The 1,104,136-nt window shown below is 40.7% G+C and overlaps 7 protein-coding genes, 4 long non-coding RNA genes, 1 other non-coding gene and 4 pseudogenes across 32 annotated transcripts in view; 10 read left to right on the top strand and 6 right to left on the bottom strand.

The window, feature by feature from the left end:
• TLK1 (tousled like kinase 1) overlaps positions 1-129,091 on the top strand; it is a 166,493-nt gene extending 37,402 nt beyond the window's left edge. For 4 of the 6 annotated variants that reach the window (XM_031651351.1, XM_031651352.1, XM_031651354.1 and 1 more), the window contains exons 2-21: positions 6,099-6,217; positions 37,923-37,994; positions 59,111-59,186; positions 62,087-62,133; positions 63,881-63,976; positions 65,248-65,337; positions 66,581-66,673; positions 70,239-70,349; positions 70,467-70,603; positions 74,067-74,255; positions 91,959-92,025; positions 105,268-105,365; positions 108,789-108,870; positions 113,176-113,267; positions 113,350-113,439; positions 113,597-113,766; positions 113,953-114,088; positions 121,797-121,908; positions 122,877-122,984; positions 127,195-129,091. In XM_031651351.1, the coding sequence (XP_031507211.1) occupies positions 6,099-6,217; positions 37,923-37,994; positions 59,111-59,186; positions 62,087-62,133; positions 63,881-63,976; positions 65,248-65,337; positions 66,581-66,673; positions 70,239-70,349; positions 70,467-70,603; positions 74,067-74,255; positions 91,959-92,025; positions 105,268-105,365; positions 108,789-108,870; positions 113,176-113,267; positions 113,350-113,439; positions 113,597-113,766; positions 113,953-114,088; positions 121,797-121,908; positions 122,877-122,984; positions 127,195-127,371 (2,162 nt within the window). In that variant the 3' untranslated portion in view covers positions 127,372-129,091. Of the gene's footprint in view, positions 1-6,098; positions 6,218-37,922; positions 37,995-39,028; positions 39,098-53,297; positions 53,754-59,110; positions 59,187-62,086; positions 62,134-63,880; positions 63,977-65,247; positions 65,338-66,580; positions 66,674-70,238; positions 70,350-70,466; positions 70,604-74,066; positions 74,256-91,958; positions 92,026-105,267; positions 105,366-108,788; positions 108,871-113,175; positions 113,268-113,349; positions 113,440-113,596; positions 113,767-113,952; positions 114,089-121,796; positions 121,909-122,876; positions 122,985-127,194 lie in introns of those variants that run through there. The other 2 variants (XM_031651356.1, XM_031651355.1) reach the window with 2 other exon arrangements.
• Positions 129,092-148,115: 19,024 nt separating this feature from the next.
• GORASP2 (golgi reassembly stacking protein 2) lies at positions 148,116-188,600 on the bottom strand. Of its 3 annotated transcripts, XM_021924373.2 has the most exons (11): positions 187,619-187,760; positions 187,081-187,205; positions 167,687-167,767; positions 166,375-166,578; positions 165,837-165,923; positions 164,648-164,778; positions 161,330-161,462; positions 159,550-159,673; positions 153,753-153,839; positions 152,284-152,391; positions 148,116-149,462 (listed from the first exon to the last, which is right to left on the bottom strand). In XM_021924373.2, exons 4-11 carry the CDS (start codon positions 166,516-166,518, stop codon positions 149,122-149,124), a joined length of 1,155 nt encoding a protein of 384 aa, XP_021780065.1. In that variant the 5' UTR covers positions 166,519-166,578; positions 167,687-167,767; positions 187,081-187,205; positions 187,619-187,760; the 3' UTR covers positions 148,116-149,121. The 3 variants fall into 3 exon arrangements, with proteins under 3 accessions (XP_021780065.1, XP_009180689.1, XP_003907640.1); XM_009182425.4 differs by lacking the exons at positions 187,081-187,205; positions 187,619-187,760 and adding an exon at positions 188,484-188,600; XM_003907591.4 differs by lacking the exon at positions 187,081-187,205 and having other exon boundaries at positions 187,619-188,518.
• Positions 188,601-223,876: 35,276 nt separating this feature from the next.
• LOC108581326 lies at positions 223,877-226,751 on the top strand. The gene is made up of 3 exons (XR_002516146.2): positions 223,877-224,258; positions 225,177-225,319; positions 226,251-226,751. It is a non-coding gene; the product is annotated as an uncharacterized LOC108581326 (long non-coding RNA).
• A 29,752-nt stretch (positions 226,752-256,503) lies between these two features.
• Positions 256,504-302,637, bottom strand: GAD1 (glutamate decarboxylase 1). Of its 2 annotated transcripts, none has more exons than XM_009182424.3 (17): positions 302,140-302,637; positions 300,527-300,671; positions 297,064-297,126; positions 289,136-289,294; positions 287,569-287,811; positions 281,862-281,952; positions 274,570-274,682; positions 273,103-273,218; positions 272,939-273,018; positions 272,662-272,716; positions 270,902-271,018; positions 268,263-268,327; positions 264,826-264,904; positions 263,594-263,743; positions 260,493-260,600; positions 258,759-258,848; positions 256,504-257,943 (listed from the first exon to the last, which is right to left on the bottom strand). In XM_009182424.3, the coding sequence occupies exons 2-17, from the start codon at positions 300,606-300,608 to the stop codon at positions 257,770-257,772; spliced, it is 1,785 nt and encodes a 594-aa protein (XP_009180688.2). In that variant the 5' UTR covers positions 300,609-300,671; positions 302,140-302,637; the 3' UTR covers positions 256,504-257,769. The 2 variants fall into 2 exon arrangements, with proteins under 2 accessions (XP_009180688.2, XP_003907639.2); XM_003907590.4 differs by lacking the exon at positions 302,140-302,637 and adding an exon at positions 301,776-301,932.
• On the top strand, positions 295,552-299,536 carry LOC103876308. The gene is made up of 2 exons (XR_635496.3): positions 295,552-298,203; positions 298,871-299,536. It is a non-coding gene; the product is annotated as an uncharacterized LOC103876308 (long non-coding RNA).
• An 18,552-nt stretch (positions 302,638-321,189) lies between the features above and the next one.
• On the bottom strand, positions 321,190-349,873 carry ERICH2 (glutamate rich 2). Of its 2 annotated transcripts, XM_009182423.4 has the most exons (10): positions 349,110-349,873; positions 342,454-342,484; positions 342,206-342,254; positions 341,628-341,664; positions 339,419-339,514; positions 336,909-337,057; positions 334,484-334,671; positions 327,227-327,284; positions 322,054-322,125; positions 321,190-321,394 (listed from the first exon to the last, which is right to left on the bottom strand). In XM_009182423.4, the coding sequence occupies exons 1-10, from the start codon at positions 349,613-349,615 to the stop codon at positions 321,270-321,272; spliced, it is 1,311 nt and encodes a 436-aa protein (XP_009180687.2). In that variant the 5' UTR covers positions 349,616-349,873; the 3' UTR covers positions 321,190-321,269. The 2 variants fall into 2 exon arrangements, with proteins under 2 accessions (XP_009180687.2, XP_003907638.1); XM_003907589.3 differs by lacking the exons at positions 336,909-337,057; positions 339,419-339,514; positions 341,628-341,664; ... (1 more) ...; positions 342,454-342,484; positions 349,110-349,873 and adding an exon at positions 335,440-335,542.
• A 45,678-nt stretch (positions 349,874-395,551) lies between these two features.
• Positions 395,552-402,576, top strand: LOC110740890. The gene is made up of 3 exons (XR_002516145.2): positions 395,552-397,859; positions 398,188-398,231; positions 402,206-402,576. It is a non-coding gene; the product is annotated as an uncharacterized LOC110740890 (long non-coding RNA).
• Positions 402,577-408,474: 5,898 nt separating this feature from the next.
• Positions 408,475-411,693, bottom strand: SP5 (Sp5 transcription factor). The gene is made up of 2 exons (XM_003907588.3): positions 410,893-411,693; positions 408,475-410,204 (listed from the first exon to the last, which is right to left on the bottom strand). The coding sequence occupies exons 1-2, from the start codon at positions 410,941-410,943 to the stop codon at positions 409,059-409,061; spliced, it is 1,197 nt and encodes a 398-aa protein (XP_003907637.1). The 5' UTR covers positions 410,944-411,693; the 3' UTR covers positions 408,475-409,058.
• Positions 411,694-412,010: 317 nt separating this feature from the next.
• Positions 412,011-414,032, top strand: LOC101022506 (annotated as a pseudogene). The gene has a single exon (XR_004176551.1). The product of XR_004176551.1 is annotated as a translation initiation factor IF-2-like (transcript).
• Positions 414,033-469,218: 55,186 nt separating this feature from the next.
• On the bottom strand, positions 469,219-955,007 carry MYO3B (myosin IIIB). The gene is made up of 37 exons (XM_031651705.1): positions 952,419-955,007; positions 926,720-926,903; positions 925,826-925,960; positions 909,891-909,995; positions 909,546-909,645; positions 906,934-907,010; positions 888,596-888,741; positions 791,777-791,842; positions 756,814-756,969; positions 744,398-744,494; positions 743,326-743,442; positions 742,714-742,818; positions 740,222-740,305; positions 739,198-739,400; positions 734,713-734,811; positions 733,897-734,011; positions 725,912-726,038; positions 724,627-724,837; positions 723,359-723,506; positions 721,949-722,102; positions 720,684-720,772; positions 718,541-718,670; positions 680,881-680,960; positions 663,466-663,543; positions 660,051-660,358; positions 641,228-641,313; positions 636,120-636,293; positions 632,909-633,260; positions 630,348-630,405; positions 623,588-623,942; positions 610,460-610,561; positions 605,919-606,021; positions 579,521-579,581; positions 578,495-578,591; positions 471,906-472,012; positions 471,487-471,533; positions 469,219-470,658 (listed from the first exon to the last, which is right to left on the bottom strand). The coding sequence occupies exons 1-37, from the start codon at positions 952,445-952,447 to the stop codon at positions 470,520-470,522; spliced, it is 4,824 nt and encodes a 1,607-aa protein (XP_031507565.1). The 5' UTR covers positions 952,448-955,007; the 3' UTR covers positions 469,219-470,519.
• LOC101015294 lies at positions 518,038-518,680 on the top strand (annotated as a pseudogene).
• Positions 670,424-672,239, top strand: LOC116269158. The gene is made up of 3 exons (XR_004176550.1): positions 670,424-670,500; positions 671,033-671,133; positions 672,175-672,239. It is a non-coding gene; the product is annotated as an uncharacterized LOC116269158 (long non-coding RNA).
• Positions 955,008-1,008,223: 53,216 nt separating the features above from the next.
• LOC116269251 lies at positions 1,008,224-1,008,329 on the top strand. Its single transcript, XR_004176735.1, has one exon. It is a non-coding gene; the product is annotated as a U6 spliceosomal RNA (small nuclear RNA).
• Positions 1,008,330-1,044,512: 36,183 nt separating this feature from the next.
• The window catches only part of UBR3 (ubiquitin protein ligase E3 component n-recognin 3), a 263,282-nt gene continuing 203,658 nt past the window's right edge, over positions 1,044,513-1,104,136 (bottom strand). For 8 of the 10 annotated variants that reach the window (XM_031651339.1, XM_031651340.1, XM_031651341.1 and 5 more), the window contains 8 exons: positions 1,097,019-1,097,122; positions 1,082,185-1,082,309; positions 1,076,668-1,076,775; positions 1,076,408-1,076,533; positions 1,055,501-1,055,680; positions 1,048,958-1,049,167; positions 1,048,298-1,048,437; positions 1,044,524-1,046,924 (listed from right to left, as the gene is read on the bottom strand). In XM_031651339.1, the coding sequence (XP_031507199.1) occupies positions 1,046,807-1,046,924; positions 1,048,298-1,048,437; positions 1,048,958-1,049,167; positions 1,055,501-1,055,680; positions 1,076,408-1,076,533; positions 1,076,668-1,076,775; positions 1,082,185-1,082,309; positions 1,097,019-1,097,122 (1,111 nt within the window). In that variant the 3' untranslated portion in view covers positions 1,044,524-1,046,806. Of the gene's footprint in view, positions 1,046,925-1,048,297; positions 1,048,438-1,048,957; positions 1,049,168-1,055,500; positions 1,055,681-1,076,407; positions 1,076,534-1,076,667; positions 1,076,776-1,082,184; positions 1,082,310-1,083,751; positions 1,083,932-1,097,018; positions 1,097,123-1,104,136 lie in introns of those variants that run through there. The other 2 variants (XM_031651349.1, XR_004176549.1) reach the window with 2 other exon arrangements.
• LOC108581322 lies at positions 1,050,685-1,051,912 on the top strand (annotated as a pseudogene).
• Positions 1,062,426-1,063,151, top strand: LOC103876303 (annotated as a pseudogene). The gene has a single exon (XR_635491.4). The product of XR_635491.4 is annotated as a mitochondrial pyruvate carrier 2 pseudogene (transcript).

The raw sequence follows: 1,104,136 nt of genomic DNA, 5'->3' as shown, positions 1-1,104,136 counted from the left end.
CAGGCGCCCGCCACCTCGCCCGGCTAGTTTTTTGTATTTTTTAGTAGAGACGGGGTTTCACCGTGTTAGCCAGGATGGTCTCTATCTCCTGACCTAGTGATCCGCCCGTCTCGGCCTCCCAAAGTGCTGGGATTACAGGCTTGAGCCACCGCGCCTGGCCATTTTTTTTTTTTTTAAAGAAAAAGTGCTCTCATTCTACACCCAGGCTGGGGTACAGTGGCACAATCATGACTCACTGCAAACCTGTAAGTCCCAGGCCCAAGTGCTCCTCCTACCTCAGCCTTCTGAGTAGCTGGGACCATAGGTACATACCACCACACCTTAGGTTTTATTTTATTTTTTTATTTTTGTAGAGACAGGGTCTCCCTATGTTGCCCAGGCTGGTCTTGAACTCTTGGGCTCAAACAATCCACCTGTCTTGGCTTCCCAAAGTGTTGTGATTACAGATGTGAGCCACTGCGTTTAGCCTACAGATCAATATTAACAGATGAGGCCAGGCGTCGTGGCTTATGCTTGTAATCCCAGCACTTTAGAAGGCACAGGTGGGCTGATCACTTGAGATTAGGAGTTCAAAAACAGCCTGGCCAACATGTTGAAACCCCGTTTCTACTAAAAAAAAAATACGAAAATTAGCCAGGTGTAGTGGCATGTGTCTGTAATCCCAGCAACTTGGGAGGCTGAGGTGGGAGAATCTCTTCAACCCAGGAGGCGGAGGTTGCAGTGAGCCTAGATCGTGCCACTGCACTCCAGGCTGGGCAACAGAGCAAGACTCCGTCTCAAAACAAAATTTAACAGATGAGTATTTGTAATAGATTTTGATAATAGGAAACTCCAATTAAGTGAGGTTATTTGTTGAGGTGCTGTCTTCTCAAAAAGAATTTCCTTCTTTTCTTAGCAGACTTTTATTTAAAAAAAAAAATTTGTGTGTGTGTGTGTGTATTTATTTATTTATTTTGTCATACATGGTCTTCTCTTGTCACCCAGGCTGGAGTAAAGTTGTGTGATCTCGGCTCACTGAAACCTCTACCTCCCGGGTTCAAGTGATTCTTGTGCCTCAGCCTCCTAAGTAACTAGGATTACAGGCACCCACCACCACGCCCGGCTAATTTTTGTATTTTTAGTAGAGATGGGTTTTCACCATGTTGGCCAGGCTGGTCTTGAACTCCTGACCTCAAGTGATCCACCCTCAGCCTCCCAACGTGCTGGGATTATAGATGTGAGCCACTGCACCTGGCCTATTATGAAATATTATACTCATTATTGTATCTTGAATTTTGTCAATAAAAAGTTTGTAGAAATTGTTTCTGTATCCAGCCTGGGTGACAGAGTGTCTCAAAAAAAAAAAATACTTTCTGTCTTGTTATGTAAGTATCTATATGATTTTGCCTATTGGCCTGCAAAGACTAAAATATTTGTGACTGGGCCCTTTACAGAAAAAGTTACAGATCCGTGTTCTACAGAAGTACTTCTGAAACATGAATGTATGTAGTAATTACTGGGGATCTTGTTAAGATGCAGATTCTGGTTTGGTTGGTTTCTGGAGGAACCCATGATTTTGCATTTCTTAATAAGCATCTTGATGATACAGTTGCTGCTGGCTCATGCACTGTAGTTTGAGTAGCAAAGCTCTACTGTTTAGGATTAGCATTTGCTGAGCACCTATTATGTGCCAGGAATTACACCAGGGGCTCTTGCGTATATTGCCTCTTTAAAATATCTTATTAGGGCCGGGCACGGTGGCTCACGCCTGTAATCCCAGCACTTTGGGAGGCTGAGGTGGGCAGATCACGAGGTCAAGAGATCGAGACCATTCTGGTCAACATGGTGCATCCTGGCCAACATGGTGAAACCCCGTCTTTACTGAAAATACAAAAATTAGCTGGGCGTGGTGGTGCGCACCTGTAGTCCCAGTCACTCAGGAGGCTGAGGCAGGAGAATCGTTTGAACCCAGGGGGCGGAGGTTGCAGTGAGCCGAGATCGCGCCACTACACTTCAGCCTGGCGACAGAGTGAGACTCCATCTAAAAAAGAAAAAGAAAAAAAAAACAAGAAAAAACTAATTAGAAGATGTTAAGAATTAAGGAAAGATTGTGCTTTTAAGAGTTTTTGGTTAGAAACCCATTGATGCTTGGGTGCATAATTTCCTGTAAGACTTCATGGAAGAGGGTTGAGGTCCTAGAGGAAGCTATACATCTGAGAAAAACAATAGGAAACAAAATATATTATTATTTACTGATCCAGATCAAAAGCAGGGCCTGATGCCCTTATCTTCCATGGTAAATTTCAGTGTGCCATCAACCAGTTATCAAGTCAAAGAGTAGGCATAGTATATAGCACATACATACTTTATAAATATTTTCTTCCAATCTGTTGTTTGCCTTTTCATTTTGTAACCATGTTCTTTTGAACTAGCACCATTTTAAATTTTTGACGAAGTCCAATTTATTGAATTAAGAACTTGTAATTATTATTTGAGACAGGTTCTTGCTGTGTCCCCCAGCCTGGAGTGCAGGGGCGCAATCTTGGCTCACTGCAGCCTCGACCTCCTTGGCTCAAGCAGTCCTCCCACCTCAGCTCCTTAGTAGCTAGAACTACAGATGCGCACTGCCACACCCAGCTAATTTTTGTATTTTTGTAGAGATGGGGTTTTGCCGTGTTGCGCAGGCTGATCTTGAACTCCTGAACTCAAGTGATTCTCTTGCCTTGGCCTCCCAAAGTGCTAGCCTGTAATTATTATTTTTTTAAAATTGTGGCAAAATGTAAAATTTACCATGTTAACTATTTTTAAATGTAAAGTTCAGTGGTATTAAGTACATTCACATTGTTGTGCTACCATCACCACTCTTCATCTGTAGAAATTTTCCGTCTTCTCCAGCTGAAACTCTGTACCCATTAAATACTAACTTCCCATTCCACCACACCCACCAGCCCCTGGCAACCACCTTTTGTGACTGACTTATTTTACTTAGCATAGTATCTTCAGAGTTCTCCTGTTGTAGCATGCCCCCACATTTTCTTCATTTTTCCGGCTGAATAATATTCCATTGTATGTAGATACCACATTTTGTTTATCCATTCATCTGTTGATAGCCACTTGGATTGCTTCTACCTTTAGGCTAATGTGAATAGTGCTGCTGTAAACATGTTTGTACAAATACCTGTTTTAGCCATTGCTTTTGCTTGTATTGGTTATATACTCAGAAGTGAAATTGCCGGATCATATGGTAATTCAGTGTTTCATTTTTTGAGGAACTGCTATACTGTTTTGCACAGTGGCTGCACCATTTTATGTTCTCAGCAGCAATGCACAAGGATTCCAATTTCTCCACATCCTCACTAGCACTTGTATATTTGGGTTTTAGTTTTTGATAACAGCCATCCTAATGGGTATGAAGTGGTATCTCACTGTGATTTTGATTGGCATTTCCCTCATGATTAATGTTGACCATCTTTTCATCTGCTTATTGGTCGTTTGCACACCTTCTTTGGAAAAATTTCTATTCCAGTCTTTTGTCCATTTTTTGATTGGGTTTTTTGTTACTGAGTTGTAGAAGTTCTTTATATATTCTGGGTATCAATCCTTTGTCAGATACGTAATTTTCAGATTTCCATTCTGTGGGTTGCCATCTCACTCTGTTGATTATGCCCTTTAGGTGCAAAAGTTTTTAATTTTGATTAAGTCCAACTTACCCATTTTTATTCCTTCCTTCCTCCCTCCCTCTCTCCCTGTCACCCAGGCTGGAGTGCAGTGGTGCGACCTTGGTTCGCTGCAGCCTTTGCCTCCCAGGTTCAAGTGAGTCTTGCCTCAGCCTCCTGAGTAACTGAGATTACAGGCACACACTACCATGCTCGGCTAATTTTTTTGTATTTTTAGTAGAGACGGGGTTTCACCATGTTGGCCAGGCTGGTCTTGAACTGCTGACCTCAAGTGATCTGCTGGCCTTGGCCTCCCAAAATGCTGGGATTTCAGGCATGAGCCTCTGCAGTTGGCCCTATTTTTTCTTTAGTTGCCTGTGCTTTTGGTGCTAGATCAAAGAAACCAGTGCTAAATTGAATGCCACGAAACTTTCTCCATATGTTTTCTTCTAAGAGTTAGAAAGTTTTAGGTCTTATATTCAGGCATTTGATCCATTTTGAGTTAATTTTTGTATATGGTTAAAGTAAGGATCCAACTCTGTTTGTTTGCTTGTGGATATCCAGTTTTCCCTGCACCATTTGTTGAAAAAACTGATCTTTCCCCACTGAATGGTGTTGGTGTTCTTACTGAAAATCATTTCACATGAGGGTTTGTTTTCTGGTCTCTCTGTTTTATCCCATTGATCTATGTATGTATGTATGTATGTATGTCTGTCTTTATGCCAGTACCATATTCTTATTTTTTAAATGTGATTTAATGTTTTCAAAATAGTCCTGTGCCAGGGAAGGATTGATAGTTTTTTATAAAGCAAAACTTCAGTAGATTGTAAGTTTCAGTGCTAAGCTTAAGACTTGACAGACCTGGCATATAATAGGTGTTTGATTTGAGAATCATGTTTGAAGCCAAAGGAGGTCTGAAAAGAAAACAGAAGGCCATGGGGAATATTTGCAGTTAAGAGAGAACAAGAAGGTGATGAGGGGAACAGGTGTAGCTGAATTATGAAAACTAGAACTGTTTATGTTTTTGCTTTGGTTTTTCCTCTCAATAAAGGAATAATATACAGTTTCTGATGTAATAGCAAGAAGAGAAAAAATGGAAGCATTGATGATACTAAGGATGATGTGGTTATAAACCAGTTTAAGGGAAGAATTAAATGATAGCACAATAAAATTGAAGCTATGGTAGACTTCTAAAAAGACATAAGCGAGGGCAGAAGGAGACAAGGAGTGAGCAGATGCCAGAGAGGTAGGGTACTTGTGAATACAAGATTTCTTAGATGTCAAGAAGGAGTGAGGTCAAAAGCAAGTGTTAAAGCCTTTAGCTTTTAGAGGGATTTACTTCTTTTTTTGAGCTAGAGGAAGTAGACAGGGGAAGGTATATTTTCAGGTACAGGGATCCAAATAAGCATGAAAGAGTGGCCACCATCCATCTAGTCCTTTGTCCAGGTGAGGATAAAAAGTAAGGCAATTTCAAAAGATAAGATCTATAGGAATAGTTGTTAACCTTTAGGAGAGGAATGTCAGGATGTGTGGAAGGGGGCTAGTATAGTTCAAAAATGTTCCCCAAGTCATTCCGGATTCTGGCAATATCCTTACCTGCTCTCTTTGAGAGCCATTCATTTATGTCGCTTCTAGGGTTTTTGTCAGAATTAGCAGACTTAGATAAAGTAATTTTTAAGAATTTGTTTGAACTTTATCTAGAATTTGGAGTACTTTAGTCTGCGTAATAACAGTAACATCAGGGTGTTAAATTTTTCCCCTTAATTTTCACGGTGGTTGTTTAATAATAAGTGTTACTTCAGTCATCTGTATGTATGATAAACGTGTCTGTGTTTCATTTACCTGATGGAAACCTAAAACTCAACCATACAAAAAATCTTAAGGATTGTGACAGTAATAAAACAGTTCTTTATAGTTTAAAATGTAGTTATATAAGATATACATAAAATAATTAAGTGATAATGTCACATAGTTACAATTCTGGGTATGCTTAGAATAGGGAGGTTGCATTAGGAGAGTAGTATTTTTTAAACTATGGACCCATAGTCCATTATTGGTTTATGAAATCAATTTAATTGCTATTTACTACTGTCACCCCACCCTTTTTTAAATGGACTGGAATAGACTAGAAAATAGTTGTTGTACAGGACTCTTACTACTGCATTGCAGTAAGATTAGGTATTCTGTGAAACTTTTAAATATATGAATGTTTGTAACTGTGTATGAATTAGATGGAAAATACATTTCTTTCTGTGAGTTGCAGCCAAAAGTGTTGGAAATCCATTGTAGGATGTTTTGATAAATTGATGTGTGCATTTAAAAATAAAGTCTCTCAATTTCATCTGCTTGTAGCATTCCTAAATTTTTAACGTCTTAACTAATCACATATATATATTTGTGTAAGTATAAAGTATACACACATACATATATATGTGTACATATGTATATTTTTTTTCTTAATAGGTGCAATGGATGAGCTTCATAGTCTGGATCCAAGAAGGCAAGAGTTATTGGAAGCTAGATTTACTGGAGTTGCAAGTGGGAGCACTGGGAGTACGGGCAGTTGCAGTGTTGGAGCTAAAGTGAGCAAAATTTTCATCTTTATTTGACAGTCTTTCTTTGTATTAAATGGTCTAAAATAGTATGTAAAGGATTCCTACATATGTGCTTAACAGCAAATGTAACTTTTATAATGTATAGAATAAGATCAGTGTTCATAAACCTGTTTTGAATATAGTATACCATATGTCAGGGGCATTAGGCATTATGTTATAATACAGCATAATATGTTTCAGGGATAAAAAGGAGATCGGTAGATTGTACTGCCAGTCTCCCACAATATACTTCCTTACCCTACCTGCCCTTATTATCCATGGTCCTATCTGTACATCTAATCCACTGTTTCTAATTGCTGCATAAAACTTTAATAGCGTATATCTTTTAGGCCAGGAGTCCTCAACCCTGGGCCGAGGACCAGTGCTCGTCCTGTTAGGAACCTGGCCGCACAGCAGGAGGTGAGCGGCAGGAGAGTGAGCAGTACTGCCTGAGCTCCACCTCCTGTTAGATTTGGTGATGTTAGGTTCTCATAGGAGCATGAACTCTATTGTGAATTGCGCACATGCGAGGGATCCAGGTTGTGCACTCCTTATGAGAATCTAATGCCTGATCTGAGGTGGAATAGTTTCATCTCTAAACCATTCCCCATCCCACCCCACCCCCTATTTTTCATTGAAAAATTGTCTTCCACGAAATTGATCCTGGGTGCCAAAAAGGTTCGGTATCTTTGTGTTCAGCCTTTCAGTGATAGACCCAGATTGTCTACCTCAAACTGTGATGAGTTTTCATGTACTTGGGCTCTTACGGACCTTTGTGACCATTTATGTAGAATGTATTCCCAAGAGCACAATTGCTAGATCATAGGGTATGTATAGACTAAAATTGGATAAATAGAAGGTTGCTGTTCAGAACAGTTGTACTAATCTGCATTTTCAGCGGAGTGCATGAGTATTTCTGTATTTCCATATCGCAGAAACACTTGACACCATCCACATTCCTCATCATTTAAGTATAAAATATCTTTTTGTTTTACTTGTACCATCAATTATTTTGAGAATTTCTTCTTCTTCTTCTTCTTCTTTTCTTTTTTTTTGAGGGAGTCTCACTCTGTCGCCCAGGCTGGAGTGCAGTGGCACGATCTCATCTCACTGCAACCTCCACCTCCCAGGTTCAAGTGATTGTGATTCTCCTGCCTCAGCCTCCCAAATAGCTGGGATTACAGGTGCCCACCCCCACGCCTAGCTAATTTTTAGTAGAGACGGGGTTTCACCATGCTGGCCAGGCTGGTCTTGAACTCCTGACCTCAGGTGATCCCCACTCACCTCGGCCTCCCAAAGTGCTGGCCTTACAGGTGTGAGCCACCACGCTCGGCCTATTTTGAGTATTTCTTTGTGTGCTTGTTAACTTGTTGGGAGTCTTAGAAATTATTTTAATTCTTTGTCTGTTTTTATATTAGTATTACTTTCTTTTTTGAACTGATTTTCCCATGTTCCATGTATATTCTACATGTTGATTTCTTGTTGACTTCATGCATCATAAGTAACTTCTCCCACTTTGTCATATGTCTCTTACTTTGTTCATGGTCTCTGTTGAACTGGAGTTGTGTGAATTCATAGCACATTGAACTTTCTAAATTTGTTGTAATCAGTCTCACCAATTTTTTGCCTTACGGTTTATACCTCCGAAGTTTTGACTAACCCTTGGTATTTAACAAAAATAAACATCACCATTAACCATTTGGGTCAAATGGACTGTTTTGTATTTTTATATTTATAAGTTATTTTACTACTAATTTATAGACACAGGAATAAAAGTATTATGAAAAACAACTTTATTAGATATTTTAATAAGAATTACATTGCACACCTCTTTGTATCAAGTAAATTTTGGCTCACAAACATAAAAGATGAAAGAATACTGTGATACGTCCTTTGAGCATAATGAGGTGGTCCAGAATATGGTTGCAGAATATTATATGATGTAGTCCTTATTGCGTTTTCTTTTTTTCCTTATAAATATATTGTTCAATTCATTGATTCTTGAATTTGAGAAAATTCGTCTAGGTTTATGTTATCTGATTATCTGGGATTTTACAAATAGTATCACCACCATCAACTTCAGAGTCTAGACATGCTACTGTTGGTGTTTATTTTCTGATTCATCTAATAATTGTAAGATGTATTCCTCTGTCATTTTCTTCTCTTAGCCATCGTGGGTGGAAAATGAAAATTTTTGAATTCTTTGGTGGAGTCAGTGAAAGCCAAGATTAGACTACAAAGATGGTATTCTAGTCTTTCAAAAATATTCTTAAAAGATGAAGCAAGGTGAAAGATGATGCAGTACTTGAAAGATAATGGAAGGCAAGAAGAAAAATGAAAGATGATTTATTTTACTATTGCACCATCCTTGTAGGTTATTAAATCTGTATTTTTCTGTTGTTTCCATAACAAACGAAGTAAACTTAGGTGTTTAAAACAACACAAATTTACTATAGTTTTGTAGGTTAGAAGTCTATTACTAGTTTTATGGGCTAAAATCAAGGTGTTTATAGGTCTGTAATTCTTTGTGGAGGCTCAAGGAGAGGGTCAGTTTCCTTGCCTAAAAGTTTCTTCTTTTTTTTTCCCCCTCTGAGACAGGGTCTGGCTCTGTCACTCAGGCTGGAGTGCAGTGGGGTGATCTCGGCTCACTGCACCTTCTGCCTCCCGGGGTCAGGTGATTCTCCCACCTTAGCCTCCCCAGTAGCTGGCACTACAGGTATGTGCCACCATGCCCAGCTAATTTTTGTATTTTTAGTAGTGAAGAGGTTTCACCTTGTTGCCCAGGCTGGTCTTGAACACCTGGGCTCAGGTGATTTGCCCACCTCGGCCTCCCAAAGTGTTGGAATACAGCTGTGAGCCACTGCACCTGGCCACCTTTTTTGGTTTCTAGAGGCTGCTGTGTTCTTTGGCTTGGCTATTCCTCCAGTTTCAAAGCCAACAACAGCCCATCTCCTTGACCATTCTTCCAAAGTCACATCTCTGACAACAGTCTGGAGTGGTTGGGTCTCTACTTTTATGTACTGATGTGATTAGAGTAGACCAACCCGGATAATCTGGGACAATCTTCCCCAACTCAAAAGCCTTACCCTTAGTCACTTCTGCAGAGTCCTTTTTTTGCCATGTTAAGGTAATATAGTCACAGGTTCTGGGATTTAGGGCGTGTGTATCATTGGGGAAATTATTCTGCCTACCATACACCATCATTCTTCATTTTTTTCTTTGATTTTTTATTTTGTTTTTTAGTATAGTTGGGAATAATTGATGAAAATAATAAGTAATGATGAAGTAATTCCTAGTATGTGATAAATTCAAAATATAGGAAAAATAAGATCTGTGAGATTCCATAATATATTTTAGATTTATGAAAGGGTCCATTTGACATCTGATACTTGCAAGATAGAATGAGTTTTATTCTATTAACAATAAATATAATTTTTGTTTTTTGGGTGATCCCTAAGAATAAAAGTCCTCAAATATCAGTCTTTACAAATACTTAGAATGGCTCAAAAAAGAAATTCAAAAACTAAAAATTGATCTCATAGACCTTGATGGTATTCTAATTGTTAAAAACTGCTTCTCCATCCCTGGGCCATAAAGATATTCTACAGTTTCTGTTATTAATTTTGTAGGTTTACTGTCATACTTGCTCTGTAATCCATCTAGGGTCAACCTTTTATATAGTATTGGTAGTGATCCAGTTTTATTTTTCTCCATCTAGTGAACAAGTTTTCTCCACAGTGCTTCTTAAATCATCTTTTTTTTTTTAGTGATTTGTGATGCCATCTTTATCATACATATGACTTACATAATTAACACATATGATTTACATATATTTGATAAGTGTATGTGGGCCGGGTGTGGTAGCTCATGCCTATAATCCTAGCACTTTGGGAGGCCGAGGCCGGTGGATCACTCGAGATCAGGAGTTCAAGACTAGCCTGGTGAACATGGTGAAACCCCATCTCTACTAAAAAATACAAAAAATTAGCTGTGCATGGTAGCAAGTGCCTGTAATTCCAGCTACTCGGGAGGCTGAGACAGGAAAATTGCTTGAACCCAGGAGATGGAGGTTGCAGTGAGCTGAGATCACGCCATTGCACTCCATCCTGGGTGACGAGAATGAGACTCCATCTCAAAAAAAGAAAAAAAGAAAGTACATGTGGTTGCCATGTATATATAGGATATAGGTTTGTCTCTGAAATGTCTCTGATGTCCCAGTGGTCTGTGTTCTTGTGCTCCAATATCACGTTAAAAATACTATCATATTTTGGTATGTCTTTTTTATATGGTAGAGTAAAATCTCTTGTTTACTCATTTTCTAGGGTTGACTTTGTTCTTTATGGATCTTTAGTCCTTCATAAAATTTAAGCATCTCTATATTCTTGATAGCATTTGCGAATTCTTCTATTGTAGCTTTTTTGTGTCTTTTTCCTTAAAATATTCGAATGTAATTCTAATTTTGAATGCATTCAATTTGTACATTACTTTAGAGACTACTAGCATCTTTGTAAGATTAGGTTATCCTATTTAAGTACATGAAATGTCTCCCTGTTTATTCAGTTCTCCCCATAGACTTCTTAGGAATTTTTGGCTATTAGATCCTTTAAAGTTTGTTGTTAATCTGTTTTTAATTATATTTTCTAGTTGATTATTGCTGGCTTAGGATGCTTTTAATTTTTATAGTTTGGTCTTGTATCTGGCAGTTTTGCTGTTGTTCTCTTTTATTGTTTGTAATGGTTTGTTGGTTCTGTAGATTTAAGAGAAATAATTATCTTCCAAAAATGATAGTTTAATCTCTTATACCTTAAATATGTATTTTTTCCTTATCTTGGTCATGACCTTGAATGCTGTGTCTTGTTCTTGTCTTGAAAGAGGAATTGTCTGAAGTTTCTTCATTAAGCGTAATGTTTGCTCTAGGTTTCAATTATGTAACTATGCCCAAATTAAAGAAGAGCTTTTTTATTCCTGGTTAGTTAAGGAGATTTTGTTTGTTTTAAAAATTATAAATAGTTTTGAACTTAGGAAAGTCTATTTTCAGTGTTGATTAAAAGACTCAGGTTTTTCTCCTTTGGATTATTAATATGATAATCTAATAGATTCTTAAAATGTTGAACCTTGTTTGCATTTCTGGGATAAACCATACTTGATATGATGTACTATTTAAAAAACACTTATCAGGCCAGGCGTGGTGGCTCACACCTGTAATCCCAGCACTTTGGGAGGCCGAGGTGGGCAGATCACGAGGTCAGGAGTTTGAGACCAACCTGGCCAATATGGTGAAACCCTGTCTCTACTAAAAATACAAGAATTAGCTGGGCATGGTGGTGTTCACCTGGGGGCCCAACTACTCGGGAGGCTGAGGCAGGAGAATTGCTTGAACCCGGCAGGCGGAGGTTGCGGTGAGCCAAGATCGTGCCACTACACTCCAGCCTGGGCCACAGAGCGAGACTGTCTCAAAATAAACCAAAACCAACCAACCAACCAACCAACCAACCAAAGAAAACCCCACCATTTATTGGATTTAATACATGATTAATTATTTAGGATTTTTACATATATGCTTTAAGAGAAATGAATGTGCCAACTGGAAGAATGTAGTTCAGTGAGTTTTGACAAATGTATACACTTATGTAATCTACATTCCTCTGAAGATACAGAACATTTTCATTACGCTACCATATCTGGTTTATAATTCACTATCACATTAGCCTCACAAAATGAACTGGACCCCTTTCATTATTTTTGTTTTTTTCAGCATCCTGTATATGATAGGAAATGTTCATGAGAATATGAGTAGACACTTGTAAAACTATCTTGGCCTGGAGTTTGTTTAGAATGGAGACTTTTTTTTTTTTTTTTTTTGAATACAGGGGCTCACTTGTCACCCAGGCTGGAGTGCAGGGGTGTGATCTTGGCTCACTGCAACTTATGCGTCCCAGGCTCAAACAGTCCCTCCATCTCAGCCTCCCAAGTAGCTGGGACTACAGGCGCTTGCACCATGACACTCGGCTAGTTTTTTGTTGTTGCTGGACTTTTTTTTGTAGAGACCAGGTTTTATCACGTACCCAGACTTATCTCAAACTCTTGACTGAAGCGATCCACCTGTCTTGGCCTCTCAACGTGCTGGGATTATAGGTGTGAGCCACTGTGCTCAGCCAGGGAGATCTTTTACTGTCATTTTAATTTCTTTTTTTTTTTTTTTTTGAGACGGAGTCTCGCTTTGTCGCCCAGACTGGAGTGCAGTGGCACGATCTGGGCTCACTGCAACCTCCACCTCCCAGGTTCACGCCATTCTCCTGCCTCAGCCTCCCGAGTAGCTGGGACTGCAGGCACCCGCCACCACGCCTGCCTAATTTTTTTTGTATTTTTAGTAGAGACGGGGTTTCACCGTGTTAGCCAGGGTGGTCTTGATCTCCTGGCCTCGTGATCCGCCCGCCTCGGCCTCCCAAAGTGCTGGGATTACAGGCGTGAGCCACCGCACCTGGCCTAATTTCTTTAATATTTAGTTCATTAATTCATTTCATGTAAGCTTTTAAACTTATTTGTATATATTTATAATACTTTTAAAAACCTCCTTTGTTACTTTCTTCTTCATATTCTCCTTTTCTGTTCATTCTTGCCAGAACTTTGTTTAATGAATATTTCAAATAAACAAATTTTTGTTTTAATGTTTTTCACTTTTTTTCTTCTCCCTTTTCCCCAGTGATTTCTGCCTTCATAATTTACTTGTTATTTTGGATTTGCTTCTGTGGCTCTTCTTCCAGCTATTGAATTGAATGTTTAGTTTATTTACTTGTATATAGACATAATTAACATACAATAAAATACGTAGCTCTTATGTGTTTGGTTATGGAACTTTCTCCCCACGGTTTTTATTAAGGTATAATTATCAATTAGTAAAATTACCCTTTTTTTAACTGTATAGTTCTGTTGTAAGATTTGACAAATGTATATAATTGCATAACCACCATCACAATTAAGATATTAAATAGTTTATTTCACCAAAATATTTTCCCATACCCCTTTGTAGTCAACTCCTCTAGGTTGCCTCTGGCAACCACTGATCTGTTTTCTGTTCTTTTAGTTTAGGTTTTTAAGAAATGTTATATAAATGGGTACATATTGCAATATGTACCTTTTTGAGTATGGCTTCTTTTAACTTAGCATAATGCCTTCATTTGAGATTGATCCATGTTGTTGGATTTGGACCCTTTTGAATACTAAATAGTATTCTACTGTATGAAGATAAACACTTCTTTGTAGTCCATTTTCTGTTTATTTTTTGAGACAGAGTCTTGCTCTGTCGCCCAACTGGAGTGCAGTGGCACAATCTTGGCTCACTGCAACCTCCACTTCCCGGGTTCAGGTGATTCTTGTGCCTCAGCCTCCCGAGTAGCTGGGATTACAGGCATGTGCCCCCATGCCCAGCTAATTTTTGTATTTTTAGTAGAGAAGGGGTTCACCCTGTTGGTCAGGCTGGTCTCAACTCCTGACCTCAAGTAATCCGCCTGCCTTGGCTTCCCCAAAGTGCTGGCATTATAGGCATGAGCCATCGCGCCTGGCCTTTTTAGTCCGTTTTCTAGATGAGGAACATTTGTGTTGTTTCCAGTGTTTTGATAATTAGGAATAAAGGTATTGTAACCATTTGTGTATTCAACCTCCTGAGCTCAAGTAATCCTCCCAACTCAGCCTCCCAAGAAGCTGGGACCACAGGTGTGCACCACCACGCCTGGCTAATGTTTTGAAGAGATAGGGTTTCATCATGTTGCCCTTAGATTTGGAAATTGTTTAGTGTAAGTAATACAAAAAACAAAATATAGAACACTTCCATCCCTCCAGAGTTGTCTTCTGCCCCTTTCCAGTCAGTTCCCTCTTGTCAAACCTTTTCCCCCAGCTCTTATCTAATTTTTGTCACTACACTGCCTGTACTTGGATTCCATATACAGTAAATGAAAGTATGTAGTATATTCTTTTGTGTCTGGCATCCTTTATTTAACATAGTATTTTTGAGATTTATCCACGTTGTTGCTGTTTTAGTAGTTAATTCTTTTTGTTGATGAATAGAATTCCATTGTGTGAATATACCACAGTTATGCATTTAGTAGAGTGGTATTTGGATGTTTTCATTTTGCCTGTTATAAGTAAGATTACGATAAACATTTTGGTACAAATGTTTTGGTAACATGTTTTCATTTCTCTTGGGAAGATACTTAGCTGGATAGATGTATATTTAACTTGATAAGAAACTGCCAGATTTCCAAAGTGTTTGTACCTGTATAAAAACTTTGTTCTGCATCCTCCCTGACATTTTGTTGTGATTCTTTTTCATTTTAGTGTAGTGGGTGTGAAGTAATATCAGCTCGTTTATTTTAACTTTTCTTGTTTCTTGATTAATGCTATCCCTCCAAGAACTGCTGTTGTAACTGTTCCGTAAGTTTTGATGGGTGCTATTTTAATTAATGTTCAGATCTGTATATTTCATAATTACCTTTGTTTCCTTTTTAACACAAGGGTTATTAATATAGGATATTTTGAGCTATCTTTTGTTATGGATTTTCAATCTGTTGCATTACAGTTGGAAAGTAGTTTGTATGACATCAGTCCCTGAATGTGCCTCATTTTAGAAACATTTCATATCTGATAGCTCTTAATTGTATTTGTTCAGATCTTAAGACATCTCCTTGTATTGTCAACTTGGTGTATCTTTTTCTGAAGGAGGTGTGTTAAAATATTTAACTGATGATTCATGTATATCTACTTGCCATTCATTTGTTTTTGCTTGATACATTTTGAGGCAGTATTTTTACATGTGTATCTCTTGTTCTATTCTTTTTATGACTGTACACTACTTACTGTTAACTTTAGCTTTCTTTTGGATATTTGTTTTAGGTATATAGTTTTCTATTTTATTTTTGCTCTCTTTAAATGTGTTTCTTGGGGCTGGGAGTAGTGGCTCACGCCTGTAGTCCCAGCACTTTGGGAGGCCGAGGCAGGTGGATCACTTGAGTCCAGGAGTTCAAGACCAGCTTGGGCAACATGATGAAACCCTATCTCTTCAAAACATTAGCCAGGCGTGGTGGTGCGCACCTGTGGTCCCATCTTCTTGGGAGGCTGAGTTGGGAGGATTACTTGAGCTCAGGAGGTTGAGACTGCAGTGAGCTGAGATCATGCTACTTCACTCCAGCTTGGACGACAGAGTGAGACCCTGTCTCATTAAAAAAAAAATAAATACATGTATTTCTTGTAGACATCATACGTTTTTTGATACAATAGGAGCGTTCAGCTCTCTTAAATGGTGAGTTTTGTTTATTACATTTTTTGTAATTATTATTTTCTGACTCAGTTCTGCTATCTGTTGCCTAATGTCGTCTTCTTGTACTTTATGTGTTTTCCATTGGACAAATGTGAATTTTTTTTCTTGATGTTTTAAAGTTACATACTCTATTTGTAGTGTTATGACAGTATACTCAGTATAGTATATGAGTGTAGAGTGTCATTGTAACACCAAAAATGCTCTTTCAAACTGCATTCCTGTGGGTTTTTTCCCTTTAAGATTTTTTTTACTACTTTTTACTTTGAAAATAATCTATACCTATAGATAAGTTGAAAATGTAGTATAAAGAATGCCATCATATTCTTTATCTAGATTTAAAAGATGTAAACAGTTTTGCTTAATTTGTGTTCATGTACATCTTTACCATCTTTCTCTGGTATTGCTGTGGTCTCCTGGCTGCTGCTGTTTTTTGTGTTTTTTTTGTTTTTGTTTTTTTTTCTTTGAGAGAGGGGTCTCACTCTGTCACCCAGGCTGGAGTGTGGTGACACAATCTTGGCTCACTGCAGCCTCTGACTCCCAGGCTCAAGTGATCCTCTTGCCTAAGCCTCCTGAGTAGCTTGGACAATAGGCAAGTGCCACCATGCCTGGCTAAGTTTTTTGTATTTTTTTTTAGAGATGAGTCTCACTATGTTGCCCAGGCTGGCATTTAACTCCTGGGCTCAAGCAGTCTGCCCACCTTGGCCTCCCAGAATGCTGGGATTACGGGCATGAGCCTCTGTGCCTGACCAGCTCCTTTTTTTAATTCAGTTGTTATAATTCATTATTGTCTTTGAAATTCAGATTGTCCCAAATTTGGCCAGTGGAAACTCCTTCACATGGTCACTTTAGAGATCTTTTATCAGTCTTTGGTTTTCAGACACAAGACATTTCTGGCTTACCTCATCCATTTCTGCGTTGAATATGAGCAGACATTCTCCAAGGATTCCTGGTTCATTTTAGTGAATAATGGTACTTAGGAACCAACATCTAGGTGCTAGTTATGCTTGTTGTTATAATACATAATAGTCTCTTAGAAGAATGCCAGCTAATATAGAATCAGAACACTCATCATTTGGCATCCCCAATGTAATTATTAAGGCAAGGATCATCAATGGATGCTAATACCATTTAATAAAATGTTTTCAAGAGCAGTATACTTACAAAGTCCTAATGTTTTACCCCATAGATTAGTTATTACAAAAGAGAAATGTGTTTAAAATGGACACCATTTCTCACCACCATAATAATCAAGATCAGACTTTTCATTGGCATATTATCTCAGAGAATCTGACATTGTATGTGCCTCCTAAGGTGGTGCGGTAGGAGTTACACAAATCACCTCTGTTTTTAATGCTGGAAATATTTGATTTGAATTTAATTATGAGACAACACTCCTGGGACACTGCTAGACAACTGGCCTGGACTCATTAAAGTATTCAGTGCCTTAAAGAACAAGAGAGGTAAATGGAATTGTTGTAGATTGAATGAGGCTAAAGAGACATAGCTATCAGATGTAGTGTGTGAATCTGAATCTTGATTTGCTCCCGGACTGGGGGAAAACAGTTATAAAGGACATTTTTGTGACAATAGGGGAAATTCGAGTATAGGTGTATGTTGGATGAAGATACTGAATTAATGTTGGTTTTACTCTTTTGTCTTTTGGGTAAGTTGTAATTTTAAAAATTGATTTAAGAGCAAATATGGGTGAAGCTACAGAATGTATGACAGTTGTGACCAATGACTCCTGTAATGTTTAGAGTGATGATGATAATGTGCTTGTGAGATGCAGTATTATTAGGCAAATTTTAATAATAGTAGCATCAAGAGTTTGTAATTTGGAAGTAAAAATGAATCTAAGGATCAAATTGCTGGTAGCGACGGTGCTCTAGGAGAGAGGGGCAGGGAGAAAGGTAAATACCTTATCTAGGAGTATTGATTTATCCATAGAGAAAATTAGAGCAGTATATTTGCTGAAAGCAAGAAAGTGAGCACAAGCAACAGATACTGTACATAGAGGCTTCGTTTTTTGTTTTTCTGCTTTTATTGTTTTTAATTGATAGAGTAATTGTACATATTTATGGAGTACAGTGTGGTATTACATGTATAGACAATGTGTAATGATCAGATCAGGGTAACAAGCATATCTGTCATCACTTCAAACATTTATCATTTCTTTGTGATGGGAACATTCAAAATCTGCTCTTCCAGCTATTTGAAGATATACAATAAATTGTTGTTAATTATAGTCTTCCTATAGTGCTATAGAACACTAGGACTTACTCTTGCTTTCCAGCTGTACTTTTATATTCATTAATCAACTGTTGGCTGTCCCCTCCCGCCTACTCTTCCCTACCTCTATTCTGTTCTCTACTTATAAGATCAGCCTTTTTGGTTTCTGCATATGAGTGAGAACATGCAGTATTTATCTTTCTGTGCCTGGCTAATTTCACTTAACAGTGTCCTCCAAGCTCATCAATGTTGCTGTGAATGAGAGAAATTTTTTTAATGATGAGATAGTATTCCATTGTGTATGTATACCAGATTTTCTTTATCCATTTGTCTGTTGATGGACACTTAGATTGATTCCATACTTCAGCTATTATGAATCATGTTACAGTAAACATGGGAATGCAGGTATCTCTTCAGCATATTGATTTCCTTTCCTTTGGGTATACCCAGTAGTAGGATTGCTGGATCTGGTAGTTCTATCTTGTTTTTAAGGAACCTCCGTATTTTCTTCCATAATGGCTATACTAATTCGCACTTCCATCAGCAGTGTAGGAGGGTTTCCCTTTCTCTGCATCCTTGCTAGTATTTGTTATTTTTTGTCTTTTTTTTTTCTTTTTTGAGACGGAGTCTCGCTCTGTTGTCAGGCTGGAGTGCACAGTCTCGGGGCTCACTGCGACCTCCGCCCCTGGTTTCAAGTGATTCTCCTGCCTCAGCCTCCTGAGTAGCTGGGATTACAGGCGCACGCCACCACGCCCAGCTAATTTTTGTATTTTTGGTAGAGATGGCATTTCACCGTGTTGGCCAGGCTGGTCTCAAGCTCCTAACCTCAAGTGGTCTGCCCGCCTCAGCCTCCCAAAGCACTGGGATTACAGGCATGAGCCACTGTGCACAGCCAAGCATTTTTTAATATACCTGTTAAAATTTGTATGGTTTTTGTGTGGTTCTTCTTTCAAGAAATGTCTTTGCCCATTTTTAGATTGGATTATTTATTGTTTTGCTGTTGAGTTGTTTGAGTTTCCTGTAAATTCTGGATATTATTCCCTTCTCAGATGAATAGTTTACCAATCACTTTCTTCCATTCTGCAGGTTGTCTCTTCACTTTATGATTGTTTCCTTTCCTGTGAAGAAGCTTTTTAGTTTGAGAAAATGCCATTTGTCTATTTTTGCTTTTGTTGCCTGTGCTTTTGAGATCTTCTTCATAAAATCTTAACCTAGATCAATGCCCTGAAGTGTTTCCTCTAAGGTTTTTTCTAGTAATTTCTTAGTTTTGGATCTTATATTTAAATCTTTAACCCATTTTGAGTTGAGTTTTGTATACAGTGAAAGATAGGGGCTAGTTTCATTTTTCTGCATATGGATATCCAGTTTTTAATGTTCCCAGTGCCTTTGTTGAAGATTAGTCGGCCATAAATGCATAGATTTATTTCTGGCTTCTATTCTGTTCCATTGATCTATGTCTGTTTTTATGGCAGTAGCATGCTCTTTTGCTTACTGTAACATTGTAGTATATTTTGAAGTGCAGTAGTGTGATGCCTCCAGTTTTATTCTTTTAGCTCAGTATTGCTTTGGCTATTCAGAGTCTTTTGTGGTTTTATATGAATTTTAGAATGCTTTTTCTCTTTCTGTGAGGAATGTCATTGGTATTTTGATAGGAATTGCGTTGAATCTGTAGATCACTTTTGGTAGTATGTCATTTTCAGAGTATTCTTCCAATTCATGAACATGGGGTGTCTTTGTATTTTTTTATGTCCTCTTTAATTTTTTTCTTCAGTGTTTTATAATTTTCCTCGTAGAAATCCTTTACCTCATTGGTTACTTTTATTTCTATTTTTGTTTGTTTGTTCATAGTTCTTATAAATGGAATTTTTTTTTCTTTTTTCTTTTGGAGACAAATCTCACTCTGTGACCCAGGCTGGAGTGCAGTAAGTACAATCTCGGCTCACTGCAACCTCTGCCTCCTAGGTTCAAGCAGTTCTCGTTCCTCAGCCTCCAGGTGCCCACCACCATGCCCAAGTAATTTTTGTAGTTTTAGTAGAGACGGCATTTCACCATGTTGGCCAGGCTGGTCTCCAACTCCTGGCCTCAAGTGATCCTCCCAAAGTGCTGGGATTACAGGCGTGAGCCACTGCTCCCAGCCAGGGATTCCTTTCTTGATTTCTTTTTCTGCTAGTTCATTGTTGGTGTATAGAAATGCTACTAATTTGTGTATGTTGATTTTGTATTCTGCAGCTTTACTGAATTTATCAGTTCTCACAGCTTTTTGGTGAAGCTTTTAAGGTTTTCTATATATGAATTCATGTCATCTGCTATACATAGAACTTTTAAATTGCTGGAATAGAATGTAGAAGGAGGAATATAAAGAAATGTAATTCAACAAAAGAGAAGGAGAAAGAGAAAAAAAGAAAATATTTCATTTTTATCTGCTGTTATATAAGATGGAAGCAATAAAGCCAGGTATGTATTAACACAATAAATGAGACTCCATCTATAAGCTATTAACAAGAAACATCCCTTAAAAAATGATGAACATTGGAAATACCTGGAAAGAAAATATCTCAGATAATCACGAAGAAAAATAAAGTACAATTAAATATAAATTTGAGGCCAGCTGCAGTGGCTCATGCCTGTAATCCCACCACTTTGGGAGGCCGAGGCAGGCGGATCACTTGAGGCCAGGAGTTCAAGACTAGCCTGGCCAAAATGGAGAAACCCCATTCTCAAAAAATTAGCCGGACATGGTGGGATACACCGGCAATCCCACGTACTTGGAAAGCTGAGGCAGGAGAATTGCTTGAACCCAGGAGGCGGCAGAGATTACAGTGAGCCAAGATTGCCCAAGATTGCGCCACTGCACTCTAGCCTGGGTGGCAGAGTATGACTTCTGTTTCAAATATATATATATATATATATATGTATATATATAAAATACACAAGCACACACATGTATATACATATATATAAATATAAATTTGAGATCAATTTTTTTTCTTAACTCAGAACCTTCCCCAAACTTCCCATTGCATTTCAAATAAAATTCAGTGTCTTCACTGTGCTCTGCACAGATCAGAAGGCCTTCGTCTAAATCAAGAGGCCTTTTGATCTAGCCTTAGGCTAACAACTGCCCCACCACGGCACCCACACTGGCTTATTTGCCACTTGCCTCAAACACACTTCTCGCTGACTTCATTCAAATTTCCCCTCTTCAAAGAGGCCTTATCTCACCCTTCTATGTGAGATAATACTTTTGTCACTGCCCCTTAGTTTTTCCACTTCTTTTCTGTAATACTACAACTTACTGATTGTGTAAGTAATACTAAAATTTATATGTTTGTTTATATTCTCTTTCCCTTCTCGTAATGGAAACTCCATGAGCACTTGGACTTGAGTCTGTTTTTTTCACTGCTGTATCCCTAGCATCTACAACAGAACCAAGGCCCTCAATGAATATTTTTGAATGCATGAATGAATAGCAAATAAAGCATTTTTCAAAGGCAAAAACCTTGAATGGTATAATGATAGATGTTTTTTAAGGACTAAGTCTCCACAAAGAAGATAAGGCAGTTAAAATTTTTATGTATCAAACCGTTCTAGAAATAACATAGTGAATTTATTAAAACACAGTTAGAATGAGGAATTTTAAATAATTATTTTAGATTTTGACTGTTGTTTTACCCTAAGCCTGTTTCACCTGTTTATTTACTTGCCAGACCCTGGTAGCATATGAATTTGTGACTCTCAGATGGAAAGAAGGGTAAATGTTAAAAACTGTAATGATGTAAACTTATTGTGTAGTTGTCATGTTGGGAGAAGTTAAGGATATATTTTCTTATTTTACATAATGAGGAGTCATTACACACAGTTTGAACTTAAAGAAAAAAATATATTACTCTAAGGTAAGGCAACCATTTGAAGAATTAAAAATAAAAAATATAACTAAATGTATCAGAAAGAAGGAGAAACTGTGATGCTAGATAAATTCTTCATTTTCCATGGCAGGGTCAATTGAGGATTTACTGGATTCTGGTACATACAGTAGATTACTCTGCACCTGTTTGAAAGAAAGGAAGTAAAGAAAAAAAGGAACGAAGACACTATCTATGTTTTGATTTGGAAATGTCTCCAAGATATATTAAGAGAAAAATATGCAATGCAGTCTGTATAATGTTATCTTTGAGTAAGAAGGGAGGAACCAAAGAATATATATTTAATTTGCTTGTATAGAAATAGAGACTCTAGGAAGACAGTAAGAAAGAAACCACAGTAGCCTGTTTACATTGCCTATTCAAAAATTAATTAAAAACATTTTTTAAACAAGTCATTCCTCTCAGTGGTGGGACTGATGTGGGAAGGAGAAATTATCTTTCTGTAATGATTGAAATTCTTCTTATGTGCCTGTGTTGCTTTTATATTTCTTAAAACAATGTCTCATGGGTGTTTTTAAAAAAAAATCTATTCTTTTGAAGACTTCAAGTCTGTGTATGTGTGCTCGCAGTCATACTGTTTGTATGAATGATTATATACTGTATTTTGTTGAGCTTTTTTCCTTCTGATTTCCCTCCACTAATGTGAACTTTTAGAATCACTTTTATTGAGATATAATTAACATACCATAAAAATGACTCATTTAACATATTTAATGCTTTTTAATGTATTCACTTTTTTATGCAACCATCACCACTGTCAAACTAAAACATTTTTATTACCCCAAAACTGAAACACACAAACAGCAGCAACTTTCCTTCTTCCCTATCCTACACTGCATCACGTGGCAACCACCAGTCTACTTTCTGTATCTCTGGATTTGCCTTTTCTGGACATTTTATATAAATGGAGTGATACAATATGAGATATTTTGTGCCTGGGATTTTTTTTTTTTTTTTTGAGACAGAGTTTCACTCTTGTTGCCTAGGCTGGAGTGCAATGGTGCTATCTTGACTCACTGCAGCCTCCATCTGCTGGGTTCAAGCAATTCTCCTGCCCCAGCCTCCTGAGTAGCTGGGATTACAGGTGCATACCACCGAGCCTGGCTAATTTTTGTATTTTTAGTAGAGACAAGGTCTCACCGTGTTGGTCAGTCTAGTCTCAAACTCCTGACCTCGTGATCCACCTACCTTAGCCTCCCAAAGTGCTGGGATTACAGGTGTGAGGCACTGCGCCTGGCCTTTGCCTGGCTTTTAAAACCTAGCATAATGTTCTCGTGGTTCACAGATGTTATACTATGTATTGTACTCATTCCATTATATGACAGAATGTTCCATTATATGGATGTGCCACATTTTGTTTGTTCTTTTGTGAGTTGTTGGACATTTGAGTGGTTGTTTCCATTTTTTGATGTAAATGTTATGAACTGTTATGAATACTCTTAGAAACTTCTGTGTAGACATATTTTTTAGGTTCTCTTAGGTGTATAGATAGAAGTGAAATTGCTGATCCTATATTAACTCTATGTTTAATGTTTTGAGGAACTGTCAAACTCCTTTTCAAAATAGCCACACCGTTTTATATTCCTACCAGCAATCCAGCAATGCATAAGAGTTCCACTTTTTCCACATCCCTGTCAACACTTATTATTGTCTTTTTAAATTATAGCCTGTATTGGTCTGCTTGTGTTGCCATAACAGAATGCCAGAGACTGGGCAGTTTATAAAGAAAGAGGTTTATTTAGCTCTTGGCTCCGCAGGCTGAGAGGTTCAAGGGCATGGCCTTGGCTTCTGGTGAGGGGTTTTATACTGCCTCATATTACAGAAGGCCAAAGGGGAAGTGGATATGTGTGAAGAGGGACTGGAGAGGGGGAACCTTACTTTGTAACAACGTGCTCTTGCTGGAACTAAATCCAGTCTTGCCAGAGTAAGAACTCACTCATTACTGCAAGAGTCGTACCAGGCCGTTCATGAGGGAGATATAATGCAAGCACCTTTCACTAGACCTTACTTCCCACACTGCCACACTTTGGACCAAATTTCAAAAAAATTTCTTATGCCTGTACCATACTGTTTTGATTATTATTACTTTGTAGTATATTTTGAAATCAGGTACTGTGATGCCTCCAGCTTTGTTCTTACTCAGTTTTGCTTTGGCTCTTTGGGTTCTTTTGAGGTTACACATAAATTTAGGGTTGTTTTTTCTATTGCTGTGAAAAATGCCATTGGAATTTTATTAGGATTACACTGAATCTCTAGATCACTTTGGATGGCATAGACATTTAAACAGTATTAATTCTTTCAGTTCATGAAAACAGGATATCTTTCTGTTTGTATTGTCTTCAATTTCTTTCAACAGCTTTATAGTTTTTATTTTATAGATCTTTCACCTCCTTGGTTTTTTTTTTTTTTTTTTTTTTTTAAGACAGGGTCTTGCTCTGTCACCCAGGCTGGAGTGCAGTGGTGCCATGTTGGTTCACTGCAACCTCTGCCTCCTGAGTTCAAGGATTTCTCTCGCTTCAGCCTCCTGAGTAGCTGGGACTACAGACGCCTGCCACCACGCCTGGCTAATTTTTGTATTTTTTGGTAGAGATGGAGTTTCACTCTGTTGGCCAGGCTGGTCTCGAACTCCTGGCCTCAAATGAGCCACCTGCCTTGACCTCCCAAAGTGCTGGGATTACAGGCATGAGCTACCGCATCTGGGCTGATTAAATTTATTCTGAATTTTTTGTTAGGTTTTTATATGGTATTATAAATGGAAGTGTAAGTTTATTTTATTTTTTATAGACATGGGGTCTCGCTCTGTTGATCAGGCTGGTCTTGAACTCCTGGCCCGAAGCAGTCCTCCCAGGTTGGCCTCCCAAAATGCTAGTATTACAGGCATGAGCCACCATGTCCTTCCACAACTGAATTTTGTATATTGATTTTGTATCTTGCAACTTTACTGAATTAGTTTAGCTAACTCTAATAGTTTCTTGTTGGAATCTTCAGGGTTATCCATATACACAATTATGTTATCTGCAAAAAGAGATAATTTTATTTATTTTCTGACTTGGATGGCTTGTATTCTTTTTTTTTCTTTAGCCTGATTGCTCTGGGTAGGATTTCCAGTACTATATTGAATAGAAGTGGTGAGAATGGGCTTACTTACTTGTCTTGTCCAGATCTTAGAGGAAAAGCTATCAGCTTTTCATCCTTGAGTATGAAATTAGCTGTGGGCTTATCATTTATTGCCTTTATTATGTTGGGTGCAGTTCTTCTATACCTAGTTTATTGAGAGTTTAATCACAAAAGGATGTTGAAAGGTTTTTTTTTTTAATCATGAAAGGATGTTGAATTTTGTCAGATGCATTTTCTGTATCTACTGAGATGATGATACGATTTTTATTCTTCATTCTGTTAATGTGGTGTGTCATATTTATTGACTATGTATGTTGAACCACCCTTGCATCTCAAGAATAAGTTTCATTTGATCTTGGTGTATGATGATCCTGTTAATGTGGTGTTGAATTTGGTTTGCTAGTGTTTTGTTGAGGATATTTATATCTTCTAGAATCATTTTTGGTAGCTTGTGTCTTTCTAGGAATTTGTCCATATCATCTTGGTTATATGATTTGTTGGCATGAAACTTTTCATTATATTCTCTTGTAATTCTTATTTCTGTAAGTCAGTAATAACACGAGCTCTTTCATTTCTGATTGTAGTAATTTGAGTCTTCCATCTTTTGGTCTTGGTAGGACTTGCTAAAGATTTGTCAATTTTGTTTTCAAGGATCCAACTTTTGGTTTCATTGATTTTTTTTTTCTGTTGTTTTTCTTTTCTCTGTTTCATTTGTTTCTGCTGTGATATATATTTTTCCTTGCTTTGGTTTTAGTTTGCTTTTCTTTTTTCTAGTGTTTTTTGGGTAGACGGTTGGGTTATTGATTCGCGATCTCTTTTTGAATGTAGACATTTACAGTTACAATTTTCCCTCTAAGCACTACTTTAACTAAATCTCATATGTTTTGATATGCAGTGGTTTTGTTTTCATTCATCTCAAAGTTTTTTTTTAGTTTCTCTTGAGATTTATCCTTTGGCCTATTGGTTATTTAGGAGTGTGTTGTTTAATTTCTACATATTTGTCATTTGTAGCAAATCTTTATGACAGTCATACATAAACCTGTATCTGCTACGCTCTTCACCCCCTTTAGAAAATTTAGTTTGAGGCCAGGCGTGGTGGCTCATGCCTGTAATCTCAGCACTTTGGGAGGCTGAGGTGGGTGGATCACCTGAGGTCAGGAGTACAAGACCAGCCTGACCAACATGGTGAAACCCTGTCTACTAAAAATACAAAATTAGCCAAGCGTGGTGGTGCATGCCTGTAATCGCAGTTACTCTGGAGGCTGAGGCAGGAAAATCGCTTGAACCTGGAAGTTGGAGGTTGTAATGAGCCTCTGCTTGAACCCGGGAGTCGGAGGTTGCAGTGAGCCGAGATCGTGCCATTGCACTCCAGCCTGGGCAACAAGAGCAAAACTCTGTCTCGAAAAAAAAGAAAAAAAGAAAATTTAGTTTGAGGGTATTGCTTGCCCTTACAGTGTCAATCTTTTAAGCATTCTTGAATAGATGCTGGCATGTTTTGAGTTTGTGTGTTTGAAAATGTCTTTCTTTTGCTTTCTCATAGTATCTCAGTAGTTTATAGATACCATTTTTGGTGTCTTCTAGTTTTTAATTTTTCTTCAGCTCAGGGAAGTTTTCTTTTTAATATTTGATTTTTTTTCTTAATTTGTTTCTTCCCTTCTGAAAACCAGTTATTTTCATAGTAGATCCTATAGATATGTCCTTTGTATCTATTGTTTTAACTCATGATTTTAATTTCTTCGTATTTTGATGTTATGGGATGATTCTAGTTCATTTTCTAGTTTACTAATTTCATTTCTAGCAGTGTTTCTGCCCCTACTCTTTACTGAATTTAAATTTTTGCAATTGTGTTTCACTGTCAACTCTCTTATTTCTAATTATATTTACTTTAAAATTCAAATAATATACTTATTAAAGATCTATTTCTGCTTGACCTTAATTTCTCCTCCAGTTGAGCCACCTATTCTGTGTTTGACTGGGGCTCTCCCTTGCAAGCTAGTTAGGCTCCTTAAATTACCTGTAAGGTTTTCTTGCCACAGCATCCATTCTGGTTAGGCTGGTGGTCTTCTCGGTAGTGGTAGATTGATTGGTGGTGAGGTTTACAGGTGTTCCTTTCTCTTACTCCTGGTGTTGGCTACAATCAGGTGGCATCTAGAGCAGCATGGGACAGGTGGATAAGGGGAGTCTTCTCGTTATGCAGAAGTGATCAACTTAAGTCTCTGTCAGATCTACCTTTATGTAGCCCTATGGACATTCTTCACCATAGATTTGACCAGAAAAGCAGGCCTGATCTTACTTACCTACTCTAAATTATTGATTCTCCTAGACTTGTTAACAGTGGTATTAAGAAGGTGTTGCTTAGAATTTTTTTTTAATGGTTTCACGTAGTTTTTAAGTTGAAGTTTGAATTACCTGACATTTTTCTGATTCCTGCCTTACCACTGTAGCCCAATTTCATGCCCCACCTTCCATCTTTTCTTCACATTGTACTTTGCTCATAACAACCTATTTGTGGTTCCCTAAATGGATATGGTTTTTCACATCTTTCCTTTGAACATACCCGTATGCCCTTTCTTTTCATCAGATGCATCACTATTTGAATGTCAAGGTCAGATCAGGTATCACTTTAAGGATGTTTCTCTGATTACCTCTTTCCATCTGATTGCCCAAATCCAAATCTGGTGGACCTCCTGTGTCCCTCTTCAACACCTATGTGTACCTAGACAAAATTTTTCACATCATATTTTAATTATTTGTTTCTTACTTGACTATTAAGCTCTTGAGGACAAAGGACTGTGTGGCATATTTTAGTGATCTCAGCACTTAGCTCTGTGTCTTCTGTGTAGTTATGTGCTCAATTTTGGGGGAATGAAATACTTCTACTATAAGAAATCAAAACAGTGTATCCTGATTCAGAAAATCTGGAGAGTCAGGCAGTAGGAGGCTAATTTTGAGACTGGCATATATTTTTAAGAGTACTGGGGGAAATTTTTGAATTGCATTTAAGAGTTTACATGGAGTCATGTGGTTCATCTGGACTTGCTTTAATGTTATCTTCTTAGCACTGCCCAGTATCAGCAAGCTCTTTGGAACTGAAAATAAGGCCAGTATCTGTTTATTTTACTAATTTTCCTAACTTCTAACCTGTTAACATCACATGAAAAATAATATACCCATCTAGTTGCTTTATTTCCTCAGCATATATTTTAAAGTACTCGTGTGTAAGGTTCCATTTAGGGTCCTTGGTTTGTAGACAGAGGACAAAATCCTTGCCTTCAGATGCTTTTAGTCTGTTCCAGTAGTAACCACAGAAGAGCAAGCATAGTTTGGGAACTTCCAGGTGGACATATTCATCATTTTGTCCATGGGGGTAGGAGGGTGGTCTTAACAGTTTGCAGGTTAAACCCACATTTCAAAAAACATGTTAAAATAGGAAGCATTCTAATTAAATCTATTGGCATAGCAAATGGATATTTTGGGGTATTAGTTAACTAAAGAGATATTTGGGGATATGGCAGCCACAAGCTAAAATCTGAACACTTTGATTAATATTTAGAATTAGTTGACAACTACAGAGAACCATTAGTGGTGGTGCTGATAAGAATGTGGACGGTAACCAAAACTTCTGTTTTACAGTTTTGCCTATAGCTGGTCATAGTCAGAATATGTAGTGTGAAAGTGAATGTCATTGATGGACCAGTCTTCTTTAAGATGTTTGAGTTCGTTTTCTACTTTTGTCCACCCCAGATTTTTTGCCAGAATAATTTGGATTTTTTTTTCTTTGGCAGAAAAAAACCCCAGCTCTCTAGCTACGTTAAGCAAAGAAGGGAGGTTATTGATCGAGTATCAGGCAATTCACAGAATGGTTTGGAGGCCTGGAAAACCACAGTTGTACAGGAACCAGGGCAACCTTGGGTGACTAAGCAGCAGGAACTGCCCATCCTTTTCATTGTGGGATCTCCAGTGGATTAAAAAAAAAAAAGACACCCCCACCCCCATCCCATGCTTATTATATCATTCCTTTGAGATTCAAACTTCTGGAGAAGAGAGTTGATCGATTTTCCCCTTTGTTTCTTGATTATAAGTATGGGTAAAGATTATGTATGGGAGAAGGGGACCCTCCTTAGAATTTCTATAGTTGCTGGGCAGGTTGATTTCCAGTCCTACCAAAAATACAAGGACAGGATGGTTGTCAAAAAAGAAACTGTGTTGCTGTCATGAAATTGGAATGGAGGTTGAATACCTAAAATGGGAAATGTTTACTGTGTTCTGAATCATAAGACTTGATTTTCAAACCCCAAATTTAAGACAGTTAATGCTTTTTAGGGATACAAGGAATTTTGTTTGTTTGTTTGTTTTTGTTTGTTTGTTTGTTTTGTTTGTTTTTTGTTTTGTCTTTTTGAGACAGAGTCTCGCTCTGTCACCCAGGCTGGAGTGCAGTGGCTGGATCTCAGCTCACTGCAAGCTCCGCCTCCCGGGTTTACGCCATTCTCCTGCCTCAGCCTCCCAAGTAGCTGGGACTACAGGCACCCACCACCTCACCTGGCTAGTTTTTTGTACTTTTTAGTAGAGACGGGGTTTCACCGTGTTAGCCAGGATGGTCTCGATCTCCTGACCTAGTGATCCGCCCGTCTCGGCCTCCCAAAGTGTTGGGATTACAGGCTTGAGCCACCGCGCCCGGCCACAAGGAATGTTTATACTAGATTATGTCTGGTTAGATGGGGGCATCTATTGATGAAATATAATATTCCTTCTTAACGCATTTAGCTCCTCTCAAGCATTGAACTCAAGCACTGGTTTTTGTGATTTTCGTATGGTCTGTGGCAGAGGTTGGCAAACTTTTTCTGTAAAGTGCCAGGTAGCTAAATATCTATAGGTCATGTGATCTCTATCAAAACTACTCAACTCAGCTCTGCCATATTAGTACTAAAGCAGACATATACCATATGTAATCAAGTGAGTATGGCTTTGTTCCAGTAAAACTTTATATAAAAACCAGGCAGAGGGCCATAGTTTGCTGACCCCCTATCTTATAGCAACTCTGTCCAATAGAAGTTTCTGATATAATGGCCATCTTTTACATCTGTGTGGCCTAATATGTAGCCACTGGCCACATGTGGCTACTGAGGACTTAAAATATGGCTGGTGCAACTGAGGAAATTAATTTTCAATTTAATTTTAATAGTTTCTTAGTAAAAAACTATTGTGTTTGCTAGTTTAAATATTGTTCTTTTTACCAAACTTTTGGCAACATTACCAATAAAAGCCTTATAAAAGAACTTACAGTGGAGCTAGGAAAGATATTTTTTATTGATAGAGAATGAATTCTGGCGTAAAAAGCGTTAAGAATAAATGAGTGCTTATCTGTGGGGAAATATTACCAGCTTTAGTCTCCCAAGAATTAATACTGAGATTTAACCTTTTTAAATACATGATTTAAAAAAATGAATACCTAGGACAATCCCAAGGGTTTGATGACTTTGTAGCAAAGAAACCATTCAAATAAATAGCATAGGCGATAAGTAGTTCTCTTCCTCAGTATATTTAGGATAATCACAAATCATAAGTATACTCAGTGAATGTTCACAAACTGAACACAGTGATGTAAGATTATCCCCATAACATGATTATGACCTAGAGAAAAATCACAAGGAATCTACAAATAATTAAAACTAATAAGTAAATTAGTTAAGGTCATTGATTATAAATCATATATTAAAATCAGTTCTATTTCTGCATATCAACAACAAATAAGTAGAAAGGAGAAAATGAAGTTTTAGAGAGATACCATATACAACAATATTAAAAATTGCTAATATAAATATGTTATTAAATATTTACAATAAAAATATAAATTGAAATAAATCTGACAAAAGATACTCAAGATATCTTCACTGAAAACTAAAACAGTGAAGTCAAAGAAGACCTTATTAAATGAGATGCAATATTCAAAAATTGGAAGACTCAGTGTTATAAAGCTGTTAGTTCTTACTAAATCGATTTATAGCTTCACTGCAATACCAATTAAAATCCCAGCAGGATTTTGGGGAGGGTGGAAATTAACAAGCTGATTCCAAAATTATATAAAAATGTAAAGACCAAGAATGGTCCAGGCAGCCTTAAAGGACAATAACAGAGCTGGGGGAATTATGCTACTATATATCAAGAATATTTCTTGATATTATTGGTAAAACTAAACCAGGCATGGTGGCTTGTGCCTGTACTCCCAGCTACTTAAGAGGCTGAACGGGAGGATCATGTGAGCCCAGGAGTTCGAGGGTACAGTGAACTATGATCATGCCACTGCACTGCACTCCAGCCTGAGTGACAGAGGAAGACCTGGTGTCTTAAAAAATAAAGAGAAAGTCATTAAGTCAGTATGATATTGACATGAATAGAAAAATAGACCAATGAAAGAGAATAAAGTCCAGCAGTAGACCCATCTGTAAATAGTAACTTGATCTATGACAAAGGTGATATGCAGTGCAGTGGGAAACAGTTGATTGTTACAACAGATGTGCTGTATCCATTGGATATCTATAAGGGAAAATAAATAGCTCTTCACTTTGAACTCTTACCATGATACAAAAGTCAATTTCAGGTAAATTATAGATTTAAATGGGAAAGGTAAAACAATAAAACTTTAATAAAATGAATAGACTATCTTCATGACTTTGGATTGGCAGAGATTTCGTAAATAGGTTCCAAAAGGCAGTAGCCAAGAAGAAAAACATTTGATAAATGTAACTACGTTGAAATGACACGGTAAAGTGTGAAAAGGCAAACCATAGATTCGTGTCCCACATATGGAAAGAATTCCTGCAAATCAAGAAGGAAAAGACACAGCATTCATGTTCATAATTTCAAAAGCCAGGCCAGATGTGGTGTCTTACTCCTGTAATCCCAACACTTTGGGAGGCCAGGAGTTTGAGATCAGCCTGGCCAACACGGCGAAACCATGTCTCTACCAAAAGTACAGAAAGTAGCTGGGCATGGTGGCGCATGTCTGTAATCCCAGCTACTCAGAAGGCTGAGGCAGAATCACTTGAGCCTGGGAAGTGGAGTTTGCAGGGAGCCAAGATCATCATAGGATCAAGGAGACTTTTGTGTCTGTCCTGTGTTTGAGCTGTTTCCTGTATTCCATGTCTTCTCTTTCTTGGTTTATTTATTTGTTTTTCATGGAGCAGATTCCCTGGTTGCTTCTTGAGGAAAGATATATGGGTAGTGAAATTTTTGAGACCTTGCATGTTTTCCTCCTCCCCCTTTGTTTTTAGTGTATCTGACGGGTAGGATTCTAGGTTGGAAATCATTTTCTCCGAATTTTGAAGGCATCGTTCCATTGTCTTCTAGCTTCCAATGTTACTGTTGCACACTCCAATACCATTCTGATTCCTGATTCTTTGTAAATACTCTATTTGTTCTTCCCTGGAAGCTTTTATTTAGGAGCTTGTGTTTGTCTCTAGAGTTTAAAATTATTTATTCTGATGTATCTTGGTTTGGTTTTCTTTAAGCCATTGTGCTTGGTTTTTTAAAAATGTGTCTTTCTAATCCAGAAACATGCTTTCCAGTTCTGGAAGAATTTTTTGAGTGATGTTGGAATTTGTTCATATCTATGCATTAAGCCCTTAAACACTTATTGGAAACTTTGTGTAACTAGGCAGGGTTTACTGACTGATGGATTGGTTTTGTTTTTTGGGGTGTTTTTGATACAGGGTCTCACTCCCCCAGGCTGGAGTGCAGTGGCACTATCACAGCTCACTGCAGCCTCTACCTCCTGGGCTCAAGTGATCATCCTACCTTCGCCTCCTGAGTAGCTGGGACTACTGGTACCTGCTACCACATCTGGCTAATTTTTTTTTTCCTCTGTAGAGACAGGGTTTCCCATGTTGCCCAGGCTGGTCTCAAACTCCTGGGCTCGAGCCATCCATCTACCTCAGCACCGCAAAGTGCTGGGATTATAGGTGTGAGCCACCATACCCAGCCATAGATGGATTTTGCTGTAGGATGATCTAGTTAGGTCATTTCTCTGAAGGACTTATGAGGGATTTATAAAATCTCTCAGAGAGAGATTTTATCATTTCATACCTGTGGAGTAAAAGCTTGGCTGCTAACTTTTTAGAATTGAGAACAAGAAAGGGGCCTAAGGGTCTCTTTAGTGTAGACTTTCTACTTAACCTTCTCTGTTTTCTCAGCTGTGCCTTATGCATCTTAGTACGGAGTTCTTCTAGCTCACTATTTCCAGATAGTAAAGTTGGCCTCCAGCATTTATGATGACAAGTCAGCAGTTACTTTTATCCCTTTTGGTTCTCATGTGTCCTTTCTCCAGCTGCTTTCAAGAACTGTTTTCTTTATCTTTGGTTTTCAGCAGTTGACTGTGATGTGCCTAGGTGTGGTTTTCTTTGTACTTATCCTGCTTGGGAGATTGAGTGAGCTCTTCAATCTATAAATTAATATCTTTGCCAAATTTTGGGATTTTTCTGGCTGTCATTTCTTCAAATTTTTTTATCTGCTGCTTTTTCTCATTTTATGATTCCAGTTACATGTGTATTAGACTGCTTCATGGTGTCCAACAGACAGTATTTTTCAGTATTTTTTTCTCTGTTCTTTAGTTTGAGTAATTTCTCTTGACCTATCTTCAGTACTGTCTTTTTCCATTCTTCTGTTAAGTCCATTCAGTAAGTTTTCTGTTTTAGAGAGTGAAATTTTCAGTTGTAGAATTTACATTCAGCTCTTTTTACAGTTTTTATTTTTCTGCTGAAATTTCCAATCTTGTCATTTGAACTACTTACATTAGCTGCTTTATGGTATTTATTTGCTGGTTCCAAATCTGTGTTACTTCATGGTGAGTATCTATTGATTGTCTTTCCTCTTGAGTATGGGTAACTTTTTCTTGTTTCTTCATATGGTTACAAATTTTTATTATATCCTGCACACTGTGAATGACACAGTGACTTTGGAGACTGTTTTTTATTTTTCTTTGTGTTAGGAGGCAGTTAACTTGGCTAGACTGAAATTTAAACTATGTTTCCCTGCAGAGGGCAGCACTGACATCCCTGTTAGTAGTTTTATCTAGGCTGCTTATCGTCTGCTCGTTTTTTCATAGATCACTGACCAGCCAGAGAAGTAGGCAGAGTTAATATGCAGAATTTGGGACTCTCCCTTTGTGGATCTTTCTTTTCCAGCATATCCCTCCTTACTTTGCAGCCTCTTTGGAAGCTCGAAACTTGTTTTTCAAGCCAGTAAGACTACAGATTTTGATCTTGGTTTCAACTGCTGTCTGTGCAGCTTTGATCTCTGGGACCTTCCCCTCAGCAAAAGCTGTAAAAACAGGAAACCTACCTAGATCTATTCCCTTCTTCTTCCTCTTCCTCTTCTTCCTTTTTTTTTTTTTTAAAGACAGAGTCTTGCTGTGTTGCCCAGGCTGGAATATGGTGGTGCGATCTCTACTCACTGCAACCTCTGTCTCCCAGGTTCAAGCAGTTCTGCCTCAGACTCCCTAGTAGCGGGGATTACAGGCATACATCACGACACCCGGCTATTTTTTGTATTTTTAGTAGAGACGAGTTTCACCATGTTGGCCCGGCTGGTTTTGAACTCATGACCTCAAGAAGTCTGCCCATCTCGGCATCCCAAAGTGCTGGGATTACAGGCGTGAGGCACTGCACCCGGCCTCTGTTCCCTTCTTCTAAGTATTGTCTTGTACTTAGATTCTGCCTACTTTTGGTTTGGGTGGTTGTTTTTTTAAATCTTTTTTTTTTCCAGAATTTGTAGTTATCTGTAGAAAATAAGGTATTCTGTTTTTACTGGTGGTGGAATGTTATTCATCTACCTACCTACTTGTATTTTTGTTGTTTGTTTTAAAAGATAAAAATATTTCCTGAATTTTTATTGATATTTCCAGTTCAAACTCAGGATTATAAGGTTTTTTTCATATGCATCTTTATACTATGAATTATGATTCTCGAAGATATAAAGCAGAGGATAGAATTGGATATCCCTCAATTATTTTACCTTATTCTGTATTTCACACACATAGTGGTCTCAAAATAACATTAGCACAATGAACAAAGTGGGTACTGAAAACAGTTATTTTGTATATGCTTTCCATCCCCTAGTTTTAAGAATACTGTATGCATTTAGTCATTAACTATTATATCCTCTCACTTGTCATTATCATTTAATCTTGATCAACAATAAGTCATATTATTGCTTGCCTTCAGTTCTTAGACTGATAAACTATTCATTTTGGTTGTCTTAAGCTTGTCCTATAGTAGATTCTTTAGGAAAGGCTCATGGGAGCAGGATTCCCTAATTGCTTGCAGTTTTGGTAACCGTTTATCTATGCTTTCCATGTGCTTAAAATAGATTTTACTAAATATAAAACACTTTGCTTTTGTTTTCTTTCCTTGAATAGCTTATGTCACTCCATTTTCTTCTCGCATAAAGTGTTTGCCTTTGATGTTCGCTTTCTGGGTTGTTATTCTTAGGTGTGCATGGTGCTCTGTCAGTAATTTCAGTTTTTTTAATTGAACATTTAAAGAACAACAACTGACAACAAGAGCCTGACAACTGAAAATGTCAGAGACATTTATTTTCTTTTTATTTTGAGATGGAGTTTTGTTCTTGTTGCCCAGGCTGGAGTGCAATGGTGTGATCTTGGCTCACTGCAGCCTCTGCCTCCCAGATTCAAGTGATTCTCCTGCCTCAGCTTCCCAGGTAGCTGGGAATTACAGGTGTGCACCATCATGCCTGGCTAATTTTGTATATTTAGTAGAGACAGGGTTTCACCATGTTGGTCAGGCCGGTCTCGAACTCCTGACCTCAGGTGATCCACCCACTTCGGCCTCCCAAAGTGCTGGGATTCCAGGCATGAGCCACCGTGCCCAGCCGTCAGAAACATTTTCTTGAATTACAGTTTTTACTGTTTTCTGACTTTAGTAGTTTTTAGGGTCTTCTGTTATCTGTATATTGATCTTTGTTGCTTCATCAGCTGTTGCTTACTCTCAAATCCTTTTTATCTCTTCATTTCTTTTGATTTCAAAAATGTTGCTGTTTTTCGCCTTCTAGTTATCTTTTAAAGCATTATCTACTGTATATATTTGCTCTTGGGTTCATTCAGATTTACTTTTTATTTCTGAAACTTTTTCTTTTATTTTTAATGCTTTCTTGAGTTCTGTTACCTTATTTCCGGTTTTTTGAAATCCGATTTATATAGTTGCTTCATGTCTTGAGTCATTTTTGTAATATCTTTTAGCTCATTTTAAAATAGTAGGTTACAGTTTTTACCGATTTTGTGGATGTGTGTTTCTGATATGCTTTTATTATCTGGATGTTATTCTGTATCTTACTTTCTTTTTTCTTATACCTTTATGACCTACATAATTTTCTTTTGCCTACTTAAGTGTAGCAGGTGTGGTTCAGGATGGCTTTTCTTACAGGGCTTTCTCTACTGCTGTTTTTAGGCATGCTTCAAAACTGTGGCATTTGCTTTCTGAGTTTGCTAGGTGACCTTCCCTCCCTGCTTTATCTGAATATTCTCTTTCCATTATTGTAATTGTACCTATCTAGTACTCAATTTTCATTCCACACCCAGTAATTTATACTCATTGTACCACCCTGTTATGTAAAGATCAGTTTCAAGGATTCGTAGAGGCCAGACTGCTCTCACTTCTTAGACGTAACCGTGGACTCCTCCCTCTTAAGTCACTAATTGAAAGTGCAAAACCCTTCAGTACTTAAGTTAACCTAGCTTCTGTACCTACTTGTTGGCTGTTTTAGGTGTCTTTTGTTTTCGGTTATCAGACATCTGTTTCTTTCTGTTTCCTCCCATATTGATAATGATACCATACATTATCTATGGTTGTTGTTGACTTGTTTAAATCTGCTGTTTTGAGGGGGATTCATGGAGATTCTTGTCATCTAGTTTTGTTGTAAATATTGCCCATGGGTTTTTGGTTTACTATTTAGTTTTATACATTATTTTGGTGGGTATTTACAGATGCTCAAACACTTTGCCACTGCCCTTATTGTCCTAGAATCTTTCTAATGTGTTACTTCTTAATTGTTGCGGTTTCAAATTTGATAATCTTGCCATAATTAGATTATAACTTATTCCCAGTACTACTTGAATTGTAATCAGTTCAAGTGCTATCCTTTGTTGACAGCAGCTTTTACAGTATCCAGCATAGTACTGGGCATGTATGCAGTGGCTCAGAGTTGTCACTTTGGAAATTAATCTAATTTCAATTATATAATTATAGTCCAACTTGCAACCTGTTAATAGTAGGATTAGCAGCCACTCCTGTTACAAGTGGAGGTGAAACATGAGGATATCAATTGGCTTGCCTGTATGTAATGTTAATTCTTGCCTCATCTTTGACATATATGTCATAATCTGTCAGCCTCCTTGTCTAAGCATTTCTGGAAGACTTTGATCTGATGTACTGATGGTACAAAAAAGTCGCAGAAGCATAGAAGCATCATAGAAGCATATTGGAAACAAAGCAGACATCATGCTACAGAATGTTAGCTCTTTTTTCTTGGTTACAGTTCAAAAATACTGTCAAGGAAATGGAGAAGTTCTTGAGCAAAGCAATTAATTAAAATGGTCAAGATGGTCAAAGATTTTTTTGAAGAGATCGAGTTAAAACAAATTAAAAAAAAAAACACACAGTTTGTTAATACGGAGAAAGGCAAAGAGGTGTGTTTCAAACGTGATGGAATTTGATAATTGTCAAGGGACCTGAAGAGCCCAAATAATACTTTCAGCCAAAGGTAGCATTAGTTTTTAATACATTGGGTAATAATTTTAGGGATCTTGTCCTTCTAACAATGGCTCAATTCCTTTGCTTTTGAACTGGGATTTAAAAAACCAGCTAATAGAAGTCAGTTCCTAAAACACAGCGGAAGTTTATTGACTTGATAAAACTTTTCAGAGTATTTATAGTGTTAAGAATTTAGTATTTATTTTTACCTCATTTGGCTTCCTTGTTTAAAGGAATTATACTTTATTTATGAAGATAGATTATGTACTTTGTAATATGTTTGTTTAAAATTACTCCCAGTGCTTTAAAAAATTACTCCTAATTTTTACTTTTTAAAAAATCTTTAACAGGCCTCAACAAATAACGAAAGCTCTAATCACAGTTTTGGAAGCTTGGGATCTTTAAGTGACAAAGAATCAGAGGTAAGTAATTTCAGTTTAAATATGGTGCTATTAAAGTAAAAGCTGGAATCACCGTTTTAATTAGTTTTTTGTTTCTTCATCAGTTCTTTTGCTAAAGGTTAATGCTTTTAAAGTTTCTTATAGGAATGTTTTGTTCTGCCTTACGAAGCACAACATTCAGATTGAAGATTGCATTTGGTGTTAGAAAGAAAATACAGTTTCTTTGGTTATGTAGCTGAACTTGTAAATGAATGATGAATATATATTCTTACTGAAGACAGTTATTAGCCATTCATAATTCTGTGAGAGGAAGGTGGTTCTTAAGTATGTTGGGTTTCCCAGTTTTCTATTATTTCTCTTTATTCTTCCCTTTTAGTTTGATCCTTAGTAAGAGTTTATGTACTTTCTGAGATACAGATACACATTTTTTCCCTCTTTTTAGAATTTCTTATGGAATCATGCTGCCGGTTTTCACTTTTTGTATTTTAAAAAATCTGAAGAATTCCCTCCCCTCTTAATCCCTCCCCCTTTTACCCATTTACTGATCCCACCAAGAAAATATCTGGGATTTTACAAGCAGGCATTTGAATCCATGGTATAATTTACTCTGAGCATGATATACTTGACATATTTTAAAAATGAGTGACAGGAAGTTCTGTGGGTTTTAGCATTCATTTGTTGATGTTACAGCTTGACTCTTGTGGATATATCCTTTTCTCTCCTTGGATGATACGGTTCTGTCACGTGTGTGTGTGTGTATTTTCCCTGTCAATCTTATTTCTACTTGATCCATTTTTGTCTTTTTTCTACTTGGTTAGTATAGACCTATCACCTTGATAATACCAGTAGTTCATTAGCACTCAGAGACTCTTAGGCATTTTGTTTCACTGTTCAGAAGAAAGGGAACTTCAAAGGTGGCATCTTTTTAGCTCTGTGTTATTGAAAGCATCTAGAAATCTCTAGGTAGACAGTTGCGTGCAGTTCTGTGCAGGCACCCTGACACTCCAAAGGAGTATGGCATAGGGCTCTCACTCATCAGGCTTTCCCTTCCACAGAAACAACTGGCAGGCAGCTGAAAGGACTGTGCAAGTGACGGGACTTTATCTGCAGTAGGTTCCCTTGAGGTAAGCGTTAGTAGCCCCTGTAGCATCAGATTATCAGTTTAGCTTTTAAAAAATTAACATACTTATACTAAGTCTTTGAAAATTGTAGGTGTAGCTCTAGTCAGAGTTTTTTTTAAAAACTATATCAAGAATGTTCTCACTTTATATTTCCTGGACTTTGGAACATTTCTTGATATTTTCCCAGAATTGGAAATATTTAGTAATTTCACCTGCCTCCTCTTTCATAGGCATTTGTGTTATGAAGAGCAATAAAATAATTTTAGATACTTCTCTTTTCTGTTCACTAAATATGATATTTTTGATAGATATTTTTTAAAAAGCAAAACATGGCGGAAGTTTGATCACTTATCACAGTTATATGTTCTTTATAGGTACCCATATTCCAAATATAAGTTACAGATTTAGTATTTGGATTTTTTCAGAGGAATTAGTTCATAAGAGAATTCAACTTCCCTTTAAAGAGTCCAAGGATCACTTTTGGCTATATTTTTAGTTAAAACATGTTTTTGTTTCTTAAAAGACCATACTGGCATTTGCAATGAAACACAATTTGGTTAATCATTAGATATACTTAGCTTTATCTGTATTGAAGTTTTGACATTTGGGGCAGCAATAGAAAATCTTGAAAAATCTTTTGGGCCATGTACGGGGGCTCACACTTGTAATCCCAGCATGTTGGGAGGCTGAGGCAGGATTGCTCGAGACCAGGAGTTCGAGACCAGCCTGGGCAACATGGCAAAGCCCCGTTTCTACAAAAAACACAAAAAATTAGTCGGGTATGGTGCCATGTGCCTGTAGTCCCAGCCACTCCAGAGGCTGAGATGGGACGATAACCTGAGCCTAGGAAGTCGAAGCTGCAATGAGCCATGATTGTGCTACTGCACTCCAGCCTGGGCGACAGAGTGAAACCCTGTCTTAAGAAAAAAAAAGAAAGAAAAATGTTTTGGCTTTTGCTGTTCTGTATTCTCTGTCTTGGATTTTTACAAATTAATGGTTAAGTCTAGTGGCACAGAAATGACTACAGATTATACATTGTCCTTAAGATTCAAAGAAATAATTACTATTACCATTATTATTATTATTATTATTATTATTATTATTTTAGTGTATCTTTCCATTTAAGAAGTTGCTTATCTGGAAAATGATTCCCAGGTTTTATCTGTATAGTTGATACCTTAATAAATTCCTTTGGGATGAAATTTTATACATATCAAAATACAGATATTTATAGATCATTAAGTAAACATGAGAAGAAACAGTTGCAATTGCAGGATAGAAGTACTTCGGTTTTTCCTAGTACTCCTAGTAGTAAAGTTTATGAAGTATTTCATTGTCTTCTGATGTCACTATTTTGGTAATCCATTCTCTGATTTACTACATTTTTTAAAATAGTAGTTTTTGGTTTTGGGAGCAAATAGTACTGGAAGGTTTATTACTTTTTTTTTTTTTTTTTTTTTTTGAGACAGAGTCTCGCTCTGTCGCCCAGGCTGGAGTGTAGTGGCGTGATCTCGGCTTACTGCAACCTCTGTCTCCCAGGTTCAAGCGATTCTCCTGCCTCAGCCTCCTGAGTAGCTGGGATTACAGGCGTAAGCCACCGTACCCAGCCAGTTTATTACTTTTTTTTTTTTTTAAACTGCTGTCTCCTACCACCCTTACCCCACCCTGGATTCCTGAAATTTGTATCCATATTTTAATATAATTAATATGCATACCCTATTGTAGTTCACCAATTTGACTTTTTCTGTTGAATCCCTCTTAGGATTTGTGATGGTTTTAACTCACTACAATCCCTTTTCTGTACTTTGTTTCCTCCTTTCAGACATCCTCTCTTTCAGACATCCAGAATCCTCTTGTTTTCTTCTACCCTTACTATTAAAACTGGAAAGCATCCAATTGTCATTGTTAGGTTGATTAATCTACTTCAAGTGAAATTTTTATTTCAGTTTGTATGCAGTTTATTTTATATATGAATCTGACTTTTGTTTGTAAATGTGAAATTAAATAGAATGAAAAAGTTTTTCCTCTTGTAAATGAAAGAAGATGGTAGGTAGGAAGGTATTGTTTTGATTTTGTTTTATTTTACATCACTCCTGGTCCATTCAGCACTCTCCAGAAAACTCAGGGTATTTTCAGTTAACATTTATTGCATATCTATTAACTTATAGTCTCTGCCTAATCACAGAGAGTATAAAGATGAATAGGATACAATCCCTGCCTTCAAATGAAATCAGTGTTTAGTAGAACAAACATTTAGACAGTCTGCTTCATGAACAATGTAGGCTGTGCTGTAACAGATACAAGCACAAGATACTATGGAAGCAAAGTGCAAGAAACACCAATTTCATTTGCCTGTAGGGGAAAGGAAGGAAAGAAGTCTTCCTTCAAAGAAGAGATGATAATTGAGTTTTTAAGAGAGGCCGTGAATTCATCCCATAAGACAGCGAGGTATGAAAAGAAGGTATACAGAGGGACTAGGATCTGTGTTTGCTTTTACATGGGAGTATGACAGATAGTTTAGTTTAAGAGAGGACAGTGATTCTAGCCGCTACTGCTCTTTAGATCTCCCGAAAAGCTTTAAAAAAATAACCAGCTGCTTCGGTGATTCCCCTGGTTTTCAGACTTCTGATAGAGGGAGTATATGCAGAAATGGGGAAAGGTAGGCAGGGGTCAGGTTTTGAAGACCCTTGTATTTCATAGTAAGGAATTTGGACTTCAGGTAGAGAGCCATTGAAACAGGGGAAACAAAAGACAAAGTAGAGGTAAAAGGCAGATAGCAATGTAGAGGATTGGATTGGAGGGACATGAAACCCAAGTTAGGAAGATCACTTTGTTAAGGAATACTGCCTTCTTTATAAAACTTTAAAACCTTCAAGGTTTAATATTAGGAGGAAAAACTTGAGATAAAAGGACTTCTAACTAGTATTTTCAAGTTTGCTGTTTGGGCTCTGCTTTCTTCGGATTCTCTAACTTTGGGTACTGAGACTATCACCACCTAAGGCTGTGGTTCTCAAACTATTCTGTGCGAATGAATCACTTAATGTTTATGACAGTAGGTCTGGGGTAGAATTTTGCATTTCTAACAAGCTTCTAGATTTCATTAGATTTTTTGTTTTTGTTTTTTCTTTTTGAGCTGGAGTCTCGCCTGTTCCCTGGGTTGGAGTGCTGGAGTCTCGCCTGTTCCCTGGGTTGGAGTGCAGTAGCATGATCTCAGCTTACCACAACCTCCGCCTCCCAGGTTCAAGCAATTCTCCTGCCTCAGCCTCCTAAGTAGCTGAGACTACAGGCATGCGCCGCCGTGCCCTGCTAATTTTTATATTTTTAGTAGAGATGGGGTTTGTGTTGGCCAGGCTGGTCTTGAACTCCTGACCTCATGATCTGCCTGCCTTGGCCTCCCAGAGTGCTGGGATTACAGGTATGAGCCCTTGAGCCCAGACTTCATTAGGCTTTCAAAAAGTAGAATCAGTAGGGTTTGATGACTTGGAATTAGCATAAAGAAGGAAAGGGAGGAGCCTAAGATGATTTAAAGGGATCTAGCTAGAGTGCCTTTGAGATAGGCATCACAGAAGGAAGATAACAAGTGTAGATGCTATATTAGAAGCTATCTGGAACTCAGGAAGGAGATCAGGCTAGACAAGAAGACCTAGGGGTCTTTGGCATAGATGTTAATTAAAAAGGCTTGGTTGTAGATAAGCAGATCTTAGAGTGTGGTTTGAGGATTCCTAGGGGTCCCCTGCAATTCTTCCAAGGAGTCAACAAAGTCAAGTGTTTTTTATAAAAGTGCTAGCACATTATTTGACTTTTTAACTTTCATTATCTCATGAATTCACAATGAAAATTTCCAGAAACTGTTTAACGTGTGATATCACTCTGATTTATTCATTTTTATTCTTTTACACTAGTATATTCTAGTGTTATAATGTTTTTGTTTAAAATCCTAAAATGGTTAAAGATCGATAGTTATACACATGTAAATAAAACCTCTTTGGGGTCCTTAACAATTTTTTAAAAGTTATAGAGGGGTCCTGAGACCCGAAAGTAATAGTAAGTAGAATTAAATGTCATAGAAGTCAGTTAAGATAGTGATTGTAAAAAGTGACTAAGAATTTTACACTTAGACTTAATTTTAGTAGATTAATGGGAACAAAATACCAGATTGTAGTTGAGGAGAAACTGGAAAATGAGGAAATAGCGACAGCAAATATTGACTGCTTTTGGCAGAACCTTGACTGTGAAGGAAAGGAGACAATATCTAGAGTCAAACAGGCTTGACAAATCATGTGCTAAGGAAAGAGTCATAGCAGAGCTGTATTGGAGACAAAGTGCTGAAGAGAGAGGAACAGAGAAACAAAACCAAACATCTTTTCCTGGAGGAGGAACGAATGGGTGAAATCCAGACCCTGGGTGGGCAGGGTTATTCATAGACAGGACTAGGAACATCTTTCCCCTGAATTGGGGTAGATGAACTTGCATATCTGATAACCCTTTCTCTTACTTAACAGTGAAAATAGGTTATCTGCTGAAAGGAAAGAAGCATGAGTGGGTTGTGGATTTGAGGACTGAAAAATTTTATGGGAGGACCAGAGAAGAGAGTGTACCAGGGCCACTCATCCTTTATTTAAATGTTTTAGAATACCTGAAGGAGTTAGAAATATGGTCATGTACCTAACCTGCTGGCTAAGAGCCCACATTCTTTTATGAGGATAAGAGCCCATGTTTCTTGAGTACCAGTGTTTTGAAAGTTTTTTTTTTTTCTCTTGAGACAGAGTCTTGCTCTGTCGCCCAGACTGGAGTACAGTGGCTCGATCTTGGCTCACTGCAAGCTCCGCCTCCCGGGTTCACACCATTCTCCTGCGTCAGCCTCCTGACTAGCTGGGACTACAGGTGCCCACCACCATGCCTGGCTAATTTTTTGTATTTTTTTAATAGAGACAGGCTTTCATTGTGTTAGCCAGGGTGGTCTCGATCTCCTGACCTCATGATCCGCCCGCCTCGGCCTCCCAAAGTGCTGGGATTACAGGTGTGATCCACTGCGCCCTGCTCAGTGTTTTCTAAGTTTTGAAACATGCCATGATCCACCTATTTGCACTTCTCCTTGTAGCACTTTCACTATCCAAACACAATGATCTTGTGTCTTCATTTTCTGCTGCTCTAACAGAATATCACAGACTGGGTAATTTATAATGAACAGAAGTTTATTTGGCTCTTGGGTCCAGAGGATAGGAAGTCCAAGAGCATGGTGTTAAGCATCGAATGAGGATCACCGCATGGTAGAAGATGGAAGGCAGAAGTGAGCGTGTGAGACAGAGAGGGAGAATTGGGCTCAACTCATCCTTTTAATCAGGAACCTGCTCTGTCAATAATGAACCCATCCCTACAATAATGGCATTAATCCACTCATGAGGCCCCTACCTCTTTTTCTTTTTTTCTACCCTGCCGAGACCGAGTTTTGCTCTGTTGCTCAGGCTGGAGTGCAGTGTCACGATCTTGGCTCACTGCAACCTCTGCCTTCTGGGTTCAAGGGAGTCTCCTGCTTCAGCCTCCTGGGTAGCTGGGATTACAGGCGCCTGCCACCATGGCTGGCTAAGTTTTATATTTTTAGTAGAGACAGGGTTTCACCATGTTAGCCAGGCTGGTCTCAAACTCCGGACCTCAAGCGATCCGCCCACTTCATCCTCCCAAAGTTCTGGGTTTACAGGCATGAGCCACTGCGCCTGCATCCCCCCAACCTCTTAATATTCTTACTATACGGAGTAAGTTTCTACGTTGAACTTCAGGGCACATAGTCAAACCGTAGCACCTTCAGGTTCTGTACAGTTGCTGTCTCTACCTAAGCCCAAGATGCTAAGTTAGATTATGCATCTTTTAGCTCATTTGGTATTCATAATGATTATTAAAACCATAACCATTTTTCCTCCATCTGGGATACATTTATCTGCTTTATTTATTTATTACTGAAGTTGGGATATTTGTGACTGAATATATCATTTAATTACATCATTTTTAATAATGTCGGAGAAGCACAGTTATGTCTGTTTATACATGTGTGCTTATATACAATATACTCCATAATATTCATGTTTATAAAGCAGACATATATCAAATTATTTTTCTCAATTTAATCCTTAATATTCATCTTTTGGAATACTTTTGTATAATCTAAATCAGATTTGAACAAGTTAAAATATATACTATCTCTATAACCAAAGTGGTTTCCCCCCCTTTTTCCTGGGTAGCTACCAAATCTTAAGCCTTTATCCGCTGACCTTAAATTACTGTATATTTTTCATCAAAGTATATTTTTGGATTTTTGAGTTATGAATTTTAAATTATGGATATATGGAAGCTGGGACAGTTGTTGCATCTAGAGCATTTCCTGATTTAACCTTGTTTTATATACATACCCACCTCCACTTTCTCATACATTCTTTTTTACCCTTTTAATAGTGCTTAGTGCTTAGCTAGTGCTTAGTGTGATTCTAAGCACTAGTGCTTAGCTATGATTCTATTTGAAAATAGAGGTAATACTGGCCTTAAGTTTTGTTAACATTTTCATTAAATTTTAATTTATCTATATTTATTTGCTGTAACCTGGAGAAATCTTTTTTTTTTTAATGCCTTACTCTGAGTACCTAGTAAGAAAGAAGAGACTTTAAAAATCGATTTACTGATGGATGGGATAAGTATCTCTGAAAGTTACATTTTTAGGACTTTTGCCCCTGAATAAATTACCTTGCTTTTGACTTACTCTGTTTAAATCTGTTCTGCTTCTTAAGATGTTCGACACCTATCATAAATTTTAAGAAATATTCTGTCTTGCTTCCTAAATTATTTTCTAAAATATGTTAGTGTAATAAATGATGTTTGTGGTGTTCTACTTGATGACCACCTCTATCTTTTATCTCTCTGCTAGTATTTTATCACTTTGTTCTTACCAAAAATCTTACTATTTTTGTCATTTCTTTCTTTCTTCCTTTCCTTTCTTTCTCTTTCTTTCTCGTTTCTTTCTCTTTTATCTGTTTTCTTTCTCGTTTCTTTCTCTTTTCTCTCTTTTCTTTCTCCTTTCCTTTCCTTTTTTCTTTTCTCTTTTCCTTTCCTTTCCTTCTTTCCTTCCTTTTCTTCCTTTCCTTCTTTCCTTTCCTTTAGCTCCTCGCTCTGTCACCCAGGCTGGAGTGCGATGGCACGATCTCTGCTCCCTGCATCCGCCGCCTTCTGGGCTCAGTGGTTCTCCGGCCTCAGCCTCCCGAGTAGCTGGGATTGTAGGCACCCACTACCATGCCTGGCTAGTTTTTGTTTTTTCATTAGAGACAAGGTTTCACCACATTGACCAGGCTGGTTTCAAACTCCTGACCTCAAATAATCTGCCTGCGTTGGCCTCCGGAAGTGCTGGCATTACAGGCGTGAGCCACCGCACCTCTGGCCTATGTCATTGTTTTTACTGAGGCATGATACGCAACAATGTTGCTATAAACAATGAACAGTATGTACAGTAATGATGTCTTGAAAGCAAGTACTCTTTGTATACATGGAAAATGGTATTATTTTGTAACATCAAAAATGGGGAATGTGGCCAGGAGGGGCGGCTCATGCCTGTAATCCCAGCATTTAGAAGACTGAGGCAAGCAGATCACTTGAGGTCAGGAGTTCGAGACCAGCCTGGCCAACAGGGCGAAACCCCATCTCTACTAAAAATACAAAAGTTAGCTGGTCGTGGTGGCACATGCCTGTAATCCCAGCTACTCAGGAGGCTGAGACAGGAGAATCACTTGAACGTAGGAGGCGGAGGTTGCAGTGAGCCAAGATTGCACCACTGCACTCCAGCCTGAATGACAGAGCAAGACTCTGTCTCAAGAAAAAGAAAGAAAAAAAAGCAGGGGGGCAGGGGAATGTTAAGTTTGTTCTCTTCTCTGTTATTAAGACAAATAAACATGAATTATTAGACTTAATAGTTCCTGTGAAACACCTGAAATTACTTTGTAACTTTTTTTTTTTTTTTAAAGAGAAAATAGTATTTAATTCACCACTATATATTAAAGGACACACTATTTTAGAGACCTATATTCAGGCAGAAATTAGAGTATCTGACACTAAAATATATTGTATTAACCAGGTTCATAGCAAAAGATGTGAGTCCTGCTTGAACATGTTCATGCTTATTAGTGTCTTGGAAGGAAAAATGGACTGGAAACCAAATGTGAGGCTCATCCTGGCTTTGTACATCTGTTTCCATAAAGGTAGAAGAATATGTATATCAGAATTCTTCAGTAAGCTTTTTTTAATGTTTAAGTAGCCAGTTGGAAATTACGATATATTCTGTCTAGTTGAGTTCTTGTAGGTCATGAAATCTTGAAATGGTTTTGTAAGCTATTTAGCAAGCAAACAAACAGCTGTTAAGTATTACTCTTTAGAAAAGTATATTTGATGTGGTTCAGTGTTTGTTTTTTACAGCAAGGAATTTCTAAGGGAACACAACAAGGATGCCCACCTTCACCACTGTAACTCAGTATAGAACGGGAAGTCCTTGCTAGAGCAGTCAGACAAGAGAAAGAAATAAAGGGCGTCCAAATTGGAAAGGAAGAAGTCAAATTATCCTTGCTTGCAGATGATATAATCTTACATTTGGAAAAACCTAAAGACTACCAAAAAATTATTAGGACTGATAAATTCAGTAAAGTTGCAGGATACAAAATCAGTATTAGAAAAAAAATAGCGTTTCTATATGCTAACAGCGAACAATCTGAAAAAGAAACCAATAAAGTAATCCCATTTACGATAGCTATAAATAATACGAAGTATGTAGACATTAACCTTTTTTTTTTCTGAGACAAAGTCTTGCTCTGTTGCCCAGGCTGGAGTGCAGTGGCATCATCTCGGCTCACTGCAGCCACCACCTCCCTGTTCAAGCAATTCTCCTGCCTCAGCCTTCCGAGTAAGTGGGATTACAGGTGCGAACCACCACACCCAACATTTTATTTTTCTTTAAGATGGAGTTTTTGCTTTGTTGCCCAGGCTGGAGTATAATGGCGCGATCTCAGCTCACTGCACCGTCTGCCTCCTGAACTCAAGCAATTCTCCTGACTCAGCCTCCCGAGTAGCTGGGATTACAGGTGCCCACCACCAAGCTTGGCCAGTTTTTTTTTTTAAATGTATTTTTAGTAGAAACGGGGTTTCACCATGTTGGCCAGGCTGGCCTCAAACTCTTGACCTCAGGTGATCCACTAACCTTGGCCTCCCACAGTGACATTACAGGTGTGAGCCACAGCACCCGGCCTACCCAGCTAATTGTTTTGTACTTTTAGTAGAGATGGGGTTTCACCATGTTGGCAAGGCTGGTTGAACTTCTGACCTCAAGTGATCTGCCCCCCTTGGCCTCCCAAAGTGCTGAGATTACGGACATGAGGCACTGCGCCCGGCTTTTAGACATTAACTTAATCAAAGTAGTAAAAGATTTCTACAATAAAAACTATGAAACATTGATGCAAGAAATTGAAGAGTATGCAAAAAAATGGAAGCATATTCCATGGTCATGGAATGAAAGCATCAATACTGTTAAAATGTCCATTGTACCCAGAGCAATCTATAGGTTTAATGTAATCCCTGTCAAAATACCAATGGCATTCTTCACAGAAATAGAAAAAATAATTCTAAAATTTGTATAGAACCACAAAAGACCCAGAATAACCAAAGCTATCTTGAGCAAAGAACAAAACCGGAGGAATCACATTACCTGACTTCAAATTATACTACAGAGCTATAGTAATCAAAACAGCATTGTACTAGTATAAAAACAGACACATAGATCAGTGAAACACATAGACCAGTGAAACAGAACAGAGAACCCAGATAGAAATCCGTATATCTACAGTGAAGTTATTTTTGACAAAGGTGCCAAGAACAAACATTGGGGAAAGGACAGCCTCTTCAATAAATGGTGCAGGAAAAACTGGATGTTCATATGCAGAAGAATGAAACTAGACCCCTGTCTCTCACCATATACAAAAATCAAAATGGATTGAAGACTAAAATCTTTAAGACCTCAAACTATGAAACTTCTACAAGAAAACACTGGGGAAATTCTCCAGGACATTGGTCTGGGCAAAGATTTCTTAAGTAATACCCAACAAGCACAGGCAACCAAAGCTAAAAATGGACAAATGGGGCCGGGCGCGGTGGCTCATGCCTGTAATCCCAGCACTTTGGGAGGCCGTGGCGGGCAGATCACGAGGTCAGGAGATCGAGACCATCCTGGCTAACACAGTGAAACCCCGTCTGTACTAAAAATACAAAAAATTAGCTGGACGTGATGGCAGGCACCTGTAGTCCCAGCTACTCGGGAGGCTGAGGCAGGAGAATGGCATGAACCCAGGAGTCGGAACTTGCAGTGAGCCGAGATGGGGCCACTGCACTCCAGCCTGGGTGACAGAGGGAGACCCATGTCAAAGAAAAAAAAAGATAAACGGGATCACATCGAATTAAAAAGCTTCTGTACAACAAAGGAAACAATATCAGCAAAGCGAGAAGATAACCCACAGAGTGGGAGAAAATATTTGCAAACTATCCATCTGACAAGTAATAAATAACTAGGATGTATGAGGAGTTCAAACAACTCTGTAGGAAAACATACAATAATCCGATCTAAAAATGGGCAAAAGATTTGAAGAGGCATTTCTCAAAAGAAGACATACAAGTGGCAAACAAGTTGATGAAAAGGTGCCCAATATTATTGTTTCTAAGACATGCAAATCGAAACTACAATGAGATATCATCTGGCCCCATTTAAAATGGCTTTTATCCAAAAGGCAGGCAATGACAAATGCTGGCAAGGATGTGGAGAAAAGGGAACCCTCATACACTGTTGGTGGAAGTGTAGATTAGTACAACCACTATGGAGAACAGTTCGGAGCTTCCTCAAAAGGCTAAAAATAGAGCTACCATGCGATCCAGCAATTCCACTGCTAGATATATACCCAAAAGAAAAGAAATTGATATATCCAAGAGATATCTGCACTCTCATGTTTATTGCAGCACTATTCACAATAGCCATGATTTGTAAGCAACCCAAGTATCTATCAACAGATGAATGGATGAAGAAAATGTGGTACATATACACAGTGGAGTACTATTCAACCATAAGAAAGAATGCGATCCTGTCATTTGCAACAACATGGGTGGAACTGGAGGTCATTTCGTTAAGTGAAATAAGCCAGGCACAGAAAGACAAACTTCACATGTTCTCACTTATTTGTGGGAGCAAAAAATTAAGACAATGCAACTTATAGGGATAGAGGGTAGAAAGATGGTTACTAGAGTCTGGGAAGAGTGGTGGTGGTGGGGAGGGGGAATGGTTAATGGGTTCAAAAATAGAAAGAATTAATAAGACCTAGTATTAGCTAGGACAACAGAGTGTGTATAGTCAAAAATAATTTAATTGTATATTAAAAAAACTAAAAGTATAATTGGATTGTGTAACACCTTTGTGTTACAGTTGATGTACCCCATAAATATATACACCTACTGTGTACCCACAATGATTTAAAAAAAAAATTTTTTTAAAGGAACCTTCTAAGCTGATTGGTGGAAACGAGATTGGAAGAGAAAAACGGCCTATTACTGTAAAAGTGAAGACATTCTTTTAAAGTGGAACCCAGTATAGTGCTTTACCATAATAGGTGCTCAGTAAATAGTTGTTCACTGGTAACATGACAGGGTAACATCACTGTCTACCCACCTCCTTAATAGGCTACTACTTTTCCTCTAGCATACTCATCTCACTTGCTAGCATTTCCTAGTAGTATGATCAGGATGTGTGTATCTACAAAAGCAGTTTTCAAATTTTGGGTGTCAGGACTGCTCTATAACTTTAAAAATTCGAGGACCCTAAAGAGCTTTTGTTTATGTTGGTTACAACTATTTGGTATTTACCATTTTAGGATTTCAAACAAAATGTTGTAATCCTAGAATACACAAATACATAATCCATAAATCATCCAGTGAGTTGTCATCACATGTCATATAGCCTCTGGTAATTTTCACTGTAAACTCAGAATGAAAGTAAAAAAGCATATCATACAGTTAGTTTTATGTAGCAACTACAAATGATTCTTAATGTATTCATCAAAGCAAGGTTTCTCACCCTTAACGTTATTGACGTTTTGCACTGGATAAATTTTGGGGGGTGGGGTTCCTGTCCTATGCAGTGTAGGATGTTTAGCAGCATCTCTGCCTCTGCACATTAGATATCTACAGCCTCGTTACCCCCATCCCCAGTGTGTCAACCAAAAATGCCTCTATATTACCAAATACCATCTCGCCTGGTTGAGAGCCAACTCATTAATGGAAGGAGAAAAAAGAAAGTTTTTAGCATGTTACCCATGGAGCTAGATTGCCACTTCATAAGTTTAACATGTCTAAATTTAGAAACAGGTGGTCAGAGTAAGTAATATGTCCATAGTCACACAGATACAAGTTAACAGAGTCAGAATTTGAATCCCAAAGTATGCCTTATTTCAAAGTGATGCTCTCAACTACTGTGCTATTATAATCTTTCCATATAACTAATATAATATATAACTTGTTATATAAATTACCCTGATAAGTTTTGGACAAAAATGGTAGTCTTTGGAAATATTTAGGCTTCAGATAACTTACAGTAATTATCAAATTTGCCAATCTAAGATATACCTGAGCTAACAGCACTTCACAAATGTTTAATCTGATAAACGTTGCTTTTAGACTGGATTTTTAAAGCATTGACCACAAGTTGACATTACTGACAAATTTTGTTTCAGAATTTTATTCTTTAGTTTAAAAAATATTAGAAAGATGTATTTTTATGTCAGTAGAACACAGTGAATGTTCTACTAATTTTCTTTAAGATTCTCATTTTTCTAAAATAACCAAGTAACCATGACAACCCATTTGACTTTTTATAACCTAATTAGTTTTCTGCTATATGTAATAATTTTGGTCTTTAATATGGAAGATTGTAAGGAATAACATTCTTAATTTTAGAGATTCTGTAAAGTGGAATATGTGGGAACTATACAACTTACTATTTTATATATAAACCTAGATAGACAGACAGACTGTTCCTAATCCTGATGATACATAACATCATTTCTGGACCTTTTTAAAAATAATGATTCCTTTGGTCTTTTTCCAGAGATGGTTAAATTTGGACTGGAGATTCCAGCATGAGCTTTAAATAAAAGCTTTATAAATGATTGATGTATAGTCAACCTTAAGAATCAATACTAATAAAGATATGATAGAGCAATTTAAGAAAAGGACAAAGAAGCTGGGTATGGTCACATGTCTGTAGTCTCAGGTACTTGGGAGCCTGCGGCAGGAGGATCACTTGAACCTAGGAGTTACAGTCCAGCCTGGGCAACAAAGCGAGACCCCATCTTTCTTTTTTGTTGTTTTTTTGTTTTGTTTTGGTTTGGTTTTTTGTTTGTTTTTGAGACAGAGTTTTGCTCTTGTTGCCCAGGCTGGAGTTCTATGGCACAATCTCAGCTCACTGCAACCTCTGTCTCCCGGATACAAGCGATTCTCCTGCCTCAATCTCCCGAGTAGCTGGGACTACAGGTGCTCACCAGCACATCCGTCTAATTTTTTTGTATTTTTAGTAGAGGTGGGGTTTCGCCATGTTGCCCAGGCTGATTTCAAACTCCTGACTTCAGGTGATCCACCCACCTTGGCCTCCCAAAATGCTGGAATTCAGGCTTGAGCCACCACTCCTGGCCAACCCTGTCTCTTGAAATAAAAAGAAAAAGAAAAAAAAAAGACAGATCACTTTTTTTTCTGATTAAAAATGTTGTACTGGCACCATGGAATACTATGGAGCCATAAAAAAGGATGAGTTCATGTCCTTTGCAGGGACATGGATGAAACTGGAAACCATCATTCTCAGCAGACTAACAGAAGAACAGAAAACCAAACACCACATGTTCTCTCTCTTAAGTGGGGGTTGAACAATGAACACACGGACACGGGGTGGGGTGGGGTGGAGGGAGGCATCACATAACAGGGCCTGTCGGGGGCTGGGGATGGGGGAGGGATAGCATTAGGAGAAATACCTAATGTAGACGGCAGGTTGATAGGTACAGCAAACCACCATGGCACATTCATACCTATGTAACAAGCCTGTATGTTCTGCACATGTACCTCAGAACTTAAAAGTATAATAATAATAAAAAAATGTTGTATTGGTGTAGAGAAAATAGTAACACTTTTTGACCCATCAGATCTTAAAGGATTGTTGAGTAGTCTTATACAGTGTTAATGTAAACATGTCAATTGATATTGGCTTTGAATGTGCAGTTTGGCATTATCTTTAAAAATCTAAGTGTACATATTTTGCGATACAGCATTTACATTTAAAAGTATGTATACCAGAGAAATAATTGTACAGACCTAGGGAGTCATGTTCAAAGGAATTGTAGGGGTATGATACAGGAGTATGTTACTCCATTGTGAGCGTCACAATGGGTCAAAAGTTATGAGAGCACAGCTCTGAATTTGACTATTATAAGCACTCTCAAAATGCAAACATTTCCAGAATAAATTATCTGAAAATGTTACTTCCCAACCCCCCACCCTTCAGCAGTTGTTCTAAATGGCTGTTTTATTCTTGTATGATTTGAAAACTACTGGCAAGGTAATTTGAGTAGGGGAGAAAGTTCAACTTTATTCTAATTTTATAGTATATAGTATTTAACAAATAAAGCCTTAAAGGGATAGCCGGAGAAGGGAAAATGCCAAGAAATAGACTACGTAAGTGATACGAAAATAACAGACAAAATCATTTTCATCAATATTAAAAACTTAGTATACTCCTTTAAACATGTATGAATGCAGTGGGTCCAAGTGATGGGAGTTTCAGAAGTCACAATGTGAGGATGTTAAGTTAGGTAGTTGTTAAAAATTAAGCGTAAAAGTAATTGTTTTAATATTACATTTCTTTGGAGTACTGATAACGGTTGTGAATGCTGTGCATGTGTAAATAGAGTCCTTCAGCGTTTACAAAAATTTTACAAAAATGTATGAGCTGGCATACTTTAAGTATACCTGTAAGACAGCACATGTTTTATTTAGTTGGGTGGTTACCCAATTTCTTCTTATTGGTGTTCTACCATCTTTTATATTACACATTATTAAACAATAAAGGCAGTACAGCAGAAAATACACTAAACTCCAAATTGCTGACGCGATGATTTTGATTTACTTAGAACTACAAGGAAATGCTTTTATTTGATGATAGGATTCCAAAATTTTGCATACATAAATTTTTTATACTAAATATTAAAATCAGCATTATAATAGAGATCTAAGAGGTCAAAGGTTCAAGTAAATATTTACAGATAATAGTTATCAATATTAACGTTTTAACTCTGGGACAGAGACAGACTATGTGAATTTGAGGTCATACCAGCTCAAAATCATCCTTGAATTCGGATGTGCATATTTCATGAACACGTTTTATTTAAATGTAAATCGGATACAAAGCAGCAAGCATTTTCCTGTCTCACATCTAGTTCAACAAGTTTTGCCTAGAAATGTGGATAAAAATTGAACATTGTTTTACCAGCTGCCAGCAAAAAGGTTTGTCATGCCATTTGTTCAAATTATAATAGCTTTGAATTTGGTACCCAAGTATGACTCATTAGGATAGCCAGTGAGTTGCAGTTTTGAAACCAGTCTTTGGCCGAATGGATCTATCAGAAAAAAATTCATTCTGTTAGGTTTGAAGATTGAATATTTTGTAAGGATACTGTTTAATGTTAGAGTAACTTTTTTTTTCTGTTTTAAAGTATTTTCTTGTTTAACAAAAAGTATTGAAATATTCTGTGTCTATTAACTATAGTGATTTTATTAGAAATGATGATATCTGATTTTTGTTGTTTATTCAGTTAGGCCCAATGAAGAACAGACTTTAATATCCACCCTCTCTTTTTTTGTTGTTGTTAAAATATCTTTTTGTATACTGTTAAATTTTCTGTAATGCATTTATTTCCATAATTTTAAATATCTCTCTAGTTTGAGGCTTAATACATGTGGTTATCTGTTTCCATGGAATAATTCATGTTGATTTCTGTCCCTCATTCTGTAACAGCATTGAAATTCCTGTGTTCTTATGTTTAGTCTTATTTACATTGAAGAAAGACTCATTCATATTTTATTATAAGATAAAACCAGCAGGCCACATGATTAGATATAAAAACCTTGATTAATAATCACTGACCTAAGTTCCAAATAAAATTGGAGGATTAGTTAAATTATATCACTACACCTCTTGAGTCCTTTAAATTTGTCTTTGTGTTTTTTCAACAAACGTTCAACTGGTAGAAAATACTGTGTAAATTCACACTAATATTTTGGAGTATCTAAATGCCAGAGTAGTCATTCAGGTTTTGATATGATTACAAATCTAACATTTACACAACTAACTTGATTTAAAGTGTACTAGGCTCTCCTTTCTTCATTATCTCCTAACGACTGTTTCACTGTATATTGGAGGTCTTTGGCCTTTTATAATTACTGCATTCTTTTCATCTTCACTTCAAAGCCAAACCTATTATTTTGCCTTCCATATTAATCTTTTCTTTAGTGGTCTATTTATAGTAGGATAGTTAAGAAAAAATAGAGAATAAAAGAAAGAAGTGACAGCATTATTAGCAAGAGCAATCTTGAAAATGTTCTATATAAAATGTTTGATATGTGCACATTGTATATATAGCAAATACATACGTGGCCTGGTTGATGTCCTTTGGATTTCCTCAAGGAAATCATTGGTCATGATCAGTAGTATTTTTTTAAAGCTGCTGAACTATTTTTTCGAAGGAAATGTCATCTGGAATCTCAATATTAAAATAGGAGATGCTGTGTTTGCAGATTCACGGTAGAGGTAACATAGAATATGTCTCTGGTAGGCTAGAGCCTTAACTCAGCCACTCATTTCCTTCCCTTATCCTTCCCCTTTAATAACTTCTGGGGCACAGCAATCTTAAAATTAATTTTAGTCCTGTTATCCTTTTTCTTCTCCATCTATAAATTCTTCTCTGGTTTAAAGGAGGTAAACTTGTTGCTTTCTTTACTATAATTATAATGCATTCGTTTGCTTTTTGGTTGGTTTAATGAAAAGACATTTTTCCCAATGGACTGTCCCATACCTCCACTCTGGGAAATTCTGCCTCAGAGGAAAAAACCTTCACTAAGTAATCTATATGTTAAACAACAAAACACTAAGTAATCTATATGTTAAATAACAAACAACCTTAAATATCCTAAAGTGCATATCCAGTGAAGTATTTAACGAATGTTATCTCAAATAAGTTTTGAAAATTTATTGTATCTTCCCACCTCATCCCTTTTTTGGAGATAGCCAATGCATGTTAGCATTTTGAAATCTGATTTTGTTTACCCCATTTGAACTCACCCCCTTTCACCCCCATTTAGAATATAGCCTTCTTAACCAGTCATTGAACACTAGTTCCTTAGGATATACTTTAGAAAATGGTACAGAACCATTTTGAACTTTACATTTTATTTTGTTTACTAGCTAGAAAATGCTGTTTCCAGTATAACTGTTTCAGAATTATAACATTTTGTATGGGTTTTCCCCCCCGATTTTTGCCTGTTCAAGAGTACCTAGTCAAGATGTAAGATGGAATTCAAATAGGATCCTGCCATGCTTAAAAAATTAGATTAACCTTAAAGTATTCTGAAAAATTATGTTTTCTTGACTCCATTTTTTAATATAAATTAAGTTAGCAAGGATATGAATAAATTATTATTTGGGGATCTTTTATTTTAACATAGATTTGGGGTTCTTTTGTTTTTGAGATGGAGTCTCACTGTATCACCCAAACTGGAGTGCAGTGGTGTGATCTTGGCTCACTGCAACCCCTACCTCCTGTGTTCAAGCAATTCTTGCACTTCAGCCTCCCGAGTAGCTGGGACTACAGGCACGCACCACGATGCCCGGCTAAGTTTTATATTTTTAGTAGAGACAGGGTTTCACCATGTTGGCCAGGCTGGTTTCGAACTCCTGACCTCACGTGATTTGCCCGCCTCGGCCTCCCAAAGTGCTGAGATTGCAGGTGTGAGTCACTGCGCCTGGCCGATTTAGGGTTCTTTAATAAATGTTAACTTAAAATAATTTTTAATGTAGTGATACTTTTATTTCTGGGAAAACAGAAGATTGATTATTGTTTGAGTTTGGTAATTTTGACAATGAAAGGAAAGTAGTAAACTGCCTACCCAAAATTGCTGGTGCATCAGTCTACCTCCTGAGTAGATTGCCAGTTAGGGTGGATTTCTCTAAGACTTCTGGTTTGTGAAGTGAAAACATACCAGCATTTCATTGGACATATTGAGTTTTATTTACAAACACTAAAATTTTGAAATATTTTTATATAGTAGATTAGTTAGTTCTTGATGTAGGATATCATAGAAAAAATAAAGAGCATTTAGGTCTTAGAATTATACAGAGCTGAATTTGATTTGAATCCTGGCTCTGCTACACTGGTAGTGTTACCTTGAGTAAGTTAGTTAATATTCACTCATGTATTTATCAAGTAATAACTGTATGCTAGGAGTGGGGTAAGAGGGTGAGGTAGGGAGAAGATGTAACATCTGTTTTTAAAGAATTCAGAGGCTATGAACATTCGGTGCAACTTCTCTGAATCTGTTATCTTGTTGACAAAATAGAGGTGAGAAAACTTTAAATACTCAAGATGGTACTTAGAGGAACAATATGTGTTCAGTAAGAATTAGGCTGTGTATTGTTATTTATATATTTAATTGTAGGCACACTCAGAGACATAAAAATATGTATTAAATCCCTTTCTTGTTGGGGGACCATGATGCTTTAAGAGATTTATTTTAAGTTGTTTAGTAAGATTCATTCATTCAATCAAATATTAATGGAGCTCCTGTGAAGTTCAGGAATTTTTCTGGCACCAGAGGTACTTACAAGTTTCTAGAATTTGAAGGCCTGGTGCCATTGCCTTGTGCTTTTGCTCTTGGTTTTAATTTTTGACTAAGCAGGAAAGTTCGTCAAACTCTAGAAAAATTACTTGTATTAGTCTAATGAAAATACTTGCTATCTGTTATAGGAACACACATGTCATTTGGAACCAGAGCCACCATCTAGAGCAGGGATCTCTTAACTTTTTTTGTACAAGGCCAGATATTTGTGACTTTATGGGCCATTCCGACTCTGTTGTGGCTACTCAGCTCTGCCGTTGTAATGTAAAAGCAGCTATGGACAATACCTAAATGAAAGAGTGTGGCTGTGTTCCAATAAAATTTTATTAGGGATACTGAAACTTGAATTTCTTATAATTCTCACACCACAAAATAATCTTTTTGTTTTCAATTTTTAAAATTTCAAACATTTAAAAGTGTAAAAACTGGTTCGATCATACAAAACCAGGTGACCAAACTGATTAGGCCCACAGGTCATAGTTTACTGATACGTTATCTAGGGCATAATCTGTGAATTGGCAATAATTGTTGGATAATTGCCAGGCATTTAAGTGAATGGTCCTTTTTAGTAGGGATTGTGTGTATCAGGTTTGTGTTCTGCCCCTTTTTTTCTCATCCAAGTTTACTTTTATACACTAAGTATGTTTGAGTAGAGGAAACTAAGCAAAAACTTAATAGGAACTAATAGGAAACGCTAGGGTGACTTTTTCCCCCCTCATCCAGTTAAGCATTGGAAGGTCATCTTGTCAAGGCTAATTACTCTAGGATTTTTCATCTGCTTCATGTCAAATTCTGTAACTGAATATCAGATAATATGTACAAGATCTTCTTTACTTGGAATTTAAAAATTTATACAGTAGGAAATTTTATCTTTTAAATAAATTGTGTATAAATAACAGTATATTAACATCTCTTGAGCACTACTGAATGCTATTTTTTTGGTCTTGAAACGTGGTTTTATATTGACTGTGATAATTTTGTATATTAAAACTGTCATTTAAAAATCTGTTATCTTGTTTTCTGTAGACACCAGAGAAGAAACAATCGGAATCATCCAGGGGAAGAAAGAGAAAAGCAGAAAACCAGAATGAAAGTAGTCAGGGTAAGCACACAACATCTTCCTTCAGAGCCTAGTAGACACTTAAAATTAATTGTTTTAATTTTTAACCAGTTAATATTCTAGTTGTAAAATAATATGAAGTTGTAAATCTTGGTGTGTGCACAGGTAGTTAGTGTATGATTGTTGCTTTGAGGCTTTTCAAAGTTGCCCTTATTGTTTTCATTTGGGTCCTAGAAAGACAAGTATCATATCCAAATCTGGCAAGCATTAACTTATGACTTTTCATTTTTCATTCTTTGTATGTATTGTTTGAAATGACTTGTTTTTGAATTAAAAGCTTCAATCTCACTTTAACAGAACTACTTAAACTTCTCCTTTTTATTTAAAAAAAAAAGGCTATAAAAATAATTATGAGAGACTCTAGTTAAAGCGTCTGTTTTTCTTTCCATCCTTTCTTGCATACCTACCTTTTGTGATATGAGCTAAGAAAATTATTTTCATTAAACTAAGTGTCTTATAATGAGTAGAAAAATAGTACTGTCATTTAATTTGAGCACTAAAAATTAAATATAATAAATTAGGCTCTTAAATCATGTATAATGATGACTTTATACATAATGTTACATGTGTTGGAGCTAATCTTTAGCCATAAGATCTATAGCTGTGAACCCATGAATTACTGGTGTATATAGGGCACACTGGAAGCAAGGAATATATTTGCAGCAACTGTCTTTGTGGAAGGAAGGGGTAAGTCATTTTAGTGCCTTTTCTGAGGTGTATTGTATTTTATATCTCAGTTTACACTGAGCTCCTTTTTGGTCTTAGTGTAGCTCCCCCAAGTTGTAGTTAGTGGACTTTGAGCTTTTTTTATTGTAAAGATATAATAATTACTACGATTTCAACTGTTCTGAAAACAAATAAGCCCCCAAATAAGATGAGGCTTCTGGATTGGTTTAACCATGTTTTTTCCCTTTGTGGTGTGCCATCTGCAGAATTGTCTGATTATTTTTGTTTTTAGGATGGTTGCCTAAATTGTTTTTTCTCATTTCACCTTCCTTACTTATATTTGCTTTAGTCTGGCTTTCAGTGTTTTTTCCCACCTTCCTTTGGAGTAAACTTGACTTCAAGTCCAAAGCAGACCTCTCCTCTCATCTTCTGCAGGGTTCCCCAAACTCCCGGTCTTATAGTCCTTGGCCTATTGGGAACCAGGTCGTACAGCAGGAGATGAGCAGCAGGCCAGTGAGCATTACCGCCTGAGCTCTGCTTCCTGTCAGATCAGCAGCGGCATTAGATTCTCATAGGAGTGTGAGCCCTATTGTGAACTGCACATGCAAGGGATCCAAGTTATGCACTCCTTTATGAGAATCTAATGCCTGATAATCTGAGGTGGAACAGTTTCATCCCAAAACCATCTTCCCTACTGCCCGCGGCCTTTGGATAAATTGTGTTCCACAAAAGTGGTCCCTGGTACCAAAAAGGTGGGGAACTACTGATCTTATGGACTAGATTGGTCATATGTCCATTCCAAAATTAGTATGACCAACAGAGGTAGTATTGCCTTAAAAAAATGAGGCCATCTCTAGGTGGATACTGTCAGAAATTTAAAAAAAGAAAAAAAATCAGGCCCATCTTTGAAACTGGAAATGGAGTTAAGTTCTTAAACATACAGCCTGTATTGAGAAGGGATGATACTTGAACAAAATTGGATTTCTAATAAGAAGGAGAGAAGGGGACCTGGAAGTGGAAGTTGTATAGGAATCAGCTTCCTCTGAAGTTACATGTGCCATGTAGGGTGAAGGGTGTTAACAGAACAAAATTTTCATTCAATTAAGGAAAAAGAATTGGGGAAATAGCCTCTGGAGTAGGCAACCAAAACCATCTGTCTTCATTAAAATATAGCACCTCTTTACAGTCTACGGAGAAATTATTATAGACAGAAGGGAAGTTCCTTTAGCATAAGACCTTTACAGTCATCTCTGACCTCTAAATAAATCTGTGCAGAACTAATGTTCAAAATTTCTAGGTAGCATTGGTAGTCCTGAATACTTGTTTAGTTTTTAAAAATTCCCCCCACCTTGTTCCAAGAAGAAATTTAAAGTTGTTGAACTTTTAAGAATACTGTTTTTCATCTTAGTAATGGCTGGCACATAGTAACCACTTAAGAAATATTTGTTAAATAAAATAAATGAATGCATGAAGTAAGTCAGCATTGAACTGATAAATATATGTATGTTTATATTAAGGAAAGCTTTTGACTTTGTGATATAACTAGTTGTAACTTGAAGAAATCATGTATTCTATATAGTTCCAGTCAAGGATGGCTACTTCTCCCCTAAGAAAGCATCTGTAAACACCATATTTCTTAGCATGTTCTTAAATTAAGACTTAAAGGACTGATGAAGAATCCATTTTAGAGCAAAATATTTAAAAAATAGCATGATCTCTAATGAGCTAGTTCACTTTGTCAGTATGGTCATATATGAGCAATATTTACAATCTAGTTTTTAAAAAACATTGTATTTAATTTGGGAATGGTTTTTAGAAAATCAAAATACAATTACAAAATAACATTCCTATTGAAGCGTGTTACTGTCAGTTTGACAGGAATCATGTTATGGTTTATATAATTAAAGCTGTTTTATTTTACAGGTAAAGGTTAGTTTGTCAGTGATGCAATCGCTACTTTTTTATTTACTGATTTGCCTTTCTGAAATTAGTAGTTATTAAGCAGTATTAATAATGTAGTTTTAAAACAGGATATCACTTACATCATTTATTTGTATGATTCTCCAATAACTGGAACTTTTAAAAATTGGCATGTCTCTATTGAAATGTCACTTGATTTTCACATTTGTGAAATTGATAGCTGATGTCCTGTGGACTCTTTAATAATTTTTTGATGCCCATCAGTACCCTACTAACATGCGCTTCTTATATTTTAGGAAAAAGTATTGGGGGACGTGGCCACAAAATTAGCGACTATTTTGAAGTAAGTTCATTGAGGATTATCTCCTTTTCCTAATTCAGTACTATTCTGCTGTGAGCTAAAAATATTTTCTTAGCAGCACAGGTCACCTTTTGATTACTTGCTTGATTAGAGCAGAGCTTTATTACTATGTGGTATCTTTTCTTTCTAGGAAAATTATATTTACATTTACATTGGGATGCCATTCATTGTTTTCTAAATACTTTCTCACATAGTTGTTTATAATAACCTGTAAGATAGGCAAAATACATATTAGTGTTTCAGTTTACAGATGATGAAACTGAACCCCAGAAATGTAAAGTAGCCTACATTGTAATTTTTTGAATTTTTCTGTCAGTCCTTGGCAACAGTGACCTTGAGCAATAATAGAACACTAGGCATAAATGGGTTAACCCATTTAAGGCAAATTCTGAATTGAGGAGTAAAGAATAGAACTTAAAGTTCCCTGGCTCTCTAGCTCAGAATTCTCTCTACTATCAATACCGACTTCATCACATTACAACAACATTTGAGTCCTGTGGATGGAGATTAAGTATTTGATAGAGGCTTGAATCTAAGAGAATGCGAAAACAATAAATTTAGATTCTTACCCAATCTGGAATGTTGCCTTGCTTCTATATAGAAACACTTTTTGGCTACCGTTTTAAATTAGAAAATTTTTAAGTGTAATTATTAAAACAACAAACGTGGTCTACTCAATTGAAAAATATTTATATTTACTTGAGAGAGCAGAATTGGCTGATTAAGGGAAGGGCTGATTTTTTTAAATCCACCACTGCTTGCTTTCTTGGGTTTGTAAAATCTAAAGTAAAGCAGTTGCTGACCATGAGATACCTTGCTTTTTGGTTGAGGTCAGTCACTTACTGGTATCATTAATTAAGAACCTTTGCCAAAGGTACGATCAATTCAAATAAACAAATGTCTCTTGAATGCCTACTGTGTGCTAAATTTTATGCTAGGCTCTATTGGTAAAATAAATAAGGCAAAATCCCTAGGTTGTAGGAAGTTGTTTAATGAACATGCTAGGAAGTCCCCATCTGTGCTGTTCATGTAAGTAATTAAACAGGAAATGATGAAGTGGACAGTAATCCACACCCCCAGAGGAACTTTGCAGCAGCAAGTTACTTTCTTTTCCCATCCTTCGTATGGAAACTTGAAATAGGAGAAAAGGTAGCTATGGAACAGATCAGTTGACTTCCCTTCATATGCAGCTAAGTCATGCACTTTGTACAGAAGAATTGATTTTTTAAGGATTTTGTGCTGTTAGAGGGAAGGGACCTATTATAATTCTTTTTATATAGTGCCATGAACACTTGGATATCTTGAGACCGATATTCTGTTTAAAATAGTTGATGATGTTCACTAAGGTCTATGTGTAGACATTTTGGAATTTCTTGGGATTAGGGACTATATGGCTCAATAAACATTTGTAGGGAACCTGTGCTAAGATTTGGGAGGAAAACAAAATATGTTTATTGCTTTGGAGGAATTTATTTGTCTTTGAGTTGACCAAAATACGAGATTATAGTAAGAATATAGAGTAATAATCCTTGTCATGTTCTTGTGATCAGTAGTCTCTCAGTCTTTTAGGACTTGGCTGACCTTAGTTTTTTTTTGTTCTGGATCCATTTAAATGACTACTTATTTTAAAATTAGGTATATTTAGATTAATTCTTAATGTCATATCTGAAATAACAACTGTCTGAGCCTGCTTTGGTAAATAATAATGTTTCCTTTTTCTTTTACTCAGTACCAGGGTGGAAATGGCTCAAGTCCAGTAAGAGGCATACCTCCTGCAATCCGTTCTCCTCAAAATTCACATTCACATTCCACTCCTTCCTCATCTGTAAGTCATCTTTCAAGTTTTTCAGGCATAGTCTTTGGGAGGTTATGTATATTGAATAAGTTTTATAATTTGTTGTTTTTTATTGAGAACTTAAATAAGTTAGCATTTATCTTTTAATACATTATTTCTGTGACATGAATTAAATCCTTTTAAATTGTCTGGTGCTATTGGAATTTTATTTCTGGAAGTGAGCCTCTTAAAGATTTTCTGAATTAATTATATCCAAGAAGCATTGTTTCTGTTAAAAGAATGCCTGTTGAGTCTGTGGGACTAACATGAGTACTCTTGTATCAGTCTGTATTCAGTTGTTGATTCCTAATTTATAACTTTCTTAACAATTGAATTTCTTAACCACTAAAATTATAGCATAATTCCTTTCTGGGAATCCTTAAGAAAAAGGCAGGATATGTAGTTTAGTATAGATAAAGAATCACGGACTTAAAATTATCTTAAACTTTTTGGTTTATTGCTAACGTTTTAGATATAGTTCTTTTATATGCATTGTTTTGCATATTGGATTTTATTTTTAAATTTACTTTCATTGTGTGAAAGTTCAGTATCTAACTAGGAAAACAATATTGGTTTTCAGTAATTTAAAGAATCAGAGTTTCACTTATTTATTCAAGCACCTTGTTTTTATTTCTTGTGTCCCCTTCTTGTCCTTGTCTTTAGACATACTTGGTTGTGTCTTACTCATTTTGTACCTTTGAGGATATCACATTGCTGTGTATAAAGTAAGGCATAAGATTCAACAGTAACTTCAAGAGTTGTAGTGATAGCGTTGATACAGTGTTATAATCTGCTTTCAGTCAGTGTATTTTTGAACTAGTGACCAGATAAACTATGAAATTCATTAATAAATTGATATTAAACTACATAAGGGCATGTATTATTGTCCCTAGTACTAAGTTTGTTTTTTGAACTATCATAATAAATTTTTAATATTTTCCAGAATAATTTATTTGGCCTTTTTTTTTTTTTTTTTTTAAACAGTACGAAAGCATTAAGATTTCTTTTATGGCACTAGAATGTAAGCTCCATGAGGGCAGGGAATATATTATATTTCTCACTGGGTCTTATGTAGGAGGTACTTAATGAATGCTTGTTGAATAAATGGTGATTAAAGGTTTCTAAAAGTCTATTATGTTTCAATGTAGGTATTATTCTGATAGAAACTTCTGCAGAAATGTTAAGTAATTGTTGCTAATTAGAAACCGGTTTGGTTTTTTTTTTTTTTTTGCTAATATTAAAATTTTTAATAATTTTTTTAGGTTCGACCGAATAGCCCTTCTCCTACTGCATTAGCATTTGGGGACCACCCTATTGTACAACCAAAGCAGTTATCCTTTAAAATTATTCAGGTAAATGATAATTAAAATGTTTTTTTCCCATGGCTTCTAAGAAACCATTGTCTAACTTACTAACAACTGAGATGTCTGTTTGTTTTATATGTAGTCATAAAGCAGAATTACACATCAAGAAAGATAACAGTAATTACTAAACAAAAACAACAGAATTTGTAGGAAGGAGTGAGAAACTGAAACACACAATTTACTATCAGCTTTTTAAACAACCATAACATGTCACTTCGGTTTACTGATTCTTTCTGAACTTAATTTCCAAGTATATGTAATTGATATATTGTGAAACTGCTGTATTTTTTGTAAGTGTACATTAAAGCCGCTCATTTGACTGTATGTATGTAAATACATATATGTGACAAACTATAAAAATTATTTGAATTATTTGTATATTTTCTACACTTACTTAGTTTCATGAATTTTGAGCACTAAGTTCTTCATTTTAATTTTTTACGTGTGGTAGTTTCTGAATGGCACTTTCTCAGACTGGGGTTTGGGAGAGTAGAGTAAATGTTACTCTTCAACCTCAGCCTGCCAGTTTATTTCCATTAGATTTTATTTGTGAGGTCATATCCAAACTGTTGTGCATGTATCAAAACGTCTTTCTTCGGATGATCCTGAGGCTAGGATTACAAGTACATTCCTTCATCCACTGAGTAGATCATGAAAGGTTTTGCTGCATGAGATGTTGGTCAAAGGACATAAAATTTTAGTTAGAAAGAATAAGTTCAAGGGAACTATTATACATCATGGGGGCTACAGTTAAAAACAGTATTTTGTGTATATGAAAATTGCTAAGAGAGTAGATTTTAAGTGTTCACACCACGAAAAAAAGATATGTGTTAAATAACTTGATTTAGCCATTCCACAATGTAAACATATATCAAAACATTGTGTTGTATACCATAAATAGATAGGTTTTTACTTATCAATTTAAAACAGGTTTTGCAAAATTCAAAAAAATCAGCTAGAGGAACGTATAGCACAAAGCAGCGGATATATTGAATTGTAATGTGGGACATCAATATTCTAAGTAATTGACCTTTCTAGATGTTTCTTGGTAAGTCTGTAGCGTTTATACACTTGAAGTTATTAAAATTGCACTAAAACTTTTTGAGATTCACTTTACATATGCACACAAATATATTTTTCTTTACCTTTTGAATTTGGAGTAAAGTCTGGTTTTGTGTTTGCTTGAAACAACATATATAATGGAGATAATAAAATAACTTTTTTCATTTAGACTGATCTCACAATGCTGAAATTAGCAGCATTAGAAAGTAATAAAATCCAGGACCTGGAAAAGAAGGAGGGACGTATAGATGATTTGCTCAGGGTAAGTAATGAGTCATAGAGGGGAAAAAAATTGAATAAATTATTTGGCAACAGTCAAACTGTTATACTTAGCATTGCAAAAAAAAATCTGCAGCTAGGTTGGGCGCGGTGGCTCATGCCTGTAATCCCAGCACTTTGGGAGGTCGAGGTGGGCGGATCACAAGGTCAAGAGATCGAGAGCATCCTGGCCAACATGGTGAAACCCCGTCTCTACTAAAAATACAAAAATTAGCTGGGCGTGGTGGCGCATCCCTGTAGTCCCAGCTACTTGGGAGGCTGAGGCAAGAGAATCGCTTGAACCTGGGGAGTGGAGGTTGCAGTGAGTTGAGATCGCACCACTGCACTCCTGCCTGGCGACAGAGTGAGACTGTCTCAGAAAAAAAAATACTGTAACTAGAACTCAATAAGCTTTTTCTGTTAATTTAAGTACGTGATTGAAAATACCAATTTTAAAGTGAAATATTTTATTAGATCTTCAGTAAATTGGGAATTGAGAAACTGTTGGAGAACTGGAAGGAAGTTAATAACATTTATGTGACCAACAACCGTAACACAAATAGCCATTTCATGTTAAAGTTTTTGATTTTACTATATGCCTGACATCTGATACCGATAGGATGAAGTAACTGCTGCAGTTCTGAAGGATTTTTAATGGAAGCTTTATTTAAAAATACATCTAGAAGTATACTTATAATGTAAGGGTTTAAAGCAGCAGTTCTTACCCTTGATGCTCCTTAGACTCACCAGTTGGGAAGGGTGAAAGTACTAATGCCTGAACTCTACCCTGAGGGGTTCTGATCAAGTTGATGACATGATGTGGGCTTGGACATTGGTAGTTTTAAAGGCTCTCCTGGATAATTCTAATGTAAGCCAGCATTGAGAACTACTGGTATAGAAACTCAATAAAACCAACACCTGTGATCCTACTGTGTTTGTCAGTACCTTTAAAACATCCAGTGTGTCTTTTTCCTGATCCTGTCATATTTACTTTCTCACATCCATTTACCATTTAACCACTATTTAAAATTTTGTGTTTGTCATGCCTTGGTGTTTCTTTATGGTTGTATTAAATATGTGCTTACATTCTTAACAATATATTATTTCTTTTGGTTTTTGAACGTTAAGTGAAATTTTCCAGTATGGACCCTTTTGCCCAGCTTGTTTTCACTGAACGTTATATATCAGAGAGTTGTCCACTTTGATGAGTATAACTGTAGTTTGTTCATTTCACTGCAGTATTGTAAGGCGTTTTGAGTATACCATAATTTCTGTATCTTTTCTGCTTTTAGTTGACATTTTATTTCTACTTTTTCTAATATAAACAGTTCTGAGAACATTCTTTGTACGTGTCTTCAGGGCAAATATGAAAGAATTTTTCTATGGTATATGTTTAGGAAAGACATAGCCAGAGTACAGGGCGTATACATTTTCCATTTTACTGTGTAATAGCAGTTATTTCTCAAAGTTTTTTAGTCTGGTCATTTTTTCCCCCCCTAAGTGACACTCTGTCACCCGGGCTAGAGCACAGTGGGGGATCATAGCTCACTGTAACCTTAAACTCCAGGGTTTAAGCAATATTTCTCCCTCAGGCTCCTGAGTAGCTAGGACTACAGGCTTGTGCCATCACTCCGGGCTGACTTTTTTTTATTTTTTGTGGAACTGGGAGTCTGCAGGCTGGTATTGAACTCCTGGCTTCAAGTGTTCCTCCCACCTTGGCCTCCCAAAGTGCTGGGACTACAGGCATGAGCCACCATGCCCAGCTGATCTTTCAATATAAATTATTAGTCTTTCTGAAATTGATTTTTGGTATGGCATGATGTGGTTTCATTTCAGTTTCTTTCTATATGGATAATCATTGTTCATCCCCATTTAATTAAAAGCTCATTCTCATACTGCCAGCTCTATCATCATAAAATCTTGTTTCCAATATACAAGTGTATCTATTTCTGTGTTCTGTATCATGCTTCCTTGTTCTGTTTGTGTCTCTACACAAGTACTGCAGCATCTTTTTATCATTGTTGATAAAACAATTTTTATCAATTGTTTTTGGCTGTGAGTAACAGTGAACATAAATAACAGTCCTTCAAATGAGATAGAAGCTTATTTTTCAAGAGAAGAACAGAAGTGGGCAGCTCAGATATTATTACTCCTCAGTATCATATGGGACCTTGTCATTGTTAGTTCATGGCTTATATGTCAAAGGTCACAAGAAGATTCTATATATCTATTAGGATCACAATTATGATGTCTGCTTTCTAAGCAGATAACAGGAGGGAGGATGGGAGCAGAGAACAAGAAGCACAATTCTGTGTGCAGCCTTCTTGGATGTCTCATTGAACAACTTCTGCTTGCATCTCGTTAACCATCCTTCGCTGCAAGGGAAGCTGGGAACTGTAGTCTTTTGGCTAGGCAGATAGCAATCCAGGATAAAACATTAAATTTCCATTATTAAGGAAGAAGGGGGCTTGGGTGATTATAATTATGTAGCTTTATATTAAGTCATGATACATGGTTAAACATACATCCTCTTCTTCATTTTGGCTATTTTTGGCCCTTCGCAGTCTTAGAGAAATTTTAGAATCAGGTTTCAAGTTGCATATGCATCATACACACATTGTTGAGGTTTTGTTTGAATTGCTGAGGGTCTATTGGTTTTAAATTCTGTTTCCTCTTCCTTGAAGAACAATTGTGTTGGGTATCTAATTTTAGGTTGGCAATTATTTTCTCTCAGCACTTTCAAAATACTGTGCCCTTGTCTTGTGGATTCTACCATGGTTGGCCTAGACTTTTGATTCTCAAACCGTGATCCTCAGACCGGGAGCATCAACATTCCTGGAGAACTTACTAGAAATGGAAATTTTCAGGTCCTTCCTGAGACCTGATTCAGAAGCTCTGGGAATGGTTCCCAGTAATCTGTTGTAACAAGCCCTATAGGTTATTCTCTTGCCACTGTACTAATCAGGCCTATCTTTTGATGTTAGAGAGAGGCCTCTTTTCTGAGCATATGGCCACCTACAGAGTGAACAGAATTAGTATCCTATTGCTAAGGAAGAGTGGTGAGGACAGCTGTTGGGTAGGCAACTTGTGTATGTCATTTATAAGTTCAGTGGAGAAAATATTTTGTTATAAGAGATAGAGGAAAACTCACATTTAATTTGTTAATTATGAGATAGAGGAAAACACATTTATTTTTAAGTGATAGATACTTTATATACCATATTTTAGTTATTTTTAACAAAGTGAGGTAGATTGTGTTGCTTCTATTTAGAAGTAAGAAAGCTGAACTAAGGTTCTTGTAACTTAGCCAAAGTTAACCTTAGAGTATGGATTCGAATGCGGTGGATATGGATACAAACTTCCCTGTATGTACTTTCCACTGTACACTTAAGTAACATTTAACAGTATTATCTCATGGCTAAGTAGGCTTTTTTTTTTTCTTGTATCATACTCAGATATTTTATATTATTATTCCTATCTGTATACAATTTATTTAGAACATCAATAATATTTCTAAGCTTTTCATATTCCCCAGTCTGGACCTTTTGCATTTTCTACTTATGTCATAGGCTAACTGTGATCTCAGACGGCAAATAGATGAACAACAAAAATTACTTGAAAAATACAAAGAACGATTAAATAAGTGCATATCAATGAGCAAGAAACTTCTTATTGAAAAGGTAGGCTAAAAGTTGAGTAAATTTTCTCTTCCCCTTCATTAGCCGCTTTTGCTTTGTATGCTTTTATAAATTAATGAATAAAATTGAGTGACGATTTTTTTTTTCTCCTTTTTTCAGAGTACACAAGAAAAATTGTCAAGCAGAGAGAAGAGTATGCAAGATCGATTACGCCTCGGGCATTTTACAACAGTTAGACATGGCGCTTCATTTACTGAACAATGGACAGATGGTTTTGCATTTCAGAATCTTGTGAAGTTAGTCATTCTTAACATTTAAAAGTTTTTAGTATTCCTTTGAGTTTTCATTGCTTTAAAAGATTATAGATTTGTAATTGTGCTCTCCAGTTCCTCACTACTCTGAAATCATAGAATTTAGTACATTTGAAAGGGATATGAAACCAAGAGTATTATAGTTTTAGCTTAGTAATTTCTTGATTAATTAGCATTCGTCTATGGAATATAATATGTTATTCTAACTCTGATTTTCCGACATATTAACTGAACCTTTAGATTTACAGATGATATTTTGAGAGGGAAATTGTTGAAAATTTAATTTCACTGGAAGATGTGTGTGTGTGTTTATCTCCTAGGATTTTCCTACTTAGTTTTTTCCCATTCCCCATTCCTTACGTGTTAATATTCAGCACTTGCCTGCTCTCTATTCCTAAGGAAAAAAACTTCTCTTTTGCCTCAGATATAGTAAATCATTTATCAGTTAAACTGAACATGTGGCTTTAGCATTTCTGAGGTAAACTCTATTTATTATTTATTTATTTTAATTTCAACTTTTAGATTCAGAGGATATATGTGCAGGTTGTTACAGGGTATATTGCCTGATACTGAAGTTTGGGGTACAATTGAACCCATCACTTAGGTAGTGAGCATAGTACCCAATAGTTTTTCGATCCTTGCCCCATCTCTGCCTTCTTCATCTTTGTGGCCCCCAGTTTCTATCATTCTCATCTTTATGTCCATGTGTCTCCAATGTTTAGCTCCCACTTATACATGAGAACATGTGGTGGTTGGTTTTCTGTTGCATTTCAGATCAAACTTTAAAACAGAGAAATTATAGTTACCATATTTTCTTGAGTTCAGATGGTGGTAGATAAGGATTGATTGGCTGTTTATGTGTTAAGGAGTGCTAAATATGCTACTCCTTTTTTGGGGATGGGAGGTGGAAAATGTTTTTAAACTTGAAAATCGGGAGTAATGCTAGCATGAACATCAGCTTTTCCAGAGTATCCAGTTATTTGAAATAGAGGCAAAACTTTCTCTTCACTTGTTATCACACCAACATTGCTGTTCAAACACTGCCTCCTAGGACTTGCCACAGAATGGCCTTCTCTCTCAGCAGATTTATTCATCTTTTCTTCAACATAGCTGTGCTAGTTATACCACAGTGAAACAAAGGATAAAGTACTTGTGATATTAGAGAGTTTGGGTTTCAATTCCGCAGATAATGGGACTTGTTAAAGGTTTACATATAGTGTACGTGATCAGAATGATATCTACAGTGATAGTTGTAGAATAATTGATGGTAATGTGAAAATATTATTAGAAAGAGGATGAATGTTATTGATAGTTAAGATGGAGGGATATCCAGATGAAAGGTGATTAAAGCATGAACTAACATATCAACAGTAAAGTAGAAAGCAGGAGAAGGTAAATTTTTAGTGTTTTATGAGCAAGAGGCTCTGCTACTAAACCCAGACCTGTAGTTGTCCTGCAATGAATAAAAGAGATGGTTATATAATCAATATGAATGTTCTGAAATATAAATTCTACCAGTAGTTCCAATTTCTCCACTTAACTGTCAAAAAAGAGGCCAGGTGCAGTGGCTCATGCCTGTAATCCCAGCACTTTGGGAGGCTGAGTTGGGAGGATCACCTGAGGTTGAGAGTTCGATAACAGCTTGGCCAGCAGGGTGAAACCCCGTCTGTACTGAAAATACAAAAATTAGCCAAGAGTGGTGGTGTGCGCCTGTAATCCCCGCTACTCGGGAGGCTGAGGCACAAGAATCACTTGAACCTGAGAGGTGGAGGCTGCAGTGAGCTGAGATCACGCCACTGCCCTCCAGCCTGGGCGACAGAGTGAGATTCTGTCTCAAAAAATAACTACTAAAAAAGAAAATAATTACTTGTATGTCCTGACTTTCACTAATAAGCATTTATTGAGGACCTACTATGTTTATATCAAGCCATTTATAATTGGTGATATAACCCAGAGTGGTTAGAAGATGAGAGGAGAAATAAATAAATAAAAAGTAATAATAATCTCTAAACTGTATAGTCATCCCTGAATAATCAGCTGTTAATATCTATTCCAGTAATTCTTTCCATTAATATTTTAATCATTAGGATTATTACTGCTTATTTGCATTTATACCATCCTGATGGTGCCCTAAAATAGCCTTAAGATTTAGTTATTAAAAATTGAAATTTATTCCTGCCTCTAAATGAAAACTGGATTAAAGTCTTGTTCTCACTTTGCTATTCTTGAGATTTTTCTCTATTAATCTTCTACCTAGGTTCTTCTTGATTTTTTTCACTCCTGTCATATTCTGCTACTTCATCACTAAAACCATAGGGAAGGGGATGTGTGTAAGGTCAATTCTGCATTAGCAAAGTAGGAGCCCTTTAGTTCTGGTGTCAATGGTTGGGGAGAGGAGGGCATGAAATATTTGACTTGCTCTAAGTATCGCAACCATATAGGATTTGAAAATTTTTATTGGCATAGTGAGGTGACCTAAAAGAAAACATGGTTACTGTTAGAATAAGCTTAAGGTGTTGTATGATAAGTTGGTTTTTAAAAGTTTCACTGTTAACTACTTAATGCTCTGCTCAAACTGCTAAAATATCTAATCTACATTTTAATAATCAACATGGTATCTATTCGTTTTTAGAATTAGGGAGCTATTTGCAAAATTGTTTCAGATTCTTGAATGGTAAGCATTAATTTTATTTTTGTTACTTTCCCATTTTTCAGAGCCGTGCTAAGTTTTCTTGCTATTTTCTTGTCTTTTTTTTCCCTTAAATTATGAAAAATTTTTTTCTCATAAATTTCTTATGTTAAGGTTAATCTGTTTGATTTCAAAACACCAACTTCTCATTCCCGATTTCTTTTTTTTTTTTAACAAAAGTAGATTTAGAAAATAACTCTCTTCATATTAAACTCATATTTGCCTTTTGTAAATTTGTTTGCAAATACTGTGGTGAGACGCATGTGTAACATGTACCCCATACTTTAATAGTTTGGGGGCTTGTTTTAGCTCATTTATTTATTTCATTCAGGAAACATTTATTGAGCAACAGGTAAGTGCTGATCACTACACTAGGTACTAGGGATACAACAGGATACTGTATAAATAGACACCGTCTCTGTTCTTAGGGGGTGATGTCGTCTAACCGGACACTTTCTGATGGAGCATCTGTAGGAATGATATTTATTAGAAAGGATGAGGTGGGGAGATAGAAGGTCCCATGAAATTATATATGGCAACACATCTTTCCCTAATCTAGGGGTTTAGAGAACACCTCACTTAAAAAAATTCTTTCACATGAGACCTGAAAGATAAGTACAAGTCGGTTCACAAGAGTGGAACCAGAAGGTTACAAATGTATATTATATGGTTTTTCATGTTTTTTATGCATTTTTTTCCAATTTAACCATGAAAAGTAATGGAAGGTTAATATGGTTTTATTTGTTTATTTTTACACAGGCAACAAGAATGGGTGAATCAGCAAAGGGAAGATATTGAAAGGCAAAGGAAACTTCTAGCCAAACGCAAACCTCCCACAGCTAATAATTCTCAGGCACCCTCTACCAATTCTGAACCAAAACAAAGGAAAAACAAAGCAGTCAATGGAGCAGAGAATGATCCCTTTGTTAGACCAAATTTACCACAACTGTAAGCCTCCATTTAAAATTTTTCTTTTTTAAAATTGTTGCCATTGAGCGTGAATGTTACTAGTGGGTGTTATTTATAATTAATACTTAGATAGCAAAATTGATTATGACCAGGAAGGAAGGCAGTATTGAAAATTTAGCTCTAAATTAATACCCCCAAATATCTGAATTCTACCTTTTTAAGCAGAGATTTAACAATTCTCTTTTAAAACAGAGACTTAGGTAGCTAAGAGGTTACCAGAATTCACCCTTTCCTCTGTGTCTGAATCAGTTAAGAATCAATTGAAAGTTTTGGATTATTCTAATTTAGTGTTTCCATTCACATTCCTTTGTCAGAGAGAATGAAGTAATGTAACTGCCATTTATATATTTTCTCAACCTGTGAAAGCAGTTCATTAGTGGGTTATAGGTATTGTTTTTCCCTTTCTGCTTTTCTTTATTTTCTGGATTTTCTTTCTTAATGAGTTATGCTTTATAACTTAAAGGACAAAGACATTTTTTAAAAGTTACATGCTTATTGTAGAAAATTTGGAAAATAGGACAAAAATAATAAAATAATATAGACTATGATCTCATTTCACAGAGAACACCATTGTTAAAATTTCAATATACAGATGTATCCAAACTTATATAAATTTTCTGTTCTAGAAGAACTTATGTAAACTCATGTGAGTAGAAAATACATAGGCTGGGCATGGTGGGTCATGCCTGTAATCCCAGCACTTTGGGAGGCCGAGGTGGGTGGATCACCTGAGGTCAGGAGTTCTGAGACCAGCCTGGCCAACACGACGAAACCTCGTCTCTACTAAAAATACAAAAATTAGCTGGGCATGGTGTCAGGCACTTGTAAGTCCAGCTACACAGGAGGCTGAGGCAGGAGAATTGCTTGAACCCGGGAGGCGGAGGTTGCAGTGAGCCAAAGTGCCATTGCACTTTAGCCTGGGGGACAAGAGTGAGACTTTGTCTCAAAAAAAGAGAAAATACATACACCCTCTAATGTCTTGTGTGTCATATATTTGTTTCTCCTCTATTGAAAGATGGTCTGTCATCCATGCTTTGAATCCCATCCGCAACTGTATCAGGAACCTCTTCCGTTGATACCTCCTTTGTGCTCTACTTGTTAACTTCTGTTCAGAAAACATGTAAGCAAAACCATTAAAAAACTCTCCCTCAATTACAAATCCCTTTAGTCTCTATATTCTGTCTGTCCTATTCATAACTAGGCGTCTTGAAAGAGTTGCCTGTCCTTGTAGTCTCTTCTGCCTTGTCTTCCAGTCGCCCTTTCTTAACTGAAGTTGTTCTTGATTATCTTCCTGAGGCTAAATGTTGTAACATTTGGGTCTTTAACTTACGTGGCAGCATTGAATATTGTTGACTTATTTTTTTCCAAAAAGACTCTTTTAGTTTTTAAGATACTCAGTTTCCATTTTAACTCATCCAGCTGCATCTTCTCAGTATCTTTCTATGGGCATTGTTTACTTACCAGTCTGTAAAATGTACATGACTTGTAGGGATATGTCCTAGGCCATCACATTTCTCACTCTGCGTATTCTCCTTGAGTAGTATCTACTCTTAGGGTTTCAGTTACCATGTACATCCTGCTGACATCAAAATTACCATCTCAAGCCCACTTTTCTCTGTTGAGTATCAGATAATTCTTTCTCAGTCTTGAATATCATATCCTGCTTAGTTGCTGTCAGTACTTAAATGTCTCACAGGAACTTCTAATGCAGCCTGTTCAAAACTATATTTACTAAAAACAAACAAAACCTTATATTTACTGTTATCTTTCCCATTCAGTCTGTCTTTACACACGCACACCTTGCCCCTTTTCTGTGTTCTGTGAGTGGCACTACCATCCTCTCACATGTAAGAATTGTAGTTGTCACCTTTAACATTTTAAGTACAGATTTTATTTTTTTTTATTTTTTATGTTTTGAAGAGATGAGTTTCCCCATGTTGTCCAGGCTTGTCTTGAACTCCTGGGCTCAAGCCGTCCTCTTTGCCTTGGCTTCCCAAAGTGCTGGGATCACAGGCATCAGCCACTGCACCTGGCCAGATTTTGTTGATTTTTTTCTTAATCCATTAGTGATTAAATGGTGATAATATTAATCTTTCAAAGTTCATCTCAAAATGTACTTTCTTCTTAAAGCCTTTCTTAATTTTCTTGAGCTGTTGTAAGTTACAATTAGAACGTTTTGACTATCATTAATTTTTAAAAAGAACTGTACTTTTTGTAAGTTAGTAAATTTGTTTAAGAAAAAACAAAAACACAGGTGAATGACTGGGTTGGTGGGTTGTTATGTTAAAAGAAAGATGGGGTGTCTCACACCATCATCCCAGTGCTTTGAAAGGCTGCAGTGGGAGGATCGCTTGAGTCCAGGAGTTTGAGACCAGCCTCTCAACGTAGTGTGACTTTGTCTCTATTTCTTTAAAAGAAAAAAAAAAGGAAAGTGTGTGTTTGCTTTAACTCTACCCTGTAGATACCCAGTCCTGCTAGATAGCAGATATATCCACTCATCCTTTATGTAAGTTCCCACTAACACCGTTCATTCTAACTCAAGTTAATGCTATCTTTTACTTGGGTTATTTTTATAATCTCTCCCTCGTCCCATTTCAATTTTGGTTTCTTCCTGCAGTCTATTTTCATGTCGTACAGTCATTTTTCTGAAATAAAAATGTGATCCTTTCATTATCTTCCTTATAACCCTGACAAAGCTCTCCAATACTTGAATGATATAACCCAAAAGTCCTAATATGGCTTATAAAGCACTTCTGATGTGGCTACTTCTTCCTTCTCTGGCCTCATTGTTGCCATCATTCAGTACTTCTACTTCACTGTCAACATTCAGACTCTCACCCATTGTCTTAATTTCTGTTAGTCTTTTAAGTCCCACAGTAGTTATCGCTTCCTCCTGAAAGCTTTTCTTTAATACATGAAAGATGGGAGTTACTTATTACTTTGAGGTATCACCATAGTAAGTACCCTCTATCTCTTCAGTCACAGCATCAGTGTCCACTTAGGTAATGATACTAGGAACTTGCCTGTCATCTTAATGTTTCCCTTTCCCTCATTCTCTGTGTCTGTTTCCATAACATTTTCATGTTTGCTCCATTCTTCATTTTCACGGTCACTGTCTTAGTATAGGACCTTGGTTTTTTATTAACCTAGATTATTGTTTTTCATGTCGCACCGTGTTTAACCTCTGTCAGTGACTTTCTAGATAAAATTCACCCACATGAAGACCCTTTATGTAAACCTTATTTCTCACTTTAGCCTCATTTTCCAACATTTGCCCTATGTATATCTTAAGTTAAACTTTTTCAATTCTCTAAATGGACTGTGCTTTCTTGCTTCTGTGACTTTATCTTGTTCGTTACCTTTCTTCATTTGTCTCATTTCCTATTTATCCTTTAAGACTTGGCTCAGATGCTTTAAATGCTTTCTTCAAAAGGAAGTTCTCTCTAACCTTTTTTTTTTTAACCCGGTTTCTCCTATTGCCCCTCAAGCTAGGTGCCATGATATTTTGTGCATACCTGTGTGTATTGTAGCATTTATTTCACTGTTTTATCTCTGTAATCTCAATGCCTACCACAGTGTTTGGTGTATGGAAAGTGGTCAGTACTAAATTATAATACATAAACATTTAGGCTGGGTGCAGTGACTCATGCCTGTAATCCAGTGCTTTGGAAGGCCAAGGTGGAAAGATCGTTGAGGTCAGGAATTTGAGACTAGCCTGGGCAACAGAGCAAGACCCTATCCCTACAAAAATAAAAATTAGCCAAGTGTGGTGGCATGTCCCTGTAGTCCCACCTACTCAGGAGGCTGAGGCAGGGGGATCTCTTGAGCCCAGGAGTTTGAGTTTACAGTGAGCTGTGATCACTCCACTGCACTCCAGCCTGGGTGACAGTGAGACCCGGCCTCAAGGGAAAAAAAACAAAAAAAAACCACATTTGATTGAATTTAATTTTTTTTTTGATAGATTATCTTTCTGGTTTGTCACAGGTATTTTGTTTACTACTTGTCTTCCAAGATGCTAGCAACTTTAATTGTAGTCTAATAGTCATAGTCTTCTCTCATTTCTATCCCGTTTTATTCCATACGTTGACCTAAAACTAACTCTGTGGCAAATGAAGTGATGGGTACTACATAGCAATTTGATTGCATTCTTAATCAGATTATAGGTTTAAATAGGGCAAAAGGCCACAGAAGCACTTTGATTCATACATACTGCAGTTTGAATAATGCTTTTTTGACACTAAATTTCACATCTCTACTTGGCGAATTATCTTTTAAAACTTCTTTTGAATCACTGCTTAGTGAAAATGGCTTTGGCTTGTGTGCAGAGTATCTAGTATAATTAGGAGTCAAGTTATGAATCTTTAGTTCTATTATCTATCAAGAAATTAGCATAGAAAATGAAGTTACTGTTATGTAGTACAGTAGTCCCCAGCCTTTTGGCACCAGGGACCAGCTTTGTGGAAGACAGTTTTTTCATGGACCAGGGTGGGGGCTCGGGGATGGTTTTGGGATGAAACTGTTCCAGCTCAGATCATCAGTCATTGGATTTTCATAAGGAGCACACAGCCTAGATCCCTTGCGTGAGCAGTTCACAATAGTATTTGTGCTCCTATGAGAATCTAATGCCACTGCTGGTCTGACAGGAAGTGGAGTTCAGGTGGTAATGCCTGCTGGCCCGCTGCCCACCTCCTGTTGTGCGGCCTAACAGGCCATGGATGGTACTGGTCTGTGGCCCAGGGGTGGGGAATCCAGATGTGGTGGGTAGGACTTTAGGTTCTCTAGTCAGACAGATGTGGATTCCAAACTTAACTCTCCCAGATTATTTTTAGTAAGTTATTTTACTTCTTTGAGTCTCCATTTTCTTGTGAAAGTATCTACATTATACTGTTGAAAAGACTGTGGGAGGTAATGCATATACTTGGCATGGTTTTTGGTTTATAATTTATTTTTAACTATTAGCAAGAGTCAGTTTTTTTAGGTGATAACTAGTAATTTTAGTTGCAAAGACTTTATTCAGAGTAAATGGTTTGGATTTACTATTAATACTGTCTTTGGATAAAGTCTGATGACACTTGCATTGATTTTTCTTTGCTAATACATTTTAACCAAGATTTTTACTTAAAATATATTTCAAATTAAGCTTTGGTTATATCTATTAGACTTACATGTTGCATGTTTCACAGAGGGTGACTGCAAAGTTAAGAGTAAGTAATATTTTACCTCATATTTTATATTATTGAAGTTTTAGAGGTCATTGCTTTTCCATTATAGCTTTAATTTTAAATTAAGAATGTATTTTAGGCTGGGTGTGGTGGCTCAGCCCTGTAATCTGAGCATTTTGGGAGGCTGTGGCGGGAGGATCACTTGAACCTAGGAGTTTGAGACGAACCGGGGCAACATAGCAGGACCCCATCTTTACCAAAAAATAAAAAATTAGCCGGATGTGGTGGTATGTACCTATAGTCCCAGCTTCTCAGGAGGCTGAGGTGGGAGAATTGCTTGAACTCGGGAGGTTAAGGCTGCAGTGAGCTGTGATTACACTCCCCTCCAGCCTGAGTAACAGAGGAAGACCCTGTCTCAAAAAAAAGGGATATGTTTTATATAACGTTATTAGTGGACTACTTATCTCTTTTTAAAATTAATAAACTTATTTTTTAGAGTAGTAGTAGGGCAGTAGTAGTAGGGCAGTAGTACAGTAGAATTGAGCAGAAACTACAGAGTTCCCATATACCTAACCCCTGTCCCCACACAGGTACATTCACTTCTGCTGTCAACATCCCACACCACAGTGGCACATATGCTACCTGCATAGACATATCATTATCATCCATAGTTACATTAGAGTTCACTGTTGATGTTGTACCTTCTGTGGGTTTTGACAAATGTATAACTGATTTTTTAAAAATCCTGTCTGAAAAATCTTTCTTTCATTGGAGAATTTAATCTATTTTTCAATTCATGTCATTACTTATTGGGGCTTAAATTTGGTCGGTCTTTATGCTTCTGTTTATCCTACCTAGTCTCCATCCCTTTTTCTTTTTTTTTTTCTCACCTTTTATTGCATTGACCAGTTTTTGTTTATTTTATTCTTTTTCTCTATTACAGTATGAGCATGTTTCTATACTCAGACCACACATATATACATGTGTCTACCTGTAGGACATCATTATTGTCTTGCTTAGTCAATGTTCATATGGACTTTATCCACATATTTATTTTTTGCTCTTTACTTATTTCTATACCTGTCATAAGATCTTTCTGCCAAGAATACCCTTTACAGATTTTCCTTTGTAAGGGAACATTACAGAGGGGTCTGTTGGTAGTGACCAATTTTTGTTTGTCTGAAAATTATTTTGCCTTCATTCTTTGGATATCTTTACTGGTTTTATAATTTTGGATTGGTAGTTATTTGAAGAGACGATTTTTACTGTCTTCTGACTTGCATTATTACTATTGACAAGGTAGCTGATAGTCTTTAGAGAAACAATCCTATATGCAGCATAAGCAGTATTTGAGGATGAGATAACTAAGAGTATTTCAGAAACAGATGAACAAGATCAGTCTACAGGTTCATGAAGGCCAGCAAATTCCAGGGGGTGTGAATGAAAAGAAATACTCACCGAGGCCGGGTGCGGTGGCTCACACCTGTAATCCTACCACTTTAGGAGGCCGAGGTGGGTGGATCGCTTGAGCTGAGGAGTTGAAGACCACCCTTGACAACATGGCAAAAACCCATGTCTACTAAAAATGCAAAAATTAGCCAGGCATGAGCCTGTACTCCCAGCTACCTGGGGGACTGAGGTGGGAGGATCACTTGAGCCTGGGAGGCCAGGGCTGCAGTGAGCCATGTTCATGCCATTGCACTCCAGCCTGGGTGACAGAGCGAGACCTCTGTCTCAAAAACAAGAGAAAACTCATCTATACACATCATAGTGAAATTTCAGAAAATTAAGGCAAAGAGAAAAAAATTCTTAAGCAGCCAGAGGGAAAAAAGACATATTGAAATAACAGTTTAGAGAGGATATTCAGGCAAACACCAACCAAAAGAAAGCTATATTAAATCAGACACAGTAAAATTTAAGGCAAAAAAAAAATTATTAGAAATGAAATGGTTATTATAAACGGTTGAAATCACTAGGAAGCTGTAATAATTCTAAATTTATATAAATGTGATAACATGGCCTCAAGATAAATAAAAAACATAATAATAGATCCACAAATCATAATGGGAGATTTAAACACATTTCTTAGAAATAGAACATGTAGATAAAAATAAAGCACTACAAAACAAAACACGCGATGCATGCAAGATTTAATGGGATTGGCAAACTTGAACCGATGGACATATATAGAATACCTCCCAACATCTGCAGAATACATGTTCTTTTAAAAATGTTGACTATAAAAAAAAATTGGTTATAAAGCAAGCCTCGGCAAATTTCACAGGATTGAAAGTTTATGTAAGAGTGGTATTCTTTCTCCTTTAGTCATTTGGTAGAACTCTGGGATGAAAATGATTGAAATCATTATATATGTTCCCTGACCACAATGCAATTAGCTAGAAATCTGTAACTAAAAGCTAGTGGAAAAGTGCCAATGAAAATGAGGGAAAATTTTGAAATGAAAGATTTCAAAATATTTTGAAATGAATGTTAGTGAAAGTGCTACATAACAAAATTGATAAAATGAATATGAAACAGTATCTAGAGAGAAAATTACAGCTTTAGTTACGTATGTAAGAAAAGGAGAAAAACTAAAACTTTACAAACTAAGCATCTATTTCAATAAGTTAGAAAGAAAATGAGCAAGAGAATTAACCAAAGAAGGAAGAGGGAAAAGATAGCAGAAATTAGTATAGGAAACACACATACAATACAGAAAATAAACCAGTTTTTTAAAAATAGTGTTAAAATTTTTGTAGGGGGAAAAACCTAATAAAACTGATATGACTGATTTTTAAAAACCACAGCCATCCCCAGGAATGAAAAAAGGAATATTTACTACTGTTTCTAGATATTTAAAGGAAACAACACATATAAAATTGCTTAAATTTGAAATCTTTGTGAAATTGACCCATTTACAGAAAAATGCAATGGAACCAAAACTGACAGTAGAAGAAACAAAATCCACATAATTCTGTAACTATTAAATAAAATGAATCTGTAATTTAAACATTTATTCAGAGAAAAACTTCAGGTCCAAATAACTGCATCTAAGAATTCTATCAACGATTTAAGGATGAAATAGTGCCAGTCTTTTACAAACTGTTCTGAAGAACAGGAAAGGTAGATATGCTTCCCGCTTGTTTTCTGAGGTCAACATAGTCTTGATGCCAAAACTCAACAAAGACTGTACAAGAACGATAGTTACAGGCAAATCTCACTTGTAAAAATAAATGCACAAATCTTAAATAGTAACACAAACACAACGTATAAGATGTAAAAATGCTAGTTTATGAAGACCCCAAGTTGGGTTTATGTTGGATGTGCAAGGTTGGTTATAGATTAGAAAAATATATGTAATTTTTCACATAAACAGAAAAATCATATGATTATCTTAATAGATAACAAAAATTTTTAAAAAATTAGATAAAATTTAACATTGATCTGTGACTAAAAGTCTTAGCAAACAAGCAGAAGATATTTCCTTAATCTGCAGTTTGCATTCCTTTTTACTTTTGCTTGAGTATCTCCATGCTGTACTCTTGGGTCATCATGCCTCTGTTTTTTTTTGTTTTGTTTTGTTTTTGTTTTGAGATGGAGTTTCACTCTTGTTGCCCAGGCTGGAGTACAATGGCAGGATCTTGGCTCACTGCAACCTCTGCCTCCTGGGTTCAAGTGATTCTCCTGCCTCAGCCTCCCAAGTAGCTGGGACTACAGGCATGCGCCACTACGCCTGGCTAATTTTGTATTTTTAGTCGAGATGGGGTTTCTCCATTTGGTCAGGCTGGTCTTGAACTCCCGACCTCAGGTGATCCGCCCACCTCAGCCTCCCAAAGTGCTTGGATTACAAGCGTGAGCCACTGCGTCGGGCCCATCATGCCTCTTAATACCCCATTTCTTCTTCCTGTCCTCCTGCTGTTGCTTCTTTTTAATTTAGTTCAGATATTACCTTTTCTGTGACTTTTACTAGTTTCCTGCAAATAAAATGTTGTTTTTCCTTTCCTCTGTGTGTGCATAGCTGTATTATTCAAAGTAATTATCTTAAAATCAGCTGATGAGCAAACTTGATCCCATTTAAATCTAGCTTTTTTAAAGACTAGGATATGGCATTTTGGGAAAACCATTATTCTGCCTCCTGACCCCCAAAGATTCGCATCCTTTCCACATGCAGAGTATATTCACCCTATTTCAACATCCCCGTTACAGTGTTGGCTCATCTAAATCCCATAAGCTCAAAGATTTCCTCTTTGAGCTTTGATGAGAAGTTCCAATTCTCATCAAATAAATCAGATATGAGTGGGACTTGGGGTATGATCCACCTTGAGACACAGTTTTTCTTCATCTGTGAAACTGAAACTCGAGAAGCAAGTTACCTCCTCCCACAGTACGATGGTGGGACAGGTATCTGATGACAGTTTATAGACATTCATGTTCAAAACACAAAGCAGTGGAAGGACATTCCTGTGGAATTTCAAAATCCATCCAAACTCCATTTGGTTTCAAGATCTGAGAATAATCTTTTATGGTGATCTTCTGTGCTTCTGCCTTTTGGGCACAGGGTTCTGTTCTCTAGGTTATCCTTTCTTTTTGATAACGTTTAGCCTGCTAACAACCTGTTTAAACTTTTTAGAAATTATGCCTTTTTTTTTTTTTTGAGACAGAGTCTCGCTCTGAGTTCAAGTGATTCTCCTGCTTCAGCCTCCCAAATAGCTGGGATTTACAGGCACCCACCACCATGCCAGGCTAAATTTTGTATTTTTAATAGAAACGGGGTTTCACCATGCTGGTTAGGCTGGTCTCGAACTCCTGACCTCAAGCAGTTCACCCGCCTTGGCCTTCAAAGTGCTGGGATTACAGATGTGAGCCACTGTGCCCAGCCTTTAGAAATTAAGCTTCTTAAAATTCTAGCTTCTGTCCCCTGCCCAATTCCAAAGCCATTTCTGTGTTTTTAGGTATTTATTAAAGGAGCATTCTACTTCCAGGTAAGAAGATCTGCAGTAATTGTGCAGTATGGCTGCTGTAACAAATCACACAAACCTAGCTTTAACCAACAGAAGTATTACCTTACTGTTTTAGCAATCACAAATCTGAAATGGGTTTCATTTGGGCTAAAATCAAGTTGTTAACAGGGCTATGTTACTTCTAGAGACTCTAGAAGAGAATCCATTTCCTTGCCTTTTCCAGCTTCTAAAAGCTGCCTACATTTTTTGGGTTATGATCCCCTTCTGTCTTCATAGCTAGCTGCGGCCAGTCAAATGTCTCACCTGTCATATTACTCTGTTTCTGACACTGCCGCCCCTTCCTTCTGGGCACACATGGGTAATGCAGAATAACTCCCTGTTTTACTGTCAGCTGATAAGCAACCTTAATTTCACCTGGTACCTTTCATTTTCCTTTTATTTATAACCTAACATATTCACATGTCTCAAGGATTAGAATATGGAAATCTTTGGCCATTATTTTGCATATCACAGTGGTACTTGGTGTGTAAGTCATTGTATTAGTTCGCTTTCACGCTGCTAATAAAGACATACCTGAGACCGGGCAAATTACAAAAGAAAGAGATATAATGGACCTAACAGTTCCACATGGTTGGGGAGGCTTCACAATCATCACAGAAGGTGAAAGGCATGTCTCACATGGTGGCAGACAAGAGAAGAGAGCTTGTATAGGGGAACTCCCCCCTGCCCTTTTTTTTTTTGAGACGGAGTTTTGCTCTTTGCCCAGGCTGGAGTACAGTGGCATGATCTTGGCTCACCACAATCTCTGCCTCCCGGGTTCAAGCAATTATCCCACCTCAGTCTCCTGAGTGGCTGGGATTACAGGTGCCTGCCACCAAGCCTGGCTGATTTTTTGTATTTTTAGTAGAGACGAGGTTTCGCCATGTTGGGCAGATTGGTCTGGAACTCCTGACCTCAGGTGATCTGCCCGCCTCGGCCTCCCAAAGTGCTGGGATTACAGGCATGAGCCACCAAGCCCAGCCGGAAACTCCCCTTTTTAAAGCCATCAGATCTTGTGAGACTTACTCACTATCATGAGAACAGCATGGGAAAGACCTGCCCCCATGATTCAGTTACCTCCCACCAGGTCCCTCCCACAACATGTAGGAATTCAAGATGAGATTTGGGTGGGGACACAGCCAAACCATATCAGCCATTATACTTATACGAAGTGTAAGTAATTGCAATTCAATTTCTATTATGTTGTGAACATTTGGAGTCTTCATAAGAAAACTAGTTTCATCCCTCCCACAATCACCTATTTTTTTTCCTAGTGATAACATTTTTAAATTGAGATTAAATTCATATAACATACAAATAACCATTTTAAAATGTACAGTTCAGTGGCATTTAGTACATTCACAGTGTTATATACCATCACTTCTCTCTAGTTTCAAAACTGTTCCCTTAACCCAGAGGAACACTCTGTGCACATTAAATAATCACTCCCTAGCCCTTTCTCTTCTCACCTCCAGTAGCAAATAATCAGTTTTCTTTCTCTGTGTATTTGCTTCTTCTGAATGTTTTATATAAAATGACTCATACCTTATGTGACCTTTTGTGTCTTTTACTTAGTATAAGTTTTCAAGGTATATTCATGTTGTAGCATGTAGCAGTACTTCATTCTTTTTATGGCTGAACAATACTCCATTGTGTGATTATGCACAATTTGTTTATCCATTCATTCATTGATGGACCTTTAGGTTGTTTCCACCCTTAGGTTATTATAAATAGTTCTGCTATAAACACCTGTCTACAAGTTTCTGTGTGGACTTATGTTTTGTTTTATCTATCTAGTACTGGGTATTATGGTAATTCTATGTCTTATCTTGTTCAAGAACTGCTTATTTTCCAGTCGGCACCGTTTTACATTCCCACCAGCATGACAGTTATCCCTATTTTTCTACATCCTTGACAATACTTTTTACTTTCCCATTTTAAAAATCATAACCATCCTGGTGGGTGTAAAGTGATATCTCACAGTGATTTTGATTTGCATTTCCCTAATGACTTAATGTTGTTGAACATCTTTTAATGTGTTTGCTGGACTTTATATATCTTGTTTGGAGAAATGTCTGTTCAAGTCTTTTGCTCATTTTTTCACGAGACTGTTTGTTATTTTGTTGTTGTGGGAGGTATTTGTTTCTTTTTTTTTGTATTCTGGATACTAAACTGTTATCAGATACATGATTTGCAGATATTTTCTGCTATTCTGTAAGTTGTCTTTTACTTTTTTGATAATATCCTTTGATGTACAGGAGTTTTTTATTTTCATGAGTACATAGTATTTGGTTGGTGCAAAAGTAATTGTGGTTTTTGCCACTGAAAGTAGGCCTACCAACCAATATATGGGGTACATGATATATTATGATACAGGCATACAATGTGTAATAATCACATCAGGGTAAATGGGGTATCCATGACCTCAAGCATTTATCATTTCTTTGTTATAAACATTCCAATTATACTCTTTTGGTTATTTTAAAATGTGCAATATAGTTTTGTTGACTGTGGTCATCCTCTTGTGTTACCAAATACTAGATCTTACTCATTCTATGTTTTTGCACCCATTAACCAACCCCACCTTTTGCCCCCCTTCCCACAGTCCTTTCCAGGCTCTAGTAACCGTCATCCTCTCTATCTCCATGAATTCAATTGTTTTAATTTTTAATGTTTTTAATTTTTATGAATTGTATTTTGTTGACTTTTGTTACTGTTGTTGCTTATGCTTTTGGTGACAAACCTAAGAATTTATTGCCAAATTTATAGTCATGAAGATTTACCCCTCTGTTATCTTCCCTTTGTTTTGTTTTGTTTTGTTTTGAGACAGGATCTCGCTCTGTCACCCAGGCTGGAGTGCAGTGGCGCGATCTCAGCTCACTGCAACCTCTGCCTCCCAGGTTCAAGTGATTCTCCCGTCTCAGCCTCTCAAGTATCTAGAATTACAGGTGCCCACCACCACACCTGGCTAATTTTTGTATATTTAGTAGACAGAGTTTCACCATGTTGGCTAGGCTGGTTTTGAACTCCTGGCCTCAAGTGATCCACCTGCCTCAGCCTCCGAAAGTGCTGGCATTACAGGCATGAGCCACTGTGCCCAGCCTCCTGTGTTATCTTCTAATAGTTTTAGTTCCCATATTTAGGTCATTCATTTTCAGTTAATTTTTGTACACAGAGTGAAGTAGGGGTCCTACTCCATTATTTTGCATGTGGTTCTCTAGTTGTCCCCCCATTATTTGTTGATGAGATTATTCTTTCCTCATTGAATGGTCTTGGTACCCTTGTCAGAAATCAACTGGCCATAGATTTTTGGGTTTATTTCTGAATTCAAATCTGTTTCATAGGTATATATGTGTATTCTTATGGCAGTACCATACTTTTTGGAAGTCTCCAATCTGTGGACATAGGATATCTTTTCATCTGATTAGCTCTTTTTGAAATCCTTAGCAATATTTTGTAGTTTTTAGTAGGCAAGTCTCTCACCTCCTGGGTTAAATTGATTCTTAGGTATTATATTCTTTTGGATGCTATTGTAAATGTAATAGCTTCCTTAATATCCTTTTCAGGTTGTTCATTGCTGGTATATAGAAGTAACTGATTTTTGTGTATTGCTCTCCTATTCTGCCGCTTTGTCAAATTTATTTATTGTTTTAGTGATTTTTTTCTTGTGCATTTTCTGGGGATTTTCTAAATATAAAGGCATGTCATCTGCAAATACAGTTTTATTTCTTAGCTTGCAATTTAGATGTGTTTTATTTCTTCTCCTTACTGACTGCTCTGGTAGGACTTCCAGTGCAATATTGAATACCAGTGATGGAAGTAGATGTCCTTGTCTTTTTCCTGATATTAGGAGAAAATCTTTCCATTTTCACCATTAACTATGATGTTAGTTTTCTTGGGTTTTTTGTTGTTGTTGTTGTTTTCTTTTCTTGCTCTGTTGCCCAGGCTGGAGTGCAGTGGCACAATCTCAGCTCACTGCAACCTCTGCCTCCTAGGTTGAAGTGATTCTTATGCCTCAGCCTCCTGAGTAGCTGGGACTACAGGTGTGCGCCACCACATCTGGCTAATTTTTGTTTAAGTACCTCTAACAGTCTGTTTACCATAGCTTGTGTTTTTTGAGGCTTCAGGTTAATTCTTTGCTTAAACAGAATGTCTTTAAGACATTTAACACCAAATTTGTTTAAAATGAGTATTCCCTGTTTTTTTGGTATTTCGACTAACTTTTTAAAATACTGTCACCCCACGTTTCTGTTGAACTCTTTTAGAACACTTTAAAAATTTTTCATTTACTCAGACTTAGTATGGAAGATTATCAGGAGTCAAGTCCTATGTTTGGGGTTTAAATTTGTTAACTTTTAAAATATTATGTGTGCATAATAAAAATATTACATTGTTATGTGTGCATAATAAAAATATTTTTGTGTGTGTATAATAAAAATATTAATAATTTAACTCATCAGATGTGAGTCTATGGGAAGAGATGGACTATATCTTTGCCTTATCTATGAATAAAAGATTTGCTAAGTAATTTAACCGACTGAATTGTTTGAGAGGGCAGGTTTTTTTAAAAGCATCTTATACACATAAAAGTATTGATAATTAAAAGCCACTGATGTGAACATTATCCTAGCTTAGCTCTTTTCATTCTGTGTCTAAAATCCTGTTTCTTTAAAGAAGATTGTTCCCAATTTCTTTTATCTAAATACGTAGATTTCTTTAAAAGCGTTTTTTATTAATACAAATGGACAGAGATTATCGAAGAAGCTACAATGTGTCAGATATTAATAATCCCTACTACTTCCTAGTAGGAGATGGAGAGAAAATGTAAGAAATGGCTCTTTTGTCATTTGGGGGTTTGCATTCTAATTGGCAAGACAAGACGCTGGCAGAGGAACTCTTACTGAGATTTGTGAATCCCAAAATTATATATATGTAAAATTTTCTGGGAAGAGTATTTATAACTTCCTTCAGATTTTTGTTTTGTTTTGTTTTTGTTTTGTTTTGTTTTTTAAGATCTCTGTGATTGTAAAATGGTAAGAATCACTGCCCTGGAAAGTGAGTAGCGTAACAACACACAACAACAAAATACCATTTCTCTCAAATTGCACAAAGTGTAGCCATGTGCATGTGTAGGAACTTTGCAGTTATATCTGATAGCCAGACCTCTTGGTAGGACAAAAATTTCAAGTAACTCAAGTCATGTACTAATTTTGGTTTAAGATATGCCAAATTTTAGCTGTTTTGTAATTCAGTAAAAATCTTAGTATAGAATTTCTATATAGAAACAAAACAAATTTAAATATCTTTTAAAAATTAGTTATGAGCCCATCCTATGACCTACTAGTGGACCTAAAACCATACTTTAAGAATATGAATTTATGATCCTGTTATACAGGGAAACTTCCTCTAGTGGCGTAAACCTATACCCATATCCAGAAGCTTTTTGCCAACATTCCTACATCTTTTCTTTTCTAGATTAGTTGAGATATTATACATTTTAGTTTTCAACCTCATTTTCTTTAGTATCACATTCCTCCTCCTCCCTCTCTCACTTCATCTACATTCACACTCCAGCATTTAATTCTCTAAATTTACTATAAGCAACTGCTGCATCTATCAACTATTGCTATATTCAGTGTAATAAAATCCAGTAGTTGTGTCACCCTAAAACTGGGTAGAGAGATTTAATTTAAAATTTTAATTTTTTTTGGCTCTTAAGATGTTGCGAGTGGAATACTAACCGAATTTCTTGTTTTTGTTTATTTCCTTTGAATACTCCTTTTTTAGAATTAGTAAATATAATTAGCATCTAGCTAAAGGGAAACAGCATTTATGCTAAATGTTGCTGAGGGACTGAAACCAAACAGATCACACCTGAGTTAGGAGCTTAATGAAATAACCTCAGAACACATAAGTAAATTAAACAAGGGCTTGAATATGATAGATAAGAGCTATTCTTTAAAAGTTGGGGTATGGGCCGGTTGTGGTGGCTCACACTTGTAATCCCAGCACTTTGGGAGGCTGAGGTGGGTGGATCACTTGAAGCCAGGCATTCAAGACCAGCCTGGCCAACATGACAAAACTCCATCTCTACTAAAAATATAAAACTGAGCTAGGCATGGTGGCATATGCCTGTAGTCCCAGCTACTCTGGAAGCTGAGGTGGGAGAATTGCTTGAATTTGGGAGGTGGAGGTGCAGTGAGCTGAGATCATGGTTTCTGCACTCCAGCCTGGGCAACAGAGCGAGACCCTAATAAGTTCGTATTATGGTTCTGCATATATTAAACTGATTATTTTTCAAAGTTAGGTAAGAATATTTGAAATAATAAGATAACCATGAAGCACTTTGAAGACTTAAAGTCCTGTATCTATTTTTATTAAGATTTTGAAGTAGGTAGGCATGGTGGTGTACACCTGTACTCCCAGCTACTTGGGACACTGAGGCAGGAGAGTCACCTGAGCCCAGGAGTTCAAATTCAACCTGGACAGCAAAGCAAGACCCTATCTCTATATTTGGCGTATAAGAATATAGTGCTTTTTTGGGGGTGAGGGGAGATTGAGACAGGATTTTGCTGTGTTGCCCAAGCTGGTCTGGAATTCCTGGGCTCCAGTGATCCACCTGCCTCAGCCTCCCAGAGTGCTGGGATTATAGGTGTGAGCCACTGCACCTGGCCAGAATTTAGTACTTTAACTAAAGTTTTAGCATTTTTTAAATCTTTCCTATTTACTCCCAACACACTGAAGCAGGGAAAGGAAAAATGTCTTTGTTTTTTTCCTCTTTTTAAGAACTGCCCAAACTGAACTGACTCCCTTTGCAGTGATTTCCCATTACTCTTAGAGTAAAACTGAAATTCTTTACTTTGCCTACAAATCTATACATAGTATGTCTCCCCAGGTTGCTTCTCCTACTACTCACAACCTTTTTGACTACATCTAATTTACTCCCATTTTTTCTCTTCTATTTATATGCCAAGACTATTTTCATCTTAGAGTTTTAAACTTTCTATAACTCATGTCTAGAATATACTCCCCAGAGTCCTCTCGTGGTTGTCTTTTTGTATTTAGATGAAGGTCACCTCTCTAACACCCAGTCCAAATTAACGTAATGCGATTAGTCATTACCATACCATCCTTTTTTGCTTTCTTCATGACACTTACTGTTACTTAAACTTATTGATTTCATCACATGGGTTTTTTTAATACTTGCTTACCTCCAGAGTGTAAGCTCATACTAATATGTAAGGAGAAATTGTCTTGTTTTTCACTGTATCCTTAGGATATAAATTCTAGAACATCACTTGATAAATGGTACTCATTAAATCATTGTAGAATTAGTTAACTGTTTCATCTAAAAGTATTAAATATATTCTGAAGAATATCTCAAAGGATTTTTGTCTCATACATTTTGGGCTTAAAGTTGTCCACATTTTAGTATTTCCATTTGATTTTTATATTTTGCTAGTTGTTAATAAACTAAGTATTAATCTCAATATGTAGAATTAAAATTTCATTTTTGACAGGTTGACTTTGGCAGAATATCATGAACAGGAAGAAATTTTCAAACTTAGACTAGGACATCTCAAAAAGGTATGTGAAACATATGCTGCATTTTTAGTTCAATTTGCTACCAGAATTTGTGGGAAGTTGTGTTATATTAAAAGCCAAAATTTAAGAGAGTAAGATTTCAAATTAAACATTTCAGATTAAAAAGAGATGCATTAAAGTTACTTTATTTTATTTATTATTATTTTTGTTTTTTGAAACAGTCTCGCTGTCAGTCTGGAGTACAGTGGCACAATCTAAGCTCAGTGCAACCTCCACCTCCCTGGTTCAAGCAATTTTCATGCTTCAGCCTACTGAGTAGCTGAGATTACAGGCATGTGCCACCACACCTGGCTAATTTTTGTATTTTCAGTAGAGTGAGGGTTTCGTTGTGTTGGCCAGGCTGGTCTCAAACTCCTGGCTTCATGTGATACACCCGCCTTGGCCTCCCAAACTGCTGGGATTACAGGCATGAGCTGTCACGCCCGGCCAAAATTACATTTTTATGTTGAGTATATGAAAATAACATTCGTTTATCTGTGTCAACTTAAAAATCTTGAGATGATGATATACCATGTCCTTGTAGTGGAGGAATGATTCTTGGACAGACCTCCAGAGTCTTCAGAGTACTCTATTTAAGTACTACCTTTTGGTAAAAAATACTTCATTTTAAAGAGGAAATCTAAAATTCTGTATTATGTTAATTTCATAATGAAATACCAATTTTAAATAGCAAACTTATTTCTTCGGCTTATCTTTTAATTTGTTGCATGTGTGATGTTTCGATTAGGTGGTGTACATAGGAAAAAGCACTTAGTAATAGTATAAAGGGATAAAACTGAGAAAACACGTTTCTATGTGTTACTGTTGCAAACTTTTAAATAATGTATATCTTTCTACTTGTTTGTAAACTCTGAAATTGTAATCAGTTTATTGTTTTTACAGGTCTTAATTTTAGTTCAAATGATTTCAGAGAAGTAGTAATAACAGAGTAGGTTTTTTTCCCTCAAAATGAAGTTACCGACAGACATAAAATTCTATTTCTTTGACCCAATTTTTTGTGCTTTCTGCTTGTCAGGTTCTTTAAATTTTTTAAATAGGCTGAATTATAGGTAAAATTGAATGAGTGGAGATAGTATCTGTGAAGTTGTCTCCATGGGATCGGGTGAGGTAGGACAGAGAAACCCATTCTGATAGCAGCTACTATTACACTGCATACTAATTTGTTTTGGAAATGTTATTAATATGCTGGGGACTCCTACCATTTAATTATAGGGAATAGAAAATTATTATATATAATTTGCATTAGTATCCTTTAATATGCTATATCTGTCTAGGCCAACTGCCCAGAAAGCTTCAACCTAAACTACTTGAACAGTGAATTCAAAAATGATTTATTTTGGTCTTTTTGTTTTTTAAGTAGTTCTATTTTGTTCTATTGCAATTATTGACTGCTTTTCCTGCTCTTTGAGACTTAGTTGACAACTTCAGTCTATTCTCTATAATAGATGGAGCTATAGAACTATCGTAATCGTTCTATGATAATGATAGAACCATGTAAAGGAACTATAGAAGGGAAAAGGGAATTTTTAGTACAGGATGAGTCATAAGTATCTGTGTGCCCACCTAAACTGTTTTTATAATGAGTTCATAAGGGCCTATGCTTGATGTCTCATGTAAAGATTTATCAGTTATTTTCTAACCAGCCTGTGGTGATAAAGGAATACTTAGTGATTCCAAGATGTACTTGAGAGTTTTATTGAAGGGTTATTATTTTCACATGTAATACCAAATTTCAGATTACTCTTTCTAAATGATGACATTTTACATGTGCACCTTATTTTATGAAAATCTGTTATAAAATCTGAAATTGTAAAGCAGTTAAATTCAGAATTAGCTATTTGTATTACAAAAAGTACACTTTGAAAAGGCTTCAAAGGAGGGTTTGTTTTTGTTTTTGGTTGATTGGTTTTAAAGCTTTCCTGGTACTTTGAAAACACTGGTTTCTGTGAAAAACACTTTTCTAACATAAGGTATACTTAGTGTCCAAATATTATATAGACATTTGTAAAATGTTGTAGAACACTAAACCTTCTAACCTTCGTATTCTCCTCCTTCCCAGTGTTTGACTTCTATATTTTTCGTATTTACTTACTCTTCCCTATAACTATCCCTTCCATAATCTTTTTCCTGCTTTTTTTTTTCTAGCTTTTATCAGATTTACTGAGCTGTCTTAAGATTTCTAACTTTATCTTCTTTTTAACTAATTTACAACATAAATTTTCTTTTCTTTGACCTTCATCGTGGAATATTTTGGGGAAATGGATTAACAATAATGCTGAAACATACTCTCATGTCATGAATACCCAGATTTTCTTCTGAGAGACTATTTTGGGTGAGAAGAATGAGTGTATTATAAAGAAAGTGGCCAGTAGTACATACAGGGAACAAAATTAAGCAAGTAATGTCACCTTAGAGCATAAATAGCAGTTGCCTGCTTAGAACTGAGTATTAATTTTTGAGTTATACAATTAAAAAATAATAAGCAATGTTACATGTATACAAATAAGTTATTTGGTATTCTGAAGCACAGTGGGAAAAAGGTCATTCTGTTTTCTAAAAAAGATTAAACAGACTTTTAACACACACAGGACAGGCTTGAGTCAAAAGAAAAGATATTATCACTTCTGTCTTATCAGCTTCTGGGTTTATTAAGCAGACATGAACTGTACTCCAACTTGTAAGTATACAGCTTCTACCATAGGCTGGATCTGAATATTTGATGCCCCTTGTATCCTGCACAGGAAATATAACCAGTCAGTTTGTGGTTTAGATTTGGAGCCTGGCATACTTTTGCATTAGCACAGGTGACTCTCTTGCTCTTTGTCCCTTCAATAAATTCTTAACATTAAGCAGAATTAATTATTAGACTAACTTTCTTAGCACTGAAGGACGAAAGTTCATGGAGGAAACCCATGGCATATGGACATATGATAATAGACGGGCCTGTTTACTTTTTCTTGAAGTGGATAATTTATGACATGCATTGTGTTTCATAATGATAATCACTATAATTGAAAAGCTAAACTAAAATATGAAAAAGTATGTTTACCTTTGAATAAATCACAAAGTTTAGTTCATATTTTATACTGTTCTTCAGAGTTAGAAAAATAATAAATCCAAACATAGCCTTAGTCTGTTATCCAAAGTGTGATAGAGTAAGGAATGAGAGTCAGGCAGAAACCTCCAAAAGTAAGTACTTGGCTAAAATAAATAGGTGTTGCTAGTTACTACCAAAAAGTAAATGTAAACTTACTTACGGGCTTATTAATTTTTCTCTTCTGAGATTAGGGAAATCACTGTGGAGCAGCATCACTTTTTTTTCCCCTCAACTGTATCAAGAATTCTTTCATCTAATATTTATTGTTTTAGTTGTTCCCAGTTTATGCAGTCGTTGCTCACCTATTTATTAAGTGACTTACTGCCATACTCTGCCTGACACAGGCATAATTCAAATTCCCATTTTAATGGAATTACATATTACTTTTTATAGACTTTGAAGCTTTAACCATTTTTGAGTGAACATTAATTACACCTTTTTGAATGCCCAGATCTATATATACTTCCTCTGGAGTAATACCACCAGTAAGTGACAAAGCCAAAACTTGAACCATTCCCAGTCCTATTTCAATACTGTACCCATGTGATTAATTCCTAGAATTATTTTGTTGTAGACTAATAGTAAGTTGATTCATTGTATTCAGAAAAATTAATTCATTGTGGTTTTCCTTGCATCTCTGTTAAGTACTGGACTGTTTGCTTTTCCCTAAGTTTTTTTTTTGATGTATTGGGGGGTGAACATACTATTTCATTTTCATTACAGATAAAGGAGAACAGTTTTAAGTTAATTATTTTTCATACACATTCTTTTTCATTCTCTTTCACATATTTTCTTCCTTGGGCATTATGTTAGTGACCATTGTATGAACTACAATATTTCTTTGTTATTAACTAAGTTAATATATTGATTTTCACTCTATTTTTAAAGGTCAGTCAACAAAGACCTTTTAAAAAAACATTTTTTAATAAAAACTCAAATAATTTTAAAATATATCTTAAGGAATTCTTAGAATAGAACTGTATAATAGAATATATGGAGACTATACAAATTATTCCTGAAAGTATTTCAGAAGGAACAAGTAACTTTTTTAGTTATCATTAATTATATACAGACTTCCCCAGTTATTAATAAAAGCTTGTAGTTGCGAAGAGAGTAATTTCCTATCTTTAAAAAGTTGTTAATTTGAGGCAAAGCTTCTAATGATCCTATTTTATCTACCTGTGCCCATGTGGAGTTGTGGGTTCAAGGAAACAAACCAAAAACCTGCTGGCTCTTATAGTTGATCAGGTTTTGATATCTGTCTCTGATAAATTCAAATTATGGGAAAACAATTTATCTTTGTGATTCAGAAGCTCTGCTAGGTTGATTATATAGTCAGATCTTTATTCTGGAGTTGAAGAAAAAGGTATGGATTTGCTTTCAAGGATTGTCACTAAATTAACACATAAAACTAAAAATAAAATACAATCCCTGCAAAATTAAATGCCTTGAAATGTCCATATTTTTAAAAAGATACAAGTTACTAGTCATAATACCCCAGACTGATGAGTAAATGAGAATTTTGAAAGTTATTAGGTTCAGTAACTATGTCTTGAGACTACTGCAGCTCAAGTTTGTGATATGAACAACATGTGGGTATGTTACTCTTTATTTTCTTGTCTTCAAATTTTTTTGTCTTCTTGATTTTAAATATTTGATTAGTTGGAGAGAATGTGTTTAGAAAGTGTGACATCTCAGTATGGAGTATTAAATAGTGTAGTAGGGATTGGCTTTAATGTGTGTGTTTTGGTATGTGTGTGTGTGTGAGTGCATTTGACTTATGAGCCCTGAATATAAGTGCCAGAGTTTTATTTGAAAAACATAACCAGTTTGTAATTGAAACAGGATTAGTCAAGAATCATCAGCACCAACACAAATGTATCTTTGCAGACCGAAGGAATCAGCTAAACAATTTACAGTCATCTCAATCTCTACTAAAACAAAAATCACATCCAACATGCCACCTGACACCATTTCTTTCTCTCTCTCTCCTTTGCTCCTTGCGATGTGGCATTCATCTCTCCTTGTGCCTCCGTTCTGAAGAGATAACAGTATAGCAACAACTCTGCCACTGAAATCCTGTTCTCTGATCGATATTGGCACCTGCAAAGAGAAACAACCAGTAACAGGCAGCAGCAGCATCAGTATTAATCTTCCATGATGAAATCTTTACAGGTCAAGAACAAGTACACAGCTCTTTTCTCACTCCTTCACAGTGGACCATGCAACTAGTTGAAATGGAAGACAATGGATTGTCTACAAGCCTTTTGAACAGTGGAGAATACAGGGCGTTGGCTTTAGGTGAATTGACCCCCAAATATTCTTGAAGTTTGGTGTCCCCATTGGTCTTTCTTTCTAGAACACCATTGTCATCTGACTTATCAAACCCTTAGTATGACCACAAAGAATAAGTTTGCATATGTGACATTTTTTGTCACTTTAGGTTTGAATGAAAATAATGAGCAGTATAATGCTAGAGGGCTTAATCTTTAAACCTATTGTTCATCTTTATATTTATAGCCATGACTGGAAGAAATCTTCTAGGAATTCTCTCAGTTAAAGCCAACTACATTGTACATGATGTTTCCGTAGAACCTGACACAGGATGCTGCTTGTGTAGGCAGTTTTCAGTGGAATTCTGGGAAAAGTACACTATACTAGAAAAAGTCGTGATTAAGCCCATGAAGAATGTTGAAAGATTCCTGATTTCTTGGTGTGTGTGTGTATGTGTGTGCGCGCGTGTGCAAGAAAGGTGCCAAGAAGAGTGCTGGAATTCTAACTTTACAATTTGTCCTTACTACTATTTTCCATTTAAAAATGAGTAGTTGTCCTAAAAAGATGACTGTGGTGAGAGAACGTTAAATAGCTGTAGATGGGAAAACTCATTAGTGTTTACGTTCTTATCTCTTACTCACATTTGGACCTACAAACTATCCTGGCTCTATTTTTCCCTATTTATAATCACACAACCTTAACTTGGTAGTAGATAATGTTCAGCTACCAAAATGAAAATGTAGAGGTAAAAGGTGTTTTACTTCCCCTTTGTGTGTGTGTGTGTGTGTGTGTGTGTGTGTGTGTGTGTGTTTTCGCCCAGGCTGGAGTGCGGTGGCACAATCTTGGCTTACTGCAACCTCCACCTCCCAGTTTCAAGCGATTCTCCTGCTTCAGCCTCCTGAATAGCTGGGATTACAGGTGTGCGCTATCATGCCTGGCTAATTTTTATATGTATTTTTAGTAGAGATGAGGTTTCACCATGTTGGTCAGGCTGGTCTGGAACTCCTGACCTTGTGATCTGCCCGCCTCAGCCTCCCAAAGTGTTGGGATTACAGGCATGAGTCACCGTGCCTGACCCACAGTGTTTAGTATTAATCCTGTTGTTATACAGGCAATGGAATTTAAAACATTTTGGAAAGAATCTTAGAAATCATGTTAGCCATCAGCAGGGTTTGTAATTCAGATCTGTAAATTCAGTTCAGAGATAACTTTCACAAAAAAGAGAAAACAGTTGCTTGGCTACCAGCCCTTCCCAATCATAACTAAATCCATGCCATATGCATTATGAGTCTGTAGAAGACTAGGTTTAAAAGGAAGCAGAGCCAGGCGTGGTGGCTCATGCCTGTAATCCCAGCACTTTGGGAGGCAGAGGCCAGAGGAGCGCTTCAGCCCAGGAGTTGGAAATCTTGTCTCTACCAAAAAAAAAAAAAAAGTTGAGGCGGGGAGGCAGAAACGAAAACTGGAAGAAGGACTGCAGTACACTACACGAAGGCATCGCACCAGTGTGTGCTCAGGCTTGTTGTCAGCCCCTTGGTTAGTGTGGAACATTACAGAATTTCACTCCTATAATACAGCAGCTGTAAATATTTTTAAGACAAGTGTGCTAGATATTTAAATTTTGCCAATCAGTTGAATTCTTAAACATTTATTTGATGCTGGGGAGGTAGTTTTTGTTTTGTTTTGTTATAATAGAGGAACTGACAGAATTAAAACCTGCCTATTTTAACAGTCATTCCAAGTTATGGGTATTAATGTACATATTTATGCATTTGAAGGGAGAATAAACCATTACCCCCTCCACACACACCCAGAAAAACAGGAAATGAAGTGTGTAGAGAGCAAAACATTGAGTAAAGGTACTAATTTTCTAAGCTAGTTGAACACACCTGAGGTGATACAGTATGCTCTCATCAGTAATAAGCCACTTTAGTGATTGGGGATGGGAGTGGAGGGAACACTTATATAATTAGGAAAGAAAGCCGCCAGTATTTAATGATCTTTGTCTTTTCTCATTCTCCTACCCTTCTCCCCAGTCTACACAATTATTCTCAAGCAAAAATATGATTATGGTGCAATAGTTTCAAAATTCAGACCTGCTTTGTCTAGGTGGTTATTTTGATTGGTTGGTTGGTTGGCTGGCTTTTACTTTTATTGGTTCATATCTCACACATTCATATTTAGGATATGGGAAAGCATATAATACGGTGACATAATAAGGATAAATTCGAAATAAATTGCTAATTTTCTCAGTTGTTTTTTTGCACTGCCCTTTGTTTTTAATTAGCTTTTTTTTTTTTTTAAAGTCAGTCTCGCTGTGTCACCAAGGCTGGAGTGCAGTGGCGCAATCTGGGCTCACTGCAACCTCCAACTCCTGGGTTCAAGCGATTCTCCTGCCTCAGCCTTCCAAGTACCTGGGACTACAGGCTCCTGCCACCATGCCCGGCTGATTTATATATTTTTAGTAGAGACGCGGTTTCACTATGTTGGCCAGGCTGGTCTCAAACTCCTGACCTCGTGAGCCGCCCACCTCGGCCTCCTGAAGTGCTGGGATTATAAGCATGAACCACTGCACCCGGCCCTTAATTAGATTTTAATAGTGCCTTTTGTTAATCTCACCTTTTGCTTTCTTGGTGGTAAACTTTTAGAATGGCATTATAAATAGTTTGTGAAATTAAAATTTAATTTTTTTAGGACTTAGAGATGTTAACTTTTAAGGGATTAATATTGTTCACATTACTAAAGTAAATTTGGTGTTAAATTGTAGTTTTTTTTGTTTGTTTTTTTTTTTCTGAGACGGAGTCTCACTCTGTCATCCAGGCTGGCTGGAGTGCAGTGATGTGATCTTGGCTCACTGCAACCTTGGTCTCCTGGGTTATAGTGATTCTTGTGCCTCATCCTCCCGAGTAGCTGGGGTTGCAGGCAAGCGCCATCATGTCCAGCTAATCTTTGTATTTTTAGTAGTGAAAGGGTTTCGCCATGTTGGCCAGGCTGGTCTCGAACTCATGACCTCAGGTGATCCACCAGCCTCGGTTTTCCAAAGTGCCGGGATTACAGGCGTGAGCCACCGCACCTGGCTGGTGTTAAAACCTCATTCTGAACTGATTTTCTTAATCAAGTAGTGTTGTTATGGTGACTAGACTGTTCCAAGCTATATTCTTCTACCAACTCCCATAGGTTATAGGCACACTGAGAATAATACATCAAAATACTTCCTATTTTATCTTGGCTTTATGAGAAGGCAGTTCTTAGAAATTGAGTTTTTTGGTAGAGAGAATATGTAACATGTATTCAGGATTTGCTAAATAACTTTAAACTAGCAAGTTTAATTTTTTCAGGAAATGTATTGGCTTTACATATAAAAATGTGTTTTATAACTTTTTAAGCCTTATAGTTTTAATGCCTACCATATTTCACTTTTTAATAATTGCCTTTTGAAAAAAAATGCCATTATGAGAAATGTTCCAAAATACTCCAGATTCATCTGCGATTTTCTTTTCTTTTTTAAAAACATCTCCCTCACATAGGAACCACCTATCATTTTTAACCTGGAATTTTACAGAAATTCTGCATTGCTGCAGCCTACATTTGACTTATAGACTTGAGCCAGAGGAATATTAAGTTGCCATAAGAGACTTTGATTACAAATAGAAAGCATTTCTGTGCTGAAGATCTGGTGAGGGACAAAGTCTTCTAGTGAAGTTGCTGTGGGATTTATCCGTACACATTTATTTTTTATTTTTAATTGTTAGAAGGTAGTGTTTTTTGCAGATTACTTAAACAATGAGACAGTATTGAGATCTGTTGTATACCTGTCTGACTTGGCTTTTTATGTGAGAGTGTTAGATTTTATTTTAAAATACTGTTAAAATAGCTATAGTATGTATTGTTAAATTTTCCATTGTATTTTTTGTTTAAACAGAAAAGAGCCATGTCCTTTTATTGTGTATTTAATTGCCAAACCTACCTCTCTCTTTAATACACTCTGTTCTTATTTATGTCTCTTCATTGTAATAGCCTACAGAGACCAGTTCATTTCTGGAGATGCTATTTGTCTCTTTGTTTCTTCTAGATTTTCTCTGCTTTCGTTAACTGCTCAACTAGTGTATGAATTCAGGACTGAAACTTGGTGTTCTTACTAAGCACAACTTAGCTGATTGGATTGTCTCCTTTCAGTGTACTCATCTGGCCTAGTTTTGCTATGAGTTTGAGGATTCTATTCTGTGATGAATTCAGATCAATTGTAAGCCTAGTTAATCCTGTCTTCTCCTGAACCCTTGGAAAAAGAGTAATTCTGAGGATGGCCCAGAGGTTAATGTCAGTCTCAGGCAAGGAGAATGTAGGCTACTGTATAGATCTTTGGAAATGATCTGTAGCAAAGATAAGTTAGTTGTTCAAACTATTGTACCCTGGGCCAAACCAAAAGTGGGCCTTGCCCCATTCTCTGAGGACAAGGTGCTAGGTAGTACTGCCCTAGCATTTACCTACAAGTATGTGTGTTGGCCATAACAAAATACCAGACTGGGCACCTAAACAACAGAAATTTGTTCTAGAAGTCCATGACAAGATCAGGCAGAGTTTGGTTTTGGGTAAGGGCTCTCTTGCTGGCTTGCAGATAGCCACCCTCTCACTTTGTCCTTGCATGGCCTTTTCTCTGTGCTCCTTGGATGGGGGTGGGGAGACCTTTCTTCTCATAAGGCCACTAATCCCATCATGAAGGCCCCATAACCTAATCCAACCCTGAGTACCTCCCAAAGGCCTCATCTTCAAATGCTGCCCTGTTAGGGAATAAGGGCTTCAGTACATGAATTTTGGGGGAACACAGACATTCAGCCCATCACAATATATGTACTTTTTCTTAGTGGAATTTTTAAGAGTAGCAGAGTTACCTTTCCCCCAGAAGTGTGTCAGTTTGCTTGAAGTCTAAGATATTGCGATATACTAAGTTACAAGATGAAAGACAAATATATTTCACTGAGTATGGTGGGTTTATATCTATCTATATAAGACATCGTTTCTTCCCTTGATATTTCCTTCTAAATACCCAGAATCCATCTTTTTTTCTTTCTCTAGTGCTACTGACATTTTGTTTTTCTTCCAGTAAACTTAACAATTCAAATGGAATGAAACTTGCTTGGGCTTTTATTTTGTAAGATTTTTATGGGACGTATTTGTCATGTTTTTAGAGGCAAAAAAAAAAAAAAAGCCTGCTTTAATTTGCTGATACAGACATACATTTTACTTTAACAGGTATTTATTTTGTAATATTGATTACTACCATTGTATAGACATCTGAAGGTTATAAAACAAATGTAATTTTGTTCCTCAGCAACCTATTTGAATCTTGTAACATATATTTATGACTCAATAAAATTTAGCTTTTATAAATTCACTATTGAGATAGTCTCCCCATGCCACAATTTCAAATAAAGGTTAAAACAAGTATTTATTCTAATAGGCTTTTCACAATTTTATCAGATTATTTAAACTTTCACCAGCCTACCAAATGTTGAGTAGCTTCCTACACGTATGACAGTCAAATTAAGTTCTTGAGCAGCAAATGTTAGTAATATGCAGGGGAAAAGTCGTTGCTTTCTAGATTCTAGTCTAGATTAGAACTGAATCTAGATTCTAGATTTCTAGTGTAAATTAAATTCTTTCATACTCCTGGGTAAACCTGTATGGCCAGTTTCTTATCTATTTTAGATGGCTAAACTATGATAACTAAGCTATGTTTTGAGTTTTTTGTCTCAAAGCTTTAAAATTTACTTCCTGTTTTTATAATGAAACTTTATTGAATCTCCTAAGATATCATTTTTTAAAACTAAAATTAAAAATATATGTGACTGAAGCTATTAATGAGGAAATTTCAGTTAAATTAAGACAATCTATGTAGTGTACCTATTTTAGAAAATCTCCCAATAATTCTAGAAAGATTTATCTTCGTTTGAATTTATTTTGAAATTTTCTGTTTGCCATGTAATATCAAATGTGCATTAAATGTCTCTGCAACAAGTAGTGGTTGAATTTCATTTTAAAATAATAAAAGTAACCTTAAGATAGAGATGTAATTTGTTTTTTCCTCTTAATGCTTAAAATATTCCTCTGAATTTCTGTCTTAGGTACCGTTGTAATAAGCTTTATGCCTCTACTATCTGTCTTTGAATGAAATGATAATATTTATATTTTCAAAGTAAATTTCAGAGTTATATTTTGAGGTAAAGAATTTTTTATATCAAAAGATAAGTTACTAAAAGAAAAGAAGCAAAGGAGCTGATGAAATATTTAAATGCATTATTCAGAAAAAACTTCTGTTCCGTGTGGTCTAGATTTACAATTCTAGTGGGTACACATTATGCCAAGGTGATCTGTATTTCTTTACTTCAAAATTATGTACTAAAAATATTCTAAGCTGGGCATGGTGGCTCACACCTATAATCCCAACACTTTGGGAGGCTGAAACAGGAGGATCCCTTGAACTCAGGAGTTCCCTAGCCTGGGCAATATAGTGAGACCCCATCTCTAAAAAAAAAAAAAAAATGGTGTGGTGGTGCATGCCTGTGGTCCTACTACTTGGGAGGCTGAGGCAGGAGGATTGCTTGAGCCTGGGAGGTCAAGGCTAGGGTGCGCTGTGATCATGCCATGCGCTCCAGCTGGGTGACAGAGTGAAGAAAGAAATTGGCCTAGAAATTTTCACTGAAACCTGGCACAGGCTTATCCTTTTTTTTTTTTTTTGCTGGCCAGTGGTGGGGGGGTGGAGAGTGGGGATGGAGTTTCCCTCTTGTTGCCCAGGCTGAAGTGCAATGGTGCGATCTCAGCTCACTGCAACCTCCGCCTCTCAGGTTCAAGCAATTCTCCTGCCTCAGCCTCCCGAACAGCTGGGATTACAGGCATGTGCCACCATGCCTGGCTAATTTTGTATTTTTAGTAGAGACGGGCTTTCTCCATGTTGGTCAGGCTGGTCTCGCACTCCCGACCTCAGGTGATCCGCCCGCCTTGGCCTCCCAAAGTCCAAAGTGCTAGGATTACAGGTGTGTGCCACTGCACCCAGCTCTAGTCTTACCCATTTTTATAGTAGTATTCAAATTTGTATTGACAAAGGGGTGTGTGTGTGTGTGTGTGTGTGTGTGTGTGAATGAATGAATGACATGAGTGATACGTGTACTTACTTGTTTTGGTGGCTAGTCTAAAAGTTGTGTATTTTAAGACAAAAATGTGTTTGTCACAATATTTATATTGATTATTAAATTTCTTTAAGATTTATTTACTTCTGCTCTGATACCTTAGGGTCTGCTACAGCAATCTATAAATTTTTTGTTGTAATATCTCTTTAGGATTGCAGTAAGATCCAAGTGAGTGGTCAATTTGTGTGTGTGTGTGTGTGTATGTATGTATGTATTTGTACTCCAAATGCTGTAAGGTGTAGGAAGAATCATTCTGCTTTTTTCTTTCTTCCTCTTTTAACTATTATAAAATATTTTCATTTTATTTGTTTTCTACTAGTAAATTATTCCTTCTTAAATTAAAATTTGCATGGACTAGAAATAGCTCATTTTATGTTATGTCAGTTTTCAACTACCTTACAGTATACACATTATAAAAACAGATTTCTTGTAGTACAGAATACAACCCAGCATCTGATTAGGTATAGATTTTCATGTGGAGGATGTTTTCTTGAAATAGATTTTTGCCTTATCTCATTCCATCTTTTGGGCATTGAAAAGAGCACTTTGGTCTTTTAACTCTATAATATACTATTCTTCCCATCACTGTAAAAAATTGATGCATGGGTAAAAATATCTTTTTTATATTGCAAATAAATTGAGCTTGTTATAGTCCCCTCTCTTCATTTTCAGGAAGAGGCAGAAATCCAGGCAGAACTTGAACGTTTGGAAAGAGTCAGAAATCTTCACATACGTGAGCTGAAAAGAATAAACAATGAAGATAATTCACAGTAAGTCATTATTTGCATTTCACAGTTTTATATGATTAAAACAACTCCTCCCCTCCCCGCCCCGTAGAGAGCGTAAACACAATATTTCCTTCTTGGGTTGTCTCATCGTACTTAGAAAAGATCCAAAGTCGTTCCCATGGCTTGGAAGGCCTTTTATGATCTGGTCCTGGGCCACCTAACTGTCCTCCCTTCTCTTAAACATGTCAAGGGCATTCCCATCTCAGTGGGCTTTTGTGCTTACCATTTCCTCCGCCTGGATGTTCCTCCTCTAAACACCTAATTGGCTTAATTACTTATCTCACTCCAAATGTTCTTTAGAAAGGCCATTCTTAGACCACCGTATTTAAAATAGTAGTCCCTAGCCAGGCCCAGTGTTGCTCACCTGTAGTTCTAGCTACTCAGGAGGCTAAGGTAGGAGGATTGCTTTGGCCAGGAGTTCAAAACCAGCCTCGTCAACATAGTGAGACCCCCATTTCTTAAAAAAAAAAAAAAAAAAAACCAATCTCTGCCTCTTCATATCCTCTTTTAGTATTGTTACCTTGCTTTACATTTTCACAATGTTGATCACTATCTGAAATTATAAATTTATTTTGTAGTTATTGTCTCCTCCCTCTAGAATGTAAGCTTCATGAGTGCAAGGACTTGGTTTTGTTCTTGCTGTATCCATAAAGCCTAGACCAGTGCCTGCCATATGGCAGACACTTAACAAATATTTGAATACCAAAGTTAATGTTATAGTAGTGAAGGAGAAATTATTTCAACCAAAAGTATTTCAGTAAGCCATGTGTCCCACATTATGCAAGAATTGGGAGAGAAATGGAAAAGTAGAAGTTACAGTCTGTATTCTTAATCGGTTGTCAGAATGAGTGCCATAGACAGTACATGTTGAAGCAATTGAAAGAAAAGAAAATATCTGTGGGCTTGTGGGAGCTTCATGAAAAAGATAGAAATTGAGCAAGACGTAGAAGTAGAAATTAAGCAAGGTACTACTTGGATTTAGCTGATGTAAAAGAGAGGAAAGGTTTCTGTTTACACTTCATCTTTAAGACTATTCATGTAGTTTAAAGCTTCATGAGTTAATACAAGTATCAGAATAGGAAGTGGCCAATTTCTGAGTGAAATAAAATCTTGCTTAGAAAGGCCTTCTTGTGATGTCTATGTATGTGTGTAATTCAGAAATACACAGATCATTCCATTGTGTGAAGGGAAAGAAATAATATAGTTATGGAATAACCTAAATTATGTCAGATTAAAATTCTAATGAAAGCCAGGTGTGCTGGCTTACGCCTGTAATCCTTGCACTTTGGGAGGCCAATGCAAGCAAATTACTTGAGCCCAGGAGTCGAAAACGAGCCTGAGCAAGGTGGAAAAACCCTGTCTCTACAAAAAATACAAAACTTAGCAGGGAATGGTGGCATGCACCTGTTGTCGAAGCTACTTGGCAGACTGAGGTGGGAGGATCGCCTGAGCCTGGGATGTTGAGCCTGCAGTGAGCCTAGATTGCACTCCAGCCTGAGTGATAAAGTGAGACTTTGTCTCAAAAAAAAAAAAAAAAAGGCGAGGGGCCAGGTGTGGTGGCTCACGCCTGTAATCCCAGCACTTTGGGAGGCTGAGGTGGGCGGATCACTTGAGGTTAGGAGTTCGAGACCAGCCTGGCCAACATGGTGAAACCCCATCTCTACTAAAAATAAAAAAAACTAGCCGGGCATTGTGGTGGGCACCTGTAATCCCAGCTAGTTGGGAGGGCTGAGGCAGGAGAATCACTTGAACCCAAGAGGCGGAGGTTGTGCCACGGCACTCCAGCCTGGGCAACAGAGCAAGACTCTGTCAAAAAAAAAAAAGTGAGACTCTGTCTAAAAAAGAAAATCTAATAGAGCATATGGTACAAAACTAATTTAAGACTAACTGTTCTGAAAATTACATTTCAAATTTTGTGGATCTGACTTACATTGATGAAAATAAAATCAACTCTTACAGCTTTACAGTGTGGCTTGAAACGAAGCAGAAATTTCTTATATCTACAAGTTTCTCAAGAAAAAGCTTAAATTACTTAATCTGTAGTCAATTGATTTTGAAAAAAAATAATAAAATACAATGTATTTTGGCCGGGCGTGTTGGCTCCTGCCTGTAATCGCAGCACTTTGGGAGGCCGAGGCAGGGGGATCATGAGGCCAGGAGTTCGAGACCAGCCTGGCCAATATGGTGAAACCCTGTCTTTATTAAAAATACAAAAATTAGCTGGGCATGGTGGCACATGCCTACTGTAGTCCTAACTAATCGGGAGGCTGAGGCAGAAGAATTGCTTTAACCCGGGAGGCGGAGGCTGCAGTGAGCCTAGATGAGCCAGAACGAGTCTCTGTCTCAAAACAAACAAACAAAAAAAGCAGTGTGTTAGCATTGTAAAGCTAACATTGGTTTTTTTTTTTTTTTGAAAGTGTACATTTTGGAACCATAATTTTCTGCTAAGTCCTGCCTTTTATTAGCCGTTAAGCAAGTTACTTAACTTCTCTTTGCAGCAGTACCTTCATTTATAAAATAGACATAGTTATAAGACCTACCTGATAGGGTGAGTTGAAAACTGAATGAGTTAATACAGGTAAGAGCATACAACACATAAGTTGAACATCCCAATTTTGGAAATCTGAAATGTAAACTGCTCTGAAATCTGAAAATTTTTGAGCACTGACATGACATTCAAAGGTCATGCACAAAGGAAATGCTCATTGGAGCATTTCAGATTTTGGATTTTCAGATTAAGGACGCTCAGTTGGCAGTATCCTAAAATAAAATTAAAAAAAAAAAATCCAAAATCGGAAACACTTCTGGTTCCAGGTATTTCAATAAGGGATACTCAGCCTATATACGGCAAGTACAATAAATACTAAATAGTAATAGTGGTAGTATTACCTATGAGTGATTTTTTTTTAATTTTAAAAAATCTTTTTAAAAATTGGTGGTTAATTTATTTTACAAAAGTCCAAAGACAGTAAAATTTAATGATGAAGGCCAGTTTATAATTGTGTTTAATCATATGTCCATACTGTAAAATATTAATTATAACTCCCAATATAAAAGTCTGTTTTTTCCAGAGAAGTGATTCATGCTGAGTACATAAAGGATTTTATGAAGCTCTTGGCAATGCAGTAATTGTTAGGTCTTTGTGAGAGTGCTATAATTGGTCATTGATCCTGAATATTGAGCTATAAAAGTTAAGTTTTGTGAGCACCAAAGCTTTAAGATGGGTGGTAGTTGTGCAGGTAGACTGGTAGAGAATGAAAAGAAATATTGAATGAAATTTGAAATTAGCAGTGGAGTAACTGAGAAATAAATAGCTAGGAGTAAAATAAGAGAGTAGAACTTCAATGTAGAAGGAATTTTTGTGTGTGTGTTTTAATATGTCTGTTTTTTCCCCCCACCCATAAGGTTCAAAGATCACCCAACATTAAATGAAAGATATTTATTACTTCATCTACTTGGTAGAGGTGGCTTTAGTGAAGTATATAAGGTAATGTAAATTTTATTCTGTTTTTTTACACTAATGTAGCAAGGATATAGGAGTATGTGGTTAAGAAGTACTTATGTTGGCTGGGCATGGTGGCTCACACATGTAACCCCAGGGCTTTGGGAGATGGGAGGGTGCCTGAGGCCAGGAGTTTGAGACCAACCTGGGCAACATAGTGAGACCTCGTCTGTACTAAAAAAAAAAAAATCAGCCAAGTGTGGTGGCGCACACATGTAGCCCCAGCTACTCAGGAGGCTGAGGTGGGAGTATCTCAGAGTCCAGAAATTCATGGCCACAATGAGCTATGATTGCACCACTGCACTCTAGTCTGGGTGACACAGCAAGACCCTATCTCCAAAAAAAAAAAAAAAAAAAAAAAAAAAAGAGGTACTTGTCTTTTGTTTATCGATTATATGTCCTCATTACAAAAAAGGGTTTGTTGTGGCTTCTGTTGTCTTCTTTCCAGAATCCGAAGACTGTTTGCCACCTGCACAGTCCCTGTGATATTTGATACCTAGTCACCATTAACCAGTCCAATACAAAGAGTAGCAGCTATTTAAATCAAGATAGGCAGGTAGCCATTTAATACAGTACACTTATAGAAAGATTGTACCCCTTAATTTAAAAACGTCTGAAGTATTAACATGTCCTGAATTTATCCAAATTTCTACCTATGTCAAGTCTGTTTCTCAAATGCATATGTATAAATGTAGGCATTTTTACTCCCCATGTTCACTATTTTATACCTTTCTTTCTTTTTTTGTACTTTACGTTGTATCTTTTAGTGTAACCTTTAAATATTGGATTCCTAAGGTCCCTTTTATCATTCTGTATTCTCTCTTAAGAAGGTTTTTATCCTCTTTCATTCACTGGGTTGTCTATTTGGTGTCACCCCCAGGTGATACACAGCTCACACTTTCTTTCTGAGCTCAATACCTCAAAGTGTGTTTGTATACATAACTTACCTCTGCTTCGTAGGTACTGGAAACTCACATTTGAAATAGAAGTTGTCTTCCTCTCCTTTAAAATGCCTTTTAACACTGCTTCTGACTTCCCTGACTTCAGTATATAACATTGCCATTCATCTGTGTGGTCCCTCAAGTGAAAAAAACACAAAAACCATCGTATGCTCTTCTTTTCCCTTTATTCCCTTGCCCTCACATATTATAAGTCCCTAGTTCCTGCTATTATTAATGTCATTAAGTTCTCCTAATTCAGCCATGACCCTTCCCTTCTGTCTCTTAGCTCAAGGCTTCTTCCGGAACCTCATAGCTGATTGTCTTCTTTTGGGCGTTGCTTTTCTCAAGTCATATTGTACACTGCAAATAGAGTAAACTTTTTATAAAAGGCAACCTGATCATCTGTCCTACTTAAAAGCGCCAGTAGCTTCCCATTTGCTCTTAGAATGAAGTCCTAGTGAAGGGTATATGCTCATCTTTAGTTCCTCTAAACAGCTTCCCTGACCCTCTGCATCTTCTCAGATAGATTTGGTGTATTTGATAGTATTACAGATTCCTTGTAATACTTTGTGCTTCATTACATATTGGCATAGTTGGTTAAAAGCTTTGGTTCTGAAGCCGTACAGCTAAGTTTAAATCCTGACTGCTATTGACTAATTTTATTAATTTGGGCTTATTATTTAAATCTCTGTCTCATGTCTCCTTCTGGGAATAGTAACAATACCTACATTATAGGGTTGTTGCAGTGATTAACTGAGTTGTCACATGTAAATCACATAGAACATCTAAGATAAGCTAATAAGATTATTAGAAATCTTGCCTGTTGGCCATGGCTCATACCTGTAATCTTAGCACTTTGTGGGGCCAAGGCAGGCAGATTGCCTGAACTCAGGAGTTTGAGACCAGTCTGGGCAACATGGTGAACCCCTGTTTCTACTAAAAATACAAAAAAAAGTAGCTCGGCATGATGGCACATGCCTGTAGTCCCAGCTACTTGGAGGCTGAGGCATGATAATTGCTTGAGCCTTAGAGGTGGGAGGTTGCAATGAGCCAAGATTGTGCTACTGCACTCTACGCTGGGGGACAGAGGGAGACACTTTCTCTCAGAAAAAAAAGGAATCCTGACTGTTGCATGGGTCAAAGACTATGCCCTTCTCGCTTCTGGTTCTGAGTTGGAAAAATGGGATTTAGATTAAGAGAACTTCAGTTCTGGTATCAGTTCAACCATGCACTATTTTTTGTTATTTTGTTAACTTAGATAAGCATTACATGTCAGGGTCCTCACCTTCCTCATTCATCAAAAGTGATCTTTGAGCTCTCTTCCAATTCCTGTTTCTCTGATTCTAATAATAGTTTATCCTTAAGACCTTAATGGGTGAAGTAGGCTTAACATAAGGTAGAAAAGATTATCATGATAGTTCAGCTGGGATCTAAAAGTCACTAAAAGTGCAGTTAGCATTAGCGTGGCCTAAAAGTTGTTGAGCTTATGAACTTACCATGAGCCTTCATAACAGCCCTTTACTACTGCCTGGTTGTATTTTAAATAACTATTTTAGCCTCATAGGTAGGACTTTTGTAGAAGAGGCTTACATAGAGATTAGAAAGTGCAGATTGGGGCCCAGTGACTTGAACTTTCTATACTGACCTAAATACTAGTGACATCATTCTCTAAGCCCTTTAAAGCCCTTTCATGATTGCCAGGTCTGTTGGAAAACAGCCAGAGAAAAAGCAGATTGTAAGTCAAGAAGTAAAGAGTTGTATTTTATACCAAGGTGGGAGATGTTGAGTCAGTTGCTGAGTGATTGCCATATTAATCTTATGGAAAGGTTTACTTCTACTCACCTGAAATCTTGGGAGGATGATGTGTTATATATAATTTATTATAATCAGTGTACTCTGATAATAACTTTTTATTGGTTATATACTTAGTTTTTTCTTCAATTATCGTTTCTTATGATTGCCTTTGAATTTAATTCTTTATAGATTTGTTCTGCCTTGTCCCTTACATAAACTTATTTTATTTTTATTCTTTTTAGTTTCTTTACACTTAACCTTTGATAATAATATGTAATTAGCTAATGTTTCTTGGCTGTACCATGTATTGTTCTAAACACCTCATATGTTTTACCCCATTTAATCCTCTCAATAACCCTAACTTTTGGGGCTCAGAGAGGGTATTAGCACAGAGTCACTCAGTTAATAAGCTAATCTGATTGCAAAGAGAATATTCTTAACAACTGTATGCTGTATTATATCTCATCTCATACTTTTATAGTTTTGTACCAAAGTAGTCACTTTACTGTTTATCCCCTCCTGCTTATGTTTAGGTTAAATTGATGGGAGGGAATGGGGACCTTCTTTCTAATAAATACGTAAACTTTTAAGTGAAAGGGGCACCTTTCTGTATAAATCACAATAGAACCAAAATTATTAAATGTCTCTTTAATAGTATTCATTGTTTAAAAAAAAACACAAGTCATATAAAGCTGTTAAAACACTGATCATTCTGTTTTTTTAATTTAAGAAATAGGCTGGTGATTTGAACAAATGAAGTATAAATTCTTTTTGAGACAACCAGGGAAAATTGAAGACAGGTTAGGTATTAGACGAGATTAAGGAATTATTACTGATGTAGTTAGGTGTGATAATGATATGTGGTTATTTTTATTTAAATACTGATGTGTTTACTAGGAGGAAATAATGTATTTGTTTTAATAATACTCTGGTTGAGGGGGTGGGATGCAAGGGTAGTAGGGAATAGATGAAACAAGAATGGCAAAATATTGATAATTTTTGAAACTGGGTGGTGGGGCGTAAGGGCACATTATAGTAGTCTACTTTTGTATATGTTTGAACAGTTTTATAATAACTGTAGAATTTTTTTTCAACAGTTGGAAAAATAACTGTTAGGAACTATTTAATTTTTCTAAAAAGTGAAAAAGAAGTAGGGCATTGCTAGGAAAAGATAGATTTAAGAGGTTTTATCCGACCTAAAAAAAAGTGGTACAGTCTGTTTTCCTGGCTGCTTACTACCAGTATAGAGGAATAAATCCATATTAAAAACCAATAATAGCTTTATTGTGTTATTTCTATTCAGTATATTGGCATTTCTAAAATTTAATGTGAAAATTCACATTAAGGTTTTTTCTGATTTATTACCATGGAATTTCTGTCTTCTGATAATAAAAGTGTCATTGAACTATATATAGTCTTAGCAGAGAAGATAATTAATAATTGTAGGGTTTGTCCTAGTTCCATATTATTGCAAAAATTATCACCAAAATAAAAAACATCTCTTCAGGTATTCAATTGGTCTTTCATCTTAATTGTGTTTGACTTGAAATCCTAGGCTTTTGACCTGTATGAACAAAGATATGCTGCTGTGAAGATACATCAGCTTAATAAAAGCTGGAGAGATGAGAAGAAAGAAAACTACCACAAGTAAATACTAATACTTTATGGTTTTTTTTAATTGAATATTTTTTGAATGGTCATGGAGAATTAATACACTGTCTTCCCGTAGACATGCCTGCAGAGAGTATAGAATACATAAAGAACTGGATCACCCCAGAATAGTTAAACTCTATGATTATTTCTCCTTGGATACAGATACGTAAGTGAATATTAAGGTTTAATTTTTAAGGAAGGATATGCTTACTCTGTCTTTCCCCATCCTGTGTTGATGATATAAATACTCTCCATTTCCCCATTGTGATTCTGAATTCTTGGATAATACTTATGTCTAATTTCTTTTCTCTTCTCTGTTGTAGGTTTTGTACAGTGTTAGAATACTGTGAAGGCAATGACTTAGATTTCTATCTGAAGCAACACAAGTTAATGTCAGAGAAAGAAGCTAGGTCTATTGTAATGCAGATTGTAAATGCACTAAGATATCTCAATGAGATCAAACCCCCTATTATACATTATGATCTTAAGCCAGGTAATTATGAAATTTGTCTAATTTTTTTTAAAACGAGTATAGTTTTTAAAAGTCATTAAGTTATCTGAAAACATGATTTTTGGTTTCACTTTTAAGACATCAGTAGAATACTAGTAAAATTTAAAGTTACTAAAGTTATGTTTTTCATGTATGTATCATTAAAATAATCTTATATTTTATTCTTAGGAAACATCCTACTGGTAGATGGAACAGCATGTGGTGAAATCAAAATCACTGATTTTGGTCTGTCCAAGATTATGGATGATGATAGCTATGGTGTAGATGGAATGGATCTAACTTCTCAGGGGGCAGGCACTTACTGGTAAGTATATTACTAAAAACATCAGAATGTCTAGATTAGTGCCCAGTGCTTTTATGATAAAATTTAGTTTTTTTTTTTCCATGTGGCCATTAAGATTACTGTGGTAAAAGGTACTGATATTAAACTCTCAGTTGAGAGGGAGACTTCTGTGGTCATTCCTCTTCTCATCTGTTCTTACTGCAAATAACAGCATACTGGAGAGAGAATGACTTGGCATTAACAAGTGACTTCAGTACCTGCCAGTCAGAAACTCCTAACAGGAAGAATTCATTCATGGGTTTTCTTCTACAATGTTAAGGTGATGTTTATCATAAATATGAATACTTATGTTAATATAATATTTTAACTATTGCAAGCAAAAACTGCAAGCATCAAGCCCTCTCTGTGGAGGTTATATGGTTGCAGGGATTTTCGTTTTATTTTGAGACAGGGTCTTGCCCTATCACCCAGGCTGGAGTGCAGTGGTATAATCTTAGTTCACTGCAGCCTCAAACTCCTAGGCTCAAGCAATCCTCCCACTTACTCTTGAGTAACTGAGACCACAGGTACGCACCACTATGCCCAGCTAATCTAAATTTTTTGTAGAGACAAGGTCTTAATTTGTTGCCCAGGCTGGTCTTGAACTCCTAGTATCAAGTGATCTGCCTCTCCCAAAGTGCTTGGATTAGAGGCATGAGCCACTGCACCTGCCTGGTGGTTTTTGTGGAAGATGGATGTTTTGTTGGTTGTGAATGGGAGATAAATTTGGCGTATTCTTTGGACTTGACTTTCAGAAATCCCTTTTAAAGACTTAGTATGTATAGATTTAAATTTAGATACAATCACAGATTCATAGATACAAATCTAAATGACTGTCATCCCCCTCAGTATACCTACGTGTTCACAAAAACTGCTTCAGCGTGAATTTTCAAACTTGTTAAATTCACCAGAGTGGAGAACATAAACTATAAAATTTCAAAACAAACTTAATTCTCAGAGAAAATTAGCATAAACAGTGACATTTTAATGGGAAGAAAGATAACTGCGTTCAAGTTCATTGAAACGGGATTGTGACTACGAACATAAATGTGACCTCAGGTTTTCCAGAACAGTGTTCACACAGCCTGAGCACATCATAACCAGTTACACATGATGCCGCTGGTCTGTATAGATATCACTTTTAATGAGCAGGGATTAGTCATATTCGTATATTCTTTTAAAGCCACTTTAAAATTTTAAATTTGGCTTGTGGCATTTCCTAGGAACATGGATAAGATAAGAATGTCATGAATTTTTTATTCATATTTTAAGAAAACTATTCAAACTGCTAACCCCCTGAAAGTCAGTATTCTCAAAGTCTTTGGACTTTTTTAGCAACAAGGCTCTTTTTTTTTTTAACAACAAAATCTTACTCTAATCAACAAAACCAACAAAAACAAAGCATCCTGGTAGATTCTTAGATTCCATGGAAGATAGCTTGAAAACCATGTTCTAAATAATAAATTATTCTTCCTCTACAGGACATTCTCAATATTTGTTTCTCTCTCACTCTGGCTTCACTAGTATAGGGAAGGACAAGGAAATTTCCCTTTTACAGATAGTCAAGAGACAAAGACCTTATGTTTTAGGGGCTGTACTGGAAGGAGATACAATGATGGCATTGTTATATAAGGACATGGAATGTATTTCTCAGGGAAATCTGTGGTCCAAAAATTGGTTTATGTCTACAGTCATATTAGTTGTTTAGCTATGTACAGCTGACCTTGAATAAAATGGATTTGAAATGCATGGGCCCACTTTTATGTGGCTTTTTCTTCCGATAAATACATTGGAAAATTTTTTGGAGATTTGCAACAATTTGAAAAATCTCACTGACGAACCATGTAGCCTAGAAATATTGAAAAAATTGGCTGGAGGTGGTGGCTCACGCCTGTAATCCCAGCACTCTGGGAGACTGAGGTGGGCGGATCACTTGAGGTCAGGAGTTTGAGAACAGCCTGGCCAACGTGATGAAACCTCGTCTCTACTAAAAATACTGAAAGTACAAAAGTTAGCTGGCCGTGGTGGCGCATGCCTGGAATCCCAGCTACTCGGGAGGCCGAGGCAGGAGAATTGCTCAAACCCGGGAGGTGGAGGTTGCAGTGAGCTGAGATCATACCACTGCACTCCTGCCTGGGCGACAGAGCAAGACTCTGTCTCAAAAAGAAAGAAAGAAAAAGAAAAAACTGAAAAAATTAAGAAAAAGATATGTCATGAAGGCATTAAATTAATGTAGACACTCGTCTGTTTTATCATTTACTGCCGTAAAATGTACACAAATCTATTATAAGAAGTTAAAATTTATCAAAACATGTATACAAACACAGACTGTACCTGGTGCTATTTGCAGTTGAGAGAAATGTAAACAAAAGTAAAGATGCCGTATTAAATCATAATTTCATAAAATTAATTGTACCCATACTGTGTACTGTAATAATTTTGTAGCTGTGTCTTGTTACTATTGTAAGGAGCTCAACTGTTTTGGGTATCTGTTTAAAACATTGTGATGCTAATCTCCTCCATGTGAGCAATTAATCTCTCCAGTAAAAGGCCTGTCAGAGTAAAAAGTAATCTCTCGTGATTCTCAAATATTTTTCATCATGTTTAGTGCAATATTGTCAACCTTGAATAACACCAGTAATGCTGGAAGTGCTCTTAAGGAGCAGAGAAAAATCATGACATTACAAGAAAAAGTTGAATTGCTTGATATGTACCATAGATTGAGGTATATAGTTTGGATTGAGGAATAGTTGCCCACCATTCCAAGATAAATGAATTCAACAAAAAGATCATTGTTTTAAAAAAAGAAATTTGTAAAGCTGTCTCTGCAGGTATGTCAGCAGGCACAGAAACCTTGTACTTTTTGCAAAACACCGTTTTGTCTCTAGTTGAAAATGCAAGCCGTGCATGGTGGCTCATGCCTGTAATCCCAGAACTTTTGGGAGGCTGAGGCAGACAGATCACTTGAGCCTGAGAGATGGAGATCAGCCTGCGCAACATGGCGAAAGACCATCTCTACATAAACATACAAAAATTAGCCAAATGTGGTGGCACATGCCTGTAGCCCCAGCTACACAGGAGGCTGAGACAGGAGGATCATTGCTTGAGCCTGGGATGCGGAGATTGCAGTAAGCCCAGATTGCACCACAGCACTCCAGCCTAGGTAACAGTGAGAACCTGTCTCAAAAGAAAAGGACAAAGAAATGCAGCTTTTTGGGTGCATGATACCCATAGACTGTAATGTGATTTTAGAAAAAACAAAGAGATTATATGACAATTTTAAAGCAAAAGGAAGGTGAAGGATCTAAAGCTGGAGAATTTCATGCCAGTAAAGGATGGTTTAATAATTTTAGAAAGAGGTTTGACTTTAAAAATGTCAAGATAACAGGAGAAACAGCTCCCGCCACCCAAGAGTTCCCACATGTTATTAAGAAAACAATTGAGGCCGGGCACAGTGGCTCACGCCTGTAATCCCAGCACTTTGTGAGGCCGAGGCGGGCGGATCACGAGGTCAAGAGATCGAGACCATCCTGGCCAATGGTGAAACCCCATCTCTACTAAAAATACAAAAATTAGCTGGGTGTGGTGGCGCGTGCCTGTAGTCTCAGCTACTAGGGAGGCTGAGGCAGGAGAATTGCTTGAACCCAGGAGGCAGAGGTTGTAGTGAGTGAGATCACGCCACTGCACTCCAGCCTGGGCAACAGAGCAAGACTCGGTCTCATTCATGAATGAATGGATGAAAAAGAAAAAATAATTGAGGAGAAAGGATAGCTGCCTGAACAGATAATTTAATGCAGACAGAAGTGCCTTATTCTAGAAAATAAAAATGTCACAGAGGACATTTATATTTGTAAGGAAGAGAAATTTGATTTGATACAGGAAGGGACAGGCTAACTTTGCTGTTTTATGCAAATGCAGTTGGGTTTATGATCAGGACTGCCCTTATCTATAAAGCTGCTAACTCTGTAGCCTCAAACAGAAAAGATAAATACCAGCTGCCAGCCTTTTGCCTATACAACAAGGAGGCCTGGACAGTGAGAACCCTTGTTTTTGGATTGGTTCCATCAGTGCTTTGTCCCTGAAGTCAGGAAGTACCTTGCCAATAAGGGACCACCTTTTAAAGTTCTTTGATACTGGACAATGCCCCTGGCCACCTAGTAGCCCATGAGTTTAATACTGAAGATATTGAAGCCATCTACTTGTTCTCAAACAAAACAGTATCTCTAATTCAGCCTCTAGATCAAGAGGTCTTAAGGACCTTTAAGGCTCATTACACATGATACTCTATGGAAAGGATTGTCAGTGCTGTTAAAGAGGACCCCAGTAGAGAGAACATCATGAAAGTCTGCAAGGATTACACGACTGAAGATGTCATCATTGTTTTAGAAAAAGCCATGAAAGCCATCAAGCCTGAAAGAGTACATTCCTGCAAGAGAAAACCGTGTCCAGATGTTGTGTGTGACTTCACAGGATTTATGACAGAGGCAATCAAGGAAATCATGGAAGAGACTATAGATATGACAAAGAAGGTGGGGTGAAGGGTTTCAAGATATGGATCTTGGAGAAATTCAAGAGCTAATAGACACCCCTCCAGAGGAGTTAAGGTGACTTGATGGAGATGAGTGCTTCCAAACTGGTACCAGATGATGAGAAAGAAGTAGTAGAAGAGACACTACCAGAAAACAAGTTGACATTAGACAGCCTGGCAGAAGGGTTTCTATTAGTCAAGACATTGCTTTTGACTTTTATGACATGGACCCTTCTATAATACAGGCACTGAAACTAAAGCAAATGGTGGAAGAAGGATTGATATTATATGAAAAAGCAAAACAAATTATGATGTATGTCTGTAAAGTTGCACTAAGTGTGTCTGTCTCCCCTTTCATCTCTTCCCCCTCTGCCACCCCTGAGACAGCAAAACTAACCCCTCCTCAGTCTACTCAACCTAAAGATGACAAGGATGAAAACTTTTGTCATAATCTACTTTCACTTAATGAGTAGTGATTTTCTCTTACGATTTTTCTTAATAGCAATTTTTTTCCTCTAGCTTACTATAAGAATTTAGTATATAATACTTACAGCATAGAAAATATGTGTTAATTAACTGCTCATGTTATCAGTAAGTCAACTTCCAGTCAACAGTGGGCTATTAGTAGTTAACTTTTTTTTTTTTTTTTTGACGGAGTCTTGCTCTGTCACCCAGGCTGGAGTGCAGTGGCACGGTCTCAGCTCACTGCAACCTCTGCCTCCCAGGTTCAAGCAATTCTCCTGCCTCAGCCTCCCGAGTAACTGGGATTACAGGCACCCGCCACCATGCCTGGCTAATTTTTTTGTATTTTTTGTAGAGACAGGGTTTCACCATGTTGGCCAGGCTAGTCTTGAACTGCTGACCTCGTGATCCACCCGCCTCGGCCTCCCAAAGTGCTGAGATTACAGGCCTGAGCCACCACACCCAGCCTAGTAGTTAACTTTTTAACTTTTTAGGGAGAGTCAAAAGTTAGACATGTGGCCAGGCACGGTGGCTGACTCACGCCTGTGATCCCAGCAGGAAGACCACTTGAGCCCAGGAGTTGAAGACCAGCCTGGGCAACATAGCAAGACCTTGTCTGTATACATTTTTTAAAAAAATTAGCCAGGCATGGTGGTGTGTGCCTGTGGTCCAGCTAATTGGGAGGCTAAAGTGGGAGAATCGCTTGAGCCTGGGAGATCGAGGCTGCAGTGAGCTGTGATCGCACCACTGCACTCCAGCCTGGGCAACACAGTGAGACACGGTCTCAAAAAAATAAATAAATAAAAATCATACATGGATTCTTAACTGTATGGGTCAGTGCCTCCAACCCTTATATTGTTCAGGGGTCAACTGTATTTGATATATTTGGATAGCACTGTACATACTCGTGTATTTTAGAATATACATATAATATTGCTCTTATAAATTACCTTTCATCCTCACAAGCTTAAAATATTTAGTTTTGTCTCTCTGGTCTCAAATTCTGGTGGACGTCTTTTCCCAAGTTACTTTGACATCAGTTTCTGTGGTTGCTCTCCTTGCATGCATACACCTCGTGCCTGGAGAGAGTATAGCTTAATGTTTACAAGCCATTCCTGTTTCAGTTACACACATAGACACCTGCATAAAATACACACTTTTATTGATAAAATAAATCCAGCTTTTTACTACATTACAAGTGAGTTATTGGTTATCTTTGGTAGTTTTACGTCAAGGAAGTTTCATGTGTTTTTTAAGAGATCTGTCAACATCCTGCTGAAATCTTACTGATTTTAGCATAGTGAATACAAAACTGCATTTTAAAAAAATAGAGTAAATTCCCATTTAGCAACATTATTCCTTTTGAGAATTTTAAGTTTATCTAAATTTTTTGAGTTGTGAGATGCTTGCATCCCTGATGGATCTTTTACTTATAACTGGAGATGACAGATTGATTTTTACCCTTCATCTATTAACAATTATGAACTGGCTTAGTGCGGTGGCTCATGCCTGTAGTCCTAGCACTTTGCGAGGCCAAGGCGGGCAGATCACCAGCTTGGTCAACAGTGCAAGACTATCACTACAAAGAAGAAAATATTAGCTGGGTGTGCTGGTGCACGTCTGTAGTCCCAGCATTCCGGAGGCTAAGGTGAGAGGATCACGTGAGCCCAGGAGTGTGAGGCTGCAGTGAGCTATTAGCGTAACACTGTACTCCAGCCTGGGTGACAGAGTGGGACCCTGTATCAAAAAAAAATTATGAACTTATAAATAGGACGTAGATATTTTTAAAATAGTAATTTTGAATATCCATTGTGTTTCAGACACTGCTAGTGCTTGAAACTGCGCAGTGAATAAGTTCCTGGAGCTGCTCACAGTCTGGTGTGATTGTAGTTGAATGCCGTAATAGAGGCATTGCACCATTCTGCAGTAACACGGAGAAAAGCAGAGCCACCTGGGGAGAAGCAAAAACGGCTTATGGGGATTGGGTGGGTCTTGAAGAAGAAAAGATGCTAAGTAATTGGAGTGATTAGGGAAGGAGTAGTGATTGTCATATTCAAGAGCTCGGAGGATAAAGGAGAGCTGAGTGAGGACGCAAGTGAATTGGTTTTGATTAGCCAATTTGGTGGGTTAGGGTGGGGGAAAATAGTGTGTGCAGATTTTGAAAATGTATGTTGTTGCCAGATTAGCATGGGTCTTGTGTTACAAATAAGAGATACAAGGTCTTGTTGGCAGTAAGTGCTGTCGAGGTTGTTTGAACAAAAGAACCACATGATCTGGTGTATATTTTAGGGAGAGAAGTGCCTACAGTTTGAACAGTAGTTAAAGAGGATGGGAGAGGATTTCTTCTATTATTAGATACTCCAAATTAGACCATTGTAATCTCTCTTAAGTTTTTGTTTCTGTAGGTAGGTAGGTAGGTAGGCAGGCAGATTAGATAGATAGATAGATAGATAGATAGATAGATAGATAGATAGATAGGATAGAGGTGAACTTTATCACAATGTTGTATGTGTTGGCTCTAGAGTTAAATGATAAAAGAATGTAAATGCTCCAGAAGTTCAGTTGATGATTTTCACTGATGGGAGTCCTAGAGTTTATGTATGGATAAAATTAGTGTTCTAAGATTTTACACTTAGAAGATTTTAAGTTACAGATTGTCAGTAGTAACCTTTCCTTTTTTCTCTCCCACAAAACTTATAGGTATTTACCTCCTGAGTGTTTTGTAGTTGGAAAAGAGCCACCAAAGATTTCCAACAAGGTTGATGTATGGTCAGTTGGAGTCATCTTCTTTCAGTGTCTTTATGGTAGAAAGGTAAATTCAATTCTGCTAGCCTTCAGCTATACATTGATAAATTAAGTTGAATTTTTCCTTCTTAAAAGCAAAATTTCACTAACTCAAAGTCAATTTAAATCCTTCTAAAAAAAGCCAGGCTTCTCCTCTATTTCTTCCTAAAATTTCCATGGATCAGAATTTATTTTAATGTCACACCAGTTTACTTGACCTGCTTTTTGCTTTCTTTCCCTTTTTTAAAGAAAAGAAGTAACTATCTGTTAACATGCTAATATTTGTCTACCATTGGGAATACTGGAGTCAATACTTTTCATTGTCCACTATTCACTTGACCTCCTCTTACACCCCCCACCCCACCCACACACACAGTTTGGCCTGGGTAGTCTGTTTCCCCCTGTTGCTTGTCAGGGAGATACCATCAAAGTTAGTCTTAATTATTTCCCAACATTTTTATATTGAAGTTGGAAGTACAGGTTACCATAGATATTATCTAGCCCACATCCCACCCCATCCCTTCATCAATAGGGGAAGAGAGGTTAAGGGATTTGTGTGGGATCGCCTCACTCCACATCCAGAGCTCCTTCATTTAAATTCGCCTGTGATACACAAAGTATTTGATCTTTGGAAATTGTCATAGGTATTTTCATTACTACTTCATCTCTTCTCTAATTGAACTTCATTGTTTAAGCATTCAGAATAAAGTTTTAAATTTCTTTTTATGTTTTTATCTTATATTGCAACAGCATTATTTTCTTCTTCTTACAGTGTTTAATCTATGTTGAAGATTGATTAGATAGGCTTTCTTGGCCTGCTATCAATTATACCTTGTTTGTATGAGAATTCATCTCAGGTTTCAAATAACTGAGGAAGATTTTGGAACACATAATATTTGGATTTTGGCTTTTGGGAATTCGCTTAGACAGAAATGATATCTGTGTTTAAATATTTTGTGAGAAAAATATCTCAACCTTTAATTTTTTTTTTTTAAGCCATTTGGTCACAATCAGTCTCAACAAGACATTCTTCAAGAAAATACAATATTAAAAGCCACAGAAGTCCAGTTCCCTGTAAAACCTGTTGTAAGCAGTGAAGCCAAGGTATTAAATTTTTGTAAATGAGTTTTGTGAAGTAACTTTTCTTTTATCAGTTTTGCTGATAACAAGGTAAGTACTTTCCAAAAGTAAGTAAAGTCACAAGACTCGCTGCTGCAGGGGATCTGTCCAGCAGGAGCTGGTGATTTACTTTCAGAAAAGGAGTTGCATCAGCCTCTGGTTGCTACAGTTTTTATCTTTTAAGCAGCCAAATGTGGTCCCTGATTGTCTGTGTTCATCAGCTGCTACTTTGAAAATTAGGGAAAAATCACAAGATCTGGGCTCATCATTACCTTTTATGTATTATTTATCTGCTTATGTTAATACTGAGATATTATAAGTATATAAGAAATATTAAAAGTAATAATAGGGCCGGGCATGGTAGCTCACACCTGTAATCTCAGCACTTTGAGAGGCCAAGGCGGGCAGATCATCTGCCATCAGGAGTTTGAGACCAGCCTGACCAATATGGTGAAACCCCATCTCTACTAAAAATACAAAAAGTAGCTGGGCATGGTGGCACATGCCTGTAATCCCAGCTACTGGGGAGGTTGAGGCAGGAGAATCACTTGAATCTGGGAGGTGGAGGTTACAGTGAGCTGAGATCATGCCATTGCACTCCAGCCTGGGTGACAGAGCAAGACTCCGTCTCAAAAAAGAAAGAAAAAAAAAGTAATAAATACCATTTATTTTAGTGCTTTTATATACATTATCTTGTAACAGCCTTATGAGGTGTAGGTACTTTTGTTATTCCCATTTTATAAAAGAGGAGAACAGCCATGCCATGGCAAAAGGACCTTGTTCAGGATCATACTAGCTAGGAGGCAGCAGAGCTGCGGCTCACAAGTATCTACTCCTCCAGACTCCAAAGTCCACAGCCTTGACCTCTATGCTGCTCTGTATTAGCTCTTGAGAGCTAATCCAGTATAATCCATATGTCTGTATAATAAAATTACAGGAAATAGCTATTTCTAATTAATAGCAAAACTTTTTTGGTGTTCAGTATCTTCCTGTCTTCATCCTATTGGCCTTTTGTGTTTGTGTTTTTATTACTCCTCTGTTGCATTCATCACAAAGCTCTTTTCTCTGTGACTTGCTGTGGTAGGCTTCTCTTTTCTAAACCTGGTCAAATTCATAAGACAAACCCAAGAAGCTCCTATTTTTTTCTTGTGTGAATAGTGCAGGCCATAAGAATAATTCATAAACAAACACTATATAGTTTCTATATTCTCTTATTCTTACATAGTGCAGATACATACTGTGAGATGTTTGGGGTCGTAGTAACCTACCTAATTGAAAATATGCTGGGTTTTGTGTAATCTCACTGATTGTGTTTATTAGAACTGTCCTGCATTCCATTTTGTCTATCTTTATTGGTTTTTTGTAAATTATTTGAATGGTGGTTAGAACATTTTGACAATTAAAAAGATAAATATAGGCCAGGCATGGTGGCTTACACTTGTAATCCCAGCTCTTTGGGAGGACAAGGCAAGATGATCACTTGAGGCCAAGAGTTCAGGAACAGCCTGGGCTGTAACATAGGGAGACCCCATCTCTTAAAAAAAAAAGCGGGGGGGCTAGGCTTAGTAGCTTATGCTATAATCTCAACACTCTGGAGGCAGAGGTGGTTGCTTGAGCCCTGGGGTTCAAGACCAGCCTGACCAACATGGCAAAACCTGGTCTCTACCAAAAATACAAAAATTAGCCAGGCATTGTGGTACACACCTACAGTCCCAGCTACTTGGGAGTCTGAGGTGGGAGGATCACCTGAGCTCAGGAAGGTCAAGACTGCAGTGAGCCATGATGATACTGCTGCACTCCAACCTGGGGGACAGAGCGAGACTCTGTCTCAAAAAAACAAATAGGCTAGGCGCAGTGGCTCACACCTGTAATCCCAGCAATTTGGGAGGCCTAGGCAGGCAGATTGCCTGAGCCCAGGAGTTCGAGACCAGCCTGAGCGACATGGTGAAACCCCATCTCTACTAAAATTACAAAAATTGGCTGGGCGTGGTGGCTCACGCCTGTAATCCCAGCACTCTGGGAGGCCGAGGTGGGCAGATCACGAGGTCAGGAGATGGAGACCATCCTGGCTAACACAGTGAAACCCCGTCTCTACTAAAAATGCAAAAAATTAGCCGGGCGTGGCAGCACGGGCACCTGTAGTCCCAGCTACTTGGGAGGCTGAGGCAGGAGAATGGCGTGAACCCAGGAGGCAGAGCTTGCAGTGAGCAGAGATCGTGCCACTGCACTCCAGCCTGGGTGACTGAGCTGGACTCCGTCTCAAAAAAAAGAAAAAAAAATACAAAAATTAGCACGGTGTAGGGGCCTGTGCCTTTAGTTTCAGCTTCTGAGGATGCTGAGCTGGGAGGATCGCTTGAGACTAAGAGGTAGAGGTCGCAGTAAGGTGAGATTGCACCACTGCACTCCAGCATGGGTGACAGAGCAAGACCCTGTCTCAAAAAAACAAACAAAAGAGATAAATATTCTTATTTTAAAGCAAAATGAATTATTTTTGTAAGATAAACATGAGTGCTTTAAAAAATACTTTAACTGTGCTAGCATCTAAATCTTGTCTTATTTTCTGTCTGTAACCTCATCGAGAACAGAAATTAAATGAATTTAGTTGACCCAAGATCTTTTTTTTTAATACTGACCAAAAAGGCCAGGAGGAATGGAGTTGCCAAAGGCAAAGTCTCATTTAGCCATTCCTGGTTCTCTTCTTAGGCTCTTTATAGGTGCCACAGTCACCTTTTTGAGATCTGGAATCCAGGAAGGGTTAAGGGGTTGTTGGGGGGATATAATATTAATAAGATACAGTTATATAATATATATCATAATATTTTAATGTAATATATAATATCTCTATATTCTGTATCCCTACAGAAGATACCTTTGCCGAGTATGTTTCCTGACTTGGTGTGGGCATCTTTAAGTACATTACTTGTTGCAGACTTCTTAATCTTAACCTTGCTATTGATAGCCTTTCCACCCCTCAAACTCTAACATATCAGTCTTGATGTTTTTTCTCCCTCTTAATCATTTTTCAGAGTGATCTCTGAAATTTTGTTAAAGATAAAAAAGATAAGACCTCTAAGGGATCAGATTGACTTCTGATAAACAGTAAGCTATGGTAAAATTAGAATAGCTAGTATATTTTTAGAGAAAAATAGACTTCTAATGAATTTCAAAGCAAAGAAAGTACAAAATAGTTACTTTTTAATGTGATTATACTTCTGTTTAGTGGTATATATTAATTTCTAGTGTCAGCAATAAGAAAGGGAAACAATTACCAGTTACCTCCTGAGAATATTTTATCTGTTGTCACCTCCCCCCCAAAAAAAGGATGAACCTCAAAGTTTAATATTAAGTGAAAGAGGCCTGGCAAAGGAGAACATAATTTGTAGTTCTATTTATATAAAATTCAAAACAATCAAAACTTAACTGTGGTGTTAGAAGTCAAGATAAAGGTTACCCAGGTTCGACTGGGGACAGAGCCAGTGCCTGGAAGTGAGCATGAGGTGGATTCAGAGGTTCTTTTTCTTGATCTGGTTGCCAATTACATAGATGTATTTACTTTGTGCTGTGCACTTACGATTTGTGTGCATTTCTAAAAATGTGTTACACTTCAAGAAAGGTTTTATTTGTAAGAGGCTATTCTCAAAAACTAAGTAAAATTGGTTTGAGAAAAAAAAAATAGTGATTATATTCCATTTATTTAGCTTTTCCAGGAGTGTAATGATGCATAGGGTTAACCTGGGAAACAATATCCCTAATGGAAGTGTCACTTCAGTGGTCTCTTCATCTAAAGAAAGTCTTTATGTCAGTAGGAAAAAATATTATGGCTGAAAATGGCATCCTTTGCTAAACTGAAGTGATAATAAAATGGGATGAGGGTGGGAGGACTGTTTAGCAGAAGAAAAATGCTAGAAAAGGAAGTCTTCAGAATTTCATAAGCAGAAATAACTTTCCAGTATAAGTTCAAATGGTTGCAGTAGTAATTTAGACTGTAAAGTGAACCACTGCAGGGACTTCAAGTGGTGAGTTGCATTTGGAGTGAGAATTTTATTGCTGCAGAATTTTCTTTTAAGGTTTGAACTTCCAATAAAATGAGATCTACTTATGTCTTAAATGTGTCCATCCTTCTGTTGATTCAGTTCATTGATATTTAGAAGGGAAAAAGATCATTAATTGCTGACTTTTTCTTTCTCTTTTTGAGGCCTTTATAAGACGCTGTTTGGCATATCGAAAAGAAGATCGATTTGATGTGCACCAGCTGGCAAATGACCCATACCTTCTCCCACACATGAGAAGATCAAATTCTTCAGGAAACCTACACATGGCTGGGCTGACAGCATCCCCTACGCCCCCTTCTTCAAGCATAATTACTTACTGACTTTCCTCCAAGATTGGCATGATATCTTTGAATTGCTTCCAGATGCACACTTGAGTTTGAGAGCATTTGAGTGTTTTTTTTTTTGTTTTGTTTTGTTTTTTTTTACACAAGACATGGTTAAGAACTGTTTGTGAACTGAAGTTCCTCATAGTATCATTTGTATGAGAGTGGATCATGGACAATGAATAAATGCACACTTCTGACTATAATTTTGAGCAGTGAACGATGACTGCCTGTTACAAAGAAACAGGAATACCATGTTAAGATAGAAGAAAAAACTTTTGTTTATTTGGGGGAACACTGTAAATAACGTTTATAATAGTTAAATACATTTGGTTGTTACTAGAGAGTTCTAATATGAAGGGTAGTTTTTCATTATTTAAAAACACATGGAAAAATAAGAGACATATTTCTAACATACGAACTATAGTGCCTGGATACATTCTTCAGCATTTGGCAGTTAATCTGCTGAAACCAAAGTAAGAACTGAATGACAGTGACAGTTGTGTTTTATAGTAATAGAATGTGAGAGTTAGAATCTTTGGACAAAGTTAGGCTTTGTCATTTGCCTATTCTGGCTTTTACCAAGTTGTACCTCGAGATCACATGTCCGTTTTCTTTCGCTGGTTATATTAAAGGGAGAGCTATTATTTCTAAATACTTTACACTTTTGACAAAATGAGCTGCTTGTTTTGAAATCAGTTGAATTCACTAAATTATAATATTGCCAGTGTTTTCAACGTGTTAGAATTGATAACAGGTATTTTTCTTTTGTTACCAGGCCTTGTTCATCAAAACAGGTGACAGTATGTAACCAAATGCAGACCAGTTCTATGCAGGATAATGATAAATTCCCTTCTAGCTCTATTGTAAATTGTTGTACAGATGTCATATTTCAATTACTAAGTTTCAGCAGCTTATTCTTGTACAAATGTTTAAAATATGGCTTTTCTAATTGGATATTGTATTTTTTTTAAGTCTTCTTGAAGGCGCTCTAATTGCTGCTAAATGATGTTGCTTCTTTGCTAAAAAAAATTAAATGACCTAGAAGGTGCAAGTTGACTGTACATCATAGAGAGATATTAAAAAGCATACAGTCATTAACAATCAAGACGTAAAAGTGATCCATGTTGGACATAATTGAGTTTTTTAAATCAGTTTATTGGGTTCTAGGGCTGTGGAGCACATAGATACTAGATTTATAATTTGTTCATGGTTATTCTGCATTTCTAGAAAGTTCTTATCAGCAAGATGGTCCCATAAACAAATTTCTTGTGGTTTGTACAGATTTGTTAAAATGTGAACATTTTCTAACTGCCTTGTAGGGTAGAAACCATATTTTTCAGGATGCTGTATTTCACTCCTGTAAGGACTTTTTCTTTATTGTCACATTCATAATGCTGATACTTACATGTAAGTTGTTCATGTTGCAGAAAAAGGAGGTTATACTTACCACGGATTCTCTTTAATATTGTACAGTTAAACTGTATTTCTGATGTTGCAAGCCATTTTGTTTTTTCATTGTACATAGACACATTGTCTCTTTAAAATGCTGCTGAAATTGTAGAGAATATAGCCAAAACAGTAATAAACAATGACAGTTAAAATGTAAAGACTATGAAAATGACATTGGAAGGGAGCTTTCAAGATGGTAGGATATTGACTGACTGAGCTCCTTTACTTAAAAATCAGCTGAATAAATTCCTTAAGTATACTTCAAGACAAGTGTAAATTGTTTCAAGCTGTTAAAGTTAAACCTAATAACCATTATCAAGGCAACTCCTGGGTAAGTAACACTTCGAACTATCAAGAGTGGTTTAAGGGGCCGGCTATACCCATTCCTCTGTAGAGCAGATAGAAATCCGATTTTAAAAAATACTACACGGTAATGAAATCTTAGCATTGATTGAGTGCTTTAGGTGCTGCCTGCAAGTTTTCAGTTTTGTTGTTGGAGTTTTCATCTTTATGAATTATAAAGTCCTGTGTTCATAAAGTAACATTTAAATTCCTGAACTAAAAGAAAATGCCCAGTTTGCTTAAAATTTTGGGGAGATACGAAGTTAATGTGTAAATCTAACTTTGAGGTTCAGTCAGTTTAATAGTATAGACCTAGAGATCACTGCTTTACCATTTTACTTTCAAATGAGTGAGAGCGACTGCTAGTGTCAGAACGCAGGAAAGGGGAAGAACAAGCCATGAAATGAAGTTGCTTTCTTGACCTGGGTTTAGGTCATCATTTTTAAATCAAAGATGTATAGGAGATGAATCAACTTACAGACCCATGTTTTCCTTCTAAAAGTTTCCCAAAGAAATGTTACAGATTTTGAATAACATGCCAGTGATCCAGCAGGTCCAAGATGGCTAATTGAGCCACATTGAATAACTTACTTTTACCCTCACATGGAAAGTTGGTATCTATTGCTAAATGATTTCAAGGTCACTCTGACAGTCTTTGACACTACTATTTTTTTAGGCTTTGATTGTTTTCTAGTCTCCTGGTGTCTGTCCTCAGAATTAAAGCGTGTCCTACATCCCTAAGAGAAGAGCCAAGGCCTCTTTTAAGAGTCAGCACTGATACAGCGTAAAATCTACGGTTTTGCATATGATTTTAAAAAATCTTTCTTTGATTTGAATTTGCTTTAGTGTGTACATGTTGAGAGGAAGTAAGTGTAGAAACCACCCTAATTTGTAAGTGGGGAGTTGGAGATACTTGGTAGTTTTTCAAAAATAATCTTTTTTTTCCCTTTTCTTTTTAACACTCACTGCCATCTCCTTCTAAAACAACTCTGTCAGTTTAAATGGCATATAAAATGTGAACAAACACCTCATTACATGAAGTCAAAATGGTGTAGAGCTTCAGTGAAACATCTGAAGAGTATATTATGTGTTGTTTTGCTGTTCATCATTACTTATTAAATGCAGTAATGTTGATTGCCCTCATATCATTGTGTATTAGTGGTAAACAGTACAGTTCACCTAGATTGTTTTTTTTTTTTCTGTTTACAACCTAGATTGTTAATGTACTCATAAAATTTAATTACATTGCTGTTTGATTTTTGTGTGAATGTTATAACCTTAACTTACACATTTAAAAGCCCATTGACAGGTCTTTCTCTAATTCTGCCTTACGTTTTGTCCTGTTATCTGATGATTTTTCTTCTACATATATATACTAAATTTCAGTGTTCTGAAGATGTAATCTAATTCAAAAAGTGCTTTTAGGCCGGCAGTGATGGCTCATACCTATAATCCCGGCACTTTGGGAGGCCGAGGCAGGTAAATCATTTGAGGTCAGGAGTTGGAGACCACCAGCCTGACCAACATGGTGAAACCCCATCTCTACTAAAAGTACAAAAAAAATTAGCTAGGCGTGGTGGTGTGTACCTGTAATCTCAGCTACTCAGGAGGCTGAGGCAGGAGTTTTACTTGAATCCCAGAGGTGCAGGTTGTAGTGAGCTGAGATCACACTACTGCACTCCAGCCTGGGTGACAGGCTCAAAAATAAATAAATAAAGTACTTTTAGCAGCTAGTTTTAGAATTAAATTGAAATTCTAGTTCCTGTGTTTCAGTTCATTCTGCAGCAATTTTAGAATTTGTATAACTTGTTTTTCAATTTAAATTAGATGTATTTCCTACAACAAAAACATCTCCATTTACCTTCCCCTACTTTCCCTTCATTCCTTTTCTCTTTTGTGAGGATTCCCTACCTTCCCTCCCCCGCTCCATCCCCAGGAATTCTATAATTTTTGAAAGGGAAAGATTTGAGTAAATGTGTTTAAATCAACCTTTAAAGTTATTTGCAGAGAGCCAGAGAATGGGGTGGAAGAGTTATTTATAGTTAGGACAAAAATGCGTGGCTTTCACCTGGAAATCTTCATTTGTCTAAAATAATAGGGATGTGGATTATCTACACACATATGACTGGTTTTGTTTTTGTTTGAGGCAGGGTTTCACTCTGTCACCCAGGCTGGAGTGCAGTGGCGCCATCTCGGCTCACTGCAACCTCTGCCTCCTGGGCTCAAGCTGGGACTACAGGCGTGTGCCACCACGCTCAGCTAATTTTGTACTTTTTGTAGAGATGAGGTGTCACCATGTTGCCCAGGCTGGTCTTGAACTCCTGGGCTCAGGTGACCTACCTGCCTGGGCCTCCTAAAGTGCTGGGATTACAGGTGTGAGCCACAGTGCCTGGGCCATATGACTGTTTTAAGAAGAGCAATAAAATAGGTTAAGATATCAATTTTTTTGAACCAGAGTCTTTGGATTAAAATGTTGACTAACATTTACTACCTGTGTTTCTGGTTCCTCATCTGAAAATTAGGAGTGATAACTACCCATCGTGCAGAGTGACTGCAAGGAAGGAATAAGTGAATTCACGAATGTAACACACTCAACCTTGCCCAGCTCACAGTAGGTACTGTATCTGATAAGCTGCTATTGTCATCCCTTTTTAAAACTCCAAGATTATTCTGTTAGCCCTATTTATGAAATTCAGTCTGCTTTGCTTCCTGTGGTAATTTTAATTATTTTAAGAAATAACTTTCACAGTGCTTGACTGAGGTTTCAAACAAGTGATGATTCGATTGTCTGGAAATGGAAGGTGAGGAAATGTAGCAATTTGAAACAAAAAGTAGTAGCTGTGTGTGTGAACTAATTGCCAAAAGGACCATGCCCTATTGGTGCTGTTTCCTCACAGATATCTGTCATATTTTCCAGAGTTTCCTTGCCAGTAACAGCTGATTGAGGTAGGACAGATGACAGTATCCCTGTTTTACAAAGGAGGAGACAGATTTGGAGGGGGGAATAACTTGCTAAAGCTGCATAACTAGTAAGCACAGCTTTTGGAGCCTTGGAGCAAGGTTCTTAACTATGTTAACATCTTGGTATATAGTAAACATGGCTTAGTGAGTTAAATCTCATCATGACTCTTCAAAGGTGACAGCCAAATAGCTACAAACATTATTGTCATCTTTTTAAAAGAGCAAATCTAAAGGTTTTTTTTTTTTTTTTGAAACAGGTTCTCTGTCACTCAGGCTGGAGTGCAGTGATGCAGCCTCAGCTTACTGCAGCCTTGACCTCCCGGGCTCAAGCCATCCTCCCACCTCAGCCTCCCAAGTAGCTGGGGCTACAGGTTCATGCCAGCATATCTGGCTACTTTTTTTGTATTTTTTGCAGGGGCTCACCGTGTTGCCCAGGCTGGTCTCAAACTCCTGGGCCAAGTGATCCACCCACTTCAAAGTGCTAGAATTACACGCCTGCCCTACGAATGTTTCCAGTGTTAGATGAAGAATGAGTCACTAGAGAGCAGACCCCTGCCACAGACCCATTCTAGGTAAGGTGGAGAGTGGGTTGCACCTTTTTCTGTTCTTACATCTTTTTCCCTTGCATTTTTAGTCAAAGATCAGGTCCATCGATGAGCTACCCCATTCCACCTGTCTTACAGAAAGTACCTCACGGAGGTCTTCTTCTGCCCACTGTCACAGGCACAGAAAGTACACCTGGCTCCTCTTCCTGCAGTGGTACCAGTTGGTCTTTTTAAAAAAAAAAAAAAAAAGTCGGGCGCAGTGGATCATGCCTGTAATCCCGACACTTTGGCAGGCCGAGGTGGGTGGATCACCAGTGGTCGGGAGTTCGAGACCAGCCTGACCAACATGGAGAAACCCTGTCTCTACTAAAAACACAAAATTAGCCAGGCGTGGTGGTGCATACCTATAGTCCCAGGTACTCAGGCGGCTAAGGCAGGAGAAACGCTTGAACCCGGGAGGCAGAGGTTGCGGTGAGCTGAGATTATGCCATTGCACTCCAGCCTGGGCAACAAGAACAAAACTCCGTCCCCCCCCAACAAAAAAAGTTTAACTGACTCTAGTGTCAGTAACTCCTCTAAAGGAAGTCCTGAAACTTTGGAGAGAGATTTCACTAATTACCAGTTCACCAATATATGGCCCCTGAACATTGTGTCTCGAAGTCTTCTGAATCTGATGAAATTACCTATGTGTGGTGTTCTACCACCAAGATCACAAATGGGTACTTCTGATTGCAGCAGGTGACTCTACTTGGGTTTAAAATTTCTGTATGTAATTATGTTTAAGATTCTCTATGTGATCCATTTTCACCTGAAAGACCTTAGATTGTTCCCAGAACTATATGCCTTGGGTCAAATAGTGTATGTGCACGACCAGCATCCCACCTGTTCTTGATTGGGTGTGTGGTATGTCACAAGGGTACTAAGGTCTTACTTCTATTATATGACAGACATCAAACTCAGATACTAAAATTACCTGATCCAAAGAATGAGCATGACTGATTTGTCACTAATATTAGTCATGTTTTTGGTGTTTCAAATGATCTTACGTCATATTGCATCCTAAGAGCATCTCTTTATGTCCGCTACTTGCCAAATTCATAGCTTCCTCTTGAGATATTTAGAAAGATGAAAGTGGAAGAAAGCATGGGTTTGGAAGTCTGACCTGGCTTTGCCTCCCAGCTTTGTTACTTAATAACATGTGACCTTACAGAAATCACTAACCTTTCTGGGGTCTTATTTTCCTTGTCTGTAAACTATTTCAATAGCACCTGCCTCATGGGAACTAAGAGTAGGGCTCAGTTGTTTTCCCAACTTATAATGGCACGGGCTGCAACAAAATGGAACAAATGCCACAGACGCAGAAGACAGATTCAAGAGGCCCCTATCAGAGGGTCATTATGTGTTTTGTATTTTTGGGGGGTTGGACCTGAGAATGGTTGGGAGATGTGAGGAGGAGTTGCTCAGGAGACTTGGCAGCAGTCTCCTACCTACTGGCTTGGAAGTTTTCTGTATTTAACCCATGTCTGTGCGTAACTGCTTAGTCTGAGCCCTGCCTGTCTTCTTCACTGTGGCACGCTCTTTAATGCCTCCTTTCCCCACTCCAGTACACACAGCTGTTGTGGAAGTGTGCATGTCCACCAAGGCGGAACAGGACTGCTGCAGGTTGGGGTCCCAACTGGTCTGTGTTTTCATCACTTTGGGGATGCTGTTTAGATCCCAAGAGTGTTTATGTTGAAACCGCTATGAAAATTAAACACTATTGTGGTTTCTGAACTAATGTAACAAAATTTGATACTTTGACAATGAATTTTAACTTCATTAGTAGGAATGAATATACACATACATACATATATTTTAAGGAGTTTTGCTGGAGTACAATGGCAGCTCACTGCAACCTCCGCCTCCCGGGTACAAGTGATTCTCCTGCCTCAGCCTCCCGAGTAGCTGGGATTACAGGCATGTGCCACCATGCCAGGCTAATTTTTATATTTTCAGTAGAGATGGGGTTTCACCGTCTTGGCCAGGCTGGTCTTGAACTCCTGACCTCAGGATCCACCCACCTCGGCCTCCCAAAGTGCTGGGACTACAGGCGTGAGCCACCGCATCCGGCCATAGTAGAAATATTTTTAAAGTTTAATTTCTGTGAGCCTCCTTCCCAGAAGTATAGCCTATGTATGTACCTAGCTTTTAGTGAAAAAGCTTTAAAAGAAATTCAGCTTGGAAGAATGAGATCATGTATTTTTCTAGATGCAGAATTAGCCATGTAGCAACCAAGTTTGTATGAGAAACTTTACACTTAAGCAACATGAGTTGAGTTATTTGTCTTATGTCAATAGCATTTTAGTATTCAAACATATTTACCCTTACATTTGACTAGAAGAATACGTGCTTTGTAGTTTTAGGGGGTGAAATAACGTTTAGGGGAATGAAGCTATGCTAAAGTGCAGTTTAAGATGTTTCTTTGCTGATTTTTTAAAAAATTACACAATAAGGAAAGTAGTAACCTTTAATTGTAAATTGGCATATTTGTGATCAAGACTTAGAAGAAGTGACAGGTGATAGACTTTCCAGTGGCGGTTGTGGAAGATGTTCATTCCGCCAATGACCATGGAAATTGCTTAAGCCAAGTTTCATGTTCTGCAAGGGTCCCCAAACCCCAAGCCACAGACTGGTACTAGTCTGTGACTTGTTAGCAAACTGGCTGCACAGCAAGAGGTGATGGGCTGTTGAGTGAGCATTACTGCCTGAGCTCCACCGCCTGTCAGATCAGAGGCGGCGTTAGGTTCTCATAGGTGCAAAAACCTTACTGTGAACTGCGCATGCAAGGGATCTAAGGCTGTACGCTCCTTATAAGAATCTAATGCCTGATGATTGAGGTGGAACAGTTTCATCTCGAAACGATGCCCTCAACTCCCGTCCGAGGAAAAATTGTCTTCCACGAAACCAGTCCCTGGCGCCACAAAAGTTGGGGACTGCTGTTCCACCACGGAAATTCATTGTATAAAGTTTACTCCTCCCCACATCTCTGTAAAAAACTATATTCAGAGACACAATTTTCGAAAAGCAGAGTTCTCATTGCCACGTTAGTTAGAAGGAACAGCATTCCCCCATTTATTTATTTAATTATTTTATTTATTTATTTTTTTGAGACGGAGTCTCGCTCTGTGGCCCAGGCTGGAGTGCTGTGGCGAGATCTCGGCTCACTACAAGCTCCGCCTTCCAGGTTCACGCAATTCTCCTGCCTCAGCCTCCCCAGTAGCTGGGACTACAGGGTGCACACCACCGCGTCCGGCTAATTTTTTGTTGTATTTTTTACTAGAGACAGGGTTTCACCATGTTAGCCAGGATGGTCTCAATCTCCTGACCTCGTGATCCCTCTGCCTCAGTCTCCCAAAGTGCTGGGATTACAGGCGTGAGCCACTGCGCCCGGCCTTCCCCATTTATTTATTGGCCTGGCACTGCAAAATAAAAGTGGCAACAAAGTGACTTGTTTTGAACTTGTAATATAAACACTTCAAAAAGCTCTTTTCCTCTCACAAATCAACCATCTTGGCACTAGAGCTGTTTCCTTCACTGGGTCACTGAGTTGAATAAGATCGTGATGGAAACACTGACAGCTGTAGTAGTTTGCCATTACCACACAATTTAAAATTAAAGTCTGATCCTGGTCTCTACAAGAAATATACATAGGTTACAATTACTCTTCTGGCCTGGGCGAGGTGGCTCACGTGCCTGTAATCCCAGCACTTTGGAAGGCTGGTGGGAGGATCGCTTGAGCCCAGGAGTTTAAACACCAGCCTGGGCAATATAGGCAGACCCTGTCTCTACAAAAAATAATGACTATTCTGTGTCCATTTACCCTTTTCTGATAGACTAATACTGTACCATATACAAGTTATTTAACAGATTTTAGTAAATATTGTTTAATTGACAAAAAGCCAAACATGGGAGCTTTCTGTGTACCTTTCTCAACTACTTCCCTAGACTGCATCATGAACATGTTATTAGGTGGTGTTCTTGTTTCATTGTTTTTTCCAAAACTATGAAATCTTCATGGTCCCCCCCCACCACGCCCCGCACCCTGCACCTAAGTGTGAAATGAAAACAGGATAAGCTACAGTAACAAATTAACCCTCCCCAAATTTGTTTCTCAGTTATGCAAAATCCACAGTGAGCTTGGTAACTCTCCTAGGCAACTTTACAAGACAGTTCTCCAGGTGATGGCTGGGGCACCCAGGCTGCTTGCATCTTATGGTTCTATTCACATCAATCTGTAGTTACAGGAGAGGAAGGCAGGAAGGGAGGGAGCATCCTAGTTCTTAAATGCTTTGGACCAGAATTACCATTCCTTTCTAGAACTGAGTCGTGGCCTCAAATCAGCTGCACAGGAGGTACTATGTCTCTGTCACCATCAAGAATTTGCATATGACAGTCCAGATTTACGTGTAACCTGCTTGTACCTTTTAAAGGGAATCTCTGCTTCACATACATACATAGCTAGTCTGTGGTTCATGACTTTTGCCAGAGTTTGGGAGCTGTGTGGGAGCTGTGTGGAACAGGAACCTGAAGAGCTTAGCTGAAAACCTCTCATCGGTAGGAATCCACTGAGGTGGTTACAGATGCCTGAGGCTCGGATGGGAAAACCTTGAGAACCATACCCAAGAATAAGAGCAAACCAGCTCAACGCCGTGCCCTCTGCCTGGTGGTTCATTTCGATTGGTTTATTGTGTAGATATTGAAGAAAAACAGAATATTTTAGATTGACATTTTTAAGTGAAAAAAAAAAAAGATTCTAGAAAAAAGCCAGGATTATTTTAGACTCAGTTAATTATTTGAGATTCTCTTTTCCAACAACTCTACCACAGACTTTGACTTGGAATTACAAAGATGGAGAAAATAAACATTTCACTTGAACAGGGATTTGTGTTTAAGGAAAGAGTAACAAGGACAATTTGTCGAGCACTTATGGTATACCAGTCACTGTAACCTACATTTCCTTGAATCCCCAAAAACAACCCTATGATTATGCCATGTTGTAGGTGGAAGAAGGGAGGGGTGCACTGGAGAGAGATTAAGTTGTTTGCTCAAATAGCAGGGATGGGATTTAACTCGAGCCTGGCTGACTCCAAAATTCAACTGAATTAGACATCACTAATTCTATAATCCATCAGCATCTTTTAAAAAATAAAAGTAACAAAGTGAGCCTGAATACATTTTAAATGTCAAATACTCTTACAATGTTCTTGTGTTTTGAGAGTCTGAAATCCCCAACCCACTATGCAGAAACCTTTGAAGTGACCAAATGGCAGGGCGGAGTATTCAGTCAATTCATGGTGCAATATGTTTTTTTTTTTTTTTTTAGTATCTCGGTGTTGCCCAGGCTGGAGTGCAGTGACACCATCTCAGCTCACTGCAACCTCCGCCTCCCAGGTTCAAGTAGTTCTCCTGCCTCCGCCTCCCGAGTAGCTGGGATTACAGGTGGGCACCACCACGCCTGGCCAATTTTTTTGTATTTTTAGTGGAGACGAGGTTTGGCCATGTTGGTTGGCCTGGCCCATGGTGCAATATCTAATAAATTACATTTAACTTCCACGGATCGTGTTTGATACAGCTTTTTGAGATTTACAAAGTTACTTAATGAGATACTTAATTTTCTTTACAGAAAAGCAGTTGTATTGGGGAATTTTGAACAGTTTTTTGCTTAAACACTTTGGATTCAAGACCCACCTGGGGAAAAGTATAAATAGTGTTCTCTGGTTTTGAGTGAAGTCTGTAAATGTAGTCAGGGTGCAAGACAGCTCTGTTCTTCCCCGCCCTGCCCCCCCTTTTTTTTCCCTGAGTTGGAGTTTCACTCTTGTTGCCCAGACTGTGGTGCAGTGGCGGGATCTCGGCTCACTGCAACCTCTGCTTCCCGGGTTGAAGCGATGCTCCTGTCTCAGCCTCCTGAGTAGCTGGGATTACAGGCACATGCCACCATGCCTGGGTAATTTTTGTATTTTTAGTAGAGACGGGGTTTCATCATATTGGTCAGGCTGGTCTTAAACTCCTGACCTCAGGTGATCCACCTGCCTCAGCCTCCCAGAGTGCTGGGATTACAGGCGTGAGCCACCGCGTCCGGCTGACAGCTCTGTTCTTTAAGGATCAAATGATTTGTGTGTGTGTGTGTGTGTGTGTGTGTGTGTGTGTGTGTGTGTATATGTAGTTTTTGTTTTTCTTTTTTGAGACAGGGTCTCGCGCTGTCACCCAGGCTGGAGTTCAGTGGTGCAGTCACAGCTCACTGCAGCCTCAACTTCCTGGGTTCAAGCAATCCTCCCACCTCAGCCTTCCAAGTACTAGAGGCTCAAACCGCCACATCCAGCTGATTTTGTTCATTTTTTGTAGAGATGGAGATCTCACTATGTTGCTCAGGCTGGTCTCCAACCCCTGGGCTCAAGTGATCCTCCCAAAATGCTGTGATTACAGGCATGAGCCACCACACCCAGCCTAAATTGTATCTTTTAAACAACTTAGTGGGGATTTTTTTAAAAACAACTTTGTGGTTTTGGATGGCAAATTCAAGAATACAGAGCCTGGGACCTGGGTGTTAGAGGCACAGTAGCCCTTGCCTTTCTGTCACACCGGGTCACATGCACAGCAAACCTCCAGAGATAGCCCATGCCCCCCCAGGGGGTGGTGGGAAATGGTTTGAAACCTCCTCCCCTCCCCACCCTGCTCCTTTTCGTAACTTCCTCCCAGGAAGGCAGGCCCCTCCCCACTCAAATCCCTGTCCAGGGTCCAGAGAAGGGAGTGGCCCAGGCAGAGAACCCCATTGAGTGCCCACCACATGCCAGGGACTGACTGCCACCCCTTCGACTCTTAACCTAGCACCCAATGGAGCTACACTCATTGCCTGTGCCTTTATGCGGCATATGGTGAATGCCCGCTGGGAGCTAGGTGCTGGAGAGAACTTTAAGTCAGACTTTGTCCCTGACACCAAGGCTTGAAGACAGATGGGTGTAACCCCTGAGGCCACCTCCCCTCCTCACAGGTCGCATTGTAGCACTTTCTCACCCTAGTCGTCCACTGTGCCTCTGCTGCTCTGCCAGTCTGCAGCGGCAGAAGGATGCCCGCGCCCAGGAAGAATGCTGAAGCCAGGTGTGTGGCCCCTGCAGTGGTGGAAGCTCCCCCAGCAGCGGGCGGCCATCTGACTAGGCTGAATCAAGTTGGCTTCACAACCGAGGACTGATCACTGACTACACCATCTCCTTGTTGGGTAAAACAAACCCTAAACCACTGTTATTTTAAATTCTGATCAAAATGAAGATACTAATAGCCCTGGGGGCTGAGTTCTGAGAATCCCCCACGAGCTGCCCAAGGACCTTGCACCCAGGTAGGTCCTCCATGCAGCCCTGCAGTTCCAGCCTTGGTCTGTTTCTGCTCCAGCATCCCCGCCCCACACCTGCCCGGGTCGCAGGCTTGCTGAAAGAATCCCTGGATGGTTCCGATTTCCACCTGGGTACTAGATATGGCCCCAGCTCTACCACCCCCTAGCCATATGCGTGTTGGAGAGACATTTAACCTTTCTGGATTTCTCGGTTTTCATCTATAAAATGAGGGAATCGAGAGGGAGGATCTCCACACTACTGCCCTGATCCATAGGCATCAGTGTTTTTCAAAGCCACCAGGGCTGAGAAGTACTAGTCCATCGTTGCTTTTCTGAGCTCAGGGTTGAAAGAGTCCTTTGGCTAAAGAGCTGAAGAAGAAAGAGGACGCTCTCTCACCCTATCCAGTTTTTGGTTCTTCCCGGTCCGCTACAAGACCAGGGAAAATGTGAGTTACTCCTCCAGTCACAACTAGAGCAGGCAGGTGGAGGGTGGGGGATGAGGTGTGGCACGGCACTTTGCTGGACTTTAGTTTTTGGGGATAATGAACTCCTGAGATTCCTCCCACGCCATCAGGCTGGGAATGACTATGGCTCCTTTCTTAGGGATGCTCCGCCTTTCCCTCCTGCTCACAGGGAAACTGCCGACAGCTCCACGTTGGCTGGCTTTTGAATCTATGTTCCATATGAATTTTTTTTTTTTTTTAACGAAAGGCGCCTGCTTGCTAAAAAGGAGGTTTTTCAGACCACTGACCTATGTAAGGGGCAAGCTCCCTGGGTACTTCACTGCCAAGAACAAAAAACACCCCCCTTATAAACACTCCCCAGGGCAGTGAAGTCAGCCCCTGAGCATGGCATTCAAGGCCTTTGGCGATCTGGCCCCGCTCCCCCTTCTGTGGCAACTGCTACCACTCCATACTTTTCACATTCCAGCCACCAGAGCTGTTTGTAGTTCCGGGACACACCACATGCCACATTCCTGTGAGTCCTTGCTGAAGCTGTTCCCTCTGCCTAAGAGAAGCTCTTCCTTCCACTTTGACCACCGAAGAGAACCTCTATGCATCCTTCAGTGCCCTAATATTAGCTGCCCGCGAACGCCTTCCTTGATCCCGCACATGTTAGTTACCCAGCCTCTGGGCTATTCTGTCCCCTCGCTCAATCAGTAGATCCGAAATGGCTAATTTACAGGTAGCGCAGTGGGATGCTTTTGGATTCGGGACACCTGGGCCCAGACTCAGCCTCCCCGCCCCGGCGCCCCCGGGCCTGTGCACAGCAGGAGCCTCCGCTGCCCGCGGGTGTGGGTTGGACGAGGCCAAGGGCAGCAACCAGCCCGGGGCGAGGCCTGAGACCAGCACTGCCCTCGGAGGAAGCCGGGTGGGGGCGGTGCTCCTGAAGGCTCCAGTCCCGGGGAGGGAAGCCGGCCCCGCACCTCCCGTACTGGGCGCTCAGACCCCTGGTGCTTCTACGGCGTCTGAGGGTATCTCAGCCACCGAAGGGTGTCTCCGCCGCACCCAACGGGTCCCCCGGTGGAGAGATTTGCCTTCACATCTGATTAAAGGGGGCTTCGTTTGGTGAAGGCGCCCAGGCTCATCCCCCAAGCATCCGCAATGGGTCGGCGATGGAAAGAAAGCGGGGGACCAAAGCCCTTCTTCCAAAGAACAGAAAGTGCCCCACCGCGACGCCCCGGCCCCGCCCAGGGGCCCTGTGAGACCGGCCCGGAGACCCCGCGGCCGCTGGCGGGGCGCGGTTTTCCCAGGCTCCCGGCGCCACCTGGTGGCCCGTGGCGCGCACTGCGGTCTCCGCTCAGGAGGCCCCTTTGGCTCGGATCCCACTCCACGTGGGCGGCGGTAAGACCGGAGTTCCTGAACAAAGGTGAATGTCGTTCCAGGTACCTGCCGTGTGGGGACAGAACTGAGGCGTGGGACCGGACAGACCTACGTGGATTCAGCTTCTACCCGAAGCGGGGGCCTCGGTTTGAGCTCTCCAGGCGCACCTGCTTCCTGGGGCCTGGGGGAATTAACCCAATACCTCACCCAGCACTTCTCTTTAAAACTATTCCCTTTTCTCACTGAAGTTCATTTGTAAAATTAGCCATATCCAATGCAACTATTATTTTTTCCCCAAAATATGCTAAAATAAAATACATAGGCATTAAAGGAGGAAAGACAGTTTTCTTCACTCTGGGTAACACCAGTCCACCCGATCAAATTCTGAACCTGAACCTGAACCTGAACCTGCCCTGAGGCCTGACCGGTAGCTCCTCCCTGCCTCTTCTGTCTCCTTCCGATTCAGCCACAGTGAACCCTCACCTGTCCCCTCCTGGAATATGGCAGCGTCACAGTGCCAAAGATCCCAGAGGGTTGTCCTCTTTTCTCAGGTTGTACTACTTACCTAAGAGAGACCTGAATTTGGGAAAATGAATTAGTCTCTAAAGTTTTATGCCCTTTAAAAACAAAACCTTGACAGAGACCAAGGCAAGTAACCGTTCATTGAAATCAGAATGAGCTTTGAGCTCCTGGACTCATACAACAGGCACCTGTTTCTTCTTGATTTTATGAGGCTCCTCTAGCAGTTCTGTTCCTCACCACCAAGAAGCACACAGGTTGTTTAGCCATTGATCTCGAGTGGACGTGTTGGAACCATGCATACTTCACTACCTGATGGTAACACTGTTTCCAGAGTTCTAGAGGTCAAAACAGCGCCTGGGTACAACGTGGACTCTTGCCATTGTGTTTCCGGGCTCTTTCAGCATAGCTGTCTGAGCTACACAGTTCTGGCCAAACTGATTTACAAACACAACACAGCATTGCAAATCAGTCACAGCACAAGTCTATTCAGGGAAATTTCATGGATAATTCTAACCTAGGGACAGTGTTGGGGGTTTTTGGCAGAGAGCTCCCTTAGTCTGATCAGTCATAACGCTGCTGGGGGAAAACGCTTCCCCAGCCCTGCAGCAGGGGCCGTCCTGGACAGACTGAAATGAAAGGCTTCAGAAGAGATGGAACACGGCTTCGTTTTTTGTTTTTTGGGTTTTTTTTGAGACAGAGACTCGTTCTGTCGCCAGGCTGGAGTGCAGTGGCGCGATCTTGGCTCACTGCCGGGTTCAAGCGCTTCTCCTGCCTCAGCCTCCTGAGTAGCTGGGACTACAGGTACCTGCCACCACGCCCGGCCAATTTTGTATTTTTAGTAGACGGGGTTTCACCAGGTTGACCAGGATGGTCTCGATCTCCCGATTTCGTGATGCGCCTGCCTCGGCCTCCCAAAGTTCTGAGATTACAGGCGTGAGCCACCGCGCCCGGCCTAGAACAAGGCTTTTTCTGGCTCTGTAAGTCTCCCATTCATCCACCCCCTAGATCAAAATACCCCTATTGTTTTTAGTAATTAAAAAGTAATTCGCGCCACTGCACTCCAGCCTGGGTGACAGAGTGAGACTCCGTCTCAAAAAAAAAAGGCAATTTAAAGCCTGGCGCGGTGGCTCATGCCCGTAATGCCAGCACTTTGGGAAGCCGAGGCGGGTGGATCACCTGAGGTCAGGGATTCAAGACCAGTTTGACCAACACGTGAAACCCCATCTCTACTAAAAATACAAAAATTAGCCGGGCGTGGTGGCACGTGCCTGTAATCCCAGCTACTCAGGAGGCTGAGATAGGAGAATTGCTTGAACCTGGGAGGTTGCAGTGAGCCGAGATTGCACCACTGCACTCCAGCCTGGGTGACAAAGCAAGACTCCATCTCAAAAAAAAAAAAAAAAAAGTAAAAAGTAATTGTGTTTTTAAAAAATTCTGGCAATACGCAAGTTTATAAGAAATGAGAAGTTCCTGTAACCCCACTCCCAGCCACCATAATTCAAGTGCTTCTGGAAGAGTCTTGCCCTGAACCTCAGGCCGACTTCTTAGTGTGGGTCTCAAACCAGGCCAGCCTGGCAAACAGGACCCTCCCCAGGAAGCAAGGCCATGGAGAGTGGAGGGTAAGAAAGTCAGTCAGGGATTCATGAACTCTTATTCACAACCCTTGGTTGTGAAAAGAGACTTGATGATCAATTCTAATAGAGTTGGTTGTTAAGGTAATCAATGGGTTGGGAACCCAGCATATGGCTTTAGGAAAAGAGACTAGTGAAACTCAAATTGTTGTTACTATCCCAGTCATTGTCCAGGGACATTTTCTCCCTCAGGTTTACCGTCTAAGTGGCTGCTTCAAATTTTGCTAACCTTAGTGCCCATTCCACACGATTCATTGGATCCTAAATAATGAAATCCATGAAGGACCTTGTTTCCTGATCCTGGGTCCCCAAGGGTTCTGGCCCCGCTGACTGTAAGGAAACCTCGGTTTCAGCCATCCCTTCCCTCTCCCCAGACTCAGCTGTGTTACTACCAGCATAACACAGGGCTCTGCAAACTCAGACACCTGCGGGCGGTGGGCCTGGGGGCTGGTGTACGCAGGTGGGGCTGTGGGAATTGGAGACTGGGGGACACAGACTCCAAGGGGCGTTCATTTCCCTGTAGGATTGATCTGTTGCCAGAACTTGTGACTTTGAGAAACCAGAAATCTGGATTTATGTGAAACCTTCTGATTTTTAAATGTTGGCAATTAATCCATATTTTAATATATACAGGGGAGTTCAAAGGAAACATGCCTGGGGGGAACCGGTTTGCTTCCTCTTGTCTGCTGGGCAGAGCACTCTTATTATTCACCCCATGTACAGGAAACAATAAATGCTGGCTACTGTTATTATCCCAAGCCCCAGCAGCCTTCATGGAGCATGGACTTGTATCTTGCCAGGAAATACACTGTAACCTCAACTCTGGTAACACTGAAAATCTGCGGCCCGCCTCCATCAATGGCTGGAGTGTGGCGTTTTCTCTAAACTGTCAAGCGACCAGAGTACTCACGTTTGTGTAACTCCCTGGAGAGGCAGTGGGGCGGCATCTGCACTTGTCTGCACTCCTCACTCCTCTGCTCTTTTGCGGCGCATTCTCACTCTCCTCACCCCTCCGCTCTTTTGCGGCGCATTCTCACTCTCCTCACTCCTCCCTATTCCCCTCACCTGTAGCCCCCAGCTGGGAGTGGGACCCACTTGCCCTTCCACGTCCTGTTGTTCTAGTGCTTGAATAATTGGCTGTGGCATTAATTCCCCATTTTATCAATTGGCTTGATACACAAAAGGCCTATAAAGGAACACTTTGGTTAGCCAAGCCGGAAATTGTTCTTCCTAAATCTAATGCAAAAAAAAAAAAAAAAACCAACAAAAAACCCATATATATACATATATATATACACACACACACACACACACATATATATGTGTATATATATGTATGTATGTGACAAAAGGACCCCTCCTCTAACCTGTGCACTTTGCTTAGTGGTAAAAGTAGGTACCTAGCAAGAACGATGACCTTCCTATGCGCCTATTACTTCCCGCAGTTACAGGTCCACCCTCCCTGGGGAAGTTTTTTAAAACTCCAAGAGTCCAGGAATCAATACTCTAATTGAGGCAATTCTAATCTGAAGACAGGGTTGAAACCTTGCCGGGTAGTCAGATAATTAAAGAACTTCATCTTCAGGGTCACAGGGGGAAGGCCCAACCTTCCTTCACAAGTTACTGATAAAAAATGGGGCCACTCTGGAAGAAAAAACTTTTTCACAAATCAATCATTTAAATAAGATGTATTTAATTTTCTAATAAAATGCACCTGTAGTCAACTGCTGCTGGAGGCTTTAATGCCCATGGCTTTCCTACTGTGAGCTCCCTTAGGGCCCTGCCTGGATTTTTTAACTCCTTCTCCACCTGCTAAAATGTAGGTCTGGCTAAGCCTTCTTCAGCTGCCAGAGAATGTTCCCTTCACCCAGACTCTCCAGGTCTCTGCTCAGCTGAGACTCTTCACTTGCTGCAGTTTGCGTGAAGTTGCTTCATGTTCCCACCTAAACCACAGGTTCCTTAACAGTGGGATCGGGGCTTCCATGTCACTACCGTAGCTCCAGCAGCCCACCAGTCTCTCATCTTCACTATAGTCAAAAGCAGAAATGTTTGGACATCCAAGGTAGAGCCATCTTTGAGCTTTAGTAGGTGCCTCTCAGGTGAGGAAGAGGCCACAAGGTAATTTCGAGGTCTTCAGAATTTTCAGGAAATGAACTAAGTTAAACTGCTCCCAGGTAAGCACAATTAGTAATGAACTAAAAATAAAACAGAAAAATCAGAGGGGAAAAGGTAAAGTCATTGATATGGTTTCGCTGTGTCCCCACCCAAATCTCTTCTTGTAGTTCCCATAATCCCCATGTGTTGAGGGAGGGATCTGGTGGGAAGTGATTGGACTATGGGGGTGGTTTCCCCACTGCTGTTATCGTGAGAGTGAGTTCTCACGAGATCTGATGGTTTCATAAGCCTCTGGCACTTCCCCTGCTTGCGCTTCTCTCTTCTGCTGCCATGTGAAGAAGGTTCTTGCTTCCCCTTTGCCTTCTGCCATGATTTTAAGTTTCCTGAAGTCTCTCCAGCCACGTGAAACTAAGTCAATTAAACCTCTTTCCTTTATAAAATTACCCAGTCTTGGGTATTTCTTTATAGCAGTGTCAGAACAGACTAACACAGTCATTATCCTAGACTCAAAGAAGAGACTTAGCTAGCCAAGGAGGTTCAGGTGAGCGTCCCTCCTGAGGCTGGACCCCACTGCGCTGCCCTCCAGCCTTCGTGACTACCGTATTTAAGCAAAAGCTCAAACTCCCTAGTCCAGCACACAAGACCCAGCCCCATGCACACAAACACTCAAGACTTTTCCTAGCCTTGCATAGTTTCCTCACAGTTCACTGCAGCCTTGACTTCCTGTGCTCAAGCGATCCTCCCACCTCAGCCTCCTGAGTACCTGGAACTCCAGGCACATGCCACCATGCCCAGCTAATTTTTAAATTTTTTGTAGAGACAGGGTCTGTGTTGCCCAGGCTGGACTTGAACTCCTGGGCTCAAGCAATCCTTCTGCCTTGGCCCTAAGGACTGATTCCCTGGTCTGTCTCCCTACAAGGCCATGGAAGTGGCCTACTGTCAGGGAAACTATCTCTTATATCGTGTTTCTGGAACCTGGTACCAGATCTACCACTGTTAAAGACTGAAACTGGTTTGTCTGAAGGCAGTAGAAAATAATGAAGTATTTTCCACCTCAGGGAAGATCCAACAAGCCAATCTAGGCTGAGTGTCTGTCCATTAGTTAGGTGAGTGTTAAGAGTCCCTCACTATCATGGTGGCACACACCTGTGGTCCCAGATATTCAGAAGGCTGAGGTGGGAGGATTGCTTGAGTCCAGGAGGTCAAGGCTGCTGTGAGCCAAGATCAAGCCACTGCACTCCAGCCAGGGTGACAGAGTGAGACCCTGTTTCCAAAAAAAAGAAAAAAAAAAAGGTCCCTCAATCTCCCTAGAGATTAGTGTTTCATTTATGCTACCTCATCTGCCCAGGAAGAGAGCCCAGCCTGTCATCATTCCCAGATGAGAGCTGTGACTGCACCAGAGTTCACAAGCATTGCCTTGGAAGAACTGTATTAAAAAAAAATCATTTTGTAAAACTTGAAAATTACTCACTCGCTTTCCACTAAGGGATCTCCTTAATATTTGTCTTTTAATGTAAAAACAACAAATATTAAGGAGATCTTAATATTTAAGAACTCTTTTAGAAAGTAGTAACTTTCTCAAGTTTTCCTATCCTGGAAAGCCAAAAATTATAACATTTAAATGTGCTTGTGAATACTTTCCTCACCTGTTATAAGCTCCTTTTCAAAAAACGGGATTAACTGAAATATTCTAGAAACATTTACACAGTGTAAACAGAAGCAGCTATGATTAGGGCTGGAGACTTCTTTCATCATTCAGTTTTAAGTACAAACCTGGCCCCAGAAACGGATCTACCCCCAAAACTGGCTGGCACTGAGACTCCTAGGAGAGTGCTGGGCTGGCGTTGACTTCAAGTGTCCAGCAGGGCAGTCAGGGGTGAGTGACGTGAGGGTGATGTGAGGGTGCTGCCACCTCAGCCATGTCCTCCCTGCAGGGGATCAGCATCTACAGACTTATACCAGGGCAATAACCGAGGAACCACTTTTGTCTTATTTCAAAAACATGGATATCTGCATTTAATTTCATTCAGTAAATCAACTCCAATTAACTTACCATCTCTTAAAAACGGGAGAAAGCAAACATAGGACATGAAAAGTTAAAGATGCATGACATACTGGAGAGTAGTAAGACATACCGGAGAGTAGTAAGTGCACACGTGGCAATTAAGGGTTGTAATTTAGATGTAACACAAGAAAAAAAGTAAAATTACTGTACTTTATTGCTGTATCTATGCTTTCCCAGTATAGCTATAATACTACAAGGAGCCACAGAGTGCCACCTTCTGGTTTAAAACTGTGACACCTTCTTTATTTCTTTTGAAATGCCACTTTATAAGGTGGACGTAGAAAGCAACAGCAGCAGTTACAAAATGTTGTCTGAGTGATTCAGAGAGCTCAAAACAAGGATCCGTGTATAGGCTGAAGAAAAAGACGTTCAATTAACAGTGAGCGCTGTGGAACTTTAACACAAGTCTTCAGGTGGAATTCCTGTGTAAACCTTAATAGAGATGCGACTCACGGAGACCAAAAGTAAAATCTCTTTACCGTTTAGTTTTGTGAAGTGGTCTGCAGTCTCGCAAACGACTTACAAAGTACAAGAAATGTTGCGTGTGAGTACTAGGCATAGAATATTTCATTTTCTTACGGAAAGAGCAGCAGGGGACAGGAAACCTAGTGGACGCCCCGTCACCACCTTTCCCGAAGATGCACATCCGCAGCAATGGCAGTGCAAGCCTGGCAGCAAGCCACCATTACAATTCTTTTTGGTTGTTTAAAATACAAGCACTTTCTGACATCTCGCCCTAGCGCGTGAGCCCCACTCAACTTGGCAGGAAACAACCCACGTCCTCATTTAGTATCCCCTGTAGGAATTATTTACAGGATGCCTACAGATATGGTACAAACTAGTATGAAATTAATGATAGTTTGCATTTCCAGACACACTCCCGTGGTTAAATAAATATACCACGCCAATTCCGAAGAACGGTTCAATGTTAAGGTGATTCAGAAGCACTGGCATCCACAGCCGCAGAAACAGGCTTCTCACTGACTGGCGTGGACTCGCCGACTCTGTCCTCAACCGTGGCTGGGGCCTTGGCAGTGGGGGGCGTCACATCCACAGTGAGTGAGGAGGCAGCGTCTGCCTTTGCAGTAGTTGTGGCAGGGTCGGAGAGTGGGTTGCCGGTGGGCGGGAGGGAAGACAGCAGCTCTCCTGAGCTTGCTGCAGAAGAGCTCTCTGGAACCAAGGGGAATGACGGGAGGAACTCGGATGGCAGGGGGAGAGGTGCAATGCCAGGTAAGTTTCGGGGAGGCAAGGAAGGAAGAGGTGGCAGACCTAGGACAAAAACGGCATAGATCATACATCCTCCCAGCACTGAAAGGGCAGCAGGCATCGTCAAAGGGCTATTTTTATTTACATTTCATTAAGGAAACGGAAGCTGAGGAGGTAACACAAATCACAACCTTGTCTGATTTCCAGATAGAGGCGCTGGCAGGGTTAACTATTCCCTACAATTGCGGCTGCCCGCAGGAATAGGTTCTCAGCTTCTAGGCTCCATGTGACCTGGCCCAGCACTGGGGGAAACTGGCTCAGGGAAGAAAGATAGGATCCTTCCAGTCAGAACAGATAGTAGCCCACCCAGCAGGTGACACAGCTGCACTGGATGTCAGACAGGGGGACTCATGCTCACCCCTGCCAGCTGCAAGCTGTTACAGCTGCATTCTTGACAGACAACAGAGAGAGGTAGGCCACAACCCTCTTGCAAAGGCAGCAGAAGGGAGGGGCCTGGATTCTTGCCCTTTCCACTGTCCTCACCAGGGATACTCAGCCTTTGCTTAAAACCAGTGATTGATAACTATTACACTCAGTGGACTCATTATGATGATTTTAAAATGCAAGGCCAGGCGTGGTGGGTCACGCCTGTAACCCCAGCATTTTGGGAGGCCAAGGCGGGAGGATCACTTGAGCCCAGGAGTTGGCGACCAGCCTAGGCAACACGGCAAAACCTCGTCTCTACTAAAAAAAATACAAAAATTAGCTGGGCATGGTGGCACACATCTGTGGTCCCAGCTACTAGAGACTACAACGCCACTGAGGTGGGAGGACTGCTTGAACCCAGGAGGTGGAGGTTGCAGTGAAATGAGATTACACCACTGCACTCCAGCCTGAACAACAAAGTGAGACTCTGTCTCAAAAAAAAAAAAAAAAAAAAAAATTAAAATGCATAATGAAGGAAAGGAGAATTATTTCAAGAAACAAAGGAAAGGCAGGGTATAAAGCACAGGTTCAGGGCAACCACCAGCTGGTGAAACTACTCAGAGTCTGTCAAATTTAGGGAAGGGGCAGAGGAGGAGCCAAGAATACAGGGCACAAAAGGTGGGGTGAGCGCTGCAACAGTAAATGGTAGTTTGACTACTACTGGTACTTCATTTTTATTTTTATTTATTTATTTTGAGACGGAGTCTCATTCTGTCACCCAGGCTGGAGTGTAGTGGTGCGATCTCAGCTCACTACAACCTCCACCTCCCGGGTTCAAGCGATTCTCCTGCCTCACTTTCCCGAGTAGCTGGGATTACAGGCACCTGCCACCATGCCCAGCTACTCTTTGTATTTTTAACAGAGACAGGGTTTCACCATGTTGGTCAGGCTGGTCTTGAACTCCTGACCTCAGGTGATCTACCCACTTTGGCCTCCCAAAGTGCTGGGATTATAGGCATGAGCCACTGTGTCTGGCCTAGTACTTCATTTTTAAACCTTTGGCCTGAAAACTAAGTAGGTTAAGGAATATATACAGATGTTGAGTGTTACAAGAGGGGTAATTATCATCTAGACAGAAACAAGACGGTGACGATGCACACCATGGTGCTGTAAGATCACTCACTGGCATCACTGATGGGCCAAACTACTGAGATGGCCTAGTCAGTCAGGCCTCCCAAAGGTTAAGGTATGCTGGGTGATCATTAACCATATGGACTCGTAGGACGCTGCTCCTTCATTTTCAGACAGAAAATCTGAGTGTAGACACTTGGAATATCTGCTACCTTAGACATGTCCAGCTAAAATTTCCCATAGTTTTAAGTATAAAAGCATTTATAAATAATGGAAGATATTCACGTTTGTTTTGTTTTTATAGATACACATTTTTTAAAAAAAGAAGAATATTGGCTGGGCACATTGGGAGGCCAAAGCAGGAAGATTGCCTGAGCCCAGGAGTTCAAGACCAGCCTGGGCAACATGGTGAAACCCAGTCTCTACAAAAATACAAAAAATTAGCCAGGTGTGGTGGTGTGTGCATGTAGTCCCAGCTACTTGGGAGGATGAGGTGAGAGGATGGCTTGATCCTGGGAGGTAGAGATTGCAATGAGCCCAGATCGCGCCACTGTACTTCAGCCTGGGTGATAAAGCAAGACTCTATCTCGAAAAAACTAAACTAAACAAAAAATACAAGCCCAGTCAGCTGAGCAGGGGAGACGTTTTATGGCATAATTTCTGGGCTTGGGCTACGCACAATAGGCTCCACTACTTCCCCAGTGGCAGCGGCTCCAAATATGAAGAGAATGGCAGGGAATTCACTCACCTCCACTAGGCAGCCTGCATACCTTCATTAAAGTCAATGCAGCAGGGCCACGCCACTGTGCTTTATTGCTACCCTGGCTTTTGAGGCTAAGCCATCAGGGTGCAGAGATAGGAGGAGGAGCGGGAGGAGGAGGAGAGGCAGCAGGGACTCAGAAACATTCTTCTTTCCTCTTAAGCTTTTTTTTTTTTTTTGAGATTAAGTCTTGCTCTATTGCCCAGGCTGGAGTGCAGTAGTGTGATTCTTCTGTCTCCGCCTCCTGCATAGCTGGGACTACAGGCACCTGCCACCATGCCCGGCTAATGTTTATATTTTTTCAGTAGAGACGGGGTTTTGCCATGTTGACCAGGCTGGTCTTGAACTCCTAACCTCAGGTGATCCACTCACCTCGGCCTCCCAAAGTGCTGGGATTACAGGCATGATCCTCTTAAGCTTTTTAAACAAAAAAGATGAATATTTATTCGAAGTAGCTGAAATCTGTTAAACTGATTTGCTCTTTCCAGAAAAAATTGAGGAGGATGGGCATTCCTGAATAAAACTTTTATGAGAGAGAGTCCTAGGAGGGTGAGATCTGCAACACACCTGGGTTTACAAGTTCGGGTAAGCCAACCCCTGGCATGGTGTGTGGTGCTGGGAGGCTGAGGTTGAGGCTGGGGAGGCTGGGCAGTCCTGCTGGTAAAGGCATCAGACCTGAAGAGAAGGCAGAAAAGAAAAAAAGGGAAATCACTTGACCTGGGGAAGAAATAAATCCTTGTGTATTAAAAACAATCCCAGCCACTTCTAAGTGACAGTACCAGAAGTCCACCTAATGTGTAGCAGTTTTGTATCATAATCATAATGCAACGAAATTTCACTTAACTGAAATATATTTCTCTACCTAAGTGATTAGATTAGGTGGCTAAATGGGTAAAGATGAAAATAAATAACTAATACTCTTAACACTCTGGAGTAAGAATGATGATGGCCCGAGTGACTTGGAGAAAAGGCTGATTTGTTTCAGTAGATATAGAAGACAATGAAACTGAATTTTTCTTTGATGGTTGAGGTTTACAGTCTCTATGACTTTTTAAATTTCTTATTCTGAAAAATATTTGCAGACTTACAGTTGCAAAAGTAGTAAAAAGAATCCACCTTTCACCCAATGTCCATGTATCTGCACACTTGCTTCATCATTCTGTGTGTGCACATATTTGGTTCATGGCTTAATATGCTTGGATAATGACACTTTTAGTCATACATTAAAAGCGCTCACAATGAAAGTATATTTGATCACTAAAATAATATTTGATTATTATTGGCTGGATAAAGGAACTTGGTCTTCACTGGGAATATGAAGAGAAAAACACAAAAATTTAATTTAATGTTAGAGCTACTAAAGACCAAATAAGAAGCCTTCTCTTCTAGGCTCCCACGAATGACTGTCAGGAAGTCCTCACTAAGGAGACAATGGAGAATGGACTTCTGCAGATTCCTTATTCCTGGCGTATGCTGCACTGTGGTACTGCAGGGGCAGCAGGTGGCCGCTGGCCAGGGTAAGGAGCACTACGCTCGGCAGCTAACTAGCTGGTAAATGGCACGCACCTGTAGTCCCAGCTACTCGGGAGGCTGAGGCAGGAGAATCGCTTGAACCTGGGAGGCAGAGGGTGCAGTGAGCTGAGATCGTGCCATTGCACTCCAGCCTGGGCAACAAAAGCGAAACTCTGCCTCAAAAAAAAGGGCTGGGCATAGTGGCTCATGCCTGTAATCCCAGCACTTTAGGAGGCAGAGGCGGGCGGGTCACCTGAGGTCAGGAGTTTGAGACCAGCCTGGCCAACATAGCAAAACCCCATCTCTACTAAAAATACAAAAAGTAGCTGGGTGTGGTGGCATGTGCCTGTCTACTAAGGAGAGCTGCCCTAGCTCTCATTTATCACAAACTTATTGTAGAGATAAATTGAGATTAAAAGACATAAAAAGTTACGACATAGGTAGAATATTTTTCATTGTTCTAAAGATGCAAATATCAGTAATACTGTTATCAACACCCACATCTCTAGTCCCCTGGCGGTTACCTGGTAAAGTAGTAGCTGGGTTCATTGGTGGCACAGAAGTGAGGGACTGGTTTACTTGTGGTGGCAATAACGGTACTGTTGGTACACCTAAAAAGAAAGCACAATCTTTTCATCTCTAACAAATTTAGTCGACAAAAAATGAACAGAACACGTTAGGACAATCTGCAGTCCCTTCTTGCCCTGTGGTCAGGTCTTCATTTGGTCCCGATTTCCAGCTGCAACTGACTGTCCACCACCCTTTACTGCAGATCCACTAACTCTGCCCATGGCTCTCAACAAAGGCTGTTACCAGAGCCTGTGACAAGAGGGCAGGAGGCCGTGCAGTCCCACCCCAGCCCAGCTCACTGGACAAGAGGTTTACAACTGACCCAAGCAGGCCTGGATTAGAAAACTGTCTTAGACATTTGTATATGGGACACAAGGATTCTAGTCAATCTCAACTGGGCTCCTAAACTAAGATGCCATGTAAGTCGGGGGTTGCAGGGGGACCATGTGCCCTGTGAAACAGTGAATGCTGGTCTGTGAAAGAAGAGAATGACATAGGTGGCTTGAAAGAGACAAAAGAGCACATGAACCTCTAGGATGAAGAGAATGACTTGGCTTCCTGAATGTCCATTTCCTTTTGACCTTAGGTTCTGTGACAGTCCTTCAAAGTCTAACACATTTCCATGTGTACTAACGTTAGCTTGAGGAGGTTATGTTCTTCATGTACAAGCCTTAGGATACCACCTAATCATGTTTACCACCTACCCCAGTGTGAGGTTTTGCTGATGTCGAAACAATAAATGAAAGCACATCTTTCACCTATTTAGCATTCATTTTCACTTATCTAGCACACAGATTTCAGATTTTGTCTTACAGATCTGCTTAAATATGGTAGCGGGAATAAATTGTGCCTAAAAGTATGAACCAACCATGCAGGCAGTCTGTTATTTATTCATTTATCTACTTTTCTGTGGAATTCAGAGGCAAGCAAAAATAAGAAAAAAGTCTAACTGAAACACTGGCAAATGCTCTACTAGCTCCCAGACTGTATAATTTCACTCAAATATAAGAAGCTGTTTTCTAGTCTGTACCAAAGTGTTAGTGAGTGTGCACTTCGTAAGTGGTCAAACACAATAGCAATGCTATAATTTTTTTATATTTGTTTTGAAATCTCGGTTTTAAGAAAATAAAAGCAGCTTGGATTGGTTAAGCAAATTTCTTCTATTTCCCAATAAAATCTTTCACGTAAGTTTCTTTTCATTCCTTTGTTTGTTTGTTTGTTTGAGACGGAGTCTCCCTCTGTCACCCAGGCTGGAGTGCAGTGGCACAATCTCGGCTCACTGCAAGCTCCGCCTCCCGGGTTCACGCCATTCTCCTGCCTCAGCCTCTCCAGTAGCTGGGACTACAGGCGCCCGCCACCACGCCCGGCTAATACTTTGTATTTTTAGTAGAGACGGGGTTTCACCATGTTAGCCAGGATGGTCTCGATTTCCTGACCTCGTGATCCGCCCGCGTTGGCTTCCCAAAGTGCTGGGATTACAGGCGTGAGCCACTGCATCCAGCTCTTTTCATTCTCAAAGGATAGATACATTCACAAGTCTCAAAAATAACTGACTAAATCTAAGCCAGGAATTCTAAATCTAGGGCCCATAAACGGGCTTCAGAAGGTCTGTGAAGCTCCTAAAATTGTATACAACAATTTTTGGAAGGCAGGTTCTTTACTTTCATCAGATTCTCAAAGGAGCTGAATGGACAGTTGAGTGTGGTCATTCGTTCAAGTTTTTTGGGGGGCACCTACTGTATGTTACACATTGTTCTAGGCACTGAGGCACTTTACAACATGAGGAAACAGAAATCAGAACCTTCAGGAAATTTCCATTCTAATGAGGGGCAGGAAAAGGAAAGGAGAAAGATCAAATAAGTAAAATACATAGCATGTAAAATGGTGATACACTCGGGCCAGGCACGGTGGTTCATGCCTGTAATCCCAGCACTTTGGGAAGGTGAGGCAGGCGGGTCACCTGAGGTCAGTGGTTCAAGATCAGCTTGGGCAACATGGTGAAACCCTGTCTCTACTAAAAATACAAAATTAACTGGGCATGGTGGTGAGCACCTGTAATCCCAGCTACTTGGGAGGCTGAGGCAGGAGAATCACTTGAACCCGGGAGGTAGAGGTTGCAGTGAGCCAAGATCATGCCACTGCACTACAGCCTGGGCGACAGAGCAAGACTCCGTCTCAAAAAAAAAAAAAAAGGAAAAAGGTGATACACTGCAGAAAAATCAAGCAGGTCACAATGATCAATGCCACTTCAAAATCGTAGTCATTTTCTAAAAAATTTTATAATCCAGAAATCTTCAAATCCACAAAAAAGTTTAAAAAGACATATACTTTTATTTCTCTACAGTTACTTTTATATCTCTACAGTTACATTATATGGGCTATTATATTACATTATGTTACAATGTATGGGCTAATTTGCAAGCAACGTAAGGAAAAGTGAAGATGGAAAAATGCCCATCAAAAAGTTGTTCCTCACGTGTTATGATGCTAGAATATTTTAGTCTTTTAAAATTTATTTACTCAAAAGTGATGACGTCAATTTCTTTCAGTCTCTTTTGAGCAATTCATGCTTTATTTACATTTGTCTTTAACCGTCAAGCAGCCATTTCTCTGCAGTGCCATAAGCCAGGGATCTCTGTGCATGTGCTTAAAAGACAATACAAGTATAACTACAATGTAATGAGAAAAGATTTAAAATGTCAAAGCGAAACTGGGGCTTGAAGAGACATGACAACTATCTCCTAAAATCAGAAGTGTATCTGGGGCCAGGCGCAATGGCTCATGCCTGTAATTCCAGCACTTTGGGAGGCTGAGGTGGGTGGATCACCTAAGGTCAGGAGTTCGAGACCAGCCCAAAATGGTGAAATGCCGTCTCTACTAAAAACACAAAAAATTAGCCAGGCATGGTGGTGCACGCCTGTAGTCCCAGCTACTCGGGAGGCTGAGGCAGGAGAATTGCTTGAACCCGGGAGGCAGAGGGTGCAGTGAGCTGAGATCGCGCCATTGTGCTACAGCCTGGGCAACAAGAGCGAAACTCTGCCTCAAAAAAAAGGGCCGGGCACAATGGCTCATGCCTGTAATCCCAGCACTTTGGGAGGCAGAGGCGGGTGGGTCACCTGGGGTCAGGAGTTTGAGACCAGCCTGGCCAACATAGCAAAACCCCATCTCTACTAAAAATACAAAAATTAGCTGGGTGTGGTGGCATGTGCCTATAATCAATCATGGCTACTTGGGGAGGCTGAGGCAGGAGAACTGCTTGAACCTGGGAGCCGGAGGTTGCAGTGGGCAAAGATAGTGCCACTGCACTCCAGCCTGCCTGGGCAACAGAGTGAGACTCTGTCTAAAAAATAAAAAGTACAATAATAAAAAAAAAAGGATCTGGAACACGCTTACTCTAAAACAAATACGAGTAATTCAGACTCAGAATGGGCTGCTGCCTTGGGAAGTACACTACCCTACCCCTTACTAAGTCTATTCAGGAATAAACCAGAGAATTATGCGATGAGATGTAGGCAAAAAATTGTAATATCATAAAAAGGACATACTGCTTGAATGAAATAAACTCTAAATTCCCTTTCAACTCTATGATTAGAGACTGATGACATTAATATTTAATTTCATCTAGGAAATATTCTAAAACTGGATTGTGGTGATGACTGCACAATTCTATGAATATACTAAAAATTATTTAGTTGTTTACTTATTGTGAATTAACTTATGGCATGCAAATTATTTATCGATAAAGCTGGAAAAAAAGAAAACCAGCAAAGAAGGCAAAGGTAAGTATATCCCAATATTGATAATTGATAAAATTGGGTGATGGGGTTCATTATACAATTCCAGCTCTTTTGTGTAAGTTTGAAATTTTAAATTTCATCTGGAGAAATAAAACCAGGACTAAAGAGCTGGGATGAGAACCTAGGAGACCAATTATAGACACCAAACTGTCAACCTTACTACTGCATCTTGGTAGGCTGTTTTAAGTCCATTACAGAACAAAGTGGGATATAAACAAATTGTGAATATAAATATTTAAGAGAGCCCAGGAACAAAAGGTAATAATGAGGCTAGCAGCCATGGCTCGCACCTGTAATTCCAACAATTTGGGAGGCCAAGGCAGGATGATCACTTGAGGCCAGCACTTAGAGACCAGCCTGGGCAACAGAGAGACCCAATCCCTACAAAAACATGAAAACTAAAAACTTTAGAAAAACTGATAATGGGTACAGAGTTTCTTTTGATGTGATAAATTATTCTGAAACTGATTGAGGTTATTGGTTGTACAACTCAACAAATACACTAAAAAAATACTGGATTGTATACTTTAAGCAGGTGAATTGTATGGTAATATGCATTTTATCTTTAGAAAGCTATCAAAAATAAATAAATAAAACACAAAATAAACAAAAAGGACTATATCAGGTAGAACAAGGGATGAAGAAAAGGAAAGAGGCTAGGTACAGTGGCTCATGCTTGTAATCCCAGCACTTTGGGAGGCCGAGGAGGGCAGATCACCTGAGATCAGGAGTTCAAGACCAGCCTGGGCAATGTGGCGAACTCTGTCTCTACTAAAAATACAAAAATTGGTCGCCGTATGGTGGCACGTGCCTGTAATCCCTGACACTCAGGAGGCTGAGGCATAAGAATCGCTTGAACCCGGGAGGCAGAGGTTGCAGTAAGCCAAGACCATGCCATTGCACTCCAGCCTGGGCAAAAAGAGTGAAACTCTGTTTCTTTTTTTTTTTTTTTTTTGAGACGGAGTCTCGCTCTGTCACCCAGGCTGGAGTGCAGTGGCCGGATCTCAGCTCACTGCAAGCTCCGCCTCCCGGGTTCCCGCCATTCTCCTGCCTCAGCCTCCCGAGTAGCTGGGACTACAGGCGCCCGCTGCCACGCCCGGCTAAGTTTTTGTATTTTTAGTAGAGACGGGGTTTCACCGTGTTAGCCAGGATGGTCTCGATCTCCTGACCTCGTGATCCGCCCGTCTTGGCCTCCCAAAGTGCTGGGATTACAGGCTTGAGCCACCGCGCCCGGCCGAAACTCTGTTTCAAAAAAAAAAAAAGAAAAGGAAGGAGACAGGCACATGTCCCCTAAGCAAGACTGAGCTCCTCAGAAAGGAGCTCCTACTCACTTTTGCATCCCCAGTGCCTACTACTTCAGAAACACGCAAATGTGTTGAGTAACCAGAGCAGTTAAACAGAATTTCAAGTCAAGAGTTCTGGCTTTACAAGTTGTAGAATCTAAGGAAAGCTCAGGGTCTAAAATATGCAGGGAAGACTTTTAAGCCCCATGTGTATCCACATGGTGATTTAGAACAAGCTTTCACAGCCAGTACCTGTCAACACAGAGTATATATGCAGTTTTCAAGGTACACTGGCATTAATTTTTTAAATTTTTTTTTTGAGACAGGGTCTCACTCTGTCAACCAGGCTGGAATGCAGTGGCACAATCACAGCTCACTGCCGCCACAACCTCCGAGGCTCAAGCAATCCTCCCATCTCAGCCTCTTGAGTAGCTGGGACTACAGGTGCACACCACACCGGCTAATTAAAAAAAATTTTTTTTTGGAGAGACAGGGTTCCACTGTATTGCCCACACTGGTCTAGAATTCCTGAGCTCAACCAATCCTCCAGTCTTGGCCTCCAAAAGTGCTGGGATTACAGGTGTGAGCCACTGTGTCTGGTCAATTTTTAAAATTCTATGCAATAATATTACATAAAATAGACTCAAAACAGAATATATTTTTCTGCACACCTGTACTGAGAACACTACTGACAGCTGGTGGAGTTGAGCTAATAGAAAGTCCAGCCAGACTCTGTTCAATTCCTGTAGTTCCTGGTGGTGACAAAGACGGGGGATTAACTGAGGACAGCTGGACCTTCCAAAAAGAGAAAAAAAAAACACGAAGATTACTTAAGTTTATTTAAAAGAAAATATAAATATTGGCTCTTACCTGCCCTGCAGATACATATTTGGTTCACATATGAGCTGTCATAAGCTTCATTTGGCACATCTGCCTCCAGACCCTCCCTCCTAATTTTGGTACATGTCACGGCCCATGTACTGTAAGCATCTCTCTGTCCTGTCACTTCTAGTCTTGGGACACATGGCTTCTACCCCAAGTTGCACACACTGCTCTTGATACTTCCACACTAGAAGAGATTCTACTCTCTCCTCTTTCCTTACCACCTGGAAATCATTTTATTCAACCTTTAAACCACCACTGCTTTCCTCTTCTGTCTGAATTCCCAGCTGGTTTATTTGTTTTAACTTTCACTGCTCAGGAAAGAAATCAGCTGGAAGTCTTAATACATGATAGACTTCTCAAGATTTCCAACCTCATGAGTGCATTTAATATTCTTCTCATCAGTGAATAAATGTAGCAGGCAGATCTCCACTTTTCAGGAGAAGAAAAAAAGGAGTCTATATGGACTCTACAGATGGGTGGTTTCATTTCTGAATAATCCACCGTCTGCAGCAGCTCCAGTGCCCTTCAGTACATTCCGAGACAACCTGTATTCCGACCCTTTGCCTAGCTGCTAGTCACTCTCTCATCTTCTTAGACTACCCAAAGAGGTTCAACTGGGAAAGCCCTGATTAGGGCCAGTGGATATGGTGGCTGGGGTCTGAACATGTAACTATATTGGCTCTGGCCATGAGCCAATGTTGGAGGTGAAACTTCCCAGCAGCTCTTCCTTCCTTCCTCTAGAATTGAAGATGGCCAAACTGTGTAGACAAAACCACAGTGGCAGCAGCCCTGTTTTTACAACAGCAGCATTTTCTTTTTTGGGTGTTTGGTTTTTATTTAGTTATGCAGACAAGAGTTAACTGCCCTGAGATGCCTCCTTAAGAAACATTCAAAAACCCTATAAGCCTGTTCAAATCTCTCTTATTCCTTGAAAAGTCTTACTTTGATGCTATAATAGCCCCTTCACTCCCCTCATGACCCCCACACACATAGCTCTCCTTGTTTTCTCAATCGCTTCTTGAAACAGTAAGCAACAGCTAGCAGCACCTTTTTACCTATTCACTCTGCTGACCTGCAATTTGCATTTGTCCCCTGGCAAGTCTCTGAAATTGCTCTTGCCCAGGACATGGTTTTTTCACTCCTTTCACCTAACTTCTCTGCAGTACCTGACATGGCCGACTGTGTCCGATTTCTTGAAGCTTGGTTTTCCCTCTGGCCTCCTGCTGACCTTCCTTTGCTAGATCTCTGCCCATCCAGATTTTCAAGATGGCGACCCGCCCAGACCCAGTCCCTAGCTGTACAGCTGTCCTAACAGCCACTGGGTTACATTACCCTCTCTTTGCTGATGATTCCCACATCTGCATCTCTAGCCCTGTCCTTTTTCCTATAACCCAGACTCATGGATCTCACCTCTATCTAGGTATCTTACCGGAACCTCAAATTTAACACAATCAATACTTAACTCATCGTCTACCCTATTTCATAGTGCTACTGCCATATACACTAAACACATGACTTGTTTTGGTAAAAACTTTATGATATACTCAGGTAAGAATGTGACCTTACCTCTGTAAACCCATCTTTAAGAGGTGTAATAGGTGTACCAGCCATTTGTCCTGGAAGAGAAATTTTCTTTCCTTCTTCAAACGGGCGTGTAGGTATTCGATGCAAATAACCATATCCAATGCCACATCCTAGGCTATAAAAACATTTTTTTCTTAACATTGTTATCAATCACAGCTTGTATTTCTTTGAGGTGTTTTTTTTTTTTTAGGGGGGGTAACCCAAGAGCATAGATTCAAGTTGCCCTGAACATGCACTCCCTTCTTTGAGATTTTAAGATAAAAACAAATTTCTATTCTTTTAGATAATGTCATCTAAGCAGAGGTCCCAGACCACCCCACAGAAAACAGCACCCTTCCCTCCACTGTGGATACCACCCTTACTCCTTTATTTTTCAAGCATTCATCACCATCCAACACACTGCATATTTATTTACTATCTATCTCCCCCAACAAAATGTTAAGATCCTTAAGGACAGAGACCTTGTCTGTTAACTGCCTCCATAGCTGCTGGCACATGGCAGACATTTGATGATTATTTGCTAAATGAACGACATATATACAGCCTTTCCACTGAAGAGCTCTAAGCACTTCTGCATGATGACATCATTTACACATTCCATAGTTCTCTTTCAGAACCCTGACACAAATCAGTCATGTATGTTCAACCCAGATTGAACATACTTCTATTTCATCCTCCCACTGCCACCAGAGGCATTTTTCTAGTAAGATGTGATCACATTGCTTCTTTCTAGTCTGATGTCTTCTCAACATTCCTTTCTCTTTCCTCCCTTTGGGGAATTACTTCTCTGCTGTTGTGTGCAGTGCTGGTAGGACTGTCAATCAGAGTGTCTGCCCTGCCCAAACCAAGGGCATGGCTCATGGTCAAAGCCAGGCCAATTTCTCTTGCCCATGGCTGCAAACCTTGGGAGTCAGAGAAAAAACAAAAATGGCTTTAGTAGAATGAATGCTGATGACATTGCCAAATACTTCTTCCTATCTAAATCCCTAGAGGTTTTCTGAGTCCTGTCCTTTCTACATCTGGTTCTTAAGCTGTTTCCTTGATTATATGAGCTAATCCATATCAATAAGTATGTTACCTGCTTATGATGGTGACAGCTGGTTTTTACCATTTGAACCCAAAACCCCCTACTGATACAATTATCACAGCCTTAACTGCTCAAAATACATCAGAAGTCCGGACCGTGGTATTTAAGGCTCTCTACAATCAGGTTCCGACTTATGTTTCCATCATGATGGCTTTTATTTCCCAAACAACTTGACACTTTCGGAGTAGGCCATGCATGAATATCTCTGTGCCTTTCTCCTGCCACACCATCTATTGTCTCCACTGCCACCAAAAGCTGGGTGAGCAGGCAGTGGCCAACTGCAGCTCTTTTTAATTAATTAATTATTTATTTACGAGACAATTTATTATTCTGTTGCCCAGGCTGTAGTGCAGTGGCATGATCTTGGCTCACTGCAATCTCTGCCTCCTGGGCTCAAGCAATCCTCCCACCTCAGCTTCCTGAGTAGCTAGGACTACAGGCGCGTACCACCACGTCCGGCTAATTTTTGTATTTTTTGTAGAGACAAGGGTTCATCAGGTTGCCCAGGCTGGTACTGAACTCCTGAGTTCAAGTGATCCACCTGCCTCAGCCTCCCAAAGCGGTAGCATTACAGGCGTAAGCCACCATGCCAGGCCTAGCTCCTCTTTAACCAGTCTGATGTGCACAATGATGCTTCATCTTATGGTTATTTGTTCCTTCTTCTCTCACAATCAAAACTGCAATTCAGCCAGACATGGAGGCTCACACCTGTAATCCCAGGACTTTGGGAGGCCAAGGTGGGAAGATTGCTTGAAGTGAGGAGTTCAAGACTAGCCTGGCAAACAAAGCAAGGCCCCATCTCTAAAAAAGAGTTTCTACATTAAACGAGTACAGTGTGTACACCTGTAGTCCCAGGTACTCAGGAAGCTGAGGCAGGAGGACAGCTTGAGCCCAGGAGTTAAAGGCTGCAGTGAATTATGATTGTGCTCCAGCGGAGACAGCAAGATCCTGTCTCCAAACAAACAAAACCCTGCAATTCTCACTAGACTGGATCTCACATAGATTTAGAGAAATAATTTATATTATTTAGATTAAATAATTTATATTAACCAATTATGGCCTTTCAGCGGTAGCTACATTTGAAAACAAGGTGCTTATTGATCAAAGTAATTAAGTGGTAATAGACAATGCACTTGAGGCAACAGCAAGACCTTGGCCAAACGTAAAGATAGCCTAAGAATGAAATTAAGAGAAATAAGATTTAATAAATGAAATGTGGTCAGCCTCTGAGGAAGGAATTAAAGAGGCACAAAAAGACCAGATGCAAGGTCAGAGGCAGACTGAGGAAAATGTTCTGTATGGGCCTAGCTAATGCAATGGCCAATTGACAGTATTAAACACATCAAAAGAAAAAAATGTCTTCCAAAGAATGTAGCCAAATTTAGTTAACATAATTAAAAATGAAAGAATATGTGATGTTCTTTGCCGTTGGTCTTCACTGTCCACAGAATCTCTTCCTCCAGTTGATTCCATGCTTACCAGGCACTCCTGTGGTACTAATCTGACTTGAGTATTCTTCTAACTGGAGAGGGGGTATTTTTCTACTGCAAAGTGAAAATTTGCTATTCAAATAAATACAGCAGCTTCTCTGCAAATTTAGTTTATATGAGGAAGTGTCTCTTCTAATGAATAAATTTTGAATGCCTCGAGTAGATCATATTTCTGGGCATTTACACACCTGGGCAATGGACAATGATAATTTGATCAAGTACTGCCCCAGATAGGCCAGACTCTTGGATGACACATCTATCTTACTTTTCTCAAACTGCAACAAGTTAGAATACTTGTGGCAAAACATTCAGCTGGAGAATCTCAGGTAGTGTCCGTAAAGATACTGTGAGCAAATGGAGGCTTTTCCTGCCTGCAGCAACTAAGTTATCCTTTTCCCAGCATGGGATTAGAACTTTTGAAAACATGTGGAAAGTTTCCAAATTCTAGGCTTTTCTATAATTATGGCTTATGTTCAATAATTTCTCAAATTAAAAAAGAAATGCTGTTAGCTCTTAGGTCAGTAAAGGACTATAGTATGTATACTATGTTCCTTAGATATGTACTTTAAAAAAATTGATTTCAATATTCTAGACTAGCTCTTCCCTTTTTTAAGAGGAGTCTTACAATAAACCAATAACTTCTTTCAAAATAAAAATAATGTTTACAACATATCTGACTGGTATGTTTAAGCAGTCATAACTTAGTCTAAAAAATGACCTTACCTGCCTTCTCCACCCCATGCAGAATTTGGTGTAATAATCACTTCTCGACAGTTATCAGTGTCTGTGTTGTACACATAAAGTTTCAATGGTTTTGCTTCATGTGTTTCAATAAGGCTGAATAGATCTTCAGACTGCAAAAGTGTCACAGGAGGAAAATGTTTCATGTTACTGTACTTTGGAACAGTGTGTCTCAAACCTGGCTACTATCAGAATCACCTGAGAAACCTAAGAAAAAAATATGGATTCTGGGCCCTGCCCTAGACATAAAAATCACTTCTTAAAACCAATACACCAAGCAGGTTTAATTCAATATATTAATTCAAGCAAAGCCTACTTACTACATACAAGGCTTTATGGCCAGTTCCTTAAGATCTAGTTGGCACTCTTAGTACAATTCTTTTATACCCAAGTTCTACATATTCTGCTTTTACTTCCCATTATTGAGACCTGGTTGTCTGGGCACCTTATTTCTCACTCTTTTTTTTTTTTTTTTTGGAGACAGGGTCTCTCTAACTGTTGCCTGGGCTAGAATGCAGTGTCATGATTTTGGCTCACTGCAGCCTCAACCTCTCAGGCTCAAGTGATCCTTCCACCTCAGCCTCCCAGGTAGCTGGGACTACAGGCATGCACCACCATGTCTGGCTAATTTTTGTATTTGTTGTAGAGACAAGGTCTCACTACAAGGTCCCAGACTGGTCTCGAACTCCTGAGCTCAAGTAATTCTCCCATCTCAGGCTCCCAAAGTGCTGAGATGACAAGCATGAGCCACTGTGCCCAGCCTTTTCTCTCATTTTTGATTTAGCAATGTATACTTCTGCTAGCTAACAGACAAGGAAAAGGATCTACTATAGCTGCGTGAATGCTGTCACTGAACAAAAAGGGGAAGAGCAAATGAAATCAATGAACAATTGAAAATGAGAATTTGATTTAGACTTGAGGTATGCAGAGATTTCTGTATACTACACACAAAATCTGTGCAATTGCCGCACAGTATGTGTTTTCCCTCACAGCTATACCTAATAAGACACCTACCAGATGTTCCATTTAACACCCTGAGGCATAAGTTATTCTTGATCGGCAAAGACTGAAATTTTAACTCTAAATGCAAAGCATGCAAATATCTTTCCCAACTCAAGCATCGATGAGAAAATTTTATATAGTTTTCACTATGAATAAACACACGAATTACCTCATTCATGACTGTATCTGCTCCAATGATATAATCACTGTGTGGTCTAAGACCTGCCAGTGCTGCAGGAGAATTTGATTCCACTTCCTAGAATGACACACACACATACCCTAAAATTAGCATATATAATCTTCCAAGGTTTAGTCACAATTTTTAATTATATTGATTTTTTAAATCTGTATACTTCTATCTTGCTAGAGATGTGTCATATGTCAGAAACTACAAAATATATTTTAAACTTCTGAGCAAAAAAATTACATAATATTTAATATTTAAAATATTTTTGTAGCTATCTACTCTAACACATCTCATAATGAATAAATCATTAGAAAAAGTTCTTGAACTTCTACATTTCCTTCTCTTCCTCAACTTAAAAAAAAATTGTTCCACATTTAAAAAGCAATGAATGCTGATTTTTGGTAAAAATTGCCTAATAATAATATCCTTATAATCTTATTAAGCCAGAAACAACCATTGTTAAAACATCTTTCCACACTGCTTCACGAACCTCCAGTAACAGTTCACAGTTGATACCTACCAACACATGCCAAACATTTTCATTTGCCCCATCAAAGCTGCAGAAACGAATGCTCACTCCCAATAAGCCCTGGCCGCCCCACAGGTTACTTGGTGTGACTGAGGTCTCTCGCAGCTCCAACGTTTTGCTGCTATAGATAAGCATTTTTACAGGCTTTTCAACGTTTGCTTTCAGCAGATCCTTAAGAGTGTCATTGTCTTTATTCTGTGAACATATAGAAATCACATTCCTTAGTAAATAAAAATTTAATGTTAGCTTAAGCATCCTATGGCCCTAAAAGAGTAATATTAATAATCAACATAAATAAAACATTCAACAAAGGTTTCACCAACATTTAAATTTTCCTCTATGTAAAAGGAATGTCACGAAATTAAGAACAACTCTTATGTTAGCAACAACTTGAAACTGACTTTTTTCTAATAGCTCACTATGGATTATGGAATTTGCAACCCAACATTACTTAGAATGATCTAGGGCTTCAATGTGTAAAAACAAAATATGCCATAAAAAGTCACATTACTAACGAAGTTGTGATAACTTTGATTATAAAAATCTAAAACATTTACTGGGGTTAACGTTTAATTTTGGACTCTATTTCTAACTACATACTTTATTTAGAAAGTAGAAACAGTATATTAAGTATTTCATTTCATAAATAAAGGCCAGATGACATATAAATAAAGGCCAACATCCGGCCTTTATTTGTATGTCAGAGATGTTATAAGTAATGAACAAAAACTTCAGACTGTTATGAAAAATTAAACCAAGTGGCTACTGTCCTAAGAATTTGCTGAGATTATGTAATTTCCTTATCTTAGAACTTTATTATGGGTAAACTCTAAAAAAGGTATAAAAAGTGGTTTTAATTTTGTACTTTGGAGCATGTCTCTCTGTCTGGTTCTAATAACATTATTTGTATATTGTGAAACTTAGCACCAAGAGAACTGACAATTTGAGAGAATGAGATGAGAGAATGAATCTTTCTACTAATTCGTTTGTCAATAACCAACAGAAGTCTGACACCTTTAAAAAGCAATCTTTTACATCTTATTTCTTTCTGCTTATGAAAATTAAATATTTAACATATAAAAGACTCCACTGATTCTGGAGACTTCCCTAAGATAATCAGTGGAGCATAAGGTATAATATTCTAGATATTTCAATGTTTTTAATACATGATTATTTCTATAAACTGGCATCATACTATACAGAATGATTGTAACTAATAAACACCCATCTCAGATCATCTAAAAAATTCCATTTTTGAGATATTACAAATACTATAGACAAAACTACAAAAAGTTGAACTTACTAATCTTGAACCATTAATAGAAACAATAAAATCAAAGAAAGGCTCCAATCCAGCTCTGTGTCCTGGGGAATTTTCTTGTACCTGCGGAAACAAAAACAACAAAAATAAAAAATGTAAAGCTTAGGTGAAAATTGTAAGCCAAGTATCTCTTTTCAGTAAAAACAGACCAATTTCATTAATAATGAAATATAGTATACGCTACTTCTCTCATTTCTCTTCATCTCTCCCCAATAATGCCTGTCCAGCTCCCTAAACTCTACCCTTTCTTTAAGTTCATCTTCTATTTATATTTTTATTTTATTTCTTTGAGATAGACTCTACCTGTGTTGCCCAGGCTGGAGTGCAGTGGCACAATCTCGGTTCACTGCAACCTCTGCCTCCCAATTCAAGCGATTCTCGTGCCTCAGCCTCCCGAGTACCTGGGATGACTATAGGCGCACACCACCATGTCCGACTAATTTTTGTATTTTTTGTAGAGACAGGGTTTCGCCTTATTGCCCAGGCTGGTTTTGAACTCCTGGGCTCCAGCGATCCACACGCCTCAACCTCCCAAAGTGCTGGGATTACAGGCGTGAGCCACTGCACCGGGCCTACTTCATCTTCTATACGAGGTTTTCCCTCTGTGGTTCTATTTCCATACCACTTTCTCCTTTTTTTGGGGAGAAAGGGGCTAATCCTCTCAGCAATTAGGGGACACAGCAGACAGTCACTACAATTAAGCGACAAATTCAAGCAATTATTCCTTGACTACTAGTAGCAAGGCACCACTCAGTTACAAAGTGAATATAGGCACATAGTCACCTATGTCAAGACATTTATAATCTGTTGAGGAATAGGTGAGAAGAGGAAGGGGCAATGCATACACAGCCCTCTAATCACTATAATGTAAGACCAAACAGGCTAAGGGCTATTTGGTGTAAGGTTCTAAGGGAAAGAAGAAGCTTCAGACATAAAAAGTGACAATGAATTGTGGTTTAAAAAGAGGGTAGAACATTCAAAGGTAAAGATAGTCAAGGGGCTAGGAAGGACATCTGAAAATGGACAAAACAATATGAGCAAACACCTGAAGCAGGAGTCTGAAGAATGAGGATCATAGCATGTGTAGCTAGACGACAGGGTAGTGGACAGAAATAGAGAATTATAGACTTTGAAAACTAGGATTAACCCAGAAATCCTCTAATCCAGGGATCTTAAATTGAGGTCTGTGGATGGCTTCAGAGAATACTACAGCTCCTGAAATTACACACAATCTTTTATATGGATAAGCAGTTTTCAGGGTGTAAATATTGCTGGCTTTCATTAGATTCTCAAAGGATTTCTCCATGACTCCAAGAAGGTTTAAAAACCATGGATTTTGTGCAATTCTTTCATTTGATAGGTTAAAAAAAAAAATACCGTGTCTTGCTTATGATTCTGTAGCTGCCTAATGGTGGAAGTGAAACTCAAAAATCCATCTTTTTTATTTTTATTTTTTGAGACATGAGTCTTACTCTGCTGCCCAGGCTGGAGTGCAGTGGCACAATCTCGGCTCATTGCAACCTCCACCTCCTGGGTTCAAGCGATTCTTGTGCCTCAGCTTCCCAAGTAGCTGGGATTACAGGTGGGCACCACCACACCAGCCTAATTTTTTTTTTTTTTTTTGGTAGAGGCAGGGTTTCACCATGTTGGCCAGGTTGATCTCAAACTCCTGGCCTCAAATGATCTGCCCGCCTCGGCCTCCCAATGTGTTGGGACTACAGGTGTGAGCCACTGCACACGGCCAAAAGTCCATCCTGAAACTATTAGTCCAACAGAAGGCTAGAAAGAAGGAGTAGAGCTACATTTATTGGCCTTTAAATGAAAGAGTGAGATTACTTTTAATATAATTCATAAGTTTATAGAATGAAAAAGATTACCTAGCTTCTCAACAACTCAAATGTTTATCATCCCATATTTGATAATGGACTGTCAAATTTTCAAAATGTACAGTAGTAAAATGTTAGTAGCTAGTAACAGAAACATGACAAAAAAGCAAAAAACAAATATAATCCATTCTGCATTTTTTTTCCAAAATATTTTCCTGTCTAAGGAATTTTTATTCTGCTTGATATTATTAAGTGCTGTCAAAACTATTCCATGGCCAGGCGCAGTGGCTCATGCCTATAATCCCAGCACTTTGGGAGGCCGAGGCAGGAGGATTGGAGTCCAGGAGTTTGAGACCAGCCTGAGTAATATAGGGAGACCCCTGTTTCTACAAAAAAATTAGCCAGGTATCAGGGTGTGCTTCTGTAGTCCCAGCTACCTGGAAGGCTGAGCTGGGAGGATCACTTGCACCCAGGAGGTTGAGGCTGTGATGAGTGAGTCTAGGTTGCACCACTGCACTCCGGCATAGGCGACAGGGTGAAACCCTGTCTCAAAACAAAACAAAATAGGAAAAAAAAAAAAAAAACAAACCCTACTCCACAAGAACAAAAGTTTGCACTGATATTTATAGGTTGATTTTCTATAATAGTCCAAATAGTTCTATAGTCAGTTTTGCACATAACATCAGCAAATGACAGATACGTTCAACCATACACAAAGCTACAGCTATTTATACAGTAACAAGTCATTTTAATACTTTCAAAATGGAACCCAGATTGTTCCTAAAATACATCCCTCTAATACCAGTGTCAATCAGAATTGTTCATTACCTCTTAATGTTGTTACCTTTTATTATTTTAAGCCAAATTATAGTATTGTCTCAGAAGAAGTAAAACTTGATATTCTTCTTTTGTTACAGTAAAGAATAATTGCCCTATATAGACAGTTCAATGTCTAACTCCCTAAAACTGTTTGATCATGTTTTTATGTTTTCCTGCAAATTTGGGACCAAATCATTTTTGTAAATTAAATAAGTTAAATATCAAAGGTATTTATTAAATGTCTTCAGTTTCTTTTTCTTTTTTTTGAGACAGGGTCCCACTCTGTCGCTCAGGCTGTAGTGCACTGGTGCATTCATAGCTTACTCCTGGCCTCCCAAGTAGCTGGGACTACATGTGTGCACCACCATGCCCAGCTAATTTTTAAATTTTTTCTAGTGCACCACCATGCTCAGCTAATTTTTTAACTTTTTGTAGAGCTGGGGGTCTTGCTATGTTGCCAAGGCAGGTCTCAAACTCCTAGTCTCAAGCGATCCTCCCATCTCAGCCTCCCAAAGCACTAGGATCCCAAAGCAAGTCACCATACCCAGTTTTTAGTTGCTGTATACTCAGTTTTCTATGGGAGTTATTTCATATTCTACATGTTATCAAATAAAATGGCTAGGGCTCAAAACAGCATATTTCTTCTCAAATGACAACTCTGAAAGGTAAAGAAGTGGCTGCCTGGAGTCACAAGAAAAGTGAGGTCAAGTCACAGCTATTTGGGACAAAGTCAGATTAACTAGATGTGAAATGCCTATTAGTTGGTTATCAATTAGATGTGAAAGACCTCAGGTGTGAAAGGGGATGAACAGCACAGATCCTTAGGCGCCTCCTCAGAGTGGAGTTTCTCATCTAATAAAGTCCACATCTAATCATCTAATTCTCTGAATCTGAATGTTTCCAAAGAACTATTAATAGCATTTTATCTAGAACCCAACTAGGTCACTGATCAATTTCAGACTTTGCCACTAAAACTGCCAGAAGTTTACCTTTTAGTTATAAAGGGCCAAAGACAAAACTTTTATAACGTAATCACTCATTTAGAAAGCTGACCCTACATGCTGATTCTTATCAGGCCACCCTTATAAAGTTTAAAGTATAAACTTTACAGTATAAAGCTTAAACTATTTGTCTGAAATGGTAATTTTCCAATATCAGAAGTATTTTTCCTATAATTCAAAAAGGATTTGGCCGGGCGCGGTGGCTCAAGCCTGTAATCCCAGCACTTTGGGAGGCCGAGGCGTGTGGATCACAAGGTCAGGAGATCGAGACCATCCTGGCTAACACCGTGAAACCCCGTCTCTACTAAAAAAATACAAAAAACTAAGGCCGGGCGCGGTGGCTCAAGCCTGTAATCCCAGCACTTTGGGAGGCCAAAGGCGGGCGGATCACGAGTCAGGAGGTGGGGTGTCATGGCATGGTGAAACCCGTCTCTACTAAAAATACAAAAACTAGCGGAGAGGTGGTGAAAGCCAGTCCCAGCTACTCCCGGAGGCCACAGAGAGCCAGGAGAATGGCCTGAACACAGGAGGCCCGGAGCTTGCAGTGAGCCGAGATCAGCGCCACTACCTCCAGCCTGGGTGACACAGCCTTCGATCAAAAAAAAAAATACAAAAAACCTTAGCCCGGGTGTGGTGGCGCCTGTAGTCTAACTACTTGGGAGGCTGAGGCAGGAGAATGGTATGAACCAGGTAGACTTACAGTGAGCCAGTTAAGCCACTGCACTCCAGCCTGAGACTGGAAACAAGACTCCGTCTCAAAAAAAAAAAAAAAAAAAAAAAGTTCAATAGCTAACTTTGAATTCTAAAATAAACTTGATCCTTTCCCTAGCTCTATTTTCTATTTCATTTGTTACTAACATCGATTTCCTTTGTTTCTAATGGCCCTTGAAATTAACTTCTTTCCTTAATTTATTTACATCATTAGTATCTGTACAATTACGTCAGGTAGGTATCTTAATTACTGCTAGGAAGTCAGCAGAGGGTGCCCTAGAAAAATGCTCTCTTTGACCCTAATATACCTAAAGGAAATTTCCTATATTTTGTAGCATGGAAAATATGATCTACAACATAGCAAACCAAACACTGACACAAGTTTCTCTTGCAGTGTTATCCACTGACAAGAATCTCCTGGCACCTAATCTCTCAAGCATCAGATTACCACTTCAATACTTTCTATCCCCTATGAGAGCTCCTGATTATTAATTTATCTTCTGCTTTCTTCAAGTCATCTTAACTAAAAGTCTATATATACTTGGCTCCACAGACCATTTAACATTTATTACTGGGCCAAATATCAAAGCAATTTACGATGAACAGGTTAAATTTGTAAATTTAATAATTAAGGCCAGGCACGGCGGCTCACACTTGTTATCCCAGCACTTTGGGAGGCAGAGGTAAGAGGATCTCCTGAGGCTAGGAGTTCAAAACCAGCTTGGGCAACAAAGTGAGACTGTCTCTACAAGCATTTTTTAAAAAATTAGCCAGGCCTAGTGGCACATGCCTGTAGTACCAGCTACTCAGGAAGCTAAGGCAGGAGTATTGCTCGAGCCCAGGAGGTCGAGACTACAGTGAGTCATGATCACGCCACTGCACTCCAGCCTGGGCGACAGAGCAAGACCCCATCTCACAAATAAATAAGATTTTATAAGATTATATACAGTGAAAAAATAATAGACTTTTAGAGCCAGACTGAGTTGGTTTTAAGCCATGATTTTGCCCACTTATGAGCTGTGTGAGCTTGGTAAAGTTTATTTACCACTCTGGGCCTCAATTTTCCCATTTGCAAGTAAGGGATAACGCCATCTACTTCACAAGAATGTCGTAAAGATTCGATGAGTTAAGTTTATGAAATGCCTAGCTAAGTCTCAAGCCTATGATAGAAGGCCAAGAAATCTTAAGCTCATCCTCCTAACTCTGCAATCACCATCTGAGGGTAAATCTTTATAGCTAACCAATTCCTGGACACATCATTATTTTTGCAACCATATTAAATACCTTTTACTCTTAAAAAGAAAAAATAAGACTTGTAAAAATGTTAGCAGGAAAGAGAGACAAACCATTTTTTCAAATGTTGCCTCCCACAAATCAATTCCAGATGGATGGTAGATCTAAAGGTCAAGGGTAAAACAATAAACCCTGTAGAGAAAAACGGAAGAGAATATCTTTGAGACCTTCAAGTTTGCAAGGCTTCCTAATAAACTGGACACAAAATGCACTAACCATAAACTAAAATAAATTGATAAAGTGAACTACACTAAGAACTTCGGCTCATCAAAAGGTATAATTAAGAAAGTAAAAAGATATAATACATATCCAACAAAGAATCTGTATCCAGAACAAATCTTGAACTGCTGTAAAGCATTAAGAAAGATGGACGATAAAACCACAAGATACAATTTCTTTTCCACTGGAATGACTACAATTGAAAAGAAAGTAACAAGCATTGGCAAGGATGTGGAAAAAATGGAACACTCATACATTTGCTGGTGGGAATGGTGTAGCCGCTGTGAAAAACAGTTTGGCAGATCCTCAAAATGTTACACACAAAGTTATCAAATGATCCAGCAATTCCACTCCAGGTATACAAACAACCAAGCAAAATGAAAATATATCTCCATGCAAAAACCTGTACACAAATTTCATAGCAGCATTATTCATAATATCCCTAACGTAGAAACAGCCCAAATGTCCCCCAACTGATAAATGGATAAACAAGATGTGGTATATCCATAAGAAAGGATGAAGTAGTAATGCACGCTATGACTTGGAAAAACCTTGAAAACATTAACACTAAGTGAGAGAAGTTAGTCACAGAAGACTACATATTGTTTGATTCCATTAATATGAAATGTCATAATAGACAAATCCATAGAGACAGAAAGCAGATTAGTTGTTATGAGGGGTTGTGGGTGGAAGAATGGGGGAATGGCTACTAATACATATGGGTTTCTTTCTGGAGTAATAAACAGTTTCTGGAATTAGGCAGTGGTGATGGTTGTACAACTCTACGAACATATTAAAAAGCCACCAAATTGTATACTTCAAAAGTCTGAACTTTCTGGTATGTAGCTTTTATCACAATAAAGTTGCTTAAAACAGAAAAAAGACAACCCAATAGAGAAATGGGGGAAAGATTTTAGCAAACACTAAACAAAATAGGATACTGAAGTAATAAAGAAATATGAAAATGTGCTCAACTTCAATGGTCATCAAGGAAATGCAAATTAAAACCACAATGCTACTACACACCTATCAGAATGACCGAAATTAAAAAGATGAAAAATATTAAGTGTGAGTGAGGATGTAGGACATTTAGAAACCTCAATTATTGCTGGTTAGAATGCAAACTAGTAAATGACTTGGCAATATCTATTAATATTGAAAATATGCACACCTTTTGACCGTATATTCCAGCCTTAAGTATATACCCAACAGAAATGGGTATACATATGTTCTCTAAAAGAAATACACTATACTGTTCATAGTACTACTATTTATAAAAGTCCCAAACTGAAAACTACAAAAATGCCCATCAACAGGTTAATAAATATTGGCATATTATCTCAATGGCACCAAATACATTAATGACGTGAAAGGTCTACAATAATACACATGAATAAATTTCACAAGCAATATCTGAGCAAAAGAAGCCAGACACAAATGAGTACGTAGCACGTGGTTCCCCTTATACAAAGAACAACAGCCCAAACTAACCTATGCTGTTAGAAATCAGGATAGTATTCATCCTGTGGAGGTGGGGGTTGTGCAGGATGTCACTGGAAAGGGATAAGAGGCTGGTTACAGTAAGTGTGTTGTTTGTGAAAATTCACAAAGCTATACACTTGTGTGTACTCTTTTAATATAAAGTCTTAAGAGATGCTCCCTGTATCAAAACAAGTATATTGAGGTTGCCTTTTTTCCAATGCCCTTTTTTCCAATTCTTCTTAGGGCCACATGATTTACTTTGCTCAATTAAGAAACATAATAAAGCAGCTGAAAATACTAAAGAGCAATTATGCTTACAAAATAATAATTATAAAAAGATATATTACCAAAACATGGACAGGTAGAAGAAATTATGAACACACTAACTGGCAGTTGTAAGGTTCAAACTTCTGAGGTTAGCTTACAAAATAAAAATCACAGCAGTGTGAAAGAAATGCTTCTCTCCTAACACTCTAGAAAAACAGCTGCAATAAACAAGATGACATTTGTTAGACAGTTTTTACCCTCAACAAGCAAAAATGAGAAGTTTATGATGAAACTGCACAGTAAAGGGGCATCTTCATTACATAAAAAGAAATTTGCATCAATGATTAGAAGCTGGATTTTTTAATCACCAACTTTATAGAAATAATCCCTAAAGTGGTGTCATTCAACTACAGTGGATGATTTCAGTAGGTTCTGAAATCAATTTAGTGTGTCACAAAAGACAAGTATCAAAACACAGTATCATAATAGAAAATTTGTCAAAAATTCATGATATAATAAAGGCCTATATTCTTCATGAAATGTAGTATGTACTGGTTGCAATGGAAAATACATTTTTTGCTTTGAGCTACAATAAAAATAAAGTTAGGAAAAGCTGTCCTACAAGATACCATTAACACTTTTGCTCCATCAAGTTCTCGGTTAAAAAAAAAAAAAGGCAATTAACTTCTTGACTTTTCCCTCCACTTCTGATCCCAGATCATTAAAAGTTTTACCAGATTTAGCCTAAACTTTTCTTTTACCACACAGACCTAACTATTGCTTTCCAGTGAAGCATCCATCTCTTCTTCCAGGATTAAGAGTGTTCAAATACTACTACTTATGCTAGGTTTGGATCATTTCACATTAACCTCTTTCTCTCAATTCTTCACTTGGGGGAGGGAGGAATGGCAGAGTAAGAGGGAAGAAGTGTTTGGGTGGACTTGGGTGTCAGGCGGCATTCTCCCAACTGCATTGGTCTATTGACTTACATACTCTCAGCTGAGGTATACAGACCTTCTACCTTAAAGTAACAAAGAAAGGAAACCACAAGGCAACTTGCAGCATACAGGATATCACCAGACTACATATTTCACTAGATGATATACAAAGACACACTTATTCACGTTTCTGGCTGATATGTAAATTATCTTCCTTAAGTTTTCTAACAATGAAAATGTTATCATAAAATCGGCTTACTAGAATGTATAACTGTCTCCTTTTTTTTTTTACTGCAGCATATATTCCTTTTCCACACACAAAATGTAGATAAGCTCCACTGAATGACTATCTATACCATCATCTCCTCTAACACCCTCCCTCCTGTACCGCTTTTAAAAACAGTAGAGATGTTAAACAAGACTAGAAAACAAATTCAATCCAAGCAATACTTAAATGATGACCCACCTCAACTATAAACATAAATCCTCATGCACTATATGTGTGTGCAGGTGTTCAAAATGATGGGAAAGGATCTGGGAATATGATATAATAAAAAGAAATCCTAAATCCTCCGGAGTTATAATAGGCATTTTTTTAGTAGGGAAGGGTGAGGGAACTACAGTAGTCCCTGTTATAAGCAGGGGATATGTTCCAGAACCCCCCATGGATGCTTGAAACTGCAGAATACCAAACCCTACATATACTGTACTATATATTTTCATATACTATTTCCATATGCAAATACTTATGATAAACTTTAATTTATAAGCTAGGCACAGTAAGAGATTAACAACAATAACTAATAACAGAGCAATCTACCACTTATGAGCTGTTTATTTCTGGAATTTTCCATCTGATGTTTTTGGACCTCAGTTAACCAAAGGTAACTGAAACCACAGAAAGTCAAACTGTGGATAAGGAGAGAGTACTGTTTTCTATGTCTGCAAATGGGTAAGTTTCCTTATTTGGGTCTTGACACAAATGTGTGGTAAATAACTCTGCAGTAGACTGGGAGAGTTCAAGCCTCACCTGCTAAAACATTGTCTTCCCACGTTCTTCACAAACAAAGCAAAGTGCATGTTCTCCTGACACTAACCCTAACATAATTTTTAACATGCAAGCAGTTTAAAATAAAATTGTAATGGCAACTAAAAGGAAATAAAAACTCATTATTGCATAATGGTTTTCCAGAAAAGATCTGTACATTAGAAAAATAACATTAGAAGAAATTGAACTCTGCTCTAAAAGAAGCAAAAACTCTGACAACTTCTTAACGCATTTTATATTCTTCAAATAACTTAGGGATTTGTTTCCTAGGGAAAGAAAACTTGCTGTGTGACCTTGGGCAAATCAGATTAACTTCTCTGTGCTTCTTTTCTTTTTTTGAGATGGAGTTTCCCTCTTGTTGCCCAGGATGGAGTGCAGTGGCGCAATCTCAGCTCACAGCAACCTCTGCCTCCTGGGTTCAAGTGATTCTCCTGCCTCAGCCTCCCAAGTAGCTGGGATTACAGCACCCACCAACATGCCTGGCTAAGTTTCTGTATTTCTTAGCAGAGACGAAGTTTCACCATGTTGGCCAGGCTGGACTCAAATTCCTGACCTCAGGTGATCACCACCTCGGCCTCCCAAAGTGCTGGGATTACAGGTCTGCACTTCTTTTCTTTAATTGCAAAAATGAGGAGGCTAAGGAGGTAATCTGTAAGCCTGAATGACCCACCACGAAATAAGTCTAACTGTTGCTAAGCTATCTATAGGTTCTACAATGAAAAAAATCAAATACAGCAAGATCATTTTAATTACACAGACTCTTTCAGCCATTTTAATTAATGTGTCTAGTAACACTGTAGCAATGCAATGAAAAGGATACTGGCACTCCCCGTTTAAAATTAAAAAATAGGCCGGGCGCGGTGGCTCAAGCCTGTAGTCCCAGCACTTTGGGAGGCCGAGACGGGCGGATCACGAGGTCGGGAGATCGAGACCATCCTGGCTAACACGGTGAAACCCCGTCTCTACTAAAAAAAAAAATAAAAAAACTAGTCGGGCGAGGTGGCGGGCGCCTGTAGTCCCAGCTACTCGGGAGGCTGAGGCAGGAGAATGGCGTGAACCCGGGAGGCGGAGCTTGCAGTGAGCTGAGATCCGGCCATTGCACTCCAGCCTGGGCGACAGAGCGAGACTCCGTCTCAAAAAAATAAAATAAAATAAAATAAAATAAAATAAAATTAAATTAAATTAAAAAATAATTTCCTTAAAAATGAGGATAGGAGGAAATTAACAGGCACCATTTGTGTGTGTGCCTAGATGACTAAAATTAATGGGTCAGATTTGACCTCAAACTTATGTTTTAAACAGCAGCAAAGTACAGGTTAGGTACACAAACAAAAAGTAACGGTTGCTTAATTAAATAAAAATACTAAAAATGTTGACAACTACAGTAGTATATTTTAGCTAGTATTGCCACAATACTGGTTCTACACAATAATGCAAATGCTAGTAATAAAGGCATCACCAAACATTTGAATCCTTATTATATTCCACATTCTAAGTTAAGTGCTTTACATGAAATATCTCATTTAATCCACAGGATAATCAAGGAGGTAGTGTTAAGAAAGAGATTTAATAATGCTCAATTGTTTTCATTATTTTCATACACAGTATCTAACGTGTTTTTCAGTGGAAAAGGTGGAAGTGGCTCTGCTATTATCCACACTTTTCAGATACAAAGACTGAAGCTTTTCAAAGCATTTCAAAGGGTTGCTCAAGGAAATAGAATGAAGTGATAAAGCTGGCACTAGAATCCAGTTCCCAAAGGTGGTCTCTGGTGGTTGACTATGATAGTTTCTCAATGTACTCATGTCCACAAAGATAACAAGATTCTTTCCTTCTGTCTTTATGTTTTTTTAGAGACAGGGTCTCACTTTACTGTCCAGGCTGATCTCGAACTCCTGGCTTCAAGCAATCCGCTGCCTCAGCCTCCCAAAGTGTGGGGATTACAGATGAGAGTCACTGTACCAGGTGCTTCCTCCTTTGTTTCCCTCCCTCCCTTCATTCCCTCTTTCCCTTCACTCCTTCCCTCTCTCTTTCTTTCTTTTTCTTTCTCAAGCTCTCAATATTTTGCTAAGGCTACTCTTGAACTCCTGAGCTCAAGCAATCCTCCCACCTCAGCTTCCTGAGTCCTGGGACTACAGGCACATGCCACAAAGCCTGGATTTTACTTTTAATTAACTAATTAGGGCAAGGATGTGGCTCACAGCTATAGTCCCAGCACTTTGGGAGGCTAAAGCAAGAGGATCATTTGAGCCCAGGAGTTTGAGACCTTGTCCCTTCAAAAAAATCAGCCAGATGTGGTGGTACGCACCTGTAGTCCCAACTACTTGGAAGACCAGGGAGGTAGAATTGCTTGAGCCTGTGAAGTCGAGGCCACAGTGAGCTGCGACTGTTGACACTGCACTCCAGCCTGGGCAACAGAGCAAAACCGGGTCTCTAATTTTTTTTTTTTTTTTTCTGAGGGGATGGAGTCTCACTCTGTCGCCCAGGCTGGAGTTCAGTGGTACCATCTCAGCTCACTGCAACCTCCACCTCCAGCGTTCAAGCGATTCTCCTGCCTCAGCCTCCCAAGTAGCTGGGACTACAGGAATGTGCCAACACACCTGTCTAAGTTTTGTATTTTTAGTAGAGAGGGGGTTTCACCATGTTGGCCAGACTGGTCTTGAACTCCTGACCTCAGGTGATCCATCCACCTCAGCCTCCCAAAGTGCTGGGATTACAGGCATGAGCCACCACACCCAGCCTTACATTTTTTTTTAAAAATTAACAAATTAAGTAATTTTAGAGACGCTGCTCTGTTACCCAGGCTGGAGTGCAGTGGCATGAGGATAGCTCGCTGCAGCCTCAAAGTTTTGGGTCAAGTGACAATTTTGCTTTTATTGAGACCGGATTTCACTATGTTTTTCAGGGTGGTCTTAAACTCTTGGGCCCCCACCTCACCTCAGTCTCCCGATTGGAGTAGCTGGGATTACAGATGCACACCACTGTGCCTGGCTCAAGCTTCCTTATTTCTGACAATGTGCTTGAGCCATCTCTCATTGGTGCTTAAAAAAGAGAGAGAACAAAACCCCAGAATAATTATCTTCATGCTACAGTAAATTTATTTGCAATGCCAACAGGGAAATGTACAGTCTCTCAGAGTAACTACTTACGACCAGGTGTGGTGGCTCATACCTGTAATACCAACACTTTGAGAAGCCAATACGAGAGGATCGCTTGAGCCCAGGAGTTCAAGACCAGTCTGGGCAACACAGAAAGATCGCTCTACAAAAAAATTTAAAAGTTGGCTAGGCATGGCAGCATATGCCTGTAAGCTACTCAGGAGGCTGAGATGAAAGGATTATTTGAGCCCAGGAGTTCAAGGTTGCCATGGGCCATGACCACACCACAGCACTCCAGCCATAGCGAGAGTGAGATCCTACAGAGAGAGACCCTGTTTCAAAAAAAGAAAGAAAAAAAAAAAGTCAGTTTCTAAAGCACATATCAAACTTTGTATTTCCTAGTTTACATTGATATTTTATTAGTGAATCAATCTATATATATAATCCTTTCAGTAGAATATTAAAGTAAGCAAAATGAACACACTGATGTTAATGGTTATTCTAAGCTCAATTTTTATAAAATTTGTAGAGGAATTATTAAAAACCCCTGCTAGTATCTGACCCAGAAGGCAGAAGAATCAGTGTTGTACACTCTACTACTTACTGAAACCATAATTAACTACTAACAGCAGATTTCCCCCAGTGAGAATCCTGAGGATGATAGTACAGGCATTAAAACACACCTCATCACATAAGTATGAAAGCATATAAGGCCGGGCGCGGTGTCTCACGCCTATAATCCCAGCACTTTGTGAGGCTGAGGTGGGTGGATTGCTTGAACTCAGGAGTTCGAGAGCAGCCTGGGCAACATGGCAAAACCCCATCTCTACCGAAAATACAAAAAATTAGCTGGGCATGGTGGTGTGTGCCTGTAGTCACAGCTACTGGGGAGGCTGAGATGGGGGAGGATTACTTGAGCCTCGGAGGTAGAGGCTGCAGTGAGTGGAGACTGTGCTACTAAATTCCAGCCTAGAGTGAGACCCTGTCTCAAAAAAAAAAAAAAAAAAGGTGGGGGGTTGCGGGTGCAGTGGCTCCCGCCTGTAATCCCTACACTTTGGGAGGCTGAGGTGGGCAGATGATTTGAGGTCTGAAGTTCTAGACCAGCGTGGCCAACAGGGTGAAACCCCATCTCTACTAAAAATACAAAAATTAGTTGGGGGTAGTGGTGGGCGCCTGTAATCCCAGCTACTTGGGAGGCTGAGGCAGAAGAATCGCTTGAACTGGAGTGGTGGAGGTTGCAATGAGCTGAGATTGTGCCACTGCATTTCAGCCTGGGTGACAGAGCAAGACTCTGTCTCAAAAAAAAAAAAAAGTGTATATAAACAACATGAAACTACTAATTTGTTCAAGGCCTATTAATATTAGAAAAAGTTTATGTTCAATGATGTAATTCCTAAAAGTATCCCAAGGTTTATATACATTGTATTCCATGGTTTTAATAAACGGAGATATCCTGATTCCTACATTTGAAAGCAATTTTAAAGAATATTTATTAAACAACTTCTGGGCCTTTTATTAGAAAAGATTAATTTTGGGCTGGGCACAGTGGTTCACGCCTATAATTCCAGCACTTTGGGAGGCCGAGGCCTATGGATCAGCTGAGGTCAGCAATTCGACACCAGCCTGATCAATATGGTGAAAGCCCGTCTCTACTAAAAATACAAAAATTAGCCGGGCATGGTGCCGCGGGCACCTGTAATCCCAGCCACTAGAGAGACCGAGGCAGGAGAATTGCTTGGACTTGGGAGGCGGAGGTTGCAGTGAGCCGAGATTGTGCCACTGCACTCCAGCTTTGGCAACAGAGCCAGACTCTGTCTCAAAAAAAAAAAAGGAGAGATCAATTTTAGGGGCAGGGTCAGACTCTTCAGGTTTCACAATTATAACTTTATATATAGAAAACAACACTAAATAAACCTACTGTTCTCTTTTTACACATTGTTTCCAGAATGAGTGAGAAAGGAGCCAGAGTGAGATTTCTGTGTTAGGGCATGAGGTCGGGCGTGGTGGCTCACACCTGTAATCCCAGCACTTTGGGAGGTGGAGGCAGGTGGATCACTTGATGTCAGGAGTTCGAGAACAGCCTGGCCAACATGGTGAAACCCCAACTCTACTAAAAATACAAAAATTAGCTGGACATGATGGCAGGTGCCTGTAATCCCAGCTACTTGGGAGGCCCGAGGCAGGAGAACTAGGGAGGTTGCAGTGAGCCGAGATCGCGCCATTGCACTCCAGCCTGGGCAACAAGAGTGAAACTCCGTCTCAAAACAACAACAAAAAGATGGCATGAGTTTCAAAGTTTGAGAAAGACAATGTTAGAAGAATAAAGAAGAAAACAATGACTATTGAGTATTAGAAATTAACTTTTTCAAAGTAAGTACTAAACTGAAATCTCATCGCAACAGGATTGCATGTAGGTTAGTTAGGCACCACTTAAAGAGAGCAGTTCCTTTGGGAGACCTCATCTCTGACAAAATAGAAAAAAATATTTAAAAAGAGCAGTTCCATACAATAGTAGGTACGGTCTAGGCACTGCATTTTCTATAGAAGTAATTCCACTTGCAGTCACTTGCTTCTCTAAGAACACCTAAATGCTGCCCAGTCTGCAGCAAATGGCTCAGAAGATAAAAACCTGTTATTACACTGGTGACACACTACATGTCAATGACCCTTCCATCACCTCGAAATCTCTCCCAGAAGAAAGCATGAGAAAGAATGAAAATGCTATTTTCCATGTCTCCACACTGGTGTGAATACTTGCTCCAGAAAGTATGTCCTCAGATATCCCCTATCTCAGAGTTTGTAAGTGTGGAACAGAATATGAATATTTTAATTTAGAAGCAGGTCCTATAACAGGCATCTGTGAGGTCACTCCAAAATTTTAATTTTGAAAATGGTCTTGTTGGGTTCACTGGATAATTAATGGAAAATGTAGGCAAAATTTTGATATTAAACATAGTTCACATGTAGGGAGTAACTTACAATAACTTCAAAAACTGAGAAGCCCTAACATTTTTCCCGCCTTACATTAGGATTGGAGGACCAAAATAAAAGTGCCATTCATAGTGAGCACAAATCTGACCCACTGTATAAGAGAATCTGAAATGTTATTTTTTTAAAAAAGACTTCTACACAAAATTTTAAATCCTCCACTAGGAGTCCACTTCTTTTTTAAAAGTAATTTTGCATATCTACGCTTTGAGTGACTATACAAGTATTTAATGATCACTTCAGAAATCCTCGAAAATACATTAAAGTTAAAAAAAAAAAAAGGTCACCATCCACTAATAATTTTTTAGACAACCTGGTTTATTATCTTTCAGCTTTATTTTCCTGAGCACTCAAATGTACCTGCACATACACAGGGTGTTTGAAACACAATTTTGAGCGAATGTATAGCACTCTATCTGTGGTTAGGCCCTGATTTGTTTAATAATTTCTCAGCTGTTGGATATTTTGGTTGTAATGTTAACCTCTTAAGATAACTTTTGGCCATATAGGCCTTGAATACGTCATATCATTCAAAATCTTTGTGAAACATGGCTATGGGGCGATGTTAGGCCCACGAAAAAAAGGGGACTAAGAAAAATACTTCAACAGTATTTGCCTTTAGATGGTGGGATTACAGGTAATTCAGGTTCTTTGCTGTCCTTTATTACCATATCCAAATGTTCTCTAATGGACACATGTTGATAATAAGAAAACAATGTAGTTATTTAGTAACATGAAAAATCAACATTTATACAGACAGCTACCATTAAAATTCAATACAGTAATTGGGGAAAAGGATGTATGTTATGGGAAAACAAAACATAGGATTTAAGTTTGTAAATATGTCCATATAACAAAAGAAGACTAGAAAACCAAATGTTCAACACCAGGAGGTACTCCTTAACCAATCTATGGTACAACAGACTACCATGAGCTAACTGAAAGCATGAGGCAGATCTTGACTTGCTACTACAGAAAGACTGCTAACACAGGTCATCAACTGTGAAGACTGAGGTGTGCAACAGCATGGATCATATGATTCCAAGATTCCAAGGTAACAAAAAGAAACAAAGAGAGAAGGGTGTGAGAAGAGACTCTTTTTTTTGAAACAAAGTCTCACTCTTTTTGCCCAGGCTGGAGTGCAGTGGCATGATCTCAGCTCACTGCAACCTCTGCCTCCCAGGTTCAAGTGATTCTCCTGCCTCAGCCTCTCAAGCAGCTAGGATTACAGGTGTGCACCGCCATGCCCGGCTAATTTTTTATATTTTTAATAGAGATGGGGTTTCACCATGTTGGTCAGGCTGTTCTTGAACTCCTGACCTCAGGTTATCTGCCCACCTCGGCCTTCCAAAGCGGGGATTACAGGCGTGAGCCACTGCGCCCGGCCAAAGAGACTTTTTTATAAGCATAAAATATATTTGAAAGGCTATGTAAGAAACTGTCCACAGTGGTTACCTCTGGAGTGGGGATAAGAAGTTGGGTACACAATATGATCCCAATCATGAAAATATGTACTCATACATACAGAATACATAAAAAGGAACTACACTGCTCATAGCAGAACTTCTGAATCCGTTTCAAGGCTGTCCCCTACAGATTTTTAGATGGATATTGAAAAATAATGAAAACAATGGAAAGTTCAATCTATCTGAATTATAGGGACTCACAGAATCAAAAGACAGCAGTGGATATAAATGTTATTATAATTGGTATTTCAAAACCCAATCATATAAGTTTTTTTTTTTTTTTTGAGACGGAGTCTCGCTCTGTCGCCCAGGCTGGAGTGCAGTGGCCGGATCTCAGCTCACTGCAAGCTCCGCCTCCCGGGTTTACGCCATTCTCCTGCCTCAGCCTCCCGAGTAGCTGGGACTACAGGCGCCCTCCACCTCGCCCGGCTAGTTTTTTGTATTTTTAGTAGAGACGGGGTTTCACCGTGTTAGCCAGGATGGTCTCGATCTCCTGACCTCGTGATCCGCCCGTCTCGGCCTCCCAAAGTGCTGGGATTACAGGCTTGAGCCACCGCGCCCGGCCTCATATAAGTTTTTACTACAACCAGGAAATGGCCAGGGAATTGGTTATTCAAGAAAACTAACTTCTGATTAAATCACTCTAGAACTTGTTGAATATGGGTGATTTTATTCAAAATTTTCCTGCCACAGTTACTCCAGTTTACAAGCTTGGTAATCTAATAATGAAATATATCGCTGTCCATCTAGGCAATAACAAATGAAAGGAAGACTTTTTGTATGTTAAGATTTAACACAGCACTTTTCCCTCTAAAAACAAAGATAAGGAAACCAATTACAGAATCAGGGGCAGAGGGTCTTAGGAACGCAGACACAAAATTCTCCTAAACTAGATCATTACTATTTTAAAGCTCTCTTTAATAAAAGTCTAACTAAATAAGAATTATTTCATCATGTGCAACATTAATGCTCCAGATGCAGATTGGTAACTAAGGTTGTCCCTAGTGTTTGTAAAAACCAGATTTTAGATTAATAACACATCTGCACTACTGAATATGTATGAACGCTGATTTGACTGCACTTACATAAAGAAAATACAAACTTGTTTTATGTTGTAATGTAATCATTAAGTTGGAATCCTTTTGATTTGTATGGCTTTCTTTCAAACACTCGACTTTTTTTTTGCTTATTAACATTCATGTGTTTTACTGAGTTTCCTTGAGTGCATGTATTATAAAAACATCACGAATCCCCAAGGATTCATGATCACAATCGGACACTGTGAGAAACAGCTGGTAATACTGGGTAACACCGCAGGGTAGAGAACTCAAAATCAGATCAGATAACACAAAGAAAAGCACAGCTTTCACCTCACATTTGGGAACTGACAATTCTCCTTCCATTTCCTCTCTCAGTATGGCTCTTGGGGGTTTGGTTAGCTGAAGGGGATAGGAAGATAATATGGTTTATTTATAGGCTCCCTTTTCCTTTCTGGGGGAAAAAAATCACCCTTTACTACCAAGAGTATGGCTAGAGGAGGGATTTTTAGTGTAATGGAAAGGCAATAGATACGATAATCCTGAAGATCAGAAAGATGATCTGTCTCAGCCCTATCACCTAGACAGCTGGGCAATTTAAGAATGTTGTCTCACCTAAAACATGGGACCCAGGGCAGGAAATGAAGGTAGCACTAGGAAGTGCATTCTCTTACTTTCAGTGAAAACGTTCTTGCCTGTGAGGAGCTAATATTGAGTGACACTATTACACCCTTAAATGGCGCTACACGCTGCGGCCACTCTGTTGACAGTTCTTCACGTTAACACTCACACAGGTGTCACAGCACACAACCATCAACGCTACTTCTAAAGTTGCCCGGTTCCATGAGGAAAAGACCACATGCTTTGTACCACCCAGGCCCAGGCCGTTCATAGGTAGGGGCTTAGCTGACGCCTTTTGAGGTATTATGTTTCTCTGCCTCCTGGAAGTTAAGCTAGGGTTGTTTTCCTTATGTACTCAGATTTTTTTTAAAAACATTCCTCTGCACTACCTCTTTACCTCTGTGGATCTAAACCTTAATCTAAACCACACCCTCAGCAGTCGGAACAGAACGGAAGTTCCCACTCCAGGAAATCTTGGGAAGGAGGTTTGGGAGGGTCAGGAGTGGCACGGGAAAGGAGAAGTCTTGTCGAAATCAAGTCTGTTTAAGTCCGTCGAACCTACTTCCAGGTCATTTCGATCTCCGTCTCCTTCCCCGCTGGCCTTTCAAGTCACTCAGCCGGCGCCGAGGTGATTTAACACCTGCCGCCGCAGGCCCCGCCTCCGGACTGCGGGTCAGGATCCCTCTCCTAGGAAAGCGCAAAGACTGCCTTCACAGTCACTACTTTGGAAACGTTCCCTCCGCGCCCTTCCTAACTTTGGAAGCCAAAAACGAGGGTGGGTGGAAGAGAGAGAAGGCCGTGCGGAAAAAGAGCAAGGTTGTCCCCGCTTCCCAGGGCCGCCCCCCGGCCGAGTCGCCGGCAGCTGCCTCCAGCTCCAGCCCGTCTTCCCACAGCCGCGGACCCCGTGCACAGGGCGCTCCGCGGAGGCGGGATGCCAGCGGCCTCCGGAACCAGCCTCGGCCAAGGCAGCGCCCGCGACGGCCTCTCCTTCGCGGGATCGGGCCTGGCTGCGCCGTGAAGGAGCCCATGGGGGCCTCCGCCTCCCCGCGGCCGGCCCCACCTCCAGCCTGCAGCTCCGCGGCCGCCGTCGGAGCCCTTACCCGTAGAACGTGGTAGCCTTCGGTGCCCCCGCCTGGGATCTCGACGCTCTGCGAGGAGCCCATGGCGGCGGGCGATCTGTGTGGCCGAGCCGGGATCCGCGCTGCTCCCGCCCCCCGCGCACCGCCCGCTCTGCTCCTCCGCGTAGCACTTGGGACGTGGCACTCGCTGCCGCCGGAGAGCCGGGCCGCACAGCCCGCCGGGAGATCGTCTCCGCTGCGGCCCGGGCCGCTGCGACGCCGCAGACAGCGCCACCTGCCGCGAGCCACTGGAAGGGGCCCGAGCGCGCGCGGGCCGGGAGGGTGGAGAGGGAGGGCCGGAGAAGGGCTGGGAGGTGCCGCGTCGTGCTCGCGAGAGAACAGAAATGCGCTTCCCCCTGCTTTGGCGCCTTGCTACGGGGCCCTGGATTGGGCCAGATTTATGCAGACGCGTTCCCGCTCGCCTGAAAGAACAGGTTGCAGGTCCCCCTGGTGGCCAGAGGCGGGGAAAGAGCTGCTGATAAACAGGAGCGAACTCAACACACAGCAAGCTCTCTGTTTTCCGGGTGTACAGGTATTTTCCCAGACTATACAGCTGAGGGGAATAGTGGCCCCCTGTGGGGCCACTGCACAGTATGAGCAGAGCATACTGCATCTGCTCAGCTAAATTTTATAAAAGGAAACGCTCCCTTTATAAAACAGTAGTCTCACAGAGTCACCTACCAACTTCTTTTTTGGTTTGGGTTTTTTTTTTTTTTTTTTTTCTGCCTCCGTAATTGTGAGAATAAGATTAGAGGATTGGTCACAATCAGAGCGATGCCAGCGTGGGAAGCACGGTTGGATTTCCCTGGCATTCCACCACCTGATGCTGTTCGGTTCCCCGTCCCACCTCCTTCAGGTAGCCAGGTCGTATTCATGCTTATTCTGTTGTCGTATTCCTTTGCTGCTTTTGCCCCTTACATGTACTCCCTCTGAAACTCCCAGTTGCCTTGTGGTCAGTTGGACTAGTGGTGCGTCAACCAGGTATTATGTGGATTCCTATGTGATGCAATGTAAAGTATGTGCTATCACCCATGATGTATTCTAGCCCAAGGTGGTTAACTTGCCTCTATGGCATCTTGAGTTTGATGTTTACTGATGTTTACAGAATGTAAGGGGAATTGAGGAGCAAGTAAAATGACACCACAGGAAATCAGGCAAATACAGGAAGTGGGCTTTCCTTCAGGACAGCTGGCCAATTCTCTTTATTGAGTCAGAGTCCTATGAAAGGGCCTATGCCAGATTAAAAGGAACACGAAGGATATAACCAAGAGACACACTGTAAGGGCTTGAGTTGGGGGCCAACTTGGAGAAATAAGCGTGAAGAACATTTTTGGTTCATTTGGAGAAATTTGAATATGTACTGAGTATTAGAAGAGTAGTTATTCACATGGAAACGTGGAAATTATTGTCTTTTTAAAAAGCTGGTTACAAGATGGGATGTGTCTGTAGACAATATGAAAAACATGTCCTCAAAATACAGATTAATACGTATGTATGCATATGAAGATGTGGGAGGAGAATATGAACCAAGGGTTACAGTGGTGATCTCTGGGTGGTGACAGAGATGTTTTATTTTTTGTTTTGGCTGGTTGCATATTCTTTGATGTTCATGAAGTACTTCTGTAATAAGAAAATATTATTTAAAATTTAAAAATAATTTTCTTTGCCATCAACAAGTGAATAGCAGGTTTTTAGAAGGCCTAATAAATCCATAAATCCATAAATGAAATCTCCAGTTATTAGGCTCCTCAAGGACAGGGTCTGCAGTGGAGCTGTCTTTATGTTCTTGATATTTACCAGAGTGCCTAGCAGCTCATTCAACAATTTAATAAATTTAGTGCAAGAGAATAAATGTGGCCGGGCGCGGTGGCTCAAGCCTGTAATCCCAGCACTTTGGGAGGCCGAGACGGGCGGATCACGAGGTCAGGAGATCGAGACCATCCTGGCTGACACGGTGAAACCCCATCTCTACTAAAAAATACAAAAACTTAGCCGGGCGAGGTGGCGGGCGCCTGTAGTCCCAGCTACTCGGGAGGCTGAGGCAGGAGAATGGCGTAAACCCGGGAGGTGGAGCTTGCAGTGAGCTGCACTCCAGCCTGGGTGACAGAGCGAGACTCCGTCTCAAAAAAAAAAAAAAAAAAAAAAAAAGAATAAATGTAAGAACTAGATCTAATTATAATGTTCTCGTTCTGCTTGGCAATTATAACCCTCTTTATGATGGAAGCTGTTGCCATGTTCAGTCGTCAAAATTTTTGGACCAGTTGTCTCCCATATGTCTGATGGTAGCCATGGCTTGTAGAACCCAGGCTGTGGATCATTGGTGGTCCGTGGGGAAGTCTAGCCTTCCTTAGAGCTGTAGTGTATGTTTCAGCCTCATGAGTGGCTGCTTGCTATTCTCCACACAAGCCATTTACTTTCTTACCTTCTTGATTTTATTCATGCTATTCTCTACTTCTGAAATGCCTTTCCTTATATTTTCCACTTACAAAAATCCTAACTTCGAAAAAATCCCAATCCTTTAAGTCCCATCTCAAATCTTACTTATTTATCCTTAAGGTCAGCGTGACTCTCTCCTCACCATGAAACAGTTAGTTCCTTCATTTCTGTAACATCACTGTCATCGTCACAGGTCTGTCTTCTACCATTTATGGTCCATTCATTCAAAGCAAGGATCATATGTTTTTCTTTTCTCTTTTTCCTTCCTTCCTTCCTTCCTTCCTTCCTTCCTTCCTTCCTTCCTTCCTTTTTTCCTTTCTTTCTTGTGAGATGGGTTTCACTCTGTCTCCCAGGCTGCAATGCAGGAGTGTGATCACAGCTCACTGTAGCCTCCACCTCCTGGGCTCAAAATCATCCCTACCTCAGTCTTCCGAGTAGCTAAGACTACAGGCACGCGCTACCACACCCAGCTAATTTTTTTGATTTTTTGCATAGACAATGTCTCACTATGCTGCCAGGCTTATTTCGAACTCCTGGGCTCACATGATTCTCCCACCTCAGTCTGCCAAAGTGCTGGGATTATAGGTGTGAGCCAACACGCCCAGCCGATCATGTGTTTTCATCTTTAGATCCCCAGTTCCTGGTTGAGTATTGGGAACATGGTTGAGTACTGTTTATTGATTTGAATTGAATGTGTGTAATGAATAGCTTCAAAGCCTTTTCTTTTTCAGAATCAGTTAATAAGTTACCTCTGTGGTTACTATTTGTGTCTCATCAAAATCTGTGGGTCTTTTTTCTTTTTTTTCCTAATTCCCAGGGTGATGGTAAAATCTCATGTTATTTCTTTAGCAGCCGTTGGTGGGGGGTGTGGGGGTGAGGTATAGGGCCCACCTGGTTTGGGACTGAAAAAAATGTGAGAATGATTGCCCCATTTTTCCTGGTGCCAGTTGTTTTACTCTTTTAGTTGGAGAATACGCTCCAACAGAAGGCAAAGAATAAAATCTCAAGGATGTTGCCAAAGCTAATATAAATAATATAACATGATGGGAACACGTGGGAGATTATTGTCAAGTCAGCCTCAATTGGAGTAAGAATCTGCTGCAGGCAGGTTGGTATTTTGAAACATCAGAGGCAGCAGAAAAGCGAAGTCCAACAGAAGCAAATGTCTACAGGCTAAAAAACCACAAGTAATCTATTCTTCCAGAAGAAGTATCTAGTACTTAGTTTTATGTGTGTTCTGAGTTCCATTAACATTAATTCTGAGTCCTTCCTTTCCTTCCTTTCCTCCCCTCCCCTCCCCCACCTTCCTTCCTTCCTTCCGATAGAGTCTCGCTCTGTTGCCCAGGCTGGAGTGCAGTGGTGCAATTTCAACTTGCTGCAACCTCCACCTCCCAGGTTGAAGCAGTTCTTGTGTCTCAGCGTCCCAAGAAGCTAGGATTACAGGCATGCGCCACCATGCCCAGATGATTTTCATATATTTAGTAGAGACGGGGTTTTGCCGTGTTGGCCAGGCTTGTCTCAAACCCCTGGCCTCAAGCAATCTGCCCATCTCGGCTTCCGAAAGTGTTGGGATTACAGGTGTGAGCCACCACACCTGGCCAATTCTGAGTTCTTGTAAATAAGTGGTTCATGATGGAGGGATCATTTTTTATCATACACATGGAATATCCCTTATCTGAAATGCTTGAGACCAGAAGTGTTTTGGATTTTGGATTTTGGAACATTACTGGTTGAGAATCTCTAATCCAAAAATCCAAAATCCAAAGTGCTCCAATGAGCATTTCCTTTGAGTGTTATGTCAGTACTCAAAAAGTTTCCAATTGGAGCACTTTGGATTTTTAGATTAGTGATACTCAGCTTGGTGTTGGCTAGTGCAGCCTTATCTTTTTGCCTTCAGACTACCCTGAGAAAGTTTGGTTCCAACCATATTTGGATAAGGGCCACATTGGATAGGGCAGACGGGGATCTCCTAACCTAGCCTGTTTTGCTGAGAGAGCAAACCACATGAGACCACATGAGAGACCACGTTACATGCCATGCACTCTCAGTCACAGCTGACTGGACTAGAGGGGAACTCTGTTATACAGGCAGTCAGCACTCACACTGAATGAGGTGGCCTTTAGAAAAGGTTCTCCCCCCACAAGTGGATGGTAGTGACTAGCTACACCAATCAGGTTTTCACTTTGGGGACTTGGAACTGGGAAATACAAGGAGAGACTCCATCAGTGTATATTTATTTGCATATTAGAATGTAAGCTCCGTTAGGGCATGGGCTTTGCCTGAGTGTCTACTACTGTGCTCTTCGTACTAACAAAGAGCTGGCACACAATAGTTACTCAATAAATGGCTGTTGAATGTGTGAATAATCATGTTAGTAGTTATGTTGATGGCAGTGGTGACGCGTATGGAGTGGCCATTGCAAGGACGCCAACTGTAGTGGGGGAAGTGTGGCCAGGGCTGTGCACTTGTTGGCCCGTGGGGGCCAGGAACAGATGATCCCAGTGGGAGCTCCCATGCCTTACCGAGTTGGTGGGGTGGGAGCCCACTAACTCCTCGGTGCAGCTGCAGCTGCCCAGTTATGGCTCCAGACCCAGGCATCCCTATGCTCTCAGGGGCCCAGGAAGCCTCTTTCCCCCACAAGCTCAGAAGTGCCTGCTCCCACTCCCTGGCCTCTCCACATCCCCAGCACCCACTCTGGTGTGGAACACAGTTGTGGCCGAGCCCAGGTACTGTTGCAACCCAACCAGGTGTGTGTATGCTCGGGACAGTACTGAGACACCAGCCCTCTGCTACCTCGGCTCCCTTCAGACTTTGGGCACCAGTGAGCATGGGAGGAAGGCTGGGGTGTTGAGGATGGCTTGACATGGGCCTGCAGACAGCCTGGGCACCACAAATGGCCTGTTGATGGTGGCAGGAGGCAGACAGGTTCCTAGGTGGGAAGAGGCAGGTCCCCGGTGAAACCCCATCTTCAGGCCAGGCCTAAAACCTGGGGGCCTGGCTGCCAGTTCCAGGTGGAGTTCATGACCCAGAGTGAGAACTTCCTTGATGCCTTTTGGCCAGTTGGATGGTGACTTTTCCATGAACCAATCAGCATGTACTTCCTCCCTTTTCAGCTCATGAAAACCCCAGACTCAGCCAGACTCAGAGACTCATCAGGATTACCTGCTTGTGGATAGGAGCTACCCCCTTTGGGTCTCCTCTCTGCTGAGAGCTGTTTGGTTGCCCAATAAAGCTCTTCTCTGCCTTGATCACCCTCCAGTTGCCCATGCAACCTCATTCTTCCTGGGTATGGGACAAGAACTCGGGACCCACCAAATGGCAGGAGTGAAAGGAGCTGTAACACTTCCCTGGATGGCTCCCCGAGCTATGGTGGGAGCTAAAGGGGCTGCAACACTATAGCCCTCCCACCCTCCACAGGCTCCAGACAGCTGCCCCATGTGATGGGAAGCAGCAGTGGGTCTGGGCTAGCCCAGGAGCCGTGGGCCAGAGCGTGGCAGCAGGACTGAAAGAGCTGTAACACAAATGGGCTGAAACATGCCCCCCAAAACACGCCCCCACACTCACCATGCTACAGGCAATGAGAAGGAGAGAAGAGCTGCAGCCCTTCTGGATGCCCAGACCTCTGGGCTCCCTGAATCAGGGCTGTGGCACACTGTAACACCTTCTTTGGAGCTCTGCAGTTCCTGGCATCTCTGAGCTTTTGGGTGCCACCAGACTCCCCTCGCCTAGATGCTGGTGCCCACAGTGGAAGCCACTTGCGGTATATCTGGTCCAGCCGCAGCCTTGCATGGAGCCAGCGCCTGTGCTAGTGCTTGGAGCTGCCCACCCTGCCACAGCAGCCAGTGTGCCTGACTGTGCAAAGAGGCAAGAACCTGTGCTCACTCTCTCACATACCCCTCACTGCTTCACACCTGACTCACCCTTGTCAGGTGTGGGATCCAGGCCGGCAGCACAAGCAAGTGCAGCCTGCCAGGACAAGTGGGCAGGACAAGCCCAGTGGGGGCAAGCAAAACTCAAGCAAAGGTGCTGCTGATCACAGAGGTTTCCAGCTGGCAAAGCAACACCCTAAGGATCTTGTGACAATGTCAACAGAAAAGCGCTAGACCAATGGTTCTCAAGCTGGAGCATATATCAGGTTCACCAGGGAACCTGTAAAAATACAGAAGTCCCAGTGCTAGTCTACTTCGATGACCCTGGTCCCAGTATTTGTCATTAGTTTCCAGGTGATTCTGATACACACGTTTGAGAACTTCCCCATTAGAGCAATGTTTAATAAACTTCTGCTTTTTTGTGGATAATCAGATAATGAATAAGAATCTCTAGAGCTGGGAGGAATTCTCTTCATAATCAGACTTGGCCACAAAGACCCAAATTGTGCTCAGTTTCTTATATATCTTTGTTGTTTCCATCACCTTTATTGTCAAATTTTTCTTTGTCTTTATTTTTTAGACAAAATTTTGATTTTGGAATAATTTTAAATAAAACAAAAAATTGGGTAGAGACAGGGATCTTGCTAGTTTGCCCAGGCTGGTCTTGAACTCCTGGCCTCAAGTGATCCTCCTGCTTTGGTGTCCCTAAATGCTGGGATTACAGGCATGAGCCACCTTCCCCAGCCTGGAATAATTTTAGATTTAAGGAAAAGTTGCAGCCAGTACGGAGAGTTCTCATAGGTCCCCTTTACCCAGTTTCTCCTATTGTTAACATCTTACATCAACCACAGTATATTTGTTAAAACCAAGAAACCAACATTTGTACATTATTAGCTAAACTCTAAACTTTATTCAGATTTCACAAGTGTTTCTACTAATGTTCTTTTTCTGTTGCAGGATTCAATCCAGGCCTACATCACAATTAGTTGTCATGTCTCCTTTGTCTTCTCTGGTTTGCGACTGTGTCTCAATCTTTCCTGTTTTTCATGACCTTGAGAGTTTCAAAGAGCACTGCTCAGGTTTTGTTTCTTTGTTTGTTTATTTTTGAGACAGAGTCTCCCTCTGTCACCCAGGCTGGAGTGCAGTGGGCGCAATCTCTCGGCTCACTACAATCTCCGCCTCCCGAGTTCAAGTGATTCTCCTGCCTCAGCTTCTGAGTAGCTGGGACTACAAGCATGCGCCACCATGCCCAACTAATTTTTAAATTTTTAGTAGAGACGGGGTTTCACCATGTTGGTGAGGCTGGTCTCAAACTCCTGACCTCAAGTGATCCACCTGCCTTGGCCTCCCAAAGTGCAGAGACTACAAACGTGAGCCACTGCGCCTGGCCCTGCCCAGGTATTTTAAAGAATATACCTCCTGTTGGGTATGCTGTTGTCATGATTAGACTGGGGTTATGGATTTTGGGGAGGAATACCACAGAGGTGAAATGCCCATGCTTATCAGATCATATCAGGAGTATGTGCTATTAACATGACTTATTAATGGTGATTTTAACCTTGATCATTAAGATGCTGTCCATTTTAATAGTAAAGTTACTATGTTCCCCTTCTTCCTATGGAAGCAAGTCACCGTGTCTAGGCATCCTTGAGGGTGTGTGTGTGTGTGTGTGTGTGTGTGTGTGTGTTGGGGGAGGGGAATTAAGCTCCACCTCCTGAAGGGGATTATCTATGCAAATAATTTGGGGTGGAGTGTGGTGACACACCTGTAATCCCAGCACTTTGGGAGGCTGAGGAGAGAGGATCACTTGAGGCCAGGAGTTTGAGACCAGCCTGGGCAACATAGGAAGACCCTGTCTCTATAAACAATTTAAAAATTAGCCTGGCATGGTGGTGCACACCTGTAGTCCCAGCTACTCAGAAGGCTGAGGTGGGAGGATCACTTGAGCCTGGAAGATCGAGGCTGCAGTGAGCCGTGACCAGTGCCATTGCATTCTAAACTGCAACAGAGTAAGACCCAATCTCAAAAAAAAAACAAAACAAAAAACCAACTTTGGGAGGCTGAGGTGGGCAGATCATGAGGTCCAGAGTTCAAATCCAGCCTGGCCAACATAGTGAAACCCCGTCTCTACTAAAAAATACAAAAAAAAATTAGCCGGGCATGGTGGCGCACACCTGTAGTCCCAGCTACTTGGGAGGCTGAGGCAGAAGAATCACTTGAACCTGGGAGTCAGAGGTTGCAGTGAACCGAGATCGCGCCACTGCACCCCAGCCTGGGTGACACAGCAAGACTCTGTCTCAAAACAGCAACAACAACAAAAACAAAACAAACAAAAACACAACAATGACAAAAATAATTTGGAATTCTGTAAGGATTTTTGCCCCTTCCCATTTATTTATTAATTAAATCATTTATATATCAATATGGGTTCATGTATATGTATTTTGTCCTTTGTTGGTTTTTCGTTGTTGTTGTTTGAGACAGGGTCTCTCATTGCTGGTGGGAATGCAACATTTTATAGCTAAATGGTACTGGCTTTGACCATGGGAAGCGCTTTTCAGGTTGGCTTTTGTGTCCTTTGACAGACCACCATTCTTTAAAAAAAAAAATAAAATTGTGGTAAAATATACATACATAATATTTACTAGCTTAATCATTTTTACGTGTACAGTTAAGTGGTATTAAATATATTCACATTGTTGTGCAATTATCCTTTTGTATTTTGAGCACGCCTGTACTTTCTGGCACTATAGGATGCTCAGGTTCATCTTGTATTTTTTCTTGCTCTAGCCCTAGAGTTAGTCATTTATTTAAGGCACCCTGAATTCCTTAGAATGGAGAATCGTATTTAGAAACCAAGATTTGGCTTGTTTTTTCATTCTCTTAGTGTAAATCACAGGGCAAAATCTTTAAATTTTGATAAAGTCCAACTTATCAATATTTTCCATGGACTGTACTTTTGATTTTATATCTAAAAACTTATCACCAAACCAAAGGCCATGCAGATTTTCTGCTAAGTTTTTTTTCTAGAAGTTTTACAGTTTTATTTATAGGCCTATGATCCATGTTGACTTAATTTTTGTATAGGTGTGAGATATGTGTTTAGGTGGATTACTTTCACAGTTGGATATCCAATTTTCCCAGCACCATGTGCTGAAAAGACAATCCTTCCTCCATTGAATTGTCTTTGTTCCTCTGTCAAAGAGAATCTCTGGAGCTGCAAACAATCTTCCCAGCAAGCAAACTCAATAAAAGGCCCAAATTATACTGATATTCTTGTGTTTCTTTGACATTTCCATCATCTTCATGAACACACACACACACACATATATATAAATAAAATAATAATTATTATTTTGAGACAGAGTTTCACTCTGTCGCCCAGGCTGGAGTGCAGTGACACCATCTCAGCTCACTGCAACCTCTGCCTCCGGGGTTCAAGCGATTATCCTGCCTCAGCCTCCCAAGTAGCTGGAACTGCAGGTGTGCGCCACCATGCCTGGCTAATTTTTTTTTTTTTTTTTTTTTGAGACGGAGTCTCGATCTGTCACCCAGGCTGAAGTGCAGTGGCCGGATCTCAGCTCACTGCAAGCTCCGCCTCCCGGGCTTACGCCATTCTCCTGCGTCAGCCTCCCGAGTAGCTGGGACTACAATTTTTTGTATTTTTAGTAGAGACGGGGTTTCACCATGTTAACCAGGATGGTCTTGATCTCTTGACCTTGTGAACCGCCCGTCTCGGCCTCCCAAACTGCTGGGATTACAGGTGTGACCCACTGTGCCTGGCCACACATATATATTTTTAACTAAAACCTCTTTTACTCAAGGTAAGCTGCCAATCCGTTTTTTTTTTTTTTTTTTTTTCCAGATAAAATAATCTTAACACAGCCTTCCTGGGCCTGCCTCAAACTGTCTCCTTGCAGTTGACTCCTTCTAGCAACTTTGCAGGTGCCTAATTTTAGGGAATAATTGCTTGGGTTAATTACTACCTGTGGGTCCTTTGAAGATGAAAGATACTGGTAGGGTCAGTCATTACTGCAGTAAGAACACTATTCACCTTTTGATGCCTGCCTTACTTGTTTGATGCTTCTTTAATTCCCCTTGATATTATGAAGAGAGAGAGAACGTAAACCAAAAATAAAATTTGCAGGTCCCCGCAACCATCTGAATGGACTTCCTCCTCAGCCAGGGGACTCTAAAATTTCACCTGAAAGACTGATTCAGGCCACGACTGGAAGTAGTGGTTTGGACATGCCTCATTATTCCCCTCCAGCATTAACATCAACACAGACCTTCAGTCTGATAAGAAGCATTTACAGTCTTCTCTCTAAAGCCTGCTACTTGGAGACTTCATCTGCTTGATAAAACCTAGGTCTCTACAACATCTTCCTAATCCAGATATTTCCTTCCTGTTGAAAATAACTATTTCAACCAATTGCCAATCAGAATATGTTTAAATTTACCTATACCTGGAAGCCCACCCTTGGAGTTGTCCTGTCCTTCCATATCAAACCAACGTAAATCTTCCGTATATTGATTGATGTATTATGTCTCTTTAAAATGTATAAAAGCAAGCTGTAACCCGACAACCATGGGCACATGTCCTCAGGACCTCTTGAGGCTGTCATGGTCATGTCCTTAACGTTGGCAAAATCCACTTTCTAAATTAATTGAGACTTGTCTTGGATACTTTTTGGTTTACAAAACCCATGAGCTAGACCAGATTACTTCCTCAAAATATGGAAGAAGTTGGTGTAGTTTCCATATGGTTCTGGGCAATAGAGAGGAGCATATCTTGCCATTTCAGGCAATTTATTTCTCCTTGCCCCCTCTGCTGTATCATGGGACAGTGTCAATCATGCTGTTAAAGCATGATACATACAGTGATGTTAAGAGGTGACTGCTAAAGGTCTCTTGTCTAAAGGTCACTATTTCAAGAGGCTTTCTGGGCTTACAAAAGGCTTGGTAACACATTATTCCTTACTTCTCCTGGAAATTGCCCCAAGGGGAGAGCTCTGTTTCATGTTAAGATAAATTCTTTCCCCTCCCATGACACTGTTAACAGATGGTTTCACTTGGAAGACACACACATCTGGGGCATATCTAGGATTATGCAAAACTCTCAGTTTGATAGCTGTGATTCAAGTCCTTTCTTAAGAAAGTGATAGCAGCAGGAGGCAGACAGGGGCAGGTCCCCAGTGAGACCAAAGACAGTTTAAAGCCTGAAAGCCAAGCTACAAGTCTTGGATAAATCCATGGACTGGATTGAGAACGCCTCTTCCCACTTGGCATGCTTTCCTCTGATTGATCCCCCTGCTTTACCTATTTTACATATACCTACCCTTCTCTAATTGTTTTTTTACACTGTCATGCCCATCTTTGAGTGGTGCCTTTGTTTTAGCCTTTTTTGGAACTCACAAACCAATCAGCATGCACTCCCCATTCTGAGCCTATAAAAGCTCTGGACCCAGCCACACTGAGGGAGAAACCAACTGACTTTGGGTAGGGGGCCACCCTCACATCCCCACTCTGCTGAGAGCTGTTTCATCACTCAGTAAACAACTTCTCTGCCCTCCTCACCCTTCGATTGTCAGCCTGTCCTCATTCTTCTTTGACATGAGACAAGAGCTCGGGACCCACAGAACATGGGTACAAAGAAGCCTGTATCACTGTGACCCTCTGCCCTCTGCCAGCAGAAGGCAGCCACTCCACGTGATGGGAAGCAGTGGCGGGGCGGAGCCAGCCCCAGAGCCATGGCCCAGAGCAGGGCAACAGAACTGACAGCTGTTAACATGCCACCATCTGTTGGGCTGTGGATGATGAGACTGAAAGGGTTATTAGCATGCTGTAACATCCACTCTGTGGCTTTGGGGTTGCTGGCATCCCTGTCTGGGTGTTCCTCTCATCTGGATGCTGGAGTCCACCGTGGAGGTGGCTTGCAACATGCCTGGTCCAGCCTCAAGCTCTGCATAGAGCCCACTCCTGTGCGGGCACTTGGAATGACTGGCTGGATCCTGTACTTACTTGCTCACACACCCTCTCCCACCAGGGGCTTAGCCCACAGTCGTGGCAGCCATGGAATTCACGCTGGAATGCAAGTCAGGTGCAGCCCAGGTGGCCAAGCAAATGGAGCATCTCCTGTGGCAGACCAAGGTCCATGCACGGCCTGGGCAGGGGTGTCACTGGCTGGAGATCTCTGGCTAGTAAAGCGACTGAGAAAAATCCTGCGTCAAAAATGTGTTGTAATGTAACTGGATGAGAATGCTATTATGACAGGAAAACTCTGAACCTGCTTTAGTGTGGAGAAAATGTAATTTGCAAATGTTGATGCATTATTAAGTAGTAATATATTACTGATGTCACTGTAAATGTAATAAATCCATTGCCTTCTGTGCATTGCAAATCTATAAGCTGAGATATGGGCTGCAACAGAGAAAGAGGTTTAATCATAAAACTGCCAAATAAGGAGACTGGAGGAAACCTCACATTCATCTCCTCAAGGAATTTTGGGGCTAGGATTTTGGAGTGGGCTGGAGTGTGGAGATCATTGACTGGTCAAAAAGTGCGGGGTGAAGTCATGGGACAGGGAGATGAAGAACCAGTATTCTCATCCTGATTTGGTTCCTCTGTGGGGATCTTCAAACTTGGTGTCAGCTGTTCACTGGAATTCAGGATCTGAAGAACATCTTAAGTAATTCTTAAAAGCCTCATGATTCTAACATCAGGAATCCTATCTCTAGGAACAATGGGGATGCAAATGATCAGTATCCAGTGTTCTTTTAGTTTTTAAAAAGTGGGTCAAAGTGCAGCCTGATTAACAATTAAAAGTACATTTCTGTCCAGGATTCTTGCTAACCTTGTGAGAATGGCTTCATAACCAGGAGTCACAAACTCGTATGTCCACGGAGGGAAATACGTTGGGCTGAGTATGTGGGAGTGGTGCGGGCCATGGGAAATAGGAGATCTCAAGCACCTTCTAAAAGGGCTAGCTACTGCTCATCTCCACCTGATTGAGGACGTTTAGGAATTGGAGTCCAAGGTTGTGAAATTTGATTTTTTAAGAGAATGTAGAAACTTACAGTACTCTTATGAAATCAACCAATTTTTAAAATATCAGTAATCATGGCCAGGTGTAGTGGCTTATGCCTGTAATCGCAGCACTTTGGGAGGCAGGGGCAAGCAGATCACTGCATAGGCCAGGAGTTTGAGACCAGCCTGGCCAACATGGTGAAGCTCCATCTCTACTAAAAATATAAAAACAAACAAACAAAAAAATTAGCTGGGTATGGTGGTGCCGCTGCACTCCAGCCTGGGTGACAGGAGACCCTGTCTCAAAAAATAAAATTAAATTAAATAAAAAAGCTGACAATACTAAGCACTAGCAAGGATGCAGAGCATCTAGAATGCGCAAACATTGCTGGTGGAAATGCAAAATGGTACAGCCACATTGGAGAACAGTTTGGCAGTTTCTTATGAAGTGAAACAAACACTTAACATATGATCCAGTGATCTCACTCCTAGACATTTACAGAAAATAAATGTCCATCCAAAATGTTCATACAAAAACCTATATATAACTGTTTATAGCAGCTTTGTTGTATGTTTAGTGCTAATCTGTCTGGAAGTAAACTAAACTCCACAGTGAGGTCTTCCCACTGGGTGGGTATCCTGGGGAAAAGAAGCTCTTCCCTATGGAGCCTTTTCATGCCATCATTGCATGCAAGGGATCACTGGACCATCTACGGTACAGATGTTCACAGTGCAGCCACATAGCACCTGGGGGAAAAGGAGGGCAATGTTGGGGATAGAGTGAATGAGAAAGGGAGAAAAAGAACGAATTAAGGAAGGGAAAATTATTTAGCTGGTGGTAAAGAATGAAATTGATCTGATCATCTCAAGCCCTACCTCCTTGAGGCTGATCCGGACACTGTAAGGCACACTGGTACCATGTCAGTGGAACTGTGCTTAGGACTTCTCTGAGCATTTAAGATAACATCTACAGGAATGTTGTCAGGCTGGGCATCAACCTGTTTGGGGAAGGGTGACCTTAGTACCTTTCTTTCAGCTATGGCATGAAGTTACCAAAGCAATTAGATGGAAAGAAATATTTTTTCCAGGCCAGGCACGGTGGCTGATGCCTGTAATCCCAGCACTTTGGGAGGCTGAGGTGGGTGGATCACAAGGTCAGGAGTTCAAGACCAGCCTGGCCAATATGGTGAAACCCCATCTGCACTAAAAATACAAAAATTAGCCGGGCGTGGTAGCAGGTGCCTGTAGTCCCAGCTATTTGGGAGGCTGAGGCAGGGGAATTGCTTGAACCCAGGAGGCAGAGGTTGCAGTGAGCCGAGATTGTGCCATTGCACTTTAGCCTGGGAGACAGAGACTCTGTCTAAATATATATATATATAGTTTTCCCTACAAATCATGTTGGAACAGTTGGATAGCCAAATGCAAAATATAAACCTTAACTCTTCCTACACCATATAAAACTTAACTTGAAATGGGTCCTAGACTATTTTCTTACCTAAATGTAAAAACAAACATTATAAAGCTGCAAGAAAAAAAATAGAAGAAAATCTTAGCAATTTGGATTTGGCAAAGATTTATAAATAGGTTTCAAAAACACAGTAAATTAGACTTACCAAAATTTAATGCTTTTGCTCTTCAAAAGACAATTGTTAAAAATGGAAAGTCACAGAATGGGAGGAAATATTCTCAATACATATATGAAACCCACAGATGACAAAACATTAAGTGACTTAAAGGAGAAGGACTGGGAAGGCAAATTAATAAGGAAAAAGTGCCATCACAAGAGGCAGTAGGGCAAATAATTCAAACAAGTAATTATAGAAGATAAAATCAGATAGTCAACAGAAATATGAAAAAAGTCAAGTATCTCCAGAAAAAATTTTTTAAAGTCACTTAAAATAGGTTCTACCTGTAATGAAAACTATAAAATATTGCTGAAAGAAATTAAAGGAGACCTAATTAAATGAAGAAATACCATGTTCATAGCTTGGAAGACAATATTGTTAAGATAGCAACACTACTCAAAGTTATCGAAAGATTCACTGCAATACCTACAAAATTCCAACAGCCTTTTATTGCAGAAATGGAAAAACTGACATTCAATTCATATGCAATTGCAAGAGACCCCCTCCCACCTCCCACGATAGCCAAATAATTCTTCAGAAACAATGCTGGGAGCAGTGGTTTATGCCTGTAATCCCAGTACTTTGGGAGGCTGAGGTAGAGGACTGCATAAGCCTGGGAGTTCAAGACCAGCCTGGGCAACGTAATGAGACCTCATCTCTACAAAAAAAAAAAAAAAAAAATTAAAAATTAGCCACGCATGGTGGCACATGCCTATAGTCTCAGCATTCGGGAGGCTGAGGCTTGAGCCCAGGAAGTCGAAGCTTCAGTGAGCCATGATTGCATCATTGCACTCCAGCCTGGGTGACAGACTGAGACCTTGTCTCAAAAACAGAGATGGAGAACAAAATCAGAGGACTCATACTTCTTGATTTCAAAACTTACTACAAAAATACATTAATCAAACAATGTGATACTAACATAAGGATAGACATATAAGCCAATGGAATATAATTGAGACTCCCAAAAAAAACTCCATACATCTATAGCCAGTTGATTTTTGACAAGAATGCCAAGTTCATTCAATGGCAGAGGAATAGTCTTCAACAAATTGTGCTGGGACAACTGGATAACCACATGCAGAAGAATAAAGTTGGATTCCTACTACACTCTATATATGAAAATTAACTCAAAATAGATTGATAACCTAAGTATAAGAGTTAAAACCATAAAGCTCTTAGAAAAAACATATGGGGAAACCTTCATAACTTTGGATTTGGAACTATATTCTTAGATACGACACCAAAAGCACAGGCAACAACAACAACAAAATAGATAAGTTGCACTTTGTCAAAATGAAAAACTTTTGCACATCAAAGGACATTATAAAAAACGTGAAAAGACAACCTATAGAATAGGAGAAAATGGGCTGGGCTTAGTGGTTTATGCCTGTAATCCCAGTACTTTGGGTGGCTGAGGTGGGAGGATCACTTGAGGCCAGGAGTTCAAGACCAGCCTGGGCAACATAGCGAGACCCCTACAAAAGATTAAAAAATTTGCCGGTCATGGTTGTGTGTACCTGTAGTCCTAGCTACTTAGGAGGCTGAGGCAGAAAGATCTCTTGAGCCCAAGAGTTATATAGTGAGCCCAAGGTTACCATGAGGTATGATTGTGCCACTGCCCTCCAGGCTGGGTGACAGAGCAAGACTCTGTCTTTAAAGAAAAGAAAAAGAATAAGAGAAAACAAAATAATGTATCTGATAAAAGTTTAACATCCAGAACATGTAGAGAACTCCTACAACTCAATTACAAAAAGACAAACAACCCAATAAAAATAGACAAAGAATTTAGACAGTTCTCCAAAGAAGGTATACAAAATGGCCAAAATGCATGTGAAACGGTGTTCCTCATCATTAGTCTTCTTTAGGGAAACACTAATCAAACCCCAGTAAGATACCACTTCACACCCAGTTAGGGTGGGTATTATTTACCCCAAAATCAAAAGCCAAAAAGAAAGAAAGAAAGAAAAATAGCAAGTATTCGTGAAGATATGGAGAAACAGGAACTCTCATGAATTGCTGATGGGAATGTAGAATGGTGTAGCCACTGTGGAACAAAGTTTGGTGGTTCCTCAAAAAGTTAAGCATAGAATTACCATATAACCCAGCAGCTGGGTGCGATGGCTCACGCCTATAATCCCAACACTTTGGGAGGCTGAGGAGACTGGATCACCTGAGGTCAGGAGTTCAAGACCAGCCTGGCCACCATGGCGAAACCCTATCTCTACTAAAAACACAAAAATCAGCCAGGCATGGTGGTGCACGCATACTCCTCAGCAAAGGCAACTCCCCAGCTACTCAAGAGGCTGAGGCAAGAGAATCGCTTGAACCTGGGGGGCAGAGGTTGCAGTGAACCAAGATAGTACCACTGCACTCCAGCCTGGACAGCAGAGTGAGACTCTGTCTCAAAAAAAAAAAAAAAAAGAATTACCATATAACCTAGCACCTTTACTCCTGAGTATATATCCAAGGGATTTGAAAACAGGGACTCAAACAGATGCTTGTACATGAATGTTCACATTATTCAGCATTATTCACAATAGCCAAATGTTCAGCATTATTCACAATAACCAAAAGGTGGAAACAACCCAATTAATCATAACAGATGAATGGATACATATGGATGAGATTTGAAAGCATTATGCTAAGTGAAATAAACCAGACACGCAAAAACAAATATTGTGTGATTTCACTCATATCAACAATCTAGAATAGACAAATTCATACAGACAAAGTAAACAGGAAGTCTGGGAGAGGGGAGAGTGGAGAGTTATTGCTTAATGAGATAAAAGCTTTGGAAATAGTGATAGGGTTGCACAACATTGTGAATGTAATTAATCCCACAAAATGGTATGCTTAAACTATTTAAGTGGTAAATTTACATATGTATAAAATAAAAAACGATATACATATATTTCATATGTATCTCACAATAAAATTTTAAAAATAGATACTACCTTTTTTTGGCTTACCTTTTTTTTTTTTTTTTTTTGATGGAGTCTCACTCTGTCACCCAAGCTGGAGTACAGTGGCACCATTTCGGCTCACTGCAACCTCTGCCTCCCGGGTTCAAGCAATTCTCTGCCTCAGTCTCCTGAGTAGTTGGGATTACAGGTGCTCGCCACCACGCCCAGCTAATTTTTTAAAAAATATTTTTAGTAGAGACGGGCTTTCACCACTTGGCCAGGCTAGTCTCGAACTCCTGACCTCATGATGCACCTGCCTTGGCCTCCCAAAGTGCTGGGTTTACAGGCATGAGCCACTGTGCCTGGCTTTGGCTTACCATTTTAATGATAAACCCAGTTTAGCAAAAATATGTGCACTACTACTGGAGAGAGTTTAAACTGTTGCAAAATTTCTAGAGTTAGGTCTACCCCAATTTGCAGAGCGATAAACTGGATACACAGTGGTAACAATAGGGATTAGTGAGGAATGCAATTGTCATTCATGGGTTATATTTAAAAAAAAAAAAATTTTTTTTTTGAGACAGGGTCCCACTGTGTCACCCAGGCTGGAGTGCAGTGGCGAGATCACAGCTCACTGTAGCCTTGACTTCAGGCTCAGGTGATCCTTCTACCTCAGCCTCCCAATTAACTGGGACTACAGCCACCCACTACCATTCCCCGCCAATATTTGTATTTTTTGTAGAGATGGGTTTTCACCATGTTGGCCAGGCTGGTCTCGAACTTCTGGCCTCAAGTGATCTACCTGCCTCAGCATCCCAAAGTGCTGGGATTACAGGTGTCAGCCACTGTGGCCAGCTTCAAAAATCTTATTCTATTAATCAGTATGATAGTAAATATAAACATAGCTTTCTTTACTGTTTATATTACCATTTTCTTTACAGAGGTTTTTTTTTTTAACCTTTTAAAAATTATAAGTTCCAGGGCACATGTGCAGGATGTGCAGGTCTGTTACATAGGTAAACGTATGCCATGGTGGTTGGCTGCACCTATCAATCCATCACCTAGGTATTAAGCCCTGCATGATTTAGCTATCTTTCCTGATGCTCCCTCCCCCCTCTTCCCCAGTGTGGCCTTCCAGACAGGCCCCAGTGTGTGTTGTTCCCCTCCCTGTGTCCATGTGTTCTCATTGTTTAGCTCCCACTTATGAGTGAGAACATGCAGTGTTTGATTTTCTGTTCCTGCATTAATTGGCTGAGGATAATGGCTTCCAGCTCCATCCATGTCCCTGCAAAGGACATGATCTTGTTCCTTTTTATAACTGCATAGTATTTCCATGGTGTATATATACCACATTTTCTTTATCCAGTCTATCATTGATGGGTATTTGGGTTGATTCTGTTTCTTTACTATTGTGAATAGTGCTGCAGTGAACATACACGTGCACATATCTTTATAACAGAATGATTTATATTCCTTTGGATATATATCCAGTAATGGGATTGCTGGGTCAAATGGTATTTCTGGTTCTAGGTCTTTGAGAAATTACCACACTGTCTTCCACAATGGTTGAACTAATTTACATTCCCACCAACAGTGTAAAAGTATTCCTATCTCTCCGCAGCCTCACCAGCATCTGTTGTTTCTTGACTTTTTAATAATCGCCATTCTGATTGGTGTGATGTGGTATCTCATTGTGGTTTTGGTTTGCATTTCTCTAATGATCAGTGATGTTGAGCTTTTTAGCATATTTTTGTTGGCTGCATAAATGTTTTACTTTGAGAAGTGTCTGTTCGTGTCCTTTGCCCATTTTGGCACCACATGGCGCTTACTCTAAAATTGATCACATAATTGAAAGTAAAACACTCCTCAGCAAATGCAAAAGAACTGAAATCATAACAGTCTCTCAGACCACAGCGCAATTAAATTAGAACTCAGAATTAAGAAACTCACTCAAAACCACAAAACTACATGGAAATCAAATAAGCAGCTCCAGCGTTTTGTTTTTAAAGACAAAGATACTCGAATGGTAATGAATGCTGATGGATTTTTCTTAGACAGTGACACCTAGTGATGGTATAGCTGTTTAACAAAGAGCCAATAATTTGATAGCAAGTTGTCCAAATTTTAACCCAAATATTTATGGAGGCAATGCCCTAACAAATTTTTTTTTTTCAACCTAAAGGTTTCTCTGTACACTAACAATTCTCAAGTACTATTTTAGCAAACCTTCTGGTCAGGTGACAGTAGTATTTCATTCCAAGAAAAAAGATTTCTAGCAAATGGTTGAGCTCAGACCTTCCATAAGATTATCATTACCTTATTTGAAATCTGAAATTATTTTGTTACTCAGAAAAAAATCTTTTTTATAGTCAAGGCTAGGTATGGAGCAGGAAATAATAAGTGAGTTCTAGAGATAAAGTACCTAAGGTATATTGTTAAGAGTAACAGACTGAATTGAAAAGAAAAAACATTAGTAATGGATAAATGAGATATTTTTATTTCAAACAATACCCATCTCAAAGGGTCGTCCTTGAAGCTAGTAACTACGTTTCATTTCTTTGGGGGAAATGATTTCCAAGAGACTGAAGGAAGTTCTTGTCATGGTACTAATTTGTCCTAAATTTTCCATCCATAGCATTTGATTCCGTGTGTCAGGATCTTTGCATTACCACATTGCTTTTGAGGAGAGCCTCCATTTCCCTCTGGCCTCACCTGTTCGCAAGGGTCTCAAATTGAAGGAGTTCTCCTTTCATCTCTCCCTAGCCCTTATTCATTATGCTTGATAGGTGATATGGGCCTGGCATTCATTGGTTTATGCTTCTCAGGTCAGCAGAGGAAATGAATTAAAATCTAAAATCACTGCAAGGAGTCTTGCCCCACTGGGACAACCGTGTGCTGTTTGACTGTGGAGTTAAATGTTACGCCCAATGGGTCAAGTGAGAACGTAAAGCTGGAGAGTATTAGAACAAACACTTATCTGCCCTCCTCAAGCTTCTACAGGGAGGTAATTTCCACATGCTTGCCAGGAAAAATAAGTTAGGGAGTATCCTTTCAGCTTCTCTGTCCAGGGAGAGGAGTGGCGGATCTCACTGGAGCGTCTGGGGAAGGAACTGAGCATACTCAGTTCCAGTCCTCTGGGCTCTGCCTGCTGGGTGGGCCACCCCGCAGAGACCAGGCTTTCAGGTTTGTTGTTCACTCTGTGGTAAACATCCCGTGCAGGCTCTACAGTGTCCAGCTCTCCTCCTATGACTGAGTGGAAAAGTAAATGCTGGGATGAAGAAGGATTAGGAAGCCCACTGTGGCTGCACATTTAAACCATATCCTTCAATTGCTTTCTCCATCATAATGTCATGACAAAAGTCACCATCTGCCTAAACCCTATGTCTTATCCTTCAAAGGACAGAGTTGGTTCTGAACTCTGTGAGGATAAAAGGGGTGTGTCTACAGCCTCTAAAGCCCCAACAGGGTGCTGAATTTGTTAGCGACTCTTTGGTTAGAACCACCTTGTACACCCAGAGATGCCAGAATTTAGTAATGATGGACACATATACCATGTTTGCTTGAGTTGTCCTCGGGTTTTTGTGATTTCCTGAAAACTTTGTCTAGTCTCATGACTTTGCTCTTACTGTTTTCTGCAGAGAACACCCCTCTTACTGGTTCTTTATTCAGTGAACTCCAGGAAGCCTTCTTTGACTACCTCCCATCTGATTAAAAATTCTTTTTACTTTATTAGATTTTTATATATATATATTTTTTTTTTTGAGATAAGCTCTCGCTGTGTTACCCAGGCTGGAGTACAGCGGTGTGATCTTGGCTCACTACAATCTCCACCTCTAAGGCTCAAGCAATCCTCGTGCCTCAGTCTCCCGAGTAGCTAGGGCTACAGGCATGTGCCACCATGTCCGGCTAATTTTTGTATTTTCAGTACAGACAGGGTTTTGCCATGTTGGTCAGGCTGGTCTCGAACTCCTGACCTCAAATGATCTGCTTGCCTTGGCCTCCCAAAGTGCTGAGATTACAGGCATGAGCTACTGCACCTGGTCTATTAGAGTTTTAGATTATAAAAGAATACAGGCCATTTTTAAATAATAGAAAGGCAAATAATACAAACGATTATTATGATGTATAATTAAAATGATAAAAAATTCGTAATTCCCATACTGTAATTCTACTCTTCAGAAATAACCAATATTAAGAGTGTGGTGTATATAGTTCCACTTCTTTGGCTAAATATAAATGGATACACACCTATGCACACACTGGTTTTCTTTTTGCCCAAGCCCTCAACCCCCACACAAAAACAGGGTCGAATTATATACAGGACTCTGCAGTGTGCTTCCCTTCCTTTCACTTAATAGTATATCATGAACATTCTTCTATTTTGATAGCAATATTATAGAACATAATTTGATACTTATTAAAATGCCTAATTTTTATTTCCTTTAAATAATTTTTGCTGTATTATCTAACTTTCAAACCAAGACAATTACAAGTATTATCTTACTCTTGACTGAAATGGAAATGTATTTAATAATCCTTTTTTTTTTTTTTTTTTTTTTGACAGGGTCTTGTTCTGCTGCTCAGGCTGGAGTGTAGCGGCAGCTCAATTACAGTTCGCTGCAGTCTCAGCCTCCCAAGTTGACGCGATCCTCTCAACTCAGCCTTTCGCGTAGTTGGGACTACAGGCATGCGCCAACACACCCAGCTATTTTTTTTTTTTTTTCAGTAGAGACAGGGTCTCATAATGTTGAGAGACAGGCTCTCAAAATGTTGCCCAGGCTGGGCTCAAGCAATCCTCCCACCTTAGCCTCCCAAAGTGTTGGGATTACAGGCATGAGCCACTACTGCTGGCCAATAATTCATTATTTAATATGGTGTTTGCTTTTGGTTTTGTTTTTTGTTTGTTTGGTTTTTGCTAACTAGTCTTTATCATGTTAAGATGGTTTCCTACTCACCCTGTTTTACTTCAAGTTTTTATTAGGAAAAGCTGCTGAATTTTTTCAAGTGACTTTTTGACATATTCCCCCTTAATTCATGATTTTTCTCATTTAACATGTTGTATTTATAAGTTTTTAAAAATATTGAACCACTTGCATTCTTGAAATAAGCCTTTTTTGGTCATATTATTATTTTTTTCACTATACTGCTAGATTCCATTTGTAAAACATTTTATGTATTTAGGAAATTGTAGTCTCTTTTTTCCTATCAAGCTCTGTGCCTTCATAGTATCCTAGTCAGGCCTCTATCATAGTACTTGTGACCTTGATGAAACCGGAGAGCAGGGACCAGATTGTATTCTATATTCCGTCCTTTGTGTCAAGCACAATGCTTAGCATATGGTAGAAGCTCAATGACTCTATTATATGTTGAATGAAAGAAGAGATGGCTTATTTATTTATTTCTCTATTTATATATTTTTACTCAACATGCCTAAGGTAGAAAAGGAACAGCTTTTAGAAACATTTTCCTTTAATCTAGTTTTACCTACTTTTTGTGGTTTGCCATCTAGTACATTTAATACCTCTTTTGTTCCAATGCCAGGGCTTCAGTGTTTCTCTCTTCACTAGTTCCCTTGAAGAAATATCATTATTGAATATAATATTGCAGTAAAAATGGAAAAACTAGAGCCACATGTATTAACATGAATAGATCTCAAAGGTATAAAGTTTAAAAAGCAAGGATATGTATGGCATACAATCTATGTAAAGTTTTAAAAATGCACACAAGGCTGGGTGAGTTGGCTCATGCCTGTAATCTCAGCACTTTGGGAGGCCGAGGCGGAGGGATCACTTGAGGTCAGGAGTTCGAGACCAGCTTGGGCAACATGGTGAAACACCATCTCTACTAAAAATACAAAAATTAGCTGGGCGTGGTGGCTGTGCCTGTAATCCCAGCTACTCGGGAGGCTGAGGCAGGAGAATCGCTTGAACCTGGGAGGCAGAGGTTGCAGTGAGCCGAGATTGTGCCACTGCACTCCAGCCTGGGTAACAAAGCAGGATTCCACCTCAAAAAAAAAAAAAAAAAAAAAAAAAAGCAAACAACGCCAAGTGAGTTGGCTCACACCTGTAATCCTAGCACTTTGAGAGGCTGAGGCAGGAGGATTGCTTGAGGCCAGGATCTCGAGACCAGCCTGGGCAACATTGTGAGACCCCATCTCTACAAAAAACAATTTTTAAAAAATTAGCCACGCATTGTAACATACGCTTGTAGTCCCACCTTCTCACGAGACTGAGGTGGGAGGATTGCTTGAGTCTAGGAAGTCAAGGCTGCACTGAGCCATGATTGCACACTGCACTCCAGCCTGGACAACAGAATGAGTCCCCTGTCTCAAAAAAAAAAAAATGCAAACAGTACTAGGCACTTGTACTGGTTATGTGCCGTGCACTCTTCTGTATTGCAAGAGGCTGGAAACCTGTGAGCTACATACCTGTTGCAGGCTTCCTTGCTAGTTGGATTCTGATTAGGTTTTGCCAATGCAAGGCAGTAGCGGGAGATTAGAAAACAGAAGAAAGGGAAATGCCATTTTTCTTTCTGTTCCTGGCAGTGCTCCTAGCAGTGGCAGCAGCAGCAATAGTAGGTGACTGAAGAGGAGCATCTTAGTAGTATCAGTGGCTATTTTGGCAGTGCAGTGCCAACCTGTAGCAACCCAACAGGGAAGAAGCCAAGTGAACAGGTACTCTGATCTCCTTCTCCTCTTCCTCTTACCTTTTACCAGTGTTTCCCACTGGCCAAAGCCAACCAGAAGCCAGAGATAAAGGGAGTCCAGTGAGGCAGTCTGCACCACCCACTTTTCTGAGCATAAAAAAGGTAGAGAATTGATCTGGCGGATAAATGGGTGAAATTGAATATAACCCCTTATTCCTTTCTGTGAAATGCATAGAGTGGTTTCCATTTTCCTGATTGGACAGTGGTTGATTGAATATAGTTTATGGATACAAACATGTAGCAAAGGAATAAAAACTTCCATGGGAATAATAAACCCCGTGTTCAAGATACTGGTTACTGCTGGTCGAAAGAGAGAGAATGGAATTGGGAATAAGTACACAGAGGCATCATCTGTATCTGAAATATTTATTTCTTAAGCTGGAAGGTGAATTTATGGATATTTTCCATATTATTGTCTATGTTTGTTACATTAGACTCTGTTTTCGGTTGCCAGAAGCATTTATTTACTCTCAAAACTAGGTGTGTATAAATAAATGAAAAAATTAATAAATGAACAAATGAATGAAACTTGACTCTGAATTCTGACCCTCTCATTTAATTGTTGTTTGAACTGAGATGAGTTAAACTACTTAAAGTTCTCTTATTTTGTGTCTTCATCCACAAGACAAGGTTAATAGTAGCTACCTTATAGCACTATTGTGATGATAAGTGGCATGATATATACAAAAGGTCCTAACCCTCAACAAATCATAGTCTCCTTCCTTCCTGAACTTTTAGAAAGAATAAGAGCTTGATTTTTAATAAAACTTTTAATTTTTATAAGCTTTGAATTTAGAGACTTGATTTTTACATACTCTGTATGACTTAAGGCATACCATTGTGCTATGCATCAAGAAAGTTGCTTGCTTGTTTTTTTTGTTGTTGTTTTGGGACAGGGTCTTATTCTGTCACCCAGGCTGGAGTGCAGTGACACAATCATGGCTCACCGCAGCCTTGACCTCCCCAGGCTCAGCTGATCCTCCCACCTCAGCCTCCTGAATAGCTGGCGCTACAGGTGCATGCTATCGGCTAATTTTTGTAGTTTTTATAGAGACCCCGTCTCTTCAACATGTTGTCCAGGTGGGTCTCGAACTTCTCAGCCCAAGTGATGTGCCCTCCTCAGCCTCCCAAATTGTTGGGATTACAGGCGTGAGTCACTGTGCCAAACCCACTTACTTTTCTTTTAAAAATCATGTAATGGGCCGGGGGCGGTGGCTCACGCTGTAATCCCAGCACTTTGGGAGGCCAAGGCGGGCGGATCAAAAGGTCAGGAGAACGAGACCATCCTGGCTAACACAGTGAAACCTTGTCTCTACTAAAAATACAAAAAATTAGCCCGGCGTGGTGGCGGGCGCTTGTAGTCCCAGCTACTCACTTGGGAGGCTGAGTCAGAAGAATGGCGTGAACCCGGGAGGCGGAGCTTTCAGAGAGCGGAGATCGCACCACTGCACTCTAGCCTGGGAGACAGAGCAAGACAACGCCTCAAAAAAAAAAAAAAAAAAAAAAAAGTAATGTTCCTTTAAAAAATTAAAAAGGGGGTAGTTAAAAGAGGGGTAGTTGTTCAATGCAGAAAACTTGAAAAATGCAGAAACATAAATAAATGAAAATAAAATTTACTGTAATTCTATCACTCATAACTGTTATAAACATATACAAATATTGAAAATTAGGCTGGGCACAATGTAGTGTGCCTATAGTCTTGGCTATTAAGAAGGCTGAGGCAGGAGGATTACTTGAGCCCATGACTTTGAAGCTAGCCTGGGCAATATAGCAAGACCCCTGTCTCTAAAAAAAACAAAAACAAAACCAAAAAACATAAAATTAGAATAACATATTATATATAGTTTTGCAATATGGTTCTTTGATTTCATATTATAGAGTATATGTGTTCCTGTGTCAAATATTATATGATATCACTTCCACTGGTTATATTATATTCAGATGGATGTACTTGAATTTATTTAACAAATTGGCCTATTGGGGATGTTTAGGTTTTACTAATGTTTCAGTACTGTAATTAATGTTGTAATGAATATCTCTGTTGATAAATATTTGCCTGCATTTCTTATTATTTCCTTGGACAAAATACTTGTGGAAATTTTGATCAAATGATATGTATATTTTATGGCATCTGAAACTTACAGCTATCTTGCTTTCAAGAAAGATTGTACCAAAAAAAAAAAAAAGCAGAAGAAATTTACAAAGAAGGATTATACTAATTAATGCTGCCTCTAGCAGTGTTGGAGGATACTACTTTTCCACATTAGGAAGTTACTTTCAAAAAGATAAATTGGAACAAGCATGCACTTAGTAATGAAATCTACAACAGATTATAACTGGTTTGATGTTTAAAGAATACCAGCAAAATGCCACATCTTCACAGAGCAAGGACAGCCATGAGCCATTAAATATAATTTTAACAGGTTGCCATGCAGAGGGATTCTAGCAAAGCTTTCAAGTGTCACCTTCTATCTGGAATTAACTAAACATAAACATCAGCTGGAAGTGATTTGGACACCAACTGATCTGTGGGTTTCCTAAATCCAGGCTCAGTAGTGATTTAGTTAGGAAAATGATGGAACAGGAGCCAGGGAAATTCTCTGCTCTTGCCTGGGGCCTGACACTTGGATTTCTTGTGTCTTGGACGCTTAGCTCTTACCTTTTCTCTGCTTCCAGTTTGAAGAGTCTTAGACCCACTCTGAACTAATTAAATGGCAGGGAAAAAACAGATAGCAAAAAGTATCAGCTCAGCCGGGCGCAGTGCTGTAATCCCAGCACTTTGGGAGTTCAGGACCAGCCTGGGCAACAGTGAGACTGTGTCTCTAAAAAAAAAAATTACGTGAGTGTCGTGGCACACAGCTGTAGTTCCAACTACTGGAGAGACTGAGGTGGATTGCTTGAGCCTGGGAGGTCAAGGCTGCAGTGAGCTGAGATTATGCCACTGCACTCCAGCCTAGGTGACAGAGTGAGACCCTGTCTCAAAAAAAAAAAAATTTAAAAAAAAGTGTCAGCTAATAAGAGCTTCCACTTATTTGTTAATTAATATCTATGAACCTCTGGCACCTGCTAGCTTCACTTTGAACCAATGAATTTCAAAAATAATTAAAGTTAATGAGCTGCTTTTTGTGATAGGACCCTGACAACAGCCTTATGTTGAGTGGGAAGTGCAAAGTGGGGAAAGTGTCACTTGCTGATGAACAGGATTTCCTCATCTTCAAGATACAAGAATCCAGCCCATAGGTGAAAGTGATGATCTATTGAGTCAAAGAAGACATAGGACGGGGTTTACAAATTTAACTGAAGGACAAGTACCAACCTTAAAAATGATTTCTCTAGGCTAAAATCAGACTTTCTCCCAAAGTTCTAAAATTATTGTGTCAAAATGTTGGTAAGAATTCATGGCAAATCTTGGGCCGGGTGCGGTGGCTAAAGCCTGTAATCCCAGCACTTTGGGAGGCCGAGACGGGCGGATCACGAGGTCAGGAGATCAAGACCATCCTGGCTAACACGGTAAAACTCTGCCTCTACTAAAAAATACAAAAAACTAGCCGGGCGAGGTGGCGGGCGCTCTGTAGTCCCAGCTACTCGGGATGCTGAGGCAGGAGAATGGCGTAAACCCAGGAGGCGGAGCTTGCAGTGAGCTGAGATCCGGCCACTGCACTCCAGCCTGGGTGACAGAGCGAGACTTCGTCTCAAAAAAAAAAAAAAAAGAAAAAAAAAAGAAAAAAAAGAATTCATGGCAAAGTCTCCCATGAAGTCTGGGAACCCAAGAGTCAGTCATCACAGCCAAAGTAGGACACCAAACTTTCCATCCCTTAGTAACAAAAGTCAGAGTTGGGAATTATGGGTGTGGAGGACTAGAACACTAAGTTGGCAGCAGCTGTCTATGAATTCAGTTTGTGCAGGGTTTTTTAGTGGGAATTTCTTGAAGCAAATGCAAATCGAGTCTGGAAATGTCAGGTTGGGATCTGCCTCACTGGCTGGGAGGAAAAGATAAATCTGAGGAGGTAAAACATCATCAAAATTTATTTCCCCAAGGGATCCTGTGCTTGTCTGTATTCTACTGTAAGACAATTTTATGTGGTAAATGGTCAAACTTTTTTGTTCATCTTAATGGGAATAGATTTATTTTAATTCTTTTTTTTTTTTTTGAGACGGAGTTTCACTCTTGTTGGCCAAGGTGGAGTGCAAGGGCACGATCTCAGCTCACTGCAACCTCTGTCCCCTGGATTCAAGCAATTCTGCGTCAGCCTCCCGAGTAGCTGAGATTACAGGTGCATGCCACCATGCCTGGCTAATTTTTTTGTGTTTTTAGTAGAAATGGCATTTCACCATGTTAGCCAAGCTGGTCTCGAACTCCTGACCTCAGGTGATCTGCCTGCCTCTGCCTCCCAAAGTGCTGGGATTACAGGCATGAGCCACCGTGCCTGGCTGTAAAAATTCATATTTAAATAATTCAACTAGCTCATCAAAACCTTCGTTTTACATCTACAAGAATAGTATACTTTTTTGCCAAAATAAATGTGCTTAGGTTTAAACAATGAGATAAGTTTTATTTTATTAAAAAATTTTTTTTCTTGAGATGGAGTTTCGCTCTTGTCACCTAGGCTGGAGTGCAATGGCCCGATCTTGGCTCACTGCAACCTCTGCCTCCTGAGTTCAAGCGATTCTCCTGTCTCAGCCTCCCGAGTAGCTGAGATTACAGGCACACACCATCACGCCTGGGTAATTTTTGCATTTTTAGTAGAGACAGGGTTTCACCATGTTGGCCAGCCTGGTCTCGAACTCCTGACCTCAGATGATCCACCCAACCCTGGCCTCTCAAAGTGCTGGGATTACAGGTGTGAGCCACTGCACCCAACCAAGTTTTAAAATTAAATATGGCTGGGTGCGGTGGCTCAAGCCTGTAATCCCAGCACTTTGGGATGCTGAGGTGGGAGGATCACTGGAGGTCAGGAGTTCGAGACCAGCCTGACCAACATGGAGAAACCCCATCTCTACTAAAAATACAAAAAAAAAGGTAGCCGGGCATGGTGGCACATGCCTGTAATCCCAGCTACTCGAGAGACTGAGGCAGAAGAATCACTTGAACCCAGGAGGCGGAGGTTGTGGTGAGCCGAGATTGCCCCATTGTACACAGCCTGAGTGACAAGAGTGAAACTCCGTCTCAAAAAAAAAAAAATTAATTAAATATTATTAGTGCTGGTGGAACTTAGTTCTGCCACTAGTTGAAAATTTGGAATGTTGCCGGGCGCGGTGGCTCACGCCTGTAATCCCAGCTCTCAGGGAGGCAGAGGCGGGAGGATAGCTTGAGCCCAGGAGTTCGAGACCTGCCTGGGTAATATAGCGAGACCCCGTTCTCCACAAAAAGGAAAAAAAAAAAAAAAAGACAAAAGAAAATTTGGAATGTTGGGGAAAATTTCAAGGTAGCTATTTTGGGCTCTCCAGATTGTTGCTAGCACTCTGAAATGTATCATAGTTCATCAAATCTAAAAAGCTTTTAATTGTAAAATGAATCATTATTTTATGTACCATGAAGAAACAAGAAAATGCTGCCAACTAAACTATGATGCAGTGCTTTCTTAGCACTTAGAATTTTGTTTTACGTTTAATGAAAGCACTTTTTTAGGCTGACTAGGCATATTTCTTAAATCATATATTGCACTGCTCTGTTTCTGTGCCATTCTGTATGTGTGATAACTTTTCGTTTCAATCTCAATCTGAAAGACATTCTAACATCGATACATCTCAAATCCTGTGCTACGAATAATGCACATCACTCAACTGTGGGGACAGATGAGCAGCTATAAGCATGTTTGTGCACACGTAGGCAATGGCAATGCTTTCTTGCTGCATCCAATTTCAGAGGAGGAAAAAAGTGAAAAAAATGTGCACCTTACAATCGCTGGTATACAGTAACACCTTCCTCAGGGTTCTCTTTAAAGGGGACTGAATTGTTTTCTTTCTTGTGTCCTGAGCTTTTTCCAGAAGCACAGACTACAGACAATGGTGAGGTAATTTAGAAAGGTTTAAAGGAAATAACGAGTTGGCTATCAGAGCACTGTGACGCTTCATATTATCTGGTGATTTACGAGGCCCTGACTCAGTCACAGCCAGGTTGCTACAATGGGGGACTTCTGCATGCAGCAACTCATCACATGATTGTGATGTATGTGCAAAATCCCCAAGCAACCAGAAAGTAGAGCTTATGTAGGAGTCACCCTTGTGGCTCCATCACCCCACCATTACCCATGAACCGGCTAATAGATGAATGGTAGTTGACATGACAATTAGTTGTAGATAATTTACAGTCTCACCCCTTGATGAAATAATGATCTTTCAGTAGTGACATCCTCTAATAAATGCTCATGATGAGGGATTACTATGGGCCCAGGCTCCATTCTAACTGCTTTCCATTTGTTAGCTTATTTACTACTTAACACCAAGGCAGACGCTGTTATTATCCCCATTTTACATATGAGGGATCTGAGGCGCAGAACTGTTAATTAATTTCCCCAAGATCACATAGCTGCTAAATGTCAGTGCTAGATTTGAGGACAGGCAACTGACTTAACAGTCACCCTCTTAACCTTTATACTGTATCGCCTCCACCATATGGTACTGAAGAGCTGTAATCAAATAATAAAAATGCATACGATTGTCTAAATCCACAGCTACTAAGTAAATGTAGAAAGTAAACTGTGCTCTCTTGATTTTCAATAAAAACTTGTTTATTGATTGTTCAAAAAATGAGACAGAGGGAAGTACCCCACAGTTCGTTAAAATGAACAATAACAAAACCCATGCTGTCAACGAGTCTGGGATTGGGAGAGGGATGGAAGACTGATTTTAGGACTTTGACCATGAAGTGGGGGCAAAATGTCAAACTCAGGGCAAAAAGTTTCAGACTGTCCAAAATCCCCTTTGATGGACTCAGAGCTCAGGCGTCCTCATGTGTGCGAGCTAAAAGTCCATACCTGATTTTGACCACACAGCCCTGAGATGATATTTGGAATTTAGTGTGCTGCAAGCAATGAATTATCTCAAACTGAAATCAAGTATTAGGAAGTCTCAAATCACTGTCTGAATTCTGGCAGGCTGTGGTAAATACTGTGTCAAGGAAGTTAATTAAATCAAGGAATTGAATTTTTCTTTTTTAAAGAAATGGCCATTGGGTGTTAATCAGCTGTAAAGAAGAAAGCAGAAAGCCAAGGGAATCCATAAGAGCTTTGTCCTGTAAGCACAGTTGCCTCACCTCTGACCTCCATAACTGAGAAAGAATTTGGTTCCAGCAATATTCTCTGTGAAGTTGGTGGCTTGAATCACTGCCACGAGCAAATGAGTTTTCTCTACGGAGAATGAATTCTCCTGAACTGCTGAAACAAAGGTCTATGTTCCTGAATTTATTTGGAAGATTGCTGTAGACACCCCCTACCCTGTGCTGGAAGCTGCAAGCTGTGGCATTTAGCCTCTGGTGCACTGGAACAAAGCTCACAGAAAGGAAAACTGGCTGGGCAAGTAGTATGCCCAGGGCGAAATGTGAAAACTGCCCCACAAATCTGAGCAGGCAATAAAGGGTGGTCTTATTTATTGTATTGCCTTTTACCTTTGAGATAACGCACCTGACTGAACTATTGATTTTTTATTGCACCAGACAGTGCTATTTGGGAGCAGGTAAGGAAGAGGGGCTGAACTCTACTGATTTTGAAATCCTCTCTGAGTCAGCTGTAATGAATTACTGAACAGCTGCCACAGTATCATATTCAGAAGTTTCCATTTTTTTATGTCAATAGTCTGGAGATTTTTGCACTAAAATATTTTAACTTACATCACTGTAAAAGCTGTTATATGTTCTACTACCATGGCTAATACTGCGACCACCATCACTACTGAGTACAAACTCTTGATAGCTTTGCCTTTTGTGAAAACGTATCCCTCGTGGTGAGTTGTCTGGGACTAGGGTTGTATCCATTCCTCAGGTCCCAAAGAAACCATTTAGAGCATTTCTGCATTCTACATGTCATCTCCAGGTCCTGTCTAATCTCACGGTTCAATGGAAACAACATATCATTTGGAGAAGTATTCTATTTCATGTACTCAGATCCTATTCCATTGAGAATCTGAGGATCCTACACCTCTTAAATATTTCAAATGAAATAGTCTTCTGAATGTTCAACACTGAAAATAGAATCCTTTTGCAGAAACAAAATACAAATAGGTATAAACAATTTACCATATTTATTTTGGAGAGCACAGTTCGTAGCTCATAGTAAATAATAAATATTTATCAAATAACCAAAAACATAAATATGTAGTGGGTGCTAGTAGAGCAGCTGGACATTGCCCTCTACTAGTCACTTTTTCTAAATGACAGCTGGTGGGCTGCTCTGGCTCTCCCAGTGCCGTGGCTTGCTACTGCAGCCAAGGTTCAGATAGTTACCTGGAGGGCTGTGTTAGCTGCCCCCACATCTTTAGGGGTGCAAGTTCTGTGTCTCTTTCCTCTGTTCTCTGGAGTGGGTTACTGGTTATGAAAGAGTGCAACATTACATTAAAAGTAACAGACTATATCTAGCGGGGAGCGGGGAGGGATAGCATTGGGAGATAGACCTAATGTAAATGATGAGTTAATGGGTGCAGCACACCAACATGGCACATGTATACATATGTAACAAACCTGCACGTTGTGCACATGTACCCTAGAACTTAAAATAATAGTAAAAAATAAAATAAAAATAAAAAAATACACAATTAGAGTAGAATAATTCAACACTTGCCTCTCAGTAAATGAACGAATAGACAGAAAAATCCGTAAGGATACAGAGGATATAGAAGACTTGAACAATGCTATCAACCAGCTGGACCTAGCTGACATTTATAGAACACTCTATCCAACGTCAGTAGAACACACATCCTTTTCAAGTGCACATGGAGCATTCATCAGGACTGATAATCCACTGGGCCATGAAGCAAATCTCAAGAAATTTTAAAAGACTGAAATCATGCAGACTATGTTCTCTAATCACAATAGAATTAAATTTGAAACTAATGCCAGAAAGATAACTGGTAGATCTCACAAATATTATGTTTGATTAACCCATTGGCCAAAGCAAAAATGAAAAGGGAAATTGGAAAATCATTTGAACTAAATAAAAATGAAAACACACACACACACACGCACAAAAAGTAACAGACTGTATCTATCAGAAAGATAAAAAGTAAAAGGAATGAGAGAGAGGATGGAGAAATGCATTTTTACACACTTCTGGGGGAATGTAAATTCATGCACCTCACTGGAGGACAATTTGGAATATTTATAAAGTCTTTAAAAAGAAGATCCTGTTGGCCGGGCGCCGTGGCTCATGCCCGTAATCCCAGCACTTTCGGAAGCTGAGGCAGGTGGATTGCTTGAGCCCAGGAGTTCAAGACCAGCCTGGGCAACATGGCAAACCCCATCTCTACTAAAAATACAAGAAAGTAGCCAGGCATGGTGGTGCATGCCTGTAGTCTCAGCTACTCTGGAGGCTGAGGTGGGAGGATCACTTGAGCCTGGGAGGTCGAGGCTGCAGTGAGCCAAGATCACGCCACTGCACTCCATTCCAGGCAACAAAAGTGAGACCCTGTCTTAAAAAAAAAAAGGAGGATACTATTAAACCAAGGAATTTTACTTCTAGGAATTTTTCATAAGGAAACAAAGAAATTAGACAAGGTATATATACATGAATGTTTAATACAGCAGTATTTATAATAGCAAAAAGCCTAGAAGTTTTGTAAAATTTTGGTATGTTTTTACAATAGAATACTATGATCATTAAACGTTTATGTGTATGTATATATGACATAAAAAATAGCAAAGTAATGTATATGACAGAATAATAGCAAAAAGCCTAGGAGTTTTGTTAAATTCTGGTATATTTTTATAATAAAATACTATGATCATTAAACATGTATATATATATATCTGTCATATATATGACATAGAAAATTTTTTTTCTTTTTTATTTATTATTATTATGTTTTATAGAGACGAGGTCTTGCTATGTTGCCTGGGTGGTCTCGAATTCCTGCGTTCAAGTGATCCTCCCACCTCGGCCTCCCAAAATGCTAGGATTACAGTTATGAACCACCACACCTGGCCAGAAAAATGTTTTGAATATTGTGTTCAGTGAAAAATGACAGAACAGTTTACAGGATGTGATTTTTTTGTAAAAAGATTTTTAGCATGTTTATGATTAGATAAAAGTCTGGAAGGATACACACAAAACATTAACAGTGGTGAGATTATGGAATGTTTACATTTTCATCTTTCTGTGAATATGTATTTGTACTTTTGGCAAATAATGTGGGCTATTTGAGCAATACAAATTTGCTATAGTCAGTAATATTGAATTGTATACTTGAAATTTGCTGAGGGTAGGTTCTAACTGTTCTCACCACATATACACATCTGGGGTGACAGATGTGTTAACTAACTTGATTGTTGTAATCATTTCACTATATATGTAAAGCAAATCATCATGTGGTATACTTTAAATATATACAGTTTTATTAGTCAATTATGCCTCAGTAAAACTGGAAAAAATAATTGGTCACGTGCAACGAAAATATAGATGAGTTTTCATTTTTCTTTTCCAAATAAGAAAACTCACAAAATTCTAGTATTTTAAAGCTGAAAGCTTTTTAAAAGGACCCCTAAACTCATTATTTTACAAATAAATGTACTGAAGCCCTGGGAAGTTAGATGACTTGCCTGGAGGTGTCACCCCAGGCCGTGTCTTTTTTTTTCTTTTTATTATTATTATTTTTTATTATACTTTATGTTCTAGGGTACATGTGCACAACATGCAGGTTTGTTACATATGTATACATGTGCCATGTTGGTGTGCTGCACCCATTAACTCGTCATTTACATTAGGTATATCTCCTAATGGTATCCCTTCCCCCTCCCCTCACCCCACGACAGGCCCCAGTGTGTGATGTTCCCCATCCTGTGTCCAAGTGTTCTCATTGTTCAATTCCCACCTATGAGCGAGAACATGCAGTGTTTGGTTTTCGTTCTTGTGATAGTTTCCTGAGAATGATGGTTTCCAGCTATATCCATGTCCCTACAAAGGACATGAACTTATCCTTTTTTATGGCTGCATAGTATTCCATGGTGTATATGTGCCACATTTTCTTAATCCGGTCTGTTATTGATGGACATTTGGGTTGGTTTCAAGTCTTTGCTATTGTGAATAGTGCCGCAATAAACATATGTGTGCATGTGTGTTTATAGCAGCATGATTTATAACCTTTTGGGTATATACCCAGTAATGGGATGGCTGGATCAAATGGTATTTCTAGTTCTAGATCCTTGAGAAATCGCCACACTGTCTTCCATAATGGTTGAACTAGTTTACAGTCCCACCAACAGTGTAGAAGTGTTCCTATTTCTCCACATCCCCTCCAGCACTTGTTGTTTCCTGACTTTTTAATGATCGTCTTTCTAACTGGTGTGAGATGGTATCTCATTGTGGTTTTGATTTGCATTTCTCTGATGGCCAGTGATGATGAGCATTTTTTCATGTGTCTGTTGGCTGCATAAATGTCTTCTTTTGAGAAGTGTCTGTTCATCTCCTTTGCCCACTTTTTGATGGGGTTGTTTTTTTTTCTTGTAAATTTGTTTGAGTTCTTTGTAGGTTCTGGATATTAGCCCTTTGTCAGATGAGTAGATTGCAAAAATTTTCTCCCATTCTGTAGGTTGCCAGGCCATGTCTTAATTGGATGAGTCAGCATTTGAACCCAGATCAGCAGTTCATTGCTTGTTCTAAAAAAACGTGGCACCTCTGAAGAACTAAAAGGGGCCTAACCACAGAAGTGTTGCCAGCAGTTCTATGTGGCTTATGCAGCCTGGTGTGTGGGCACAGCCGTTCACTGGCTCTCAGTAGATCTTGAAAATAGCCCAGGACCACAGCCCACTGAACAGCTGAAAGAAAACACTCAGAGCATGAAGAATGCCTTGCGCAGCTGCCTGACAAGCTGTATTTTCCCATTTGGCAAGTGAAGTTCTCTCCAGAAAATGGTATGTTATAAAGTACTTCCTTTTCCAGGGGGTCAATGACATCTTTCATGAGAAAGACTCTAAGGCAATAAAGTAGATGCCAAGTATAGTTAAGCAGGCCCCACAGCCAGGAGGAGACAAATTGGGCCAGCCTCCATTCAGTGCAGGTTGGATTAAATTAGTAGATCAGCTGAAATTAGTAAAAGAGCAAAGTAGAGATTCTTCTTCATATGTGCTGCCCTTGCCATGGGGTTAGTTCGGGGTGACAAAAAGGAGTGGCTTCACTAGTTCAGCTTTGGGGTCTGGGTGACATGCTGCATGGATTCCTGTATCTTTACACTTGCATAGGAGACTGTTAGCCTGTGGGCAGGTGAAGCCCTTAGGCTGCCCCTTCTCCTTCCCTCCATCCAGCTTCTACCTTTGTTATTACTCCTACCTGCCCTTATGCTTCCTCCAGTGACTTGGACCAAAACCCAATTAAAAGTTAAAATTATTTGTTTTCTGGTCTGGCAAAAGGTCATCTTACCATCTTTGGGCTCGTTAGAGGAATATTTTCAGTTCCATAACAATATACCCTCAGTTATTGAGCTAATCTGATAGCTGTATTATTTTTCTAAACTGTTTTTTATTTTGTTTTTTTACTTTTCCTTCAACTGATCTCTTCTCCTTGCTTTCGAGGGGCCCTAGGCTAGGAATGCCCAAGTGAGTATACGTTTGCGGGATTTACCCAAATGATGAACTCTAGTTGCATTCGTTTGGATTAGGTTAGGCCACATATAACAGAAGAATGCATAATATCTGTCTTAAATTGAGAACAGTCTCTCATCTGGAAGTAGACCTTCTGGGTGTGGTGTTAGAGCAGTTTTTCTTTGTCAACAAAATCTTAGATTGCTATACTTTTAAGTTGCTGTCTTCAGCAAAGTGGCTTCTCTTCTCAAGGTCATCTCATGATCCAAGGTAGCTGGGAGAGCTGCAGCCATCTCAACACATTCCTGGCAGCAAGAAGGAGGAAGAGCAGAAATTACATTAAAAAAGATTGTAATGGAGAGTTTCTAGCCTGGGAGGCATCCTGTCTTCTTCAGGTGACTTTGACCCTACCTACTCTAATCCAGAATGTATTTCTCTTGCATTTTAAACTTTGAAAAGTTGACATTTCCTTCACTTCCCATTCTTGGTAGAGCATCTTATTGTGGCCCCTAAGTAATTGTAATCGGGTCTATCTCAGAATCCCACCTGCCTTTCTCAGGTATCAGGCCAGAATTCCTGCAACTCATCCTAACGCATCTCAAACAGCTCAGAACTGCCAATGCAAAACAAAAAATTCCTGAAGAAGTAGAATGTTATTCTTTCTCTCTCTTCTTAAAGCCCTGACTTTACTGATAGAGACTCTTACAAATGGAGAGGCAACTTTCCCTGTCCCCATACTTAACATTATAAAGAACTTCCCTCTATGTAATCTAAATTTCTGAGATATAACTCAAATCCATTTTATGCTTTATCATCATTGGAAATTGAGACCAATTAGCTATCTTATACTTATTTCTCAGAAGAAGAGATAGTGCTTTGGTTAACAGGTAGGTAGGGTGGATTTATTTAGATTTTTCTTTTTAAGGAGAGAGTTGCAAGGAATTTCAGTATTTTAAAATATTGCTTAACAAGCAAGAGAACATGTTGAAGATACAGTGGTCTGTAAGCATTGTATTCCCATAGCTCAAAAGCTCATGCAAGCATTTGTGAAAGTCAGGGTCTGATCTTATAGTTGTGACATTTAGACAGGGATAGACTGCCTGCTTCAAGGTTATGCCCAATACAGCTTATCTGGGAATCTGAGACAGATGTTCTATGACCAGTCTTGTCTGTGATGAGAATTCGAATTCCCCTATATCTGCAGCAACCCTTTGCACACCTAAGATTTTGATTTTTTAAAAAATCCTGGGGAATGAATTTTAAAAAACAACACAGGATGCACCATGCTGTAGTGAAAGGATATGATCTTTTTTTTTTTCTTTTCAGGATACCAGAAGCAAAACAAACAAACAAACAAATGGTATGATCTTTAGAGCAAAGAGACCTGGATTCAAATCCTACTTCTGTCACTTCCTGGCTGTATGGATTTAAGTAAGTCACTTAATTTTCCTGAGTTTCAGTTTCTCCATCTGCAAAATGGTGTCAGTCATACCTCCCGTTTTGAAAATAATCTGGGAGGAATATTGCCTTAAAGTGGTGGACGATATAAACTGCTGACTCCACTGACTATAAATATCTGCAAATGGTGTTTGGGTTTTGGATTGGGACAGGGTAGGTTGCATGAGGAATGTAAAGTGTGTTTTTTAGGGACAAGCTGGTCAAATCCAGAAGACTTCAAAGTATCCTGAGGGGGAAAGAGAAAAATGCCAAAATAAACCTATACAACTAGTTTCTCTGAAAGGCATCAGGAACTTGTTTTGTTTTTACTTTTTTGTGGGGGAGGGGGACAGAGTCTCGCTCTGTTGTCCAGGTTGGAGTGCAGTGGCACAATCTTGGCTCACTGCAACCTCTGCCTCCCACATTCAAGTGATTCTCCTGCCTCAGCCTCCTGAGTAGTTGGGATTACAGGTGCACTAATTTTTGTATTTTTAGCAGAGACGGGGTTTCACCCTGTTGCCCAGGCTAGTCTCAGACTCCTGACCTCAAGCGATCCACCTGCTTCAGCCTCCCAATTTACTTTCTTTTTCGATTTTTTTTTTTTAATTTTAACTTTTTTCCCCCTCATTTTGAACTTCTTTGTCAAGGAGAATTCCCTTTAGACAGGAAAGAAAAGATGAGGCAGGAGAGAACTGGAGCTCAAATAGGGGAAAGGTGTATTGAGCACACCTGGATTAGTGGTTCTTCATCCTGCTGCACCTGAACATCATCTGGGAGCTTAAAACTATCGAGGCTTCAGCCTCAGCCACAGAGATTCTAAGTCTGTGGGCTCTGGAGATTAGATTTTTTAAAACCATACACACAAACCCTCTGTGAATGGCTTCTCACCTTGGTGGACATTCGAATTATCTGGGGTGCTTAAAAAAGGAATACCCTGCTGGGGCTTCACCCCAGAGAAGTTGATTTAATTGCCCTGTTGACAGGTCCAGGCCCTGGTGGTTTTAAATTTGTCTCCGGTGATTCTAATGTGCAGCCGGTGTTGCATTCCACTGACCTACGTGCTCTAAATCAGCTTGAGTGATCTGACCTGGATGAATTCCAGAGTATTGAAAACACATGCAAATGAAATTACTGAACTCCTTTGATTGTCTTTAAGGAATTGTGAGGAATGTGTTGGAGGAATATAAGGGGTGATTTTAGAAAGAGTTGAGATGGGCAAATCTTAAAAAAAAAAACTCAGTTTTCAAAAAGTCAGAAGAAGAAGGTCCTCTAATCTGTACTTCTGGCAGTAAGCCCAGCCAATATTTCCTTTTATTAAAATTATGGTTTATCAGTAGTGATCAATATGAACTTTCACAGGTTCAGCAGGAAAAGACACATCAAACTGACTACACTGGCTATTTCAACAGGGTTGCCTGACATTTAGATAAGGGGTATGTGTGTGTAAGTTCATTACATTTTAGAAGGCATAGAGACACAGAGAGAGGAATGAAAACCAAGAAAACCAGCGCATCTGAACTTTACTGTGCAGTGAATCCCCTGGGCATCTTGTTAAAATACAGATTCTTGTTCTGTAAGTTTGAGATGGGGCCTGTGAGTGTATTTTAACAAACCGCCAGGTGCTGCCAATTATGCTGCTTCACAGGCCACACTTTGAGTGGCAAGGGTGTAGACTGCACAGTAGTACAGTGAGGGGGTTAGTAAGCAACTGAACAGTGATAGCAAATGAATACTGGATAATGGATCAGTGTTATTCTGGAAGAAGATTTCCTTTTCTTTCTCCTTCGAGTCGGGGTCTTGCTCTGTCATCCAAGCCGGAGTGTAGTGGTGTGGTCATAGCTCACTGCAGCCTCCAAATCCTGGGCTCAAGTGATCCTCCCACCTCAACCTCCCAAGTAGCTAGGACTGCAAGTGAGCACCACTGTGCCTGGCTAATTTTTTTTTTAAGAGATATGGGTCTCACTATGCTGCCCAGGCTGGTCTTGAACTCCTGGCTTCAAGCCATCCTCCCACCTCAGCCTTTCAAAGTGCTGGGATTATAGTGTGAGCCACCACTCCCAGCCCTGGGGGAAAGATTTCGATGCTTGGGATTTAGTTTTGTTTTGTCTAAGAATATTAGTAGTGGCTTTGACATTCATGATATCCTTATCAAATTTTCAGATGACATAGAACTGGAAGAGAATTAATGACAGCATCAGCATCCAAATACTTTTTTTCTCTGAGCCAGCAGGAATAGATGATCCATGTCACATTCTTTTAGAACCTCCTTTCTAATTGGCCACGTAACTTACTGAGTGGTTTGTCATAGGCAAATCAGTTAACCTCTTGGACTCCCAGTCCCCTCATCTGTACAATGAATGGAATTATTAGTTAGAATTCTGTTAGTTGCATGTAACAGAACACTTGAATAGTTTAAGGGGAAAAAAAAGAATGTATTGGCTTCTTTGGGCACAGTTGGGTCTAGTAGAGAAAACTTATTGTAAAAGATATAAAATGATTTAGCTTTCTCTCTCTCTTTCTTTCTTCAACTCTGTTCTGCAGGACTTCCCTTGGCTTCAGGCTGCCTCAGGCCTTCTTATGTCATGAGGAAGAGGGCATTGGGCAACCTCAGCTTGCTAGCTTAACCAGGAGTATCTATTATAGAAAACACTCCAGTCTTGCAGGGATCACATATCCTCTCTGCACCATCACTGAGGCCAGAGGGATGGTGTACTGTAATTGGTTCAGCCTGGATCATTTGCCAACCACTGAGGATGGAAGGGACAGGACACTATCACAGACACTCCACTCCACCACGCTGAGTTGGGAAAAGATAGTTCCCCTGAGAAAACAGTGGTGAACAACTCAATGTGTCAAGCAAATATCCAGCAAATAACTCACACCCAAACATCACAAAATGAGTAGGGCACGTTCTTCTTGTTCTTGTTCTTGTTCTTCTTCTTCTTCTTGTTCTCCTCCTCCTCCTCCTCCTTCTTCTTCTTCTTTCTATTTTAGACTCAGAAAGTGCATGTGCAGATTTGTTACATGGATATATTGCATAATGTTGGAGTCTGGGCTTTGAATGATTATCACCCAAATAGTGACCATAGTACCCAATGGGTAGCTTTTTAACCCATGCTCCTCCCACTTCCTCCCTCCCACTTTTGGAGTCCCCAGTGTCTGTTGTTGCCATCCTAATGTCCATGTGTACCCAGTGTTTATCTCTCACTTATAAATGAGAATATGCCGTATTTGGTTTTCTGTTTCTATGTTAATTCACTTAGGATAATGGCCTCCAGTTACATCCACGTTGCTGCAAATAGCATGATTTTGTTCTTTTTTGTGGCTGCATAGTATTTCATGGTGTATGTGTACTTTTTTTTTCCAGTCCACTGTTGATGGGCACCTGGGTTGATTCCATGTCTTTGCAATTATGAACAGTGCTGCAATGAACATGTGAGTGCTGGTGTCTTTTTGGTAGAATGATTTATTTTCCTTTGGGTGCATACCCAGTAATGAGATTGCTGGGTTGAATGGTAATTCTATTCTTAGTTCTTTGAGAAATCTCCAAACTGCTTTCCACAGGGGCCGAACTAATTTACAGTTCCACTAAGAGCATATAAGTGTTCCCTTTTCTCTGAAACTTGGCAGCATCTGTTATTTTTTGACTTTCAAATAATAGCCATCCTGACTGGTGTGAGATGGTATCTCATTGTGGTTTTGATTTGCATTTCTCTGATGATTAGTGATGTTGAGCCTTTTTCCACAATACTTGGCCAGTTGTATGTCTTCTTTTGAGAACAGGGCACATTCGGCCGGGTGTGGTGGCTCATGCCTGTAATCCCAGCACTTTGGGAGGCCGAGGTGGGCAGATCACGAGGTCAGTTGGTCAAGACCATCCTGGCTAACACGGTGAAACCCCGTCTCTACTAAAAATACACACAAAAAATTGGCTGGGCATGGTGGCACCTGTAGTCCCAGTTACTTGGGAGGCTGAGGCAGGAGAATGGTGTGAACCCGGGAGGTGGAGGTTGCAGTGAGCTGAGATCGCGCCACTGTACTCCAGCCTGGGCAACAGAGCGAGACTCTGTCTCAAAAAAAAAAAAAAGAATAGGGCACATTCTTTACAATGCAATGCTGCAGGCAGGCCGAGTTGGCATGAGATGAGTCAGGTTTGCTCTTCCTGGACTAGATGGTCTCTAACGTACTGTTTTGTCAGACTCTCAAGTTGCACTTGTGTGTAACATATAATCCAGTAGCAAGACTTTTCCGGAGACAATTTCTTGAACTTTGAGATTCGATGGAGTATCTATTTAGGTGGTTGGGTTACCCTCAGATCACACCTAACCTCCTAAGAGAATGGCAGGTCTTAGTAGAGGAGTGGCATTTCATAGGAGGCCTTCCTACCTTGCACCCTTCTGGAAGAGTCCCTGCCCCTTCTGCTGAGGACCCTATTCCCAGCCCCTGAATCCCTAGGCCACTGACCATGGGCCTCCATGCAGAGGTGAGCCAGTGCCCTCTGATTGGCATTGGTTGGCCTAAAAAGATGACCTGAACTTCTCAGAAGCTGTTTTGAGAATTAGAAGTAAAAGACACAGAGAAACCCCAGTGATCTGTGGGTACTGTGATGCATGGGCCTGCAGAAATGGAGCATAAGGTGGGCTTTGTTTAAGTAAAAAAGGAAGCTGCTGAGAGTGAAAAAAGAATGTGATGGGTGCACAGAGAGAAACAGACACAGAACGAGGCCAGTAGAGTTAGGAAGGAGAGAGAGAAAGAGCAAGCTGTGGCTACCTATCTATTCAGCCACATAAGCCATGGGCTGTGACCATGAACTGGCTACTCCCGGAGCTTATCTGTGTCATTCGCAGACTTGAGCCCTGCTAGTTGGGAGGAAATGTCACCTTCCCTGTGGGTCACCTGAGGGATGGGGGTCCCTGAGACTGAAGCTCTCCTTAAAGGTACATGACAGACTTGAGGTGGGAGCCGGGTGGGGGTAGCACTGTTGGTGCCAGGCAGTCTGAGAATGCAGTAGAGCTTGGGGACTTCATGAATGAGGAAGCTGTGGAAGTTGGGCAGGATGGAGTCAGGATGAGAGAGAAAGTAGGAGAGTGAAGAGCTTCTAGCAGTTGCAAAAAGGAAATTGGGAACTCTACACCAGATGCAGTGATAATGAGATCTTTCTAATGTTCTGGGATTAAGGTAAATGCTGCCATTCTAAAACGGGCTGAAAAACACGTTATGTGGAATCTGAGGGTGGACAGAGAGTGGTGAAATGACCTGGGAGAGCTGGTGCTTGTGATTCTCCACCACTGACAGGACAGCTCATCCACAGTCCTTTCACTGGCCTCTGACAGCCTCACCACCTGGGCTCAGGTGCCTTCCTCATTAGTTGAGCATCTACCTGTCCTACAGATTTCCTTGAAGAGATGATAATACCCTCAAAAGATCATTCATCTTACTGTAAGTGAGGAAATAGAATCTAGGTTTCCTGGCCCAGTGTTTATGTGTTGGGCCATTATTTAGGAGTCTGGTCATAACTAATGGAAACTACTTTATATACACTATTTATTGAGAGTCTTGTATATACTTGGCCCTGAACTTAGAATGGAAAGACAGATAAAAACAAGAAAACCCCTAACCAAAGAAATGTGTAATTATAAGTTATAGTAAAATCTATGAAGAATAAGAACAAGATGCTGTGAGGGAATAGAGGGGTTGTGGTGGAAGGACAGGCTTTAGAGTGGACTTTAGAGGTAAGACCTCTCTGAAGCATTGGCATTTAAGCTGAGAGCTAAAAGATGAGAAAGTGCTGTTTGGGGGAAGAGGGTTTCAGGTCATGAGGATGCCTGTGTGAGGCTATGAGGGGCAAGGCACATGGTCAGGACATAGTGAGCAGAGAGTGTGGGGGCCAGAAATGACTAAAAGGGTGCCCAGACCATGTGGGTCTTGAAGGCTGCTGCATAACAAATTGTCCCAAAACTTAGTGGCTTAAAACAATAAACAGGCTGGGTGCAGTGGCTCATGCCTGTAATCCCAATACTTTGGGAGGCCGAGGCGGGTGGATCACCTGAGGTTGGGAATTCGAGACCAGCCTGGCCAACATTGTGAAATCCTGTCTCTACTAAAAATACAAAAATTAACTGGGTGTCGTGGTGGATGCCTGTAATCCCCCTGAAGCAGGAGAATTGCTTGAGCCCGAGAGGCAGAGGTTGCAGTGAGCTGAGATCGCGCCATTGCACTCCAGCCTGGGCGACAGAGCGAGACTCTGTATCAAACAACAGCAAAACAAAACAAAACAAAACAAACCCAATAAACAATGATTATCCTTGCAGTTTCTGTGGGCCAGGAATCTGGAGGCAACTTAGTTGGATGGTGCTGCTTGGAATTTCATGAGGATTTCGTCTCAGTGTTGACCATGGCTGCAGTTATCGAGAGGCATGATGGGACTGGAGGACCCACTTGCAAGGTGGCTCATGCCATGGCTGGGAAGAACAGCTGGTAGATGTGCGGGGCCTCCTTGCCTCTTGACTTGGGCCTCTCCACAGGCTGCTTGAGTATCCTCAAGACATGGCTGCTGGACTGCCCCAGAGTAGTTGAGGTGCAATGGAACAAGGTGGAGTGGCAATGCCTTTTATGATTTGACCTTGGAAGTCACACATGGTCAATTCCACCCCAGTGTAGTTCTTAGAAGTGAGTCACTAAGTCTAGTCCACATTCAAAGGGAGAGAAATTAGCCTTCATCATTGGAAGGGAGGAGTGTCAAAGAATGTGTGGATACATTTTAAAGACATCACGTGGGCCATGAGAAGAGGCCAGTTTTAGCAGAACTGAGGGCTTTGTCATAAGGCTACAGGGGGTGCTCATGGAATCTGATGGCAGCCAAAGTGCAGCTGAGCTTCAGCAAGGGCTGGACCCAGGGACTGGGATATGGTCAGAACACTGCACCTTAAAGACATAAGACTGATACAATGGACTGTGGGAATTCGGGGGGAAAGAGTCAGAAGGGGTAGAGGGATAAAAGACTACAAATTTGGTTCAGTGTACACTGCTCCAGTGATGGGTGCACCAAAATCTCACAAATCACCACTAAATAATTCACTCGTGTAACCAAATACCCCTGTTCCCCAAAAACCTATGGAAATAAATAAATAAATAAATAAATAAATAAATAAAGGCAAAAAAATCCCCCAAAAAACAATGCAGCATCCTTGATCTCTTGTCCTCTCTACCTGTTGCCTTCATTCTCCTTTCTTTTCAGATTGGCTTTCTTACTTCTCTGCCCACCTGGCAGCATGTGACATCCAGCCCTCACCCCCATCCCTTGCTCCTGAGCTTGCAAAACATATACGGGCCAACTGAGTTCTCAGTCCCAATTCCAAATTCCTGGGACAAAGAATTGGATTGGCCCAACTTTGGTTAGATGGTCCCCTCAGGTCCAGTTGGCTGTGGCCAGGGCAGTGGAGATGTATAGTATAAACATAGCTGCTGATGGCCCTCCTCTGTAGAACTGGGTAAGGAGGGAAGTTTCCTGAGGCGGGAGAGTTGAACAGCACCCAAATGTGTCTACTTCAGTCTTTCTGTCAGTCTTGTCAATTTGTCATTTCATCCCACATAGGCAACAGATTTTCTTTCTTTCCTTTTCTCTTTCTCTCCTTCCTTCCTTCTTTACTTCCCTCCTTCCTTCCTTCCCCCTTCCTTCCTCCCTTCCCTTCCCTTCCTTCCTCTCTCTCTCTTTCTTTCTCCCTTTCTCCCTTCCTTCGTTACTCCCCTCCCCTCCCTCCCCTCCCTCCCCTCCTTTTCCCTTCCCTTCCCCTTCCCCTTCCCTTCCCTTTCCCTTTCCCTTCCCCTTCCCCTCCCCTTCCCCTTCCCCTTTCCCTCCCTCCCTCCCTCCTTCCTTCCTTCCTTCCATCCTTCTTTCCTTTCTTCTCTTTCTTTTCTTTTTTTTCTTTCTTCCTTTCTTTGATAAGGTCTTGCTCTGTCATCTGGAGTGCAGTGAAACAATCATGGCTCACTGTAGCCTCAACCTCCTGGGCTCAAGCAATCTTCCTGCCTCAGCTTCCCAAGTAGCTGGGACTCCAGGTACACACCACTACACCCAGCTAATTTATTTTTTGTAGAAATGGCATCTCACTGTGTTGCCCAGGCTAATCTTGAACTCTTGGCTTTAAGCAATCCTGCCACTTTGACCTCCCAAAGTGCTGAGATTACAGGTGTGAGCCACCATACCTGGCTGGTGATAGATTTTCTGTAGGTTGTATTGCCATCAGCTGGAGTTTTCTAGAAGTAAAGGAGATTCTGATTATGGGACTTTCCAAAATGTAGTGGGTCTTGCTCATTAAAATGGCCCCAAGAAAGCACTCATGAAGCATTTTATGGGGTGCTTTTAGGGACTACTAAATAAAATGGTTTAGTTATAAAACAGTTGGAGTTGAACCGTTGAACAAAAATATGAGGGCTGTTTTGCTGAGCTGGCTAGTGTAAGTCTTACTAAAATTAGAAACTGGAGCCCAATACTAATAGTGAGACAGAGCATGCACAAAGATCTTAATAAGCATATTACAGTGGCTTCTAGGGGAACTCACCAGTGAAAGGCAGGAGCTTTTATTTTGGAATCACTGCTGCAGAAAATGAGGGCATCAAAGACTAAGTCCCAGTGCTGTCATTGTGGTTGTTTTCAGACAGGGATGTCCATTTTTGTAGCAGGGAAATCTAGATGGTGGGCACTTTCACCAGCTATACCCATAGTTAGAGAAGGTAACTTGACAAGGTACAGCCTGGGACACAGATTTCAGAAGCTACCTGGCCCTCCTCAAATACCTTCCCCCACCCACTGGCTGAGGTACTTTAAGACTGGACAAAAATCTTATTCACTGCCTAGTGGTAATTTTACAGAGCAGGAATCACTGGGAAAGGTAACACATGGGCGGGCATGAGGCACTGTCATAAAAGCAGGCTTTGCTCAGACGTGTAACTGAACATCTAAAGGTGACTGTAGGAAGAGGGACGTGGGGAAAAAGAAAGGAGGTTAGTGGGATGGAAAGCAAATGGCGAATGCCTAACACTTCAGCTTGGGGTCTGTTCTGGAGGAAAAAAATATTTTTGTGCACCAGAAAATGTCTGAATATAGTCTACTATGGTTTAACTTAACAGGGAAAAATACAGAGGGGAAATATTGCTTTCAACTACTTAAATGTAAGAAAGATTTTAATGAGCTTTATCTATAGAAAATAAAGATTTTCCGAGAAGCGAGCTGTAGTAATGAATTCTAGCCCAGGGTCAGGTTACTGAAGGGAAGTGGAACTGGGTTTGGGCACGATATTCAACAAGTTTGGAAGGGAGGATAGAGTTAGGTTTGTTTTGAATAAGGTGAGTCTGCCTTAGTTTGAGTCTTCTTTGCAGCCTATTGCACTTTTATATACCAAACAAAATCTCAGAAATCTTCCCTTTATTTTCACCTGTTCTAATACCATTCATGGGCCAAGGCAATCCATCTAATTAAGTATGCTTGCATAGGCAGGTGTTCCCACTACAGAAATAAAAATCAATGGAAGATTGTGGTAATTTTCACAGCCAACAGTGTTGGCCCACATTATTGGACTGTTATATACTTGGTTTGCTGTCTGTTTATCTGTTGGTTACTTTTTTTTTTTTTTTTAAATGATATCATCAGGTACTCTTCAGGGCATAAAAAGGAGCTTCATTCAACTCCTCAGTAATAACAGTCATTACTGTACTCTCTAAAAACAATTGGCTAGTGATGTGCAGCTTCTAAAGAGTTCCCTAATCCAGAAAACTGCAAATTACATAGTAATGATTATTGAGGTTCTGTGGCAACTCCAGTCATCTTTTCAATGTAATTGGTAGAGCATGAATAACTATGAATTATGTCACATATACAACCTCTTTACAGGGAACTCACACAGTTATTTGTGGTATGCATAATAAAGCAAAATCTAAATTGAATGTTAATTTTAATAAAAATCACTTTTATACCTCATTTCCATCTGAATGGGTGCCATCTGTTTTAAGGTGCTTGCAGGGAGCAAAGTAAAATTGAACTCCAGAAATACAAATATTTGTTGTTTTCCAGCTTTTCCAATTTAATGCTGAAAGCCATGAAGGAAACAAGAGACTTTGATATAGTATTGTTTTCCAGGGCAAGGGGTTATCAAAGACATTAACAAACGTTAATTAAGAATATTAGAATTTTTTTCCATGCTGAGCTAAGAAAGCTCTCGGATCCCAGTTTTAGTTTGCAGATTTTTTGTTATTGTCCAACTTTAGGATCATCCAGTATCAAACCCACAGACTAGAGTTTGATCACAAGTAGTTCATGTAGGAGCTGAGCCAGGAAGCACCGATGGGGCAGTGGGAAAGTGAGACCAGGAGGGGAAGGAAGTGAATGAAGTGTGTATTTCCACCGTGGGCAACAGGAGCTTGGTGCCGCTGGGGAATCTGGAGACCATGAGAAACATCTCAGAGTAATCTGCACCTCATCCACCCATGGCTGGGATGTTTTGGGGCTCTAACTTTCTTTTTCTTTTTCTTTTCTTTTCTTTTTTTTTTTGAGACAGGGTCTCGCTCTGTTACCCAAACTGGAGTGCAGTGGCACAATCTCAGCTCACTGCAACCTCCGCCTCCTGGGTTCAAGTGATTCTCCTACCTCAGTCTCCCTAGTAGCTGGGACAGGTGCCCGCCACCATGCCCTGCTAATTTTTGTATTTTTAGTAAAGACGGGGTTTTGCCATGTTTGCCAGGCTGGTCTCAGACTCCTGACCTCAGGTGATCCACCCACCTCGGCCTCCCAAAGTGCTGGGATTACAAGCGTGAGCCGCCATGACCAGCCTCTTTTTCTTTCCTTTTTTTTTTTTTTGAGACAGAATCTTGCTCTGTTGCCTAGGCTGGAGTGCAGTGGCGCAATCTCAGCTCACTGCAACCTCTGCCTTCCAGGATCAAGCGATTCTCCTGCCTCAGCCACTTCAGTAGCTAGACTACAGGTGCACACTATCATGCCCAGTTAAACTTTAAAATTTTTTTTTGTAGAGATGGGGTCGTCTTATGTTGCCCAGGCTGGTCTCAAACCCCTTGGCTCAAGCAATCTTCCCACTTCATCCTCCCAAGGTGCTGGGATTACAGGTATAAGAGACCATTTAAATTGACTATTAAACATTGCTTTTCTTAAAGGTCCTTGCCATCCTTCCCTGGGGGATTTATCCCAGCCATCCTTTTCTTCATTTGTTATGGGGTTGAGTTGAATATTCTCCGAAAAAGACATGTTGGAGTCCTAACTCCAGGTACCTCAGAATGGGACCTTATTTGGAGATAAGGTCTTTTTAGTGACAATCAACTTAAAATGAGGTAGTTAGGGTGGGCCCTAATCCAATATGACTGGTATCCTTACAAGAAGGGGACATTTTGGCCGGGTGTGGTGGCTCATGCCTGTAATTTCTGCACTTTGGGAGGCTGAGGCGGGTGGATCACCTGAGATCAGGAGTTCAAGACCAGCCTGGCCAACATGATGAAACCCTGTCTCTACTAAAAATACAAAAACTTAGCCGGGCCTGGTGGCAGGTGCCTGTAATCCCAGCTACTCAGGAGGCTGAGGCAGGAGAATCACTTGAACCCAAGAGGCGGAGGTTACAGTGAGCTGAGATTATGCCACTGCACTCCAGCCTGGGCAACAAGAGCAAAACTCCATCTCAAAATGAAATAAAAAAAAAAAAAAAGAAGGGGACATTTGGACACAGAGACAGACATAAATAGAGGGATTATAGTAAGTGACAGAGGGGCAAGATGGCTATGTATAAGTCTATAGTCCTGGCACAGATTATTCCCTCAGTGGGAACCAACTCTGCCAACACCTTGATCTTGGACTTCTAGCCTCTAGAAATGTGAGACAGTACCTTTCTGTGATTTAAGCCACTTTGTGATACTTTGTTACATAGCCCTAGCAAACGAATACACCATCGTACCCAGATCCCCCTCCACCAGGAGCTTTCTCTTTCACCTTCTCTCCTGTATTTCCACAACCTTGGTCTCCTGCACAGTAGAGAAAGGTTCAAATTTTCTGTGATTTTGTTGTGAAAAGCAATGGAACTCTTGTTAATTAACTCTTTCCCATCTAGGTTAATTCCTAAAGAGGCTAGTTGTTCATAACCAATCCATCCACTGGACTGTTTTTCTAAAACAAAAGAGCAGGTTTTCCTCCACTAATTAACTTCCTTAAACTTCAACCAGTTCTTATAATAACTGTCCCCATCTCCTGTTACATGTGGTTTTGTCATTAAATAATTGCAGCATTTTGGTCATGCTTAAATACTTCTTGTGTTTATTTTGGATATGATGTAAGCTGGTTACATGTAGAAGTCTTTTATTCCTCCTGGAATGATCTCCAGGTGACTCAAAACTTCTCTGACTCTTCAGAACAGAACACTATGTGGATTCCACATCTTGAAGAGGTAATAGAAACATGTTAGCTCTCTTGGGAGAAACAACAGCTCTATTTCTGGCTACTGTGGAGTTTCTAAAGAGATGGGGCAAATTTTCCCTGCACATTGATTGATAAACTGTTGCTTAGGAAAGTCCAGCTGGGCATGGTGGCTCACACCCATAACCCCAGCACTTTGGGAGGCCGAGGCAGGCGGATTGCTTGAGCTCAGGAGTTGGAGACCAGCCTGGGTAAGGTGGCACAACCCCGTCTCTACAAAAAATACCAAAATTAGCTGGGTATGGTGGTGCATGCCTGTAGTCCCAGCTACTTGGGAGGCTGAGGAAGGAGGATTGTTTGAACCCTGGAGGTTGCAGTGAGCTGAGATCACCACTGCACTCCAGCCTGGGTGAGAGACAAAAAAAAAAAAAATCCAGGAACTAATATTTGGTACAGATATAGGTCATCATAGACTTGGTTTCTGAAAAGACTCTGGAGTGCTACTGTGATGAAATGTTTAGCTGGTACCTACAACAAACTAAATCAGCACTGCAAAGGTGAAAGGCATGCATGTACTTTATTTCCTTCATAGATGGATTTCTGAAAATTTGGGATAAATAAAAGAGTTATCAGTCGTGTTTTAAATACACAAGAGAAGCTGGTTTTTGAAGGACTTTATCTGTGAATACGATTATTCACAGGGGCCTGGCCCATACTAAGTGAACATATATTTGCCAAATGAAAGAAGGAATACTTTTAAATGAAAAATTATTTTCGTGGAAAACAATCACATTTAGTTTCTTATAGCATTTGGAAGGACCTCAGGGAACTCTTAGTCAAACCTCCAACCCAGTGCAGAAAATCCTGTAATCCTTGCACCCTTGGAGTGAAGGAGAGCATCCCATTCCATGGAATGGTAGTGTAGGGCGGCAGGTGAACTATGGGTTCTGGAGCTGGACTGCCTGGGTTTGCATAAACCCTGACACTCAAGAGCTTACAACCTTGGACAAGTTACTTATCTTGATGCCACTAAGTCTCCTCATCCATAAAATGAGGAAGAACAGTAGTACCCGCCTTATAGGTTGCTGTGGAGATTTCATGAGTTCATACAAGTCGAGTGCTAGGCTCACAGTGAGCACTCAGTGATAACTATTAGTATGATTAGAAAAGTTTGATGTTTCTTCTTGTATTGAGTTGCAGTCTTCCTTCCTGTAACTTATACGTTCATTTACTTTAGCTTTACTCTCTGGAACTACTAACACCCTTCAAAGAGCAATCATTCCCCTCCCTGTCCTCAAGTCACGTCCAAATGAAACATCCTTAGTGTGTCCAAATGTTCCCGTGGGGCATCTTATAAGCACCTTCTCATCCAGTTGCTTTTTTTTTGAGCTCTGTCAATATTGTTTGACCACCTGCTCTTTCCCAGGTGGTTCCCAGAATTGCACACAGTCCTCCAGATGTAGCCCAAGCAGAGTGGAGAGCAATGAGGCTATTGTCATTCTGTGCTGGACAATATACTCTGAGGTGTCTGGCCACAGATTTCATTAAGTGCTTTAGTGGCCAAGTCACACTGCAAGCTCATCTACTAAAATCTCCTAACCTTTCTTTTTATTTTTCTTTTTACCTGAACTTTAAGCCTTATCATGCTTATCCTGTGTTGTATAGTTGATGTATTTCAATGTTTGTACACATCTACATATCTGTCTTGTGAATCTATTAACATTATGTCATTAGGCAAAAAAAGAAGAAGTCTTTTGCATTTGTGTTGAGATAGTTTTCATTTCTTCTATTTATTTATTTTTTTTTTGGTTTTTTTTTTTTTTTTGAGACAGGGTCTCACTATGTTGCCCATGCTGGAGTGCAGTGGCATAATCATAGCTCACTGAAATCTTGAACTCCTAGGCTCAAGGAATCCTCCGCCTCAGCTTCCCAAATGCTGGAATTACAGTCATGAGCCCAACCATTTCTTACTTTTGAAACAGGATGTTGAGTGAGAACTGTTTCTGGAGCCCAGGAATTGCTATCTGGGGCTCAGAGATGAGGACAAAGATTTACATACCTCATGTTCTAAAGAGAGCCACCAACTGTTGGGTTGGGCGCCTCCCTTGGGAGTATTAAGCTGTGGCTTAATTGGTTTTCCTACTTGCATCCATCATTCAAGCCCTCATCCCTGTGAGCCGTGCAATGATTTTTGCAAGGAACATTGCTTTAGTGAAGGGGAGGGAATGCCTGTTCCCCCTCCAAGCTAAATAATGGGAGAAGACTTCTAAGCAATTTACTCATAGATGTGGGGAAGCTTGAAAAGGGGAGATTTAGATATTTTATTCTCTTGTTGTCTGTCTGGTTAGGGAGTAGATATGTGAATTTGTCCTGTGCCTTTCTAAGCAGGGGAAATGAGAATGAAAGAACAATGGCAGGGTCAGGAGAGGAGGATGGATTTGGAGCAGGATTCACTCCCACTGGCTGGAGTGGCAAGGATGTATGATATTCACATCAGTCAAATGGACCCTGAGAGGGGTAAAGGAGGTTGGGCCAAGAGGGCTGGCAGGAGCCAAGGGGGATTGAGAGAGGCCGGGCCAGAGCTGGAATTCTTACATGGGCAAAGGTACAGTAGGGAGACTCCCTGCTAAGAGCCTTCTGAAGAACTCATGCACCCAAGAGAGCCAGAGATGCAGGACAGCCACGGAACAAGGCCACAACACCGCCCATTGAATTAGGAGACACTTGTCCCTTTCTCTCTTCTTCCTTCCCTGACTCAACCCCCCAGAGAAGCTAGAGCCCACAGGAGCTTGTGTCCTGTGGAGATGGTGTCTCAAGGGTAGACTGTGCTGCAGCCACCCCAGCCAGAAGAGATGGGGGCAGAAGGGTAAAAGAGTCATTCATGTCACACCCTGTACTCAGTTCCTTGCAGTTACAAGCTCTCAGGAGATGAGGGGAGGGAATGCTTTCAATCAGATATGATGTTGGAACCTTAAATTAAATAGACTTTTAGTAACTAAGAGTGACCAGAAAGTTAAAGAAACCACCCAAGATATTGTTAGAGTACCTGTTATCCAGTAGGCAGTATGTATCTTTTTTTTTTTTTTTTTTTTTTTTTTGAGACGGAGTCTCGCTCTGTCGCCCAGGCTGGAGTGCAGTGGCCGGATCTCAGCTCACTGTAAGCTCTGCCTCCCAGGTTTACGCCATTCTCCTGCCTCAGCCTCCCGAGTAGCTGGGACTACAGGCGCCTGCCACCTCGCCCGGCTAGTTTTTTGTATTTTTTTAGTAGAGACGGGGTTTCACCGGGTTAGCCAGGATGGTCTCGATCTCCTGACCTCGTGATCCGCCCGTCTCGGCCTCCCAAAGTGCTGGGATTACAGGCTTGAGCCACCGCGCCCGGCCAAGATGTATCTTCATACAGTTGAAGGCAGTGGTTAGAGAAAAAGAAAACCATTTCAAATTTGTTTGAGTTGAGGTGTTTAAATAAATAAATAAATAAAATTTTCCCAAGACAGGGTCTTGCTCTGTCACCCAGGCTGGATTGCAGTAGTGCAATAGCTCACTGCAGCCTTCACCTCCCAGACTCAAGTGATCCTGCCACCTCAGCCACTAGAGTAGCTGGCATTACAGGCACATGCTACCAGACCCAGCTAATTAAAAAAAAAATTTTTTTTTTTTTTGTAGTGATAGAGTATCGCTAATGTTGCCCAGGCTGATCTTGAAATCACCGGCTCAAGTGAACCTCCCACCTCAGCCTCCCAACTGCTGGGAAGAGTGTTTGCTCAAGTGGCTATGCCATGTAACTTTTGAGTCACCCTCCATTCCAGCTAATTCAGTTAGAGTTGGTCTTAGTTTTCCTTTGCTGCTTGACAGGCTACCATAAATTGGGAAATTTACAGCACATCCATTTATTCTCTGACAGTTCAGTGGGTCAGAAATCTGGGTGGGCTTGGCTGGACTCACTGCCTAGATGCACAGGCTCCCGAGGTCAGCTAGGCCGGGGTCCCATTGCGAGGCTTCTCTGGGAGAGGAGCCTCCAAGCTCTTTCAGGTTGCTGGCCTAATCCAGTTTCTTGTAGTTGTAGATCTGAAGTCCTTGCTTCCTTGAGGCCACCAGTATTCCTTTTTTTTTTTTTTTTTTTTTTTTGAGACGGAGTCTCGCTCTGTCACCCAGGCTGGAGTGCAGTGGCGTGATCTCGGCTCACTGCAAGCTCTGCCTCCCGGGTTCACACCATTCTCCTGCCTCAGCCTCCCGAGTAGCTGGGACTACAGGCGCCCGCCATCCCACTCCCGGCTACTTTTTTGTATTTTTAGTAGAGACGGGGTTTCACTGTGTTAGCCAGAATGGTCGAGATCTCCTGACCTCATGATCCGCCCACCTCGGTCTCCCAAAGTGCTGGGATTACAGGCGTGAGCCACTGCGCCCGGCCACCAGTATTCCTTTTCACGTGGTCCCCTTCATCTGCAAAACAGCAACCGTGCACTGACTTCTCATTCTGCCATGCCTGAGTCCTTCTGCCTTTAAGAACTTAAGTGATGACCCTGGGCCTGCTTGCATGATCCAGGCTAACCTCCCTATCCGAAGGTCAACTGATTGGTAAACTTATGTTCAATATTCCTTATATCCAGACTTCCTCGGGCCCCAGAAGTCTTCTCCAGGCCCACAAGGGCACACACAGTAGTATAAAATATAGCGTGGATCAGAGGAGAGCTATTTCCTGCCGAGAATGAACCTCACCACTGCATGTCTGCAGGCTGGTGCTGCTGTCTTGAATAGTGATGACCTTCTAAGCATTAGACCTCTGTCCTGAGGACCAGTGAGTTCCAAATCGCCTCATCAGATACCCCAGATTCCAGATCCTTGGTGTTGCTGGAACCCTGACCAGTCCTCGGCCTTTCTGGTTCCTGACTGCTGGCTGGCATGCGGACTTCCCTTTCCTAGGACTTCCCTTTGCTCTGTCCCACCTCTTGGGGCTCCCTGATTCTCCCGAGCCACCTTCCGTCAGTCCTGATCAGCTGCTTCTTCTACCCTAAACGTGACGGGCAACCTTCGAGGAGCTAAAGCGCTGTTTACACTTCTGCACTGGGCAGATGAAGTAAGGGCGGACGTGAAACGTCAACCCTGGCCAACTCCAGCTGCGGGCTGTGTCAGCTGGTTGTTTGCCCACTAGGTGGCGTCTGTGAAGCCTGAGGAGAGAATGAGGACTTTCATGTTAAAAACGCACAAAGGAAATGTTGTTTTGCTTTTCTTTTTCCTTTCTGTTTATTCCATTCACCACCATCACGGCCCCCACTAGTGTAAAAGTAACACCAAAACAAGGCGTCTTTCTAAGTCTCCCTCCCAGGGGGACTGCAGCTTCTCTCAGACCCCCCTGACTAGAGTAAAACAAGAAGTCTGTGCTTTCCCCAGTTTGCCATTCGATTGTAATCGGAGTCCACTGAGCACCAGTAAGTCTCACCTCCTCCCATCCCTTGCTTTCAGCTGGTTTTCTCCAAGACGCACAGGTAAGAAGTTAAGCCATAGATTTCTTTTTGTTTTCTTTCCTTCTTCTTTCTCCCTTTCTCTCTCTCTCTCTCTTTTTCTTTCAAGTTTGCTCCGTTTTAAATTTACTTTGGAAGGAGGAGCAATAGGAGAAGAAAATCTCTGCTATCAGTTAAGTGGGATTTAACACGGCCTATGCAGTGCACCAGTGTCTACGCAGGCGGAGGGCATGGTGTGGCCTAAGAAGTGAGAGGTTACAAGGATTTGCTCCGACAAAATAAAAACTAAAGCTATGCCTATCAAATACATTGCCATTTCCAGGGAATGCAAAGCAGTTTGTACTTTAAAAGTGAGTTTTATTTATTTGTAGAGACAGGGTCTCACTTTATTGCCCAGGCCAGTCTCAAACTCCTGGCTTCAAGCAATCCTCCTGCCCCAGTTTCCCAAAGTGCTGCGACTATAGGTGTGAGCCACAACACACAACCAAAAGTGAGTTTTTAGATCAGCCTGAAGGGAGGAAAGAGATTGGAGTTTTGTCTCTGGTCTCCTTTTTCCCATCTTTCCCCAGGCCACATCTGCATGAAAGGAAAAACAGGGTTACCACATTAGTAGTAAAAACCTATTTATTCAGGCTACCCCGTATGCATTCTCTGAGGAAACTCTAGGCCTGCTTTTCTGGTGATCTATCACATGGCATGGTGACTATAGTTAATAATAATGGATTGCATATTTCTAAATAGCTAAAAGAATGGAATTTAAATGTTTTACCACAAAGAAACAAAAAGTATTTGAAGTGTTGAATAAGTTAATTAGCCTGATTTGATCATTCCACAATGTACACATGTGTCAAAACATCACATTATATCCCATAAATATATGTAATTATTATTTGTCAATTAAAAAGAAAATAAAACTTAAAGAAACCAAAGCCCCAGGTGGGGATGCCGTGCCCTCAGGCACTATGAGAAATTCACCATTTCTTCCAGCCCTGCCAGGAGACATTCTCCAGTTCTTGCTGTGATGTGCCCAAGGTCCCCCTGGCTGCACAGGGGCCCAACATGGGAGGTGCTCTTCTAGGTCTCGCAGGCCATGCTCCATTGTTCACTTCACTAATGCCATACCCTGGCATCATGGAGTCATTGCCTTGATTGGACTCCATGGCATGTCCTTTCACTCCTTCCTTCCAGTGTGTAAGAACATAAGAAATCTAGTCAAAGTTCTTTGTCCCTCTCTGCTTATAAAATGGTTGAGTCTGCTTTGGGCCGTTTTCTTTGTTTTTGTTCTCTGAAGTTATCTGGGGGAAAATATTCACAATCCAGCTTGCTTTTCCCTAATAGGAAAGAGTAAGGCAGCTTGACTACTATCAGGAGAAAATAAGATCCTTGGTACTGGCCCAGCACGGTGGCCTACGCCTATAATCCCAGCACTTTGGGAGGCCAAGGTGAGAGGATCGCTTGAGCTCAGGACTTCCAGACCAGTCAGGGCAACACAGCGAAACCCTGTCTCTACAAACAATGCAAAAAATTAGCTGGGTGTGGTGGTGTCTGCCTGTAGTCTCAGCTACTTGGGAGGCTGAGCAGAGAGGATCACTTGAGCCCGGGAGGCCAAGGCTGCAATGAACCATAATTGCACCACTGTACTCCAGCCTGGGCAACAGAGTGAGGCCCTGCCAAAAAAAAAAAAAAAAAGATACGGCCACGTGTGGTGGCTCATGTCTGTAATCCCAGCAGTTTGGGAGGCTGAGGCGGGCGAATCACCTGAGGTTGGGAGTTCAAGACCAGCCTGGCCAACACAGTGAAACACTGTCTCTACTAAAAATACAAAAATTAGTTGGGCGTGGTGGTGGACGCCTGTAATCCCAACTGCTCAGGAGGCTGAGGCAGGAGAATCGCTTGAACCTGGGAGGCAGAAGTTGCAGTGAGCCGAGATTGTGCCACTGCACTCCAGCCTGGGCAACAGAGCAAGACTCCGTGTCCCCCCGCCCCCCCCCAAAGAAGATCCTTGGTGCTTATTCCGCCGTTATTGTAAATTAGTTGTAAACATTTTTGTACAGTCCTAACTGGTTGGGGTAAAACATGAACTGGTTTTGTTTGTCTTTGTCTCCTTTCCCAATTATTATCTCTTTCTCATTAGGTAGTGGACCCCTTAGCAACACCACCAGCTTGGATTCCATAACTTCCTGAACACCCTTGATTATTAAAGATGTTCCAGCTTCTCAAAGCTGTCTATTTTCCCATCTTGTCAGGCTTGTGGCTCAAAGGAACTGCAGTGGTCGCGACAGGGCCACGAACTGCTCTGGTCCTCTCCTTTCCACCTTCCCTCAGAGTGGAAGGCCTGTATCTCCTCTGGGATGCTGCCTCCTCTTCAGCCTCCAGGCTCTAGCTGCAGTGGGGTGTTGGGCCCCAACTCACAACCCTACCAAATCCCTTCTGTCCTTTCTGAGAAGGTGGTGGGGTTGGGGGACTGGTTCGAGGCTATGACTGGTGTTAGAAGGGCCAGCTTGGCCAGGTGTGGTGGCTCACACCTGCAGTCCCAGCACTTTGGGAGATCAAGGCAGGCAAATCACCTGAGGTCAGGAGTTCGAGACCAGCCTGACCAACATGGTGAAACCCCATCTCTACTAAAAACACAAAAATTAGCCGGGCTTGGTGGCATGCACCTGCAGTCCCAGCTACTCAGGAGGCTAAGGCAGGAGAGTCACTTGAATCCGGGAGACAGAGGTTGCAGTGACCCGAGATCACACCACTGCACTCCAGCCTGGGCAACAGAGTGAGACTCCATCTCAAAAAAAAAAAAAAAAAAGAAGGGCCAGCTCAATACCCACCCCACCCTGCCCAGTAAGCTGTGAGTGTGGTGAGCATCCCAGTGGTTGGCTGCTTTCTTTAGAATGTGGGGTACTTACCGCCTTTTTGTCTCCAGCATCGGACAAAATTGGTGCTTTTTGTCCAAGCACCAATTTTGGGGCAAACAGAAAATCCCACTCATTAACCTGCTACAGAGTAGAATGCCATCCCTCATGCCCCTCTTCTTTCCCCCCCACTGTGTTAGGCCGCCAGACCCCACCTCCATCACTGGGGATTACATTTCAACGTGAGATTTGCAGGGAACAAACATCCAAACCATATCACCCACACACAGTTGCTTTGAGGGCTCACCAGAGGAATACCTGAGACTGGATAATTTATAAATAAAAAAGGTTTAACTGGCTCACAATTCTGCAGGCTATACAAGCATGGTGCCAATATCTGCTCTGCTTCTGGTGAGGCCTCAGGAAGCTTGTACAGCCTGCAGTACTGGTCTGGGGCTTCATGATCTCACCCCAGGAATCTCATCAGCCTGTCTAGGGTCAGGTGTCCATCCCTTTTGCCCAGAGGATTAGAATGCCTTGATTGACCACACTTGAGTTGGGTGACCACCTCTGGAATCAGAGGGTGAGCTCATCCCTTTACTTTCATTGGGAAAGAATGAAGAAAGAATATTTTCTCAAAGAAAAATGAGGGTGATATGACCAGAAGAAGAAACAATAGATGACAGGCAGGCATAAAACACAAATGTCCGTTATGGAGAACAAGGGAACCAGGAATAGGAATTTTGAAGTGGTTTTATTGCAATATTAAAGCAACTTTGCATACCACATTTATTATAAAGAATTCCACTTTTCAGCCCAAAATATAGTGAGATTTTCTTTATAAATTTGCTTTATATCATTTGCTCAGATTAAAGGATTTAAGATTCTGGCAGGTACATTTTGATGCATGTATCTGGTATCCTTTAAGTGTAAGAGATAACAGAAGCCTCATAATGCCTAGAGGCAGAGCCCTGTGGTGTGACTGGAACATTTCCTGTTTCACAAAGTCTGTTTTATCTAAGAGTTACTGTTGCCATCCTCAAGGCAGCAAATCACCTGGATCACTGTGCTTTCAAACCAGCCTCAGAAATGATGCCCACGAAGCAGACAAAGGTAGAGAGCCCTTTCTAGAGAGGGACTATTAATAGGCTTCAATAAGGAAAAGTTCAAACACATGCAGATCAGGAAAAAAGAAAATTACCCAAATGAAAGGTCTGAGATGTAAGAGAGAATCATGCACAAACGCAGTGGTAAATATATGGGCACATCAAGCAAAAATCAACCGAACAAAATTATAAATAATGTACAAATTGTGGGATTAAAAGAAGAGAGACTTTGGATACTGGATACTGGATAGCATTGGCATACATATTGGGAAGAGGATCAGAGTAAAAGTATTTTAGATTCTTAGATGACTCATAAGGAGGATAAAATTATTAACTTTTGAAATGGTAAAATATTTATGCTATTGTGTCTAGGGTAACCAATGAAAAACAGACATAGAGAGTATAACTTATAAGCAGAGGGGAAAAATCAGAAAAACAAAAGAAACAAAAAGCAAACCTCAATGAATCCGAATTTTTTGACAAGCAGAGAAAAAAGAAGAACAGAAAAAGTGAAACAAACAGCACAAAATAAGATGATAGAATTAAATCAAAATATAGCAGTAATCTCAATCAATGAAGTGAATGACATCCTTCAGTTAAAAGACAAAGAGGGTCAGAAAAAGGTTCAGGCATGGTGGCTCACGTCTGTAATCCCAGCACTTTGGGAGGCTGAGGTGGGTGGATTGCTTGAGTTCAGGAGTTTGAGACCCTGCCTCTACAAAAAATACAAAAATTAACTGGGTGTGGTGGTACATGCTTGTGGTCCCAACTACTCGGGAGGTTGAGGCAGGAGGATCGCTTGAACCCAGGATCTGGAGGCTGCAGTGAGCCATGAGAATGGCATTGCACTCCAGCACGTGACAGAGCAAGACCCTGTCTCAAAAGAAACAAAAAAAAAAAAAGAAAAAAGAAAAAAGAAATGATAAAATCTAGCTCTAGGCCATTTATACAACACAAACCTAAACCATAAGGATACAGAAATATCCTTAAAAGAGAAGAAAATGTATATCAAGCAGAGACTTTTCTAAAGAAATGTGGTATAGCTATATTAATATAAGACAAAATATACTATTAGACAAAAAGGCAAAAAAATCCCACACCCAACACTGGTCACTACATAGTGATAAAAGCTTAAATCACCAGAAAAATATGAAAATGATGAACTTGTTTGTACCTAATAATAGAGCAAAAATTATCCAACTACAAGAGAAAATTGATAAATTCACTGTATTTATAATCAAATGCTAACAAAATGTTATGTGCCAAGCTTTGTAGTATATAGTTAAAGGGATGCTTGTAGGGAAATATATATTCTGAATGCTTCCATTAGAAAAGAAGAAAAGCTCAAAATTAATGATCCATGTATACAACCTGAGAAGTTAGAAAGAGGAACAGCAGGCCATGCACGGTGGCCCACGCCTGTAATCCCAGCACTTTGGGAGGCCAAGGTGGGTGGATCACAAGGTCAGGAGATCGAGACCATCCTGGCTAACACTGTGAAACCCCATCTCTACTAAAAATACCAAAAAAAAAAAAAAAAAAAAAAAAAAAAAAAAATTCAGCCGGACATGGTGGCAGGCACTTGTAGTCCCAGCTACTCGGGAGGCTGAGGCAGGAGAATGGCGTGAACCCAGGAGGCAGAGGTTGCAGTGAGCCGAGATTGCACCACTGCACTCCGGCCTGTGTAACAGAGCGAGATTCTGTCTCAGAAAAAAAAAAAAAAAAAGAAAAGAAAAGAAATAAGAACAGCAGACGAAACTAAAAAAAAAAAAACAAAAAACAAAAAGTAGAGGGAAGGAAATAATAAAAACAGAAAGATAAATTAATGAAGTAAAAAACAATCATACAATTGAGAGTATTGACAAAGACAAACATTTTCTGAAAAGTTTAATGAAACTGACAAACGTCTGCTAAGATAAAGCAATAATGAAAGAAGACAGAAACTAACACTTAAGAAAAAATGGGGAATATAACTACAGATAAAAACAGATTTGGCCGGGCGCGGTGGCTCAAGCCTGTAATCCCAGCACTTTGGGAGGCCGAGACGGGCAGATCACGAGGTCAGGAGATCGAGACCATCCTGGCTAACACGGTGAAACCCCGTCTCTATTAAGAAATACAAAAAACTAGCCGGGCGAGGTGGCGGGCGCCTGTAGTCCCAGCTACTCGGGAGGCTGAGGCAGGAGAATGGCGTGAACCCGGGAGGCGGGGCTTGCAGTGAGCTGAGATCCGGCCACTGCACTCCAGCCTGGGTGACAGAGCGAGACTCCGTCTCAAAAAAAAAAAAAAAAAAAAAAAACAGATTTTAAAAATAGGAGAATATTATAGACAACTTTATGCCAATAAATCTGAAAACTTAAAGTATGTGTAAATTCCTGGAAAAATACAACTCGCAAAAACTGACTCAAGGCATTGAAAATTTAGTTTATGAATAATGCCACATTAACACATGAAGAAGAAAGACATGATTATCTCAACCAATGCAGAAAAAGTTGATGAAATTAAACATTTATTTACTATAGAAACTAAAAATAAAGAGAAATGTCATTAACATGTTAAAGGGCATCTACAAAAAAACTAAAGGAAATGTGAAATCAAATGGTGACTGTGTGAAAGCATTCCCTCTGATATCAGGAATCAGGTAAGGATGCCTGCTACTAACAATTCTTTTGAACGCTGTACTGGATATCCTGGACTGTGTAGTATATCAAGGAAAAGCAAAATAAAAGACATAAGAATCAGAAATGAATAAGCAAAATTGCCATTATTCATAGATGGTATATTTGTCTGTTTGGAAAGCATTAAAGAAACAAATTATTTGTGTTTCAGCAAGTTTTCTGGATATCAAATCATCAACTGAAAGGCAATTACATTTGTTTTTTGTTGTTGTTCTTTTTAATTGCTTTCCTTCTTTTTTTTTTTTTAAAAAAAACCCCTCATTGGAAGGAAATTACATTCTATACACCAGCAACAGTTAGAAAATGTAATTTTTAAGAGATGCCATTAAAAATAACAACAATATAAAGCACCCAGGAATAAATCTATCAAAAGTTTTGCATGGACGGGGTGAGGTGGCACACGCCTGTAATCTCAGCACTTTGGGAGGCTAAGGCAGGCAGATTTCTTGAGCTCAGGAGTTCGAGACTAGCCTGGGTGACATAGCGAAACACCATCTCCACCAAAATACAAAACGTTAGCTGGGCATGGTGGCGTGTGCCTGTAGTCCCAGCTACTTGGGAGGCTGTGGTGGGAGGATCACTTGAGCCCAGGAGGTCGAGGCTGCATTGAGCTGAGATCATGCCACTGCACTCCAGCCTGGGTGACAGAGTGAGACTCCATCTCAAAGATAAAAAAAAAAAAAGTTGTCCATGACTGTTGTGAAACTTTATTGAACTACATTAAAGATGACCTAGGTAAGTGGAAGTATATACTATACTCACGGCTACTATATTCAATATTAAAAAGATGTTAGTGTTCTTCAGTTGATCCACAGATTCAATGAAATTTCAATAAAAATGTCAATAGGAATTTTTTAGAAACTTGATGAATTGGATCTAAATTCATATGGAAGATTGAGGGGCTAATAATAACCCTTTCAGTCTCAAAAAAGAACCAAATACAAAAATCAATTCAAGGTGGATTAAAGACTTAAATGTGAAAGGCATAAAACCTTAAAACTTAAAAGCCAATATATGGGAATGTCTTTATGACTTTGGGATAGGGAAGAATTTCTTAAAGAAGACATACAAGAAAAGCAGAAACAATGAAAGTAATTGATAAATTTACCACATTAAATTTAAGAACTTATGTTTTCAGAAAAGACCATTAACTGAGTAAAAAGGGTAGCCCCAAATTAGAAGAAGACATTTGCCAAACATAATTAAAAAGAATTAGGATTTGGAATATATAAAGAATACCTAAAGAATCAAAAGAAAAAGACAAACAATTGAAAATTTGACAAAAGGCATGATTTAGGCATTTTGTAGAAGACAGAACACAAATGATTCATAATAATGTGAAAAGATGCTCAACCTCATTTGTAATCGGAGAGACAAATTAAATTTATAATTAGATACTATTTCATACTGGGCAGACTGGCAAAAATCGTAGGCCAACTGATGGTGACGTTATGGAACAGTGTGCACGGCTGCTTGAAGTGCAACTTGGTATGACCGCTCTACTCAGTAAAGTTCAATAAATACCTTGTGACCCAGCAATTTCACTTCTTGGTCTAAACCTTAGACAAACTTTTGTACATGGACCCCGGAAAACAAGTACTAGAATGCTCATAGCAACGTTATCTCTAAAGGCAAAACTGGAAAAACTCATATATTCACCCCCAATAGAATGGATAATCCTTCTGGAGTATGTTCATACACTGTAATAGCATTGCAGTTATAAAAATGAATGAATTACAGCTGGAGCCATTGTCAAAGGTGACTCTCAAAACCATGAGGCTTCTACATGAGACTGTGTTTGCAGGGTGTGCCAATGGGTTGAGTAGGCGCTGAAGTCTATTCCAGCTCCACTGGCACATGGATGCTTGGCTATCAAGGAAGGGGTTTCTTTTTTTTTATTTTAAACTGCACAAGGTCTCCCTACAGGTTAGCTCTGGACAAACAAAATCATAATGTTGACTAGAAAGACAAGTCACAGAAGTATACAAATTCTGTATTATTCTGTTTACATAAAGTGCAAAATCAGGTAAGACAAAACAATAAGGATGCATGTGTATGTGGTGAAACTATATAGAAAAATAAGAGAGTGAGTAACACAAAATTCAGAATAGTGATCACTTCTTAGGGAGTGGGGAGCCCCAATTAGGGAAGGTTCATGACGGGGTTGGAGAGTGCTAAGGTCATGATAATAATAATGTTCTATATCTTAGGCTAAGTAGTGGGTACTCAAATATAATGTCACCACCCTTTGTCCTATGCATGTATGTCTAATAAAGCCCTTCTTGGCCAGGCACAGTGGCTTATGCCTGTAATTCCAGCACTTTGGGAGGCCGAGGTGAAAGGATCACTTGAGTCCAGGAGTTTGAGACTAGCCTGGGCCCCAAAAAAAACTCCATCTCTACAAAAAATTAAAAAATCAGCTGGGCATGGTGGCATGCACCTGCAATCCCAGTTATTTGGGAGACTGAGGTGGGAGGATTGCTTAAACCTAGGAGTTGGAGGCTGCAGTGAGCTATGATCATGCCACAGTACTCCAACCTGGATGACAAAGCAGGACCCTGTCTCAAAAAAAAAAAAAAAAAAAAAAAAAAAAAAAAAAAAAATCAGTTATTGTAGATTATCTAAGGAGGGTTTTGTTTTTGTTTCTGTTTTTTTGAGATGATATCTCACTCTGTTGCTCAGGCTGGAATGCAGTGGTGCAGTGGCATGATCATGGCTCACTGCAGCCTTGACCTCTTGGGCTCAAGTGATCTTCCTACCTCAGCCTTCTGAGTAGCTGGGACCACAGGGGCTCACCACCACACTCCCAGCTAATTTTTAAATTTTTTTTAGAGGTGGGATCTCTCTATGTTGCCCAGACTGGCCTTTAACTCCTGGACTCAAGCAGTCTTTCCACTTTGGCCTTCCAAAGTGCTGGGATCACAGACGTGAGTCACTGCATCTGGCCAGTAACTGATTTTAAATAAAAGGCATCCCAGCCAAATGTACTACTTGGAGAAGAAAGGATCCCAACCACAAGGTCTGGACAGTGTAGACTGCCAGGGGCCCAGGCCTGAGGGTCTGAGTCCTAAGTGGTTGCAGGAGGATAAACCTTTACTGCCTCCTGTGCAGTGAGCTGGGAGGACCCCAGAGGGATCCTTCAAAAGTGCTTCATGAAAAAGCAAAGTAAAACCACAAGATAATACTTTCAGAATGGCCAGCATGGGGGAGAAAATGACAGTACCAAGTGTCAGCAAGAATATGGAGCAACTGGAATATTTGTGCATTGCTGGTGAGAATGCAAAATGGTACAGCCACTTTGGAAAATAGTTTAGCAGTTTCTAATAAAATTAAACATATTATTAATGTTATCTTGCAATCCTACACATAGGTATTTACCTAAGTTAAATGAAATCTATGTTCACACAAAAATCTGCACACTAATGTTTCCAGTAGCTTTATTCTAATTGCCAAAAAACTGGAAACAACAGAGATTTCCCTCTACTAAGGGATGGATAAACAGAGTATGGTACATCTATGCAAATGGAATACTATGCAGTAGTGAAAAGGAATGAACACTAATATAGAGATAACATGGATGAATTTCAACTGCACTACGTTAAGCAAAAGAAACCAGATTAAAAAAAGACTACATATTATATGATTCCATTTACATGGTGGGAAAGGCAAAAGTCTAGGGACAGAAAACAAAGCAGAGGTTGCCAAGGGCTGAGTAGGAGAGATGTTCAATACAAAGGGGGATGGGGAATTCACTGGAGTGATAAACCTGTTGTAGACCTTGATCACGATGATAGTTACTAATACATGACTGAATGGGGTTGTCAAAATCCACAGAAAACTATACACAGTACACTACAAAGAATTTTATTGTATCTAAATTTTACCTTAATTTAAAAAATCCTCAGTCACTCCAGAAAATTTCTCAAAACAAAAAAAAAACCACCCAAAAAACAAAAATTCATGTTCCGGGGACCTTGATGCCCAATGACAATTTCATAGCCATGTAAAATTTTACCTTTTTCACTTTAACCCTTTCTCTCGCTAGGCCTGACCCTGAATAAGGAAGCACAGGAGCTAGGGAGATAAGTAGAAAGATGAAGAAAAAAGGTGACCTCACCCACCATCAGCCTTGCTCTCTGCCACTGTAGGCTTGCAGCTGAAGCAGTGCCAGATCGGGGGGAGGGAGGAGAAACTCTATATCATATAAAAATGGAAACTTTGCTTATTACATCAAGCTGGACCCTCAGTTGCAAAAATGAGACTGTTGGTGTACCCAAGAGGCCAGAAAAGCTATGGGATTGGCCTAAATTCAAATGGGGGCATGGAAAAAATCAGCTCCCAGAGGGGTTTTAAAGAAACAGTGAGAGAAAGAGTAAGTTGCTTTATGATCACTCCCTATAGAGTCGTTTAATACAATGGTTACATGCAATCAGTGTGCTAATTACAAAGGACTCTTCTCTAATCCCTACCTGTGCTAAATAGAGAGCTTCTTGTATTCCAAATGAGTGAGATTGTATTAATATAGCTGAATAGAATATTGTAGAAAATGGGCCGGGCACAGTGGCTCACGCCTGTAATCCCAGCACTTTGGGAGGCTGAGGTGGGCAGATCACAAGGTCAAGAGATCGAGACCATCCTGGCCAACATGGGGAAACCCTGGCTCTACTAAAAATACAAAAATTAGCTGGGTGTGGTGGAGCATGCCTGTAATCCCAGCTACTCAGTAGACTGAGGCAGGAGAATCGCTTGAACCAGGGAGGCGGAGGTCGCAGTGAGCCAAGATGGTGCCACTGCACTCCAGCCTGGTGACAGAGTGAGATTCCGTCTCATACACACACACACACACACACACACACACACACACACACACACACAAAGAATATTGTAGAAAATGGGTCCCATATCCTAATGATCTAGCACCAAAATATATTTCCCTAGGAAGTGAATTGGGACCACTCTACAAGCATAAAGCAGCAGGAAGTTATGCTTCTGTGATCTTAGAGGCATTCACTTAGCACAGACACCTAGTGATATAAGGTGCCCACTAGAAGGAATACTTGTCTTTTGTTGAATGACTGAATGAATGTAATTCCAAGATGCAAGTAGGAAAAGGAGAAACAGGGATGGCTTTTCTTGCTCAAGGCTTGAACTGCACATTGAATTAATTATAATCATAATGATTTTATTGATTGATTGAGACAGGGTCTCACTCTGTCACCCAGGCTGGAGTGCAGTGGCACAATTTCAGCTCACTGCAGCCTTGATCTCCCAGGCTCAAGTGATCCTTGCACCTCAGGCTCCCAAGTAGCTGGGACTGCAGGTGTGCCTCACCACAGCCGGCTAATTTTTATATTTTTTGCAGAGACAGGGTTTCGCCATGTTGTGCAGGCTGGTCTCGAACTCCTGAGCTCAAGTGATCTGCCTGCCTCAGCCTCCCAAAGTGCTAGGATTACAGGTGTGCACCACCATAATGATTTTATAGATGAGGAGCTTCAGAGCCTGTGACAGTGGATCGAGTCTCCTTCAGCTTAATCAGGGTACTGAGCATCACCTAAAGTCAGCCAATAGAAAGCAAATGGGCTATGGGCAACCCAAGGAACTATAATTAGAAACATCTCTGTATGAAACACAAACTAGAAGAAAATTTTGTTCAAATTCTCCATGGAGAATATTTTTATTTATTTATGTTCTTCTTGCATACTCTAAAACGCACAGTGTGAATTGCCCTTCTTCAAAAACAGTTGTGAGCCTGGTCACTTTATCTGAGATCTTCAGAAGGTCTTCGGAAATGTTGCCTTAGGTTTCAGCTAAGCGAGTCACAGAGATTGGTCATCAGCTACTACAAAATTACAGGAGATCTAGTTATTATCCAACAATTACTAGAAAAGCATTGAGAACACCAGACGTACAGCCAGACAGAGAGGGTAAGAGAAGAGCAGATGCTATTTAAGTAACAGGATTTCCATATATATGACTCTATGTACAATCTTAGAATTCTTTTACAGACAGTAAAATGCTTAAATCATTATTTTAAGGGCACTCTAATATAAATACAAGTCTCACTAATTTTAATCTTTTCTCTTTGGCTCACAAATGCACGAAAATACCATAAACGTTTTCAGAACTTACTTCATTAATATATAAATAAGATACATTACAAATGGGAAGAAAATACAAGACACCTCTTTAACATGGTACATCTCTGAATATAAATAAGCAAATATTTCATTGACCTACAATTAAACAATCATTGAAATCATGACACATAATCTCCCCCTCCCGCCACCAAGGTCAGACAACAGTAATTTACACAATCTACACAAATTAATGCCTAAAAATACAGCCATAGTACAACAATGACTCTGCTACTATTTTCCCTTAACAGAATGCTAATGGGGAGGGTGTGACTTGTCATCTGGTGGTGGTTTTTCTCATCCATCAGCACTTCAGGTGGAGAAACGCTGACAGTGAGGTCGATTCTCACCAACAGCATTTCCCTTGGCCCCTAGGACATGGCGTTTTGAAAAACAGCTTTCCTGGAGTTATTGGACAAGCTGGTTGGCAGCATGTTTAGCTCCTCGGTAACTGCTGAAGGTAAGGTGAATTCTCTTGGAGCGGGAAACATGCTGTGGTCTATTACTAAGCCACACTCACTATACATGTATATATAGAGAGAGGTATGTATAACTGTACATATATACTCTGTTCCTAATGTGCAACTTTTTAAAAAAGAACACTATTTCCTGCTAACTAAACAAACAAGCTTTAAGTAATGTTTTAACAATATTCTTCAAGATATTATGTTTTCCCTCAATGAAATGGCCTATGTGTTTCAGCAACATAAAGAGGTTTGTTCTGGAGTGCCAGAGGGAAAAGGCATTCCCAGAAACTCATGTTCTGCGAAGGGTGATTACAGATCCTGGCCCAGTCTTTCTATCTCCTCAATGAGGAAGTCAATGTCAGACTGGGTAGCGGCTGGGTTAGAGATGACCATCCGGAAGAAGTTGGCCTTGTCCCCCTGGGGCTGGTAGCCAACCATGGTCGTGCCTGACTCCATCATCAGGGCTTTGATTTTTGGAGCCACCTTGTGATGGAAAACACAAAACAAAACTCAAGATTGATATTAATACCCTTTCTTTTTAACAATTGGACCCAACTTGCATTTTACTATTTGTGTTTACAATGACATAAAAGCAAAGAAATATTTCATATCCGGGAATCTTTGGGGGCTAATATCAAATGACTACCTGGTCACGGGTTCCCTCAGAAAGTACCGTGCAACTGAATTTTGAAAGTCAGTCATGGAACAATGATAGTAAAATAAAAAATGAAGACAAAACCAAAAAAATCTTATAGACAACACCACAAATTCAGGGTTTTGCATAACTCAGAGCCCAGGATACTACCTGGCACATAGATTGTGTTTAACAAATATTTGTTAAATGGTTGGATGGATTAAATGTTATATAAATTAAATATAATCTTAAGAACCCTGGATAAGATATAAACTGGATATAGAAAACAGCTAGAATGAATCAGCATTACAGTTTGCTTGAACTTAAAAGGTTATTGTAACAGACACAGTTTAATCTAGAATGTCCCTAGGAATATGCACATTATTTCCTTATCCTGCGTAGGGCTCCTTTAATGAAGAACATCAACCAAGGACAAGGAGACAAGATGCATCCTTTAAAAGTTCCTGTGGTAACCACAGTAAGGGGGTGATGCAGGCTCAAGAGGAATAAAACAAGATGGCTCTCCACCACCCCATTACTAGAAACCCATGCCAAGGCTTTATTTTTTATATTTCCCCCACTAGAAAGGCACATTGGAATGAGGATGTCCTGACCAGCCAGAGAAATTGCAGAGGATTAGATGAAACAAAAAGCATGTCTATACCTTGTGTAGCTTTTCCCGTCGTTGAGGGCTGTCTGGCACACCCCTGAGGCTTTGTGGAATATACCAAAAACAGACGTTTGTGTGCTCAGGCTGCAGAGATTTTAACAGACAAACAAACAAAGAAAATTATGATAACTTGAGAGAAAACTGTTCCCAAACCAATATACATCCTTGGTGAAAGTCTCTTAGACCAAAGAAAGAGGTTGAATGTTCATCTCAAAGGCAGTGTTACTTCCACACTAGGGAGAACAATGCCTCATTTATCCAATCATATCTGGCAAGAGAGCTGTTCCCTACAACCAATTTTCTAGGTAACTAAGGTTACCAACTTTAAACATTAAAATGTTACAAATAATTACATTTGGGCAATTTTTTAAAAAAGGTATCCATCTGTCCATCTTGTCATATAGAAGATACTTGAAACATAGTTTATGGATGCTGAATATTTTATTTAGTTTATTATATTGATACTGAATCTTTTCTTGATGAATCAGGACTATCATAATAAACATTAAGACTGGTTATATCAATTAATAGAATTGCTCCTAAAAAAAAACCCAAAAGACTGGTTCTACAGCATAAGGTAAGGCCTGCTGAGATGCCTCAAACTGTTTAGTGTCCCTCCTGTAAAGATTCCGTGCTTTTTGAGTTCTGTGTCTTCTTGCTATAGTTTTAAAGTTTTCTTCCTAGTTGCTGTTTGCCATTACTGTGCCTGTCTCTAATTGATTTGAGATATCACATTTGTTGTTTTTAATCTGCTATTAAGAGTGTTTAAAGTAGTATGTAAATGATCAGAGCAGTGTCATTGATTTTAAACTGCCCGGGGCTCTTTTTTGTTCATTTGGTGATTCACATGTGTTCCTAGTAGTTTAGGTTGCCTGATAAATAGAATAATGTTGACTGTAGGCAGTGTTATATTATACTGGCTTATAAGTGGATTTTCTTTTATTCAACACTGGCTCCTATTCCATCTTTCTTTATTCAAGTGTGAGCTCCATTGGGTCAAAGAAAGTATCTGTTTTGTTCAATACTCTAGAATCTAGGTCCTAGCAGGAGGCCTGGCACATAGTGGATACTCAGTAAACTCTGACAGATACTTTACTGTGTGCAGTATGCACATGAACTCAGGGCAGAGACAATTTTATCTTGCTCTCCTCCTTATGAATCTATGTTAAGTAGAACCTCATTTTAGAACAAGTCTTGGGAGGTAAGAATATACCCACCCTATAAGCTTCTTGGAAATGAAAACCACTTTATCATTTTTTAAAATTTCTAAGTTATATATTTTTTTCTTATAGAGACAGGGTCTTGCTATGTTGCCCAGGCTGGTCTTGAACTCCTGGACTCAAGCAATCTTCCTGCCTTGGCCTCCCAAAATGCTGGGATTACAGGTGTGAGCCACCATGCCCAGCCTGAAAAACACTTTGTCATAAAGGTTCAACACAAAACAAACTCAAGAATGATGAAGGATTCAGACCTGTCAAGGAAAGACCTCTTGTATGCCCAAAGCTGGCCAAGAACAACACAGTTTTAAACGACATAAAGGAAAAAGTCATCCCAGTGCTACCAGAAGAAAAGTTCACAGACAGGTAGGAATTAAAGAGAGGAATTAAGAGTGTATAAGAATAAAAATTTTGAAGCAGTTTCTGACAATATGGGAAAATCCAGCTTCAGGAGCTTCCCTCAATACCTTTTCTGGAAATACTGTGTACCTGGTCCAGGATGACTACCTACCTCACCATCGAAAACCATCTCAAATTCTTCTCTGTTTTTAATCTTGGCATAGAGGTATTCAGCCAGTTCCAGGCATTTGTTGATCTGGTTTTCAAATCCCACTGTGCCCTGTTTTAAAGAGAAAAGTCATGTTTGTGGTTGCGTTTCCCTGTGATGAGCATTTGAGAAGGCTAGGCCGTCCTTGTCTATGGGAAATATACAAAAAAGTATTTTTGGAGATGGTTAGGAAGAACAATCTAATCAAATATGTACAGCTTTTTCACAGATGTGCATGGAATAAATAATGTGTGCCCACTTCCTCTTTGAAAGGCACTCCGGTCTTTGGGTAGTTATTCTCAACTGGACCTATGCCTGATTCTGGTTTGCTTTAGGATGGTGCTACTCAAAGTGTCATCTATGAACTGAGGCCACTCCACAACTGTAAACGATCTACAATCAAATGAGTGTAGAAATTGAGATTAAGCACAGGAAACTTTTATAGCAATTGGACAAAGGGATTTTGTCTATTGACTCTAATAAAAAATAGTGACTTGTTCCTTGTATGTTTTTAAACTTCATTTTTTCTAACAATTCATCTTTAGGGTACTGGTCCATGATAGGTGAAAAAAAAAAAAAAAAACTGGTTCTTCAGCATAGAAACTTCAAAAGATACTGCTGTAGAACTCATCTTCCCCAGCAGTAAGTCCTTGTGAAACATGTCCCATGCCCTGTCAGGCAGGCTACCTTCCACATAACAGTGTTATACCTTTTAGGTGACAGGCAGGCAGGCAGATGGGGAAGCCATTGGTCTCAGTATATGCCCCGAGATTGCAATAGTTACAACTATTGACAAACTGATTGAGCATGAGTTTCAAAAGCCAGCACAGCTGATTAATAACAGCAGTATGAGGGTTGTTGAGTGGGTCGGTGTTAACAAGGAGAGCAGATGCACAAGGCTGGCTGTGGATTGCTAATGGGCCTGAGCGAAGTCCAGCACTGACAAAGCATCAGCCTCTCCAGGTAGTGTCACTGCTGACCGTACACCCTAGTCAGTCCACTTAGGAATGAAGCCTGCACCAGGGTCCCATTTCAGCAACCAATCACTATGGAAAAAACCTCCAGCAGATGGTTCAAGAGGTTATTGTTAGAAATGAAAAAGAAGACACAAATTACTGAAACAGGCTATGTGATCATTATATTTCAAAATGACAGGACTCCTTTTTTTGTTGTTGCTATTTATGGTTTTTTTTTTTTGGTTTGGTTTTTTTTTTTTTTTTTTTTTTGAGATGGGGTCTCACTCTGTTGCCCAGGCTGGAGTGCAGTGACATGATCTCGGCTTACTGCAATCTCTGCCTCCTGGGCTCAAGTGATCCTCCCACCTCAGCCTCCTAAGTAGCTGGGACCACAGGCATGCACCATCACACCTGACTAACTTTTGTATTTTTTGTAGAGATGGGGTCTCACTTTGTTGTCCAGATGGGTCTTGAACTCCTGAGCTCAAATGATCTTTGCCTGCCTTCGCCTCCCAAAGTGCTGGGATTACGTGCATGAGCCACCGTGCTCAGCCTATGGCTATTTATATGTTTACAATTCCTATGATTACTTTGTAATAGAAATCAAATTCAGACTATTTCTATATTAAGTCAAAACAGAGCTGGGTGTGGTGGCTCACGCCTATAATCCCAGCACTTTGGGAGGCCGAGGCAGGTGGATCACTTGAGGTCAGGAGTTCAAGTCTAGCCTGGCCAACATGGTGAAGCCCTGTCTCTAGTAAAAATATAAAATTAGCCAGGCATGGTGGCGCATGACTGTAATCTCAGCTACTTGGAAGGCTGAGGCAGGAGAATTGCTTGAATCTGGGAGATGGAGGCTGCAGGGAGCAGAGATCGTGCCTCTGAACTCTAGCCTGGGCAACAAGAACAAAACTCTGTCTCAAAAAAAAAAAGACAAAATGACTTACCAAGGAAAAACTAATAATCTACCAAATTTTTCCTACAGAAGAAATATTTGACTAGAAATTTTGCTGGAAAATCTTGTTGTTTGAGTGTTAGTTAGATTCAATCTTAAACATAGAAATTATTAAAATTAATTTACAATAAACAAAAACAAGGTATGTAATATAAAACTATGAAATCAAAATTTCTTTTACTTGATTGCGTACAAATACTTTTGAAACAAATAGTCAAATGGTAATCCTCGCCCTCACTCATATTTTGGGAGAAATTCCAATAGTTAGCTTTTTTCCTTAGGTACAGAAATGAAACCCAAAAGGTTGATGAATGCAGACACAGCATGCTACCATCTAACAGTAGGATTTTTCACAATAACGTATACATTTTCCAGAATAGCGTATTAAGTACAAACAATAGGAAAGGTATTATTGAAGCAGAAGTTAAAACTGTCGTACATATCCCATGATGAGAAGCCTCATAAAAGACTTCAAGGGGTCGGGCGTGGTGGCTCACGCCTGTAATCCCAACACTTTGGGAGGCCGAGGCGGGTAGATCATGAGGTCAGGAGATCGAGACCATCCTGGCTAACACGGTGAAACCCCATCTCTACTAAAAATATTTTTTAAAAAAATTAACCGGTCGTGGTGGCTGGCGCCTGTAGTCCCAGCTACTCGGGAGGCTGAGGAAGGAGAATGGCGTGAACCCGGGAGGCGGAGCTTGCAGTGAACCAAGATCACACCACTGCACTCCAGCCTGGGTGAGAGCGAGACTCTGTCTCAAAAAAAAAAAAAAAAAAAGAAAAAAGAAAGAAAGAATTCAAGGTTCTACTCAGAATAATGCAGTAATTTTATTTTTTTAATCTCTTTCTCTATGCCTGCACTAAATAATTCCATCATCCCCAAGGATTGCTGTGGAAATCCTTATCTTGGCATAAGTTTTAGTTGTTCTAAGAAGACTTCATAATAGTTCAAATTGAGGAGACTGAACGAAAGGAGAGAGAATTTCACATAAGGAATAATTTCATTCACAAAGAAAACACAGTTAATTCAATTATCTAGATATTGATTCCACATGTAGTGAATTATCTGTGATATATCTTTGCCCCTCTTTTGCCAGCCAGTCTCTGCAAATTACGTTTCTGCTCTATTTTCTGAATTATTCCCTTCATACCTTTGCTTTCCACATCAGCCAGAACTTGAAGATATCCACGTGGCGGCCACACTGAATTGCCTTGTCCCCGGTGTCATAGGAGACATCATACTGCTTGTCTGGTTGGAAGAGGTATCCTGCACACATCTGGTTGCATCCTTGGAGTATACCCTATCATGCAAATCAAGATGGGTGCATCTGCATTTATAGATCAGAGATGTGGGTGGCTTTAAAACCAGGCTGGCTTGGAAGGAGAGGCTTGGGGACATATGCAATCTTTCTTCTGATGTCTTTATGAGGCCTTACGCTTGTTCTGATGACCTTTTCTAAAATCACTCTTGGAAAACTTGCCATCCCTTTTTCTCTGAGTCTCTGATTAGAAAGTGATTTTTCCATCTCAGATGCCATCCTTCTAAGGGGAAATGTGTGTGGATGTCTGGGATTGTTTCAAGATTGGGAAGTGCTATGGCATTCGGGGGCCAGGGTTAGAGATAGAAACTTCCTCAGTGGGTGGGATAGTTTCATGCTGTGAAGAATTTTTCTCTCCAAAAGCACTCTGGCAAAAGTCTTCCAACCTTTCCAGGACCTGCTATGACATGAACATGGATTCCGCGTATGAGTGGACTAAAGAGGCTGTGCAGATTCTGGCTCCTACAGGCTGGAGGCAGACTTTTTGGAATTCTTCTGTGTGCAGAAGTTTTACGGGAGCAACAATGCCTTGGAGGGCAGGGCCCTATTATTAGGCATGTGAAGAAGGGAATATGAGGCTCAACCATTTACAGCAGCTTTTGGGGCAACATTCCTTGTGGCCCTAAGTTGGTATTTGTAGTTGTTGTTCTGTCTCATTTATTTCAGTTCTTGGGACCACACATTCATGCTAAGAACTCCGAGTATGCTCCAGTGAGTGCTTTTAGTCCTCACTGAGGACAAAACTGATTGGATGCCTCACCTAACTGCTCTCACTTTTTTTGTACAAATATGAAGGAATACTCAATTAAATAATTCCCTTAAAGGTTCAGTTGCTGACAGACCCTGAGTACTGATCAAGGAAGAAGTGCAGTAGCCAGCAAGAGCCAAGAGAAGAAACCAGGTTAGCTGCAAGGGCAGGAAAGGACAGCAGCAGCAGTCTCTCAATGGGGCTGCCAATCTCGTGAGTCAGCCAACAAGTACTGCAAAGAGACCCCACGTGTGTCTCTTTTCGTGCTTTCTAAAGAATGTATGGGCTCCAGCATAGTTTTGGAGGGAGTACAGACCTTTTCTTTGACGAGAATGGCAGAGCACTGCAACAGCACACCCATCATCTTGTGAGGGTTCCAGGTGACTGAGTTGGCCCTGAAAGAAGCACATGAGACTTCAAGAAGGTGCAGGAGTCAGAAGGAGGCAACTGTTCTCTTGAGGAAAACACCACCCATCCCAATTCAAGTCAGTAAATATTATTCATGCCTATCCTCCTGAATTGACTAATCAAGTAGTAAACAAATGTTTTGCAGGCAGTCTCGAAGCATTACATTGCGGACTGCATCTTAGAGGTAACTGCTATTAACAATAGCTAACATTTATGAATAACTTATATGTCTTATTGTTTTGAGAGCTTTCAGGTATTACATCAATATGGTATCATGGTTAATAACTCAGGCTTTGGAGCCAAACTGTCTAAGTCTGAGTCCTGGCTCTGACATTTGTTAGCTTGGGCACATTATATAACTCTTATGTGCCTCAGTTTCTGTTAAATGGGAAGTGTGTACCTCACAGAATTGAATAAAGGACAAAATAACTTAAAAAATGTAAAATGCTTATAAGAGTGCCTGGCACACATAATTCTCACCACAACCCTATAATGTAGGTACAGTTATTATATATATTTTAGATGGGGAAGCTAACATGCAGAAAGGTTAAATATATTACCCAAAGTCACAGAGTTGGGAAGTGTTGGAGCCAGGATTCAAGTCCAAGGCCTCTAACTGCACAGCCATTGTTCATAACCATCCACTATACTGCTTCTCTCTAGGAGACACAGTGGCTTCTTTCTGCCTTTCTCATTTATAGGCTGGTGATGCTGACCTACCCACTTACCGGGCAGTATCAAGAGTGGTACCTAAAAGCAAGGCTCGACTGGACTAGTCTAGACTCTGACTGCCTAGCAGCATTATTTAAATGCTAAATGAGAGTGATTTTGCCAGTTTGGGCTGCAATGATAGCTTAACAAGCATGGTCTCCTAGCAACTGCATCATTCTGTCAGACATAATTAGATGGTTAAGGAGCACACTAGCTAGGGCATTACAGAAACAACTAAGTCTAATGTATGATGATTAAAACATGGGTAACTTGCTTGATTGGTTTGCAGACTCCTTCTCAAAGGCCTGGCCCATAGCTAGGTGCTGCATTTTAATACCTGTGAAGGATCTTTTCCCCTAGATAGAGCAATTGGCTCAGAATCATCCTGCCTCTGCTCTCCCTAGAGCTAAACCCTTGCCGTGAACTTTCAACCTCTTCATCCTGCTTAGGTCCTTTAGTTAAAGGACCTAACAAAATAATTTAGTGCATATGTGCATTGTGTTTCAAGGCAAAGAGAGGAAGGTCTGAAGATCTTTTCCCTTCAGTGTATAATAAAACCTTTGTGAAAGAGACCTGTGAAAAATTCTAAGGAAAGTTAACTAAGTGCTTAGCTCACTAAAAAGCATCAGTGTGAGGTCATATTTAAATGGTAGTGAATTTAATCAAATTTCTCATTGCTATCATTTACCAAGTTGTTAAAAAATTATATTTAGGTCTCATAAAATGTCTTAAATGGTTTTCTGCATATCCTAAAGGTCTGAAGTAAGTGATTCTTTGCTGCTACAAAAGGAAAGTAATAAGACATAATATGAATTCAATTTCCTTTAGAAGACGTATGTGATTTAAAATGTTAGAAAAGAAAAAGTCTAGTGTGAAATGTTTTAAGTTTTCCTAGACTCAAAGACAGAAAATTAAAATTGTCTGAGAAATCTAAAGTTAAGTTGGCCTGGCTCATCCAGAGTTTTTTTTTTTCTTTTTTTGAGACAGAGTCTCGTTCTGTCGCCCAGGCTGGAGTGCAGTGGCATGATCTCTGTTCACTGAAACCTCTGTCTCCCAGGTTCTAGTGATTTCCCAGCCTCAGCTTCCTGCGTAGCTAGAATTACAGGTGTGTACCACCACACCTACTAATTTTTGTATTTTTAGTAGAGACAGGATTTCACCATGTTGGCCAGGCTGGTCCTGAACTCCTGACCTCAAGTGATCTGCCCTCCTTGGCCTACCAAAGTGCGGGGATTACAGGGTACTACACCTGGCCCAAATTTTTTACATTATCCTCTGAGTTACGAGGTTGTCCACTTGACAGAGCTGGTCTCACCCATGTTGACAATGGTCTTTCAAAACTGAGACAAAAGTTTGGGGAGGCACAGTAGAGGTAACAAAAGCCAGAGTCCTGGCTGTGGGAGGAGCCCTGGGCGTGCTCTCCCTGCCTGCTCCATGTTCGCCTCTCCCTCCTTAGTCTGCTTCTACCTCTCACACCTTGCTCCAGCCCCACTGGCCTCTTTGATGATCCTCCCACTTGCCAAGAACAGTCCTGCCTCAGGGCCTTTGCACTTGCCACTCGTACTGCCTAGAATACTCTTCCACATATCCTTGTTTCCTGTCTCCCTTTATCGCAGTAACTGCTGATATGTTACCTCCTCAGAAAGGCCTCTGACTACCCTGTCTGAGACAGCATGCCTTGTCACTCACTGTTACCTAACCCTGTTTTATTTTTCTTTACTATGAGACAGATTAATTATTTGTTATGAACATCTAGCCTACTGGAATGTAAACTTCAGGAGGGCAAATCTCTTAGTTGATAACACCTTTCATATACTGCCTTATTTTTCTGCATTTATCAGATATGCATTTTTATTAGAAAAGCACCATAGGTGGCTGGAAGACAGGTAACTGAATATTCACATCCACCCCTACCTGGCTCATGATGGGTGCTCAGTAAATATATGCGGAATGAATCAATGAATCATTGTGACTTTGTTATGGATCAACACTTAGGAGTCAGGTCAAAATCATATTTGGCCTAGAACATCCACTGAATTTGAACAGTTAAAAAAGAAAATAAGTTAGGAGCTGAGTGTCCTGCCCTTTCTGGAAGTAAGCTTAATGAGGAAGAAGAGGAAAGTGAACCAGTGGCCCTTCCTGTGCCCTTGGCAAACTCTGATGGCCTCCAATTCCCCTCACTGGTTAGTCTCTCTCTTCTCCTACCTGTGTACCTGCAATTGCCTCCTGTTACACTTATCACATTGTGTTCTAACGACTTGTTTACTTGTCTTTCTGATTGATTGATTGATTGATTGTTATTAGAGACAGGGTCTCACTATGTTGCCCAGGCTGGTCTCGAACTCTTGGGCTTAAACAATCCTCTCACTTCAGCCTCCTAAAGTGTTGGGATTACAGGCGTGAGCCACCACACCTGGCGTGTCTTTCTCTCTTTCTAAATTGTGAATTCCTTCAGGACTCCTTTGACTGGAAAATAAATCATCCAATAAATGCTCAACAAATGCCTGCTGAACTAAAGTGAATTTAGACCGAAATACGATGCAGGGGATCAGGGCAAGGCAGCGCAGGCTGACATCAGAGCATGTCTGTTTGATGTGCTGGGTGGAAGGAGGCCTGGCGAGTTCTGGCCCATACCTTTCTATGCCATTGAGTTTATGGCGGTGCTTCCTGGACATGAGCAGCCCACCTCCCCAGGCAGCCTGTGGGGACAGAGAAAGGAGAGGAAGAGGGGAGCAGTGACATTTAAGAATCTAAAACTAGTCATTTTTCACTTCTAGTAAAACATGAGCAAGAAAGTACAAGGTGAAAAACATAAGTTTCTCTAAAAAGTTCAGCCCACACTGATTGTTCAGTCAGTTGTGATTCTTCATTGCTTGTCATTTCTTTTTCAAAGTTCCTCTGGAGTGTAGCTGCACAAGTGATACAGCTAGGTGAGGTCTGAGCCTGAGAAGCCTGAGGTGCCTGTTCTGCCAAGACCCAAAGGTCCAATGGCCTAATAGCCCAATGTGCTGTGGAAAGCCAACACAGTGAATCCCCCTCCGGGTGGCTCTGGAAGCTGCCCAAAAAACTGAGGCCTGCTGTCTGGTTCTTCCCGGAGTAGAATTCTAACAGCTCCTGAAAAACTCAAAAAGCAGCAGTTCCTGCTGGGCTTGGAGGTCTCACAACAGCTTATATAACAAGAAGACATTTTTGTGGGTACCATGATGCATGTTTACTGAATAATTGGGATGCCACATGATACACAGCCTTTGTTAGTCATTAGTTCAGTGGCAAGGCAGATTATCTTACTAGCCAATTGTGTGAAGTTAAATCCCTAAGAAAATGTGCAGAGAAAGAAAAAAAAAATACACCCAGTCACACATGTGAAAATGCATCTTTTGCTATTGTGAATAGTGCCACAATAAACATACGTGTGCATGTGTCTTTATAGCAGCATGATTTATAATCCTTTGGGTATATACCCAGTAATGGGATGGCTGGGTCATATGGTACATCTAGTTCTAGATCTTTGAAGAATTGCCATACTGTTTTCCATAATGGTTGAACTAGTTTACAATCCCACCAACAGTGTAAAAGTGTTCCTATTTCTCCACATCCTCTCCAGCACCTGTTGTTTCCTGACTTTTTAATGATTGCCATTCTAACTGGTGTGAGACGGTATCTCATTGTGGTTTTGATTTGCATTTCTCTGATGGCCAGTGATGACGAGCGTTTTTTCATGTGTCTGTTGGCTGTATGAATGTCTTCTTTTGAGAAATGTCTGTTCATATCCTTTGCCCACTTTTTGATGGGGTTGTTTGTTTTTTTCTTGTAAATTTGTTTGAGTTCTTTGTAGGTTCTGGATATTAGCCCTTTGTCAGATGAGTAGATTGCAAAAATTTTCTCCCATTCTGTAAGTTGCCTGTTCACTCTGATGGTAGTTTCTTTTGCTGTGCAGAAGCTCTTTAGTTTAATTAGATCCCATTTGTCAATTTTGGCTTTTGCTGCCGTTGCTTTTGGAATCAACCCAAATGTCCATCAGTGACAGACTGGATTAAGAAAATGTGGCACATATGCACCATGGAATACTATGCAGCCATAAAAAAGGATGAGTTTGTGTCCTTTGTAGGGACATGGATGCAGCTGGAAACCATCATTCTTAGCAAACTATCACAAGAACAGAAAACCAAACACCGCATGTTCTCACTCATAGGTGGAAACTGAACAATGAGATCACTTGGACTCGGGAAGGGGAACATCACACACCGGGGCCTATCATGGGGAGGGGGGAGGGGGGAAGGATTGCATTGGGAGTTATACCTGATGTAAATGACGAGTTGATGGGTGCTGACGAGTTGATGGGTGCAGCACACCAACATGGCACAAATATACATATGTAACAAACCTGCAGGTTATGCACATGTACCCTAGAACTTAAAGTATAATAATAATAATAATAAATAAATAAATAAAAAAAGAAAATGCATCTTTTGTGTTTCTGGGAAAATTTGGGATTAAGTCTCTTAGTTGACAATGCCTTTCATATACTGCCTTATTTTTCTGAAATGTAGCAGATATTCTTTTTTTTTTTTTTCTTTTGAGACAGTTTCGCTCTTTCGCCCAGGCTGGAGTGATGGATGTGGCATGATTCCAGCTCACTGCAACCTCCGTCCCCAGGTTCAAACGATTCTCCTGTCTCAGCCTCCAGAGTGGCTGGGATTATAGGCGCCTACCACCACACCCAGCTAATTTTTGTATTTTTAGTAGAGATAGGTTTTACCATGTTGGCCAGGCTGGTCTCAAACTCCTGACCTCAGGTGATCCACCCGCCTCGGCCTCCCAAAGTGCTGGCATTACGGGCATGAGCCACAGAGCCCGGCCAGATATATTCTTTTTAAGAGACGTGTCATAGATGGCTAGACTGAAGGCAGGTAGCTGAGGGTTCACATTCATGGCCACTTTCTGTATGTTGTATCTTCTATTTTTTCACTCTGAAATCATTTGTAGCCATTTGTCCCAACAAAGCTACCTGGGAAGGCAATGAGACCATATTCTAGGATGAAACACAGAAGACAGCAATCGACTAGTAAGGAACTGGATGAGTCCCAGAGGATGTTCCATGTCTGTGGTGTGTATCAGTTGTGAATGGCTGGCTAGAGTCCAGACAAGAACTGGAACTAATGTGGTGTGGAGAGAGGGCTGGCTGGGGCGTGGAGAGAAGCTTGAGGCAAATCATAAAAAAGAGCTGCCTCTATCCCCGACATGGACTGGCCTCTCTGAGTTATAGCACTTACATCTACATGCAGCCAAAGGTTGTATTTCTCACATATATCTGCAATCTCTTGTATCGGATCAAAAGCTCCATAAACAGTTGTGCCAGCAGTTGCATTGACATAAAAGGGAACATATCCCTACAAGGTAAGACAGATACAGACTGATTAGTGTTTTTAACCTTTCTCATTTGCTGATTTCCACAGGAAGCAGAATTGTATAACATTTATTTCTAACAGTAATTGGCAAAGCTTATGTGTTACCAGATACTACGTCTAGTAGTGTTTTGTTGGCTCATTCACTCATTCATTCATTTATTCAACAAATATTTTTTGAGTGCCTTTTATGTGCCAGGCCCTGCCACAGATACTAGGGACTCTGCAGTGAGCACAAGAGATAAAGAATTCTGTCATTGCGGAGTTTACATTTTAGTGGCAGGTGACAGATAATAAGCTAAATTAAATAAGCAAAATATACAATATGTTTGATAACAATAATTTCTATGGCAAAAAATAAGGCAGGAAAGAGTAATAGTAAGTGTTTGGAATGATGGTCAGGTAGTTCTGAATATATTGGAATGATGGTCAGGTAGTTCTGAATAGCATCATTCTTTTAAGAGGTTGTGTTGTTTTAAGTGTATTGATATAATAATTATACTGAAACATTGTGGGGTTTGATTGTTTAAAAAAGGTCTATACACTGTGAAAGCTGATACACTCACTAACAGTGGACATGGTGAAATGTTGACATAAACAAAAAATAAATGAAGGAGTAGAGTAATAGATCTAAGACAAATTTGGGGAAATCTGTGAATCTTAAGCTTTTCTTTTTTCCCGAGACAGGTTCTTGTTCTGTCACCTAGGCTGGAGTGCACTGGCACGATCATGGGCTCACTTTAGCCTCTACCTCTCCAACTCAAGCAATCCTCCCACCTCACCCTTCTGAGTGGCTGGGACTATAGGCGTGGACCACCACACCTGGCTATTTTTAAAAATTTTTTGTAGAGATGTGGGTCACCCTATGTTGCCCAGACTGGTCTTGAATTACTAGGCTCAAGGGATACTCCTGCCTCAGCCTCCCAAAGTGCTGGGATTACAGATGTAACCCCCTATGCCAGCCCTGCCTCTTAGGCTTTTGTGAAGCTCAGCTCCACCTCTGTTCCTTGCTCAGTCTTTACAACACTTAGACCCACCTCCTGTGCCAAGACCCCAGCAAATAACTACAATTAGAGAAGGAGGTATAAGAATGTAACCGAAACAACCATGTGTTGGTAAGTGGCCTGACAGCTACCTGGCACTGACTTGTGGATACATCTGTTCTATGAGTTTTTTGTTTAATAGAGTTTGTTGAGGCTGGATTTGCCAAGTACCATGGGCCATCTGCCAGGGCATGGAAGCACTTTGCTAAACAGAATCCTAAGCTAAAATGGCATTTGTTAAAATGAGATAATACCCAACAAGTAGTAAGTAAAAAGTTCAATTAGGCTATATCTTCATGATGCTCAGGGAGTTGATTTATTGAAGAACATCAAACCAATCAGTTGGCACCATGACGACAGGACAAATAGTTTAATGACCGAATTTTTCATTGTTTAAAAAATCCCTGATATTGTGTAGATGCAGCTTTAAAACCAAATTATTTTACAAGTTGGAAATAAGCAAATATCTAAGAATAGAGTTTTAGAAGCACAAGAAAATTGTCTCATATTATCAAGGACTTTTTTGTCTAGAGCAGAAAGAAGGTATTTTTAAACTAGGGTTTAGATGCACCACAGAGTACATACCTTCTGTTTGGCTTCAAGAATTTTTGCCTCAAAATCAGCTGGAATTATTTTCCCCCTATAATTATTGGAAAAGGAGGGAAATTAAAATGAAGAATCAATGAGATTGCACATGAAAAAAACTTTAGCAGCAGCAAAAAGCAATTTAATCGGATATTTTCAACAGACCATTAGCAGCTTGGCACACTGTACTGAGCCAGTCTTTAAGCACAATAAAACAAATTTAACAGATGAACACATTTAATACATCAAGAACCTAATATTCACTTTCCCTGCCTACCTTTCATTGCACTTTATCAAAATCACATTGTCAGTTCCAAAGCCAAGTGCAGCCCCAGCTTTCTTTATGGAATAGTGACTCTGCAACACACAGAGGCTCGAGGTTAGAAGTTGGGGAGTCCCCTGAAAAACACCTCTATCCATGAGAAAGCATCCCCGACTCACGTGTTCTGAGGTGAAGAGTACCAGTTTGGGCACAGCCGCCATGCCCTTTGTCTTAACTTCCGGGAAGTACTTGTAGCGAGCAGCCATGATGCTGTACATGTTGGATATGGCGCCCCCTGTCAGCAAGCGGACATATTGGGAGGTGTTGAGGCTCTTTCATTACTGTTTCTAAAAACGAACGCTGAGCTGGTGTCTCAAGAGACAAGGGAGGTCAGGAAGCGGAAGGATAATATCCTGATAGGTTTTGCTGGCTTCCCTATTGCTGGGGCTTCCCACTGGACCCTTTACCCTGGGAATACAAGTAGTCACACTTATTACCAAAGCTATCTAGGCAGTTTGGCTGGAGGTGATTCATGTACTTCAGTGCCCTTTCCACCTGAAGTCTAGACAGAAATATAAGAGGTAGCTGCATCAGTGGCTGCAAAGGGATAGGTGAGTTATATCCTTCCTGCTTTACTTTCTGCTCAGTCTATTTACTGAACAAAGATGAATCTGTTCCCTGAGTTCAGAAAGACAGAGAAAGAAAGAGTAATGGAGCCTACAGAAAGAAACAATGATATTTCTTGGTTACCTGCCTAGGTGCTCTCTTCAGCCCAACTGTTACTGAGTCATTTAGGAGAACTCTAAGTTTATTAAAATAAGAACAAACTCATGTTTACCTAAATAAAGACACAAGGAGAACTGACATAACTATGTATGTTTGGCCAACACAAACTAGTTAGTTTTACATTAATTATCTGACAATTAAACTTAGGCAAATTTTGGCCTGCTTGAATTACCTAGATAACTGCAATTCTTATTTATTCTTTTCCCCTTGTACACAGTCACACTGTCTCTGACACCATCAGAATACCTATCCGTGTTTTAAAAATTCTTATTTTATCTACTTCAAGCTAGAGATTCAAAGTAGATATACTATTTTGACTGAAATAAATCAATTAATTAATAATCTTGATTCACTGATCCCCAGCATAATCGAACTGCTGTTGACACAATGGAGTTGTTTAATAGTGAGACCTTGTTTCTAGAAAAGAAATTTTAAAACAGCTGGGCATGGTGGCACATGCCTATAGTCCCAGCTACTTGAGAAGCTGAAGCAGGAGGATTGCTTGAGCCCAGGAGTTCGAGGCTGCAGTGAGCTAAGATCACACCACTGCACTCTAGCCTGGATGACAGAGTGAGACCCTGTCTCAAAAAAAAAAAAAAAAAAAAAAGGGGGGGGGGGGGGGGGTGTGGTTCTTTAGTATGATCTAGACACAGCCTTTGTCAGTTTTTATGGATTTATGCATAGGCTTTGTTAGTTAATTCATACAGAATGTAGCATTTTTGCTAGTCTTCATCTTGAAAAAAATAGCAAGTCAGAGTATCCAAAAAAATTTTAAGGCATTATTCTTCTACAAACCTACTTCATATTTTGTATTCTTGAGAATCCCAAACCTTGAGAAGAGGAAGAGAAGAGAAACCTACCAGGAGAAAATATCCCATCACCATCTTTACTTGACCATCCAACTATCTCTCTCATCTTCTTAAGTGTTATTTGTTCCATGAGGACAAACACTGGTGCAATTTCATATGTAAACCTGGAAAGGTGGTAAGAAAAAGGATGAAAGAAAATAAAGAAGTCAAACCATTTATTTTAGGAACACAGAGGATTGGTTTAATATTTGTAGTTGGGTTCTAAAAAAAAAAAAATGCTGTTCAAAACCACTAACACGATTCATTTCCTGGAAATGCATTAAGTTGCCAATCATAAAATGTCAGAAACCAGCCTGGGTTACTGAGAGAGGTGGTGGAAGTGCCAGCCCTGTGATACTTCACCAACAAAATAGATTCTAATCTGAATGAAATGTCTTAGGCATGGTCCACTCAGAGGAATAGAAGGAAAGAAAATGACTTTTCTGAGTCCCTTTTACCTCTAAGATTGTAGGACAATGCAAATGTTAATTGAAAAAAGCATTCCAAGTTCTACGTAAAATTGGTTTACAATTTGTTTTTTAAAAAAACTGACTGCCAGTTGCATACTTGTAGAATATATAAAGCCAGAGCCAAAGTCTATCTTTTAAAAATAATGTAAACATCTGAAAGCTAACTGTGAAGATAATTGGAAATATTGACCCAGGTTTTAAAGATCTCAATATAATTATCTACACGGTTTTTCTACTAATAATCCTCAAGGACAGCTATGTTTCTATAATTCTCTGAAGTCAATATCTGTCAAGAATAATTCTAAGTGATGATTTTCTAATTACAAATTATAAATAACAAGAAGACAGTCAACTGGCATACACAGCTAGCTGTGGGCATCAGATATCTTGGCAGGTTACATTTGTCTTCTAACAAACTGATTTAAAAGTAGCAAGCAATGCTCTTTTCAAAGCAATTCAACACAGAGGCATAGTCTGGTAGACTAATCATTGAAACAAGATCGTGAGATCAAACGTGGAGCCTAAGAAAAAATCAAGGAAGGTCTGTCTGCAGAAAATTAAGCCAGAAAACAAAAAGGTATTTACTAAGCTCTGAGGCTCTTTGTCTTTCTTGTTTTCGCTTGGCATTCTTTAGCATTAGAGTCTGTGGGCTGGGCTCAGATCATCCTCACTGAAAAGAGATGCCTAGACTGACTCAGCTAAGTGACATAGGGAAGCTTTATCGCTGGTTAGGGTGTTTGAGCCAAGTGCTAATGTTGAAGACTAATGGGAATTCTTGCTTGCTTCATGTGAGGAAAGGCTATTTGTAAGGATGAGATAACTATTGTTGTACATAAGACACAGGTGAAGCTACTAAGTTTTAATTGTGGATGAAAAAAGCAGTCGAATTAATCACATGGAGGTAAAAGAAGACAAAAAGATCCTGAAGGATCCTCAGATATGTTGGTGGAAGTATTTTATTTCCAAAAAGAATATGTCCATTTTCCTTGGGAGGCCCCTGGAAATTTAGGAGGAAGACCCTTGGAAACCATGTGTGCAGTTACCATCACCTCTGGAGGTCACAATCATGCTTTGGTTCTGCTCTGAGCCCCATCACCGTAGCAACCAACACTCCCTCATGTCTGATGGCCTGATAAAGGAAGAAGAAGAGAAGGATTCCTGGTTTAGCCTGTGCTGCCAAGTGTACCAAGAGGCAAACTCATGATGGGCTTTTAACCATTCTTGAACAAATGTGTTATTAATGGTTCCACTGGTTTTTGGAAATGTTGACATGACAAAAGTGTTTGCATGGCGAGGAGATATGGTGGCAGTGTATGTGCTAGAATCTCCAGTACTATATAAGAAAGCTCTCTGGGGTAAGGCAAGGAACAAGTGAAATCACATACCATAATATCAGAACCATATCAAAGATTGGATGAAAGTTGGCTTAGGGTCAAGTCAATGTTGGCCAGGCAGGAACCACATGGACAAGGGAGAGGGAATGGGACTGAATATCAGGCATAGGTCCCACTCCATGCTTCAGATTTAAAACTAATTAGGCCCGAGGTTTGCATGAATTAGCCTCCCCAAGGACCAGGAACATGGCCATTACTCTCAGGATTAGGAGGAAGAGTCTAGAGAGTTTATCATGATCTCATCTATTTCAGGTTCCTTATCTATGTCAGGTACCTGATTCCTAAACTTTCTTTCAGTTCTATTCAACAAATACTTACTGAATGACTATTCTCTCGCCAGGTGACATCCTATGTACTAAGGAAACTAAGATATTAGAAGACACCATTCTCAACCTTGGGGAGGAAACCTACTAGGATGAATCTAGCATCTGGTTCTTGGCCTTAGCGGCATCCTGTTTGATAGTTCCCGCCTGAGTCCAAAGGACCAATTTTCCACTCTTTTCCTGACTCATGAGCTTAGTCTTGACACTCTCTCCTGAAAGCTGGCATATCAGTCCATGGCTGCTGATCCACAGCCAGGCCTGACAAATGGGCTGTCATGATGTTCTTCATTCCTGACACCTCTTCTGACCCTGCCGCCCCATCCTGGGCCATGTTTACAATCTGTGCAGTTGCACCCACAGCCTTAAAGAAGGCCTTGTAGTTCACCTAAAACAGTTTTTAAAAATTTTTATTTTCAATTTTTTTTTTTTTAATTTTGTGTAGAGATGGAGGTCTCACTATGTTGCCCAGGCTGGTCTTCAATTCTTGGCCTCAAGTGATCCTCCCGCCTTCACCTCCCAAAGTTCTGAGATTACAGTTGTGAGCCACCATGCCCAGTGGTTCTTCACCTAATTGGAATCGCAGACCCCTTTGGGAATCCTAGGAAATCTGTAGTCCCTCTCTCCAGGTAAAAAAATGAAGATAGGCATATCCTTTTGTATAGAACTATAGGAGATTCTTCTTTTGCAACCTGGACTCCTGGTTGGGTACCCTTTTCCTAAGTGACTGATGAAAGCAAATGAAGTCAAGAGATCAAAGGTCAAATATGAATTCAGAAGAAGCTGGTTAGATGCTAAAGTCAAAGTACAAGATTACATTTCAGAGTCAGAACCAGAAACTAAACCTGCCAGAAGCTCTGGGTTGAAGCATAAGAACATAGGATTGGAAGTAAAGATTTAAAACAGTAGGATGGTGGCGTTTATGGAGTGACACTAAAGGAGCATTCTGAGCATGTCTATATTCCAAGTCGGGAAGTGAGTCAGCCCTTTTTCAGGGGTTCAACTCACCTTCCCAGAGGGGTTCACTCAGAGCGAAGGCAAATTGACTGTCAACAAGCTGTAGTTCTTGTGTGGCAGAGTCTGCTTGTTGCTAGCCATATCAATTTTCCCTTGCTTTGTTAAATTTTATTTGGGGTTGCTGTTCACTCAGATCAAAGACTATATTTTCTACCCTTTTTTGGTATGGTCATGGACTAAGTTCTGGCTAAAGAGGCTTTATGGAAACGTATGAGACTTCTGAGAAGGTTTTTTTTTTTTTTAAATCAAAAAGGAGTATGTCTCTTTTGCCCCTTCCCTCCCCTACCCTCCTCTCCCTTCCCCTCCCCTCCTCTACTCTCCCCTCCCCTCCCCTTCCCTTCGTTCTTCCCTCCCTCCCTCCCTCCTTTCTGAGTTCTGGAACACAGGAGTGGTGGCTGGAGCTCCAGCAGCCAGCCTGTACCATAATGCAACTTTGAGGATGGGAGCCATGTGCTACAATAGGGATTAGAAAGGCACACAAAATCTGGATCCCTAGTGACTGTCAAACGAGGAACTTCTTTAATGAGAGAAATAATCTTCCATGCTGACTCTATCCTGATACTCCTCTTGACCTCTTCTCCTTAAAGATGTGGCAGGTAGCACATCTTCACTTTAAAAGGTAACACAGCTGAGGGGAGCTTAGGGAAACACTCTACTATCCAGATGATGAGAGACGGAAATAAAAGAGTCAGGAGGGTCTCACATAGCAACAGTGACTGTGCGGTGGTTGCCTTTCCTAGGTGCACACACTGTACCTTGTATACACTAGGCACTTAGGACTGGAGCCATTTTTAGTCTTCAGAACCACTCTGTAGGATGGATACTATTATCCTCCATTTTCCTGATGAGGAAACTGAGGTTCAGAGAAATTCAGTGATTTGTTTTAAGATCTCCAAGTTAGTGTGTTTCATCAGAATTCCAAGTCTACGTATGTCACAGCTGCTTTTCCATGACAAACGAGAACTGCTTACCGCAGGCTCCTCTCTAATGACCTGCCCAGTGGTGTAAAATGATGAATAACTCCCATAGAGAATTTCTCCTGGATATTTTCTATGAAAATAAAGTGCTAGATGGTTGAAATCATAACCTCGTAGCAAAGGGTTATGATAGATCTTGCCATTAAGATTATGCATTGCCATTAGATGTTTGAGGGCAGGCTGTTGTTTACACTCAGGCCCTGCTCAACCTGCACAATTGTGCTTGGTGGCCCTGTTTTGGAAGAAAAGAGCTGTAGGTGCCTTGGACAACTACACATTTATGAAGTTTTTTTTGGATCTTCACTGAGTTGTTGCTTAGAAGAAGAATATACTGCAAAGCTATGTGCAAAAGCAGGTATAAAGGCATGGACACAGACGTTCTTTTCTTTTTTTTTGAGATGGAGTCTCGTTCTGTTGCCCAGGCTGGAGTGCAGTGGCAGAGTCTCAGCTCACTGCAACCTCTACCTCCCAGGCTCAAGCGATTCTCCTGCCTCAGCCTCCTGAGTAGCTGGGATTACAGGCGCCCACCACCACACCCAGCTCATGTTTGCGTTTTTAGTAAATGCAGAGTTTCACCATCCTCGAACTCCCACCTTAGGTGACCCACCCACCTCGGCCTCCCAAAGTGCTGGGATTACAGGCATGAGCCACCGCGCCCAACCTATGGTCTTTCTATTCTAATAGTCAGACACCTTGCACTTTGCACCTGAGTCAGGTTATTGGATCATTTAAAGAGGCTATGACTGAGGAATATAGTTCTTATTTTCTATGTCAGCTGTCACCTAAACTCAATGGGAGTACAGGACCAAAAACCAGGCATTATCACTAAATAAATCCTGCACTGCCATAGAAAGATCCTTTTGCCATTCTTTCCCAGACTTATTTTGAACACTGTTCCCAATCGGAGAAGGAATTGTCACAGGGAGCAAATTTTGCCTCAGCTCCTGACAGTGCTGCCACATTTCATGATCTTCCAGGGGAACTGGCTTAGAACAATTTCTAGATAATAGTTATTACTTCTTTAGACAATGCCTGTCTCTAGAACTGACAGAAACTATTTTGCTATTTTAAATAACCTTCTCTATCGATCTGTTGGAATCAGATCATATTTTATAAATATCTCCCATTCAGTACAGCTGCAATTACTACATGTCATTTAGTTGGATTGGCCTTGACCTCAGATGGCTGGGACACATTTTAGTGTTTTGCAGCTGAGCTAAGAGAAGAGTAAAAGACTTCGGTTTTATGAACACATGCCAAAGAAGGAGAATTTGTGGGATTTTTCTGGTTGAGGAATATCTGGTCATAAGTGGTTGAAAGGGGGGAGGTCCCTTATTTACCTTGAGACTGAAGACATATATATACATGGAAAAAGCAGCTGAGAGCCCTGCAGAACACACACTTAAAGGTGCTGAGTAAATTCAGGGCCTATATTAATATGGGTACTTGGATTTTAATAGATATGTATTTTTTACTCTGTTTTTCTCACTTATTTTCCAAATAGTTGAGTTAAAAACAACTATATTTCCTAATTTAAATTGTTCCTTAGTGCTAGATACTACAATTAAGCATTAATGTCTTTTCTCAAATTATAATTAACTTTACTATGATGTCTGTGCTGGCTGGTATATTTTTATCTCAAAAATCACAATACGGTAAAGATTGCTAAATGGAGCTTTTTGTTCAAATTCCAAGCAACTGTATCTTTGACCTGTATTCCTCTTGGCCCTTTCAAATCTCAGTGACCCAACATGGACACTCCATGAAGCTAAGCATGACTTGCAAGGAGGGAGCATGAAAATCATTTTAGTTTTTCAATCAGTTTAATCTTTTATGCCTTTTAGCACCAAAGGCTTCACTTGTCACATTTGCTCTTTAAAATTTGTCACTGTTGTTTTAAATTAGCCAAGAAAACAGGAATTCTTAATTAATAGAAACTTTTCTGAATATAGTTACGTATTTTAAGTCACAGCATTAAATAGCTTTAGAATACACATGGGTCACTATATAATTTTAAATGCCCTTCAGGTTTTCTGGCTGAGAGCAGTTTAAGAAAAACAGAATACCTTAAACTTCAATAATTTACATTCTATCTTGATATCAAATGGAATTTCTCATTTTAAGCAATACTACCCTTTCACCTAAATTCATTTCTTGGAATCTACTTTTCTATGAACTTAAAAAGTGAGTGGCTATTTTCTGAATATTTCCACAGTGACGGACACCCATATAATTCTTATGTAGTTGTTTTAAAATTATTATAAGATAATTTGTTTTATTGTTTTCCTTTGGATACTTTAATAGAATGTGGTGCCATTGTCTGGATGTATAGATACTGGTAAAACATTGTCAGTAGTGTTGAGAGCAAAGGCAGTACTCTGATGACCCTCCATCGATTTGTAATCTGACATTTTCTTAAAAGAGAGCACATGTATGTAGAGAAAAATTTGGGGTGACTGCTATAAGAATACCCAGGTATAACTTGTGCCCATACCATACAGGACCTTAGAGTCAGTTTCATGTAAATTTTCAAGAACTTAGAAACAAAGAAAGGCTTTGCCTATACAAACAAGTATGAAAACAATGTCACGTTTAGAAAAACAATCACTTATTTTGAAAAGAATATATACTGTATCAGTACTGGCTGAATTTTGTTTTAGAATTTTTAGTTAAGCAGTAGGTTGATCAAATTGATTTGTGGGTTTATGGCTGCTTTAATTATGGAAGAAATATGATCTAAATGATAAGGACCAATGTGCTTGGGTAGAAAAAGGTAAAACCAAGATCATACCTCAAAACATAACCTCTTTAGATACACACATTAAGAGAAATGGGTCTTTTAACATGAAATTTCAACACTACATTTTGGAAGTCAGAGTTATTATTTCTCATGACCATGTTCTTCTTAAATTCCATTATTAAATTCAACAATAGTTTATCAAGTATTTACCATTAAATCAGAACTATGATTAAACCTAAAGATTTTAAGAGAAAAAATGACCAGGGCAACTTTAATAAAATAGAACCACTGGAATTGAACTTTTAAAGCAACAAACTTTTAAAGCAACACTGGAATTGAACTTTTAATACATCAGGGTCGCTTATATGAAAACATATGGGACTTACATATTGGTATTGGCTGTTGATGTCAGCCATTCTCCAGCTAGGCCAATGATATCCAATCCAGTGGAGAGCTGGTTGAAAAATCGAGGATGACCTAGAGAGGAAACAGAAAAGCATCAAGACAAATGCAGATTTCTCAACCTATCTTCAAGGCAAACGGCCTGCCCCACTGGGTCACACTGATGGGGCTTGCATCCCAGTGATATGTCGAATAAGGCTGCTCAAGGATATTGAAGAAGGAAGGGCAAGTTGACCCACCCCATACCAACCATTAACATTCATGATGTCCCCCAAACTTCTATGTTTCTAAAGCATCATGCTTTTAAAGAATAATATCTAATATCATGAAACAAATCATGCTTTCCAGTGTTTTGTGTTTCGATGTGTTTTGCCAATATATATATAGTCAGGTGACCTTCAGATTAAATTTATGGCTGAGATAACCTAGCTCTCCTCTGTGAAATGGGCAGTCACAGCCTATTTCACTCATTGAGTTGTTGGTGAGGTAATTGTTTTTGCTACACAACTCTAAATCCCTGTGCAACCCACAGTATGCTTTAACAGGCTTTGCTCTCAGCAAATTCAGGATTGTTGCCAAGTTTTTGCCAACTTAGCATTCAATGGAAAACTCAACTCCACATCAGCAGGCTTGGCTCAGCTGTCAGGAAGGAGTCAACGCAATAGATTATCTAGGGACGTGTGGCTGGGAACTGGTGTTAGAAAGATATGCTGACTGCTGTGTTTCCAGTGGAAATTGCCTTTGCTTCTGAAAAAAACAAAAACAAAAACGGTCAGAGAGCTAGTGTTAGAATGTTCCTGGTCTAACTCTCCTCTCTGAGAATCTCTATTCTTCCCTAGATGTGATTCAGAACATCTGGACTATGACTTCTTATATCAGAAGATACCAACCTCTGCATCTTAAGAGCCCTCACAAAATAATACTGGTTTTTAGAGAAAACTAAAAGAAGCATAACTGGTAAACTTAGTTTAAGTATGGGGCCATATTCTAGATATTCATGTGGACTATCCTGGATAGTGAAATGATTCCATGTTACTCGACTTTGCTCATTGCCAACAGAATCTGAGGTCTTTTGAAACAACACATTTTATTGAAAGTCATTAAAATATATATGCAATATCCATTTAAAAACTTTTAACAATATACACTTCATTTTAAGACAAGACTGAATGGTAAATAAATGCAGTCACAGTATTTGATAATGTATCAAAACCATACAGTTTGGCAGAGACAAAAGATGGACAAAGAGAGATTAACACAAAGTGAAACAGTATCTCTTTGTCAATTAAAATAAAAAGGACACAAAGTCCTTCAAAATCTTATTTTTAGTTTATGGTTACAACCTTGAGCCCCCAAATCTTATATCTACCAGAATTTCTCTTAAGTAAAAAGTTTCAATTTCAATTTCAATTCTCTATATTGGATGAAAATAACAGATGATAGATACGGTGCTGGGCCGCTCATGGCCTAAATTCAGGTAGAGGGAGAAGGAAAGAATTATTTTTTAAAGTAAAGCTTTCCTACAAATAAACTACAAGAAAAAAAAAAGAAGGGTTGGAGGGGGAGATCCCTTGATTAGGAGACATGGCAAACAATTGCATGTAAGAAACTTATTTGGATCCTGATTCAAATGAGTTTGACAAAATTAAAGCATTTATGATGCTCATGATACAACTGGAAATTTGAAAACTGACTAAATATTTCATTAAGGAGCTTTAAATTTTTTTCCAGGTATGACAGTGACATTGTGGATTTTTTAAAAAAAATTCTTAAGAATGAATATTGGGCCAGGCGCAGTGGCTCATGCCTGGAATCCCAGCACTTTGGGAGGCCAAGGCAGGTGGGTCATCTGAGGTCAGTAGTTCGAGACCAGCCTGGCCAACATGGTGAAACCCCGTCTCTACTAAAAATACAAAAATTAGCCAGGCATGGTGGCGGGCACCTATAATCCCAGCTTCTCAGGAGGCTGAGGCAGGGGAATTGCTTGAACCCAGGAGGCGGAGGTTGCAGTGAGCCGAGATCACGCCACTGCACCACAGTCTGGGCAACAAGAGTGAAACTCCAACTCAAAAAAAAAAAAAAAAGAATGAATATTTATGGATACAATAATATTATATTGGGGATTTACTTTCATGTAATGTAGGTGATGGGGAATGGATGGCGGTACAGGTAAAAGCTGATAATAAAGCAGGGCATTAGGTATATAGGGTTCATTATAGGATTCTACTTTCGTATAAGTTTAAAATTTTCCATAAGAAAACATTTAAAAAAGAACAATGAAGGGAGTCCAGCATATCTACAAATCGCTTAAAGTAGCTGCTGTGGCTGAAGGCTGACTAGTGCCTGTTAGTTAATGGGAAATCTCTGTATGCTGGTTCATTTTTTAAAATAAGTCTTTTATTAATTTATAGAGAAATTTCTAAATGCCATTATCATCTCTTCACAGACTATACCCAGATCAGTATGTTTTCACTATTAAAACCCAATTCATTATTTTGGCTGAGCCCATTGATGCATTCATATCCTTGAAAAAATACTTTCTACTGTTTGTAGCTACTTGTGGGGTTTACCCTATTGCTCCTTATCTATGCTTAAATTCCACATCAGCAACCAGGAGCTGTTTTGACGTGGCAGCAACAGCATGCTTTTATCAGCGCCAGCATCCTGAGATATAGCAGGAGGTTTCACATTGCTTGGAAGACTGCGAACTCTGTAAAGACAAATATCTGCTCCAAGAAGCAACTCTGAGGAACAAAAATGAATGTTTGCAGGCTAAGTACCTAAGTGGGTTCATACACTGGACTAATAACAGTCAATGCTTTCTCTCTCTCTCTCTTTTTTTTTTTTTTGAGACAGAGTCTCGCTCTGCCGCCAAGGCTGGAGTGTAGTGGTGCAATTTCGGCTCACTGCAAGTTCCACCTCCCGGGTTCATGCCATTCTCCTGCCTCAGCCTCCCCAGTAGCTGGGACTACAGGCGCCTGCTACCGCGCCTGGCTAATTTTTTGTATTTTTTAGTAGAGACGGGGTTTCACCGTGTTAGGCAGGATGGTCTCGATCTCCTGGCCTCATGATCCGCCCGCCTCGGCCTCCCAAAGTGCTAGGATTACAGGCGTGAGCCACAGCACCTGGCCTTTTATTTATTTATTAATTATTATTATTATTATTTAAACAGGTCCTGCTGTCACCCAGGCTGGAGTGGTGCAGTGGCGCGATCTCAGCTCATTGCAACCTCTGCCTCCTGGGCTCAAGCAATCCTCCCACCTCAGCCTCCAGAGTAGCTGGGATCACAGGTGCACACCAGTACGCCCGGCTAATTTTTGTATTTTTGGTAGAGATGGGGTTTTGCCCAGGCTAGTTTTGAACTCCTGAGCTCACATGATCCACCTGCCAGCCTGCCAATGTGATGAGATCACAGGTGGGAGTCACCAGGCCAGGCCTGTCAGTGCTTTCTCTGACCGCAAGATGCTTTGGTTTTGTAGATTATATTAGATGATATTATGACAAAATCATGTATTTGTATTTGAGGGACAACGCCATTCTGGACTTTCATAATAAAATGACGTAGTTCTCATCTCTCTGAGAAAGTGAGTGTAGAGCAAATTGACAAAGTTCAAAATATCAGACCAAAGCAAGTCAAGTTAAACATACATGGGGAATTCTGGCTCTTTTTAAAATGCAGCCAAATAACACTATTTGTTTTCCACCAGGAATAGATTAGCCATCTGACCAAGATGAGAAGTAACTAATTGTAAATTGATAGAGTGCTTTTCTTTAAAAATCAAACAACATAAACTTTGTACATATAATTGAGTCTTGTGTATCCAGCAGTTATTTAATGAAGCTACACTTATTCCAGTGGTGTTGGCAGACCTCAGCAGCTCTCTGGGATTCCTCATTTTAAAAAGCATCTTTGGCCAGCATCATTATTTCATTATAACACTTTGTTTTTGACATCCAATTGTCTTACTCAGCTCAATCACCACCAGCCTCCTAGTCTCAGTCTTAAATCTATCTTCAAATGATGAGGAAGAATGAGAGGGAAAATAAAGAAGGAGAGACAAGAAGAAAGAACACAGGATTGCCAGTTGTGACCTTGGGGTTTTCCCTGTGGTGGCAACTATGCTAGGGATGGTCAGTTCTTCTAGATCTGTCTGCCTGAGAGCTCAGGAAAGCCAGACTGTAGTGTGGAGAGAGTTATAGGGAGAAGAAACCACTGCGTCACTCCTGGGCTTAGTCCAGTCTGAGCTGTTTCTAAGCATCTCAGAGGCCCCAAGGTCCTTGAACTTGAGGCAATTGGAAAGCAACTGCTTTGATGAGGATTGCTGATTAGAGAGGGCTCCTGGAACATGAAAAGGAGGCAAGAGGACATCCTCAAGGACTCCCACTGGAAATAGAATTTGGTGACTCAGAGTGTCCTAAGCTCCAGAAGTTGCAGTAGAATGAGAACGCGTGTGCATGTGTCTTTTTGGCCTAGCCAGTAAAAGGTGTCATGGGTTGAATTGTGTTCCTCCAAAAGATGTGTTCAAGTCCTAATCCCTGGTTCCTGTGAATGTGACCTTATTTGGAAATCGGGTCTTTGCGGATGTAAACATGTTAAGATGAGGTCATACTGGATTGGGGTGGGCCTTAATCCAACGACTGGCATTCTTATGAGGAGAGGGAAATTTGGACACACACACAGGAAGAAGGCCATGTGAAGTGAAGGCAGAGGTTGGAGTGATGCATCTACAAGCCAACAAATGCCAAGGAATATCCACAACACCTGGAACCTGGTAGAGGCAAGGGTGGATCCTCTCCAAGAGCCATCAGAGAGAGCATAGCCAGCACCTTGATTTTAAACTCAGCCTCCAGAATTGTGAGAGAACAAATTTCTATTGTTTTGAGCCATCCAATGGGTGGTCATTTATAAAGGCATTCCTAGGAAACTAATACAGAAAGGGAGGGGAAATAGCCCAATTCTCCCCAGTGTCAGGGACAGGCAAGGGCAGGATTTATCAGAATGAAATAGACCTGAAAATGGACGCAAGAAAAGAAGCAGAGGATGGGTCATTCTGCTCTCTTTAGGTTGTGAATAGCCTAAATCCAAGAATGAAAATTCTTCTTTTTTTGAGATAGGATCTCAATCTGTTGCCCAGGCTAAAGTGCTGTGGCAAGATCTTGGCTCACTGCAGCTTCTGCCTCTTGGCCTCAGCCTCCTGAGTAGCTGGGACTACAGGTGCATGCCACCATGCCCAGCTAATGTTCGTATGTGTATAAACATATATAACATATATATATATATATATATTTTTGGTAGAGACAACGTTTCACCATGTTGCCCAGGCTGGTCTCGAACTCCTGAGCTCAAGTGTTCTGCCTACCTTGGCCTCCCAAAGTGCTGGGATTACAGGCATAAGCCATTGTGCTTGGCCAGAATGAAAACTCTTTATACAGAACTTGACCTAGCACCAAGTATTTCTATCTTTTTAATCTACTTTTACCATGATATATGCTGATGAACTTTTGCCTGGGTCAGGTCCCTCCACCAACTGTTACTGCCCAAGCTTGTTCTTGTGGTCACTGGGTGCTTTGCCGCCTTCTCTCACCAGGGCTGTGTTTTTCCTCCAACACGAGTTTGATATCCTTACAACTGGCAAGGGTGAGATGGAGGGCAGAGTTGCCACTACCTGTCTACCCGATTCTCCCCCTTACCTGTGCGAACCCCATACTTCAAGGTGTCTCTGCAGTCAACCAGGATCTGCTCCAGGGACTCGGGGTGGTCAGAGAGCTCCAAGTTGAAGCCCTCCATGCCTTCCAGCAACTGGTGTGGGTGATGGAAGTCCAGCACCTTGGTGGAGCGATCAAATGTCTTGCGGACATAGTTGAGGAGTATGTCCACCACTTCCAGGAGGAATTGCACGGTTTGCTCCTCCCCGTTCTTAGCCGGAAGCAGATCTGAATTTGGGAGAGCAACGAATGGTTATCACCTGACTCATATCTAGATTTCTTCAGCCCAGAGACCCCTAATATTAATCATGCTATCTGTATAGGCCTGATTTCATTCCGGGATATGTATGTGCACTGAGAATCTGATGTTTCCCCAGAAAAATGCACATACCCCAGAAAAATGCACATGCACATAAGTTTTGCATGTTTTCCTGGGAGTTCACAGCCTTTCTGACAGGCTGCTCAGACATGGAAGGAAGTGCTCTGAGACGTCCTGAACAACCTGCTACTGCGGTTGTCATCTGCAGGTTGAATGGGCATCTGTGAGGAGTGTGATGGAGGGGGCATCTGTCGTGCTCCCCTGGGACCAGATGTGTCCCTGTCCATCTGGTTTAGTGTTGTGATGTGCTTGGTTTGTTGGCATCAGAGGGTAAGTCCTCTCTGGGCAGAGCCTGAGGTCCCCCCTGAAGAGGGTGGTTCTTGGCGGTGTCCTTAGACAGGAAACTGGAGCTGGAAGATGGGGCTCAAGAAGGTGGGACAGGGAACCCCTGCCTCTTTCTTGACCTCATCCTTTTGGGCCTGGACTTTGAGATATCCAGAGGTGACTTTGGGTCTCAGGCTCTGCAGTGGTCAAGCTAGAGGTTAGACAGGGAGAAAAGCTGTAGGGGCCCAATTCTGTAGCTCATAGGCAGGCTGTGCAGCTGTGCACGATAGTCTCTGTGGCCCCCTGGGTTCGCTCCAGGGTTCTAGGACATATTGTTTAACACTCTGGTCTGCCTTCTGTGGCCCTGTGGGAAGTTCATGGAAGGGGATGGCAGTGGATCTACCTGTGAGCTGTTTGGGAGAGACTGGTAAAGCACCTCCTGAGACGAGAGTTGTGAGGCAGCAGGGGTTAGTGAAACATCTCCGAAAGGAAAACAAGTTCCAGGACACTCGGTTACGAGGCTCAGCATGCAACTTCCCACAGTGTGATTTTGTGTGTATGTGTGTGGCCAGTCTTGCAGGATAAATGTTATTAAGGAAATCGTTAGATTTTCTGATATGTAAGATTCCTTTGACTCTGAGTCTATGAATCCATATTTGTTCCCTCGAGTGTCTTTAGAGTTGACTTTTATTGACTGCCCTCATCCAGTTTCCAAAATGATGGAGACCTGGGCAGCAGGGAGAGAGGGAGTCAATTATATTCCCCCAAAGTCAGAAAAGCAGTTTCTTGTGGGTTCAGAGAGAATGAATGACATTTCTTGATAAAAGAAGTAAAATTGCAGGAAACAGTCAAGAAACTCAAATAAGAAATCTCCTGGCTAGCATGGGGCAGGCGTGGGGCAGGGGCTACCTCTAGCAAACAGGTTGGAGAAGTCCGTCTCTGTGCGCCGGAAGCGGGCATCCCGGTCGCTGTTTTCACAGGAAAGCAGGTTCTTGGAGGACTGCCTCTCCTTGAAGGCACTCACAAGGCGACTCTTCTCTTCCAGGCTGTTGGTCCTTTGCAAGAAGCCTATGGCACAAAAAGCTGCTCAGAGAGAGTGCTGCAAACTGCCCAGCCCCTGAGGGTCAGCTGCGGAGCGAATTAACTCTCCAAGCAGGGCTCTTGTTTCTTCTGAGAAGAGAAGTGAGTGTCTGCGTTTTAAATATAGTGGCTCTGGCACCGCTCGCCTTCAGGCAGGGAGGGGGGGCAGTGCCAAGTGTCATCAGTGGCAAAGACCCAGTCATGCAAGAGAGAAAAACAGTAAGTGAAGCCCATTCTCCTCTCTGAATGTGACAGTGAACTCACAATTAAGTAAGTTGGACAGCTTCCACTCCAGTGACCAGCCCCAGGATAGGGCTTTAAAGGAGGGGACACAATCAGAGAAGATGCTGCCAGCACTGTTCATGGGCTGTATAAGCAGAAGGAGGAGAGGAGAGAACAGCAGAGGGAGGAGGAGAGGTGAGGACCACCGATGATGATGATGATGACCGTTCATGGACGATGATGCGATATCGCCCGATGATGATGACTAAATGATTGTTAAGATGTGATGATGATGCGATGATTACAGAGGACGTGGCTGATGTGCGATGATCGTTGCGATGAAATGACCGGCGATGAATCCCACAAGATGATGATATCGCCGAACCCAGCCAGATGATGCACGATGAACAAGATGATATGCCGATGACCGCTATGATGACATCCACGATCGCTGGAGATGATGATAGCGATGACGTTGGCGAAATGATGCGCGACATCGTTAAGATGATGATGCGCGATGAATCGCTGATGACTGGCGATGCGATGACCGCTTTATGATGACCGCCAGATGTGCGACATCGCCGTGCGCCGATGATGAAGAACCGTAACAGATGGGTGCCGATAGCGAGATGACGCTGATGATGATGGCGATGACTGTTGCGATATGATAGCGATGACCGCACGTGATGGCAATGACGTTAAGATGAGATGATGAAGATAAATCGAACTATGAGCCGATGGGCGAGATGACCGTTAAGATGACGTTAAGATGAGATGACGTTAAGATGATGATGTAAAGATGCATCAACAGATGGTTTACGACCACAGATGATGATGATGATCGTTGCGATGGCGATGGGCGATGACCGTCGATAAATATTATTGATCGCTGGCGATGATGACAAGCGATTAACTGCCTGATGGAAATGATGATGCGATGACGTTGCGATGATGATGCATCGTTGCGATGTGATGATGCCGACCCACGTTAAGATAATGTGACGATGAAATCCGGGTGATGCCATGTCGACGACAACGTTATGCATGATCGACGATGACAAGATGGAAGATGCATGACATCGCCGCGACCGCGATGATGTACGACCGGTTATGATGATGATGACGATGACCACGCACGGCTGATGATGCGCTGACAAACGTCATTATTATTGATGACACGATGACGGCAAGACATAGCCGATGATGATGACCGCTGGCGATGGTGATGATGCGATGACCGCTGGCGATGATGCTGATGACCGCCAGCAATGGAAACATGTTTTATGACCGCCGCGAAAATGATGGGCGATGGACGTTATTATTGATGACGATGACCATTATGATGACCGATCGTTGCGATGGATGATGCTGACATCGTTATGATGCCATGATGTTTAATATCAACCTGATGATGATGACATCGCTAAATAAATGCACCGTTCTGGCGAATCACCATGATGCAAAACACAAAGATGTACGATCGTTAAGATGATGGACGCGATGAATGCTTGATGATGATAAAATAAGGACAGCAGAGGAGGAAGGTGAGGACAGCAGAGGGAGGAGGTGGAGGACAGCAGAGGGAGGGAAGGTGGAGGACAGAAAAGAGGAGGGAGGGGTGGAGGGACAGCAGGGGGGGTGGAGGGAGGAGGGGTGGACAGGGGGAGGACCGTGGAGGGGGGGGGTGGAGGAGGAAGTGGAGGGATAGTGGATGAAGGAGAAGGAGGGAATGGAGGGACGGAATGGAAGAGTGGTGGAATGGAAGGAATGGACAGTGGATGGTGGATGGTGAGCAAGCATTTGACCTACAAGTACTTATTGAGCACCTGTTGTACAAAAGCACTTTGCTAAGCATCTAGGATGGGGGACCGATAAAACTGAGTGAGACAGGATCCCCCGCCGCTCCTAGGGAGCCTAAGCAAGCCTGGCAGATGGTAATCACTGAATAAAATAGTCATCCAAGAACTCCACAGAGATGACAGGAGGGATCTGAGCCCAGGGCAGGATTCTCAGTGCCTCATCACCCCTCGGAGGGAGTGGAAAGTTCTCCTGCCTGAGGCCAGCAGGACAAACTCCAGCAGCAAACGGGGAAGGAGAGTTGAGCCAAAAGGGCAGGAGAACCTGCCAGCGTAGAGCACACTCCCCTCCACATCTCCACCGTCCCCTGTGGGGCTCCCGGCCCACACACCTGCTCTTTCCCTTGGCTTCTCCTCCTTCAATTCAGCCTTAGTCTTATCCCAAAAGGCAATACACTGAAAAGAGAAAAATGTTCCAAACTTCTGGTGACCCCAAAGCTGTCTCTGTAAATACCAAGATCCTTGGAGAGTCATGTGTCACAAGGCAGACTTGGAAGAAAGTCCCAAGAGGTGCAAAAAGGCAAGTTAATCTGGAGAATTCAGCTTTGCTTCCCAGGACACAATTCAACTCTGATGGGTGGGAGATGGAGGGATGCATGGGAAGGCTGCGGTGATTAGAATCCTCCCACACAAGTGAGCCAGGGGCTATTTCTGGAGGGAAGAATGGGAAAGCAGAGGCACTAAGCTTTTTGTTGTTCCCAGCACCTTTTACATTTCTCACTAAAGCCCAAAGGACATGAGAAGGGGGGTAAATACACTATAATAGAGCTCTACACTTGGGTATAAAGATGGGGTTGTATCCTTTTCCGTATCTCTTTGCCTACTTCCTGAATTCCTCCTCCAAATCTTCAAAGTCCAGAGCCGGGAGCCAGCGCTCATTTGCCAGAGGGATGCAGGATCAGATGGCACCTGAACTCTGAGACTGCTCCCCTCGTCCCAGAACATTGAGCTGTGGAATTTGCCAGACTTGAAAGATCAAACCCATGTGGCCTCATGCAGTGAGGTTCTACCCAGCTGAACCGCCACTCTGTTGTCCCTGATGTCTGGTTAGGCTTCTGACTCACTCCCTGAGTCTCCCCACCTTGAAGCCCCTTCCATCTGGGCAGCTGCAGGAAGCAGAAACTCGGCTTCAGGTTTTGACACAGGCTCTCCCAGAGATGCCCTGATGAGGCTGACGGATGATCATCATGCTACAGCTTTTTTTTTTTGAGACGGAGTCTCACTCTGTCGCCTGGGCTGGAGTGCAGTGGCATGGTCTTGGCTCACCACAACCTCCATCTCCCAGGTTCAAGTGATTCTCATGCCTCAGCCTCCTGAGTAGTTGGGATTATAGGCGTCCACCACCATGCCTCGCTAATTTGTGTATTTTTAGTAGAGATGGGGGTTTTACCATGTTGGTCAGGCTGGTCTCAAACTCCTGACCTCAGGTGATCCACTGTCTCGGCCTCCCAAAGTGCTGGGATTACAGGTGTGAGCCACCGTGCCCGGCCCTATGACACAGTTTTAAACCTGCATCCCATTCCTTGGGCTGCACTTCCAGTAATGTACTAGGAATCAGAATCCTCTCTAAATCCTGTAATTATTTTATGAATAGCACACTTACACTGCATTATAATTTATGTTAAAAACAATTAATTTGCTAGTCTAAACATGTAATATACATTGTCATGTCTTTCACTTTGTTTAGGAAGGTGTTTGTTTTCTAAAATACTGGGATCCTCAGACAGGTAGGTGATCCAGGCTGCCCTTGGCTGAGATGCCCTGGAAGGAGCTGCTTCTCCAAGGATGAAGAGGTGGTGGATGACATGGAGGTCAGTGCCTTGACAATTTCCCTGGCTAGCAAGGGGTCCTGTAAGAAGGGGCCCCAGAGAATGAAGCTGAATGTACTCCCTCTTGCTCTACACTCCAGCTTTGAGGACTTACTTTAAGCCTGTGAGTAACTGGTCACAGAGCTCTACATTCTTAGAGGCAAAGAGGAAAGCAGAGGAGAGGCAAAGCTGCAGTTGTTTGGTTGGGTGCTAGCACACTGGCTGGCTGCAAGGGGAGAAGTCATGACTCCACCTCTGAGCTGAGGGGAGCTCCTGCTGCGGGTTCCTCACCCCTGCTGCCAAGCTCAAAGGCTTATGGGGCCCAGTGAGAGAGTGTGTATGTGTATGTGCATGTGCATGTGTGCACACGTATGTGTAGCTAGAAAGCTCCTGGCTCCAGCCAGTTGTTGCCAAGTGGGGCTTTGAGCTGTGCATGGCATAAGCACCTATGGCCAACAGGGCATGTGGGAGCTGAAGCCCAGCATATTCTGTGTTCAGCAAGCTATGACATGGAATTGCATATGCATAGACGGAGGGGCTCTTTTTCATTTTTTGTTTTTTGTTTTTTTTTTTTGTTTGAGACAGGGTCATACTCTATTGCTATTGTCCAGACTGGAGTGTAGTGGCGCCATCATAGCTCATTGTAATCTCAAACTCCTGGGCTCAAGTGATCCTCCTGCCTCATCCTCTTGAGTAGTAGGACTGCAGCTATGCGGCCACCACACCTGGCTAATTTTTAAAAAGGTTTTGTAGAGATGGGGTCTCCCTATGTTGCTCGGGCTAGTCTCAAACTCCTGGCCTCAAATGATCCTACCACCTTGGCCTCCCAAAGTGTTGGGATTATAGATGTGAGCCACCATGACCTCTTTTTCTGATTTTCATTGGCTAACAGCACCTGCCATGTTCCCCCACCCCCTTTTTTTCAAGAGAAACCAGAAAAAGAGAACACTTGAAATCTCTCTATTTTTAAGGTTTGGCACTTGATACAAAATTATACACACACACACACACACACACACACACAGTGTAGGCTAAATAAAACAGTTCAGGGGCTGTAATTGGCAGCAAGAGATAAGTGATGGAAGCCCAAGGACACCCTGGGAAGTTAGCAGAGCCCGGAGCCAGAACTTAGGGATCCCTGCAACTCATTGTATTTAGGTCATGCCACCATGCCTACAGCTACTTTCTAGCTCTTGGCAAGACCATGGGTTTCTTCTAGCTGATTACTCTCCCTGGGGGATTCTGCCTCCAGAGTTAAGGGTACCTACCACTAGTGGGGCCCAGGACCTTCCTTGCAGCTTCATTCCGTGGCTTTTGGGGAAGGGCAGGGGGAGAGTGGGTGGGGGTTGAATATTTTGGCAAGGCACTGAGGGTGCTTCTGAGAGTCATCCAGGATAATAGGTTTGGAAATGGGAAGAGGACCATGAGTTCCTCTGCTCTCTTAATGTGAAAGGGCAAACCAACCTGGATGGTGTCAAGTCAAGAAGGGACCCTCCAGGTCCATCCCTCCAGAGATGAAGGGAGGTGTGTGTGTGTGTGTGTGTGTGTGTGTGTGTGTAGGAAGGCAGGGAGCTGTGGACCTACCTAGGGCCAACACGAAAGACTGCACTCTGCCTCCACTAGCTTAAAATGGAAAGCCAAAGTTGTCTCAAGGTATGGAAAATAAATCCTCTTAGTGTTTTGTTTTCTTTCAGAATCAAACCTAATGGGAAGCCTGCTAACCTGTGGCCCCAAAAGCAGAGCATTTTAGCCCAAGGCAATTTCCCTTCAACAGACTACCTTGGATTGTGGGGAGCAGAAACAGGGAGGAAACTCTGAGGACTGTAGCCCCCAGGAGCTCTCCCTCCTGGCTTTGGCTGACAGTGGGGGAGGGGGAGTTGAGGCCAACTCCGGGTTGGTTCCCTATTTCCGGACCCAGCGAAGCCCCACTCTTTCCCTCCTCTTTACCCTTTCTGAACTTGTCGGGTATGTCCCCATAAGAAGCACTTAGACCTTTTATTCCCGCGGAAGTGGAACGCCTGCAGCCAGAGGAGCAGGGGACAGTAGGGGGCAAGATGGGAGTGAATGAGGGCTGCCCCCCACCCTCAGCAGGTCAGGCGCCGCGGGTAAGGAGCCCTCACCCAGAGCCTGCCCCTACCCTGTCCTCGGCTGCGGCGGGCGCCCGGGGCTCGCTCAGTTCTGCCTGCCCGGCTGCATGACAATGACGGCTGCAGAAGCCGAGCGCGGCGGCCGCCGAAGGGACCTGGCGCGAAACGGGCCATTAAGCCCAGAATGGCGGCAGGGTGGGGGTGGAGGTGGGAGTGAAGGTGGGGGTGGGAGTGGGACGGGGCTATTTATAGAACAAAGCTCCAGCCGGCGGCCGCCCCAGCACAGGGATGCAGCCCTGGCCTCGCTCCACGGGCGGGCGTCCCGTGCTGGAGAGAAGGCCAAACCCCCAGGCCACCCGGCGGCAGGGCTGGGCTTTCGGTGGAAAATGGCTGGGTCTAGGAATCCAGAGCCCCTTCCTTGGTAAACACCAAGTCCCAGGGTCTAGAGGAGAGAGCCCCAGAAACGCAGGGAAGGCGCGGCGCAGCCAAGCAGGGAAGGGAGTAATTCCCCAAAGCGGCTACTCTGCTCTGACTGCAAACTGTCACCGCCCTCGCCCCAGGACCCAGGGAGGCTGGGAAGATCAGGTGCAGAGAGCACCCAGGCGGCGGGCGGCTCTCGGCGCTCCGGGGCTGGGGCGGGCGGGCGGGCGTGTCCTGCGCCTGCTCTGCCGCTATCTCCCGCGCGCAGCAGCTGACGGATGGCTCTTTAATAAGCCCCTCGTTAATCTTCCCCCGCCTCTCCAACCTCTGCCCGGGGACATTCGTATTTTCTGGCCCGATAAGGCTAGAGAATTTTAGACGGTGAAATGTAGCAAGGAAAGCAAGTCCTTATTGTTCAGCCGGAGTCACTCAGCTGTGTCCCTTCGAACAAATCTCCCTTTTTCTTTAAAAAAAAAAAAAAAAAAACCTACATCCCTTGGGCGTTTTCATTTCAGACCCTCCTGTCTCCAAAGAGCAGTTCTTTCTCCTCTCCAGCTCCCTGATCTATTTTTTTCCTTCCCGGCAAATCTCATCCGGCACCGCCCGGTCCTTTCGCCCCCTGCGACTCCTTGTCTCTGCTCGTCCCCTTTCCCTTCCCTCGTCGCCTTCAAGGATACGCCAGGCAAACCCTCGTGCCTCCCCCAGGCAGGTCATGGAGGGCTTCAAGCAATCCTTTTCTCTAGCGTCCGAAGCCCCAAAGAAAGAAACTTGAATCCGTTCTGACATCTCAGGGCAAAACCCCTCAAGGTGGAGAGACCACTTTCAATGCGACCCAACCGTGGGTGGAGGTGTGAGTGAGGGGTAGGCGATGATATAGGGGACGGGGGAAACGTGTCAGCTACAGCTTTAGGCAGATACCGCGCCTTTGGTCTGCTCTCCAGCAAGCCAGATCAGTTCACCTTTTCTACGCGACCTTTGGGACGCGCGGGCAGAGTGCACAGCACCGGGTGGGAGCTGCTTGTGCATGGGGCTAGGAAAGTGGTGTTGCCGCGCGGGGGCGCTTTCCTCCCGCTTTTGCGCCCAGGCAGGACACCCGGCGTTCGCTCCACGGGGTCTTGGGGATTGGGGACTCCAGAGGAAAAGACCCCTGGGGACCGGGTCTGGGGCGGGCAGAGGAGGGTCAGGGCCTGTACGGGAGCGTCGTCGCTGGCTGTGCTGGCTGTGCTGGCTGTGCTGGCTGTAATTACTTTAGAAAATCAGACCCAAGAGCCGGGATTCCCCTCCGCTTGCGTCCCGGTCTCCCAAGCCCAAAAGGTCTGCGCGCCTTGCCGCCCAGCCGGGCCCCAGCGGGCCCTGTCACTTACCGCAGATCTTGAGCCCCAGTTTTCTGGTGCATCCATGGGCCACGCCGCACCAGGTATCGTACGCTAGGACGAGAGAGAGGGAGAGAGGTGCTGTCAGGGAGGGTCCGACCATGGGGAAATGGGTGGAGGGCAGTGGTTTTCTTGGGGAAGGATGAGGTCTTTGCCAGAGCTCTTCATTAAAAGCTCCTTCCTGAAAGGAGCTGGGAGCCAAATCTGTGAGCCGACAGGCATACCCTCTGAGCCCCCATCTTACTCCTTTCTTGCTCCTGGGTTCAAATATAGAATGGTGTCTCTGAGAGGTGGGGCACCCAGCACCCCTCCGGGCCCCCAAGCGACCCCCACCCGGCAGCCCCGGCGGTGGGGTCAGAGTTGGGTGAAGGCTGACCCACACGGAAAGGGCCAGGCCCCGCAGACTCAAACTACCCAACACCCACTGGCCAGGCCCCGCAGACTCAAAGGGCAACCACAGCAGCCCAGAAAGAGAACACAGGCATCTGGGACCGAAACGTCTCATAATTTCTTGGCGGGTCTCCAGCCTAGTGGCAGCTTAAAATAAACTGGCATGAAATGGGGTCGCGGAAGAGTTCAAGAATTAATTGGGTGAAAAATAGTATTTGACTAGATGATCGGGCTCGCATGGCTGCTCTTCAGTCAGATCGGGGAGTGGGGAAGACAATAGTGCGCCTCGGCTCCTCATCCCTGGCCCCTCTTCCCAACCTGCCCCTCATTAACCTTTCCCTCTGACATCTTGGGTCTGGAGCAGGCACAGGTAAATGGAATCAAGCACCCTTCCTCTGAGTCACAACTGAGGGTGGGGGTGCTGCTGGATTTTCCTTCTTTTCCAGGCTGTTCTCAAACCCCTCAAGGTCTACCTGCTGCCTTCGGGGCTCAACTTCCAGCAAGAAGCGTGGAAAGCAGCCCCATCCCCGCTAAGCCCCCAGGCGGGCTGGTGTGGTGAGCCCAGCACGAAATCCCCTTCCAATCTCTCAAAGCAAAGCTCTCCAAGCACTCCCATCCCTTACCCTACCCTTCCTGGTGCCTCCAGCTTCACACAAGTGTTGCAGGCGATAAGGAGAGTGACATCAATTAAACCCGAAGCACAACATAGCCCCAGCAGGGAGAAGAAACAGCCTGACATCGGTGAGACATCTCACAGATAGAGTTCCAGTGACAGACAGGAAATCAGTGCAAAAGCGAAACCCTAATAATACCTGGTGGATAAAGAGCTATTTGGACCTGATAAAGTACTTTCACTTTAAACATCATCTCATCTAATTCTCGTAACAGTCCTATGAAACTGGCAGGAGTGTTGATCTAAGAGTCATTTGACAAAGAAAAAACATCGAGGCTCAGAGAAGTTACATGAGTTTTCCAAGGTCACTCAGCAGGGAAGTTGTAGGTCAGATACATTGCACTGCCTTTCAAAATTGGGGGCTGCAATGAAAGGGAAAGGGAGACGGGGAGAGCAAGCGAGAGAGCCCCTTTGATGTAGCAAGGGTCGGGAAGACCTAGCGGTTGAGGACAAGGAGGGCTCCAAGTCCCACCCAAGGGTTGCTGGAACAAGAGAGTGCCTAAGGTTGCCTGCACTAAGGCCACCTCCCAGGATACTCTAAAGGGGCAGAGAAGTGGAGCTAGCTGGGTGGGCAAGGGTATTATCTGCAAGGGAGGGTGAGAGTGGATAGAGCGCCCAGCGCTCCTGTGAAGCCTGGGGTGCGGATGCCGTAGCTAGGCTAAGGGCCCGCAACAGTGTGCCTGGGACACGTGCTGCTTGCTCTTTCACAGCAGGGTCCCCGGCTCTCTTTTGTAGCTTCGAGGCAAACCAGGCCACGTGCGGATTCAGGTCATCGCCTCTGTTGGGTCTCCTACCTTTGACTGGGCGTTTGCACCGGCGACTGGCGGTCACCGGGAAGTAGGGGCGCCGGGAATGAAGGGTAAATTAACACAACTGCCTGCTAACCCCCGACTCCCACCCCCAGGCGGCAAAAGGGGGTGGGAAATGTGGAAAGCATCAGAAAAGAAATCCATCAAGGCGAAAGTAACACACAAAGGCGCGCAGGCCTCGCATTCCTCCCGCCCTGCCCTGACCAGCTCCAACGCGGGTGCCTGGTTCATATGCTACCAGGGCTGGCGACTCTCCCGAGCCCCTCTTTGTTGTGTGGGTAATTGTATCACTCCTGGGTGGCGGGAAGAGGGAGCTGCAAAGGAAATTGGAATGAGACCTGAGGACTTAACACAGGACCTCTTGCCCGGGAACCAATGCCAGCGTCTAAAGGGGCTTTCCGGTAATAATCCCCACCTCGTTGATGAGGATACTTATTTTGTCAAATATAAAGTGCCATAAAAGCGCATCAATAAGCACTCCCTATAACCACATTGTCCTTCTTAAGCCCTTTCTGTATACAAATTCTGTAAATTCATATAATTAATTACATCTCAGAAACAAAATAAATAAAGAGGGGAGCGGGAACCCTTACAGTCTGAAGCTGATAGTTTTTTTTAGGGGGGTGGGGTCAGGAGACACTTCTTCACTCCAACAAGGAAAAAGAAAAACAATTTTCTCATCTCAGGCCTTTACAGAGGTAGGAAATAAAATTAAAGATAGATTCTGGAAACGGGTTGAGGAGCCTGTAGTACTTAAGACAGGGAAGCATAAATCCTCCTCCCTCTTTTATCTGGCGTCTCTTTTCTTTCTCTCTTTTCGGGACGTGGCACCTCCTGACAGATCTCTTGCCTGGGGTAAGGAGAGAGGTGCTCTCTCCTCTCTATGATAAATCTTCTTGCCCCCTCCCAGTTCCCCATCTCTTGCCACTCAGAATGCTGCCCGTTCCCCGCTTTATTTATTTATGTCTCTGAGATGTAATTAATTGTATGAAATGTCAAGGCTCAGTCTCAGTTTTATGCACCTTTCCCACCCCTGGCTTCTCCCTAACTCGTCAATAGCTTGATGCAAATTTGGAGCAATTAGGGACCCTGAGTTTTCTAAACGCTGCAATTAACGTCCAAATTTCCGCTGATTACACACTTTGAGCACAGCGCAGGGGGAAAGGAGGAGGTTAGATCTTGGCTCAACGAAAGCCAGGGACTGAAAACTCTTATTCCTGCTGGGGCTCCCAGCTCTTCATTCCGCCCCGTGCCCTGACCCTTGTGGTCCCACGAAGCAAAGAAACCACACACAACAGAATAAAAACGACACTGGCTGCGCGCCCCTCCTCCGCCGCGAAGCCCTCAACGATCGCCGCCACTCGGACCTTGTGTGGTCCTCGCTCTCCGGTGCCCTGGGAGTCACCTAGCGTCCCTGACAGCCAAATGACCTCTGGCAGGGACCCGGTCAGAGCCCCATTTATTTCCCAGCCTCCATTATCTCCGCGCTCCCTCTTTCCTTTCCGCCAGCTCAGCCTCCCGACGTCCCAGCGCCCCCATCTTCCCCGCAGTTCATTTGACAGAAAATTGGGGCGGGACCTACTTGTGGGGCGCAGGTTAGTGGTATTGGGGTCTGCTCCCGCGTTCGAGGAGGTTGCAGACGAAGATGGGGTCGAAGACGCCATCAGCTCGGTCGTCCCGGGGCCTCTACTGTCCGGGGTCCTCGACTGGTGCGGCGCAGAAACAGGCTGCAAAGAGAAGCAAGAGCTGTGCGGGGAGGACTTCCGGGGTCCTGCACACCGGAGGGACTGAGCGGCCGGGGGCGCGGACGACTCCCCTTGAAGATCCGGCGCTGGAGAGACAAGAAGAAGGGAGGGCAGCGAGCCTGCCTGGTCGGGGTGCACGGGGGTGGGGGCAGCGGAGGAGACGTTCACGTTAGCTCCGGTACTGGGGCGCGGGCAGCGTAGCCCTGGGTCGGTCTCGAGTCTGGCGGTGCATTGGCGCGACCTGGAGTGAAGCGCCGACACGAGGCAGGGTCGAGGTGGGGGTCCAAGGCCAGTACAAGACGCGGGGGTGTGGGGGACTGGGCTAGGAGTACAGGGGAGCGCTCAGTGAGCGATTTTCCAGCCGAGCCGCTACAAGCCCCACTGGGCACTCAGCACCGGCGTGCGGGCCAGCGGGGGGAGGGCGCACGGGGCGGGCATGTCTGGTTCGGTGTCTGGTTCCCGTTGTTGTGTCTGGCTAATTCCCTGGAAAGAAAGACACTAACTGCTCCGGGGACCAGGGACTTTGGTGAGACAAGGTGAGAGGGGGAAAAAGGCCCATGTTTTTATGTTCTCCCTCGGACTCGGCCAGAGAAGAACCACAGTCACCTTGCACTCCAGACAGCCAGAAAACAGCGAGTCGGAACCTTGCTTGTCTCCCTCTTATCCCTACCGGTTTTTAGCCATCGCTAAGCCTAGGGCGAGGTTTCGGTCTGGTTTCAGCGTTTCTCCTCTATCTAGCCCCTTGAGGACCCCAGAGACCTCGCGGTGCAGATCCAGAGAGGGTGGGGTAGGTAAGAATGGGGATCGTCACCGGGGAAACGAACTTGCGCGCAGCGCGCAGGAGGCGGCGGACAAAGATCTTGCGCGGCGCCCCTGCTCGACTCTCGGCGCTGGCGCGATGGCGCCCGAAGGCCCTGGGACAGAGAGTGCGGGAGAATCTGGGTAGATCGAGGACCCCGCAGAGAAGCACCCATCGGCTATCGCCTCCACACCCTCCCTCCGACCTCACACCTAGCCCCGCGAGAGCACTCGCACAGCAACACTGGCAGCGGGTGGACCACGGCCGCTGGGAAAGTAACAGGTTACCGCTCCTAGTAGCGCCTTTGGCTGCTGCTGGTCAGGCGCCCTTTGGATGGACAGGCGCTCGCAGCATGGAAGCTCAAGGGAAAATCGCTGTTGCCCCACTTCAAGTAGAGCCTCAGCCTCTGTGCGTCCCCGGGGCTTGAATCCGGCGGGCAGAGATAAGAAGAGTGACGAGGGCGGGGTGGGGGGTGGGGGTCCCTGCGCAGCGCACCCATGGAGAGCAGGGACTAGGGCGGGCAGGAAGCACTCATTTCGGAAGGGTGGGTGGCGGGCGCCGGGGTTGGTTGAGAAGCCGCGGGCGGAGAGGACCTGGCTGAACAGCCACGGATGGGCGCTGGGAAGTCCAGGTGGTCGCTCGCTTACCCACCTCGGCTCGGCCACAGCGAGCTGGGCACTCCCGCCTTTCCTCTGCACAGCGCCCAGCGATCCGCTCGGCTCGGCTCGGCTCGGCACTGACAGGCGTAATCTGCCCGGCGTCACCTCCAGCTGCTTCCTCGTTCTCGCTAGTTCCGTCTCGCACGCGAGCGCCAGGAGAAGAGAGAGATTCGAAGAGGCGGCTGCACGGCTTCGGGGTAGGCGGGGGCAGAGTGGGGAGGCGGGGACCGGATCGGCGGGGAAATCACGAGGCCGTTGCTCGCGGGGGCAGCTCGTCGGTGGAGCGGCGGGGCTCCTCTGCAGGTGCCTGACCGCCTCTGGAGCTTTATAGGGCGATTATAAATCCAGCTCACGGTTTTGCGCCCGGAAGGAAAAAAAAGGTCTTATGAGTAATCCAGAACGTACTCAACACGCTTTTTTTTTTCCTTTGGAAATAGTCAGGCTGTCGGGTGAGAGGAGGGAAAAGATAATTCCTACGAAGAATTCTGCCTTTCTGAGCGTTTCTTCTTCCCTCCCCTCCTTTCCCCTCTCCCATTTCCCCTCCCCCTCCCATATCTTGTCGGAGACCAGCGGCGGCTTTGCCTCAGTCCTTTTCCCCGGGGTTCCCCCAAATCTGTGACCCTGCGACGCTTCCTTGAGCGAAAGCGCGCTCTGGGTCGTGTCCTCGTTGGCTCTCTACGGAGTCAGGATTGTTGTAACGGCAAAGGAGGCAGAAATGAGGGGAGATCTCTCAGACCACCGAGGAATTAGTTTCCTCATCCAGCCCTGGGCCTCATCAAAGTACCACACCTGGCCACAGCTACCCAGTGCCACCGGCAGAGAAAATGACCCCACGTCCCTTTAGCTATGCGCTCGCTCCTCGCTTTGGCCCCCTTGGTGATGGGAAAAGAAGGCCTCCTGATTAATCACGTCTGAAGGCTGATGACACGCACGAGCGCCGCTGCACGCGCATGGGGAACCCGTGCACAGAGGTGCCCCGGGAGGGGCGGACCAATCCCCCTTGCCCTGGCCCACTTCCCCTTCGATTTCACGCGCTTTAAGGATTCTCCCACTGCAATATTTAGGCACAAGGTTAAAAGAACCGCTGCGTTGGGAAAAGCCCCTCGCCTTAAAAATGCGTTGATGGAGAAATTCCCACCAGAGGGCGCCAAGAGCCCAGAGACCGACCGGCCCTGCGCTCCCGGGTCTCTCCTCCAGCGCCGGAGAGGAGCCCACACCTGGAGCTGCTGGCCAGCCGGTTACGCGCCGGCCTGCCTCTTCATGCCTTGCCTCACCGCCCTGTCACTAGTTTAAGTTCTCCCCTTTCTTCTCCCCCCGTTTCTTTTTCTTTAGGGCAAAAAAGTTGATGTCTGTGCGTGTCTGGGTAACACTGTGTAGGCAGCGATTCCTCTACAGGTATTTACCGTGGTCCTCCCCCTCTCCCCCGGTGGTGCAGCACGCAGGGGTTATTTATGCGCACGTCTGGGGCCTCACTGGTTCAGCCGAGGCCCGTCCGTTTTCTTTGAATGCCTTATCACCTTTCACTACAACACAATGGAAACACAAAAAAATGTTATAAATCACAGAGAGTTCCATGAGGGAGATCGAAGGGTCCGCCCTGGGCAGATATGGCCTGATAAGCAAGAGGGATCTCGAAGGTCCGCCCTGGGCAGATACGGTCTGATCAGCAAGAGGGATCTCGCTGTTGGGTTTGAAATAATCGCGTTGCCTTTGGTACTAAAGAAACTACTGTTTTGTCGCCTTGTCCTCTCCTGACAATAAAATCCTGGGCACTTTTTAAGGACACAAAAACATCCTAAACGGCGGGGCGCGCGGTGACTGCAGCACTGGGTACTGAGGCTTGGGCCTGGTCAGGCTGGGGGTGCCTGCTCCACGTAGGAAACGTCCCCCCGAAACCACTCAACTGGCAGCTGCTCGGCGCAACCAGGTGAAGCTCGGAATTCCATCCACCGGCCCTCCTAGAGCCTTCCCTAAAGAGACGGTCGCACCAATCAGGGAGCCAGGTGCCAGTGCTAAATCATTCAAGAGCCACGGGGCAGGAGACAGGAGGGAGGAGGCAACACATCCCCGGCGCCCCTCGGTCTTCATTGTCCAGCAGAGACGCCCGCTCGCCCTGTCTCCTCAACCTTTTCCCAAAACCCGTGATTCCCTGGAAAGGAAGATTCGTTTATTTCACCTGTGGCACGAGATTGAGACATTTACAACCATTTCCTCCTTTGACCCCAGAGTTCAAAACACCCCTAACGTTTTAGCCAATAAAATAATCTCGTTGGAGAAGAAATCTCCTGCAAGGCTAGGTATCGCAAGCTGAAGCTGAGTCCGTCCAGCTTTGAGGACATCCCTCTCTTTCTCCTTTATGGTGAGTAGGGGAGGAAGGAAGCCTCTTGCCCGTCCTTGTTTAGAATGTTTAATTGAATATTAGCAATAATTGATTAAACGAGTATTTATTAATCCCATACTGTGTGCCAAGCACTTATTTTTTGGAGCTTGCATTGTCCCTGCGGTTTATATTATCCTGCACGCCGAGAGTGGACATTCCAGTGAGGCAGGGAGGGGAGCGGACTTATAGACTTCATGAATTTGATTTAATTTTCAATGATCTCCTCCTCCAACTCGGACTTTTGGGCACAGCAGGAATGGTAAGGAATTGAAGGCCTGGAATTCCACCCCATCCAGATACTGAGTTTTGAGGTAGGGCATAGATCTTTCAGCACGAAGGACAGCACCCGCCCTTCTGGTCCCCACGCCTCTGTTTCGTTCGCTTCCGCCAATAGCTCTGGGCCAAGCCACCAGGCTTGCCCCAGCAGTCTTCACTCCTGGCAGTAACGGCAGTGTTTGTTTTGCCTAGTTGGGGCATGAGGTATTTCGCCCACTGTTCTTCTCTCGGGTAGGAATTTGAACTAAGAGTGGCCGTGGTTGTCATTCGGCTCTAAACAACATTTGAAACCTATATTTTTGTTTATGTCTTTCACTCTTCCTTTAATCTTTTATTACTCCTGGGGGAGGATTCTTGGGTTAATGGGGGTGGAAAAAAGATATCCTCTCCAGGGACTCGAACCGGTGATGAGGGGTGGCCCGGAAGGGAGTGGTATCCGCCCAGCTGTTTCGATTGTAGTTGAAGCGCTTTGAAGAAATGGGAACGCGGCGCTCAAAGGCAGAAGAAGGAGGGGGCGATGTGCGACCCCTCCAGTCTCTTTCGGGCGTTAGGGATTTGCGATCTTGCAGCCCCAGCTACTCCACCCTGTCTTGCCGAGGATAATCTGTCCTTAGGTCAACCACGGCTGGGACTTGGGAACACGACCCTCCGCCCACAATGCCCTTTATTCCTTTCCCCGGCGTGGGTGGGTGGGGGATTGTTTAAAGATATTCCAACCGGATTTGGGGCCAAGCCTTTTCTGCAAAGGGAAAAGCGGGTGGGTGGGAGGAGCGTGAGGCGTTGAAGGAGCGCCCAAACGGGCTGCGGGGAGATCTTCATGCCTAAAACGTGGTCAGTCAAGGTGAGTAGACAGGACACGTCAAATTTTTTTTTTGACGCACTTAGAATTTTTAGCCTCCAGGAAACGTAATTTAGGGCCACGGTATTGGTTCGTTTCAGCTGGCTCTTTAAAATCTATTTTAAGTGTCTAATTTGTGACCAAAAAGAAAAAAATGGCAGTGTTCACCGCTTAAACGTCTGTCTCCTGAGACGAGAACTGGGGGAAGCGTTACTTAACCTTTCGTTCTGCTTAAGTTGGAGCTAAGGTCCATTTGCTGTTTTTGTACTTTAAAGATAGTTCCCTGAATTATTCTGGACTTTCTTGGAGGACCATGGCTAAATCCACACCCTCATCCCAACAGACCACACAACACTCACAGCTGGGAGGTAGGAAAGGGTTAAAAGAGTGCGAGAGGGTGGGAGGGGTAACAGCAGAATGCTGGAAGGCTGGAGAGGGAGGACTCTAGGAATTACAGTCACTTCTAAAGAAGAGAGCTGGATTATTCGGATAATTGGCAAATGGTCCTTCCCCCTTGATAGTCAGAAGATGAAAATATTCTGATACAAAGAAATGAATCAAGGAGGACAGGGTGACTTGTGTTTGGGCAAATCTCCTTGTGCAAATCTTAAAACGCCCACTTCTTGCTATTCTAAACACGAACACAGAACGACCACCAGGTGGCAATAGATTACAATTTCTGAGAAGACAAAACAGGCCTCCCAAGGGAACAGTTCTTCAAGGAAGAATGCAGGCTCATACTCATCCCTGCCGTATTTCGCAAAGCATGGCCTTTTCAAATGGTCAGAAGTGCTCCGGAAGTGACCTGAAACACCCAGGGTGGTGTGTCCCTTTGGTGAAAGACTAGGGGATGAATGGCATCTGTTTTTTTCCCACCTAGCTGTGTCCCAAAGGTAGTGAACCTTTGAATATTAGGCAAGAAACTGTTTCACTGCAAAACTGGAAACCAAGGAAATATAGTTCTGGATTGTAATTCTGATGGGAAGCTTTAAAGGTATATCTGTGTTTTCTGATCTCAACAGAAACCAAGGCAAAATCAGTCCTTCCCCAAAAGGATGGGATGCAAAAAGGAGGATTTCCCACCTGATATGCTTTAGTGAAATACAGAATTCGTGGGAGACTGAGGAGAGTAATATTTTATTCATTTCTTTTAGTGTAAAAGTTCTTGAGCTATTTAAAATAACAGATATTTAGTCCCCATTTTCAAATATAGGTATCTGGGACTGTTGCTTGTGAAAAGGTTCTGGAAAGTTCTCACTTAGTTGTGGAGAATCTAATAACTTAAACTTCTATTCCAGGGCAGGTTTCTTCCCCTAATCCTGGCCAGTTACTCAGGGGAGGAAACTAGAACCTTAACAGAAGGGGTGCATGATTGATTGCCATTCTCATCAGGGCCCACCTTCAACACTGGGGGGTCACATTTCGGCACGAGATTTAGAGGGGACAAACATCCAAACTGTATCAAATATTGTGACAATAGCTGACGAATGCACTCTCTAATACCAAGAAGGGCAAAGGGGGACGGGGCGCAGTGGTTCACGCCTGTAATCCCTGAACTATAGGAGGCCGAGGCAGGCAGATCCCTTGAGGCCAGGAGTTTGAGACTAGCCTGGGCAACATGGAGAAACCCAATCTCTATTAAACATACAAAAATTAGCCGGGTATGGTGGCGCACGACCTGTAATCCCAGCTACTTGGGAGGCTGAGGCAAGAGAATCACGTGACGTCAGGAGGCAGAGGTTGCAGGGAGACGAGATCATGCCACTGCACTCCAGCCTGAGCAACAGAGTGAGACTCTTGTCTCAAAAAAAAAAGCCAAGGCAGGAGCAAGGTGGAACTTGGGAAAGTCTGGCATAGGCTGCCCAGAATTGCTTACTGTGGGCCCAGTCTGGCTAACAGTGGTGGTGCTGGGGTCTGTGGGGGACATTAGAGACCTCTGTCTCTGTATCTCGGTCTCTCTTGCAGTCTCTCTCTCTTTAACAACATGACTAATAATTGTCCTCATATTATAGAGGTAGGAAATAAGTCTCAGGGAAATTGTGTGGTGTGTTTATTGTATGAATTCTCAGTTAATTATCACCTGAGGTCTTCTGTTTTCTTGATGAGGAAACTTAAGTCCAGAGAGGCTACAGGACTTCCCAGACCATACTCCTAGTGTGCAGGGGACTGGAAATGCTTTCTTCTTCCCTCAGTCCCAGCGCCTTACGCTTGTTCAGTGAAGCCTTCTGGCTCTGTCACACAATAATCATCAGACCTTGGAAAAATCACAGAATCTCTCCAGACCCCCATAATGGGAGGGTTAGGGTACAAGATAAGACCAGAGGAGGCTTCATTCATCTGAAACAATTTATTATTACAGGTATTTTGTGATTCTTCTCACTGGCGACTCTTCTCATGTTGTAAATACCATGGACTCAAGAACCTCTTGAGGCCCTCAGGGAAGCTTTTGCTGGGAGAAAAGCAAAAACGTTGAAGTCAGTCTGACTTGAGTTTAAATCTAGATTCTACTTACCGGCTATTGTATGATTGCTCCAAGTTTACTTCTAAGTAAAACGGGTGTTAATATCAGCCTTGTGGGCTATCTTATTTGATGCTCATAGAACCCATTTTAGGCTGGGCGTGGTGGTTCATGCCTGTAATCCCAGCACTTTGGGAGGCCGAGGCAGGCAAATCACCTGAGGTCAGGAGTTCAAGACCAGCCTGGCCAACATGGTGAAACCCCCGTCTCTACTAAAAATACAAAAATTAGCTGGGCATGGTTGCACATGCCTGTAATCCCAGCTACTTCGGAGGCTGAGGCGGGAGAATCGCTTGAACCTGGGAGGCAGAGGTTGCAGTGAGTCAAGATTGTGCCACTGCACTCCAGCCTAGGCAAGACTCAGTCTCAAAAAAAAAAAAAAAAAGAGCGAAACCATTTTAGCAAACGCAACTGTGCCTAGTTAATGATGTTCAATACATGTTAATTGCTGCTTCTGCTCCTTCCCCTTAGTTCAACAGTGATTTTGATCAATTTAAATTTGTGCTCCTGGGATGTATAAGCTAAGCATAATATTTGTATTATTTTGCCAATTTCTTTTATTAGAGCTACTGATCATTCCCTGACATAGGACTCAAAACCCTCCTCTTTAGTGCCTTAGAGGTTTTTATTAGTGCACAAAGATAGTTTGATCTGTAGAGAAAGTTTTCTGATGGAGTATTCAGACTCTCTTAGGAAGGGGAGAGAGGGAGCCAGTTTTGTGATGAGGTGACATTTACACATAATTATGGATTTCTGCTGGGATTCAATCTTTTGATCATTTCTATTTTCCTACTTTCATTCTCTCCCTCTGTAATCTCATCCAATCTGGGAGTTTTAAATATCTTAATTTTTATTTAAATTAAAATAAAAAAATTTAGATGTTGTTGGCTCCCAAATTTATATCTGTACCCTGAACCTCTGTCCAACATTCCAGTTTGATATGTCCAGTTGAATTTTCCACTTGGATTTTTTTTTTTTTTTTTTGAGATGGAGTCTCGCTCTGTCGCCCAGGCTAGAGTGCAGTGGCATGATCTCAGCTCACTACAACATGGTTTCAAGCAATTCTGCCTCAGCCTCTCTAGTAGCTGGCATTACAGGCATGTGCTACCATGCCTAGCTAATTTTTGTATTTTTAGTAGAGACGGGGTTTTGCCCTGTTGGCCAGGCTGGTCTTGAACCCCTGACTTCAGGTGATCCACCTGCCTTGACTGCCCAAAGTGCTGGGATTACAAGCATGAGCCACCACACCTGGCCATCCACTTGGATTTCTAATAGGCATCTGAAACTTAAGGTGTCCCAAATTGAATTCCTCATGCTTTTTTCCAAACCTGCTCCTATTACGGTTTTCTCCATCTCTGTAAATAACTAGAGGCAACTCCACCTTCCAGTTGGTCTGGTCCGAAACCTTGGAGTTATCACTGACTTCCTCCTTTCAATCTGTCAGTAAATTCTGGTGGAGCTACTTTCAAACTTTAACAACTTCACTCTCTATTTCTGCTCTTACTATCCCTCATTTCCTTCCCTAACACACACAATGTAAAATACTAGGTCATACTCATATCATGGCTTTCCTCTACTCAAAACCCTCTAATGATTCCACATGTCAAAGGAAAAGACAAAGTCTTTATAATACCGATAAAGTCCTACATACACGGTCTGACTTTGTTACCTGTTTGAGCTCTTCTTGTACTGCTCTATCCCATCCTCACTCCACCCTAGGGACAATGGCCTCCTTGCTGTTTCATAAACATGAACTAGAATGGGCCAGGGACTCTGTAATTACTAACCCTGTGCTTGGAAAGCTCTTCTTCCAGGCATTTGTAGGGTTTGTTCCTTCTCATTCTGGTCTTTACTCAAATGTTCAAGTGTTCTTTTCCTAGTGAGGTTTTCCTTTATCCTTATATTTAAAATTGCAGGCTGGGCACTGTGGCTTATGCCTAGAATCCCAGCACTTTGGGGGGCAAGGGTCTCACTCTGTCACTCAGGCTAGAGTGCAGTGGTGCGATCATGCCTGCCTGCAGCCTTGACCTCCCTGGCTCACATGATCCTCGCACCTCATCCCCACCCCTGAGTAGCTGGGACTATAGGCTCATATCATTACACCTGGCTAATTTTTTGGTTTCGGTTTTTTATTTTTTATGGAGACAGGGTCTCATTATGTTGCCCAGGCTGGTCGTGAACTCCTGGGCTCAAGTGATCCTCCCACCTCGGCTTCCCAAGGTACTGGGATTACAGGTGTGAGCTACTGCGCCCAGTCTGCTTTCACAGGTTTTCAAAGAAAGCTCAATTTAGCAAGTTTTCATTTGAGATAAGTTTCTTGAAGTATTCCCTTAATTTTGTGTAGTGACATATGATTTTTAATATTTTTTCTCTTATTTTCTTTCATTGGCAGGTTGTGAGCTAAGAGAAGGTGGCTTTAGATAAGGATGTTGTCTGCTGATTTAAAACTCTGTCCCCCCACCAGGTGCCGTGGCTCACACCTGTAATCCCAGCACTTTGAGAGGCCAAGGTGGGCGGATCATCTGAGGTCAGGAGTTAGAGACCAGTCTGACCAAATGGTGAAACCCCGCCTTTACTAAAAATACAAAAATTAGCCAGGCGTGGTGGCACGCACTTGTAACCCCAGCTACTTGGGAGGCTGAGGCAGGAGACTCGCTTGAACCTGGGAGGCGGCGGTTGCAGTGAGCTGAGATCACTCCATTGCACTCCAGCCTGGGCAACACAGCAAGACGCCATCTCAGAAAAAAAAAAATACTCTGCTCCCACCTTTAGTTGGGTTCTTCTGATGCCAATTGGAAGAAACTGAATTTGGTGCCTGTTTTGATGGGAAAGAGATTTTCCTCTTAACATATTGTCCAGTGGTAGGCAGGGAACTGTGAAATCTATCATCTTAAAGAATAGTTACTTTCAAGCAAGTCTTTTTATGGAAAGACATTTAGAATAATCTTTATTAGAGATGAAGATACATTAGGGACCTGAGAGCATGGGACACCAAAAGCCTTGTTACAAAATAGCTGAGGTATTAAAAAGCGGGGGGAGGAGCTTATGAAAATTCAGTATTAAAATACATGTTGTTGTGCAGCAACAGGAACTACATCATAAATCCTAAGAAAACAGGGACTTTGGGGGCTATTTGTGATGGATTGCAATTAATCCTGCTTAAATATCCAATTAGTCATCAGGGTACGCAATTTGTAAATGTACTACTGGTTAATATTTTATGAAAATAAGCAAATTTCTATCTCAGGTGATTTTTTTTCCCCCTGTACTTAATGAACTATTTATTGGCTTGTTTATTAGTATTTATCCTCATTAAAAGCTTCCATCATACCAGAAAGAGTACTAAGGCCTGCTAAAACACCTCACATAATTGTATACTCCATGAATGTTGATATCCTTCCTTACGTTAACTTTTCTGATCCTAAGGTCAATTTTACCTTAATTCTCTTTTAAAGATTTTTTCTTTCAAAAAATGTACATCTTCTTTCAAGTAATATATGATTGCTAAAGAAAGCTTATGACTTTAGAATGATGAAAAAGGAAATAACCTCATCACACAAACGCAACCATGGTTAGCATTTTCAGTAACCCCCCACCCCCATATTTTCCCCTACCCCATGTATATGCTTAATTTAAAAGGTTTTAGCCTCCAACAGATATTTGTACACCTGTGTTCATAGCAGCATTATTCACCATAACCAAAAGGTGAAAACCACCTAAATGTCCATCAGTGGATGAACAGATGAACAAAATGTGGCATATGCATACAGTGGAATATTATTTAGCAGTAAAAGGAATAAAGTATTGACATATGCTATGACATGCATGAACCTTGAAGACATGCTAAGTGAAATAAACCAGTCACAAAATGACATATATGATTCCTTTTATATGCAGTACCTAGTGTAGTCAAATTCATCGAAGCAAAAAGTAGAATGGTGGCTAGTGGGAGTGGGAAATGAGGAGTTACTGTTTGATGAGGACGGAGTTTCAGTTGGGAAGATGAAGCAGTTCTTGAGATGGGTGCTGGTGATGGTTGCACAGCAATGTAAATGTGCGTAATACCACTGAAGTATACACTTGAAAATACTTAAAATGATAAATTGCATTCTATGTATGGTTTACAATAAAAAAAGTTTTTAGTTATAAAAGTGATATATGCCCATGATTTTAAAATTTTAAGGGAATAAATAAAAGGTGTAAAATGAAAAGTAAAACTCTTCTTACCTACCTTCCCTCAATTGCACAACCCAGAGATAACCATTTTAACCAGTTTCACATTTCTGCCTATCCTGACTGACAGAAGGACCCACCAATTCCTCTTCCTTGGCTTTGAGTGGCCATGAACTCTTGGGGACCTGAGGGCAACCTAAGCATCCAGTTTGACTTACACAGTCTTAGGAGATGTTATTGGCATTATCATTGTGCTGTGGCAGATACATTGGATATACTCTCAGCTACTAGTGATAGAAAATCTGAAGCAAAATGGTTTAAATAGCAAGAAAATGTATTGTTTTACATAGTGAGAAAATGTCTTCAAGGACCAGGTTCCTTTTTCGCTGTGCTCTGCTGCCCTTAGCCTTGGCTTCAGCATGAGGCCTACTCCTGGTTCTAAGATGGCCACCAGCAGCCATGAGGGCTCCATTGCTTCCTGTTAATATCCAACTCCTGCTGATGTTTCATCAGCTGATATTGGTGTAGTTCTGCCCATGCCTAGCAACAACTAGTAGCAAAGGGGATAGGATTACTATGATTAGCTTAGATTTATCATCTGGGGGGGAATGGATATAGGGGGAACCAACCATGATATGTGTCATAAGCTGTCTCTTGGTTCAGAAAGGTACATTTTGAACAGGCTATGCAAGCCAATATCTTCTCCCAATACTTTACTTTCCAAGCTCCTCCAAGCTCTATACTCTCCCCCTGCTCCATTATAACTCATATCCTATGAGACTGGGGGGCTTATTAGGAGAGACAATCAGAAAGACCATTATACTCCTTAGTCTGGCCTTGGAGGCCTTATCTTACTTGCCTCTTGTGAACTCTCAAGACCTTATGGTATAGGACTTTTGCCCCGAACTCCACAATGTTTCCAATGGCCGTAGGCTTGACTTCACATCTGGTACCATGAGCTCTGTTCACGTGCTCCCCCGTGACCAACATCAATATTTCAGGCAAATACCACAATTACGTCTATCTTACATGTCCACCAGGACCAAGCTAAAGGGAAATAAACATTGTAATTAAAGTAAATGCAGGCTGGGCATGGTGACTTACACCTATAATCGTAACACTTTGGGAGGCTGAGGTGGGAGGAATCCCTTGAGGCCAGGAATTGAAGACCAGCCTAGGCACCATAGCAAGACCCAGTCTCTACAAAATATTAAAAAATTAGCCAGGGGTGGGGGTGTGCACCTGTAGTCTCAGCTACTCAGGAGGCTGAGGTGGGAAGATCACTTGAGCCCAGGAGTTTGAGGCTGCAGTGAGCCGTGTTTACACCACTGCACACCAGCCTAGGCAACAGAGTGAGATCTTATCTCAATTAATAAATAAATAAAGGCAGGTTATCACCTTGTTTAGTATATAAAATAATGTAGGGTAATTGAAGGCTATGAAAGGACCAATACTGGAGAAGAGGAGACACAGTTCTGATTCCACACTTGGACTGCTGGGGCAGTGGTTCAACTAAACACTGCCATGTATTAAGGTTCCCTTACATGGATCTTCTAAAGTATTAGATAAATGCCTTGTAAGTTATCCCTTTTTTCAATCTGTTCCTCTCCACTGGCCTCTTAGGGAGGAAGCCATAGCGTGAAGGGCAGGGTATTAGAATAAAATGACCTGGACTTGAATCTGCCAGTTCCCAAGTACGTGATCATTAGAAAGTTACTTTCTACCTCTCTACACCTCACTTTCTTCCTATGTAAATTGGGAATAATAACGTCTATTCCACACAGGTGTTATGAGGATTAAAACATTAACATCTGAATGCTTAGTGCCTAACACATAACAGGCTATCAGTAGCTGTTATTATCATCCATCCTATTAAACAGGCTCAGGCTCATCAATATTTATTTGTTTGTTTGTTTGTTTGTTTGTTTGCTTGTTTTGAGATGGAGTCTCCCTGTTACCCAGGCTGGAGTGCAGTGGCAAAATCAGATCATGGCTCACTGTGGCCTCAAACTCTCAGGCTCAAGTGATCCTCCTGCCTCAGCTTCCCAGGCTGAGACTACAGGCGTGTGTCATCACTTTCAGCTAATTTTTATATGTTTTATAGAGATGGTTTTTGCCATGTTGTCCAGGTAAACATGCTTAAATGTTTTACAAATAATACTCCACTTACCTTATGTCTTCCAATGATACTTCATCTTTTTTCTTTCCTTGTTTTCCTTTTCCTTACCTCCAATGCACTCAAATTCACTGAAATACAGCACCCCCAATCCACACTCAACTGACACAGCTTTCCCTAATATCACCAACCGCCTCTTTGTTGCTATCCAATTACCCTCTTAGTTCTTATCTTACTTGTCTTCTCTGCGACTTTGGGCAAAGCAGGTTTTTGCAGCCTCCTTGAAACTCTTTTTTTGGGTTTCTGTGGTGCTGCTCCATATCAGTTAGGAGCCTTTTGGCAGCAGGTAAAAGAAACCTTGATCCAACTGGCTTGAACAATAAGAAAGTTTATCTCATAACATAAACTCAGAGGGCTGGCTTCCAGTCCGGTCGATTCAGTGGCTGAGCATTATCAGGGGCCTAGGTTCTTTTTGTTCTCCCATCCACAGCGTCAGCTTCTTCCTAAGATTAGCTTCTCTCATGATCATGAGATAACTGCCAGCAGAAATTAGAGCAGCATGCTTCCTGGTTCTTAACCAGAAGAATGGAGGAACATCTCCTCCCAATCATGAAATAAAGTCCTCGATCTTTTTAGAACAAGTAGGTCACATGTCCATCTCGGGAACAATAACAGTCACCAGAGAAATGCCAGGCACTGGTTGGCTGGGTCTCATGGCTATGTATGTGGGGAGTGAATATCTGAACAGAATCAGGACTGTCTTTGCAAAGAAAGGGAAAAGGATAGTTGCTGAGTAGGAAACCAACAGTGCCCCCTATATTTGCTTTCCCAATTTTCCTCTTGGTTGTTCTTTCTCAGTCTATTATGTGCACTTCTCTTTCATGGACTGCCACTTAAATGTTGGTGATCATTATAATTCTATCCCTGATCCTCTTCTATTTGGACTATACCGTCTCCATGGGTCCTCCACTCTGTTTTTTTGATTACTATCTCTGATGACTCCTAATAAAGGTATATTTCCTGCCCAAGTGTCTTTTTTAAGCTTCCTACCATGAACACTAGTTAACACTTACCCAATACTTTCTGAGTTAGGCAGAATAATGCACCCCTCTGCTCCCAAGATGTCTACATCTTAGTACCCAGAAACTGCAAATATGTTAGGTTACATAGCAATGGGGCATTGAGGTTGCAGATGGAGTTAACCTTGCTGATCAGCTGACTTTAAGATAGGGAGACTCGGCCAGGCGCGGCGGCTTAAGCCTGTAATCCCAGCACTTTGGGAGGCTGAGACGGGCGGATCACGAGGTCAGGAGATTGAGACCCTCCTGGCTAACACGGTGAAACCCCGTCTCTACTAAAAAAAATACAAAAAACTAGCCGGGCGAGGTGGCGGGCGCCTGTAGTCCCAGCTACTCGGGAGGCTGAGGCAGGAGAATGGGGTAAACCCAGGAGGCGGAGCTGCAGTGAGCTGAGATTCGGCCACTGCACTCCAGCCTGGGCGACAGAGCGAGACTCCATCTCAAAAAAAACAAAACAAAAAAACCACACACAAAACTAGCCAGCCTGGCCGACAGAGCGAGACTCCATCTCAAAAAAAACAAAAAAACAAAAACAAAAACAAAAACAAAACAAAACAAAAAACTAGCCAGGCGAGGTGGCGGACGCCTATAGTCCCAGCTACTTGGGAGGTTGAGGCAAGAGAATGTCGTAAACCCGGGAGGCGGAGCTTGCAGTGAACTGAGATCCGTCCACTGCACTCCAGCCTGGGTGACAGAGAAAGACTCTGTCCCAAAAAAAAAAAAAAAAAAAAAAAAAAGATAGGGAGACTATCTTGGATTATCCAGATGGACCCGAGGTGATCACAAGCATCTTTAAAAGCAGAAGAAAAAGTCAGGAGAGAGAATAGAGAGATGGCAGCATGAAAAGGACTTGGCCAGACATTCCTGGCTTTGAAGGAGAGATGGGGCCATGAGCCAAGGAATATAGGTGGGGTCTGGAAGCTGGAAAAGGCAAGGAAATGGATTATCTCCTAGAGCCTCCAGAAGGAATGCAGCTTTGCTGACACCTTGCTTTTGGCCCAGTGAGACCCATTTTGGACTTAGAACCTCCAGAACTGTAAGATCATAAACTTATGTTGTTTTAAGCCACAAAGTTTGTGGTAATTTTTTATAGCAACAATAAGAAACTAATACATTTCCCATAGTCAACTTGTGCAAGTGAACCTCCATCTTCTTCAACAAAGCTGCTTTCCTGTGTTCCTGTCTTTAGGGGCTGGCATCACCATATACCTCATCCTCCCACTGACAGTCATCCTTGACCTCTACCTCTTTACCACATTTACTTTATCACCAATTCCTTCCAATTCTTTCTACCTCTAGAGTAACCCCTCCTTTCCATTACATCTCCCTGCTACTACCTCTTTTCAGGTTACAATTTTGAACTGCTAGAGTCTGTATTCAACTCTAGTCTGTTCTCTGTACTCTAAAATTTTATTTTTCATGGAGATTCATAGGAAGAAATACATTTCTCATCAAGGTCTAGGGAATACACACTCCTGAAACAAGTTTCATAAAACAATACTTGCCATACTCTTTTGCAGTATATGCTGATATTTTCTTTTTCTTTCTTTCTTTCTTTTTTTTTTTTTTTTTGAGACAGAGTCTCGCTCTGTTGCCCAGGCTGGAGTGCAGCGGTGCGATCTCGGCTCACTGCAAGCTCCACCTCCCGGGTTCACACCATTTTCCGACCTCAGCCTCCCGAGTAGCTGGGAGTACAGGCACCCGCCACCTCCCCCGGCTAGTTTTTTGTATTTTTTTTTTAGTAGAGACGGGGTTTCACCGTGTTAGCCAGGATGGTCTCAATCTCCTGACTTCGTGATCCGACCGCCTTGGCCTTGCAAAGTGCTGGGATTACAGGCGTGAGCCATCACGCCCGGCTATATGCTGATATTTTCTATTCTATGTATTTAATTTTGTAAAACCCTAGGTATTTGTGATTTACTGAAATGATTTCATAACTGACCAATGGATCATAATGTGTAGTTTAAGAAGACGTCTTTTCTACCTGGCTACCAGAATGCTCTTTCTAAAATACAATTATTTTCCTTAAAGTCATTCAATGCCTCCATTACTCTAAGGATAAAGTTCAAACCCTAACATGGCTTCTAAGACCCTCCATCACCCAGATCTTTTATCACTGTAGCTTCATCTTTCTCCACTCTAACTGGTTCATTTTCATTTTATAATCCAACCTTACCTGTTTAACTTCTGAACTCAGATTGTGTCTCTGTGCCTTTGCAAGTTGTGTTACCCTACTCAGACTATCTTCTACACACCCTTTTCTTACAGTTGATTCCCATTTCCTCTACCTTCTTAGCTTAGACTTCACTTCCCTCTAAGTGCTTTTCCTGGATGCCTAGAATGGGTTAGAATAGAATAGGTGTCTCTCCTGCCCTCCCACATGCTCCCTTAGTGCCCAGGACTCCCACAATGGCAGAGTTTATCACCCTGTATTTAACAACAATGCTGTTTAAGAGCAGAGACTGGGTTTTGTTCCCTACAGAATACCTAGAAGGCCTTCAGTAAATACTTATTGAGGCCGGGTGCAGTGGCTCATGCCTGTAATCTCAGCACTTTGGGAGGCCAAGACAAGCAAATCACCTGAAGTCAGGAGTTTGAGACCAGCCTGGTCAACACGGCAAAACCCCGTCTTTACTAAAAATACAAAAATTAGCCGGGCGTGGTGGCACGCACCTGTAATCCCAGCTACTTGGGAGGCTGAAGCAGGAGAATCATTTGAACTCAGGAGGTGGAGGTTGCAGTGAGCCAAGATTGCACCATTGCATTCCAGCCTGGGCAACAAGAGTGAACTCTGTCTCACAAGAAACAAAAACAAAAAATCCTTATTGAATACATGAAACTTTTTCAGTGGGTTCCCCTCTGAAGTCTATTGAGTAGGCATTCTTATATATTCTCACACTGTTGGATATTTGGGTTCATTAACATCATGACAATGTGTTGTAAAGTTATTGAAGAAGGCACAGGTCTGGAACTGAACTGTCTACACAGACATAACTCACTGGCAGACTTATTAAATAGTTCCTGGAGGCTAGCTCTTTGTGAGGTAGCAAAGAACACTGGGTTCAAGGTTCACAAAATCTTTCATACTGGGACATAACCAAGCATCTCTAAGTTTCAGTTTCCTCATCTGAATTCCAACATTCTAGCCAATATTTAACCTTAGATTCCTCAATTACGTCAAATTCAGTTTGTGTAATTGATGGGGATAATGGCATGCTCTTCAGATGACTGTGAGAAGCAAGTAAGTTAAATAATGTAAACAATAATTTGCAGATTATTTTTTAGCTATTATTACTACGTACCTATTATACACACATGCCTATTGTCAGGTCATGCCAATACCTTACCATTTCATTGATTAATGAGTGCAAGTAGGATGACGAGTATGGACAGGGGGTACTGATGATCCTGAATGAACAAACCTCATAAATTCTTAGATTTCACTATAACATGGCCTGTGATATCATGGCTTTTTATTTAGAGAGTTTCTTCCTCAAAGCTTCCCTGTTCCTTTAAAAGACAACTAAAATCTCATTGTAACTTACTTAGTCTTCAATGTCAGCTTTAGGGTATACTATGAACTTCTTATAGAGGGTTCTCCTTAATCAGGTAAGCATCATCAGACTGAGATATGGCGGTTTTCCCATGGTGGAATGAATATTAAACCCAAATGAAAATGAAAAGAACAGGTAATTCCTGAGATCTGTCAGGCAGACCTCTGATGCTATTTGGTTATTTATGCATGAAGCCCTGAGAGTTTACTGTAGAATAAGAAGGGTAACTAGAGGATTACACATATCCATCTTCATTTCTTTTGGTCATCCCTATGAATTGGTGCCACAGATTTCCTTACTCTGAATGTTTACAGGCCACAAGAATAAGCAATGCCTAAAGAATAAGCAATGCCTAAAGAATAAGCAATGCTGCAAGCATTCTGGATATGTTGTGACACTGTACTAACATAAGATAAAAATTCAAAATGCTTCACCTCAAATCAGATTGGCACATTTGTAAACAAATTACTTAGGAATAGTTTTCTTTTACCTCAGTTACTGCTTTGGTCTATATGTGGTTTGCCCCCTTCAAAACTCATGTTGCACTAGGTGCAGTGGCTCACACCTATAATCTCAGGATTTTGGGAAGCTGAGGTGGAAGAATCACTTCGGGCCAGGAATTTGAGACCACTGTGGGCAACATAGCAAGATCCTGTCTGTACAAAAATTGTTTTAAAAAATATTAGCTAGGTATGGTGGCATGTGCCTGTATTCCTAGCTACTCAGAAGTCTGAAGCAGGAGGATCACTTGAGCCCAGGAGTTCAAAGCTGCAGTGAGCCATGATCACACCACTACACTCCAGCCTGGGTGATGAAGCAAGACCCTGTCTCAACAACAACACAAAAACAAAACAAAATAAAACTCATGCTGAAATTTGATCCCCAGTATGTGGTGGAGTTGGGAGGTGGGAGGGGTTTGGGTCAGGCAGGTGAGTTGAATCCCTCATGAATAGATTAATTTGGGGGCCAGGGGTGAGTGAGGTCCTACTCTCATAAGAATTGATTAGTTCCCATAAGAGTGGGTTGTTAAGAGTCTGGCTTCCTTGGTTTCTCTTGCTTCCTCTCTTGCTGTGTGATCTCTTTGCACATGCCTGTTCCCCTTCTACTTTCTGCCATGAGTGGCAACAGCATGAGGCCCTCACCAGATTGCACTGCTCAATCTTTTAACTTCCCAGCCTGCAGAACCATAAGCTAAATAAACCTCTTTTCTTTATAAATTACTGAGCCTCAGGTATTTTCTTATAGTAACAAAAAACAGACTAAGACAGTTACCTTACAACCTAATTTGAAGGTGACAGAAATTCAACAAGGACTACAGAATCAGCACAATAAAATAGATTGATAAATAAGAAGTATAAGTCTTGTAAATGTTTTATGAAATAATATAAATATTTCCATTAACTTTCACTTCATTTGGTATATATGTTCTATTATTTGCCAGGTACTTGTCCAGTTGCTAGGGATATTATGAGGAAAATGATAAAGTCCTACTTCATGGGTGTTACATTCTCTGGCAGGTAGGGAGAAGATGAAATGAACAATTAAACAAGCATTTCAGACAGTGATACATGCTGTAAAGAACACACAATGAATGGGTTGGGCACAGTGACTCATGCCTGTAATCCCAGAACTTTGGGAGTGCAAGATGGGGGGATTGCTTGAGGCCAGGAGTTTGAGACCCGCCTGGTTGATGTGGCAAGATCCCATTATCTAGACAAACAAACAAATGATGAATGATATAAAAGTGCCTGAAATGGTGGTAATTTATAGGGTACTAAATGTATGAATTCTGGGGCAATAACATCCATGCACAAATCCAGGCTCTACAAACAAATAGGTCTATGACACTGGACAAATTATTCACCCTCTCTGTGCCTCAGTTTTCTCATCTGTAGAATGGCATAATAATAGTACTTAGTGGGGTTGTTGGATTATATAATGTGTGTAGAGCAGTTTGAACAGTACCTGGCACATAGTGCTATATAAGTGTTTTCAACTATTTTCCCCTCTGAGTAACTCATATATTGAGCTAAGGTCTAAATATTAGGAAGAGTCTTAAGCTAAGAATATAGATAAAAGAAACTGTACCAAATAAGGAGCAATTAGACTAAAATGCCACTCTCATCTTTATATTTGCATGGTATACATTAATGAAAATACATGAAGCTTTTAAGTATCGCAGCAACACTCATGATCCATCTTCACCCTCATCAGAGCTCTCGTCACTCAGCTCCTCATCGCTTTCTCCTTTACTCTCACCACTGCTGTCTTCATCACTGTCTTCACCATCTTGCTCACGATTCTGAGTTTTCTCTGCCACAGAAAGGAAGAGGATTGCTTAAAGTGCTTCTTAATACTTCACTCTGAGAAATAATTCTCCTTGCCCCTCCCTCTACCAAGAAATACATATATTTGCAACATAAGAACTGAGTTGGACTTGGCTAACTGCACATAGGGTCAAAGTGGTAGTACAAAGAAGAAACATATTTTTACTGGCATACAGGTGTTTTTGATAATTTAAAACATAGGTCTACAAAAATATTTTACTATTGTCAATGAAATTCTGTTTAATAATTTCATAGAATTATTTCCATCATAGAATTTTATTGACAGTAGTAAAACTGTCCATTGAAAGGAAGTGAGACATGGTAATTTAGAGGGTTTGGCTTCCCTTGGAATTGTGGGTAATTCCTTTAACACGCAGCTGTGTTAGCATGTTCTGCTTGTCAGTACCTGATGCCTGGTCCCCAGGGAGCCTGCTCTGCTTGGGCAGTTCTGTCCCACAGAGAGAAGGGGGTCATTGTGACCATCACAGAGGACAAGCTGTTTCACTAAACCATTTAGGACAGCCATTTAGCCTTTTCTTAACCACTTCCTAAAGATGTATTGACAATCTCCCGGGATAATGGGTTTTTAAAAAGTGAGTGCTTATAGTTCTATGAGAAACAAGGAATTTCAATTTTTAAAATTACCCATCAGCAACATTTCTTCAATAAGTGTGAAAAACTCCTTGGCCTCAGGATTTTCTGGTTCATAGATGAGGACTGAAAACGGACAACAGAATGTGTGTTATTAACGTTCAGTGTTTCAGCAAACAGGCTCCTTAGAATGAAATTGAACTGTCACTCAGAGCAGGTGAAATGCACAAAGTGATAAACACTAACAATTATGCCACAGATAATATATCTGAGTGCAAACAGAGAAAATGCTGCACTTATATTTTGTGCTTTGGAAGATAAATGATCCTCATTATATTTTATTTTCTGGTTTTTTTTTTTTTTTCCCCTGAGACAGGGTGTCTCTCTGTCACCCAGACTGGAGTGCAGTGGTGTAATCTTGGCTCACTGCAGCCCCTGCCTCCCGGGTTCAAGTGATTCTCATGCCTCAGCTTCCCAAGTAGCTGGGACTACAGGTGTGCGCCACCACGCCTGGCTAACTTTTGTATTTTTAGTAGACAGGATTTCACCATGTTGCCCAGGCTGGTCTTGAACTCCTGACCTCAGGTGATCCACCCTCCTCGGCCTCCCAAAGTGCTGGGATTACAGGCATGAGCCACTGCGCACAGCCCTCATTATATTTTCTACCTCCTATCCATAGAATGCAATCTCTATCACCTCAATATGGCTTCCCTCATAGGCCAGTAGCCAGAGTGTTTCACGAACATAATCATTTCTCAAAGAAGGTACAAATCCTGCAAAATATGGAGACTTTGCTAATGAGAAGACTGTGTGCCTAGAGGTCTGTTAATCCTTCATCTCATGTCATCCACCCATCTATGTGACATCCTTTACTAAAGGTCTCATCGGAACACAGAGGAAGTTTTTGTTTGTTTGTTTTTAATGCAACCTCTTCCATAGTAGAGATGCCATTTTGTTACATCTTTCCAATAGGGGAAACTGATGTTACTTCTTTCTCTTCATCTTGACAACTTTTACTATAGTCTACACTTTGGTCGTCGCCTGCTTAACAACGTTCTCCAGCTTCATTGGACCCATTGTTTTCAGCACTATTTATTCCTTTCTGCTGATCCTTTATGTGACTGTGTCACCTTTCTTTTGGACCACACCAATAGACTTTTTTAGGCTTGTTAGTATGTTACTGAAATCCTAGAGGCCAGAAAGATTTATAATCTTAGTTTCAGAGTTGTCTAGACTATTTTATTCACTTTTTTAGATCTCGCTCCACATTCTCGGTCTACTTCTTCCTACCAGCCTTGAGGAGTATTCATAACTCCGCATCATCTGTTTAATATTGTGACTCCTGCTCAATATCTTGGTGGCCTCCAAGGGGGGCACTGAAGCATCAAGAGTGCTCTTCATCTGGCTAAAAGTAAGAGATAATTGTGAGGCTGGGTACAGTGGCTCAGACTTGTAATCCCAGCACTTTGGGAGGCTGAGGCAGGTGGATCATTTGAGCTCAGGAGTTCAAGACCAGCCTTCGCAAACCTGGTGAAACCCTGTCTCTACAAAAAAATACAAAAATTGGCTGGGCGTGGTAGCACGTGCTTGTAGTCCCAGCTCCTTGGGAGGGTGAGGCAGGAGGATGACATGAGCCCAGGAGATGGAGGTTGCAGTGGGTCGAGATTTTGCCACTGCATCCCAGGCTAAGTGACTGAGGGAGACTCTGTCTCCAAGAAAAAAAAAGGAGAGAGAGAGAGAGAGAACCATTGTGGACATTGTAGATGGTTCAACTAGACCCCTTGGCTCATAGGACCTGACCCATGGCTTTTATCTTGATACACCAAAGAAGGGACTTTACTTCCTAATCTACTAACTAACAATTTGTCATCAGTCTGGGTTAGCATGACTGTGTGCTTGCTTAGAAGCTGCTTTTAAGGATCCTATAGGTATTTTATGTATCATTATACATACACATAAGGTTTCTGAGCAAAGTAACTTTTTACCCATTTTACCTTGGATTAAAATATGCTTATCATTAATAGTCTAAATCTCTGAGGCTAAGCTTCTTTCCAGAAGAGGGTTTCTCCAGCTTGCTTCCTTAGATACTAGTTTCTTTAAAAGTATACTGTAGGCTAATAGGAAAGAGTGAGTTATTTTACTCAAAAATAAATAGAAGGTTTTGTAAGAACGAAATTTTCAGAAGATACAGTGTATCTGTATTTGCATTAGACATATAATGGCATGAAGTATTTTGGTTTTTGAGCCATTATTCTTTAACATTTACAACTGATAATTTATGAAATAAATCTTCCAGGACTTCCATGTATTATGTAGAGAATCTCAGGCTGTCTGGGAGCAGAAGTGTGGCACCCTAAAGAGACTGAGCTGCAGGTTTTTGACTTACAGGTGAAGTGACCAAAAAATAGGAAGATTTATTGGCACCAAATCTCATAGTCACTCATGAGATGAATGGAGCAATGTAAAGTACTTTGGACTCTTGACTTTCAGTTCCATTTAAAAACCACTTTGGGCCAGGTGCAGTGGCTCATGTGTGTAATCCCAACACTTTGAGAGGCTGAGGTGGGAGGATCGCTTGAGCCCAGGAGTTTGAGACCAGCCTGGGCAATGTGGTGAAACCCTGCCTCTACAAAAAATACAAAAATTACCTGGGCATGGTGTTATGTGCCCATAGTCCCAGCTACTTGAGAGGCTGAGGTAGTAGGATCCCTTGAGCATAGGAGTTCAAGGCTGCAGTGAGCTGTGATCGTACCACTGCACTCCAGCCTGGGTGACAGAATGAGACCCTGTTTCAAAAATAGTAATAATAATACTTTAGTGTTTTTATAAAAATAGAGGATTGAACATGATTCTATCAGGATTTCTTCTAATTAGAAATTCTGGCTGGATGCAGTGACTCTTGCCTGTAATCCCATTGCTTTGGGAGGCCATGGCGGGCAGATCACTTAAGCCTAGGCAGTTCGAGACCAGCCTGGAGAAGATGGCAAAACTCGTCTCTACAAAAAATACAAAAATTAGTGGGTGTGGTGGTATGCATCTGTAGTCCCAGCTACTAGGGAGGCTGAGGTGGGCAGATTGCCTGAGCTGGGAGATTGAGACGGCAGCGAGCTGACATTGTGCCACTGCACTCCAGCCTGGGCGACAAAGCAAGACTCTGTCTCAAAAAAAATTCTGTATTTGTGGGTCACCAAAAATAATTTTGACTAAAATATTTTATTCAATGGCTCTCAAGGTCAAAAGTGCTTGAAAGGATTATTTACCTCAGACATAAGATAGGAAGTGTTGAAGTATTCAAGAAACCAATTTGTAAAATGAGCCAATGATCTAGAAGTACCCTCTCCACAACTGGGACTCTTGCGAGGCTAGCCAGGGCAGACCCCCCTGTACTACATTTTCACTTAAGGACTTTACTGTAAGAATGAATTTAAGTTTAACACTACTTAATATTTTGAGTCCTGCTATCAACAAGTTTAATTGTAGAGTTGCTATTTTCTCTTTTTTAACATATTATGACTAATATATTAGAAGAAAAAGATGCATAAAATAGTTGAAAAGATGATAAAGTTCAACAGAGAACCAGAATCTTTCCAGATTGCTAAATGGAAATTCTAAAATGGAAAAGACAATCTTGGACTCACTAAATAGTTTTAACAGCAGACTGGACACAGCAGAAGATAGAATAAAGAAACTCAAAAACAGGTAAATAGAAAATATTAAAACTGACACATAGAAATAAAAGAAAGAGAGCCAGGCACTGTGGCTCAGCCTATAATCCCAGCACTTTGGGAGGCTGAGGCAGGAGACTCATTTGAGGCCAAGAGTTCAAGACCAGCCTGGCCAACATAGTGAAACCCTTGTCTCTACTAAAAATACAAAAATTAGCCGGGCATGGTGGCACAAGCCTGTAATCCCAGCTACTCGTGGGGCTGAGGCATGAGAATTGCTTGAACTCAGGATGCAGAGGTTGCAGTGAGCTGAGATTGCACCACTATACTCCAGCCTGGGTGACAGAGCGAGACCCTGTCTCAAAAAAAAATAAATAAATAAAATAAAAGAGAGAGAGGAGAAGAGAAGAGAAGAGAAGAAAGAAAGAAAACAAAACACACCAGAGCTGAATATAAGATAGACATGGGACACCAGGAAAAAAAAAGTCAAATTTATGTGTAATTGGAGACCCAGGAAAATAAGCGAGAGAATAGGGTAGAAGTGGTATTTGAAAAGGCAATGGCCAAGAAATTTTCAAAGCTGACGGAAACATCAACCCACAGAGGTAAGAAACTCAGCAAATGTCCCGAACAGTACAACTGCGACAAAAAACCCACAACTATTTTGAACATCAAGTCAAACCACTAAAAACCAAAGACAGAAAGAAAAATAAGGTAGATCATATTATTGCTCTACTCAAAAGCCTGCAGAGGTTTTCCCACCTCAGGGGAAACAGGAAGGTTTTTAAATCAAGAAAAAATCCTATGCAATCTGACAACCCCCTGCCCATGACGCCTCTGACTTTATTTCCTATCACACTTCCTCCTGCTCATTCTGCTCCAGTTACACTGTCCTCCTCGCTGTTCCTTTCAGGCACACTCCTGTCATAGCACATTTGCCATTCACCCTCCCTGGCATACTCATCCTCCAGATATTCATGTGGCTCTTCCTCAAGTCTTTCAGTGAGGCCTTCCTGGGCCATCCTATTTAAAACTGCTTTGCCTTCCTCCAGTACCTTCTATTCCTTCTTCCCTACTTTATTTCTCACCATGGCACCCACTATTCATGACAAACTGTCTGTTTATTGTCTTTCCAACACTAGACACAAATGTGGGATTGTCATCTGTCTGACTGACTATTGTATTTCCAGTGCCTGGAACAGTGGCTGGCACATGTAGGCACTCAATGTTTGTGGGATAAATGCATGTTCAGTTAGGGTTTGACTGCTGTATCACCTGACACTTCTCTGAAACTAAAGGTATAAAGCTACTAACCCATCATCATGAGGGTAAAATTTTTTATTTATTTTCTAGTGATGGTAATTACATTAATTTATCCCACTAAAATGTACTCTAGAGATCTAAATTAGTCCTTATACCAATCAACCTAATTTACTATCAAGGAATCACTGAGACACTATCAGGGAATTCACTAGACTTATGATAATCAAGATTGATTATCATATTATTGAATTCATTTTTGAAAACAAAGATTAGAAAACATGAAAGTATTTTGTACTTACTCATCTGACATAATTTTTTTGCCAACTGGTACTCTTGGGCCATTTCTGCTCTCAGGAACTGGAAAACATTAAATTCTTTAGATAAGTGAATTTAAATGTTGTCAACTCAAACTCCCTAGAAAATCTTTCGTTAATGATTAGTTGTTTTGCTTTTAACATTTTCACATTTTTCCAGGAGTCAGTCTATAACCAATCAATTAATCAAGGATATTGAAGGACCTCTGATGGCAAAGCCACATGGGGTAAGGATGATACCTCTGCTTTCCTGCAACCATACTGTGTATGTACAACTGAACAATTTGAGAATATGTAGGTTGATTCAATTGGCACAGATAGTGAAGACATTAATCACTTTATTTTAATATTCCTTTGGTTCAGATACAGGTTTCACTTGTAACTTAGTCCATAATTATATGACAGCTGAAAAAAACGCAGACTTACAAAATGTACATTTGATATTTTCCAGCATTGCTCTTATATTATCCAGTTTTGCATTATTTTTATTATACTTTTCTTGTTACAAAATAATATATCTTTTTATGTAGGAAATTTAAAAGCTAAATAAACATTCTGTCCCCAGTTAAGAAGCACTTACATTTCTATCATCTATGAAAAATAAACACATTTATTTTTAACATCTTCATATATATTATTTCAAGTATTATTTTCCATAAATGAACACATATGTATTTACCACATTTAATATTATTTAGTAACTTAAAAAAAAAAAACCCACAGATTGTGATCATTTTCTCCCCATGGCATGAAATATTCTTACATATTTTTTACTTATTTAGGCTACAATTTACTAAACTAATCTTCTATAGCTATTTAGACTGCTTCCATTAAAAACACACACACACAAAATCCCCTATACTTTGATGATTGTTCTTGCCTGTGTGTGACATATTCTGAACCACATGCAGGTATATGAGTTTTATTCTGTAAGAGATAGAGGCATATAGTAATATAAAAGAGACCCTTCTCATACACTTCCAGATACTTGATACCAGGTACTGTTTTCAGAAGTAGTTCTCTACCAGTTTTCTCAGTTTCTCCCATGGCTTTAAAAAATTTTTTTTCTAATGTAAATATAACTCTTCCAGAGATTTTTCTATAAGTCATTAATTTCATCAGAATTCTCATTCACATACTAATTAACATGGTATGTTCAACTCATGCGATAGAATTCTTTTATTTTCAAAATCTATTCTTGTCTAGGTTAAGACATTTTCATTTTCATTCCTGTTTGTGGTTTTCTTCCATTTTAATTATGATATCTAGTAGTTCATATCTATGTCATCCTTTTTTCAAATATCCAGCTCTTGATACATTAATTTGGTTTTTAGTTTGAATTAAAGTTTCTTTAATTCTTTTTCTTGTTTTATGTTTATTTTATTTTTCTAGTTTCTGGCATTAATATTTACTTCATTTATTGTCATTCTTCCTTGAATCATCATCATCATCATCATCATTGAAGCATTTGAAATTTTAAGCTTTTTTCAACATTTTAATATTTAGTGTTGTGGTGATCACTATTTTCCAAATAGTTTTCGAGTTTTTTTTTTTTTTTTTTTTGAGATGGAGTCTGATCTGTTGCCCAGGCTGGAGTGCATGGTGTGATCCTGGCTCACTGCAACCTCTGCCTCCTGGGTTCAAGCACTTCTCCTGCCTCAGCCTACTGAGTAGCTGGGATTACAGGCATCCACCACCACACCTGGCTAACTGTTTGTATTTTTAGTAGAGATGGGATTTTACCATGTTGGCCAGGCTGGTCTTGAACTCCTGACCTCAAGTGATTCTCCTGCCTTAGCCTCCCAAAGTGCTGGGATTACAGGCGTGAGCCACTGCGCCTAGCTTAAGTTTATTTTTTTTCTTTTACATTCATGCCATTTAGAAGAATTTTTTTTAGTTTTAAGTGGTTTTAATTTGTTATTGTTATTTTTGTTATTAATGCCTAGTTTAATTGATCATGGACAGAGAATGTGATCAATAAAATATGCAGCTATTTTTATATTTTAAAAATCTATTATGAAAAATTTAAATATACACAAAAATAGAATAGTAAAAGAAATCCAAGTTCCCAATTCTCAGCTTCAAAATTTGGGTTCTATCAATATCACCACACACTCTTTCCCCCGCTCTGTCTGGATTATTGTAAAGCAGTTTACAGATATCATCTCATTTTATATTACTATAAAACCCAATCCAAATATTACTATCATACCTAAACATTTAGGAATTTCTTAATATTATCTGATATGTAGTGTATTTAACGAAGCATTATATTAATAATACTAGCCTCAGAAAAAGAAAAGAAGTATGGAATCAATTTCAAATTCCCTTGTATTGACCTATTTGTTGTTTTTGTTAGCATAAAATATATTTCCTTTAACAGTTCAAAAGGCAGTAAAATTATGAAATTCTTGCAATGGATGTTTTGCCAAAGCCCTCTATGAGAATTATCTAACAGTCCAAAATTACGCTGAAGACAGGTTTACAAAAGTATTTGTGATATTCAGAATAAAGACATGCTTAACAACTAAACAAAAAGCATAAACACTGATGAAATCTGACTGGAAAAAAAATCTAGCTAGAAGCTAGAAAAGCCATTTTGAAGATAAATTCAGAAATCTAAATTTGGTGAAATATTATATGTTACAGAATTATTACTAATTTTCTTAGTTGTGATAAGGATATAGTGTTACACTGAAGAATGAACTTTGGAGACCCAGCTTGAGTATTTATGGGTGAAGTTTCATGATGTCTACAACTAATTTCAAGTGTTTCAGTCAGAAGTATATATCTAAGCTGGGCGCAGTGGCTCATGCCTGTAATCCCAACACTTTGGGAGGCCAAGGTGGGCGGATCACCTGAGGCCATGACTGCGAGACCAGCTTGGCCAATATGGTGAAACCCGATCTCTACTTAAAAAAAAAAAAAAAATTAGCCAGGCATGGTGGTGCATACGTGTAATCCCAGCTACTCAGGAGGCTGAGGCACGAGAATCACTTCAACCCAGAGGCAGAGGTTGCAGTGAGGTGAGATTGTGCCACTGCACTCCAGCCTGGGCGACAGAACAAGACTGTCTCAAAAAATTAACCAAAAAAAAAAAAAAAAAAAAAAGAAGTATATGGCTAGGTTATATCTATGCCTCTCCTATTAAAAGAGAAAGATACAGCAAATGAGGCACAATGTTAATGAGTAGTGAATCTAGTAAGGAGTATTCAGGTGTTCATTGTTCTACTCTTTCCCTTTTTCTATAGGTTTTAAAATTTACAAAATTGGCTAGGCGCGGTGGCTTACACCTGTAACCCCAGCACTTTGGGAGGCCAAAGCAGGTGAATCACAAGGTCAGGAGATCGAGACCATCCTGGCCAACATGGTAAAACCCTGTCTCTACTAAAAAGACACACACACACACACACACACACACAAAATCAGCTGGGCGTGGTGGCGTGTGCCTGTAGTCCCAGGTACTCAGGAGGCAGAGGGAGAAGAATAGCTTGAACCCAGGAGGCAGAGGCTGCAGTGAGCTGAGATCACGCCACTGCACTCAGTCTGGGCGACAGAGCGAGACTCCATCTCAAAAAATAAAAATAAAAATAAAAAAATAAAAATTGGGACAATTAAAAAGGGATGCATTGTGAAAACAAAAAATCTTATCCACAGTACGAAACAAGATATGAAAGTAAGCAATCTCATATTATCTGAATTTTTACATGAAAATGAATTAATGGATGACTTTTATAATTAAATGTTGAAAAAGAAAGAAAAAAAGAAAACAAGCAACTCCAGAGAGTCTGGTTATGGTAAATAAGGTCATTGAATGCTCTATAATTCAAGGATGATTTAGGTGTCTAGACAAAAGGAAGACTAAGTGAAGTCTTTCTAATATTTGGCATCAATTTTTCTTCTTCCTTCTTAAAAGCACCTTATAATATTAAGGAGGTTTCAAAATTTCCTATATATGCTTTATTCTAGGAAGGAAATATAGTAAATATAATATGACTGATTTCTTTATGTGATTCCATGGCTAGCAATTGGATTAAATTATCTAAGAAGAGAAGTACATAAGCATTTTTTATTTTGTGCTAAAAATCTAATTGAGGCTTTTGGCCATGATGGAGTAACAGAGACCAGACTTACTGTCCTTCCTTAAACAACCATAAATTTGGACAAAAATATATGAAACAACAGTTTTCAGACACTGGACAACAGATATCACAGGACAGTGACATTTCTGACACAAGGGAAACAAAGTGGGTCCTATGATTGCCTTAGCTTACCACTTGTAGGCTGTTTCCAGGGGCCAGCATGAGGAAGACGAATCTAAACACAAACCAGTGATTTCTCTGGGTTGAAATGACATAGTTTGGACTGCAGAGATTACAGCCAAGGTGGCTATAATTTTCAAGAGGAGGGAGTTTCACAAAGACAGAGGGCTCCAGCAATCTGCCGAGGTGTCTCTTTGAGTCTTTGGCTGGTAATGATCTGCATGTGAGTGTGAAGAAACTATCTCAGCCTGGAGGAAGAATCACTAGAATGAGCAGGTGGAATAATCACTGGTTATCAGATAGGGTTGAGAGCAGCTCATGTTCTTACCAGCCTGAGTGGAAGGTCCTCCTAAATGCAGAGCATTGGGGAATCCCCATAAGGGCACTGCCTTAGTACTGTCCCTATGCTACATAAAGGCTGCCCTGGATGCTCCCTAACAAAGTTTAAAAGCAAGGGTCAAAGAGATACCTGCTTCCAAGCACCTTAGCTGTGGCCCAGAACAAATATTTACAGAAGTCCAACAATATTTGCAGAAAAACAACAAACGTTTGTACCCAAAAACATAAAATTTACAATGTTTGGGATTCAGTAAATAATTGCCAGGTACCAGGTGTGGTGGTGTGCACCTGTAGTCCCAGCTATTCGGGAGGCTGAGGCAGGATTGCTTGAGCCCAGGAGTTTGAGGGTGTAGTGTATCATGATTATGCCTGTGAGTAGTCACTGCACTCCAGCCTGGCAAAGCAAGACCCCATCTATTAAAACAAACAAACAAAATACAGGCATGCAAATAAGGAAAAAAATAAGACCCATAAGCAGGAGAAAACAATCAGTAGAAACTGACCTAGAATTAACAAAGATGATAGACTAGCAGGCAGGCATGTTAAAACAGCTATTATAAATATATGCCATATGCTCAAAAACAGAGGTAAATATGAACGTGATGATGAGAGAAATAATAGGTATAAAAATATCGAAATAGAACTTCTAGAGATGATAACTACAGTATCTGAAATGCAAAAAAAATATAATGCAGGATGAGATTAACAGCAGATTATAACTGCAAAGAAAAGATTATAAACTTGAAGACATAGCAATAGATATTATCTAAAAAAAATATGAAAAAAACTGAAAAAATTTAAGTGGAATATCCGACCTCTGGGACAATACTGGGTGGTTCAGTGTTTTAGCAATTGCACCTTAGATGAAAAGAGGAAGAGCAGAGGTCAAAAAAAATATGTGAAGAATAACTGAACATTTTCCAAACCTGAGGAAGACTACAAACTCACAGATCCAAGAATCTTAATGAGCAGAAAGAACTATGAGGAAAACCACACCTAGGCACGCTATAATCTAACTGTGAAATAAAATAATATGGAAGAAAAAATTTGTATAAGACATATTATATACAGATGAATAAAGAGAAGAACAGCAGATATCTCTTCTGAAACTATGCAAGCTATGAGACAATGAAGCAACAGTTCAAAGCACTAAAAAAAATTTTTGGCAATCTAGAATTCTCTAGCTAAATATTTGTTTTAAATGAAAGTGAAATTAAGACCTTTCAAGACAAAAAAAAAAAAAGCTGAGAGAATTTATTGCCAGTAGAACTGCATTATAAGAAATATTAAAAGAAGTTTTTTGGGTAAAGGGAAAATGATATCAGGTAGAAACTGGGATCTACAGGAAGCTATGAAGAACACCAGAAAATGCACATATGTGGGTAAATGAAAAGGACATTTGAAAAGAGATTTTAAAATCTCTTTAAAAGAGAATTAACCATTAAAAAAATGTATTGAGGGGCTTATAATATATGCATTAATAGAAGTAAAATGTATGGGAAAATAATACAAAGGATGGGAAAGGGAAATGAGTGTCCTATTATACAATATACATGAGGTTGTATAATAATAAGTAAAGGTAGACTGTGATATCACAACAAGCGAGGTACAATTGTTTTGTTCTCCATAGAATTGTCAGTAAATGCTCATGTATAATTTCTGAGTGTGTTATTTCAGGCTTCAATCCTTTCATATGTGCCTCTTCTGATGCCAGTAATGCCTTCTCTTGTTTTAACAGCTGAATTCTATACTTGCCTCTTCCTTCAGGTTTCTAAGATTCTATTCGTGTCTCTTCCCCTAAAAATCCTCCTCTTATTCTTTGCTCCTCCTGCTTCTTTTCTCAGTTAGCCCCTTAATCCTCCCTGTTCCCAGAAACTTAATAAATACTTTTATTACTAGCATGCATTTCATCTTATTGTAATTATTTACATATGTGCCTGTTATCAAGGGGAAAGACATGACTTATTTATTTCTATATCCCCAGCATCTAGCATAGTGCCCAGTGTATAGAAAGCTTTCCTTAAATCAGTCCTTGAAGAGTTTTATACCAACACTTCTCTTACCCCTGCCTCAGCCTTACCAAAATACTGCATGTCCCTTCCAGAATCTTCTTTCACCTCTAACATGGTGAAAGCAGTAAGAGAGATGAGTAGCCAGGTAAGCATCTGTGTGTGGACAAGGATCTTTTTATTAATTTTTTAAAATGTTCATTTTTTATTGATATATAATATTATACACATTTTGAGGGTACATGTCTGATACTTGTATACAATGTGTAATGATCAAATCAAGGCAATTGGATTAACCATCATCTCAAACATTTATCTGTTTTCTGTGCTGGGAATATTACAATTTTTCTCTTCTGGTTTAAAGTATGTAATAAACTACTGTTAACTATAATTTCCCTATTGTACTACTGTATACTAGAATTTATTCCTTCCATCTAACTGTACTTTTGTGCTGCTTAACAGACTTCTCTTTTTCTCCCTTCTTCCCGTCCAGCCTCTGGTAACCACCATTCTATGTTCTATCTCCGTGAAATCCACTTTTTTAGTTCTCACAGTAGTGATTTTAAATCTTCAATCTTTAGTTATTTCAATATTTTAAAGTTTCTTAAATTATATGCACAAGTAAAACTTACTTCTGCCATTAACTCTAGTGGGGCCTGAGTATTCTTTTTAGGGTTACTATCTTCATCATTATCTTCATCATTGGTATCATCTTCATCATCATCTTCTGCTGATTCTGACAACTTATCATCAATATCCTGAAGGCAATAGTCATTATTTTTCTCCTGCTTTACAGTGACTGCATCTTTGCTCACTTCACCTAAAAGAGAATATACCTAATTAATCAATAGACATCGAAAAGTTTGCAAATTAAATTTTGCCAGATCCTATTACCATTCATTAAACTGATATATTAATAAAAGTAACAATTATCATAACAAACATATTCAAAACACTACATATTTTAACTCATTTAAATCTCTCAACATCAATGAGGTATGTACTATTTTTATTCCCATTTATAGGTGAGGAAACTCAGGGACAGAGAGGTTAAATACACTGGCCAACTTCACACAGCTAATTAAGTGGTAGATCTGTGAGTCGGTCTGGCCCTAGAGTCCATATTCTTATGTCTTGTACTATTTTTACTAATACACAATAAAATAAATATACTTCTATTAAAGTAAGTTTAAATCGTCTCCTGAGGAAATACTACTGAATGAGTCTGCTGGCTCCTTCAGCTTTGCAGAAGTCTTTCACAGTTTGAAATTGAACTTGTGTTACACCCACCCCTTCTTGTATGATTTGACTGCCTGGGAAGTCTTTGAGATGCCTCCTTTGATGGGAAGGTGGCCATGAGCTATTCTAAATCGTGTATACCCACTTGTGTTAGAAAGAAGAAAATGAGGAAATCTAGGAGAGCTTCATAGAAGATAATGTTAAGAAAACAAAGACCAAAAAAAAAAAAAAGATAAAACTTATGACTCTAAAACAAACTCCTGACCCTAAACCCAAAGTACTACCCTGAAAAGGAATATCAAGTTCTTCCAAGAGTATGATGGTTGTGTTATTCAGGCCATCCATCTACCTGTTTCTGGTTCATTTACAGTCTCCATCAGCTCACAACCACCCTGATCGTCCAGTGTGCACCCAGCCTGTAGACCGACTCAAAGCACTGATGTCACCAAGGGAGGTCATAATGAGGAATTAGGGACATTTTGTGATGTCACAGGAACGATCTCATTCATGTCACAAACACTTAGCAGCATGAGAGAAGTTTCCTGATCCCTAGATCTAAAGCAGTCCTCTCCCCAGGAGCTGTTTATTTACATTATAGCATCTACCACAACCTGTAATTATCTTGCTTATGTGTTTGTGTTTTTATTTTTATTTATTTGTTTATTTTTTTGGAGACAGGGTCTTGCTCTGTCGCCCAGGCTGGAGTTCAGTGGTGTGATCTCCGCTCACTACAGCCTCTGCTCCCCAGGTTCAAGCAAGTCTTGTGCCTTAGCCTTCTGAGTAGCTATGACTACAGGCACACCCCACCATACCTGGCTAATTTTTGTATGTTTAGTAAAGACTGGGTTTGGCCATGTTGGCTAGGCTGGTCTTGAACTCCTGGCCTCAAGTGATCACCCACCTCGGCCTCCCAAAGTGCTAAGATTACAGTGTTTGTGTTTTTAATTGTTTTTTCTTTTAGACTAGTCAAGTGCAGTAGTGAGAAGGGGAGAAAGAGTAAAACAAGGAGTTAATTCTGTAGCTATGAACAATCAACTTGGATAACTTACTATCTTTACATCAGCCTATTATTTATTTTTATTTTTAATTTTCAATTTCTTTTAGACTTCTTTTTGAGACATGGTCTTGCTGAGTCACCCACCCAGTGCAGGGACATGATCATAGTTCACTGCAGCCTGGAACTCCTGGATTCAAATAATCCTCCTGCCTCAGCCTTCCTAGTAGCTAGGACTACAAGCGTATATTAGCATGGTTGGCAATTTTTCTTTTTCAATTTAAAAATTTTTTTAAAGGTGGCATCTTGCTATATTGCCCAGTCTGGTCTGAAACTCTAGGGCTCAACCTGGGCTGATCCTCTTGCCTTCGTCTCCCAAACTGCTGAGATTTACAGGCATGAGCCACTATACCTGGCCTGTTATTTATTTTTAATAGTCAGCTGTATGTCTTCTACTAGAATGTAAACTTTATAAGGACAAGGGCTTTCCCTATTTTGCCAACTGTTGTATCCACAGCCTCTAAACCAGTGCCTGGCACTCTGGCTTTCAACTGTTGTTAAATGAATGGAATGTGTTAATGCTTTCATAAGTATTTTAACTTATTCCAGGACTTAAGACTCTGTAATTATCATCTTATGTAATGTATATCCATGGATCTTATATCAGGCTGAATATAAGAATCACCCAGAACATGACTTTGAAGAACTACTGATTCTCATTACCCGCCCCAGATCTACAGAGTTGTCAGTTCCCCAAGGTCGCAGAAAAGGAGGGTTCAATTAGAAGCCATAGTTAGTTAATTCAGTGAAACAAATGTTATTACCTGTGCTTTCTTTTAAGCAGGAAGATGACAGTAGGTCAGACTGTAGATTTGTTAAGATATCTTTACTTTCGATACTCCTTGAAGATACTCTATTTTCAATATTCTTTAAAGAGACTTTATTTTCAATATTCTTAGAAGGGACTTCCTTCCTATGTTAGACAGTGAAAAAATATTTTCTTAGGTCATAATTCTGTTTTTTTTTTTTTTTTTTTTTTTTTTTGGTGAGTCGCTCTGTCGCTAGGCTGGAGTCGCGGTGAAAGCTGCGATCTCGGCTCACTACAGCTCCGCCTCCGGGTTTCAGCCATTCTCCTGCCTCAGCCTCCCGAGTAGCTGAGACTACAGAGGCGCCCTTCCCTGTGACTAATTTTTTGTATTTTTTAGTAGAGGCGAGAAGGGTTTTCCACTGTGTTAGCCGGATGGTCTCGATCTCCTGACCTGAAGTGATCCGTCGGCCTCCCAAAGTGCTGGGATTACAGGCTTGAGCCACCGAGCCCGGCTATAATTCTGTTTAATGCTTTAAACACACACACTACATTTAATATAAACATACAATATAATATGCCAACAATAAACTAAATAGCTAAAATGTAGTATCTTCTTTGTGGAAAAGCATTACAAATTATTTTACGACGATTAAAATTCTATTGCTGATTGGCATTTGTTATTGTATTCCTAGACTCTTCAGAGTTCTTTAACACACAGCATTTAAGTAATCAGTTATATAAATGTCTTTAGTATATCACAGTGATATGATGGAATAAAACTAAGAAAATTAGCCTTGAGTTTTTAAGTTTATGAATCGATTTTTGCCATTGCTAAATGCTATGCTTATGCACAGCATAATATTAGCCCTTGGTCATAATATAAAATAGCCTTTTTCATTAAGTAGCTTAACTAAAAATGGGTTAACTCTCCCTTTTAGACTTTAAGCTTGAAGCTTCGTGTTAGTAAATAACACACTGAAACAAGGAATTCTTAATGTGGTGCCCTCTGTTCACAAACATAGGCACCCTATACTTGTGGGAAAAAACCCCAAGTCTCTTTTTTTGAGGCCTTGAGAATCTTTTAATTTGACTCCTTCATAAAGTTTTAAAAATTCACCTTCTAGTTTGTATGGAAATATATAAAAAGATGTAAAGTATTATTTGTTCCCCAAAGTTACAATGGCTCTGTTTTTTTTTCCCTCATGGAAATGTGAATCCAGAACATTAGTAGTTAAGTTAGTGGTCCTATGCACTAATTTAACAAATAGGTTGACCAGGTTGTTATATTCTTAATACTATGGGAGGGAATGGAATCTTTACTCCCCCAGTATATGTGGCTAAAGCAAAACCCTTCTCTGGAAATGAAAAATGCACAGCAAAGATGATTTACATTTGTTCTGCCTCTGCCCCGCTCGATCTCTAGTTGTGACAGAAAGCATCCAAGAAGAAACTCTACATATGAAAAGTTGTGGAATCATTGAAATATTCAGTTTCCAGGATTGTGAGACTCCTATTATGTAAAAGGTCACCACACTAGTGATTACTAAAATTTATACACTCTCATAGCTGATCTACATAAAAGGGTTTTGATGTCTTTTTTCTTCCCTGAATTAAAGTATTTCATTGAATCTAAGATACCATCTATTTATTATAAGACATACCATTGTTTTACGTACACTAAAAAAGAAAAAATATTGCCAAATACAAGTGTAAGATGACATTGATTGTAAAAAGTGTTAAAATATGAAAAAAATGTGTGCTTTAGAATAAAATATGGCACTTATATATTCACTGAGTTATATACCTTAAAAAAGGAATTTAGCTAGTATAGTTCTACGTATTTGAATAACTAGAAATGCCTATAATAATTTTAATGAAACACACATGGAGGCAACCAACATACTCAATGACCTGAAGATAAATGGAATATTACTATTTGGAAGCAGTGAACATGCCAGAAAAATACCTGTATGAGAGCTGATCAAATCCTGATTTTAACATTAAGATATAAATGGCTTTTCTGTTCACTTTCTATGGTCTTTCTTGCGTAGTTTCAAAGAATCAGAGGCCCAAAGGTCAATTTCCTCTTCACCTAAAATCTATTGACTTCTATTTGAGAAAGTGATGTTATTTATGGTCATAAGGCCCCTAACTATTTAAGAAAAACAGATAACTAGTATACTATAACAGATCTGTTTTTGTTAACTATAATTACAACTGAGGAAAGATTTAAAATTTTACTTCATGTAGTAATATCCTTTGGAAATGCAAAAGTATTTAATTTAGTACTTAACAAAATTACAGAGCTAATCAGGTTAGACACTCCATTGGAACATATTTATGATAGAGGGCAGATAACCTAAGTTTTAGAATTTTTCCCTCAGTGTGTTGGGTATATTTAGGAAGTATCCCAAAACTTCTATTGAAATTAATAATTTTTTCAGGAGATTTCTATTTTAAACTTTGTCATAAAATGATTTATACTTGTCAAACATGGGCCTAAAAACAAAATTAATTAAAACTTACTTTTCTGAGAATGTCTTAGCTACATTTAGAGAGATCTGTGTTGGTGGGGTATTAAGTTTGCTTGTCAATCTTGGTCTGTGTCCAGAGAGACATTTACTTGAGGTATAAAAATGGGAAGAAAAAAATAGCTCGTTATTCATTTTAGAAAAGGTTATAAAACATGTGATTATGTAAGAAAAGTCCTAGAGATACAATTTTTTTCAGGCTCAGTCAGTGTTGAGTGCTGTGGATTTGCTTCAGCCATTTTCCCCTCAATCTTTATGCTTGAAAGCTTGACCAAAAAATCAAGTAAGGTCCAAAATCTAGAAAACTTTATCCAGCATTAAATACATTATTTTATTTCTACTACTGAAAATAGTTTGTTAACTAAAAGCACTTTGCTGGGTAGACAAAATCTTTCCCACATAGGATTTCTAAGGAAAAAGAAAATGTTAAATGTGGGATTTGTGCGCCCAGAAGTTTGAAACTCGTGGTTTATAGAGTCCACATACTTCTTGTGGCTGGGACTGGAGTGAAAAATACAAAAACTAAAGCAATGAAAAAACTTTGAGTTTTCCCTAACCCAACCTAAATGAAATCTTTTGGCAAATCTCACTTGCCAATCAGACTATGAAGCCAGCAGCAGGGTGGAGAGTGGAATGGAAGCTACACTGAAAAAATTCATCAACTTTGCAGGTCACACTCTTCCCATGCAAAGATCCCCCCTGATGTTTTTTCCTACTTGATCATTTTTTCTCTAGGACTAGCCCTGTTTACCTTCAACTCTGGGTGAAGTACCTGAGGTGACAAAACTACACACTTGTGAAGCTTATTGGCTACACTGTCCACCCTTCTCCTTCTCTGCAAGCAAATTGAAGGGAAATGATCATTTTGACCTTGCAAGAAGCAGTTTGAGAGGCAGATACAATTATGACTGAGATCAAGAGAACAAGTAGCCACTCTGCTTTTCTATTTTGGCCTAGGCTGCATCTGATTTATCCCTGGGGTTTATCTACCTCAGGAGGTGGAACACCCCTTGCTCCAGTTCCAACACTGCTTATCACTCAAAGAACATTGGGGGTCGTGGATACAACAGTAATTTCTTTTCATCTATGATCTAGTAACTTCTATTACTATTATTGAAAGTTGTATTTCAAATATCCCTCAAAGACAACTAAACATTTTTTAGATTTTATTAAATGTTTTCAACCATGTAATAGGATACGTATAAAATTACATGTAGATTACTATATGTAACAAGGCTCTTTTTTTCTGGTTGATTGTAACTTTAAATGAAAATAAATAAGGTCCTCTGTCACTGATTTGCTATACATTACTTTCTCTTTAATAAAAAAAAGTATTATATAATATGTAATATATATATAATTTACAACAAAAGCCAAGGTGGACATTTTTAGTTTTGACAATATGAAAATTTAAATATATGCTGCCTAAGGTAGAATTTTTCCCAGCCAATATTTAGAATAAACCAAAACAATACAAATTTGAATAGAAGAATCCCACCAGAACAGTATCTACTAATTTGTCAGTAATCCTCACAAATGTGTATATGATCAACTTTCGAGCCGTAATTTTTCATAGAATAAATAGAGATTTTTTTTTTTCAGAAAGTAAGGGATGAATACAGGAAGGGCTTTAATAGATTATCAGAATCAGAGTCTTGAACAGGGCAGATACTTAACATTTAGTTACTAAATTGATATTGTACTGTGATTTTTTTTTTTACACTTGATCTTAGCCAAAAGGCTGGAAACGATGTAATTTTTTTAACACCAGTTTCTTCAACTAGTTGAGGTGATTATTTTCTTTATTGAGTAGTAACAATTCATGTTACAGAAAATAATTGGTTTAATTTTAAAGTAAATATTCACTTGAAGAAATATTTTGAAAGAAATAAGTATCAAAGGGAAATAGGAATGAGCTATGAAAATTATGATACAAGTAAAATACAGAATCCAGGGTGTTTAAGCATTAAAAAGTAGAAGTGAATATTATCTACACTTCTACATTTTTATCAAAATTCATTTTTCATTTTAACTGTCCTTTTATCTAAGTAACAACTGCTTTGACTGAAGCAAAAGCTGAAGTGCTAATCCATGCATTTCTGGCCTTTCAAATTTAATTGGGTGACAAATGGCTGCATTATCTAGTTCTAATTGCTTAAAAGGCATGGGAGAAATCAGCTGCACAATCAAAGACATTTTCTTACTCTGACATTGCTTCATTTGATTCAATCGTCACTTTTTCTGAAAGAGAAAAAAACACCCTCAGTATTTTATTAACAGTGATGTCCCTAACATACATTTCTAAATGGCAAATAGTTAGGAATTTTAAAAGGATAGGCAAAATAGGCCGGGCGCGGTGGCTCAAGCCTGTAATCCCAGCACTTTGGGAGGCCGAGACGGGCGGATCACGAGGTCAGGAGATCGAGACCATCCTGGCGAACACGGTGAAACCCCGTCTCTACTAAAAAATACAAAAAAACTAGCCGGGCGAGGTGGCGGGCGCCTGTAGTCCCAGCTACTCCGGAGGCTGAGGCAGGAGAATGGCGGGAACCCGGGAGGCGGAGCTTGCAGTGAGCTGAGATCCGGCCACAGCACTCCAGCCTGGGTGACAAAGCAAGACTCCGTCTCAAAAAAAAAAAAAAAAAAACAAAAAAGGATAGGCAAAATAATAAAGGATTTAATTGCTAAGTCATTCAATGACACTCGCCATTCCAATATTCTTCTTAATATTTAGGACAAAATAGTGGCTAAACATATTCTTTCAAAGTAATAAATCATTTACCCTTTGGATCAGACATTAGCAATCTGCCATTCTGTCTGTTCTTTGCTGTCTAAAATAGAAGCAGAAATAAAAACTAGCATTATTATTTTAGTTTGAGATATTTGAAATAATTTACTAATAGCCTTTATGTAAACATTTCTATTATCTAGAATAAAATACAATTTTATACTAAAGCTGATTATTTAAAAACTGTACAAATTGATGGTAAAATAGACCCAAAACATCCTAAAAAAATTATATACTCTCACCTTTACAGTATCTGTCTTGTCTACAGAAGTCCTGCAAAAACCAAAATATTTACTTCATAAGCCTCTAAACACTTATATAGATTTAAAATACAAATAGAACACAGAACACAATCTGTCAGTTAGGTATTAAGTATGTATTTTGTTTTTGTATTTAGTAGCATTATTTCCATTCTAACTGTAAAATCTCATTCTTCTGGATTATGAAATTTAGTTTAAAAAATCTAGAGAAATTAAGCCTTCTGCGGGGAGGGGGCGGGGAGGGAGAGAAGCACAAAAGATAACTAACGGGTACTGAGCTTAATACCTGGGTGATGAAATAATATGTAAAACAAACCCTCATGACACGTTTGCCTTTGTAACTAACCTTCACACATAACGCCAAACCTAAAATAACAGTTAAAAAAAAAAGAAATTCTCTGTTATCTTTTTGGTTTTTTTTTTTTTTTTTTTCTGAGACGGAGTCTCGCTCTATTGCCCAGGCTGGAGTGCAGTAGCCGGATCTCAGCTCACTGCAAGCTCCGCCTCCCGGGTTTACGCCATTCTCCTGCCTCAGCCTCCCGAGTAGCTGGGACTACAGGCGCCCGCCACCTCGCCTGGCTAGTTTTTTGTATTTTTAGTAGAGACGGGGTTTCACCATGTTAGCCAGGATGGTCTCGATCTCCTGACCTTGTGATCCGCCCGTCTCGGCCTCCCAAAGTGCTGGGATTACAGGCTTGAGCCACCGCGCCCGGCATCTTTTTGGTTTTATGTAACTTATCTGCCACATTCCAGTTTATTGGTGTCACAAAACAACAACAACAACAACAACAAAAAACACCTTTTAAGACCAGGCGCGGTGGCTCACACCTGTAATCCCAGCACTTTGGGAGGCTGAGGTGGGTGGATCACCTGAGGTCAGGAGTTCAAGACCAACCTGACCAACATGGCAAAACCCCATCTGTACTAAAAATACAAAAATTAGCTGGGCACAGTGGTGCGCGCCTGTGATCACAGCTACTTGGGAGGCTGAGACATGAGAATAGCTTGAACCTGGGAGACAGAGGTTGCAGTGAGCCAAGATTGCACCACTGCACTCCAGCCTGGGCAACAGAGCGAGACTGTCTCAAACAACAACAACAACAACAACAACAATAAAACACCTTTTAGAGTACATGTGACCAGAACAAGAAGAAATTCTTCCACAGTATTTCAAAATATGGTATTTTTAATAAAGTATTATTTAAATACATATAGAAATGACTTTTGATTTTAAAATATAATCCTCACCTCATAAGTTCTCATGTGTTTATTAATATAAGGGTACAATGTTTTCTCTATGAATTTTTACCTAAGTTACCTGATCATAGGACTGATTTTCCTATAAGGTAGCCTTTTATATATCTGGATAAATTTCATTCTCATAGTTAAGAGAAAAATAAACTCAAGGTTTTTTTTTCAAGTATGGGAGTGGCCACACTTAAAATTTTCCTAAGTAACAATTTACTTGTTCACCCCTCCAACACTGTTCCCACGCCCAAACCAGACTTTAAAAATTATCATAATTATTACCTACTGAGGGATTTCTGGAATATAAAATTCAGGGCCAAGACTATGGACAATAAAAGGGAAGTGTCATTATTTCATATTAAATTTTTACTTTTTTAAAATCCAAGTCCCTTACATTGACTTATGCTCCTGAATAAAGCAGCTGTATATAAAATTTGCCTCAGGCTTTGCTTTCTGGGAAACCCTGACCTAGCCAGACATTACATATGTTAATTTGATTAGCTCTCCAAGAGGCTCACAGAGAAGTAAAGTCTATTGGAACAGCAGAGCATCTTTTGGGGAAACACAGTGGTGGAAGACCAAACTCTAGGATAAATGAAAGATTTTCCTCTGATTATCTAGGGCAGTAAAGCTCCAAAGAGGAAACAAAGCAATAATGAACTAAATAAGGCCTTAACGAAAGAAATCTAACACGATCTCCCGAGAGACACTTTCACTTCACAGAGTTCCACAATCCCGTGGGTACCTGTGTGTCCCATAGAGCATCAAATTTATATTTATTAACAATATTATTATTGAGACAGAGTCTTGCTCTGTCACCCAGGCTGGAGTGTGGTGGTATGATCATGACTCACTGCAGCCTCGATCACCTGGGCTCAAGCAATCCTCCCACCTCAGCCTCCTGAGTATCTGAGACCACAGGTGTGCACTACCACATCCAGCTATTTTTTTTATTTTTTATTTTTGAAGAGACAGGGTCTCACTTTGTTGGCCAAGCTGGTCTCGAACTCCTGGCCCTTAAGTGATCCTCCTGCCTGGGTCTCCCAAAGTGCTGGGATTGCAGGCGTGAGCCACCGTGCTGGCCCACCTTTATATTTAGAGCAGTCCTTTCCTTTCTAGCTCTAGGATCTTCAGGGATTGCAACATTCCACTCTTCACCTAGATGAAACATTCCTGCATATAATTCTCCTCCTATTTTCACCTGGTGAAAACGTAGGATGGACAGATCCCAGTCCTTGATGGAGACCCATGCTCTGCTAGGTCTGGCTTTATCATTAGTTAGGAAATGTCCATTTCATCTCCTTTCATTACATTGAATTCCTTGGGAGACAGTACAGAATAATACTCAAAAGATGGGGCTCTTGGGATGGGCACGGTGGCTCATGCCTGTAATCCCAGCACTTTGGGAGGCTGAGGCAGGCGGATCACAAGGTCAGGAGATCGAGACCATTCTGGCTAACACGATGAAGCCCCCTCTCTACTAAAAATACAAAAAAAAAAAAATTTGGTTCGGCGTGGTGGTGCGCACCTGTAGTCCCAGCTACTCGGGAGGCTGAGGCAGGAGAATTGCTTGAACCTGGGAGGTGAAGGTGAAGGTGAAGGTTGCAATTAGCGGAGATCATGCCACTGCCCTCCAGCCTGGGTGACAGAGTGAGACTTCATCTCAAAAAAATAAAAAAAAAAAAAAAAAAAAAGGGTTGGGGCTCTTGAGTGAAAGAGACTAGATTCACATCCCAGTTCCAGTCACTTCCCAGGTGAGCCTGGACAAGTCATTTAACTTCTTTAAGCTTCCATTCTTCCATCTGAAAAATGGGGATCACCATCGTGCCACCTTTGGTGGATTATTACAAGGATTAAATGGAATAATCTGGGTAAAGTGTTCAGCAGAGTCTGGCATATAGGAAGGACACTGTTGAAACAATTCAATGTTCTATTTATTTTTATTTATTTATTTTTTTTTTTGAGACGGAGTCTCGCTCTGTAGCCCAGGCTGGAGTGCAGTGGCCGGATCTCAGCTCACTACAAGCTCCGCCTCCCGGGTTCACGCCATTCTCCGGCCTCAGCCTCCCGAGTAGCTGGGACTACAGGCGCCCGCCACCTCGCCCGGCTATTTTTTGTATTTCTTAGTAGAGACGGGGTTTCACCGTGTTAGCCAGGATGGTCTCGATCTCCTGACCTCGTGATCCGCCCATCTCGGCCTCCCAAAGTGCTGGGATTACAGGCTTGAGCCACCGTGCCCGGCCTCAATGTTCTATTTAAAAGAAAAGTTTGGAAAGATGTCCTATGGGGATGATTAAAATTGCTTACGGAAGCAAAAATCGGCCTTTACTGCGATTGAGACAAGCAGATTATCTCTGAGGGCTTTTAATTAATTTCAAAAACTACCTAAACCCTATAAGTACTGACAGTTGTTTAGAAAGATCAGTAACTCCAGGGAAAAAGCAGACTAATTTAGAACACATATAAAGCTGATATCTTTTAACAGTCCTTGTGGCAATGGGAACAGCACAGTTTATGATAGTTCCAAATTTTCATGCACTATTCAATGTCTATTTAAAACAGGTATTTGGGTCAGATGTCGTGGCTCACACCTCTAATCCCAACACTTTGGGAGGTCGAGGCCGGAGGATAGCTTGAAGATAGGAGGTCGACAACAGCCTGGGCAACATAGCAAAACTATGCCTGTATAAAACATTAATTAGCCAGGCATGGTGGTGTGTGCCTGTAGTCCCAGCTACTCAAGAGGCTGAGGTCGGGGGATGGCTTGAGCCCAGGAGCTTGAGGTTACAGTGAGCTATGACTGTGCCACTGTCCTCCAGCCTGGGCAAGAGAGTGGGACTCTGTCTCTAAAAAAAAAAGACAATAAATAATACAATACTAGACATTTGATGAGCACCTACTACATGTCAGATATAACTGTGCTAAGCTCTGGGGACACAAAGATGAAGATACTCTGAGAAGTTCAGAATCTTATAGTTGAAGTGGGTACTAACTTCTTATATGTATGTGACAGAGTAAGCTTCAAAATACTGTAACAAATGCTTCCCTCTAAGGGACTACAGTGTAATTTCCCATACTATCCAAACTGAGGAATAGTGATTACCAGGATCAATCAAATTCTTTCTTTTGGGCTCATGGACTGGAGATACCTAAGGAGAGTCAGCAGGCAGTGGAGGCAGAACTGGAAGAACAGAGGTGAAATTGCCTTTGCAAAGACTGTAACAGTGATAAAATTATGACAGTGACAGAGATCTGACCTGACTCCATCTTGCTTGTAACCTCCTAGCTGCCCTTGTTCATTCCCAGGCATAGGCCAAACTAACTTTGGGAAGAAATCAGTTTATAGTTAACACTGAAACAAAGATGATAACCACTCTTTCCCAAAGCAAACCCTCTTCTTGCCTGGGGACCAGACTGCCTTTGTAGGATTAACAGATTAGCCACAAGATTTAGAAATTGTAGTTTAGGAGTCATACAACCAGAAGCCACAAGATTCTGAACCTCCCCAATTGGTATTATTTGGACTCCACACTCCACAGACTTCAGGAAAAACAAAACAAAACAAAAAACAAAAAAACAAAAACAGCTTTTATAAAATGAACTACCAACATTTAAAATTCAGATTTCAAAAAATTTTTATTTTAGATTTATCTTGTAATATTGGAAGACATTACATGTTTTTTCTTCTTCCCACTTATGCAAGTATTTTACTGTTTTGTGCTACTGGTTTTTCTAAGCTACCTTGTAGTCTAATAGGCAAAGACAGAATGAATAGCTAGCTAGCTACACACTCAGGCCCTGCAACTCTGGTAAGAAGGAGAGACAGAGCTGATTAAGCACTATCTTCTATCCTCAGGGAGCTTGGTGGGGGAACATTACATGATGCAGGAACAATATTTCATGGCATAGCTTCAAATGTGTATACCAATGGTGTCAAGGATCATCCATCACTTACATTCATTCTTTAAAGTGACTAAATATAAATTTTATATATTTCCTTTACAGTGTAATATAGTGCTAGGATTCCAGACTCTGGAGTCAGGTTGTCTATGTTTAAATCCCAGCAAATTGTGTGACCTTGAGCAAATTCCTTAACCTCTCTGTGATTCAGTTCCTCAACTATAAAGTGTGGATAAAAATACCACCTATTCATAGAGTCAAATTGCAAGGATTAAAATAATTAGCTACTAATAAATAATAATAGTAGCACTCATCTCCTGCTAGAACTACAATTACTATAACTCCTCCTATACTATTGTTAATATTTACAGCCGAGGGAGGCCAGTCCTGAAGGTGAACTGTCACAAATGAAGCCAGTTCTAAATGCTGAAACTGGATGGGGCAAAGAGGGGAGAAAACAGTGAGGATGTGGCTCAACCGGTCAGCGTAAGTGGAAAGCTCTGGAATTCTGGAGTGGGTGCAGTGAAATACCTACAGAGACGCTGGAATTCAGCTCTGGAAAACTCTTAACACTTAAAGAGAAATGCTGTTGTTATTGTTGTTTTCCAGAGATTACAAAAACCAAAACAATTTCAATTCACAAAAACAAATAAAAATTAAAAAATAACAAGTTGGATTTGGGGATCATTGCATTTGATTTTTAGAAAAATGAAACCTATTAAAAGACATTTCCAGTGTCCTTTTCAGATTTTTAAAAAGCGACTTCCTGGGGTTCTCCTGGGGCAAAAATAGATTCAGCCAAGACACCTATGCCAAACAATAAATTGATCATTATACCATGTGTTACTTTAAATACTACAAGGGCTCAGTGTAGAGTAGTTTGAGTAGTCAAAAGACAACAATATCAACACTTTGGAAGTTTCAAGTCAACTTCATCATCGCATAAGATGAGAACAAGGCCCGGGAATATAAATGATTTGTCCAAATTATATCGAAATTTGTATGGCTAGCAAGTTACATCTAGCTAGTAGTGATGTCTTCACTAATTTTCCAAAAATAAGTAAAATAATTCCCGGCAAGGGCAAGGACTGACGGAGGGGGCGGGAAGCCCTGGGATGAGCTGGGCCATCCTCGTTATTTGCCGGGAAGGAGTTGGTGCGTGTGAACCGGCAGGTCAAAGCATGGTGGTGTAGACAAGCCTGTCAGAATCGCCCAGTGATCTCCACACCCGCGTAGACCCGAACAGCTATTCCTCACCTCTTCCGACCACGGCAGGAGGAGGGTGCCGCGAGCCAGGCGCACCCCAGCCGCACGCATCCTCCCTTCCCGGCGGCGCCTGGCAGCCGCGGGGCCCAGAGCTCGAACCAGAAGCGGTAGAGCAGTCCGCAGGCTCGGGCGCCGGGTCTGGGGGTGGTCTGCTGTGGGGGCTGGGTCAGGCTGCACACGGGGCTGGGGAGAGGGAGACCGGTCTTTGCCTCGGAGTGTCTTACCAGCTGGCGGCTTTCTCCAGCCGACCATCCGAAGGGCAGACACCGAGAGCCAGCCCGGCTAGCTGCTCGCGCTGGGCTCTGGGCTCCGAGTCTGGGACGCCGCGTCGCCGTGGAGACTGCACGGCGTGTGGAGGAAGCTCGGGCAGCAGCCGAGGGTGGGGGCTGGGGGGATGGGGCGACGGCGGGGGAGGGGGCGGGGGCGGGGGCGGAGGCGGGGGCAGCCCGGGGAGCCACGGAAAGGCTGGGTGGAGGCGGGCCCAGGCCGGAGGGCGGTGGAGGGCGCGGGACGGAGCGGGCGGGGCCAGGAGGGCCCGGGGCGGGGCTGGGAGGCGGGTCCGGGGGGGCGGGGCGGGGCGGGCGGCCGGGCTGAGGGACAGCCCTGCGGTCGTGGGTGTCCCGCGGCGCCGGAAACTGGGCGCACACACCCTCGGATTGACGTGCGCACGCGCACCGGTTACCTTCAGGCGCGCCGAAGAAGGAAAGAGGGTTGGAATGTCGGTGTTCATACCTGATTCTAAGCGAGGGAGAGGGAAGGGGGCGGGGTGGCCTCAGAGTTTTAAAGTTGGGGAGTAAAAAGAAGTCTCGAGTTGGGAGAGATGGGTGTCCCTGGTTGTGGATGAACAAGTGTCCCCTGCAGGACTTAGTCCCCCAACCTGAGGTCGCCCCAGGAAGATTATGGGTCTCCGGGGGGAGTCCCTGGACGCCAGTTTTCCCAGAAGTCAGATTCAAGTGATTTGAACCAGAGACCCAGTTCTTCCCGCAACGAGAGCAGCCCAGGTTCCCCCTAGCGCCGGAGCTGCTGCTCTGCCACGCCAGCCAATGGGAGGTATTAGTGTTTAAGTAACTGCTTGGGTCACAGAAGAGGGTGGGGAGCTTTTCTGTTACAGAATTCTAAAGGTCCCTCAAGCTTGGCTTCTAGGAAGGAATTGGTTATTTTTCTCCACTTGGGATGCCGGAAGTAACTAGAATCAATTTGTTGCTAGGCAACGTGTTTTGAAGGACGCCTGTTTGTTGGACTCAAATCTGGATTCGACTTTCACATGGTAGACACATAATATCAGGTGTACTCCCTATTTAATCTCTGGAGTTGGTACCCGCTGAGGATGTGTACCTTGGTAGATGGTTGTGAAGCTAAAATGACATAAAAATATGTAAAGCTCTGATATGTAGAAGATGCCTAGTAAACGGCAAATTTTGTTATTATAATAAAAATAGAACCAGCTGGACCATTTCCGGAACCAAAAGAATACAGAGACATGGTTATTTTTTAATTATCTTAGTCATCTGTTCATTCTTTAAATCTCCTGTGAGCCCTTGATGATAGGTAGGAGGCAAAGGAAAAATGCCAGAATGGAAGTTTTTGAAAAGAACTCAGTGGAGTCATTGACAAATACATCCCTAGTTTGATAAGGACATAGCAGGCCTCTGCCTCCTCTATTACAGGAACACCCTTACTAGAAAATGTCTTGTTTGATTGAGGACTTTTCATTTAAACAAGGCAAAGGGTATGTCTTGATCAACACCTTTGAAAACATTAGTTTTGCTGAATTTGCTTAGTACTGATGAATGGGTAATGGCTGACTGGTTATTCCCATTGATCTACTACAAGGAAGTGTAAGAAAACGTCAAATTTGATTAAACTGTCTCTACCTACTCTTCTTCCCCCTAACAGAAAAGCTCAAGTTCATTTGTAGAATGCAGTGTTTTTAATGTTTACTTATTGCTCCTGAAAGGGAGCAAAAATGGATTAATGGGCCGGGCACGGTGGCTCACACTTGTAATCCCACCACTTTTGTTTTGTTTTGTTTTGAGACAGAGTCTCGCTCTGTCGCTCAGGCTGGAGTGCAGTGGTGCCATCAAGGCTCACTGCAAGCTCCGCCTCCTGGGTTTATGCCATTCTCCTGCCTCAGCCTCCCGAATAGCTGGGACAACAGGCACCCGCCACCACACCTGGCTAATTTTTTTTTATTTTTAGTGGAGACGAGGTTTCACCGTGTTAGCCAGGATGGTCTCGATCTCCTGACCTCGTGATTCGCCCAGCTTGGCCTCCCAAAGTGCTGGGATTACAGGCGTGAGCCACCGCATCTGGCAATCCCAGCATTTTGGGAGGCCAAGGTGTGCGGATCGCTTGAGCTCAGGTGTTTGAGACCAGCTTGGGCAACATGGCGAAACCCTGTCTCCACAAAAAATATAACTGGGCATGGTGGCACGGGTCGGGTGGGGTGGGGGGGTCGAAGTTGTAGTGAGCCTTGATTGCGCCACTGCATTCTAACCTGGGCAACAAAGTGAGACCCTGTGTGTATGTGTGTGTGTGTGTGTGTGTATGTATATACAAGATTTATGATCTTGGAGAATAAAAGTATTTTCTCCACATCGACGAGTGGTTAGAGCGATCTGGCTTCCACCTTGGGCCTCAAGGTCTTCAAGTGCCAAGTGGAAATACGTGCACTACCTGCCCCTGTAGCTCAGAACATGGAATGAGAGAAAATAAAGCCCCTGACACAGAGCCTGGCACATGACAATTCCTCAACAACTCAGATATTATTATTACTTCTACCATAATATTCTGTATATAAATAAAACTACTTTCAGGATAGCTGTAAGAATTAAAGATCATTAGGTAAAGTGCCTGGCCCAGTGCCTATTTGAACCCATGATGATTACTTTGCTTCTCTGATGAAAAAGCACTACATTTCATCTTTATTTGTATAACCTGAGAAATAATTCACCTAACTTTTGTGCAGAAGTTATTATTGGTGCTATACTCAAAAATAAAGCACAGTTTAGCCCTGGCCTGTATATTTACACCACTGAATAAATTACCGAAAGTGTCTGTCTAGCGAGAGTTTGTTCTAACAAAGTGGAGAGGAAGAGCCAGTCTTATATAAATATTGAATCATCCCACAACTATGTTTCATTAAACTCTCTGATTTTTTTTTTTAAACAGAGTGTTGCTCTGTAGCCCGGGCTGGAAAGCTGGAGTGCAGTGGCCTTATCTCAGCTCACTGCAACCTCTGTATCCCTCAGCCTCCTGAGTAGCTAGGACTACAGGCACAGGCCACTGCCCCCGGCTAATTTTTTCTTCTTCTTCTTCTTCTTCTTTTTTTTTTTTTTTTTTGAGACGGAGTCTCGCTCTGTCGCCCAGAATGGAGTGCAGTGGCCGGATCTCAGCTCACTGCAAGCTCCGCCTCCCGGGTTTACGCTATTCTCCTGCCTCAGCCTCCCGAGTAGCTGGGACTACAGGCGCCAGCCACCTCGCCCGGCTGGTTTTTTGTATTTTTTAGTAGAGACGGGGTTTCACCGTGTTAGCCAGGATGGTCTCGATCTCCTGACCTCGTGATCCGCCCGTCTCGGCCTCCCAAAGTGCTGGGATTACAGGCTTGAGCCACCGCGCCCGGCCTTCTTCTTTTTTTATAGAGACAAGGTCTCACTGTGTTGTGTAGTCTGGTCTCAAACTCCTGGGTGCAAGCAGTTCACCCACTTTGGCCTCCCAAGGTGCTGGGATTACCTGGCGTGAGCTACCATGCCTGGCTAAATCCCTGATTTTTAATGGACTCATTTTTATTACAAATCTGAATGTTAGCAGTGCCTTATGTTAAAAATGTTTAAATCAGTTTTAGTGTTTTTCTGATTATAAAACGAATATAGAGAAACACAAAAGAAAAAATTAAAACCATCCAGAATTTTACCACTGAGTAATAACCTCAATCAATAATTGTATTTTTCCTTCTATCCTCTTTGTGCGTATATATGTGTGTGTGTGTATATATATATATATATACTTTATAAAATTTGCATTAGATGTGTACACAGTGCTAGCATCCTTTTTTGCTTAACTTTCCCTCTTAAACATTTCCCAAATGTATTTAAGTCTCAAAACATTTTTAATGGCTGTATAATATTTATCCATAATTTATTCAAACAGTCCCCAATTTGAAAATTTTCAACTTTTCTTATGTAACTCATTGTTTCAAAAATATTTGTTGAGTACTTAGTATATACCAGGCACTATGCCAGACATAAGATTTAATTGGTGAACAGTAACTGTAAAAATACGGTTTTGATGAACAAGTTTGCAAACAAATCTTTGGTGGCATCTTTCATTTTTAGACTCAATTCCTAGGACTATGAAAACACAACTTCAAAAGGCATTCTTTGAGCTTCAAAGGCAAATTTAAGAAACCAAATTTCTGAACTGTAAAATATTAACTTTCTGGAAAACTACCAACAACGGAATTAATATTTATTTCGTGCAAAGTGTGAATTTACCCAGAAGATGCTTTCTTGTTAGTTACTGTGAAATACCCAGGGTATTTGAAGTGTATTGACTTTGGCTTTTACCTCTAATTCTTTCCAGGATTTGCTGGTTTTCTCAACAGTGTGAGATTGTTTGAAGTCTATGCAAATTGCCCTACTTCCTTCTCTCACAGTTAAAATGTTAACTATTTTATTTCCAGCTTTCCTCTTGTAAGCATATGGCTTTGCTGCATTTCTTTCATTTACCTTTTCATGTGAAACATTTTGTATTTTCACATTTATTAATCTGAAGGCAGATTTTTTCTTCTAAACACAAATTATAATACATATATTCCTATGACACATGGACTTAACATATCCTGTAGTTAATATTTGTCAAGAAACATCATGTAAATTAACCAATGCATTTAGGGAATTTAATAATAGATATTTATTTATTAAAAGCAACAATCTTTCCTGCAACACACCCCCCCCACACACACACAAAACACACACATACCCTACTATTCTTTGACAATTAAACGTTCATATATTAGGTCAAACCATATGAAATTACCATTTGTGAATAAAAAATGGTCAAATAATGGCAACTTCATATGGCTTTATTTATATTAATATTTTATTAAGAAGTTCATATTTTTTCAACTTTCTTCAAGTATTGAACTTCCTGATTATCATACTAAGGATATCCTTTATTATTGCATGAGATTGTGTTTGTTTTGACTTTCATAAATATTGGAATCTAGTCAGGAGGGTGCCATAAAATGTTTGTTTATTATTTCAAAGACAGTAGAGGGAGCCTGGAGCCAAAATATTGTTATTGTAGGCTTCGTGGAAATGATTATTATCTTCCAATTCTTGATGTGTGGATAAATGTAAATACTAGCATGTATGTGAAATAGCAATTTTTAAATATTTATTTTTAAAAAGGTTGATTGGGTTGGGCACTGTGGCTGACGCCTGTAATCCCAGCACTTTGGGAGGCCAAGGCAGGTGGATCACTTGAGGCCAGGAGTTCAAGACCAGCCTGGGCAATATGGTGAAACCCCATCTCTATTAAAAATACAAAAATTAGCTGGGCATGGTGGGCCACTCCTGTAATTCCAGCTACTCAGAAAGCTGAGGCAGGATAACCGTTTGAGCCTGGAGGTGGAGGCTCCAGTGAGCTGAGATTATGTCACTACTGTACTCTGTCCTAGGCGACAGAGCGAGACTGTGTCTCAAAAAAAAAAAAAAAAAAAGTTGGCTGTGCTTAAAGCTTAAATAATGACTTTCATAAGATGTGAAAGAGAAGGTTGGCAGCTGAACCTCAACTGGGCTCACACTGGGGTCAATCAGAATTTCATTGTTCTCTCTCTTCTCTGAGTATTGCTAGAGACAGCACACTGCCACACGAACACATCTGTGCTCTACAATTTCCCCCTTTTCAACCCGTAGTGTTGATCGTCCTTTCATTTCCATGGGCATTAATATCATGATTTTTTATTTCAACAGAACTTCAAAATATGTTACCATTCCCAATTTTGTATCTTAAAGAGTCATTGTAGTTTAGTTGATGGCTTCCTGCAGACATGTAGGGAGGCACTTGAATCCTGCCACCAACTCATATCCTTCTAGGAAAGTGTTTAATAACTTTCCAATCCTTTCACGGACTGGGAATTGTTACCCTTAGTTAAAGATGTCTCTTGCTGAACTCTCCTCAATCATCCTTGCCCTCAGCCTAATATTTTGTTGAGTACCCGCTGACCCTGGTGTTACAAAGGGGATCTTAAGGTAATAACTGGTGATGTTATCACCATTCTTTACTGTAAATAGTCTAGGGAGGGTTCCAAGTCCCTGAGGTAACAGGAATCCCTAAATCTAGAGATAAGATGGAGAAGAATCTCTCTATTGTAAAACCCAAAAGGAATCCGTAGGTAGAATCAATCAGCTACAGCAGGGTTTCCTAAACTGGTGATAAGTGAAAATTCTGGTATGTTATTAACATGCAGAGAAAAAAGCATGCCCCCTGGGGGAACTTAGTTTGTTTGTTAAACTGTTAAACAGAGTTTTTTGTTTAATGTAGAATGTCTCAGAGGCTTTAATATGCTAATATACTTTGTCAGTTTCTCAGAGGGAGATTTTTTTTTTTTTTAATGTAGCCTTTCTCAAATTTATTTGACCAGGGAATTTGGCTTTTTTTCTTAGTGCTGTTTGGGAACTCTTGAAGTACTAGATACTTCCTCTGACTGTGACTTGAAGATAGCTGTGAGAAAAAGGCCCTGCCCCACCCCCACTCAATTGAGAATCAACTAACCTAAAAGCAAATAAACCTGGGGATTGTACCCAGTTATATAGTGACATGAAAGGTGAAATAGTTAAAACTAAACACAAGTTGAAGGACTTTTCATAAAAGCTGGGGAAAGCAAATGTTGGAAAAACATTCCACTGGGGTGTTTCCCCTCAATTAATAAACTTAAGTCAGTCTCAAAACAAAATGAAACAGAAAACAAAGCACATGGTCCTCAAAAGTGCCCTTTTTTGCCCTGTCCTCAGCACCAAGAGTCTCTACATGTGGGCATCCATATTCTAATTTTCATCATTGCTCAGCATGCCCTTGCTGGCTTCGCACCGCACTGCTGAAACTGCTCTGGCAAATAGTGTCAGATTCAGAGCGGTATGTGAGAGGGGACCTTCTGCTTCTTGCCTTAGGAGATGTTTCTACTGCATTTGACATAATTACTTCTCATTCCCCCCCCCCCTTTTTTTTGAGACGGAGTCTTGCTCGGTCGCCCAGTCTGGAGTGCAGTGACGCGATGTCAGTTTACTGCAAGCTCCGCCTCCCGGGTTTACACCATTGTCCTGCCTCAGCCTGCCGAGTAGCTGGGACTACAGGCGCCCACCACCACGTCAGGCTAATTTTTTGTATTTTTAGTAGAGACAGGGTTTCACCGTGTTAGGCAGGACGGTCTCGATCTCCTGACCTCGTGATCCGCCAGCCTCCGCCTCCCAAAGTGCTGGGATTGATTACAGGCGTGAGCCACTGCACCCCGCCTTTTCTTGTTTTGAGATGGTGAGGTAGGAGGCAGGACTAGACACGAGACACGGGGTTTGGACACTGGACCAGATTGAGAACTAGCTAAAACAGGGCCAGGACAAAAGCAGCTTTCAATCAGATATGCCCACTGTGTGCCATGTCAATTTACTATTGCCATGGCAACACTTGGTAGTTACCACTCCTTTCCATGGAAATGACCCAATGGTTACTACCCCTTCCCTAGAAATTTCTGCATAAACCATCCCTTAATCTGCATGCAAGTAAAAATGAGTATAACTATGACTGCAAAATGCCCTGAGTTGCTACCCTCTGCCTAATGGGTAGCCCTGCTTTGCAGGAGCAGTCACAGAGCTGTAACACTGCCTCTTCAACAAAGCTGTTTTCTTCTACCCTTGGCTTGCCCTTAAATTCTTTCCTGGGCAAAACCAAGAACCCAGTGAGCTAAGGTCCACTTTAGGACTCACTTAGGCTGCATCAGCAGGGTCTTGCTGTGTGGCCCAGGCTGGAGTGCAGTGGCACCATCACAGCTCACTGCAGTTTCGACCTCCCAGGCTTAAGCTATCCTCCCGCCTCAGCTACCGGAATAGCTGGGACTACAGTGTTTGCCACCATGCCTGGATAATTTTTTTATTTGTATTTTTGCAAAGATGAGGCCTTCCTGTGTTGCCCCAGCTAGTCTTGAACTCCTAGGCTCAAATGATCCTCCTACCTTGGCCTCCCAAAGTGTTGGGATTACAGGCACGAGCCACCATGCCTGGCCTTTCTTGTTTCTTTTTGAAACACTTTTGTCTTTCATGAACCTCATTCTCCCAGTTCTCCTCTTCATGAGCTTCTTTGTGTGTTTTCTGCCTGTGCTCACACTGTAAAACCTTGCTGTGCACTAAGATCCCTTCCCACCCGTCGACATGGTCTCCCTGATGATCTCATTTACACTAACAGTTTTATCGACCACCTTTATGCTTACTGGCCCTAAACTGAGCTTCAGGTCATATATTATCTAACTACATGCTGGACAAATATACTTAAATATCCCATAGACATCTCAAACTCTATTTATCCAGAGCTGAGCTTGTAAGTTTTCCCTCTGCCCCAGTTGTCACTGTGTGACCACAACCTTCATGTCATTAAATCCAAAAGTACCTTTTTATCTCATCTTATTTGACCTTTCAGCTATATTTGACACATTGCATTCCTTTATTCTGTGAACACTTTGCTTTGTTTCTGTGGGTCTATATCTTGCTTCTGTGACATTATACCTTTCTGATTTTCTTCCTGGTTCTGACTACCTTTTTGTGTGTGTGTATGTCAATTTACATTTCTCTACTGAATATTTAAATATTGGAGTTTCTCAAGACTCCTCAGCTACTGCATCAGTGGTCTATCACTACATAACAAACAACTTTGAAACTTAGTGGCTAAATGTAATCCCAGCACTTTGGGAGGCCAAGGCAGGCAAATCACATGAGGTCAGGAGTTCGAGAACAGCCTGGCCAACATGGTGAAATGCTGTCTCTACTAAAAAATACAAAAATTAGCCGGGTGTGGTGGTATGCACCTGTAATCCCAGCTACTCGGGAGGCTGAGACAGAATTGTTTAGAACCCAGGAGGTGGAGATTGCAGTGAGCCAAGATCGTGCCACTGCACTCCAGCCTGGGTGACAGAGCAAGACTCTGTCTAAAAACAAAAAAGAAAACAAATAAACTTAGAGTCTATAAAGTGGCAAATATTTTATTTGATCATGATTCTATGGGGTAGCAAATTGAGGTTGGCTTGGCTGAGGGCTTCTGCTGCCCCTATCTGTGGTCACTCATGACCTTGTCTGGTGGCTCACTGGGGCCTCATAATCTACGACTTTAGTCTCATGTATGGGTGTTGGTGGTGGCTGTTGGCCGAGCCTTTGTCTCATTGTCGTTTACCTTCTCACAGGGTTAATCTAGGTTTCTTAACATGGTGGTCTCAAGGGCAAGAGCAGAAGCTGCCAGTTCTCTTGACTTCTAGGCTCAGATTCCCACTCATCACTTTCACCATATTCTATTGGTCAGAATAAGACACAAGGCCAGTTCAGACTCCAAGGGTGGAGAAATAAACTCCACCTTTTAGTGGGAGACAAAATCACATTGCAGAGTCATGCAAATTTGGCAAGAGGCATATGTGGCTTTTTTTTTTTTTTAACAGTATACTACAACCCATTCCTCTTCTTATTCATAATCATTTTCTAAGAGATTTCATCCATTCAGCTTGTCTCATTGTCCATCAATAACTCCCTAATACATGTCTTCTTCTTAGACCTCACCCCTGAATTCATACAGCATGAGCCTTCTTGACTTCTTCATTTGGATGTATCAATGATACAAGCTCAGTAGCTCTAAAACTATATTAATGATTTTCTCCCAGAAATCTTGTCCTCTTTCAGTCCCTATCTTAGTGACTATAACCACTGGCGAGTAAGGAGGCTGGGCAAACATCTTTTTTTTTTTTTTTTTTTCTTTCCCCATGTCCAATTCATAACCCAGTCATGTCAATTTTATATTTTGAATAACTCTCCACACCACACACTTTTCTCCATTTCCACTTCTACCACTTTAGGCCAAGCGACCAGTACCCTCTACTTGGATTACTGCAACTGTCTCCTAATATCACTTCATTCATTCTTATCCCCACTATCAAATCCATTCTCCATTCAAGAGCCAGAGTAGTCATTTAAAATGCAATTTGAAAACTTTTTGTTCAAAGTGACAAACTAAGCAGCTACGTGTATCATCTCTTCCTCCCAATACATTTATTAAAATAATATAAAATTTTGAAAAGCCTACATCCATAACAAAGAGAATTGAGGCAGGGCTGACTGTCGTTAAGTTCAACGTTTTTGGAGGGAAGAAAGCAATGGAGAAATAGTGACTGATGAATCAAGATAGAGGCAGTCTAAGCCTCTATGTTGCATGGAAAATAGATCCAAAAAGAGATTCTTCTGGAAAAGGCTAGAGATTTTGGACTAGACGGCTGCAGGTATGAAAGGCGGACATGTGACATGGAACAGAAAAAAGAGAGGGTTAAGTGATGGCCTACAATGAACACCATCCTCCTCATTCATTCTAGGACAGAACAGTTGGTAGTCAAGTATTCCCTAACTTACCTTAGGCCAAAAAAGGAGGAGGAGGAGAAGGTGTACCTCCAAAAATATTAAATGAACCCTCTTCTTTTTTAAAAGATCTTCTGTCCCTCCTGTCATTCCCGAGCCATTACTGATCTGCTTTCTACCACTATAGATCTCTGTATTTTTCTACCATTTTATGTCAATGGAATTATACAGTATATACTTTTTTGTCTAGCTTCTTTAACTCAGCATCATAATTTTAGATTTAATCATGTTGTAAAATCAGTAGTTCATTCCTTTTTATTGCCAAGTAGTATTCCATTGCATGGGTATGCCACTATTTGTTCACTTGTCGATGGACATTTGCGTTGTTTTCAGTTTCTGGCTGTTACAAATTGAGCTGTTATGAACATTCACGTATAAGACTTTAGGCTGGGTTCAGTGGCTCATGCCTGTAATCCCAATGCTTTGGGAGGCTAAAGCAGGAGGATCACTTGAGGTCAGGTGTTTGAGATCAGCCTCGGTAACATAGTGAGACTCTGTCTCTACAAAAAATACAAAAATAAAAAAAAATTAACTGGTTGTGGTGGCATGTACCTGTAGTCCTAGTTACTCAAGAGGCTGAGGTGGGAGGATCACTTGAGCCCAGGAGTTTGAGACCAGCCTGGGCAACATAGTGAGACCCTGTCTAAAATAAAATAAAATAAATAAAATAAAATAAAATAGATAAAATAAAAGTCTTTCTGTGGACATATACTTTCATTTTCTTGGGTAAACACACAGGAGTGAAATGGCTGGGTAATTTGGTATATGTATGTTTCACTTTTTAAGACACTGGCAATGTGATTGTATGTTTTATGTTCTTAACAGCAGCATATGAAAGTTTCAGTTCCGGCCGGGCGCGGTGGCTCAAGCCTGTAATCCCAGCACTTTGGGAGGCCGAGACAGGCGGATCACGAGGTCAGGAGATCGAGACCATCCTGGCTGACACGGTGAAACCCCGTCTCTACTAAAAAATACAAAAACTTAGCCGGGCGAGGTGGCGGGCGCCTGTAGTCCCAGCTACTCGGGAGGCTGAGGCAGGAGAATGGCGTAAACCCAGGAGGTGGAGCTTGCAGTGAGCTGAGATCCGGCCACTGCACTCCAGCCTGGGCGACAGAGCGAGACTCCGTCTCAAAAAAAAAAAAAAAAAGAAAGTTTCAGTTCCTCTACTTCCTCACCTAGTCCAGGTATAGGCAGACTTTTTTTTTTTTTTTTTTTGGGATGAGTTTCGCTCTTGTTGCCCAGGCTGGAGTACAATGGCGCGATCTCGGCTCACCGCAACCTCCGCCTCCCAGGTTCAAGCGATTCTCCATAGGCAGTCTTTTAAATTTTAGCTATTCTATTACGTCTGTTGCATTATCTCATTGTAGTTTTAATTTTAATATCCCCAATGACTAATGATTTTGAGTGCTTTTTTCATTTGCTGTCCATATATTTTCTTTGGTGAAGTCTTTGTTCAAATTTTGGGACTGTTTAAAAATTTCCTTTCTAATTATGTAGATGGGAGAGTTTATATACAGTCTTGTATGGCTTAATGGTGGGGATACTTTCTGAGAAATGTGTCATTATATGATTTCATCCTTGAGGGAACATCCTAGAGTGAACTTACATAAACCTAGATGATATAGCCTGCTATACACCTAGGCTGTATGGTATGGCTTATTGCTTCTAGGCTACCAACCTCAATAGCATGTTACTGTACTGAATACCATAGGCAATTATAACACAATGATAAGTATTTGGGTATCTAAACGTATCTAGGCCAGGCTCGTGGCTCAGATCTGCAATTGTAGCACTTTAGGAGGCTAAGGCAGATAAATCACTCGAGGCCAGGAGTTTGAGACAAGCCTGACCAACATGATGAAACCCTGTCTCTAGCTGGGCATGGTGGTGCATGCCTGTAATCCCAGCTACTCGGGAGGCTGTGGCATAAGAATTACTTGAACCTGGGAGGTAGAGGTTGCAGTGAGCCAAGATCGTGCCACTGCACTCCAGCCTGGGTGACATAGTGAGACTCTGTCTCAAAAATAAATAAACATATCTAAACATAGAAAAGGTACAGTAAAAATATGACACTATAATCTTATGAGACCACTGACTGTCTGCAATCTGTCCTTGACTTAAATGTTACGTGGCATAGGACTGTATATATATATAATATATGTATATATACACATATATAATATATACGCACATATATAGTATAAATGTATACACACATATATAGTATAAATATATATATTTATACTAGTAAATAAATCCATATATATTGTCTCGTCTTTTCATTGTCTTAAAGTGTCTTTCAAAAGCAGAAGCTTTTAATTTTGATGAAGTCTAAGTCAAATTTTTGCTTTTATAAATCACTATTGTGTGTGCTGTTTTTGTTTGTTTGTTTGTTTTTGAGACAGAGTTTCGCTCTTGTCATTCAGGCTGGAGTGCAATGGTGCAATCTTGGCTCACTGCAACCTCCACCTCCCAGGTTCAAGTGGTTCTCCTGCCTCAGCTTCTCGAGTAGTTGGGATTATAGGTGCCCGCCACCATGCCCGGCTAAATTTTTTTTGTATTTTTAGTAGAGACGGGGTTTCTCCATGTTGGCCAGGCTGGTCTCAAACTCCTGACCTCAGGGATCCACCCACCTCGGACTCTTAAAGTGCTGGGATTACAGGTGTGAGCCACCACACCCAGCCTGTGTGTTTCATATCTAAGAAATTTGGGCCCAATCCTAGACCAAAAAGATTTTCTCCTTTATTTTCTTCCAGAAGTTTCATATTTTTAGGTTTTACATTTTTGTCTGCTATCCATCTTCATTAATTTTTCTATATGGTACAAGGTATGAATTGAAGTCTATTTTTAGTTTTATTTATGTATTTATTTATTTAGAGACAGAGTCTCGCCCTGTCACCCAGGCTGGAGTGCAGTTGCGTGATCTCGACTCACTGCAACCTCCACCTCCCGGGTTCAAGCAATTCCCCTGCCTCAGCCTCCCGAGTAGCTGGGATTACAGGCTCCTGCCACCATGCCTAGCTAATTTTTTGTATTTTTAGTAGAGATGGGGTTTCACCATCTTGGCCAGGCTGGTCTTGAACCCCTGACCTTGTGATCCACCCGCCTTGGCCTCCCAAAGTGCTGGGATTACAGGCATAAGCCACCTCGCCCAGCCTGAAGTCTATTTTTTAAAACGTATGGTTTTCCAATTACTCCAGCACTTTTTCTCTTTCTTTCTTTTTTTTTTTTTTTTTTTGGAGACAGTTTCCCTGTTGTTGCCCAGGCTGGAGTGCAATGGTGCAATCTCGGCTCACTGCAATCTGCACCTCCCGGGTTCAAGCGATTCTCTTGCCTCAGCTTCCTGAGTAGCTGGGATTTATTACAGGCGCCCACCACCACGCCCAGCTAATTTTTTTTATTTTTAGTAGAGACGGAGTTTCATCATGTTGGCCAGGCTGGTCTTGAAATCCTGACCTCAGGTGATCTGCCTACCTTGGCCCTGCAAAGTGTTGGGATTACAGGTGTGAGCCACTGTGCCCGGACAGCACTATTAAAAAATGTTTTTTCTACTCTGAATTGCCTTTGTACCTTTGCCAAAAATCAACTGACCAAATATATCTGAGTATGTTTCTGGGCTCTATCGTATTACATTAATGTATTTTATTCATCAATCTTAATGTCAATTTCAAAATATCTTGATTTCTGTAGATTTATAATAACTCTTGAATTCAGGTAATGTATGTCTTCTAACTTGGTTCTTCTCTGTCAGTTGTTGGTTGGGCACAGTGGCTCAGGCTTGTAATTTCAGTGCTTTGGGAGGCCAAGGTGCCAGGATTTCTTGAACCCCGGAGTTTGAGACCACCCTGGGCAGCACAAAGAGACCCCATCTCTGCAAAAAATTGAAAAAAATTAGCCTGGTGTGGTGGCATGCACCTGCAGTCCCAGCTACTCAGGAGGCTGAGGCAGGAAAATCCCTTGAGCCCAGAAATTCGAAGCTGCAATGAGGCATGATCGTGCCACTGTGCTCCAGCCTGGGTAACAGAATGAGACTCTGTGTCAAAAAAAGGGCTGTTTTGGCTAGTCTAGGTTTTTGGGTGTTTTGTGTTGTTTTTTGTCTTGCATTTCCATATAAAGTTTAAAATCAGCTTGTCAAATTCTACAGAAGAGCCTGCTGAACTTTGGATTGCAATTACATTGAATCTATAATTTGGGAGAGATTTGACATTTTGTCAATATTGTGCTTTCTCACTCATGAAGATTATATATCTCTTCATTTATTTAGATCTCCTTTAATGATTTCTCTTGCAGTGTTTTGTAGTTTCTTTTCTTTTTTTTTTTCTTCCTTTTATCCTCTTCTTTGAGACACGGTCTTGCTCTGTCACCCAGGCTGGAGCGCAGTGGCACAATCATGGCCCACTGCAGCCTTGACTTCCTGGGCTCAAGCGATCCCCCTGCCTCAGACTCCCAAGTAGCTGGGACTACAGGGGCCTGCCAACATGCCTGGCTAACTTTTAATTTTTTTTTTTTTTTGAGACAGAGTTTCGTTCTTGTTGCCCAAGCTGGAGTGCAATGGCGTGATCTCAGCTCACCTCAACCTCCACCTCCTGGGTTGAAGTGATTCCTCAGCCTCCCAAGTAGCTGGGATTACAGGCATGTGCCACCACACCTTGCTAATTTTGTATTTTTTTTCAGTAGAGGTGGGGTTTCTTCATGTTGGTCAGGCTGGTTTTGAACTCTTGACGTCAGGTGATCTGTCCACCTCGGCCTCCCAAAGTGCTGGGATTACAGACGTGAGCCACTGCACCCAGCCATTTTTGTATTTTTTTTGTAGAGATATGGTTTTGCCATTTTGCCCAGGCTGGTCTCAAACTGGGCTCAAGCAATCTGCCCGCCTCAGCCTCTCAAAGTGCTGGGATTACAGGCTTGAGCCACAGCGCCCAGTCATGTTTTGCAGTTTCTAGTGTACAGGTCTTGAACATCTCTTGTCAGACTTATTCCTAAGTATTTAATAGTTTTTGATGCTATTGTAAAGAGTGTTTAAATTTCAATTTTTGATTATTTGCCATTAGTATATAGAAGTACAATTATTATTATTTTTTTTTTTGAGATGGAGTCTCGCTCTGTCACCCAGGCTGGAGTGCAGTGGCGCGATCTCGATACACTGCACCCTCTGCCTCCCAGGTTCAAGCAATTCTCTGCCTCAGCCTTCTGAGCAGCTGGGATTACAGGAGCCCACCACCACACCCCGCTAATTTTTTATTTTTAGTAGAGACAGGGTTTCACCATCTTGGCCAGGCTGGTCTTGAACTCCTAACCTCGTGATCCACCTGCCTTAGCCTCCCAAAGTGCTGGGATTACAGGTATGAGCCACTGTGCCTGGCCAATTAATTTTTTTTTTTTTTTTTTTGAGACGGGGTATCCCTCTTTCACCCAGACTGGATGGGATTTCGCCATGTTGCCCAGGCTGGTCTTGAACTCATGGGCTCAAGCAATCTACCTGCCTCGGCCTCCCGAAGTACTGAGATTACAGGTGTGAGCCACTGAGCCCAGCCAAATACTAGTAATTTCTGTATTTTGATTTGGTATCCTGAGACTTTGCTAAATTTGCTTATTTCTAGTAGTTGTTCTGTGAATTCCACTGAATTTATATATAGAAGATCATGTCATTGGTGAATAAAGACAGTTTATCATTTTCTTTCATTCTAGGAGCCCGTTATTTCTTTTTTTGTCTTGTTGCACTGTTTAGAGCCTCCAGTATAATGCTGTATAGAAGTGGTGAGAGTAGACATCTTTGCTTTATTTTTTATCAGAGAGGGGGAAAGCAGTCAGTCATTCAACATTAAGTATTAGGCTTTTGGTATTTTTTTTTTTTAATGAATACCCTTTACAAGATTTTAAGTTTCCTTCTATTCCTGAGAATTTTTGTCAGGAATAAACATTCAATTTTGCCAAATGTTTTTTCTGTACCTACTGAGATGATGATATGGTTTTTCTTCTTAAGTTTACTATTATGTTGGCTGGGCGCAGTGGCTCACGTCTGTAATCCCAGCACTTTGGGAGGCCGGGGCGGGCGGATCACGAGGTCAGGAGTTCGAGACCATCCTGGCTAACATAGTGAAACCCCATCTCTACTAAAAATACAAAAAACTAGCCGGGCAAGGTGGCGGGCGCCTGTAGTCCCAGCTACTCAGGAGGCTGAGGCAGGAGAATGGCGTGAACCCGGGAGGCGGAGCTTGCAGTGAGCCGAGATTGTGCCACTGCACTCCAGCCTGGGCGACAGAGTGAGACTCTGTCTCATAAAAAAAAAAAGTTTACTATTATGTTGAATTGCATTGATTTTTCTACTAGTAAACCTAACAAATTCTTGGGATAAACTAACTTGGCCGTGATATATTATCTTTTAAAAATATTGCCAGATTCAATCTGCTAAAATTTTATTAAGAATTTTTATATATACATTCATAATAACATTAGTCACTACTTTTCTTTCTTTGTAAAGTCTGTCTAGTTTTGGTATCAGAGTAATACTGACCTTCTAGAATGAGTTGGAAAGTATTATTTCTCTTCAATTTTCTGGGAGAATTTGTATAGAATTTCTCTCTTAAATGTTTGGTAGAATTCCCAAGTGAAGCCGTCTAGACACGGAGTTTCTTTGTTGGAAAGTTTTTTTTGTTTTTGTTTTTGTTTTTTGAGACAGAGTCTCGCTCTGTCGCCCAGGCTGGAGAGCAGTGGCAAGATCTCGGCTCACTGCAAGCTCCGCCTCCCGTGTTCACGCCATTCTCCTGCCTCAGGCTCCCGAGTAGCTGGGACTACAGGTGCCAGCCACCACACCTGGCTAATTTTTGTATTTATAGTAGAGACGGGGTTTCACCGTGTTAGCCAGGATGGTCTGGATCTCCTGACCTCGTGATCCACCCGCCTCGGCTTCCCAAAGTGCAGGGATTACAGGCATGAGCCACCGCGCCCGGCTGGAAAGTTTTTAAAACTACAAATTCACTTTCTTTCGTAGGTATAGAGCTATTCTGGTTACCTATTTTTTCTTAAGTGAGCTTTGGCAGTTTATGTCTTCCAAGGAATTTGTCCATTTTGTATAAGTTGAATTATTGGCATAAAGATGTTCATAGCAGTCCTTACTGTCCTTTTACTACCTATAAAATATGTATTGATGCCACTCTTCTCATTCCTGATACTGATAATTTGGGTCTTCTCTCTTTTTTCCTTATCAGTATAGTTAGAGGTTTCATAATTGTATTTGTTTTCTCAAACCAACTTTTGGTTTCATCAATCTTCTGTATTGTTTTCTTTTTTTTTCTGTCACTGATAGCTACTCTGATTCTATTATTATTATTATTATTTTGAGACAGGGTCTCACTGTGTCACCCAGGCTGGAGTGCAGTGGCACAATCATAGCTCAGTGCAACTTCAAACTCCTTGGCACAAGTGTTCTTCTTGTCTCAGCCTCCTGAGCAGCTAGGATGATGGGCGTGCACCACCATGTCTGGCTTACTCTGATTTTTGATATTTCCTTTCTTCTACTTACTTTAGAGTTTCATTTGGCCTTCCTTTTCAAGTTTCTTCTTAAGATGAGAGCTCTCAGGTCAATGATTGAAGGCTTTCTTTTTTTCAAATATGAATGTTCAGTGCTATAAATTTCTTCCTAAGTTCAACTTTAGTTGCATTCCACAAATTTTGAATGTGGTGTTTTTCATGTTCATTTAGTTCTAAATAGTTTTTAAGTTCCTTTTTCATTTATTCTTTGACACATGAAGTATTTAGAAGTGTATAGCTTAGTTTTCAAATAATTGTAGATTTTGCAGAGATCTTTCTGTTGTTGATTTCTAATTCAATTCCATTGATCAGAGAATATACTTTGTATGACTTGAATTCTATTAAACATATCTGTACTTTATAATGACCCAGACTATGGTCTATCCTGGTAAATGTTTTATGTGCATATGAAAAGAATATGTATTCAGCTGTTGTTACATGGGGTGTTCTATAAATGTCAATTAGGTCAAGTTGGTTGATAGTTTTGTTTGAATCTTCTATATCTTACTGATTTTTGGTCCACTTATCCTACCAATTATTGAGAGAAGGGTGTCAAAATCTCCAACTATAATTGTATACTCATTTATTTCTCCTTGCAATTCTATCAGCTTCTCTATATGTGTTTGCAAGCTCTGTTAGTAGGGACATAAACATTTACGATTGTTATAGCCTCTTGATAAATTGATCATTTAATCAAAATTAAATGACCCTTTTTATCCCTGGTAATATTCTTTGCTCTGTAATCTATTTTATCTGATATTAATACATTCCCCAGACTTTTTTTGATTTGTGTTACCATGATATATCTATTTTTTATCCCATTATTTTTACCTATTTGTGTCCTTATAATAAAGTTGGTCCCCAGTAGTTTGAATAGATTTGCATCTTGCCTTTTTAACCAATCTCACATCTCTGCCTTTTAATTGAAGTATTTAGACCATTCAAATTTAATATTATGTTGATATTGGGATTATATATTATTTGTTTTCTATTCATCCTACCTGTTCTTTATTCCCTTTTTCCTATTTTTCTTCATCGTCTTGGATTAAATTATTTTTATGATTAAATTGTATCTCCTTTGTTGGTTTATTAGTATAACTCTTCGCTGTATTATTTCAGTGATCGCTAAGGCATAGAGTATACATCTTTAACTTATCACAATCTATCTTTGAGTAATATTATACCACTGCACGTAGAATATAAGAAATGTAAAACATGCTTCCTTTTCTCCCCTCTTGTCCTTTGTGCTTTTGTTGTCATATATTATATTTCTACATGTGTTATATTTACATTTAGTTTCCAAATAGATAATACATTTTCTTATTTTTTGCTTTAAAGAATTGGTTATCTTTTAAAGAGATTTAAATAATAAGAAAAAACTTTATATTTACCCCCATAGTTACCATCTCCAGTATACTTCACTCCTTTATGTAGATGCAGATTTATATCTGGTACCATTTCCTTCTGCTTGGAGGATTACTGTTAACATTTCTTGTAGTGCTGGTCTGGTGATGATAAATTATTTTGGCTTTTGTACGTCTAAAAAGGGTCCTTGTTTTGCCTTCCTTTTTTTTTTTTTTTTTTTGAGACGGAGTCTCGCTCTGTCACCCGGGCTGGAGTACAGTGGCCGGATCTCAGCTCACTGCAAGCTCTGTCTCCCAGGTTTATGCCATTCTCCTGCCTCAGCCTCCTGAGTAGCTGGGACTACAGGCGCCCGCCACCTCGCCCGGCTAGTTTTTTTGTATTTTTTTTTTTTAGTAGAGACGGGGTTTCACCGTGTTAGCCAGGATGGTCTCGATCTCCTGACCTCGTGATCCGCCCGTCTCGGCCTCCCAAAGTGCTGGGATTACAGGCTTGAGCCACCGCGCCCGGCCTTTGCCTTCCATTTTTTGACACAGATTTTGGCTGGGTAAAGGATTTTGTGTTGCCAGTGATTCCCTCTCCTTCCCTCCCTTCAGGACATTAAAAAATGTTGCTCCATTGTCTTGCACCTTTATCTTGCCATGCTACACTTGCATTGTTTCTAAAAAGAAATCTGTCATGCTGTTCTTTGTTCTTTGGCATGTGATATCGTTTTGCCTCTGTCTGCTTTTATGATTCTCTCTTTATTACTGTTTTTAAGCAATTTTATTACTATGAGCCTTGATGTAGTTTCTTCCAAGTTTCTTATGCTTGAGGTTTGGTGAGTGATATGGTTTCTGTGTCCCCACCCAAAATTTCATCTTGAATTGTAATCCCCATAATCCCCACGTGTCAAGGGTGGGACCAGGTGGAGTCATTGGATCATGAGGTGGTTTCCCCCATCATGTTCTCATGATAGTGAGTGAGTCTCACGAGATCTGATGGTTTTATAAATATCCAGCATTTCCCCTGCTTGTATTCACTCCGTCCTCCTGCCCCGTAAAGAAAGTACCTGCTTCGCCTTTGCCTTCCCCCATGATTGTAAGTTTCCTGAGGCCTCCTCAGCAGTGTGGAACTGTGAGTCAATTAAACTTCTTTCCTTCTAAATTGCCCAGTCTGGGGCAGTTTATAGCAGCTTGAGAATGGACTAATACAGTGAGCATTGTGAATTTATTGGTTTATAATTTTATCAAATTTGGAAAATTTCATCCATTACTACTTGACATATTATTCTCTCTCACCTCGTTTTTTTTCTGTGGGAACTTTAGTTACACATGCATTAGGCCCCTTGTCCCACAGCTTGCTGATATTCTGTTCATTTCTTTTTTTAATATTTTTTTCTCTATGTGTTTCATTTTGGATAGTTTCTATGAAAATGTTTTCAAATTCACTAATCATTTCTTCTGCAATGTCCAATCTGACGTTAATCCCATCCTGTGTGTTTTTTATATTAGACATTTTAGTTTTCATCTCTAAAAGTTTGATATGGATCTTTTTTATAACTTCCATGTCTTCAATTACATACTCAACCTTTTCTCTAGCTTCTTGATGATAATTATAATTATGGCTGCATTAATATCCTTGTCCACAAAGTCTATCATTTGTATCAAATCTAGGTTAGTTTCAAGTGACTAATCATACATACACCCCTCCCCCTGTTTTTTGCTTATTTTTTAGAGACAGGGTCTTGCTCTGTTGCCCACGCTTCAGTGCAGCAATGTGATCATAGCTCACTATGGCCTTGAACTCCTGGGCTGAAGTGGTCCTCCCCACTCAGCCTCCCCAGTAGCTAGCACTATGGGCATGAGCCACCTTGCCCAGCCTATTGTACCTTTTATTGTGGATAGTAATTTTTTGTTTCTTCTGGAAATTTTTGGATAGATGTCAAACATTACGAATTTTACTTTTTGGGTACTGGGTATTTTTGTCTTCCTATAAATATACTTGAGCTTTGTTCTCTGGTGCAGTTTGATCCTTTTAGGTCTTGCTTTTAAGCTTTGATAGGGAAGGCCAGAACAGCGTTAAGCCTGAAGCTATTTTTCTTTTCCCCACTACAGAGGCAAAACCCGTCTGAGTGCTCACTCTACTCTGTGCCCTGTTAAGTTCTAAGGTTTTCCACCTTGGCTGGTGGGAATAGGCACTCTTCACAGACTTGTGGAGTCCTGTATACTGTTAGCTGTAATCCTGGCATGGGATCCTTTCCTTGGCCTCTGGTAACTTTTCTCAAATGTGTGCACTACTCATTACTCAGATGAATATTCAAGATGATCCTTGCAGATCTCTGGAGTCTTTTCTCTGTACAGCTTTCTCCTCTCTGATACTTTTTCCTGTGAACTATAGTGTCTGTTCGATGTAGGTGGACTGCTCAGGTCTGCCTAGGTTTCCCTTGCTGTGCTATAGCCTGAAAAATCTCTCCAGGCAGAAGCCAATATAACCATAGGGCTTACCTTTTCTGTTTGTGGTTTTAGGGATCACTTCTTTTGTTGCCAGATGTCTAATGTCTTGAAACCTGTTGATTAACTAAAAAAATACTTTTTTGGAGTTTTTTCAAGTTAGAGGGTAAGGCCCTTCCCATTACTCCATCTTGGCCAGAAGCAGAATTCCTATTGCCTTCCTCTTAAATATAATCATGCAACCAAGGATTACCAGACATTAGAGAAAAGCCAAAAACATGCAATAAAAACAGCTTGATAAACTATCAGAAAATAAATGATGCCAGAGGACATCAGTAATTAAGGGAACAGAAGAACACATAAAATACTATACTAGAAACCATCCTCAGAGAAATTTGGGAAAATACTATATTGCATCCATAAAAGACAAATAGGATGCCATAACAAAATCAATCTAAGAAGAAGAAATAGCTCTTTAAAAATTGCAAATGGTGGGCCGGGCGCGGTGGCTCAAGCCTGTAATCCCAGCACTTTGGGAGGCCGAGACGGGCGGATCACGAGGTCAAGAGATCGAGACCATCCTGGCTAACAGGGTGAAACCCCTTCTCTACTGAAAAATACAAAAACTAGCCGGGCGAGGTGGCGGGCGCCTGTAGTCCCAGCTACTCGGGAGGCTGAGGCAGGAGAATGGCGTGAACCCGGGAGGCGGAGCTTGCAGTGAGCTGAGATCCGGCCACTGCACTCCAGCCCAGGCGACAGAGCGAGACTCCGTCTCAAAAAAAAAAAAAAAAAAAAATTGCAAATGGTTATTTATTAAACATTTTTAATTAAAAAGGTTGGACACATACAAACGGCCAACAGATGTATGAAAAAAATGCTAATCATTACTAATTATTAGGGAAATGCAAATCAAAACCACAATGAGATAACACTTTATACTTCACAGTCAGGATGGCTATGAAAAAAAAAGATAACAAATGTTGGTAAGAACGTGGAGAAACTGGAACTCTTTCACAGTATTGGTGGGACTGCAAAATGATGCAGTTGCTGTGAAAAACAGTATGGAGATTCCCAAAGAGTTAAAGATAGAATTGACTGGGCACAGTGGCTCATGCCTGTAAGTCCAGCACTTTGGGAGGCTGATGCTGATGGATTGCTTGAGCCCAGGAGTTCAAGACCAGGCTGGGCAACATGGCAAACCCTCATCTCTACAAAAAATACATTAGTTGGCTATGATGGTGTGTGTCTGTAGTCCCAGCTACTTGGGAGGCTGAGGTGCGAGGATCACCTGAGCCCAGAAGATCCAGGCTGCAGTGAACCGTGATCATGCCACTGCACTCCAGCTCAGGCCATAGAGTGAGACTCTGTCTCAAAAGAAAGAGAGAAAGAAAAAAATGTAGATGCTATATGTATAGATTTATTATACATAATGATAAATATATAAAATAATTCTATCTTTATTATATGTATATATTATACATATACAGTAATATATACATATGCATATATTAATTATATATTAATATAAATGCATATGTAAATATTCAATATATAATGTATTTAAATGCATATATTTATATATTTACACATGTATTATATATGTATAATAAATAAATGTATACATGTATATATAATCAATAAAGATAGAATTACCATATGATCCAGCAATCCCACTTCTGGGTATGTACCCAAAAAAATTGAAAATCAGGATCTTGCCGGGCGCGGTGGCTCAAGCCTGTAATCCCAGCACTTTGGGAGGCCGAGACGAGCGGATCATGAGGCCAGGAGATCGAGACCATCCTGGCTAACACAGTGAAACCCCGTCTCTACTAAAAAATACAAAAAACTAGCCAGGCGAGGTGGCGGGCGCCTGTAGTCCCAGCTACTCGGGAGGCTGAGGCAGGAGAATGGTGCAAACCCGGGAGGCGGAGCTTGCAGTGAGCTGAGCACTCCCATGACCACTGCAACATCGTTCACAAACAATCACCAAGATATGGAAACAACCTAATCATCCATTGACAGATGAATGGATAAAGAAAATGTGGCATATACATATTACGGAATACTATTCTGCCTTAAAAAGAAGGAAATCTGGCCGGGCGCGGTGGCTCAAGCCTGTAATCCCAGCACTTTGGGAGGCCGAGACGGGCGGATCACGAGGTCAGGAGATCGAGACCATCCTGGCTAACACGGTGAAACCCCGTCTCTATTAAGAAATACAAAAAAAAAAAACTAGCCGGGCGAGGTGGCGGGCGCCTGTAGTCCCAGCTACTCGGGAGGCTGAGGCCGGAGAATGGCGTGAACCCGGGAGGCGGAGCTTGCAGTGAGCTGAGATCCGGCCACTGCAGTCCAGCCTGGGTGACAGAGCGAGACTCCGTCTCAAAAAAAAAAAAAAAAAAAAAGAAGGAAATCTGCAATTTTCAACAACATAAATGGATCTTCAGAACATTGTGCTAACTGAAATAACTCAGACATAGAAAGACAAATACTGCATGATTTCACTCATTTGAGGTATCTAAAGGAGTCAAGTTCATAAAATCAAAGACTGGAGTGGTGATTACCAGGGGCTGGGGAGAGGGGAAACGGAAAGTTGTTTTTCTTTTCTTTTTTTTTTTTGAGACTGAGTCTTGCTGTGTTGCCAGGCTAGAGTGCAGTGGCACCATCTCAGCTCACTGCAACCTTCACCTCCCAGGTTCAACCGATTCCCCTGCCTCAGCCTCCTGAGTAGCTGGGACTACAGGCACACGCCACCACGCCCGGCTAATTTTTTGTGTTTTTAGCAGAGATGGGGTTTCACCGTGTTAGCCAGGATGATCGCGATCTCTGGACCTCGTGATCCACCCCCTTTGGCCTCCAGAAGTGCTGGGATTATAGGCATGAGCCATCTGCACCTGGCTGGGAAGCTATTTTTAAAAAAAGATTGGATAATAGAATTGAGGACATCTCCTGGATTGGAGAAGAAAAGAAAATTGGGAGAAAAGAGGAGAGATTTACAAGATCAATCCAGAAGGTGTAACCTACAAGTGGTGTAACCTAGAAAAGGAGAACGGAGAAAATGGAGGGAGGAGTATTATAAAGAAAATCATAAAAGCTAACTTCCAAGAGCTGAACTAAATCAGAAATCTTCAGATTTAAAAGGCCCGAGAAGTGCTTAGCCCATAAATGTCAATAAAACACAAAACATACCAAGATATGCACCTAAAGAAAAAAGATAAAATACAAAATACTACACTAAGCACATGTGTCCCAGTCATCAATATATTTCCTCTGTGCCCCATATCCACCCTTCTTTCCCTACTTTGGATTACTGGAGGTGGGTCCTGTAAATATTTCTCCTTTCCCAGGTGACGTAAGATTAGGCCTTGTCAGTAGAGGATACTGGAAGGACACTGCAAGGGGAAGCGGCTCCCCTTCCTGGTTCCAGTGATCATTTTTCTTGCTTCTGTGGTGCCAGCAGGCAGCTTCTTTCAGAGTGCTGTCAAGGTAGCTAATGGTGCATAACTGCCAGCAAATTTGAACAACACCCTGGAGGGTAGCTTCCCAGGAATTTTGCTAGTATCCCAGTGGGTAACTTCCTGCAGCTTGAGCCCATGGCGTTTTAGCAAATTTCCAGTATACCCTTTCAATGATGTATCTTTTCCAATGACTTCGAATGTCAGCCTTGATTGAAGGTCCTCTTCCGTGTTCATTCCTTCCTGGGTATTCTTTTCAGTCCTAGAGGTGGTGGCTGCTCTTTACATCTGATATTTCTGCATTCTTTATCCTTTTTACTAGACAATCCCCTTTTGCTAACTAATAATTCTTCATATTACATTTTCTCTGATTATGTTACTATTATGGTTTCTGTCTCCTGATAATCCTAATGCCACATTATTGTGAAATTTCAGAGTGGCAAGAAGTTAAAGAAACAAGAAGCATCTTTAGTTTTTTTTTAAAAAGTCACCTACAAAAGAGTTAGACTCAGACTGATATCAGACTTCTCATCAGCAGTGTTTAATTCTAGAAAGTAGTCAATAATTCTTTCAAGGTCCTGAGAATTCTATACCAAGTCAAATTATTAAGTGTGACAATAGGATAAAGACATTTTTCAGATATGCAGGATATATGACTATACACGAAGTCTAAAGATGACAGCTTTGCAGCAAGCCTAGAGAGGGCTCCTGAGAATACTTGAGAAAAGAGTTCTGAGAGGACCCTTAGAACTTAAGGAAACGGGCTGGGCCCAGCTACTCGGGAAGCTGAGGCGGGAGAATCACTTGAACACGGGAGGTAGAGGTTGCAGTGAGCCGAGACAGCACCACTACACTCCAAACCTGGCAGGCAATGAAAAAAAAAAAAAAAAAAGGGACAAGAAAGGAAATATAACCACCACAGCACAAAAATATTTACAAAGATTTTAGCTTGTGGCTTACCATGGTTTCTGACACCATCTCGTCATTATTCTTGGTGATTTCAATATCCAGGGAGATAATATTTCCGACTCCTTGATTTTTTTTTTTTTTTTTTGAGATGGAGTTTTGCTCATGTTGCCCTGGCTGGAGTGCAATGGCACGATCTCAGCTCACTGCAACCTCTGCCTCCCAGGTTCAAGTGATTCTCCTGCCTTAGCCTCCCAAAGTGCTGCGATTACAGGCGTGAGCCACTGCGCCCGGCCCCCTTGATCTCTTTTACAATGAATGTGTCCTCTGCCTACTTCTACCATCCGTGACCTTGGTCAGCCCCTGGATCTGAGTTTTCCAATTACTGTAGCCACTAGCCACTTTTAGCTTTAAGCACCTGAAATGTGGCTAGGTCAAAATGAGATGTACCCAAGTGTAAAATATACACTGAATTTTGAAGATGTAGTTTCATAAAGTAAAGAATATGAAATATCGAATGAATATTTTTTATATTGATTACATATTATGATAATACTTCACCTGTATTTGTTAAGTGAAATGTTATCAAAAGAAATTCACTTGTTTCATTTTACTTTTTACATGTGGCTGGTAGAATATTTTAAATTACATATGTTACTCACTTTATACTTCTATTAGCAGTGCCCTAGATTTTATTATCAACACAGAAAATCCTCCTGAATCTCCGTTTTAATCGCCCTGTTCACTGAACACTACTTTCTCGGCTTACTTGCTATGGGACTCCACCTCTAATAACATTTCCTTCCCACTAAACTTTTAATTCACTGATGCTATCACCTTTTCACTGAACCTTCTTCCCTTCCCTAGGGTCCTCACAGCCTTTCCTACCTAGCTAAAGTGCCATGTTCAATCATTTAAAAAACATTTTTTTTTTGAGACAAGGTCTCACTCTGTCACCCACTCTCAAGTGCAGTGCTGCCATCACAGCTCATGCAGCCTTAAACTCCAGGGCTCAGGTGATTCTCCCACCTCAGCCACCTAAGTAGCGGGGACTACAGATGCATGCCACCACATCTGGCTTTTTTTTCTTTTTTCTTTTTTTTTTTTTTTTTGAGATGGGGTCTTATTATGTTGCCCTGGCTGGACTTAAATGCTTAGGCTCAAGCAATCTGCCTGCTTTGGCCTCCCAAAGTACTGGGATTACAGGTGTGAGCCACCACATCTGGACACAATCATTTTAATCACTCCCTGGCATATACCTGTAAATCCTTTATGCTTCTGCATGGGTAATGGACTTATCAGGAACATGACAGGCTGATCTGAGAGAGTATGATGAGTCAGGAGCTAAAGTCTATACAAACATGTGTTGCTGCACAATCTAGTTGTGTACTGTGATTATGTTTCCTTTCTTGTATGGTCTTTTTTTTTTTTTTTTTCCTTCCCTATTGTTCATTGTTGGCCTGTATCACATCTTTAAATTCTCAAAACTACTCGCTTGGTTAAATCTACAACCCTGGTTAAATCCAGATCTCTAACTCCTTCATGCCTGTATCAGCGCAGCAGACTGCGGCTGATGGAAACACATGACCAGTTTCACTTCAGATTCTTCCTGGTTAATCTCAGGAGGCCCTCAGTGCAGCCCTCCCTCATACCACATGTGCTCAGTCTGTCTGCTCTCCCTCTCTCCTGTACCAGTGGTTTTCAAACTGTGATGGCTTTCCAAGGAGAAAAGAGTTGAAGGGAATTAGCTACCAGATCCTCAACATCTACATGGAGTTTCCTAAAATTCACATCACAAAATTTCTTCTCTCACTGTACAAAACAAAGGCAATCTCTCACCTCCTCCAATCTCAGGGGTCAATACCTCCGGGGATAAGCCACAGGGCAGTTCCATCACCTCTGATCAAGACACAGAAACATTTAACATTTCTCTGTGTATATTTCCATTCAAGGAAAGTCAGCATTTGACCTACATTGAAGCGTTTTCAGTTCCTATACATTGTAGAGTAGGGTGGTAGATCATTGACAATTTTCATTGAAAGACCCAGACTTTTTTTTATCAAGATACATCATTCTTAGGTGAGAGTCCAGGAGAACAAAGAGATGATTAGTGAGAAATATTGGTGAGGATATTGATTGGTAAATTATTGACTATTAATGAGAAAAAAATTATTTTTTTAGAGTCAATTAAAAAAAAATTGAGACCGGGTCTTACTATTTTGCCCAGTCTGGTCTCGAACTCTTAGGCTCAAGAGATCCTCCCTCGTTGGTCTCCCAAAGTGCTAGGATTACAGGCATGAGCCACTACACCTGGCCAAAAAAAAAAAAAAAAAGACTTTTTAAATGTATTTAACCATTAGAAAACCTTTTTCACTATTCTCATCCTTAGGTCTATGTTATTAGCTAGGAAGAAAAAACTTTTTGAATATCAAATCAGTGTAAGTTAATAACAACAATTCTTCCACTGTAACTGGAATGATTTCTGAGACTACTAGTTTTAAAACGATATATTAAATAAAAGCTATAGATAAAACTTTTATGTGATTTCTTTCAGATTGGGTGCACCATATTAAATAATATAGTTAGTACCGATTTTATTAAATTATATCATGAAATATTTCACTTATAATCAACTCTCATAAAGTGTTAAATATTATCTACTTCCTATTCAAAAAAGGTTGCTAGTGGCCGGGTGCAGTGGCTCACGCCTGTAATCCCAGAATTTTGGGAGGCCGAGGCAGGTGGATCACTTGAGCTCAGGAATTCAAGACCAGCCTGGCCAACATGATGAAACCCCATCTCTACTAAACATACAAAAAATTAGCTGGATGTGGTGGCGCATGCCTGTAGTCCCAGATACTCAGGAGTCTGAGGCATGAGAGTAGCTTGAACCTGGGAGGCAGAGGTTGCAGTGAGATGAGATCATGCCACTGCACTCCAGCCTGGGTGACAGAGCGAGATTCTGTCTAAAAAAAAAAGAATTTTTTTTTTTTGGCCGGGCGCGGTGGCTCAAGCCTGTAATCCCAGCACTTTGGGAGGCCGAGACGGGCGGATCACGAGGTCAGGAGATCAAGACCATCCTGGCTAACACGGTGAAACCCCGTCTCTACTAAAAAAATACAAAAAACTAGCCGGGCGAGGTGGCAGGCGCCTGTAGTCCCAGCTACTCAGGAGGCTGAGGCAGGAGAATGGCGTAAACCCGGGAGGCGGAGCTTGCAGTGAGCTGAGATTCGGCCACTGCACTCCAGCCCTTTGGCCACTGCACTCCAGCCCGGGCGACAGAGCAAGACTCCGTCTCAAAAAAAAAAAAAAAAAAAAAAAGAATTTTTTTTAGTCAGCTATAAAGTTTTATTTCATTAAATAAACAGAAAAATGTAATTATGACATATGATGCAATTAATGGAGTTACTTCTGATTTTTATTTAAAAGCTTTACTAAATTATTCTCAAAAGTAGACTATCAGAGATCTCATATGCACACAAACATAAATTTAACTATTTAAATTACTTAAAAATTTGTAAATAAACAATGGGACTAATAAATAATGCAATTAGAAGTAATTAACAATAGGACTAACTAAACACATAATATGTGTGAGTGAAATATGACAATATTTTAATAACTTTCTTCTTGTCCTTTGATATAGCAATTTATCTTTTTTTAACTCTATATTAGGTATTTAAATTTTGCAGGTTCTATTATTATATATTCTTAAGAAAATATACATAAGATATTTTAAAAGAAGAACATAAATAGTATTATTAACCAAATATTACCTATATTTAATAAAAAATTGCAATGACATGTTTCCTTCTGCCCTGTGATGTGGTAGGTTTTTTTAAACCTTTGGTTGCCTTTTTCTTGTTTATTTTATTTATTTAGTTTTTGAGATGGAGTTTCTCTCTTGTTGTCCAGGCTGGAGTGCAATGGCATGATCGTTCAAGCAATTCTCCTGCTTCAGCCTCCTGAGTAGCTGGGATTACAGGCACGCACCACCATGCCTGGCCAATTTTGTATTTTTAGTAGAGACGGGATTTCACCATGTTAGTCAGGCTGGTCTCGAACTCCTGACCTCAGGTGATCCACCCGCCTTGGCCTTCCAAAGTGCTGGGATTACAGGCGTGAGACACCATGCCCAGCCGCCTTTTTCAATAATATTTCTCTGAACTGCCTGCAGCTTTTAGGACATCCTTCCTTCCTTTTATGCAGTGGTAAAAGTGAATACAGTCAAATGTAAATTCATTTTGACTTGCAGCTCTGCCATAATCAAGTCCATATTATAGAAGTTTATAAACAATAAAATTTCCCAGGATTTTCCTAGCAGCACTTTCTGCTGAATATGCAGATAGATGAGGAAAGTCTAGTTTTTTTTTTAACAAAATATCAACAATTTTTTGTTTTGTGCTTTCTGTAGTTTCACTAAAATCTTCATAGAAATAAGACAATTGTTTGAAACTCCATTTTTCAAATTAAAGTAAGAGCAGGAGAACATTTTGTTGTTGCTATAATTCGATTCATTTCTTGATATATTATAGGAGGCATGATCATAGGTACAATCTGATGAGAAGAGTTCCAAAGGGCGGTACTGTGTTGAACAGTATCACCCCCAACATTAAAATTCATGTCCACCTGCAACCTGTGAATGTGACCTTATTTGGAAATAAGCGTCTTTGTAGAAGTAATCAAGTTAAGATGAAGTCATACTAGATTAGGGTGGGTCATAAATCCAATATAACTGCTGTCCTTAAAGAAGAGGGAAATTCAGACAGACAGACACACACACATACACACACACACACGGAAGATGTGTGATTCCAAGTGAGGCTGGAAGGAGAAATTGGAGTGCTGTAGCTTCAGGCGAAGGCATGCCAAGGACTGCCAGGATCACCCGAAGCTAGGATGGAGGCGTGCAACAGGTTCCTCCCTAGAACCTCGGAGGGAGCACAGTCCTGCTGACACCTTGATTGCAGACTTTCCGCCTCCAGAACTATGAGAGGGTAAATTTGTTGTGTCAAGCCACCTGTTTTGTGGTACTTGGTTTTGGCAGCCCTAGCAACCTATTACAGGGCCCAACATGTCAGTTCTCAAATTTCCCCCTTTTGTTTGCCCACAGGACATTATAGCTTCAGCTTGTGAATCAGGAAATGTAACTTCACTCATTTCCTTAGTGCCATCAAGAGAATGATAAAATACTGTGTATTTGTTCATGTGGTATGCCCATACCAATTCAGTGGTCACTGTTTTTAACTGAGCATAGGTGTCTTTGGGAGACAAAAACAAAAACAAAAACAAAAAATCTCTTCTGATTTAGAAATTCTTCCTTGTCTAATCCCAGAATTGTGAAATCCAGCGTCCACGTGTGTTTTCGCAATCACCTTTTCTGCAATGCCCAGGCCAAAGCTGCTTTCTACATATTGTGCAGTGTGTGCCATTTTGGTGACTTACCTCCCTAATCCAGTTGTATGTGTCCTTCCTTCTGTCCTTAAGAGAACACAGTCATTTAGCCTTCCTTTTCAGCGAGATCTAGGTCGTGCTGGTGATATTGTAGTTGTTCTCTTTTTCACAATCTGAACTTTTAGAAAATATTGCCACAATATTTACCATGTTAAAAATTAAACTAGCACTCTCTGGAATAAGGAGTCTGGCTCCACTCTTTGGCGTTTGGCTAGCAACAGCATTGAGCCCCACCTCTCTGTCTCTCCGTCTGCCCCACATCTGGGCAAGCTGATAAGAAAGACTGGGTGTTCTCTCTGTGCTGTGGAGAGACTCAAACTACATAAGCTCCTCCCAACAGGGGGCAGCCCTCACCCCGCCCCCACCCCTAACCACAATAAAACTCAACCAGTCTCTGTTCCCTGCTCTCTCAAGCCATTCTGGACTTACAGAAAGGTCCGCTCTGCTTTCCCCAGAGACCTCAATTATGTAAGTAATCAACCTTTCCATTATCTCTTGAGGTGTACTTGGCATTAGGAGTCTTAACATCTGAACTGAACTTCGGGTGGGGCTTATCCTAGTTCTCCAGAGTGGTCACACTAATCCTCAGACATTTGGTGGGGTGCAATGGCTCACACCTGTAATTCCAGCTCTTTGGGAGGCCCAGGTGGGAGGATCACTTGAGCCCAGGAGTTTGAGATCAGCCTGGGCAACACAGGGAGACCCTGTCTCTACAAAAAAAAAAAAAAAAAAAAAAAAGCTAGGTGTGGTGACACGTGCCTGTGGTCCCAGCTACTCAGGAGGCTAAGGTGGGACGATCGCTTGAGCCTGCAAAGTTAAGGCTGCAGTGAGCCATGATTGTGCCACTGCCCTCCAATCTGAGCGACAGAGCAAGCTCCTGCCTCCAAAAAAAAGCACAACGGTTAATCTATAGGTGAAGTCAAACAGACTGTTAACACCCACGATTGCAACTCAAGTTGCATACTTAATTCATATTACTTGAAGTGATGCCAGAATGGGTGATCCATTATGTCAACCACAAACCACTGTGGCCAACCTCAGTGGTCAGGAAAAATCAGTGACAGTGACTCCCAAAGGCAGAGAGTCAAGGCTGTATCCATTTAACACTATAAATAGCACGGCTTTCAGTCTCTAGTTTTTAGGGTCACTATATAGTGTTATATTTTCTCTCCAACTTCTGCCCCCATCACTGACAACCAGAACTTTTCATATCCTTGGGAGAGATTTGCCAGGACACAGGGCTTTCAGAGCTAAAACTGGGGCAGTTTCAGTGAGAGACCTCAAGCAAGAACTGCTCAGCTGAATCCTATCCAAATTCCTTACCTACAGAAACTATGAGTGATGACAGTAAATTGCTGTTCTGAGCAGCTGAGTTTTTGGGGTGATTGGTTATGCAATATAGATAATTAAAACAGCAACAAGGCCAGGCGCGGTGGCTCATGCTTGTAATCCCAGCATTTTGGGAGGCCAACGTGGGCAGATCACGAGGTCAGGAGTTCAAGACCAGCGTGGCCAGCATGGTGAAACCCCGTGTCTACTAAAAATACAAAAATTAGCTGGGCACGGTGGCAGGTGCCTCTAATCCCAGCTACTCAGGAGGCTGAGGCAGGAGAATCACTTGAACCCGAGACGTGGAGGTTGCAGTGAGCTGAGATCGCACCATTGCACTCCAACCTGGGCGACAGAACGAGACTCTGTCTCAAAACAAAACAAAACAAAACAAAAAACAGCAACTCAAACTGGCTACAGCAGAGCCTGTATCTTTTCTTTTAAGTTCTGTTCTCTCTACAGTCGTCCCCATCTCCTTATGTGACAACTCCATTCTTCCAGGTGTTCAGGTAAAACTCTAGAGTCATTCTTGACTGCATTTTCTGCCATATCCAATCACTCACCAATCATATTGGCTCTACCTTCAAAATAGATCGAGATTCTGACCTCTTCTCATCTCTTTCACTACTGTCACCCTACTTCAGGCCACCATCATCCTTTGCTTAGATTGTTTCGAGTCTCCCAACTACTTTTCCTGCTTCCTCCTCACCCCCTTCAGTCTCTTCTTATCATGATATCCAGAGTGGTCTTGTTCGCATGTACGTTAGATCCTGTCTGTCCACTGCTCAAACCCTTTCAAAGGCTATCTGCCTCTGCTATAGTAAAAGCCAAAGTCCTTGCTTTGGCTTCTAAGGCCCTCCGTGATCTGCTCCCCATGACTTCTCTGTCTTTATTCCCCTCTACTCTCCCCCTTGGTCAATCTTCTTCAGCCACATGAGCTTGCTTGCTGTTGCTTGAATACAATAAGCACACTCCTGTCTTAGGACCATTGTACTTGCTGTTCCCTTTGCTTGGAATGCTGTTCCAGCAGATAACTGCTTGGCTCGATCCCTCACTTCCTTAAGTTACTTTCTCAGAGCAGTCTTCCCTGCCCAGCCTACCTAAAATTTCAGCTCCTTTGACCGACTCTTATTCTTCCTTGCCTGATTCTCCTCTTAGTACTTTCCATTACCCAGCATGCTCTATAGTTTACGTATCTGTCTTGTTTTTTGTCTCCTCACTGAAATGAAAGCTCTGTGAAGGCAAGGATTTCTGTCCATTTTCTTCCCTGTTCTATCCCTAGAGCCTAGAGAACTGTGCCTAAAACATAGCAAACTCTTAATAAACATTCACTGTTCAATGGATAGTCATCATAGTGATTGACACTGCATATTGATTTTCAAATTTAGAATCAGCACTTAGGAAGATAGCAGAAGAGGGATTATAGAACAGTATGTAAATGCTTTCAACCTTAAGGATGGGACAGTATGATGACAGAGGTTTGGAAGTGATCAGGGAAGGAGAGGTGAAAAGAAGGGAAAGGACACCAATGTCTTCATCTTGCAAAGTATCAGAAACAAGAGACTGGCTCTGATGATTGGAAAATGAAGTAAAGTTACAAGCACAAAATTGAAAGTCGTAACTTATGCTTGTAAGCATAACTGATAGAACTAGAAACAATGAGTTAACATGGGAGAGAGATGGAAGGGGTGGTATAAATCATAACTGAGTTCATCAATAATATTGGCAATGTCTGTCTTTGTCTGATTTCCCTAGAACACAGAGCCCGAGGCAAAGCTTAAGTGCTTACACTTTTTCGGGAGGTACAGACCCAGCTCTGCGAGAGCCAGGGGAAAAGGAAGAGAGGCAGGGAAGGAATGGCAGCAAGTACAAGGTGATGAATGACTGCACTGGCCATTGCTTCATGAAGAGCCATGAATAAACACAGCTGGTTTCTCAGCAGGTGGCTGGCTGCTCAGTCACAAAGGACCTCTTTGGGCAGGCTTTATGGAAATACTGTGCCTGGGACAGTCCCTCAAAGGCAGGAGGGAGAGAAAATGAATCTGCAAGCTCACTTTGCCTTCTATCTTCTGCTGGTCAAAATGTGCTGGCTGGAGCAGTTAATGCCCACACACATCCAGGTTGTGTCACCTGGCCCCTTTGGTAGCCACTGGGGAAGCCAGATCTGGGCACGTGGCCTGATGGCTGCTGCGGTGGAACCACATGCACACACTCGGTCAGTCACCACTGGGATGGCCTGGTCAGGGCAGGCTGAGTGGCTGGGAGACTGCTGAGCCTATGATAGCTAAGCAAGCACCTGTGATGTATGCACTGCAGTGTCTAAATGTGAAAAAGCAAGAAAGCATATTTTTTTTCTGGAGAGAAGGAGGAAACCACCAGGAGAATACAAACAGAAAAAAGGTAAGGTGGTTGTCTCTGGAGGTGGGAAAGAGGTTGGAGAGCAGAATGTTGCATCTTATTATTATTAGCATTCCTGTACAGTTTTTTAAATGCATGGATACATTGATAGAAATCACTTTTTAAAAACTCACAAACTAGGTTTTATCACTCCCCTTTCCCAAATTCTTCTATGGTGTCCCATTGCTTTTAGAATAATTAAAACAGATTGAACAACACTATTTTCTGTGGGAATACTAGCTCTTAGACACTGCAAGTTAATATTGTTGTTATCTATATAGACTAAGTTTGTTCTATTAAAAATTTACTATTCAGGCTGGGTGCGGTGGCTCTTGCCTGTAATCCTAGCACTTTGGGAGGCCAGGGTGGGTGGATCACTTGAGCCCAGGAGTTCCAGAATAGGCCTGGTCAACATGGCAAGAACCCATCTCTACAAAATTTTTTTTTAAATTAGCTGGGCGTGGTGGCAGATGCCTGTGGTCCCTGCTACTTGGGAGACTGAGGTGGGAGGATCGCTTGCGCTTAGGAGGTTGAGGTTGCAGTGAGCTGTGATTGCACTATTGCACTCCAACCTGGGCAACAGAGCAAGACTGTGTCTCAAAAATATAAATCAATCACTATTCAAACACTCAGTGAAGTTCAGTGATTTTGTAGTAACTTCCACAAGTACAATATTTAAGGGAAAAAAAGTACAGCTGCTCATTTTGTTTCAGTTCTGAACGAAAGTCCCTGAATATCAAGGTCCTGCTGGCCTCTCCTGGCTCACAGTGAGTGACTTCCTCTTTCTTTCTGCTCCAGCCATATTGGTCCTTTCTGCTTGTTGGACCCCTGAGTCTTTCTTCCACTTCAGGCTTTTGCCCATGACTCCCCTCCTCAACCCACCCTCCAGCACACCTAGTCCAGTATTTACTAAGCTTCAGGTTTACACCTAACACCTTCATGTTTGCCCTTTCTGTGTAATGCCTACTCTATTATTTTTCTTACGATCTTTCTTTACATTTACAGCTTTTAAAATTTAAATACATTTATTTTACAAGGAAATTTTATATGCCAATGTAAATGGAGAGCCAATTTCACTGGTCACAAATCACGCAAAACTATAAAATACAGAATAATGACAATAATAATATATCTGTGTACCACTAGTAGTTTCTGTAACATACTTTGCAACATCCTAGTTTAATTACCTTTTACTCATTGTTGAGTTGTTTATTAGCTTAAATATTGCTTTGTTTTAGGGAAGTCTTCTCTAACTGCTTGGACTAGACCAAGCTCCTGTGCTGCACATTCCTAGACCATGACTGCATAACATTTGTGAGCTATGCAGCACTCATAGTTACATATTTGTGTGATTATTTTAGAGTGTTTGCCCCGCCAACTGGACTTAAGTTTCATGAGAACAGGATCTGTATTAATTTTGCTCCCCTCACATCTGTGCTGACCACAGCATGAGCCTATTGTTAATGCTTAAAAAATACCTATGGAATGAATAAATGAATACCTGTATGAAATTATCACCTGAGAGCAACCAACTTCCTTTGTTTTGCTTCCATGCCCACCAATCCATCTTCTAACTACAATGAAGTTTCCCCAAATTCTTCTTCTTTTTTTTGGAGACAGGGTCTTTCAGTCTGTCACCCAGGCTGGAGTGCAGTGGCTCAATCATAACTCAATGTAACCTCCAATTCCTGGGCTCCAGTGATCCTCCTGCCTCAGCCTCCTAAGTAGCTAGAACTACAGGCACATATCACCATGGACCACTAATGTTTTGAAAAACTTTTGTAGCCCAGGAGTCCCAGACCAGCCTGGTCAATATGGCAAGATCCCATCTCTACACTATATTGCCCAGGCTGGTCTTGAACTCCTGGGCTCAAGCAATCCTCCTGCCTCAGCCTCCTGCATAGCTGGGACTACATATTTGCATCACTGTACTCAGCTCTCAAATTATTTTTGAAAGAAAGCAGGGTAAATATAAGTAATGTATGAATAAATGAATAGATGGATTTCAAGAAGAGGGTGGCCTGGAGTGGCAAATCATAGTTACCAAAATGACTGCAACAGTCTCTTCCATTCCACATGTTCTGCAGAGGGACTTTGTCACTCCCACATCAAGAGACAGAATCTGGCAGCGCATGGTGCTCATGCCTGTAAAATTCCAGCACTTTGGGAGGCTGAAGCAGGTGGATCACTTGAGGTCAGGAGTTCGGGACCAGCCTGGCCAACATGGTGAAACCTCATCTCTACCAAAAATGCAAAAATTAGCTGGGTGTGGTGGCACATGCCTGTAAGCCAGCTACTCAAGAGGCTGAGGCACAAGAATCGCTTGAACCCGGGAAACGGAGATTGCAGTGAGCTGAGATTGTACCACTGCACTCCAGCCTGGGTGAAACCCCATCTCTACCAAAAATGCAAAAATTAGCTGGGTGTGGTGGCACATGCCTGTAAGCCCAGCTACTCAAGAGGCTGAGGCACAAGAGATCGCAGTGAGCTGAGATTGTACCACTGCATTCCAGCCTGGGTGATGGAGTGAGACTCTGTCTCAAAAATAAATTAATTAAAAAAGAAAAAAAAGGCAGAATCTAATTCCCTCTTTTTGAATATATACTAGTCTAAGTGACTCACTTGAACCAACAAATGTCACTTCTAAAGCTAATCAGAAAAGTCAATCAGCTTCCACCTTTCTCTCTTAGAATATTCACAGCCTGGCTGTGCCTCTCAGGACACTCCCTCACAGGGCCCAGCCACCATGCTGTAAAGAGCCAAGTCACATGGAAAAGCCACATGGCAAGTTTTCTGGTTGCCAGCCCCAGCTGAACCCAGTCTTCAAGCCACCCCAGCCCAGGCAACAGACATGTGAGTGGGGCAGCCACCAGGTGATTCCTGCCCCTCGTCATTCCAGTTTTCCCAACTGACACCTCGATATTGTGGAGCAAAAATAGACCATCCTTGTTCTACTGTGTCTGAATTCCTGACCCACAGAATCTGTGAGCACAATAAGATAACTATTGTCTATGCCACTAAGTTTTAGGGGTGGTTTGTTGTGGAGTAATAGATAATCAGAACAGAATTTGGTAGCTGAAAGTGGGATTCTCCCATAATAAAAACCCAAAACATAAGTGAAAGCAATCAGCTTTTGACTAGGCAGCAGAAAGAAGCTTGTGGAAATAAAGGAAGATCAACCACATGAGAACAACCAAAGGCTATTTATTTAGAGCTTGCTGTAGCAAGGGAGCCAGCTGCCATTACTTGCATTTTGGAAGACACTCAAAGGCAGGGAGAGGAGTGGAAAAGCTTTTAGTAGAAAAAAGGGAAGGCTTTGGGTATGCCCTATTGGAGGCTGCTGGCATTGGGAAGCTTTAGGCAGGCTAACTAGAAGTGGAGCATCCTCTTTGACTGGTTAGGCTGCACATTTGGCTTTCCCTGGTTGGCCCTAATTTGGAAGTGGAGACAAAAATAAAAAAATTAGGGAAGCTGTCAGTTATTAATCAAGTCTTGGTCATTTGGCACCATTTGTTCCAGAGGCTATTGTTTGGTTTCCTGGATTGTTGCTAGAGATAGCAGTCTGATTTCTAGTAGGCTTGCTTCTTGGGCTGGTTTCTCTAAATCATGGGCTGGTTTTCTAGGTTGGTTGCTGCAGATTGTGGGTCAGAGTCCTGTTTTTATATATTGTCTGGTCATTGTCTGTATGTATATTCAGTCTTCCAGGCTTAAGTGGCCTTGAGAAGTTTGTTGCTGAAAGCTGGGCTGACCTTGAGAAGACTGTCGGTGAAGGCTGGAAAGATGGGGAGGAAGTTATGACTGGAGGGTGGAAGAAAAGTGACCTTGCTAAGTGTAACAAAAGGTTTAGCAACATTGTCACCTACAATAACACTGAAAATAGAAAATATACCTAATGAACCAGTGGGTTTGGCCAAGGATATTTCCTGGCAGACAATTTAAAGTGTCAGTTGGTTTCTACTTATGATGAAATATGGCTGGAGAAAGAGGAACTGTTCAGTTTTCCAGCACACTTTAGAGGAAGTATGGAGGGCTCAAATCAGTCTTTCCAGTTAGCAAAGCATTCTCAAAGAAAGGTCCTCAGTGCAATGGCTGAATTAGGGGCACAGTCTAAGACTAAATTCAGTCTCAATAGCAGCTTGCATCCCTCCCACATACGAAATGCACTCTCCCTTTCCTCAAGGTCTCCAGAGTCTCATCCTATTACTGCATCAGCTCAAAGTTCAAGATTTTGCTATCAAATCAGGTGCCAGTGCTGATGAGGTTTCTCAGGTACAGCCCCTTTAGGATGGTTTCTTGAAACCTGGAAGACCTGTGGGCCAAAGGCACAAGTGGTGTCTTAAGATCCTTGAAAGGCCGACTTCTGTCTGAAAGTGTTCATGAGGTACCATCTGAAATCTTTCTGAGGTCTTATAAAAGTATTTAGAGTCACATCATTGGCTGCATCTTTTGTATGTGGCAGGGATGTGAGCTGCTATTGCCAGAGTGTGGACTGTGACAGAAGGCACTTTTCCAAAGATGATGGTGTTGATGAAAAGAGTCAAACTCTGTAAAATAGTTAAAGAGGTTTATTCTGAGCCAAATATGAGTGACCAAGGCCCGAGACACAGTCTCAAGAGGTCCTGAGAACATGTGCCCAATGTGACTGGGTTACAGCTTGATTTTATATATTTTAGGGGGACAGAAGTTACAGGCAGACATCAATCAATACATGTGAGGTGTATATTGGTTTGGTCCAGAAAGGTGAGAAACTCAGAGCAGGGGCTTCCAGCTCACAGATGGATTCAACAATTTTATGATTGGCAATTGCTGGAAAGAGCTAAGTTATTTTATTTTATTTTATTTTATTTTATTTTATTTTATTTTATTTTTATTTAGTTATCTTTTTCGAGATGGAGTCTCACTCTGTCGCCCAGGCTGGAGTGCAGTGATGTGATCTCAGCTCACTGTAAGCTCCGCCTCCTGGGTTCATGCCATTCTCCTGCCTCAACCTCCCCAGCAGCTGGGACTACAGGCACACGCTGCCACACCCAGCTAATTTTTGTATTTTTAGTAGAGACGGGGTTCCACCGTGTTAGCCAGGATGGTCCCGATCTCCTGGCCTTGTGATCTGCCTGCCTCGGCCTCCCAAAGTGCTGGGATTACAGGTGTGAGCCACTGCACCTGGCTGGAAAGAGCTAAGTTATTATCTAAAGACTTGGAATCAGCTGGGTGGGGTGGCTCATGCCTGTAATCCCAGCACTTTGGGAGGCTGAGGCAGGTAGATCACTTGAGGTCAGGAGTTCAAGACTAGCATGGCAAACATGGTGAAACCCTGTCTCTACTAAAAATACAAAAATTAGCTGGGCATGGTGGCACATGCCTGTAATCCCAGCTACTCGTGAGACTGAGGCACGAGAATCATTTGAACCCGGCAGGCGGAGGTTGCAGTGAGCTGAGATCACGCCACTGCACTCCAGCCTGGGCGACAGAGGGAGACTCTGTCTCAAAAACAAAAAGATTTGGAATCAATCAAAAGGAGTGACTGGGTTAAGATAAGGGGTTGTGGACACCAAAGTTTTTATTATGTAGATGAAGCCTCCAGCTGGCAGGATTCAGAGAGAATAGATGGTAAATGTCTCTTATCAGAACCTAAAGGGTGCTGGATTCTTAGTTTAATCTCTCCTGGATCAGGAAAAGACCTGGAAAGAGAAGGGGATTTTCTATAGAATGGAGATTTTTCTCCAACAGAGACAGTTTTTCAGGGTCATTGCAAAATATGTCAAAGAAACATATTTAGGGGTAAAATACTTTGATTACTTTCAGGGCCTGCTATTTGTCATGTGATGCTATACTACAGTCAGGCTGGAATTTGGTGTCTTATTGTTACAAACAGTCTCATATATATATGTGTGTATATATATATATATATTTTTAAGACAGGGTATCTCTTTGTCACCCAGGCTGGAGTGCAGTGGGACAATCTCAGCTCACTGCAACCTCCACCACCCAAGTTCAAGTGATTCTCCTGCCTCAGCCTCCCGAGTAGCTGGGATTACAAGTGTGCACCACCAGGCCTGGTTAATTTTTGTATTTTTAGTAAAGAGAGTGTTTTACCATGTTGGCCAGGCTGGTCTTGAACTCCTGACCTCGGGTGATCCACCCACCTTGGCCTCCCAAAGTGCTGGGATTACAGGCATGAGCCACCATGCCAGCTCTTTTGTCAGTCTTAAGATCTCTGTTTCAATGCTAATGCTGGTCAGTTGTGCCTGAATTTCAAGGGGAGGAGGGCATAGTGAGGCATGTCCAACCCTCCCTTCCTGTCATCATCATAGTCATGGCTTGAACTAGTTTTTCAGATTTACTTTGGAATGCCCTTGACCAAGAGGAGGAGTCCATTCAGTTGGCTGGGGGGTTAAGAATTTTATTGTTGGTTTACAATGGCAACAAAGATGTCTCCTTTGCAATGTGAATTGGCCACTCCCCCTTCAAGTTCTGGAGTCTACTCCAGAACTAGATTCCCTTGAATCTAGGCTAACCTTAGTGATTTGCTTGTAACTAATAAAATGTGACAGAATTATTATTAAAAAGACACTCCCTCTTGGAACCCAGCTGCCATGTTGTGTGAAACACAAGCCATGTGTGGAGGCCACAAATAGGTGCTCTGGTTGACAGACTCAACTGAGCTCAGACTTTAATTCATGCTAGCTCAGGCACCAGGTATGTCAGCAAAGCAGTCTCTAGATGATTCTAGCTCCCAGGTGTTCAAGTCGCCCCCAGTGGAGTCATTCCCAAAGGAGGCTCCAGACACTGTAGGACACAGCCCACTCTCACTGTGCCCTTTGTGACTTCCTGTCCTGCAGAGTACATGAGCATAGCACAATGGTTACTATTTTATGCCATTAAGTATTGGGGTGGTTCAACTTAGCAATAGGTAAGCCAGAACACCTGGTTATATACACAAGCATTCATAAGAATCATGTCATTTTCAAGCAGGAAAAGACCTCAAGAGATCATCCAGTCCTCCTCCCTCAGTTTTCAGATAAGGAATCAGAGTTACATGACTTGCCTGAAGTCACGCAATTAGCTGGCAGACCAAGAGTCTGAAGCCCTTTCCCATTACAATAAAGACATGCTCATCATGCCCTGCAAACTCCTATCAACTGGAACTACAGCAGCTGTTCTGCCAGGGACAGGTTCTTCTCTAAAGTTCCAGCTCTCTGGAGGGAGAAGGCCCTGACTTTGGGTAAGTCTTTAAACTGAAGCTCCCTGTGGGGTCTATCAGAGTCATCCCTCACTTTACTAGGCTGGCCAACTTGATTCTTCCTTTTCTCAATCTTCCTTGGTCTTTCTCCGCCTCTTCCTTGTGGTTTCTGCCACTCCACTATTTTCTTCTCTTTCCCTTTTTCAACACTGGGTATTGAAATACTATGTATCAACCAATGGCCTTCAAGGGCATAGAGTATGCTTAAAATTATGAGGTAAGACTCATAACAGAAGTGAAAGGGATCACCCAGCTGTTGGTAGTTACCAGAGGAGCTCAAGATATGAAACAGACAGAAGTAGAGCACCCCATCTACAAGGAGACTCCTGACATATCTCATCAGTCACCAGCATCCTAAGGAATCACATTTGGAAACTCTTTAATCTCTCTTCCATTTATAGATGGGGAAACTGATCTCAGAGAAGTGAAATGATTTTCCTAGATCATGCATAGTCTTTGTGCCTCTTTGGAAATCCCAAAGCATCAAAATGCATTTTTCTCCTTTAAAGATTTTATTTGTGGCAGTTTAATATTAAAATCACTGATATTCAAAGGTACATTTTCAACATCACAAATTTAGACTCTATAGATAGCAGCATTAAGTTCTAGCACTGGGAACACATTAAAAGGGTGCTTTTCAAGTGTTTAATGGAACATGTGTATCTTCTCAAGAGTGGTGCTTTAGCGTGAATATGAAGAGGGAAAATTCTAAACGAGGCCATATTCTTCAGAGGAAAAAAGCCTTATGAAGAAAGAAAACAGAAAATCAGATTTCTAAAGCCCGGTCTGGGAAGATATTTAAGGGTTGTTTAACTAAACTCAAGTATATCTAAGAGGTTGACAATTCATTCTGTCCCACTGAGGAGCTGGAAATATAATGGAATCTTTAAGTTTAAACCTAGTAAAATTGTTGGTTTAGGTTCTATGTTCCTGTTTTTATCTATTTTCTAGAAAGCTTTCACATTTCCAGAAAAGAAAGAGAAATGATTTTTATATATTTAGTTTTAACACAAGGTCTTGCTCTGTCACCCAGGCTGGAGGGCAGTGGCGCCATCTCAGCTTACTGCAACCTTTGCCTCCTGGATTCAAGCAATCCTCCCGCCTCAGCCTCCCAAGTAGCTGGGACTACAGGCACGTGCCACCATCCTCTGCTAAACTTTTTTGTTTGTTTGTTTGTATTTATAGTAGAGATGGGTTTCGCCATGTTGCCCAGGCTGATGTCGAACTCCTGAGCTCGAGCGATCTTTCCGCCTTGGCCTCCCAAAGTGCTGGGATTACAGGCGTGAGCCACCATGCCCAGTTCAGAAAGATGAATGATTTAACTAAACACACAGATGTAGAGACTGGTGCACAAAAAGGTAAACATACTTGATCAAGGTCAAGGATTCTTCCATTTAAATCACAGTTCTCAACTGTTTTTGGATTATGAATTCTTTCAGGATTCAACTAAAGTTTGGATCCACTCTCCAGAAAAATTTGGACATTAAAAAATTTGCATATGTCTTAGTCAGTTCTGGCTAGTATAACAGAGTTCCATAAACCTGGTAGCCTATAAACAACAAAAATTTATTTCTCATAGTTCTGGAGGCTGGGAGCCCAAGATAAGAGTAACAGCATGGTTGGGTTCTGGTGAGGGCCCTCTTCAGGTTTCAGACAGCCAACTTCTCATTGCATCCTCACATGGCAGAAAGAGGACTAGGGAGTTCCTTGGGGTCTCTTTTATAAGGGCAGTAATCCCATTTATGAGGGCTCACCCTCATGACCTAATGACCTTCCAAAGGCTCCACCTCCTAGTACCATCACATGGGGGGTTAGGATTTCAACATATGAATTTTGAGGGGACAGAAACATTCCATCTATAACAGCATAGAATGCCCATTCATGAATCCCACATCTGTGAACCTCTGGGCTAAATATAGGATAAATCCAGACAATGGATAAAGTGGTTAAAATGATGAACTCCATCTTCTATGTTTTGAAGTAGAAATTCAGCCCCATTACTGAAAGGGTTTAAGGAGTAGACCATAGAGTAGGGACATATAAGTAGTATAATACTATTTTTATTAAAGTAAATATTTATATTGTGCATATATAGCAAAAAAAATTTTATTGAGTACTTGTTAGGTACCATTTTTCTAAGTTATTTAATCTATATATTGTATTTTTTAATGAATGAACTTTTTTCTTTCTTTTTAAAATTTCAATAATTTGGGGGGAACAGGTGGTGTTTGGTTGCATGGAAATATTCTTTAGCGGTGATTTCTGAGATTTTGGTGTACCCATCTCCTGAGCAGCGTACACTGTACCCACTGTGTAGTCTTTTATCACTCACTCCCCTCCTACCCTTACCCCTCAGTCCCCAGAGTCCATTATATCATTCTTATGCCTTTGTGTCCCCATAGCTTAGCTCCTACTTATAAAAGAGAATATACAATGTTTGGTTTTCCATTCTTGAGTTATTCAATTCACTTAGTTATTCTATTCACTTACAAAAATAGTCTTCAACTCTATACAGGTTGCTGCAAATGCCATTATTTCATTCCCTTTTGTGGCTGAGTAGTATTCCACATTAATCTGTATAACTTAATCCCCACAACAGCCCTATAAGTTAGACACTATTATTATAACCAGTTTGCAAATGAGGAAATGACACACACACACACAAACACACACACACACACACTCAAACTGGAAGCCACGAGGTTAGGAATCATATCCAGCATCTGGGACAGGGCAAGGGAGACTCTGAAGGTGATACATAAAGATGTGTTGATTTAATGAATGAGCCAAATGTTAACAGTAGTTTTTTTTTTTTTTTTTTTTTCAATGAGGTAGAGGATAAGGCAACCCTTTTATTGTCTACTTGCATTTTCTACTTATTTTTTTTGTTTTTTTTTAGATGGAGTTGCACTCTGTCGCCCAGGCTGGAGTGCAGTGGCACCATCTCAGCTCACTGTGACCTCCATCTCCTGGGTTCAAGCGATTCTCCTGTGTCAGCCTCCCAAGTAGCTGGGACTACAGGTGCACACCACCATGCCTGGCTAATTTTTGTAATTTTAGTAGAGACAGGGTTTCGCCATGATGGCCAGGTTGGTCTCAAACTCCTAATCTCAAGTGATCCACTCTCCTCAGCCTCCCAAAGTGCTGGGATTACAGGTGTGAGCCCCTGTGCCCAGCCTCTTGAATTTTTTTTTTTTTTTTGAGATGAGTTTTGCTCCTTTTGCCCAGCCTGGAGTGCAATGGCATGATCTTGGCTCACTGCAACCTCTGCCTCCTGGGTTCAAGTGATTCTCCTGCCTCAGCCTCCCAAGTAGGTGGGATTACAGGTGCCCACCACCATGCCTGGCTGATTTTTGTAATTTTAGTAGAGATGGGGTTTTACCACATTGAACCAGGCTGGTCTTGAACTCCAGACCTCAGGTGATCCCCCTGCCTCAGCCTCCCGAAGTGCTGGGATTACAGGCATGCCCCACCGTGCCCGGACCTACTTGAGTTTTTATGATGAGCATGTTGGCAGATCACAGTTAGTGTTCAACAAATATCCATGTGCTTCTCTATGTTTCCCATCCTCTATGCTTCTAGGTGTGTTCATGGGACTAATTGTCACCAATGGAATGTTTGTGGAAATAATGCGTCTCCTTCAGTCGGAGGCAGTTAAGAGACAAGAGACGGGCGGATCACGAGGTCAGGAGATCGAGACCATCCTGGCTAACACAGTGAAACCCCGTCTCTACTAAAAAATACAAAAAAAATGAGCCGGGCGTGGTGGTGGCGCCTGTAGTCCCAGCTACTCAGGAGGCTGAGGCAGGAGAATGGCGTGAACCCGAGAGGCGGAGCTTGCAGTGAGCCGAGATCGCGCCACTGCACTCCAGCCTGGGTGACAGAGCAAGACTCCGTCTCAAAAAAAAAAAAAAAAAAATAGTGAAATAAATGAAGAATCACATGAGTGAAGTCCTCTGGGTACCTGAGTATGGGTGAAACTGGAAAACAGTGATGGAGTTTTCCATAGCAGCAGCCTAAGAAGACACCCTTGAGTGGGTGAGAACTCATTTTGAGGACATCAGCAAACACAGCTTAAGAGGAGTTTAAAAGGTGGTATCACCTGGGCTTGCTTTCTCAGGTACTCTTTTAAAAGGATGTAATTCATAGCTGTCCCAGGAAGACTCACCAGGAACACTGTTAATAACTGCCTTAGAAGCATTTTGTGATCTATCATTTAGGACATTTGTTTAGTTGCTCTAATAGGCACCAAGTAACAATGGGTTAAACAAGATGGTCTGTCTTTCAAATAAAAGTCCAGCTGGTAGGCAGCCCAGGAAAGGTGGGCTGCTCTGCTTCATGTGATGGTCTGAGGACCCTTATGCCTTCTGTTTTGTTGCTTTGCCATCCTCCGGGGTGTTGTCCTATCCACATGATTGAGTTGAATGCCCACCATCATGTCTGCATTGCAGCCTTAAGAAAGAGAAAAGAAGAAAGGGAAAGCATGCAACTTTCTTTTAAGGATGTGACCTAGAAGTGACATACATCACTTAGGCTCACATGTGCCATTGGTGGGAACTTAGTCATGTGGCCACTGCTAGTTGCAAGTGAGGCTGGGATATGTCATCTCTAGATGGACAGTCATGTACCTCCCAAAAACTTGGGGGTTACTATTACCAAAAGGAAGAAAGAAAATATGAATGGGTGGGGATTGGCAGTCTCTCATCAGTAGGAAAGCATCATGACTGATGCTGAGAAACTCTTTGCCCAAGTCTTTATGGCCTATATATGTAACTCCATATTACTGACAATGTGCATCACAGTGTGTGGTAGGTGGCTTCTAAAATGGCCCCAAATGATTCCTGTCTCCTTGTACTTGAGCCCTGGTGTAATCCCTTTTTCTTGAATGACTTCCTTCAAGTTAATAGAATGTTGATAGGCTGCCACTTCTATGATTAGATTATTAAAGATGTACCTCCATTTTCCTAGCAGACTTTATTGCCTTTGCAGATTGCAAGCTTTGATGAAGCAGCCATGTTGGGGAGGCCCATATGGCAAGAAACCAAAGTCAGTCTCCAGACAATAGCCAGCAAAGAACTGAAGTCCTCAGTCCAATAACCTACAAAGAACTGAATCCTACCAATAACCACTTGAGTTTGGAAATGGATCCCTTACCAATCGAGGCTTCAGATTAGACCCCAGCCTTGGTTGACACCTTCAGTGTAGCCTTATGAAAGACCCTGAAGCAGATAAGGCAACTAAATTGTGCCTGGACTTCTGATGCACAGAACTTGCGAGATAATAAATGTATGTTGTTTGAAGCCTCTAAGTTGGTGGTAATTTGTTGCAACAAAAAATAACTAATACATAGGGGTCTTTATTAAGACTGCTGCTCTGGGTCTAACTGTCTTAGGAGCACCATACCTGTTCCTTCTGAGGCATGGCCCTTCCATATCTCCAGATCCATCAGTCCTCCACACAACACACACCCACACCACTACCACCTCTTCTCCATCTGAGACACTCTCCTTCTCTCTTCAGCTGTGGCTTCTTCCACCTCCTGCCTTGTGGTTTTTGCTTTTTTTTTTTTTTTTTTGGCCTTTGAATAGTCACTCAACATACTCTTCTAAGTTAGTTTAGATTATGATAATAGCCAGGAAGGTAGTGGTAGGGGAATGTCTTTAAAAGCTGGAGAAATGAGACTTGGGGAATGCAAAGGAATGACTGCTAGGCATTGGGAAGTTGAGATTGCCTCAGAGAAGCCATCAGACCCAGGATTCTGGGAGAGATAGAGAGAGACAGTTAGCAGCTTCCTAGAACCACCACCATATCCCCACTCAAACAGCTCAAGGAAGAAAGGCATTCTGGTCTTTAATCTGAACCCACCTCTTATAGATGCCAATGGGAAGAGACACTATCAGTTAAAACTATGCCTTGTTTACTATACTGACCATACTTGTAGTACCTTATATTCACAACAAAATACTTATTGAGTATATAGTATGTACCAGGCACTATATTAGGCTCTGGTATGTGGTAGTGAATAGCCTCTGCTCTCCTGGTGTTCCTAAATATTCCCTGCCAACTTTCTGTATTTCTTACTAGACTGCTGGCTCCATGAGGACAAGAACTTTGTATGACTTTTTCATAATGGATGTTCATCTGTGCCAGCTGTAAATATTTAACAAATACTTGTGGAATACACGAATCCAAAAGTGAGTGGAATGATAAAGAGGTAAGACATCAGGTGAGGGAGTACGATTTTACAACACGGTGACTTTACTAGAATGCAAACTCTACGAGGGCTGGACCTTGATAAGTATTGGTTACTTCATCTGTACAATAAAGAGGTTTGATTTGGTGAACTCTGAAATCATTTTGGTTATAAACCTCAATGACTCTTTGATTCTGAACTGTCACAGAAAGATATGAGCCTAGAATAAAATATCTAGAACATATATAACTCAATTTTTGTGACTTCGGTTCAGAATTTAATTAATTTTAGTTGGGAATTTAGCAAACCCAAGCGATCATTTAGTGTCTTTATTCTTATATTTTGACAGGGAAAGGATCATGACATCTACTACAGCATTTGGCACAGACCCAGGTAAATAAGATAAAGCTTCTAAGTCACTTCTCCTCTTCCAATGATGGAATATATTGTGTCAGACCTCAACAATCAGCTGTGGACTTTTTAAAAAGGAAAATTAGATATGGATTTATTACCTGAGCATTTGCCATTGTCAAAATGTGTAGATGTTACCCCATTCACTAGTTTTCTCTCGTAAGGAAGCATTTCTCTAATGGTGATCTTCCACCCACCTGTCTTAGAGTCACTGGGGTGATGGTTATAATGAAACCAGCTTCCTCACCCCTAGACCAAACGAATTAGCAGTTCTAGGGATGTAGCTCAGGATCCTCCATTTAAATAAGCATCTAAAGTAATTTTCATGCATGTAAAAATCTGAGAGCCACCATTCCTATTTCTTTGGCAACTTCAGACCAAAGCTTCTCTCCATACTTCTTCCCTGAGTCTTCTCTCAGTCTCTATGCTCCTCAACCATCTCTTCCTTTGCTAGGCTGCTGGATTCCTATTGAATGTGCTTACTTGTTTTCTTTTTCTTTTCTTTTTTTTTTTTTTTTTTTTTTGTCTCGCTCTGTCGCCCAGGCTGGAGTGCAGTGGCCGGATCTCAGCTCACTGCAAGCTCCGCCTCCCGGGTTTACGCCATTCTCCTGGCTCAGCCTCCCGAGTAGCTGGGACTACAGGCGCCCGCCACCTCGCCCGGCTAGTTTTTTTGTTTTTTTTTTTAGTAGAGACGGGGTTTCACCATGTTAGCCAGGATGGTCTCGATCTCCTGACCTCATGATCCGCCCGTCTTGGCCTCCCAAAGTGCTGGGATTACAGGCTTGAGCCACCGCGCCCGGCCGAATGTGCTTGCTTATTAATGCACATGGATAATGATGGTTTCATTGGATCTGGCATGCTGTCTGTTTTCTCCTCTGTTAAATGAGAGGGTCAGAGTTGCTGATTTTTGTTTTTTTAGACAGAATCTCCCTCTGTCACCCAGTCTGGAGTGCAGTGGCCTGATCTTGGCTCACTGCAACCTCTGCCTCCCCAGTTCAAGTGATTCTCCTGCCTCCCGATTAGCTGGGATTATAGGCGCCTGCCACCACGCTCAGCTAATTTTTGTATTTTTAGTAAAGATGGGGTTTCACCATGTTGGCCATGGTTGGCCAGGCTTGTATTGAACTCCTGACCTCAGGTGATCTACCCACCTCAGCCTCCCAAAGTGCTAGGATTACAGGTGTGAGCCACTGTGCCCAGCCTCAGAGTCAGTGATTTTTAAGTCTCCAACCTAACATGCTAAATTCTGTAAGTTGTGGCTGGGAAGATTTATCTCATCGTTGAGAGCTCCCTTGATCTCTCAGGGAGTGGGGACACCTTGGGAATATGCTACAGTCAGCATCATCCTAGCTTCTTGTTATTGTTCACTGGGGGCCTCCTAAAGGACCCCAAACAATGATGATTGGATAATTTAGACTTGGGGGCAGAGTGAGGAGCCCATTCTCTAAAAAAAAAATCATAGAATCATAGAGGTATTTTCATTTATGTTACAGGCTTCCCTGGTACTGGTAATTCCCAGCAGCTTTCTATAATCCCAAAGGTCAGAAATAAACTGCCAAAAAAATTTTACTAAATCATGTTCTGGTCTGGAATACAGCCCTGAGATGCACTTTGAGCAAGAAAGACTTTGTAGAGGAGAAAAAAGGTGGACCAGTGAGGAATGGGTAGAACCAGAGGAAAGTGAACATTCTTGGTTTAAATATCCACAGTGTTCTAAGTTTTTCATGTGTACTACAGAGAAGCTCCAGGCTTCTACACTTCCCTGTGGGTAGTTTCAAAAAGCTATTGTAGCAAAACAGAGGCTGGTGGTGACTATGCTTATCTTTTAGAAGAGCCATCATTGCATTTCTGCAGCACAGAATAGATATGTGATTTTTACTCTTAGTGGTGGAGTTTATATATGACTCATGATGTTTGGTTATTAATCATCTAATGACACTAAATACTGCTTAGTTAGCTGAGTATTCCCTTTAGGAAACCAGATATTGCTAAAGTCACTGTTCGACTTAATGGGGAAAGTTCCACTAACATATAAAATGTATGATTTATAATTCAAAATGTAAATCCTCTATTGGTATTACATACTATAAAAAGGACACTTGTCTACATAATTACATAACATGCATGTAAGGATCAATATTTAATTAAGACCATTACTGTATTCTCATTGGGAGTTAGAGCCCAATATTCTCAATTGGGTGAGAATTTCAGCCAAATGGTCTATCCATTTTCTTTTTTTTCTTTTTGAGACGGATCTTGCTTTGTCACCCAGGCTGGAGTGCAATGGTGTGATCTTGGCTCACTGCAACCTCCGCCTCCTGGGTTCAAGCAATTCTCCTGTCTCAGCCTCCGGAATAGCTGGAATTACAGGCGCGTGCCACCATACCCGACTGATTTTTGTATTTTTAGTAGAGGTGGGGTTTCACCATGTTGGCTAGGCTGGTGTTGAACTCCTGACCTAAGGTGATCTGCCTGCCTTGGCCTCCCAAAGTGCTGGGATTACAGGCGTGAGCCACTGTGCCCAGCCAGTCTATCCATTTTCTATTTTCCCAAAGTAACTTGTGAGAAATGTCTTAGGCTAGAATTTGCTTACATATTTTCCATCTTGCACATGGTTAAAATGTGCGGTTTCCTAAACCAGTGGTTCTCGAACATCAGCATGCATTAGAATCACCTGGAGGGCTGGTTAAAACACAGATTCCCAGGGTTTCTGATTTAGTAAGTCTGGCGGTTGGACCCGAGAATCTGCATTTCTAACCAGTGATCCCAAGTGATGCTGATGCTGCAGGTCTGGGGACCACACTGTCTTGAACTAACACCTCTGAATTGGATTCTGATTGGATTCTGAATGCCATAGATGCAGTTTGGAGATTGTTTTTCAAAGCAGAATATCCATTTGTGGAATAAAACAGTTTATCATTGTTATTACCTGAAGTAATTTCTCTTTCCTTTGTGTTTTTAGAGGAGTTTTGTTGGTCGCTTTTATCAGGCATTAGGCCTTGTATTACATTCATTTGTGCCTATGTTTTATCTCCTTTGTGACTGTGAGCTCTTTGAAGGACTGTGTTCATCTTTAAATCCTCATTATACCTTACATCTTGTAGACTTCAAATCATTGTTTGGCAAATTGAATTTAGTTATGTATACATGTTTTGTGCCTAGTTTCCTACATGTAATAATTATAAATAACAAACATCAAGCTAAGTATGCAGCTCATATATTCGGGTTGTTTTTTTTTTTTGAGACAGAATCTCACTCTGCCACCCGGGCTGGAGTGCAGTGGCGTGGTCTCCACTCACTGCAACCTCCACCTCCTGGGTTCAAGCAATTCTCCTGCCTCAGCCTCCCAAGTAGCTGGGATTATAGGCATGTACCACTGTGCCCAGCTAAAATAAGATTTATTCAGACTTTTTGGCTTACAGATGTTAGATCTGAGGCATTTCAGCTTTGGAACAGACCATAAGGATAATTCAAGTCCAAAGGTCCTTAAAGTCCACCACATCTCCTCTACAGCCTACTCATACTCACCTTTAGTTAAAAAAACGAAAAACACAAAACACAAAATTCCAAAAACCTGGAGTGAGGGAGGCACCTTCCTTCCTGGGGTCCATTCCAAATTTGAGAAGGTGCTCGAACCTTGCCTTTCTACTTCTACTCAATGACCCTATTTCAACCCCTTTTGATATCCTGTTTAGATAGGATATTCCCCACGTCTGTTATTCCCCATTTGGTTCCCCTGTCCTTATTCCTAGATCTCCCTGCTCCAGAAGCAAGGGGGCAGCCACAGCCCCACAGCCTCTAGCTGCTGGCTGCTCAGGGCACACAGGCTTGCTATTGACAAGTCTGAATCATGACTGACGAAGGGAGTGCTTTCTCTCTAGAAAACAATTTGGCAACTTTCTACTTCAAACCCAGGCTCACTACAGAATTTCTTACCATGATGACTTTCCTGGCAGTTGTCTGCAGTACTATCAAGAGACAACATGGACTTCAACGATCAAAAAGGGGAGAAAAAGGCTTAAAAGAAAAACAAGTCTCCATCAAAGGTAATAACCACAATGAGAAATATACATAGCTATGTGCTTATAGGTCTTAGTTCACATTCCCCCTTATTAAAATTATAGCTCAAGAAATAAAGGGCTATGTTTAATGACTTAGGTATATAAATATACTTCATTTGTATATTTTTTACTTACTAAAATCAAACAAGTATTACCTCAAACCATTATATTTTATAATTTTACTTTCAATTGCCATGTATTTTTCCTACTGATGTTCACAAATTCACAGGAAACATCAGCAATGTACTAAATAAAATATGAATTGAATCAACAAATAGAACTATAAATTTAATTCATGCACTTGTAAAATTTACACCAAAGAATACAAATGTCTATTAAAAATACAGTCAAGCATGGTGGCTCACACCTGTAATCCCGGCACTTTGGGAGGCCGAGGTGGGTGAATCATCTGAGGTCAGGAGTTCGAGACCAGCCTGGCCAATGTGGTGAAACTCCATCTCTACTAAAATACAAAAATTAGGGCTGGGCGTGGTGGCTCACACCTGTAATCCCAGCACTTTGGGAGGCCGAGGTGGGCAGATCACAAGGTCAGGAAATCGAGACCATACTGGCTAAGACAGTGAAACCCTGTCTCTACTAAAAATACAAAAAATTAGTCCGGTGTGGTGGCGGGCGCCTGTAGTCCCAGCTACTCGGGAGGCTGAGGCAGGAGAATGGCGTGAACCCGGGAGGTGGAGCTTGCGGTGAGCGGACACAGCACCACTGCACTTCAGCCTGGGTGGCAGAGCAAGACTCTGTCTCAAAAAAACAAAACAAAAAAAAAAAAAAAAAAAAAAAAAAAAATTAGCTGGGTGTGATGGCGGGCACCTGTAATCCCACTACTTGGGAGGCTGAGGCAGGAGAATCACTTGAATCCAGGAGGCAGAAGTTGCAGTGAGCCAAGATCGTGCCACTGCACTCCAGCCTGGGTGACAGGGTGAGACTCTGTTTCTTTTTTTTTTTTTTTTTTTTTGAGACGGAGTCTCGCTGTGTCGCCCAGGCTGGAGTGCAGTGGCCGGATCTCAGCTCACTGCAAGCTCCGCCTCCCGGGTTTTTACGCCATTCTCCTGCCTCAGTCTCCCGAGTAGCCGGGACTACAGGCGCCTGCCACCTCGCCCGGCTAGTTTTTCGTATTTTTTAGTAGAGACGGGGTTTCACCGTGTTAGCCAGGATGGTCTCGAACTCCTGACCTCGTGATCCGCCCGTCTCGGCCTCCCAAAGTGCTGGGATTACAGGCTTGAGCCACCGCGCCCGGCCAGAGACTCTGTTTCAAACAACAACAACAACAACAACAACAAAAAACCGAAACAATAGATTTAAAATACTACAGTTTAGAATCCTGTTGAGTTCTGCATTATTGGGAGCAAAATAAAATCATGGACATAAATACTTTGAGAAAAGCAAGAGAGATACATGACACAAAATGAAAGTTTCCATGCTAGAGATGGACATGAATATATAGAAGACATGTGACATCCACAAGTCAGAATGGAAAAGAAAGCAAGACATAGAATTTATAAGAATAAAACTCACATAGAGATAAGAGAAATGAGCTTTCATGGTATCTGATGTAGACTTTTAGGAAGTTGCCACCAAATATTTTTAAAATTAGGACACATTTTCCCAACCATAAGCATAAATGAGTTAGCCTTGATATTTGCCTCATGAATTGGGTAAAATTAAGCGAGGGCCAGATGTTTTCCATCTGTGTTTTAGATTATGCTAAACATAAAATGATTAGAAAGCACCCATATATGACTGGTTTAACTATATGAAAAAATCAGATGACATGAAGACACTGCCTTAGACTTTAGAAAATTTTAGTGTATTTTGATGTCAGAATTTTGACAAGTAATGAAAATATTAGATGAATAGTTTTACTGTTAAACAAACTTCCATTTCAAAATAGGCATAATGAATCTTCATACTGCCGAAACAACTTTTTAAAAAGGGAAAGCTGCAGATTTTCCCGGTGGTATCAAACTGAGAGCTGGGTTTATTTACCCTGAATTAAATTTTGGTATTACGTAGACAACCAAAATATATTAGTTAATGTGGGTTATTATGTGTTGTGCAGATACTACTATAGTTCATATGCATGGGTTGATTTATGAATTAAGTCTCAAATATCCAGTGGAGGATTATACTTTAGATAATTGCTGAAGACACGGAAAGAAAAGTGCATAAGGTCTAGAAAGGGAAGTCATCAAAATGTCAGCATGAAACTATATCAATCTTCATGTACAAATCTTCAATTGGTAATAAGTTGTAATAGCAAAACAACTGAGAAACTATCAGTCCATAGCTGTTTGATTACATCTTTGTTGAACAAATACCACTTGTTCATTACAGTCAGGAACATTAAATTATTCTACAATGTCCATAAATTAATCTGAAACACTGCTGTCTCTGGCAACATATCAGATTCTTTAAAAATAATCAAGGAAGGAGCAACGGACATCAAGATCTTTATACAAAAATGTGTTGAGTCTGAACAACATCAGAGAAAAATTTACTGTCTATATTAAATAAATCACATGCCACACTAATCAGGTTACCATTATAGTGGTCCAATAATGAAACATGTTCTTTTGTTGTATTAATCTAAACATATATCTCATTACCAACATACATCTTATCTATTTTCCTTATTTTTTCCTACTCTATTGAACTATGGTGGTGCATAACATTTCAAAACTGCCCTGGGTCTCTTACTCTAAAGTTCTCTCTATCATGCAAACCAGAAGAAGGTCATGATATTTAACAGAAAATTAATATCACTTGTTTTGAGTGGCCCTCAATTTGGGACATTAGCAAACTATAATTGCACTTACTATAACACAAAGCTTAAGGTTTGAATCTGATTCTATAACACAGGCTATTTCCCAGTGAGAATGGTCAACTTACCTTGACTTGTCATTATTTAATGTGATGAGCTAATGCAAGTAAAGTGGCTTGCAATTTTAGAGTCCCAAACAACTTACTAGATGTTTACATGAATTTGAAGTCATAGCTACAGCTATAAAAACATTCTGTGAAACAGTCATAGCAGAAATGAAATAAATAGAAAACACTGACGATGTTGCTTTAAACTAATACTTAAAACCCCACAATATTAGAATAGAAAATAGTACATCTTGGGGTAAAAAAAACCTGACTTTTCTACAAATGTCATTGTTTCAAATAGGTTTCTGCAAGAGGCATTCTTGGCAAGATTAATTTTTTAATTGGCATGTCTTGTTTGATTAAGGTAAAATAATTTAAAATAATATACAATATAAGGCAGGGCACAGTGGCTCACGCCTGTAATCCCAGCACTTTGGGAGGCCAAGGTGGGCAGATCATAAGGTCAGGAGATCGAGACCATCCTGGCCAACATGGTAAAACCCCGTCTCTACTAAACATACAAAAATTAGCCGGGTGTGGTGGCACGCACCTGTAGTCCCAGGTACTTAGGAGGCTGAGGCAGGAGAACTGCTTGAACCCGGGAGGCAGAGGTTGCAGTTAGCTGAGATGGTGCCACTGCACTGTAGCCTGGCGACAGAGCGAGACTCCATTTCAAAAAAAAAAAAAAAAAAAAGAAAATATAATATAGTCACAAGATTTAAACACTAGTTGAAACTAGAAAATAACATGGAGATTACAGTTGTATTTTCTTTAACATTATTTACTTTCATTCATTATCAGAACTATTTAAAACTAGTGATCAGTTAAGGGTATTATTACACAATTTTTTCTTGAGAAAAGCAGAAAACTACAGTGTTAATAAATTCAGAAATGCACAATTCTAAATTAACTGATATTTTAATTTACTAATTTCTAATTTACTGATATTTCAATTTCTCCATGTTTCCATGCTCTTGCTCAAAATGGTCCAAAAACTGTTAAAATTAAAGTAACATCACACGAATTTTAGTATTTTTAAAGAATGTAACACTCTACATTATATTTGCATGCTAACAAAACAGTTGCTTTAAAATCTACAATGTCTACTGACATTTGAGGCAATCATTAACATATTTTCTTCAATTAGTTTTTTAAACTTAATTGAATTGTGTGCTGGGATCTTTAAGTGAAACCTTGAATAAAGTTGGTGGATTAAACTTACTTTTTAAATGCTGCCTACTTTTTAAACGTTACAAATTCTATCAGATTTGCAGTGTACAATCAGCAAGCCTTTCAGTTGTACCAAGTTAAAGACCATACTTTTTCAATTTGCAGGTGCAATTAAGTAAAACCATAAGAAAGTTATTTTGTCATATAACTTTGTTCTGCTTTAAAAAATTGTATATAGTTTATCTAGTTTTTCCTCTTAATAACCACAGAGTTATCTATCTCCAATATCTCATTTCTTTAGATACTAAATTCCATATGCTTAACCAAAAAAATATAAGAAAACTTTATCTTCAACACTTCTTCTGTTTGGATACTAAATAAATGATTGGCTCTGTCAATAATAGCTAGTAGACTCATTTTTAAATTGCTATTTTTCTTTCTCTACCAAGGTCATTCTTTTAGATGAAAGAATCATTTCAAATCATTTCAAAAAGACCAAAGCCCTTGGTCTTTTCACTCTCTAACAAGGATTCCTCTTTCCCAAAACTTTTCAAAAATCCTTTTCTGAATCTATAGTTAATCCTGGGGTATGGTTCAGATGGGAGTTTCTGTAACTTTTTAGGGAAAGGTGAGAGTTTCTGTAACTTTTCACATTGATTTATACATCAAAATGTGTAATCTTAATATAATGACTTAGATCTAATGATTTTGATTAAGATTACATATTTAGGTGTATATTAATGTTACTGCCTAGCAACTTCATCACTATTGCTTGCAAAACTGCCACACGCTTGAAAATTTAACCCAAACTCCTCTTACCAGGTGAAGAACCATGAAGACTCACATTCTAATTAGTCATTAAATAGTTCCAATATCCGTTATTCTATGGCATATTGCCACTATGAATCTAATACTCATTTACTACCTTGTCCCAAGTTAAAGAATAAAAAAATGCTATTTCTTAGGAGTATAAAAGTAATTTTCACCCGAATTATGTTGATGTTTGTGTTTTACTTCATCTAAGAATTCAAGAACAACCCTCAAAGCTTTTAAGAACTGATCCTTCAGTTTGACTTCAAACAAAAGGCAAGGTAAAAGCAGTTTGTAAACTGTGAAATCCTATCAATTTGTAGACACTTCTACTATCATGAAAAGATTATTCGGCTCTATTAAAATTCGGCATTAATGATGCTAGCTTAACATGTTAATAAAATTTAGAACATTTTCTATTCTTTGCTAATCTTAAATCAGAAGATTTAACTACTGATTAAACGTGCAGTTACAGGTTTAAAAACTCAAATATTAGAAAATATCAAGGAGTTAGACACTTGATAAAACATTTGTAAACTTCAAAACTTCAACTTTTAGAGAAAGGCGAGGCACCTAGACAAAAAAATACCCTATTTCCACATTTCCAAACCATGAGTATTCCTGGTTCTTCCCTGAGAAAATCTTAGACTACTTCAATGATTTAAAACATAAAAAAATTCAGATACAAAATGGAACTAAACGTCCTGGCCTAACCAGAAATCCCTGGGTTGTTACTGTGAAATAAGACTTGTTAAGATTTCCACAGCAAGATTAAGAAGAAAACAAGCAAGACAACGCTGGGTATCATGACGGGACTGAAATACAGGAGTGACGACTGGCAAACTATCTTCTTGGTTTTTTCCCAGGCAAAGACCAACCTGAACAAGGGTCCCTTTTCTCTGTACCTCTCCCCAAAGTCTCACCTGTGAACAGACCCTCGCGCCTCTAATACCTCTCTTAACACCAGCATAGTTGTAACCTGTCCCGAGAGTACCAACAAATGGAAAGCCACAAGGAATTCGTCAGGTAAAAGCAAACTTGGAAGAGAAACAGTCTCGGGTGAAGTCCTAAGGCCGCATGAGAAACTCAAGTTGTGATTGAAAAATCTTGCCCTACCTCTTTACCACAAAACGGAATTGCCTGCCTTTTTCCATTCCTGAACCCAACACATTTGCCCAGATTCTTCCAAACCAAAGAAACCTCCGACATAGGCAGACTATAGGAACCATCAAATTCCCGGTGAAACCCTACCCCTTAGTACAGCCTCCCAGAAGAAGAAAAGATCAAATGAGACCGGCTCAGCGGGGTCTTCCTGTAGTGACCCCTGAGTTAACGTATTTATTTTCACGGTGCAACTGCTGATCACTTTACAGAGACATATCATGCTGTAGCTCTGCATGGAGCTGAAGACAAAAGCAACATTTTTATTAATGTTATAATTATTATAATTATTTTTAACAAAGCTATTAAATAACCTGTACAAAGCCCAAACCGGTCCTAGCGAAAACCCGAGCACTATTTCAAATCTCCCAAGTTCCTTTCGCTTCATTTCAGCAGTATTTCCTATATACAAGGCCAGCCCAGGGTGGTCCCCCAAAACTGTAGGTCTCCCAGACGGTGGGAACGGTTTAGAGTTTGGAACCGCCCTGGGGTAAGGCAGAGCTCCCAATTATAACCCAAATGCCCCAGCACCAACCCTACCTCCCCGCTCCTGGGAACTAGGTCCCTGTGTCCGAGGGTAGGGGAAGCTGGGAGCCTGGCTCCATTTTGGGAGGCAGGCAACAGGGAGGGTCCGTCTGCTGAGTCTCCCCTCCGCCAGCTGCCCACAGGTCCCCGGATCTCCCGCAGAGGTGCTGGGAAGGGGGTCCACCTCCGGGAGGGCTCACAGGTCCCGCGGGTCCTCCCGCTTAACCCCGGCCTCAGCGACTTTGAGCTTCTTATTCTGGTGCGTCTTCACGTGCTTGGCGAGGTGGTCGCTGCGCATGAAGCGCTTGCCACACTCGGGACAGGCGAAGCGCTTCTCGCCCGTGTGAGTCCGCAGGTGCCGCTGCAGCTCGTCCGAGCGCGTGAAGCTCTTCCCGCAGAAGAGCCAGTTGCACACGAAGGGCCGCTCGCCCGTGTGCCAGCGCAGGTGCGCCTTCAGGTGCGACGTCTTCCCGTACACCTTGCCGCAGCCCGGCACGTGGCACACGTGCTGCTTCTTCTTGCCCGGCTCCGCCTCGGGGGCGCCGCCCGCCGCCTGGCAGTTGGGGCAGCGGCAGCGGCGGCACCTCCTGGCCGTGGCCGCCAGGGGGGCCTTGGTCTGCAGCAGCGCGGCGATCTGGCTCTGGTACTGCGCAAAGTCCGACGGGCCCAACACCAAGCCTCTTTGCAGGGCGGCGGCGGCCGCAGCAGCAGCGGCCGCAGAGGCGGGGAAGCGGGGCGCGTGGGGAGCCCCGGCACAGGCTCCGGAGAGGCCGCTTCCCGGAACCCTGGAGGCCCCCGGTCCGGCCCCCGCCTGCGGGATGCTCCACCACGGGAGGTCGTCGGGGGCCGGGTTGGGTGACAACTGGCGGCAGGTGGGCGGCGGGGGCGGCGGCGGCGGCGGGGGCAGCAGGTTGGAGTAGCCGGGCGGCAGCGCGGCCTGCGCCGCATAGGGCACGTAGGCGGGCGCGCAGCTGGCGGGCAGAGCCGCCATGCTCGAGGGCAGCATCTTGACCGGCGAGAACTCGTAGGGGTACGAGGGGTCGGCGGGGGGTGTGAGGGGAAGCTCGTGCGCAGCCCCGAAGGACGGCTGCAGGTGCGTCTTCTGCGGCGTCAGCCCCAGGCTGGGGTGCGGGGGCGGCAGTGCGCCTGGCGAGTGCGCCGGCATGTCGGCGGTCCACGGGTGGAAGAGCCTGGAGGGTGAGCCCAGCGCGGGGTCGTAGGGCACCTGCAGGAAGTCCGGGGGCGCCGTCGCGCCAGGCTGGCCGATGCGGCTACAGGTGGCGGCCAGCAGTGCCAGGGGCGAGTGCTTGCCCAGGTCCGGGGAGGCGCTGGGGGTGCGGTCCTGCATAGGCGGCGAGGGAGGGAGAAGAGACAAAAGGTTAGCTCCAAGCGCGGACTCCGGGCCAGCCCGCCGACCCCACGCCCACTATTATACTGCCGCCACTCTTCCGTCCCGGCCGTCCCTCCCCCGCCACCGCACTCCACGCACGCACCCACCGGCCGCGGGAAACTTTTGGTGCCTGCACTACCTGAACGTGGGGCACGCGAGCGCTTCTTGCTAAACTACTTGGTGCACTGAGACGCCGTCCAGCCTTAGAGGAAGCAGGCGCAAAGTGGGAGGGGGAGGCGTCCGACGGGCCGCTCCCGGCTCGGTGGTAAGAGTCGGGAAACACCCACAACCCCGCCGCCCGGCCACCCTCCCTCCCACCTTTTAAGCTCTCTTGTCCTCACTGCCCTCGCGCTCCTCCCCGGCCCGCCCCAGGCTGAAGTCAGCAGGAGGGCCCAGCAGGGTGAGCTCCCGTCCTGTTCTCGGCCAGCCGGGCACCTCCGAACAATCCCGGATCCACGCGTCCCTCCCGCAAAGGCCACACCGGATTAGGTGTGAAGTTGGCGTGGGTACCCCTAGGCCAGGCTCCAGCTGCACCCATCGGTTGGGTTCCCTTTGAGGTTCAAGGTGCACGGAGTACCAGGAGAGATCCGGACGTGGCCTTTTCCACCTTTCTCCCGCCCCCTCCGGGCTTGGCCCTAACCTGGAGAAAGGCCTGCAGCGAGTCGTTCCGGAGGACGGCCACCGCGGCCATGGTTACGGCTTGCAGGCCGCTGGCTGCGGAGCGGGGCGCCGCCACCGAGGCATGGACACACGAAGGCGAGGACGAACGACCGCCCAGCCTGCCTCCCCGGCGCCTGCTCTGCGCGCCGGGGCCCTCCCCGCCCTCGCCCCTCGCCGCGCCCCGCTCGCTAGCCCCGCGCGCGGTCTGAGCGCTTCAGGATCACCTCCAAGAATTTGATAAGGACTTTGCTGGGCCGCCAGCCAGTCAGAGGGAAGATTTATGGCTTTGAAGTTTGCCGCTACCCAATCATCAAAGAATAGCGGCTCTTTCAGAAGCGAAAGCAAATCCTTTGAATCCACAAAGCTCCTATGGTGTGTTTGTTGGTCTGGATAAAAGAACTGATTATTAGGGGGGATGGGAAGGGAGGAGATAAAGGCGGGACAATTAATGAAGTAATCACTATGTGGGAAATGTATATACACAAATAATTGGATTTTCCTGATCAAAGGGGGCCTTGCCGCCTGGAGACCCGCGCTTGGGTTGCTCGAGACACTCTTCCCCCCCCCCCCCCCCCCCCCCCACACACACACACACTTGCAATTAAAGATTTGCACCGAGGCAGCGCCCAAAGTGACAAAGTGTCTTTGTTATCTCTAGAAAAATCTGCCTTCGGCTTCCAGGCGCCGGACTTTGAGACAGGAAGGAGTGTAACTCTCCCCTGTATTTATTTGTACACCCTGCACCCTCGCCGCACACTCACCCGCCCGCGCACACAGCGGACCCAAGCGAGGCCCTCGGTGGGGCGTGGGACCGACCGCGCCCGGCCCGCCGCGTGTCCCCCGCCCGCCGCGGTGGGGCCGAGGGCAGGGCTGTGACCTGGGGCGGGGCCGGGCGGCCGCCCAGCGCGGCGTTGGGTGGCGCGCACGCTCCAGGGCCACCCGCCTGACGAGCTACCGGGGCTCTCCTGTGACGTTCCTGCTGGCGACCTGGAAGTTTTCCTCAGGCCACAACTTTTGCAAAGTGTGGACCTGGGAAAAACACCCGCGCCGCGCATACCCGCAAAGCTGAGCTTGGCAGGACACCCAAGGCGACCCGTCATGCCCATCTGAGGGGGAGAAGCTGTGCTGTTCCGCCCCCTTCTCCCTAGGCCACCCTGGACCCCCAGGAGGCCCGGGCCGGGCTGTGGGGGGCCGAAAGCCCCAGTACCGCTGGTGATTTCTCGCTCGGAGCCCCGCCAAGGCAGCGCGCGCTTTCGCAAGCCTGACAGACCAAGAACTACTTGAAAAAAGTGAGGCGCGGTCTAGGAAGCCTGGTTGTTGTGGTTCCACAAACCACAAATCATACCAGAGAGAACCCCGAAGGGGGGAGAAAAGTCAGTACAAATTTGTTCCTGTCACCTTTGGAAACAAAAAGTTCCTCACCAGGCGCGGGGCGTGCTTTGCCATGGGCAGGGTCGCGCTTTCCGGGGCTTGGGTGATCCCCATCCCTCCCTGGCCGCTCACTTCCTGCCGAGGAGGGCCGTCTGCCTCCTCCAGACCCAGGGCGCAGGGCGCGTCCTGCCCCGGCACTGCAGACCCCGGGATCACTTCCCCCGGGATCGCTTCCCCAGGGCGCGCGGGCCGGGAAGGAGGAAGAGGTGGGCGGGGCGCCGAGGGGTCCTCACCGCCCTGGGGCATTAGGGGCGCGGAACCGTGTTGGAGGCCTAGCGGCCCCGGCTCGCGAGACCGCACTGCAGAGCTCGGCCTACTCCTTTCCCCCACCCACCTCCTGGCGGACACGGTCTCCACTCTCCAGGCCGCCGACCGTGGGGGAGCCCCTAATCAGCTCGCGCCCGGCCTCTCTGCCCGTCTTCCTCACGGAACCGCACCGCGACCGGGGACGGACGGGAGACGACGGACGGGATGACCTATCTCCCAATGCAGCGTCAGAGGTTAGCCTAACTACAGCGGACTCGGAGTCTGGGCCGTATAAGGATGCCCTCCGCACTTCCATCAGGGGTCGGGGACGCGATGCCTCCGGGCCCACCTTCTCCCACGGGCGAGCCTGCGGGAGAGAATATCGTACTGAAGACGGGTGGGCTGCTTGCGACCCCAAAACAATGGGTCCCTCGCACATCCTGCACTCGCACCGCGCCCATCTCCCGCAACGAGCTGTCCCCTCTAGAACGCGAGCGGCGACCACACAGCTTGGCCAACTCGATCTGGCTTCTGAAGATGAGATAGCTGCTCTGGGAGCGGAGAAGGGGAGAGACCTTAGTGGTTTCATCGGAGGCGTGGCCGACCTGCTCCTTACCACGGTCCCGTCCAGGGTTTGAGTCTTGGAGAAGCGTGGGACCCGAGGGAGCCCTTTCCCGGATGCAAGTCAGAGGCCAGAGAGTCCCTTGGCACGCACTCGCGCCTGCACATGCCCGCACCGTCGAAGCGATCTGGTGCCTTAGCGCTTGTTTCCTTTCTAGCTCCCTTGAGCTCTTCGAAGTCTCCTTTCCCAGGAAGGCGGGCAGGGCCTGGCTAAGCAGGATGGAAGGCAGCCCTTTTTGTTGAATCTGATAGCTACTTTCCCAAAAAGGCCAGAAGAGCCATTTCACATCTCCATAGTTATAGGAGTTAGCTTTTTCTCCAAGATGCCCCCACTAGTCAGTTAAACCACCATCAGTGGGCAACAGGGTGAAAGTTAGTGGCTTGGTGGTTAAGAGCTCGGAGTCCGAGCTCTCTGAAGACATTTTTCCCGCCTTGACACTTTCTAGTTGGTGACCTTGGCAAGCAAGGTACTCAGCCTCTGTGTACCTCAGTTTTGCGGTTTGTAAAATGGGAGTTACAATAGTGCACCCCTTGTAAAGTGGCTGTAGGTTTAAGAGTTAATATATGCAAGGTCTTTAGGACTGTGCTGAGCGTACAGAAGGCCCTCTCTTGAGTGGTCGCAGTCGGCTGCTCTTGGCCTCATCTCCATTTGTGAAAACCCGCCCAAGAGTCCGGTCCTCCCAGGCCCCAGCTGAAGTTTGGAGAGAGACTTTGCCGAATAGCTGTTTAGTCTCCCCCAACCCCCTTGGCCCTCGGAGCTCCTGAAAAAAGTTCTTAATGAAGTAATGTTGAGAGCGTCCATTAAAAATGCAATGCTGGGAGATCAAAGTACAATATTTATTTTAGAAATTTGTTGCAATCACCAAGAGATACAGGTATCAAGGCCAAATGTCAGTTCCATTACACAAAGCCCTGCGCCCGGGAAGAGCGTGTGGCTGCTCTGCCATAATGTAAAGAGACATCAAAGACCGAGCGCGCTGCAAAAGTGCGCAGCCGGGGGGAGGGAGCATGCCCGGGAGGGCCAGGCGCGCCCCAGACAGCGCGGGGGCTGCGGGGGCGGGGGTCAGTTCAAAGAGGTATCCGCTGGGGCGCGAGTTCACAGGAGGGAAGATTTAATGGGCTTTCTTTTGTTGGTGGGTGTGTTTGCGCACGGTGGACCCAGGAACTCCTATGTGGTCCTCCTGCCTCAGGGCGGAGATGGGGGTGGGGTGGGAGCTGCGAATGTGGAGCAAACTTTAACCGTGGCGGGGGGCGGGGAGGTTGAATACCAGTCTCCTGGCTGCGGCTGGCACAGCAGAGTTGCTCTCCAAGCAGCGGGGTTCCGAGGCTGGGAAGTTTGCATTGCAGTTTCTTCGCGGGCGGGCGGCGAGCGCCAACTGCTTGCCACCTGAGAGAGGAAGAGGCGGATAGGTGAACCCGCAGCGACACTTGCTCAGGGGACGGACCAGCTCTGCGCTCTCTGGGATTAACTCTGGGGTTGCTACTTCCATCCCAAGCTTGGTACCTCGCCTCGGGCATTTTCTTGAAGCAAGAAGGGATGCACGGCTCTGGCATAAATCCAACTAGACAGTCACCCCTCTCCAGCTGATTTTTTAAAAATCTAGATATTATTTAGATCATTTCAGCAAATTCTTAATTCTTTGGACTTTCACAGTAAGATGTTTCTTAACTGGCTGGATCTCCCCTTTCCTTGCCAAGGAGACTGAACTTTACAATTGCCTATATCTGCCTAGTTAAATCGTTGCTATACTAAAGGTTCTGGGAGGGTGGAGGCAGAATTATTTCCCCCGTGCTAATGCGGCACTGAATCGCAGGAGGCTGCACATACATTTCTTCAGTTATCTACAACTAAGAATTCTCAGAGCAGTCCCTCGGCAGCCTTTTGAAGCTGTGCTAGAGCAGAAAGCTGCTATTGTTCTCATCTCTCAACAAGGAAAGGATCAAACTTTGCCTCTTCAATTTGAAAGATTTTTTTTTTTTTTTTTTTAATGGTGGTGGGGGGAAGGATTGCAATCTGATACTCTAAGTTAACTTTGAGGATTTGGATGGAGTGGTCTCCCATTTTAAGCTGCAGATCAAATCACAGATACCCTAATGCCTGCATCTCAAGTCATCATTAATAGGGTGGAGTAGTAAGTCACAAGCAATTATAATGTGGGTAACCTAGCCTGGTGACCGAGCTAGTTTACTTTCCAAGGAAATGGGACCATTTTCTCAACTGGAAATCCTTGAATTAATTTTAAACTTAAACTTCTAAATTGAATCAGTATACAATACTGGTTGTAGAACTAGGAAGAATTTTAAAAAATCTAATTCTCCCTCATTTGATGGGAGGAGGAAACAGCATTTGTATGATACGTATCCTGCCTGCACAATGCTGTGATCTTCAGTAGATGCTCGATAAATGCTCATTGATACTGGGTGGTAGAGTGGAATTGTGTGTACCAACGTCATCTGTGTAATGACTGGTGCCGCAGAGCACACAAATGTAGTAGGAAGTCAGAGAGGATTGGTGAGGGCTGGAGTGGTCAAGGGAGGCTTTAGCAAGGAGCTAGGGTTTGGAGGAGACTTTCAGGACCCACAGAATTTTAACTAAATTTTAATTTTAGTTAATTTTAGTGCAAAGAAAGGAAGAAGGTGAAGGGAAAGGGATAGCAGAAAGAGAATTCCACTTCAGTGAGAAGTTGAACTATGATGAAGTTTTGGGCCTTTGATCTGTTGATGTGGACATGGTGGGGTCAGATTAGAGAAGTCAGAACCGGGAGTTTGCCCTCATGCTGTATACATTATAGTAGGAACTCCTCCTGAACTCACAATTGAATGTGAGTTCAATTCCATTTCTGAAAGCTTCTCCCCTAGAAGGGTTGGCTTGCAGAGTCTGGAAGGATAGATGTAAATGCAGTTACCTAGGTGTGAGATGGTGAAAATTTTGATTGGGAACTGGTGGTAGTAGTGAAAGGATGACTCAACATTTTAAAGGGGAAAAAGAGCAAAATTTGGTGACAGGTTGGAATAAGACATTAAATAAAGGGGACACTCAAAAGGACTCCTCTTTTGAGCAAATGGTGCTGGGACAACTGCATATTTACATGTAAAACAATAACGTACACACAAATTAACCGTAATCATAGACTTAAATGTAAGAATTAAACTCTAAAGCTCTTAGAAGAAAACAAAGGAGGCTGGGCGTGGTGGTTCATGCCTGTAATCCCAGCACTTTGGGAGGCCGAATCACAAGGTCAGGAGTTCGAGACCAGCCTGGCCAACATGGTGAAACCTTGTCTCTATTAAAAATACAAAAAAATTAGTTGGGCATAGTGGCAGGTGCCTGTAATACCAGCTACTCAGGAGGCTGAGGCAGGATAATCGCTTGAACCTGGGAGGCGGAGGTTGCTGTAAGCCAAGATCATGCCACTACACTATAGCCTGAGTGAGAGAGTAAGACTCCATCTCAACAACAACAACAACAACAACAACAACAACAAAAAGAAAATAAAGGAGTAAATCCTCATGACCTTAGTTAGGCATAACCTTCTTAGATGTGACACCAAAAGCACAAATGACAAAAGAAAAAATAGTTAAATTGAACTTCACCACATTTAAAACTTTTGTGCTTTAATGAACACCATCAAGAAAGTGAAGACAACCCACAGAATTGGAGAAATCCTTTGCAAATTATATATCTAATAAAGGAACCCTTGCAACTCAACAATAAAAAGACAACCCAATTTAAAACTGGATAAAGGATTTGAATAAACATTTCCCCAAAGGAAGATATACAAATGGCCAATAAACACATGAAAAGAAACCCAACATCATTAGCCATCACTGAAAAGCAAATAAAAACCACAGTGAGAGAAACCCCTTCACATCTACTAGGATGACTAGATTATAGAAAAGATAGTGAGTGTTGGTAAGGATGTGCAGAACTGGACCCCTCATACTTGCTAACAGGAATGCAAAATGGTACAGAAAACAATTGAAAAACAATGTGGCAATTCCTCAAAATGTTAAACATGGAATTATAATTCTGCTAGGTAGATACAAAGAAAATGGAAAATGTACATTCACATAAAGACTTGTACATGAATGTTCATAGCAGCATTATTCATAATAGGCAAAAAGTTGGAAACCTAAATGTCCATCCCCTGAAAAATGGATAATATGTGATACATCTATGTAAAGGAATATTATTCAGCTATAAAAAGGGATGAAGTACTGATACATGTTACAATATGGATGAACCTTGAAAACATGCTAAAGGAAGCCAGTCACAAAAGTCACCTATTGTACGTCTGCATGTATATGAAATGTCTAGAATGGAAAAATCCAGAGATGGAAAGCACATTAGTGGCTGCCAGGGACTTGGGATTGGGGGAAAAAGGAATGACTGCCAATGGATAAGGCTTTTTGGTGGGGGTAAAAATAGCCTCAAATCCATTGTGGTGATGGTTGTACAACTCTGTGAATATACTTAAAAAAATTGTACAGTTTAAATTGATGAGTTATATGATACAATATGATAGGTAATTCTATCTCAATAAAGCTGTTTAAAAATAACATCAAAAGGACCCCAAGGTTTTAGCCTGTGCGGCAGGAGGAATAGCTCAGTTGCTGACAAAAGCAGGAGAACAAGGAAAAGAGACAGTTGGGAGTTAAGCAGAAGGACTGATTCAGGGTGGGCTGTTGAATCTAAGATTTTGGCTGGCTGCTCATGAAGAAATGCCTGCAGAAAGCTGTTAATGCCGGGAGTGGCAGTGAGTGTGATGAACAGGGCTAAGGAGAAGACTCATGAACTTTTGGTAAGTAGGGAGGGCTGAAAAAGTGAGCTCATAAGAGTGGAGATCAAACAGGTAGAGAAAGGCTACAACAGGATTTGGAGATAATGCACAAATATAAGATGAGCAGATGAAGAGAAGCCATCAAAGTAACCCAAGAAAAAAGGATGAGAGAGGCAGGAGAAAACACAGAGAGTAGGGGTGGGAGGATGAGCAAGACCAATGTGTCTGTCCAGGCTGGGGAAGGCAGTGGAGAGGGCTGCGTGGTGAGCAACAGGAAGAGTCTATTCGCTGGAGAGGAAACCTTGAGGGTCCATTCAAAGAGCCTAGGTGAGGACAGAAGGGGAAAAGAGTCGAATTTAAGAAACAGTTAGAACAGATAGCAGGGCAAGAAAAAGTTGTGTTTGTGTTTTAGGACCTGGTGAAAACGGGGAAGTGGTAGGTAGAGAGCCTAGAAAATGGCGGTTTGCAATGGCGTGTGGGTGTTTCCATTAATGAGGAGAGGAACTTCTTTTTCCCAGCTTGGGGTGAAGCAAGTATAGCCCCAGGACATAACTTCTGACCTCGGGGTGGGGAGGAGTGAAACAAACTCAAGGAGAAGCTGCTGCTTTATTGATTTGAAAGGGTAAGGGCACAGTCGTTGCTGGGAGTGAAAGGGGTGGTCACACATTCAAAAGGTAGTAGGAAACTGGTGGCAGGTCAGCTGAGTACATTTGCTTGTGCTGTGTTTTGCTTGATCACATTGAAGCCTCACACGTTTAAATCCCGCCTTCTCTTCCACTCTGCTGCCGTTTGGATTCCCTCAGATAAGAAGGTAAGGAGAAGGGGCCGGGTGCAGTGGCTCACGCCTGTAATCCCAGCACTTTGGGAGGTGGAAGTGGGCGGATCACTTGAGGTCAGGAGTTCGAGACCAGCCTGGCCAACATGGTGAAATCCTGTCTCTACTAAAAATACAAAAAAATTAGCCAGGCATGGTGGGGGTGCCTATAATCCCAGCTACTTGGGAGGCTCAAGCAGGAGAACCGTTTGAATCCAGGAGGTGGTGGTTGCGGTGAGCCGAGATCATGCCACTGCACTTCAGCCTGGGTGACAGAACGAGACTACATCTCAAAAAAAAAAAAAAAAAAAAGTAAGTAGAGGGGGTGCCATGAGCTGGAGCAAGGGGAGAAGTCCTGGCTGCCACTTGCCTCCCATGGCAGGGAGGTCCTCCGGTAAACCTGCTTTTCTTAGACATGCACAGTTGCTTTCAACAGTACTGCCATGGACATGGATGATCTTTACAGACAAGGCCTCCTTACAAAAGACATATGTTAGGAAAAGGTACTGCCAAAATTCCTTTATTAAGTATATGTTTTCTTATTTAGTCATTAATACTCGTGTTTCAAAATGACCCTGTAGCAAGTACCACTTGATATGAGAAGGAATCAAGGCATGGATAAATCCGTGAACTTAAGGTCATCGCAGGAGCCTACAGAAGCTCACAGTACTATGGCTTTGTACTCTGTGGCTCTGTCATCCATCTTTCTTTCTAGGCACAAGAAACCAAATCTTTACTGAGTGCGGTGGAAGGATGCCCAGGTGAGCACAGGCACAGTGCCAGGTGCTGCAGAGGACCCGAGACAAAGAGTCACTGTGCCCTCAGTGAGTTTAGAATCCAGCACTGAGGAAAAGAGAGGTCATGGGAAGCACAGGTGGATCTCACAATCATGGGAAGAATACTGTCGGCTGCAAGGGCCTGGCAACTATGTATGACTCATGAAGAAACGGGCCCAGTGAAGTAAGGTGGCTCCTTGAGATCACAGAGTGAAAGAACTGAGTCTCACATACATTATTTGAGACAGGTTCTCTCTCTGTCACCCAGGTTGGGGTGCAGTGGTACAATCTCGGCTCACTGCAACCTCTACCTTTTGGACTCAAGCAGTCCTCCTACCTCAGCCTCCCTAGTAGCTAGGACCACAGGCATGTGCCAGCACATCCGGCTAATTTGTTTTTTATTTCCTTGTGGAGACAGGGTCTCCCTATGTTGCTCAGGCTGGTCTCAAACTCCTGGGCTCAAGTGATTCTCCCGCCTTGGCTTCCCAAAATGTTGAGATTATGGATGTGAGCCACCACACCCAGCCTCATCATTTTTCCAGTGAACATTTTTCTAGGGAACATGAGGATTGAAAGAAAAGATTCTCCATGTACTGTTACCCATCTGTGGTGGCATTTATTTCCTGAAAAGAAATGAGTGTGATAAATCTTTCTTTTAGGCTAAGCAATAATGTTTCCCATATAAAATTATTGAAATTTGATCTGGGTTATAGCAATAAAATAAAACATGCATTAATATATACGAGAGCCAGGTGCGGTGGCTCAAGCCTGTAATCCCAGCACTTTGGGAGGCCGAGACGGGCGGATCATGAGGTCAGGAGATCGAGACTATCCAGCTAACACGGTGAAACCCCGTCTCTACTAAAAAATACAAAAAAAATTAGCTGGGCGAGGTGGCGGGCGTCTGTAGTCCCAGCTACTCCGGAGGTTGAGGCAGGAGAATGGCATGAACCCGGGAGGCGGAGCTTGCAGTGAGCTCAGATCCAGCCACTGCACTCCAGTCTGGGCTACAGAGCGAGACTTCGTCTCTCCCTCTCTCTCTCTCTCTCTCTCTCTCTCTCTCTCTATATATATATATATATATATATATGAATTACTTTGTATACAAACCCAACAAATATTTAATGAAAAACGTTGTCATATATAAAGGAATGCAAATAAAGTCTGAACCCCCCATTTCTACCCCTCTAAGTCTAGCATCCCTAGATGGAGGCGGGGGTTGGCTAACTTAGGCTGGAGAGAGGCATGCTGGTGAGGTCATGGGTTTGCTCTGGTTTGTTGGTAGTGGTCTTTTGGGGACCACAGCCTGCACACTGTCTCCCACCCAGTATGCTTGTTTGACCATGTGGCTGGACGGTCGTGCTGCTGCTGCCAATCACAACATGGGGTCTCACGGAATCCTCTCAATAAGTCTATTTTATAGATGGGTGATTTGCCCAAGATCCCACATCTTGTTCTTGGTATTGAATGCAGGTAATGTCACTCCAGAGGGCAACCTTTTAACCATCAGAATAGAGTACCTCCTTGGTTGAGTGCAAATCTCTTTCTATTATTGGAAAAACAAACACGTATGTGGGTCTGTGGTGGAATTATTAAATACGAAGTCTGTCTGGGATATTTACTGGCCACGTTACAGGTTGTTTATTATTTGTCTCATGGTGAAGATGTCGGTCCCACATGAGATGTTTGTCATCTGGTTTTATCCAAGAGAAATATGGGTCTTGACCTCAAGGATTATAGTTCAGATCCATGATGACTTTTTCTTTCACTTCTAGAGTACTCTTTTCTTCCCCCACCCCCTGCCCCAAGCCACCAGGGGGCACACAGAATTGGCTATTTACCTTGGAAAATTTAAGGCACCAATTTTAAGGATATAGATAAATATCAGTCCAATATCTTTAGAGGTACAACTGGGAACAGACTAACACTAATATCAGGTGTCCATCCCCATTTCCATTTAAAAGATCATCTCTATTTCCTTTAGGTCTGACAAGTGTCTCACCCATGGACCTTTTGGTCTTCAGGAAGCAATACCCTTTTTATTTGGGTTTCAGTGTCATGGTGTAGTTTCAAGTTGTATTTGTCCTCCTTCCTCTGCACCTTTCCCTGCAGAATCACACAGATATAGATCCTCCCTTCAGGACACCAGCACCAATCCCGCTTTGCCTTTGTTCTCTTCTCTTTTTCTAGGCTTTATTCATGGCTGCTCCCTGATGCCTTTCTCATTTGTTATTTTTTAAAGGTTCTCCTAGGTGACTGTTACAAGAGGCTCTAAACCTGCATCAGAATCCCTGCTTGTCTCTTATTTACTATGTCACTGGGGCTCATTCACAGTGAACAGAACCCATTCTACCTGGTTTAAGCAGAAACGGACTTATTGTAAGATATTTAATGTCTAGGCCGGGCTCAGTAGCTCATGCTTGTAATTCCAGCACTTTGGGAGACCAAGGTGGGCGGATCACCTGAGGTCAGGAGTTTGAGACCAGCCTGGCCAACATAGTGAAACCCCGTCTCTACTAAAAATACAAAAACTAGCTGAGCGTGGTGGTGCACACCTATAGTCCCAGCTATTTGGGAAGCTGAAGCAGGAGGATCACTTTAACCTGGGAGGCAGAGATTGCAGTGAGCCAAGATTGCGCCACTGCACTCCAGCCTGGGCGACAGAGTGAGATTCTGTCTCAAAAACAAAAACAAAAACAAACAAACAAAAAGATATTTAATGCTTTACAGAATGACTGGAGGGCAGAAGAAACAGAATTGCTACTGAGCTTTCAGGCATGATTCCCAATGCCACATCACAGACTTAGGTTGACAAGGGAGCTGCTGCTCCTGCCAGGATCAGGAGATTGTGAAATCAGAAAGCTGCCTGTCTCCTGGGAAGCCATCATGACAGCTGCCCATCTTCAGACTCATGCCACCTCTACTGTTATCACACTGAACTTGGGTCTGCCCACCTAGCACAGCAAAGCCAAACCTTGACACTGGGATTGCAGCAAGAGAAGTGAGGCATTTATTACAGGATGACAAGCAAGAAGGACTGGGCAGCTAAAGCTTATGACCTGAACTCTCAGATAGTTTGCAGTTAAGGGTTTTTAAGGGCAGGGAGGCAGATGTTATAGGCTGATATGGTTTGGCTCTGTGTCCCCACCCAAATCTCATGTTGAACTGTAATTACTAATGTTGTGGGAGGGACCTGCTGGGAGGTGATTGGATCATGGGGGTGGACTTCCCCCTTGCTATTCTCATGATAGTGAGTTCTCAAGAGATCTGGTTGTTTAAATGTGTGTAGCACTTCCCCCTTTGCTCTCTCTCACCTGCTTTACCATGGTAAGGCATACTTGCTTCCCCTTTGCTTTCTGCCATGATTGTAAGTTTCTTGAGACCTTCCTGCCATACTTCCTGTCTTGCCTGCAGAACTGTGAATCAATTAAACCTCTTTTCTTCATAAATTACCCAGTCTCAGGTGTCTCGCTCTGTTGCCCAGGCTGGAGTGCAGTGGCACAATCTTGACTCACTGCAACCTCCACCTCCCTGTTTCAAGCAATTCAACTGCCTCAGCCTCCTGAGTAGCTGGGATTACATGCACGCGCCACCATGCTTCGCTAATTTTTGTATTTTTAGTAGAGACAGGTTTTCACCGTGTTGATCAGGCTGGTCTCGAACTTCTGACCTCGTGATCCACCCACCTCAGCCTCCCAAAGTGCTGGGATTACAGGTGTGAGCCACCACGCCCAGCCCCTTCAGGTAGTTCTTTATAGCAGTGTGAGAATAGGCTAACACACAGGTAAAGTTATAAATCAGTTCTCACACTGCTATAAAGAACTACCTGAGACTGGGTAATTTATGAAGAAAATAGGTTTGATTCACAGTTCTGCCAAGAACTGAGTTTGAACTTGAACCAATTTGAAAACACCAATCAGAAATCTTGGGAAGACAAATTGGTTTGGAAAGTGGGAAGAGGGGAGGTGTTTCCTGGGCATGTATTTATTTTGAAGATCTAGTGGGACGTTCCTGAGGAGATATCAAGGAGATAGTAATTCAGAGCTGGAACTCTAGGTAAAGATGAAGCTGGAGACAGATTTGGGAGTCATGTGAGAGAGAGGTAGTCAAGGGAGTGCACATTGTAGGAACTCAATAAATGCTGGTTGAATGACATAATCCCTGAACAGCTGGGACCAGACTGGCCAAACCATAATTAATATTTGTAGTGAGCAGAAAGAGCACATTGGCATTTGGCCATAAAGGAGAAGTGAGGGTCCAGGAATGGAGACGAGGAATTAACCTGAAGCAACTGCATAATTAGCAAATATAGCAGATACTTGGATTGGTTCATTTCAGCTATTCCAATCTCTTTCTAAGACAGAAAACAAAAACTATATTTTCCAGATTCCCTTGCAGCTAGGGTTCCCCGCATATAATATTTAGATCATACCCATCAGATGCAGCATACCAAATTTGGAAAGCAGAAGTAAACAGTTGTAAGGCAAGAACTGTGCTTTGGTTGTTCCTACTAGTAAGCACAGTGGTGGTACTTTTGTTTTTTCTATGACAGATGTAACAGGTCCTAAGTCCCAGCCCTATATTCATAGTTGTCAAAAGATAGGACACATATCATGGTAGTGAGATGGAGCAGGAACCCCCAAGCATGGAAATAAAGGAAAACCTTGAGTTCCTTTAAGAGTAATTCCAGGCACCTGGTGAGAACTCAGAAGTAAATGAGCAATTGGATAAGCGAGAATGTAATTGTTGCTTAAAATAATAGCCAAGGAAGTTAGAGTCATAAGAACGTTTGGTTCCCTGTAGAAACTAAAAATAACCTTTTTTTGTTTTTTTAGATGGAGTCTCGCTCTGTCCCCCAGGCTGAAGTGCAATGGCGCCATCTCAGCTCACTGCAATTTCCGCCTCCTGGGTTCAAGCAATTCTCCTGCCTCAGCCTCCTGAGTAGCTGGGATTACAGGCACCTGTCAACAGACCCGGCTAATTTTCGCATTTTTAGTAGAGATGGGGTTTCACCATGTTAGCCAGGCTGGTCTTGAACTCCTGACCTCAAGATCCTTCTGCCTCAGCCTCCCAAAGTGCTGGGATTACAGGCATGAGCCATCGCACCCGGCAAAAATCAATTCTTAATAAATGTCCTTGAGTTGTTTTTTAGAAACCTGGAACCCCACAAAATGGATCCCCTGGCATGCAGACCTCAGTCAGATAAGGGGGAACTGAGGACTGAACTCTGACCACTGTTCCTTGTTTCAGATTTCTTCCTGAGGGGCCTGGAGGAGGTCATACCCAGAAGCCAGAGCTAACATTCTTACTGCTGATTCCAAATTTTTAGATGAAGCTTCACCTCCTTAACCAATTGCAAATCAGAAAATCTTCGAATTTTACCTAAGACCTGTGGGCCCCCTTTGAGATGTTCCACCTTTTTAGGTCAAACCAATGCATAGCCTAGGAGCCAACATGTGAGGGAAGAAGACTTCAGGTGATCCAGCCTCCAACTGTTGGAGCCACCATAGCTGAGATGTCAGACATCATGGAGCAGAGATGAGCCATCCTCTCTGTGCACAGCCCAAATTCTTGACCCAGAAAATCCATGAGCACAATGAAATGGCTGTTGTTTTGCTCCACTAAGTATAGGGTGGTTTGCTATATAGCAATAAGGAATCAAAACACCCCTCACATTCATGTTGCATATTATCTGATGGTTATCTTTCACTGACACCAAGCAGCTCATATTTTTATCTTGCTCAAAAAACCTTAACTCGTTCCCCCACTGAATATGGAATTAATTATATATTCTTTAGGCTTGCATTCAAGATCCTGCTCAGTTCTGAATCTTACCACCTTATCTTTCACTTTAACCTGCTACTCACTTTCAATCCACTTGTGCCATATATCAGATCTTCACTGGGCCACAACTGATACTTTCCTATCTCCATACCCTTTCACCAGCACTGGCCTTTTGCTTGGAATTGTCATTTTCTATATTTACCAAATTCCTAGCTATCCTTCCTTTAAGCTCAGTGCAAATCTCACATCCTGTAAGACTGTGCTGCCCAACGTGGTAGCCAGTAGCCACATGTGGATATTTACATTTTAAAAAGCACTGATTAAAATATAAAGATTAGTTCCTCAGTCTGACTGGCCACTTTCAGTGCTCAGAGGCCACATCCCAATGAACAGCACTGTCTTGTTAGCTTTTCCTTTCTCAACTAATCTCTCCTACTCCCATATGACCTTAAAACTGCATTTTTAGCAATTTTGACCTGAATATTTTTGAGGATTGTATAATCCAAATCCATAAAATTACAGATACACCTTGGCTTTCTACCATTCTAGTCCTCTGTAAATGGGAGGTGGCTCAAATATTAACTGAGTTGGGAGGAAGCGGTGGTTAATCTCTATACTATACTAAGGGGTCTGGGTGAAATGACCTTTTACGATCTTTTCCGGTAAAATGTTCTTCAACAAACAACACAAGTCTGTTATCTTCAACGATGTATAGTCTACCAGGAAAGCTATTTTTCAAATCACAGATGATTGGGGAGGAAGGTCTCTTGAGAGGAGCATTCTGGTATAGCCGTTTCTGTTCTCTCCAGCAGCTATTTTAGGTATTTAATTATTTTAGAGTGTGTGCTTGCATGTGTTTTGTCTCAACGTATGCCAATTTTTTGCCTAGTCCTCCTGACGTCTTAATCTATCTGCCAACGCTACATGCCATCAAGCCAAGGAAGAATTTCCTTCTCACCGTTGCTTCTCTGACCAAGGAAGACATAAGCACAACCAATCACCAGACTGATGAAATTCCTTCCGGTTTCAGAAAAGATTATCAACAATCCCTAAATTATTAAATTCATACTAATAAAGCACAAAAATTGAATTCTAATGTTATATGCTACATGACAAGACTACTTCATTGTGTGTGTGTATGTGTAATTATTTTCAAGTTAACCATCTACATTTTACCTGTACAAGAAAGCAGTTATTAGGCATGTGATAGATGCACTGTGTTCATTAATGTGACCTTTCACAAGCCCTGTAGAGACAGCCCTTGATGGTGTTCATACATCACATGATGTGTTCATGTTAACATTATTTGCTATTTTCATTTCCCTTCGCTCATAGCCTGAGAGTGAACTCCTCTTAAACCTGGGACATTTTTGAGGTTGAGGTTAATATTTACTTAATCTAAACATTCTATTTTATTATTTTATCATTAGTTTTTGAGACAAGAGTCTTGCTCTGTCACCCAGGCTGGAGTGCAGTGGTGTAATCTTGGCTCACTGCAACCTCCACCTCCTGGGCTCAAGCAATTCTTGTGCCTCAGCCTCCCGAGTAGCTGGGAGTACAGATGCCCACCACCATGCCTGGCTAATTTTATGTTTTTAGTAGAGACAAGGTTTTGCCATGTTGGCCAGGCTGGTCTCAAACTCCTGGCCTCAAGTGATCCACCCACCTTGGCCTCCTCCCAAAGTGCTGGGATTACAGGCGTGAGCCACCACACCTGGCTTAAAATTCTATTTTAAATATAAAAACCTGGCCTCTGGGCCGGGCGCGGTGGCTCAAGCCTGTAATCCCAGCACTTTGGGAGGCCGAGACGGGCGGATCACGAGGTCAGGAGATCGAGACCATCCTGGCTAACACGGTGAAACCCCGTCTCTACTAAAAAATACAAAAAACTAGCCGGGCGAAGTGGCGGGCGCCTGTGGTCCCAGCTACTCGGGAGGCTGAGGCAGGAGAATGGCGTGAACCCGGGAGGCGGAGCTTGCAGTGAGCTGAGATCCGGCCACCGCACTCCAGCCTGGGCGACAGAGCCAGACTCAGTCTCAAAAAAAAAAAAAAAAAAAAAAAAAAAAAAAAAAAACCTGGCCTCTGTAACAGAAGCCCCTTTTCAGTTACTCAGTAACCCTACTTTTATCTAACAGTAATACATGGGAATTTATCTGGAATAGATGCTGAAAATCAGGGCACTGCTCTTTGGTTTTGGATTTCTTGACTTTTGGATACCTTTGGGCCTCTCTCCTAAAACTTAGCTGTCACTTTAGAATAATTTTTTTGAGACAGAATCTCACTCTGTCACCCAGGCTGGAGTGCCATGGCGCGATCTCAGCTCACTGCAACCTCTGCCTCCCGGGTTCAAGCAATCCACCCTCCTCGGCCTCCCAAAGTGCTGAGATTACAGGTGTGAGCCACTCCACCTGGCCGAGAATAAGTATTATTTCAGCCACAATGACAACATCTTGTGCTCATTTTATTAGGATGTGTTTTTAAGATGCAGAAAGCAAGCCAGGCGCAGTGGCTGGCACCTGTAATCCCAGTACTTTGGGAGGCCGAGGTGGGTGGATCACCTGAGGTCAGGAGTTTGAGACCAGCCTGGTGAACATGGTGAAACCCCGTCTCTACTAAAAATACAAAAATTAACCGAGCGTGGTGGCAGGCACCTGTAATCCCAGCTACCCGGGAGGCTGAGGCAGGAGAATCGCTTGAATTCGAGAAGCAGAGGTTGCAGTGAGCTGAGATGGCACCACTGCACTCCATCCTGGGCAACAAGAGCAAAACTCCATCTTAAATAAACAAACAAACAAACAAACAAAAACATAAGTGCCTTTGAGGCTGGGGCAAAGCAGAACTCCAGCAGGGGCATCTCAATGTGGCCTGCAGCAGGTCAGTCAGCCTCCCCCGATCCCCAGTGCTTGTCGAGGGTGAGGCCACCATCTCTTTCTTTACCAGGGAGTCTCTGCCAAGTGAGTGTTGCCCTGGACACACATCCCAGGACCAGGAGGGGGTGTTAATAACTTTCCGCATAATTAGCCACAATAGCAATATCACTCTTCAGACCTCAACAACTTAAGAATATGATGGCTTACATTTAGATCTAAAAGGGAGAACCACATAAAACACCTGTGTATTTTATTTTCTACTAACCTAATTAATAATTGACAAACATGTATATTGCACAAACATGTGCACTCTTGGCATAGCATGAAGAGTTAACATTGTTTTCTTCTAAAAGCTGTACAAGAAACCACTGAGGCTTTAACTTTCCTGTTTTTGATGACAAACTAGTAAGAAGTTCAGCGCTCTTTGTGAGCCCCCAGGCAGAGACGTGTGACCCTAGCAAGGCTCTTGACTATGCATTTTCACCACCTGAAGTAAGGGACAAATTTCCTTTCTGCCTGCTTTTTTTTCTGGATTCCAACAATACAGTAATAACATTATTTTCCCTTATCTGTGAAGTTTGAGAAGGTTTTTTTCCTTTTTTTTTGAGATGGAGTCTCACTCTGTTGCCAGGCTGGAGTGCACTGGCACAATGTCAGCTCACTACAACCTCTGCCTACCCTGGTTCAAGCGATTCTCCTGCCTCGGACTCCTGAGTAGCTGGGACTACAGGCATGTGCCACCACACCTAGCTAATTTTTGTATTTTTAGTAGAGACGGGGTTTCACCATGTTGGCCAGGATGGTCTTGATCTCTTGACTTTGTGATCCACCTGCCTTGGCCTCCCAAAGTGCTGGGATTACAGGTGTGAGCCACCAGCCAGTTTTTTTCCCTTTAGAAAATGTTGTTAATTGTGGTTATAAAAAAAAACGAACCCCACAAAAAATTGACCATCTTAATCATTTCTTAACCATTTCAGTAGTGTTAAGTATATTCACATTGTTATGTAAGTGATCTCTAGAATTTTTTCATCTGGCAAAATGAGAACTTTGTACTTGTTAAACAATAACTCCCTCTTTCTCCTCTAACCCCTAGCCCTTGGCAACCACCATTTTACTTCCTGTTCCTATGAATTTGACACTCCAGACACTTCATATAAGGGGAATCATACAGTATTCGTCCCTTTGCGTCTCGCTGATTTCACTTAGCATCATGTCCTCAAGGTTCCTCTAGGTTGTATTGCGCATCAGGATGTCCTTCTGTTGTTTTTTTTTGTTTTTTTTTTTTTTTTTAGATGAAGTCTTACTCTTGTCCCTCAGGCTGGAGTGCAATAGAGTGATATCGGCTCACTGCAACCTCCGCCAACCAGGTTCAAGCGATTCTCCTGCCTTAGCCTCCCGAGTAGCTGAAATTACAGGCGCCTGCCACCATGCCTGGCTAATTTTTGTATTTTTAATAGAAACGGGGTTTCACCATGTTTGCCAGGCTGGTCTCGAACTCCTGACTTCAGGTGATCCGCCCACCTCAGCCTCCCAAAGTGCTGGGATTACAGGCATGAGCCACCGTGCCTGGCCAGGGTTTCCTTCGTTTTTAAAGTCAAGACAGCAGTGTTTTTTTGTTTTTTTGTTTTTTCAAGAAAACTTGCTCCTGAAGGTAGATAAGATTATAATATTTTAGGTTAGAGATAGGCCTGGAAATCCAATTGAGGGCCAGAGAAGTTACTCATAGAAAGCCACCCCGTAGGTTCGTGTAGATGCCTGGGTCAGAAGTCAGGGTCTGAGGACATTCAGAGCAAGTACCTTTTCTACCACATGAGGAGATGAGGGGCTGCAGTACAGGTAATCCAAAAAGAAAGTTTACAGGGTTTAAAATAGCATTAGGGAGAGGGGAAATAGCCTTGGTTGTGCTGGACAACAAAATATGCACCTGGGGATGTGGGGCAGAGAGCCAGGGGAGGGGTTAGAATATGAGGAGGGGGTGGGGGAAGAGAAAAGGATATGGCGAAGGGAGAAGTTAAAGGGAGAGAAAATCAAGAGAGGAGGGAAGGAGAGGGAAGGATGGAAACTTAGTGATGGTGGAAGAGCCAGGCTTTATAAAGGTGCTAGTGACCTGGCTCTGTGGCTCATGCCTATAATCCCAGCACTTTGGGAGACCCAGGCAGGAGGATCACTTGAGGTCAGAAGCCTGAGAACAGCTTGGACAATATAATAAGACTCTGTCTCAACAAAAATTTAAAAAGTTAGCTGGGCGTGGTGGCACATGCCTGTAGTCCCAGCTACTACGAAGGCTGAGATGGGAGGATCCCTTGAGCCCAGGAATTGGAGAGCACAGTGAGCTATAATCATGCCCCCTAGGGGACAGAGCAACCTTATCTCCAAAAATTAAAAAAAATCTTTTTAAGTGCTAGTGAATAAAAATTACTCTTGCAAGAGTAAATCCTATTTACTTCAGGCCCCCCTCCTTCAATAAGCTAAGTTTAGTGAAAAAGCATGGCTTGCTCTAGTGTCCCCCACTCCTACTTGTCCACTGATGCTTGAAAGTAGGACAGTGGCTTTCAGGCAGTGGAGAGAAGTCTTAAATTGCAAATACCTCGCTGAGGTAACAGATTGATTGGCACTCTGGCCCTTTAGAATATAATCAACCAACCTTCAACAAGTGCAAGTGATTTTATCAGAAACTTCTAGGAAGGAGAGTGAGTAGAGCAGGTGGGTTGCTGGACTGCTAAAAAGGGAGCTACTGTATTCATGCAGGAGGGAACCACGGGGGAAGCCAAATCAAAGACACCTGCACTGTGGCTTGATCTCAGCCTCATTTGTTTGCAGTGGTGGTAGGCCTGGGTGGCAGACCTGCTGTGGCCAGACAATATGACTGTGAACCCATAGATTAGATTTGCATGATTTATGATGATTTCATTTTCTTAACCCAGTTTCTTTAACAAGGAAGCTTTGTCTCAGATGATTCAAGGCAACACATTACATAATATGTATGTTTTATAGACACCCAGAATGTACTCACGCACACCCATGGAAACCCTAATTGAAAGTTCGTTTATTTTGAGAGACGTTGTTTTCTGAGAACAAATTCTTCAGAGACTTGCCGAAGAGAGCAGAAGCCACCTTTACAGTGGATACAATTTTCTTTTTCTCTGTTCAATTCCTGGCTGCCTATGAACCTATCAGGCTCATTTCCATATCAAAGAGGAAGCAGGAAAATACTCCCCTGACCGACATAAAAAGACACATTACTGCAGATTGTCTAAGAACTTGGGTTTTTTTTGGCCAAAATTAGCAAATTATTCATAGTAATAGGTGAGTCAGATGATAATAGTATTTAAGAGAACAAAGCCACTCATCAGGACCCTGACCCCAAGTCCGCCCCAAGGCAGGTTCCCAGCTGCCAGAACATCTCTGCACACTGGAAGCCAAGAGGCTATAAAAAAAGAAAAAGAGGCGGCCAGGAAGTCTGCCACTCACCCAGATGCAACGACCAGAACGTGCATTCCAGGGCTCACTCTGCAGCTGCCCAGACGGCTCCGTGGGTGGCCACTCTGCTAACGTGGGAGCACACGTGGCTCCCATCTCATGAGCAGTCTCAGGGAAGCTGGGGGTTTCAGACACCCAATGTCTATTTCCCTCCTTGAGTTGAGACCCTTTTGGAGCTCTTGGAGACTTCCAGCAGAAACCTGAGCTGCTGGCTGCCAAGCATCAGCGGTGGATTTCTTGACCTGCTCTTAATCAATGCCGATTGAATAAGCCCTTTGAAAACTTTCACATACACGGGGTACAAGGTGGTACCTTTGTGTATTAGACTGTTCTGGAGACGGCTTATCACCCAGCAAATCAGTGTTGGCTATCTGGGACTCAGCGACCCTTTCTATGAGGCCATGGTAAGAGATTAAATAGAAAAGGCCCTGAAACTGGACCTGGTGACTAGGGCTTCCAGGAAGGGAAAAAGGTTTTTTTGTTTTGTTTTGTTTTTTTGAGACGGAGTTTCGCCCTTGTTGTCCAGGCTGGAGTGCAACGGTGCCATCTCAGCTCACTGCAACCTCTGCCTCTTGGGTTCAAGTGACTCTCCTGCCTCAGCCTCCTGAGTAGCTGGGATTACAGGCATGCGCCACCACGCCCAGCTAATTTTGTATTTTTAGTAGAGACGGGGTTTCTCCATGTTGGTCAGGCTGGTCTCCAACTCCCTCAAGTGATCAGCCCGCCTTAGTCTCCCAAAGTGTTGGGATTACAGGCGTGAACCACTGCATCCGGCAGGAAAAAGGTCTTAATGCAGGAGCTGGGATTCCTCTGTGGGCATCTGGGCTCAGACTTCCTCAGGCAACACCAGCAAGGAGCCCAGCCAAACCAGCACATTGGGGATTGACTCTGCTGATTGCTGATCACGCATCCTGCTGTAGGACACCTCCCACCGTCCCCAACCCGTAAGTAATGCGGATATATCTGGGGTCCTGGCATCTCAGTGGTCTGTCCTCTGCCAGGCAACAGCTAGGAACCTCATAAACGTCCTCTTGCATTCTATCAGAGGCTTTTGAAGACAACATCTCAACTCAAAAGAGTGTCTCTATCTTTAGGGATTCCCACGGAGGTGCTTAACTCGGGCTGCAGGTGAGAATCATTTAGGGAGCTTTTCAAACTTAATGCCACCCAGGCCCCACCCACACTAATTAAATCAGAATCTTTGAGGCGCAGGCATGGGCTTTTTAAAATATATTTTTATTTTGAAATAATTACAGATTTGTAGGAAGTTGCAAAAATAGAGATGTCCTGTGTATCCTTCATTCAGGCTCCCCCAGTGATTACCTCTGCTGTCTCTATAGTACAATATTAAAACCAGGACGTCGCCGGGTGCAGTGGCTCATGCCTATAATCCCAGCACTTTGGGAGGCTGAGATGGGCAGATTGCTTGAGGTCAGGAGTTCCAGACCAGCTTGACCAATATTGCAAAACCCTGTCTCTGTTAAAAAATACAAAAATTGGGCCGGGCGCGGTGGCTCAAGCCTGTAATCCCAGCACTTTGGGAGGCCGAGACGGGCGGATCACAAGGTCAGGAGATCGAGACCATCCTGGCTAACACAGTGAAACCCCGTCTCTACTAAAAACACAAAAAATTAGCCGAGCGAGGTGGCGGCGCCTGTGGTCCCAGCTACTCAGGAGGCTGAGGCAGGACAATGGCGGGAACCCGGGAGGCGGAGCTTGCAGTGAGCTGAGATCTGGCCACTGCACTCCAGCCTGGGCGACAGAGCGAGACTCCGTCTCAAAAAAAAAAAAAACAAAAAAAAAAAAACAAAAATTACCCAGGTGTGGTGGCAGGTGCTTGTAATCCCAGCTACCCAGGAGGCTGAGGCAGGACAATTGCTTGAACCTGGGAGGCAGAGGTTGTGCTGAGCCAAGATTGCACCACGGCACTCTAGCCTGGGAGATAGAGCAAGACTCTGTCTCAAAAACAAACGAAAACAAAAAACACAACATCGGTGTGGGTGCACTGTGTACAGTTCCTGCCATTTTATGACACACGCAGTTCTGTTGTTGTGTTGTGTAACCACCACCGCAGTCAGGACCGATTATTCCATCCTTGCAAGACTCCTTCCTGCTGCCCCATTATCCTCTATACTCATACCCACTCTCCATGTTCCACCATCCCTAACCCCTGGCAATGCTAATCTGTTCTTCATCTCTCTAATTTTATCATTTTGAGGATGTCATACAAATGGGATTTTCCAGCATGTGACCTTCTGAGACTGGCTGTTTTCAATGAATATAATTCCCTGCGAGCTGTTCAAAGTTGTTGTGTGCATCTGTGCTTTGGGCCTTGCTATGGCTGCATAGTATTCCATTGTACAGAGCTGCTACAGTTTACCCATTCACCTACTGAAGGGCATATTGGGACAATGTTGGACTAGGTGAGGAAGTGAAAACGTAGATATTTGAATACCAAATGTCCCCATGTTTCCAGTTTGGGGCTATTACAAATAAAGCTGCTATAAACATTCATGCACATTTTCTTTGTTTCTTTTTTCCTTTTTTTTTGAGACGGAGTCTCGCTCTGTTGCCCAGGCTGGAGTGCAGTGGCACCATCTTGGCTCACTGCAACCCCACCTTCCAGGTTCAAGTGATTCTCCCCCTTCAGCCTCCCGAGTAGCTGGGACTACAGGCTGCCACGCCTGGCTAATTTTTTGTATTTTTAGTAGAGACGGGGTTTCACCATGTTAGCCAGGATGGTCTTGATTTCCTGACCTTGTGATCCACCTGCTTTGGCCTCCCAAAGTGCTGGGATTATAGGTGTGAGCCACTGCACCTGTTGCATTTTTTTTTTTTTAAACTTCTCCGGTGATTCCAATGAAAAGCAGGGCCAAAAATCCTTGGACTAAGTGGGGAAGTGAAAACGTAGATATTTGAATACCAAATGTTCCAAACATTTCTTTTTTCTTCTCTTTTTTCTTTCTTTTTTTTTTTTTTTGAGATGGAGTTTCGTTCTTGTCACCCAGGCTAGAGTGCAATGGTGCAATCTTGGCTCACTGCAACCTCCCCCTCCCAGGTACAAGTGATTCTCCTGCCTCAGCCTCTTGAGTAGCTGGGATTACAGGCGTGCACCACCACGCCTGGCCAATTTTGTATTTTTAGTGGAGATGGGGTTTCTCCATGTTGGTCAGGCTGGTCTTGAACTCCTGACCTCAGATGATCCACTAGCCTTGGCCTCCCAAAGTGCTGGGATTACAAGCATGAGCCACCGCGCCTGGCCCAAACATTTCTTAAATCCCTTGTGTGAGCTTGTGCTGTGTGGTAGGGAGTGTAACAGAGTAAATAAGAGACTGTGCGCTGCCACTCTCGATAAAGTGGGCAGCAACACCAACAACCTCATTGTATTTTTTTTTTTTTTTTTTTTTGAGATGGAGTCTCGCTTTGTCCCCAAGGCTGGAGTGCAATGGTGTGATCTCGGCTCACTGCAACCTCCACCTCCTGGGTTCAAGCGATTCTCCTGCCTCAGCCTCCTGAGTAGCTGGGATTACAGGCACCCGCCATCATGCCTGCCTAATTTTTTTTTTTGTATTTTTGTAGAGATGGGGTTTCACCATGTTGGCAAGGCTGGTCTTGAACTCCTGACCTCAGGTGATCTGCCCACCTCGGCCTCCCAAAGTGCTGGGATTACAGGCATGAACCACCGCACCCGGCAGCTCACTGTATTGTTGTGAGCATGCAATGAATATAACGCACACAGATACTTAGAACACAGCTCGGTAAGTGTTAGTGCTTATTATTGTGTTGGAAACTGAACTTAAGTCTTGTCGATTCCTGGCCTAAAACTCCTCAGTGGCTATTGCAATAATCACCTGGGATCCTATGTGCAAATTTCATTAGCTCGTATATCATGAAACTTGGAGGGGGCTGAAGTCTGAGGGTGGGCGCCACTTCCTCCCGAGAAACTTCTGTTGGTTTTAGCTCCTTTGCTGTGCTCCACAACACCCTAGCGTGGCTGTTCCTTTTCTGACACTTCCTCCTGGATATTGAAGTTGCCTCTTTTTGTGTCTGTCTCCATCTATATGTGCACTGTGGGCTCCTTGAGGGCAGGGACGTGTGTCTTGCTCACATTTTATCTGGTACTTAGCATAGTGCTTTTTAGTAGTTCCTCATTAAACAGATGTTGAATGGATGAACAAATGAATGACTCCAGGGTCCTGTTAGTGTGTGTGGCAGGAGAGGATTTAGCCCCCAGTGAGTTCCCTGAGGAGGTCCTGGTTTGCTCCTTACTCAGGGCAGTGGAGGCTAAGGAAGCCTGAGCAGAAGGCAGAGCCTTGAGTGGTTACTGACTTCTCCTGCTGGGGGTTTCCAGCTGTCAGGTTCCCAGAAGGAAAACACACCACAGCCTGGGAGGACGCACACAAGGCTACCACCACGGCCCTCACTAAGGTGGTAGGAGCAGAGTAAGTCGGGGATTCCGTTGACAGAAGTAAGGTCAAGCGGTGTGAGTGCCATAACCTCTCTGCACCTGGCTTTAGTGGTACTCAAAATGTAGACAGTTGGTGTAGACCTTAGGCACAGGTTCTGGAGGCAGACTGCCTGGGGGTGAATCCCAGCCCCTGCACTCCCTACTTCGTGACTTTGGACACTTAACCTCTCTCTGTGCCTCATTTTCTCATCTACAAAATAGGAATAATCACAGTATCTACCCTATAGGGTTATGAGGATTAAAACAGTTCCTAAATGTAAAGGACCTAGAACAATGCACAAAATTAATGTCAATTACATTTTAAAATGCACAAAACATACAATGAGCATAAGGAATGCTGTGGGAATCAAATACGAGGAAAGCAGAGTCATGTTGCCTACAATTCTGGCAAGGCTCCCTGAAGATTTTGCTTGCTATTTTTGTCTACATTTAAAATTCCACAGCCAGATAAATATCCGGAAAATAGTGATGCTGTAGCAGGGAGTTGTTGGACAGTGTGTAACCGATCTGCTCAGGCGGGACCAGAAGTTGCCACCATCTGATGTGTGTCTTGTGGCTACATGAAAGGAAGTTGGGGGTATGAGTCCAGTTCCTAGTGGACAGGTGTTTGAAACTCAGTGCCATCCTTAGAATTGGCACCCTTGGTGAGGCCTCCACAGACAGGAGAGGATTAAGCGGAGAGGAGACCAAATTGCTCTTCCACCTGGAGCTAGTGGCCTCAGCAGGACAGGGCTGAGGCTCAGTGACAGAGAGTGGGCACCTAGAGTTAAAACCTTCACTTTTGCTTATGCTCTGTTTTGCAGAGAAATCTCAAGTTCTGGTCCCCAGAGCAGTCAATCCAACAACTTCCATAGCTGCTGTCATATTCACACAATACATCCATCTGGCTTGTATTATCAAAAGAATAATGTAATTCAAAGTTTTAGGCCCTGAATTCTGCCGTCAGAAATTAAATAAATCAGTGCCATGGACATTACCTTTTCTTTAGAAGTTTTTATTTTAGCCAAAGAGTGCTGGTAAAGAAAGGATTTATTTTTACCTTTTTTTTTTTTGAGATGCAGTTTCGCTCCTGTTGCCCAGGTTGGAGTGCAGTGGCGTGATTTTGGCTTACTGCAGCCTCTGCCTCCTGGGTTCAAACGATTCTCCAGCCTTAGTAGCTGGGATTACAGGTGCCTGCTACCATGCCCGGCTAATTTTCGTATTTTTAGTAGAGATGAAGTTTTGCCATGTTGGCCAGGCTGGTCTCAAACTCCTGACCTCAGGTAATCTGCCTGGCTTGGCCTCCCAAAGTGCTGGGAGTACAGGCATGAGCCACCGCACCCAGTCAAGAAAGGATTTTTAAATTATCTTCTTGTTTTCTATGAGGAGTTCAGATTTAAAGTGTTGATTTTTATTAATGTATGGAGATTTTCAGACCCCAAGCAGAGTGTATCTCCAAAATGAGGAGCATAAGAAGGAAATAGCTCTCTCTCTGAATTGGAAATAACATAAGTATGGATGAAGTTTTGCATGTACGAATGTTGCATCTTTGGAAATCTCTCCAACTACTCTCATAAATGATTTGCAAATGTGACTGACAGGACTGATGTTTCTCCCAACTCTCAGCTAAACAGGTGACTCACTCGGGATTAGCAGTTTTTTAATTATTGGTGTTTCCTCTGCCCTGAAACAATGTTGTAAGGTCAGAGGATCATGGTGATGAAGGTAAAATATCGGAAACAATCTTGAATGAAGAAGCATTTGTCAGTCGTGAGAAAATGGTGCTCAGCTGGCCTGACAACAACCTGTCCTGCCTTGTAGGAGAGCAGGTGATGGAGCTGATACATAAGGACTTCATCACTCCACACTCTCTCCCTTTTGACAGCCCCCTCCTTGGAGAGTGTGTCTCCATGCAGACTCCTGGGCACTACCTTGGAGACTCTGATCAGTGAGCCTGGGGCTCTGCAGGCACTTGACTTGGCTTGTGTGGTTGTCATGCAGGGGATCTCACCATCTCACCCAGCACTTTGAGAAATGTGCCTACAGCTTCTCTAGTGACCTCATCCTTCCCAGTCTTTTTTTTTTTTTTTTTTTTTAATGGAGATGGAGTTTCGCTCTTGTTGCCCAGGCTGAAGTGCAATAATGTGATCTTGGCTCAATGCAACTTCCGCCTCCTGGGTTCAAGCGATTCGCCTGCCTCACCTTCCCGAGTAGCTGGGATTACAGACATGTGCCACCACGCCCGGCTAATTTTGTATTTTTAGTAGAGACGGAGTTTCTCCATGTTGGTCAGACTGGTCTCAAACTCCCAACCTCAGGTGATCCGCCTGCCTCAGCCTCCCAAAGTGCTGGGATTACAGGCATGAGCCACCACATCTGGCGACCTCCCCAGTCATCTTAGCTTGATCTTAGAGTTTGGTTAGATTTTCCTACTGAAAATAAACTGCAATTCTGTTTTATAAATCTGTCTTCTGGAAGATTAGGTGGAGGTTTTAACTTGCTTAAAGGCTTAGGGTTCAGCAGAGGTGCCTTGGGGTATTGGGGGTGAGGGAGCCTGAAGGAGAGGAGCTTGGGCCGGCCCTGCCTTCTCTGAAACTAGAACAGCTTGTTCTGTGTGTGTGTGTGTTTTTTTTTTTCTTTAAAGACACAGGTTCTCTCTGTTGCCCAGGCTGGAGTGCAGTCACATGGTCTTGGCTCACTGCAACTTCCGCCTCCTGGGTTCAAGCGATTCTCCTGCCTCCGCCTCTTAAGTAGCTGGGACTACAGCCACGTGCCACCATGCCCAGCTAATTTTTGTATTTTTGGTAGAGACAGGGTTTCACCATGTTGGCCAGGATGGTCTCCATGTCTCAACCTCGTGATCCACCCGCCTTGGCCTCCCAAAGTGCTGGGATTACAGGAGTGAGCCACCGCACCTGGCTCTTGTTCTGTGTTTAATGAACTTTTGTGAGACTTAAGGAGAAGAAAACGCTTTTCACTTAAAACGTTCTGAAGACTATTACACTATATTTATCAGTCCTCAGAGCCAGAACCCCCTTTGACAGACAGATTAAACTCAGTTTGTGAGCTTGCAAGGCTGAGGCTGTGCCCCTTGATAAGTGGTAACCCCATAAAGGTGCAGGCAGGCCCCAGTGTGTGCTGGTCTAAGTCATCTAGCTCACAGTGTTAACCCACTTCGGAGTCTCATGCTGCCCCTCTTTTTTGTATTTATCGGAAGTTCAAATGAAAACATAAAAGTTCAGTCTGACTATCCATCATCCTATCTCCTAGCACATCTCCAATCATCTGTATCTGTTACTCTGGGGCTTCTGTAAGTATTACTTTACTGTTGGAATGATAATGTTCATTACATACATATCCTTGACATCTTTCGCTTAATTTCACCATAAATATTTTCCCATATTTCTACATAATTAACAAAAAAGTAATATCTAATAGTTGTACAATAATCTACTATATTGATGTGCAATAATTTATTCATTATCTTAATTATGCAGTTTATAAGGTCTTTCTTCTAGATGACTGATGGAAAGTGCATTCCTAGTCCAGGCACGGTGGCTCATGCTGGTACTCCCAGCCCTTTGACAGGCTGAGGTGGGAGGATTGCCTGAGCCCAGGAGCTCGAGACCAGCCTGGGCAACATAGTGAGACCCTGTCTCTACAAACAAAACAAAAAAGCCCCCAAAATTAGCTGGATGTGGTGGCACACACCTGCAGTCCTGCTACTCCGGAGGCTGAGGCAGAAGGATCACTTGAGCCCAGGAGTTCCAGGCTGCAGTGAGCTATGACTACACCACTGCACTTCAGCCTCGGTGACAGAGCCAGTCTCTAAAAAAGGGACTCGAAAAAAGAAAAGAAAGTCCATTCCTAGAACATTTTAACAGGAAATAGAAAGATTTAAAACAAGATTGGACAGTGTTAAAAAAAAATTACTCAGAAAAGTATTTTGCATTAGAGAATGAATTGAATTCTAATTAGATTTCTTCAAATACAAATAATACAAATAGAATGAAGTAAAAAGAGCCAGCTACTTTCTTCCCTTACATTGCTTTCCTTACAACAGCTATTAAATGTTCAATGCACAAAGACAAACATTGCTAACTTTCTAATATAAGTCTCTAATATTTTCATGGCTACTTAGGCTTATTTGAGAAATAAAAATAGTGTCGTTTCGTATTTTTTAATAGCCAGGCTTCTTTTTCTACCTTTTTGAGCCATTTTAAAGAGTATTATTCCATTGAATGGTGGCAACATAATTACCTAATTAATGCCCTACTTTTGAATATTTAAATTGTTTCCAGTGTTTTTTTTTTTTTTTTTTTTTTTTGCTATTATATACAGTGCTGCAAAGAACATTTTGTATGTATTCTCAGACCATTCTCCCAGGATGCCTTCCTATCAGGAGAATAGCTGGGCAAGAAGTAAGCATGGTTTTCAGGTTTCTGATGTATTCGCTCTAGGTGCAGGCCAGGAAGTTCATGCTGATTCATGAACTTCAGCTGACCTGTGGTAGTACCCATTTCCCAGTATCCTCACCAACACTGAGCACTTTAAGGAAAAAACTGCTATTCTGAAAGCAAAATGGTATTTTGTTCGTAATTTCTATTTTATTACTAGTGAGGTTGAACAGTTTTTCTTTTCTTTGTTTTTTTTTTTTGAGATGGAGTCTTACTCTATTGCCCAGGCTGGAGGTAGTGTTGCGATTTCGGCTTACTGCAACCTCCGCCTCCCGGGTTCAAGCGATTCTTCTGTCTCAGCCTCCCAAGCAGCTGGGACTACAGGCACCTGCCACCACGCCTGGCTAATTTTTGTATTTTTAGCGGAGGTGGGGTTTCACCATATTGCCCAGGCTGGTCTTGAACTCCTGACCTCGTGATCCACCCGCCTCAGCCTCCCAAAGTGCTTGGATTACAGGCATGAGCCACCGTGCCTGGCTCTTCCTTTTTTTTGAGACAGGGTTTTACTCCTGTTGCTCAGGCGGGAGTGCAGTGGCGCCATCTTGGCTCACTGCAACCTCCGTCTCCCAGGCTCAAGCGATTCTCCTGCCTCACTCAGCCTCCCAAGTAGCTGGGATTACAGGTGTGAGCCACCGTGCCTGGCCTGAACACTTTTTCATATGTATCCATTTGTATTATTTTGTGAACTACTTGTGCATGCCTCTCTTCTTTATTTTTTTATTGGGATATTTTTCTTGTTCTTAATAGTTTGTAGAAGCTCATTATTGTCCTTGAAGGCAAGACCATGGTGTCTTGATTTCCATCATATTCCTAATGCATCATAGCAGTCAATACATATTCATTGAATAAAAAAATAGGAAGGATATTAGTCTTTATCATATATGCAACAAATTTTCTTTCCAACTTATTGGTGAAATTTAATATTTTAAAACATTTTTATTGTAAAATATATATAACATTTATCATTTTAAACATTTTTAAGTGTACAATTCAGTGACATTAAATATATTAACATTGTCGGGAAATCATCATTGATACCCATTTCCAAAACTTTTTCATCTTTCCAAACCAAAACTCAGTACACGTTAAACAATAACTCCATTCCCTCAGTGCAGTTTATTTTATGGTGTATTTGACATGAGGAGGTTTTAAATTTTTATGTAGTAAAATACATTATGATTTTTCCTTTAAGTTGTCTTTGATGTTATGCTTAGAAAGGTCTCCTTGCCTGAGAAGCATGGATATGTTCACATATATTTTCTCCTAGTTTTTCTATTGCCCCCCTCCCCTCCCCTCCCCTCCTCTTCTCTCTTCTCTCTTTCCTCCCCTCCCCTCCCCTCCCCTCTCCTCTCCTCTCCTCTCCTCTCCTCTCCTTTCTCAGGGTTTCACTATGTTGCCCAGGCAGGTCTTGAATTCCTGAACTCTAGCAATTCTCCTGTCTCAGCCTCCTAAATATCTGGGATTACAGGCTCATGCACCCTGTTCTTTTTATATTCAACTCTTTCTTTATCTAGAATTCTTTTATAAAAAGCACTAGTTAATGGCCATTGTGGGGCACAATTCTCCACGTCTCTCGTGTTGCTGCATGTTTTCTGAGCAAAGGCACTGCTTTGTCCTCAACTACCTTTTCAGAGTGTGTATAGTGAACAGCCTTGGAAAACAGAGGTGGTGTCCTCTTAGGAGCAGAGAGCAGGTTGGTGGCTTATGCATGTAATAAAGATCAGGGGCAAAGATCAAGCAGGCATACGGCCCATTACAAAAGAGCACAGCTCCTTCAGCTTGGGATTCCTCTCCGGTAATCCACCCCGCTGCCTGCAGGCAGCATCTGGCCCTCTTCACATCACCCTGTGGGAAATGGGGGCTCAGGGAGCCGGTGCAAAAGTTGACCTCCAGGCTGCTGCTACTGTCATTTTGTCTCTGACCCAAAAGTCTTGTACCTTCTGCCAATACCTGTGAAACCACAGCAGGCTAACTTGGTAGTTTGCAAGTAGGTAAAAAGCCCGAGGCCCTCACAGTTTTTGACAAGGACTGAACTGTATTTTTTTTGAAAGTTTAATTTTTTCAATGCTGTGTATTGAATTATTTCTGGACTGATTTGAAATGTCACTTGTATCATAAGAAATATGTAGATATACTTGTGTTTATTTCTTATCTTTGCTGTTCTATTTCTCTGTCTATTCTGGTGCCAGCAAAATGCTCTTATTTTTGTAATTTTATAGTATATTTTAACACTGAGTAGTAAATATCCTCTTTCTTTCTTGATTTTCCCCCCTCCTTTTTTCTTTTTTCTTTCCCTGTCGCTTTTAGTATTTTCTGGGGCTCTTTGTACCAAATAAATGGTATCTGGCACACAGCAAATATTCAATAAATGTGTTTTGAACAATGTTAGTGAAATTAAGAGTTATTTTGTCAAGTACTCAATCCCTTTTGAATTTTTGTAATTATAGCAATGAAACTGGAAACAATTTAACTTTCACATGTGCTACTAATTTATTAAACCATTCCTTTAAATGTTAAGAATTTAACTGTTACTGATTATACAATTTAAGAAAATAATTTAACCTATTACAAAATGCCTAATATAAATATAAAGGGTTCATGCACTATTTTCTAAATTTCAGTTTCCTGGATATTTAGAGAGCTCTGAAATTAATGATATTTTTCAACAATCCTAAGGAAATTTATAGGCCAATATTCATTTACCATCTTTTAATGGGCTTTATTATTTCGTCATTCCTGCTTTCCATTAGAGTAAAATATTGCTTTTGTCTTTGCTAGGAATGTTACAGTTTACCATCTCAGAAGAGACTTTTAGTAAAAAAAAAAAAATTGATGTAAAATAAAGCATTTATTTATGTGAGGCATTAGGGACAGGATAAATATTTGAACTTAGTCTGTTATCAGATTGCTACTTAGGTGTCACTGAGATTATTCTTAGGGGTTGCTGCTTTTGTTTTCTTTTCTTTCTTTCTTTCTTTCTTTCTTTCTTTTTTTTTTTTTGAGACAGAGTTTTGCTCTCATTGCCCAGGTTGGAGTGCAATGGCGCGGTCTCGGCTCACTGCAACCTTTGCCTTCTCCAGGGTTCAAGTGATTCTCCTGCCTCAGCCTCCCAAGTAGCTAGGATTACAGGCATTTGCCACCACACCAGGCTAATTTTGTATTTTCAGTAGGTATGGGGTTTCTCCATGTTGGCCAGGCTGGTCTTGAACTCCCGACCTCAGGTGATCTACCTGTCTTTGACTCCCAAAGTGCTGGGATTACAGGCGTGAGCCACCGTGCCTGGCCAGGGGTTGCTGCTTTTCTATGGGCTACTCTACTAGTCACTGCTTGGGTCATGATCACTGCTGGTGACCTGCCTGGCACTGTGAAGGTGACATGGCTAGTCACAGCAGACAGTGTCCCATGCATGGGTATCTAAACCCTTGGCCAAGGCAGCAACTTCTGGAGCACTTGCCTTGCAGACAGACTGGGATCCTAACTTTGTTGACCTGAAAACATCAATGCTGGCAACTAGTCCTAAACCCCATGTTCACTAAGCCCAGATGACCTGTTGATTGACGATATTGAAAGAAAAATAAAAGTATAATACCCTACAGGGAAACAAATAAAATTTCCAGCACACGTTTAGTTGAGTTCACATGAATTTCCTAATTTTTCTCTTGTGTTCGGGGTGAACTACATTTCTACATTCTGGAAAATCTGGTGGAATTGCTGTCAGTATTTATTTATTTAACATATATATATATAGATGGAGTTTCACTCTGTTACCCAGGCTGTGGGGCAGTGGTGTGATCTCAGCTCACTGCAACCTCCACCTGCTGGGTTCAAGCGATTTTCCTGCCTCAGCCTCCCGAGTAGCTGGGATTACAGGCGCACACCACTATGCCTGGCTAATTTTTGTGTTTTTAGTAGAGATGGGGTTTCACGATTTTGCCCAGGCTGGTCTTGAACTCCTGACCTCAAGTGATCTGCCCACCTCAGCCTCCCAAAGTGTTGGGATTACAGACATAAGCCACCACACCTGGCCATACTGTCAGTATTTTTTTTTTTTTTTGAGACAGAGTCTCACTCTGTCACCTAGGCTGGAGTGCAGTGGCCCGATCTCGGCTCACTGCAAGTTCCGCTTCTCAGGTTCACGCCATTCTCCTGCCTCAGCCTCCTGAGTAGCTGGGACTACAGGTGCCTGCCACCATGCCCGGCTAATTTTTTGTATTTTTAGTAGAGACGGGGTTTCACCGTGTTAGCCAGGATGGTCTCGATCTCCTGACCTCATGATCTGCCTGCCTCAGCCTCCCAAAGTGTTGGGATTACAGGCGTGAGCCACTGCACCCGGCCACTATGCTGTCAGTCTTTAAAGGACTTTGTACTTGCAGTGGTTCATACAGACATAAAGGTGTTGAAGTTTTGGAGGTCGGGACTAGAAATAGTTGCAAGTATCTGCCTTCTAGCCACAAGATCAACATGGTTTTCATTTAGTGTTAATGCTTCTCTTTCTTTCTTTCTCTTTTTTTTTTAGATGAAGTCTCGCTCTGTTGTCCAGGCTGGAGTGCAGTGGCACGGTCTTGGCTCACTGCAACCTCCGCCTCCAGGTTCAAATGATCCTTCTGTCTCAGCCTCCCTGGTGGCTGGGATTACAGGCACACACCACCATGCCTGGCTAATGCTTCTATTTCTATAAAGTAAGGCTCCATGTCTTTATTTTTCCCACTTGAAACTATTCCCAAAATTTAGTAAAGCACTTTGTAATATGTAAGGAAATACATACAAATTCTAGATTTATATAATTTCTAGATGATCATACTTTCTAGTGAGAGGCTTGTGATGTCTATTTGAAACCAGTGACTGGAAAACAAAAATGTTACAATGAAAAAGCCAGGTGCTTTGCTAAGGGTTGCTAAGATGAACTTGCAATCGCTTCCATTGCTCCTAAAGTGGAGGACAAGTCCCCGTCCCCCACATTTAGTTGTCAAACTCATCTGTGTCATTTAGATAGTTTTGAAGTTGCATAGATTTGATCCTAAACATTGTGCTGTAAAGTGCTTTATGTTTATGGCCTTTCTCTTTGCTCTCATTCCTTATCCAGTGAAGATGTGAGGCCGTGTTAGCTCTAAGAGAGCAGGGATCTTGTTTCTTGGTCACCGTGATATTTCAGCTGCTGACCCAGTGCTCAAAATATGGTAAGTGCTCAGTAAGAATGTGTTGAATGAATGGTAGCTGGTGTTACAGACTAGAGAAAGTGTTCCTAAAAGAACTGCAATTTGTCTAAGACATTTCACAAATCATGGCAATCGGGGAATTTTATGGCATTCTGTGAATTCTGGTAACTAGCTTGACGACTGTATAACTTATTCCAGGTAGGATTATTCACTATGCTTTTCTCAACCAGCTACACTTTACTAATTGTTTAAGAAGCAAGCATCACTAGCAATCCAGAAAGGAAGCAAGCTGGAATCTAAGTAAAAGAGATTTACGACACATATTGAAAGCTGCAAATGGCTGGAGTGTCTGAAAAGGTGTCTGAATCTCTCCTAAAAAGAGTTTGCATTTTACTGTTGCAATTTACTTGGGACAACATAGATCTGGTATCCATAACAGGCCTGTGGGCAGAACAAAGATTTGTCACATGGAAGTAGCTGTTGCTCAGCCAGGAATGATGAACATTTGCAAAAAGAGGAGTTGTGTTTGTAGCCATTGGAGAGAATCTTTGTAAGTAAACTCTTTCTCTCATAATTGACAGTTGCCATTTTATTGGTGGGGAAAAAAGCCCAATTTTACAAAATTGCAAAATCTCTTAGATCGTGTTCTGAAAATAAGTTGACATGAGCATTTTCCACATTCCCTGAGGTCTGGCCTGGATTCTGTAATTTACATGACATGATTAGGAGGGTTCTATGCCATTTTAGACTAATTATGTAAATTGGAGGGAATTCACCCCCTCATTATGAATAAGTATTTATCTTATGAGTACTAACTTCTAATAAATGTTTAGTTTGCTTCTTTTTGTGCTGCTGCGGATAGTTGCCTTACAGTGCTGTTAATTTGCCAATAAGCCTTAAACAGGATAACCAGGCATCTCTTTTTAGAAGACCAAAATTTAAAACCCAGATTAGAAGACTGATACAAAATGCATTTGGCCGGTAGTTAGTCATCTTATTTGGCAGATTTGTTTTTCTTGCTGCTCTCTTAAAAAATATGATGACAACTGTATAGTCTGTTAGATTTCTTTTGCCTTTAACTTTTCAAAATGTTTCCAGGCTTTACTACTTGGCAAAGACAATTTGGGACAGATTTCTTTATTTTCTCCTCTGGCCTAAAACGAAAAACCCCCACTTTCCAAACTGTTACCACCGAAGAGTTTATTAAATGGCTGAAAAAGACAGCTGGTCCCACCATCTGTTAAAATTTTTCAGGGGCCAAATAAAACAGGTTACACCTTTAGCCATGCCAAGTCTTGCAATACCCCCTTCCTCTCACAGCCTGGGGAGGGCTAATCTGAATTTCACGCTCTGATTTTGCTATTGCTAATGTCTGAGCTTCTTATGTGAGCTTCTCCACATTGCTTGTATTACCTCTCCTTTTCGGTTACAAAGCTATTCTCGCATTTCAACCAAACTCATTTGCAACCTATTACCTTCCACCTCTATAGTCTCTGTAGTTACACCCAGTAACTACGAGGAAACCCACATATACCTAGCTAATTTCTGACTTTTCAAGCAAAGGGGGAGAACCAAAAGTACATTTCTGTTGTTTTGCAACCATTTTTCTATAAATGCTAATGGAGGTAATTCAGATTTTGGAACAAAGGCTTAGCTCACCACACACTGCAGGTGTGAAAGGGTTGAAACAAAAGAGATGCTAACCCTAATGGTATTTCTTGTCATTAACAATTCTTTGATGTTCACACTGGAGCCTCCCTTTTATCTTTTAGTTTTTCAGCCATCTTTGTTAACACACAGCTCAATTGAATCTTTTTTTTTTCACCTCCCTCTGGCCTTTAAAGACATCTGCAAAATGTTTATGTTAAGTTAGTTTCCACTGCATCTTTTAGTACCAAGGCAAAGTAAAATGAGATAAAGCTTGTGAGGTTATTATTAAAACATCAGTAAGTTTCTATCATTAAGCTGAAGGGAAAGATCAATAAAAAAGGAGCACTTAATGTTACTTTAATAAGGATGCGTTTCCTGTAACAGGACTTGGGATTAACTTCAGTATCACTGAAGTGGGCTTTACAATAAGGAAGTTGCTGTGATCAGAAGAGTTTGACTTGCCCTTACTCAATTAAGCAGTTTGCAAGTACTTTGAATGTACTTGATCTATTATTTCCTGTTTTATTGAAAGCTTTCATGATACATATATTTAAATAATATTTTACTATAGCTTTTTCCCCCCTTGTGTCAGTCCCTGGCAGGCTGCCAAAGACTTTCTAAGGCAGGTTTGCCTGTCCTTCTGTCCATTTGGGATTAGGGGAAGGGAGAGGTGAGATGACAGGGAGTGGAACTGCAGCTTCAGAAAAGTTTGTTTAACTCACTTTGATGACAGCAAAATGTTGGGAACAGTCAACACTGCATAATATACCGCCCTGAGCTACTCAGCAGCAGGATCTGCAAATGTACAGTGGGTGCAAAGTGGAATCACATGTTTCACACCAAAATGGTCTGGCTGAGCTCACTATTCATGAGTATATTTTGTGTTTTTTTGAAGTAGAAATGTTTATTAATAGTCTCTGGATTAATATACCTTTCCTTTTAACTGTGGGTGGGGGGGGGGTGAAATTGTTTGCTTAACTAGTTAACACTTTAATCAGTAAGTGGTGATCTCTGGACAGTTGATTTGTTTCTGCTTGAAACTTGTTTTTTGGCAAGTATGAATTTGGAGCTAGTTAAAATCCTGAGTACAGCTGTAATAGACATGGTAACTTCCTCGGCCTTTATATATAGTCCAGCCCTAAATGTCAAATGCTAGGGAGAAGATAATCAGATAAAATACAAATTAATGTTAACAATGTAGCTATTTTATGATTTCTCCCTCATATTATTTAATAATTCTTAGTATTTATATGATGCTTTTCATCTTCAAAGCACTTTACAAATGTTAGCTAATTAACCAAGAGGTAATGAGGCCTGGACGATACTGCTGTAGTAAATTTTCCCTAGCTCAGATTATAAAGTAAAAATGAAGATGTATGTATTCATACATTTTTTAAAATAACATTAGGCAGTCTTAGAGAGTTTGTGAATCAGAGGCTCAGGCAATTCATCTTCTATGTATAACTTATGTCTCTCTATAAGAAAATCTTGGGCAATTCAGATGCTCATGAACTGTAAGGATTTTCCCATCTAGCAGGTGGTTGGCAAACTTCTTTCATCTTAGCCTTGTCTGTTCTTACTCCTTGATATTTTTCACCTTGATCTCTCTCTTTCTGTCCAAGAACACAGAGAGGTCCAAAGGCAAGGACATTTACTGTTAGGAATTAGGGATAGACACCCATTTCATTTTTTCTCTGATTTTCCTATAGACAAAAGCTGGGTGAAATACATCCTAACGCACTTATGTTATTTTACGTAGCTTTGCATAGTGATGATAGGGCAGTTCAATTGCATTACTTGAGAATGAGTGTGTGTGTGCTGTGGATGGGTAGTCTGACTTTGTGGAAGGCCTAAATGATACAATTTTTAAAAAAGAAAAGGATATTTTATTCCATATAAAATATTATCATCTGATATAAAATGGACTCTTGTAAGAAAAATTAAGTCACTAATAAAAACATTGTAGTTCAAGAGTGCTGGCTCACACCTGAAATGCCAGCACTTCGGGAGGCCTAGGCAAGCAGATCACTTGAGCCCAGGAGCTTGAGACCAGCCTGGGCAACATGGCGAAACCCCATCTGTACTAAAAATAAAAAAAATTAGACAGACGTGGTGGCATGTGCCTGTAATCCCAGCTACTCAGGAGGCTGGGTAGGAGGATTACCTGAGCCCAGGAGGTCGAGGCTGCAGTGAGCTGTGATCGCACTACCACACTCCAACCTGGGCGATAGAGTGAGACCCTGTTTCAAAAACAAAAAATCCACTATAGTTTATAGACTTACATTACAAACTAATAAACATATCGCTTTATGAGACTGAGTTGCTAGACTCAGCCTCTGAGGGAAGGTCTTATTTTGCTGAACACATACTTTGGAAAAGCTACTAAAGCTAATCAGACTCTTATTCATGAATAAGATCCTCACAATTCAGAGGGAATTCAATTTAAACCACTGAAAGTCTTATATACGCTGTCTAATTAGCTCTAACTTAACAAGGATTTATCCTATTTGCTAATGGCTTCCCCGCTTCTTTCTGAGTTATGGTATTAAGCTATGTCTACATACCCTAAATTCAGGACTGACAAGTGATGGTTTCAGCCGGGGTGTTTTGTCCTCCAGAGACTTGGGAACATGCTGATACTATTTAGAAAAAGCCAGATAATGCCTGGTGCATGGTAGGCCATAATGTCCAGATGCTAGATTGAATCTTTTTACTTTTCATTCTGATATTTTTGAAGTCCTGAACACCCAGTATCAGTCCATATGCCTTCACAATAATAATAAATCACCAAAGGAAGAATCAATTACTAAGATGTACTGGATCTGGTTCTATAAATGTCTTGGTGATATGGTCTTTTTATTAACCCAGTGCCTGCTGACAGATTGTACATAAAATGTACCGTTATTGTAGAACTAGTTTCACCCAAAGAAATAAATTACACACTTAACTTGCCATGACATTAACTTGATCAAGTGGAGCTTACAATATGCTGGTCATGGAGAAGTGTTTCTATTATAAATCATGATCTTGTACCCCGCCTTTTATCCTTACGGATACCCTTAGCTTAATGTGACATCATGATGGCCCCACTCTTCAGATGGGGTGGAGGAGGGGTCAGGAAGGAGGAGAAACAAAATAAAAACTCATCCATAATGTCAATGACACCCACCCTCTTCCCTATTTGTAGGGGAAAGAAAGAAGGGAACCCCAGTGAAGAAAAGAAATGAATCCAATGCGTTCATGGTGTTAGTGAAATCTTTCAAATACTTCTTTGCTGATTTCACTGCTACTGAGATTATCAAATTCTTCAACTTCTACACGGAGAGATATTATCCTTAAAGCATTCTTTGCGATCATCCTCACTATCTCTGTATTTTTTTTTTTTTTGAGACGAAATCTCGCCCTGTCACCCAGACTGGAGTGCAATGGCGCGATCTCGGCTCACTGCAAGCTCCGCCTCCTGGGTTCATGCCATTCTCCTGCCTCAGCCTCCTGGGTAGCTGGGACTACAGGCGGACGCCACCACACCCAGCTAATTTTTTGTATTTTTAGTAGAGACGGGGTTTCACCATGTTAGCCAGGATGGTCTCGATCTCCTGACCTCGTGATCCGCCCGCCTTGGCCTCCCAAAGTGCTGGGATTACAGGCGTAAGCCACCGTGCCCAATTTTTTTTTTTTTTTTTTTTTTGAGACAAAGTCTCGCTCTGTTGCTCAGGCTGGAGTGCAGTGGTGTAATTTTGGCTCACTGCAACCTCCCGCTCCCAGTTCAGGCGATTCTCCTGCCTCAGCCTCCTGAGTAGCTGGGATTACAGGTGTATGCCACCACCACTGGCTAATTTTTTTGTATTTTTAGTAGAGATGGGGTTTCACCATGTTGGTCAGGCTGGTCTCGAACTCCTGACCTTGTGATCTGCCCGCCTCATCCTCCTGAAGTGTTGGGATTACAAGTGTGAGCCATCGCGCCCGGCCTATCTCTGTATGCTTTTTGTTTTTGTTTGAGATGGAGTCTCGCTCTGTCACCCAAGCTGGAGTGCAGTGGTATGATCTTGGCTCACTGCACCCTCTGCCTCCCGGTTTTAAGGGATTCTCCTGCCTCAGTCTCCCAAGTAGCTGGAACTACAGGCGCCCACCGCCACACTTGGCTAATTTTTGTATTTTTAGTAGAGATGGGGTTTCACCCATGTTGCCAGGCTGGTCTTGAACTCCTGACCTTGTGATCCACCCACCTCATCCTCCCAAAGTGCTGGGATTACAGGCGTGAGCCACTGCGACTGGCCTATTGCTGTATGTTTTATAGAAACTTGCTGTAGCCTGCAAGATGCATTGAGTCTTAGCATAAACTCCATTACCAAGAAAAGTTAAAGCCTTTTCTCCCTTCTCCCCAAGCTTTCCCCCAAATGCCTCACTCCCTTCTTTCACTAGAGCCCATTTGATTTAGATGAAGTAATAATTTTTTAAAATATCATTTTATTTTATTTTAAAATTAAATTGTATATATTTAAGATGTAGAATGTGATGTTTTCATAACAAGTTGTTGCTTCTAAAATGCCATATGGTATGCAATATGATACAACTTATGTTTTAAAGGCTTATATATGCCTGAAAAAGAAACTTTTTTTTTTTTTTTTTTTTTTTGAAATGGAGTCTCGCTGTTTCGCCCAGGCTAGAATGCAGTGGTGCGATCTCGGTTCACTGCAGCCTCTACCTCGCAGGTTCAAGCGATTCTTCTGTTTCAGCCTCCTGAGTAGCTGGGACTACAGGCACGTGCTACCATGCCCAGCTAATTTTTTTTGTATTTTTAGCAGAGATGGGGTTTCACTGTTTCAGCCAGGATGGTCTCAATTTCCTGACCTCGTGATCCGCCTGCCTTGGCCTCCCAAAGTGCAAAAAAATACTGTTTAACAGTAGAAATTAAGTAGGGAAGAAAGAGAGGCAACTTTTTACACTTTGGTATTATTTCCATGTTTTGTAATAAGGATGTAGACTTTAAAAATCATATTCTTCTGGCCAATTCTCTCATCTCCTTCAAATCTTAGCTCGAATGTCTCTTGCTCTGATCAGACCCACCCGGACCACCCTGTTAAAATTGCAATCCACTCTCTGTTCTCCCTTCTTTCCATGATCCTTATTAACTTCAAACATACTTAGAGTGACTGTACAATTTATTGATCAAATATGACCCTTCTGAGAGTGAAAGGCGTCATCAACTGGACTGAGGGGAGCCAGGGCAATGTCTACAATCTGAGTCTATCTGAAGCAAACCAGGATGTCGGGCACCTTTAGATACACCATGTAGCTGATTTTTTCATTATGCTTACCGGCCATCCCCCAACCTAAATTGAAGCTCCACTCACGGTGAGCAGAAAGAGGAGCAAGAGAAGGAGCTGAGGAGTGGCCAGGAAGAGCTGTGTTGAACTGAACATCTGATTTGGGTTTATTTGATAGCTGTCTCATGTAGATGGCATGAGACTGGAGGGCAAGGATATTTATTTCATCTTTCTGTCTAAAGCATCACAGAATACGTAGGAGTGTGGGGACAAAGGTAGGTTAAGAAGATGGAGAGAGAACCTGGCCAAGGATAGAAGAGTGGTCAGTGGAGCAAAAGGCTTCTGAGAGCAGCAGGATGAGGAAGAAAGGGACCCCTAGGTGTCAGTATGTTTAGGCAGCACAAGAACAGGATAGAGAGATTGAGGAAAACTTCTTGCAATAGGGATACTCGCATATATCATCTGTAATCATTATTAAGAAGTTTAGCTTCAGGGATAATTTGGAAGGAGATTCCTATTTCAGGGATAAATTCTGCCAGTTTTGTTAATCTTTACAGATCGAATGTGATATGTATATATGGAAATGTCTACAACAGAAATGTAAATGTTTTGCCTTCTCTGCTTTTTTCAGCGACCTTTCTTAGCCATGATCTAATGCCTACTCCTGCCCTGCATCTGGTCTTTAGTCTTTGTTGTTGCTGCTGCTGCTGCTGCTGCTTTTATTGTTTGGTTTTTAGCCCTACAGCCCTTCCCATATGATGAAAGGGAGAAAGGGTTTGGGAGAGACAGGGAAGCTGGAGAGAAGAGGGTGGGAAGAAGGTCCCACTCCAAGGTAAATTTCTGTCACTCATCATGGCGCTTTAAGGGCTTGAGTTTTAACAAACTCCATTATAATATTAGCCAAACTTGTTTAAATCAATGTTTTAGTTCATTTAAAGCTAAAGGCCTGTAAATTAATTCATAAATATTTCAACAGGGGTTCTCATACTTTTTTGTGCGTGGAAATCTCTTTGGCGTCTAGACTTTCCCTCACCCCACTACAGAGGCCCTGATTGGGCAGGTCTGGGTGGGCCCAGAGAAAGGTCTACTGTACTGAGCACTGCAGGCAGCTCTGAATTACTGGGCTGGGAGGCTCTTGGAGAAACACCGGCTTAGCATCGCTATTTTTACCGCTCCTGCCCTGGGTCAGGTCCCAAGAATCTCCTCTCATCTCTCTCCTATTTCTGAAGAAGAAAAGGTGGCTCCTGCCCCCAGTACTTCTCTCTGCCCTCCAAAGCTGAGAGGGACAATCAGGTTTCTGTGACCAGCCTCCCGCCCCATCTCTCCCATTCTATAGTTACCTGAAGTTCGCTGTTTTGTGTGTATGTGTGTGTTTACTTTTATTGTATATTTATTTTTCTAAACTCTTTGGCACAATTTTCTGGAGGCGGTCCAAGAGTCTTTTACTAAGCCAAATTTATATGGTGTTCCCCCCAAAATTGTTAGAAAAAAAGTTTTTCCTCCATTTCTCTCATTAGTAGTCTAGACTAGGGGTTGGCAAACTTTTTCTGTAAAGGGCCAATAGTAAATATTTTAGGCTTTGTAGGCCATAAGGTTTTTGTCATAACTATTCAACGCTACTGTTGTAGTGTGAAAGCAGCTATGGACAATATGTAAATGAATGGGTGTGACGGTGTGCCAATAAAACTTTATCTATAAAAAGACACTTTGGAGCTGGGTACAGGGCAATCAATATAGTCCTAGCTAACTGGGTGGCTGAGGCAGGAGGATAGCTTGAACCTAGGAGTTTGAGGCCAGCCTGGGCAACACAGTGAGACCTTCATCTCTAGTAAAAAAAAACCATGCTGGGCACGGTGGCTCACGCTTGTAATCTCAGCACTTTGGGAGGCTGAAGCGGGCGGATCACCTGAGGTCAGGAGTTCGAGACCAGCCTGACCAACATGGAGAAACCCTGTCTCTACTAAAAATACAAAATTAGCCAGGCATGGTGGTGCATGCCTGTAATCCAAGCTACTTGGGAGGCTGAGGCAGGAGAATCACTTAAACCCAGGAGGTAGAGGTTGCGGTGAGCCCGGATCATGCCATTGTTCTCCCGCCTGGGCAACAAGAGCAAAACTCCATCGCCAAAAACAAAACAATACAAAACCAAAAACACTGTGGGTTAGGAGCTTTGGCCCTTACAGGTGGTAGTTTGTCAACACATACCATTGAGAAATGCCACTTCTCTGAATGGCCAAGATGAGGAGCAAATTTTGCACGTAAGTAATTAAGGAAGTTGAGGCGGGGCGTGGTGGCTCATGCCTGTAATCCCAGCACTTTGGGAGGCCAAGGTGGGCGGATCACCTGAGGTCGGGAGTTTGAGATCAGCCTGGCCAACATGGTGAAACCCCGTCTCTACTAAAAATACAAAATTAGCTGGGTATGGTGGTGCATGCCTGTAATCACAGCTACTCGGGAGGCTGAGGCAGGAGAATTGCTTGAACCTGGGAGGCGGAGGTTGCAGCTCCAGCCTGGGCAACAAAAGCAAAACTCTGTCTCAAAAAAAAAAAAAGAAAAGTTTATAATATTTATTTTACTCCCTGGATAAATTTACTATTGGGTTGCTGGGGAGAAGCCCAATGAGTTATATGCTTGAATTTTTGGTCTGAATGTTCTTTGAATGAAAGCAGAAATGATCGCTAACCAAAAATCACGTGGCATAGGAATAGCATACTATTTCTAATTCAGGACTTTTGAAAATAAAGACTGTTAATTTAGAGTTATACTTGCACAATAGTTGGGTAACTGGCTGAGTTCTTCAGTTTAGTTTCTGAATATCAGAACTACAGCGAGAACTGATAGAGAAGTTGTCTTCCATTTTTCCTGCTTTCCTTTATCCCTGCAGGTTTTCTTTGCTTGTTAGTGTTCTTCCTGCTTTGTGTCTCCATCTGCCTTTGCAGTACATGCCCCACACTTCTTATTGCCCGCAGATCTCCAACAAACTTGCTTATCCCAATTCATTGTCTCAGGACCAGCTCTCAAAAGATAACTCATCTGAGGAACTAATTACAACCGAAGCATAGATTGTAAGAATAATTTTAGGCACTCTTCTATGGGAAAAAAGATGGCTCAGGGTGGTCTCCAAAGAGAAGACTCACATCATTTCCCCCATTGCCTTATTAATTGTCATCAAGAGATCGGAAATTTCTCTGCAAGGCTCTCTAAAGGCTAGTCCACGCTGCCTCAAGACCTTTGATAATTGTGTAAACTATTAATAATAGTTGTCTCAAAGATTCAGACTTCTTTCTACCTCTGCCTCCACTGCACCTTTGGCAATCTGGAGTCTCCACAACTTTCTTCATGGACCCACCACCAGGCCCCTTCTGTGAAGCTTCTTATGGAGGCTGGAGTTGTCTACATGGCAGTGTAAAGTAGTAATTAAGGACTCTGGAGTCGCTGCCCAGGCTCAAATCCCTGCTGCAAACTGTGAGGTCTTTGGTGAGTCACTAAATTGCTCTACACCTCAGTTTCTTATAAAAAATGTTACTAACAATGATGAAAACATTTATCTAATAGGTTACTTGTGAAGATTAAATGAAGCAGTAGGGGTAAAGCCAGGGCTTGGTACACAAGTACTCAATACATGTCAGTTATTGTTATTCTCAGATAGAAATGAGATAAAAACATCAGCTTTTTTTTTTTTTTTTTTTTTTTTGAGACAGTCTTGCTTTGTCACCCAGGGTGGAGTGCAATGGTGCGATCTTGACTCACTGCAATCTCTGCCTCCCCGGTTCAAGTGATTCTCCTGCCTCATCCTCCCAAGTAGCTGGGATTACAGGCATACACCACCATGCCTAGCTAATTTTCTATTTTTAGTAGAGATGGGGTTTCATCGTGTTGGCCAGGCTGGTCTCGAACTCCTGACTTCAGGGGATCCGCCTACCTCGGCCTCCCAAAGTGTTGGGATTACAGGCGCGAGCCACTGCACCTGGCAAAACCTCTTCATTCTAAGCAAGCTGTCTGTTCTGTGTGCTGACAAGGCTGTTCTTGGATAGTATATCGTTGGCAGTTTGGTCCAACGAGCACAGAATGCAGAAAAAATCAACCTAGATTCTTGACTCTGTTAGTGACTCACTGGATCTCTGTCTTGTCCTGTAAAGAGTGGATTGGCCTATGTATTTTCTAAGAATTCTTACTGTTCTAAAATATAGCCTTTGTGTGTAGAGGGCAGTGATATGGCATTACTTATGTCTCTACACTGTGTAGTAGAGGCAAGAGGCATCCAACCGTGTAGTGTTGTCAAGGAAATGTTAGTTGGTAGGAGTTGTTTCTTTGCTTTTAACATTGCAGGGTGAATGGCAATAAGGGTTTTGTCTTTGTGGTTTTATTTTTGTTCCCCTTCTTTTATTTTGAATGATATGTGGCCCAGTAATATATTAATAGTATACAAATGAAGAAAACATTCTGCGTGACTCAAAAACCAGCATTTTTTACTGTCAGCCGACCAAGGAGCTGGTTTGGAGAACAGTAAATACCAGAGGTTCACGGAAGTGGGAAGCACTACCCAACTAAACAAGTATAGTGTCCGCCCCAACCACCCACTGTGTTCACGGGTTGTCCATGGTTCGTGTGTGTCATGGGTAAATGCACAAAATCCTTCTCTACATTTAATGTGAGTATAATGAAAACCAGCTTTGAAGCTGGGTGTGGTGGCTCATGCCTGTAATCCCAGCACTTTGGGAGGCTGAGGCAGGCAAATCACAAGGTCAGGAGTTCGAGACCAGCCTGGCCAACATGGTGAAACCCCGTCTCTACTAAAAATACAAAACATTAGCCAGGCGTAGCGGCGGGCTGTAGTCTCAGCTACTTGGGAGGCTGAAGCAGGAGAAGCTCTTGAACCTGGGATGTGGAGGTTGCAGTGAGCTGAGATCACTCCACTGCACTCCAGCCTGGGCAACAAAGTGAGACTCCGTCTCAAACAACAACAACAACAACAACAACAAAGTCTGATTTGGCTGGACACTTCAGTAAAAGCAGTCAGACTGGTTTTTAGACAGAGACACAATCTGAATTGATGACCTGTTCAGTCATTTAACCAATTAACTTGATCAATAACCAGTTAGTGACTTTATTAGAGGTCCTCCATGGATCAAATAATTCAGACCACCACATATAATTAAATATGAGATTATGAGTTAGTTATGGATACAAATAAGCATTTAAGTGAAAATATCTCAGTATGTCTTTAAAATGTCCATTTCACACAAATTTGATTTAGGATAAAAATTAATGTAATTCTGTCAAAGCTACATAGAAAAGCGGCACCATATGCAATTAAAAAAAGCAATACCCAAACATTTACTTTAGGGATAGTCTCTGAACTTTGAAATATCTATAAAATGGTATATGTGTTATAACTGGCCCTTCCTGTTGGAGGTGACGTTAATGGTCACCAAGGAACTGGTAATAAATACATTATGAAATCCCATAAGTCAACATTAGCAAACACAGCCGTCAGCAAACTACGTTTCGATGACTACTATAATGATTAGTAAGAATGTGAAGTCCAATTAATATACTGATTTTTTCACTCTTGAACTTCATCTAGTTCATGAACATAGAAAATATTTAATCCCTCCCATCTTCAATCTAAACCTTAATCCTAATCCTCCTCTTCAGTTTCTGATCATTTCCAGCCTAAAAATCTGGCCAATCCCATACCCCTTTAATTACCTTTCCATTTCTTTCCTTCCTTCTGCCACCAAGTTTCTGGAGTTGTCTGAGGCCACAGGAAACTAAAGTGACTTGTCCTAGTCACGCAGTTAAAACACTGTGGAGCCAGATCTTAACCCATTTCTTCTGCATGGCATCATCTTTAATGTGTCCTTCCTCCACCCCTTCCTTCTGTAGCCCATGCCCTCCAGTATGTAAAGTGATGTTTTTGCAGGATGTGTTGGTCTCAAGCCCCTCTCTATTCTCCTATCATTACTCTAGCTTAGATGTTCCTTACCTTTTGCTGAACTACTTCATGCATCTTCCAATTGATCTCCTTGTCTCTTGCTTCTCTCCTTTACATAACTGCCAACAAGCCCTCTTCAAATTTCAACTCTGTTTATGGCATTCCTCTGAACAAAATCCCCTGTGGCTTCTCATTGCTTACTAAATAGAGTCCAAACTCCTTACTATAGCGTTCAAAGTCCCCCCAACCCCCAGTCTACTTCTCCAGTTTTACCTTTTATTTTTAGTTTGACTATGTTCTATTCAAAACGACAACAGGGAGCTAGGCATGGTGGCTCACGCCTGTAATCCCAGCACTTTGGGAGGCCGAGGCAGGCGGATCACCTGAGATCAAGAGTTCAAGACCAGCCTGGCCAATATGGTGAAACCCCGTCTCTACTAAAAATAAAAAATTAGCTGGGCGTGGTGGCAGATGCCTGTAGTCCCAGCTACTCAGGAGGCTGAGGCAGGACAACCACTTGAACCTGCGAGGCAGAGTTTGCAGTGAGCTGAGATTGCACCACTGCACTCCAGCCTGGTTGACAGAGTGAGACTCCATCTCAAAAACAAAAAACAACAACAAAACAAAACAACAGGGCCAGAAGTTTCCTATTTCCTCTGATTGGGCTCTTCCAGGACACTTAGTTGTTCCAGTTGCACAAGGCTTCTTAGAATGTGGGGGCAGGAAGGCTTTCTCTAAACCTCATCAAGGGCCAGCCCAGCAGTCCTGGTGACCCACTTGATGGGATGTCAGTTTATCCTACCTCTGGCCATTTCTGCTCTACGGACCATTCAAGATTCAATTTAAATACTAATTCCTTCATGAAACACTGCTTAATGTGGCCTCCTCTCATCTCATCTTACTTACTTTGCCATTTCCTATTGTAAATGTCTATGCATGTGTCCCATCTCCCCTTCTATGTTGTAAGCTCCTGGAGCAGCTCCACAACAGTGTCTTAAAACAGTAGTATCTGGCTGGGTGCAGTGGCTCATGCCCGTAATCCCAGTACTTTGGGAGGCTGAGGCAGGCGGATCATTTGAGCAGAGAGGTTCAAGACCAGCCTGGGCAACATGGTGAAACCCCATCTCTACAAAAAATACAAAAAATTATCTGGGCATGGTGGTGGGCACCTGTAGTCCCACCTACTAGGGAGGCTGAGGTGGGAGGATCGTTTGAGCCCAGGAGGTAGAGGTTGCAGTGAGCTGAGATTGCACCACTGCACTCCAGCCTGGGTGACAGAGTGAGACCCTGTCTCAAAAACAAACAAACAGAAACCCCCAGTAGTATCTGAAGAATTGTCATAAGGCATGGCACAAATAATTTATTGTTAATAACAGTTCAAAGTACATTGACTTTACTTTAAAAGGGGGAATTATATGGTATGCGAATTATATTTCAAAACAGTTGTTATAAAAATAATAGTTCAAATCCTAATGTTTATTTTTCTGTTTATTTTTTTGAGACAGGGTCTCATTCTGTCTCCCAGGCTGAAGTGCAGTGGTGTGATTATGGCTCCCTGCAGCCTTGGCCTCTTGGACTCAAGCAATCCTTCCACCTCAGTCTCCTGAGTAGCTGGGATTACAGGCGTGTGCCACCATACCAGATAATTTTTAAATTTTTGTAAAGACAATGTTGCCTAGGATGGTCTTGAACCCCTGGGCTCAAGAGATCCTTCTGCCTCAGCCTACCAAAGTGCCGGGATTACAGGCATGAGCCACCATACCCAACCTGAATCCTAATATTAACAAGTGATTTTAAGTTACTTAAAAATAATTTTTAGCAGGACCTGGTACAACATGGCAGATATAGCATGCACACATTTATCTCCTCAATTTCTCCGGATTTTTCTTCTCAGTTGCATCTTTAATCCCAATACTTTGGGAGGCTGAGGTAGGAGAATTGCTTGAGCCCAGAGGTTTGAGACCAGCTTGGGCAACATAGTGGGATTCTGTTTCTACAAAAATTTAAAAATTGGCTGCTTTGATGGTACATGCCTATAATTTAAATAACAATAAATAAAAACTAAAGAGAATAAGCTCAAAATAGTGATAAAACTGGAAGAGGGACTGATCAAGAGAAGGCAGATTTCAACGTATTTCTGGAAGATGGCAAATGGATAGAAGAAGATGCTTGCTTTTAGTAATAAAGAAATAGGTGACTCAAATTGGCCTCCTCTTGAAAATTAGGACAAAATAAAAAATATACCTTATTGAAGGCATTGGAGAGCTAGCAAGAGAGTAGGGAAATACTGAACCAAGGTCTAGTAGAAGACAAAATTCTTTTTTTCTTTTTTCTGAGACAGAGTCTTGCTCTGTCGCCCAGGCTGGAGTACAGTGGCACAATCTCGGCTCACTGCAACCTCCACCTCCCAGTTTCAAGCAATTCTCCTGCCTCAGCCTCTCAAGTAGTTGGGATTACAGGTGCATGCTACCATGCCTGGCTAATTTTTGTATTTTTAGTAGAGACAGGGTTTCACCATGTTGGCCAGGCTGGTCTCGAACTCCTGACCTCGTGATCTACCTGCCTCTGCTTCCCAAAGTGCTGGGATTACAGGCGTGAGCCACCGCACCCAGCCAGAAGACAAAATTCTAAGAGGAGAGTTCTGGGAGGCATTTGCCCCTTCCAGAAGAGGTAACTAAGAAGCTGTGAGGCTGAGCAGTGTGGGACCAATGGGACAGAAGTTGAAGTCTTAAACATCTAGCCCTCAACACACTTGCACTTTGACTTAGGATCACAAAGAGCTGCACTGTAGGAGATAGTGAACCAGAGAGTGAACTGCTCTTAGAGGAACTGTAGGCCAGTTTCAAATCATTACAGCTCTGAAGTTGGATTAAAGTGATCCTGACTTACTCATGCCCCCAGGAAATATGACTATATTACTATTTTATGGAGGAAGGAAATATTATCCTGGGCCTCAAATTATCTTTACAATAATTTTGCAAATGCAATTTCCAGCATGCAATAAACAAATAACCAAGAAAGTAAGAAAACATGAATAAGAACCACATTATCGTAAAAATGCCAAAAACCAAAGGAAGAGAAAACCTTAAAAGCAGGGAAGAAGACTGATTATCTTCAAAGGAACAACAACTTGACTCACAGCTGACCTTTCCGCAGAAACAACGAGAACTAGAAGATAATGAAGTACCACCTTTAAGGTGCTAGGAGAAAATCACCACCAACATAGAATTCTGTACCCACCAAACTCGTCTTTCAAGAATGACCGGGAAATAAAGACATTTTCTGTTAAATGAAAACTCACAGCAGCAGATTCACATTAAAGGAAACACTGAAGAGGGTTCTTTAGGCAGAAGAAAATCGATCCCAGAATAGCAGGTCAGAGATGTGAGAAGAAATGAAGAGTAATGTAAACAATAATAATAATGTCTTATGTGACTTGTAATAGCTACAAAATTAAATATACCACAATAGGGGCAAAATAAGAAGGAATATATACATTATATTGTGTGTGTGTATATATATATATCAACACATATATATATGAACACACACAGAAATATAGTGTTTTGAGGTCCTTGAATCCTGGAATTGTCTAGGTAGAGAGTAAAAATACAAATATTAGATGACTATTATTGGATTACTATTATTGGATAAGTTAAGGATGCATACTGTAATTTCTTGGGTAGCCACAAGAGAATGATAAAAGAGTTTGTATGCACCCATATTATATTTTTAAATGTATTATAGTTTTATATGTATTCTAGCTTTAAAATGTATTAACATTTTGACAAAAATTGGCTGGGCACTGTGGCTTATCCCTGTAAACCCATGTAATCCCAGCACTTTGAGAGAATGAAAGGAGAAGGATTATTTGAGCCAGAAGTTCAAGACCAGCCTGGGCAACAAAGTGAGAGTCCTGTCTCTACACACACACAGACACACACACGTGCATGTACGCACACAATTAGCTGGGTGCAGTGGCATGTGCCTATAGTCCCACCTACTTAGGAGGCTGAGGCAGGAGGATCTCTGAGCCCAAGAGTTTGAGGCTGCAGTGAGCTATGATTGCACCACTGCACTCCAGCTATAAAGTCTCAACAAATTTCAGACTTGAAATCATTATTGAATTGTTCTCTGTTCATAATATGAGTAACTAGAACTCAATAACAAAAAATAAGTGACAATCAACATCACAAATGATAAAGAAGATCTTATAATAGGTTGTACAATATTAAAAATATCTAGCCCTGTGATTTGGTTTGATTAAAAGAATGTGGTGGAATTGTCAATGTAGTACTTCTGAGATTCAAGAGACCTCTTTCTCTCCCCTCCCTTCTTGGAGGCTCTGCCACTGCCACTGAGAATAATAGCAACTTGGAGCTTGAGACCCTGTAGAAAAGAACTAAGTTAGCCCAGCTGTCTCTGCTGTGGTCCCAAGTATGTGAGAAACTCAGCCAAAAGCAACAAAGCTGCTTAGCTCATTTGTAGCTAATTGCAGATGCACAAGTGACACAGCAAGACTAGCTCAAATCAGTAGAAATACTCAGCCAACCCCTAGACTTGTGAGAAATATGTAGTTGTTTTGGGTAATGTAGTGATAGCTAAATGATACAGGCAGTAAGTCAAGAAAAATGTATAAAGATTGAAAAGAAAAAAAAATCTATAGTTATTTGCAGATAGTAAAATTGTATAGACAGAAAATCCAAAGGTATCCACAGATAGATTATTGGAATTAATGAGTAAATTTAGCAAAGTTGTGGATCTCAAATGCTAAAAATCAACTGTATTTCCATATAACAGAAACAAATAGAAAATAACTAAAAAACCTTTCATATAACATCAAATCATATGTGGCACATAGAAATAAAACTAATAAAAGCTGTGCCAAAATTCTCATGTAGAATTATAAATCATTGGCTGCATATAGTGGCTCATGCCTGTAATCCCAGCACTTTGGGAGGCAGAGGCGGGTGGATTGCTTGAGTTTAGCAGTTTAAGACCAGCCTGGGCAATGTGGCAAAACCCTGTCTCTACTGAAAACACAAAAAATTAGTCAGCCTGGTGGCGCATGTCTGTAATCCCAGTTACTCAGGAGGCTGAGGTAGGAGAATAGCTTGAACCCAGGAGGCAGAGGTTGCAGTGAGCTGAGATCATGCCAACACACTCCAGCCTAGGTGACAGAGCGAGACTCTGTCTCCAAAAAAAAAAAAAAAAAAAAAAAAAAAGTATAAATCATTAGAGACCAAAAGGAATAAATAACTAAATAAATGGAAGAATATGCCACATTTATGGATTGAAAAAGTCAATATTGTAAACATGATGATTCCTTTCAAATTCCCTTATAAATTCAAGATAATTCGAAAGAAATCCCAATAGTTTTAACATTATTAGTATTATTTAGAGACACAGTCTCATTCTTTCACTCAGGCTGGAGTGTAGTGTACAACCTAGAGCTCACTGCAGACTTGACTTCCTGGGTTCAAATGATCCTCCCACCTCAGCCTCCCAAGTAGCTAGGACTACAGGTGCACACTACCATGCCTGGCTAATTGAAACAATTTTTTCTGGCTGGGCGCCGTGGCTCACACCTGTAATCCCAGCACTTTGGGAGGCCGATGTGGGAGGATCACGAGGTCAGGAGTTCAAGACCAGCCTGGCCAACATGGTGAAACCCCATCTCTACTAAAAATGGAAAAATTAGCCAGCTGTGCTGGTGGGCATCTGTAATCCCAGCTACTCGGGAGGCTAAGGCAGGAGAATTGCTTGAACCTGGGAAGCAGAGGTTGCAGTGGGCTGAGACTGTGCTACTGTACTCCAGCGTGGGTGACAGAGCAAGACTCTGTCTCAAAAAAAAAAAAAAAAAAAGACACAATTTTTTTTTCTTTTTTTGTAGAGATAGGGTCTCACTATGTTGCCCATGGTGGTCTCCAACTCCTGGCCTGAAGGGATCCATACTATGTCTGGCTAATTAAAAAAATTTATTTTTGTAGAGATGGGAGTCCCACTATGTTGCCCAGGGTAGTCTCCAACTCCTGGCCTGAAGAGATCCTCCTGCCTTGGCCTCCCTAAGTGCTGAGATTACAGGCATGAGCCACCATGCCTGGCCCTCCAATAGCTTTTGTTTTTCCGAGGTTGACTGATACCATCATGTACACAGGGCCGAGACTAAGGGGAAGCTTCTCTTGGAGAAGAAAAACAATGTTGGAGGCCATCTGTTGCCATATACTGAAGCCCATTATAAAGGTATAGCATTGAAGACAAGGAAAAACAAATAATGAACAGAATAGAGAATCTGGAAACAGACCCATGAACACTTGACTTACATAAATGGTAGTGTTTTAGAGCAGTATGAAAATAATGGCCTTTTTATTAAATGGAGCTGAGACAATTGAATAACCCTACAGAAAACATGAACATTGATCTTCACTGCACATTATTCACAAAAGCAGTTCTGGGTGGGTTGAGGAGCTAAATGTGAAAGGCAAAACAATAATGCTTCCAGGAGATTCTAAAAGCAAATATTTCTGTGGCCTTGGGGTAGGAAAAGTTTTTTGTTGTTTTTTGTTTGTTTGTTTGTTCTCTGTTACCCAGGCTGGAGTGCAGTGGTACAATCACAGTTCATTGCAGCCTGGACCTCCTGGGGCTCAAGCAGTCCTCCCACCTCAGCCTCCCGATTAGCTGGGGCTACAGGTACATGCCACCACACCGAGCTAATTTTTGTAGTTTTGGTGGAGACTGGGTTTTGCCACGTTACCCAGTCTGGTCTCGAGCTCCTGAGCTTAAGCAATCTGCCCACCTTGGCCTCTTGAAGTGTTGGGATTATAGGCATGAGCCACCAGATTTCTTAACAGACCATAAAAACACACTAATCAAAAAGGAAAAGCTGGGTGACAAAATAATCTGTACAACAAGCCCCCATGACATGAGTTTACCTATGTTACAAACCTGCTCGTGTATCCCAGAACGTAAAATAAAAGTTAAAAAAAAGGAAAAGATTGATAAATTATACCACATTAAAACCACATACTTTTTTCTCATCAAAGGCACTTTAAAAGAATGAAAGGGTAAGCTGCCTAGTGGAGAAAATATTTGCAACACATATAACTGACATATAATATGTTTCTTCACATTAAAAGAAAAAAATGGTTAAACTAATTCAAAATGGTCATGTTATAAAAGTTATCTAAGTTGGGCACAAAATACATAAAATGTGCCCAGTATCATTAATGAGGGATATATAAGCTATAATCACAGTGAGACTCTGGGATTCAGCACCCCATCAGAGTCCCCAGATGACAGGCAAAGAGTTGGCAAAAGTTGGTGAGAATGCAGAACGACGGGAGCTCTTTTATACCACTAATAGGATTGTAAATTGGTATGACTACTTTGGAAAACAGTTTGGCATTCTGTATTGAAGTAAAGATATGTATACCTTATGACTCTGCAACTCTTGTCTTAGGTATATAGCCAACAGAAAAGTATGTAAAAATAGACAGCAAGAGATAGATACAATAATGTTCATAGCAGCACTTTCTAAAATAGCCCCAAATTGGAAACAATTCGTATTTGTCCATTAAAAGAATGAGTAGCCGGGCGCAGTGGCTCACACCTGTAATTCCAGCACTTTGGGAGGCTGAGGCTGGCGGATCACCTGAGGTCAGGAGTTCGAGACCAGCCTGGCCAACATGGTGAAACTCGATCTCTACTAAAAATACAAAAATTAGCCAGGTGTGGTGGCAGGCGACTGTAATCCCAGCTACTTGGGAGGCTGAGGCAGGAGAATCGCTTGAACCCAGGAGGCGGAGGTTGCAGTCAGCTGAGATCGTACCACTGCACTCCAGCCAAGGTGACAGAGTGAGATTCGGTCTCACACACACACAAAAAAGGTAGAATGACTACATCAATTATGTCATATTTTTCTATTAGAATACTACAAAGACATGAAAATGAGCAAACTACATTTACATTCCATGACATAGATGAACCTTGCAAATACAACATTGAATGAAACAAGACCTAAAAATTTTTTTACTGTAGCATTCCATTTATATAAAGTTCTCCAAACCTAATTATGAGGCAAAACCTAACTATACCGTTTTGGAATGCATGTAAGTATAAAACTATAAAGAAAATCAAGGAAGTGTTTACCAGTAAAGTCATGAGAATGTTTATTTTTGGGGAGGCACAGACAGGAGTGGTAATTGGGAAGAACCTGGAGAGAGGCTTCCTGTTAGGTGCTAACAATGCTCTGTTCTAGATGGGAGGATGGTTACATGGGCGTTGACTTTCTGATAATTTATTGAGCTGAATCTTCTGATTTGTGCCTTTTTCTGGATATGTATTATATTTGAAAAGAAAGTTTGGGCCAGGTGCAGTGGCTCACACCTGTAATTCCAACACTTTGGGAAGCTAAGGTAGGTCGATTGCTTGAGGTCAGGAGTTTGAGACCAGCCTGGGCAACATGGCAAAAACCCATCTCTACTAAAAATAGAAAAACTAGCTGGGTGTGGTGGTATATGGCTGTAATCCCAGCTACTCAGGAGGCTGAGGCACAAGAATTGCTTGAACCCCAGGAGGCAGAGGTTGCAGTGAGCTGTGATTGTGCCACTGCACTGCAGTTGGAGTGACAGAGCAAGACTCTGTCTCAAAAAAAAAAAAAAGTTTTTAAAAAAGTGGATGAAGGCATAATATCTGCAAATGATCAAAATGGAAGAAGCAGCAACTCAGAATATGAACACTAAATGTCTGCAGTGGAACTTTTAAAAAATGTTCTACTCCCAGAATCATTTATGTTTGCCTTGACATTATTGCTCAGTCTGCTGGTTTTCTTATTTTATTTATTTTTATTTTTTTTGGACATGGAGTCTTGCTCTGTCGCCAGGCTGGAGTACAGTGGCGCGATCTTGTCTCGCTGCAACCTCCACCTCCTGGGTTCAAGCGATTCTCCTGCCTCAGCCTCCCGAGTAGCTGGGATTACAGGCATGTGCCACCATGCCTGGCTAATTTTGTATTTTTAGTAGAAACGGGGTTTCTCCATGTTGGTCAGGCTGGTCTTGAACTCCCGACCTTGGGTGATCTGCCTGCCTTGGCCTCCCAAAGTGCTGGGATTACAGGCCTGAGCTACTGTGCCAGGCCAAATCTACATTTTTCATAAGGGGGAGATTAAATATTGTCTAAAATGACAAATCAAGAAGATAGAAGCAAATTATTCAGAGGCACGCTAGCAACCATTAGAGGAATTAGAAATAATTTTCAAACAATGATTGCTTCCTGGAGAGACGCACATAGAGAAGACAACTGCTCTCCACTATAAACCCTCTGGACTATTTGATTTTTGTCATGTGCATATTACTTTGATAAATCTAATGAAAGTTACAAGATTCCAGGTTGCATCATTCTCATCTACTAGGTTTAAGAATTGCTTTTTGAGGCAGGGTTCGGTGGCTTATGCCTGTAATCCCAGCACTTTTGGAGGCTGAGGTGGGCGGATCGCCTGAGGTCGGGAGTTTGAGACCAGCTTGGTCAACATGGAGAAACCCTGTCTCTACTAAAAATGCAAAATTAGCTGGGTGTAGTGGCACATGCCTGTAATCCCAGCTATTAGGGAGGCTGAGGCAGGAGAATCCGGGAAGTGGAGGTTGCAGTGAGCCAAGATCGCGCCATTGCACTCCAGCCTGGGAAATAAGAGCAAAAATCTGTCTCAAAAAAAAAAAATAGCCTTTTGAGTTTGTGGCACTGTGACTAGCCCAAGAATAATGTCTACAGTCTGTTTTCTCTGTACTGTGACTGAAAGTGAACATCATTTCTAGAGTACTCTTAGGAGTACAGCTGTATTAACGACTTAACTATGCAGAGCTTCTGGATTATGATTCCACAGTTACTTCTGTTTTCTTTTTAAATTTATTTATAGATACATTTAAATGAGAAACAAGCCAGGTTTAGAATTACATTGTGCATGGACAAGCAGGGAGTTATGAACATTTCCATTCAACAATTTGAAAAGCAGTAATATTATCAAACCAAAAGTAGACAATCGATAAAAGTGAAACTTCCAAAAGCACTCATATATTAATAGTAACATGAAAAATTTATATATTCTATGCATTATGTTTTAAACTATAAAATAAAATGTATCCGCATTTTTCCTGCTCTACTTACTTATCTTATAAACATTACCTTTTGGGTGAAGTTCAGCTATTGAAAAATTGGCTATATTTATTTCATTTTCTTATAAAATTACAATTTCTGAGATCTTTAAATGCCTCATTTCATTATTTATCTCCATAAAAGGCCTGTTAATGTGTTCCCTTTCAAAACTCTGAAGAGATTTTCTTCAAGGTTATTTCTCTCAAAATTTAGGTATTTTCTTACATACTATCTTTTTTTTTTTTTTTTTTTTTTTTTTTTGAGACAGAGTCTTGCCCTGTTGCCCAGGCTGGAATGCAGTGGCATGCTCTCAGCTGACTACAACCTCCGCCTCCTGGGTTCAAACTATTCTCCTGCCTCAGCCTCCTGAGTAGCTGGGATTACAGGCACACGCCACCATGCTGGGTTAATTTTTGTATTTTTTTTTTTTTTTTTTAGTAGAGATGGGGTTTCACCATGTTGGTCAGGCTGGTCTCGAACTCCTGACCTCAGGATCTGCCCATCTTGGCCTTCCAAAGTGCTAGGATTACAGGCCTGAGCCACTGCACCCAGCTTTTCTTGCATACTATCTACCACATATTTTTGAGTAAGAAAAATATTAAGAACATCTGTTCTAGAGAAAGGGTCTTATAGGGCTTCTTTGTTTTTGATTACATCACACAGCAGTTTTGTCATGTTTTATATAAAGCAGGTGCTCAAAAAAGTTTGTCATATTGAATCATATTGAGTATTATCTAACATCATTACAATAGAATTATCCAAAACGTAGTGAAAAATCAGAGATTATAGTGTACGAATTGAAAGTAACGTTCCTGTCAGATATGCTTGTGTAACTTAGTTAAGTCTTTCCACATAGTCTACATTCACTAGGTATCCCCTCTGCGAGGCCCTGTGCTAGGCTCCGTGCACACAAAGATAGACAATATCAAGTCCTTCCACCGTAGCCACTGAGAGCCTCATGGAGATATTTGACAAGTGAATGGAGAGTTACAGAATAAAGTGACCTGGACTTTCCGTGTCACCAAAGTGACAGGTCCAAACTTTCCCTCTCACTCCTTTCTTTTCACTACCAAAGTAGTGTGGGTGTCTTGGCAAGGTGAAATAAAGAGGCAAAGGCTTTCTCAGCATAATAATTAACAAGAGAGGGGTTAAGAAAGCTGAAAGATTTAGGCCTCTCTGCCTAAACACAGGCAATTATCCTGTCCTAGGAGATCTTGGGGCCAATCCTCCAGGATGGGGCACTCAGCAATGGAGCCCTGACTCTAGGGGAGGTGGGAGTGATAGAAAAGCCCAGCAAAGGTGGGAGGGTGGAGAAGAGTGCAGGAAAGGGACTCCTGGGTCTCCACTGGGGCAGATTCTGAATGGATTGAAAAGTAACTTGATAGCAAAAATCAAGAAATATTATCAGTGTCCATGATTAGACTGTGGTGAGACTGTCTGTTATCTTCCTAGACACTGGGAGCATGAATGGCTGTTTATACTGTTGTAAAGGTGTTCTCAGTGACCCACAGGGACTCATGGGATGGGAAAGGAAGGGAGCGCCCAGCTCAGGCTGCACAACAGATGTGGGAGAGTGGTAGAGATAGGATAAGATGTTTTGGAATCTGCAAGTTGTTCAGTAAGGCTCAGGCATGGACCATATGGCCAAAGAAGCTGACCCCATGTCAGTGCTTACTAATGCAAAGACAGTCGATTACCATGAATGTTACTACTCTGGACAGATTTGGGGTTAGGAAGTACAATTCAATGTTGAGTAAAAGAGTCTCCTTTTGAGGATGAAGAAAAAAAGGAAGGGTGGGCTGAGTTGTTCTCCTCAGGGATGCAGTCCACTGGTGACAGAGATTTGTAATATTCATCTTCCCCATCAAGTACTTTGATTTGGCTGCAACAAAGAAAACAACAGGATTTTCAACAAAAAAAGAAAACAAATGTTACAATCATCACTGGGGAAGCTAAAGTCATGCGAGTAGCTGGAACAGGGTTGGGTTCCAACACTGAAGGGGACGGACAGCTTAAGTGGTTCAGGGTCTCCCAGTACAGAGGTACTAGGGTCTGATCTACGAAGCCCTTCACCTTGGGGTCACGCACTGATAATGGGTCTAGTTTTGCGGTGTCTGGAAGTTGTGGTCATATTGCAACTTGATTTATGGGATTGAACTCTCTGTCTCCATCTGGTTCCCTCTAGATGAGAAAGTTTTCCTCCTGACCTCCTCCAATTCTCTAATTATTACCGTTATCTACTTCATTGCTATTCTCAGTTGAGAGGCTTACAATCAAATGAATGACAAATTCCTTACTATCCTCTGTCTAACCAGTGGGGCATGTTTCTCTTTGTGCATGTTTTAAGGCCCAGAGGTAGGATAATGTGGAGGAAGTGGCCTATTTGTATTACGTAGAGTGCTCTTATTTGTGGAAGGAGAGTTTTATATAACCCACTACATGTCTCTAATTACGAAGAAAGTACAATTCCCCGGAATAATTATGAGAAATAACATTTGCCCTTAGGTGACAATTTCAACCTTTTTGGACAGAATAGATTCAAGTTTTGTATACTTGCTACTGTGAAAAGTAATTTCCAATGTCAATAAGAGTGGCAATATCTGGATTGCATATTTTTAGAAGCCTCTCTGGAAAGTTTTGCATTTTCTGTAATATCACAAAGGACCCCTTCTGTTTACAGTTGCTTAGAACTAAGAAGACAGATATTTACCCAAGTTTTCTTGGCTTCCTCTTGCTCCCTTGATATTCTAGAGTTCCCTGTGGAGAGGGCCAAGAACACACAGTCAAAGCAAAGCAGCAAGTCGTTAATTTTTAATTCAAAGTGATTTTGTGTTGAATGCAAGCAGATGCTGATAATATCAGAAGTCACAGCATAATTTTTTTGATCAAAGGGCTCAAGTGAGCCTGATGAAGCATGCATCTTGCTCGTCTTTGATAAACCACATCAATTATTCACCGTGAAGGCAGACATCCTGACATGAAAGCAACAGATAAAGAGCCTAAGCACATGTTCAAGACGAGAGCATGAGGGGGGGGGTGGGGCTGCAGGGGCTGGAACAGGTAGTAATAACAGAATTATTAACTGGAAACAAAGCCAGTGAAACAGCTTTATGGCCACTTTGAACTCACATTTAACTGGTTATAGTACATAGTGTCCTCAGGGCTACTCAGCATTTTGGGCTGCTGACATCGTCGGCGAGGTGTTCGTTGCTTCTGTGCGAGACCATTTTCTGAACCTGAAAAAAGATAGCAAAACTTTGCTGTAAACTGTCCCAGGTGTTGGGAAAATTAAGTGAAAAATGGCTCTTCACATAAACGCACTTAGTAGAAACTGTGTTCTATTTTAGTGGGCATATTAAAAGCTTTGCTAATGTTAGGAGAAATGCCATCCTAAAAAATACACACAGATTGCTAAGTGTAAACAAGGGCCACTGTCCGTAACTTCGCATTCAGCTTTCTGATCTGAATCAGCGGTCCGGGGTGACAGAAAGCAAGCTGGTGTTTCCACATTGGTGAAGTATAAGTTGGTGGTCAGCCTTTATAGAGTAGGGTGCCCTTAGTGGGATGACTGTGTTAGGACAACCAAAGCAATCAGGGATGGTTTGCACCACATCCTGCAGTGAGAGTTCAAAAACATCTGGAGCACACATACTCTTGGGGAGATGAGAAGCAAACCTTTTGGTGGGATATATTTTGGGGGAGAAAATGGCTTGAGCTAAAATTTACTGAAAGGCTTTGAACAATACCACTGATGCATGCAGTTTCTGGAGGTAGTGTAAAAGAGAAGGAGAAAGGATGATTGCATGATTACATGAAGCAGTCTCTCCCTGTTTGTCCTGATTTCAGAACCCTGGACCAAGAGCACATTGGAGATTAAGAAACCATGAGTCAGAAGAAGTCACAATTCATCTCCCTTCCAAGCAAATGATTTTACGGATCTACTGTCCTTTCGGCTCTATATCTGAATCAGGACTCCGCAGTTCTGATTTCCTGGCAACACACACACACACACACACACACACACACCCCTGTCGTAGAATATTGTCCATGAATATTGTTGTTTAGAGAAAAGCATCACTATCCTGGAGGACAGAGTGTTTATTATAAACTCTTCATTAAAAAGAGTTGGGGATTTTACTTGGAATCATATTTTAACTTCACCAGAGATTTCTACAATTTAAAAAAATTCTGGGGGAATTTTAGAAGTAGAGAGTGACTTAGCAAGGTCCATTATTAATAGCAAAATATCTGTTCCCTAAGTATAAAGTTTTGTATCTTGATTTTTCTTGAATTGGGACACAGCTATATTTGGACAAGACTATCAGAATCCAGCCTAGCCAACATGGTGAAACCCCATCTCTACTAAAAATACAAAAATTAGCTGGGCGTGGCAGCAGGTGCCTGTAGTCCTAGCTGCTCGAGAGGCTGAGGCAGGAGACTTGCTTGAACCCGGGAGGCAGATGTTGCAGTGAGCTGAGATTGCATCACTGCACTCCAGCCTGGGTGACAGAGTGAGAGACTGTCTCCAAAAAAAAAAAAAAAAAAAAAAAAAGACTATCAGATCCATCCATTCTAAATACCCATTTTGTTTTTTTTTTTTCCAGAAAAGGAACTGAGGCCCATAAAATTGAATGGCTCATCTCAGATCAAGTGGCCAGGTAGTACCCAACCCTAGATTTCTTACTTCGTGTTCCAATAGGGTTTTTTTTTTGTAAATTTTTTTTTACACTATAGCATATGATCCTTTTTTGTTTTTGAGATAGTCTCGCTGTTGTCCAGGCTGGAGTGCAGTGGTGCGATCTCTACTCACTGCAACTTCTGCCTCCCAGGTTCAAGCTATTCTCCTGCTTCAGCCTCCCAAGTACAGGTGTGCACCACTATGCCCAGCAAATTTTTGTATTTTTTGTAGAGATAGGGTTTCATCATGTTGGCCAGGCTGGTCTCGAACTCCTAGCCTCAAGTGATCTGCCATCCTCGGCCTCCTAAAGTGGTGGGATTACAGGCGTGAGCCATTGCACCCAGCTTATAGGATATTGTCTTTCTTAAGGAGAAACATTTTTTAAAGTCTAAGGTCTAAGTAAAAGTAAGCTCAGTAAAAAAAAGTATATATTATATGATATACTATATATAGTATATGCTATATATCATATACTATATATCATATATGATTTATATACTATATATCATATATGATTTATATTATATACTATATATCTATAAAATGTGATATATACTATATATTATCTATAAAATGCTATATATTATATACTACATAGTATCTATAATATGCTATATATTATATATCATATATTATCTATAATATGCTGTTATATACAATATATTATATACAATATACTATATACTATATATCATATGTAACATGCTATATTATATACTGTTTTACCTATAAAATGCTATGTATTATATACTATATATTATCTATAATATGCTATATATTACATACAACATATATACTATATATCATATATAACATGCTATATATTATATACTATATTACCTATAAAATGCTATATATAATATACTATATATTATCTATAATATGCTATATATTATATACAAGATATATATAATATACTATATAGTACATAAAATATACTATATACTATATGTACTATATATTATATAAATTTTTTGAGACAGTCTCACTCTATCGCCCAGTCTAGAGTGCAGCGGCACGATCTCAGCTCACTGTAGCCTCCGCCTCCCAGGTTCAAGTGATGCTCCTTCCTTAGCCTCCCAAGTAGCTTACAGGCAGACACCCCCATGCCCAGCTAATTTTTTGTATTTTTAATAGAGATGGGGTTTCGTCATGTTGCCCAACCTGGTCTTGAACTTCTGACCTCAAGTGATCTGCCCACCTCGGCCTCCCAAAGTACTGAGATTACAGGTGTGAGCCACCATGTCCGGCCTCAATGAAAAATATTAATTAGCATAGCAAAACAATGTTGCTTGCAGAGGGTTCCAACAGCCTTAACAGACATTCTCATCCACCTCTTCATGATTACTGTGCAGAGCACAGGAATCTAGCCTGTCGTGCTGGCAAGGTTCTCAGAACACAAAGAACACAGCAGTTCTTTCTGATGGTTCCAACACACCTCCTCCTTGTTTGCTTTGTGAAGTCCATACTCTGCAATATGGTAGAATGTGAAGCTGTGAGTCCCTTTTGTGTCATATCCTTTCTGATTTATAGATCAATGAAGAGAAGTGTCCTTAGGTCAGGCTGCTGGTGTGAAGCATGCTCTGGAGGTCTGACATCCACTCTCCCTTACACTTTCTAATATGGCAGGAATTCCATCCATGGTAACTCAAAAGACTGATCTTAAGAAGTTTTTGGGTTCAGCTAGAGTTCAGCCTAGTTCAGCTGGACTTCATGTTTATATAGTGTTTACATTTTATCAGAGGTTTTTATTTATATTGTCTCAACTGGTAATGCTTTATATACATTATGATTTTCAACTTTTGTTCTTGACGAACTTGCTGTTTCATTGGCTTTTTTTTTTTTCCTGATTCTTATAAGGAATTAAGTTATTGGATAGAATGTTCTTAATTTTAATATTTCTCCCATTACTTAAAAACAACTGTTGGTGTCTAATCTTACGGTTTCTACACTATACTAGAATCTGGTATAAGCTAGTTATCTGATTTAGCATCAAATTGTAATTTTCATTATTTTAAGTTTAATTTTTCCGTATTTCACAATGTTCAGAAAAGAATGCTGTAACTTCCAGGTGCTTTGCCATTACAAGAAATCTGAGTGTCACTGATATAATGATCCATTGTAAGCAACCAAATAAATAATTGGGAAGTAGATCGTTGTTTAATAAATGCTATTGGAACAATTTAATAGCAATATGCAAAAATATAACTTAAATACAGACATATTAACATTTATCCTATATACAGGGTACTTTGCTGGATTTTGTAGAAAATTCAAAGAGAAATAAGACAAAGTCCCTGTTTTCAATCTAGTAGAGGATGCTGTCTTAAGATGTTAAGTGATTAGTGATTTCTTTAAAGCTGTTTAAGCTAGTGCTGTTGGACTCAAATTGTTTAGTTTTTAAAATTCTAAATCCTTTACTCTTCTCAATATATTTCTTGATTCTCACAGGCCACAATAAATTTTAGATGAGTTATATAGTTGAGAATTTTAAACATCTCCAAAAAACTTTAGAAAGAAATGAGATAGACTCTCTCAGCTGTATAAGAAGATGCTAGTGACACGCATGGGTTTAATTATATTAAAGTGTTCCATATGATGGACAGTAACAAAACTAAGATGAAAGGAAGTACAACAGAAAGATAAAAACAATTAAAAGATATATACCCATAAAAGTTACATCCATAATGTGGAAAGGCTGAGGCAAGAGACAGAGAAATATAGTTAGAAAATGAGATACTGAAAAATGTTGAACTATCCTGACAAACAGCTTCAATTTAACAATTACTGCTGCTTCTCTATTAATTCATACACCAAAAGGTTAAAAGACAATGTGGGAGGGGCCCCAGAGAAACAGCAAAATCCATAGGTTCCCCGCCTCCTGAAGTGCAACTTGGCAATAAACAGAGCTGGCCGGGCACGGTGGCTCACACCTGTAATCCCAACACTTTGGGAGGCCTAGGTGGGCGGATTGCTTGAGCTCAGGAGTTCGAGGGCAGCCCAGGCAACATGGCAAAGTCCCATCTCTACAAAAAATACAAAAAATTAGCCAGGCATATTGGCATGCACCTGTGGTCCCAACTACTCCGGAGGCTGAGAAAGGAGGATCCCTTGAGTTCAGGAGATGGGGGGGTTGCAGTGAGCCGAGACTGTGCCTCTGCACTCCAGCCTGGGTAATAGAGTGACACTTGGTCTCCAAAAAAAAAAAAAAAAAAAAAACAAAAACTAAAACAAAACAGAAAAAACCCCCAGAACTAAGCAACTTGTTCCAAGGAACACGTTGCAATGAAGTAAACCAAAAGAAAAAGAAACAATTTGTATGAAGACAGACATAATAACACTTTTTATAGCAGAAAAAAGCTAGAAACACGATACATATTTAATAATTGAGAAGACATTAACTCAGATATAAAAACTGTTGAGTCACTGACAAAGCAGTGATAAATGTGTATGATGTTGACAGAAGAAAATTCAAAACTTGGAAAAAGAAGTAAAATACAAAATAACATACAGCACATTGACTAAATCTATGCATGTACATGCATTGAGAACTTTATCATAATTTTTCCCTTGAAAATTTAAATATTAAAAAATCAATAAGGCACATAGTACCAAAATTGTTAGTTCTTTGCATATATGAAGAAAGTATAACCAAAAAAGGCTAAATTCGTAAGTGGCAGAGTGAAAACTTGAACCCTGTCTTTTGACTTTTGGGCCAGTTTGCATTAAGATATAAAACAATATGGTTATTGGATAGTTACCTAGTTCATTTGATTAGTTTATGTAGAGAAACTGGGCAACTCAAGTTTGAACACTCACTTTTTTTTTTTTTTTTGAGACAGAGTCTTGCTCTGTTGCCCAAGCTGGAGTGCAGTGCCACGATCTTGGCTCACTGCAACCTCCACCACCAGGGTTCAAGCAATTCTCCTCCCTCAGTCTCTTGAGTAGCTGGGATTGCAGGCGCCCACCACTGTGCCTGGCTAATTTTTTGTATTTTGAGTAGAGATGGGATTTCACCATTTTGGCCAGGCTGGTCTCGAACTCCTGACTTCAAGCAACCCACCTGCCTTGGCTTCCTAAAGTGCTGGGATTACAGGCATGAGCCACTGCGCCCGGCCTGAATATTCACATTAAATGTGAGCTTTTACTTTGAGGACCATAATGCTCATATTCTGAAAGTGGCTTGTTACTACCTTGCATAGATGCCCGTGAGACAAACCAAACTCTCCACTTTGTGGTACATTGGCAACTACCTTCTTACTGTGCTTTTAAAGGTATATTATGTTAAGAACACCAGTTTGCATTTAAAATAGGTCTCTTTCCTTTTCAAGAATCTTTGCACATTCCCCCAGCCCCCTGCCCTGCACCTTCTGATTTCATATTTTAGATCTTTAACACATCTTTCTCTTCTGAATTGTTATAGAATTTTATAATAAACTGGAGCTAAATCTGTCAGAAAATGGAAGAAATCTGGATAGCATTTCAGGAGCACTGGCAAATGCATACTCCTTACTTCCTAATCCCAAACCGGCACACTGGGCTGCACACATGCCCAAGCCCTTGGTGAGAGTTAAATAGCTGAATTCAGTCGATCTGCCACATAACTTCAAACAATTGGTTTGTAAATTTAATTTTTCTTTTCTCTTTATTGAACATGCAGGTATATTCAAGCTAAAGTTGCCAGATAAAATGGAGGACATGGCCGGGTGCAGTGGCTCAGCCAGGTGCAGTGGCTCATGCCTGTAATCCCAGCACTTTGGGAGGCTGAGACGGGCGGATGGCCTGAGGTCAGGAGTTCGAGACCAGCCTGACCAAAATGGTGAACCCCTGTCTCTACTTAAAATACAAAAATTAGCTGGGTATGGTGGTATGCACCTGTAATCCCAGCTACTTGGGAGGCTGAGGAAGGAGAATCACTTGAACCCGGGAGGCAGAGGTTGCAGTGAGCCGAGATCGCACCATTGCACTCCAGCCTGGGTGACAAGAGTGAGACTTTGTCTCCAGAAAAAAAAAAAAAAAAAAAAGGACACACAGTTAGATTTGAATTTCAGATAAACAACCAATAATTCTTTATTACATCCATGAAATATTTGACATATTTATGTTAAAAAATGATTGGTTATTTATCTGAGATTCAGATCTAGCTGAGTGTGCTGCATTTTTATTTGTTAAATCTGGCAACCCTAATTCATGCACAGTTGTAAGTCACAAATGAGGCTTTTGTCTTCTTCCAAGGTTTCAGAGATGAAGAAAATGTCTTCTTCTACTCCATTTAACTTGCTGAGTTGTAGCTATTTTGGCTACAAATGCCCCCTCCTACACTGTCCTCTAAAACTTAATGTTTCAGTTTTCATCACCTGCTACAGATGTGCCAGTTCTGGTAAGTTTCCTAGCAAGATTGAAGGAAGGGAAGGACAACTTCAAGGAAGGGCAGGATGGGGCATGCAGCCCATGTATTCCCCAGCTTGGTGGGGCAGAATGGGTTCTCGACTCCTGAGGAATGGGCAGGCAATGCACAGGGGTCCTAGGAAGAAAGAGAGAGAATATCCTGGGAGAGCCATAGTCCCTGGCACCCTTCTGTGGTCCCTCATCAGGCATAGATACTTTCTGAGCAGTGTGATTGCTGATCTGATTGCCATTTTGTGGATGAGGCGTTCTCAGGTTCATTTGCCAAATGAAACATCCCCTTTAAACAAACAGAGTGTTCAGTGTTCTAGATTTACAGATGGCAAATCCTATATGAGGTTATAAGCTATACCCCTGGGGCATTTAAATAGGATTAGAGTTGTGCAATTAATTTACAGGGCTCTGCTAGCTCTGTGCATAAAGGGAGGTGCGTCACTCCTCCGACCAAGGTTCTCAGGGTATTTGGAGGTGACAGTAACCCAGCTGTCAGCTCGACAGTCTTTCTCTTCAATGAGGGTTGACCATGCGCATGGTACTCCAGTGGATACTCCCATGAAATAGCTTCTGAAGACATGACCTGTCTTTTCTGGTTCTGTGTCTCTTCCCCTAACCATTTCATTTTTACATAGCAACTCTTGTTTTGCAAAGTACTTTTTATTTACTTCATCTCATTTTAGGAAGGCCGAATAACCCTAAACAGATAACAGAGGCATAGTGAGACTAAGCGATTATACAGTTAGAGGCAAAGCCCAAATGAGAGTTCAGGTTTTTCAAATCCAACTGAGTATTTTTTTTTACATGATACCAGTTGTTCAACTTTTAAAATACTAATGCCCAGGTCAAGGCCTGGACATCAAAATTTTTTTTTTTTTGAATCTCTTTAGGTGGTTCTAATGTGTAGTCAGCGTTAAGAACCACTGTGCTTGACCATATTAAATCTTTCCTTCCCAATAAGAACCATATCACCAGAAAGTCTACCAATAATCTACATCACCTTAGAAATGAAGAAATGAATTGTAATCCCCTTGCCCCTCATACGCCTTGAGGCATGGACTATTTCAGGGATGCTCAGAGCCTAACAGATCCTCAGGTTATTGGAGACGGGGAATTATGCCCTGGTGGCTCAGATTTCCAAATTTAAGTCATGTCACGGAGGATAATTCTCTGTGGTCTGGCTCCTTGCTTTTATATCTGAGAGGTCTGAGGCCCAAGGAGCTTAGGCCCCTAAGTTATAACTCAGGATTCTTGATTCAAAATCCCAGGGCCTAGGCTATGGCCTCTATTATCATGCTTGTACTTTTGCTGAGATGTTTTCGTAAGTTTTCACTTCACCAAGTCTAACTTCAGGAGGAACTAAGGAATTCAGTGGGCTTTTGTAAAACACATACACACACAACCAGAAAGAGAGATTTTCTCCTGGGGTGCATGTAATTCAGATCCTGCTTTTTAAGATGAAAGGAAAGCTACAAATTTTCCCACTTGCCATGTTATGTCATGAACAATCTTCTTCAAAATTGCAAAACTGCTACAAAGAAAACATCCCTGAGTTAAATTAGTGCCTGTGGAAGATGCTGGAGTTATAAATTGTCTATGTGGAATTTTCTACTTATTAGTTAAGGAGGTGGCAATAACTTCCCCTGAAACCAATAGCTCAGGGCCCGGCACACTCTCAACAAATGATGAATGAATGAAGAATGAATGAATGAATACTGACTATTCACCATTCTCATTAAGATCTCTTCCATCTATGTTGCCTATTCTTTGGTTCTGACTGTTAATTGGGATGTTTTTGTCCAGGCTTCCAATAGGAAGAGGGTCTTTCCTATCCTGGGATACCTCTGGGGAAACTGTCCCGAGATGTTTCAAAGAGGTAGACGAAATCAGTCTCTAAAAGCAAAGTTCCTTAGTATTTTTATTATTGTTCTTTCAATATCTTTATAGGAATATGTATTTTTTTAATTAAAAAAATTCATTCATTCATTTAATTTGGGTTATAGCTTCCCCCCCTTAACAATAAAGTCATAAATATTTTTCCATTCTATTAGGCAACTTTTGAAATAGTGTGTTTCTTTTAGAGTTACTTTTTGAAAAGGTAATAAATGAACCTAACGTTCAAATAAGTTAAGCAGTGAAAAGTTTGTCTTTTTTCCACACCCAATCTCATTCCCACAATAGTAGTAACTGCTGAGACAAGTTTCCAGACATATCTTCTTCCAGAGATAGTTTAAATGGCACCATTTCTAATGGTTGCGTGGCATTTCATTTTATGGATGAATCATGATTAATTTATATAATTTCCTATTTTGGGTATAGAAGTTGTTTCCAATGTTTTTCTATAATAACAGTGCTTTGAGGAACATATAGTTTGGTCTTTGACAAATGCTCATTATTCCTTAGGATAAATTTCTAAAAGAAGAATTACTGGCCAAAGGTATGCATATTTTAAAAACTTACGATTTTTCTTTTCCAATTGCCATCCAGAAAGCATGCAGCAAAATACACTTCTACCACCCGTACCTATATTACCCATTTAAGCAGGCCTTCACCAGCATGAGATGGCTCTTAAGAAAAAGTCTGACAATATAATAGGTGCAAAAATAACACCTCATTTGTGTTTCTATTTGCATGTCATTGATTATTTAAAAAGGGTGAATGTTCCCTACCCTCCCAGTTTGTTAGCCATTTGTGTTTCAGGATTCCTCTTCAGTTGGAAATAGCAGCAAAGTTCATAGGTCCTGGGTGCATATAAAGTGGATGGAACAGGTTGTTGTCAGTCTGTTGGAGTAGGATGGTAGATGAGCAGTCCCCTTGGCTAACAGGTGTGCATATGCCTATTTTAAAAATTAGCATGTTGTAGGGGAATATTTCTCAAGCTTTTGTCACATATCTACCTATTAGGCATTTTTCACTATATTCACCTGTACTATTTATTATTTAATATTTAAAAATTCAACTGATTTTTTTTGCTTAAATACATTTCTTTAAAACTGGAACTTCATTCACCACTGTAAATGGAAAACATGTCATTTGCCATAAATAGAAGCGAACTATATAGTAAATACAATGAAAATGAAACAGTATCATCACACTTGTGCTAGATTCCATTTCCTATAGAAGGTTCTGGGTTTCTTAAAAGGTTTGTTAAAAAGAGAGATGAGTAAATGTGAGAGGAATTTAAGACATACTAGCACCACTAAGACTTTCTCCTTAGAGTAATCTGGAGGATTTAAACTGAGAATTGAAAAAAGAGTAACTTTCTTTTACATAAGAAATCATGTAAAAGAATTATGTTATTTAATGTCACATCAACACATCATCAAAAGTCAACTTGGTGGCCACCAGTGGCCCATGTCCCACACTTTGAGAAACATGTGTTGGGGTGGGAATCTGAAGTCAGAAAAACTGGAGTATGATAACCACCTCAGCACTTATTAGAGGCCTTCACCTGGGAATGATGACCCCTTCCTTGTAGGGTTGTAGTGAGAATGACAGAGAATATATGAAAAGATAAAACACGGTGCCAGAGGCATTAGCAGGTGCTGCGAAGGGGCTGCTGTATTTCTTGTTATACTGGAGTGGTTCTCCACCCTGGATGCATATTAGAATCATCTGAAGGGCTTTTTAAAAATACAGATACCATGACCTCACCCCTGGAGATCCTAATTTTTAATTGGTCAGGGGTAGGGTTCTGGTATTGTTGGTTGTTTAAAACAAAGTTCCTCCTCCTTCCCAGTGATTTTAATTTGTAGCCAGGGTTGGAAAAACCATGGATTTAACCCTTTCTTAAGAGCTTAGATCAATTCTGCAGATTAGCTCTGTGCCATTTTGAAAAGCTGGCATAGGCTCAGGGAAGTATTCACTGGACAAAAGGAATTCTGGATGGGGGAAGCTCTGGGCACCATCAGGTATTTGCTTTGCACTGGAAGCTGCATCAAATGGCTTGAGCCCAAAGCAGACATAAGGGCTCCTTATTTCCCTGTACACTGGGAAAATCATATTTCTCTTATTCCAAGAGAATAATTTTGCTGACCATGGAAATACTATCTCTGGTTTCCAGAGGTACAGTGCCCTTCAGTGCTCTTCTGGAAGTTGTAGTATGAAGAAATGACAAAGCCAAAAAGCCATTCTGACCTAGGGAGACTCTCTTTAAAGCGAAATATAAATGTAGGGCAAAAACTCTGTGGTCCCCGGGGGGTTGGATCCAGAGGAAAATGTTTAAAAGGCAAACATTTAGAATGAATTATACAGCTTCAGCAATGGTTTGCTATTGGCTTGCTTTTTTGTTTTGCTTTGTGTAATGCCTGGAATATCTGCATCATGTAGCATCTTTCTATTTTTAGGAGTCTTTAAACTCCTTTATTCTGAGGCCCAAGAATATTCTCATCCACCACGTGCTTTCACGTGGAGATGACTGACTTCATCTTTGACAATGGCAGTTCCCTAACCTCAACCCAGCACGGGAGCAGGAATTAAGGTGAAAATGGCCACCGAAACTGCACCCAGTGGGAAAACAGCATTAACTCAGCTTTTAAAAAAGTGTCAACCTGAAAAATCCAAGACCTAGATCTGATGCTTAGTGGACCCACAATGCCAGGCAGCAGTCTGGGAGATGTCATTTCTGGAGCTTCTAATGAGATGCAAATCACCTGGTGAACTACTGGGGAGCTGGGAAACAATGTCCTGGGTAAAAGCAGATAAAAATGGAATGAAAGAATTTCTTTGAAGATTGGAATGACATTTTAAGTGCTTGCGGATATGGGACACCAGATAGTGCTGGTTTTACTAAACTAATTGTGACGGGGTCTTTGATTCCCTGCAGCAGGGGACCCCGGGGCACTTGTCTCCAGCTCTGCCTCACTCTTTGAGGAGCTGGTTCCAGTTCTACTGTGAGTGTGCAAGGGGCTGGTCAGCTGTAGCAAAACCAGCACTGGACATGGGGGAATCAGAAGACCTGGGCATACATAGTTCAAGTTCTGACACATATTGGTATATGTCCTTAAGTGAATCCCTTACCCCTCTGCTGCCATGTTTTCTGTGTAAAATGATAAAGAGAGGGTTGGACTGAGGTAGTAATTTTTAATGGAGGACACTGGTGTGGCAGATTACACATGTTCTGGCCTGAAGATTCTGAGCTGCTCTCCTTGGAGTCACATTCTTTCCCAGTGTGTGAACATCTGTGTGCAGTGAGGGATATGCCTCATGGGGATCTGTTGCCTGAAGCCAGTGTGAAGGCAGGAAAAGGGTAAGAACCATTAGCCCAGAGGCCCTTTAAAGTCCCTTCCAACTTTAAGATGCTGTAACTCCAGAGTAATCGCCACTTAACCTCTTGGAGCCTCATCTGTGAAACTGACATAAATGCTTTTGCTTTTCAGCTTGTTGGAATTTAAAGGCAACCAATCAAAATGCATTTAGGCTTCAAAGGAAAAAGTTCTCCATAAATACACCAGAATTTCATTCTAACACGACTCATTCATCCAAAGAGCAAAGCTACACAAGGTAGGTTCCTCTGAACCACTTTCCGGGTCATTTGGTTACTGATGGGCTAAAAGACATCATTAAAACCTCACCTACTCAGCCTTTGCCCAGCTGTGAGCAAAACCTGCAGAGTATAGATTAATATTGCACAGCTGTACAAATACCCACCCAGGTCCATAAATTATAAAATATTTTTACACATAGAGAGGGCAGTCATTAGTATGAGTGACATGATTTGGGGGAGGTTACATCTACTAATGTCTGCCAGGTGTGTGTGTGTGTGTGTGTGTGTGTGAGAGAGAGAGTGTGAGTGTGTAAGACAGAGAGAGAGAGAGAGAGATTGAGCAGAAATAGAAAAGAATGTGAGTAGTAGACCAAAATAAAATCACAAATGTAATTTTTATCTTGCATTTAATTAATAAGATGTAAAAATGAAATCAATGAAGTATTAGTGGTGAGAAATTCAGTTGTTATTCTTTCAGTCTTCGTCTTCAAAAAAGCCAAGAAAATAGTTAAGTATCTGAGAGAAGCAAAGGTTAAATAGAAAGGTATGTTTTGGTTATTTCACTAATTTCTGCTGAATTTTGGAACAAATTTCTGAAGTCCATTATAAAATCAATTTGGTCCAACTATCCAGCAAACATTAAGACATTTATACAAGTAGGGCAGCACAAAGCTTTCAGTTCTCTGCTCCAATCAAGAATTTAAATTTCAGTTCTTCAGGGTCACAGAGAACTACTAAATTTCTTTGCCTTGTTGTACAATCCAATATGAGATTAGTAAAAAATTTGTTATGGAAACAATGCATAAAATGATGACTTCTCATGCCCTCCCTGACCTAAGGAGGTTGCAAGAGATCTGAATTTCTCCACTTGACTCAAGATTTCTCAACAAATTAGCATCAGCAGCTTTTTCCCTTCCCTTTTAAATATCCCTATACTCAGGCAGGGTGCGATGGCTCACACCTGTAATCCTAGCACTTTGGGAGGCCGAGGCAGGTGGATCACTTGAGGCCAGGAGTTTGAGACCAGCCTGTCCAACATAGCGAAACCCTGTCTCTACTAAAAATACAAAAAACTAGCCAGGCCTCGTGGCATATGCCTGTAATCCCAGCTACTCGGGAGGGTGAGGCAGGAGAATCGCTTGAATCCACGAGGCAGAGGTTGCAATGAGCCAAAGTCAGGCCACTGCACTCCAGCCTGGGCGGCAGAGTGATATTCCATCTCAAAACAAAACAAAACAAAACAAAAAAACCCACACACACGAAAAACCCTACACTCTGAGTGACCTACCTGATCAGTATAGCTATAAGCACCTTCCTATACGTCATAAAAAACAAACCAAGCTTAACCAAAGTAAATGGTTACAGCTGTTGCTAACATAGCTGAAAAATGGGTATCTCCTGTGTTATGCAAGTGATATTTTGGTCTTCACAAGGAAATTATTGCCTACACACACACACACACACACACACACAAAAGCAAATGCTCTGGCCATGAAGTTTGACCAAACTAAAAGATAGTTCCAGTGCAATGTAATTTTAAGTTTCCAAATGAACATATTCCAGGAAGCTCATATCAGTGGTCCTCAGCTCTTGACCCCTGAAGGAACATTCTTTCAGGGACTTGGTTGTCTTGGCTTAGTCAAATGAAATATTAACAATCAGAAACCCGGCAGCATTTATCTGACAATATAGAGAAAATCATATGAACATGAGCTCTCCACTGGAATGATCTTGGACATCCGTGATGGCACCGGGAAACGCGCCACTAGCTCTGAAAGCGTGGGAGGCTCTGGCTGACTTGGCACCATCCCACTTCCAGCTCTCACGGCCTCTCATCCTGCATGAGATGGGGACCCAGCAGAGAGGGGTTAAATGGGTTGAGAAGCCAGTCCAGCCAGGGGTCATTAGCAATCAAGGACCAGCATTAAAAGGCAGCAGGAGACTAAGGGTCTCTGACAGGCCTGACTCCAGGCACCATCTGGAAGGAAAGAGGCTGTCAAAGCTGGATTGTAAAAAAAAAAAAAGAACTTCATGGAGATCTTTTCTTTTTAATAACATAACACAAGTGGTTATGTTATTTCCAATGTGGTTCCTTCCCTGGAAGTTAGATTATTTTCAAAGTGGTCTGTTTCTGAGAGTGGGGCCAGGAAGTCACATTCCCAGGAGTGTTTCTGGCTATGATGAACCAGTTATTGGCAACTGGGTTGGGACCAGCCCAAGACCAAGTGTATGGTCAACAAACTCTTATACTTTGATAGTGGCGAGAGATCATAACACACATGCTTCATAATAAGGTAAGTGGAATATGTCAGATCTAAACTATGGGGCATGGCTCATATCCAATAATGCATTAATCATATTCCACACACTACAATATGATCTGCGACTAAAAAGGAAAAAACAGACAGCTTTGCTTAACCTGTGTTCAAGCTGATCATCTAAGCTGTGATTTTTGACACAACTTAAAAAATTTTAAAACAAGCCTGGACTCACTTTCTAAGATAATTTGTACAAGGAAATGACAGTCAGAGGTGTTGCATATTGCATATACGTGGTTACCAACTTGGTTTACATTACTGATTAAATTCATTTTCTCTCTTTTTTAGACATTTGGATATCTCCTCCTCCTTCCCCTTATCTATAAATATGTAAGAAAGAAAATATGTTTAAAATACAGTATTTCTTTTGATCACAGATTAGATTTACAGAACAGAGATGCCCTAAAAATTGATCTTTAAGAGATATTACAAAGAGATATTACAAAGATATTTTTATATTACATATAAAAATAATGTATTATACAAATATATTTATATAATAAATATAATATATTATACAAATATATTTATATAATAAATATAATATATATATAATATATATATAAATATTTTAAGTTGTAGGGTACATGTGCACAATGTGCAGGTTTGTCACATATGAATACATGTGTTATGTTGGTTTGCTGCACCCATTAACTCATCATTTACATTAGGTATATCTCCTAATGCTATCCCTCCCCTATCCCCCCACACCATGACAGACCCCAGGGTATGATGTTCCTCACCCTGTGTCCAAGAGTTCTCATTGTTCAGTTCCCACCTATGAGTGAGAACATGCGGTGTTTGGTTTTCTGTCCTTGCCATAGTTTGCTCAGAATTATGGTTTCCAGCTACACATCCATGTCCCTACAAAGGACATGAACTTATCCTTTTTTATGGCTGCATAGTATTCCATGTTGTATATGTGCCATATTTTCTTAATCCAGTCTATCATTGATGGACACTTGGGTTGGTTCCAAGTCTTTGCTATTGTGAATATTGCCACAATAAACATATGTGTGCATGTGTCTTTATAGTAGCATGATTTATAATCCTTTAGGTATATACCCAGTAATGGGGATCACTGTAAGCAATGGTATTTCTAGTTCTAGATCCTTGAGGAATTGGCACACTATCTTCCACAATGGTTGAACTAGTTTACAGTCCCACCAACAGTGTAAAAGTGTTCCTATTTCTCCACATCCACTCCAGCACTTGTTGCTTCCTTGGACTTTTTTTTTGAGACGAGTCTCAAGGCTGTGTCACCAGGCTGAGTGCAGTGGCTTATCTCGCTCACTGCAAGCTCCACCTCCAGGTTCACTTACTGCCTCTCAGCCCGAGTAGTTGGGACTACAGTCAGCCTCCCCACCACGCCTCGCTAGTTTTTGTATTTTTAGTAGAGACGGGTTTCACCATGCTAGCCAGGATGGTCTCGGATCTCCTGACCTCGTGATCCACTCCGCCTCGCCTCCCAAAGTGCTGGGATTACAGGCTTGAGCCACCGCTGCCTCTCGCTCTTGTTTCTGATCTCTTTAATGATCGCTATTCTAACTGGTGTGAGATGGTATCTCATTGTGGTTTTGATTTGCATTTCTCTGATGACCAGTGATGATAAGCATTTTTCATGTGTCTGTTGGCTGCATAAATGTCTTCTTTTGAAAAGTGTCTGTTCATCTCCTTTGCCCACTTTTTGATAGGGTTGATTTTTTCTTGTAAATTTATTTAAGTTCTTTGTAGATTCTGGATATTAGCCCTTTGTCAGATGGGTAAATTGCAAAAATTTTCTCCCATTCTGTAGGTTGCCTATTCACTCTGATAGTACTTTCTTTTGCTGTGCAGAAGCTCTTTAGTTTAAGTCGATCCCATTTTCTATTTTGGCTTTTGTTGCCATTGCTTTTGGTGTTTTAGACATGAAGTTCTTGCCCATGCCTATGTCCTGAACGGTATTGCCTAGGTTTTCTTCTAGGGTTTTTATGGTTTTAGGTCTAACATTTAAGTCTTTAATCCATCTTGAATTAATTTTTGTATAAGGTGTAAGGAAGGGATCCAGTTTCAGCTTTCTACATATGGCTAGCCAGTTTTCCCAGTACAATTTATTAAATAGGGAATCCTTTCCCCATTTCTTGTTTTTGTCAGGTTTGTCAAAGATCAGATGGTTGTAGATGTATGGTGCTATTTCTGAGGCCTCTGTTCTGTTCCATTGGTCTATATCTCTGTTTTGGTACCAGTACCATGCTGTTTTGGTTAATGTAGACTTGTAGTATAGTTTGAAGTCAGGTAGCATCATGCCTCCAGCTTTGTTCTTTTTGCTTAGGCTTATCTTGGCAATGTGGGCTCTTTTTTGGTTCCATATGAACTTTAAAGTAGTTTTTTCTAATTCTATGAAGTCATTGGTAGCTTGATAGGGATGACACTGAATCTATAAATTACCTTGGGCAGTATGGCCATTTTCACAATATTGATTCTTCCTATCCATGAGCATGGAATGTTCTTCCATTTGTGTCCTCTTTCGTTGAGCAGCGATTTGTAGTTCTCCTTGAAGAGGTCCTTCACATCCCTTGCAAGTTGGATTCCTAGATATTTCATTCTCTCTGTAGCAATTGTGAATGGGAGTTCACTCATGATCTGGCTCTCTGTCTGTTATTGTTGTATAAGAATGCTTGTGATTTTTTCACATTGATTTTGTATCCTGAGACTTTGCTGAAGTTGCTTATCAGCTGAAGGAGATTTTTGGGCTGAGAGGATGGGGTTTTCTAAATATACAATCATGTCATCTGCAAACTGGGACAATTTGACTTCCTCTTTTCCTAATTGAATACCCTTTATGTCTTTCTCTTGCCTGATTGCCCTGGCCAGAACTTCCAACACTATGTTGAATAGGAGTGGTGAGAGAGGGCATCCCTGTTCCAATTTTCAAAGGGAATGCTTCCAGTTTTTGCCCATTCAGCATGACACTGGCTGTGGGTTTGTCATAAATAGCTCTTATTATTTTGAGATATATTCCATCAATACCTAGTTTATAGAGAGTTTTTAGCATGAAGGGCTGTTGCATTTTATCCAAGGCCTTTTCTGCATCTGTTGAGATAATCATGTGGTTTTTGTCTTTGGTTCTGTTTATGTGATGGATTACATTTATTGATTTGCGTATGTTGAACCAGCCTTGCATCCTAGGGATGAAGCCAACTTGATTTTGGTGGATAAGCCTTTTGATGTGCTGCTGGATTCAGTTTTCCAGTATTTTATTGAGGATTTTTGCATCGATGTTCATCAGGGATATTGGTCTAAAATTCTCTTTTTTTGTTGTGTCTCTGCCAGGCTTTGGTATCAGGATGATGTTGGCTTCATAAAATGAGTTAGGGAGGATTCCCTCTTTTTCTATTGATTGGAATAGTTTCAGAAGGAATGGTACCAGTTCCTCTTTGTACCTCTGGTAGAATTCAGCTGTGAATCCATCTGGTCCTGGACTTTCTTTGGTTGGTAGGCTATTAATTATTGCCTCAATTTCAGAGCCTGTTATTGGTCTGTTCAGCAATTCAACTTCTTCCTGGTTTAGTCTTGGGAGGGTGTATGTGTCCAGGAATTTATCCCATTTCTTCTAGATTTTCTAGTTTATTTGCGTAGAGGTGTTTATAGTATTCTCTGATGGTAGTTTGTACTTCTGTGAGATCAGTGGTGATATATCCCCTTTATCATTTTTTATTACATCTATTTGATTCTTCTCTCTTTTCTTCTTTATTAGTCTTGCTAGCAGTCTTTCAATTTTGTTGATCTTTTCAAAAAACCAGCTGCTGGATTCATTGATTTTTTTGAAGGGTTTTCTGTGTCTCTGTCTCCTTCAGTTCTGCTCTGCTCTTAGTTATTTCTTGCCTTCTGCTAGCTTTTGTATTTGTTTGCTCTTGCTTCTCTAGTTCTTTTAATTGTGATGTTAGGGTGTTGATTTTAGATCTTTCCTGCTTTCTCTTGTGGGCATTTAGTGCTATAAGTTTCCTTCTACACACTGCTTTAAATGTGTCCCAGAGATTCTGGTACATTGTCTCTTCATTCTCATTGGTTTCAAAGAACATCTTTATTTCTGCCTTCATTTCGTTATGTACCCAGTAGTCATTCAGGAGCAGGTTGTTCAGTTTCCATGTAGTTGTGCGGTTTTGAGTGAGTTTCTTAATCCTGAATTCCAGTTTGATTGCACTGTAGTCTGAGAGACAGTTTGTTATGATTTCTTTTGTTTTACATTTGCTGAGGAATGCTTTACTTCCAACTATGTGGTCAATTTTGGAATAAGTGTGACATGGTGCTGAGAAGAGTGTATATTCTGTTGATTTGGGGTGGAGAGTTCTGTAGATGTCTATTAGGTCTGCTTGGTGCAGAGCTGAGTTCAAGTCCTGGATAACCTTGTTAACCTTCTGTCTCATTGATCTGTCTAATGTTGACAGTGGGGTGTTAAAGGCTCCCATTATTATTGTGTGGGAGTCTAAGTCTCTTTGTAGGTCTCTAAGGACTTGCTTTATGAATCTAGGTGCTCCTGTATTGGGTGCATATGTATTTAGGATAGTTAGTTCTTCTTCTTGAATTGATCCCTTTACCATTATGTAATGGCCTTCTTTGTCTCCTTTGATCTTTGTTGGTTTAAAGTCTGTTTTATCAGAGACTAGGATTGCAACCCCTGCTTTTTTTTGCCTTCCATTTTCTTGGTAGATCTTCCTCCATCCCTTTATTTTGAGTCTATGTGTGAGTCTGCACATGAGATGGGTGTCCTGAATATAGCACACTGATGGGTCTTGACTCTTTATCCAATTTACCAGTCTGTGTCTTTTAATTGGGGTATTTAGCCCATTTACATTAAAGGTTAATATTGTTATGTGTGAATTTGATCCTGTCATGATGTTAGCTGGTTATTTTGTCTGTTAGTTGATGCAGTTTCTTCCTAGCATCAATGGTCTTTACAATTTGGCATGTTTTTGCAGTGGCTGGTACTGATTGTTCCTTTCCATGTTTAGTGCTTCCTTCAGGATCTCTTGTAAGGCAGGCCTGGTGGTGACAAAATCTCTCAGCATTTGCTTGTCCGTAAAGGATTTTATTTCTTCATCTCTTATGAAGCTTAGTTTGGCTGGATATGAAATTCTGGGTTGAAATTCTTTTAAGGATGTTGAATATTGGCCCCCACTCTCTTCTGGCTTGTAGAGTTTCTGCTGAGAGATCTGCTGTTAGTCTGATGGGCTTCCCTTTGTGTGTAACCCGACCTTTCTCTCTGGCTGCCCTTAACATTTTTTCCTTCATTTCAACGTTGGTGAATTTGACAATTATGTGTCTTGGGGTTGTTCTTCTCAAGAAGTATATTTGTGGTGGTCTCTGTATTTCCCGAATTTGAATGTTGGCCTGCCTTGCTAAGTTGGGGAAGTTCTCCTGGAGAATATCCTGAAGAGTGTTTTCCAGCTTGGTTTCATTCTCCCCATCACTTTCAGGTACACCAATCGAATGTAGATTTGGTCTTTTCACATGGTCCCATATTCTTGGAGGCTTTGTTCATTTCTTTTTACTCTTTTTTCTCTAAATTTCTCTTCTTGCTTCATTTCATTAATTTGATCTTCAATCACTGACACCCTTTCTTCCACTTGATCAAATCGGCTACTGAAGCTTGTTCATGCATCTTGTAGTTCTTGTGCCATGGTTTTCAGCTCCATCAGGTCATTTAAGGTCTTCTCTACACTGTTTATTCTAGTTACTCATTCGTCTAATCTTTTTTCAAGGTTTAACTTCCTTGCGATGGGTTCGAACATCCTTCTTAGCTCAGAGAAGTTTGTTATTACTGACTTTCTGAAGCCTACTTCTGTCAACTCATCATGACAAGTCATTCTCTGTCCTGCTTTGTTCCATTGCTGGCGAGGACCTGTGATCCTTTGGAGGAGAAGAGGTGCTCTGGGTTTTAGAATTTTCAGCTTTTCTGCTCTGGTTTCTCCCCATCTTTGTGGTTTTATCTACCTTTGGTCTTTGATGATGGTGACCTACAGATGGGGTTTTGGTGTGGATGTCCTTTCTGTTTATGTTGATGCTATTCCTTTCTGTTTGTTAGTTTTCCTTCTAACAGTCAGGTCCCTCAGCTGCAGGTCTGTTGGAGTTTGCTGGAGGTCAACTCCAGACCCTGTTTGCCTGGGTATCACTAGTGGGGGCTGCAGAACAGCAAATATTGCAAAACAGCAAATATTGCTGCCTGATCCTTCCTCTGGAGCTTCATCTCAGAGGGGCACCTGGCTGTATAAGGAGTCAGTCGGCCCCTACTGGGAGGTGTCTCTCAGGCTACACGGGGGTCAGGGACCCATTTGAGGGGGCAGTCTGTCTGTTCTCAGAGCTCAAACACCATGCTGGGAGAACCACTGCTCTCTTCAGAGCTGTCAGACAGGGACGTTTAAGTCTGCAGAAGTTTCTGCTGCCTTTTGTTCAGCTATGCCCTGTTCCCAGAGGTGGAGTCTACAGAGGCAGGCAGGCCTCTTTGAGCTGTGGTGGGCTCCACCCAGTTTGAGCTTCCTGGCAGCTTTGTTGACCTACTCAAGCCTCAGCAATAGTGGACTCCCCTCCCCCAGTCAGGCTTGCCGCCTCACAGTTTGATCTCGGACTAGCAGTAAGCAAGGCTCCGTGGGCATGGGACCTGCTGAGCCAGGCGTGGAATATAATCTCCTGGTGTGCTGTATGCTAAGACCTTTGGAAAAGCTTGGTATTTAGGTAGTAGTGTCCCAATTTTCCTGGTACAGTCTGTCATGGCTTCCCTTAGCTAGGAAAGGGAAATTCCCCGACCCCTTGTGCTTCCCAGGTGAGGTGATGCCCTGCCCTGCTTCTGCTCACCCTCTGTGAGCTGTACCCACTTTCCGACCAGTCCCAATGAGATGAACCAGGTACCTCAGTTGAAAATGTAGAAATCACCTGTCTTCTGCGTCGATCACGCTGGGAGGTGTAGACTGAAGCTGTTCCTATTTGGACATCTTGGAACGGAAACCGGATCATTAATATTATAGCTGAGTTCATTAGAGGGGTAATTCTTGTGTGGTTGCTTTTTTTTTTAAGATGGAGTCTCTCTCTGTTGCCCAGGCTGGAGTGCAGTGGCATGATCTTGGCTAACTGCAATCTCTGCCCCCAGGTTCAAGCGATTCTCTTGTCTCAGCCTCCTGAGTAACTGGGATTATAGGTGCGTGCCACCATGCCCAGTTAATTTTTTGTATTTTAGTAGAGATGGAATTTCACCATGTTGCTAGGGCTGGTCTTGAACTCCTAAGCTCAGGCAATCCACCTGCCTCAGCCTCCCAAAGTGTTAGGATGACAGGCATGAGCCACCACGCCTGGCCCCTTCTGTGGCTTTTAACATTAGTCTTCAGTATACCCTTAGTTCTGATATAAAAAAGCTAGTACAAGAAAAAGGATTCAGGGTATATTTGTTTTTAGATGGTGATGGTACTTTTCTGATAATTTTACCCTCTGCTAAAATCACCCTCATGAAGCTTTTGGCCAGTTTATAGATGCCTGGGATGGGGGAAAAATAACAGGGAAGATCTAAGACTCTGTAGCTTCAGATACAGCCTCAGCAGAGGGTGAGTCAGGTGATACTGGCTGCTGATCCAGAAAGTAGGCATCATTTGGAGGGGTAATCGAGGTAGCTGGCAGCCTAGAAGAAATGCAAGATTCTGGGACTGAACCTGGATCATTTTAAATCAACCAATCCTAAACTTTTGACAGTTTATGTCCATAACTGGCCAACCTGGCCAAGACAGTTTATTAATTGGAGGTCCAATTACATAGAACAGAGTTTGTTTAAAAACAAACAAGCAAGTCCCAGAGACAGAACACTGTGGGAATGGATGAATCCTGTCCTTAATGTTCTTTAGTTGGGCTCACTCTGATTTTGACCTTTCTCACTGTTCTCACGGAGACTTTTGGTTTTCTTAGGATATAAGTGTGCCTACATAAACATGACACTTGAGTAATGAAAACACAGACCTGATCAGAGTTATAGGGTTCCTAGGAAAGACTATGGGAAGATTCTTTAAAAAAAATTGTTTGGTAAAAATATCCAAATGTGAAGCCTACTGTTCAATCCTATACTAAAGCTTCACAAAAGATGCTGTATGGACCGTTGTTGGTAAAGTGAACTTCTGGGGGTTTTGATGCCTTTAGTGGGTGTAGGTTTTGTAATCTCAGAGTTTGATTTATAAGAATATAAGAATGTGCATATTTATTTCCTTGCATATTAATGGCATAAGAAACTGTTAACAAGGACTTGGGGTAAGGCTTGTGGGAGGAAAGTAGTTTTCACTGTATTTCTTTTGTATTGTTTGAAGTTTTTACTTGCTTTTTAAGCATGTGCATGTATTACTTTATATGATATTTAAAAGTTCCTCTTCTCAGGGCAGAAAATCATTTTGATTCCTTTCTAATTCAAATAAACATTGATTGAGGACATTTTAAAGCAAGACATTGTGCAAGGACTAAGGCACAATTTCTAGCTTGAAGACTAGACTAGGCTAGGGTTAGGAACCTTAACAATTAACCACACTGCAACACTGGAAATTACTGATTTTGTGAACATTAAGTAGTTCAGGCTTTCTTACATGAAAGTTGAAACTTCAGTATTTTTCTTTTGAGAACTATATAAGTAAAGGATGTAAGATTTAGATTCTCAGTATTTAGAAGGGTGGAGCCAATTTAAAGGTAGAAATAGTTGGCTTTTGGCTTTTGAAATGAATCAAGAATAGCCACTGTCAGGCCTCTGAGCCCAAACCAAGCCATCGCATCCCCTCTGACTTGCATGTATATGCCCAGATGGCCTGAAGTAACTGAAGAATCACAAAAGAAGTGAAAAGGCCCTGCCCCACCTTAACGGATGACATTCCACCACAAAAGAAGTGAAAATGGCCAGTCCTTGCCTTAAGCGATGACATTACCTTGTGAAATTCCTTTTCCTGGCTCAAAAAGCTCCCCCACTGAGCACCTTGTAACCCCCACTCCTGCCCGCCAGAGAACAACCCCCCTCTGACTGTAATTTTCCTTTACCTACACAAATCCTATAAAACGGCCCCACCCTTATCTCCCTTTGCTGACTCTCTTTTTGGACTCAGCCCGCCTGCACCCAGGTGATTAAAAAGCTTTATTGCTCACACAAAGCCTGTTTGGTGGTCTCTTCACATGGACGCGCATGACATTTTGGTGCCGTGACTAGGATCGGGGGACCTCCCTTGGGAGATTAATCCCCTGTCCTCCTGCTCTTTGCTCCATGAGAAAGATCCACCTACGACCTCGGGTCCTCAGACCGACCAGCCCAAGGAACATTTCAGCAATTTGAAATCAGGTAAGCGGCCCCTTTTCAACTCTCTTCTCCAACCTCTCTCACTATCCCACAACCTCTTTCTCCCTTCAATCTTAGTGCCACTCTTCAATCTCTCCCTTCTCTTAAATTCAATTCCTGTCATTTTCTGGTAGAGACAAAGGAGACACTGAAAGGACACAAAGATAGATGTGTACCCGCCCCCCACCCGCTACACCCTTGTTCTGCTCTCTAATCTTTGCACATACCAGAGATTTCGTAAGTTCTGTGAGTACCTGGTTTTCTGCACGTACCAGAGATTTTGTTTTGCACATACCAGAGATTTTGTAAGTTCTGAGGCAAGGTCACAAGACGTGTTTAAGTAAGATAAACTCTTGCTGCCATAAACCTGCTCTCCCGCCTCAAAGTTTGAACCAAAATATCAGAAATGGCGGGAACCAATCATAGTTAGCCAAATCGCCTTGTTCAAACACTAGCCAATCATATATCTGATTTGTATAATAACTCTATGCCCACTTTTCTTAGACTATATAACATTGTTCGGAGCTCAGTGGGGGAGCTCTCCTGCCCGTCTCGTTTCTCGAGCGAGGGAGAGTTCCAGGTTCGAACCTGTAATAAAGATCCTTGCTTGGCCGGGCGTGGTGGCTCAAGCCTGTAATCCCAGCACTTTGGGAGGCCAAGATGGGCGGATCACGAGGTCAGGAGATCGAGACCATCCTGGCTAACACGGTGAAACCCCGTCTCTACTAAGAAATACAAAAAATAGCCGGGCGAGGTGGCAGCGCCTGTAGTCCCAGCTACTCGGGAGGCTGAGGCCGGAGAATGGCGTGAACCCGGGAGGCGGAGCTTGCAGTGAGCTGAGATCCGGCCACTGCACTCCAGCCTGGGCGACAGCGCGAGACTCCGTCTCAGAAAAAATAAAAAATAAAAAAAAAAAAATAAAGATCCTTGCTGCTTAGCTTTGACTCTGGACTCTGGTGGTCTTCTTTGGGGAATAAACGGTCTGGGCATAACAACACGTTTTATCCATAGACCCAAAACTCCAGTGCCGGTCATGGACTCAGGAAGGCAGCCTTCCCTTGGTGTTTAATCATTGCGGGGACGCCTCTCTGATTACTCACCCACGTTTCAGAGGTGTCTGACCACGCTACAGGGATGCCTGTCTTGGTCCTTCACCTTTAGCAGCAAGTCTTGCTTTTCTGGGGGTGGGGCAAGCACCCCGACCCCTTCTCTGCTTTTCTGAGGGAGGGGCAAGCACCCCGACCCCTTCTCTCCCTGTCTCTACCCCTTCTCTGCTTTTCTGGGGGAGGGGCAAGAACCTCGACCTCTTATTTTTGCACCCCAACCTCTTATTTTTGCGCTCTGACCTTTTATTTTTGCACCCCAGTCCCTTATTTCTGCTCCTCGACCCATTTCCTGCTTTTCTGGAGAGCAAGAACCCCCGAACTCCTTCCCTCTGTGTTTCTACTCTCTTTTCTCTGGGCTCGCCTCCTTCACTATAGGCAACTTTACACCCTCCATTCCTCCTTCTCCCTTAGCCTGTGTTCTCAAGAACTTAAAACCTCTTCAACTCACACCTGACCTAAAACCCAAATGCCTTATTTTCCTCTACAATTCTGCTTGGCCCCAGTACAAACTCGACAGCAGTTCCAAATAGCCAGAAAACAGCACTTTCGATTTTTCCATCCTACAAGATCTAAATAATTCATGTCGTAAAATGGGCAAATGGTCTGAGATGCCTGATGTCCAGGCATTCTTTTACACATCGGTCCCTCCCTAGTCTCTGTTCCCAGTGCAACTCATCCCAAATCTTCCTTTTTTCCCTCCTGCCTGTCCCCTCAGTCCCAACCCCAGGCGTCACTGAGTCTTTCTAATCTTCCTTTTCTACAGACCCATCCAACCTCTCCCCTCCTCGCCAGGCCGAGCTAGGTCCCAGTTTTTCCTCAGCCTCCACTCCCCAACCATATAATCCTTTTATCACCTCCTCTCCACACACCGGGTCTGGCTTACAGTGGGTCTGGCTTACAGTTTCGTTCCATGACTAGCGCTCCCCCACCTGCCCAGCAATTTCCTCTTAAAAAGTGGCTAGAGCTAAAGGCATAGTCAAGGTTAATGTTCCTTTTTCTTTATCCGACCCCTCCTAAATCGGTTAGCGTTTAGGTTCTTTTCCATCAAATATGAAAAACTTAGCCCAGTTCATGGCCTGTTCCGCAGCAACGCTGAGACGCTTTTCAGCCTTAGACCCTGAAAGGTCAGAATACTGTCTTATTCTTAATATGCATTTTATTTTATTACCCAATCTGCCCCCGCCATTAAATAAAACCCCCAAAATTAAATTCCAGCCCTCAAACCCCACAACAGGACTTAATGAACCTCGCCTTCAAGGTGTACAATAATAGAGTAGAGGCAGCCAAGTAGCAACTTATTTCTGGGTTGCAATTCCTTGCCTCCACTGAGACAAACCCCAGCCACATCGCCAGCACACAACTCCAAACGCCTGAACCGCAGCTGCCAGGGGTTCCTCCAGAACCTCCTCCCCCAGGAGCTTGCTACAAGTGCTGGAAATCTGGCCACTGGGCCAAGGAATGCCTGCAGCCCGGGATTCCTCCTAAGCTGTGTCCCATCTGTGCGGGACCCCACTGGAAATCGGACTGTCCAACACGCCTGGCAGCCACTCCCAGAGCCCCTGGAGCTCTGGCCCAAGGCTCTCTGACTGACTCCTTCCCAGACTTTCTCAGCTTAGCGGCTGAAGACTGACGCTGCCCCATCACCTCGGAAGCCTCCTGGACCATCACAGATGCTTTGGGTAACCCTTACAGTGGAAGGTAAGTCTGTCCCCTTCTTAATCAATATGGAGGCTACTCCACATTACCTTCTTTTCAAGGGCCTGTTTCCCTTGCCTCCGTAACTGTTGTGGGTATTCATGGCCAGGCTTCTAAACCTCTTAAAACTCCCCAACTCTGGTGCCAACTTGGACAACATTCTTTTATGTACTCCTTTTTAGTTATCCCCACCTTCCCAGTTCCCTTATTAGGCCAAGACATTTTAACTAAATTATCTACTTCCCCGACTATTCCTAGGCTACAGCCACACCTCATCGCCACCTTTTCTCCAGTTCAAAGCCTCTTTCGCATCCTCCTCTTGTATCCCCCACCTTAACCCCTAAGTATAAAATACCTCTACTCCCTCCTTGGCGACTGATCATACACCCCTTAACATCTCATTAAAACCTAATCACCCTTACCCCACTCAACGCCAATATCCCATCCCACAGCACGCTTTAAAAGGATTAAAGCCTGTTATCACTCGCCTGCTACAGCATGGCCTTTTAAAGCCTGTAAACTCCCCTTACAATTCCCCCATTTTACCTGTCCTAAAACCAGACAAGGCTTACAGGTTAGTTCAAGATCTGCATCTTATCAATCAAATTGTCTTGCCTGTCCACCCCATAGCACCAAACCCATATACTCTCCTATCCTCAATACCTCCCTCCACAACCCAGTATTCTGTTCTGAATCTCAAACATACTTTCGTTACTATTCCTTTACACCCTTCATCCCAGCCTCTCTTCGCTTTCACTTAGACTGACCCTGACACCCATCAGGCTCAGCAGGTTACCTAGGGTGTACTGCTGCAAGGCTTCACAGACAGCCCCCATTACTTCAGTCAAGCCCAAATTTCTTCCTCATCTGTTACCTGTACCAAGGAAAATATCTCCTTCCAGCCTCACAGGCCCATTCTATTCTGTCATCATTTCATAACCTCTTCCATGTAGGTTACAAGCTGCTAGCCTACCTCTTAGAACCTCTCCTTTCCTTTCCATCATAGAAATGTATCCTCAAGGAGATCACTTCTCAGTGTTCCATCTGCTATTCTCCTACCCCTCAGGGATTTCTCAGGCCCCCTCCCTTCCCTACACATCAAGCTGGAGGTTTTGCCCCCACCCAGGACAGGCAAATTGACTTCACTCACAAGCCTCCAGTCAGGAAACTAAAATATCTCTTAGTCTGGGTAGACACTTACACTGGATGGGTAGAGAGGCCTTTCCCATGGGGTCTGAGAAGGCCACCGTGGTCATTTCTTCCCTTCTGTCAGACATAATTCCTCAGTTTGGCCTTCCCACCTCTATACAGTCTGATAACAGACCAGCCATTATTAGTCAAATCACCCAAGCAGTTTTTCAGGCTCTTGGTATTCAGTGAAACCTTTATATCCTTTACTGTCCTCAATCTTCAGGAAAGGCAGAATGGACTAATGGTCTTTTAAAAACACACCTCACCAAGCTCAGTCACCAGCTTAAAAAGGACTAGAGAATACTTTTACCACTTTCCTTTCTCAGAATTCAGGCCTGTCCTCGGAATGCTACAGGTTCCAGCCCATTTGAGCTCCTGTGTGGACACTCCTTTTTATTAGGTCCCAGTCTCATTCCAGATACCAGACCAACTTGGACTGCACCCCAAAAATCTTGTCATCTCTACTGTCTTCTGTCTAGTCATACTCCTATTCACCATTCTCAAATACTCATACATACCCTGCTCGTGTTTACACTGCCGGTTTACACTGTTTCTCCAAGCCATCACAGCTGATATCTCCTAGTGCTATCCCAAACCGCCACTCTAAATTCCCTCTTAAAGTAAATAAATAATCTTTGCTAGCAAGGCTATGCTGAGCCTCCTTAAGCACTCTCTAATTAGACGTCCTAGGTCCTCCCAATTCTTAGTCCTTTAATACCTGTTTTTTCTACTTCTCTTATACAGACCTTGTGTCTTCCATTTAGTTTTTCAATTCATACAAAACTGCATCCAGGCCATCACCAATCATTCTATGTGACAAATGCTCCTTCTAACAACCGCAGAATATAGCCCCTTACCACAAGATCTTCCTTCAGCTTAATCTCTCCCACTCTAGGTTCCCCTGCCGCCCCTAATCCCGCTTGAATCAGCCCGGAGAAACATTGCCCATTCTCTCTCCATACCACCCCCCAAAAAACGTTTGCCACCCCAACACTTCAACACTATTTTATTTTTCTTATTAATATAAGAAGGTAGGAATGTCAGGCCTCTGAGCCCAAGCCAAAAACCCATGCGACTTACCGCGATACATATGTAGATGGCACCGATAACTGAAGAATGCAAAAGAGTGCAAAGTAACCTGCGCTGCGCCAACCGATGAGATTCCGCCACGAAGTGAAAATGGCCAGTCTTTACCTTAGCGATGAGCATTCGCATACGGCGAAGAATCCTTTTCCTGGCTCGTACGCGAAACCGAAACCCCCGCTGAAGGCGCCTTGTAACCCCCACTCCTGCCACGCAGAGAACAATAACATTTGTAATTTTCCTTTTCACCTACCCAAATCATAAGCGACCCCACCATATCTCCCTACGCTGGCGATAAGTTCACGACCCGCCACACTACCAGACGTTGAAAGCTTTATTGCTCACACAAATCCTGTTTGGTGGTCTCTTCACACGGACACCAAGTTGCAAGATTACTTCCTGAGGGTCAGTTGTATGCAAAGCAAACATGAGGGTAAGATCATCTGCCACATCAAAGGTTCAAAAAAATCTAGGGGATGGGTGGGAAAAATAGGTAAATTGTAATACATGGCAGAATGTGACATGTGCTCCAAAACAGGTACACAATTCAGATTATAAAGGTCATTTCTAGCTGGGCACAGTGGCTCACACCTGGTGGCTCACAGTGACCCCAGCACTTTGGGAGGCCGAGGCAGGTGGATCATTTGAGGTCAGGAGTTTGAGACCGGCCTGACCAACATGGCGAAACACTGTCTCTACTAAAGATAAGAAAAAATTAGCTGGGTGTGGTGGCGCGTGTCTGTAGTCCCAGCGACCTGGGAGGCTGAGGCAGAATCACTTGAACCTGGGAGGCGGAGGTTGCACTGAGCCAAGATCACGCCACTGCACTCCAGCCTGGACACAGACTGAGACTCTTTCTCCAAAAATAAATAAATAAATAAATAAAAATCATTTCCAGTTGGTAATAAGAAAAGGCTTCATATAAGTGGTAGTATTTAATATGGAGCTTAAAATATGTGTGAAAGGTGGGAAAGAAGAGCATCTTGTAAGTTGCCTGAAGAAAGGTGTTATATTAGAATAGGTGTCATAATAATTTATTGAGCCCTTACTATGTACCAGATACTAACTCATGAATTAACTCACTGAATGAAACATAACATAAACCTATGAAGTAACCCCCTGAGGGAGCAGTTCTCCAAGTGTTTCTATACATGTGTGACAACTGTTGTCCTGGACTATCTTTTCAAAAATATTTGTATGCAAACACCGTAAAAGGCTAAAGATTGTGTCTTTCTCCAATGCAGAGGACAGAGTCGCTTCCTGACCAGGATAATAAAGAAAATGTCTCCCTCTAGGCCAAAGGGTGGGCAGATTTGCTGCAGCCTGTTATGAGACTGAAGGTTCCTAAGCTCAGGGTTCTTCAATTGTGACACAAACCCACTGTGTACACAGATCTACCTGGGCCATTTTCCATCTACCCCATGGAATTTGGGGACAAGGGAAACCAATGGGAACGTGAAGCTCATGCTGTCTTGTGAATAATAAAGTCTTTTGTCTCTGACATAGGAATCTCGTGCCTTCTGCTAGTTTCTATGAAAATGGGGCAGGCTAACTCAGTAGCTTACAAGCCGGGTAAAATCTCAGACCCTTTACAGTTCTTGACAAAAGTACAATTATTGTCACTAGCTATAAAGAGGCAGAGAGATTTGATGACTTGCCTAATATAGCTAATAAATGGAAGAGGAGCTGACATTCCAGCTCAGGCACTCTGTCTCTAGAATTGAACTCTTAACCAGTACAGAAACTCTTATTAATTGGCCTCAGCCTGTGATGTGTCATGGAAGTACAGTCTCTAAAAGCAAAGTAGAGTTTTGCCTTGAATGTTAGACTGAGGTATTTGTACGAAATTCTTAATGGAGAAGTGTTTTTTGGTTTGGAAAAAGCCAATAAATCATGTTGTTTCTTTGAAACCCTCCAAAGATTTATCATCTCACTTGGAGTAAAAGCCAAAGTCCTTATAAGCCTTACCTCGTATTATGGTGGACAGCCTTTAAGGTGGCCCTTTAATGATCCCCGCTTCTTGGTATTCACATTCTGTATAATTCCCTCTCTTTGGGCTTAGTGACTTGCTTCTAATAAACAGAATATGGCAGCAAGCCAGCCTGGCCAACATGGTGAAACCCTGTCTCTACTAAAAATACAAAAATTAGCCGGGCATGGTAGTGCATGCCTGTAATCCCAGCTACTCAGGAGGCTGAGGCAGGAGAATCATTTGAACTTGGGAGGTGGAGGTTGCAGTGAGCCGAGATCTCTCCAATGCACTCCAGCCTAGGCAACAGAGCAAGACTCTGTCTCAAAAAAAAACAAAAAACAAAAAACAAACAAACAAAAAAGCATATGGCAGCAGTGATGGGCCATCACTTTAGAGATGAAGTTTCAAAAAGACTGGTTTCTATCTTGTATGCTTTTTCTCACTCTCTCCAGGGGAAGACAGCTGCCATGTGGTAACACAGTCCTGTGAAGAGTCCCATGTGGTGAGAGAGGTGGTTGGGAGTGAGCTTGGAAGTGGATCCCCAACCCTCGTCCCCAAACTGAGACTTCAGATGAGACTGCAGCTCTGGCCAACAGCTTCACTGCAACCTCACAACAGACCTTGAGCCACAAGTATCCAGCGAAGCTGTGTCCACATTCCTGACCCACAGAAACTGTGATATAACAAATGTTTGCCATTTTAAACCACTAAGTTTTGGTGTAATTTGTAAGAAGCAACAGATAATGAATACACTACTCCTCCCCTCACCCACTTCCCTCTGTCTACACTGACTTCCTTGCTGTTTCTGGAACATACCAGCTTTGCTCCTACTTCAGGACCTTGGCACTGGCCATTCCGTCTTTAGAAAGCTCTTTTCTCAGACAGCTTTGTGCCTCTAGCACACCCTATCCCTCCTTCCTGACTTATAGGTGCCACCTTCTATACAAGTGATTTTCTTTCTTGTCTGACTTTCCCACTGTCAGCTCCATGGGGCCAGGGATTTTTGCCTGTTTGGTTCACAGCTTTTCCTTCAGTGCCTAGAAGTGGGCTTGGTACATGGGTTGGTATCGAGTAAACATGTGTGGTGAAGTGAGGGAGAAAGATACGTCTAGAGCTAGATATGTTGGGTTTTAGGTACCTGTGGGATTTTCAAGTGTTGTCACATGTGAAGACAGGATCAGAGAGCAGGGGGCAAAATAGAGGGAAGTGTGATACCGAAACACAGGGAGAGGGACTCCACAGTAGTGAATGCCACAGAGAGGCAGGGAGGTCATTTAATATAAGAAACAGAAAGTGACTGTGACATTAAATAACATCAGTTTCAAGACTGTGTTGGAAGCAAAGGCTAGATTACTGAGCAAGGGAAGGAGATGGAGGTGAAGAAGAGCCAGTAGTAAGAGTTCCAAGGAATGAGGCTGTGAAGAGTGGAGAAGAGAGCAACGGGTGGAGGGCTTATGCTGGGAGGGAACTTTCTAAAGACAGAAGAGAGAGAGCCTGTGAATTCTGAGAGTCAGGACTGAGGGGAGTTGTGGCCTTGGTGCAGCAGGACAGAATGTGACAGAAAACCTTTTGCTATAGATGCTGGACTTTGGACCAGCAGATCAACATCACCTGGGAGATTGTTAGAACTATGGGATCTCAGCCTGTTCCAGACCTACTGAAGCAGAATTCGACATTAAGGTTGCAGATGATCTGTGAGGACATTAAATTTGAGAAACTCTGGTTAAGAGCACAGCGAAGAGGAGTAAGGAGCAGGAAAGAGCAACTTGTTTGTGGAAATGGCAGGGTCAGCTCATGATGGGTTCAGGTGGATTTAACATTTGGAAATCCCAGCAGGAAGTAAAGGGAATTCCTACCTTGTGGCCTCTCTTTACTCCAAAGAGAGCCCAGGAATCCAGATAGTCAGCTGACAATGATGATCCCCATCGTAATAGCTGCTGTGTGTTGAGTGGTGTGCTTCGTGTCCGGTGGTGTTCTGGATGCCTTATAGAAATTCTCTCATTTAATACTCTAGCAACCTTACAAGGTGAGAATTATTATCCTGATTTGGCAGAAAAAACCAAGTCACTAGGTTTATCCAACTAAGAAGCAGAGAGTCAAGCCAGGATTCACTTTTCACCAAAGTCCATGCCCCCTTTGTTAGGCCCCATTGCTGCTGCTACACCCTAGTGGTAGGGGAGGTGGGAGAGAGAGCACGAGGATTGAAGAGAGGGATGCAATCTTGAAATAGAATGCAGAAGGGGATGGGAGTGGGAGCTTGTTCGGGACTTTTGTATTAATCAGGGTTCTCTAGAGGGGCGGAACTAATAGGATATATATATATATTAAGGGGAGTTTATTAAGTATTAACTTACATGATCACAAGGTCCCACAATAGGCCATCTACAGGCTGAGAAGCAAGGAGAGTCAGTTGAGTCCCAAAACTGAGGAACCTAGAGTCCCATGTTCAAGGACAGGCAGCATCCAGCATGGGTGAAAGATGTGGGCTGGGAGGCTCGTCTTGTCTCGTCCTTTCACATTTTTCTGCCTGCTTTATATTCTAGCCGAACTGGCAGCTGATTAGATGGTGCCCATCCACATTAAGGGTGGGTCTGCCTTTCCCAGCCCACTGACTCAAATGTTAATTTCCTTTGGCAACACGCTCGCAGACACACCCAGGATCAATACTTTGCATCCTTCAATCCAATTACATTGACACTCAGTATTAACCATCACAGGACTCAGACTTGGGAGAGTGTTAAAGGCCCAGCTAGGATTGGAGATGATGATTTTGTGAGTGGCATCAATCTGCATTAATATGCTTTTCAGCAATAGTGCTTAGAATCTCAGGTGTGGTAGCAGAGAAGGAAGGATTAATGTGGAACTTGGATGCTCAAGGTAGAGGGTGGAAGGACTGAGGTGTGTGTCAGAGTTCAACATAGACTTCAGATATCAAATGGAACAACCTCTTCTGTGAAGTCCCATCAGTGCCAGTGTGAACTTGGATTGCAGGTAGGGGTGGGAACTAAGAGCTGGCAGTCTGGATTGTGTTCAGCACTCCAAACCAAAAGTTAACAGGAGGTTGTTTTCATGTTTCTGAAAAGTAATTGCAGAGAGTGAGTGAGATTAATAGAGATGATCTGTTGTTGGTACACAGAATAGTTTGTGAAAGCTGGAGGGTAGCTGGGAAGTTCCTAAAGAGCTCCAGGTGGGTGGTGAGAGAGGCTGGAGTATGGCCCTGCTTTCCGCATTACCAGAGTCGCCTGCTCAGGATGGCCAGTCCACACCCTAAGCTGAGTGTTGCCCCTGGTCACAGTGCTTTGCATAGGCCTCCCTGCTTACCAAGGACAGATCGCTTCTGATGCACCCAGCCTGTGAGAGCTTCTAGTCTTCAAAAAGACAGTGCTTGAGTCTTTCTAAAGTGAGAAAGGAGACATCTTCCTTGGGTCATGCTCTGCTAAGAAAGCTGCACAGTAAGGTTGCTTGTCTTGAAGTATTAGGGAATTTGACAAGGCCTCTCACTTGTTCACAAGCATGGTCTCTTCCTCCATGCAATACCTGCACCAGGTTAGGTGAGGTAAGATGAGCTCAAATATCAATTGTCATGTTGAACCCAGAATCATTACTCCCTCTAACTCCTGCCTCCACTGCTACCTGTGGGTCAGTGTGTCAGACTCCTTTTCTCCCTGATGGTGGTATCTGTTCCTTATTGCTCATTTGATTTTATTCAGTGCCTACTCTGTGCCTGGCTTTGTTCTACATGCTGGGGATGTAGTAGTGAACAAAGATCTCTGCCCTTATGGAGTTTAACAGTTAATGAGGGGCAGACACAATAAACAATAGGGGTAAGTGTGGTATATAGAATGTTAGAAAGTGATAGAGATATTTACACAAAAAAGGAATTGTAGGTCAGGGCACAATGACTAGCTCTGCTGTCCCTAAGGCCCTGAGTACTGGCACTGCCAAGCTTCCTTTCCCAAGATCTGATGACACCTCACACAAACCCCTTAATGCAAACACACACTAAGGGTGGCTCTTGCGCCACCAGGGTTGGCCTGCCCTGTCATGCTCTTTCCTGTAAAATGTTTGGGTTCATGGGAGCTGGACCAAAGAGTAGAACAGGTGACAGATAAGACAATGCATTAGTTTATGGTAACTGGTGGGAGTGCAGACTTTTAGGGAAGGGATGGCTGAGTCCAGGCTATCCTATCCTGCCCAGGTATCAAGGGAAGGTGTGGTCAGACAGTCCACTGCTGCTCTGTGAGTAGGACTCAGTGTCCCTGAGAACTGGCCTGGAGATCCATTACGATGCTAAAGACAACATATTTTTCTATTTTTTGAGAAGCATTTTTGGGCCAAGGAGGAAATGGAATTCAAAAATTGATCTGTGAAGTTTCTATGTTTGGATGTACGTCCACATAAGAGGAAAAACCCTGCTTCAGTCTATTCACTTGTAGCAGAGCAAAATAAATCCATAACTCCTCACTGAAGCTATAGGGAGGGAGAAACTGACAAGTTCCCTGTGAACAAGAGATAGCGTATAGAAATTAATTGTGCTATACCCATGGTTGCTATTTTCAAAGATTTATGAAATGTTATTGCTAGTCTCTTTAGCATACTGTCTTCTTTTTATTTTATTGAATGCAGTAGTAGGAGGCTTTTGAATTCTCCTGCCTGGTCCTCTCCCATCCCCAGGAATATAACTTTCAAGGAGAAAACACTGAACTACTCCTGATTTCATTTCCAATCTGTAGAATTCCCACTGTCCCCACTTGTGCAAATTTTTTTTTTCACACACATTTTACACATTTTACGTGAAGCTTTGCTGCAGTAAGTGTTATTCCAGGGGCTGGTCTTTGGCGATTCTATTTTGCCAGAATGAGTCTGGCCCTTGCCTTTTAAAAAAACAAACAAACAAAAAGAGCCCAATCATTGTCGATAGAATATTTACTTAAAAATGTTCCTCCAATCATGGGTTAAACATACTGCTTCTACATGATGGATGTTATGTAAGTAATTTTGAGGCAGAGTGTTTTTAATCAGCCAAATCTCCGCTTCATAAGGATCTAGGTGGTGCCCCTCCAGTTGCCGAGGGGACTGACCTGCTAATCCCATCCATCTCAGAACATGGTTTGTCTGTAGTCCTGATGAATTTGCCATGCCTTTCACCGGGGTAAATCTGAGTCCTACATATAGGTTAATAAAGCACCAGCCATGCTTATCTTGCTTCCCAAAAAGAACAGACTCAGCGACTCCTCTGGCTTCATGGATCTGCAACTACTTGGTTCAGAGACTATTCTCTTTTCCCTGATAGTATAGCTTTGGAGAATATTAACATATTTCCAGCTCTGTGTACATGTATTGAGAATTATATAAACTAGCTTCACAATATATAAATTGCTCAATAATTAGAACAAGCATCTCACATCAAAATAAGCAATTCAAATTTCGTCTACTACCCAAATGCAAAATCCTCAAGTGTGCTGAGTTATGAAATTATGCAAACACAGAAATTAGCATTTTAAAAGTTGTCAACTGATAAAAAGTACTGTACGCTGTTGGTTTTTCCTGGGTATGCTTTAGTAACAGTAAGTAATAAGATAATTAGCACAGATACATTCCATCAAGTAAGATGTAGTGGGAAGTAGGAAGCTATTTAAATTCATTAGAGAGAGCTACCACAACTGGGAAAAGAAACATGTAGGTACCTCATTTTAGTTTTTAAAGACCTATAGCGAGTTTTTGTTTAGAACTTGATAGGAAGTTACTTGACCACCTGATAGAGGGTAATCAGTTTTGTTAACAGAGCTCGGACTTGCTATATAAACACAAGGATCTCTATCTTGGCCTCTTCTGTAAATCAGCTCATTCAGCAATTGGACATGGTGAATACACTGGAAGTAAAATTCCTTTTTTTTTTTTTTTGAGACAAAGTCTCGCTCTGTCGCCCAGGCTGGAGTGCAGTGGCATGATCTCGGCTCACTGCAAGCTCCACCTCCTGGGTTCACACCATTCTCCCGCCTCAGCCTCCTGAGTAGCTGGGACGACAGGTGGCCACCACCACGCCCATCTAATTTTGTTTTTGTATTTTTAGTAGAGACGGGGTTTCACTGGGTTAGCCAGGATGGTCTCGATCTCCTGACCTTGTGATCTGCCTGCCTCGGCCTCCCAAAGTGCTGGGATTACAGGCGTGAGCCACTGCGCCCGGCCTTGGAAATGAAATTCTTGAGGTGGACATTGGTTGTTTGACCTAACATCTCTAGCCTTCTGCTGTGGTAGAGTCTCCTCTTTCCTTTGCAGGTGTTTGGATGTGGCTGATCTCCCCGGTCTGCCTCTTGCCAAATCAATTTGAACACATGGCCCAGGCCTGGCCCCCCTTTCTACACCCAGAGTGATTAATTAGTTCAGGAGTGGGCACAGGACCCAGGCAGGGCTGAAGTTCCTCTAGGAGATCTGAGATATGGACACTGGAAGAGGGACAGCCCTTTGTCTTTTGGGATCTTGAGTTCTACTTCATGGATGCAGGCTCAGGGCTGGCAGTGGCCACCTTACCAGCACTGATAATGTCACCTCCTGAGAATAAGCAGCACTGAACCATAGGGAGAAAGGAACAGCAGCCTAATGACATCACTGGACCCCAATAAATTGTCTTTTGGTCTACGCTGGTTTGAGATACATTTTTTTCTGGTGCTTGTATTTAAATGAGTCCTTACAAATAAGTAACTTACACAGTTGTCTCTCTCCCTGCTAATCGTCAGCAATTTCGCTCCACACCTGCACACAGTGAAGGGCACATAGGGGTTGTTAGCAACAGAGGTCTGAGGTGTGAACATCAGCCTCTTGGATGGGTCTAGTATATCATGTATCAGGCCATTAAGTCCTTTTGAGCCACTAAAAATATATGGAGATTCCTGAAGGAATACCTGCTTGTATGACATGTGCGTGTGTGTGTGGTATGTATGTGTGTGAGTGTGTATATTTGTGTATATTTTCCATTATGTTAATGTTAGCTGGAGGTGAAACAAGCTAAGTATGCCAGTATAATGTGTGAGGCACCCACTGCTCATTAATGAAGTAAACAGTGGCATTTGTGAAGAAGTATGGGCAAGGAACTCAGCAAGCACGTGGGTGATTTCCCACCTACATCAGAAGAAACATGAAAGAGCAACTCTTAATTACAACCAAATATTAGCTTTGGCTCCTGGGAACTCATCATCCCGTCTCAAGGTCTATATTTATGAAAATTTAAGCAATGTCTTAAAACGTGTTAATTTGTTCTTTGTTTATTGCTTTCCCTGACAGATTAATTTATTCCAAGGGACTTTGGTTCTCAAGCGCTAATATATCGATTGGGCCCATGTACGACATAGCTAACAGCCTGGGGAGGAGATTTTGGTGGAAAACAAAAGTCTTTCTTGTAGTTTTCCTTAGGTAATTAACTTTATATTGTGGGCCCTGGAATGCTTCCAGTTTTCTCTGGATTTGCATCTCTGACTTTTAGATCAATGGTTAATTTCATGAGAGGCTGGAAGTGCTGAAACACACACACACACACACACATATACTCTTTCTCTCTCTCTCTCTCGCTCGCTCACTCTCTTGCTTGCTCTGTCTCTCTCTTTGGGCTTGAATAAGCCAGTTGAAGCATACTGGGACCATAAGCAAAGTTACATGTTTTTTTTCCTATTGGGTGATGTCTTTCTGAGCGCATCTACATGAAGGATATTTAAATGGTAACAAGAATCTGAAGTACCACCTCTGGAGAAGCAAAGGAGAGGATAAGAGAAATGCTGTTCATCATTAATGGGAACTTCTCTTGGTTGACTTTTGGATCTTTCAGTCTTGTATAATCCCACTGGGAAGTCAAAGTAATGCTTACAAAGTACCATCCTTTTAATGTCTCTTAACTGATTATCAGTTCTTTTGTTGCCCATGAACTGTACTCAGAAGTCTGTGGCACTTACATATTATAAATATCTGTATCTTGTAGAAAGAGAAGGTACGTAGCAAGTAAGTAATAAAATTACCCCAGAATCCATATGCTCCCAAACCATTCTGATGTCTGTAACTCTTCTTTTTTCTTTTTTGTTTTTTGAGATGGAGTCTCACGCTGTCACCCAGGCTGAAGTGCAGTGGCCCAATCTCAGCTCACTGCAACCTCTGCCCCACCTGTAACTATTCTTTACATCATCGGATTAACTTAGAATAGGAAACCTCCAGAAGTGTACCTGTCCCCAAATTTCAGGCAACTTCATAAGCATTTCTGGATTTTGTCTATAGGTATCCTTAAATGTGTACAAATTTAAAACAGAACATCAAAAGTCAGTGACCCCTAATTATATTACTTCTCCTTCACAAAACATATCTTTCAAATCAACAAGCAAAGCAGAGGGATTTCTGTTATTCTTTAGAATTCCTGATTTCTACAAGCTTTGTTCCTTTACCTAGAGCTTCTACTAAATAAAAGAAACCTACATTATTATGAAATGTTAAGCACAGGTCAGAACACTAATGTAGGTATTTTTACCATATGATATTGCATTTATGAATAGGCTAAATGGCATAAGCCTAGTCCTATTTACTGCTAGGATGTATATTAATAACTAAAATGTAGCTAGCCACTACCAGGTGAAAACAGCAGCTGCTCAGGCTAACTGGGATAGACTGTATTACTTTTACACTAAATATCTGTGTTCCGACCTCTGAAGTGCCTCTCCCAGCAGAAAGATTCACTTCTCTAACCTGCTGAATTCAGGAATGGTGGTGTCACTTCCTTTGGCCAGTGAAATGTGGGCTAAAAGGGTATGTGTATTTGTAGATAGAAACTAGAGTGTGGTTTGCCAAGTCTCTGCCATAACCCCCAGGATGATCTAGGTGAAAACTGCTGTATCAGCCTGGGTTCTGGAGTGAAGAGGACACAGAGCAGAGCCGCAGCCGACCCACGTAGCATAGCACAAGTGCGAAAGAAACCTTTGTGGTTGTAAGCCACTAAGTTGTGGGGATTGTTTATTTCTGCATCATAATCTAGTCTATCCCAACTGATACAATAGCTTAAAACTAAATATATGAGTTTGTACCTTTTCAAACTGTTGTTTGGTAGTAACAAGCTATCTAAAAGCAACAATCTCATACAATTTGACTTATAACTGAGAAAAATAGGAATATAAATTTCTACTTATGAATGCTTTTCCTCCCAGACTATAATTATTAAGAGAAGAGCATGTTTATTACTTGTATTTTGTTTTGTTTTATTTTATTTTTTGAGATGGAGTTTTGCTCTTTTTGCCCAGGCTGGAGTGCAATGGCGTGATCTGGGCTCACAGCAACCTCCACCTCCTGGGCTCAAGTGATTCTCCTGCCTCAGCCTCCCAAGTAGCTGGAATTACAGGCACGTACCACCACGCCCAGCTAATTTTGTATTTTCAGTAGAGACAGGGTTTCTCCATGTTGGTCAGGCTGGTCTCAAACTCCCGACCTCAGGTGATCCACCCACTTTGGCCTCCCAAAGTGCTGGGATTACAGGCATGAGCCACTGGGCCCAGCCTGTGTTTTACTTTTATAAGGAACATCATAGTAGAGTTAGAGAAAATGTTGCAAATATTTATGCATTCCTAGATCCACAGCAATACTCATCATTGATTGAATGTCCTCCATGTGTCACTTTCTAGGAATGTATTAGGTGGGCAAGACAGACATGACTGATACCTTCATGGAGATTTTCATTCATTCTAGTGATGAAGTTCCACTATAAACAATAATTGCAGACGAGGAAACAAATAGGTTGTTTTAAGTCAAAATTACAGGGGAAAAGGAACTCAAGGATATGGTGGTGGGTGATGGCCTCTCTGAAGATTGATGGTTGAGGTCTGAAGAATAAGAAGAGTGTTCCAGGCTGAGGGGACAGCATAATGCAGATGCCATCTCCACGTCCCGGAGGCAGATCAGATCTGCCCAGTGCAGCTGGACTGTAGTGAGGAAGGGGATCATGATGTGAGGTAAAGCTGAAGAAATGGAGTATGGACAGGTCATACAGAGCTTTGATGGCCAGGGAGGGAGTTTGAATTTTTCTTAAAGTCAGTGGAAAGCTATGGAAGGAAAATGCGAAGAAAGAAAACATGAAGCAGTTTATTTCTTCAACACTGATCGCTGTCTCTGGTGGAGGTCTCATATATGTAATGACACCAGAGTGGAAGTGAGGGGACCAGTGAGGAGGCTACTACAGGTCAGAGGCGATGGTTATCTGGACCAGGGTTGTGGCAGTGAAGAGGAAGAGAAACGGACAAAATCAAGATGTATGCAGAAGGTCAAAACAGAATTTGTTGATGCACTAGATGTGGAAATGAGGGAAAAGAGAGACCATCAAGAATGGCTCCCAGGCTTTTGGCTTGGATCCTTGGGTGGACATTGGTGCCACTCCTTTTTTTTTTTTAGATGGAGTCTCACTCTGTCGCCCAGGCTAGAGTACAGTAGCATGATCTTAGCTCGCCACAACCTCTGCCTCCTGGGTTCGAGTGATTCTCCTGCCTCAGCCTCCTGAGTAGCTGGGATTATAGGTGCCTGCCACCACGCCTGACTACTTTTTTTTTTTTTTTTTTTGTATTTTTAGTAGAGATGGAGTTTTACCATGTTGTCCAGGCTGGTTTTGAACTCCTGACCTCAGGTGATCCGCCCCCCACTTGCCTCCCAAAGTGCTGGGATTGCAGGCATGAGCCACCGCACCTGGCCAAACATGATGCCACTTATTAAAACAGGAAATACCAAGGGAGGATTAAGGTTTTTGAGACATGAGGGGATCAAGAGTTCAGTTCTGGACACGCTAAGCATGGGATACCCTGGAAACATTTGAGTGGCGATATCAAGTAGGAAACTCTGTGTGTGTCTGAAATCCAGAGAAACAATCTGGGCTGGACATATGAACTGGGGCATCGTCAACACATCAGTGGAATTTCAGACTTGGAGAATAAATGTGAAGGGAGAAGAGAAAAGGTTCTCTGATGCCTAAGGAACTCTGGCATTTAGAGGTTTGAGAAGAAACAAAGAGCAGCCATGAGGCTGGGGGAAAGCCAGAAGGGTGAGTCTTCACAGAAGCTGAGAAGAGAGTGGTTTAAGAAAACCATGGGTCAGCCTTGTCAAATCCTGCTGAGAGGCAGAATGAGAAAACAACAGAGAAGACCCTCTGGATCTGGCAACCTGGAGGTCTTTGGCAACCCTGATAATGTGTTTCAGGACAGCGATAGGACCCAAAGGGTTCTCTAGGGGGAAACACAGATAACAGGTATAGTAAAAAATGTTTTAAAATTTGGCTAAGAAGGGGATAAGAGAAGAAGGGTGAGAGAGGAGAAGCCTAAATTAACTGAGTATTTATATTAAAGAGAGACTATGAAAAATCCTGCAAGTGATTGAGTTTACCTGGAAGCCACCAGATTGTTTTCTACCATCAGCAAAAATGGAGACTTGAGAATTAGCTAACTTGCTATACATGTGCGAAACTGCATTGTGTGGCCTCTTTCTGAAATACCATGTTCCTTAAGGATCACCTTCTCTTCTACTTTCTTTTTTTTTTTTTTTTTTTTTGAGACGGAGTCTTTGTATCTCCCAGACTTCAGATGCAGTGGCTGTAATCTTGGCTCACTGCAAGTTCCACCTCGGGGTTCAGCCATTCTCCACCTCAGCCTCGGTAACGGACTACAGGCACCAGCCACCACACCGGCTAATTTTTTGTATTTTTAGTAGAGGCAGGGGTTTCACCGTGTTAGCCAGGATGGTCTCGATCTCCTGACCTGCGTGATCAGCCCCTCGGCCTCCCAAAGTGCTGGGATTACAGGTGTGAGCCACCACGCCCAGCCCTACTTTCTTTTCCCACGTATCTGGAAGGAAATTGTTTGGGTTGCTTTAATTATTACAGCTTTTCTTTTTTTTTTTTTTTTTTTTTTTGAGGCCAGGTCTCGCTCAAATGCCGCCCAGGCTGGAGTGCAGTGCTGGCGATCTCGGCTCACTGCAAGCTCAAGCCTCTCCGGGTTCACGCCATTCTCCACGCCTCCAGCCTCCGGTAGCTGGGACTACAGGCGCCCGCCACCGCGCCCGGCTAGTTTTTTTGTATTTTTAGTAGAGCCGGGGTTTCACCATGTTAGCCAGGATGGTCTCGATCTCCTGACCTCATGATCCACCGCTCTCGGCCTCCCAAAGTGCTGGGATTACAGGCTTGAGCCACCGCGCCCGGCTTATTACAGCTTTTCTATCCCTGCTTTGTCTTTTTTTGTTGCTTAAGTTCTGAATGATATGCAGTCACTGAAGAATGTTCTTCTGTTTCAGAAAGAATTATTGTTCCTCTCTGAACTCAAAAGTGCTGACCTAGCTGGTTTCTGTATCTGTTGATATAGTTCACTTCCCTCTTAGCTTAAGGGTCATTAAATGAGGGTAAAATTTCATTATACATTTTATTTTTAAAATGATTAATTAACAGTTTTAATTGAAAAAATTCACACACTTTAGGTATAGAAAAGAAGTTAAATAGCACAAAAGATGATGAATAAGTAAGTCCTCCCCAGAACCCTAGCCCTTGCTCCAGAGGAAACTGTCGCCATTGCTATCTTGTGTGAACTATTCTATATACATAAAATTCTAAGGCTCCATCTCCTGCCTATAAAACAAAAATAAAAATAAAAACAAAACCCTCAAATGTGAGCATATTTACACACTCTGTGCCTTGCTTTTTTCATATTTCAATATAACATGGAGGCTTTTGCATAAAGTCAAGCATCACTTAACAACGAGGCTATGTTCTGAGAAATGTGCCATTAGACAATTTTGTCTTCGTTGGAATAACCTATAGTGTACTTACACAAACATAGATGGTATAGTCTATTAGATACCTAAGCTATATGGTATAACCTGTTGCTCTTAGGCTAAAAACCTGTATAGCATGTTCCCGTACTCAATACTGTAGGCAATTATAACACAGTGGTAAAAAATTGTGTATCTAAACATATGTAAACTTAGAAAAGGTACAGCAAAAATATGGTATTATAATCTTATGGGGCCACCATCCTATATGTGGTTCATTATTGATCACAACATTGTTACGTGGTCCATGATGATATAGCTATGCCATTCTTATTCATGGTTCCATAGTATTCCATTTTATGGATGTACCATTATGTTAACAAGTTTCTATTGATGAATATTTATGTTTTTCTAAGCATTTTAAAAACGAAACCAAAAATTTTCTTGAATGATTACACAAAACCTTTGCCTAAAAGCACACAAAACCTTTACCCAATATGAAGTAGACAACTGTCATCCTAAATCCCAAAGACAGTTGGATTGGGAATAACTACTGTTTTCCTATTTTGTGGTAAGAAAAGGTGGCTGATGTTTGTGTGACTCTTTCATCTATGAAATCTGGGGATATCAGCGACACTAATCTATGCCATCGGAATAATGAGAAGAGAAAAAATATGAAAGTTTTAAGATGTTTAGAGAAACAATCTTTTAGAATAAAAGAAATATTCTATGGGCTATCAAATGGCTTATATAGCAAATGCATAGTATTTTGTATTTTCTTTTCCTTTCTTTTTTTTTTTTTTTGAGATGGAGTTTCACTCTTGTTGCCCAGGCTGGAGTGCAATGGCACGATCTCGGCTCACCGCAACCTCCGCCTCCTGGATTCAAATGATTTTCCTGCCTCAGCCTCCCTAAGTAGCTGGGATGACAGGCATGTGCCATCACACCTGACTAGTTTTGTATTTTTAGTAGAGACAAGGTTTCTCCATGTTGGTCAGGCTGGTGTCGAACTCCCAACCTCAGGTGATCCACCCACCTCGGCCTCCCAAAGTGCTGGGATTACAGGCATGAGCCACTGTGCCCAGTTGTATTTTGTATTTTCTTGGATAATATGCTACTAGATTTTTTTTCAAAATAGCAATGTTTCCTAAAGATGCTTTCTTTCACACTTATATGGGCAATTAATACTTTCAATTTCAAACAATACTAATACTTCTGTGGGGGGGGGTGGATTTCATGGACCTAAGTAATGTATTCTCAGGGTGCTTAAGGTGCCCACAGGCCTTCCCCTAGTATCACCACTGATTTCAGGGGCAGGGAAGTGGAGATTTTAGGAAAATAATATATGACTGTGAAGGTTTGGAAGTCTTTGTGTGTGTCTGTGTGTGTGTGTGTGTGTGTGTGTGTGGATAGAGGTTCACTCTTGTTGCCCAGGCTGGAGTGCAATGGCATGATCTTGGCTCACCACAACCTCTGCCTCCCAGGTTCAAGTGATTCTCCTGCCTCAGCCTCCCAAGTAGCTGGGATTACAGGCATGCACCACCATGCCCGGCTAATCTTGTATTTTGTATTTTTAGTAGAGACAGGGTTTCTCCATGTTAGTCAGGCTGGTCTTGAACTCACAACCTCAGGTGATCCACCCGCCTCAGCCTCCTAAAGTGTTGGGATTACAGGCGTGAGCCACCGCACCTGGCGGAAGTCATTCTTAAAGATTTTGTCTTTTATCCCATGGGCTCTGGGGAGACATTGGAGCTTCTGATCAGGAGGATGACATATAGTAATTGGCAGTGGCATGCAGAATAATTTAGAGGAGAGAGAGAAAGAAGAGAATCAAAAAAGACATTATAATAGTCCAACCGAGGTGATGAAAGCCTTGGCTGGAGTGGGAACAGCAGAAGCAAAAAGTGAAAAGGACCTAAGAGTGAATTTAACTTTTTTCCTGCCCTAGCACACTTGAGAAGATAAATCCTATTAATTAACAGTGATGCACTCTGTATTCAAAACGTTGTTATAAGTGCAGCAGAAAACCCAAATTAAAAGGCTAAGTTATTACAGTATATCGCTACAAATCATTAAACTATATAAAAACAAGGAAGGGTAATGTCACAGAGCGGAGAGGGTGAGGAGGCTGTGCCTGGCTCCCACTTTCACAGCCACTGCAGTACATTGAGCTCCATAGAGACAGTGCCAGGGCAAGTGAGAGCCAGATGGGCACTGGGCGACTCTATGCCTTGCTGAGGAAAAATAACATGGGCAAAGGAGACCCTAACAAGCAGAGAGGCAAAATGTCATCATATACATTTTTTTGTGCAAACTTGTCAGGAGGAACATAAGAAGAAGCACCCAGATGCCTCAGTCAACTTCTCAGAGTTTTCTAAGAAGTGCTCAGAGAGGTGGAAGACTACATCTGCTAAAGAGAAAGGAAAATTTGAAGATATCGCAAAGGTGGACAAGGCCCAATATGAAAGAGAAATGAAAACCTCTATCCCTCCTAAAGGGGAGACAAAAAAGAAGTTAGAGGATCCTAATGCACCCAAGAGGCCTCCTTCAGCCTTTTTCCTGTTGTGCTCTATCGCCCAAAAATCAAAGGAGAACATCCTGGCCTGTCCATTGGTGATGTTGCGAAGACACTGGGAGAGATGTGGAATAACACTGCTGCAAATGACAAGCAGCCTTGTGAGAAGAAGCCTGCCAAGCTGAAGCAAAAACACGAAAAGGATACTGCTGCATATCGAGCTACAGGAAAGCCTGATGCAGCAAAAGAGGGAGTTGTCAAGGCTGAAAAAAGCAAGAAGGAAGAGGAGGAAGATGAGGAAGATGAAGAGGATGATGAGGAGGAAGATGAAGAAGAAGATGATGATGAATAAGTTGGTTCTAGCCTAGTTTTCTTCCTTGTCTATAAAGCATTTAACCCCCCTGTACACAACTCACTCCTTTTAAAGAAAAAAAATTAAAATGTAAGCCTGTGTAAGATTTGTTTTTACACTGTACAGTGTCTTTTCTTGTATAGTTAACACACTACCAAATGTGTCTTTAGAGGGCCCTGTCCTGGTGGTATTTTCAATAGCTACTAACCTTGCCTGGTACAGTATGGGGGTTGTAAACTGGAGTGGAAATCTAAAGCAGGTTCTTGTTGGTGCACAGCACAAATTAGTTATCTATGGGGATGATAGTTTTTTATCTTTAGTTGTCTCTGATGCAGCTTATATGAAATAATTGTTGTTCTGTTAACTGAATACCACTTTGTAATTGCAAAAAAAAAAAAAAGTTACAGCTGTTTTGTTGACATTCTGAATGCTTCCAAGTAAATACAATTTTTTTTATTAGTATTGTCCTTTTCATAGGTCTGAAATTTTTCTTCTTGAGGGGAAGCTAGTCTTTTGCTTTTGCCCATTTTGAATCACATGAATTATTACCATGTTTATTCTTTCATATAGTTAGCTAGTAACAAGCTTTTGTCTACATACCCTGCATATCATAACAGGGGTAAAGTTAAGTTGAGATAGTTTTCATCCATAACTGAAAATCCAAAATCTTGATCAGTTAAGAAATTTCACATAGCCCACTTACATTTACAAACTGAAGAGTAATCAATCTACTCACAGCATGGGATTATTAGAAGCAAACATTTTGAAAGTCTGTCCTTGAAGGACTAATAGAAAAGGATGCTCTATCCTTTACATGAGGACTCTGTTCTTTAACTCCCATTACCATGTAATGGCAGTGATATTTTGCAGTTCTCATGTTAAAGAAGACCTGAGAATGTATCCCCAAAAGCGTGAGCTTAAAATACAAGACTGCCAAATTAAATTTTTTGTTGACATTAGTCTCAGTGAAGACTATGAAAATGCTGGCTATAGATGTCTTTTCCCATTTATCTAAATATGGACTGCTCAAGAAATGAGACTTTCCATTAAAAGTATTTTTAATTAATTGGGCCAGCTTTTAAAATAGGGTATACATTTCCTATATTATGGTTTGCCCCTTTATAAATCCAAGTAGATAGGAGGAAGGCACTTAAACTTTGCATTTCAGTATGAATTGTTCAATTTATTTGAATGATTTTTGTTTACAAAACCCAAACTCATTCATTAGTCATGTTTATCTGCTTAGCAGTTTAGGGAACAATTTGGCGATTTTGTGGTTTTCGAGATTATCATTTTCTTTTCTTTTTTTTTTTTTTTTTTTTTTTTTTGAGACGGAGTCTCACTCTGTCGCCCAGGCTGGAGTGCAGTGGCCGGATCTCAGCTCACTGCAAGCTCCGCCTCCCGGGTTCACGCCATTCTCCTGCCTCAGCCTCCCGAGTAGCTGGGACTACAGGCGCCTGCCACCACGCCCAGATAATTTTTTGTATTTTTTTAGTAGAGATGGGGTTTCACCGTGTTAGCCAGGATGGTCTCGATCTCCTGACCTGGTGATCCGCCCGCCTCGGCCTCCCCAAGTGCTGGGATTACAGGCGTGAGCCACCACGCCTGGCCGCGTTCTTATAATTTTACATGCTTTTGTGATGGAGTGTTGTTTTGTTGTATAATTTTGACTTGGATTATTTCCATTTGCATTTGTTTATGTAATTTCAGGAGGAATACAAATATCTGAGTCCTAGATGATACTAATAAACTAATAATAATAATTAAAAAAAAAACAAGGAAGGGCTTATCTTCAGAGTTCTCTGCTGTTTACATCCAGTGGACCATTTCTGCATTCCTTCATTACTGCCTTCCCAGAGCCATCACTGCCATAAGAAGCAAGGCAAGATCTCCAGGAGGGGAAAATAATCAACAATCATGGCTGACTTATGAAGTTAATAATTTTTGCTAGATAAATCCTAGACAGTTTAAAGACAAACATTTTAAGGATATTTGTATTAAATCTAAATATTAAAAAATTTGAAAAGTGATAAAAGCAAATATGGGTGAATATGTAATCACAGGGTGGGAAAGATTTTTCTAAGCATGAGGCTGAGGGTGAGCACTCTAAAGTATTGAGCTGAGTACATCAAAAAAACCTTTTTTTTTTTTTTGTCTGGGCTGGAGTTTCACTCTGTCGTCAAGGTTGGAGTGCAGTGGCACAATCTCGGCTCCCTGCAACCTCCGCCTCCCAGGTTCAAGCAATTCTCCTGCCTCTGCCTCCCAAGTAGCTGGGATTACAGGTGCCCGCCACCATGCCCGGCTAATTTTTTGTATTTTTAGTAGAGACGGAGTTTCACGATGTTGACCAGGCTGGTCGCAAACTCCTGACCTCAAATGATCCGCCTGCCTCAGCCTCCCAAAGTGCTGGGATTATGGGATTACAGGCAAAAAAACAAAAACAAAAACAAAAACAAAAACCCTTTTAACAGTAAAAACAAACAAGCAATAACAAATGGAAAAAAGATACTTGGAACAGCTATATTTGACAACAGATTACTGTGCCTAATATGTAAAGAGTTACTGCAAATCTTTGGGAGTAATAGATTTTCTACCCAGAACTCACTTTGGAAAATAAAACAAATTGGATTCACCTTCTGAAGTGCCTCTCCTTTGATGTAACTGCCTGGAGTATAGTCAAATGGGTGCTACCAGTACTAACAGTATTCTATGCTTTAGCTTGATGTAGTCCTTACTACTGTGTGCTGCAGAGATAGAGAATGACTAAGAACACAATGAGGAGTGAGGGAGAATGTCCTGTAGGGTGAAATGAAGACAGGATGGGTGGAAACACTGAGGAAAATGAACAGAGAAATACAAAAGCGATTTTTCAAGCCATACAGCGCTCTGAGAAGTACGTAAAAGCATCTAACACACCAGATCTGACCTGCAGTAGGCACTTCATTAAATATGCATTGAATTTAAGCAGAGGCATGAAAGGACTTGAAGCAAAGAGGCAGGACCCATTTCTAATAATAATTGTAATAATAATGACAATAATGGTTAACTATATTTTTATAGCTTTTTATGTACTAGATTCTTAGCTTAGCTCTGGACATGAGTAATTTCATTTAATTCCCGTAACAACTCTGAAAGATTTGTACTGTTATTACCATTTTATAGATTCTGAAACTGAAGCCCAGGACCCCTTTACCCAAGTTCACATAACTTGGAAATGGCTTGTTGATACAAATTTGGGCCATGTAAGTCCAGAGACCACATCCTTACAACTACACTCTGTGTCCTTACTGCCATCCCTCACCAGCAGGTAGACCACATGTGGTCCCAATGGACTCAGGTCTGTGGCCTGTAGCCATAGCGTGGTTCTTAGTATAAAGGCTGCAGTTCTGAATTTCCACACAGGATAGTTGGATTCCCCAAGGGCCATGAAGTGTCAGACTAAGCTAGAAGGCTGAGAGATTCAAAAAGGAAAAGTTGCCACAAAATAAATGATCTTTTTGGCCTTCTGATCATTCTAATCCTAGTTTCCAGTGACCAAACTGCACTCTGTTTATTCAGATGGAGGCAGACCATGGTGCCAAGCACTGTGCATTGCAGGGGAATTCGTTCGTGAGGCCCTTTGATGTCTCATGAATCCCAGGAACAGTCGGCTGAAGCAGGCAGAGCTGCTTTGTGTTTATGCCTCTAAACAGAACCATTTGAGTACACAGACCAAAAGACCTGGTCCGGGAGCACCGCATTTTCTCCAATAGAGTGATTCATTGCTAATGTCTTCATTTTGGACACTGCAGTTGAATGTGAAACCATATGCTTTAAATTAAAAGCACACTAAGCAAATCACAAGTTTCTCAAGATGGTGCTTAAAGTCTGTTTTGGCATCTGTTGGTTGCCAAAAGACCCATATGATCCTGTAATTAAACAACAGATATTTTCTGGAAAATCAATCATTTTAGTTGTCCCCAAATGCTATAATTACGATGTTTAGGTGCTATGTTGAGAAATAGGTTGCACAACTAGACTCTTTTAGAATTGTTTGTTCCCTACTCTGATATTGTCCTGATCTTTCTCTAGCCATCTTATTCCAATTCATTGTATTAGAATGTGAAGCTTTTTAGTTAAGTGAGCAATAAACAACAAAACACAGAGTCAGAAATGTTGGCAACAGAGACACTAATAATAGATATTATTATATCTGCTTGTCCAGAAGATTCATTCACCTTGAGGATAATACCACAATCCGTTAGGGTTCATGATTGTAGTCATCAGAAACTGAGACCGTCTTTTCTTTTTTTTCCTAGCCACTAGACAGGGTGAGAACAACTGAGACCATCTTATGCAAAAAGGAAATTCATTGGAAGTCAGGGACTCATAGAATTGATGGGAGGGTAGAGAACCCAGTGTGGACAATAGGCAGGATCCAGGGACACTCTGGAGGGCCAGGCAATAGAAACAGGCCTTGTGGCTGTTGTTCTCCAACCTCCACATCTCCTTGCTTGGTTGGCTGAAGAGTCTGGGAGGAGCACCAGCTTGGCAGGGCCTCTTTTTTTTTTTTCTTTTGAGACAGAGTCTCGCTCTGTTGCCCAAGCTGGAGGGCAGTGGCACAATCTCGGCTCACTGCAACCTCTGCCTCCCGGGCTTAAGCGATTCTCCTGCCTCGGCCTCCTGAGTAGCTGGGATTACAGGTGAGCCACTATGCCCGGCTAATTTTATTTGTATTTTAGTAGAGCTGAGGTTTCACCATGTTGGCCAGGCTGTTCTCGAGGCAGGGCCTCTTTCAAGGTTTTGTTCCATCGTGGCTCTGTAGTGAGAGAGACAACATGGAACCTACTTCCCACCTAGACGGTGAGATTTCCCAAGGAAGACAGGGACGCTGAGAGTAAGGCAAGGTAAACGTTGGACAGCCCAGAATTCTAGCACTACACTCCTGGAATAGAGATTCCCCACCCCAGCCATATTTTCTTGCCTAAGCAGAGAAATGTGTAGACAGAAAACCAACTTCATGAGGGTCAAGAAGAGGTGAAGATAGTACACCTAGTTAGAAGGGGCTAGGCTGCTCAAAGAGACTCCTTTTCTGAAGGAATCTAAGCTTATTTTACAGGCCTGTGGCTGGTGACTATGTGTGTTAAGAACAATGGCTTCTTTCACCTAACTCATCTTGGAGGTTGCTTCCTACAAAATGCATTCTTTCTTATCCCCTTAAAGTGCCTTCTCTAGGCCCTGGGGGGCAGCGGGAGGTTTGTAGGGTAGTGGTGCTTTGGGGGCAGAGGATGGAAAAAGAACAGAGGAAGATATGCCTATTTAAATGAGTTGTTCTTCCCCCTATAAACCTTACGAGTGGGAGAAAACATGTAGTCAGAATTAAGGAATTTCATGGCCAAATCAAGTCCAATTATGACTGCATGGTAATGCGTAGGTATGTGGAACAGTTAGAAACATCGTTCTGCACAATTTACGTTGTACTCTGAGGCCCAGATGAACTCAGGTAAAAGCCAGCTCTGGTGAGGAGAAAGCAGAGGGGCTGGAAATGGTAACAGTCAAAGAGGGACCACCTACCAGGTAAGGGGCTCATGGGCCAGTCCTCTCCAGGGCCTCTACCTGAAGTGACAGCTTTAGGGGGAGTTCAGGTAGGGGTGCCCCTCAGAAAGGTTGTAATGGGACTTGAATTATTTGCAGTATTACAACAAACCCAGCCAGAATCACAAACAGGTTAATGAGTACTTCAAAATTTTTTTTCCTTTTGGCCAAAAATTAACTTACTCTGTGTGGTAACACTGACTGTATCATGCTCTTGGGCAAGCCCTAATGGCAACCATTCCTATAATTAATAAAGTGGGAAAATTAATTTTATTAAACAAATCCTACCCTTGGGAGAAGACATCCATTTCGAAACATAGCATTAACAAGAGAGAGAATAATAAAAGGTGTAATAGATGGTGAAAATGTTGGAAACACCTGGATTCAGGTATTTTGACTTTAAAAGGTCCTCACTAAGATGCAGCCACATTTGGGAGGGTGGATTCCTTAGCAACCGCAACCACAGAAGCCTCATTCATTCATTAGGCTAGCTGAGCAAGGGGAAAAGTTGGTTGGAATAACAGTGAGAAGGGAAGCCTACGAAGGCACAGATGGCATGCTCTTTGGAGCTGGGGGACCTTGGACAGCTGGGAATACCCTTAAAGCACTCAGAAGCCAGGCATGGTGGCTCACACCTATAATCCCAGCACCTTGGGAGGCCAAAGCAGGATTGAGCCCAGGTGTTCTGCTTGAGCCCAGGTGTTCAAGACTAGCCTGGGCAACATGACAAGACCCCATCTCTACAAAAAATACAAAAATGAGCCAGTCGTGGCAGTGCATGTGCCTGCTCCTAGCTACTCAGGAGGCTGAAGTGGGAGGATTGCTTGCATCTGGGGGTTCCAGGCTGCAGTGAGCCATGTTCATGCCGCTGCAGTCCAGCCCGAGTAACAGAGTGAGACCGTGTCTCATAAAACAAAAACAAAAACAAGCACTTAGAGAATAACAGTAAACAAGGAGAAGAGGGCAAAATTAAGATGCAGCAGAGACATAAGGCTAATAATGGCTTCTACCTCGTAATTCGGTCTTCCTCACCTAAGGCTGCACCAGACAACTCATGTCTCCAGTGGCCACAAGATTCTCACCAATCATCTGGCTGTCTTTAGTTAAGGCAGTAGTGCAAGAACTATCATTTTTGGAGCACCCCCTACCTGGTGTGATTGGCATGTACTATCTTTACTCCTCACCACAACCCTGCAAAATGATGGTTACTGTTCCTGTTTTACAGAAATCAAAACTCAGGTTTGGGGAGGGTAAGTAACTTCCTTGCCTGAGATTCCATGGCTCATCAATGTCAGAGCCAGATGTGATCATCAGGCTCCGGAGCCCATGTCTATATCCCTCTCCTGCACAGGTTCTTTCTCAGAAGCCTGGGGCACAACACGGTCCTTAGGTCCTCTTCACACCACAAATTCAGCTGGGTCAAGAGCAGCCAGTGAGGATTTAATGATTACTTGCTGTACTTGGTAGTTGCTGCCTTCAGGAAAGTAGAGAGGAAAGTGACAGCAACAAGGGTGTGTTTCTGTGCTGGGAAAGAGTGCACGCTCATTGGGCAGATTGGAACAACCAGAGAAAAGCAAGGTAGGAAAGGCTGCAAGGAGGAGGTGGCGACTGAAATACAGATGGGATTGGGATTCCCACACAAAGGGTAAGTCTTAGCTTGTGGCACAGTTTACCTCAACACATCTGCTACTGGGTGGGATGTTCAGGCCCCGCCAGCCTCAGGCAATGAATTCACAGCACAAAGTTAGCCATCATGTTCCTGTCCCCCCTGAAACCTCTGGTAAAATTCCTATTTGCTATTAGAAAAACTGTTAGATGTCTGTTAGTTGCAAATGACAGAAACCACTGCAAATGTGTTTACCCAACATAGGAAACACTGGCTTACTAGAAGAGCTGGCTTCAGGTATTCCAGGGACTAAAATCATATAACCTGCATCTTCTCTCTCTGCTGTCCCCTGTAAGCCTAGAGTCTCTCCTCTCCTCATCTCTCATCTCTGCTCTCTTCTCCCCAACTTCGCCATGCACTGACCATACCTTTTTTTAACTTCATACAGCCTTCCTCTAGTTGGCCATGGTGGTGGTGGTAGAAATGACAGGGCAGGAGGATGGGATTTGGAGGTCAAGGGGTAGCCATATATAAAGTCTCAGAGAGGCCTAACTTGAGGCATTTGTCCTACTCTGGACCAATTACAGTGATCAGGGAGATAGTTGATTCGGATAGATGAGCTTGGGTCACATACCCAAAGTTCTGGCCAGGGTTTAGTGTAATATGCCTGACAGCCCCATCAGAACCACAGTGTGTATGTTAGGGTATAATTTTCCATAAGAAGGAAGGTAACATGATCAAAGTGGAAGAGAAGGAATGCTGGGCTGACACCACTCACAGTTGGTGACAGTGTCTTTATGAATATCAGAATATATAATATCAGTGAGCTCCAAGAAATAACATAGATTCTCTAGGAAAAATGTTCGGATGTTTCATGACACAGGAAAATCTTGCAGATGCTCCTAAAGACTACTAAGGTGAACATTAGAGAGAGCTGGAAACAAAACAGTGGAAGGCCAAGGCTGCATCATGTTCAAGTGTATAGAGCTCATTTATTTTAAGATGTGCAGTTCTCATTTAATTACTTATGATGTCTCACAGCATACTATAAGTAGATCTCAGTATGTATTGTGATAATAACAACATCTTAGGACTAACAGATCTCACTTGGGTCTTTGTTCTCCAGCTCTTGCTAAGAGGCAGGAGAGAGCCAGTGTTAGCTAATATTCAGATCCGCTTATCAGCCTGGTGATGTAGCTTTTTTGTGCTGTTGTATACAAGGGGTTACGCACCTTGCAATCAACTGACTTAGGTAAACTCTATGAACCTGGGTAAATTGCTTTGGGTCACTGCACCTTGGTTTTCTTATTTATAAAATGGAGATGGGGCCAGGCATGGTGGCTCATGCCTGTAACCCCAGCACTTTGGAAAGCCAAGGTGGGAGGATCGCGTGAGCCCAGGAGTTCAAGACCAGCCTGGGCAACATAGTGAGACCTTGTCTCTACAAAAAATAATTTTAAAAAATTAGCCAAGTGTGGTGGCAAGTTCCTGTAGTCCAGTCACTTGGGATGCTGAGGTGGGAGGATCGCTTGAGTTTAAGAATTTGAGGTTGCAATGATCTATGATCATGCCACTACACTCCACCTTGGGCAACAGGGCAAGGCTGGCTCACTGTCTCTCTTTCTAGAAATCTATCTCCTCCTCTCGCTATAGACAGATAGATCTATGTATAGAAAGAGATGTAAATAGATTTAGAGATCTATGTATCCATCTATCTATTTAGGTATATAATCTCTCTATATTTATCTATATATATCTATATATAGATCTAGATATCTCGATATGAGAGCTATCTCATAAAACAGATATAGATATATCTGTCTATATATCTACATATGTATATGTATCGATAGATATATCTATCTATATAGATAGAGAGATATGTAAGAGATGATAAGACTCCTTAGAGTTGGTGAGTGATTCATTCATTAATGTATTCCAACAGTCAGAAATATTTATTGAGCATCTACCATGGCCATGTGATGGGCACCAAGGATACTTCACTAAACAGAATGGACATGATCCCTGCCCTGCCCTCATGAACCTTATGGTCAGTGAAGGAGACAGATGAAAAGAAAGGAAATTCAAACAGCACCCAGGGACACGGCCTAGTACACAGTAAGTGCTCAATAAATGTGAATTGCCTTCTTTTCTCTTTGCCTGCCAATCCATTCACTCATTTTGTTTTAACCTAGAAATGTTGGCAAGGCTCTTAATTTCTCTGAGCTCTGGTTTTCTCATGGGTTTATTGAGGTGTTTGGGGAGGGTTTCTAATCTCTCTTCTTGCCCCAAAATTCTGCAAATCTTTGGTTCCCTTTCCTCTTCACCCAGGGTGTACAGAATGGGCTTATTAAAGAGAAACTTTCACTTGAATCCTATGTCTTTGAAGGACAGCCTCATTAGTATTGCCAGGTTGGCCCTTTACCACCAACTTCACCATAATAGAAAGCTTTTTAGGGATATTTCTACCCTGCCATGCCCGAAACATCCTCAAAAAGCACCTCTATCAACAGAATGGCACATATGAGAACAATTTTAGTGATATGGTTATGGTGAGGGCTTTGGCTCAGGTAGATCTGGTTGGAATTCCAGCACTGGGTATGGGATTTTGGGCAAATGATTTAACTCTTCATACCTCACTTTCCACATTGTAGGTGGGAATTAAAAAATAAACTTCAACAGGATTATTGTGGGAATTGAATAAGATAATGTGTATAAGATAATGCTTGATATGGAGTATGTGTTTAATAATGGAATATACTGCCTTGAGTTGAGAAGCAACTGCATGTTTATTGCAAAATGGTTGAACTTCTGGAAGTAAACATTTGCAGCTGGTTCTAGATTTCTACTACCAAGCTTAATGTGTTTTTAAGCTCAATGCATAATACTGGTGTGTTCTGTATATACATTATTCTTTTGGCAGAAGTACAGGGGAAGAGACCTTAAGCAAGTTAATCAGGAAATGTAGTGGCCTTGGGCCAATCACATGCTCTGGGCTTCAGTTCCTCACCCCTGAATCAAGAGGGCTGGAACAGAAGATTACTAAAATCCTTTTTAATTCTAAAGTTCTATGATTGCAGGGCTGAAAATCTGTGAGAGAATTTTCCAGAAAAGAAAAAAAAAAAAAAAGGCTTTGTGCTGCTCTGCTGCACCCTCCCTTTCCACACTAGGCCTGCCAACCAATGACTGTGTTAGCCACCCTTTGCTGTCACTAACCTCTTTGTCATTAACCTGACACTTTCACAGAAAATCTCTTTTGTATATTGAATGTGAAAAAGTATGGTTTACAACCCTGGCATCTCTTTGATTTTTAATTTTTGATCTCAGAGAAAGTAGTTTGAACTCATTTAGCATGATCATGAGAAATACTAGAGGGTCTATGTACCTTTAATACAGATACCCAAGAGTTTTAGGCTTCCTGGAAATGAGATGAGCCTTTGTGAAGGTCTGAAATTGCAGGTACATATTGATACTGTACAATCTCTTAAGTCCACAGGAATCCGCTGATGCTCAAAGGAGAGCAATCAAAAACCTAAATTTATAATTATGTCAATAGATTTTCCTAAAGAAAAAATTATCTACACCTGAGGCAATTGGAAAAAACAAAGCTCCAAGTTGGGAGAGAGAAGTAATCAAGCATCCAAAGGCCCACTTTGATAATGTTCACTTTTAAATTGAGAGCAATTTAAGTTGAGAGCAAATCTGCTATTATGTCCATTTTCTTCTCCAGCCCATTTTAGCAGGAGTCTGTGGTCTCTGAATATTGAGACATATTCTCTCAAGGTAATTGACTCTAAGATCCCACTATCAAGCCAAAATCTGAGAGACTGTGAGTGTAGAGAGTATCGTGGCCAAGCGTTTCTCCCCATAGCACCCTAGAGGGCCTGAGGGAGAGAAGCCACTGTGAACACTACAACCCATGGTCCAGGCAATTCTAAATCTGGTGTCCAAGTGTAGCACCACACCACCGACTCTCCCCTCTTGGGTTTCTCTGCAGCAGACCACTTTTTCTTCTCCAAATTCAGTCAGATTTTTCTTAGCTCAGTTCCATGCCCCTGTCTATGCAGGAAAATACAAAGAGGAAGATCTTTCAGGTACTGAATTTTGTAGATTCAGAGAGTTTTGAGGCAAAAAAAAAAAAAAAAAAAAAAAAAATCAATCAATCATATATAGTATACTACTTCTGGTAATGGGTGGGCAGGGAAATGTTTGAAAAAAGTATGAAGAAAGTAGCCTCAGCTGGTGTGAGGAGAGTGCATTTGGTGGGTTCCCAGTCTGGCTGCCTCATTACAGGCAGCTTAAAAAAATATGTTAATATAGGAGTGTGAGGGTGGGGTAGGGATATAATGAGAAATTTCGCTGGATGTAAAACCAAAATATGAACGAGTATTTCCATTTTTTCCAACCACCTTAGGTGTCTACTCTTGTACTATAAGAAGAAAAGTTAAGGTAGAACTTTTGAGACAGAAATCCCTCATTTTGGCCGGGCTAAGTGGCTCACGCCTGTAATCCCAGCACCTTGGGAAGCCGAGGTGGGTGGATCACAAGGTCAGGAGATAGAGACTATCCGGGCTAACACAGTGAAACCCCATCTCTACTAAAAATACAAAAAATTAGCTGGGCGTGGTGGTGGGTGCCTGTAGTCCCAGCTACTCGGGAGGCTGAGGCAGGAGAATGGCGTGAACCTGGGAGGTGGAGCTTGCAGTGAGCCGAGATCGTGCCACTGCACTCCAGCCTGGGGGACAGAGTAAGACTCTGTCTTAAAAAAAAACAAAACAAAACAAAAAACCCCTCATTTTAAAAAATCTTTATCTTTACTCATAGAAAACATTTACTCTCCTATCCCTTTTGGTTCTGTTTAAAGAAAGTAACTGTAACAAGACTTTTGTCCTGGAAAATAACTTCCCATATCACTCATATACAGGCATATGTCACTTCATGATGGGGATAATGTTCTGAGAAATGTGTTGTTAGGCGATTTTGTTATTGTGTAAACTTCATAGAGAACTTACACAAACCTAGACAGTACAGCCTACTACATACCTAGGTTAACACAGTACAGCCTTTGCTCCTAGGCTACAAACCTGTACATCGTATTATTGTACTGAATACAATAGGCAATTACAATATGATGGCATTATGTATCTAAACTTAGAAAAGGTACAGTAAAAATATGATATGAAAGATAAAAAATGGTACATCTGTATAGGGTACTTGACATAAATGAAGCTTACAGGACTGGAAGTTGCACTGGGTGAGTCAGTGAGTGAGTGGTGACTGAATGTGAAGGACATTACTTTGCCAGAGTTTATAAACCCTGTACACTTAGACTACACTAAATTTATTTAAAATTTTTTTTCTTTCTTCAATAATAAATTAACCTTATCTTACTGTAACTTTTTAACCTTATAAACTTAAATTTTCTAAATGTTTTGACTCATAATAACACTTAGCTCAAAACATAAACACAGTGTACAGCTGTACAAAAACATTTTCTTTATATCCTTATTCTATAAGCTTTTTTCTATTTTAAAAATCTTTTTTTTTTTAACTTTTGAAACTTTTTTTGTTAAAAAACTAACACACAAACATAGACATTAACCTAGGCCTACACAGGGTCAGGATCATCAATATCACTGTCTTCTACATCCATATCTTGTCCCACTGGAAGGTCTTCAGAGGCAAGAACATGCACGGATCTATCATCTCCTACGATAACAATGCCTTCTGAAACACCTCCTAAATGGCCTGCCTGGAGCTCTTCTTGAGGAAGTGGTGTCACTCTTTTCAGAAATACGTCCATAGTGGTTTACTTGGTTTGTTTCTTTTTTTCATTATAGATTTTCTTGTAAGCAAATATACCATGAACATTCCTCTGTATTATTGAAAACCTTTCAGTGCTGGAGTCCATGATATCAAACTTTTTATGGAGCTTGTTGAGGTCTGCAAAACTTCTGCTAAAGCCTCAATTTTCTTGGCAGTTCTTCTTTTTTTCATCTTCTCCTGCAGTTTCGTTTTCTCTTGCCTCTTCTTCAGCTGCATGTTCTTGTTCCAGTTCCAATAACTAATTATTAGTTAATTCCTCAGGAATCACTTCTGGATGCTCCCAATCTCATTCTTATTCACACCCAGGTTAAAGTTGTTGGCTATCTCAACCACAGCCTTGATGATTTTTGCAACGTTGGCAAATTCTTTAAAGTCATGGATGAACCTCTTCAGTGTCATCTTCCAGATGACATTCATAGATTCTTTGGTGACATTACCCTATGCCCAAGCAAGGTTCCCGATGCAGTCATAGATGTTATAATCCTCCCAGAATTGCATCAGTGTTTTCTCAGTGTCTTCCTCAGCTGCAGCAATAGCCTGAACAAAGGTCCTCTTCAGGAAGTAGACCTTAAAAACTGCTATAACTCCTTGATCCATTGGTTGGATCGGAGGTGATATTTGGAAGGAGAAATGCCACTTTGATGTTGGGATAAAGATCGTCAATAAAAGAAGACTGTGTGGGAGCATTATCAACAATATGCAAAATTTTGGAAGGTGTTCTCCAAACGGTACTTCATTTCACTGGTATAGCAATTCAACAGGGCATCCTGAAAGAGGAGTTGAGTCAACCATGCTTCTTATTGCTCCTGTAGTACACTGGCACTGTGTGCCCTCTCCCTTTTCTTGAGCCAGGGTCTTGCTCTGTCACCCAGGCTGGAGTACAATGGCAAGATCATTGCTTACTACAACCTCAAAATCCTGGGCTTAAGCAATCCCCCTGCCTCAGCCTCCCAAGTAGCTAGGACTACAGGCATGTTCCACCACACCTAGCTAATTTTTTTTTTTTTTAATTTTGTATAGAGATGAAGTCTCACTGTGTTGCCCAGGCTGTCTTGAAGTTCTTGGCCTGAAGGGATCCACCCTTCTCAGCCTCCCAAAGGGCTAGGATTACAGAAGAGAGTCACCAAGCCTGGCTTGTGTGTGTTTGTTGATATGCTTGAAGACCCTGAGTCTCTCATAGTGCCAGATCACAAAGGGTTTTAATTTGTAGGCTGCAACATTCCCCCCAACCAAGACTGTTATCCTATTTTTTTTTTTTTTTTTTTTTTTTTTGAGGTGGAGTTTCACTCTTGTTGCCCAGGCTGGAGTGCAATGGCATGATCTCGGCTCACCGCAACCTCCGCCTCCCAGGTTCAAGCAATTCTCCTGCCTCAGCCTCCCTAGTAGCTGGGATTATAGGCATGTGCCACCAGGCCCAGCTAATTTTGTATTTTTAGTAGAGACGGGGTTTCTCCATGTTGGTCAGGCTGGTCTCGAACTCCCGACCTCAGGTGATCCACTCACCTCAGCCTCCCAAACTGCTGGGATTACAGGCGTGAGCCACTGCACCCAGCCTATCCTATTCTTAAAAGCCTTGAAACCTGACATTGACTTGGTCTCCATATGTATAAGTCCATTTAGAAATCTATTTCTAGAATAGGGAGCTTTCATCCATATTGAAAATTTGCTCTGACAAGTAATTTTCCTCCATAATCAGCTTATCTAGAGTTTCCAAAAATTCTTCAGCTGCTTTCACACCAGCACTCAGATTCAGTGCTCACTTTTACTTTATGTAGTGAATAACAAGTCTTGAATTGTTTAAATCACCCAGAGCTAACAGTAAATTCAACACTGTAGTTAGGTCTGGCCTTTCTTTTACATTGCAAACAAACCTTCTGCTTGGGCTGTGATCATTATGGTACTGAGAAGAATGTGCTTCTGTGATTGGCCATCAGTCCAGGTCATTAAAAGTTTCTCTATACATGATATAGACCCTTCGTGAATTTTTGTGAGTCTCATTATTTTCAATAAAGCCAATCTCTTAACAACTTCCATCACTTTGCTCTTGTTCTTCTAGATTGTAGCTACGGTGGAATAGGACATACCTGACTGGTGAGCAATAACCATCACTGACTTTCTACATTTTAGTTAAGTGGTTCTTAATCACTTTTGTTTTGAGGTCAGTCACTCAATGTGGCCTCTTACTGGCAACATTAGCCATGAGTTTTGTACAGTTAGGGGCCATGATGAACAAAACAACATGAGATTAAATCAAGCACAAGAGAAAATGATGCAATCAAGAGATGTGGTAAACACGAGATGTATGAGGCTGCTGCTGGCATAACATGGCATACTGTTTTATAGCACACATTGTTTTATAAGTAGAAGGATTATACCCTAACATAATAATAAAAAGTACAGTATAGTAAATACCTAAGTCAGTCAGTATTATCATTATCTAAAATTATGTACTATGTGTAAGTATATGTGCTATACTTTTACACAACTGGTAGCACAGATGTTTATGTAATTTTTCTCTTATCACAAAGTGACCCTTCAGCAAAAATCCTGAAATTCTTGCTTTGTTGGCATTGGGTAGACTTAGCAAGACAGAAAACCAACATATTCATTCATTAAAAGAAGAAAATCCACATGAATTGAGTTCCAAAGCTTTTACTTGAGTGTTGTTTATACAGACTCTTAAATATTTGGATAATCAATTGTCAAAGTAGAAGTTATGGAAGAATTATGTTCTAAAAAGCTGCCAAGGTGTCTGATTTTGACATCAAAATTAATTTCACAAAATTTTAGACTTAGTTCAAATCAAATTTAGATTTGGCTCCCAGCCATCAGCAATTAAAATTTATGAGTACACAGCAGTATCTCTGGTGCCTGGCAAAGGCTTCAGGACCACTAAAACTAAAACTTCTACCATGTGACCTTTATTCCAGGGGAAGATCCACTTTTAAATTAAGAACTTTTCATCTCACCGAAAATGAAAAATAATGAGCCATTTCTTTGGGTCATGCATCTCTGTAGCCAGAAAAATAAAAGACATCAAAATTTTTAGTAACATACATAACAGGCACCATTTTTGCTTTTATGTAAAGTATCAATTCCACATGTAATTGCTAAATATTTTCTAAATTAAGAGCCCATGTGGTAAGCGGGTGCACACAAAAAGATAATCAGAAAAATCTCAGCATTAAAGTATATTCTCCAAGTAAAAACACATAAATCATGTTGGTGAGGCCCAGGCTGCTGTGAAAATTACTGCTCTCAGCCTTGTGTTTCTGTTGAGTCTAGTGCAGAGGAACTGCAAAATGACTGGGCCTGTGAACTTTAGGTCACAGAGTAAAGGCAACCAAAACAAATGGCTACATCCCACAAAGTCGAAGACCAAACCCAAAGCAATCTAGAGATATACTTTTGGATTATAATATAGCGTTTACTAGAAAAAGATCTGCATTCTAGTTTCCAGTTTTCATTCCACTGCTTAGTAAATTCACTCCGCCAAAGCTGCTGCTTTCCTAAGTGAGGACAAGAAAACCTTCTCTCCCTCAACAAACACTGTGTGATTTCTTTTCCTTTCCTTTCCCTTCCTTCCTTCCTTCCTTCCTTCCTTCCTTCCTTCTTTCCTTCCTTCCCTCCCTCCCTCCCTCCCTTCCTTCCTTTCCTTCCTTCCTTCCTTCCCTCCCTCCCTCCTTTTTTCTTTTCTTTTCCTTCTTTCCTTCCTTCCTTCCTGCCTTCCTTCCTTCCTTCCTTCCTTCCTTCCTTCCTTCCCTCCCTCCCTCCCCTCTTTCGCGCTCTCTCTCTCTCTCCCTCCCTCCCTCTCTCCCTCTCTCTCTCTCTCTTTCTCTCTTTCTCTCTTTCTTTCTTGTCTCCTCTGTTGTCCAGGCTGGAATGCAACCTCAACCTCTCCTGCCTCAGCCTCCCAAGTAGCTGGGACTATAGGCACATGCCACCATGCCCGGCTAACTTTTATATTAATATTTTTAGTAGAGACAGGGTATCACCATGTTGGCCAGGTCAGTCTTGAACTCCTGGCCTCAAGTGATCCACCCGCCTCGGCCTCCCAAAGTGCTGGGATTACAGGTGTGAGCCACCACATCTGGCCACTGTGTGATTTCTTGAAGTGATTTCCAACTCCAAGAACTGCGACTCGATTTCCTTACTTATTGCTTGTTAAAGCCTGTTGCTGGTAAGGCCAGAGCTATAGGTGTCCTGATTACTTGGACTGTTGCACTGCCCGCAAATGGTACCCCTAATGCGAGTTGGTCATCTCACAAATCTCACAAGGGGGCCAGGCCAAGAGAGTACCTGTGCCTATTGTGTCCACTCCTGAAAAACCTCAAAAAGGTATGAAAAATTGAGGATGGTTCTGCAAGAACTCAAGGCTCTACAATGCAGGCAGGAGGAGGAGGTGAGCAGACAGCACATCCATGTGACTTTTTTTCCATCTGAAGCTTTCCGAGGGGAGCTGGGTATAAGAACTGGTACTTTTTTGGGTCCTCCCCCACTCCATCAAATGAAGACATGCTCAAGTGACTCCTGAAACTCTTCTTGGCTCAGGACACAAAGAATTACTATGAGTACTACATTATTCACCTGGGATGCATTATTTAGGCTAGTGGAAACCTGAGGACATGCTGGAATTTATGTGTAAGACTTATTTATCAGGTTTCCTTTCTGTGCATGTCCCTAGAGCAGTCATTTTCAACCTTGGCTGCACATTAGAGTCATCTGGGGAACTTTAAAATCATCCCAATGGGCAGACCACACCCCAGAACAATTACATCAGAATCTCTGGGGGTGGGACTTCAGCAAATCAATATTCTTTAAAGCTCCCCTGGTGATCTCAGTGTGTAGCCAAGGTTGACAACTGTTGCGTGAGAGGAATAACAGTCAGTAGCATGAACCTGCATTTCACGAGCTGAGAACACAAAGGTGGAAAGGTTCTCAGTTAAGCTGACTTCTTAAAAGCATCCCAGATTTCCAGATAACTACCTACTGTCTGCTGAAAACTTCTTTCAATTTTTCTCCTCTGGGTTAGAATCAAAGGCAGACAGCCTAAAAATAACTCATTAGCAGCTTGCGTGGCTGATGGCAATGTTGGAAATTCTAAGTTGCCTTTTAACTTACGCTTATTGCCTTCTCCCTTTGAAATAATGTAACTATTAAGAATCAAGTTACAGATCAATAAAATGTCTTATTAATCATGTTAACAAGTGCGAAAGGTCCAATCCAACACCTAATCCCTATGAGTATTCTCTGGCACTTACGCAATTCTTTACCTAAAATCCAAGAAACACTTAATGGGGGAAAAAACACAAACAGCAAAGATAGTTGAAGAGAACTGTATTTCCTTAAAGGAATGACAAGTGATACATTTTCCACACTAATTTATATCTGCCCTTCATCTCCACAGACTCAATTAATAAAAGTTATGCATAAATCATACGAGAGATCATTAAATCAACCAGTTCACAGTGCAGACTAATTGGTAAATAAATACTTTACAAAAATGGTGATGGGTGTACAGATCCTGTTTTACTCTTAAAAAGAAAAAGAAATTAAAAAACTTTATCCATAGCTTGGATATAAATACCCACACCTGACCCTCTTCAATTTCATAATGTTTTCCAGTTTGTTGGAGGGAGATATACCACAGAATTAGAGCCCCATAGCGGGACCACAGTCCTGGATGAAAAGTTTAAAATCCAATAAAAAATTCAGATTCATTTAATTAGCCAGAAGACGAGTGGCATGCACATAAGACATTCTACATCTGGGTGTCACTATATTTTTGTTTTGATCCACTAGTTTGGCATTGTGTAAATATAACTATAGACAGAAGGAAAGAAAGCAAGACAGGGACAGGAGAGGACAAATACACAGCTCTTTGCCAGGTTATCTTGAAAACAAAAAAGTCTTTTGTAAGTTAGATTGCTTTCTGAGGTTTATTTTTTTCTTTAAGTTTACTGTTACATATGGAAAATGACATCTTCAAGATGGAAAATATTTTTTCCTTACCATGAGACCTGAGTCTGAGGTCAGAATGTGCTATTTGCCAGCTGTGTGACCTTGGGCAAGGAGCTAAACTTCTCTCAAACTGTTTGCTCATCAGGGAAGTGTATCTTTTAGATACTAGCCTACTTAAAAAGGTATTGTCAGGATTAAATACAACACTGTGGGAAAAACACTTAACCCAGTTGCATGCACAGAATAAAATGCTCAAGAAATATTGGTTGTTGTTATTTACTATGCATAGACAATCCTAGTACCCATCTTAATTTTTCTACAGAGAAATGCAATTATTATAGAAATGGAGCCCTCACAGCAAAGGCTTGGGTTGATATATGAATAGAGACCAGTGGCCCTAAGTAAAATAGAAATTAAAAAAAAAAAACAAAAAAAAAACTATGCTTCTAGCCTTGACCTGTCATTCCCATTTCTTCTAGAGATTTTGATGTGGCCAGGGGAACGGTGGAGGCAAATTTGGAAATGATGCCATATTCTTGGAGGCCTGCAGGCAAGGCTCAGCGAGAAAGGACCCAACCGCTGAGAGCCTCTGCCTCATGTCAACAGGTGAGGCAGGCTGAGATCTCTCCCTCACCACTTTCTCTGTGATCACCCCTAGGTAGGGATCAGATGTGGATTATATTGAGCTAGACTTTGTCCCTGCTCTAAAACATCCATCAGTCTGGTAAGGGAGGCAAAGGGTAGTTACACACATAAATACACTCAAATAATCATCAGAGCTCAGTCAAGGGAGAGGGGGTGGAGGGGATGCGGTAGGGGGGTGCGGGGTGTCGGGCGGTGTTGAGGGGTGGACTCTGCAGTTTGGCAGCAGTCCGGGGGCAGGGGGAGCTGTCAGGAGCAGCCAGAGAGTCCAAGGCTAGTTTCTGTGGCTAGCGGGCTGTGTCTCCTAGGCAAGCTGCTGCTTTTATACCCTTTGAAGTGAGCTGTGGCTGAAAAGGATCTGTTGACCTCCAGAGAATAAGCTCAGGAGGGAATTCTGTGGAAGAGGGAAAGAGAAAATCCCATTGTTTCTCTCTCCTGGGCCTCAAGAAAGAAAAGCCACAATGACAATTGTTTTTCTTAACAAAAGGTCTGAATATTTAACGCCTGTTGCTGAGTACTTATTTTGCTTTTCCAGGGGAACTAGGAGCAACACCTCCTGCTGGGATTTTTTTTTTTTTTTTTTTTTTTTTAAATAAAAAGTTGAGAAAGGAAGAAAGAAGTAGAGGAAGGGTAGGGCGGCACAGTGGGGGAAAGGAAGGTGGAAGAAAAAGCAAGCCACTGAAGGAAATGGGATTTCTTCCTGCTTCGGAGGAGAGCAAGGCCTTGCTGAGCACCTGTAAATCAGTGCTGCCCATTGGAGGGGCCATCTTGGCAGCCATTTAGAGCACCCCTCACCAGGGATGTGTGGTTGGATTCAGCTCGCCCAAAAATGATACCAGAACTGAAGAGGAGGGCAGTGAGGTCGTCTTCCCTGCAAACGGTGCTGCTCCCCTAAAGCTAGACTCCACCCCACGCACATTTGCCCCAAACCCTTTATTGTCCTGTTTCCTTTCCAGAGTAGAAGTAGGGAAGCAACACTTGTTACACTAACTTCAATTGCTTCTCTGAATGACATCAAACCCCAGAAGCTCCTGTCCCTTTGCTTCCTGGGAATTCTACAGACCTACCGGTAGTGACTCTGCAGCCATCATGAACTTTAATCTGATTATAGTCCTAAAACTACTTCACAAAGTTATGTTGCATGGACGAACCTTTGCCTTTGCAGATATTTTTTTCTTCCCCAAAAGTGGATAGAAGGTAATTTATAAATCAATAGGCTGCCTTACAACTGTTGGCCTGTCCAGTCTTGATGTATATCCCACATTACATTAAGGTGATCCTCAACTTTTGGGGTATTTTTACCTGTTAATAATGACACACACCTTTTGTCTCCTTTCCATTGCACATTTTTTACAGCTTTGGTAAACTTGCTATAAAAAAATCTTGCCTGAGAAGATAGCTTATTAACATATACCATCATCATCATTATTATAAATGTTAGCTTTTATAATAAATCAGAGGTTAGGTTGTTTAGTTAAAATTGTGAGGGTTGAGCAAGATCTAACAGGGGAAGGATGCACTATTCAATAAATGGAGTGGGACCTATTAATTATCCATACAGAAAAAAAGAAAATTAAGTTCATCCCATATATCACATATAAAAATAAATTTGAGGTGGAGTGATTACCTATGTGTGAAAAACAAAATATTAAAACTTCAAAAAGATATGAGGCTTAATATCTTTATCAGTTTGTGGAGGAAAGACTTCTTAAACAAGGCACGTAAGCCGTTGAAAAAAGAAACTAATAAAACTGTTAAAATTAAAATCATCTGTTCAGTCAAGGATGCTGCATAAACATACAGAAGGCAAGGAACAAGCTAGGAGAATATATTTGCAATGCATATAATCTGCAAATAATTAATAGCCACAATATAGAAATAATTCTTACCAAAGAAATAAAAAATGGACAAAGGACATTTTTACCAAAAAGTAACACATGAGAAAGTGACTATCTTTATTATTAATCAGAGACAAGCAAAGAAAGTGCTATTTCATTTGTGTTTCTGACTCGGAAATTTATTTTTTTAATCTGGAAATTCAAAGAGTTGGGGAGAATATGGAGAAAAGGAAGGCTCATCAGTCTGTTGGTGTGAGTGCAAATTTGTACTAAATGGAGAGCAAGTTGGCAATATTCTGAATGGTAGATGTGCATCCTGTGTGGCTTAGCAACTCCTTTCTAGGGAGATATATACCCCAGAAATTTTCTTGTGCTTCTACATAAAGAGATACATACAAGAACATCCATCACAGCATCATTTATAATAGTGAAAAATCACGAACAACCAAAATGTCAATAAAAAAGAGAATGTTGTGTTGTAGTCATGAAATTAACAAGAGTTCTATATGTATCAACATGATAAATATTGGAAACATTTCAAGGAAAAAAAAACCCTGCAGAGTGAGAAATATATTCTGCATTTATACAAAGTTTAAAAACATATTTTTTTAATATATATATATATATATATATATGGTTTTGTGGGAACTGAAGCTTATACAATTTGAGGAGTGGTTTTTTTTGTTTGTTTGTTTGTTTGTTTGTTTTTGAGACGGATCTCGCTCTGTCACCCTGGCTGGAGTGCAGTGGCGCAATCTCAGTTCACTGCAACCTCCGCCTCCCAGGTTCAAGCAATTCTCCTGCCTCAGTCTCCCAAGTAGCTGGGATTACAGGCGTGTGCCATCACATCCGGGTAATTTTTGTATTTTTAGTAGAGACGGGGTTTTGCCATGTTGGCCAGGCTGGTCTTGAACTCCTGACCTTGGGCGATCTGCCCACTTCGGCCTCCTCAAGTGTTGGGATTACAGGCATAAGCCACTGTGCCTGGCCTGAGTGCCTGCTTTTAAGAAAAGGAATATAAAATTATAAATATAAAATTAGGTAAAAAATTGAATATCAAATTTGAATAAGAAAAAATCATACTACGTTATCAACTTGTAAAAGCTGGCAAATACCCTAAATAATAAAGTCCAGAAAAACAATGTGATATTATTAACTATTAGACATACCTTTATGAATACTATTAGACATACCTTGATATTGTTTTTCTTATATTTATTAGTTGTATTCTTTTTAACTCTAATATGGTAATACATTTTTCTGTAAAGAGTAAAAAGATAATGCCATTTTTTTCTCTAGCATGGTTGATCAACAAATTTAAGGAAGAAAAATGGCATCACAACTCTATAACTTCTGTTCTTGGAAAGCAGAGTAGCTGTTTGGCCTCTCTGGGCAGGGCTCCCAGGGCAGCCTGGGCTATGGCCGCTGAACAAGGAGCAGATCCTTCACACAGGATAAGATATGGTCATCAGAGAAACTGGGGGATCCACCAGGAGCAGGTTTTCCTTGGGAGCTGGGAGGCTCTGGAGGTAGTGCCAATAGCTGCAAGACCACCCACTCCAGACTTGGCATTGCCCCCCAGGCTGTGGTGGTGCTCCAGGTTTCCAGCCTGTGGCTGTGGCTGCTTCCCTGACAATGGCCCTAACAACTTCTGGGCCTTGGAGGAAGTGGTAGGAGTGACTGGAGCAGAGGCCCCATATTTCTTTGCTTCAGGATAAATTGGCTTCTGCCAATTTACACATTTAGCAAAAATATAAAAATATGGTAGGGAATAAAATAAAAATTCAGGAAAGTGATTACCATGGAGATAAGAGAAGAAGGATAGAATTGGGACAGAGGAATGGTGGGGATTTCAACAGAATTTCAATTTAACAACACTTGAAGCAAATATGGTAAAATGTTAAAACCTATTATGTGGGTAGTTTTAGGTATTTTCTCTCTCTTCTGGGTGTTTGAAATATAATTATATTTTATTTATAATATAATAATTATATTTTGTTTATAATATACTTCATAATTATATTTTTAAAAATCAAAGGACTGAGTATTGGGTTGTAACTAGTAGTGTCCCACTGTGCTCAAATTGCTTGAAATGGTCTCATGCAAAGAAAGCATATTGTTTACAGAATGCAAATCTTTACATTTGATGATCCAGATTCTCCAGTTCTTTGCTAGTCATAGATTTTCCACATAACTAGTTACACAACCAAGAATTATACTTCTATTGCTTTATATGAATAGTTGTTTCTATGGTGATATGCTCTGCAAACATACTGAGTAATTATATTCAATCCATAACTTTTAGTTTGCCCAGGATTTACAGACTAATTGAGTGCAATAACTTGCTGCTCCCCAGACTATATAAAATTTCAGTACCGAGTCATTCTTCTAAGAAAGCGCTAAGCACTTCGGAGCTACTGCTAAAACGCCAAGCCTTGGGTAGGCTTTCAAGGCCCTCTGCATAATGCCACAACAGGCTAAGGACAGCACAATTCCTCACAGCGGGGCACTGGAGGTCCGTTCACTTAGACCACAATATCTACCTGTTAAAGCAAGTCTCACAAGTGAACATTGGAAATTTTTTTTTTTAGCAGTTAGTTTAGAGAAATGAGTACAAACTGTGGATAATGCAGTGAATACATTAACACCCTAGGATGTTGAATAAATTTTTAACAAAGCACAGATTATGTAAAATGTAAATTTTAGTAGTAATTAACAGCCTTCACTTGTTTACCTTTGATGCTTTCAAAATACTTCAACAGAAAATGTGCACTAAGTTTCCAATACCACTCATTGGGAACTACTTTTGATATGGTTTGTTTAAAACAAAGTACTTCGTAGAAACTCAGGAGAGAGTGAAACTTCAAATACAAAACAGCTGTTCTGTTTTAAAAGTCCAGGCCGTCCCTTAAAAGTGTGCTTCAGTAAGATTCAATCCAAATTAATCTGAATTGTCACCCGTTTGGCCCCACCTTCCTCCTCCCCACAAACAACGGCCCTTAGGTTTTAAGCTCTAAGTCTCCAGATCTCACAACTCCAAGAGCCCGCAGGCCGCGACCTGTCTGTGAAAACCCACTTTTTCTCTCAGGCTAACAGCTTGTCTGTGTTGTAGGGAGAGCGTATGTCCCTTCTACCTCTTCCTAATGAACCCTTGACGTTAACACTGGGGACCAGCCAAACATAAGCAGGTATGTTTGTTTATGCAACCTTGTTTAGAGAGGGTTTGGGCCTAATATTAAATCAATTTCCAAAATATTAAACAGGAAAAACATACTTGTGTGTGCATGTAAACGTGCACACACGCATACAGTACACACGTATTCTCACATACCCTGCAGTTCTAGAGCACTTTACAGTTTGAACAAATCTTTCCTCTTCACATTTAATATTTGGAAATGCTTGAGGTTTAAGGAAAACATTTTTATTAAGTGTTTGATGTTGTGAAGAAGCTCCGGGCAGTGGAAGACTGCTTTGGTTCACATTTCAGAAGTTCCTCAGGACTTGGGAAAAGGAGCTAATGAAATGCTTCTCTGCTTAAAGTCACTCACAGGAAAATGAATCTTCTAAAATTTAAGATATTTCATTTTAAAGTGCTCAGTAATATTAACACTACCCAAAGCTACAATTCTCTGATGGGGAGTGGAGACCCACTGTCTCCCCTACGGAATTCATATACTTGTAATCAACAACCTAATACTGATAAATGGAATTGCTGAGTCACAAATTACTAGAGTTTATTCATAAGTCTAGAGATGGAAGAAACAGCTTTCACGTGCAAGGTAGCAGAGGAAAATTTAAAATTGTTAGTCTTCTAATTTTAGCCAGTTAGTCTATATGAGCTGGTTTATAGCTGCCTATCAACCTATCCATTCAACCAGGGTTTACTGACTGCCTGCCAGGTAACAGGTATTACAATAAGGCCCACTGGATATGTGAACATGAACCAGCTACAGATTTCATCCTCAAGGAGATTAAAGTCAAAGGTAAAAATGTATTTTCAGGGAAATGATATATCAGAGATAATCGGTCCACTCTGGATTTTAAAAATTACTTTTTAAATAATTAAAATAGTTTCACATAAAATTTTTTACTCCTTGTCCTCACAACTTTGAATTCTACTGGTTCTAAGGTCTTGGTACTTAAGAAGGGAATGCTTCTACCAAGGGACGCAACAATGGTTCCACTAAATTAGAAGTTGACACTGCCACTTGGCATTTGGCTTCTTTACGCAACTGAACCAATAGGCAAAGAAATTACTCTGTTGGATGTATTGGTCCTGATTAGCTAGGATTGGGGCTATACAATGGGGGCAAAGAGGACTATGTCTGGAGCCCAGGATATTCTCCGATTACCTCTTAGTACTTGCATGTCTAATAGGAAAGGTTTACAGAAAACTACAGCAAGCATAAATCTGCAGAACCACTGGTGATTCAGACCCTTCAGGAATGAGCCTAGGCTCACCTTGCCAGGCAAAGAATCTCAACAAGCTGAGGTCCTGGCTAAGAGATCATGGAGTAAGGAATAAGGAAATTATAAGCATCAACTATTGCTTTGTGACCATTTCACTTACAGTAACAAGGACTATAGCAGTTATATACATTTTCTTCTTGCTTGTTTTAATGTGCAAGTATGTACACACAAGACCATTAATTTCTTTTCTCTTTCTTTCTTGTCCTAATAATATCACTCATAGCCCCATGCTCTGTGTGATGGTGGAATGGGACTCTACAAATCATACTTCTCCTTTGCCACATGACTCCCTGTTAGATTCCCAACAGGGGATGCTAGAGGGAAACTACAAGGCTTGAGGGAGAAGAGGGACTTGCTTCTTCCAGTTTGCTTCTTGTTTCTACCACTGTCGCCACAGCAACAGAGCTTCATTGTGGCAGCAATGCTTGATTTCAGCTGTAGCAGTCGTTCCAGTTTGCAGGGTCCCCATACTCCCAGAACTAGCCTCAGCAATCCCTTCAGAGACCAGCACCAGCTCGACAGTAACCCTACACAAAGGTCTGAGTTTCAACTATTTAAGGCCCCTCATCCAAGTCTAAGTTCCAACAATCACATCTTCTCTCTGTTTCTCAGGCTTTAGGAATGGTAGCTGCTTCCTAAAATTATTATCTCTGGGATACTGTTGCATCTCCTTTTTGTCTTTTCAGTTCTCTAGTATTGGTTAACAACTTAAAAAAATGATGAATTGTTAAATTCTTTAAAGAAAGAGCACTGGATAGGGAGTCTGGGGACTTTGGCTAGCTGGGACTCTGCCACTAATTGCCTTATGATCTTGGGTAAGCTGTTTAAGTTTTTGGAGTCTTCATTTCTTTTGTGAAATAAAGGATTAGATTGTTCATAAATCTCTAAAGAACCCTTTCAGCTATGAGAGTCTAGGAGGCAATAAGAATGGGAGAAAGGGGTTTTCTATTCAAAACCTGTCCCTGCCAGTTACGATTTGTTAAGCATGGACAAACTCTTTCTTTTAAAAAATGCTTTTTCTTTGTATTTTTAAAGTATAGAATATGTATTAGAGGAAATATTAGAATTATAGGTAAGTATTAAGGAAGAAAGTAAGGACTGCCTATAATCTTGTTACCCAGAGGTAACTGACTATTTTAGGGTATGTTTGTCCATAATATCAATCAGGTTGATATGACCATTGGCCCATATCTGTTTAGGGATAGCCCATGAGCTAAGGATGGTTTTTACATTTTTAAATGGTTAGAATAAAAGCCCAAAACACTAATAATATTTTGTGGGACATAAAAATTATATGAAGTTCAAATTTCAGTGCACATAAAGTTTTATTGGAACCACATTCATGTTTATTTATGTACTGTCTTTGATTGTTTTACCCTACAATGGCAGAATTGAATAACTGCAACAGTGACCTTAAGACCCGAAAAGCCTGAACTATTGACTCTCTGGTTTCTTTCATGAAATATTTGCTGACCCCTGATATAGAGAAAAAAATATATAAACATATGGGTTTACATAAATACATATATGAAAATTATATTATATACTTTATTTTCTACTTTTTTCCTAACATTTAAATACAAACACTTGCTGGTAAACTGTAAGTATTCTTTGTAAACATGATTTTAATAGTGTCCTAATATTATATCATTTAAGATATAATATAATCCAAATATTCTTTTGTTGGACACTTGGTTTATTAAAATTTTTCACTTAGAAATGCCACAAACATTCATAGGCATAAATATTTCACGACATCTTTGATTATTTTACAAGTTATAGGTACTCTCAAAACCAGTTTATACACCCTTCCTCCCAGTGAATGAGAGTGCTCATCTCCCTGCACTCTTCTGAGTAATTATTATTAAAGGGAGTGGAGACAGTAAGCGAAAGGGGAAAGAGAAGAGGGAGAGGGAGAAGGAGATCAAGACTGAGAGTGATGTATTAGGTCCAAATTCATTTGCCTCTATGAGCATATTTCCTCTTCAGTGAAACAGGGGTAAGAGTTCCAGGAACTGAAAGATTTTCTTTGAGGATCAAAAAAGATGTGAAAGCACTTTGTTAACTATTAAGGCACAATCACTCTGCTCATAATTATTACTCTGATTCTAAGAAAGCTGTATATATGAACCAGCCAGTTTTCACCCTCAGGGGGGAAAACAACTCACCATAACTGTCCTTTTTACAAGAGAATCGTGTTTTAACTTTACAAAGAGTATTTCATCCTTGCGTTACATTCTTAAAATTAGATCCATGTGTTTCTTTTAATTAGTATTTGATACAGTATTAATATTCTTATTTATCTTCTGCATGCCATATGGATTAAATTCTCATTACCTTTGATCTTAATACTTTTAAAATATGTAAATGAGCAGACACCCTCTTTAAAGTAGTGTTTTCATCCCTGTCTATTATTACCTTGGGCAAAAGGAAAATATCTGCATTGCAAAAAAAAAAATCCCCAAATTGTGTTGAAATCCTAAAAACTATATATTACATTAGTCAATCTCAATAAATCAAATAACAGCCAACTGAAAATAAAGCCAATTAGAATTAAGTATACTTAAATCTAACAAAGGTTAATGAGAACCTACCATGCATGCATATCACCAAGATGGTCACATTTCAGGGCAAAACTAGGGAAGGCTTTGTGGTTTACTTATCTTTAGTAAATAGAACACAATAAAGTGTTTCTGATTAATGAATATATGCACATTCTATTAAGTGCTTCAGGGTTCTGAAGCAGTGTGGGGTGGGGTCTTCTTTGTTTGCTTTGAGCTGCTGCAAGTCATTTTGCTTTCTTGGCCCTCAGTTTCCTATATTATAAAACAGGGTGTTTTCTAATGGTGAATTCTAAGGCATATTCCAACTCTAGCACTAGTAAGAAATAATAACAAGGCAGTCATTGAACACAATTTAAAGGAACTTTAAACTTAACTGAGATTATAGCTAATAATTAACTTGAGAATGACTAGGGAGGGAAAAGGGCAACTATGGTTGATTGATAGAAATTCATCTTAAGCAGGATCACTTATATGTCCTATGTATGACCACATCTAGTGTTTTAACAAGTCTCTTTTTTCTTAAAAAAATAAAATATATATTAGCATTGTCTTTTCACTTCTTACCTTGAAATATTCTTCCAGTTTGTGCTGGGACAGTCATTCCCTCCCCTTAGAGCTTATTTAATAATGGTACAAAATATTTTCAGGAGAATTTTATATCAATGAAAGGCCAACTAAAGTGGCATTTGCCACTACATAGCACAAATTATTCCTGATTATTTATAAGGTTAATTGCCTTTTGCCAGCTGTTCATTTTACTTTGGAAAACAAATAGTTACCTAGACTTACAATGGAATTGACAGCCCCTTTGAACCACAGGAGAGTTATGTTCTTAGGCCTATATGCAGCTCTTTTTGGAAGAATTAATTTTTAATTAATCATACAGGTTTCCACTCTATAGTCTTCTTGTACTGTGATTCATAAGCATCCTACATCCTACTAGTTATTAGATAATTCAGTTTGATTCTAAATTCAGTTAAACTTTGGTAGTACAACATAATATACATATATATATACACCTAGTATACATATATGTTTATTACATATGTTTACTACATATATATGTATACTAGGTGTGTATATATATATAGTATCCTCTAGAAGCAGTTCAATTTCTAGAATAACAGAATTCTTCTAAAGACTCTTTCTAGAAGAGAGAGTGGTTCTGCCTTAGAGATTTATACTGTACCTCTAAAGAATATATACCTTTTATCAGAGTCCTATCTCTGATCACTAAAACACAAAGACCAACTAGAAGGCAAAGCCAAAACACTAAGCATGGGAGATTAGAGTTTATACAATGAATTACTGAAGGGATAAGAGACTAAGGAATAACTAGGGAAAAACCAGTCATTAATTATTTCTCATAATATTTTGGTCTGGAATAATTGAGAAACCAGGTAGAGATTCACAACATATGTTACATTGTGCATTTGATTCTTAAACTAAGCAAACACATTTGTAGATATTTATGTTTGTTAAAATTATTTCAAAAAGAGGATTATCCAGTGGAACATCTCCCATGTTGTACAAGGGGTGCATCACATCAAAAGGTGCTAACTTTGGCCTTGAGCATAGGGCATATGCTATTGGTGGGAGGAGGAGAAGGTTCTTACCCTTTTTTTTTTTTTTTTTTTTTGATACAGGGTCATTGCCCAGGCTGGCGTGCAGTGGTGCAAACATGGCTCACTGCAGCCTGAGGCTCCCATTCTCAAGCAATCCTCCCATCTCAGTTCCACTTCCTACTGAAGTAGTTGGGACTTCAGGAGCGCACCACCACACTCAGCTAATTTTTGTATTTTTTGTAGAGTTTTTTTTTTTTTTTTTGAGACGGAGTCTCGCTCTGTTGCCCAGGTTGGAGTGCAGTAGTGCGATCTCGGCTCACTGCAACCTCCACCTCCCGGGTTCAAGCAATTCTCCTGCCTTAGCCTCCTGAGTAGCTGGGATTACAGGCGCCTGCCACTATGCCCAGCTAATTTTTGTATTTTTAGTAGAGATGGGGTTTCACCATGTTCGTCAGCCTGGTCTTGGACTCCTGACCTCATGATCCACCCACCTCGGCCTCCCAAAGTGCTGGGATTACAGGAGTGAGCCACTGCTCCTGGTTGAGGTGTTAACCTTTGAATGCTTCCTCCACCTCGCTACCATCTGACCACTGATGCTTCAATGGTATATTGAAAGATGGGCCCTTGTTTACATGCTTAGTTTTCTAGCATCATTTCATCATAATGTTAGCAGCTGTCATTGAGATTTACTTCTTAAAAAGTTGTTGAAAAGGCATCACTTTTCTGCAATATGTTCAGAAAGAACACATCAGAAACATTCCAGATTCCTCATCATTCCTGATTCCTCCCTCTATTACATCAGTCACCAAGCCCTATATACTCTACTTTTATCCTCCCTACATGAATCATTCCATCTATCTCACTGCTTTCACTCGGGCTCTCATCAGTTCTTGCTTGGACCACAGTGACAGCCTCTCTGCTAGTCTCATCTCTAGTTTTGCCCCATCCTATCTATCCTCCACATGGTAGACAGTATAATCTTCTAAATGAACATGTCATGCCTTTGCTTAATATCTTTAGTGGTTCTTCACAACAATTCAGAACAAAAATGGCACTCTTCAGCACACAAAGCCCTTCCTAATCTGACACCTACTTACCTCTCCAGCTCACCTCCTGCCATCCCTCAGAACTCAGCCTACACTCTAACACAGCAAACTACTAGCCCTCCTAGCCCCACAAGAAACACCTCAGGCTCATCTTCTCCTAGAAGCCTTCCCTGACTTCTAGGTCCCTGTTAAATGCCCTTCCACAGGGCTCCCATTTCATCTTGTACATAACAACATAACAATATTATCCACCTGAGGGCAGGTACAGAATCATTCATATTTCTATTTCTGTGGCATGGATCATAGCAAATAACAAATGAATGTATATTCAGGAATGAATAAATCCTTTAGTTGCTCTTGTTCAAAAACATCCACTAACATCTCCCGTTCCTTCAGAAATTAGTCATTGCTTGGTGAAAGTCAGCTAGTCTGACAAATTAAATCTACATACATGTCACCTATCTTGAGAAACATAAGGTTATATTAAAAATATGCTTTTTGGAGGTAATCCTACCTCAGCAAAAGATACGTTATTGGTGATCCTTTTAGGATGATGGGATAGCCTCATTCATTTCACAGAGATTGAGTCCCATCTACATTCCTAGCACCAAACAGAGAGCAATGAGAGCAAGAGACTCAAAGAGGGTTGCTGGGATAATGCTAATTTGTAGGGCATTTTGGTATTTTTGCAACAATTGAGAACTGCCTGGAAATCTGAAAAACCACTAAAAAAAAAAATCAAATAAAGAATCCAAAAACAAGGCCAGAATAATGTGCAAATGACTGTTTCTTCAAGGACAAATAATCAAAATGGTCATTTGCTAAATAAAATCAGCCCTGCTGGCCTTACAATAATGATCAAGGAAAACCGCCAGAAAGCACAGTTACGTGTCTTACAACATTGAGTAGAGTAACATGTGTTTGCTTTGGAAGACATACCAAGGTCTGCTAGAGCCCAGGCGCTGGAGTGAAAAGAGCCTGGGTTGCATCTTGGCTCCAACATTTTTTGCCTGAATGAGTGTGGCCAAAGCACCCAACCTTTATAAGCAGCAGTTCCCTCACCTGTGAGATGGAAATATTATTTTATTTGGTTCGCAGAGATCTAACATAAAAAAAGATTAATTATGTATCTCATAATATAAGGTCTCCTAGCATAAAAGAAGGAGCTAAATAAAAAGGAAGAGAGACAAACCAACTCAACTCCAATCTTCAAACTGATGTTTTACTTTCAGGTCTCCTTTCCCTCTAAACATCATTTCCTCACTTACTCCTGTTACAGCAGCTGGGCGAAGTTGGTTTTCTCTCTAAATTGGAAAACTCTTTTTCTTCAGCCATACAAGATCTAAATCTGATTCTGCAACATTTGAAAAAATAGTTCTGGCATCTCAGTATATTAATCTTGGATCTTCCTTCAGAATCACACCAGTGTCTGAGTCTTCTTAACCCTCTTCTAGATAAATTGGGTTTAGGTAAGTGAAATATGCTCATGTTCAAATAATTCATGTTGTCTTAAAATGAGGAGCTTTTTAGAAGAGCCAGGTCCTGTAGAAATACCTGGCAAAACAGTCTGAATTCTAGGATTTAGGGAATAGAAGAGCAAAACGTTTCCATGACTCTCAGTTTTCTTTCTTTTTTTTTTTTTTTTTTTTTTTTTTCAAGATGGAGCCTCACTCTGTCACTCAGGCTGGAGTGCTATGTTGTAATCTCGGTTCACTGCAACCTCTGCCCCAAGGTTCAAGTGATTCTCCTGCCTCAGCCTCCTGAGTAGCTGGGATTACAGATGCATGCCACCACGGCTGGCTAATTATTTTATTTTTAGTAGAAATGGGGTTTCACCATGTTGGCCAGGCTGGTCTTGAACTCCTGACCTCAAGTGATCTGCCCACTCGGCCTCCCAAAGTGCTGGGATTACAGGTGTGAGCCACCTCACCTGGCCAACTCTTGGTTTCCTATGGATCACAATTCAAAAAGTGAAGCGTAAAAAAAAAATAACTCAGCCCAGTTTTATAGATTCTGTCTCTCCCTCTCTCACAAGGTTCCAGGAAGGAAATGGTTCTTCTGCTTATGAATTAGCACACGATTCAAGTTCAGGTCCACAGATTCCAGAAGAACAGCCTTTAGAGGCTGCTAGTGACTAAGTGGATATCTTATTATACAGTCATTATGTAAGATACAACATTATTGTGAAGCGAAGAACATATATTTGAGTATTGTTGGAAGTAGACTTTTTTTTGCCTAGCTCTGGAGAGATGCAAAAGTGGGACTCTGACTTTAGCAACTTTCGGAAGAATGGGTGAAGAGTTCACCTAAGGAAGCTAAATACAGAGGGTTCGAGGAAACAAAGTAGGCACTCTCTTGTTCCCTGGAGTGGTATTGAGGCCCTTGGTAATAGGAAAGCGTAGTCATGATGGTTAATAAACAAAAGAAAAACGTTCGCAATTTTATAAATTTCTTGTATTTTAAGGTATTATTTCTATTTGTTTGCTTGTTTTTCTCTCCTCCTACCCACCAGCACTAACAAGGCTAGAAGCAAAAAAAATAGCAGACTGAATGTCTAAAAATATCTTTAGATACAAAACAGAAACTTATCTAATAGGACACACATGTCACCAAGTTCATTTTTTGTAGACCTTGTCCCTAAACATCTTTTAAGAAGATTGTCCAACCTTTAAAGAAACAGTGAGTTGACTTTGTCAGCCCTAGTATCATGGCCAGATTGCTGCTATAGTCACTGCACTCTGGAATCTAAAGATCTAAACATCTAAACCCACGGTTCATGCAATTTTCATGGTCTCCTTTCATGTCTTAATCCTTGTATTTCAAGAGCCAATTGAAATCGTTGTTGAAAGTCACGGTATTCTCATTGATACGCAAAGGTATCTTTGTGGACAAAATGGGACAAGAGCCTCTGCAGAATGTGGTGGGGCAAACTGCAGAATACAAACCTGGTAGCTTGAGTTTCAAAGAGCTATGGTTCTCATCTCTTAATTGGGCAAAAGAAGATCCAAACAAAGTCACACAATAGCTAAACCAATGCCATCTGTGCGGAAACAATATTTTAAACCCAAACAAAATCAAACACTCCATATGCCCTCACTCCCGAGCATTTGCTAGAAAATTTCTGAATATTTATTGTTAGAGAGTCAGTGCAGTCAGGCAAAAGAAGCAGAAAAGCCCAGACGGGAAGTCCCTGGCCTTCCTTCACTGGCCTTCTTCCATACTCTGCCCGTTATTACCAAATGCATTATGCATACTATCTGGGGATATATACTACACTCTTTCTGCCTCTGTTTATTTAGATATAAGATAACTTTACATACCCCTTCTTATTGGAATTCAGAGGTTTTGCGAAGTATGTCTGCAAAGCAGAGTTTTTCAGGCTTTGCCATGTCATGGCACACGTAGAAAATGATAATATTTGCATAGCCTGGTCTGGTAAACAGAGATCAGGTAGACAGAGGTGCCTCCAGTTGCCCAGGACTGCCTGGCTGCTTTGAAAGCTTAGGGTATCAATATTTTGGCACAACCATAATACATCCATGATCCATCAATGCACCTTGGCACCTTGCTTGAAGTTCCATTATAAAATGTATTCATTTTCTACGTGATGTTATACTACTACTTCTTTAAAAAGTTGTTAGATGGAATATGAAAGTTTACTTAAAAGCACATAAAACTGTGCATAGCTCTTTACCATCCCACATCTAAATTTCATCAAACTTTTCAGAATTTGGGTCTGTGTCAAGACTACTTAAGATGCCACTCTCCAAATACCTGGAGACATGTCTGCTTTTCTCAGTGATACTCAGTTTGTCGCTCTTGCTGTGTTGTACTTTTTGCACTGAACTTTCTGCCTGGAGGTCTCTCAGCATTACCAGAAGAGCTGTTCAGAAGGTCATTCCCCTTCCAACTTCAGCCAAAGACTGAAACAAAACATTTTCTGCTGACAGAAGCAAAGCGCAATGATTTGTTCTTTGCTGCTCTGATTGGAGTTTTGTATCCTGTTAGCTTTCATAAACATTTCATTATGTGATTAAAAACAATAAAAACAAAGGAATGTCATACTTTCCAGTCCAAAGAGGGCTTCAAACATTTCTATTAGTCCTTTGCTTTGGATCTCCCATACCCTTCACTAGCATCAACTAAAAGGTGTGGTTACAGGAAAAAATGTATATGGTTAGTTGAGAACCTTGAAGGAATTCACAAAGATCTTATTGAAATCCTTATTCACTTCATTAATACTCATCTAGTCATGGTTTTGGTATCAGAATGACAATTTCAGTAGAATACATTATTATAACTGGCATTAAGTTTAGAACTAAATCAGTTCCTCTTCTTCCTCTACTGCATTATTTAAATTTTGCTCTTAGGAAATAGGCTCTGGAAAGACAAGAAGACATCCTCTTCATAACAATGTATGCAATAAATACAGCTCAAATGGTTGTTTCAGCAGAAGGTTGCCTGCAAAGATTCTACCACCTCTTTTTCATATGCCACTTTGCTAAGTGCTTCGTTTTAAAATATGGCAATATTAAAGATTAGATGGTTGACAAATAGCCATGTTAAAGTCTGAGTCTGTGACTCAGGCATAGAATGATGTGGTTCTTCATCAGGGTTACTGCCCTGCTTTCAATCCTGGACTCAATCATGACAAGATATAAAGGATTCATGCACTCCACTAATATAATTGCTTTCCAGGAGGTACCAATAAGACAGCAGGGCTCTAATCAGAACCACTTGAATTCCAGATTTATACAGAGAAGATTTATTTACTGAGAATGAGACCCTCTTCAAAATCCTAAATCCATTCACACTTGGTGCACGATTTTGAAAAATTTGAGCTTTCTTCTACCTGTGTGATGTAGTAACTCCAGAGATTTCAATATTTTAATAAACTTAGTGGGGATATCAGTAATAAGTTGATCAGTGAAAAATGTCAGAATTTTCTCACTGGCTACTCATAACTCCCTCTACAAGATCAATGATACTTAGTTACCTGGGTAAGCAGAACTCAGAAAAATCCAGGTGACAGAATTCTAGCTATAATGCATATTCAAAAAGAGACTCAACTTTAAACGATTTTAACATTATTGCCTACATGGTTCACATGGTAAAAACACGCAAGCATTACAATCAACAAAATAATAATGCAATGCCATATTTTAGAACTCATTATTTTTGTCACCATGTACTTACACTGCACTTTTAACTCGAAATAATCCTTCTAACTGAGCAGCATTACTTCATCCTTTTGTAACATAAACAGTTAAGAATAAATTCCTTAATCTCCTATTTTAGTTGTTTTCTTACATTAAATGATTTGAGTACAATCTGTTGGGAATTACTGAGAAAATAATGAAACTTGCAGAAGTTTCTAATTCAGCATATATTCATCATTAAAATCCAAGTACATTTTAATGTACTGTAACCTACTGATATGAAGACTAATATTTCAAGTTGTTTTCACTGATTATTATAGTCAGACTTTTGCAACAAAGGTTTGGGGATTTTCGAGGTGTGTTATGGGAAAAGTATTTGAGCAGAGGAGGAGAAAAGACTTTGAAGCAAGCTACACCTTCCTCTCTCAGTAGGGCCTAAGACCATCTCTATAGACTATGCAAATTGATCTAAAATGATTATGCTTATCAATCAGATAACCCAGTTAATTTTTCTCTCATCGCAAGTATTGTATATAATTACATAAACCGCAGAGTAACCTCACTTGGTCTACCTTGGCCCCCTGCAAACTTTTTAAGGCCTACTTCTAATCTCTTTCTCTACTCTTACTTGGAGACTTCATTTTCATAGTGAATTTGACTATGTAAAAAAAAAGAAAAAGAGAAAGAAATGTCATTCCTTATAGTCCCCCACTGTTCTAGGCAGATGGCTGTGCCCATCTCCTGAGCTCCAGTCCTATGGCTACAACTGTTGACAAGAAATATCTACAACATGTGACTAAAATGCAAGATGCAAGATGCTGTTTGAAACAAAACCAATTTCTCCCTCAGAGACCACCCATCTGAATTAATTCATCATTCGGCAAACACTTATTAGGCACTTACTGTGGGCTAGGTACCATGTTGAGCAGTTTCTTGTTCCTCTGTTCATCTACCACCATTCTCAGGGTGACCCAAAATGAACGTCATTGAGTCTATGTTTCAGTGCAACCGTCACAAAAATATTATGCATAGCTTAATCCAATTATATACAAAGGATAAGTTTATAAAGCAGGTATTGCTGGGTCAAATGATATATTGGCAGACTGCTCTACAAAAAGGCTGTTTCCTGCCACAATGCTATGAATGCTCTTGTTTACTTGTATTCTTGACAGCCCGTGTACTATCTTTTTTGTTCAATCCTAGTCTGTTTGATATGCAAAAAAAGACATTTTTATTTCTCGTTAAATTTCGAGGTTGAACATTTTTGCATGGAGTAATGGGTCACTTGCACTTTCTCCTTTTATGAACTGCCCTTTAAAGTCCTTTGTCAATTTCTTTCTAAAGGATTATTTTTCCCCCTGCAGTTTGAGTGTGACAGGCAGCAAAAGAATAGAGAATATAAATTTTACTATTAAGTGGGATGGGAAATCAAGCAATTTTAATTGGATATTAAAAGAGAGACCTTAGAGAATTAGAGAATACTCCAGGCAAAACTGCAGCAGAACCTTAGGTTATTACGATAATAAAAAAAGTCTCCCATACATTAAATACTTTGTAAATGTAATCTTTAACAGTTACATATTATTCTACAGTGTGATTGTACCAAATTTATTTACTTGTTCTCTAAACTTTTTCTGGACTTAAAAAAATATTCTGAGCAAATTATTGGAATAAAGGGTCCAAACATTTTTTCAATGCTCTCAATAAATATTGCAAATATTTTTGTACAAAAAATTGTATCCTTTATACTTCTATCAGCATGCTAACAAAATATGTCTTTTCCATTTCTCTTATTTCTAGACTACCAGAAATAGCTTCATTTTATTTGCACAAACTGTTTCCACAAGACACATGTAAATATTTGCCTTAGAATAAACTTATTTATTTTTTGAGACGGAGTCTTGTTCAGTCACCCAGCTGGAGCGTAGTGGTGCCATCTCAGCCTACAGCACCTTCCATCTCCTGGGTTCAAGTGCTTCTCCTGCCTCAGCCTCTCAAGTAGCTGGGATTACAGGCATGCACCATCACACCTGGCTAATTTTTGTATTTTTTAGTAGAGACAGGGTTTTACCATGTTGGTCAGGCTGGTCTCGAACTCCAGACCTTAAGTGATCCACCAACCTTGGCCTCCCAAAGTGCTGGATTACAGGCATGAGCCACCACACCTGGCTACCTTAGAGTTTTATAGCCATTTCATCTATGTGGTCTTTCTCTTGCCTGCAGGTCTTGATATCTCGTGAAGAAGGACCCAAGGTGAAATGTGAACATTCATATGATTTGAAAATTCTCAAGTTCAGAAGTGAGCATGAAACAATGCTCTGGGCACATGTGCCTCAGATGATTAGCATCATCTTGGGTAGATGCTACTCCTTGTCTACTCAACATCCATTCTTCCCTGCTTCCTTCCTAACAGAATCCTTAAATCACATGCAACAGCAATGTAATCAACTCAAATATGCTTCACAAGCTTCTCTTGTGATAAAGGAGGCCCATTAGATGTAAACAGATCACTGTATAGAGCTTCTAGGAAAATCCTTTTTATAGCCATGATGGCTGGAGCTCCAGCAGTAGCCATCTTTCATGTTCTTGGGACTGTGAAGGAAAAGCGAAGAGAATTGCAGAGACTTGGTCTTGTCATTCTTGATCTTCTGAACCAACACCAGAAATTGCCTACCCCTGGACTTCTGGTGACATGAGGAAAATAGTTATCTGTTGAAGTCACCCTATTTCAGTATGTATTTCTGAAAGCAGAGACTAATTCCTAACTGAAGCACATTTTACTGACCTGTATAGACTAGTCTGGCTTCTCAGTGGTTTGACCAATAGACAGCCCTATCAGGAAATCAGATGGAATAAAGGGACAAAGAAGATTCTCTTTTATTCCCCAGCTCCCTTCCTATGGGGTTGTCTTGTTGTTGACTGTGTCCTTAACTGAAGGTCATCTCTCTTCTCAAGACTCCTGTATCCATATGACTCTCCCCTTTTGCATTCCAGATGTCATGCTCTCTCCTTTACATGTATGTGGTAATGGCTTTACTCTTGTTGGTCCTTGGAGAACTACACTATCCTTTATGGTTTCCCTATATCTTGCCCCAACCTTCAAAAATAATTCCTTTATTAAACAATACTCCAATTATCCTAATTTGAGTGTGCAATCTGTTTTCTGCTGAGATTCTGTTTGATACATTTCTTGGGGTGTGTGTGCGTGTATGAGAGAGAGAATGTGTGTGTAGTGTGTGTGTGTGTGTGTGCATGTTTTACAACTTTGTAGTGTTGAGTCAATTTCTGTTTATCTGCATGGAGAAGTAAGGAAGCTAAAATTATTAGAAGGATTTGAGGAAAGGCCATAGGCCCATACCAGCCAGCATCTCACATAGTTTCCCTTTAAAAGTGAAGAGAGTTAACTGACATGACAGGCAGGAAAACACTTTTAGCGGGTAGACTCAAAGCACCACTTCATGGCTATAGAAATTGCTGAAATAACTATATAAAGGAAGGATGTAAATTGTTAAAACAGGGATCACAATCAATGTTTGAAAAATACTTTCTTAAATGCAGAAACTGCAGTCATTTTACAGGAGGCAGAAGGGATGACTCAAATATCTGTCAATGCACAGAGCCTCATTACTGATCTTCAGTATCTTCACATTACAGAATCATGTGACTTTAGGAAATTCAAGCATGATCTGACTCAACTTACTCATTTTTAGTGAGGGCTAATTGACTGCCTAGAACGAAGTATAAATACATTATCTCTAGATTTTCAGTTAAGCTTTGGTTGTTGTTATTTTTGGGTTTTGTTGGCTTTTGGGGTTATTTTTCTATATCATAATTCTTCTCTAAATTCTACCAAATTACGGTTCAGCCTTTAATGAAAGAAAAACTAAAGACAATGTAAAAACTCCAAAACAAAATATCTGAGAGCTCTGGAACTATCATTACTCTTTTAAAATCAGTGGTCTAAAAAGTCAAAATAGGGTTAACATCTAAGTTTATACTGATATGAATGAGAACCAGGAAAACACTGCTTTCAAGGATAGCAATAACACTAATTTATGTTGTGCATAAATTATCTGAGAATATAACAGTGACTCAGAAAACATTACCACCACTTTGCAGAGAGCTAAAAGTAAAATGTGAAATATTATCCCAATCTTTATGTTCTAACTTTAGAATTCCACTAATAATTCTCCTTCTGTTTCTATTAAATATGAAAAATTGAGCAATGGCCAAATAATTTTTTAAATCAAAAACAAATTAAGATGATGGAGCAATAAACACAGGATTCAATGGTTTTATTTTTTCAAGAATTCTGAGAGTTGTTTTTTTTTTTTAAAAGAATCAACTTTTTTGTTGTTGTTTAATGAAGAAGGAAAAGACTATAGCAACCTACCTTGGCATTTTTGAGAAGCCACAGGTCTATTCTTTTTATGTATTGCATGTACATCTTCTAACCCAAAGACTTTAATCCTAGCACAAAATTTTCTTAGATAACTTTTGAGGGTCATCTAATGATTTATAGAGATATATCCCCCAAAGAGACATCTAACCAAAAAAGAGCAATCTACAAATACTTGAAGAACTACCACTAGGAAAAAATAGCCATTTTTCTTGTTCCTTTATTGGGAAGCAGGAAGAAAAGTCCTTCGATCAACCTTCCCGAACATAAAATTGATAGTCTTTAAAATCAGTCAATTCCTCTCATTAGTACAAGAACTCTTAACCTGGTCTTAATCTAAGACCCTGATGGGAACATGAAGGTATTGAGGATATTATGTGCAAAATGTTGCAGGTGTACATTTGTGCATTTTTCTAGAGTTGGGGTGCATGGATTCCATGAGCTTCCCAGAGGGGCTTGTGACGTAAAAAGATCTGCAAAAGAATGCGGGAAATTAGCATGGACGACCATTTGTCAGACTGCTGAAGACAAGATCGTCATGCTAAGGGCAATGTTTAGAATCCTCTGGGTACAGATAACTAGTAACTAAAACCCTTATGCAGTGTATGTTCAATCCTCTAATCATTCAGTGGTTATTCACAGGTTGTCCCTTCTCATACGGGTTAATTTGCTCAGGGTGGTAGATTAGAGGGAGGTATCCATTCTAACTCTTCTTTTAAGGGGAGAGATAACATGATGGACTGTTTCCCAGTGCCCTCCCAGTGTTAAACAGAAACTGCTACATGACATGAATGGGGGTTCCATGAATGGACTGAATATGAGGATGGGGGTCTAGGACAAAGAATAAGCAGCGCACAAGAGAAGGGAGGTCCTTGCTTTCTTAATGGCAATCCAAGTTGAAACTCAGAAGGCAGAGTATAAGTGTGTTGTGAGCTGAACTGCTCTAGACATGGGTAAATATAGCAGTGAAGGACAAAAAAGGAATGAACACTTTGTAATCTAACCCTCTGAGATATAGAATGGATCCTTGGATGTTCTGTCCCCCACTGGTACCCCAAACATTCACCCATGCTAATGAGTTAGCATGGAAACTGTGCTTTGGAGGACAAATCAGTTAAGAGCAGAAACAAACCTAGAGCTTTTTCCATTTATCTGATTTCTGCACAAATGCAGAGTTTGCCATTTAAAGTGGGTGTGTATCCATTGGGAGAACCCAGCCATTGTGTCCTGGCATAAAAACGGCTCCTTTGAAATTAGGATAGTGTGTAAACTCATCCCCTAAGAGCTTTGTAGATCTCTTGCAATTGTTTCTTGGACCCTGTTTGAATTTGCTCTTTTAAATGGGCTGCTTAGGGAAAATACTGGCACCAACTTAACAAAAAGGGATATCATTAATTTCTTCCTCTAAAAAGGAAGAAACCCCTCTGGGAACACTGAGTCTTCATGTATATTAGGTGAGACAAACCAGCCTAGTGTCTGGGTAGACTGGCTGTTCTAATTGCTCACTGCTAAGCAGCCAAACATACCTTTCTGGATGGTGACCTGGGGATCTGAGTCTGTGGGAGCTATAAATATTCCTGAAACCATTTAAGTGGATTAATGAAACAAAACTCCCTTCCATTACACAAACTGCCAGACACAGAAAATACCAACAAATCGGTCCCACTCAAATGCAGTAAAGATTCAAGGTGATATACTCTTGAGGCTTGTGGTGGTATCAAGGGAAAACTAAGTGCAGTTTTTTAGAAATCGTAGCACACTCCAGAAGACTTGATAATTTCAATGGAAAGAAGAAAGGAGTTGCTAACTTGGAAATTAGGTACTTTCAAAAGTGATTCTCATTGGAAGAGTGAGAAATAGCAGTAGCAGCAGCTAAACTTTATTAGACGCTTACCATGTACCAGGCATTATTCTACATGTAGTAAGCTAATAATCTGGAGTCTTATTTTTGGATAAGTCCTGACCCAGAATCCTCTCAAAGCTTCCAGAGCATGTCACACACACACACAAATAAACACACACACACACAGATAAACACACACACATTCTTAGGAACCTAGGAACACAGATCACAGAACAGGGAATTTTAGTGTAATAAAAACCTTAAATATCAGCAAAACACTGGAAAGAGGGGACAATGTGGGACTGGAGGAGTGAGTGTGGGGGTGATGGTGGTGGGCAGTGCTCAAAGCTCTAGTCTAGGATAGAGTGCATGATTTGAAAGTGGGAGGTCAGGAAGTCATTGTGAATTGTTTGGTTGGGAGAAAAATTACAGACTCATTCAATATCCAGTTTATGTTGAATTTCTCCGTCCTGTCATTATCTAAACTATATTTATAGCTTGTTTAATAAGAGAGATATCTGTTCTTCTTTAAAAATTGCAAGTATTGTTAATCCAAATTCAGCAGCAGTCCAAACTAAACAAAACACCTCTACCTAATGCCAATAATCCCCCAGGCATGGCTTTATGTCCTTTATTTTGCTCTCTCATCTTTGGGCCTAATTAGGAGAGAGCCCTTGAAACCCCAAATTCTGACCAATGAATAAATAATCAAACAACTTGGATATAATGTAATAGACTTTACAGTCTACAGCCAAATATAGAGCTAACTGATCAACACCTTAAGGCTTCTATTTTCCCCTGTTCATTTATAGAACAAAGAGGAAAAGACATTTAATAAGCTTAAATGGCCATCCAATGAGCCCTAAAGAATAGCCTGGGCCAGAGAGCTGATCCAGCAGTACTACTGACTCTATGTCTCCTTAGAGCCCATTTCTGGGTTGGGTTCTAGCTCTGGGTTGACCAACAAATATGCAGTTTTTTCATCTATAAAATGAGAGTTGAACAAAAGGACCGCAAAGGCTTCTACAATCTTAAATCTGGATGGGTTAAGCCATATTAACTCTGTAGAAAACTCCCTCAAAGAAAAATGAAATATTCCTATGAGCAACAAGAATAACTCCATGCAGCACCAAACTTTTGTTGAATGCTTACTACATGTGAAGTAATGTGTTAAGCACTTTACATCTATGCCTTATGATGTAGGTACTGTTATTATTCCTATTTTGGAGATGAGGAAAGGGGGGTATAGGGAGATAAAGTTAACTTGACCAAAGTCACAAAGCTATTAGAGTGGCATAGCTGGGATGTAAATTTAAGTCTGACTGACTCCAAAGCCAGCTTTGCCACCCTGCCAAGGGTGTCCATGGGCATCATCCATGGACATCTCTTCTTTGTAAGGGTTCCAAACTAGAAACAACCCAGATGCCCATCAACAGAAACATGAATTCACAAAGTGTGCTCTAATCTTAAAATGGGATACCATACAGCATGAAAATAGACAAGTGAATCTTTAAAATATAATGTTAAGGGGAAAAAGAGAAAAAGCTACAAGTCAAAGAATATATGCTATGTGGTTCCAGTTATGCAAAGTTTAAAAACAGGCAAAATTAAGGTATAATATTTAGGGATGCATACTTAGTTGGTTACCTGTAGGGTGCAGAAAGAGAGTCATAATCCTGAAAGGGCATGCTGACAGCTTCTGTGGCACTGGCAAGGTCTGCTTTGTGATCTCAGTTGTGCTTATATAGTGCTTGCATTACAATAATTTATTACACTGTCCATTTTTGTCAACCAGGCTGGAGTGCAATGGCACGATCTCAGCTCACCGCAAGCTCCGCCTCCCAGGTTCACACCATTCTCCTGCCTCAGCCTCACAAGTACCGGGGACTACAGCTGCCCGCCACCACGCCCAGCTAATTTTTTGTATTTTTAGTAGGGATGGGGTTTCACTGTAGCCAGGATGGTCTCGATCTCCTGACCTCGTGTTCCACCTGCCTCGGCCTCCCAAAGTGCTGGGATTACAGGCGTGAGCCACCGTGCCCGGCCTCTGTTTTAAGCATTTTTTTTTTCTGTAAACATGTTACATTTCAGAATTTTTTAAAAGGCAAAACCAAAAATAACCAAGGATAGGTGTTGGGGCTGCAAAACAAAAATAAACAACCACATTGATCTTGTATCTCTCACATGTGAGCTTTTCCCGGTGTGGAAAAAGAATGGGCAGAGGGCTGGAAACATCTTTTCTCACTCTTCGCTGCAGGTCTGAGTTTTGGAGTAGGCTTGTCTGAACCTTGCCTGGAGACCAAATACCACCATTGTAGCTCCCACAGCTCCTGTGCTCACCCCTATCAACACCCTAGTCAAAGGCGACTTGTTTTCAAATTTATTTGTCCATCTCTCTCGGGATATAAATTTCACAAGAGCAAGCCTGGATCTTGATCCCATTTAGTGGGTGCTCAAGTAACATCCGCTGGACAAATATCCTAATGAATGAGTAATAAAGGTATATTTTATTCTCTCCCAGCCCCCTCTGAAATTTAAACCAACAAATTGATCTCTTGCTAAATACTGTTTTAGCAGACAACCTGAGTTTTTCTAGTTTTTCCAGGAGTTTTAGTTATTTAACAAACATAAATAGTGAGGAAACCAAGAGAGGAAAATAGAAATGAAAACTGAGAGAAAATCTCTATATGCATATAACCCAGTTTCTTTTTTCTCCTTATATAATTTGGTACTACATCTCTCTTGCCACCCTATAGCACTAAAAATTGATGACATTGAATTTAGGGATCACACTCACACCATGGTTCTTATGTATTCAACTTCTGTACTGCCAACTACCTTGTTCCTCTCAAGCTGTTCTTATTTTCTTAGGTAGGTATAGTGGGTATCAAGCCAAAGTGGCTTATTTAAAAACGTTTTTCTCCCTGATTATTTTTTCTGCAAAAGACACTGTTAAGAGAAATAAAGATAAGCCACAAACTGGGAAAAAAGTATTTGCAAAACACATAGTTGACACCTGCACGTGTGTATTCATTGCAGCACTATTCACAATAGCAAAAACATGGAGTCAATCTAGATGCCCATCAACGGCATCTAGAAAATGTGGTACAGATACACCATGGAATACTACACACCCATAAAAGAAGAACGAGATCATGGCCTTTGCAGCAACATGCATGGAGCTGGAGGCCATTATCCTAAGTGAATCAATCCAAGAGCAGAAAGCCAAATACTGCATTTTCTCATTTATAAGTGGGAGCTAAACATTGGGTACACATGGACACAAAGAAGGGAACAACAGACACTGAGGCCTATTTGAGGGTGCAGGGTGGTTGGAGAGTGAGGATTAAAAAACTATTTATTGAGCTGGGCGCGGTGGCTCATGCCTGTAATCCCAGCACTTTGGGAAGCTGAGACGGGCGGATCATGAGGTCAGGAGATCGAGACCATCCTGGCTAACACGGTGAAACCCCGTCTCCACTAAAAATACAAAAAATTATCCAGGCACGGTGGCGGGTGCCTGTAGTCCCAGCTACTCGGGAGGCTGAGGCAGGAGAACAGTGTGAATCCGGGAGGCAGAGCTTGCAGTGAGCCGAGATTGCGCCACTGCACTCCAGCCTGGGCGACACAGCGAGACTCCATCTCAAAAAAAAGAAACAAAAAAAACCCGATTTATTAGGTATTATGCTGATTATTAAGGTGACAAAATTATCTTTACACCAAACCTTTGCGACCTGCAATTTACAATTGTGTGTAACAAACCTGTACATGTACCTTTTGAACCTAAAAGTTGGAAAGAAAAACAAAAAAACCACATATCTAATGTAGGACTGTATCCAAAATATACAAAGAACTCTTAAAACTCAAGAATAGGAAAACAATGCAATTTTAAAATGGTCAAAAAATCTGAATAGATACCTCACCAAGTAAGATACACAGATATCGAATAAGCATGTGAAAGAAATAAGCATGTAAAAAGATGCTTAACATCATATGTTATCAGTGAAATGCAAATTAAAATAATGAGATGTTACTATACAACTATTAAAACGTCAAAATCTGTCTGGGCACGGTGGCTCACGCCTGTAATCCCAGCACTTTGGGAGGCCAAGGCGGGTGGAGTACCTGCGGTCAGTAGTTTGAGACCAGCCTGGCTAACATGGTAAAACCCCATTTCTACTGAAAATACAAAAAATTAGCCAGCTGTGGTGGCACGTGCCTGTAATCCCAGCTACTTGGGAAACTGAGGCAGGACAATCACTTGAACCCGGAAGGTGGAGGTTGCAGTGAGCCAAGATCATGCCATTGCACTCCAGCTTGGGTAACAAGAGCGAAACTCTGTCTCAAAAAAAAAAAAAAAAAAAAAAGTAAAAATCCCAGATACTGACGACCCCAAAGGCTGACAAGGATGCAGAGCAACAGGAACTCTCATTCATTGCTGAAGGAAATGCAAAATGGTACAGCCAGTTTGGAAGACAGTTTGGCAGTTTCTTGCAAAGCTAAACATACTCTTACTACACAATCCAGTAATCATGCTCCCAGGTATTAACTCAAACGAATTAAAAAGTTATATCCACACCAAAACCTGAACACAAATGTTTATGGTGGGTTCACTCATAATTGTCCAAACAACCAAGATATCAAGCTATCAAGCCATCACAAGACATGGAGGTTTGGTTTTTTTTTTTTTTTTCTAGACAAAGTCTTGATCTGTTGTCCAGGCTGGAGTGCAGTGGCATGATCTCGGCTCACTACAACCTCTGCCTCCCAGGTTCAAGTGATTCTCCTGCCTCAGCCTCCTGAGTAGCTGGAATTACAGGCATGTGCTACCATGCACGCCCAGCTAGTTTTTGTATTTTTAGTAGAGACAGTGTTTCGTCATGTTGGTCAGGCTGGTCTCGAACTCCTGACCTCAAGTGATCCACCTGCCTTGGCCTTCCAAAGTGCTGGGGTTACAAGTATGAGCCACCACACCCGGCTGACATGGAGGAATCTTAGATGCATATTATTATTATTATTTTAGAGATAGGATCTTGCTCTGCTGCCTAAGCTGGAGTGCAGTGGTGTCATCATAGCTCACTGTACCCTTGACCTCCTGGGCTCAAGTGATCTTTCCACCTCAGCCTCCCATATAGCTAGGAATATAGACAGGCACCACATCACTTGGCTAATTTTTAAATTTTTTGTAGAGACAGGGTCTTGCTGTGTTAGTCCAGGCTGGTCTTGAACTCTTGGCTTCAGACAATCCTCCCACCTCAGCCTCCCAAAGTGCTGGGATTACAGGTGTAAACCACCACACCTGGCCTCTTAAGTGCATATTGCTAAAGTGAAAGAAGTCAATCAGAAATGGCTATATACTATATTATTCCAACTATATGACATTCTGAAAAAGGCAAAACTACAGAGGCACTAAAATAAATAAGTAAATAAATAAACTGGTTGCAAGGGCTTGTGGGGAGGGAGGAATAAAGAAGTAGAGATGGGATTTTTAGGTCAGTGAAATTATTCTGTATGATACTGTCATGATGAATACAAGTCATTATGCATTTGTCAAAGCTCACAGAATATACAGCACAAAGAGTGAACTCTAATGTAATAATAGTGTATCAATATGGGCTTATCAATTGTAATAAGTGAACCATGCTAATACAAGATGTCAATTATAGAGGAAACAGGGAGAAAAGGAGAGGGAAAAGGGTATGTAAGAATTTTGTACTTTCAGCTCAATATTTCTGTAAGCCAAAAATTACTCAAATAAATAGTCTATTAAATTTTTAAAACTCAAAAAAAGTATTAGTCTCAATCTTAGAAAACAAACAAACATAAAACAAAGAAAAATCACTACACCCCTAGCATTAAACAATTGTATGTTTGATTTGAAAGTTGAAAGAATCCTTTAAAATGAAATAAACTAGGCAGCTGTGGTTAACAGGGCAGTCTAGAGAGTGTGTGTTGTTTCAATTACATCAAATAAGAAAGGAATTTAAAAATAAATTTTCTCTAGGCACATTTTACAGCCATGCCATCAACATCCAATCTGGGAAGTCAAATGCCCTAACTTGGCTCACACACCACCCGCCTTGTGTTGTTTGGCATCTGCAGTCCTGATGTCCCAGGCCAATGCCAAACCCTAACTTGGCATTGGCAAAAAGTGCATCATGACCTAACGAACTCAGGAAAGCACCGGAAAAGTTTAGCAAGAACTTTTCACAGATACGTTGTAGCAACAATCTAAGAAGAAATGATGTCAAAAACTGTTCAATTCTGTAATGTGCTTTAACGAGTTGCAGGAATGAGAACAGGCTGTGAAAGGTTTTTTCTGAGGTATGCGGCCTCAGGCATGGTGGCCTGGCACTTGACCTCCATGGCTTGTATCTGCTACTCTCACAGCTGTGGCCACTTTCCCCTCCAGCCTCCTCTAGACTCCTCTAGCCTCAGTTCCTCCAATAGAGTCGGAATCTTGCTATTGATTGAGCTGGCTGAGGGTGGAGAAAAGCACTGACCTTTGTGGAGTACATCCCTTGTTCTTCCTTATCATCCTGATTCTCAAATTTCAAGGGAAATGGGGCACTATGCTCAATCTTGGTAGGTATCTACAGAGTTCTATCAGAGAGCCCCAGTTTTGAACAGAGCCCTCAGTTGAGGTAAACTACTAGGACTATAATTGATGTCCAAAGCACCCTGTTCCTATTATTCAAAATTACAAAATAAAGCCAAACAAAAACAAGGAAACCAAAAACCCAGATCTAGTAAAAATGAGAAAAGTCTCTGTATTTGTCCGTTCTCACATTGCTATCAAGAACTACCGAGACTAGGTAGTTTATAAAGAAAAGAGGTGTAACTGACTTACAGTTTCACAGTCGGTACAGGAAGCGTGATTGGGGAGGCCTCAGAAAACTTACAGTCATGGCAGAAGGTAAACAGCAAGCAAGCACATTTTCACATGGCAGCAGGAAAGAGGGAAGGGGGAAGTGCTACATACTTTTAAACAGTCAGATATTTTGAGAACTCACTCACTATCATGAGAAAAGCAAGGGGGAAATCCACCCCCATGATCCAATCACCTCCCACTAGGTCTCTCTCCCAACACTGGGGATTACAATTCAACATAAGATTTGAGTGGTGATGCAGAGCTAGACCATATTATTCTGCCCCAACCCCTCCCAAATCTCATGCCCTTCTCACATTTCAAAACCAATCATGCCTTCCCTAGAGTCCCCCAAAGTCTTAACTCATTCTAGTATTAACCCAAAAGTCCAAGTCCAAAGTCTCATCTGAGGCAAAGCAAGTCCCTTCCACCCATAAGCCTGTAAAACCAAAAACAAGTTAGTTACTTCCAAGATACAATGGGGGTACAGGCATTGGGTAAATTCTCCCATTCCAAAAGGGAGAAATTGGACAAAAGAAAGGGGCCATAGGCCCCATGCAAGTCTGAAACCCAGTAGGGTAGTCATTAAATCTTAAAGGTCCAAAATAATATCCTTTGACTCCATGTCTCATATCCAGGCCACACTGATGCAAGGGCCAAAAACATATCTGGGCTCCCAAGGCCTTGGGCGGCTCGGTGTTTTGGTTCTGCAAGTTTGGCTGCTTTTACAGCCTGGCATTGAGTGCCTGCAGCTTTTCTAGGCACACAGTGCAAGCTGTTGGTAGATCCACCATTTGGGGTCTGGACATCAGCAGTCCTCTTCTCAAAGATCCACTAGGCAGTACTCCAGTGGGGACTCTGTGTGTGGGGGCTCCAATCCTAGATTTCTCCTCTGCACTGCCCTATTAGAGGTTCTCCATGAGGCTCTGCAATTGCAGCAGACTTCTGCTTGGACATCCAGGTGTTTCCATACATCCTCTGAAATCTAGGCAGAGGCTTCTAAGTCTCAACTCTTGTTTTTGTGCACCTACAGGCCCAACACCATGTGGAAGCCACCAAGGCTTGGGAATTGAAGCAATGGCTTGAGCTGTACCTTGGCCCCTTTTAGCCACAGCTGAAGCTGGAATGGCTGGGATGCAGGGCACCATGTCCTGAGGCTGCACAGAGCAGTGGGACCCTGGGCTCAGCCCAGGAAACCATTTTTCCCTCCTAAGCCTGCAGGCCTATGATGGGAGGGGCTGCCACGAAGGTCTCTGAAATGCCCTGGTGGCATTTTTTCCATTGTTTTGGCTATTAACATTCAGCTCCTCTTTACTCATGCAAATTTCTGCAGCCTTGAATTCTTCCACAGAAAATGTGTTTTTCTTTACAACCACATGATTGGGCTGCAATTTTTCCAAACTTTTATGCTCTGCTTCCCTTTTAAATAAACGTTCTAGTTTCAGGTCATTTCTTTGTTTATGTAAATGATTGTAGACTTTTGGAAGCAGTCAGGACTCCTCTTGAATGCTTTGCTGCTTAGAAATTTCTTCTACCAGATATCCTAAATCATCTCTCTCAAGTTCAAAGTTCCACAGGTCTCCAGAGACACAATGCCACCAGTCTCTTTGATAAGTATAGCAAGAGTGACCTTTACTGCAGTTCCCAGTAAGTTTCTCATCTCCATCTGAAGCCACCTCACCCTGGACTTCACTGTCCATATCACTATCAGCATTTTGGTCACAACCCTTCAACAAGTCTCTAGGAAGTTCTAAACTTTGCTTCATCTTTCTGTCTTCTGATCCCTCCAAACTGTTCCTACCTCTGCCCATTACCCAGTTCCAATGTTGCTTCTACATTTTCAGCTATCTTATAGTAATACCTTTATAGCAATACCCTACTCCTGGTACCAATTTTCTGTATTAGTCCATTCTCACGCTGCTATAAAAAACTACCTGAGACTGGCCGGGCATGGTGGCTTATACCTGTAATCCCAACACTTTGGGAGGCCAAGGCAAGATCACGAGGTCAGGAGTTCAAGACCAGCTTGGCCAACATGGTGAAACCCCATCTCTACTAAAAATACAAAAATTAGCCAGGCGTGGTGGCGTGTGCCTGTAATCCTAGCTACTTGGGAGGCTGAGGCAGGAGAATCGCTGAACCCAGGAGGCAGAGGTTGCAGTGAGCCGAGATCACGCCACTGCACTCCAGCCTGGCAACAGAGTGAGACTCCACCTCAAAAACAAACAAACGAACAAACAAACTACCTGAGACTGTGAGATTGGGTAACTTATAAAGGAAAGAGGTTTAATGGGCTCACAGTTCCACAGGGTGTACAGGAGGCATAACTGGAGAGGCTTAAGGAACCTTTAAAATCATGGCAGAAGGGAGAAGGGGAAGAAAGCACATCTTCACATGGCAGCAGGAAAGAGAAGGGGTAAGTGCTACACACTTTTAAACAACCAGATATCACAAGAACTCATTCATGATCATGAGAACAGCAAGGGGGAAATCCCCCCCACAATGATCCAATCACCTCCCACCAGGTCCCTCCCCTAACACTGAGGATTACAATTCAATATGAGATTTGGGTGGGGACACAAAGCTAAACCATATCAGTCTCTTAAGCAAAACAGAGAAAGTGTATGATTAATATAAATGAAGCTAAATTAGAAATTGGATTGGGGATTAAGACAACTATAATCTGTCTTCTGTCTCCTTCCATCCCTTTGTCCTCATGCCCACAAGCCTCAAACTGTAGACTTCCTTATGTTGGCCTTGCCTAGATTTTTTTTGTTTTTTTTCAAAAAGTCAGGGAACAAACATTATGGCAATGACATATATATTAGAAATATGTAAGAACGAATCATATGAAGCCAGGAGGTGGAGGCTGCAGTGAGCCGAGACCACACCACTGCACTCCAGCCTAGGTGGCAGAGTAAGACTCCATCTGAAAATAAATAAATAGAATTAAATACATAAAATTATATATATATATGAGAAACATTTCATATATATATGCAAAATGTTTCATATATATATGAAAACATTCAGATCTGGTGGGGCTTAGAGTAATTTTGCCATGTGGGAGAATGAATATACTACAGCCAGGCTAGCAGAAGTAGTATAGTTTATAATCTGGAAATAACCTTTAAAAGCAACAATTTCTGGCTGAGGGTGGTGGCTCATGCCTGTAATCCCAGCACTCTGGGAGGCTGAGGTGGGTGGATCACTTGAGTCCGTTCAACACCAGGCTGGGCAGCATAGTGAAATCCTGTCTCTACAAAAAATACAAAAATTAGCCAAGTGTGGTGGCTCAGGCCTGTAATCCCAGTTATTCAGGAGGCTGAAGCACGAGAAAAGCTTGAACCCAGGAGGCAGAGGTTGCAGTGAGACGAGATTGTGCCACTGCACTCCAGTCTGGGCAACAGAACAAGACTCTGTCTCACAAAAACAAACAATAAAGGCAGTAATTCCTAATAATTTTAGAAAATGAAACACTTTATAGATTGTTTAGAAGTCTGGAACACTCCCACCCTCTTCCTGCACAGCAAAGCTAAAAGTAAATGTAACTTTGTTTTTGACAACTTCCCGATAATTTAATGACATCACTTGAAATCCATGAGGACACTCAATATGTCACCAGACTAGCTTTGGAAAACAACAGCTGCAAAGACCAAGATATTATAATCGTACTAGTCTCTTAAGTGTCTTATTTCATTTCCTGGCCCTGTGGTTGACATATAGTAGGTGTTCAATAAATGTTTGTTGAATGAATGAGGAGAAAGCCACATATATAAAGTCCACTTTCTCGGATTCAATATTGTGTCACAGAGATAGGGAATGTCCAGAGCAGTGGTTTTCAAAGGGAAGTCCCCAGACCAGCAGCATCTCATCCTCTGGAAACCTGATAACACTACGAATCCCCCTCTCCATCCCACACAGAATTGGAAACTATGCAATGGGTTCAGCAGTCTGTCTTAACCAGCATTCTGGGTGATTCTGGAGAGCCCAGTGAAGTGTGAGAGCAATCTGTTTAAAAAGATCCCTTAATATGAGGTGTGTTCTAACCTCACATGCTAGCAATAACAATTCTATACCTGTAATTCCTTTGCCATTTCACTGAGAAAAGTCCTCAGATAAGACTTTACCAAGTCTTACTGATGAGGGTTTAAGGTGAATTCAATGGCATCCAGACAAGAAGAAAAGATGTTTTTAGCCTAAGGGAGCCAAAACGAGCAGGGATTCAGAACCTCGGAGACTACCCATAAATGAATACAGTCTTGTGTGTGACATTCAGTCACGAATTTGGGTAAGGGACAGAGAGGCCCAGTAGCCTTGCCTTTGTTCAGTGTCTGATTTCCACGTGCCTTCCTGAGGGAGATAATGCGGCTCTTGAGACTCTGTTGTAGGAACATGCTCTCCCTGTCAAATGGGAGACATCTTAGCCCTTTATGATCATAGCATTGCTGTCTGGCGAGCTGCTTGCACTCCCTTCCAAACACAGGCGGCCCGTGTGAAGTGATTCTGTTGCATGGATCTGAGGTATAGTCTTGCCTGTTATAGTGATCTTGCCCCAAACAAGCTCAATTTCGTGTATCATTACAGGGTGACCAACTCATCTGTTTGCCTGGGACTGTCCTGGTATAAGCACTGAAAATCCCACATTTTGGGAAACATTTCTGTCACAGCAAAGTTGAGATGTTTGGTCACTTTAAGGATTAACGTTTTTAAGAATAAAATACAGCCTGAGTTTGCTTTCTGACAGTTGAATTGCTGCCAAAACCAATAGAATTTAGTAATGAGAGCAACTGGAAAGGTAAAGGAAAATAATGAAGTAGATGGCATTAAAGAAGCTGCTAAGTGAAAGAAAATGGTGTGATTTGCTCAGGAGCCGTGGCTAGACAGGCCATGAAAGATCTGAAATCAATCACTAATGCCCGATGCCAGGTTCCATATGCTCTCTGGTGGCTCTACCACATCCCAACAGTGTGCTTTGCCAACTATGACCCCCCCTAGGAGGCCAGTAGAATACTGCTTGCTACTTTTGACCTTCAAAAAGAAATATGATTAAGGTATACTCACTGTAGATGGGAAGAAAACCCAGGACAGAGGTAACTCTTAGGTGAGGTATAATAGAAAACCCAAAGGCAGGTAGTGAGGGTTCTTTAACAAGCACAGGTCACAAGGTTAAACTAAAGCTTGTGTACTTTACATTAAGAAAATATAAGTAAAGGGCCTGGCATGGTACCTAATATAGGTACTAATGTATACATACATTAGAGTTCCTGTTCTTTTATTCATAGGGGATTTTCTCAGATCTCCCTCTCAAACCCACTTCTTTTACTGCCTTAAAAAAATGCTTAAAACCTGTTTTTTAGACCATAGCAAAGATGAAAAAGGAAGAAGGAGAAGAAAAGTATGTTACAAAAAGTCAGCTCATTAACAACAGCAAGAAACATCAGCTTTGTGTTGAGAGAGGAGAAATTAAACAGAGAATCTGGCACATTAACTAAAAATCATAATGGTCAAGGGTCATTTACTGCAAGGGTAGGTGGCCCTATTTCACAACAGTCTCTGAGGATTGCTCTGCATTACAGCCCAATGTGATAACTGCTGTTAATAATCATGCCCCTAGATACAGAGAATAAGGAGAATTGTGTTTGTGCACTCAATATGAAAGGTAATTTTAGGTTTGAGAGAGTTTCAGCTGTATGGAAAATGTACTTAGATGATTTCATTTCTTGATGATGTCTAGTTGGTTCTCAACTCCAAAGCTGGAGTTATTGTTAAAATCATAACCCAGATCATGCCACTCTCCCACTCACTGGCCTCCCATTTCACTGAGACTACACCCTCACTACTCACAAAGTGAACCTCAGACCGACAATATCAGAACCCCCCGCAAGCTCATTAGTGCTGCAGAATCTCAGAGCCACTCAGACCTGCTGAATGAGAATCCTCATGGTATCTAGATCCCTAGGATGTTTGTTAGGACATTAAACAGTACGAACCTGCACTATCTGGCTCCTCATTTCCTATGACTCTACTTTTTGGTCTCTCAGCTCCAATACAGGGACTTCTACTCTTCATATCCATTCACGTTCTTTCCTCCAGGCCTTTATCGTGGTCTTCTGCCAGGAACGCTCTTCTCTTATTTACATGGTGAACTGGCTCACCACCCTCAAGCCTCTACTCAAACCTCACATTCTTAATGAAGCCACACTGTTTAAAAATACAACCATCCAGGCCGGGGGCGCGGTGGCTCATGCCTGTAATCCCAGCACTTTGGGAGGCCGAGGTGGGCGGATCACGAGGTCAGGAGATCGAGACCATCCTGGGTAACATAGTGAAATCCTGTCTCTACTAAGAAAAAAAAAAAATACAAAAGTTAGCTGGGCGTGGTAGCGCATGCCTGTAATCCCAGCTACTCAGGAGGCTGAGACAGGAGAATGGCGTGAAGCTGGGAGGCGGAGGTTGCAGTGAGCTGAGATCACGTCACTGCACTCCAGCCTGGTGACAAAGCTAGACTCCATCTCAAATAAAAACAAACAAACATATATATATATACACACACACACATATATATACATACAACCACCCAAACTCACCCTCTACACTTGGGCTACTCCTTATCACCCTTGCAGTTGTATTTTCTCCCCGTAACTCTTCACCCCTCTAACATCCCACATAATTGACTTATTCGTCTGCTTATTGTTTATTGTCTGTCTCCCTCTGCTACAGTGTAGCATCATGTGGACAGGGTTTTGATATTGACACAACATCCAAGTCCATGATTATTTTCTTCGTAATTCATTTTTATTGTATTCCACAAAATTATCAGACTGTGGTAAAATGGAAAACAACCAACCAAAAATTAGTCTTTTATAAAAGTTTTGAGAAATACTTGTCAGTTCCTGGCACATAGAGTTAATAATTATTTTTTGAATAAATAAATAAATAACTAGAAGAACGAATGCCTGAAGTATAACCATTTACACAGTAAAACCAGATAAGGTCTGTATACATTGTTGTCAGTCCTATTAAATAGTTTCACTGCTTGGATTAGTGACCAAGTGACTAGAATTATGCACTTCCCAGGTATATTGTGCTTTTCTCTTAATGTGAGCAATGAGTCGGCCCACATGGGCCAGTTAGGGACACTTGTTATACTCTGAAGACATTTAAGGCCCATATTTACAGACTTCTTTGCATGGCTGCTCTAAGCTGAGCTTGAGATGGAGTAACTTTAGATTTATTCCCCGCCTCTCATTCTCACCTCACCGACCCCTTCTTAGAATAATGAAGTTAGGCCTCACTGCAAGTTAGAAGGCAAACCTTCTGGATATTAGTGTTTTTTTAAACCGAAAAAGTCACAATATTCTCATTCAACCTTTCACAAAAACATGGGTTAAAATAATGGGTCATTTAAAGCACAGAATTAAACACAAAGGCATAATTTGCTAAAAGTGTTGCTTAAATAATATATTCTTGTTTCTACAACTGATAATATAAATGAAACAGAAAAAAAATTTTGTTCTTCATCTTGGTTGTTTTCTAAGATCAAGGGGAATTCGATTTACATATGTTTTCTCATGTCTTCATGTCTAAACTTTCTTTGCTTCTCCTGCCCAAAACAGCAATAGTAACAATAGTAACAAAATGAAATAGCTTGGATTATTTTAATTTCTTCCACTAGTACACTATATCTATTTGGAGGTTGTCTCAGAAACATTTACTTTGTTCTAGGATTGTTAGAAATACATTGTAAAACTCTTCTCTGATTCCTTACTTAGGTAAAGTTTCATTTCATTCTTGCTTCCATTATGTTTCATCACCACTTTGGATGCTCAAGAATTCAATTCGAGACCTAGGCTAGGTTGTGAGGAGAGAACTCATAAATGGGAAGACATGATTCTAGAGAGTTTTAAATCTAGTAGATGCATTAAAGTAACTATAAAACAAAGCAGAATGTGATAAGTATTATAAGAAAGAGGAAAAGAGTAGGGAGCCATTGTGGACCTTGAAGAATGGAGAGGATTTTGAAAAGTAAATGAGGAAGAAGGACATGTGGAGTAGAAGAGGCAGCATGAACAGTCACAGAGGAGGGAAAGAACATACCAGGCATGTTCAGAGAAAACAGAATAGTTTGGAGATTCTGAAGCACAGAATGAAAAAGAGAGAGCAGTAGAAGTTAGAGCTAGAAAAGAAGATTAGGACTAGAACAAAGAAAGCCTTGAAGGTCATGCTGGGATACTAGGGAGTCACTGAAAAGTGTGGAGGGAGAGAAGGTCACGATTAGGATTTTGCTTTAGAAATCTTAGGTTTCTGTTGGCATAAGATAAACTAAAGGAGAATGGAGGCAGGAAGACTACTTAGGATGCTGTTTATAAGAGTGTAAGGGGCAATAATGTTGATGGTGGCAGACCCAATAGAAAATCATTTAGACTGAAAGGGAGAGACAACTCTAGAAAGAACGTGCATATAAGCCATTTATAGCAAATCAGATGTGTTACTTATTAATACATTTGACTTTTTAAGACACTTTCCTAAAGAATGGGAAAGATTATTGTAATCCAACAAGTCTCTTTTCTTTTTAATAAATTCAAAATGTAATGTATTTTTACTTCCCCAAACTATCACACCAAAACTTAATGTCTTACCAAAAGAACTTTATTTCTCTACCTAGTATTCATGTTCATAGATTAACTCTGTATTTATATAATATCAATAACAATAATTACCATAATAGCATCTGACATTTACTAAACCCTTACTATGAGCCAGACACTATGCTATGCCCTTTACTTACACTAGCTCATTTAATCCTAAGTGAAACCTCTCAGATATGCATTACTATTTCCCTCACTTTACATGAATAGGTACTAAGGTAAGGAGTTGCTACATAGCTTGATTAACACAGGAGACCCAGCCAGGCACGGTGGCTCACACCTGTAATCCCAGCACTTTGGGAGGCTGAGGTGGGTGGATCACGAGGTCAGGAGATTGAGACCATCCTGGCTAACACGGTGAAACCCCGTCTCTACTAAAAATATAAAAAATTAGCCGGGCATAGTGGCGGGCGCCTGTAGTCCCAGCTACTCGGGAGGCTGAGGCAGAATGGTGTGAACCTGGGAGGCGGAGCTTGCACTGAGCAGAGATTGCGCTACTGCACTCCAGCCTGGGCGACAGAGCCAGACTCCATCTCAAAAAAAAAAAGAGAAAACACACACACACACACACACGAGACCAGAGATTTGAATCCAGGCAGGTCTGATGCCAGAACCTGCCAGTATGGTTTAGCTACTCAACCATACTTAAAATTTTTCTTTTTAGGAATTACATCTATTTAAAAATAGAATACCAAGAGAGAACAAAAACTAGATAGGACAAATGGAAAATAAATAGCAAGATGATAGATTTAAACCAAAACATATCAATAATCACATTAAATATAAATGCTCTAAACACTCCAATTAAAATATAGAGACTATCTGTTTGGATAGAGAAAAGCACCAACCAAACTCTTGCATAATGAATTTTGCTCCATTATACTGTTTTTCCCCTAAATTCTCTCCTCTTTTTTTGTACTACTTTTACCCCCACTTCATTGTGACCTTATTCCTGAATACTGTCTGGCTATGAGGAAAATATTTCCTTTGTCAGGTTTATCATTTACTATACGTCCATTTAAAAGGTTCTGCTATAATGGACTCATCCTCTTGTCTCTCTCCAAGAGTTTAAGATCCATACAGACTGACTGAAGTCATAACACATTTATTATGCATTTCCCACTTCATACTGTGCTACTTTGTCACTGATAAACAAGCTAAGAAGAAAACTGAAGAGATCTGAGAAATTATATTTCAGAAAAACAGATGAGGTTGACATTAAGTGTAACATCAGGAGCATTTCTTTTCTTGGAAAGGTTCACGTAGTCCTTAATATCTTCTAGCTTGTAAATATTTCTTACAATTATGTTTCTATTTTATCTTTCAGAAGCACTGGTTATAGCTGCATGCAAACCTGAAACTGACTTTTACTATATTCTGTAGCAAGAAATTTAGAAAATGAGCCAGAAACAGTTGTTTCCCAAAGGCATGTCTGTCTTCTTGCTCAAAGAATGGCCATGTTGCCAAAAGGGCAGAACTACTTTCTAAATCCATATTCTTTATCAACTCCTAGATTTCGACCCTGCATGATCTGCTCCACTAAAAGCTGGTCAGCTGTTTATCTTCCCTTTAATAAAATGAAATTTTAGAACAGTATCCTAGTTTAAGGTTAAGTAAATGGAAAAGCATGGACTTTGATGTTCATTATCTTAAATGACATGGGTACATGGTAAAACTACCTTTAATACAAGTTTTACATCCAGCATGTATGGCTTCCCAAAAGTTTTTGCCAACATTTGGTCATATTACTATCTAATTGAGTCCTGCCCAAAGTACGCAAACAAGCAAATGGTAGAAGCAGCATGCAATTCAAAATGTTCTTCTTACCAGGTTTTTGAGGGGCTCCCCAGAGACTCAGTCCTTGGTGATCTGGAGCAGGATGGCATATCCGAGAAGACAGCAAATCAGTCCCAGAAATCGAGTGCTTCAGAAAAACCCAGTAAGAGAAATATTATTATTATCCTCTGATGAAACAGCCTTAAGGACATGGCTTCTATTTAACAAAGGGGCACTTAACCCTGACTAAAAGCAAGAGGCTACGTATATTGGAGTTATTTGTAAGTTGCTCCCGTCTTGCATAGAATTGAATGGAGGTCCTCTCCTTGGGGCAATTAGAAGCCAAGTCTCAACATCTTTTGCTTCATTCATTTATTTCTTCTTCAGAACGAGTCAACCTAGCTTCCTGTTAAATTAATTATAGTCCAGAATATAAAACAGCTATGTGCTGATTTTCACCTATACTTATTTTTTATCTCTAAGAAAGAAAAAAGAAAACCTATAGGAAGGTATTAATCTGCTTAACATTTCTAAGTACATCATCCAAAGGATTTTGTTTTTTTAATCTTACATATGCTCAGCAGAGTTACTGGCAAAAACTGTACATTTTCTTCATTTCATCCTTTCAACATCAAATAGTAGGCAGCAAAAATTGGATCAGACTTCAAAGCCTGCTGTGGGCTCCAAGTCACAGAGAGACGCCTCCATTTCACATATTGAATTCGAGCAGGATATCAAAGTGCTACCAAAGAACCTCGGGTCCTTACTCAAAAAGAGGCTCTAACATCTGTAGAGAGTGGAGTGCACAGACAAATCACCTCAGGGAGCAGCTAACATTTATTCTCAGCAGCAAATTTCCAGGCTTTTGATTCTCTCTCCACTGTACCTCCCTGTCTCTCTACTGAACCAAAGTTCTTTAGCAAGCTGGGCTTTTGTCTCAAAGACTTCAAAATATCACTAACAGTTTCAAATTTGGATGGCCCAACCAAGCAGTCACAGACAAGCTTCATGCCTATGAACTTGGATGAGTCTGAAGGAATGACACACAGTTACTTTGGAATCACAATATCCAGCTACCTTGTTTGCATGTCCTGTGAAGATATCGCACCCTTTTGGAGAACTCCGGGCTTGTGAATGCCTGAAAAGATAACAATAATAATAATTTCAAAAGACTTGAAAATAATAATAGCAAAACTTAAAGAGGATTGTGTCAAAGATGTATCAAAACATACTCTTCATGCTTCCATGGTTTCCCATTTCAGTCCTGGGTTAAAAGGACATGGTCACCTTAAGAAAACGAATCCTACTAGGTGTTGCTCCTACATGTTACACACATCCACAGTCTGCCTGAATTCCTAAGATCCAAGGAACTGCTCCTTTTAAAGTTGTGTGATTGGCTTTGGTTTAGTGAGCTCTAATGGGCTTCCACAACCTTTACCAAGGAGCCAACTAAATGGATGCTAAGGCTACACTTCCTGCACAGCACATGAATCACATTCATGGCTACAGAATTTAAAATGGATTCTGTAATCAAGTAAGTTTGGGGAATGTTAGGTTGGGCATAGTTTAAAAGGTTTCCTTACTGCAGGAATAATCTTTTAAAATTACAATATACATTTATGGATCTCTATAGTAAAGATCCAGGGGGGATGCAGGGTGTCCAAAAGTAATTTGACCAAGAAGCTTAAAGTGATAACCTATTAACATCTAGTAAAATTGTAATCCTTCATGGAACAAAGTTTGGAAAAATCAATTGGTCTGGGTCCTCAATTTTTTATAATGAGAACATGTTGTATAAGAGTGTGCTTGTAGGCTGGGCGCGGTGGCTCATGCCTGTAATCCCAGCACTTTGGGAAGCCGAGGCGGGCGGATCACAAGGTCAGGAGATCGAGACCATGGTGAAACCCCGTCTCTACTAAAAATAGAAAAAATTAGCCGGGCGTGGTGGCGGGCGCCTGTAGTCCCAGCTACTCGGGAGGCTGAGGCAGGAGAATGGCGTGAACCCGGGAGGCGGAGCTTGCAGTGAGCCGGGATTGTGCCACTGCACTCCAGCCTGGGCGACAGAGCAAGACTCTGTCTCAAAAAAAAAAAAAAAAGAGTGTGCTTGTAACACACAGATAAAACAGGAGCCACTCATAATGCCTTTCAGATGGAACCAGCAGATGGAAAGCACTGAGTAAAGAAGGGAAATCTGTGTTCTGACCCCTGCCTCACACACATGCACACATGTGACATGCATGACACAACAAACATGTGACTTTGGGTAAGTTTCTATAGTATTCCTGGTCCTAGTTTTCCTCATCTATAAAATGAGGAGATTGAGATAAATTATTCCTAAGGTCTCTAACAATTTTTTATTATTAATCTTATTCTTTACTTAAGTTGACAAATTCATTTCCATATATTTATTTGTGGATATTACCTTCAAAATATATATTATAAGCAATATTCCCATTTAAAAATGACCACATCAGTACCTGGAAGGAGGGGACTATAATTCTATATTTATTTGTGTGTATATTTGCTTATCATATGTCTCCCACAATGGAATGTAAGCTACATGAAGTCAGGGACTGGATCTGCTCTAGTTCACGCTCTATGTAAGTACCTACCCAGTGCCTGGTACATAGTAAATGCTCAATAAATATTAACCATTTGAATAAATAAAACAATGATTAGTCAATCCACAAAATGTGGGGTCATGTAGTAAGAATACTCTTACTATTAAAATTAAATTAACTATCAGTTATATACTACTTCATTTTTAAAAATGCTTTTAAGTATTTAAGAAAGCTTCACAACCATTTGGTCTGAGTACTTTAATTGTATATATTATATAGATGAAGAAAGAGGTTCAGAGAGGTTAAGAGATTTTTCCCAGGTATCATGGTAAATACCTGGTAGAACGAAGGCATTTACCCATGTTTGTCTGACTCCAAATCCTCTGCTCTTCCTCTGAACCATAATATATTCTATATCCTTCAGTATCTAAGCATTGGCCCAAAGTACTCACTTCTGTCTGGCCTAGGCAAGTCCCAGTAGCTGTAACACAACTATAGGATGGGTGGATTCTAACATCCTCTAGGAGAAAGTCTAAGAAAGAGAGTTTAGCTGTTGAATTACTGCCTGGCCTCCAATTTATGCCTTTCCTGACCCCTCAAAAACTGAACCTCTTGACAACTCCTCTAGCTTGTGTGGCTTTTCAGAATCCAAAGTCATTGGTAGACACCTCCCAACTCTCCACAGGGAGTCGGCTTCTCTGATTCCCTCTTCATTCAAGCCTTTGGAAGAATCCAAGGCAGCTCAATGTAATGTTTGTGTGTGTTTAAGAAAAGTCAGCGGCAGAGGTCAGGGAGTAGTGTCTACAGGCAAATAAATTAGAAAATACTAGATTAGCCTACAAGATTAGCCTAGGTTTCTTTCCTGAGAGGCTTTCTGGAAACTTTAGTTTAATCATATGTTCAATGAGACTTCAAGAAAGGAAAAGAATGGGAGACATTTCCTAGACATTATTTTAACAATGGACCCTTCTCCTTTGTAGCATGTTGAGGCACTACTGATTCTTAGAACACACCTTGTTGAAAACGGGCATACAAGCCGTTTTCTTAAAAATCTAATCTATGGAAACCATCATTATTCTTTACAGCAAAATTCAAATGCAAAGAACAGTGGAAAAAACCAATAATCGACAATTATAGGTGGGAACGTCCGGAACAATGAACAGACCACTTGGACTCGGGAAGGGGAAACATCACAATAATCAAAATACTAATACGTGAGGTGAGGTGGGAAGATTTGCATTGGGAGCGAGCACCTGATGTAAATGACGAGTTGATGTAGTATACCAACATGGCACAGGTATAATGATGCGGCAACAAACCTGCATCGCATCCATATTACGTGTAAATCTCTAGAACTTAAAGTATAATTCATTAAAAAACAACTCAAAAAAAAATTTCCTCAACCTTGTAGAGTTTTTTTTTTGCCAGTATGAGATCTGATTGCCCGCAATCCATCACCAAAATAAGGCGAAAGCACACAAAAAGCCATGACTAAGCCACAATCCTGCGCCACTGGGAGGTGGGAGGTGAACTGCTTCTTACATAGGAGTTCAAGATTAGCCTGGGCTATATAGCAAGACCCTGTCTCTATTTAATTGAATTTTAAAAATATTTTTTAAAAAGAAAGAAAAAAAAAAGCCAATGCTTATTGCATGGATACAGACCACCAGGCACCAAGCAAAGCATGTTACATACTGCTGACAGCAACTTGGATTGGTTCTTTTTGGTTTTTGTTTGTTCGTTTGTTTTTTGAGGTAGAATCACATTCTGTTGCCCAGGTTAGAGTGTAGTAACATGATCATGGCTCATTGTAGCCTCCAACTCCTGGGCTCAAGTGATCCTCCCACCGCAGACTTCAAAGTAGATGGGACTACAGGCATGTGCTACCACCACACCTGGCTAATTTTTTATTATTTGGAGAGATGAGGTCTCACTATGTTGCCCAGGCTGGTCTCCAACCCCTGGCCTCAAGCGATCCTCCTGCCTCTGCTTCCTAAAATAACCTATTTTTACAGATAAAGGAGTTAAGCATCAAGAAGCCAGTGATTCGCTTCAAATCATAACAGGTAAGCAGTATACCATAAGACTATGGTATACTGACTATGGAAAAGGCGATGCCAGAGAGAAATTATCAGGCCAAAATTATCAATTGTTGCTGGGTGTGGTGGCTCACACCTGGCATCCTAGCACTTTGGGAGGTCGAGGCAGGTGGATTGTTTGAGTACAGGAGTTGGAGACTAGCCTGGGCAACATGGCGAAACCCTATCTCTACTAAAAATACAAAAAATTAGCTGGGCCATAGTGATGTGCACCTGTAGTCCCAGCTACTCAGGAGGCTGAGGTGGAAGCATCACCTGAGCCCTGGAGGTCGAGGCTGCAGTGAGCCAAGATCACACCACTGCACTCCATCCAGCCTGGGCAGCCAGAGTAAGACTCTATCTCAAACAAACAAACAAAAAAACATTAATTGCTGATAAATCATTAGACAAACAGTTAATAGGGAACAGGACATTCATATGGCGCCAAAGTACCACCATACCAGTGATTTACCACTTTCTTTCATTTCACAAGAGGAGCAATGTACACTGGAGAAATCAGAAGGTCACTATTTTAATGCAGTGCTCAATTTTAACACCACTAATGCCACGACAACATTGTCTTATAATGTGAGGCAACATGACGTATGTGATATCGCCCATGATGTATTTTTTCCTTTTGGTCAAAAACATTTAACTTAAATCGGATTAAGTCCTTGGATCTAACTTACAGTCTACATAAAACACAGGGCATGGGGGACAAGCTGGATGAGACCACAGGAAGCAAGCAGCTAAATACAGAAGGTGAGCTATTTTATGAGATAATCCCATTTTATGGCTCGATCCTCTGGAAAAGTCGGTGTTATGAAAAAAGTGACTACTCTATATCAAAAGAGATTTAGGTGAAATAACGACTCGATGCACTGTAACATTCTAGATTGGATCCTGGCCTGGATAAACATGTGCAAAGGACATTCTTAGAATAATTGGGAAAATTTGACTATGTATTGGTATCAGATGATATTAAGGAATTAATTCATTTATGAAGTGTGATACTGTTTTTTGAATCCCTAGGAAATTTTTTTTAACAAATAACACTGTCCTCGACCTCTGTTGGTAATCTGGGCAGAAGCAGTGAATATGGCTATCAAAGTGTGGTGAATAGAAAGCAGTTGTCCCTCTTTGTATAATTCATCACATATTTCTAGGGCTCCGTTGGCCTCTTGGTAGCATAACTGAAGTCTCAAACAGATTGCCTCCGGGGCTCAACCGCTCCACTGAAGTCAGTTCACTGAACTGTGGGTTCTAGGGGAGACGGAAACTCTCAGTCACCGTTGAGAACCCTTCTGCTGGGCATCTGTCCTGAAAAGGCCCCCAGACAAAACTCACATCTAATTCCCTCTCTTAAACCCGCATCCCAGTGTGAGCGGATGAGGGGCAAGGTGAAGGCTGGCTCCTGAGTAGCGGGCTGCTGAGAATACTCAGCATCTCCCTTCTTCTGCAGCAGAGATCCATGCGGCCAGCTGGCTCGGTCACGCTGTGCTGGTGGCACTAGGTGAAGTCACCGTGGTCCAGGGACTGGGCCTCAGCTTCACAGGCTCCAAAATTCAATTTGTCAGTTCACTGAGGGATGATGATTTTGGGGAGAGCTGAGTTGCAATAACCAACCTCAAAAGAGTCGTATTTGAAATGTAGAATATACCAGTGTGATTTCACAATGAACGGTATGATCTGGACTATACTTTTCCTCTCACTGGTTGGCTGATACACTCTGGAGACTAAATTACACGTTAGAATTAAAGCAAAAGAAGCAGGGTGGTCTTTGAGGATGTATCTGATCAGTCAAGCTTGTCTAGTAACTGGTCTTTTTCTATGTTAGGGTTAGAATCAGTACCTTTTTGGTTGGATAGATGTTGAGACACACTGGCTCCCCTCAGATTCTCCATTTTCTAAACTTTACTTAGTTTCTTTGTGTACTTTTTATTAATTTTGATAAAGTTTTCAAGATTATCTTTTATCAATTTTAAGTTAGAATGGCTTGGAGACAAACTGAGAAATCCATTTATTTGTTCACACTTGAAAGCATACTCCAATTTCAAAATAGCAAATTCAACATTGGTTGATTTTTGTTAGCTTCCCATCGTCTCTAAATTTCAGAGAATTTCTCCTAGTAAATTTGTGTCTCATTTGGTAGCCCCAAAAGAAAGGCTAATCAGCATAACCAAGTAATTTGTTTCTACTTTTTTGATAACTTTGAACAAAAACCAAAGAGCTCTTGGCTGGGCGTGGTGACTCAAGCCTATAATCCCAACACTTTGGGAGGCTGAGGCGGGAAGATTCCTTGAATCCAAGAGTTAGAGAGTAGCCTGGGGAAGATGGTGAAACCCTGTCTCTACGAAAAATACAAAAACTAGCCAGACAGGGTGGCATGCCCTTGTAGTCCCAGCTACTCAGGAAGCTGGGGTGGGGTGGGAGGATCATCTGGGCCTGGAAGGTCGAGGCTGCAGTGAGCTGTGATTGTGCCACTGCACTCCAGCTTCCCCACCAAAAAAAAAAAAAAAAAAAAAAAATCAAAGAGCTCCTAATAAGAGAAGGCCAATTTCTTATTCCCAAGAAGCAGCAGTAAAACCACTCTGCAGAAGATATGATCAGACCAGAATTATTCCTATTTTTGAGACAGGGTCTAACTCTGTCACCCAGGATGGAGTACAGTGGTGAGATCATGGCTCACTGCAGCCTCAACCTCTCAGGCTCAGGTGATCCTCATATCTCAGCCTCCTGAGACCAGGATATTTTTTTTTTTTTTTTTTTTTCCAGACAGAGTATCACACTGTCATCCCGCTCACTGCAACATCCGCCCTCCAGGTTCAAGCAATTCTCCTGCCTCAGTCTCCCAAGTAGCTGGGATTACAAGCGCCCACCATCGTGCCTGGCTAATTTTTTGTATTTTTAGTAGAGAGGGGGTTTCACTATGTTGGACAGGCTGGTCTCTAACGCCTGACCTTGTGATCCACCCGCCTCAGCCTCCCAAAGTGCTGGGATTACAGGCGTGAGCCACTGCGCCTGGCTGAGACCAGGACACTTTTAAATAGTAGGGCCCCAAGAATCTTGAGGGAGGCAGGTTTCAGATAAACAATTCATATAACTTCCTTTATGGAAGTTATTACCATAAGAGATAATAGAAAGCATACACATCTTCAGAAACGGTTTTAGTAAATTCAAATTATGAAGGTATACATTTAAGGAATGACATCAGAGAAGAGGACACTGTCCATTATTAATGATGCAGTGCTGACTTAAGTGCCAACAGGATTTTCATATGAACTTGGCATAGTCTTGAACCCCAACTGGCAACTCAAGCATTCTTTAGTTTTTATATGGAATTTGAACATTCCAAAGACTAAGGGTATAAATGCGGAAGAACACCCAGATATGAATCCCCCAACATTGTCACTATGTATCACTCCTTCCCTGATTTGCATCAGTTGGGTATTATTGGATTTTTTTCTTACTTTATGTAGTTATTTAAATAGCTTTGAAGACACAGAGGATTGGAAGGTAACAAATGTCTTAAGAAAAATACAAACTATCTATTGTGTTATTATGTGTCATTGTGGGTTAAGTTAAAAGGCACCCCAAAATGTGTAAATTAATGCACGTTTTATTACAAAAACCAGAAAGCTAGGATTTATAGAACACTTTTGTTTCCTATTCACTGCCAGCACCACCACCACAAATAAGCTTTTGTCAAGTACCTACAAAATCTCCAAGGGCTGTATTCTGATTTTCATGCTTTTGAATGTTCCCTCTTCTCTTGTTCACCTGGTCATTGCATTCTTACCCTTTAGCACAGGTGTCAGCTCCTCTGAAAAGCCTTTTCTGCATCAACTCCCCCATTTACTTCCACTCTAGGAAGAATTGGAGGCTGCCTGCTGTATTTACACAATATATTGAGCATAACCACACTGAAAATCGATTTGCAACTGATTTGTCTAGTGCTACTTTCTGACCATCTAAAAGTGTCTGCAAATCACCTACTGAAAGCATCCTGTATAAAATTTTCCAAGGGAGGACAGCAAACCAGAGCAAGTACCACAAACCACTTGGCTTTTGAGATATCAGAGCTCTAGGTATTGCTGTGCTCATGAGCTTTGTATTTTATTTTTTAGCTGATGAAAATGCTCCAAGTTCCCAAGTTGTCTGAATATTCACCAGTCACTCACCAATGAAAATGTAGTAATATCTGCCTTTCACCCAAAGTAAATGACTAAAAGAACTGATGGCAAAATGTTGCTCTTTTTCCCGTTTTTCTGATCAAAAATTATTTTGTACGATTAAAAATAATACATATTTATTGTTGTACTGTATAAAATACAGATATTCTATGAGAAGAAAATAAAGACTAGGGAAAATGTCCATATCCAGATATAATTAGTTTCTTGCATATATCTTTTCAGATACTTTTCTATGCACATAAAATATATTTTTAAAAATAATAGGCCAGGCGCGGTGGCTCAAGCCTGTAATCCCAGCACTTTGGGAGGCCGAGACAGGCGGATTACAAGGTCAGGAGATCGAGACGATGCTGACTAACACGGTGAAACCCCGTCTCTACTAAAAAATACAAAAAAACTAGCCGGGTGAGGTGGCGGGCGCCTGTAGTCCCAGCTACTTGGGAGGCTGAGGCAGGAGAATGGGGTAAACCCGGGAGGCGGAGCTTGCAGTGAGCCGAGATCCGGCCACTGCACTCCAGCCTGGGCGACAGAGCGAGACTCCGTCTCAAAAAATAATAATAGTAATAGCTCATCATATTTGTCATTTTAACCTACCTTTTATCATTTTGAGCATCTTTCCACATATTTGTATATAACACACATACATGCACAGGTACATGTATATCATATTTATAGCTATATAGTCTTCTATTGGGTGATTATCAAGATTTAACTAATCTCTTATGTTTGGATATTTAAGTTGTTTATAAATTTTTCACATTATAAGCAATGGATCATTAAATATTTGGTGCCAGAGTTAGGAGTGCTCATTCCAGTTATCCCCCTAGGATAAATCTTATACATAAAGCTGTCAGGTCAAAGGGTGAGAAACTTTTTTTTCTATTTTAAAGTTTTGAAATTATGTCATCAAGTTCTCTAAAAAGCAACAAAAATTAACACTCATATCCACAAAAAGTATGAAAGGGCCCATTTCCTGTCACATTGCCAGCGCTGGGAATAATCTGTCTTTTAAATCTTTGCTTATCTCTGCAAAGTATGCCTCATTATTATTTTAATTGGTATTTCTTGATTTCTAAAGAGGAAAAACATTATTCCTGGGCTTTAATGTGTGGTATGAAGGAAATACAAAGAGCATAGGAAAGGAGAAACAGTAACAGTACAAAATAAGATCACCAATATTGCAGGAAAATAAGGGAAACAAGAAGGAATAAGCTTCACAGGTTTTGTATTACTTTTTTCTCATTAGGTTTGGATACCCAGTAACTTTTAGAACAATTCCGAATGTATGCACTGCATCCCACCCCAATCATTACTGAATGAGTTGAATATGCAAGTTACATCTAAATATATGGATATTTGTTTGCTCTAAAATACACAATTATTTTAAGTTTTAGAACGTGGCTCAAGGACAAATTCATCAGAAGGGCTCAAAAAGGCTGATGACTGTCTCATAATGCCATTGCTCTAAGTTAGCAGTAGTTAGATTTATGCACTTATGCTAATTTCTCAAATCCCACTGAGCCCTTTAAATGTGATCATATTTGTTTGCCTCATTGCTTTTCCCCAACCGTGAGCCCATACAGTCTTAATTTGCCAGTCCTTGCATTCTCATTTATTTTCTTTTCCCTCCTTCACTACTTTACTGCAGGCAGCTGTCACTGTGTAAAAGTCTAAGGTAGGAGCAGAAGGCTTTTCTTCATTCTGCTGAGAATGCTTGCTTTATTGGAAAAAAGAACACTCAACTGAGAGCTGCCCATAAAGCTTATTTCAGTTCTTTGTCAGCAACCAAGGGAGCTGAGAGGAAGTTCGGGGATAAAACAAAAGATGCAGTAGTGACGAAGGGCACTGTGATCTGAAGGGATGCAGAGCCATGGGCCAAGGGCCACAGCATGGCTAGAACAGCTGAGCTTTATGTGGGCTCAGGTGGAATTTGTGGTGTGGCCTGGGTGATGGTGATGGAAGCAGCTTCTTTTCTGTCAGGCACTGTGCTGAGGACTTGGCTGGACTATCCATTTCAACCCATGCCAGTGCTAGCAGCATAAGTCCCCCGTGTTCCCAATTCGCAGACCAGGAAACCCACACTTGGGCTACTTGAGTAACCTAGGTCATAACCAGATACAAATCCTGATCTGGCTGAACCGGAGCCCATCCTCTCAGCCTCAGCAGCATTTTGTTACTGGACTCTTCCAGATAGTCACACAATTCTAGTAAGGATCTTAATGAATGATTCCTGGGGCTACTAACATTCAGTTCTAGACAATTTGCTAGGAGGCAGATTAAATGAAGCCCAATGATATCTGGAGGTATAACCCCCTGGCCTGACCTTCTATTTATCTTGCATCTATGGACTTTTACTAAGATTATACACATCTTACCGCACTGAAGGCTCTAATCTGGTGGCAAGTCTCCTTGAGATTTTGTATAAGAACAATGTGTATGACATGTGCAATATAAGGTCTTCTATAGGCTCCCAGACATCAGTCATTCAGCTCCCAAGTCTTTACTGAACACCTTTAAATTTGTCTCCTACTATTGTTTAAGTATTGGGGATACAGCAGAGGAGATCCAATAGTCCTCTGCTCATGAACCTACATTCAAGTGGCAGACACAAATTGAAACAAAAAAGTAACTGTGTAGCATATTAAATACAACTAAGTGCCAAAGAGGAAAATTAAAGCAGGGAAGGGGGATAGAAGGTATTGGAGGCAGGGTCTGCAATTTTAGATTTAACGGCTATGGAAAGTGACATTTGAATAAAGACCTTAATAAATAAGTAGGAACTGATATCCCTGAATATGGTTTCAAAAGCCCTTAAAGGGCAAAAAACACTATGTTATGGCATGTAGAGGTCAGAGGAATGCTAGAAACACTTGGTAGATTTAGCAATATATTTCATGATATACAGTCAGGCTATATGCATACATATTCATGATACATTAGTTCTAAAACACTTGAACTGGAGTTGCCAGATAAAATACAGGACACCTAGCTGGGTGTGGTGGCTCATGCCTGCACTCCTAGCACTTTGGGAGGCCACGATGAGAGGACTGCTTACGCTCAAAAGTTTAAGGCCAGCCTGGGCAACATAGTGAGACCTTGTTTCTACAAAAAAATTTATTCAGGCATGGTGGCGCACATCTGTAGTCCCAGCTACGTAGGTGGCTGAAATGGCAGGATCACTTAAGCCCAGAAGGTTGAGGTTACAGTAAGCCAAGATTATGCCATTGCACTCCAGCCTGGGTGACAGAGTGAGGCCCTGTCTCAACAAAAAAACAAACAAACAAACAAAAAACAGGACACCTAGCTGAAGTTGAACTCCAGACTAACAACAAACACATCTCAGAGATACTGTGGGTTTTGTTCTAGACTTCCTCAATAAAGCAAATATCGCAATAAAGTGAGTCACACACATTTTTTGGTTTCCCAGTGCATATAAAGTTATTTTTACACTATTATCTATTAAGTGTGCAATAGCCTTATGTCTAAAAGATGTACATACCTTAATTTCAAAATATGACTAAAAAATTCTGACACAGAGACATGAAGTAAGCACATGCTGGTGGAAAAATGGCACAAATAGACTTGCTTAACACAGCGTGGGACAAACCTTCAGTTCATAAAAAACACAGTATCTGTGAAGTGTAATGAAGCAAAAGGGAATAAAACAAGGTATGTTTGTAATGATTTAGTATAAGTATTTTCAAATACTTATTTGGACATACTTATACAAAAAAGATTATTTGTTGTTTCTAGAAAATTCAAATCTAAGTGAGTATCTTGCATTTTTATTTGCCAAATATGGCAACTCTAACTTGGGCAAATCACCTCTCCACTTCTTCATCAGCAAAATATAAATAAAAACTCTTGCCTGAGCTAAGGAAAAAATGATTACATTTGTTCTCCTGGGCAGAACAAAATAAAAACACAAGACAAGATTTTAAAATAATTAGAGATGCATATATAGTCAGAAGTTAGAAATAAAACACATACTTAATAATGTGGTTACTTACTGTTTATGACTTTGCACGTCTGAAAGACAAGTCCGTAAACATGGAAACTTCAAGGGAGAATAATAATGATGAGGTATCTGTGTGGCTGCCTTTCTAGAATCTGTGCTTTTCCTTTGGGTGGAGTCTTAAGGTAACTTGTGGGTTAAGCTACTTTTGAGTTACAGTTCTAGCACTTTAAGACTGAATTAGGCCAAGGCATAGACTTGTGGAGAAAAAGGAAACTTCAGAGACCATTTATTACACCCTCTTCATGCTGTAACTGGGGGATGTTCTTTTCACCACTGCACTACCCCCCCTCCCGCCCCCACAAAAGATAATATTTAACCCAGTTTTCCTCTGTTAATTCTGAAAGCAGTACTTAGTTCAGGGAAGGAGAAGTAAGAAATGCTGAAATGAAGTGCATGACGCACATGACACTAAATGATGGGGCCCAAGGACAGGTGAGGGAGGGGGCGTGAGAGAAGGGAAGGACATTTTCAGAAACTTTTACAAACGAAAAGCCTAAACAAGATTGTGTGCAGTGGGTGGTGACTAGTCAGCAATGTCACAGCAGAGAAGCTTGAGGACCATCACTAAGCAGGGCAATGGTGACATGGAATAGACTTTTAGGTGTGAATGGAGAGGGATCAGGAGTCTAAAGAGAAAGTGGCTGATGAACTGCCCTGTCTAAAGGGCAAGAAGTGGCATTGACTTGTTTTTTTATTGCAACTTTTTATTCTGATTTAATCATATTAATATAAAAGATGCAAGAATAGTATAAGGAATCCTATATATCCCTCAACAGACTTACATATTTGCTTTGTCCTCTCTCTCTGTACTGATACATACACACACAAACATGCATAATTTTTTTCTGAACCATTTGAGAGTCAGTTGCAAACCTGATCCTTTTTTTTTCTTTTTTTGAAACAGAGTTTCACTCTTGTTGCCCATGCTGGAGTGCAATGGTGCAATCTTGGTTTACCACAACCTCCACCTCCCAGGTTCGAGCAATTCTTCTGCCTCAGCCTCCCGAGTAGCTGGGATTACAGGCACCTGCCACGATGCCCAACTAATTTTTTTGTAGTTTTAGTAGAAATGGGGTTTCACCATGTTGGTCAGGCTGGTCTCGAACTCCTGACCCCAGGTGATCCGCCCACCTTGGCCTCCCAAAGTGCTGGGATTACAGGCATGAGCCACTACCTGATACTCTTTTATCCCTAAATAATTCAGTGTGTGTGTTTTTAAAAGGAAGGGCATATTCTTTTTTTTTTTTTTTTTTTTTTTTTTTTTTTTAGACGGAGTCTCGCTCTGTAGCCCGGGCTGGAGTGCAGTGGCCGGATCTCGGCTCACTGCAAGCTCCGCCTCCCAGGTTTACGCGATTCTCCTGCCTCAGCCTCCCGAGTAGCTGGGACTACAGGCGCCCGCCACTTCGCCCCGCTAGTTTTTTGTATTTTTTAGTAGAGACGGGGTTTCACCGTGTTAGCCAGGATGGTCTCGATCTCCTGACCTCGTGATCCGCCCGTCTCGGCCTCCCAAAGTGCTGGGATTACAGGCTTGAGCCACCGCGCCCGGCCAGGAAGGGCATATTCTTATATGATCAGAATACAATGGTCAAAATCAGGAATTTAATATTAATATGACACTATTTTCCAATCTACAGATTGTATTCAGTTTTCCAAATGTTTCAGTGGTGTCTTCTATAGCAAAAGAAATTCCTAGATCATCTGTTGCATTCAGAGGTAACATTCCTTTAGTCCCCTTTCATCTGGAATAGTTTCTTAGTCTTCTGTCATGTTTCATTTTGGAACCTACAGGCTGGTAGGCCGGTCATTTTGTAAAGGCTCCCTTCGTTTGGACTTGTCTGCTGTTTCCTCATGATTAAATTCAGGTTATCCACATTTGGCAAGAAATTCACAACAGTGATGTTGTCTTCTTCTCAATGTATCATATCAGGAAGCACATGCTGTCAGTTTGTTCAGTTACTGGTGATGCTAACTTTCATCACTTGGTTAAGGTGGTTTCTGTCAGATTTCTTCACTGTCCTTTTGTAATTAATAAGTTTCTTATGGGGATTTACTCTGAGACTATGCAAATAGCTTATTACTCCTCAAACTTTCACATAGTAGTGTTGGCATCCATTCATAATTATTGCCTGAAACAATTATTATTTTTGTAGTTGCCAAATGATGATTTTCTGTTTTCTTAATTTCATCTACCTTTATTATTTCATATTTTATTGTAAGGAAGAGCTCAGCCTCTTCCCTTCCTTCCTTCCTTCCCTCCATCCATTTATCCATCCATCCATCCATCCATCCATCCATCCATGTGGATTCATGATACCTTATTTTATTCAATGGATTATACTCTTTAGTCATCATTTACTTTGATACTCATATAGTCATATAGTTTGGCACTGGATGATTTTAAAGGGTTGGGAGTAACAGACTTCAAAATGAGCACTTTAGAAAAAAATGCATAATACTAAGGATGACTTAAAGTGGATGCCTCAGAGATAACAACAACTCCTCTAATCACGACGCTTTGGGAGTGCTTTTTATACATCAGATGAGATACTACATACTTTGTATATGCTACCTCATTTAACTTTCATGGCTTGGTGAGGTACATATTGTGCTATTTGATCTTCCATTTAAAGATGAGGAGACTGAAGCCTTGAGAAAATAAGTGGGTTTATAAAGTTCTAACCCTGTAGTAGCAGGTCTAGTGGACTCTAGGGCTCTTGTTGTCAACCACAAGACAATCCTACAAGTAGGTGTGGGAAACCCCCAGGAAAGAATAAGACTTTAAAAGCAGGGTTACACTATTCCTGAGGGTAGCTAGACACTTTTTCCAGGACCTACAGAGAAATCTGAACTTTTTGCATTTTTACAAATGGGGCATTTGGAAACTGTCTACATGTCTGTCATCACTTCAGGTACTTCCCTAACCTGCTTTGTGGAAACCATCCTACTCTGCCTGCAATCCAGTAAGGAAAGCATAAAGAAAGAGATCATCTGAGTCAATCTCAGCAGACACAGACCCAGAAAGGCATGACTTGGTTGTGACGCTCAGGGAAACATGCCTGTGGGTCAAGAGAAGACAATGAAAGCCATGTTGGGGTGGAGGAGAGGGAGGGGGAGAGGACTAAGGGAACACTAGAGCAGAGAAATTCACTATCCAATTCTTTAGAACCCAGGTGAAGACAAGGCTGTGGCTTCCACTGTTTGCCCTCCCTTCAGGCTAATATACTAAATCTTTCTTCTGGCAACAATGCCCCTTCCACCTTCACCAGACCACCACTTTTAAAATGAAGTTTCAGATTCTGAAAATGAGCTTAGGTGAAAGGATGCTTCATGCTAGTAAAATAATTTAAACAACTGCCCTCCCTTGGAGAGAAAAGCACAGTTGGATCTGAGAATAACATCCTTGCTCTCCCAGGAGGAACAAACTAAAAATAAAAGTCAACAAGGTGCTTCCTGCCAGTCAGTAAATCCAATAAGCAAAGATGATGCCTCAACCTGGCGCTGGGTAGTTAACAGCTAGCCTGACTCCCTGCACCCGAGAGCGGCCATGTGGTTCTCAGAGCTAACAGCTGCCAAGCAGAACCCCTCAGATTAACCCATAGGTGGTGTTGAACCACTTCCCATTAAGATATTTGCAAAGCAAACAAAAATGATAGCCCCACTCTGAGTCCTGGGAGCTGGCCAGGAGCGCTGGCTGTTCTTGTTGACACAAAGAGCTCTCCGGGGAGGGTCTGGATCAGAGCGAGGAAGGCCACTCCCACCTGCGTCTCCAGACTGTGTTGATCTTAGGCCATTAGAATTTTGGTATCAGGACTGTTTATTATCTAATTTCCTAAGCACAGCAGTTGCTAGAGCTCTGTTTCATAAGAGCTCTCTATTGCTCTCTGTCTTCCCCACCTACACCATTCAGATAAAAAGAACAAATTCAACCCTCCTCCTGTTTTGTCTACTCATCAAGGAGATAAGTCTGAGAAGTTACTAAGATGCACACAGAGATGTTGTGGCATTACTACCGTTACCAGCTTTTAATGGCAAATACTTACTCGTTTCTTAATTTAAGGTGACCAGGGCAATGCTAGTGGAAAATATATTGGCATATTTGTGTTTTATAGTGAGGAACAAGCTGCTATTTAATTCACAAAATATACTTGGAACTGAAACACTACTATGTTTTCCTTGTAATCCAGTGAAGAAAGTGAAGTTAATAAAATTGTGAAAATGTACAAAGTTACTCTTCTTTCAACCTGCAGGATTATAATCTAGGTTTCTTTATGTGTTGATAATGAAGCACTCTTATATAAATTTCATTTTTACAAAATTTTGCTTCCTGTAACATTTTCCACTTGAGTCCATTTTCTTTTCTCAAACTTTTCAAAATAGGCCTAATACGTAAAAGGTCTTTTGGGCAGAAACTCATTCTGAGCCTGAATATAATAAAGGTCTTGATGAGGATACAATGTAGGTAGCAGCAATGTGCTGAATTTCTATGGGTAATACAGGAAGGGGACAAGGGATGGAGAAATGGTTAGGGATCTCATCAGATTTTCTCATTATTTGAAATTGTCTTTTGGATTAGAAACCAGAACTTTAGAGATGTAGATATAAATAGTATAAGGAGAGAGACAAAAAAGAAAGAAAGAAAAGGAAGAAGGAGGGGACGGAGGGAGAGAAGAAGGACAGAAGGGAAAGAAGGAAAGGAGAGATCTAAGGGAGATTGAAATTTCTTCTCTTTTTTTAAACTCTTATTTTAGGTCCAGGAGTACACACTCCAGTTTGTTATACAGGTAAACTTGTGTCATGGGGGTTTGTTGTACAGATTATTCTATCACCCAGGTATTAAGTTTAATACCCAATAATCATTTTCTCTGCTCCTCCCCCTCCTCCCGACCTCCACCCTCAAGTAGGTTCCAGTGTCTGTTGCTCCCCTCTTTGTGTCCATGTGTGAGAGATTGAGATTTCTTTAGAAAAAGTAGAGGCATTATCATACTAAAAATATCATACTAAAAATTTGACTTTTTATTAGAAAGAAGAGAGCTATTAGGAGAACTTCAACAGCAATTTTTTGGAAACTTGAATATATGATTCAGTTTTAGATGAAGTTTATTCAAACTAAATTAAAATGGGTTTGAAAATGTTCAAGTTTTCCAGAGAGCACGTGAGCCCAACCTTGCTAGTCAACTTTGTAGAGCAACATTGTTGACAGCAAGTATGTTTAGGGATAGGTTAATGAAAACACAAAAGTTCATGTCCACAGGCGATCACGTTGAAGGCCTTGATGGGGATGATAATGTGACTTCAGCTATATAGAAGAAGTGTTAAAAAACTGAAAATTGGTTCCTATGCCAAACTGTCCATCGTCATCTGATGCATCGGGCATGAAAATATTTGCCTTGAGGCAGGGCACAGTGGCTTGTGCACACAATCCCAGCACTTTGAGAGGCTGAGGCGGGTGGATCACTTGAGGTCAAGAGATTGAGACCATCCTGGCCAACATGGTGAAACTCCGTCTGTAGTAAAAATACAAAAATTAGCTGATCATGGTGGTGCACAGCTATAGTCCCAGCTACTCAGGAGGCTGAGGCAGGAGAATTGGTTGAACCTGGGAGGCGGAGGTTGCAGTGAGCTGAGATGGCGCCACTGCACTCCAGTCTGGCGACAAAGTGAGACTCTGTCTCAAAAAAAAAAAAAAAAAAAAAAAAAATTGCCCTGAAGTATGGATCATGGGATATAAGAAAACCCAAGTCAAACATGCATTCTCACATCATATCTGCTGAAGTTCACCATGTCCTAGTTCCTAGCAACTGACCTTCAATTTGAGATATTAACCACAGACAGCTACCAGCCAATAAGTGAGCTTCCCAAAGAGAACACATAAACATCTTCCCAAACTTGGAGTTTATTTTTGAGTTAGGAAGGTAGATGCATCACAGAAAAATGACACAGTGTTAATGGAATCTCCCTTCACTTGTTTAATTAGCATTTTTGACTTTTTGAGAAAGCTAGCTCCTTTATCAACAACTAACTAGGATGCTCCAATCAAACTCAAGGTAAATAGGAAGCATTTCTAGAGAACAAAGTAATTAAATTTAGCTTTGGACCTCACAGAAATAAAAACTCAAGGAGCACATATTCATTTATCCATTCATTAATTATTTCATCTTATGCCAGTTATGGCCAAAGATTCTAAATTCTAGATTCTGTGGGTGCTACAGAAATGAGCAACAGTTTCAGCCCTAAAGTTTATTATCTCATGTGGGATACAGTAATAAGAGCTAACATTTTTGTCCACTTAACTACATACTAGGTAGTCATCTAAACGTTTTCTATGGTTTATTCTCACAATGGCCACATGAGGTAAGTACCATTATTAGAAACACACTTGCCCAAGGTCATTGAGGTAGTTGGACACAAACCTGGGCCAGAACAGAGGCAGTTCGGCGCCAGCGTCTGTAGCTGAATCGTTTCCTCTACCTAGATGGTGCCCTGCACACAGCGGGCAGGAATCAAACTCAGATGCTGGCAGGCGAAGCCATGAATTACGCAGGCGGGTGAGTAGGGATCTGTAAAAGACAGCTCCTGCTCACTTCCAGCAGATTGCTGCCAGATATTCAGGTTTTTAAAGAGCTATCAGAAGTTCAAATTACACGAAATCTTTCTATTTTTATGTGTTAGAATCTAATTTTAAAAATTTAAAAACACTGAGGCCAAAAAAAACATGTCTGTAGACTATATTCTCCCCAAACACTATGGGTTTACATCTTTTGACCTATAGAACAACAAAAAATTTTGTGTACTTTTGAAGACCTCCCATATCTTGGTGCCTTATTCCCTGTAATAGTTCTTCCTGCCTCACACCACCCCCGTCCCACCCTTCGCCTTCTTCTTACTGGACCTTTCACTTTCCCAAGAGTGGCTCCTGCATATCCTGCCTCTGGCTATGGCCCACTCTGTTTCTCCTGCCTGGGATGCTCTTCTCTTGCCCTTGTCTGCTTGCCACATGAATGAGACCTTGAAGGATGAGTAAAACATCAACAGGTAAAGACAGGACTGGCAAGGGAATTCTGTTCAGATGGAATAGCATGAACAGGTATACAGAATATGAAAACAGGACATGTTGAAAACCACCAAACAGTTCCAACTATTTTAAAAGAGGCCTCTGGTCCTTGGAATCTGTTCTTAGAAAGAGACTGCTGGCATTCTTGACATACAGAAATCTTCTAAAAGGATTCTTTGCATAAGGATCACTGATGATTTAGGGTTTGTTGAAATAGTTCAGATAAATATTTATATATGGCCATAAGCAAGTCCCCAAGGAAAAAATATAACTCAAAACAGATTTTTCCTTGAAGCTTTTTTCAGCTGGTTATAAGGTTTCTGCCTTCAAAAAGGTTTTGAAAATACATGTGACCAATTAATATTTTAAAAATCTAGAAAGTCTAAGGAAGCCCTAGCATCAACTAAGCTCTGAAAGTTATTATTTGAGGGTATGATAATGTCATGCTGGCAATGTTGGTAAGGGTGACTTCTGAACCCAAAGTCAACCTCAGTTTCACACCTGAGATAAGAGCCAGGAATACAAGAAAACAAAATTTGTCTCTAAAGTTAAAGCAGAGAGTGAGCATTGTTCAGTTTCTAAGGTGATGGAAACCTCAATGTTTATTTTAGTCTACGATTCTAGAGCTAAGTCAAAGTCTTGACCCTTCATATGAGTTTAACTTTATAGAAAACTTTTCCATACTAATATTACTACTATTACTGCTACTACTTCTATCGCCATGACCAACAACAGCTTGCCATAATCCCTTATTGAGTATTCATTACATGTCTAGAACTGTGCTAGTTCCTTTGCTTTGATGATCTCCAGTCCTCCCAATTATTCCCTTTTTGCAGTCTAGGATACTGAGGTTCAGAGAGAGAAAGGAATTTGTCCAATGTCTCATAGCTTGTAAGTGGTTGAACTAGGATTCAAACCCAGGTCTGTCACCAAAGCTCATCATTTTTCTACTCAAATGAGATAATACATACAGCATCTACCACATCTTAAGCACTTGATCAAAGAAGGCTACTATTCCTACCACCACTCTCACATCATGCTGCCATTTTCCCTCTGGTTTCATATGGGGTCCTCCAATGTGTTAGTGCACTAACTTGACCACAGTGGTAGGAAATTTGCTGGAGGATTTGTTCTGTTCAACAGTCTTAGAACTGCCATGTATTTCTGCAATGACCCCTCACACACAATGTTTGTCAAGATAAGTGGCAATCTCTACTTCACAGCCCACATGAAAATCTGGCCCACAGTCGGCCCTGCTGACTGGGAGGCTGTTTCTCTGGCTCATCGATTCTGAGGTCAGCCCAATTGGCTCCAAGCCTCAGAGCCGCAAGGATGACACACGGGAGAAATACGCACTCGTTTTCCCCTTGTGAGCTGCCAGTTCTCCTCGAGCTGCCTGAGTCACGGAAGTTCCCATCCCTCTGAGTCTGAATCCTCATTGAAGGGCCCACAACGAAGCAGCTTCACTGGGGGTGTGTTCAAGCCATCTTGTGAAAACACTTGCACCAGCATTATCAATCTCCTGCCTCCTTCATATGGGTTCCTTTTACGCAACAACAGGCTAGCTGTGCTAAAGAATGTCACATAAAAGCCTTGTGAGAGCTTTGCCATATGCAGGCCAAATTAAATTAAGGGGCATAATCCTCACCATTGTATTTATCAGCATTAAAATGGGGGATTACCATCATGGGAACAAAGCCCCACAACATAAAAGACTATTTCCATTCTGTCACTCACTGTACACAGTTACAGGCTCACATAGGAAGTGAAGCAGAGAAGCATCACCCCAACCACTTACTTCTACTTTCAACCTGAGGTTTCCTTCTCTCCAACCAAGTTAACCCTGTCCCATCATGCACAGATGGGAGCACCTTTCCCATGAGGCTTTCTCCCAAGACCTGGGTGCTGGAATTTTCTTCATCAATCACAGGGTGACAGTTAAAACAATCAGGGTGTATTTCTCAGTGGGTGGTGATTTCAGATTTAAACAATGACAGGTATGGAGACAATGTGGGTAGAGAGAAAATGTCCTGGACTAATTATTTGGAGCCTGGAGCCATGAGAGGCAGTAGAATGTACCAGTTAAAAAAATGAGTGCTCTGGTCAGAAGGCCCATGTTCAAATCCTGATTCTGTCACTTTACTGATTAAGTAACATTGGCAAATTACTTGTAATCTCTCAATGTCACAGATTATAAAATCTGTACCTTTCCCATAAAGTTTAGTAGGATAATGCGTGTAAAACACTTAGCACAGGCCAGGCACTGTGGCTCACGCCTATAATCCCAGCACTTTGGGAGGCTGAGGGGGACAGATTGCTAGATGTCAGGAGTTCGAGATCAGCCTAGCCAACATGGTGAAACCCCATCTCCACTGAAAACACAAAAATTAGCCAGGTGTTGTGGCACATGCCTGTAATCCCAGCTACTAGGGAGGCTGAGGCAGGAGAATCACTTGAACCCAGAGGGTGGAGGTTGCAGTGAGCTGAGCTCACGCTATTGCATTCCAGCCTGGGCAACAGAGTGAAACTCCATCTCAAAAAACAAAAACAAAACCACTTCGCACAGTGCCCAGGAAGTTGCTAATGAATATCAAAGGTTAGCGGTTATTATTGTTGGAGATAGAAGATCTGAATTCAAAGCCCAGACCCACCATTTATTCTCTGTGTGACCCTGCATAACCCTGTGATTCCCTGACTAGCTGATGGGGGGCAGGTGCAGGTAGATCTGAAACCAATCCAGCACTGGTCTCTGAGATAATGTTTATGAGCTATTTGCCTTAGCTTTCCCCAGGTTCGGTTTATCTGTAATATAGAGTGAGTAACACCAACCCAGAAGGCCAGTGTGAGAATTACATGAGATAAAATGTGGAGAAAAAAAAAAACTGGCATAGCAATAAGTGCTAACAATAAATCTGAATGATCTCAACACTTCCCTGCAGTACTTATTTGCAGCAATATTTCTTGACATGCATGGATCTTCCTTATGAACTCTTCCCTCTGATTTTGCCTTCCCTTCATCTTTCCCTGGTACCTGTCTGCTCCCATCACTGTTTCTCCAGGACTCTTGAGGAAGACTTTGCTGGTTGCTTCCCTCTTCCTTTCTTCTTGCCTAATCTCTCTACCTCCTTTGCAGCTTTCCTGCAGAACCACCACTGCAAATTCTGGCCAATCATATGCAAGAGAAGTCTCCTGGGTGACTTCTGGGAAAGATTTCCCTCCTAGCAAATGGAGAGAGACTCCTGAGAAGAATCCCCTTTCCATCTGCTTCCTTCTTCCTGCTCCAGACACTGCCATGTGAGGAAGTGATGCTCAGTGTTGCTCCAGCCACCTCGTGGCCTTAAGTGGGGGCCTCACTGACATGCCGAGAACAGCAAAGAAAAGAGATGCAAGGGGCCTGTGTCTTGACATTCCTGAATGGTTGACCCAGCCCTGGAACTTCTGTCTTTGGATGTTTTGTCTCGAGGGATCCTTGAATCTATGGGTTGAAGGTCTGTTACTCCCACCAAGAACATCACAAGTGACACAATCCAGCTGTCTTCTTACTCTGCCCACCCCAAACCCTTCCTTACTCCCACCCCACCCTCTGCCCAAGAACTCCTTCCCATCAGCCCTTGTTGAATCACAGAACACTGAGTTGACGAACATAAGGGGGAAAACAGAATCCCAGCCCCTGTATCAGGGATACCCTGGCCCACTGTTTGGTAAGTTATTTGGGATCCTCTTATTGTTGCCACTACCCAAAGACTCACAGGAAAAACACTTCCCTCATAAAAATCTGAGTGCTGAGAAGTGGCTTTGAAAGTTAGCTCTGTAAACTTATTGAGTAGCTATTGTGTATGCTGGATACAAGAAAGAGTAAGACTCAGTTCTCACTGTTGAGAAGCTAACTTGCTAGCACAAGGTCAACCATAACACCAGGCAAAATATAAAGAGCACCAGAGAGACTGATACACCAAAGTGTGGTGTGAGGACCCAGTCTGTGAACTGTTACTACTCACAATGACATAAGGAGTTAGTGCCAGAATGTAAATCAATTCATCACCAAGAACAGTGTTTAGTTCAGCTGATTTTTTTTAGTAACAAGACTTTCTTAATGAAGAAAGCAGTGAGTTGATTTACATTTGGGCACAAATTCATTAACCTGTTGTGAAACAGCACTTTGAGTAGTACTGTTACAAAAGAGCTACAGCTCAAGGAGCATTAAAAAGAATCAGGTCTTCATGAAGTCACCCAGGAGACTTCTCTTGCATATGATTGGCCAGAATTTGCAACAGTGGTTCTGCAGGAGAGCTGCAAAGGAGGTTGAGAGATTAGGCAAAGAAGAAAGGAAGAGGGAAGCAACTTTTTAGGGAACCTAAAAAGATTTAGGTTCATTATGTCTGATGAACATAAAGCTCTAGCAACTTCAATATATGTCCACTGTGAGTTGGGTGTAGGAGTGTGGAGCTCAGAACAGAGACTTGGGACTCGTGCTCACATAGCTGTTAGGACAGTGTATCTCGACCAAAAGGTAAGAGTTGAACAGAAAGGAATGGACAGAGAGAAGAGAGGTAGGTGCGCTGGTAGCACAATAAGAAGTCTGATTCTGGTTAGCCATGAGGTGTATTAGGGACAAAGTGGAGGTGAGCTTGGAGGACAAACTGAAACGAGCTAGAGAGAGGCGTGGAACAGCAGTCTGAGAAGTCGGAACTTCTTTTGGTCTAAAATAGGAAGCCATTAAAGTTCTTTGAACAAGTCAGGATATGTTGTAAGACAATTGATCAGGTGTGAGAAATGAAAGCGGGTCTGTAAAGACAGAAGGAGAAAGGAAAAGAGATAATGGCAGTCCTGGATCAGGAAAGAGTACTTGGAAAATGACTGGAAGTGAGGTTAAGTGAGAGGTAGGAGTCAAGAGCGACTGTGCCAAGTTTGAAGGCCAGGTCACAAGACAGTGTTTATGTCAATCATAGAAGTGGGAAGGGCAAGTGGAGGAGGTGCTTTAGGAGGGGCTTTTCTGTTGAAGTCTTGGTGTGTGAATCAGGAATATATGTCCACTGTGACTTTGGTGTAGGACTGTGGAGCTCAGAACAGAGACTTGGGACTCATGCTTACATAGCTGAGACTTGATACCAGAACACACTGGTGAGAGATGGTATCATCCAGGGGAGAAGGAGAGAAAGGAGAGAATCTAAGACTTGGTGAATTGTCTTTATTTTAATGGTGAGTGGAAGAGAAGAAGGATGGAGCCAGAGAAAACAAAGACTGAGAATATTTCTGAGGAAGCACCTGAAGAAGGCAATACTGCAGATACCCTTGGAAGAGGGCTCTTCAAGGAAAGCACACATGGCCCATGGAACTAAATGCCGCAAAGAGTCTGATGAACATAAAGCTCTAGCAACTGGGAGCTGTGCTTCCCAAGGATAGTTTTAAGGACATTGTAGGGACACAAATCAGATTTCAGGACTAAGGAGAAAGGGGTTGGTTTAGTGAAGAAATGAGGCAGTGAACCTGGATAGCAGTTGGAGGAAGTCTGGTGGTAAAAGTAAAAAGAGGGAAGGACAGGCCACGGGCCTGTTAGGATGGGGGGAGGGATAAGCAAAATGGAAAGTGATAGTGGAGTGTAAAAGATGGGAAAGCAGGAGAGGTGCTAACTGATAGTGGTAGGGCCTGGATGGCAGGAACACAGCACAAGGAAGAGGATCTGGGGTCTGTGAGATGGGAGCAAAGGAAGGAAGGACAGCTGAAGATAAGGAGAGATTCTAAGGTGAAGAGAAGGGCAGTAGAAGAGCTCAGAGCGCTGTCCTGATGTTCTCAGTAAAGTCAGACATCAGCTGAGGTTGAGGAAGTCACACTGGGGTTGAACTCATTTTCCAGACTGGTTCACTGACTTGCCCAAGGTCAAACAGTTGGAAAATGTTAGCTAGGATCAGAAACTAAGTCTTCCACCCAAGCTCAGTGATCTTTCTACCACATTAGAAATTGTAAACTTTGTAATTCTAATATGAGATATTAGATCTTTTCCTAAAGTGCCCTTAAATGAGCTATTCTGACTTTTTAGGCAAGTAGCCTAAAGTACTTTACTTTAAAGGCAGCCCAATGACAATTTGAGACCACTGGGGGAGTATTAAGAATTTAATTTATCAAGTCTCAAAAATCCTAAGAGATCTCAAAAAATGAAATAAAAAATAATTTAAGAATTATGTTTAAAATTGTAAATTAAGACTTTCTCTTTTCCAGGTGAAAAGATGCAAAGAACTTTCTAATGACCTGCTTCTTTCTTGAAATCTTTGACTAAAACTTTTAAGGAAGTTCCCCATAATCAATGTGGAAGAAAATAAGAAAGGCGAGTTTCATTCTATTTAGGCCTTCCCTTTGCCATGGTCCACTCCTTCCTGTAGCTGTGTCCTCCTCCTGGTGACATATGTGATGGGTTCTGGAAACCTTATCTGAGAGAAGGCAGATTATAAAGGCTTCCCTGAAGAACAGGCCTAGGAGTTGTTTGCGTCTCTAGCTCTTGGTGTCATGTCTGGCCTGGCTGGACTTAAAGTGTCTTGAGCCTACATTTAGCCAGCGTATCGGGCCCTGCAGCTTGAGCAGCTCAGAGGTCACTGAAAGGCAAGCTCTGCTACACTCCTTTTGAACTATATTTAACTCAAACCTGTGGCTAAACAGGAAATGATACTCCCTTTTTGCTTTAGCTTAAATCTAGGGTTTCTCTACCCTTTTTTTTTTTTTTAATATAGTGACAGGGTCTAACTATATTTCCTAGGCTGAACTCAAATTCCTGGGCTGAAGTGATACTCCCACCTCAGCCTCCCAATTACCTGGGTCTACAGGCACATACCACCATGCCTGGCTGTAGGTTTCTCAACTGTGGGACTACCGACATTTGAGGCTGGACAATTCTTTGCTGCGGGGAGGGTTTGTCATACATTGTAGGAGGTTTAGCAGCGTCATGGGCTTCTGCCCATTAGATGCCAGCTGCACAACCCTTCCCTCCAAAGTTGTGACAACCAAGAATGTCTCCAGACATTGCTAAATATCCAGGGGGAGGATGTTTAACCTAATGAGGCTAAGTATAGATTTAACCATGAAGAGAACTCAAAAAGTAGGGTTGTGTTCAGGTTGCTCTGTAGGATAAAGACTTTGCCCACGACATGGGAGAATCTGATGGAAACACTTTTTTTTGAGACAGAGTCTTGCTCTGTCACCCAGGCTGAAGTGCAGTGGCACAATCTTGGCTCACTGTAACCTCCGCCTCTCTGGTTCAAGCGATTCTCCTGCCTCAGCCTCCTGAATAGCTGGGATTACAGATGCATGCCACCATGGCCGGCTAATTTTTGTATTTTTAGTAGAGATGGGGTTTCGCCATGTGGGCCAGGCTAGTCTCGAACTCCTGACCTCAGGTGATCCACCCACCTCAGCCCCCCAAAGTGCTGGGATTACAGGCATGAGCCACCACGCCCAGCCCTGGAAACATTTTTTGGTTCCACTCTCTCCATTTCACCAAAATACCATAGTGGTAGAAATACTTCTGTTTCATTATCCATTAGAATGGAGCACCTGAGTTTACAACAGGCAACTCTTACACTCACCCATTTTTCTCTGTGACAGCACGAGAGTTGCTTGAAGTCTGTGCATGACCATTGTTGGATTCTGCTTGTGAATGGCTTCTATGATCTACAGAGCCCCTGAAAACTGAGAGAAAAGAAAGGAGGGCTAAGAATATGTTCAGAAGTAGGTAGGGTTAGGTTTTGGTGCCCATCTACACTCTCTGCAGCCCTTCTCTCCCTGCCCTCATCCCACTCCCTGACTTTCTATAGCTTTTTTCTAGGATATGTCATTAAAATTGAGCTCTTCTCCATTCCAGGTCTTGTTCCATGCTTGGTCCCAGTCAGCAAACTGTTTTCATGCTTAAAGGAAAACAAGCGACCTCTCTTTGGCAATAGATATAAAGAGTGAACAGATTAGAAGCCCCAAGTGATTTGGGTCCCAGTAGAAGCAGTATACAATAGCTGGAACAACACTGTGCTAAAGTCAGCAGATCAGCTTCTAGGCTGGCTAGGCTGCCTGCTGATGTGGACAGGTCAAGGAACAAAATGTGATGATGTGGTTAGGATTAACTGTAAAGAGAAAATCATCCCAGGAGTAACCTATTTCAACATTTTGATTGAGGACAGTTTATTGATGAGTTTCTCAAGAATGAGGGTAACAAATACAATTCTTTCTTCCAGTGACCGTGGCTAATCAATCATGGCCTCCTTTTCTACTGAACTTTAATTCAACCTCAAGTTCCTTCTTAACACTTCGCATCAGTGGTTGTCAAAGTGTAGACCCCCAACAAGTAGCATCAACATCACCTGGAAACTTATTAGAAATGAACGTTCTTGGACCCAACTTCAGACTCTGTGAATCAGAGACTCTGCAGGTAGAGTCTGGCAATCTGTGTTTTTATTAAGCTCTCCAGGTGACCTTGATCCATGTTAAATTTTGAGAGACACTACTTCCAGATCAGTGAGTCTTACTCCTGGCTGTACATTAGAAACACCCAGGAAGATTTTAAACATGCCTAGGACCAGTCCCTAGAGATTCTGACATTGATCTGGGATGGGAGCTGCCATCAATTATTAAAAGAGCTCCCTAGACAATTTTAATATGTGGCCAGGGCTGAGAACCACTGTTTCAAGTAGTCACTACCAATCAATCAGGGTTGGAAGGAGACTGCACACCTATTTGCCGTCCTTATTTTAGATAACCTAGAACCATCCAAACTGAAATATAACCAACAAAGATAATCTATACATTTGGGAATTGTGACTTACTATGGAAGATGCATAAATGGTTGACGTTAGGATTACAGAATACATGATAGAAACGGAGTGTAGAAAAATAAATAAAAAGTATAGAAATCAGTTGTTTTTGTGTTGACTGTTCTGGAAAGAACATGTGCTGATTTTAAATTGTTAGTTTGGCTCCTTAGCATAAATATTTCTTGTGTGGAATAAATGCAGTTTTTGAGCTAAGGTGATGGATAAAAAGACTTGTTGTTGTTGTTATTATTATTATTGCTACAAACACCAAAAGGATAAAGAGAAAAATTTAAGTGAGACATTAATACATTTTTATTATTACACACACACACACACAGAGACAAAACATTATGGCCAAACAGTGAAGCAACAATATTGAAAGAATGAAAAAATAGAAATCAAGAAAAATAGCCACAGCCTGTTAGAATTTCATTAACTAATTCCCTTCCTCTCCCCCATTGCCTTTTCTCCATTGATAAAATCCTCCAGTTAGAGCACCAGGCAGGATTTCCCCCTCTGGGAGATTCTAAACCACTGTTTGGCCCGCACTCACTTGCAATGCTGTGATAAGCAACATAAAAGCAAGAACTGACATAAAAACAAAAGAGGGGAACCCACTTCAGGGATACAAATATCTTTCTGTTTCCCTATGAAGAAGGAAAAATCACCACAAATAATTTTTAATCTTGTTCTCTGGCCCAACTCAGCAGCACTAAGAGCTACCAGTGATCAAAGTCCAAATGATATTGCCCTTGTGGAAAGCTAAGATTGCAAGCTTTTGTCTGTACCTATTTTGAGATCCTCAGTTAAAAAAAAAATAATTATAAGGAGCAATAGCCATCCAAAGAAGAAAAAAGCACAAAGAGATCTAGAAAAAAAACTGTAAAATCTCTTTTGGTTTGGGACTCTCCTTATGAAGGTGCCATGTCCAAGACCAGAATGAGAAGAAGCAACATCTTTACCTGGTTCAGCAAATGCGCCCAGCTACTTTGCTGGGGTTCCCACAGAATTTCTGTTCATGTAATTGAAAGGAAAACTTATTCCATGTTTCTTATTAATTTACACTTCAGTCATCAAAATATTGATTTTTAAGAGTTATTTGAAGCATAAAACCAGAAACTTACAGAATATTCTGAATAAAGCTTAGAGGGAATCTGCTCCTCCATCCCCTAGCTTTGCTGAAGAACAGGGAGAAGGATTTGGGTCAAACTAAAGAGATAAATAAGATTATCAAACCACTGAATTCAAAGCAGCATCCAAAATTGTCAGTTTTCAGTATGATCTGGTGACAGTTGGAATCACCTGGCTTCTCTCTGGCAAACGAATTGCTGAACAAGGAAATTGGAGAAATGGATATATGAAGGAAAAAGAAGAGAGAGAAGGTGACTCATTTTAAGTGTATGAACAGGTTGAGTTAAAAAAAATTAGACCAGGCCGGGCACGGTGGCTCACACCTGTAATCCCAGCACTTTGGGAGGCTGAGACGGGCGGATCACGAGGTCAGGAGATCGAGACCATCCTGGCTAACATGGTGAAACTCCGTCTCTATTAAAAATACAAAAAAGTTAGCCAGGCATGGTGGCTGGTGCCTGTAGTCCCAGCTACTCGGGAGGCTGAGGCAGGAGAATGGCGTGAACCCGGGAGGCGGAGCTTGCAGTGAGCCGAGATTGCTCCACTGCACTCCAGCCTGGGCCACAGAGCAAGACTCCATCTCAAAAAATAAAATAAAATATAAAATTAGACCAGTGACGTGGCTGAAAAGTAAAATTATGAACTTAAATATTCATAAAATGCCAAACTTGGGGAATGTGCAGGTGTGACAATAGAAGCTTCTCTAGAGATGGGTCACCTTTCATCAGGGAGGGTTCCTAAGTGTTTCTGGTTTAATGAAGTAAAGCAATACTTGGAACTGAATCCTTCCAAACTCTGATTGAGCTCTATGAGCCATTCATATTTTTCAAGGAGAAAAATTAGTCAAGTGTCAAGTCTTTACCAGACTGTTTTGAAGTAAGATGGAAAAGCATTTGACCGTCAGGAAATAAAACAACAACAACAACAACAAAAACACCAAGAACACCATTAGGAGGTGCTGCAAATGCCTTTGGGGCCACTTAGGAAGAAATATAAATGTGTGAAGTATCAGGAAAAGAGGATGGGGAATCGCGAGCTTTGTGATGAACCAGAGAATTCACACCCCACTTAAAGACATTCAGGTTCAAAGTTTTTTAAAAAGCACTGTGCCTGGCCAAACACAACACATCTTTGGAGGATCTCCTATTTGTGACTTCCTATACTGGAGGATCTCCTATTTGTGACTTCTAGGGGGAAACAGTGGTCCGCAGACTCAGTCACTAACAGCCAGCCACACTTCTTTTGAAAATGAACTCTCCGATTGTCTCCATCCCCAAGTCTCCTCAAGTTCAAGAAACACTGATGTTCTCCTGGATCCTGCTACCTCTCTTTTTCTCCTACTCCCTAACCTCCTTGCCCCAAGGTAAAGTTCCAGTTCTATATTTCCTTGAAACAGACTGACTGACAGATACTAAAGGAGTCTGAAGTACCCAGAGCCTCTCTGCCTACACACTGGGCAGTGGCACTGGGGTTGGCAGATCAACTGTAACTGTAAATTCTACCACAAAGTCCTCACTTTCCATCAAATGCAGGTGCTGGTATTAAAGCCCATACTTCAAAAATCACAGCCTCTCAAGCAGAAGTCCAGGGACCTTCAAAATTCAAAAGGGTGAGACTGCAATATTTTTAAAACGTTTGAAAACCATGATTTAGTCCAATTCTCTCATGTTACCATGACTGGAGCTTAGGGATATTAACTGGTGGAGGACTGAGACCAGAAACCCACGTTTCCACTTCTTGTCCACAGTACCCCTTCCTTCCATGAATGTTCTCAATCAGTCTGAGATTTATATACCAGGTTCTGGATCACAGATCTTCCCAAGACACAAAACTTTCCTCAGTCTTAAGGTAAATCTGATACAAACATGTCAGAGTCTGCCTCAAGAGGACGAGTTAAGGAGAAGCCATTGGTAAGGACAGCTGCAACTAGACCAGTGTCCCAGGCAATATGGAAGGAGGTGGAGAGGCAGCTGTGAGGAACTGAGCTTATCCCTGTCTATTCTACTCCCTTCTATGAAATCACCTTTCAGAGTCCTCTGCAAGGTTGGTCTTAAATTTAATCGGCTGTCACTTATAGAAGAAAGGAGTGGTGGACAGAAGGTTCTTATATAACAGGTGATCACTTCCAGCTTTGGAACCTTCTCTGGAACGCCCCTGAGTTTAGAACACCCATTCCAAACCTTGAAAGACTCCACCTTTATGGTCACCAGGCTCGCTGCAGTCTTGAACCTTGGCACTTCCCCTGGTACCCACTGCGACGGGGGAATGTGTCCCACTGCTTTGGTTTGAAGCGTCCCCTGTGGAATGAAACAAAAGGACTTTCTCAAGGTTATGCTCCCACACCTAGACGAATTACCAAACTGGGTGATACAAGTTGGCCAGGAAAATCCACACTTTTCTTATGGTTCAAGGCACCAAGGTGACTAATCTCACCTATGGACTTGGTGCTTATTTTTAAGATTTAATACAGTCTAGTTGAGAAAGGGCACAATAGTAGGAAACGGGAGAATTAATAATTGTTCTGGCTAGATTTTCTACTAGCTGAATGACATTGGGTAATTTGGGGAAACCGTGTCACTGATCACATTAGTCAAATAGGGAAACTCAGTGACAAACAGGGGTCATGAGTGCACCAGGCTAGGACTCTTGGTTTGGTCACTGGATAGCTTTCCTGCTGTCTTTCAGTTGCCACTACCAGGGAAGTAAACCAAAGGGTGAGCTTTCTCCCAGAAGCTGCTCCTTTTTCTCCTTCACATCTCTGCCTCTTGGAAATGCCCTTCCCTTCCTGTTATCTTGCAGCCCTGATCACAGATCTTTGTTATGCTGTCAGGGAGAAGATAGACTACATGCTATATTCACTTGAGGAATATCACATGGCAGCTTCTCATTGTCCAGTCAGCTTACTTCCTGCTGGATTCCCCAAAATCATGGCTCCACTAGGGATTTTCGCAGCTGTCACATCTCTTCTTCCATTCTCCATGACCTCAAGGTCACGAGGGGCTGAAGATGTTCCAACATCTTTTACCTCAGATATCTGGAGAAGGCAGGTTCTTTCCATTGGATCTCCCGACTTTAGACAGAAACTACACTGGCAGCAGGACTCCCCCTCCTCATGGAGGAGATTTTTTCTGGTCCCGCCCCGAGGCAGTCAACCCTAACTCTGTCCACATCTCCTTTTTTCCTGGCCTCTTATCTAGACCTTGTTCTCACTTCCTGCACATTCCTTCTGGCTTTGGCTATTTCTATTTCTGGCAGCAGTGCTTCCAAATGTACCACATTAGAATATTTGGTATCTCTGACCTTTCTCCTTTATTATTTGCTCAGATGCGATTTTTAAAAATCCTGTCTTTCTCCCTCCTTCTGGTTGACTCCTCCATCTTGGGCATCACCTTTCCACACCCAGCTTGCTATCACCCTCGTCTCTCCATTCCTTTCAAGTGGCCAAGTAAACATTTCTAGCTGCCTCAAAGTAAATTTAAAGAGACACAGGCCCTTCCTCCAAGGAGCTCGCATTCTAATACAGAAAGTAAGAGTAAAAAGAGATTAAAGATATGAAAGCACCCGCAACTTTTAAAGGGGGTGTATCAGTTTGACTAGTGATATCCCACAATGCATGTCTATTCAGAACCTCAGAATGTGACCTTACTTGGAAACAGGGCGTTTGCAGATGTAGTTAATTAAAAACGAGGTCATGTTGGATGAAGGTGGGTCCTGAAGCCAATGACTGGCGTCCTTACAAACAGGCCATGTGAAGATACAGAGAGACTCAGGGAGAAGGCATACGACAATGGAAACTGAGAGTGGAGTGATGGGTCTACAAACCAAGGAAGGCCAAAGATTGCCAGGAACCAACAGGAGTCTGGAGAGAGACTTGGAACAGACTCTCCCAAAGAACCTCCAGTAGAAACCAACATTGCTGACACCTTGATGGACTTCTAGCCTCCAGAACTGTGACAGAATAAGTTTCTGTTGTTTTCAGCTGCATAGTTTGCGGTAATTTGTTATGGCAGCCCTAGGAATCTAATTTTGGCGTTGGGGAGTAGCATGACAGATGTTAACGATGGAAATTAGAAGAAAGAAGGAAAAGATCAAACTGAAAGGTATGTACTTTCAGCTTGATTTGGCTGGGAGGTGCGGGGGAAAACTGGGTGGGAGGAGGTAAGAAAAGCTCCATTATTTTTATTTAACAAACATTATCACACATATGGATTATTATGTTCTATGCATTGTTCTCAGTCCTTTACAAACATTAACTCATTTAATCCTCATAGTAACCCTAAAAGAGAGCGACTACTTTATTCCCATTTTACAGCTGAGGAAATTGAGACAAGGGGAGGTTAAATGACTTGCCCAAAGTCCCACAGCTGTAGAGTGGCAGAGCCAGGATTTGAACCCAAGCACAAAATTTTTTTCCTAATGTCTGAACTCCTAAATATTACATGATGCAGGTCATTTATTTAAACATTTAAAAATAATAATCCCTATTCTCCTTTTTTTCCCCTTTATAAATGAAAGTAAAAAAAATCAGACCTTTGTACATTCTTTCCTGTGCTTGGGCCTCTAATGGTCCCACAGATTAGCTGCTGCAGAAAGAGGCTCTGGCCTGGCCTGGCATTTAGTGATCCAACCAAAGGACAGATCAGGCATTTTTTCACAGAGACACTGTCCTGGTAGGTTTCCTGGTTGGTGATTTAGGCTGGGTAAATGTTCCTGCCCTCATAATGGGCCTGGCAAAGGGCACCCACTGTATCTGGCAGAGAAGGCACATATGGATGAGGCACAAAAGCCCAGGCTTCCCCTCCTAACTGCTGCTGGCAGATTTTACAAGGAGCCAGTGTGGTTTCTGGCTTGGACTGACAGCTGGTCATCAGCCATCTTATCAGAATATAAAGGATAAAGAGGCCAACTTGTGGGAGGTCTGACAGGCAAATGCCACCAAAAGCAGCACCAAGAAAGTTGGATTCTTAAAGAATAGAATCTCATTGACACATTTTTTTTTTTCTACAGCCCATAAGAAATCCTGGCCTCCATCTCTATCACACAAAACAAGTCTAGCAATTTCAGGCCTCTGAAAGCATTTTCCACTTTGATTATCCAGTACTTAATTCCAGTCATTATCCCAGTTAAACTTTGACTGAGTTCAAAGAAAATCTTGCCTGGTAACTGTTTTCCCCAACCTGGAAGCCAAGGCGGGAAGTTTTCCATTATCCTAGAAATCAGTTTCTTGCTTGTCCTGGAACAGTATTGTCTGGGGAATTCCCCTTCTTTCTGATCATCTAGGGACTGTCAATCCATTCTCTTCTGACTCCCACCAACTTCAAGATTTCTTTCTTAATATTTACATCCTGCCTGCTTCTGGTAGCTTATAGACTGTTTGCTTCTTGCAGCTGTGTTAAGTGGCTCAGTTTTGTATTCCTCTCACGCCTGGGTCAGGGGGTTCAGTCTGATTCCATGTAAGTCTGCTCCGTCTTGATGGGAAAAAAATTTTTGTGGGTACCCCAAAAGAACCTAGCAGAATGTTCTGCACAGACAGGATGTTGAGAAAACGTTTGGAAGGAAGGACAGCAAATAAGGATTAGGAAGTCCGGATTATAGGAGATTTCCTAGCTTCCACCTGTAAAATGAAGCAAGATTCCTAGCCTACTTCTCAGGGTTACTATAATGATAATTATGGGAAGTAAGGTGTGTGCAAGTGCTTTGATAGACTATAAATTGCTATGCAAAAGTATAAAATAACCATATCTGTCAGCTAATCAAAAAGAAAACAACTCCCACCTCTAGGATCATTCCTGCTCCTACAGTTCTAGTTTCCTGTGAAGCAAAGTTATTTACTTTCCTATACATTTTACTTAAAAGGAAAATGCTCTAAATGTTTATAAGAGCTTTATTCATAATCACCAAGAACTGGAAACAATCCAAAGGTCCTTCTGCTGGTAAATGAATAAAATTGTGGTACATCCATACACTGAAATTCTGCTCAGCAATGAAAATAAATGAACTACTAAAAAATGCAACATGCAGATGAATCTCAGAAGCATTATGCTAAGTGAAAAAAGCCAGACCCAAAAGTTTCACACTGTATGACTCCATTTACAGAGTCAAGACTATAAGGACAAGACTCAGGAAGAGGCAAGACTATAGGACAGAAAACCCATTAGTGGTTATCAGGGGTTGAGGATGAGTGGGGGTGGACATCAGGAAGGGCATGAGGGAACTTTTTGGAAATGTTGTTTTTCTTGATTGCGGAGGGGATCCAGTTTTCTCAAACTGAATTTTACTGTATGTAAATTATACTTAATAAATTAGACTTTTAAGAAGTTACTAGAATTTTTAAAAATAAGGTCTCCTTTTCTTCAAACTGGATCTATTCCTAGAAAGCAGGATTCAATCTGCTTCTAATCCATCAGGAGGAAAGAGTCCGATGGGGAGAGCCTTGCTGTTGATGAAGGACTTTTCACAACCATTTGCATCATTGACCATAGCTGGTTTTGACACTAAGCACTTGGCTCAAAGTCTATGAAATTAGCAGGCTCTAGTTACTTGTACATCTCAACCGTCACAACTTTATTGACGAGAATGGCTACCAGCTGTCACCCTTGCCTCTGTGTCTGTATTTGGTGATTCAAACTTCATGGCCACAGCAAATCAAACCGTGATCCTGCTATGGCTCATCGTGTTGAGGTTTGAACTCCTGGCCAAACGGCTGTCGCTCAGCTGTTACGCTGCCAATCACCCGTCACTGTGGGTTAAACATGATAGGTTCACCAAGATCTTCCAACTCTTCAGACATCTGAAAGGCAACTTGCTTTCCACACCAGAAGGCAACAAATCTGGGTGATATTCAGCTCCTAGATTTTAGAATTTCTGGCTTTACAGAAGCAGGGTGACAAGGGAACTTGCTAGCTTTCAGAACAAGTTGCAAAAGGGCCTCAAACTAGTGAGGGGGAAAAATTATGTCAGGGGCACAACACCTAAGTCTTAACAATATTGAGGTTCCCCAAAATTTTATATACACAAATGAATCAAGCTTTCAGCATGAATGGAGCACAGCTCTTTGCAAAAACAAAACAAAACCACTTGAAATCTCTTACATGTTATTTATTGTTGTATTCTATTTTTTCCTTGTCAAATAAACAAGACATAAGTTAAGACTTGGAAAATTCTTTTTTTTTTTTTTTCGAGATGGAGTCTTGCTCGGTCGCCCAGGCTGGAGTGCAGTGACGTGATCTCGGCTCACTGCAAACTCTGCCTCCTGAGTTCACACTATTCTCCTGCATCAGCCTCCCGAGTAGCTGGGACTACAGGCGCCCGCCACCACGCCCAGCTAATTTTTTGTATTTTTAGTAGAGATGGGGTTTCACCATGTTAGCCAGGATGGTCTCAATCTCCTGACCTCGTGATCCGCCCGCCTTGGCCTCCAAAAGTGCTAGGATTACAAGCATGAGCCACCACACTCAGCCGGAAAATTCTTTTTATGAAGATTTTACTGTAACCGAATTTGAGATTTGACAGGTACTATTTTTCTCCAAAACTGAAATAAATTGTTTCATCTTTTTGAAGTTACAGCATTTTGTTTTTGTTTTTTTGAGATGGGGTCTCACCACGTCACCTAGATTGGAGTGCAGTGGTGCAATCTTGGCTCACTACAACCTCCACCTCCTGGGTTCATACAATCCTCCCTGCTCAGCCTCCCAAGTACCTGGGATTACAGGCACGAGCCACCATGCCCAGCTAATTTTTGTGTTTTTAGTAGAGACAGGATTTTGCCATGTTGGCCAGGCTGGTCTCAAACTCCTGACCTCAAGTGATCCACCCACCTCAGCCTCCCAAAGTGCTGGGATTACATGCTTGAGCCACTGTGCCCAGCCTGAAGTTATAGCATTATTATGTCCTCCATAGAAGAGTATTACACAGACTTTTTTTTTTCCCCCTATGTAGTTCACATTTAGGAAGGGAGTACAGAGAGGGAAGTCACATTTCATTTAGTGAATATGTACCATGTGCCAGGTACTGTGCAGGATGCTTTGCATATATACCTGCTATGATCTTCATAGCAGTCCTGAGGATTAGGCCTTAATGAGTCCCATTTTACAGCTGAGGAAACTAAGGCTCAGAAGTTAAGTAATTTTCCCCAGACTACATGGCAAATGGCAACATAGCCATCATTTAAAGTTCATTATTTGACTCTAAACTCCATATGCCTAGGACAGTATTTTAACTCTTTCCAGAGCTTTGACTGGTACCTTATGTCCAATGTGCCATATTCAAGATGGAAACCAATAGCAGGGCATGGTCTACTGGAAAGAGCACTGAGTGAAGGCTCTGAAGAGGGCTCTGAAGCCAGTGCTTAAACTTGAAGAACACGCCGGGCACGGTGGCTCCCGCCTGTAATCCCAGCACTTTTGGAGGCCGAGACGGGCAGATCACGAGTTCAGGAGATAGAGACCATCCTGGCTAACACAGTGAAACCCTGTCTCTCATAAAAATACATAAAAATTAGCCAGGCCTGGTGGCGGGAGCCTGTAGTCCCAGTTACTTAGGAGACTGAGGCAGGAGAATGGCGTGAACCTGGGAGGTGGAGTTTGCAGTGAGCCGAGATTGTGCCACTGTACTCCAGCCTGGGCCACAGAGCAAGACTCCTTCTCAAAAAAAAAAAAAAAAAAAAAATCTTGCAGGACACATAAGGAGAGATACAACTTATTTAACTCTCTGTACTCCTGGTTCATCTGTTAAGAGGTAAAACAAAGCCTGCCTTTCTATTTCCAAGAGTCTTTTGAAGAAAAATTGTATGATCATTCTTGCCATAGCCCAGTTAGTTTTCCCCCAAATGTTTCTTTACTATTGTGTAGTTACAGTCTAGACAACGACTAAAAGTTATAGAATGTGACAACATATTCTACGATTCTACATGAATTTTTTTTAAAGACATAGAGTAAAGGCAGCTCAAGTGTGTGACTGATCATAATAATGTTGTTTCATTCTGTGTTGAGGTGGCAAAGATACCTTTTCAGGCACCACTTCTTTGCAGCCAGAGTCTGGAGCACTCAGCAAGGTTCATAAAGGAGAAAACTGATTCCAAATTGGAGGCTCTAACCACTGGTGTCCTCTGAAGTTATAATATCGAGTCCTAGGGGTACCTACTGTTGCACAAAGGTTTCATCTTAAGCATACGTGTGCCGTGCCAATGTGATATTGGGTACAAGTGGACCTCAAGCCCACAATGACTTTGCAGCTTCCTCTCTGTGTATTAGGTAAACAGTGTTCTGCCCTCTGGCTTATTTAATCCTAGCATGGGCAATAATTTTATTCCATAGCAAAGAAGATTCCTGTGCATTCCAAGCTATGCCATGACAAAAATTCTATTGTTTGTGCCAAAGGGAGATTTGGCAGAGCTCATTTCTTGTCAGAAACCTCGAAGCCACAGGCCATCCTCTCTCTGCACTACACCACTTGCTCTAAGCCTTGTCACACACAAGGCATGTTTTCCTAAAGTAAACCACAATGCTTGCCCCCTAGACATTTCCCCCTACAAGATATGTTAAGCCTGCAGCTGTCAGAAATCAGCCCCAGGCCAGGCACAGTAGTTCATGCCTATAATCCCAGCACGGCACTCTGGGAGGCCGAGGCGTGTGGATCACTTGAGGTCAGGAGTTTGAGACCAGCCTGACCAACATGGCGAAACCCCATGTTGTGGTGTGGTGGTGTGTGCCTGTAATCCCAGCTACTCGGGAGGCTGAGGCAGGAGAATCCCTTGAACTTGGGAGCGGGAGGCTCCAGTGAGCCGAGAATGAGCCATTGCACTCCAATCTGGGTGACAGAGTGAGAGAAAGAAAGAAAGAAAAGAAAGAAAGGAAAAGAAATCAGCCCCAGTTTCTCAAGTATGGGAGAGCTAGGGAAACCAAGATAGCATGAGAGTGAAGTGAGCAGTGAGCAGGACCTCTCGTCTAGGACTGAAGGGCATCCTGTCTTGTGTTAAACAACGGTTTAGAAGATGGGGGTGTAGGGGGATGAGGAGGGCTAGTTTGCAGTTCACAGTGCATCTCAAGCTCAGGTTCACCAGGTCAATTATTTCCCCCAGATGTTTCATTGCTATTGTGTGGATATGTGAATATGGAAAACACCAGGAAAAGAGAGGCAGCTGCCTCCTGCCCTGTGGCCAAGAAGAGTTTGGATCTTGTCTTCTTTCAGACCTGTGCTTCCTATGATACAGACTGTCACTCTGAGGAATTAAGCTTTTGTGTGAAATGACCAGGGATCTAAGACATAGAAATGAAATGAGTGAAGAAAAAGTGAAATAGAGGTAGAACTACAAATTGAGACACAGAAAAGAGTGACAGAGGGCATGCTTGTTTTCCTTCTGTTTGTTCAAAATGGGCCTTTTCTCTCAATGGTGCATTGACTTACACTCCCCTTGTTTGGCTTGGGATCAACAATCTACTTATGTACAGCTTTAGCAGGATGAAAAATATCTACTACAGTCATTTTTACCTTCAAGAAGCACAGGTCATTTCAGTGTACACCCTTGGCTGTGTTTTGTAGCAATTTGCAGTCTTTGTATTGTTTTAGATTTTACAGAACTCCTTTCCAATGAGTGTTGGCAAAATATAGAGTACTTGATTTATTCAAACAGCATGACTTTGAGGAAAAGCATATTTTAGAGCGCTCTGTATTGGAGTTGGAGAATTTGAAGCCCCAAATTAAATCTCATTGTTTACCCTGGGAGCCCCAGCATAAAGTAGGTGCTTAACAAAAAGTAGTTAAGTAAGTGAAAGAAAGAAATATCCCAGTTTAAATATAGTTGTCCTGCACACGTAGGGATGTATCTGGAAATTTAGTTCTAGGAAATTACAACCACCTACTCATTGCCAACTGACCGACAATGCTAAAGGAAACAGCCTTTTAAACAGCCTTTTGAAAAGGCTAGGAGAAAACCTTGCACTGAAAGAGTTTAAAAGTTCAGGCAGTTTTAAACACCAAAAACTTGGTTCTGTTACAATGTAGGGTCAGGCTGTCTGGATACGATGTTTGCTTTCTCTTCTGGTAGCAGCATTTAAAGCAACTCTGCTCTGCACGCATCCCATGATGTGCCCAGTGGTTCCCAGCTGCAGTGGCTTAAAATGCCTGTTCACAGGCTCAAGGAAGGCGCCCTGCCAGCCTCATCAGAGTCCCTGCTGATGCTGGGAAAAGCACTCTCCCCAAAGAGCCTCAGAAGAGAAATGGCCGCCACTGTTAGAGCTATTGTTATCTTCTGATAACATCTGTGTTGTTGGCAGGGCCAAGGAGGGGAGTATGTAGGAAGCTGATTCAAGAACAGAGAGAAAGAGAAAATAACAATTGCCACAGCACTGAAGCAATTAGATGAAAACATCCTGAAAACTAGTGGCTCTTCCGACTCCTCTGTGTGTGTGTGTGTGTGTGTGTGTGTGTGTGTGTGTGTGTGTGTAGCAGTGAAGTGCTGGAAGACCACTCCTCCTGGGAGACGCTTCCAGCCCCTAGGGCTACACTGTCACCTATTCAAAGGGCATTTCCCCTTTGAGAGAGGGAGGCCCACAACTTTTCTCTCATCTAAAACATGGATCCTGAATTAGAGGGGCAGTTTGAAAGCCAATGCTTTAGAAAATTAATGAATGAGACATTATATGTAGATGTTTAAAAAAGTTCCCTGCCGTTTGTTTGTTTTGATAATTTTCACTGAGGAATGTAAGCATTTTTTGGTTGAATAAATATAGTTAGGTCCAATTTCTGAAACATAAGGTAATTTAAAAATATAATAGATTAGTAATGGAATCAATATCACTGTTACTTTTTACTTAGAATACACCATCTATTTGAACACTAATATGTACAATTTTTTTCAGATTTTAACAAAGTATGTATTTTAATTCTTTGGCATTTAAAGGAATGTGTTTTCCCGTGGCAAGAACCCATTGTCAGAATTATTAGCCAATACTAAAAACATGAAACATGCCACTTCTTGCCAAGGTGATATACAAAGTTGCTTCCCGCCTCCCACAGCCCTGCAAAAAAGAAACTGACGGACAATACCTTTGCTCAGGCTCCTATACTCTCTCTTCCTCTCCCCTCTCCCCGCTACATCTCATAAAGGCTCTTTATTGACTGTGCAGTGTTATACACATAGGAAATGTATCCTTGTGTACCCAGGGTATTTTTTTCCGTTTGTTTTCTCTTCCAGCATTTGATTACTGGCTGGTGAACTGTTTGGGCCCACAGAGATCTCTAGACCACCAGCTCATGTATTTGAAAGGCATCTGTTTATTTTGAAAATGCAAATGTGGCCTACCTCAAAGACTGACAAGCAAGAAATGACCCACTGAGTGGGGGGAGAGGTTTCCAGTCTGGAGCCCTGTCCCTCCCTCGATCACACCAAGACCACTGGCTGTCAGAACCGCTTAAACCTGCTCCTGGAATCTGAGTGAAGGGCCCACGATTAAAAATGAGCAGGCCTATCTCTCAATAATTAGCCAGGCAGATCATTTCTCACTCAGTTTAAAGTAATGATGAGGACATTTACCAAGGACTCTGAGCCTTTGAAATGGTGGCTCCTAGACTGAGGGCTGCCTGGAGGAGGGCCTGATAACAAGGACACAGAGTTCCTAATGGTGGCCGCCCAGTCCTCACGAGGAGAAAGCCTGGGAAGGTTAATTCCCTGACTTTGATGTCTGTCAAGGCATACCAGCAAGAATTAATTTACATTTCAGATGAAAAAGGTTGACAGCATGAAAAGGCATCTTGTTTCTGGTATGTGAATGTGCCGTAATAGATCGGGAATTCTGAAAGGAAGTTCTGAGGAAGCTAAAGGGATAAGCCGCACGGCTGCTTTTATTGGGAAGGAGATGAAAGGAAAACAAATTTCAATATGCGCTGCTCTGTAGCAACATGTAGGCCAAATGCTTCCTAAATTTCAAGGGCTGCTCTTTTAAAAATATATAACGTATCTTAGCAATCTTAGCAACACCACTTAAGAAAATACTATGGGCCAGAACTAGAAATACAAATGCATTCCACAGAATCTAAATTTCCAATGAAATGATTTGAAAAAATAATAAATTACAGAATAACCTTAGAAAACAACCGGAAATGGTTGTGCTCTGATAACATCCCTAAGCCACTTCCTGCAGGCTCCCAAAGCGGGGAGCTGCTGTATCTGGGTCTCGTTCTACTCGGAAATGTCCTAGTGGGACGAAGAGAGGCTTGTAATGGGATTATGTTTGGGGAAGAGCACAACCCCAAACAGAAAAGTCAGGATGAGTTGCTTTGCTTCTTAGATAAATGCAACTATGCCTTCAAATGTAAAGATAGGGAAAATATTCCCAAGTAAAAGTAAACTGCCCATAAAATTGCAAACATTGCTACCCTATCCATGCACCTTTACCACCAACACAAAACCAGCATACCAATTCCTGTCCATGGTGTTGGCCGAAGGGCAGATGCTGTCTGCCTTTGCTCTGGCTGCCACACCACTTCTTAGAGGGTAGAGGTGGTGTTGGTGCCGCCTTCATGCCCATCTAAGCCCCTGCAGACTCAGTTAATGGAAGTTCTCAACATCACTTGATAGGCAAGAACACTTTGGCTGCAAGGCTAAGAAAGGGGAGGTGCTCGCAAGGCTAAAAAAAAAAGGAGACGCCCTTAAAGAAATGTGTTCTCTAAAGTTTCACTGGGTGCTTGCAAGGCTAAAAAACAAAAAAAGAGAGAGATGCCCTTAAAGAAGTATGTTTTTTATAGTTCCGCTGAGCAACATTATCCTTCCATGGTAGCTACCCCATAGGTGCTCCCCTGAAAAGATACAATTATTACTATCCTGATAGTATGATGATGAAGCAGACCCATTTCTGTTTTACAGCAGCGTTCACTTGGCATGAACAGAGTGCAAAACAGGGAGCACTCTAAAGACGATTTTCGCTTAGGGAAAATGGATTTATGATTCCTAATACTGAACTCAGTGGATCAACAATAAATACGCTCAAAAAAGTTTAAATTTTAAAACGCATGTTGGGCTTTGTACCAAACTGCAAGATCAGAAATCAGTTCGGTATCTTCGTTTAATGAGAGACTCTGTGTGTGTGTGTGTGTGTGTGTGTGTGTGTTGGGAAGCAGGCAAGTAGGGGACAAATGATGTGCTTTGAGTTCTCTCTTAAGCTGTAACAAGAATTGCATCCCTCTTCCTGAGGCTTTGAAGTTGTAGAGCTTAGAATTCCTAGGGGATGGTGTTAAAAGTTAACATTTGCATTTTAATAGCACCCTTTCCACCCAACTATTTTAGTTTTGAATGAAGACATCAGGCTTCTACAGTGGTCTAAGAGTTCTGAGAAGTTTACTTGGAGCCAGGTTCTGGGCAGGGACCTCTTTGAAAAGGTTGCAGCTGTTTTATTTAAGAGTTTACTTCAAGCTCAGCTGTATGTGAAATCCTATCTCTCTCTCTGTTGCTGAGTCTACCAGCCTGGCTCTTTCTCTCATTCTGTCTCCAATTTCTTGTGGCTCCTGGAGCTCAGGGGACTGTTTCTTCCAGAGCCTCGATTAGGAATATGCAGTTTCAAATGAGGGAGGGAGCCCAGGCTGGCAACCACAGTGGACACTGCCATTTGCAGAAGAGCAGAGTGACTGAAGAGCCAGAGAGGGCACGGATGAGTCAGGAACCAGAGCTCACACTTCTCAGGCTGCCAAGGGCACACTGAGCCATAGAAGCCGCCATGTGCTCATGCCATGGGGCCCAGAGGACCATGATAGCTGCACATAGGCCAGGATTTGGGAAACTCAGTGTGCTGGGAAACCCTGAGTGATTCCTCCTCGGTGATGCTGAGAGACAGGTCTTGCATATAAGTAGAGAATTCCAAAATGGGAAGGCACCTTCTGGACCTTTTTAACCAGCGCTCTCATTTAACAGATGAGGGACATGTGACTCCAAGAGGGAAAGGGTTTTGTTCAGGTGGCAGCATGCAATGGTGCCTCTATCCAAACGGCCTGTGTTCAAATGCTGGCTCGGCAACTGATGAGCTGTGTGAGGGTGGACAAGTCCCTTCACTTCTCAGTGCCTCAGTTTCCTCCTCTATAATATCAGGTATACAAGAGAACCCAGTCAGAGCATCCCTAGCCAAGTATGGCAAACAGCAAATGCTCATGCTCACTGTTAGCATCAAAGTTACCACACAAGGAGGGTCAGAACAAACACTAGGACTCCTGTCTCCCAGAACTCCTGACTCATTCCAGTGCTCCTGAATTATTAACCGTTCAGCTTTTCTACACTTGTAGGAAGTTAGTCAGAGAATATATTCAAGTGGACACTGTGAAAATGATGTTTTAATTACCTGCTTGATTATGAGCAGCAGACTCACTCCTTCTGTTGCTTATTTTCTTAAATTTCCTCCGAGCATCATATCCTCTCCAGGCTAAAAATATAAAACCATGTGCTAGGAATGACATTAATTTAAGAACGTGCCAGAGAATTGATATAAGCTGTTTTCCCCTCCAATCTATTGCCCGTCTCATCCTCCCTCCTGCTTTCTCACTGAACAAAATAAGCAGAGGTACGTGAGCTATGGCAAGAAGAGAGGCCTCTCTGTTCTCACAGCTTGGCTTTGAAGATGCTTCTGAGGGGTTGCTTTTGTTCAGGCAGTGATTTCCAGAACACTCTGGGTTCCATTGATGAATCACGTGGGACCCCTACCCCAGGTGAGATGGTTTCCTGTCATTCTAATCCCTGGAGAAAGCCTTCAAGACTTGGGGATATGATACAGGGGGAGGGATTTAGGAGGGATGGTAGAAAGGAACTGGAATAGCCTGACCCTTTCAAAATCTGTTATATTGGGAGAAAAATATAAACATGAAAGTTGAAGAAGAGAAAGAGGAGAGTCGAGGGAAATAATAAGTAGCACAACATTGTCATTTGCTGTGAGTGAATTCTGTGCCGAGAGGTATGCTGAGGGAGAGGAAGATGTGCAATGGGAAGGGAAAAGGCAGGGAAGAAAGGTGAAGAAAAAGAGAGAAAAGAGGAAGGGACTCTCTGGGGCAAAGGTGGTAAGTCCTTTAGATACAAAACTGGGGCATTAAGCCGCCCAGAGGAGCATAACGTCTCTCTTTGTTCCTTCCATCTCTGAGTATCACAACTCTCCAAGTTGCTGGGTGAGCTCATGAAGTCCAAAATCGACTGAGGCACATTAGGATTCTGGGTTATGAGATCATAAGGGAAATCATCCAGTTTGTTCAAGATCTGGTGCTTTCATAATCATTTGTCTATTGCACAGGAACTTAAATGTTGTGTGTAACACTAATGACACATATATGTAAACAAAGAGTTACTGACTAGGCAGGGCACATGAAGAGATTAGCAACCTGTCCCTTGGTTTATAAGTTCCATCTGGACTAGAAAAGCCTTCTGGAAATGGCATTAGTAACTCTGGTACTGAACACCTGACCACAGACCTGAAGTGTATATTATCATGATGCGGAATGCGGGCATATCCTGGGCTGGGCTGCCGTTGTGACATTTTTATGCGCTTTTGTTGCGGCAGACAATTGCTCGGTTATTGAGGATCCATTGCCGCGCGCTATCATCCTGCCACTTCACTGTTTGTAAAGACATGTTTGCTTACCTGCAAGTCAGGGACCATGGCAGTTGTTGGGGCTCAGATAATAATTCCCCAAAATATGCTGCTTTGAACTCCAAACTTAGAGCACCTGGGTAGCAGCAAATGCAGGGAAGGGCTTCCTCTGAACTCCCCTATCTGATGAGAGAGCTGAAAAGCTCCTCAAGGTGCCTTTGAGGCGGAGTCTCACTGTATCTCAGGCTTCGGGTACAGTAAAGCGGCGATCTCACATGCTTTTTAAGCTCCGCCCGGGGTTTCAGCCACCTCAGCCTCCCAAGTAGCTGGGACTACAGGCGCCCGCCTACGCCCGGCTGGATTTTGTGACAGAAACGGGGTTTTCACCATGTTAGCCAGGATGGTCTTGATCTCCCACAGCCTGCGATCTGCCGCCACGCCTTGGCCTCCCAAAGTGCGAACGCGGTTGAACCTGTATGCTCCGCAGTGTTGGAAAAAGGAAGGAAGAAGAGGAAGGAAGGAAAAAGGAAAGGAAGAAGGAAAAAGGAGAAGGAAAAAGGAAAAGGAAGGAGGGATGGAGGAGGGAGGAAGGGATGGAGGGAAAAGGAGGAGGAACTCCACAAAAGCTGGATTAAAATTGAAATTACTTAATAATACAATAGAACCAAACAGTATTATAAAGGGGGCACGGACGGCTGCAGGCTGGATGGCAAACCCTTCTCTTTTGTGTCTCCTGGCTCCGGCTCCTGCTGGTATATGCTCAGTAGCAAATTTAAAGTATAAAGCATGAAATATTTGAGAAAAACCTGAAGCGAGACATTATTTTTAACATTATATATGGGTTCCTCGGGGAATTCACTCTACTGTATATTCTAAATAGAAAATATTAAAACAATGATATAAATAAAGTTTATAGCGATGTGACTTATGCTCATTACTGACCTCATGGGGGGTAAATACAATTCTCCTTCTAAGATTGAGCCAATCCTTGATAATTGATGTAAACAGATGATGGGGTCAACGGGGTTTTAGCAATTCCAAAGCGGCTCTCCAGGCCTGTCTCATGTCAGTCCAGGAGTTCCAGCAAACATGAGCCCTATCTGCCTCTCTTTCCCCATAGCCTCTGATAAAGGTGCTGACCAAAGGGCGGTAGCCAACAGTGGAAGTTCAGGCGGTGTGAGGTACCTAGATGATCCACAGTGATCTAATTTCTGCTGAGTAGGAGCAGTGTTGCCATCGACAATAAGGCTGAGGCTGTTTTTAAGGCATCAGGATGGACCATAAAAACTACAGGATCTATAGGACGATGTTCTCCCCAAGTAGAAAGCTACAGATGCTGAGACTAATAATCAGGCTATGTAGCAAATAACATGAGTCCAGTGAAGAATGGTGACTGCTGGCTGTGAATGGTGCATATTTACATGTGGTATTGGAATAAGCAGCACTGAGAAAAACATTTTTAAGCGAGCTCAAGATTTCATTCTAGAAGTGCTAATGGCTCTCAAATTACACTTATTACAGAACGAGGCAAATCCTCCTCCTCTACTCCCTAGGTTCCCAATCTCTTGACACAAGACCAGCAAAGGTCATTGTTGGGCTGGGGTCTTGTTTGTAGCTAGAACAGAGCCATTCATGCCAGTGACGTAACGGCAAGAGACAAAGAAATCCTGCGGAGGACAATTTGAACAATGAGACAAACTACCTTTGTTTTCCCAGCACCCAGTGATCTAATCTGGACTTTTCAAGATAGCCACACAGCTCTGTACAGCAAGAGGTGTTTGATGTGCTCTAAGACCTTGGTAATGTACAAATAAAAGAGTTTAGTGAAGCATTTTTCAGTCCACATCATTTGAGTCAGCATAGTGATAGAATTTTCGGGACCATTGGCTTACACCTTGTTTTTTTTTTGAGGCGAGGTCTTGCTCTGTCCGCAGGCTGGAGTGCTGTGGCGGGATCTCTCGGCTCACTGCAAGCTCCATGCCTCCGGGTTCCATCATTCTCCTGCCTCAGCCTCGGAGTAGCTGGAGGCTACAGGCCCGCCACCTGCATCCCGGCTAGTTTTTGTATTTTTAGTAGAGGCGGGGTTTCACCCGTGTTAAGCCAGGATGGTCGATCTCTGACCTCGTGATCCATGCGTCTGCGGCCTCCCAAAGTGCTGGGATTACAGGCTTTGGTACGTACATTTTGCTTGTTTTTTAATAAGTAAATGTTGGCCGAGGCACCAATAATAGCATGGTAGGTAGTAAAAGACCCACATAATTTATATTTATTAACTTGGCTCTTACCTACTTTCATGTTCTGTGTGTTTAACACTTTGATGTTGCTTTGTAATTCATATTCAGTGCATACTTGATTGTCTAATGCAATGCAAAATCAAAAATATCTAATCCTTTAGAAAACTGAAATCGCCGGGCATTCTCTAGTGGTAGTACTCCCTATATATTGGTATCACTATCGAAATTCCATTTATGGCGTCTGCTTTGCAGAATCCCATCTAAAGCAATTGGCAGTGGCGGTGAAACTCCACGCCTGTAATCTGGCACTTTGGGAGGCTGGCGAGGCGGATCCTGGAGTCCAGGAAGATCCCGGGACTCCGCAGTGAAACCCGTCTCTACTAAAAATACAAGTGCTTGGTAGCGGTTGTGGCGCCTGTAGTCCCAGCCTCCCGGGAGGCTGGGGGCGGGAGGTGGTGAACCAGGGAGGCGGGCTGCATTGAGCGAGGTCAGCCACTGCACCTCAGCCTGGGGCGACGGCGGGGACTCTGTCTCAAAAAAAAAAAAAAAAAAAAAAAAAATAAAGCAATTTGTAGATAGCAGAAGTGATCACAGCCTAACACTACTGATTCTGTGGAGGGATTCATCTTATTCAACGTATAGAGGAGGTGTGTTTTCTTGATACAATCATGAAAACCACGTTTGTTTTCTTCAGTGAACTGTTTCACACTGGGCTTTGGCTTCAGATGAAAGAATTTCAAAGAAAAACATTGTAAGCATGGAAAAGTATCCTTTTTTTTTTTTTTTTTTTTGAGGCAGAGTTTTGCTCTTGTTGCCCAGGCTGGAGTGCAATGGCACCATCACCATCCCGGCTCACTGCAACCTCTGCCTCCTGGGTTCAAGCGATTCTCCTGCCTCAGCCTCCCGAGTAGCTGCGACTACAGGCGTGCACCACCACATCCAGCTAATTTTATATTTTTAGTAGAGATGGTGTTTCACCATGTTGGTCAGGCTTGTCTTGAACTGCTGACCTCAGGTGATCCACCCGCCTCGGCCTCCCAAAATGCTGGGATTACAGGTGGGAGCCACCTTGCCCAGCCAGGAAAAATATATTTTCCTCACCCATCCAAATTCACAGCTGAGGCCCCTAGAACAAGAGACAGATTAACAAGAGAAATACATACAAATTCATTTAATGTCAGTTTTAAGTGACACAGGAGCCTTCATGAGGAAATGAAAACCTGAAGAAACAATTAGACTTGTGTATTTCTATGCCAGCTTTGATGAAGAAGTAGATAATTGTGGAGAAACAGACTTGAAAAAAGAGTTTATTACCCTAATGGTAATTAACTGACGGAATTTAGCAAGACCTGTTTGTTCAGATTCTTCTCTGTGTACCTGTGTCTTCAGAGATAAGAATGTTCCTTTTCTTTGGGTATAGGAAGAGTAGCTTTCACATGTGGGTCTTATGAACTGCTTCGGGGCAGAAGGGCAGGAGAAGGTGAGAGTGACCTTACTGCCTCTGCTATTTTCTCAAATGTTACAGTGCCATATTTTGGGGTAGTGTGTCCTTAAGTCCATCGTTACCAAAAGGGCTTCCCTTTTGGTAAAACTTCCCTTTCCTTTCTTCTCCTTTATTCTCCCTGTTTTTTAAAAATATAACTTGTTGAGGCACCAGGCATAGTGGCTCATTCCTGTAATCCCAGTACTTTGAGAGGCCAAAGTGGGAGGATCACTTAAGCCCAGGAGTTCGAGACCAGCCTGGGCAACATGGTCAAATCCTATCTCTGCAAAAAATCTAAAAAATTAGCCAGGCATGGTGACATGTGTCTGTAGTCCCACCTACTTTGGAGGCTGAGGCAGGAGGATGGCTTAAGCCTGGAATTTGGGGCTGCGTGAGCCATGATCATACCACTGCACGCTAGCCTGGGTGACACAAGAAGATCTTGTCTCAAAATTTAAAAACACACATATATATATTTATTATATATTATATTATACATATAATATATATTATATATAACTTTTAAAATATATTATCCTTTTAGAAAATCTCACCTTAGTTTTTCTTTAGAAAACTTGCAAGGAGTTTTTTCTCTGCTCTTTGCTGCCATCTATAATTAAGTTCAACCCCTTGATAACTTTGAAATAAATTTAATTTATTTGTCAAAGGATTTTCCTGCCATTCCTCAAATGAGACTAATCTGCTATTTTGAAATTACTTTTAAATATAGAGCTGTTTTTACTTCTTAAAATAATCACCAAAATGTGAAACATATCCCTCCCCCCTGCCAAATATATCCATATCTTCCTGTTTACGGAAGAATACGGCTACCTAATCAGTACTTGATTCATTCAACTTTATCTTCCGGCTACAAGATGATTTTTCAAGTTAGGATATAAAGCTGAATTTTCTGGAAACATTTGCATTCAGAAACCCTGGGGCTGTTTCCAAGGCTATGAAAATCTGTTTCCACCTTTGGGGAGGAGGGGCAGTGCTCTCTGAACCTGAACAGTGGCCAAGACCAGATGATGCTAGATCATTTGGCAGAACCCAGGAACCTGCTCATAGCAGATATCTTCCGGAGCTAAGTGGGAGGAGGGACAGCCAGGAGTCAAGCTTAGACCTTTCTCTGGACAGTTCATGGCATTAGCACAGATTCTTCAGCCCCAGGTTCTCCAGGACTGTAGTTTTCGTTATGATTTCTCTGACTTGGCTTTGGCTACAGCAAAAAGATTGTGTCGTGGAGCACACAGGGATGGTGGGAATGGCTGGCAAATCTATTGTGGTGAGAAAAGTGGGGGTAAAATCAGGATTTCCTATACTTTTAGGACCAGCCATTTACAACACGGGCTCCACTGGCTTTAAGTAGCCCAGGCTTGCGTATGGTGAATGCTCAATGTTACTGGTGATTAAGTATTTAAAGAATCTAATGAATGACCAGCACCTTGAAAGATATAAGAGGAGTGCAAGATATGTTCCAATTCACCAAAGATTTATACTTATTTTTCAGACATCTGCGGGTTTTTTTTTTTTTTTTTTTAGCAACTGTTAGTTTCTAAATGGGCAGAATGTATCCTGAACATTAATATTAGAACTTAACTTTGGTTGTCAGTCCATCAACTAAAACATCTTAATTTATTATGATAATAATATTCATATCTAGCTTAGTTCAGAAAGAGATGGGTAACAGTACTGTATGTAAAGAGGTAGTTTTCAAAATATAGTGAAGAAACATATAAGTGACATATCTATAGTAATCAAGTAAGAAAAGCATAATGTATTTCCTTCATGGAATAATTTTGGATTCTACCAGGTACCACAGTGATAAATCACTCTGAGCTCCTGTGTACTTCAATGTAAAGGCTAAGCTGAAAGGGACCAAGCCAAGAGGTTCATCAGGAAGGGAGAGTTTTCTGGAGAGATTCATTTTACGCTTTTCCTGAAGCAGCATGATGAGTTAATCAAGCAAAAGATATGCAACAGCAAAATAATCAATGTAAACGTCTTGAGAATCTGCACATTTGAAGGTATTGCAAAAACCAGACTTCCCTGAGCTGCCTCTTCTAAGTAGAATGGATTTTACATATTGGAGTCTGAGCACTGAGTTCAGAGTCAGAAGATCTCTGTCTCTAACTGTGGGTGAGTCACTCACCTCTCTGTACCTAACTTTCCACAGGTGGGAATAGGAACCAGATAAGTGGTTCTTAACTCTTATCTTGAGTAGGGAGAAGGACATGGGGCTCAAGGCTCTATGAAAGTCTGGTAAAAGTTATACACATTCTATCTTCGAAAATGCTCTTAACACAACACATTGCATAAAATGTCAAGAAATCCACATAACTTATTCTTCTTTTTTCTACCTTTCTTTTTTCTTTTTTTTCTTTTTGAGACACAGTTTCACTCTGTTGCCCAGGCTGGAGCACAGTGGTGTGCTCTGGGCTCACTGCAACCTCTGCCTCCCAGGTTCAAGCAATTCTCGTGCCTCAGCCTCCTGAGTAGCTGGGATTACAGGCATGTACCACCACACCTGGCTAACCTTTGTATTTTTAGTAGAGACGGGGTTTCGCCATGTTGGCCAGGCAGGTCTTGAACTCCTGACCTCAAGTGCTGGGATTACAGGTATGAGCCACCGCACCTGGCTCCACATAACTTCTGACAGCCCTCAAGGACCAAAGAGCACTTCCTGCTGCAGAATTTTATGGAAGACATAAATTTCCCAAGGCTTCATTTTATTAAAACATACAAGCTATCAAAATAGTATATATCCAGTTGAAAAATATCTCTATTCAAAAAATATCATTTCATTTTCTGTCTAAAATGTTTTGTTGCATGAAATGCAGGCTGTTCAAGGAAGAATTTTTAAATATAACAGGCAAAGCAGTTTGGGGAGTATTAGCAAAAGTAGCAGGCAACTAGAGATACCTTCTCCTGCATATAAATTATGGAATCATAAACTGGAAGGATCTGGAACATTCCGGGATATGTTTGTTTTATACCGCTGCATAACAAATTACTTCAGAATTTAATACCTTAAAAACAGATATTTATCATCACACAGTTTCTGAGGGTCAGGAATTCAGGAGCAGCTTATTCCTGGCCCAGGGTCTCTCATGAGATTACAGTCAAGATGTCAGCCATGGCTGCAGTCATCTGAAAGCCTGACTGGCCTGGAGGATCCATTTCCAAGGTGACTCACTCACATGGCTGTTGGTGGAAAGATTCCGTTCCTCACTGGCTATTGGCAGGAGGCCTCAGCTCCTTGCCACATGGGCCTCTCCAGGGGACTGCCTGAGTCGCTTCATTACATAGGAGATGGCTTCCCTCAGAACAAAGGGTCTCAGGGTCGGGGTCGGGGGCAGAGAGGGAGAGAAAGAAAAGAATTTGCAATGTGTTTTATGACCTAGGCTTAGAAGTGACATACTCTTGTTTCTTCTATATTCTTCTATTCCTTAGAAGTGAGTCACTAAGTCCAGATCACATTCAATGGGAGAGGAATGAAGGGGGGAATATCAAATAATTTGTAGACATATTTTAAAGCCACCACAAAAGATCTCTCAAGCTCATCAAGTCTTCTGGCTAGTAATGATAACAAAAACCACTCTTAATGATATAAAATGACTTGGGGCTGGGCACGGTGGCTCACGCCTGTAATCCCAGCACTTTGGGAGGCCGAGATGGGCGGATCACAAGGTCAGGAGATTGAGACCATCCTGGCTAACATGGTGAAACCCCATCTCTACTAAAAATACAAAAAATTAGCTGGGCGTGGTGGTGGGCACCTGTAGTCCCAGCTACACAGGAGGCTGAGGCAGGAGAATGGCGTAAACCCGGGAGGCGGAGCTTGCAGTGAGCTGAGATGGTGCCACTGCACTCCAGCCTGGGCCACAGAGCGAGACTCTGTCTCAAAAAAAAAAAAAAAAAAAAAATGACTTATCCAAGATGACAGATTAAATAACAGAGGCTAAAATTATTATCCAAGGTCACTGATGTCCAGGTCATTAATATTTTTAAACAACTGATAAGACTCCAGCTAATGAAGTTTAATTTTTGATGCAAGGGAAAAAAAAAACAAGAAAGAATCAAGTTAAATGCTACTTCTTGCCAGAAAAGAAAAGACTGATAAATTTGCCTACAGAAAAATAAAATTTTTCTACTTGAAAAAAATTGGAGATTTGGGAGGAATTGATCTCTTTTAGCTCTTTAGCTTTTGTTTGTTTAGATATAATGGGTTTTCCATGTTACACTTTATTATGCTCTTCATAGAGAGGCCCCAACAAAATGCTATTGTTCGGAATGTAGACACATCCCTCATCAAATCAATGGTGGTTAATTTCTTGGCCTATTTAACTGATTTAACTTGAAGAGTATTACCTTTGAGGGTAGAAGGGAGCTTTCATTTCCCCACATTCTCCTTTCTTATGTTCTTTAGTGCAAATGAAGACAAATCTTTGGTAAGACAGAGTAGAGAAAGAGACTTTGTTAAATGCACCACAGTTGTCCCATGAGACCTGGTCCATGTCAGCAAAAACAAGGTTTGTGGTCTTTGCTCTGGCTCCACTCAGAAGAATGTGAAGGACATAAGTCTGAGAAATTGTAACGACCAAACATTGCTTCTCCAGGACAGAGCCAGAAACAAAGTCTATCAGGTCTCCAAGAACTTCCAGGCTTTCCGCCAGAGGAAGCAGGACCTTAAAGAGAAGACAGGTAGGAGAGACTGAGGGCACTATGGAGAAGGAGTAAAGAGGGAAGGTGGCCCTGGACTCCATTCAACATGAGCTCTGCATTTACTGAAAGACAACTTAATTATGGAGGAAAAGAAGTGTTTAGAAATTTTGGAATCTTTGTGTATTCCTGATCAGTTGTCGGATTATTTCTCAGGTTATTTTCTTTCCGGTAAAGAACTAGTACCTGACCTCTTTCAACACAACATGGGCAAAACTGAACTGAACTTATCACACTTCAGACTCTACTACCACATGTTGAGAGCTACCACCTAGGCAGCTAGAACTTATAGGACAGAAAACTAGGAGAGAGCTAAAGAGAAAGAGATCTGTGGAGGATATCCTCAAGCATTCAGCAGAGTACTAACTGGGACATGCATACGAGGAAACGATCCAAGGCTGGAAAGAACCATCTGAGAAGATTAGAGGGAACAGTGCCTGGTGCTTACAAAGGGCTGGCAATACCAGCTGCTTATGCCAGCCTGACCAGTTGACCTCATAATTCATAGGACAATAGAGTACTCAGAAGGATCTTACTTCATAGTGAGGAAATATAAGTCATTAACACAGCTCTGGTTCTACCTAACAAATCTTTTTTTTTTTTTTTTTTTTTTTTGGAGATGGAGTCTCATCTCTGTCTCCCAGGCTGAAGTGGTGCAATGGCGAGATCCAGCTCACTGCAGTCTCTGCCTACCAGGTTCAAGCGATTCTCCTGCCTCAGCTTTCTGAGTAACTGGGATTGCAGGCATGCACCACCACACCTGGCTACTTTTTGTATTTTTAGTAGAGACAGGGTTTTGCCACGTTGACCAGGCTGGTCTTGAACTCCTGACCTGAAGTGATCCGCCACCCCGGCCTTCCAAAGTGCTGACATGTGTACATGACACATTTACCATGATACGCCATATTCTGGTTCATAAAACATGATTTAATAAATTAAAAAATACATGGCCGGGTACGGTGGCTCGCACCTGTAATTCCAGCACTTGGGGAGGCCGAGGTGGGTGGATCACGAGGTCAGGAGATCGAGACCATCCTGGCTAACACAGTGAAACCCTGTGTCTACTAAAAATACAGAAAAAATTAGCCGGGTGTTGTGGCAGGCGCCTGTAGTCCCAGCTACTCAGGAGGCTGAGGCAGGAGAATGGAGTGAACCCGGGAGGTGGAGATTGCAGTGAGCCCAGATTGCCATTGCACTCCAGCCTGGGCGACCAGAGTGAGACTCTGTCTCGAAAAAAAAAAAACCTATTTATGCCCATTCACAGAGATTCAGATTTAAATTGGTCTGGAACAGAGCTCAAGTATTATCTCAAAAAAATTAATTAATTAATTAAAAAATACTCAAGTCACACAAGTATGTTCTCTAGCCATAGTGGAATTAAATTAGAAATCAACAACAGAAAGATATCTGGAAAATTCCCAAATATTTATGAAGGGACTTCTAAATTACCCAGAGGCCAGAGACAAAATCAAAAAGGAAATTGGAAAGTACTTTAAATTAAATAAAAATGAAAATACAATGTGTCAAGGTATCTAGAAATGTGCAGTGTTAAAAACTTACCAGAAAAGAAGAATGGTCTCAAATACATGACCTCACCTCCACCATAAGAAATTAGAAAAAGAAGAGCAAATTAAACCCAAAGTAAGCAGAATAAAGGAAATAATAAAGATCAAAGTAGAAGTCAATGAAATAGAAAATAGGAAAGCAATTGATGAAACCAAAAGCTGGTTTTCTGAGAAAGTTAATAAAACTGGTAAACCTCTAGCCATACAGATCAGAAAAAAAGAAAGGAAAAGAAGAAACAAATTACCAATACCAGGTATGAGATTGGTGATATCCTAGTTTCTACACATATTAAAAGAATAGTCAGGGAAATATTATGAATGACTTCATGCCATACCATAAGCTAAAGAGAAAAAGCATATGATCCTAATAAATGAAAAAAAGCATTTGACAACATCCAACATCTAATTCTTATTAAAAATTTAAAAAAATTGGCCAGGCGCGGTGGCTCAAGCCTGTAATCCCAGCACTTTGGGAGGCCGAGATGGGTGGATCATGAGGTCAGGAGATTGAGACTATCCTGGCTAACACGGTGAAACCCCGTCTGTACTAAAAGTACAAAAAATTAGCTGGGCGTGGTGGTGGGCGCCTATAGTCCCAGCTACTCGGGAGGCTGAGGCAGGAGAATGGCATGAACCCAGGAGGTGGAGCTTGCAGTGAGTCGAGATCATGCCACTGCACTCCAGCCTGGGCAATAGTGCAAGACTCCATCTCAAAAAAAAAAAAACAAAAAAACAAAAAACAAAAAAGAAAAGAAACTGAAAATGAAAAAATATATTCGTAATAGCATTTTAATGTAAAATAAATAGGGATAAATCTGACAATGTGCAAGACCTGTACACTGAAAACTACAAAACATTGGCAAAAAAAATCTAAAGAAGACCTAAATAAATGGAGAGAGATATCATGTTTATAGGTCAGAAGAATTCATATTGTTATTACTTAAGTAAAGCAGATTACCCTCTATAATGTGGGTGGCCATCATAAAATTAGTTGAAGGCTTTAAGGGAAAAGATTGAAGTCCTGTGACGAGGAAGAAATGGATTCTGTCTCTAGACTTTACTGAGTCTACATAACACACACACACACACACACACACACACCCCCTACTGGTTTTGTTTCTCTGGAGAACCCTGATTGCTCTCATGTAGGTAAACTGAGGACACAGAGCCAACCTTGGTGATAAACTTACAATATTGCGAAAGGTAGAGGTAAGTTCTGTGCAAAACCATAAATGGTAGAAGGTTGTTTTTAGTGACTTCCTTCCCTATCATTTCTGTTCTCTTTGTTCACTGACTGCCCAAGTTCCCCACAGATTTGGGGGCTTCTACACCGCACACTGGGGATCTAGGACACCTCAATTCTCGTTGTTCCTCCTCACACTCACAAACGGATCTTCCCTGCCCTGTGTCAAAACTCTCTATGCCTGGGCATTCCCACAGGGCTGTCTGTGCAAGGGACTGGCTGGCTCCTTTAGTAAACATTTAGATCCTGAGGGGGAACTTAAAATCATTGATAAAAACTCTTTCTTTCTACAGAGGAGAAAGCCAGAGAGAAGGCAATTGGCCCAAGATGAGAAATTTAATAAGTGGAAGATCTGAGGCTTACCCAGGTCTTTTAATTCAGGCTTCTCTACACTTATCAAACCTTCCTAGCTCTTCCTGTGTGCACCTGGTATCTTTGACTCTCTAGCAGGGACTTTTGATGCTCCAGCACCTTTAATATCAGGCTTTTGACTTAAAGTGTTGATTTCTTCTATCTGAGTACTAGCTGTCTGGTTGTCCTTAACATACATATGAGGGATCCAAAGAATTTTTTTTTTTTTTTTTTTTTTTGAGACGGAGTCTCGCTCTGTCGCCCAGGCTGGAGTGTGGTGGCCGGATCTCAGCTCACTGCAAGCTCCGCCTCCCGGGTTTACACCATTCTCCTGCCTCAGCCTCCGGAATAGCTGGAACTACAGGCGCCCGCCACCTCGCCCGGCTAGTTTTTTGTATTTTTTTTAGTAGAGATGGGGTTTCACCGGGTTAGCCAGGATGGTCTCGATATCCTGACCTCGTGATCCGCCCGTCTCGGCCTCCCAAAGTGCTGGGATTACAGGCTTGAGCCACCGCGCCCGGCCCAAAGAATATTCTATTGGATTAGTATATCAGTAAGGTGCTTCTGTTTCAGTAGAAAGCTATATACATTGTCTTTAAAATGCCTTTCTGGGTTATCAGATTATTGGAGTCCTGTTCATCCCCTTTGAGCCATTTTGCAACTCTTTCTAAATTCCAACTAATAAATAGATATGTAAATTCTGTCCAGCCTGATAATGATTCTAACTGACTTCCTCCCCACTACAGAAAACCAGTTTTATCTCCATTTGCAATTCATCCCAACATTCTTTTATTTCATATAAGCTATGCTATTTTGACTCTTCCTTTGAACTGATTATAACATCTGCCTAGTTCCCTCATAACATGTGAATAAAATAAATTCTTTTTAACACATTCATCTTTATTTCTGTATGCCAGTCATGATTTTATCTTCTTCTGAACATTTTTTTTTAATAAGGGAAAGAAAGGAGTACAGAAATCTAGGCTATAGATCCAGGTTTGACACAAAGGTACACACACAAATGGGCAAGTTTTGAGGTAGGAAGTCTTCACACCTGGGTAGACCTAATGCTACCAAGCAATCCTAAAAGGCATACCTAGTAGGCGCAAAAAAAAAAAAACAAAAAAAAACAAACAAAAAAAAAAACACAAAAAACTGCCACTTTTCTACTTACAATCTTTGAAGTGGAAAATACTCGTGGAATATGTTCATGTTGGACTTTACCAAGAAAGTCAAACTATTTCCCAAAGAGATTACACCAATTTATATCCTCACCACTAGAATATGAGAGTCCCATTTCTCTCTAACTGTGACAATCTTGGAATTAACAGACTTATTGGCTACTGCCAAAATAGGTATAACATGGTGTTGAATTGTGGTTTTAATTTGTATTTCTTTGATTAAAAAGGCTGGGCTTTTCCTTTTGTTTTCAATGATGTTCTCTCACAATGAACAATGAATTTTATTTCTCTATTTTTTCCTCATGGTTACTCTTACTTCTGGAAGGGAGAGGAGAAAGAAGAACCACCATTTTAGATAAAAATTATATTAGTGTGGGAGATTGCTTACATTTTTTATTTGCACCTCTCATTTTGGTCATTCTGATCCTGCATTTTTGCACTAGGGAAGGATTTGTATGTTTTAAAGATGGCTTTGAAATCCTAACCTATAATGAATGAGCTCTGCTTTGATTCATCCCTCCAATTGAGTTTTGCACTCAAAGGCATATGAAACATCTGCACCCAGCTTGGAGATTTGTACAACCCTAAGTCAATGTGAAAATGTATCTCAAGGCTAATTATACAGACTGAAACTTTTTTTATTTCTCAAGACTTTAAACGAAGTCCTTCTTTTAGAATGAGTCATTCCCTCTGTATAGTTTTAGGGCTTTGGTATAACCATGCTGTCACCATTCACCATTTTGTAAATCAAATTGGTTTTTCCTCTTTATTAAATAAAACTTTACGTAGGATCTACTGATGTATCAGGCATGGGCAGAAGTGCTGAATGATATGAGTAGGCAATGCACACAATTTCCCTGCCCTCATGAAGCTTTATATTCTAGTAGGGAAGACAAACATAAACAAAAATATGAAGGACATCATTTTGGATAAGGATAAGAATAAAAAATCAGTGTGGGAGGGTAGGTGAGTATTCTTTGGGGGTATATTTTGGCAGGCAGCCTTAAGCAACCAGGATAGTGATGAAACTCAAGCCATGTCATATGAGAAACTGATGAAGAGGCTGGGAACATGGAGCTTAAAAACAAAAAGACTTAGCAGGGTCTCTTAAACAGTCATATGCAGACCACCTGCATCAGAATCACCTGGAGATTTAATGAAAAATATGGATTCCTGGGCCACACTCCAGACATAGAATCAGAATCTCTGGGGCTGGGCCTTGGGAGTCTATATTTTAATAAACTCCTACAGCGATATTGAGTACTAAAGTTTGAGAACCACTGACTTAAGGGAACATGATAATTGACTGCCATCAAGTGGAGAAGGGAGATGACTTGTTCAGTAAAGTCCAGAGGGTAGAACTGGGGTAGATGCTTAGAAGCTTCTGAAGGATGGTTTCTTATGGTCAGGGTTATGAAGGACATTATGGTGATCAGATATCTCGACACATGGAATGGGCTACTTCAGGAACTAGGGAGTGAATTCGTAAACCCTGAATCTGTTCAATGGGACACTAGTTGATGAGGTCAAGAATGCTACTGACGAAAGCCTAGCCAGGTAGTTGGACTGGGCGACCCTTCAAGATTCCTTCTAACAAAGATTCTAGGTTGACTTCTCTCTTGGTTAAAAAGAATGGATTTTGTGATTTTTTAAAATAGATGTTTATCATTGATCCAATACTGTCACTGTGACAAATCTTCAGTTATTGTCTTACGTTTGGATAATAAGTTGGAAGCCTCCTAAAATATCCCTAGATAATCTATTAAGGACTTTAAAACCTCAACTATGATCTCTTTCACAGGATAGTTTCCCCAACATACACCTAGAACAGTGGCTGTCAGTGTAGTGTTCTCATCAGCAGCTGCAGCATGACCTGGAAACTTGTTAAAAATGCATTCTCTCTTCTCTCACTCTCTCTCCCTCTCTCTCTCTCTCACTGAATCAGAAACTCTGGGGGTGAGACCTACCAATCTGCATTTTAGCTTGCCCTCTAGGAGTTTCTGCTGTGTGAGAAGGCTGGAGAACCACTGACTTAGAGAAATAGAATCCCAGGGAAATTAAGTGACTTGTCTCCAGTGACAGAGTTTATTTATATAAAGAAACTGGCTTCCAAGTCTCTCCATCATCTTTTCTCTTCGTTAGGCTTAAATGACTTACGGAGTCTCTGGAGCACATAATTTTCTCTTGGAAAAGGTCAGCTGCTCAGAATCTACCCTAAATAAATCCTCACACATGTTTAATATTTAGGATTGTTTATTGAGCACTGCTAGCAAACAATTGGAAACAATTTTGGTATCCACCAGTAGAGAAACAGCTAAATAAATATCATGAATTTCAATGAGGGGGTTGAAAGGAATTTGTTAGAGCTATGGAACAACATGGTTTTTATCTCTCACACGTATTAAGTAGAAAAGCAAGTTGCCAAATGGTATACAAAGTGTGGTTCACAAGTGAAAAGTGCAAATTCCTCTTCCTCTAACTCTCTGTGTGTTTGTGTGTGTTTGTGTGTGTGTGTGTGTGTGTGTGTCCTGAAAGGATAAAACTACTAAAGCAGGCCGGGCGCGGTGGCTCAAGCCTGTAATCCCAGCACTTTGGGAGGCCGAGACAGGCCGATCACAAGGTCAGGAGATCGAGACCATCCTGGGTAACCCAGTGAAACCCCGTCTCTACTAAAAATTACAAAAAACTAGCTGGGTAAGGTGGCAGGTGCCTGTAGTCCCAGCTACTCGGGAGGCTGAGGCAGGAGAATGGCGTAAACTTGGCAGGTGGAACTTGCAGTGAGCTGAGATCCAGCTACTGCACTCCAGCCTGGGAGACAGAGAGAGACTCCGTCTCAAAAACAAAAAACAAAACAAAACAAAAAACTACTAAAGTTACTTTAGAGAGGGGCCATCGTTGGGCAGATGCTGGGAAATGGAATTAGTGATATGGAAAATAAATTTCAGCTTTATATGTAATACTTAAAAATTTTAGAGGAAAGGGTGCTCATACATTATTTTTATAATTAAAAAGTGACTTCAAACATTGGGTAAAAATTGTTATGGTTTTATTGTAATGGGCCCAAATCCTGGTCAAAGAATTGTGAATATACAGATTTGATCAATATTACTTGCATCTAAGTAGAAATGCCCCCAGTTATATGGCAAAGAAATAAACGCTTTTCCCATTTTAAAATATTTCTAGAAGGACCCTCAATCTATATCAACGACCACCCAGACTGTCTGCTCAGAGACCCAAAATACTAGACAATTATCTGAACAATTCAATCCATATAAATAATTTTCTCTTATGTAGATAATAGAGGTAGCAGAACTATTTTGGATTGGATAATTTGATAATTACCCCCAATTGCCCATTTCCCTTTGTGTGTATAAAAATTCAGATTTAGTTTAAATTCTATCTTATATTTACCATAATCCCTGTTACTTTAATTTTTTCCCTTCATGTTTGGCCTTGAGTAAAGAGAGAGAACAGCTGGCCACCATCTGCTGCCTTAAAAAAAGCCATATATTCATTACATCCTTAGACTCCTAAATTTGGGCCTTGGGTTAAGAAATTGCACTAATCTGTGCTATTAGATTGAAAAGGTCCTGAAATTGTAGATTCCTTCTTTCTAATGCAGTATTACTATAGATAGCACTTAGCATATAACAGGTGCTTAATAAATGTTTCTGATACTGCTGCTGCTGCCTCCTCATAAACTTTGAGAGGCCCCTAAAGGGGAAAAATCACAATGACACTGGGAATTGGAAATTGAGGCTGGATTTGCTCAAATTAATTTGTAATAAAAGCTTAAGTTTAAACTGATTATTTACAATTAGAAAAATTATTAATGTATTTTTTCTGATTGAACTCTACAGATTGATTTCACAGTGAATATTCAGATGTGTTCAACCATCTCTATGTATTTATTTTGAGGATGGTGGGGATTTCACACCCTGACTCCATCACCCACATACTCTCTGTGTAACTTTGAGCTAGTTTCCTCATTTGTAAAACCAGAATAAATACCATCTATCTGGGGGACTACTACCAGTGTTAAGTGAGATGATATATGTAAAACCCTAGCATGAAGCCCACCACAAGTAGGTTCTCAAAAAATGTCCATCTCTGTCTTCTTCTAAGAAAAATCTATTTTTCTCTTCCCCTACCCAAACGTGTGAAGAAACATAGTTAGCAATCTTTTCTCTAAGTCATCCCATCGTGCTCAGAGGTAGGCAGATATTTACTATAAGCAGCTAGAGCATGCTATACCAGTAATGGTTAAGAGGACAACTGCTCAGCTGACGGACTGGGTAGTGTTCTCCTGGAGCACCACGTTGGGAGGGATTCCAAGGCCACATCGAGGCTGTGAAGAAAACATGCCTTGACTGAAGAGCCGGGTCTGCAGCTAGGGCTGAAGAGTGAAGTTGTGCTCATACCCATGTATTTGCCATCCCCATGCCAGGAGGTTTCCTCACACTCTCCTTCCTCCTTTTCTCCTCTTCCCCCTTTTCTCCATGTTGTTATTTTCTTCATTCCTTTTTCTTTTTGCTGCTTCATTGTTATTATCTAACATAAGTTAGCCCCGCTGATATTTGTTTTAAAGAATCTCCAAGCAAGGAGTTTTAATTCAGCCATTGATTTCCAGAGTAACCTGGGCAAGCAAATCCAAATGTTCAGATATTATTTAATGCCTTCATAATGTCTTTCCTCTTGTTTTCCTTTATTATTTCTTCTTTCCTACAACTGAATTAATTCATGAGGTTGCTTATAACACAGAACATTTGGAAAATCAGGAAAGATAGCCTGGACTTATTATTCTGCCACCATTCAGTATTTTGGAGAACAGTGAGATCAATATTAATTCTTGCATCCACTTTTCCAAATCACCACTACAAATTCCTGGCTAAATCTGCAGAGCTATCAACTACAGAAATGGTTTCTCTAATTGACTATGTGAAAAGCCGCTGCCAGCAGCGTGGGCTCCATGAAAAAGGCAGGGCTTGAAAGAATTACTTTTGGGATATTGTCCCAATTGCCTGAGGCAACTAAGAAAGGGTCCTCAGCCCACAATGCCAATTTGAACCCATCTTGCCCCATAAGAATGAGTAGAGGTGGTCACAGAAGTTCTCTTTAGCCGATAACATTCTGGAGAGACTGATATTGCCTATCCCTAGAGCTACCTTGGGGAAGTGATTTCACCTCTATTGCCTCAGACTCTTTAAATTTGATCTGAAAATAAAGATCTGTAAATGAGAAAGTTGGAACAAGCCATCTCTTAGAGTCTTTCGGTGATATTGTAAAAGACATTTTAAGAAAATTTTTTGTTTACTGCACTAACCAAGTGTATTAGTCTGCTTTCACACTGCTGATAAAGACATACCTGAGACTGGGCAATTTACAAAAGAAAGAGGTTTAATTGAACTTACAGTTCCACATGGCTGGGGAGGCCTCACAATCATGGCAGAAGGCAAGGAGGAGCAAGTCACATCTTATGTGGATGGCGGCAGGCAAAGAGAGAGCTTGGGCCGGGCACTGTGGCTCATGCCTATAACCCCAGCACTTTGGGAGGCCAAGGCAGGCAGATCACCGGAGGTCAGGAGTTCAAGATCAGCCTGGCCAACACGGTGAAACCCTGTCTCTACTAAAAATACAAAAATTAGTCAGGTGTGGTGGCGCACGCCTGTAATCCCAGCTACTCAGGAGGCTGAGGCAGGAGAATCACTTGAATTTGGAGGGAGAGGTTGCAGTGAGCAACTCCACTGCACTCCAGCCTGGGTGACAGAGTGAGACCCTGTCTCAAAAAAAAAAAAAAAAAAAAAAAGAACTTGTGCAGGAAAACTCCCCTTTTTAAGATCATCAGATCTCCCAAGAGTTATTCACTATCAGGAGAACAGCAAGGGAAAGATCTGCGCCCATGATTCAATTACCTCCCACTGCATTCCTCCCACAACACATGGGAATTCAAGATGAGATCTGGGTGGGGACACAACCAAACCATATCACCAAGGTTATAACACTGGTAATGTAAGGATTAAGAAGAGAAAATAAGTCATTCAAGGTTTCACCTCCCTAATACTCTAATACATAAACTACCTAAAAGGCACCGACACGCACAGTTGGAAAGCAGGTAGCAACTCACCCTCTCAACTAAACAAAGAAAAGCAGATGGAAATGATAGTACGCAAGGACAGCAATGTTAAAGGCCCTCCCAGAGAAGCCACCATGCCACTTCTGCCCCTAGAAGGTAGATGTGGAGACTTCACACAAGCATGAAATATATTTTACTCACAATGTTGAAGCTGTCATCCTCCCTAACTATGTCTTAACAGGTTCCTTACACCACGTAAATTAATTTCCCTGGAATATTTGTCTTTACTTTTTAAAATTTAAAAAAATTTTTTTGAAACAATCTCACTCTGTCACCCAGGCTGGAGTGCAGTGGCACAATCACAGCTCACTGCAGCCTTTACCTCCGAGGCTCAAGCAATCCTCTCACTTCAGCCGCCAAGTAGCTAGGACCACAGGCATGTGCCACCACACTCTGCTCATTTTTGTATTTTAGGGTTTTGCCATGTAGCCAAGGCAGGTCTCAAACTACTGGGCTCAAGTGATCCACCCACCTCGGCCTCCTGGGGTTACAGGCGTGAGCCACTGCACCTAGCAATTTCCAGGTCTTGAGGATGCTGTTCACTTTGCTGTGGATGTACTAGCTTACCTGGATGACACATTAATATCTGTTTATATCAGACTCTCATCTATGTAGTTATAGGTGAAAAGAAAAGAAATCTAATGATGTCCTGGAGGCCGGGCGCGGTGGCTCAAGCCTGTAATCCCAGCACTTTGGGAGGCCGAGACGGGCGGATCACGAGGTCAGGAGATCGAGACCATCCTGGCGAACACGGTGAAACCCTGTCTCTACTAAAAAAATACAAAAAACTAGCCGGGCGAGGCGGCGGGCGCCTGTAGTCCCAGCTACTCGGGAGGCTGAGGCAGGAGAATGGCGTGAACCCGGGAGGCGGAGCTTGCAGTGAGCTGAGATCCGGCCACTGCACTCCAGCCCGGGCGACAGAGCCAGACTCCGTCTCAAAAAAAAAAAAAAAAAAATGATGTCCTGGAGGATTTCTGTTTTCTTGTTCCTTATTCACTGTTGTCTACCCAGAGAAAAAAGCAGAAGCTTTTACTCATTGAAAATTGAAGTTTGACATTCAGCCTGTCTCGAGATGTCTGGGTTCTTCTGTGCTGTTGATTTCTCTAAATACTATCTTGTGAGTAGGCACTAACCTTAGGGCTTAATAAGGGAATATGGTGGACCATGTTCTCACAGGTGAACTTTTCACAACGTTAACTGATGATATTCAGTTCACTTTGTGAGAGTTAAAGAATGTGTTGTAGGCTTAAAACTGCAAACACACTGTTGTGGGAAAAACTCTCAAATGATGTTTTTCCTCTGCTGTCACACCAAAAAACACTGAACAACACTAAGACTTCCATGACCAAATGTGTGTGAGTTTTTCCCCACCACAAGCAAGCAGTTAATTCTGCAGCAGATACCAACTGGGCATCCTTCAAATCAATTTGGACATTGTCCACCTGGAGATAGTGTCAGATCCCACTGTTTGAGGGCTCAGTCCCCAAGACTAACCACTCCCCACCCCCCAATGCCAGTCACAAGTCTGGGCCTTCGAAACTTCTCACTGACCAGCTTCAAGTTGGGGTTCCCATGACACCCTCTTTGGGTTCAATTAATTTGCTGGAGCAACTCTTAGAACTTAGGGAAACACATTTACAAGTTTATTATAAGGGATATTGCAAAGGATACAGATAAAGAGATGAGTAGGACAAGTTACGGGGGAAAGGGCGCAGAGCTTCCACGCCTCGCTTGGGCATGCCACCCTCCAGGAACTTCCATGTGTTCAACCATGCAGAATCCAAACCTCTTGGGTTATCACGGAAGCTTCATGACTTCAGCATTCTTTCCCCTACGATACATGATGGGACCCTCTCTGGGGAGGGTCTTAGGACCCACAATCAGAAAGGGGAAGATGAAAGTCTTGCCTTGGGGCATGTGAAAGGAGGGCAGAAGGATTCTGTTTCCTGAGGCCTGACACATCCAACATGGTAAACAAAAGACTGTAATAAGGGTTATGGGAGTTACGAGCCAGGAACCATGCTGAAAACCTCTCTCTCTGCCTATAAATAAATATACATATGTGTGTGGTGTTATTAGATATATATACGTATATATGTATATAATATATACATATATAACATATATAATATATAACATATATAATATACATATATACATATACGTGCATATATGTATATTATATACATATATGTGTATATATTAAACCTATGTATGTATATGTATATTAATATGTATACACACATGTGTATATGTATATTAATATATACACATAATCTATATATGTGTGTATATATATTAAACCTATATATAATAGGTGTTATATATGTGTATATATAATACTTATATGTTTATATATAGTGGATATATAAAACCTATATATTCATATATAAATATATAAAAATACACCTCTATTATATAGATGTATGTATATATAAAAAAAGTACACTATACATAGATTTTTAAAATATATGTGTATATATATAAAACCTATATATTTTTTTATATATATATATATATATATTTTTTTTTTGAGACGGAGTCTCGGTCTGTCGCCCAGGCTGGAGTGCAGTGGCACGATCTCGGCTCACTGCAACCTCCGCCCCCCAGTTTCACGCCATTCTCTTGCCTCAGCCTCCTGAGTAGCTGGGACTACAGGCTCCCGCCACTGCGTCCGGCTAATTTTTTGTATTTTTAGTAGAGACGGGGTTTCACCGTGTTAGCCAGGATGGTCTCGATCTCCTGACCTTGTGATCCGCCCGCCTCGGCCTCCCAAAGTGCTGGGATTACAGGCGTGAGCCACCGTGCCCGGCCTTTTTTTTTTTTTTTTTTTGAGATGGAGTCTCGCTCTGTTGCCCAGGGTGGAGTGCAGTGGCATGATCTTGGCTCACTGCAAGCTCCACCTCCTGGGTTCACGCCATTCTCCTGCCTCAGCTTCCCGAGTAGCTGGGACTATAGGCGCCTGCCACCACGCCTGGCTAATTTTTTTTTTTTTCGTATTTTTAGTAGAGATAGGGTTTCACCATGTTAGCCAAGCCTATATATTTATATATTTTAAATATATATACACACATCTATATAATAGATACATAATTATCTATATAATAGATACATATTTATATATAGGTTTTATATACATACACACACATATATTATATATATTTATATACATACACACATATCTAATATATATTTTTAAATTATGTTTTATTTATTTTTTTTTTTGAGACAGAGTCTCACTCTGTTGCCCAGGCTGGAGTGCAGTGGCATGATCTTGGCTCACTGCAACCTCTGCCTCCTGGGTTCAAGTGATTCTCCTGCCTCAGACTCCCAAGTAGCTGCGATTACAGGCATGCACAACCACGCCCAGCTAATTTTCATAGTATTAGTAGAGACAGGGTTTTACCATGTTGGCCAGGCTAGTCTTGAACTCCTGACCCTGGGTGATCCACCTGCCTCGGCCTCCCAAAGTGCTGGGATTACAGGCATGAGCCACCATGTCCAGCCATAATATATATTTGTATATAGGTTTTTAAAATATATATACACATATATGTAATAACACCTATTTTATATATATAGGTTTAATGTGTGTGTGTGTATATATATATACACACATGCATATGTGTGTATGTATATACCTATCTATGGGCCAGGCATGGTGGCTCACCCTTGTAATCTTAACATTTTGGGAGGCCAAGGCAGGCAGATTACCTGAGGTCAAGAGTTCAAGATCAGCCTGGCCAACATGGTGAAACCCTGTCTCTACCAAAAATACAAAAAATTAGCTGGGTGTAGTGGTGCTCGCCTGTAGTCCCAGTTACTCAGGGAGGCTGAGGCAGGACAATCACTTGAACCCGGGAGGTGGAGGTTGTAGTGAGCTGAGATCACACTACTGTATTCCAGCCTAGGCGACAGAGTGACACTCCATCTCAAAAGAAAAACCAAAAAAAAACAACTGTGTGTATGTGTGCGTGTGTGTGTGTGTGTGTATATATATATATATATATATAAAATGTATAATAACACCCCTCACACCTTCTCCAAGGCCATGGAATTAGAAGATTCTCAGGATCTCACCTGCTTCTAGTCAGGCACTTCTGCACTTTCTGACTCTTAAATGAGGTAGTAAGGAACTCAAAATATTTACTTAATATTCATTCAGCCCCTATTCTTTCTTTTTTTTTTTTCTTTTTTTTCTTTTTTTTTTTTTTTCTTTTTGAGGTAGAGTTTCACTCTTGTTGCCCAGGCTGGAGTGCAATGGTGCAATCTCAGCTCACTGCAACCTCCGCCTCCCGGGGTCAAGCAATTCTCCTGTCTCAGCCTCCTGAGTAGCTGGGATTTCAGGCATGCACCACCACACCCAGCTAATTTTGTATTTTTAGTAGAGACAGGGTTTCTCCGTGTTGGTCAGGCTGGTCTCCAACTCCTGATCTCAGGTGATCCGCCTGCCTCGGCCTCCCAAAGTGCTGGGATTACAGGCATGAGCCACCGAGCCTGGCCTTTTCAGCCCCTATTCTTTCAATCAATTAATTAAATTAATTAGATTTATTCTCTGAGAGAAACATGATTAACTGCCTCCCCCATTTCCACACTCACTTCTCCCTGGCTAAATGAACACCAGTTTTTTTCTGGGTGACAATGTGCCCCAGTCCTGTTCTCCACTTTCTAAGCCTCTCCCCACAGCTAGGAATGGTCATGGGACCCAGGTCAGGTCAATGAGGTATATGTAAAATGGATTCTGAAAAAATTTTTTCTTTCCTGATAAAAAAGGTAGAGATGTGGCTGCCTTAGCCATTCATCCTGCTCCTTTTTTCCTGCCTTAAATGTAGACATGATAGTTGGAGGGGCAGCAGCCATCTTGTGACTATGACACTATAAGCCAACTCACACACTAAAGATGGTCAAAAGGGATGAAAGAAGGTCAGAAGGTGTCCAGGTCTCTGATGACATCATTGAACAGCAGAACTAATGCTAGAAACAGCTTACCTCTCAACTTCTTTTTTATGTGAGAAGAAATAAACAAACCTATTTGTCAGTGGTTCTCAACTTGGGTAAATCCCCCCTCCCCCTCCAGGAGACATTTGACAACATCTAGAGATACCTTTGATTGTCACAACTGCTGGGGGTGCGGGTGTTGGTATCTAGTATGCAGAATCTAGAAAGACGCTACTAAACATCTTATAAGGCACAGGACAGCTCACAACAAAGAATTATCTGGTCCAAAATGTCAACAACGTAGAGGTTGAGAAACTCTGGCTTAAGCCACTAAGAATGGCTGATTAATATTCCTGATTAATAGAGTCCTTCATTCAGGAAACACTGGACACACACAATGAACCAGATACCATAATATGTGAAGTGCTAGGGATACAAAAATGAGTAAGATCCACTCCATCCCTGTAAAATTCACAGTCTTGTGGAGCAGACAGACATGTTAAGATAAAAATAAGACTATATGTTCTAATACACAGATATCAACACCCAGTTGTGGGAGCACAGAGGATGGAGCAACCGCTAGTTTGGCAGAGTCCAGGCAGGCTTCATAGAGAAGGTGCCTGGGCTGGGGATTAAAAGGTGAAGAGAAGACTGCCAGATGAAGAGGCTTTCCATCAGTGAAGAGAAGGCACAAAGGCTGACCATCATGCATAGGACTGGAGGGCCTGGTGGGGAAAAATGAGAATAGTCAGTTGAGACCAGTCATGGAAAGCTTTGTGTTCTGCAGTAGGCAGGCCTAGGCAAACCTACCCCCAGAGGTCCAAGGAAGCTGAGAGGCCAAAGAAAGAGGCTAACATATCCAGTTCCTTAGAAAGAAAGAAACATTTAATAGAGATTTATGAACAGAAGCCATGTCTGTGTCTAGGATGGCACTGGGACAAAATGGAGGATCCCTGGTCCATTAACCCCCTAACCCAGTGCTTATATACCATAGGAAAGTGATATGAACAGGAGACAGGGAAACACTAGGTAGAAGAGGGTGGTTCCCTGGCAAAGGTCCCACCCTCAAGTCTGGATACCCCTGGCCCTAAATAAGGACAGGTATTCCTGTTTTTGCACCCAAAAAGTTGCCTTTGGGCCCACTACATCCCCTATTCTGTACCCATGCAAACCATGAACCCCAGGCTCCAGAGCAGACGAGGAGACAAGCAGACCATGGCAGAACAGCATGGCAGAGAAAGAGAGATAGAAGGAGCATCTGAAGGCCGAGAGGAGTTCTGCTAGGGGCAGTTGGAGAGGAGTCTGGCCACTGGACAGCCAAACTCCAGGGGAAGATCATCTTCCCATTCCATCCCCCTTCCAGCTCCCCATCTATCCCACTGAGAGCTACTTCCACCACTCAATAAAACCCCTGCATTCATCCTTCAAGTCCATGTATGACCTGATTCTTCTGGGAGGTGGGACAAGAGCTCAGGATACAGAAAGCTATCACACTGGCCTACTGCCCCTGGGAAAAGGCAGAGGGTCCACTGAGCTGGTTAACCCTTAAGCCATCTGCAGACAGCAAAGCTGAAAGAGTGCACTGGGGCTTTGGGAGTTGCAGACACCCCAACCGTAGACACTACTTGGGGAGTGGGGCTGGAACCCAAAGCACTTGCCCCAGTTCCTGCACTTGTCCATCCACATGCTCCCCCCTCCCGCAGGTGATTTGAGCAGTGGTGACTGAACAGATGAGCCACACCCTTGTTGCATATCCTGTGAGGGGGGTCAGGGAACTCTCCTGTTTCAAAAGGAATGTGTAGGACAATCAAAGTCAACCTCCCAGGGAAAAGCAAGAATGCTGTGTAAATCTGTCTCAGGGCAAGATTTATGGTCAAGGTTGTTCTGACCTAAGGGCAGGATTTCTGGTAAGTAGATGCTCTTGCAGAAGAAACAGTAGATGAAATAAAAATCTTAGAGGCATTACTGGAACTGGGGTTAATCGAAAGTCAACATGGCAGGTTAATGTCCAAGATGGAATTGCTTTGGCCTCCTCACTTTGCTTAGCTAAAGGCTTTAGACTTTATGCTACAGACAACGAAGAAGAGGCACCGAAGTTTATTCCTGAGAGTGACATGATCATCTTGATATTGTTATAAACATAAATCTGGTGGCAGTATAAAGGATCATGTAAGATAAACAGAGACTAGAGTTAGCAAGGCACAAAGTGTAAGCAAAAGTTCAGCTGAAAGATTAAGATTAGTATTCTGAAAGTATGGCAGGAAATAGTCAAAAGAAGAGAATAAGCTGGATGTGGTGGCTCACACCTGTAATCCTAGCACTTTGGGAGTCCAAGGTGGTAGGATAGATAGCTTGAGCACAGGAGTTTGAGACCAGCTTAGGCAACATAATGAGATCTTGTCTCTACAAAAAAATTTTTAAATTAGCCAGGCATGGTGGTTTGCACATGTCGTCTCGGGTTGTTTGTAGGCTGAGGCAGGAGAATTGCTTGAGCTCTGGAGTTCAAAGCTGCAGTGAACCATGATCATGCCACTGCACTCCAGCCTAGGCAATGGAGCAAGGTCCTATCTCAAACAAACAAACACACAAATAGAGGCTAGAAGAAGAGACCCTGAGAAAGGGAAGTGACATAATGACATCCAGCACTTCTAGGCTGGGTCCTAGGTGGGACAAGAACGTCATGGGTGAGAAAGTCAGAGAACTGTGTCAAATGCAAGAAGATGAATTCAAACTGGGCCAGAATAGACTGGGTTTTCTCTGATCCCTTAGTGAAGTGGAGATGGAAACTTTTAAATAACCCGCAGTATGCTATGTGAAGTTATATTTGAACAAAACAAACAAGATAACCATCCTTAAGTGAAAATGATAGTAACTATACATATTTAGTTCTTATTCCAAAGTTAACATTCAGTTGTTGTCAACAAAATTTTTGTTCCTACAAAATTCTAAATTAAAGGGCTCCTATAGGTAGGTAGATACCTGGGCTAAGGTGAACCTTTCTGAACTGTTGTCATTTATTCTAGGACACAGAATAGTTACAACTAAGGGTAATGGATGCCTATTGTTTTAGCCTACCCATCCCTCTCTCTCCTTCCTTTAACAGAGTCCTTTAGACCATGGTTCAAGTGGGACTGACCCCATCCCTGGCAGTTGACCCAAGACCCTGCCAATCATACCCCTGGGCACAGTAATTGGTTCAAGGGGGGGGCATGTGATCCAGACTCAGACAATCAGAGAGTTCCTTGCATAAGAACTTGTAGAAACTCTCTTGTTGCTAAGCCTACAGAATGCTTTCTATAGGAGCATCCAGGGACCATTTTTGCCAACATGTAAGGAGAGCTAACCTGGCTCCTTATCAGAAACTCAAAAGAGGGAAAAAGAAAACTGATACAAGGAAAAAGACGCTGGCTTGGTAAAACTGTTTGATTGCCTGGATCCGGACATGTCTTTGAACTTCCTAGTTTTATAAGCCAATGTATCATTCCCTTTTAATTGTTGCTTCAACTAGTTTGAGTTTCAGTTACTTGTTATTGAGAGGTTCCTGACTAACATACCAAGTAACCAGCCTGCTTTCACAGAACGGTGCTTTCATAAAATGCATGTATGCTGTGTTAGGAAGCTCCAAGTGGTTTCTTTTTGTTCTGGAGTATGAGCTGAGAGGTGGGGAGATGCGAAAGAAGAAGCTGGAAAAGGAAAGAGTCTTCCTTGTCCTATTAAGCTTATCTTTTTGGATTTCGGGAAAAAAATCATTTTTTGTTATAGAGAGAAGGGAGGCAAATTTGTTTAAAGTTAGCCTTTCAATGTATTAACCTCTAATAATAGCATTATCAAACTGGGTTAGAGCCTTATTTTAAATCAACTTTTTAGGCCGGGCGCGGTGGCTCACGCCTGTAATCCCAGCACTTTGGGAGGCCGAGGCGGGCGGATCACAAGGTCAGGAGATCGAGACCACGGTGAAACCTCGTCTCTACTAAAAATACAAAAAATTAGCCGGGCGCAGTTGTGGGCGCCTGTAGTCCCAGCTACTCGGGAGGCTGAGGCAGGAGAATGGCGGGAACCCGGGAGGCGGAGCTTGCAGTGAGCTGAGATCCGGCCACTGCACTCCAGCCTGGGCAACAGAGCGAGACTCCGTCTCAAAAAAAAAAAAATAAAATAAAAAAAAAAAATAAATAAATCAACTTTTTTTAGATTTCTTACCTTTTATTGATAAAGAGCTACTATGATTTGCCCAAAATCTTACATTCTGTCAATCTAGGTTGTACATTACAGTACAAGTAAAACTTAACCTCAGCAAAGCCAGTTCTAGATATCTGTCATATATTTCAAAGAGCAAGGATCAAAGGGTGAGTCAAGGGATGAAAAAAGAAAATAGTGAGCCGGGCGCGGTGGCTCAAGCCTGTAATCCCAGCACTTTGGGAGGCTGAGATCATGGATCACAAGGTCAGGAGATCGAGATCATCCTGGCTAACCCAGCTCTCTATGCTTCAAAAAATACAAAAAAAACTAGCCGGGCGAGGTGGCGGGCGCCTGTGGTCCCAGCTACTCCGGGAGGCTGAGGCAGGAGAATGGCATAAACCCGGGAGGCGAGTTGCAGTGAGCTGAGATCCACACTGCATCTCCAGCCTGGGCGACAGAGTGCCAGATCTTAGTCTCAAAAAAAGAAAAAAAAAAAGAAAAAAAAAAAAAAAAAAAAAGAAAATAGTGATGAAAAAGAAGTGGTAAGAGTTTGATTCAACTCAACAAATATTTATTTAAACACTGAATTTGTGCCAGGCACTGTACTGGACAATACAGACATAAAGTGAGCTGGAATAGTCAGGCATGGTGGCTCACGCCTATAATCCCAGCAGTTTGTTTTTTTTGGTTTTTGTTTTTTTGAGACGGGAGTCTCGGCCTCTGTCGCCTTGCAGCCTGGAGTGCAGTGGCGCCGATCCGCTCACTGCAAGCTCCGCCCTGGGTTCCCGCCATTCTCCCCTGCCTCAGCCTCCCGAGTAGCTGGGATCACAGTGGCCACTGCCACCTCACCCGCTAGTTTTTTTTCGTATTTTTAGTAGAGACGGGGTTTCACCGGTGCTAGCTACAGGATGGTCTCGACTCCTGACCTTCTGGATCCGGCCTGGCCTCGCCTCCTCCCAAAGTGCTGGGATTACAGGCTTGAGCCACCGCGCCCGGCAATCCCAGCAGTTTGTGAGGCCGAGGCAGGTAGACTGCTTGAGCTCAGGAGTTCAAAACCAGCCTGGGCAACATGGTGAGACCCCATTGCTACTAAAATACAAAAAATAAGCCAGGCGTAGTGGTGCACTGTGGCCCAGCTACTTGGGAGGCTGGGAGGATTGCTTGAACCCAGGGGTAGAGCTTGCAGTGAGCCAACATTGTGCCACTGCATTCCAGCCTGGGTGACAGAGTGAGACCCTCTGTCTATATATATATATATATATATATATATATATATAGAGAGAGAGAGAGAGAGAGAGAGAGAGAGAGAGAGAGCTGAAAAATATGCCTGCCTCCCAGCGGGTTAAGGTTGTGATGAGAGGTAGATAATTGCTCTACAATGTAGTAAGTGCTACCAAAGAAGCTTATCAAAAGAGATCCTAACCCAGCCTGGGGAAGTCAAGGAGGGTATCACAGAAAAGTTCATGCCTGGTCAAAGGCCTAAGGAATGAGCAGGAGTTAGCTTGGCTAAGACAACAGACTGAGGGCTTAGAGAAGGTAGATTTAGTCGACATAGCCTGAGCAAAGCACAAAAGACTAGAACAGACTGGGGTGGTTAGGGAACACCAAGTAACTCAGTTTTGGCTAGAGTGTGATCTGAGATGTGGGAAATGAAAGAAGAGACTAGGAAAGTAAGCAGGGGCCAAATCAGGTGGACTCCCCTACACCAGGCCAGAGCACTGCAGCTCACCCCATAGGGGCCTGGATGGTCATTTTAAATAAGGAAACAATATGCTCAGATAGGAATTTTACAAATTCTATTCTGCTCTCTCTTTGGAGAATGAAATAGGCAGGAAGTCCACTTAGAAAACTGGCAAGAGGGTGAGCAAAAAAGTTTTAAAAGGTCCAGAAAAGATATAGAGAAAAGAATAGAGAGTCCAGAAATAACCCCTTAAATTTATGGTCCAGTGATTTTCTTTCTTTTTTTTTTTTTTTTTAAGTCGGAGTCTCACTCTGTCGCCCAGGCTGGAGTGCAGTGGCCGGATCTCAGCTCACTGCAAGCTCCGCCTCCCGGGTTCACGCCATTCTCCTGCCTCAGCCTCCCAAGTAGCTGGGACTATAGACGCCTGCCACCTCGCCCAGCTAGTTTTTTGTATTTTTTAGTAGAGATGGGGTTTCACCGTGTTAGCCAGGATAGTCTCGATCTCCTGACCTCGTGATCCGCCCGTCTCGGCCTCCCAAAGTGCTGGAATTACAGGCTTGAGACACAGTGCCTGGCCGGTCCAGTGATTTTCGACAAGAATCCAAGGACAATTTAATGGAGGGAAATAACAGTATTTTCGACAGAATGGTGTTGAAACTGCTGGATATCCACATACAAAAGAATGAAGTTAGACTTCTACTTCACACCATACAAAAAATTAAATCCAAATGCACCATAGATCTAAAACATAAAAGCTAAAACTACAAAACTCCTAGAATAATAATAGGAGCAAACTTTTGTCACATTGGATTAGGTGACAGCTTCTTAGATAGAATACCAAAAGTATGAGCAACAAAAGAAAACATACATAAATTGAACTTCATCAAAATTTAAAAATTTTGTGCTCCAAAGGACACCATCAAGAAGACAACCCAGGCCAGGCGCGGTGGGTCACTCCTGTAATCCCAGCACTTTGGGAGGCCGAGGTGAGTGGATGACATGAGGTCAGGTGGTCAGGAGTTCGAGACCAGCCTGGCCAACATGGTGAAACCCCATCTCTACTAAAAATACAAAAATTAGCAGGGCATGGTGGCAGATGCCTGTAATCCCAGCTACTCCAGAGGCTGAGGCATGAGACTGCTTGAACCCGGGAGGCGGAGGTTGGGTGAACCAAGACTATGCCAGTGCACTTGAGCCTGGGTGACAGAGTGAGACTCCATCTCAAAAAAAAAAAAAAAAAAGAAGACAACCCATAGAGTGAGAAAATATCAAAGTGACCAGTAGCTCATTTAAAAAACAGAGAAAGAGAAAATATTTGCAAATTATATGATAAGGGACCAATATTTGGAATACATGAACATCAACAACATAAAGTGGGCAAAGGATTTGAATAAACATTTCTCCAAAGAAGATACACACATAACCAAGGAACACAGAAAAGCTGCTCAACATCATTAGTCATTAGAGAAACACAAATCAAAACTACAATGAGATGCCACTTCACATCAACTAGAATGACTAAAATAAAAAAGACAAAATAATAAATGTCGAGGAGGATGTGGAAAAATTGGGACTCTCATAACACTGGTGATGGTAATTTAAATTGTGCAGCCACTTGGAACAGAGGGTTGCCATATGACCAAGAAACGTTACTCATAGGTATATACCCAAAAGAAGTGAAAACATATGCCCACATTAAAAGTTATACATGAATATTCATAGCAGCATTATTCATAACAGCCAAAAAGTGGAAACAATGCAAAAGTTCATCCGCTGATAAATGAGGAAGCAAAATGTGATATATTCATACAATGGGATATTATTCACCTATAAAAAAATAAAATACTGGTACATAGTACCAGTATTTATTTCATCCAACACTGAAAACATGCTAAGTGAAAGAAGCCAGACACAAAAGGCCATGTTGTATGATTCCATTTACATGAAATGTCAATAATAGGCAAATCCATACAGATGGAAGTTAGATTATCCCCCTTGGTTGCCTAAGTCTGGTGGGATTGAGGAGAAAGGGGAGAATGGCTAATGAGTTTGGAGTTTCTTTTTAGGTAATGAAATGTTCTATGATAAGATGGTGGTGATGTTTATACAACTCTGTGACTAAAAAGCATTGAATCGTATACTTTCTTTTTCTTTTTTTTTTTTTTGAGAGGGAGTTTCACTCTTGTTGCTCAGGCTGGAGGGCAATGGTACGATCTCGGTTCTCGGCAACCTTCGCCTCCTGGGTTCAAGCGATTCTCCCACCTCAGCCTCCGGAGTAGCTGGGATGTACCACCACAGTACAGGCATGTACCACCACACCCAGCTAATTTTGTATTTTTAGTAGAGACGGGGTTTCTCCATGTTGGTCAGGCTGGTCTCGAACGCCCAACCTCAGGTGATCCGCCCACCTCGGTCTCCCAAAATGCTGGGATAACAGGTGTGAACCACTGTGCGTGGCCGAATTGTATACTTCCAAAAGATGACTTTTATCATATGTGAATTATATCTAAATTGAGCTGTTAATAATAATAACAAAAGGCCTGGACTAAAGCTATGGAAGAAGGGATGAGAGATTCCCAAGGGGACGTTTTTGAGAAACTTTAGCAGGTGGTCAGCTGGAGGACCTGGTGATGGATTATTTAAAGAAAGCGAGAAGTCAAAGGTGACTCCTAGTTTCTGGAAGACAGAGAGTAGAAGAATAGAAAGGAGAATGAGATGAAAGAGATACCAAGGCACCATGGTTCTCCACGCCATCATGAGAAGAAATGGAAGATGCCAATGAAAGAGAAAAGGGAAGAGTTTCATTTTGTTCAATGGTTAACAACTGTTATGAATCACAGCCTGGTAGATGCAGGTCTCTCATCCAGTGAGCTCGATTGGGAAGGCAAAAATCCCTAGAAGACTTAGAAACTAAGTAAGCCCCGGGCATCTGCAAGTAATCTTTGAAAATCTTTAGAATGTGGGCTTTGTATATTCCTGCCTTCTTGTCCTGCAGATGAGGAAACATCTTTTAAAGAATGTTGGGTTACTTTCCAGATGTTATATACCAGAGGAGACTAGAATTCAGGTCTCTTTACTAAACTGCATTATTTACTACAATACCTTCATAAATAAACAATTAGACTTAGCCCTATTCTTTATTTTTTTGAGACAAAGTCTCACCCTGTCGCCCAGGCTGGAGTGCAGTGGCGCAATCCTGGCTCACTGCAAACCCTGCTTCCTGGGTTCAAGCGATTCTCCTGTCTCAGCCTCCTGAGTAGCTGGGATTACTGGCGTGCAACACAGCCGGCTAATTTTTGTATTTTTAGTAGAGATGGGGTTTCACCATGTTGGCCAGGCTGGTCTCAAACTCCTAACCTCAGGTGATCTGCCTGCTTTGGCCTCCCAAAGTGCTGGGATTACAGGTGTGAGCCACCGTGCTCAGCCTGACTCGGCCCTATTTTTTAGACATTTGTCAGAACACATCCCAGTACATGCAGTTATGTGTTTGCCCGCTGTAGATCTTCTGAGAGACTGCATCGGAATCCACTGACCATAAAAACAATAAATGCTTAGATTGCTTTTCTATGATGTCCCTCAACAGTAAGGCTCCAGCATTTCCAGGTGGCCTCTTTCATGCCTAGTCAAGAACATAAAGACTTACAATTCACCTGGTCCTATTGATGAGAGGATGTTGGGGACACCCTCTTCCTCAAAGGCTATATGAGTAGGAGATAAGGAAGGGCACTTCCAAGTCATTTTGCCAGAAAGCTCAAAGAGAATAGGGGCAAGAAAGTATCTGAGGTTTGGCCAAGCCTGCAGACTTGGGTCATCTGGGGACTGGGGAAGTCTTTCCTCTTTCTGGAACCCAACAACATGATCCCAAGACCACCACCAGGTGTATACTCGGGGTTTCAGTCCTGAATGCCGGAAAATACAAAAGTATAGAGTAACATTAAATGAGTTTTTATCTTTTATTTACCTCCATTTAATAAACCTTGAATGGCTCTGTTTCCTGTCTTTGATTGTCCTGTCTGCATATTTCCTGCTGAGAGTTTACAAAACAGCACTCTTGAACAGGAAGATAAGAAGTGTACCTATTTGTCGAATAACATCAAGGGAGAAAACTGCTAACTCATCTATTTTGTTAAGTTGTTCAAAAGGATCAAAATACCAATTAACTTGCTGGCTCAGAAATCTTTGATATCCTCAGATTTACTGGCATTTTGAAACTCCTGTTCATACTTGCCTAATGACTTTCTGATTATGAACAAAGAAGTGCCAATCTGTTCAGCATTTGACCTGTTTTCTTAAATATTTTTATGTATTCAAACATTGTTACAAAAAATACTTGACTAGTCAAATTCATGTGCTAAATTTTTTTTTCTTGTTTCACCTCCAAATTTAAGAGGAAAAATGAAGCTCAAAAACATGTAAAAAAACAACAACAACAACAAAAAAAAACAGCCATTTTGTTCTTATTTTAATTTAAAAGCTCTCATTGCAAGGAACTTTCTCTTTTTTTTTTTTTGCCTTATCTTTTCCATGGAATTTAGCAGAGTTTGGGAGACTTGATAAAGCAAGCTACCTTATTTAGGACCCATCCTCTCCTAAGAAAAAGTTGGAAAAAATGACCTTGGGCACATGTTTCAGAGTGGAGGTAAAAAGACACTAACTGATGGCTTAAGGAGTGAGGCAGATTCTACAATGTATTTTTTTTTCTTGATTGCCTTGTCTTTGTCAGGCATACAATGGATTTCAATATTCCTCTCCAGGCATCCTCAGACAGCAGTGCTTCTCAGAGGTGTTTTTTTTTTTTTTTTGTTATTGTTTTCCTTATTTCTTCACAGAAAATTCTACTTGTAATCACATTCATACATAATGTCTATGGCAGTTGTTCAGAAAAGAGCAGCATTTCATTCTTAGACAAAGGCACTTCTGGGTTAAGAAAGTGCCATGCAATTTATTTCAATAAATATTGATTGAATGCACTGAACTGAAGAGATTAAAAGCATGGATACTGAAACCAGACTCCCTGGGTTCAAATCCTGGCTCTACATTGACCAGCATGAGACCATGGGAAAATCACTTACTTTCTTTTGATACCCAAGTTTTCTCACCTTTACATTTTGTAAAATGGGGATAATAATAGAGTCTAGCTTATAGGGTTGTTCTATGGATCAAATGAGATAATATATTTTAAATAGTGCCCTAAAATGTCCTGTACTCTTAGGATACTTTAGGTGCTATATAAGTGTTAATTATTATATTATATCATGCCAGAACCTGGAAAAAGAACTGGTGCTTGGGTGCATTCCAATCCACCAGAATCTGGGCCCACTTATGGAGGGATACTTTCATCATAACAACAAAATACCTGGAGAACTTGAGACCTAAGGATTTATAACATATAAATGTATATGGACATTTAAAATAATGTGATCAGAAGGAAGCTTAACGTGACTGCTGGATCACTGCAGTTTAGTTGAAGCACAATAAAAATTCAACAAAGAACTAAATGGTAGCTGGCAACTAGCCAATTACATATTTGGAGGAGAGTGGGCAGGAGGAACAATCTTAGGACACAGGGATGGCCAGAGTAGAGCTACATTTACAAGAATGCATTCCCAAAGGTGATGGTCTGACCTTTTCACAAATTCTTCAAAGAGGATGCGGTGGGAATAGCCCTGGCGGCGGATGCTGACTGTCTCCAGAATCCCTGTGGAGCGGAGCTGGGCCAGCACCCTCTCTCGAGAGAACTGCAGGGCCTCTCGGTCATCATTGGGTTTAATGCAGCGCACAAAGTGGGGCTGTCCAACCACCATTTTGGAGAGCAGGTCCATCAGAGAATACTACCAGGGAGAAAAATGCACAAGGAACGAGGTTACCACCAATGCAATGGATAATTACAACACGGGCCTGCAGAAGCCTCTAGAGCAGTTTGAGGCTCACAGACCTTTGCAAGGCAGAACATGAAATCAGCAATAGGAGATAATAATATAAGTCCTACTTATAGCCATCTGCAGATTCAAAAACATTCTTTAAACATCACCTAGTGCCAAGTAATATCCCGTATGGCAGAAACTTAGCTAAGAACATGCTCTAGGCTATCCTGTAATTCCATTGCCAGAACTAGAATGCTTGTCGCTGGTATTCCCAGGTGACGTTCCACAATCTGTATCTGTAATTTAAAATGTCCAGCGTTTGAGGAAGGGGCAAATTGCTTCTTCAGCCTAAGATCCACCAGATAGTCTAAGCAAATCCTACTGATACGATTGGTAATAAGGTAGTGGGACAGAAAAGAAAAATACAAAAACAAGGCAAAGAAAATAAGAGAAGTATTCAAAATGAAGATTATGGTGACTATCAACTAACATATACCAAGCAGCTGGTACAGGGCTCTCATAGCAAGAGGGGAGGAAGGACATGGAAAATCAGAGGGGCGCTTGTGAAGGGGGCGGCCTCAGTTGTTTCTGAGGGCATCCACTGCTGGAGCTCTTCTGGGCACACCTTCAGGGACTATTATAAGCCAAAGGAAATCAGTTCCATTATTTCATAGTCACTGCTCCTACAGATCAAAATTGGTGTTACCTAGCTTACCAAGGTAACTTGTTTTTCAGGGTTAGCATTTGTGAACTGGTATTTTGAGAACACCAAACTGGTTATTATGGGTATATTTCTGAAAAACCATAAGCCAGAGACTTTTCTGCTGATAGGGGGGCCCTAAGATCTTGAGAATCATTTCACAGAGTAAATAGAGCCACTAAATCCAGTGGGAAAATACACACAGACACCAAGGGTTACCAGGAGGATGATACGGTTTGGATGTGTGTTTCCTCCAAATCTCATGTTGAAATGTGACCTCCAATGTTGGAGATGGGCCCAGTGGGAGGTGTTTGGGTCATGCGGGCAGATGCCTCATGAGTGGGAGGTGTTTGGGTTATGGGGGCAGATTCTTCATGAATGGCTTGGTGCTGTCCACATGGCAATGAGTGAGTTCTTACTCTATTAGTTCATGCAAAATCTGGTTGTTTAAAAGAGTATGGGATCCCCCCTCTGTTTTGGTCCCTCTCCATTCCTCTCTCTCTTGCCATGTAACATGCCTGCTCCATGAGTAAAACCTCACCAGAAGCCAAGCAGATGCTGGTGCCACACTTGTACAGCCTGAGGAACCATGAGCCAAATAAACCTCTTTTCTTTATAAATTATCCAGTCTCAGCTGGGCACGGTGGCTCATGCCTGTAATCCTAGCACTTTGGGAGGCTGATGTGGGCGGATCACCTAAGGTTAGGAGTTCAAGACCAGCCTGGCCAATGTGGCAAAACCCTGTCTCTAATAAAAATACAAAAAAATTTTGCTAGGCTTGGTGGTACGTGCCTGTAGTCCCAGCTATATGGGAGGCTGTGGCAGGAGAATCACTTGAACCCAGGAGGTGGAGGTTGCAGTAAGCCAAGATTGCGCCACTGCACTCCAGCCTGGGCAATAGAGTGAGACTCTGTCTCAAAAAATATGTATATATCATCCAGTGTCAGGTATTCCTTCATAGCAACATAAAATGGACTAACAGATGAGGATAGAGCCACTAAAGGGGATAGGACCAGGTATGTCTCAATGTAAGAAATAAGTAGCAATTAGAAATAACCAAACATCAGAATGAGGAGGCAGGGGCCCACCTGCCACAGATGCTATAGCATGACTCACTGCATGGATGGAGTATGGGATTCAAAGGTCTGGGGCCCCAGCAATTCATACCCTGAGCCCAATTCTAGCCTGCCTCTGAAGCACAGTTGGCTAGGCTGGACTTCTGCACTTTAGATCCTTGCACCTGCTAGCTTTCCATGGAGCCTTCTATCTAGAGTGCCAGCTCCCAAGTCCTGCCCTTCAGCCTGCCTGGCTCTTCCAGCTTCCCACCCACCTGACCTCTCATCCCTGCCAAGCCCTTTCCTCTGCCAACCCCACCTTACTACCTCATTCCGCTGCCCCTGAGATCAGCTCTAAATTTGATCTAACAGCATTTCTTCTTTTTTCTTTTTGCGATGGAGTCTCACTCTGTCACCCACACTGGAGTGCAATGGTGCAATCTCGGCTCACTGCAACCTCTACCTCCCAGGTTCAAGCAATTCTCCTGCCTCAGCCTCCCAAGTAGCTGGAATTACAGGCATCTGCCACCACACCTAATTTTTGCATTTTTAGTAGAGATGGAGTTTCACCATGTTGGCCAGGTTGGTCTCAAACTCTTGACCTCGGGTGATTCGCCTGCCTCAGCTTCCCAAAGTGCTGGGATTACAGGTGTGAATCACTGTGCTTGGCCTAACAGCATTTCTACTGTGAAACTATCTGGATCTCAGCTTCCAGTGGTACGTGATCTCTAAAGGCCTTCCAACTCTAATGCTTTATAATTTGAAGACAAACAAATCTGTGCAAATTGCTGCAAGATTCTATGTGTCTTGTCTTTGCTATATAATGTGCATTTAACAGAGCCCTTCTAGAGACCGTGTTTTTACCCAAAGGAGGCATTTAACTAGATGAAGTATCAGAAATAGGGATGGCAGAAATGGGAAATAATAGGGCTCAGACAAGTATATTTTACAATGGGTCAATTTAATCTAGGAAAATAAAATCAATGCTAAGACAGATTCTCTTAGTATCTGAACTTCATAAGCCAACTTCTGGAACTTTATTAACTACTTTACTATTCAGTATGCTAGAAAAGTGGCTGCCTCCAGTAACTTTAAGACCAAGAAGCAGCTTGAATGCTGACAGAATCAGTCATTTAATGGGCAGGAGGATTGTGTGCCCAGTGCTCTCTTCCCGCCCTGCTTCCACCACTTCCCCAACCCGATGTTTCTTGACTCTGTGCTTTGCCCTTGTTTCACTGACTCTATCTGGGCACCTCATAAGAAGGCTTGGATAGTCCTTTTTGGAAGTAGGCAGAATACAGATCAAGAAGACTCCATACCCGGAAGTAAGAAGCCACGGTTTGCCTCTTCATGTTGGTGGTTTCTTCCGGATGCCGTATCACCTCCAGAGTGTCCACCTGGAAGCAAGATGGAGGCAAGTGGTTTGGGGATCCAGGCACTTACCTCATGCTCCATGTCTTCCAAAATCTGAAAGCCTGTTTGGCCGAATATCTGAGGGGCCATGGTATTTAGTACACAATAGTGTCCTACTGTGGGGAGAATTTTTCAAAACATAGAAACAAAGAATATGTATTGTTCTACTCATTTGACAATACCTCACTCTGTAAAATACCATATGGTCTCAGTGTAAACCTCTGTTATTTCGATACTTCTCCATCTTCTAATGAACCCCCGTTAAATTGTCTAGTAAGGTCACGTGAGACCAAACTACTGCCTACAAGGAAACTTGGCAAAGGGCCATGAGGCCAAATGATTATAAAGACATGACGGCCCCAAAGGCCAGGTTGTACCACAGGGAATTAGGCCAGCACCAGTTGCCTTCCATGTCATCAGACTCTGATGCTGCAGCACTCCTCCTACCTCCCACAGTTCCCATGTGCTCACTGCAGATAGGAGCTCAGGCACCAAATCACTCGGAAACCCAACGGAATGAACCTGTTCTCAATATCTATCCCAACTACCTGGGCTGACTGGAAGGAATTTATTGATGAAAACAATTGTAGGGACCGACTGCAAGCAGCCTGCGTTCCATTATTATAATGCAACAACAAAAACTCTGCTTTCGTTTGCAGAGTGCGTGAGTGGCATTTAGCACTGGCCTTGCCGTGGCAGCTTCCCATCTGCTCTGAACAGGTGGCAAGGGTATAAAGCAGAAATATTTGAAATGGAAGACACTGCTGTCAGCATGTGGGTTAGGCGGGGTGGACTGCCATCCAGGCAGCCACCTTCCCATGGGATGAGGATGTCTGCAGGCTTGTTCAATGAAAGTGAAAAACTGGTGCTAAAAGGGGTGGGAGTTAGGAGGGGTGAATACAGAGGGTCACCTAAAGGAGTATGTGGGAGACTGTGTGTAAAATGGAAGGAAATGCTTCAATTGGGATGGGTCAAGAAAATAGGTTTATTTAAGAAGGGGAGAAAACATGGTGCTAAGTTTTCCAAACCTAGAAAAGCAACTTAACCGTGAGCAGGTCTATGACCTGAGTGAAGACATCAGAGACAGTGCAGCTTTATTTTAATGGGCTGCACAGCAGATGCCATCAGTCCATTCACATGCAGCTGAAACAATGATACAACTGCCTATAGGTTTGACATTTTAATTTTGTCTTTTTCTTTTTTTTTTTTTTTTTTTTTTTTGTGAGACGGAGTCTTGCTCTGTTGCCCAGGCTGGAGTGCAGTGGTGGGATCTCTGCTCACTGCAAGCCTCGCCTCCTGGGTTCACGCCATTCTCCTGCCTCAGCCTCCTGAGTAGCTTGGGACTACAGGCGCCCGCCACCATACCCAGTTAATTTTTTGTATTTTTAGTATAGACGGGGTTTCACCGTGTTAGCCAGGATGGTCTTGATCTCCTGACCTTGTGATCCACCCGCCTTGGTCTCAAACTCCCGATCTCAGGTGATCCACCGCCTTGGCCTCCCAAAGTGCTGGGATTGCAGGAGTGAGCCACCTCGCCCGGCCTCAGCACTTCTTTTTATTAAGAGATCCTCCCTGAAGAAGCACCTCTAGCTTTGAACCTGCTTTTCCTCCTTCATTTCCCTCTCTTTTTATTCAAATTAACTAGTGAGCACCAGGCCCCCTAGGCAGCTGAAAAGCTCATTTATATTTTTCTACTGGTAGATGTTTATGGATTGACTTATTACCCTCCCTCAGAACTTATAACAGACCCTTGGCATTTGAGAATTTAACAGCTTAGTGACCAAAAAATCCTTGATGTGTATTAATTCAGTTGAAACACAATTTAAAAGGAATATTCTTGTAAGAAAATTTCACATGTATCCCATAATCTGCACAAATAAAATATAAATAAATCAAAGGAATAATCTGTATTGTTTTCAAGATCAGCACCGGTTCCCTCCAGCAAATTGGAAAAATGCAGAGTTAAGCACCAATTTGTACTCCAAAAGTTATAAGGCTACATGGTCAGAAGGTAGCTCCCAGCTAGTGACAGCCCCCTCTAACTGCACAGCATCTGTGTTTCAACAGGACTTTAAGTTCTGTCCTTGCAATCACATACAGAGTGAGGTTTGGAAATAAAGTAAAAACCTATTCTTTGATATATACAACCTGGAAATGCTAATGCTTATCTGTAATTCACCACCTACATACTTAGTACTGTATTTGACAGAATACGTGATATGTTATTGGGGTATTTTCTAAGTTAAGAATTTAGAAAGGTCTTCGGTTGTCGAGGGGGTCTCTTGTATATTTGCATAGTCATAAGGTTCTCCTGAACTTGGAATGGATCTAAAAGAGAGAATTTCCAACAAGGAACAAACCAGAAGTTGCTTCTCTCAACCCTTTAAACTAGACCTCTCTCTGCATCAGGCCTCCCGTGAAACTCCAAAGCCAGCCCCTAAAGTCCAAACCAAAAGGGCTGAGAAGGCTGTTGTGTAGCCTAAGAGATTTTCTTCCTGAGCTAATTTCGTTAATACAATAGTAGTAGCATCATTTAATTTTTTAACCAAAAATGCTTTTGGAAACAATCTGGAAAGTGGATTCTATTAGGGCATCATCTAGCAAATAGTTCTTCCCCAAAGTGGGGATTTAACAAAGAAAAAATCCTCTCCAAAGTATTTATATGTTTTTACCTTAGGACAAAAAAAGAGACTGGAAAAGCTTTCCTAGGCTGAGTGATTGCTATTGACATGCCTGGTTGAAATTCTTGCTAGCTGTGTGGTCATGCACCTGTCATACTCATGTGCCATAGAAGTAGGACATTTCAGTCAACGGTAAACTGTATATGCTACAGTAGTACCATAGATTATAATGCAGCTGAAAAATTCCCATTGCCTAGTAATGTTGTAGACATCATAATGTCATAGTGTACTTCATTTCTCATGTGTTTGTGGTGATTTGGTGTAAACAAACCTGTGCTGCCAATTATATCAAAGTAGAGCATGTACAATAATGTACAGTACACTGGATAATAATAAACAACTATGTTACTGGTTTACATATTTACAATACTAGTAATCATTATTTTAGCCAGGTGCGGTGGTTAATGCCTGTAATCCCAGCACTTTGGGAGGCTGAGGTGGGTGGACCACTTGAGGTCAGGAGTTCGAGACCAGTCTGACCAATGAAGTGAAACCCTATCTCCACTTAAATATAAAAATTAGCCAGGCATGGTAGTGGGCACCTGCAGTCCTAGCTATTCAGGAGGCTGAGGCAGGATAACTACTTGAACCCAGGAGGTGGAGGTTGTAGTGAGCCACGATCATGCCACTGCACTCCAGCCTGGATGACAGAGCGAGACTCTATCTCAAAAAAAAAAAAAAAAATCATTATTTTAGGGTGTACTCCATCTACTTACATTAAAAACAAAACAAAAAACATTAACCATGGAACAGCCTCAGGCAGGTCCTTTCGGAGGTATTCAAGAAGAAGGCATTGCTATCGTAGGAGATGATGATACTATGTCTGTATTGCCCTAAAGACCTTCCAGTTCGACAAGGTGTGGAGTTAGTAGAAGAAGGTGATATTGATGATCCCGACCGTGTGTAGGCCTAGGCTAATGTATGTGTTTGTGTCTTTGTTTTTCACAAAAAAGTTTTAAAAGTAAAAGTAAAAAATTTTAAAAAAGTTTATAGAATAAAGACATAAAGATTTTCGTACATTTGAACAATGTGTTTGTGTTTTAAGCTAAGTGTTATTACAAAAAAAAGAGTGAAAAAGTCTTTTAGACAGACTTGTCCAAACCATTCTTTGTTTTGCAGACTTTTTAAGTTCATAAAATAAAAGAGTTAAACTAAGGTTAATTTATTATTGAAGAAAATGCATTTTAAAATAAATTTAGTATAACCTAAGTGTATGTTATTTATGAAGTCTTCAGGAGTGTACACTAATGTCTCAGGCCTTCATATTCACTCGCCACACACTCACTGACTCACCCAGAGTGACTTCCAGTCCTGTAAGCTCCATTCATGGTAAGTGCACTACGCAGGTGTGCCATTTTTAATCCTTTGTACCACATTTTTACTATACCTTTTCTATGTTTAGATACAAAAATACTTACCACTGTGTTATACTGCCTACAGTATTCAGTACAGCAACCTGCTGCACAGGTTTGTAGTCTTGGAGCGATAGGCTATAGCTTATAGCCTAGGTGCATAGTAAGCTATGCCATCTAGGTTTGTGTAAGCACGCTCTATGACTGAACGACGACAAAAATCACCTAATGATGTAGTCCTCAGAATATATCACCATTATTAAGTGACTGATGACTGTATTTAACTTTTAAAAGCCTCTGTTTTCCTCATTAATAAAATTGGTTAGTCAAAATTGCTGCCTTGCACACACATAACAAATAACATTAGCTCTCCTTCCATTATTACTGTGATTGATTTAGTTTTAGTGTAGTGATAAATATCAAGGATGCAAAGTGCGTTCAGTGGCAGAAGGAGAGTTCTGCTACCACACAACTCAGCAAGGAGATCTTTATATTTATTGGTAAGAAAAATAGTTCCAGTGAAACTGTTGGGGTACAGAAACATATACCCCAAAATATGGTACTTCGACATGTTGAACTAAAGAAGAGTCAAGGTCTCTCTGATACCCCCAACCCCCATCTCTTAATCCTCTGTCTCTCCCATAGCCCAGGATGAAGCTGTTCTCTAAATTCCTTTATCTGCCTAAAGTCTAGAGCCACCAAAGAAAACAATTATCTGTGATCCCTTCCCTGAGTTTTTCATTAACTAAACTCATATCACAGGAAGAAAGGCTGCAGTCTGTCAACACAACTGAACAGACTTGTCCCAAACCATTGTTTGTTTTGCAGACCTAACAGACTTTGTCCCAGGCCATTGTATGTTTTTCAAGGCCATTAAATTCCCCTAAAATCATTTACCATACCCCTAAAATCATCCACGCTTCTCCATCTCCCTCTCCCTTAAGAAGGGTATATAACCATCTGTGTACCATGTGTCTGACAGGTAATCATTCTGTGATTCTCCCCTATTCTCGTTAACACATCTGTATTCTTTTTCTCCTATTAATCTGCCTCTTGTCAGTTTATTTTCAGCAAACTTTCAGAGAGTGAGGAAGTTTTCCCTTGGTCCCTATAAGACCAATATCAAAATGATCAATAGAAGCCATATTCTGGACAAAACCATTGTCTGTCTAACCCAGTATGCTTTCCTCCTACAACACAGACTTACGCAACAATGTAAGTCAGCTGGAGCTGAGCAAGCGTGCTTTCCGTCCACAATGATAAACATCCTGCTTGGTTCCTTGTGAATGGTTAGCCTTCAGAGTGGTCACGAATAAGTTTTACAAATTGTGTTACAGTCCCCAAGCCACAGCAGTTGAGCAAGCTTCTATATACATATGGGCTCCACACATGGAATTTTAAATGATTATCAAAACTTGAGTAATATAGTATATATTGAGTGTTTCCTATCTGAAATCACTGTACTAAACACTTCCTATGTTATGTCACTAAATTCTCAAAATGACCTATGAAGTAAATAACATTATTCTTCCTATTCTATATATGAGGAAGTTAAGACTAACATATTTTAGGTAAAATTCCCAGAGTCCTACAGCCAGTAGACGGCCATGCCTATGTCTGAACCCACTTTGATTCCTAAACCATATTTCTTAAACATTATGTACTGGCACTGAAACCACCTTTGCAAAAATTATAACTGAGACAATTATTACAATGAAAGAGACTTGACATAACTGACTCCATCTTGCTTCTAACCTCCAAGCTGTCCTTGTTCATTCCTGGGTGTAGGCTGAACTAACTTTAAGAGGAACTTATAGTTTAGCTTTGAAACAAAGACAACAACAGCCCTTTCCCAAAACAAATCCCCTTCCTGCCTGGGGACTAGACTGCCTTTGCAGGACTAACAAATTAGCCACAAGATTAGAAATCATGGTTTAGAAGTCATGCAGCTGGAGGCTGCCAGATTCTACATTTTTCCAAATTGCTCTCGGGGACAGAATCAGTATTGTAAGGCCTAAGATCAGTGCTCGAGATATTTATAGACCCTACACTTGATGGACCAGCTGGCACCATCCAGATCCATAAACTGGCTCATCTGGTCTTGTGGTCCCAACCCAGGAATTGACTCAGTGCAAGAGGACAGTTTCGACTCCCTATGATTTCATCTCTGACCTGACCAATCAGAACTCCTAATGCACTGTCCCCTCTACCCACAGAATTATGCTTAAAAATTCAGATCCCCAAATTCTCTCATTTTAGTAATAAAAAACTCTGGTCTCCCACACAACTGGCTCTATGTGAATTATTCTTTCTCTATTGCAATTCCCGTCTTGATCAATCGGCTCTGTCTAGGCAGCAGGCAAGGTGAGCCCGTTGGGTGGTTACAAATTTGCAGGCTGGTCTGGGATTGCCTTTGTAGCTACCTGCCCATGGTTCGGTAGCCCCTCTCCTTTGATGGATCCAGAGGCCAGCCCAAGCAGCCACCTAGTTCTCTTGGATTAGAGGATGACTCTGACACTGTCTCTACTGGCAAGTCAGTGCTAGCCCAATGTTCATGAATTTAATTGCAATAGAGAAATAGTCCTGGGGAGACATTTCATAACTGCAGCCCCACGGTAGGACGTCTGTCTGTAGCTCCGCCACAGAGTGTCTGTAACTGGAGCCGTACTGCAGGGTGTGTCTCTGTCTGTAGCAAAATCATGGAGTGTCTGTAGCTGTAGCCCCATTATGAGGTGTCTGATTTGGTGAGTATTCTAGGAGCTGCCAACACCTCCTCCCTTCTGCTGATAGTTTTGGCTCCTTCAAAGTCTCCGTTGGCCCTACCTAATGAGTAGGAAGAGTCTTGGTTCCGGAGATTTCTTCTCAATCAGGAAGATTTGGGGGAGATTTCTCAGATGGGGAATAGGAGGTTAGTTTGGAAGGAATACTCTTGGAATTCTTGGCAAGGGATCTTGATTTGAAAGGCCTTCTGTCCATCTTGTCTTTGTTGTGTGTGTTTGTATGTGTGGAAGGGATCTCTGAAGAAACTGCTGACCGAAGTCCAGCAGGCCTAACTTGAAGAACCCTCTGTAAGTGTAATCGCATTCGGTGAGCCCTGAAGAAAGCTCAACAGGCCTGACTCTGTGATTCTCCACTCTTCGTCTTGCCAAGAGACCACTCATCAAATTCCTAGTTGGAGGTCATCCCTCCCCACTTTAAGTGGATCAAAGATGACAGAGACCAACGGGAGAAAGTTTGAGCCTTGTTAGGTCAATTTTGGGTGTGGAATGAGGTGACTAGTGTCTGTTTTGTTACGTGTATTTTGCTTCGGCTGGGATGGAAAACGTTAATTCGGTTCCTCATGCAGCCCATTGGGTGGCATCTTACAAAACTAGAAAGCTTTTGCCTATGGTTCCATAAAACAGAAAGTGACCATTTTCTTTTGTAATGGGTCCCCACAGCTTGGTGCCATGAGCAGGGTCATCAAAAGCTGCTCTGTTCTTCTGAAAGTTGCAGAGAAAGGGAACCCAGAAACCTGGTACCTGGTATGCTGGCAAAAAGGGTAAGAATTTCTTACCAGCCAGGTTTCTGGTCGGTTGGTCGGTTGGTCAGTCTGTCTGTCTCTCTCTCCTTCGTGTGTGTGTGTGTGTGTGTGTATGTGAATGGTAAACATCACTGTCTCTTCTGCAAAGGTTTGATTAATAGAAAAAAAGGATTTGTGAGACTAGTCTTATTAGGATGCCGCAAATCTGGTGTACTTTGTGCTAAGAATTTGTCTTTCTGTAATGGAGAGGCAGTGTCACAGGACAGAACACAGGCTTTGAACCCCTAAACGCCTACTTTTCAAGCCAGCCTGGCAGGCTTGTCAGTTACAAACTTTGCTGCAGGCCCCTGAAACCAATACTGGATGAAGCTTCTCTCTCATGTTGTTTTATGTCCTTAAAATCTTAACCTTGTGACCATGTGGGGATACTTTAGTCTCTGCCATCCAGAGGACAAGGATTTTGGGGTTCATGTCATAGTTAGCCCTAAAAATTATCTTAAGCAGTTTAAAGCCTTTGTAAGCTCAAAATTGGCTACTCTAGGCCTCTTTTGGGAAGAACAATAGAAACTGCTTAATGTTGTAGCTTCATAGCTAAGGCTTTGTTTTTTGACAATGGCAGCCTAGGTTCAATTCTTGGCTTAGGAAATCAGTCCTTTCTGCTTTGTTATTTGTGAAACTTTTTGCCATTTATTGATTCTTTTCCCCCAGGGACTGCTTCTGATTTCCTAATTTTTTATTTCTCTGAATTACCTTTGGGTAGATTCTAAATCTTGTAAATAAACTGTTTACTGTCTCTTTGAGACACCTTATGCATCCATGGTCAAGTTATAACCTTAGTTAAAACTTATTAATTTCACTGGGAGGTTACCTGTGGTAGAATTCAAAAGTCAAAAATATTGGCTTTCCTGACTGGAGTCTGGAATGAGATTTTAAAAGTTTTTTAAAAAACAAAAGAGCTCTACTGTTAAAATCAGCTTAATTAAAATGGATATCCAAGCTATACATATTTAAAAGGCCTTTATCTTTTTCCTCTTCTTGAATTGCTTTTTTCTGAAAAAGGTTTTTCTCTCAGTTGACGGAATTATTTTTCTCCATTTTGTCTGCTTCCTGCTCCTGATGCCCACATGAGAGAATCTAAGAATTTCAAATAGCCTGGACTCCTGGGAAAAAACAGAGGTGGCACCACAGACCCCATTCTGGAAAAAACCTATTTTCCTCATGGAACCCCAGGAATTGAAAGTGGATAAATATCTCTCAAAATCTAAGGCTGTGTTTGGTTTTTCATTGTGTTACCTGACCTTTTTTTGACTTTTGGGGGCATCAGAAATTACTTTACATTATGGGAAAGCCTTTAGCCTTGGTGTATAGCAACTTTAAGGGATATTGGCTGTTATGGAGGAATACTTGGCTCTTTGCGTGCTTGGATTAGAGAAGCATGCTTGGTCACCTGGAAAGTATGCAAACATCCCCCTCTTCCACTGAGAGATGAGACTCCCGTGGGGATGGGCTGATTACAAAATGGGCTGATCGGCTTTGGGTTGCCTTGTAATAAAATGCACAGTAAAAGCATTGCACTTTCTTCTTCCATAGTATTTCCCTCTTTTGGGGGATCCAGGATGTGATATAAAAATGGGACCCCTCGGCCGGGCGCAGTGGCTCACGCCTGTAATCCCAGCACTTTGGGAGGCCGAGGCAGGTGGATCATGAGGTCAGGATATCGAGACCATTCTGGCCAACACAGTGAAACCCTGTCTCCATGAAAAATACAAAAAACAAAATCAGCCGTGCATGGTGGTGAGCGCCTGTGGTCCCAGCTACTCGGGAGGCTGAGGCAGGAGAATGGCTTGAATCCGGGAGGCGGAGCTTACAGTGAGCCCAGACTGTGCCACTGCACTCCAGCCTGGGCGACAGAGCAAGACTCCATTTCAAAAAAAAAAAAAAAAAAAAAAAAAAGGGACCCTTAATGTTGGTGATCTGTTTCTGCCTTCCAGCTGTGCCTGCTTATTAGGCCCTGGAAACAGCAAGCTTTCCTGACCCTATTCCTCCAAGGGCTCCACCCTGAAGCCAATAATCCAATTATTGACAAACGAAAATCTTGACAACTACTGGATCTTCTTCTCTCTGTATATTTATATCTGTTTGTGTGATGTTTATATATGAAAGAGCTCTGAACAACTGGGGGCAAAATAAGGGCTTAAATAAAATATTTTGTCAGAAAAATAGAAACTTTAATGCCGTTTTGTTCATGTGACTTTAGTAATCTTTCAGAAATAAAGACAACTTTAAAGATTATTGGTAAAATAAAAATGTCTTCAAAATTTAGACATTTGATCAAGACATTTGGTCTAAATTAGGTCAGATATTAGGTTTGCTAAATGCTTTAAGGTAATAAACTGCTTCTTTGACTTTTGAAAACTGTTTGACTTACCTACTTTGGAGCCATTAGGTTCTAGATAAGGCCTGGGGACATGTGGCATAAGCCACACCCCCTGACTGTACTAGGAAGAATCAGACCTTATTTGCACTGCTGTCTGGTGTCCTAGGCTCCACAGCCAGTATATATTAAAATCATTTACTTATCAGACTTTTCACAAGAAATGAAAGATTCTAAAAGTTAACAGTGTAACACATACTTGAGTCCACTGGAAAAAGAGTTTTACATGCAAGGTTGCAAGGTATAGAAGGAAAGTAGAATGTGGTTTTGGTGGGAAATTATAAGAAGGCATGGGAATATGGTTTTTGTTAAAGGGAACGTAATTTTGTCTAGTTTAGAGGGTTTTAAAGAATGTCTTAACCTAAAAGAGTAAAGGGTCAAAACTGAAGTTTAAGCAAGTTGGAAAGGTTTATGAAGGGTTGATCTTATAAAGGAAGTTCTGTGAAAAGAAGCAAGTTGGCTAAGAGTTGAGGGGAACTGTTTTGTAATTTTCTGTATATCGAACAGTAAAATAAAAGCACATTGATGTGGAGCCAGAATCTGGTCCTATGTGTCTGAGTAACAGGGTTTTCTTTTTAAAAAAATTGATCTGTTTAACAGAAAATTGTAAAGAGTTAGTTATAAGAAGTTTATGAGAATCTTACCTTATAGTCAAACTAATTAAAACTACATAAATTTATAAAATTGTATTAAAAACTAGCTTTAGCATTAAAGATGCCCTAAAGCAAACACGAAACTTGTTTTTCTCTTTTGAAAAAGATTTTTATGTAATATTAAGAGCAATTAAAACAAATCTTGTTTGCCTTTTGAATAAACTACAAAAAAAAGGGAGGGGAGAGAGAAGAGACAGATTCGGTTGACCTCATGCTGTCTTCATCGGATATTATTGTCTAGAAAGCTGAGTCTCCTCTCTACCAGAGTAAAGGTTTTTTCCTTTTTAAAATTTCTGGGTTATCATTTTGGCTATATGAATGACTTATGGTGACCTGGGATTCTATTTAGTGATATCCAGTGTTGTAGACCTTCGATATTTGACAAACTTTCCAAAGTCAAATTATAAAGTATGTCTTTTTCTGACCTAATTAATCTTTTAGATATTAGGTCCCCTAAAGTGCAAAAATGATGTATTTGCCTTATTTTACATAAAAATCACACAGGAAACATTGTCAACTATGAAATGATGTTTGGCTTTCTTTGGACTGTATTTTTATAAATATGTTATTTGTATGTGTTCAAAAATTATAGGAAGCTTCTATAATTCTGACATAACTGAATGTATATTAAGCCTTTAATTATTATGTAAAATTGTATGCCACAGAAGTAATCAAAATTCCTAGTCAATTGTAGCTTTAATAGTGGCTGCCTAAGACTTTTGTCATCCACAGACAAACTGTCTTGTTTTGATCCTTTCCAGTAGGCAGTTTATAATGAGATATAGGGCTCTGATGGGTTCTCTTGAATGTAGGTCTCTGATAACTTTAGATATTGTGTTATTGGAATAGAGGAAACAAAACAAACTTCTAGGACTCATGGAGAGCTGATGTGATAAACATTGCTAATCCTTTTGTTTTTCAGAGTCAAGAAAACTTTTTCTTTTGAGCTATTTAGAACATTTAGCAATTGAGTAAAGTATACTCAAATTTCATGAATGAAATTTGGAGCATATTGCTTTCTCTCCACCTGATTCCTCCAGAATTTAGAAACTATTTGTGAGTATTCTCAATTTATGGCAGTCTAGTTTTTTGCATAAGTGCAATAAGAATCTCTTTTCTTTTGTAACAGGACACAATTGGAGAAACTGGTTATTTTACCAAGGCTTTGACTGGAATGGCATGCTTTCTTTAAATAATCAAAGTTGACTTATAGAGCCAATAAAGGGAAAGCTGGCCTCATGCCTTGTCTACACATTCCCTGTACAGGGTTCCTGACCTGTACTAAATAAAGAATGTTACTTTCTGACAGGCCCAGGAGCACCAAGTTATCTTAGGACCTTCAGAGGAGGAAAATTCACTCAACTCATACAGGTATGTGCAGATATAGATAAATCTGTGACTGGGCTTCAAGGCTTTAAAAGTACAACCTGAGATTCTCTATAGAACAAAGTTTCAGCAAAGCCAATTTTAAAAGAGCCTATATGGCAAATAATTATTCCTACTGGACTTTATGCAAATAATCAAGCCAAGCGTAATAGGACTAAAATTTATTTTGCAAGTAAATTTGGCCTACTATGATTTATCTTTAATAAAATTGGGGACTAGTGAGAGAAAAATTATACTTCCAAAAAAAAAAACACAACTATAGCACACTTGTTGTTAGTTGTTCTCGAGTTTTTATTACTTTCTGCAATGTGGATTAAATCCTAAATTATTTGTGGGCTACAAGTCCCCAAACTAATGCTTTCAAATCTTTACTTTTAAAACTTGGAATTGCACTGCTTATCCCAGAACACATTATTTACCTTATAGTATGCTGTTCTATAAATGCTGCATTAAAACTATAGATGAGAACACTAACACCCTTGTCATGTAAGCCTTGAAACCCCAACCAGGCACCTATAAGTACATGCAGACAGCTGCAAAGCAGTTCTACTCCTCTTACCTTGGGGTCAGTACCTAACCCCACCATGCCCCCTGTTCAGCAGGAAGATGTTAGAGTGGTCTTCATCCTTTTTCCATCTTCATAGAATAAGGTGTTACAAAACCCAAAGGAAGGGACTGAAACTACCTTTGCAAAAATTGTAACTGAGACAATTATTACAGTGAAAGAGATCTAATGTAACTGACTCCATCTTGCTTCTAACCTCCAAGCTGTCCTTGTTCATTCCTGGGTGTAGGAGGAACTTAGTTCGTAGTTTAGCTTTGAAACAAAGACAATAACAGCCCTTTCCCAAAATAAATCCCCTTCCTACCTGGGGACTAGACTGCCTTTGCAGGACTAACAAATTAGCCACAAGATTAGAAATTATGGTACAGGAGTCAAGCAGCTGGAGGCTGCAAGACTCTAAAACTCCCCAAATTGCTCCTGGGGACAGCATCAGTATTGTAAGGCTGAAGATCAGTGCTTGAGATATTTACAGACCCTACACTTGATGGACCAGTTGGCACCACCCAGATCCATAAACTGGCTCATCTGGTCTTATAGCTCCAACCCAGAAACAGACTCAGTGCCAGAGGACAGCTTCAACTCCCTATGATTTCATCTCTGACCTCACCAATCAGAACTCCCGATTCACTTGCCCCCTACCTACCAAAGTATCCTTCAAAACTCCAATCCTTGAATACTTGAGGAGACTGATTTGAGTAATAATAAAACCCTGGTCTCCTCACAGCCAGAATTGTGTGAATTACTCTTTCTCTATTGTAATTCCCATCTTGATCAACTGGTTCTGTCTAGGCAATAGGCAAAGTGAACCCACTGGGTGGTTATACCACCCAATGTGGTTTGATATAACTTACAAAATAAAAGTCTGAAAGCATGGTATCAGTAAAAAGATTTGCCTCATTTGTCAACTAAATCTACTCTTAGACAAAGATACAGACTCCAAAGAATCCCATAACCCTCTAGATTTTGGCAATAAATGAAAACTGAAGAATTTCCTCCTGTTCTTAGTAAGTGCTCACTATTTGCATCCTGAAGCCTCAGAAGTGCTCATATTTATTATCTTCTTGACAAAGCCTCTTCAGAAGAATTTTTATTGCTATCAAGTGATGTATCTATCCCTTAAGAAGAAGAAAAAAATCCTACAGCACCACTGATCTCAAACATCTTTAGAGTACTGAGTAGAAAGCAAGACACACTGAAAACTGGCTCTGTGCAGTGCCGCTCCGTGTGTTGAAGCTGACAGAGTTAAGGACATGCTATCCCCAAATATATGGGACTTTGGCATTTAAACAGCAGAGGCAGGAAGGCCACTCTCAGCTTCCCTCAGCTCTTCTCTGAAGCAGGCCAGAATACCTAGGAAGGTCACTCTCTGCTATTTTCCCTCTCTCCTCCCCGAAGACCCTCATGTGACAGATGTCCTGACCTGAGGTAAGGAATACCCAGAGGTAAGGAATGTCACATAGGGAACCAAGAAGAATCTGAGCAAACAGACCTTGCTAAGTAAGCCCCAGTTTATTACCACTAAATCACACCCTTTTGTTTTTCAGTCATAACTCTGCACAACTGACCATAAAAATACACAGATTTCCCTGTTCCTTTGGGTCTTCATATCTGATGGCTCTCATGTCATCTAAAACTTATATTAAATAAAATTTATGCTTTTCTCTCATTAATCTGTTTTTTGTTATAAGAGGTCTCAGCCACAAACCTTTTGATGGGTGAGGAAACAATATTACTTTTCCGCCACACTTATACAGCCCACCTTTATCTAGGGCCACTTCTGTAATTTTACCTTGGATAAGTCAGATAGTAACTGGAGTTGGTTTTGTTTCATTTTTTATTGCTATTCTTGCACTTCATATTTTTGATGCCTTAATGATTAGAATTTTCAATTCATTTTCTAAGTGAAAACAAATCTTTAGTCATTTTCATCAGACCCATACACATTATTATTTTAATGATGTAAATATATGCCACACACTAGAAGGCACACTTTTCACGTGGGCAGGGTCTGAGCCATGTAGATAGTACAGGGAAGGAGGCAACACCGCACTGGTACTGTGGGTATAGAAGGCAGAGGATATGCCTTAGTCCAACAGTCAAAAATCAAACAGAGGAAAGGAGAGGAATGTGGGTTGACAGAAAACATGACATGGGGTTCTTTAATGTTTCTGTGTCATAATCTCTTTTAAAACTGGTAGAAGTCAGTGACTCCAAAAAAAACCACATAGACAATCCATCTTCATTATCTGAGGATTTGCCTACTTGCTAAAATTTATTTGTAACCCAAAGTCAATACCTGCAATGCTTTCATAGTCATTCACAGAAATGCTGATGCACACATTTCCAGCTGAGGTCAAAGAGGATGATGCTCTGCCTTCTTATTTCAGCTCTCATATTATAAACAGATGTCCTTTTTGAGGTCTGTTTAAGTACCAAAATTTTTTTTTTTTGCATTTTTGTGGTTTTCCAATGGTAGTTTTGCTGTTTAAAATGCTGCCCGCCCTCTTCCCCAACCCAGGGTGGGTGTGGTGGCTCACACCTGCAAACCCAGCACTCTGGGAGGCCAAGGCAGAAGGATCACTTTAGGCCAGGAGTTCAAGACCAGCACGAACAATAGAGCAAAACCTCATCTCTACAAAAAAAAAAAAAAATTGTTTTTAATTAGCCTGGTATGGTGCCCACTTATAGTCCCAGCTATTCCGGAGGCTGAGGTGGAAGAATCCTCGAAGCCAGAAGTTCAAGGTTACAGTGAGCTATAATCATGCCACTACACTCCAGCCTGGACAACAGAGTGAGATCTTGTCTTAAAAAAAAAAAAATGGGCCAGGTGTGGTGGCGAGCACCTGTAATCCAGCACTTGGGGAGGCCCAGATGGGCAGATCACCTGAGGTTGGGAGTTCGAGACCAGCCTGACCAACATGGAGAAACCCCATCTCTACTAAAAATACAAAATTAGCTGGGCATGGTAGTGCATGCCTGTAATCCCAGCTACTCAGGAGGCTGAGGCAGGAGAATCACTTGAACACAGGAGGCAGAGGTTGCGATGAGTCAAGATCGTGCCACTGTACTCCAGCCTGGGCAACAAGAGCGAAACTCTGTCTCAAAAAAAAAAAAAAAAAAGGTATCCCCACAAGTGTGGTGCTGTCTAGTGTTTCTAAGCACAAGAAGGTTGTGATATGCCTCATGGAAAAAATACCTTTTTTTTTTTTTTTTTGAGACGGAGTCCTGCTCTGCCGCCCAGGCTGGAGTGCAGTGGCCGGATCTCAGCTTACTGCAAGCTCCGCCTCCCGGGTTTACGCCATTCTCCTGCCTCAGCCTCCCAAGTAGCTGGGACTACAGGCGCTCACCACCTCGCCTGGCTAGTTTTTTGTATTTTTCAGTAGAGATGGGGTTTCCCCGTGTTAGCCAGGATGGTCTCGATCTCCTGACCTTGTGATCCGCCCGTCTCAGCCTCCCAAAGTGCTGGGATTACAGGCTTGAGCCACCACGCCCGGCCGAGAAAATACTTATTGTTCAGGCATGTGTTACAGTGCTGTTGATTGTGAGTTCAATGACACAAATGCTGCAATTGACATACTGTTTTATATTTTAAAATACTGACTATAATTATTTAGAGAAACATATATTAAACAAGGTGTCTTTTAACAGAAATGTGTAAAATGAGGTTATGCATTGATCACTTCACAAAAATATTGTGGCCTAAGTATTGAGCCTGTATTTCCTCCTAGAAGCAATGGTTCAGTATTTGCTGATTCAGAGTTTGCAGCAACTTTAGTGAGCACAACTTTCACCAATAATGAGAACCAACTGTATTAAATACAGATAGAATTTTACATGCACTATTAAGAGGCCCTCAGAACCACTGAAATTCATGCGTAAATCTCTTCTAGAGGCCCAGATAGTTCTAATGTCTTGCCATGAAGTAGCAAAGTTGAAATGTAGGGTATTACAATGAATTATAATAGCAATATTGGTGTAAAAATTATTGTTAACAAAAAATGATTTGAGTTCCTACTCTGTGCAAATAAGTCTTTTATTCTCAAGCAAAGTAAGTATAAATATGTATATCTGTATCAATTTTGTAATACTATTCAACAGTATTAATGTGTGGCCAAATTGTTTGTTCTTTATTAAATAAATTTTCAGTGTAAACCAACAGCTAAGAAAATTCAGAAATGTGACCAGCTTTCACTCCAACACCTTCAAGATAATTGTGTTTCTGTGTTATCACTTACAGTGACTATTAACCAAGCAGTCCTTAAGACTCTTGTTAAACTTTAGCTGGAAGAATAGAACAGTTAACGACATATTTTACAGCTGGATATTTTTTAACCCTTCTAATAACCCCTTTGCACAGATGAGTGTACAACTCATTTTTCAGAGGGCAAAGCAGAGCAATAGGAAACACTGCAGTTTCTTTCCTCCCTGATTCCACTTGGTCCACTAGCTTGCTGGTAGTTTCAGAGAAATGCTTTATCTTTTCTTAGACAGACTTTATTTTCAGGTAGCATTGTTCTTACGTGCTCTTTCTGATAATCAGGATTGTAAGGATTTCATGAAGTTTCCAATTTCCTAACCCCTGACTTCCTAAATGCCTTTGATCTCTCTACTAGACTACCCAGGCAGAGGGCTGCATGAAGGGAACTAATGCTGCCTACTCTAACATTACCCCTGGGTCAAGAGTACCTGCAAGTCCATACCCTATTTGGTGCAAATCTGTTACTCACCTTGGCTTTCCCAGCACTGAAATGTGGAGGCAAAGATCTTGAGGCCACTGTTATCCTAGCTCTTGTCTGGGCCAAATTACCTAAGAAAGAGACCACAAGGGAAAAGTTAAGGAATAGGATCACGAGTAATTTTTCCCTTTGTGTCCTTGGATTTTTCTGAATTTTCAAAATAATCTGCTTTGAATTTTTAAAATTTGGAAAATTTTGAAACTTTGATGATATTAATTATAAATTATAATATTTAAAAGTTTAAAATAATTTGTAAGTGGCTGGGCATGGTGGCGCATGCCTGTAATCCCAGCACTTTGGGAGGCTGAGGTGGGCAGATCATGAGGTCAGGAGATCGAGACCATCCTGGTTAACACAGTGAAACCCCATCTCTACTGAAAATACAAAAAAAAATTAGCCGGGCCTGGTGGCAGCAGCCTGTAGTCCCAGCTACTTGGGAGGCTGTTAGGAGAATGGCGTGAACCCGGGAGGCGGAGCTTGCAGTGAGTGGAGATCGCACCACCGCACTCCAGCCTGGGTGACAGAGCAAGACTCCATCTCAAAAAAAAAAAAAAATTGTAAGTAACTTGTAAATAAATTCAATTTATATTAGTTTTATAAGCAAAAAGAAAGAACATAAAAGTATTAAATTCACTGAACAAATTAGAAATAAAAGGAAATTACCTCAACATAACAATGGCCATTTATGAAAATCCCACAGCGAAATGTCAGAGGTATTTGAACCAGAGCAATTCCATCTTGAATAGGGGCTGGGTAAAATAAGGCTGAGACCTACTGGGCTGCATTCCCAGGAGGTTAGGCATTCTTAGTCACAGGATGAGGTAGGAGGTTGGCACAAAATACAGATCATAAGGACCTTGCTGATAAAACAGGTTGCAGTTAAAAAAAGAAAAAGCTGGCCAAATCTCACTATAACCAAGATGGCAATAAAAGTGACCTCTGGTCATCCTCGTTGTTCATTATATGCTAATTATAATGTATTAGCATGCTAAAAGACACTCGTATCATCTCCATGACAACAAATGCGTGGCAACATCAGGAAGTTACCCTACATGGTCTAAAAGGGAGAGGACCCCTCAGTTCCAGGAATTACCCACCCTTTTCCCAGAAAACTCATGACAAATGTACCCCTTATTAAGCATATAATCAAGAAATAACCATAAAAATGGGCAACCAGCAGCCCACGGGGCTGCTCTGCCTATGGAGCAGCCATTATTTTATTCCTTTATTTCCTAATCAACTTACTTTCACTTTACTCTATGAACTCTTCCCAAATTCTTTCTGGTGCAAGATCCGGGAACCCTCTCTTGGGATCTGGATTGGGACCCCTTTCTGGTAACACTAACATCATACCAAACAGTGAAAAATTGAAAGCTTTTTCCACACCACCAAAAACAAGACAAGGATTCACACACTCACCACTTCTATTCAATATATTATAGTACTAGAAGTCTTAGCTGGGGCGATTAGGTAAGAAAAAGAAATAAAAGGCATCCACATCAGAAAGGAAGAAGTAAAATTAATCTCTGTTCACGATCTTACATGTAGAAAACCCTAAAGATTCCACATTAAAAGAAGTGTTAGAGGTAATAAATGTTAGAACTAACTTTAGCAATAATACTTATACAAAACCAACGTCCAGGCCGGACGTGGTGGCTCACGCCTGTAATTCCAGCACTTTGGGAGGCCAAGGCAGGTGGATCACTGGGTCAGGAGTTCAAGACCAGCCTGGCCAACATGGTGAAACCTCGTCTCTACTAAAAATACAAAAATTAGCCAGGCTTGGTGGTATACGCCTGTAATCCCAGCTACTCAGGAGCCTGAGGCAGGAGAATCGCTTGAACCTGGGTGGCGGAGATTGCAGTGAGCCGAGATCATGCCACTGCACTCCAGCCTGGGACAGAGCGAGATTCCGTCTCAAAAAACAACAACAAAAAAAACCAAACCAAAGCAAAACAAAACAAAAAAGAACACCCAAAAATCAGTTTTTGTTTTCTGTTTGTTTGTTTGCTTTTTTTGAGACGGAGTCTTGCTCTGTCGCCCAGGCTGGAGTGCAGTGGCGCAATCTCGGCTCACTGCAAGCTCCGCCTCCCGGGTTCACGCCATTCTCCTGCCTCAGCCTCCCGAGTAGCTGGGACTACAGGCGCCCGCCACTGTGCCCGGCTAATTTTTTCTATTTTTAGTAGAGACGGGGTTTCACCATGGTCTCGATCTCCTGACCTTGTGATCCGCCCGCCTCGGCCTCCCAAAGTGCTGGGATTACAGGCGTGAGCCACCGCGCCCGGCCTCGTTTTTGTTTTTGTTTTCAGACAAAGTCTCACTCTATCGCCCTGGCTGAAGTGCAGTGGCGTGATCTCAGCTCACTGCAACCTTCACCTTCCAGGTTCAAGTGATTCTCACGCCTCAGCCTCCCGAGTAGCTGGGATTACAGGCACCCACCACCAAGCCTGGCTAATTCAGTTGCATTTTTATACACTAAAAATGAACTATTCAAAAAAGAAATTAAGGAAATAATTCCATTTAAAATAGCATCAAAACACAATAGGAATAAATTTAATCAAGGAGGCAAAAGACTTTTACACCAAAAACTACAAAACATTGCTGGAAGAAATTAAAGAAGGCACAGATAAACTGACACACATCACTGTTCATGGGTTGGAAGACTTAATATTGTTAAAATGTTCATACTACCCCAAGCATTCTACAGATTCAGTGTAATGCTTATTAAGTCCCAATGGTATCTGTTGCAGATAGCAAAAATATCCTAAAATCCATATAGAACCACAAAAGACCCAGAATAGCCAAAACAACACTGAGAAAAAGAATAAAGCTGGAGAATTCACATTTCCTGAATTCAAAACATATTACCAAGCGACAGTAATAAAAACATATGGTACTGAAATAAAGACAAACCAATTAAACAAAATAGAGTGCCCAGAAATAAACACACAGAGATGCGTGATCAAATGATCTTTGATAAAATCACCAAGACTATACAATGGGGTAAAATAATCTCTTCAACAAACGGTGTTAGGGAAAGTGAATATCCACATGCAAAAGAATAAAATTTAACTGTTACCTTACACCATACACAAAAATCAAATCAAAATGGATTGAAGATTAAAATGTAAGAATTGAATCTATAGCCGGGTGCAGTGGCTCACGCCTGTAATCCCAGCACTTTGGGAGGCTGAGGTGGGTGGATCACAAGGTCAGGAGATCAAGACTATCATGGTTAACACGGTGAACCCCCGTCTCTGCTAAAAATACAAAAAATTAGTTGGGCGTGGTAGCGGGCACCTGTGGTCCCAGCTACTCAGGAGGCTGAGGCAGGAGAATGGCGTGAACCCGGGAGGGGGAGCTTGCAGTGAGCCGAGATCGCACCACTGCATTCCAGCCTGGGCGACAGAGCGAGACTGTCTCAAAAAATAAGAAAATAAATAAACAAACAAACTGAAACTATAAAACTCCTAGAAGAAAACGTAGGAGAAAAACTTCACAACATTAGTCTTGGCAACAAGTTTTTTTGGATATGAAACCAAAACATAGACTATAAAAGCAAATATAGACAATGAGACTACACAAAACTAAAACTTCTACTCAACCAAGGAAACAATCAATGGATTGTAGGGATAACCTATGGAATAGGAGAAATTATTTTCAAACCATATAGCTAATAAAGGATTAACATGCAAAATATATAAGGAACTCCTACAACTCAATAGTAAAAAAGCCAAATAACATAAATAAATAAATAAATAAATAAATACGGACTTGATTACACATATCTCCAAAGAAGGCATACAAATGGCTAACAGGTATATGAAGAGATACTCAGTATCACTAAACATTAGGGAAATGAAAATCAACACTATAATGAGATGAAATATTACCTCATTCCAATTAAGATGGTCATCATCAAAGAAACAGAAACAAGTGCTGAAGAGGATACAGAGAAATTCGAACACTCTGCACTGTTGGCAGGAATATAAAATGGTGCAGCTGCTATGGAAAATGTAGCATAAAGGTCCCTCAAAAAATTAAAAATAGATCTACCATATGATACAGCAATCCCTCTTCTGAGTATTTACCTAAAAGAATTGAAAACAAGATCTTCAAGAGATATTTGCACTCCTTTGTTCATTGCACCATTATTTACAAGGGCCAAGAAGTATAAACAAACTAAATGCTTATCGACAGGTAAACGGACAAAGAGCATTTGGTATATACATGCAATTGAATACCCAGCCTTAAAAAAAAAAAAGGAAATCCTGCCATACACTACCACATGGATGAACCTGGAGGACATTAGGCTAAGTGAAATAAGCCAGTCACAGGAACACAGTACTGCACAATTTCACTTACATGAGGTATCTAAAGTAGTGAAACTCACAAAAGTAGAGAGTAGAATGGTGGTTGTCAGTGGCTGCGGCATGAGGAAGTGGGAGCTGCTATTCAACGGGTATTGAGTTTTAGTCGCATAATATGAAAAAATTCTAGAGATCTGCTATACAAAAATGCACACATATTTGATACTATATAGTAACTTAAAAAGAGAGATTTCATGCTATACATATATTTTTTACTACAAGAAAAAGTCTCCAACCGGGACACTGCTAATCACCGGAAGAGATGAATATGGAAGAAAAAAGGTGCCAAAGGAAGTTTACCCGAGAAGGAAGTTAGACAATAGAGCACACCATTGTGAAGATTGAGGACACAGACACTGATTAGTAGACCGGGCAGTAAGGATCCTTCACAGGAGGAAAAATATCTTTTTCTCTACTCATTCTAGGTTCATGGTTGAGGTCCTTTTAACAAAGGACAGATTACTAAGTGAAAAGGATAAAAATTTACTTAATGTAAGTTTTCGGTGACACTGGAGCCTTTATAAGGAAATAAAAGGAGAGTAGTAAAGAAATATGACAGGAAAAAGTATCATCTAAGGATAAGAAACTGATGAAACTTAGTAAGGCCTATTCATTCAGATTATTCTCTGTGTCCTTGTGTCTGCAGAGATAAGGATCCTTCTTTTCTGTGGGTATAGGAAGAGCAGCTCCTACACGAGAGTCTCACAGCCTGCTTTAGGGGAAGGTCAGAAAAATCCCTCCTAGATTTTATGACCTGCTTCAAGGGACAAGTGGGTGGGGGTTAAGAGTGACATTCCTGCGCCTGCCATTTTCTCACATTCCTTTAGCTTAAATTATTCAGGAGGTCAAGGGGCCATATTTTGGGATAGTGAGCCCTGAACCCCATCAATCCCTCCGCATATAAGGAGAAACCTGGCCACCCCGAGTGAGTCAGTGGGGTAGGGAGTGGGAGACAGCAGCCTCTGAGTCCTGGGGGCCAGTGAAGTTTTGCAGGGCTTTGCATTTGTCAGGAGCGTGACCTTGGACAAGTTGACTTCTCAAAGCCTCAGTTTCCTAGTCCATAACAAGAAAACAGCACCACCTGTTTTCCTCACATAAGAATTATTATGGGGACTCAGCAAGACAACTCACAAAAACACTGTCAACACAGGACTAGAGCAAGGCAACTATTCATTTCCCATTAGGTAGTACTTTATTATTATTTGCTGTGAACTGTTCACAAAGGTATCAAAGGAGAGAGCAAGAAAAGACCAGGAAAAATGGCTGGGAGTGGTGGCTCATGCCAGTAATCCCAGCACTTTGGGAGGCCGAGTCTGGCAAATCACCTGAGGTCGGGAGTTCAAGACTAGCCTGGCCAACATGGAGAAACCCGTCCCTACTATATATACAAAATTAGCAGGGTGTGATGGCATATGTCTGTAATCCCGGCTACTTGGGAGGCTGAGGCAGGAGAATCCCTTGAACTCAGGGGGCGGAGGTTGCAGTGAACCGAGATCGCCCCATTGCATTCCAGCCTGGGCAATAAGAGCGAAACTCTGTCTCGAAGAAAATAAAAGACCAGGAAATCTCACCAAATCTCTGTGTGATCACTGGCTAGTCAGATTCCTCCCACTTTTTACCTTTGAAGATCTACCCTTCACCACTTCTCTAATTCCTCTTCCCCCAAACCAAGTGTGTGAAGAGATTTGTTTGCATTTTTACCTACAGTGTCATTTGATTCTGTAGCAAAATAAAAAGTTGTTAATGAAAGGAAGTGCTGCAATTTGTGCATATGCAAGATGCTCAAGATTTCAAAGTTTCTGCAAGTCTAGCACAGAGATGTCCAAATGTTTTCTCTGGCGATATCTTCAGAGGCTAAACTGTGATTAATAGCCCAGAAAGAACCCTTTGAAGCAGGATTGGTGACATCAAAGTCGTAATCCAGGGGTGGCAGGAGCTTTATAATGAGTGGGAAGCATTTTAACACATTTCAAAGGATTTACAGCATGAATAAACAATAGACCTCAGCAGATGCACCACACACACCTTTCAGAAACATAACCTATACAAAGTTTCCATTTTAATTTAAATGTAAATACAGTGTTCACACTTCTTTCAAATGTTAAGCATCCTCAGCGCTTCACCCCCTAGACAGCCTCTTCCCAGCTAAGCATCGCTCATTGCCCCAGAACACCCTCCTGTGCTTCTCAAAACTGCAACTACCAACATGTGTCCTGTGTTGGAAGGAGAAAATGGAAGTCAGAGGCATCTAATGGAATTTATATCCTATGCGGGAACTGTGTTAAGAGAGAATCTGAATTGGAGATTACAAAGATCTCACACAATTTCCCTGCTTCCAACTTAAACGAAAAGACACAAGTGGTCTGAAGACAGAGCTGGAACTTTTAAAAGATGGCAATTTTCCACCTGCTTCAGAGGATTTTCCTTGCTTGGAAAGTACCCAGAACCCAGGGTTTCATCTGTAGTCACCTTTTACTAACTGCCCCAAAGGACAGGTTGTTGTTTTAAATAATCAAACATAGAATTCAGTCTCCCTCTGCTGCACCCTCTGGGTTTATAGGACTTGTTGCAGGATTTCATTGGTTCTTGTTGGTGGGCATTTGTTTGAGAAATTTTCCGATTTTAATTTTCTCTCCAAACACAAGAAATAGGCTAATAAACTAAGAAATGATTGCAAAGCAATGCTGAAATGTAAAAAGCTGTTTGTGTCAAATAGTTACAAATATAAGGAGCTGTAAATAAAAAATCAGATGCTTCAATTCATCTGTTTCAAGATTAAGTTTTATCTCAGCAGACCTGAGAACTGAAACCATGTACCCCACATTCAGCTTAGATACTGAGAACCGAAACCACATCTTACTGTCTACAATACAATGACTTTGTGTAATTCCTGTCTCCATTAGCATGACTTTCTTTTTTCAGGAGTCTCCAAGCCCAGGCAAACGGTTAGATTGCTCATTACAGAAACTTCCTGAAAGACTCATCAGCTCTTCCATGGAAAGGACCAACCTGACAGTTCATTCCCTATGATTCCTATAATCTCGCCTTTCAAAGTCCTCCCCTTGCTGTTTCCACCAGCACTGGGCTGCTGCACTGTGATCCTTACCCAATCCTAATCAAAGGCCCTCACTTTGAAAGACCCTCCTAAAAATAAACGATTTCTCAACAAACTCTGGCCTTGACTTCCCTTCTCCAAGACATTGCCAAAACTTTGAGACGTGGTGGGAAACAATAAACTCCACTTTGTCCTGTCAGTGAGTTGTGCTAGTAATGTTTGGGAGCAAGCTTGAGACAGACCTACGCTAGTGCAATACTTGCAGTAATTAACATGTTCCAGTTTCAGTTCATAACACTGTAGCTAACAACATGCAAGGAGTTAAATTCAGTACATAGTTGTATACAAACATACTATAAAAGTGACTTTCACCTGTAATCACAGCATCTGGGGAGGCCAAGTGGAAGGATTGCCTAAGCCCAGGAGTTTGAGACCAGCCTGGCCAACATAGTGAGACCCCATCTCTACAAAAAGTTTTAAAAATTAGCTGGGCGTGGTGACACACCTGTGGTCCCAGCTATTCAGGAAGCTGAAGTGGTAGGATCAGTTTGTTAGATATGAGTTCTAAATTTCTTTTCAAAGAATTAATATGTCAGGATGTTCAGTTCTTTGCCTTCTAAACGTCCTTGTAAAGCAACCTTTGTTGATTACCTCCTCCATCCTGATTCATTGTGATCACCTGCTCCACCCTAACTCATTCCAATTACCTGCTACCTGCTCTGCCCTGACTCCCGCCAAAGCATTCACCCCATCATTCTCTTTAAATCAGCCAATCGGAATTAGCTTAGCCTGGGTGGTCTAACCCTAGCCAATAGGGGAAGGACACAGCCACAGGGGCCACGTGCCTCAGGGATAAGAACCCCTTCCCCTCCCTTGTCCGAGTATGTGCTCACCATTGTTCCATCTGTAAGGGCGCACCCTTCTATACGAAGGACCTTGACTTGCTGAGAATTAAAAAGAAAATTTTATATTCGAGTGCTGTTCCTTTTGCGGCACCAAAACCTTATATATAACAAGTTGAGCCCGAGAGGTTGAGGCTGCAGTAAGCCACGATCACACACCACTGTACTCTAGCCTGGGCAACAGAGCAAGACCCCATCTCAAAAAAACACAAACCTATAGTATTTTGTATGATACAAAAACTTGGTTCATCTTTACATAACCATCTCTCCTAAATTTATAACAAGGATTTATTCTGGATGTGATAAATTGAAGTAACTTAAGATAGCCACAAAATATGACACAGCTGTAAGAAGCCAAGAAAAGGAGATCATGTGTGATGTTAAATTTCGTTCTGCAGTTTTTACTCTCTCCCTTAGCATTTATCTACAGCTTTCAGGTTAATATCAATAAATGGGCAGAGCAGGATGGGAGAGTTCCCAGCCCACTTGGACATGAGCTAATGTCTTATGAAAAGAACATGGATAATTTATATACAGTCACGTGCTGTGCTGCTTAATGACAGGGATATATTCTAAGAAAAAAGTCACAGAGAATTTTGTCATTATGTGAACAGCATAGAGTGCACTTACTATAGCCTCTGCACACTGTGAAAGTTACAGACACAGGATGAAATCACTTTTGTCAGACTCAGACAAGATAGGGCTGGGAAGGCCTGAAAAAGAGGACACTCATGCTTACATGTCTGAGATAAGAACTGTTTCCAAGGACTATCTAAAAACCCCACAAAAAACCCTTTTGCATCCTTCATGCATCTCCTGCTTTGATAAGGTTTATCACTAGGCATTCTATAGGACTGAAGTAATTCAGTGAAGATGTTCTCAGAAAAACACTTGCCCAGTAACAGTATCTCCACCAATGAACTGACAACTCTGGCTTTGAACCTCTGGAACCAATGAACTCTATTTCTAAGCAGCTTATGTAAATCTCTTTTTGCTAATAAAAGCTCCCCTTACCCTTCCCTCACTGAATGCACTGGTGCCTTGCCATTTTATACTATTCCAGATTATAACCCTTATTTTTATTCCTAAGTAAACCCAGCATATTTATAGATAATTTTCTCTGTGTTTTTGTTTTTTGTTTTGGTTGACATACCTGGGCTATATGGTATAGCCTATTTCTCCTAGGCTAAAAACCCATATAGCATGTTGCTATATGGAATGCTATAGCATTTAGTATTATATTATAGGCAGTATTATATATTATACTATATAGCATTTAGCATATATTATAGGCAGTTATAACACAATGGAAAGTATCTGTATATCTAAACGTAGAAAAGGTACAGTAAAAATATGGTATAAAATGTAAAAAAACAGTACACCTATATAGGGCACATAACATGAACGAGACTTGCAGGACTGGAAGTTGCTCTGGGTGAGTCAGTGAGTGAATGATGTGTGAATGTGAAGGCCTAGGACATTACTGTACACTAATGTAGACTTTATAAATACTGCACACTTAGGCTACACCAAATTTATACAAAATATTTCTCTTTCTTCAATAATAAATTAACCACTTACCATAACTTTTTTACTTCACAAGCTTTAAAATTTAAAAAAACTTTTTGACTCTTTTGAAATAACACTTAGCTTAAATCACAAACACACTGTAAGATGTACAAAAATATTTTCTTTATATCTTAATTCTATAAACCTTTTTAAATTTTTAAGATGTTTTATTTTTTATTTTTTTATTTTTTAATTAAAAACAAAGACACTAACACACATACTAGCCGAGGCCTACACAGGGTCAGGATCATTAATATTACTGTCTTCTACCTCCACACATCTTATCCCACTGTAAGGTCTATGGGGCAATAACACACAGGGAGTTGCCATCTCCTAGAATCACAATGGTTTCTTCTAGAATACCTCCTAAAGAACCTGCCTGAGGCAGTTTTACAGTTAACTAAAAAAAAAAAATAAGTAGGAGTACATGCTAAAGTAATAACTTAAAAGCCTACTATAGCATATACATAAACCAGTAACATAGTTGTTTATTATCATTATTCAGTGCTATGTACCGCACATAACTGTATCTGCTATATTTTATACAACTGGCAAAGCGGTAGGCTGGTTGTATCAGCATCACCACAAACACCTGAGTAATGCATTGGGAAGGCTAGGACATCACGAGGCGATAGGAATTTTTCAGCTCCATTGTAATCTTATGGGACCACAGTTGTATATGTAGTCTGTCATTGACTGAAATGCCATTATGTGATGCATGACTGTATATAGAAGGGATTGTAGTTTTGTGGAGGGAAGGAATCAAGAGTAAATAAGAGACGAGACCGTCCTCCCATCTGTTTTATTGAAGAAAGGTATGCACAGATAACAAATTCACTCTTTTCTGAATATACAATTTTATCGTGCATGTGGGAAATTCAAAGCCCCAAAGAAACCCCTTCCCTATTCCTGTATTGACTTTTAATTGGCAATTGTCTGACATTTTAAGGAATTTCTGCATAATTAACACCTTTACACTATTTGCTTGAAGAAAGCCAAACCAATGTTTTCACTGACTTTTTTTTTTAGAATGTAAACTACAGCTTTAAAGATTTGTGACCCAGAGATCTCACATTGTAGAGCTAGGGAAAAAATAGTAACTCCTTCCTCTCTCCTTAAGCTTTAAAACTCATAAACAGGATGTCAGTCCAGCAAACACCTATACTGAATCCCAGACTGTTTCAAGGAGCTAACAAGGCTTCTCTTTCCTAACACAGTCAATAGTGGAGTTACTCTGTTTCTGCACTTTACTGCCACATTAGCAGAAGGTCCCTTTTAACGACAGGAATTTCCTCTTAGAGCCAGATAAAGAAAGCTCTTCCCATATTTTCTTGGTGGAGTTCGCTTGAAAATAACATGGCTGCCACATGGCCTGATGTGTGTTCAAAAAAGTACAAGAGCCTGTACTGCTGACATCTACCCAATATCTACCCAAGACGACTTGACCCATTTAAAGATAAAATAAAATAAAAGCCACATACACATGTCTGTCAGCACCCATGACGTGAAGTGTGAGAACGGCTTATTCCAGTCTCAGAACAATCAGGGATAGTCGTGGGCAAAATCACAATTTAGGCAAAGGACGTATTCAAATTCCCCACATTCCTTTTCACCTCTCTATTTCCACTTCTGAAGGTGCAACATGGCTTTAATGCTGTCTCCTCCCTATCCCAATATCCAATTCCCCCTACTTCATTGTCCCACCCTTGAACTTTTCAATGCAGCACACACCTCCTCCATATTCCCATCAAATCTCCTTTTGTCTTTGTTCCAAATCTTCAGGTTACTATTCGTCTGACACTTAATCCAGGTGTAATTTGTTAATGGACAAATGAATGCATTAATTCACTCAGGTGAGATGTTTATACGGTATAAAAAGCTATCTAGGCCAGGCGCAGTGGCTCACCTTTGTAATCCCAGCACTTTGGGAGGCTGAAGCGGGCGGATCATGAGGTCAGGAGTTCAAGACCAGCCTGGCCAACACAGTGAAATCCCATCTCTACTAAAAATAAAAAAATAACCTGGGCAGGTATTACAAGCGCGCCTGTAATACCAGTTACTCAGGAGGCTGAAATCGCTTGAACCCAGGAGGCGGAGATTGCAGTAAGCCGAGATCGTGCCATTGCACTCCAGCCTGGGTGACAGAGCTAGACTTCGTCTCAAAAAAAAAAAAAGCTATCTAGAAAGAAAAATTTTTATGGAATGAATCTATTGATGGGAATGTTGAAAACCTGTAGATGATCTAGTGTCCAGGTAAGGGGGACAGTTTTGATATAGGGGGCCTTTCGTTTAACGATGCTCAAGTTATTCACACTTTGAAATAATACAGTAAAGCCCTTCTATGGGTCTTATAAAGATGAACAGAATGCAGTTAGTATATATGAGGGATTCTTTCTAGTACCCCTGAGTATACCAAAATGTACACAGTCAGCCCTGAAGAACCCACATATATGAAAAGTTGGCCCTCCATTTATGCGGTTTTGCATCCAACCAATACTGTTATTTTTTATCTGCATTTGGTTGAAAAAAAAAAAAACCCTGTGTATAAGTAGACCTGCACAGTTCAAATCAACATTGTTCAAGAGCCAACTATGCAGTTCTTTAAGGAGAAGACAGCCCAGAAAAGCTATTGGGGGGAAGGGGAAAGGCTGACATATAAACAATTCATTGCAATTTAAACTGGTGAGTGTTAGAATAACTCTCTGAATAAAGTGACACGAGGGGACAGAATACTAAGTTTTCATGAGAGAATAAGGAAAACAAACACTGCAGAGTACGCAATGAATGAACTAGATTTTGAAAGCTTAACATGAGTTTGACAGGAAATGGAGGGTATTGTATCTGGAAGACACATGCAAGACAGATACAGAATGTAAACCTGAGGGTTCCAGAGAGTTCCAGAGAGCTCAAAAGGCAAATTTCCAGGAGGCTTATTTTAAAATTACACATTTAATAATAGCATTAAAACATTTATTATTTTACCCTTGCAAACGTAAAAACAAGTCACTCCCTTCCAGTAAAAATACTACCTATGGGGACAGTTTTGGGGGAAGAAAATATGGGTAAGAAGGCTTTGCTAAGGTATCATAAGTCCCTGGTGGGACTGTGAACAGAAGTCTGTTCTGCTCTTCAGGTGGCCTTCAGGTAGAATGCCCATTCATCTGTGTGGCCAAAGGTGGATGGTTTGGATACGAGCTACTAGGAGACTCATTCCAGTTAGTATAGTACTGATATGGCCAAAGTCTTAAGTAAAATCTCATATGGGTCAGGCAGTTTCTTATAGAGAAGTTACATTCCACAGTCTTAGAATCCCAAATAAAATGCTCAGGCAGGAGTGAATAAACTAATTACTTCAAATTAAAAAATCCCTCCCTAGAAGATTTACACAATATACCTTACCGATTGATGGCAGGTCAGTCATATAATTTCCCACAACACCTATGCTTCCTTGTGTTTTTAAGCCTGAGAAAGTTACACAGGGCTTCAGCAAACAAGACACTGTTAACTTCCCATTGTGCAGGAGTATGATTCAGTGCTTGGAACTATAACTGCTTTTTTTGAGTTTCCGTCTTTAGCATGGAAGCAATGAACAGGACACTGGAAAGTGAGAAACGAGGATTCCTATCCCAAACCTGCCACTGACTTAAGGAGATCATGTCTACTCTTTATGACCCACTTGCATTATCTGTCAAATGAGGAGGTTGAGAAGATCAGTGGTTCTGCACGTGTGTGTCATGGCATTCCGTCATGGTGCCCATAATGGACACACTTTGTGGCTACGTAGCTCCACCTAGATCAGTGCCAGGCATGTGATGTAGACAGGGGTGGACTGTTCTTTGAAAGGGAACTACAACAAACAGTGTGTCATATCAACCTGGCGCCAAAATAAAAGATTGTGTGACATCTGTGGCCAGGACATATGTGAGCTTTACCTAAGTTATAAATCAGAGAGCTAATCAAGGAAGTAAACAGTATTGTTCAAAAATCAACAACATGCTGAACAACAAGCAAACAAGTAAGTGCAATAACTAGATGCAAGTTGGAGTAAAAAAAAATTAAGCAGTGTTTGGCTTCGATCCAGCTCTGAAATTTTATCTATAGGTGTGAAATATATCCTAAAAGACCCCTGAAGTGGGGGAAATAAGAAAGAACAAAATAAAGATGATAAAACTAAAATCTGCAAAATGTATTATTTCTTAGCAGTTCAGTAGGCAACAGAAGAAGTGGGTGTTGATGATAGCCTGGCTTAGATAAATGGAGGAAGCTTAGATAGTGGTTTTACAGAGGTCTGGATGTTTAATTTGCCAGTGTTCTCTTCACAGCTAACACAGGCAACCAGCAACGGCTCTGTTGCTATGATCTCTTCAGTTATTCCTCCTTCTTTACTTTGCTATTGTGGCTCAAGTGAGCTTATTCAGTTCTCTGATGTTTTAGTATCATTCTTGTTTCTTAGCCCATGAGAGAGGAGACAGAGGTACGGTTTTTTGCTCCCTTTCTGCAATGTTTTTGAGATTAATGAATTTGAGGTGTTCATTTTTCAACATCTTTATAGCATCTATTCTTCTAGTAAAAGATGATGCTTCTGTTTGCATACTGGCAAATACCAGCCATTTTGAAAAACTGGGTGCTGATGTGAAGGCAATAATCACTGAAATGAGCTTTGTTTTTCTATTGGGTCTCTGAAAGTACTCAAGGTTAGCTTTTGATATATAGGTATCCAAGTCTAATTTTCACATTTACCAGTTATTTTTGCTATATTTTAAAGAATGACTATTCCATGTCACTAGCTCTTTTATAAAAGGACCTAGTATAAACATCCATGTGTATGTGTATATCCTTGGGAAAAACTGTAGCAACTCGAGAATCCAGAAAATAAGGAGAGGCATACCGAAACAGGTTGTATTCTACAGGAAACCAAACTTGCAATGTGCCCAATTGGCCAGCATCACTCATATCTAAGCTACATTGTCATAATGTTTCTGAACACCCATGCACACACATTTCTCATAGATATATGTATAACCCATTCATAAAATGCCAGTACCCAGAAACACTTCTTCCATTGAACCTTATATGTTTCATGGTGTTGAAGAATGAAGTTAATATAACTTATATTCTTAAGCACAGGCATTGTTTTTTGGAGACCTTGGCTTTATAGAACTGTAATAGTGTATTATCCAAAACAACTGATTTCAAAAAAAACTTTCTAAATTAAAGTATTATCTGACAGACTTGTGATGCAATTACTGATTTTTTTTTTTTTTGAAAGACAAAAACCTAATGAGAATAAAGGCCAACAAAGATTATTTATCTGATGAAGGAAATCTACAAGCATCACAACTCTACACTAATTCTAGAGGTTGTAGCTAGTCAGTACAATTGTGTCTGAGTCCTTTAAAATCGATGCAAACATGCTATCTTATATTAGTATTAATCTTTAGAAATGATTTGGCTTCTTATAAAGGTTACAACCTCTTTGAAGCCAGGTACTAAGTATCTATTTCTACTCCCATTCATTAATTCAAAGAATATTTCTTCAACAACTGCTATAAGACTTGCAAAGTGCCCTTTTCCTAAGCCTTCACATAGACAATAAAGAAAAGAAAAAGTTACAATGAACTAGAAGAACATTTTAGAGTGTTTCTATCCTTGCTGCCTAGAGACAGATTATATCTACTATCTCTTGGCAAACATCAGTATCACAGGTTCTTCTTTCAATCACCCAAGAACACTTACGGCTCATTATCCTGAGGAGGTGAGCAATTGACTGTGAACCATTTTGCAGGGCTAGTGTAGCACCATGGATAAATGATAAAACTGAATGAAGGCCAGGCGCAATGGCTCATGCCTCTAATCCCAGCACTTTGGGAAGCCAAGGCAGGTTGATCACCTGAGGTCGGGAGTTTGAGGCCAGCCTGACCAACGCGGAGAAACCCTGTCTCTACTAAAAATATAAAAAAATTAGGAGGGTGTGCTGGTGCATGCCTGTAATCCCAGCTACTCAGGAGGCTAAGGCAGGAGAATCACTTGAACCTGGGAAGCGGAGGTTGCAATAAGCCAAGATCACACCATTGCACTCCGGCCTGGGCAACAAGAGCAAAACTCCATCTCAACAAAACAAAACAAACAAACAAAAACAAACCTGAATGAAATAGATTTATGGTTTAAATATTTCTAGAGAAAGTCTCATCAAAGGCAAAGATGTTAATTAATGATGCAATGCTGAAAGCTATCCATGAATCTAACACTGTCTATGACTCCCCATTCTAAGCTGCATGAGGGCAAATACTAAGTCTATTGTACTTACCACCTCATACTTAGTGCTTCGTACAATATACCTAGCATACAGTAAGCATTCAATAATTATTTGTGAGTGAATGAGTGAATGAATGGTGTGGCACTGAATATTTTTAAAAATTTTTAAATTTAACATGACATCCAAAGCCCTCTAAAAGGAGACACTAGCTTACCCCACTTCCCTCCACATACCATGAACTCTTTACTGGTCTCTGGCCAGATCCTTTCATATTTCAGACTCTTTGCTCAAGCTATTTGATGCCTGGATTGCAGAGGTGCAGTCAGTGGTTAAGAATGTCCGTACTGGGGCCAGGCACGATGGCTCAAGCCTGTAATCCCAGCACTTTGGGAGGCCAAGGTGGGTGGATCACGAGGTCAGGAATTCGAGACCAGCCTGACCAACATGGTGAAACTCTGTCTCTACTAAAAATACAAAAACTAGCTGGGCGTGGAGGTGCGTGCCTGCAATCCCAGATACTCGGGAGGCTGAGGCAGGAAAGTTGCTTGAACCCAGGAGGCGGAGGTTGCAGTGAGCTGAGATTGCGCCACTGTACTCCAGCCTGGGTGACAGGGCGAGACTCCATCTCAAAAAAAAAAAAAAAAAAAAAAAAAAAAGAATGCCTGTATCGGCTGGGCGCAGTGGCTCACGCCTGTAATGCCAAAACTTTGGGAGGCTGAGGTGGGTGGATCACAAGGTTAGGAGTTCGAGACCAGCCTGGCCAACATGGTGAAACCCTGTCTCTACTAAAAATACAAAAATTAGCCGGGTGTGGTGGTGCTTACCTGTAATCCCAGCTACTCAGGAGGCTGAGGCAGGAGAATCACTTGACCCCAGGAGGCAGAGGTTGCAGTGAGCTGAGATCATGCCATTGCACTCCAGCCTGGGCAACAAGAGTGAGACTCCAACTCCAAAAGAGAATGCCTGTATCAAAATATCTTATGTACACTATAAATATATATACCCACTAAGTACCTACAAAACTTAAACATAAGAATTAAAAACAATTAAAAGAAAAAAGGATGTATGTTCTGGGGTCAAGCCACCGGGGATTTGTCTCAGCTGTGTCACATACTTGTTAGGACAGCTTGGGTGACTTTACTTGCCTTCTTAGTACCTGGGTTTCATCCACCACAGAGGGCTGGATGATTGTTTACTGAGCGTGAGGAATAAAGTGTTCCTGTTAAATTTATAGTTAACAGAGTTTAGGCCGGGTGTGGTGGCTCACGCATGTAATCCCAGCACTTTGGGAGGCCAAGGCGGGCAGATCACGAGGTCAGGAGTTCGAGACCAGCCTTGCCAACATAGTGAAACCCCGTCTCTACTAAAAGCACAAAAATTAGCCGGGTGTGGAGGCGCGTGTCTGTAGTCCCAGCTACTCAGGAGGCTGAGGCAGGAGAATCGCTTGAACCCGGGAGGCAGAGGCTGTGGTTAGCCGAGATTGAGCCACTGCACTCCAGCTTGGGCAACAAGAGTGAGACTCCATCTCAAAAAAAATTTAAAAATTTATAGTTAACAGAGTTTTCAATGGTGAGTGGAGATGCAGATGTTGATGGTGCAGAGAATTTGATTGGAGCCACATGGAACCTTTAAAGGTGCTAGTTAGCCAAGGAATTTTAGTTCCAGCTAAATCAGTTGGCTCAGCTAAGTAATGATCTCTTCAGCATATGTACATATGTATTTTATTTTTATTAATAATTGACACAATAATTATACAAATTTATGGAATTCAGCATATATTTTGAAATTTATAAAACTGCTATTAATTAGGAGTTTTGGTTAATCAGAGTTTTACAGACCATCCAATTTTCTACTGCCTAAAGCCTCCTTAAATGTTGAATTGGATGACTAGGAAAAAAGTAAATAAATTGAATAATATAAGGTTTGGAGGTTTATTTTATTCTTTCTTTTATATCTTCTTTTTAAGAGATGAGGTCTTACTCTGTCACCCAGGCTAGAGTGCAGTGGCACAATCATGGCTCACTGCCATCTCAAACTCCTAGGCTCAAGCAATCCTCCCACCTCAGCCTCCTGAGTAGCTGTGATTACAGGCATGAGCCCCAGCATCCCCTGTTTATCTTAAGGTAAACACAGAAATCTCAAACTCTTAACAAAAGACAGAGGAAGAAAAAAAGAGGATAAACAAATGTTATCTACTGCTTTATTGTAAAAAAAAAAAAAAAGGCCGGGCGCGGTGGCTCAGCCTGTAATCCCAGCACTTTGGGAGGCCAAGACGGGCGGATCACAAGGTCAGGAGATCGAGACCACCCTGGCGAACACGGTGAAACCCCGTCTCTACTAAAAAGTACAAAAAAACTAGCTGGGTGAGGTGGCCGGTGCCTGTAGTCCCAGCTACTCGGGAGGCTGAGGCAGGAGAATGGCGTAAACCCGGGAGGCAGAGCTTGCAGTGAGCTGAGATCCGGCCACTGCACTCCAGCCTGGGTGACAGAGCGAGACTCCGTCTCATCAGAGATTAAGAAAATAAATGGGGAAATCTACTTACTTTTGTCTCATATTTATCACTCTGCTCCAGATCAAAAAATATTTAATAATACTTAAACACTAACTTTTTTGAGGGTGTACAATGTGGTAGATACTGTGCTAAGTGTTTTTAAATGAATTACTTAATACAACAACCCTGTGAGCCATGTCTCCAGTTCACAAAGAAAGAAAACTGAGGCCGAGTGTTCAAGCCTCTTGCCCAAGGTCATAGCACTAAGTAATAACCCTCAGAGAACCTATCAAAATGCTCCCATTACACAACGTAGTCATTTCAGGGATTTTGATCTTATTCAAGGAAGACCACTGAGTAGCTGACAGGATTGCTGCCTGGCCAAACTGATTGGGCCCAACTGATTTTAGAGGATGTCTGGATTTTTGGCTATTCACACACCAAACTAGGTCAACTGAACAGTGATTCCCATTGATTACCAGGCAATCACTATTGTTATGGAGAAGCCAAACCTAATCATCTGGAAAACAGTTGATTTGATTTTTGTATAACTTGAAGTCCCTTGCGAAATGCAAAGAATGGAACCACTCTACTAAATTCAAAACTTAATAAAATCTTAGCAGTCTTCCCTTGCAACCTCCAGCTCTCAAGTTCAGTTAAGCAACATTTAATTTAGTTTACTGATGACTCACATGTGCAAGCCAGTAAAGTTCACAATTGTTACTCCACACAGCTGTGGTTTACAGCGTCTCTCTGCACACAACACATTGGCACCAAAGCAAAATGATTAACTTTATATGCTTCTAACATATGGACCAGACTGTTAGAAGGCGGTCTTGTGTTCTAAAAAGAAAAATACAGTTTCTATTAACATGACCTAAATTCCTGGGGAAAAATGTGAAGTTTTAATCCATCTTGAAGTAGAGAGATAATTATAATGGTTTTGTTTCTAATTTATTTGATTTAAAGTGCCAGGAGGTATCTGTTACTAAGGGAGGGAAATGACCTGAAAGCCCCGTTATAAAAAGATTTTAGAGTGGGATGACTTAATAAACTATAAATGGCTTTGACACCTTTTCTCCAATATGAGCTATTGAAATATGAAATAAATATGGAAAAAGTAAAGAATCTTTCATCTCAAATGGGAACATTTTTCTATTCTCTGAATGAGAAGGATGCTGGCAGAGAGAAGCAGAATTCCTTTTTCTTGTATTCTGACCATTTGAAAAATCAAAGCTGCTATGTTTGCTATACTTAGCAGGATAATTAAAGAAATAAAACAAAATGGCTCTAAATTGAACTTCCACTTAAATATACATTCACTGTCCTATTCAGGACCTATGAAAGAACTATTAAAATGTGTTGGGGGAAGATGGTGAATCTGATTCACAACAGACACTAATTTTCCCAAGATTAGAGTCATTATCATAACTCATTATTTAAAGTTTATTTTAGTTTTTCTCTTTTTTTGAGACGGAGTCTTGCTCTTTTGCCCAGGCTGGAGTGTAATCTCGGCTCACTGCAACCTCTGCCTCCCGGGTTCAAGCAATTCTCCTGCCTCAGCCTCCTGAGTAGCTGGGACCACAGGCGCGCACCAACGTGCCCAGCTAATTTCTGTATTCTTGGTAGAAACAGGGTTTCACCATGTTGGCCAGGCTGGTCTCGAACTCTTGACCTTGTGATTCACCCACTTCGGCCTCCCAAAGTGCTGGGATTAATAGGCGTGAGCCACCGTGCCTGGCCTAGTTTTTCTTTTTCAAAGACACAGTAGCAACAGGGCCTTAGAGCCAGGAAGGCAAGAGGAACTTTTGGAAATGGATTTAAGGTCCACACTGGCAGGATGTCCTGGAAAAAGAAGACTTAGGGAGATCATCTGATCAACATTGCCTTAGCAGGTCCCACATGATTCTTGACCCTCAAGGTGCTTCTCACAAAAAGGATCTCACTGATTTTGGATGTCTGGTACACGGGAGCCATCTCTTGGTATTTCCACAATAAAGATACCTATTGGATATTCGTAATCAATATTTCCCACACTTTTTGGTCATGGAAATCTTACTCAGCTCACACCTCTTCACACCACACAAATCTGGTGTTTCAAGAAAAACACTCCGGAAAACATTGCTCAGTACTGATAATATGGAACACCTCTCTCTCTCCAAAAAAAACCCAAGGAAACTGCTAAAAAGCTTTTGCTATGGGCCTGGTGTGGTGGCTCACGCCTATGATCCCAGCACTTTGGGAGGCCAAGGCAGGCAGATCACGAGGTCAAGAGACCAAGACCATCCTGGCCAACATGGTGAAACCCTGTCTCTACTAAAAATACAAAAATTAGCTGAGTGTGGTGGCGCACGCCTGTAGTCCCAGCTACCCAGGAGGCTGAGGCAGGAGAACCGCTTGAACCCGGGAGGCAGGGGCTGCAGTGAGCTGAGAGCACACCACTGCACTCTGGCCTGGAGACAGAGCAAGATTCTGTCTCAACAACAACAACAAAAGCTTTTGCTGAAACTCTGAAAATCTGGGAACAATAATGTCTCTTACACACTGGGAGATAATCTGAAGTCAAGTCTGCACACAAGAAAACAAATATTTTATGAAGAAGCCAATCTGCAGAATTATTTTGTCCTTTCCCACCTCACTTTATTTTCTTTGGGAGGATCAACAAGAAGTGCTCCTTGGCATTTCTGCATTTCTCTTCGAGAGCAGGAATGAGGCAATTCTGTGGCCGATACAGTGGTTCTCTGCAGTCATGCTGCTCAATATGGTGGCTACTGCGCATATGAAGTGTGGCTGGACTAGGCCGGGCGTGGTGGCTCATGCCTGTAATCCCAGCACTGTGGGAGGCCGAGGCAGGTGGATCACCTGAGGTCTGGAGTTCAAGACCAGACTGGCCCACATGGTGAAACCCCATCTCTACTAAAAATACAAAAAATTAGCCGGGCGTGGTGGCGGGCACCTGTAATCTCAGCTACTTGGGAGGCTGAGGCAGAAGAATCACTAGAACCCAGGGAGCAGACGTTGCAGTGAGCCAAGATCATGCCATTGCACTCCAGCCTAGGCAACAAGAGTGAAACCCTGTCTCAAAAAAAAAAAAAAAAAAAAGGAAAAAGAAAAAAATAAAGAAATATGGCTGGTCTAAACTGAAATGTGCCATAGATATAAAATACACATCAGATTTTGAAGACTTAGTACAAAAAAATGTAAACTATTTCCATAACTTTTATATTGGTTACATGTTGAATAATACTTTTGATATGTGAGTTGAAGATCTATTATTGAAATTAATTTCAATGACTTGTTATTTATTACTTTTAAAATGTGGCTAATTAAAACAATGTGGCTGCTGGGCATGGTGGCTCACACCTGTAATCCCAGCACTTTGGGAGGCCGAGGTAGGTGGATCACCTGAGGTCAGTTCGAGACCAGCCTGGCCAACACGGTGAAACCCCGCCTCTACCAATAATACAAAAATTAGCTGGGCATGGTGGCCCATGGCTGTAATCCTGGCTACTTGGGAGGCTGAGGCAGGAGAATTGCTTGAACCTGGGAAGCAGAACCTTGGCTGCAGTGAGCCAAGATTGAGCCACTGTACTCCAGCCTGGGCAACAGACAGAGACTCCATCTCAAAAAAAAAAAAAAAAAGTGGCTAATAGAACATTTTACATTTCATTATACAGCATTGTCCCATAAGGTATTCTAAAGAGAGCCAAGTAAAAACTTCCAAACCGGAGTAAGTCAGGCAGGTGCAGTGGCTCACACCTGTGATCTCAGCTCCTTGGGGGGCTTGAGCCCAGGAGTTCCAGGGTACAGTGAGCTATGATCATACCACTGTACCCCAGCCTTGGCAACAGAGTGAGACCCCATCTCCTTAAATAACAACAACAACAACAAAGTAACTCAAGACTGAATATCTGATCTAGAGATATTAGGGGTTGGTCTGTTCAATTCTAAGGTTCCATCTAATCCAGAGGCTTTTGAGACAGAGTCTCACTCTGTCACCCAGGCTGGAGTGCAGGGGCTATCTCCCACACTGCAAAGCTCCGCCTCCCAGGTTCATGCCATTCTCCTGCCTCAGCCTCCCAGTAGCTGGGACTGCAGGCTCACCAAGCCTCCGGCTCTTTTGTATTTCAGTAGAGACAGGTTTCAATTTGCTAGCCAGGATGGTCTTGATCTCCTGACCTCGTGATCTACCTGCCTAAGCCTCCCAAAATGCTGGGATTACAGGCATGAGCCACCACGCCCAGCCTTGGAGGCTCTTCTTAATGCACATCCCTCACTTTGCAGATGTGGAAGCTGCTCAGAACTTTAAATCAAATCTTCCAGATGCAAAGTACCAGTTCAGGTAGCTCTTAGCTTGTCCCCTGACTTACAGTCCAGAGTTCTTCATTCTACCATAGCTGATAGGGTAGGAGAAACTGCATGGAGAATTTTAAAAACGAAAGAAACACTTAAGCCACGTACACTTAAACAAAAAACAAAACAGCACTTGCAGAGTACAAATTAAAACCTAAAAGCATTCAGGGATGGGGGAAAAAGGCAACAATAATTTCAAGGGATGCTCTTTTCACTCCACAGCCACATCACACACGTTTTACCTTCAATAAACTTTACAAAGAAAATCAGATGCTTCTAAACAAGGGATGAAAACTATTAACGGGGAAGAGCCAGGAAGGTGTGAAGTTCCTCTTGGGGCTGTCCAGATGAGGCCAGGACAAGAGCAGAAGAGGGCACAGCCCTCACAACATCTCACAGACGCAGCTTCTGGTCCTCCCGGCACGCTGTGGCAGTAAGGTGGGACTCACCCTCACACATCCACCCAGAGTCAGGGCGCTGGAGAGGGCTGGGTGGAACCCCCAGACAGCCACATTTCAGAGGGAAGTGATGCGAGGGGAGTACGTGGTTCTCATGCTTCAAGATCTGTACTTTAGCCACAAGTGTACTGTTTGCTTCTGGGAAAGCCCCCACCCCGCCCAGTCCAGGAAGGGGGCCAGGAATTGGTTTCAGATGCCAGAAGTAATGGCAATTACATCTGCACTCCTCTGGTGCATGAGTCCTAATAAGGGCTTCATACTCATCTCTCTCCATTCAGAATATGAAGTTCTGAATGGAGCTCCTTCTGAATTGCACAACTTGTTAAAATAGATCTGATTCTGGTGGGCTTCCAGCCAGCACCATAAATCACAGGATGACCCACATTTGTGATGTGCTTTCAAAGCGTTCCCAGCACTGCCAGGAAACTGTCCACAAATCGCACTCTCTATCTGGACAGAAAGACTCCCTGAGCACCCCCTGTCACACTCCTTTCTAGACAAAGGAAAGAGATGCCAACCAAATGGACAAAAATCCCTGTCCCAATGGAACTTACATTCTAGTGGTACCAGGAATTTTACCCAACCCAGGCTAGAAACTCCGTGGAAGAGGTGATGCTAGGACTGAGTTTTGAACACAAACAGGTTGGGGAGGCAGAGGAAGGGCAAGGTTGGAAGCTGTGGTGATGAGGGAGGGGTCGGGGTGGGGAGCAGAAGTAATTATAAAAAGCAGAATTAGCAAGGAGCTGTGAAGTAATGTGACCAGTACTGACTACATGTTTGGTATATAAATGAAACAGGGGACCAAGTTTCTGTTCTCATGGCACTTACGTTCTTGTCAGTCAGACAAGATGGTCACATGAGACAGGACTGTGCAGCTGGCTAGACCAATGCGCTGAATTGCACAGCTCCATCTGCAAACTGATGGAGATGAGGAGCCCATGTAATTAACATTTGCTAGTTCCATTATTCACAAGGGACTCTCTGTGTCATTGCCCTTTCCCTGAGATAAGAATCTGTCACCCACTCCAGGTTGGTGCTGGAAGAAATCCCCACCTAGTGACAGAACCTGCCAGCCTCCCAGGATCAGGTCTGCAAAACTCTGTGGTTCTCTGCTTGTGCCTCAGGCATGAAATCAGCACACTGAGACATGTCAGTTCTCTGGGGGTAATCCAGAAACATTTTCACTTTTCCCTCTAACTTCCCTCACCCATGTGGACTCAGCTCTCTGTGAAGATGGCAGCTCCTTAACTGCATCATAGTCCCATTTCACAGATTTTTCAGCTATTAAATAGTATGGTTTTGACAATTCATTGTTTGTTTGTTTGTTTGTTCGTTTAAGATGGAGTCTCCCTCTTGTAGCCCAGGCTGGAATGTAGTGGTGCGATCTTGGCTCACTGCCACCTCCACCTCCCGGGTCCCGGTTCAAACAATTCTCCTGCCCCAGCCTCCCGAGTAGCTGGGACTACAGGCATGCACCACCACGCCCAGCTAATTTTTGTATTTTTAGTAGAGACAGGGTTTCACCATGTTGGCCAGGGTGGTCTTGAACTCCTGACCTTGTGATCCACCTGCCTGGGCCTCCCAAAGTGCTGGGATTACAGGCGTGAGCCACCCCACCAGGCCTCATTCTTGTTTGTTTTTAACCTTTAATATTACATCAATTCACTGCTTTTCCCCCACTCTCCCTCTGCCCCCAGGCTGGATGTATGGCTTTCATGGCTTGGAGGGTTCTTCTCTCCCCTCATCTCTAGGCTGGCTCCCCGGGTGTGGCGGAGGGAGTGGGGATGAGAGGAGCAGAGCTCTCCTTCTCTGACTGGGGATGCTGCAGACCCACTCCGCTCCGGATGGCCACAATGGTCCTTGGGCTTTATAAGGAAAGGTGGTAGTCCCTACATGCCCCACAATTAAGGAGCTCACACTCAACAGCTGCCCAAGCTCTTAATGATCTGTTATCAACTGAGTTGTTTCTTCTCCAAAATTCCCATGTTGGAACCCTAATAACCCCCAGTATTTCAGAATGTGACTGTATTTGGAGATACAGTCTTTAAAGAGGTGACAGTAAATTAAAATGCAGCTGTAAGAGTGGCTCCTAATCCATTATGACTGGTGCCCTTACTAGCAAGCCACGGAGAGAGACCTCAGAAGGAACCAAACCTGCTGACGCCTTGATCTCCAACTTCTATCCTCCAGAACTGTGAGAAGTAAATGCCTATTGTTTAAACCACTCAATCTGTGTTAATTTGTTCTGGCAGCCCTAGATAAAATAGTTTCCTAGACCTCTTGATTTGTGAAAAGTGCATCCTGATCCTCGGAGGCTGGCAGGTTCTAGCACTAGCTGGGGATTTCCTCCAGCACCATGTCAAACTAATATTGATCCCTTGCCAGACTGGCTACGTCTTTTAACTGACCCTGAGCTCAACACTCACAGTACATTTATCTGATGTGTGCATCTTTTTGCCTTGCGCTATCTGGTTCCCAATGAGACAGAAGCCCTTGATTTCTTCTATGTCCTCAGACAATGGTGGGGCTGTGGGCTCACAAAGGATCCCTCCATTTTTCTGAAGCACTGAGACAGTTCCCCATCATGACATCTCTTGCTCTCTAGTTACCTTTTCCCCTACAAAGAGAAAGGTGATGTATTTTGCTAGCTAAGCAAGCATCCAGTTAGGGGATGAAATTGTAAGCATCTTTTTTTTTTTTTTTTTTTTTTAAAGTAATTGCCTCCAAATTTCACTAGTGATTCTTTTGAGAACTGCCTCCTTCCCCCAGTTTGGGGGAGGAAAAGCATACTCTCCCTTTGCCCCCAGGGGCCCAGGGCCAGGGGATGGAGATAACAACTCTTAGACCTTTCCTGAACTTAGAATATGAGGTGCAGGGACTTCTCTTCTCATCATGGGCCTTATTTCCAGGAAAACAGGTCTGGACCGAGCACCACACTCCACCCTGTTGTAAACACTGGCTGTTGTTAAGGGCTCCTGTATTTTTCAGTTAGGTGCTAGAGTTTTTATGAAGATCTAGGGATGCACTTTTCCCAAATAAAGAGGTCTAGAAACTCTTTTCCAGGGAAATCACACCTCTCCAGATTCCAGCTTAAAATTCCAGTTTTGCAAAGAGAAAATTTAGTAGTGATGATATTAATACAATAATGCCTCTACTAATAAAAAGATGCATTTTAATGGCATGCTTAGTTATTTTAAAAGACAAACCAATGATGCTTTATTGTCAGAAATAACACAGGAGGGCAAGGGAAGTATGGGGTGTATGGGCCCTCCTCTGCCCTGCAAGCCAGACACACAGGCCCCCTCAGCCATAGAAACCAGAGCTCCCTAGCTCTTTCAGCCCAAATGAGAGCAATCTCAACTCACTAGGGACAATATGCTGGCAATGACATGAAGGTCAAACTAGGACCTGACCTCACTGAAGCCTCCTGCACACCCACAGGACTGGGCGATTTAAACTCAGGAATCTGGTCCCAATCTCACCCAGGCCTAGGGCTTGGCAGCCCCACTCCCTCCTCCTTGGTGATGCCTCAGTACCTTAAGCTCTCCCAGTCCCCCATTCCCTCCCACTCAGAAAGAGCCTGTTATACATTGAATTGTGTTCCTAAAAAATTCATATGTTGGGGTCCTAATCCTCAAGTACCTCAGAATGTGACCTTATTTGGATATAGGGCCTTTGCAGATTTAATAAGTTTAGATGAGGTCATACTGGAGTAGGGTGGATCCCTAATCCATTATGACTGATGTCCTTATAAAACGGGGAAACTTAAACACAGATGTGGAGGGAGAACGTCTTGTGAAGGTGAAGGCAGACAGAGGGTTGGTGCAGAAACAAGGAACACCAAAGATTGCCAGAAAACCACTGGAAGCTGGGAGAGAGACCTGGAACAAACGCTCCCTCAGAGCCTTCAGAAAGAACCAACCCTGCCTTCACCTGAATCTGGAACTTGTAGCCTCCAGAATGAGGACAATACATTTCTGTTGTTTGTGGTGCTTTGAGGTGGTAGCCCTAGTATACTAATACAGAGCCTTAGATTGGCAGTCCAGACTTGGACTTCAACTTTAGTTTCTATCTTGCAGTAGTTAACTGAGTTATTTAACAAATATTTATTGAAACTTTCTATGCACTGGGCGCTGCTCTGGGTCACAGACATACAGTAGTAAACAGGACCAATAAGGGCTCTATCTTCAAGCTGTTTACCAGCTGGCATGGAGTAGAGGCAGGAATAGAGATAGACGTATGTTGGCTCTTGAAGGAGACAGTTAAACAGATGATGTGATAGAATGAGTGGGGAAGAGAGGGGCTACTTTCCATTGGGTAGACAGAGAAGACCTGTCTTTGGAGGTGACATCTGAGCTTAAATTCTGGCCCACAAGAAAGAGATGGACCCATAAACATCTGGGGAAAGCTTGTAATCCCAGCAGTTTGGGAGGCCAAGGCAGGCAGATCACGAGGTCAGGAGATCAAGACCATCCTGGCTAACGCCGTGAAACCCCGTCTCTACTAAAAATACAAAAAAAAAAAATTAGCTAGGTGTGGTGGCACGCATCTGTAAACCCAGCTACTCGGGAGGCTGAGGCAGGAGAATGGTATGAACCCGGAAGGCGGAGGTTACAGTGAGCCGAGATCATGCCACCGCACTCTCCAGCCTGGGCAACAGAGTGAGACTCTGTCTCAAAAAAAAAAAAAAAAAAAAAAAAAAGATCTGGGGAAAGATTGTTCCAGGCAGAGTGAGCAGCTGGAGCAGAGTCAGGAAAAGGCTTGGAATACTTAAGGAACAAAATGAAAACAGAGTAAATGAAAGACTTCAAAGAAGTGAGGACAGAGATACAGGCAGGGTCAGATCTCATAGAAGTTTGTAGGTAAAAAAAAAAAAAAAGGAGTTTGGATTTTATTCTAGGTGTAATGAGGATCCAGTGGAAACTTTAAACAGAGGAATAATATGATCTAGCTGCAACTTCCGCCTCCTGGGTTCAAGTGATTCTCCTACCTCAGCCTCCCAAGTAGCTGGGATTGCAGGCATGCACCACCATGCCTGGCTAAGTTTTTTGTATTTTTAGTAGAGACAGGGTTTCACCATGTTGGCCAGGCTGGTCTCGAACTCCTGACCTCAAGTGATCCAGCTGCCTCGGCCTCCCAAAGTGCTGGGATTAAAGGTGTGAGCCACTACATCTGGCTTGTTTGTATCTTTTAAGATGGCTATTGGGCCAAATGAGGCAAGTGGAGAAGCGGAGTTCAGTTAGCAGGTTCAGGTGAGTGATGCTGTAGCTGCGTCACCATGAACTCTGCTTTCAACTTCACAGGGTGTTCTCCTTGTGTGTGTCTCTGTGTTCAGATTTCCCCTTTTTATAAGAACATCATTCATCTTGGATTAGGGTGAGCCCTAAGGACATCATTTTAAGTTGACTATCTCTGTAAATACCCTAATTCCGAATAAGGTCACATTCTGAGGTACTAGGGCTTAGAATTTCAATGCATCTTTTTTTTTTTTTTTTTTTTTTAGATGGAGTCTCACTCTATCACACAGGCTGGAGTGCAGTGGTGCAATCTTGGCTCACTGCAAGCTCCGCCTCCCGGGTTCCGGCCATTCTCCTGCCTCAGCCTCCCAAGTAGCTGGGACTACAGGCACCTGCAACCACTCCCGGCTAATTTTTTTGTATTTTTAGTAGAGAGGGGGTTTCACTGTGTTAGCCAGGACGGTCTCAATCTCCTGACCTTGTAAGCCACCCGCCTCGGCCTCCCAAAGTGCTGGGATTACAGGCGTGAGTCACCACACCTGGCCAATGTATCTTTTTTTGGAGGGAACACAATTTAACCCATAAGAAATGACTGAAAAGATGAAAGAGACTATGTTGATAAGAACAATCACATTAAGAGGAATAAACAGATATGCAGAAGAAATGAGAAATACCTACAGGATCAAAATCTTTGTGGAGGTAAGAGAGGCAGGGATGCTGCGTACAAGTAGGGAGCATCTTATCTGTAAGAAGAGCAGGGATGATTCAGAAGCCCTTAGACCAGAAGGAAGATAGATACATTGATCATGTGGTATCTTTGTGAAAAAAAATACATACAGGGAAGATAGAGCAAACAGGAACAATGCAAGTGGATGTGTAGATTTGGCTCATCTATCTATTCACTTATTGAGCAAAAATATATTGAATGCCTACTATATGCCAGATGTATTTTAAGGCTTTGAGGACACAGTAATGGACAACTGAGATAAAAATTCCCTACCCTCTTGGGGCTTACATTATAGTGAAGGAAGACAGACAATAAACACGATACGTAAGTAAAATGTATATAATATGTAAGGTAATAACAAATGCTAAGAAGAAAAATAAAACAGGAATGCAGATATAAAATGTTGAATAGGTTGAAATTTTAGATAGGATAGCCAGAAAAGGTAGGTTTAGAAAAAAGATCTGAATAAAGAGAAGTTAGCCACGGGTATGTCTTAGGAAAAAAAAAAAATGTTCCAGATATAGGGAACAGTAAGTGCAAAGGCACCTACATAAAACCCACAGCTAACATCATACTTAATGGTTAAAGACAGAAGGTTTTCTCCTCAGGATCAGGAACAAAGCAATATGTCTCCTCTCAACACTTTTATCCAATATCATACTGGAAGTCACCAGTATAATAAGGCAAGAAAAAGAAATAAAAAGCATTAAGATTGGAAAGGAAGAAACAAAAGAGTTCTCATTCACAGACAACATGATTGTCTATACAGAAAATCCCAAGGAATCTACAAAAACAAAAACAAAAAGACTTCTAGGACTAATGAGTTTAGCAAGGTTGTGAGTGACAAAGTCAGTACACAAAAATCATCTGTATTTCTACATATTAGCAATGAATAACTAAAATCAAAATAAAAAAACAATTTATACTAGTTCTATAAACTGAAATACTTTGTTTTGCATCTAACAAAACATGTACAGGATCTGTATGCTGAAAACAGCAAAATATTGATTAAATAAATCAAAGAAGATCCAAATAGATATACCATGTTCATGGAATGGAATATTCAACACAGCAAGGTTGTCAATTCTTCCTAAATTTGTCTGTAGATTCAGTGCAATTCAATGCAAAATCCCAGCAGGACTTTTTATAGATACAGACAAGCTGCATTCAAAATTTATATGGAAAGACAAAAGAGCTAGAATAGCCAAAACCATTTTGAAAAAGAATAAAGTTGGCCGGGCGCGGTGGCTCAAGCCTGTAATCCCAGCACTTTGGGAGGCCGAGGCGGGTGGATCACGAGGTCAGGAGATCGAGACCATCCTGGCTAACATGGTGAAACCCCGTCTCTACTAAAAATACAAAAAACTAGCCGGGCGTGGTGGCGGGCGCCTGTAGTCCCAGCTACTCGGAGGCTGAGGCAGGAGAATGGCGTGAACCTGGGAGGCGGAGCTTGCAGTGAGCCGAGATCGCGCCACTGCACTCCAGCCTGGGTGACACAGCGCGAGACTCCGTCTCAAAAAAAAAAAAAAAAAAAAAGAATAAAGTTGAAGGAATCATACTACCTGATTTTAAGACTTACTATAGTTGGGCCAGGTGTGGTGGCTCAAGCCTGTAATCCTAGCACTTTGGGAGGCTGAGGCGGGCAGATCACCTGAGGTCGGGAGTTCAAGACCAGCCTGACCAACATGGAGAAATCCTGTCTCTACTAAAAATACAAAAAAGCCAGGTGTGGTGGCGCATGGCTGTAATACCAGCTACTTGGGAGGCTGAGGCAGGAGAATTGCTTGAACCTGGGAGGCGGAGGTTGCGGTAAGCCGAGATTGTGCCACCGCACTCCAGCCTGGGCAACAAGAGTGAAACTCCATCTCAAAAAAAAGACTTACTATAGTTGGGTGTGGTGGCTCATGCCTGTAATCCCTACACTCTGGGAGGCCGAGGCGGGTGGATCACGAGGTCAGGAGTTTGAGACCAGCCTGGCCAACACAGTGAAATCCCATCTTTACTAAAAATACAAAAAATTAGTCAGGCATGGTGGCGGGGGCCTGTAATTTCAGCTACTCAAGAGGCTGAGGCAGGAGAATCGCTTGAACCTGGGAGATGGACATTTCAGTGAGCTGAGATCACACCATTGCACTCCGGCCTGGGAGACAAGAGTGAAAATCCATCTCAAAAAAAAAAAAAAAGAAAAAAAAAAAAGACTTACTATAAATCTGCAATAGTGTGGTATTGGTGAAGAGGCAGATAGTTTGATCAATGAAACAGACCGACATAAATAATAACCAATTGCTTTTTGACAACAGTGCAAAAGCAATTCAATGGAGAAAGGATAGTTATTTCAACAAATGGTTTTGGAACAACTAGACATAGTTATGAAGAAAAAAACCAAAACACCTTAACTTTACATTTTATACAAAAATTTACTCAAACTGGACCCTAAATCTAAATCTAGAATGTAAAAGTATTAATTGAGCATCTATTCATACACAGCTATACACACAATACCTTGGTGCACCCTGGCTTTCACTGGTCAGTCTTTAACATCCTTGTTCAAGTTTTCCTTTCTTGCCCTAAAACTCTCTTCAAGAGCCCAGCCCATCCACTCACAGCAGTTCAGATCAGCATCATGAGCCATCCTCTGCTCAGCAGCCTGCCATCATTTCTTCCTCCACACAACCTCCCTCTGCCCAAAGAGTTCTTTCCTCCTTGTCCTATTCATTTAATCATCTAACTTCCACCTCCCTCTGCTTTCCAGGGCTGTAGGCCCTGGCTTAGAATGCCTCATTACTCCCAGACTGTCCAATTTTCTCTAGTCTCCTATTAAAAACAAACAAACAAACAAACAACAAACACCAGTCCAATAAGCCTTTCTTAGTTAAAAGAAGTCTTTCTTCATGTTGACCCATGACATTTCCCTGACTTTTCCCTTCTATTTTTATTTGTATGGATATAGTTGTTATATTGCTTCACTTATGGATTTACATGCCTGTTCAGAATTTAGATTTTTTGTTCATCTTTTATACATTTTGGGATTTGGCACTATTGATCTCTGGCCATTCTAGCTGGGACTTTGTTGTGTTACTTCTAGAAATAATCTATGCACAGCACCATATCTAGATAGATTCCAAATACATAATTATCGATTGACTGAGATACACTCCCAAATTAAATAGAAAGAAGTGGGTCTCTTTGTAAGGAGGAATCACTCCCCAGGGCTCCCTGATGGAACTGGCTCATCAGAGCCTCCATTTCAGGAAAAGCCAGCACTATCCATGTCTGTGGCCTTGAAATTTCATCACTTAGATTCAGCTCATCTGCCAGACCCTTTTGCTAAACTGTCAGGATAGAGCAACAGCCATAAGTGGAAAATGGAAACTGAGAGATGGATACCAAAAGGTGCTCTCTTAAGAGCTTAATTCATTTTGGGCATTACAGAATCAGGACTCAGAAAATTGACAGCAAGGATTTCAGCAGTGAAGGTGCTATAGTGCTTTATAGATATGACAATGGGGGGGCTCATCTTGTCCCCCCCATCCAGAAAAAGAGGAGCAAATAGAAGTCAAGAAAGAGATACTTTATTGTTGATTTTCACTGCAAATCAAATTCCACGGAAGAGACCTGAGTTTTCAGACAGAAGAAGGCAATGAGCATAAAACTCGTTCTAGTTCTGAAGCAAAAATCAAACTTTGAGGTTCAGAGAATGTTCCCTCTGGTGCTATTCTTATTTTTCCTAGTTTCTCCCAAGTTCACATCTTCTTTAACACCCCAAACTACTATTTGGAAGTCAGAATTCATGATTCAAAGACAAAAACGAATTTTCAAGTTCTTTTTGAAATCCTCTTTCTTTCTTCCCCTGAGCCTTTTAAGCTTTTCTCTCAGTTTACTAGTAGCAAGTGGAACATTCCCCAAACAGGAAAATATGCCTTGAAACCCTGTTATAACATCCTTCCTTTTAATGTTTTTCTATTTAGATTATTCAGTGTGAAAAGTTCCAGCTGAAGGATTAGAAAGCAGTGTTGCTGCTACTTCAAATTTTCACACCTAAAATCTTCAGAGGATTTCCTATCAATAGGAAGTATTACAAAGAACATGTCATCATGTCTGAAGTGGCCCATCTGCAGGCAGAAGGCTGGTTGCAGAAGCATGAGAAGAGAACAGAGAGAATTCATATTGACTGTGGCTGCCTCCCTTTGCCAGAAAGTCACTGAGAACCTTGCAGTGAGAATGTGCCTCTCAGGCACAGGCACCTCCACAACCAGATGCAACCGGGTGTCAGCAGAAGGGGGCTGCAGAAACCTGGGAGAAGCCCTGTCTCCTGGTGACCTTGGGCCTCATTATTCTACTCCTCATGGTTTTTAATCTCTTCAGCACTCTGGAAAATGGGAGCTGGAAACAAGAAAATGCCAACTGGATTACTATCTATGATTTTATATTACGATTGCACATATAAACACATAGGTTGATCCTCTCAACCTTGACAAGAAATTAAATCAAGCCCCAGTAGTGTCATGTGCCATGGACATTTTGGTCAACAATGGACTGCATACAAACTGGTGGTCCCATAACATTATTATACCATAGTTGTACTCTACTTTTTCTATATTTAGATAGGTTTAGATACACAAATACTTGGCATTGTCTTCCAATTAACTACAACATTCAGTACAGTAACATACTGTACAGGTTTACAGCCCCAAAACAGTAGACTACAACATATAGCCTAGGTGTATCATAGGCTATATCATTTAGGTTTGTGTAAGAACTCTATGATTGTACAACGATGAAATCAACTAACAATGCATTTCTCAGAATGCATCCCCATCATTAAGCTATGCGTGACTACACTGTTTTTGATATATACTAATGAAGGACTGTTACCTGCCCAGCAGCCCAGAGAGGAGGCAACTTGAAGGAATAGGAAAGTGATCCTGGGGCTCTGTTGAAAGCAAAGGACAGTGGCAATCTAGCTACCAGAAAACCTCAACTTAACTGTCAGGAATCCTTTGATAAAGAAATTAAAGTTTTTCTTTGCATTTAAACAAGTTTAATTTTAATTTTTTTTTTCAGAGATGGGGTGTCGCTGTGTTGCCCAGACTGGCCTTGCACTCCTGGGCTCAAGTGATTCTCCTGCCTCAGCCTCCTGAGTAGCTGGGACTCTAGCCATGTGCTACTACGTCAAGCTTTTTTTTTTCTTTGCATTTTAAGGGGTCTTCTCTATCTTTTGGAGGAAAAAAAACCAACATTACTGTGACACAGAATGCACACAAAGTATGAAAAACATAAATGTACAGCATAATAAATATAATGCAAGCATCCACACAATAAATACAACGTAACCACCACTAAGATCAGGAGCCAGACCACTGCCAACATCTCTTAGGAGTCTTCCCAACAAACGTACTTTCCTCTTTCAAAATTGAGGAGTCCAGCACTGGACCTCCTTTTACATTTTGGGCTAATTGCCTCCAAGGCTTCCCAACTTTGATCTTTTTTTTTTTTTTTTTTGAGAGGGAGTCTTGTACCATTGCTCAGGCTGGAGTGCAATGGCATGATCTCAGCTCACCACAACCTCTGCCTCCCAGGTTCAAGCGATTCTCCTGCCTCAGCCTCCCTAGTAGCTGGGATTACAGGTGCCCGCCACCACACCCAGCTAATTTTTTGTATTTTTAGTAGAGATGGGGTTTCACTATGTTGGCCAGGATGGTCTCGAACTCCTGATCTTGTGATCCACCTGCCTCAGCCTCCCAAAGTGCTGGGATTACAGGCGTGAGCCACCGTGTCTGGCCTCAACTTTGATCTTTTTCCTTCCTCCCTGTAGTTCATTCCTCAAAAGGAGTTTGTGAAGTAATTGCCCATAATATCTATGCTTACTGAACTAGTGCTGCATTTAATTTCAATAAAACAATTAAAGCAAGGAAAAATAAAAATGACAAGAAAATGGTTTCTTATGCATTGAAAATATTAGTATATTCTCTTCCAAAGTACCAGGATGGTGTGGGATCTTGCTTTTAGTGGGAATGTCAAGATATGTAGGCACCTTCCCCTTCATGAGAGGGACATGCCTGAAACAAGCATTGGCAACGAACAGCATAACTTATTTCTGTCCTGTGAGGTTTCCCATCTTCAAAGGCTGTAACATAATAGCCCCCAAAAATATAGATTATGAGTGTTTTAAAAATTAGAAAAGTAATATTCTGACATTCAACACAGGATGCACAATCATGTTAGAATTGAGGTTTGAGGGCAACTATTGTCATAAAGAGATACATTAGCGCCCAATTCTGTACAGAAAATTCTATATAGAAAATGAAGGTAAAACAAAATTCTAGTTGGTGTATGGCAAAGCCATATTACCTTTACCGCTGTATTTCCCTCACCGCCTAAAAAGGACCTTATTACTAGAAGCTGTTCTATAAATGTTTGTTGATTGAATTCATTCCTACATAAATAATTCCGGGAAAAGACAACAGAATCATGCTTATAAGTGTTGATGTTTGTGGCTTCTTAGTTATACTCAAAATGTGGAGAATCCTAAGCTATACTCAAGCTTAGGATCTCAAAGGAAATTACTACGCATATATATACCTCAGGAATACTGGGAAGCCTATTGGGGCATCACGTTTGTTTCTAGTCTTATTCTTCACTTCTGTTTCTATCAAGTGGTGTGGAGTGTAGTTTCAAAACAAGATCCATTAACAGTTACAAGACAAGAGGAAAGCTCTTCCGGAGGGAGTGAAAAAGCAGCAGGAGCGGAGGTTATCTCTTTGTTCCTGTTCCTCCCACAATTGGGTGAATCAAGGGAGAAGAGACTGGCTGCAGGGCCTTACTTTCTGCATAGCGCCACCTAGTGGTCCAGGCTGTTAAATGGTTTTTATTTTGCCAAAGGTTGAAAAATCGGAAATTCCAAAGTTGTGAACAGATTTGACAAGCCGTTATTAATATTTGTGGGAGGATGTAAATGCCAGCTGAAGAGTTATTTGGATAGATTTTTCTCCCAGAGAGCATGTCCCCTATCAATAACGGTTGTCTCTTCACCTCTGTGCTGAAGTCGCCTGATGAGGAATCTACATCCCTGGGTCTCTGGTAAGGAAACACCAGCCAGCCCTTTCCACACCTGCCCCGAGCTCCCGGGAGTCCATACTGAATTAAATCCTGGCTGCCCCAAGGAAGGCATGGAATGGAAGCTGTAGGGCAGGCTTCCGATGGGCACTGCTACTAGTTCTGTTTACAGGAGCATGTCTGAAGAAACAGCCGGATTTCAACTTTCCTTCCAAGTTAAGATGAAGCAAAGGCTGTAGAGTGTGGCTTTTTTTTTTTTTTTTTTTTTTTTTTCCTTAGCCAGGCTTTTCATTCCTCTGCAAGTTGCTAAAAATCAGATCTGGCAACCAGTTAAGAGGGATGTGGGAAGAAAAGAAGAGGAAATAGTGAACAATGAACAGTGATAAAGAGGTTTCTCTTCCTTTTTTTTCTTAAAAGCATGCCCACTGCTATTTCCAGACCTAGCCTAAAAACACAAAGCCTTTGAGAGTAGAGCTGTGAGAAGGCTGAGTTGGCCACCCAGCTAAAAGCAGCAGAATCCCAGGTACATTCTAAAAGGTTGACTCAATTAGAATCCATTTGGAAAAACAGTTAAGACCTGGAAGTTCTGTTCTTTGGCCCTAGTTTCCTGCTTTTTTGGCATGAGGACTACAGCAACTAGAGAAGGTAACTGTAAGTAGGCGAAGGCCACATACATAGGCCAGTGATGGACCTGTTCCAAGTTCATTAGGAGAGAGGTGGGGTGGGGTCATAACTAGGTAGAAATTGGACCAGTCTTTGAGGATCCCCTGACCTCTGATTCAGCATACTCCTTTCACTTGGAATCACACACAAATAGAAATAATCTTCCTGATAAGTCTTGGTAAACTGAGACTATCCTAGCATGAATTAATGATATCATATGGCTTTATAAAGGGAAGAATGAAAAGAAGGACGAGAAAGTCTAAGAGTTCATGTTATGGATAGTGTATGTATGTTTATGTGTGCGTACACACATGTCTGTGTACACACTGATGCTGCATAATTAAATTACAAAAGAAACAATCACTTTCCTTTTCTTGAATTTAGACCCTTACTTCTGCTTAAAGAAATTCAACGTTAGTGGTGCAGCCCTAGCAGTATTCAGACACTAACTGAAAAATTCCACCTGGTCTTGCAAAAGCTTCGGGAGAAGGGCTATCAGAGGGTTCTCAGGTACCTGTTTTGGTCAGAGGGATTGAGAAGAGCTGCTGAAGAAGCTTGTTTTCTGACGTCCTCAGGACCACAACCACATCAGCAGGGAGAGTGTCTCTATTCTTCTCAAGAACCCCAGAAGCATCATATAATACCTGTAACATGAATAGCAAACGGCAAATTAGCCAAGTCAGCTGTCCATCATTGGTGACTCTGGCAAATTGTTTAGCCAGTCATTAATTGACCTTTATATAGAACTAATCTTGACATAGCCACACTTTTATATGCACAGCACCAGATAAAGGGAAAAATTAGGATTTTTGGACAAGGTGATCTTCAGTTTATCTAACTATTGTCTAGTTTTGTTTTGTTTTTTTTTGAGATGGAGTCTTGCTCTGTCACCCAGGTTGGAGTGCAGTGGCATGATCTCGGCCATTTCCAACCTCTGCCTCCCGGGTTCAAGCGATTCTCCTGCCTCAGCCTCCTGAGTACTGGGACCACAGGTATGTGCCACCACGCCCAGCTAATTTTTTGTATTTTTAGCAGAGATGGGGTTTCACTGTGTTAGCCAGGATGGTCTTGACCTCCTGACCTCATGATCCGCCTGCCTCGGCCTCCTAAAGTGCTGGGATTACAGGCGTGAGCCACCGCACTGGCCTGTCTAGTTGCTTTTTGAAGATAAATCACATCAGAATAATTATTAAAATATATTAGATGCCATGTGCAAAACATCCATCTTATGAGCTAAACACTGTTATTATCTCCATTTTACTGGTAGACAGGCAGAGACTTAGGAAGAGGTTGAGGAATGTGCTCCTGGTCACACATTTCACAGGTGGTAGGTAGGTATCAAAACTCAGGCAGTTTGCCTCTATGCTCACAACTACTTTAAGCACTCTCACTGCCTCCGTAGGTCCTCATGCGATCTGAGTGATCACTCAAGGATGCTGAGTAGTTCTTGGTTTTCAGAACAGAGGGGATCCAGTTCATATAAATTGTAAGGACCACCCTCAGAGAATTCCTTCTTTACAAATAAGCTTTGAATGGCAAATGGATGCAGCAAAGGACACAGAGACCAGGGGGAAAAAAAAAGTTTTTCCCCTAAAATCAGGAAAGGAAAAGAATGAGTCAAGAAGAGGGGTGGGTAGGACATAGGTATAAAAGGACAGAGAGAGGTGAGAAGAGAAGGACAGGAATGGGAGGCAAAAAAGAGGAATGAGGAGGGGAATCAGGGTAGATGCCAGTATTTCAGACTCTGAGGAGGACATTAATATGCTGAGGTAGGTCAAAAACGGAATTGCAATTTCTAACAAAGATCCAAAATAGACACCATAAAGTACTATTTGGAGAGAAAAACAATCCCCTTCCCTTGTACTAGAATTTCCCACCATCCAGTCAGGAAAATCAGTTACAACGGCATGATATGAATATGAAAGACAATTTCAATACATCTTAAATCAATAAAATAATCAAAAATGCCTTTTATTGAACTCCTACCAATTTTCTGGACCTACAGCTCATCAGACCCCAGAGGAACGAATCAGCCATAATTCAAATGGCTCCTTTGGGAGTAACATAAGCAAGGAGCTTGTGGTTATAAGATAGGGCATTTCCTGAATCAGTCACTAATCTGCTTCAGGAACTTGAAATTCAGACTGAGGCATAATGTATGAAAAGTGGAAATTTCAGTTAAGTTGTAAAAGCTTAACATCTGGATAATAACGTGGATTTTTTTCTTTTCATCTGGACATTTTGGGGCCCTTAGACATATGATTAAAGTACTAAAAATTGAGTCCCACTGTGATATTAACCTTCCTCCATTACCTACATGTCTCCAAATGACTTTAGAATGTGAACATTTACCACTAAACACCGCAAAAAGCTGTAATATGTTTTCTCTCTGGAGAGCTGTCAGTTCTAGGCCAAACCTCAGGTGAGAAGCAGATGGCAACTCTGTGGGCCACCCCAGTAAGAAATTGCTTCTATGCCCAGGGGCAACTTTCTGTGAGTGGCACCACTGAGAAACTTTAAGAATTATGATTAGGTATTCAGGAAGAATTAAAAGGGGAAAGAAATCTGTAAGCAATTTCATGAGCAGCACAGACAGGGTAATACAGACACTTACCCTTTGTCAAATTCAGGTCTAATAACTGTCACACTGCTCTCACCTTTCCAGCATAATGCTGAATGCCAAAGCACAGCTCCACTCCTTTGGGCCTCCAGAAGTATTTGCACCGTAGATTATCTTCAAATTTATCTGTGTGGATTTTTATGTTGGAGAGTTACAATGTGAATTATTCCCTCTTTCAAACAAAAACTTGTTCCTTGAGCCATGAGTGACTCAGAATAAGGGCTTTCAGAATAAGGCCTTGATATTAACAAGGGTGGAGAAAGATCACCGATACAATGGGCATTTGTCACATCCTTGCTTAGCTGTGTAGCGTTGTCTTTAGTGTCAACCTGTGCTCTAAGGTCGTATGTTCTTCTGCTGTTTCTAAGAACTCCTAGCATGGACATTGATGACACCAGAGGCCCTGCCAGTTAGTTTTAGAACCATAAAGGTATCCCATGGAAGGCAGAAGACCCTGGTTTAAACTCATCTGGGCAACTTGTGACAATGTTATATATAAAAGAAAGCCACTGAGGGTTACAATTTCAACTCATAAAAGTGAATCTCTGCCATGAATCAATTTTCCCTCTGGGGAAAAGGCTTGAAACTTTTTATTCCTCCTTTAACACACAATCTTTGCTATTGTGGTTGAAAGCCTACTAGGTGTGAGAAACTGTTAAGCGCTAAAAGCACGTAAAGACTGAGGCTTCATTGCCCCAAGCACCTCACAATCTAAGTGAGGAACAAAGGTTGTGAGAAACACTGAAGATTCAAGAGGAATAGGGTGCAGAATAGAGGGCCTTTGACGTCAGAAGGAGATGCCCTGTATTCATCCCGAAGATAACAGCAACCTAATGAGAAGGTGGCTTTAGAAAGACTAAACTAGCTGCGATATCCAGGGTAGATGGGGAAGGTAGGAGCCTGGAAGCCAAGGAGACTGGAAAGAGCTTCTACACGAAATCAAATTAGACGTGGATGGGAGTCCAGGGGAAGACATGAGAGGGGGGCACACAAAGGATGGGAAGCAAACATTGGCTATAGGAAAGAAGAGAGAGGAAGGCGTAAAAATGAAATCAACCATGGGGTAATGCTAATCATGTTGGCAGGAATAGGAAAGTGGGAAGGGTTAGGAATAATGATGGGTTTGCTTTAAGATTCAAATTCTACGACTACATTTCAATTCAATTAAAAAGAAGGCCTATATTCTTACAACCCACCACATAGACAAAATATGTAAGGTAAATTCATTAAAGTACACTCAATTGATGACACAAACCAAGTTTTGTTCTAAATGTATATGCCTTTTTCTCAGAAGGTACCTACCAACCAGGGTCTGGTCAGTTGCTTGGGGAAACCGACTTTCCTCATCCAAAAGTGCAAGTAGTCCCAGGGGTTTCTGGAGGAACATGTCCAAGAGCGGGCGGTTGTCCTCATATTCCACAGGTATAGCATCAATGCCTTCATTCTGATATTCCATCTGGAGGGAAATGGATTGTGATTCTCTCCAGCCCAAAACCAGCCTTGGTACCACCAGGATACTTGGACGTGGACTTTCTGGGTCTAGCAACACTGAATGCATGTGGAAAGCAGGATATGTTTTCCATGTATAGTAAAGGAATCTTCTGCATATAACACCATTAAAGCTGTGCATTTAAATCTGACTTACAAGTGGCCTCTGGCAGGCAGCTAAACCCAGTAAAATCTCTCTGTCAAACGTGGACTTGGTAACTTATCACTTAGAAACTAATGTACAAGGAAGTAAAGCTGAAAAAAAAATTTTTTTAGTGAGAAATGTGGTTTAAACCAAGAAAACAGAATTCTCTTCTGCAAGGAATTCTATAAAGGAATCATCTAGGGTTGGAAAACTAGAAAAACTCCAGATTGCCAGGGAAATAAGTGGAAGGAACCTGGACCAAAACAAGAGTGGATGGGAGAGGAGTGCTATACAGATTTATCCAGCTTCAGAGATAAAAGCAATGCTGGTATTTTCACGAAATGTCTTTGTGTGTATCTAATCACAGTTTAGTTTGTGTGTCCTCATGCCTGCATTAAAACAATTATCCCTGCATCCAAGAGGCTTAGCCAGAATGTTTCATTATTGCAACTACTTCACACAGAAGAGAGTCTTAGGGTTTAAGTAAAGGTTGGGGCTGAGCAGACTGCTATGTAGGCTGCTGCCCCAGGAAAAGAGCCCCATCCCTTGGGTCCACTAGTTTCTCACTCTGTCTTCACAATTTATTATTAAACTCACAGAGGGACAATTTCCATGTCTAGAAAACCAAGAACACATCTTACTCCTCTCTGGAGATACCTCTCCAGTTACTGAGGGATCTGGTACATAGCAGATAGGGGATAGGGAGGGCTAGTGTAGCAGTTAAGAACCTATGTCCCGAATTCAAGGTCACCTGTGTCATTTTGAACACAATCATAAATATTTTTAGTTAAATAAAGTAGAAGAGATACAGCATTTTGAGCAATATGCACAAAAGAGTTTTGACTCAAGATTTAAATGAGTGACTTGTCACCAGCTCCACTCAAGTGAGGAAATGCACCTTTCCACAGAAATCAAGACCTTTTTCAGATAAATTTAGACTATTTAGCCAGGACTGCCTTACCCTGTTTTCTCTCTAGGGTCTTTTGCCTGTTAGTCTACAGGGTTTCTGCTACAAATTGTGGGCAGCTTGGAGACACCTTTTCCCCATCAAGTTTAGTTACCTCAGAGTTCACTATTACCTGCTCAAGAGCAAAAACGTGCTGATTGAAATAATACTGGATTTGCTCATTGGCGATGTTTATGCAGAGCTGCTCAAATGAATTTCTCTGAAAATTCTCGAATCCAAAGATATCCAAGATCCCCACATTCATCCCATCTTCTGCACTACTGCGTGAGAGAGAAGAACAAAACTATTTAGAGGAGGAAACACCCACCTCAAGATGATGAGAATATATGTGCCCAAGTGTTTATCAACTCAAGTACCCAATTCAGCCACTCATGGAAAGCAGCATCCTGCCACCCCTAAGAAAAGAAGCAGTTTGTGTCTTAAACTATTTGTTCTTTCGGACTTTCAACAGCATTTCCAACTTCTTTTTTTTAAGCAGTAGAATCCTTTAGAATCTTACTCAGGAACTCCATATATAAAATAGATGTTTAAAAGTCCTTTTGTTTGAAGGGGTTGAAGCTGTTGCTTATTTATTCTCCCACCTATCTACCCACAAAGGTAACTGGAAGAGTACTCTTCAGAATTGGATGTGGTGAACTCCTCCACAATATGGGAAACCACTATGTTTAAGGAAAGAGCAAGGAAAAGTAGTCGAAGAAGTAGGAATAATAATGTAAGATAGTGTGCTTTAAAATTTTTCATAAAATGTCTCTCTGATTCTAAAAACAACACTATGAAGAGGATATTATATTCCTCATTTTACAGGTGAGAAAACTGACTTAGAACATGAAGCTGATTAAAACCATTATTGGAACGCCAAGCATATGGGAGTTATTCACACCTTACTGCTCAAGGTCATCGCCAAGGTCTGATTGAAAAAATTCAAAAAATTGCCACCTCAGGCATAAATGGGTTAAGTTGTAGAGTTTGGGTGCGAACCCAGTTTGTCCAGCTCCCAGCCAAGACTGTTCTCTCAAATACTACACTATAGTGGCTCCTTCAGTCATTTGCCTCTCGGGTACAAACGCTTCAACTCTCCTGGATCTCATTGTGTCTTCTAAAAGAGAAGGCCTAAATTAGCTGGGCGTGGTGGCACGCGCCTGTAATCCCAGCTACCCAAGAGGCGGAGGCAGTTGAATTGTTTGAACCCCGGAGGTGGAGGTTGCAGCGAGCGGAGATCTTGCCACCGCACTCCGGCCTGGGCGACAGAGTGATACTCTGACTCCACAAAAAAAAAGAAAGAAAATCCCAGAGAGGACCAAATGCTTCCTTTTGCAAACGCTAAGGGACGGCGGGGTCAATGGCAGCTCTCCTGAGCCCTCTGCTCTCCGAGGAACTTGCCATATGTTTTTGTCTGGCTGCAGGAGTGTATTAATGCGATTCACAATCCAGCTGAAGAGCCTCCCATACAGGGCTTTGGACATGGCGTCTCGAACGTCCGCAGCCCTGTCTACGGTATTGGCACGGATGATGGTCTCGCCCCGGGTGACCACACAGTGGGAGGTGAGGGCCTCCTGGAGCTCTTCGGGACTGATGCACAGAACAGAGGCAGCTGAAACAAAGAATAAGGATAACACAGAATGTAGCCAGACCTTCGTTCATTCAGTCTGTCAGCATTTATTAACATCCACTATGTGCCAGACTCCATTTTGGTACTTTTCACTCAAAGATAAACAGGCTAGGTCCCTAACCCCAAGAAGCTTCCAGACTGACACAGTATCTCCCAAACTGTTCTGAAAACTCTTACTTCATAGATGCTTGACGAAAAAAAAAGGAAGAGGAGGTGGTCTTTTGCCAAATAAATTGGGGAAATAGCTGCAGACTGTATTTTACCCTTAGTCACAAAATATACTCTTATAGTAAAGGCCCTAAAATGTCCTACAGTTTAACACAAAAAAGGTTTTTACTTTATTTAAATCAGTTTGTTTGTTTTTCATAATTGAGGATTCTCACTCTTTGTGCCACCATAATTACCTGTGGAACTTTAAAAATAAACAGGTGCCTGCTTTCTTCTCCTGTATATGCTGATATAGTGGATTCAGAATGGGCCCAACCTCCTGTATTTTTTTCAGTTTGTAGATGATTTTTTCAAACACAACAAAGGTTAAAACCCAATACCCAAAATTACCTGCCATAAAATTATTTTCTATAGAACTCTTGCAGCTTATGGAAGGAACACTGGTGTTCCACAGGACATCCTTGGGGAAATACTAGTTCATGAAAACATCCAGAGCTGTTAGAAGGACCAGCAGGCTGGGCGAATCCCAACACTTTGGGAGGTCGATGGTGGGGGGGGAGGTGGATCATGAGGTCAGGAGTTCAAGAGCAGCCTGGTCAACATGGTGAAACCCCGTCTCTACTAAAAATACAAAAATTAGCCAGGCGTGGTGGCAGGTGCCTGTAATCCCAGCTGCTCTGGAGGCTGAGGCAAAGAAATGCTTGAACCCAGGAGGCAGAGGTTGCAGTGAGCGGAGATCGTGCCACTGCACTCTAGCCTGGGTGACAGAGCAAGACTCTGTCTCAAAAAAAAAAAAAAAAAGACTAGCAAATGCTGCATTATATTTTACAGAGCCTAAAGAAGCATGTGCTTTGGCAACAACACAGCCCACAAATATCAAATAATTACCATTTTGCAAAGCTTCAGCATCGGGCACCTCACTTTTATCAGTCTGATGTTGAGAGGAAATAGCTGCAAACTCAATGTTCCCAATATTCAAAATCCCGGCCAAAATTCTGTACACTGAGTGCACCTCCTGAAAAGGACATCAAGAACCATATATGAAGGTCATTGCCAATCAAACTAATGAACCACTAGACCTGTAGTGGAAACTACCAGTTGTTTACCAAAGTCCATTCTCCCTCTTTTTTTAGACACACAGCCAAATTTCCCAAACTCCTTTGCAGTTAGAGGTCATCATATAACCACATTTTAACAATGAAGCAAGCAGAATGATGTGGGTCACTTCTGGGCCCAGGCCTTATGGGCATGAGCATACCTCCTCTATACTTTCCTTCTCGTTATTGCTGGCTGAAACTCCCAGCAACCCAGCCTTAACCATGCCACTGATGAGGATGCCTTAGACCAATAATTGCATAAAGGGAGTTGTTCTGCAACCTGACCCTCTTATCTGGAAACAGTTATAAGAGATAACTAATCTTCTTTGTTCTTTAAGCCACTTTTAGCCTTTTACCCTAACTAATACCAGCTCCCAAATTCAGGTATGATCTTTTGTTCAAAGCAAGAGCGGAGCTGTTTCCTTAACCTCTTTGGAATATCGCTTTTATGAAGCAGTTGGGAAGACATTCATTCATGGCTCCTAGAATATTTTAAAGTTAAATGATGGACTATATAGTTATGAAGTCAGGAAATATTTTGAGAGTCACTAGAAATTATCTGTGATAATTGTATATGAAATTATATTTTTATATAACAAGAAATATATATAATTAACCTTTTTTTGAGATAGAGTCTTGCTCTGTCACCCAGGCTGGAGTGCAGTGGCACAATCTCGGCTCACTGCAACTCCTGCCTCCTAGGTTCAAGCGACTCTCCTGCCTCAGCCTCCCGGGTAGCTGGGATTATAGACACACACCACCACACCCAGCTCTTTTTAGTATTTTTTAGTAGAGATGGAGTTTCGACATGTTGGCCAGGCTGGTCTTGAACTCCTGACCTCAGGTGATCCACCCTCCTCAGCCTCCCAAAGTGCTGGGATTACAGGCGTGAGCCACCGTGCCTGGCCAACAATTGACTTTTGTTTTTTTTGTTTTGTTTTGGTTTTTGGTTTTTGGTTTTTTTGAGATGGAGTTTCGCTCTTGTTGCCCAGACTGGAGTGCAATGGTGCTACCTCGGCTCACCGCAACCTCTGCCTCCCAGGTTCAAGTGATTCTCCTGCCTCAGCCTCCTAAGTAGCTGAGTAGATGTGCCACGATGCCCAATTAATTTTTTAGTTTTAGTAGAGACGGGGTTTCTCCATGTTGGTCAGGCTGGTCTCGAACTCCTGACTTCAGGTGATCCACCTGCCTTGGCCTCCCAACGTACTGGGATTACAGGCATGAGCCACTGCGCCCGGCCAACAATTGACTTTTGAACAATACAGGTTGGAACTGCACAGGTCCTCCTATACATAGATATTTTTCAACCAAACATGGATCAAAAATACAGTATTCACAAGATGTGAAACCCACATATACAGAGGGCTGACTTTTCATACATGTGGGTTCTGCAGGGCTGACTGCAGGACTCGAGTATGCTTGGATTTTGGTATATGAATTGGAGGCTCCTGGAACTAATCCATCACATATACCGAGGGACAATTGTATTTGTTCTTTGCCCCCAGTTGCTGACACAAAAGCATCTAAAACCCTTGAAAGTGAGTGATAGGAATGTTAGGAGTCTTTTTGTTATTTACAACAAGCCCCTCTCATCCATACCTGAGGTTATACTAAGCAGGTGACTTTTTTTTTTTTGAGACAGAGTCTCGCTCTGTCGCCCAGGCTGGAGTGCAGTGGCCAGATCTCAGCTCACTGCAAACTCCGCCTCCCAGGTTTACGCCATTCTCCTGCCTCAGCCTCCCGAGTAGCTGGGACTACAGGCGCCCTCCACCTCGCCTGGCTAGTTTTTTTGTATTTTTTAGTAGAGACGGGGTTTCACCGTGTTAGCCAGGATGGTCTCGATCTCCTGACCTCGTGATCCGCCTGTCTCGGCCTCCCAAAGTGCTGGGATTACAGGCTTGAGCCACCGCGCCCAGCCAAGCAGGTGACTCTTGGTGGACCTCTAGTTAACTTTAGGATGGAGAGCTGGTTGCCAGAGGAACCAATCATGTGATTAGAGAGTTCGAACTTTTGGGTCCTCCTCAGCCCAGTCTCTGGGAGCACAGAGGGATTAGACATCGAGTTAATTCCCAATGGCCAATGATTAACCAATCATGTGAATGTAATGGAACCTCCTACAACTTCTACCTCCTGAGTTCAAGCGATTCTCCTGCCTTAGCCTCCCGAGTAGCTAGGATTACAGGCACCTGCCACCATGCCTGGATAAATTTTTGTATTTTTAGTAGAGATGGCATTTCACCATGTTGGTCAGGCTGGTCTTGAACTCCTGACCTCAGGTGATCTGCCCACCTCGGCCTCCCAAAGTGCTGGGATTACAGCCATAAGCCACCGTGCCCAGCAGAGTTGTATCCTTTATAATAAAACAGTAATGGTAAGTAAAGTGTTTTCCTGAGTTCTATAAACTGTTCTAGCAAATTATCAAACCTGAGGAGGGAGTTGTGGGGACTCTCAATTTATAGTCAGTCAGTCAGAAGTATAGAAGACAGTAGCATAGGTATTTGGAGTCAGGGTAGTCTTGTGGGACTGAGCCCTTAGCTTGTGGGATCTGATGCTAACTCCAGGTAGATAGTGTCAGAATTGAGTGGATTGTAGGACACTCAGCTGGTGCCAGAGAATTTGTTGGTATGGGGGAGAAAACCCCACATATTTGGTGTCAGAAATGTGAGTAAAAACAGTTCTGATTATCTAAGCTCTATTTTTATATTGAAAGTTGAATACATATGTATCATTAATAGTCAAAAAAAATTAAAGGGTATATTTACTTATTTAAAAACTTACATTTTCTATATGTGAAACAATGAAATAGGAAAATTTTGCATTTTATGCTTAGAGAAAAGTACTTTCACAAAAATATTCAGGCAGGTAACTTGATTTAGTACTCTACATAGCAGCAAAGGAATAGAAACGGTCACTAGACCACTGATAAAGCATTGCCTCACAGATTACAACTTCCTGTAAACATTACTCAGTAAAGCCAAAAAGAGGAACACAGACTATAATAGTGACATCTGCTGGATACCTGATAATGCTACAAAGACAAATGAAGATTTTAAACTAGGCTTCTACAATGGATAAATGTTATTCTTCCAACTTCTAAATCAAAGGCAATATGTCATGTTTTTTACTTTAAGAATCATTGTTTAATCACCCAACTTAAGAGTGGCTAAGGAGAACACCTACTAAATAGGTTTTCTGGGACTTGCTTGGATTTAACATGACAGCACCTCATTACTTAGATCAATACAGTGTGAGGCTTGCTCACTACACTGAGCAACTTCCCACAGAGGCAGATCCCGGGGGTAAAACAGAGACTCTTGCAGTGAGTTCTACATCAGCTGTTTCTATACCCAGTTATCTCAAGAGGTTATCTGAAACTCTCAGTACTCTTAGAAAAAATAAATGTATTTCCTGTAATTAAAACACGCATCACACAAAGACTCTCTCTCTCTCTCTTTCTTCATGTATTACAGTACAAGCTCTGAAACCTCCCAAAATAAGACTTCCAGGCATTTCACCACTGGGATAATCACCATAGAAAATGACTGTCAAAGGCTATACCCTTGAAACCAGCATCTTGCCCTGTTGCTTCTCTGGCAATATCCTCTTCAGCATAGTGCCTAGACAACCATTTAAAGTGAAAAACTATCTATGACCCTGAGCAAAAACATTTAGGTTCAAACACTGTGTGAATCACTGAAATTAATGATCGATTGGGTCTCCTTCCTTGATTTAGTGAGAACTACAGAGGGGTAACCAATGCTCACCTTATCAAGGAGTTTATATTTCTGGGCTATTCCACCCACTTGACTCCATCAGTCCTATAACCTTGGGTTAATTAGTTCTCCCTTTCTGATCTAGGAGCCTCTGCGTTCAGGTCAAAACATCATGTACACTCATGGCAAAATTCAATCAGTTGTATGTCCACCTGTGGGATTACTCTTCCTGTCCTAAACCTTTTCGATCAAATTTTTCTTATTGTCTCCCCACAGAGAGCCAGGGAAGGTTTTTTCACCTTCTTTACCTTGTCCATTTTCTCTTGCTTCATCTCCAGCTACAGAGCTTTTCCTGGCATCTCTGCCTTTTCTGCAGACTCTTGCTATGCTGCTATCTCTTTTTATTTCTACCACTTTCCAACTTTCTATATTATAAAGTGGAATAGCTTCACTCAAGAAGACCAAGTCCTCCAACTGGGTTTCTCAATTTATTGTTGATGAGTATAAACTATTTCACTACCAATCAGCAAAAGTGGGGAAGAGAGAGCGTTTCTCCATCAAAGCCCCACTGCAGGATATCTGATATTTTCTTATCTTTTCTCGTAAGACACTTCTTTTACTGATGTAGATATTCTCTTGACAGAGTTGAGGCTAATTGAAAAGTTGAGAGGAAACTTAGTTTTCTCTGTTAGCCTGGTGCTACTCTAAGGAAATCCCCCTTGGCCTGGCTCATAAGCATCTCCGGTAGTTGTTTCTCTGGTATATCCCTAGGAATTTACTTCCCTTCCCAGTCTCTCTTTCCTTTCTTTCTTTTTTGTAAGTTTCTTCAGTTTTTCATCAGTTCTTCCCTAAGCACTGCATCAGGACCAGCTGAAAGGCCTCGCTACAGGCTCTGTTCCAACACTTCTCGGTCTCCTTTGCAGAGGCTCTACAACATCTGGCATCTTAAAAGCCAATGGTATCCTATTGTCTGTCATCAAGACATTAGAAATCCCCAGACTCCCAAGTCATATTTTCACATGTAATCCTTCAGAGCAGTACTCTCTCAATTCATAATCTATTTTGAAGAAAGGGAAGAAATTTTGTGCCGATCTCAAAGGCTTCTCCCTAACCTCTCCAACGGGGATCTATAGTGTACGTCCAGTTTTGACCATCACATAGATCATCTGCCCAAAAAGTTTTCATGTAGCATTAAATAGAAACATCTCTAAAACCCTATTGATTGAATATTGTAATTACTACCAGCAAGACAAGCATATAATTGTATGGTTTGGCTCCAGAAATAAGAGTTGAAAAGCACAATCTTCACAATAAGGTCTTAGGGATAATCCCCCAACCCTCCACAAGAAGTCATCATCATTAGTGGAAGACTCCTCCACCAGGGCAATTTCTTTACAATAAACTCAGGGTCAAGTGTTCTTTCAGATACTTTGGCTGGTGTCCCAGATTTAAAATTCATGCTCCTGACTCCACACGAAGGTTTGCTACTCATAATTTTGCTTTAAGGGTTTGAGAAAAAATTAAGAGATTCCTGCAGGGAACTAGTGACATTATAAGAAAGGAGAAGAACCATAATTTTGATTGAATTGACCAGTTCATTTAAGCTTTATCTAGAAATGTCTGCCAGAAAAACCTAAAAGAAAGTTCTGTTACATCAGCATTTGGCATCTGTTTCCTGACTACATTCAACTGGATCTTTCTGAATTTAGTCACACTACTTTGAATTTATAAACATAAAGTGAACTGAGTTAACTCAGCAAAACAGGTTGTCTGCAGAGATAGAACTACAGAATTCAGAGTCAGAGAGATAAGATCCAGCTTCTTCCTTTCATTTCTAAGGTTGCAGCTGATATAAATTGGTTTATTTCCTGTATGAATTAATGTGGGACATGGTGAAAATATACACACATGACACCGTTACATCCTGGTTATTCATTTAACAGTACAGACCAGGCACAAATTAAAAATGTTCACCATCTTTTACATGTTTTTCTTTTCATGTTTATTCATACAGTCATTCACTTATTTCTATTGCACCTTTTTTCCCAGAGAGGCTAGGGATGGCTTACTTCAAGGACATATACTTAACATACTAAATTTCTTCTGTTTTTAATGCTTTAGTGTTGTTGTACTAAAACAGATTTTAACAGTTTTCAATGTTGTTTATCCTGAAACAGATAGCATCTGTTTTATTATTATTATCAGTACATTGCTGTTATTAGAACAGCACCATTATATACTTTCTTTTAACCCACCTAAGCCTGAGGTTGCAATTTTTTGAATTTTTGCAATCAGACCTTGGTGATGACCTTGAACAGTAGGGTATAAATAACTACCACATGGTTAGCGTTCCAATAATGGAACACTAGGCATAAATGGGTTCAGCTAGGATCAATCTCTTCACGGTATTCTATAACTATATTTGTACTCAAAACAAAACATTAACTCTATTAATGATTATTAACCTTGACTTCTCTATGGTTCCTGTACCCTTTTAAGGACATGTGACCCTGCATACTTTGGCATGACACAGGTGACTTTAAATTGCTCCACTGCCATTCCTACCATGCTTTAACTCTTCTGGGGATGCATCTTTGATTTTTAAAAAGCCTGTTCTATAAGTTAATAACCACAAAGGTCCTTTAACAATGCTGGTACCTGTTTAATTGCTCCCCTCTAAGGAGCCAAGGAAGATATATTTATATTTTTATCTGACCTTTGGGATTTTCCACTGTCTGTCAGTTTAAGGTCTGTGGGAGGCTGACAGAGAAAATTAACAGCTGGCTAGACAGAAAAAAAAAAGGTGCTATTATGACTAAAATCAACCATGCAGGGGAGGGAAGGGCTAGCCATCACACTGCATTACACAGAAGTAATCCTTTATCTGGAGTGGCCATCCCAGGGTAACTGGAGTGTCTTTTAATCTAATCCCTTAAGATTTAACACTCTCACCTACCTCCTAATCATTCACCCCCTTTGTTGGAAAAGCAAAAGAATCTATATATTTTACAAAATTGATGGCATGAAGCCCAGAAACTATGACATAATGTATCACAGAATAATATTTGAGCCCAGGGTTATAAATATTGTCTGTCACCCCTAGCATATATTTAATACAAACAGCCTGTATCTAGGATGTATCAAGGATGATAAGAGTAGTACAGTATTGGCCGGGCATGGTGGCTTATGCCTGTAATCCCAGCACTTTGGGAGGCCGAGGCGGGAGAATCACTTGAGGTCATGAGTTCAAGACCAGCTTGGCCAACATGGTGAAACCCTGTCTCTACTAAAAATACAAAAATTAGCCGGGTGTGGTGGCACACACCTGTAATCCCAGCTACTCAGGAGGCTGAAGCAGGAGAATCACTTGAACCCAGGAGGCAGAGGTTGCAGTGAGCTGAGATCCCGCCACTGTACTCCAGCCTGGGCGACAGAGCAACATTGTCTCAAAAGAAAAAAAAAAAAAGGTAGTACAGTACTTAGAGCTATAGTTAATAATGTGCAACTGTGTACCATGGAGAAGGAAGTAACTGCAAGAAAGTTGAAAGGATTTTAATTAATTTGTCTTGTTACCTAAGGAGCTGCTTGCATAAATATATTTCTGTGACTTGGACGTAATCTACATGTTCCTGTACTCCTACCCCCCATTCACTTTAATGGTTGGAACAACCCTAAATCAGAAAATAAAAACAAAAACAAACCACAGTATTGTTTTGGTGTTTGTTATTACATGTGTAATGAATTGATGACAATGATAACAATTTATCAACACATGGTCCTCACAACAGTGCTCTCCTAGTTTGATGTTCCTCTGGGCTTCCTGTTAAAATGGTTATTCTGATTCAGTCATCCCTGGATAGACCTCAGGGTCTGCATTTCTAAGAAGCTCTCAGGTGATAACAATGTTTCTGGTCCTGGGACCGCACTTTGAGTAGCAAGACCTTATAACATGACCAACATGGCATTTGAAAGCAAGTATCCTGTCCCAAATGAGAAACATCCACATCTTTACTCACATTCATATAAGAATATTGCCACTTGAGTTTCTCTCTTGATCACTTACTTTGTCCGTGAACCCTATAATCCTGAAGCAATGCTGAATTGCTTCGAATTGTCTTCTGTAAGACTCCTTGGAAGTTATGTCGTGCATCACCCTTCCAGTTTCATCAGCTATGTACCTAAATGAAGGGGAGCATGACCAAACAGAATGAGCATTGACTTGGAAAGTGGTGCAGGCATTTCCATTTTTTGTCTGTTGTTTGTTTAAAGATGGGATCTCACTCTGTTGCCCAGCCTGAAGTATACTGGTATGATCATAGCTCACTGCAGCCTCGAACTCCTGGGCTCTAGTGATCCTCCTGCCTCAGCCTCCTGAGTAGCTTCGACTACAGGTGTATGCCACCACACCCAGCTAATTTTATTTTATTTTATTTATTTGTTTTAGACAGGGTCTTGCTCTGTCACCCAGGCTGGAGTGCAGTGGCACAAACTTGGCTCACTGCAGCCTCGACCTCCCAGGCTCAAGCAGTCCTCACACCTCAGCCTCCTGAGTAGCTACTTAAAAAAAAAAAAAACATAGTGAGACAGGGTCTCGCTATGTTGCCCTGGCTGGTCTCAAACTCCGGGCTTCAAGTGATCCTCCCACTTCAGCTTGCCAAATGATGCAAATGGCTGAGAAAAAATAAACCATGTGCAGTTGAGTTTTTGAACTTTCTAGACAATGAAAATGGTGAGATAGTTCCTGCCACCTCATCCTGGGCACTTTAGTTAAATACACTGTGAGTTTCCAGTTAGGAAAACAGCTCCATTTACTTCCAAGTTTGTCAACTGCTAATTGGACATTCATCAAAAATTAACAACCAACCCCCCTGACACTTACCTAGGAGGTTTTTCCTCAGGAAGTCTGAAGTCAGAAAGCTTCTTTTGGTGATGAAGACCGGCATAAATATAGTAAAATATGTGAAAATTTTTCTCTCCCCTGAAAAAAAAAAAAGAGACTTTAGTAATAATGTATTCTGGCTTCCCCATCCCAATTATTTTACACCATCTTCTTTCTGTGCAAAAAATTATCCCACGGCAAATTTGTATTTTCAGGCAATTAAATATTATAAATCCCACTTACAGAACAGTGATAGGATTAGTATAGTAACTGTCATAATGTTGCATTATTAAACACACTTTACTACAAGCAAAAGGTTTCAAAGAATGGGACATTTACAGGAAACAGCTCAGGTTGCGTATGTTGAAATCTTTCTATTGCAGCCCAAATGCCTACTGCCTTCTGTTTGTACCACATGTTGCTTCAGAGACAGTGAGGTCCAGCTTAGAGACATCAGCCAAATCCTCTACTTTACTGGAGCCCTAGACAGAAAGTGGCCTGCAAGTCTCACAGCAGTTTAGGGAGCAGGATTGGTCCAGAACTGAAGTCTTCACTCTCCCAAGCTGGTATTCTTAAAAATACTACTCAAAATGTCATTCATTAGTCTGGTCTCCTGCCATCCACCTCTTTTAGGCTACCCTGGCCAGGGTCCTTTCAGATAGGTGCTACTCTGAGCATAGTCTGTGGACTGCTGTCAGCTCTGAGCATAGTCTGTGGACAGCTGTCAGTTTATAACAAGAGAAGGAACTGGAAAGTACATGCCTAGACATTTTATAGCAAGTGACATTGTCATGACATCCAAGAGCATGATAATTTTTCTGATAATTAATTTTCACTGCATTTTACAAAGGTATTAGTTCAAAATGGGTGGGATATTTAAAACAAACAAACAAACAAATAAAACTGATCCTTTAGCACAGAGAGTTTGAAAAGCACTGCTCCACATCCCCTTCTTTCCTCTGGAGAACAGTCTCTTCTGCAGATACCCTTGGATTTTGGCAAATCTTTTCTTTGGTCAACCTAGCTCCATGGAAAGAAATCTTGTCTTTCTTCTCCCCTTATCCCCCTTTGTGGCATGGCCTCCATTCTGTTCAGCCTCTCCTGGGTATCCTCATCTTCCTTTGATTGTTTATCCTGTCAAAGCTCTTCTGTGACTTCTTAACTAATAAATTCAGTTAAGAGACAGGGTCTCACTCTGTTGTCCAGGCTGGAGTGCAGTGGTGTGATCATAGCTCACTACAGCCTCAAATTTCTGAGCTCAAGCAATTCTTGCACCTCCGCCTCCCAAGCAGCCATGACTATAGGCACACACCACCATCCTCCGCTAATGTTTTTGTGTTTGTAGAGACAGTCTCACTATGTTGCCCAGGCTGCCTTGACCTCCCAAAGTGCTGGGATTACAGACATGAGCCACTGTGCCCAGCCCCTATTTTTATTTTTTTAAAATACATTTTATTGTGTATATTTAAGATGTACAACATGATGTTATAGGATATACATATAAATAGAAAAATGTGACTATTCAATGAATAAACATCTTAATTGCCAGTCATGGTAGGCACTGTGCCAGGTACCAGGGATACAGGACTAAAGGGATTCATGTTCTCTGAGTGTCATTATAAGAAGCCAAGATCGCTACAGGGAAACCAGTCAGGGGGTCCCGGTGAGAAAGCATAATAGCTCAGATAGGGTAATGGTAGTGGTGATGGAAAATAAGAGTAAGCTTAAATATTATATATATTCTGGAGAAACAACCAAAAGAACGTCCTAATAGACTGAATGAGGATGGTGAGGGAAAGAAACCTAGAGACTGCCTCCTAGATTTCTAGCGTGAGCATCTAGTGATGGTGGCACCCTTCACTGAGACAGGAACCAAAAGGCCTGAGATGAATGTCACTTGTTCTTTAATCTCTGTTACATGTGCAGGCTTTGGCTGACCTATCTCAGTCTTACCTTCCTACAGTTTTTCTACAGATCCATCTAGTTCTCAATTCTTCCAAGCTTTTCCTGCTGATATCCATCGCTAGCATCAATTCAGTTTGATTTCCATCCCTTTATCTGTCAAGATTGGCTAGGTTTCGTTATAGTAATAAAGACCCCAAGATCTTAGTAGCTTAACTCAACACAGGTTTAGTTCTTGCTCAGAGTACCTGTCCATGGCAGGTCAGTGGTGGGGCTGTGCTCACTGCAGTCACTCATGAGCTGTGGCTGGCAGAGTAGTCCCCGTCTTACACTTTGCCAGACTCTGGAGGGTTGCCGTTACATGCCCACTTGCCAGAACCAGTTATGTGACCACACCCAGCCACACAGGAACCTTACAGTGTGCCCAGAAGGGGGTGAACCCCAACAGTTGGATGAACAGGACTGGCACAGGCCCCATCTTCTCTTCCTCTCACTTAATTCTTGTAAGAGCCTTGTGAGGTTGACATTATTATGCCCATGTTGCATATGAGGAAAGTAAGGTATATGAATATTTACATTAACAAGCAACATATCACATTAAGTGACCGAGAACTCTCCTCACACTATCTTGGTAAAAGACCACTTTACATTTGAACACAGAACACTATGCTTTCCATTCTGTCAGAGGTAGCTCCCTAAATTTTAAAACAATCCTAAGCTGGGGAGACAGAAGCAGGGGACCTCATAAAAATTAATCAGAAAGCCACAGGGAAGCGTAAATGACTCTGACTCTATCTTTCATTTGTTTAATGTTCATGCCAATCCCTACTGTGTGAGGAAACTGCAAGTACATGATAGAGGAAGATGCTTGGGTTCTCAGCCCAGAACAATTCCTGTAAATTCTACTTGCACAGTATCTTTCAGACTCCTCAACTTCTCTCCATCTCCACTGCCACCACCTTAGTCTAGGCCAGCGTTCTCTCTCACATGAATTTGGCAACAGCATCCTAATCATATCAACACAATCCTTGCATCTCCTCCAATCCATTCCCCATTGAAGCTAGTGTGATCATTTCAAAATGCAAGTTGGGTTTGGTGACTCCCCTGCTTGAAAACGTTCAGTGGCTTCCTATCGCCGTTAGAAAAAAGTTTGAAATCCTCATCCTGGTTTCAAAGCTCTGCATGATTTGGTCTCAGTCTTATCTTTGCCACTTTTCCTCCTTACTCTGGTCCCCACCTCGTTGCCTAACTCCTAGTGATCCTGTGATCTCACATACAGGGAGACCTTCTTTCTCCCTAGACTAGGTTATGTGTCCTTCCCTTCTCTCGTTTCACCTTAATAGCAGCTACTTTGCTTTCTGGTGCTTATTACAATTGTTCTACATTTAAGTTTACTTGTTTAATGCCTGTGATTCTCCCCTACTCCTTCCTTGTATACCGCATACTCCAAGCCCCATGAATACAAGAATCTTTTGTATTTAGTTTACTCTTACGAGCCAACACAAAGCACAGCACTGGCAAACAGCAGGGATTCAATAATGCATTAATATGGAAGTGCGGAACCATGCTCCTGAGAAGCTCTGGTGTCCTACAATAATAATAATAGCTACTAATATTAATAATTATAATAGCTATTATTATTAAAGGAAGATATTGTTATTTTTTATTATACTTTATGTTCTAGAGTACATGTGCACAACATGCAGGTTTGTTACATATGTATACATGTGCCATGCTGGTGTGCTGCACCCATTAACTCGTCATTTACATTAGGTATATCTCCTAATGCTATCCCTCCCCCTGTCCCCGACCCCCCACCCCATGACAGGCCTCAGTGTGTGATGTTCCCCAGGAAGAGTTATTATTATAACAGGAAGAGTAGCTAACACTCTGATAGCATGTACCACACTAGTGGTTATATTATTATAATAGGAAGAGTAGCTAATACTCTGATAGGATGTACCACACTAGGCATTCTTTTAAGTAATTTTATATAAATGAACATGTTAATCCTCACAACAAACCCATGAGGTCAGCACTAGTAGCATTTCCATTTCACAGATGAGGCACAGAGGTGGTCAGTGAAATGCCCAAAGTCACACAGTGAGTATCAGAACCTGCATTTGAACCCAGATCAAAGTCTGTGCTATTGATTTCTATTACCAAATGCTTTCCTTAAAAACAGAATAATTGTTTTCTCTGCCTCAATCTAAGGACAAAATTAACGTGTGAAATATTCTTGGTGTCTTTTTTTTGTTTTAACAAACAAGTTCAATTTTAAGGGGCCTCAGGGTCTTAAAAAATGTCTGCAATGCTGCTAAATTCTACCTGACACAACCAACTCAGGAGAAACAAGCATACCCATCCCCAAAGCACACCTACCCCAGCCCTTTGTACTCTTTCCATTAATTTCTTTCAGGTTAAAATCTACCACTGATCCTTTGCTTAAATCATTCTTTGCCCTTGGGAGAGTAGGGGAATGTTAAGAACAAGGATGAAAACTTAACTGTTAAAATTCCCAAAGCGCCTCCCCCCCGGTTTTTACTGCAGGGCAAAAACACAGTGACAAAGTAGTGCACCTACGCTGCCTGTTTTATCACTCTGGATTTTTCAAGGAGATATTCAGAGATTCTTGCCCCCATCACAACTCCAGTTGGTGTGAACATCATTTCCAGATATTTTCCAAAACGGCTGGAGTTGTCATTGATGGCAGTGCATGCGTTCCCAAAGGCTTCCACTAGGGAGTTGACTTGTAGAATTTTCTCTCTCAGGGTCTGATTATTGGCCTGTGCCAAACAGAGAACAGTCAAGAAGAGACTCCAGAAACATTACTCCAGCAAAGTTGCCGGGCACCCATCCGTTGCCCACCCAAATCCACATTGCCCTTTTATAAAGAGTCGTTAGCATCAACCACCAGCATCATTTTCTCATATGAGCAACTCCCCAGATCTGCATATGAATCAGATTTGGCTAGATTAGGACAGCAGTTTTTAAAATCCAGCCATATTTCATTTAAAACCCTTGACAGATAAAACGCCTAACCAGTTTAGAAAGATTTTTAAATAGATCCCGCAACTTTTCTGGCATTTATCATAATAGTCCATAAACCTCATCTATAAAAATTCCATACATTCTTAGTCACCTAGTACATACATTCAGAGTGTAACTACTAGACTAGTTTTGAAGTCATTCTTTCAATATCGATTTCACCAAGCTGAAAATTTTCATTTCCCTCAACTTTTGCTCAAAGGCTTCTATTTTCCATCCTTTTAATCACTATAGTGGCTCCCCTGATCCTGTTCCTAGTGCTTAACCACTCTTACTACTTAATGGCTGAATGTTTCTATTACATTGAAAACATGAAAATTAATTGCCAATAATCTAGTAAATTTGCGCTGGCATTATTCTCCTCCCGGTGTGAAAGAAGGATAGCATGCTGACATCTTAAGAGGCCTTGCTATCAGGAGGCAAACATAACAAAGATGGAATGTCTTTATGTAAGCCTCAATAAAAAAACAAAACAAAACAGTACTTCCATCATTTATAAAATATGCAGTTACTCTGTAGGAACTTCTCGCCACAATACATAAAGCAGATTAGTCCATACCTTTCCCAAGAAAGTCAAATGCTGAACAATCAGGTGAGCACTCTCTGTCTTCCCAGAGCCACTCTCTCCACTGATGACAATGCACTGGCACAGAAAATGGACCGTCAAGTGAAGAATTTATAGCACAGAAGCAACTTGCGTGCTTCATATAACATCCGCTACTGTACACCTTAATTTTTCACTGGGAAATAGATCTTAGGAATCTTCCTATTTAAGAGACCTTCTTCAACCTTTTGTATAGCTACTTGTTGTTCCATTGTACAGATGTACCATAATCAGTTTAATCAGTCCATATTGGGATATTTGAGTTTTTTCCTTGTAATTATAAACAATATTACAATGAATAACCTTATACATAAGTCATATTTTTATGCAGGTTCATCTGCAGGAGAAATTCCTAGAAATGGGGATGTTGGATCAAAAGGTAAATACATTTGTAAATTTGATACATATTACCAAATTGCTTTCCTGGGGACTATTCCAATATATGAAAGTGCCTGCTCTCCTGTAGCCTCACCAACAGGATGTTAGATTTTTGACAATCTAATAGGTTTAAAAAATGGTATCTCAGTGTGGCTTTATTCTGCATTTTAAAAATTACGAATGAGGCCTCCTTCCATTTGCTTAAGAGGCTTTTTTTTTACGTGACCTGTCCATATTGTTTGCCCATATTTTATTGTATTGTTGATATTTTTATCATTCATTTCAGGGAACTCTTTATGTATAAAGGAAATTAGTGGATGTGGTATAATAAAAATTAGATATTGGGCATTGTCCCTGGTTCCTGGCACTGAGCTCCTAAAACCTTTGGAATTTCCAGCAGTGGTAGGAGTATCTTTTGTTATTCACAAGGAGCCCCTTTCAACCATACCTCAGTTTATTCCTAACAAGGTGGTTCAAGGTGAGGCCCCTAGATAGCTTCAGATCGGTCATTAGAAAGACCAAACATGTGATTAGAGTGTGGGAACTTTCAGCCCTACCTCCCAACTTCTAGAAAGAAGAGGGGAATTTAAGATTAAGTTATACAAATTCTTGAACAACGAGATTCAGAGAGCTTCTGAGTTGGTGAACACATCGAGGTGCTGGGAGGGGGATGTGCCCAGAAAAGGCATGGAAGCTCTGTATGCCACATCCCCTTCCTTCCCCCATATACCCTGCCCCATATGTCTCTTTTATTTGGCTGTTCCTTAGTTATACCCTTCATAATAAACTGGTAAATGTAAGTAAAGTGTTTTCCTTAGTTCCTTGAGTCATTCCTAGTGAATCATCAAACCTAAAGAGAGTCACAAGAACCCCTGGACTGGTATTCGGCCAGGCAGAAGTGTGAGAAGCCGAGGTACTCCATTTGCAGCTGGCATCTCAAGTGGGAACCTTCTTGTAGCACTAATCACTTAATCTGTGGAGTCTGAGCTAACTCCAGGTAGTGTCAGAATTGAACTGAATCGTCGGGCACCCAGCTGGGCTTGGAGAATTGGTTGGTGTTGGAAAAAATACAACTTTGGGTGTCAGAAATGGTGTCAAAAAAGACAACGCAGTGAGGTGACTTTTTAACTTAAAAACAATATATATTTCTCTCCATTTACTTCCTCCCTATGAAATCTATCGACATTTTACAAGTCTCTGGGACTTGTAAATCTTGGACTGATTAAATACATTATGGTACATCTGTACAATGGAACAACAAGAATTTGGAGGAGCTAAGTTTCTAAGCTACAGTGAATCCATGTATTCCATTTTGTAATCTACACTCTTATAATGTCATCTATTACTCAACAAACCCCAAAGCTGGGACTTCCCAGGTCTTAGGAAATCCACACAGTGATACTCTCAGGAAATTTGCTTGCCAAATTAGACTACTTCTATTTCAAACAGAATAAAGAAACAAAGAAAAATATACCTATTGAAAGTAAAGGAGGGATGAAAGGTTAGATATATCAGCACTGTGAATTAGAAGGCTAGAAAGGTAAAATGGATGAGCCTGTGTTTAGCACTGAGTTTAGGTTTGTTCATTCTCTACCCAATCAATCACAATTTTTCAGCAGCTAAATGGTGTGGTGCATGGTCGCTGTCAACCTCTGTGCAATATTTCATACAAAAAAGACAGAATCATGAAAATTCTAAGACCTTAATAGGAAAGAATTTCACTTATGCCATTCTATATGCTATTTTTATTACAATCATTGCTGTGTAATCAGGTTGTGTTTGCACTGTTCTCATCATATTCATATTAGAAACATTTTTATTATATCTTATCAGAGAAAATGAGTGCTCTTGATGTGAATGCTTTATGTTTCTTGAAAAGCATTTTCACATTCTCCTGATGCTATGGCTTTATCTATGCACAAGTTCCACAAAGCTGCCATTTCATCTGTCTCTTTGGGTCGGCACCCGCAACCAGAATGGAAAGGTTTCAGGAAGACTTAGGAGCTGTCGAGGAAGACAGAACATGTCTTAACCGTGTGACTCCGTAGGAAAGGAAGGTGAGTTCTTACCTGGTCTTTGCTGAGAGTAACCATGCACTGGTAAGCAGCATCTGCTGATGCAAATATGTGGGGGGGATTAGAGGCACGTTTCACCCCATGATAAAGTCTGGAAAACTGAAGGAAAAATAATTAAAGGAAACTTTCCCCTGGACCATCTAATACTCCACTACCTATTGCCCATGAAACCAAGACTCTGTCACTTATTAGGGGACTTGTTGCATTAGGAAGACTGTAGGGTACAGGTTCTGGAGCCTGCAGGCCTGAGTTCAAATTTCACTTCTGTACTTACTGGCTTCGTGAGCTAGCAAGAGGGAGCCACTCTATGCCAAGTATCCTCGTCTGCCAACTAGGTTTAACAACAGTACCTGTCCCACAGGGTGTGAAAAGTGAGGTAACCCAGTGTCCAACATGCAGTAAGCACTCAATAAGATTGTTATAGTTTGCTTTAAAAAGGTATCCTCAAGATGTAAAACTTCCATTTGTATTACATTACTATCTGCAGTTTGGAGTATATGCATCTAGGGTAGCATAATTTTATTCTTACTTTTTATTTCTTTTCATTTGCCCTTGTGAGTTTTAATTTCCTATTAAGGAGCAGTATGCTCTTAAAACATCTCTTACCTGTGGAGAGTATATGCTTAGATTCTGGAAGGGGTTTAAGGCAATTAAGATGTCTCCAACATATGTGTAAATTAGCAAGTCTGCATAACGTTTCTGCAACTGATGGATAATTGTATCCTAAGAAGAGGATAAATGGTATTGAGAGTAAATATTATTTCCAATCAAGGGATAGATTCTAAAAATGACAACAAATTTATTCTTCCAAGAACATCTTTCTTTAAAAGATGAAAGTAGTTCATTTAAATCATACAATGACCCTAACGATCCTAATTCATTAAAACAATGCCAATATTTGCCTTGAAAGAAAAAATAGGAATACATTGAAAGAATTAGGCCTACTTAGGACTTGCTAAAAGACACTGAGATATCCAAGAAAGATTTTACTTGTTATTGTGAAAAGAACTCATCTCAACCAGTCAAAATGTTGTATTTAAAATTTTATTTAATAGGCTGTTCCTACTGATAGAGCACAGACAAAACGGTAAGTTAATTTCTCAAAGCACTGCACTAAAAACCTAGGTGGCATAAATACAGAATTAAACACTTTTTATTACACTTTAGTGATTTAGACATTGAAAGTAAGAATCCCCAGAGTTAGACTCAGCATAAACAGGTCCAGTGCAATTAACAGCACTATTAAACATGCATATTTTAAGTAGGGATTATCAGAGACTTCAAATTTAGAATTCAAGCTATATTAACTTCATGATTTCCCTAAATGAAGCTCTTTCTTATGAAGAACAAACAACTTCTTAAGGGTTAATTGAAATATTTTGTCAAATTTTATCAAACAAAATATTTTCAGCTGATACAATCCACCATTAAGGCTACACTATAAAGAGCTTTATTGGAAAAATCCAAATCCTTTTCTCTTCATGATTCTAGGGGCTATCTAAATAAACACAGCACAGGATCATAGTCACAGTGACTGAATGCTCCCTGAGCTTCATCCCATGGCTACACAAACCATTACATTTTCAAATGACCTGAGGAGGACATGCTCTACAACAGAAAGGTCAGACCACATGAAACAAATGTCTGCAATGAGAATTGTCTACTAAATATTTAGTACCTCATCCAGAACCTCTAGATTGACCAAATCATCCTCAAGGCAGTATTTTTCAGCATCTTCCACATGATAAGGTCTTCTGGTATGCATCCTCTCATGCCTAGAAATTTATCAAGAGAGTTTAAGCATTAAGACAGCAAATGATGTAGCAGAAAGTGGGCAGCAAGAATGGCTCATTCACAATCTTATCACATGATATGTTCAGAGACGTCAGTGACAGGGACAGGAAGTCCGGTCCAGGTCCCCAAGCTTCTCCTGCCACTGTAGAACTGTTGGGATAAAGTGATCTCCATAGTTCAGGTCTACTTTCTGCCAGAGTGAGGAGTGTTACCAAATGGGCTCACCTAATATATGTATTTGCTTTTCTTAAACGCCAAAGACAGCACTTCCAGAATAAACACCTCTGATTTCTGCTCAGTGTCAGGCACATGGTTCTCACTGGGGTACAGCCTTAAATGCCTTACTTCCCTTGAGGTCCCCTTGCTCTATCTACCAGTACCACCCCCAACTTTTGTGATAGTTTTTAACCTACATAACACTTCCAGAGATTAATATAGTAAACAACAAATAATTGATCATTGTTTATGATTTTTCTTATTTATTTGAAATCCCTTTGTGACCCTTGTCCCATCCCACTCCTCTCTCATGAGGTGACCACTATCTGATGGGTTTCCTTCCAGTCTATTTTCAAATATTAGTCAGAGGCATATACGTACCCATCAGCAATATACAGGTTCTGTATGTTTAGTTATAAAAATGATATCATACTTAGGTTTTATAATGTAAGCTTACTTTTTTCATTAAACATGATGATTTGTAAAGTCTATTTATCTATCTACTTATCTACCTTACCCACTTACCTACCTACCTAGTTCAGTCACTTTAATCACTGGGTAGTATTATGCTTTATGAATATGTACCTATTTATTTACTCAGTCCTATGGGGGGGATCACGTTGGCTAGAAGAGCTCTGGACCCTAGTTTCAGAGTTGCGAGCATTGTGGTATAAGACACTCAGCAAATCCCTTAACAGCCAGTATATCAGTTTTCTTCATCTGTAAATAGAATTACTCATGACTGATCTGTCTATCTCCCAGGTAGCTATGAAAGCACATATAGTCATGGATATAAAAATGCAATAAAGTTGAAAACATGTGCTAATTATTATTCTTACATCCTTGTTAAAATTTGGAATCAATTTGCATAACTACACACATTACTCCAAATATCACTGACTAAACAAAATCATACATAAACTGTCCTCCTACATACTGTAAATTCACTAGCCCAGAAGCATAACTTCTTGGTTCTTCTCTGTCACTTTTATGCCCATCATCATCACAGCTTATGAGGATATCACCCACCATCTAGCTAGATCCTAGAAGCTAGTGTTGACTGAAAGTTTTATGGTAAGTACCAGCTAGAAGTCATGGAATCTTGATGCACACCCCACCCTTTGGCATGCATTTCACAGAAGTAGGTAAAGAGGAAGAAGCAAACTTATCAGCTCTTCATATTGAGTCTTGAGTTTATAATGAAATAGAAATGGCCAGATAAAACATTTCTCTCTTTCTAGCCTATTACAGTAAATCTTATTTTTCAATCTCCATCACTGATAAATTTGAAAAGGGATATTTGAAGCATGCTATTAGTCATCTCCAGTCCTAGAACCAGTTTTGCTGCTAATTCATATAAAGGTCCAAAGTAGAATGAAGCTTAATTTTTATTTAATCAAATCAAATTTATAACCTAAGCATTTTAAAATTATTAAACATAATTATTTATCTGTGTCTTTACATATTGGTGATGGCAAAGAAAAATCAAATTGGTTTGTAATACAGATTTTTACTAAAACTCAAGAGCTGCTGCCTGCCTCTAGCTAGCCATTTTGTTAAATAAAACAGCAGGAGGAAACATGTTTCTGATCAAAATCCCCTTCACATAAAACCTAAGAATAATTTTGCTTGAAGTTACTCAAAAAACAAAATATTGGCCGGGCGTGGTGGTTCACGCCTGTAATCCCAGCACTTTGGGAGGCCTAGGCGGGCGGATCGCAAAGCAAGAGATTGAGACCATCCTGGCCAACATGGTGAAACCCCATCTCTACTAAAAGTACAAAAATTAGCTGGGCATGGTGGCTTGCGCCTATAGCCCCAGCTACTCAGGAGGCTGAGGCAGGAGAATTGCTTGAACCCGGGAGATGGATGTTTCAGTGAGCCGAGATCAAGCCACTGCATGCCAGCCTGGCGACAGAGCAAGACTTCGTCTCAAAAAAAAAAAAAAAAAAATTATACCACATTTTCATGAAATAATTTAATTACCATATTAAATTCAGCTAGTTTGTCACCTTCCTACATTTACATCTCATAATTGCATAAAATAAGCTAAGTCAGAGTTTATTCTGCACATCATTTGACAAAGAAAATCAATATTTAGGCCAGGCACGGTGGCTCACACCTGTAATCCCAGCAGTTTGGGAGGCCGAGGCGGGCAGATCACAGGGTCAGGAGATCGAGACCATCCTGGCTAACACGGCGAAACCCTGTCTCTACTAAAAAATACAAAAAATTAGCCGGGCATGGTGGCAGGTGCCTGTAGTCCCAGCTACTCAGGAGGCTGAGGCAGGAGAATGGCGTGAACTTGGGAGGCGGAGCTTGCAGTGAGCCGAGATCGCGCCACTGCACTCCAGCCTGGGCGACAGAGCGAGACTTCGTCTCAAAAAAAAAAAAAAAGAAAAGAAAATCAATAATTAAAAAATTACCTCAGATCTGATTCTGGTCAAGATGGAGTAAGCACTCTCCACTCTTGTCTCCTCATTGAAGACAACCAAATACCCTGGAAGGAATGCATGGAGTAGCTATCTTAAGACTCTGAGAAGTAAATTGTAACAGGCAGATTGGGGAAAGAAGTCAGAATTCAAAATACCACTGAACCAGTGGTGAGTTTTCCAGGGTTTTTTTTTCCTTCAGTAACCTGACCTGGACTTAATGGCAGCCTGAGCTCCTTCAGGAGTACCAACCTTCACATTGGATGACATTTTTATAGCCAACTAAAAATGGAAGCATGGACAAAACCTTCCTTGCAGTCTCACAAACAGATGCAGTCTAGTAGAAAGTTTTAATTTTCAGTGTGAATATACACAATGCAATATCACTAGGATCAAAACTGGTATCTTCTGAGCCTGAAGCAGACTGTATGCTATGCCAATCTGTCTCACAGATATAACTTCCAGGAATCATGCAGATGTTGTCTGTAAATCTGAGCTTGACTCCTATAAAAAATCTTCTCCAATAATATTGTATTAACAAAAAATAACTTTTAAAAAATTTTAACTGCCTCTTTCCTTACTTACAGGCGATCACATTCTTTAGAAACACTTGCTCCTAAAAGTGAAATAGGCAATCTAGAAGTGGATGTAGAGGCAAGACTTCTCTACTCTGATAAAGACCACTTCATTCTCTCAACCAGAAAAAAAAATATGTATGTGTAACACTATTTTTGCTTTCCCCAGCTAGTGTTATTTGGAAACTGCTGCCTGCTTAACTTTCCTCGTCTGGCTATGGGGTCTGGAGGGTCTATTGTAGAGAAAAAGCATTATTTATTTCAATTTTTATCTCCTTTAAAAACATTATCCTAGACTTTACATAAGCTTATAAAAAGTGTTACATTGTTTTATATTTCTCTATTTTTAGTTGAAATTAATAAAAATAAATTTGGTTTAATTTTTTTCAATTTTATTAAGTGATTTGTGTCATTAGTAACTATAGATCTTAATTTCCTTTAAATTCACATGCTCCACCTAGTGCGCCACTTGAGAATAGCATCTATTATCAATTTTTGCTGAAGAATTCCTCGTTTAATGTGAAAATTACAGATGTCCAACTAAAAGCTACTTGGATTGAGTATTCCAAAGCTCAGAGGAATGAAGACATAGATAAATGAATGGATAAATAGCAAAAAACATTCTACTAAATCAAAAGTATGTGGTAAGGCACTGTAGTTTTAATGGCTCAGATGTTTTCAAATTCCAGTAAAGTTTATATTGCTCTTCCTAGATTTCCTACTTGTTGTTATGAGTCTATAAGTATGTTGGCTGCCAAGGCTGGCTTCTCAGACAAACAGAGTTTGCAAGTTGGAGTTTAAAGGGAAAGTCTTGGCTTGGACTGGTTCCTGGAGTTTGCTTTCGGTGAGGCAGTGGAGCAGGAGAGTGTGCAGAGCAGGACTGGTCTTAGGTTTCAGGGATCAGGTAAAGGGGAAACTGGTGTCTGAATCCACGGATCAAGTAGGGTGGGAATGAGGGCAATCCTGTACCATCAAGTCCAAGGAAATGGGTGCAGCGTAAGAATAGAATCGGAAGAACGGGAAAGACAGAGCCAGAGGTAGAGGCTGGGAGTTCCCCTAAGACAACAGTGAGCATAGATGAGGTAGAGGATGAGGGTCTTTGTTCAAATCTTTGGCCCAGCCAGTGAGTGGGAAAGGAGCTTCAGAGGGCACCAAACTGGTTCAAATACTAGAGGAATTATTCTCAAGAAATAAACTCCTAAAGTGTTGTAGCTTTCACTGTAGTTTAATCTCTATATCTGCATTATGGTTAAAACCATTTCTGTGTCAATCCTCTCTAATATCCCATCACTGGGCCTGCTAGCTTCTTTGTTTGAGCTGCTAGTCCTATGAACTATATTGACTAACATATTTTGCCCAAAAGTGACTCATTAATCAATTAGCCTCTTTCTGTCTGCCAATTACACCTGTGGAATTGGAGGCTTCCATGTAGGTAGGTACAAACAGGGCTGCAAGAACTTCATGTAGGTGAGACAGGATATGTTCTTCCCTTCACTCCCCAGCTATGAGGAAGAAAAGGTGCAGGCTCGAAGATGTCAGTCCTCAAGAATCTAGGACAAAATCCTCTATGGCCATAGAGAGAACCCAGGGATCACTCCCTTATCACTACATTCAGTGGATTCCATACAAGAATGAAAACATTACTCAAAACTGAGAACGGAGTACTGTTACTACACGAAGGTCAGTGATGTTGACTATTTCTTCTAAATCTTTATTTTCATTCAATACACCCTTTGATAACAGAGACAATGAAAGAGAAACGTTTATTTTACTATAACTCTATAATAATGGACCTAGAATGAGAAAAACAATAGCACACCATTGAGGAGTGACGTTATTCTACTGAGAGTCAAATATGGACAGAGACACCAGCTGGATACCCTTAACTACGTGAGCTGTATCTTGTCCCTGAACTTAAGGCTATATCTATCAAACAATACCATGCATAGATTTTAAAATAGGATAATTGTTTGGGTGGAACTTATTCTAGTATCTGTCCATTTTTCATCTAAGCACAGTTTTGGCCAGAATCCCAAGAAATCATCATCTTATCATTCATCATATTAAACAGTATTTGATATACCCAACTTCTCTAAGCAGCAAGAATCAGTAACACCAGCATAAAATTAATATTAACGAACTTATTTGCTCATTTGTAGATAGATAGATAAAGGTATACATAGATAGCAGATACTAATTATAGCAAGGTGTAGATTTATTTCTTCTGTTAGGAAGGTAAAAGGATCTTTAACTTCCTATGTGTCAAGCTTCTTCAGCACTTTACGAAGTAATCTTTCTGGAGTTATTCATTTACATAAGAACCCAAGAACCCATTAGTGTATATAATATGTGGTGTTGTGTGTGTGTGTGTGTGTGTGTATGTGATTGCATGCATGCACACATTTGAAGGTAGAAGAGGGAGAGAGTGAACAAGGATTACTGGGGAAAACTCGGCAGTTAAATAGTGAGAAATCTGTTTTTAAAGGTCATTGCTGCAGGTTGAAAAGAAATCAAAAGCTGAAGTCATTGTTTTAATCAGCCTCAGGCAAATTGCAAGGGCAGAATTACAATCCATTAAACAGAGCAGAAAAAAAACCCCAAAACCCCAGCAACTCAATTCTTCTACCAAGTAATACTTAGAACAGACCCTTGGCATTTAGGGTTTAACATCTGTGGTTTCAGCTAGTACCAAGCCACCTGCAGGGGCACCGCAGGCTGGATCTTGTAATTTTACTGAGGTTCACGGTTGAGTTCATGGTAGTGGCAGAGACAACCGCGTCCTTTCCCTGCCTCCACTCACATTCCAGAGTGGTTTCACTCTTCTCCCAATAACCCTTGTAAAGTGATAAAAAGCATGTTTTCAATCTACTTCTCTGAACCTTAACAGTATGATGACATACCAGATGATACTAATGAATTCAGGGAAACTGGTTTGGGGAAGAAGCCTTTTTGCAGATCAAGGAAATAGGTGCTGATATAAAGGAAATGACCAAATAGTTTAAAAACACCCCCAACAGATTAAGTAACAATGTACCCTCAACTCATTGTTCACATAGTTTTAGGGCTTCTTAACCTCCTTTAAAAGAGTAAGACTTGGATTCATAACCGCTCTATTGTACCTGAATCAAATATATGTGTTGGCACAATTATAATTTACTGGAAAAACTTAAATTCCAATGGTGTCATACATACACTGTAATCAGCATCAGGTAATGGTATCTATCAAATCTCAAATAGTACAATGTCACTTCTCCACAGGTGCCTCTGCTGTCCTGTATCTATATCTATAGTGTGTGTGTGTGGGGGGGTGTATGTGTATGTATATGTATGTGTGCATGTGTATATATATGTATATGTATGTATGTATGTATATATAGTGAAATAGGGATGAATCACATCCCGGCTTTCCAAAAAAGCACTCAGAAAAGCCTGAATGGTTACACCAGGAAAGGTGAGACAGGGGCCTAACAAACTCAAGCCCTCCATGCCCAGTACAGCTTCTGCTCTATGTGAACAAGCCCTCCATGATTCTTAGCCTTGCTCTTGAATACTCTTGAATATGTGCCATAACTGACATGGATCACTTCCCTGTAATACTCTTCTCCCAGCACTACCTTCCACCCCCTCACTGTGACAGAGTAGGGATATTGTGTATTCTCCTTGCTCCCCTCTGTCTTTTCCCAACCATTGCTCTCCCTAACCAATCTCTTTTAATCCCTTTTAAAAGTTCACATCACACTCTGATATCATCCTTTTCGGCAAGTGATCCCCAATTTTCCTTTCTCTCTATCCTTTCCCCTGGTATCAGTCTTTGGTTTCCCCATGTCCCACCAATCACTTTGTTAACTCTTCCCACATTCTGATCTAAGAGTTCCTCAACTTGTCAACACTTAAAAAACATTTCTTTCTATTCCACTGAAGTTGCCCACAAGTTCAGCTATCCCTAGTTCCTAATTATCTATCAAAAGTTCCTAGGGTCTCAGTTCTACAATCCCTTTCCTCATCATCCCCTCACTGAATCTGCTCTTCATCTTTGTTGTAATAGCCAGTCCCCGAACTAGATCAGTCTCAAAGTCAATAAGCCAGTCTGGTGTCACTTTCTTCCCTACCCCCAAAGATCCCAAGGCCACTCTTCTACTAACCTCGATTCCCTTGCTTCCTTACCTACTCATCATGTCCACTGAAGTCAGTCTCCAGCCCGAAGAAGACCATAATGTCTACTCCTAACTCCTTGCTGCTAAGAGTTAATCAAGATGACAGATGAGAAAGGCAGCAGTGGTGGTGGTACATTTTCTGAGAGTTTCTAGTGCCAAATGCTGTCCTGAATGCTCTACACACATTATCTTAGAGACGGATTAACTTCACTACAATAGGATGCTGCTCAGTTATGTTCCACCTGGGTTTTCTATGCTATTAAGCAATCGTGATGTCTATCTTTAATTGACCCTTTATCATATTCCTCATAGTGACTATCTCAAAGATTTGACACTTCCCTGGAGTACACATTCCACTCCCAACTCTGAAACCTTGCTAAGTTTTTTTTTCTTTTTTTTTGAAAGATAAAGGCCATTCAACATGAATTTCCTCACAATACCTCCTCTCCTCACTTAAGTTTTCTGAGTACTGTTATCTAACCTTTCTGTGTCTTTCCCAACTTAGAGTTTCTCTCTTTCTAAGGTGAACTTTCCTCTTAGGCCCCTGACTCACTCCCTCTTGCTTCCTCCATTGTTTCCTCTCTCTTCTGTCTTCAATGTCTCCCTCTCTATATATATCCTTTCCCTTCACCTGTCCAAGTGTTCCCCAACCCTTTAAGAACTTGCATTCTTCCCTGCAGCCCTGCTGAAACTACCAACTTCTCTCTCCCCTGGGAAAAGTACTAAAGTGGACAGAATATTCCTTACCTTTGCAGGAATAGTAAGAAAGTTTTCCCTGTAGGTTATACATTTCATTACTCTGTATCAGCTCTCAAATCCAAAAGAGTTGCTCCAGCTGGAGGGCCCAGGACTGGTTAGACCGTTGAAGAACTCTCTTTCGGGCAGAAAGCTGGAAGCCTAGTGTAATATCTGGAAGTACTCAGCATTGCATTTGATAGACTATGAAGACGTGTCTTGCAATTTCTATGTGATTGTATTGTGAACCAGGCCAGGGAGGCAGCCCAGTTTGGGGAGGCCCCATCACACTTCTCTCTTTCCCTAATCTCCCTCAATCAGTCCATCACTAAGTCCTGACAATACCATTATTTTAATATCTTCTGCCATTTGTAATTACTATGATCTGCTCACTAGCCTCCTTAGTTGCAGCCTTGCCCTGCTTCATTCTCCATACTGCAATCAGAACAACTTTCTAGAACTCATCAATAGCTCCCTAGCACCTAAGAAACGAATTCAACCTCCTTAGGCCCATTATGACCTGGCTGCTGTCTACCTTGTCTCTGCCTCCCACCTACCCCACGCCAAGCTCAAGCCATGTCAACTAATTGTTCACCAGATTCCCCAAGCTCTCTCTAGCCCTTGTGCCTTGCCCTTTGCTCATCGCTCATTCTTTCCCCTCTACCCCAAATAACCCCCTTTCCTTGACTATCTTCGATTTGTTCTTCAGGACAGTTCAAGGATCATCTTCCCAGAAGCTCCGGGGCATCTTCCCCCACCATCCCAACCCCAGACTGACTTAGGTGTCTTTCCCAGGTGCTCTGGGAGGTATCCCAGGCATTCCTTTATCTAGGTACTTTTCATGTTGAACTGTTCTCACCTGATTCTTGTCTCTATCACACACCAGACTATTAGCTCTTTATCAGGAACTGCATCTGATTTGCCTTTGTAATCCCTCTGTTCAGCACAGGGCCTGACACATACACAGGTATAAATGCCTCTTGAATGAATAAATTAGATATTGAATAAGAGATAAAATGGGATATTTTTAACATTCAGTACCTCAGTACTATTTATTTTCATGATCTTTTACAGTAAGTAAAAAGATGAATTTGCACAGATTATGAGCAAGAGGTAGTTAGTGTTAAAAAGAAATGAAAGACTCAGAATTAAATAGGCCTTGTACACTACTTCTACTACTAACATTTATGGAAGGTGCCCTATTCTAAGCATTTTACATGTATTGACTCACTTAACCCTCAAAATAATCCCCATTTTATAGAAGAAACTTTGGAAGAGAAAGATTAAAAACATATCCAGTTAGTGGCTGGCCTGAGACCCAAACCTGGCAGAGCAATAGGTTCCCTCCCTCCTTCCCTCCCTCCCTCCCTCCCTCCCTCCCTTCCTTCCCTCCCCCCTTTCCCCTTTCCCCTCCCCCCTTCCCCCTTTCCCCTTTCCCCTTTCTCCTTTCCTTTCCTTTCTTTCAGACAGGTCTTTATCTGTTGTCCAGTGTGGAGTGCAGTGGTGCAATCACAGTTTGCTACAGCTTCACACTCCTGGGCTCAAGAGATCCTCCCACGTCAGCCTCCTGGGACTACGGGCATGTGCCACCATGCATGGCTAATTTTTCTTTTACTTTTTACTATTTATTTAACTTTTTAGTAGAGATGAGGTCTTGCTACAGTGACCAGCCTGGTCTCAAACTCCTAGGTTCAAGTGATCCTCCTACCTCAGCCTCCCAAAGTGCTGGGATTACAGGTGTGAGCCACCACAACCTGCCAAGCCAGTGGTTTTAACCACCACATTGCACTGCCTGCCCGGTGGCCATAACTGTGTAGAAAAATGATGAGTGGGTAATTTGGCCTCAATCATCTATACACTCACCTCAATTTTTCTGTGTGTGTTTTTTTTTTTTTTTTTTTTTTTGTCTGCTTTAACTTGAAAAATCACAGCTTTAAATATATTGATTTATCAGCATGGAATGGTATTTGATGGTTTTTCCTGGTGGGCTGAAAAACATCTATGTAGCCAACTCTTTGCCAGTTGCAAGAGGAAGTAATAGTACAAGAGAGGTGGCAGGTTAAGTGTCAATTACGTGCACTGTGTTTCCTTTGGAATTAATTTTCCTACATCCTAAGGAAGTGATTGTTTAAAGTGTTGATACCTATTTGTGAGGTTGTATTTTTTTTTTTAATGATAGTTCAAAGAAACACAAACCACTGAGTGAAACTCGAGATTACAAAGACCCTGTGAGAAGCCTTTGCCACTACATGAGGCTTCTGACATCAAAGGAGTTAACAAAGATAAAGAGAAATTAGAGAAAGGGGATGAGAGAGGCTGGTGTTACAATTTTCTATGGTAAAAGGAGAAAGATTTTGGTGTTTTTTTTTTTTTTTTTTTTTTTGAGACAGAGTCTCACTCTGTCGCCCAGGCTGGAGTGCAGTGGCGTGATCCAGCTCACTGCAAGCTCTTCCTCCCGGGTTCAAGCGATTATTCTCCTGTCTCAGCCTCCCGAGTAGCTGGGATTACAGGCCCCCACCACTATGCCCAGATAATTTTTTGTATTTTTAGTAGAGACAGGGTTTCACCATGTTGGTCAGGCTGATCTCAAATTCCTGACCTCATGATTTGCCCACCTCAGCCTCCCAAAGTGCTGGGATGACAGGCATGAGCCACCGCACCTTTTTTCTTCAAAAAGAATAAAAGAGAGAGAGAGCATAGATCTAGACAGGGAAAGTCAGGCAAATGTGAAAATCCAGATAATTTGGCAAATGAAGTCTTAGAAATCATTCCGTGGCAAATCCCAGAACAGGGAGACAAGGAGGAGATGTTGGATTTGACTCATACCCTTTAAATGTTGGGTTTGTTTTTTGCTTAGTTTGTATTTTCTTTTACTTCGTCTTCAGTTTTGGTGGTGGTGGTGCTGTGTGTGTGTGTGTGTGTGTGTGTGTGTGTGTGTAGGTGGCTGGTAGGGGTGGTGGCTGCTGTAAAGGAACAAAACAAGGAAGAAAAGAGATTTCAGCTCCCTGGGGTTTAAACACAAGTTCCTACTGCTTCAAAAAGACCCCAAGTCACAAGAATTTCTCCGCATTTCTCTACTCTGTAGGGAGGACATAGAAACAGAAATGGCCGTGGAAAAAGGAAACAAGTAGGAAAAAAAATCCACTCTGAGCTATCCAAAAGGGAAGAAAAATCAGCAAAATATAGTCACCTTGAAACTACGCCTCCAGCTCCAAGAGTTCTGAGGCCAGTGTTTGGCTTTTTGATTACTAAACAGCTTTCTGCAGAATACGTGAGTATTTCCGGAACTTGCAACTTATGATATTTTATTTTCTTCACCTCCAGTACTTCAAATGTTCTTTTAATAATAACGGACTGGAGCTTATCTACATCCTGGATGGTTTCATAAAACCAAATAATTGCTGAGCCTAGGAAGCAGGTTTACTTGCATTTAATTTTTTTAAAGAGAAATTCTGCCACCCTCTGGACAGAAATCAAAGATCTATTTCTTAGCGATTCACCAAGAAATACTGTTTAAAGCACTTGCCCCTGAAAATAAACATTTTAATAAAAATCTACCTTCTAAAAAAAAAAAAAAAAAAAAAAAAAGGAGGATGAGGTAGGGTAGGAATCACGGCTGCTTTAGATAGAATAAACAATACCTGAAAAATCTTACTTAAAAATACTAAATCGACCCTAACGAGTTTGGAACTAAAGAGAAAATGGTCTCAGAGCACATCAGAGAAACAGCCTCCAGTGTTTAGCTCAGAATCTTTCCAAAACTCACTTTACAGCCTACATGACTGCTCTTCAGTCTACCACAGCCAAGTAAAGATGTTTCACACAATGTCAGCCATGGTTGCTTTCCCACAGTTACCCTTATTGGTTAAAAAAAAAAAAATCCAAATTTCTGTTAAATGTAGATATATATATTTGTTGATTTTTTAACTAGAGCTAACTGAACACCAGGGCAGAGTAAGATTTCAGCCACTTGAGAGAAATTGACCATAAGAGCACAAATGGGCAGTTTGTTTCTGAAGCTCTCCTGCTCTCATCCACTGGGCATGGAGTACTTAATGGCATGTAAATAAAACTCTTAAAAATGCAGGGATGTGATAATTACCAGTAATAATGCTGGGCAAGTCAAAACACATGACATGACATTTTTATAAACAACCACAGGGAGAAAGAAGAAAGAGAGTACAGTACCTGGTTTTGGTAACAGGATTTAGATGCTTCTGGTCTTGGAGAACCTTGGCCAGTTGGTTTTGCAGAAACAAAACTTTTCCATGTACTCCTTTAATAAATGGGTGGTCAAGGAGATGTGTGACGGAAGGTCGCCTTTCAAAATCCTTAATAAGACACCTGTTTGCAAAAACCAACAAACAATCCAAAGTACAATCTTAGACACCCTGTTCACCTATGAATATGGGAGAGAGAGAGAAGGTAAAAGCTCATTTATAAAACCTGATCATTGGTTAATGATACACAGTTCTTTCTTTATTAATATGTACCAAAAAATAGAAAAATAGTAATTCTCTATTAGTTGAATTAATTAAAACATCAGAAATCTATCTTAGTTTGTTTTAAGCAAAGTTGAAAACACAATTTTTACCATCAATTTGAAGTACTCAAAACACTGAAAATATAGACTGCTCAGACAATTTTCTACCTGCATTTTCATTACAGAAAAATATTTTCAGTGGAGTCAAGTTGATTTGTGTATATATATATATACACACATACTTTCTTTTAGAAATATGTAGAATTAAATACTATCACCTCAATTAAATCCTAATAGATGAAATGTCGCTTGTTTAATGGTAGGGAAAAGGCATTTAAGAATTAAAAGGAGAGAAACTAATCATAAAGAAACCTTCACAGAAAGTTTGGCGCTTGATTTCTAATGTCTTCTGAAGAACCAGTAACACCACAGAACAGGAAGTGACTACAATATAATTCAGATGAATTGGGATAGAATTATACAAACAGGGAACAAAAAGTCCATTCAAAATGGTAAAAATTGGGTTGCATTTAAACTCTTCTGTGGTTAATTGGTTAAAATCATACTGGCATAACTACTTTCTGTTTTAGATTCAAAATCCTTTTCAAAGCAAACAATGATTTAGTACATTTTGCTGCACCTTCTATGTTATTCAAGATGATTTTGACACAGGGAAATTTCTAGTGAACTTGAATCTGACGAATACCCCTCCAGTTACCATCACATTTCTATTCTGCATAGCTGCCCTTGGAGAGAGGAAAAAATTTTAACATTCACCCTTTTAAGCTATCAGTCTTTTTTTTTTTTTTTTTTTTTTGAGACGGAGTCTCGCTCTGTCGCCCAGGCTGGAGTGTGGTGGCGCAATCTCGGCTCACTGCAAGCTCCACCTCCCGGGTTCACGCCATTCTCCGGCCTCAGCCTCCGAGTAGCTGGGACTACAGGCGCCCGCCACCACGCCCGGCTAGTTTTTTGTATTTTTAGTAGAGACGGGGTTTCACCATGTTAGCCAGGATGGTCTCGATCTCCTGACCTCGTGATCCACCCGCCTCAGCCTCCCAAAGTGCTGGGATTACAGGCTTGAGCCACCGCGCCCGGCCAAGCTATCAGTCTTTAGCCCACATTGGAGGCTTAGGATAAATGGATGCCATTCTGCCCACTCCATGAAATAAACGTCTTTAGTTTACTCAATAGTGGCATGCCAGCAACATCTAACATACAACATATTTTTAATGAAATTCACTGACAAATGGTAAAAAAAGTTCAGCCTCACCTTGAACATCTTTTCAGAACATTTAAGCAGAGTTCTTGAAACAATCCACAACAGTTAAATTTACAAAAAAAAACTTTAGCCTTTGTAGTTTTCAGTTCAAAACACTTTCATATCCCTTACCTTCTAGTCCTGAAAAGATGTTCGGTAAATTTCCCAGTCAGTCTGTTTTAGAATTGATTCAGGGGATTCCCTATCTATTGGAACTGGAGCTTTCGGCCAGAAAAGCCAACAGAACCTAAATTATCTCCATTCGGCTGCTTGCAGGACTATAAATACCACCTCTGCCTTGCTATGGGAAGAAATACATCATTTGACTTTTATAGGTTCAGGGCCTTTGGTATAATCTATCATTTTTCTGTAAAAAATAAAAAATCAGTGCATATGCTTTAAAAAACTATGTTCATGTCTTTACATCAGCAATCTTCCCTTGATTCCTTGTATATTCATCTCTATATGTAACTATCAAAGTTAATATGCTTTGATATTATGCAAAAATGCTAATAACCATGTTTCCTGAAAAAAGAGGAAATCCAAGAGGTAGTTATACTGTCAGTAACATAGGTGCATGGCCCAGTCCTCCTAGCATTAGGAAGAGTGTATAAAAACTCCTAAGGTAAACTTAGCCCCTATGTCCTCTGAGAGTTCCTACTGGAGATGCACCTGGTAGTTTTGCACACCCCCAGGAACCTCAGAGGGAACAGGTAGGATGGGAGTCCGGGAACTGCTGGATCTGAAGCTAAGCCTGCTCAGTGATTTTTTAATAAGTCACATCATGTCTGTTTCTCATCACCAAATAGGCATATCAGTATTGAAGTATTTCCCAAACATGGGGAGAGAAATTTCCTATTTCCTCACATAATATTCACCCCACCACCCATCCCCCCCCTTTTTTTTTCTTTCTTCCTGTGTTAATTGTTGAAGCATCATCTGACTACTAGGAAATGCTTGTTGAAAAGAAAGAATGAGGCCGGGCACGGTGGCTCAAGCCTATAATCCCAGCACTTTGGGAGGCCGAGACGGGTGGATCACGAGGTCAGGAGATCGAGACCATCCTGGCTAACATGGTGAAACCCCATCTCTACTAAAAGATATAAAAAAAAACTAGCTGGGCGCCTGTAGTCCCAGCTACTCGGGAGGCTGAGGCAGGAGAATGGTGTAAACCCGGGAGGCAGAGCTTGCAGTGAGCTGAGATCCAGCCACTGCACTCCAGCCTGGGCGACAGAGCGAGACTCCGTCTCAGGAAAAGAAAAGAAAGAATGGACAAAAGGACCAGGGGTCCCTCAATAGCCCGTTGACTGGTGGCAACACTTCAAATTAGTAAACACGGGGCAGAGGCTGAAGGTAGGAGGAGGAAATTAATAAAAAATTCATAGCATGTGAAGGGGAAAGTGAGCTGGAGCTGCCTCTACCTTCCTCCTTAAGATAAGTACCCCAGGGCAGTGTTCCAGGTGAGGCCTGAAAACAAGGTCCTTTGGGTGCTTCAGTGAGTAAAGCTCCTTGAACAGGGATTGAGAAAGACTGGGAAACCCATACTCCATCCAGCCTTATGAAAATATGTCTCCACTGGCGTCTAGGGATGCCATTAAAGGTGGTATAGCTTGTTTCACAATGTTAGCATCCACTGGAGAAGCAAGGCTTCCAACAAGATCACAAGATCATTTGATATGTTGGAGAGGGTCCCTCTCTAGATTATGGAGGAATAAAAGAAATGAGTGACCTGTAATCCCAGCACTTTGGGAGGCCGAGACGGGCAGATCATGAGGTCAGGAGATTGAGACCATCCTGGCTAACACGGTGAAACCCCGTCTCTACTAAAAAATACAAAAAACTAGCCAGGCGAGGTGGCGGGTGCCTGTAGTCCCAGTTACTCGGGAGGCTGAGGCAGGAGAATGGTGTAAACTCGGGAGGTGGAGCTTGCAGTGAGCTGAGATCTGGCCACTGCACTACAGCCTGGGCGAAACAGCGAGACTCTGTCTCAAAAAAAAAAAAAAAAAAAAAAAAAAAAGAAATGAGTGAACAATGAAGTCAGAGAATTAGACAAAGAAACTAGCAAGTAAATCTGTTATTGCTTGAAGATCCAAAAAATGAAGATAATAAGCATTCTACTTTCTGGAAGCAATGATCAAGAGGATCTGTTGGCCAGGCATGGTGGCTCATGCCCATAATCCCAACACTTTGGGAACCCAAGGTAGGAGGATTGCTTGAGCCTAGGAGTTCAAGACAAGCCAGAGCAACATAGTGAGACCTCATCTCTACTAAAAAGAACTTAAAAATTAGCGGAGCACACCTGTAGTCCCAGCTACTCAGGAGGCTGAGGCAGGAGGATCACTTGAGCCCAGGAGTTTGAGATTGCAGTGAGCTCTGATCACAACACTACACTCCAGCCTGGCAACAGAGTGAAACCCTGTCTCAAAAAAAAAAAAAAAAAAAAAGGCTTTGTTAGTTCTCCAAGTAAGAAAGACTGAAGTGGGTTGAATGTCTGTCATGATAAACCCCTATTAACTTCAGTAGGGATGGCACCAGGTTTAAGAGGCTGAAGGAGAGACCCAAAACCAATGAGTGAGACATAGGGTTTTATTAGGAGGATATACAGGGATGATGCAGTAGCCGTGTGTTGACAGAAGAACCACCACTGCATGCAAAAAGCATGCAGTTTATATAGCATTTTCCCTTCACTCCCTCCTCCTAACAACCTCCACCTGGCAACCTTCATTTAACCCGAAACAAAGAGCCTCACTGCCCTGTATGATGATGTCCCACAGGAAGGGCCCAGAGCTCAGATGTTCCTCACAGACAAGGAATTGATCTCTGGGTTGGGCATGCTCTGAACTCCAAACACATACTCAGGTGCAACTGCCATACGGGGTCACCTCAGGATATTCTTAAGTTAAATTATTGCTGTCGGGTGTGTCTCCCATACACCATCATGCCACAGGATCAGCAAAACTGAACCTGAGTGTAAAGAGGAAGAATGCTAAGCAGAGTTGTGACTCTCCAATTGCATTGGAGGATTTTTAGGGAAAGGGCATAAAGAACTTGAAGGTATAGCTTTATTCTAAAATACTCCTCTATATATTTTTTTCTCATGAGGAGCAAAGAGCCAGTCTGAAATGGAATTATTATTTTACAGATAAATAGAGGAAAGTTATTCCTTAAGAACAGATAGAAAGTCCTGCGTTACTAGATATCAGGGCATAGCATCAGATCATTTACTCAGCAAATGTTTATTACACAGCACCAGAATTAGCCGAAATATATAAATTAATTAAAAACTATGACCCTTTTCCTCAAGGATCTACAATCTAATTGGAAAGGTGGAAGGACAAGAGAAACACATGGAACAGCAAAAGCCATATGTTTGCTTGTATCTTTAGGGTAAGAAATAATAGCACAAAAGCATAGGGCTTCAGAGACTGAGATTTTTTGATTCTAGCCCCTCTTTTAAGGGGTAAGGAAACGGGATCAAGTCCTGACAGTGATGAGGTCAATTCCTCAACTCCTACAGGAGGACCCTTCCTGCTCTGCTCCGTGTTGTTAAAAATGGCAAAGGTACAATGTACAAAACAATACTTCGGGGCCAGAGGGAAGAACTGTAGTCAGGGAAGACTTCCTGGAGCTGGTGCAAACTGAGCTAGGTAAGTCTTGGGAGAAGTTTTAGAACGAAATTGAACTAAACTGGGGAAGCAAAGGCAGAAGTCATACTGCGGACAGATCGGCAATGCAAGAAGCAAGACTAGGCAAGCTGCAAAGCCAGTAAGTCAGGAGGCTACCAGAACACTGACCTTCACCACCTAAGCTGCTTCCTTTGAATGTCTAAGAACAATTATTGCCTTTAGTCCCTTCATCAACTTTAACTAGAGTATAATTGTGATTGCTTAAGACTTTGTAGTTTGTTGACCAAAATGCTTACTGTTTAAGTTTGTCGGCTTGTCATTTCTATCCCTGGTCAGCAGAGATTTAGTGGATGAAAATGAAACTGACAGCTGGGATTCCTAAAACTCCTGATAGCCTCCATGTCCTTTTATAAAGCAAGAGAGAATCCTTTAACGTGATTTGGAGAACAAACAAGTAAAATTAAGGAGTTTTAATATACTTATTCAATTCAGGCATTGCTCATTAAACCAGGAATTGCAAATTCCAAATGAAGACGGTCTTCCCCCAGCCAGAGACTGAACAGTTTTTACAAAAGGATGCACACAATGTTAAACTCTGTATGGGATTGGGGGCCAGCCAATGTGAGGTGAATTAGGGGAAGCACTAGACACACAAAGCAGTCCATCAAAAAAAGAAACTAGTTTCCTAATCAAAAGAGGTTGGAAAACTTTGGTGATTCTCTAAACCAAGTAAGTTTGGAGTTTCATAATGCACACAAGCCTATTAAAGGTTCTTACAAGAGCTGGGGTAAAAAAAAAAGTTTAATTCTGTTCGAGCCCACATTTCCAAACTTACTCAGCCACAGAGACCTTTATTTGGGCCCCACAAATGATATCCTTGAAGTTCTGTTGTAAGCAATTAGTTGCATGATTTTAGAATGGACGCCAGAGTCCTCAACTCAGTGGACTGAGGGGAGACTGGAAGAACCCTTAATTATTGCCACATCTGAGACACTCTGGTGGGCTATTGTTTCTGCAAAAGACAGTGTTTCAACCTGGGGAGACATTTTCCTGAGCTCAGTTCTTTCCAGAGTCCTTTATTCTAGAAAAAAAGTAGCAAGGACTAGATTGAGATAAACTACTTTTCCCCCAAATCATAAGTAATTCTTTCTTTCATTCATTCCTGGATTTTTTAATCTTTTCTTTAAATTTGGATTTAGATATGCTTTCTCTGTGCTAAAAGACAAAACAACAGAATAACAATTTATTTATACCATGAGATATATACAAGAGACTCTGAAATAAGGCTATGGTGGGTGGTTTGAATATGATAGAAAAGTCCACCAGAAGATAAAGGAAGCAAATTTCAGCCTTGAAGGAAATCAATCCACTACCTAATTTGAAATTCTAGTACCTTCCATCATGCTTTCTTGGCTGAAGATTAATTCTCAGAATCTATTAGTGTCACCACATTAAACACAGGTTGTTGCAGCCATTTGCAGCAATCTCCCAGTCTGGCTTCTGCCAAAAACAGGCAAAAAGGAGACATTTCTTAGCAAGAAGCAAGGTCGGGCTCTCGAGCTGGTGGTGTCTGTGCACTCTCCGTTCCCAGACAATAGTGCTGTCGTGACAACAGCTACTCTGTGCCTGTAAACTGCCATTTCGTAACCAAAAACCCGGTGCCTGCAAGGGGGAGCTATTTGTCAAGAGCCTCTGACTGTTGTTTGCCAATGAATAAAACACTTGATAGACAGCAGCTGAAAAGGCAAAAACTAAAAATACTAGTGAACTGGGTAAGAAAAGCATGAGGGTGAGCAATTTTACTCCATACACTGGGGCAAAACTAGATCAAAACTCAGGATTTATGTCTCTTCTCATTTCTTTATAAATATTCTGTCTTTTATACTGCCTGCTATTTTTTTGTAGGCCTGCTACTTGAATTGTTACGTGTTCCCGTTGCTACAGAAGATCTAAACATTTTGGATCTGAGCAAGCATTTCCCTGCCCTGTGATTCACTGTGCTGCCCTGTGGTTGCTATCATCGTCAAACAGAAGGCTGACTGACAAAGAGGCCTCTACATCAAGGGGAGAAAATCCTCCAGAGGATACACTAATTATAGGTTAAATATCAGAGCCCACAGTACTCTGTCTCGGAAGAAAATTTCCATTCTGTAAGACAAGACTATGACAAACAGACATTTTCCCAAAATGACTAATGCCTCAAAAGAAGGCAGATTCAGAAACCTGATGTTGTGCACGGTATTTCTGTGATACAACACCCCCTTGTTTGCTGGAATATTTAACTGCATTTCAGTTTTCCTGAAGTCTTTCCTGAAGTCTGAATATCACATTTGATGCTACTTTAAAGTTTCACTGGTGAGAACTGAAATTGCATGCTAACTTCACACTTGGGGTGGGGAAGTGGGGTCCTCCCTTGAAACAGGTAAATGAGAACTGGGAGTGCATTACTCAGTTACGCAGGTCTATGGTTATCAATCAGAGGAGAACAGTCAGTATTTGCTAAAAAACAAAAGGCCCCGAGAATGTGGGATGGAGAGTTTTAGAACAGGAAGCTGAGTCTCCCTTTGTTTGTTTGTTGTTTTTTTTTTTTCTTCTTTTGGCCATGTTGCCGAGCAGTGGCCGCATCTCAGCTCACTGCAAGCTCCGCCTCCCGGGTTCACGCCATTCTCCTGCCTCAGCCTCCCGAGTTACTGGGACTAAAGGCGGCCGCCGCCTCGCCCGGCTAGTTTTTTGTATTTTTTAGTAGAGACGGGGTTTCACCGTGTTAGCCAGGATGGTCTCGATCTCCTGACCTCGTGAACCGCCCGTCTCGGCCTCCCAAAGTGCTGGGATTACAGGCTTGAGCCACCGCGCCCGGCCTTGAGTCTCCCTTTGAAATGAGTAATGGGAACAGAGTCTGTGTAAAAAACAAGAGACCACAGGGCTACTGGACAACAGGGCAGCTGCCATCTTGCCAGAGATCCTGGGGCAAGGTTTGAAAGATAAGCAAGTCAGCCTGATCTTTAGACAAAGCTGTCAGCACCAAAGGCCCAGAGTGAGCTCAAGTGAATATAGGATGGAAATGGAAAGGAAAGAACGCTGCATTTCCTGAAGCCTGAGACTGGGCAGGAAACTTGGGGATAAAGAACATCTACTTTTCTCACCCAGAGAAGATTCAAAGAAAGTAAAGAAGGTGACGAAAGAAAACATATAGGGTGGTTTGAAGTCAAAATATCAAATCTCTGAGCAAATGGGACAGAATCTACCTCTAGAGTTAAGAAGTATGCACCAGTGTGGCTGGAGAGAGTCCCTATGCAAAAACAAGGCCCAGGATCAGAGACGCCCACTAAGGCAGAGAGCTGCAATGTGTAACCCTGTGATGCCCCAGGGGTTGCAGCCTGAGTGAAACCTGTCAACCAGGAACCTCTTTACCCTCTATCTCTAATCCCTTGGTCAATATGAAATAGTTAGAAAAGCCCAGACTAACTGACTACGTTCTTAGGGAAGGAGATGTGGCAACAAAAATTCTATATCCTCAAGCCCTGCTTGTCTGGGGATAAGTGGAGAGCCACCGTGAGGAGGAACAGAGGAAAGGAGACTATACTATAGACAACAGGCAGAATCAGTCTGGCAGGAGGAAAAGGAGAGAGATGTAAAAGTGCTAAACAAATGAGATGAAGTTAGAAGGGCCAAGTGAACCAGGCCAGAGCCAAGCAGCAGGTCAAGATAGGGCACAGGTTCAAGGTAAAGAGAGGTATCTCCAAGAAAAAGTCACTGAAGGCACACTGACTGAGGTGGCTGTTTTATTCTTGTTATTGGCACCTCCTTCTTGTGTTTAAGCGACACTTTCAAACTCTCATACGGCATTTGACAAAGAATGGGGATGAGGAAGCCCTCTGCTGGACATGGTGGCAGCCAAGAAGATGTCAGTTTTGTGTCTGAGAACTAAGGCAGTCTTTAGGATTGTTAACTGGTGGCCCCGAGTCATCACCTTCTCCCTCCTCCTGGTTTTTTTTTTATTTGGTTGAGTCTTTATAAAAAGCACCTTGCAATTAACCAGATATTTCTCCAGGCAACTCCACCCATGTGACACAGTCAGGGAACAGATAAACGTGAGCCATTACTTCATTGCACAGCCCTAGCAACTAACTTATCAGATTGTTAGTCTATGTTCAAATGCCACCCTTTAGTTCAAAGAGCTGGAAGAGGTGTGGTCCCTGGGAGATCACACCTAAAATGGTCAGAAAGGTTATTGTGGGGAATAAATGAGATAATTCATGTGTAGTGTTTGGTACACAGTGAACACTTGATAAATGCCAGCTCCCTGGGCCAGACGCTGTACTAGTTGCTGGGTATACAGTAAGTCAGTCCACTGGAGGAAGACAGCTGTGGTACACCTATTGATAATTAGCAGTATGCGTGCTATGTAAGTGTCTTATTCCATTTTGCACTGCTCTGTCAGATGACCTAAGACTGGGTAATTTATAAAGAATAGGTACGTAGTTTCTCACAGTTCTGATGGCTGAGAATTCCAAGATCAAGCCTCCAGCAGGTTCAGTTGTCTGGTGAGGGCTGCTCTCTACTTCCAAGATGGCTCCTTCAGAGGGGAGGAATGCTGTGTTTTCACAGGGTGGAAGGCCAAAAGGCAAGAAGATACTAACTGCCTCCCCTTCAAGCCTGTTTATCAGGTACTTAATCCTTAATCTCATTCACCATGGAGAGGCTCTCATGACCTAACGACCTCTTAAAGAACCCACCTCTTAATACTATCACAAAGGCAACACCTGAATTTTGGAGGAGACACATTCAAACTACAGCAACAAGGAAATGTTAACATGCAATGGCTCCTTGAGTTAGATTTGAATAATACTGTGCTCATTAGTTAGCTACTTTCTCTCAGTGTGATTCCCACCACTGAGGACAAATTTCTGTTCGATAGCAGATGTCCTGATCAGAACTTTCAAAGTTCTGAGTGGAAGGGAATTTCTGGGGTCTGGCAATTCAGCAAAAGCAAAGAACTTTGGCATTTTCAAGTTCATGCCTTTGGGTAATTTTTTTAATGTCTGGCTCATTTCTTTGATTCGAAAATCAATTTCCATTTTGACAAACAGTCATGGTCTGCTTCTTAGTCCAGGCTTAAATGCCCAGGGACACATGAATTGTATTTCTTCCCATGATCCTACTTGCCACCCTTCCCTGAATTAAATCCACAGTTCTCATTTGTATGCATTCTTCTCCCTACAAGAAGAAAGAATAGATAGTACCCAGCCATCCTCTAACAGAAATGAACAATCTGTTCCACAGTGCATGATCATTACACGCTCAGGACTATACCAGGACTGGGGTTGGGGCTAAGAGAGTGCAAATCAAACAAAAGACATTATATTCATCCACAAGAAACTTATCAGCTTCTGGGATAATACCACACTTACACGTATGAAAGATTTAGAGAATCAGATGAGATTGATTTCATTGATTCATTCAAAAACTTACTAGGTATTTACTGTGAATGGTGCTACGGCAAATGCTTGGGGAAAACAATGCCCGGAATGAGACATTTGCTTTCATGGGATTTAGAAAGAAGTAGTAGAATAGACATGAACATAAATAATAATAATTTAAGGCTGAAAAGTATAAGCACCAGAATAGCTCAGACGAAGTAAATAATTCTAACTAGGAGCAAGAGTTTCACATGAGAGATGATCCTTGGGTCTTAAAGAACAAAAGGGGTATTGACAGGAAATGCAGGGAAGAGGCATTCCAAGTGGAGGGTACAGTAGCCTTTTGAGGAAGTTCATTGGTATAAAATGCAAGGCTCATCTAGGGATATGAGTAGAACAGAACAATGCAGTTATAATAGAGATGGGGGTGAGAGTCTGTCTGGAACATCTTTTCAGAACCTAGAAGTTCTTGCTGGTAAGTTTGGGCTTTCTCAGCCACATTAAACTAAGGTTCATGAACAAGGATATAACACAATTAGATATTTGCTTTAGAAAATAAACTGGCACCACATTAGAGAGCAGATTAGAGGTAGGGAGTGATTTCATTTAGGAAGAATACAGTCTGAAGTAATGAAGTGGAAAGGGAAAGATGATGACTGTAGCCCTGGAACTTGAAGACAAGTCAAGAGTGTTGAAAGAAAAGAGAAGAGGTTACCAACGGAATCTTAGGTAAACTTAAATTTAATAGATGGGCCTGTAGCTAAATCTCTGTGAACATAAAAGTCTCTTATCTTCACTACCCAACTAAAACCTCTCTCAAAGGACCCTAAAGGCCATTAAGTTGCCGATTCTGTGTTCACTTTTTAATTCTCATTGTATTCAACCTCTCTGTTTAAGAGGTCACTAATGACCACTATTACCCTGGTTTCTTGAAACATTCTGTTTCATTGCCTGTAGTGATGCTACATCTCTGAGTTATTCTTTTACTTTTCTGACCACTCTTGCTCATTTATTTTCATTACCAGGTGGAATAAGATGACAAGGGCAGAGGAGATAGGGTATGCAAAGACAAGGAGAAGTGAAAATAGAACTGACAGCTTTTATGCGCACAGGCTTAGAACTTGCTCCTGAATAACTACTGCCTTTGCCCAGTAGCTCAAATGTATAAATTAAGCAATATAGAGGGAATTTGCATACTATGGAGAAGGCCACCCCTATTCTTGGAGACCCAGAATCCCAAACAAGTCTGTAGATTCTGCGAAAATGAGTGGGTGCAACTCTAATGTGCATAGCTGGCATTAAGTAAAAATTTTAAATGTAAGAAAATCAGCAAAAACTACTCAATAAAATTTACAACTAATTATTGCTAATAATTCTTATAATAGCTTTAATAAGATATAATTCACATACTATATAATTCATCCATTAAAAATGTACAGTTCCATGATTTGTAGTATATTCACACAGTTGTGCAACCATTACCACAATCAATTTTAGAACATTTTCATCACCCCAAAAAAGAAACTCTGTATCCATTAGCATTCATGCCCTATACTCCCTCAACCTCCTCAGTCCCAGGCAACCACTAATCTACTTGCTGTCTCTATAGATTTGTCTAATCTGGACATTTCACGTAATATGTATGGTCTTTTGTGACTAGCTCCTTTCATTTCACATGTTTTCAAGGTTCATTCATATCATAGCATATATTAATATTTCATTCATTTTATTGTTAGATAATGTTTCATTATATGGATATACCACATTTTGTTGATCCATCTATCAGTTGATAGACACTTAGGTTGTTTCTATGTTTTTTTTTTTTTTGAGAAGGAATTTCGCTCTCGTTGCCCAGGCTGGAGTGCAATGGTACGATCTCAGCTCACTGCAACCTCCACCTCCCGGGTTCAAGTGATTCTCCTGCCTCAGCCTCCGAAGCAGCTGGGATTACAGGTGCTCTCCACCATGCCTGGCTACTTTTGTATCTTTAGTAGAGACAGGGTTTCTCCATGTTGGTCAGGCTGGTCTCGAACTCCTGACCTCAGGTGATCCGCCCACCTCGGCCTCTCGAAGTCCTGGATTACAGGCGTGAGCCACTGCGCCCAGTCGGTTGTTTCTACTCTTAAGCTATTATGAGTTATTGCTACTACGAACATTTCTGTACAAGTTTTTATGGGACACATGTTTTCATTTCCCCTGAATTGCTGGTTATGGTAACTTTATGTTTATCTTCTTGAGGAACTACCAGGCTGTTTTCCAAAATCATAACATCATTTTACATTCCTACCCATGTATGCAAATTTCAAAATATTCCATCTTGTTCCAGAAATAACTTAAGACATCTTACAACAATAGGTGCTTAAATAAAGGTATATATGATAAGGAAAGACAAAAAAAATTATAAACCAAAGAGAAAAATGAAACAAAGTGGAAATTAGAGAAGAAAGATACCCCCTGGAATCTAATAGGAATTAGAATACCAAATAAAAGACTGTTAGAGGTGTCCACAAATGGAGCTCTGGGCTTTATATCAGACAAAGTGAAAGAAAAAATGCAGTCTGTTTTATATATAGTATACATATATGTGTGTGTGTGTGTGTGTGTGTGTGTGTGTGTGTGTTTGAGATGGAGTCTCTCTCTTTTGCTCAGGCTGGAGTTTAAGGCGGGATCTTGGCTCACTACAACCTCTGCCTCCCAGGTTCAAGGGATTCTCCTCCCTCAGCTTCCTGAGTAGCTGGGATTACGAGCGCCTGCCACCATGCCTGGCTAATTTTTGTATTTTTAGTAGAGATGAGGATTCTGTTCTATATTTCTTAAAATCCAAGATATAAAAACAGACTAGGCCAGGCACAGTGTCTCACACCTGTCTGTGATCCCAGCACTTTGGGAGGCTGAGCCAGGAGTATTGCTTGAGCCCAGGAGTTAGAGACAAGCCTGAACAACACAGGGAGACCCTGTCTCTAGCAAAAATATTGTTTTTAAATCGGGGGGGATGGTGGTGCACACCTGTGGTCCCAGCCACTTGGGAGGCTGAGGTGGGAGGACTGCTTGAGCCCAGGAGGTTGAGGCTGCAGTGAGCCATGATTGTAACACTGCACTCCAGCCTGGGCCAGAGGGTGAGACCTTGTCTTAAAACATTTTTTTTTTTAAATAAAAATAAATAAATAAATAAATAAATAAATAAATAAATAAATAAATAAATGAAACAGACCAGCAATTTGGAGAACTATGATGTAATGACAGGTAACAAGACTAAAGATATAGCTTTCCAGGGTTTTCATAGAAATGGCTCCATACAGCCAGGTGTGGTGGCTCACACTTGTAACCCCAGCACTTTGGGAGGCCGAGGTGGGTGGATCACCTGAGGTCAGGAGTTCGAGACCAGCCTGGCCAACATGGTGAAACCCCATCTCTACTAAAAATACAAAATTAGCCAGGTGTGATGACAGACACCTGTAATTCCAGCTACTTGGGAGGCTGAGGCAAGAGAATTGCTTGAACCCAGGGGGCAGAGGTTGCAGTGAGCCGAGATCATGCTATCATACTCCCGGCTGGGCAAAAAGAGTGAAAATCTGTCTCAAAAAATAAGAAAAAGAAAAAAAAATGGCTGTATTCTATGTAATGAATATTATCACCCTCTAGTAAATGCAGTTATGGGTTTCATAGGGCTGTTTCTTATGACACTCTTCGATCTAAACTGATACCTTATATCATCTAGTTAAAAAACAAAAAACTCCCTGGGTAGCCAATACAGAGACAAGGAGCTATCTGTCTTAATTCATTGCTAAATCTATCAGCAACTTGGTGAATTTTTATAGGGTCAGGCCCCTTGATTCCTGACATGTTGAATGTCTGGATGCTGGCATCGATTAAGGAAAGAAAAGGTGGATGCCAAGTTACCATGTGCTATTCATTGCAAAGAATGAAAAGAAGATTGCTGAAAATGTTGAACCCATGAATCAAAAGCAACTCAAAGGAGGAAGTGATTCAGTCCCAACAGTGTGAGTTGGGGAAGGGCAGGAATAAGACTGGAGCATCACACAAGTGGGAGTTGGCAACAAAAGGACAGCCGGTTTGCTCCCTAAATGATGACAATAATTACTCCAGCTAAAATGTCAGGCCATAATACACAGTGGGGCTAGGAGATTAGATAAAGAGGCAGGATAATGACCTAGAGCTGCAATAGTCGTACTGGCATTGTGTCTACCCACATTTTGTATCCTTCCCTTAATATGTGTTCTTTTGGTAGACTGAAATTAACTAAACACTTCTCTGGCTGATTGCCAATTACGTGAACATCAAATTGGAGAAAATGAACTAAGCCAGATTTTCATAACAACTGAACCACACTAAAAAGTCTAGAAAAAAATCTTGTCAGATAACATGTAGTTGCACATGTTTTATGCAAGTTAGGATTTTGCAGTTATTGACTCTTCTTGGTTCATGTTTCTGAGGACACAAACCACCACCATGTCTGTCACCTGCCATCTCTCCTGCCTAACTTCTCAGCAAAAAAGCCTCAAAGGACAATGAACCACAAGGCCCAAATTACTGCTTCTGCTGCTTTTTTGGAGAGACGGTTTTTGCAGAGGAAGTGGCCACCCAAGGAAGCCAGGAAGTGCTGCTTCTGTGTGATTTTAGACAAGAAATGAACACTTCACCCTCCACCCCACCCCCAGGATGTCCATCCAGTGCCTTGTTCAAGCATTAAATTTTTGCAAGATAAAATATTTTTTCTTTTTTAGGCAAGGGAATGAATAAAGACACTGCCAAAGAGAGTCTGGGGAGTCCTTAAAACTCCTCCATTAACAAGATGGAGCAGAACAGCTCCATCCATTACATCAAAGCCTCATCAGAGACCCTAATCCTTTCTGAAAGGAACTCAGGCAACCAAGCCTTTAATTTGCTGAATAATAGGCCATCTAATTAACCCTTGCAAAGTAAAGCACAGACGTTGCAGGCAACCAACACATGTTCCCAAGAGGTTGGGAAAGAAGGGGGAGGGAGAGACAGTTTGGAATAGTTTTGACTCCTATTGTTAGGGAGTTAACTCTATGCATGGGTTTCTAAATGGTTATCTTTCTGCTTTCCTTTCTAATTTTCTCCATTCTGTCTCCCCAGGGGACATGCTGCTTCCCTGCCCTGGTATTACAGTGTGTCCTGAGCTTGAAGCCACTGTAATTCACTGACATGCATATATAGGTGATATAGAATGACTGTCACAAAATATACTCATAGCAGCAAATCAGTGACATGAAAGGCTCTTTTAGGACCACTTACCCACTCATCTCTGCTCTAGACAGGCCACTGTGCTCCGGGGAAAGAAAAACAAAACAAAACAAAAAAGGAACCAGAACTCATGACAAGGAGAAAGGGAAGAGAAGAGAAAAGAGAGGGAGTAACACTAGCTCAGGCACTTCTTGGATCTAATTCAACAGGCAATGCCTAGCATTAAACAGGGTTGTCTGATTCTTTCTGTGGGATCCTATTACTGGAGGTAGACAACTGTACACGCTATGTTGCCAAGGACAGGTAACAGGTTAGATGGATCATGAATTTCATACTAGTATGCATTAATAATAAATCATAGACATATTACCCTTCCTGCTAGTTATATCAGATACTGCGATGAATGATTGAATGTATGACACAGTGGTCAATTATCATGTGGATGATATAAATTCTATTGTGCTAAGGACATTTATCTCTGTATTGATCTGGCTTTGCTAGCAAGGATCATAAATTACTAGCCTTCTATAACCATATGATGAATACTCTAATAACAGAATGCCACCAAGTCCTGTTTTCATTATAAATTCCCTTATGATTTCAGTTAGAAAAGTAGCATGCAGAGAATTTGTTTTATTTTATTAAAGACTTCATTTTTACAACAGTTTCAGGTTCACAGCAAAATTGAGAGAAAGGTACAGAGATTTCACTTATACCCCACCCCTGTAACATGCACAGCCTCCCCACTGTCAACGTCGTCCACCTGTACATTTGTTACAATTGAGGAACCCACACTGACACGCCATAATTACCCAGAGTCCATGGTTTACATTAAAGTTCACTCTCAGTGTTGTACATTCTATGGGTTTTGACAAATTTATAATGACATGTAATCCATCCTTACAGTATCATACAGAATATTTTCACTGCCCAAAAAATCCTCTGGGTTCCACCTATTCTTCCCCTCCCACCCTGCCTGCAACTCCTGGCAACCACTGATCTCCATACTGTCTCCATGGTTTTGCCTTTTCCAGAATGTCATTTAATTGGAATCCTACAGTATATAGATTCTTCAGATTGGTTTCTTTCACATGGTAATATGAATTTAAGGTTCCTCCATGTCTTTTCATGGCTTGATAGCCGATTTCTTTTTAGCAGTGAATAATGTTCCGTTGTCTGGATATACCACAGTTTACTCATCCATTCACCTACTGAAGGACATCTTGGTGATTTCCAAGTTTTGGCAATTGTAAATAAAACGGTTATAAACATTCATGTGCAGATTTTTACATGTATATAAGTTTTCAATTCCTTTAGGTAAATATTAAGAAGGGTGATGGCTAGACCCTATGGTAAGCGTATGTTTACTTTTGTAAGAAATTAGCAAACTGTCTTCCAAAGTGGCTGTACCATTTACATTCCCACCAAAAATGAAGGAGAGTTCCTTTTGCTCCACATCCTTGCCAGCATTTGGTATTGTCAGTGTTCCAGATTTTGGTCATTCCAATAGGTATGCAGTGGTATCTTATTGTTGAATCTTTTTATTTTATTGTCAAAAGTTATATGCAGTATGAAGACTATGAGGAACTCCTGTTTATCCCAAACAAGTAAACAATAGTATCCTAGAACCAGCATGCATAAGCTTACTAGACATTATTGTTACATTTTCAGGACTTCTGTGAACTGGATGATATCAGATTGATAGCTTGAAATCGGCTATGGTGGGAATATTTACACCATGAAAATGAGTACACACTGAAAATCAGCCCCACTCCCACCCCTACGCCCAACCATCTAGTTTAAACATTTACCAGCACACCACTGCTTGTGTACTGGAAATCTTGGGAAAAACTGACTGCCCGATAATTGCAAAAGGACTGCCATATAGATAGAAATCTCTTTTTACCACCCTTTTCCTCCAATGCTTTTTTCCCTCATGTCCTGCTTTCTGTTAGATTGATTAAATTTTCTGTAGAGCCTTCCTTCTTTTGGTTTAGAAACTAGACATTGTTTTTCTGTAGTTTTAACATATTTGCTTAACTACAGATTAGTTTAACATGTTTGATTAACTATAAATTTTCCAGTAGTTCTATCCCCTCTCTGAGTACAAAAACCTATGTGTGCCTAGGCTGGGCACGGTGGCTCACACCTGTAATCTCAGCACTTTAAAGACCGAGGAGGGCGGATCATCTGAAGTCAGCAGCTCAAGACCAGCCTACATGGTGAAATCCCATCTCTACTAATAATACGAAAATCAGCCAGGTGTTGTGGCACACACCTGTAACCCCGGCTACTCAGGAGGATGAGGCATTTGAACCTGGGAGGCAGAGGTTGCAGTAAGCCGAGATCATGCCACTGCACTCTAGCCTGGGTGACGGAGTGAGACTCCATCTCAAAAACAGCAACAACAAAAACAAACAAACAAAAACAACCTATGCATGCCTAAATCACACACTGGACGCTGTCCCTGCCCCAACTGTATGATTAGAGTTAGTTTTTACATATCTTATCCCAAATTGTTTTCCTTCTTAAAGTTAATAGTTATCTACATTAATCCTTCAGACTATTCCATGAATTTAATCTCATTTCAAATGAATTTATGCTTCATTCGTTGTTTTGGTGGGTTGTCTTCCTCAGCTTTAGATCTATTCATGTGTTTTGAAATTTCAGTTGGCAGGCTCACTGAAAGGGTGAGGAGGAAGAGGATTTTGTTTTCTCTCTCCCTCTCACTTCCCCTGTGCTCACCCTCCTATTCTAATAACGTTATGGTTATGTCTGCTTGGCTCTCTGGGTCTCCAGCCCAGAGCCAGGTTTTAGAATGGCATTTTGTACTGCTGTCCCATGGTCTTAGTAAGCATATGGAAGAGCCTATGACTGTGGCAGCCACAGGTCTTGGCTGCTTATATATCCTTCTACCAGCCTCAGCCAGAAGGTGGCTAAAAGTCATGGTCCTTGGTGATGGTGAGCATCACTCCAGACGATGGAGAACATGTGGAATAAGTTGCTATAGTTAGAGCACAGGATCACATAACCCGTCCCCTATCCCATTCTTTTTCCCAGACACTTTTTATCAGCCTAAATGAACCACCTCATTTACTGGCTTCCAGTAGGAGTCCCAACTCTGAATCCTGTCTTGTTTGGGGCCCTGTTAGTCTTTTTACCCAAAGGAGCCACCACTGCTCTTGACACCTGCAGACCTGTGACTTCAGCCCAGCTGAGCACTTCATGTTTTTGTTCCATTCTCATCCATCACAATGAACATTCTGAATATAACTGCCTGCCTGCCTGCCTGCCTGCCTTCCTTCCTTCCTCCCTCTCTCCCTCCCTCCCCGCCTTCCTTTCCTCCCTGCCTTCCTTCTTTCCTCTCTTTTTTCTTTTCTCCTTTCTTTCCTTCATAATATGTTTTTGGGCTTTTCTTTATATATGTGGCCTATCAATATCACGTGTTTGGAAAAGTATAAACTTAAGGCATCACCTTTACAGAAAATATCTTCCATGGAAACATCTAAAGGCAAAAATCCTTCAAATTCAAATTCAAATGTATCCAATCATTTCTTCTGCTTACTACCATCCTAAATCATTTTTCTTTAGTAAGATCTATTAGTGTGAAGCCATTAAGCTATTAATGTATGTATCATATTAAGGTATTAAGATATTAATGTACATGGCCAAAATTAACATCTGTGAGATGTGCCCCTAATCTTTTTTCCCCTGCCAACACCTTGATTTTAACCTAATTTTATTTTACAGTGAGGAAGTAAAGTTGCATTCATAGGCCTTGAACTTTTCCACATCTCGAGTTTTACCCATCATCTCTGCATATTTCCCTAAGGCAGCCTTCAAATGGTGATGTTTCTTGTAATCCAGAGTTCAGAAGTGGCTTCTCTTCAACCTTTCTGTGGAATTCTAAACCATGTGATGAAGGAGCTGGTAGTGGGAAATAAGGGAAGGTAGGGATGAAGAGGAATGGGCAGAAGTTTTTGGAGAGGAATAACCACTAAGATTGCCAGGGAAGATTCATTTTGGCATTATTTTCATGCATTCAATGCAACCAGAAAAGAATCACAGCTAACCACATAGCTATCAATTTAACAATCCGTATCAAGTTTCTTCTTACAGTTAAAATTTCAGGTTTTGGGAGGTCGAGGCGGGCGGATCACTTGAGCCCACAAGTTGGAGACCAGCCTGAGCAACATGGCAAAACCCAGCCTCTACTAAAAATACAGAAAATTAGCTGGGTGTGCATGGGCCTGCAATCCCAGCTACTTGGGAGGCTGAGGTAGGAAGATTGCTTGACCCTGGGAGGTAGAGACTGCAATGAGCCGAGATCGCCACACTGCACTCCAGCCTGGGCAACAGAGCGAGACACTGTCTCGAAGAAAAAAAAAAATGTTCAGTTTTGTTCTGGGATAGTGTGTATATATTGGGAGAGGAAGGTGTATCTGACCACTTTTACCACCCCTTATTCTCTTCGTTAGCATTGTGTTTGTCATTAGAAGAGATTGTCCAAAGATCATGAGTTCTAACATCCACCTTCTAACTAGGTCCATTATATGACGTACGTAATTTTTTTCTTTCTTTTTTTCCTTTTTTTTTGTTTGAGACAGGGTCTCACTCTGTTGTCCAGGCTGGAGTGCAGTGGTGCAATCTCAGCTCACTGCAACCTCCACCTCCTGGGTTCCAGTGATTTCCTGCCTCAGCCTCCCGAGTAGCTGGGATTATAGGTGCCCACTACCATGCCTGGCTAATTTTTGTATTTTCAGTAAAGACAGGGTTTCACCATGTTGGCTAGGCTGGTCTCAAACTCCTGACATCAAGTGATCTACCCACCTCAGCCTCCCAAAGTGCTGAGATTACAGGCGTGAGCCACCGTACCCGGCCATGGGGTGTATAATTTTAAGAGTATCACTTCCTCTAAAGAATTCATGGTTCTTCAAAAGGAATGGATATTTACTTTACTGAGTTCCTGCCATGTTCTAGGAACTGTGCTAGGTATTGGGGATATGAAGCAGTAAAGATACATTCTCTGCTCTCAAGGAATCTACAGTTTGAGTGGGGAGACAGACGTGGAAACAAATATTTCCAGTATAGCTTGACATGCTCCCTCTCCCCTCTCTATTATAAAGTTATGTAAAAGGCACAACGCTGACATAAAAGCGTGAAGGAAGGGTCCTCTGAGTCCTCCTGGGGCAGTCAGGGGAAGCATCGGTTGTTCAATTTTTCTAGAATGTGCAGGGAGTTTGGAGGAGAGAATGATACTGCAGAGAAAGGGGCAGATCCTTTATGGCCTTGTGTGTTAAAGAGTTTTAATGCACCCTATAAGCACTGAGAAGCCACAGAATAATTATGAGTAGGGCATGACTTGATCGGTTTAGGGATTCAGAAAGATCACATTGACTGTTTTGTGCAGGATAATTTGTGATGAGATCCAGGGAGAGTATTACGAAAGCTGCTGCTCTAGTTGGAGCAGAGATCTGAATCATCACCCAGAAACACCCAGCACCTATAAGATGGAATGTTCTGGGTAGCCAGAAAAAGCCAGATAACAAAACTACTACTAGAAGTGGATTAGGGAAAGCACATATGCTAAGCTATAGCCAGCTCTCCTACATCTAGAGCCTGTGGGTGCTTTGGCCTCATGCATCAGGCGGGCAGAAGACCACGTCCAAACACTCCATGTCCAGGGAGAGGGAGAGCACCTGATATTTTAGCAGTCTGCTCATCCATGGCACCATGTGAGAATGACAGGGGGAAATGGAGGAGGTGTCTCAGTAGCCAGACTTGGGTTTTCTTCATATTTCCAGGTGAAGGAGGTACATGGGATGCTGATATGCTGCCTCAAAATATACACAATATGGGCTGGGTACGGTGGCTCACACCTGTAATCCCAGCACTTTGGGAGGTTGAGGTGGGAGGATCACCTGAGGTCAGCAGTTCGAGACCAGTCTGGCCAACATGGTGAAACCTCGTCTCTACTAAACATACAAAAAATAGCCGGGTGTAGTAGCAGGCACCTGTAATCCCAGCTACTCAGGAGGCTGAGGCAGGAGAATTGCTTGAACCTGGGAGGCGGAGGTTGCAGTGAGCCGAGATTGCCCCATTGCACTCCAGCCTGGGTGGCAGAGCGAGACTCTGTCTCAAAACAACAACAACAACACAATATTATCTAGCCATAAAGAGGAACGAAATAACGATACGTGATACTGATACATGGACGAACTTCAAAAACATTATATTTTGCTTTATTTTCATTTTTTCACAGAGACAGTGTTTTGCTATGTTGCCCAGGCTGGTCTCAAACTCTGGGACTCAAATGATCTGTCCACCTTGGCCTCCCAAAGTGCTAGGTGTGAACCACTGCACCTGGCCAAAAATATTATACTAAGAAAAGGGAGTCACCTACTGTATGATTCCATTTATATGAAATATCCAAAATAGGTAAATCTAGCAGATTGCTGTTTGTCAGGGGCTGGAGGGGAGAAGGAAATGAGGAATAGCTGTTTAATGGATGCGGAGTTTGTTTGTGGCGTGATGAAAACATTCTGGAAGTAGATCAAAGTGGTGGTTGCACACATTGTGAATGTGCTAAATGCCACTGAATTGTTCACTTTAAGACAGTTAATATTTTATGTGAATTTCACCTCAAACACACATATTCATGCATGCACACTCTAGCATCATGAGCGTCAGAGCAGATATTGAAATATGTCACAGACCTGGTGTTAAATGATAGCTCTGCTATCATTCAACTGTGAGGCCTAAAACCCATCACTTGATTTGTTTCCTTTTTCTTTTTTTTTTTTTTTCAAGACAGTCTCACTCCATCACCCAGGCTGGAATGCAGTGGAACCTCCACCTCCCAGGTTCAAGCGATTCTCATGCCTCAGCCTCCCAAGTAGCTAGAATTACAGGCACATGCCACCACATCTGGCTAAGTTTTGTATTTTCAGTAGAGATAGGGTTTCAGTGTGTTGGCCAGGCTGGTCTGGAACTCCTGACCTCAAGTGACCCACCTGCCTCAGCCTCCCAAAGTGCTGGGATTACAGGCGTGAGCCACCGCGCACGCCCCCATCACTTGATTTATAAGAAGCTCAGCTTCCTGTGTGAGTAGTAACCTACTTCATATGGCAGCAGTGAGGATTCATTGAAATCATGCAAGTAAAGTGCATTTCACCATGTCAGATGTACAACATCTGACAGTAAGCTTTAAATAAATCTTACTGTTAATACTATTATCTGTACTCCTCACACAGACAACTCCAAATTTATTCAACTACTTTTATTTTAGCTCTCAGGTATTTTTAGGTTACAGCTGATTTAGTTGAACGTATGCCAATTTGCTTTCTTTGGCTACATGAATTTTGCTATGAATAAAGATTTTCACATAACAAAGAACTTGGTCACCATTAAAAAGAAATGTAAAGTGTAGGTCCACAAAGGTATGAGCTACAACTACTCCAGTTCAGACCCATAGCAAATATCACTAAGTGATTATGATGCTCTATTCTAGATGCAGTGTCAGAATCCTCCTTAACACAGCATTGCAGGGAGGCAATCAGTTGGTCAGTGCTGGGATGCAAGATGACACTAATTGGCCATCTCATTCTATAATTTGTTCCTTATGGAGAGATACTTGTTACTAAGAAATCTTAATGTACAGTACATATTTAGTTCCTGAAGTTCTCTATGAAGGCCAGCAAATCATTGATGATTACAGAAATTCCCCACTTTTACTACTGTGCAGTTGGTTCAGGAGGAGGAATTTAACATAACCCTTGTGATACATATTTAAACAAAAAATAACATGAAAGAGAGAAAAAGGAAGGTAGGGAGGGAAGAAAATACACTATGGTTTTATGGTTTCATATTAATACTTGACATTGTAGTGATGCTCTACAATAGGGGTGTCCAATCTTTTGCCTTCCCTGGACCATACTGGAAGAAGAATTGTCTTCTACCACACATAAAATACATGAACACTATCAATAGCTAATGAGCTTTAAAAAAAATCACAAAACAAAAACTCATAATGTTTTAAGAAAGTTTACAAATTTGTGTTGGGCCACATTCAAAGCCGTCCTAGGCCGCATGAGGACCGTCGGCTGAGGATTGGACAAGCTTGCTCTACAATATTCAAGGGTACACGTGATCCTCACTGGTAGATGGGTGAATATTACTATCCCACAGCTTAGGAAACAAAGTCTTGGAAGATCAAATGCCTTAAGGTCCTGTAACTACCCAGTCATGGAGTGTATTCATTTCCTAGGGCTGCTGTAATAAAGTATCACAAACCGAGGGACTTAAACAACAGACATTGGTTGTCTCCAGTCTGAGGGATAGAATTCCAAGATCAAGATGTCGGCAGGGCTATTCTCCCTCTGGAAGTACTAGGGAAGAATCTGTTCCGGGTCTCTCTCCTAGTTGCTGGTAGTTCTTGGCCTAAGACAGCGTAACTCCAGTCTTCACATGATCTTATCTGTGTGTCTGTGTACACATTGCCCCATTTTAAAACACACCAGTCATACTACAGTGGGGCCCATCCTACTCCAGTATGACCTCATCTTAACTAGTTACATCTATAATGGCCCCATTTGAGATATTGAGGATTAGAACCTCAATATAGGAATTTTGAGGGGACACAATTCGATTCATGACATGGGGGATTGAAGCCAGGTTTTCTGCACGTGTGTGTGAAGCACTGCTTGAGCCTCAGGGTTCCACCTTTGGGCCTCTTTTAAAGGCAAAAATTCTCATTATTCACTAAAATATGGGCTTTTAAATAAAATTATTCTTTCAAAAAATCATGAAATAGCCCTTCATACTAAAAATAAATTATGAGATTTTCCCCTCCATTCACTAAGCTGGTATGACAGCTAAATATTATGCATTTGATGACCCTAGAAAGTTCTGAATTAAAATACTAAGAAGGCGGTGGAAGCCGCACATATGCCCAAAAGCACATAAGACCAAGAGAATCTATGATGACTTCGTGTATCTAAATTTTCGGTTATAAATTTTTAATTCATTAAAACACACCCACACATACACCCCTTTCTTCATTAGTGCCAAAGGGCTATGTCTGTTATTTTTATCCCTGCCAGAAATTATCACTGGGCTGAAAGAATGTAGTACTGGTGACATGAACCTGCATTTCCATTTTTAATTAAAATTCTAACTGACCCAGAGCCAGATTTCCTTCTGCACCAGAGCCTGTGGAAGCACTATAACAGAAGCAGCAGAGAATGGAAGAGCAGGCAGGAAGCTGGGAGCTTTGCACTGAACTAGGAAGACATCACAGCTCTTAGGAGAAGACCGGGAAAGGTGTCAACACGGCCATCCTACTGCTCCCACCTTGTCCTTACTTTCCTTCTCTCTCCCCACAGGCCACACGTCAGCCCTGGGGTTCAGAGGGATCCTGACAGCTACCCCTCAAGATCCTCTCTGTTGTGATTCATCCTCCTCTGGGCCCTATAGTTTCCCTCCCTGACTCGTACGTTTCTTTGGATAGCATCACTATTGTGAGTTATAGTATTCATCACTGTCATTTGATACTATTCATTTGATAATAATATACTCATCACTAGTATTTGCTGAGCTTTCACTCTGTATCTCACTTAATTCTCAGTCACCCTATAAAGTAGCATGATGCAGATTGCTTCCTGTCCATACACTCTCCCCTTTACTTAGGGATAGAGCCCCAGTAGTGACCTGGGTCCACTGCTGCCCCGTCAGAGGACTGTATTTCTTAGCTTCCTTTGCAGCTAGGTGTGGCCATGTGATAAAGTTGTAGCTAATGATACACTGTGTGAAACTGCCAGAGAGCCTCCCCACCACTGTCCCCGAGATGGAGTCTTTCTCTGCCACCCAGGCTGGAGTGCAGTGGTGCAATCTCGGCTCACTGCAACCTCCACCTCCCGGATTCAAGCAATTCTCCTGCCTCAGCCTCCCGAGTAGCTGGGATTACAGGTGCCCATCACCACACCTGGCTAATTTTTATATTTTTAGTAGAGACGAGGTTTCACATGTTGGCCAGGCTGGTCTTGAACCCCTGACCTTGTGATCTGCCCGCCTTGGTCTCCCAAAGTGCTAAGATTACAGGCGTGAGCCACCACACCCAGCCCAGAGAGTCTTAAGGTAAGGAGACTTGCATTTTTCTCTCTTTCTAGCTAAAATACATATGTGAATGTCAGAGCTCCAGCAGCCATCTTGGCCCATGAGGTTCCACGGGAATGGAAATCATATTTAATGGGGCAGCTTGAGGGCAGGAGCGCAGGTGGCTGCCATGTGGCCCTGCCACACCAGCAGTACATATGTGGCCTAACTCCCAGCTGATTTCATGTGAGAGAAAAATAAAAGTCTAATTCTTCAAAGCCACTGTTTTTTGGGTTTTCTATCACATACGGACTTGATCTTAATGCCAACTGTTATTATTAGAGAAGTATTATTATTCTCATTTTGCAGATGAGGAAATTGAGGCTCAGAAAAGTTAAGTGACTTGTTCAAAACCAAAAATCTAATAGGCAGTGCTAGAATACAATTTGACTTTAGATCCTGTGCTCTTAATCTCTCCAACATATAGTTTCAAAAAGCCCTGTTTCCATTCTGAAAACACTGGAGTCATGTTTAACTCTTCCCTCTCTGTGGTACCTGTCTCCTCCTATAGTTACCAAGCACTGTGGATTCTGCCTCCCAGAGTCCAGGCATCCATTTTCCTTCCCACTGTTCCTTCCCCATGGAGAAGACTGTGGCTGGCTGACAGCAGAGAGAGATACTCAACTTGGAGAAGGTATTCCCCGGGCCAGGTGGGGAAGGTAGGGTTGTTTGCAGAGCAAAGAAGTGAAGGTGAGCCTGCGTCAAATTTTTTTTTTTTTTTTTTTTTTTTGGAAACAAAGTCTCTTTTCATCATTTAGGCTAGAGTGCAATGGCACAATTCGCTCACTATAACCTCAAACTCCTGTGGCTCAGGGGATCCTCCCGCTTCAATCTCCTTGGTAGCTGGGACTATACAGGCACACACCACCACGCCTGGCTAATTTTTAAATTTTTTGTGGAGACAGGGTCTCACTTTGTTGCCCAGGCTCAAACTCCTGGTCTCAAGCGATCCTCTCACCTCAGCCCCACAAAGTGCTAGGATTTCAGTCATAAGCCGCCACATCTGGCTTGATTCTGTCTTGACTCCTGTTGCAGCCAGTTCTCTCAGGTTGAGGGAGCTGTTGCCATTAAGCAGGAGTGGAGGGGTGTGTGTGTGTGTGTGTGTGTGTGTGTTAGAGGCCTGAACTGCGGAAGTAAGTGAGCTGAAGTCTAAATAAAGAGACAGTGGACAACGGATTGAAACACCACATTGGCGTCAAAGAAGAGAAAGTCATTGCCACTTTCAAAACACAGTTTCAGAATGGCAGCACAGACCAAATGCAAAGGGTAATAAAAATAATCTCTACTGCTGGTTGAGTGTGAACTCTGGAACAAATTTTCTGGGGTGCAAATTCCAGCTCCACCACTTACTAGCTGTGGTCTTGGAACTCTTGGCCTCTTTTTACCTTAATTTCCATAAAATAAGGATAATATTAGAACTACTTCATAGAATTGAGAGGATTAATTATACAACACGAAGAGAAGAGTGCCTAGCATAAGAGTTACATATAGGCCCGGTGCGGTGGCTCACGCCTGTAATCCCAGCACTTTGGGAGGCCAAGGCAGGTGGATCACGAGGTCAGGAGTTCAAGACCAGTCTGGCCAACGTGGCGAAACCCCATCTCTACTAAAAATACAAAAATTAGCCGGGCATGGTGGCACGTGCCTGTAATCCCAGCTACTTGGGAGGCTGAGGCAGGAGAATCACTTGAACCCAGGAGGTTGCAGTGAGCTGAGACCATGCCACTGCACTCCATCCTGGCAACACAGCAGGACTGCATCTCAAAAAAAATAAAAAAAAAAAGAGTTACGTATGTTAATTATTATTATTTGTCAAGCGCTACATATACATTATGTAATTTAATCCTCGCAGTGATACTACTCTCAGCCCCAATTTGACAACTGAGGACCTGCAGTCAAACAGGTTAAATATCTTTTCCAAGATTACACAGCCAGCAAGTGACACAGCTGGATATACATGCTATAGCACTGCTCTTTCACAGCTGCCTCTTCCTGGTGATGATCCAGGCGGCACTCTGGGGAGAGGCGAATGTGTGAGCCACCACCACCAGGCACAAGCACACACAGACAATGCAGCGTTCACCCTCACTTTCTATTATTTCAATTATAGAGTCTTTTCGATTTACAGTATGAAAATCAAGTGTAATTTTTTTTAAAAGAAGAAAGAAAAGCCAGTATTGAGAAAATGGTACAGACATAATTTAATGAATCCACAGCAGCTACAAAAGTCAGCTAACGTAATGTGTCACAAGCACTAACATAAAATCTATGACATATGCTACAGATCTGGTTTCTCACAAGATCTAAACCCAGCATCTGTGAGGAAATAAACAGGATACACTGACAACAGTCTAGATTACTCACGTTACTATGCCTTTTTCTTATTTTGTATGAGGCTAAACCTTCATTTATCTCACATTGCCATGGTTCCTAAGAAGACAGGATGTATTCCTAGAATATTTCAGGTATATGTGAGTACCGTGTTTCAAACTTCAAGTCACACTGAACTGCTTCCTGGTTTACACTATGAGAAAATCAGATTTTATTAGCTGACTTTATAAGTAGGGTATAAGTGAGATCAAATCAGGCCCTTGGAGTCTTTAGATAATCTATTAGGTAATCTAAATTAGATGTTCTTCAGGGAGATATAACCTTGAAATTCACACATAGCTTTATTTGTTCTTCTCATGAAAAACAAAATCCCAATATTTCAAAATAAGAAAGGATTTGAGCTGCATTTATAAGCATATTGATCAATACATGTTAAGTGAGGAGTGGATAATTTTGGGGGGGTTAACTTTTTTTGTGTTAATTTTGAGCTTCTCCATGAGTTTTTATTAATTCATTAATTCCCTGTAGCTCAAGAGATGCTAATTAATTCAAGAAATCATAATAGCTAATGATTGGCTAAATAAATCTAAAATGGAGAGAGTCTGTCACTAGAGATACCACTGCTCATTTTAATTAAAATTACGAATTTGTGAAGTAATGTAAATAAAGGTTATTGTATCCTTCTACTCTAGGAAGTATTAACCCTTCACATGGCCTCCTGAGAATCCAACAAGACTTAAACAGCCAAGAATATTTGTGGAACTTAATCACTGAGTTACGATATTTATCATTGCAAGTGTGTTGTTCATTGACACTATAAAGCCATGTGGAATTAAGCAGCCTTGAAACACAAAATGGAGAAAGGCTAAGAGCTGAGAATTGTTGCCTTTAGGGAAATACAATCAATGTCAAGCAAACAACCACCCCAAAATGGTTAGCTTTATCAGCATTCAGGCCTACAGTGAAAGAAGTGTTCCAGATCTGAGTTTCAATTTTTAAAGAATAAACATATGCAAATGACCATTAGTCTTCGTAGTTTTATGGCTCAGAGTGATCTTGTTAACATTCAGTGCAACTGCTTATACCCATTTGAATGTCATTTAGAGGGATAGGAAAGGCTGCTTCAACATTTGTGACTAAATGGCAGGGCTCAGCCACAATGCTCACTCTGGGAAATGAGAAATAGACACTGCAGTATGCTAGATGCTGATGCAGTTCAGGAAACGCTACCCCAAAACAAGGCTCCTCAGCATACTGAGTATTTTAAGCAGAAGACAATTAAGAAAACCACAAACACAGAAAGGTCCCTCTGACCTTCTCCCAGCCCCTCTCTCTTGAAGATCCTCTTGTGAGGGGTGACCTGCCCTATAATCAGAAGGAAGAAATGTTACACAGAGAGGCTGAGAAGAATCTGAGCACTTGCCAAGTTTCCCCCAGTTGAGTACCATTAGATCATACCCCTTTTTTGTTCAATCATACTTCTATACAACTGTCCATCATTCATTAAACCTAACCACAAAAGTAGTTTTCACTCGGTTTTTGAGTGAAGGCTCCTGTGTCACATAAAACTTACATTAAATAAATTTGTTTCACTTTTCTCTTGTTAATCTGTCTTTTGTTATAGGAATGTCAGCCATTAACCTCACAATAGGTGAGGAAAAGATACTACTTTTTCTCCCTTATACCACCCAAGCGAACCACTCCAAGAACAGTTCATGTGCAGGTGACCATATAGTTCAAGTCATTATTAAATCCAAAGCTGAGGAGCCATGATGCTGTTGGTGGAACTGCACTTGACCAAGAGAAATCCATCTTGATTGTCTCACTAATCGGCTCAAGGGCCATTGATGATGAGGTCCTAAATTTAATTCCTAATAAAACCCCTAAAGTTTTAGAGGCAAAATGAGAAAGCATAGCTCACAAATACCTTCTGATTAATGACTTGGAAAGTATATTTGTAATTTGTTCCAAAGACCTGAAATTAGTTTGAACTTAAAAAGAAAAGTGGCATCCATTAGGACCAAGGTGAAGTTGACAAAATGAAAATTATTTTTATCTTATCAAAAGGCTACTTCTGAATGGAGCCTCCTGACCAAGCAGAAGTCTGGCTGGTACTTGAACCAGATAAACTTGTTATGCAAATAGCTTTAGTCATAGGGGAAAGGGCTGATAATGAAATCTCTACAAAGCCAACCACACATTATAGAGGTGACAAAACACATCAAGCAGGGTCCTAGCATATGGATAAAAAGCAGTGCAGAATTTATGTGCACATTGCATTTAATTTATCATAACTAAGCTGTCAGGAATCATGCTTTGACAAATGCATAACTAATACGTATAAATGAATCAATTATCACTAACAACCAAAGGTTCAGAACCAAACAGGCTGATGCTTCTTTTAAAATGCCCCAAACAGGTTTACTAAAAGTATTTTAGACTTTTAGATGTTTTAAAAAATCTCTCCTACTATCTCCCAAATTAAGGAGGCTGGAAATAAATGTGAAACACACTAAGCCACATCCCCAGTGCTCCTGCTTTCCTACCTCCCTGGCCCTCCTACACGCATATGCACATGCACACACAAACACCCCTGTCCCCTGTCTACATAGCTATAATCACGAGGCTGCAGCCAGACCAGCTTGTTCAGATCCCTGCAGCAGTAATACAAAATCTTTTGGTGGGTAGTAACCAGCATGGACTAAAAAAGACCTAGAGTATTGAATCGACTCTGTTACGGCTCAGCAGTCACTTGAGGACAAAGTATTAAAGGTCTTAAAGCCGTTAAGGAACTTTTAGTCCTATTTATTCTTTAAAGAGAAACAATTAGATTTACTGTGGCTTGGTTTACAAAGGGAACTGAAGCAATTATCTGTATAATTCAGGTTAAAAGAAATTTTCCTAAAATTACCAGATAATCATCTTCTCCAGCCCAGTCCCTCCAATAATGAAAAGCTTATAATCTGAAGGTCTTAATCCTCCATCTTTCTTTCCCTTGCCTCCTAATACAAGCAAGATAAGTATAAAAACAAACTAAGCCTCTCTCTTTAAACAGACATTTCAAAACCAGTGAGTATCATTGTTTATATTGAATTAGAGATCTGAATAAATATAATGAATGGCATTTGGTCAAACTGCATTTGATAGGCTGAGTAACGGCAGCCTAGTGTCAGCAGTCTCCCCTACAAAATGAGAGGATATTATCTGGGGCTGGGCTCAGTGGCTCACGCCTGTAATCCCAGCACTTTGGGAGGCTGAGGTGGGCAGATCACTTGAGGTCAGGAGTTTGAGACCAACCTGGCCAACATGGTGAAACCCCATCTCTGCTAAAAATACAAAAACTAACTGGTCCTGGTGGCACACAGCTGTAATTCCAGCTACACGGGCAGCTGAGGCATAAGAATCACTTGATCCCAGGAGGCCAAGGTTGCAGTGAGCCAAGATCATGCCACTGCACTCCAGCCTGGGCAACACAGTGAGACTGTCTCAAAAAAAAAAAAAAAGGAAGAAAAAAGAAAGTATATTATTTGGGAATGGTGGGCAGGCTTCTATTTAAAGATATGTAATATAATAATCAGTCCCCAATTTTGAGAAATATTCCCAAAAATATTGCAGAAGAATTTATGGTTGAAGAACCTAAGATGTTATGGGAAAGCAGGATTGGAGGGCTGAGGTGCGTAAGGAATCTATGAACACCTACTATATAAAATTTTTCAGTAATAAAAAACTGTAAAGACAACTCATTAAACAAAAAGAAGACTGATGACATATATCCATCTTAAACTAGGAATAAACCACATAATCACTTAATTTCTCATTGCCTTCCTGATTCATTATAAACTTTCCAGACTCTCCCTCCCCTGCAATTTCAACAGGATGCTTTTTGCTTTGCTCCTGATAGTATGCACATTCAAAGGCATCGTTTTCTGTGTTTAGCCCTCCATTCTAGTATTCAAGACCTTTTGCAACTCAGAATGAGTGCATCTGAAATTCTCAGAATTGGAAAAACATAGCAGATCTGAATTGGCGTATAATAGGATTTGCCATAAGGAACCATCAGTGTTAGGGAGGAATTTCTGCATAGTTGACCCTTGAACAACATGGATTTGAACTGCACGGATGCACTTACACGTGGATTTTCTTCCACCTCTGCTAACCCTGAGACAGCGGAACCAACCCCTCGTCTTCTTCCTCCTCCTCAGCCTATTCAACGTGAAAAAGATGAGGACAAAGACCTTTACGATGATCCACTTCCAAGTAATGAACAGTAAACACATTTCTCTTCCTTATGACTTTCCTAATAACATTTTCTTTTCTCTAGCTTACTTTATTGTAAGAATACAGTATATAAAACATATAACATATAAAATATGTATTAATCAACAGCTTATGTTATCGGCACGGCTTCCAGTCAACAGTAAGCTATCAGTAGTTAAGATTTTGGAGAGTCAAAAGTTATAGGCAATGTTTGACTTCACAAGGTGGGGGGTAGTCAGCACCCCTAACCCCTGCATTGTTTAAGAGTCAACTGCATTGTGTGTAGTCCAATCCCTGTCATCAATTATGTACCTTTATTCTCAAATCCATCCAAGGAATACTGTGCTTAGTTTATGATTACAAACATACTCTTGAAAAAGAATACATAAGCCAAAGTTTTGTGAGTCTAATCACATTTTTAGAGGCATCAGGAGAGTTTGGTATGGGAAGCTGTATTAGTGAATATGTAATGGATTTTTCTAGGACAACAGCTTAGACAAGGTCAGTCAAGGGTATCTCTGTGCAGCAATGAAATGAAAAGGAAAAGTCTTTGGATCCAGCCTTTACCAGCAAAATCATTGGAACCTTAGCTCCCAGATTTCTTTCCTTGGGGTGGTCCGAAATGTGGTCCCAAGCTACCAGCATGTCTTCAGCTCTTTAGTTTTCTCTGCCTAGTCTTTTGGGTCCCAAACCTCTGGAAGTGGCTCTTCCACTGCTCTTATGTGAGCATCATTCCTCCTACAAGTATCTGTTTTTCCTCTCAACATGGCCTGACACCATCACCTTTGACTTGTGGCTGCTCCTAGTGCATTCTGCAGCCAGGGCAAAAATGTCAATGTGGGGCTGAAGGGGCAACGAGATACCCTCCACCCCTGGCCTTCAACTTCATGGTCATGTTCCAACACAGTCTTTCTTAGTAGGGTTCTTTGAGTTCTTTTCCACTCCCCTTTCCTGAGGAACATGGCAAAAGTTCAGGAGGGAAGGGACAAGCAAACGAATTCAGGGACCCTCAACTGTACTATATTTGAAATGAAAATGAAAATGAAATACAGGTTCATAGCTGTTTGCACAAACCTCATGGAGTCAAATGTATTTTGGAATTCAGAATTCTATCGAATTTTAGAAAGGTAAACTGGTACATTTACTGTATATTATGTCACAGCCCCAGCAGGATCTGGGGCAGCACACTATAATCAAACAAATATATCTGCCGCCAAAAACATGAATATTCACATTAAGTAAGATAAATAACAACTATAAATAGCCTCACAGTTAACCAAATCAGTTCATGTAAGGTTAGGTTTTTCTGTTAAATGACTCGACTACAAAATAACTTTTATCTTTTGGAGCTCTTTGGATTTTGGAATTATGGATAAGTGATTGTTGATCTGCATTGTGATTTATTAAGGAAGATGATCAAAAGACCCACTTTGCTTTATTGCCTGGCTTCTTTGTGAAAGCTAAGTTTGCACAGAGGCATAAATTAGAAAAATGTGTGTTGACCCTTCCCCACTTCTTGTTTATCAGCTATTTTGGTCACTTCTTTTCTCCTCCCATGACCTCTGAACACCTTGTTTGATATGCTAGATCCCACAGCACTTCTTCCAAGCTCCTGTGCCTTGGTACGGTTGGTAATGCCTGGTCTAGATTCCTGTCCCCACAATTCACCAGGCCCCTAGCTTGGGGTCTTGTAACCCCCTCCAGTAGTCTGAGTATCTTTTTCAGATTTAGGACTGGTGTGGTCCAAAAGCTCATGACCCCAACACTGAGCCACTGTTGGTTTCACTGTTGATTCTACTCCTGTCTGAGTCCCAGTAATTCTTGCCTAGTGACATAGCTCCTACCAGGTATGTCACACCATCAGCCTGGCCTCCATTTTGTTCCTCATACCTTACAGCCTTGGTTGGGATACCTTACCTTGGCACCCCAGGCCTGAGACTCTACTTTGCCCCTCAGTCATCTTGGAAACTGGACCCTTGTTCTCAAGCCACAGATCCTAGAGCAAGCCCAACTTTCACACTGCAAAAACTCTGTTGGAGGCTACTACTTTCTGCCTTCTCTTTAGTCCTAGTGTGGGCATCGGATTTTTAGATGTTTCATCTCTTCCCATTAAACATGACAAGTTGTCAATATTTGCCCTAGGACAAAGTAGGTTCTCCGATAAATGTGATCCATATGATAAGAAGGACTTATTATAACTGAGAGTCAAATGGAATGCCTTACCTTTCACATCTTGCAAAGGGATGTTCTATCATTTACTAAAACAAACCCTGAGTCATAATGTGCTAACAGGCATAACAACCTCTAGTGCCAAGTAAATTCCACAGCCTGGATTTCTGCAATCACTGATCAAGGCCTTGCTAGATATGCAATTTTTAGTGGAAGAAATACTCACTGTGAAATAAAGTGGTTGAATTCTTCACACCATTTTTCTGGATGAAGTAAAGTCGGTGGAGGATTTCTGAAAAAACAACAGCAATTTTTTCTTTAAAAAGAAGAGTTTCATTAAAGGCAAAATATCAACTTGTTTTTATTGATATCATTCTAAACAGCTCTAATAAAATCTGTTTGTTCTCATATAAGAGTCATTTTTTAGTGGTGGATTATAAAGCGCCAACCCCTATTCCTGTAGTCATTCATTTTCATTGACTGAAGACCTACTATGTCCCTGGCCTTCTCAGGACCTGTGAAAGTTACAAAGATCAGGAACATTCTTCCAGAAGCAGATACACTAATGAGGGGTGAGGCAAGCGCACAAACTACTATAACAGAACTGAGGATTATTAGTGCTATAAGAAAGCTATAAACATAGTGCCAGGGGCTTTAGTGAAATAGACTTTTAATTGTACAGGATTTTCAGATCATTATGGTACCATTTGAATTAATTATGTGATGCATTTAAAATATACTCATAAATTCATAGTCACATTTTTAACTATTTCCTATGTATCAACTTCTGCAACAAGCACTGGAGAAAGTCAAACAGTCAGAACAATGCCCCAGACTCTGTGAAGTTCATGGGTAGAGAAGGAGACAGACATATACCATACCTAATAATTGGAGGTCCAAGAGAATGAGAGAATGGCAGAAAGAACATTAGATAACCAGACCACGTCCTGGTGAGAGGGCAAAAAAAAAAAAGGGGGTGGGGTGGGGCATGGGGGAAGAGCCCTGAATTTGATTGAATACCCCAAAGAGATCTGATTTTAAAACAGAAGTGACTACATTACCTTAATTGATGAGACTTTTTTCTAGCAATACATGGAAATAGGGGCTTGTGGGCAACTCAAGTTCAGAAAATGAAGAAGGTGACAGTTCTGCACACCTGAATTATGGCTATAAATTTTAAAGCCATCACATGTGATCCTTGTTTTTACCTGGATTCCAACTGCTTCCTAAAGCCATGGATTGCTCAGATTCAATAGGCAGAGGAATGGGAAGCAGCAGGAATTACCAGAAATAAATATATATCAGATAATGTGACCACAAGTTGTCCCTCAACATCCATTATCTTCTCATTTCTTATGGCGCAATTTTTAATTCAGCATACTGCTGCCATAATAAAGATTATAATTTATTGAGTTCCTTACGGCTAGATGTGGTTCTGTGACCGAGTTCTAGTCAATGATTTATAAATAGAATTATTATATGGTATTTCCAGAAAGTCTGCTTAAAAGAGGGGAGACATGACATTCTTCCTCTTCCCCCTTCTTTCTTTTTAGAGCATGGGTATGATGGCTGGAGCTTGAGCAGCCATTGAGGACATCAATTTCAAGATGAACTTGAAAATGAAAACTATGAGCTGAGTATGATAAAGCAAACAGATAGAAAACTGGATTCATGATGACATTGCAAAGCTTCCATACCAGCTTTACTCTGCTTCCCCCTAATCTTCCTTTGTAAGAGAGAAATAGTCTTCCGTTTTCTTCAAGCCACTAGTACATGCAGCTGAGTCTAATCCTCAGTGAGATAACCTTTCCGAGTATTTTCCTACCATATGATGAGAACATAATACGATAAGTGACATACTAGAAGCACAAGCATGGTGCGTGGGTAGAATTAAGGTGCTGCTTACTCCATCTAGGGAGTCCCAAAATACTTTATAAAGAAGATAAACTTGAGCTGACTCCTGAAAATTAGAGTGGATTTTTCAAGATACAGAAGGAGAGTGAAGCTATTTCAGGCTCAGAAAACAACATGTGCCAAAACATAGGGACATAAAAAAGCGTAGTAAGTCCAAAAAAAGTAACTTTGAGGCTAGACTATATATGATCTTTTGGATCTGAAGAGAGAGCAGCAGGAAAGGATAAGGTGAGGAGGAAGAATGATTAGAGGAAGGAGATGATTTATCTGTTCTGCATATGAATTTAGTTACCCTTCACATCTTATAATTCAAAAACCAGTAAATTATCTGTGTATGACCCAGAAAGAATAGCAGTTAATTTTTCCCCCCTTCTCCTGGATCAGAGACAAAGGAGGAGGCTGCCTCTTTATCTCATTCACTCCATTCAACAATATATGCCTTCATCTTTCCCTAGTACCATCATATAACTTCAGCTTCAATCCTAGTTTGGCTCGGCAGTTCTTACTGCCTGTGGCTATCTGAGGTTTTACATCCACGTGCCCTGCCAGCTCACCTCTGTGGGCAGCTTTGGTGCTGTATCTTTCAGTGAGTCGGTTATCCTAGATCATCTCTACAGCACTTTCCAGGATTTGTACTTCCCTTGATCTTCTCAGGTTAACTGATCATTCTGTTCTCACTGAGGTCAGTCCCACAGAGAAGAGCTGCTTAAGCAATCTACTGTCTAATAGACTTAATTCACCTCCAAAGCAGTTCACCGTGACTAAGTCATTTGTAGACAGATTGAACAGATTTGACTGAAATGACACTAGTAGGCTCAACACTGGCCAGCCCAGCAGGGAAGGGGCATCTCTCTTCCATAAGCAGGGAGTGACCTGGCAAGGGTCCAGTGAGAAATAGATGGTGAATATCCACTTTAATATAGAGAACAATGTACCTTCCTGTTTTCAGTCTCTTTCTCCACAGGAAATATGCACAGGGGGTATTGTTTAGTTGTTGGCCTGAGGAGAATGGTAGCAAACCGCCACTCACCCGGGTCACCGCCAACCCTCTATGGCTTCACATAACCATCACACAAGGAAACATCTTCTTTGGAGCCCAGCATCATAGAAAGTTGGTTAAGAGAACCTCATTTGATCCTGTAAATGTCCTGCCTTTCCTGGAGTTCATCCTACTTTGGTTCAGTAAAGCAAGATCTTGTGAAAGATTATTATCTGTACATAATGAAAACCAAATGAATTTGAAGACTTTGCAGTACTTTGTTTGGACTGGCAATATAAATTCTAATTCTCTCACAACCCAGAAAGAACACCAGTGAAGGGAAACCATGTAGGTTATTCTTGTTTCATTTGTGAGTGCTTCTCCCTCTTTTGCAGTTAGAACATTATCGATCCCAGAATTCCGTTCTTCTCCCTATTCTCTTCCCATTCCATACATTCACTGAGGGCTTACTGTATGCTGACAGCTTCCTAACATGCCTTGATTTCTTGTCTGCCTTTTAGCTGGTGCATCTGACTACTTACCAGATGGTTGCATTTTAATTTCCCAGAGACATCTTAAGGTCAATATGTTCAAAAGCAAACATTTTCCCCTTTTTTTTTTTTTTTTTTGAGATGGAGTTTCACTCTTGTTGCCCAGGCTGGAGTGCAATGGCACGATCTCAGCCCACTGCAACCTCCGCCTCCCAGGTTCAAGCGATTCTCCTGCCTCAGCCTCCCTAGTAGCTGGGATTATAGGCATATGCCACCATGCCCGGCTAATGTGTATTTTTAGTAGAGACAGGATTTCTCCATGTTGGTCAGGCTACTCTCGAACCTCCCGACCTCAGGTGATCCACCCACGTCGGCCTCCCAAAGTGCTGGGATTACAGGCGTGAGACACTGTGCCCGACCACAACATCTTCCTTTCTTAAGGCTGCATTCCACCTTCCTTTCCTAAGGCTGCATTCTGTTGAAGTCAGAAACCTGGATTCTACATTCTCCCATATCCAATTAGAGCATGCAGAATAATGGCTCCCTCAAAGATGTCCACATTCTAATCCTCAGAACCTATTAATATTCTACTTTATATGGCAAAGGGACTTTATTTATGTAATTAAGGTAAAGGTCCTGGAGACGGGGAGGTTGTCTTGAATTACCTAGACGGGCCCAACTTAATCACATGAGTCTTTTAAAGTGGAAGAGGGAGGCAGAAAGAAAAAAGAAGAGTCAGGAGAGATTCAACATATGAAAGGGACTTAACCTGTCATTGCTGCCTTTGAAAATGGAGGAAGTGGCCATGAGCCAAGGAATGCAGGCAGCATCTGGAAGATGGAAATGGGCCTCAGCTGATACCTAGCAAAGAAATGAGAACCTCAATTCTATAGAAGCAAGGAAATGAACTCTGCTAAAAACCTTAATGAGCCAGAAAATAAATTTCTCCTAAGGCTTAAAAAGGGAGTACAGCCCTACTGACACCTTGATGTTAGCTCACTGAGACCCATGGCAGACTTCTAACTTAAAGAACTATAAGATAATAAATTTGTGTTGTTTTCAGCCTCTAAGTTTGTGGTGATTTGTTATGATAGTAATAGAAAACTAATATACCAATCAAATGTCAAGTCTTCTCAGTTCTACTTCCTAAATCCCTTACTCATAACCTGTCCCCTCTTTCACATCCTAGTCCAGTCACTCATCATCTCATACCCATACTACTCCAATGGCCTCCTTGTTTTTCTCCTTCCGTCTGCCTCACACCCCTCTAATCCATCTTGTACTTGGTAGCTAGAATTTCTTTATAACACACAAATATGACCTCGTTGTTTCCTTGCTGAAAATTCTTCAGCAGATGCACAGTGCCAGAATGACAAAATGTTAACCCCTTTGCATGATATATACAAATAGTCTTGCCTATCACCTACCTGTCTACTTGATTTCATCTTAAACCACTTGCTCACCAGATGCCATAGCACTGTGCTGCACAGTACTTGTGGCTCCAAAACAGGTCCTATTCTTTCATGCCTCAGGAACTTTGCACATGATGTACCTCCAGTTTAGAATGCTCTCCCTAATTTGTCCACCTGGCAAGCTCCTACTCATGTTTCTTGTGTATCTATAGTGCCCAGCACAGAACTACTCAGTAAATTTTTTGAATGAATGCATACAAACATATACATGTTGTAGGTAAGCCAAGAAATGGTGATAGGACAAAATATGACTTGGTCTTCAAAGTAGCATAAAATTAGACAAATACAGAATAGCCCTTTTGGATATGAGCAAATTCCAACTAAATTATTCACAGCAAGCAGATTTGAAGAATAAAGGAATATTGACTTGATTTAGATTTGACAATATAAGCCTCATTCCTCTGCTTTTGAAGCCCAAATGTCTCCAGGTCCCTGAATATATATAACCAAAATGAGCAAAAAATCATAATTTAAACCTCACTGTAGACAATAGCTGATGTCACGACCATTATACACACACACATAGTGGGTCAGAGACAGAAGGAGATGAATACCAATAACCATCATATGTTGAGTGCTTACTACCACAAAGCTTCATGCCAAGTGCTTCACATATAGGTCAACTAAACGTTGCAACAACCCTATAAATAGGAATTATTCCAGTTTCACAAGTGAAGAAAACGCAACTTAAAAGAAGAAATTTTCTCAAGAACATTCAGCAAAAATTGGAAGAACCAGGTTTTAAATTCAGGTATTTCTGTCTCCAATGCCCATAGGCCCCACTCTTTCCCATATTTTATCTCATGAAGAGTCCATTAGTTTGGAAGATGAATTAAGAGAACATACATGCAAAAAAAAAAAAAAAAAAAAAAAGACCGAAAACCAATTAGCAAGCAATGCCTCAAGAAGGTGCAAAATGAAGCCCTCAAACATTAAAGCACACTCACCAAGGAGATGCTGAGTAAAAAATTTCTCAGTGAGGCAGAGTTAATTAAGAAAGGCTTCCTGAAAGTTGCGAATTTTAAAGCAGGACCTCTGTTCACAGAGGGGACATAAATCCGCTGACTAGGGGAGGAGGGTGTTGGAGGAGAAGGGGAATAACAGAGGAAGATAGAAGGAATGAAGTATAATAAATAAGAAACAATTGTTAACATCCAGTTAAACTCTTAGGAATGTGTTAAAAAGACATTCTATTTACTTACTCATAAAAGCAAGAAAGCAAGACACTTGAGTGTAATTAACTGTCCTGATAGTATTAACTACAGCAACAGAGCTGCCATTCTGATTATAATTGGTAGATCCCATTAATAAAGTTGAATAGTCAGTCATGTGTCTGTGTCTCTCTCAGTGTCTCTCTCAGTATCTTGCCCCAGCTGTTCCTAAAGTTGCTTTTCTCCCTAAGTCACATCTTACCTGCTCAAAATCAATTATTTTAAAAAGTTTACATTTAATTGTAATACGTGATTCATCTCAGTGTAAAAAACATTCCCTGGCCAGGCGCGGTGGCTCACCCCTGGAATCCCAGCACTTTGGGAGACCAAGGCAGGCAGATCACTTGAGGTCAGGAGTTCGAGACCAGCCTGGCCAACATAGTGAAACCCCATCCATACTAAAAAAAAAAAAAAGAAAAATACAAAAATTAGCCAGGTGTGGTGGCCTGAGCCTATAATCCCATCTACTCAGGAGGCTGAGGCAGAAGAATCGCTGGAACCTGGGAGGTGGAGGTTGCAGTGAGCCAAGATGGCACCACTCTACTCCAGCCTGGCGACAGATTGAAATTACATCCAAAAAAAAAATCCCCAATACTGGAATGTAGAGAATAAAAAGCAAAATTCCTCCTCATTATAACTCCTAATACCAATCTCCTCCCCATTATCAGTATGGGTTGTATTCTTTTAGACCTTTTATTATATGCATTTGTAGTATCTGCTACAAATATTTTATATATTTATTTATATATATATATGCACATACATACAGTTTTTCTGTGCTGTAAGTATATGTTACAATATAAATTGGGTGATACATTAATTTTTTTTTTTTTTTGAGACAGAGTCTCGTTGACTCGCCCAGGCTGGAGTGCAATGGAGTGATCTTGGCTCACTGCAACCTCTAGCTCTCAGGTTCAAGTGATTCTCCCATCTCAGCCTCCCAAGTAGCTGGGATTATAGACACCTGCCATCATGCCCAGCTCACTTTTGTATTTTTGTAGAGACAATGTTTCACCATGTTGGCCAGGCTGGTCTTGAACTCCTAAGCTCAGGTGATCTGTCTTGGCCTCCCAAAGTGCTGGGATTACAGGCCTGAGCCACTGCTCCTGGCCTTAATTTTTATAATTAATTTTTATAATACAGTTGAAGGCATAGAAATGGGATTATACACCACATAAATGTCCTGGTACTTATTTTTTCCATTCAGTAATACCACTTAAAGTTCATCCATATCACTTTCATACCTAAATGGCATTCCACAAAGTGAGTAACTATAGTTTATTTAGCCATTCATGTATTGGTGAACATTTAGGTTTTCTATTTTTGTTACTATTAGAAAGAAGGCTGAAATAGCTTACATATGCCACATGTCATATGGGATTTCAAACTTTTAAAATATTTCTTAGGTGGCAAAAGCACTGACAAGTGAACACTTAGTATCCTTCCAAGAAATTAAATGCAAAGAGAGAATATACTGCTGCATCTTCTGGGGGTGGCTCAATGAGCAATTTCATAGCAGTGGGGGCAACAGAGCTACAGCCAAGGAAGAAGCAATCAGCAAATGATCCCACAGGATTATTAATAGTGCTCCATGGGCCAAAAGGCCACAGAACACACTGTAAATAGTGACCTTGAGTTGTTGGATTCCAGCAGCTACAAACTTTAAACCCTATTGCTGGGTTCCACTTGCAAGAATCTGCTACCTTGTTCCAGTGGTAGGTACCCCTAGGTAATAACCCCAGCATATGTGATACAGACGAAGATATATTCAAAATACACATATGTGGCCAGTGTGGTGGCTCATGCCTGTAATCCTAGCACTTTGAGAGGCTGAGGCGGGCAGACACTTGAGTTCAGGAATTCAAAACCAGCCTGGGCAACACAACGAAACCCTGTCTCTACTAAAAATACAAAACTTAGCCAGGCATGGTGGCAGGTGCCTGTAGTATCAGCTACTTGGGAGGCTGAGGCAGGAGGATCGTCTGAACCTGGGAGGTCGAGGCTGCAGTGAGCCGAGATGGAGCCACTGTACTCCAGCCTGGGTGACAAAGTGAGACTGTCTTTCAAATATATATATTTATACATTTTATATATATGTACACATATGCTAGTAATTCCACTAGAGAAAACATTTGAAAATCTATATATATTGTGTATATATATGTATTACAGTATATATATGTAATACATATAATACATAATCTCTAGTGGAATTACTAGCATATGTATATATACTATAATACATATATCTATATATGTATTATATATAATGTAATTGTATATATTTATATATGTTATATTTTATATATGTATTTATATGTACATATATAAACACATGTATTTATATATGTATTATAGTATATATACATATGCTAGTAATTCCACTAGAGAAAACATTTGAAAAAATTACAGAAATAGTTGGAGACATTTATAATTAGAAAATAGATGATATGAAATGAAACAGAAATCAGTATCACAACGCTACATACTATACCCTCATTAAATGTGAAAGATTTGTCCAGGTTGAAAAAGATATCCTATCCATGCTAAGTGCTAAATCCACCACAAAGGCACCTCCCAATCAGGGTCAATCCCTTAAAGTAGGGAAAAGGAAGAGAAGAAGAGGTGTATAAGAAGAACATTAGATGGGGAAATGTCTGGAAGAAAGCAAAGACAAAATTCTCCTAAATCACATCTCAGCCTTAGATCACCACTGTCTAAGAAAGGAAGTGTCTATGATTAATAACAATGATACTTTACAGTAACTGAAGAAATTACCAAAGGTAGCAAGGAGAAAAGCAAAGACTTGTAGTTAAATTTCAAGCTTGTTGATTCTTCTTGGTTTTTGTTGAGAAGGAGTCTTGCTCTGTCACCCAGGCTGGAGTGCAGTGGCATGATCTCGGCTCACTTCAATCTCCGCCTCCTGGGTTCAAGCGATTCTCCTGCCTCAGCCTCCTGAGTAGCTGGGAATACAGGCATGTGCCACCACACCCAGCTAATTTTTGTATTTTTAGTAGAGATGGGGTTTTACCATGTTGGCCAGGATGGTCTCGATCTCCTGACCTTGTGATCTGCCTTCCTTGGCCTCCCAAAGTGCTGGAATTACAGGCATGAACCACTACACCCGGCCTTGTTGATTCTTTTGCTTCTGATTCCTAATGACCTGTTTGGTCCTATACCTTAAATAATGCCATTTGCAATGTTAGGCTATACATCCTAACATGTAAAGTTACTACATACCAGCACCAATCTGCTTCAAAGGACATCTCAGAATATGAAGATTACATGTTTCCCATGTCAAGTATTATTACCCCAGGCCTGTGATAATGACTTACAGAGGTTGGGGGGTGTCACTAAGCTCTATTAATCCTTGACCACTACCTCAAAACTTAAACGTTCACAAAACGCATGAATCACATTTTCTCATTATCTCTAAAGCACATTGAGGTAGCTTTCCTTCTACTGTACTCTCCTTATGCAAACACACAGGACACATAAGCAATTCAGCCATGCGTGAAGAGTGCAGGAGAACGTCAAGGACAATAGAAGGTGCCATGTCAGTAGAGATGATGGAAGGGACGAGTGGGTGTGTGGCTCACTGTCTGAGCCAATGTGGTCTTTACTGACATCCATTCTTTAATTTCCTCCTTCAATAAGAACTCAACAATATCATCAGTTCCAACTGATAATGTCCAATGTGTCAGGGAAGTAGAGCTTGCCCCAGGGCTGGCTAACGATCCTTTTCCTAGGTGGTCCTTCACACATAGAGTGGAAACCACAAGCCTGTTCTTTTTCACACACATTTGTAAACGCATAATGTTTTTTAAAAAATCATGATTTTAAAGATATGTGTTTCAAATAGATCATGTTGTTCTCTAAACGCTTTCCCATCATCACATTCTGGACTGTTTACCTGGGTTCTTTGGAAGTGTGTTCTTTGAAGGTGATCATTACAGTGTGTCTAATGAGAGATGTAGAATAACTCCTCAATTAGATTAGCATTTTAAGAAAAAAAAAAAAAAAAGCTTTATACGTGTGGTGGCATAAAAACCAGTGATATGGTGGAGGGCCAGGGTACAGTTAAAGCCAAAGGTTAAACACGCCGTGCGCATCAATCACTTTTTCTGGTGGCAAGTTATTTTAAATTAGTTGTTTTATATGAAAATTGTTGGGGAAAGTGGAGTGTCAATAAAAAGCAGGACTTCTCCCTACCTGGATTCTGAACACGATGAACACAGTCAGCAGATAAGGTCCAAAATAACACCTTTATTATGGATAGAACTGATCTTGGAGAATGTAGCTTTCATCTGGGCCTTCTCAAACTGAAAGGCAGAGTTGGAGGTAGACTTATCTGGCCAGTCTTGGGACTGGGCTGGACCACCACAGGTACCTCACTCGGGAGCAGAGCCTTTGCCCCTGAGCTTAACTAAGCTGACAGCAATCAAGCAGGCAGGCTAACTTCCAGCAGAAAGCAGAAGGGAAAGAGCAGGACCATGCAAGACCAGTTCCTCCCCAAACTCACCACCTGCATAAATCACTTCTCATCCTCTAGGATCTATCAGTTTGGGTCCAATCAAAAGACAGAAACCACACCAGAAATTTGAACAAAGAAAATTTAATATAAAGAATGTTTAGCTTAGGCCGGGCATGGTGGCTCACGCCTGTAATCCCAGCACTTTCGGAGGCCGAGGCGGGCGGATCACGTGAGGTCAGGAGTTCAAGACCAGCCTGGCCAACATGGTGAAACCCTGTCTCTACTAAAAATACAAAAATTGGCCAGACATGGTGGCGGGTGCCTGTAATCCCAGCTACCCAGGAGGCTGAAGCAGGAGAATGCTTGAACCCGGGAGGCAGAGGTTGCAGTGAGCCGAGATCGCACCAGTGCCCTCCAGCCTGGGCGACAGAGCAAGACTGTCTCAAAAAAACAAAAAACAAAACAAAACGAAAAAGAATGTTTAACTTGTAACAGGGGATTAGATACTAAGAAGTAAAGAGAATTCTAAAGAATACAGATATAGCAGGTATTGGAAGCAGCTGCTACCTCTACTAAGACGGAGTACCCAAGAAGAAACAAAATTGAAAGAGCCCCTGCCCCCAAACCCAACTGTGAGATTCAGGCCTCAGTGGAAAGGTTATCACTATGACCCTCAGTGGTGAAGTTCTCTGAGGCGAGACAAGCCAGGGCTGGCAAGCATAAGACCACCTGCTGGGGTGCCTTTGAAACTCACCGAGAAGCCACCAGATTAGGTGCCAGAAGAATTCGCTGGAGGGTCAGAACCACAGGGTGTCCCAAATGCCACCGAGAGCCAAAGGCCACAGAAGCAATTAGGAGAAAGCACACTGAAACCTGGAAGAGCATTCTTTCCTCCTGCAGTGGCCTTCTAGTGCCCTCTACTGACAAAGCTTAACATCTGCCACATGGCAAAGAAGAAACGTTCACCAAGTCTCCTCCAGTATCACAAAGCAGAGCAAAGGGTAGATTCAGCGCTGAAATGTGCAGGAACGAAGTGAATTAGAAAACAGAGAGAGGCCAGGAATGTTATAATGCTCTTTAAAAAAAAGATGAAAAACCAGCTTTTAAAGAATCTCAGTTTGGGGCTTGCAATAGGCAACTTCAAGCTATCATCAACTGAATGAGTCCAGTCTCCTCTGACATGAGGAGCATTTGTATGTATTTGAGAGATAGTGAAGAAATTATAGAAACCCTCTTCCCCTACTTAAAAAGATATGTCTTGTGATGGACATGAACTTTCCTCAATAAGACTCACAGTTTTTCATTCCAGAAGTTCCTTATTTGAAAATGGGAATGTTCTGTGAGGCATCCTTTTGTAAACTTTTATTGACCAAAACTTCCTTGGGATAAATGACAGTCAAGAATAAAAATGTAGAAAAAGGGATCCAGCACAGGGGCCAGTGAGGGGACAGGACCACAAACACAGACTTAATCTCTTTATGGTTTTTCATTCCTATGATTCCAATGTTGTAGGAACCGAAAAAGTGAAGAGTCAGGTGGCATGGCACCTTTCTGACTTTCCTGTCGCTCTGCCTCTAGGCAGAAATCCAACATAGAAAGATAAAGGAAAGCATGAAAGTCCACGTGATTCGAAACTCTTTTGCCCGGATCATGGCCATAAAAGGAGAACTCCTTTTTCTTCTGGGCCCCAATTTCTCACCAATTCAGTCATGAGTGCTAAGTCAAAGACAGGCAGTCAGCCGAAGGGAGCCGATTCATGGGTCTCCCCCTGGCTCTTTTAGGTCCATTCAGGAACCCAAGACTTTCCTATAAGCTGGACCATTTTTCTGCAAAGTCTAATATTATTTCTGAAACCTGAGTCATTCATGATAATAACAATAGCTAACACTTCTTGAGAACTATGTGAAAGCCCTGTGCCAATAACGCACTGATTTAATCCTCACATAAACCCTATGAGGAAGATACACAAGTCTGTTTCAGAGATAAGAAAACAGAGGCTTAGAGAAGTTCAGAAGCTGGTAATGGTGTGGCCAAGGTTCAAACGCAGGCAGCCCAATTCCAAAGTCCACAATTGCAACCATCTTGTCTCTGCATTTGGGATTTATAGACACCACCTCTTTAGATTCTGCTAGAGCAATTTATATCATATTAATGGGGAATCCATGCCTGATATGATAGGCCAGTTGCCCTTCTGACATCCTATCAACGTGAGCATCAACTCAAGCATATTACTATTTAGCTCATCCTATCAACTTAAGCATAGCATTCTTCAGATTATAAGACACTAGCAAGCAAATCCAAAGAACATTTTGTTTGAGATGCTGAATGATCAGCGATAGGGAGTATGAGCTGAGAATGTTTTCATCTGTTGAGTTTTATGTGTTTTCTGTCATTTAGCTCCCTCCAAAGTCACAGCTGGTAAAACCAAATGGGTCATTTTACCACAATAAGACCAACGTCACAGTTCAACAAGCACCATTTGTCCTCTAAGGCAAAGCCATGCACCTAATTACAACACACTGTTAATAAATTTGTAATAGACAAAAAGAAATTGGCTGCTATGGATTTTTTTTCCCTCAGCAAAGCAAAACCATTTAAAGGGCAGATTGTGCATCTTTTCCTTATTTTATTGTTTCCATAAAGTTAGCATTATATTCTAGACAGAAAAAATCAGGGCAGACCTCAGATGAACAGATTGTACCATCAGATCCTACCACATTGTCTCTAATGGGGGAAATTACCAGCTGAACATCAACACCTGTCACCATGAGCAGACCCTGGCACACACACCAGGTAGGAAGGCTGTACAGTTCCTTAGAGCAATCTGAGCCTGGGTCACCAGAAACAATGTGCATGCCAATGCCCACAGAAGCACAGGCTGACAGGCTCCATTTAAAGTCAGGGGGATATATGAAATGCCAGAGGAGATGTAGTAGTAGTTCCTGAGGAAGACCGGTTATCAACAACAGTGAGTTCTACAAAGGTTTTGTTAGAGACTGTGCTAACTGCAAGAATGGAATCACACACGGGCAGAGAGGCCCCAGCAGTAACTACCGAACATTCGTCCTCTTTCAAGGGCAAAAGACACCACAGCAGCACCCTCTGTCACACCTGGATGGCTTGGGTCATGTCTCCACTCAGCCAGAATATGACCAGTTGTTTTCACCAACCTCAAGATCAGTTGCAATAACTGCTACTGAATGGACTATGCTGCGGGTCCTGGCAGTTTGTAAGGGGGCCTAACTGAGCAAGCACACATTTATTTTTCTGACATTGTAAGTGTGTCTTCTCTTTAAAAGGGCTTTGGACATTTTTTCCTACCTGGTTGCCTAGCAACCTTTTGAGGGGACAGAAATAGGAAAGAGGATACTGAAGACCTATAGATAAGTGTTTATTTCATAGATTTCTTTTCAAAACTCAATCTGTTGTCACTTCCTGGGGTGGGAGTGGGGTGAAGGTAGAGGAGCTGTGCTATATTATAGTTCTGCTACTCTTTTTGTTTTTTTTTTTTTGAGACAGAGTCTCGCTCTTTCACCAGGCTGGAGCACAGTGGCGTGATCTTGGCTCACTGCAACCTCCAACTCCCAGGTTCAAGCAAATCTCCTGCCTCAGCCTCCCGAGTACCTGGGATTACAGGCATGCGCCACCACACCCAGCTAATTTTGGCATTTTTAGTAGATACGGGGTTTCACCATATTGGCCAGGATGGTTTCAATCTCCTGACCTCATAATCTGCCCACCTCGGCCTCCCAAAGGGCTGGGATTACAGGTGTGAGCCACCGCACCCAGCCTACTCTTCTAGTAGGAACACACAGTGCTGGCAAGTGTATTTACACAAGAATTTTCAGAAACTGGGGAAGTGTATCACTGATAGTGCACATTAACTAAGATGAAAAATAAATACATCAACATTAAGTCATCAGAAACACATTGAGCATTCAGTGCCCATTTCACTATCCTCATGGATGTCTGGGACATGCCTGAGAGGAAACTGTAATCGCTCCCACTTCACCTTAGTTGTGAATGACTAGTGAATAATGCTGCATTCTTGTCTGTCTGGTCTCTTTCTTTTCACTAAATTATATTTTCCTACAAAAAGGACCCATTTCATTCAGGTGTTCAAGTTCATTCGCAAGGAACTAAGCTAACTAGTCTTCCATGGTTCTTTTAACTTCCTCTGTATCTGTAGTTACTTCCCTCTTTTTATTTTTTTATATTTAAACTTTCTCTCTTTTTTCTTGATTAGGTTAATAAATGATCTATTTTATTATTTTTGTCCCCAAAAAGCTCATGATTTATATATTAGTTCTACTATGTTTCTACATTCTGCTTCAGTGATTTCTACTTCTATTTTATTAAATCCTTTCTTATGTTTTACTTAGATTTTTAAAAATTCTAATTTCTTGGGTGGAAAGCTTAATTCATTTGCTTTCATTCTTTCTGGATCATTAATATAGGTATTCAGGGCTATGCATTTGCCTCTAATCCCTGCTTTAACTATTTTCCATTAATTCTGACATGGAGTTTTTTGTTGTTGTTTCTCGATTTTTTAACAGATGGGGTATCACTATGTTGCCCAGGCTGGAGTACAGTGGCTATTCAAAGGCATGATCATAGGGTACTGCAGCCTTGAACTGCTGGACCCAAGTGATCTTCCTGCCTCAGCATCCTAAGTAATTGAGACTACAGGTGCATGACACTGTACCTATCTTGGTTATACAGCACTTGGAAATTTATTATTTTCTATGTATTCTTCAATTTCCATTTTGATTTTTTCACCTGACCTGTTAAAGATGGTTTTGTTTTTTCATACCTAGGTGGTAAGGACTTTTTGTTTTCTATGTTTGTTTGTTTATTTCTAGTTGTAATGTATTATGGTCAGAGAATGTTGTCTGTACTACTTACATTTTTGAAATTTGAGAATGTCTCTGTAGCCTTCACAGCAGGTATAAGCATATATATATATATATATATATTTACATATGACACACATAACATATATCATAAATATATAATTATATTTAAAACTAAGTGTATATAGATAGATATCTCAAACTCTGTCCTTGAAACTAGAGAATGCATCTCTTTTCAAGTGCCCATGAGACATTCACCAAAACATACACTGTTGCTTATTTTTAAATCTATCTTAATTTTTAAATCTATTTCTCATAAAATGAGAGAGGTTCATTAAATAACTTTTGCAACCAATGTGCATCTCCTTGTATTTTTCATAGCTTCTGCTTTATGAATGTGATGTCATAAATAAATATATTTCTTACATTTTCATTATAAAATAGCATCTGGCCAGACACTGTGTTTCACACCTGTAATCCCAACATTTTGGAAGACTGGGGTGGGAAGATTGCTTGAGCCCAAGAGCTCAAGATCAGCCTGGGCAACACAGTGAGACCTTGTCTCCACAAAAAATAAAGCAAACTAAAAATAAATTATCTGGGCATTGTGGCACATGCTTGTAGTACCAGTTACTTGGGGGGACTGAGAATATGAGAAAAATATATTTAAAGAATCTTTCATATTAACCCATAACTATGCCATTTCCTGCGCTCTTTATTTCTTACTGTGGACTTCAGTTACCATTTCTATTCAGCCTGAAGGACAACCTTTGTTATTTCTTGTAAGGCAGGTTGGCTAGCAACAAGTTCTCTCAATCTCTGTTTATCTGGGGTTTCCTTTATGTTAACTTCATTGTTTTGAAGGATAATTTTGCTACATAAAAAATTCTTGGTTGACAATTGTTTTCAGCACTTTGAAATGTTATCCCACTGCCTTCTGACTTTTATTTTTCAGATGAAAACTTAGCCATTAATCATACTGACATTCCCTTGCACATGATCAATTGTTTTTTCCCTTGCTGATTTCAAGATTTTCTCTTCGTCTTTCAGCAGTTTAACTAGGATGTGTACAGGTTGCAATCTCTTTGTATTTATCCTACTTTGGGTTTGTTGAGATTTTCAGTTGTGTAGACTAATGTTTTTCATCAAATTTGGAATGTTTGAACATCTTATTTTTTCAAAGAACTTTTGGACATTTATCTATCTCACCTCCTTCTGGAAGTTCCTTTACTTGTATGTTGTAATGCATTATGGTGTCCCATGGGTCTTTGTAGCTCTGTTAATTTTTCTTCAATGTCTTTTTTCCCTCTGTGTTCTTCAGGTTGGTTAATTTCTACAGATCTCTCTTCAGGTTCACTAATTCTTTCTTTTACCATCTCTAATCTGCTGAGATCTATAATTAATTTTTTTCATTTCAACAATTATACTTTTCACCATCACTGTGGTGGGATGGAGGCAGCCTAAAATGGTGAAAAAGAACATAGCTCTGGAGCCAAACTTCATGAATTCAAGTCTGCACACCACCATTTATTAGCTGTGTGAACTAAAACAATTTACTTGGCTTCTCTCTACATCAAATTTATAACATAGAAAATGCAAATACTAAAAGTGCCTAACTCGTAGTGCAGTTTGAGAATTGAGATACTACATAAAGCGCTTAGAGTAAAGCCTGTCATAAAACAAGCATCCCAATAACCTTTTGCTATGACTACTGCTGATGTAGGATTTTGGTCATCCTAGCAGACATGATCTGAAATTAGTTTTGTACTCCAAACCTGAGATCTGGGGTAAGAAAGATTAACCCCACATATATGACCTCTTCAGCCTTTCTTATTCTTTATTCTCAAGTTCCACTGTGCTTGTTCCATAGGTATATTTTGGTTTCCCTATTGTTTTGCTAACTTACACTATGGTCATACCACTAGGGCTACTACTAAGCTCAATTGGTGAGATTTTAACACATGACACAGATTTTTTTGGCCTCATCTCCAGAAGGCCTGAACCTTGATTCTCATAACCTTTGGGTGTTAGTTGTCATCAAGCTCCAACCCATACTAACAACTCAGAATTACAGCACAACAGCTACTGAATTTATACACATCTTCTCTGCACAGAGGTACCTAATGCTCTGCTCTTGCCACCCAGTATACTGGATCTCTTACATATGACTCTTACCTATTTGACTCCAAGTTTGGCCAAACTCTTTACGACAATGAAATTTGGCGTAAGACCACTCATATCATGGGGTGCAGCACAATAACCACATCAGTACCCCAGGTCCCAGTTCTTCCCAGTTCTATCCCTCCCCATCCTATTGTGTTATAGCCCTGAACATCTCCTTCACCATGTGCCACCACTTCCCAGTCCTGGATCTGCATTGACTACAAGGTATTAAGGACTATAATATTTGGTCAAATCACTGTGTCAGTGGAATAATTTAGAAAGTAGTAAAAGAGAGTTTCTAGTTAACCATTAACATGGTATTACAACAAACCCTGGTGAAGTAAACAGACCAGATTTTTCAGTCCCATTTGGTCAATCTAAGGAAAGTCTAAGCAAAGATGAATATAAACTGTCCAGTGCTCTCTCTCTACTCCCCAAACTTGTATGCAACTAGTTAGTTTCCCAATGACAACTAATGACACTTTATATTTTACAAATCACTGTCACAAATGTATTTCATTCAATCCTCAAAATGACCCTATGACCTAGGTAAGGTGGCATGATTACTCTTATTTCACAGATGAGAAAACAAACTTGAGGAAAATAAAGGACATATCCAAGGTCACTCTATTATTTGGGTGAAAAGTAGCAGCTATAAACTAATTTTTCTTGCTTTCAACTCACTGAGTTTTTCAATGTGTCCCATGAATCAATAGTCCCATGAGAAATCCTGTGACCGAAAAGTTAGAAAATGGTGAAGACTGTATCACGATAAAAACTCTAGGAAATCCTGCGGTAAAGGATCTGGTTACCGTTGTTTTCCACAATGTTTCTCACACTTCTCTGATCATGGAACCTCCTTTTTAAGAATAAATTCCCATAGAATTTTGAAAAACACTACTCTATACTAAGCTGCCTCATGGGAAGCACAGGGAGTGCCAGGTTGAGTAAGGATATAGGGCTCCTTGGAGGAATACTCTCTTCTTAGCAATCTCCAGCCTTTCACCAAACAGTTCCTTCTGTCTGCAAATAGAAGAGGACTCTGGTGATGGGGCAAAGTAGAGTATTAGGATGAGGATAAGGGACAAATCAAAATACACAGATATACTTACTACCCGATCTGAAATCTTCCCAAAGTGGCCCTAACTCCGTGTTTTTCAAAACAGAGTTTACAGCCCTTTGCATAGACTCATCCAGGAAATTTCGTGAACATAAAGAGTCCTGGATTATCACAGACCTAATGAAACAGACCTCTGGGAACACGGCCCAGGAATCTGCATTTTAACAAGTTCGCTAGGCAATTGTGACACAACTAGAATTTGGGAAACACTGCCTTAGGTAGTCAACAACAGATGTAAGATACTTTTCCAATTAAATCAAAGTCACAACCAAAATGAAAATCGCCCAAGATGCATCCAGTGGGGGACTATTTGGTTTCTCGGTAATAACCACATCTTAGTAAGACCAGCCTTCCTGGGGAAGGCTATTCCATGGTCTATCAGATCTTTTCATTAGGGAAACTTCCCTGCTATTCCATCTAAGTAGGTTTTCTTAATTTGATCCTATTACTTCCATGCTTTATACAAAGATGAGTACAGCAGTTATCCTCAATAAACAAAAATGCAATACAAATGACACTCCAGGCTCATGTTTCCATTCAATTACCTTCAATAGCCACATCTCTCTACAAAGTGAGCGTCAACGCAGGTGTCTGCGGCCAGCTTCTATAGGTCTCAAATGTTGATTTAGATGAGCAGTGCCATCTTCAGTGTCAAATGTGTAGCCATCAGTGGCCCATTCTTGCAAACAGATGGCATGCTCACAGCACCTCAGCCACATTACAAAAATTGGGACTCAGAGGGCGGCTCAAGATGGAGGCACTTAAGGAAATTAGAATGTGACCATAACTATTGACTGAGTTATAAATACTGTGATTTCCTGGCCTTAGGAAAAGGACCATGAAGAAGATGATATTAGTCTCATGACAATCAAATGGAATAAGCCAAGGTAGCAGAAGACATTTTGTTCACACATTAGGAAGTACCTGCCGACTAGCTAGATTATTAGGAAAGGCAATAAACTGCCAAGATAGGCAGTATGGCATCCTCTACAGGTCATTAAAAACAGTAATATCTTCTCAGATTTCCTGCCCAGGCATAAGGGGGTAGATAAGATGACTTTTTCAGAGTTTAGAATGAAGGTTTTATGAGCATTCAGAAGATGCAGTGAGGGAAAATTGCTCTTAGGGACAAAAACAAATTCTTTGGAAGAGGAAATGATTTATTTAAAGGCCATTTTAAGAACTTCAACTGATTTTCCTAGAAATACCTTGGTTTCTGAGTAATTTGGAAATAATTCAGTAAATTGTTACACCTAAAATAATTAATTAGCTTTCAAAGTCAGATACTTCATTAATACACACACATATGTACATATACTTCATTAATACACACCTATATATGCGTCTATATGCATATGCATGTATGGCTGAAGTTTTGAAGATTGTAACACTGTGAGATATGGGAATATGGAATACTAGGCCAATTATTTCATCTAAGAACAAAATAACAATCAATTGTAGGCCGGGTGCGGTGGCTCAAGCCTGTAATACCAGCACTTTGGGAGGCCGAGACGGGCGGATCACGAGGTCAGGAGATCGAGACCATCCTGGCTAACACGGTGAAACCCCATCTCTACTAAAAGATACAAAAAACTAGCTGGGTGAGTTGGCGGGCCCCTGTAGTCCCAGCTACTCAGGAGACTGAGGCAGGAGAATGGCATAAACCCGGGAGGCAGAGCTTGCAGTGAGCCGAGATCTAGCCACTGCACTCCAGCCTGGGCGACAAAGCGAGACTGTCTCAAAAAAAAAAAAAAAAAGGATTATAAGTAAATTGTAAGTCTTTGCACTCTCACTAATTCTCCAGATTATCTCTGACATGGTATGACAAATTTCTGAGAAATCAGTCAATCAGTCTGCAAAATAATGCAGACTCTCAGGAATCGTAAGTTAAATGCTGCTTCTAATTCCTAAAACTTCAGTCTTTTCAGAAGCAAAAGAAATAGAGATTTGTGTACTGATTTGTGAGAACCACAAACCAACAGAATAAAACATTAAGAACAACAAGATGCCTGTAATTTGGAGCAAAACCTGATAGTCCTAAAAATGTCAATTGGTTCCATAATCACCCAGTACAAATTCCATACAGTTAATGAGCTCCTGCAAAGAATGACTGCTGCCAAATGAAATACATGGATACTGATGGACCAGCCTTGAGTGGCATAGTGGGCACAGAACTGAGTAATACTGAGTAAGAAATACAACATTGAGTAATATAGCCATAGTGTAGTCTTCTACGTATTCTAATTCTAGAGATTCACTCCCAGCACCAGTACAAGATGCTTTTCTTCCAACACTTCCCATTCTAGAAGGACTTTCCAACTCTGCCAACTAACCCGAATCCTATTGTTTCACTAGGACTTGCCTCTCCCCATAGCCACCACAAAACATTTAGTTTAAAATACATAGTTCTTTATTTGATCATTCATTCATTCAATATAGTTTAATTGAATTTCCCACCAACAATATAAAAAACTCTGCTGAAAGCTGATTAGATGTATTTTTGTATATACTCCCCATTTCTTAATGTTTTCTGTCCACAACAAGTTAAAGATCTAATGAAAGGTGGTAAGATGAGAGCACAACCAAGGGAATTGAGAGGAGGGAGAGAATGCTTTCAGTGGGATGAGCCAGCACATGGCACCCTAGTACGGCTGCAAGAGATATTACCAGGCAGGGGTTAGAGTGGGGAGCAAAGCACACACACTTCATTGAGATGAATGCAGTTTGGACATTTCCTACAGAATGTAGCTCTTTTCTGTGAATTCATGAAAATTGTTGGTTGAACATATACATGAATTAATGAAACTGAACCTATTTAGCCCTTATACAGGAAAATAGGCAAATAAGGACCTGGCTCAAGGTTATGGAGGCCTTCTGGGGAGAGGTGCTTGGCAGAATTTGGCCACAGTACCAATTCTAAACTGCACACTAAATAAACATAATAAAAGATGTGCGCTGGGAATAGAAGGCCAGCAGGATGTTACTTTTCTGAAAATGGCATTGGCAGGGGGGCTGTAGGGAGGGAGCACAGTCGCCTTCTTTCCCCCTCTTGTCAGGCTTGTGGTTCACGAAAACCCAATTGGACCCTTGTTTTCTTTCCTGGGCCAGTAATGAATGGCGGTAATTATCCATGCAGGGCTCTGCGTGAGTCATGAGGTAGCTCTGGCTCCCATCTCCTTGCAATTTTGAGCTGTGTGTGTCTGTCTGTGTGTGTGTTTCACCCGCTACTATTGAGGGGTGGAAAATAGATTACAATTACATTCCGGCTGGCTTTTGAAGACTTGATGGACAGCTGGAGAGAAATCTTGCCTGCAGCTGCTGGGATGAGAGGGTAGCCAAGAGGTGGGCGTGGAAAGAGGAAGAGAGGCCCTGTCAGAAGAGGGGGAAACAATACAAAATGAATTCAGTATATTCTCAAAGGAGCATTTGTAAGAGATCATGCTTGCTCACATTAAAACTGATTCTAGGGTCCAGGTGGCTGGCTGCATATCTGAATAATGTAGGTCCCTTTCAGGAACATTTTGAGTGTTCAAGTGCAGAGATGCTATCACTGGATCAGAGAGCAGCAAGATTAGACATAGACCAAGGCTGGCCCTGAAGATGGGTTCAGCTGTAGGTTTTTCCCTCTCTTCATCTGGAATCACTTTTCTAAGGTTAACCCCCACCCCAACCTTTATTTATTTATTTTTTTAGTATGTATATGGGGAGCTCTCACGTATTTACCGAGCACTATGTTTGGCACTTGGCCATACATGTTATCTACACGCCTTACATAATCCATATTACTGCCCTTCAAGGGAAAGGTCATAACCCTTATTTTACAGAGGGGGAAAATGAAGTCCAGAAAGGTGAGACAACTCTCTCAAGGATGTTAAGTATTAAGGTGAACAACCCAGGCAGGCCAACTTCAAAGTGCCAAACAGTGCAATATTTTATTTCTCATTACAGTCAAAAACTCACAAATTTAGAAAGCAGGAATGCCAATTACCGGGAGCAGAAGAAGGGGCAATGCTAATGTATTTATTGCCTTTGTCTAAAACAGATATCCAGTTGTCTAGGCCCTTCAATTCCACAATGGCTAAGAAAATAAAACACCATAATTATATCACAAATGAAATATAAATAGCTCCTCTATGTGTAGCTTAGAAACATTTGCAGGTATGTAGGTGGAAATCAGCACTCCATGGAAGGCACCAAGAAACTCATCAGCTTTAAGTGCAACCAGAATTCAAACAACAATTGTAGGGAAACATGCCCCCAAAACTGTATGTAGGTGTGATTTCCCTGGATAACAAGCAGAAGTGATTTAAACTGGCCTCTAACCCTCAGTAAATGTGGTTAGAATAGTGGTCTGCAGAGCTACCAAGGAAAAAATCAGAAAAGTCTCTTTTATCCTTAGCTAATTGCAAAATAAACTTCCCTCCAGCCTTCCATGCAGGATTCACTTTGATGGCATTTGCCTCTTGGTTCAGATCAAACTTAGATCACAACTTAAGAACTGGTTTAGGCCGGGCGCAGTGGCTCAAGCCTGTAATCCCAGCACTTTGGGAGGCCAAGACGGGCGGATCACGAGGTCAGGAGATCGAGACCAGCCTGGCTAACACGGTGAAACCCCATCTCTACTAAAAAAATACAAAAAAAAACTAGCCGGGCGAGGTGGCGGGTGCCTGTAGTCCCAGCTACTCAGGAGGCTGAGGCAGGAGAATGGCGTAGACCCAGGAGGCGGAGCTTGCAGTGAGCTGAGATCGGGCCACTGCACTCCAGCCTGGGTGACAGAGCGAGACTCCGTCTCATGGCATGACATGACATCTACTCACATTTAGTCAGGGATTTCTTTGTTCAGCAATACACTAAATAGGCACGGTAAGCCCCTACTAAAAGCCAGGAGCTGTACTAACTATTAGGGGTGCCATTCTCACACTCAGTTTGCTCATAGATAAGTAAATGCTGTCTAGATGGGTCAGAGAAGGATGCTTGTCACATGTCAGCTCCCTTCTATCAATTTATCCTGTCCCAGACCAGTCTTAAAGTAGTCATGTCATGAAATCACAACAAACCTGAACTGTGGTCTAGACACATTTGTGACTGTGAGAAAAGGTGAAACCTTGAAGAAATGTGCATCTTAGGACACTTGGCTGTGTGAGTGGTAGAAGAGGGTGTGCAAAGAAATAAGATATAGTCAGGTGCAAATAGAAAGTTACCCAGTGCAAAAAGCATGATTGAAAACTAAGAAAAGAGTACTCACACTTTCTTATTTCAACACTTACTACAAAGCAACAGCAATCAGAGTAGTGTGATTACCGGCATAAGAAGCGACGTATAGATCAATGGAATAGAATGGAGAATCCAGAAATAAACCCATATATTTGATTGATTTTCAACAATGTTGCCAAGACCATTCAATGGAGAAAGAATCGTCTCTTTAACAAATGGTGCTGGGAAAACTGCATATACACACACAGTAGGTGAAGTTGGACCCATACATTACAACAAATATAAAATTAACTCAAAATGGATCAACAACCTAAATATAAGAACTGAAACCATAAAACTCTCAGAAGAATGCATCGGGGTAAATCTTCATGACCTTAGATTTGGCAATGGATTCTTAGGTATGACACACCAAAAGCACAAGCAACAAAAGAAAAAAAATAATTGGATGTCTTCACAATTTAAAGCTTTTATGTTTCAAAGGACATCACCAAGAAAGTAAAAAGACAACCCACAAAGCAGGAAAAAATATTTGTAAATCATATATCTGATAAGGATCTAGTATCCAGAATGTATTAGAAAAAAATCTTAAAACTCAGGAACACAAAGACAAAACAGTTAAATTTTTAAGTGGTCAAAGAACATGAATAGACATTCTCCAAAGTAGGTATACAAATAGCTAAGAAGCACATGAAAAAATGTGAAAACACCATTAGTCATCAGAGAAATGCAAATCAAAACCACCAGGAGTATCACTTTATACCCGCTAGGATGGCTATAAAACGGAAAATAAAAAGCGTTGGAGAGAATGTGGAGAAATTCAAACTCCCATACATTGCTGGTAGGGACGTAAAATGGTGCAACTGCTGTAGAAAATGGTTTAATGGTGGTTCTTCAAAAAGCTAAAAGACAGAATCACCCAGCATTTCCACTCCCACATATATAGTGAAAAGAACTGAAAACAGGTATTCAAACAAATATACATATATGCATGTTCACAGCAACACTGTTCACAATAGACAAAAGGTGGAAACAGCCCTGTAAACCAAAAATAAAATTCTAAGGCCCCCCAACCATCTGAATGGACTTCCTCCTCAGCCAGTGTTCTTTTAAAATTTAACCTGAGAGACTGTTTCAGGCCATGATGAGACGTGGGGGGGTCTAACATGCATCATTATACATTTCTGGCATTAAGGTTAACACAGACTTTAAGTCTGATAAGAAACATTTTACAACCTATTCTCTCTGAAGCCTGCTACCTGAAGGCTTCCTCTGCAAATAAGAACTTGGGTCTCCACAATCCTTCATCTTAACCCAGACATTCCTTTCTGTTAATCCCAGTTCGTTAGACAGATTCAACAAATTGTCAACCAGAAAATGTTTAAATTTACTTATAGCCTGGAACCATCCCCCACCTTTGAGTTGTTCTGCCTTTCTGGACCAAATCAATGTCTGTCTGTCTGTCTTTCTTTTCTTTCTTTCTCTTTCTTTCTTTTCCTCCTCCTCCCCCTCCTCCTCCTCCTTCTTTTTCTCCTTCTCCTCCTCCTTCTCCTTCTCCTCCTCCTTCTCCTTCTCCTCCTCCTCCTCCTCCTCCTCCTCCTTCTCTTCCTCCTCCTTCTCCTCCTCCTTCTTCTTCTTTTTTTTTTTTAGACATAGTCTTGCTCTTGTCACCCAGGCTGGAGTGCAGTAGCGCAATCTCGGCTCACTCTAACCTCCATCTCCAGGGTTCAAGCGAGATTCTCCTGCCTCAGCCTACCAAGTAGCTGGGATTACAGGCACCCACCACCACGCCCAGCTAATTTTTTGTATTTTTAGTAGAGACAGGGTTTCACCATGATGGCCAGGCTGGTCTCAAAATCCTGATCTCGGCTGATCCGCCTGCCTCAGCCTCGCAAAGTGCTAGGATTACAGGCATGAGCCACTGCGCGCAGCCCAGTGTATTTCTTAAATGTATTTGATTGATGTCTTATGCCTCCCTAAAATGTATAAAACCAAGCTGTACCCCAATCACTTTGGGCATAGATTCTCAGGACCTCCTGAGGGCACTGTCATGGGCAATCATCACTTATGTTTGGCTCAGAATATATCTCTTCAAATATTTTACAAAGCTTGACTCTTTTCGTTGAGAGCTCAAATGTTCATCAATGGATGAATGGATACACAAATTGTGTTTATAAATCAATAGAATATTATTCAGTCATAGATCAGTCAGGATGTAAGTACTGATGCATGCTACATTGTCAATAAGCCTTGAAAACATTATGCTAAGCAAAAAAATCCAAATACAAATGGCCATATATTGTATAATTCCACTTATATAAGACACCCAGAATAGGTAGAGACATAGAGACAGAATGCAAATTGATAGTTACAAGAGTCTGGAAGAAACAGGGAACGGGGAGCAACTGCTTGAGTACACTGTTTTCTTTTGGGGTGATGAAAATGTTTTGAAACTAGAGGTGTTGGTTGCACAACATTGTGAATGCACTAAATGTCACTAAATTGTTTACTTTAAAATGGTTAATTTTATACTATGTCAATTTCACCTCAAAAAAGAAAATCCAAAAACTTCAAATTAGAAAAAAAAAGATGTCTACAGAAAATCCATTTATTCATTTATTCAACAATAGGGAAAGGTTCAGTGCAGAACTAGTACTATGGAGCAGGCACTGGACTGGGGGTAAAATAGTGAGCATACACATGCCAGTCTAGAAGCCAAGACAGACTTCATCAAATAATCACTCTGATGAAGTGTAAATACCACAAATCAAAGAGATAAGGTTCTAGGCTGAGAGAATCAGGGAAGATCTCCCTAAAGATGCAAAAAATATGAGCTAAGGTAGAAAAGATAAGTTAGAGTTAATAAGAGGTTAGGGAAGGTTCAGGGTAGCCGTGGGGAGAACATTCCCTTCAAGGGAAACAATGTGTATAAAGATCTTGTGGCAGGATAAAAAGGAAGCTAGTACCTCCTTGGCATTTGAAAGATTTATCAGTAATAGTTTTGACTATTTGCAAGCAACCCACTGGTTTATTACCCACAGTAATGTACAATTTGGTAGAGATACCAATTCAAATTGTGAGGCTGAGTGGCCCTAGCCAACTTAGTTGTTCTATCATATTTTCATTAGTATTGCAGGGTCTACTTAAAATTTTCACATACTTTGTGGCATTTTATGGGGAAATTATATGCCATAGTGGCATACATTATTTAAAGGGCTCAAGAGGATCCCCTTGAGACCACCCAGTGCTCTACAGATTCAACAGGGAGAGCTGGCCAGATTCAGCCAAAAGACACATTTTCATTGGCCTGAATGGCCTTAAAAATAAGATTCTGAATGCCTTTACAGAGGGCATAAACTCTTCAGTCTAACCCCAGTCCCCTCTACTTCCTATTGTTTAATTTCACACCTACATGTTTCCCTCATTTTCATTTTCTGCTTGGCCTCTGACTACATTTGCACTTGTGTCCCCCCTTCTAAAGGAACAGGCATGTTTCCATGAGTGATTAGCTTTTGATGTTGTCTTTCTTGAAGGCTGGGGAGGAAAGGGGCATGAGAGTCCAACAGGGAAAGGTGTGTAGGAATGTGAGAAGGAATCAGTAACTATAGTACAGAATAAAAGTGGTATTTCCAATGTATCAAGAAAGAAAAGGATCGTGAGGAGAAAAATGAGAAATTAAATCAACATGAGTATATGTAGCCAGTCCCATTAGACTTAAAGGCACAAACACCAGGATATACCCAGAGCATGCCTCAGATAGTAAAGATTATCTAAGATCAAAAAGGAGGCAGCAATTATCCCTACATAAATGCCAAAATCGTTATGGGAGCAGTGATTTTCATACATCCATGGACATAAATCCTGGGCAGGGATATTGTGATCTATTCCCACCAGGCCCAGGGAGGTGCCTTTCTACAGAGAAAGAGATGTATGTGTCGCACTCAGCAACATGGCTACAAAAATAATTACAGGAAGCAATCATTTCTTTGATTTTTGCTTTTGGGCTTCTGCACGCCAGAAGGGCCTCCAAAGAGCACTGCCTACAGCAATTACAACATCCTTTTGCAATGTTGCTAGAACAGAACATTCACGTTTTTCTCAGAACCTGAGAGTAGTCTATTATCACAGCATGTTCTGAGACAATGGGGTTCAATAGGGCAAACAAAAGGCTGGAAACAGATCAGTACATTCAAATCATTGCCCTGGCCATTGACTCAATAAATATTTATTGAGTATTTACTATAGAGCCAGAGCAGGCTAGATGTGGGGACACAAGAGAATGACTTCCCATTCTTAGTTGAGATAAATCATTCTTTACATCTGTTGCACAAAGGGTCTTGCCTTCATACTTCTGAAGTAGGAGGCAGGGCTCAACTCTGGACCAGACGGAAGACGGGCTGACATGCCCACCAAAGCCATGACGGTTCACCCATTCCCTGACAGCAACCTGGAAGTTACCACCCTTTTCTAGAAATTTCTGAATAACTTGCCCCTGAATTTGCATGTAATTAAAAGCAGATATAAATGTGAGTGCCTGACTGCCCTTGAGCTGCTATTCTTGCTGCACTACCTATGGGGTAACCCTGCTCTGCAAGAGCAATCATGGAGCTGTAACGCTGCTGCCTCAATAAAGCTGTTTTCTTTCACCACCAGCTTGCCTTTGAATTTCTTCCTGGGCAAAATAAAGAAACTTCCTGGGCAGAGCCTCAGTTTTGGGGCCCCCTTGTCCTGCAACACTTCAAGACCATATGGAAGGATAGGAAATCTACACCAAAATAGAATTTCACAGTTTAAGAGGGTCACATGTACCATTGATATGCAATAAATTCTCTATTATATTGATAACAGCAAGAAAGGTAGCATTGAGAAAAAACTTTTGACTCACTGAACACAGCATTTTAATTTTCTCAGGTTAAAAACAATTCGTTATCTGTTTCAGAGAACCCGTTCTTTGGTGAAAGCACCTACGATTTTTTAAACCAATAGTCAAGAGAAAAGCAGATAATATTATGAGCAACCTAAAATAAATGATGAATCACAGAGTTGTTTTTGTTGTTGTTGTTGTTTTTTGAGATAAGGCCTCACTCTGTCACCTAGGCTGGAGTACAGTGACATGATCATAGCTTACTGTAACCTCAAACTCCTGGGCTCAAGTGACCTTCCTGCCTTAGCCTCCAGAGTAGTTAGGACTACTGGTATGCACAATCACACTCGGCTAATTTTTTCATTTTTTACCTCTGTAGAGATACCTCTGGCTGGGAAACACAGAGATTTTGAAATAAAAGGAAAATTGTATCACTTTTGGGTGAATGAGAATAAAAAGTGTTAAAAAAAAATGTTTTCCCCATTTCCATATGCTTGAGAACACACAAAGCTACTTGTAAAAAAAACATTAATTAAAACGTAGTTTTCTACCAGAGTCTCCAAATATGCAAAATATTCACATGCAACGTGTAACTATGATTTTTATGCACTAAGATGACACCTCAGACCCAAGTTCAGAAGAATTTAGGCTTGTTTTTCCCTAAATTAATCATCCGTCATGTTGCCACTTCACATCCACACATGCAATGGCAGATAGGTAAACTCAGGGCCACAATATAAGTTTTCTAGTCTGACATGGGGATGGACACAGTGGCTTTGGGCTCACAGGCTCAGTGCCCCAAACAACTGAACTCTACTTGACAAGGACATTTTGAAAACCACAAGTCAGACTAATGGCCAGTCAACAGTCACTGCGTGATAACCAACTGTTTTTCAAGGATCAGGTTGTTTGAATTCAAATTTCCCCATATCACCACCCACACACACTCATATAAATTGTATATGTACATTTCTGGAGTTCATAAAACAATAAAGTCATCACATGGTCTGATTTCAGGTTCTAAATGCTACGGAAGCATGCACAAAGTAATCATTAGAAACTGCCACATGCAAATTCTTTGACACTTTTCCCATTAAGAGGCAGGGGTCTATGCCCTCACTCTTTGAATCTGGGCAGGCTCTATAACTGCACTGATCGTATCTTGCGGATATGTGGTGCCAGTTTGGGAATTTAGATCTTCAAAGAATGGCAGCCTCCACTTCCTATGTCTTGGAATGCCTGCTCTTGGAGCCTTGAACAGATATGTAAATCCAAGTATGCTGCTGAAGAGACCACGAGCATAGGGAGCGGGATCCAGCTTAGCCCAGGCTTCCAGCCATTCCCACCAAAGGCACCCAAGCATGTGAGTGAAACCACCTTGGGCCCGGTAGACTGGACTGGTTACCAGCAGATTAGCATTGGCTGACCTCAGTTCATATCATGTAAAATAAAAGAATTACCCAGCTGAGCTCTGCCCGAATTCCTGACCCCAAAGTTATAAAATATAATAAAATGTTCATTGCTTTAACCCACTAAGGTTTGGGATAGAGCCAAGAGTGGTAGTGCACACCTGTAATCCCAGCTACACAGGAGGCTGAGGGAGGAAGTCACTTGAGCCCAGGAATTTGAGATCACCCTGGGTAATATAGTAAGACCCCATTTCAAAAAGTAATAAATAAAATTTTATTTTATTTATTTGTTAATGGTACCAATTGGCCCATTAACAAAAAGGTTTGGAGTAGTCTGTCATGCAGCAATAAGTACTTGGGACAAAAATTTTCAGGATCTCAGGGCTAAGACTACTTGAATGATGGGCACAGGGAAAAGTGTCCTGGGAAGGCATTAATTAGCAGACAGAGGGAAGCCTGTATCTCTTTCTCCCCATTATTATTCAAGACATGATAATGCTTGGAAGAAAGGCCAGAAAACTCGAACTACAAAGGTTGGACCAAGAAAACTGCCTTTGAGATTATCACTACCATATTTTAAAATGAAAAGCCTCTGGAGGAGTAACTGTGGAAAAACAAGCAGAAACATTTTGGGCGGAAAATGAGGACTTACCCTCTCAGTTAAGAAAGTATACCTTAAAATAGCTAAAACAGTATAGTACTATTTTAATCACAGAACAGAATAAAAAATAGGAAGCTGATCTCTGTATATGTAAGGTTTTAGTGTAGGATAGATACTCTGAATCACTAGGAAAGGATGAACTAGCCTATACAGTGATAGAGAATAAAGGATGTGTCCCATGGTATTGAAACATCAGGTTATTCATATTTAATGTCTAATTATATTCCTACTTGAATCAATCAGAAAAAGTTCTAGTTGAACTAGAAATCTAAATTTCTAAAAATCAAAATATTTATATTATCTAAATATAAAACTTCAATGATAAAATAAAGAATACTTTTAAAATCTTGAGACAGAAAAGAGATTCATAAGCATGAAATAGAATTCGAAAGCCATAAAGGGAAAAATTGACAGATTTAAATGTACTTAAATGTCAGATCCTTACAGAAAAAACAAACAAACAAACAAACAAAAAAAACACCTTAAACAAAATTAGAAGGCCAAAAGAAAACTGGGGAAAACAATACCCTGTGACATATAACAGTCAAAGGGTTAAGAGCCATAATATATTACCAAGAAAATATAAAAGCCCCAGTAGAAAAATGGATGAAAAGGGCTGGATGCGATAGCTCATGTCTGTAATCCCAGCACTTTGGGGGGCCGAGGTGGGTGGATCACCTGAGGTCAGGAGTTTGAGACTAGTCTGGCCAACATGGTGAAACTCCGCCTCTACTAAAAATGTAAAAGTTAGCTAGGTGTGGTGGTGCATGCCTATATAATCCCAGCTACTCAGGAGGCTGAGGCAGGAGAACCACTTGAACCTGGGAAGTGAAGGTTGCAGTGAGCTGAGGTCACACCATTGCACTCCAGCCTTGGTGACAGAGCGAGACTCTGTGAAAAAAAAAAAAAGAAAAAAGAAAAAGAAAAAGGGTGAAAAAATGAGAAAGCAATTCACTTAGATGAAGTGTTCATGGCCTGAAATATATAGAATTATATTCAACTCAACCAATAATCAAAATAATGAAAACAAGATATAATTTTATCCATCATATTGGAAAAATTTTTGAAGATTAGTAATATCAAGTGTTGATAAAAATGTAAATATTTTCCTTCATTCACTGTTGAAGGACAATATAAATCACTATGGCCATTTTTTTAGAATAACTTGGCAATATGTGTCAATATTAAAAATAAGTAATCTCTTGACTCACAGGTTCTGTTTTTTACTATCCTACAATTTCTCACACCAAATACATAGATATACAAATATACACACAATGATATTCTCCGAAGCTTTGTTTATAACAGCAACAAAAAAAGGGAAAGAACCAAAATGCCCACCTATAAGGGCATAGTTAAATATATTATGAAACTTCTATATTATCGAAAACAACACAGTCATTTTAGAAGAATAAGGTGGGTCTATGTACGTGCTAATAAGGAAAGACATCTTTAGTAAAACTGCTAAGCGAATAAAAGCAAAACACAAATGTATGATCATATTTTAGTAAAAAAATCAAAGTTACAAATAATTGCATATTAATATATATTAGTACATGCATAAGAAAAACATGTGTGCATAAACACATAAATAGATACACATCCCAGAAAAGAAATATCTGGGCAAATATAAAACAAACTGTAAACAGTGGCTCCATCTAATGGATTCACAGTATATTTATATTGAACAACCTTTGTATAACAAAAATCAGGTTTTTTTATTATAGGAAAACAATCAAAGAATAAAGTGACATAACTAAAGGGTACTAGGCTTAATACCTAAGTGATGAAATCATCTGCACAGTAAATCCTCATGACACACATTTACCTATATAACAAACCTGCACATGTACCCCTGAACTTCAAATAAAAGTTAAGAAAAATTATAAATATAATCAGCCTTGTACATCATTTTAAAAATGTAAATGAGAACATGGAATACCATTTTTTCCACCCATAAGATGGATGGAGATTTTTTTTTTAATGACAATATACCACAGCCAAGGGTGCAGAGATTCACTTTCTTTTTTTTTTTTTTTTTTTTTTTTTTGAGACAGAGTCTCACGCTGCCGCCCAGGCTGGAGTGCAGTGGCCGGATCTCAGCTCACTGCAAGCTCCGCCTCCCGGGTTTACGCCATTCTCCTGCCTCAGCCTCCCGAGTAGCTGGGACTACAGACACCCGCCACCTCGCCCAGCTAGTTTTTTGTATTTTTTTGGTAGAGACGGGGTTTCACCGTGTTAGCCAGGATGGTCTCGATCTCCTGACCTTGTGATCCGCCCGTCTCGGCCTCCCAGAGTGCTGGGATTACAGGCTTGAGCCACCGTGCCCGGCCGAGATTCACTTTCATACACCGTGGGTGTGAGTACAATTTAGAAAAACTTCTTTGAGCAAGAATTGGGCAAAATCTGCCAAACTTCTAAATGCCCATCTCCCTGCACAGCAAAGATGTACATACACAAACATTTATTATAATACTTTTTTAGTAGCAAGAAACTAAAAAAATACTTTTCCATTCATAGACAACTATTAACATAGTTGGAACATTTACACAGCAGTAAAGTAGAAAGCCATAAAGGAAGAATGAAGTAGTTTTGTTGTAACTAAGTGACTAGAATAAAACCTAAACATTATATATGGTATTTGCCTTTTATGTAAAACAAAACATGGCATGTTTGTTTTAGTAGACTCAAGAATGAAAAGATAACCGCTCAATAAATGTTCAAGTAGAAAACAAAAACAAAAATAAGTGACATTAAAGGGATAATAATAGATCAGGCACCATCTTCTCTTTGTAGCTGCATCGTATCACCAAAACTGCCTGCATCCTTGCCTCATAGGCAATACCTCTGTTTTAGCTCTTTCTCCTAATATATGCTTAATACCTGAGAAATTAACACATGTAAAATTGTTTTTTGCAAGACTCATTCTTTAAATCAGTGATCTCAATACAAGAAGGAGAAATTTTTAAAACCACACTTCCTCATCTCCTCCAGATAACTTTTCCCCCACCCCAGCCATGGTGTAGCAAGACTTTTACTAGAGCAAACTAGAATAAACTTTAAAGAATATAGAAAGTCCCTCCTAATAGATGTTACAGCTTTAAGAATTTTGAGTCAGGAAGAAGTTTGGGAACCACTGCTCTAAAGTTAGCAAGTTAGTTCCTTCAAAATCTCATGCTGAGATCGGGGTCACTGTCACTAGGTGGACAATAATCTTCTTTAGATTTTACAGTTCCAGCCCCAGCTGAAGTCATTTCAATTACAGAAAAACAGAGAACTCACCCATTTAAGGCAAGTACTTCCATGCAATATTGCTGAGGGTTTTTTCTATAGAAACTCTTAATATAAATCACATTAAGTAGATATTAATTGTGTACATTTATGTTTTAATTCTAAAAGAAAATGCCTTGTGGAGCAAGAGTTATAGAAATACAAGACCACAAACAAGAACCTTAGTCACAGAATTTCAATTGTTATTACTCATTATGGCTGCTCTTTTTTAAAATCAGAAGTCACACAGACCTCATTCTCTATGGCAGCATTATGGTTTTTAAGAACTTGGAGAGCTGCTAAAGGATATATCCGGCTTGGTGGGAAGACTTGCTTATGCCTGCTCCCACATTTCAGTCTTGCTTCAGGGCTTTGGAGAAATATCCAAAACCCACAAACACCTATCTATTCAGAATTTTCCAATAAGGCTTTAATTTGCCTCCTGCTGCTGGCTCTAATTATCGAGCCAGTGCCTGAGAGGGAAAAGCCAGCCTCCAAAAAAAAAAAAAAAAAAAAAAGCCTCCACTTTGCCTATGTGGCAGCTCTATGTTGCTCGTTTCCTGTAGGCTTTCTCACCTTGCACATACTGTTACACACAAAAAGGCCATGAAATACTGGACCACGTGTCCTCCACTGCCACCCTGCGCATGACTGGGTATCACACAATCAGGAAACAATTACTCATGATCACGATCATTTCTTATTGCCCACATATTATTGAAGATTTTAGTCATGAAACACCCATCGACTCCCAGCCATTGTTTTGTTTTGCTTGATGGAAGCTGGGATTCTGGCTAAGGGCATTCTGCTTAAAGGATTCTGCCTCTTTCACCTTCCAGCCATTGTAAACGTAAATTGAGTTTAGTAGAAGAGTTTGAATGCAGAGAAATTTTTTACTTACATCCCACATTATTTTGATTACGTTTTGTGCCCAGAAATGTATAAAAATAGAGTGATCTAAAACTATTATCAATTCAATCTGAGGTATTATAAGTGGTTGTGCCGGGCGCGGTGGCTCAAGCCTGTAATCCCAGCACTTTGGGAGGCCAAGACGGGCGGATCACGAGGTCAGGAGATCAAGACCATCCTGGCGAACACGGTGAAACCCCGTCTCTACTAAAAAATACAAAAAATTAGCCTGGCGAGGTGCCGGGCGACTGTAGTCCCAGCTACTCGGGAGGCTGAGGCGGGAGAATGGCGTAAACCCGGGAGGCGGAGCTTGCAGTGAGCTGAGATCAGGCCACAGCACTCCAGCCTGGGTGACAGAGCGAGACTCCGTCTCAAAAAAAAAAAAAAAAAAAAAAAAATAAGTGGTTGTTTCCTGATTTCAGATAAATCATTTGATGTATAAAGTAATCTAAAATGTCAAGATCCCTAAATTTAACATTTGAATATATTGCTAGGACTCAGTTACATATGTAAGTCTAGAATATCTTCATTAGTCAACTAGGATACTTTTAACTAGGATTTCAATCACCAAAATAAAACCTGATTGAGCAGCTGGTGCAGATAACTCAGAGTCCTGTGGTCATTACAGTTCAGCTGAGCGCTCACCACACACTGACAAGTAAATGGTGTAACATTCAAAGAAATTATTCTCACTGCTGCCCAGTTAGAGTCCAGCTGCCTTTCCTTTTGGAGGATATATCCTGGGCTGGGATGCCTTCTCAACAGGCAAGGCGCAAAGATGTAGCCTGTAAAATCTGATGTGCCTACATGCTGGCAGCCACCATGGTTCATCGACTAACTAAATAAACTCCCCTTGTAATTCAGCACCTCTTCTTGAGATTTTAGTCTTCATACAGAAATCTGTTTCATCTTCATGCTTAGCTAATTTTGAGATGCTGGAAAATAAAAACAAAAAACCCCTAAACATAAGTCTTTTCAAGTAAGTCACTTAAGATGTAATGTGGTAGGTTTCAAAAAGCAGAAAAATATTCTCATGTCTGTTTCACGAGCACTTGAAGCTGGTTGCAGACTGTATGTGCCAAGGTGAAAACAGCCATCAGGAATTCTGAGTTGGATACTGTTGTTGTTTCCTATAATGCTTGATCGTCTACTTTCCAAAGCCCAAAAATGAAGAGAAAAGGAGAAATAGGTATTCTTGTATCTATAATACTAAACTCCTTATTCTGCCACCTTCATCCAGGCACCTCATGCCTGATTACCAGCCTCCTAGGGAGACCAGTGTTATCCACATTACTCCCCAGAGGGACGTGTTTGGGGGCAGAGATTCACATAAAATATGCACTATAATAAGGATTTAGAAAATCAGAAATATAGGAGGTATTGATATTAAAATAATGGAGTCATAATTTGCATATGGGCCCTCCCCCGTATCAGTCCTCTAAACATACAAGCTAATGAACTTACACTATCCAGGACATTGCTCATCATTGTAGCAGGGAAAAGATAACATGGTGAGTCACCTTTCAAAGGCTTTCACTAGAAATGTCATGTGTTATTTCCACTCACATTTCCTTGGCCAAAGCAGCTCATATAGTCAGACCCGATTTCAAAGGTACAGGTAAGTGCAATCTACCCTGTGCCCAAAGAAGAAAACCAGAATACTGAGCATCTCTAATGTCTGCCCCATCGGCACTGAATACCTCAGAGGGGGTGTGAGGATCAAACAAAGCAAGATATGAAAGTATTTTTAAAAGCTGCAAGCTCAAAACAACAGTGAGTTATCATTAAGTGGCACAGCATTGAGAATTATCCAAGACCTTTCTCATACTGGGATGCTACAATCTCATCCCAACAATGTAAACATGAATGTTTTCTAATACTTGGAAAATGCTTTCTAGGTTTTTAGATTTTATCAAAGACCCCACATAATTCTTCCTGTGATCTAGCAATGCATCTTTTTTTCCTTACTGCCCTTGTCCACAATGAAAAGATCTTTACCCTAATTTCTGAGATCTAAGAATTGGGTGTATTTCCATTTACACTCAGTGTTCTGAGAACAAAGGGGAAAATAATGAAAGATGACTGCTTGATTTCTAATTCTGGCCCTGCCATTTGCCAGTTACAAAATCTCACCAAGTTACTTACTCTTTCTGGGCCTCAGTTTCCCTCTCTGAAAAGTAGGGATATTAAAAATACTCTACCAGGGTTTTGGAAAAGATTAAATGTACATAGTAACATATAAAGTACTCTCAGGCCAGTGCCTGGCTTATAGCAAGTATTCAATAAATACTGACTCTTTTCATTCTCCTAAAAAAAAGAAATTTCATTTTTTGAAAAGAAATTTATTGTAAAATTCTATGAAGGATCATGGCAGCATTGAAGGTGACTGTGATATCAGACAAGTCAATGGCAATGTCAGGGATCAAGGGTGGCCCTAAAAGAGAGGATGTGAGTCTGTCTCACTGGATTCATTCATTTAATCAATCAATCAGGTATTTATTGACCACTCTCTGTCTCTGTATTTCAGGAACTGTGCCAGGCCTATGACCTCAGAGATAATTAAGACACTATCCTTCCCTCCTTCTGTAAGCTCATATCCTGGTAGGGGAAGCAATAGATAAATGAAAAATAGCAGTGTTGTTCCAAAATATAAACATCATAATACAGTCATGCATCACTTAAAGATAGGCATACATCCTGAGAAATGCATCATTAGGCAATTTTGTCCCTGTGTGAACATCACAGAATATACAAACCTAGCCTACCACACACCTAGGCTTATCATATAGCCTATTGCTCCTAGCCTATGGACCTGTAAAGCATGTTACTCTACTGAATATTGTAGGCAATTTTAACACAAGAGTATTTGTGTATCTAAACATAGAAAAGGTACAGTAGAAATACAGTATTATAAGCTTAAGGGACCACTGTCGTATATGTAGTCTGTCATTGACCAAAACATCACTGTGTGGTGTATGACTATAGATATAAATCCTAAGTAGAGGCCAGTGCAGTCTCTCCAAAACTCCATCCATCCAAAACTCTCATGCCAGGGCATCTATGCTTGAAATTCTACTTTTTTTTTTTTTTGAGACAGAGTCTTGCTCTGTCACCCAAGCTATAGTGCAGTGGTGCGATCTCGGCTCACTGCAACCTCCACCTCCCAGGTTCAAGCAATTCTCTGCCTCAGCCTCCCGAGTAGCTGGGATTACAGGTGCCCACCAGCACACTCGGCTAATTTTTGTATTTTTAGTAGACATGGGGTTTCACTATCTTGGCCAGGCTGGTCTTGAACTCCTGACCTCATGATCCACCCACCTTGGCCTCCCAAAGTGCTGGGATTACAGGCGTGAGCCATTGCACCCAGCCTAAAATTCAACTTTTAAATTCAAATCAATTCAACTTTTAAAGTTCTAGTCCTTTAGTTTAAGAAATGTTCTGAGAGAAAAACCACATTATTCTCACTTCCTGCCAGCTAAACCAACCTTACCAAGGGTGTGATCTCACTGGGAGGGCTCTCTCCTCAAACTCTCCTCCCTATTCCTGCCATAAGGCCTAAAAGTTCACCATCTGAGATGCTTTCAGCTGGATCATTTTTTAGCCAGCTGGGATCTGACTGGGAAATTAAAAAAAAAATTACCTTGAGAATAATTCTAATTCTCTAGAAGAAAATTTCCAGAGAACAGGCCCTGGAATATTTATGTCATATATTTATACCACATATATAAAAATATACACATATATAAGTCTTCATCAAAATTCTGTCAACCCTTTAAATAGTATTTCTAGAATATGATTATCATCATTATTATTTTCTAGCCTAATCATTTTTCATTCATGTATTTGTCTTTGGTCTCATGATGGCACCTGTGATAGACCAGAATTCCCTAATTGCTAATGGTACATTTGCAGCTATTCCTATAGTATTGCTGCTGTACTAATCATGAACAGCAATTAAATATACTCCAAGCAATTTTAACATTCATCAGACTGATAATGGCAAGAAACAAATTGGAGCCTTTCAGTGTTTTACCAAATGTGCTCTCTAATTCCTTATTACTCTATATATTTCTGGAAACTATTTCTATACACAAACCAAGCTGAAAAGAAAAGTGCTCTTTGCTGCAAAAATAAAAGAACAAGTTTAAGCTGCTTGCCACCCTGGGGATAATCGCAATCACATTAAAATGCAGCTCAATGGCTCATCTTTCTTCTTTCCTCTCTATCAGTCAGTAAATTAATTCCTTTATAGATATGAACATCAATATTCTATTTTTATAAAATGTGCCTTTTTTCAATTACTTCCTGGGAAAAGCAGAGTTACTATGGCAATCTCTGAATTTTGCACTCTGCAGCTTCAGACTACCACTGTTTTATAAATGGGAAGCTATAATTTAGCTGAATTCATTTTACAAGGTATACGAATACCCACACATCCTTAACTGTCCGTGACTGCATGTCATTGGGGGAGGGGGTGGTCACTGGGAGCGGGTATGTTTTGTTCCTCAGGCTTATAAAATATGGAAGGGGAATTGGGGAAAAAAATCTTTTTCTAAGGTGAGCTCTTATATCCCAGCACCTAGTGGCATACCTCAGTCACAACAGATGTTAGATAAAAGTTTATTGAAGATGAAAAAATTGTACATCTTATTATGAATTTCTCACATGGTTCTTACCTATTAATAATCTTATTCAGTGTGTGAAGGAGATTGATATGGTTTGGATCTGTGTACCCATCCAAATCTCATGCTGAAATGTAATCCCCAATGTTGGAGGTGGGGCCAGGTGGGAGGCAATTGGATCATGGGTGCGGCTTCTCATGGCTTAACATCGTCCCCCTTTGGTGCTGTCATCGCAATAGTAAGTTCTCATGACATGTGGTTGTTTAAAAGTGCGTAGACCTCCCCACTCTCTCTCTTGCCCCCACTCCAGCTATATAAGACGTGTCTGCTTTCTGTTCACCTTCCACCATGATTGTAAGTTTCTTGAAGCCTCCTCAGAAGCAGAAGCCACTACGCTTCCTTTCCAGTCTGTGGAACTGCAAGCCAATTAAACCCATTTTCTTTATAAATTACCCAGTCTCGGGTATTTATAGCAATGTGGGAACAGACTAATACGGAGGTCAGTTGGTGAAAGGTTTTGCTCTCCTTTGGGCAATAAAGAGTGGGCTTACAGCCCATAAAGACTCCCATACCTCCCCATTACAGGATTCTGCTCAGTTCTGTAGCCTCTTCCTAATCTCACACAATGCTATTTTGTAGTTTCCAATGCCTGGTTAACAAGAACCTTCTACTGAATGAATTGACATGGAGACGTCTAAATAATTCCTGTTGATAGGTCTGTTTGAATACCCCTCTTGTGGCATACCATGTGAGTGTAGCTGTACCACTAACTACTAGCGGTTATACAGACAGAATAGCAACTTGTATTTCACCTCCAGCTTCTACATAGATAGCCGTTTAGCAATTTATTTCACATTGGATAAGCTTCTTGTCTCCATTACTGTGTACCCTTAAATTGTGAGTGGCAAGGTTCAACCTATCACCATCAAATTAAACTTATTAAAAATTCTCATACTCAGTGAAACTACCCTGTATGATACTATAGTGGTGAATATATGTCATTATAAATTTGTCTAAACCCACAGAATGTACAACACCAAGATTGAACTTTAAGATAAACTATGGGCCGGGCGCGGTGGCTCAAGCCTGTAATCCCAGCACTTTGGGAGGCCAAGATGGGTGGATCACAAGGTCAGGAGATCGAGACCATCCTGGCTAACACGGTGAAACCCCGTCTCTACTAAAAAAAATACAAAAAACTAGCCGGGCAAGGTGGTGGGCACCTGTAGTCCCAGCTACTCGGGAGGCTGAGGCAGGAGAATGGCGTAAACCCAGGAGGCGGAGCTTGCAGTGAGCTGAGATCCAGCCACTGTACTCCAGCCTGGACAACAGAGCGAGACTCTGTCTCAAAAAAAAAAAAAAAGATAAACTATGGACTTTGAGTGATAGTGATGTGTCAGTGTAGGTTCAATTGTACCACTCCGGTGGAAGATATTGAGAACTGGGGAAGCTATGCACATATAGGGTAGGGGATATATGAGAAATTGCTCAATTTTTCTGCAAAACTAAAATTACTCTAAAAAATAGTCTATTAAACATAATTCTCACCATGTTGATTTTTAATTGATTCATTTCTCCTTGTAATTCTTTCAATTTTTAAAAGTACAGAACTATTATTTATTACTGATGAATAGTTACCTTCATCATTATACAATCTTATTTTAGTTTTACTATAATAATTAAATTTTTGTTAGTATTTGTCTTATATCTTATTAAATCTCCCTCCTTTCAATGTTGATGAGCCATTATGTTTCAAGTGTATCTTGTAAATGACATAAGAATTATTGATGTACAAGAGGGAACTGAGTAGGAGCAAAGGGTAGAAAGTTTATTCAAAGAAGTAACAGAAAATTTTCCAAACTGTGAGAAAGGTATAAATATCTAGGTACAGGAAGGTCAAAGAACACCAAACAGATTCAACCCAAAAAAGACTACTCCAAAGCATATAATAATCAAAATCTTAAAGGTCAAGAACAAAGTGAAGATCCTAAATGCAGCAAGAGAAAAGAAGTAAATAACATACAAAGGATCTCCAATTTGTCTGGTAACAGGCTTTTCAACGGAAACCATACCGGCCAGGAAGGGATAAAATGGCGTTTTCAAAGTGCTTTAAGAAAATTAAAAACCTATCATCCAAGAACACTATGTCCAGCAAAATTATCCTCCAAATATGATACAGAGATAAAGTCTTTCCCAGGCAAATAAAAGCTGAGAGAATTCACCACCAGACATGTTTTACAAGAAATGATAAAGTGAGATATTCTATCTAAAAGAAGAAAAACACTACCACACAAAAGGAAAAATCTTCAGGGTATAAAAACTACTGGTAAAAGTAACTGCATGGACAAAGCCAGAATACTCTGCTACTATAATTTTGGTGTGCAATCCACTCATAACTCTAGTATGAAGCCAAAAAGATAAATCTATCAAAAGCAATAATAGTTACAGCAGGCCGGGCGCGGTGGCTCAAGCCTGTAATCCCAGCACTTTGGGAGGCTGAGACGGGAGGATCACGAGGTCAGGAGATCGAGACCAGCCTGGCTAACACGGTGAAACCCCGTCTCTACTACAAAATACAAAAAACTAGCCAGGCGAGGTGGTGGGCGCCTGTAGTCCCAGCTACTCGGGAGGCTGAGGCAGGAGAAGGGCGTGAACCCGGGAGGCGGAGCTTGCAGTGAGCCGAGATCGCGCCACTGCACTCCAGCCTGGGCGACAGAGCGAGACTCCGTCTCAAAAAAAAAAAAAATAATAATAATAATAATAGTTACAGCAATCTGTTGAGAGACAAGTAATATAAAATATGTAAATTGAGACAACTAAAAGTCAAAATTTGGGAGGATTAAAGTGTAGATTGTTTTGTGGTCTTTTGCCTTTGAGTTTTTTCTTTAAAATGTAGTTTCACTGTTGTTGGCCCAGGCTAGAGTACAATGGCATGATCAGCTCACTGCAGCTTCTGCTTCCCAGGTTCCAGCAATTCTCCTGCCTCAACCTCCCAGTAGCTGAGATTACAGGTGCCCATCACCATGCTTGGCTAGTTTTTGTATTCTTAGTAGAGACAGGGTTTCACCATGTTGGCCAGGCTGGTCTCGAACTCCTGACCTCAGGTGATCCACCTGCCTCGGCCTCCCAAAGAGCTGGGATTACAGGCATGAGCCACCACACCCAGACGCCTTTGTTTGTTTCTATTATTTTATCTGTGATCTAAGATAACTTTTCTTCTCTTTAAAGTAACCTGTTATATCTACAAGTTCTTTTTTTTTTTTTTTTTTGTAAGCCTCATGGTAACTGCAGCATGAATGTCTACAATAGATTCACTAACAATAAAAAGCAAAAAAGTAAAACATAATATCAGTGAAAAATAACCACAAAGGAAGACAGGAAGAAAGAAAGAGAGGAGTCTCAAAACAACCATAAAACAGGCAACAAAATGGCAATAGTAAGTCTTTACTTGTCAATAATAACACTGAATATAAATAGTCTGACTTCTCCAACTAAAAGTTAGAGAGTGGCTGAAGGGACAGAAACAAGATCCAATTATATGCTGCCTTCAAGAAACCCACTTCACATATAAAGATACACATAGACTGAAAATGAAGGGGTAGAAAAATGTATCCCATGCAGCTGGAAGCTAAAAAGAAAGCAGAAATAGCTATACTTATTTCAGATAAAATAGACTACAAATCTAAGATTGTAAAAATAAACAAAGAAGGTAACTATATAGTGATAAAAGTGTCAATTCAGCAAGAGGATATAACAATTGTAAGTGTATATGCACCCAACAATGGAGCTCTCAAGTATATAAAGCAAACATTAACAGATCTAAAAGGAGAGAGAGATTGCAGTACAATAATGGTAGGGAACTTTAGCACCCCATTCTCAGTAATATAAAGATCATCCAGAGAGAAAATCAACAAAGAAAAAAGTAGAGTTAAACTCCACACTAGATCTCATAGGCCCAACAGCTGCAAAATACACATTCTTTTTATCAGCACGCAGGACATTCTCCAGAACTAATCATATTTTAGGCCACAAAACAACTCTGAACACATTCAAAAAAATATCAATTACATCAGATATCTTTTCTGATCACAATGGAACACAACTAGAAATCAGTAACAGGAGGAACTTTGGAAAATACACAAACACGTAGAAATTAAACAACATGCTCCTGAATGATGAATATGTCAATGAAATTAAGAAGGAAATTTTAAAATTTCCTGAAACAAACAAGAAATACAACATACTCAAATCTATGGGATATGGTAAGAACAATACTAAGAGGGAACTGCATAGCAGTAAATGCCTGTAATCAAAAGAACTAGAAGGACTTCAAATAAACAATCTAATGACACCCCTCAAGGAACTAGAAAAGAATGAACCAAACCCCAAATTAGTAGAAGGAAAGAAATAATAAAGATCAGAGCAAAAATAAATGAAATTGAGACTAAAAAAAACACAAAAGGTCAAGGAAATGAAAAGTTTGTTTTTTGAAAAGATAAAAAAATTGACAAACCTTTAGCTAGACTAAGAAAAAAGAGAGAATACCCAAATAAATAAAGTCAGAATGAAAAAAAGACATTACAACTGAGACCTCATAAATACAGAGTCATTAGAGATGGTTATGAACATCATAACATTAGAGATGGTTATGAATATATGCCAACAAATTGGAAAACCTGGAAGAATGGATAAACTCCTGGAATCATAGAACCTATCTAAATTGAACCATGAACAAACAGAAAACCTCATGAAACCAATAATCATTAATGAGAACAAGGCTGTAATAAAGTTTCCCATCAAAGAAAAGGCCAACACTTGATGGCTTCACTGATAAATTCTACCAAACATTTAAAGAGTAACTAGTAACAATCTTACTCAAACTCTTCAAAAAAATTGAAAACAAGGAAATACTTCCAAACTATTCTACAATACAGCATCACCTTGATACCAAAAACAGACAAGGACACAACAAACAACAAAAATGACAGGCTGATACCACTGATGAACATACGTGCAAAAATGCTCAACAAAACACTAGCAAACCAAATTCAACAACACATTAAAAAGGTCACTTACTATGATCAAGTGGGATTCACCCCAGAAATGCAAAGATGGTTCAACATACTCAAATTAATAAATATAATACAACACGTGAACAGAATCGAGAACAAAAACCAACTGATTGTTTCAATAGATGCTGAAAAAATTTGGTAAAATTCAACATTGCTTTATATAAAAACCCTCATCAAAATGAGTATAGAAGGAACAAAATTCAACATGGTAAAGGTTATATAAGACAAACCCACAACTAACATTGTACTAAAAAGCTTTCGACTTTTCCTCTAGGAAATGGAACAAGACAAGGATGGCCACTTTCAGCTCTCTTATTCAATACAACACTGGAAGTCCCTGCCAGAGCAATTAGGAAAGATAATGGAAAAAAGGGCTTCTAAAGCAGAAAGGGAGAAGTCAAATGAGCTTTGTTTGTAGACAACATGATTTCATATCGAGAAAAACCTAAAGATTCCACACAAAAAACCTGTTATTTCTAATAAACAAATTCAGTAAAGTTGCAGGATACAAAATCAGCAGCATTTATATATGCCAAGAGTAAACAAAAAAATCAAGAAAGCAATCCCATTTATAACAGCTACACAAAATATGAAATACTTAGGAATCAATCTAACTAAAGAAGTGAAAGATCTATATAATGAAAACTATAAAACTCAGATGAAAGAAATTGAAGAGGATACCGAAAAAATGGAAAGATACTCCCTGCTCATGGATTGGAAGAATATTGTTAACATGACAACACTACTCAAAGCAATTTACAGATTCAATGAAGTCCCTATTAGAATACCAATGACATTCTTCACATAAATTGAAAAAAACTTCTAAAATATATGTGAAACCACAAAAGACCCCAAAAGGACAAATCAATCCTGAGCAAAAAGAGCAAAGCTGGAGGTACCACACTCTCTGACTTCAAAATTTACTACAAATCTATAGTAACCAAAACAGTATGGTACTATAAAAAATGGACATATAGACAAATGGAACAGAATAGAGAATCCAAATATAAATCAATGTATTTACAGTCAGCTCATCTTTGACAAAGGTACCAAGAACATACAATGGGGAAAGGACAGTCTTTTCAAATGGTGCAGGGAAAACAGGATAACTGTATGTAGAAGAACGAAACTAGACCCCAATCTCTCTCCATACACAAAAGCCAAATCAAAATGGATTAAATAATTAAGTCTGAGACTTGAAACAATGAAACTACTAGAAGAAAACATTGGGAAAAATGCTCTAGGACATTAATCTGGGCAAAGTTTTTTTATGTAAGACATCAAAAGCACAGGCAACCAAAGCAAAAATAAACAAATGGGATTATATCAAGTTAAAAAGCTTCTGCAAATCAAAGGAAATTGAAGAAACAACCCATATAATAGGAGAAAATATTTGTAAACTATTCATCTGACAAAGAATTACTAACCAGAATATATAAGGAGCTCAAACAAATCAATAGCAAAAAAACCAAATACTACAATTTAAAAACGGACAAAAGATATGAAGAGACACTTCCCAAAATAACAACATACAAATGGCCAACAAGCATATGAAAAAATGCTCAACATCACTAATCATCAGGGAAATGCAAATCAAAACCACAATGATATATCACCTCATCTCAGTTAAAATCGCTTACATGAAAAAAAAAAAAAAAAAAGGCAGTAACAGATGTTGGTGAGGATGTGAAGAAAAGAGAACCCTGATACCCTGTTGGTGGGAATGCAAGTTAGTACAGCCACTATGGAGAACAGTATGGCAGTTCCTCAAAAAAACTAAAAATAGAACTACCTTATGATCCAGCAATTCCACTACTGGGTATATATCCAAAGGAAAGGAAATCAGTATATAAAAGAGATACATGCACCCCCATCTTTATTGCCTAACTATTCACAATAGCCAAACTATGGAATCAAGTTAAGTGCTCATCAATGGATGAATTGATAAAGAAAATGTGGTAGACATACACAATGGAATATTATTCAGCCATAAACAGAATGAAATCCTGTCATTGGCAGCAACATGGATAGAACTGGAGGCCATTATGTTAAGTGAAATAAGCCATGCACAGCAAGACAAATATCTCATGTTCTCATTCGTATGTGGGAGCTCAAAAAAGTGGATCTCATAAAGAGAGAGAGTATATTAATGGTTACCAGAAGCCAGGAAGGGTAGCAGGGAGGGAGGGATGAAGGGGAAAAAAGAAATATAAATGTAGTTATTACCACTGAACTCTACACTTAAAAATGGTAAAGCTGATATATTTTATGTTTATTTTTACCCAATAAAAAAATAAAATGAAAAAATACAAACAAAAACAACTTAACTGGAGGACATAAAAGAAGACCTAAGTTAAAGAAGGTCTAGGCCATTTTGATACCTGGGAAGACTAATACCTCAAAAAAGTTGATTCTTCCTAAATTACTCTTTATGCAGTTCCAAATAACTCCCAGTAAGACAGAACTTGACATACTGTTCCTAAATTTTATATAAAAAAGTTAAAAGCCAAGATTAGTCATAACAATTTTTTGAGAAGGAAAGGGAAAAGAAGAATATAGCAACCATGACTAGATATGCTCCAGGAAAGCCTCTAAATAGATATAAATGGGAAACTTCCTAGATCATATGGTACAGGTACAGATAGAAGCCAACTGCCCCAGTACTGACCCCACAAGCAAGACCCCACAATCAGTATAGAATTATTGACATATATTCATGCTCCCAGCTTTAGGTTAATCAGATGTAGAAGGCATCTTACTCTGCTAGGTCTACCAAGAACTGTGAACATCAGATATAGTTCAATGAGATAAAACAGAGCAATGGAGAAACCTATCCATTTCCTTTACATTGCTTTGGCTGCTCTGGAAGTTCTGCTCACTCATCCTCAAACCTGGACCACACTCCATGATTTGGCTTATTAAAAGGGGCCTGCTTTACAATATCAAAAATTATTATCAAAGCACGATAATTCAAATTGTGTGGTACTCACATAAGGATTGCCAAATACATCAATGGAACAAAACAGAGAGACCAGAAATAGATCCACATATAGGTGGGATCTAGATATATGGTAGATATGACATGATAAATCAGTGGGGAAAACACTAATCAGTAAATGATATTGGAACAACTGGCTTTTCAAGTAAGAAAGACTTAAGTTTCTCTTTCATGTTATGTATAAAAATCTAAAATTCCAGATGAATTAAAGACCTTAAGTGAGAAAAGCAAACCTTTAAAACTTGTAAAGGAAATATATAAAATAACATTATGACTTTCACATAAATAATGATTTCTATAACATGAAAAGCATACTAAAAAATAAAAAGATTGAGAAATTTGACATTAAACTTAGAATTTTCTGCACAATACTAAATACCATAAAGTTAAAACACAGGTCACAGCTGAGCACGGTGGCTCACGCCTGTAATCCCAGCACTTGGAGAGGCCAAGGGAGGTGGATTACCTGAGGTCAGGAGTTTGAGACCAGCCTGGCCAACATACAGTGAAACACCATCTCTACTAAAAAAATACAAAAATTAGCTGGGCATGGTGGCACATGCCTATAGTCCCAGCTACTTGGGAAGCTGAGGCAGAATTGCTTGAACCTGGGAGGCAGAGGTACTGCGATTGTGCCACTGCACTCCAGCCTGGGCAACAGAGCAAGACTCTGTCTCCCCCTCCCGAAAAAAAAAAAGAAGAGAGAGACAGGTCACAGACTGACAGAAGATATTTGCAACACATAAAAAATAAAATATTAGTCTCCTGAATATATAAGATATACCTATAAATTAATAAAGACCAAAAAAACCCTTTGGAATGTGAGTTGGTAATATCTGATTAAGCTGACATCAAAATTCTACTTCTGGATATGTCCTACAGAGAAATCTTCATACTTGTCCACAAGAAGACAAGTAGAGTATTACTTGTATCATAATAACAATGTAGATGCCCACCCATTAATAAGAACATAGCTATTAATAAAGTATGATATAGTCCAGTAACAGAATGCTATGCAGCAGTTAAATGGAATAAACTAGATCTTCATGCATCAACATGGATACATTTTCAAAACATGATGTTTAGCAACTCAAAAGCAAGATGCGATTGGATATGTACAGTATAAGACAGTTTATATAACATTTTTAAACAATCAAACCATACTCTATATTATGAATATATGCATATGCAATAAAATTTTTTTAAATGCATAAGAAAGATACACACCAATTTCAGTGTGATGGTCATCTATAGGAAAGGAGAGAGACATGTAGGATAGTGGTGCTTTACCCTTATTACATTTGATTTATGAAGAAAAAGGAATTTAAGCAAATGTGCAAACTCCTTTTTCTCAAAACATTATTTTGAATATGTGGGAGGTCATATTATTTTTTAAGCTTTTTGGTATGTTTTAAATATTTAAACATAAAAACAAAATCAAATTTAACAATGTAGGCCACTCTCCTCAGGAAATACATTCTTTTATTATTTTCCAAAGTTTTCATTCACTCCCTTTCCTCTTCTCCCTATTTTCCCCATCATTCACCAAAATGCTTTGTAGGCCTCAACGCCTGAAAAAATTTCCAGAGTCCTCACTCTGCCTGCCTCTCCCCTCTCTGCACTCCTGCTGGATGTACACACACCTCTATTATCTTAGCTATCATACTGACATGTATTGAGCTGAACCATAAGAGATTGCTGCTTTCGGTAGGTCAAAACATTTGAATACAGGGAATGTCATATGGTTTAACTGATAATGATATTTACATATCTGTCTTTGCTGTCAGACTCTGGAATCCTTGAATGTCCATGTTTGATTCACCGTCCGATTGGTGCATATAGGATGCTCATTTGGACATTTAAATTAAATTGGTCCCATAATGAGAGGCATTTCCTCTGCACCTCTCCTTCAGTCTCTTCCCCCCAGCTTTAAAATGATAGGCAACTGACACAAACATTTTCCAGCCTAGATCAGAAAGGAATGGTAGAGTAGTCATTATTCTGGTATTTGTTCCATGGAGTTCTACTTATGGAAAGGATTAGAAGTAGTATATATGCGTGAAGAATTCATAAGAGCTGCTCAGCTATGGGACCAAAGGGATTCTTGGAAAACTGAGAAACCACTGTATTGCTACAATAATGCACAGTGATATATATCTATGCATCTTTGCATTCACTCATCCACTTATTCACTCATTCAGAATCAGTATGCAACTTATCTAAATTTATCAAGAATAACCCAGGAATCCAAATATAATGTGCCACTTTAACTGCCAATTCCAACCAGAGGTACTACTGCCCACCTCCAGCCTTCTCATATTTAACCCACACAATGAACTGACCAGAATCTTCCAGTCTAGGAAGAGACAATTATGATTGTTATTAGTGGCTTGTAGCTTTACAAGTTGGTTTCAGGAATGAGCCAGTCTGTATAAGGTTGACAAAGGACCAAAAGACCAAAAAGGTATGTCCCATAACCACAGTTAAGAGCAAAAGGAGATATTCTAACAGGGAAGAGCATCATAAAATTTAAACACTATAGGGGAGAGGGTCAAGACGGCTGACCAGAGGTACAGGACATGAACTCCTGCAAAAAGAACAAAAATAGTAAGTAGATAGTAACACTTTAAATAGAACATCTAAGTAAAGAAGTGACAGGAAACACCTGAGGCAATGAAGGAGAAGGAGGCAAGTGACAGCCCAGCTGGGATCCCCTGGGAACCTTGATAGATTCCCCAGTGTGGGAAATGGATAAGACAGGGATCTCCAGCAGTCCACATTCTCACCTCAGGCTCCTATAACCCTAGCCACAGGAGAGTCCTTTGACTCTCCTTGAGACTGAAGTAGAGAGCTCCCAGAGTCTATACAATATCATTACCCTAGAGAAGGAGCTCACACTGGGTCCCAAACATCCCTGAAGTTCCAGGCAGTGGCAGCACAGCATGATTTTGAGAGCCCAGCCCCACCAAACTGCATCCTAGCCCAGGGCACAATAGCCTCTGCATCTCTGCATCTTGGGAGCACACCACTGGCATCCCCCCAAGTCCACCCAGAGGACTGCAATGGTGAAATGGCACTTGGATTCAGCGGAAAAACAGAGTCCCCAGAACTCTAGCCCACACAATGTTCTGCATGCTGGGGAAAGGAGAGCCAAAGTATGTACTCCTCAGAGCCTCAAACCTGCCTGCCTGGGGTGGCTATCACGGATAGCAACCCTGACCCCTCAACAGCTCTGTGTTTCATGCACTCTAAGAATAGGCTTTCCCCACCCACTGCACTGCTGCTGCACCCACTCTAGCATACTACCCAGGGCCTGGGGATTGGAAGCATTAATATTGTTAAAATGATCATGCTAACCAAAGTAATCTACAGAGTCAATGCATCCCTATTAAAATATGATGACATTTTTCACAGAATTAGGGAAAAAAACTAAAATTTGTATGAAACCAAAGAAGAGCCTGAAAAGCCAAAGAAATCCTAAGCAAAAAGAACAAAGCTGGGGGCATCACACTGCCTGACTTTAAAATATATTACAAGGCTACAGTAACAATGAAAGCATGATATTGGTATAAAAGCAAACATGTAGATTAATGGAACAGAATAACGATAAACCCAAAGTAAACCCACATATTTACAGCCAACTGATGTTTGACAAAGGTGCTAAGAACATTCAGTGAGAAAGGTCACCTTTTTCAATAAGTGGTGCTGGGAAAATTGGATATCTATATGCAGAAGAATGAAACTGGAACCCTATCTCTCAACATACACAAAAATCAAATCAAAATGGATTAAAGACTTCAACTTAAGACCCCAAACTACAAAACTACTAGAAGCAAACATAGGTGAAACACTGCAGGACACTGATCTACGCAAAGATTTTATGGCTAAGACGCCCAAAGCACAGGCAAAATTGACAACAAAAGTAGACAAATGGGAAGATATTAAACTAAAAAGCTGCACAGCAAGGAAATAATCAGCAGAGTGAAGCTACATCATGTTGAATGGGAGAAAATATTTGCAAAATATTCATCTGACAAGGGGCTAATATCCAGAATACACAGGGAACTCAAACAACAACAAAAAATTGCATTAAAAAGTGGGCATAGAAACATTTGTAGTAGATTCCGATGATTATTTTTATCTCTGTAGGTCAGTGGTAACATTCCCTTATCATTTCTAATTGTGTTTATTTGGATCTTCTCTCTTTTCTTATTAGTCTAGCTAGTGGCCTATCTTATTAATCTTTTTTTTAAAAAAACCAACTCCTGGATTCACTGATCTTTTGAATGTTTTTGTGTGTGTCTCAATTTCCTTCAGTTCAGCTTCTGCTAACTTTAGGGTTGACTTGTTCTTGCTTCTCTAATTATTTCAGTTGTGACTTTAGGTTGTTAATATGAGGTCTTTTTAACTTTCTGATGTGGGCATTAAGTGCTATTAATTTCTCCTTAACATTGCCTTAGCTGTGTCCCAGAGACTCTGGTATGTTGCATCTTTGTTCTTATTAGTTTCAAAAAACTTGATTTCTCCCTTAATTTCATTATTTACCCAAAAGTCATTCAGGAATACAAACATGATTTTGAGCAATTTTGTTAGTCTTGACTTCTATTTTTATTGCATTGTGGTCCAAGAATGTGTTTGGTGTGATTTTGGTTCTTTTGCATTTGCTGAGGATTGTTTTATGTCCAATTATGTGGTCAATATTAGAGTACATGCCATTTGACAATGAGAAGAATATATATTCTGTTGCTTTTGGGAGGAGAATTCTGATAACAGCCAAGCTGAGAGCCAAATCAGAAAGACAATCCCATTCACAATTGCCACAAAAAGAATAAAATACCTGGGAATATAGTTAACCAGGGAGGTGAAAGATCTCTACAATGAGAATTACAAAACACTGTTCGAAGAAATCAGAGAAGACACAAATAAATGGAAAAACATCCCACGCTCATGGATAGAAAGAATCAATATGATTAAAATGGCCATACTGCTCAAAGCAATTTATATAATCAATGCTATTCCTATCAAACTACAAATGACATTCTTCACAGAACTAGGAAAAAGTATTTTCAAATTCATATGGTACTAAAAAAGAGCCCAAATAGCCAAGGCAATCCTAAGCAAAAAGAACAAAGCTGGAGGCATCATATTACTCAACTTTATGTTACAGGGCTACAGTAACCAAAACAGCATAGTACTGATACAAAAACAGGTACACAAGGCCGCACACCTATGACCATCTGCTCTTTGACAAAGCTGACAAAACCAAGCAATGGGGAAAAGATTCCCTATTCAATAAATGGTGCTGGGATAACTGAATAGCCAAATGCAGAAGATGGAACCTGGACCCCTTCCTTACACCATATACAAAATTCAACTCAAGATAGATTACAGACTTAAATGTAAAACCCAACTATAAAAACCCTAGAAGACAACCTAGGCAATACCATCCTGGACACAGAAACAGGCAAAAATTTCATGACGAAAATTCATGGCAAAAATTTCATGGTAAAATTGCAACAAAAGCAAAAATTGACAAGTGGGATCTAATTAAACTTAAGAGCTTCTGCACAGCAAAAGAAACTATCAGCAGAGTAAACAGACAACCTAGAGAATGGGAGAAAATATTTGCAAACTATGCATTTAACAAAGGTCTAATATCCAGCATCTGTAAGAAACTTAAACAAATTTATAAGAGAAAAACAACCCCACTAAAAAGTGGGCAAAGAACATAAACAGACACTTTCCAAAATAAGACATATGTACAGCCAATAATCATATGAAAAAAAGCTCAACATCACTGATCATTGAAGAAATGTAAATCAAAACCACAATGTGATACCATCTCTCACCAGTCAGAATGGCTATTATTAAAAAGTCAAATAACAGATGCTGGCAAGGTTGTGGAGAAAACAAAACACTTACACACGGTTGGTGGGAGTGTAAATTATTTCAATGATTGTGGAAAGCAGTATGGTTATTCCTCAAATAGCTAAAAGCAGAACTACCATGCAACCCAACAATCCATTACTGGATATATACCAAAGGAATATAAATCATTCTACCATAAAGACATATGCACACAAATGTTTGCCGCAGCTCTATTCACAATAGCAAAAACATGGAATCAACCTAACTGTCCATCAGTGGTAGACTGGATAAAGAAAATGTGGTATATATACACCATGGAATACTATGCAGCCATGAAAAGAATGAGATCATGTCTTTTGCAGGAACATGGATGGAGCTGGAGGCCATTATTCTAGCAAACTAACACAGGAACAGGAAACAAAATACCGCATGTTCTCACTTATAAGTGGGAACTAAATGATAAGAACTTATGAACACAAAGAAGAAAACAACAGACACTGAGGCCTACTTGAGGGTGATGGGTGGGAGGAGGGAGAAGAACAGAAAAGATAACTATTGGGTACTGGGCTTAATTCCTGGGTGATGAGATAAATCTGTACAACAAACCCCCATGACACAAGTTTACCTATGTAACAAACCTTCACATGTACCCCTGAACCTAAAAGGTTTTTGTAAAGTAGGCAAAGGATAAAGACAGACATTTCTCAAAAAAAGACATACCAAGAGGTAATATGAAAAAAGGCTCAGCATCACTACTTATCAGGGAAATGCAAATCAAAGCCACAGTGAGATAGCTTCTTACCCCAATTAGAATAACTATTATCAAAAAGACAAAAAATAACAAATGTATTGGCAAGGACGCAGATAAAAGGGAACTTTCAAATGCTATTGATAGGAATGTAAATTAGAACAGCCATTAGGGAAAATAGTAAAGAGATTTCTCAGAAAACCTAAAAATAGAACTACCGTACAATCCAGCAATCCCACTGCTGGGTATTTACCCAAAGGAAAGGGAATCCATATATAAAAGGGATACACGCACCCCCATGTTCATTGCAGCACTATTCACAATAGCAAAGATTAAAAACCTAAATGTCTGCCAACAGATGAATGAATAAAGAATATGTGATATATTTACACAATGGAATTACACAATGGAATATTATTCTGCCATAAAAAAAGAATAAAATCCTGTCATTTGTGGTAGCAAGGATGTAACTGAAGGTCACTACATTAAGTAAAGTAAGCCAGAAACTGAAAGACAAATATCTCATGTACTCATTTAAATGTGGGAACTAAAAAAATTGAATTCATGAAGGTAGAGAGTACAACAATAGTTACCAGAGGCTGGGAATAATGTGGGTATGTGTGGCGGGGGTTGGGGGACGATGAAGAGAGGTTGGTTAATGGGTAGAAACATACAGTTAGCTAAAAAGGATAAGTTCTGATGTTTGGTAGTGAAGTAGGATTACTAAATTTAGTAACAATGTATTGTACACTTCAAAAGAGCTAGAAATGAGGACTCGAATGTTCTCAACACATAAAATTATAAGGCACATGAGGACAGATATCCTAAACACCTTGACTTGATCACTAGACATTCTAGGCATAAAACAAAACATCACATGTACCTCAATATATGCACAGATATTCTCTATCAGTAAAAAGAAAAAATGTATGCACTAGAATGAACTCTTTTTAGTATCTGCAATATTTGGAATTATATTTAATAGCTTCAAAAATTTGCAGCTATTGCCAAAAATAGATGTGTGCTATTCGAATTCTAAAGAGCTCTTTTATAAGGGAAACAGAATGAATTGTAGAAGGAATTCTGAATATAATCCTTTCCTACATCCTTGCTGTATATAAGACTATGACATTCTTAAAATTTCAAGCAGGGAGACCTGCTCTGGTTACCTTGGTGATAAACTGGGGATAAAAATTATACATAATTGCTACTGATGTCACTATTGCCATATTGTTTCCAAGGCTACAGATTGTCTCCAAATAATCATAATGCTTTGTGCATTGGAAGCCCACTCTGTAGCGAAAAGCTTAGTACTGCAGTTATTCTTTCTAATTCTATCTAATAAACTATCCATAGTCTCTCAGGGATTTTGAATATTACAGAGATAAATAGGCATTGAAAATGTCTCTATCTTAACCTATTCCAGGCACACACATAATTTTTAAAAGCTGATATATAGAAAACTTAATTTCTATCAGAAATATTCAGATATATCAGAAAATGTCCTTCTAAAATACATATCCCCTTAAATGCTCCAAGGGAAAAACAAATTGTAGAAATGCATGTGTATGTATTCTACATCGAAAATATCTGAAAGACGTGCAGCAAACTGGTGACAGTGGTACTGAGGGGTAGGATTTCAGCAGATTTCATTCTCTGTACGACATTTATTTGTGTAATACTTTATTTTTTTTGGTCAGCATATATTACTTTTATAATCAGATGAAACAGTTCAGGTAAAAACAAATTCCTAGTCCTCAGCAGTGCTATCCTTAAATTACCAGCCTAAAAGAAATGGTTTCCTAAATTGAATGAATAGATGATGCCATTTATAAAGGACGCATTTCCCTCTGACCTGCTTTCATTTGTTAAAGCAGTGCCCAGTGAGTTCTTTGTGCAATCACACTCAGCAACAATACAGTTACCCTTATATAAGTTACATTATGCAGAAATCAAGACCCTCTTTGAAAACCAGTAATTGATGTATTTTGATTTAATTACTTATTGTGCCAGCCATAGATGTTGACTGCTCAAGAGATTGCCACAAGGCAGCTGTGGTCAGTGAAAAACACCATTACATTTTAGCTCCTTGGGAAATCCTATATTAAAGCATAATATGCTCTAAAAACACACTAGTAATTATGTGATTAACAATAACAATCACTAATACAGATTATGTGAGCCCCCAAACCTACTGCTAAACCTGGGCTTCTAGGTGCTGCTGAAGCCCTGCATTTCCGGCACTCATTTGACCAACAGCAAACAGAGCAGGGGCCTCCTTCTCAGTCTTCCCCAGGTGCTGCACGCCTGCTTCTGGACGACACCCGTTCCCAGCACTGACCTTGTCAGCATGACATTTTCCACTAGAGCAAAACAGAACTCACTGTATCTAAGCTGCCTTGCCTGCCTGACCAGCTGGTTTTGAATAATAATAATTTACCTTTACAGCCCATTTATTATATAATCCATAAAATGGCCCATGTCTTGGGGAGGGGAACAATCCTTGCCTTTTAGACTAGACGATACAGAAACCAGAAATGAGAATGATGATCCACATAAATACATTATAAAGCAAAAAACACAGTTGTTTTATATTATAGGGTCCTGATTCTTTTTCTGCTGCTGAAATTTACATAGGAAATTGCTGTTACAAAAGGAAATGGAGATCAAAGAATTAAATTTACAAGAAAGGTAATTGATTATATTAGGCAGGCATTACATTATTTACCTGTGAAGGACCAAATAAAAAATATTCCTGCCTGCCTTTAAGAGGGTCATCACTTTAGGCTCTCATAACAATTTCATGATTTATTTTTGCGTTTCTAATAATTGGCCAGATGTCCCTAATTTACAATCTATTAATAATTACAGCAGCAAACTGTACAATTAAGATGGCAGGACCATTAGGCTACAGGGTTTGCATACTGTATAAAATACAGGGTTTGTATACTATATAAAATATTTCCTCATTTTACCAAAGTAGATTTTAGAAGCTCTTAGATAACCATAAGCATATGGGTGTTACACTAGAAAATTATTTAGTGTATCATGACGCCAGAGTTAATATAGCTTGGATTTTATGAATAAGTAGTCTAAAAATAACAGTGGACCAATTTGTTTCACTCAAAGATTCTCTAGGTGGCCATTCATTTGCCATTTCAATGGGCTGTACTAGGAATAATTCACTTAGGACTTGGACCCATACCAGGTTCCACATCGCCCCCTCCTGATGGGTGAAAGTAGGTACAGGTAGGAAATTGATACCGGCTCTTTGCATGATTTCATTTGTCTAAAGTGACCATTGCTATTCTAGGAGTAAAATTTACAAGTAATCTACGAATGATTCCTTCCAGGAGGTGACACTGGCTGTCATGGAAAAGTACAGAACTATTCTTCCAATGTCCTCAGCCATCGCAGACAGGAGAGCAGCTTGAATTTAGTAAAGTTTACAAAAATCTGCTTTTAAAAAAACATAACTGATGGAGAATATTTAAAGGCCCACAACCACTATAACTATATGCAGAATCACTAAGAGTTGCTTGTTTTTATTTTGTCTTTTCCTGTGTGAACAAAATATAAACACTATCGTTTAAGGTAAAAATGTATTCCCTTACCCTCACAGAATGTCAACTAACTGGTTTAAATCCAGGTTTGTTTGTTTTTTTTAATGCACAGATTTTACTGGTTTTTATGGTACAATGCATCTTCTTCAAAGCATAAAACTATTCCTTAATAAAGAAACATACCTTAGAAGTCAAACAAAAGGCAGAAAACCCTTTTGTGCTCTAACAATGAGTCTTCCTCACATGTATTGGAGACTTATTTTTAAAGTAAGCTAGTGCTCAGCATAACCGTGAATAAAAAGTTCAAAAGTCCTTAGATTCATGTCTTTCAAAAATAAAACAAAATAAAATGAGTGCAACCACAGAGTGTTTTTAGGACATAGTACACATGAAAAATGTCATAGTAACAATAACAATTCCATTAAATCCAGTTCCAAAGTAAACGTATGGGAAAGAAATAGCAACTCTGGAAATTGTGGATGAAACTTGATATCTGACTATTCTAAGACATCAGGAAGTCTTGAAATAAAGAAACATGTTCGCTTTGCTTAAACTAGAATTTCCCAAATACATTTGGGAATGCAACCTTCGTAAATTGTCATTGTTATTATTGGTTTCAACCGGCGTGTTTAAATATCCTATGAAGCAATGTTTAAGTCTGAAAGATGCCTGCTCAGGAGAGTATATTCAATATTGTTTAAAGCTTTCAAATCAAATAGTTAATACTTAGGCAACAACATTAAATGGGTGTCTAGCAGAAGCTGGGGCTCAGAAATGTGGGCTTATTTCTTTTTGAACATAATATTTTGCTTTTATCAGTACTCAGAACTAGAAAGTAGAGAAATAGTACTTTCTATTTTGGCAACATTTTGAATAATGTCAAGCAAGTCAAAAAGCACTATCATGTTCCATAATCAACATTTCTATTATCTGGATCCTATGGTCATAGGAAAAAAGAAAAAGAATTGGGTAAAATGATGCAAAACAAAAATTGAGATTCTTAATTAGGAAATTAACCTGTTGTAGAGAAAATACTATTTTACTTTGCATTCTTTTTTTCTTTTTGATTCTTTTTAGGTTAAGTTTATTAAGTTGTAATTTACATACAGTAAAAGTCACCTTTTTAGGTGTAGAGTTCTGTGTATTTTGATAAGCATATAGAATTATGTAATTATCACTAGAATCGAGATACAGAACATTTCCATCACTCCAAATAGTAGTAGCTTCATGCCTCCTTGTAGTCAGTTCCCTCCTTTCTCACACAACCCTATGCCTTTCAGGTTTTGACTCTACAGAATAATTTTCTGGGTGCTCTGCAGCAAATCTTTAGTGCCTACTGTTAGTTCACCCATCCAATATTTACTGAGCCTACTAAAAGTAGCCACTGTGCTACATGGAACTGAGAATACAGCGAGTAGAATCCTTGTGCTCATCAAAGCTTTCCCAGTTGTACTGAATAGAAAAAAGCTTGAGTTAAAGGAGTTTTATTTAAGGATGCAAAGGGATAAGGAATTCCAATGAATCTGATAACCCAAAATTACATTCAGACAGGCCTCAAGTAAATAAGCTAGGAACAGAAAAGAAGAAAGCCTGGAAATTTGGATTAATCCCTGGATATTATTGCCTCACCTATGTCTAACGTCAGCTTGGTCTCTCTCTTCTGTCTCTCTCAGTGTCTCTCTCTCTCATTCTCTCTCCCTCCCTCTGTCTAAAGTCAACTTGGTCTCTCTCTCTCTCTCTTGTAGTTTGCTCTGCTTATGCATCTTGATATATGTCTAATATGGCCAGCCCAGCCCAAACTCTTTCCAACTTTTCAGCTCATATGCACATCACAGATTAAAGGACTCCTGTGCCTCGGTTAAAATTTCCAAGAAAAGAAATCTGGTTGGCCCAGCTCCACATCTATGGCTTCCCCAGGTGCCCCACCCCGCCCCATTTAAAGTGAGATCTCCAGGCCTCTCATTAATAGCTATGGGCTAGGGAATTACAGTCCCTTTGAGCCTGGAAATGTCTTATTCCAGGAATAAAGCGATTGTCACAAAAATATTTATTAGACTGACTTTATGTGATAAATACAGGAGTCCAATCCTGTTTGACGGGTTTGAGGAAGGTTTCACAGAGAAAGTGACATATGAGCTGAGTTTTGAAGGATGGTCACTATGTCAATAGTGGCAGGTCCAAGGGGAATATGGAAGATGAAGTATGTGAGAGGATGGAAGAAATGAGCATCCCAGGCAGACGATACAGTATGTGTTCAACATAAAGAACAATGACAGACTATGTCTTCTTCAGAGACTTAATTTGATATGGTTGGAGAGCAGGATTCTCTAGGCAGAGTCAAGAGAAAATAAGCAGGAACTAGAGTATGAAAGGCCTTCTAGGCTGTAAACAAGAGATTGGAACTTCCTCCTTTGGGCAACTGTGGGCCATCCTGGGATGTAAGGCAAGAGGAGGATCCTAGACTTATTGGGATAATATACAGCAAGGATCCAGGGTCTCAGCATTCTGAGATCCCTAGTTTTGCCTCCAGTTCCCAAGACAGAAATGCAGATGGGTTGCTCCAGGCTAAATCACTTTTAATTATCAGTTGAGGCTTTGCCCTCAAACCCCCACATGGTCATTGGGTGAGATGGGCCAGACTACAGATTGCTCAGAGTATCCTTTTGGCCTTGGCTCCAGGCTGAGTAGTCTCTTTGGATCCTTCCCAGAGATCCACTTCTGAATCTTGGCCCTCTTGATCTTAAGTCTCAAATGGCAAATACAGTTGATCCTAAGGGAAACACATAGACACCACCCCACCCCACCCATCTAAAAGAAAAAGGAGAAAGAGCAATTGACCCAATACTCCTTCCCATAATGGCTACTGTCTTAGTCTGTTTTGTGCTGCTGTAACGGAATACCAGACACTGGTATCCACAAGCTAATACATTTTCTGTTCATTATACCAGAATGGTATTATGAGATGTATAAGATTGAGATGTACAAAACTGAAGGCTTTCATAGTCCCATGGCAAAGGAGCAAAGAAAGGGCAACAGAAAAACAGAAGAGGGCCAAACTTATCCTTTTATAAAGAACTCACTCTTACAATAATAGCACTAATAGAGTCACTCCACCCTCATGGCCCAATTGCCTCTCATTATGCCCCACCTCCCAACACTGTTGCATGGGGGATTAAGTTCTCAACACATGATTTTTGGGAGACACACTCAAACCATGGTAGTTACCACTCCCACCTCTACGTGCCCTATCACTACTGTGGTCTACTCCTTGTGGGTGAGTAAAGGAGGAAAACTTGGGCTCCCTTTAGAGTGTTGAGTACTCCACTGGTGATGAGACAAAAATCAGTATTTCATTAAGAAGGCCAACTGATGTGGAGAATGGATTGGACAGGTTAACTCTAGAAGTAGGGAGACCAGCTGGGGACTGCTCCAATGGTCCAAATTGATGAGGGTTACACCAGGGCAGTAACGGAGGGGCTGGAAGGGAGCTATCCCAGGATTCTTAAGTTTGAGTGAGCCTCAGAAGCACCCACAGGGCTTATTAAAACACAGATCACTGGTCCCCACTCCAAGTTTCTAATTCAGTCAGTCTAGGTTAGGACCTGTGAATGTGCATTTCTAAAATGTTCCCTAGGGATGCTGATGCTATTGGTTCAGAGACCAAACTTTGAGCACCATTGGAATAGCAGATCTTCATGGGCCAAGTTAAAAAAAAAAAAAAGTTTCTCTTCTGTCACTGTTTAGAAAGAGGGACGTCACTGGGTTAGAAGCAGTAAGATGAAATGTAGAAATATAACAGTCTCTCACCAGTCAGCTGGCATCTGCGAGTTTACTAGATACAAAGAGTTATTTTCACATTATTATATACTGAAACCTGAATACAAATAGGCCACTAAAACCTACTATCCCCACCTCAAATTCTGAGACTACATTCAGAGTAACTTAAAAACAAAAGTCATTTTGGGAATGTTTCCAAACCCACTATAGTATCAGTCAGTGCTGGGCATAAAGCAAGAATTCAGTAAATTTGGCTTGTTTGTGGCTAAAATTCTCATTATAACAATTAGCAATTTTCAGAATTCCTTAATAAGACCCAACAAATAGCACTGATACATGACTTCACAAGATAGCACGGTTTGAGGAGCTTCAGAGTTCATTGCACGTTCAAATCACCAATTACAATGACTCTCAGCCATTAGGCCATGTTGTACTCTATGCGCTGGGCCAGATTCTACACTTAGGCAAAGGCAGCAGATGGAGGAGGTTAAAAGCATCAAATATCAAAGTATCAACTTTGGTAGGCCACCTCGCTTCATAATTAAGACCCTTCTGTTGGAGAGTTGAAAATATATTCTAGACAGGTGACATGTTAACAGAGTCATTTCATGGTTCACCATTCTCTCAGTGTGATTTATTTATATTTGTAGGCACCAGAGGCCCCTATACAAGAGATGTATGAGCTACCTATATGATTTCATTTTGAAGGAAATGTGTGTATTATTTAAAAACAAAATAACATTTATTTTAAGATTATGCTGCTTTCCAGTTAAAGGCTCCAGTTAAAGGCTAAATGTTCACCACTTAAACAATCCCTGTGACCCACCCATTTCTTTACTCTATTAACAAATACTAAAACAATACATGAAGAGAAAAGGAAGAAGTCTTTCTCATTTCTGAACTCCTGGAAACCAGGTTACAAAACCTGCATGTGATTCCAAAGTTGCTACATAGTAGCAATCTTTACAGGCTCCAATTTCTACATCTGGCAAATAAATACAGCATTGCCTTTCAAGGTCTGAGAATTAACTTAGATAATACATGTGGATATGCTATGTAAATGGTGAAGTGTTATCCAACTCTATGGTTGTAGAACTGGCTGTAGTGGTTGTTGGAATAAAATACTTTTCTTCCTTTATTTCACATTTACCATCCAAATTCAACTACAAAAGGCTTATGAAACACACAGTGAAAAGACCAAATGTTTAAGGTCGTGCAATGGCTAGCCATCGGTTGTAGCCCCCTTGTTGAGTATTCTTCTTCCCTGAGGTCACAGCTCCAACCCTCTCAAACCCTGCTATGTCCTCTCCTAAACTACCATTCCATAGAAAGTGGCTCTATCAGTGACTGTCAGGCAATGGAGGGCTTCTATACAGGGCAGCGCAGCAAGGACAGGAGCCTAAACTGTGCATGTTGGTGAATACTACAGTTTTAAACAACACGAAGTTAAAGCCAAGGACTAGAAAAATCTAATCCAAAATCTGACAGAACAGGCTCAGAGAAAAGTAAACAAATACATCAGATCTAAGCCAGTTGTGTCCAGAGTCTGAGAGATGAGCAAAATTCAAAGTAAAGCTTTGACTTCTATTGCTCTAAACCCTATCATTTTTTTTAAATCTCTGGTTCTTGATTCAGGATACATCCATCCTATCATGATCAGTCTTTCTCATCCAAACTCTAGAACTATTTTTATTACCACTACTGAGCACATTTACTAGTTCTAAAGGTGAAGCAAAATGGGTTTGCAGTCTTCCTGTCAGTTTTTGTAATTTCTCTTTTTAACACAAGTAATATATAAATATATCCTCAGTGTAAAAGAGTTAAATAATAGAGTATAGAAAAAGTAAAATAACTCCCCTCCTCAGAGGAAAGCACTGTTAACCATTTGATGTATATCCTTTGAGCCTTCTTCCATGAGTTTATGTCAAATATGCAAAGATTTACTGTAACTAGGACTATATTGTGCATAATAATTTGCAACTTGATATTTTTTCTTTAACACTGTTTTGGAACAGTTGTTCTCAACATGTGGACCCCAGACCAGCAGCATCATTATCTCCTAATACTCGTTTAGAAATACAAAATCTTCCTGTCCTGCTCCACATCGAACCTACTGAATCAGAAACTCTGGGAAGCCCAGCAATCTGTGTTTTAATAAGGCTTGCAGATGATTCTGATGCACACTAAAGTTTGAGGACCTCTGGTTTTGAAATCTTTGCAAGTCAGGACATTCAGCTCTACCACATTCTTTTTAATTGATGCATTTTATTCCATAGAATTTATATATCCTAATTGTTTGGTCATTTCCCTACTTTGGGTTAGTTTTTCCTAATATTAAGAGAAAATGCTGCAATGAACATTCTGGTATATTACCTCAATGAACTTATGTGGCATGCCTATAGATGGATGCTTAAGAGCCACTGCTGTGCCAAGTGGTATTTTTATTCAAATTTTGATAGTGCCAAATCGCCCTCTAACAGCCTCTATCAATACTTCCATTGAAAGTGCTAGTGCTTATTTCCCCACATTCTCACCAACACTTATTCTTATCAGTCTTTCCCAGTTTTGCTACTCTGATAGGTGGGAGGAAAATGGAAGCATAAAATCACATGCTATTGGGAAAGGAGAGATTTAGGTTCTGAAGTGGTAAGGTGGAAACCACATATTGTATAGTCAAAATTTCCTTTGAAGATCTTTTAGAAATATGCCACTTTGGTGACCAATACACTCACTCCAAATATGGAGAACGGAGTCAGATTGTTTTCCTAGGTTATCTCTGGAGCCCAGGGAAAAATGTTTAAAATGTTTGTGGGCATTGTCATATGAAAAGTGCATGTCTTTAAACGCCAGGCTCACACTCTGTATGGCAGAAACCCCTTAGATTAAGAAGCAGCCTGTGAGATGTACAACCACCTGAGCAAAAGCAGATTCACAGCTGGCATCTTACCTTCACTCGGGCAGAACTGCCCCACCTCAATCCCTACAATGAGCTGGATTCAGGTAGCAGAAGCGCACCTATCATGAACTTTTGTTACCTGAATCATGCAATGTCCCATTGTTTTATTTCACATTTTCTTGATTTATACGTATAGTGGTTTGACCAGGTTAAGTTCTTTTTCGTGTTTTGAATGGCCATTTACATTTTTCTTCTGTGGAATGCTAATTTCTATCCTTTGTCTTCTTTTCGTTTGGCCTATCTTTTTCTTATTTGAAGAAGTTATTTATATATTATGTATATTAATTTTATCTGTTATATGTGTTGTAAATATTTTCTTTCCATCTGCATGTTGCTAGTTTGGTACCTCTTTATTTATCACATTATTTATCGGTTTTATATGTCTTTCCAACTAGACAACTATAGGACTAAAGGGCAGTAAATATGACTTACATTTTAAAATTTATTTCCTCATCACTTCTAGCCCCCAAGTTTGTAGTAGAGGTATATGTAGGCAAAAATGTTCAATATACTGAATAAATGACTATCTAAAAAAGCAAAGTTTTATGCACATATAGCTATATTACTCAATATTTAATATTTTGACCAGTTTTCACTAGTATCCTTTCTTTAAATCACTCTGGCCTACAGATTTTATAATTGGATTCGCTGGGTCAAACAATTCTTTCTTTTTAGTTCATCTTTTCTTCTGCCCACACTACCTTGGCCACCATAAAAGCTAGGTCTAATCATTCTGCCATTTTCTCACCCATTTTGGTTTGTTTTCATCATAGTCAACAGGATCCTACTTTAGTGGAGTTTGCCCTTTTCTCCAGAAATCACCTCCAAATTCCTCTTTTATATATCCTTTGTCATCCAGATGTGATGCATAAAGGCCACCACCATTCCTTTAGTTTCTTTCTTTCACTGCATCCTCTGCCTCCCGGGTTCAAGCAACTCTCCCGCCTCAGCCTTCCAAGCAGCTGGGATTACAGGTGCCTGCCACCACACTCAGCTAATTTTTTTTGTATTTTTAGTAGAGACAGGGTTTCACCATGTTGGTCAGGCTGGTCTTGAACTTCTGACCTCAGGTAATCCACCCGCCTCTGCCTTCCAAAGTGCTGGGATTACAGGCATGAGCCACCACACCTGGACTTTCTATAGTTTCTTTATCCATTTTTTCCTCCAACATGAATTCTGTCCAACCCTAAGCTCTCTCACAACTATGTGCCCAAATGCCAGATTTTCTGAACACTAATCTCTTACTCTGAGTCTCCAGGCCAATTCTTCAAATTCCATCATCTATGTCCTTGAAAATAAATATTAGCACAGATTACTATATCTGCAACTTTGTTCCTGTCAGATCTCAAGAGGAAGAAAGTTTCTACAAGATAAACTGTTCATGATAGGAAAAGTGGAAATTGTCTTGACCAGTTGGCATGAGCCTTTAGAATGAATCACCCTACAGAGCTCAAGACCAGTTAAGGGACCTTACCCTCCACTACTTGGGTGAATAATGATATTTATCTTGTCTCTATGGCAAAAACAGATATATAACTGTATATACAGCATAATTCTATTTTTATGGAAGAATAATATGTTATGTTTGAGTAGCAGAAACCAACTAGTCTGCCATACCAATTCTCTTTCCTCCTGCACACAAAACTAGATTATATTCCCAGCCTTATAATTAAGTATGACCATGTGATTAAGTATTGGCCAATGGAATGTGGGCATAAGGAACGGAAGCCACTCTTGTGCAGTCCTCCATATTCTTTCTACCTGTGTCTGCCAACTCAATGCTGAGCATCCAGCAGAGGACTAAGGGGCCCTGCAAGATGGCGGGTGTGCTCGTTAATATGGTAGAGCCTCCATCAGCCTGGGTTCCCCAAAGACTGTGTGGGGCAGAACCCAATCCCCACCCCACCTCCAGTTGCTATTTGAGTTTTCTATGAACAAAAAATAAACTTTCATCTGCTGAGCCACTAAGAACAGGAAGATTTCTGGCTAGTTTTCCTGGCTCTAACTAATACAGAAATATATCCCTAGAAAAATGTATGAGAAAATGTATATCAAGATGTTAATCAGATAGTGGGGTTTGTTTCCTTCATTTGACTTATTTATGTATTCTAATTACTTGTAAACTTTTTTAAGGTTTTTTTTTTTGTTTTTTTTTTTGAGACGGAGTCTCGCTCTGTCGCCTAGGCTGGAGTGCAGTGACCGGATCTCAGCTCACTGCAAGCTCCGCCTCCCGGGTTCAGGCCATTCTCCTGCCTCAGCCTCCCGAGTAGCTGGGACTACAGGCGCCCGCCACCTCGCCCAGCTAGTTTTTTGTTTGTTTGTTTGTTTGTTTGTTTTTGTATTTTTTAGAGAGATGAGGTTTCACCGGGTTAGCCAAGATGGTCTCGATCTCCTGACCTCGTGATCCGCCCCTCTCGGCCTCCCAAAGTGCCGGGATTACAGGCTTGAGCCACCGCGCCCAGCCAAGGTTTTTAAAATAATAAAATCTATATACCAGTTTCCTTCCTGGAAAACTGCAAGTTTGGTCATTTTCAGCTGATATTCCCCAAGAGGGGCAGAGGATGCCAACTGTTGTCATTCCTCCATGATCCACTGTTTTACTCTATCGCCATCAGAAGAAACCTATTAGGAATGACATGGGGCTGTTTACAGCTTTTATTGACTTTCCATAAACTTTTGACCCCACAGATGAGAATCTGTCATGAACTAAGAAGTATGAACTCACTATCGACCCCTAGGTATTGTGACACTTACATAAGAACCTGGGACTTCTTCTCTCGTTTGCGTCAGAGTCCTTGTACTCCTCTGCTTGACAGAAAAAGCATAGTAAGCACATTTCTATATGCAGAGCACTGGACTCTTTGACACAAACTGTTAAGAAATAGATCAGCCATTTAAAGAATGACCTTAAGAGTATTCTAAAACCAGAGTTATAATTTCTAGTAGATATCCTACAAAAATATAATTAGCTTATAACCAGCAACAAACTACCTTGATCAGTTACCTAGAAATGTATTTATTTAACTTAGCATACCAAGAAATGACTTACAGCTAGTTTAAAAATTAATGTTTTGTTGAGTTTAGAACTGTTTTGTTTTATGGCCAAGGTAGGCACTCAATCCATTACTCTAAAAAATCTAAAAATTAATCTTGTATTAGGCCAAGCCACCAGGGAGCTATATACATGAGGCTGCATTGTTTTATTAATTTTAACTGAGTTTTTCTTTATAATCATTATCTCAATCTACACTGAAAAATTATTACTGGATTTACCATAAAAATTATAATTATAATTACCCATCCTGAGTATTTTGCTTGTGTTTAATTTTCTGAATACTGCAAATAGTTTAACTGACTATATTTTCCTTTTTGCCTTGGCAGATAGGGAGCTCAGAAGTAAGTGTGCAGTCCACAAGTGAACAGGAAAGTATGGTGTACATTTTGTTTACCAGCCTTCCCTTGGCTTAATCTTCTTTTTCCTATTTTTTCTATTCTATTTTTATGTTGTATTCATACAAAATTCCTCTGTCATGTGTTTTCATCTTGTTGCATACTCTGTGCTTTTGTAAATGGTCTTAAATACTTTTTAGAATGAGCCAAGTAATGGAGGGATGTACACATAACTAGAGAAAAGAGAAAAATCAAGGTACGGGACTGGAAGGTAAAAGGAGACTCTCAGTAGGACCACAAATTTTCTTCAAGCAATAAAATCTGGTATTACCTGGACTGTAATGCAACCAGGGACTAACATTCCTTTACATCCATTATCTCTGCCTATCTTGATGCTCCTGGGTTTGATGCCTCTCTGACCTGACAACTTTGTGTCTTGGCCCATGCCTATCATATGCCCTGACCTAGCCTGACCTTGCCTGTGCCCTGTCTCTGTATCTCTCACATCTTGGCATGGGAACTGAGTAGCTGGCAGTGTTCCCAATGACTCTGATTAGTTGATTCTGGCCCAGCCATGCTAATAATTACTCTCAAATTCACATATGATGTAGGTTTTTATCACAATTACTTTCCAAGTTATATGAAAGAGTGCTTTCTTTTAGAACCTTTCTGAAATGCATAAATCTTTTGAGAGTTTGGAACCTCCAGCTATGTAATTTATAGGCTAAGAATTCATGGTGCTCTGAAATTGAGGCCAAGACTTACAAATCTAGAAGAGCTACATATTCGTTAAAAGTCTGTCTCCAACTAGAGGAAGATGTTGGGAGGTGAGGACAAGACAGCCTTCTGTCAGGAGGCAAGAACAGTTTCAGTAAAGAGATGGGGTGCCATTATGAAAGCCAACCCCAATGGCTTTCTGGCTTATACTCACAGCATTCTAAATATGAATTCTGTAACATCTTAAAAAGCCTTTTTAAAACTCTGCCCTCAACAATTATCTCCTCTCATATGTCTTCATTTTCTACCTCTCCACTTGCCCCTTTGGGGCTTAACATGATTTTCCCACATGATAGCAGGATTTCCCTTTTCACTGACAAGCTGCACTCACTTACAACTTAACTTACAACTTAACTTTTGCCACTAGCTTTTGCTCCTTACCTCGCTACTGCTGTTCTCCAAAACTAAGCCATCACCCAAAGTCTCTTAAATGTCATATCCAACAAACATCCTCTTTCCAATTTTCACTGTATTGATCCTTTAAGAATGTAAGACAGTAGTAATAACAGTAATAATAGTAGCTATTATTTACTGAGCAACTACTATATATCAGGTATTTTGCCCTACCATCTCCTTCCCTCATAGCACCCAATAACATTGATATTATGTCAGCTAGAAGAGTTCACATAACTCATCCGAAATCACACAAGCAGCACGTGGCAGATTGAATGTCTGCATGGTGGATTAAGGATGACTGTAAATTCTTTGTCCCTCCTGCTCTGAAGAAGTGGAGTCCTCTCCTTAAAACTGGGCTGGTCCTGTGATTTGTCCTGACCAGCAGAATGTGGCAAAGTGATGTGTGTAACTTCCAAGACTGAGCCTTCCAAGATGTGCAGCTCTGCTTTCCTGTGCTGGGAGAGGACCCTCTTGGATGATGACTGCCATATAGGAAATTCAACTACCCTGAGACCACTGTACTGTGAAAAAGCCAGGTAGAAAAAGGAGGCCATGTAACAGAGCACTGGGGCATTTAAATGAAGACTTCTAGGACTTTCCAACCCAGCCCAATTGCCTGCTGAACGTAGCAGCCAAGTTGGTGGCTCCAATTGACACTCACTATGTGGAGCAGAAAAACCATCTAGCCAAGCCCTGCCTGCATTCCTAACCTACCAACTCATGATAAACCACAAGTTGTTATTTAAGTTGCTAAGTGTTAGAGTTGTTTGTTACACAGCAATAAATAACCAAAGTCTGGTTCTAAGATCTCCTGCTGCTTAGCCCCTCCAATTTTTTACCATCTCCTAATTTCTATCAAACCAATTTATCCTCCTTTAAGTCATTTAATGATGCAATGATCGATGATCATGGGTAACGTCAACATCATGTTTTAATTTTAAATTTAAAAGCATTTTGAGTAGATTAAGTATGCATTAAATGTGGTGGTAGGTACTATGACAGATACAAAAATTCAGGAATTTATAGTCCTAGACCTCAAAGGCTCTTCCTGGGAGAGACAGAATCAAATACACAAATAGCCCTAAACACACAAGGGAGTGAGCAAAGATGATGCTGGAGTAGCAACCTGAACAGGGAAGAGCACAGGCCCAGGGTTCTGACTGGGACCCCCAGATTTAGAGGGTGGCTTCCACACATGGTCCGTGGACGCACATCTACCCAAATGTGGACAAGGATCAGCTCCGATTTCTCCCTGGCCCTCAGAACCTGTCACACAACCAGTCACCAAGTCCACATGGCCAACTCTTAATTCATTGTCCCGTTCTCTGCCCTGTGCTGATTTGCTTGTTACAAATTTGTTACAGCCTCTCACATTTCACCTTGCCTCCTCCTCCCTATTTTCCCGAACTCATCCTTATGGTCTCTAGAAGGATCTTTCTAAAACACAAGTAAAATTCTTGTCACTGTTCTCAAAGCAGCTGATGGCTTCCAGTTCCCCAGAGTCCCACCCAATGGCTGTGCATGGCTACCAAGATGCTCAGCGTTCTGTTCTCTAGGTAACCTTCTAGCCCCATCTCTCACCCCAGCAACTCCAGACCTGGACCCACTTTTGCACAGCTATTCCTTTGCTAATGCTCTCACTAAAGTTCTGAAGGATCACTTTGGCCCCACTCCCCATCCTTTTGAAAATTCTGCCCCTTGTAGGTTCAGCTTAAATGAGGTACAAGGCCTTCCTGGATCTCCTTGGTCAAAATTAATCATTTTCCCCTTTACGTTTCCAAAGCCCTTTCCTTATACCTTCATTCCATTCTGCCTGATGTGTACACTTAGTCACAATATGGAGTTTCAAATAGACTGCGAACTCTCAAGGGCAGAAGCTCTGCCTGACTGATCACTACATCTCCCCAGCCTTGAGTAGTACTTCCTACATTGTAGATATATATATATATATAAAATCTTCCATTGACACATTGATGCTATCCTATATTCTATTTCCAACCTTCCTAAACATTTATATATTTGAACTTTGATTAAGCCTGCCTAATCTATGTCATTCTTAGACATTTGTACCATCAGCCCAAAAGATGCAGATTAAATACTGACAGGATCAAATCATCCTAGGTAGCAGGAAACATTGCTAAACATAGCATCATGCCACAACCAGGCATTTTCCCCTAAAACTTTTTATACTGTGTACACTTCATAATGAAAGATCACATTATATGTGGCCACTTAGCACACATATCATGGGATTATGCGTGTGTACTGGCAGTCTCCCTACTTAAAACACACATGTACTGATGATCATTGAAACTCACTCTGTTGCCCAGGCTAGAATGCAGTGCCAAAATCATAGCTTACTACAGCCTCAATCTGGTGATGGGAACAATTCTCCCTCCTCAGCCTCCCAAGTAGCTAAGACAACAGGTGTTCGCTACCTCTCCAGCTTTTTTTTTTTTTTTTTTTTTGGTAGAGACAGGGTCTCACTATGTTGCCTAGGCTAGTCTTGAAAAAATGTATTCTTGGCTGGGCATGGCAGCTCACGCCTGTAATCCGAGCACTTTGGGAGGCTGAGGTGGGTGGATCACTTGAGGTCAGGAGTTCGAGACCAGCCTGACCAACATGCAGAAACCCTGTCTCTACTAAAAAATACAAAATTAGCTGGGCATGGTGGTGCATGCCTGTAATCCCAGCTACTTGGGAGGCTGAGGCAGGAGGATTCCTTGAACCTGGAAGGCAGAGGTTGCAATGAGCCAAGATCGTGCCATTGCACTCCAGCCTGGGCAACAGCGGTGAAACTCCATCTCAAAACAAAAACAAAATCATAAAAAGGAAAGAAAAGAAAAAATGTATTCTTTATCTTCCTCTCCAGGCACCATCCCATTTTTCTGCTTCACTTTAAAGCGAACTTCTCATAAGAGTGTCTGTGCTCACTATCTCAAATGACTGTTTTTGTTTCCCCTCTCTTCTTACTATGAAATATATCACACATAACCCAACACTAGTATAATTACCCACTAGGGTCAAGAAATAGGCTATTGCCAGCACCCCAGGTCTCATTCCAGTTTGGTTTTAATCCCCATAGCTCCTTCAAAACAGCTCTTTTTCTCAACGGAATTCTTTTTTAGAAAATGTCAACTTTTATGTTAGATTGACAGAGTGTATGTGCAGGTTTGTTACATTAGTGTGTGATGCTTAGGTTTGGGATACAATTGGTCCCATCACCCAAGTAGTGAGAACAGTACCCAATAGGTGGTTTTTCAACCCTTCTTCTCCCGTCCCAACTTCAGTAGTCCCCAGTGTCTAGTGTTCCGATCTTTATGTCCCTGTGTACCCAATGTTTAGCTGCCACTTATAAGTGAGAACATACGGCATTTAGTTTTCTGTTTCTGCATTAATTTGCTTAGGATAATAGCATCCAGCTGCATCCATGTTGCTGCAAAGAACATGATTTTATGCTTTTTTATGGCTGCATAGTATTCCATGATACATATATGTACATTTTCTTTATCCAATCCACCATTGATGGGCACCTATTATATCTTTGCTATTGTGAATGGTGCTGCAGTGAACATACATGCACATGTGTCTTTTTGGTAGAATGATTTCTTTTCCTTGGGGCATATGCCCAGTAATGGGATTGCTGGGTTGAATGGTCGTTCTACCTTTAGTTCTTTGAGAAATTTCCAGACTGCTTTCCACTGCTTAACTAATTTACATTCCCATCAATAGTGTATGAGCATTCCCTTTTCTCTGCAGCCTCACCAACGTGTTATTTTTTGACTTATTAATAATAGCCATTTTGACTGATATATTTCATTGTTGTTTTGATTTGCATTTGTCTGATGATTAGTAATGTTGAGCATTTATTTTTCCATGTTTGTTGGTTGCTTGTGTGTCATCTTCTGAGATGTGTCTCTTCATGCCCTTTGCCCACTTTTTAATGGGATTATTTGTTTTTTGCTTGTTAGATTATTTAAGTTCCTTACACATTCTGGATATTTGACCTTTGTGGATGCATAGTTGGTGACTATATTCTCCCATTCTGTAAGTTATCTGTTTGTTGACATTTTATTTTGCTGTGTAAAAGCTTAATTTGTACCACTTGTCAATTTGTGTTTAATTATGTCCCACTTGTCAATTTGTGTTTTCATTGCAATTACTTTTGAGGACTTCGTCATAAATTCTTTGCCAAAGCCAATGTCCAGAATAGCATTTCCTAGGCTTCCAGTTGGATTTTTATAGTTTTAGGTTCTAAGTTTTTAATCCATCCTGAGTTAATTTTTGTATATGGTAATAGGTAGGAGTCTAGCTTCATTCTTCTGCATAAGGATAGCCAGTTATCCAAGCATGATTTATTGAAAAGGGAGTCCTTTCCCCATTGCTTATCTGTGTTGACTTTGTTGAAGATTAGATGGTTATAGTGGCTTTATTTCTGGGTAATCTATTCTGTTCCATTGCTGTATGTGACTGTTTTTGTACCAGTACCACGCCATTTTGGCTACTGTAACCTTGCAGTATAGTTTGAATGCCTCTGACTGTGTTCATTTTGCTTAGGATTGCTTCAGCTATTCAGGCTCTTTTTTTGTTCTGTATACATTTTAGAATAGTTTTTTATATTCCATGAAAAATGACATCAGTAGTTTCATGGGAATAGTGTTGAATCTATAGATTACTAAGGGGTAGAATGGCCTTTTTAACAATATTGATTTTTCCAGTCCATGAGCATAGAATGTTTTTCCATTTGTTTGTGTCATCTATGATTTCTTTCAGCAGTGTTTCATTTCTAGCTATCCTCATAGAGATCTTTCACCTCCTCGGTTAGATAAATTCCTAGGTTATGTGTGTGTGTGTGTGTGTGTATTGTAAATGGGACAGTGTTCTTGATTGGCTCTCAGTTTGAACCAGATTGGTGTATAGAAATACTACTGATTTTTGTACAATTTTGTATCCTGAAGCTTTACTGAAGTCATTTATCAGTTCTAGGAGTCTTTTAGGTGGAGTCTTTAAGGTTTTCTAGGTATCAAATCATATCATCAATGAAGAGAGATAATTTGTCTTTTGCTTTTCCTATTTGGATGCCTTTTATTTCTTTTTCTTGTCTGACTGCTCTGGCTAGAACTTCCAATACTATGACATATAGAAGTAGTGAACATGGGCATCATTGTCTTGTTCCAGTTCTTAAGGGAAATGCTTCCAGCTTTTTCCCTTTCAGTATCACGTTGACTGTTGGTTTGTCATAGATGACTCATTTTCAGGATGTTCCTTTGATGCCTAGTTTTTTGAGGATTTTTGTCATAACTGAACATTGGATTTTATCAGAAGGTTTTTCTATATCTATTGAGATGATCATATGATTTTTTAATTCTGTTTATGTGGTGAATCACATTTATTGATTTGCATATGTTGAACCAACCTTGCATCTCTGGAAGAAAGCCTACCTGATTGTAATAAATTAACTTTCTGATGTTCTGCCAAATTCAGTTTGCCAGTATTTTGTTGAGGATTTTTGTATCTATGTTCATCAGGGATACTGGCCTGACGTTTTCTTTATTCATTGTGTCATTGCCAGATTTTGGTATCAGAATGATGCTGGCTTCATAGAATAAGTGAGGCAGGAATCTGTCCTCCTTGACTTTTGTGGATAATTTCAGTAGAATTGGTACTACTTCTTTGTATGTCTGGTAGAATTTAGCTGGGAATCCATCTAGTCCACGGCTTTTTAGGTTGCCAGTGTTTTTTAAATTTTTAATTAGTGATTCAATTTCAGAACTTGTTATTGATCTGTTTAGGGTTTCAATTGATTTCTGATTCAATTTTGGGAGGTTGTGCATTTCCAGGAATTTATCTATTTCCTCTAAATTTTCTAGTTTGTGTGTATGAAGGTGTTCATAATAGTTTCTGAAGACCTTTGGTATTTCTGTGGGATTGGTTGTAATGTCAGCTCTGGCCCTTTGATTGTGTTTATTTGAGTCTTCTCTCTTTCCTTTAACTTAGGTACTGGTCTATTGATCTTGTTTATCTTTTCAAATAACCAACTTTTGGTTTCATTGATCCTTTGTATTTTGGGGCCTCTATTTTGTTCTGTTCTGCTCTGATTTCAGTTAGTTCTAGCTCTAGGGTTTGTTCTTGTTTTTCTAGTTCCTCTAGGTGTGATGTTAGATTGCTAATTTGAGATCTTTCTAACTTCTTGACATAGGTGTTTAGCACTATAAACTTTCCTCTTAACACTGCTTTTGCTGCATCCCAGAAATTTTGGTATGTTGCATCTCTGTTACCAATTATTTTAAATAATTTTTTGATTTCTGCCTTAATTTTGTTATTTACTCAAAAGTCATTCAGGAGCAAGTTGTTTAGTTTCCAGGCAATTGTGTGGTTTTGAGAGATATTCTTGGTATTGATCTCTATTTTTATTCCACTGTGGTCCAAGAGTATGGCTGCTATTATTTCAATTTTTTTGAATTTATTGAGACTTGTCTTATAGCTGAGAATGCAGTTGATCAGCATATATTCTGTATGGAGATGAGAAGAATGTATATTCTGTGATGGTGGGGTGGAGTATTCTGTAGACATCTATTAGGTCCAATTGGTCAAGTGTCAAATTTAAGTCCAGAATTTCTTAGTTTTTTGTGTTGATGATCCTAACACTGTCAGTGGGTTGTTGAAGTCCCCCACCATTATTGTGTCTAAGTCTTTTCATACATTTAGAAGTACTTGTTTTATAAATCTGGGTGCTCCAATGTCAAGTGCATATATATTTAGGATAGTTAATTATTCTTGAGGAATTGAATCTTTTATCACTATGTAATGCCCTTCTTTGTCCTTTTTTTTTTTTTTTTACTGTTCTTGGTTTAAAGTCTGTTTTATCTAATATAAGAACAATGACCCCTGCTCTTTTTTATTTTTCATTTGCATAATAGCTCTTCATTTCTTTATTTTGAATCTATGGGTGTCATTACATGTGAGATAGGTCTCTTGAAGTCAGCAGACAGTTGGGTTTTGTTTTATTATTCAACTTGCCACTCTGCCTTTTAAGTGGGGCATTTAGACCATTAACATTCAAGGTTAATATTGTTATGTGAGGTTTTGATCCTGTCATGATGTTATTAGCTGGTTGCTAATAATAACCAGCCAGTATGGTTGCTTTGTAGTCTCAATTGTGTAGTTGCTTTGTAGTCTCAATTGCGTAGTTGGGCTATGTCCTTAACAGTAGTTTTGTGGTAGTGGGTATCATTCTTACAAGAGATCCTTTAAGGATCTCTTGTAAGGCCAGGCTAGTGGAAATGAATTTCCTTCATGATTACTTACCTGGAAAAAATTTATTTCTCCTTTTCTTATGAATCTCAATTTGGTGGGATATGAAATTCTTGGTTAGAATTTATTTTCTTTGAAAATGGTGAAAATATGCCCCCATTCTCTTCTGACTTGTAAGATATCTGTTGAGAAGTCCACTGTTAGCATAATGGGGTTCCCCTTGTAAGTTATCTGACTTTTTTCTTAAGCTGCCTTTAAGAGTTTTCTTTCACACTGACCTTGAAAAGTCTGATTACTATGCATCTTAGGGATAGCCATCTTATATAGTGTCTTGCAGGGGTTCTCTGAATTTTTTGAATTTGCATATTAACCCTTCCTGTGAGATTGGGGAAATTTTTGTGGACTATATCCCCAAATATGTTTGCCAAATTGCTAACTCTCTCTCCTCTCACAGGAATGCCAATGAGTCATAGGTTTGGTCTCTTTATAGAATCCATTTCTCAAAGGCTTTGCTCATTTTTAAAATTCATTTTTCTTTATTTTTGTCTAACTGGGTTGATTCAATGGACTAGTCTTCGAGCTCTGAAATTTTCAGCTTGGTCTAGTCTGTTGTTCAGGCTTCCACTGTATTCTGAAATTCCTGTGGTGAATTTTCCAATTCGAGAAGTTCAGTTCCATTTTTTCTTAAAGTGGCTATGTCATCTTCCAACTCTTGTATAAACAACTGGCTTTCTCGGATTGAATTTCAACTTTCTCTTGAACCTTGTTGAGCCTCCTTGCCATCCAGATTCTTAATTCTATGCCTGTCATTTCAGACATTTCAATTTGGTTATGATCCATTGCTGAGGAGCTAGTACAATCCTTTATAGGTAAGGAAACACTCTGATTTCTTGAATTGCCAGAGTTCTTGTGCTGACTGCTTCTCATCTGAGGGGCCTGGTATTTTTCTTTTGACTTTGCTGTTGCTTAAATGGGGTTCTGGGCTTTTTTCCCCTTCGGGGTTTGACTGTGGTGTATGTTATATACAGTCAATTGGCTTCGTTTCTGGTGCTTTCAGAGGGCCAGTGCTCTGTATGGGTTCCTTGGTTGTAGCTAATTTCCTGGATTGAGTTTCACATGTTGAGTGCTGAAGGAACTTATTTTTGTATAATTCAGGCTGCAATCCTGTAGACAGTCCTTAAGAGTAAGGGCCAGCAGATAGGCTCTTAGTAATGTGCCTTTTTTGTATTTCAGTATGTGCACAGCAGTGCCCTGGGAAGGGAGAGATGGTGGGAGTAGGGGGGAGGTGCACAAGAGATGACTCCCTTACCAAGTCCATTCCTGGGTTTTGGGGGAGCCTCCTACAATCACTGACATTGCACCTGTGTTTCCTCACTCCAAGGGGGACCCTGGCGGGCTGTACTCCCACCTCTCTTAGCAGTGGCTCAAGCCAAAGGTTAGGTCACAAAGAGACCCACTCATCCTCTGAGGCTGGCAGAGTCAGAGCGGATGATGGAGTATGTGTGCAGGTGTTCTGGTGATGCAATGAGTCAAGGGCATAGGATCCCCAGGCAGGGCAGTAGTGCCATGGGTGTGCAGCTGGAGTGGTACCTGTGGCCTGGGGCTTTTATTCCAGCAGAGGACTATGGAGTCTGTCCAGCTCTCTCTTCCCAAACCAGATCTCCCTCCAGTGTCTGCCCCAGGAGCAGGCCCACTCAACTAGTTTTGTCCTAAGCTGGGTGTTGCAGCACCCAGATTGCTGCACCATTCCAGGTGTTCAGGGATATGGGGCGCACTCAGGTAGAAGCTGTGGCTAGTCAACAGGCTACATCCTTCCCAGACTGGTCTTGCAAAGGGTGGGATACCCATTTCCCATGCTGGCACATGAACCTGTGCCTCGCTCCTCTCTTGTGTTCTGAGAGTGGGGCCTCTTATCTCACTCAAGCTCTAGCCACAGATCTCAGCTCAATATCACTGGGTGGTGTGCTCATACTCTGGGAAGTTGGGATAATGCCTGTGGCTTTGTCCTCTGACCCCTCTTGGTCAAGCACCAGCTGTACTGGGGGTGGTGCTGAACTGTTCCCAGCCCACTAGTAAAACACTCAGGTAGGACAGTGGTGGCTCTGTTGTGTGCACCGTCTTGTGGGAGCAGCAAGGCAGGAGGCCTTTGGAGGGGCCAGGAAACATTGGGAGCACACAGATCAGATGCGCCCCAGTCCCGCAGGAAAGGCAGCTCTGCTCTCTCTCAGGCTGGCAGTCAGTGGGGGCTGTGGTCATTCAGAGTAAACTGGAGAGCCTTAGCGAGTGGGCATCTATGGTGTTTTGTTGCAGCTGCTCCACATGAGTGTAACCTTCTGGGCTCCATGCAGGTTCAAGCTCTACCTCTGCCTACTCTACAGGCAGCTCCTCCTGCCAATGTAGGAGTCATGGGATCTTTTCTAGCTAGGATCCCAGAGGTTTATGGCAGGAGCGTAGTGCCACAAAGTTCCTTCATTCACCCCTTCCTGAGAACCTTTTCAGGACCAGGAGCTAGTCCTGGTGCTCAGTGACTCCATGTGGGCTTCCCAGCTTCCTCCCTCTTCAATCTTGGTGTCTACATCACCTCTCTTACCAACTTTGTGTTTTTTCTCAAAAGATCTGTTCAAAGTGTGATGATTGACTGCATATTTTGGTTTCTCTCAGTGGGAGAGGCACTTCCTGGCTGCATCTAGTCAGCTGTCTTATCACTGCCCCCACCCACCACCCCAGAACAGCTCTTCACAGCATCACCAGTTTCCTCCGAGTTGTCATATCCAATGGTGAAATCTCAATCTTCACCTTGCTTGACTCAGAACCATTTGATACAGTTGATCATTTACTCTCTTAGCCCTTTCTTCCTTGGCTTCTGGAATACCACCCTCTTATTCTTCTCTTATCTCAATGGCTACTCCTTCTCAAACTCCTTTCCTGGTTTTTCTTCATCTTTCTTATCTATAAATGTGGGAGTAGCCCTCAGGAGCTCTTGTCTTCTTTATACACACCCACTGCCCAGGTAAATTCTACTCATCCCATGACATTAAATATCTAGACTCTGATGACTCCTGCATTTATGTCTCCAGTCTAGGTGTCTCCACTCAACTCCAGACTTGAATCAGCTGCATACTCAATGTCGCCACTCAGATGACAAATTTGCATCTCAAACTTGATGTCTGAAAAGGAACTCTTGATTCAGCTGCATGCTCCCACCAAGTTAGCTCCTTGCACAACCGTCTCCAACTTGGAAAATGGAAACTTCCGTTTTGCAGTTGCTCGAGGCAAAAATCTTGAGATTTTCACTAAGTCCTCTCTCCCTCTCACACCCTACATCCAGTCCATAAGCAATTCTATCAGCACTACCTCCAAATTATATCCATAATCCAACTATGTCTCACTACCTCCACCTTGGTCCAAGCTGCCATTCTCCCTTACTTAAATTATGACAAGAGCCTCTTACCTTGTGTCTCTGCTTCCATTCTTACCATCTCCTTCCCTAACATTCCATTCTCCACATAGTATGCAGAAGATCCCTTTAAAACAGAAGCTAATTCATGTTACTTTTCTACTCCAAACCCTAATGGCTTCCTATCTCATTCCCAGAAATACTCAAAATCACTACAATAACTCACAAGGCACTACATGATCTGTCCCCAGCTCTCTCCAGGCATCGTCTCCTATCACTCTCCACCATTCTCACCTGCTCCAGCTGCCTTGGTCTCCCGCTGTTCCTAAAATGTCCCCACCATGTCCCCCACCTCATTCCCACCTCAGGACCTTTGCACTTATGCTTCCTCTAAATGTGGCTTGCTCCCTTATTCCCTTGAGACATTTTTCTTCATCACAGAAGCCTTCTCTCAGCACATTATGTAACAAACCCCACCCCAACTGTCACTCTGTATTCTCTTTATCTCACTTTATTTTTCTTCATACAGGCACATATTGCCACCTAGCATATTATTTATTTTTACTTGTTTATTATTTCTTTCCCCCTCTAGAACGTAAGCTCCATGAGGAGAGGGACTGTTTTGTTTACTGCCATGCCTGATACAGTTCCTGACCATAGTAAATACTCAAAAACTATTTAATAAATGATTGACTAAACTAGTTCCAAGCATCAACTTACAGTCCATGTGTAAGTAGGCCACTACTCATACACATGCTCTTAGAGAATTAAAATAATTTTAATTAAATGCCTTGTATTTTGCCAAACTCATTTGGCAAACATTTTTTCCCTAAGGTCATTCTTTCCTTACTTACAATTTTGTGCCAGGTGCATTGACTTTTTAAAATCCCTTTCCAGTTGGAGAACATATTATTACCAATCCAATGAACTATATCCTTGTAGATATACATATTTAGTAACAGTTGGGTTTTTTTCCTTTTTAATAGACACTGAAGTGATAATATGCAAACTGTGGAAAGGAAGGGAGTGAACGGTGGAGCCAGCAGGAGGACTGTGATCTTCAGGTAAGTGCATTATCATCAAGGCAAAGATGCAACATATTTTCCATTTGTTCCTCTGAAGTCATTGGAAGAATGGTGAACTATGCCAGATCAAGGCAGATCCCCAAGCCTAATGATGAGAGAGGTAAGCCAACTTCCCCACATTCACTTCTCCTGGCCTTAAAGTTGAACTTAGGAGTCAGAATGTATGAGATCCAGCCATGGATCTAACTAGCCATCTCTCTAACTAGCCATATCACATAGGAAAACTCACTCCCGGTCTCCGGGCTTCCTCCTCTGCTTACGGTTGTACTGGATTATATCAGTGGTTTTAGCTGCTTTTGGATCCTAGACCCGTTTCAGAGCAATGGACCATTGTATCAAGTTTCCTAGAACTGCTATAACAAAGTGCCACAAACTAGCTGGCTTAGATATTTATTGTTTCACAATTCTGGAAACTATCAGTCCAAAATCAAGGTTTCGGCAAGACCATTCACCTTCTAAAACCTGTAAGGGAAGGATCCTTCCTTGCCTCTTTCAGCTTCTGGTAGCCCAGGCATTTCTGGGCCTCTATGTGTCTATCTCTGGGTCTAAATTAACTCCTTTCCACAAAGACACCAGTCATACTGAATTAGGGTCCACCCTGATGACTTCATTCAGCTTGATTCCTTCTGTAAAGACCCTGTTTCCAAATAAGGTTAAATTCTGAGACACTGGGGATTAGGACTTCAATGTATCTTTTCTGAGAAACACAATTCAAACCATAAAAACCATTTTCCTAAAAATGGTGCATTTTGCAATCAATCTTGATTGAATGCAGATCCCTTCAAGCTTGCCCTCTGCCACTTACTTGTTTTTATTAACTGTGTGACCTTGAGCAAATCACGACACCGAGTCCTGAATCCTCTGAACTCTAACATGAAGAAAAAAAAAAAAAAAAACCCTACCTATCAGAGTTGCGGTAAAGATTCAACAAAACTGTATAAGACAGTAAATGTAAATTGTGAAAGGACAAACAATTGTAAAAAAGCTATGTACAGTTGACACGGACAGGAGACAGGGAAACACTAGGTAGAAGAGGGTGGTTCCCTGGCAAAGGCCCCATCCTCAAGCCTGAATACCCATGGCCCTAAGTGAGAATAGGCATTCCTGTTTTTGCACCCCAACTAGTTGCTTTTTGGCCCCCCATACCCCCTTGCCTGTACCTATATAAACTTCAAACCCCACGCTCCAGAAGGAGAAGCGCAGACAAGCAGACAAATGGCAGAACGGCATCAGAAGAGAAGGAAAGTCTGAACATCAGAAGTTCGGCTGGGAACAATGGGAGAGTTGGCTGCTAGACAGCCAAACTCCAGGGCAAATTCATCTTCCCACTGCATCCCCTGTCCAGCTCCTCATCCATCCTGCTGAGAGCCACCTCCACCACCCAATAAAACCCCGCATTCAACATTCTTCAAGTCTGTGTGTGACCCAGTTCTTCTGGGACACTGGAAAAGAGCTCGGGATACAGAAGGCTGTCACACTGGCCCTCTACCGTTGCAAAAAGGCAGAGGATCTACTGAACTGGTTAACACTTAAGCCATCCATGGATGGCAAACCTAATGGAACTCACTGTTAACACACGCCCACTTGGCCTCCTGCACCTGTCCATCTGCATGCTCCCCTTCCTGTAATGGGTTTGAGCAGCAGTGGCAACAGAACAGAAAAGCCACACCCCTGTCACGTCCTGCGATGGGGGTCGGGGAACGCTCCCATTTCACAGTGGCTGAACTGGGGCCCAAAGCTACTGGTTTAAGACAGTGGTCTCCAAACTTTTTTGACTGCACACTTCATCAGTAACAAATATTGAGTACATGGTCCAGTAACTACTTCTTTTCTTATCAGTTGTGTACAAGTGTTACTAAATTTTAAAATGAGTAAGATGAAATAAATAACATGTTTTAACAGTACCCACAAAATATTTTGTAGTTGAATTATAGTGGTTTATCTTTCTGATCTGAATGCTGCATAATCTTGATGGTGTCATGCTAATAACTTCATGCATAAAACACACTTATGAAGAGGGCTCATCATCAATAATAGTGGATATAAATCCCTATTTCCAATAGTCTCCATGGTAATTTTGAATTTTTTAATGATTTCTTGGCAGACCTGATTAGCTGTCATTGTTCTAAATCTCAAGTGGCTGATGAAGAGCTTGTCATAGGAGGATAAGTGTCAGCATTTCAGCCAATTTTTTTCTGTTGCTCACTTTTGCTCGTATTAGAAGAATTAGATTCAGTCTGAGGTTTCCTTACAGAAATCTTTTAAAGGCACTTGTCCATTTTGTGAAGGTCTCTTTAGTTGAAACTCAAGGACGTTTGCCATATAACCATTAACGAGGCACCCTTAAATGAAAATGCTTTCCAGAATTCTAGAACTGAACCCACAAGTGGAGCTTCCTCAGCCTTTTTGCTGTGGAGTTCCCTCATGATTCATCTGTAAACCCAACCAGACAGGACTGTCCGACATTTGGACTGAGCAAAGGCAGCAGTGATCATCTTTATACCTAGTAATAGGAGAGCATAATTTGTTTCTTGTTTTTCGATTTGAAATACTTATGAACAGAAGTTCTAATATTTTCTCTCTGCACTCCGAGGGATTGGTTCAGATGCTCCCACATTGGAGACCAAAGGAATAGTCAGTAACTCTCCCTTATTTCTCTTCTCCCTCAAGCAAATGTTGATACTAATAAGAACATCTGTTACTAAACTGCTGAGGCCAAAAGGGTTAGATTTGGGGCAGAGGAAGTGTGGAGGAAGGTGGGCAGGGTGGTGTGGGTTTGTTTTCTCTCTAGTTCCTTGGACTAATTAAAAGAATAAGGATAAAAATAGAAGGGCCTGTTTATATAGAGGGAGTGGATGTTACTCTGTTGAGAGAGGAGAGCCAAAATGGTGAGGCTCTGGCCACAAGCAGAGGTGCTCAGGGAACTAAGTGGTGGAGAATGGCTCAGAGCTCAGGACGGGGGCTATCTCCTTTCCTCTGGGTGGAACCCAGTGCTTTGGCACCCAGGACTGGAGGCTTTGGGAGTAACCAGAATGAGTAGCCCGCAAAGGCCTAGATGTTCTCATGGTAGATAAGCAGGCAGTAAACGTGGCCAAAGAAGAACTAGATGGAAGAGAAATGACAAGGCAGAGGTCACACAATAATGATAGCTCAAAATGGCTATGAGTACATAAGGAGCACGCTCTTGAAGGTTTCTAAAAATTATTGGGCAATACTTTGGGAAGTGTTGCAAGCAGAATAAAGATGTGCATGTCCTAATACCCAGAACCTGTGAATATATTAGGTTATATGGCAAGGGAGGATTGAGTTTCCAGGCAGGTATGGTTACTAATCAGCTGACAAAATAGTAAGATTATCCTGGATTACCTGAGTGGGTCCAATATAATCAAAAGGGTCTTTAAACTGGGGGAGAGGGAGGTAGAAGATACAGTATCAGAGTGATGCAATGTGAGAAAGACTAAAGCAGCCACTGGTGGCTTTTAAGATAGACGGGAGCCACAAGTCAAGAAATCCAGGCAGCTTCTAGAAGCTGGAAAAGGCAAGAAAGCAGATTGCCCCCTAGAGCCTCCAGAAAGGAATACAGCCCCATGACACCCTGATTTTAGCCCAGGGAGACCCATTTCAGACTTCTGACTTTCAGAACTAGAGGATAAAAAATCTGCTGTTTTACACTACTAAATTTATCGTAATTTGTTACTGTAGTTTCTTAAAACTAACACAAGAGGTATGCAGCTCAGATCTTGCTAGTATGGGATTGAGCCTGAAGACATCACAACCACATAAATATAAAGCGGTATTATCAGGCAGATAGGATCCCTGTGACTTGGAGGCCTAGGTGTGACTAATTTTAAACCCCTCCTCAGTCCTTCAAGTGGGAGACTTCCTATCCCTTCACTCTTCTGGAAGGAAGGAGGAAAGAAAGAGAGATTTTCATCAGAGATGAGTGTGAACTGTAAGAGTAAGGGCAGCCAGGAGGGGTCTTGCCAATCAAGACTGATGAGTAATGCAGCATGAACACAAGAGCTTCCAGTCCAAGCAACAGGTGGCACAGAAAGAGGGGGAGCTAGGAACCATGAATCCAGAGAGCAAGCCAAACTTGCCACCAAGAATATGAGGCCAAAGGAAGCAAGAGCTGAAGGTTCAGATGTAGAGGAAGCAATAAGAGAGGAGGGTTCAGGAGGGTACTCCCCACACAGTGCTCCTCACCATTCCCTATGCTACGGCCTGCATGCTTAGGTCCTTTCAAAACTCATAGGTTGAAATCTAATCACCAGTGTGATTGTTGTAGGAAATGGGGTCTTTGGAGGAAATTAGGCCATGAGGACAAACTTCTCATGAATGGGATTAGTACCTTTATAAAAGAGGCCTAAGAGAGACTCCCTCATGTCTTCCCCCATGTGAAGACACAGCAAGAAGGTACCATCTATGAATCAGAAAGTGAGCCCTCATCAGACACCAAATCTGATGACATCTTGATCTTGGACTTCCCAGCCTCCAGAACTGTGAGGAACAAATTTCTACTGTTTATAAGCTACCCAGTCTAGTCAGGTATTGTGTTATAGCAGCTTGAATGGACTAAGACACCCTAAATGGGCCAGTTGTTTGGCGTGGAGATAAAGAACAAAACCTTGATGAGGCGTGGTAGAAGTCAATGCCCATTCCCCATGACCAGGATGAAGCATGATGTCAGGATGCTGCCTGCCCTCTGTGCAGGTTTTAAGCCCCTTTGGGACATAAGAAGCAGATCGTGCTGCTCTTTGGATCATATTCCACAAGTACTTGACCCTTGCCCAGATGGATGCCTGAATCTTCTCGGAAATTCTAACTTCAGAGGACAGGTCCTCTGAAGGACTGATAGGCCTGTGGCCGATAGTCCACAACAGCTACCTCTCAATGCCCCCAAGTACTACTTTGTTCTGAGATGGAAAGATTGAAGGTTAAAAGCCATGTCTTTATTCTGTACTCAATTCTGGAAATACTGAGTCTGGGAAGAACTCAGAGAAGAAATGTAGAGCTCCCTTCTCCACCCTGAGCACTGTAGAAGAGTCTGGATAGAAAAGGAAGTTCTTGGCTCAGCTGTCTGGAGCAAGGGAGAGGAAGAATCTCTCACGTACCCAGAAGCAGACTGAGACCTGACAAGCACGTTATGTAAGATTGTCTTGACTTCTACAGAAATGCCACTTAGGGGTTGAAGAATGGAAGGCTGGCCAATCTAACCCCCATACCCACCCTAGGACTCTCCCAGGAAGAGTACCTCCCTCCATCCCTGCATTGTCCCATCCCTAACCATGCCCTAGGCAGACCTCCAGGATGCTACTAGGAGCAATGGACTCCAAACTAGATAGTCATTGTACTAGTTTCCTAGGGCTGCCATAAGAAAATACCACAAGTCAGGTGGCTTTAAACAATAGAAATTTATGCTTTCACAGTTCTGGAAGCTAGAAACCCAAAATCAAGGTGTTGGTAGGGCCATGCTCCCTCTGAAGCCTCTGGGGAAGGATCCTTCCTTGCCTCTTCTAGTGTGACCTTCTTCCTGTGTGTCTCTCTTTATATGATGTTCGCGCGCGCGCGTGTGTGTGTGTGTGTGTGTGTGTGTGTGTGTGTCTGTGTCCAAATTTTCCTCTTAAGGATACTAGTCACATTGGGTTAAGGATCAACTCTGCTCCAGTATAACCTCATTTTAAGTGAGCTAATTATGTCCACAATGATGCTATCTCCAAACACAGTACTGGAGGTTAAAACTTCAACATATCTTTTTGTGGGGGGCATACCACAGTTTAACCTATAACATCACCACTGGCTATTCTGCTAGAATCTTTTTTTCTACTTTACATTCTTCATAATGTGCAACACAGTCCCATTGATATCATCTCTCATTTCTCAATTCTCAACCATGGGATGGGAATAGAGAAGGAAGGAGCAAGAATTTCCAGAGGGAGACTCCGTAGTTTTAAAATATCAACAAAAAAACAAACAAGGGTCTGATAGTTGTTTCAGGGAAGGGTTTTACTCAACCCCTTCAGAATCATCTAGGGTACTTGCAAATATACAATAATATGTGTGTTATCCCAAAAATTTATCTGTAAAATTAATTGTATTTGTATATAAATGCTGAACTTGACCCAAACCAATTAAATTGAAATTCTTGGGGAACAGTACTCAGGCACTGGTATTTTTTTAAAGCGCCCAGGGTATTCTCATCTAGAGCAAGGACTGAGGACCCTGTCCTGGGTGAGACTTGCGGCTGTAGTGAGTGGCCCCAGCCCTGCAGTTGGTAGCTATTCTCATTCCTATCTATTGAAAAGCCATAGAATGTAGAGAGGATACTTAAGAAAACTTCACATAAGCCCTGCTATCTGAGTGCAGAACAGTCTTGCTTAAGAATGGTAGCCATTTATTCCCCTCTGAAAGGTGAAATGAGGGAATAGTAACAGAGCAGTAGCACAACCAGAAGCCAGGTATCTGAATCCCAGTTTGAAATGTCAGCTTCGGGTTTAGAGTTCCGGCAGGGTAAGATTCATCCCTTGTGGCAGTTTTGGTGTGGTACTCAGAAGGAAGACATCATTCCATCTGGCTAGGACAGAGCCACTTTGGGGGATGGTGGTAGTAGATGCTCTATCAAACCTCATGTTTCATGCAAGATGGTGTTTTACTGTTTGACCCCCCCAGTGGGCTTACAAATACAAATAAATTCATTTTTCACCATGGGCTATTAAGTCACTGCTCTCTCAGCCTATACCGTTCACCACAGTTTTGAGGGTTCTATTTGCTAATTAGAGACCTCCATTGCCTTTAACAACTAAGATATTTTGGGATTCCAAGTCTGTCATCCAGCACACCAACCACCCCTTTCCTTGAATGTGACAGAAAGGCTGCCAATATCCTCCAACTCATTAAATAGTTTTAAATGTTCAGTTGGCAGGACGGTCAGCAGAGTCCTGCCTCAGGCCCGCAGAACTTCCCCCAGTGTGTTCATACTGACACAATTTTCCCCCAGCCAGTGTGTTCATACTGACACAATTATCCAGTGTTCCTCAACACAATCTTTCCCGGGGTGTGACTCCCTCTCTACCACCATTCTCCAGTCTATGCTTTTCCATCTTAGCCACTAAGATATCACAACACATTTTACTTAAGGCCAAAGATACAAATACATTATGTCTAAAATAGTTCCCATTCATACCAGTCTCACAATAACACCAAATAAGGAAATTAGTCTGACATGGCTTGTTTACAATGAACCCATGCTAATTCCTAGTGATCACAGCTTTTTAAGAATTCACACACTATTCAAGGAGAAAATAAATTTTTAGGAATTATCCCAAGATGAAAGTCAAGCTCACCAGATAGTAGTCTGCAGGTTCTGCCCTCTTCCCTTATTTGAAGAATTGAAGCACATTCTCCCTTTTCCACTCCTCTAATACTGTTCCTGTTCCCCAGAATTCTAAGAGCACCGATAGTGGGGCAGCAGTCTCACTTGCATATTCCCTCAGCACCTGGAGTATCACTCCTCCCCAAAGAAACCTGAACTTATCTGCAACAACCAGGTGCTCTCCTTACAATCCCCTCACCTGGCTTCAGTTTTCTCTCTCCTTTTGCCAGTGTTTTGAGCCTTTCCAGGTTGGGCTGGAAAAGAAAGTATTTTCTGTGGTAGAGGAAATAGGAGCAAAATGGGACTCAATTTTGAATCAATGACCCTAAGTTTAGAACTCCTGCTACTATCCCTTTACCCGCAGACAAAAAAATTTCTAGAACCCTGGAGAAGATTGAACCTACTAAGGGGGTTAAAAGGACCCTATAGAAGGAGGCAGCCAAGATCAGTCATACAACTCATCAACTAAGCACAAAGCCACCACAAAAACTGATAGAACTGATAGCAAAGAAAAGTACCATGGCCCTAGTTCTCTTCAGAGGATAACAGCATCACCACTCATTGGAGACATCATGGGAGTGGAGACTAAGGCCAGCCCTGCTTCCTCATGTGCAGTTCCTGTCACAGCATTCATGTATGTGTGTGAGGGCAAGGTGTGTGTGACCACATCTCTTAAGAGTGTGTCTATTTACAAAGGAGTTGTGACAATGGATACTAATGGCAGAGTCCTTCACATAGATGCAATGTAAGTAGTAGGGACTTGAGAAATCATCCTTCATTCTCTCTTAATTCCTCATACAATCAGCAATCAATCAATTAGCTAAACGTTCAAATGACTGATCTCATGGGTGGCTCTTTTTGAACAGAAGCTTTCCATTCTTCAGCTACAAGGGAAAGAAAATTCCTTACAATATAAAAATATGCCCTTGAGATATTTTCCTTGGTAGCACCCAGCATGAATTGAATGCTTACTATGAACTGTTCTGAGCACTTTACATTCTTTAACTCCCACAATAGCTCTATGAGGTCGATATTCATATCCTCATTTTATAAGGGAGGACACTGAGACACACAGACATGGAGTAACTTGGTCAAGTTCACACTGGTGAACTTGAAAGTGATGGAGCTGCTAGTTGAACCCGTGCAGATTGACTGTAGAACACTGGAACAACCTAATAGCAAAAGTGGTCCAATTTTCTATTCCTTCCTCTATCTATGCTTCAAATCCTGCCACCAATATGAGAACTACCTCAGGCTAGCCTGCTGGAGGATAAGAAACCACATGGACTTGAGCCAAGTCATCCTAGCCAAGGCTATCCTAGACCAACCAACACAGCCAAATCATCAACTGATCACAGATGAATGAGAAAGCCCAGCCAAGATCTGCAGAACCAGAGCAACCATAGACTCATGAAAAATCATAAATGTTTGTTGTTTAAGCAATGAAGTTTGGGGATGGTTTGTTACATACTAATAGTTAACTGATACAAACAACCATGCTGGACCACTATACTATATTTTCCTTCTAATGATACTGGCTTCACTTGACTCTAGGATCATCCAGGAATGGACAGCTCCACCTGTGAGAACCTTCCTTAAGACTATCACCTCCTTGCACTTCATCCCTATCTTACCCCTGCCACTACCATTATGCCAACCCATAAAGGCAGTTAGAATTATTCCTCACCTTTATTCCTTAGTGTTTTCTGGAGCAGAGAGGAAACCAGGGTGCTTCAACTCTAGTACAATTTTGAGCTGTTTCCTTGCCTACCTCTTTGCCTGTCTCTCCATCATTTAGGAGCTGGGTTGGAATTAGCCACAGTCAGTGGTGCCAAAATAATGAAACCAGGGTAATGAGAAGAAGGCACAGATAGCGCTATGAATCAACCCCTCGCACCTCTGGCCTTTCTCTCAGGGTGAGCTTTACTCAGTGGTGGTGGGGACCCAAAGTCCCTGAAGGCATGCTCCTGCTTTGCCACCTGATCCCCAGATGAAACCTTGCAAAGTTAAATTCTCCCTGCCTGCCAGGACTCAGGCAGGGAACAGCAAACAGTACCTCCACAGGACTGAACAGCCCCAGCTGCTCAACTCGAATTTAAAAATAATTTGGAAATGGCTTCCACAGAGTGAAATCCTTCTGGGGCATTTCTGCCAGATGCCTCCAGCTACTGGGTTCCAAGGAAATGGAGTGTCAAGTCCTGGGCCCAGAAGATATTCTGGGGATCTGGAGCGGGGTATATACTGAAGGCAATCCATTAAAAATGGGATTAGAAATCTCCCAAAGAAAGAAAAAGATTCCTAAGAAATAATTGTTTTTGTATTGGAATATTTTAAAGCTTTTTTTGCTATTAGGCACTCAATAAATGCTAAATGATGTTAATTCTTCTAGCACTTCTTATTTTATGAGTGAAGCTTGGATTGTGAGGATTCATTGCTCAAAAGGCCAATAGCTAAGTGACCTGGGTTGGTGAAGAGAAACCAACACTCCCCAGGGCAAATCCAGCCTCACTGTGCCATTAAACACTCACCACCCCTCACTCATTACACTTCAACAATAGTTTAGTTTTAATTTCTTTTCTTTATATTTCACAGCCCTAAAGGAAAATGTCCTGTGACAATTCTGTAATAGTGAGACAATTACTGGTGACTCAGAGCTCCCTGCTGCCTCTGCATCTCACAGCTGAGGAGCAGGCAGGGACTACTGCTTCCCATATACGAACAATTTGGTTTGTGAATTAGGAAAGTCAGAATCAAAAGGAATCTTAAAAAAAAAAAAATGGGGCCGGGCGCGGTGGCTCAAGCCTGTAATCCCAGCACTTTGGGAGGCCGAGATGGGCGGATCACGAGGTCAGGAGATCGAGACCATCCTGGCTAACACAGTGAAACGCCGTCTCTACTAAAAAAATACAAAAAACTAGCCGGGCGAGGTGGCGGGCGCCTGTAGTCCCAGCTACTCGGGAGGCTGAGGCAGGAGAATGGCGTAAACCCGGGAGGCGGAGCTTGCAGTGAGCTGAGATCCGGCCATTGCACTCCAGCCTGGGCGACAGAGCGAGACTCCGTCTCAAAAAAAAAAAAAAAAAAAAAAATGCCTATGTAAGATAAAAATTTAGCCCAAGGATCCTATTTCAGGACAAGAGTCGATTGTAGGCACTGAGTTCCTGAGGAAGCTTTTCAAATAGACACACAAACGTTTCAAGCAGTCACTTGCCCATCTGAGCCCCACTACCCCCAGCATCCAGGCAGCCCACAAGGATCCAGACCCTAGGTTCCCAAAAATTTAATTTCTCCTCTTTGTTATCCAAACTCTCTCCATTTCACCTTTACCGATAAATGAGGAGGAGGCAGTAAACTGATGTGCTCCTTGACAGCAAACTTGAGCACCCAATCCAAGCCTGAGTCTGGATGAACAAAGTTAAAGGTGTCCTAGGGTAGAGGACATGGGCATTCCCACGTTCCCAGTGGATTGTGCTCCAAAGTGCTTTTGTACATTGGTAGTGTAGAACTTGGAAGGCATTTTCTTTTTCCATAAGGATAAAGCTCTAGAGAGAGCCTAAGTCCTTAGACCAGGTCATACAGTTCTATTTAGCCACAAAAACCTAATAATGCATCCAAAGTAGAGAACTTCAGCTATTCTACTGCATCCTCCCAAATAACCATTGCAAATACTGCTTTCATGAGAAAATGTGTTCCAACTTAGGATGCCAGAAACATATTTCCATTTTCCTCAAGACCAAGAATGAGCTTTTCCCACTAAAAAAATAAATAAATGAAAGGGAAGAGAAAAAATAAGAGAGGCAAAGGGGGAGAAGGTGTTGGCTATACTAGAAATAGCCCTGACATGGGAGATACAGCTTTGCAAGGAAGGTGAGATGGGACAAATTTCTGGGTGAGAATGATGATATCCTGAAGTATTTTTCTGCTTTTATATAACATGTGTTCTATAATTCTTTAGTTTAAAAACTTGTCTTAAGTGTTCTAAATTAGAAACTAAAAAGCAGTTGCTTGAAGCGGGATTTGGAGAAGGGAGAGATTTCTGGCTTGGGGTCATAAATCAATGAGCCAAAGACAGCCTATGTTCACCTATGACAACATTCTTGATTTCTGTTCTTCAGTTTCTTGGCTGATTCAGTCATGATGCTAATAAAATTCTAACTTTCAGGTTGATAATGTCAGCTTAAAATTGAGAGCAGAAGGAAAGATATTGTACTGTAAGCTTCTTAAAGGGCAGGACCACTTTCTATTCATTTCTATATACCCCAGTCCCCTCAGTGCTCAACACATAATTCATCAACACATAATATAATTTAAGGAAGGGCTTTAACTTTTCAATGTAGTAGCAAAACGTGTGGGCTTTAGAGTCAAACTTCTCAGATGCAAATCATTTTTCCTCCCTGGGTGCATGACCAGAGGAAGCAAGCCTGCCTAACATCCTTGAGTTTTCTCATCTGGAAAAAAGAGTGGTGACAGTACTTACTTCCCAGAGTTGCTGTGGGGATTAAATGCATTTCTGTAGCTAAAACACAGAACACTGTACCTGCCCCATAGTTAGCACTTGACAGACCTTAGCAGCTATTATTTTTCCATCATCATTGAGCTAATTGTCTTGTATCTTGCCCCCAAATTAGTTTCTCAGGGAATTTGGTAAACATAAAAATTGGTTGGTATAAAGGGCTAAATTATGAACCCCAAAAGATATGTCTACTCAGAACCTGAGAATGTGACCTCATTTGGAATAAGAATCTTCGCAGATGTAATTAAGGCAAGGATCCCCAGATGAAATCATCCTGAATTAGGATAAGCCCTAAGTCTATGTCCTTACATGAGATGAGAGAAGAAGACCCAAAGACGTGGGAAAGGCAGTCACGTGAAGATGAAGCCAGAGGTTGGAATCATGCTGCCACAAGCCAGGGAAAAGCTGGAGACACCAGAAGCTGGCAGAGGCAAAGACAGATTCTTCCCTAGAGCCTTCAAAGGGAGTATGGCCCTGCTGACCTGCTGTTTTGGGGCTTCTGGCCTCCAGAACTGTGAGAGAATAAATGTCTGTCGCTTTAATCCACCAAGTTTGTGGTCATTTGCTGTAGCAGCCCTAAGAAACAAATACAGTTGGGTCCAGGTGACTTTGGAACAACCTAGATTTAGTGAAGGAAACAAGCCGAAATGCAAATTGGTGATTATCATGAGCTCTCCTTTTTTTGAATTGTGTACTGCAGGGAAATTCTCTTTGGGAAGGGAAAATCACCAGCTTCAGGGACTGGAATGTTCGGGCCAGCCTGTTCTGTCCACTTCCAGCCAAAGACATTTCTGCTGAGAATCCTGAAAACATTCTGCATTTTCCCACAAGGAATAAAGTGGAAGTATTCAATGTGTGACGAGACACTGGACAGAGTCAGCTCCTACCTGGCCCCAAATAAATGGGCAGATGATGCAGCTCTCTCCAGTGACTGACCAGTGAACACAATCACACTGATGCCCACAGTCTTCCTCGCTCCCCTCTATGGAAGTTGAGGGGGTCATTAGCCAAAGACTCAAAGCTAAGGAAAGATACCTGCTTGTCAAGAGACCAACATAATTGTATATTTCCACTAACTCTGTTGATTCTTGAATTATATCTATGAAACGGATCTCTTTTTAAGTGAAAAATATATCCAGGTCATCTTCAAGATCCTTTTAAGCCTCTGGAATTTTAAAGAAGTCCTCAGTAAAGAGTCATGAGAGAGAGCTGAATCCACTGATGCTGAGAGAAATGATTTTCATTCATTTGCTCTCTTATAACTCCTGGGGAAAAATAGCAGCAGACAGAGCAGTGACAGTCAGAGAGGGGTGACTTTTTTGGAGCAAAGGCATTAGACGAGATGACACATGCTGACAGGTTCAGCAAATAGTGGATGCCCTGCCAATCAGCAGATAATTTCTATGTGTTGCAAAGTGGGAAAGATTGTGAGTCACGCAGTATTTCAAAGACAGGTCATGATGACCTTGTGTGAGATCTTCTAATGTGAAGGTCAAGCGAAAGGAGAAAGTGGATAAAGGAAGAAAAGGGAAAAGCAAGGAGACCCATGTACAGGCGAATCAACCACATCAAGGCAAGTTGCTTCCTATTTCCTGACAGTACCCAGGGAACCTTCCTAATTACCTGTTTTATTGACATCTGAGGCTCACAGGTAACCAGCACTTCATTAACTCATAAATCTTTTTCCAACTTGTGAAAGTCACTTCTTCCCTGACTCAATCAAGGTTTTATTTTCTTCCCTTACTTGGTAATGTACTCAATTTATTTCCAGTAAAGAAAGGGTTGCAGGGAAAAGGTCAGTGAGGAAAGCCAGAGGAAGAAGCCACACACAGTATTCTAGATCCCAGCATACCCTGAAATGGATTTCATTGTTTCACTGACAAGAAATTCCAAAACACTGAAAATAGTCACATTCAAATAGAAAAAAAATTGATTCTGAAACCAAATGTATTCAAAGGATTTTTGTCATTATTTTTCATTTGCTTTTCTCCACTGGGGTGGGGGATAGAGAGAGAGAGACAGACAGACAGGCAGGCAGGCAGGCAGGCAGGCAGGCACTGACTGAGATGGATTCCAATGAAACACACAGGTAAATAATTTGAGTGCCTTTTAAAAATACATAAATGCTTAATTTCTATACTTTTCATCAAAGAGCTTTTCGGGAAAGGATACATTTTTAGCACTAAAAATTAGTAGCACTCACACGTGACACACACATTTGGTCAATTCGTAACCCTTCAAAGAGAACTGTGCAATTCTAATTGACAGGATAATTTTAAAGTAAAGAACTTGGTGAATATAAACCCAACATATTTTTTCCTGGTTTGGGGAAGAAGAAAGCTGTACAATGTATGTAAATATGCTAAGATTTAAAATAATAAAATAAAATCTCTTTATCATTCCTATCCAAGAACATCAAGTCAGCCACTAAGGTTGTGACAATGGCAAGTGTTGAACGCACATGAGCACACATAATCACACTGAGAATCTGCTGACTGATTATTGCTGACATTGCCTAGTTCGATCTGATTCATCATTTGCACAGGAACCAAGAGACATTAAAAGGGCAGGAGGTTACACTAGGAGGAGAGAAACAAAGCCTTAAACTAAGTTGGGATAAGGATCCTTTTCTAACAATTGCCCAATTCTTGGGATCCACTCTGTCCCGAGGCAGGCAGTGGAGACTTAGTTACTCGTATCCCACATCTGGAGATCTAGAGGCTTCTCCCAAGATGGAAGAGATGAGTAGTGAGAGAATAAAGAGATTATTAGAGATCAGAAGCTTGGCTGGGCAGAGAAGCAAGCTAAGTGGAGTCACTGGAGTGGAAGGGTCTATTTAAACACACACACACACACATTCTCTCTCTCTCTCTCTCTCTCTTAGCTGCCTCACATTTATCACCTTAAGAAATTTTTGAACACCTGGTCTATATACAAATGCATAACAAGAAAGGAAAAAAATATAGATGATCTCTTATCAAAACTACATAGTATTTTGCTAATAAGAAGCTATACCTTAATCCTGATATTCAGGAAATTATGTTGCCACATTAAATAAATGGTGAGGGGTAAACCATTTGTAAAAAATCAAAGCGCACACACAAATCATTCCAGACACCATTTCCCATTTTCTGACTTCTTACTATACACAATGCAGCTTTTAGCTCCTGCATTCTTATATCTTTTTGAATGCTCACCAGACTATTAATCTAAAAAGCCAGGTGCTTCGTCTGCTCCTCTAATCACTGTGACCTGTTTTTGTGATTCGAAAAAGCCAAAAGACTAACTCTGGCTTGGGTGGGAATCATTTTTGGAATAGTGGTTGGTGGTTGTTCACATCTGGATTAGGTATAAAATGATAACATTATGATGATGAACACCAGAGAGCCTCATCTGCATATAAATAGACCTAATCAGAAATGCAAATTGCAATCAGGAGAAATTTTTAAAGGCTGTGATAGCTGTGTGATTGTGCAGATAAGGAAAGGTCAACACTTGTATTGTTAAGGCAGTTAAATGGCTCCCAGCCTGCCCAGAGCCTTCTTTTGAAAGAGACATTTGGAAGGTACAAATTATCTCTCAATCTGCACCCTGGTTGGGAAGGCATCCCTGGATAGCTTCATTTTCTGTAACTAGAGCCGTGAGCTGGCCACACATCAGCCCGATTCCAATGAAACACAACCCAACCTCTTGTACAAACCCCTAATGAATACACAGAATAGAAAGTATACTTGCATTTAAATGCTCTCCAAACAGACCTCTTTCTGCACAATTTTCCATTGAGACAGAAATTAAGGGATGGAGAGTAAGATCTATAGTGCTGATGTAACATTTTCTGATACATTTCAATACTGGTCTGAGTGAAAACAGCAATATGATACACATATGTTTACACTGAATACTAGAGAAAGTATGTAATTAAAAAGAAAACACTAGCATTTAGACAGATTACTTAATTCACAATTCCATTCGTAGTCTTATCGTGCAAAGTACAAAAAATGAATATCTCAGAAAAAGCTGAGTGCTAAAAAATATGCAATTGTTCCAACATGGTCTTATTATTCCTTGGGGTATGTTATCTTTCAGGAACATCCTCTTCTCGATCCCCCTCCACCCCCCTTGTTTTTTCAAAGAAAATATATTTCACAATCAGGCTTTGTCAGGTTTGGAGGGAAATTGCTTACAAACTATTTATTATCCCTCTAACTAGACACTTTCACAAAGAACTAATGGGTCAAGAGCGCCATCTTGTGTCTTACCTTGGAATCTTAAAGAGTGTTTTCACAGGATGCATGTCAAAGAGGGGAGGGTCTCCATCCCCCAGTTCAATAGCTGTGATCCCCAAGGACCAGACGTCACAGCGAGCGTCATAGGAAGAGTCATACTGCTGCTCACAGGCAATGACCTATTAGACAAAAGCGGGACACAACACATCAACCCGACTGCCACATCAGATGTCCTAAAAAGGCCCTGGGCTGATCTTAGCCCCCTTCACAGTTTCCTTGGCCACAATGTTATTGAATTCCAGTAATGAGATGTGTGTATTCTAGGCCTTATTTGTGCGTAACTAATTTATTATCTTATTCGTTCATTAACTTTTAAAAATGTGTCAGTTTTGTTTTTAAAAAGCATGTATCGAACCGTCCAAGTACCAAGAATAGCGCAAGGGGAGAAAGCCAGTGTATACCACACCATCCCAACCCTGCTATTCTTTAAGGAAAGGCTTTGTCTACATCCTTCACCTCATTACCAGCTACTGAATTCAATAACAAGAAACAATTTTTCTCAAAGATGTTTGTGTACTTTGAGATGCATGAAATCCCCAAGAGTATGACCAGCTAAGCAGAGAGATGTTGGAAGACTCACATGGTTAATATAAAGTAAAAATGACCCCACTCCACCCTCCCCTTTTTCTAAGAGCATCTTTCCCCTCCTCAAACTCCAACAATGGTGTACGTCGTAGAAACAGCTGCCATTCCAGTTACTTGGCCTGACTAGGTACAAGAGCAGCAGAACCAGAAAATGACCCTGGGCTTGTCATTGGGTTGAGGAGTATGTAACCCTGTGGAGGAATGTTTTTATCAACTTATTGAGTCAGTCAAGAACATCTCCTACACTCAGACTCTGATGACTATCACAATGGCGATAGGAGAAGTTGGGAGTGAGCCAGAGGACGTGGAGGATCAGGAACCCCTATTTCACTTAAAGTCTGCCACCAGGATGACCGATGGCCATGGTCAGGTGGGAAACTTCGATTTCTGATGATCCAAAACGCCAGTGAGGGGGCAACACCTGTAACGGTGAGCACAGGAAGACTAGAGTAATAGAGCCACCCTCTTAGGCCGTCATAATGTCTTTGGCTTTTTTATTCCAAATGAGATGGGACAACCGACTGTGGTGAGCAGAGGAGTGACAGATCTAGCTTATGTTTTAGCAAGATCACTCTGGCTACTGTGCAGAAGATAGATTATGAGAAGAAGAAACAAAACCAGTTCAATATGTTAGTGCAGGGATCCAGATGAGAGATTGTGAGATGATGAGAATAATCAGATTCTAGATATAATTTTGAATGTAGAGCCAACTGGATTTGCTGAACAGGGCTTAAAAGAAAGGAGAGCTAAGGAAAACTCCAAAGTTTTTGACATGAGCAACCACCAGAATAGAACTGGTATTTACTAAGATGAGGAAGACAGTAGGAAGAGCAGGTTTGGGGTGAAGAGCGGAGCTCCATTTAGGATATATTAAGTCTGAGATGCCTGGGACACTTCCAAATGGAGAAGAGTATTTTAACCTGGTGAGACTTATACTGGACTTCTGATCTAGAGAATCATAACATAACTGCTATGGGCTGAACATGTCTCCCAAAATGCATGTGTTAGAAATGTAATCCCCAATGCAATCAATGGAAGGTGGATCCTTTTGGGAGGTGGTTAGGTCATGAGAATTCTGCCCTTGTGAATGGATTAATACTACCATGAAAAGGGCTTGCAGGACTGGGTTTGCTCCCTTCTGCATTCTGCCATGTGAGGACGCAGTATGAAGGCCCACACCAGATGCCAACACTTTGACCTTAGGCTTCCCAGCCTCTAGAACTGTGACAAAATAAATTTCTGTTCTTTATAAATTACCCAGTCTCAGATAATCTGTTACAGCAGCATGAAACAGATTAAGACTAAGAAACAGGTGTTTGTTTTAAGCCACTAAGTTTGTGGTATTGTTATGGCAGTGATAGAAAACTAGTATTCCTGCTCTCTTCCAGACAGTGCATTGGACTTGTAAGGCCTGGTGAAATGTGCCAACTGCCTTGCTCTAGACCCTGTGCTCTCGTTCTCATAATTGCCCTGTACTCTTCTCTTCTGAGCTGGAGAACATTTTCTACAAATCCACATCCTTGGCCCGGCCCCAGCCCCATCTTCTAAATAGAATATCCTGTCATACTTTTAACATGTTATTTTCAAATGTACATTCAAACTGAAGTTCAAATAATTCCAATTTCAGAACCAAAGGCCATTTCATTGCCCCCAAAGACCTCCCTTTTCTCACCCCAATCAGGTGAGAACCTACATTATTTTTAAAGATCCCTATTCAACACCTTTCCTTTCAGAAATGACACTTTCAAAAGTGCAAGACAAACATAATTTTAGACCTATCAATCAACAAATAGTTCACTGTTATTCATGACACTGTGATAGGGCCTGTGAGGGAGAGAGAAATAAGACTCTGTCCTTCCCCAGTAGGAGCTATGGCCAATTGAAATATAAAGTGAACCTATCATAATTAAATGACAAACCATGACAACTATAAATGCCCTAAGACAATGTGTAGTAACAAGTCCAATAAACGATATGGGCTCTAAGTGCTTAAGATTTTAGAAGGAGACCACTGCTGGCTAAGCAAGACAACACAAAGTATCCAGTACCCATAGTCTACAACTTCCGTGGGGAAATTCAAATCAGCTTCTAGCCAACTTGGATGGGACACAAAACACACTTCTAAGAACATATCTCAATGTGAAAATAGAGATATTCTAACATTTCTCAAGTGTTGTCATAAAATATTCAAAACTTGTATCTGGTTTCAGCTTCTCTTTACAGACAAACAATATCTTCAGCTCATTCTGATTAACAGAAAAGCCTATCTTGGTCTAATTCTTCTCTTCAGTGCATCATGTAACAAAGAAATTATTTAAGTTCAGCCTTCCAAGGAAGTTTATTGAAAATTATGCTAATAAAATAGTTCACAAACAATTATTGAGTACCCATTAGTCTGGCAGGATAGTACGCCCTGGGAAGAGAAAGTCAAATACACACTGAACTTAATCTTCAAAATAATTTGGCAAAGTAGGTGCAATGATCACTTATGCAGGTGTGGAAACTGAGGATAGCATGGTTAAACAGCTTACCTGGCATCACATAGCTAGTAATTGTCAGGGCCAGAATTTGAACCCAGGCAGGGAGAAGGATAACTAAACAAATCATTGCCATATAAGTGCTATATATAATAAAAGTTATAGTTGGTTAAAATTGTAAAAATTATCAGCTTCTGCACTCATATTTTGACTACACTAGCCAGGTGTTCTGAAGTTCTGTCATTTCAACTCCATCTTCTTCGGGGGTCTCTTTCAGGATTGCTCCTCACCGAGAGGAAACAGTCCTTTCTGCAGGTTATACATATGATGAGAGTTAAAGAAGCACTCTTAAGAGGACGCAGGGCAACTGAAGGTCAACACCCTGGAATGGGATTCCCTATCAATCCCATACCAAAGTCTGAAGCTATTTCTTTAAGAGAAAACAGTACTATCATTCTCTTTAGCTCAACATTCTCCTTGCCTCTAGGTGAAATAAAGCTGAGTTAAGGATGCTTGGATGGTCGAATGGTCTTTCTTCTCTTGCCCCTAGGAGAAGGTGACCTCAAAAAGAACTCTCTGAATCGGTTGCTAGGATGCTCCATTAAGAAAGGAGAGTGGGATGGCAAGTAAGTGCACTGCTTTGGGACCAAGTTTTCCAGATTCTGTAAGTCACATTAAAGGAGTGGATAAAAATGAGATGGTGTTGTGCAAAGGACCCCAAATGCACACCCTTTCACATCTGAAAACAAATCATATCCTCAGGACCTCTCTCAATCTACAAAGTGGCAAGGTGGAAATAAATAACCTCTACCATCCCTTCTAGCTGTGATAGTCCACGACTTTGTGATTTCCAAGTAAGTGATCTTTGGGTAGTATCTCAAACTGGTAGGCTAACATCGCCATACAAATTAGCTAGAGTGAACAGTACATTATTCTGAGGTGTGAACAGGATGGCTGGAACTTTGAGGGGATTTTATTGCCAATGTTTTGTAGAAGGTCTTAAGGTCTATGACAACATGCTGGTTGCTGTAATAATGCCTCTGTTAAGGAAGAAGAGCTTCACGATCGAGCAATTGTTTGGATGCTGGTTAATGGAGCATGTCCAGGTTCCCACCTTGAAATGCAAACTCACGGCTTTCCTGGTACAGTTAGATTACACTGCTGCTTATTTTAGAAAGAAGAAAACACTAATGCTGGATTACTAGCAATATCTATGCACTGGCAGCTTTAGTGCCGAAGGCCAATAGCTATTTTACCTGGCAGTGGGCTTGAGGCTCCCAAATGTTGGTCATTGCCACCTTAGCTGCCAAAACCTTTTCTTTCTGGAGACTGAGAACAAGAAACAAATTTTCACTAACGGCTTAGCTTGACAGGTCTTTGGAGCAAAGGCTAGTCATTATCCGTCTTCAATTGCTTGAGGCAATTCTCTTTAGCCTTCTTCAGGCTAAGGAGTTCCACAGATCCAGACTCCTTACATCTACCCCCAGTCACTCCCTCCTACCCCACAGAGGGAACACCTCCCCTCTCCTACGAGAATCTATGCGATGAAACCACATCCACAACTGCTTTGACACATATCATCCCTTTGTCTGACCTTGAGCAAGGTCAGCTGTGTTCTGTTGAAGATGGCTGTTCCTTTCCTTAGCCACCAGCCAGAGAATGGCAGAGAAAAACAACTGTCAGCAGCCCTTGGGTCACGAAGAGACTTTCACCTCTGGCTAGTGCTAGAAAATCCCAGAGCCTGGCATCTTTGTTTTGGTTTTGCCACCAAAACCAAAGTCACTGGGTGACTTTGACAAAATATTTTACCTCCCTGTACCTCTTCTTTGCAAGCAAACCAAGCAACCCCTTTTTCATGGGCCTCATCTGAAGCACTGCTTATGAAAATGCTGGTTATTCAGCTTTTACTGTGGCCCTAAAATGTTAATAGTAGATATCATTGGCTCACTGACACACGGGTAATAATTATTTTATTTACTTACTTCTTTAAGACCTTTTGTGTTTTCTAAAATGTCTATAGAGAGCATGGATTATTTCTATAATAAAAAGAAGCAAATTTTGTGGTTTTTTGTCTTGAAAATATAAATAAATATTGAAAAGTTTGCCTTAATTTTCAAGGGCATGCCTCTTTGTTCTGGAGTATTTGTTGACTGCTGGGATTCTTTATCAAGAAGTTGGCAGGTTAAAGGTGGTGTCTTGATAATATAACTAGGTCCCTGGCTGGATGTGGTGGCTCATGCCTGTAATCCCAGTACTTTGGGAGGCCAAGGCAGGCAGACCATGGGGTCAGGAGTTAGAGACCAGCCTGACCAACATGGTAAAACCCCGTCTCTACTAAAAATAAAAAATAAATAAATAAATAAATAAAAATTAGCCAGGTATGGTGGCGCATGCCTGTGATCCCAGCTACTCAGGAGGCTTAGACAGGAGAATTGCTTGAATCCAGGAGGCAGAGGTTGCAGTGAGCCAAGATCACTCCACTGCACTCCAGTCTGGGTAACAGAATAAGACTCCGTCTCAAAAAAAAAAAAAAAAAAGAAGAAGAAAACTAGGTCCCCATGAGATTAATACCAGAAGAATGAAGCATAATTATTCATGTAGCATAATTGATAAATGTTATTGATCATAAGGTTTTCTAAAATAGAACTTCTCTGGAATCAGAAGTTGTAGTTACAGTATAACTATTCCAGTGGCAGATTTTTAAAAATCAGTTTTACAAATGAAATTCCCTTTCCAACTATATCCCTTTCTACTATAAGCACAGGGCATGAGCAAAGCACTTTCACTTTCTCGGGCCATCATGATCCATGACTAGAACTTATTGATAAAGTTACCAAGACAAGGGTGAGTTCCACTCTCTCTTGCACAATGACTTGCTGTATAAGAACCTGAGCTAACAGCTCCTCATCTCAAGATCTTCATCATCCGAAAAGAGCATCTGCATTATACTATATGTGAAAGGGATAAAAGCAGTCAATATATGAGCTTCCAGATTCAGAAAACCTAGTTTCTCTAACAAGATAGTTAAATCATTTATCAAATTATATGTCAAAGAGCTATTGGGCTGAAATTTCTTCCAATAATGTAATTTTAAGCAATGTTTTCAAGGAAATAGCATTATAGTATTTTTGCTGTCCTAAGAAATAATTTATCAAACTTAAACAACAGGAATTATTCAGACTACTTTATTTTTCCACTAATATTTTGAAATGTCGTTAAAAATGTAATTAGGTTTGCCTTCTATGTTCTGATTTCTCACCTTACTAGAATCATTCGTGCGATCCAAAATTATAACCAAAGGTCGGGATTAAAATTTCACTCAAGTACACAGGCAAAATGCTGTTATCTCAAGAGCTAAATTCAGCTAAATAAGAGGCAAGGCAAACAGACCTAAAGCTATTAATCCTTGGCTGACCTTGAGCCCAAAAATGCAGGCAATAGACTGGCAAATAAGATGGGCTGAGAGGTAGGAAGGCAAATAAGATTCTTAATTTTGCTTACACAATTCATGCAGCATAATTGATAAATGTTATTGATCATAAAGATTTCTAAGTCAGAACTTCTCTGGAATCAGAAACTGTGGTTACAGTATAAATATTCCACTGGCAAATATTTCTATCACTTTTGCAAATGAACATCTTAAAGTGTTATAAGCTGAGAGACTGAATAAATAAATGAAGTTTCTTACCTAAGATGATACATAAATTCAAAGGAGGATATATTTGAGATTCGTTCTTTTTTTTTTTTTTTGTAAGGGAATATGGACTAGATGAACTGAAATTGAAGTATTTGGCAAGGGATGGTCTTTCATAAAACTAAAACTGGGGCTAAGATTGAATCCACATTTTGTACACTGTAAAATTGCCAGCAGTAATTTAAATTAGACTGTTCTTATGAACTTCAGGAAGGTCTCTCATTATAATGTGATATTCTATGGGTCTCTTTTTTCTCAGGATTGTAAGTTCAGCTTAAGTCTATAGAGAAATAAAGCCAGGTTCAAATTAAAAACACACAAAGCATGCTTATACAACACCAACTTCCCACCATGGCTAGTGGAGGGTAGAAGGGGAACTCACTCTGGGTTTGAGGTCAGCCCACATGCTGATTTTTGCACCTAAATTCCCTGAAACCCTGAAAACAGATCATTTATTCTTACTTGTGTGTTAAGTCCCCTTCTCAGACTCAGGACCATTATCTACAGAACTCCTAGCATGTCCAAATTTCGTATGTGTCCTTGGTACTCAAAAAGTGAAGGAGTACATTTGCTCCCAGTGCATTCCCACTGTGGTCGCCTGATCCAGAGCTTCCTCATATACAGATGGATGATGAAAGGACCTTTAGGATTCACTCATTCAACCCCCTTCTTTTACAGAAGAGAAAACTAGGGCCTGAGGGGAGAGTCAGTTGATTTGTCTGAAATCACACAGTTGGTTCATGACCAAAGAAGGAGTTAACTCCATGGTTACCTACCACCTTCCTGTGTGAGGCATCTCTTGGGAATCCTCATAATGATGGAGAATGCTGAGCCACTTCCAAATACATTCCATATTCAGAGAGCCGCGGTCACAGTAATGTCTACGCTATGAGCCCGTAGACACAGCATGCAAGCATTAAGCAGATGGATTTCCTGCCACCTCTCACTTACCTGTCCCTTCACTCTCCCTTGCTGCCCCTTTCCTTTGCCAGTTAGTGCTCCATTTCTACCAGAGTATGTTAAGGACAGGGCAAGGAGGACCTCTACAATTCAGTCCATTTTACAGCTTGTCAGGTCACATATTATTACACCAGGTCAGGAAACAGATTCAGAAAGTTAAGAGACATATGCGCTCAAGGCCATAGCTAGTAGGCGATAGAACTGAAGCATGAGCGCCCAATCAGAAACTATTGAGGAAAAAAATGTTTTTCTCCTTCATGATGCATCTGAAAAACAGGAAGAGAAGCAAATCAAGCAGAGTATCTAAAAGTTCCCACTTGGACATACTCCTTCATCAGCAAGTATCTGTGGTTTCTGTCCTTACCCAGGCTGACAGCACCATGCAAATAAGGATGTCCTTGAGAATGTCATATGTTCCTATTAGACAGTGATTCTGTTTAACTGTCTAAAATTAAGAAAGGTATGGGAGGCTGGGCACTGTGGCTCATGCCTGTCATGAACTTGAGCCCAGGAGTTCAAGACCAGCCTGGGCAACATGATGAACCCCGTCTCTACTAAAAATACAAAAATTAGCTGGGCGTGGCGGTGCATGCCTGTAATCCCAGCTACTAGAGAGGCTAAGGCACAAGAATCACTTGAGCTCTGGAGGTGGAGGTCGCAGTGAGCCGAGATCATACCACCGCACTCCAGCCTGGATGACAGAGCAAGACCCTGTACCCCCTACATCCCCCCACAAAAAGGTATGAGAAATACCCAGGACATTAAAATAGAGCACGAGAAACACTAGTCCATCTGCCTCTACTTGTTCCTATTTCATCCTACTCCAGGCTCCTCTGAGGTTCCATCCCTCACGCTGACTGCTCTCCTCCATTTGCTCTCATGATGGCTCAGTGGCCATCAGGCAAGGAAGCAAATGTAGAGTTTGGCTTGGGTGGGAATTCTCTTTCATGGGCTAAAACTGTCCCCAGAACAGGGCAGTGAAGGCATTGACTGGAGCTCAGCCATGGGTCATCTGGGACCCAGAGCTCAGGAAGAGCTGAGGCCAACTCTGACATTCCTCCAGCAAACACTTCTGTTCCTGCAGTAACAGAATCCGTTTTCCTCTTTTCCTCTTTGGTGGATGAAGAGAAGGGGCAACAGGAGATACTTTGACGCTTTTCACCTCCCCAGAGAGGAGTGAGGATAGCCTTAAAAAGCCCGAATGCTCCTGGCATTTGTTCCTTTGACATTTCTGGCTTAGCACTTCTCGCTCAGCACTCGGAGGGGATTCACGTGAGGCCTCGGCCCTGGGCCTCACATGCTTCTACACATCTGGGATCTAAAGCCCTCAGATAGGGTCTTATATTTAGACCCACCAGGAAGAGGGTAATAACATATCACCGCCTCCTCCAGAGCCAGCTCCCCGCCTCCACACTGACGTATGACACATGACTCAACCTCTCCACAGAGCTCCAGCTGAGAGGGAGCTACTGCTGGAGCTGAGGTGAAAACCCCGGGGCGGCCTCCAGTCATATCCACTCCCCGCACCCCACACCTTGGGCCCTTCACCTGCTGGAGCACTGAGCGTCTGGGCTCTGCCTCAGTGCCTTAGAAGACAGAACCACTCTGCAAATGTAGGCAGGCCAGGGCCAGCCTCAGAACCAGAGACGGAATCTCTGTTTCTTTGAACCTGACACACAATGCCTGGGGTGAACCAGTGAACAGCAAAAGTGACGGAATCTCAGAGATGAATGTTTCTGGAGAAGGTAGGCAGGTTTTCAGCCAATGATCTGAAGTTCTAAACCTCTCATTTAACTCTCCTGAGCTCCCAAAGCCTGCATTCCTCACAGTGATATGACTGGCAGACAGGGTCCCATGAATCTCCAGTCTTTAACAGAAAGCCAGGTAAAATAGATCCTAGCAGCCATGGCATCATCATTAGTTCACTCTTACTGGGAACTTGTCCCACCCTCATTGCTTGTAGAACATCAGCTCCATGGAATATGAGAACTGAAGGCGGGTCTTCCCTCTAAAAACAGTAAATGTTCCCTGTAAAATAGAAAGGAACTTAAAAGGCAAAGACTACCTAAGCCAATTTCTTCTTTTTCACAGATGAGAACAGGCTAAGCAGAGGTACGGGGAGGGGCAACATATGCCACCGTTGTTAAAAACCCCTATTATGTCTGGCACGGCCCTGAACAGTTGCAGTACATTATTTCATTTTATCGTTTGAGGCAGGTTTTTTTCTCCCCATTTTACCTCTTTTAACTTCTCCCCATTTTACTAGTCAGAAATATTAAGTAACTTGCCTGAGGTTACTGGTTATATAGGTAGCAGGTATCTATGATTTGCTCCTAGATCTATCTGACTCTAAAATTTGTGCATTTTTACTCAAACTGAAGCCATATTAAAATAACTGACCCACAATCATTTTTTAGAAAATGAGTAAATCTCCTAAATTCAATTCTAAAGAACTTTATTTTTTCCATATCCTTCTCTTGGGCAATAATTACACTGGCTTTTAGCATCACACTGAAATATTACATTTTCCTTCATATATTAGGAAGGATAATTCTCATCTAAGTTAAGAATTGGGGGAAAAAAACATTCACGACTTATCTGGTACACCGGTTGTCACAATTAAATAATTTGCTGTGGTATAGTGGTTAAAAGTAAGGACTTTGGAGACAAATATCCGGGTTGAAATTCTGTTGGCATCCCCTAATAACTTGTCCAAGGACAAGAATAGTTACTTTCTATGACTCACCTACTTCATCTAAAACATTGGACTAGCAATAGCACCAGCTTTTTTGGTAGTGTTGCGAGATTTATACATGAGTTAATACACACAACTCACTTAGCACCTAACACATAGTAAGCACTCGCTAAATGCTAGCTCTTATTTGGGAACCAAACCCATTAGCTAGAGCTTAGGGAACAAAATGGCAATAATGACAATAATAATAATTCAACTCTATAGTGTCGTATGTCTTTCACAGCCCTTTGACACAAAATATCTCATTTGTCATCTCTAGCCCTGGCAATGCCAAAGGAAATAGCATTATCGTATCATTTACTAGGAATGGCATAATTAACAAAGGCAAGAGTGGCTGCAAAAAGCTTGCGATATTTCTGCATTGGTGTAAGCTAGTTGTTATGGCAACCGTCCCCTGTCAGCGACCCTTTGCCAGGCAGAGAGAGACCCATTTTTGGAGCCGTCACAGCACATCTGTTTCTCTGCTCAGCTGATTAGCTCTTGTTTGCAACAATGAGCAGATGGAAGTAAAGAGGGGAAAAATTTTCTAAAAAGAAGCAAATGTTTATTTTATCCACAAGTCTGTTTTCCAGTAAAGAAACAGACCTTTTGCTGTTTTAGGAAGATGCTGCCTATACTAGATCCTTAATGCATGGTGGAATTGCAAAGTGTAGTCAACCTATAAATTATAGGTGATAGGTCCTTCACGTGCATATTTTATTTTTATTTTTTATTATACTTTAAGTTCTAGGGTACATGTGCACAACGTGCAGGTTTGTTACATATGTATACATGTGCCATGTTGGTGTGCTGCACCCATCAACTCGTCAGCACCCATCAACTTGTCATTTACATCAGGTATAATTCCCAACGCCATCCCTCCCCCCTACATGCATCTTTTAAAATGATGTGTCTCACATTCCAATTTCAGAGTACACTTCCGCTCTATCTCTGCGCGTCTTTGTTATATAAACTGTTGTCTCAGTTAGCTGGTACACATTTTCCACACTGGATATCCCACATGAACACACTGTAACTGTGAAAGAATAAAGTGAAAGAGTACAAGTATCCTTTCCCTGCCTTGGTTTCTTCATCTGTAAAATGGGACTTGCATTCCCATGCTCTCTGAAAAGCCAAACAGCTTCAATATTTACTAGGTATGTGAATTTGGGTACAATTCCACCTATAGCTCTTTAAGCCTCACTTTCTTAGTGATAAAATGGAGAAAATAATATCCACTATTGAGAGCTGTTGTGAAAATGAAATATTTTAAAAGCCCCTATCATAGTCCCTGGTATAGAGTCAGTCCTCAGTAAGTGAAAGTTTCCTTCCCACTACGCCTCTGCTTAGCAAGTGTAATGTTCAAAATATCTGACAAGCAGGAGGCATGTGGCACTGGCCATCCCTGCTTGTCAAACAGACCTTTCCCCCCATAGTTGCTGGATCATTAGGAGGTCGGAAGTGTCCCAGGATAAAAGACAGGGCACCTCTGGTGGCTGAGGAGCACTCAAGGGCCTCTGGATGGCTGCCATTTACCATCCAGAATGAACACAGTTTAATATTTTAACAACCAGCCTGGCCACACAGTGTACATCAGCTAAATATAAGCCATTATTTTAAAAGTCTACTGGTGTCTTCAATAAAAACGATAATGACAACATTGGTTCTTTCTCTTGGGTTTCGGTCATTTACAAGCACTGAGTTTAATTCTTTGCTATATGTGATGGTGGAAAAAGTATTTTAGGTATCAACTACCCCAACCCCCCTGCCATTACCATTAATCAACATAAACTAGGCTTGTATCCCTTTTGTTATAGGGCAGGATATTACCTGGCATGTGTTTGATATAAAAATTGGTTGAGCAATATTGACAGTGGACATGGGTTATATTGGAAATCCCTTAGTTGAGTGAGTCACAAAATATGGATTCCAGTCACAATTACCCACCTACTACTCTGTGTCTATGGACACTTGGCCTGACAGAGGCTTAGATTCTTCATCTGCAAAATCAATGTAATCATGCCCAAATGGCACTCTCACAGGTAGATTATAGTGCTTTTAAAATACTATTTGTAAAAATTCTATGCAACTGTGGGATATTATTATTCATATTATTTACTATAAGAAATTGGATGTCAGGAGACAGTGGAGGAGAAAAGAGATAATAAACATGGCTAATAGGAAGACTGTGTTGTTTTTGTGGGTTTTTTTAAGTGTGTAAAATGCAGGCTAATGTTATTTTTATATCAAACACATGCCAGGTAATATCCTGCCCTATAACAAAAGGGATACAAGCCTAGTTTATGTTGATTAATGGTAATGGCAGGGGGGTTGGGGTAGTTGATACCTAAAATACTTTTTCCACCATCACATATAGCAAGGAGACCAGAGAAGCTTAATCAAGTAAAGAGAAGGTTCAAGGAAGTGACCATGAGCTGGCCAAACATCTCAGGAGATAATAATAATTTTTAAAATGCTTTGCCTGAAAGTAGGTAGGAGAGAACAAAAGTCTGGGGTTGTTGGGAGCCCACACAGGAAGGCAATTTGGTATGCTTTGTATATTCAGAAAGAACCATGTTTGCCTCCAACACCAAAGGCTGAGAGAGCGCAGACAGTGTATGCGTGTGGTGTGTGTGGAGTAGGGGAGGTGGTTGTGTATGTGTGTGTAAACAGGCAAAGCTGAGCCCTCTAACTATGTTAGCATCTATAACCTGCAGCCCTGCAGGTTCTAAATAGTGAACTAATTACCTTGGACACTTGAATGATTTAATACAAAGGAAGGGGGCTAAGTATTAATATTTGGAAGCTTGTTATTGGTTGAACTGTGTCCTCCAAAAAAGATACATTGAAATCCTAGCCCCCAGAATCTCAGAATGTGAACTTATTTGGAAATAGGGTCACTGCACTACAATTAGTTGAATTCAGATGAGGTCATACTGGAGTAGGGTGGGCCTCTAATCCGACGGGACTGGTGTTCTTATAAGAAGACATGGTCATGTGAAGACAGAGACACACAGAGAAAACACCATGGCACTACAAAGGCAGAGACTGGAGTTACGCAGCTGCAAGCCAGGGAACGCCAAAGATCGCCAGCAAACCTCCAGTAGCTGGAAAGAGACAAAGCAAGATCCCGCCCCTGGAGGCTTCAGAGGAAGCCTGACTCTGCTGGCATCTTGATTTCAGATTTCTAGCCTCCAGAAGTGTGAGATAATATGTTTCTGTTGTTTAAAGCTACCCAGTTTGTACTACTTGATTAGAGCAGACCAGGGAAATAAATATAGGGTGGACAAGTCTTCAACCCCAAGAGACGAGGAAAACCCACTTTAACTTCTTGCTGTTTGGTTGCACCATGAGTGCCTTCACCTGTGGCTACTGGCATGTTGCAGCCACTACTACCCCTCAGATATTCACAGGCACTGTTGTCATAACTGCCCTGAAGTCAGTCCCTGAACGATGAAGCCATGCAGTTTGCAGCACTCATAGCCAGGGAGATTGAAAAATCTGAAGTTTTCATGACTTTATTATGAGCTGCTAAATCAACAAACTCCAGAACAACCTACCTCTGATCTTATTACATAAGAAACTTAATTATCTAATGTTCAAGTCATTTTGCTCATGATAATTTGCTAAATAGTCTCGATGTGACACTTTTTCTTTCTCTTTTAAGATAATCTTTCTTGTAGTCACAGTATGCTACTCACATACAGTGTGTTTAGTTTATAAAAAATATTTCTGATCTTAAGCCAGGCATGTTGATGCATGCCTGTAGTCCCAGCTACTTGGGAGGCTGAGGTGGAAGGAATGCTTGAGCTAAGGAGTTGGAGACCAGACTGGGCAACATAGTAAGACCCCATCTTAAAAAAAAAATTGTAGTCATCTTGACTTTTACATTAACACTTTTACTATGCTAAATAATTTGTTTCCCTAGTAGTATTGTCTCAAAGTACTAATACACTAACGGCATCCCACAGAACTCTTCTACATTGCTGAGTTGAGACTACTCTGCCAGTATCTTTCAACTTTAGTAGTGTCCAAATGAGGTAGTAAGAGAACATGAGTAGAGAGTGTTGACAGTATGATAGTCACTTCATGCTGCAGCTTTGAGCTGCCCGAGTGAACTGTGTGTCTTGAGTGCTCATCAACATTTGATTGTACTGTGGTCACATTCCATTAGCTACCTGGTTTGTAGAACAGCTATCTGAATTAAATACTACACCTACTCAAGCTTGTGGAATAAAAATGGAAATAAAAAAGGGAAAAAACAATTTTGTTCAATTCCTCAAAAATAGGATCAAAGATCTCTCAGCTGCATTTTAAAAATAAAGCACAAATCATCTGCAATGTTCTTATTCCACTGGCATTGGTATTGCATGCATTGTTGTATTTAATCTAAAGACCACTTATTCATACAAGTGGAAGTGAAAACATACCAGGATCAATATACTTACACAGGCCATCATATGAAGACAGTGTTAATTTGAACCATTACTGATTATACTTTCAAGGACTGCTTGAAAGCATTGCTCACATGAACAATATAAATGTTTGTTGAATTGAACTGAAAAATGGAAGGTTGTTCTTGTGGACATTCCTACGGAGGATTATGAAGGAGAAAGAGACTTTGTTGGAAAAACTACTTCTCCATTTAGAAAATAAAAATGTGAGAATGGTGAAGGCCTGATTCCCAAGAGCTGCAGCCTGGGTCCCAGAGCATACTGGACACAATCACACATCCTGAGAGAATCCTGCACCTGAACAGTCAGACATTCACTCCTGCAATGTGCTGTCAAGGTGTCCATACCTTAAACTGCTTACTCTTCAATTGGTTCACTGCAACAGGCAGGATGCAGTGCTGGCTTTTCCCAGCTAACAGGGGAACCACTTCCAGGCAATCTGAGCAAAAAGAAGCTCACCATAAACTGTTCCCTATAGAAACACTCCACATATTTTATTCAACCCAGTTAAAGTTGGAAAGTCACAAACACCTCTTTTTGCTGCTGTTGTTTTGTTTTTGAGACAGGTCTCACTCTGTCACTCAGACTGGAGTGCAGTGGCGCAATCTCGGCTCACTGCAAGCTTCACCTTCCAGCTTCACGCCACTCTCCTGCCTCAGCCTCCTGAGTAGCTGGGACCACAGGTGCGTGCCACCACGCCCAGCTAATTTTTTGCATTTTTAGTGGAGACGGGGTTTCACCGTGTTAGCCAGGATGGTCTCAATCTCCTGACCTCATGGTCCGCCTGCCTCGGCCTCCCAAAGTGCTGGGATTATAGGCGTGAGCCACCGCGCCCAGCCACAAACACCTCTTAATAAACGTACAAAGCCAAGAAAATGCTTCTCTTAATTATATTTTGTGATTTTGAAAATACCAATTTGCTCTAGATTAGAACAGGAATACCATCTTCCATGTTATGCCACCCCAAATATTAGTTGAGTGACCTTAGTTATGCTTTCCTTTCAGAACAGATCTAAATCTACAGAGAAATTTGCTAATATCAATAGTTGTGAAGCCATCCTCAAACTGTTCTCCAAGTGTATCTTATCCCTTTGGCTTTCTTACCAATGCATTCATTCATTCAATAGATTTTTTTTTTTTTTTTTTTTTTTTTGAGAGACAGAGTCTAACTCTGTCACTCAGGCTGAAGTGCAGTGGTGCCATCTCGACTCACTGCAACCTCTACCTCCCGGGTTCAAACAATTCTCCTGCCTCAGCCTCCAGAGTAGCTGGAATTACAGCCGTATGCCACCACACCCAGCTAATTTTTGTATTTTTAGTAGAGACAGGATTTTGCCATGTTGGCCAGGCTGGTCTCAAACTCCTGATCTCAAATGATCTGCCTGCCTCGGCCTCCCAAAGTGCTGGGATTACAGACATGAGCCACCGCTCCTAACCCAACAGATTTTATTTTTTATTTTTTATTTTTGAGCATGTACTCTGTATCAAGCACTCTATTAAGAGCTTAGGCATCCCAAGTCCCTGTCAGAGCTGAGTCCAGTTGGGAGATCTGCCTGCCAACAACTACAGTGCAGTAGTGATATTGTATTAATGGAGGGTGGAAGGACATGGTGGAAACTTAGGGAAAGGAGCCTCAATGTGGGCAAGGGATTAGGGAATGTTTCCCAGCAGAGCTAGCATTTGAGACTTGTCAATTAAGGAGGAATTTTCCAGAGGCCTGGGGGCCATTCCAGATGATATAATAGTACACCAAGGGTTTAAAGGAAAGACACATCAGTAGGGATTTGGAGAGTCACCTGTTGTTCACTACTGTTGGGGCATTAAGAACCAGTAAATTGGGAGAAGTAATGTGAAATAAGGCTGGATAGATAGGCATTGGAATATTAAGAGCTTTATTCACAATTCAAAGAAGTTTTGACTTTATCCTGCAGTGTTTCTCAAAGTAGAGTTCACAAAGTCCCTAGATAACTTTTTATGTTTTTGGTTTTGTTTCAGTGATAATTGTGTTAATAATAATAATGGGAGAAGGAGGAATAAAAACATATTCTAGATCATCTGGATGACCATTTGTCACACAGTGTTCATATTATGTTTACTATTAAGTTGGCATCAAGCCAACAGAGATGTAACAGTTGGAGATCAAAGGAGGTGCTGTTTGAACAAAGAGATTATGCTAGCTGAAATAGAATAAAGTAGTAGGAGAACTGAGTCGCCACATGGTACGTGGTTGTAGGTGTGCCAGACTCAAAATAACCCATACGATTGTGTCCTGAAACGTAAGCACACTGCAAAGGACAATGGAGATTCACAAAACAGTATCATTTGTCTTATAAAATTAAAACTGCTTACTTGAATGTTACTGACTTTGTCTAATAGTTTTTTCATAATACATTTTTTTCTTTTGGTTTTATATTTCTATAAATAAAAATGACAAGGAGTTTATATCTAGTTTTATGTTTTGTAAAACCTATTTAAGAAATATTTAAGATTTAGATAAACACTGGAATTTGCAGCATTTTTCTTTTTGTTTAAAATGGGCCTATCCATTACTCAGGTATGAAAGAAAGAGCCATAGATGATGGGAGGCAGGAGAGTCATTGAAGAAATTTAAGCAGAGATTAGTATGAACCACTTACGTTGTTAGGAGACCACTTTGGCAGTCACAGAGAGGAAATACCATCATGCAGAGATGGAAAGACATCTAGGGAGGTGACCATCTGAGTCCTTTTATTAAAAGAACCCATTTGTTTAATCCAGAAAGCTGCTCTCAGGCAAAGGTCAGCATACTGTGGAATTAAATGACCTGACAAACTAAACTGCACTAGTGTTACAGAGCATGCCTCATCTAGCTGGAAGTTTCCCCAAACTTCTACATGCGTCATTTTCCAGACAGTTCTATGATGATGCCAAACCAAACTTAGGAATAAATCCCAAGTTTTACTACAGAGAGCCAACAAAGTACACAAGATGAGTTGCTATGTATCTGGTAACAAAAAACAACCAGGGCCACCGCATATAGTTCTATAGGCCAGTTGCTGCTGAAATCTGGCTCTTCACAAAGCCATATACCTCTGACGCTGCATCTATCCAGGGAAGTTGACTTTTTCTAATTTATACAAGGGCTGGATGAATTTGCCAAGCCACGGCCCTTGGAGACGGCTGCATCTTCTGGAGGGACACCTTCTAATTGCATGAAGGTACCCTATGGGATAGCTGTGACTTAATCTTGCTTTTCTGAGATTACATCTCACCAGCATCACTGACCAAACTAACACTCGTACAGTTCAATGAGGATAATGGACTTTCTTCTCCCTAAAGTTCTGGAGAGCATATGACTTACCCATAAAAAGGCATAGTACCAAGGCATTCAACACATGCAAAGAAAGAACTAGATATTTCCAGCTTACCTCAGGGGCCATCCAGAATGGGGTGCCAACAGATGTGTTTCTCCGCAGACGCGTACTGGTGAGTTGAGCTGAAACACCTATAAGGAAAGGGTATCAGAATTCAAAAGTGAGCAAAGTATGATGCTAGACCAGGGATTGGCAGACTTTTCCCATAACGGCCAAATAAATACTTTAGGCTTTGTGGGCTATATGGTCTCTGTCACAACTACTCAACTCTGCTCCCATAGTACAAAAGCAGCCATAGTAGACACATAAATGAATAAATGTGGCTGCATTCTCATAAAACTTTATTTATAGATGTTGAAATTTGAATTTCATATAATTTTCACGTCACAAAATATTTTGGGTTTTTTTTTTTCCTATCATTTAAAAATGTAAAAACCATTCCTAGCTCATAGGCCATATGAAAATAGGAGGTAGGTCATATTTGGCCCACTAACTGTAGCCGGCAAACTACAACTCTGGAGCATTTATCACTCTATTTAAATCATTAGGATTTTTTTTTTTTTCCTAATGGACATCCCTGTCTATATCGCTGCAAAAATCAAAAGAAAAATATCAACAACTAGGATCAATCCAAAATATTGTCCTATTATACTTCCAAATTATTTCACATGACTTCTTTCTTAATAAGCGGCTTCATTTTATGGAGAAAGAAGATCGGCGTGCGCTATCTCTAACAGAGCATCAGTACAGACATAAAAAGACTTCAGTGCCTTATCTTGCCTAGAAGCCTGGAAACCTGGTGAGAAAGCTGTGTTTGTCAAATGGAAAAAGAATATGACTAATAATATTATCTGGGGCTCAATGTTGAGGACCTGAATTCTAATGTAACTCCTATGTCCTTTAACCAGTTCTCTTCTTCATATCATGAGGGTGTAAAGGTCCATGGGATTAAGAATCAGTGTTGTCCATCCCAATCATGCTTTTTACTAACTATGTGATTGCTTCACCTCGGAGCCTCAGTTTTTTCATCTTCAAACTAGGGATAATCACAACAGTCACGCCTAACACAGAGGGTTCTTCTTAAGACCAACTAGGAGAACGAATGTGAAACTGATTTATAAATTGCAAAGCATTTTACACATGTAAGGTATTCTTTTATACCACACAGAAGTCTCATATAGCCCTTAAGAGAATGACCAGAGTTGCCACTAAAGTCACTGATGACAAAAACTTAGAAACTGAACACTGTGTGTTCTTAGCAAAGGACACACCTTTGAAACATCGGCATAGATTTGCCAAGGGTTCGTGGGTTGTTTTGTTGGGGGATGACTGTTGTGTTAACTGTGGACATTCTCTTTATCAGAGAGCCAAGAAGCTCTTTAAACTCTATTAGACCCAGATACTTTCCCATTTTACCAACTTCTCCACCACAATTTTGGTAAAAACAACTATACCTTTCTAGTTTTAATTTCTAGAAATTTATTTTGCAGCCACTGAAAGTTAGGAACCTTCTAATGGAAAGATTAGGAACACTTACGCTATGTCAAATCACAAAGCTGCTGAGTGAATGAATCAGTATCAATTCCCATCCCATCCTCATCCTTCCAGTCTGTTTGCCCTCACAATATATTTACAGTCCCCAGAATCATGTGGAAAAAACATCTCAAATGTTAAACATACAGCATATTATTGGAGTTACATCATTCCTTATAAAGAGGAGCATAAGACTTACACAAAATGCTCTCTGCTATTTTTCTTTGCTTGTGTTTCAGTAAAAATACACCAGTACGTCTAAAGCAACTTCATTTATTTTTAAGTAATTTCATCTGAGCAAATGATGAACTGATACATGTTTACACTGAACTCTTTCTTAGCAATATTATCACAAATATCTTTCAAAAATAATCAGTCTTGTTTACTATAATGACATTGACAACATGTTTAAAGTGTTTCTCCAAATGTTTTCTCATTATTTGTAACAATGGCTCTGAAGTACTATTGTTGAATTCATTTAGAAGACTAAACCTTCAATAAACTTTAAAAAAAAAAAACATATGTTGATTTGTAAATATCAACATATGATATTACAAGGAGATATTTAATAGTTCTCTGGCCTTAGGTGATATTGCCCTGTATTTCCTCTCACATTTCCATCTCCCGTTAATGTTTCCAGTTCAACCAGCCTCACATGTAGCAGCAATAAACACAATTTAAAAGGATGTTAGCTCCCAGGCCCAGAGGACTATTTTACCTTCTGCTCACTGGGAATAAGTATGCCTAAGGCTAGTGAAAGTCATTTGAAAGACCAAACTGCTTTCTCTTTTCATATGCAAAAGAAGAAATGACAAAATGTAAATTATAGACAATTGCCCTGAGATGTGAAATTCTTAGCAGAAAACCAAAAAGTTTTTACATCAAGTTCTTCTTTTGAAACACTTTTATTTTCAATCTTTAATAAAATTGCTTCTAAAGCTGAAAATAGATTAGTAAACAGCATCTCCTAGGGTGATCCATCTGGAGCCCCCACCCCCTCAGCTTGTGTTTGACTGGAAAAGTCCCTCAGCCTATGGTGTAGCAGAGAAGCCCCAGTCTTCTGAGATTGTAATAAATTGTCCCCTTTGGCTAAACTGCACACATCAAGAAAACAAACGACAAGCAGTCATTACCAAAGTCAACGAGCTTAACTCCTCCTTCTGTTGTCAGAAGAATGTTATTCCCCTTCACATCACGGTGGATGATTCGGTTGCTGTGCAAATGCTGAAGGCCCTGCATGGCATCCCACCACCACCAAACAACAGGAAAGAGAAAGTGGAAATTTACATGCTTATTTTAAAGCAATTACCCTAGTATTGAAAAGTCTCATGAAAGTCTACATTTGGCTACACCTTCCTGCTGTTAATAATTCTTGCATATCATAGGGCAGTTTCCCCATTGTTAATATGCAATAAGGACCCAAGCAATGAACAAACCATCCCATTTGCTGTCATACCCCGTTTGATGGATGTTCTTACCAAGAGGGCCCCATACAAGATGTATGAGATCATTGCTTCATCCAACTGCTGGCCACATCTGAGTAGACCTTTGACAAGCTCGGTGACTGAGCCCCCATTACACAGCTGCGAGAAGAGATGCCAGACACAGGCAGAGCAGGAGACCACATATAAGAAAGAAAAGAAAAAGAAATTAAGAAGAAAAGCCAACTGATACTGATTCAATGTAGTAAATTTGCAGATTGCAAAACTCCAGCTTGGAATACTCAGACGTCACATTTCCATTACCCAGTCTAATCTAATTCTTTGTGTATGTATTTTTTATTCGAAATGATTTGTGAGTGAAAGTGCATGCCCAAAATGCTAACTTTTTAATTGCCAAATATAAAATAAAAATAAAATGTAAAGCACATTTAGAAATTTTTTAGAAAGAAAATTTTTTGGAAAGAAAAAGCATATAAGTAATCATGGCAACTTATTGGATATTTTTCACTTTATGTGAATATTGTCTATTTTTTAACATGCATTTTGAGGATAAAACCAGGAGGCAAGATGGATGCCCTTGATACCTGACAGAGAATACATTTCAGTGATTTCTCCAGTGCTAGCAGGTATCAGAAACCCAACCAGCAGCTCTTCCTAGAATTGCCTTTGCAGATAAATTTTATGTAGTGAAGTTGCATCATAAGTGCATTTATTAACCTTTTAGTGTTCAATTTTAGGCTCTCAGCAACTTTATGCTCTTCTCTCTTTTTTGTCTGTAATTAAAAACACTGTAATTTTATTTTGCATATTTGTTGATGTCATATATTGTATCTTACTGAAGTTTGAGTACGTACATAAAGCAGTTATATTGTACTTTTTCATCAACTTAAGGATTTCCAAAGATAACTCTTACTAACTGCAGAAGTCAATGTGCAGGTTTGGGTTTGCTACAAGCCATCCTAAATCAAGGGTTCTTAACTGTTTTAAGCAGAGCACGGAAATACCCTGAAACTGTAGGCAACATGCTGTATATGCATCTTGCAGTTTACTGGGGAGAAAATGCAGAGCTTTCACCAGATTCTAAAAGCTACTGAGATAGCCAAATGCCTAGGCAGAGAAAAACGGGTCCCCAGAGAATCTCTGACCCGCCTCACAAGTGTTTACATCTGATGCTTTGTGCAGATGAGGGAACCTGCCCTGGGCTTGTCTGGGTATCCCCACAGCAGACTGGAGCTGGACATGAACACTGGGGGCAAATGGGTGGAGCCAGGGGGAACTCACGCCTTATGCAGGGGAGGAGCCTGCTCTCTTTAGCTCACTTGGTGACCTGGGAATCAATCGGTGAGGTAGAGGGCTTGTTAGCAGGACTTCATCTCACTTTGCCAAGTTCTTTTTTTCCTTTTCTCCCAATAAATTCCGCTCCTCACCCTTTTATGTGTCTACCAGCCTAATCTTTCCTGGTCATGTGACAAGAACCCCGTTTTGGCAGAACTAAGGAGAAAGTTCTGCAACATTTTTGGCATCCAGACATGGGGCTTGAGGAAAGGTGAGTAACATGCAAACCAAAAAGTCTTTTTCCTTTGGCTTCTAAGCCTTTTTGTCCTCAGACTTCTTCTGAGGGTAGAGAAATTATGCTCCCCCCCCACGCCACGCCCACGTCATTCCTGGGGGTCAGGAATGTTGGCTGGACGGACAAACTGGTGACTCACCAGCTGCCCTCTTAAGTTTCTCTCCCTGTTGGAGAAACCCATTGGCATAAAAGTAAGAGATTCTTCCCCCAGAGGTTTTTTTTTTTTGAGAGGAAGTTTCACTGTTTTTGCCCAGGCTGGAGTGCAGTGGTGTAATCTCGGCTCACCACAACCTCCGCCTCCTGGGTTCAAGCGATTCTCCTGCCTCAGCCTCCCGAGTAGCTGGGATTACAGGTATGCAACACCACATCCAGCTAATTTTGTATTTTTAGTAGAGACAGCGTTTCTCCATGTTGGTCAGGCTGGTCTCGAACTCCCAACCTCAGGTGATCTGCCCGCCTCAGCCTCCCAAAATGCTGGAATTACAGGTTTGAGCTGCAGAACCCAGCCGGCCTTTTTTTTTTTTTGAAAACATTTTACCAGGCCAGGACCCCAAATATCAGGGTTTATATTTTCTGTAAAGTTTTAATTATGAAAAAGGATTTGTGAGGTTGGTCTCAAGCTGTAGCCAATCTGATGTGCTTTGCATGACTTCCTGTATGGTCAACAGCAAACTTTGCTGCAGGCCTCCATCTTGTTTTATGTGCTTGGGATTTTATGTGCTTGGGATTGTGACCTGTAACCATGTGGCAATGTTTTTGTTCTTTCATTTCACAAGGATGCCTAGGTTCAATCCTGGCTTAGGAAATGAGTACTTTCCAGTTAATATCTGTGTGACTTCTGCCATTTGCTGATTCTCTTCTCCACCATGAACAACATCTAGGCTTTTTCTTAAATTGTCCTTTCTCTGGGTTACCTTTAAAGGTTCTAAATTTTGTAAGAATTGCTTACCCTTATCTCCTTAGAAAATACCACATACACTCACAGTGAAATCATAACCTTAAGTGAGGCTTGTTGGTTTCACCTGTGAGGTTACCTTTAGTAAAGTTTGAAAGTCAGAAATATTAGATGGTTGGCATGGCTAAAATCAGTTAATAAGGGAGTTAAAAGGATTTTCTTAGAGAGTGCTCAGCTTAATTAAAAGTGGATGTCCAAGTTATGGTATATTTAAAAGGCCTTTATGCTTTTTCCTCTTTTAGGATCTTGCTTTGCTGGAAAAAGACTTTTTCCTCAGTTGACTAAATTATTTTTCTCCATTTTGCCTTACCACTCTCAATGCATGCATGGCAGGCCCTAAGATAACTCCTGGGACCATGGGACTCCTTGGGAAAAACAGACGAGGCATTACTCCATTTTGGGAAGAAATCTGTTTTTCTCATGGAACCCTAGGAATTAAAAATAGATAGATCCCTCTCAGACTCTGTTTTTGCCCCTAGTCATGCCTGTTTACTAGGCCTTAAAAGCTGCATGTTTTCCTAGCCCTGTCTCTTAAAGGGCTCTACCCGGAGGCCAATAATCCAAATAGGAGATGGGCAAATGAAAATCTTATGGCTTCTGGGTTTTCTTTGGCCTGTCTGTGTAGTTACATATGTGTTGTGTGTGTGATGTCTATAAAAAAAGAGCTCTAATTTAATTGGTCTAATGGAAGACAACTGCTTAGATCAAGTATTTTTTTAAAGGGAAGATAAAAACTGTAGTATGTTTTAATTCATGTGACTTTAATCTTTGAGAAATAAAAACAGCCTTAAAGATTATTGGTAAAATGCAGATATTTCAAATATAGAGAGGTGAACTAAATTATGCAGGTCAGATACTAGGTTTGCTAAGTGTTTTAAGGTTATAAACTGCCTTTTTGGTTTTTAAGAACTTTTCAACTTGTCAGCTTGACAATTGGTAAGGCCTGGGGACATATGGAATTAACCACACCCTTAATTATGTTGGAAGGAGTCAAACCCTGGCTGAACCTAGCACATAATTAAAACAACTTACCAGGTTTTGTATTAAACTTAAAATTGCTAGGGGTTACCATTATAACATGTAATTGAAACTATTGGAAATAGATTTACATGCAAGGTATGTAGGAACAGTAAGATGTGTTTTTTAGTAAAAGATTACAAGAAGACATGGAAATGTAAGTTCTTGCCTAGGGTTAAAGGATTGTTTTGAATTAGATAAAATAAAGCTGATGGTTTAAACAAATGATGGAAGGACTGTAAAAATTAGTACTGCAAAAATTCAGTGTTTGAACAGATTGACTAAATTCAAAGGGGTATTATATGATTTTTCTGTAAATTGAGCATTGAAATAAAAGCACAACAAGGTACTCTTAAGGCACTAATCAGCTCTTTAGCAAAATTAGTAAAGGGTTATAAAAGGTTTTTGCTTTTTTAAATTTCTGAGTCATCGTTTGGCAAAATAAATCACTTACAGTAATCTGTAATTCTATTTCAGTGTTTTAAACCACTAACATATTTAACAGGCTTCCCAAAATCAAACTTCAGTTTCAAAATTGTCTTTCCTGACGCCTGGCTTTTGGATGCTCCAGAGGGCACTGGAGTATACAAAAGAGAGGTAAAAGGGATCATTTAAGATGTTTAGTTACATGGAATTGCCAAAGTGGTGTTCAATCATATTTAGGTTATATTTTGATGAAAATATTAATATCTGTTCCAAAATTGTATGGGATTTCTAAAATTCTAATGTCTAATGTATGTGCTATCAATCATAATTAAGGTTGTTATGTTATTGTAAACCACAGAGATAACCAAACTTCTTTGTCAATTGTGTTTCTAACTGTAACTACCCTGGGCAATTTTGTTATTCCCAACAATTGTTGTCTTGTTTTGGTCCTTTTCAAAAGATAGTTTATAGTAAACTGGACTCTGACAGGTGCCACAGGACTCTGACAGGTGCTCTCAAATACAGGTTTCTGATAACTTTGGAGACTGTGACATTGGAAAAAAGGGAAAACATATAGGACTCATGAAGAGCTGAAATGTTCATGAATATCAAACAAAACGAGTTAACTAAATGGACTGAACTCATAGAAAACTGAAGCTATCTTTTCAACTTTTGCTTGGAATGTTGCTGATCCTTGTTTTCTTTTTCAGAGTCAAGGAAACTTATTTTGAACTATTTATGGCCTTTAATGATTAAGGTATACTCCTGTGAACAAAATTTGGAGCACATATTTCTCTCTCTCTCTCTCTCTGTCTGCCTGGCTTCCCCAGAATTTGGAAAACTAGTTGTGAGTATTCTTAAATTATGGCAATGTAGTTGTTTGCATCAGTGCAATAAGAATCCATTTTCTTTTGCAGTAGGATGCAGTTGGAGAAACTTTTTCCAAGGCTTTGACTGGAAGGGTATGCTTCCCTTTAAGGAGTCAAGCTCGACTTGCAGAGCTGATAAAAGCCTCTTGGGAAAACTGGCCTCACACCCTTATCTATGCAGTACCTGTATAGGGTTCCTGACCTGTGGTAAGTAAAGAATGTCACTTTATGACAGGACCAGGAGCTCTAAGTTTATCTTGGGATCTTAAGAGGAGAGGATCACCCAACTCACAGGTATTTGAGGATACTAACCCATGGCTGTGCTCAGCTGTAAAAGGTCTTACCTGAAATTCCTTGTGGAACAGAGTTCCATCAAAGCCAATCTAAAAGGCCTATATAGAAACAATTATTCTTGCTGTACTTTATGCAAATAATCAGGTCAAGTATAAGACTAAAGTCTATTTTGCAAACAACTCAGTCCTATCATGATTTTTTTTTAACAAAAAATAGGACTGGAGAGACAGAAATTATGTTTCAAAACTTATCATACATTTGTCATTAAATTATAGACTCATTAGTTGTTTTTAAGTTTTTGCCTACATTTTAGACTAACCCTGCTTGTTCTTTTGAACCAACTAGGAATCGCCAGCTACAACTTAGAAAGAATAAAAGGGATGGGTGATGTTAAAACCCGGATCAAAATTCTAGTTCTGAGCAATTATCCTGCAAATCCTGCCAGGTGATGGGTATAAATAGGGTGCCCATCACCCAGAGGTTTCCTTCTTGGGAAAGTAAGACCAAGGGAGCTAACCAAAGCCAAGCCCCATGCACCCAGACCTTCGCAAGCATAACTATAGCCACCAGTTATCCGGGCATGTCACAAGACATCCTTTTCTCTCCCTTGTTGGAGGAGGACTCAGTTCCACAGCTTTACCTTAGCATTTGGCTTATGATAAGGAGCCCATGCAACACCCCCTCTCAGAGGCAAATTTTTGTCCCAAACTCAATTCCAAGCTTCAGGTCAAAGCCCTAGGAAAGAAAACTGGATCTGAGGGATCCAGAGGTAGATGATAATGGAAGTTAAAAGGCATAGCACAGGTGAGCATGACTGATTCCTGCCAATTAAGCCAAGCTTCCCATTTCATGGATAAAGGTCATGGTACTATCCATGGCAGAAATGAGGTCTAGGAAATTCAAAGGCTACTGACAGGAGAGGAGATAGGGCATTAAGAGTGGATACTCCCACCCCCTAGACCCCCTTTTAACAAGGGTGAAGGCTGCTTTGACACCATGAGCAGTACTCTGTCATGGTCGCTGGAACTTGGGGATACAAGGATGGAGGAAAGAAAGAGGAATGGCTCACTTTCTCTCCCTCACATACCCCAGGTATTTGCTAGGAAGAGAAGGGAACCAGGGATGCCTTGCTCTCCTCTTTCTAGATGAGTAGCCATTCATCTTCAGTCTGTACCCCTTTCGAATGCATCCTGAACCCCTGGGACTCCTTTGAGAAAAAAAAAAATTTTTTTCTCTTCCTCTCTTCACTGATAGGTAATTGTCTCTCTGTACTATGGAACACTTCCCGCAGATGCATCCTTCAAACTAGGAAGAGTTAATTTCCCAAACCTTAGACTGGTTGGCTTAGGATTGGGCTCAGGAGAAGGGAACCCAAAAGCCTGACATGCTGGCAGAAGGGTAAAAGTGTTTTTTTTGTTTTATTTGTTTTTTTTGTTTTTTTTTTTTTTACCAGTTGGGCTTTTGGCCTCCCTCTTCCTGTGCAAACATAAAAGGCCTCAAGACTTTTGAGCTATCCTTAGCCCTCGCTCCCGTTTCATTTTAATACATGTTTTCTAATAACCCAGTTTGTCTCTTCTCACCTTCATGCCATCAAACTCCAAATGATCATGCAACCAGAGCCTCAGATGATGGCCCTTTTGGCTGGGAACCCTTAGATAGGCCTCTGGGGGAGATCTGACTGCTGTTTCCCAAAAGAGCACCCCCTGCCAGCAGGAAGCAGTTAAGAGTGGCCTTCATCCTTACCCTTATCCTTATTCTAATGGCAGTTAGATGGACTTCTTTAGATGAGGGAATGAGACAGCCAAATGCCTATGCAAATAAAAAGGGGTCCCTGAAGAATCTCTGACCTGCCCTACAAGTGTTTACATCCGTTGCTTTTGTGCAGATGAGGGAACCTGCCCAGGGCTTGTCTGGGCATGCCCACAGCAAACTGCAGCAGACAGGCACACTGGGGAAAATGGGTGGAGCTACAGCCATGGGGAATCTCTGCCTTATGCAGGGGAGGACTCTGCTCTCTTTGGCTCATGTGGTGACCTGGGAAGCCATCAGTGAGGTAGAGGGCCTGTTAGTGGGGCTCCATCTCATTTTTCTGAGTTTTTTCTTTTTTTCCTTTTTGCCCAGTAAATTCTGCCCCTCACCCTTCCATGTGTCCACAAACCTGATCGTTTCTGGTCATGGTACAAGAACCCAGCTTTGGCTGAATTAAGGAGAAAGTTCTGCAACAGTATCCTTGACCTTATCAAGGTGTGTGTTATCAAGGTAAAATCCCTACTTTAAAGCCCTAGGTTTCCTCTTGGCACTTAGTCTGCAATTTGGGAAATTTGGGAAATAATTAACTAGTGAACAGCAGGTGATCCCCTGCATTGTGGCTGCTTAAGTCAGCTTACAATTTTTTTTTTTTTTTTTTGAGACAGAGTCCAGTTTTTTGTTTTGTTTTTTGAGACAGGGTCTGGTTCTTGTTGCCCAGGCAAGAGTGTAGTGGCGCAATCTCAGCTCACTGCAACCTCTGCCTCCCAGTCTCAAGCCAGTCTCCCACTTCAGCCTTCTGAGTAGCTGGGACTACAGGTGCATGCCACCACACCCAGCTAATTGTTTTATTCTTATAGAGATGAGATTTTTGCATGTTGTCCAGGCTGGTCTCCAACTCCTGAGCTCAAGTGATCCACCCCCCTCAGCCTCCCAAAGTGACAGTATTACAGGTGTGAACCACTGTGTCTGGCTTTTCTTAAGAAAGGAAAACTGAGGAAGCACAGATTAACAGCTTCCCTGAAAGAAGATAACTTTTATCAAGATAATAATACATTAGGATCTATTCAACTCTAATTATGGAGCTCTGCAACATTTTAATAAAGGGTGAACAGATGTTTTTACTTGACATGTATATTAGTCCCTGCTACATACTTGGCAGATACCTTGCAGACAAATTAAAAATCAAGATAGCCTAGAACTGAACCTGCCCATGTTTTCACCATACAATAGTATGTGACTAAAAATTAATACAGAATTAAGGAATCTTTAAAACTAGCATAAAATTACTGTCTCAGGAATGACTTAGAATGACTTAGAAGGGACCCTAAAAGCAGTGAAATGCATTGAAGGCTATGATGATTCCTTGAGTTTGGGACTATATTAAGTGACCCTGAAATCCACTGTCTGCCAATTTCAGGTTTAACTTGCAACTCAACACCCATGGCTCTGATGGTGGCCCAAACGTTAAGTGCCAGCATAATGTCTTCCAAAGGATTCTATATTCTTTTGATTCTAACTATGGCTCACATGACTCTGAAAGGACAAATAACATTCAGTACTCACTCTAACACCCTCGAGCACTGAATGCGTTTTCGGTGCCATAATTCATAGAACAGTCTTAAAACCTAGGCTGTTGAGAGAGACAAAATAATGTTTTCAGAATTCCCCAAAATATGCTCTACATATCAAGAAACAAAAATTGGATAATTGACCAGAGTCCACTGATGACCAGGGAAGAACCCAGGACTTGACATAAGGGAAGTTCTCACCTGACAAAAAAAAAAAAAAAAAAAAAGAGGAGTCCTTATGGAGTTAGAGGAGATTAAGACGACAAGATTAGAATGAGGATGCTCCCTCTGGGAGGGGCTGTCTGTATAAGGGGGTAATGATGATAGAAACGTCAGTTTCTTATGATCCTCTTCCCATTTGGAAATCTAAGAGGAGACCTCTTGACAACAAGGGGTGTCTGTGTCAAGTGAAATTAAAGTATGGCATAGTGAGGCAGACCACGCTTGAGATTGTAATAATAGTTTTCTACAGTCTGCTCACAACTTGTAAGACACTCAGAACTTCATGCTCTATTTGAGGACAGGGATAAGGTTAGAGTTTAAATAAGAAGGACAAAGAATGTGAGGACCTCATGACAGGAGGGAGTGTCAGGGACCAGGAACATCAAAGATACCAAAGGGAGAAAATACAGTTTTATTATCACAAGAACTTCATGGTTACCATACAGTTCAGAGGCCTCTGCACTCACTACCATGGCGTCATGTAAGCATGTACTTGTACCCAGATCCTGATGCCACCCAGGGAAAAGGAAGAGGAAAGAGGGAGAGAAGAAGCCCTATAAAACTGAGTACTTACCTAAACGACTAAGCCTTGAACTGGACAGTGAAAATTGGATATAAACACTGGAATATGCCACTCCACAAAGAAGTCACTCAAGTGGACTTAAGTTTAACAAAATGGGTTAGAATCAGTTGCCTCCTTTAGTCAGGCTGGGGGCTCAAGAACCCAGTTTAGTTCAGTTAGTGAGAAGAAAGTCACCTCTTTGTTCTCAATAGTTTGTGAATGTCCAGTTTATTACCTATTACTCAATCATGAATATGACACAATCTCTAGCCTCAAAGAGGTCACTGCCCAGTAATGGACATATGAGTAATTACAGTGTGGAATGTGGAAGCAGGGCTGTGCCTAATGTAGTGTGGTGGCACCAAAGAAGGAAGAGTGAACTCTGCTGAGGGAGGGCAAAGACAGTCTAGGAAAACTTTCCAGAGGATGTAACATTTACAAGGTGCTTGAAGGACAAATGGATTTTGGGCAGGTGGACAAGAAGGGAAAGAAGATGCTGTGAAAAGGAACACGGAGACATCTTGTGCAAATGTAGGGGACATGAAAGAATGAGGGGGAGTGTGCATGTGAGTGTGCATGTGTATGATGAGTTCTAAATACTCTACTATTGTTGGGACAAAGGGTGCCAGAATCGCGGGGCAGGGAGATGGAGAAAGAAGGCCAATGACAGGGAATGACAGGTATGCCCTGCTAAGGAGTATGGGCTTTATTGTAATATACTACATATACTACTCATATAATATATACCCATATACTACCCATATCATATATACCCATATACTACCCATATCATATATACCCATATACTACCCATATAATATTCTATGTATATAATACCATGATATATCACTAGACAAAAAAGGAAAACTATTAACAGATTTTAGGCAGGAGGTCTCAATGTTCAGATTGCCATTCTAGAAAAATGACTTGGTTGGCAGATTGGAGGATGGACAGAAGACACCACCAGGAACTGGAGTATCCATTAGAAGATATTGAGGTCATCAAGGAAGGCAGGGTCAAAAAGTCATGAGGATAAAAGGAAGGGAGAGATTAGGAAAACTTTTTTTGAGATAGAAATGACAGGAATTTCTGACCAGCCACATGTGAAAGATGAGGAAGAGACAGAGTCTAGGGAAACTGTGAGAATTAGGAAAATATCAATAGTCTTTGCTCCTCTAAAGCAAAGGCAGTAATAGGGATTCAAAGCATGAGAGAACCTTCATCAGGACCACTCCCCACCCTAGCTCACATCTCAGGGAGGCACAGGTTTTCTTGCATTGCAAGTATGCTATTAAAATTGTACTGAGAGAAATTTTAAGTTAAATGCTGGCTAATGATCCAAGAAAATGCAACCCTGGAATTTTCCCCTGACACCTCATTTTGGTCTCTCTCCCCGCCTTACTTTAAGTGTGACCATTTTTGCAACAAAGGCCTCTTCAGCAATATTTTATATAGGTAGCCAACTTACAAACTTTATTTGTAACTCTAGAACCTATGAAGGGATTAAGAGTAGCTATTTGTCAGCAGGATCAAAACTCAGCTATGGATTTAAAAACAACAAAGGAATCTTACCCAACCAGTGCTTTTTGTTCACTAAATGTCAGAGTATAAGAGCTGTCTGACTTCCCAGAACTCACAGAAACATATAATTAAACTGCTCAGGACACTTTTAAAGGAAGCTGTCCTGTGAAGTTGATAAGTCCACCAGCAAGGTTTTCAAGGGCAGCCTATGGGTTATAGAAAAAAAACTGGGCACTTGGATATAAAAAAAAGAAAGCAGGTATACACTGACAACTGTCTAATCAGAATAAATGTTCAGTGAAATGGGTTGAACGTTTTAAAAGCATGACAAAGAATTGTATTTAAATGCATCAAGTAAAATAATCCCTTTAGAATTGTAAGAAGGCAACCAAGCCTCCCACCCCAGCCCTGAGGGTTGGCACAGCAGCCCTTTATTCCCACCCACTCTGTCAGCCACCAGATTCAAACACAGAAGTGTGTTTTCATTCCTGCAGTTCCTCCCTACACCCTCAGCATTCAGGAAATGTGGCAGCTGAATGCATCTAGAATTTAATGAGCATTTTGCTCCAAACCAAGAAAAATAGAATAATCATTTACATTCCACATCTATTTTCCAAAACGTCATTGAATATTGATTCAATCACAGTATGTGCATTTGCTAAGACAGTCATAATTTCAAGCAATGAAATGTTCCTTGCTCAATAAGCCATCAACTTTCTTCCACATTATTAAAGAACGGCCCATGCAACACAATCACCAGACCTGGACTCCAACGTTCAAGTAGATTCTGTATGAGCATGCTGCTTTGACCTAGTCAGTTTGCAGAATTAAGAGGAATTTCTTTTTGGTGCCCCTTTGTTCAGTAGACTTTGTGTTTTAAGGGTGTTGGGTTCTACCGATAACATAAAGGAAAAGTCAAAGATAGTCAAAATTACTGTAGAAAATCCCTTAGGAAGTATCATGTTGGACACTGTCCACCTCTCAGTAATTCCAGAAGAGCACATTTTTTCCTCCTGTGTTGGACAAATCATGTTTATTTTACTGAAAGCCAGCTAAAGTCACTGACTTGCCACAAGACCAATGAATACTGTGTCACTTGAAACTCTCGAGCTTCTATCAGAGTGGAGAGATGCTCATACCACGAGAGGGAAGTGGGCCCTGAGAGTGACCTCCCATCTCATTCTCTTTCCGGGGCACATCCTTATTGAATAGAGCCAAGAGTGGGCAGAATCACTCCCACGCCTCAGCCTCTTAACTGTCTCTCTTTTGAACACATATAATATATGTTTGTAGGATGCAATGCTGTTCCATTTCAAAGTCCTTCCCTTCTCCAGTCTCAAGTTTTCTGTGCCTTCATCCTGGCTCCCAGCATTCCAGTGTCTCTCACTCTAGAACCCACTGAGTCAGTGTTCAATGCTGCAGTGCTTTCTAACCACTTCTGCCCAATCAAAATCCACCAGTCCTACGTTTGAGTCCATCAGAGTATGACTAAGACCCTGATTTGTTAACCTGATAAACTTAATTCATGACACAGTATCAACAGGTGAAAATGGTTCGATGTATAGCACTTCCAGTGATATTCAGGCCTAGATTATACTTTCTAAAGCCTTGGATAAAAGCAAAACCTGGACAAAGGTCGGTCAGTGGGTCTGTCTCTCTGTCTCTCTTTCTCTCTCTCTCAGACCCCTCCCCCATTTTTGCTTTGTCTTTACATATTAGATACTGAACTTATACCGAGATCTCTGAAGGGAAAAAATAGATGTAAAACTAATTCTCATACATGGTTTAAAGAACAAAGTTTTTTGTTTTACTTTCCAGCCTCATTTACCAGTACTCCAAACCATTTCTTTTAAGTAGAACACTTGATTCATGATGAAATTAAGTTTCTACCTGCCAAAGATTTTACACTAAAAGGAAAAAGAAAATACAGTTCATGCCTTAGCTACCACATGTTAGGTATTTTTTTCTGAGTATCATGTTTTTCTTAAAGGTCTAATTTATTAATATGTATATCATTTAGGTGAAAGACAGACTTATAGATTTTTTAAAATGTAATATTCACGTAAAATGCATTCACAGATTTTCCAAAACACTATTATGTATGTGTGTTTTCTCTCCATATCTTTCCAATATAGTAGGTGTCTATCATGAAAGAGAGCTTTTGTTTGCTTTCTACTAACAATTAGTAATGAATTTCAGAAAATGACATTTTTATTTGCTCTTGTTTTCAGAGTTGTGGTGATTTAAGGGGATTATTAATAACATTTTTCTATCCTCTAGAATTGCTCTGTAGAATAGTTTCTCACTTGTCCTTTCATCGAGTCAGGCAAATAAAGAGCAAAGGCAACATAAATTTAATCTTAATATACAAGATGAGGAGAACAATATTAAACAGATCATAATTTTTTTGTGTGAGTCCCCTAAAGCATGCCTTAAAAAGCTGCAGAGGAGCCGGGCGCGGTGGCTCAAGCCTGTAATCCCAGCACTTTGGGAGGCTGAGACGGGCGGATCACGAGGTCAGGAGATCGAGACCATCCTGGCTAACACGGTGAAACCCCGTCTCTACTAAAAAATACAAAAAACTAGCCGGGCGCGGTGGTGGGCGCCTGTAGTCCCAGCTACTCGGGAGGCTGAGGCAGGAGAATGGCGTGAACCCGGGAGGCGGAGCTTGCAGTGAGCTGAGATCCGGCCATTGCACTCCAGCCTGGGTGACAAGAGCGAAACTCCATCTCAAAATAAAAAAAAAACAAAAAAAGCTGCGAGGGAACAAAATAGGGTACTGTGTGGACTGTCGTTGCCATCCAGCTCTGTGTGTGTGGTCAGGAAGTGCCATGATCCCAGCTAGAGATTTCACATCTGTGTTTCCATGAGCCAATGGACAGCATCACAGGAGCAGCTGCACATGGTGAAAGAAAATGTGCTGAAATGTGCTTTTCCTTCCAGTTCTGCCATGCAACCAATTATGTGACCATAGGCAAGTTACTCACCTCTCTGGGTCTCTGTCCCTCATCTGAAGGCTGGGAGACTGAACAGAGAGGCTTCCGCCGGTATTAGGAGTCTAGGAATTCCTGTGCTTCTCTAAGACTATTGGAGGCACTGAATGCACATGACCATCTAGCAGCCTGGTTTAGATTGCCCATCCTGGGACAGAAAAGACTGAGGACATCCAGCATCTCATATCACCCACTTTGGCATGGACCGAAACAACCAGCAAAAGTCATAAATGACAGCATACTGTATTGCAGAGGTATGAATAATTCAGTGTCTTAGGGCAGCCTCATTATCGTGGTCACCCTGAAAAAGCTAGAAACAGTTGGCAAGGGAGCACCTGCACAGGGCTCAGCTCATAGTTCTGGGCTGTTTCTCATCTTTCAAGGCCATGTGTGACCTTCCTGGCTGCTTTGGCCATACCTGAGGTGCCATGCCTGAGGGTCACTCCTCATCAGGAAGGACATTTATTCACCAGGTGGCCTCAGGTATGAGCAGCCCACCTGCCTGCCTGGTTGCATGGAGAGAAGGCTCCTTTTTAGGCCCTCGAAAATTCCTGAAAGTTTCAGTTCTCTCTGTTTGATGCAGAGCCTTTTTTAGTCAGGAGTTAAAAATGAGCAGAAACTGAGGTTCCTTGGTCACTGTACTTCCATTACTAAGTCACAATGAGGTTTAAAACACAGAAGTCTTACAGAGCTGAAGACAAATATAATCAGAGACCCCAGGAACAATACTTTATCATTTCCAAATAGCATTGTTAAAGAGCTTCATGGGCAAGATAAAATCCTAATATTGTTGGGGTGGGGGTTGGAGAGTTAATAAAACCCCAAAGAAGTGTGTTATATGACTTAACCAGTCAACTAAAGGAACAAAGATAATTAGAAAACCAAAATCCCTTACATCTTTATATTCTGAGGAAGGCAACTGATGTGACAGAAATAAATTCAAACCAGTTTCCCTGCAGATTATCCCATTTGAATATAACAAATCAATTCCCCAAACATGGTTGTCATGGCAGCCAGTACATATTGTCCCAGGCTCAGGCCCTCCCAGAGCCAGAAACATGTGGATAAGAGGTACCAGACAGTGAAGTGAGGGCTGGTTTCTCCCCTGGTACTTCTCTCTTAAGGCTTCCACTTGTGTCCACACAGTGCTGGGTCACCTATGTGACCTCAGGCATGGAGGCATGAGCTGGTTCAGTGGGTCAGAGCCCAGAACAAAACAGGGTAGGCCTAGTGAGAATGTGGCAATAGACCTGTCCTAATGTGTTAATTCATGTATCATTATTTTCCTTGTCATTTTAGTTTCATAGTGAATTGTATTTGTTCAGAATTGACTCTTTTGCACCCAGATGCACACATTCATTCCCATTAATAACTGAAAACTGACCCTGAGAATTGTGTATGGAAGGTTTGTTGGAGAAAAAAAATGCAGGGCTATAGTGGATACAGTGTTGTTCCCTTCAGATTCCCTCTTCACAGTGGATGCTGCCAGAAATATCAACAGCTCCCAGTCCTCAGCTGCACCCCTCACCCGAGTTGGCATCCACTTCAGAGAACTGACTCCGCCAAAGTCACACTCCTTCCCGGGGTGGCATGCAGCCAATGATGGCCGATGTGGAGATACAATTCAGCACAACATTCCAAAAACTTCCCAGCTCTCCATTTCCCAGAGGACCAGCTTAGGCCTCTGTTATAACCATATTGCTGTTCAGTGTCTCCCTTGCTTGATTCTACCTTCCTCACTTTTTTCTAGGTCTATCTCTGGTAAGAACTCTTCAACACACTTTCCATACACAATTCTCAGAGTCAGTTTTCAGGAAACCCAATCTAAAATGAGGACTAATGAACGTGAGTGGGCAAATCCAAACTTGGCAAGCCAAGTAAACCTTGGGTTAACAATTTTTGAAAATGATTTGCAATCGATTCAAACATGTTTACAATTAAATGTTAGGGAAGAAAATTAATTTTTTCAATTATATTCCTATATTCACCCTGTACTAGAATAAAAGATTATTAAACCTCTGAAACAGAGAAACAAAAATACCTTTAGCATATGGCCTCCCTGTAAGAACTGTGGAGGAGAACGTCACATCTGGTGAGGTACCTGTGACATGCAGGAGGGACCTACTCCTCAAATGTGTACCTTAAAACACCTTCTAGGTAATAAAGCATCTGTTGGCCTCTGGCACTCTGTTCAAATCACTGGTTACCCAATGGGAGCCTCTTACCTCCAGGACCAGCCACAGCTGTCCCCCTACACAGTGATCCGCTTTGTAAAACATCCCATAAAACTTTACAACATTGGGATGATTAGGAAGGAACTGCAAAATGTTGTATTCTGCCTCAATTTCTTCATCCATATCCTAAACAGGGGAGAAAAATGCAAGCTGGATTAAATCTAATATGTAAAGGTTACAGATATGATATCATGCTCAAGTACTTAGTAAAACATATTTACTATGTATTTTCAATCTCATTACCATATCTTCAAAATATCTAACAATGGACATTCAGATATCAACCTATACCTTCTATTATTACATGATTACATTCTATTATTACAACCTATATCTTCGATTATTACCTAATTATTTTATCTATAGTGTTTGTGATATTCTTTTTTCTTTAATAATACTATCACAAATATCTGTTTTATTGAAAAGTCTGAATTTTCAAAGCAGTTAAGGAGAAGTTGCTTGAAGGGACCTAACACAGAATAGGACATGTAAAACCTCACTGTGCAAAACAGCATACAGCATTATAACCTCGGTGCTCTAAAATAAGATGTCAGCCTAAGATGATCAAATCTCACAAGCCTGGGTCACTTTGTAACTTACGGAAAGACCAGGTAGTAAAACATATCACTGTTTCCAAGAGAATAACTTTTGAAGATCCCAGTGGTCCCAAACCAAAACAACAGTAAAATGGACAAGAAACAAAAGTCAAGGGAAGCTTTAACTCCAAGTGGAGTCCCTTCATTCAGAGAAGCTGACAAATCATGACCTATTTTGAGATTTCATGCCAGGTTTCATGAAAATTAAACCTAAAATCAAGAAAAGAAGTTGAAAACTTAGTGTGCATAAAACACCAAATTCTGGTTATAATTTACAACTGTTACTTACACTGATTGGATCCAGAATTTTCACCGCAGCCAGGCTCCCATCTCTCTTGTTAGTTACCTTGTAGACCTTGCCATAGGTGCCTTTACCAATGGTCTCTATAATTTCCCAGGTGTCCGTGGGATCTGGAAGTGATTCAAGTCCAAGCATCATAGGATTATAGTGAAATAATCCATACAGATGTTTCCTGGTAGGGAGAATAATTTGTTATGTGCAACAGATCACAGAACTGGGGGCAGTGAACTTTTGAAACAAAAAGATTTTTATTTCTTAACCAGCAACCTAGTGTTACTTTTTATTTTCTTCCTCTATGTTAAATTTTTTGAAAAAGAACTTGAACCCTCCTTAAGAAATGGTAATAAAAGATAGAGTCGAGGAGTAGCATGGTTCTGAAACATCCTAAAAACATGATTCTAAAACTGGAAATTATGTAGACACCACAGGAGAGAGTAAAATGGCCAAAGAGGATATTCTGGTCATGATTGGACAGTTGTCTTGATAGGCTGCTGAATGGTGACTGCTGCCAGGGAAAGTGGCTGAAAACTGTAAGTCTAACACCTTTGTCCCTAGGTTATGGTAACCTTGATGCGGGCTCCCTGATAGCCACTGGAAGCTAATCCCCAACATCTGTGTACAAAGTCTGGGCTGCTAAGAAGGAGGTTTGGTGCATGTACCAAGCATTAGTCAGTGTACAACACATATTGCTGCATAGGTCTTGGGGCCTACAAACATTAGCCACACTCAGACCTCATCCATACAATAATACCTAGTGTGGGAATCACACTGAGGGGTTAACAAGGAGCAGCAAACTCACTTTGCCTTAGCAGTACTCTATTTAATAAGGACACAGATCTTTGGAGCTCGAGTAAGTATCAACAGCAAGCTTGGCAGGCAAAGTCAACCAAAACTGATCCCACGAAAAATCCTCTCCAAGTTCGGTTGCTCTCAGGCTGGGTGTGAGGTCCCATCTCTGGTCTGCTTCTAAACCCCAGAGGAGGGACAATCAGGCTCCAACAACAAGAGCCACCATATCCAACCCCACACTGAGGCTTCGTGTCCACCCAGGGTGAGCGCTTCTGACTCATGCCGGGCATTCCAATTTGCACTTCTAATTCGAGTTATTTTCTACACTGAATTCTCCCAAAGCAAAGCCTTTGACCTGGCACAAAAATTCACTTCTTTTCTTTACCCTGTCTGATGAGAGCATTTCAAGAACACTGAACACCATTACAATCAAAACACAAAAACAACAACAAAGGGGCCTACAGCCAGTTCAGTACCTTAAGGGCCCAGGCAAAGCCCACTATGGGCTGCGGCGGGATCCTCAGCTGGTCCAACAACCCTGCCTTTCATGTGCTGGTTTCAAGAATCTCAGGAACTGCAGCCTTTCCGCCTAGCCAGTGTTTTATAAAGTCAGTCTTTTTCACCACGTGCTTCACATCTGTGCCATTATCTGTACATCATCGTGCTATTAGTTACAAAATATTTTTAAATCACTTTCCTTTTCAATTAAATAAATGTCTTTTAAAGGCACTTTATAGTATTATCCTCAATGTAAAACCAGTATCATTTACCATAGATCAAAATTAACTGCAAAAAGATGATTAAAAACACTAAAGAATTATTCAAGCCCAGCCCGATGCTGCTGCCCCTGGGCTCCAGCCTAAGGTTACTGTTTTTCTTAAAAGGGGAGATCATTTAGCGATGGAGAGGAATTAAACGCCGGCAAAAACTTTTCCCTCGATGTAATCAGAAGACCTGAAAGAGAATTAATTAGCAAAGGAATAACATTTGTCATGGTATGACTCAGTGTTCTTTACTGTGAGATCCCCAAAATCTCTTGACAACCTGAGAACACTGTGCCAGGCTTAGCTTTTATAAGAGCAAAAAGTAGGACCAGCTGGGAGTGCTTGCTGGTCAAGGCCAGATAGAAGAAAGCACCAGAATAAGACTCCATTAGTCTAAATGTCAATACCTTACACTTAAAATATGGCCCCTGTTCCCCATCAGCAGGGATACCTGCACCTGGCCTTAGCACTAGCACACAGTACTGCTCAAGTCAAACTGCCTGCAAAAGCCTGGCCCTGCCTTGGCCAGCATGAGATTTGGGCTGGTTACTCATCTCTGTAAGCCTCAGTTTCTTTACCTGCGTCATGGGGCGGCGGCTGCTAGCTACTTCACAGAGCAGCTATTAGGATAACAGAATCTAGTAAGCATAGTGAGAGCTCAGCAAGTACCATCTGTCATCACAACAGCACAGTACTAAGCTCTGCCTCAGAATAGACAAGGCTTAACAAACACCCTTTTTGTTATATGTCACTTTTAACCACGAACTCAATGAGTTTTGCTCCAGTTAGTTATTAGTTTCAGACACATGGCTGAATTTGTCTGAATCCAGCTACTGAATTCCAATGTGTGCAAATGAAATTAAAACACAGAATGTGGCAGCAGGAGAGGACCTTGGAGGCCACTGAATCAAAACTCCTTTGTTAAATTGATCTCATTAGCATGCGGACACATAAGCAGAGGGAAGTGATGCAGTTCTGGTTGAGGTAGGCTGGGAAACGAAGCACCTGCCCTGTGCCCTCCATGGGAGCCCGATAGGGTGATCAACCATCCTGGTTTGCCTCAAGCTGTTTCTGTTTTAGCACTGAAAGTCCCATGCCTTGCTAAACCTCTCAGAGCAGGGCAAACTGGGACAATGTGCCACCCTAGCTTCTGGGACCTTCCAAGGACATGCACCTCCTCAGAGCGTTATAAGAAAACCATCAATTAAGCACCCCCACCCCCACCTCACACCTCACACCTCACACCCCACCGTTATGGGCTGAACTATGTCCCCTCCCCAAATTCATATGTTGAAGTTCTAACCCCTAGTACCTCAGAATGTGGCCATATTTGGAGATTGAGCCTTTAAAGAGGTATTAAGATAAAATGAGATCATATGGGGAGGCCCTAATCCAATACAACTGGTCCTTATAAAAAGAGGAGACAGGGCACAGACAGACACAGACGGAAGATCAAACACATGGAAGCTAAGTGCCCCACAGACCTACTCAACAGCAATCTCTGCTCCTTCTAAATGAGAACAACTCATTCAGAGGATCCAGCTACAGAGGGCACCAGTGATGGGTGGGCAGAAGGCAGACCAATCAGGTTCTGCCACCATGTCCATCACATACTCTCTGGGCATCCACAGACAAGGTTAAATAAAGGTGCAACAGAGCAGGTGCACTGCATAACAGCATTGCCTGGCTTCTGTCTTTAAAATCAATACATGACTCTATAAACTCTCTGAGGATTGATTAAACAGTCATCACAAACAGTAGCAGCTTATACAGGCCTATAAAGGTGGTGATAATCTGGTCTTGGGAGGCAGCTGGAGCAACCCTTTTGACAGCCAAAAAGCCACCCCTGGCCAATGTGTTAACCTTGAGGGTAGACTAAACTTCTGCCTGTGTCTGTGTTTGGGGCATGGCAGAGCTGGGGCTTCATGGAAGTAGTCTGGGTTGACCCGAGAAAGGGTTAGCAGCAGTTTGGAGTGAGAGGGACAATACCTGGAAACTTCAGAACTCTGACCCTCAGAAGTCCCAAGAGAGGCACTTGGTCTTCTTACAGTCCCCAGAAACGGGGGTTTCATGCATTTATTTAGGCATGAAATAAACCTGTAGCCTCAGGAGACTAGAAAATTCAGGTTACTCAGGTTATAGGTTCTACATTCATTGAAAGACAAATAGGAGGACTAGGTCTACCTAGGCAGAGGTGGGTAAGGGCAACTGTCTGTGTGTGGGAGGCTCACGTAGTTTGCAAACCAATCAGAAGTCCTACTGGCCCAGATGTGTCTGTGTGTGCAGCTGTTCTAAAATATAGATCTGGTCAACACTCTTTGTTGTTGCATGTTGTAGTATTTCGTAAGTCAATGCCACAAATGTATTTCTCATCAAAGTGCCTACTCTCTCAGAGCAAGATTCTGATGTTCCCCATATTCCTGTGGCACCCAAAACCTTCCACTACCAGGAATGCCAAGTTATTAGCAGGGCAAAGCGGGTATCACCTAGGAAGATATTCCTGGTTAGTAAATAAGAGCAATGTGGGTATTAAAGGAATATATTTGCCTATCTTTGCTCACACATCACCAAATATCTAGGAAATACCCAAACTTCTCATTACTTAGGCCACTATCAGATAGATGATAGGTAGGTAGGTAGATTTTTTTTCTTTTTTGTTTTTTGACACAGAGTCTCACTCTGTTGCCCAGGCTGGAGTGCAGTGGCACAATCTAGGCTCAGTGCAATCTCTGCCTCCTGAGTTCCAGCAGTTCTAACTCAGCCTCCCAAGTAGCTGGGACTACAGGCGTGCACCACCACGCCCAGCTGATTTTTGTATTTTTAGTAGAGACGGGGTTTCACCATGTTGGGCAGGCTGGTCTCAAACTCCTGACCTCAGGTAATCCACCGCCTTGGCCTCCCAAAGTGCTGGGATTACAGCTGTGAGCCACCACACCTGGCATGATAGATAATTTAGTAGAATACTTTATCCTTGTGGTACCTTAGAAGTTAAGAACAATTGTGTTTTGCTTGCCTTTATTCTTCTTTCTTTTTAGGAAGCAAACTAAAGGGCAGGGGCTGTATCTCTTTATGGCTCTTGACAAGAACAAATGCACTTAACATGACCTCTCTTTGTGATTAACAACAAAAGGGCTGGTCTTGCACCACCAGAGAACAGCTGAGCTCCAGATCCACTCCCACCCCCACCCCAAGAGAGTGGTAAATTGCCCACATTTAAACATCACACTATAATGAGTAGTTTCACATACGGCTGTAAACTGATGTCCCAGCCACTGCTTTATCTTACCAGGATTGAATGTCTACAGACCTCCGTAGGAGTTTGGTTTCAATTATCAGCAGAGGACAAACTTTAAGCCATGAAATAATCTGTGGTTCAGTTTTGTCAAACATTACACCATAGAGATTTTGGACTCTAGATTTCTAGCATCACAAAAAAGACAGAACATCGAACATTATGTTTCCTCATGTAAGAACACCTAAGAAACAGATTTGCCAAAAAAATTAAACCTGAATCTGATCAAGCTTCTAGATGGCCAATTTACAGGAACAACAAAGGGCAGGGCAACATGTTAAACACCATGGAGGTCAATAAGCAAAAACCAGACTGTAAGGAACTCTGCAAGACCAATGACCCATTTCCTCAGAAAATAAATTGCAAATAAAAATAAATAAATGGAAAAGGGTAACCTTGGGATTAAAAGAAGCTTAAAATACATATCAAATGTGAAATAAAGTATGGATTTACACCATCAAGCTAAAAAAATTGTAACATTTATGAGATCATGAGAACACTGACTAGTTATCTGATATTAAGAAAGTATTGTTAATTATGTTTTAGTTGTGATAATGATACAGACAGGAGGTAGGGAAATACTGGGTAGAAGAGGATGGTTCCCAGGCAAAGGCCCCACCCTCAAGCCTGGAAACTAGGGCCCTAAATGAGAATAGTTATCCCTGTTTTCCTGCCCACATGTTGCCTTTTTGGCCTGCCTCGCCCCTCCTATCCTGTGCCCAAATAAACCCTAGACCTCCGCTGGTAAAGAAGCAGCTGAACATTGACAGAAGAAGCAACTGAACATTGGACACTATGGATAGATGTGGATTAACTTCAGATGGGATGACTTTGGAGAGGAGCCCAGCCGCAGGCGGCTGGGCCTCAGGGAAAGATCACTTTCTTCCTGCTCCATCCCCTTTCCAGCTCCATTGTGCTGAGAGCCACTTCCACTGCTTCATAAAATTCTCCACATTCATCACCTTTCTAAACTTCTGTGTGACCTGATTCTTCCTGGACTCTGGACAAGAATTCAGGATGCACTGGTTGCAGAAACCCAGAAAGGCTGTCACACTGACTCTTCACTGAGCTGTTTAACACCTAAGCTGTCCATAGGCAGCAAAGCTAAAAGAGCATTAATTGTAACATACCCCTAGACACTGCCATGGGGCCGGAGCCCAAAAGAACTTGCCCTGGCCCAGACACCTGCTTGCCTGCGTGCTCCTTCCCATGAGGGGTTGAGCCCAGTGGGTTCCAGTGAGTGAAGTTTGTCACTGCCAGTGCCAAAGTGGCTGGCTGGACTCAGAGCCGGTGCATTCCAGTACCCACCTGCAAAAGGGTCAAGAGAAATTGATCTTCCATCTCAATAATTGTATTTGTGGTTATGTTTTTTAAAAGTGACCTTGGGTCTGGCATGGTGGCTCATGCCTGTAATCCCAGCACTTTGGAAGGCTAAGGCAGATGGATCACGAGGTCAGGAGTTCGAGACCAGTCTGGCCAATATAGTGAAACCCTGTCTCCACCAAAAATACAAAAAATTAACCAGGTGTGGTGGTGTGTGCCTGTAATCCCAGCTACTCAGGAGGCTGAGGCAGGAGAATCGTGTGAACCCAGGAGGCGGAAGTTGTAGTGAACCAAGATCGTGTCATTGCACTCCAGCCCTGGTGACAGTGCGAGATTCCATCTCAAAAAATAAAAGTGTCCTTATCTTTTAACAATACATAATGAAATGATATGTCTGGAATAACATAGGAAAGAAGAAAATAACAATGGGTACACTTGAAACAACATTGGTCATGCGGGGATAATTATTGGAGCTGAGTATATGGGGTTGCATGATTAGGTTCTGTTTACTTTTGTATGTTTTTCCATTTCCGTAATAAGGTTTTTAAGACATCTGTGTCGTTAACCTGTAACAGTATATATTCTGGTATTCATACCCATGGTGAATCCCGTCTCCCCGAAGCATTTCCCTACCACCCCCCTGAAACTACTCTAAAAAGTTACAAAGTCTATGTGGGTGAGCACTTTGCTTGTGTAAGAAACAGTAAACCATTGACATAAGACCAACAAAAACCAACCAGGCGTTTGACTCATATTTCTTCTTTTTTATCCTCACTCTATGTTAGATAATTTGAGTGAAAAGAAGTAAATATAAAGCACCCACACTCATATTGTCAGAAATTCACCTTCTCAATCCACTTCTTGCTTACTGAAATACAGTCAGTCCCACAATATGGCTGATGTCCCAGCCCAAACTGCCGCTAAATGCAGAGCTATAGTTACGAAAAACTACTGAACTGCTGAATGGTACAAGGAAAATCAATAGTCAGAAGAATACAAATCACTTTCTTCTTCCCGTCCAACTCTTGTTCCTTCCTTCTGAAGGAGGAAAAGAGAAAGAAGATCAACATGCAGAAACTGAGATAAACAAAACCACTCATCACTACAAAGCTGTGTGATTTTTCTCATCCTCTCCCTGAAAAGAAACTGCCCACTGGCATGAAGCTACATCTGCCCAAGGCTAAACAGAGTCACATAAAAGAAGAGAGAAATATGCATTAACTAGCTGGGTGGACTGCCCTTAAGCAGCCAGTGAAAGGCCTGGAGGGAAAATGAAGAATAGTCTAAAGTGGGCCTTGGGGTTAGCAATAAAAGGAATCAAAAACGAAATTTCACATGGTGCCCTTAAAACTGATGTGTTTAGTGAAGAAGGAAAAAAAACAAAAACAAAGGAGAAAGGTGCTCCTGATAAATTCCTGATCATTCACCTGTATCTTTTCAGAGGCCCTAGGAGCTTATTTCCAACATTAGATCAAAAGCAATAGATGAACTCAATTCTTCAGGGTTGCAGTGAGCACTAAGCATGCTCAGTCTAACGTGTGGCTGATTCTCCCATGTCTTACTGCTCATTCCTTGCTGCTTTGCCCATGACCTCTTAAGATTAATCAGAAGTACTTTTTTCAAGGTGATTGTACACCATCTATACTTCTTTCAATAACAGGTCATAAATTAGCCAAAATTTCCATAAGTTGTTATTTATTCATTAAGTTAATAGTTAATAAATGCCAATTTCATTCAAGTTACACTAGGTTCTACCAAGAAATATAAGGAGGAAGAAGAAACTGAGCTCTGCTCTGGAGGTTCCAAATTTGTTTCAAAAAATTTTATGACTTCTGGGGTGAGATGGCAAAGTGAAGTCAAGTATCTTCTTTCCCTAAAACAAAATGAATGAACAACACTAAAATGGAAACTTGAAATCCAGCAAACAAATCAAAATATACTAGCAGTAATCAAACAAAAGAAGTGATATAACGTCGTGCCATAATCTTTGAAGAGTAGCAGTCAGTGAAAATGAGAGATAGAAGATCCCAGGAATCACACTGCTCAAGCAGTTCACTCTCTTCTCACGAGTGTGATGGGATTTATAATATGGTGAAGGAACAAAATATTGAAAAATCCCAGCAACACTCCCTGTAACTGCCTAATGGGTTCTTCCTGCCTACTGCACAAACAAAATCAATTCATGGCATTGCAGTAAAGAAAGTTTGACATGAGGCCAGCCACACCACGTGGGAGATGGAATTATTACTCAAATCAATCTCCTTGAAAGCTTGAAGGTTAGGGGTTTTTCAAAGGCAGCTTGAAGAAAGGGGTGGGAGTGGCGAGATACTGGGTACTTGCTGCTGATTGGTTGGGTCAGAGATGAAATCACAGGGAGTTGAAGCTGTCCTCTTGCTTTGTGTTGCTGCTGGGTGGGGCCACAGGAGGAGTTGGTCATCCATGTGGAGCCAGGTGTCAGACATGTCAAAAAAAAAAAAAAAACCTGAAAAGATATCTTAAAAGACCAATCCTAGGTTCAAAAATAGTGATGTTATCTCCAGGAGTAATTGGGGAAGTTGCATATCTTGTGACCTCTGAAATAATGGCTGGCAATCAGGTTTGTCTACACCTTAGCAGAATTCAGGCTCCTCTCCTTCTAGCCTGGTGCTCTCTCATTAGCTTTGCAAAGGCAGCTGAGTTTTGGGGAAGGGCTATTATCATTTAAACTATAAACTAAATGTCTCCTAAAGCTAACCCAGGAATAACTGAAGGCAGCTTGAAGGCTAACGGCACTAGAGGGGTTGGCTAGATCAAATCTCCCCCACTGCCATAATTTTCTCACTGATATAATTTTTGCAAAGGCAGTTTCATCTCTATTTAGAGAAAAATAGAGAAGGAAAGACAGCAGCAGGAAAATGAGTCTAGGTTCATTCACTTATACATTCAATAAGAATTTATTAAGAACTTTTTACATGTATTACTCAACACTAGGCTTTTTTTTTTTTTTTTTTTTTTTTTTTTTTTTGAGACAGGCTCTCACTCTGTCACCCAGGCTGTAGTGCAGTGGTGTGATCATGGCCCACTGTAGCCTCAACCTCCTGGGCTCAAGCAATCATCCTATCTCAGCCTCCCAAGTATTAATAGCTGGGACCACAAGCGTGTGCTACCACACCCAGCTAATTTTTTTAGTGGGGTAGAGAGTAAAGACAGGGTCATCCCATGTTGCCCATGCTAATCTCAAACTCCTGGGCTAAAGCGATCCTCCTGGCTCAGCTTCCCAAAGTGCTGGGATTACAGACATAAGCCACCATGCCTGGCCAATACTAGGCTCTTAAAAGGAAGCAGGAGAAATAATCAGGCTCTATTCTAAAACGAGGAACATTTCCAAAACCATGCTCTAGGAGTTGCCTATCAGGTGGAATGACCCTAAACAGCACATTAAATGACACTTCAGAAAGAAGAGTAAAGCTGATATCCATCAACTGTGGCTGCCCCTAACACTCAGAAACCCACAAATCTGAGGGAAAAATTAACAACTCTCAGAAAAACAAATATTTCCTGTTAAAATCACTGAACATCAAGGTAGAGAAATATTTTTTTAGGTATATGTGTGATGGTTAATATTTAGTGTCGACTTGCTTGGATTAAAAGATCCGAATTATTGTTCCTCGTGAAATGGGAGAGTTCCCTGACCCCTCTCGCAGGACATGCTATAGGGGTGTGGCTTGACTCTTTGGCTGTGTGCCTGCTCAAACTTCTTATGGGATGGGGAGCACATAGACAGGCAGGTGCAGGATCTGGGGTGAGCATCTTGGGGGCTCCTGACCCAAGTTAGCATCTAGAGGTGGGTACCCAAGACTCCCAAAGCCCAAGCGGGCTTGTGTTATAGTGCACTCTTTTAGCATTGCCATCTGTAGATGGCTTAAGTGTTAACCAGCTCAGTGCCCTCGGTACCCAGGACCTTGTCCAGCAACCAGGAAGAATCAGGTTGCACAGACTTGAGGGTGGTGAATGTGGGGATTTTACTGAGTGGCGGAGGTGGCTCTCAGTGGGATGGATGGGAGCTGGAAAGGGGATGGGGTGGGTAGATGATCTTCCCCTGAAGCTTGGCTGTCCAGCGGCAGATCTCTTCTCCAACTGCCCCCAGCTGAATTCCTCTTGGCGTTCAGATGCTCCTTTTCTTCTCTCTGCTGTGCCATTCTGCTGTTCTTCTGTTTGTCTCATCTTCTGTGGAGCCTGGGGTTTGAGGTTTATATGGGTACAGGATAGGAGGGCATGGCATGCCAAAAGGCAACTTTTGGGTATGAAAAGACAATGCCTCTTCCCATTAGGGCCATGGGTTTCCATGCCTGTGGGTGGGGTCTTTGCTAGGGAACTGCCCTCTTCCACCTAGTATTTCCCTGTCTCCTGTCCATATCACTGGATGTGCCTGTGAGGGTGTTGCCAAAGGAGATTAACATTTGAGTTAGTGGACTGGGAGAGGCAGACTCACCCTCAATCTAGGTGGGACCATCTAATCAGCTGCCAGAGCAGCTAGGATAAAGCAAGCAGAAGAACATGGAAGGACTGGACTTGCTGAGTCTTCTGGACTTCATCTTTCTCCTGTGCTGGATGCTTCCTGCCCTCAAACATCAGACTCCAAGTTCTTCAGCTTTTGGACTCTTGGACTTAGACCAGTGGTTTGCCAGGGACTCTCAGGCTTTTGGCCACAGACTGAAAGCTGCACTGTTGGCCTCCCTACTTTTGAGGTTTTGGGACTTGGACTGCTCTACCACTGACTTCCTTGCTCCTCAACTTGCAGATGACTTTACCTTGTCATCATGTGAGTCAATTCTCCTTAATATGCTCCCTTTCATATATACATATATCCTATTAGTTCTGTGCCTCTAGAGAACCCTAATGCAATAGGATACATGCACACACACACAGCCCCAAAACCAAATGAAAGCAAATAAAACACAAGCTCAGGTTTCTCTCCAATTAACATTCAAAACCAGAAAAATATGTAAACCATGTATATGAAAAAGCTCTTTTTTTTTTTTTTTTTTTTTCTTTCTTGAGACAAGGCCTTACTTTGTTGTCCAGGCAGGAGTGCAATGACACAATCATGGCTCACTGCAGCCTCAACCTCCCAGGCTCAAGCAATCCTCCCACCTCAGCCTCTGGAGTAGATGGGACCACAGGTGCACACTAACACACCTGGCTGAATTTTTTTTTTTTTTGTAAAGACAGGGTCTTCCTAACAGCCCAGGCTGGTCTTGAACTCCTGGGCTCAAGTGATCCTCCCACCCTGGCCTTTCAAAGTGATGAGATTACAGGCATGAGCCACCATGCCCAGAATGTACAAAGTTCCGAAGGGAAAAAAAGTGTGAGTGAATATTTTTATATTCAGCCAAACTGTTGTTGAAGTATAAAGACAACAACAGACACTTTCAGACATGCAACAGCTTGAGTCCTTCCTGAAAAAGTCACATGATTCCAAAATCCAGCTAACCAAGAGATAAATGTGAAGCCCTAGTAAAAAGTCTAATAAGAACTGAACCCATTTATCCTTAGAAATAAAGCTAATCAACAGTGTGAAGTATGTTTACAAAAGGGAAATGTTATACATTTCAAAAATAAAAGTGAATAATCAAATTAAACAGAGAGAAAAATAAGGGTGAAATTTCCTCACTTTTCTTTATATTTTAGATGCTAAATTAAGAAACTGAGATTTAAATATCCTCTTTAAAATTAAGGTAACCAAGCAAAAAGACAATATTAATAAGGAGAAAATACGTATGTTAATTTTCTCACGAATTTCAGTAAGTAGGCAATAGATAATTGATAAATTGATAAATGGATGCTAAAACCACATAAAGTTATCAAATCTCTAAAAGACCTAAAAATAGACTATAAGTCTTTGACATAACAAAAAAAGCACACTTACTCATATGAACACACATACAAACATCAAACAACAAAAAGACAATCCGTGGAGTAAGAGAGGACGAGCGAAGGTGGTGGTGAGCCGGACATTAAAAACAGAGGTAAATATCTATTCTATCAATAAACATAAGATTCTTAAATAAGGTCATAGAAAAAACAGATCTATAGATATCCACATCTAAAACAAGCTGTTCAGTCTATCTATGACTCAGAAACTTTAAAAGTTAAAAAAAAAAAAGTCAAAGATAAACCAGGTAAATGGTAACAAAACCAGAGTCATAATATTAATATCAGAAAACAGTAAAGTTAAAAACTATCAAAGAACATAAGGGGTTATTTTACATTCAACAATAGTAATTGAGCAATTACTAGGCACCAGATACTATTCCATACACTGTTAGAATGGGCAGAGTTTAAACCAATAATAAGCTTATAGAGGTCATAAATCCTTCAGTATCAAAAACAATGTGTCAAAATTCGTAAAAGCATAAACTTATAGAAGAAATCAACAAAACACAATAATAGTAAAAGACATTGTCAGCTATGACAGAACAAGGTGACAGTAAGAAATATATGATACAATAAAAAGATTAACCCATTAGATGCACATCAATAAGTGCGTATTTAACATAAAACTTATTTTCAAGCACTAATGGGATATTTTAATTTTAAAAATACATTCAGCCACAAAGTAAAGCCTCAATACATTCCAAGAAAATGAAATTTGAACAATCTTCCCTGACCGCACTACAATAAAACTAAATATTAATAATAAAAAGAAGAAACCTAGCCACCTGAAAATATTAAAATTCTTATATGTCTTGATATAAAACAAAAAGTTAAAACTGAAATTACAGAGTATATACAAATAAAAATATTGAAGATACTATTAAGCAAAAAACTTAAGAAACTGGGCTGAAAACAAAACCTTACAGAATTAAACATTTTACCAAGCAAATTATAATTTAAAAGAATTTTTTAAAATATTCTATTCAAAAAGGTAGAAATAGATAAATAAAATAAGCATAAGGAAAGTAGAAGAAAAAATAAAAGCAGAAATTGATGAGTTAGAAAACAGAAAAACAGTAGAATATATAATTAAATTAAAGGTGTAGTTCTCTGGGGACAAAACAGTAAAATAGATAAAACAGATTAATCAAAAGAGAAAAACACAAATAAAAATAGAAAAGAAAAAGATGCATAAGAAATTTAAAAATTTTGACTTTGAAAATCACTAAGTAAATTATAAATATTTTTGTGATTATAAATAATTATAAAATGAATGTTTTCTTAGATAAATATAAATAACAAAAATTGAACCCAAAGGAAATAGAAAACTTAAGAAGACATAATAATGGAAGAAATTCAGAATATTAAAAAAAAGAGCTAGCCCTCAAAAAGCCACAGGCTCAGATAGTTTTAACAATAAATTCTTCCAGACCTTCAAAGAACAGATAATTCCAATGCTATTTATGTTTTCCAGGTCATGAAGAAAGAAAAAAAGCTTCAAATCACTTAGAGTAAGATAACAAAATATTCCTACCAAAACATGATAAAAGTAGCACAGAAAAATAAAACTACAATCAACCTCATTTAAGAATACCTGTATAAAAATGCTAAATTAAAAATCAGCCAATAGGAGAATCTTGGGTTAGAGGCAGAGCAAGATGACCAAATAGAAGCTTCCACTGATAGTCCTCCCTATAGGAACACCAAACTGAAAAACTATCCACACAAAACAGCACCTTCATAAGAACCTAAAATCAGATGAGTGATCGCAATACTGGTTTTAACTTCATATTACTGAAAGAGGCACTGAAGAGGGTAGGAAAGACAATCTTGAATTGCTGATGCCACCCTTCCCCCAGTCTCCCAGCGGCAGCCATGTGGCACACAGAGATAGTCTGTGCACTTGCAGGCGGGAGAGCACAGTGATTGGGGAACTTTGCATTGGAACTCGGTGCTGCCCTGTCACAGTAGAAAGTAACACCAGGCAGAACTCAGCCAGCACCCACAGAGGAAGCACTTAGAACAACCTAGCCAGGGGGAAATTGTACCTCCCAGTGACAGGAACTTGAGTTCTGGCAAGCCTCACCACCATGAACTAAATTGCTCTGGGGTTCTAAAGAAATCTGAAAAGTAGTCTAGGCCACAAAGACTGCAATTCCTGGGCAAGTCCTGACGCTGTACTGGGCTCAAAGTCAGTGGACTTGGTGGGTATGCAACTTAGTAACACATCAGCCAGGGCCAAGGAGTGTTTGTGCCACCCCTCTTCCAACCCCAGGCAGTGCAGCTCACAGCTCCAGAAGAGACTCTTTCCTTCTGCTTGAGGAGAGAAGGAAGAGTAAAGAGGACTTTGCCTTGCAACGTGGATACCAGCTCAGCCACAGTAGGGCAGGGCACCAGGAAGAGTCCTGAGGCCCTATCTCCTCTATGACATTTCTAGACACACCCTGGGCCAGAAGGAAACCTGTTGCCCTAAAGGGAAGGACCCAGTCCTGACAGGATTCATCACTTGCTAATAAGATCACTTGGGCCCTGAATATTCAGCGGTGGTATCCAGGCAGTATTTGCAGTGGGCCTTGGGTAAGATTCAAAGACATGCTGGCCTCAGGTGTGATCTACCTAACTGTGGTAGCGATGGGGAGGGACTCCTCCTGCTTCAGAAAAGGAGAGAAAAGAGTAAAGGAGACTTTGTCTTGCAGCTTAGGCAGCAGCTTAGCCACAGTAGGGTAGAGCACTAAGTGGGCTCTTGGGGTCCTCAGTTCTAGGCCTTGGCTCTTGGATGGCATTTCTGGACCTGTTCTGGGCCAGGGGTGGGGGAAGCCTACTACCCTGAAGGGAGAGTTCCAGGCCTGGCAGCATTCATCATAAGCTGACTGAAGAGCATTTGGGCCTTGAATGAACATTGGCTGTAGTCAGGCAGTCTTGCTGTGGCCTGGATGGTGGCCACAGGGAGACTCCTCTGCTATGGGGAGGGAAGAGTGGGAAGGACTTTGTTTTGTGGCTTGGGTGCCAGCTCAGCCTCAGTATAATAGAGCACCAGGTACATCCCTAAGGTTTCTGACTCAGCCCCTGGCTTCCAGACAGCATCACTGAGCCTACGTAGGACCAGGGGAAACTGCTGCCCTAAAGGGGAGGACACAAGCCTAGCCGGCTTCATCACCTGCTGACTGTAGAGCCCTAGGGACTTGAGTGAATGTAGGCAGTAGCCAGGTAGTGGTTACTGCGGGCCTTGGGCAAGACCCAGAACTGTGCTGGCTTCAGGTCTGACTCCGCATAGTCCCAGTGGTGGTGGCCACAGGGGTACTTGTGTCACCACTCTCGCAGCTTTAGGCAGCTCAGCAAAGAGAGAGAGAGAGAGAGAGACTGTTTGTTTGGGAGAAAGTAAGGGAAGAGAAAAAGAATCTCTACCTGGTATTCCAGAGAATTCTTCCAGATCTTATCTAAGACCACCATGATGGTACCTATATGAGTCTGCAAGAACCACAGTGTTACCAGGCTTGGGGTGTCCCCTGATACAGATATCGCTGCTGTGACCAAAAACTTAGATCACAATACTCATGTCCCTTTGAATACCTGGAAAGCCTTCCTAAAACGACAAGTACAAACAAGCCCAGATTGTGAAGAACACAATAAATACCCAACTGTTTAATGCCTAGCCAAGAAACATCCACAAATGTCTAGACCATCCAGGAAAACATGACCTAACCAAACAAACTAAATAAGGTACCAGCGACCAATCCTGGGGAGACAGAGATATGTGACCCTTCAGACAGAGAATGTAAAATAGCTGCTTTGAGGAAACTCAGCAAAATCCAAGATAACACAGAGAAAGAATTCAGAATGCTATCAGACAAATTTAATAGAGATTGAAATAATTGAAAACAATCAAACAGACACTCTGTCATGAAAAATTCAATTGACATGCTGAAGAATGCATCAGAGTCTCAACAGCAGAATTGATCAAGCAGAAGAATTAGTGAGCTTGAAGACAGGCTATTTGAAAATATAGTCAGAGTAGACAAAAGAAAAATACATAATAAAAAAAGAACGCACACCTATAAGATCTAGAAAGTAGCCTCAAAAGGGTAAATCTAAGAGTTATTGGCCTTAAAGAGACGATAGAAAGAGAGAAAGGGGTAGAATGTTTATTCAAAGGGATAATAACAGAGAACTTCCTAAACCTAGAGGAAGATGTCAATATTCAAGTACAAGAAGATTATAGAAGACCAAGCCAATTTAACCCAAAGAAAACCACCTTAAGACATTTAGTAATCAAACTGCAACAGGTGAAAAATAAATAAAAGATCCTCCAAGCAGCAGGAGAAATGAAACAAATTACATACAAAGGAGCTCCAGTCATCTGACAGCAGACTCCTCAGCAGAAACTTTACTGAGGAGGAGAGAGTGACATGGCATCTTTAAATTGCTGAAGGAAAAAAACTTTTATCCTAGAATAGTATATCCATCCAAAATATCCTTCAAACAGGAAGGAAAAATAAAGACTTTCCCAGACAAACAAAAGCTGAGGGATTTGATCAGCACCAGACCTGACCTACAAGAAATGCTAAAGAGAGTTCTTCAATCTGAAAAAAGGGATGTCAAAAAGCAAGAATAAATTATTTGAAGGTACAAAACTCACTGGTAATAGTAAGCACACAGAAAAACACAGAATATTATGACACTAATTGTGGTGTATAAACTACACATATCTTGAGTAGAAAGACTAAAAGATGAACTGATCAAAAATAATAACTACAGCAACTTTTCAAGACATAGACAGTACAATAAGATATAAACAACCAAAAAAGCAAGGAGATGAAGTTAAAGAGTTAATTTCTCTTTGCTTGTTTGCTTATGAAATCACTGTTATCATTAGTTTATTAATAAAATAATGGATTATAAGATATTATTTGCAAGCCTCATGGTAACTTCAAATAAAAAAATAACAGATACACAAAAAATAGAAAGCAAGTAATCAAAACATACCACCAGAGAAAATCACCTTCACTAAAAAGAAAAAAAGGAAAGAAAGAAGAGATAACCACAAAAACAATCAGAAAATATAACAAATGACAAAATGGCAGAATTAAGTCCTTATCAATAATATTGAATATAAATGAACTAAACTCTCCAATCAAAAGACAGAGTGGCTGAACAGATTTTTTTAATGACCTAATGATCTGTTGCCTACAAGAAATCTACTTCACTTATCAAGGCACACATAGACTGAAAATAAACTACTTTGGGCTTCTATTTGGATGAAAAAAAGGTATTCTATGCAAACGGAAGCCAAAAAAGAACAGAAGTAGCTATACTTACATTAGACAAAATAGTTTTCAAGACAAAAACTATACAAAGAGACAAATAAGGTCATTATATAATGGCAAAGGAGTTCATTCAGGAAAAGGATATAACAAATGTAAATATATGCACCTAATACTGAAGCATTTTGATATGTAAAGTAAATTTTAGAGCTAAAGAGAGGCTCCAATAAATTAATAGCTAGAGACTTCAATACCTCACTTTAAGCATCGAACAGATCATCCAGACAGAAAATCAACAAAGAAACATTGGACTTTATCTGCATTACAGACCAAATGGGCCTAATAGTTACAGAACGTTTCATACAATGGCTGCAGAATACACATTTTCCCCAGCACATATATCATTCCCAAGGATAGATCGTATGTTATGCCACCAAATTAGTCTTAAAAAATTCAAAATTGAAATTATATCAAGTACCTTCTCCAACCATGATGGATTAAAACTAGAAATCAGTACCAATAGGAATTTTGGAAACTGTACAAACACATGGAAATTAAACAATATGTTCCTGAATGACCAGTGGGTCAATGAAGAAATTAAGAAGGAAACTTAAATGTGTATTGTAGCAAATGATAACAGAAACACTACACACCAAAACCTATGGGATACAGTGAAAGCAGTGCTAAGAGGAATGGTTATAGCTACAAGTGCCTACATCAAAAAAAGTAGAAAAACTTCAAATAAACAACTTAATGATGCATCTTAAAGAACTAGAAAAATGGCTGGGCACAGTGGCTCACACCTGTAATCCCAGCACTTTGGGACAAGGCAGGCAGGTCACTTGAGGTCAAGAGTTCGAGACCAGCCTGGCCAACGTGGTGAAACCCTGTCTTTACTAAAATACAAAAATTAGCCAGGTATGCTGGCACACACCTGTAATCCAAGCTACTCAGGAAGCTGAGGCAGGAGAATCGCTTGAACCCAAGAGGCAGAGGTTGCAGTGAGCCAAGCTTGTGCCACTGCACTACAGACTGGGAGACAGAGCAAGACTCCATCTCAAAAAACAAACAAACAAACAAACCAAAAAACTAGAAAAGCAAGAGCAAACCAAAACCAAAATTACTAGAAGAAATAATAAAGTTCAGAGTAGAAAGAAATAAAATTGAAATGAAGAAAAAAATACCAAAGTAAAGGAAACAAAAAGTTTGTTTTTTGAAAAGATACATAAAATTGACAAACCTTTAGCCAGACTTAAAAAAAAAAAAAAAAAAGACAACTCAAATAAAATCAGAGATGAAAAGGAGACATTACAACTGATACCACAGAAATCCAAATGATCATTAGTGACTACTGTGAGTAACTATATATCAATAAATTGGAAAGATCTAGAATAAATGGATAAGTTCCTAGACATATACAACCTACCAAGATTGAACCATGAAGAAATCAAAAACCTAAATAGACCAATAACAAGTAATGAGATCAAAGCCATAAAAAAACGTCTCCCAACAAAGAAAATCTTGGAACCTGATGGCTTCACTGCTAAATTTTACCAAACAATTAAAGAAGAACTAATGCCGATCCTACTTAAGCTATTCTGAAAAATAGAGGAGGAGGGAACACTTTCAAACTTATTTTATGAGGCTGGTGTTAACCTGATACCAAAACCTGACAAAGACATATCAAAAAAAAGGAAACTACAGGCTAATATTCCTAATGAACATAGAAGCAAAACTCTTCAACAAAATACTAGCAAACCAAATTCAACAATACATTAAAAAGATTATTCATCCTGACCAAGTGGGATTTATTCCAGGATGTGACACATCATATCAACAGAATGAAGGACAAAAATCATATGATCATTTCAGTTCACTCCAAAAAATATTTGATAAAACTCAACATCCCTTCTTGATAAAAACCCTAAAAAAACCGGGTATAGAAGGAGCATACCTCAATACAATAAAAGTTGCATATGACAGACCCACATACTGAACAGGGAAACATTGAAAGCCTTTCCACTAATATCTGGTATATGACAAGGATGCCCACTTTCACCACTGTTACTCAGTGTAGTCCTGGAAGTCCTCACTAGAGCAATCAGACAAGAGAAAGAAATAAAAGGCATCCAAATTGGAAAGGAAGAAGTCAATTAGCCTTGTCTGTAGATGATATGATCTTATATTTGGAAAAACCGAAACTCTATAAAAAATTGGAACTGATAAATTCAGTAAAGTTTCAGGATACAAAATCAACATACAAAAATCGGTAGCATTTCTATAAGCCAATAGCAAAAAATTGGAAAAAGAAATCAAGAAAGTAATCCCATTTGCAATAGCTACAGATAAAATACCTAGGAATTAACCCAAAAAAATGAAAGATTTCTACAACGAAAACTATAAAATATTGATGAAAGACATTGAACAGGACACACAAGAAAAGGGATAGTCCATGTTCATAGTTTGAAAGAATCAATATTGTTAAAATGTCCATACTACCCCAAGCAATCTACAGATTCAATGCATTCCCTATCAAAATACCAATGTCATTCTTCACATAAATAGAAAAAACATCCTAAAAGATATATGGAGCCAAAAAAGACCCAGAATAGCCAAAGCTATCCTGAACAAAACAAACAAAACTAGAAGAATCACTTTACCTAACTTCAAATTATACTACAGAGCTATAGTAACCAAAACAGCATGGCACTGGCATAATAATAGATATATAGACCAATAGGACAAAATAGAGAACCCAGAAACAAATCAATGCATTTACAGTGAACTCATATTTGACAAAGCTGCCACAAACATATGTTGAGGAAAGGACAGGCTCCTCAATAAACGGTGCTGGGAAAATTGGTTATCCATATGCAAACGAATGAAATAAAATCTAAATGGATTAAAGACTTAAATCTAAGACCTCAAACTATGAAACTACTCAAAGAAAACAATGGAGAAACTCCCCAGGACATTGGGCTGGGCAATGATTTCTTGAGTGATACCCTACAGGCACAGGCAGCCACAGCAAACATGGACAAATGGGATCACATCAAGTTTAAAAGCTTCTAACAGCAAAGGAAACAATAAAGTGAGGAGACAACCTACAGAATGAGAGAAAATAGCTGAAAACTATCCATCTGACAAGGTATTAATAATCAGAATATATAAGGAGATCAAACAACTCTATAAGAAAAATCTAATCTGATTTAAAAATGAACAAATGATCTAAATAGACATTTCTCAAAAATGGCAAATAGGTTCATGAAAAGGTGTTCAAAATCAATAATCAGAGAAATGTGAATCAAAATTACAATCAGATATCATCTCACCCCAGTTAAAATGGCTTTTATCCAAAAAAATAGGCAATAACAAATGACTGGCAAGAATATGGAGAAAAGTAAACCCTTGTACACTGTTGGTGGGAATATAAATTAACACAATCACTATGGAGAACAGTATGGAGGTTCTTCAAAAAACTAAAAATAAAACTACCATATGATTCAGTAATCCCACTGCTAGGTATACCCCAAAGGAAAAGTTAACAGTATACTGAAGAACTATCTGCACTCCCATGTTTATTGTAGCACTGTTCACAATACCCAAGATTTGGAAACAACCTAAGTGTCCATCAACAGATAAATGGATAAAGAAAATCAGGTTATATATACAATGGAATATTATTCAGCCATAAAAAGAATGAGATCCTGTCATTTCCAACAACATGGATGGAACTGGAGGTAATTATGTCAGGTGAAATAAGCCAGGCATGAAAAGACAAACTTTTCATGCTGTCACTTACTTGTGAAAGCTAAATATTAAAATAATTGAACTCATGGAGACAGAGTAGAAGGATAGTTACGGGAGGCTAGGAAGGTAGTGGTGGTGGGGAGTAGGGATGGTTAATGGGTACAAAAAAATTGAATATGATCTAGTATTTGATAGCACAACAGAATGACTACAATCAACACTAATTTATTGTACATTTAAAAATAACTAAAAGCATAATTAGGTTGTTTGTAATACAAAGAAATGATAAATACTTGAGGTGGATACCCCATTTACCCTGATGTGATTATTATGCATTATATGTCTGTATCAAAATCTCATGTACCCCATAAATATATACACCTACTATGTACCCACAAAAACTTAAAATTAAAAACAAACAAACATAAAACCACAGAAAAAAAATCAACTATTAGAATTTAGCAAAGATAATGCAACATTAGGGAATATATTACTATGATTTTCCCATTAATATATCAAAGTATAAAACACCATTAAAAATGGAAATCCAAAATTAATTTGGTAAATTTTGATATCCATTGTAATTTTTAGACCATTAGAACAATTCAAATGGGTTAATTCCTTCCTAGCATTTAAACAGCACAGAAACATATCTCTCAAACCAAAAGACAACATTTTAGTTAATCGTGGATTTCTACAACCATTGCTAATAAAAATCAAGAAAAAAGACAAGTATCTCTCACAAACACTATATAATTTTTCATTGTTTTTGAAGTATTAGCCACTGCAATTAGACAAAAAAAAAGAATAGAAATAAACACTGGGAAGATAGTGAAAATAAAATAAATAGTGGAATGATTTATTCCTGGAAAATCAAAGTTCAACAATGAAAAAAATTAAGTTGATTTATTGAGGAGTTGAGTATAAAATTAGTATATAGAAATCAAGCAATTTCAAAATATATTTTTCTATATGTTAATAGTAATCAGCCAGAAAGAAAATACCATTTTAATAGGAATTAAAGAGAATAAAATGCCCAAAGATAAACCAAACGAGAGCAGAGCAGAATATACAAAAGTAAAATCTTTTTTTTTTTTTGAGACGGAGTCTCGCTCTGCCGTTCAGGCTGGAGTGCAGTGGCCGGATCTCAGCTCACTGCAAGCTCCGCCTCCCGGGTTGACGCCATTCTCCTGCCTCAGCCTCCTGAGTAGCTGGGACTACAGGCGCCCGCCACCACGCCCGGCTAGTTTTTTGTATTTTTTAGTAGAGATGGGGTTTCACCGTGTTAGTCAGGATGGTCTCGATCTCCTGACCTCGTGATCCGCCCGTCTCGGCCTCCCAAAGTGCTGGGATTACAGGCTTGAGCCACCGCGCCCGGCCTACAAAAGTAAAATCTTAAAATCAATGGATTAAATGAAGAGAGACAAAAAAATGCAAAACCATATACCTTATGCTTGGCTAGAAAAATCTTACTATGAAGATGTCAATTCTTCCTAAATTTAGTCTGAAAGTAAATGTTATAATTTTTTTTTTTTTTTTTTTGAGACAGAGTCTCACTCTGTCGCCCGGGCTGGAGTGCAATGGCATGATCTCAGCTCACCACAACCTCTGCCTCCCAGGTTCAAGCAATTTTATTGCCTAAGCCTCCCAAGTAACTGGGATTACAGGTGCATGCCACCACACCCAGCTAATTTTTTTGTATTTTAGCAGAGACAGGGTTTCACTGTTTTGCCCAGGCTGGTCTCAAACTCCTGAGCTCAGGCAATCCACCTGCCTTGGCCTCCCAAAGTCCTAGGATTACAGGTGTTAGCCACTGTGTCCAGTCATTTTAAGTTTTTTTAAGAATTTGACAAAATGATGTTAAACTTCATTAGAAAATTAAACACATGAGGGCCGGGCACAGTGGCTCACACCTGTAATCCCAGCACTTTGGGAGGCCGAGGCAGACAAATCACTTGAGGTCAAGAGTTTGACCAGCCAGGCCAACATGGTGAAACCTCATCTCTACTAAAAACAGAAAAATTAGCCGGGCGTGGTACAGGTGCCTGTAATCCCAGCTACTCAGGAGGCTGAGGCAGGAGAATAACTTAAACCTGGGAGGTGTAGGTTACAGAGAGCCGAGATCATGCCACTGCACTCCACTTTGGGCAACAGAGTGAAACTCAGTCTCGAAAAACAAGAAAAAAAGAAAACCACATAACATGAAAATTTTGCAATAGAATAATTAGTGAACATAATTTGACCAGACACTAAAACATGTTATACTGCTACAGTAATTAAAACATTATGCCACAGGGGTAGAAATAAGTAGTCAGATCTTTAGACTAGAACCCAAAAGTAGACTCAAATACACAAATAGGGTTTATGATAAAAATCACATTTCAAATCAATAGGCAAAAGATGGACTAAATAATACTGTTCAATAAATAATGCTGGCTTAACTTGCTGGCTATTTAGAAAAAAAGTTAAGCCAGATTGCTACTTCATTCCTTTCTCCAAAATAGAGTATGGTGGCTCAAAATTTTTTTTAAAAAAAATAGGTAAATACATTGTAGTCTTGATGTAGGCAAGGAATATTTTCAAGTAGAATAGAAAACTCACAAGCCCTAAGAAAAAAATTGATAAACACAATTGCATACAAGTAAAAAAGTCTCTACAACCAAAAGAATTGTTTTAAGTACTAACATTTTTCCAAAAAATACCTAGAAAAGAAGATTTGCATCAGGAGCTAGTTTTCTTATTATATCAAGAGTATATACAATAAACAAGAAAAAGACTTAAAAAATTCAAATGTATAAAAGATGCTAAATCTCACTAAACGGCAAATCAAAATAATGAGATACCATTTGTCTCGTCTCATACTGTCAAGATTTTAAAAAGTTTGATAATAGTTTTAAGAGAAGTAAGCATTCTGAGACAACATGAAAGTGTAAACAATCTTTTTGAGAAATTATTAGTCAAATTCTACCAAATGCCCATACCCTTTGTCTCTGTAATTCTACTGGTAGGCATTCACTTTACATATATAATCAAAAAAGCACACTGAGATTCATATTAACAGAATATAAAAGAAAAACCATTTGATCATCTCGATCGATGCAGAAAAAGCATTTGAAAAAAATTCAACATGCATTCAAAATTTAAAAACAAACAACAAAAAAACTCTCAATAGAGTAGAAATTGAAAGGAACTTCATCTGATACGGGAATCTAGGAAAAACCTAAAGTTAACACCACACTTAATGGTGAAAACCTAAATGCTTTCACCTTAAGATCAGAAACAAGCCAAGGATGTCTGCTCTCATCCTTTATATTGAATACTGTGGTGAAGCCAGAATAATAAGTCAAGAAAAAGAAAATTTAAAAATCCAGATTAGAGGGGAAGAAGTAAAATAGGCTTAATTTGAAGATTACATGATTATCTATTTAAAAATCTGATGGAATTTATAAAAGCATTACTAGAACTAGTGAGTTTATCAAAATTACAGGATACAAACAAGGTCAATATTTTAAATTCAACTGTATTTCTACATACTAGAAAGGAAAACTTTTCAACAGTGCTAAAATAATTGTAGAGCAATATGCAAAAAGAAAAAAAGAATCTTTATCCTTACACCACATATAAAAATTAACTTTAATCATTAAACAGATGTAAGAGCTAAAACTCTTATTAAACTTGTAGTAGACATACAAGATTGTTCACTACAGTATTATTTCCAACAGAAAACCAGATACAACCTAGAGGCCCATCATCATGAAGAGATTATCTAATAAATCATAATAGTTACATAAAATTAAATACAATCTAGCCACATGTAACCACTAAAAAGAAAAAAGGTAAATTTTGTGCCAACTGATATGGAAAGAATGCCAAATATACAATTAAGATTTGTTTTAAAAGTGTTGAGTCGTGTATAGGGAGGACAACTTTTGTGTAAATAAAAAGAATATTTGCATTTCTAGTCATTTTATGTGTATATGTGTATGTATCTATGTATGTGTATAGCCTTATATATATTTTTTTCCAGAAGGCTACACGGGAAACTCAAACTTTAGGGAGAGGTACTAAAAATCAGAGAGCTTGGAAAAGAGAGAAATTAATATGCTTTTAAAAATTATTATACATTTTTAGTCATGGTTTTTGCTAGTGCATATGTTACTCTATTTTTTAAAATAAATCTTTTTTAAAAAACATATAAGAGATCTCTACAGAGGAGACTATTATGACCCAGATGTGTGCTGAAGTCATGAGAGAGCAGAAACCATATGAAACAGAAACTCATCCTGAGAAGAAAAAGAAAACGGAGAAGCAGGAAACTGAAAGACCCATGCTTGAGAGAGTGGGACAGAGAGGATTAGTGAGTGGGTTCACTATGAATTCTACACTTTGGCCCTCTGAAGCCTGCTAAGCTTTGCTGTCTGTCCTTGTATCCCATGAAATTTCCTACTGCATTCTTCTAAGCAGCCCCTCTTTTCAAGAGCTGATTTGAGTTTCTCGTGAGCTAGTTTTAGTTCCTTAACAACCCCAAATGGGCCTAGTCTGATCCCCTGTTGAATACCCTGAATTAGTCCCTAATGGAGGTACAGCCTTACCTTGTTGAAAGTAAAGCCCTCTGCAGCATACACCCTGTGAATGTCTGCAGTTAGTCAAGCCTAGCGAGCATGATTTAAATAGAAACTTGCCCAGCAACATTTTATACTCATTAGAAAATTCATGATGAAGATCTCCGTTGCTCAGTATGCTATTCAGAATATTTTTTTCTAGATGTTATAGCATGGTATATATGAATAACAAATCATAGAAGAATGCTTTCAAATCTCGAGAATAGATTTTAGAAAGAAGAAATCAGAAACCTGAACTGGGAAATGTCAGAGGAAGTCTGTACAAATATTAAATATAACACCCAGAGATACACAGAATAAGGAAACACATACCATACAAGCGTGAGCAAATTAGAGAATAATTCCAAACCAACACATAAGCAAGTGCGTGAAAGTTGCTGTTAGTCCATTTTCTGCCGCTGTAACAGAATATTACAGACTGCATCCTTTATAAACAATAGAAGTTTATTTGGCTCGTGGTTCTGGAGGCTGGGATGTCCAAGATCAAGGGGCCACAACTGGTGAGGGCCTTCTTGCTGCATCATAACATGGTGGAAGGTCTCACATACTGAGACAGCAAGAGAGTGAGAGCTCAAGAGAGAGAAAAAGGAGACTGAACTTACCCTTTTACTAGGAGCCGCCTCCCACAGTAACGGCATTAATCCATTCATAAGGGCAGAGCCCTCATGACCCAGTCACCTCTTAAAGGTCTCATTTCTTCCCACAATGGCAATTAAATTTCAACATGATCTTTGGAGGGGACATTCAAACCATAGCAATGGTAAAGACATAAGAGTAGGAACTGGCTTCCTCACGAATCACTGCTAGATAGGGCCCGTTCAAGTATAACTCAAATGTCTTCTCTTCTAGGAGGCTTTTCCTAATTTTCCCACTAGAACTGACCTTTCCTTTACGGTTCCACTGATTATGTACTCTTTTCTTTTCTTTTTTTAAATTTAATTTTATTTTAATTAAGTTCCAGGACCCATGTGCAGGACGTGCAGGTTTGTTACATAGGTAAACATGTGCTATGGTGGGTTGGCTGCACCTAGTAAGCCCCGCATGCATTAGCTATTTATCCTGATGCTCCAGGGGGAGACTCAGGACTGGCATTTGACAGAGCTTGGTAGAGGAATCCAGTGATCACTAGGTTGATCTCTAAATTTCCTTCTCTAACGTTCTATGGATTTTAAACCTTTAACATATGAAACTATTGACAGGAAGAAAAGAATCGTGGCATAATGGAATTTATCTACTATTGTTTACATTGTTATGTCACCAGATTCACAAACCTGTCATGATATTGCAGTCACTAAGGAACAATACATACCTACAGCTCTTACAAATGATTAACTAAATGATCAGATTTTTCATTGCCCCACCAAAGCATGAGGAAATTTATCTTAGCTTTAGCTGCCTTAAACCTCTCTTGAGTGAAAAACATTAAAAATATCTGCAAATTACTGATGACTAATGCCCTTCACTTTGGCCTCAAGCTGAGAAATTCTGTGCAGAAATAAAGTGGTTTATAATCCCACAGGTCCATTCTATTATAAACTGCAGGTGGCAAATCAAGTGACTATGAACTATGCCGTGTGTGTGTGTGTGCGTGCACGCGAATGTGTGTAAAAAGCAATACTCAAGAGGGTATTTCTTCTACTCCTTCAATGGAAATTTAACCACCCACACAAAAGGCAGATGCTAACTGAGAGGACCCAGGAATCTGGGTGATGTCAGACAGTGGCCCAAAGCCAGAGTGGCTGTCATCCCCCTCGACTGCCCACCAGCCAGGGCAGCTGCATCTGCCCTTTGCAGAAAAGCAATCTAAAGCAAGCACAGAAGGAAGCTGGAAGGAAAATAACTGCAACTCACATCGATGACCTATTTTCTGAATCCGGCTTATGAGAGATTGGATTCTCATTCCTCCAAAAACCAGCAGAACACTTCAAGCCAAGAAAATGGTGTCTTTGATGACTAGAATGTATGACACATCATTACCAAAGGACTTTCTTTTGACCTAGGTTCCAAGAGGTGTTAGCCTCAGATGACTATTTTGGGAGGAGCTGATAAATCCACTAAATCCTTGGGGACTTTGCTTCACTATTAGGCAAGATTAAGATGATGCTAATTGGTAGTGAGCCTGATCTAGTGTCTCCTACCAGGACACGGAGCAGAATCAAAACCATTCTCACAGATCCGTTTGCATGTCATTTAACAGTTCCAATGTGATATTCCCCCAACCTTTTAAAGTTCCTTCATTCCAGATTAAATTCCTTCATTCCAAATGCTGCACAATCAAAACTAATCATCTTTTTGTGAGCAAAGGGCACAAAGCATGTAGTCAAGGTCACTTTTCTAAACTGCAGATAAACCCAGGGGAAACACCATCAGTTTCTGATCTGAATTACCAAGAAATAAAACAGCGACTATTCAACAGCATTCAGTAGCATGCCCTGGGCTATATGCAGAACAGTAGGTTAAGATGAAAGAGGGGGGCCGGGCATGGTGGCTCATACCTGTAATCCCAGTAGTTTGGGAGGCCAAGGCATGTGGATCACCTGAGGTACATGGATCACCTGAGGTCAGGAGTTTGAGACCAGCCTGGCCAACATGGGGAAACTCCATCTCTACTAAAAATACAAAAATTAGCAGGATATGGCTAATTTTTAAATTAATTACAGGTGGCGTGCACCTGTAATCCCAGCTACTGCGAGCTGCTGAGGCAGGAGAATTGTTTGAACCTGGGAGACAGGTTGCAGTGAGTAGAGATCGTGCCACTGCACTCCAGGCTGGGCAACAGAGTAAGACTCCATCTCAAAAAAAAAAAAAAAATAGAGGAGAGAAGGGAAGTGAGAAACAGGAAGGTAGGGTCCCCAGAAAGCTTGTTTTCTGGCCAGCTAACATGACACATAGGCCCATGTGAAATAGCTGAAGACTGCAAAGCAGCAGGCAGCAAGAGTTAAATAACACTGGATAAGCTATATCCATCAATTCTGAGGAGTCGTCAGTTCAACCCAGGACCAAGACTTGAGTGGGAATGCTTCCTGGAGCAGATAAATCTAGGTACAGTTTTGAATGAAGAAGTGAAAAGGATTAGTGTAGATGAGGCAGGAGAGAAATCCAGAGGCAAGAAACAGCACACAGAGAATGCAAATATGAAGAAGGTGATTTAAAGGACAGCCATCTTACTCTCACTAGTCAATAATGGCCTTTGTGTTTCCATTTACTGTCATAAGAATCTTCAGAATGGGGATAATGTGTTCTATCTTCCTGTATTTCCTACAGTATTTGCACATAATAATTGCTACTCCTACAGTTGGACTGAACTTATCCCATTTACTTGCAGAATAAATTAATGAATAAGTGAACAGGTTATTAAAAAGATCAGCCTGGTTCCAGTAGAAGAATTATACAAATAATCAACGGATGAAGTTAAATTTGTATACAAGAGTCAGTCGAGGGCAGAGTTTTCAGGCAGCCTGAGGGTTGGAATTTTACCTCAAAAGTGACAGGGTGCCACACCAGGCTTTTAAACAGTGGAGTCACACAGGAAATTTTCTTTGAGAAAGATTGCCTTGGCAGATTTTTGCAGGAAAAGGCAAATCAGAAGGCCAGCAGGATTCCATTGCAACAAGGAGTTAAAGGCTATACAGTCTGGAAGGTGACCGACAGCCTGCCCAGGCCCAGGCGAAAAAAAATACCAGATGCCCCAGCAGAGGAGGACTGGCTAGACTGTCTTTACCAGGGATTTGCCCCAGGCCTTTTCAGTCGCTGTGCCCCAGTAATTTATCCTAATTTCCTTCCCCACAGCCCCGCCTCTCCACCTCAACCCTGACAGTACTTATTAGCTCAAAATGGACCATCTGAAGGGACAGGCTCTTGCGAATGAACCGAGGGCCTGGTCTGCTCCAGATAAGTGTTTCCTCTAAGAAAGGAATTATAATGCATTCCTAGTGTGAGTGCAGCAGCAATAGCCTGACAGCCATTTGCATAATTTCTCTTCGGTAACAGACTTCAAAAATAACAATAGGCAGACTAGATTAGAATCCATTAATTTTAAATTTGCCTGAGCTGCTATCTTTAATGAAGCTAAAGTACCATAAAGATTTTAAATCTATTAACTCTGTGGTGTATTATTTGTTCTCTCCAATGAGACATTTTGGGGAATGGACATTTAATTTGTGTTACTATAGAATCACCACCTTATTCTGGGATGTCCACTTGGTTTGAATGTACTGATAAGGTTGGAAGGCAGCTTATTTAGAAAGTTCATCCAAGAGTAGCAGAAAAATGCTAATTAATGTCAAGAATAAAATACACACACACATCAAGTCAGGAATGACTCAAGAATGCAGAAGTGACCAGCCTGGGTACCACAGCAAAACTCTGTCTCTACAAAACATAAATAAATTACCCGAGCATGATGGCACATGCCTGCAGTCCCAGCTACTTGGCAGGCTGAGGTGGGAGGATCATTTGAGCCCTGGAGTTCGTGTCTGCAGTGAGCCATCATCACACCACTGCACTCTTGCCTGGGGGACAAAGTGAGACCCCACCTCAAAAATAAAAATTTAAGAAGAACCCAGAAGCAAAAGAATCTCATAGACTACTTTTGCAAGTGCTAAAACCACTACACAGCAACAGGAGGACAGGAACCATGCCTATCAGTTCCACCATGATATCTCCCATGCCTAACATGGGGCCTGGCATGTGGCTACATAATGTTGAAAGAAATGACCTACCGGATAAATGAATGAATGGGATTTCTTTACATAACAAAGGCAATTAATATACCTAAGAAATAAATGCATAAAATTTATTTTTCCAGAGAACTAAAAGAGCAATAATTTCATGATCATGTTCATTCATAAGCATATGTGCCCACATGTGTGCACAGGCAAACACACACACCCTTCAAGTAAGAACACCTTCAGAAGGAACTGCATTGAAAAGAAAGGACTTTAAGTCTTAAATTCTTTGTTATAGCAGAAACATTTCAAGCTAGCAAAGCATTTAATAACACTGTAAAATGAATTACCACAAGTAAACTTCTTAGTTTTCTTCCTCCGTTTATGGAGTGCCAGGCACTACACTTGATGGCTGACAAATTGCAAAGAAGGAAAAAAAAAAAAAAACCTAACTTTTGAGTGTCTTCCCCTGGATAATTTTTCCAAAGAACATCCTATTAAGTTATACTCTAAACAGGCCAGATGCGATGGCTCATGCCTGTAATCCCAGCACTTTGAGAGGCCACGGTGAGTGGATCACCTGAGGTCAGGAGTTCAAGACCAGCCTGACCAACATGGTGAAACGCTGTCTCTACTAAAAATACAAACAATTAGCTGGGTGTGGTGGCGGGTGCCTGTAAGCCCAGCTACTCAGGAGGCTGAGGCAGGAGAATCACTTGAACCCAGGAGGTGGAGGTTACAATGAGCTGAGATCCAGCCACTGCACTCCAGCCTGGGTGACAGAGCGAGACTCCATCTCAAAAAAAAAAAAAAAAAAAAAAAGTTTTACTCTAAACAGATGAATTTTTGGCAGAACCAAATAATCCATTTTCTGCTCCATTTTAATATCCACAATTTTCATTTCATGGGTTTTATCCCTCAATTCCAAATGACATTCTAAGTCAAATAAGAACTTAACCAAAGTCATCAGCTAATACTTAAAAATAAATAAATAAATCCTAATGGTAAAAGGAGAATCTCTGGGTATTAAGTCTGCCCTGAAAAACAGGGCAAACAATGCATCCAGTTTCAGATTTTAAAAATGTGTGGATCTGGAGTTTGCTGCTCTATCACACACACACACTGGGCACACACAGATCACCTGTGTGTGATCTGCTTTATCACACACACACATGCATGGTACACACAGAGATCCCTGGGGGTTGTTCCTACACTTCTATACATCTCTCTCCATAAAGCTCAATGTTCCTTCCTTCATCCTGAATACAGTGAAACTACTATGATCTTCCATACTACTTCCCTAATCGTATTTTAGAAAATGTCATGCAGAAATCTTTTTGGTATTAGTATTTTTAAATCAATCCTTCCAACATACCCTGTAATCAAAGCACAGCGTAATTCATTCTGTCAACATCTAGTGGCTTTGGGAGGCCAAGATGGGAGGATTGCTTGAACCCAGGAGTTCAAGACCCCATCTCTACAAAAGTAAAAGATAAAAAAAAGTTATCCAGGCATGGTGGTGTGCAACTGTAGTCCTAGCGACTCGGGAGGCTGAGGTAGGAGGATAGCTTGAGTCCAGGAGTTCGAGGATGCAGTGAGCTATGATCTTGCCACTGCACTCCAGCCTGGACAACAGAGTGAGATACTGTTTCTACAAAAAACAAACAAAACAAAACAAAAACATTCCATGGTGCCTATGGTGTGGCAGGTCCTGGTGACATAAAGTAACCTCCTTATCCCTATGGGGCTCAGAGTATGAGTGTTACAGAAGGGAAGTGCAAGGTGCTATAGGAGCCCATGACAAAGGAAATCAGGCCTCTGAGGTGGTTCACCAACTAGGTTGCACATTGGAACCACCTGAAGAGATTTACAAATATGGATTCCTGGTCCCACCTCTCCCTGGAGATTCTGGAGTATGGCTCTGAGCACCAGCAGTTGTTAAGCTTCCCAATGAAGCAAAAAAGTTTGTGAATCATTGCTCTAGTGGGGTGGTTCTTGAACTTTCATATTCATCAGAATCTTCTGGAGGCCTTGGTAACACACAGCTGCTGAACTCCACATCCAGAGTTTCTGACCCTGCTGGTGGAGAAGAGCCCCCAGAATATGCATCTCTAACAAGTTCCCAGGTGATGCTGGACCACCCTTTGAGAAACACTGCTCCAGAAGGTCAACTGAGGAAGTGAACTGAAGGGATAGGGGACGGAGGAGTTTTTTCGGCAGAGGGAAGCACTGTGTGAATGCCCAGAGTGGAGATAGCACTGGGTCGAGCAAATATTCCTGGAACCGAAAGATCTGAGGCATGGCCAGAGGTTAGGGGGTAGGGATAGAGTCATGCAGGGTGAGGCCAGTGACAGGTGGACACAAACCCTGGCCCTGCCATCTGTGATTCTGACTGAGAAAAAATGACTCTAAGGGAGGAGACCACCCTTCATATCGTCTTATGCCCAATTTCTGCCTCCAAAGAAAGAAGAAGTAAAAACTAAAAGGCAGAAATGAAATCCACAGGCAGACAGCTCAGTGCCGCACCCTGGGCTTGGTAGTTAAAGATCGGCCCCTGACCTAATTGGTTCTGTTATCTCTAGATTACAGACATTGTATAGAAATGCACTGTGAAACTCCGTATCTTGTTTTGTTCCGATCTAATTACTGGTACATGCAACCCCCAGTCATGTACCCTCTGCTTGCTCAATGAATCACGACCCTCTCACATGCATGACCTTAGAGTTGTGAGCCCTTCAAAGGGACAGGAATTGCTCACTCAAGGAGCTTGGCTCTTGAGACAGAAGTCTTGCCTATGCTCCCAGCTGAATAAACCCCTTCCTTCTTTAACTCGGTGTCTGAGGAGTTTTGTCTACCGCCTGTCCTGCTACAACTCCACAAAGCAAAAGAGCCTGCTCCTCTTCACAAGGATTGGCCACAGCAGTATTGTCCAATCAGTAGGTTTCTTAACTCTCAGATTATGAAAAATCCAGGCTGACTTATTATTAAAAAGTAATAACAGTCTATGCAGGGTTAACATTTTACAGCTTTCATGACACTTTTGCAAGTGTTATCTCATCCAATTCTTAAAGAAATCCTGGAATGCAAGAAGGCCTGGCACTCCTACCTTTGTTTTGCCAGGTCTAGAACCCCATTATCAGCCTTCTGGTCTGGTCATCTTCTACTATAGCTCATTACCCTCCCACATTTACTTCAACCCACAAATGGAAAAGTCCAGTCCTCTAGAAAATTCTCAAAGTGCTGAGAAAAATACAGAAGAAACCAGCTCTCTACATAGGTGGTAACATACACACCTGCCCGTAGCATTTACACATGTGTCACCAGGGACTATTCCAGAAGGCCCTGGCTATGTTTAGACAACTATTTGACTCCCCAGAAATTCAATCTTAAGGCCAAGCATGATGGCTCATGCCTATAATCCCAGTACCTTGGGAGGCCAGGAGAGAAGGATTGCCTAATGTCAGGAGTTCAAGAGTAGCCTGAGCAACATAGTGAGACCTACCCCCACCAATCTCTACAAATTTAAAAATTAGCTCATGCGGTGGTATGTGCTTGTAGTCCCAGATACTCAGGAGGCTAAAGCAGGAGAATCCCTTGAACCCAGAAGGCTGTAGTGAGCTATGATCTCACTACTGCACTCCAGCCTGGATGACAGAGCAAGACCCTGTCTCAAAAAAAAAAAAAAAAAAAAAAAAAAAACAAGAAAAAAATATTCAGTGAGAATGTAAAGATTTGGAAGAGAACTCAGGTATTTGTTATCACATTCTTAGACACTAGTCCTGAAATGTGGGTAGCTGCCATGAGGGGAAGTAATGTCTGGGTTTGGTTCTACCATAAGCCAACAGGCTAGGCAAACTATGGATAACTTAGAGACCATACAAGTATAACAAACAATTCAGGAATTTTTTTCTGTCAAAATTAACACTCTTCAGAAAATATTGGCTACTATTTTAATTTTTACTTTCTTTTTAAATTCAAGAAGGTGTTGTGTCTTTTTCTCTGATTATAAAGTAGTACATGTTTGTTTGTAGGTGAGATGTTGGAAAATACAGACACGATACAAATCAAATAAAATCACCCCTAATCCTACCCCAAAACTAATCACTTTCAACATTTTGTTCTTTCCTTCAGACTTAAAAAAAAAAAAAAATGCATGTGGGTAGGTGCAAGAGTGTCTATGGGTGGGTGTGCTTTTTTTTTTTTTTACCAGCATTGACTACCTATTGTTTGATATTTGGTATTTTTAAAAACATTACATTAGTAGGTTTTAACATCATTTAACTATAATCGTGATTCTTAAAAGGGGATATATCCACTCTCAGGATATCAGAATCAGCAAAGAGGCATTTAAAAAATTATACCTTCCTTCCGAAGGTACAATCTTCCTCCACCCACCCTCACATTAAGATTTCTTGGTAGGCTAGGGCTTGTACAGACATATGAGAACTGCTAGTCTGCAAGTGGTATTACTGACCATTCCTCTTTCCCTTACATGGGCACACCAAATTAGTTAACTGATGCCCCATAAACATTTTGTTGTTTCCAATTTTTCCTTATTTATGAGCTACTACAATCAACATCTTAACATTCATATATACGTACCTAATGGTTTTAAGTTAAAGTCCTGGATATAGACTTGCTAGACAAAAGGATTTGAATATTTTTAAGGCTTATGAATAACTTTTGGGGAAAGATGTAGCATAGACAAGAGAATTATCAAAATATATAAAAACTTTTGACTATATTAAGAACATTTCTTACAATGAATGAACTGTTTTCAGTCACTGGTTCTCCTACGTAGAAGACAACCTTGGCCTTTCTCTTTCTTACTTAGGTGTCAAACATCCAGGTTCCAGGCACATGCAGTCCCCAAGGAAACTCTCCCATCAACCTGCATTGCAGCTTCAGAGAAGCTATGCTATGCTGGCTCAGGAAACCAATTAATTAGCCTTCTTAATTTTCCTAAGTACCTCTGGCACTCTCTAACTGCCTATCCAGGCCTTCAAGGGGAAGCCTCCAGCTTCCTTTTCTTTCCGAGTCAGGATAGAAAGGCTAAGCATGACGATACGCACGTCTGCACACCCAGGCCCACACCTGTTATTTTTCAACTGGGAAAGGTTTCCTTGGCAACCATCTGCACCACTGCCCCAACAACCAACAACTCCTGCTCAGTAAGCCCTGATATTAGCAGGAATAAGACTTTATCAGGATCCCTATTTTACTAATCCCCCCCACCCCGGACTATTTCTCCATGCAGGCAGGGATGGTGGCTGTCTATTTACCAGTCACTGCTGATCTCCTAGTGCTTGACAATAGTTTTCAAAACATGTTTGCTAGATGAATATATAAGATTTAGCAACCTCCCTTTTATATGCAAGACGTGTGAAATCCATAAACACTTTGGATATTTAAAAACAATCTTGACAAAACAAAACAGTTTGCAAACAGCCATATGGTGATTTCCTCACAAGGGTTGTTAAGAATGAAAATATCCTAGTTCCTGTGATTTCATTAGAGGAATCAACAATGCACCATTAGAAGCAATTTGTAAGAACTGAATGTAGAGTAGATGTGCTATTTCCACAAGCAGATTACAAAGTGGTGACTGAGTTGCTGAGTACAGTCAGAGAGGCTGTGCCTGCCCAAATTGACCTAGCCAAGGAGAGATGCAGAAGCTGTCATCTAGCCCATTCTCTGTTCACCAACACATGTGCCCTATTGTGGGGCTTCATCTGCCCAGAGAAAGGGGCAATTTTTTCTAATGATCACAAAGGCACATTTGCTCACCAAGTTTTACAGCTTTCTGCAATTCACACAACAGCACTAGACAAGTCCTTTGTTTTGTTTATTCATATTCCTCAACCAAGTGCAGCAAAGTTTTTAAATATGCCAAGACGCTCCATCAGCAAGCGTTAAATAGATTGAGTGAGTATATTGTTAGTTCATAATTATATTAAGACTACTATGAGGGGGGAAAAATCCCAGGATGATTTGGGAACAGATAACATTTTAGCAATGGAAGAGAATTCGAGAACATATCCTCATTTAACAAGAAAAAGAGGCTCAAAGAGCTCATCTAGATTACTGGACTCCTAAAATAGCACTCTTAGGCCAACTCAGATATACATTTAATTTTGCATTGAATCTAGGCCCTTCACCGCCCCTCACACACCCTGCAGGACCTACTTTTAGGTCCCTGGACAAGCAAGCCTAATGAAAAATGAGCAGCTTTGCAATTTGATTGGGACGGAATTCTGACTGGGTCGTGTTATACTGCATGAAATGATTTTCCATATCTTTCAGCATCAAGATTTTTTTTCCTAAGTTTCAAAATTAACCTGATAAAAAAGAAATAAATCAACCTTTTATAAGATCTAATAGCTGTCAGAGTGTTCTTTCTCTGGTAGGAGTTCTAATTTTTTTTTTGAAAAAAAGATTAATCATCAAAGCAACTGATAGTATAAGATTGAAATTTATCATTTATATTATAAAATTTATATTACTTGCCACTTCTATCAACTCTAAAGGGGTAATTTTCTGTATTGAATTATTTATAATCTCTTGTAATCAGATACCTGGTAAACTTTTAAACATTTATGTATTCACCTAATTCAAAGATGGCAAGTGAACTAATACTGAAAATGGAAAATCTGTCTGTCAGAACTTAGGGCCCTGTAGAACTTATGATATGTCTATTTACCTATCTACTAATGTATACCCCTACACATTTACCTTATAACTGCATAATTATACCTGATTATTATTAAATGAATGATGAATAAATGTAATAAATATTATAATTAAGATGGCATGTCAGATAATGTCCACAATAGTGGAGAAAGTAACAAATTTCCACATTATTTGGGTCTCTATGAATTTTAAGGCATTGTTATTGTTATATTTAATTATTACCATTTCTCTACAAAAGCCTTGGCAATGTTGGATTTCTCCTACAGTACTAAGACTCACAATACAAGCGCATTTTAATTTGGTATTGACCATAAGGATTCCTAATTAAATTTGCTTCTTTACAATGCCAAAAGAAGATACTTTTTGTATTAGTTAACTGCTATTCCTCTGTACTTGTTTCCTATTGCTGCTGTAAGTTAACACAAATTTCATAGCTTAAAACAACACAAATTTATTACCTTACACTTCCGAATTGGACATCTGAAACAGGTCTTACTGTATTAAAATCAAGGTGTCAGCAGGGCCGCATTCCTTCTGGAAGATTTAGTGGAGAACCTGTCTGTTTGACTTTTCCACTTTGTAGAGGCTGCGTACATTCCTTGGCTTCTGGCCCCTTCTCCACCTTCAAAGCCAGCAGTATCACATCTTCAAACTTCTCCCTGACTCTGAACCCTGACTCTGCTGCTTCCTTCTTATGCTTATAAGACCCCTTGTGATTACCTAGAGCCTACCCAGATAATCCAGGGTAACTTCCCCATCTCAAGATCCTTAATTTAATCACATCTGTAAAGTCTTTTTTTGCCATCTCAAGATCCTTAATTTAATCACATCTGTAAAGTCTTTTTTGCCATGCAAGGTAACACAGATTCCAGGAATTAGGACATAGACATCTTTCAAGGCTGTTATTCTCCCAACCATACCTTCTGAAACTGGCGTTTAGCATTGTGTAGTATCCTGAAGAGGTAGCATAGCAGGGGTGGATGGAACACATTTGGGGAGTGAGGGAGACAGTATCTGAATCCTGGCTTTGGCCACTTTCTAGCTATGTGACCTTAGCCAATAGACTCAAACCCCCGAGCCTGTTTTGTCACCTCTAAAGCAGGGCCACAGTGCCTACTTCATTTTGTTGTTGTAATGGTCAAAGGGGAGAACAAACATAAAACTACAGTAGGTGTGGAATAAATGTGAGTCAGTTTCCTTCACTTGCCCATTAAGTGGGTACAGTAGCATTAATGCCAGCTACATACTGATTTTCACTATATTGACATGAGGTTAAACACTACTGAATTCAGTGAAAAGAGGATTTCTCTGCCCCAGAATGTTAAAGGCGGACAGGAGACTGGTGGCCTTTCTTTGTCAGCCAACACCATTAAACATTAGCAGGGCTGCTTCAGTAGCTTCAACAGCAACCTGATTCAAGACAACAGAAAGGATTTCTCTTTATCTCTGATTCTCAGTTACCTCTCAGGTGAGATACTCAGAGCCAGGAGCTACCAAATCATGTCTGAAGTCTAAAGAAAATGACACGTTATGGTGGAATGCATATTAAAGGACAGTGCCAAGTTTCTAACTCCAAATAACTGTTAAACTTTTTAAAACTTTGAAGTTATGGATGCATAATATATGTTGACAAAATTGAAGAAAAAAAATACAGATAATTATTCAAATGTCCTCATTGGGATGTCATGGAAATAGCATGAGATTTGGAGTTAGACTATGATAGCAGGAGACCCATACCGGTCCCTGCTGTGTGACCTCAGGTGGTCACCTTTCTGGGCCTCAGCTGTAAACTTACAGAGTTACTACAGGGATTAAATAAGATTATAAATGTGAAAGCACTATATCAGTATAGGATAATATTATTTCTTCCTCATTCAACAAACATTTATTTTATCTTTACTCTGCGGTAGATGTTGAAATTAAAAGAGAATAAAGAACAAGACATCGTTTCTTACCCTTAAGGAACTCCCAAGCTAATAGGGAAAGGGACAGAAACATACTATATTCATAAAATATCTCTGTTATTTTTTAGTTAAAGCATAATTTACTCAGAATGAAATGTTCAGGTCTTACATATACCGTTTAATCTAATTTTGCCAAATGCATACGAAGAGGGAAAATATTCTCACCACTCCAGAAAAGTCCCCTGTTTCCACTCCCTGGCAATTCCCACTTCCCTCAGAAGACACCACTGATCAGAGTTCTATCACCACAGGTGAATTTTACCAGTTTCGAAATTCCATAAATGGAATTATGTGGCATGCAGGGGGTTTTTGTTATTGTTTTACTCGAGACAGGGTCTCATTCGTGTCGCCCAGGCTGGAGTTCAGTGGCGCAGTCACGGCTCACTGAAGCCTGGACTTCATTAAGCATATTTTGATATGGATCCATGTTGTTATATTTAGAGTAGTTATTTTGTGGTGGTTGTTTGTTTTGCTAAGTGGTATTCCTTTTATGGATCTGTCACAGCTTGTCTGTTCTCGTGGTCATGGACATCTGAGTTGTTTCCACTTTGGGACTATTATGAACAGAGCTACTATGAACAGTCTTGCATAGTTTTTTTTTGTGTGTGTGTGTGTGGGCAAATGTTTTCTTTCTCTTGCATACAATACCTAGGAATAGAACTGATGGGTCATAAGATCTCCTTTCATTTTAAATTTAAACTTTATGCTCTTTTCTATAAGTTTGAAATTTTATAATTTAATGCAATTTCAGAATGTTTATTTTTAAAAACTATTTTGTATTGTGAAAGTAAATTCTATTTGAGATGGAAATAACCCCAAGACCATTTTTTTTCTTTTACATTGCAAGTAAAATTCCCTTTTCAAGGTTAAAAATAGGTGGCAGAGTTGGGAGAAAAATCTATAAAACAAAGCCATTTGGAGAAAGTTGTAGTGGTTCCTGGAAAACACACATTGTCCACCTGACTACCATATCCAGCAGCTAAGGAACGCTCCTGTTCAAAAGAACTTTCTCAGGCTTCTTCATTAGCAGTAACATCTCCACACTGCAAGATCTCTTTTTGATATTAACCTTGTCTGTGTTGCTCCCTTTATAACTCCATTGCCTAGTACTACAGTATCTGGCACACAAGAGGCACTCAGCAAAATTTTGATGAACAAATGAAGGAATGAACAGTGGGTGATGCAAAACAAGGAGCAGGAACTAAACAGTACCTGAGCTGTTTTACCCTCTTGGTTTTGCCATTAAGTAGCAATTACGCTTAAAGTCTCAAATCACATTCTCCAACATTCTGAATGGGGATAGAGGTATAAACATCACCATGGTGTCTCTTTTCCAGTCATACATGCCTACTGCAATGTCCCAGGCCACCCTTAGATTCCAATTATTCTCCTTAGGAGCACGCAGAGCGCTAGTTGAGGATCACTGTGGCAATGAGCCCCTGTGTTTGAGGGGAGTATGCTGTGTCCCTCAAATTCAGAAGCCCTGCTCTAAACTCATCATCTTGTGGATTGTAAAGGGAGAGTATAAGGAACACCACTGCACCAGTGCCTTTATGCACAACAATGGTTCCCCACCATTTTCAGAGAAAGACTCATTTTTCAAAGCCGAAAAATTTATGCTTTTTTTTCACCCCACCTCCCACCATAACAGAGGCTTACTTTCACTATCTGGTATTGAAAACGTATAGCACAAGCTACCGTGAATTTAGTAGCACTTTAAAATGAACTTCTGTTTCATTCTCTACAGACACTAGAACATGGGCTATGTCTGTTTTATTTCATTCTCTTTGTGGAGGGATTCACAGATGTGTTTCTCATTTGACGTATTGCCACGGCTTGGGCACTGAGTTCCATGGCTGGGAAGTGTAGGAATCAATTTCTCCACTGTAAGAGAAAAGTGAAGAGCTGGACACAGGAAACTCTGAACCCGAGTTCCCTATGAATCACAAAGACCATTGTGAATGGAGAAATGGAGCTCTCTGATTGGCCAGGTCTAAGTCAAATCCTCCTCCTATGAGATAAGGGCAGGGGCTGCCCTGCTCAAGCCATATGGAATGGGCTCCTTATATGAAATAGCACTTCTACTCCCAGTCAAAAGGAAAGGAGATGATTTTATACAAGTAGTTCACTAAGACTTGTATCATGGCCAGGTATGGTGGCTCACATCTGTCATCCCAGCACTTTGGGAGGCCAAGGCAGGTGGATCACTTGAGGTCAGGAGTTCAAGACCAGCCTGGCCAATATGGTGAAACCCTATCTCTACTAAAAATACAAAAAGTTAGCCAGGTGTGGTGGCATGCACCTGTAATCCCAGCTATTTGGGGGCGCTCAGGCAGGAGGATCACTTGAGCCCAGGAAGCAGAGGTTGCAGTGAGCCAAAGTTCACACCATTGCGCTCCAGCCTGGGCAACAGAGCAAGACTCTGTCTCAAAAAAAAAAAAAAAAAAAAAAAAAAAGGACTTGTAGCACGTTTGCAGAGAGAGTAAAACAATAAAACAGCATTCAGACGCACAGAACAAGTTCTGAGGAGTTTGGTTTTCCATACCTGATCCCCAAAGCCAAGAAAGCCCTGCTGCCACTTGCCAAGGCATATATGAATTCTGAAGATAGCCTGATGCTGTGTATTCCAGGCACAAAGCAAAACTAAGCAAGGATGATTTTGTTAAAACTGTAAAATTTTGAATATTTTACCGATTTCTTTAACTAGAGGAGAAATCCATCACTTAGGAGGAATTAAATGTAAAAACAAAACGGGTTCACAGTTAGTGCATTTAGATACAATGTACAGACCAGTGCTACGCTGGAGAGGCAAAGGGAAGGGGGAAAAGAAGCCAACGGAGCATTTTGTAGAAATTTTTGTATTCTCACCACTGCTGGAACGAGGAGAGTTAGGAACACAAAGTGTGATCAAGTAGAACAAAGTCTCCACGAAAGGTTAAGCTAACTAGGTGAACTCCTCTCTGTTTTCCTGGCAATAAGGCAGCACTTTATGATGATATTTTAATGAGGAAAAAATACAGAAACAATGAAAATGATGTTTAGTATACAGACAACATCCAGCTTTAGCAATTAAAAAGTACATATATATATATACACACACACACACACATATATATATAATATATATTATTTTTTCTTCTTTTTTTAAAAAATACCTTTGCAGAGCAGGGCTAACTCCTAGGCAGTGTGCCCAGAATCAGCCAAAAAGTAAATATATTTTATAACTCTTTTAAAATGTCACATCTTCCCCTTATGACCTTATTTTGGTTCCATAGCTCAAAACTTTTGTCACTCCTGCTTAGGCCTCCTCTCAAGGAGGAACTGATGAGCCCAGTGTTTCTCAACCCTGACCGCACACTAATCACCACAGAAGCTTTCCCAATCACAAGGCCTGGCTTCACCCTCAGCAATTCTTATTTAATTGGGCCAGAGTGGGGTCCAGGCACCTGTCCCCAATGGCTGTTTTTATTGATAGCAACAATAGTATTCTGATTATACAGAAATAATTTTAGACAAGTAGTTCATTAAGACTTACAGCATGTTTACTATTATTTACCATGCAGTTAGCAGGCCAGATGCTTAGAGCCCGGAGCTACCACTATACATGAATAGATAAGAGAAAAACATTCAGCATCAAACATTTTATGCTATTAGCACAACCTGAAAGACAGCACATAATTGGTGGCACATTAAAAACTCTGTACAATGAAGTCTGCTGCTGCCATCCAGATGCCAGGGTGGGGAATAAGGGTGATCCAGTGCAACTGATGTGCTTTTGTAAACAGAGGAGAATTCAGGGTCCACTGGACCTCTTCCAGGTTAAATCTATCATAGGGCAGTAGGAGAGCAATGGGTTGGAAGTCAGGAGACTTGGGTTCCAGTTCTGACTACCAGCCGAGTCATCTCAGGGAAGTCACTTGAATTACTATTAGTTTCTAAGCCCCTTCAGGGAGAGGGATGATAACTGGGTTGACTTTTGTTTTAACTGGATTAATTTTGAGGGACAAATATAAAGCTCAAAATTAGCATAGAACATGAAGAACATTCCGGACAGAGGGAATTCTAGGTGGCAAAAGAAAGAAGTTTAAAATGGTATGGCATGCTTGGGGAACCTTAAGTATTTTAGAATAACTGGAGCATAAATATTAAGGAAAAGCAGAGGCAGGCGTGTGGGACAGAGACCTGACTGTGAGGTCATCTGTGCCGTGCTGGGAAGCTTCAGCTGTATTCAGCAGAGGCAACTGGAGAGTCATCAAAGAGTTTCATTATAAAGAGCTCAATCAGGCCAGGCCTGGTGGCTCATGCCTGTAATCCCAGCACTTTGGGAGGCTGAGGCTGACAGATCACTTGAGGTCAGGAGTTCGAGATCAGACTGGCCAACATGGCAAAACCCCACCTCCACTAAAAATACAAAAATTAGCCAGGTGTGGTGGCATGCACCTGTAATCCTAGCTACTTGGAAGGCCGAGGCACGAGAATCACTTGAACCTAGGAGGCGGAGGTTGCAGTGAGCCAAGATCATGCCACTGCACTGCAGCCTGGGCTACTGAGCGAGATTTCATCTCAAAAAAAAAAAAAAAAATAGAGCTCAATCAGACACCACACACAAAGTTTAGAAAGATCACTCTGGCATCACAGGGAAAAGGGGAGTGGTGGGCTGGAAGTGAAGGAAAGGGGATAATGCCAACATGGACAGCAGCAAAAATTCTAATTAGGAAGCTATTGCAGACACTTCACCACTCTGTGGCTCAATGTCCTCATTATAAAATGACAAGGGTAAGTCAGGAACTGTGTATAAATGACAAAAACATGTCTGAAACTAGCTTTTTTTTTTTTTTTTTCCCCCAAAGGTGGTTTCTTGGCTCATATTTCAGACATGTCCAGGGCTATACTGACGTCAGGCATCACTCACAGGATTTCATCAGAGCTCTCTCTCTCTCACTCTCTCCATTTAACAGGCTCTCTCCATCTGAGAAACAAGGTGGCCACAGCAACCCAAAGTTGCTCATCTATAAAGTTAGTCCCCGCCAGTGGAAGAACAGCACAAAAACAAGTGTTCCACAGAAAACGCTAACTGAGCTGGCTTTGGTCATGTGTCTAGCCCTGAACCAATCACTGTGAATTGGGAAATGGAGCTCTCTGATTGGCCAGGCCCGAGTCACTGCCTACTCCTGGGAGATGTGGGCAGGCAGGGACTGCCCCAGTCAGGCCACATGGACCCCCCATGGGAAATGGGACTCCTGCTCCTTCCTCTCCCAGGGGAAAGGAGAAAGGATGTTGAGTGGGCAAAAACAACATCGGTCCACTAGAGGAGATGGAGGGAAAGGTCTTTAGGATCCACATGCTGTAAGTCATGTTTTCACCATAAGCTCACTCAAATTTCTCCATCAGGCAAGGCTCCAAGAGCCCCAAGCCCCAGTCCAGGAGGGGAGTTTACACATTTCTCACTATGGCTTAACTTATTGGCTAAAGTTCATTATTTTGAGCTAAGACTGTACACACGCGCGCACGCGCGCACACACACACACACAGATACACATACATACTGATCGATAATGAACAGAAGCAAATGACTTCTTTAGTTCTTGCATAATTCAGCTTTACACTAAAAAGAAAGTGAAGAAGTGGGGAAGAAAGGGAAAGAGGATAGATTCCAGTGAAGCAAGGGCCCTTTTTCTAAAGAAAAAGCACCAGGGCTCAGAAACTCTGTTAAATTGCTTTTATTGTGAAACTGGAAAAGGTTCCAAAGAGAGCAACCCGGATGATTAAAGTCATAAAGAATACGTTCTTAGGAAAGCTCAAGAATCTCGGATTTTTCACTACAAAGAAAAGATTAAGATTGAATAAATGGCATGCACCAGTAAAGTACTTGGCTTCTATCTACAATATTAGAGAGTGTGCTAGACGTAAAGAATAGCCATACTTCTTTCCTCTTCTTTTTCGTCCTCTCCTCCCACTCTGCCTTTTGATTGAAAAGATGTGAGGGTATCTCAATTGACAAAAACCCACTCATGAAGGGATATTGAAAGTTAAAATAGTTACTAGAGTAAGGTGAGAAAAAAGAAGAGAGAAGCCCATAGATTCTCAGGATAGGTATTAGATTGCTGATTCTTTACAACATGAAGGAGAACTAAATGATGCTGAGGTTTCTTGTGCTTCACTCTAATCTTAAATTAGGTGATAATGTATATTCTTCTCACTTGACTTTTAGCCATATTTCAAAAACTACCCTCCCCAAACCTTAAAATATACAAATGTAAAAAAAAAATTGTCAAACAATATTCTATGTACACATCACTTAACACTTCAAGAAAACAATAAAGTGGTGTCACTCTAACATCTTTGGTTTCAAAGTACCACATAGGATAAATGCATTTCTAACTAAAGATTTCCGAACTTTTGAACCAAAACAAAAATTTTCAAAATGAAACTAAGAAACCAACTAACACTTAATTTTGTTATCTTTAGCCTCATGTCAGCTATTTTTGTTTTAAAGTGGTTTATGATTCAACTGGCATATGTTTAGGGAACATATCTCATGTGCAAAATACTATCCTAGAACTGTGGAGAAAACAAAGAGGCAAAAGGAAAAGTCTCTACTGGCATGAAGCTTATAATTCATTTGTGTAGACAAAGAGTAAGTATTGTTACAAGTTAAATAAAAATGTATAAGAATGCAATATGGGCCAGGCACTGTGGCTCACACCTGTAATCCCAACACTTTGGGAGGCCGAGGTGGGTGGATCACCTGAGGTCAGGAGTTGGAGACTAGCCTGACCAACATGGTGAAACCCCATCTCTGCTAAAAATACAGAATTAGCCAAGCAGGCTGACGCATGCCTGTAGTCCCAGCTACTTGGGAGGGTGAGGCAGGAGAATTCACTTGAACCCAGGAGGTGGAGGTTGCAGTGAGCCAAGATCCCACCATTGCACTCCAGCCTGGGCAACAAGAGCGAAACTCCATCTCAAAGAAAAAAAAAAAATGCAGTATAGCAAATATCATGTGGCAGGTCGCAATTAAGTACAAAATAACTGCAAGAAACTCCCAGTCTCAAGCAGGCAGGGGTCATCACTGTGGGCTGGGGAGACTGCCTGGAGGAGGAAGTCCTGAAGGGGGCCTGCAAGCTGACTAAGAGTCAGGAGAGGGCTGCGCAGCTGAGAAGCAGAATGCGAGGCTCAAATCTGGAAAGCACACATGAGAACCAGCACAGGGGCTCTCCGGGAGGCAGTGGGATCAGCCTGGGTGTATGTTTTGGCACAACCCTAGCCTTCAATTCTTCGGGATTTAGAAGTTTCTTAAGAGAATCTCGAATAAAATCGTCATGTTAGGACCAGGGGTCTGGTTGCAATTGGTTTATTTGTATATACTGCTTACTGTGTTCCAGATGTAGTTCCAAGTGCTTTTTAAAGATCAACTCAATTCATCCTCATGACACCCCTTTGAGGTGGGTATTAGGAAGCTAATGCACAGAGTGGTTACAGTAACTTGGCTATGGCCACACCATGAATAAGGGATGGAACCAGTATTTGCAGCCAGCAGTCTGGCTCCCAGGTCTGTCCTGCTCAGCGCTATGTTATGCCCTACAGAGAAGCCCAGGGCAGAATGTGCCTCCTGGAAGCAGGTCGGGAGTCCCCACCCAGGGGCTGAGAACTGAGTCAGAGTGTTGGTGGAAGGAGAGGAGAGGGACACTGGAGGAATAAGGAATAGACAATATAATGACTGGTTGGATATGAGTGAGGGAGGACAGCAAGGGAGAGGGGATAGGGAGTGGAGATAGGGGTGATAAGAAAGGAAAATTCAAAGGGACTTGGAATTTTTAATTTGTATGCTTCCCCTGGTGAGGAGCAGGTCTACTCAGGGATGATGAGTCCAATTTTGACCCAAAAAGTATGAGCTCCTTGAAGTCAGACAAATCTCAGTTTGAATCTGGTTGTGTGGCTTTGGGAAAGTTTCACATTTTCTCTGTGCCTCTTCTCTAATGGGAACAATTCCAATAGCTGAGGTGATGTAAATCAAGAGTCTGGCACAGTGTCTGACAAGGAGAAAGCCTTCCATTCAATGTCCTTAAGCCACTGGAGGTGTGGAACCCAGAGCCTGCACATGAGTTCACGGCTAGAGAATTTGGATTTGGAGATGGAGAGAAGGCAGAGCTTGAAATAATCAAGAAATAGCAATGTGACTGCCACTGTGCTGGGCTCTTCGCATTCTTTATTTTATAGAATTATCACAACAACCCAACAAGGCCATTTACAGATGAGAAAACTGGCTTAGGAAGGATGAGTAAGAGGCAGCTTTTCCAGCCTGGGTCTGCCTAACTCTGAAGTCCTCAATCCTCACAGCTCATTGCCTCCCCAGCTGGTGTTATGAGAGGTGAGATCACCAAGAGATCACCAGAGACTATCGGAGTTGGGGAAGACAGATGGAGACTGAATGGGAAAAGAGACCAAGAGGGATTATGGGAGTATCTTTCCCTCCCCAGCTTCTCATAGTCATGGATGCCGTCTGCAAACTGTGAGTATAAGCTGGCAAACAGTGTTTTTTTTTTTAAAACACCCAAATGTCAAAAGAGGAGTTTGGCAACAGTGGCTTTGTGCATACCACCTATACCACATGGGGAATCTCCAATCAACTCCAGATGAGGAGCTGTCTCACCTCCACCACCCAGGAAAAGCCCAGACCTGTGCCCCAGATAGCCACCTGGGATCTGCTTTCTCTCTCCCCTGCCAGTCCTGTTTCCAAGGTGGACTGGATCCCTGTTGGTCCTCTCTTTAAAGGACTTCACTCAACATAGCCTGGTTCTGCAACTAAAATCTGCATCCCACCCTCCCAGAGATGTGCTCCCAGCCTGCCCCCTTAAATACGAACACAGGCCTAGAATCGGAGAATTTGCCAGTCCCTCTTGGTCTGGGTGTTCTGACCTGCTGGTCATTGAGCTTTTCCTGAGAAGGAGCCACCACTTCTTGCCCCAGGGTTTCCTTGCCCCCTGCAGCCCAGTAAGCCTCCACACTTATATTCCCTGCCTATCTTGCAGGCTATTTTAATCCCTTCTGGAAAATATTTCTGACGGAGTGGTTAGTGGAGATCCTAGCCAAGGAAGGCAGAGTTTCAAAGAAAGAGTGGTTGATAGTATTAAAGTCTGCAAGACAACTGAGGACTGTGAAAAGGCCATTTGAGTTAAGCTGGTAAAGGCTAAAGGTCTCATACCAGTTAGAATGGCAATCATTAAAAAGTCAGGAAACAACAGGTGCTGGAGAGGATGTGGAGAAATAGGAACACTTTTACACTGTTGGTGGGACTGTAAACTAGTTCAACCATTGTGGAAAATAGTGTGGTGATTCCTCAAGGATCTAGAACTAGAAATATCATTCGACCCAGCCATCCCATTACTGGGGATATACCCAGAGGATTATAAGTCATGCTGCTATAAAGACACATGCACACACATGTTTATTGCAGCACTATTCACAATAGCAAAGACTTGGAATCAACCCAAATGTCCATCAGTGATAGACTGGATTAAGAAAATGTGGCACATATACACCATGGAATACTATGCAGCCATAAAAAAGGATGAGCTCGTGTCCTTTATAGGGACATGGATGCAGCTGGAAACCATCATTCTCAGCAAACTATCGCAAGAACAGAAAACCAAATACTGCATGTTCTCACTCATAGGTGGGAATTGAACAATGAGATCACTTGGACACAGGAAGGGGAGCATCATACACCGGGTCCTATTGTGGGGAGGGGGCAGGGGGGAGGGATAGTATTAGGAGATATACCTAATGTAAATGACGAGTTGATGGGTGCAGCACACCAACATGGCACATGTATACATATGTAACAAACCTGCACGTTGTGCACATGTACCCTAGAACTTAAAGTATTAAAAAAAAAAAAAAAAAGGCTAATGGTGGCTTTCAAATACGTGAAGGAGGCAGAAGCCACATTGTAAGGGTGATGAGCAGAGGATCTGTAAACCTCTTTCCCCTTCAAAACTTGTCAAAGACAAGAAAGGAAAAATAATATTATGGAGAATGGGCCCCAAGTGAAAGTTTTTCTTAAGTTATTAAAAATCCAGGGGTTATTTTCCAGCAGAGGATAAAGAAACAGAATATAGAACCAAAGTCTAAGGTGTAACAAAATTTCCCCCTTGTTGTTGAAATATTTATATCTATTTGTCATCAAGGATTAACTTTATTTTCCAAAAGTTTTAATGAGCAAGTAAAGTATATATGAATATAAGTACCTTTTCACTTGGCTTATGAAAATGATCTCATAAAAGTTAATATATGCAAATCATTTAAAAATTATAAGCCTTGTATGACTCTCTGACCTCCTTTGATTAAATTCGACTGGCATAAAAACAAGTAATTGAAGTATTAAGAATCAATTAACAGTGAGCTGGCTGATTGTCATTACACCTTTAATTAGCAGTATTGGTTTCAGTATCACAGTGCTATGGTTAGCAGCTATAAATGAATGGATTCAGCAGCCACCAGCTGACATTTTGAGAACCTTGATACATCATCACTTTTTCCTGCTACTAATTAAGATTTATATCTTCCACTGTATTAATACTGCAAAGGCCTTTGTGATGGAGGCAGGATTTTTCCACTGCCTTTGTTTCTGTGGGTCTCTTCGATTACAGTGTACATTGCCTGGGATCACAGACTTGTAAACACCATCCCCGTGACTCAGTTCAAACAGGGTCTTCTGCTGATTCATCCAACAAACACTAAAGAACGACCACATGCAAATCACTGTGCTAAATGCTAGGGCAAAGGAGGAGGAAGAGAGAGGAATCCAATGATGAATAAGGTATTCACCCTGTATTTAAGAAGCTCATAGTTTCAGGAGGAGACACACATAGTACTTTCACCGTGATACATAATAGGATAGAAATAATGTGAATGGGAGCACAGAAGACAGAGAATTTAGTTCTAACTTCCAACAAGTTACTTTTTTTGTTTATTGCCACAAAGATTCACAAGGGCTCACTCTGAGCCCATACAACTGGGAAGGAGAATTTTATCAGGTCATTCCATGACCACTCCATGGACATTTATGAAAAAGGCGACTCACTCATCTCCAGGCCATGATTTCCACTCACTGCCGGGATGGGCACAGCCTGTCTACAGCTCAGACTCAGCTTTCCATTCTCTTGTCAGAGGGTCAGTGCTCGTGCCTCTCAGGGCATAATTTCTCTCTTCCTCCCAAAGCAACTCAATGCCAACTGTTTGAATGAGCTCAATGCTCATTTAATTATGTGGGTTCTGCTACGATTAAATAAACATGCATAAGAATGACTTTGAAAGCATTTTTATAACTCCTTTCCAGGCCGCACTCTAAGAGATTTTATTTAAACTGATACTCTAGGTTATTTTGATGCTAGAGGTCTCCAGACCACATTTTGAGAGCCAGCACTCTAGCTTTACAGCTGAGGAAGCTGAAACCAGACAGGTAAATTACCCTAGGACCTAGTTAGTATATAATAACAGCAAACATTTATATAGCCCTTATAATGAGGCAGGTATGGTTCCAGACGTTCTACACATGCAGTGGTAATTCATTTAGTCTTCACAACTCTACAAGATAGATATGATTATCATCTCTTTTTATAGATAAGGAAACTGATGCACAAAGAGGTGAACTAAGTTGCTCATGGTCAACAATAAGAAGCTATCAGACTTGCCCCTTGAAACCAGACTGCCTGAATCAAGAGTCCACCATAACCACTGCCCCAGAGGGGCAAATGTGGGTCTGAACCCAGGTTGTCGGACGTCCAGACTGGGTGCTGTCTATCACACATGCTGCCTTGAAGGCTGAGTCTCAAATAAAAAGCTGGAGTTCTTCTATTGGCCACTGAGACATCTAGTGATTTTTCTTTCCAGGAAGAGCTGGCTTGTTTCTGAGACTCTTCCATACCACTTCTTTGCCTCTGCAAAATTCTATACTTTTCTTTGCTTAGAGCATCTTGAGAACCAGAGCAGCTCAACTTCACAGCTACACTTAAGCTAAGCTTTAACTGACACATTCTTTAAGCAATTGAACTGATGCATTCTGTTAGCAATTCCAGAAAAGGACAGGAAAGAAAAAGATATATACTCATATTTAAGTGTGTGCTGAAGATTAGAACGCCTGAAATTATACTTCCAACTTTGCCTCATTGTTAAACTTTTCTTTTTTTTCTGCTTGAACTGACTGAGAGACCCAACTTCTCACGGAAGAGCGTGGGGAAGTCAGAAGTTCCAGTCATTAAGAAGAAAGTGTGGCGAGTCTGGCTGACAGAAACAAGCTCAAAAGTAGAAGTGCCTGACTACAAATTCAAGTGCACTTGTCTGCATGAGACAATAACCTTCATGAGACATTTCTCTTTATGACTCTGCTGTTTTGAATCTCTGGCTGGCTGTAACAATAATTAAGCAAAGCTTTTTATTTCTGAGTCCCTTCATTTAAAAAAAAAGAAAAGAAAGAAAGAAAGAAAACAACCAAAAAACTCTCCGTGGTCCCTTTAGTGAGCTCTTCCTCGCTGCTTTGTTACTTGGTGCTGATAGCTAAAGGTTCTCATTCCAGCTGGTTCTGCAGCTCTGACTCAACTGCCAACTTCCTGACTTTCAGAAATCTCATTTCCAGGTCCCTGCTGTTTTCCTGCGTGATGCTGATTGCTGGCTCTGGTTCCCAGGAGGCGCCCAAGATCGGATTAACTGCCAGCTTCCTGACGCACAGCCTTGTTATCAGAGCCTATATCCTTGTTCAGCAAAGTGCTTCTCCACCAACTTAATGTTCTTTTCGCCACCCCATTTCTGCACGACGTAGTCACAGTAAGACACAGAGTGTGCAGTCCCAATCCCAGTGCTACACAATAAAAATCCAGAGCTCACTTTTGTTGCACCAATGTTCTCCCCAACTGCTGGTCACCAGACTATCAGGAATCATAAGCACAATTTTGGAAACGGTGATGCCTTAGGATTTTATTGCTGCACCACACTAGGCCAAGGAAAGCAATTGTACTGTGCAATATTGCCCAGCATTTGAGAACTCTTTGTTGTTTTTGCCACATTCATGGCTTTTTGTAGGTGTCCTTTATCAGGTTTAAGAATTACAGATTACAGGCATGAGCCACAGCTGGGCACAATGGCTCATGCCTGTAATCCCAACACTTTGGGAGACTGACGCAGGAAACTTGCTTGAGCCCAGGAGTTCCAGACCAGCCTGGTCAACATGGCAAGACTCCATCTCTACAAAAAAATTTTTTAAAAAATTACTTGCTGGGCACGGTGGCATACATCTATGGTTCCAGCTGCTTGGGAGGTGGCAGTGAAAGGATTGGAGGTCAAGACTGCAGTGAGCCATGTTTATGCTACTGCACTCTAGCCTGGGCCACAGAGCAAGACCCTGTCTCAAAAATAATTAAAATAATAATTTCCCTTCTATTCCTAGTTTGCTGTGAGTTTTTTTTCATGAGTGAATGTTGAATTTTTTAAAATACTTTCTCTGCATCAATTGCTATAATCATGTGCTTTTTCTTTAGACTATTAATAGGGTGAATTGCATTGATTGATTTTCACAGACTGAACTACTTTTGCATTCTCAGGATACACTCCACTTGGTTGTGGTGTAGTATTCTGTTTTTACATTGCTGGATTTGATGTGCTAATAATTTGTTGGGGGGTTTTGTGTCTATGATCATGAGGATATTGACCTGTAGTTTCCTTGTCTTGTTACTGCCTTTGTCCAGTTTTGCTTTCAATGTAATGCTGGCCTCATAAAATGAGTTGGTAAGTATTTCTTTCTCTTCTATTTCCTGAAAGAAATTGTTTAGAATTGATTTTTTAAATATTTGATAGACTTACTGAAACTCTGGTTTTTGAAGTTTTTTTTAGTATGGATTCAATTACTTTTGATAATTATAAGACTATTCAGATTATCTACTTTGTCTTGGGTTAGTTTTGGTAACTTCTGGTTTTCTGAGGAGCTAGTCTGTTTCATCTACATTGACAAATGTATGTGAATAAGAAACTTATGCTTTAGTCCTGCAGCCATAAGGGAATAAATTCTGCCAACAACCTGAGGAAGTTTGGAATCAGATCCTGCACTTCCCCCCACCATCATCCACCACCCCCAAGCTTCTGATGAGGCCACAGCTTCATCCAAGACCCTGAGGGTTAAAACTCGGTAAGGCCCTGAAGTAAAGTAACCAGCTAAGCCATACCCAGGCTTCTGACCCCTGAGATGATAAATTTGTAGTAATCTGTTACACAGCATTTAAGCCACTACTTGTAGTAATCTATTACATGGGGGGGGAAAAAAAACGGATACAGTACAATCTTTTCCTGTCCTCTACCTGTATAACTATGAAGTGAATTTCTTGTAGACAGCATATAGTTGGTGTGTTTAAACCATTTACATTTAATATAATTTTTGATCAGTTTGGATTTAGTTCTACCATCTTATTATTGGTTTCCTGTTTGTTTCTAAGTTGGATTCTTTTTAAAAATCTATTTGACCATCTCTGCTTTTAATTAGTATTAACAGGAATTAGTTTCGTTTTCCCTGCCTTCTTTTGAGTTAAATGTTTTTTAGTATTCTATTTAAATGTATTTGTTTTCTCACTATATCTCTGTTTTTCAGTGCTTGCTATAGTGATTACAACTTAAGCAATATTCCACTTGAAGCCGTAAAACACAAGCACACTATGAAACGTTAAGTATGTGCTAATATTATGAAATGAAAACAGATATAGTGGAATGAAATGGAATGACACGGAATGGAAGAAACAACTGTTTGGAAAATGTGCATATATGAGAATTGGCTTAGTGTTTTGGCACCAGAGAAAGCAAAGGCTCAGATAGGGCAGGATGGGAAGCTGGAGATTCCTCTTATTCCGTGGGCAAAATATTTGGTAAGACTGTCCTCTCTGTGAACTTGCATATTAACCCAATATCTACCAGACCTTTAGCTCTTGGGGCAGGAGTCAGCAAACTGTGACTCATGGCCAGTTTAGCCTGTTGTCTGTTTTTGTAAATAAAGTTTTACTGGAACACAGCCATGCCCATTCATTCACATATTGTCTATGGCTGCTTATGTACAAGAGAAGCATTGAGTCATTGCAAGAGAAACTATATGGCCCTCAAAGCCTAAAATATTTACTATGTAGCCCTTTAAGAAGTTTGTCAACCCCTGATATAGGCAGTAGTGGGATCTAGGCGATGATGGAGCTAAGAAATGAAAGGAGCCACCCAGTAACCAGGACCTGTACTGTTAAATGAACAAGAAATTAACTTCTAGAGTATTTCAGTTATTATCCACTTTAGAATTTATTCGTTTCAGCAGGTTAGCCTGCCCTACTGTGCTGATTGATGGCAGGCATGGCCTCAAATCCTCACGCCTCCTTGGGTCTTTTTCCTATGTAACTTTGCAGTGCCTTCCCATTGCAGAAGGGCCTTTCTGTCCCAACTCTCAACTTTAGGTTTTGCCATGTGATTTACCGTGATCACTGGGATAATAGCAAATATAACACAAGCAATGACTTGAGAAAGCGCTTGCACATTCTCGCTTTCTCTCTCTTGTTCCTCTGACATTGCCCGATGAGAACAAGCCCAGACCAACCTGCTGGAGGATGAGTCACATGGAATAGAATGCCCAGCCACCGCCCTCAGACATGTGAGAGAGCCCAACCCAGATCAGCAGAGCCATCCATCCAACCTATAAATTCACAGGGAAAAATAAGTGCTTATTGCCACTGAGATATTGTGGTTGTTACATGAAGCATCATTGTGGCAATAAATAACTGTATATCTTCTAACACATAACAGATATGTGTTACTCATTCTTATTTATAAGCTGAGGTGCTTATCTTATATAAAACCTTTCCAAAATCTGATGAGGTAGTTATCATATTTCCATTGTGCATAGAAAGAAAAAGTCTCAAAAAGGTGAAGTGACTTGACCAAGTTGCCCCAGCTGGAAAATGTCCAAGCTGGGGCTTTAGCTTTGTCTTCACAAACCCAAAGCGTTTTGTCATAGAATTAAAGCAGTCGGTCTAATATCTTACTCAAGTATCACATATTCAAATGCACAAATGAGCCAGGCAAGTTGTATCAACAGGGAAAGAGACCACTGTCATTGTCAGAGCTGTCAGGGAAGGGGACAGATCGCCAGAACTGGAAAGGCGTGCCCCTTCTTGAGGGGCTGCCACACAGAGATGGGGCCCAGGTTGCCACATTGCTTGGTTTTTCAAGAGAAGTAAGAAATCCAAAATGTATGTAAATTATTCTATTTTTAGATGTTAGCTCTGTTTTTAAAAATACAGTGCAAACCAAGCAAAATACATGTGCAATATTTGGCCCATGACTGCCAGCATGTGGCCTCTGCCTTGTATTTGCACAACACTTTACAGTTTGACAAGCAGTTTTACACCTATTATGTACTTTCTCCCTCATAAAAGCCCTGTCAAAGCTAGGCACAGTAGTGTGCACCTAAAGTCCCAGGTCCTTGGGAGGCTGAGGCATGAGGATCGCTAGAGCCTAGGAGTTTGAGACTAGCCTGCATAATATAATGAGGCCCTGTCTCTGGCGGGGGGGGGGGAAGCCCTATAAAGACAGAAAAAGTAGATGTTATTATTAACACTTTTAGAGATGTGGAAACTGAGGCTCATAGAAAGTAAATAACTTGCCCAAGTTCACATAGCCAATTAGTAAGAGTCAAGACCAGCATTCCCAGGCCTTAGAGTTTCTGTACTGTCTTTTTCCTTTTTCTTTTCTTCTTACGGCATAAGATCATTCAGTCTTATTCCTTTTTCACATAATGGTTGAAAGCTTTTCTATGTCTGGGGTAAGAGCAGTAGGGGGTGGCGGTGGAGGCTCCATTATTTCAGAAAGCAATGGTCTAGTCAGATCGCCAAGGCTCTGCACTGTGGGCAGATCTTTATTTAAATTAGGAAAATGATTACAGTCATTCCCCCAAATAGTTTACTTTCTCTGATTATTTTCTTTGTTTCCTCTGTAAGTGAACCATATCTACTTATTTAATTTATAAAAAATCTGCCTGCCCATCCAATAGCCTTAGGCTATGAAAAAAAGAAAACTCATAATTAAAGTATTAATGGAGCTTTAAAAACTAGCAGAAATTATTAAAAAAACAAACAAACAAACAAAAAACCTAGGCACTAAATCTATACATTAAGCATAAAATTACATTAAGAAATAATTTCCTCCTGGTATCCAATCAAGGTAGCTCAGCAGACTGCAAAGACAATATAACATGCAGCAAACCATCTAATAAATGGCCTTCATGAAAACAAGCATGTAATTTCTGCACAGGAAGCAGTACTGTTTTTACTTCGTTAACTTGCTCTTTAATCATTTAAACAAATTTATATTTGAATGAGGAGAGCCAGAGGGCGTGTAGGAGGCAGGGAAGATGAGTAGATGTCTTTTCACAGTTCATGGCTGGCTCAGAGTATCCACAAACATTTTCAAAGGTCAGGGCATTCCTGGAGTCATCTGTCGCTATTCTGGGGCTCTAGTTTTTCAAATGAGCTCGAGAGGCTGAAGTGAAGGAGACAGTAAGCACAGCGGGGCGGCAACAGGGACATGCAGGCTCACCCATTCATACCAGGAAGGTATATGTCTTTAAGAGAAAGGCCATTCACAATGACACTTCCACTAATGCTAATGAGATGTTAGACACAACAGCTTATAGACTTACAACAGTCCATAGATTGCCCACATAAAAGAGAAAACACAATTCAGTTGATGCTGAACATAAAATGTGCTTGAGGAATTCCCTTATTGAAGTTTGTCTTTTTTCATATTATTTTGACATTTAAAAAAATACATTTTGGGGACCTCTCTCTAAAAAAACACTCAGGATTTTTTTTTTAGGACCAAAATTAATAAAGATTACTCTCTCACAATACTGCTGTCATCCTGCCAAGTAAATAAAGTGACTACTCAATAACCAGAAATTGCACCTTGAGTCCTTAGTCATCACCAATCCAAATTCTGTTAGCTATTACCAATTGCTTTGCCTTTTTTTTTCTAAGAAAGTCATTCAGCACAAAATATTCTAGAAACATCAGAGTGATGTAATAGAGTCCTGAGGAGACATGGCAACTAGACAAGTGATTTTGGGGGGAAAATATGGATGTGGATTCTCCACCACTGAAGTCCCAGAGTATGCTGCTTTAGAGACGGAATTCCTGGAAAGATTCCTTTAGCAGAGCTTTAAATTCATTCATCAAAGCAATAGCTGGGATGAATGTCCTGTTGGAAGCAGCTTAGCATTTTACTAACTCGCTCCACTTTTGTAGTCTTCACACCAGACATTTATAGGTGGTTGCTTTCAGGGAGGTAGAAAGCTGTGTACAGGGCATGTTGCTGAGCCTGGCGTCTGGCCCATCTGTGCCAGTTGGCTGAACACCCAGATTATGTAGAATGGGGAGACAGTAAGGTCAGTCTCCTCCTTCCACAAGCAGGTTTGGGCACCAGAGAAATCCATTAATATTTCTCCTTGAAAGAAACAGACTTGCTAAACGCAGAGAAAATGGAGGACATTGTGGGGACATCCCACATCCCACATCCCACACTTGCTTTTATAGATATTTTTAGCAAGTGACCAAAGACCAGTATTTAGGATTCCCACAGAGGACTTTCTTGGTTAAAAAATATCTGCCAGATTACGGGGGTTAAAAATGATAGTTTTATTAAATCCTGCCTGTGTCCAATCAAGCCTTTTAGTTCAACACCACTATCCGTTTCACTTTATTCAAACAGACCGAATCTTCAGTAGCAATCATTTGAAAATCAAACAGTTGCCTCCTCCAAAATTGCCTTTTCTTTATATCCTTCCCTAATTATTAATGCCACAAACATGTATCAAAGTCCACTCTGTGAAGTGGTTCTCCCAGGCCTGAGGCGATCACTGAAGAAGACACTGTCCCCACACTGTCGCCAGCTGATGTTAGTCAAGGGAGGAGACTCTTTCGCAAACTGTTTTCACGTTCAACTTCTACTTTCATCCTATGTAGATAACTCAGCATCCTGCTTCTCATTTTTATTAAAAATGTCTGAGTATGAAAGATATAGTCACTGAAAAAATTAAAAAGTATTGACATATATGAAGGAAAAGAATAAAGTCATGTGTAATCCTCTCATTCAGAGATAATTATTAAAATGTTGGTGGGTTGTGGGGGAGACTCTTTCCAGAACGTTTTAAATGTATGTATATACCCAATTATACCTACTATTTTGTAAAGTTTATCGGTGGAGACAAGTGTACGAGAGAACAAAGAGAGGGAGAGAAACAGAAAAAGAGGAGTGGCTAAAGCAAAGAGACAGAGGCAGAGCGGGGAGAGATGAGGAGGAAGGGCAATGGCAAGCTGGCAGGGTCCTTAAATCAATTGAGGTCTGCTTCCTCGCCAGGATGATCAGCCAGTGCAGGGTCGCAGGCCCGCCAATTGACAACCTTTTATCCTACTGTCCTTTCCAAGCACACTGAATCAATAAGCTAATCCAACCCTGCCGTTACCTCCTGCCCACAAGCCCAAGGCCACTGAAAATTACAGGAGGCCAATTCATAAAAAAGCACTGCTGTCTCCTGACTAGTGGTTTAAAAACATTCTTTTTCAAATTTTTAAATATTTATTTAGCATTACTTTATGCTTATACCTCAATATCTGATTACCTTGTCACGTCATCTTCTGTTTTGGCAAAAAAGGCAAAAAGAAAAAAAACCCTGTTCACAACCTGGCAAAAGATTCTGGCTGAGCCCAAGGTCACCACCATAGAGAAGCAGATTGAGGGTATTCAAATCTACTAGCCCAAGTGTATTTTTGATTAAAAAATACAACCAAGCCATGTGTCAGAGCCAAGATACCTAAATGCGTGGCCTTGTCCAGGCAAAACTGTCAGATAAGTTAATTTGCTTTGGACTTTATATGTGGGGGTTTTGATGTTAAGTGGACAATAACTACGTTCTCATTCTGGTTAGAATGAGAGAGCACAGTCTTAGGCAATCCTTATCAAGGAGTCCCCTGCCTGCGCTGATAACCACCTGGAAAGCATTCTTTGTTTCCATCCGAGGACTTGACCACACCAAGTGTTTACTCCCAAAGCAGCCAGTGAAACCCTCAAGAGATCTGTCTGGAGATCATCTGGGGAAGTGGGGAAGAGGACAGCAAAAGCATTAGGTTCATCAGCTTCTGCTTGGGAACAGCCACTCCTGGCAAACATCAATGACCACTCCAGGTGAGGCCTGGCAGCAATGGGAGCCAGCACCATTCCCACCTCTCACAAAGCCCAGTGCCACCAAAGAAAATGTGCTCATCTTAACCTCATTTTTGCCTCCTGGTGAGAATCTTCCAACAACTAGCCTTTCTGCTAGGCATTAGCAACGATGAACACAATGAGCTCGTGATTGCATCTGGGATCACACACCACATTCTGTTGTTTAAAAATCATGAGATAACTCTCAGCCACGACAAACACTGTCTGCCAGTGGACTGTGTAAGACACTGGGAGGGCAAGCAATTTTCTCTAAATGCTTCCTGATGACCCATTCTCCGGATTCCCCTTATCGCCTCCCATCTGAAGACAGACTGCCAGCCAAGGCACTCCCTAGCCAGCTTCAGGGCAGGCAGAACGGCATAAATCAGTTTTAGAGCTGTGGTTACGATGAGGGTAAGGAAAGCTACATGCATCTGTCCTCTCCACTTTCCTAAACCTTGTCATCTTATCATCTGATAACACTGCCATGGCCTTCCATCAGCTTCCCTCTGCCCTGCAGCGGGGGCGGCCTTAGAGACGGGGAAGGAGGGAGGCCTGACCAGCCTGTGGTGGGCAGAAACAGGAATCAGACCACTCACCTACCTACCTAGTGCTTGGAACTCGGAAGCTTTCTCTCCAAAAATGTCACGGGACTGATTGCATGGTAAAAATTTTGGACTATAGGGGAAAAAAACAGGTAGGTAAGTTCACCGAAGCCCTGAGCAAGAGCCCTTAGGGGTCTGGGTCTGAGCATATCTGCAGCCCACCTGCTTCCAAAGTGACCCGCTCAGCAACGATCTGTCCGTGGCTCCATCTGCATTGCGGCTCCCTCATGGTCTGGGCTACTCTGGGCGAGGAAGGTGTCACACAGCTAAGGGGGAGGGAACCAGCCCCACTCCTTAAGCTGCATGACGCCACACGGGGAAAGCAGGTGAGGCCCATTACGGGGGCACAGCAGGCAGTTTACTGGAACGTGCGGGCGGAGGGTACACAGCAGTTTTCAATCATAGTTTAAGTCAAATTTACTGAAACCTTACTAATTTTAACTCTTCTGGTGCCGCAGCTGACATAATCACAATCACATGACTCGCAGCTGTAATGTTTCTTAAAAAGGAAGCTTCTTCAGGATGATATCAACTAATGCAGGACAGAAAGAGCAGCTTACAGGTCTAGTTCTCCAAGGAGGAATGAGTGGCTTTGGAAATTCTTCCTCTTACCTTGTTTTGTCTTCTTCAGTACCTTCGCTGCTCACATCCAATGCTGCTGCAACGACAAGCAAAAAAGCAGAATCATGACAGGCACCTGACACCTGAGGCCCTGCCGCCAGCCTGCTGGGGCCGCCTGAGGTACCAGGGTCCAGGCATTGGTTTTCACTCACTGTGCTCCTGGCAGAGGAGGAAGGGCCTTACCTGCCATTGTTCCACCTGACCAAAGATGAGACTAAACCAGGGGAAATCCTGCTCCCAAGGAAAAGGACTGGGAGAGATGAATAATTAATAATGCCCCAGAACTTGAAGCAGAAGGTAAGTGTGAGGCCTGGGGTGAATAAAAGAAACACTCAATGGGAAAGGCCACATTTTACCCCTAAGGAAGCTCAGAAAGGGGAGGTTCATGTTCATGTGCTGGGAACTGAGCCTGTTTCCAAATGTTAGTTTTGGACCGAGGAAAACCAGGCCGTGGGTTCCAAAAAATCCCAGGGGGACACTTGCTGCTGGCGAAAATGCCCGCTTTGGAGACTGGCCACCCGGGTGAGCGCGCCCGGCTTGCCATGCAAGTCGGTTCTGAGGCGTCCGTCCATGTTCCTCCCTGTCCTCTGGGTTCCATTCCTAGGAAAGTTTTTCTTTTCGCAATAGTTCACTGTTGTAAGCACGATAACTCAACCAATACCATTCACTGACTCTTTTATCCATGCATGCTTTCCTCCACAAATATTTATGAAGCCTCTCTCTGTGCCAAGATCTGTGCTAAGACACTGGAACTGAAAAGAAATATGAGACCCAGAACGTCTCCAGGCTGCCTTGCAGGCCTGTGGCACTGAATGCCCATGTTGGTGGCCTCCGCATGGCCATCTCCAGCCCAGACCTCTCCCATGTAGTCAAAACCCACACACCCGACAGCCCACTCGGGATCTCCCTCAGACACCTCATGACGTCCAGCAGGCGTCTAAATGTAACTCGTCCAAAACCAGGCCCCAAACCTGCTCTTCCCAGCCTTGTCTATGGCAACTCTGTGCTTCCTGTGGCTCAGGATTTTCTTGGAATCATTGATGCTTTCTGCGTTAGTCAGAGTCTGTTTGAGAACTAGAAACCACAGCATTATTCTCACAGTTTAATATAAATAATTGTTAATCAGGTACTAGAGGTCTGAAAGGCAAAAGGGGGCCCCCGAGGCAGCACAGAGGTTGTAACTGTAGGAAGCAGCCTCTCTGCCTGGAGGGCTGGGGGAACAGAGAAAAGAGCTGGGCTCATCAAAAGCCTGCAGTCTCGAGAAGGGACCCACAGTGAGACCAGACCACTGAGGAGGGCACGAGGGCCAGTGGGTGCTGGTACCTCGGAGGGGCCCAGTGAGGCTGCTCTGGGAGTGTGAGGAAAAGCTGGAATTTGGAACTAGCTCCTGTGGTAGCATAGCTGACAGGGACAGGAAGTCAGCGGAACACGTCTCGTCTCTCTCCCCAGACTTTATCTCCCTCTAGCTCTGCTGAACATGGAGCTGGGGCTGGGAAAAATGAAGACTGGTTTGCAGAAACATTGGGTGAGAAACATAAACTTAAGAACCAGCACTGCCCATGTCTTTGGCTTCTGAGGCTCCACACACATTTCTAAAAACTTTTTCTTTCATGCCCCACCTCCAACCTGCCAATAAATCCTCTCAGTAACATTTTCTGGATTTTACTCCTCCTTCCCACTCTGCTGCCACCATTGTGATCTAAACAGCAGGCCTCACCTGGATCACCATAGCGGCCTCCTCAGGGGTGTCCTTGGCTTCCCTGAGAGTCAGTTCTTTATCCAGAAGCCAACAAGATTGCGTTCATTAATGAGGACTGCTGGAACAAATTACCACAAACTTGATGGATTAAAACAGTGGAAATGTATTCTTTTACAGTTCTAGAGGCCGGAAGTCTGTGATTCAGGTTTTGGTAGGGTTGGTTTCCTCTAGAGGCTGTAGGGGGAATGTTTAGATGTTCCACACCTCTCTCCTAGCTGCTGGTGGGCCCTGGCGAGCCTTAGAATCTCTTGGTTCTTAGATGCATCGTTCAGGCGTCGGCCTCTGTTTGCCCATTACCTTCTTCTCTGCAGCTGTGTTCACTCCTTATCTCCCACCAGTCATTGGGTTTAGGGCTTACCCTGAATCTAGCATGATCTCATCTTGAGATCCTTAATTATATCTGCAAAGACCGTATTTCCAAATAAGGTCACATTCACAGGTACTAGGATATATCTAGTCTTAGACATGGACATACCTAGATTTGGACATATCTTTTAGGGGTCAGTCTTCAACCCCCTGCAGTGATTCTGTTAAAACACAAATCACATCACGCCTCTGCTCAAAATCTTCCAAAGAGTCCCAGCTCATCCTGAGTCAAAACTATCCTCCTCCTGAATCTGTCACTTTACTCTCTGATTTCCCCTCCTTCTGCTCTCATGTTTCCCCACCCCTGAAACTACTCTGTTCCTCAACACTCCACACACAGACCAGCCTCAGCCTTTGCACACACTGTGTCTCTACCTGAAACACTGTCCCGCTAGTTACTCCCGTGGCCCACTGCCTTGGATTCTTCAGATCTTTTCTCAAAAGTCATCCACTCAGGCTGCCCCAGACCACATTGTGTACAACTTCTATCCTCATTTCCTACTTTTTTTCTCACCATAGCATTCAACAATATAAGATACTATACATGTTTTTTATTAATCTTCTTTCTCCTGTCAGTAAAATCTATGCTCAATAAGGACAAGGATTTTTTGCCAATCTCATTCACTGCTGTACCTGAAGCACTTAGAGTAGCACCTGGCACTTACAGGCCCTCAAAAATTATACTTTAAAATGCAGCATATACAATTGGAATCGCCCAAAGTACAATATACTAACATTCCTGTGTCGGTAAGGCACAATACTACAGCAGCATTAAAAACAGCAAGTGCTGCTGTAGATGAAAACATGCTTTTGCTTCACAGCAAATCATAATTTAATATATTTGACTCACTTTATCCTGATGACATCTGATGATACCAAAGTAGAAAGCATACTTGCCACCAATGGAGTTAAATAGTTTAAAATTTTCCTGAGATATAAATAAAACCCAACTTTGATCAACAGTGATAAAAGCTGAATTATTTCTATTCTCTTGGTAGAAAATAATGTTACAAAACCTTTATCATAAAGAGTATTCAGTAAATAGGGAAGAAGTACTTTAAAGATGTGTCAGAAGGTTAATAAGATACGTTATTTTTCTGGATGGTTTTACTTTTGCAGCATCTGTCAGCCTTTTTTTTTTTTTTTTTTTTTGGAAACAATCTCACTCTGTTGCCCAGGCTGGAGTGTAGTGGCACGATCTTGGCTCACTGCAACCTCTGCCTCCTGGGTTCAAGAAATCCTCCTGCCTCAGCCTCCCAAGTAGCTGGGACTATAGGCAGACACTGCCACGCCCAGCTAGTTCTTTGTATTTTAGTAGAGATGGGGGTTTCACCATGTTGCCCAGGCTGATCTCAACTCCTGAGCTCAGGAAATCCGCCCACCTCGGCCTCCAGAAGAGCTGGGATTACCGGCGTGAGCTACCGTGCCCGGCCCCCTGTCAGCTTTTTATGACTTTTCATTGACTACTTTGTTGAGGTATAAGTGACATAGAATAAACTGCATGCATTTGGAAGGCACGATTTGATGTTTTGACATTTCTATAAACCCATGAAATTCTCACATTCATACATCGTTATCAAGATAGTGAATATAGCCATCACTCTCAAAACTTTCTTTGCGACCCTTTATACCTGCTGTAACCCTTCCTCAGCTGCTTCTCGATAGGCTGTGGCTTTCTTTTCATTCCGTTTAAAATACTTTCTAATTTTCCTTTTCATTTCTTCTTTGACCCATGTAGTGATATGTTCTTTAGTTTCCAAAAATTTAGAGGTTTTCCAGAAGTCTTTCTTTTGTTGATTTCTTATTTAAATCCATTATAGTCAGAGAACAGTCATTATGTGACTTGAATCTTTTAAAATTTACTGAGAATTGTTTTATGCGGCAGAATATGGTTTATCTTGGTAAATGGACTGTGAAAAGAATATGTATTCTGCTGTTGTTAGGTGGAGCGCTCTCTTAGTTAGATCAAGTTAGTTGATACTATTAATCAAGTCTTCTATATTTTTATTTTCCTATTTTTTCTACGTGTCCTATTAAGTTAGGGGTTTTGAAATCTCCAGCTATAATTGGAGTTTGTCTGTTTCTTCTTGTAGTTATATTGGTTTTCACTTTACATCTTTTAAAGCATTGTTACTAAATGCATAAACATTGAGGATTTTTATGTTCTAAGAACTCACTGGCTTCATCTTTAAGAAATGACTTTTTGTTGATACATAATTGTACATATAGGTACCTATATTTTGATACATGTACACAATGTGTAATGATCAAAATCATTCTTTTTTACAGCTGAATAATATTCCATTATATATATTGTACTACACTTTCTTCATTTATCCATTCATACATACGTAGGTTGATTCCTTATCCTGGCTATTGTGAATACTGCTGCAATAAACATGGGTATGCAGATATCTCTTCAGTCTACTGATTTTCTTTATTTAACCCAGTAGTGAGATTGCTTTCTATCTAGCCAGCAGTGGGATTGCTGGATCATGTGGTAGATGTATTTTCAGTTTTTTGAGGAACATCAATATTTTCCAAGTGGCAATACTAATTTACATTCCCAGCAGCAGGATCCTGCAAACAGTCTGCAGAGTGAAGGGACAACCTATAGAATGGGAGAAAATATTTGCAAACTATCTATCCAACAAGGGGTTAGTAACTACAATATATAAAGGACTCAACCCAATATCAGAAAAACAATTCAATTTCAAAATGGACAAATGATCTGAATATACATTTCTCAAAAAAAGACATATCAATGGCCAACAGGCATATGAAAAAATGCTCAACATCAGTAATCAGGGAAATGCCAATATTTATCTAAAAGATAAATTTCCCTTTCACAACATCCTCACCAGCATCTATTATTTTTTGTCTTTTTGATAATAACTACTTTAACTGGAGTGAGATGATATCTCATTGTGTATAAGTTGTCTCCACTCTGTAGATTGTTTGTTTTGCTGCACAGATGGTATTTAGCTTGATATAATACCATTTGTCTTTTTTTACCTTTGTTGCCTATACTTTTGAGGTCTTACCCAAAATATCTTTGCCCAGATCAATGTCCTAGATCATTTCCCTAATGTTTTCTTCTAGTAGTTTCATATTTTAAGGTCTTACATTTAAGTATTTAATCCACTTTCATTTGATTTTTGTATATGGTGAGAGATAAGAGTCTACTCTCATTTTTCAGCATATAGATATTCAGTTTTTCCAGCGCCATTTATTGAAGAGATTTTCATTTCCCCGCTAAATGCTGTTGGCACCTTTGTCAAAAATCAGTTGGCTGTAAATATGTGGATTTATTTCCGGGTTCTCTACTCTGTTCCATTGGTCTACGTGCCTGTTTTTATGCCAGTACCATGTTCTTTTGTTTACTATGACTTTGTAGTATATTTTGATGTCAGGAAGTGTGATGCCTTCAGCCTTGTTCATTTTGCTAGGATTGCTTTGGCTATTTGAGATCTTTTATAATTCCATATGAATTTTAAGATTGTTTTTCTATTTATGTGAAGAATGTCATTGTTATTTTGATAGGGATTGCATTGAACGTGTAGATCGCTTTTGGTAGTATAATAATTTTTCACAATTTTACTTTTTCCAATCCATGAAGGTGGGATGCTTTTCTATTTTTGTGTTACCTTTTCAATTCTTTCATCAGTGTTTGGTAGTTTTCTTTGTAGTGAGCTTTTACCTCCCTGGTTGAATTGATTCCTAGGTTTTTGGTTGTTGTTGTTGTTGTTTTGTAGATATTGTAAGTGAGATTACTTTCTGGATTTATTTTTCCTTGGGTTCATTGTTGGTATATAGAAATGCTGCTGACTTTTGTACATTGATTTTTTTAATCCTGAAACTTTACTGAATTTATCAGTTCTAAGAGTATTTTGTGAAGCTTTTAGGGTTTTCTAGATATAAAATAATGTCATCTGCAAATAGGGATATTTTTACTTTCTCCTTTTTCATTTAGATGCCCATTATTTCTTTTTCTTGCCTAATTGCTCTGGCTAGGACTTCCAGTTCTATGTCGAATAAGAGTGGCAAGAGTGGGCATTTTTGTCTTGTTTTGGTTCTTAGAGGAAAAGCTGAAAGCTTTTCACTATAATGTTACCTGTGGGTTTGTCATATATGGCCTTCATTGTATTGAGATATGCTCCTTCTATACCTGTTTATTGGGAATTTTTATTATCAAAGGATCTTGAATGTTACTTAATGCATTTTCTGTGTCTATTGAAATTATCATATGGCTTTGTCCTTCATTCTGTTGATGTGATGTATCATGTTTATTGATTCACAAATGTTGAACCATCTTCACCTCCCTGGGATAAATCCCACTTGGTCATGATGAATGACCATGTTAATGTACTGCTTGATTCAATTTGCTAGTGTTTTGTTGAGGATTTTTGCATCTATGTTCATTAGGGATATTGGTCTGTGATTTTCTTTTTTTTGTTGTGTACTTGTCTGTTTTTGTATCAGTGTAGTGCTAGTCTCATAGAATGAGTTTGAAAGAATTTCCTCCTCTTCAATTTTCTGGAAGAGTTTGAGAAGAATTGGTATTACTTCTGCTTTAAAAGTTTAATAGAATTCAGCAGTGAAGCCATGAGTTCCTGGGCTTTTCTTTGATTGGAGACCTTTTATTACTAATTCAACCTTGTTTCTTGTAATTGGTCTGTTTAGGCCTTCTATTTCATCTTGGTTCAATCTTAGTAGGTTTTATGTTTCCTGGAATTCATCTATTTCCATTAGGCTTTCCAATTTTCTGGCATATAGTTGTTTGTAATAGTTTCTAATAATCCTTTGTATTTCTGTGGTATCAGTTGTAAATATGTTTCTGTTTTTATTTATTTGAATCTTTTCTCTTTTTTTGATTAGTCTAGCTAATGGTTTATTTTTATGTTTTTAAAAAACAACTTTTCTTTTTATTAATCTTTTGTATTTTTTTGTCTCTTTTTTTAAAATTATACTTTAAGTTCTAGGGTACACGTGCACAATGTGCAGGTTTGTTACATAGGTATTCATGTGCAATGGTGGTTTGCCACACCCATCAACTCATTTACTTTAGGTATTTCTCCTAATGTTATCCCTCCCCCTGCCCCCAACAGGCCCCAGTGTGTGATGTTTCCAGCCCTGTGTCCGAGTATTCTCATTGTTCAATTCCCACCTATGAGTGAGAACATGTGGTGTTTGGTTTACTGTCCTTGTGATAGTTTGCTGAGAATGATGGTTTCCAGCTTCATCCATGTCCCTGCAAAGGACATGAACTCATCCCTTCTTATGGCTGCATAGCATTTCATGGTGTATATGTACCACATCTTCTTAGTCCAGTCTATCATTGATGGACGTTTCGGTTGGTTCCAAGTCTTTGCTATTGTGAATAGTGCTGCAGTAAACATATGTGTGCATGTGTCTTTATAGTAAAATGATTTATAATCCTTTTGGTATATACCCAGTAATGGGATTGCTGGGTCAAATGGTATATCTAGTTCTAGATCTTTGAGGAATCACCACATCGTCTTCCACAATGGTTGAACTAATTTACCTCCCACCAATAGTGTAAAAGCATTTCAATTTTTAAAAATTTGTGCTCTGATCTTTATTCTTTTCTTCTACTTATTTGGGGTTTAGTTTGTTCCTGCTTTTCTAGTGCCTTGAGATGCATCATTAGGTTGTTTATTTGAAATTATTCTACTTTTTTGATGTAGGCATTTATTACTATAAACTTCCCTCTTCATACTGTTTTTGCTGTATCCCATAGTTTGTTATGTTGTATTTCTATTTTTATTTGTTTTAATAAATTTTTAAATTTCCTTCTTAATTTCTTCATTTACCCCTTGGTCATTCAGGAAGATGTTGTTTAATTTGCATATATTTGTACAGTTTCAAAAGTTCCTCTTGTTATTGATTTCTAATTTTATTCCATTGTGGTCAGAAAATATACTGGATATAATTTAAATTCTTTTAAATTTGCTGTCCCATAAGTCTTATAGGCATTGTTCTCTATTTTTATTCTTATTTCTTTCTTTCTTTCTTTCTTTTTTCTCTAGCTGCGCAATTCCAAACAATCTGTCTTCAAGTTCAGGGACACTTTCTTCTGCTTGATCAAGTCTGCTGCTGAACCTCTTGATTGTATTTTTTATTGATTGAATTTTTCAGCTATAAAATTTATGTTTGGGCTTTTTAATGTTATCTATTTCTTTGTTGAATTTCTTGTTCGTGTCATATATTGTTTTCATGATTTCATTGTCTTTCCAGTTGTCTATCTGTATTTTCTTGTATCTCATTTGAGTTTCCTTAAGATCATCATTCTGAAAATCTTTTCCAGCAATTTTTCAATTTTTTTGTATTGGGGTCTGTTACTAAAGATTTATTATGTTCCTTTGTGGTGTCATAATTCCTTGTTTTTTCATGTTTCTTATGTCCCTGCATTGAAGTCTGTGCATCTGGTGGAATTGCCTCTTCCAATCTATCTAGAGTGACTTTCATAGAGACTTTCATCTATGGTTGAATCTTAGTGTGTTGGTTGGGAAGGGTGTGGTGACTCTGTTTCTAGGTAAGTGCAGTGGTATAGTCTCTGTGCAGCTTTTCTTCTGCAATGTCTAATTTACCATTAATTCCCTCTAATAGACTTATATAGAAAAGAAATGAGAGTTTTCATCTCTAGAGATTCAATTTGATTTTTTAAAATATCTTTCATGCCTCTATTTACTATTGTAAACATATGTAATGCAGTCATTTAAAAAACTTTTTATGTCTTTGCCTACCAATTCTAACATCTGTATGAGTTTCAATTGCTTTTCTCATTAGTCATATTTTTCCTCTGCTTTGTGTACCTGGTAATTTATTGGATGCCAGTCATTTTGAATTCTTAAGATTTTTTTCTCCTTTGGATTTGTGTAGGGTTTTTTGTTTTTGTTTTTGTTTGTTCTGTTTTGTTTTTGCCATTTTTTATTATACTTTAAGTTCTGGGGTAAATGTGCAGAACGTGCAGTTTTGTTACATAGGTATACATGCGCCATGGTGGTTTGCTGCACCCATCAACCCGTCACCTACATTAGGTATTTCTCCTAATGCTATCCTTCCCCTCACCCCTACCCCCACGACAGGCCCCAGTGTGTGATGTTCCCCTCCCTATGTCTATGTGTTCTCATTGTTCAACTCCCACTTATGAGTAAGAACATGCAGTGTTTGGTTTTCTGTTCTTGCATTAGTTTACTGAGAATGATGGTTTCCAGCTTCATCCATGTCCCTGTAAAGGACATGAACTCATCCTTTTTTATGGCTGCATAGTATTCCATGGTGTATAAGTGCCACATTTTCTTTATCCAGTCTATCATTGATGGACCTTTGGGTTGGTTCCAAGTCTTTGCTATTGTGAATAGTGCTGCAGTAAACATGTGTGTGCATGTGTCTGTGGAATGATTTATAATCCTTTGGATATATACCCAGTAATGGGATTGCTGAGTCAAATGGTATTTCTAGTTCTAGATCCTTGAGGAATTGTCACACTGTCTTCCACAATGGTTGAACTAATTTACACTCCCACCAACAGTGTAAAAGCGTTTCTATTTCTCCACATCCTCTCCAGCATCTATTGTTTCCTGAATTTTTAATGATCGCCATTCTAAGTGACATGAGATGGTATCTCATTGTGGTTTTAATTTGCATTTCTCTAATGACGAGTGATGATGAGCTTTTTTTCATATGTTTTTTGGCCACATAAATGTCTTCTTTTGAGAAGTGTCTGTTCATATCCTTTGCCCACTTTTTGATGGGGTCGTTTGTTTTTTTTCTTATAAATTTGTTTAATTCTTTGTAGATTCTGGATATTAGCCCTTTGTCAGATGGATAGATTGCAAAACTTTTCTCCCATTCTGTAGGTTGCCTGTTCACTCTGAGGATAGTTTCTTTTGCTGTGCAGAAGCTCTCTAGTTTAATTATTTCCCATTTGTCAACTTTGGCTTTTGTTGTCATTGCTTCTGGTGTTTTAGACATGATGTCTTTGCCATGCCTGTGTCCTGAATGGTATTGCCTAGGATTTCTTCTGGGATTTTTATGGTTTTAGGTCTTATGTTTAAATCTTTAATCCATCTTGAGTTAATTTTTGTATAAGGTGTAAGGAAGAGGTCCAGTTTCAGTTTTCTGTATATGGCTAGCCAGTTTTCCCAACGCCATGTATTAAATAGGGAATCCTTTCCCCATTGCTTGTTTCTGTCAGGTTTGTCAAAGATCAGATGGTTGTAGATGTGTGGTGTTATTTCTGAGGCCTCTGTTCTCTTCCATCGGTCTATATATCTGTTTTGGTACCAGTACCATGCTGTTTTGGTTACTGTAGCCTTGCAGTATAGCTTGAAGTCAGGTAGCGTGATGCCTCCAGCTTTGGTCTTTTTGCTTAGGATTGTCTTGGTTATGCAGGCTCTTTTTTGGTTCCATATGAAGTTTAAAATAGTTTTTTTCCAATTCTGTGAAGAAAGGCAATAGTAGCTTGATGGAGATACTATTGAATCTATAAACTACTTTGGGCAGTATGGCCATTTTCATGATATTCTTCCTATCCATGAGCATGGAATGTTCTTCCACTTATTTGTGTCCTCTCATATTTCCTTGAGCAGTGGTTTGTAGCTCTCCTTGAAAAGGTCCTTCACATCCCCTGTAAGTTGTATTTCTAGGTATTTTATTCTCTTTGTAGCAATTGTGAATGGGAGTTCACTCATGATTTGGCTCTCTGTTTGTCTGTTATTGGTGTGTAGGAATGTTGTGATTTTTGCACATTGATTTTGTATCCTGAGACTACTGAAGTTGCTTATCAGCGAAAGGAGATTTGGGGCTGAGACGGTGGGATTTTCTAAATATACAATCATGTCATCTGCAGAGACAATTTGACTTCCTCTTTTCCTAATTGAATACCCTTTATTTGTTTCTCTTGCCTGATTGCCCTGGCCAGAACTTCCAATACTATGTTGAATAGGAGTGGTGAGAGAGTGCTTCCTTGTTTTGTGCTGGTTTTCAAAGGAAATGCTTCCAGGTTTTGCCCTTTCAGTACAATATTGGCTGTGAGTTTGTCATAAATAGCTCTTATTATTTTGAGATATGTTCCATCAATACCTAGTTTGTTGAGAGTTTTTAGCATGAAAGGCTGTTGAATTTTGTCAAAGGCCTTCTGTGCATCTATTGAAATAATCATGTGGTTTTTGTCATTGGTTCTGTTTATGTGATGGATTATGTTTATTGATTTGCATTTGTTGAACCAGCCTTACATCCCAGGGATGAAGCCGACTTGATAGTGGTGGATAAGCTTTTTGATGTGCTGCTGGATTCTGTTTGCCAGTATTTTATTGAGGATTTTCACATCAGTGTTCATCAGGAATATTGGCCTGAAATTTTCTTTTTTGTTGTTGTGTCTCTGCCAGGTTTTGGTATCAGGATGATGCTGGGCTCTTAAAATGATGTAGGGAGGATTCCCTCTTTTTCTATTGTTTGGAATAGTTTCAGAAGGAATGGTACCATTTTCTCTTTGTACCTCTGGTAGAATTCAGCTGTGAATCTGTCTGGTCCTGGGCTTTTTTTGGTTGGTAAGCTATTAATTACTGCCTCAATTTCAGAACTTGTTATTGGTCTATTCAGGGATGTGACTCCTTGCTGGTTTAGAACGTATCCATTTCTAGATTTTCTAGTTTATTTGCATAGAGGTATTTATAGTATTCTCTGATGGTAGTTTGTATTACTGTGGGATCAGTGGTGATATCACCTTTATCATTTTTTATTGCATCTATTTGATTCTTTTCTCTTTTCTTTATTAGTCTGGCTAGCGGTCTATCTATTTTGTTCATCTTTTCAAAAAACCAGTTCCTGGATTCATTGATTTTTTTTTTTTAAAGGATTTCGTGTCTTATCTCCTTTAGTTCTGCACTGATCTTAGTTATTTCTTGTCCTCTGCTAGCTTTTGAATTTCTTTGCTCTTGCTTCTCTAGTTCTTTTAATTTTGATGTTCAGGTATCAATTTTAGATCTTTCCTCCTTTCTCTTGTGGGTATTTAATGGTATAAATTTCCCTCTAACCACTGCTTTAAATGTGGGATTCTGGTACATTGTGTCTTTGTTCTCGTTGGCTTCAAAGAACGTCTTTATTTCTTCCTTTATTTCGTTATTTACCCAGTAGTCACTCAGGAGCAGGTTGTTCAGTTTCCATGTAGTTGTGTGGTTTTGAGTGAGTTTCTTAATCGTGAGTTCTAATTTGATTGCACTGTGGTCCGAGAGACTGTTTGTTATGATTTCCATTCTTGTATTTGCTGAGGAGTGGTTTACTTCCAATTATGTGGTCAATTTTAGAATAAGTGTGATGAGGTGCTGGGAAGAATGTATATTCTGTTGATTTGGGGTGGAGAGTTCTGTAGACGTCTATTAGGTCTGCTTGGTCCAGAGCTGAGTTCAAGTCCTGAACATTCTTGTTAATTTTCTGTCTCATTGATCTAATATTGACAGTGGGGTGTTACAGTCTCCCATTATTATTGTGTGGGAGTCTAAGTTTCTTTGTAGGTCTCTAAGAACTTGCTTTATGAATCTGGGTGCTCCTGTATTGGGTGCATATATATTTAGGATAGTTAGCTCTTCTTGTTGCATTAATCCCTTTACCATTGTGTAATGGCCTTTGTCTCTTTTGATCTTTGTTGGTTTAAAGTCTGTTTTATCAGAGACTAGGATTGCAACCCCTGTTTTGTTTGTTTGTTTGTTTGTTTGTTTTTGCTTTCCATTTGTTTGGTAAATATTCCTCCATCCCTTTATTTTGAGCCTATGTGTATCTTTGCACATGAGATGGGTCTCCTGAATACAGCACACTGATGGGTCTTAACTCTTTATCTGATTTGCCAGTCTGTCTTTTAATTGGGGCATTTAGCCCATTTACATTTAAGGTTAATATTGTTATGTGTGAAGTTGATCCTGACACTATGATGCTAGCTGGTTATTTTGCCCATTAGTTGATGCAGTTTCTTCATAGTGTTGATGGTCTTTACAGTTTGGCATGTTTTTGCAGTGGCTGGTACCAGCTGTTCCTTTCCATGTTTAGTGCTTCCTTCAGAAGCTTTTGTAAGGCAGGCCTGGTGGTGACAAAATCTCTCAGCATTTGCTTGTCTGTAAAGGATTTTATTTCTCCTTCACTTATGAAGCTTAGTTTGGCTGGATATGAAATTCTGGGTTGAAAATTCTCTAAGAATGTTGAATATTGACCCCCACTCTCTTCTGGCTTGTAGAGTTTCTGCAGAGAGATCTGCTGTTAGTCTGATGGGCCTGTGTTTGTGGGTAACCTGACCTTTCTCTCTGGCTGCCCTTAATATTTTCTCCTTCATTTCAACTTTGGTGAATCTGATGATTATGTGTCTGAGGGTTGCTCTTCTTGAGGAGTATCTTTGTGGTGGTCCCTGTATTTCCTGAATTTGAGTGTTGGCCTGTCTTGCTAGGTTGGGGAAGTTCTCCTGGATAATATCCTGAAGAGTGTTTTCCAACTTGGTTCCATGCTCCCCGTCACTTTCAGGTACACCAATCAGATGTAGATTTGGTCTTTTCGCAGAGTCTCATATTTTTTGGAGGCATTGTTCCTTTTCATTCTTTTTTCTCTAATCTTGTCTTCTCACTTTATTGTTAAGTTGATCTTCAATCTCTGATATACTTTCTTCCGCTTGATCGATTCAGCTATTGATGCTTGTGCATGCTTCACGAAGTTCTTGTGCTGTGTTTTTCAAGCTCCATCAGGTCATTTATGTTCTTCTCTAAACTGGTTATTCTAGTTAGCAATTCATCTAACCTTTTTTCAAGGCTCTTGGCTTCCTTGCATTGGGTTAGAATGTGTTCCTTTAGCTCAGAGGAGTTTGTTATTACCCACCTTCTGAAACCTCCTTCTGTCAATTTGTAAAACTCATTCTCTGTCCAGTTTTGTTCCCTTGCTGGCAAGGAGTTGTGATCCTTTGGAGGAGAAGAGGCATTCTGATTTTTGGAATTTTCAGCCTTTTTTTGCTGGTTTCTCCCCATCTTCGTGGATTTATCTACCTTTGGTCTTTGATGTTGGTGACCTTCGGATGGGGTCTCTGAGTGGAAGTCCTTTTTGTTGTTGTTGATGCTAGTCCTTTCAGTTTGTTAGTTTTCCTTCTAACAGTTGGGCCCCTCTGCTGCAGGTCTGCTGGAGTTTGTTTGTTGGAGGTCTACTCCAGACCCTGTTTACCTGGATATCACCAGCACAGGCTGAAGAACAGTAAAGATTGCTGCCTGTTCCTTCCTCTGGAAGCTTTGTCCCAGAGGGGCAGCCACCAGATACCAGCCAGAGTTCTCCTGTTTGAGGTATCTGTCAGCCCCTCCTGAGAGGTGTCTCCCGGTCAGGATACACGGGAGTCAGGGACCCACCTGAGGAGACAGTCTGACCCTTATCAGAGCTCGAACACTACGCTAGGAGATCCATTGCTCTCTTCAGAGCCATCAGCTAGGAACGTTTAAGTCTGTTGAAGCTGCACCCACAGCTGCCCCTTTCCCCAGGTGCTCTGTCCTGGGGAGATGGGAGTTATAAGTTCCTGACTGGGGCTGCTGCCTTTTTTTCAGAGATACCCTGCCCAGAGAGGAGGAATCTAGAGAGGCAGTCTGGCCTCAGTGGCCTTGCTGAGCTGCGGTGGGCTCCATCCAGTTTGAACTTCCTGGTGGTTTTGTTTACACTGTGAGGGTAAAACTGCCTACTCAGGCCTCAGCAATGGTGGATGCCCTTCCCCGCACCAAGCTCAAGCATCCCAGGTTGACCTCAAACTGCTGTGTTGGCAGTGAGAATTTCAAGCCAGTGGATCTTAGCTTGCTGGGCTCCATGGGGGTGGGACTCGCGGAGCCAGACCACATGGCTCCCTGGCTCCAGCCCCCTTTCCAGGCAAGTGAATGGTTCTGTCTCGCTGGCATTCCAAGCACCACTGGGTATGGGAAAACAAAAACAATCTCCTGCAGCTAGCTCGGTGTCTGCGCATATGGCCGCCCAGTGTTGTGCTTGAAATCCAGGGCCCTGGTGGCGTAGGCACTGGAGGGAATCTCCTGATCTGCGGGTTGTGAAGACTGGGAAAAGCACAGTATCTAGGCCGGAGTGCACCGGTCCTCAGGCACAGTCTCTCACAGCTTCCGTTAGATAGAGGAGAGAATTCCCTGACCCCTTGCATTTCCTGGGTGAGGTGATGCCCCACCCTGCTTTGGCTCACCCTCCATGAACTGTACCCACCGTCCAACCAGTCCCAGTGAGATGAATCAGGTACCTCAATTGGAAATGCAGAAATCACCCACCTTCTGCACCAATCTCGCTGGGAGCTGCAGCCCAGAGCTGTTCCTATTTGGCCATCGTCCAAGACTTTTTTTTTTTTTTTTTTTTAACGTGAGGGAAGACCATGGTTTTTTCTAGAGCTAATTACTTCCCACCACTGAGATTATACATTTCTGAGTATTCTACCTAATGCTTTGAGAATTCTGAGGGTTTCCATCTGGCTGGTAGAAAGAAATACTATTCTTGGCCCTGTACAAACACTAGATATCCTTTTGGGTGATTCTTTCTTTGGCCTTGTGTAGTTTTCTCATACACATGCACTGATTAGTACTCTGCCAATACACAAGGGCAGCCCTCTGCAGATCTCTGGAATTCCTTCTCTGTGGAGCTCTTTCCTCCCCAGTAGTCCATCTATGAACTCTCGCTGCTTTGGACTTCACAGACTCTCAGTTCAGCCCGTTCAATTCAGGGAGTCCACCAGGTTCCATTTGGAATTTTCTTCTTTGCATTACAGCCTGGAAATGCTCAATAAAGTAAGGGTAATTATAAGATTTATTTTATTTATTTCTTATTTCTTTGTGATCACTGTCTTTTGTTACTTGATAACCACTGTCTTGAAAAATCACTGGATTATATATTCTTTCCACTTTTTTGGATGTTGTTTTTGACTGTTTCAGGTAAGATGTGGTCTCTGTTATTCCATCTTAACCAAAAGTGGAAACCTCTATTACCGATTTCGAATTTATAATTTGTTATGATTTCTTTTCTCATTCTTAATATTCACTTTTCTACTTAATTTTCATTTGCAATTTTGTGTTCTCTTTCTTAAAGAGGACCCTCCACCTCGGGTCCTTTACCCAGGCTCTTGAGCCGAACCCCCTGGTTAGAATTCTGTCTCCACCACTTAGTAGCTTGTGACCATGAGCAGCCTCAGTACCTCAGTTTCTTCATCCTATTAAATCAGAATAATAGGAATTACCTCATGGTGTTGAACATCAAGTGAATTATTACATCTAAACTACTTAGAAAAAATCCTGGAACATAGAAACCATTCAAGAATAGTAACTGACATTTCTACTCTTGAGCATCATTAATGTATAGGTGGTACTATAAATTATGGGATCATTTACAGAGAGTGTGAAGGCTTAGGATGGAACCCCACATACATGATAAGAGCAGAGTGTAGACCACAAAGGAAATAGAACAATGGCCAGAAAGCAGGAACTAGAAGAACATGGTGTCCTGGAAAACAAAGTAGGCAAACATCCAAAGGAGAGGTTAAACATCAAAATGAGGACTTAGAAATGACCCCTGAATTAGGCAATAGAACAGTCACGACTGATGCTGTGAAATGGGGGTAAAAACAGGCTACATCACATATGTTAATGAGTATTAATTGAGATAATTCACGCTCATTCCTCAGCACAGGACTTGGCACATATGAAGTGTTAAAAATATAAGATATCTTAATTGTTATTGTTAAATGTGTTTGCCTTTTGTGTCACTGGACCCAGCCCTTGTCTTACCATAGTATATCAATATTAGAGCAGATACAGAGTCTCTTCTGGTCCTACTGTCTCTATTTTCTTTGTCTCATCATCACCCATACCCCAAGGTATGACACTAGAAGTCCTTCTGTCAAGCAAACACAAGCACGTGCATGCATGCACACATACACACACCACATACTATACACATGCCACATGCACACATCAAAGTCTATCCTGCAAGATCCTTTCTTTTTACCAAGGGCAGTCATTTCCCCCTACCCTGACACTCCCAGTCTATCTTATTAAAATAGTATAGATGTCATGAACAACTACTACTTCCTGTGGATTCAAAGGCCAAGGCCAATCCTGGGTCACGTGGCCACATTCTTTCCAGGCTAGGAAAGATGCTTGGGCCCCTCTGGCTTCTTCAGGGAGAAGTACAGCCCATCTTTCCACGAGGATTTCTTCCAAGTAACAAGGGAGACTAGATTCTTAGCAGCCAAAAACTAGTGGCTGCTGTGCCCTACAGCCAGCCAATTCCAGGGTTTAGGATGTAACCAACCAAACCAAAAATAATAATTTTGACAGCCTTGGAATTTAGATCAAACACCTTGAGTTATATTTCCAAATTCTCTTTTTAATTTGGGGAGGCACCAAATCCATTTGGTCACTTGTTTATAAACCCACATAGATTCCAGGTGAAACGTTTGGTTCTTGTGGTTCTGATTCATTGCTGTGTGAAACATATTAATGCTATTTGCATTAAAAGCAAGGCAGGTCTATGTGGAGCTCCAAATTATACCTTTCGAGATGGGAAGTATAATTTGTACCAAGAGTCAACTGATTAAAACCCCAAACGCACCTGTGTTCACGCTGAAACCCTGCTACCCAGGCTTATTTGAACCTTGTGCTGTGAGTCATTCTAGATGACTAAGTCTCCAAATACTTGAAAATTCTATCATGTATACACAAAACTTAAAAGTTTTAGTGATTTGAGACAAAAATCTTTCTAAACAAATACATTTCAACTTCCTTAAAGTGAATATAATTTTACCTCTTCTTAAAGACTCGGGGTCATCAATGAAAATATCAGTAAGTGACCCAGTCTAGATTAGGAGTAAGAGTCTAAGGGTTATTTAACCCCACACTAAATGGGCCCAGGCAGTTGGTTTTGGGCTCTGGAGACTATTACAGTAGTTTTTCTGTCTCCCCTCTTGTTGGAACTTGTCATTTCCTGCTGTTATCAGTTTCTCTGTCTGTAGTAGCTTCTCCCACATTTAATTTTTTGCTGCTTTTTATATTTAAGAGCTTAGAAAACTTATTAGAATTATGTGTAAAGTTAGTGCAAATGGATTCCAAATGGAGATTTTACATGTGAATAAATTGAAGTTACTCTGAGGCTTTTTCTGAAAATAGGTTGGTTATAAATAAATAAAACAAGTGAAACATTTTGTGACATCGATTTTGGCCTCTTTGGTGATTTGCTGGCTTGTTTTGTCATTCTTGGCCATGCCCTACACTGTTGGGCGGTAGGAACCTCACAAGGGGACTAGGCTTCAGGTGTGCTTTACTTGCTCTAAAACGTCATGGGTGGCAGCTGGGTTAGAAATGGAAGCAGTCACTTGGATTGGCAACTCGTGAAATATCTCAGGGAAAGACTTGCCAATGATTGTGGCAGGAGGCAAAAGAGCCAGGGGAGGAGGAGGAGGGGAGGGGCAGAAGGCGGCACCCTCACAATTTCCTTATTCCTTATAGAGAATTACTAAAAGAATGAGGTCTTCCCCATCCCTGAGGGAACTCTGTTCCATAAGTTTGGCTGAGTGGGGTCCCTGCCCACAAGGAGACCTCGGGCTATTAGACGCCACACTTCCATCCTGCAGAAATGGCTTCCAGGCAGGGCTTCTTCCTCTGCTGCCTCTCCCTGCAGCACACCATCCAGTCACTGGATTTTTCTGTACCAGGAGAAACCCTAGCCCAACATTTCAGTATCATCCTGGGGTGCATTTTCAATGGGTGAGTGAGATCCCAACCATTTAATTCCTTATACAGCAGAAATCTCAACTGTTCCCAGGAGTCTGCACATTGGCTCAGGAAAAGCCCTGCTGCTTCTGTTCCCCCAAAGTCTCCTGGCATAAGACTACAGAGGCACCCAACCATTCCTTGCACTGGGACATTGCTCAGGCGAATGGCCTTCCTCAGGCTGTGGGGGGCCCTCTGGGGAGACAGGTGTCCTTGTCCTGGAACACACACTCACATCCTAACCCTCTGTGCCCAGATAAGCTGGCCTGTGAGCTTCTTTCCAGCCTTTTACAGCCTCTGGGCATCTCACACTTACCTGACCTATTTTTACAAGCTCAAGACAGCATAGAAAAGTGTTGAATCACTCTGGGGTCTGTGTCCTGGTTCTAAAGTTCAATGTCAAAGTGAAATTCTGCCTTTTAGTGGATTCTAATGAATGTCAGCTTATGTTTCTTTATTTTTCTTTTCCTAGAGTGAAAGGAAAGAAAGGTTTTTTCTTTCAGAAGAGTCTATATTCTGTATTTACAAAGATCTTAAGGGCTATACATTTTCTTAATGACAAGAAAAGTAAAGATTTTCCCTACTCACCCAAAAGGACAAAACAATTTTCTCTTTTATTATTGGGGCATTGTCTTCCCTCTTCATCTCCAACTCAGTGTCCTGGGTCTCTAGGCACATAGTAGCTACTAAAGAAATATTCATTGGTTGAATGAATGAAAGAACGAACGGATAGATGGATGGCTGGACGGACAGACGGACGGATGGATGGGTGGATGAATAGATGGACAGGAAAATGTCTCTGCATTGTTGCCTTCCAGGGTACCTTCCCAACTTGGCAGAAACCTCTCATAATGCTCCTTGGTAGCTCTTCTTCAGGAATCTGCCTATCAAAGAGACATCTTTTAAGCCTATTTGGGGTTCATACAATAGAATTTAATAATGAAGACTCCTTTATTGGATTCTTTGCTATCTTTTGCAGAAGAGCTGGATGAAAACCTGGCTGCCTGGGTCCTGGCTAGAATTTCTCAGTGAATGGTTGCATGGTTGTGTGCTTCCAGCACAGCTCAGTTCTGTCAGGCCCCTTGGCATCTGCTTTGTCCTGGAATGGCTGTGCACAGTTTGGGGTCTGGACAGCAGTTCCAATGGCTCTTCTGGGGCTCTGAAGCAATTAAAGTTGGGGCCTGTTTTTCTTTGTCATGAGGCTGTTGGATTTTTTGGTCTTTTAAAAAGCCTCTGCAGTTGCTGGCTTTGCTCTAAAGGGTATCATTCCTCAGATATTCCAGGTTGCCACTGCCCACTGGCAACCCTGCAGAGAAAAGTGCCCAGGCTGCTGGCCCCACAGAGTGTGGGAAGCCGGGGGCTCAGTTTCACAGAACCAGACCAAGCCTCACTAGTATGACTCAGTGACTCTAAGTCCCCAGCCTCCCAGCCCTACGAGACTTTCTCCCTTTCCTGCAGCTGAGCCAGGACTCTGAAGACCGTTTCCTCCTCCTGATGGGACCCCTCATTAACATGTCTTCTTTTCTCTTTTTCTCTGCTCCAGTTCCATCTGCAGCTTCCTAATCACAGCACTGGCAACCTCAGATCTGATCCTGCCTCTGATACAGTGCGTCCAAGAGAGAGCTTCAAGCCAAGAGAAGATGGGTTTGTGGTCGTGAGAAGTGAAGGAGCCCTCCTAGGATAGCAAGAGGCCACATCTGGAATGCACAGTGCTCGGCATGGGAAAGGTATGCTCACAATCGTCACGGTTAGGGTATCTGCATAATCTTAAAGTGATCGCCACATATTATTAGTTTCTTATTAGTTGTGAGGGAGAAAAAAAACCAAAATGGTATGAGACCAGGGAGAAACTGTGCAATACTTTTTGACCAGGTGATCAAAATTAACCTCATTTCTGCAGTACCGATGACATTGTGTGGCTCTTGATGTGACACCCTGGATAGGACAGTATTCAGGTTGAAATTACATAACCTCAATCCAACCACGAGGAAACATGAGACAAACACACAACGGGGAACATGCTATTCAAACAAAAATGGTGCATGGTGCTTGCTTTGACAGAATATATGTGAAAATTGAAATAACACAGAGAAGATTAGCATTGCCCTGCACAAAGATGACACAAATTTGTGAAGGACAAAAAAGGTTATTGGTGGTGGGTGATGGTGGAGGGGGTCAGATGAGGGAATCAACATCATGAAAGCCAGATCAAAGGAGGCTAAGGAGAAATGACAACAAAATGCCATACCTGACCCTAGACTGAATCCTATACTGGAGATGGGGAAATGCCATAAAGGACATTGGTAAGTTAATTAATAAAAATGACATATAGTGATAGACTAGATAAAGTGCTTTGCCAAGTGCCAGATCTGACCTGCAGGCCCTGGCTGAACAATGGATGAAAGAATGCACTCAGAGGTATCCAGTGAAAGAGCAGGCTAGGAGACCGGGCTGTTTATAGACTCTGAGAAGGGTGCTATAGAGTCAGCAGCTGTGGCCCTGACCCACTGGCGCTGCAGGCATTTATTCAGTACAGATTCAATGAGAAAGGCCTGAGTCAACACACCTGGGGGCCACCACCCCCCAACCTCCCCACCCAGAGAGAGCAGTCCTGTGTGCAGATGACTAAAGGCCAAGTTCCGAGGCCTGAGTAAGCTAACTTATCTAGATCCGTTTCTTTACCTCCCCTTGTTATCTAACCTAAGCTTTCAGGCACCGGATTAGAGAATCTGGCTGCCTTCAGCCAAATCCTTTTCCAAAGCTTTTGTAAAACCTCCTGGCCTTCCAAGAAGGTTTGAGTCTTTCTACAATTTTTCCCACCACCCTGACCGATCTCCTACATCTCCTCTTTTTCTGTTTTTTTGCATCAGGTTTTGTTGATTGAAGAGTACAGATTTGTACAGCAACAGGTTCATCAGGCGTGGCGGTCATTGGTCATATTCTAGCTTTGCATCCTAGAATTAGTGAATAATATAAGCAAACATGAGTATAATTAGCAACATTCTTTTGCAGTGAAGGAGTGACCCCCAGGAATGGGGGTCTATCTAGGAGAGATGATCTCGCACACCCTTCCATATGGCTGTTTGTTGGGTGTGTAGATCTATGGCATTTAGGGAGTCTAGAATTTTAGTTTTAGGTTGCTTTATGTCTGCTGTTAAATTGTCATGAAAGGTTCCCCAGAGGTGTTGTTTCACCTCATCCCAACTATGTATTGATTGATTCCAAGGAAGAGAAGTGACACAGGTATGCTTATGTCCCAGTCACAGTTTAATTGCTGTCAGAATGCCAGTGCATCTTGTCACTCCCCCACATCTTCCAAGGCAGCCTTGAGGGCTTGCAGACATACAAGAATCTTTTGATCTATATCCTGCTGTAAGAGAAGTTCATTAGACACATTTCTGGCCAAATTATCTACAAAAGTAGCTATTTGTACTGATTGAGTAATAGATGCTACAGCCACACTAGCAGTTGCTAGGATGACTATGGCTGAGACTATAAAGGCTATAAGTGTATGAATCTTTTGTGTCTGAACTGGGACAAGGCACATTTTAAGGTGGCAAGGGCAGAGGAACCTTGCCAATCATGTATTGAATTGGCTGGTAGAAAAGCCTCAGATTGTCTCCTCAATACTATGACACTGGTAATATTTAAATTAGATATATTATAATTAGAGATACAAGAGGCAAACCAAGCCTGTCCCTGCACTCGGGTCACACATGTGGAGTTTTGGGGTGTAATAGAAATATTGGTTCCCATAAGGGAAAACATATGGATGGGTAGTCCAAATCAGGCACTGATCAGTGTGATTATGAAAAAAGGTCATAGTGTAATTGTGACGGAATTATGGTATGTCCCGTGCCAGGTGTTAAGGGGAGTGCTAAGATGTCCCAGGCGCCATAAAGAGTCTTGAGGTGGCATGGACTCTACTTGGGGTCTGGAATATCACATCCTATCAGTCCAAATTATAGGGGAATGGGACGTGGCTTCGAAACTGTCATTGATGCTACCATAAGTGTGGACATCAGTATGATCGCCCTGCAAATGGCTGTGGGGGCTCCAGTCTAAGATGTTATAATTGCCTAACTCCCCCGTGACAGACCTCCCAGCTAAAGTGGAATCCGTTACTTTCCCAGCTTTGTTCTTTAGCACAGGAAGGAATGCTTGGGAAAGCAGCATTGATTGCGTTGCCCAGTTTGAGGCTACCCGCAGCTGAGAATGTTAAGGCATTTCCTTTGCCATGATGTAGCCATAATTGTGTTTGGGGCAGGTACACAGTAAGAGTTAGAACTTTTATAACTACACACAGTGGGAGGATAGTGGAGTGATATGTAGTGTTACCAGGCACCTTAGTCCAATGTGTGCCATTAATGGGAGACCCCACTGGGGGCAAATCTGTCCCTCCCAGCCAAGCAGTAATGTTATTGAGGGGGGAAAGGGGTGTCTGCCCAGGTGACAGGGCTAAGGAAAGCAGATCTAAGATATGAACCCAATAGAGTATAGCAGGTACAGGTTGCAGACAAAGCGAGAGCATAATGTACCCTACATGAGTGGCAGTGTACTACAGACAGCATAGCAAGAAACAAATTATCTGGAGTGAATGGTGTCTGTGTCCAGAGCAGGATTTGTTCAGCCTCCTGAGTTGTCTTCTTCAGCATCCTCCAGGTAACATCTGAGCTTGTGTCATCCAAGGAAGCCACATTGTCCAGGGCTGTGGGTCCTGTAGGGTCATTTTCTTCATTTCTGGTACCAGGTTGGGTCCTAGCCATGCCACGGTATGGTTTGATGCATCGTGCTGGAATCCAAAGAGGACCTGAGGGGGTCGGGGTGAACACAAGCATATCCTCTTCCCCACATTAACGATTCACTTGGACCACACCATACATTACTGTCTACATCTTTCCATCAAACTGCAGGTTTTATGTCTGGAGAGGTTTCAGCAAAGTGCTTTTCTACAGCTGATTGAAATTTATCATTTAAATTTAAAAAATTGGCCGGGCGCGGTGGCTCAAGCCTATAATCCCAGCACTTTGGGAGGCCGAGACGGGCGGATCACGAGGTCAGGAGATCGAGACCATCCTGGCTAACACGGTGAAACCCCGTCTCTACTAAAAATACAAAACATTAGCCGGGCGTTGTGGCGGGCACCTGTAGTCCCAGCTACTCGGGAGGCTGAGGCAGGAGAATGGCGTGAACCCGGGAGGCGGAGCTTGCAGTGAGCTGAGATCCGGCCACTGCACTCCAGCCTGGGTGACACAGCGAGACTCTGTCTCAAGAAAAAAAAAAAATAAAAATAAATAATAAATGAAAAAAATTTTTTTTAATTAAGGGTAAATAAGGCTTGTGCCAATAGTGTTGCAGGGCCCTTACTCATATTCCTCCTTTTGTGTTTTCTGAACATATTTTTAAGGGTGGAGTGGTTATGTTCTACTATGGCCTGTATTTGGGGTTACATGGGATGCCTGTGGAATGTTGGATGTTCTACGTGTGACAAAAATTGTTGAAATTGTGAGCTGGCATAAGCCGGACCATTATCAGTTTTAAGTTTTGTGGGCTGCCCCATAAATGCAAAAGTTAAAAGATGTTTAATGACATATTGGGTGGACTCCCCAGGAAAGGCATAAGCGCTAATTAAGTGAGAATTGGTATCAACGAATACATGTACATATCTAAGTTTTCCAAATTCAGGGATGTGTGTAACATCTGTTTGCCATAGCTGATTAGGTTCTAGTCCTCTAGGGTTAACACCTGTGGAAGGAGGTGATGTGACTGAGCTGGCAATCTGGGCATTGCAGGATAATTTGTTTAGTCTCTGGGTGAGTTGAAATTGTTTAGATAAGTTTCTCCAGTTTTGGTGGAAAAATTGATGCGATTGGGTGGCTTGGTCAAGCAGTGATGTCATAACTGGTAGGTCTGCTTGTTCATGCCCCAGGTTGCAAAGGGCCAGGCAGTGAGCTGTGGGTTCGAATATGTGTGATAAAAATAGGATGTCTACGTTGATCTAGCAAATGCTGAACTTGGAGAAAAAGTGCATACGGGGTGGGCTCCAGTGTGGACTTAATGAGGGCTGCGTCAAGATTCTGCAGTAAATAAACAGAGTAAACAGAGTCGCTAACAATATTGATGGGCTGAGCGGAAAAAGTTTCCAAGGCCAATATTAAGGCTCCAGCCTCAGCTTTCTGAGTGCTAGTAAATCCAGACCAAGTGAGGGAAGTATGCAAAATCCACCAAACAGCCGGTTTTCCATGTTTACCAGAACCATCAGTAAACAGTGTTAAAGCCTTAGATATGGGGGATTGAACTATTTTAGTAGGCAAAACCACAGAAGTACAGATAAGAACTGAAGGAGTTTGTCAGCAGGTAGGGCATGCTCTGTTTGGCCTGTGTAATCAGACAGGGCTATTTGCAGGTCCATAGATAAAGGCAATACTGCTTTGAGTTGCTTTTTACTTAAAGGAATCCTGATGATATCAGGGTCATAACCTAGCAACTGATTGTATCATCTGCAGCCTGAATAGATGACTGTACTGATGAGCTGGATATAGGGAGAGAGTGTTTTAGTCCCGGTATGTGAGCAAAAAACCCATTCTAGGAAGTGTGCAACCTGGGGTCATCTGTCCTATTAACCCTGTAGGGGAGTGTTTAGTGGGAAAAACAAACAATTGAACTGAGTACCGTGGATCTATGCCATCTGGTTGCCTCTGAGAAATAGCTTGCTCTATCTCTTCAATTTTCCCTTTGTGCTGCAGGAGTTAAATACCTAAGAGAGTCTAGGGCGGCGTTGCTTTTTAAGATAGAAAACAGGTTCTGTAACTTATCAGCAGATATGCCTAAAGTGGGGCGAAGCCAGTTAATATCGCCTAGTAATTTCTGATAATCATTTAAGGTGTATAAGTTGCTAGTATTTAATTTAACTTTTTGAGGGCTTACTGACCAGGAAGTTAGCATGTATCCAAGATATTTCCAAGGAGAAGACATCTATACTTTTTCATGTGCTATGATTAAACCTCTTAACTGTGTGTTCTTTACAACAGAGGCATATAAATTTACAAGTGCTGGCTCCGTTGGGGCTGCTAGTAAAATATCATCCATAAAATGAATAATCTTGCAATTAGGAAATTCTTTTCTACTGGGGAGCAAAGCCTGATTTACGTGATACTGACACATGGTAGGACTGTTTAGCATCCCTTGAGGAAGCACTTTCCAATGAAATCGGTGATTTCATTACTGATAGTTGATATTGCAAACGCAAATTTTTCTCTGTCCTGCTTTGCAAGGGGAATAGTATGAAAACAGTCTTTTAAGTCAATAACGATTATAGGCCAATCTCAAGGAATCGCCAGGGGGGAGGAGAGCTCCTGCTGAAGGCGCCCCATAGGTTGCAAATGAGCATTGATGGCACTTAAGTCATGCAAAAGTCTCCCTTTACCAGACTTTTTGGGAATGAAAAAATGGGCGAATTCCAAAGGCTGTTTAATGGCCGATTTTTAATTGCTCCTCAACTAATTCATAGGCTCTTTGTAATTTCTCTCCCTTTAAAGGCCACTGTTCTACCCAAATTGGATAGTGAGAAAACCATGTCAGGGGTACAGGACGGATAATAACAGTGACCATTATTAGAAAGGGGTCTGCAGAGTGACCCCCCCCCCCGCATTGGGCTGATAGATCCCATCCCCAAAGATTAACAGGGATAGGCATGATTAGAGGTTGTATAACTGCCTTTCTTCCCTCTCAATTGCAACAGGTTAGAGGGCGTGTGCTCTGCTTAGCTGTGTGTGCCTCCCCGATGCCGACAATTTTTTGTTTCTGAGTGACCCAAGGCCAAGTTTCTGGCCAGTTTTCATCACTAATGATGGAAATGTCCACCTTGTATCCAATAAGCCAGTAAAATTTTTATTTCCAATTTTTAAGGTAATCATGGGTCTCTGATCAGTGATTAATCGATTCTGGTATACTCCTGTGGCTCCTGTACTTCCAAAACTTCCCTTTCCCCTTTCCTTTCCATGGGCGTTGGGGACCCAGCATGGTAAAAGCAGTAACTGCGATGTCTTTGATCCAGGGGAAGACTACGCAGACCTTTACATTCCATCATAACTAATATCTCACCTTGGTAGTCACCATCAATTACCCCAGTGAGCACATTGATTCCTTTACTGGATGGGCTCGATCACTCTAGGATTAATCCCACTGTTCCCGGAGGCAGTGGGCCCCAGATCCCAGTTGCAACCCTTTTAGGATCTTCTCCTTCTTTTAGCACTAATTCACTGGGGCAGAGTAAGTCCAGTCCTTCGCTTCCAGAAGTGGCTGCTCTGAGAGAGAAGACTGTGGGCTTTCCATATGACCAAGGAAAGCTGCTGGCATTGCCCCAGTTTGAAGTAGGGCCTGGGGCGGGCCCCCTCATGAAGTTTCCTGCCTGGTTACTTATGGGGTTGCCATTTTTATCAAATTTGGACCTGCGTTGATTTGCCCATTGTATCCCCTTTTTACATTGCAGGCATATAGAAGGGGGTTGTTTTCCTGAGGTACCCTGGTCTCTATTATTGAGGCATTCTCTCTTCATATGACCGGACTCTTCACATACAAAACAGTTTGGGTTTCTCTCCCCTTTTCACTTTAGGAGGCCTCAATGCCATAGCCAATATTTTGGCTTTGTGTGTTTCAGTCCCCACCAGTTGACATGCTCATATAAATTCTCCAGCTGTGGCTGCCTTTCCTCTGATTGCCTGTGTTTCTTGCAGGCAATCCACATTAGCATTTTCATAAGCCAATTGCAACAATAAGATATCAGCAGCCTGGGCGTGACTAATTTGTCTCTTAATTGTCTGGGTTAACCGATTGATAAACTCAACAAATGGATCCTGAGGCCCTTGTCAAACATTGATAAAAGATCCCTGTTGACCTCCACTTTTGGGAATTCAGTCCCAAGCCCTGATAGTGCACAGAGTCACTGTGCATAGACCTGGGGATCAAAAGTTAGTTGTTGTACATCGGTATGGGGGACCCTCCCCTGCAGCATAGCAGCTGTTGTCTTGCCCGGCAACCTGATTCTGGTTGGCTTGTTGTTCACACAACTCATCGTATTCTGTTCTCCAAAGGATGTATCGGCTGGGCTCCAAAGTTATTTTAGCTAGCACTAACCAGTCCCGTGGGTCGTACAGAAGTTTTCTGCCATGGCTTCAATCACTCCTTTCATAAATGGGCTAGCAGCTCCATTTTATTTAATGCTTTTTCTTAGCTCTTTATAAGCGTTAAAGAAATGGGTTCATGTACCTGATTGCCTTGTTGATCTTGCATTACTGGGCAGTCTAAGAGCTTCCCTTTTAATGTTGCTGGTCTAAGACAGGGTCCCATAGCTGTAGCGTATCCCTTGTCTTTTTTCCATTTTATTGGAGGAGGGGGCTTAGGCAAAATCTCAGCTGCTTCTTTGTTATTTTGACCCGGAGATAGCAGGGCTGAAGGATAAGGAGGCAGTAAGGTAGGTGACGGTTCTTCCTCCCTTCCCTTTTTCAGCTCTTCTGTGTAAAGTAGAACCAGAGCCTCCCTAACTAAAGCCTATAATGTTAAAGATGTTACTGGGACCCGCTGCCCTTGCGGATGATGTTGTTTAAGACTTCTCCCCACTTGTTCCCAGAGCTCTATGTCTAGCGTACCTTCTTCCAGGAACCATGGGTTATGGGAAACAACAGTTTGCATTAGGTCCCTTAATTGAGCCTGCAAAACCGAGACTCCACTAGCTTTAAGCAGCTGTTTCAATACTTTTATGTACTGTTGCTGTTGAGCTGATAACTGTTGTCCCATGATGAAACTCTAGCCTGAACAATTCCCTTGAACTTGGAAGTCCCAAGCAGGCACCAGTGACTTACTGACTGGACAGTCTCTCCACCTTCGTTTTCAAGGGTTCCGTCACGATCCGTTGTGGCGTTCCTCACACAGGGCACCACCTGCTGGGTCCAACCTGCAGACCCTGGCCAAGTGATAGATGAAAGAATGCACTCAGACACAGGTATCCAGTGAAAGAGTGGGTTAGGGGACCCAGGCCATTTACAGACCCCAAGGAGGGTGCGGTAAAGATTCAGCAGCTGCAGCCCTGACCTGCTGGCACTGTGGGCATTTATTCAGTAAAGATTCAATGACAAAGGCCTGAGTCAACACACTTTGGGGTCGCCCCCACCCCGGAGAGAGCAAAGGCCAGGTTCCAAGGCTTAAGTAAACTAACTTATCTAGATCAGTTTCTTTACATCCCCTTGTTACTAACCTAAGCTTTCAGGCACCGAATAAGAGAATCTGGCTGCCTTCAGCCAAATGCTTTTCTAAAGCTTTTGTAAAACCTCCTGACCTTCCAAGAAGGTTTGCATCTTTCTACAATTTTTCCCACCACCCTGACTGATCTACTACAGCCAAGTATTGCAGTTAAGTTTTAGAACATCCCTGTTCTTAGGAAATACACCCTGGAATATTTAGGGGTAAAGGGCCATGAGATATGTAACTTACCTTCAAGTGATTCAGAAAATATATACATATATATGTGTTGAGCAGGGGAGAAACATACAAATAATAAAGCAAGTGGAGTACAAACATGACCAAACAGATGCTCTTTGTACTATTTTCTTGCAACTTTTTGTAATTTTGAAATTATTTTCAAATACAAATTTCAAAAGTATAACTGCACTTATTCTGATCCTCACATATTCTCCAAGTCTGAACCTTCCCCTCGGGTTCGCAAAGTGTCATGAAAGGGGATGTATTTTGAACTTACCTGTAATTTTGAAGCAGATGTTCCATGACAGCAGCCACTCTGGGGGCCCTGGGCTTCCACTGGGGGAAGACATGAATGGGATAAGGAGGGCTGAAGGCAGAGTGGGGCATGAAGCTTGGCAAGTTTAATCCATGGCTCCATTTTGCCCAATGCCAGGCTTAGGGCAAGGGCTTTAGAGAGAGCAAACCCCCAGCCATGACCCCCTCCCAAGTCCAATTCAGAAAATAAACAATGCCCAGCTGTTGGGACTGACAGAGCAACAAAAACTCAGATCGACTTCAAACTCTATTTTTTTGAGCAAAAATCTGAGATGCCATATAGCATAGAGATTGAATGTGACTTGGGAGACCTGTGGCTCTGGGTCTAAATTCTGACCCTGCCACTACCAGCTGTGGTACCTGGGGCAAGTTACTTTGTCTCCTGAGCCTCAGTTTCCTCCTCTGTGGAGAGAGAATTTCCAAAGGTTATGATGAAGATTGAGGGAAGCAGTGTATATGAAGTGCTTAGAGTGTATGAGGTTCAGGCACGGTAAATTCTCAGCTGTCGGTAGCTGTTATTGCAAAGACGGTGTCTCCTGCCCCTGACTCTGTGCAGACAGACACAGTTATAAAGACACCTGAGTCCAAGTGCAGGGCCGTCAGGGGGATGTGGTCCTGGAAGCAGGACTTCTGAAGGCAAAGAGGGTTCTTCAGTGGGAGAAGGCCTGACAAGAGAGCCACTTAGACCTGACAGTGTTTGCTCTGGGGAGCTTCCCCAGACAACAGCCACAATCTGCTCAGGCCTTTGTCTACCATTTAATAAGACAAAACACATATGCACACAGGCTTTATTTGATAAAAAGCTGGGTATATTGGGCAATTTACCATGAAAGCCAAACCTCTGCTGTAAGAATTTACCAGTTCCTTCTGTTACGTCAAACTTTTTCGGCCCCCAACAAATACTTTAACAAGTAAAAAATGCCTTTAAGTAATTAATTCTCCTCTAAGCAATCTGGAAAGTGAAGAAACCAGATCTCCCTAGAGAGCAGCGCTCATCTTTCTGCAGCGCGGTCATCACCGGCCTGGCTCACTCACCTTTTTGGAATTGCCTTGTGGCCTCTCTACTAGAATTCCAAAGACACTTAACCCGAGCCACATGAGGACTCTGGAGTGGGCCCTAAATGCTTATTGCCTGCACATCGTTCGCTTATTAGGTTCTCTATGTTCCTAATATTCTTTCTTTTCCCATCGCGGTCTGTCTACTCACAGCATCTGAATCAGGGTGGCCACCGTCAACACGGTGCACCAAGGGTAGTTCTTCATCCAGTTCTTTAATTTGTTAAACAGAAGCCTCCTCACACGATGCCTCCACTCATTCACAACACAGGCATTTTACTGATGCCCATTTTTGTGCCAGATACTGGTCTAGACACTAAAATGTGGGGAGGAATGAGCCATTGTCCCTCCCCAGCAGGAACTCAGCATCCAGAGAGACACATGAACACAGACAGGAGAGGCAGGTAGAGTCACAGCTCACAGGCCTACACCAGTGCTTCCCAGCCCACCTTCTGTGCCAGAGTAACTGAGCAACTAATTTAAAACACAGCATCTGGCCCCAAACACCAGAACTACCAAATCAGAATCTCTGGGTGTAAGGCCTTGAAATCTGCATTTTAACAATGGCATCTAAAATACCCCCAAGTTTAATACTCACAGATCTGTCCTACACCCCACTGAAGCTTTAGCCATATCTGTGCATTTAGTCACATCTGTGTACAGATTTAGTCACATCTGTACATTTCTGTGCAGTAGCACAGGCTCACTGGGGGTCTATTTCTATGGGGTTCCTAGAGGCCCATAGGACTGAAGGAGGCACCATGGGCAGAACCCATGAAAACTCTTGAAACAGAAGGGCAGCAGCTTTGGGAACTCAGGATGAAGGGACTTCACCCCACCCCAGCATTGTGACTGCTGGGAGACCGTGGGGTGCAGCATGGGAACAGTGGCAGCAGTCATTACATACTGGTGGAATGGAGGAGCAGGAGCAGAGGACAACACGTGGACAAGCTGGAGTGAATAGAGCCGCACTCCGGCGCTAGAGAGAAGCAGAGAGGAAGCAGCCAAGAGGTCAGTGTTTCCGATCTAGCATGGCTTTGCTGCTTCCAGGGACCTCTTGATGCATCATGGAACTTGCAGGGGTTGGAGAGGTGGGTGACCTATTCACACCAAAGCTGCCAGTGTCTCAGGTTGTCCTCATGGAGAGAAATGTTTCTGAAGCATCCAGCACCAGTGCTGCTTCAGGCTTCATGTGCATGGAGTTTGACTATAGCCGTGTCCCCCAGGACACTGTCATAGGCCAACATGCTACGTGCATATATCCCAGATGGGCCACTGGTCTGTCAAACCTAGTGAGACAAGTCCAACTCTCAGGTGAGCACAGGTTAGGCTCAAAAACCGGCTCTGCTGCACTGGTTTCCACTTTGGTCTCATCACATGCGCTTGGCTAATGGATTCCGTCCCTTGAGAGATCACACAGCTAAAACTAGACCATCCTGCAGATCTCTTGATACCCAGCCTCAAACACCCCTAATTCAATGCTGCTTTCTTTCTAAGCTCCACACTGGGTTGTGGAAACGATATTCGCTTTAACCCATTGAATCCCAGCTGTGCCACTAACTCGTTGTGTGACTGGGAAAGTTGTTTACCTTTGAGCTTCAGTTGCCCCATCTATTAAATAATAATATATATTTCACAGTACTGCTTTATAAATATCAGCCCCTTTCCATTTCTCTAGAGTTCAGTGTCATAAGTAATAGGCCCATGTTTTGACATTTGAAAAGACACATTTATAGTCAGCCACTTTGTTCATAACTTCATATATTAATTTTAATTTGAACATTTAGTTAATGGAAAAGACTTCAGATACAGCAGAAAATTCTCCAGAGATATTTTTCAATGGGTGGTAGGTTTTAAAGTGTCTGTCTTTTGGAATGGATGGCAGACAATTAGCCTGCCTCTTGCCTGAGAAATCAGACTAATTACTGGTGAGGCTTGGCTAATGGGGTCCTTTGTGAACTCTCTCCCTAAATGAGAAATCTTTAACTTTTCACAAAAATGCAATCTCATTTGTGCTGCTGATTCCTAATATTTTGAAATAAATGCATGGCCTCTGGGCTTTTGTAGTCAAATCGCCCAAATCAAACCAAGCTGCTCTGCTAGGAGAAACGTTTATTTTGCGTGAATCTCCTGGAAGAAACTTTTAGAATCAGTTTGGAGTTACCACAAGCAAAGACTGGCCGTAGCCTGCTATGGGGCAAGATTCATGGGCCTGGCTTAGAGTGGGGGGTTACCCCGTTTGGGCTGAATTGGCTTGTTGAGGTGTTTGAACAATAAACTCTGGCATGTTTCAGAGCTCTCAGTTTGTAAGAAGCAGGCAATTTTCCTGACCCCAAGTTGACTGCCACCCATAGACACAGGAGCAGGGTTCTTTCTGTATCTAAGGCAGAGGAGACAAAAGGTCAGGAAAGACATTATCTGTCCTGCATCAACTTGAAATGAGGATAAAAGCCTGGGGAGGTAAAAGGAATTTGAGGCATGGGACATCCTAATAATGACAGGGTCATCCACCAGCAGGAGGCCCTTCAAAGACAGCTTGAAATAGACTGATACACATGGACATGCTGATAGGAGGAGAGGAATGGGCAACCCAGGGCTTGGCAGAAATCTGGAGGAATCCAAAAATGACCCAGAGCTGAGATGTAACCCATCAAGTCAGCTGGAGGGAGCTGCTCCAGCAGAATCTCCAGTGGCCGTAAAAGGGATGTCTGAAATGTTCTACTTAATAGTCCTTCCTTCAGATTTCTTTGTCAAGGACTTTCACAACCACAACTCTTGAGTCACAGGGGCAAAATGGAACTTGGAGATGCTAGGTGCCTTTAGATTGCTTTTGTAATATTAAATGACATTGAACTGCTTCCTAGCTGACCCTAAGCTCTTCCTCTATTTTATTTTCACCAGCTTCACTAGTTCTTCCTGAAACTTTGAGAAGGGATGGTTGTCTGCCCCATAAAAGTTTGGGATATTCTGGGTCCCCAATCCGTCCTGATGGTGGAATGGAAAGAATCCTTCATTTTCACTTAATGAAGATATCATTCAATTAAAGAAAAGATTTGGTGGAAAACTTTAGGAAGATAAGGGACAGAAATGGTTTTAGGACATACAGATAATGAAGTTGTAAGGGGAGTTTTTGGCAAAAGTAGGAACCCATACACCTCTCCTCTACCTGGCCTAGAACACCTTGATCAAAAACATCTTTTTAAATCCTTTAGCATCTGCATTTCCCATTTCATTCTTAGCGTGCGTACCATCCCTGTAGAAAATAAGCTTAGGCAGAGGCCTCCATCACCACATGTAAGACTAAATAGGTCATTAAAGGCTTAGGCAGAGAAAGAATGCCTTTTATTTCTAAATAACCATGATTCTCAAACTGTAGTGTGCATAAGGACCACCAGGAAAGTATGTTAAAGTGTATAAAGAGTTATTCCCAGGATCTGGTTCTTTCTCCTCCTCCAGGATAGCACTCTGTGGAAGTTGCTCACAACAGCTGCTGCCTGTTTTCAAAGATCACAGAGGAGCAAGGTTTCCACATCCTCCCATGCAAAGCCATTTGTGTTTAATTGCCGTTCAGTTAAGAGTTTGCTTGTAGCGTGTGGCTCCAAGCCTATAATCCAACACTTTGGGAGGCAGACTGGGAGGCGGATCCGCAAGGAGTCAGGAGATCAGAAACCATGCTGCCGACTAGCATGGGTAGAGCCCGTCTCACTAAAAATACAAAAGCCAGCCGAGACCCAGGTGGCCAGGCCCTATGAATCCCAGCTACTCGGGAGGCTGAGGCCCAGGAGAATGGCGTAAAACGGGAGGCCCAGGCTTACCCAGTGAGCTGAGATCCGGCCACTGCACTCCAACCTAGAAGCTGACAAGAAGCGAGACTCCGTCTCAAAAAGAAGTTCTTCCTTAAGCATTTCATCAATTCTCTCATTGCAAGACTCATCAACTCTTGCTCTATTCTCTGTGGAGATTGAAAAACAAGAAGTTAGTGTGTAATTTCTAACCCTTCATTGAATCACATAGTGTAAAAGCCAAATGAGACTGCATACATTATCTGGCACTACTCCTATATTCTACCTATATGGATGCTTGCCCAAAGATATGCATGTATTCAGTGGGTTTTAGTTTCCAGTGCCTGCAAGACATCTGAGGGAAGCCGTCTGAGACACAGTTGGCTAAGCTAATCTTCCTCTGGTACTGTCCATAGAATTTAAAAATTCAACGTGGTTTTAATTTGGGGGTGGAAATGGGTGCATCCTCCCTTCTCTGTTCTGGAATATACATATGAACTCCTTCACCATTCCTCCAAAGGGGATGTGTTTTCTATTCCTGTAATCATTTTACTTTATCAAATGAAATTACAAGATACCTAGTTAAATTTGAATTTCAGATGAAGAACTAATAATTTTTGCAGTATTTGAAACATACTTTTACTGAAACAAAAAGTTACGTATCTGAAATTCAGAATTAACAGGGGGTCTATAATTAATCTGGCAATCCTCGTTCCAGATATTCTTGAAGTTTTTCAATTAAAACACGACACAGAACTCTTCACATCTTTGGCAATTCTTCATACTCACTAAGGATACTCCCACCTCATGGTCTTTGTACTTGAAGTTCCCTCTGCTAGAATGTTCTTCCCCAGAATACCTGCATGGCTGGATCCCTCACTTTGGGTCAGTACTCATATTTTTACTTAGTAAAGATGTGTTCCTTGGCCATCTTATAGAAGCCCCGCTATTACTTTTCAACTTCTTATACTGATTTATTTTTTTCTCAACACTTATTTCTACCTGGCAAAGTATATCTTTATTTGTATAGTTTGTATATCTTCTGTTGAAGTAGAATAAAAACTGCATGACACAGGCACTTGGCTTTACTCATTGCTGTGTTTGTATTGTATATATTGTATGCCTATATATTGTAGGCATACAATAGGGCCATGTATTAGTTATCTAAGGCTGCATTAAAAAGTACCCCAAAATGTAGGGCTTAAACACTAGTCATTTATTATCTCTTACTGTTTCTGTGATCAGGAATGCAGGAGTTGCTTGGCTAGGTAGTTCTGGCCAAGGGTCTCTCATGTGGTTTCAGTTGGATATTGGCTAGGGTTACACACATCTGAAGACTTGTTTGGGGCCAGAGGATCCACTTCAAGGTTGCTCATTCACACGGCTGGAAGATGATGCATTTCTTTTTTTTTCCATGTCAGTCTTTTCACAGGGCTGCCATGATGCTTGTGTGATGTAGCTGTCAAAGTCACAGAGAGTTGGGAGGATTGCTTGAGGCCAGTAGTTCAAGACCAGCCTAGGCAACAAAGGGAGACCCCATCTCTACAAATACACACACACACACACACACACACACACACACAGAGACAGAGAAACAAAGTCAAGCATTGTTACTTCCTTCATATTGTACTGATCACATATGCCAGCACTGATTTAATGTGGAAAGGGACCTGTATTAATTTTCTATTGCTGCATAACAAATTACCACAAAGTTAGCAGCTGAAAACCATACAAGTCTGTTATCTTACTGTTCTATAAGTGAGAAGTCTGGGCAGAACTTACTAGGTTCTTTGTTTATGGTCTCACAAGCCTGAAAATAGAAATACTCATCAACAGAAAACAAGTACTAAAAATATAGACCTAAATCTAAATATATTAATAATTACATGAATGTACATGGTCTAAATACACATTAAAAAAGAGATTATCAGAATGATTTTTTTAAAGTTCCAACTATAATATCTTCAAAAAACTTATTTTAAATATGATGATATAGGTAAGTTTAAAGTAAAGGATGGAGAAATATATACCAGGCACACGTTTATTTTTTTAAAGCTGAGTGGCTATATTAATAACAAAGTAGACTTCAGAGCAAAGAAAATGACCAGGTATAAAGAAGGACATTCTACAGTGATGCAATGGTCATTTCACCAAGAAGACAGAACAGTCTTAAATGTGTGTGTGCCTAACAACAGAGCTTCAAACGTGAAGAAAAACTAATATAACTGAAAGGAGAAACACATGAATTACAGTTAGAGTTGGAGATTTCATACTCCTTGCTCAGTAATGAATAGAATTAGTACATAGAAAATCTGCAAGATTATAAGAACTGAACATCGTCAGCCAACTCTAAGTGAAAATTTTGGAATATTCCACCCAACAACAGTAGAATTCTTTTCGAGTACACATAGAACATTTACCAAGATGGACCATATTCCATGTCACAAAATAAACTTTAACAAATTTGAAAGCATGGAATTATACAATGTATGTTCTCTGACTGTAATGGAATTAAACCAGAAATCATCAGCTGCAAGAGAAACCAGAAAGATATCCGAACACTAAATACTTATTTCAGAAAAAAAAATAAAAATTTCAAACCAATAATCTAAGCTAAAGAAACTAGAAAAAGAATAGTAAGACAAACTCAGAGGAAGAAGGAGGGAAATAATAAGGAGCAGAAATCAATGAAATTGAAAGCAGAAAAGCAATAGGGAAAATAAATGAAACAAAAAGCTAGGTCTGTGAAAATAATAAAATTTACAAATATCTTGGAAGACTGAAAAGAAAATAAAGGAAAGACATAAATTCTATCAGGAATGAAAAAGAATATTACTAGAGATTTCATATGCATTAATAGGATAAGTGAATACTATGAACAATTCAATGCTTATAGACTAAAAAATTAGATAAAATGGACCAATTCCTCAAAATCCTCAAACTATTAAAACTCACTCTAAATGAAACAAATAACCTACATAGTCCTAAAACTGTAAATAAATTAAATCTGTGGTTTAAAATCTTCTGAAAAAGAAATCAAGAGGCCCAAATTATTTCACTGGCAAATTCTACCTAACCTTTAAAGAAGAAATAATACTAATTCTATACAATGTCTTCCAGAAAACATCTCATTTTATGAGGCCAGCATTACCCTGATACTAAAACATGGCAAAGACAATACAAGAAAACTATAGACCAATATTCTTCATCAACATAGATGCAAAATTCCTCAATGAAATATTAATTGAATGCATTATAAGTAAATAATAGTATACTAACACCAAGTGGGATTTATCCTAGGAATATAAGGCTGATCTCAGTAATCAAAATGCACTATTCACAATAGCAAAGACATGGAATCAACCCAAATGCCCATCAATGATAGACTGGATAAAGAAAATGTAGTACATATATACCATGAAATACTATGCAACCATAAAAAGGAATGAGATCATGTTCTTTGTAGGGACATAGATGGAGCCAGAAGCCATTATTCTCAGCAAACTAACACAGGAACAGAAAACCAAACACCACATGTTCTCAATTATAGGTGGGAGCTGAACAATAAGAACACATGGACACAGGGGAGGGGAACAACAAGCACTGGGGCCTGTCAGGGGCTGGGGTGAGGGAGAGCATCAGGATAAATAGCTAATGCACGTGAGGCTTAATACCTAGGTGATGGGTTGATAGGTGTAGCAAACTACGATGGCAAATGTTTACCTATGTAACAAACCTGCATGTCCTGCATGTGTATCCTGGAACTTAAAATGTAAAACAACAAAAAAGCAAACCTTTTATAACTTCCACGGGGAAGGGGAGAAATCAATAAATGTAATCTACCCTATAAATGGTGTAAAGATTGTACCAATTGATACAAAAATAGAATTTGACAAATTCAACATCTCTTCATAATTGAAACTAGCAACAAACTAAAAAATAGAAGGAAACTTCCTTAACCTGTGAAAGGACAGCTAAAAAAAAAATATGGCTAACATTATACTTCGTGGTTAAAGACTGGATCATTTTTTCTTAAGATTAGGACCAAGGGAAGGATCTGCTCTTATCCCTCTTATCCCTGACTGGATATCCTAATCAGTGTAATAAGGCAAGAAAAAGTAATAAAAGTCATACAAATTAGAAAGGAATAAAAAACTGTTTCTATTCACAGATGACATAATTATCCACATGGAAGATCCTAAAAAAGCTATCCTCTCCCCCACCCCTGCCAAAAAAGAAAAACATCTCCTAGAACTAATAAGTGAGTTTGATAAGGTCTCAACATACCAGGCCAACACACAAAAATCGTTTGATTTCTAAATACTAGCAATAAACAGTTGGAAACAAAGATTATTTTTTAAGAAAACACCATTTATAAAATGAAATCTCAAATATAGGTCTAATATTCAACTTCAGGTTTTTTTAAATTTCTAATTATTAAGGCATTTAAAAATTCTAAACAAAAGTTCAGAAACAGACAAAACTAAGCTGTGATGTTGGAAGACAGTGATTGCGCCTGGAAAGTAAAAAGGGTGTATTGTTTGGGTGGGGCCATGGAGGCCTTCTGGCATCTCTGCTGCATCCTATTTTTGACTTGGGTGATGATATGTTTACTTTGTGATAACTCACTGGAGTAAACAATTATGAATTATGTACTTTTCTGAAAATTTGTTCCACACCAAAAATTTAATAATAAACATAAAAAGAAAATAGAGTGCTATTATGTCTTGAAACATTTGTAAACTGCATTTTGAAATTGCAGTTTGCATTTGGCATTAATCAATTAAACACTAGCAGAATGACCTGAGAAATGTGTTGATTTAACTGTATCTAATTAACAGTCATTTACAAATACTTTTAGATCTCTATAAATCTTCATGTTTTATAAAATTTGCAGCAGCCTCACCCATATTTTACTCACCACTGTTACCTACCACTGGCAGTAACTATTGTCACTATGACTAACACTAGTGGTCCTCACAGAACATGGAGTGTATTTTTATTTAGTGAGTGCTGGTCTTAGGGTTAGAAAGGTGGGATAAACATCCCCTATTTGCACAAGTTCTGTCTATGGTTTTGTTTTGTTTTTTTCCAGTGTCCCTAATTCTTCTCTTCCTGTCCTCCTTTTGCCCCCAAACATAGGTTCCTACAGAATGTTCCTGAAACTATTCTTGGATGTCAATGTATTCTTTATGTAGAGTCTTTTAGTGTGTATACATTTTAGTATACGTACATGGTTTGGGCTATAGATCTTATTCTTTTCTTTTTTCAGCCAGCGTCATGTTTTTGAACAATTATCTCTGTTACCATGTGCACATCTGACAGCCGCAGCATTTCCTCAGCATGTATCTACTACTTTAAAAAAATCTGTCTTTTCGTTTTGTGCTGAATAACAAAAAAACACTGCAGAGAATATTCTCTTACCCATCTCCTATGTAAAAAGTTTCTCTGGAATATATATCTGGGATTGGGATAACTGGGTCATAAAGTATTCATACTTATCTTTGCCAGGTACTGCCAGCAAAGAAATCCTAATGCTGGCCGGGCGCGGTGGCTCAAGCCTGTAATCCCAGCATTTTCGGAGGCCGAGACGGGCGGATCACGAGGTCAGGAGATCGAGACCATCCTGGCTAACACGGTTTACGGTGAAACCCCGTCTCTACTAAAAAAAATACAAAAAACTAGGCGGGCGCCTGTAGTCCCAGCTACTGGGGAGGCTGAGGCAGCGTAAATCCGGGAGGCGGAGCTTGCAGTGAGCTGAGATCCGGCCACTGCACTGCAGCCCGGGCGACAGAGCGAGTCTCCGTCTCAAAAAAAAAAAGAAATCCTAATCCTTTCTAGAATAGTATCTCATTATGCTTATGCTTTTAGCCTGTATTTCCCTAACTGTTAGTGAGGTTGAGCATTTCTTTCATCCACATAATAATACAGATTTCTGGTTCTGTAAATTACCTGTTTATATTCTTTTCTCATTTTGCTACCAGGTTTCCAGGTACTTTTGACTAATTTAAACAAGTCACCCCAAAAGGACAAACTAATAAACAATTGATAAATTTGATATCAAAACTAAACATTTCTCTTCCATGAACAACACTATAGGCAAAATTCAAATAAAACAGATAACCCAGTGAGGGAAGATACTTGCAGTAACCAACATCAAGTGAAGGAGGAGGTCCTGTTCTACCTTATTTGATCCTCCCAAAGACCCCAGAAGTCAGTGCCATTATAATCTTCATTTTACAGACAAGAAAACTGAGACCAGAGAGGCTAAATCACTTGCCTAAGATCAAAGAGCTACTTGGAAGATGGACAACAGGTTTACTCCCAGATTTATCTGATCTAAAAGTCTGTGCCCATATACACCTGGTGTGTACCCACAAAAAATTTTTTTAAATGAGAATAAAGTTGTATGATTTTTAAAAATCTATGCTTATAACAATCGCCCCCATTTCCTTCTAGCAGATTGAGAACATCCGTCCTCTACTTCCCACCTTCTATTGTATCTTTTGTTTCCTTCCCCCTTCATCAAAGTCTGTATTTCTCAATAATATCAATGTCTTTAATGCTGGGACATTTATAGTTTTTACTCTGCTAGCCATGTGTGGTTCATACTGTAATTGTATTCCTATTTAGTTTTTTATTTTACAGTTAAATTAATGTTTCACCAACTATAGTATCACCTCCTTGAGTACATGGACTTCTGACTTCTTTGTATTGCTGGAGACAACCAACACAGGGCCTTAAACATGAGGCCCTCAATAAATACACGTTGCTTTAAAACAAATAAATACATAAAACACTTCTATATCCCTCTATCCCACTTCCTGCCATCAGTTTCCACAGAAAACAGAAGATAGAAATGCTTGCTATTTCTTTTAAGTACACTGCCTGTTTGCATTTGATCTTTGTCGTATTTGTGGCTAATGTGAACAGTTACAGCTGAAAGATCTGAAAGATTTAGTGCCATGTCGGGTCAGACCATTCACTGATTGAATCGTCTGAGGCAGTTATCTCTGTTACTGTTTTAGTTTTCTTATTGGTGAAATGTAGAAGATTGTATGCCTTGGGGTTTTTTGGACAGAACAACATAAGAACATAGAACTTAAGTAATTATGGTATATGGGCAAGTAAATAAAAATAAAAGTTCATCTGGTTTTCTTTCTTTTTGTTTTTTTTTTTTTGAGACGGAGTTTCGCTCTTATTGCCCAGGCTGGAGTGCAGTGGCACGATCTCCACTTACCGCAACCTCCACCTCCCGGGTTCAAGTGATTCTCCTGCCTCAGCCTTCCATTACAGACATGTACCATCATACCCAGCTAATACTGTGTTTTTAGTAGAGATGGGGGTTCTCCATGCTGGTCAGGTTGGTCTCGAACTCCCAGCCTCAGGTGATCCACCTGCCTCGGCCTCCCAAAGTGCTGGGATTACAGGCGTGAGCCACCTCGCCAAGCACATCTGGTCATTGTTAAGTCCCCTGACTAATAGATCTCTGACCTATAAATCTTTATGTGTGGCCATATGTAGGTACGTTTTTTTTTCTACTATCTTTCTTTCTCTCCAAATGATGACATAAGTATAGCAGTGGGGGCCAGAGTAGTACTAGAATTGGAAGTAAGCCAGTGAAATCTAGAAACAAGCAGAATTGAAACCAAGAAAAATAAACCTTCAAGGCTGATGGTTAAACACAATTACAGGATATTGAGAAAGGCCCCAAATATGTTGTCAACGAGCAGGTCAAAAACGAAGAGATGGAATGGACAGAGTCACCTGTCTCTTCTCTTCTTTTTTAGCTGTTTATTTTGAAATAATTTTACATTTGCAGGAAGTTGCAAAGATAGTACAGAGAGGTCCCAATATCCTTCACCCAATGTTTACATCATACGTAGTCACAGTACAATATAAAAACTAGGAAACTGACATGGGTAGTGTGTACAGTGCTATGTCATTTTATCACATGGGGATCTGTGTAACCATTCATTTCTGCAATCAAACATAAGATTCTTCCAATCACCACAAAGATCTCCCTCTTGCTACCATTTATAGTACAGAGTTTGCTTTTATAGGAGGATAACAGTAAGTAGAGGGCAAGTTCAAAGCCCAGTCTAGGAGCACATCCAGGGTGTGGGGAAAGTCAGTGGAGGAAGGTTGTTCCTGAACTGTCTCTAAACCCGACTCTCCAGTGTGTCAGGAACTTTGCGTATCTCTCACTGTTATATATTATAATTATATGTTATTATATATAATACATATATATGTTAAAATAGCAGAAAAATACAGAGAAAGTAATTTCTTTGAAGCAACTGTTCCTTTAAATAAGAACATTAAGGAGAAATTGCTTGACTATAATACCCATTCCAGGCAAGCAACCAATCTGTGTAGATCTGGGTCTCTAAGGTGATGGGATCATCTCTACATAATCATCCACTACTGATATCCCCTTTGGAAAAACTAAAGTGAGGGGCACTGATCTGAAGAAATGTAAAGGTCACTGAAAGACTCATATACTTAAAAAAACCAAATGTCATATAAGAAAAGAGAAGCCTAGAGGTAAAGTTACATAATTATGATTCTCTTAAAGTATCCATATAATATAACTAGTTTGGATAACTTAGAAAATTTAACAACAAATGGCTGGCAAAAGAACTGTAATCTATTTTTTAAAGGAAACTAGCTAAGAATATATGGGCCGATATTAACGATGAAATAAAATCAAAACATTTAACCTCAGATAGGAATTCTCAAACATTTTAGGCCCAAAACCTTTAATTTTATTTCATCTAGATTTTCTTATTAACCTTTGGTACTTGCTTATATATATTTTACTTACAGCTGTCATACTCCTTTTAGACAAAATATTTATTTAACTTTGACATTTGCTTCTTTACATCTAACTAAAGCCTGTAATCCCTGGAGTTTTTATTTTAATGATTAGTTTTCCTTAGAACACTTTAAGAGAAGAAATATAAAGTGATTTAATATACATTTTTAAAATCATATTTATTAAAAATCTGTTGCAGAGAAAAACATTTATTTTAGTAAACAAGTCTAATTACATAGAAAACAAAATGTGAATATATAATAAGGGAAAAGGAATTAGATAACAACAATAAACACTTCCAATTAGAAAATTAAAAAATTAGTCTGGGTGTGGTAGCTTACACCTATAATCCCAGCACGTTGGGAGGCCAAGGTGGGCTGATCATTTGAGGCCAGGAGTTTGAGACCACCCTGGCCAACTTGGTGAAACCCCATATCTACTAAAAATACAAAAATTAGCCGGGTGTGGTGGCATGCACCTGTAATCCCAGCTACTCGGGAGGCTGAGGCAGAAGAAGTGCTTGAACCTGGGAGGTGGAGGTTGCAGTGAGCTGAGATTGTGCCATTGCCCTCCAGCCTGGGTAACAGAGCAAGAGCAAGACTCTGTCTCAAAAAAAAAGAAAAAAAGAAAAGAAAATTAAACACAGCAGTCACTGATTCATAGCAATTTTGCAATGTGGCTGGGAAGATACTCTGAAGTTCCTCTAGGGGAGAGTATGTAATATTTCTCGATTAGGTCCAGATTCTGCTCCTTGGGAAGAGCTCCTTTGTCCATTGTTCTTAGTAGCTTGTGGCTCCAGCCTCTGGGAATATCTTCCCTTCCCATTATACTCTTGGTCCACATCTGGAGTGGGCATTTGAGAATAAGCCTCCTTGGGAATTGTGCAGTTCTCTCAGCTTCTTTCCCATATATGGCTGGTAGTACAAAGTCATTTCAAGTCCCAAAGAGTCACAGACTTTTAATATCTAGATTTATGGTTTAACAACACAACTCTCTTAAAAACATACACTTTTTATGTATTAGAGTCCAATCAGTTCCATGTTTCAAAAGCTACATCAACAGCTCCTTTCTAGACATTCTCCTTAGATTTACTCTATTCATTGCTTTCTAGTTTCCATGACTCTCTTTCAACTATTTTCAGGTAAATTGAATTTATCAGGACTTCAGTGATACAGTCAAACTTTTAGTCTATTTTCCTTAAACCATTTTGTCTAAGTACATCCTTTAGTTGGTCCTTGATTCTGAGACAAATACTTTCACAGAAGCTTTTCAGAGGTTTTAATCATGGTGTCAAGACCATAATCTCATTTAATCTTTGCTACAAGGCTGAGTTTAATCTTTGTTGCTCACAGCTCTCTCAGTTTTATCTGTTAGTGGTTATGGTTAAGAGCAGTTGTGTTTTCCAACTCTTAAATCCCCCAAATTTCTAGACTATATTATTTTTTATTCCTGCTACAAAATGGCCATTTATATATCTGAGTTCATCTCTTCCATGTAATACCCTATGTAATGCAAACACTGGCAGGCAACACATTCTGTTTTTCAGCTCTTTCCCTTATAGTCACAAATTCATTCGGTGTGTTATTCTCTTATAATTTACTGCACACAACAGCTCAACAAATGCTTTGCTCCTGGAAAACATGGATCTCCCTTTCATCCTTCATTATCACCTACCATCGACTTTTAAGTCATTAATACATATGTCAATAACTTTTTGTTACAAAAGCATCCTGTTTCTCCTAGCAATTTCTGTCAGAATGCATAATCCACGGTACATTTCAATAACTCTAAGAATCTCATCAAATTAAAACACTGGGTTTATTTTTGCTCATGTTTATTTTGCTCATCCAGCCAGATTGGCTTGTTCTCAAACTGAGACCTAGGCCAACAACTGGAACATCGCAAATTGTCATGACAGTGGGAAAAAGAACAGAATGATCACTCACTGGCTTTGAAAAATTCCACCGGTAGCACATATCACTTCCAGTCACATGACATTAGCCAAAGCAAGTTATGTGGCTATACCCAATTTCAAGGGGTAGGGAATTCTAACATGGACCTGAAAAGGAACTAGAAATATTTGGTGGGCGACATTAATGACCATGACATCCTCCAGTATCTTTGTTTTGCTTTTCATACTTAGGACTACCGTCTAACTGGAACAGATTTTTGTATGGTGTGATGAGATCCAATATAGATCGTATCATTTATTGAAAAGCACATCCTCTTTCCACTGCTGTGCAGTACTTCCCTTATAATAAATCAGTGTTCATGTATGCACAGCTCTCTTTCTGGGCTCTTGACTCTTTTCTTTTGGTCTACTTATCTACCCTTGCACAAACTGCGTATTATCTTCTTTAATTTTTTTTTTATATTCAGAGGTAGATGTGCAGGTTTGTTACATGAGTATATTGCATGATGCTGAGGTTTAGGCTTCTAATAATCCCCTCACCCAAGTAGTGAACATATTATAGTACCTGATAGGTAGTTTTCTGTTGTTTGGTTGTTGTGTTATTATTATTTTTTAGGGTCTCACTGTTGCCTAGGCTGGAGTGGTGCAGTGGCATGCTCATGGGTCACTGCAGCCTCAAACTCCTAGGCTCAAGTGATCCTCCAACCTCAGCCTCCCAAGTAGTTGGGACTACAGATGCATGCCACTGTGCCCAGCCTGATAGGTAGTTTTTCAACTTTTTCTTTTCTTAAGAGATAGGGTCTTACTATGTTGCCCATGCTGGAGTTGAACTCCTGGGCTCAAGCAAGCCCTCTGCTTCAGTTTCCCAAGTAGCTAGGACTAGAGTCCCACACCACCACCACCCAAGTAGCTGGGAATACAGGCATGTGTCATCGCACCTGGCTTGCACATTATCTTCACTGTTATTGAAAAGACTGGATAACAGTGAATCTCCCCTCCTTGCTCTTGTCCTGGGTTAACCTTGATGTCTTTCTGTCTTTCTTTTCTTTTCTTTTCTTTCTTTCTCTCTCTCTCTGTCTTTCTTTGCTTCTTCCTTTCCTTCTTTCCTTCCTCCTTTCCTTCTTTCCTCCTCCTTTCCTTCCTTCCTTTCTTTCCTTTCCTTCCTTTCTTTTCTCTTTTCTCTCTCTTGTCCCCTCCTCCTCCCTCCCCTCCCCTCCCCTCCCTCCTTCCAGTTGGAGTCTTGCTCATCTGCCCATCTGGAGTGCAGTGGAACTGCAACCTCTTCCTCTCGGTTTCAAGAGATTCTGCCTCAGCCTCCCAAGTACTGGGATTACAGGCACCCACCACCACGCCCGGATAGTTTTTGTATTTTTAGTAGAGACGGTGTTTCACCATGTTGGCCAGGCTGGTCTTGAAATCCTGACCTCGTGATCCTCCCGCCTTGGTCTCCGAAAGTGCTGGGATTACAGGTGTGAGCCAACGCGCCTGGCCAATGTCTACATTTCTATATAAAATTTAGATTTATCCTTGAATTTTATATCTTTGAATTTTTACCGCATTGGCACTGATTATAGATATATTTAAGGAAGGCTATCTTTACAATGAGTCTACCAATTTTTAATATGTACATGTTTAATTAGGTTCTCTTTGATTCTTCTCACTGATATCTTATTGTTTTATCTAAAGTAGTCTTACAAATCTTTTATTGCTCAGAAACTTGATACTTGTATGCTTTTAGATAGTAACTTTTAAATTCTTTCATTTTTGATAGAAATTGTTTATCAAACTATTAGAAATTATTTCCAGTAACCTGTTGACATTAATTGGGATAGTGCATCTGTAGATCTGAATTTTCTGTGTACATATATTAGGTGTACACAATCATATCACTGAAAAATGAGTTTTATTTATTCCGTCATTATACTTTTTATTTCTTTGCTTGTCTTATTGAACTAAATAGGACATCTTACCTTGTTCCCAATCTCAAAGGTAAGCTTTCAATCTTTCACCATTCGATATATGACCTATGGCTAGTTTTTTGGTAGCTAATCTTTATCAAAGTAATTTAAAATATAGCAGTAATTTTTTATATGTATCTCTTGTAAACAGCATATGCTGGTTTTCCATTTAGTCTGACAATCTTTGTCTTTTAACTAGGAATTCAGATCATTTGCAATTTAATGTAATTACCATATGAACTTAAATACCACCCTCTTATTGTACTTGTATTTCTCTTCACTGGCTACATTTCTTTTTCGCTTATTATTTTAGATTGCTTTTTATTATTGCATTATCCACTCCCACATTAGTTTGGAAGTTTTACCCTCTTTATACTCTATCTGAAAAATTTTCAAAACACCTGCCCTAGAAATGAACTTTACATGGTATAATATTACTCTTCTTCTTTCATTAACATTTATGAAGTATGTCCATATATCAGGTGAAGTAAAACGCAATGGGGCTAAGAAGGTGAGTAGCACAGTCTCTCTTCCTGAAGAACTTAAGTCTAAGTCAACCTCTTCATTTTTCTTTTGAAGGATCTACAGGTCTCCCAAGTTCAGACCACTACTTTTCTTTCTGCAAATACCATATATTTACAAATAAACTAAATATTTTATGAGCTTATTGTAGAGATTGTCAGCTGTTATATCAGTCTTTTTCACATATTAATTTTTTGGTTTGGGTTTGTCATTTCAAAGGATCCAGCTGTTTGGGATCTTTACAAGTATCTTTTTACACATTACAGCTATCCTCACCACAAGCTTCAAGTGAACTATTATCTCCATTATACAGAGGAGAAAACTGATTTCAGTGAGATTTTCCCAGGATCACACAGCCATTAAGGGGTGGACTGAATTTGAACCCAGACCTATACCCATCTCTAATGCCTATATATTTTTCCCACCTTATCACAGAAGTTGTCAAAATGTAGGCTAAATAACTGTAATATGTATTGCTACTTTGAGTGCATATGATTGTCACTTGATTTTTTTGAGGTATAATTACATAGTACAAAACTTATTATTTAAAGTGCATAACTGCCTGGTTTTTATCACATTCACAACGTTGTGCAATGATGATCACTTTTGAATTCCAGAACGTTTTCATCTCACCACAAAGAAACTCCATCCCTATTAGCAGTCATTCTATATTTCCCTTCCCCCAGCCCCCTGGCAACCACAAATCTACTTTTTAACTGTATAAAGATGCCTATCCTGGATATGTCGTATAAATGGCCTTTTTTGTAGCCTTTGTGTCTGGCTTCTTTCACTGAGCAGGTTTTTAAGGTCCATCCATGTTGTTGTAACGTGTATCAGTACTTCATTCCTTTTATGGTTGAATAATATTCCATCATGCAGATATACCACCCTTTGTTTATTCATTCATTGGTTGGTAGACATTTTTCACTATTATGAATAATGCTGTGTAAACATTTGTATGCAAGTTTTTGTGTGAACATATTTTTTCATTCCCTTGGGTAAACAGCCAAGGGTAGAATTGCTGAGTCATGTGGCAATTTTATGTTTAACGTTTTGAGGGAACACAGCATCCTTTCACATACCTACGAGCAACATGGAGAGTCTAACTTCTCCACATCCTCCTCAACACTTGCTGTTCATGTTTTTCATTAAAGCCATCCTAGTGGGTGTGAAGTGATAGTCCACGGTGCTTTTGATTTCCATTTCCATAATGATAAATGATGTTGAAATCTTTTCATATGCTTTTTTGCCTTTTGCATATCTTCCTCAAAGTATTCAAGTCCTTGGTCTATTGTTTAAGTGGGTTGTCCTTTTATTGTTGATAGGAGTTCTTTATTTTGGACATTAAGGCTTAGCAAATACATGATTTGAAAATACTCTCCCATTCTGTGGATTGTTTTGTCATTCTATTGATAGTGTCCTTTGAAGCACAAAAGTTTCAAATTTTGGTGAAGTCAAATTTTTCCTTTTGAAGGGTGGGGAATTGCTTGTGCTCTGTAGATAAGTGGTTCCCAAACTTTTTGGTGCCAGGGACTGTTTTTGTGGCAAACAGTTTTTACAGACTGGGGGGTGGGAGGGAGAGCATGGTTTCTGGATAATGCAAGCACATTACATTTATTGTGTTCTTTATTTCTATTATTACATTCTAATATATCATGAAATAATTAATTCACCATAATGTGGAATCAGTGGAAGCCCTGAATTTGTTTTTCTGCAACTAGATAGCCCCATCTGGGGGTGATGGGAAACAGTGACAGATCATCAGGCATTAGATTCTCATAAGCAGCAGGCAACCTAAATCCCTTGCATGCTAGTTCACAGTAGGGTTCACACTTCTATGAGAATCTGCTGCCACTACTGATATGACAGGAAGTGGAGATCAGGCAGTAATTGGTGCCATGGGGAGTGGCTGTAAATACAGATGAAGCTTTGTTCACAGTCACTCGCCTCCTGCTGTGTGGCGTGGTTCCTCACAGGCCTTGAACTGGTCATGGGTCCATGGCCCAGGGGTTGGGGACTCCCTGCTTTAGATGTTATATCTGGGAAATGATTGCCTAATCCAAGACAACAGGGACTTAAAAACTATGTCCTAAGTATAATGTTAACTTTCACCATTTTCTGAGATAATGCAAGGACTTCGGAACATCTATCCCCGTCTGCTTATATTTCTGTTAAACACCAACGTACACACATACTGAAATCCCATATAATGCAGTATCATAATCATTTTATGCAGAAAGTGTTCATTTAGTTATACATATATTCACAATTTTTATTTTCTTGCCAAAACTTAATCTTCCACCAGGGCTTATTTTCCTTCTGCCCAAAAACTCTTTTTGTGTTTTCCTTGCTTACTGTAGTTATGCTGCTGTTACATTCTCTCCATTTTTATTTTAATGTCTTTATTTTGCTGTCATTTTTGAAGAGTATTTGTTGTGTAGAGGATCTTTGGTTAAGAGTTATTTTCTTTCCACATTTTGAGGATATTTTTCTATTGCTCTGTTTCCAATGTTACTATTAAGAAGACAGAAGCCTTTTGACGTAATCCATCCTTTTTCCACCGAGCAGTTTTTAAGATACTTTTTATTTATTACAGTTTCACTATTATTTCTCTAGGTATGGATTTTCCATTTATCCTATTTGTGATCTTTTGAACTTCCTGAATTTATGGTTCAATGTCATTCATCACTTCTGAAAAATTCTCAGCCATTATCTCTTCCAATATTGTCTCTGCCATATTCTCTCTCCTCTCCCTTCCTGGGGCTCCAATTACAAGTGTGTTTGGTATTTTCACAGGGTGCTTTATGTCTTTTACCTCTTACTCCTTTTTCGTCTTTTAGTCTCTGTGCTCTATTCTATATGCCTCCTTCTAATTTATAACCCAGTTTACCAACTCTTTCTTTAACTGTATTTCATCTGATAAACAGCTCCATTTAGTTCTTATTTTTGGTTATCTTTTCAGGACTAGAATCTCTAAAACTTTTTCAAATAAAAAAATTACACAAGTCAAGTAATTTTAATAACTGGAGTCCCTGTGATGTTATTATTTTTCTATTGATTCTGGCTTTTGTGAATTGTCTCATCATGTTTACTTGAAACACTTTCAGAAATGGTTTGAGAATTAGAATGACATCATCATTCACCAGAGAGGATATTTCTTTCCAGGCACTGGAGAGTAATAGCAGTCTGTGACCAAATTTGAGTTTATTTTAGAGCTGGAGTACAATTAATATCTCCACTTCAACAGTCTTGTTGAAGTTTCCTCCAGTCTACTTGTGGCTAAACGAAGCCAATCTTTTAGTAGATTTTCACTAGAAAGACTGACATAGGCATGCTTTAAACTATTTTTCTATGATCTGATACTTGAAGGACAGCATGACCTTACATAAAATCACTGGCTTATACGTTCTTTCCTTGAGGTTTTCTTGAAAATTCTGCTCAATTTTGCCTTGCACTTGCTTGTGAAAAGTCTAATACCCAGTCTAATTCTAAGTCTTGGGAACTTGTCTTTATAGTCAAATAGTTTTTCTAGGGTATGTCTTACTATTGATGATCAATTTTCCTGGTACTCTGTGGGCTCTTTCAATATGAACTCAAGTCTTTTTATCTGAGGAAAGTTTTCTTAGGTTATTGGTCTTTTTTTAAAAAAAACTTCCCATTTTAAAATACATTTTAGATATACAGAAGAGTTGCATGAGGAATGCACAGAATGCCTGTACACACTTGACTCTACTTCCCCTAATGTAACAATTCACAGAAACACAGCACAATCATCAAAATCAGAAATTAGCATGAAATACTATTAACTAAACAACAGACTTTATTTGGATTTTGCGTTTTCTCACTATTATCTATTTTTGGTGTCAGGATTTTGTCCAAGGTTTCACATTGCATTTAGTTATATCTCCTCAGTCCCCTACAGTCTGTAACAATTCTTTGATTTTTCCTCCTCTTTCATTTTGACATTCAAAGAATACAGGTAAGTTATTTTGTAGAATGTCCTTCAGTTGACTTTGTCCTATGTTTTTACATGATTAGAATGAAGTTATGCAACATTTGCAGTTACATTGCAGTAATGATACTATGTAACTTCTCAGTGAATCATATTTAGGGGTTTATTAAGTCTTTACTGGTAATAATTGATTTGTTTTATGCGACCAGCGGAGCAGGCGCCAGAGATGAGGCAAGTAGGCAAGGTAAAAAAACTTTACTAGCTAGCCAATGTGAAGGAGGAAAGGGCGAGGTTCACTGGTCTCCGGCGGTGGAGGCCGAGGAAGTCGCTCTGGCATTCTCGGGCGAGGTTCCTAGGTCCGCATATAAGAAGGGGCCGAGGAAGTTCGCCCCGATGTCTTCCGGGAGCGGCCTTTTATGGGTGGGACTCAAGGTGGGCAGGACAGGGGCGGGGGGTAAGGGCATCTTCATAGGCGTGGCTGGGTAAGTTTCGGTTTCTTTGTTTTGACGTCACAATGCGCAGGTGCAGACAATCGGTGTTTTTCCCGGGCGGGGGAGTTTTTCCCAGGCGCGGGAAAGTAGCTGATGAAGAACCTGGAACTGTGCCATCTTGTTTACCTTGTTTACCTTCTTCCATCTTGTCCTTTCTCCCTCACCCAAACAATAATGAACTTTAATCACTTATCTATCAGGTTTCTCTTCTGTAAAGCTACAGTCTTTCCCTTTGTAATTCATACGTACCTTGAGGGACGTACCATGAAACAATGCAAACCTGGTTCTTCAACTTTTGCCCACTCATTTGGCATTTTTCCTTCAGTAAGATGGACCCCTAATGATCTCTCCTCCCCGCAGTATTTAGACTCTTGTGTAACCTCCTACATGGTCTCGGGGTTGGTATGTTTGGCAGAAGTAATATATGCCACTTCTAAGATTAGGTGATAAAAGACACCGGGGCTTTCCTTGTAGGCATGCTTTTTTATGTGTTCTGTGTCTCCCTCTCTTGGATCACTTCTTCCATGGACAGTCAGCTGCTATGTTGTTAGCAGCCCTATGGATAGTACTGAAGGGTCTTACCACAGGCCCTTTTCTCTCTGGATAAGAGCCATTCCCATGGCTTCAGTTACAATTTGTTGGTAGTGACTCCTCTGAGCATCTACCCTTCAAACCCATCAGTTATCACATCCCCATCAATTATCACATCCCCATTTGGATGACTCACAAAAGTCTCACTTTCAACTGGTCAAAATCTGTACACATCACTTTCAACTTTATACCTGGATAAAGTTGATTCTAGCTCATGAAATAACATGACTAACCATTAGGCCAGAGCATAAGTCGTTTCTGTCACTGCCCTAGTATACACCATACACCATCCTCATCTCTCCTCTGGCTACTGAGTTACCCTCCTGAAGGGTTGTTCCAAATGTTCTTGTTACCCTCCTCTCATTCTCTTGACCTACAGCCTGCTTTTGTAAGTCTTATTGGAACACAGCCATGCCCATTCACACACACACATACACATCCATATGCATATATATGTGTATATATATGTAGGTGTGTGTGTGTATGTCTTGGATGCATCTGTATTATAATGGCAGAGATTAATAGTTGTGACAGAAACCATCTGGCCCTTTACACAAAAGGTTTGCTTACCTATGCTCTAAACTGAGGCAACAACCAAAATAGAAAAGGTTTACTGACCTCTGCTCTAGGCAATAACCAAAATAAAGGCCACAAAGCCCAACATCTGTAACATTACTCAAGCAGCCAGGATCTGATTCCCGCCTATTGTTCCTGCACCAGCAATTACTAATGCTCTTCTGCTTTCTATGCTTCAACCATACTGTACTTCCTTCAGTTTCCTGAGTGCAACCCTGCTTATTCTTATTTCAGGGTCTATGTGCTGCACTCTTCAGAATGCCCTCCCCCATTCCCTCCTTCACTTAGCTCACCTCTACTTTTTTTTCAGGCAGGTCTCGGCTTAAACATCATTTATTCCACATAACCTTCTGTGAACTTCCCAAACTAAATGAGTCTATTGATTCCCATAGCCTAACTTGCTGATAACATCCTGTTGAACTGTAATGACATAATCAGTGTTGTTTTCCACCAGACTGTAAGCGGACACTGACCCTTTCTGTCTTGTTCAACGTGGGATCCCTAGAACTTACTTTAGTATCTGGCACACCTTAGGCACTCAATATTCTTGGCTGTCCCTTACGTTACTGCATTCTGTCAACTCTCTTCAGATACTGTCCACATCTTTCTGTCCCCACCACAACTTCCCTACTTGAGCCAACTATCCTGTTGTATCTGGAGTCTTTCAACAGACGCCTGGCAGGTTTCCCCACTGGTGGATTTTTCTCCAGGGTGCAGCCAGGTTGACTTTTCTAATGCAAATCTGATGTCACTCTACTATCTAAAGCCCTAAAATGGCTTCCTATTGCTCTCTTAAAAAGTCTAAAACCCTCAGCATGGCTTACAAAACTCTTTGTAATTTAGATTTTACCTACCTCTCAAAAGCACGTATGCTTACAGTCAAACTGATTCCCTTTCACATCCACAAGTGCTCTCTCCACTCTTTGCAAACAATATTCTCTATGCCTGCCTGAATCACTATTCTCCACACCTGTTTCACCCAGAAAACGCCTATATAATATTTAGGGATCATCATCTCTCCCCACTGGAAGCCTCCTCATACACTCAAGTCTGGTTTAGAGGGTCCATCTATAGCACCTTCTACTCCACTTCTCTTCTCCAAACACACATACCGTTTGTAACATTAATCATATAGAAAGCGAGGTGAGGGAAGGGACTATCTGACTTCTTTTCCACTGTATTTCCAGTATTTATCACAGCGCTTGGTACACAGGAGGAGCTCAATAAGTATTTACTAAATAAATGAATTTAAATGCTTCAACATTGAAGCTATTTTGCATCATTTTAAAAGAAAACTTTGAAAGATTTCATTGTCTTATTAAATCTTGTGACTTCCAATCCTACGCCCCTCACTTTATCCTACAAATCCAACACGAACCCCACACTCATTTGAACCAGCACCCCTAATTCTCTTATCAACTTATATTGCACCCTTTACATGCTGTCTGTGTCCCCAGGTGTTTGGCAGTCCCTAATTTTTTTTTTTTTTTTTTTTTTTTTTTTTTTGGGGCGGGGTCTACTTTCAGCCATCTCCCAGGCTGGAGTGCAGTGAGAGTCGGCTCACTGCAAGCCTCCGCCCCGAGGTCCGCGCCATTCTCCACGCCTCAGCCCCTCCCAAGTAGCTGGGACTGGTAGCTGCACTTCTGTAGCCAGCTAGTTTTGTATTTTTAGTAGGAGCAGAGGTTTCACCATATTCAGCCGGGATAGTCTCATCTCTGACCTTGTGGGTCACTGCCTGGCCTCCCAAAGTGCCGGGATTGCAGGCTTGAGCCACGGCCCGACGCCAGCAGTCTAATTCCTATCCTTCAGGATCCCTAAGCTACTCCTTTCTGGGGCTCCCATAAAGGTTACCGAAGATAACTTACAAACTGGCTCCATTAACCCAGGTTTCCAGCTTCACTGGGACAGTCACTACCATAACTTCAGTGGTCAGCCCCTTATTTCTTTTTTCCAGGGGCGGATGCCTCTATGCCCAGGGCTGGTGCAGTGGCCGATCTCAGCTGCTGCAGCTCCCTCCCGGGTTTCGCCATTCTCCTGAAACCGGCCTCCGGAGTAGCTGGGACTACGGAAAAAGCCGCCACCTGCATGCAGCTAGTTTTTTTTGTATTTTAGTGGGCGGGGTTTGCCATGTTAGCCAGGATGGTCTCCCGATCTCCTGGAAGCCTCATGATCCATGCGTCTGGGCACCACAGGAGTACTGGGATTACAGGCTTGAGCCACCGAGCCCGGCCGCTTCCCCTTATTTCTGGACTGTTCTCTCTCCAGCATATGTCTAAGCTTTTGCCATATCTTCAGAGAAGCCCCAGATATGTAGGCCTGTTCACATCAACGGTACAAGTCCTGCTCGCTGTTAAGAGGGGATAAGACACAAATCCTCTTTTTTGCTCTAGACTTTCTTCCTTTTCTCTGTATCTTTCCCCTGAACCTGCAGCTTTTATCTGTGCTTTTGACCCCACTCCTTCTGGTCTGTTTCTTGGACTCTACCTCACTGATTTTGGTACTGTCACATCTTACATTAATTTAACTTGCACAAAGGCAGCTCTACACAAGGTTCCACTGTGTTTTCACTGTGTTGCATCAGCTGAAGTCACATTCATTCCACTGCTTGTAGATTACTGTACACTAAGATGGCAGGTCATAGCTCTTCCATACCTGATATGCCTAATTAATAGAGAGGCTGAAGTGTCATAAATAGAGAAGTGATCGTGTTGCTGTTTTGCCCACTCCAACTCATCCGTGTTGAACTAAGCAGTGCTTAATATCATCTAGCCAGATCATGAGGCAGAGGAAAGAACTATGTGCTGTGAATGGGACTGAGACACAGTCATAAGTCATCTGCTCTCCCATAATCATCGATTATCAGGCATCCTCACCAATGAATTCATCTTCTCTTGGCGATTTGATTCTAGTGGTTAAAACCATGCTTTGGCCGGGCGCGGTGGCTCAAGCCTGTAATCCCAGCACTTTGGGAGGCCGAGACGGGCGGATCACGAGGTCAGGAGATCGAGACCATCCTGGCTAACACGGTGAAACCCCGTCTCTACTAAAAAATACAAAAAACTAGCCGGGCGAGGTGGCGGGCGCCTGTAGTCCCAGCTACTCGGGAGGCTGAGGCAGGAGAATGGCGTGAACCCGGGAGGCGGCGCTTGCAGTGAGCTGAGATCCGGGCACTGCACTCCAGCCTGGGCGACAGAGCGAGACTCCGTCTCAAAAAAAAAAAAAAAAAAACCATGCTTTGTGCCCCCCCAACCCCCAATATGATCTCAAATATAAGCCATCAACAGCCATTTGAGAGTCAGCAATTAGAATCCTGGAGATAATACAGAGTCTTAGACCATATCTCCTCCCATACTGCTGTTTCCTCTAAGCCTTCAGTGCTTTTAGTCAGCATCTTTTCTAAGTCACAGAAATCAGTAAATATCGGAATACATAAAACAGAAAGGTCTGAAGAGAAACGGACTGCTAGCTGATAGATGGCTGGTGAGCTTCAGGATGGAGAGGTAGGGGTGAGGACTGTCAATTCAAACAAGAATGCAAACCACTCAAAATAAACATTCTCCTAAAGCAATAAACATTTCTGAAGTCTGGCTGGGAACTTTCAGAAAAGAACACAGACCACAGCAGCTGTGTTCCTCAGATCTACATACTCATTTCCTTCTCCCCCTACCAAACACACACACTTAGCAAAGACACTGATTATGAAACAAGGACTGAAGAAGCAAGAACTAGCTCTGCAAATAAAAAAAAGGCAAAGCAAACCCTTTACACACTTACTGCACCCTAAAGCAACTACTAATTATGTTATGCTTTGATCTTTTCAGCCATGTTCACTCACATATATTACTGTCAATATCTTTGGGGGAAAAAAAATGTAAGCAGTAAACATTTTAAGGACCTTTCACAAACCAAATGACAGCAGGTTTTTATTAACATATCTTACAATGTTGATTATTCCTAGTTTTGTAATTTCTGCTTAATTATAAAGATCAATTTAGCTTCTACAGTAATGTACTGTATTTAAATGATCATTCATACAAGATATCACACCAGTACATTTTTTTTGAATAATATACACACATCACTCTAACTTGGACCTGTTATTTTTAAAAGTGGGTTTATAAATGGGACTTATAAAAGTTATGGGGAAAAATTAAAGTTCTAGTTTAGCAGCATGCATGTATGTATTCAAGTACAATTTTCAACCAAGTGCTTTTTTAAAATTTACTGGTGACTAATTCACCAATATCAAAATAAACACTATCAAACACCCAAATTTTAAAGTTAAGGCTAATATTTTCACTTCACATCCATATGCACAACCATAAAACATTCCATTTTAAATAAGTAGTAATCAAAGTCTGAATACATTATACCATGTATATATAGCATCAGAGTTTCAAACTGTAGAATTATTCAAGTTCATGAATCCTGTAACAGTATTTACTAGAGATGTAAATTAGCATTTTGCTCTTCAACCACACTTACAAATGGTCTGGTATTCATAATGATCAATGCAAAAAGTATGACAGGCTGAACTTATGATACAGTATTTAAAAAAGTAGCAATGTGTTGGAAAGGACAGCTATTTAGTCAAACAGAATCATTTGAGTCTTACAGAAAGTTATCTTAATATTTTGGAAATGTATATAAAAATAGCAAGCTATTTCCATGTATTTTATTGTAGAACTATAGGTAATTTTTTGACTTTGTGAATACATTTGAATATGTACTGCTCTGCTTTCCATATTTTAATGCAAGGCCATCATTTAATATCCATTTTTATACTCTTGTAATGTCATGTCATTACAAACATTTTTTAGAACATGGATCTGACATTATTTTTATACTTTATCATTAGATTTGTTTAGTTTATTTTTACATGTAAAAATGTAATTTTATATAACAAGCCATGGAAGTCCAAAGTACCAGGGATAGCTTGATTTGATAGCACTATATGTTAAATAATCAATTACCGAATCATTTAGGAAAAAAAATCTTTGTAGCAATATATCACATGCTTTTCAGTAATTTTCCTTCTCATAGAGTGGGTTTTAGCTCAATCATTCCCATTTTTACTGATTTTTAAACCCTGCAAACATAAATTGTTTTTCACAGCAGTTTCTAAGAAGAATGCAGAAGCAAGGCTCATTCATGAGGGTCATCACCACTGTGCCTTTTTTTTTTTTTCCTTTTAGGAAACCAAGCAGAAATAGCAGTGATTACACTGCACAAATACAATATAGCTGAACCTCTTGAGCTGAAAGAAAGTTCCAAAACTTATGGTTCATTTCTGGGGAAGTCTGAGCGTTTCTAATACAATCATATAAACAAAACCTTGTTTAGTAATAAAAGGTGGGCATGCACAGAATCAACATCTGCCCAATGTATGTACCTCTTGATTTTATAGTAAGATTTATTATTACCTCTAGTAATTCATCCAACTTGAAATGGCAAATTTTGATTTTTAAGGACCCCCCCAACCACACATATGCCCCCCAAAATGTACTGTATTATATTAACAGCAGCTATCTACTTATTTTACAACTATTTCAATTATTTACCTGGGGAGAAGATTTATGAAATTCCTGAGAATGAATTCAGTTTTCAGCAAAGCCTTAAACTTTTAACAGATTCCTCACAATAAGAAAAAGTTTTAAAGTTCTACTATTAGACCAACTTTTACTATACAATATTTCACATAAATCATGTTTTACATTTTTTTCTAATTACATACAGAAAAATTCTCAAATCAACACAAGAATGGCAGAGGAAAAAAGATGCATTATGCTTAGCAGATGCAAATTAAAACACAGAAAGAAGCAGTAAAATGTCAAATAAATCACACCCACTCTAAGTATCAATGAATAGCTGATATGCATTGTTGGGAGAATCATTTCTGAATGAGTTTGTGAACAAGTTGTGCTTCTTATTAATTGTGCACTTAAAAAATGACCACTAAAGAATAATTTAACTTGTTATTAATGTTCTCCAGATATTAAAACAAATTATTATACCATTAACGTGATTACCAAGCACCTAATTTTGGAAAGGCTTCATAATATATGTTTTCTTTTTCTCCCTCAGCAAAAGTGTTAATCCCCCAAATTAAGTTAAAGCTTATCGTTGAAAAATAAATTCGTAGCGAAAATGATGATATGATGCAATGCTGAGGTGGAGAGTCACAGCCCATTGTAATGTGGACCCCATCTTTTATTGATGTGATCAAAAGTATGGGAAATCCACTGTTGCTCAAGAACTTTGTATCTTTCCTTACAAATGTAGAGAGGTTTGCCTCGCCTAGAATAAAAAGAAAAAAAAAAGTATTAATATCATACAAGGAAGATTTCACTTGCATTTCTTTCTTCTTTTTTTTTTTGAGACAGTCTCTCACAGTGGAGCAATCTCAGCTCACTGCAACCTCCACCTCCTGGATTCAAGCAATTCTGTCTCAGCCTCTCGAGTAGCTGGGATTACAGGTGCTCACCACCATGTCTGTCTCTTTTTTTATTTTTTTTATCTTTTATTTATTTATTTATTTATTTTTTGAGACAGAGTCTCACTCTGTCACCCAGGCTGGAGTGCAGTGGCGCGATCTCAGCTCACTGCAAGCTCTGCCTCCCGAGTTCACGCCATTCTCCTGCCTCAGCCTCCCGAGTAGCTGGGACTACAGGCACCTGCCACCATGCCCGGCTAATTTTTTGTATTTTTAGTAGACACGGGGTTTCACCATATTGGCCAGCCTGGTCTCGAACTCCTGACCTCAAGTGATCCACCCACCTCGGTCTCCCAAAGTGCTGGGATTACAGGCGTGAGCCACCGCACCTACCGCATTTCTTTTTTTACTAGATTCTTCTTTTTTGAGACAGTCTTTCTCTGTTGCCCAGGTTGGTGTGCAGTGGCACGATCACAGCTCACTGCAACCTCCACCTGCCGGGCTCAAGCGATCCTTCCACCTCCTTCCGAATTGCTGGGACCACAGGCATATACCACCACACCTGGCTTATTTATTTATTTTTTTTTTGTAGAGATGAGGTCTCACTATGTTGCCCAGGCTGGTCTTAAACTCCTGGGTTCAAGCAATCCTCCTGCTTCAGCCTCCTAAAGTGCTGACATTACAGGTGTGAGCCACTGGGCCTGGCCAACAGATTCTTCGTGGCAAAAACCTCACATGGTAATTTGGTTTATTTCATGTTTCCTCAATGTATTGATAGGGACAATATCTCAAAAACTAGAAATAGCTCTAAATTAATGACTGTAGGAATTTCTTTTTTTTTTTTTTTTTGAGACAGTTTCGCTCTTTTTGCCCATGCTGGAGTGCAATGGCGCCATCTCGGCTTACCACAACCTCCGCCTCCCGGGTTCAAGCGATTCTCCCGCCTCAGCCTCCCGAGTAGCTGGGATTACAGGCATGTGCCACCACCCCGGCTAATTTTGTATTCTTAGTAGAGACAGGGTTTCTCCATGTTGGTCAGGCTGGTCTTGAACTCCCGACCTAACGTGATCCACCTGCCTCGGCCTCCCAAAGTGCTGGGATTACAGGCGTGAGCTACCGCGCCTGGCAAGAATTTCTTAATATTAAAAAAATTGTAATTACAAAGCCAGGAATAGCATATTGGTTTTCACTGACCAAATTTCAATAAAACACCAGGATATATCCATGAACATCTCACCTAAGATCCCGGTCTTCCTCTCCATGAGCATCCAAATACACGGAACCCCAGAGGCAGAAGCGGTGACCTCGAATGATGATAATTACCGATGCATTGATCAAAAGGAAAATACCTGTTCCTGCACCACAGTTCTGAGAATGCTAAAAAATTAAAAATATATTAATGAACTTCATAATCAAATAGGCTTTATAATAAAATCAAGAATATCTTAATGCCTTCTAAATAATACAGTGACTTAAAAATAGTAAGATTTCATTGAAGTTAAACTTATAACTCCAATGAAACTTTATTATTAATACATTAAGAGGAATTTGGGTAAGGAATATCTAGTAAAGCAATTAAGAGCCAATCTAATTCAGAGTCTAGTATCTCCAACAGCACAGATGACTTTTGTTTCACAGCACATTCCCAAGTATATACCATTAAAGGATAGTAGGTGAAAGGAGAACTAGAATTGTACTTAAGGAAGGATTTACTCACTTAAAACCTCAGAGACTTTGTTTTTTTACTGTTCTACTGGATTAAAAAACACACAATCCCTGTATGTATTATATACTTAATTCAAAGAGTAGTTAAATATGAAGAGCTGGCTTGACCATATTTTCCTTGTGCTATGAGATCTATGTTTTCATAAATTTTGTATTATCTATTATTGCTTACCAATACACATTCACAGTAACTTTGTTGCTTGCAGCAAAGTCCTTTCAGGCATACAAAAGTACCACACACAAGGCAAACCGCAGGATCTTTAGGAACCTTGGTGCAGACACTACAGGTTTTTCTGTGGTAGTACTGAAAAATGGTGTTATAATTCTCAGGCAACTGTAGTAGGTGTGGTAATTTCCATTTTGACTCTTGGATAAGCAAGGCCTAAAACATCCAAAAATATTCATTAGTTTTATGTATTTAAGTCACTAACACAATATATTTTTTAAAGGTATTTTTACAGAAAGAAAAATCTGCCTCCAAGAATGTGGCTTATCTTCTTCATTAACACTCCTCTCATTTCCATTTTATACATGACTAAAATAGTAGTTCAACAGTTACCATTATCTATTTTAATGTATTATCGTTTCCAATTACAATATGATTTAATTTTTTAGATTAAGCAACCTAAAACATTTAAACTTGTTATTACTTTAAAAGAAAAATACCATCTCTAAGCATGCAGGGAAAATACATCTAATTGTATTTGACTTTAAACATGCATAGTGCAAAGGTTTTTAAAAGTTACATATTTTTTAAAACCAAGTTTTGACCATTCTCAAACAATTCTTTAGCTTTTTCTTTAGGGGAGATCATGGTTATAACTCATTTTTTCTACTTTAATACTTTATAATGTAGAATCTCCTTCCTAGAATATGTACAATTCATTACACCTCAAGCTCTTAAGATCTTTTATATCCGTAAGTGCTGGGTTAGAATTCTTTTCATACATTTCTTGCTTTAAGAATAAAAAAAATTTCAAGTTAAATTTCCCTGAAGGGTATGCTTTATTAACTATTTGCAGCTGTATAAAAATACTGGCAACAGCATTGAATTTTTCTAGATGCTACTCCATTCACACTTAAAACAGATAAAATGTAGTGTGAGTCTATCACCTTAAGAAACTAAGTAATAGTCAATTTAAATGGAGATCATATCACGTTACCTACATGCAGCCATAATCTACCTAAATCAGTGGAGTAACTAAGCTAGCTTGTTCCTCATCAACAAGTTAATGGATAAAGTGTCCATGGAAGCAATTATAAGAACAGTATACAATATATCATTTGCCAGTACTCAGTGCCCAACCCTGGACTCCAAGGATGGCACATTCTGAAATGAGTTGATTACAGTGGAACCCTTCCATTAAAGGGAGGGGATAACAATTTGTCCTCACTGAACTTGACACTTATTATAGGTTAGGCTGCATGTTATCCAGTAGCCCATAGCACATTACCTCCAATAATTTCCCTCATGAAGAGAGATGTAAGGCAACAGGTGGATGTCCATGGAATTCACTGATCTTAACATATACTCAATCATCTGAAAAAAGCAGTGGTATTTTAAATCATGAACTACAAAACCGTTTTTTTCAGTGCCATAAAAATTATGAAATTCATGAAATTTACAAATTTTTAGATGGCACCAGCTGGAAGAAAACACCTACAGAATGTGTATGCTCTAAACAGCAACCAGTATATATGGGTGACCTTTCTCGCAACTGGAATACATATGTCTGGGAAACAAGAGGTGGAAAGTATTTAACAGTTGTAGCAACTCTCATGATTACACCTAAAATTTGGTCTTGCCTTTCCTGTTGCGGCCTGTGTGGAGTTTGCTCATGGGTCTCTGAGACCCAAAAATTGAGAGCATTTTCACACCCCAGGGGCTGTGCCTGTGCCATGCCACAGAACAAATATATTGAATTACACTGTGAATGCTAATGGATATCATTTGGATTACTATGAGAAAAGGAAAGAAGGAAAGTTGAGAGGCTTATGAACATTCAAAGAAGGCAAAGAAAATGATTGGTCTGAAGGCTAAGCTTTATCTTAAACAGCACCATGCTGAGAAAATACAAATGAAAAAGACTATCAAGATGCATGAAAAAAGAAGCACCAAACAAAAAAAAGACTCCACAGGGAGCAGTACCTGCCTGTCTGCTGGACAGAGAGGGACAACCTCGAGCTAATGTACTTTCCAGTATGATTAAGCAGAAACGAAAAGAGAAAGTGGGAAAATGGAAAGTCCTTCTGTCTAAAAGTACCTGCCTAGGGAGAAACAGAGTGTTAAAAGTTACTTCAACAGGGCCAGGTGCAGTGGCTCATGCCTGTAATGCCAGAACTATGGGAGGCCAAGGTAGGCAGATCATTTGAGGTCAGGAGTTCAAGACCAGCCTGGGCAACATGGTGAAACCCTGTCTTTACTAAAAATACAAAAATTAGCTGGGCATAGTGGCAGGCGCCTGTAATCCCAGCTATTCAGGAGGCCAAGGCAGGAAAATCACCTGAACCCGGGAGGTAAAGGTTGCAGTAAGCCAAGATCGCTCTACTGCACTCAAGCCTGGGCAACAGAGCGAGACTGTGTCTCAAAAAAAAAAAAAAAAAAAAAAAAAAAAAAAGTTATTCCAACAGGAAAGAGAAAGAAGAAGGCATGGAAGGAGGATGGTTACTAAAGTCTACTTTGTTGGAGATGGCTTTACAAGAAAACTATGTATCTATGGAACATTCATCAGGCCAATGGGCTTGCGTTTCAAGAAAGCCCATGTAACATCCTGAACTGAGAGCCACCTTTTGCCTAATAATACTTGGTGTAAAGAAGGGTCCTTTCATTCCCAATGTACATAACTTTGGGTGTTATTACCAAAGGTACTGTTACTGAGGTAAACGTGAGTGAGTTGGGCCCTGTGACAGAAGGAGGCAAGGTTATTTGGGGAAAATATGCTCTGGTTACCAACAATCCTGAAAATTATGGAGGTATAAATGCAGTCATACTGGTTTGACAGTTTCATAGATATTTATTGAAGACTACATACCAACTGAAAAACTTGCCATTACTGTGATGTTTCTGAATACTACCAAACAGCCTTACATGTCTGCAATCAAGAGATTTATTAAATTGTAAACATTAAAACGGAAAAAAAAAATTTGGTTGCAAATTTCTGCTTCACTGCTATTCTGGATTCTTCTGTGGATTTACAAGCTAAGGGAGCTATGTACTATCTATCCTCTAGTACAGTTTATAACACTGGTTATACTGAATTAGAAACTAAACGTCATCTGACCATTCTATGTTCCTCAGACCACTAGGAACATTTGTGGTATACGCCATCCACATCACAAGGATAGCTTATCGCATTGCCTGGAGGGATTGACCATGACTATCAAGAAGAATAAAAATGTTGCCATACAATTGGTAGAGCAATATTTTGGAATTTAAAAATGCCTACTGCCACCCCACCATAGACCAAGCTTGAAAGGCAGAAATTTAACACAGAATGATTACAGCCTTATAGAAACAAGACAGAACCAATCACCAGAAGCTCAGCCCTCTCAGAATAAAGTTTGGTATCACATCCTTGCTCAAACAAATCCAATCAGGTGAGGTGTGCTGGATCACGGATGGTAAAATAATAAAGTCATATATATTTGTATATTAGCTGCAGCTTTATGACTACTTGCAAATCTTGCTTACTGTGTCATATATCTTTGCAACATTTTCATTCTCTTACTATTGAATTCAGTGAGAGTTGGTACTAATTAAAATGTTCCAGACCATCTGAGTGTGAGTACAACAAATGAAAGGAACAATGGACATCTCTCAGAGCTACTGGATGCAGAGAGGCCTGATGATGTAAGGACTACATGTGACAACAGGTTGCTTATTTGGAAAAGTCACAGATGCATTTGCAGTCTTAAGTAAAATGGTTACATCATTTTGAACAGCAGAAGTGAAATTCTGTGAATGAGAAGAAGGGTGTGTATGTGCCAGGCAGGTAAGATGTGAAAGTAGTGGGCCACCAGTTTGTTTTTTAAATCCTCCTAGCATCCTGTGCTGCCTTCTTATATTAATAACATTATAAGTTGTTTTGGAAAATAACCCCTGCTCTTGCTCCATACAGTTCTGATGGGGCTGCCCCCAACACAAGATCCTGCCCCACCACTAGGGTATATGTATTACAAGAGTTAGGCCAACCAGATTCTCTCTCCCAGGAATCTGAACCTTGAGCATGCAAACGGATGGAAGGAAAATGGTTGAAGCTTAGTTATCTGGTGGCAGCACTTCAGAGAAAACAGACCAGAGATCTTTGTGGTTTCTCTTCTTCCCAAGTGATGACAGTTAAGCTCTTCAATTCTGCACATTACCAAGTATGCTTCCAATGAATCTTGTTGTTTTTTTTTTTTCTGTCATAGTTTGCTTTGGTTTTCCTTATTTTAAATCAGAACTGGATTTTGTTGTTTCTGAACAAAGAATCTTAACTGATACAAAAATTCAGAAGTAGAATTCACAGACAGTTTTTCAAGGGTAGTGCTGTTGGACTACACAGCTCCTGTCACCATTTACCCTGCTAGGTCTCTCTATACAGATTAACCTTCCTGAGAAAGAGAATCTGGTTGACCTAGGGGTCAGGATCAGGGTTAGGAACACAAGAGTGGAGCAGGGACACAAGTGGGGATGCAGGTCAAATGGTGGTGCACTACTTACATAACTGGCAAAAATTCTGTTAGCATAAATTAATAAATTAATCAAATGTCTACTACACTGCCTCTAAAATAATTATCACCTAATTATATAAAAAAGATTAAACATTTTAAAATGATAAATTATTGTTTTCCATCAGCATACATACCAATAATCATTCATCTAAAATGTAGGCTTGATTTTAACCTATGGCTCATATGAAGACAAACTCTGGGTGTGCTCATTACTTTTTTCCCTGCCTTGGTTCTACAATTATACCCATCTCTTACTCCATGTCATTCTGCATAGGTTTTCAGACATCAAAGTATGATGTCAAATTATTGCTATATGCTCTGTGAATAAAGAAATTATTAGGAAGATATTTGTATATGTAATATGCAAGGTTCAGTTAACTTGAGTTTCCCTTTCCTTTTTTTTTTTAAAAAAAAGGGTATAAAATGAGATAGCATCTTTTTAAGGATTTCAGCAAAAAATGGAAAAGAACAAAAGCAGAGACATTTATAACTTATGCTTATCTTGCTTTTATTTTTCACTTCAATGTTTTAAAAATTAAATCGTCTGACATATCCATCTGAAATATTAATTTTTTATTGTCCTTTTGATGTTCAAAATTAAAATTCTCATTTTCCCTGAAACTTGGCTCCCCTTTCACAAGTTCTATTTCTGCCAATGACACCACCCCACAACTTAATTGTTCCACAAATATTTATTAGGTGACTAGTCTATATGAGACACTTTCTAGAAACTGGGGATAAATAAGAAACAATTTCTGCTTCATGGAGCCCGCATTCAGATACATTAAAGAAACAAATGTAATAAACATGCCAACTGTTAGAGACAGTCAAAAAAGTACAGCCTTATAGAACAACAGAAAAAAAGGGATTAGGATGTAAGGAAGATGGACTATCAGACAAATCTTCACGGAGGAAGTCACATTTATCTTAGCAAAAGTAAATGTTACTTAGCAAACAGTGATTATTAATTCAACAGAAGGGTAGGAAGGTTGCTTTAGTAATAGCAATAAGTAATGTTCTAGAAGTTTAAAAATGTATAGCATATTTATGAAACATGCTTTTGTGATTTGAGCAAGATAATGGCACAGGAGGGGTATACAATGAGATGGAAAGGCAAGCAAGATGGTGAAGATCCTTGAATGCCATGTAAGGAGTCTGTACCTTCTTCCATAGGCAATGGGGCATCATCAGTGGTGTTTAAGCAACGTCATGTTCCTACTGTAGCTATATATACTAGACACTACTTTCCTAATGATTGGAGTTCAAGGTCTTAAAGTCATGTACATCTGGTCACCAAGTCCTATATTTTTCTCAAATGTCTCTTACATTAGTTACTTTCTAAGTTTTACAATCAGAAAAATAGTCTAGATTTTCTTCACCACCTAAATATTTTCTGGCTTCCCTTTATCCTTAATTTATCCACCAAAAAGACACCAGAATTACTCCCCAAAATACTTTCATCACGTTATTCAATTTTTTAAAAACTGTAGTTCTAGAATTCTGAGCCTCCAACCATGGCATACACAGCCACTCACTGCTGTTCCCACTCTATTCATCTTCAATACAAACCCTTTCACTAGCTGAGCCAGTAGCACTAGGCCCAACAAATTTTAAAGTTAAAGACATGACCTTTTAGATCTGCTAGTCCAATTTGTTTTAAAAATATAAGTCAGTTCTTCAAACAAAAACACAATTCCTTGTCTATCTTATAATTCCTTTGTATCTACCAAGTCTAATGCTATGATTACTTAAGGTGTTCAATAAAAATCTGCTGACCCCAAACAAACTAAAAGTGTTGACTAATGCCTCATCTTTGTTAGCTAAAATATTTCTGCCATTATACTCATAAATGCAATTTACATAAGTAAACCATTTTTTCAATTTAATCAAGTTTTATAATTGCTGTCAAACACAGATGACCTAAAATTTAACAGTCTTCATTATTCTCTTACCTATTAGCATATCACCACCGTGGCAAGTTAGTACAACTCTTTTAACATACCTTTCCTTGTTCTGCATGTCTTTCAGTAAACGATTTTATCTCAAAACACCACTGAGTTATAATATCAAATGCTGGAACCGGCCAATCCAGACAGGAGGCACTGATGAATGGATGTTCTGTTTGGTAAAATGTTGGCAGAAGTCCCAGGCAGCTGGCAAGAACTGAAAATTCTTCTTCTTCCTTTTAGACATGAAATAGAAAATTCTCAAAATATTTCATCAAGAACATTTCCTATTACATAGATTTTAAGGGTCATCCTCATCAATTACTTTAAGACAATAAAACTTTCTTAACTGAGTCAACTGAAAAAACATGAAGGGAGTAGGAGAAACAAGAGAGAAAAAGGTTCCTAGCTGTTATATCTAAATATCCTCAAAATACATCTCTTTGAAATATAACTCCTAAATGTCATCTGCTTCTTTCATATATTTATTTTTTAAATAGAGTCGTTACATATCTAATAATTCTATGGAACCTAGCTACTCTGTGAAAGCAAATGTTAATTTGGAGCAAAGAGAAAGGTATTTCTGGTTTAAAACGTGTAGGTTGTCAGTGTGGATAAGGAACAACAGTAAAAACACAAAATTCACAAGAGACGGTGCTAATTAACGTGCCTAGACTTTGAATAAGTGTGAAACAAAATCAGTTTTAAAAAGGGGGGTGGGGTTGTTAGCAGCCAGGTAATCCGAAGCTCTATTTGCTAATGAAAGTACCAGATATATCAGTGACCAAGAACTCATATCCTAAAAGTTGATTTTTAAAGAAGCTTATTAGTCTTATAAACACAGAAATATATTCCCCAATCCCTCTTTATTTAACTGAAAGACCACATAGGAAGCTAATGTGTCTACTCTCCCTTGTGCACGGAATCAATTCCTATTATCCTCCAAATTCCAGCTCACTAGGGAAGCCTTCCCTGACACCATTTAATGAAACCTCAGACCACCCAGCTCCATTCAGATATAATTAGTTCTTCCATACCTTGTCAACACTTCTATTCTTGCATTTATGTTTCCTATTAATTACTTTAAAAACAAATTTGCCTTCTCCATAAGATTGTGAGTTCTCTGGAAGTAGGAACTCTGTCCTCCTAACGCTTGGCACATAGCAGACATTCAACAAAGGTCTGCCAAACTAATTATGCACATTAAGTACAAAATTCTGAAATATACTACAAAGAAGAAATGCAGATGAAAAAGAAAAATATGCAGACTGAGAAAGATGTTAATTTTCAAATCTCTAGAAATAAAGTTACAAATCTTCCATTTATATAGTTAAAGAAGGCATTTAAAAAAACTTTACTGAGCTATAAATCCACATACCATAACATTCAACCATTTTATGTATAGTTTAATGAATTTTGGTAAATGTATAGTCATGCAACCACCACCACAATAGTTTCAGAATAATTCCATCACGCCTTAAAATTTGCTTACGTTCCTATGCAGTCAATCCTGGCCCCTACTCTTTGGACCCAAGCAGTCACTGATATTTCTACTATTATAGTTTTGGCTTTTTTAAAAACTTCATGTAAATAAAATCATACAGGATGTAATCTTTTGTACCTGGCCTCTTTCACTTATTTTGAGACTCATTCATGTTATATACCACATTTTGTTCATGCATTCACCTGTTGATGGTTGTTTCCAGGTTTTGACTATGAATCAGGCTATTTTGAACATTCATTTAGAAGTCTAAATGTAGAAATATGTTTTCATTTCTTCTGGCTGATACTTAGCAGAACTGCTGGGTTGTACAGTAAGCATATGCTTAATATTTTTAAAAACTGCTAACCTTTTTCCAAATTGACTATACCATCTTGCATTCCAGTGAATAAGACTTCTAGGACTTCAAATCCTCGCCAACACTTGGTATTATCACTTGTGATATTAATTGGTACTTCTCTAATGAACAAAGATGTTGAGTATCTTTTCATCTACTTGTTGGCCATTCATATATATTCTCTTAAGAAGTATCTATTCAAGTATTTTGCCCACTTTTGTGCTGGGTTTTTGTTTTCTTACACGAGTTAAAAGAATTTTTGACACATTCTGGATACAAGTCTTTTTTCACACAGCTAGAAAAAAATTTTAGGTATAAGTCACATACCATAAATGTTACTCTTTTAATACATACAATTCAGTGGTTTTCAGTATATTCATGAAATTGTGCAACCCTTGCCAGTATCTAATTCCAAAATATTTTCATCACCCCTATTATAAATTGAATTAATTTCATTTTCAGATCGCTCACTGCTAGTGTATAAAAATACAATGAAATTTTTGTACATCTATCTTGTATCCTACAACCTTGCTGAACTTGTTTATTAGCTCTAACAGGTTTCTTTGGAGATTCCTTATGGTGTTCTAGAGGTAAGGTCATTTTATTTGCAAACAGAAACTGTTTCACCTCTTCCTTTCCAATCTGGATGTCTTTTTTTCTTTTTCTTGCCTACCTGCCTTGCTAGAAAATTTAGTACAATACTAAAAGTGGTGAGAGCAGGCATCCTTGTCTTGTTCCAATCTTGTTCCTGTCTTTCACTATTAAGTATGATGTTAGCTAAGAGTTTTTGATATGCTCTTTATCAGGCTGAGAAAATGCCCTTCTATTCCTAGCTTTGTGAGTGTTTTTACCATGAAAGGACATTAGGTTTTGCTAAATGGTGTTCTTTGACAAATGAAATGATCATATGGTTTTTCTCCCTTTATCCAATTAATATGTGAACTAAATTAATTGACTTTTGTTGTCAAACCAACTGTGCATTCCAGGATAAACCCATTTGGTCATGCTCATGTTCAATGCAGCATTACTTACAATAGCAAAGATGTTAATGAACCTAAGTGTCCATTGATGGATGAGCGAATAAAGAAATAGCCCTCTGTATTCATGAGTTCCACAACCAGCCATATATCAAAAATATTTAAAAAAATAAAACACAAATAATACAATATAATTATTTGTAAAGCATTTATATTATATTAGGTATTATAAGTAATCTAGGGTAGAGATGATTTAAAATATATGGGAGGGTGTGCATATGTTATAAGCAAATACTACACTATTTTATGTAAGGGACTTGAACATCTAAGGCTTTTAGTATCTGCCGGGAGGTTCCTGGAACAAATCCCCTACAGATAGCGAGGTATGACTGTATACACATGAAATATTACTCAACCTAAGAAAAGAAGGAAATGCTGTCATTTGTCACAACATTAATGAATCTGAAGGACATTATGTTAAATGAAATAAGCCAGTCACAGAGAGACAAATACTGCATGATCTCATACTGGAATCTTAAAAAGTAGAAGCAGAGTAGAATGGTGGTTACCAGGGTCTGGGAGAAATGGGGAGATGTTGGTCAAAGGATACAAACTCTGTTATAAGATGAATAAGTTCTGGAGAGGTAATGTATAGCATGGTGACTATATTTAATAATACTGTATTGTATACTTGAAATTTGCTAACAGAGTAGATCTTAAATGTTCTCATCAGAAAACATAACTATGTGAGATGATGGATATGTTAATTAGCCTGATTGTGGTCATCATATACAATGTATACATATATCAAAACATTACACATTGTATATGATAAATATATATAATTTTTACTTGTCCTTAATATTTATAACTCAAATATTTCTTGTACCTCAATAAAGCTAAAAGAAAAATACCCATTTGGTTATAGTGTATTATCCTTTCTATTGCTAATATTTTATGAAGGCTTTTGCTTCTATGTTCATGGGAGACATGGGTTTGTAGTTTTTTTCATAACACCTGGTTCAACTATCAGGATAAAACTGGCCTCATAAATTGAGTTCAGAAGTGTTCCTTCTTCCTTTATTTTCTGAGATAGGTTCAAGAGTATTGGTACAATTTCTTCCTTAAATGTCTCATAGAGTTTACCACAATGTTATCTTTGTTGGTATAAAGTTCTTGATGTTTCTTTTCTGGATGAGTAACAATTATGTAGGTTTGATAACTAAATTAAATTTTCTTGGTATACATATATTCAGATTTTCTATTTCTTCGTCAGTTTTAGTAATTTATATCTTTCAAGAAATTTATCCATTTTATCTAAGTTGTCAAATTTATTGGCAAATGTTTTCCATATATTCTCTTATGGCTCAATATGGATGTCTTCTTCTCTTTCATTCCTGATATTGGTAATTTGTACCACCTCCTTTTTTTTTCTTATCAATCAGCTCTCTTCCAGTTCAGCTGAGCTCTTGTCATCTAGGTTTATCCATTTTACAGACTTTTGCAAAGAACCGGATTTTGGACTCATTCATTTTCTCTACTGTTTTGCCATTACAACTTCATTGATTTCTGTTCTGATTTTTATTATCTCCTTTCTTGTACTTGCTTTAGGTCTAATTTGCTCTATTTCTAGCTTCATATGGTAGAAACTTAGGTAATGATTTAGATATTTCTTTTTAATTTTTATGTATTTATGTATGTATGTATTTATTTATTTATTGAGACAGAGTCTCGCTGTCGCCCAGGCTGGAGTGCAGTGGTGCAATCTCTGTTCACTGCAACCTCCGCCTCCCAAGTTCACGTGATTATCCTGCCTTAGCCTCCTGAGTAGCTGGGACTACAGGTGCGCACCACCATGCCCAGCTAATGTTTGTATTTTTAGTAGAAACAGGGTTTTACCATATTGGCCAGGCTGGTCTCAAACTCCTCGGCCTCCCAAAATGCTGGGATTACAGGCGTGAGCCACTGTACCTGGCCCTTCTTTTTTTAAAAAAAGTATTTGAAGTGACAAATATCCCTCTAAGAACTGCTTTGGCTGGATCCCACAATTTCAGTATATTGTGTTTACATTTTTACTCAGTTAAAAATATTTTCTAGGCTGGGTGAGGTGGCTCATGCCTGTAATCTCAGCACTTTGGGAGGTCAAGGTGGGTGGCTCACTTGAGGTCAGGAGTTCAAGACCAGCCTGCCCAACGTGGTGAAACCCCATCTCTACTAAAAATAAAAAAATTAGCCAGGCATGGTGTTGGGCACCTGTAATCCCAGCTATTCAGGACTCTGAGGGAGGAGAATTGCTTGAACCCAGGCAGCAGAGGTTGCAGTCAGCTGAGATCACACCACTGCACTTGAGCCTGGGCAACAGAGGGAAACGCTGTCTCAACAAAAAGGAAAAAAGATCTTTTCTAATTTCCTTGTGATTTCTGCTTTGATCCACAAATTACTTAGAATTATGATGCTTATCACAGATTTGATGATTTTCTGTTATTTTCTAATTTAATTCTGTGTGGTCAAAAAATGCTCTATAACTTCTTTGAAAATTGATACTTTACGACTTGACATATGGTTTATTCTAATGAACGATATTCCATGTGTAGTTGTATATAATATATATTCTACTGTTTTTTTTTTTTTTGTTTGTTTGTTTTTTTTTTTTTTTTTTTTTTTTTTTTGAGACGGAGTCTCGCTCTGCCGCCCAGGCTGGAGTGCAGTGGCCGGATCTCAGCTCACTGCAAGCTCCGCCTCCCGGGTTCACGCCATTCTCCTGCCTCAGCCTCCCGAGTAGTTGGGACTACAGGCGCCCGCCACCTCGCCCGGCTAGTTTTTTGTATTTTTTAGTAGAGACGGGGTTTCACCGTGTTAGCCAGGATGGTCTCGATCTCCTGACCTCGTGATCCGCCCGTCTCGGCCTCCCAAAGTGCTGGGATTACAGGCTTGAGCCACCGCGCCCGGCCATATTCTACTGTTTGTTGGAGAAGTTATAGATGTAGTTATGTCATAATAGTGTTGTTCAGGTCTCTTTTATCCTAGTTGATTTGCTCTCTACTTCTTATTGATTACTAAGAAGGCACATTGAAGTCTCCAGCTATAACTATAGATTTGTCTATTTCTTCTTTCAATTCTGTCATTTATTTATGTAATTTGGAGCACTGTTATTTTGTGCATGTATGTTTACAATTTTTGTATCTTCTTGCTCTACTGAGAGAGGGAATTTGTTACATGTAATGCACAAAATAACTTGGGAAGATGGGAACTGCCAATGGTAGAAAAATAGCAACATTTTTCCAGCTTATGATAGGAAACCCAACAATGAATAAAAATTAACAAAGATCTACATAAACACATTTTTTCCCCTAGACCTCATAGGATATATTTCAGTATTACTTGGCCTCTCCTATGAAGCAGACCTTAAGTCCAAATGTTGGTCACTAAGATGAAAAAAACCTACTGCAAGAAACATTTATAAAATAAAATTTTCTCAGTTTTTGACTTGGACAAAGGTGACATATTATTCTAAACAAAGAAAAACTCATGAGGTGATGGCTTTTTAAAAAATCGAATATTTTCAAAAGACGTATTATATAACAAGCGTGTCATAGTAAAGAAAATACAAATGGGCTTTTTCTCGCAAGATGACGATCACTCTGGGGACTGAGGCTGGTGTGTGCTGCGGCTGCTCTCACCCTGGAAGAAGGCATTCGGGCCACTCTAACCAGATTCTTAAGTCGCTAGGAATAAAAGAGGGGTAGAGAGAGAAGCGACTCAATTCTGTAGTCTCTCGCTCACGAGCCTCCAGTCAAAAGAAGAGAATGGTGCAGCATCATCTTTAGGCACTGAAGGCCTGAAAAGCCCATTTTAACTACAGGTCTGCTTAATCAAAGTTAAGGAGCAGAAGAACCAGCGCAGCTTTACTTTCCCTTCTCTAACATGGCCTCGAGTGTGGGGTGGGGGGAGGGGAGGGGAGAAAAAGAGGAGGTTTCCGCTTGACCCCGCCCACGCCTCGGGGCGAGCCAATCCTGGCGGGCAGCTCAGCCTGCGTAAGCTCGCTGCCAGTAGGGCGCTGGGTGGACTCGGTGAGGTGATTGTTTTGACACCTGTTGCCAAGGCTCCTCCTCCCTCTCTCCTTCACGGGGCGGGCTGCGGACCAGGAGCGGGCCAGGGGCGGGCCGTTGGCAGCCTCCGACCCTCAACCTTCGCCGGGCGCGGACCTCAGCTTTTTGGTTCACGGCGGGGCAGGGAGAGCCACGGGAAGGGCTCTCCAGGCGAGAGGCGGACGCCAGGCGTCGTGGCAAGGAAAAGGGACTAGCTCCACTTCGTTGTCAGCTGGGGACGAGAATCGAGCCACGCTCCCACCTGGCTGCTCACAATCCGTCGGCGGCGATGTCGGCCTCCGGTGCCCGAGGCCTGCGGGCCACCTACCACCAGCTCCTCGATAAAGTGGAGCTGATGCTGCCCGAGAAATTGAGGCCGTTGTACAACCATCCAGCAGGTCCCAGAACAATTTTTTTCTGGGCTCCAATTATGAAATGGGGGTTGGTGTGTGCTGGATTGGCTGATATGGCCAGACCTGCAGAAAAACTTAGCACAGCTCAGTCTGCTGTTTTGATGGCTACAGGGTTTATTTGGTCAAGATACTCACTTGTAATTATTCCAAAAAATTGGAATCTGTTTGCTGTTAATTTCTTTGTGGGGACAGCAGGAGCCTCTCAGCTTTTTCGTATTTGGAGATACAACCAAGAACTAAAAGCTAAAGCACACAAATAAAAAGAGTTCCTGATCACCTGAACAGTCTAGATGTGGACATAACCATTGGGACCTAGTTTGTTATTTGGTTATTGATAAAGCAAAGCTAACTGTGCGTTTGGAAGGCACAATAAAACTAACTGTAACTGGTAGCTAGTGCTTGATTCAATAGAAAAATAAAGTTTTAATAACAGTAAAAAAAAAAATACAAATGGCTCAACTATGGAAAATGCTTAACATCAGGAGAAATTAAAACTACACTGAGTTGCTACAGTGAGTGATCTTTTGTACCCAGACAAAAGAGCTCAAAGCAAAGATCAAATAGTTTTATAACACAAAGTAACTTATAATAGGGTAACTTACACATTACTGGTATTCACATAAATTGGTAAAACTCAATGAAGGGCAGTTTTACAATAACCATTAAAACTATAAATGTATGCAACTGTTGACACAGCAAATCACTCCTAAGAATTTATCTTAAAAATATAATTGAAAAAATGCAAAATAACATATATGTACTATTATTCACTGTGGTATCATTTATCAATGGCAAAGGATTAGAAATAATCCCAATGTTTATTAACAGTGGACTGATTAAATACACTCAATATATCATATAATGAAATGTTCTGAAGCTGTGAAACAGAATGAGGAAGATCTTCATGTACTGAATATGAAATGGTCTCCAAGATATATTAATAGCAGAAAAATGCAAGGTGTAGAACAGTGTGCAAAAAGGGAGCTAAAAGAAAAAAATATATACCTTCACACCCATGAATTTGTATAGGCATAAAATGTCTATGGAATAATAAAAAGGAAACGGATAGTGATTGATAGCAACTACTGAGTGGCTAGGGAAAGGGGTAAAAGGGAAATTTTTTCATAGTCTTTTTGTACTGTTTGAATGTTGAAAAATGTGAAAACATTACTTATTCCCCCCAAAATACATTTTTTATTTTCTGTAAATTTAATTGTTGCAATAATGTATCTATGCTGTTTAAAAATCAAGAAGTAAAAAAATATATCATTAGCAAAAAAGTCTCTTCACCATCTTCTCCAAATCTTACATTCACTACCCCAACTTCTACGACTAGACGTAATTTATGTATCTTTCCAGAATATCTTACACATATATAAGCAATATAAATACCACTATTTCTCCCCTATCTGAATTTATGCCTTACCTTTAGTTATTCATCTCTGAGCTCTTTCTATGTAACAATATAGAAAACTTTCTATTCTTTACTACAGAGTATTCCATTGTATGAATAAACCATAATTTAGCCAATTTCCCATTGATTAATGCTTAAGATGTTTTAATTTTTTGCTATCCCATTATGTATATCCAATTACCAATAAATAGATCACCATATTATTATAAGAAATATCTCTAGTGGAGTTTTGATAGATTGAGATCAAAGCGAGTACAGTAAGCAATATTATAGTAGTTTTTACAGATTTAATACTAGAAATTTACCTATATTTCTCAAAAAATGCTTTTGTGTGGCAAAAAACAGCGTAGCCTGGGTCCAGATGTTAGTAGTGTAGGGTCAGGGTTCAAACTAAATGTTTTCAAATTCTGCCTGCTTTTACTTACAAGGTGTGAATCTTAAGTTACCTCATCTCTGTGCGCCTGCTTCCTTGTCTGGAAAATGATAACAGCTACCTCTCAGTTATAATGAAGTTTATTATTATTATTATATTATTTTATTATTTTCAGAGACGGAGTCTCGCTCTGTCTCCCAGGCTGGAGTGCAGTGGTGCGATCTCGGCTCACTGCAAGCTCCGCCTCCCGGGTTCCCGCCATTCTCCTGCCTCAGCCTCCCGAGTAGCTGGGATTACAGACGCCCAGCTAATTTTTGTATTTTTAGTAGAGGTGGGGTTTCACCGTGTTAGCCAGGATGGTCTCGATCTCCTGAACTCATGATCTGCCTGCCTCGGCCTGCCAAAGTGCTGGGATTACAGGCATGAGCCACCACGCCTGGCCTATAATGAAATTTAAAAGGATAAAAATGCAAAGCACTTAAACAGTACTTAGCATGTAGTCAATGTGTACTACATGCTAGCTATCATTTTTCATGGGAAAATTATTTTGACAGAAGAAGAAAAAAATAAAGGAGATATATTAATGTTCTTCAAGTTTTATGGAGGTGGGGGGGGGGGGGCTAGATAATAAGGCCCTGTGAGAATCTTATAACTATTTTCTTCCAATAAAAATGCACATACACAAACTACTTTACAAACAATGCTATGGAACTTAGAAGTTACATGAAGCTGCTCTATTTAGAATTCCAGAGTTAGAGAATAAAAGAGACAGATTCATTTAAGAAGAGAGAAAAGATAAGGGAACTATGTAGGTTACTATCATTAGTCCTAACATGGTAGTAGAAATAGTGCTAGACTAAGATATTTCACTAAATTAGGAAGTCTAATAGATTACTGTGGAGCACAAGCTTGCTGTGTTAGAACATCTACTTACCATTCTTGATTATTTGCTATGCTTAACACAATGTTTGATTAAAAAATGTATTGCTGGGGGCGCCCAAGATGGCTGAATAGGAACAGCTCCAGCCTCCAGCTCCCAGCGTGAGCAACACAGACAACGGGTGATTTCTGCATTTTCACCTGAGGTACCAGGTTCATCTCACTGGGGCGTGTCAGACAGTCAGTGCTGGTCAGCAGGTGCAGCCCAACCAGCAAGAGCTGAAGCAGGGCAAGGCATCGCCTCACCTGGGAAGCGCAAGGGAGAAGGGAATTCCTTTTCCTAGCCAAGGGAAACTGAGACACACAGCACCTGGAAAATCGGGTAACTCCCACCCTAATACTGTGCTTTACCAAGGGTCTTAGCAAACCGCACACCACATTATATCCCACACCTGGCCCGGAGGGTCCCACGCCCACAGAGCCTCCCTCATTGCTAGCACAGCAGTCTGAGATCTAACTGCAAGGCTGCAGCGAGGCTGGGGGAGGGGCGCCCACCATTGCTGAGGCTTAAGTAGATAAACAAAGCTGCTGGGAAGCTCGAATTGGGTGGAGCCCACCACAGCTCAAGGAGGCCTGCCTGCCTCTGTAGACTCCACCTCTGGGGACAGGGCATAGCTAAACAAAAAGCAGCAGAAACCTCTGCAGATGTAAAGTCCCTGTCTGGCAGCTCTGAAGAGAGTAGTGGTTCTCCCAGCACGGAGGTTGAGCAGTGGTTCTCCCAGCATGGAGGTTGATATCTGAGAATGGACAGACTGCCTGCTCAAGTGGGTCCCTGACCCCTGAGTAGCCTAACTGTGGGACATCCCCCACTAGGTGCAGACCAACACCTCACACCTCACACAGCTGGGTACATCTCTGAGACGAAGCTTCCAGAGTAAGAATCAGACAGACAGCAACACTCGGTGTTCAGCAATATTCTATCTTCTGCAGCCTCCGCTGCTGATACCCAGGCAAACAGGGTCTGGAGTGGACCTCAAGCAAATTCCAACAGACCTACAGCTGAGGGTCCTCACTGTTAGAAGGAAAACTAACAAACAAAAAGGACACCCACACCATCATCAAAGACCAAAGGCAGATAAAACCACAAAGATGGGGAAAAAGCAGTGCAGAAAAGCTGGAAGTTCAAAAAATCAGAGCACATCTCCCCCTTCAAAGAAACGTAGCTCATCACCAGCAACGGAACAAAGCTGGACGGAGAATGACTTTGACAAGTTGGGAGAAGAAGGCTTCAGTCGATCAAACTTCTCAGAGCTAAAGGAGGAACTACATAACCAGCGCAAAGAAACTAAAAACCTTGAAAAAAGAATGGATGAATGGATAACTAGAATAATCAATGCAGAGAAGACCATAAAAGAACTGATAGAGATGAAAACCATGACACGAGAACTACGTGACAAATGCACAAGCTTCAGTAACTGACTTGATCAACTGGAAGAAACAGTATCAGCGACTGAAGATCAAATGAATGAAATGAAGCAAGAAGAGAAGTGTAGAGAAAAAAGAGTAAAAAGAAATGACAAAGCCTCCAAGAAATATGGGATTATGTGAAAAGACCAAATCTATGTCTGATTGGTGTGCCTGAAAGTGACGGGGAAAATGGAACCAAGATGGAAAACACTCTTCAGGATATCATCCAGGAGAACTTCCCCAACCTAGTAAAGGAGGCCAACATTCAAATTCAGGAAATACAGAGAACGCCACAAAGATACTCCTCGAGAAGAGCAACTCCAAGACACATAATTGTCAGATTCACCAAAGTTGAAATGAAGGAAAAAATGTTAAGGGCAGCCAGAGAGAAAGGTCGGGTTACACACAAAGGGAAGCCTATCAGACTAACAGCAGATCTCTCGGCAGAAACTCTCTAAGACAGAAGACAGTGGGGGCCAATATTCAACATTCTTAAAGAAAAGAATTTTCAACCCAGAATTTCATATCCAGGCAAACTAAGTTTCATAAGTGAAGGAGAAATAAAATCCTTTACAGACAAGCAAATGCTTAGAGATTTTGTCACCACCAGGCCTGCCCTACAAGAGATCCTGAAGGAAGCACTAAACATGGAAAGGAACAACCAGTACCAGTCATTGCAAAAACATGTCAAAATGTAAAGTCCGTCAATGCTAGGAAGAAACTGCATCAACTAGTGAGCAACATAACCAGCTAATATCACAATGACAGGATCAAGTTCACACATAACAATATTACCATTAAATGTAAATGGACTAAATGGTCCAATTAAAAGACACAGACTGGCAAATTGGATAAAGAGTCAAGACCCATCAGTTTGCTATATTCAGGAGACCCATCTCACATGCAGAGATACACACAGGCTCAAAATAAAGGGATGGAGGAAGATCTACCAAGCAAATGGAAAACAAAAAAAAGCAGGGGTTGCAATCCTAGTCTCTGATAAAACAGACTTTAAACCATCAAAGATCAAAAGAGACAAAGAAGGCCATTACATAATGGTAAAGGGATCAATTCATCAGGAACAGCTAACTATCCTCAATATATATGCACCCAATACAGGAGCACTCAGATTCATAAAGCAAGTCCTTAGAGACTTACAAAGAGACTTAGACTCCCATACAATAATAATGGGAGATTTTAAGACCCCACTGTCAACATTAGACAGAACAACGAGACAGAAAGTTAACAAGGATATCCAGGAATTGAACTCAACTCTGCACCAAGCCGAGCTAATAGACATTGACAGAACTCTCCACCCCAAATCAACAGAATATACATTCTTCTCAGCACCACATCACACTTATTCCAAAATTGACCACATAGTTGGAAGTAAAGCACTCCTCAGCAAATGTAAAAGAACAGAAATTATAACAAACTGTCTCTCAGACCACAGTGCAATCAAACTAGAACGCAAGACTAAGAAACTCAATCAAAACCACTCAACTACATGGAAACTGAACAACCTGCTCCTGAATGACTACTGGGTACACAACGAAATGAATGCAGCAATAAAGATGTTCTTTGAAACCAATGAGAACAAAGATACATCATACCAGAATCTCTGGGACACATTTAAAGCAGCGTGTAGAGGGAAATTTATAGCACTAAATGCCCACAAGAGAAAGCAGGAAAGATCTAAAATCGACACCCTAACATCACAATTAAAAGAACTAGAGAAGCAAGAGCAAACACATTCAAAGGCTAGCAGAAGGCAAGAAATAACGAAGATCAGAGCAGAACTGAAGGAGATAGAGACACAAAAAACCTTCCAAAAAATCAATGAATCCAGGAGCTGGTTTTTTGAAAAGATCAACAAAATTGATAGACTGCTAGCAAGATTAATAAAGAAGAAAAGAGAGAAGAATCAAATAGACGCAATAAAAAATGAAAAAGGGGATATCACCACCAACCCCACAGAAATACAAACTACTATCAGAGAATATTATAAACACCTCTACACAAATAAACTAGAAAACCTAGAAGAAATGGATAATTTCCTGGACACTTACACTCTCCCAAGACTAAACCAGGAAGAAGTTGAATCCCTGAATAGACCAAGAGCAGGCTCTGAAATTGAGGCAATAATTAATAGCCTACCAACCAAAAAAAGTCCAGGACCAGACGGATTCACAGCCGAGTTCTACCAGAGGGACAAGGAGGAGTTGGTACCATTCCTTCTGAAACTATTCCAATCAATAGAAAAAGAGGGAATCCTCCCTAACTCATTTTATGAGGCCAACATCATCCTGATACCAAAGCCTGACAGAGATACAACAAAAAAAGAGAATTTTAGACTAATGTCCCTGATGAATATCGATGCAAAAATCCTCAATAAAATACTGGAAAACCGAATCCAGCAGCACATCAAAAAGCTTATCCACCATAATCAAGTGGGCTTCATCCCTGGGGTGCAAGGCTGGTTCAACATACGCAAATCAATAAACGTAATCCAGCATATAAACAGAACCAAAGACACAAACCACATGATTATCTCAATAGATGCAGAAAAGGCCTTTGACAAAATTCAACAGCCCTTCATGCTAAAAACTCTCAATAAATTCGGTATTGATGGAACTTATCTCAAAATAGTAAGAGCTATTTATGACAAACCCACAGCCAATATCATACTGAATGGGCAAAAACTGGAAGCATTCCCTTTGAAAACTGGCACAAGACAGGGATGCCCTCTCTCACCACTCCTATTCAACATAGTGTTGGAAGTTCTGGCTAGGGCAATCAGGCAAGAGAAAGAAATCAAGGGTATTCAGTTAGGAAAAGAAGTCAGATTGTCCCTGTTTGCAGATGACATGATTGTATATTTAGAAAACCCCATCATCTCAGTCCAAAATCTCCTTAAGCTGATAAGCAACTTCAGCAAAGTCTCAGGATACAAAATCAATGTGCAAAAATCACAAGCATTCTTATACACCAGTAACAGACAGACAGAGAGCCAAATCATGAATGAACTCCCATTCACAATAGCTTCAAAGAGAATAAAATACCTAGGAATCCAACTTACAAGGGATGTAAAGGACCTCTTCAAGGAGAACTACAAACCGCTGCTCAGTGAAATAAAAGAGGACACAAACAAATGGAAGAACATACCATGCTCATGGATAGGAAGAATCAATATTGTGAAAATGGCCATACTGCCCAAGGTAATTTATAGATTCAATGCCATCCCCATTAAGCTACCAATGACTTTCTTCACAGAGTTGGAAAAAACTACTTTAAAGTTCATATGGAACCAAAAAAGACCCCACATTGCCAAGACAATCCTAAGCCAAAAGGACAAAGCTGGAAGCATCACGCTACCTGACTTCAAACTATACTACAAGGCTACAGTAACCAAAACAGCATGGTACTGGTACCAAAACAGAGATATAGACCAATGGAACAGAACAGTGCCCTCAGAAATAATACCTTACATCTATAGCCATCTGATTTTTGACAAACCTGACAAAAGCAAGAAATGGAGAAAGGATTCCCTATTTAATAAATGGTGCTGGGAAAATTGGCTGGCCCTAAGTAGAAAGCTGAAACTGGATCCTTTCCTTACTCCTTATATGAAAATTAATTCAAGATGGATTAGAGACTTAAATGTTAGACCTAATACCATAAAAGCCCTAGAAGAAAACCTAGGTAATACCATTCAGGACACAGGCATGGGCAAGGACTTCATGTCTAAAACACCAAAAGCAATGGCAACAAAAGCCAAAATTGACAAATGGGATCTAATTAAACTAAAGAGCTTCTGCACAGCAAAAGAAACTACCACCAGAGTGAACCGGCAACCTACAGAATGGGAGAAAATTTTTGCAATCTACTCATCTGACAAAGGGTTAATATCCAGAACCTATAAAGAACTCAGTCAAATTTACAAGAAAAAACAGCCCCATCAAAAAGTGGACAAAGGATATGAACAGACACTTCTCAAAAGAAGACATTCATACAGCCAACAGACACATGAAAAAACGCTCATCATCACTCACCATCAGAGAAATGCAAATCAAAACCACAATGAGATACCATCTCACACCAGTTAGAATGGCAATCATTAAAAAATCAGGAAACCACAGGTGCTGGAGAGGATGTGGAGAAATAGGAACACTTTTACACTGTTGGTGGGACTGTGAACTAGTTCAACCACTGTGGAAAACAGTGTGGCTATTCCTCAAGGATCTAGAACTAGAAATACCATTTGACCCAGCCATCCCATTATGGGGGATATACCCAAAGGATTATAAGTCATGCTGCTATAAAGACACATGCACACGTATGTTTATTGCAGCACTAGTCACAATAGCAAAGACTTGGAATCAACCCAAATGTCCATCAGTGACAGACTGGATTAAGAAAGTGTGGCACATATACACCATGGAATACTATGCAGCCATAAAAAAGGATGAGTTCATGTCCTTTGTAGGGACATGGATGCAGCTGGAAACCACCATTCTCAGCAAACTATCACAAGAACAGAAAACCAAATACTGCATGTTCTCACTCATAGGTGGGAATTGAACAATGAGATCACTTGGACACAGGAAGGGGAACATCATACACTGGGTCCTATTGGGGGAAGGGGGGAGAGGGGAGGGACAGCATTAGGAGATATACCTAATGTAAATGACAAGTTAATGGGTGCAGCACACCAACACGGCACATGTATACATATGTAACAAACCTGCACGTTGTGCACATGTACCCTAGAACTTAAAGTATAATAATAATAATAAAAAATGTTCCTCCCCCCAAAAAAATGTACTGCTAGGCTTGACAGTCTCCAGACTATTAGAAAGAATAACTGAATTTAGCAGGACAGCTAAGTTTCTAAGATTAATGTTCAAAAATTCCAGTTAAGTTTCTACATTTTAGCAACACATAGAAAACATAACTCTTAAATGATTCTATTTATAATAAAAGCAAAAAAAAAAAAAAAAAAAAGGCATGGGAAACATAGAAGCATTTTGTGGGGGGTGGGGCACTACCTATCACTTCCACGGCTGAAAATAGTACTGGATGTGCACTAAGACAACAGAGAAATAAAGACTTAAAATGGGACATATTATTATCAGATTATATGATCATAATTATATAGAATACCTAAAATAATAAAAAGGTAAATTATTAGAACAAAAAACTTTGGCAAGTGGCCAATCACAAGACTATACAAAAATCAATGGTATTCTTACATGCCAGTAAAAATTAATCAGATAATGTAACAGAAGATACCATTTAAATAGAAATTACAACCATAAAACCTCTAGGATTAATTAGCTTTATATAAAAAAAAAAAAATGCTCCAGACTTGGACGATCTAAAATTCTATTAAAAGTGTTGTAATCCCAGCACTTTGGGAGCTGAGGGTGGTGGATCACTTGAGGCCAGGAATTTGAGACCAGCCTGCCTGACCAACATGGTGAAACCCTGTCTCCACTAAAAATACAAGAACACTAGCCTGGTGTGGTGGTGCACACCTGTAATCCCAGCTACTTGGGAGGCTGAGGCACAAGAATCGCTTGAACCCAGGAGGTGGAGGTTGAAGTGAGCTGAGACTGTGCCACTGCATTCCAGCCTGGGCAGCAGAGTAAGACTGTCTTCCCCCACCTCCCACAAAGAGTATTAAAACACCTGACTAAATGAATATATAAACCATGTTCAATGTCTTAAAATTATAAACCGAAGATAATTCCAAACTAAAATCTTGTAGGATTTGGGAAGTAACTTGACAGATTAAAAAAGGTATATAAGAATAAAAGCTCGGCTGGGTGTGGTGGCTCATGCCTGTAATCCCAGCACTTTAGGAGGCCAAAGTGGGCAGATCTCCTGAGGTCCAGAGTTCGAGACCAGCCTGACCAACGTGGTGATAACGCTGTCTCTACTAAAAATGCAAAAATTAGCTGGGCGTGGTGGTGGACACCTGTAATCCCAGTTACTTGGGAGGCTGAGGTAGGAGAATTGCTTGAACCCAGGAGATGGAGGTTGCAGTGAGCCAAGACCACACCACTGCACTCCAGCTTGGGTGACAAAGTGAGACTCCATCTCAAAAAAAAAAAAAAGAATAAAAGCTCATATATAGCAAAAAGAAAAAAAAAAATTTACAAAAAGCAAAAAGATGTCAAGAATAAACTGGACATTCACACTATCAGATATAATGTCTGTAATAAAACTACAGTAATTAAAATAGACTGCTACTAGTACAGAAGCAAATAGCTCAATAGTATATAATCCAGAAATGTGAAAACTTGATACCATGAAAAATCAGTCCAAAAAACTTAGATTATTTCATAAATAATTTGTACATAGTGTTGGAAAAACTGTCTTATCAAATAGAGAAAAAAATTAGAGCTTTACCTCATACCACACCACAAAATAAACTCCAGACTGAACTAAAAATCTAAATATGAAGATAAAACTATGAAAATAATAGAAGAAAATACAAAATAAATTTATAATATCAGGTTGGAAAATTATTTTTTTTAATTTTTAATTTTTGTGGGTACATAGTAGGTGTGTATATTTCTGGGGTATATGATGGAAAAGGATTTTAAAAATCAGATTCTAAAAGTACAATTCATAAAGAAAAAGGTAATAGTTCTAACAACATTAAACTGAAAAATTTCTGTTCCACAAAGGACACTATGGCAAAACAAAAGCCAGTGAAAAGATATCTACTATGCTTAAAAACAGAATGAAGATAATCACAAAAACCCAATTTTTAAAAATGGCCAGACTAGGAACAGAAAGTATACAGAGGGAAACTTAACTGGCTAAGTATATGAATATATGAAATTGCATTTACAATTAGAGAAATGCAAATTAAATTAACATAAGCATATGATTTGTACTCAACTGACTGCCAAACATTACACACTGGCTAAGAAGTGCTGGCAAGTATATGGGGGAAAACAAGAATCCTCTTGCACTGCAAATGGGAATATAAACCTTGAGCAGCCATTTAGAAAAACAAACAGGCAGAATGAATCCTATGGTTCCAACAATCCCACAACTGGTACACAGCCCAGAAAAACTTTATATTAAAGAAATCTTTATATTAAAATATACAAGACATTAGGTTCATAGCAACAGTTAATTTTTTTCCCATAGAAGCAAAGAGTTGGAGGAAGCCTAGATGTTCATCAATGAAAAATAAATAGATGTGGAAAAAATATATATTGGAATATGACAGCACGAATATGCTGAACAAAGAGATGATTTATGTCCCTGGTAGGACAGTGTGAGACAGGATTTATGTCCCAAACAGGACAGCATGAGATTTCATCATGCTACTCAGAATGGTGTGCAATTTAAAACTTATGAATAGTTTTTTTCTGGAATTTTCCATTTAATATTTTCAGATTGCAGTAGACCATGGGTAACAAAAACCACAGAAAGCAAAATCACAGATAAGGGGGTATGATTGTATACAAAAACAAAGTAAGATTACACAGATGACAGAAACTAAATAAAAGGAGAACAAATTTCCATCTAAAGCTCTGATCTCACTTTTCTCACTTCAGTTGAACAGGTCCACCTAAAGAGTCCAACTGCCCCCAATCTGAATATACACAAAGTACTTTCATTCCATCCCCCACGCATCTGCCCTGTATTTCCTCCTTCTATTAAGTTTTCCCTAAAAGTTCAAGTCTCTTAGTCTCAAGAAACAAGTACAGTATGACTCTTCCTTTTCTCTTGACTCTCACACATTCAACTAGTTGTCAAATCCTATTTTATCTCTGAAATCTCTACTTGCTCTCCAGCCTCTTCTATTCCCAGTATGTCCTTTCCTAACTGGTCTTTCTGTTCCCATCTGTCTATTCTTCACAATCTGTCTTATACTAGAATGAGGTTTTATCCTGAAACAAAATTTGAGTCATATCATATTTTTGTCTAACATCTTTCAATGGTCCAAATTCACTCATGTGAAATTCAAGATCCATTACAACTATATTTTAATCTCTTTCTTCACCATGTCACATTGTTCCTTTTTATGCACTATATTGAATGTATTTCTTTCTTGGTCTAAGCATGTGTGGTATTCCACTACAGGCATCACTGTACACTCAAACACCAGACCAACTTTCAATGCCCAGCTCAAGAGCTTCTGCCTCCACATACTTTCCAGCTTATGGGCAAAAAATACTCTCATAAAAACTAATAACAAAATAAGCCATAAGGTAAGAAGAACAGAGAGAACCAAAGCCTTTAAATGTGAAAAAAGTACAGGTGGTAAAAGAAGTTGATTTTGTTCAGTTACACTTCTCCATGCTTGAGGATGCTCATATGCCAGAAAGAAACACACTTTTTTAAAATATAAAATTTAAAAACTATGAAAGAAAATATCTAATGAATGGTTATTCTAAGAATTTTTTCAACATCTTATAACTCTAAAAAGAATGTTTTGGTGACAAATGTGCAGCATTTATCTTGAAGCACTTGATAAAAACCAAAGAATTCTAACTATTTAATGTAATGGTGAATTACTTAAGAAAGAGGGAGCACAAAACTGCTTAATTCTAAAATACTTCAGGATTCAAAGGCCGTAAATATGATAAATGTTTAATTTCCACATCAAATTCCCTAGAACTGAATGGCAGATAAGTCAGGATCACATTCCTATAAGCACAGTTTGGGTTTACTTACCTTCTGGTTTCCTACCCTGTCATTTTCTTGCCCACTCATACCAATCCACAGTTTTATGAAATAGATTAAACCAGTGATAATTCATTCACCCATTTTAATACAACTGGTTACAAACTGAATACTGCTATAAATGCCGTCATATCTTCAAACAACCAGTTTTCCGACCAACATAACTTTTAAAAGAATATTAAAAGCAGATGATGTTAGAGATACAAATGTCAATAACACTGAATCCTATGATCCTATTCATCAGGTACTGGGAATGTATCATCATTGATCTAATCCAAAGCTGCTCAAACATCCAACATTAGTAATATTATCATAAAAATGGGTGGATGTTAACAAATACAACAAAAATAGTAAATATCCTAAATATTTATTCCTTTAATCTAGACTAACATATAGTCATATGAGTTACATATGTACTACACTACATATCAGTATATTTAAAACAAAATAGCTTACTATAAAAACAAGGCTTGGCTGATGCAGTGGCTCACACCTGTAATTCTAGCACTTTGGAGGGCCAAGGCAGGTGGATCACCTGAGGTCAGGAGTCTTGAGATCAGCCTGGCCAACATGGTGAAAACCCTGTCTCTACTACAAATACAAAAATTAGCTGGGCATGGTGGTGTGTGCCTGTAATCCCAGCTACTAGGGGGGGCTGAGGGAGGAGGATCGCATGAACCTGGGAGGCGGAGGTTGCAGTAAACCGAGATTGTGCCACTGCACTCCAGCCTGGGTAACAGAGAGAGACTCCGTCTAAAATAAAACAAAAAAAGCTCCCTCCTACATATCCCAAATTATCTACCTGGCAGCTAGGTAAATCTTCCCCAAAAAGATGGTGCTGAAGAAGGCTGGTGATTCTGAGAAAAGGTAAGCAGAAGTCCTGTAAGTACTTTTCCATGGATTCAGGAGACCAAGCAATAGGGTTAACCTAAAGTTAAAAAAGAAAATTAGAACAAGTCAGTCTACAATAAATAAGAGTTTTCAAAAATTACTTTCATAATGGCAAGAAAATGTAAATGTTTTACTAAATAACCACTACATCTGATTTTAGCAAAAGCATACCATTGCACACTCCTGAGTTCCTTCTTCATGGTATAACTTTCCTTTAGATAGTTCACTTATCACAAAGCTCAGTAACACTTCATAAGACTTTTCTGCATCACATGTACTCTGAAAAAATTAAAATATAAGTTACACTGGTCATTGAAAATTATAAGAAATTTACATTGGAAGTAATTTTAATGAGTAGAGTAAAACTGTGATTATATTATTTTTCAAGCATATGAGCTTCTTCAAAATTTGGGTAAAACTGTACACCTCTGGATTCACAATGAAACTGGGTAGGTGGTCAAAGCTATTCCAATACTTCTTTAAAAGACAGCTTATAAATTACATAATTATATGTAAATAAACATATGTAAGTCATGTTTTTTGACCCAGTAACTCCCACCCCTGGGAATTCTTTCCTGGGATATACTCCAAAAGAAAAAAAAAAATAGCTGTATGTACAAGACATCTATTACAGCACTATTACAGCAAGAAACTAGAAATGACCAACAAGAGTGAGGGAGTTACCTAAAAAATGGAATACTAACTTAAAAAACATTTTCTAAGCAGTGAATGTGGCAAATTTAAGCTGTACAAAAAATATTTACAATCTGAAAAGAGTCAAATTTTAAAAAAATATAGTCATTATAGTGGTGTAATATATGCATATAATATATGCATACAATAGAAAAAATATAGACCACAACTTTTTTCTTTTACAATTTCCCTCAAATGTCTTTGAGGATTTATTAAAATAATACACCATAAAAATATGACAATATATTTATTACAGAATATGCAGATAGTGACATTAAGTAACAGTCTACAAGTTGATCTTAGTGATTACTTCCATTTTTATAAGAAAGAAAAAATAATGGCTTTTTATGAATTCAAATTTATTTCAATAAAATCTTTATACTTAAATGCACCTCTTTTTATATTCACTAAAATAGAAAGTGTAACATGCAAAGTACCATAATATGTAAATTGGGATAAAGTCAGAACTGCTATGATGTCCTTTATTCTACTTATTAACTATACTTTTAAAATCCTAAAATATAGGAAGGGACAAACACCACAGAATGTAAGTTTAACCTTAACTTTTAAGGCACTGATAGTTTGGATCAGAGAATTTATTATTGGATGATATTTGGTCTTTCTGTAGTTCCTCATTGTTTCCTTCATGTTACTATGCTCTTTCCAACTAGACTGTAAATTCCAAAATATCAGGAATTATGCTTTTTATTTTCCATGTATCCCTCTGCATAACAAAAATCTGAGCAAGAAATACTTGCTAATTAACTGATGAAATTTATTTTGGTAATATTGAAGTTTTGGAATACTGGACGTTGGAACTTGCTTGGGTGTGCCTCTTCTGGTAATCAGTTCTTTGCATTATCTTTAAATTACTCCTGTGCTTTCCGCCATATTCACTCAGTCATGTAGTATTATGTCCTGATTCTAAACTGTAACAATGACTCTGACTCTGCAATGAGTCTCCTTGTATCATGTGACTCGCCCCATCCTTATCTAATTAACAGTATGATTACTTGTTAAATATAATGACCTATAGATTACATATCCAGGAATCAATATCCCACTAAATATCAAAACAGCAATGTATCATGTTTTTAAAATTAAGTAAACTATCTCTTAAACAGACAGAGTTCACCTAAACTCAAAACACTACCATAGATTTGTAGAAAACTCAAAATACTACCATAGATTTGCTATTTATTAATGTGGCATAGTTAAGTTTCTCTAAATGTACAATTCAGCCTAAAAGCTTCCTAAATTCAATATACCTTTTTGAGTAAAATATTCAAAGAGTACAACAGAATAGTATTTCTGTTCAGATCAGCTAAGTAAGTTACTGAGTGGTAACTGACTTTTAAGTCATTATTAACAAATACATTTTGAGTGCTTGTTTTACACACAGCAAGTTTTACATCATATCAGAAAGTTAAATATAATGTAATGTTCACCGCTTTGTATTGAGAATTCTTCACAATACAAAGTATTAAGAAAACATATTTTACACAGGCAATCTCTGAATAAAAGAAAAAGTAGGCTCATGAAGCTTAAGAAAGATAATTTCTGAGAACATGGATGAAAGACCTAAAATAGAGATAAGAAGAATCCTAAGGGGGAGGCGGCAAAAGTATGTGGGTTAAATTTTAAAAAGGATCAAGGGTCAAGAGATGCAAGAGAGTCTGTGTTGGATAGAATACTTTGTCTAAATTATAGTACTTCTTAAAGTTTTTGATTTCAATATATTTTGGATGCTATGATACCACACCCCAGCAAACAAAACAATAAAACCTATCCAAGGATCCCAGACTAAGACATTCTAGTAGGCTGGGCATAGTGGCTCATGCCTGTAATCCCAGCACTTTGGGAGGCCAAGGTGGGAGGACTGCTTGAGGCCTGGAGTTCAAGACCAGCCTGGCCAACACAGCCAGACTTCCTCTCCACAAAAAATGGGAAAGTTAGCCATGTGTGGTGGTGTGCGCCTGTAGTCCTAGCTACTTCAGAGGCTGAAGTGGGAGGATCAATCGAGCCCAGGAGTTTGAGGTTGCAGTGAGCTGTGATCATGCCACTGCACTCCAACCAGGGTGATAGAGTGAGACCCTGTCAAAAATAAAAAAAGAAAAGAAAAGAAAGATAAGAAAGGAAAAGGAAGGAAGGAAAGAAAAAGAAAAAAGAAAAGAAATTCTAGTATAAATACTCTTAGCAGAAATTCCATTGACAAAAAAGTACGATTTACACTACCTGTAATGATGACTTTTTCAGAACTAAATCTCATTATCAAATTAACACCCCTTCAAAAAATATATAGTACCTATATTTTTACTACCATAGGCCAGATTAGATCTGGCAAAAATATGTTTTCATTACAATTATTATGCCAAACACATGCAATTAAAGAGATGAAGTGAATCAGTGAAATTCAATGAAGAAAGGGAGGAAAAGGTTGGGAGAAGACATAAAGAAGGAAGTGAAAAAAATAAGAGGAATCAATGATGCAGAAATCCAAGTAGTTACAGAGGTCACAATGGTATATTTTGTCACTCATAAATATGGTTGTCTCCCAGTTTCCATGATGGATGGGTTCCAGGAACCCCCCCATTAGAAACCAAAAGCCACAGATCCTCAATTTCCCAACATAAAATAGTGTACTACCGTATAGTTATTGGTATTACAGGCATTTACAATCTGCTATGTGTCTAAATGTTTATGTCTGTTATACAAAAATCTAATAACATATAGTAAACCAACCTATAGATTATCATAATTTTTAATTTTCTTTCACTAAAGAAAATTATATATTTATATAGCTATAAACTAATATACTAATATATATTTATATGGCTATAAGCCAATATGCTTCTAATTAATGTTCTGATAAGAATCTGTCTCATATAAAGTATTTTATTAAGTGTTTTTTAAAAATAACTAAATTATTAGGTTCAGGGAAAAACTGTACTGAACAGTTACCTAAATTACATCAATTGTAAATAGAGGTAGACCCAAATTATATCAGCAAATTTCTTAAATGTGTAATTTTTATGATTAGACAGCTTACTAAGGAAACATATTTAAATAATGACACAGCACAGACACCTAATATACCTGATTTGAATACTATCTAAGCACTAACAATCCAAATATCAGATTACATTGCAGTCAGAAAAATTAAAAGAATATTTAGGAAAAATAGGCCAGGCAAGGTGGCTTACGCCTGTAATCCCAGCGCTTTGGGAGGCCAGGGCAGGTAGATCACCTTGAGTCCAGGAATTCAAGACCAGCCTGGGCAACATGGTGAAACCCCAGCTCTACTAAAAATACAAAAAATGAGCCGTGCGTGGTGGCACAAGCCTGTAGTCCCAACTACTCATCAGGGCTGAGGTGGGAGGATCCCTTGGGCACAGGAGGTTGAGGCTGCAGTGAGCCCTGATCATACTATTGCACTATAGCCAGGGTGACAGTGAGACCCTATCTCAAAAAAAAAAAAAAAAAATAGGAAAAACTAAAGATAATTACAAAAAGAAAAATTGCCTAAGAATTAACCAGCAAGAAGGGAAAAAAATATTTCAAGAAAGACAGAAATTCATTTTGAGAATTTAGAATAACAGAATTGAAACAGAAGTGCCCTTATAAATCATATGGTCTAAACCTTTCATTTACCTTTGAGAAAGCTGAGGCTTAGACAGTTATGTTTTGACTAAAAAAGTAACATCTCTATTCAGTGGCAGGAGATTGGCCTTGTACTTGGGTTTGATGGCCAACTGACACATAATACATAATTATCCTTAACCCATAATTAAGACATAGTGAACTCTGTGATGATATATTAAATGTACACATAATTGTGATTTGAGAGTAAACTGGTAACAGTGAAGATTATATTGAATACATTTCCTGTATTTGTAATTGGTTCTCTCTCCTTTGATACAAGTAGATATGATTTTAACAAAAAAAGTTTTAATGACATTTAAAAACCCCTTAAGACTGTGAGCCAATCAAAAGGTTCAATTTATACTATACCTATTATTTTTTTCCTACCAATTTCTACAAATAAACACTGAAGCAATTTTCCTCTTTACCTATCTCTAAGCTGAACCACTCAGTCAGTTCTTCGGTTCTATAGCTGTATAGTATCTCATTCGTTCTCAAGCTACTGAAAGTATTTACATTTAGTGTAATTTTTCTAAATGGTTTACATAATTTAGCTTAAACTGAGTTCCTCTGAGTTTGCTGAGAACTTGTATATATTCTAACATGAAAAAAGGTAATATTTCAAGAAGCATTATTAAGAAAGGGTTAGGACTGGCCGGGCGCAGAGGCTCACGCCTATAATCCCAGCACTTTGGGAGGCCGAGGTGGGTGGATCACGAGGTCAGGAGTTCAAGACCAGCCTGACCAACATGGTGAAACCCTGACTCTACTAAAAATACAAAAATTAGCCGGGCATCATGGCAGGTGCCTGTAGTCCCGGCGATTCAGAAGGCTGAGGCAGGAGAATTGCTTGAACCCGGGAAGCAGAGGTTGCAGTGAGCCGAGATTGTGCCACTGCACTCCAGCCTAGGTGACAGAGAGGAAAAAAAAAAAAAAAAAGAAAAGGCTAGGATTTTAAATTTAGAAGTGGTGCATCAAAAGCTATCTTTGGATTGTGATTGGGGATAGGGACAAGAAGAAAAAGTGGCAAATAAAATAGATAAGTCTGCAGATCTTTTACCATGTGCTCACTGTGTTAGCACAATTTTTACAACTTCTCTAAGTTTAAGGCTTGCAGAAAAGGCAAAACAAACTGCTGAAATATAAAGGGATAAAAGGATGAGGTTTAGACACAGATACAGAAGGCCTCATTGTTCAGCGAAAACATTTTCAACGTTTTTGAGCCTGTAGGTGCTCAATTTACAATTAAAATACCAGTAACTCATTTTGTAACACCTAATCTTATTCACTCAATATCCCCAGCTTAAATGACTTCACCTACCTGCTAAATGACAAATTTAGAAAGAGACTAACCTTTTTGAGAGCTCCCGCGTGTTTCCAGGCTGACCTATCTTCTTCGCTGCATTTAACTGAGAGTTCTGCAAGAGCCTGTGTGTACAGTAGGGTAAAAAGTACCTTCACAATGCAAGTAAAGTGGTCTGCAAGAGAAAAAAAAATCATTATTTCTTTGGAATCTAGATATTTTGTACTTAAGATAGTTTTACAAATATATGCCTTTCCTTGCATATGTAATTGGTTTTTGTTTCCAATACTTCATTGTTTGTTTGTTTGTTTGTTTTTGAGACAAGGTCTCAGTCTATCACCCAGGCAGTGTGGTGCCTGGAGTGCAGTGGTGTGATCAGAGTTTACTGAAGCCTCGACCTCCCAAGCTCAAGCGATCCTCTCATCTTGGCCTGTGATCTGCCCCACCCAACAGCAGCTGGCACTACAGGCATGTGCCACTATGCCTAATTTTTTATTTTTTGTAGAGATGGGGCCTCCTTATGTTGCCCAGGCTAGTCTCAAATTCCATGGGCTCAAGCAATCCTCCCACTGCAGCCTCCCAAAGTGCTAGGATTAGACACATGAGAGTCTGAAATTATAATGTACTATATTTGCTGCCCAACAGATCTGAAATTATGAAAGCAAAATTCCTCTATTCATCCAAAGAACATATAAATGAGAAGCACTCAGCATAGTGGAAACGGTGCTCTCTTTCAGAAGACCAGAGTGCTAACTCCATTCTTCCTTGGAATAGCTGTGGGACCTTGGCAAACGCCCTTCCTGGGCTTCAGATGCTCAAAAATAATGTTTGGGAGTCTCAGTGTTTAAAACCAACACATCATCTACCCCTATATGATATACATCTTAACAAGGACAGTATTATATAGAATATGATATAAATCTTGTAAAAAAAAAGAAATCTTGATGTTTAGGTTACTAATTTGGCTACAGAATTTAATGAAAACTATAGAAATAAGCCTGGGCAACACAGACCCCCATCTCTACAAAAAATTTTAAAAATAGCTGGGTGTGGCCAGGTGCAGTGGCTCACGCCTGTACTCCCAGCACTTTGGGAGGCTGAGGTGGGCAGATCACAAGGTCAGGAGTTTGAGACCAGCCTGGCCAATATGGTGAAACCCTGTCTCTACTAAAAAATACCCAAAAAAAGCCAGGCGTGGTGGCGGGTGCCTGAAATCCCAGCTGAGGCAGGAGAATCGCTTGAACCCAGGAGGCGGAGGTTGCAGTGAGCTGAGATTGCGCCATTGCACTCCAACCCAGGCAAAGTGTGAGACTCTGTCTCAAAAAAAAAGCTGGGTGTGGTGACAAGCACCTGTCATCCTAGCTACTCAGGAGGCAGAGGCAGAAGGATCACTTGAGCTCAGAAGGTGAAGGCTATAGTAATCCAAGATCACTCCACTTAACTCCAGCCTGGGCGATGGAGTGAGAGCCTATCTCAAATAAAGATAAAAATAAAAACAAAAAACTACAGCAATATGAAATAGTAGTAACAATATGTAAAGTACCTGGTAGCTTCTGGCACATATTAGGTACTTAATAAATGGAAGCTTTAATATTGATAATTAACATTTATATTTACCTAATAACTTAGCAATTTTCTTCAAGTGTCTCATTCAATCCTCAAAACAGTCTCAACTGGATAACTGAGCTTCAGAAAGATGTGCTTGTTATATCAAAGCTAATAAGCACCCAGGTCTGAACTTGAATCCATATAGATCATTTTTCTTCAGGTTCAGTGTTCCTTCTATTTTACTCCTCCCTAGTAAATGGATACTACCATTTAATCAGTTGCTGGAGTCAGAAATTTTCAGATATTCTTGACAATTTCCCCATTAAAATAATCACCAAGTCCTGTTAATTCTACTTTTTAAATATTTCTCAAGTCAGTTTCAACACCCTGGACTAGACTTCCAACCTTTCTTGCTTAGACCTACAATCCCTGCTAAAGTGGCTGTGTTGGGGGTCCCGAAGACCACTGCCAAGTTTGATGATTCACTAGGAGGACTTATAAGACTGCGTACAGAATCATACTCATAGCTCTTATGACTTATGACTGCAAAAGGATAAAAGTTAAAATCAGGAAAGGGAAAAGGCATATTGGGTGAAGTCCAGAGGAAACTTCCAGAGTCTTCTCCCAGTAGAACCACACAGGATGTGCTAAACTTCCCCAGCAACAACAAGCTGTGATGGCATGTAGGAAATGGATACCAGGGGATCTCATTAGAGACTCAGTGCCCAAGGTTTTTACTGGGGTTATGCAGGTACTCTCTTCCTGGTACATAACAAAATTCCAGACTCTCAAGAGGAAAGCAGGTATGTTCAGCATAAACCATATTCTTTGTACAAACAGTTTAGGCATAGTGTGACACTTTTATCAATTCTGGGAATAGTGGGGCCCCTCCTGAAATCAAGTTCCCAGATGCTAGTCAAGGCCTAACGTTGCAAGCAGGCCTTTCAAAGGACAACAGTCAGGCCTTCTATGTTAATTCTTTTCAGTAGTTTATCTTTATCACCTCTCAGCCCCCTGCAATCTACTTTCCTTATTCTAGCCAGAATGAACTTTTATTTTTCCTCCAGCTTTACTGAGGTATAATGGACAAAAATTACATTATTGAAGGTAGACAATGTAGTTTTGATATAAGTATACATTGTGAAATGATGGCCAGAATCAAGGTTAACTAACATATTCATCATCCCATATAGTTACATGTGTCTGTGTGTATGTGTGTGTCCTGAGAATACTTAAGATCTCTTTGCTTAGTACATTGTAAGTATACAGGAGAATATTACAGCTCTCATCACCATGTTGTATATTAGATCTCCAGAACTACTTCTTCTTATAACTGAAAGTGCACACCCTTTGACCAACATCTCCCCATTTTCCCCACCTCCCTGTCCCATGTGAACCACCCTCCTACTCTCTATTTTGACTTGTTTAGATTCCACATATAAGTGAGATCATGCAGTATCTCTCTCTTTGTGGCTTATTTCATTTAGCATAATGTCCTATGGGTTCATCCACACTGTCACAAACGGCAAGATTTCCTTCTTTTTTAAGGCTAAATAATGTCCCAGTGTACTTATATGCCACATTATCTTTATTCATCCACTGACAGACACTTAGGTGGTTTCCATATCTCGGCTATTGTGATTAAAGCCACAATGAACATGGGAGTGGAGTGCAGATGTCTCTTTGAGATACTGATTTTACTTCCTTAGGATGTATACCCAGAATTGGGACTACTGGATCATACAGTAGCTCTATTTTAGTTTTCTGAGGAACCTCCATACAGTTTCAGGATGCCCAGAACTAAGGAGGAACAACGAGTCAACAATCAGAATGAGCCATATTAGAGACATATTTAGATGACAGAAATTATAGGATTTGGTAGACCTTTGGAGGTAGAGGGTGATGGTGGTATCTCATAGATGGTATCAGCATTGACTAAAATGTAAAACAGAGGATGAGAGCAGGCTTGGATAGGTAGAAAATTAACATTATATATCCTGAGTTTGAGAAATGTCTAAAAATTCAAGTCTGGAACTCACTGGGGAGTTGTAGTCTAAAGCTAGAGATTTAAATCATCAGATCATAGGTATAGTTAAAGCTATGGGAAAGAAGATAAAATCATGAAGGAAGGGGACAGGAAATAAAAAACAATTAATTTAAAAAGAGCCTGAAAATGAGTCAGTAGAAGAACCAGGAAAGAACCATCGAAGTCAAGAAAAGTATTCCATCAATAATTAAATATTTTAATAAGTGACAGACATTACAGAATTTGTCTATGAAGCACACAAACAAAAACATCCTAACCAGAAAGTCATTTATGTAGTGTAGAAACACCACTCACATACAGCTTCTTCTTAAATTATACATACATATATTTTTTCTTTCACTAAAAAGAAGTGATGTGGCCAGACGCAGTGGTGGCTCACACCTGTAATCCCAGCATTTTGGGGGCTGAGGTGGGTGAATCACCTGAGGTCAGGAGTTTGAGACCAGCCTGGCCAACATGGTGAAACCTCGTCTCAACTAAAAATACAAAAACTTAGTTGGGCGTGGTGGCGGGTGCCTATAATCCCAGCTACTTGGAAGGCTGAGGCAGGAAATTCGCTTGAACCCAAGAGGTGGAGTTTGCAGTGAGCCAATAATGGTGCCATTGCACTTTAGCCTGGGCAACAAGAGCGAAATTCTCTCTCAATCAATCAATCAATCAATCAATCAATAAATAAATAAATAAATAAATAAAATAGAAGTAATATACTAAAATAAATGATAGCCACTAGTTTTAGCCTTTCATCATAGAAAAGTACTAATTTCTAGTTTAGTCCATTTGTCTGTCTTGATTATCATCATTTAAAAAAATACAGTCAGCTCTTTGTACCTGTGGTTTCCTCATCCATGGATTCAACCAGTCATGGATCAAAAGTATTTGGGAAAAAAAAAATAGATGGTTGTGTCTGTACTGAACATGTACAGAATTTTGGCCTTCTCATTATGCTCTAAAAAATACAGATATAGCAACTATTTAACATTTGTATTGTACTAAGTAATCTAGAGATGATTTAAAGTATATGAGAAGATATGTGTAGGTTATATACAAATACTATACCATTTTATGTAAGGGACTTGAGCATCTGTGGATTTTGGAATTGGCAGGGGCTCGTGGAACCAACATCCCATGGATACCAATGGATGACTGTTAACTGGCAATTTAAAGTCAAAGCTTAAGTTCTCACATTCACTTGTTCATTTAACGAATATTTATTTATTGAATGCTTGCCATGTGTAATACCAACATCTTTCAGGGACCAAGAATAAACAAAGAATCTCTCACATGAGGTTTATATTAGGTCAACAGACTGCTAACTACCAACATTAAAACAGAAAACAAAGTCCTTTAAATACAATTATCAAAATTTAAAAAGAAGAAAAAAGGACTGGACATCTAATCTAAATCAATGTGTTTAAAAATTACAATAACAACAAAAAAACACTATCAAAATACCTGAGGATGAACAAAGGAAGATCGATACTTACTTGAAATGCCTTAAAAGCAAACTATCTGTAGTTTCTTTTAAGACAAGGTAGAGTGTATCTAAAATAACAAAATCCCTAGGGGAAGAGCACACAAGTAAACAGGACATGATCTGAAGAAGGTATCAGACATTTTATTCTGTTCCTATCACCATGATAATTTTTTATAAAAATATATACTATTCCACTGCTTTAATAAAGCACTTTGCATATACCACATGCAGACATCAAATCTTCTTAGTCTTACCTTTTATGATTTGGAGTTACTAACTACATGTGCTCTGACCCTCTCCAAAAAGTCTAGTCTACAAGAAAAATCAATCTGTGATGTGTTTTTCTGTGTGATAAACTCAAGTCTATTTTCTCTTTGATGAGTGAAGAATCTACACAGTTTAATAAAACTTCATTTGCCGTAGTCAACATAGAACCAAGAGAAGATACCAAGTCCGTCTAACAACTAATAGGGCAGTAAATGCTGGTCCTTTGGGTATACTTCAGGCAATTGAATTTGGGGTCCAGTAAACTGCCAACATTCTCAAAAAACATTATACAGAAGTGATCACAATGTAAGTGGTAAAGATTCAAATGAAAGTAACAGCTTTCTTGAATTTTAAAGTGGAAAATAAGCAATTTGCCATAAAATAAGACTATTGTATTTTTAACACACCCACTGCATCCCCAAAGCATTTACTGAACATATGATGTACCAAGTGGGCATTGGGGATATACATAAGATGGTGTTGCTAGTCTTGGAGGAACTGACAGTCTGGAGAGGGAGACAGTAAAGAAAATCAGGCAAGTCAGACAAGTATCAAAATAGAATCACAGAGAAGTTATGGCAATGAGAAGAAGGATATCCAATAGAAAGGCTTCTACGAAAGGGCAACATAAGGTAAAGGACCATCATGAGTTATTAAGTAAAGAATGGAGAAATGGCAAACACTTAAAGATGCTCACAATTCTCCTATCTTGAAAACAAAAAAATAACCCCTTTGAAATAGTAATCCCCCTCTTATCCTCAGGAGATACACTCCAAGACCTCAGGGATGTCTGAAACTGCAGATAGTTCTGAACTCTACATCTGCAGTACTATGTAACAAGATGGGTTTGAACTGTGCAGGTCTACTCATACAAGGATTTTCTTCCACTTCTGCCACCCCTGAGACAGCAAGACCAACCCTTCCTCTTCCTCAGCCTATTCAACATGAAGATGACAAGGATGAATATTTTTATGATGATCCACTTCCATTTAATGAATAGTAAATATATTTTCTCTTTCTCATGATTTTCTTAATGTTTTCTCTAGCCTTATTGTGAGAATAAAGTACATAATACATATACAAATTATGTGTTAATTGACTGTTATTGGTAAGGCTTCTGGTCAACAATAGGCTATTAGTAGTTAAGTTTTTGGGAAGTCGAAAAATACGTGCAGTGGATTCAACTGCATGTTGGAGCAGGGTGGGAAGTGAAGAAGTAAAGGGGGACTGCACCCTTAGCCTCTGTGTTGTTCAAGGGTCAACTGTACAGATGTACCTATGATAAAATTTAATTTATAAATTAGACACAATAAGACATTAACAATATAATAGAACAATTACAATATTATAATAAAAATTATGAAAATGTGATCTCTCAAAATTATTTACTGTACTATGGCCATAACTTTTGCTGTTTAAAGTGTGATTGTGAAACTAGCACAATTTTTTTTCCTTCTTCATAATTTCATGGATAGAAGGTTCATTCGTACCAAAGACCTTAGTAACCTCAGCATACAATTTTTTTCCTTTCCTTATTAAGTCAGGAATTTTCACCTTTTCACTTAAAAGAAAGAAATTTAGTTTCTCTTTGGTGTATCCAAATTGCCAGTGTCAACTGAAGAATCACAAGGTTTACAAATTTGGAAAGGAGGGCTTTATTTCTCAAAAAGTTTGTATCCTGTAGGCTAGCCATCAGCAAGCTGGGAATCACAGCCTGTAGGATAAGCCAAGAGCAAGTCCTTTGAGGGAGGTCAGGAATTTATGCTAAACAGGGTGGCCTGGTGTTCATATTCAATAAGCTGTAGGAAGAGTCATGAGTATTTATGAAAGGAGAAACATGCACATGCGCAATTTAGCTTCATGCCTCTTCATGGGTTGCCTGTTCAAAAAATGGCGGCAACAGCATGATGCCAGGGTGGAGGTTTCGGCCCTCTGACATTAGAAGGTAGAGTAGAAGACACAAAAACCCTCACTGAACTTCCTCCATGAGTTGGCCAAAACTAGTCTAGAGATGCTGGTCAGCTTTGGGGAAGGGATGTATTGTGAAACTGCAAAGACGGAGAGGGGAGTTCGGTTGCAACCCCAGATGATTAGCTAAATGTGATTAAAGAATGATACGATGATCCTAAAGAATGTTGTTCACACCTCAGTGTGCCCCTCCCTTATCAACCTTTAACCTGAATTATTTTCTTTTCTTTTTTTTTTTTTTTTTTTTTTTTTTGAGACAGAGTCTCGCTCTGTCACCCAGGCTGGAGTGCAGTGGCGCGATCTCGGCTCATTGCAAGCTCCACCTCCCGGATTCACGCCATTCTCCTGCCTCAGCCTCCCGAGCAGCTGGGACTACAGGTATCCGCCACCAAGCCCGGGCTAATTTTTTGTATTTTTAGTAGAGACGGGGTTTCCCCATGTTGGCCAGGATGGTCTCGATCTCCTGACCTCGTGATCCGCCCGCCTTGGCCTCTCAAAGTGCTGAGATTACAGGCGTGAGCCACTGCGCCCGGCCAACCTGAATTATTTTCTAAGGAGTAAGCAGAAACCAGCTCTAGAAAACAAGAAACAAAAGATCATTCTTTAATCACATCTGCTCAGTTGGGGAGCTTAAGATTTTATTTTTATTTCTCACCACCATCACTAGTCTTCTTCTGCTTTGGGGCCATTATTAAGTAAAATAAGAGTTACTTGAACACAAGCACTGTGATACCACGACAGTTGTTCTGACAGCCCAGATGGATACTAAATGACTAATGGGCGGGTAGCATCTACAGAGTGGATATGCTGGGCAAATAGATGACTTCACTTCCCAGGAAGAAACGAACAAGACAGCACAAGATTTCAGTGTACTACTCAGAATGGCACACAACTTAAAATATATAAATTGTTTATTTCTGGAATTTTCCATTTACTTTTTTTGGACCAAAGTTGACCACTGGTAACAAAAACCACAGAAAGTGCAACTATGGGTAAGGGGGGACTGCTGTACATCATGTATGGCTTCTGTTCTCCTCCATTCTCTCTTAGAAGATCTCTCTCTTCACTGTCTCAATTATCTCACTTCTCATTTCTCATCCCACTGTAATCTGCTGATCCTACAAAATATATTTGTCTATGGCCAGGAGTCTCCAGGATAATATATAAGTAATTAAATTTCAGGGGTCAAAATCCTTTTGAAAATCTGGTAAGAGCTGTGAAACTACTCAGAAAAAAAACGCACATATATGTACAATTTTTTTCCTTACCATTTTAGGAGACTGATGGATTTCCTGAATCCTATTAATGAACTCTGGAACCACATACTAAAAAGCCTTGGTCTTAGGCCAGCACAGTGGCTCATGCCTGTAATTCCAGCACTTTGGGAGGCCAAGGCAGGTGGATTCCTTGAGCCCAGAGTTCGAGACCAGCCTGGGCAACAGAGTGAGACCCCCTCCATCTCTACAAAAAATAAAATTAGCCAAATGTGGTAGTGTGCGCCTGTGGTCCCAACTACACGGACTCTGAGGCAGGAGGATTGCTTGAGCCCAGGAGGTCAAGGCTGCAGTGAGTTATGACTGCACCACTGTACTCCAAGCCTGGGCAATAGAACAAGACCCTGTGCCTCCCCAAAATAGAAAAAAAAATAAAGCTTTGGTTTGAAGAAGCTATCAAAGACTGTTGGGGTTATATCAATAGGATACAAGCCAACCTAAGGTGTTTAAATAGTTATTATTTTACTATGGAACTGAAGGATGCTAAATATATTAAAATCCAAGAATTCATAATACTGGAAAAAAAGAAATCACCTTTGGAGAACACACACACAAAAAAAGTCATTTTTCTGAAAACTGGTAAAAAAAAAAATCAAGCATTTAACCTGCCTTTCCTGTATCAACTTTACCAATGTATAAACAAATAGGAAAAATAAATAGGAAAAAATTTTATTTTATGAATTCCACTTAACAAATGAAATAATTAAGGAATAAATCTAGAGAATAATAAATAGCTTCTACTGTCATATAAAGAGAAATAACTGGAAATTATATCTCCTGACAAAAATATTAAACACTATCCATGAAGTATTTTTGCAAAAAGAAATAAGAAACTGATTCCATCTAAATCTATCTGCCAGTTTGTAGGACACACACAGGGACAGAAGATCATGTTATTAAATGATGTTATTGGGGGTACAATTAGCAAAATAGAGACTATGGGACGTTCTGAAGGAAAAAAGACCCAGATTTTTCAACAAATAAAATGCAAGGAGGTAGGAGGAAGGAAGCAACCCACAACAGATTTAAAAGAACTAAAAAAACCAAATCCAATGTATGGATCTTTTTTGGATCCTAAGTCAAATAAACCAAATATAAAAAAATCATTTACAGGCCTGGCGCAGTGGCTCATGCCTGTAGTCTCAGCACTTTAGGAGGCTGAGGCAGGTGGATCACAACGTCAGGATATTGAGAGCAGTCTGGCCAACATGGTGAAACCCTGTCTCTACTAAAAATACAAAACTTAGCCAGGTGTGGTGGTGGGTGCCTGTAATCCCAGCTACTCCGGAGGCTGAGGCAGGAGAATTGCTTGAACCCAGGAGGCACAGGTTGCAGTGAGCTAAGATAGTGCCACTGCACTCCAGCCTAGGCGACAGAGACTGTCTCAAAAAAAAAAAAAAAAAAAAAAAAAAAATCATTTACAAGGAGCAACTATGGAAATTTGAACACTGATGGGATAGTTACTGATATTTAGGCATAACCATTCATTTTTAATTGTGTTCACAATATTTTCTTTTATTATTTTAAGAATCCTTATCTTTTAGAGATATATACTGAAGACTATATAGATAAAATGATATGCGGTCTGGAATTTGCTTCAAAATAACCACAGGTGGGAGGGAGTAGGGAATAAGTCAGGGTATAAATAAAACAAGACTGGTCATGAGTTGACATGGGGGTTCATGAAACTCTGCTCTTTACTGTTATGTATGCTTGTAAATAAATAGTTTTTTAAGCCCTTGATTTATAACAAAGCAAAACTGAGATACTTTCTTTATTCAAGTCAATGGAAAATAATAAGCAGCATTCAAGCTTTCTTCTGTGAGCCCTGCTTATGGGATCTTGGAAGCAGGGATATTCTATAATCACTGGTCCCAGATGCTCTACAGAATCTTGGAGTCTGTATTCTAGAAAGCATGGTTAAGAACAGATTTGTGAAGCTCCTCAAGAACAGCAACATGATCCGAACCTGGGTAACTGACCCTCCCTGACGGTTTCATTGTCTCCCCACCCAAATCTCATCTTGAATTGCAACTCCCATAATTCCCCCGTGTTGTGGGAGGGATCCAGTGGGAGATAACTGAATCATGGGGGTGGTTCCCCCATACTGTTCTCGTGGTAGTGAATGAGTCTCATGAGATGTGATGGTTTCATGTGGGGAAACCCCTTTCACTTGGCTATCATTCTCTTCTCTTGTTGCCACCATGTGAGACGTGCCTTTTGCCTTCTGCCATGATTGTGAGACCTCCCAGTCATATGGAACTGTGAGTCCATTAAACCTCTTTCTTTTGTAAATTGCCCAGTCTCAGGTATGTCTTTATTATCAGCATGAAAATGAACTAATACACTCCCTATAAAGGATGATGATTTTATGTCTTAAACCCTGGAGGCTCAAAAATAAGAAAGAATTTTAGCCTGAGAGATAATAATTGTAAATTTTGTGTGAATCGTCTAAGAGGGCTTCTTAAAAAAGGTGAAGTTCCTCTCTTAACTCTCATCCTGCTGCCTTAAACTAGACTGTGATGGCTGGAACTCTTAGCAGCTACCTTGGCACAGGGAGATGAGAGCCATACCATAAAGAATCTGGTGCTGTGAAGTAGAAGCGTCTGGCCTGCCTACTTTCATACTTCTACATGAAAGAAAAACAAGCAGTATCTTATTTAAGCTACTGGGTTAATTTGGTTTCTTCTCTACATTATATAGCTAAATCTGATCCTAAGTTATAAATCTTCTTTCCCCTTGTACATAAAGAACTAAATATGAATACCTGAAAACAGTGATGTCAGAAGTTACTTCTGAGTTTATTCTTTAGAGACCAGTGATGTGATGAGTATTATGAAACATAAGATACAAGGACATAAGAGATCAAAGAAAAAACTTGTCTTTAATATATTTAATTTGAGCTTCTGGTGAGATAATTGGCTAAAAAGGTCTTTTAACCCGGAAACAATGCTAAGCATTAAAAAATTTAAGAGGTATATAGGTAGATAAAACCATGGGAAGCATTTAACATTCTAGTAAGTCTATACAGTAAAATTTTCCTTTGCTTTTCTCTTCTAATAACAACCAATAACTTAAACAGTTATACAAATACACATTCTTACAATAAAAATAGTTTATAATAAAAACACTGTCACAATAAAGACTACTATTAACTCTTACATCAAAAGGGAGTGGAAAAGAAAATTTTATATTAATAACTCTATCTCCCCAACTCTCCACCTCCCCTCAAAAAAAACCTGTCTGTGGAAAATATAATTAAGCTCTGAACTTCCTAGCAATTAAAGGCCTCTATCCAGTTCTCAAACTGTGAAAGACTAAAAAAATTAATAAGGAATGGCATTTTTTGTCTGACCCTAAATTCTAAGAGGAATTCATCACCATAATGACAGCTAGCAAAATATTATACAATGTGTTTGACAGCGGTATAATCCAATCTCAAGATAATCTGATCTTGAATTAGTATAAAATTTTAAGAAATAATATAAAGCACAAGTTTTAAAAGCAATTCTAACTACAGGTAAATTTAATGACTGCTAAATACCTAGCTATTTGGTTCCCTAAGCACAAAGTCCATGTTTTAGTCATCTTTGTGTATCCAGCACTTGGCAAAGAAGCATAGCAACCTGGTAAACAGTAGGTACTTATTAAGTATTTCTTGAACTGAATCAAGCAATGAATTTATTAAATTTGCTTATTAAATTTGTCCACCAAGAAACTCTTCTTTAATGATATTACTTTAAGGCATGATTATTAACAATATTATACATTTTTATGTTGATGATTTCCTGAATTTATTCTATTAACCATTACTAAGGAGATCAATTTTCTTGACGCATTTTAGAACATAGTTTTTAGACTCTGTTTCTACTGAATTAAATTCACTAGGTTTGGTTAATTTCAGGTATTGCATCCTCTTTCAGCATGAACTTCATCTTCTGTTGAAAGCCAGTGCCAACAATGACTTCTGACAAGGAGGATGATGCACCAGCTACAGCTCTCAGACACTGACACAACAGGTCCTTTACTCTTAACTAAAATATTTTTCTCTTTAGATTAAATATTAATATAGATTAAATACTGACATAGAGACAATCTTCTCTATGTCAAGTTTCCTTCCCTTTTACCTTTTCAGGTTTATGTAATAACTAAGCTTATAAGTAAAAGGTATATTTAAATAATATATTTAAATATTTTGAAGATATAATAAAGTAATTTTTTAAATATTTCAAAATGTAATACTACTAATATAATTAGAAGAGCACAATCAGGAGTAAACCAGCATGATCCAAGGCAACTGTTTCCCTAGAATAAGAAAAACTAACCAAAGTGACACAAAAAGCCTAAAGAATTTGAAACTAATTTTACAAGGAGATTAATTTTAATGAGACTATTTAACAGGTTTTTAAGCTCTATAAACACAAATGATTATATTAGCAGACACAGCCTAACCCTCCAAAAAAGTAACATTCAAAAGTATCTGAACTTTTGCAGTTAAATATATAATTACCTCAAGAAGTTAAACAGAATTACCATATGATCCAGCAATTCCACTTCTAGCTATACATCCCCCAAAAAAGAAAAAAACGTGTTCAAAAACTTTTTTTTTTTTGAGACAGAGTCTCATTCTGTCACCCAGGCTACAGTGCAGTGTCGTGATCTCAGCTCACTGTAACCTCCATCTCCCGGGCTCAAGTGGTTCTTGTGCCTCAGCCTCCTGAATAGCTGGGATTACAGGTGTGTGCCACCATGCCAGGCTAATTTTTGTATTTTTAGTAGAGAACCGGTTTCACCATATTAGCCAGGCTGGTCATGAGCTCCTGGCCTCAAGTGATCCATCACACCTGGCCTCAAACAAAAACTTCTATATCAATGTTCATGGCAGCACTATTCACAATAGCAAAAAGGCGGTAATAACCCAACTGATCCATCAGTTGTGTTGGTAATAATCCATCAACTGGCAAATGGATAAACAATGTTGTATATCCATACAATGGAATATTACCAAGTCATCGAGATAAATGAAGTAATAATGCATGCTATAACGTGGATAAACCTTGAAAACATGCTAAGTGAAAGAAGCCAGACACAAAATGCAATGTAATGTATAATTTCATTAATATGAAATATCCTGTATAGGCAAATCCATGAAGACAGGAAATCAGATTAGTGGTTTCCAGGGGTTGGGAGAAGGAGAAAACAAGAAGGTGACTGCTTAACAGGCATAGAGTTTCCTTTGGGGCTGATGAAAATGTTCTGGAACTAATGGTGATGATCACACAATACTATGACAGTACTAAATGGCACTTCAGTTGTACACTTTAAATTGTTTAAATAGTAAGTTTTATTTTATGTGAATTTCATGATTAAAAATATTAATTGAAGCTCACAGCGCTAGTATATTATGCTTGTTTATTAATCATATTGCTTTACAGAATGTCATAATTTGCATGAAATATCATAATTTGCCTATATATTTTTAAATGATTATTTCACACCCTTAGGTAAAAAGATTTATCAAAGATCAAGCTGGAGTTTGTATAAACAGTGTCATCCCTAGGAACAAGAACTTTATACACCCACAGATGTTCATTCTACTGATAAAAACTTGTTTTCTAATATACAAGATGTTAATTATCTGATAGACTATTTAAAATGTTGTCTTCAAGTGAAAGCTACAAAGACCAAGAAGCAATAATTAAAATGTTGCTAACATAATACTGATGCTGTTAACATAATAATGTTATGATATTAACACTAAAAATGATGAGACTATATTTTTAATAACTCTACAATTACTACTATATTAAAATATGTACACATATAGATAAAGGCACTAAGGCTGAGTTTGCTCTGTTTTTCAAATTTTCATTTGTATCATCACTTCAATTTTTTAAGCCATTTTCAGAGTGTTTTCCCCACATCTTTACCTCTTAGTGACTAAAAAGCTGAAAAGAACAGACCCACAAGAATTTTTAAAAACACTTTTTCATTGTCATTTTTTTAGATATGATTACTATTTGCTAATAACAGAAAAAACAATATCTGTTATTACCACAAAAAATATCCATCAGACTTACTGCTATATTTACTTCTCTTTCTCTTTCTGGACAGCATCTCACTATATTAATAGCTCAGGCTGGTCTCGAGCTCCTGGGCTCAAGCAATCCACCCATGGGCCTCAGTCTCCCAAAGTGCTGGGGTTACAAGCATGAGCCACCACACCTAGCCTATTTGTCTCTATACTCTCTAGAATATTCAAAATACATAGTATATAATCAAAGAATCTGAATTATAAAGACATACCTTTGCGTAAGGGTTGTGGCATCATTAAGATTTGGATGAGCAAAAGGGATGTTACATCATGATAAAGAATTGGAACCTCAGGCTGTTGTTCTTCATATCCCAGCCTAAAAGAAAAATGTAGTCACTTTAGATAGTATTGTATATCTTCTCTTTCTAATTTATTTTATATGTCACATATATATCTATGGAACAGAAATAAAAACTGTAATCAACAAAGAAGAAATCTAAAAAAAAAAACCTTAGGACTCATATTTTTGCAAAAAAATTATATTTTAGACTCATATTCTCTTGACTCTAATATAAAGAAAATGCACAGAAAATATGTTATCGAAGTAAACAATTAGGGTACATTAATTTGATTATGAGTCTTTCTGATCTCAGATTACAGATAGTAAAGCATTAAATACAGAATGAAAGAATTAGTTTCACTACAAATGGAGTGGCTTAAAGGATACTTATCACAAACGAATAAGGAAGTTTTCACATCATTAAAAAAAGATAGGTACAGTTCCCAAATCGATTCCTGTTGAAAAGGTATGGTTAACTGCTCTTATTAAAATGTTTCAGCCAGGCACAGTGGCTCGTGCCTGTAATCCCAGCACTTTGTGAGGCTGAGGCTGAGGCAGGCAGATCACTTGAGCTCAGAAGTTTGAGACCAGATTGACAACATGGTGAAAACCTGCCTCTACAAAAAATATAAAAAATTAGCAGGGCTTGGTGGTGTGTGTCTACTTGGAAAGCTGAGGTGGGAGGATTGCTTGAATAGAGGACGTCAAGTCTGCAATGGGCTGTGATTGTGCTGCTGCACTCCAGCCTGGATGAAAAAGGGAGACTCTGTCTCAAAATTAATAATAAAATAAAATGTTTCAACTTTGTAAGTAACAAAATTCAAATAAATCTTTAGCATTTGCAAAGTTTCAAAAGGAGATAACCAAAGCAGAACTTAAAATACACTATACAAGGGCTGGATGTGGTGTCTCATGCCTGTAATCCCAACAGGCATGGGAGGCAGAGGTGGGAGGATCACTTGAGATCAGGAGTTCAAGACCAACTGGGCAACATAGTGAGACCCCGTCTCTACAAAAAAAAGATTTTTTTTTAAGTACACCATAAAAGATAAAGTAGCAAACCTTAGTTAGGAATGTGCAGTACTATGAAAAACAGACTATACTATAAAGCAGAGCTTATTCTAAAAGAATTTTTTAGAAGGTTAATTTTTTGACTACAGGTTTAATTTTTAATGACAGAGAACAAAAGTAAATCTTAAGCTCCAGAAGTGACTAAATTCTGAAGCTACACTTTAGACTTGGGATGAACAAAATTGTTCAACTCTTTTATTGGGCTCAATTGTTTAGCAAATATTTACTGATTACTTACTACGCATTAGGCACTAAACACATTGGTGAGTAAATCAACCCCTGCTGCTAAGAAACTTTTAGCTGACAGAGGAAGACAGCTCTTCGAATTTCTCCATTTTCTACAAATATTCCTTACTATACTTGTTTTCCTCTCCGAAGGTAACCCTTCATTAATGCTACGAATCCTGATACTGTCTTTCAAGTTTCTCTAACCTCTCTGCAAGGCCAAGGTTTAAAAAAAAAAAAAAAAATGTGTAGGGGTCACACCATTTCTATTATTCAACTTCCCCCACAGAAATAGTTTCACATGATCAGTGATGATATCCTAATTACAAAATTTAGTGGACATTTTAAATCCTTATCTTACTGACCCTTGACTTGACTTTAGATACAGTTGAACATTCTGCCTGGAAAATTTTCTTGGCTTTTGTGAAACACTGTCCCAAGTTCCCTTCTGTCTCTCTGATTACTCCACTTTAGTCTTCTTCACAGGTTCATCTTCTCTAACAAAAAATACTGTTATTCCTCAAGATTCCAATTCTCCCTTTCTTTTCTCACTAAGGACTCTTTTTGAAAGACCTTCTAATCCACAATTTCAATTGCCAGCTATACAATGATGATTGTATGTCCAGCAATGACTCTCTCGAACTCTCTATCTGAATATCCATTACTTCCACTTGTAAATCTAACAGGCAGGCAGCTCAACAGGCCTGAAAGTGAATTCATAATCTTTCTCTCTATATGCACACTCCCACCCCAGTCACAACCATTCTACTAGGCTGGTGCCAAAGTAATTGCTGTTTCTGCCACTAAAAGCAATGCACCAACCTAATACTTTCCCCTCTATAATCTACGTACTGATGTAGCTTATTTCTTATATCTTCCTGCATTTACACAATGCCTGAAACATAACAATGCCTAAAACATGACAGTCCTCCAATAAAAGCATGATAAATAAATAATCTAGGAACTTGAGGACATCCCAAAGCCATCTTCTCTTACTCACCCCATATTTAATTGACACTAAGTCCTAATGACTCTATCTCTACTTCCTCTTTGCCACCCCTATGGCCATTGCCTTTAACTATTCAATATCCGCCAATTTTATGTTCCTCTAATTCATCCTTTATATCTTTAGTGCCTGGAAGAAGTTTCCACAGGAATGATATCTTGCTTATCATTATATCCCAATGCCTGGACTGAAACAGTTAATAAAACTAGCTGGATAAACAAATGAAATATTCATGGGAAAATGGACGGATGAATGAACAAATAAACAAGTGGTATATAATTTTAGATTATCAAACTGCTACATTAAATTTAACAGGTGTTTAAAAGATTCTCACTGAAAATTAGAAGAAAGTTTATGGATCCATTTAAGCTAGCCCAATTTCACTCTTATGCAAAGATGTACTTTATTGCACAAAAATCAAAAAGGCTTGAGAACTTCTTGCATGATAACCTAAAGATCAACAAATTGCAGAGCTTTTAGGTACAAAAAAGAAAAGCATTCCCAAACAAAACAATTAAATATAGTTGAATAGGGGTAGTATATACAACTGAAAAACTTACAGTGCTTAACAGAATTCTAGACTCTTATTTTACATTATATGCTAACAATTGCTTTCTACAATACAAGCAATCTTTCTCAAAATTAGAGGTGGATTCCCTTATGCTATTATTAACTTGCTTATTATTGTATGTGACTTTCCAACATTATTTAAAATCAGTCTGAACTGCCGTATGCAAGAATTATATACTACTAAGAATGCATAATTAACAAATGTTACAGAACTGCAACATAATATGCATACAACAGAATAAAACAAAAAATGAATTAAAAGAATGGGAAATATTTCTAGTTGAAGAAACTGCATATTGTAAAGATAACTACCTTCCCAGATTAATTTATGAGTTTAAAATAATAATAATCAAAATTACAAGTGAGGCCAGATGCAGTGGCTCACACCTGTAATCCCAACACTTAGGGAGGCCAAGGTCAGAAGTCTGAGACCAGCCTGACCAATATGGTGAAACCCTGTCTCTACTAAAAATACAAGAATTAGCCAGCCGTGGCAGCATGCACCTGTGGTCCCAGCTATTTGGGAGACTGAGTCAGAAGAACTGCTTGAACCCGGGAGGTGGAGGTTGCAGTGAGCCAAGATCACGCCACTGCATTCCAGCCTGGGTAACAGAGCAAGACTCTGTCTCAAAAAAAAATTATAAGTGAGGGGAAGGGCTTAGAAAAGTTTCTAAAAACCTTCTGGAGAATAAATGAGAATAGCAAAGAAAAACTGGGAGTCAGAGTTTGGGGAAGAGAAACGAGAGGAACCTAACTCCACCAGATAATTAGACATAATAAATCACCTCAACAATAAACCAGCATGGTATTATCAGAGAAATAGGCTTGGAGCTCAATAGAACAAAGAAGAAAGCTCCTAATCAGGCCTATAATGTAGGAACACTTAATATTTCATAACTAGGATATAAAATCACTAAAAAAAACCTAGTTGGTTATTTGCAAATAAATTTTAGATCTTCACCTAACAATACAGGTGAGAATGAATTCCAAGTATATTCATACAGTTTTAAAAATTATCCCATGAGAAAACCCTAAAGTGAAAATATAGGTAGATATTGCAAATCCTAAGACCGGATTACACATTGTAATACTAGTTATAAAAGTATACATCAGCTCTTGGAAGAGATGGGCATTCTAAGTATGAAAGTAATAGGAAAAAATAAGAAATATAAAGTCTGACTGATCTGGCTACATGAAAATTTAAAACTTCAATGGGTCAAGAAAAGTAATTACAAAAGTAGAAGGCAAACATATTTTGGAAAACACTTCAACAACTATGACAAAAAAAGATTTAATATTTTAAACCGTGAAGAATCATTTGTATAATTTTAAACAATAAGATGCCAACAGAAAATGGACAGAGGTCCTAAATATATCATTTACAAAGAGTGTATACAAATAGCTAATAAATATAAAACTTAACTTTGCTAGAAATCAAATAAATTTCCATTATTTTAGGATCCCATTTTTAATCACTCATATTAGCCAAAAAATGTGTAAGTGATAATACTGTTTTTGGGTAAGTTTTTTTCCCCAATAATAATCAGAAAAAATCCTGGCAGTTATTGGCTAAGATAAAAGTAGCCATTCTAAGGATGGAGAGAAAAATAGATCTTTCCTAGCACATCACTGACCCATAATTGGAATGAATGAATGGATTGATGCACCCCTCTGTAGAAAAGAGAACCAAAGACCACATGTACAAAATGAACCCAGGTCAACTTGTACCAGAATGCAAACATATGATAAAAGACTACTTGGCTCACGTCAAAAGTACAAAAGTCAGTCTCAAGTAAAAGGGATCAATTTGTATCAAAAAGAAGACTGAAATGGAGTGAAACACATCAAATATATAAAAATCCATGAGATCATAAAATACACAAAAAACCAAACTTATTGGTCACTATTGGAAGTTGATAGGGCATCCATTCCTTACTTTGAAAATTTATAAATCAGAAAAGAATCAAGTGTTCATCCTGCCAAACTATATTTCAGGGTCAACAAATAGTTGATATGGTAAAGTTCTTTATAAAAACATTCCATCTAATCAGAAGAAAGATTTTTTTAAAATCACCATTTTGCAGCACCTAATGAAATAATGGATTTTAGCAAGATTATCAGGGGTCCTTAAAACCATTAGGTGAAAGACTAATGGGGCACTTTACAATGGAGGAATCTGACTAAAGCTACCTGAACCCACTGACTAATTGTGACGTAAAAAGAGAGACAACCAGCCATTATGTGCCTCCAATTGAATATTTCATCTGCATAAATATCACTGGGATTCTTTAAAACATTTTCTCATGGTGGGGGATGGTCGGGGCATGCCCAAGATGGCCAAATAGGAACAGCTCCAGCCTCCAGCTCCCAGCGTGAGCAACACAGAAGACAAGTGATTTCTGCATTTTCCACAGAGGTACCGGGTTCATCTCACTGGGGCATGTCAGACAGTTGGCACCAGTCTGCAGGTGCAGCCCAATCAGCGAGAGCTGAAGCAGGGCAAGGCATCGCCTCACCTGGGAAGCGCAAAGGAGAAGGCAATTCCTTTTCCTAGCCAAAGGAAATTGAGACACACAACACCTGGAATCGGGTAACTCCCACCCTAATACTGCGCTTTACAAAGGATCTTAGCAAACGGCTTATCAGGAGACTATATCCCACACCTGGCCTGGAGGGTCCCACGCCCACGGAGCCTCCCTCATTGCTAGCACAGCAGTCTGAGATCTAACTGCAAGGCTGCAGCAAGGCTGGGGGAGGGGCACCCACCATTCCTGAAGCTTACGTAGGTAAACAAAGCCGCTGGGAAGCTCGAATTGGGTGGAGCCCACCACAGCTCAAGGAGGCCGACCTGCCTCTGTAGACCACCGCTGAGGACAGGGCACAGCTAAACAAAAAGCAGCAGAAACCTCAGCAGAGGTAAATGCCACTGTCTGACAGCTTTGAAGAGAGCAGTGGATCTCCCAGCACAGAGGTTGAGATCTAAGAACAGACAGACTGCCTGCTTAAGTGGGTCCCTGACCCCTGAGTAGCCTAACTGGGAGACACCCCCCAGGTGCAGACCGACACCTCACACCTCACACAGCAGGGTACACCCCTGAGACGAAGCTTCCAGACCAAGAATCAGACAGCAACACTCGGTGTTCAGCAATATTCTATCTTCTGCAGCCTCTGCTGCTGATACCCAGGCAAACAGGATCTGGAGTGGACCTCAAGCAAACTCCAACAGACCTACAGCTGAGGGTCCTGACTGTTAGAAGGAAAACTAACAAACAGAAAGGACACCCACACCAAAACTCCATCAGTACGTCACCATCATCAAAGACCAAAGGCAGATAAAACCACAAAGATGGGGGAAAAGCAGTGCAGAAAAGCTGGAAGTTCAAAAAATAAGAGCACATCTCCCCCTTCGAAGGAACGCAGCTCATCACCGGCAACAAAACAAAGCTGGATGGAGAATGACTTTGACAAGTTGAGAGAAGAAGGCTTCAGTCAATCAAACTTCTCAGAGCTAAAGGAGGAACTACGTAACCAGCGCAAAGAAACTAAAAACCATGCAAAAAGAATGGATGAATGGATAACTAGAATAATCAATGCAGAAAAGACCTTAAAAGAACAGAGAGTGATGAAAACCATAACACGAGAACTACGTGACAAATGCACAAGCTTCAACAACTGACTAGATCAACTGGAAGAAACAGTATCAGCGACTGAAGATCAAATGAATGAAATGAAGCAAGAAGAGAAGTGTAGAGAAAAAAGAGTAAAAAGAAATGAACAAAGCCTCCAAGAAATATGGGATTATGTGAAAAGACCAAATCTACGTCTGGTTGGTATGCCTGAAAGTGATGGGGAAAATGGAACCAAGATGGAAAACACTCTGCAGGACATCATCCAGGAGAACTTCCCCAACCTAGTAAAGCAGGCCAACATTCATATTTAGGAAATACAGAGAACGCCACAAAGATACTCCTCGAGAAGAGCAACTCCAAGACAGATAACTGTCAGATTCACCAAAGTTGAAATGAAGGAAAAAATGTTAAGGGCAGCCAGAGAGAAAGGTCGGGTTACACACAAAGGGAAGCCTATCAGACTAACAGCAGATCTCTTGGCAGAAACTCTCTGAGACAGAAGACAGTGGGGGCCAATATTCAACATTCTTTTTTTTTTTTTTTTTTTTT

Source organism: Papio anubis, chromosome 10, assembly GCF_008728515.1.
Source record: "Papio anubis isolate 15944 chromosome 10, Panubis1.0, whole genome shotgun sequence".
NCBI classification, from domain to species: Eukaryota; Metazoa; Chordata; class Mammalia; order Primates; family Cercopithecidae; genus Papio; species Papio anubis.
Note: the sequence above shows the minus strand (reverse complement) of the source record. Positions and strands in the feature narration are given on the sequence as shown.

Coding starts and splice junctions, on each gene's coding strand:
- GORASP2 (XM_003907591.4), bottom strand. CDS start 187,681: ATGGGCTCCTCGCAGAGCGTCGAGATCCCAGGCGGGGGCACCGAAGGC. Junction 167,768..187,618: donor AAGGCTACCACGTTCTACGG/GTAAGGGCTCCG, acceptor TTGTTTCCGCAG/GTACAAGAAAATTCCCCAGG. Junction 165,924..166,374: donor AAAATGTTTGGCATGTGTTG/GTAGGTATCAAC, acceptor GTGTCATTCTAG/GAAGTGGAATCAAATTCTCC.
- GAD1 (XM_009182424.3), bottom strand. CDS start 300,608: ATGGCGTCTTCGACCCCATCTTCGTCTGCAACCTCCTCGAACGCGGGA. Junction 289,295..297,063: donor ACTGGGGCTCAAGATCTGCG/GTAAGTGACAGG, acceptor TTTGTGCCATAG/GCTTCTTGCAAAGGACCAAC. Junction 257,944..258,758: donor GACGGGAAAAGCTACACAAG/GTATAGACATGC, acceptor TTCCATCACAAG/GTGGCTCCAAAAATCAAAGC.
- ERICH2 (XM_009182423.4), bottom strand. CDS start 349,615: ATGAACACCGACATTCCAACCCTCTTTCCTTCTTCGGCGCGCCTGAAG. Junction 342,255..342,453: donor ACAAGACAGATACTGTAAAG/GTGAGAGTATAT, acceptor CTTCTATTTTAG/ACAGCAAAGAACAGACAGAA. Junction 322,126..327,226: donor AAAAAAATTATGTCAGATGA/GTAAGTACAAAA, acceptor GTCCGTTTTCAG/TCCTCATCTATGAACCAGAA.
- SP5 (XM_003907588.3), bottom strand. CDS start 410,943: ATGGCCGCGGTGGCCGTCCTCCGGAACGACTCGCTGCAGGCCTTTCTC. Junction 410,205..410,892: donor CGCTGCAGGCCTTTCTCCAG/GTTAGGGCCAAG, acceptor CCGCCTATGCAG/GACCGCACCCCCAGCGCCTC.
- MYO3B (XM_031651705.1), bottom strand. CDS start 952,447: ATGCTGCAGAGGGCTTTACTTTCAACAAG. Junction 740,306..742,713: donor TTACTCTCAGCAAAGACCAG/GTAAGAACTCAC, acceptor TTTCTGTGCCAG/TGCATTGTCATCAGTGGAGA. Junction 636,294..641,227: donor TATGCTAAGTGCTATCTATA/GTAATACTGCAT, acceptor TGTTTACTAAAG/GAGCCAGCCAGTCCCTTGCA.